Source organism: Mastigoproctus giganteus, chromosome 1 (genome assembly GCF_048544385.1).
Source record: "Mastigoproctus giganteus isolate SK-2022 chromosome 1, ASM4854438v1, whole genome shotgun sequence".
NCBI lineage: Eukaryota > Metazoa > Arthropoda > Arachnida > Uropygi > Thelyphonidae > Mastigoproctus > Mastigoproctus giganteus.
The window spans coordinates 214,782,937-215,936,369 of record NC_143575.1 but is presented as its reverse complement, the minus strand read 5'-3'; the positions used below and the strand labels follow the sequence as shown (position 1 = coordinate 215,936,369).

Sequence of the window (1,153,433 nt, the reverse complement as noted above, 5' to 3'; positions counted from 1 at the left end):
AATGAATATAAAACACCATTATGCCTGGCATTTGTGGATTATGAAAAGGCCTTTCACTCCATACAGCATAAGGCAATGTTTCGGGCACTGGAAAGACAAGGCATAGATACCCCACATATTATGATTTTGAAAAAAATATATGAGAATGCTACCTCCTTTATTAGACTAGACAAAGACAGTAGGAAATTTAAAATCGAGAAAGGAGTTCGACAGTGAGACACAATATCTCCGAAGCTGTTTATTGCTGCCCTTGAGGAAGCTTTCATAAGATTAGACTGGACAGAAAGGAGCCAATGTGAATGGAGAGTACCTAAACCATTTACGATTTGCAGATGACATTGTGGTCATAAGCCACAATCCCAAAGAATTAGAGGAAAATCTTAATCAGTTATGCACAGTTAGTAAGGATTTTGGACTAAAGATGAATATGGCTAAAACAAAAGTAATGATGAATAAGTATACCACAGAAAGGGAAATAATGATTGAAGGAGCAGTAATTGAAAAGGTGGAGTCATATACTTATCTGGGACAAGTTATTAGCTGTAATAATGATAAATGCCTGGAAGTCAAGAGAAGAATAAATTTTGGATGGATAGCATTCAGGAAATATAGTCACATACTGAAGAGCAATATCCGAGTTTGTCTGAAATGTAAAATAATGAACCAATGTATACTCCCCACCATGATTTATGGAAGTGAAACTTGGGCACTCACCAAAAGAATGGAAGATAAGCTGAGAACTACATAGCGAAGAATGGAACGAATTATATTGGGAATCAGACTGTTAGATAAGAAGAGAAACACATGGATTAGGCAGCAAACTCAAGTAAAGGACATTCTTATCAAAACTAAAGAACTAAAATGGTCTTGGGCAGGACACATAGCTCGAAGACATGATGACAGATGGACTAAGAAAATAACAGAATGGTACCCAAGAGGAGCTAGAAGAAAACCTGGAAGACAAAGGCGGAGATGGATAGATGAAATTCATGAGTTTGTGGGTAGTAAATGGGCCAGTGCTCAAAACAGAAGGAACTGGAAAGTTGCTGGAGAGGCCTTCATCCTGCAGTGGATTGAAAATGGCTGATGATGATGATGATTACAATATATACAGTGGATTCCAGTTATTTGGGTCACCTGTTAATCAGGGCAGCCGTTTATTTGTGGCAAATCCTAAAAAACAGAACCCAATCGAGAAAATAGCCAGGGTTTACTTTGCTTAATTGGGACAAAATGCCGTTTAATCAGGGCAGGAGACCGCAGCACTGAAGATTACCCTACGATTGTCTCCGACTGTACCACGTAGTTCGGTCGGATTTCTGGAGGTCACAACCATAAAACAATAAAAACAATTAGCAGTCACCTGTTTATTGGGCTTTTCTGTTAGTGAAATCTATCATAAACTGATAGTAAACTCGATCATATTGAATTTGCGATAATACCGACAGCTGGAATTCTGTGGGTTATTATGGTACAATGTGTTTACACTTCTATGGAATCTTCAATCATATAAAAAAAAATAATTTTCAGAATCTTCTCTTCATTCCTATTTTTAAAGCTTCGTTATTTGTTACTCCGTTCTCACTTGTGCGTATCATGTTACTTGCAATTTGTGTGCGCCGTGGTTTTTGTTATTGATTGCTTATCTTTTTACTGTTTTAAATATTAACCTCCACCCACAAATGGCATTGAACAGAAATGTCAACTAGTTTAGTTAGTATGTACATATTACAGTACGAATTAATTATTCCGATTATCACATATATTCTTCCAATTTTCACGTATCATTTAATTTTGTTAATTGGTAAGTAATAAAGGGTAAATTTGTGCTTAATATATCTTTGCTTTTATAGCCTGTGGATAATATTCCTCCTATTTTCACTAATTAGAATCGCAGTTTAATAGAATTAAAATTCAATTCACAAACGTGATCACAATGACCGGCGCTTACTGCACATCGTATAGTGAACGGTACTTTGCTATGGTGACTCCATCGTAATGTGATTTGATTGTACAGTGAACCAATTGTAAAGGGGGGGGGTACATTGTAATTTTAACTATTTACATGAAACTTCAGATAATTGGGGCAGCCGCTTAATCAGGCCAAAATGCACTAGTCCCGATGTGTCCCAAATAACTGGAATCGACTGTATATATAAAATTAAAAAATATATGTTATATGATAATTATTACAATAATGTAATTATAAAAATTACATTTCATAATACAAATTATATATATACAGTATATAATTTTATTCTTTATATAGAGGTACTAAGTAAAAATCAATTATAGATCACCGCAAAATTAAAAAGAAACTGTACACCTTTTTGTAATGAATAAACATATAAATTAAAAAATAATAATAAGTTTAAGTAACTTAAACCTAAATTTAAGTAACTTAAATTACGTGGCCCCCCTGGAATGTTGTTGCGGCACCCCGGTTGAAAACCACTGTTATAAGAAGAGGCAGGTATTCTTATGATAATTTTTTTATCATATAATATTAAAGTTATTTAATAGTTGGTGGACTCATTGTGTGCTAATGCCGTTTAAAGTTTGCTATAATTAATAAATGGTTTACTGTACCATAAATATTCATATAACTTTGTCATTATAGAGAATGCTGTGAACAAAAGATTAAAAAAAAAAAAAATCAGAAACAGATTAAAAGGTTTGTGATATCTGTGCCAGTCAGTGATATATCATAAACAAGTAGAATGAATCATAGCAAGGAGCTTATTGAGTTTCAAAGAGACTTTATTGATGGAGATCTCATCAGTAATTTGACTGTGTGCAGAATCTGCATATTTGGACATTGCAAAGTCAGTTGTATCTGATGTATGTGTGAAAATGGTCAGTTAAGCTAAAATAACCTACAGAATTGCTGATACCCAAAGAAAGTGGTGAAAGCAAACTTAGTGATATCTTTTTAAGGTTGGAGCTCCAGATGTTCATGGAAATGTCTGTAAATGTAATGTATCTGCATCTATAGAGAAGATTCATGGGTTTCATGGCCGAGCTGTCACATTACACACCAACAAATGCTACACATCAATTGTAGTTATACAATTCTAGGACTTACTGTAGTGTGTTGTGCTCCCAGTGAAGTTCAGAGGAGGTGGTCATGATGTGAAGCTGTTGCTTCTTATGATTCAGACTCAAATTGTTGATTTTAATTCCTAATATAATCAGGTGCAGAGTTATACACACATCTTAAATAGTATGTAGAAAACTGACCTCTGTTTTCTAGTGCAATAATGCTCTATCTTGCACAGTGAGTGGTATAAAGACTTCATTTGGGAAATAAGACCAACACCTCACCTGACTAACCCTGAGTATAGTCTTTAATCCAATTGAGCACTTTAGTGATGAACTGGAATGCCAAATCAGTGAGTGACCAGTATGTTCCTTTTATATAGCTGAAATGATAACTGCACTGAAGGAGGAATGGACACAAATTTCTGCTCTCTTGTAAGGAACTGGTCGAAAGCTTTCCACTATAAATTGATAGTTGCTGGGGCCATAGGTGGGCCCGTGCCTTACTAATTTGTGTAGTAAACTTTTCTGGAGCAAGATTTTGGTTGGCATTGGGCTCCATGAAGTGAGTTACTTCATGAAATTTTGAAATATCATAAAAATGAAATTTGTACATAAAAATATTAAGTACAAAGTTTAATATACAAAGTTTTAAATATTAATTTAGTCTTGACCTTGGATGCCCGATATTAGAATGAAATTATTTCAAAAATCCAAATTAGAATTTTTTATAAAGTAATAATATTTTAAAAAATCCAGAATTAAAGAAACTACAATGTAAAATTCATTGTTACTTCATTTTTGATGTAATTTTATTATTTATGTGTATTAATTTCATCATCTCTAGATCCCAATTCCAGAGAATTTTAGCTTGTGTAAGCCAAACTCAAAAAACATGGACTCACAGGCATGAACTCCTCCAATTTTAAAATCTGTTTCATACTGCCATTTATTACATATTATGTCTGTAAGACATAGTTTATGACAGATGATAACTTACTGGAAGTTTTTTAATGTTCTTTGAAGCATTATTTGAAAAAACCTTGAAAAATGTATGTACACACAATATGGTCTCAGTTCCAATTTCAGCGATGTTCATTTCCACTTGCAGTCTGCCACATCCCATGTACTTTATCTGACAGAATCTCAGTTATCGGTTGATTCAACTACTGCCCATTTCGGTAACCAAAATTATTCATTGTATGATTCCTTTTGCCTCAAAGGTGGTACTTGTGCATATGTCCATTCCAATATTCCCTGTCAGAGACTCAGTAATTTGGAATCTCCTCTTTTTGATCTTCTCTGGCTTAAAATCTCTCTATCTCACTGTAAAATTCATCTGTTGTCTCTACCATTCTCCCAGCTCCACTAATCACTTGGAGCTCTTCGAATTCCTCTCTTTGCAACTTGACTCTTTCTCCAGTCCAACTTTCCTAACAGTGAGATAATTTTCCTTGGTGATTTTAATGTTTGCAACTCCAGCTGATTTCCATTTTCTAGTCACACTGACCCAGCTGGTCAAGATGCTGAGGCTTTTGCAATTACTAATGACCTCACACAGAGTGTTCATTATCCCGCCTCGGGCTTGGATCAAAGTACTGCAAAAACCTTGGGAGGTGCATTATGGCCACAGAAGCCGATGTGCCAACAACTACCCAAAAAAAAAAAAAAAAAAAAAAGATTGTTCATTTACCTACCAGAATACCGGAAAATCCTAACCATACAGCCAACTCACTTGATCTTTTTCTCACAAACAATCCAAGTACACGGTCGAAGTGAGTGATCCTTTAGGCACCTCAGATCACAACTTGTGCTTCTCTTCTCCAATGGAGCCTTTGTTGTTTGGCATTACAAGAATTCAAAATGGGATGACCTGCGAGATTTCTTTTCTTCTTTTCCTTGGTCAGATTACTGTTTCAAAACTTCTGATGTCAGTGTTTGCTCAGATCATGTCAGTGAAATTATTCTTGTAGGAATAGAATCCTTTATTCCACACTCCACTTTAAAATCTCGTCCTTTATCTAAACGTTGGTTTTCCAAATGTGCTAAGGCTGTTCAAGAGAAGAATGTTGCATATCATAATTGGCTTGTTTCCAATTCTTCAGTTTAATTTTCTGCCTACACCAAAGCCCGCAACAATTGTAAAGCAATTATTAATCAGTCCAAACTAGATTTTGAACAGGCTAAGAGTAGAAAACTTGCTTCTTGCCCTGATGGTAGCCGAGCATTCTGGTCTCTTGCCAAAGCTATTGGCTGCAACTTTTGCCCATCTCTGCTCCCACCTCTGTCAAAATGAGATGGTTCTGTTGTCACTTCGGCCAAGGATAAAACTGACCTGCTAGCATTCCATTTTTCTTCCAACTCATGTATTAATGATCTTGGTAAAACACCTGCCACCATTCCCAACATGCTCCATTCAATGCCTCCTGTGGTCTTCCATCAAAAGGATGTTAGAAGGATTTTGACAAACCTTGATGCTCAGAAAGCTCGAGGTCCTGATGGTATTTCTCCACTTGTTCTCAAAACCTGTGCTCCTCAACTTTCTCCTGTTCTTTGCTGCCTTTCTTTACTTTTTTATTACAAAGTGTTTTTCCTTCTGCTTGGAAATTTGCTCTTATCCAGCCAGTACCTAAAAAGGGTGACAAATCCGTCCCATCCAGTTATCGTCCCATTGCAATTACTTCTACTCTTTCTAAAGTAATGGAAAAATCGATTAACTGACAACTCTTAAACTACCTAGAAACCTTCCGTCTGATCAACGATCGCCAGTATGGATTCCGTCAGTGTCAATCCACTGGTAATATTCTGGCTTATGTTACCAGAATGGACTAATTTATGGACTAATTCAATGGAAAAGTTCGGAGAAACACAAGCAGTTGCTCTTGACATCTGAAAGGCTTTCAGTCGTGTTTGGCATAAAGGTCTTCTAAACCAGCTTCCATCTTATGGTTTGCCAACTGTTTTTTGTAATTGGTTATCCAGTTTTCTCTCTAATTGCTCACTGAGGGTGATGGTAGATGGCTCTCTGTCTTCTAACTTCTCCACTAATGCCGGTGTCTCCAAGGTTCAGTTCTTTCCCCCACTCTTTTCCTCTTGTATATTAATGACCTTCTTCCATTGACTGGAAATCCTATCCATAGTTTTGCCAACGATAGCACATTGCATTCCACTTTCCATTTTGAGAAATCTTGTCCTGCTCAATCAGCTTCAACTTCTTGAAAATCTGCTACCAATTCCTTAAATGCCAATCTCCAGGTAAATCTTCAGTAGGGCAAATACAACTTAATTGATTTCAATCCTTCTAAATCTCAGTCTTGTCTTATATCTCGCAAAAAAGGATTCTTCTACTCCAATACTTATCTTTGGTGACACTCCGATTTCTAGGCAGAATGATATATCTCTTTTGGGGATTACCGTGACTTCTAATCTCTCTTGGCACAAGCACATTACAAATATTGCTTCCTCTGCATCTAAAAAACTTGGTTTTCTCTTTCGTTCTCAGCATTACTTTTCTTCCAAACAGCTGTTCACTCTTTACAAATCACAAATCCGCCCTACCATGGAATATTGTTCCCAAATCTGGGGCGGTGCCCCCAATACCTCTCTCAGGCTGCTTGATTCTGTTCAGAATCAATAATATAGTAATACAATTTAGTTTAAAGTTGTATTAAAATGTATTATTATAATTCATTCCTATATGTATTTAACTCTAATCCTAACGAACTATTACAAATTTAATACCCACAATTTGGGAACACGTAGACTTAAATAAATAGATTAATTAATCAATTATAATTAACCCCAAACATGTAAAATAGACCAGATGGCACCCCAGCCAGTATAAATTCTGCACTTGGACTGATTCTCGACTTTACTTATACCGACCACCATCCATAATGATTGCAGGTAAATACTTATGTACTTTATACTGATGCATACCTATTGGGTTTGGGTCCCAATCCCAGTTTGCTGTTAATACCAATCAAAAATTAAATTAATATAATTTTCAGATATATTATAATTAGGATGCCTAAACCTAAATATAATAAAATGACTTTAGTAAAACTGTTATTGGGACTACAAAAATGGGTATACATGAGACATTCATTTAATATGGCTATCTGTCTGCTTAAAGCCCCCGAGGAAGGAGCAGAGAGATGGCCATGTGAATGAATGTAATGTGTTTTCTAATTTTTCATAATTTTATTTTTGCTTTATCCCCTCCTCCTTCTCTAACTTTTTATTCATTAACAATCTTCTATTTCCTCCAACTTTTTATTTTTATTTTATATTTATTTTAAAAATTTTCTTTTTATATTCCTTTTTAACTTTATTTCATTTTAATTTTTTCAACGTAGATCTATAGGCGAACCTACAACTGCTAGTACAGCAAATTGCTAGATAGCACAGTTAGACCTTAATGCCTGAAATGCAAATATAAATTACACCACAAATGCAAATCCAAAAATTAAATAGTTGTTTAGTTTTATTGGGATAAAAAGAAAGAAATAGCCGAAAATGGTGCACAATTATAATTTTAGTCTTCATTCTTACAATAACAGCAGTCATGTTAACTTAAAAAAAAAATCCTGACTACCATATGGCTAGATCATGGGATTGTGAAGGGGGAAAAATTTTGTCTATTTTGTCCCTTCCTGTAGATAGCAACTGTTTTGAGCATTAGTTCAAAATCCAGCTTGAAGATGACCAATTTGTCACAGTGTGAAAAAAAATCTATAAAACTTCCTCCTGTCCTTGATAACAGAATTTGAACCCAGGCCATTTTCCATATGGTGAAAAATGAGTGATTTTATCCACTGTGCTACCTGTTAGGATTTCTCCCTTTATTACACAGTTGTTTATACAATTGTTTACAAGATATTTTGTTGTTGGTATTGTATGTGAATAATTATTAACATACAGTAAGTAGAAATTTTGTTTTACAAAGTCAGATTTGGTAAAGCATTTTTTAAAAAAATTTCTGACTGTATTTACATATTCTTTAACTTTCAGGAGTGGTAGCTTATATTGATGTAGTGGTCGAGGATAAAAATTGCAATAAAGCTGTTGCATCACAAATACAGAAGATGGGAGCAAGTATCTCACGAACAGTTAACCACCGAGTGACACATGTGATTTTTAAAGAAGGCCGAAAAAGTGTTTGGGATAAGGCAGTGTCTTGTGGATTACCTTTAGTTTCTCTTACCTGGATTGAAAAGTAAGCTAATAAGTAACTTTATTTTTATAAATATTATTGATGTAGTACAATACTACAGAATTTACAAAGATATTAGCAGCTTAAGTAGGACCACAGATAACAGTATTTGTTTTTAAGTTTTATTTAAGCTCATCTTAAAGTCAAACTTGACCTTTGGTCTTCAGTGTGAGCAACAATCTTCCTGTGATTGGACACGGAAAAGCTTATAAATTTATTTGATCAATGATTTAAACTTTTTGTTGCAGTTTTGATACTCTTTCATACATTACAGTTCTGTGCTATAACCATGCCTAGCCATGGCACCGTGAGTTGCAGTCAACTGATGATTTTCCTGGAGCTTTTCACATCTGATCTTGGCCAGATGCCGTACATGGTGAAGTTGCATTCACAGCACTTCACTGGGCTATGTACAGTTTGTTTGTTATTTGGTTTTTAGGAGCATTAGCAGCTAAGGCCATATTGCTCCTGGGATAATGCAGTGGTCATTCCCTGACCTTTCCGCATCCTCCATATTTGGTGGTCACGGGCTCGAACCCCGGTCTAATCAAGAAGTGTGTGCTTCGCACTGCTGCTCCTGCCCACCTGGCTACGGAGGCGCCACTATGTACAGTTTTTCCTGTATATGATTATACAGGACTGTGCAGGTCTATAGTTGTCCTCACATGTCAAAATTATTTCTCCTGAATATGTCCGGTCGCTGACTTCAGTTATTATCAGTCAGCTACTAGGTGCACGTTATGTGAGTTGTGAGATAATTAAATTAAGTTGTGTTGAGAAAATACCATTAATATGGAATTATTAATAAGTTTAGAGCAAGACAGCTGTTTTGTGGGACAAAAGTATCGAGGACTACAAATCTAGAAATTTGACAGTAGCTACTACAGATCTAGAAATTTGACAGTAGCTACTTGGAGGGATGTATGCAGTAAATTAAATGAGGGATTTGATTCTCTGGAGGAGGAAGAAAAAGACAATTTTCTAAGTCTAAATTTTATTACTTTGTTTTAACCTTGTTAAGATTACATTTATAAAAAATGCATTATTCTATATTATATTTTCGAAAGTTGCCGTGGAAGAGATCTGTGTTCACTCAAAATATAATCAGTAAATGCATTTCTAATGTCATTAGTTTTATTTCCTGCTTGTACTGATTGTGCACATTTAATATTCTATACACGAGTCATTGTCAAAATATCTTCAAAATTATAGCTATCTCTTTCTCTTACAAAATTATGAGGGACACATAACAAGCCTTTACAATATTCACTGCGAGTTCTTGAGATACATTGAGAGGGTGATGGAATATTCTCCATTTATTACTTAAAATTCCAAAGACACATTTCACATACCTTCTTCCTCTGCTTAACACCTATAGTTGAATACTCTCTTTTTGTATTTAACACTTTTCCATCGAATGGGCACATTAAGTTTTTACGTAGACTAAATGCCCCATCACCCAAAAGGACCTGTGGAACATTTGGACTTGTAGTACTGGGCAGTGACCTTGACAGGTAGAGATAATAAATTTTGCTTGATTAATTTCCATAATCACACACCATTTGAAATATTTTTAAAAACAGTTGAATCACAATCCTTTCTGTGCACTCCAATATTCGAAATCTGCAACTGCCATCAACACAGTTGAAAAGTATTCTTTCTAGTTATAAAACAAAGAACTTTCTTCTGGTTTTATTATCCTTACATGCTTCCTGTCTACTGTGCGGAATTTTTTTTTTTTTTTCAAACCCTTCTGCAGTTGCCACCAATTTTTCTAAAGTTGGATTCGGTATATATTCTTCTTGTAACATTGTCCATATGCTACAGTATGCACAGTTCTCGATCTCAGATATTGTAGATATTCCTAGCTTGTGGGTGTAATGTAAATCTGTAAATGTGGTACAACTTGATAAATACCTGCAACAGAAAACATTAGTCTATTAATTAGTAAGCGTGACCACGTTAAATTTCCACCGAGTTTTGATCTAAGACTTTAATCTGTTTCAGAGAAAGAAGTGATTAAGAAATGGGCAAATATAAAAGATAGCTGGATGAAATTGCTAAAAAAATAGATGAACATGAATGATCTGGGAAGGATGTGAAAACTGTGAAGAAATATGTTTACCATGAACAATTGAGTTTCTTAAAAAAGATAACCACTCCAAAAGAGACCGATTCCAGTTAAGCAATTAATGAAGAGAAATCAAAGGAAATAAGGGATAGCCCACATCAAAGTACTTCTCGCTCAGTGGAAGAAGGGATTTCGGACAATTTTTCAGAAACTGGGAAACAAAATAAGAAGCAAATATTGAGTGAAGTTGAAAGATGAATATTAAACACTTTGGAGACTCCAGTAAACCATATTTTTTTTTGTTCTTTAAAGGCATTTTGCCATCATTATAGAAATTGAATTACACTTCATTTTCAAATGGGGGTTCTCCAAGTATTAAGAGATATAAAGGCTCTACCTGTTGTGCAGGCACCTCCGTAGCCAGGTGGGAAGGAGCAGCAGTGCGTAGCACATGTTTCTTGATTAGACTGGGGTTCGAGCCCATCACCACCAAATAAGGAGGATGCAGAAAGGTCAGGGCATATCCCGGAGCAAATGACCACCGCATATCCCGGAGCAATATGGCCTTAGTTGCTAATGCTCCTAAAAAACCAAATAACAAACATACCTGTTGTGCAATTTCCATAATCATTTCCTCAACCCTTCTCAACTCAGTATTTATCCTCAACCAAGCAACAAATTGTCCATCAGCCAGTGGATATCTTCTAAATGAAAAGTCACCATGTACAGGAGGAGGAGCGAACAGTAACAACCAGCAGAATATAAATCTTGCATCCCCAACATCATGTATGTTGGAAATGTCCAATCAATCCCTAGGAAGTGCAACACAAACATATTGAACTATGTAAAAAATATATTGAATAATGATTTATTATTAGTTTTATTTAAATCCTCCTTTCTTGCTAATTTTTTTTATAAAATTGCTAAAATATATTAATATAACTTGCCCAGTTTTTCTACAGGTGAAATGGACTTCCTCATTGTCGAATTTTGACAAAGTAAACTGTTGTATAAATGGAAGTAGTACATTAAAAAATTTTGATTCATTCTGCTTTAGCTTATCAAATAATGTAACAAATGCTCCCACTGTAATCCTTTCATAATTTAGTGTATGTATCCAGTGAATTTGTTAACTTTTTTTTTTTTCCTTTGATACAACAAATACAGATAAAGGGCAATGCCCTCTTTGATCCATCACACACCATGGTTTGAAATAAACTGACTGGACGACTCATTTACAACTGGAATTGCTGTGTCCAGCTGCCATTGATGTTTCTGGTAGAAAACCATGGTGTTGTGGCTAGGCATGATCACGGTGCAACATGTGAAACTAACTGTACTTGTGTATCTTGGTTATTCTTTTATTGGCATGGTGTGCAGTTAAATTGAAATGGCAAAAAGTGAAAATTTAAGCACTTCAACTTGTGTAGAGTAAAAATGTGCCTTTGAAAAAGGGATTTTTCTTAAAGGAATATAGATAATTCTTGGACATTATGATACTTTGTATCATTTTTCAATGATTGTATTACTGTTCTTTATTACATTGTAAAATTAGTGCACTGTATACATTTCTGTTTTTATCTTTTTTATTACCTTTTAATTATCTTTTCTTTTTTAATGAATATGTATATGAAACTATGAATATTTATTGCCGTGAGAAATCCTTTGCTTATCAGTTAACTTAATTATTTATTAACATTTTGATTAATATAACTAATTGTAAAATTAGTTTTTAGTTTAATCATCAGTTTTGTGGGAAATTTATTTTGTTTATTTTAACAATAACTGTCTGTTATTTTAACAATATCATATCATTATTGTCACCAAGGCTTGAATCTGCATACAAGATTATCATAGCAGCTGAAAAATATAGCCTGGTAACTAATATTTTGCAGATTAATGTAGTAAATGAGTTTCATGATTGCCATGGTCTTCACCTTGCCAAGAATTGCTGTGTGACTTGGCAAAGTAGATTATGATGTGCTCTTAGTGAGGATTCTATAAACTATCAAGAGCATTCTGGTACAGATTGAATCATATTGGTTGACGGAATGGTAAAGAATGGTAGGTCATCATATCCAGCTTTTTGTTAGCATAGCACATAAACTAAAGTTACCTTTAAACATAAAAGTGATTAGTTGTGTTACACTTTTTTTCTTTTAAGTAAAGATATTTTTCAACTGCTTGAAATTTATAAAAAGTAATAAAGAAGTTGAATACTGCAATTTCAGAACTAGAGTATTTGCACTCTGAACCATTCATTAGATGCTGAAACTTTTGCTGATCATTTCAGTTTCCACTACAAGTGCAACCAGTTGTGTCAGATGAGTGTGTGGGAAGGAAGGAGAAATTGTGTATGCTTCAGCACAGGGTTGCCAGGTTGTGCAAAGCATTGCAAATTAAGCTACGAATAGTATATCTCCGTGTGATTAAATCAGTACATTAGGTTATATGTGGCTTTTCCCATTGAAATAAAAAAATTATGCTCCATTATTGTACAGAGATATACAGTGTACTGTTTAGTTTAAACTTTTATGTAATAACTTGTGTAGTGCACGCTAAGAACACTTCTTCTGTACAAAATTTTTTGGGAAGAAGCAAGAAAGCTGGATCTCATGAAGTTAAACCTTTCGGGGTGAGAGAGAGAGAGAGACCTGTAATTACTTCCATAACAGGTCCTTTCCTTTTTTTATTTTTAATTTCTGAAACAAGTTTTCAATTTGCTTACACTATACCATTACTTACTAAATACAATATACAGTCTGTCCTCATATAGCACGATAGTTGCGTTCCTAGAAACCCTCGTGCAATGCGAAATCGTGCAATATAAACAACAGGCCCTATGGGAAAAATGGGGTTAGGTTCTGACCACCCAAGACTGAACGCACATTTGTAACCAAAACATTACCAAACACAATAAATAATCGTAATAAAATACTTACGCATTTTATTACGACTATTACGTAATAAAATACATGTGTTTTTAATTGAAAAATGAAAACCATTGTTTTTCACACTTATTTCATTTAAACAATATAATGATTAATTTTGCTTGAAAAAAATTATAAACATAAATCATAAATGTGCAAAATTTCAGCATTATACATGTCTACTTACAAGGTTTAATTAGAAGTTCAGCGGATGATATTGTAATTCATGAAGACAATAGTAGCTAAATGATTGTGAGTAGAGCTTACAGTGACATCTTTTGAGCCTGTGCACACTTAAGTTTTAAATTATGTGCTAGTCGAAAGGAAAGCTGCTTTGAGTGTACACTTGGTTTTGTTATTTTGTCACATGTACTGAAATGAACAAAATTTGAAAAATGTGCAAATGCTGACTGAGACCAAAGTTCAAAGCCCACTGAAAAACAAGGAACTGTTTCCCTTATGTGCACATGTTCTTTTGCTTAACATGCATCAGCTGTTAATTTGCAGTTTTGATTTTAGGATATTTTATACAGAGACATTTTGTGTGAATTTTCAATTTAACAAGTCAAAATAAAGTTTACAAGTACAATTTTTATAGTTTCTTCTTTTTTTTTTCCAGTATATACTAGTTTGAAATTTCCTTCTGTTTCTTAATAATACACACACACACACACACACACACACACACACACACACACACACACACACACACACACACACACACACACACACACACACACACACACACACACACACAGTATAGGATATTTTTTTCTTACATCTAAAGATCCCTATAAGTAAAAAGGTGTTGGAAACTGTAATGTAAACTTCTTTCAACAGCTTATTTTCTAGGTAAAACACAAGCCATTAAATAAAACCTAATAATGATTGATATAATAAACAAACGCCTTACTCCATTAAGGAGGAGTAAGGTGTTTATTTCTGTAACTTGGAGAAATTAAGGAAACAAGAGAGGAAAGGAAAACACAGTGGACTACCTGAAAACATTCCCATGAGAAGATTTCCAAAAGTGTTTTGATCAGTGTAGGCACAATAAAGAAAGACCCAGAAAAACAGTGTTTAGATTTCTTTCCTAGTTTAGGATTAAAGTAAACTAAGCAGGTCAGTGAAATAAATTTATGTTAACATTTTAATTGCACTTAAAATTTAAAACAAAATAATAAGCATATGGAGTTTAAATACACAATTGATTTAAGGAATTAAATATTCCAAAGAAATTTAAGTTTACTTTTTCTTAAAAACTGAAAACTAAACTTTTTTTTTTTTCTTATTCTGCTCTACATGCATGTTAGGCATGTGTATCAGATGCAATTATTTTAGCATGTGCACATGCACGCACACAAACATTTATTTATAAGAGTTAATTAGAGAAAAATGTGTAATAAGAGAAAGATAAATGTTGCTATACATAAATATGTAGTAGTTATTGGGTAATTTTGATTATTTTTGTACTTATTACTAAAAATTTATATATTTCAGATGTAAACAAGCAAAATGCAAAGTTCCTGAACATTTGTATCCACCTGTATTGGCAGAAAAGTATAAATCTGACTTCACCGACTTGCCAGATGTGAGAAGAGTTTTGTTATATCCATAAGAATGTATTAAAAAAATTGTGAATATTTTGGGAAACTCAAAAAATTGTTTTCATTTTTGCAGTTTTTCTGAGAAAGAACAACAAAAATGAAAAAATTTTTGAGTTTCCCAAAAAATTCATTTTTGTTGTTCTTTCTCAGAAAAACTGCAAAAATGAAAATGGATTTTCCTTAATTCGGATGAACTTCTTTAAATTTTGACGTGTTCTGACACATACAGGATACAAAAATTCTAATTTCTTTAGAAACATCATTAATCACTTATTTGAAATGCTTTGAACCATGCAGTTATTTTACAAATAATAATGCAGTTTGGAATTTGATTATATTCCTTTAATGGACAAATAGTGCAAATGTATCATGTAGATACATAGCCGTAATAGTAAACTAATTTATCCACTAATGAAGGGGCTATAACCTTTGAAATAGTCTATTTGCATAATGTTGCTTGCTACAGATGAATAGCAGTATACAGACAGTTCCCGCTTTACGAGTTCTTTTTTTTAGTATAAAGTATCAACAAAATCGAAAATATGAACATTAATTCTAATAAATAACTGGTAAACATCCTTAAATATGGCATTTCAAACCACTCGCGTAACTACACAATACAGTGTTATTGTGTGTGTGTTTGTTTGTTCAGGCAGATGAGAATGTCTCACATAACATAAAGCAGTTACCATGCTGACGTTACAAAGAATGGATGTGTTGCTCTTCATTTTCGCTGTCTTATTTTAAATTTATCCCACTTATTAATACTGTACGGTATACCAAAATGAAGTCATATTATGGAGAGTGATTTTAATAAAAAGAAATAGCAAATAGGAATAACATTGGAAACAAAATATGAGATCATTAGCAAACATAGGGCTGGAATGACTATTAAAGAACCATCAACAAGTGATGGACCATCAAAGAGTGTGCATTTATCCATGATGATGAAGAATAAACATTCTTTAACATTTGTATGACATAAATAATTTCTTTATTATTATAATTTTCTTGATTTTAAAGGCTATATGTTCTCATTTCTTTTGATAAATAAATCATTGTTTAAGCATAAACTATTGTTTTGTTGATCTTTATTTACCATTACTAGGAGCAAATTTGATTGTTGAGAATCCCTGTTTTTAACATTGTCTATGGAGAAATAAATTCCCACTTTACGAGTTTTCGCTTTACGAGCATGCACTAGGAACAAATTAACTCATAAATTCAGGAACTACCTATACTTCCCCTTGTGAGGAGTATATACCTGCTAGCCCTTCTGATTTAGTCAGAAGCTTTCTAATGGTTTAGTTTTCTTCCAATTTTTAGTCATGTTTGTGTTATTTTTGAAATATGCAAATATCTCCTCCCCAAATTTAAGAACCTAACAAATTTATGATATGATATGAACTTAAATATCGACATTGGACTCTCTTTTTATATTTTTTGCATGAAACTAACAGTTCATTTCAAAACTTGTTCTTTGAATAGTGCTATTAGATGACATATTGGTTCTCCAGATACCATTATATTTAAGTTAAATCTTACTTAGTGTAAATTTAACCCAGTTGCAACCTATTAACTCTGTTTTACAGCTGACAGACTTTAGAATGCCATTAGTAAGCAGTGGTTTTACAATCACTTTATAAAAAAAATCATTTGAAAGAGAAAATTAAATGTAAATTAAAACATTAATACATTGCTATTATTAGATAATGCACATGCACATCTTTCCACTGAAATCTTGTTATGCAATGATAAAAGTAGTTTTTTGGTGATTCTCAGAGTGAACAGGACTCAAGCGAATTTAAAATAGTGCCCAGCATTAAAAATTATAACATAAAAAAGTGCTATTTGCAAGTTGGAATGAAGTGTGCATGTACAACAATGCTAAGAGTGTAGTGAATAAATTTGAGGTGCTGGTCAAAATATCAAAGGCAGATATTGTTGGGATATCAGAGACGTGGTGTCACGCAGATACACCGATGAGCCATAACATTATGACCAGCAAGTCGTTATGCAAATTGAAGCAACTGCAGGTGAACTACGGTGGAGGTCGAGACACTGTATAAAAAACACCTGATTACTGAGCTCCATTAATCAGTGTTACTCTTGTTCTTCAGATGGGGAAGGCAGCGGACTTAAGCGAGTTTGACAAAGGCCAAATTGTAATGGCCAGATGGGATACATATAAATTAACAGGTGACAGAGAAGCCTTTGGAACATATATAAGCTGGTCTGTAATCAAGTCACAAAGGCGGTTAGGCAGGCAAAGGCAGATTATGAGAAATATATGGCAGAGGATGGAAAGAAAAACAGCAAAGAGTTTTTTTTTTTACTTATGTAAACTCTAGAAGGAAGGTAATGAATTAGGTTGGTCCACTTGATATCAATGGTTCAACTGTTGATCCTGCTCAGATAGCTAACAAACTGAATAAGTATTTTGCATCTACATTTACTCATGAGGAGTGTTTCAGGGAGGGGAATACCAGAGGTGTATTAAATTATGGTAGTGAGTTAAGAGATTTTTTAATAACTGAGAACGAAGCGGAGGAGAAATTGTTGAAGATAAACTTAAAAAACACACCTGAGGTGGATGGGACCTATCCCATTATATTAAAGCAGGCGGCAAAGGAAGTAAACAAACCCTTAGCCATATTTATGAGAGCTTCCTTAGACTCAGGGGAGGTACCCATGGACTGGAGATGTGCAAATGTGACCCCAATTCACAAAGGAGGATCAAAGGCTGACACAAGTAATTACAGACCTGTTAGTTTAACTTTGGTTCCGGGGAAATTAATGGAGGCACTGGTTAAAGAACCACTTCAGGATCACCTAGAGAGGACTTCAGTTATAGTTCGAACACAGCATGGGTTTGTTAAGGAGAAGTCTTGTCTGACCAATTTTATTGGATACTATGATGTGGTCACAAAGGAACTGGATGCAAAAAATAATTTTGATATTATATACTTGGATTTAGGAAATCTTTTGATACTGTTGCACGTGGAAGACTACTGTACAAATTGGAGCAGTATGGCATTAGGGGCAAAATTTTGCTATGGATAAAGGGATTGTTGAGTGGGTGAAGACAGAGAGTGGTAATCAATAAACTTTGCTCTTCATGGACTAATGTTATTAGAGCAGTCCACTATGGTTCAGTTTTGGGTCTATTGTTGTTTTCTGTATTTATTAATGATATTGATGAAGTAATGTCTAATTTTGCAGACGATGCGAAGGTTGGCAGGGTTATTAATGACACTAATGACAGTACGCTACTGCAAGAGGACCTAGAAACGTTGAGTAGATGGGCTTGAGAGGTGGCAACTGAAGTTTAACATTGACAAATGTATTGTGCTGCATATGTGTAGCAGTAACCCCAAAGTAACGTATCAACTGTGTGGTACTACACTCAAGGTGGTAGCGAATGAAAAGGACCTAGGGGTAATTGTGCAGTCAGATATTAAGTTTTCTGAGCAGTGTGGACAGTCTGCAAGAGTAGCTCATGGTGTCTTGTCAGTGGTATACAGGAATTTTTCTAGCAGGGATAAGGAGGTGATTATCCCCTTGTATAAGGCAATGGTCAAGCCACACCTTGAGTACTGTATATAGGTCTGGAAGCCTCATTTCAGAAAGGATGTAGAGCTGCTGGAACAAGTACAAAGAAAGGCAACAAGATTAGTGAATGGAACAAAGGGTTGCTCTTATGAAGAAAGGCTTAAGATTTGAAAATTACAGTGTCTGGTGACTAGGTACCTGCGAGATGATCTGATTGAGGTGTATAAAGCCTTGAATGGTTTGAGTATGCTCAATGCTGATGGGATTATTCCTCTATATAATACTCAGAATAATTGCCTGAGAGGGCATAAATTCAAATTGAGGAAAGACAGTTGTAGAATAAATGTGTGGAAGTTTGCTTTTAGCTAGTGTGTGGTTGATTGCTGCAACAAACTTCCATCTGTTGTACAAGTGGCAGAACTAGACAAACATTTGGAGTGAATGGATGGGTGAATTGGGAAGGTTTTTTTTTTTTTTAGCTGATGCTGTATAAGGTTGCTTTCTTGCATCATATGCCTCTACTAATGCTACAGTGTATGGAGAAGGCAATTAAACAATAATGTTGTGCTTATTGATTGATGTATCAAAGATAAAGATATCAAAATTGCTAAGTTCTTCGAAAATTTTCCCAAGATTAAAACAAGTTTGTCAGTCAACTGGTAATGGATGAAACTTGAATTCATTGCTATGATCTAGAGGCCAAATTACAGTCCATAGAGTGGAATTACAAAGGATCTTCACGCCAGGAGAATTTTCAAAAGGTGCCATTAGCTACTATGGTGGTGACATCAGGTTTTTTTTTTTTTTTTTTTTTTTTGAGACAAAGAGGAGTGATATTCATTGATTACCTTCAGTGGGGTAAATCCATTATGGCTTAATATTATTCTTCCTTGCTACAAAAATTTCATAAGCAATTAAAAACCCAAACATCATGGGAAACTCTTCAGAAGGATTGCCTTCGTACATAACAATGCTCTCAGTTACGAGTTGGGTAGTTACAAAGATGATCAATAATTTAAGTTTTGGATTATTATTACACCCTCCTTATTCTCCAGATATGGTCTCTTTGGATTACTACCTGTTTCTTACAGTGAAAAAATATTTGAAATGATGGCACTTTAGGGTGAATAATGATGTTATTCATGTACAGTGGTCTCCGACAGTTTTTAAATTCTGTACAGTGGGATCAACTGACGATGTTACCAACAGTAGATCTAAGTGGGAAGCATTCAAGGAATTAATCGTGGATGGTACTAAAAGTTTCATACTTATTAAGAAATATTGTTCAAGGTTTAGACCTAAATGGTTATCTAGTGAACTAATGAGACTCGTAACAGAGAAGAAAAATGCATGGGATGCATATAAATTTTCAAGCGACTCAGAAGCCTATGGCAGATATAAGCTAGTCTGTAATCAGGTCACAAAGGAGGTTAGGCAGGCGAAGGCACATTACGAGAAATCCTTGGCAAAAGATGCTAAGAAAAACAGCAAGGATTTCTTTACTTATATAAACTCTAAAAGGAAGGGGATGAATCTGATTGGTCCACTTGACATCGATGGTTCGAGTGTTGATGATCCTGCTCAGATAGCAAACAAACTGAATGAGTATTCTGCATCTACATTCACACGTGAGGAGTTATTAAGGTTTGAAAATGGCAGAAGGTTATCAAATTGTAGCAGGATACTTAATGATTTTGTAATAACTGAAAGCAAAGTGGAGGAGAAATTGTTGAAGTTAAACATAAGAAAAGCATCTGGGGTGGATGAGATCTATCCAGTTATATTAAAGGAGGCGGCAAAGCAACTAAGCAAACCCGTAGCCATAATTATGAGAGCATCCTTGGACTCAGGGGAGGTTCCCACGGACTGGAGATGTGCAAATGTATCCCCAATTCACAAAGCGGGATTGAAGGGTGACATGAGTAATTACAGACCAGTTAGTTTAACTTCTGTTCCAGGTAAAATAATGGAGTCACTGGTTAAAGATGCATTGCAGGATCATCTAGACAAGACTGCAGCAATAATTCAGACACAGCATGGGTTTGTTAAGGGAAAGTCTTGTCTGACAAATTTGATAGGATATTATGATGTGGTTACAAAGGAACTGGATGCAAAAAATAATTTTGATATCATATATTTGGATTTCAGGAAAGCTTTTGACACTGTTGCGCATGGAAGACTATTGTACAAATTGGAGCAGAATGGTATTAAGGGTAAGTTGCTACAATGGATAAAAGGATGGTTAAGTGGGAGAAGACAGAGGGTGGTAATCAATGGGTGCTGCTCTTCTTGGACTAATGTTATTAGTGGAGTCCCACAGGGTTCGGTGTTAGGTCCACTGTTGTTTTGTATATTTATCAATGATATTGATGAAGGTATATCAGACTTAATGTCGAAGTTTGCAGATGATACAAAGGTTGGCAGGGTTGTTAATGACAGTAATGGCAGTGTGCTACTGCAACAGGATCTAGATAATTTGGGCAGATGGGCTAAGAAGTGGCAACTGAAGTTTAACCTTGACAAATGCAAAGTACTGCATATGGGTAGAAGTAACCCCAGAGAAACGTACCAACTGTGTGCTAGTACACTTAAGGTGGTAGAAAATGAAAAAGACCTGGGAGTAATTGTGCAGTCAGATATGAAGTTTTCTGAGCAATGCAGACAGGCTGCCAGGGCAGGTCATGGGGTTTTGTCAATGATATATAGGAATTTTGCTAGCAGGGAAGAGGCGATTGTCCCTCTGTATAAGGAAATGGTCAGGCCACACCTTGAGTACTGTGTACATGTCTGGAGGCCTCATTTTAGGAAGGATGTAGATTTGCTTGAGCGTGTACAGAGAAGGGCAACAAGATTGGTGAGGGGAATGAAGGGATTCTCTTACCAAGAGAGGCTTAAGTTCTGCAAATTGCAGTGGCTGGAGACTAGGCACCTGTGCGGTGATCTGATTGAGGTGTATAAGGCCTTGAATGGGTTGAGCACGCTGAATTCTGATGGGATCCTTCCACTTGTTCAGATTACGAACCTAAGGGGGCATAAATTCAAATTAAGAAAAGACAGATGTAGAATAGATGTGCAGAAATTTGCCATTAGCCAGTGGGTGGTTAATTGGTGGAACAAACTTCCATCTGTCATTGTGGAAGTTGATAGGTTGAATAAATTTAAGGAGGAACTGGACAGGCATTTGGAGGGAATGGTGTGATTTTTTTTTTTTTTTTTTTTGGCTGATGCTGCATAAGCTCATACACTTGCTTTCTTGCATCACATGCCACTTCTACTACTAATCAAAGTGTGCTTAGAGTACTAGGATAATGGGTTACACATAAGTGTGCTTAGAGTACTAGGATAATGGGTTACACATAAGTAGTCTAGTGTGAATGTAATAGGAAAGGTAAGGTTTGTGAATTCAACATCCAATTAGCATTCAACCCAGTGTTGAATGTTGATTGGATGGGGATGTATGAGGATCGTTCAGGGTTGACGTTCACTTTATTTTTGCAATTCTAATAAGGCAATGTTGCTTGTAGAACAAAAAAGGAGTAAGCTGACTGCGCAATCAGTTCAACACACTGCTGTTGAATTTCTGCCTTCAAAAGTGCTCTTTGATTGGCCCAAATAAGTGATAATCACTGGGAACTTAATCTAAACAGTGAGAAGGATGGTTCATGATTTCCAGCACAAAGTTGCCAATATCATCATAAGCAGAATAATTCCATTTGATAGTTTTATTCTTGCAAACCACTCATATGCATTTTGAGAATCAAATTGCTGTAATACCAAGTATTAATTGTTGTATATGGTGATAAAACAAATCAACAAGAACTAACCCTTCTGAATTTCAGAATGTGTTTTCCCCTCCAGTTTATAGATGTTCAGTGTAAACAGCAGCTTGTGGCACCTTTAGGACCCACCATTTGTGTACTTTCTTAAACAGGTGTCCATGAGCAGTTGCCTCTACACTTCCAGCATTTATGCAGTTTTGATGCAATATCATGCACTATAATTCATCTGTTTTCTAAAATCAGTCCATTTGCATGTTCACAGTGACATCAGTTAGCTGTACGTGAGGATACAGTAGGTTAACAACATTTTCACAGCCTTCAGAAAATTTGTTGCACCACTCATACACATGTATATGATGGGATTTCTTCCCCATATTGTATACTTAACTTGCTGAAAATTTCAGCCAGTTTCACTTTCTCCTTTAATAGAAATTGGAGGATACTTGTCATTTTACACTTGGAGTGATAGTCTGAAACCATCTTGTACTGATTCTAAGGCACATGGAGGGCATGACTATTGGGGACTGAGAGTTCCCACCATCTGCCATGAAGCGTTTTTTTTTTTGTTCTAGTACATACACCTTTTGTTAAAAATGAAATTCCTAATAAACCTTGAACCACTGTCATGTCCATTGAGATCTGGCAAGCAATAGCTATATTAATCTAATGAAGAATTATAATAATTTTTTTTATAAGCTGTTTCTTATAAACTTGGTGCTTAGTGAGTTATGCAGTTGCTGGTCTTGGAAACCATTAAGTTATTGGAGTTCAGAATTGCTGATGTTAGAAAAGAAGTGGTTCTCATCATGAATCCTGCCTGAGTATGTTTGTTTGCAGTATTAGTCAGTTATTTCTGGGTGTTTCTCCTTATAATTATTAGGCTTTTCTCTACATGTAATTTCTCTCTTTCTGCCACTTCTCATTAATGAACAACATATAACTATGTACAGAAATGCATATCATAATTTTTTTTTAATTTCTTTATCATAGCTTCGTCCAGTTCTTTCAGAATCTGGCAGGAAAAAAAATAAGAGGAAGCTCCAAGAATATCTAGCAAAAAGAGAGAAAATCCAATTAAATAAAAACAATAGGTTCACAAAAGCACACACTTCATCAATATTGGCATCACCTAAATTACAGGTTTGTATAAATATAGTTGATTTTAACCATCATCGTAATCCAGATTATTTACAAATTTTTGTTAAGTTCAAAAATCAGTACTGTGAAAATTGCTAATCATGAATGAAAACAGTTGTTGTTGTTGTTTGGTTTTTAGGAGCATTAGCAACTAAGGCCATATTGCTCCGGGATATGCGGTGGTCAGTCCCTGACCTTTCCGCATCCTCCGTATTTGGTGGTGACGGGCTCGAACCCCGGGCTAATCAAGAAGCGTGTGCTGCGCACTGCTGCTCCTTCCCACCTGGCTACGGAGGCGCCAATGAAAACAGTGAACAGTAGTCTGATAGTACAGAACAGCTATCAGACTACTGTTTGCTGCTTTCACTTTTACAGCCTGACAGTCCAAAAGGACTGTCGGGCTGCTAATCATTATTTTCATTCATGTTATACTATCTTGTTTTCTATTAGATCTTTAACCGTAGCCAGAATAAGCTCTCTTTCATCTAATGTTTGCACAACATCAGTTCACCTCGTCTTGATTTGCCTCTTAACTTATGACCATTCATTTTTGCTTTGAACATCTGTTTAGCTGAACTTCTTTCTCTTATCTTTTCTATATGCCCATGCTATCTTAAGCTTGTCTCCTACTTATGCTTGATTGGTTATTAGTTAGCCCAGCTTTTATCCTATTTCTTCATTTGTAATATGGTCTTGTGATTGCAAACTTGCAATGCAATGGCAGGACCATTTTTTTATATATATATATATATATATATATATATATATACGCACATACACACAGCCGGCCCTCCTTATAACGTGGTTCACTTTACACTGATTTGCTATAGTTCTTATATTATAACCCGTATTACTATAATCCTGTCATAAATCACTATAACGCTCTTACAGAGTCATTTTTGGCATATTTAACGAAATCGTTTCATTTGATGGAGTTGATAGCTTGAAGATGAATAGCAAAACAGCATTAAAATGTTTCCCATGCTGATTCGAGAAATTTTCTCGCACACTAATTTAATTGCAGTACAGTGACTTGTTACATAGTTCCAAGATCATTTAAAACAATGATCAAGTATATTGCTTGTAATATTTGCATTATATGCATTTGTCCGAAGTCTAGTCATCACTCAGTGCAGTATTAGACTTAGTGCATAATGGACAGTTTACTCGAACATTGAATCATAATTAATGCAACCAGTGCAGTTACATTTTCGAAGAGTTAATAATGGCAGATAAGAATGAAAAAGCAACAACGTTAGGATGCAGTACGAAAACTATAAATGTAAGAATAAGACAATTTGAAAATTAAATTAGATGTTTTGAAGTGAATCGATTCTGGTCAGCGACAAGCAGATGTGTGACATAATTTAGGACTGACAAGTTTAACTGTAAGAACAATTATAAAAAATAAAGAATTAATTTTAGCAGTGGGAAAGACAGCTGTTCCACTGCAAGCAACTAGGGCTAGGCCGGCTATTACGATTGAAATTCAGAGACTAACTAATTTTATTGAAGATAATATCCAATGCAGAATTCAGTTAAGTTAAATATTATAAAAAAAAAAAAAGAGAGAGAGAGATTAGCCTATATAATTATCCGAAGAAAACTCACCAAAAAAAAAAAAAAAAATGTGGAACCATTTAAAACTAGTAAGGACTGGTTGAATAGATTTAAAATCCAGGGAGAAGCTGCAAGTGCAGATCAAGGAGCCGAAACTTTCAAAAAAGAACTTGTTAAAATTATTGAAGAGGGGTATTATGTGTTATACTTCTCAACTTGGCGCCTCCGTAGTCAGGTGAGAAGGAGCAGCAGTGCGTAGCACGCGCTTCTTGATTAGACTGGGGTTCGAGCCCGTCACCACCAAATACGGAGGATGCGGAAAGGTCAGGGAATGACCACTGCATATTCCCGGAGCAATGTGGCCTTAGTTGCTAATGCTCCTAAAAACCAAATAACCAATAACTTCTCAACAAGTTTTTAACATAGATGAAGCAGGACTTTTTTTGAAACGAATGCCTAAAAGAGGTTTCGTATTGAAAGAAGTAAAAAACATGCCAGGTGTAAAAGCAATGAAGGATCGGTTGACTTTATTGTTGGGTGGTAATGCTGTGGGGGATTTAAAATTAAAATCCCTTTTAGTTTACCGGGAAGAAGGCCAAAATACAACCCAAAATCGACACATTTTTTCATGATTAAATTCATCAATTAAATTAAATCAATTAAAATCAATTTAGATCAATTAAATTCATGATTTTAAGTTATTGGAATTTTAAGTTAATTTTGATATGTAAGTAGTTAACACATAATTATATACATATGTAATGCAGAATATTTTATATGTACAAATATTTAAATATTAAATATTTTGACTGACATTTGTGCATCTTTTCACCACCGTTTATTATTGATTAGGAAATATCCTATGGCACCGACCGCAACTCACAAATACACATGTTACCTTATGGGAATGTGGCACTCGCTTAGTGCGGATTCATTTAGTGCTCTGTTTTTCCGGAACGAATTATCAGCGTTAAGCGTGGGTCACCTGTATACATACATACTCAGCAATCATTGAATTATGACCACCCCCACCTCATCCATAATGGACTATGTTGCATAGCCTCTTGTAATATAAAAAGCCGAACAGCTTCATACATTAGAGCAGTCATAGTTTGCATCTGGTTGGGAAAGTCAAAGTGATAAAGTAGCAGTTATGGGATGTAGTAAATATATCACTAAGTTTCAAAAGGACATGATTGTGGAAGCTAGGGTATCTGGTCATCCGTATCAGAAGTGGAACATTTTCTCGGTTGCTTGCAGCCCACTGTGGTTAAGGTGTATAAAGAATCACCTTCCGCTGACAGAACTGTAAAGGATTATATAAGATGGATGTTTGTGATGATCAAAGAGTGCAGCATGTTGTACAACAGTTAACGTTGCAGTACAGTAATGGGAATACAAGAATAATATCCCAAATGATGATGTGCCACACATCAGATATATGGAATTCCACAGTAGATGATCCAAGAGACACCTTCTCGTCACCACTGATCATCATTGACAGAATGCTGTGGTGTCAACAACATGCTGGTTGAACACTGGAGGAGTGGAAATGAGTGCACTTGGTGCACTCATTTCCAAAATACCCGGTGCAACATGGCAATGAATGCCTTTGTATATAGCGCCTCCGTAGCCAGGTGGGAAGGAGCAGCAGTGCGTAGCACACACTTCTTGATTAGACCGGGGTTCGAGCCCGCCACCACCAAATACAGAGGATGCGGAAAGGTCAGGAAATGACCACTGCATATCACTGGAGCAGTATGCCTTTAGTTGCTAATGCTCCTAAAAACCAAATAACAAATAGTCTTTGTATATGATACAAGCAATATCAGTCGTGGAATCGTCATGCATGGTGCCCACTATTGAGGCAGGTGGCAGTGATTACTTAATATGGAGCATGTGTTGCTGGCAAGAACTAGGATCTCTGGTGCATGTGGACCAACGTTTCACTGGTGAGGTCTACTGTCAGCTCTTAGGAGACCATGCTCCCTGCCATGTTGCATTTTTTCCCAGGCAGAAATGGGATCTTCCAAGACTATTGTGCCCTGTGATTGGTTCAAGGAACATGGTGAAGATATCATCTATCTTGTTGGCCTCTAAATTTGCCCGACCTCAATCCTATTGAATACCTGTGGATGTAAGGCATATGTACACACAACTGTCATCTGCTCTGGCAATCTGGAAAGCTTAGCAGGCAGCCATGCCTAGCCAGATCCCTATGCGTGTGTCTTCTGACATCTGTTGGAGTGGGTGCCTAGATGAATAGCATTAACATTAGTAGAGGCATATGCTGCAAGAAAGCAAGCTTATGCAGCATCAGCCACTTCACCCCTCCTTTCGTTCCAAATACCTGTCCAGCTGAGCCTTAAATTTATTTAGGCTATCAACTTCCCCAACAAAGGATGGAAGTCTGTTCCACCAATCAACTACCCGCTGGCTAAAGGCAAACTTCCGCACATCTATCCTACATCTGTCTTTCCTCAATTTAAATTTATGCCCTCTCAGGTGATTATTCTGAGCAAGAGGAATGTAAGGCTCAATGCTGATGGGTTTGAGCATGCTCAATCCCATCAGCATTGAGCATGCTCAAACCATTCAAGTCTTTATACACCTCAATCAGATCACCTCGCAGGTGCCTAGTCTCCAGACACGAATTTGCAAAACTTAAGCCTTTCTTTGTAAGAGCAACCCTTTGTTTCATTCACTAATCTTGTTGCCCTTCTCTGTACTCGTTCCAAAAGCTCTACATCCTTCTTAAAATGAGGCCTCCAGACTGTATACAGTGCTCAAGGTGTGGCCTGACCATTGCCTTATACAAGGGGATAATCACCTCCTGATCCTTGCTAGAAAAATTCTGTATATCATTTACAACACACTATGAGCTACTCTTGCAGAACGTCTGCATTGCTCAGAAAACTTCATATCTGCCTGCACAATTACCTCCCAGGTCCTTTTCGCTCTCTACCACTGTCACTGTAGTACCACAGAGTTGATACATTACTCTGGGGTTACTGCTTCCCATATGTAGTACTTTACATTTGTCAATTGGCCCCTCTCAGCCAGTCTGCTAAACTTTTCTAGATCCTCTTGCAGCAGCATACTGTCTTTATTGTCCTTAACAACCCTGCCAACCTTCACATAGTCTGCAAACTTGAACATAAAGCTTGATATACATCAGTATCATTTATAAATACAGAAAACAACAATGGGCCTAACACTCAACCATCCCTTTATCCATTGCAGCAATTTGCCTCCAATGCCACGCTGCTCCAATTTGTTCAGCAGTCTTCCATGCAACAGTATCAAAAGCCTTTCTAAGTTCCAGATATATGATATCAAAGTTATTCCCTGCATCCAGTTCCTTGGTGACCACATCATAGTATCCAATCAAGTTGGTCAGTCAAGACTTTCCCTTAACAAAAGTCTTGTTGATCATCTAGACCAGTGGTCGCCAAAGTGGTCGATAAAAAAAAATATAAGACAACATTGTACGTTAATGAACATTAGATTTTTTAAGTAGGTATGTGAAACTTCATGCGTAAATTGTTTAAAATGGCCAGTTGCACCAGTGTAACTTAAATTGACAATATCGAACTGAAACGAAATGGCAAATGAGTTATTGAGTGTTGCGTCAAAATTTTGATGTGCAGTTTTTTTGTTTAAGTATAGTTTAATTTAAGTCTCATTGGTGCAACTGGGCTTAAAAATAATAACTTACCCTTCAAGCGTGAGGTGTTTCGAAAATAGCTTCAGAAGGGTGAATAATAATAATCGAAATCGTGTAAGATAAGATTCAATAGCGTCACTAAAGTCTATTTGGTTTAAAGTGCAGCGTAGCTTGGTATAGGGTGCAAATTTGATGGCTTGTGATTGGTGCAGATGTGGACTGTCCCAATGTTTATATTTATGTTAACCATTGTTGACACTGATCAGTTCGACATACATCCTTCGCTTACTGCACACGGTTTATGGTTATGATGTATTGGTCTTCTTTCCTGACTACAAGTATAATATATTGCCATTTTTAACCTTAAAATATTCCTGCATAAATCGGTCTTGCCAAGCACCCCCCCCCCCCCCACCACCACTGCACTCTTAAACCAAATGGAGTTTAGCTGTCTTTTGTTCACCCCAGGAATACACCAAAGCCCAAAGGTGATACATAACAAAGTTTCGCTGGGGGATAACATACTTACCCTTTATGGTGCCTCCGTAGTCAGGTGGGCAGGAGCAGCAGAGCGTAGCACACGCTTCGTGATTAGACTGGGGTTTGAGCCCGTGACCACCAATACAGAGGATGCGGAAAGGACAGGGAATGACCACTGCATATCCCCAGAGCAATATGGCCTTAGTTGCTAATGCTAAGCCATTGGTAGTTACGCCACTGTGTGTATATATAGCTGAACTTCCCTATGACAAATTCGATAAATCCAGCGGAAAAATTCGTTATAGAGAAATTTCATTATACAAAGAATATCTTTTTTATTAGAAATTGTTATTTAATTAGAAAATGAAAATAAATCTACATTTATTTTTAATGTATTTTATTTCAAAAAACACTTATTTAAATTACGTTTACACAATTTTCTCTGGTAAGTATCACAAATTAAAAAAATCTGTAATTTTCTTGTGCATAATACAATTAAAAAATGTCTGATTCTCAAAGAAAACTTCACATTTGTTCAGAGCATTAAAAACATTATCAGGAACATTTTCACAAAACTGTAGACCCATAAGAACCGTTTTAAAAGTGTTAATCATTTCTTCACGAGTTGGCTTTTCTACGGGTTGTTCTGATGTGTCTTCAGCGTCATTGTTAATTTCTTCGTGATCATGGTCGCATCTAACACTGTTCAGCAGTATTTCATCTTCATATGGATGTTCTGTTGTAGTCAGATCTTGATCTACATAAACATACCGTATTTCCCCATGTATAAGACGCACCTTTTTTCGAAAAATTTGGGGTCTAAAAACTAGGTGCGTCTTATACAGTGGTTGTAGATTTTTTTACTTGCATTTCCCGCTTTTTCGTGCTTGTTGTCTGTGCACTCATTGTTTCGCACTTGTTACCAGTATATTATGTTACGTTTTGCCACGTTCTGCCCAGAAATGGTTCAGAAAAGATTTTCGTACAGTGCTGAATTCAAGTTAAGAGTGATCCAGTTTGCAAAAGGGAATGGAAATCGTGCTGCTGAACGTAAGTTTGGTCCTCCTCCAACTGAGAAACAATCTGAGACTGGCTACGGTAAGAAGAAACCCCTACTGAAAACGCCACGGCAGGAGAAGGCCATTAGAGGCAAGTCAGTAAAATGGCTTAATTTAGAGAGGGAATTGAAGATATAGATTGAGGAGCAAAGGGCAATTGGATTTCCTGTGTCCACAAAGATGGTTCATCATGAGGAAGAAGAATTGCTGATGAAAAAGAAGTTACTGATTTCAAAGTAGGATACAATTGGTGCTTCAGGTTCATGAAACGGAATGGACTAAGCATGCGTACACGCACCAGACTTGCCCAAAAGATGCCTGAAAGCTGTGAGCACGAGGTCCTTGAATTTCATCGTTTTGTCATTCAATGTCGGAAGACACATCAGTTTGAGTTGGGACAGGTTGCACATATGGACGAAGTCCTCCTTCAATTTTATGTCCCAAGTAACAGAACTGTTGATAAGAAGGGGGTGAAAACTGTACCTGTGAAGACAAGTGGACATGAAAAGAGCCATTATACAGTTGTTCTAGCTTGTTGTGCCGACGGAACCAAGCTGCCTCCTATGCTAATTTTCAAACGCAAAACAATGCCAAAAGAAGACATTCCTCGAGGAGTGATTGTCCACGTTCATGACAAGGGTTGGATGGATCAGGATGGGATGAAGATCTGGTTTGAGAAAGTTTGGAGACCAAGTGGGCTCTTATGCAAACCTGCCCTATTGGCGCTTGATCAGTTCAGGGCACACATAACAAAAAATACAAAGAAGATTGCTGCAGAGCAAAAAACAAAACTTGCCGTCATACCTGGAGGCTTGACATCCCAACTCCAACCACTTGATGTCAGCATTAGCAAACCAATCAAAGCTGACATGAGAGACGAATGGAACCAATGGATGAAGTCTTCTGGGGACAATTTGACACCAGCAGGAAGAGTGAAGAAGCCAACTATAGGAGAAGTTTGTACCTGGGTGAAAAGATCCGCGGATAATATCAAGATTGAGATCATTGTCAAGTCATTTAAGAAGTGTGGCATTTCAAATGCCATAGATGGAACTGAGGATGAGGCAATATATGAAGGCAGTGATTCGTCATCAGACACAGATGAGGACAAGCTAATGGATGGGAGTTTTGACAGTGATGAGTTGTATGAATTTTATGATGAATAAAACTTGAGTTCAATAACTTTATGTAATACATTTTCTTTTTCAAATTTCTGGCCCCAAAATTAAGGTGCATCTTATACATGGGGAAATACGGTAACTATCCAGTGTTATTTCATTTTCGATGTTTCCGGACGATTCTAATAATGTCCAAAAGTTTTTCAGTTGTGAAAATGGCAGTTCATCTTGTTCGTCCAGTTGTTCGACTTCTGTATTCAATGCAAATCCTGCTTTCAAGAAACAATTTTGAATAGTGTATTCAGTGACATCGTCTGTCCAAACTTTTGCCAGTTCAGAGATGCAATCACTAAGGTTAATTGTAACCTCCAAGTGTCTATTTTCTGATAATGCATTGACAATCTTCATTATTATTCTCTTTCAATAATGAAATTTAAAATTTTTAATAATGCCTTGTTCCATTGGCTGGAGTTTTGACGTCACATTTGGTGGTAAAAACAACAACTTCACACTTTTAAGTTTGGCAGAAATACTGGCAGGATGTGCCGGGCAGTTGTCAGTTACCAACACAATTTTCCTTTTTTCTTTTGTTTATACGCTTGTCTAGTTTTAATATCCAGTCTTCAAAGATATCACTTGTCATCCATGCTTTTTTATTAAAGGTGTAGTCAACTTCCAAAGATTTTGTGCCTCTAAAACATCTCGGGTTTTTTGATTTTCCGATGACTAAAAGTCTTAATTTTTCACTTCCTGTCATATTTGCTCCAGCTAGCACAGTGATTCTTTCTTTGCTTTGTTTTCCGCCAAAACATTTATCGTCCTTAAAAGCACGTGTTCTATTCGGTAAACATTTAAGAATAAACTCATTTCATCAGCATTAGAAACATCCTTAGGTTCATATTCTTCTAAAATCTTCTTTAAGGTATTGTTCCTCCAACTGTTGCAATCTTCTTCGCTTACGTTAACACTTTCTCCACAAATATCCTTTTCCACAATTCTGTGGCACTTCTTAAATTTATCTAAATTTACCCAGTGCTCGCATTAAATTCTGTATGTCCCAGGGACTTTGCAAATTTCAGAGCTTGTTGCTTAATTATTGGACTTGATATTGCTATATTCTTTTCACGTATCATTTGCACCCATTTTAGAACAGCTTTATCAACATCTTCATATATACACAACTTAATTTGCTTCTTATCTGCTCCTCCTTCAGTTGCATTTAAAATTGATTCTCGATTTTTTTAAAATCGTAGATAAGCTGCTTGCAGGTATGCCATATTTCTCTGCAATATCCTTTTTCTTAAAACTCTGGTCAATATCATGAAGAATCTTTGCTTTATCATTAATACTTAAACACTTTCTCTTCAACATTGTTTCCGCAACTGTAAAAATTACTGGACTGCAGCTCTTGCTGATACATACACTGCAAACTTCGCTGCGCTGGCCATATAGTGAATTGTTAGTACTTCCTACTCAATGACGTTTGCTTGCCAATTCAACAGTATCACATGACTTTTCCTACAATCACTTTGAAGAAATATACGACTTTCATTCATATATACACGACAGAAAATTTACGGTAATGTATGCTGTATGTTACTTTTCAGAAAAAAATAAAAAATACAAGAGCATATAGCCTATGTGATTGATGACAAATTGTTCTAAAAGAACAAAATTTAAAAAAAAATTTCATGGAAACCATCTACTGGGAGACCAGTTAGATGAGAATGTACATGTAATGATGTAATGATTGACAGGAAGGTCATATGGTACGGTTGAGGTGAGAAGCAAATGTCACTCAGTAGGCGTTACTAAAAACCAACTATGGTAGCATTCTATGTATTGCCACCGCAGCACGCTAAAGGCTTTCCACAGCGAATTTCGTTTTCCCCTGAGCCAACATCAATTTACAAATCTAATTCAATCCTATTTATTGTAAAGATTATGACCACTTTTAAGAAAACCCATTTGGTTTTATAACTGTAACAAAAATGAAACAAAGACCCTCCTACGGGCTTCAACGACCACAAGTATTCACTAAAAGGATGATTAATTCCAGATGCTAATGTGCAATTTCGGAGGGAAGGAGGTCGTATATTTGAGTGGCTGGTTAGCAGTAAATGCTTGAAAATCTTCAAAAATGCTTTTACTAATTTTTTTAAAAATTTGTTATAAAGAGACCAGCACTTCGCTATATGGAGTTAATTTTGCATGTAATTTCATTTCAAGGTGCAATGTTTTGCGAAAAAATTCGTAATATAGAGAAATTCGTTAAATAGAAGTTCGTAATAGAGAAGTTCCACTGTATATATAATCCAATTAATCCAAAAATTAAATAGAGAGATAATAAAAATAGAGATTTTTATTTGGTTCAGTTCATTTTCACTCTACTGGTTTGCCATGCTACTAGAAAATTCCTATTTAATTTAGTTTATATATATATATATATATATATATACACACACACACACACACATACAGTGAATTCCAGTTATTTGGGCCACCAGTTAATCAGGGCAGCCGTTTTTTTTGGGGCAAATCTTAAAAAACAGAACCCAATCGAGAAAATAGCCAGGATTTACTTAGCTTAATTGGGACAACATGTCGTTTAATCGGGGCAGGAGGCCGCAGCACTGGAGATTACCCTACGATTGTCTCTGACCGTACCACGTGGTTCGCTCAGATTTCTGGAGGTCACAACCATAAAACAAAAACAATTCGTAGTCACCTTGTTCATTGGGGTTTTTCTGTTAGTGCAATCTATCATAAACGGATAGTAAACTCAATCTTATTGAATTTGCGATAATACCGACATCTGGAATTCTCTGGGTTGTTATGGTAAAATGTATGTACAGTCAGTCCTCGTATAACCCATGTTTACACTACACAAATTCAATCATACACGATTTATAAATAGGGGAACGTTATCTTATATAACACGAAACGAATTCGCTTATGCACGATTCGCCTTTGTGTTTACAAGAAATGGCAGTCGAATGCGGAATCACCCCAACCGAATGCAACACGATAGGAATGAAGAGAAGATTCTGAAAATGTATTTATGTTTTTTATATCAGTGAAGGGGAAACACATTTCACCATAATAACGTAAAAACCAACACAATTCCAGCTATCGGTATAATCGCAAATGCAATTGGACCGAATTTACTATCAGTTTATAACAGATTCCACTATCAGAAACGCAACTGGAAATTGTTTTTATTGTTTTATAGTAGTAACCCCTAGAAATGTGCTTTAGTAAAATGTGAGGTGTTAATAGTGTATCTCAGCCTTTACGGTGTTGTTTATTCAGTTGCTACACACGCGTAGCTTTGTTTATGTGTATCAAGCGTGCCTCCTCGTTTTGTAATTGTGCTTTGTTCCCTAAAAATGAGTAAAATACTTAAAAGGTGTGAAAAGGAAACGTCCTGGTGAAGATACTGCAGATTCAGAGAAAGAAAGAAAAGCAATATCGATAAACAGAGGTCAAAAATTCTTACCCGGGAAAATTTATAGTGGCCTCATACTAGCGTTTATGGCCAAAATCACACCGGCCCCCGGCCCACCGGTAAGGCTTATGGCCAGTCTGCCTCTGTCGATAGAGAAAAAATATGAAATTGTGAAACGAAAATTGTGAAAAGACCATGTGATATTGCACGTGCTACAGACCTAAATGAGGCAATGCCGAGAATTAGAAAGAATGCAGAGAAAATAAAAACAACTTTCTTGGCAGGAACAACTGAAAAGTGTAATTAAAATCCATTAGATTAAGACACAAAGAATTGGAAGAGATGAAACGCCTGTCATCTGTTTGGATAGAAAATCAAACAAAAAACAAGTTTGCTTACGATAGAAGTAAAAGCATTAGCAATATTTTATTACGTAATAGTCGTAATAAAATGCGTAAGTATTTTATTATGATTATTTATTGTGTTTGGTAATGTTTTGGTTACAAATGTGTGTTCAATCTTGGGTTGTCGGCACCTAACCCCATTTTTCCCATAGGGCTTGTTGTTTATATTGCACGATTTTGCATTGCACGAGGGTTTCTAGGAACGCAACTATTGTGCTATACGAGGACTGACTGTATATGTGTTTACACTTTCATGGAATCTTCAATTATATAAAAAAATTTATTTTCAGAATCTTCTCTTCATTCCTATTTTTAAAGCTTTGTAATTTGTTACTCCGTTCTCACTTGCGCGTATCGTGTTACTTGCAATTTGTGCATGCCATGTTCTTTGTTATTGATTGCTTCTCTTTTTACTGTTTTAAATTTTAACCCCCACCCACAAAAGTCAGTGAACAGAAATGTCAACTAGTTAGTATGTACATATTACAGTACGTATTAATTATACAGATTATCACGTATATTCTTCCAATTTTCACGTATCATTTAATTTTTTAATAAGTTAATAAAGGGTAAAATTGTACCCCCCCTTTATATATATATATATATAGATCTTGCCACTGAAATCCTCGGAAAATAGGTGGTGGGGTCTGCCACAGTAATTAAATAATCTACTGGGTGCCTGGCCTGCCTCCTCATGGCAAAGTGTGGGCAACCGTGGGTTCCAACTGGGGCCCAACTGCTAAATGGACAGGGAAACAATAGAACATATCACTATACAACAAACCACTCTCTTTTTAAATCTCTGACCTCCACAGAGTTCTGTGTCACTTACAAAGAATACAACGTGGAGATGAGAAAAATCCCCGGTGCCATGACAACTAACACACTTTACACTTCAACACTTTCGCCACCTCTTTTTTCTCAGTTATTACAAAATCATTTAGCTCCCTGTTAGAGTTTGATAAATATCTGGCCCTCTCCTCCTTGAATAACTCCTCGTGTGAATGTAGATGCAAAATACTCATTTAGTTTGGCAGCTATCTGAGAATGCTCATCTACAGTCAAACCATTGAAATCAAGTGGACCAATGATTCATCCCCTTCCTTCTAGAGTTTATATAAGTAAAGAAGTCTTTGCTGTTTTTCTTTGCATCCTTTGCCAAAGATTTTTCATAATCTGCTTTCGCTTGATAAGTGAAAGCAGATTTTCCTATTTTCGCTTGCTTTGTGACTTGATTACAGACTAGCTTGTATCTACCATAGACATCTGTGTTGTCTGACAATTTATGTGCCTCCCATGCATATTTCTTCTCTGCCACAAGTCTCATTAGTTCATCTGACATCCATTTGGGCCTAAACCTAGAGCAGTATTTCTTAGTTGAAACAAAAAGCCTAGTAGCTTCTCAAATTACTTCCTTGAATGCTTCCCATTTAGAATTTGCTGTTGGTAACATCATCAGTTGGTCCCACTGTATAGAACCTAAAAAATCCTGAGACCACTGTAGTTGCCTTTACGAAAGCAAAAACTCTTCCCTTTACCCCTGATAGTAGTTATATCTTTAAGTAAATCCAACATCAGTAAGTACACTGTGATCATTGCCACCTAGTGGTTCCTTTATCTGTAAATTCTTAATGCATGAATAATCACTGCTGATGATCAGATCATGAGTGTTACTCCCTCTTGTGGGTGCCTCCGTAGCCAGGTGGGAAGGAGCAGCAGTGCGTAGCACACGCTTCTTGATTAGACCGGGGTTTGAGCCCGTCACCACCAAATACGGAGGATGCGGAAAGGTCAGGGAATGACCACTGCATATCCCGGAGCAATATGGCCTTAGTTGCTAATGCTCCAAAAATCCAAATAACAAACAACAACTCCCTCTTGTTGCCTCTCTAACATGCTGCTGTAGAAAATAAACATCCAATAAATCCAAAAAAGCCTTGCTGATGTGCGACTGACCAACCCACAAGTTCCAGTCTATATCTGGGAAGTTAAAATCCCCCATTATAGGACACTATGATTTACTGGCCCACTCTATTTCTCTGTACAGTTGTTTATTATACTCATCAGAGTAATTAGGTCTATAACAAACTCCTACCCTTATTTTTGCTTTCCCAGTGCTTATGTCACATCCAACTAACTCAACATTGCACTGTCCATCTATGTCAACTGGACGCACTTGGATTTTGTGTTTCTTAACTAACAGTATAATCCCTCCCTCCCTCCTTCCTTCCTATCCTGTCTATCCTTTTTGTATACATTGTACTCCCTAAATTCCAATTCTGCATCCCTTATATCTGAGTGACACTACGTCTCTGATATCCCAACAATATCCACCTTGGATGTCTTAACCAGCACTTCAAATTCATCAAATTTATTTACTATTTTGTTTATTTGATCTTGCACTACCCATTTGTGATTTTCATGTGCAGTTTTTACATTTTGTAAACCAATACTTTTATCTGCAGAGGTGGACTTAAAAATCAATTCATCCAATTTTTGATTAAAATGGTATTCAGAGTAATTGGATTTTACTGTATTTACATTATTTTTAAAATTAGGATTTTACCTTCCTTGATGAGTATTTGAAATTCTGCTGAAGATATTAATTTCATCAGTTTATATAAAATTTCATTACATAAAAAAAAACTGGTTTACATAATCAAATTTTACTTATCAGTTAAACTTAAAAGAAATTGTGCAGTATGATGGGTTTTGATATATATATATATATAGAGAGAGAGAAATTTTAAATTTAATTCAATTACTGAACTTTTTGTATTTATATTGTTTTTAAAATTAGAATTCCACTTTTCATGATGAGAAGGCTTTAAATTCTACTGAAGTTGTCAATTCCAGTAGTACTCTAAAAAAATCTTCTAATAAAGGTAAATTGGTTTTTATTTTTCCTAACTTATAAAACCTTGAATTATAGTCAATTTTTTTCTCATATCTAATCAATAAATTCAATAAATCCAGCTGTATTCATGTCCCCCAATCATAACAAAAAAAAAAAAAAAAAAAAATTGTGCTGTTCCTCAAGCACAGCACAATTTATTTTTTTTTTTTTTGTTTTAATGTCTGGAAAAGTGTACTTGTTTTGAATTCTGCATGGAATATAAGTAACCAATATCTCACCTTTTATTAATGGGTTGTATTTCTTATTAAATATAATTTTTTAATAAAAAAATTTAAAATGACTTTATGCCTGTTATTTTCAGTAAAACAAAACTTTTATTAATTTTTCTGGGGGGCAAAAAAAAGCCATAGAATGTAAACATGAAAATATTAGTTTTAATTTTTAATTTTATGGAATTTGTAAGCATGAAATTTTCAAAATTATGCATGTGCTCCTATTTCTGCTTATACATTAGATACATATCTATTATTACCTATTTCATGTAATAATTCAAACTTAAAACGAACAGTACCTTATATCAAGAAATAATGATGATTGTTTATTGAGAAGCATACTTGCTTATGCAACTATACACTAAAACAGTAACACAAATAGCTATATGGAATTGGACAGATTTTTGTCATGCATACATAATTCATAGCTGCCAACAATCCGAATTTATTGTGGAGAATCCGTCTTTTTGCAGAAACTAATTTTTTTTTTCTTTTTTACAAAAAAAAATTAATAAAACTATATTAAAGTTCGATTTTTATTTTTTAATTTTTCAAATTTCTGCTTCTTTTTTGTTAACAAATTGCTGTTGGGTGTACTGTGATAGTCTATGTTGAAAAATAGAAATACACAATAATAGCATTGTTCTTTGTAATATGTGATTTTTCCTTGGCTTATGGGAGAAGGTTTCTCAAAATGGAAAGTGGAATGCAATGTGCTATTGTTGGCAAAACTATGGATAGGATTTCCAGTCAATGGAAGGTCATTAATATACAAGAGGAAAAGAGTGGAGGAAAGAACTGAACCTTGGAGGAACACCGGCATTAGTGGAGAAGTTAGAAGACAGATAGCCATCTACCATTACCCTCAGTGAGCGATCAGAGAGAAAACTGGATAACCAATTACAAAAAACAGTTGGCAAACCATAAGATGGAAGCTTGTTTAGAAGACCTTTATGCCGATTGAAAGCCTTTGAGATGTCAAGAGCAACTGCTTGTGTTTCACCGAACTTTTCCATTGAATTAGTCCATAAATGGGTAACATAAGCCAGAATATTACCAGTGGATCGACACTGACGGAATCCATACTGGTGATCATTGATCAGACAGAAGGTTTCTAGGTAGTTTAAGAGTTGGCAGTTAATTGATTTCTCCATTATTTTAGAAAGAGTAGAAGTAATTGCAATGGGATGATAATTGGATCGGTGGTATTTGTCACCCTTTTTTAGGAATTAGCTGGATATGAGCAAATTTCCAAGCAGGAGGAAAAACACATTTGGAATAAGAAAGTGAAAAAGGTGACAAAGAACAGGAGTAAGTTCAGGTGCACAGGTTTTGAGTACAAGTGGGGAAAATGCCATCGGGACCTGGAGCTTTCTTAGCATCAAGATTTGTCAAAATCCTTCTGACATCCTTTTGACGGAACTTGCTTGTGTGTGTGTGTGTGTGTGTGTGTGTGTGTGTGTGTGTGTGTGTGTGTGTGTGTGTGTGTGTGTGTGTGTGTGTGTGTGTGTGATATTTCAATTTTAAGGGGTGGGAAACCTGATGCAATCAGACATTTTCAAACAAAGAAGCAAATAAATGTTTACTTGCATCTTTTACATAGAACATAACTTCCCCTGGGTTGTGCTGATCATGGTGAGTTGTTCAGAAATGTTTCCTGATAGCAAAGTAGAAAAAAATATGGTTTTGGAAAAACAAAAACAATAGGCATTGTTAATAAAATTGCATGGATAAGTGAAGAATAGTGATGGGTCTAAAAAATAGGTCAGCTGTAATCAAAATGATTCTAAGCTATAACCCATTCTGATGACCTTTTTTGATAAAAAAGTGATCAAATCCAAAGCAGCTTGCTCTCAGTATAAGCTTTGGGTGATGATTCTACAATATTAGACATCTGAACAATGTGAATGCATGTGGGATTCCTTCCAAAAAAACTGTCTGACACTGTGTTGACAGTGTGTCTGTTGTGGTAGGTCTAAATACTGGAGTTGCAAGGGTGTAAAAAAGGGGAGATTGAGCACTTGGTGGCAATATGCTGTCTTTGTCATCTTGTTAATTTGTGTACTGTAAAGGGAGCTACATGCCTTCCTGTGAAAGTCGATGAATACTTGTTGAAAATTTACTATCTAGAAAGAAATGCTAAAAAGAAAGATAGATTTAAACAATTTAAACTGGTACTTGCCACTGAAGTATAAAAGTAGATTTTGCGGCAGGTGTGTACATGTTTGCTATCTTGGTTAAATGTGTACCTGGCAATCTTTGACAAGTCTTTTTAAAAAAGAGGTTAGAAGTGAACAAAAAAAGCAATATGAGCGATTTTCAGAGTTGCCAAATTCAAAAGAACAAGTAGTTACCCTAGCGAATGGCATTGACTTGTGTTCAAGTCCAGTTCATTAGCAGTAGTAAAGGCACATATGCAAGAAAGCAAGCTTATAGAGCATCAGCCAAAAAAAAAAAAAAACGTCTAGTTCTGCCTTCAATCTATTTAAACTATCAACTTCTATGACAGTTCCAGCAATCAACCAACCACTGACTAAAAGCAAAATTCCGTACATCTATCCTACAACTGTCTTTCCTCAATTTGAATTTATGCCTTCTGAGCAAGAGGAAGAATCTCATCAGCATTGAGCAAGCTCAAACCATTCAAAACTTTATACACCACAATCATTAGCATTAGCATTAGTAGAGGCATTTGATGCAAGAAAGCAAGCTTATGCAGCATCAGCCAAGAAAACAAAAAAAAAAAAAAACCACTTCCACTTCACCCCTCTGTTTGTTCAAAATACCTGTCCAGCTGAGCCTTAAACTTATTTAGGCTATCAACTTCCACGACAAGGGATGGAAGTCTGTTCCACCAACCAACCACCCGCTGGCTAAAGGCAAATTTCCGCACGTCTATCCTACATCTGTCTTTCTTCAATTTGAATTTATGCCCTCTCAGGTGATTATTCTGCGCGAGAAGAAGAATCCCATCAGCATTGTGCATGCTCAAACCATTCAAGGCTTTATACACCTCTATCAGATCACCTTGCCGGTGCCTAGTCTCCAGACACTGTAATTTGCAAAACTTAAGCCTTTCTTCGTAAGAGCACCCCTTTGTTCCATTCACTAATCTTGTTGCCCTTCTCTGTACTCGTTCCAGCAGCTCTACATCCTTCTTGAAATGAGGCCTCCAGACCTGTATACAGTACTCTAGGTGTGGCCTGACCATTGCCTTATACAAGGGAATAATCACCTCCTTATCCCTGCTAGAAAAAGTCCTATATATCATCGACAATACACCATGAGCTACTCATGCAGCCCGTCTGCACTGCTCAGAGAACTTCATATCTGCCTGCACAACCACCCCCAGGTCCCTTTCATTCTCTACCACTGTCAGTGTAGTACCACAGAGTTGATACGTTGCTCTGAGGTTGCTGTTTTCCATGTGTAGTACTTTACATTTGTCAATGTTAAACTTCATTTGCCACCTCTCAGCCCATCTGCTCAACCTTTCCAGATCCTGCTGCAACAGCAGTGTCAGTAGTGTCTTTGACAACCCTGCCTACCTTTGTATCGTCTGCAAACTTCGACATTAAGCTTGATATACCATCATCAATATCATTTATGAATACAGAAAACAATAATGGACCCAACACTGAGCCCTGAGGGACTCCACTAATAACATTAGTCCATGACGAGCAGTGTCCATTGATTACCACTCTCTGTCTTCTCCCCCTTAGCCACCCCTTTATCCGCAGCAACAATTAGCATTAGCATTAGCATTAGTAGAGGCATTTGATGCAAGAAAGCAAGCTTATGCAGCATCAGCCAAAAAAAAAAAAAAAAAAAAAAAAAGTAACATAAATAAATAAAAATAACCACTTCCACTTCACCCCTCTGTTCGTTCGAAATACCTGTCCAGCTGAGCCTTAAACTTATTTAGGCTATCAACTTCCACGACAAGGGATGGAAGTCTGTTCCACCCACCAACCACCCGCTGGCTAAAGGCAAACTTCCGCACATCTATCCTACATCTGTCTTTCCTCAATTTGAATTTATGCCCTCTCAGGTGATTTTTCTGAGCTAGAGGAAGAATCCCATCAGCATTGAGCATGCTCAAACCATTCAAGGCTTTGTACACCTCTATCAGATCACCCCGCTGGTGCCTAGTTTCCAGACACTGTAATTTGCAAAACTTAAGCCTTTCTTCGTAAGAGAACCCCTTTGTCCCATTCACCAATCTAGTTGCCCTTCTCTGTACTCGTTCCAGCAGCTCTACATCCTTCCTGAAATGAGGCCTCCAGGCCTGTATACAGTACTCTAGGTGTGGCCTGACCATTGCCTTATACAAGGGAATAATCACCTCCTTATCCCTGCTAGAAAAATTCCTATATATCATTGACAATACACCATGAGCTACTCTTGCAGCTCGTCTGCACTGCTCAGAGAACTTCATATCTGCCTGCACCACCACCCCCAGGTCCCTTTCATTCTCTACCACTGTCAGTGTAGTACCACAGAGTTGATACGTTGCTCTGGGGTTGCTGTTTCCCATATGTAGTACTTTACATTTGTCAATGTTAAACTTCATTTGCCACCTCGAAGCCCATCTGCTCAACCTTTCCAAATCCTGTTGCAGCAGCATAGTGTCAGTAGTGTCCTTGACAACCCTGCCAACCTTCGTATCGTCTGCAAACTTGGACATTAAGCCTGATATACCATCATCAATATCATTTATAAATACAGAAAACAATAAAGGCCCCAATACTGAACCCTGAGGGACTCCACTAATAACATTAGTCCACGATGAGCAGTGTCCATTGATTACCACTCTCTGTCTCTCCCCCTCAACCACCCCTTTATCCATAGCAGCAACTTGCCTCCAATGCCACACTGCTCCAATTTGTGCAGCAGTCTTCCATGTGCAACAGTATCAAAAGCCTTTCTAAGATCCAAGTATATAATATCAAAGTTATTCCCTGCATCCAGTTCTTTTGTGACTGCATCATAGTATCCAATCAAATTGGTCAGGCAAGACTTCCCCTTAACAAAACCATGCTGTGTCCTAGCTATAACTGAAGTCTTGTCTAGATGATCCTGCAGTGCTTCTTTCACCAGTGCCTCCATTAATTTTCCGGGAACAGAAGTTAAACTCACAGGTCTATAATTACTTGTGTCAGCCTTTGATCCCCCTTTGTGAATTGGGGTCACATTTGCACATCTCCAGTCAATGGGTACCTCCCCTGAGTCCAAGGAAGCTCTCATAATTATGGCTAAGGGTTTGCTTACCTCCTTTGCTGCCTCCTTTAATATAACTGGATAGATCCCATCCACCCCAGGTGCCTTTCTTGTGTTTATCTTCAACAATTTCTCCTCCACTTTGCTCTCAGTTATTACAAGATTCTCTAGCTTACTGCTAGAGTTGAATACACCTCTGGCATTCCCCTCGCTGAATAACTCCTCATGTGTGAATGTCGATGCAAAATATTCATTTAGTTTGTTAGCTACCCGAGCAGGGTCATCAACAGTTGACCCATCGATCTCAAGTGGACCAATCTGATTCATCCCCTTCCTTCTAGAGTTTACATAAGTAAAGAACTCTTTGCTGTTTTTCTTTGCATCCCTTGCCAAGGATTTCTCGTAATCTGCCTTCACCTGCCTAACCTCCTTTGTAACTTGGTTGCATATCAACTTGTATCTATCATAGGCGTCCGTGTCACATGTTAATTTGTATGTATCCCATGCATTTTTCTTCTCTGCCATATGCCTCATTAGTTCATCTGACAACCATTTAGGCCTAAACCTTGAACAAATTTGCCTCCAATGTCACACTGCTCCAATTTGTGCAGCAGTCTTCCATGTGCAACACTATCAAAAGCCTTTTTTAAGATCCAAGTATATAATATCAAAGTTATTCCCTGCATCCAGTTCCTTTGTGACTGCATCATAGTATCCAATCAAATTGTTCAGGCAAGACTTCCCCTTAACAAAACCATGCTGTGTCCGAGCTATAACTGAAGTCTTGTCTAAATGATCCTGCAGTGCTTCTTTAACTAGTGCCTCCATTAATTTTCCTGGAACAGAAGTTCAACTCACAGGTCTATAATTACTTGTGTCAGCCTTTGATCCTCCTTTGTAAATTGGGGTCACATTTGCACATCTCCAGTCTGTGGGTACCTCCCCTGAGTCCAAGGAAGCTCTCATAATTATGGCTAAGGGTTTGCTTACTTCCTCTGCTGCCTCCTTTAATATAACTGGATAGATCCCATCCACCCCGGGTGCCTTTCTTGTGTTTATCTTCAACAATTTCTCCTCCACTTTACTCTCAGTTATTACAAGATTCTCAAGCTTACTGCTAGAGTTGAATAGATCTCTGGCTTTCCCCTCGCTAAATAACTTCTCATGTGTGAATGTTGATGCAAAATATTCATTTAGTTTGTTAGCTACCTGAGCAGGATCATCAACAGTTGACCCATCGATATCAAGTGGACCAATCTGATTCATCCCCTTCCTTCTAGAGTTTACATAAGTAAAGAACTCTTTGCTGTTTTTCTTTGCATCCCTTGCCAAAGATTTCTCGTAATCTGCCTTCGCCTGCCTAACCTCCTTTGTAACTTGGTTACAGATCAACTTGTATCTATCATAGGCTTCTGTGTCATGTGTTAATTTTTTATGTATCCCATGCATGTTTCTTCTCTGCCGTATGCCTCATCAGTTCATCCGACATTCATTTAGGCCTAAACCCTGAACAATATTTCTTAGTTGGTATGTAAAGCCTAGTAGCTTCCAAGATAAGTTCTTTGAATGCTTCCCATTTTGCATTTGCTGTTGGTAACATCGTCAGTTGGTCCCACTGTATAGAATTTAAATACTGTCTCAGTCCATCGTAGTCATCTTTATGAAAGCAATAACCCTTCCCTTTACCCCTAATGGTAGTTACCTCTTTGAGTAAATCCCACTTCAGCACACTGAGATCACTGCCACCTAGTGGTTCATTTATCTGCAGATTCTTAATGCATGAAGAATCACTGCTGATAATCAAATCAAGAGTATTCCTCCCTCTAGTTGCCTCCCGAACATGCTGATGTAGAAAACAATCATCCAATAAATCCACAAAAGCCTTGCTAGTGTGTGAGTGACCAGCCCCCAAATTCCAGTCAATATCTGGGAAATTAAAATCTCCCATTATAAGACTCTCTGATTTACTGGCCCACTCTATTTCCCTGTACAGTTTCTTATTATACTCATCAGAGTCATTGGGCCTATAGCACACTCCTACTCTCAATTTTGATCTCCCAATGCTTATGTCACACCAAACTGACTCGACACTGCACCGTCCACGATGTCCACTGGCTTCACTTCCTTGGATTTTATGTATTTCTTAACTAATAGCATAACCCCTCCTCCCTTCCTATCCAGTCTATCCTTTCTGTAGACGTTGTACTCCCCAAATTCCAGTTCTGCATTCCTTATATCTGTGTGACACCACGCCTCTGATATCCCAACAATATCTGCCTTTGATGTTTTGAGCAATACCTCAAATTCATCAAATTTATTTACTAAACTCTTAGCATTGGTGTACACGCAACTATACATGCACTTATTTCTATTCTTAGCTACCCTAACACAACCCATGTGTTTACTTGTACTGCAATGACTCCCACCAGTCTCTGAAATATCCTGCATCTTGTTTTTCAGGCTTCTGCTCATTCCAATAGAAACAGTGCAAGAATCTCTTTCTCCTCTGCCAGTGGCTACTGTTAATCTATTGGTCTTTGTCTCCCCCCAAGCTAGCAGTTTTCCGACCCACCTAACACTACCTCGATAGCATCAGCAAATATTCTTGCACCCTTTCTATTTAAGTGTATCCTATCCCTGTAGAAGCAATCTCTCCTGTTAACAAGTACAGTCCAGGCTGAAAAAAATTCTACCCCTTGAGCCTTGCACAATCTTTCCAGGGCCGAATTGATCGACAAGACTCTCATCATATACTCCCTCCTATCGTGTCTGGGCAGAATTGCAGACACTTTCAAATTCAACCCTATTTCACGGCTTTTTTTCAACAGTGACCTGTACTTGTTAAGCAATTCTGCCGGTCTCCTACTCTTGATATCATTAGTGCCAACGTGTACAACTATATCACCTTTTACCGTGCAAATCACCTTGCAGGTGCCTAGTCTCCAGACACTGTAATTTGCAAAACTTAAGCCTTTCTTCGTATGAGCAACCCTTTGTTCCATTTATTGATCTTTTGCCCTTTTCTGTACTCGTTCCAACAGCTCTACATCCTTTTTAAAATGAGGCCTCCAGACCTGTATACAGTACTCAAGGTGTGGCCTGACCATTGCCTTATACAAGGGGATAATCACCTCCTTATCCAGCGCCTCCGTACCCAGGTGGGCAGGAGCAGCAGTGTGTAGCACACGCTTCTTGATTAGACCGGGGTTCGAGCCTGCGGATACCAAATACGGAGGATGCGGAAAGTTCAGGGAATGACCACCGCATATCCCCGGAGCAATATGGCCTTAGTTGCTAATGCTACTAAAAACCAAAACAACAACAAACCTCCTTATCCCTGCTAGAAACATTCTTGTATATCATTGATGAGACTCCATGAGCTACTCTTGCAGACCATCTGCACTTCTCAGAAAACTTCATATATGCCTGCACAGTTATCCCAGGTCCTTTTCATTCTCTACCTCTGTCAGTGTAGTACCACACAGTTGATACGTTACTCTGAGATTACTGCTTCCCATATGCAGTACTTTACATTTGTCAATGTTAAACTTCAGTTGCCACCTCTCAGCACCCATCTGCTTAACTTTTCTAGATTCAGTTTCAGCAGCGTACTGTCATTAACAACCCTGCTGACCTATCGTCTGCAAACTTGGACATTAAACCTGATATACCATCATCAATATCATTTATAAATACAGTAAACAAATTTTTTTTTTTTTTTTGGTAGTTGTTGGCACATAGGCTTCTGTGGCCATAATGCACCTCCCAAGGTTTTTTTTTTTGCAGTACTTTGATCCAAGCCTGAGGCGGGAATCGAACCCATGACCTTTGGGTTGCGAGGCAGGCACTTTACCCACCCGGCTAGCCCGGTCAGCAGAAAACAACAATGGACCCAACACTGAACCCCGAGGGACTCCATTAATAACATTATTCCACAAAGAGTAGTGTCCATTGATTACCACTCTGTCTTCTCCCACTCAACCATCCCTTTATCCATTGCAGCAATTTGCCTCCAATGCGACACTGCTCCAATTTGTGCATCAGTCTTCCATTTGTAACATTATCAAAAGCCTTTCTAAGATCCAAATATATGATATCAAAGTTATTCCCTGCATTCAGTTCTTTTGTGACCACATCATAGTATCCAATCAAATTGGTCAGGCAAGACTTCCCCTTAACAAACCCATGTTGTGTTTGACTTGTTACGACTTTTACTTCCTCTAAATGATCAAGTATGAGCATCTTTCCATAAGGCGCCTCCGTAGCCAGGTGGGAAGGAGCAGCAGTGCATAGCACACGCTTCTTGATAAGACCGGGGTTCGAGCCCGTCACCACCAAATACGGAGGATGCGGAAAGGTCAGGGAATGACCACCGCATATCCCGGAGCAATATGGCCTTAGTTGCTAATGCTCCTAAAAAAAACCAAATAACAATAACAATGAGCATCTTTCCGGCATGCCGGCACAACTCAGTGGCTGCTCCATGTGCCAGTCCGAAGATCTCACTAAATCATTCAATCGGTAGTAGCGACGGGCGGTGTGTACAAAGGGCAGGGATGTAATCAACGCAAGCTTATGACTTGTGCTTACTGGGAATTCCTCATTCAAGGGGAACAATTACAAGCCCCTGTCCCCATCACGAAGGAGGTTTGATAGGGTTATGCAGTCCTTCCAGACAGCGATGAGCACGCTGATTCCTTCAATGTAGTGCACTTGCTGACCTGGACATGCAAGGCTCAAGGTGTGGAATCGTTTTCAGCCTGGTCTGTGCTATTTAACAGGAGCGATTGCTTCTACAGGGATGGGATACACTTAAATAGAATTGGTGCAGAAGTGTTTGCCAATGCTGTCGAGGCAGTGTTAGGTGGGTTGGAAAACTGCTATCTTGGGGGGGGGATACAAGGACTAATAGATTAACAGTAGCCTCTGGCAGAGGTGAAAGTGATTCTTGCACTGTTTCTATTGAAATGAGCAGCAGCCTGGAAAACAAGCTGCAGAGGATTCCAGAGACTAATGGGAGTCACTGTGGAACAAGTCAATACATGGGCTGTGTTAGGGTAGCTAAGAATAGAAACAAGTACATGTATACTTGTGTGTACACCAATGCTAAGAGTTTGGTAAATAAATTTGATGAATTTGAGGTGTTGGTCAAAACTTCAAAGGCAGATATTGTTGGGATAACAGAGACGTGGTGTCACACAGATGCTATATGTGGCCCCTTTGAGCAACTATATATAATGCATTTTTTTTATCAGTGCTCAAAGTGATGATATCAGTAAACTAAAAAGTTAAAAAAAAAAAAAAAAAAAATTCCCTGGATCATGCAGTCAGCTTATCTGGATATGGTGAATACATTTAGGTGATGATACTTACCCTGCATCATATGCAACAATAAAGAGGTGGTTATCCGAATTCTATCATTGCAAGGAAAACATTGAAGATGATACAAAGTTCAGAAGTCCTTCAGCTGTCATCAGAACTAAAATTGCCAATCAGGTTCATGAAATAATTGAAATCGAAAGGGCAAAGGTAAAGAAAGCCTGCACGAGAAGCATGCAACGGTTCGATGAAATTTACCGGTAAAAGTACTTTGCCATAATGGCATTTGTATTGTTGCTCGCTCGGTAAATAGACCGTGGGTGTTATCGGTCAGGAGTAGAAATTGAATCCCATGCGAGATTGAAACCCTCCCGAAGTGGAGGGGGTAACCTGACCTTTTTTCTTTAGAATCACTGGTGGACTGGTGGATAAATTGTTTATTAAGAAAAAAAAAAAAAGGGCAAAGGAAGCCCACACGAGAAGCACGGCAAACTTTGAAAAAGTTTACTGGTGAAACTGTGTTACAAACAATTTTTACGATGCCAGAACTTCCAATGTGACTCTGTTCGTGATTCAATTAGTGATTCTAAAGAAAAAAGGTCAGGTTACCCCCCCCCCCATTTCGGGAGGGTTCCAAGCTCCCATGGGATTTAACTTCTACTCCTGACCGATAACACCCACTGTCTGTTTACCGAGTGAGCAATAATACAAATACAAATTATAATGCAGCAAAGTACTTTTACCTGTAAAATTCATTGAACTTTTGCATGCTTCTTGTGCAGGCTTTCTTTACCTTAGCCATCGAAAGTTGTTATTGAAGTGGCATCCTATGTAGGTGAGTTGGAATTATAATGGAAGAAATTGAAATACATCTTCCAGCATAGGTTAAAATTTGTATATCTTTTTCAGAGATTAGTTGAAAAGATTAGCACACTAGCTGTTTCAATGATACATTCTATATCAATTCTTTGGAGACAGCAAACTAGTGAGATAAAAATTACATTCTCTTCCCTTGTAAATAAATAAATCTTTATTGTGAAGTATAGAAAAACATACAATGCAATATCCCATTACGGCTATGAGGTTGAGGAAAACAGATTACAGTCTGTCTGATTGTTTATTAGCTTGTTAATAGTGAATAAAAACCATTATTTGATATTCATTCTTCTCTTGACTGTTAGTATAAACTCCTCTGACCCTACTTGGTTATCCCAGGGTATAAACATTATACTTTTAAAAAATTGTATATAAAATTTTAGCATCATAATTGTATATAGTTATTAATATTATTTGATCCTTTCAATGTTGGACATATCCATTGTAGTTATAAGTCAAAATTGTCAGAAGGCTAGATGCTAATTTGCCATTATAAAAATTTTTAATGATGGCTAATAGTCATTCTTAGTAGAAATAATGGAAATTTTTAACCATCTCTGCCCTCTCAAAAAAAACCTTGAGAAAGGAGAGGAAGTAGTTATTTATTGTCAAACAAAAAAAAAATACTATATATATATATATATATATTTCAGTTATGGCTACTTACCTTTGTTTGCCCTTTTTAGACTAATTAATTGAATTTTAATTTAATAGAATTGGTACAGATTAATCGTGAGAATATTAATATTTCGTTTTATTTTATTTTTTTCTTTCTTTTAGAAATTGAAACAGAAAACATTCCAGACTTTACCAAAAATGGTACAGTGTCATTAATATTAGATAATAATAATGCTGCTGTAGAGAATAAGGCAAGTGATATACAGCCAGACCAGAGCAAAAGCATATCTTCAGAGCCAGATAAATGGACATTTTCTCTCAGCAAAAGCCCATCAACTGAGATCAGAGAAAAGGACATGTGGGCAAAAAAATCTAGACTTTCTACAAGACAAAAAACAAATACTGATACCAGTGTTTCTTCTTCTGATGAAAAGATTGCTGAAAAAGTTAGTTGTAGTAATGTTGAAAATGGTTTTCTTTCCCATGGACACAATTCTGATTTTTCAGTTTTGGCAGAAAGGTCTTTATCACCTATTAAAGTTGCAAAAAGAAAATCAACAGTTAGTGTAAATTTGCCATTGATGGTCACACAGAATAAAGAAAATGATCAAATACTTATTCAAGAAGGAAATATATCACCAAAACAGGTGTCAGCAAAAAGGGAGGCAAATAAAATAAAATCTAGGCGATCTTTATTTCCTCTACAAAACAGAGAACAGAAAATGAAAACAAATGTTCTTTCATCAAGTAGTACAAAAAAAGAAGCATCATTAGCCATATCCAGTTCATCAGTGACATTGCTTCCAAATTTGAAACAAAATATTGATGAAAAAGAATTGCTAACTACTTCACAAATTAAAAGTAGTAATTTAAAGAATAAGCGAAATGGTATCAGCAAACATCCAAAGAATATGGTACTAACCAGCTTAGAAGCAGAGTAAGTAGATTTCAGTAGCATAGTTCTGTCTGTTTCTCTCTCTCTCTCTCTCTCTGAGCAAATTTACTTAAAATTCAATTTAAAAAAATGTATTTTCACTGGAATTCCTTATAGCCATAATGAATGGGTAACATAATATTTTTCTTAACAAAGTATTAATCAAGAAGGATCCTATTAGAGCCATTGTGAAAATTAGTGCTTGTACATTAAATTTTATTTCAAAATTTAACACATTAGCTGTGTGTCATGGGTTTTTAATCCATTTGAGGAAAAGTGTAATTTAAATAGCTTAGTTATATCTACCAGTGAACCATTTTCTTCCAATTTGATGGAAGAAAAACTGGATATATTTTTGTTCAAGCAAACTTTGCCAGTGGCTGAAGTTAATTCAGCCATAGTGAAGAGAAGAAAGCCCAAAAATGTCTTGCCCTCCTCAATCCTGTATTTTTTAATTTTGTTCAGAAAGGTCATTGGTAAAGCACTGAATGGGTTAATTAATAATTGTAATTTCTAATTATGAAAATAGAGAAGAAGAAACTATTCTATGGTCTGCCACACCTCTCTCTTTGTCTAACTTCTCCCCTTCGTTTGTTGTTTTGTTGTTGTTGTTGTTTGTTATTTTGGTTTTTAGGAGCATTAGCAACTAAGGCCATATTGCTTCGGGGATATGTGGTGGCCATTCCCTGACCTTTCCGCATCCTCCGTATTTGGTGGTCACGGGCTCAAACCCTGGTCTAATCAAGAAGCATGTGCTATGCACTACTGCTTCTGCCCACCTGGCTACGGAGGCACCTTCTCCCCTTCATACTATATTGCTTTTTAACTTCAGTCTCTTCCTGCATAGTCTTGCATGTTACTTCCATCTGATACAAGATCTTTTTCTTGGACTCCTCTCTTTTAATTCCCCCCCCCCCCCATTTTTTCAATGATATTCCTTATTTTTGTCTGCTGCTTAATATTTTCAATTCTGTGACCTCTCTCGCCATTTCATCTGTTCTCGTTATCCTTCCTTGACTGGTATTTTCTCTTACCAGATGTCCAAAGTACTTGAACTTCTATTTCTTTTGCCTTCCATTAAAAAAATGAATGAAAAGTAGAGTTGGTGCTAATCTCTGTAGATTTAACTTAAAGTAATAGTGCCCTTCCTATCCTTGTTAATTTCTCTACTTCATAGATGACATCTGAGTACCTCTGCCTTGGGATTTTTCGTGAGTTAAAAAAGATATTACAAAACTCTGTAACACAAACCTGGAGGGAAGACAAAAGAAAGTTGGAGTTATCAAAAATGCTCAAAAAACTGAATATACTGTTACTGTATATTCGCTGGCAGAAAAAGAAGCATCATTACCTGTATCCTTAGTCATCTTGCTAAGAAGCAAAGTGAAACTATAAGGTGATGGGAAGCTACTGTGAGTAAATGTCACAGACTTCTAGACATGAAATATATGTGCTGACAATTACAAGCACATGCTGCACTCAAAAATTATAACCAACTGTCCAAAGGGATATCCCATATTTGGAATAAACTATAATAATATGAAATAATATAGAATCCTTTGCAAAGTATCTATGGCAGCAATATGAGCTCTATACTTGCACAAAAAATATTTAAAATATACTATGCAAAAAATATTGATTGGCAGCCAAACTGAATACTCTGCGTTTTTGGTGCAACAAGACTTAGATACTAGCTGCAGGCAAAACGAAATCAATTAGTTTCTGATAACTTTTTTTTTTCCCCTTCCTTTAAAAAAAAAAAAAAAAAAAATCTTTAAAAAAAAAAGCTCTTTAATTTTTGTATATTAAAAATATCCATTTCCAAGGAAAATTAAAATATAAATTTTATCTTGCTACTGATTATTCCAGTTGGAATAAAAATTTAAAAAAAAGTTGCAAAAAGTATCATAATGTGTATAAAGTGGAATTACTTTTTTTTTTTTTTTCATTGATTTTAGAACACCTGCAGGTATTTCAGTGATTACAGAATGCTTTCCTACTATCTGTGGAGCACATGTACTGTCGATACATATATAAGCACAAGACCAATTTTATTTTATAGTGTGAATCCCATTATACAAAGCTCTTTATAGTGACCCTCTTTTTAACATCCCACACTTTATAACATCCTATGTGGTTGGTCCTGGCTAATTTCTCATTAAAGTAATGCTATTTTATGAGCAATCAGTATAACAACTGTTTTTCTCATTACACTGGGGGGGGTCATTATACTTGATTTTATAAACTGTATAAATATCCCATTTTGATTCTTCACACTTATTAGTAATGTGTAAGTAGAAGAAGGCAACAATTTACTATTCTATCTGTGTAATTCAGATAGTATAGTAAATTGTTATCTTCTAATGAAACAAAAATCATAAATACAAAATCAGGGTTTCACTAGGAAAAGAGAACTGAAAATCTCTTGCATAGAAAATATACAAACTTTCAAATTACAAACACTAAATGAACTTTTGCCGTGATCTTTTGTAGTTCTCAGAATCAATATGGGTATGAAACACTGCTTCTTTGTATTATAAGCATTAACATGACAGATATTTGGGCTTTTCAGTAAAAGACTATCATCATAGTAAAAAAAAAAAAAAAAAAAAGTATTTTTAGTTTTATTTTTAATATTACAGTTTCAGAGGTTAACATATTTATATATAAAAAATAATAATAATAATAATAAAAATATTCATGCATTTGTACAGAGCTTTTGTCTGGTAATTACTGGTTATTATTCCAGTATATAGTTAAATATATTAATATTAGCTATATGGCACAGGGAAGCCCAAGCTTTTGCTGTACCAGCCAAACAGAAGAAAATAATAAATAAACAAACTGCCTATGTCATTCCCTTGGCACGTACCCATCCAGCTGACTTTTGGATTTCCCCAAGCTCTGTTGGCCTTCAATCGCCCATAGAGGCAACTGATTCCAGTAAAAACTTTATGGGCTAAAAGAAAACTTTTTACAATCCATTCTAAACCTCTATCCCTGTAATTTGAATATATGGCTCCTAGTTCTGGAATCCCTCACACATCATATTTAAGTTTAAATATGTCAATTATAGAACTTAATAAGTAGTCTAATAAGTTGTGTGAGTGTTAAGCTCTGTAGCCAACATGCTTCAAGTCTTTCCTTATGTGGGCACCTTTTATTATTGCCTTTATATAACGAAAAAATCGTTTTGCAATTTTTTCGTTAAATTCTTTTAATTAATTTTCTTATTTTTAATTGCGTTAAATTGATTTTTAATTGTGTTAAATTGGTTTTTAATTATTTTTAAAATTATTTGTTACTCTAATGTAAGTTTTTTGATTTTTTTCATTTTAATTTCTGGAGAGTATCATACGGAAGTGTTCTACATACTATATTGAGGTAAACTTCTCTTATTATCTTAATTTACAAATTATTGCCTTTACATGCTTTACCAAAAATGTGCTAGTGGTAAAATAAGTTGCTGAAGCCTCATGATTTTTAACTATGATTGACCGAGTGATTTACATCGTCATACTACCTGGAGGTGCCTCCGTAGCCAGGTGGGAAGGAGCTGCAGTGCATAGCACATGCTTCTTGATTAGACCGGAGTTCGAGCCCTCACCACCGAATGTGGAAAGGTCAGGGAATGACCACCGCATATCCTGGAGCAATATGGCCTTAGTTGCTAATGCTCCTAAAAAAAAAAAAAAAAAAAAACCAAACCAAACCATACTACCTGGATTTTTTTTTTCTTTTTTCGGAGGTCTTATCCGAATAATAAACTAGGAAAGCAATACAATGCATTTTTGATGTCACAGTCACACAACCAGGCATGCTTTATATATATATAATTTTTTTTTCTCTTGTAAATTGCCTATTTTTACATTTAATAGGTTGTATTATGTTCAAGTTTGGAGATTTCTCAAGGTTGTTAATATGTAATTTTTTTTCTTCTCTGAAGTACAGCCAGGCTTTGCATAATGCGAATTCGATTAATGCGTTTTTCAGTTACTGCTATTTTTAAAAATTATACCACTTTTCACTTTACACGATGCAAATTTCCAGTTAATGCAATCTCTCATTTTTTTTATTTATTTATTTATTTTTTGTGATTGTTGAAAAAGAATTGAATCGTGCATTGGACGGGCAATAAACAAACATTTGCCTGCTGCCTGCCTCGTGTATCGACCATCGGAAGATGTGTTACTTGTTTGTCTCCTGTTAATAAAGTCAATGCAGACTTGCATTTAAAAATTCTAATTTTAAAATGGGCCAGGTGAAAATGTTACCGCGAAGGAGATAATGATAAAAGAATTAGATGAAATCTTTCGTATCACAGAGAACCTCAAACAAGGTTTAAGGTTCTCTGCGATATTTATTTCGCCAGGGCCCAGAGAAGATTGTTGTCAGCTATCGAAAATTTATTGATTACAAGATAAAGTCAACACTGTTCAAATATTTCCATAAGAAATTGTTTCTTCATTGTGTATTTTATGTCAGAGGTTCCCAAACTTTCTTGGTTCACGGTGCGCTTAGCGTCTCAGTAATTTTTTCATGGCACACCTAGACCAAAAGAAATACCTAACAGTTCCATTTATTAAGTAATTAAGTCCAAACAACTTAATAAGAAATGTTAAAACTGTGAACTACCTCGAGCTAGTAGTTCACGCAGTGTCTGACAGATGTTGAGTATCTCTGTGTTTCCCTAGAAAATTTTAAATATTGCACGGTGCAGTTTGGGAACCACTGTTTTATGCAATAAACATTTAATTCCATAATTATTTTCATTATCTTTTACATGGTATACAGTTAAAAGTTATTTAAAAGGTATTTTTAAAATTCTTTATGGACATTCCTCAAGGTCAAGTACCTATTATAATTTTTCCTATTGATTATTATATTCGATTAACACGTTTCCGTTTTGCGCGATGCACTCCCGGGACGAATTAATCGTGTTAATTGAGGTCAGCCTGTACATCAAAAAAAGGGTTTGACAATAAGCTGGCTATATAATTTATCTTTACTTCAACATAAATTGAACAAAATATTTTTAAATTTAAAACAAAACTATATTCATGAAACTCCTATAATCGCATAATTAAAAATTTTCTGAGCAGGGTAGATAGCTGCTAGGGTAACACACATTGTTCTGGCAATGATAAACAGGACCTGAGTACTACATAGAGGTCTTGAAGCCTCATATTAAGAAGGATGCAATTATGGGGTGCTCTTCTCGAGATTTGTCAAGGATACAAAAGGGTTACTCCTCTTATAAAAGACTTCAGTTACACAAAGTGCAGCACTTGAAAAATATGCTCTTGTGAGAAGACCTTGTTAAAGCATTTAGGGTTTTAAATGGATTGAGTAAACTAAATGCTGATGGCATCCTTGCTCTTTCTTGGACAATGCACCTAAGGGTACATAAAATTAAATTGATGGTTCTGGATAGATATATAAAAATTTACTTTAACCCAGAGATTAATCGATTGTTGGAACAAACCCATTTGGTGTTGTGGAAGTGGATAGTTCAAATAAATTTAAAAAGTATTAGACAAATAACACTGGTCAACAAGTATTTTTCCTCGGAGGGGAAAAATATATATATGTGTGTGAACTAGATAGTTCTTTGGATGGTAATTCCAAATATCTCTTTGGTTTTCCTTTAACACATATAAGTTTTGCAATAGTACTCATTATACCACTTACACACCTATTCAGCCAGAATATAATAATTTATTTATTATTATTGTTTATAGATTCATATTTATGTAATCATTTGAATATGTCTATATCCTTGTTATGTTGTAATTTAATTATTTGATTATAAATGGTAGTAGTAGTAGTGGCATGTGATGCAAGAAAGCAATTCCCTCCAAATGCCTGTCCAGTTCCTCCTTAAATTTATTTAAATTATCAACTTCCACAACGAAAGATGGAAGTTTGTTCCAGCAATTAACCACCCGCTGGCTAAAGGCAAATTTCCGCACATCTATTCTACCTCTGTCTTTTCTTAATTTGAATTTATGCCCCCTTAGGTTCGTAATCTGAACAACTGGAAGGTTCTCATCAGAATTCAGCTTGCTCAACCCATTCAAGGCCTTATACACCTCAATCAGATCACCGTGCAGGTGCCTAGTCTCCAGCCACTGCAATTTGCTGAACTTAAGCCTCTCTTAGTAAGAGGATCCCTTCATTCCCCTCACCAACCTTGTTGCCCTTCTCTGTACACACTCAAGCAAATCTACATCCTTCCTAAAATGAGGCCTCCAGACCTGTACGCAGTACTCAAGGCATGGCCTGACCATTGCCTTATACAGAGGGACAATCACCTCCTTTTCTCTGCTTGCAAAATTCTATATATCATTGACAAAACCCCATGACCTGCCCTGGCAGCCTGTCTGCATTGCTCAGAAAACTTCATATCTGACTGCACAATTACTTCCAGGTCTTTTTCATTTTCTACCACTTAAGTGTAGTACCACACAGTTGGTACGTTTCTCAGGGGTTTCTTCTACCCATATGCAGTACTTTGCATTTGTCAAGGTTAACTTCAGTTGCCACTTCTTAGCCCATCTGCCCAAATTATCTAGATCCTGTTGCAGTAGAATGCTGCCATTACTGTCATTAACAACCCTGCCAATCTTTGTATCATCTGCAAACTTCAACACTAAGCTTGATATACCTTCACCAATATCATTGATAAATATACAAAACAACAGAGGACCCAACACCGAACCCAGAGGGACTCCACTAATAACATTAGTCTACGAACAGCGGCACCCATTTATTACCACCCCCTGTCTTCTCCCACTCAACCATCCTTTTATTCATTGTAGCAACTTGCCCTTAATACCATTCTGCTCCAATTTGTTCAATAGTATTCCATGCGCAACAGTGTTAAAAGCTTTCCTGAAATCCAAATATATGATATCAAAATTATTTTTTGCATCCAGTTCCTTTGTAACCACATCATAATATCCTATCAAATTTGTCAGACAAGACTTTCCCTTCACAAACCCATGCTGTGTCTGAATTATTGCTGCAGTCTTGTCTAGATGATCCTGCAATGCATCTTTAACCAGTGACTCCATTATTTTACCCGGAACAGAAGTTAAACTAAATGGTCTGTAGTTACTTGTGTCACCCTTCGATCCCCCTTTGTGAATTGGGGATACATTTGCATATCTCCAATCTGTGGGGACCTCCCCTAAGTCCAAGGATGCTCTCATAATTATGGCTAAGGGTTTGCTTACTACCTTTCCCACCTCCTTTAATATAACTGGATAGATCCCATCCATCCTAGGTGCTTTTTCTTATGTTTAACTTCAACAATTTCTCCTCCACTTTGCTCTCAGTTATTACAAAATTATTAAGCACCCTGCTACAATTTGATAACCTTCTGCCATTTTCAAACCTCATGTGTGAATGTAGATGCAAAATACTCATTCAGTTTGCTATCTGAGCAGGATCATCAACAGTCAAACCATTGATCTCAAGTGGAACAATCAGATTCATCCCCTTCCTTTTAGAGTTTATATAAGTAAAGAAATCCTTGCTGTTTTTCTTAGCATCTTTTGCCAAAGATTTCTCGTAATCAGCCTTCGCCTGCCTAACCTCCTTTGTGACCTGATTACAGACCAGCTTATATCTGCCATAGGCTTCTGAGTCGCTTGATAATTTATATGCATCCCATGCATTTTTCTTCTCTGTCAAGAGTCTCATTAGTTCATTTGATAACCATTGAGGCCTAAACCTGGAACGATATTTCTTAATAGATATAAAGCTTTTAGTAGCATCCACGATTAATTCCTTGAATGCTTTCCACTTAGAATTTACTGTTGGTAACATCGTCAGTTGATCCCACTGTACAGAATTTAAAAACTGTCTGAGACCACTGTACTCACCTTTACAGAAGCAAAAACCCTTTCCTTTACCCCTGATGATAATTATATCTTTAAGTAAATCCCACATCAGTACACTGTGACCACTGACACCTAGTGGCTCCTTTATCTGCAAATTCTTAAAAAACGAATGATCACTGCTGATAACCAGATGAAGAGTATTGAATATGTCTATATCCTTGTTATGTTGTTATTTAATTATTTGATTATAAATGGTAGTAGTAGTAGTGGCATGTAATTCAAGAAAGCAAGTATATGAGCTTATGCAGCATCAGCCAAAAAAAAAAAAGTTCAGATTGTTTATGTGAACCTAGATTTAGCATTGACACCAATCCCTCATAATGACAGTATGCCAATTCTGGTATTTTCATAATAGGTGGTGTCACTGGTTATATGTCAGCAGCCTTGTGTTTGGGTTCTTGTGCTTTTTGTAACTTTTATATGCAATATTTTGCCCTATTTGCAACTCAAAAGTGTTACATTTGTTTGGTTGGTTACTTCTTATGTACACTCAGTAGTCACTGAATTATTACTACCCCATTCATAATGTACTATGCTGCATAGCTTATAGTATAAAAAACCTTCGTGATAATTTGCATCTGGTCATGCAAGTCAAGGTGAAAAAGTAGTTGTGGGAGGTAGTAAAGATATCACAGAGTTTCAAAATGGCATAATTTAGGACCTTTTGCATCGGGTGCTTCCATATTGGAAATGGCACATCTTGTCAGTTGAGTGTATATGGTTTGTTTTCTTGGCCTTTTCATGATGTTATCCTATGCTAGATAGTTCCTGCTCAGTTGCTGGCCTTCCATCACTTGCCACATTTGCTGTTTGTAATGTTGTTTGTTATTTGGTTTTTAGGAGCATTAGCAACTAAGGCCATATTGCGCTGGGGATATGCGGTGGTCATTCCCTGACCTTTCCGCATCCTCCGTATTTGGTGGTTACGGGCTCGAACCTCAGTCTAATCAAGAAGCGTATGCTACGCACTGCTGCCCCTGTCCACCTGGCTACGGAGGTGCTGCCCCCACCATTGCTGTCATTCACCTTGTTAACATTACCTGTTAAGAAAAAGGCCATAAATTCCAGAGGTACACAAAAGGACTTTAAAAGGAGGAAGAATTGCCCACTGTCTTTGTCTAAAGGTACTGGACAAACTATGCCCATGTCAATTTATGACTCTGGTCCTTTCTCAATACCCACCATTGCGTCTTATCGATTAAAACAATCTACTATCAACTGTTTACGTTGACCATGTGAATGTTGTAGACTTGCTCCTGTCGTCAACATTATGATTGACTGCAGTGATTTTTCTCAACCTGCTCTTTGGTCAGAATATCCTTATCTTAAATAAACTGCCTGATCTTATAAATCTTCTTTCCTCTGGCTTCTGTATCTGTTACCGTACCAAAACCTGGCTTAGTGAGGATACTTCAGACATTTTTCCCAGTAATGTCAGTTTATAAATTTTATGTGAATAACAGACAAGCCAAAAAAGGGGGAATTTATTCAAATTGCCTACAAGACCAGATGGGAATTTCTTCCAACAATAAACCACCTGCTACCAGAAGCCAAGCACCCACACACTATCCAGCAACCTTCCTTCCTTCCTTCCTCAATTTATGTCCTCTCATGTGTGTAGTTTGAGCAAGAGGTAGAATGTCATCAGCATTGAGCTTGCTCAATCATTCAAAGCCTTAAACACCTCCATCAGATTACTTTGCAGGTTCCCAATCTCCATGTCCTGCAATTTTCAGAATTGAAGCCTTTATTGGTAAGACCACTCTTTCATTCCCTTCACTAATCTTGTTGCCCATCTATGCACACGTTCCAGCAGATCTACAGCTTTCCTAAAATGAGGCCTCCAGACCCTGTATGTAGCATTCAAGTTGCAGCCTACTAATTGCCATATACAATAGGAAAATTACTTTCTTATCCTTGCTAGTAAAGTTCCTCTATATGATAAACAAAACCCCATGTGCGATCCTGGCAGTCTAACTGCATTGCACATAGAACTTTATATCTGACTGCGCAATTACCTCGAGTCTTTTTCATTTTTTTCTACCCTGAGTGTAACACCAAAAAATTGGTACATTATTCTGGTATTGCTGCTGCTACCCACATGCAGTACTTTGCATTTGTAAATGTTAAACTTCGTCTGCCATTTTCCAGCCCACCTGCCTAATTTTTTTAGATCTTATTGCATTAGCTTATTCTTACTGTCAGTAACCACCCTCCCAACCTTTGTATCATCTGCAAACTTAGACATTAAGCGATTTGTTATACCTCCATCAATATCATTAAGAAATATAGAAAAGAGCAATGGACCCAGAACTGCACCCTGGGGTATTCTACTAATAACATTAGTCTGTGAAGAGCACTGTCTACTCCCACTCAACCATTGCGTTTTCCGGAGCAGTAACTTGCCCTTAATGCCATACATATTCCAATATGTACAGAAGTTTTTGATGTGGAACAATATCAAAAGCTTTCCTGAAATTCAAGTATATGATATTAAAATTATTTTTTGCATCTAGTTTCTTTGTTGTTGAATCATAATATCCAATCAGATTAGCATTAGTAGAGGCATGTGATGCAATTAAGCTTATATAGCATCAGCCAAAAAAAAAAAAAAAAAAAGCCAAGTACGCACTTCATCCAGTCCACTCTCAGGAATGCAGAGCATTAGATTTTGCCTACGGCTAGTTAAACTATCATGCCATGGATAAAACCTGGTACGTCTGCGCAATAAATAGTACTACACACATAAATCCTAAAGAAGGCGGGAAAATTGAAGATTCAGACTGACCACCACAGGATATGGAGGTGAGGTACAGTGATATTTTAATCTGATACATACCCGTAGGGCTTTGAATCTCCTATTACAGTTTGCTGTCATATACTTAAACTACCCTGTTTATTTAAAATTAAGTACAGCAGACTCTAGATTAACTGGAACACTTCAAGACTACAAATTAAAAAAAAAAAAAAAAAATCAACCAGAAATCATAAAATTCAAGTAATAACTAGAATAGGTATAAAGAGATGTTTTGCAAGTCGTAAATAAGTGACAAGAAGTGCCGTTATAAGTCATCATTGGGGGATTATTGTACCTATTATCTTTAGTTTAGGAAGTCGCATCGTAATGCAAATGTTTAGTTTGTTTTAGTAAATCGCATCGATTGTTGTGTTTCATTGCACCGCAAAAGGACAAATTTTGTTTCGTTATTTATGTCAGGGATGTCGGTTTTTTTGTTTGTTTAGAAATCATGAAAATCATGGGAAAACGCAAGAGTTGTGCTTTCAATAAAACAAAAACTTGAAATTGTTCAAAAGTTTGAAAACGGTGGATCTGTTAAATCTCTAATGAACCATTATAATGTTGGTGACCAAACCATACGGGACACTAAAAAATACACAAGTAGTGTGTGGTAAATTTTTTTTTGTTTTTTGTCTATCGCCATACTTTTTACGTATGTTGCTGAATGTTTTTCATTACAATAAGTCCAAGACTTACGTAGCTTCGGACTTAACATTACCTTAGACAAAATACGAGAAGCAGTGAAGGGGTCGGTACCAGTGAAGTCACTATAATAACCAAGGCTACGAAAGACATATCAGTTATTACAGTACAGTAACATGGGTTTTTTCTTCCTTTTATGTTTTCTTTTCTTATGTGCCACTCCGGCTACTTCACTGCTGTCCCCAGATAATTTAATTGAACTAATTAAAAATATATAACTATTTTCCTTCATTCTTCTGAGCATATTATGTGGTTTTTATAATTTAGGCATATCAGGGATATAGTGACAATATTTTATCAGTCATTCCTGGGTTACATAAAACTTGACTTATGTGAGAAATCCTGGAACGTATCTCTTACGTATTTAGATGGTCTTGGCGCATTATAGTCAAAGCTGCTAATGCGCCAATAAAATCTAAATCAATCAATCAATCAATCAATCAAACGTATTCAGAGAAACTGTATTTTTGGATTAACCGGGAAATTGATTATCAGAGAAATTTTTTTTTTTTTTTTTAACCATCTATCCCGGAAAATCAAGTCTCCTGTATATATATTCAAAAAAAAAAAAAATTACTCTCATTATTCCAAATTATTCACGAAGTAATTACCTAAAGTTAACCTAGCAAAACTGGTATAGAGCTTACAGAAACGGGTATGTAAAATACATTCCTCTAGTATTGCTATATGTCTGCTCAAAGCCCCTGAGGAAGTAGCAGATGTATGGCCATGAGGGAGAATATTAATTTTCGCTAATTTTCTCCAGTATTCTCTAATTCTCCAATTTCTCCAGTATTCTCCAACTTTCTCTAAAAGTCTCTAATCTTCTTTAAATTTACATTAATTTTGTTGTTTTTATATGTATCTATGTTTTATATTTATATATAAGGCTATCGATACCAGGGCTAGATTTGTATATAACTAGCGGGTTGGTTGGGGTCACTACAAACCTGATGCTGCCATAATTTTAAAAAGTAATAATGTATAAATAAATTAAGTACATATATAACCCATGCACGTATAATGTCTAATTGTCACTGTACAATAGCATTAATTTAGGAGCTATTACCCTCATTTACGCTATTTAAAAATTTAATATTTAAATCTAATTGTCATTAGACATAATTCCAATATATATATGTATATAAACAATAGGGATGAATATAAATGTTATTAGCCAGATCAGATTAATGCCATCAATAGCAGATTGTACATTACATCAGTCTGTAATCTAGTTATTATAGTAAAAGCACAATAAGTACTATACAGATGTTGAACATGTATAAACCCCGGGGGCTCACATCTGGTGAGTATGGGCTTGGCACACCCAGGGTCCTGAGCTGGATATCATCATTCTTCTCCTTCTTGGTGATTCCCTTCTACTTTTGACACACACACACACACACACACACACACTCAGGGTAACTTGAATTTTTTTTTTCCTGGTGCAGCATAAGCCTCAGGCTTCCTTGCACCATATGGCTATTAATAATAATAATAATAATAATGAACACAACAGTATACAGCTTACAGTAAGCCATAAGGACAAAATAAGTTATAAAGACTAAAATAGCCCATGTAGGCCTACAGGGCCAAAATAAACATATAATTAGTAATAAAATGTAAATATATAATACAATGATGATTATATAGTTAACTATTGGTGTAGAGATACATTGAAAGGGACGTTTTCAAGGGCTAACCCTCTCAATTTATCCCACCAATAATTAACATATCTGTTTCTGATTTCCATCTGCCTGTTTAACAGTGTCCAAATCTTAAACTTAATTTTGCTATAATTTAGTAGCAAACAGCAAGATAACATTTAGCCCATATGGGCTAAATACCTGTATAGCAAAATACCTAAATACCCGACCTGTATATATATACAGGCCGACCATCACTAATCCGGCAGTGCTGGGACCTATGGGATGCCGGATCATCGGTGGTTATTTTAGCACATACAATTTACCCAACAGCTAACCACCTCCTAACACGTTGACTAACAGCGGACAACCACCTTTAACACATTGACTGCCAAGCTAGTTTAGAAAAGAATTCCCAACAGTTCCCAGGGGCCAAAAAAATATTTAGCAAATAATTTGATTAGTAATTCTAAAATAAATATTGTAATGTCGGTGTTGTCGTTTTTTCGCTTAAAAAAAATATATATATATATATATATAAAAAAAAAGTAATTTTTTATGTCGCATATATGTGGCCACACATATGTTGGTTACTTTATTTCTTGAGAAGCCGTGTCGGCCATGTATGTGTAACGCTATTATGGCGTACATATGAAGGTCGTTTGTGATTAGTTTATTGCACACATGGCGAGTGCTGCAATAAAATTAATTATGATAAAATAAACTCTCAAACATCGCAATAAGTTTGTCAGTATTGTTAAGAGATTTTGTGAAAACAAGGTCATTAGGGCGCTGTATTATTTATTATTAAACGATAATGAAAATAATTATAGAATTAAATGTTTATTTCATAAAACAACAGTTCCCAAACTGTGCACAGCAGAATACTTTATAAATTTTTGAGGGAAACACAGTGATATTCGACATCTGTCTAACATCACATGAACTACTAGCTTGATGTAGTTCACAGTTTCAACATTACTTATTAAGTTGTTTGGACCTAACTACTTAATAATCCATCATATTGTGCTGTGTTTTTCCGCAAGTTTGTAAAAAAAAAAAAAAAAAAAAAAAAAAAAAAAAATCTGAAAAGGAATGGCTAAAAGAAAATTACTAAAATAAGAGGAACTGAGAGAAATTTGTGGAATTTACAATTAAGCAGAGTTAAACTTCTCACAGACACACCGCTGTCGAGTTTTTTCAGAAGTTTAACTTTATCTGTTATGGACAATGTACGGTGTTTGCGCTTTCCACCACAAGAGGCACTTCGTTTATGCATTGGAACCATGGCTGGGGCTAAATGTGAGCAGGTTATAATAATAAATGCATTTGAAAATGAAATGCACAGGGCATAATCCTTATGGGTTTTGATAATTAACTATATAGTATCAGTGTAAATACACCATAGTTAACCCATAAACTTGAACTACGTATGTAGCATAGAGGGCATCGTTTTAATTGTATCTCATATTGTGGTTACCTTCATGAGATAGCTGCTATTCCATTACTTCAAATAAATTAACGCTTCTCTAGTAGAGAAGACTACTGTTATTTATTTTCAGCAGTACCACCACCCAGACGATCGTTTCGAAGCTATTGTGAAATTAATTGAAAAAAAACCCATTGGACCAGATCTATTAAACCAAACAAATGAATTATAAAATCCAAACCTAAATCATGAAAAATTTTAATTCCGATGATCGTTTCAAAGCTATTTGGGAATTTAATGTGAAAATTAACCCATTGGACCAGATCTATTAAACCAAACAAATGAGTTATAAAGTTCATACCTATATCATGGAACTGTTTTGATGAGAGCCTAAGAGATCTAGATTTTTATCAAGAAAACTAAATTTTGTATAAACGAGAAAAAAAAAACCCAGGTGCTTTTTTTTTTTTTTTTCCAAATAACTAAAACTAGTACTTTAGATGAACCTCATCTCCAACCAAACTGCACAGAAGAAGTGGCTCGCTCCACCTTTTCAGAAACTTATCAGACCCCAAATGCCATTTTTCCAACTGTAAAAACCTTTGCATGGAAACAGACATTGTTTGTTTCAAGTCCCAAAGAGATCCCCTAAAGGTCCCAAACCTTTTCTGTTTTTGAAGTTCCACACGTGATATTTTGCCTCTGTAATTAAAAATATCGTGAACATTTTTTTCTTGCCCAAGAGATGATTGAATTGCAAGTAAATTACCTCCTCCAGTGTGAACGATCTTAGCCTTAAAAATCTACAAATATTTTTCCAAACTTCCTGTGCGAATCGACAATAATAAAATAAATGATACACTGTTTCAATTTCGGTACAAAATTGGCATAATCTGTTGCCCGTCTGACTAAATCTATACGTGATATCGTTCACTGGTATGTTTCTGTAACTAACCCTCCACTAAAAATCAATACGCGATAGGTAGTTTCTGCCAATTTTTAGATTTTTAAAAAACAACTGCACATTATGGTTTCCTAAATTTGGCTTTTCTGGATTTTCCGAGTTAAATAGTGTCCAGTAGAGTTGTTTTAAACCATCCTTAAAAGGATCTATATCTTTCTCCCTTAACTGTGTGCACATATCCCAAATTTTTTTTGTAATATATAGGAATTGTCTCTGCTTTTGGCCCTAGATAATTGCCACCTTTAATTAAGGCTGTATTAAATCCCATAAAATATTTTATCAGTACCGCTACTAAATGGTTAGATTGCACCATATTAGCCATGTCCAGCAGTCTCTTACAGCTACACCTCAAATTAATTTTTGGAATACTTATTCCCCCATCTTCCCATGGTAAAAATAAAAATTTCTGCGCTATCTCTTGCCGTTTGCCTCCCCATATAAACTGAAATGTTGGAACGTAAAATCGTCTCATTGTCCTAGCTGTGATTCCTGTTATAAACACCATGTATAAGATTATAGGAAGAATTACGGTCTTAACAATGATGGATTTGTTCTCAAAAGAAAATTGTCCCACTTCCCACTCTTCTATAAACTTTCCTGTATTTTAGTGGTGAGCCCTCCTACAGGTATGGGACTCTCTCTAAACGGAACTCCCAATATTTGAATTGATTTATCCGACTCCACTTCTCGTTGTGGTAAAGGCTGATATACCCATTCCCCTAACAATTTGATCCTAGTTTTATCTTGGTTTATGTTTAACCCCGACTTTTTACCAAAAGAAGTAACGAGTGACATAAATTCTTTCACCGCATAACTCGTAGTGAGAGTGGCGGTAACATCATCCGCATACACTATACATTTACACTGCTCTGCTGGCTTTGGCAACAGTATCCCCTGAATGGCCTCAGTTCTGTCTATTCTTCCCAGTAGTGGTTCTAGTGCTAACGTAAATAACAAAGGACTAAGCGGACATCCTTGTTTTACTCCCCTATCAATTTTAATGTTTTTCGAAATTTCTCCATTTATCAAAAGTCGTGTGCTACTACGTGTATATAGATTTCTCAGGACTGTAAACAACTGAGATCCTATGTTCATATCTTTAATTATAAAGAAAAGGTAGTCGTGGTCGATTCTATCGAAAGCCTTTTCTAGGTCGATTGCTACTAATGCTAAATTGTAACTCTTTCGTTTCCGATATTCTAATATATCTTTTAATAGCCGAAGGTTATATTCTATCCACCTCCCCGGTATACCGTAGCACTGTGTCCTTCTAACTCCCTGAGTTACGTCACGTTTTAACTTAACTGCAAAATCTTTGCAAATATTTTATAGTCACAATTAGCCAACGTTATAGGTCCCCAGTTACCAATTTTCGTGAAATCCCGTCCATGCATCGGAATGAAAGTAGTATAGGCATTTAAAAAGCCTTCGGGTACAACCCCTTCCTGAAAAAAATTGTTAAAGACGGCCAGAAGAATAGGCGCTAACAAGTTCCAAAATTTCTTATAAAGTTCAACCCCCAAACGATCCAGTCCCGGCACGTGTCGTAATTCACATGATTTTAGAGCCACAGTTAGATCCCCCATAATCATTTCCCTGTCTTGTAATGCTTTTTGCTCTGTTGTGAATTGTCCAATCGTCCAAATGGAGTCGTCTCTCTCTTTTTCTCCAAAGCAAGCTCTTTTTCATAGTAATTTACAAAATGATTCATAATAATGAGCGTTGTTGAATGTGTGTTGTCATCGTCTTTCATTTCCTGAACTGTTTTGGCTAAATTATTTAGCCTTTGTCTACTTTGGTAAAACGCAGCTGAAGGACTATCAGCCTCCCTAAATTTCAGCTGTATTTTTCGTGCCTTTTCTTTCTCTTCCAATATTATACCGTCAATAATCACTTGTACTTCTGCTGTTGCCCTTTCATCCCCGCACCATTTGTAAATTCTTTTTCTTGTAAGAGATCTTTCAGTCTATTTCTGCATTGTTCGTTTCTTTCCTTAATTTTTGAGTAATGAAATGATTTAGCACTTTCTTTAATTTTCGCCCACATTTCCCACTCATTTCCACCTTGCTCTACTATCTTTTTAATAACTGTTGTAAAGTCCCAGTCCTCTCTCTCCAGAACTGCTGGGTTGAGCTTCCAATAGCCTTTTCCCAGACTAACGTTCGTAAATAAATCTCCCTTCCATATTACTGCCATGTGATCTGAAACTTGTCGACCTCCCGCAAATTTCACATGCTGTATCATTGTTATCTTATCCTTCAACTGACTTGTTGCATAAGTGTGATCTATCCTAGTTCCTATATTATTGGCTATTCTGGTGGCCGCTCGTTTCCCTGGATTTTTTTCCCCTCCAGACATCTACCAAGTCCCATTTAGTACAAACCTCGATTAATTCGTGAACCCCCCGTACCGTGATGCGGGGTACCCCTCAGAATTTTGTCCATAATGGGGTCAGGAACACAGTTCCAGTCCCCTGCCATTACAACCCACTGCACTCCTCCTCATGTAATTGCCCAGTCCCTGAAACTGAGTTTTCCTTTCTAAAGTGGAATTTGGACTATAGACACAGATTAGTCTAATTGTATGCCCCCCCCCCCCATAACTCCAATCCACTGCCACAACCCGACCTGTATCCCTACCCACTAGTCGTATAGTCCCTAAAATTGGAGGAATCACTACTATTCCCACCCCTGTGGATCGATTTGTCCCAAAGCTCCAAAATCCTAACAACCGGTATCTGTTTTGAGACTGCTGGATGTCAGCTAAAGTTGCAAAGTGGGTTTCTTGTAGAAACCAAATCTTCACCCCCATGTTCATCATAATTTGCCATATCATCCTTTGTTTGTTAACCACTCTCAGACCCTGTACATTTAACGACATAAATGTTATTCCGGACATTATGAGCAGAACTTTACTAGAACTTCTGCTAAGATATTCCTATGTTCAGCATTTAACTTTAATTTGTTATTGGTGAGCAACACAGTGAGATCTCCAACATTCTTGTTTCTAATATTGGAAATAACAAAATCTCCCCAAGCGAACTGTATATTTACTACTTCACCCTCCTCATTTTCATTCCAAAGAAAAATAGGTTCTCCTTGAGTTTTAACAATTTCCGCCAAGCTTCGCCTATATTCCCTGTATTCTTTTGTGTTTTCTACTACATTTAGCCATTCTATTCCTTCATATTCCCTTGTTTGTATGCCATCTGAATCAGACCCTGAAAGTGTTTTGCAATCTTTCTTACTGCCTGACAAAATTGATACCTCTTCCCCCTCTATTTGTTTTGTTTCGGTCTCTTCTTGAATTTCCTCTGTTCCCCCTTTTGCTCCTTTAGTTTTACCGCTTATTTCTTCCTTCTCTCCCCACTTATGTACATTTTGTACTGTATTTTCCACTTCCATGTCCTCAGTTTGTTCCGATTGTGTTGCCGACATATCGTACGCTATTGTAAGTGTTGGTGTGATTTCTTTAATCTGCGTCTCACCCCTCTGCGTTACTATAGTTTCCGCGCTCTCAGCGTTAGGCATATCTTTTGGCAGCTCGCTTTCTGCTGTCCTCCCCCACCAGCAACTCTTTCGGCAAACGTGCGTTCCAGGCATTGAATGAATTTATGCGTGGAAGCTCCGCATTTTTTACAATTATTAAGGCAGTTGGCCGTAATATGACCTGTGCCATTACAATTAAAACAACATGATTTTTGGCATTCTGCTCCCAAATGGTCTTTACCTCCACACCTCAAACAAACTTTCTGAACTCCTGGATAATTTATTAATAACCTGTGACCCATCAAATCGATTATGTTTGGCACGGGTGTTTTCATGTCAATATGAATTTGCACCATACCTGTTTCTACGCCTGGCCATTCCTCATATTCTTCCCTGTGAATCTTAACAACCTTACCAAACTTGTTAAAAAAAGCTCTCGAGAGGACTATTAGACATTTCTACTGGAAACCTGTCAATAGTAACTTTGCATATGTTACCAATTTGCACAGGTTTGATCATGACATTTCTAATATAAAACCCTTTCAAAACCTTTTCTCTTGCCTCTACTGTTTTCAAGCCCAACCGATATTTCTGCCTCGGTAATGGGGTTAATCCTTTTATCTTGTGAACCGAAACAACCTGAGTCAATACCCGCATTACCTCTCTAATTGGACAAACCTCTGTAGTCTGAAACTCCACTGTTCTTTCTCCGAAAAAGAACTGTGCCATAATTAATCTCCGTTCCTTAAGGTAAATGAATACAGTGAAACTTCTCCTAATGGACACCTCTCATTAACGGACATCTCTCTCTACAACGGACATTTTCAAATTCCCCAACTCACCTCTATTGGTTTTAACGTGTTTGCAGCTTCTGTCTAGCGGACATTCTCTGCAACGGACACGGACAGGCAATCTGCACTGTTTCGTTTAGATTAGCACTTAATTTGATTTCCCCATAGCGGACAGCGGGCGAGCTTACGGCCCTTTTTCTAGGAACTTTTCTTCCACGTATTGCCTCAGTCGTATGTTTATTTTCTATTTCCGATTCTCTGAATTTTATCAAGGTTTACGTCGCGGTTCTAAACCCTTTTTCAAGAATTTTAAGGCACGTGTAAAACTTCTGATGAATTCGGTGTGTGCAGGAGGGGGGGGAATATGGTCGGCCTTTCGTCTTTTGAGTTTCAGTTTTCAGTTTTGTTCAGTGTCGTGTGAAGTGCACAATGTCTTCTCGTAAACATTTAACTTTAAAAGATAAAGTCAAACTCATTAATGCGTATGATCGGCAAAAAAATAATGTTCGCAATCTCGCTGCAAAATTCAAAATCGGGAAGACGCAGGTAAACGACATCCTAAAGAAAAAAAATGAACTGCTCAAACAATTTTGGCAACACGGAAATGATCAGGTTTAAAAATCATTCCCGAAAACTGTTGGACTTCAAATTTGTCGCGCACGTGCTAAAAAAATTCCCATTAATGGGCCTATTATTAGGGAAAAGGCTTTGGAGGTTGCGAAATCTATGGGAGTAAATGAGTTCAAAGCTTCTGTAGGATGGCTAGACAAGTTCAAAACTCGGCATAAAATTTCTTGGAAAACCGAAGTGGTGAAGGTGGATCTGTTGATACTGGGGTTGTAACAGAGTGGACCGTCAAATTGGAAGATTTATGTCGTGATTTTGAAGCTAAGGATATTTACAACTGTGACGAAATAGGGTTGTTTTTTTAAAGCTCTTCCTGAAAAAACAATGAGTCTAAAAAACGAAAAGTGCCAGGGCGGAAAAATTTCTAAGGAAACTTGACTGTACTATTGTGTACAAATATGCTGGGAGACTTTGAACAACCTCTTGTTATAGGAAACCCACAAAATCCTCGTTGTTTCAAGGGCATAAAGTTGAATCTTTTGGATATTGACTGGAAGTCTAATAAAAAAGCGTGGATGACACAAGATATCATGAGCGAATGGATAAGTCACTTTAACCAAAACATGATTCGTCAAAACAGAAAAATTATTCTTTTCATGGATAATGCTGGATCTCACCCGCACATTGAATTGTCCAACATTCAAATCATTTTTCTGCCACCAAACACATCTGCAGAGTGTCAGCCCTTGGATCAAGGGATAATAAAAAAATTTTAAACTTCACTACAGAAAATGTGTTTTAAGACATTTCATTGCAAACATGAACGATGTAACATGTGCGAGTGACCTTGCAAAGAAACTCAGCATCCTAGATGCGATTCAATGGATTTCCTCTTCAGTAAACGCAATTAGAAAACAAACTGCCGTGAACTGTTTTGTAAAGTCTGGCTTCTCAAACGCAAAATTGAAGTTGTGAACAGCAATGTGGAGCACCAAGAAGAACAAGAACTTCAACATCTATTGATAATGTACGATACTTCCGCTACAAGTGACCCTGGCTACAAAGATATAGACTCGAACCTCACTACAGAAGATGGTGCTCTAGATATCAACGACATTATCATCGATATTTTTCAAGAAGTTCCTCATGAGGATGAAGAAATGGAAAGAGGTCATTCTGTCGAAGAACATATTAACGACGAACCACCAATGAAAATAGAAGAAGCGCTCATACAAATCAATCGTTTAAAAATGTTTTTCGCCACAGAAGAAGATACTGGAGGACTTTCGATGGTTTCTTCACTCCAAACAAATGTTGAAAACAAAATTATCAGCCGGAAGAAGGTGCAGAAGAAAATAAGTGATTACTGTTATGTATTTTTCTTAAGATAAAGTCATAATATGCATAGCAGAATTGTATGTATATTATTTACAAAAATATTGTGCAAAATCCGTATATAATTTAATTTAATTTTACATTAAACGTTTAACGATTTTTCTTTCTTTCTTTCTGTTTTTTTTTTTTTTCTCCCTCAGACATCTTGTTAGCGGACACTTCTCTCTAACGGACACATTTTCGTTCCCCATGGCTGTCCATTAAAGTGAAGTTTCACTGTAGTTAAAAATCCCGTGTCCTGCCTGACACCAGCAAAACGAAAAAAAATAAAATACCTAACTTGGCAGAAATAAATTTCAAAGAAATGTAAAACAAAAGAAAATCCAATCACTTACTACCCTCCTAATGGAGATTCCCCACAAGGGGGTTACCTCAGCTGAAAAGACCGCCGCTAACCTCTTGATACGATCGGGCACTTTCCTCAACCTGCAGAACGAGTAGAACACATCTGAACGAAACATTTCACAAACTAGCCTCTAGACAATCGTTTCAAAGCTATTGGGCTTCATCAGTGGATGGGCAGGTACCCAGGTAATACAACAAGCCGTCACAGTTGCGAAGTTATATCCACAGTGTGAGAGATGCCAAAAGGGTGTGGTGGTAATGTATTTTGAAAATGAAATGCACAGGGCTTAATCCTTATGGATTTTGATAATTAACTATATAGTATCGGTGTAAATACACCATAGTTAACCCATAAACTTGAACTATGCATGTAGCGTAGAGGACATCGTTTTAAGGGCATTGTACCACAATATGGGCGCCTCTGTAGCCAGGTGGGATGGAGCAGCAGTGCGTAGCACACGCTTCTTGATTAGACCGGGGTTCGAGCCCATCACCACCAAATATGGAGGATACGGAAAGGTTCGGAGAATGACAACCGCATATCCCGGAGCAATATGGCCTTAGTTGCTAATGCTCCTAAAAACCAAAAAACAAACCACAATATGAGATACAATTAAAACGATGCCCCTCTACGCTACATACATAGTTTAAGTTTATGAGTTAACTATGGTGTATTTACACCGATACTATATAGTTCATTATCAAAAACCATAAGGATTATGCCTTGTGCACTTCATTTTCAAAATACATTACCACCACACCCTTTTGGCATCTCTCATATTGTGGATATAACTTCGCAACTGTGATGGCTTGTTGTATTACCTGGGTACCTGCCTGCCCACTGATGATGATGAAGCCCAATAGCTTCAAAATGATCATCTGGGTGGTGGTTACTGCTGAAAATAAATAACAGTAGTCTTCTCTACTAGAGAAGCATTATTTATATGAAGTAATGCAATAGCGGCTATCTCGTTGTGAAGGCAACCACAATATAAGATACAATTAAAACGATGCCCTCAATGCTACATACGTAGTTCAAGTTTATGAGTTAACTGTGGTGTATTTACACCGATACTATATAATAATAAATGCAGAAAAACAAGTGGGAATGCTTTGCCAGTGTTTTCGTGCCGATGAGTTTACGCCAACAGCTGATGCTGCAACCAATGCCACCAAAGCAATAGCGGCCGGTCGGTGCGCCAACCCGGGAAATTTGAAATTATATCTGAATTAGCGGTGGAACTGGATTAGTGATAGTCGACCTGTATATATACACACAGGGGTCTGCAAATTTTTCTGATTTTTGAACGGGTCCGTAAACTTTTTTTTGATTTTTGAAAGGTTCCGTAGATCTCAGTAGTTTTGAAACTACTGCACTACACTAGTGTTTGTGATACTGTGCCAAATCACCAATATAGATGCTCTGCAAATATTAATGTTCTATATGAAGTACTACATGATAAAGTTAAGTTATTAAAACACCTTTGTATTGCTATAAATTATAGTTTATAGGCCTCTTCTAATAATGATTATACTGCTATAGAACTACACAGAAACCTCCAAATGTCACCTATAACAATGACAACAAAATTCGATTTGAGAGGCATGACAGACAACTGACTTATTCATAATGCTATTACAGGCTGGCCTCGATTAATTCGTCCTGCGAATGCAAAACAGAAATGCATTAATCGAATATAATAATCAATAGGAAAAATTAAAATTGGTCCTTGACCTTCAGGAATGTCCATAAAGAATTTAAATATATCTTTTTAAATAACTTTTTAACTGTATACCATGTAAAAGATAATGAAAATAATTATAGAATTAAATGTTTATTTCATAAAACAGCGATTCCCAAACTGTGCGCAGCGGAATACTTTAAATTTTTGAGGGAAACACAATGATAATCGACACCTGGCTAACACCGCACGAACTACTAGCTTGACGTAGTTCACAGTTTCAACATTACTTATTAAGTTGTTTGGACCTAACTACTTAATAAACGTAACTGCTTCAGGAATCTCCATAAAGAATTTTAAAAATATCTTTTAAATAACTTTTTAACTGTATACCATGTAAAAGATAATGAAAATAATTATAGAATTAAATGTGTATTTCTTAAAACAGCAGTTCCCAAACTGTGAGCTGCGGAATGAAACATGACGATACTCGACATCTGTCTAACACCGCACGAACTGCTAGCTTGAGGTAGTTCACAGTTTTAACATTACTTATTAAGTTGTTTGGACCTAACTACTTAATAAATGGAACTGTTAGGTATTTCTTTTGGCCTAAGGGCACTATAAAAAAATTACTGAGATGCTAAAGGTACCATGATCCAAGAAAATTGGGAACCTGTGGCATAAAATACACAATGAAGAAACTATTTGTTATGGAAATATTTGAACAGAGTCGTCTGAACAGTGTTGGCTTTCTTTTTTTAGTCATTCGTATAACTACTATTGCATCTGCATATTTTAACAAAAAATATGAGTATGTCTAACAGACATTAGTCAGGTCTCCAAATAGTGTGCTGAAAGTCTTCAGTGCACAAAGGGGGGGGGGCAATTGTATGTAATGTAATTTAAATGCTAATAAGAAAGAAAATAAAAGATTAAAACTAGGGTTAGTGTGTACTTAACTGTAACATTTATGGTTTTTTTTTTTTTTTCCCCCTCATACACTCATTCTTTATTATGGCTTTCATTTCATTTGTTTGACTCTTGCTGTCTGCACTGCACTCTCTGGGCACCTCAACTTACTGTTATTCTTCAGTTGTGGTGCAGGCCATGGGGAAATGCAGTGATAGTGTTTATGTTGTTACTATATATAAAGTAGTGTAAGTTATTATTAACTTTGTATTCTTTCAGCCAATTACATTTGCTCTTCCACTCATTCACTTTGTTTCTCTCGTGCTGGGTCACTCTTTCACCAAAACTGACATTTATTCCCTTTTACCATAATTCCTACTTCAGTCTTTCACTCAGTGACCAGCCTATTCATTCTGTCTTTCATTCTTCTTTCATTCTACATTGCATTCCCTTGCTAAAAAACATTAATTGAAATAATAAAAATAATTGAAAAATATCAGCTTACTGATATTTTTCAGCTAATCTGCTTACCTGGCTGCCTGTACATCCCCCCCCACAAGGTTACTTATTTGGTATGGAGCCCCAGGTTCCTACACATGGTAGGGTAGTCCTTGGGGGAGTACCCAGATCAATCCAGTTTTGTCATGTCAGTTTTCTCTAAGGGCACAGAATACTGCTGTCCTGACATTTATTGGGTCATTGTCTGGGCGTCGTGGGAGATGTGAGCAATTTTAACAATTGATTATTGTTTAATTGCTGGGGGCCGAATTGCTATTCTTTGGATAGTTCTGTGCATTTCAAATACTTTCTGTGTGAAGGTTGTAAAGGCTTTATAATATTCCTCTTCTATAATGAATAGACGTTCTTCTTCCCTTGGAAGGGGGCCAATCTGTGCTATTAGCTGTGTTCTGGGGATGTCATAAATTATACATTCATATAGAATGTGTGCCCAGTCCACTCTCACCACAGGTGCAATTTGGGTCATTAGTCATCCCTAAGGAGGTTAGTTTTGCCTTTGGGGAGCCGTGACCAGGTCAGGAGCGAGAGTGCATAGCATGCATTCCTTGAGTGGACCGAGGTTCAACACCGTGACTACTAAATATGATAAATATTTGTATTGACAATTTATTGTAAACTCTACTGACTTGGTTGTTGTGCCGGAGTATAAACAGAATTTTTTTTTTTTAATATGAATGTTGTAAAAAGTCCAAGGGCATTACTACTTAGGCAGCTTTGGGCTGACCATTGCTACCTGTGGCAAAAACCTTTTGGTAACTAAACCTCTATTCCTGTTCCCATTTTGTTTGCCTTTGCTCATGGAGCTTTGTAGTTATTCTTTTTCTTTCAGCATTGAAGGTGTTGTGTTGGCTGTATCAAGGGCTATCCCCAGAAATTCTGTGAGTATACCCCTTTTTAAGTATATAATACAAGCCTCTTTTGGCTACTTCCAGGTAAAGCAGGAAAGAGACAAAACAGTGCAGAAAGAGGAACTATAGGAAATTTTTAAATTGGTGAAAGAAATGAAAGAGGTGAAAGACTTGTGGAATTTGCAGAATCTCAAGGAATGTCAGTAATGAACACTTTTTTCAAGAAAAGGGTGAACAGAAAGTGGACATGGAAGAGCCCAAATGGATTAACAACTAATGAAATCGACTTCATCCTCACTAACAGTAGATATATCGTGAATGATGTTACTATCCTGAACAAGGTAAATGTTGGAAGTGATCACAGAATGGTAAGATGCATTCTTGATATAGATGTAAGAAAAGAAAGGAAAAAACTGACTCGAGTAAATAATACAAAGGTCTTTCAGATAACAGAAGAGGAGAAAAAGCAGTATGTACTGGAACTTAAGAACTAGTTTGAGCTTCTGTAGACTGCTCAGGACCAAGATATCGACAAGGAATAATACAACTTTCTGAAAGTGATAAAGCCTAAGAAACCTTTAGGTAAAAAGAAATCCAAAGAAGAAAAAATCAGTCAAAAAACACTGACAGGGAGAAAATTGAGTATACTGAGTAATGCAAAGCAATTAGAAAGAGACTCAGAGAGGACATAAAAAATTTAACACAAGAAAAGTAGAACAAGCATTAAGGGAAAATAAAGGATTTAAATCAGTAGCCATGAGCAGTAATACAGAAAGTCAAATAATACTGAAATTGAAGAACAGCGATGGTATACTTATGAATAGCAGAGAAGGCATAATTCAAATAGCAGAAGACTACTATAAAGAGTTATACAAGGAGCAAGGGAGTGATGCCAGCAGTGGGGAAGATGGATCGCAAGTTATAACACATACAACATACCTGATATCCTTCCTGATGAAGAAGAACATGCGTTGAAGAAAATGAATAATCAGAAAGCCCTCGGAGAAGTTGAAGTTACTGTAGAGTTGTTAAAATTGGGAGACATGACACAAAAACTGGCAAGACTCTTCATAAAATGCATAGTCTAAGGAGTGGAATAATGCAATCATAGTTTTACTGCATAAGAAAAAAGATAAATCGGAAATTGGAAATTATAGACCAATTAGCTTGTTATCCCACATCTACAAGTTGTTCACAAGGATCATTACTAACAGATTAGAAAGAATACTTGATGAGAATCAACCGAAAGAGCAAGCTGGCTTTAGGACAGGATTCTCAACTATGGATCACCTTCACGTAATGTCACAGCTAATGGAGAAAGCAAATGAATATTTGCTTTCTCCATTATGCCTGGCATTTGTGGATAACAGCATAAGGCAATGTTTCGGGCACTAGAAAGACAAGGCACAGGTACCCCATATATTATGATTTTGAAGAAAATATATGAGAATGCTACCTCCTTTATTAGACTAGACAAAGACACTAGTAAATTTAAAATTGAGAAAGGAGTTCGACAAGGAGACACAATATCTCTGAAGTTGTTTACTGTTGCCCTTGAGGAAGCTTTCAGAAAATTAGACTAGTCGCAGAAAGGAGTCAATGTGAATGGAGAGTACCTAAACCATTTACGATTTGCAGATGACGTTGTGGTCATAAGCCACGATCCCAAAGAATTAGAGGAAAATCTTAATCAGTTATGCACAGTTAGTAAGGATTTTGGACTAAAGATGAATATGGCTAAAACAAAAGTAATGAACAAGTATGCCACAGAAAGGGATATAATGATTGAAGGAGCAGTAATTGAAAAGGTGGAGTCATATACTTATCTGGGACAAATCATTAGTTCTAATAATGATAAATGGCTGGAAGTCAAGAGAAGAATAAATTTTGGATGGATAGCATTCAGGAAATATAGTCACATACTGAAGAGCAATATTTCGATTTGTCTGAAATGTAAAATAATGAACCAATGTATACTCCCCACCATGACTTATGGAAGTGAAACTTGGGTACTCACCAAAACAATGGAAGAGAAGCTGAGAACTACACAGCGAAGTATGGAACAAATTATATTGGGAATCAGACTGTTAGATAAGAAGAGAAACACATGGATTAGGCAGCAAACTCAAGTAAAGGACATTCTTATCAAAACTAAAGAACTAAAATGGTCTTGGGCAGGACACATAGCTCGAAGACATGATGACAGATGGACTAAGAAAATAACAGAATGGTACCCAAGAGGAGCTAAGAGAAAACCTGGAAGATAACTGGATGGGATACACTTAAATAGAAAGGGTGCAAGAATATTTGCTGATGCTATCGAGGCAGTGTTAGGTGGGTCGGAAAACTGCTAGCTTGGGGGGAGACAAAGACCAATAGATTGACAGTAGCCACTGGCAGAGGTGAAAGAGATTCTTGCACTGCTTCTATTAGAATGAGCAGAAGAATGAAAAACAAGATGCATGGTATTTCAGAGACTGCTGGGAGCCATTGCGGTACAAGTAAACACATGGGTTGTGTTAGGGTAGCTAAGAATAGAAACAGCTGCAGGTATACTTGCGTGTACACCAATGCTAGGAGTTTAGTAAATAAATTTGATGAATTTGAGGTATTGCTCAAAACATCGAAGGCAGATATTGTTGGGATATCAGAGACGTGGTGTCACACAGATATAAGGGATGCAGAACTGCAATTTGGGGAGTACAACGTCTACAGAAAGGATAGACAGGATAGGAAGGGGGGAGGGGTTATGCTAATAGTTAAGAAACACATAAAAACCAAGGAAGTGAAGCCAGTCGACATCGCTGGACAGTGCAGTGTGGAGTCAGTTTGGTGTGACATAAACATTGAGAGGTCAAAATTGAGAGTAGGAGTGTGCTATAGGCCTAATGACTCTGATGAGTATAATAAGGAACTGTACAGGGAAATAGAGTGGGCCAGTAAATCAGAGTGTCTTATAATGGGAGATTTTAATTTCCCAGACATTGACTGGAATTTGGGGGCTGGTTACTCACACACTAGCAGGGCTTTTGTGGATTTATTGGATGATTGTTTTCTACATCAGCATATTCGGGAGGCAACTAGAGGGAGTAATATTCTTGATTTGATTATCAGCAGTGATTCTTCATGCATTAAGAATCTGCAGATAAATGAACCACTAGGTGGCAGTGATCACAGTGTGCTGAAGTGGGATTTACTCAAAGAGGTAACTACCATTAGGGGTAAAGGGAAGGGTTATTGCTTCCGTAAAGGCGACTACGATGGACTGAGACAGTATTTAAATTCTATACAGTGGGACCAACTGATGATGTTACCAACAGCAAATTCAAAATGGGAAGCATTCAAAGAACTTATCTTGGAAGCTACTAGGCTTTACATACCAACTAAGAAATATTGTTCAAGGTTTAGGCCAAAATGGATGTCAGATGAACTAATGAGGCATATGGCAGAGAAGAAAAATGCATGGGATACATACAAATTAACACATGACACAGAAGCCTATGATAGATACAAGTTGATATGCAACCAAGTTACAAAGGAGGTTAGGCAGGCGAAGGCAGATTACGAGAAATCCTTGGCAAGGGATGCAAAGAAAAACAGCAAAGAGTTCTTTACTTATGTAAACTCTAGAAGGAAGGGGATGAATCAGATTGGTCCACTTGATATTGATGGGTCAACTGTTGATGATCCTGCTCAGGTAGCTAACAAACTAAATGAATATTTTGCATCGACATTCACACATGAGGAGTTATTCAGCGAGGGGAATGCCAGAGGTGTATTCAACTCTAGCAGTAAGCTACAGAATCTTGAAATAACTGGGAGTAAAGTGGAGGAGAAACTGTTGAAGATAAACACAAGAAAGGCACCCGGGGTGGATGGGATCTATCCAGTTATATTAAAGGAGGCAGCAAAGGAAGTAAGCAAACCCTTAGCCATAATTATGAGAGCTTCCTTGGACTCAGGGGAGGTACCCATAGACTGGAAATGTGCAAATGTGACCCCAATTCACAAAGGAGGATCAAAGGCTGACACAAGTAATTATAGACCTGTGAGCTTAACTTCTGTTCCAGGAAAATTAATGGAGGCACTGGTTAAAGAAGCACTGCAGGATCATTTAGACAAGACTTCAGTTATAGCTCAGACACAGCATGGTTTTGTTAAGGGGAAGTCTTGCCTGACCAACTTGATTGGATACTGTGATGCAGTCACAAAGAACTGGATGTAGGGAATAACTTTGATATTATATACTTGGATCTTAGAAAGGCTTTTGATACTGTTGCACATGGAAGACTGCTACACAAATTGGAGCAGTGTGACATTGGAGGCAAATTGCTGCTATGGATAAAGGGGTGGTTGAGGGGGAGAAGACAGAGAGTGGTAATCAATGGACACTGCTCATCGTGGACTGATGTTATTAGTGGAGTCCCTCAGGGCTCAGTGTTGGGTCCATTATTGTTTTCTGTATTTATAAATGATATTGATGATGGTATATCGGGCTTAATGTCCAAGTTTGCAGACGATACAAAGGTTGGCAGGGTTGTCAAGGACACCACTGACACTATGCTGCTGCAACAGGATCTGGAAAGGTTGAGCAGATGGGCTGAGAGGTGGCAAATGAAGTTTAACATTGACAAATGTAAAGTACTACACATGGGAAACAGCAACCCCAGAGCAACGTATCAACTCTGTGGTACTACACTGACAGTGGTAGAGAATGAAAGGGACTTGGGGGTGGTTGTGCAGGCAGATATGAAGTTCTCTGAGCAGTGCAGATGGGCTGCAAGAGTAGCTCATGGAGTATTATCAATGATATACAGGAATTTTTTCAGCAGCGATAAGGAGGTGATTATTCCATTGTATAAGGCGATGGTCAGGCCACACCTAGAGTACTGTATACAGGTCTGGAGGCCTCATTTCAAGAAGGATGTAGAGATGCTGGAACGAGTACAGAGAAGGGCAACAAGATTAGTGAATGGAACAAAGGGGTGCTCTTACGAAGAAAGGCTTAAGTTTTGCAAATTACAGTGTCTGGAGACTAGGCACCAGCGAGGTGATCTGATAGAGGTGTATAAAGCCTTGAATGGTTTAAGCATGCTCAATGCTGATGGGATTCTTCCTCTAGCTCAGAAAAATCACCTGAGAGGGCATAAATTCAAATTGAGGAAAGACAGATGTAGGATAGACGTGCGGAAATTTGCCTTTAGCCAGCGGGTGGTTGGTTGGTGGAACAGACTTCCATCCCTTGTGGTGGAGGTTGATAGCCTAAATAAGTTTAAGGCTCAGCTGGACAGGTATTTTGAACGAACAGAAGGGTGAAGTGGAAGTGGGTTTTTTTTTTTTTTTTTGGCTGATGCTGCATAAGCTTGCTTTCTTGCATCAAATGCCTCTACTAATGCTAATGCTAATAACAATGGAGATGGACAGATGAAATTCATGAGTTTGTGGGTAGTAAATGGATGGCCATTGCACAAAACAGAAGAAACTGGAAAGTTGCTGGAGAGGCCTTCATCCTGCAGTGGATTGAAAATGGCTGATGATGATGATGATGAAGATGAATCATAAACAAACAAATTGAATTGTAGATAAACAAACAAAGAAACTTTTCCATGCCATTATATACAACCACAGTAGTTGAACAACACTGAAATTTAAGTGACATTTGATGCGTCTCCAAGCGTGTAGTTTGCTTTTGCCATTTATTCAGTTGGATTCTCTATAAATATTATAATAATAATAATGAATGGCAATGGCATGAAATTGTGATACAGAATTCTCTATAATATACATTTTAATCCATGTGATTCCACATGGTACAGTCTGCTGTTAACATCATATATATTGAAACTTGATTGAACATTAACTGTATTTGTAAGACTGTTTCTCATATATTTATAATCTGTGTTTATTATATTCCAGTGAAAAGCAAACCCTTTTCTCTACCGTGAAAGCACTAGGTGGATTTACAATTTCTACTACAGTTGTGGAAACCACTACCCACGTAGTGTGTGGTGAGAAGAAAAGAACCATCAATATCCTTTTAGCTTTGGTTAGAGGTATTTGGATTCTCTCATCAGATTGGGTAAGTCACAGTGATTATTAATTCAGACAGTATTTTTTATAAATATTTTCAATTTCATTGTATCTCAGGGAAGTTTTATAATTACACTCAAAACATTAAAAACCAAGTTGTATATCCTCATTATCTTGTAGCTGTTTCATATAGATAAATTACAGCTTGAATTTCTCATGGCATAGATTCAGCTAGGGACCAAAAGATATTTAGTGTAATTTTTGGCAAAGGTAAAGAAAGCCAACACGAGAACGACGACAAGCGTCGGATAACTTACGTGGATAATTAGTTTCCCAATACGGCACTTTAACCCTGCTCGCTCGGTAAACAGACGGTAGGTGTTATCGGTCTGGAGCAAAGTCGAGAACGATATATTGATTGACAGGTAGGCATAGCAAACGATGTGCTGATTGGTGCACGAACACAACACACGGTAACTTTGGGTTAGTATCATTTTAGTAGCACTCAGAAGCACTAATGGTAACTTGCCCTAATGAATACTTTCCATAATGGTGATAAAAAGGTCAGGTTACCTCCACTTGAATCCCATGGGAGGTTAGGTTACCCCCGCCCGAAATGGAGGGGGTAACCTAACCTTTTTTCTTTAGAATCATGTGGACTAGCACATAAATTGTTTATTAACAAAATATTATTTTTTTTATTAATGTACTTTTATTTTTAAAGACACTCGTGCGGATACACACGTATCATAATGTCATTGAACACCTCAACAGCTATTCACTATATATATATATATATATATATATAGAATCTTTCTTTTCTTATATTATTTCCTAACCTAACGTTTAAGGTTAGGTCACTAAATATAAGGAAACCATTTCTATTTTCCTAACCTACCATTTAAGGTCAGGTTACGAAATATAATGAAAAATAAAGAAACCTTTCCTTTTTTCGTAACCAAAACGAAATCAACAGTATAGTAAAAACACTCATGAACTCAAAAAATCTGCTTTTATTAATGAGAAAAAAACATAATGAACAACATAAAAACGAACAGAATGAAACTTTTATTAATTTAGTTTTCATCAAAAAATCAACCAACATTTTATTTTCCTTACAAATTTCTTCCATCTTTAAAAGATTCATCGCTGCTATTACCTGTTTACTGTTCATTACAAAACTATTTCACTGTTCTTTACTCATAAATACACATTATAATGCCAACCAATGACTACACAGTAGCTTGTCCTCTGTCGTGCCCACTACCAATCATTTCATTGTTTGCCACACATACCTGTCAATCAATATATACTTCTCGATTTCAGCTCCAGACCGATAACACCTACCGTCTGTTTGCTGAGCGAGCAGCACTAGAGTCCTGTGTCGGGATAATTTTCCACTTCAGGTTATCTGACGTTTCTTGTGTTGGCTTTCTTTACCTTAGCCTAATATTTTAATTGTGGCCTAAAAATCAATTCCTCTAGTTTCTGTTTATAACAGTTTTAGTGGATTACAATTTTAGTCAGCTTAGTAATATTTTGTATGATGTACAGTGTAAGTTAGTGAGTTCAGTACTTATATATAATTTGTTGATAGGTGGTATCAACTCCTAGTATTTTTATTTATTTATTTTATTTTTAAGACCAAAAAATCGAATGTAGATATGGATATAAAAGGGAAAGCATATCACTAGAAATACAGTATAGGATTGAAAGTATCAATTTTTAATTAATGCATATAAAATATGTTGTGAAACACATTAGTCTGAGTGCTTTAATCTAATATTATTAGTTAATTATTCAATTTAATTTATTCCAGCTGAATTTTGTTTATCTCATGTAATAATATTGATTAATTAATGTACTTATCTAGTTATTGTATTTTTAGTTTAATTTTAATTTCATTTTCCTCATGTATTTCTTTCAGGGTACTTTGTCAATTGATGAATTCATCCTCATTTTAATAGCACAGCACTTACTCTGATAATAGTTGTTAATAGCTCTTGAAAACTTTTAGTTCTGTAGCTCTTAATCCTATTATATAATCTGTAAAATCCACTATAGTCTAAACATTTTCAGATAGTCAGTGGTATCACAGGGTCACCAAGGAAGGATTGATGGATCTTCCTGTACAGAATGGCATTACCCTTTTCTGCCTTCCATAGCTCATGGATAACTGTGGAATATATTTTTAGTTGCATACACAGATGTGTGGGATCATTGTCTTTATCATTAGTAATTTCATTTAGTTCATTACACATGCAGTTTTCTGTAAATAACAAAAAAGTGTGGGGAACCAACCCTTGTAAGAAAGATGAATACAGGTAGTTCCTGACTTTACGAATTAATTCATTCCTAGCTTGCACTCGTAAAGCAGGAATTTATTACCCATAGACATAATGTAAAAAAATAGGGGTTACGTTCTCAACAATGAAATTAGTTAACTAATTAGTTTGTTTAAACAATGATTGATTTACCCAAATAAATTAAAACATAGCTTGTAAAATCAAACAAATTATAATAATAAAGAAATTACTTGTGACTTACAAATATTAAAGAATGTTTATTCTCATCATCACCATCGACTAAATGCACACTCGTTGATCACCCACTATTGGTTCGGCACTCATTGGTTTGTTGCACAAGGAGTCGTCTTCTTCAGAAATGCTTCAAGAGGCATATGTTTCCAAGATAATCTTCCCTTTTCTTCATAAATTTCATTAGCATGCATCAGCCTTTTTTAATGGAACGCACAAATTGCAACTAACATGATTTGCGTGGAGTAACAAGTTTACGAAGCTTAAAAAAAGGGAATGAAGAGAAGATTCTGAAAATTTATTTATGTTTTTTATACTATCAAAGATTTCAGTAAAGGGGAAAACATATTTCACCATAATAACATAAAAACCACACAATTCCAGCTATCGGTATTTTTGCTAATGCAATTAGATTGAGTTTACTACCTGTTTATAATAGATTGCGCTAACAGAAAAGCCCAATAAACTGGAAAAGTGCAAATTTCTTTTATTGTTTTATGGTTGTGACCTCCAGAAAATGTGTTTTAGAAAAATATCACAAAGCCGTTCAAAATTGGTTCTTATAACAGAAAATTGAGCATTACAGCTCTGGTTCATACAATTATAACAGAACATATGATAACGATGAACGTGTAGTGCATTTTAATAATTTAAATTGGTAACTAATACAATTTACACTATAAAAACAACCTTTTAGAGAGTTATACAGTAAACCCCCGCTATTCGTGGTATCTGTATTCGCGGTCACTGATTTAATATAAAATGAAAACCTAAAAAAATGTGAATTTTAAAGCGCCGTGAACATTTTCCGCCATAAAAAAACATGTGCGTGGCTAAAATTATCTTTCCCAGTCAAAACAGCGCTCAGTGGGTGGGGGGAGAGGGGTGACAAAATTGCGAGCGTGGATGTTTTTCGCTAATCGTTGTTCAGTATGTGTTATGCGCTTGTCATGGAAGGTTTCTTCGTTTGCTTTTAATTTATATGCTTATAAATTGAATAAATTTATCAATTTATAAATTGATATGCTTACAAAAGTGATAAATCTACCATTTTGCAGCGTAAAACAAAATAATCACAGAAATAAGAAACTTTTTCGAGTATGTTAACGGAAGAAAGTAACTTTATTGTGGACAAGTTCTTTCTAACCCTTACAAAAATATGGCTATGAATAACAAGGGAAATGTGAAAAGATCAAAGAAGGTGATGACATTAGCAAATAAAATTGAGTTATTAGACCAAATTTCTAATGGTGAAAGTGTCTCCTCAGTGGCAAAACATTATAAAATCACTGATTCAATGGTACGATCAATCCAAAAATAAGAAGAAGATATCTGCCGTAGTGTCCGCGAAAACGCGCTAATTGCTTCACAAATTTGTTCTGTAACTCGATGTTAAATTAGAAAAAATGGAAAAGGCTTTAAATCTGTGGATAGAGGACAGAACTCAAAATAAAAGCAAAGAGTTCTTTACTTATGTAAACTCTAGAAGGAAGGGGATGAATCAGATTGGTCCACTTGATATTGATGGGTCAACTGTTGATGATCCTGCTCAGGTAGCTAACAAACTAAATGAATATTTGCATCGACATTCTCACATGAGGAGTTATTTAGCGAGGGGAAAGCCAGGGGGGGTATTCAACTCTAGCAGTAAGCTAGAGAATCTTGTAATAACTGAGAGTAAAGTGGAGGGGAAACTGTTGAAGATAAACATAAGAAAGGCACCTGGGGTGGATGGGATCTATCCAGTTATATTAAAGGAGGCAGCAAAGGAAGTAAGCAAACCCTTAGCCATAATTATGAGAGCTTCCTTGGACTCAGGGGAGGTACCCACAGACTGGAGATGTGCAAATGTGACCCCAATTCACAAAGGAGGATCAGAGGCTGACACAAACAATTATAGACCTGTGAGTTTAACTTCTGTTCCAGGAAAATTAATGGAGGCACTAGTTAAAGAAGCACTGCAGGATCATTTAGACAAGACTTCAGTTATAGCTCAGACACAGCATGGTTTTGTTAAGGGGAAGTCTTGCCTGACCAATTTGATTGGATACTGTGATGCAGTCACAAAGGAACTCGATGCAGGGAATAACTTTGATATTATATACTTGGATCTTAGAAAGGCTTTTGATACTGTTGCACATGGAAGACTGCTGCACAAATTGGAGCAGTGTGACATTGGAGGCAAATTGCTGCTGTGGATAAAGGGGTGGCTGAGGGGGAGAAGACAGAGAGTGGTAATCAATGGACACTGCTCGCCGTGGACTAATGTTATTAGTGGAGTCCCTCAGGGCTCAGTGTTGGGTCCATTATTGTTTTCTGTATTTATAAGTGATATTGATGATGGTATATCAAGCTTAATGACGAAGTTTGCAGACGATACAAAGGTAGGCAGGGTTGTCAAGGACACTACTGACACTATGCTGCTGCAACAGGATCTGGAAAGGTTGAGCAGATGGGCTGAGAGGTGGCAAATGAAGTTTAACATTGACAAATGTAAAGTACCATACATGGGAAACAGCAACCCCAGAGCAACGTATCAACTCTGTGGTACTACACTGACAGTGGTAGAGAATGGAAGGGACCTGGAGGTGGTTGTGCAGGCAGATATGAAGTTCTCTGAGCAGTGCAGACGGGCTGCAAGAGTAGCTCATGGTGTATTGTCAGTGATATATAGGAATTTTTCTAGCAGGGATAAGGAGGTGATTATTCCCTTGTATAAGGCAATGGTCAGGCCACACCTAGAGTACTGTATACAGGTCTGGAGGCCTCATTTCAAGAAGGATGTAGAGCTGCTGGAACGAGTACAGAGAAGGGCAACAAGATTAGTGACTGAAACAAAGGGGTGCTCTTATGAAGAAAGGCTTAAGTTTTGCAAGTTACAGTGTCTGGAGACTAGGCACCAACGAGGTGATCTGATAGAGGTGTATAAAGCATTGAATGGTTTGAGCATGCTCAATGCTGATGGGATTCTTCCTCTCGCTCAGAATAATCACCTGAGAGGGCATAAATTCAAATTGAGGAAAGAAAGATAGACGTGCGGAAATTTGCCTTTAGCCAGCGAGTGGTTGGTTGGTGGAACAGACTTCCATTCCTTGTCGTGGAAGTTGGTAGCCTAAATAAGTTTAAGGCTCAGCTGGACAGGTATTTTGAACGAACAGAGGGGTGAAGTGGAAGTGTTTTTTTTTTTTTTTTTGGCTGATGCTGCATAAGCTTGCTTTCTTGCATTAAATGCCTCTACTAATGCTAAACCAGGAAGGGATCCAAAAATACACAACATGGTTTTGTTAAGGGAAAGTCTTGCCTGACCAATTTGATTGGATACTATGATGCAGTCAAAAAAGAACTGGATGCGGGGAATAACTTTGATATTATATATTATATATTAGAAAGGCTTTTGATACTGTTGCACATGGAAAACTGCTGCACAAATTGGAGCAGTGTGGCATTGGAGGCAAATTGCTGCTATGGATAAAGGGGTGGTTAAGGGGGAGAAGACAGAGAGTGGTAATCAATGGACACTGCTCATCGTGGACTAATGTTATTAATGGAGTCCCTCAGGGTTCAGTGTTGGGTCCATTGTTGTTTTTTGTATTTTTACAGAGTGCCTCAAAAATATTGGTACAAACGTTTAGGGGAGAAAGCTAACATCTAAAGGAATGTGAATCATATAGAAACCCATAACCGGAAATGTCACGAGAAAGTAGTAGCAGAGGCACAAGAAGCAGAAATGACACAAGACAGTAATTAGTGGCAAACATTTATTTGACATAATATTAACAATGGAGTATGAGATGGATGCATTTCATGATGTTACAACAGATGCTCGAAGGTTCCACCATGAGACATGATGCATGCGTAACACCGACGCAGCATGGATTGGTGGACACGGTCAAACGCACCTGGAGTTTCTGTGACAGTAGGAGCAGCACAGACGAGTCTTGCCACAAGACAAATATTGCGTCTCACATTTGCTGGAACATCGTCAAGTAACCCTGGTAGAACTTGTTCAAGAAAGATCTGATATTTAGCGGAGTTCGTGCAGGATGGTAACATGTATGGGCCGACTAAGCGGTCACCGACCATACCTGCCCACACATTTATTGCAAAGCAATGTGCCGCATGGGGGTGCACACCATGTGGGCTCTCTGCTAATCCATACACTAGGTGCATGTCTGCCAGCTCAAAGATGGTAACAGGTATGGGCCGACTAAGAAGTCACCGACCATACCTGCCCACACATTTATTGTGAAGCGATGTTGTGCCGCATGAGGGCGCGCACACCGTGTGGGTTATCATGAGCCCACACATGAGCATTGTGCCGATTGAATAAGCCTTCCTGAGTGAAATAAGCCTCATCCGTGACCAAAACATAGGCTGGAAAATTCAGGTCTTGAACACTTTCTTGGAGAAACCACTGCGCAAAAGCCACACTGCAGGATGATCTTGGGGGAGCAGTAACTGAATCCTTTGGAGATGAAAGGGGTGTAAGGAATCGTTGTGCCAGACACACTGTACACTACAACAAGACACTCCTAAGGCAGAGAGAGGCAATGGCACGTGTACTGGTAGTAGGATTATTCTGGACGACATTCAACACACTTTCTTCCATGGCGGGAGTTCGCGGCGAATGTGGTCTTGCCCGCATTGCTCATGTTATTTCTAAATGACCCATAATCGCATAAATTTTGATGCACACGTGCAAACAAATGGTGGTCCGGTTCATTGCCCTCTGCTAATCCATACACTAGGTGCATGTCTGCCAGCTCACAGTTCGTAGTAGTAGTAGTGGCATGTGATGCAAGAAAGCAGATGTATGAGCTTATGCAGCATCAGCCAAAAAAAAAAAATCACACCATTCCCTCCAAATGCCTGTCCAGTTCCTTCTTAAATTTATTCAACCTATCAACTTCCACAACGACAGATGGAAGTTTGTTCCAGCAATTAACCACCCGCTGGCTAAAGGCAAATTTCCGCACATATATTCTACATCTGTCTTTTCTTAATTTGAATTTATGCCCCCTTAGGTTCGTAATCTGAACAAGTGGAAGGATCCCATCAGAATTCAGCGTGCTCAACCCATTCAAGGCCTTATACACATCAATCAGATCACCGCGCAAGTGCCAAGTCTCCAGCCACTGCAATTTGCAGTACTTAAGCCTCTCTTGGTAAGGGGATTCCTTCATTCCCCTCACCAATCTTGTTGCCCTTCTCTGTACACTCTCAAGTAAATCTACATCCTTTCTAAAATGAGGCCTCCAGACCTGTACGCCGTACTCAAGGCGTGGCCTGACCTTATACAGAGGGATAATCACCTCCTTTTCCCTGCTAGCAAAATTCCTATATATGATTGATAAAACCCCACGACCTGCCCTGGCAGCCTCTCTGCATTGCTCAGAAAACTTCATATCTGCCTGCACAATTACTCCCAGGTCTTTTTCATTTTCTACCACCTTAAGTGTAGTACCACACAGTTGGTACGTTTCTCTGGGGTTACATCTACCCATATGTAGTACTTTGCATTCGTCAAGGTTAAACTTCAGTTGCCACTTCTTAGCCCATCTGCCCAAATTATCTAGCTCCTGTTGCAGTAGCACACTGCTAATACTGTCATTAACAACCCTGCCAACCTTTGTATCATCTGCAGACTTCGACATTAAGCCTGATATACCTTCATCAATATCATTGATAAATATACAAAAGAACAGTGGACCTAACACCGAACCCTGTGGGACTCCACTAATAACATTAGTCCAAGAAGAGCAGCACCCATTGATTACCACCCTCTGTCTTCTAGCACTTAACCATCCTTTTATCCATTGTTAGCAACTTACCCTTAATACCATTCTGCTCCAATTTGTACAATAGCCTTCCATGCTCAACAGTGTCAAAAGCTTTCCTGAAATCCAAATATATGATATCAAAAGTATTTTTCGCATCTAGTTCCTTTGTAACCACATCATAATATCCTATCAAATTTGTCAGACAAGACTTTCCCTTAACAAACCCATGCTGTGTCTGAATTATTGCTGCAGTCTTGTCTAGATGATCCTGCAATGCATCTTTAACCAGCGACTCCATTATTTTACCCTGAACAGAAGTTAAACTAACTGGTCTGTAATTACTCGTGTCACCCTTCGATCCCCCTTTGTGAATTGGGGATACATTTGCACATCTCCAGTCCGTGGGAACCTCCCCTGAGTCCAAGGATGCTCTCATAATTATGGCTAAGGGTTTGCTTAGTTGCTTTGCCGCCTCCTTTAATATAACTGGATAGATCCCATCCATCCCAGGTGATTTTCTTACCTTTAACTTCAACAATTTCTCTTCCACTTTGCTCTCAGTTATTACAAAATCATTAAGTAGCTTGCTACAATTTGATAACCTTCTGCCATTTTCAAACCTTAATAATTCCTCACGTGTGAATGTAGATGCAAATACTCATTCAGTTTGTTTGCTATCTGAGCAGGATCATCAACAGTCAAACCATTGATATCAAGTGGACCAATCTGATTCATCCCCTTCCTTCTAGAGTTTACATAAGTAAAGAACTCTTTGCTGTTTTTCTTCGCATCCCTTGCCAAGGATCTCTCGTAATCTGCCTTCGCCTGCCTAACCTCCTTTGTAACTTGGTTACAGATCAACTTGTATCTATCATAGGCGTCCGTGTCACGTGTTAATTTGTATGTATCCCATGCATTTTTCTTCTCTGCCATATGCCTCATTAGTTCATCTGACAACCATTTAGGCCTAAACCTTGAACAATATTTCTTAGTTGGTATGTAAAGCCTAGTAGCTTCCACGATAAGTTCTTTGAATGCTTCCCATTTTGAATTTGCTGTTGGCAATATCATCAGTTGATCCCACTGTATAGAATTTAAATATTGTCTCATTCCATTGTAGTCGCCTTTACGAAAGCAATACCCCTTCCCTTTACCCCTAATGGTAGTTACCTCTTTGAGTAACTCCCACTTCAGCACACTGTGATCACTGCCACCAAGTGGTTCATTTATCTGCAGATTCTTAATGCATGAAGAATCACTACTGATAATCAAATCAAGAGTATTACTCCCTCTAGTTGCCTCCCGAACATGCTGATGTAGAAAACAATCATCCAATAAATCCATAAAAGCCTTGCTACTGTGTGAGTGACCAGCCCCCAAATTCCAGTCAATATCTGTGAAATTAAAATCCCCCATTATAAGACTCTCTGATTTACTGGCCCACTCTATTTCTCCGAACAGTTTCTTATTATACTCATCAGAGTCATTAGGCCTATAGCACACTCCTACTCTCAATTTTGATCTCCCAATGCTTATGTCACACCAAACTGACTCGACACTGCACTGTCCAGCGATGTTTCTCTTTTCTGTTTTTCTTTGCATCCTTTGCCAAGGATTTTTCATAGTCTGCCTTTGCCTGCCTAATCTCCTTTGTGACTTGGTTACAGACCAACTTATATCTATCATAGGCTTCCATGTCACCCATTAATTTGTATGTATCCCATGCATTTTTCTTCTCTGCCACATGTCTCATTAGTTCATCTGACAACCATTTAGGCCTAAACCTTGAACAATATTTCTTAGTTGGTATGTAAAGCCTGGTAGCCTCCAAGATTAGTTCCTTGAATGCTTCCCATTTTGAGTTTGCTGTTGGTAACATCATCAGTTGGTCCCACTGTATAGAATTTAAATACTGTCTCAGACCATCATAGTCGCCTTTACGAAAACAAAAACCCTTCCCTTTACCTCTGATGGTAGTTACCTCCTTGAGTAAATCCCACTTCAACACACTGTGATCACTGCCACCTAGTGGTTCATTTATCTGCAGGTTCTTAATGCATGAAGAATCACTACTGATAATCAGATCAAGAGTATTGCTCCCTCTTGTTGCCTCACGAACATGCTGATGTAGAAAACAATCATCCAATAAATCCACAAAAGCCTTGCTAGTGTGCGAGTGACCAACCCACAAATTCCAGTCAATATCTGGGAAATTAAAGTCCCCCATTATAAGACTCTCTGATTTACTGGCCCACTCTATTAGTCTGTGTGTTCCCCAAGGTAAAGTTCTGGCCCACCTAATACTGCCTTCCTCAGTAGCATCAGCAAATATTCTTGACTTCTATTTAAGCATGCACTACATTCTGGGATGCAGCCAAACATGGCTGTACCCAAGTCCCAACCTGTCTAGGACTCTCTTGAAGGTTTTGCATATTTCTATTCCTGGAATACAAATTATACTTTATCTGTTACAAACCATATGTGCAGGAAAGCTTGGAAGAACCACAGCACAAACAATTCAAAGAAATTATTTTTCAAGGCAAATGTACCTTCCAGCTCTCATCAGTAAGAGATTGCACTGTCTTACTATCAGTATGGGAGAGTCATATAAGGATGTTCCAATCCATGTATAAGAATCATACATAATAATTATTATAAATGATTATAATCAATAATTATTTTTGTATGGTGTTCAGTGTAAAGTAAGCGTGAAAAGTGATACTCATTCTGCACATTGGGAAAACAAATTAGAGGGAACTATGCTCACGAGACTTGTACAAAATCTCCAGGGCCAAATTGATTGACAAAGCTCTAATCATGTTTCCTCCTATCATGGTTCAGCACTTTAAAATGTAAGCCTAACTCTTGTGGCTTTTTTATTGATTATTTCCTATACGTGTTATGTAAATCCTTTGATTACCTGTTCTTAATATCACAAGCAACAGCACGTACAATGGTAATACCTTTTGTGCCCTTAAAAGATCATTAACTATAGTTGAATGAGCTGAACATTTTTCAGCCAAAAGAAAAAAAAAATTTGAATGAATAAAAATTAGTCTACAAGCAGGTTCAACAGAAGAAAAAAGTGATTATGCAGATTCTGTTGTTTGTTTGTTTTTTGTGCTTCAAAAAAAAAAACGCTGTTCTGAAAAAAGGTGATTAGAATCACTTAATTTTGCAGAATGTTCAATAAGGAATAAAAAACCATGATGATATCAAGTAAATTCTGTTATTTTTTATTTGTTTTGTTTTGTTGGTTTTCTTTTCACTTCCCATTTTCACTTTTGAACCACAGGTGTTGAATTAAATGGAAATGGTTAAAAATTCATTTCCATACTGTATTCATACCATCCACAGGAAACTGCAATTAACTTTTTGAATAATCAACACCTCTGGTTGCAATGTCGGGCTTGTACTGCTCGAAATTTTTTTTTTGCCAATGGCCCAAGGTTTTTACCCGACATAGAAGAATAAAAGTTAGGTTTTTTTTTTTTCCCTTATATCATCAGTAAAAATTTGACTATTAATTGTAATCATTGGTTTCTAACAAAGCCTGTAAAAATTTGCAGTTTGCCTTGTTAGAAAGGCAAAAAAATTTGCCTCTTTTGAAACTGACATTGAGAATGAAATCTCTGATTTTCTCATGTGAAATAGCTCTGATCAAAATTAAAAAGTTTTTTATTGCTTGAAAAATTTTAACAAAGTCTGGAGGAAATACTCAAAATAGAAGAGCAAAAGTTAAAAGCCAGGTATTTTTATGCCATTGGTAAAAATTTAACTCATTGGTAATGACATAGTCATTACCAATGAGTGCAGTATGCTGCAAAAATCTGCCCAAGAAACACAGCCATAATGCATGTAGAGGGAAAGCTAGCTATAATCAAAAATAAAAAGTTATGTATTCCTTGGAAATTTTTTAACAAAGGTCCCACATAGAGAAACAAATTAGGTTAGGTTAGATGTCTGTTATGATGTTGGTAAAAATTTGCCATTGCCAGGGTGAGCTGCAAAAAAATGCTGTGAACATAGCCATAACATGTGCAGAAGGAGAATTAGTTCTTTTGGCAGAAATTGCACATTAAGCCCTATACAGCAAGACAATAGGCTTGGGATGCATTCAAATAAAATTCAGTTTCATTCATTTATTGAACGTAGCAATACCCTTCTAGTAAATAAAAAAAAAAAAAAAATGTAATTTCTCAAATAAGCATACCATCCTATAAAATTATAGAAAAAAAAAAATGAAAAATTTTTGTTATAGCCCCATTTAACTTTGTTATAATAATGTTTACCTGTAGTTGGTTTCTTGTCTTTTCAAATTAGACAAGGCTGTTCAGAGTCACAGGAGTTCAGACTTTGAATTTCATTGTTTCAAATAATCCATACTTTGCATATAAAATCCTATATCATTTGTTGGGGAATGGTGGCAACTTTGAAATACATTCCATTTTGAATAATCAATATCAAATTAATGAGGATATACTGTAATAAGCATGACATTATTATTATTATTATTATTATTAACCTCATATTTAAAATAGCAAGGGCATCTTTTTAAGTAACTCACCTCTTGATATTAGATTTTTAAGACATGGTAACTAGAAGTCATCTGGCTGTGATTAACATCAACTTATTACTCATATAAGGGGTGGCCCTGCGTATAAAGGAGTAACATTTTCCTTTTCTTTTTAGAAAAGTATTACTTATTAATAGTGCAGCTTACAATTTGAGAGATCAGTGCCTTTTCATAAGGCTGCACTTTACCTGTGCTATAACACAAGATGCAAATCCTATCATAGCTGTGATGTGTAATTTACAAATAGGTTTTTTTGAGCTTCCTTATTCATATTTATAAATGCCCCTTTTTAGCATACCATCCTATGTAATCAATAAAATAAGAAAATGTGCACGATATCCCCAGTTTTTAAACTGGGGTTTCCAATGTGATGCATTTTAATATATGAGCAGTTGATTAATATTATAATTTCTATGTAATTAGCTCTGCTTTCCTGAACTGGAAAGCTAAGGAAGTTTAGAGTAGATGAATGGTACTTTATAACACCAAAATTAAAAAAAAAACAATATTTTTAAAATTTTCAGGTTTATCGGTCACTAGAAGCTGGTCATTGGGTAGAAGAGGAGCCATTTGAGCTTTCTGATTACTTCCCTGCAGTGCAGGTAAGTGCATAAGTTTTTTTCAATGAGTTTTCAGATTAAATTAGTACTTCCTGTTCTGGTGGTACATTAGGTGTGTATGAAGGGTGTTCAATAAAGAATGATCATAATTTTTCATGAATGATATCAGTGATATTGATGTAGGTATATCAAGCTTAATGTCAAAGTTGCAGATGATACAAAGGTTGACAGGGTTGTTAATAACAGTAATGACAGTATGCTGCTGCAACAGGATCTGGAAAATTTGGGTAGATGGGCTGAGAAGTGGCAACTGAAGTTTAACATTGACAAATGCAAAGTACTGCATATGGGTAGCAGTAACCCCAGAGAAATGTACCAACTGGGTGGTGTTACACTCAGGGTAGTGGAGAATGAAAGAGAGACCTGGGAATAATTGTGCAGTCAGATATGAAGTTTTTTGAACAGTACAGACAGACTGCCAGAGTAGGTCATGGGTCTTGTCAATGATATACAGGAATTTTGCGAGCAGGGATAAGGAGGTGGTTATCCCCTTGTATAAGGCAGTGGTCAGGCCATACCTTGAGTACTGCATACAGGTCTGGAAGCCTCATTTCAGGAAGGATGTAGAGTTGCTAGAACAAGTACAGAGAAGGGCAACAAGACTGGTGAAGGGAACAAAGGGGTGCGCTTATGAAGAAAGGCTTAAGTTCTGCAAATTGCTGCTTCTGGAGACTAGGCACCTGCGAGGCGATCTGATTGAGGTATATAAGCCCTTGAATGGATTGAGGAGGCTTGGTGCTGATGGGATTCTTCCTCTTGCTCAGATTACAAACTTGAGGGGGCATATATTCAAACTGAGGAAAGACTGTTTCTAGATGTGCAGAAGTTTGCCTTTAGCAGCAGGTAGTTGATTACTGGAACAAACTTCCATCTGTTGTTGTGGAAGTTGATAGCTTAAATAAATTCAAGGCAGAACTAGACAAACATTTGGAATGAATTGTTCAGTGAAATGGGAAGAGGGTTTTTTTTTGCCTGATGCTTTTGATACAAAAACATACTTCTACAAAACAGACTCCAGTTCTGTAAATTGTAGTGTCTGGAAGCTAGCATCTCTAATAAGACCTGATTTAAGTGTTTAAAGCTTTAAATGGATTAAGTAAACTGAATGCTGGTGGTACAGAGGGGGAATTAATTAATTACTTTTTCTTGCATGACACGTACAAGGAGACAAATTTAAATTAATTATTGCAGGTCACATATGAAAATTTGAAACATGTTTCCATCTGATGTGGAAGTGAGTAGTTTGAATAAATTTGAAGAAGGATTAGAAAAGTGGGTGGACTAATGGGTTGTTTTTTTTTTGTATAAGCTTGCATCATGTTGCCACTAAGTTTTACATATTTTCAATTCAGTTATGTATTGTCTTGTACATCAGACCAAAATGTCACTTATATATGGGTAAACATAAAGTAACATAAGTAAAATAAAAAGTATATAAATGTTTTTATATTAATTCATATATAAGAAAACAGTGATCACGTTTCATTGCTAGTTTCCAAAAGAAAAGGAAGACATGCAAATAAGGAATACATCAATCAGTATTATTCAAATTAACTTTTACTATATTATTAAAAACACTTCATCAGAGGTAAATCATTATGTGAACATATAATGATGGAACAAAAGAGATCTGTTTCAGGTTTAAGGCTTTGAATGGATAGTAAGCTCAGTGCTGACAGAATCCTTTCTCTTGCTCAGACTACACATGAGGGGGAATTAATTAAAACTGAGGAAGGATGGTTGCAGGGTAAAATTCTGTTTATACTCCGGCATGACAACCAGGTCAGTAGAGTTTACAATAAATCATCAATACAAATATTTATCGTATTTAGTAGTCACAGGCTTGAACCCCGGTCTACTCAAGGAACGCGTACTATGCACTCTCGCTCCTGACCACTTGTGTGGAAATTTGCCTTTGGCCAGCAAGTGAAACAAACTCCCATTCAGTTGTAGAGGTGGATACTTTGAATAAATTCATGGAAGAATTGGACAAACTGTTAGAAGGGATGGACAGGTGAAATGGGAAGTGTGGAATCTAGATGTATGGTCTGAGGACGAGTTCTGGCAAGGTTCCTGAAATGTTACCTTACTGTATAGTGATTTAGTTAATAGCTAAATAAACTATCTTGATATTCATGTGGTATAACTGTGTTCATTGTAGAAATTTAGATTCCATGGAAAACCACCACAATGTCAGTGTTTCTCCAAACTATATTAGGGAGCATTGACTTTTTTTTTTTTTTTTTTTGCTGGTCTGATGAATTCTGATTACTGCTACTTCACACTGATGGAAGGACTAGAATATGGTAGAAATGTCATGCATTCTGTTGGGTGTCAACAGTGCATGCTGGTGGTGGTGGGGAATGTTTACGTGGGGCACATTGGACCTCTTTGGTAATAACTGTACATGGAAAGAGTTGGTAGTCTTTTAAAATGAAATGCAACCTAAATGTATGTTGATTTTAAAAACAAAAAATTTAAAGTATTTTTTCATAAGGATGATAATTTTTAAAGTTGTCCTATTGTTTTAGGTCAGTCGTTTAGAGAGAGCTGCAAAAGGGGACTCTTACAAACAACAGCTGTTCAACGAACTTGGTTACTTTTTCATTTCTCCTTCAAGCATTCCATCTAGAAATGTGATAAACCAGTTGATAACTTTAGCAGGTGGAAAGGTAAGTTTTCAATGTGAGAGGTTTTTTTTTTTTTTTTTTTACAAAAAAAAGCATAGACGCAAAATAGTTTATCTGCAACTAGTTGAACAGATGTCAAAATAAATAAATTTCACTACAGGTAACCTTCTTATAACATGGTAGTTTGGTTCCTACAAAATCTCGTGTAATTCGAAACCGTATTATACAGGACTAAGAACCAGTACAAAAATACACCATTTTTTTATAATTATCGGAAACTTAATTTTTATAGTAGTAATAAAGTTAAATGATACGTGCAAATCAATATTTTCATTAGCAAAATAAAAATACATTTGCACTTATACATATATAGCTTAATTAATTACATACTGTAAGATGTACATACTAATTGATATTTCTGTTCGCTGACTTTTTTTTTATTGTAAAATTTAAAACAGTAAAAATGATAAGAAATTAATGAGAACATGGCACTCACAAGTTGCAACAAACATGATACGCACAAGTGAGATACGGAGTAATGAGTTTCTGAAAATTTATGTTTTTTATATGATTGAATATTTCATGGAAGGAGAAACACATTTCCCCAGAATAACATGAAAACCCACAGAATTCCAGCTATCGGTACTATAGCAAATGTAAGAAGATTGAGTTTACTACCCGTTTATAATTGATTACACTAACAAAAAAGACCAATAAACCGGAAACTGCAAATTGTTTTTATTGTTTTATGGTAGTGACCTCCAGAATTGTGCTTTAGAAAAATATCACAAAGGCAATAATGACTAGTGAGTCAACAGCAGGGTTTCTCCAGCACAAAAGCTCAAAAATACTGTGTTATGCGAGATTTCCCACAATTCTCAAATCGTGTTAGAGAGAAACCGTGTTGTGCAAGGATTGCCGCAATTTTTCAATTGTGTTGGAGCGAAACCGTGTTGTAGAAGTACTGTGTTATATGGATGTTGCCTGTATTACAAAAGCATACAGAGAACCCTAGAAAGCTTGCTTAACACGTTGACTATACAGCCGACGCAGCTCCCACCGAAACAGTGGGTGTCGGACATATACGGCTGATACAGCAGTCAACGTGTTAAATGCTATTAACTAAGGTTAATGGTAAGTGTATTCACCCCCCCCCACATGAACAAGTTATGACCAAACTAAGATGTTAAGTTTTCCCATCTTATAAATCATGCTTTATTTATTTATTTATTTTTTTAAATTAATTAATTTATTTTTTTGGCTTGGCTAAGAACACAGTTGAATTTAAACTGTTGAAAGTGGGACCTTCTTTAATTGACTGTATGCAACATCAGGCTAAAATGTCACTTATTAAAAGATCAAACATAAATATAACATAATAAGGACAGTTCCATGAAAAAACAGAATTCTGAGGCTAATATTCCCTCTAAAATTTGTTTCCTATTGTCAGAATTTAATAGATGTGTAGTTTAACCTTAAATTTTGCACAAGCTTAAATAGTTAACATCAAAATTCGACTTTCTGTTCTCTATTTAGCTTTCATTTAAAATATTGCTTGGCTGTTTTCAAGCAATTCCTTTTAATTCTCTATCTTAACCAAACTGAGCATCTTTCTCTTTTTCTTGTACAGCAGTGTCTATCTACTCTTGAAATTATTCATTTAAACTACTGTTTTCTCACTCATGAATAGCAACTGTAGTGTATTCAGTTATTGAAGGTCTTCTTTGCCAACCCAAATGCCTATGAGACTAAATAGACTATACACAGTTTGGTACTGTGCATAATTATTTGGTACATTAATGAATCTGCTAACTGTTGACAACTAAAGTCTGATATTGGACAACAGCGGACTTCATCCCAGTTGTTTTCGAGCTGTTTAACATAACGTTCCATTATTTCTTATACAGTGAATACCGGTTAATCAGGGCAGCCATTTATTTGGGGCAAATCTTAAAAACCGAACCCAATAGAGAAAATAGTCAGGGTTTACTTCACTTAATTGGAACAACATGCCGTTAATCGGGGCAGAAGACCACAGCACTGGAGATTACCCTAGGATTGTCTCTGACCGTTCAGTCGGATTTCTGGAGGTCACAACCATAAAACAATAAAAACAATTAGCAGTCACCTGTTTATTGGGCTTTTCTGTTAATGCAATCTATCATAAACGGATAGTAAACTCGATCTTATTGAATTTGTGATAATACCAACAGCTGTGGGTTATTATGGTGAAATGTGTTTACACTTCCATGGAATCTTCAGTCATATAAAAAAATTAATTTTCAGAATATTTTCTTCATTCCTATTTTTAATGCTTCGTCACTTGCAAGTATCGTGTTACTTGCAATTTGTGTGTGTGCCGTGTTCTGTTATTGATTTCTTATCTTTTTACTGTTTTAAAATTTAACCCCCACCCACAAATGTCAACTAGTTAGTATGTACGTATTAATTATTCCGATTATCACGCATATTCTTCTGATTTTCACATATCATTTAATTTTTTAATTGGTAAGGTAATAAAGGGTAAATTTGTGCTTAATATGTTTTTACTTTTATAGCCTATGGATAATATTCCTCCTATTTTTGCTAATTAGAATCTCTCTTTAATAAAATTAAAATTCAGTTCACAAACGTGATCACAGTGACCGACGCTTACTACACATCGTATAGTGAACGGTACTATGGTGACCTCATCGTAACGTGATTTGATTGTACAGTGAACCAATTGTAAAGCAGGAGCCCATTGTATTTTTACCTTTTTTTACTTGAAAATTTGGATAATTGGGGCAGCCGTTTAATCGGGCCAAAATGCACTAGTCCCGATGTGTCCCAAATAACAGGAATTGACTGAATAAATAAAGGCTTTGTATATACCAATTTTACACACCTATCTGCATTGCATCAGTCATATTTTGAAGTAAGGCATATTTTTATTGTCAAGATTGAAACTGTTAAGTGCTATACAAACTTCTGAAAAATCTTTTTTACTTATGCTGATATTCATTCTGTTCTCTACATCAAAAGTAAACTGAGAGATATTTTAGCTTATTGGGATTTATGCAGTGTATAATTCCCTTCTTTTGAAACTGTTCTATAAAAGTAAGTTTGAAAAATCAACTAATCAACAGCATTTTCATAGCCGTACAGTTGTAGTATGAATATATTTTGCATAATAAAACTGTATTGGGATCTGAATTAGGGTTCCCTCTAAGCTGCGTGCATGCATTGCCATGCACTAAATTTTTTGAGCATGTATTACATTCTGGAATGCAGCTAAATATGGTTACACCCAGTGGCATAGGAATGCCTTGGCATTGGGGCAGGTGCCAAGGTCACCAACAGGAGAAGGTCACCACTGACAGGCCACATCAGTACAGTGCCAGGCTATTTCGACACCCGAGGTTAGCTGACGAAATGGTGCCCCTCGATGATGTTGAATCAAGATGACAGCACAGGGAGGGTGAAAATTAATTTTCACACGGTGATTCAAGCCTGCATGCATCCTTACATCTGAGTACCTACTGCATAGCATCATAGATCTATTTGCTGTCCAGATTGTAACTTTGAAGGGACCAATCAGGCAATCGCTTCATCAGCGCATGCTCGAATGCATAGTAGTTCGCAATTCACGCATTGTGTACAAACTGAATAAGTTATGTTATAGTGTTTTTGTGATTGCTATATGAACAGGTAATTGTGAATATTGTGATTTATAATTTAAATAAAACAATAAAGGCCAAATTAATTTTAGACATGCCACCAAAAAAAAAAAAGTGGACATCAGTACCGCGTAGAAAGGCTGCATAAAGAGGAAATTAGAAAAAAACATTCCGCTAGTTTACAAAACTGGATTACAATAAGCCACTCTAAACCTGAAAGTGACAAAGAAAACGACCATGATTTGAATGAAGATGAAATAAATGATGATGCCCCTGAAATGGAAGTCCAAGAAAAAGCTCAAACAGTTGAAGTTCTTTTAAAAGAATTAGAAAGTGTGGACAATAACCAACAGCAGTTGGCAGAAGAAAATGATGGCAGCAATAATATTAACATGGAACATGTAAGTCTGAATTTTAATGATCCAACCACATGGAACTTTAATACCCACAAAAACAGATCTCTTATGGTGCAACACAGTTCCAAACATATAGTCTTAAATACGTATCCTGTCACTAATGGCCGATATTTCAATAATTTGTGGAAATACAAAAATGAATGTATTGAAAAAATAAGAGAGGAAATGGTTATTTTATTGCAAAAACAAAGATGCAATATATTGTTTTCCGTGCCTCTTATTTGTATCTATTCCATTTTGCAGCTCAGAAGGATTGGAAACATCTAAACCCAAACGTTCTTTTTCATGAGAATTATTACAACACATAAGCAATTTCACAAAATGGAAATTATTAGAAAAGGGTCTTCAAAAAGGTGGACTAATTGATGATGCTGCACAAGCAGCACTAAGAAGCGAAATTTTGAAATGGCATCATATATTGAAAATAATATTGAAATGTATATTGTTCTGAAAATAATTTAGCATTCCGTGGACATGCTAGTAATATCGATACCGAAGGAAAAGAATTGTGGCATATTTTTAAACTTGATAAAATTTGTCAGCCAATTTGACGTTGGTATGAAAAATGCTCTGGAATTGCATATTAAACACCACACTAATTACTTATCTCCAGAAATTCAGAATGAATTTATTAATTTGTTAGCAACAAAAGTATGAAGTGAAATAATTTAAAATAACTAAATGCAACAAGGCATAATATGTTAAGAGTAAGAGTTTTATATCTATATAATATCGGTGTGGATACACCATAGATAACGCTTAAGAAAAAACTATGATAGTAGTGTGGGAGGACTCATTTCCTCTGTATCTCATATTGTGCTCGATGATAGGCCAATAGCTTTGAAATGGTGCCGTTTCACTTCCACGAAACAACAGATGACCGCTTGTCAGGATAAAGGAAAACCACTCTCTTCTAACATGGTGCTTACAATAGAAGGCTGACCAGAGCCTTGGTCTGCCCACTGGCTATGGATTCAAAGTAGTTGAACTTCTCGGTATGTGGGACAGGTAGTCGGATAGGTTTTACAGGTCCCACTGAGTTGCAGATGGTAATCTCTTTATCTCTTAATTTAGGCGTAACAACAGCACTATTGCTTGCTTGAAGGCCATGGATGTGGACGATGTGTACCCACTTAAGTCTCATAATGCAGTCGTTATATGGAAATTTTCTTCGTTTGTAGAACGAAGAAAATTTTTGTTTCCATAAAACAAAGAAATAAAAAAAAATTCTAAAAAAATTTGGTAAAGAATAAAATTCTATTTAGCAAATTCTAAAAAATTTCAGTAAAAAGAAAACATTTATCTCTAAATAGAAAAATTCACTATAAAGAAGTTTGTTAAACAGAGATCCGACTGTACTTATTATTTATTATGATTTTACCAATTATCAAAAAAAGTCGCGTAGCCACGAATTTTCCAAGGGCACCGAAAACCTAACTACACCTCTGGTTATACACCTGGGTTCCAGCCTACTAGAGACTTGGTTTTCCATATTTCTATTACTGGAATACAAATTATGTTTTATATCTGTTATTAAATTGTTTGTTTTCCAGTTGGAAAACAAATGACTATAATCATTAATTATATTTGTATGATGGCTAGCTGCACAACAATGTAAGGTAAGCATGCAAAGCAATACTTATTCTGCACGGTGAAGAAAAAATTGTAAGGGAACTATGGTCTGAATGCACAGTGCACTGTACTCAGTCATTCCAGCAATTTGTAGTTTGCCAATGAAGTTGATTCTACCTAGCAGTCATAGCATGCTTCCATTAGCAGTGAATTTGTCAAATTACTTGATATGAAACCCACGACTTCCATTAATTATATATATATATATATATATATATATCTATCTAATTTTAATAGGCCGAAGGGTGGACCTTTCTTGTTCCCCTTAAAAATATAATAATTATGTATTATTCCTCTTTCTTGAGTTTCCATTTAGTTTGATAATGTTCATTATCACTGCTCTCCATAGCAAGAATAAAACAAAAATAAAACAAGCTGCCACTTGTAACAGCTAAGTTGTGATTGACCCGAAGTAAACGAAACATAATAGGTCTTCTGCTTGTACTTGTAATTTCCCATGAACCTTCTTATACTTGTCAGACTATAAGTCTTGGTACATTATTATAGTCATATGTATACAAAATAATTTGGAGTTATGCATTCAATCCATCCTTTATTTGGGGGGGGGGGGGAGTCACTGAAGCTGGTTTTTTCTTGAAAAATAATAATTTTAGTTTTTGTTTTAACCCAAATTATAGGTTTCAACATGCTGGCGTCGCTGTTCGGTTGCTGTAGGTCCCATACATCACCAAAGTAAAAAGAATATTAAGTATATTCCTGAAAAATGGATTTTGGGTGAGTGTTAAATCTTCATTAATGTTCATTATGTCTTAATGAATCATTATTTACTAATCTTAAATATCTTAAAATATGAAAAAGAAAAAAAGTTATTATTTAAAGAAAATACACTCTTACACACAATAAGATTTAAATTAAATTTATTAGTAAGTCTGGATAAAATTTTTTATAAATATTTATTTTTACTCAACCAGTCCTAATGCCTAGTTAAAACAACAATATCTTGAAAACAGAACATGTGGTTGTTCATCATGAATTAATTTGAGATAGGAATAATGTTAATGCCAATTAATTAATAATGTTAATTAAACCACATGAATTTTATTGTGTACAAAGTATTATATTACTTTGTACACATAGAATTGGAATTTTACACAAATAATAGAACTACTTAATTGGCAACTTTTTTTTTTCCCCCGAAATGAAGTCCAAACATATCACCAATTATTAAGTAATTCTGTTGTGTGGGAGTTTAACTTAATATAATTATTCTATACACAAAAAAAAATTCATTTGAAAACAACAGTCCAATCAGTTCATTAAAAGGTGACATTTCTGAATTTCTTATTGAATTCTTCTGTTGGGACATGTTTGGGAATTTAAATAAAAATAACTTTATATTAATTTATTAATTAACTTTTGAAACTGTATAAACAATGATTAATCCAAGCAGACATTCGCAAAACCGAAACCCTCTACCAATGACAAATTCAGTAAGGAGTAGTTCTTAAATGTCATCATTTTAATTTAGATGTTTGGACTGGTTAGGTAAAAAAAATTGTAAAAAGTATTTTATTGTACATGTTGCCACTAATGACATTAAGAGTAGGAGATCTGCTGACTTACTTAACAAGTACAGGTCAGTGTTGAAAAAGAATCACAAGTTAGATTTAAATTTGAAAGTGTCTGCACTTCTGCTCAGCCATGATAGGAGAGAGTATATGACGAGAGCCTTGTCAATCAGTCTAGCCTTGGGGACAATGTGCAATGTGTAGGGTAGAATTTTTGACAGCATGGTCTGCACTTGTTAACAGGAGAGACTGCTTCTACAGGGATGGGATACACTTAAATAGAAAGAGTGCACGAATATTTGCTGATGCTATCAAGGCAGTGTTAGGTGGGTCAAAAAACTGCTCGCTTGGGGGGGGGAGATTCACATATTAATAGATTAACAGTAGCCACAGGCATAGGTGAAAGTGATTCTTGAACTACTTCTATTGGAATGAACAGTAGCCCAAAAAGCAAGGAGCTGGGATTTCAAGAGCTGCTGGGAGTCATCATGGAACAAATAAATACATTGGCTGTGTTAGGGTAACAAAGAGCAAGAACAAGCGCATGCATACTTGCATGAACACCACTGCTAGGAGTGTAGTAATTAAATTTAATGAATTTGAAGTGCAAGTCAAGACATCAAAGGTGAATAATGTTGGAGTATCAGAGATGGGGGTGTCACACAGAATGCAGAATTGGAATTTTGGAAGTGCAATGTGTACAGAAAGGATAGACAAGATCGGAAGGGAGGAGGGTTTATGCTGATAGTTAAGAAACACAAAATCTAAGGCAGTGCATTCAGTTGACATGGGTGGACAGAGCAATGTTGAGTCAGTTTGGGGTGACATAGCACAGGGAAAGCAAAAATGAAAGTAAGAGTGTGTTGTAGGTCTAATGACACTGATGAGTACAGCGAACAACTGTACAGATTTGTTAGTTGTTAATAGAATTGACCAGTAAATCAGGATGCCCTATAATGGGGGATTTTAGCTTTCCAGATACTGACTGTAACTTGTAGGTTGGTCACTCGCATACTGGCAAGACTTTTGTGGATGTATTGGATGATTGTTTTCTACAGCAGCATGTTTGAGAGGCAACCAGAGGGAGTAATATTCTTAATGTGATTATTCATGCATTAAGAATTTACAGATAAAGGAATTACTAGGTGGCATTGATCACAGTGTACTGATGTGGGATTTACTCAAAGATGTAACTACCATCAAAAGTAAAGGGAAGGGTTTTTGTTTTTGTAAAGGTGACTACAGTGGTATCAGACAGTTTTTAAATTCTATACATTGGGACCAACTGATGATGTTACCAACAGCAAATTCTAAATGGGAAGCATTCAAGAAAGAATGCTTCCCATTTAGAATTTGATCAAATCAGAAATACTGTTCAAGGTTTAGGCCTAAATAGATATCAGACGAACTAATGAGACATGTGGCAGAGAAGAAAAATGCATGGGATACATATAAATTAACAGGTGACACAGAAGCCTATAGAAGATATAAGCTGGTCTGTAATCAAGTCACAAAAGAGGTTAGGCAGGCAAAGGCAGATTACGAGAAATCTTTGGCAAAGGATGCAAAGAAAAACAGCAAATAGTTCTTAACTTATGTAAATTCTAGAAAGATGGGGATGAATCAGGTTGGTCCATTTGATATCAATGGTTTGACTGTTGATGATTCTATTTTGGTAGCTAACAAAATGAATGAGTATTTTTCATCTACAAAGTTTATCAAACTAACAGGGAGCTAAATGATTTTGTAATAACTAAGAGCAAAGTGGAGGAAAAATTATTGAAGTTATACATAAGAAAGGCACCTGGGTTAGAAGGGATCTATCCATTTATATTAATAGAAGCAAGGAAGTAAGCAAACCCTTAGCCAATAATTATGAAAGCATCCTTGGATTCAGGAGAGGTCCATATGGATTGGAGATGTGCAAATGTATCCCCATTTCACAAAGGAGGACAAAGAGTAACACGAGTAATTACAGACCTGTTAGTTTACCTTCTGTTCTGGGGAAAATAATAAAATCTGTGATAAAAGAAGTAATGCAGGATCATCTAGACAACACCAGTTATATTTCAGACACAGCATGGGTTTATTAAGAAGAAGCCTTGTCTGACCAATTTGATTGGATACTACGATGTGGTCACAAAGGAACTGGATGCAAAAAATAATTTTGATATCATATACTTGGATTTCAGGAAAGCTTTTGGTACTGTTGCTCACTTTCTCCAGTCCAATTTTCCTAACAGCGAGGTAATTTTCCTTGGTGATTTTAATGTTCACAACTCCAGCTGGTTTCTGTTTTCTAGTCACACCAAACCAGCAGGTCTAGATGCTGAAGCTTTTGCAATTACTAATGACCTAGCACAGATTGTTCATTTACCTACAAGAATACCGGACAATCCTAATCATACAGCCAATACGCTTGATCTTTTTCTCACAAACAACCCTTCTAAGTACACAGTCGAAGTGAGAGGTCCTTTAGGCACTTCAGATCACAACTTGGTGATTCTCCAATGGAACCTTTATCTCATGGCTATTCCCAACCTCGTGTTGTTTGGCATTACAAGAATGCAAAATGGGATGACCTGCGAGACTTCTTTTATTCTCTTCCTTGGTCGGATTACTGTTTCAACTTCTGATGTCAACGTTTGCTCAGATCGTGTCAGTGAAATTATTCTTGCAGGAATGGAATCCTTTATCCCACGCTCCACTTTAAAATCTCGTCCTTTATCTAAACCTTGGTTTTCCAATAAATGTGCTAAAGCTGTCCAAGAGAAGAATGTTGCATATCGTAATTGGCTTGTTTCTAATTCTTCAGTTTCATTTTCTGCCTACACCAAAGCTCACAACAATTGTAAAGCAGTTATTAATCAGTCCAAACTAGAGTTTGAACAGGCTAAGAGTAGAAAACTTGCTTCTTGCCCTAATGGTAGCCGAGCATTCTGGTCTCTTGCCAAAGCTATTGGCTGCAACTTTTGCCCATCTCTGCTCCCAGCTCTGTCCAAACTAGATGGTTCTGTTGTCACTTCAGCCAAGGATAAAGCTGACCTGCTAGCATCCCATTTTTCTTCCAGCTCATATATTAATGATCTTGGTAAAACACCTCCCACCATTCCCAACACGCTCCATTCAATGCCTCCTGTGGTCTTCCGTCAAAAGGATATCAGAAGGATTTTGACGAATCTTGATGCTAAGAAAGTTCACAGGTCCTGATGGTATTTCTCCGCTTGTTCTTAAAACCTGTGCTCCTGAACTTACTCCTATTCTTTGCCGCCTTTTTTCACTTTCTTATTCCAAAGGTGTTTTTCCTTTTGCTTGGAAATTTGCTCATATCCAGCCAGTTCCTAAAAAGAGTGACAAATCCCTCCCATCCAATTATCACCCCATTGCAATTACTTCTACTCTTTCTAAAGTAATGGAGAAATCAATTAACCGCCAACTCTTAAACTACCTAGAAACCTTCCGTCTGATCAACGATCACCAGTATGGATTCCGTCAGTGTCGATCCACTTGTGATATTCTGGCTTATGTTACCCATTTATGGCTAATTCAATGGAAAGGTTCGGTGAAACACAAGTAGTTGCTCTTGACATCTCAAAGGCTTTTGATCGTGTTTGGCATAAAGGTCTTCTAAACAAGCTTCCATCTTATGGTTTGCCAACTGTTTTTAGTAATTGGTTATCCAGTTTTCTCTCTGATTGCTCACTGAGGGTGATGGTAGATGGCATTCTGTCTTCTAACTTTTCCACTAATGCCAGTGTCCCACAAGGTTCAGTTCTTTCCCCCACTCTTTTCCTGTTGTATATCCATGACCTTCTTCCATTGACTGGAAATCCTATCCATAGTTTTGCCGATGATAGCACATTGCATTCAACTTTCCATTTTGAGAAACCTTGTCCTGCTCAATCAACTTAAACTTCTCAAAAATCTGCTACTAATTCCTTAAATGCCGATCTTCAGGTAATTCTCCAGTGGGGCAAAGACAACTTAGTTGATTTCAACCCTTCTAAAACTCAATCTTGTCTTATATTAGCATTAGCATTAGTAGAGGCATTTCATGCAAGAAAGCAAGCTTATGCAGCATCAGCCAAAAAAAAAAATAAAGTAAAATAAATAAATAAAAAATAACCACTTCCACTTCACCCCTCTGTTCGTTCGAAATACCTGTCCAGCTGAGCCTTAAACTTATTTAGGCTATCAACTTCCACGACAAGGGATGGAAGTCTGCTCCACCTACCAACCACCCGCTGGCTAAAGGCAAATTTCCGCACATCTATCCTACATCTGTCTTTCCTCAATTTGAATTTATGCCCTCTCAGGTGATTATTCTGAGCAAGAGGAAGAATCCCATCTGCATTGAGCATGCTCAAACCATTCAAGGCTTTGTACACCTCTATCAGATCACCTCGCTGGTGCCTAGTCTCCAGACACTGTAATTTGCAAAACTTAAGCCTTTCTTCGTAAGACCACCCCTTTGTTCCATTCACTAATCTTGTTGCCCTTCTCTGTACTCGTTCCAGCAGCTCTACATCCTTCTTGAAATGAGGCCTCCAGGCCTGTATACAGTACTCTAGGTGTGGCCTGACCATTGTCTTATACAAGGGAATGATCACCTCCTTATCCCTGCTAGAAAAATTCCTATATATCATTGACAATACACCATGAGTGACTCTTGCAGCCCGTCTGCACTGCTCAGAGAACTTTATATCTGCCTGCACAACCACCCCCAGGTCCCTTTCATTCTCTACCACTGTCAGTGTAGTACCACAGATTTGATACGTTGCTCTGGGGTTGCTGTTTCCCATATGTAGAACTTTACATTTGTCAATGTTAAACTTCATTTGCCACCTCTCAGCCCAACTGCTCAACCTTTCCAGATCCTGTTGCAGCAGCAGCATAGTGTCAGTAGTGTCCTTGACAACCCTGCCAACCTTCGTATCATCTGCAAACTTGGACATTAAGCTTGATATACCATCATCAATATCATTTATAAATACAGAAAACAATAAAGGACCCAATACTGAACCCTGAGGGACTCCACTAATAACATTAGTCCATGATGAGCAGTGTCCATTGATTACCACTCTCTGTCTTCTCCCCCTTAACCACCCCTTTATCCATAGCAGCAATTTGCCGCCAATGCCACACTTTTCCAATTTGTGCAGCAGTCCAATTTGCTGCCTCCTTTAATATAACTGGATAGATCCCATCCACCCCAGGTGCCTGGATTTGGCGCATTATAGCCTTAGTTGCTAATGCGCCAATAAACCCCAAACCAACCAACCAACCAACCCCAGGTGCCTTTCTTGTGTTTATCTTCAACAATTTCTCCTCCACTTTACTCTCAGTTATTACAAGATTCTCTAGCTTAGTGCTAGAGTTGAATACACCTCTGGCATTCCCTCGCTGAATAACTCCTCATGTGTGAATGTCGATGCAAAATATTCATTTAGTTTGTTAGCTACCTGAGCAGGGTCATCAACAGTTGACCCATCGATATCAAGTGGACCAATCTGATTCATCCCCTTCCTTCTAGAGTTTACATAAGTAAAGAACTCTTTGCTGTTTTTCTTCGCATCCCTTGCCAAGGATCTCTCGTAATCTGCCTTCGCCTGCCTAACCTTCTTTGTAATTTGGTTACAGATCAACTTGTATCTATCATAGGCTTCTGTGTCACGTGATAATTTGTATGTATCCCATGCATTTTTCTTCTCTGCCATATGCCTCATTAGTTCATCTGACATCCATTTAGGCCTAAACCTTGAACAATATTTCTTAGTTGGTATGTAAAGCCTAGTAGCTTCCAAGATAAGTTCTTTGAATGCATCCCATTTTGAATTTGCTGTTGGTAACATCATCAGTTGATCCCACTGTATAGAATTTAAATACTGTCTCAGACCATCATAGTCGCCTTTACGAAAACAAAAACCCTTCCCTTTACCTCTGATGGTAGTTACCTCCTTGAGTAAATCCCACTTCAACACACTGTGATCACTGCCACCTAGTGGTTCATTTATCTGCAGGTTCTTAATGCATGAAGAATCACTACTGATAATCAGATCAAGAGTATTGCTCCCTCTTGTTGCCTCCCGAACATGCTGATGTAGAAAACAATCATCCAATAAATCCACAAAAGCCTTGCTAGTGTGCGAGTGACCAACCCACAAATTCCAGTCAATATCTGGGAAATTAAAGTCCCCCATTATAAGACTCTCTGATTTACTGGCCCACTCTATTTCTCTGTACAGTTTCTTATTATACTCAATCAGAGTCATTAGGCCTATAGCACACTCCTACTCTCAATTTTGATCTCCCAATGCTTATGTCACACCAAACTGACTCGACACTGCACTGTCCAGCGATGTCCACTGGCTTCACTTCCTTGGATTTTATGTGTTTCTTAACTAATAGCATAACCCCTCCTCCCTTCCTATCCTGTCTATCCTTTCTGTACACATTGTACTCCCCAAATTCCAGTTCTGCATTCCTTATATCTGTGTGACACCACGTCTCTGAAATCCCAACAATATCTGCCTTTGATGTTTTGAGCAATACCTCAAATTCATCAAATTTATTTACTAAACTCCTAGCATTGGTGTACACGCAAATATACATGCACCTGCTCTTCCTCTTAGCCACCCTAACACAACCCATGTGTTCACTTGTACCCCTATGATTCCCAGCAGTCTCTGAAATATCCTGCATCTTATTTTCCAGGCTGCTGCTCATTCCAATAGAAGCAGTGCAAGAATCACTTTCTCCTCTGCCAGTGGCTACTGTTAATCTATTAGTCCTTGTATCCCCCCAATCTAGCAGTTTTCTGACCCACCTAACATTGCCTCGATAGCATCAGCAAACATTCTTGCACCCTTTCTATTTAAGTGTATCCCATCCCTGTAGAAGCAGTCTCTCCTGTTAACAAGTACAGACTAGGCTGAAAAAAATTCTACCCCTTGAACTCTGCACAATCTTTCCAGGGCCGAATTGATCGACAGGGCTCTCATCATATACTCCCTCCTATCGTGTCTGGGCAAAATTGCAGACACTTTCAAATTCAACTCTAATTCACGGCTTTTTTTCATCAGTGACCTGTACTTGTTAAGTAATTCTGCCTGTCTCCTACTCTTAATATCATTAGTGCCAATGTGTACAACTATATCACCTTTTGTGCCCTTAAAAGATGATATCCGCTCTACAACGTCATCAACCTTTGCCCCTGGCAGACATACCCTGGTCCTGTTCCACCTATCCTTTCTACATAGCATATTTCCCGTTTCCCTGACAATAGTCACCAACAACTACTAGTTCCTTTGGGACCAGCGCATTCTGCCTTGGGGGTTGCCGCTGTGTTGCGCGATGACCAAGTGCAAGCTCTGGCATTGGTGTGGGCAGCTGAGAGCTTGATGGGCCCCTCACTTGTAATCCTTCGAGGGCATCCACCCTGTCCTTCAAGCTCTCATATAGGCCCATAACAACGCTGAGTTGTCGCCTGATTTCCTTACACTCCTTGCATCGCGCACATACAAAGACATCCCCACATGGCAGTATCATGTCCCATACCTGACTGCTCCGCAAACATCAAGCGAATAGTGCATCTTAAAAGGCTGTGATTCAGAGGGCAACTGCCCCCCTCAGTTCTCCTCTGAGCCACAGCTTTCCCATTAGCTTGAGCCTTTTGCTTTGCTGCTCTGGTTTGAGTCATGATTTCGATTTACTTTCAATAAAATTTCAATTTCAGTACAAAATTAAATCCTAAACTTGTATCCCAACACAGTTATAATGCTATATTTATGTTTCAGTAACGAGTGTTATCTACGAAATATTTGTTTCAGTAACGAGTGTTATCTACGAAATATTTATGTTTCAGTAACGAGTGTTATCTACGAAATATTTACGTTTCAGTAACGAGTGTTATCTACGAAATATTTATGTTTCGGTAAAGAGTGTTATCTACGAAATAATTTATATAACTTCCGTATCAAGTTATGTATTAATTATTTATTTTTACTAATTATTTATGTTACGTAACCTAAGTGGTTATATGTATAGTTAAAAGTACAATTTAATTGCCAGTGAAGTTCGACAAGATTAATAGATTTTACTGATTAATTTTGCCCGTAACAATGGCGGCTATTTACGAACGGTAAACACGTGGATTTGATACCCTTTCCGATACTAAGTAATACCTACAAAATCTCTATCTAAGTTACTTTAAACTTAAGTACCGTAAATAGGAATATAAAGCTACTCTAGAAAGTAAGTTAATATGTAAATTTAAACTAATAAAACAGAAAATAAATCAGAAAAAACTTCTGTTCCAAGAGCGGCAGAAAGGCACGTCCACACCGGCAACTCGCAAAAAGGATTCTTCTGCTCCTATGCTTATCTTTAGTGACACTCCGATTTCTAGGCAAAAGGATATATCTCTTTTGGGGATTACCCTGACTTCTAATCTCTCTTGGCACAAGCACATTACAAATATTGCTTCCTCTGCATCTAAAAAACTTGGTTTTCTCTTTCGCTCTCAGCATTACTTTTCTTCCAAACAGCTGCTCACTCTGTATAAATCGCAAATCCGCCCTGCCATGGAATATTGTTCCCACATCTGGGGTGGTGCCCCCAAAACCTCTCTCAGGCTTCTTGATTCCATTCAGAAGAGGGCAGTTAGGTTAAATAATGATTCATCTCTAACAGAGTCTCTCCACTCGCTGTCTCATAGACGCACTGTTTCTGCTGCATGCCTCTTCTACAGATACTTCCATGGGCACTGTTCTTCTGAATTGGCTTCTATAATTCCTGCTCTCTCTTTCAAAACAGTCCGAACACGTGCCGCCACCACCAGCCAACATCCATTTACTGTCCAACTTCAAACCCACAGAACCAACTTTTCATCTTCTTCATTTATTCATTCAACTGCCGTTTTCTGGAATAACCTTCCTTCATACGTATTTCCTGAAAATTACAATCTACAGAAGTTCAAGTCCAATGTCAACAAATATCTTCTTTTGTCTTCTCAACCTCCAACCCAAGCACGGTACTAAGTACTATAGGTTCTAATACCTCTCGTGTTTGGGGTTCACATAAAAAAAAAAAAAAAAAAATACTGCTGTACAATTGGAGCAGTATGGCATTAATGGCAAATTGCTGCTATGATTAAAGGGATGGTTGAGAGTGGGAGAAGAGAGAGAGTGGTAATCAATGGACACTGCTCTTCGTGCACCAATGTCATTAGTGAAGTCCCTCAGGGTTCGATGCTGGCTCCATTGTTGTTTTCTGTATTTATCAGTGATATTGGTAAAGGTATATCAGAATTAATGTTCAAGTTTTCAGGCAATACAAAGGTTGGCAATGCTGTTAATGGCAGTAATGATAATACGCTACTGCATCAGGATCTAGAAAAGTTAGGCAGATTGGCAACTGAGGTTTAACATTGACAAATGTAAAGTACTGCATATGGGTATGGGTAGCAGTAACCCCAGGATAACGTACTAACTGTTCAGTACTACACTCATGGTAGTGGGGAATGAAAAAGACGTGGGGGTAATAGTGCAGTCAGATATGAAGTTTTCGTAGCAGGCTGCCAGATTAGCTCATAGAGTTGTGTCAATGATATACAGGAATTTTGCTAGCAGGGATCAGGAGGTGATTATCCCTTTGTATAAGGCAGTGGTCAGGCCACACCTTGAGTACTGCATACAAGTCTGGAGGCCTCATTTTAGCAAGGATGTAGGGCTGCTGGAACAAGTACAGAGAAGAGCGAGATTGATGAGGGGGAACAAAGGGTTGCTCTTACACAAGTTTCTCCTACTCTGAGGATGCTACAATTTGCAGCGTCTGGAGAGTAAGCACCTGCAAGGTGATATGATTGAGGTGTATAAGGCCTGGAGTGGTTTGAGCAAGCTCAATGCTAATGGAATTCTTCTTGTTGCTCAGATTGCAAACCTGAGGTGGCATAAATTCAAATTGAGGAAAGACAGTTGTAGGATAGATGTGCAGAAATTTGCCTTTAGCCAGCAGATGGCTGATTGCTGGGCAAACTTCCATCTGTTGTTGTGGAAGTTGGTAGCTTAAATAAATTTGAGGAAGAAGTGGACAAACTTTTAGAGTGAATGGATGCGTGAAATGGGAAGGGTTTTTTTTTTTTTTTGGCTTATGCTGTATAAGCCAAGAACCTTCCCATTTCACCCATCTTGTCACTCCAAATGTTTGTCTAATTCAGCCTTAAATTTAATCAACTTCCACAACAACAACAGATGGAAGTCTGTTCCAGAAAACAACTACCTGCTGGCTAAAGGCAGATTTCTGCACAGCTGGTCTTTCCTCAATTTGAATCTATGCTCCCTCAGGTTCTTAATCTGAGCAAGCGGAAGTATCCCATCAGCAAACCATTCAAGGCCTTGTGTTCACCTCACATCTAAGAGATTCTCTTTGTTGGCGTGTAACAATGGCACTTAATTACCTACTGATGAAAAGATAGCAATCTTTGAAAAGCCATGTGGATAACACTATAGTTAGGTTCCTATAAAATGTTGTTGTAGTTGATTTTTGGTTTTTAGGAAGATTAGCAACTAAGGCCATATTGCTCTGGGGATATGTGGTGGTCATTCCCTGACCTTTCCGCATCCTCTGTATTTGGTGGTCATGGCCTCGAACTCCGGTCTAATCAATAAGCATGTGCTATGCACTGCTGCTCCTGCCCACCTGGCTACGGAGGCTCCCCTATAAAATGTTGTGCTGTGCGAAACTGTTTTATACGGTACTAAGAAAAGGTACAAAAGAGGAGGATTACATTCCAAAAGCTAACAAAAATACACCATTCTAAATTTCATGTATCTTCACTCTTTAAAAATCATTAATCTGGTTTTGTTTGCTTTTGCTTGATAAATCTTTGTGAATTTCATTATATGGAACTCAGCATTTTTGAAGCTCCCTTTTGAAATAAAGATTCGAATTGCTCGGCTAACTTTATGCCTTCACATATGCTTTTAGTGTAAAATTTGGAAGTTTAGAATTTTCATCTGTGCTATCATCCTCTGAATTTATTTGGTTTTACTTCCAATCCCATTTCCACCAAATTTATTTCATCTGCAGTTTATAGTGCTTTACTGCACATGTCATACACCATGTAAACCTTCTTCAGTTTACATATTTTTTCATAGGTTTTTACATATTTTTTCATAGGTATATAGCTTGCAGTAGGGTTCTAATGAAGTGGCCGAACAGTATATTACGGTATGTCAAGAGGACAAAATCATTAATTGCTGTGTGCAAAAACAAACAGTGAAATTAAACTTGAATGTGTAAAATACCTATCAAACCATATACAAAAAATGAGATGTGCTTGTTTTCCAGCTGTGATGATATGAAATACTTTAATTTGCACAGTGGTATGTGCTTGTTAGCACAGAAACTGTTGATACATGTTTCAGATTGCCAGTGTTAAAGAAGTAGCAGTAGCCTTTATTGCTCTTTTATGGGATTTGTATTTTAAAATTCTTTTCTTCATTCTTGGAAATGATGATTTTTGCTTTTGCCACCATAACACATACAAAAAGAAAAATTGATAAAAACAACTTGTAGGACTTTATGTACAAAAAAAAAATCATTTTGAATGAAAAATGAAATAGAAACAATTTTTATTCCTGAATAGATATCACACAACTGATACAAAAGGGTGCTGGCCTCCAATGATATACATATGTGTAAAGCAGGTAATTCCATTTAAGGTATAATCATTTTAGTTTTCATTTACGTGATGCCACACAGATATAAGTAGTGCAGAATTAGAATTTGGGGAGTACAATGTGTACAGAAAGAATAGACGGGAAGGGAGGAGGGGTTATGCTGTTACGTTGTTGGATACTATGATGTGCTCACAAAGTTCCTTTGTGACCATCATAGTATCATAGTTCCTTTGTGACCACAAAGAATAATTTTGGTATCATATACTTGGATTTTAGGAAAGCTTTTGATACTGGGGAAAACAACAGCACAAATTGGAGCAGTATGGCATTAAGGGCAAGTTGCTACAATGGATAAAAGGTTGGTTGAGTGGGAGAAGACAGAGTGGTTATCAATGGACACTGCTCTTTGTGGACTAATGTTATTAGTAGAGTCACCCACGGTTCAGTGTTGGGCCCATTGTTGTTTTTGGTATTTATCAATGATATCGATGAAGGTATATCAGGGTTGTTAATGTCTAGCACTGAGCAGATAATACGAAGGTTGGCAGGGTTGTTAATGTCTAGCACTGAGCAGATAATACGAAGGTTGGCAGGGTTGTTAATGATCTGGAAATGTTGAGCAAATGGGCTGAGGTGGCAACTGAAGTTTAACATAGACAAATGTAAAGTAATGCATATGGCTAGCAGTAACCCAAGAGTGACATACCAACCGGGTGGTACTACACTCGGTAGTGGAGAATAAAAAGGACCTGGGGTAATTGTGCAGTCAGATATGAAGTTTTCTCAGCAGTGAAAAAAGGCTGCAAGAGTAGCTCATGGTGTCTTGTCAATGATATACAGGAATTTTGCTAGCAGGGATAAGGGAGTGATTGTCCCTTGTAGAAGGCAACGGTTAGGCTACACCTTCTAAACAGGTCTGGAGGCCACATTTTAGGAAAGATGTAGATCATCTGCTGGAATGAGTACAGAGAAGGGCAACAAGATTGGTGAGTAAAACAAAGGGGTTGGTATTCCCAAGAAAGGCTTAAGTTCTGCAAATTGCAGCTTCTGGAGACTAGGCACCTGTGAGGTGTGATCTAATTCAGGTGTATAAGGCCTTGAATGGATTGAGCAAGCTCAGTGCTGATGGGATTCTTCTTCTTGCTCAGATTACTTACCTGAGGAGGAATTAATTCAAATTGAGGAAAGACAATTGAAGATGTGCAGAAATTTGCCTTTAGCAAATTTCTGCACATCTTCAATTGTTCCTAGTCACCAGACACTGTAATTTGCAAAAATCTTGTTGCCCTTCTCTGTACTTGTTCCAGTAGCTCTACATCCTTCCTAAGGTGTGGCCGCACGATTGCCTTATACAAGGGGATAATCACCTCATTATCCCTGCTAGAAAAATTCCTGTATATCATTGACAAGACACCATGAGCTACTCTTGCAGAACATCTGCATTTTCATTCTCTACCACCCTGAGTTTAGTACCACACAGTTGATACATAACTCTGGGGTTACTGCTATCCATACGCAGTACTTTACATTTGTCAATATTAAACTTCAGTTGCCACCTCACAGCCCATCTCCTCAACGTTTCTAGATCCTGTTGCAGAAGCTTACTCTCATTAGTGTCATTAACAACCCTGCTAACCTTTGTATTGTCTACAAACTTAGACATTAAGCTTGATATACCTTCATCAATATCATTAATAAATACAGAAAACAACAATGGACCCAACATGGATCACTGGGGGACTCCACTAATAATGTTAATCCACGAAGAGCAGTGTTCATTGATTACCACTCTGTCTTCTTCTACTCAACCATCCCTTTATCCATAGCAGCATTTTGCCCTTAATGCCATACTGCTCCAATTTGTACAGTAGTCTTCCACGTGCAACAGTATCAAAAGCTTTCCTAAGGTCCATGTATATGAATATCAAATTTATATTTTGAATCCAGTTCCTTTGTGACCACATCATAGTATCCAATCAAATTGGTCAGGCAAGACTTCCCATTAACAAACCCATGTTGTGTCCGAGCTATAACTAAAGTCTTCTCTAGATGATCCTGCAGTGCTTCCATTAATTTCACCAGAACAGAAGTTAAACAGATCTATAATTACTTGTGTCATCCTTTGATCCTCTTTTGTGAATTGGGGTAACATTTGCACATCTCCAGTCCATGGGTATCTCCCCTGAGTCTAAGGAAACTCATAATTATGGCTAAGGGTTTGCTTACTTCCTTTGCTGCCTCCTTTAATATAACTGGATAGATCCCATCCACCCCAGGTGCCTTTTTTATGTTTATCTTCAACAATTTCTCCTCCACTTTGCTCTCAGTTATTAAAAAATCATTTAACTCACTACCAATTTAATATACCTCTGATATTCCCCTCCCTGAATAACTCATATGTAAATGTAGATGCAAAATACACATTCAGTTTGTTAAATACCCGAGCAGGAGCATCAATAATTGAACCATCAATATCAAGTGGACCAATCTGATTTATTCCCTTCCTTCTAGAGTTTACATAAGTAAAGAACTCTTTGCTGTTTTTCTTTGCATCCTTTGCCAAAGATCTCTTGTAATCTGCCTTTGCCTGCCTAACCTCCTTTGTGACTTGATTACAGACCAGCTTATATCTTCCGTAGGCTTCTGTGTCACTTGTTAATTTATATGTATCCCATGCATTTTTCTACTCTCCCATATATCTCAATAGTTCATCTGACATCCATTTAGGCCTAAACCTTGAACAATATTTCTTAGTTGGTATGAAAATCCTTTTAGCTTCCAAGATTAATACTTTGAATGCTTCCCATTTAGAATTTGCTGTTTGTAACATCATCAGTTGGTCCCACATAGATTTTAAGAACTCTCAGACCTCCGTAGTCACCTCTACAAAAGCAAAAACCCTTCCCTTTACCCCTGATGTTAGTTACCTCTTTGAGTAAATCCCACATGAGCACACTGTGATCAATGCTACCTAGTGGTTCCTTTATCTGCAGATTCTTGATGCATTAAAAATCGCTACCGATAATCAGATCAAGAGTATTACTCCCTCTGGTTGCCACCTGAACATGCTGCTGTAGAAAACAAAAATCTAATAAATCTACAAAAGCCTTGCTAGTGTGTGAATGACCAACCCACAAGTTCCAGTCAATATATGGGAAATTAAAATCCCCCATTATATAAGACAATCTTATTTATTGGCTCCCTCTATTTCTCTGTACAGCTGTTAATTATACTTATGAGAGTCATTAGGCCTATAGCACTGTCCACCTATGTCAACTGGCTGCACTTCCTTAGATTTTGTGTTTCTTAACTAATAGCATAACCCCTCCTCCCTTCCTATACACATTCTACTCCCCAAATTCCAATTCTGCATTCCTTATATCTGTGTGACACCACGTCTCTGATATCCCAACAATATCTGCCTTTGATGATTTGACCAGCACCTCTCATCAAATTTATTTACTACACTCCTAGCATTGGTATACATGCACCTGTTCCTATTCTTAGCTACCGTAACACGGCCCATGTAATTACTTGTTCCGCAATGATTACCAGCAGTCTCTGAAATCCCCAGCACCTTGTTTTCCAGGGTGCTGCTCATGCCAGTAGAAGCAGTGCAAGAATCACTTTCAACTCTGCGAGCAGCTACTGTTAATCTATTAGTCCGTGTATCCCCCCCCCCAAGCTAGCAGTTTTCTGACCCACCTAACACTGCCTCAATAGCTTTGGCAAATATTCTTGCACCCTTTCTATTTAAATGTATCCCATCACTGTAGAAGCAGTCTTTCCTGTTAACAAGCATAGACTCTGCAGATGTCCCAACTGTAATCCAATTCCAGAAACTCAGGTTTCTAACATAGGTGGAACATATACCAGGTCTTTCATAAGTACCCAGAATATAAAATATAAAGTAGTCAGATTAGGGATTGTGGGGACCACAAAATTGATCATCCACTTCCTGGGGAACACTGTTCAGGTATGCACAATTTTTTTTTTTTTAGTAACGTGGTGGAGTTCTGTCTTGTTAGAAAATCAAATTGTGATCATTGTCATCTTGCAGTTGAGGCATAAGAAAGTTGTATGGTGTGTTCAGATACACTGTCTGTGACAGCAGTTTTTCCAAAGAAGAAATGTTTGTACAATTTATGACAGTACTTTGCATAAAAGGCAGTTATCTTCAGCCATCCCTCAGCAAGGATGACTGCACAAAGAGGCATCCGTTATGAATTTTCCATGCCATTGTAGAAAACTGTAGTTCTGCTCCATGGCTTCTTTTTAAACTGTGTTCAAAAATTATGCATAATAACACCGACAGACTTCAGCTTGTTAGACCAAGTACATGCACATTCTTGGGTTGATAAGTTCTGTGATGATTACAGTTGTACATTTATGCTACCATCTAATGCAGCAAGCACATTTTCCAGTTAGTGTATAAAACTTGAAGATATCTACCCTATTCACACAGTGTTTTAGTTTTGTAAAAGAAGGTGTGCGTGTGTGTACAACAAAAAAACTCCCTCCTATTATAACACCCCTGCTTATATTGCTCTCCCATTTTTAACACTTTTTTCCCCCTTCTGGCCCCATGGTCAATTCTTTGAAGTGCTGTGACTTTTTTAACATCAATAGCATTCCCCTTTAAAATTTTTTTTTTAAACCCTGCAGCATTGGCACCTCAGTGTGCATCAAAAACAGTGGCAAATCACCTGAGAGGTTCCCAACTTTCTTTTTAATTTCTGGAAAATATATTGTTTTTTTTTTTTAAATTCTCCTTGAACAGTGCCAATGGAAAACACGAAATATTAATTTCGTAATATCACTGGATAAAAAACATTCCTTGTGTTTTTTTTAACACTAAGCACATTTTCTCTACTAATTCATTTTCTGTGATCAGACAGGCATCTGGTTCCTTACACCTGTTATTCTCAGCTGATAGCACTATCAAGCTTAAAAGAACACTATAGTACCATCAAGCCTAAAAGAACACTTACCTGTGAATATTCAGGAGAAAGTCCTTTGAATGTACCAAGCTAAACAAAAGCATTTGTGGATTTAACCACATACACACAATGAACGAAGTGCCTCCGTAGCCAGGTGGGCAGGAGCAGCAGTGCGTAGCACACGCTTCTTGATTAGACCGGGGTTCGAGCCTGTGACCACCAAATGTGGAGGATGCGGAAAAGTCAGGGAATGACCACCACATATCCCCGGAGCAATATGGCCTTAGTTGCTAATGCTCCTAAACAACAAACAATGAATTATTATCAACCATGGTTATCTGTTAATAGTACACTGCAAGATTTCAGGGGCCTCCATACTCATCACTTGCAGTGCCAGTGAGTACTGATGAAATAAGTAATCTAATCAATCATTTGTTGAAACTTAATATGCTCTGCTCGTTACCTTTATGTTCTCAGATTTTGTTTTAAAGTATTATATGGCAGTGATGAAAATTGATGTGGTTTTAAGCAAAAGATACATGACACAAATATCACCTTTTCAGCAGAGCACAACAGCTCATAAAACTTTCTAATCCATTGATATAAGCAGTTAGGTGTAGTTAAAAAGTCATGACTTGTGGCCGCCAATCATCAGAAATAATGTATTTTATTCATTTACTATGTGTTTAACTGTTAAATTTTAATTATTGCTTGATTTAAAAAAGTCAATCCTTTATCTTTTTTTAATCTCTTATGCAGTATAAGAACTGACAATTTGCATCTCAGTTTTCGTTCTATAATTTACAGACTGCATTTCTGAACACAGACTTCTGCCATTAAATTTTGGTTCTCAATGAAGAAGTTAGATGCAGAGGCATGGACAATTCATATGGACTTGCATTTGCTGTCTTTTGCAATATACCTGCTGTTAATTATGGATAATGCAAATTGATAAAATATTTATTCTACATTGAAAAATGTTTACTGTCACTTTTATTAGAGCAATTAATTTCATTACGTTGACTCGCCAAAATATGCTAAACCATTGGCTGCCACTAGGACAATATTGGTTTGGCTTTTTGCAGTGCGAGGTGAAAATTCTTAGCTTATATTCACTTTTTCGAAACAGTAAGGCTCCCAGTTTCCTTTGGTTTATTTATGTTATTCTGGAGTAATAGAGAGAACAAATAATGAAATGTTACTTGGTTTGATGAAAAGTCAAAAAAAAAAAAAAAAAAAAAAACGATGGTAAAGCATTCATGGAAAAAAAATATAAATTTTATTTTTACAAAAACATACAAGCATATATGTAAACATCACATTTCATGTCTAGAGTCTTCCTTGCTAATTTGATTGCATCAGTTTATCATTGTGAAGGTCAAAGAGATGTTACTTATCCTCTGATGGAGGTAGTGGTGACTCAACTTAGACTTTGTCAACAGTTTGTTGCCAGCTCTTCCAGAGATTTGGTACAAAAAAGTCACTTAGTTTAGTTCTTTGCTGGATTCATCAAGTTAATATAACCTGAAGGTTACGTTGAATCTCAAAGGTAGTCGTTGGTGAGGAGGCAAATCAACAACTTTCCAATACCACTTAAAATTTTTTGTGGATTAAAGCAAATTTTATTTTAAATCAACAGAAACCATCCTATTGTTATAATCTTGGACAACCAACTTTCCCCCCCCCCCCTCATCGTTTCACCTCTTCATTACCTTCCCACAGGGGCAGCATCTGTGTTTTGTGAAAGCATCAGGACCATCTGCTTATCCTTTCATTTTAAGTTAATATGTACATGATTAACTTCATCTTTAACTGTGTATTTGCTTATGCACACTGAAATTTTGAATTTACATTGAATATCAAATGGTAATGCACTAAAGTATAGCACAGATTATTAGGATGATTTGGTTGCACGGCAGTCATAAAAGTTCTGTTCATATATTAATCTCCCACCAAAAGAAGAAAGTGAGTGTTGGAGAAATGCTAGATTTCCAGGCCAGAGGACTATCATCCTATAATTAATGTAAAACAATGTGAAACCTCCCTGCCATGTTACAGCCTTCCTCCAGAAGGCCATAACATGGCACATTTTATGTGATTGAATACTGAAAGATTAACAAATACATTAAAGTTCTGTATACAAATACCTAAAAAAGCTTTAAGCTGAACAATACACTTATACCAATCATCTGAAATAAATTCTGAGAAATAAATAAATAATCAGTAAATTCTGTTCCAAATTCATGGGACAGAATTTACCTTGGTTTACTAATTTAAAGTAGCATTCTTATTTCAAGAGTATAACTTTTTTTTTTTTTTTTTTTTTTTTGAAATCTAAACTAGACTTTTTAAGATGTAGCTGGTTAATGGCATTTATTTAGAATAATCTTTCTGTAGTAATCCTGGCAACTCCTTGGTAATATAATTATCATTTCAACACATTTAACAGAATACCATTTATAATAAGCTGATCTTAATAAACATGGTATGTGGTACTACAGCTGAAAGAAAGCTAATGCTAAATTATTGTAGCTTCTTTCTTAATGTAAAATGTGAAAAAATCATGTATAACAAAAATGTAAAATAATATATTCTGATATATTGATTATTCTCATATTTAAATTGTGAACTACATAATGAATTTATATGAATGTTATAAACTGTTAATCTTTGAAAAGCTTCAAGTTTTTTTTTAGTTAAGTATTTCTGTTTTACAGATACTAAACATCACATCATCCATTAATATAGTCTCCACAAAACTTATCAGTGTGTGTAATACATATATTAAATAAGAATATAAAATTACTCTTTACATTTTACTAAAAGGAGTATATTTAATTAAATATTGGTTTTTTTGACACGAGGAATATTTACTATATTATTTGTTAAAATACTTTTAAGTAATTATTGCTAATACTGTATAAACTATTTTTTTTATAAAAACTTAAAATTGTTCATGCTGTCTTATAAAATGATTGAAATAAAGCACTATTTATGAAATTGTTCTGAAGTATATGTTCTCTTCCAGTTCACATTATTCCACATAGAATTTCTGGTTTTTTACTATTACATATATTTTGGGGAGACTCCATTTCATAAACGTAAATCATATACTGGGGTTTGGTCTACTTGCCTTGGATAATTGTGGCTACAGATTTACGTATATAAATCATTATATGCATTATAAACACCCATTTACCCAGGAAGATAAAATCTGTTCGCAACACTATTTATTAATACAGGGTTTTCCATTTGAAACAAAACCATTTATTTAGGATAAAAATAAATAAAAAAAAGTGCAAACCTGAAATTTTATGCAGGTATGAGGAGTATCACTATTCTATTATGGGTGGGGCTAGACCCTATAAACACATCCTGAATTCATTTAACTCTTATTACCATTTTAATTTCAGATGTAGCATCACCATGCATTTTACCCAAGAAGAACATGGGTTCATTGTTGAGCAACCTTGTCAGGTTTCAATCTTACAAATTTAAAAATTTGTAAGATTTAATCTTTCAAGAGACTGGTATGTAACAAAATCATAGCCACTCTAAATCAGTGTTAACAGAAGTTCAGGTTCACTTGTGAATTCTCGAAGAAAGTCAAAAAATAAATTGAAACAGCTGTTGACAGTTGTCATGGAAATATTCATGTCATTTACATTCTTTAAATTTGCATTATTTTAATTCCTTCATAATGAAATTTTGTTTTAAATGGATAATCCTATAATTCTGATTAAAACTATTCATCATTAGTGCTGTAAAACAAGTAGACATTATTACATATTAAAAATAACATTACTAGAAATTAAATGGGAAAATTGTTACTAAAGAGTGCAGCAGACTGTTGATGCCTCCATTCTTCATAAAAACTGTTTCTAACTTTCCTGAAATTATTCCTATCAGAAAAAGACATTGCCAAAAGCCAAGCTTCAAAAGTTTTGCCAGTCCTTTTCCCATATATGGGAGAGCTGATCATGCACCACAGTCTATCCAGATTTAAAATTTGTGAAAGTTTTGACATTGCCAAGCTTCAGAAGTTTTGCCCAGGGAATTAACCTGATAATAGACACCAGCACTATTAACCTGATAGTGCTGGTGTCTGGTTGAACATGGAAAAATATCTGTTGCATGTTATTTGTCAGTTCAATGATAGTGGCTATTTTCCTAATTATATAGACATGGTGTTGCTTGAATTGTTTTTAGAATGACTCATTATCCTTTACTCAGAATTATGTTTAATTTCGTCATGGATGTAATGTAAGTAGACCATAAATTGAATCTTCTGCTTTCAGTTTCCTGCAGACAGTGATTATGATTGCTGTAAACAAGCAACTTTTATTCATTTTGTATAGCAACAGTCCATCCTTTGGAGGAAATTTACTTGGTATTGAGATAATCTTTTTTTAAATAAATATGAATAGGATGATATAAAATAATTCTTGAAAGATAACTGTTGCAGTTAGGAACTTGAAATTTTATATTTGTAATGCTGACTACTGTAGTTTTGATTTAGCAAGTTTTGGATGCCAGACACTACTGTGGGAGGGGATGATGACTTCAATTTTATAGGTCAAGAAAGTGTTGTGTTGATTTACAATTGAAAGCATTTTTCACTCTTCACTAGTTACTGTCCTCAAAATTGTCCATTAAATCATACATTATCAGACTATTTTTGTGAACAGTAACAATAATGATATTTAATAGCAGTCAGTTTATACACAGAATGTGATAGCTTGACTTATTCTTTTCCTGTGGAGAGAAAATATAGGAAATTTTAAAACAGTGCAATTCAAAAAAATTTTTCTTGCAAGTCTCATTTTTCATATGCATCTGTATTAGACTGAAGTAATACACGTGCCTGGCATGGGTGTTTTGATAAGCTATAATAACATTAATAAATTTCCCAGTACAAACACTTGTACTTCCTATTGTTTTAAAATTTTCTACCAATACAACCTGATAACTGGTCTATATTAAAATGTTGACTTCTAAAGTTGGTAAGTCTGTTGTAATACTACTGATCAATTTTTAAAAAAATTTGAATGTGTTTTGGAATTAATAAAAAAAAAAAAAGAGTTTTATAGGTATAGTCCAAAGAACAAACAAATTTAAATTGTTTATTAAGTAAAATTAAAAGCAATCACTGCAGTCTTCTGTGGCAATCCCTGCTCAATTGATACAGGATGATCCCTGAAAGAAGCATATGAAATAATTTTTAGATTACAAAGAATGAACAAAGTTATATTGTTTAATTAGTAACTCATTCTGAATACTGAACCATAAATGCCAATTAGTGTATTATAAATTCTAAAAATACAATTGGAGTCCCTTTAGCTGGGCCACCAGAATATTTGCTATAATCCTGAAATAAGCAGGCCAGGAACATGAAGTGGAGGTTGTGCCACAAGCAGCATGATTAACATTGTTTCATTCTCTGAAGTTATTTTAAATCCACGTTTTATTCTCGTAGACAGAAACAGTTTAAATGGGAAACCAAGAAAGAACATTTTGGAAGGTGGTAAAGAAATCTAGAGTGATGGAAAATTGGAATGATCATTGATCATCAGGCCTAAGGAAAACATGTCTGCAAAGGTGTATCCTCATAAATCCTTAGAAAATTCGAAGCTCAAACTGGTTTTTCATACAACACCTGCTGGTTGTCATTATTAGGTTTTAGTCTCTGTTCAATAGTCTAAATTAGCAATTTAGACTATTGAACAGAGGCAGTTTTTTAATACTCTGTATAGACAGATACAGAGTCTTAAAAAACATGGAGTGAATATTACATTGGGAAGTATACTATATTACTGTATTTCATTGATTGTCAGAAGCACCATTATTTTCAGTACCACTAACAAGGAAAAAATTAAATGCTAAAATAAATTGACAAAAAAAAATTTATTTAAACAGAATACAATTTACTGACATTTTATTGTATATTATACTTCATTTGCTTCTGTAGTATCAGAGTCCACATTTTTCCCACATATATCATCCTCTATGCCAGTGTTTCTCAAAGGGTGTGCCGCGTCACATTAGTGTGCCGCAAAATTTTCCAAGTGTGCCGCAAAATTTAGAAATTTCTTCTTCTATGACTACATAGGTGTGCCGTGAAATTTTTCTTCTTTGGAAAATGTGCCATGAGAGTAAAAAGATTGAGAAACACTGCTCTATGCCATCTAAAGAGTTAGTGATGCAGCATTTCTTAAGAGTGCTCCACTATTGTCTCCAGGATTTTCTTTCAAGCTGCTGACACCTATTCTGCAAGTGTAGGTGCTGGCCAATAACCAGGACTCATATTCCAAAACCAAAACATTGAGTGGTTGCAATTAGCTTGTCATGCCACCAGGAATAGCAACCAAGTCACTACACTTTCAGGCCAGCTTATTCATTAACTGTTCAGATAAATGTCCACCAAACACATCAAGAACTAACATACTAGGTGGGTTATTTAGAACACCAGGACATCTGTTCCAGACTACTTTTAGCCAGTTGTCCATCAGCAAAGCCAATATCCATCCATTTTTTTGTCCATGCACACAGTATAAATATAAGTGTATATTTCCACTTATATTTTTTCCATTTATATTTGTGTGTCTGCACACATCGTTGGGGAAAATCTAATTCTTTGGTATTGTTTTGCAGTTTAAAATTATATATGGCAGCAACCTTCAGCCACTGGCAGTTATGCATAGCATCACAGTGATATGTGGCTTTTCGTAACCTCTACTAACGATCTTGATTTCTTTAGCACTGACAGTATAATTTCAAGGCATATTAAAGATACCATGGTTTCGTCATTTGACTAAAATCGTGGTTTCGTTTTCTCTTCAACTGGAAGTTAGGCAGCTTCTGTTGAAGTCAGCAGGAAGTTTTTGACAAATCAATTTTGGTCACACCAGCTTCTTTTTGCTTTGAAATTTTTTCATCTGTTCTGAAGGATTTGGCAATCCTTTTTTATGTACCTCAGTAACAAAACATAATACAGCTTTATCCACTTGTGAGCATTTTCCTTTCTTAGGTCCCATAAAGCACTTGATTGTTGTTTTGGAAGAAAATATGGAGTTGTGATCATTTCTCCAACAATGAATATATGCTTCACTAATATCAAATTTACATCCCACCTCTGTTTCTGTGCTGTTTTGCATGCACAATAAGTTTTTGTTTCGATGTGGCATCATAGTGAAATCTTTTTTGAATGGCTATTGAGGGGACCAAATTTTAGTTACACGTGGAACTGAACTGACAACAGGATGAACAGATGCACTTTCTCAGGCACACCTGGAAATCTCCCTCTCACCTGATGACTACTACTCCCACAACTTTCTTTTGACAGCAATTGTAAGATGTTAAAATGTGAAAAAAAATGCATCTTACAATTGATGAAATATGGTATTAGAACAGTTGCCAACTCTCAGATTTACAACAGAGAATCCATAATAATCTAGTTGGTGACAGTTTCAAAATCTTTTTTGCAAAAAGATGTTGAAATGAATTCTACTTATTTTCTTTAACAAATTGTGTTAGTGTAGACTGCAAAATAGACTCTGCATTGTTCTCATTACAGAGAATGACACAAGGTAATAGTATTGTTCTGTATAATGTGTGATCATTTCATAGTATTTGTGCAGTTCAAAGCTAAATAACTATCTTTTAGTCAGATACCAAAAAAAAAAAAAATTCCCAATTTCAAACGACAGGAAAAATGTGATCAGACATCTGCAAATAATCATAAGGAGAGTATGCTGTGCATAGAAAGAAATGCAAAAACAGATGTACCATTTCATGGTAACAATGAATCATACTTGTCAAATGTTTATTTACATCTTCCTCTGAGTTGAGCATCATGTAGGTGCATTAGTGAAACGTCAAAAATATGCAGCTATGGAAGAACAGAAACAACAGGCATTGTTAGTGAAATTTTACAGTTAGGGAAAGAAGAGGTAGTGATGGCTCTTAAAAATGGGACATTTCTGACTGCTATTTAAAGTCCCATTGGTGACCTTCTTTAATTAAAAAATCACAATCAAAAGCAGTTTTCTCTCAGTGCCAGCAGTAGAAGGTGACTCGACAGGGAACAACACTGGACATCATCTTCTGACCAACATGAAAGTATGTGGGATTCCTCCAATAAACTGTCTATCACTTAGTGTTGATAATGCATCTGTTATGGTAGGCCCAAAAACTAGAATAGCAAGGGTATTAAAAGAAGAGACTGAACATTGTCATAACAGGCTGTCCTTATTATTTTAATAATTTGTGTGCCAAAATGTGATCTGCATACTTTCCTGTGAAAGTGGATAAATATTTAGTGGACATTTACTAGTATCTAGAATGAAGTGTTAAAAGGAAAGATAGATTTAAACAACTTGACTGATTTCCACTGAAGTAAAAAAGATTCTAAAGCATGTGTTTATTTAATCTGGGCAGTTTGGCTGGTAGAATAGTGGCAACCTTTGTCAAGTCTCTTTAAAGAAGTTAAAAGTGGCAAGAAAAGCCAATAAGCACTTTTCAGTGTTACCAAATTGAAAGTGATCAGACATCTGATCACTAAAATCATTGCCTTTGCTGGTGATTTAATTGATTATTAAAGGTATTCTAGGGAAATGTTGGAATAACAAGCTAATATTGTTTTGAATGATTTATATTAGTGGTCAGTGAACAATAAACTGAAAATTAGTCTAGTTAAGACTAAAATGATTTTTAAAACTCAGACTACAATAGACAACCTGAGATTAAAATGAATGCTTTACAGATTCCTGTGGTTAAGGAAAATAAGTATATCTGTGAGTTACGATAGACCCTAAATTAAGCTTTTATTCTCATTTATTACTCATGACAGATAGTCAAAAGGTATTCAGTTTCAAGAATACCTAGGAACTGACTGTGGTGTATATAAGAAAACCTTGTTATTGTATTATAAAGTTGTATTCCTCCCTTTGGTAACTTATGTAACAGGAACATGGTTGCATAAGGTGGGAATAGTCGGGCACCAAAAGAAGAGTTACTCGCTTCAAAGGCTAATGCAAACTCAATTAACTTACAGGTAACTGAGTTTGCAGAACATTATTGACTATTGCTTTCAAGTGCTGACTGACTGGAACTGTTCCTTTGGATTTATTTGTTATTTATCGGGTCTATATTACACAATTAAAAAGCAGATCCCTACTACATACCTGGGTATTCAAATAAATTTACAGAGTGACTGTCAGGCTGAGAAGAGATGCTGGAATGAGTTGGTCAACATCTAGCAGACCAGGTGGGATACATCAGATACAGGTCATGTTATTAGGTTGTTTATGTCAGATGTTACATATTTATTTAATAAAGTAACCAAAACATGGTTTTCTCTGGATTTGGATACCTAATTCATTGTAACTGGACATGGATCTTTAAATGAGAAACTTTTTCAGTTGGGTCTAACAGCTCAATGACTTGTGTGAAACACAGGAAAATTGGAAACATGTTATATTAATGTCCTCATTTAAATCTACTTCAATACTGGTAGTTGCACATCTTAATTGATTTTCATCATGTGCTCAAGATTTACTTTTAATATATTTCATTTTTGAAAAGAAAGTTTCACAAACATGTGAATCCGAAGGTGCTTGCAATTTTTTGTGCAAAAAATCTTAATTTGGGATACTTTTCCGCTGTGATATACGTATTGTTGAAAGTTGATTTTTGAATGTGTTTCTTTGAAATTTGATTATTGAATGTGTTTTAATTCATTATAGCACTGTAAATCAATTACCGTATTTCCCCATGTATAAGACGCACCTTAATTTTGGGGCCCGAAATTTGAAAAAAAAAATGTATTATATAAAGTTATTGAGCTCAAGTTTTATTCAGAACGTGGCAAAACGTAACCTAATATACTGGTAACAAGTGCGAAACAATGAGCGCAAAGACAACAAGCGTGAAAAAGTGGAAAATGCAAGTAAAAAAATCTACAACCACTGTATAAGACGCACCCAGTTTTTTTGACCCCAAATTTTTCAAAAAAAAGTGTGTCTTATACATGGGGAAATACGGTACTTCCATCTGCAGAGTTTCTGGTTCGAAGAAGTACAGCTGGTCTAGTATTATATTTCTTTTTATTTATCATGTCTAGTGTAGCTAGTGAATGATTTCTCACTGATGTAGTCAGTAGTATAAAAATCATCTGGTGGGCCCCAAAAAAATGTGGCAGGTTGGCCAGGCCTGTTATAAACTAAACTTTGACTCATTATTTCTGAAGGGGTGCAAAGTCTACCACAATCCTTCTCAAAGCAATCAGAATTGTTTGCTATCTAACAGACAATTAAAACCAATTCTAAATTATCTAGGATTTTTCTCTGTGGACAGAAAAATCATAGTTAATGTTTGAAAGCATACTGTATTAGTAAATGGTCTACAGCTGTATTTTAATATGAAATGTATATTTTCTTGTTTATACTCCAGCACAACCATTTGGCCAGAGGAGTTGACATTGTTTTGGCAATTAATACAACCATTAATCATATTTAGCAGTCATGCAGACTTGAACCACATTCCATTTAACACTTGTGCATCAAATGCAGTGTGGAATTTACAAAAACCACTCCAACTTTTTGAAAGTCAAAAGTTTGCTGCTATGTATTAGTTAATTGATCACAATTTAATTAGTTATTCGGTTTTCACTTCTATTAATGAGAGAAAAAGACAAATTCACCAAGTACGTTAACCTATTTGCCAATATATGATTCTTAAAATGTGCCAGCTGGCACATTTTAAAATCATAAAATTTTATTCGGAAACTGGCCTAAACCAGGCTGCTCGAGTTCTGTATGGCATGGCTTGAGGATACTGATGTGACCTGACTGTCATCTCTGTTGGTGTTTTAGCATCTAAATGGGAATCAGCCATCTAATGTTGCCTTTCCAACATTGGTGCATTTGTCTCCCCACCCTTTTTTGGAAAGAGCACCTTCCATCCCTGCTTCCCCCAAGGCCCTTAGAATTACAAAAAAATATATATTTTTTTTTTTTTTTTATTATCATAAAATTTACTGTACGGAACAAATATTAATACCAAAATTTTATAATAAAGATTTACTTTACCAGCTGCCACTGATACATTTAAAGAGTCAATGTTAGAATCATCACGTCTTGCGAACACAGATATCTGCAAATCACATAATGCAGTTATTGACTGAGAAATGCCAACTCCTTCATTACCTGAATAAAATATTTAAAAAAATAATTTGAACTAGTATTATGTGAAGAGAAATAATATTTATGAAATTTAAAAATTACAGTATACAACAATATTTAGTGATATGGTACAGTGAAAACATGTTTACATGTATTTTTAATTTTGAAAACATCTTTTTAAGATTTTTCACAGGGCAAGGAACACTTAAAAAATAAGTTTGTTTTACTTTATTACATTCTTATTGTTAGAATAATAGATTACACGTAAATTGGCCAGACCTAGTACTATCCAATAACTAATAACAAAATTATTTAGTGATGCTTCTGAATGCACTACAGCAAGCGGTCATGGTGCCAGGGTTCTGTAATATATGCATGCATAATACATAAGTGAAAGAGCTACATCTGTTATCAGTGTACAAGATATAACATTAAATTTTAGATGAAAATGAATTTAAATAACTAGAAGGTTAATTGAACAAAGTGGAACCTTAAATCAGTGTCGAAAAAATAGAACACAAAGTACCCATTGTTTAAAGTGCATAATATTTAATTATTTTTCAGTAAACTCCCATTACAGCACTCTCCTGCTTTTAACACTTTTCTTCTGGTCCCAAGGTCAGTGTCATTCTTGTCTATAGTACTACCATTTAAAATGATTGTGCGTAAGTTTTTGACTTGCATTAATATTGAATTAATATTGCTTCATAAATAGTGGAACAACAAAAAAAAAAAAAAAAAAACTGAAATATCAACAGTAAAAAATAGCTCTCAAAAATGGAATTCCACTTATAATGGGAATACAGCAGATTCTCGATTTACCGGGACAATTAAAAAAAAAAAAAGAAATAAAATTCAAGTAATAAATAGAACAGGTATAAACAGATGTTTTGCAAGTTGTAAATAAGCGACAAGCGGCATTATAAGTCGTCACTGGGAGATTAGTGTACCTATTATCTTGCAATCCCTGCTGTCTTCACACCCGCTGCTCAAAAAAAAAGAAATGTTTTGTTTGTTTTAGTGCATTACATCGATTGTTGTGTTCCGTTGCACCACAAAAAAGACAAATTTTGTTTCGTTATTTATGTTAGGGATGTCAAAATTTTGTTTTTTTGTTCGCTTTCAGTTAAACAAAAATTTGCAATTATTCAAAAGTTTGAAAATGGTGCATCCGTTAAATCTTTATTAAAGAACCATTATAATGTTGGTGACCAAACCATACCCAACATCGTAAAAAATATAGGAAAGCTATTAGACTTAAAATCGACATCGCAAAAAATAAAGGGAACCATCATATTGGACACGGGAGTAGTGCGCAGTAATTTTTTACGTTTTTTTATTTCGCCATAATTTTTTATGTAGGTTGCCGAACATTTTTCAGTACAGCAAGTCCCCAACTTACGCAACTACGGATTTACGTAAATTTTTTTCACTCGATTTTTTTTTTTTTTTAGGATTGTAAAATTTAAACAAACAAAAATAATAAATAAATAAAATAAGCAATCAATAATGACGATCATGGCACGTGTGAGATATGGAGTAAAAAGCAAAAAAATAGGTAAGAAGAGAAGATTCTTAGAATTTATTTGGTTTTTTTTTTTTTTTTTTTTATATGACTGAAGATTTCAGTGAAAGAGGGACACATTTCACCATAATAACATAAAAACCCACAGAATTCCAGCTATCCATATTTTTGCAAATGCAATAAGATCGAGTTTACTACCCATTTATAATTAGATGCACGAACAGAAAAGCCCAATAACACGAAAAGTGCAAATTGTTTTTGTTTTATGGCATGGACCTCCAGAAATGTGCTTTAGCAAAATGTGAGCTCGCGCGGGGTGATAATAGTGAGTTTTTGCCTTAACCCTCTGAAGTTCTTTACAGAAAATTTCATTTTGACCGTTATCATGGTGCTGAATAAGAGAATAAGTGACAGCGGTACTAGTAAATCTACCAAGAAATGGAAAGTGATCGATTTGGATCAGAAAATTAAACTAATTAAGGATGTATGAAAATGGTCAAACATTAACAAGTATCACACTGAATTCAGATTTGTTAATAATAATATAGTAGTTATTAGTCATTCCCGAGTTACGTAAAACTCGAAGAAGTAGAGTCCTGGAACATATCTTGGGGACTTCCGTATTTTTGGATTAACTGGGAAATTGATTATCCGGGATTTGTTTTTTACCATCTATCCTGGAAAATTGAGAGTCTACATATGCCATTTTAATACTATACATTAGTATTAAAATGGCATAATGATGCAAGGAAACGAACTTATTCTGCACTTTTGGGGGGGGGGGAGTCAGATTATTATCTTAAAAGCTAGTAGTTTGGCAAAATTTAAAGAGTTTACCAAATTCTTTAAAGAAGCTTTTATATAAGCTAAACAGCCTGTTCCTCTTTGCTCCAATCAACCATCATCTGATTAAAGGTAATGGTATACCAAACACTATCAGCTTTCTTTTTTGTTGCTCTCTATTTTTTTTTTGTTTGGTTTATCAAAATTCATAAACAGACAGAATTTTAGCTTACCAGTCAAATGCTGCTGGTCACATAAAAAGAACTTACAGGCCACGAATCCCTTGTGTAGATGATGTATAGAGCTATGATGTTAAAGAAGCCATGTGTTGCTCTTTCTTTTTACAACACTGGCTAAAACTAGAATCTGAAAACTATACAATTCATGAACACACAAGAACATTCATACGTACATCTGTTTTAACCCTTTCAGGAGTGAGTTTGCCAACTATGTGAGGGCTTTGGGGAGGGGGGGGTCATTCTTCTAGGAGTTGGTCCTGGATAGCTGTACATATGTATTTTTTAGTGGAATTTTAAAGTTCTGTAAAATAAAAATAAAACTTTATACATAATTATTAGTGCAAGTGCAAGATGCCTGGTCAGCATAAAGAGGAAAAGACCAAACCCTCTAGCACATGACAGCACAACAAAACAAATGGCACTCAGTCCACGGCGGCTTTCACTCCCCCTCTTACAGCAGCGAGAGGATCACGGTGGAAGCAGAGGGTGCTAAGAATCTCTGGGTACGATCAGACTGCCATGCACGGAAACTGAACTTGGCCTATTACAATGTAAGATCGCTCATGGGTGATGACAGAATACTAGAGCTGGAAAAGGAATTAGAAAATGTAAATTGGAATATCATCGGTTTGGCTGAAACAAGAAGAAGAAATGAATCACTTATAAGTTTATTAAGTGGAAATCTGCTGTACACCAATGGTTTTTTTTTTTTTTTTTTTTAGGAGCATTAGCAACTAAGGCCATATTGCTCCAGGAATATGCGGTGGTAGTCTTGACACCCTTGGTGATATACATCACGAAGGGTGTCAAGACTACTACTCAGTATTTCTAATAGGTATAAGCTAAAGGTTATAATGATTTATGCATCAACATCGAGCCATGATGATGAAGAGGTTGAATAAATGTACACCGAAATTGAGAGTCCTATATGAGCAGAAAACCCACTACACTATTATTATGGGGGACTTCAATGCTAAGGTTGGAAAAAGGCAAAACAGCGCAGAAAGAGGAACTATAGGAAATTTTGGAATTGGTGAAAGAAATAAAAGAGGTGAAAGACTTGTGGAATTTGCAGAATCTCAAGGACTGTCAGTAATGAACACTTTTTTCAAGAAAAGGGTGAACAGAAAGTGGACATGGAAGAGTCCAAATGGATTAACAACTAATGAACTCGACTTCATCCTCACTAACAGAAGATATATTGTTAATGATGTTACCGTCCTGAATAAGGTAAATGTTGGAAGTGATCACAGAATGGTAAGATGTACACTTGATATAGATGTAGGAAAGGAAAGGAAAAAACTGACTTCAGTAAATAATACAAAGGTCTTTGAGATAACAGAGGAGGAGAAAAAGCAGTATGTACTGGAACTTAAGAACAAGTTTGAGCTTCTGCAGACTGCTCAGGACCAAGATATCGACGAGGAATACTACAACTTTCTGAAAGTGATAAAGCCCAAGAAACCTATAGAGAAAAAGAAATCCAAAGAAGAAAAAATTAGTCAAGAAACGCTTGTCATGATGAACCGAAGACGACAAATGAAGAGCAAGAAAAACACTGACGGGGAGAAAATTGAGTATACAGGCATACCTCGGTTAACGTTACCTCTGATAACGAAGTCCACAATTTCAAGCCCCATTTAACATAAAAAATATTCCAGTTTAATCACCTGAAATCTAAACAAACTGAAGAAATTACCGAAACCTTTGGGGCTTCTCGTGGTTGGTTCGAGAAATTTAAAAAACGGGCCAGGATTCATAGTGTAAAATTAACAGGAGAAGTTTCCAGAAAAACTAAAGGAAATAATTGAACGTGAAAAATTTCCGCCAAATTTGGTGTTCAATGTTAACGAAAGCTGTTTGTTCTAGAAACGGCTACCAACAAAAAGCTTTATTGCTGTTGAAGAAAAATCAGCTGCTGGGTTCAAAGCAGCCAAAGACCGTTTAACGTTACTCTTTGGATCAAATGCCTCTGGCGATTATAAATTAAAATTGTTATTAGTTTACCATTCATAAAATCCGAGGGCGTTAAAAGGTAACATAAAAATGAATTTACCTGTAATATGGAAAGCAAATAGAAAAGCGCGGGTTACCAAGGAGTTATTTACTGATTGGTTTGTTAACCACTTTTGTCCTGAAGTAAAACGGTATTGTCAAAAAAACAACTTTGAAGAAAAAGCTCTTTTGTTGTTAGACAATGCTCCGGGACATCCTACTGATCTTAACACGTTGGACACATGCATTCCTGTCAAAGTTGTGTTTCTTCCAGCAAACACAACTTCCCTGATTCAACCATTGGATCAGGGAGTAATAGCATCATTTAAAGCTTATTATCTGCGTCGAACATTAAGCAGTTTAACTGAACTAGAGGATAAACAGGAAATGACAGTTAAAACTTTTTGGAAAAACTACACCATTAAAAACGCAATTGAAAACATTGATAGTTCTTGGAAAGAAGTCACTAAGAAATGCTTACATGGAGTTTGGCGCAAAATATGGCCAGAAGTTGTACTAGAAGAAGAAAATAACATCCAAGAAATTAGAAATGAAGTTATCCAGATGGCTCAATCAATAGGTTTCAAAAATGTCGATGAAGAGGATGTTAGAAATTTATTGAATGCCGAAGATGATGGTTTTTCAGTGGAAGATTTAGAAAACCTTGTTAGCAACGAAGACAAAGATAATGAAGACGAAGTTAAAGAAGTTCCTTCTGAAAAAGTGTTAACAACCAAAAATTTAAAAAGGTGCTTAAATGACATTGAAAACGTTTTAAATTTTTTTAGTGAAAATGATCCTGATTTAGGAAGAAGTTTTATTGTTAAGCGATCAGTGTTAAATGCAATAACTCTGTATAGGCAATTGTTAAATGAAAGAGAAAAAAAGCATAAGCAATCAACTTTAGACTCATATTTTAAAATGTGATTTCACTTTGTATGTAAGTTGACTGTTTATTTAATAAAACTTTTCTTTTTTTCGAAAAAAAAGCTTTTCATTTTCTTTACGTAGGAACGTATCCCTATTCTGGCCATAGTATTTTTACCTCTGAAAACGAAGTTTCGCTTAACGAAGTAATTTCGTGGAACGCATTCTATTCGTTATTCGAGGTATGCCTGTACTGCGTTATGCAAAGCCATTAGAAAGAGACTCAGAGAGGACATAAGAAGATTTAACACAAGAAAAGTAGAACAAACATTAAGGGAAAACAAGGGATTAAATCAGCAGCCATGAGCAGTAATACAGAAAGACATGATACTGAAACTGAAGAATAGCGATGGTGTACTTATAAATAGCAGCGAAGGCATAATTCAAATAGCAGAAGACTACTATAGAGAATTATACAAGGAGCGAGGGAATGATGCCAGCAGTGGGGAAGATGGATTGCAAAGTAGCAACACATACGACATACCCGATATTCTTCCTGATGAGGTAGAACATGCACTGAAGAAATGAAGAATCAGAAAGCCCCGGGGGAATATGAAGTTACTGTAGAGTTGTTAAAATTGGGAGGAAGAGACATGCACAAAAACTGGCAAGACTCTTCACAAAATGCATTAGAAAAGGTGTGACGCCTAAGCAGTGGAATAATGCAATCATAGTTTTGCTGCATAAGAAAGGAGATAAATCAGAGATTGGAAATTATAGACCAATTAGCTTGTTATCCCACATCTACAAGTTGATAAGGGTCATTACTAACAGATTAGAAAGAATACTTGATGAGAATCAACCGAAAGAGCAAGCTGGCTTTAGGACAGGATTCTCAACTATGGATCACCTTCATGTAATATCACAGCTAATAGAGAAAGCAAATGAACATAAAACACCATTATGCCTGGCATTTGTGGATTATGAAAAGGCATTTGACTCCATACAGCATAAGGCAATGTTTTGGGCACTGGAAAGACAAGGCATAGATACCCCATATATTATGATTTTGATGAAAATATATGAGAGTGCTACCTCCTTTATTAGACTAGACAAAGACAGTAGGAAATTTAAAATCGAGAAAGGAGTTCGACAAGGAGACAATATCTCTGAAGCTGTTTACTGCTGCCCTTGAGGAAGCTTTCAGAAGATTAGACTGGTCGCAGAAAGGAGTCAATGTGAACGGAGAGTACCTAAACCATTTACGATTTGCAGATGACATTGTGGTCATAAGCCACAATCCCAAAGAATCAGAGGAAAATCTTAATCAGTTATGCACAGTTAGTAAGGATTTTGGACTAAAGATGAATATGGCTAAAACAAAAGTAATGAACAAGTATGCCACAGAAAGGGAAATAAGGATTGAGGGAGCAGTAATTGAAAAGGTGGAGTCATATACTTATCTGGGACAAGTTATTAGCTGTAATAATGATAAATGGCTGGAAGTCAAGAGAAGAATAAATTTTGGATGGATAGCATTCAGGAAATATAGTCACATACTGAAGAGCAATATCCCAGTTTGTCTGAAACGTAAAATAATGAACCAATGTATACTCCCCACTATGACTTATGGAAGTGAAACTTGGGCACTCACCAAAAGAATGGAAGAGAAGCTGAGAACTACACAGCAAAGAATGGAACAAATTATATTGGGAATCAGACTGTTAGATAAGAAGAGAAACACATGGATTAGGCAGCAAACTCAAGTAAAGGACATTCTTATCAAAACTAATGAACTAAAATGGTCTTGGGCAGGACACATAGCTCGAAGTCATGATGACAGATGGACTAAGAAAATAACAGAATGGTACCCAAGAGGAGCTTGGAAAAAAACCTGGAAGACAATGGTGGAGATGGATAGATGAAATTTATGAGTTTGTGGGTTGTAAATGGATGGCCATTGCACAAAACTGAAGGAACTGGAAAGTTGGTGGAGAGGCCTTCATCCTGCTGTGGATTGAAAATGGCTGATAATGATTAGTGCAATGTAGAAAATTCTTTGAAGGCTATCACTTTCTATTAGATTGAGACTAAAGCCAGGTATTTACTTTTTCAGTTTTTCAGCTCTCTCTTCATTCCAATCAATCACCAGCTTTTAAATATTAATTTGTTCTTATTTTGACTTGATTGCCCAACATTACAATGGAATTATTATCAAAAAAAAAAAAAAAGAGAGAGAGAGAGAAGAAGAAGGAAAAAAAAAAATATATATATATATATGTGTGTGCTGTTCTTTCAGTGACATACATAGAATAGAATGCATCTTTAATTTCTTAAAGGAATTTAGGTAATTTTCAGATGTTTTGTGGTAGCACTTCCTTTTCTTTAGTGAGAGAGATGAATTTGCTGTCCTTATTAAGCTATTAACTTCACACAGTTACTGGTGTGAAGTAACTGTGTGAACAGGCAAATCAACACAATAATTAATTTTAAAAATGAAATGCACAAGTGTTTAGTCTAATCATACCAGAAACTTACCAAAGACAAGAACTGTAGGCCTGTTAAGCAAAACTTCAGATATATCACTAATCTCTGACTCTGAATAGTGTGTAGCATGCTTAGTATATCCTGTAGTTCCCACTATGCACCATCCTTGTTTCTTTTTGTTCTAAAAGAAAAATTAGGTTTCATTATATTTCAAAATATACCAAACATCTGATCTCATTGAAACCAGCCAAATAATGCATATAGGGTGAGAGAGCCCACCTGCAGATGGTACATCAGGGCAGAAGACAATCACTTGTTTGTTAGTTTCTCTATGTGTAACAGTCTGCTGTTCACTTTAAATGAAGTTTTGTATTATTTCATTAGATATCTAGTTTGATGAGATGTTAGGATGACTGTCTATGCAAACCCTTCTTTAATATCGGGATTTTCTTCGTTGGCAATGTTACAGTAGAAGGGAAAAGCAGAAAAGTAATACAGCTATCTTCTCAATATACTACCTTCCCTTATCTTTTATAGGTTTCCATAATGCCTATATTTCCACTTCAGATTTATTGTCAATGTCTGAAGTCTCAGGAACACGGTACTATATTAATTTACTTTGTAGCTTTAGAATATTTTCAGGTGTTTGCTTTTTCTGATACAAGAATCAAGATTCAGCATTGGCAAAAGAACTTAACTCTTTATTTGTGTATTTCATCCAACAAAATTGCTGGGGTGGGGGGTCCAAAGATCTGACATTCATGTTATAAAATATTGACAGAATCTAACGTCTTTCATTGAATGCTTAACTATTGAAAGTGACAAATTTATTAATGTGGCAGTTTAGTAAAAAAAAAAGAAGGTACTGTCTGAAAACAAAGGTTAGAAAAAATAATTCTATTCTCAGTTTTTTTTTTTTTTTTTTTTTTCTCTCTCTCTCTCTCTTTACTATCTGGACACAGTAAAGAGAGAAAAACAATGTCCTTACAGTGATAGTTACAGAAATTATACTTACACTCATTTTAGAAATGAATACATTATCCACAGTGTCAACTTAAAGAAACTGCTAGATTGGTGGGGAGGGGGGAGAGTGATACACAGACTAATAACTTAACAAGAGGCAGAGGTGTGAGTGATTCTTTCATTGCTTCTACTATAACATACAGCAGTCCTAGAAAGCAAGATGTCAGAGATTTCAAGACTTGCTGGGGGTACTAAGAATAAATCAGGTGCGTGTATACTTGCATGTACACTAATGCTAGAAGCATAGTAAATAAATTTTATGAAGTACTGGTTAAGTCATCAAATGCAGACACTGTGGAGATATTGGACACATGGTATCACTCAGATGTAAAGGAATCAGAATTTGAATATAGAAAGTACAATGTGAACTGAAAGGATCAGCATAGGAGAGGTGGGGAGGGGTTATGCTCTTAAAGAAACATGTTAAATCTAAGGCAGTGCATCCAGTTAACATGGGTAGCTAGTACAATCTTCAGTCAGTTTGGTGTGACATTTAGCACAGGGAAAATGAGAGTAGACATGTGTTACAGGCTTAATGACTGTGATGATTATAAATGAACAACTACAGTAAGCACCAGTTATAGTGATCACTGGTTATTAGAATCAGTCACTTTGTAGAATCAAATTCAAAGAACCAATTCAAATCAATAAAATGTACTACACTTTCATCGTTTGTTCCCATTTTCAGTTATAAGGATCAATTTTGAATGCCTCTGTGATATTTTTCTAACGGTCTGGAGGTCAAATTTATAGAGGTCACAACCATAAAACAATTTGCAGTTTTCGGTTTATTGGGCTTTTCTGTTAATGCAAATCTGTTGGTGCAATCAACAGGTAGTAAACTTGATCTTATTGAATTTGCGATAATACCGATGGCTGGAATTCTGTGCTTTCACTTTATTATGGTGGAATGTGTTTCCCCTTCACTGAAATCTGCTCTTCATTTCTATATCTAAACTTCGTCTCACTTGCATGTGTTGTGTTAGTTCCAATTTGTGTGTGCCGTATGCTTTGTTATTGATTGACTCATTTTTTTTTACTGTTTTAAATTTTACTACCCCCCAAAAAAAAAATGTCAGTGAACAGAAAGAGAGTGAATTTGAGTGTAAAAGATAAGTTACGAATTATAGAAATGTACAATAAATTAAACTTAGGCAATATGTCTCAAAGGGAAGCAGCAGTAAAATTAGGAGTGCTTCAGTCATCTTTATCAAAATTATTAAAATCACGTCACACATTAAACACCAAGGTGATTAGTGAAACCAGAAAAAGGAAGCGTGAAGGGAAATGCCAAACAGTAGATGAAGCTCTGTTTGTTTAATTTAAACAAGCCAGCCCAATCAATCATAGCATTCTTCTTCAAAAAGCTAATGATTTTGCTGAAAAACTACCAAAGAGTTTAAGGTGACGGACGGATGGCTGACAAGATGGAAGGAGAGGCATAATATTGTTTACAAAAAACTTCATGGAGAAAAACAGGATTCCAACGGTTCTGTAGCTGACACCTTGTTGAAAACCTCTTGGCAAACTGCATTAAATACTTATAATCCTGAAGACATTTTTAATACAGATGAAACAGGGTTGTACTACAGGGCTACCTCAGGCCACTGCATGATTTTTAAAAATTCCTCTGCTTCTGCAGGAAAGAAGATAAAGGACAGGATTACAGTTCTTTTAACATGCAACATGACAGGAACAATCAAGATGAAGCCATTAGTTATCGGCAAGAGTAAATCACCTAGATGTTTTAAAGGAGTAAAATAGCTGCCTGTTGAATGTGCCAATAATACCAATGCTTGGATGACAGCTTCTTTATTTGAAGATTATCTTCATAAATTGGATTTGCAATTGGATAAGAAAAACAAAAAAATTGCATTGGTTTTGAACTGCCTAGCTCATCCAAAGTTGACTTTCAAAAACATCGAATTAGTTTTTCTACCTTCGAATACCACATCACTGATTCAGCCTCTTGATCAGGGAATAATAAAAACCTTTAAGACCTTTTATAGATCGGATATGAGGCGAAGAATCATCCAGTTTATAGATAAAGGTTTGGAAACATCATCCGATATCACAAAGCAGATAACTGTTCTAGATGCACTTCATATGACAATGAGTGCCTAGAATGAAATTTCCAAAATCTGCATTAGCAACTGTTTCAAAAAATGTGGATTAATTATTCATGATGGTGAACTAAGTCACAATACTGATCATGTTGAAAAGCCTGAAGACATGGGTGAACAGGAGTTTAATGATTGGGTGAACATAGATGGCGATCTACAAGTTACTACAGCTTTAACAGATAAAGAAATTGCCTAGTCTGTTACTGATAATTTTGCCAAGGAGGAGTAGGAGGTAAATGAAGATGAACCCAAACAAATTCCAGTTACAAAACGGCAAACTCGTGAAGCTATAGCCGTCCTGAGGAGAGCATTGGAAGAAACTGGTGCAAGTGATCATGAATATAGACTGTTATACAATATTGAAAAATCTATAAATAGACTTTGTAGTGATAATTTAAAGCAATCTAAAATAAGTGACTATTTTAAATTATAATCATATTACAAAGTGTTATGTTTAATTAATATTAATATGTATATTAATTAAGCTACGTACGTAAGTATAAATTTATTTTTATTTTGCTAACCTGTAGATAATATTCTTCTGATTTTCACGTATCATTTAATTGGTAATAAAATGTAAATTTGTGCTTTATATCTTTATTTTTATAGCCTCTGGATAATATTTGTTGATTTTCGCCTATTAGAATTAAAATTCAATTTGCAAATGTGATCACTACAACTGGCACTTACTGTATAGAGAGAAATAGAGTAGGCCAGCAAATCAGACAGGATATCTTATCATGGAGCATTTTAACTTTCCAAATATTGACTGGAACTTCTGAGTTGGTCACTCAAACACTAACAAGACTTTTGCAGATTTATTAGATGACTGGTTTCTATAGCAACATGTTAGGGAGGCAACAAGAGAAAACATTATTCTTGATCTGATTATCAGCAGTAATTCTTCATGCATTAAGAATCTGCAGATAAAAGTCAAACTGGGTGGCAGTGATCACAGTGTACTGATGTGGGGTTCACTTAAATTCTATACAATGGGACCAACTGGTGATGTTACCAACAGTAAATTCTAAATGGGAAGCATTCAGAGAAATAATTGTAGCAGCTACTAGGCTTTTCGTATCAACTAAGAAATACTGTTCAAGGTTTTGACCAATATGGATGTCAGATGAACTAATTAGACTTGTTCCAGAGAATAAAAATGTAAGGGATGATATAAATTACTGGGCAATAGAATCACCTACTGTATATATATATACAAAGGGTACTAGGAAAGTTTTGCAATATGACGCAACAATGAATCACAGGAAGCTGCTTGTTGCTGCATGTTGAGACATGTTAATACGTGCATAGTAGCCGCCGCGCCAAGTCGATGGGCTCAGTTATTCATTAGTAGTGAGAGTGTAAAGTGCTTGCGATGGCATCGTGGTCACGAAATGAGATAAGGACAGTTTTGCGGTATAATTTCGTGCGTGGTTTAACCATAGACCAGTGCTTAGAAGAAATGACTCTTGCACTAGATGATGATTGTCCACATCGTACAACGATATTCAGGTGGTATAGAGAATTCCAAAGGGGAAATTTCACTCTGGAGGATTCTGAGACGCCGGGAAGGCCACGAACGTCAGTTACAGAGGAAAACGTTACTGCTGTGAGGAAAATGCTTGACGAAAACAGGCGAGTGACCTACCAACAGATAGAGGATACTTTGGGCCTAAATGCACCAGCAATTCGTTCGATTCTGCAAGATCATTTGCACGTGAAGAAACTTTGTTCTCTCTGGGTGCCGCACAACTGACTGAAGAGCAGATGACACGACGTGTGACTTGGTGCCGGGAGATGTTAAAAAAGTTTGATAAGGGACAATCTCGGTATGTGAACAACATCGTGACAGGTGACGAGACTTGGCTGTACTATTATGATCTGCCGACCAAGGCTCAAAACAAAGTTTGGGTCTTTGATGATGACGACACACCCGTAATTGTCAGAAAATCCCGATCTGTAAAGAAGAAAATGATAGCTGTATTTTTCAAATCGAGTGGAATTGTGGAATGTGTCGTTTTGGACACGCAGAAGACAGTCACAGCTAAGTGGTATACTGAACAATGTCTGCCTAAAGTCATTGGATCTATGAAGAACCTGCGGCCAAAGTCAAGAATGAACACCTGGTACCTCCATCACGAAAATGCTCCAGCTCACCGCGCCAAAGCCTGCACCGAATATTTGACCACGACAGGACTGAAACTTCTCGAGCACCCTCCCTACAGTCCAGACCTTGCTCCCTGCGACTTTGCACTGTTCCCGCATGTGAAAATGAAGCTAAAAGGGAGGCGGTTTTCCAGTGATGAGGACCTTCTACGGGCTTGGGACAACGAGTGTGCTTTACTCCCTAGTGAAACTTGGCAGAACTGGTTTAAAGATTGGTTTCGGAGGATGGAGAGGTGTATTGAATGTAGAGGAAATTACTTTGAAAAAATTAAATAAACAAAGCTGTATTGCAAAACTTTCCTAGTACCCTTTGTATTAGTCTGAAATCAAGTCACTAAAGGAGTTTAGGCAAGCTAAGGCAAGTTATGAAATGTCTTTAGCAAATTATGCAAAGAAAACAGCAGAGATTTTTTTTCTTATACTTTATTTATACAGGGTGTCTCAAAAATACTGGTACAAACGTTTAGGGGAGGTAGATAACATCTAAAGGAATTGAATCGCATAGGAACCCATGACCGGAAACGTCGCGGGAAAGTAGTAGCAGAGGCACAAGAAGCAGAAATGACACAAAACGGTAATTAGTGGCAAACATTTCGTTTGCCACTAATATTAATACTGGAGCACAAGATGGATGCATTTCATGATGTTACAACAGATGCTTGAAGGTTCCACCGTGAGACGCGATGCATGCGTGACACTGACGCAGCGTGGATTGGCTGACACGGTCAAACACACCTGGAGTTTCTTTGACAGTAGCAGCAGCGCAGACGAGTCTCGCCACGAGATCCATTTCCATCTCCACAGGAGATTCATACACAATAGATTTGAGGGTCCCCCCACAGAAAGAAATCAAGGCTCAATAAATCAGGTGAGCGTGGGGGCCAAGCAACAGATCCACCACGGCCAATCCATCGACGCCCAAAATGGCTGTTCAAATGGTCATGAACACACCTTCCATAATGGGCAGGCACCCCATCATGTTGAAACCAAATGTTGTGTCTCACATTTGCTGGAACATCATCAAGTAACCCTGGTAGAACTTGTTCAAGAAAGATCCGATATTTAGCAGAGTTCATGCGGGATGGTAACAGGTATGGGCCGACTAAGCAGTCACCGACCATACCTGCCCACACATTTATTGCAAAGCGATGTTGTTCTGCATGGGGGCGCACACCGTGTGGGTTGTCGTGAGCCCACACATGAGCATTGTGCTGATTGAATAAGCCTTCCCAAGTGAAATAAGCCTCATCCGTGACAAAAACATAAGCTGGAAAATTCAAGTTTTGAACACTTTCTTGGAGAAACCACTGCGCAAAAGCCACACATGCAGGATGATCTTGGGGGAGCAGTAAATGAACCCTTTGGAGATGAAAGGGGTGTAAGGAATTGTCGTGCCAGACACGCTGTACACTGTAATGAGACACTCCTGAGGCAACGGCATGTGTGCTGGTAGTAGGATTATTCTGGACAGCATTCAACACACTTTCTTCCATGGTGGGAGTTCGCATCGAACGTGGTCTGCCCGCACTACTCCTGTTACCTCTAAATGACACATAATCGCACAAATTTTGATGCACACACGCAAACAAACGGTGGTCCGGTACATGTCTGTCTGGGAAGTGTTCTCCATAAATTCATTGAGCGGCTCGTCCATTGCCCTCTGCTAATCCATACACTAGGTGCATGTCTGCCAGCTCACAGTTCATATATCGATGCATGCTCTTCGTGCGGAAACTACTGCTTGAATGAGAAACCAGAAATTTTTCCTCTTGCGAACTGATGAACAGTGCCGTCTACTGACTTTCGGTGACATTTCCGGTTATGGGTTCCTATGCGATTCACATTCCTTTAGATGTTACCTACCTCCTCTAAACGTTTGTACCAATATTTTTGAGACCCCCTGTATAAACACTACAAATAACAGGGTGAATCATACTGGTTGATGATCCTGCTCAGGTTGCTAAGAAACTGAGCAGAGGTATATAAAGATATTTTTCATCTACATTCACACATGAGGAATTCTTTAGGGAAGGGGATGTAAGAAGTTTTTGCAGAAGTGGGTAGTAGTTTGAATAAATTCAAGGAAGAACTAAATAAACTTGCAGGAGATGGTGAGGTAATGTGGAAATTTTTTTTTGTTTTGACCGATGCTGTATAAGCTTGCATTATTTACAGCTTCTTTACAGAAGGAGGATGCCAGAAGTTTATAAAAACTAACAGAGAGCTAAATGATTTTGTGACAACTCAGAGGAAAAAGGAAGGTAAAATATTGAAGCTAAACATAAAAAAGGAACCTGGGGTAGGGGGGGGGATCTATTCAATTATATTAAGGGAAGCATCAAAGGAGGTAAGCAAACCCCTAGCAATAATTCAAGAGCATCACTAGATTTAGGGAAGATGCCCATGGACTGGAGATGTGTGAATGTATTCAATTCACAATGGGGGATTCAAAGGTTGACAAGCAATTGCAGACCTGTTAGCGTAACTTCAATTCCAGTGAATATAATGGAATATGGTTAGAGAAGTAATGTAGGACATCTAGACGTGACTGCAATTATACTGCAGTCAGAGCATGGATTTGTTAAAAAGTGATCTTATCTGGCCAATCTGATTGGATACTATGATGCAGTAACAAAGTAAAAAATTAATGAAATTGGCTTTCCTGAAATCTAAGTATATGATATTTGGATTTCAGAAAGCTTTTGATATTGTTGTACATAAAAGACTGCTGTACAAATTGGAGCAGTGTGGCATTAAGGGCAAAGTTACTGCTCTAGATAAAAGGGTTGGTTGAGTGGGAGAAAACAGAGAGTGGTTATTAATGGACATTGCTCTTCATGGACTAATGTTATTAGTGGATTCCCTCCCCACAGGATTCAGTGATGTGCCCATTGTTGTTTTCTATGTTTATTAATGGTATTGATGAATGTATATCAGGCTTATTGTCCAAGTTTGCAGATGATACAAAGGTTGGATTGGTTGTTAATGAAAGTAATCAGGGTAAGCTACAGAATCAAGATCCAGAAAAATGGATCTTGTCAGATGGGCTGAGAAATGGCAGTTGAAGTTTAATATTGAGAAATTAAAGGTAATGCATATTGAAAGCATTAATTCCAGATTAATGTACCAACTGTATGATACTACACTCAGGTTAGCAGAAAATGAAAAAAGACCTAGGTGTAATTGGGCAGTCAGATATGGAGTTCTCTGAGCAATGCAAACAGGCTGCCAGGCCAGCTCATGGGGTTTTGTTAATGATACAAAGGGTACTAGGAAAGTTTTGCAATATGACGCAACAATGAATCACAGGAAGCTGCTTGTTGCTGCATTTTGAGACATGTTCATACATGCATAGTAGCCGCCGCGCCAAGTCGATGGGCTCAGTTATTCATTAGTAGTGAGAGTGTAAAGTGCTTGCGATGGCATCGTGGTCACGAAATGAGATAAGGACAGTTTTGCGGTATAATTTCGTGCGTGGTTTAACCATAGACCAGTGCTTAGAAGAAATGACTCTTGCACTAGATGATGATTGTCCACATCGTACAACGATATTCAGGTGGTATAGAGAATTCCAAAGGGGAAATTTCACTCGGGAGGATTCTGAGAGGCCGGGAAGGCCACGAATGTCAGTTACGGAAGAAAACGTTACTGCTGTGAGGAAAATGCTTGACGAAAACAGGCGAGTGACCTACCAACAGATAGAGGATACTTTGGGCCTAAATGCACCAGCAATTCGTTCGATTCTGCAAGATCATTTGCACGTGAAGAAACTTTGTTCTCTCTGGGTGCCGCATCAACTGACTGAAGAGCAGATGACACGACGTGTGACTTGGTGCCGGGAGATGTTAAAAAAGTTTGATAAGGGACAATCTCGGTATGTGAACAACATCGTGACAGGTGACGAGACTTGGCTGTACTATTACGATCTGCCGACCAAGGCTCAAAACAAAGTTTGGGTCTTTGATGATGACGACACACCCGTAATTGTCAGAAAATCCCGATCTGTAAAGAAGAAAATGATAGCTGTATTTTTCAAATCAAGTGGAATTGTGGAACGTGTCGTTTTGGACACGCAGAAGACAGTCACAGCTAAGTGGTATACTGAACAATGCCTGCCTAAAGTCATTGGATCTATGAAGAACCTGCGGCCAAAGTCCGCAGGTTCACTCCATCACGATAATGCTGCAGCTCAGCGCGCCAAAGCCTGCACCGAATATTTGACCACGACAGGACTGAAACTTCTCGAGCACCCTCCCTACAGTCCAGACCTTGCTCCCTGCGACTTTGCACTGTTCCCGCATGTGAAAATGAAGCTAAAAGGGAGGCGGTTTTCCAGTGATGAGGACCTTCTACGGGCTTGGGACAACGAGTGTACTTTACTCCCTAGTGAAACTTGGCAGAACTGGTTTAAAGATTGGTTTCGGAGGATGGAGAGGTGTATTGAATGTAGAGGAAATTACTTTGAAATAATTAAATAAACAAAGCTGTATTGCAAAACTTTCCTAGTATATGTAGGAGCTTTGCTTGCAGGGATGAGGAGGTGATTATCCCATTGTACAAGGCAATGGTAGGCCACAATCTTGAGGAATGCACACAGGTCTCATTTTAGGAAGGATGCAAATCTGCTGAAATGGGTGCAGAAACAAACAAGATTGGTGAAGGGAACAAAAGGGTGGACTTACCAAGAATGGTTTCAATTGGTTACCAAGAACGGTTTCAGAGCAACTATGAGGTGATCTGATTGAGCCATTTATGGCTTTGAATGGATTGAGCAAGCTCAATGCTGACGGCATTCTTCCTTTTCCTCAGACCACACACACATGGGGGGGGGGGCAGAAATTCAAACTGAGGAAGGATGGTTACAGGATAAATGTGCAGAGGTTTGCCTTCAGCCAGCAGGTGGTTGATTGTTGAAACAAGCTTCCATCTTTTGTTGTGGAAGTGGGTAGTTTGAATAAATTCAAGGAAGAACTAGACAAATTATTGGAGGGGAGGGACATATGATTACCGAAGTAATTACCTTGCTTTGGTAATCTTATTCAATTAACTTGCACTTTTCTGAAATAACAATTCCACATTAACAGTTAATTAATGATTAAATTTTTTTCTATCTTAAATATAGTTTCACTTTTCCTGCTTGATTTTTTTTTTTTATGGTTTTCATGTAGTAATGGTTTTATGGTTTTCATGTAGTAATTGCATGCTCATCAAGTTTCTTGTCACCAACTTTGAAATTATCTTAATGAACTCTGGCAGCTGACATGAAATACCACCCTCCTACAAAGTTTCAAATTATGTATTTATTTATAGTTCAAACTTGCTTTCCTCTCACTAGTTTTATAAACAAATGCAGTCTTGGAGGAGTTATGTAAGATTTTTTACTGTTTTCTCATAGCAGTAACATTGTCTATAGGTTAATAATGCCTTCTTTGCTAAAGCCCTTTGATTTCTCAGAAAGCAAAGTTTCTATGCAGAAATTTTGATTTCTGAGAAATCCAAGTTTCTCAGAAGCAGTGCCAACAACCCCATGAGTAGAGATTCTTGGCAGTTGTGCCAAGATTTATTACTGGCTATCACTTGCCTGACAATTGCCAGTAATAGATCTGGCATGCTAAAGTTTCTCTTTCAAATGAACACACTAAACAAAGAGACTGTGGCCTGCAATCTCATCTGTTCTAAAACAGTTACCAGAATGGTTCCTTGTGGTTCTGTATGTTCTGTTCCAAGTGCATGGAGAAGTGATTGTCCTTATTTAGCTATGCAATTTTCAAATTTGAGAAGGAGCAAGTAAGAAAAACTATAAATGCCAAAAACCTGAAAATCATAAAAATGAACTGTAATCCTCACATGGAGTATGGGATATTGCACGGATGCTGAACATCCCATCATCCACTCTCAATATCATAGCAGCCAAATGAATAAAATGGAAGCTGCATTCAAGACAGAGTAAGTGGCCAGGAAAAAACCCATGTATGAAAGACAACATCCAGAGCTCTAGGATGTGTTACTAAAGTGAGCAGGAACATGCACTGAACATACCAGTGGAAAGAATGTAGAGTTGTAGAGGAAGGATGTAGAGTTGCTAGAACCAGTACAGAGAAGGGCAACAAGACTGGTGAGAGGAACAAAGGGGTTCTGTTATCAAGGAAAGCTTCAATTCTGCAAATTTCAGCATCTGGAGACTAGGAACCTGTGAGGTGATCTGACTGAGCTGTTTAAGGCTTTGAATGGATTGCACAGGCTTAATGCTAGTAGGATTATTCCTCTTGCTCAGACTACACATCAGGGGGCATAAATTCAAAAAGACAGTTGCAGAATGGATGTGCAGAATTTTGGCTTTAGCCAGCAGGTAGTTGATTGCTGGAACAAACTTCCATCTGTTGTTGTGGAAGTTGAAAGTTTAAATAAAGTCAAGGAAAAACTAGAAAAGCTATTTAAGGGAATGAGTAGGTAAAATGGGAGGTGTCATTTGTTTTGTTTTTTTGTTTTTTGGCTGATGCTGTATAAGCTTGCTTTCTTGCATCATCTGTCACTGCTAATGCTAAATAAGAGATATTATGTCTCCTTCTGTTTTTTCTGGGCGCATTTTCATACCTAGGTGTTTCTCCCTCCACCACAGCCGACAGAGGGGGATAGCCCAAACCTCCTCTAACCAACTGTGTGCCTTCAAATTAAGCCACGGACTTGCAGTGGGCATCATTTTCAGTGACCTATCCTACCATACGCCCGATAATCTGAACTGTACCGGTTATCCGGAATTCGTGAAATGGAAGGATCCCCAGGGATCCTTCCATTTCACAATGATCCCCAGGGCCAGAGTGATGACTATTGTGGAATTCCAGGATGAAGCAGAGGACACCCATTCTGAATCCCAACTCACCAAGCGGAAAAACCACAATCAGCTGATCCCCAAGTTGGGGCAGGAAATGCATTCCCAGACAGAGAACAGCCAGAAATAGCCCCATCACAAAAAGACCCCAAAGAAGACAAACAGCAGGACTCACCCCTCGACCCTGTCATACCAAAAGGTACCATATATGAAAAGATGCTCTTTCTCAAAACCGCACTTGAGAACATTTTCAAGGAAAACTCAAATAGAGTGTCAGCAGCACTCAGATCTGAGATTGTCACAATCTTCCACAAGATGGAGACAATCTTACATGATGAACACCTTGACAAATAGAGAGCTATCACATGGCTACAGGCCTGTATGGAATGCGGAGCAAGTAAAATGCCACAATGTGCCCCGACATATTCTCCCTACACCACATCTTGTGGTTCTTAAACCAACCACTACTGACACTCTTAAAACTTGCAAAGAGGTCAAGAAGAAAGTCACTGACTCCCTGATGCAAGAATTCAAAACAGCCAAGATTAGAGCCAACAGGAAAACGCGTAGCACTGCGGTAATAATCGAGACGGAAACTAAAGACAATGCTAACTTGATCATAAATAATGCCAAGATACCAACGCTCAGACTCTCTGCTGAGCTGCCTAGAGAAAAAAGCACCTCAATTGTTATATTCGGCATAGACTCGGACCTGACCCCCACTTCCATCTGCAAGGAGATATATATACACACAAAACCTCCAACAATACCCACCAGACATAGACCATGCAAGCCTACTGGTGCCTAAACACCAAACCAAGAGTGGGAATGGCAGCTCAATAAACTGGGTGGTCAGACTGGCCCCCGAGGCATAGAGGGTGATAACAAAACAAGAGAGAATATATATAAACTGGAGCTCCCACAGCTTCAGGGAACACATCATGGTCCCAAAGTGCTTCCAGCGTTGCCAATTGGCCACACCACCCACACGTGGTCCATCAGGAGCCAACTTGCGGACACTGTGCTGAGAAGGGGCACAATTATGCAAACTGTCCAAATAAACAAAGTGACCCAGCCTGTGCAAACTGCAAGTGGCAAAAACTCCCCCTCCCCCCCCCCCCCCACACACACACTCAGTCAGAGACAACAAATGTCCGGTATATATAAAAGCAAGAAGCACCCAACAATTAAGAATTCGTTATGGGGACTCGGCCTAAAAGTTACAACAACAGCTGCATTAAATTCCTCCAACTTAATGCACAATGAGCCATCGCTGTAGCAGGACAGATAAGGCAAAGGGCCGAAGAAGAAAATCTAGACATGCTCCTGCTGCAGGACCCTTATACCTGTGCAGGTGCTATCCGAGGATACCCACTCAGCTATGAAATTGTCCAAATGGATGGAGCAACCCCATGGGCTGCAATTGTACGAAACCCCAACATAATTGTCACCAGGATCTCACACCTGTGCCACGAGTGGGCATCCTGCACACACATAATTACTTCTCTAGGGGAACTCTACGTCATTTCCCTGTACTGTCGTCCAGAAGCAGATATCCTCCCATACATTCAATATCTACATAAAGTGCAAACTGAACTAACAGGAGCCAAGATCCTTGTATCTGCCAACTTAAACTGCCACTCACTTCTGTGGCACGGTAAAATCCCAGCATAGAGGCTCCAGAAATGGGCAACACATGGAGGAGTTTCTGGCCAACAGCAGCTTTGTTGACATAAATCGTGCTAACAATCTACCAACATTCAGTTCAACTCTCTGGGAGGCACACACTGGATACCACCATGGCCACTAGATCCCTAGCCAGTCACCTCAATGACTGGAAGGTGCAAGAAGATTGGACCTCCTCCAACCACAGGGCTATATTACCTTTAACGATGCATAGGCCACTCCACCGTACCCAGACAAACTGCTACAAACAGAATAGATATGCTGTCAACAAAGCAGACTGGGGAAAATTCAAAGAGACCATCACTAGAAATGCACAAAACTTGCCATCCAACCAGTTCCACAAACAAACTCCAGACCAACACCAAAGCGGCTGTCGCCAATGCTATTGCTGATGCAGCTAATCAAGCAATCAGGAAAAGAACCCCTCGGGCAGGAGCCGTCCCGTGGTGGTTGCAAGAATTCGACCTGCTTAGAATAGAAATGAACCAGAAGAGGCGTGTCTTTCAAGGAGCCAGACGGACCTGGCTCCACCCCTGGGGTGGAACCACTCAGGCAACAGTACAGGGTGGCCAGGAACACATATGCTGTGATGATCAGGCAGCGGAAGAAGCTGTCCTGGGAGCATCTGGTCTCTACGGTGGGCAACTCTGACCTGTGGAGTATCATCTATCGGATAATCACAAATAAGCTGCCAAGGTAACCCCCCAGTGTGCCATGACCAACAACTGGCATGGCAGTGTAAACAACATACTAGATGCCACTTTTAAATCCATTGAAGGAGACAACACTCCTGAATAGCAACTGCTATGCCAGGCCAATGATGCATACAAATCCCCCAGGATGGAGGAGCCCTTTACCCATGCAGAACTCCAAATTGCCATTAACAAGATAAGAAACAGAAAATCCCAAGGACAAGATATGCTCGAGCCAGAACTAGTAAGGAAAATGGCTGAGTACACCCCGAATCTGCTCCTGGACCTTTACAACCACTATCTCCACTCAGGCTGGTTCCCTACGGACTGGAAGTTGGCAAACATTAAATTGATCCTCAAAAACCCATCAAAACCATAGCACAAGCCGGACTCCTATCGGCCAATAGCCCTCCTGTCTGTGCTCAGCAAAGTATTGGAGCAGCTGCTCAGACATAAGTTGAATCACACTACCTCACAGCTAGCTTAACAGCAAACAAACAATTTGGCTTTAAACCTGGAAACTCAACCCTCAACACACTGGAATGTGTCCTTAACATGGCAGAGAGCTGCCAACAAAAATACTTTCTCGTCTCTATAGACTTTGCGGGGGGCGTTCGACGCCCTCTGGTGGCTGAGCGTCCTTGCAAGACTCAGGGCAGCCCAACTGCTGTCAAATCTATACAGCTGCATAAGAAGCTACCTAACAAACAGATGGATCCTGGTACAAGCTCCTTGCTGCAAGGTAGACCAACAAGTACACTGAGGATGCCCTCAGGGCATCCTTGGCATAGTTCCCGCCTGTTGAACTATGTACTGGACAAGTTCCTGTCCCTTGACTTAGGGAGCGTACAAGCACTAGCCTACACGGATGACCTCTCCCTGGCTTTAACTGCAGATTCAAGAGCCCAACTGGAAATTCACGCGAACGCAGCATTAACTACACTGCGAGAATGGATGGAAAGGCACTGACTCACCATACCAGCCACCAAGACTCAATCCATTTTACTGAAGGGCTACCTAACCCCAACCAGACCACCACAAATAAGGATCCACAATAGAACAATCAAGTTAACCACTGAATTAAAATACCTGTCTTTCACCTCGCACCTAAAATACATACAGGCTAAGATAAAGAACTAAACGGCCATGCTCGCAAGAGTCACATGTCGTGAATGAGGACTAAAAAGGTGCACCCTAGCAATCCTTTACAAAGCAGCCATTATCCCGGCAATCGCATATGTCTCCGGTGCTTGGTTCGGTGGTAAATCGTTGACGTCTGGATATGATACACAGACCCGTCTTATTTACCCTCCCCAGAGCCTGCAACACAGTCTCCACCCATGCACTATAAGTGATTATGGGTGCTCTCCCTCTTGACCTTGAGGTGATTCACATTGGCGTACTTCAACAACTCAAGTGTGGTAAAGCCACAACCTTCCTGGACCACACCACAGACCCAGAAAACAATCATAAAGCCGAGAAGGACAGGCTGCAAACCTACTTAACAACAATCTGGCAACAGCACTGGATGAATTCTGCCAAAGAGGATGTCACCCGAAGGTTCCTCCCAAACTTGCAATGAGTATACCCGAAATATCCGTTATGGCTCTGCCCTGGTCTCCATGTCACCTACCTTATCACTGGACATGGAGCCATCCACTATAAGCTAAACCTCCTTGGATTGACAGATAACCCAGCATGTGCATGTGGCTCCCACGAAACCTGGGACCACCTGCTGCACGAGTGTGAGCTGTATGAAGACCTTCGGGGTCACCTCATCACACGAATCCACTTCAACCCTAAAAACCAAGAGCATTACCTACTAGAAGACAAGGCAATCTACAATGCCCTCACTAACTTTGCACAGTGCTTATTTGCAAGATGACAGACTACCTATGCCACCAATCCCAGAAAAACCAGGATAAAACATCTTCCATACATACTGAAACTGAAGCCCCACGGACTGAGTGGTAGCTTACGAACTGAGCGAACAGAAGCACATTAAACCTTAACAAAACCCAAAAAGAACATATGCCACGAGAATTAACATCGGAGATCACCTCTAATTTCAACCTGATGCACCAAGAGAAAGCTGCACCAAGCAGCTGTGACTAAACCTCACTTCTAAATATTGATCCATGGATGGGACATTGATCCCATGAGAGAACCCCAATGAATGACATGACCCACATGAACTGCAATCAGATCTACGCCCAAATCCTGGCTGATTGTCCAGATTCCCTACTTGCCGATCTATGGACGGAGTCACCACCGATGAGGACAAACCCATTGAACAACGACCAATGATGGGACTTGAGTCCCATGAGTGAATATCTAACCAGGAATTGCATAAATCAGTACCAAACCTAGACCAAAACCTTGGATGGAAACACCCTCACTGGGCCTCATGGGTTCCCAGATGGCACAACCCTGTTGCCTTGGCACCCGGACTGCAGCCTCTTTGCATCCACACCTTGTTGGAAGATCTGTGCCAGCCCCCTTGTCCGGCCTACTATTTTTCTACCTCTCCCAGCGGGGAGGAGGAGACGGTTTTGCTGTCTCCTCCTTCTGCCACCCCCTGTTTTCCCTCTGGTGGGGCATGGGCATGCCCCACTGTAAACTGGAGTTGTCTTCCCTATCAGCTCCATACTTCTATTCCTCCAGTCTTCAGTCTCCCCCTCACTCTATCTGTAACCAAGCATATACACCCCACACAATCAAAAATTTAACAAACTAAAATCAACTTTGCCCACCTATTTGGCCCTCTCCTAGCGCACCCCCACAACGCAATTTTTTTAGCCACTGAAATCCCAGGAAGTTAGGTGGCAGGGCCTACCAGAGTGAATTATATATATTGGGTACCTGGTCTGCCTCCACGGGGCTAAAGTGGGACAACGTTGGGCCTCAGCAGGATTCTGGCAGCTAAAGACCAGAAGAACAATGGTACATAACATTACACATATACAAAGTCCATACACTTTTAAACCTCTGGCATTGACAGTCAACTGGTACACCCAACAATGTAAACTACGCAGAGATGGGGGGGGAACCCCTGGTGCTGTCTGACCCTAAACACACTTTACACTTTATTCAACCATTGCCACCTGGGGTCACCTTCCCTATTGACCCCATGCTTCTGTCTCTTTCCTCCTAGTCTTCAGTCTCTCCCCCCTCTACCTGTATGCAAGCGAATACCCCACACATCCAAATTACACTATTCGCCAACAATTTCAGCCTTTCAAATCCTAGCGCTATCTCCCCCACACGATGATGATTTTTTTTTTTTTTTGTCAGTCCTAGCCACTGAAATCTCAGGAAATTAGGTGGCAGGACCTGCCAGAATAAATCTTAAACTACTGGCTACCTGGTCTGCCTCCATGGAGCGAAGTGTGGGCTACACTGGGCCACAGCAGAGGTCCAGCGGCTAAATGGCCAGAAGAACGATGGTACACAACACTACAAACATATACAATATCCATACACTTTTAAATCTCTGGAATTCCCAGCGAACTGGTACACCTACAATGAAAGAAACACAGAGATGGAAATCCCTGATGCTGCTCGACACTAAATAGTCGATAGCGCTGATGTCATGCAGCCATCGCTTAATTCGACACTGTGAATCCAGATTACCAAGAATATTGTTGTGTGCTTTATGTTGAGCTATCAGATGCCAGTTGGCTGACAGCGTCGATATGTTGGTTGGATTTTGCAATTCACTGAGTCGACTTAGCATATCAATTCACTCACTCTGTAGCCATCTCTATGGCAAGCTGAGTATAATTCTGCAAGCTAGTACACCATGTTAAATTTTGTGAACTGTTAGATGTGTTGTTTGGCTTGGTCTCCATACAGGTGCACAAATATAATAATATATATTGCAATAAAATAAAATAAAATAAGAAACCCATAATGAGTAAGAAGTTAAATCAGAAAACAACGCTCTTAAGTTTCTTTAAGAAAAATTAAATTATGGAAACAACAACAAAGCCGGCAATTTCTGACAAGGACATTGCGGAGGCTGCTCTATCTCGTGAAACAGTGTTTCCAATGAAAAATGTGCTTCTAAACACCACTTATCAGGTGTAAACAGTGACTGGTTTCAAACATTTAATTGGTTAGTGATAAAAGATAATGGAATGATGTGTTCCACATGTATGAAATACGGAAAGAGATGACCCACAAACAAGGAAGTGACTTGTGTGACTATACCATGCAAAAGACTTTGAAAAGAAAGTTTAATTGACCGTGAACAAAGCAAGTTACACACTGATTCCTGTTCAGATATAATTCAAAAATGTGTACTTGAAGAATCTGGGTTAGGACAAATTGAATGATCAATTTCAGTTTTGAATAACTTGCAGAGAGATGTTTTTGTAGGAGCTTTAAGATCTATGTATTGGTTGGCAAAAAATGAACTACCACACTACATTGTACGAAAAATTACTTGAGCATTGTAAGGCTATGGGTTGTACATACTTAAACCATCTTGATATTGGAAAGAATGCACATTCTTTCCAATATCAAGATGGATATCAAAAATATCAATTTCACTTTGGAAAGAATAATGCAAGAATTGCTTGACATTTTAGCTTCAGAAATTAGATGTGAAATACTAAAAAATGTGCATTCAGCAGATTATTTCAGTGTTCTGTGATGAAACAACAGACATCTCAGTTTTGAAGCAGCTTATTATATACGTGAAATATGTTTGTCAACTTAAAAAAGAGATTAGTGTTAGTTTTATATCAACTTGTAATATCATTGATGTCAAAGCTGAAACTATAACTAACAAAATTATTGCAACACTTGGCAATATAGGGTTGAAAACTTCTAACTTGGTGGGTCTAGGATCTGATAGAGCAGCATTCATGATTGGGAAGCACAAAGGAGTAGCAAAACTACTTAAATATGAAACAGATGGGCTCATGATCAACTGCCATTGTATAAACCACTGCCCGTCTCTTGCTAGTGCCCAAGCAGCTGAGGTGCCTTATTTGGTAAGATTTAACGATATCTTAAGATAACTGTTTTTCTTCTTCCAAAATTCATCCGTTAGGATGGCTTGTTTAACTAAATCCAAAATATACTGAACATTCCTATGATTAAACTTAAAATGGCTAGTGACACTAGGTGGCTCTCTTTTGACTTTGCTTTCCAGTCTTTAAAAAAATCCTTGGTGAGTGTCATTGCTGCACTCAAAAGAGAAACCACCGAACGAAATGACATCACAGCTGAAAGTTTAAGCAGATATATGGGAACATACAATTTCGTAGCTTCACTTATAATGCTTTCTGATGTACTACCTCATTTGTCTAAATTGTCCAAAGTTTGGCAAAGGCAAGATGTCAATTTAACAGAAATAGACCAGATCTTAGAAGCTACAAAATTAAGCATTATGGAATTGAAAGACACTCCTGCTAATCATTTTAAAAATCTCCAGCTACATCTTGCAGGTGAATATTCAGACCTTCATATTGATTGTTCAGATGCTAATGCTATCACTTTTAAGACTATAATCTATGATAAATACATAGACACAGTTATTACCAACTAAAAGAAAGATTTTCAGATATGCCAATATTTCCTGTTTTTCAAGAGTTTTCAATCCAGAAAGCCATGATCAAAATGAGGCTTCTCAGATTCTTTTTGAGCATTATTCAAAAAATGGAAGTCCTGTAATGTTAAACTATGAAAATGGTAAACTAGAATGGGCAGTTGCATCAAAATTGTGTAAAGGACAGTCATACACAAATCTAGAGACAAAACAAATAATGCTTAAATTTTCAACAACACCTGAGATCAAAGAATTTTCCCACATTTAGCAAAACTAGCTGCCATTGGACTAGCTATACCTGTAAGCACAGCTGAATGTGAAACAGGATTTTCCACTCTAAAACAAATTAAACCCTGTTTAAAGAATCACATGAAGTAGAGTACACTAAATAATATGATGCTGATTTCACTAGAAGGTCCAGATCCAATAGACTTTGATTGGTCCTTGAGGTTGTCACAGACATTCTCTCAGATATGCCAGACAAGCTGTACTTGCTACCTGGGAGTCTAAAACGCTGATGGAACTGATATTCGAGTGACATTCAAGTCAAGTGGACCCAATTTCGGCGAAGTCCAGACAGTCTGTGACAGCCAAATCCTCTGCTTGCACCTTCACGATGGTGGGACTGTTAGTAATCCTGGGTATAACCTCCATGCACAAGTACATGGTGGGTGACCACCCAGGTGTGAACCAACGTAAGCGGGGGTTGAGGTGTGGTGCCCACACCACATGGAGGAACGCTGCCCCTCTATGTTACCAGGCAGTACTAGGTGGTGGATGACTTTCATCAACTGGTGAAATACCACCACTTTGCTTATTGGAGGCTTGAAGTGGTGGAACCCATGTTTAGTCTCTAAAGCTAAGTTCCGGTCAACCCTTCCCTATCTCTTCCATCATGCAGTATGATTGATGATTTTGAGGTTATGATGAACGTCGGTGGGGAGATCCAATATTCCTTACATTTCGAGGGTACAGTTCTAAAACGGGGTTCGCAGGCCGGCTGCTAGTTAGTACACCGGACCGAACCTATTGGTAACTCTCTAGGAGGCTTCCGGATCAGCTAGTGTATAATCTTGCTACCTCTACTCTGCCAGATAGTGACTGGAGGGAGTCCGAGTAGTGTGTATGCGGGGAGCATTGTCAAGGCCACGTTATGTCAAGGATCTGGGTATATTCTTACCACGTGTACGCCATATCCAAAAATTTCATTACTTCATACAGCATGTCCCACCCACTTTTTCTTACTATTGAATACACCATGAATTGTCAAAGTAATAGAGCAAGCTTATCTGAGAAAAGATCTAAACCTCCCAAGCACTTCCTAATTCATTTCGCAAATATACGTGGTCTCAATTCTAATCTTAACGATGTCCAATTCCACTTACAGTCTGCCAAACCCCATGTACTTTTTCTGACAGAATCTCAGTTATCGGTTGATTCAACTACTGCTCATCTCAGATGCCCAAATTATTCGCTGTATGATTCCTTTAGCCTCAAAGGTGGCACTTGTGCATATGTCCGTTCTGATATTCCCTGTCAGAGACTTGGCAATTTGGAATCTCCTCTCTTTGATCTTCTCCTCTCTTTGAGCTTAAAATCTCTCTACCTCATTGTGTAAAATTCATCTGTTGTCTCTACCGTTCTCCCAACTCCACTAATCACTTGAAGCTCTTTGACTTCCTCTCTTTGCAACTTGACTTTCTCTAGTCCAACTTTCCTAACAGTGAGGTAATTTTCCTTGGTGATTTTAATGTTCACAACTCCAGCTGGCTTCCGTTTTCTAGTCACACCGACCCAGCAGGTCGAGATGCTGAGGCTTTTGTAATTACTAATGACCTAGCACAGATTGTTCATTTACCTACAAGAATACTGGACAATCCTAATCATACAGCCAATACGCTTGATCTTTTTCTCACAAACAACCCTTCTAAGTACACGGTCGAAGTGAGAGGTCCTTTAGGCACTTCAGATCTCAACTTGGTGATTGTCTCTTCTCCAATGGAACCTTTATCTCATGGCTATTCCCAACCTCGTGTTGTTTGGCATTACAAGAATGCAAAATGGGATGACCTGCGAGACTTCTTTGGTCGGATTACTGTTTCCTTGGTCGGATTACTGTTTCAAACGTTCTGATGTCAACGTTTGCTCAGATCGTTTCAGTGAAATTATTCTTGCAGGAATGGAATCCTTTATCCCACACTCCACTTTAAAATCCCATCCTTTATTAATTAACCTTGGTTTTCCAATAAATGTGCTAAAGCTGTTCAAGAGAAGAATGTTGCATATCATAATTGGCTTGTTTCTAATTCTTCAGTTTCATTTTCTGCCTACACCAAAGCTCGCAACAATTGTAAAGCAGTTATTAATCAGTCCAAACTAGAGTTTGAACAGGCTAAGAGTAGAAAACTTGCTTCTTGCCCTAATGGTAGCCGAGCATTCTGGTCTCTTGCCAAAGATATTGGCCGCAACTTTTGCCCATCTCTGCTCCCACCTCTGTCCAAACCAGATGGTTCTGTTGTCACTTCAGCCAAGGATAAAGCTGACCTACTAGCATCCCATTTTTCTTCCAGCTCATGCATTAATGATCTTGGTAAAACACCTCCCGCCATTCCCAACACGCTCCATTCAATGCCTCCTGTGGTCTTCCGTCAAAAGGATATCAGAAGGATTTTGATGAATCTTGATGCTAAGAAAGCTTCAGGTCCTGATGGTATTTCTCCACTTGTTCTCAAAACCTGTGCTTTTGAACTTACTCCTATTCTTTGCCGCCTTTTTTCACTTTCTTATTCCAAAGGTGTTTTTCCTTCTGCTTGGAAATTTGCTCATATCCAGCCAGTTCCTAAAAAAGGTGACAAATCCCTCCCATCCAATTATCGTCCCATTGCAATTACTTCTACTCTTTCTAAAGTAATGGAGAAATCAATTAACCGCCAACTTTTAAACTACCTAGAAACCTTCTGTCTGATCAACGATCGCCAGTATGGATTCCGTCAGTGTCGATCCACTGGTGATATTCTGGCTTATGTTACCCATTTATGGACAAATTCAATGGAAAAGTTTGGTGAAACACAAGCAGTTGCTCTTGACATCTCAAAGTGTTTCGATCGCGTTTGGCATAAAGATCTTCTAAACAAGCTTCCATCTTATGGTTTGCCAACTGTTTTTAGTAATTGGTTATCCAGTTTTCTCTCTGATCGCTCACTGAGGGTGATGGTAGATGGCTCTCTGTCTTCTAACTTCTCCACTAATGCCAGTGTTCGCCAAGGTTCAGTTCTTTCCCCCACTCTTTTCCTCTTGTATATTAATGGCCTTCTTCCATTGACTGGAAATCCTATCCATAGTTTTGCCGATGATAGCACATTGCATTCCACTTTCCATTTTGAGAAACCTTGTCCTGCTCAATCAACTTCAACTTCTCGAATATCTGCTACCAATTCCTTAAATGCTGATCTTCAGGTAATTCTCCAGTGGGGCAAAGACAACTTAGTTGATTTCAACCCTTCTAAAACTCAGTCTTGTCTTATATCTCGCAAAAAGGATTCTTCTGCTCCTATGCTTATCTTTAGTGACACTCCGATTTCTAGGAAAAATGATATATCTCTTTTGGGGATTACCCTGACTTCTAATCTCTCTTGGCACAAGCACATTACAAATATTGCTTCCTCTGCATCTAAAAAACTTGGTTTTCTCTTTCGCTCTCGGCGTTACTTTTCTTCCAAACAGCTGCTCACTCTGTATAAATTGCAAATCCGCCCTGCCATGGAATATTGTTCCCACATCTGGGGTGGTGCCTCCAAAACCTCTCTCAGGCTTCTTGATTCCATTCAGAAGAGGGCAGTTAGGTTAATTAATGATTCATCTCTAACAGAGTCTCTCCACTCGCTTTCTCATAGACTCACTGTTTTTCTACTGCATGCCTCTTCTACAGATACTTCCATAGGCACTGTTCTTCTGAATTGGCTTCTATAATTCCCGCTCTCTCTTTCAAAACAGTCCGAACACGTGCCGCCACCAGCCAACATCCATTTACTGTCCAACTTCAAACCCACAGAACCAACTTTTCATCTTCCTCATTTATTCATTCAACTGCTGTTTTCTGGAACAACCTTCCTTCATACGTATTTCCTGAAAATTACAATCTACAGAAGTTCAAGTCCAATTTCAACAAATATCTTCTTTTGTCTTCTGAACCTCCAACCCAAGCACGGTACTAAGTACTATAGGTTCTAATACCTCTCGTGTTTGGGGTTCACATAAAAAAATATAAATAATAAATAAAAAAGCTGCAAACAACTGGGCCTCTAAGAAGAGAAGAATTAATATATAAAATGTTAATCTTGAGTTAAAATCACTATAAGGATTTAAACATTTTTCATTATTATTTTTTTACATGGAATTCTAATAAAATTGGATTTTTTTTAAAATGTTATTAAAACATTCTACTTTTTAAATAAAAAGTACCTTATTTGTTAAATTTAGTGTGTTTATGTATGTGTTGGAATTTTCATTTTTCAGTCAAAAAATATAACACTAGCCAATATTAAATTTTTTCTATGTTTGTTGCACAAATTATCATTAAATCAATATAATGTTAAATTATGCAATTAATTTTTGCTCTAGATTTCTTAAGTCACATTTATAAATAACAGAAAATTTTATAATATTGCAGAGTAGTAGACTTCCCCACCTAGCTACTTCATAATGCCACCCGGCTAGCAAAATTTTCTGGGGAGAATACCGGGCTATTATATAAATTGGAACAAACTGTGATTACTGGTTGGGCCTTTTTCACTGGATCCATGGTTAAAATGGTCAAAGGTCTGATTAAAAGATGGGGCAAATTATACATGGACATTGTTCAAGATGGACCAGTACAACAAATAGGGTTCTTGGAGGACCCAACACATAGATATATGTGTTGGGTCCTCCCTGTTTCTAATCTTCCTTGAAAAAAGGCCTGGGGATACGGAGATACATCAGATACGGAGTTTTCTGAGCAATGCAGACGCTCTGTAAGAAGTAGCTCATGGTGTCTTGTGAATGATATACAGGAATTTTTCTAGCAGGAATAAGGATGTGATTATCCCCTTGTATAAACCCCTTGAATGGTTTAAGCATGCTCAATGCCGATGGGATTCTTCCTCTAGCTCAGAAAAATCACCTGAGAGGGCATAAATTCAAATTGAGGAAAGACAGATGTAGGATAGACGTGCGGAAATTTGCCTTTAGCCAGCGGGTGGTTGGTTGGTGGAACAGACTTCCATCCCTTGTGGTGGAGGTTGATAGCCTAAATAAGTTTAAGGCTCAGCTGGACAGGTATTTTGAACGAACAGAGGGGTGAAGTGGAAGTGGGTGTTTTTTTTTTTTTTTTTTTTGGCTGATGCTGCATAAGCTTGCTTTCTTGCATCAAATGCCTCTACTAATGCTAATGCTAATGCTAATAAGGGAATGGTCAGGCCACACCTTGAGTACTGTATACAGGTCTGGAGTCCTCATTTTAGGAAGGATGTAGAGCTGTTGGAACGAATACAGAGAAGGGCAACGAGATTACCGAATGGATGGAACATTAGTTGCACTTACGAAGAAAGGCTTAAGTTATGTAAATTACAGTGTCTGGTGACTTGAATAGTTTGAGCAAGCTCAATGCTGATGGGATTCTTCCTCTTGCCCAGATTAATCGCCTAAGGGGACATAAATTCAAAGTGGTTATACTCACAAAAGCAGGTGGTTGGTAGCCGGAAAAAACTTCCATCTGTCTTGTAGAAGTTAACAGCTTAAATAAATTCAAGGTAGAACTAGACAAACATTTGGAGCGATTGGATGGGTGAAATGGGAAGGGTTTTTTTTTTTTTTTTTTTTTTTTTGGTTGATGCTGTATAAGCCTGCGCCTCTACTAATGCCAATGCTAAAAGGCTGAATCTCATGATTACCTATGGGCAGCATGTTAGAACATTGGAATAAAGTTACCTGAAGTAGGGAGTTTCGAAAAGTTCAACACATCATTGGATAATAAGTGGCATTGAAAGAAGTATGAAAGATTTTTTTTTCGGCAGACACACAAATAGTCTACTTCTTTATGTTATTTGGCTATTCTAATACTTTTACTAAACAGAATAAAATTTAGTAAAAGTAATAAAATACTTTTAATAAATAGTTATAATACTATAAATAAAGTGATTTTTTTTAAATACTAAACTGAAACTTTAAAAATTTGATTATATCTTCTTAAGTTCATAAAATTAAATTTAATAGGAATGAAAAATTATCTGCTTAAAAATATATATACAACATCACTAACCTGTAAAAATGAAAAAAGATTATCTACACCCCATATATGAAGAGTTTCTAAAGCTCCAGAACTAGCTTTACTCACAACAGGTGATAACCTACAACTGGTCTCAAAGAAACAGTCAATAAAGATAAGTGTAATTAATTTATAAAAAAACAGGTAATAACAATAATTTCTGTAAATACTAAGAGGACATAATTACTTTTTCCTCAAACTTCTTTTTATCAAAGATACAAGTAGATTACCATTATAAAATATATAGAAATACATTATTAAAATAATGGTGACATTGGTGATGATATTTCCACTCTGCTTTGATGTTTGAAAGTGGCTATAATCATGCTTAGAGCAATGTCAAAACTTTGTCACTTTGGTTAAAGTTACTTTAACCAAAGTGACAAAGTTTGCAGCTCTGTCAGATTGCACATCACTCCAGTATCCCTCACACCTCTTAGATATACTACATGTTTTAAAACATTTCTGAATGTATTTTCAGTTAATGGTATTTTTCTTGGATTAATTTCATTTTTATGCTACAGAATATACAATCCCCAAGGCCAGAGGAGTTTACATCTTCAACAAAACTTCATTGTACTGCTTATAGTAGTTGATAAACCAAGTGCCACAGTAAACAACAACCAGCCAAGCATTTTATGGACTATTGCACAAGAGCATTAGTGGTCACATACAAACCAGGGCCACCAAATGTAAGGTATTTTTACCAAATAAATGACATACACATAACTTTATTCTGTGTACAATTTATACAAAATAATAAGAATTACATTATCAAATCTATGCTAATCCTTGATCTTATGATCAAGGAATTAGCATAGATTAATCTAATTTTACTGACTGCAACTACAAATATCACTGATAGAGGATTAACTCAGCCTTTTGTCCAGAACCGCCTCAAATTTAATGTTTTTGCAACTAGTAGAGTGCTTATACTCGCTGTTTCCATACTATGTGGAAAATGTATGGGTTTGAATCCCATTTCAATAGAAGGAAATTTCATGGACTTTTAGTCAATCTTTGGAGATTGTTTCTCCCCCCCCCCCCACAAACATAGGTTTTTCATCTCACAAACACGATCAAAGCAACTATAGAAAACAATTTAAAAAAACAATATATGTGCACGCCACTTCTTATCTGCCTTAGTATAAATTAAAAAAACAATCCAAACTCCAGTACGCTTAGTTAAAGAATAAAATAAAAAGTAATAATAATATTTCTATTACTGTTTCTATTAATCATATTTTTTATATTCTCTCAAAGTACTTTTTTTTTGTGGGCAGTCTTCCACTAATACAAACCAATCCATATCAATTATCGTGAAAATTCAAGCATTTTGAATTATGTTTGGTAAGGTTTGTGATGCACGTAAAGTTTTGTGACCATCAATCACTTGAATAACTCTGTGTTAGTCAATTTTTATATATATCAAATTACATCAAGTCTAAAATTAAGAGTGTGGTCTTTCTTACATGACTTAGCTCCAGGATATGGAGCTAAGTCATTTAAGAAATTTTCATTCTTTTCAAACTTGCATTAAGTTAATCCTTTCTATTTTGATGATTACCTTCAACAAAAGATAATTCTAAGATAATTCAATAAAATGGTAACTCCAATCCATACGACTTGAATTTTTTATAGTTTTTAAAAACATTTTTTTTTTCCATGGCAGTGCAAAATACAAAAGGAATTGAAACCTATAATAAACTAGAATTGTGTGTACTTTGTTGAGAAGACAGAAGATACATGATGACACTGGACATGAATTTCTACACATTCTAATTTTCAGGAAACACACAAGAAATTGGGATATTCCAGAGAACAGAAGTAGAAGGGATATATGAGAAGAAAAAAAAAGTGGATTGGTGATTTTCATGTAGAATCACAAGTATATGTTCATCAGATAATGCATGAGTTCTGACAAGTCTGGAAGAAAGAAGTGGAATTGTTGATGATAATGCTGGTTGGCATCACTTTAATCCTTGAAATAATTCTGCAGATTTTCATAGGAAATATGTTCAAAAACTCAGATATATGCTTAAAAAGTTCTCATTGCCCTCATTTTTCAAATATTGCAGGTTAATGACCAAAAACCAAGACCTGCAGTTGGTTTAATGATCTTTTCTATCTATTTTATCTTCCCCCCCCCCCCTAGAATATTTGGGACATTTGTTAAATGAATGGCACTTTTTCATGACCAATATTTCTGGTTTTTCTGGGAAATCCAAGCATAAAGTAGAGCTTTATACAACATTTGAGAATGTTCCAGAACATCCTAGAATACTGTTACATGTGGAAGAAAGGTCGCAATGTTTCTGGAAGGTTCTAGAAACTTCGACAGAATTCTGTAGAAACATTGTGAGCATTCAAGAAACTTCGCTACCAATATATATACGAGCGGACTCCACACCAAGCAAGCATTTTCATATTTCAAAAAAAAAGTGTAGGTTTTCAAAGAATGAGTGAACAAAGTGAACAAGTTTTTTAGTGAATTAGTGTTTGTAAACAAGTGTTGTTTACTAATCAAAAATGAAAGAGCAATAAAGCCCAATATGTCCTATTATTATTAATCTTAAATTATAAGAGAAAACCTCATACCTTTATTGTAGGACTGTAATTCTCTCAACACTCAATCACGTATAAATGTGTTCTTATGTGAATTAGTGTACCATGTTAATTAAATCATCATGTATTCAATACTCATATCCAACCTAGCACATTGAGAAGATTTGTGGAAAGTCGACAGCCATCAACCCCCCAAACCAACCAATAACATATGCTTATGAAAAATGAAATAGTCTTGATAATCTTGACACCAAGAAATAAATATACATATAGATAATAAATACAGATAATTTAAACTTTAAAATTGTCTAAAGCTTCCTGAAAATCTGGTTACCACAAGATAACTATACATCAATTTACAAATAATTTAAACTTTAAAATTGTCTAAAACTTCCTTTAAGGGGCTAACTTATTTGGATCGATTCCGTGTTCACAAGAAGTCAAAAGTGGATCGCGAATGACATTCCCCCCTTTTGTTGTATATAAACCTTTTCGTAACATAGCATGAGATTATTTATGCTGACCAATGTATGAACTACTGTTTATACATGCACGTTAGAGTCCATGAATCCGAGATATTGTAAGGTCTATGTACATTAATAGAGTCGGGATTTAATCTCATTTCCAATGTTTCTGCAATTAATAACTTAAAGTATTCCTGCTGGGTATTCAGGACCTTCAGCTCTTCAAAAAGGAACATGTTCCTTTTTGATGAGCTAATTTTAGCATACAGACAGTTAGGATGCAACATATCATTAAAGCTTCATTTCCTATATTCCCATTTAGACTTTTTTCCCGAAAAAAAAACTAGAGAGTGGTCTCCGTTGAACACGGTGAAAGGTTTCACCAAGATATTTCTCAAATGTTAAAGAAAGATACCAGGGAAAACGGAGTCCAAATTTGTTGGCAGACTACTGTTGGGATCTCGTATGGAAGACACCAATGGATAATAAAAAAGTAAGGTGGACATAATAGGGCTTACAGAGACGTGGTGCCACCCGGAAATTGGGGATGATGAGTTTCAGTACGGCTTGTATAATGTATTTAGGAAGGATAGGTTAGATAGAAGGGGTGATGGGGTAATGCTTCTTATCAGAAGCAGCCTGAGTGCGACGATAGCTTACCCGGATTCAGACATTTCACATGCTAGTATAGAGTCTGTATGGTGTGAGATAGTTGGAAACAAAGTTATAATGCGAGTAGGAGTAATCTACAGACCAGGTGATTGTGAAGATTATGACAAAAGCCTCCACATGCAAATGGAATGGGCAAGTAAGCGTCAATGCCTTATTATGGGTGATTTCAATTTGCCTCTAATTGATTGGAGTAAATGGGAAGGAAACTCGACATGGGGAAAAAAAATTTTTAAATCAACTAGATGACTGTTATTTGTATCAACATGTCAGGGAAAGTACTAGAGAAAAGAATATCCTAGACCTCATCATCACACATGAATCAGATGACATAACAGGGCTGACAGTAGAGGAACCAGTAGCAGGAAGTGATCACGGAGTTCTACGGTGGATGATGACGAGAGAGGTAGCAGCAGTAAAAGGCAAAGGAATGGGTTTTAATTTCAGAAAAGGAAATTACGATGCCTTAAGGTACTACATGGCCTCTATCAACTGGGTAGATATTGCACAGAGAATGAATACATTTGAACTGTGGTATGCTTTTAAAACATTAATCACAGATGCCTTGAATGCGTATATACCATTAAAAAAATACTCCATGAGAAGGGTTCCAAGTTGGATGAATAGTGAAGTTGCCACATTACTTGAGCAGAAAAAGGTGGCATGGAAAGGTTACAGAGCAATAAAAAGTACTGAAGCCTATAACAGCTACAAGGTGATGTGTAATAGAGCCACAGAAAAGGCAGTTTATGAGAAATCACTAGCAAACAGAGCAAAGAGGGGGGATAAAGAATTCTTCACATATATAAATGCCAAGAAGAGCAGGACAAACCAGATTGGACCTTTACGTAAGGGAAAGGGGATAGTAATAAATACACCAGCTGCCGTTGCAGATGAACTCAATAGTTATTTTGCATCAATATTTACAAATGAAAAGCCTTTTGTGGCAATGGGAAATTGTGGAAGCGAAGTTAAAAAATATGTAATTAATGATATTGAAATTTCGCAAGATTATTTAATGAAAAAACTTTCGAGCCTACAGACCAGTAAGGCTCCTGGAGTTGATGGAATATACCCTATGATCTTAAGAGAGGCGGCAAGCGAGTGCATTGAACCATTGAGGCTAATTATGCAAGCATCACTAGACTCTGGGGAGATTCCCTTGGATTGGAAAAGTGCAAATGTATCTCCCATACATAAGGGTGGCTCTAAAAGTGAAGTTGGAAATTATCGACCTGTCAGTCTGACTTCAGTAGTAGGGAAAATCATGGAGACAATGATCAAGGGTGGAATTCAGTATCATTTGGATCGAATTGAAATTCTCAAGGATACTCAGCATGGTTTTGTAAAGGGAAAATCATGTTTAACAAATCTGGTTCGCTATTTCAAAAGGGTCACTCACGAGCTGGATTTAGGAAATAATTTCGACATTGTTTATTTAGATTTTAGCAAAGCTTTTGACTCAGTCCCACATGAGCGGTTGCTTTATAAGCTGGAACAGGTTGGAATCACTGGGAAAATCCTTAGATGGATAGAAGGATGGCTTCAGGGCAGGAGGCAGAGGGTTGTGATAAATGGCTATTCCTCAGATTGGGTTGATGTAAGAAGTGGGGTTCCTCAAGGATCAGTATTAGGACCACTGTTGTTTTTAATTTTCATAAACGACATTGATGAAAGGATAGAGGGCGTGATGTCTAAATTTGCAGATGATGTTAAAATTGGTAGAGTAGTTAATGATCACTGTCAAGCTGAGCTTCTTCAGAGAGACCTAGATAGACTTCAGGAATGGTCAGAAAAATGGCAGCTGTGCTTTAATCCAGCAAAGTGTAAGGTATTACACCTGGGAAACAGTAATCCCAAAATAACTTATTCACTTGGTGGAGTTCAACTAAACCCAGTACCGGAGGAAAGGGACTTGGGTGTTATGATACGGTCAGACATGAAATTCTCTAAGCATTGTAAACAGGTTGCAAGGAAGGCCCATGGTGTCCTATCGATGATCTATCGAACTTTTGCAAGTAGAGATAGGGACGTGATAATCCCATTATATAAGGCTTATGTTAGACCACACTTGGTATACTGTGTTCAAGTATGGAGACTAAAGAAAGACATCGAGCTTCTTGAAAGGGTGTAAAGAAGGGTAACTCGCCTGGTGAGATCGGCAAAAGGGCGTCCTTATGAAGAAAGACTTTGAATATGTGGGTTGCAGAGTTTGGAAACTAGACACCTTAGAGGAGATTTGATTGAGGTGTTTAAGGCTCTGAGAGACATCAGTAAAATGAATGAGGACGAAATTTTCAAGATTATAAATGATGCTAGAACTAGGGGACATAAATTCAAGTTACGGGGGGGAAATGTTTAGATTGGACTGCAGGAAGTTTTATTTTAGCCAGCGAGTTATAAATTACTGGAATAAGTTACCCTCATGGGTAGTAGAGGCCGACAGTTTGGGGAAATTCAAAGGTCATCTGGATAGTACTTTCGGGTAAGGGAAGCGCATAGGATGATAGGTTTAATTTCCTTTTTTTTTTTTTTTTTATTAATTATTATTATTTAGTTATTTATTTATTTATATTTTTTTTTTTTTTGGCTGGTGCAGCATAAGCCATAGGCTTTCTTGCACCATGCGGCCGTTACTAATACTAATAGGCAAAAAATGACAAAATTAGTGTTTTGTTATCAAATAAACATTTTTGTAAATAGAATAAGGTTAATAGACCCACTGTTCAATATTTAGTACTGTATGCAACATTTTCTTAAAATATTTGAAATATTTTTTTAGTATAAACTTAGGTTTTGACTTTAATCCCTTCTCCCTTAAAATTAGTACAGTGAAACTTCCCTTTAACGGACAGCCATGGGGAACGAGAATGTGTCCGTTAGAGAGAAGTGTCCACTAACAAGAAATCTGAGGGAGAAAAAAAAAAGAAAGAAAGAAAAATTGTTAAACATTTAATGTAAAATTAAATTAAAATATATACAGATTTTGAACAATATTTTTGTAAATAATATACAATTACATACACAAGAGATAAAGAAAATTCATTAAACATTTAATGTAAAATTAAATTAAATTATATACAGATTTTGCACAATATTTTTGTAAATAATATACATACCATTCTGCTATGCATATTATGACTTTATCTTGAAAAAAATACATAACAGTAATCACTTATTTTCTTCTGCACATTCTTCCGGCTGATAATTTTGTTTTCAACATTTGTTTGGAGTGAAGAAACCATCGAAAGTCCTTCAGTATCTTCTTCAGCGGCGAAAAACATTTTTAAACGATTGATTTGTATGAGCGCTTCTTCTATTTTCATCGGTGGTTCGTTGTTAATATGTTCTTCGACAGAATGAGCTCCTTCCATTTCTTCATCCTCATGAGGAACTTCTTGAAAAATATCGATGATAATGTCGTTGATATCTAGAGCACCATCTTCTGTAGTGAGGTTCGAGTCTATATCTTTGTAGCCAGGGTCACTTGTAGCGGAAGTATCGTACATTATCAATAGATGTTGAAGTTCTTGTTCTTCTTGGTGCTGTTCACAACTTAAATTTTTGCGTTTGAGAAGCCAGACTTTACAAAACAGTTCACGACAGTTTGTTTTCTAATTGCGTTTACTGAAGAGGAAATCCATTGAATCGCATCTAAGATGCTGAGTTTCTTTGCAAGGTCACTCGCACATGTTACATCGTTCATGTTTGCAACAAGATGTTTTAAAACACGTTTTCTGTAGTGAAGTTTAAAATTTTTTATTATCCCTTGATCCAAGGGCTGACACTCTGCAGATGTGTTTGATGGCAGAAAAACGATTTGAATGATACAATTCAATGTGCGGGTGAGATGCAGCATTATCCATGAAAAGAATAATTTTTCTGTTTTGACGAATCATGTTTTTGTTAAAGTGACTTATCCATTCGCTCATGATATCTCGTGTCATCCACGCTTTTTTATTAGACTTCCAGTTAACATTCAAAAGATTCAACTTTATGCCCTTGAAACAATGAGGATTTTGTGGTTTTCCTATAACAAGAGGTTGTTCAAAGTCTCCCAGCATATTTGTACACAATAGTACAGTCAAGCATTCCTTAGAAATTTTTCTGCCCTGCCACTTTTCGTTTTTCAGACTCATTGTTTTTTCAGGAAGAGCTTTAAAAAACAACCCTGTTTCGTCACAGTTGTAAATATCCTTAGCTTCAAAATCATGACATAAATCTTCCAATTTGACGGTCCACTCTGTTACAACCCCAGTATCAACAGATCCACCTTCACCACTTCGGTTTTCCAAGAAATTTTATGCTGAGTTTTGAACTCATCTAGCCATCCCACAGAAGCTTTGAACTCATTTACTTCCATAGATTTCGCAACCTCCAAAGCCTTTTCCCTAATAATAAACCCATTAATGGAAATTTTTTTAGCACGTGCGCGACAAAACCAATCATACGTAACATTGTCAATATGAAGTCCAACAGTTTTCAGGAATGATTTTTGAACCTGATCATTTCTGTGTTGCCAAAATTGTTTGAGCAGTTCATTTTTTTTCTTAAGATGTCGCTTACCTGCGTCTTCCCGATTTTGAATTTTCAGCGAGATTGTGAACACTATTTTTTTTTGCCGATCATACGCATTAATGAGTGACTTTATCTTTTAAAGTTAAATGTTTACGAGAAGACATTATGCACTTCACACAACACTGAACAAAACTGAAAACTGAAACTCAAAAGACGAAAGGCTGACAAAATCCCCCCCCCTGCACACACCAAATTCGTCAGAAGTTTTACACATGCCTTAAAATTCTTGAAAAAGGGTTTAGAACCACGACGTAAACCTTGATAAAATTCAGAGAATCGGAAATAGAAAATAAACACACAATTGAGGCAATACATAGAAGAAACGTTCCTAGAAAAAGGGCCGTGAGCTCGCCCGCTGTCCGTTATGGGGAGATCAAATTAAGTGCTAATCTAAACGAAACAGTGCAGATTGCCTGTCCGCATCCGTTACAGAGAATGTCCGCTAGACAGAAGCTGAAAACATGTTAAAACCAATAGAGGAGAGTTGGGGAATTTGAAAATGTCCATTGTAGAGAGATGTCTGTTAACGAGAGTTGTCCGTTAGAAGAAGTTTCACTGTATTAGTAATGGCCACAGTAATGTGCAAATAAGCCTAAGGCTTATGCTGCACCAGCCAAAAAGAAAGAAAAGAGTAATAGAGGTAACCCTCATATAAGACAGTAGTTAGGTTCCTATAAAACCTTGTTATATGGGACTAAGAACCATACAAAAAGGAGGGTTATGTTCCAAGGGCTAACAAATATACTCCATTTCATTAACAAAACTGACAAAAATACACCATTCTAAATTTTGTGTATCTTCTCTCTTTAAAAAATCATTAATCTGGATTTGTTTGCTTTTGCTTAATAGATCTTTGTAATTTCATCATATGGAACTAAGCATTTTTGAAGCTCCCTTTTGAACTTTGGGCTGCTTTCAGTCGAAGAAGCTGAATTCAAAAAATAAGATTCTAATTGCTCAGCTAACTTTATGCCTTTCCGTATACTTTTCAGTGTAAAATTTGAAAGTTCAGAATTTTCATCTGCACTATCATCCTCCGAATTGTTTTGTCTCTGATGTCATTCCCACCAAATCTGCTTCGCCAGCCTCTTTTTCTACCAGTAATTCTTGAACGTCTTCAGTAATCATATCTTTTTTTTTTTTTCTTTTGGAGCATCAGCGACTAAGGCTCTGTGTGTGTTCAAATTGCATGTCTCAGGTCTGTTTTCTATTTTTCTGAACGAAAAACCCGAGTTTCCAAGCGAAAAAAACCATGCTACCCTCACCTAAGATCGACTAACTCAGCCACGCTGTGAAAAAGACCCATAAAAATTTCTCCCACCATCAACAGGATTCAAACTTAGGTCTTTTCCACCCGGTGTGGGATGACGGCAATTCGACCAACTGTGTCACCCACGAGGACTACAGTAGTCATATCATCAAAACCGACTTAGCAAGTTCTGATATCACACTGATTTCATTTTCTGTCGGTTCCACCATATTTCCTGAAAGAACTCATTCTGGCCATAAATTTTTCCAATGCATTTAATATTGACAGTTTTACCTCTTTGAACAATAAAGATATGATTCCGACACAGTCCACAATTAAAATGTTTCCATGCCTCCATCATTTCAATTCAGAATCAATTTTTTCCAAAATCCATTGTAACGATTTTCTGATGTAACGACTTTCAAAGTTAGATATAATGCCTTGAGCTAATTAAATAAGTTGTACTAGGTTGTAGGAAGATTACTTCAACGTTTGGATGATTTAATTCTTTGGATGGCCTGGCACATTATCCAATAGTAATAAAACTTTGAAATCTAGATTTTTCCACAAGTTCAATAGCACAGAACCTATAACACGGGAATTTCCCAATTTTTTTTTTTTTTTTTCCATGATTAGCGAGCCAAAAGTGGGGATTCACAAAAAAGAATGAAAATGTTAAAAAATTACATCCGACATAATAGCAGAGTTTTTCCCCGCATGAAAGCTCAAAATTACCATGTTATGTGAGGTTGCCACAATTCTCTAACCATGTTATATAAGTATCGTGTTGTGCGAGGATTGCCGCACTTTATCAATTGTGTTAGAGAAAAACCCATGTTGTAGAAGTACCGTATTATAAGTGGGTTGTCTGTATAATAATAATAAAAAAGTAACTGTCAGCCTCTACTACCCATGTAGGTAACTTATTCCACTAATCAGGAGCGGATTAAGGTCGATTGAGGCCCCGGGCGCAGAAGAAAATATTGGGCCCCTTAAAAAAAAGAGAGCGACAGGGAAAATAAAAATACATGTTAACCATTTTTTTAAATAAATAAAATATATTATGTACTATTAATGTTTTATTTCCAATAAAATTTGAATAATATATATATATATATAATATAATTAATAATAGCATAATAATAATCACAAAGTTTTGAACTAATAGTTGAACATATTAGTTTAACTATTACTATATTAGGGTTACCCGTAAATGACTGCATTAACCCGTATTCGTGTCTGTAAATTGCGTGTTCTCTGGTCGATTTGCCTGTTTTGCTGGACGAAAAAACCCCAGTTTCTGAGGGAAAAAACCTTGCTATCTACACCTGAGACCTAGTTTAACTATTAGTTGAACTAATATGTTCAACTAATTTGTTGGGGTTTTTCGTGGGCCCTTCAGAAGTCGGGCCCAGGGTGCGTGCCCACCGTTAAATCCACCTCTGCCACTAATTTATACCTGAATAAAATAAATTGGTGGGTATTACAGCAGTATGGTTGCCATATTTGAATTCAGCAATGTCAAATCTACAAGAATCAAATTTTAACAGGGAGTGAAAAAAAAGGGGGGTTTTTTTTGCCAACCAGTGTAATTCGTAACAGTTGCCAATGGAAATACCTGTAGCAAAGAAATATGGCAAAAACTGAAGGTCTGTGTGACAGGAAGTGGTGCAAGTTCATAACTAAAAGATCATTAACTAACATGACTACTCTCTCTCTCTCTCTCTCTCTCTCTCTCTCTCTCTCTCTCTCTCTCTCTCTCTCTCTCTCTCTTGGATAGAGTCAAAGTTTAAGAGAAATTTTGGGCCCCATAACCCAGGTGTGGGAACAATATTCCATGGGAGGGCAGTTTTATGATTTTGTACAGCAGCAGCTGCTGTTTAGAAGAAAAGTAGTGCTAAGTGTGAAAGAAAAGGTCAAATTTTTTATTTCAGATAAAATGGTATTCTATAAGCTTATGCCAAGAAAGGTTACTTCGATTAAAATATATATGTGATCTTGTCTAGAAATGGAAGTGATGCTGAAGATAAGCATAAGAGCAGCAGACCCTTTTTTATAAGAAAAAAAATGCTTCCTAAATTAACTAAGTTTAACTAAGATTGAAGTTAACTAAATTTTCTTCTTCCAATTGGAGAAATACCTGATAGTAAATCAGACACTCTGATAGTAAATCAGAGTGTCTTATAATGGGAGATTTTAATTTCCCAGATATTGACTGGATTTTGGGGGCTGGTTACTCACACACTAGCAGGGCTTTTGTGGATTTATTGGATGATTGTTTTCTACATCAGCATGTTCGGGAGGCAACTAGAGGGAGTAATACTCTTGATTTGATTATCAGCAGTGATTCTTCATGCATTAAGAATCTGCAGATAAATGAACCACTAGGTGGCAGTGATCACAGTGTGCTGAAGTGGGATTTACTCAAAGAGGTAACTACCATTAGGGGGAAAGGGAAGGGTTATTGCTTCCGTAAAGGTGACTACGATGGACTGAGACAGTATTTAAATTCTATACAGTGGGACCAACTGATGATGTTACCAACAGCAAATTCAAAATGGGAAGCATTCAAAGAACTTATCTTGGAAGCTACTAGGCTTTACATACCAACTAAGAAATATTGTTCAAGGTTTTGGCCAAAATGGATGTCAGATGAACTAATGAGGCATATGGCAGAGAAGAAAAATGCATGGGATACATACAAATTAACACATGACACAGAAGCCTATGATAGATACAAGTTGATAAGCAACCAAGTTACAAAGGAGGTTAGGCAGGCGAAGGCAGATTACGAGAAATCCTTGGCAAGGGATGCAAAGAAAAACAGCAAAGAGTTCTTTACTTATGTAAACTCTAGAAGGAAGGGGATGAATCAGATTGGTCCACTTGATATTGATGGGTCAAGTGTTGATGATCCTGCTCAGGTAGCAAACAAACTAAATGAATATTTTGCATCGACATTCACACATGAGGAGGTATTCAGCGAGGGGAATGCCAGAGGTGTATTCAACTCTAGCAGTAAGCTACAGAATCTTGAAATAACTGGAAGTAAAGTGGAGGAGAAACTGTTGAAGATAAACACAAGAAAGGCACCCGGGATGGATGGGATCTATCCAGTTATATTAAAGGAGGCAGCAAAGGAAGTAAGCAAACCCTTAGCCATAATTATGAGAGCTTCTTTGGACTCAGGGGAGGTACCCATAGACTGGAAATGTGCAAATGTGACCCCAATTCACAAAGGAGGATCAAAGGCTGACACAAGTAATTATAGACCTGTGAGCTTAACTTCTGTTCCAGGAAAATTAATGGAGGCACTGGTTAAAGAAGCACTGCAGGATCATTTAGACAAGACTTCAGTTATAGCTCAGACACAGCATGGTTTTGTTAAGGGGAAGTCTTGCCTGACCAACTTGATTGGATACTATGATGCAGTCACAAAAGAACTGGATGCAGGGAATAACTTTGATATTATATACTTGGATCTTAGAAAGGCTTTTGATACTGTTGGACATGGAAGACTGCTACACAAATTGGAGCAGTGTGACATTGGAGGCAAATTGCTGCTATGGATAAAGGGGTGGTTGAGGGGGAGAAGACAGAGAGTGGTAATCAATGGGCACTGCTCATCGTGGACTGATGTTATTAGTGGAGTCCCTCAGGGCTCAGTGTTGGGTCCATTATTGTTTTCTGTATTTATAAATGATATTGATGATGGTATATCGGGCTTAATGTCCAAGTTTGCAGACGATACAAAGGTTGGCAGGGTTGTCAAGGACACTACTGACACTATGCTGCTGCAACAGGATCTGGAAAGGTTGAGCAGATGGGCTGAGAGGTGGCAAATGAAGTTTAACATTGACAAATGTAAAGTACTACACATGGGAAACAGCAACCCGAGAGCAACGTATCAACTCTGTGGTACAACACTGACAGTGGTAGAGAATGAAAGGGACTTGGGGGTGGTTGTGCAGGCAGATATGAAGTTCTCTGGTCAGTGCAGACGGGCTGCAAGAGTAGCTCATGGAGTATTGTCAATGATATACAGGAATTTTTCCAGCAGGGATAAGGAGGTGATTATTCCATTGTATAAGGCGATGGTCAGGCCACACCTAGAGTACTGTATACAGGTCTGGAGGCCTCATTTCAAGAAGGATGTAGAGCTGCTGGAACGAGTACAGAGAAGGGCAACAAGATTAGTGAATGGAACAAAGGGGTGCTCTTACGAAGAAAGGCTTAAGTTTTGCAAATTACAGTGTCTGGAGACTAGGCACCAGCGAGGTGATCTGATAGAGGTGTATAAAGCCTTGAATGGTTTAAGCATGCTCAATGCTGATGGGATTCTTCCTCTAGCTCAGAAAAATCACCTGAGAGGGCATAAATTCAAATTGAGGAAAGACAGATGTAGGATAGACGTGCGGAAATTTGCCTTTAGCCAGCGGGTGGTTGGTTGGTGGAACAGACTTCCATCCCTTGTGGTGGAGGTTGATAGCCTAAATAAGTTTAAGGCTCAGCTGGACAGGTATTTTGAACGAACAGGGGGGTGAAGTGGAAGTGGTTTTTTTTTTTTTTTTTTTTTTTGGCTGATGCTACATAAGCTTGCTTTCTTGCATCAAATGCCTCTACTAATGCTAATGCTAATACCTAGAGATCAGAATTTATAGAACTGGTAGTGGATATTCAAGAAGTTTAAGCTGTTTATGCAGAGCGTGGTTTATCAAACTGGACTGTAATAGTAATGGTATTTGCTATATAGTGCAAGGAAGCCACAAGCTTTTGCTACACTGAAGGAAAAAAAAAAACCCAAGTAGATAAGAAAATACAAATTATATGCTTCCCTCTTCACAAAGGGTAACTATCCAAATGACCTTTGAATTTATTCAAACTTTCATCCTCAACTACCTGCAAGGGCAACTTGTTCCAACAAGTATAACGCAATGGTCAGGCCACACCTTGAGTACTGTATACAGGTCTGGAGGCCTCATTTCAAGAAGGATGTAGAGCTGCTGGAACGAGTACAGAGAAGGGCAACAAGATTAGTGAATGGAACAAAGGGTTGCTCTTACGAAGAAAGGCTTAAGTTTTGCAAATTACTGTGTCTGGAGACTAGGCACCGGCGAGGTGATCTGATCTAATAGAGGTGTATAAAGCCTTGAATGATTTGAGCATGCTCAATGCTAATGGGATTCTTCCTCTTGCTCAGAATAATCACCTGAGAGGGCATAAATTCAAATTGAGGAAAGACAGATGTAGGATAGATGTGCGGAAATTTGCCTTTAGCCAGCGGGTAGTTGGTTGGTGGAACAGACTTCCATCGCTTGTTGTGGAAGTTGATAGCCTAAATAAATTTAAGGCTCACCTGGACAGGTATTTCGAATGAACGGAGGGGTGAAGTGGAAGTGTTTTTTTTTGGCTAATGCTGCATAAGCTTGCTTTCTTGCATCATATGCCTCTACTAATGCTGATGCTAACAATCAACAACTCTGGCTAAAAGTAAATCTAATCTAAACCTGAACCCCTTTAATTTGAATTTATGGCCCCAAGTTTTGGAATTCTTTATAATGGAGAAAAATTCACCTACATTCGTTTTACTAATCCCTCTCAGAGCCTTATAAACCTCAATCAGGTCACCTCTGAGGTGTCTAGTTGCCCAGCTCTGTAGCCCACATAATCAATCTTTCCTCATACAGTTGTCCTTCTGCCGATCTCACCATTCGAGTTGCCCGTCTTTGGACCCTTTCGCTGAATGTCTTTTTTTTTTTCAGATGAAGTCTCTGTACTTGAACACCGTATTCCAAATGTGGGCTTACAATTGTCATATACAGTGGAATTATGATCTGGCTATCTCTACAGGATAACGTTTGAGAAATCATTGATAGGACACCATGGGCTTTCCTGGCTGCCCTTTTACACTGTTCAGAAAACTTCATATCTGCCCGTATTGTAACTCCCAGATCCCTTTCTTCCAACACTATTCATCATCATCCTGAAGGAGTGCTGCTCGGCACTGATCATTAATGACTCTGCCAATCTTTACGTCATCTGCAAATTTTGACATCGTGACTTCTATCCTTTCGTCAATGTCATTTATGAAAATGAGAAACAGTGGTCCAAGAACCGATCCTTGAGGGACCCCACTCCTGACGTTACATGAATCTGAAGAATATCCATTAATCACAACCCTCTGCCTTCTGCCCTGCAGCCACCCAGCTTAGAATGTTACCAGTAATCCCAACCTGTTCAAGCTTATACAGTAACCTCTCGTGAGGGACTGAGTCAAATGCTTTGCTAAAATTCAAATAAACTATGTCGAAAATGTTCCCTAAATCCAGCTCATGAGTAACTGTATTAAAATAGCCTACTAAGTTAGCTAAACGTGATTTTCCAATAGTTTAGGGATAAAGCCTCACGTTACTTAGGGAGTTAACTAGCGTACAAGTTAGTGCAATTGCATCATTTCTGTACGTAGCCAACTACTTAAGTAGTTGTATGGGTGATGGTATCTGCTGATAATACGTAACAATAGTCTTCTATTGCGAAGCGTTACTTATTTGAGGTAGTGCAATATCATGGCAACTCGTGAAGGTATTCACAATATGAAATATACTTAATGATGCCAATTTATAACTACTTAAGTAGTTGGCTACGTACAGAAATGGTGCAATTGCACTAACTTGTACACATGGTTTTCCCTTAACAAAGGGAAAATCATGTGTACACATTGTGTCCTTCAGAATGCCATATCTTTCTAAATGTGCCTGGATTGCAATCTTAATCATTGCTTCTAAGATTTTTCCTACCACTGAAGTCAGACTAACCAATCTGAACTTACCAACTTCACCCTTAGAACTACTTTTATGTGTTGACAATACACTGGCACTTCTCCAACCAAAGGAAACTCCCCTGACTCCAAAGATACCCTCATAATTAACCTCAATGGTTCAATACACTCCCTTGCACTCTCCCTCAAAACTTCAGGGTATATGCCATCAACTCCGGGAGCCTTGGTTGCCTTTATGCTCAAAGGTTTTTCTAATAAACAGTCTCTATTATTATGACATCACTAATTTCATAAGGCTCAGCCTCACTTGCACAGCCTCTTCTCAGCATGCAGGGTCTTTCGTCAGTAAAGGCCGATGCAAAGTACCTATTCAATTCATCCACAACATCGGCTGGGTTATCTAAGATTTTCCCACATCCAGTGCACAACAGTCCGATTTGATTTGCTTTCTTCTTTGTATTCTTTCACATATCTGCTTTCTTTCATGTATTCACATACATGAAAAATTTCTTCTCCCCCATTCTTTGCTCTCTTAGCCAATGCTTTCTCATATGCAGCCTTGGCCTCCCAACCTTATTTGTAGTACTATTACAGATTAACTTGTACTTGTTGTAGGCTTCAGTACTTTTCATCACTCTGTAACTATCCCATGCTATCTTTTTCTGCTCTCTTTGAGTAACCAGCTCCACAGTCTTCCATTGTAGCATCCTTCTCCTGCAATATGTTCTTAAAGCTATGTATGCGTTTTTGGTGTCTGTGATTTTTCCTTTAAAAGTATTCCATAATTCAAATGTAATCACCATCCCTCGACAATCCACCCAATTCAATCATATGGCACCCATTATGAGGACCTCAGGTGCAGACTGATCACTGCAATACACTACCTCCCCAAGAACTTGGAATCACATCTACTGGACTCACTAGAGGAATATAGAGAGCTAAAGGAATATGCCCAAAAACTATTTGGTAGGTGTAAAACACTGATAGCCATCTACAGAAGAAGAAGATAAAAATAATAAAATAAAATAAAATAAAATAAATAAATAAATAAAAAGAGACACAGAACACGCGTGGAGAGGACTCAAGGAGAACCTCCTTCAGCAACCTGCTCACTACTAATCATCTAAAACCAGCGATCGCAAGAATAACCCCATGGAGATGCAGATCTTCCCATGATGAAGAGAACCACAGCCATTGATAACAGACTAACAACGGACCTGACCAGTGTTCATAGCTGAGACAAATCTGGATACTAAAGGCTACCGATGACAGAGAAGACCGACGAAGATAGAGAAACTCCAAGTTGCTGCCTTGACGGAGCCATATTGGCTCAAGGCTCTACACTCTCTTGTGCAGTGCAATTCTTTTACTCCCACACCCGGCAGGGGAGGGAGGTGACGGCTTGCTGTCTCCTCTCTTCCCTGCCACACCATTGCTTCCCTCTGGTGGGGCATTGGCATGCCTCACTGAATAATTGGGGGTCACCTTCCCTATTGACCCTCTTCTTCCTATTTCACCCCCCAGCCTTCACTCTCCCCTCCCAGCACTTTCTCATAATTATGAGAAATTATGAGAGCATTCTCAGAGTCAGGGGAGGTCCCCGTGGACTGGAGATGTGAAAATGTATCCCCAATTCACAAAGGGGATTCAAATAATTATAGACCTGCTAGTTTAACTTCTGTTCCAGAGAAAATATAGTGGATTCACTTGTTAAAGAGGTGATACAGGATCACCTAGACAAGACAGCAGTAACAGCTTAGACACAGCATGGGTTTGTTAAGAGGAAGCTTGCCTGACCAATTTGATTGGATACTACGATGTGGTCACAAAGGAACTGGATGCAAAATATAATTTTGATATCATATACTTGGATTTCAGGAAAGCTTTTGACAATGTTGCACATGGAAGACTGCTGTACAAATTTGAGCAGTATGGCATTAAGGGCAAGTTACTGCAATGGATAAAGGGAAGGTTGAGCGGGAGATGGCAGATAGTGGCAATAAATGGACACTGCTCTACATGGACTAATGTTATTAGCAAAGTGCCACAGGGTTCGGTGCTGGGCCCATTGTTGTTTTGTGTACATTATACCTTCATCAATATCAATGAAGGTATAATGTTCAAGTTTGCAGATGATACAAAGGTTGGCAGGGTTGTTAATGACAGTAAAGACAGTATGTTACTGCAACAGGATCTAGAAAAGTTAGGCAGATGGGCTGAGAAGTGGTAACTGAAGTTTAGCATTGACAAATGCAAAGTACTCCATATGGGTAGCAGTAACCCAAGAGAAATGTACCAACTGTGTGGTACTACATGCAGATGGGCTACCAGAGCAGGCCATGGAGTTTTGTCAATGATATATAGGAATTTTGCTAGCAGAGACAAGGAGGTGATTATCCCTTTGTATAAGGCAATGGTTAGGCCACACCTTGAGTATTGTATATAGGTCTGGAGGCCTCATTTTAGGAAGGCTGTAGAGTTGCTAGAATGAGTACAGAGAAGGACAACAAGATTGGTGAGAGGAACAAAAGGGTGCACTTACGAAGAAAGGCTTAAGTTCTGCAAGTTGCAGTGTCTGGAGATCAAATCACCTGTGAGGTGATTTGATCAAGGTGTATAAGGCCTTGAATGGTTTGAGCAGGCTCAATGCTGACGGGATACCTCCGCTTGCTCAGATTAAGAACCTGAGGGGGCATAGATTCAAATTGAGGAAAGACAGTTGCAGAATAGATGTGCAGAAGTTTGCCTTTAGCCAGCGAGTATTTAATTGCTGGAACAGACTTCCATCTGTTGTTGTGGAAGTTGATAGCTTAAATAAATTTAAGGCTGAACTAGACAAACATTTGGAATGACCAGATAGTTTGTTTTTTTTTGCTGATACTGTATAAGCTTGCTTTCTTGCTCAAGTAATGCTTTACCTTTAACTACTGCAACATCTTTCTTCAAATTTCTTTTAACATCTTTCTTCCAACTGATGATTGCATGATCACTTCCCGACAATGTTTCCTGAACTTTAAGCCCTGTGATGTCACCTTATTTGTTAGTAATCATGAGGTGAAGAATATTCTCACCCCCCCCCAGTACTTTCTCTAACATGGTGGTACAAATAATAATCATCTAATTTATTTAAAAAAATTTTTAACAATGGTGAGTTTCCCTCCCACTTATTCCAATCAATCTGGGGCAGATTAAAGTCACCAGTAATAAGACATTCACACTTGCTTTTCCATTCCATCTGCATGTAAAGGTGCTTGTCATATTCTTCATATATCTACAGTTTTGGTGATGTAGTATACTATCATCACCAAAACTATAGATAGTATTTCCAGTCAACAGCAGGTCATTAATATACAGAAAGGAAAGAGTGGGTAAAAGAAAAGAACAATTCTTTGGAAGACTAGCATTGAAAAAGACAGATCCATCTATTATCACATACAGGAATACACCAAGGTATTCTTGCAGCTGTATGCCTAGTTTTGGTGCCCTTTTAATGTTTGTGAATTTTGAAACTTACCAATCCAACACATTCAAACTCCGGAGAATTAGATAAATACTTATATAAATGAATACACATTACAATTATTATATAACAATGTACTCTAATATATATACAGTGGCAGGCAAAAAAAACGCATTGCCTTAAAAAAAGTAACATTTATAATGAAACATATAAGATATTGTTTGATTACAGTCATTTTGTTTGTCGCAAAGCAAAGGTATTGCATCAGATAATGCTTCTATTGCATCAGACAGTAATTGCAAGGTATTGCATCAGCCATTTCTATAAATACAGCATTGGAAGGGTATACATGCTCATTAGTATCCTGTTTTGCAGAGGTGTAAGCATGGCTCCATATGTTCAGTTGACACCAATAAAAAAAAAAAAGTGTAGCTGTTGCTCTATCCCCGGAAGGGAAGGGCTTTCTACGTGTGCTATCGCTGATAAAATAGGCTGTCAACAGTATCCCGGGTGCTGAAATTAAAGTGTGAAACTGGTGATGAGAAGAGATGACCTGGATCAGGCCGTAATGACTATGCCTTCCCAAGATCGACATTTGAAATGGCTATGCCTTCGTAATCGCCATACTAGTGCTCCTGATCTAAAACTGGACTTTGGGATGGCCTCTGGTGTTGAAACAAGTGCACGAACTATCCAAAGATGGCTTTTGGAATGTATTGGTTTGCATTCCTATCGGCCCAAGAAGCCTTTGCTGACCCAACAAATGAGAAAGAAATGACTTGCTTGGGTTAAACGCATGTTTCATGGACAAAAGAGCAATGGGACACTCATCTTTTCTGACGAATCGAAATTCAACTTGCATGGCTCAGATGGGAAGGGATGTCAGTGGACGAAAATTGGAGGCATACCATCCTGACTGCATAACACTGACTGTAAAGTTCCCCTCTGGTCAGATGATCTGGGGATGCATAACAAGCAAAGGGGGGGTTTGGCAAATTGTTTATTAATGGAATGGTGAATGCAGAAATCTACACTGCTATCTTAGAGTGCCTGAAACCCGTTATTAGGGATCACCACACAGATGTCCAAAACTGCATTTTAAACAGGACTCAGCACCTTCCACACAGCAAAATTGGTAAGTTTTATGCTATTTAGATTTAATGAGTTTGTCTTCTTGTCTCACAAGGCTTAAAACATACTTACACCAATGCTTTCCCTCGTTTTTCTTCCTTAAGGTTCAGTCATACCTCAGAAATGCTGACATTACAGTGTTCGACTGGACCTGCAACAGTCCACATTTGAACCCTATTGAAAATTGCTGGTACATAATGTCGTCTAAAATTGGTCAGAAGAAGCCAACAAGTAAGATTCAGCTGTAGGAGAGCATTGTAAGGGTGTGGTACCATGAAATTGGGCAACTGTATATCCAGAAGTTGATTAACTCTATTCCAGATTGTTGGAAGGCTGTAATTGCAGCTCAAGGAGGAAAAACAAAATATTGAGGACTTATTTTGCTGATTTACTGTACATAATACTATTACGTTAACTTGTCATTTCAGTCTGTACACGTAAATGCAATAAAATATATATTTGGTTGTCATGATTGACAACCAAATATATATTTGCATCATTTCTGATATTTCCATATATTTTACCCTTTGGGAAGATATTTATGGCAATTAGGTATATCAGGCGGTCTTTTTATTAGATTTCATTCGCAGAGATATATATCCCATCTAACAAATGCATTTCGAACATTTCTGCAAAACACATTATTCACAAGTGATACAGTTTTTTTTTGTCTGCCACTGTATGTATAAATTAATTTGTCACTTTTATATTAATATTTCAATATATTAATTATAAAAATATATTAATTAATGTGTCACTTTTCTTCACTTATTCTCATTTATTTTCAACTTCATTCCTCTCATTTTTAACTTATATTCTCTTTTTTTCTTCTCTCTCTATTTCTTTTCTCATTACTGCCTTAACTTCACTCTCTTCTTTTCTATACTTCTAATTCTTAATCTTAATCTCTACTTTCTTTACAATTATGTTCAAATTTATTTTTTAATATATTACCCTTAGCTTATAGACCTACAACCGTTTAACCTAATATATGGGCAGAGTAGCATAAATTTGATGTCAAGGTCTAGTGCTCTGGACAGTTCTTCATCACATAGTAATAATATTTTACTTACACAGAATACACATACTTCACAGAGAAAATCAGCATTTAATGCTTCCCACCTGGATTTACATGAGATCTATTCATCTAAACCCTACAATAACTATTTTGCTAAGTTCAACAATATAATAAGCTTTACCTTACTTGTCCATATATGCACCCTCAGCACCACACTGATAATTCATCAGCTCCTATTTTTTGCAAATTGCATGATGTTATCTACCTTATTACCACACTGATAATTCATCAGCTCCTATTTTTTGCAAATTGCATGATGTTATCTGCCTTATTACCTTCCATACTTGTATATTAAATATATTGAGCAAACCAGCAAAAGATTACACTTAAGATTTAATTTATATAGATCCAATATTAATATATATGAGAAAAATAAGAATAAAAATACAGGCATAACCGGTTAGTGCTCAGGAAACATTCCTAGAAAATGGAGAGCTACACGAGATCATTCTAACATTAAATAAATGGAGATGCATTTCTTATAACCTTTTTTTCAACCTAAGAAATATAATATACAGTAATTTATGGGTATGTTAAACATAGACTAATACCATAATGTGCCTTTATTGAATAATAAAGGTACATTATAAAGGTACAGTATACATCATGAATAAGTCATTTGAAGAGTAATTTTTCTTGAAATAGGAATTGACTTCTTCTCTTAAATTTCCTCTCATGAAGTAGTTCTCGATAGTAGGAAATAATATCGAGAGCATCTATCAGGACCATTCTCAGTGAACTGGTCCATGATTTGGGAGATCATAGCAATATTACCACTGAGGAATTCTGTGGTGAGGTTTCTCACTGGAGTTTCCTCCTATGTACCAGGATCATCAGGGTCTTTAGTTTCACTCTATATGTACTGCTTTGCCAATTCATGAAGTTCATCATTAGTAACACTCTTACCATGAGACTGTAATTCATCAACACTGTCCATATCGACAACTACCTTCATTAACAATTCACAGGCCAGTTCAACGATGTTTTTGATGACTGGTTCCTCGTCGCATCCTATAAATTCATTGCACACTTCTGGCCATAGCTTCTTCCACACTCTATTCATGCAGCTTTGAGTCACTTCATGCCGGCCTGCTATGATATTGTCTATAGCATTCATGACATTATGTTTCTTCCAAAATTGCCTGATGGACTGTTCATCTTCACCATTTGTTTCCTCTATAAGCTATCTGAATGTGTGGCTACAGGACTATGACTTCTCAGCTACAGGTTATTGATGTGGTTATTAATAAGCCTTTTAAGAACTACCTCAAAAAGTTATATTCTGAAAGTGGCTCCTATCTGGAAATCTACTGGAAAAATCAAGAAGTCAACTGTGAGCATTCTGTATCAGTAGATTCTGACTTCTTGGGAAAGAGTATTTTCAGAATTGATGGTAAGTGGCTTCAAAATATGTGGCACATCTATAAATGCTGCTTGCTATGGATCTTAATGAGGATAATGTTATTTGGCAGGATTGTGGAAAGAGAGAGTAGTGAAAATGAGAGTGGCAACACTGAAATGAGTGAAAGTGAAAATGATTAAATTTTCAGCTTGTTTCAAAAGAGAAAAACAAAATTATTGACTCTGCTTCATATATATATATATATATATATATATATACCTCTGACCAATTAGCTTTTCTAATTTTCATTCCAATATACCAATTTGTTAAAAAAAATGCTAGTGATGAAGAAATGAAGGTGCTGAACTTTTCAGTAGTGGTAAGAGACATGTTCATTGTAATTTGCACCCAACTTCTTGTAATGAGAAAAAATGAGAAATAATATGCAAAAGTCGAAAATTATACAAGTACTCAATGTATGTATTTTTCATTTCAAAACAGTATAATTTTGAGGATGCAGCTTATATTCAGGTAAATACGATATAAACCATATGACAAGCACAATATAGCCTCAAATATCATTAGATCTCGAAATCTGGTACAGCTAATAGTAACGAACATTTTTAGACCTAGTCATTTCCAAGAAAGATGGAATAACCTTCCACCCCCCATTCAGGTCACTCCACCTCATACCACTGGCTTAACTATACATCTATCATTTATGTGTACATCACTGTGGTGTCTCCGTACAATCCCAAAGCTCAAGGATATATTGTAATAAAAGATACTAACATACTGCACAGGATGCACATCGTTTTTGCCATGTTCACTGCCCAACACACAATGAATGGCTACTTTATTAGGTACACCTATTCTTTTCATGGAATAGAGTGCTCCTTCAGCAACAGCATCACATGTAATATAAAGAAGGGGGCAGATATGTAGGAATGCTGTCTGGTACAACTCAGCAAGAAAATGAATGCAGCATGGTAGCTGGCACCAGAATGAGTATCTCAGTACCTGCAACCCTCTGGGGCTTTTCCATATAACTTTATCTTGGATATATCAACATTGGGTCAACAATCAAATAACATCCAGCCTATGGCAATCCTGAGGTTCAAAACAGTTCATTGATGTCAAAGGCCAATAGAGGTCGACGTGTCTTGTGCAGAGTAATACAAGAGTTACAGTCAAATAATAACCCAGTACAAGAGTGGTAAACAAAGAAGCATTTTAGAATGCACAACTTGTCATACTCTGTTGTGGATAGAATATCACAGCTAATTACTAAACTGGATTCCACTTCTCTCAGCAAAAACAAATGGTATGATTACAAAGGGCTCAGGAACACCAACATTAGACAGTGGAGGACTGAAAAAACATTGCCTGGTCTGATGAATCCTGATTCCTACTCTTTCATTCTAATGGGAGGACCAAAATATGGCAAAAACAGCATGAGTCGATAGGCTCATCATACCAGGTGTCAACAATGCAGGCTGGTAGTGGTGTTGTAACAGTATGGTAGTGTTTCAGAACATTGGGCCTCCTGACATCATTGGAGCAACATTTGGATGCCACATGTTATCTGGAAATTGTTTCCAATTAAGCATATCCCTTCATGGATGCAGTGTATCCAAATACGAATAAGTTCTAACAGAATAATACACTATGTTGTCACAAGGCCAGAATCACACAGAACTGGGTCCAAGAACATGACAGTGAATTCAGCCTACTGTGGTGGCCACTCCAGTTGCCAGATCTTAATCTAACTGAGCACCTGTGAGATGAGCTCTTCAGAGTAAAGATTTGATCCAATTTTCAACAACTGCACGTACCAAATGAGTCAATATGAAACAGCATCCCTGTGGCGCACTTTCAATGGCTCATCAAGTCAATGCCATGATGAATCGAGGCTGTTATGGGCTAAAGGGGACTTATTCATTGTTAGGTAAGTGCAGTGTACCGACACCTTTATTAACAGTGACATGTGACATTTGGATGCAGTGCACTTTGAAATTTGTAATATTCCATAAATTTTTTTCGCATGTTTATCTACTATTCAAATAAGCTTAAAATTATTTAACTAAATTTACATTTATCACTGTCTATTGTTAAGATATTTTCTATATAAAACTGTATAACCATTTTTATAATTCTGAATTACTCAGTCGGGCCTCTGTTTAACGACGTCCTTTTATAGTGAATTATTTTGACTTCCCCTTGGAAGTTACATATAAAATAGTTTCCGTTGAGCGAGAAAATTTTCATATAGTAAACGTAGTAAAAACGTAGTAAATTTTCATATTTCTATATAAAACTGTATAACCATTTTTATAATTCTGAATTACTCAGTCGGGCCTCTGTTTAACGACGTCCTTTTATAGTGAATTATTTTGACTTCCCCTTGGAAGTTACATATAAAATAGTTTCCGTTGAGCGAGAAAATTTTCATATAGTAAACGTAGTAAAAACGTAGTAAATTTTCATATTTCTATATAAAACTGTATAACCATTTTTATAATTCTGAATTACTCAGTCGGGCCTCTGTTTAACGACGTCCTTTTATAGTGAATTATTTTGACTTCCCCTTGGAAGTTACATATAAAATAGTTTCCGTTGAGAGAGAAAATTTTCATATAGTAAACGGATTAAGAGAGAATTAACTCGGTATGCCCTGTTCGCTTTCTGGCCTTCAGGCAATTTAGGCAATTAGTGCTGCTGCTGCATGAATTAAGAGAGCTGAAGGGATTACCATTCTACAACTTAGTGGTACCTGGTAAAAACTATCCAACCACCCGTCCCACATATGAAGAAGTCGCGCTTGTCTGCAGAGAGCAGATCAAGGTGTATTCCCAATGGGCTCTGGTCCATCTTCTACTGCAGTGGTGTCCAAACATTTCCCGTACAGTGGCCATATTCAAAAAAATTCAAAGTTAGATTTCTTTAGTGTGTTACATTTTCATATCTTGTTGCTTGTAAAAGTAAAATTGAAAATATTCAAAACTTTTATTAAATACAATACACAATTACATTTACTGAACAAAACATTTAATTAGAAAATGTTTTTGATAATTAACAAGATTTAAAATGCTGTTTTAGTTCACTTTCCGGGTGGACCGTAGGTTGGATGACACCTTCGTGAATTAACTGTAAGCAGCCCCATTCGAGAATTAGAAAAGTGATTTTCTTTTACCCCGACAAATAATCATCTCTTGTTTCGCAGAAGTGCGTTATCCACATTTTCCCTATCTCTGTTTACACGGTCACAGTGCCTGAATATCCAAATGACACTGACATTTTGGACAGTTTCAAAAAAAAAAAAAAAAAAAAAAATTCAAATTTAAGAACTAGTGACAATACCGATGACGAGAGAAGGAAAACGAGGACAACGAAGTTATTAAACCTTCTAAGCATGAATTGTTGGCATTTGGTGAAAATTAAATTAGAAAATTGTCAATTAGTTACAGTTAAATGCAATTTGTATATTTCGGGGGTACCTAATTGAAAAGATGGTTTTGGAAGAATTGAAGAATTTGATGGACGTTCTGAGTATGATACCAATTTCATTGATTGAATATGAATGAGGATTTTCACAAATGAATCCGATTGTCAGCCCAACCAGAGCTTCGTTGATGACAAAAACAGTTTCTTCACAATTGTTTCTTAAAATTGTATGCCCACCACTGACCCGCTTCGATCCAGCAAAATATGTCGATTCGTGGCTGCTTCGGAAACGTCATTCAGCAACCAACACACACAAAGAAGTTGGCATAGGGTGTCGGATGAAAACTTAATAAAAATTTGGAATATTCTACAAAAACTTTATTATAAAATTATTTTTACTTATGTTATTTATTTTTACTTATTATTTTTAGGGGCCGTAGTCTAATGAAGGACCCTTAAAATGTCACTCGGTTGTCTGTCTGTCCATCAGTCTGTCACAGCATTGTATCTCTGGAACCACTCAACCTGTTGACTAGAAATTTTGCATGGATTTGCACATCAAGTGGGCCAACATAACGCCATATTGATCATTGTTGACAAAAATTTGTCTGAGAAATAGAGGGTGTTAAAATGTGGGGGGTAAGAATTGTATATTTTTATCCCCCCACATTTTAACTCCCGACAAACTATAGCTACACCGTTGGAAGGAGCTCAACGAGTATGTTTAAAATATAATTTTAAAATTAAAAATGGCAGCGCCAGACAGGAAAATGTGAGTAATTTTCGTGTCCCCCTGTCTATTTCCGTTTTAGCTCCGTATGCTAACGGAGCTAAAAATTTAAAAATCACATTAGCTATGTGCTATTCGATGCCTATCAAGAGAAAACTATTCCGATTGAAATCTATCATTTATTTTTGTGTTAAAATTAAAAAAACAATTTTTTATTGCTCTTCGATAGCATGCTTCTTTATACTAATAACTCTCATTTTGGTGACAAACAGGTTGCTAAATACAGTAAACCCCCGTTATTCGTGGTATCTGTATTCGTGGTTTCGCGTATTTCCAGTAGCTGATTTAATATAAAATGAAACTGAAAAAAATGTGAATTTTAAAGTGCCATGAACATTTTCCGCCATAAAAAACATGGGCGTGGCTAAAATTATCTTTTTCGGTCAAAACAGCGCTCAGTGGGTGGGGGGGAGATGATTGACAAAATCGCGAGCGTGGATGTTTCTAGTTAATCCTTGTTTAGTATGTGTTATGCGCTTGTCATAGAAGGTTTCGTCATTTGCTTTTAATTTATATGTTTATAAATTGAATATATTTATCAATTTATAAATTGATATGCTTACAAAAGTGATAAATCTACCGTTTTTCAGTGTAAAACAGACTTTTTCGAGTGTGTTAGCGGAAGAAAGTCACTTATTGTGGACAAGTTCTTTCTAACCCGTACAAAAATATATCGACGAATAACAAGGGAAATGTGAAAAGATCAAAGAAGGCGATGACATTAGTGAATAAATTTGAGTTATTAGACAAAATTTCTAATGGTTAAAGTGTCTCCTCAGTGGCAAAACATAAAATCAATGAGTCAACGGTATGATCAATCAAGAAATCGGAAGAAAAAATCCGCTGTAGTGTCCGTGAAAATGCACTAATTGCTTCAAAAATTTGCTCTGTAACTCGTGATGTTAAATTAGAAAAAATGGTAAAGGCTTTAAATCTGTGGATAGAAGACCGAACTCAAAATAAAATTCCGTTAAGTTCACTCATCATTCATGAAAAGGCAAAACTCCTTTATCAACACTTTAGCGAAACTGGTGATAGCATTGTCGGGATAAGTTTTTTAGCTAGCAAAGGCGCTGGTTTGAAAGATTTGTTTGAAATTTCTAATAAATATTACATTTAATATTAAATTGTTTCTTATTTTCATTTCGAAGCCATATGCTTGCATTTCGCTATGTACTGTCTATGTACATAGTCATATTATGAAGGTACATATAATACATACATAGACAATTTTAGACTAGTTTTTCTTATATATTTCATACTTTGGAACGGAACCCCTTTATTACTATGGGAGCCATAACTCAGTACAGTCAGTCCTCGTATAGCACGATAGTTGTGTTCCTAGAAACCCTCATGCAATACAAAATCGTGCAGTATAAACAACAGGCCCTATGGGAAAAATAGGGTTAGGTGCCGGCCACCCACGATTGAACACACAAACCAAAACCAAAACATTACCAAACACAATAAATAATCGTAATAAAATACTTACGTATTTTATTATGACTATTACGTAATAAAATATTGCTAATGCTTTTGCTTCTATCGTAAGCAAACTTGTTTTTTGTTTTCTATCCAAACAGATGACAGCCCTTCCATCTCTTCCAATTCTCTGTGTCTTAATCTAATGGATTTTAATTACACTTCGAGTTGTTCCCGCTATCAAAGTTGTTTTTATTTTCTCTGCATTCTTTGGAATTCTCGGCGTTGCCTCATTTAGATCTGTAGCACATGCAATATCACATGGTCTTTCATTTTGCTCAAAGCGTTTCACAATTTCATATTTTTTCTCTATCGACAGAGGCGGACTGGCCATAAGCCTTACCGGGGAAACCCTGGTGGCCGATGTGATTTTGGCCATAAACGCTAGTATGAGGCCACTACAAATTTTCCCTGGTAAGAATTTTTGATCCAGTCCGCCTCTGTTTATCGATATTGCTTTTCTTTTTCTCTCTGAATCTGCAGTGTCTTCACCAGGACACTTCCTTTTCACACCTTTTAAGTATTTTACTCATTTTTAGGGAATAAAGCACAATTATTACAAAATGAGGAGGCACACACATAAACAAAGCTGGTGCGTGTAGAATTGAATAAACAACACCATAAAGGCAGAGATACACTATTAACACCTCACATTTTTACTAAAGCACATTTCTAGGGGTTACTACCATAAAACAATAAAAACAATTTCCAGTTGCGTTTCTGCTAGTGGAATCTGTTGGTAGTAAACTCAATCTAATTGCAGTTGCGATTATACCGATAGCTGGAATTGTGTTGGTTTTTACGTTATTATGGTGAAATGTGTTTCCCCTTCACTGATATAAAATACATAAATACATTTTCAGAATCTTCTCTTCATTCCTATCATGCTGCATTCGGTTGGGGTGATTCCACGTTCGACTGCCATTTCTTGTAAACACAAAGGCGAATCGTGCATAAGCGAATTTGGTTCGTGTTATATAAAATATCGTTCCCCTATTTATAAATCGTGTACGATCGAATTCGTGTAGTGTAAACATGTGTTATACAAGGACTGACTGTATTCGCGGCATTTCTCAGGAACGTAATCCCCGCGAATAGTGGGGGTTTACTGTAGTTAGTTAATAATTATATAAAGGTCATTTATAAATTTTGCAACCAGAAGTATTTTTAACAATTTTCAAAACTGGAGTTGTCCCGGCAAGGAGATACTCAGAGAGCCAACGTTGAGGCGGTGGTGGTGGAGAGGTGCCTGCGCGGAGTCTTGCACGGCTCTCACCTGCCAGTCGCTTCTCCCCCGAGACTTTAATCGTTTCTCCAGGAAGAAGTCTGAGTCGCTTCTCCCACTCTTGGCATTCACAACAACTGGAAAGACTCAAATAGAGGTTTTCATTATTTCCTAAGTTTTAGGCCAAGCTGGGATACTAAAAACTTTTTTCAGTTACCTTCAAAATCTCTATTTGAGATACTACACTAATGACCATTCGTGTCATCCTGAGTGCCCGTCATTCAGTAGTTGATCGATTTATTTACTTATTTTATTCACATTTTACATATTTTTCTATATATACTTGAATAATTAATTTATACTTAATAAACTGTATTAATATAGTAAATTTGTTGTTCTTATTCCAAAAACATTACTACAAAAATAACAATATCAGGAAAAAAAAAATTTACAGTACTTTTCATATCCTTTTAATTTTCAATTTTTCCTGATAGCAAAGAATGAGTACCGGTACCTATTTTTTTACAAAAAAAGCAGTGGGTAAGTGTATCTAATAAAGTAGCTACTCAGGCATATATGCAATACATAAGCTGTGTGCTGAAGAGATTCATTATGAGCACATGATTGTTTTGCCGCCAAAGAAAAGGCAACTTCACTATGACCATGTAGATTCAGATATTTTAGTTGTGCAGTGGTTCTCAAACTGTGGGGATATGGTATTAAGTGTTCTGTTTATAAAAAAAAAAAAGTAAAGTGTAGCCATTATCAACCTACTGCAGGATGGAAGCCTCCTCAACAATTCATGCTGAGGGAAACGGACCATAATCTGCCACGCTGGTCCAGTGCGGGTTGGCAGATCAACCGTATTCAGCAGTCAGGGGCTTGAACCCCGGTCTACTCAAAGAGCGTGTGCTACTGCACTCCCGCTCCTGACCACTCGGCTATGGAGACCTGCAAACAACAAAGATTTCTTTAATTATGTAAACTCTAGAAGGAAAGGGATGAATCAGATTGGACCACTTAACACAGATGGGTTGATTATTGATGAACATGCTCAGGTAGCTGATAAACTGAATGAATATTTTGCATCTACATTCACACATGAGGAGTCATTCAATGAGGGATTGACAGAAGTTTATCAAACGCTAACCGGGAGCTAAGTGATTTTGTGATAACTGAGAGCAAAGCGGAGGAGAAATTGTTGAATTTAGACATAAGGAAGGCACCTGGGGTAAACCGGATCTATCCAGTTATATTACAGGAGGAAACAAAGGAAGTAAGCAAACCCTTAGCCATAATTATGAGAGCTTCCTGGGACTCAGGGGAGGTGTCCATGGACTGGAGGTGTGGAAATGTATCACCAATTCACAAAGGGGGTTCAAAGGGTGAAAAATAATTATAGACCTGTTAGTTTAACTTATGCCGACCGGGCTAGCCAGGTGGGTAAAGTGCCTGCCTGGCAATCTAAAGATCGCGGGTTTGAATACCGCCTCGGGCTTGGATCAGAGTAAAATGCAAAAACTTTGGGAGGTGCATTATGGCCACAGAATCCGAGTGCCAACAACAACCAAAAAAAAAAAAAAGAAGTTTAACTTCTATTCCCGGGGAAAATAATGGAGCCACTGGTTAAAGAATAATTGCAGGATCATCTAGACAAGACAGCAGAAATAGTTCAGATATAGCATGGGTTTGTTAAGGGTAAGTCTTGTCTGGCCAATTTGATTAGTTACTATGATGTGGTCACAAAGGAACTGAATGCCAAAAATAATTTTGATATCGTATACATTCTGTTTATACTCAGGCCAAATTCAGAAAAGGCATTTAATTAACTGTTAGGTTAACTTGTAGGCTGGCTTTGGCCCTGAGGTAATGTACACAGGCACAGATATTCATATTATGAGACTGAGTCTGTATGATGCCAAAAATAAATGCTAAAAAAAATTGTTAACCATTGTGCTATTATATCTGCTGAAATAAACTAATTTTAATGAAGTTTTAAACTCCCCTTGCTGCGATGGCCATACAGATTATAAGAGGTTGATTTAATTTGCACATGGTGCTATCTACTATATAACAAAGTGAAAAATATGTTATCATTCACAACTACAAGTTTCATAATGAGCTACGATCTAAACACATGTGCACTTTATTCTTCACCTATTTACTAAAAAAACCTGCCCATTTGCTGATACACCCAGCTTTCCAAAGCTCTGTTTCAGAAAGGAAACTGAAAAATCATGCACAGCGAGTCACAAATATATATATATATATACAGGGTGTTTCGGTTAAACGTTTCAGAACTTCTAAGAGGGGTAGGGTACATCCTGACAACTCGAAATCATATAGCAATGTGGGGTCAGAAATGCTTTCCTAAAGCGGTGTTGTACACAGAAGCACCATAAAGAAAAGAGACCGTAAGTGAGAAATTGTTTTAATAATACATGAAAAGAAGCAAAAGGTACATGGATTAAAGTAAATGTTCGAAGTTTCTTCCACGGGCTACAATGCACGCCTCACATCTCCGACGCATGGACATCCGAACATTCTGGAATACTCCAGGCAGCGTGTTCAGACACAGCAACCGAGGATTATGCACCTCGTATTGCTTTCGCACAGTGGTACCTTGGAAAATGTGCTACAAATCCCCTTTTTCCTGCTGAAGTGTTGTTTTCCGATGAGGCATCCTTCACAAGGGAAGGAATTTTCAACATGCATAACGACCATATCTGGGCGGTCGAGAACCCGCATGTAATACGCCGTCGTGCAGCACAGATTCGATTTTCGGTCAATGTATGGGCCGGTATTATGGGAGATAACCTCATCGGACCTTACCTGTTACCGTGTCGTCTAACCGGACCTATCTACTTGATCTTTCTGCAGCAAGTATTGCCACAACTTTTGAGAGATGAACAGATTTCTGCATCGATGCAACAGACAATGTGGTTCCAACACGATGGAGCCCCTGCCCATTATAGCAGAGATGTTCGTAACTACCTGGATGTCACATTTGGTCAACAGTGGATCAGACGTGGTGGTCCCGTGCGTTGGCCTGCTCGGTCACCCGACCTATCATGTCTTGATTTTTATTTCGGGGGTCATATGAAATCGCTAGTTTATGATACCCCTGTTGACAATGCTGAGGAGCTGGTTGCAAGAATCGCAGTAGCTGCCGAAGAAATTCGAAATTCGCCTGGAGTATTCTAGAATGTTCGGATGTCCATGCGTCGGAGATGTGAGGCGTGCATTGTAGCCCGTGGAAGAAACTTCGAACACTTACTTTAATCCATGTACCTTTTGCTTCTTTTCATGTATTATTAAAACGATTTCTCACTTACGGTCTCTTTTCTTTATGGTGCTTCTGTGTACAACACCGCTTCAGGATAGCATTTCCGACCCCACATTGCTATATGATTTCGAGTTGTCAGGATGTACCCTACCCCTCTTAGAAGTTCTGAAACGTTTAACTGAAACACCCTGTATAGCAATAAACAACTGTTTAAGAAAGAAGGCAGTTCTGCAATAAAGTATACTAATATAAATAAGAATAATGATCACATATTAATATATACATGGTTGGATCTAGGATTTTGCAAGAACAGGACCAAGTGAAAAATAACTGTGTGAAACCAGGAGAACAAAATTGTATGGGACTGATATTCAAAGGGTCATTGTTTATAAATTGATAATTATTGCACAACGACAGTTGTAGGTAGGGAAGCAATTCTGCTTCCTTTCATAGACTTCTCTGCATGCTGCAGCAGAAAAACTCAGGATAATCCATGGAACAAAAATCCCTCTACTCTCTAATTCAGACTAGCTAACTACAGCCCTGATTGAAGAGACCTAAAGAATTCCTCCAGTCACATAGGGGACTCAAAATCAGACATCTCTGAGCAAGTGGTAAGAGGCAATGTATCATGCAGACTATACTGCCATGGAAGACTTTATACAAATAAATAAAATAAAAATGACAAATAATAAAATAATATCAAATAAAATAATAATGTAATTCTCAAAATTATAGTATAAAATAATAATATAATTATTTGAGCATATATAAGGCTGTGTATTAATCTAGAAATAAGACAATTAAATGCAAGCATAACCAATGTGAAAATGCTTCCTGTACAATGCTCTTGCATGTTTTTCAGAGATGGAAAACTGAGGCAGTCATGAACACTACATTCATAATAAAAGCACACTGTAATAGTGTATATACTGTATACATTAGTTTCTATACTGATTCTATCAGATTATATTCTATATACACCATCGTGTATAAATTGTGTATATATGGAATGGTGCAATGCTAACCCATTTCTATAAATGAAGGCATTTTCCCCCTCTCATTATTAAAAAGGCTTGCTGCATACCTGTAACCTCATAGTAGTACCACACATTTGCAGTTGCAGAACACTGACCTGGCGACTAATCATTATAGTATATTCAAATCCAAGTTTTTTAATTTCTTTATAATTACTAGATACATATTAACAATGTAAGACCTAATAAATTTATAAGAAAACAATTTCCAGTTTGTCTACATACCTGTTTGCTTTAGTTGCAAAAATTTCATCAACTCCAAAGTAATAAGCTGATCTCAATATTGCTCCAAAATTCATAGGGTCCTAGAAGTATAAAATTTCTTTTCTTAGCTTCTCTTATTTCTCTTTGTTGTAAATTTTTTGTAAAGCAAAAACTTTAAAGGGCACAACCATAATGAGGATAATTTTGCTGTATTGCTTCTATAAGGTGATTTGGCTTGTTAACATTTGAAATATGTTCTGCTACGTTTAATCAACTTAATCAAATTTTGGGGTGATGTGCAAGTTTTAAGTCAATTACCAGCACGAGACTTGGCAAGCTTAAAGAATGTAAGAAAGTAGTCAGTGGTGAAGAATAAAGTGGATATCTAATAACTCACAAAACTAATTAAAATATTCAGAAAGCAAAAGATTTAAAAATTAATTTAGATTGAAAACCAAATTTAATTTAGTTTTCTATCTAAATTTCTGGGGAGTTAAATTTAGCTAAAGAAATACAGACTCAGTTTATATATATTTTTATACAGAAGGTAGTGAATGTTGAGGAGGAGGACAAGAAGGAAGAGCAATATTATTTTAAACAAAAGAGTATTATCTTTCATTTACCCATAATAGAAGGCAGCTAATAAGTCTCTTATGTTGAGAGTGTCAGTAATAAGCTGACCTAAGCAAGCATACAGATGGGTAAGATTTAAGTGATAATGATTTAAAGCCTTGTGATGATTTAAAATTTTTTAATAAATATTTAATAAATTTTTTTGAAAAGTCCACTGAATTAAAAGATATTGAAAAAACATGTTATAAGTGTTAAGAATTAGTATTACTGTATGATTACACATTTAGTATAATTCTGCAATATGTATGCAAAACTAATTACTTACTATAGGTAAAAATGTAACATTTTTACCTATAGTTAAAGTAATGGTACTTTAACTATAGGTAAAATATTGTGATCCAAATAAATTTCAGAATGCAGCAGAGGTTGGTATTTAAAGGTAAAAAATAAGATACTTCCAGTTTTTAATGTTCAATTCAAAGGATAGTTTATTTAATCCATAAATTCCCTTCTTAGTGAGGTGTTTTTTTTTTTTCATTTATATCACTTTGTTCAATTTTTCTGTCAAACATATCAAGGAATAGTTGGGGGCAGGAGGAGAGGGGAATGAATACTTACGTCTGGATTTGATCACCCAAAATAATAAAAACATATATTAAACTCTTTTATCTTTTACACTACTTGTTCAACTGTTATAGTTACACTTACATTGTGATATACGATGTTAGTTTGTCAATTTGTGAAAATACATCAATTACTTAAATTTTTACTTAAAAATTAACACATTGAATTCTGGTTATATTTTATAAACTCAATTCCCAGTCAAGACCTTCAAATGATATGGGATTTATCTTTGTAGATGCAAAACTCAAGGCCAATATCATGAAATCAAACATATTCAAGAATGGTTATGATAATGTATAATGGATTCATGCAATAAAAATGTAGGCAAAATTAACTTTGAATAAAGTTTCCATAATATAAGTTATATTAAGTACTTAGTAGAAGTAATAACACAAGAAATTAATTAATGTTACATTTACTTTGTGAATTCTGTAATTAAAATGCAGCTAGTTTTAGAGTTTCAGATTTACATTCATTTGTAGAAGCTATTAAATTTTTTATTTTGATTAATTGATGGTTATTACATACCATTTATGGATATTGCATAGCTTTAGGCCTAATCACACAAAGCATAAACACTGCACAATACTGTTTATTGCATTCACAAGTCTCAAATATTCATGAATTTGCAATCAATCACACAAATGTATCAAAAAAAAAAGGGGGAAATTACTTATTCATACACCTACAAGAAAGTTCTGTTATATTCAAGTATTACAGAGAAAGCTTTGTTAAACATAACATGCTAAAAAACAAAACAACACTAAAACATGCTTTATGCTAATAAATTCAAGACAGAACGTGACAAACTATTAGAGATGGACATGTGATGTATGGGAAGTTTTTTTTTATTTTATGACTGATGCTGTATAAGCTTGCTTGCATCATTTGCCACTACTAATACCAACATCACTTGAATAGCAGCCAAGTTTAAAAGAATACTCATGAGCTATGATTTTAGAGGCATTGTTAGGAAATAAGTGATACAAATTTCATTGCTAAGTGTGATAAAATGGTAAACCAACTGTTTGTTTATACTATAACACAGTTATAGAAGGAGAGGAATGCAAGAATAGAAGAATATCATAAAGTGCATGAATTTACACTACTTGTAAATTCATGCACTTTATAATGTATAAAGGGAAGCTAGGGAAGCAACAACTTCCCTAGCTTAGTCAGTACTACATTATTTCAGATTATTTTTTGGATTTGGTACTGTGCTCATCACTAATAAAGAATTCAGCATGAATTTCATTAGTTTTGAAGATTATTAAATTGCTGAAAGATGTTCCCAAAGAAATCCAAATAGTGAAAATATAAACATTGTTACACTTGATTATGAGAGGGAGGGAAGAAAATTAACAGAGAGAAAAAAAATCTATAATTTTATAATTTAAGTTTGAATGCTGGGAACACATCAGCCAAACAATCCAAATAACTTCAAAATACTTGCAATAAAGAAAATTACACTACATATCCTCATCAAAATGGCAACAAAAACATAGAAATACTAACTCAAAAATGTTAATCCCATACTTAATAACCAAATATCAAACTTCACTTCACTATGATAAAACATTTTATACTGAACACAGCTGTTCTATTCTACTCCACAATTAACATTCTTCCCTTTTGATATTGTAGCATTTCATTGTATTACCACGTAAACTATGCTGTTGTGTTAGTGATAATCCCATGTGCGTGCTCTCTCTCTCTCTCTCTCTCTCTCTCTCTCTCTCTCTCTCTCTCTCTCTCAAACACCATTGGCACCAGTCAACATCACTTTTAATCTTTTACTATTGGGTAAAAGTTTATCCAATAGGAAAATATTACTAAACATCATGATCGTCAATGCATGATTTGATGATGTAATGTGCATCAATCATCATGATGCTCAAATAGCACCTCCCCATCCAAAGGTTACCCAAAGCTTACTAATGCATTTAAATTATTCTTGTGGAAGAAACCAATGCTAAATTATTATGCATAAAATTAACATTAATAAATCTAGGAAAGCATTTCTTCCCCATTATAAAATATATTAATGTAGCTAAAATATATTTTATAAAAAAAATATTTTGTAAACTGGGAATTTAAAATGTCTTTTTTCCATTGGCGATTAACCTTGCCATTTGATGGGAAAAATGCATATACTGTTCACCCACATTAGTTAAGTCACCTCACTGGCAGGCAATGTGCTAGGAATATTTCATTTGTGTAGCAGGAGTCATGTCATAGCACAATACTTAAACTTAGTCTTATGTATTACTGTACTCACATGGCTACACATGTTATAAAAATGTAAAAATGGTTTGTTTGTTTGTTTGTTTGGGGATTTATTAGGTGCATCGGCAACTATGGCCATAGTGCACCATATAAAAATGGAACTGGTATCTGTATCAAAGAGAAAAAGAGGAAAATCTATACATTGCAAAGGTAAGAAAACTGTATGAAACATTATTTAACATCTTATAAAAAAAAAAAAAAAATGGCAAGGTTAAGAGCCAATGGAAAAAGGACATTTTAAATTCCCGGTTTACAAAATATTTTTTTATAAAATATATTTTAGCTACATTAATATATTTTATAATGGGGAAGAAATGCTTTCCTAGATTTATTGATGTTAATTTTATGCATAATAATTTAGCATTGGTTTCTTCCACAAGAATAAAAATGGTGGAGATTGTTGTCTGATAATTTAAATGCATTAGTAAGCTTTGGGTAACCTTTTACTGTTGGGTGGGGGGTGCTATTTGAGCATCACGATGATTGATGCACATTATGTATTAAATAATAAACTGACTATAAGAATCAAGCAAGCAACAGAGTGTGCCAGAGGGACAAACAGGATTTTCAGACTGATTCATAAAAAGGATTTGAAGTCAAGCCAAAAGTAAACCTTCTCCAAGTTTTCTTATCATCTAAGAAATGTAAAAAAAACTTATACAAGTTATTCTCTGGACCAATATTATTGCAATGTCATAAGATGACTAATCTGATTTTTATATTTATGATAAAAAGGAAGTATCAACTTTATCTAAACAAATCCAAGTATTAAAAAAATAAATAAATTTTATTTGGAAAATAGAAAATTTAAGAACACTATTTCATGAGATGGGAAAATATTTTCTTCAAAAAACTTCAGAACAGAATAAAAGTTTTAATGTAAAGAAATGACATCACACTTTAGACAATAAAATGTTTACAGGAAATGAAATGGAAAAAAAACCGAAAAGAGACATTGTTTACATTGGTGAATCCTGGATCAACAGTTACTTTTATTTTATATGTGGAAGATGTATTTTGAGAATCAATGAATTGGGGAAATGAGACTGGGAGACTTGGTGTGTGTGTGTGTGCACGCGCGTGTGTGTGTGTGTGTGTGTGTGTGCCAGTCACTGTGCGCACACGGAGGGAGGTTTATTCCTAATTCGATCTATAATGCAAATGCTGCTATGAGAGATTATATGGCCATATAAACTCATTTATCTTAAAAAATTAGTAACCAAGAAACTTTCACATAAACTGCTAGAAAAATGCTGTTATAATAACTGTCAATATGCCTTACCATTATGTTCAGCTAAACAACCCTCAAAAATCATCAAGTAGAAAACAGAAAATAATGGACTGGTTGTCTAGGAACAATAAACTCTGCTGCAAATAATTAAGAAAAATTTAACTTTTAAACTTGGTTAGAAGAAATACTGCTTTGATTAAGTTATACACATTTGATACAATGGCTGCAGAGAAAGGTTTTCTAGTTTTAAGATTACCCCATTTATATGAAATTAGTATTAGTAGTTGCAAAGGGTGCAAGGAAGAAAGCTTATATAGCATCAGCAAAAAAAAAAAAAAAAAAAAAAACAACCTAACTCATCTATCCATTGCCTGTAACAATTTGTCTAATTCTTCCTTAAATATATTCAAACTACCCACTTCCAAAACCCCAGATGGCAGTTTGTTCCAACAACCAATTACTCCCTGGCTAAAGGCAAATTTTTATACATCTATCCTGCAGCCATACTGTTTCATTTTAAGTTTATATCCCCTTATATGTGTTCTCTGAGAAAGAGTAAGGATACCATTAACATTCAGCTTACTCAATCTACTATTTAAAGCCTTGAACACCTCAATCAGGTCTTATTACTGGTGCCTACTTTACAAGCACAGAAATTTGCAAAACTACATTCATTCATGGTAAGAGTATCCTACTGGTATTCTTCCCATTCCACCAGATCCACATCCTTCCTAAAATGAGGCTACCAGACCTATATGCAGTACTTAAGATGTAGCCTAACCATTGCAGTATATAATGGCATAATCACTTCCTTCTCCTTGCTGGCAAAATTTCTATATATCATTGACAAAACCCTGTGAGCTATCCTAGCAGGCCATCTGCGCTGCTCAGAGAACTTCATATCTGACTACATAATTATCCCAAGATCTGTTCTATTTTCCACTATGCTGAGTGTAGTGCAGTATAGTTGGTATATTAATCTGGGATTACTGATATCCAAATGCGTTACCTTGCATTTATCAATGTTAAACCTCAATTTCCACTTCACAGCCCACCCCACCTGCTGAATTTCTCTAGGTCTTGTTGCAGCAGTACACCTTGATTCTTGTTATTAACCACCCTGCCAATCATTGTAGCATCTGAAAACATAAGCAATTAAGTTGATATGCCTTCATTAATATTGTTGATAAATATTTAAAACAATATAGGGATCAGCACTGAACACTGGGGGCCACTACTAATAACATTAGTGCATAAAAAGCAGTGCCCATTTATAATCACACTCTCTTCTACCACCCAACCATCCCACTATCCATAACACTAACTTGCCTCTAATACCACACTCCTCTACTTTGTACAGCAGTCTTTCACACAGAATAGTGCCAAAAACTTTACTGAAATCTAAGTATATGATTTAAAAATTATTATTATTATTTTTTTATTATTATTTGCCAAAAGCAGCATGTCCAGCTAAAGGTAGCTTCGCAAACAGGGAACAAATAGAGCACATAACATAATCCTGATTCGTAGAACTACCCTCAGCAGTTCTCCTATGAAGCAATACTCTTGATCTGATTATCAGCAGTGACTCTTCATGCATTAAGAATCTGCACATAAAAGAACCACTAGGTGGCAGTAATCACAGTATATTGCTTAAAAAGGGGATTTATTTAAAGATGTAACTTCCATCAAGAGCAAAGAAAATGGCTTTTGCTTTTATAAAGGTGACTATAGTGGTCTCAGATCATTTTTAAATTCTATACAGTGGGACCAAACTGATGGCATTACCAACAGCAAATTCAAAATGTGAAACATTCAGGAAAGTAATCGTAGAAGCTACTGTGCTTTTTATACCAATTAAGAGATACCATTTAAGGCTTAACACTTAAATGGATGTCAGATGAACTGAAGAGACTAGTGGCAAAGAATAAAAATATATGGGACACACAAAAATTAAAAGGGGATACAAAAATCTACAGTAAGAATAAAACAGTCTGCAATCAAATCATGAAGGGTGTTAAACAAACTAAGGCAGACTATGAGAAGTCTTTATCAAAGAATGCAGAGATAAACAGGAGAGACTTTTTTTATATGGAAACTACTTCATTAGCTTCCTTAGGGCAATGAAACATAGTATAGTTATTTATTAAATTTCATGTTTAAAATGAATGTACTAAAAATTATACATACCTGTATTTGATCCAACAGCAACCACAGAGGAGGCTTAGATAGTAAATCACATTCTTGATATCTGTCCAAATAAATTTTATTTTATTTTTATTTTATATAATATATATTCTAAGATGGTAAATATATATGAAATATATGTGCTTCCTTATGTGTACAAATACATCAAAAGTGTTATGATGTATATTGGGATACAAATTCATGTAGAATAGTGGAACTATGTTCTTATATATTTTTATAACTTAATTTGACTTCTTTTTCTCAGGCTTAAAATAACAGTTCCACTAAACTGTCGTTCAAATTGGGAATGTGGTGTGCCTCAGCCAAGTTTGTGCCTCACTTATGATCATCTTCACTTATGTGCTTCTACAGGGATGGGATACACTTCAATAGAAAGGGTGCAAGAATGTTTGCTGATGCTATTGAGGCAGTGTTAGGTGGGTCGGAAAACTGCTAGATTGGGGGGGTACAAGGACTAATAGATTAACAGTAGCCACTGGCAGAGGTGAAAGTGATTCTTGCACTGCTTCTATTGGAATGAGCCGCAGCCTGGAAAATAAGATGCAGGATATTTCAGAGACTGCTGGGAATCATTGGGGTACAAATAAACACATAGGTTGTGTTAGGGAAGCTAAGAAAAAGAACAGTACTTGCGTGTACACCAATGCTAGGAGTTTAGTAAATAAATTTGATGAAAATAAATTTGCTTTGTAAAAAGGATAGGTGGAACAGGACCAGGGTATGTCTGCCAGGGGCAAAGGTTGATGACGTTGTAGAGCAGATATCATCTTTTAAGGGCACAAAAGGTGATATAGTTGTACACGTTGGCACTAATGAAATCAAGAGTAGGAGACTGGCAGAATTGCTTAACAAGTACAGGTCACTGTTGAAAACAAGCCGTGAAATAGGGTTGAATTTGAAAGTGTCTGCAATTCTGCCCAGACACGATAGGAGGGAGTATATGATGAGAGCCTTGTCGATCAATTCAGCCCTGGAAAGATTGTGCAAGGCTCAAGGGGTAGAATTTTTTTCAGCCTGGACTGTACTTGTTAACAGGAGAGATTGCTTCTACAGGGATAGGATACACTTAAATAGAAAGGGTGCAAGAATATTTGCTGATGCTATCGAGGCAGTGTTAGGTGGGTCGGAAAACTGCTAGCTTGGGGGGAGACAAAGACGAATAGATTAACAGTAGCCACTGGCAGAGGTGAAAGAGATTCTTGCACTGTTTCAATTGGAATGAGCAGAAGCCTGAAAAACAAGATGCAGGATATTTCAGAGACTGATGGGAGTCATTGCGGTACAAGTAAACACATGGGTTGTGTTAGGGTAGCTAAGAATAGAAATAAGTGCATGTATAGTTACGTGTACACCAATGCTAGGAGTTTAGTAAATAAATTTGATGAATTTGAGGTATTGCTCAAAACATCAAAGGCAGATATTGTTGGGATATCAGAGGCGTGGTGTCACACAGATATAAGGAATGCAGAACTGGAATTTGGGGAGTACAACGTCTACAGAAAGATAGACTGGATAGGAAGGGAGGAGGGGTTATGCTATTAGTTAAGAAATACATAAAATCCAAGGAAGTGAAGCCAGTGGACATCGCTGGACAGTGCAGTGTCGAGTCAGTTTGGTGTGACATAAGCATTGGGAGATCAAAATTGAGAGTAGGAGTGTGCTATAGGCCCAATGACTCTGATGAGTATAATAAGAAACTGTACAGGGAAATAGAGTGGGCCAGTAAATCAGAGAGTCTTATAATGGGAGATTTTAATTTCCCAGATATTGACTGGAATTTGGGGGCTGGTCACTCACACACTATCAAGGCTTTTGTGGATTTATTGGATGATTGTTTTCTACTTCAGCATGTTCGGGAGGCAACTAGAGGGAGGAATACTCTTGATTTGATTATCAGCAGTGATTCTTCATGCATTAAGAATCTGCAGATAAATGAACCACTAGGTGGCAGTGATCACAGTGTGCTGAAGTGGGATTTACTCAAAGAGATAACTACCATTAGGGGTAAAGGGAAGGGTTATTGCTTTCGTAAAGGCCACTACGATGGACTGAGACAGTATTTAAATTTTATACAGTGGGACCAACTGATGATGTTACCAACAGCAAATGCAAAATGGGAAGCATTCAAAGAACTTATTTTGGAAGCTACTAGGCTTTACATACCAACTAAGAAATATTGTTCAAGGTTTAGGCCTAAATGGATGTCAGATGAACTAATGAGGCATATGGCAGAGAAGAAACATGCATGGGATACATACAAATTAACACATGACACAGAAGCCTATGATAGATACAAGTTGATCTGTAACCAAGTTACCAAGGAGGTTAGGGAGGCGAAGGCAGATCATGAGAAATCTTTGGCAAGGGATGCAAAGAAAAACAGCAAAGAGTTCTTTACTTATGAAAACTCTAGAAAGAAGGAGATGAATCAGATTGGTCCACTCGATATCGATGGGTCAACTGTTGATGATCCTGCTCAGGTAGCTAACAAACTAAATGAATATTTTGCATCGACATTCACACATGAGGAAAGCCAGAGGTGTATTCAACTCTAGCAGTAAGCTACAGAATCTTGTAATAACTGAGAGTAAAGTGGAGGAGAAATTGTTGAAGATAAACACAAGAAAGGCACCCGGGGTGGATGGGATCTATCCAGTTATATTAAAGGAGGCAGCAAAGGAAGTAAGCAAACCCCTAGCCATAATTATGAGAGCTTCCTTGGACTCAGGGGAGGTACCCATAGACTGGAAATGTGCAAATGTAACCCCAATTCACAAAGGAGGATCAAAGGCTGACACAAGTAATTATAGACCAGTGAGTTTAGCTTCTGTTCCAGGAAAATTAATGGAGGCACTAGTTAAGGAAGCACTGCAGGATCATTTAGACAAGACTTCAGTTATAGCTCGGACACAGCATGGTTTTGTTAAGGGGAAGCCTTGCCTGACCAATTTGATTGGATACTATGATGCAGTCACAAAGGAACTGGATGCAGGGAATAACTTTGATATTATATACTTGGATCTTAGAAAGGCTTTTGATACTGTTGCACATGGAAGACTGCTACACAAATTGGAGCAGTGTGACATTGGAGGCAAATTGCTGCTGTGGATAAAGGGGTGGTTGAGGGGGAGAAGACAGAGAGTGGTAATCAATGACCACTGCTCGTCGTGGACTAATGTTATTAGTGGAGTCCCTCAGGGCTCAGTGTTGGGTCCATTATTGTTTTCTGTATTTATAAATGATACTGATGATGGTATATCAAGCTTAATGTCCAAGTTTGCAGACGATACAAAGGTAGGCAGGGTTGTCAAGGACACTACTGACACTATGCTGCTGCAACAGGATCTGGAAAGGTTGAGCAGATGGGCTGAGAGGTGGCAAATGAAGTTTAACATTGTAATATGTAAAGTACTACACATGGGAAACAGCAACCCCAGAGCAACGTATCACCTCTGTGGTACTACACTGACAGTGGTAGAGAATGAAAGGGACCTGGGGGTGGTTGTGCAGGCAGGTATGAAGTTCTCTGAGCAGTGCAGACGGACTGCAAGAGTAGCTCATGGTGTATTGTCAATGATATATAGGAATTTTTCTAGCAGGGGTAAGGAGGTGATTATTCCCTTGTATAAGGCAATGGTCAGGCCACACCTAGAGTACATTAGCATTAGTAGAGGCATTTGATGCAAGAAAGCAAGCTTATGCAGCATCAGCCAAAAAAAAAAAAAAAAAACCCACTTCCACTTCACCCCTCTGTTCGTTCAAAATACCTGTCCAGCTGAGCCTTAAACTTATTTAGGCTATCAACCTCCACCACAAGGGATGGAAGTCTGTTCCACCAACCAACCACCCGCTGGCTAAAGGCAAATTTCCGCACGTCTATCCTACATCTGTCTTTCCTCAATTTGAATTTATGCCCTCTCAGGTGATTTTTCTGAGCTAGAGGAAGAATCCCATCAGCATTGAGCATGCTTAAACCATTCAAGGCTATATACACCTCTATCAGATCACCTCGCTGGTGCCTAGTCTCCAGACACTGTAATTTGCAAAACTTAAGCCTTTCTTCGTAAGAGCACCCCTTTGTTCCATTCACTAATCTTGTTGGCCTTCTCTGTACTCATTCCAGCAGCTCTACATCCCTCTTGAAATGAGGCCTCCAGACCTGTATACAGTACTCTAGGTGTGGCCTGACCATTGCCTTATACAATGGAATAATCACCTCCTTATCCCTGCTGGAAACATTCCTGTATATCATTGACAATACTCCATGAGCTACTCTTGCAGCCCGTCTGCACTGCTCAGAGAACTTCATATCTGCCTGCACAACCACCCCCAAGTCCCTTTCATTCTCTACCACTGTCAGTGTAGTACCACAGAGTTGATACGTTGCTCTGGGGTTGCTGTTTCCCATGTGTAGTACTTTACATTTGTCAATGTTAAACTTCATTTGCCACCTCTCAGCCCATCTGCTCAACCTTTCTAGATCCTGTTGCAGCAGCATAGTGTCAGTAGTGTCCTTGACAACCCTGCCAACCTTTGTATCTTCTGCAAACTTGGACATTAAGCTTGATATACCATCATCAATATCATTTATAAATACAGAAAACAATAATGGACCCAACACTGAGCCCTGAGGGACTCCACTAATAACATTAGTCCACGATGAGCAGTGTTCATTGATTACCACTCTCTGTCTTCTCCCCCTCAACCACCCCTTTATCCATAGCAGCAATTTGCCTCCAATGTCACACTGCTCCAATTTGTGTAGCAGTCTTCCATGTGCAACAGTATCAAAAGCCTTTCTAAGATCCAAGTATATAATATCAGAGTTATTCCCTGCATCCAGTTCTTTTGTGACTGCATCATAGTATCCAATCAAGTTGGTCAGGCAAGACTTCCCCTTAACAAAACCATGCTGTGTCTGAGCTATAACTGAAGTCTTGTCTAAATGATCCTGCAGTGCTTCTTTAACCAGTGCCTCCATTAATTTTCCTGGAACAGAAGTTAAGCTCACAGGTCTATAATTACTTGTGTCAGCCTTTGATCCTCCTTTGTGAATTGGGGTCACATTTGCACATTTCCAGTCTATGGGTACCTCCCCTGAGTCCAAGGAAGCTCTCATAATTATGGCTAAGGGTTTGCTTACTTCCTTTGCTGCCTCCTTTAATATAACTGGATAGATCCCATCCACCCCGGGTGCCTTTCTTGTGTTTATCTTCAACAGTTTCTCCTCCACTTTACTCCCAGTTATTTCAAGATTCTGTAGCTTACTGCTAGAGTTGAATACACCTCTGGCATCCCCCTTGCTGAATAACTCCTCATGTGTGAATGTCGATGCAAAATATTCATTTAGTTTGTTAGCTACCTGAGCAGGATCATCAACAGTTGACCCATCAATATCAAGTGGACCAATCTGATTCATCCCCTTCCTTCTAGAGTTTACATAAGTAAAGAACTCTTTGCTGTTTTTCTTTGCATCCCTTGCCAAGGATTTCTCGTAATCTGCCTTCGCCTGCCTAACCTCCTTTGTAACTTGGTTGCATATCAACTTGTATCTATCATAGGCTTCTGTGTCATGTGTTAATTTGTAAGTATCCCATGCATTTTTCTTCTCTGCCATATGCCTCATTAGTTCATCTGACATCCATTTTGGCCTAAACCTTGAACAATATTTCTTAGTTGGTATGTAAAGCCTAGTAGCTTCCAAGATAAGTTCTTTGAATGCTTCCCATTTTGAATTTGCTGTTGGTAACATCATCAGTTGATCCCACTGTATAGAATTTAAATACTGTCTCAGTCCATCGTAGTCGCCTTTACGGAAGCAATAACCCTTCCCTTTACCCCTAATGGTAGTTACCTCTTTGAGTAAATCCCACTTCAGCACACTGTGATCACTGCCACCTAGTGGTTCATTTATCTGCAGATTCTTAATGCATGAAGAATCACTGCTGATAATCAAATCAAGAGTATTACTCCCTCTAGTTGCCTCCCGAACATGCTGATGTAGAAAACAATCATCCAATAAATCCACAAAAGCCCTGCTAGTGTGTGAGTAACCAGCCCCCAAATTCCAGTCAATATCTGGGAAATTAAAATCTCCCATTATAAGACTCTCTGATTTACTGGCCCCCCTCTATTTCCCTGTACAGTTCCTTATTATATTCATCAGAGTCATTAGGCCTATAGCACACTCCTACTCTCAATTTTGACCTCCCAATGCTTATGTCACACCAAACCTAGGTAAGAAGGTGATTATTCCCTTGTATAAGGCAATGGTCAGGCCACACCTAGAGTACTGTATACAGGTCTGGAGGCCTCATTTCAAGAAGGATGTAGAGCTGCTGGAATGAGTACAGAGAAGGGCAACAAGATTAGTGAAAGGAACAAAGGGGTGCTCTTACGAAGAAAGGCTTAAGTTTTGCAAATTACAGTGTCTGGAGACTAGGCACCAGCGAGGTGATCTGATAGAGGTGTATAAAGCCTTGAATGGTTTGAGCATGCTCAATGCTGATGGGATTCTTCCTCTCGCTCAGAATAATCACCTGAGAGGGCATAAATTCAAATTGAGGAAAGACAGATGTAGGATAGACGTGCGGAAATTTGCCTTTAGCCAGCGGGTGGTTGGTTGGTGAAACAGACTTCCATCGCTTGTCGTGGAAGTTGATAGCCTAAAGAAGTTTAAGGCTCAGCTGGACAGGTATTTTGAATGAACAGAGGGGTGAAGTGGAAGTGGTTTTTTTTTTTTTTTTTTTTTTTGGCTAATGCTGCATAAGCTTGCTTTCTTGCATCAAATGCCTCTACTAATGCTAATGCTAATGAATTTGAGGCATTGCTCAAAACATCAAAGGCAGATATTGTTGGGATTTCAGAGACGTGGTGTCACACAGATATAAGGAATGCAGAACTGGAATTTGGGGAGTACAATGTCTACAGAAAGGATAGGAAGGGAGGAGGGGTTATGCTATTAGTTAAGAAATACATAAAATCCAAGGAAGTGAAGCCAGTGGACATCTCTGGACAGTGCAGTGTCGAGTCAGTTTGAGAGTAGGAGTGTGCAATAGGCCTAATGACTCTGATGAGTATAATAAGAAACTGTACGGGGAAATAGAGTGGGCCAGTAAATCAGAGAGTCTTATAATGGGGGATTTTAATTTCCCAGATATTGACTGGAATTTGGGGGCTGGTCACTCACACACTAGCAAGGCTTTTGTGGATTTATTGGATGATTGTTTTCTACATCAGCATGTTCAGGAGGCAACTAGAGGGAGTAATACTTTTGATTTGATTATTAGTAGTGATTCTTCATGCATTAAGAATCTGCAGGTAAATGAATCACTAGGTGGCAGTGATCACAGTGTGCTGAAGTGGGATTTACTCAAAGAGGTAGCTACCATTAGGGGTAAAGGGAAGGGTTATTGCTTTCGTAAAGGCGACTACGATGGACTGAGACAGTATTTAAATTCTATACAGTGGGACCACCTGATGATGTTACCAACAGCAAATTCAAAATGGGAAGCATTCAAAGAACTTATCTTGGAAGCTACTAGGCTTTACATACCAACTAAGAAATATTGTTCAAGGTTTAGGCCTAAGTGGATGTCACACGAACTAATGAGACATATGGCAGAGAAGAAAAATACATGGGATACATACAAATTAACACGTGACACAGAAGCCTATGATAGATACAAGTTGATCTGTAACCAAGTTACAAAGGAGATTAGGCAGGCGAAGGCAGATTACGAGAAATCCTTGGCATAAATTCAAATTGAGGAAAGACAGATGTAGGATAGATGTGAGGAAATTTGCCTTTAGCCAGCGGGTGGTTGGTTGCTGGAATAGACTTCCATCCCTTGTCGTGGAAGTTGATAGCCTAAATAAGTTTAAGGCTCAGCTGGACAGGTATTTTGAATGAACAGAGGGGTGAAGTGGAAGTGGTTATTTTTTATTTATTTATTTATTTATTTGGTTTGTGCTGCATAAGCTTGCTTTCTTGCATCAAATGCCTCTACTAATGCTAATGCTAATGTTTGTGATCATCTTCACTTATGAGCACAAACAATGTTGTTGTGGCGGTTTTGATGGAACATAAGCTGCTTTGGCTATAATGCACGTATTCATTTATTGTAATAATAATAAATGAATAAGAATATATAAGAAATACTTGTAATGTCAGAAAAGGCTGAAATGAGAAATGATTAAAGACTCCAATTTGCTTCAGAAATTTAAAAAATTCAGGAATATTTGCATTGTCACCAATGACATTCTCTAGAGTTATTGGTTTCCAAAGGTTAACCAATGAGAGCAGGGTTGTATTTCTGTTTTGTTTATAGTATGGGTGTTCAATGAGAATGTTTAACAGTCAAATTTATAGATCAATGTGGACACTGTGGTAAATGAAGGCGAGTTAAATGAGTATGAACTGAACCTATGAACCTATGTTCATAAGTTCAGTTCATGAGTACGAACCTATTCTTGCCCTTGAAAGGACTATTTCTCCTTGTCTTGATGTACGGACACTGGAACACCAAATTTTAGGATCCTGTTTAAATTGAAAAAGTTTATTATTTGTTTGGGAGTGCCAGATTGCTGTTCATTCTGTTAGGCATGCACCATGAATGATTTGTGGATAGTCTGATGCTGGAACAGGGATAATGGTTAAATCAAAGGTAGTTGGATTTTTTGCAGCTTTATCAGCCAGTTCATTACCAGAAATTCCGGAATGTGCTGGAATCCAGCAGAAGGTGATCAGTTGGTAGCACTCTTCAATCTGCAGTAATAATCTTTTAATTTCATTTAGAACAGGGTGGAATTTATCTGAGGAATTATATAATGCCATAATTGAGCTGAGGGAATCAGTGTAAATAACAAATTTTAATAAGCAGTCAGAACAGAGATTTTCTATGGCTAGTTTAATTGCATATATTGAGAAGATACTGAATTCAGGTGGAAGAGATGCTGAAATAGTGGTATTTAGGAGCATTGCTGCTGCTCCAACGTTTGAGTTAGATTTAGAGCCATCTGTATAAATTGGAGAAAAATCAATATATCTGTGAGTGTGAACTGCATGAAGTTGTTTCACATTTGATGCTTGAAGAATATTTTTTCCCCACTAGCAAAGGTAAGTGTCACAGGTCAGTAGAAGAGGAAGAGTCCATGGTGGGTGAGCGCATGTTACTACCTGTTGTACAGAATGAATGAATGGCTTATTTCTGTAGAGGTTTTCTAATGGTGGACTGAATAGGTATGACTGAATTGGACGCAAGGCACAACTTTGTATTTTGACAGCATACTTCAGTAGCAGTGTTTTCCTATGTATAGTTAACAGGGGCTCATGAGCGTCAATGTAGAGGCTACGTGCTGGTGATGTTCTGAAAGCCCCAAGTGCAATCCTCAAGGCACTGTGCTGAACTGGATCAAGCCAGCGCAAAGCACTTGCTCTTGCAGAATCATAGACAGGAGCACCATAATCGAGACGGGATCTAATTAATGCCCTGTATAACCGAAGCAGGGAGGTGCGATCTGCACCCCATGTTAGGGCGGATAAAGTTCTGAATATGTTTAACTTTTTTAAACAGGAAGTACGTACATTTTTAATATGGTCTAAGAAATTTAATTTGTTGTCAAGGATTAATCCTAGAAATCTGATGTTAGTAGTGACTGGGATGGAGACATTGGAAATTTGAAGTTCAGGATCCAGATGAAGTTTGCATTGTCTACAAAAATGGATAGCAACTGTTTTCTGTTGTGAGAGTCAATAGCTGTTAAGGCTGGCCCACTGTTGTATTTTATTCAGTGATATCTGAAGCTGCCTTTCAATAGATCTCATGTTTTGGGAATGGCAGGAGATGGAAAGGTCATCTGCATAAAGGTACATCTCAACTGTGTTTGGAAGCTGTTTAGTAATGGAATCAATTCTAAGAGCAAAATGATACCAAAATGATAGCAAGATACCAAAATTACCTCTCTATGACTTTCATTCAGGAAGAAGGTCATTTTGGTATCTTACTTGAAAGGATCTAGTGTGTAGAAAGTTTTGAACAAATATGGGAAGGTTGCCCCGTAGACTGAGAGAATAAAGATCAGAAAGTATGCCAAGCCACCAGGTAGTGTCAAAAGCCTTCTCTATATCTATAGAAACCATTACTAGATGTTCGTGTTTAACAAAGGCATTGTGAATGGCAAATTCAGCCTTGATCATAAAATCCAAGCATGACCTGTTTTGTCAAAAGCCATGTTAACTATAACTCATTAGATGTTGTGACTCAATAATCCAGACGAGTCTACTGTGGACAATTTTTCAAGGATTTTGCTGAGGCAGCTTGACAGAGATATTAGTCTATAGCTATGAGGGTTGGATGGATCTTTTCCAGGGTTCAGGAATGCCAAAACAATAGAGTGGTGTCAAGAAGCTGGATAAACATTTTCTAAAAAATTATGGTTGTAAAAGACCAGGAGGAGGCCCAAAGCTTTTTCATCAAGATGTTGTGGCATGACATAATAGATCCCATCTGGTCTGGCAGCACCATTATGAGCTGTTTTAATGGCATGCAAAAGTTCAGAATATTGTAGAAGGGTTGTTATACGGCAGAATGAGGGCAGTTGGAAAGTTAATAGAATACTGTTCTCTAGTGTTTTTAATTTCCTGGAAAGATGTAGTATAAGCTGATATTTCAGCAAAGGTATTTCCCAAAGCATTTGCTATATCCAAGGGACTGGATAGATCTCGCCCATTCCAGGAGAGGACTGGAGAAGGTATGGTGGGAAACTTACCAGAAAGCTGTCTAATTTTTTTCCAAATTATTTTGCTGTCAATGTTTCTGTTAACTGTTGATGCAAAATGGGTCCAGGATTCTTTTTTGGCTTGCCTTTGTTATGAAACATGCTTTTGCCCTTAATTTCTTATAATTGATCAGATTGGCTGTGATTGGATATTGCCAAAACAAATTTCAGGCTTTATTTTTTGCTTTTGTGCATTCCTCATTCCACTAATAATTATAATGCTTTCGGCCCAGGGGATTTGATAATGGTATTGTATCTTTGGCCACATTTAGGAGACATGACGTGATATAATCTCTCACATCATCAATAGGCTGGAGAAGGATTTTTTTCTCAACAAAAGAGATTGATGACTGAAATTTTCCCCAGTTTGCTGAGGCAAATTTCCATTTCCTGCAGAGTTTAGTTAAAGGAGCCTGTGTTATCAATACATTGCATATGATTGGAAAGTGATCACTGCCCATATGGGCAGCATTTGCTGTATTGCAATCTCTTCGATAAAGGCAATAGTTCTTTATTAAAGGAGAAATTTGTAAGGTTAAGTAAGTTTCTTGAAGACAAAGAGCAACTGGAGAATACCAGTTAATTAGATCATGGATATCATCTGTGTTGCAACAAAAGCCTCTGCAGTTCCACTGTACAATGTAGGCCATTATTTGTGTTTAATTGTTTGAGCTGTATCTGATTACTTTTTGAAGGTGACTGGCTTATGACGTTCCAATTTTTGTTTGTCTTTTTTTTTGGAAAACTGGCCAACCAGTGTCCATTTCTTCTTCTTCAGCTTGAATTTCTAAAATTTAACCTTCCTGTATATATGTGCCATCTGTGTCCATGGTTGTGTCCTGAATATTTTTCATTATATTTGAGTTTGTAATACATCGTGTGGTAGCACTCATTGCAGGAGGAGATGCCGCTGGTGTTGTCAGAGGAGTATTATTTGCTTGGTCTGAGAGTTTGGGTTGTTGTTTACGTACATTTGGTTGTTTCTCAGAGAGAACAGTTCTAGCCTAGAAAGCACAGTTCCTACTAATAAATCAGAAATTGATTTATTAGTAGAAACTGTGACATAAGTTTGAGTAGAGACTGTTTGGTATTTTTTTTACTGCATTAGCATAGGAAATATTTTTGTTCATAGTAGGTGCAACTAGTCTTCTCGCTTCTTGGTAACTGCCTTTGTTCTCAACTTTATATTTTACTATTTTTTTCTCAGTTTTCCATTTTTCACAAGTTCTGGAATAGGCAGGATGATCACCTTTGCAATTTGGACAGGTCATTTTTGTAGTCATACAGTCACTTTGTATGTGATCTGAGGAACCACAGTTGGGGCAGACAGGTACTCTTCTGCATACAGTTTGTAAGTGGCCATACTTTTGACATTTATAATATCTTAAAGGATTGGGAATGTATTATTATAATTATTATTATTATTATATAGGCGGATATGGCAAAGTAAATAACCTGCTTTTACAGAGTAGGGTAAGTTGGGCATATTGAACGTGAGAATAATATTTCTGGTAGGCATAAGTTGATTATCTTTTTTAGTCATTATACGTTTTGCTTGAATTACATTTTGTCCCTGCAGCTCTTGGGTTATTTCTTCCTCTGTGACAAAGGTCCCAACTGGATATGACACCCTTAGATGAATTTAGGATTGCATGAGGCGATATTTTTACTGGAATGCCAGCAAAGTTTGTTAGCTGTAAAAGTTTCTCCGAATGCCTGTCGGTTGGTTATTTGGTTTTTAGGAGCATTAGCAACTAAGGCCATATTGCTCCGGGAATATGCGGTGGTCATTCCCTGACCTTTCCGCATCCTCCGTATTTGGTGGTGACAGGCTCAAACCCCAGTCTAATCAAGAAGCATATGCTACGCACTGCTGCTTCTTCCCACCTGGCTACGGAGGTGCCACCGAATGCCTGTGGTTCATAGTTTCCACTAGCAGGTCTCCTGATTGCAATCTCTTGACAGTCTTAGTAGATCCTGCAATACCTTCCAGATGTTTCTGTATTACAAAGGAAGACAGTTTGTTCATTGGCTGACTAGTGAGGGGGTGGAAAATTAAAAATGATGGGCAGGGTTGCTCCATCTGATTAGTCTTCTGTCTCTATGGATGATCATTTCCTAAGTCGTCATTGGTGTCATGGTTAATGTAGGTGTCTGTTCTGGAGCTTGAAGGCTCTAACGGTGGATAATTATTTTTATCCATAATGGCTCCTTTTGGCCCTCCTTACCACCCAGGTTACCGGCTCCGCCACGGGGAGGCAGGAGCAGTGCCGCTTTGTGGCCAAGCGTAGAGTTAGTACAAGTTAGTAAGGCTATCAAAATTAAAGAAAAATGCGCTTTCTTATTCTGGGTTCCCTTCTTATTTCTTTTAAGAAATTAGAGCTACTTAACAGAAAATTTTAATAAGTGCTAGAGAAAACAAAGGAAAACTCAGTCGCTGGGAATAAAAATGCTCGATATACGCACAATAATCACTTGGCCATGGAAACGCTTGCCGCCCAGGGCCTCAGAAACAATGAGTTCTCACATATTAGGGCATTTGTCAACATGCTGCTGCTGACCCACACTTTTTTTCTTTCTTCCATCATTACTGGTGATTACCTAGAAACAAAGGTCCAGTCCGGTCTGCTCCAAGGCCCAAAAAAAAGCAAGACAATGACAATAAAATGTGAAGATCATGCTTATCGTATTTTTAACTCACAGGGCACTGTTCATTATGAATTTCTCCTGCATGGTTAAACAGTGAATACTACAAAACAGTTCTATGGTGATTGTGCAATTCTGTTTGGAGAAAATGGCCAGAAGAGTGGATGGGAATGGTGCTTGCATTATGACAATGCCCCTGCACACCTGGTGCATTCAATTCAAGAATCTCTATTAAAGCACTTTATCACTGGTCTATCTCCCTCTGATTTTTTTTTTTTGTTTCCCAGGCCTTAACCCCCTTTAAAGGTCACATATTTGCAACAACCAAGGAAATTATTCAAAATATGACAAAGAAACTATTAGAAATTCCAAAGGAAGCTCATCAAGAATACTACAAGAAGACGCTGAAGCATTAGAATCAGTGTATACAGTCTCTTTATACAGTTTCTTAAAGATCCAACCAAACAGTTAGCGAGCTTCATCATTTTCCAAATATTGGTCCACGAACTTTTTGATCACACCAGGTATGTCTCAAGTTTTTATTTCTGAGATATTATACATTAATCATAAATTACAAAACATAAGAAACTGAAATAAACCTGTAACAGCCTTTATTACAGGAAAACATCTAAAGGAGCTGTTTAAAGTGACCACCATTTTGTTCAATGCAGCATTCAGTGACAAACCTGCAATTTCCTGGTATTTTTTTCATTTCAAAACTGTTCTTAATAGTTTTAGCAGTTTCCAAAACACAATTCTCAGTTTGATTTGCATGGTGATATGTTTATTTCATAAAATAAACCACTGGTTTGGTGTTGACCCAACAAAAAGCAATCCAAGGATGTGAGATTGGGTGACCATGGTGGCGAGAACCATTCAGACCTTATGGCTAGGTCTAAATGGGTCTGGATGACCAAATGGCCCTGGTCACCATGACATACTGGGCTGTTCCAACCAATCCATCGGTTATTGTATTTCGTATTTAAAAGTCAGTAAAATCACTGAAAAAGCAAAATGATGCTTTACCATGCATAACCCACATCCTCTGCTGAATTTCAATGGGTATATATATCTTCAAACAGTTCCCACAAACCTATATGGCATACCTACATTTTCTATTCAAACAAACAAAATGTAAGTATGCCATAACTGAAGCCCTTGCTTCAGATATGGCATACTTACCGACCGATGCTTCAGCCCAGAGTTGAGAATACTATTTCTTGTAAAACATACTTCATCTGTAACCAGAATATGCCTCAGAAACTAAAGATCACATGTACATATGTTTGTTATTTGGTTTTTAGGAGCATTAGCAACTAAGGTCATATTGCTCCAGGATATGCGGTGGTCATTCCCTGACCTTTCTGCATCCTCCATATTTGTTGGTGATGGGCTCGAACCCCGGTCTAATCAAGAAGCGTGTGCTACGCACTGCTGCTCCTTCCCACCTGGCTATGGAGGCGCTACATGTACATAGCAAAATGAGTCACTGACAAAAAGTCTGCATTTATTCATATCTTGTGGCAACAATTCTTGTACAGATATATTGTGAACTGGATACAACTGCTATTCATGTAATGTCCTTCATATGCTTGCAGATGATATATTTGCATGCCCTTATAATTTTCTGGTACTTTTGATAGGAGATACTTCAACAACAACAGTATTTTGCTCTTCAACATTTGTAGTTCACCTCCCACTACTAATATTTATACATGTCTAGTGGCAACATTCTTGTATAGGCATATTGCGAAATAGATACAACTGCTGTTCATGCAATGTCATCCATATACTTGCAGATGAACTCATAATGGTCTCAGTGTACCTGTTTCTTAAAATAATCTCTTAAGAGCAGCAAATAGTTTATGATTTGGTACTTGTTGGGTTGAAAATTACCTGATGCAACTGCAAGCAGCAGCTATGGAATTCTTATGAACTTCGCCATAAATTAAAATCATATCAGTTAAACTCATCAAAAATAAACAGATTTATAGTATCTCCCATCTTAATTTCACAAATGCGTATTGTGAAATTAACAACCTGAAACTCAAGCACAACCTGTTGCTTGAGTTTCAGGTTGTTGTGCAACCTGAGACTCGAGTAACAGATATGTTGTTGTTGTTGTTGTTATTTGGTTTTTAGGAGCATTAGCAACTAAGGCCATATTGCTCCGGGAATATGCGGTAGTCATTCCCTGACCTTTCTGCATCCTCCGTAGTTGGTCAAAGGCTCGAACCCCGGTCTAATCAAGAAGCATATGCTGCTCCTGCCCACCTGGCTATGAAGGCGCCAACAGATATGTAGTAGTAGTAGCAGTGGCATGTGATGAAAGAAAGCAAGTGTATGAGCTTATGCAGCATCAGCCAAAAAAAAAATTTCACACAACGATACCATTCCCTCTAAATGTTTGTCCAGTTCCTCCTTAAATTTATTTAACCTATCAACTTCCACAACAACAGATGGAAGTTTGTTCCAGCAATTAATCACCCGCTGGCTAAAGACAAGTTTCCGCACATCTATTCTACATCTGTCTTTTCTTAATTTGAATTTATGCCCCTTAGGTTCGTAATCTGAACAAGTGGAAGAATCCCATCAGAATTCAGCATGCTCAACCCATTCAAGGCCTTATACACCTCAATCAGATCACCGCACAGGTGCCTAGTCTCCAGCCACTGCAATTTGCAGAACTTAAGTCTCTCTTGGGAAGAGGATCCCTTCATTCCCCTCACCAATCTTGTTGCCCTTCTCTGTACACGCTCAAGCAAATCTACATCCTTCCTAAAATGAGGCCTCCAGACCTGTAGCGGTACTCAAGGCGTGGCCTGACCATTGCCTTATACAGAGGGATAATCACCTCCTTTTCCCTGCTAGCAAAATTCCTATACAAGTAGGTCCTGTTTTACGATGGTCCATTTTACAACTTTTCACATTAACGACTGTTTCAAAATATTATCTGAAAAAATTGAAAATAACAAAAAAAATCACAACTCAATAACACGCTGTAGCAACACCTGCAAGTCGAAACACGCACTAGGCGTTTCTTTTGTTTTTCGTGGTGCATTGTGGTTAGAATGATAGCTATACCAAGACTTATTATTATTATTAATAGCCATATTGTGCAAGGAAGCACGAGGCTTATGCCGTACCAGGAAAAAAAAAAATTCCCAAGTTACCCTGAGAGAGAGAGAGAGGAATCACCAAGAAAAGTAGAAGGGAATCACCAAGAAAGAGAAGAATGATATCCAGCTGAGTACCCTGGGTGTGCCAAGCCCATACTCACCAGATGTGAGCCCCGGGGTTCTTTGTTTACATTCAGTATGCCACATTCGTTTCATTGTGAATTTTCCCTCAATTGTTAATGGGTTACACAGCGTTATTTCTCATTAATAATAATTTTTGTGTAACCATTAGCTCTAAGTGTAGGGCAGTTTCTGTGCCAGGGGGAGCCAAAAAGAGTGTAAAACTAACAATTAAGGAGAAAATGGATGTGATCATCATATGGAGTCTGGTGAGCATCGGTCGGATGTTAAGGCATTGAGTTTAGTACCTTCTACTGTATCAACGATCATGAACAATGTTGATAAAATAAAGCGTACACACACACACACACACACACACACACACACACACACACACACACACACACACACACACACACACACACAGGGATAACAAGTGTGTCATCCTCCAGAACAACTTATTCATGCAGTGAGACAATGGAAAAAATGGAGAAATTGTTAGTGTTGTGGGTTGATGATATGAATCAAAATAACATTCCTGTTACACAAGTGGTAATTCTGGACAAGGCAAAGTCATTATTCGGTGAAATATGTGAGGAGTCTGGTAGCACTGAGACATTTATGGCCAGCAAAGGGTGGTTTCATCAGTTTAAAAACTGTTGTAAAATTCACAATGTGAAAGTGTCTGGTGAGGCTGCTAATGCTGACATTGCAGTGGTGGAAGAGTATCCTTCCGAATTTAAACGCTTAATAGACGAAGGCAACTACCACCCTGATTTAGTTTTTAATGTGGGCGAAATGGGTAATGGAGTCATCACTTGAGTAAATACATACTCAAGTGATGACTCCACAGGACCAAAATAAAATTTTATTTTATTAATTAGTTTATATATAAGTATAAATAAAATGTTCATTAAATGTTTGAAATGTTTAATTATTTGTAAAGAACAGAAATATTAGTGCATACTTGGAAAAATTTTAGGAATTTTGGAACCTATCTCATTCAATTACATTATAATTTGGTCTTGTTTTATGACTTTTCATTTTACAACCCTGTTTTGCTGGAACCTAACCATGTCATAAAACGGGTCCTTCCTGTATATCATTAACAAAAACCCATGACCTGCCCTGGCAGGCTGTCTGCATTGCTCAGAAAACTTCATATCTGACTGCTGTTGTTATTTGGTTTTTAGGAGCATTAGCAACGAAGACCATATTGCTCCGGGGATATGCGGTGGTCATTCCCTGAACTTTCCGCATCCTCCGTATTTGGTAGTCACAGGCTCGAACCCCGGTCTAATCAAGAAGCGTGTGCTACGCACTGCTGCTCCTGCCCACCTGGTAGCCAATGAGACTTGTGGCAGAGAAGAAAAATGCATGGGATGCATATACAGCAGGCCCTTGTTATAACGTGCTTCGCTTTACGCTGATTTGCTATAACGCTGTTCTTATATTATAACCCATATCTGACTATAACGTTGTCACAAATCACTATAACACTCTTTTACAGATTGCATTTTTGGCATATTTAACGAAATCGTTTCATTTGATGGAGTCGATAGCTTGAAAATTAATAGCAAAACAGCACCGAAACGTTTCCCACGCTAGGTGAAATTTTCTCGCACACTAATTTAATTGCAGTATAGTGACTTGTTACGTAGTTCTGAGATCAACATTTTAAAAAATGATCAAGTATATTGCTTGCGTTATATGCATTTATCCGAAGTCTAGTCATCACTCAGTACAGTATTATACATAGTGCATAACGGACATTTTACCCGAACATTGAATCATAATTAATGCAACCAATGCAGTTACATTTTTGAAGAGTTAATAATGGCGGATAAGAATGAAAATGCAACAATGTCTGGATGCAGTACGAAGACTATAAATGTAAGAAAAAGACTGAATTTGAAAATTAAATTAGACCTTTTGAAGCGAATCGATTCCGGTCGACGACAAGCAGATGCGTGCCATAATTTAGGACTGGCAAGTTTAACTGTAAGAACAATTATAAAAAATAAAGAATTAATTTTAGCAGCAGGAAAGACAGCTGTTCCACTGCAAGCAACTAGGGCTAGGCCAGCTATTAGGATTGAAGTAGAGAGACTTTAACTAATTTTATTGAACATAATATCCAATGCAGAATTCAGTTAAGTTAAATATTATAAAATAAAAAAAAGAAGCAAGAGAGAGATTAGCCTATATGATGATCTGAAGAAAACTTGCCTAAAAAAAATGTGGAACCATTTAAAACTAGTAACAGCTGGTTGAATAGATTTAAAATCCAGGGAGAAGCCGCAAGTGCAGATCAAGGAGCCAAAACTTTCAAAAAAAAACTTGTTAAAATTATTGATGAGGCGTATTATGTGTTATACTTCTCAACAAGTTTTTAACATAGATGAAGCAGGACTATTTTGGAAACTAATGCCTAAAAGAAATTTCATATTGAAAGAATAAAAAAAAAATGCTATTAAATATTTTGACCGACATTTGTGCATCTTTTCACTATCATTTATTATTGATTAGGAAATATCCTATGGCACTGACCGCAACTCACAAATACATATGTTATCTTATGGAAATGCAGCACTCACTTAGCGCTCCGTTTGTCCGGAACGAATTATCAGCATTAAGCAGGGGTAACCTGTAAATTATCAGGAGACACAGATGCCTATGGTAGATATAAGATAGTAGTAGTAGTAGTAGTAGTAGTGACACATGATGCAAGAAAGCAAGTGTAGGAGCTTATGCAGCATCAGCCAAAAAAAAAAAAAAATCACACCATTCCCTCCAAATGCCTGTCCAGTTCCTCCTTAAATTTATTTAACCTATCAACTTCTACAACGACAGATAGAAGTTTGTTCCAGCAATTAACCACCCGCTGGCTAAAGGCAAATTTCCGCACATCTATTCTACATCTGTCCTTTCTTAATTTGAACTTATGTCCCCGTAGGTTGGTAATCTGAACAAGTGGAAGGATCCCATCAGAATTCAGCGTGCTCAACCCATTCAAGGCCTTATAGACCTCAATCAGATCACCGTGCAGGTGCCTAGTCTCCAGCCACTGCAATTTGCAGAACTTAAGCCTCTCTTGGTAAGAGAATCCCTTCATTCCCCTCACCAATCGTGTTGCTCTTCTCTGTACACGCTCAAGCAACTCTACATCCTTCCTAAAATGAGGCCTCCAGACCTGTACGCAGTACTCAAGGCGTGGCCTGACCATTGCCTTATACAGAGGGACAATCACCTCCTTTTCCCTGCTAGCAAAATTCCTATATATCATTGACAAAACCCCATGACCCGCCCTAGCAGACGGTCTGCACTGCTCAGAAAACTTCATATCTGACTGCACAATTACTCCCAGGTCTTTTTCATTTTCTACCACCTTAAGTGTAGTACCACACAGTTGGTACGTTTCTCTGGGGTTACTTCTACCCATATGCAGTACTTTGCATTTGTCAAGGTTGAACTTCAGTTGCCACTTCTTAGCCCATCTGCCCAAATTATCTAGATCCTGTTGCAGTAGCACACTGCCATTACTGTCATTAACAACCCTGCCAACCTTTGTGTCATCTGCAAACTTCGACATTAAGCCTGATATACCTTCATCAATATCATTGATAAATACACAAAACAACAGAGGACCCAACACCGAACCCTGTGGGACTCCACTAATAACATTAGTCCACGAAGAGCAGCACCCATTGATTACCACCCTCTGTCTTCTCCCACTTAACCATCCTTTTATCCATTGTAGCAACTTACCCTTAATACCATTCTGCTCCAATTTGTACAGTAGTCTTCCATGCGCAACAGTGTCAAAAGCTTTCCTGAAATCCAAGTATATGATATCAAAATTATTTTTTGCATCCAGTTCCTTTGTGACCACATCATAATAACCAATCAAATTTGTCAGACAAGGCTTTCCCTTAACAAACCCATGCTGTGTTTGAATTATTGCTGCAGTCTTGTCTAGATGATCCTGCAATGCATCTTTAAGTCACAAAGTCACAAAGGAGGTTAGGCAAAGAAAGGTAGATTACGAGAAATCTTTGGCAAAGGATACAAAGAAAAACAGTAAAGACTTCTTTACTTATGTAAACTCTAGAAGGAAGGGGATAAATCAGATTGGTCCACTGGATATCAATGGTTCAATTGTTGATGATTCTGCTTATGTAGCTAACAAACTGAATGAGTATTTTGCATCTACATGGGATCCTCGTTATCCGAAGATAATTGGTTCCAGAAAATTCCACTTAAAACAGGGACCAATTTTCGTAATGTTTATTATTTAAATAAAACTAAATGCAGCTAGGCATAATATTTTAAGAGGTTATGATTCTATATCTATATAATATCAGTGTAGATACACCATAGACAACTCTTAAAGAAAAACTATGATAGTAGTGTGTAAAGCATCACTGAAATGACGCTTTACACACTACTATTATATTGTGCTCATTCTTCACGAGTTGCCCATGTATTGCACTACCTCGAATAAGTAATGCTTCACTAATAGATAATACTATTGTTACTTATTCCCGGTGGGCGCCACCACGCAGATGACACTGTTTTAAAGCTAGTTGGCTTTTCATCAGTGGGTGGGCAGGTACCCTGGTGAATTGCAAGTGAAGCATTACTTATTTAATGTAGTGCAATATATGGGCAACTCATTGTGAAGGATGAGTAGATATGGTGTATCTACACCGATACTATATAATAATTTTTATTATGTACTTGTACAGAGTAAAAACTGGATGAAGGAACTGAAAAATTAGAAAATTATTTTATTAGATATTTTTTATTATATTATGTTACCCAATGTAAGGTTAAGTAAAGTTTATTGAAGTTACACTATTTTTCAGTTGTATGAATAAAGAATGAATCCAGAGTTTTGTGTTTTTTTTTTTTTTTTTGTCGTATTTTTTCAGATAAAATTGCATCGTAGCATTTAGTTATGTCTTTAACTTCATGCGTGCTTAACATTCATTTTATGATCAGGAAGGAGATCATTCTCACAAAAAATATTCAAGTGGTTGGTCAATTTTCTCAAGGGAAAAAGCTTTAATTTTCTAATCCTCATAACTGCGGGGACTCAGATAATGAATACTCGGATACCGGGAATCCCCCTGTACATTCACACATGACGAATTCTGTAGGGAAGTGGAGGCCAGAAGCTTATGAAACTGTAACATGGAGTTAAATGATTTTTTAATAACTGAGAGCAAAGTGGAGGAGGAATTGCTAAAGTTAAACATAAGGAAGGCACCTGGGGTGGATGGGATCTATCCAGTTTTATTAAAGGACGCAGCAAAGGAAATAAGCAGGCCCTTACTCGTGATTATGAGAGCCTCCTTGGACTTAGGGGAATCCCTGGACTGGGGATGTGCAAATGTATCCCCAATTCACAAAGGAGGATCGAAAGGTGACATGAGTAATTACAGACCTTTTAGTTTAACATCCGTTCTGGGAAAAATAATGGAGTTACTGGTTAAACAAGTACTGCAGGATCATGTAGACAAGACTGCAGTTATAGTTCAGACACAGCATGGATTTATTAAGGGGAAGTCTTGTCTGAACAATTTCATTTTATACTATGATGTGGTCACAAAGGATGCAAAAAATAATTTTGATATCATATACTTGGATTTCAGGAAACTTTTGATACTGTTGCACATATAAGCCTATTGTACAAGTTGGAGCAGTATGGCATTAAGGGCTGAGTGGAAGGAGAGAGTGGTAATCAGTGGACACTGCTCAGTGGACTAATGTTATTAGTGGAGTTCTCTAGGGGCCATGTTGGGCCCACTGTTGTTTTCTGTATTTATCAATGATATTGATGAAGATATATCAGGCTTAATGTCCAAGTTTGCAGATGATACCAAGGTTGGTAGGGTTATTAATAACAGTAAGGATGTTATGCTACTGCAACAGTATCTAGAAAAGTTGAGCAGATGGGCAGCAGGTGGCAATTGAAGTTTAACATTGACAAATGTAAGTACTGCACATGGGTAGCAGGAACCCCAGAGTAACATACCAACTGTGTGATACTACACTCAGGGTAGTGAAAAATGAAAAAGACCTGAGGGTAATTGTGCAGTCAGATATGAAGTTTTCTGAGCAGTACAGACAGGCTGCAAGAGTAGCTCATGGGGTTTTGTAAATGATATATAGGAATTTTTCTGGCAGGGATAAGGAGGTGATTATTCCCTTGTATAAGGCAATGGTAAGGCTACACCTTGAGTACTGTATACAGGTCTGGAGGCCTCATTTTAGGAAAAATGTTGAGCTACTAGAACAAGTACAGGGCAGGGCAACGAGATTGGTGAATGGAACAAAGGGTTGCTGTTACTAAGACAGGCTTAAGTTCTGCAAATTGCAGCGTCTGGAGACTAGGCACCTGAGAGATAATATGATTGAGATGTATAAGGCATTGAGTTGTTTAAGCAAGCTCAATGCTAATGGGGTTCTTCCTCATGCTCAGATGCTGCACCTGAGAGGGCATAAATTCAAATTGAGGAAAGACAGTTGTAGAACAGATGCGTGGAAATTTGCCTTTAGCAAACTTTCATCTGTCATTGTGGAAGTTGGTAGTTTAAATAAATTCAAGGCTGAACTAGACAAACTTTGGAGTGAATGGATGGGTGAAATGGGAAGGGTTTTTTTTTTTTTTTTTCTGATGCTTGCTTTCTTGCATCATATGCCTTTAGTAATGCTAATGCTATAGACAGAGCCCCTAGTGTAAATGCCTCAAAGTATGGGAGAATCACATAATATCTCTGTTCCTGATGTTCATAGTGACAATTAAAAAACAATCTGTTATGGCCATTATGTGTTGAAAATAACCATTGTTTTTGAACAAGTACAGTTTTCCATAGCTCTTCCAATCTAGAATTATCATCACAAATAGTGAAAACTCTCCTGACATAGGAACAATGACACCTGCCTTCAGGTGAAAGGGGCAGTTACACAGAAAATGCAGTGTTGTCTGTGGTTTTTTATATCAGGATCTCTCTCTAGAAATATTGGTTTCCAGGTAATTAAGATTTCCAAGAAGTTAAATTGATAGCTGGAGTTTTTTTTTTTTTTTTTTGGTAGTTGTTGACGCATCGGCTTCTGTGGCCATAGTGCACCTCCCAAGGTTTTTGCAGTACTTTGATCCAAGCCCGAGGCGGGATTCAAACACGCGACCTTTGGGTTGCCAGGCAGGCACTTTACCCACCTGGCTAGCACGGTGATAACTGGAGTCTATCAAGTTTAAACTTGAGAGTGAATCAAATGGATAACAATTGTAAATAAAATCAAAAAATTTATCAAGGAATTGTTCCTTATGTTGCCTGATTGAAAATACATCATCAGAAAATTGTACCCAGACTTCAGGTGGATTACTGAAGTTACTTAGGATGTGTCCTTCAAGATTGCCCATGAACACATCTGCAATTCTGGAGGAGAGGAGATTACTTACACTGAGGCTACTCTTTTGTTGGCACACCCCACCACTAAAAGAGATATGCAGCTGGCCAGCTTCAATGATCATCCACAGCCTATGTGGGTGGCCAGCTTCAATGATCATCCACAGCCTATGTGGGTGGCCAGTCTCAATGATCATTCACAATCTATGTGGACGAGAAGAAAAACTAACAAAAATTGCTAAGGTAAGTTTCATCTTTTGTTTTCAATTGATATTTTTAATTGATATTATTTAAAAAACTGCAATGAATTCCTAATTTAATTATTGTTAATACTGCTATTATTTATTTGTTTGCCCTTTTAACTACCATAATTTTTGTTATTATTTAACACTTCATCTTTTGTAACTTTTTTTTTTTTTTAGCTACTATTTTTGTTAGGGCAGAAAAACATTTCCCAGGCTTTAAATTTTTATTTTTAATTTTTAAGATTCCCTCTTTAATATGAATTCTTATTTAGTTCTGTTTAAATTTCAGTACTTGACATTTTTCCACCCTCTTGCAGTGGAGGGGACAAGGCAACCTGTTTGTTATACTAAATCTTGCGATGTGTCCTTTCATATATATATAGAAGACTTCCACGAAGGCTGGGACAGCGTATATTTCGTTCTTTTAAACGAGATGTCAGGAGCAGTACATTGGATTTTGTTAGACCCAAATCCCTTAACCATTGATAAATATATTAATCAGAAGCCTGTTCAAATAGATTGCCACATTTCTCTAATCGTCAATGCTTGCAGATTAGGGAAATGTAGCAGTCTATCTGAACAGGCTTCTGAGATGTGATCTCAATAATTCTGTTCACCAATTTTGTCAAATGCTGAAGACTGTTCTCTGGAAGGTAGATTGAGAATTGCAGATCTTCACTGTGGGAAACCAGAGCAATAGAGGATGGTAATGGAATAAGCCAAGAGCTTTTTCATCTGCAGACTTTTTAAATTTCATCTATCTACCATATAAAAGTAGCAGTCATCGTGATGGTTTGCGGGCTGTGCTCTATATTTTAGGTATAGCAAAAGGCATACACTTAAGACTACCATGAAACCATTACTCTAATATTGACCACAACTTATCTTGATCCCCTGATTAGGTATTCCAAAGTAAGCTTTATATGCACTGCAAACTTGGTGCTACTGACAATGTTTGGTTCATATGGCTGTTAACAGGAGAGATGGATTATAATTAAACAGAATGGATTCAAGAATATTTGCTGATGCTATCAAGGCAGTGGTAGTTGAATTGGAAACTGCTACCCTGGGTGGGGGGTTTACACAGACTAACCAGATTAATAGCATCAGAGGTGTAAGTGACTCTTGCACTGCCTCCAATGGGACAAAGCAGCAGCAGCCTGGAACATAAGATGTTAGGCCTTATGTTCACAAGGCTTGCTGAGGGCCTCATGGAACAGAAAATACATGGGTTGTGTAAGGGTTATTAATAAGAGTGAAAACAGGTGCACATAGAGGGTGTCTCAAAAATATTGGTACAAACATTTACGGGAGGTAGGTAACATCTAAAGGAATGTGAATCGCACGGGAACCCATAACCAGAAACGTCAAGGGAAAGTAGTAGCAGAGGCACAAGAAGCAGAAATGACACAAGACGGTAATTAGTGGCAAACATTTCGTTTGCCACTAATATTAATACTGGAGCACAAGATGGATGCATTTCATGATGTTACAACAGATGCTTGAAGGTTCCACCGTGAGACGCAATGCATGCGTGACACTGACGCAGCTTGGATTGGCTGACACGGTCAAACACACCTGGAGTTTCTTTGACAGTAGCAGCAGCGCAGACGAGTCTCACCCCGAGATCCATTTCCGTCTCCACAGGCGATTCATACACGATAGATTTGAGGGCCCCCACAGAAAGAAATCAAGGCTCAATAAATCAGGTGAGCGTGGGGGCCCAGGCAACGGGTCCACCATGGCCAATCCATCAATGCCCAAAATGCCTGTTCGAATGGTCACGAACAGACCTTCCATAATGGGCAGGTGCCCCGTCATGTTGAAACCAAATGTTGCGTCTCACATTTGCTGGAACATTGTCAAGTAACCCTGGTAGAACTTGTTCAAGAAAGATCCGATATTTAGTGGAGTTCATGCGGGATGGTAACAGGTATGGGCCGACTAAGCAGTCACCGACCATACCTGCACACACATTTATTGTGAAGCGATGTTGTTCCGCATTGGGGCACACACCATGTGGGTTGTTGTGAGCCCAGACATGAGCATTGTGCTGATTGAATAAGCCTTCCCGAGTGAAGTAAGCCTCATCCGTGAACAAAACATAGGCTGGAAAATTCAAGTCTTGAACACTTTCTTGGAGAAACCAGTGTGCAAAAGCCACACATGCAGGATGATCGTGGGGGAGCAGTAACTGAACCCTTTGGAGATGAAAGGGGTGTAAGGAATCGTGGTGCCAGACATACTGTACACTGCAACGAGACACTCCTAAGGCAGAGGCAACGGCACGTGTGCTGGTAGTAGGATTATTCTAGACGACATTCAACACACTTTCTTCCATGGCGGGAGTTCGCGTCGAACGTGGTTTGCCCACACTACTCCTGTTACCTCTAAATGACCCATAATCGCACAAATTTTTATGCACACACGCAAACAAACGGTGGTCTGGTACGTGTCTGTCTGGGAAGCATTCTCCATAAATTCGTTGAGTGGCTCGTCCATTGCCCTCTGCTAATCCATACACTAGATGCATGTCTGCCAGCTCACAGTTTGTATATCAATGCATGCTCTTCGTGCGGCGACTACTGCTTGAATGAGTAAACCAGAAATTTTCCCTCTCGCGAACTGATGAACAGCACCGTGTATGGACTTACGGTGACATTTCCGGTTATGGATTCCTATGCAATTCACATTCCTTTAGATGTTACCTACCTCCCCTAAAAGTTTGTACCAATATTTTTGAGACACCCGGTATACTTGCATGTATACTAATGCTAGGAGTACAGTAAATAAATCTGATGAATTTGAAGTACAGGTTATTCATCACACATCAATATTGTAGGGATATCAAAAACATTATGCTACTCAGACACAGGAATGCAGAACCGAATATGGTAAGTACAATGTACAGTAAACCCCCGATATTCACGGTATCTGTATTCGCGGTTTCATGTATTTGCGGTCGCTGATTTAATATAAAATGAAACCTAAAAAAATGTGAATTTTAAATCGCCGTGAACATTTTCCGCTATAAAAAAAACATGGCGGAATCATCTTTCCCGGTCAAAACAGCACTCAGTTGTTGCAAAATCGCAGCGTGGATGTTTCTCGCTAATCTTTGTTCAGTATGTGCTATGCGCTTGTCGTGGAAGGTTTCGTCATTTGCTTTTAATTTATATGCTTATAAATTGAATAAATTTATAAATGGTTATGCTTACTGTTTTGCAGTGTGTTAGTGTAAACACACTTTTTCGGGTGTATTAACAGTAGAAAGTGACTTTACTGTGGACAAATTCTTTTCTAACCCCTACAAAAATATGGCTACGAATAACAAGGGAATTGTGAAAAGATCAAAGAAGGTGATGACATTAACGAGTAAAATTGAGTTATTAGACAAAATTTCTAATGGTGAAAGTGTCTCGTCAGTGGCAAAACATTATAAAATCAATAAGTCAACGGTACGATCAATCAAGAAATCGGAAGAAAAAATCCGCCATAGTGTCCGTGAAAACACACTAATTGTTTCAAAAATTTGCTCTGTAACTCGTGATGTTAAATTTAAAAAAATGGAAAAAGCTTTAAATCTGTGGATAGAAGACCAAACTCAAAATAAAATTCCCTTGAGTTCACTCAACATTTGTGAAAAAGCAAAACACCTTTATCAACACTTTAGCAAAACTGGTGATAGCACTGGTGGGATAAGTTTTTTAGCTATAGCAAAGGCACTGGATTGAAAGATTTGTTTGAAATTTCTAATAAATATTACATTTAATATTAAATTGCTTCTTATTTTCATTTCAATGCCTTATGCTTGCATTTCACTATGTACTGTCTATATACATAGTCATATTATGAAGGTACATATAATACATATATAGACAAAGTTTTAGACTAGTTTTTCTTATATATTTCATACTTTGTAACGGAACCCCTTTATTACTATGGGAGCCATAACTCAGTATTCGCAGCATTTCTCAGGAACGTAACCCCCGTGAATAGCGGGGGTTTACTGTATAAAGAAATGACAGACAGGATAGGGATGGGGAGTTATGCTTTTAGTTAAGAAGCACATAGAATGTAAGGAAGTGCACATGTTGAAGTTTGTAGATGATACAAAGGGTGGCAGTAATCAAGGTAAGCTACTGCAAAAAGATCTCAAAAAATTAGGCAGATGACCTGAGAGATGGAAACTAAAGTTTAACAGTAATTCTAGAATACTTACCAACTGTGTGGTACCACACTCAGAGTAATGAACAACAAAAATTACCTAGGCGTAATTGTGCAATCAGACACAAAGTTTTCTGAGCAGTATAGACAATCTATTAAGGCAGCTCATCAGGTTTTGTCAATGATATACAGGAATTTTATACTATATAATTTACATAATTACCTCCTTATGAGGGATAAGGAGATAATTATTCTGCTATATAAGGCGAATGGTGAAGCCACATATTGGATACTATATACAGATCTTGAAGCCTCATTTTAGGAAAAATGTGGATCTGTTGGAACAGGTGGAGAGAAGAGAAATGAGATCAGTGAGGGAAACAAAGGGGTATCCTCACCAAGAAAGACTGCAGTTCTGCACCTGGAAACTAAGCATCTGTGAGGAGATTTCATGGAGGCGTTCAAGGCTTTGAATGAATTCAGTAAACTTCAGTTGATGGTATCCTTACTGTTGCTCAGACAATATACACAAGACAATATGCACAAGTTAATTTTTTTACTGTATACCCAATTATGTCCATTCACAACGAATTATATTAAATAAATTCAAAGAGACCAAATTAATTACTGACACCATTAAGGATTTTTTTTTTACTGTTAATATGAACACTTACTCATCAAAACTTTTCTGGTGATCTTCCAGCATCAGTTCACTACAATGAAGGCAGAATCCCTGAAAAAATAAAGATTTTTCTCTTTATTTAAATTGCAATATTAAATTCAGGGTGAATATAAAATAACTTTCCATGGTGAATTTAAGTATTCACAGCCTCAATCCAAAATTTTGATATCCCTCCCTTCATTTTCAATTATTACAGTATCTGAGAAATAAAATTACTAACAAGAGTTATTAAAGTTTTCTGAATCATTACAGAAAATGTCTTCTAATTAAATATTTAAATTCTAATAAATTCAAAGGCTGGATTTTATAAACATGGTTTCAAGAAGATCTGTAGCCAAAAGATACAAGGATTTAAATTAGGGTTCAGAGGCCATTCAATATCAGAATTCCAGCCAATGAGATTACTGCCAGATGCACTCTTGAGAACAGCAGTTACCCCTCAATAGAAATTAGGTGGCACTCCATCTTGCTGGAATATGGTTCTATCAAGCAATGCCTTGTTTACCTAATTTAGGCAAAACAATGCCTGACAAGGTCCTGGTATCTTTCCTCAGTTACTGTAATAGTTTTGAATACTTCCATTAATAGCATCCATAAAGAAATATGGACAAATCAAAAATCTGTGACATAAACCTGTTAAAAAACATAACAGTGGTACATGTTCTATGAAATACCGCATTTCCCCATGTATAAGACACACCTTAATTTTGGGGCCCGATATTTGAAAAAAAAATGTATTACATAAAGTTATTGAACTCAAGTTTTATTCATCATAAAATTCATACAACTCATCACTGTCAAAACTCCCATCGATTAGCTTGTCCTCATCTGTGTCTGATGACGAATCACTGTCTTCATATATTGCCTCGTCCTCAGTTCCATCTATGGCATTTGAAATGCCACACTTCTTAAATGACTTGACAACGATCTCAATCTTGATATTATCCGAGGATCTTTTCACCCAAGTACAAACTTCTCCTATAGTTGGTTTCTTCACTCTTCCTGCTGGTGTCAAATTGCCCCCAGAAGACTTCATCCATTGGTTCCATTCGTCTCTCATGGCAGCTTTGAAGGGTTTGTTAATGCTGACATCAAGTGGTTGAAGCTGGGATGTCAAGCCTCCAGATATGACGGCAAGTTTTGTTTTTTTGCTCTGTAGCAATCTTCTTTGTATTTTTTGTTGTGTGCCCTGAACAGATCAAGCACCAATAGGTCAGGTTTGCGTAAGAGCCCACCTGGTCTCCTGCTCCAAACTTTCTCAAACCAGATCTTCATCCCATCCTGATCCATCCAACCCTTGTCGTGAACGTGGACAATCACTCCTCGAGGAATGTCTTCTTTTGGCATTGTTTTGCATTTGAAAATCAGCATAGGAGGCAGCTTGGTTCCATCGGCACAACAAGCTAGAACAACTGTATAATGGCTCTTTTCATGTCCACTTGTCTTCACAGTTACAGTTTTCACCCCCTTCTTATCAACAGTTCTGTTACTTGGGACGTCAAATTGAAGGGGGACTTTGTCCATATTTGCAACCTGTCCCAACTCAAACTAAGCTTGATATACCATCATCAATATCATTTATAAATACAGAAAACAATAATGGACCCAACACTGAGCCCTGAGGGACTCCACTAATAACATTAGTCCACGATGAGCAGTGTCCATTGATTACCACTCTCTGTCTTCTCCCCTTCAACCACCCCTTTATCCATAGCAGCAATTTGCCTCCAATGTCACACTGCTCCAATTTGTGTAGCAGTCTTCCATGTGCAACAGTATCAAAAGCCTTTCTAAGATCCAAGTATATAATATCAAAGCTATTCCCTGCATCCAGTTCTTTTGTGACTGCATCATAGTATCCAATCAAATTGGTCAGGCAAGACTTCCCCTTAACCATGCTGTATCCGAGCTATAACTGAAGTCTTGTCTAAATGATCCTGCAGTGCTTCTTTAACCAGTGCCTCCATTAATTTTCCTGGAACAGAAGTTAAGCTCACAGGTCTATAATTACTTGTGTCAGCCTTTGATCCTCCTTTGTGAATTGGGGTCACATTTGCACATTTCCAGTCTATGGGTACCTCCCCTGAGTCCAAGGAAGCTCTCATAATTATGGCTAAGGGTTTTCTTACTTCCTTTGCTGCCTCCTTTAATATAACTGGATAGATCCCATCCACCCCGGGTGCCTTTCTTGTGTTTATCTTCAACAACCTCTCCTCCACCTTACTCTCAGTTATTTCAAGATTCTGTAGCTTACTGCTAGAGTTGAATACACCTCTGGCATTCCCCTCGCTTAATAACTCCTCATGTGTGAATGTCGATGCAAAATATTCATTTAGTTTGTTAACTACCTGAGCAGGATCATCAACAGTTGACCCATCAATATCAAGTGGACCAATCTGATTCATCCCCTTCCTTCTAGAGTTTACATAAGTAAAGAACTCTTTGCTGTTTTTCTTTGCATCCCTTGCCAAGGATTTCTCGTAATCTGCCTTCGCCTGCCTAACCTCCTTTGTAACTTGGTTGCATATCAACTTGTATCTATCATAGGCTTCTGTGTCATGTGTTAATTTGTAAGTATCCCATGCATTTTTATTTCTCTGCCATATGCCTCATTAGTTCATCTGACATCCATTTTGGCCTAAACCTTGAACAATATTTCTTATTTGGTATGTAAAGCCTAGTAGCTTCCAAGATAAGTTCTTTGAATGCTTCCCATTTTGAATTTGCTGTTGGTAACATCATCAGTTGGTCCCACTGTATAGAATTTAAATACTGTCTCAGTCCATCGTAGTCGCCTTTACGGAAGCAATAACCCTTCCCTTTACCCCTAATGGTAGTTACCTCCTTGAGTAAATCCCACTTCAGCACACTGTGATCACTGCCACCTAGTGGTTCATTTATCTGCAGATTCTTAATGCATGAAGAATCACTGCTGATAATCAAATCAAGAGTATTACTCCCTCTAGTTGCCTCCCAAACATGCTGATGTAGAAAACAATCATCCAATAAATAATCCACAAAAGCCTTGCTAGTGTGTGAGTGACCAACCCACAAATTCCAGTCAATATTTGGGAAATTAAAATCCCCCATTATAAGACTCTCTGATTTACTGGCCCACTCTATTTCCCTGTACAGTTTCTTATTATACTCATCAGAGTCATTAGGCCTATAGCACACTCCTACTCTCAATTTTGATCTCCCAATGCTTATATCACACCAAACTGACTCAACACTGCACTGTCCAGCGATGTCCACTGGCTTCACTTCCTTGGATTTTATGTATTTCTTAACTAATAGCATAACCCCTCCCCCCTTCCTATCCTGTCTATCCTTTCTGTAGACTTACTCCCCAAATTGCAGTTCTGCATCCCTTATATCTGTGTGACACCACGTCTCTGATATCCCAACAATATCTGCCTTTGATGTTTTGAGCAATACCTCAAATTCATCAAATTTATTTACTCCTAGCATTGGTGTACCCACAAGTATACCTGCACCTGTTTCTATTCTTAGCTACCCTAACACAACCCATGTGTTTACTTGTACCGCAATGGCTCCCAGCAGTCTCTGAAATATCATGCATCTTGTTTTTCAAGCTTCTGCTCATTCTAATAGAAGCAGTGCAAGAATCTCTTTCACCTCTGCCAGTGGCTACTGTCAATCTATTGGTCTTTGTCTCCCCCCAAGCTAGCAGTTTTCCGACCCACCTAACACTGCCTCGATAGCATCAGCAAATATTCTTGCACCCTTTCTATTTAAGTGGAGGGGAGGAGGGGTTATGCTATTAGTTAAGAAACACAAAGTCCAAGGAAGTGAAACCAGTCGACATCGATGGACAGGGCAGTGTCGAGTCAGTTTGGTGTGACATAAGCATAGGGAAATCAAAATTGAGAGTAGGAGTGTGCTATAGGCCTAATGACTCTGATGAGTATAATAAGAAACTGTACAGGGAAATAGAGTGGACCAGTAAATCAGAGAGTCTTATAATGGGAGATTTTAATTTCCCAGATATTGACTGGAATTTGGGGGCTGGTCACTCACACACTAGCAGGGCTTTTGTGGATTTATTGGATGATTGTTTTCTACATCAGCATGTTCGGGAGGCAACTAGAGGGAGTAATACTCTTGATTTGATTATCAGCAGTGATTCTTCATGCATTAAGAATCTGCAGATAAATGAACCACTAGGTGGCAGTGATCACAGTGTGCTGAAGTGGGATTTATTCAAAGAGGCAACTACCATTAGGGGTAAAGGGAAGGGCTATTGCTTCCGTAAAGGCGACTATGAGGGACTGAGACAGTATTTAAATTCTATACAGTGGGACCAACTGATGATGTTACCAACAGCAAATTCAAAATGGGAAGCATTCAAAGAACTTATCTTGGAAGCTACTAGGCTTTACATACCAACTAAGAAATATTGTTCAAGGTTTAGGCCAAAATGGATGTCAGATGAACTAATGAGGCATATGGCAGAGAAATAAAAGTGCATGGGATACTTACAAATTAACACATGACACAGAAGCCTATGATAGATACAAGTTGATATGCAACCAAGTCACAAAGCAGATTAGGCAGGCAAAGGCAGACTACGAAAAATCCTTGGCAAAGGATGCAAAGAAAAACAGAAAAGAGTTCTTTACATATTTAAACTCAAGAAGGAAAGGGATGAATCAGATTGGTCCACTGGATATTGATGGTTCAACAGTTGAGGATCCTGCTCAGGTGGCTAACAATCTAAACGAGTATTTTGCATCTACATTCACGCATGAGGAGTTATTCAGGATGGAGAATGATGTAGGTAAAGTAAACATTGGCAGTGAGCTGGATGATTTTGTAATAACTGAGAGGAAAGTGGAGGAGAGATTGTTGAGGATAAACATAAAAAAGGCACCTGGGGTGGATGGGATCTATCCAGTTATATTAAAGGAGGCAGCAAAGGAAGTAAGCAAACCCTAGCCATAATTATGAGAGCTTCTGTGGACTCAGGGGAGGTACCCATAGACTGGAGATGTGCAAATGTAACCCCAATTCACAAAGGAGGATCAAAGGCTGACACAAGTAATTATAGACCTGTTAGTTTGACTTCTGTTCCAGGTAAATTAATGGAGGCACTGGTTAAAGAAGCACTACAGGATCATCTAGACAAGAATTCAGTTATAGCTCAGACGCAGCATGGTTTTGTTAAGGGCAGGTCTTGCCTGACCAATTTGATTGGATACTATGATGTAGTCACAAAAGAACTGGATGCAGGGAATAACTTTGATATTATATATTTGGATCTTAGAAAGGCTTTTGATACTGTTGCACATGGAAGACTGCTGCACAAATTGGAGCAGTGTGCCATCGGAGGCAAATTGCTGCTATGGATAAGGGGATGGTTGAGTGGCAGAAGACAGAGAGTGGTAATCAATGGACACTGCTCAACGTGGACTAATGTTATTAGTGGAGTTCCTCAGGGTTCAGTGTTGGGTCCGTTGTTGTTTTCGGTGTTTATGAATGATATTGATGATGGGATATCAAGTTTAATGTCCACGTTTGCAGATTATACAAAGGTTGGCAGGGTTTTTAAGGACACTACTGACGCTATGCTGCTGCAACAGGATCTGGAAAGGTTGAACAGATGGGCTGAGAGGTGGCAAATGAAGTTTAACATTGACAAATGTAAAGTACTACATATGGGAAACAGTAACCCCAGAGCAACGTATCAACTCTGCGGTACTACACTGACAGTGGTGGAGAATGAAAAGGACCTGGGGGTAATTGTGCAGGCAGATATGAAGTTCTCTGAGCAGTGCAGATGAGCTGCAAGAGTAGCTCATGGCGTCTTGTCAATGATATACAGGAATTTTTCTAGCAGGGATAAGGAGGTGATTATTCCCTTGTATAAGGCAATGGTTAGGCCACATCTTGAGTACTGTATACAGGTCTGGAGGCCTCATTTCAAGAAGGATGTTGAGCTGCTGGAACGGGTACAGAGAAGGGCAACAAGATTAGTGAATGGAACAAAGGGTTGCTCTTACGAAGAAAGGCTTAAGTTTTGCAAATTACAGAGTCTGGAGACTAGGCACTGGCGAGGTGATCTGATAGAGGTGTATAAGGCTTTGAATGGTTTGAGCATGCTCAATGCCAATGGGATTCTTCATCTTGCTCAGAATAATCACCTCAGAGGGCATAAATTCAAATTGAGGAAGGATGGATGTCGGATAGATGTGTGGAAATTTGCCTTTGGCCAGCGGGTGGTTGGTTGGTGGAACCGACTTCCATCACTTGTTGTTGAAGTTGATAGCCTAAACAAATTTAAAGCTCAACTGGACAGGTATTTCGAACGAACGGAGGGGTGAAATGGGAGTGGTGTGTGGTTTTTTTTTTTTTTTTTTTTTGGCTGATGCTGAATAAGCTTGCTTTCTTGCATCATATGCCTCTACTAATGCTAATGCTAAGTGTATCCCATCCCTGTAGAAGCAATCTCTCCTGTTAACAAGTACAGTCCAGGCTGAAAAAAATTCTACCCCTTGAGCCTTGCACAATCTTTCCAGGGCCGAATTGATCGACAAGGCTCTCATCATATACTCCCTCCTATTGTGTCTGGGCAGAATTGCAGACACTTTCAAATTCAACCCTAATTCTCGGCGTTTGTTCACCAGTGACCTGTACTTGTTAAGTAATTCTGCCGGTCTCCTACTCTTAATATAATATTATTATTGCCAACGTGTACAACTATATCACCTTTTGTGCCCTTAAAAGATGATATTCGCTCTACAACGTCATCAACCTTTGCCCCTGGCAGACATACCCTGGTCCTGTTCCACCTATCCTTTTTACAAAGCATGTTCCCCGTTTCCCCTGACAATAGAGTCACCAACAACTACTAATTCCTTCGTGACCAGCGCATTCTGCCTTGGGGGTTGTCTCTGTGCCACGCGATGCCCAAGTGCAAGCTCTGGCATTGATGTGGGCAGCTGAGAGCTTGATGGGCCCCTCAATTTAGTTTCTTCGAGGGCATCCACCCTGTCCTTCAAGCTCTCATATAGGCCCACAAGAATGCTGAGTTGTTGCCTGATATCGATACACTCCTTGCATTGCGCACACACAAAGGCATCCCCCATGGCAGTATCATGTCCCGTACCCGATTGCTCTGCAAACATCAAGCAAACAGTGCATTTTATAAGGCTGTGAGTCAGAGGACAACTGCCCCCCTCAGTTCTGCTCTGTGCCACAGCACTTCCATTAGCTTGGGGAAATACGGTATGTATTTCCGGAAATACGAAACATGGGGAAATACGGTATGTTCTTCAGTTTACAATCTGTCTCCAGTCATCTCTACCCTATAGCACAACTTGTCTTGAGAATGGAATCCCAGAGTGGACCTGAAATGTTGAGAAATACAATTTTATTTAGTTGATGGAAATGTGCCTTCTGTATAGGAAATCCTCTTTTCTACCTCTGGATAACAATCAAATCATTTAATTTATAATACATGTGAAGTCAGTGACCTTTCAATTAGCAATTCATCATAGGGAAGAATTTCAATGTAAGCATGCAGGCTCTCCTTTGCCCAAATGAAACAGCCACGGATACTGAGAGTACCTTGAAGGCAAAAATGAGCCCCATCTGTCCACAATACACTAGCAATCTTGATAAATTTTTTAGCAACTTTCATCCTATTCACATTATCATTCAGGGTTATCTGTTCAATCAGGATTGTATTGACCAAACAGATGGTCTTAACATTTGCCTCCTAACTTTTAAAAACACTCTCTGCGAAATATCCAGTCACTAAGCAGACTACCCAGTACAACAAGTGCTCAATCTTGGTTTTTTTATGTGATTGAAGATTTCATGGAAGGGGAAACATATTTCACCATAATAACGCAAAAACCCACAGAATTCCAGCTATCAGTATTATTGCAAATGCAGTAAGATCGAGTTTACTACACATTTATAATTACATTGCACTAACAGAAAAGCCCAATAAACTGGGAACTGCAAATTGTTTTTATTGTTTTATGGTAGTGACCTCCAGAAATGTGCTCTATCACGTCTCACAAAATTTCTGTTCAAACAGAAAAATGTGAGCTCCTGCAAACATGAGTTGGCCTTCTATATCACCTGTTATCTTGTGAATACAGCGAATGACAACAGTGAGTCTCTGGCCAATACAACTACAGTAAATGGGAAATAGCTCTCACACATATGAAGTTTGATATTTTTTTTAAGCTTTGAAACTTGTATGTATTGCTGTGCAAGTTGCTAACTTTAGCTTGGTGCCCCATTTTGCATTCACCTGGTGTTACTCGCAGACAAAATCGCACATGAGCCAACACAAAAATTGCATTACACTCACATTGTTCCCTAATATATCAGTCGCATTGGAGCAAATTCGCGTGGCACAAATGTGCATTATAGCAGAACTGACTGTACTATGATGCAGTGACCAAGAAACTGAATGCAAAAAATAATTTTGAAATCCAAGTACATCCCTCGATTTCCAAGGGGGTTACGTTCCAGGAGAACACCATGCAGTCCAAATCCGCGCAATGTGAAACGTAGTTTATATGATGTTATGAGGCTTCCGTTTGTTATTTGATTTATAGGAACATTAGCAACTAAGGCCATATTGCTCCGGGGATATATGTTGATCATTCCCTGACCTTTCCGCATCCTCCGTATTTGGTGGTCACAGGCTCGAACCCTGGTCTAATCAAAAAGCATGTGCTACGCACTGCTTCTCCTGCCCACCTGGCTACGGAGGCTCCAAGAGAAGCTTCCGTACCTGTACACAAAAAAAAATGTGTAAAGAATTAAAAAGAAAAAAAAAAAAAAAATACAAACATGTCCATAAAATTAATCTTGCTAATACTTACCTCTAGATTTTTAATCTAAATTCATTGCTTCTTCATCACTGTTTTCCTGTGATAAACTTGCAACAGTATCTGGCACTTTTTGAAAAAAATTAGTTAAAATTGTTCGCTTAGAAGCTGGCTGTTTTTTTCTATAAATTTCTTCATAAGGAACTAAAGCTAATGATAAAGTTCTGCAAAAATTTAAACTCCTCTCTAAATTAGGATCCATATCCAGAGATTCTTGGCTAAGCTGATTTGCAAGTCTTAAAAACCCAGCTAGTCTCTTCGTGGTCAAATTTTTGTCTGCATCTTCTTCGTTTTTATAATTTTTGTCATCTTCTTCTTCACCTTGCAAAATAAAATCGTCCACTGATAATTATTCTCTATGAGATTCAAGGGCTTCTGTGATATCTGCTGGTTCCAGTTCTTCAAATCCCTCTCTGCTAACTTCACCCCATGCGAACTCAATATTTTTTACAGCATCAAGAATGTTATAATTCCGCCAATATTCTCGAATTGAAAGACTGCCTATTCCATCAGTAGTTTCTACCAAAAAAGGTCTTCTTAGATAATAAAGTTTAAAGGAAACTATAACACCTTGGTCCATCAGCTGAATTAACAAACTTGTATTCGCTAGAAGAAAGGTAACTTTCACATTTGGGTGCAGATCAAACAAATGTGCAGGATGACTGGGTGCATTATCAAGAATGAGCAAGATTTTGAATGCTATGTTCTTCTTCAGGCAATGTCTTTTTTGTTTCAACGCAAAAGCAATTTAAAAACTAATCGTCGAAGATTTTAGCTGTCATCCAGGCTTTTTTGCTCAATTTCCAATGAACTGGTAAGGAGCTTTTTGTTAATCCATATTTTTAAAATCGAGAGATGACTGTATATGTATATGTCAGAAAATCACAAGGATTTTCTGACATATAAATTAGAAGTGGTTTACTTAAAGTCACCCTCTGCATTGTTACATAACAAAAGTGTAAACCTATCTTTTGCAGCTTTGAAACCTGGGGCAGTTTTCTCTTCTTTTAAAATGAATGTTCGGTTTGGCATATGCTTCCAAAATAAGTCAGTCTCATCAGTATTAAATACTTGACTTGCTAGATAATCCTCAGTCGCAATAATATCCTTTAAAGTATTCGGATACAAAGAAGCAGCTTCTGTATCTGCACTGGTTGATTCGCCTGTTAATTTTAGATTGTGAAGACTTTCACTTTTTTTTTAAATTTTCAAACCAACCCTTAAAGATGTCTGAAAAATGTCTGCACTGGACTGGCTTCTTCTTGTAAGCGATTAAAAATTTGCAGAGCTCTGGCAAGTATAATATCTGAACTAAGAGGCATTCTTTTTTGATTAAGATCTTCTATCCAGAAAGAAAGTAATTTTTCAGTTTTCTCTATTAACAGATTTCTCACTTTTGTAGTTCTTTTTGTAGCCAATGATGTGGAACAGATAACTAAACTTTTAATTTTCTCAGCATTTTCCCTAATTCATCAAATGCTAGATTCATTTATGCTGTATTTTTTGGCCAATGTCACAACCTTTTCGCCATTTTTGAACTCCTTAAAGATTTTTAATTTTTCCTCTAAATTTAAAATAATTTTTTTTTTTTTTGTTGTAGCTTTCTTCATTTCAGGCACTAATTAAACACATTATATAGACAAGGAATATTAAATCAGCAAAAGCAATGCTTACCGATTAAAACACTGCACGAACCAGAAAAAGATTGTCTGAACAGCTAATGTAGGATAACTGATGAAGGGGGTTCCAGAATCAGGAAGTTATTTCAAAAATAACCAGACAAACAACCACCATTTATTGCTATGTTTGGTTATACGAATCAGTTTTGAAAGTCTTTATGATATTTTTCTAAAGCACATTTCGGAAGTCACGACCATAAAACAATAAAAACAATTTGCACTTTCCAGTTTATTGGGCTTTTCTGTTAGTGCAATCTATTTTAACAGGTAATAAACTCAATCTTATTGCACTTCCGCTAATAATGGAATTCTGTGGGATAATATGTTATTATGATGAAATGTGTTTATCCTTCAATGAACTCTTTAATCATGTAAAAAACATAAATAAATTTTCAAAATCTGCTCTTCATTCCTATTTTTGAAGCTTCGTAAACAAAAATTGCAAAGGTAGTAAACCTCGCCAAGCAATCTAAAATTTTGTTAGTAAATACCTGACCGGCAATAAAAATCCATGCAAATCGAGAGATGACTGTATATGTTGGCATCATATACTTGGATTTCAGGAAGGTTTTTGATACTGTTGCACATAAAAGACTGCTGTACAACCTGGAACAATGTAGCATTAAGGGCAATTTACTGCAATGGATAAAGTGCTAGTTCAGTGGAAGAAGACAAAGAGTGGTTATAAATGGGCACTGCTCTTCATGGACTAAAGTTATTAGTGGAGTTTTTCAGGTTTCAGTGCTTGCCCCATTGCTGTTTTTAATATTTTTCAATGATAGTAATGAATAGTAATGACAGTAATCAGGCATAATATCTAAGTTTGCAGATGATACAAAGGTTGGCAGGGGGGGTTAACGACAGTTATCAGGGTGAGCTACAGCAACAAAAGATCCAAGAAAATTGGGTCAATTGGCTGAGAAATGGAAGTCTGAAGTTTAACATTGACAAATGCAAGGTACTGCATATGGGTAGCAGTAATCTCAGAATAACATATCAACTGTGAGGTACTACACTCTGGGTAGTGGAGAATGAAAAAGACCTGAGGGTAATTGTGTAGATAGACATGAAATTCTATGAGCACTGCCAACATGCTGCCAGGGCAGCTCAGAGAGTTTTCTCAATGATATACAGAAACTTTGCTAGCAGAGATAAGGAGGTGATTATATCTTTGTATAAAGAAATGGTTAGGCTGCATCTTGAGTACTGTAAACAGGTCTGGAGGCCTCACTTTAGAAGAATGTAGAGCTGCTGGAACGAGAGCAGGGCAGGGAAACTAGACGAAAGTTGTTTGTTTGTTATTTGGGTTTTAGGAGCATTAGCAACTAAGACCATATTGCTCCGGGATATGTGGTGGTCATTCCCTGACCTTTCCGCATCCTCCGTATTTGGTGGTGACGGGCTCGAACCCCGGTCTAATCAAGAAGCGTGTGCTCCTTCTGCACTGCTGCTCCTTCCCACCTGGCTACGGAGGCACCCTAGACGAAAGTAGTAGTAGTAGTAGGGGCATATGATGCAAGAAAGCAAGCTTATGTAGTATCAGTAAAAAAATCCCCATTTCACACATCCATTCTCTCTAAAAGTTTGTCCAGTTCCTCCTTGAATTTATTTAAGTTTCAACTTCCACAATGAAAGATGGAAGTTTTGTTCCAGCAATCAACTACCCGCTGGCTAAAGGCAAATTTCTGCACATCTGTTCTACAACTGTCTTTCCTCAATTTGAATTTATGGCCCCTCAGGTTCGTAATCTGAGCAAGAGGAAGGATCCCATTAGAACTGAGCCTACTCAACTCATTCAAGGCCTTATACACCTCAATCAGACTACCTTGCAGGTGCCTAGTCTCCAGATGCTGCAATTTACAGAACTTAATTAAACCATTAAGAACTTAAGGATTGGAGATGTGCAGATGTATTCCCAATTCGCAAAGGAGGATCAAAGGTTGACACAGGTAATTACAGACCTGTTAGTTTAACTTGTGTTCAGAGGAAAATAATAGAGTCATTGATTAAAGAACTATTGCAGCATCATCTAGACAAGACTGCAGTAATAATTCAGACACAGCATGGGGTTGTTAAGGAAAAGTCTTGTTTGACAATTTGATTGGATACTATGATGTGGTTACAAAGGAACTGGATGGAAAAAATAATTTTGATATCATATACTTGGATTTCAGTAAAGCTTTTGATACTGTTGTGCATGGAAGACTACTATACAAATTTAATCAGTATGGTATTAAAGACAAGTTGCTACAATAGATAAAAGGGTAGTTGAATGAGAGACGACAAAGAGTGGTAATCAATGGACGCTGCTCTTCATGGACTAATGTTAATAGTGGATCCCTCAGGGTTCAGTGTTGGGCCCACTGTTGTTATATATATTTATCAGTGACATTGCTGAAGGTATATCAGGCTTAATGTCTAAGTATGCAGATGATACAAAGGTTGGCAGGGTTGTAATGGCAGTGTACTACTGAAGAAATCTAGAAAAGTTGGGCAGATGGGCTGAGAAGTGGCAACTAAAGTTTAACATTGACAAATGCAAAGTACTGCATATGGGTAGTACTAACCCCTGAGAAACGTACCAACCGTGTGGTACTACACTTAGGGTAGTGGGGAATGAAGAAGACCTGGAGGTAATTGTGCAGTCAGATATGAAGGTTTCTGAGTAGGGCAGGCAGGCTGCCAGAGCAGCTCATGAGTCTTGTAAATGATATACAAGAATTTTGCTAGTAGGGAAAAGGAGGTGATTATCCCTTTGTAAAGGCAGTGATCTGGCCACACCTATACTGTATAGCATCAGTACTGCCTACAGGTCTGGAGGCCTCATTTTAGGAAGGATGTAGAGTTGCTTGAGTAAGTACAGAGCACATCTCCAGTCCGTGGGGACTTCTCCTGAGTCCAAGGATGTTCTCATAATTATGGCTAAGTATTGGCTTACTTCCATTCCCACCTTCCTTAATATAACTAAATAGATCTCATCCACCCCAGGTGCCTTTCTTATGTTTAACTTCAACAATTTCTCCTTCAATTTGCTCTCAGTTATTACAAAATCATTAAGCTCCCAATTAGAGTTTAATAAGCTTCTGTCCTCCACTTCCCTACAGAATTACTCATGTGTGAATGTAGATGCAAAATATTCAATCAGATTATCAGCAGTTAAACTATCGACATCAAATGGACCAATCTGATTCATCCTTTTCCTTCTAGAGTTTATATAAGTAAAGAAGTCCTTACTGTTTTTCTTAGCATCCTTTGCCAAAGATTTCTAGTAATCTGCCTTTGCTTGCCTAACCTCCTTTGTGACTTGATTACAGACTCACTTATATCTACCAGAGGCCTCTGTGTTGCCTGATAATATATATGCATCCCATGCATTTTTCTTCTCTTCCACGAGTCTCATTAGTTTATTTCACATCCGTTTAGGCCTAAACTTCGAACAGTATTTCTTAATTGGGATGAAAAGTCTAGTAGCTTTAGTTCTGCAAATTGCAAAGTCTTGAGACTAGGCACCTGCTGGGAGATCTGATTGAGGTGTTTTAAGCCTTGAATGGATTGAGGAAGCTGAATGTTAAATATTGTTCCACTTTCTGAGACTATACACGTGAGGGAGCATAAATTCAAGTTGAGGAAGGATGGTAGCAAGATTTAAGTGTTTGCTCAGTTGAAAACAACAAGTATAGCACAGGCAATACCTGTCCCAGACTGAATGACACGTCTAGACAGGAAAGTAGCGTGATGTCCAATATCTGCAGTCACACTCTGCAGCCATTGGGCTGCAGTGTGACTGCAGCACATGATGAAAGTGACATATATACAGGGTGTCTCAAAAATATTGGTACAAACGTTTAGGGGAGGTAGGTAACATCTAAAGCAGGGGTGGGCAACAGCCGGCCCGCGGGCCACATCTGGCCTGCGACGATGTTGAATCCGGCCCCCTCGGTAAATGCATAAATATAGAAAATCCATACCTGACTACACTCGCCGTAAACGTTCGGCTTAATTCATTTCAATTGGGAATCGCAACCAAGTGATTCTACGCAGCGTCAAACAGTTATTTCCTAATTATTATTGTAGCATCGATCGAACGAAGTTCCTTTGGGTTTGACTTCTTATTGAAAAAAATAATATTGGTGCGAGATATTTTATGCCTTTTCTAATTATTACAATTTTTAATTTAATATAATTTATAGCCCATAAAATGAGCCAATTAAAAAAAAAAGAAAAAATGATGCTGAATGCCGCATTTTCAATGATAATTGGACATTCAGATATTTTTTTTAAAAATACATTAATAATTTGGTAATTCAAGTAATATAACATTTTTTAGGTTCTGATTTTTTTTATTAAATCGTTCAATCTATTCCGGCCCGCATCATGATACGAAAATTTCATTCGGCCCGCTGACGAAAAAAGTTGCCCACCCCTGATCTAAAGGCATGTAAATCGCATAGGACCCCATAACCGGAAACATCACCGTAAGTCGGTACACGGCGCTGTTCATCAGTTTGCGAGAGGGAAAATTTCTGGTTTACTCATTCAAGCAGTAGTTGCCACATGAAGAGCATGCATCGATATACGAACTGTGAGCTGGCAGACATACACCTAGTGTATGGATTAGCAGAGGGCCCACACAGTGTGTGTCCCCATGCGGCACAACATCGCTTCACAATAAATGTGTTGGGCAGGTATGGTCGGTGACTGCTTAGTCGGCCCATACCTATTACCATCCCGCATGAACTCCGCTATATATTGGATCTTTCTTGAACAAGTTCTACCAGGGTTACTTGACAATGTTCCAGAAAATGTGAGATGCAACATTTGGTTTCAACATGACAGGGCACCTGCCCATTATGGAAAGTGTGTTCGTGACCATTTGAACAGGCGTTTTGGGCATCGATGGATTGGCCGTGGTGGACCCGTTACCTGCCCCCATGCTCAACTGATTTATTGAGCCTTGGTTTCTTTCTGTGGGGGGGGGGAAGTCCTCAAATCTATCGTGTATGAATTACCTGTGGAAACGGAAATAGATCTCATGGTGACTTGTCTGCACTGCTGCTACTGTCAAAGAAACTCCCGGCGTGTTCGACCGTGTCTGCCAATCCATGCTGCGTCAGTGTCACGCATGCATCGCATCTCATGGTGGAACCTTCGAGCATCTGTTGTAACATCATAAAATGCATCCATCTCGTACTCCATTGTTCATATTATGTCAAATAAATGTTTGCCACTAATTACTGTCTTGTGTCATTTCTGCTTCTTGTGCCTCTGCTACTACTTTCCCGTGACGTTTCCGGTTATGGGTTCCTATGTGATTCACATTCCTTTAGATGTTACCTACCTCTCCTAAACATTTGTACCAATATTTTTGAGACACTTTGTATAGTATCATCAAAACTAGCATTAATAATCCATTTTAATTGTCATATTTGTATTTAGCACATTAATATTGGTTAAAATTGACTAATTTTATTACCAAAACATTTTAGCTGTTGACCAGCATTATTCAAATGTAAATTATAAACAAAAATTACCTGATGTACATGTCCAGCTGCCAGGCTGTTCAATTTCTTTTTATCAACTCTCTGTAATGGAATTCTACTTTCTGCTGCAAGTTTCAGAATTTGCTGTCTTAATTCATCGTCATTTTCTTCATTAGAGAGCGATTTTTTTATGTATAAAGTATACAGTTTTCTTCGTTTCTGCTGTATTGCCAATAAAACTGGATGGATACCAAATAATATTTCTCCTTCAGATCCATTGTATTTACTTTGCTTTTTATCTCTGTAAGATATAAAATAATGGCTTGATTGAGCATTTTGCACTGATTAATTTTTACTAAACTGTTGAGAACATCTGTTATTAATATCAACAATAAATCAGAATAAACCCAAAGTCCTCAAATCAAATGAAGGAAAAGAAGTTATTATCATTTGCCATTTTGGACAGAACTGGATCAACATTGCAAATGGCTCTAAACATACCTTGCCTCTGAACTAGCAAATTTACTTTTTTATTGGAAATTTTAATATAGTTATTTAATAAAGTCATCAAAATATATCTTTCTATTACTTTGATCTTTTTTAGATGGATTTGCAAGTTTGTAAAGCATCTATTATCTTCACCAAGGTCATCTATCTCCATGTAACAATCTATTCTTGGTGAACAGATTTTCATGAAACTTTATATTTAGTTCTTTTAGAAAGCTTTACATAAAGAAAACAAATTTCATTAAAATTGAAAAAAAACAGAAATCTGAGATTTTTTCCCCTCTCCCTCTCTTTTCATACATACTTCAACTTATCTATGCTGTTCTAATAAAAAAAAAGTCATGGGATACCCCACTGATTGGAAATTATATGATTACAAAATATGCAAATATTCTGGCACATATAAAAGTGACCGTTAGGCAGAATTCATTTTAAACAAGTGTGCTTCTCACTTCCTGAATGACAAGCACATAGAAACAACTAACAGGCTTTGAGTGGGGAATGCGAGTTGGAGGTCATGGGGCATAATATCTGCGCATGAATTACAGATTCCAAAGTCAATGACTGACAATGTTCTGTGGAAGAAATGAAAGTCCAAAGATAACACAAGCCCAAGAAATGCCCATGCTTCTGTCATTCACCATATAAAATGGCAAAGGATGGGGGTTAATATGTGCTGAGATGGCTGATTACCTCATCTCACCATCAGACCCGTAAAGAATCTGAGTCTGGAGCTGCAACCAACCCCAAACAAATCTCTACATGTTTCCACAAAATGTAGATGCCATGAACTATTGTGGAAAAGCTATAGTCAACAAGCATTTGATAACAAAATATTCAGACATAACTTGTAGATCCCTGATAAATCTTTACAGACACCCAGGTGTCCTCACAACACAGTTTGAGAAACACTATTTATATCATTTACAGAACCCCAAAAGCTATTACTGCTCAGAAAACTATATCGGACTGTACAATTACCCTTGTCTCTCTCATTCTCCATGACCTTGAGTGTGGCACCAACCAATTGGTATGTTATTCTGGTGTTACTATTACCCATATGAAATTTCTTACATTTATCAATTTCAAACTTTAATTTCCACTACTCAGACAATCTACCCATTTTTTCTAGGTCTTATTGCAGTAGTATACCTTGATTCCTGTCATTAACCAACAACACAACTTTTGGCTCATCTGCAAACTTAGACAATAAACTTGATATGTCTTGATCAACATCATTAAAAAATATCGAAAACAACAATGGCCCCAGCACTGAACCCTGGGGAACCCCTCTAATAATATTATTCCAAGAAGAGCACTGCCCATTTATAATCATTCTCTCTTCTGCCACTCAACCATCCCTTTATCCTTAGCAGTAACTTGACCCAGTGCAACAATGCAAAACATTATTGTTTTCTGTATTTATCAATGATATTGATGAAGGTATATCAGGCTTGATGTCTAAGTTTGCAGACGATACAAAAGATTGGCAGGGCTGTTAATGAGAGTATTGGCAGTACACTACTGCAACAGGATCTAGAAAAGTTTAACATTGACAAATGCAAAGTACTGCATATGGGTAGCAATAACCCCAGAGGTACTACACTCTGAGTAGTGGAGAATGAAAAAGACCTCGGGTTTATTGTGCAGTCAGATAAGATGTTTTCTGAGCAATGCAGGCAGGCTGCCAGAACAGCTAATGGGATCTCGCTAATGATGTACAGTAATTTTGCTATCAGGTATAAGAAGGTGATTATCCCTTTGTGTAAGGCAATGGTCAGGCCACAACTTGAGTACTGCATACAGGTATGGAGGCCTCATTTAGGAAGGCTGTGGAACTGTTGGAACAAGTACAGAGAAGAAATGAGATTGGTGAGAGGAAAGAAAGGGTCCTCTTATAATCCCGTCAGCATTGAGCAAGCTCAATGCTGATGGGATTCTTCCTGTTGCTCAGATTACACACCTGAGGGGGCATAAATTCAAATTGAGAAAAGACAGTTGCAGAACAGATGATGCATAGAAATTTGCCTTTAGACAGCGAGTGGTTGATTGCTGGAAAAAACTTCCATGTGTCGTTGTAAAGTTGACAGCTTAAATAAATTTAAGGAAGAACTAGACAAACATTTGGAGTGAATGGATGGGTGAAATGGGAAGTTTTTTTTTTTTTTTTTTTTTTGGCTGATGCTATATAAGTGTGCTATATGTCTGGCATATATCATATGCCTCTAGTAATGCTCCAATATGTTATTATTGTTATTTTTGGCGCAAGGGCTGCTCAGGCAATATTGCATCACTCCAATATGTACAGCAGTCGTTCATGTGGAAGTGTTAAAAGCTTTACTGAAATCTAATTATATAATGTCAAAATTATTTTTTGCATTCAGTTTCTTAGTTACTGCATCACGGTAGCTAATAAGTTTGTTCAGACAAGATCTTTCCTTAACAAATCGATGCTGTGATTTGTGTATAACTGCATTTTCATCAACATGACCCTGCAATACTTCTTTAACTACAAATGCCATTATTTTCCCTGGAAGAGAAGTCAACCTTACAGGCCTATAATTATTCACTTCACCCTTTGATTTCCTTTGTATATAAGAAAGACAATCACACATCTACATGAAACTCTCCTGAAACCAAGGATACTCTCATAATTATTGCCAAAGGTTTGTTTATCTCTTTTGCTGCTTCTTTTACTATGATTGCATAGATTCAATCAGTCCCAGGTGCCTTATTTATTTTAGCTTCAACAATTTCTTCTCAGTAATCACAAAATCATTCAGCTCCCCCTTAACTTCGTATACTTATTCACTACAGGAGAATTCCCCACATGCAAAAAAATTCTCTACTGAAAGGGTTATGGTTATTATTTGGTTTTTAGGAGCATTAGCAACTAAGGCCATATTGCTCCGGGGATATGCGGTGGTCATTCCCTGACCTTTCCGCATCCTCCGTATTTGGTGGGCATGGGCTCGAACCCCGGTCTAATCAAGAAGTGTGTGCTACGCACTGCTGCTCCTGCCCACCTGGCTACGGAGGCACCACTGAAAGAGTTAAATGCAAGAATATTTGAAAACTGATTTTAGAAGCATACAAAGCACAATAAAAAAAAGTTAATTGACTGGCTTTGTATCTTGAAATTGTGGTATTCCAATATGTTTGGTGACTCATCTAGACATAGTAATGCATGAAAAACCATTTGAAAACCTTTTCCCTTTACCCTTGACAGTAGAATATCATTAAGTAAATCCAACATCAATATATAATGATCACTGCCACCCACTAGTTCTTTTATCTGGAAAGTATTGATATCCACTATTAGCATCAGTAGAGGCATATGATGCAAGAAAGCAAGCTTATGCAGCATCATCCAAAAAAAACTCCCCAATTCGCTCCAAAAGTCTGTCCAGTTCTTCCTTGAATTTATTTATGCTATCAACTTCCATGACAGATGGAAGTTTGTTCAAACAATCAACCTAAAGCTTCCATGACAGATGGAAGTTTGTTCAAACAATCAACACTAGCTAAAGGCAAATTTATGCACATTTTCTCTAAAACTCTACTAAAAGCTACTAGGAAGCTAGTAGCTACTCTGGAAGCTACTAGGCTTTACATACCAACTAAGAAATATTGTTCAAGGTTTAAGCCTAAATGGATGTCAGATGAACTAATGAGACATATGGCAGAGAAGAAAAATGCATGGGATACATACAAATTAACACATGACACAGAAGCCTATGATAGATACAAGTTGATCTGTAACCAAATTACAAAGGAGATTAGGCAGGCGAAGGCAGATTACGAGAAATCTTTGGCAAGGGAAGCAAAGAAAAACAGCAAAGAGTTCTTTACTTATGTAAACTCTAGAAGGAAGGGGATGAATCAGATTGGTCCACTTGATATCGATCGGTCAACTGTTGATGATCCTGCTCAAGTAGCTAACAAACTAAATGAATATTTTGCATTGACATTCACACATGAGGAGTTATTCAGCGAGGGGAATGCCAGAGATGTATTCAACTCTGGCAGTAATCTAGAGAATCTTGTAATAACTGAGAGTAAAGTGAAGGAGAAATTGTTGAAGATAAACACAAGAAAGGCACCTGGGGTGGATGGGATCTATCCAGTTATATTAAAGGAGGCAGCAAAGAAAGTAAGCAAACCCTTAGCCATAATTATGAGAGCTTCCGTGGGTCCATGGGTACCTCCCCTGAGTCCAAGGAGATGTGCAAATGTGACCCCAATTCACAAAGGAGGATCAAAGGCTGACACAAGTAATTATAGACCTGTGAGTTTAACTTCTGTTCCTGGAAAATTAATGGAGGCACTGGTTAAAGAAGCACTGCAGGATCATCTAGACAGGACTTCAGTTATAGCTCGGACACAGCATGGTTTTATTAAGGGGAAGTCTTACCTGACCAATTTGATTGGATTTTGCCTGACCAATTTTGCCTGACCAATGCATCAAATGCCTCTACTTTTTTATTTTTTATTTTTTTTGGCTGATGCTGCATAAGCTTGCTTTCATGCATCAAATGCCTCTACTAATGCTAACTCTCTTTCTTCAATTTGAATTGAGGAAAGACAGTTGTAGAATAGATGTGTGGAAGTTTGATAATATGTTATTGATAATAAGATCATGGTATTGATAATCATGCAATTGATACTGATCATGATCTTGTATTGGAGGATTTTAACTTTCCAGATATTGATTGAAACTTGTGGATTTGTCACTCGCATGCTAGCAAGACTTTTGTGGATTTATTGGAGGATTGTTTTCTACAGCAGCATGTTCGGGAGGCAACTAGAGGGAGTAATACTCTTGATCTGGTTATCGGTAGTGATTCTTCGTGCATTAAGGATTTGCAGATAAAGGAACCACTAGATGGCAGTATCACAGTGTGCTGAAGTGGGATTTACTTAAAGAGTTAACTACCATCAAGGGTAAAGGGAAGGGTTTTTGTTTTCTTAAAGGTGACTACAGTGTTCTCAGACAGTTTTTAAATTCTATACAGTGGGATCAACTGATGATGTTACCAACGGTGAATCTAAATGGGACGCCTTCAGGGATCTTGGAGGCTACTAGGCTTTTCATACCAACTAAGAAATACTGTTCAAGATTCAGGCCTAAATGGATGCCAGATGAATTAATGAGGCTCATGGCAGAGAAAAAAAAATGCGTGGGATGAATATAAATTATCAGGTGACACAGAAGCCTACAGCAGATATAAGCTAGTCTGTAATCAAATCACAAAGGAGGTTAGGCAGGCAAAGGCAGATTACAAGAAATCTTTGGCAAAGGACACAAAGAAAAACAGCAAAGCATTCTTTACTTATGTAAACTCTAGAAGGGAGGGGATGAATCGGATTGGTCCACTTAATGTAGATGGTTCAACTATTGATGATCCTGCACAAGTAGCTGATAAACTGAATAAGTATTTTACATCTAAATTCAAACATGAGGAATTCTGTAAGGAAGGGGGGAACAGAAGTTTATCAAACTCTAACAGGGAGTTAAGTGATTTTGGATTAACTGAGAGCCCAGTGGAGGAGAATCTGTTGAAGCTAAACATAAAAAAGGCACCTGGGGCAGATGGAATCTATCCAGTTATATTGAAGGAGGCAGCAAGGAAAGTAAGCAAACCCTTAGCCATAATTATGAGAGCTTCCTTGGACTGAGTGGAGGTGCCCATAGACTGTAGTTGTGCCAATGTGACCTCAATTCACAAAGGGGGTGAAAAGGGTGACACAAATAATTATAGACCTGTTAGTTTAATTTCTGATTCGGGGAAAATAATGGAGTCACTATTTAAAGAGGTGATACAGGATCACCTAGACAAGGCTGCAATAATAGTTCAGATACAGTATGGGTTTGTTAAGGGGAAGTCTTGTCTGACCAATGTGATTGGATACTACGATGTGGTCACCAAGAAACTGGATGCAAAAAATAATTTTTATATCATATACTTGGATTTCAGGAAAGCTTTTGATACTGTTGCACATGGAAGACTGCTGTACAAATTGGAGCAGTTGGCATTAAGGGCAAGTTGCTGCAATGAATAAATGGATGGTTGAGTGGGACATCGCAGAGAGTGGTAATAAATGGGCACTGATCTACATGGACTAATGTTATTAGTGGAGTCCCCCAGGGTTCGGTGCTGGGTCCATTGTTGTTTTGTGTATTTATCAATGATATCGATGAAGGTATATTAGGCTTAATGTCCAAGTTTGCAGATGATACAAAGATTGGCAGGGTTGTCAATGACAGTAAAGACAGTATGCTACTGCAACAGGATCTAGAAAAGTTGAGCAGATGAACTGAGGGATGGCAACTCAAGTTTAACATTGACATATGCAAAGTGCTGCATATGGGTAGCAGTAACCCTACAGTAACATACCAACTGTGTTTACTACACTCAGGATAGTGGACAATGAAAAAAGAACTGAGAGTAATTGTGCAATCAGATATGAAGTTTTCTGAGCAGTGCAAAAAGGCATCAAGTTTAGCTCATGGGGTCTTGTCAATGATATATAGGAATGTTGCTAGCAGAGTTAAGGAGGTGATTATCCCCTTGTATAAGGCAATGGTCAGGTCACACCTTGAGTACTGCGTACAGGTCTGGAGGTCTCATTTTAGGAAGAATGCAGAGTTGCTAGAATGAGTACAGAGAAGGGCAACAAGATTGGTGAGAGGAACAAAGGGGTGTGCTTATAAAGAAAGGCTTAAGTTCTAAAAGTTGCAGCATATAGAGAGTAGGCACCTGCAAGGTGATCTGATTGGGGTGTATAAGGTCTTGAATGGTTTGAGCAGGCTCAATGCTGACAGGATACTTCTGCCTGCTCAGATTAAGAACCTGAGGGGGCATAGATTCAGATTGAGGAAAAACTGTTGTAGAACAGATGTGCAGGAGTTTGGCTTTAGCTAGTGGGTAGTTGATTGGTGGAACAGACTTTCATCTGTTGTTGTGGAAGTTGATGGCTTAAATAAATTTAAGGTTGAACTAGACAAACATTTGGAGTGACCAGATGGGGAAATGGAAAGGATTTTTTTTTTTTTTCGCTGATGCTGTATAAGCTTCCTTTCTTTCATCAAATGCCTCAACTGATGCTAATGATATTGATCATGCTATTGATAATAAGATCATGGGGATTTCTTTCTGTCACTGCCTCTATAACATACTGGTGCAGAAAACAGTCATCCAGTAACTCCATAAAAAAAGTTTTGCTACTTTGTGAGGGATTTTAACTTTCCAGATATTGACTAGAATTTGTGAGCAAATTCTAGTCAATATCTGGAAAGTTAAAATCCCCCATTATAAGATATTCTGATTTGCTGGTCCATTCTATTTGTCTATACAATTGTTTGTTATACTCATCATAGTCATTTAGCCTAGAACATAGTTCTATTCTTTTTTGTTTTCCCAGTGTTTATCACACCAAACTGTCTCAACAATGCACTGGTTACACAAATCATCTGGGTGCACCACCTTGGATCCTGTACATTTCTTAACTGTAAGCATCCCCCACCACTTCTGTCCTGTCTATGTGTCCACACCGTTTTCACCATATTCAAATTTTGTATCCCTTAGGTCTGAGTGGCACTATGTTTCTGATATTCCAACAATATCTTCATGAATGGTTTATGACTTAAGCAATATTCAAATTTTTGTTTACTATACTCCTGGCATTAAGTGCAAAAGCAAGTATATATGTACCTGCATTTGCTCTTAAGTAATTCTAAAACAGTAATATATAGGAATTTTGCTAGCAGGGACAGGAAGGTGATTATCCCGTTATACAAGGCAATGTTAAGGCCACACCTAGAGTACAGTGTACAGGTCTGGAGGCCTCATTTTATGACGGATGTAGAGTTGCTAGAACGAGTACAAAGAAGGGCAACAAGATTGGTGAGGGGGAACAAAGAGGTGCTCTTACCAAGAAAGGCTTCAGTTCTGCAAATTGCAGTGCCTGGAGAGTAGGCACCTGCAAGGTGATCTGATTGAGGTGTATAAGGCCTTGAATGAGATGAGCAAGCTGAATGTTGATGGGATTCTTCCTCTTGCTCAGAATAAGAACTTGAGGGGGCACAGATTCAAATTGAGGAAATAAAGTTGTAGAATAGATGTGCGGAAATTTGCCTTTAGCCAACGGATAGTTGATTTGTGGAACAGACTTCCATCTTTTGTTGTTGGGGAAATTTGATAGCCAAAATAAATTTAAGGCTGAGCTGGACAGGCATTTGGAAAGAATGGAGGGTTGAAATGGGAGGGGTTTTTTTTTTTTGGCTGTTGTTGCATAAGCTTTCTTTCTTGCATCGTATGCCTCTACTAATGCTAATACAGCTCATCCAATTATTAGAATTGTCTAATAAGTGGGCTATATCAGAATTACAGCCCATGTACTAATCAACTGCTAATACGTGGTACCAGTAGGAGTCCGAGCAGGCCTTTTAAACTCTGGCACTTTACTTTTCAGACTGTTGCATATGCCAACAGAAGCAGGACAAGAATCAGTTTTACCTCTGCTTGAGACTGCTGCTAAACTAGTAGTTAGTGTATCCACCAAACTATATTTTTCAACATACCTGATATTGCTTTGATAGTTAACAAACATATGCCAACAGAAGCAGCACAAGAATCAATTTTACCTCTGCTTGAGACTGCTGCCAAACTAGTAGTTGGTGTATCCCCCGAACTAGATTTTTCAACCTACCTGATATTGCCTTGATAGTTAACAAACAGTCTTGCACCCCCTTCTATTGAAGTATATACCCCATCCTTGTTCAAGCTTGTCTGTCTGCCTCTCACAGTAACGGAAAGACCACTAGCGTGAGTATGTGAGATTTATCTGTGTATCTATTGCATATTGTTAGTTTCTTCTGTGTTTTGCTTAACATAATATTGTTAAAATGTTCAAGCAGAAGCAAAGGAGGTATTTGAATTAACCTGAAAATTTCTTCTACATGTGTGGACAGTTTATAACAAAAACTCAGAGGAATAAAATTTACAGAATTAATAAACATGCATATTCTTTGTACTTTGGTTCAAGATTGTTATCACAAAAAAAACTTGGGCTTTACATATGTGCTATATTATCTATACCACAATTCTGAGGAAGTGGTTAACTAGGAAAATTAAAAGTATGACTTTGCTATTTCTATGATGTAATAAAGAACTACACAGCCACAGTGGCAATTGCTATTTCTGATTGACAAAAATATCAGAGACATCCAAAAAAAAGCAAGCACAGCATCAAATATCCTAACATATCATCTATAATAAGGTGCATTCTTCAGAATGAAGATCTGCCAATACCAGATGCCACCAAATAATGAGATAAACAAAGCAGTGATGATTATAGTGAGGATTCTTGCTGTAAAGACTCTGATGGACTATCCACTTCAACCAATTTGGAATTCCAATACTAATGACTTGAGAGAACCAAAAAATTATAATGCCACTGCACTTGGTTGGTTGTTATAGGGTTTTAGGAGCATTAGGCCTTGAGGTCCTTGAGGTTGTCACAGACATTCTCTCAGATATGCCAGACAAGCTGTACTTGCTACCTGGGAGTCTAAAACGCTGATGGAACTGATATTCGGGTGACACTCAAGTCAAGTGGACCCAATTTCGGCGAAGTCCGGACGGTCTATGACAGCCAAATTCTCTGCTTGCACCTTCACGATGGTGGGACTGTTAGTAATCCTGGGTATAACCTCCATGCACAAGTACATGGTGGGTGACCACCCAGGTGTGAACCAACGTAAGCAGGGGTCAAGGTGTGGCACCCACACCACATGGAGGAATTCCGCCCCTCTATGTTACCAGGCAGTACTAGGTGGTAGACGACTCTCATCAACCGGTGAAATACCACCACTTTGCTTATTGGAGGCTTGAAGTGGTGGAACCATGTTTAGTCTCTAGAGCTAAGGTCCGGCCAACCCTTCCCTATCTCTTCCATCATGCAGTATGATTGATGACTTTTGAGGTTATGATGAATGTCGTGGCAAGATCCAATATTCCTTACATTTCGAGGGTACAGCTCTAAAACGGTGTTCGCAGGCCGACCGCTAGTTAGTACACCGGACCAAACCTATTGGTAACTCTCTAGGAGGCTTCCGGATCAGCTAGTGTATAATCTTGCTACCTATACTCTGCCAGTTAGTGACTGGAGGGAGTCCGAGTGGTGTGTATGCGGGGAGCATTGTCGAGGCCACGTTATGTCAAGGATCTGGATATATTCTTACCACATATCCAAAAATTTCATTACTTCATTCAGCATGTCCCACACACTTTTTCTTACTATTGAATACACCATGAATTGTCAAAATAATAGAGCAAGCTTATCTGCGAAAAGATCTAAACCTCCCAAGGACTTCCTAATTCATTTCACAAATATACGTGGTCTCAATTCTAATCTCAACGTTGTCCATTTCCACTTGCAGTCTTCCAAACCCCATGTACTTTTTCTGACTGAATCTCAGTTATCAGTTGATTCAACTACTGCTTATCTCAGATGTCCAAATTATTTGCTGTATGATTCCTTTCGCCTCAAAGGTGGTACTTGTGCATATGTCTGTTCTGATATTCCCTGTCAGAGACTTGGCGATTTGGAATCTCCTCTCTTTGATCTTCTCTGGCTTAAAATCTCTCTACCTCACTGTGTCAAATTCATCTGTTGTCTCTACCGTTCTCCCAACTCCACTAATCACTTGGAGCTCTTTGACTTCCTCTCTTTGCAACTTGACTTTCTCCAGTCCAACTTTCCTAACAGTGAGGTAATTTTCCTTGGTGATTTTAATGTTCACAACTCCAGCTGGCTTCCGTTTTCTAGTCACACCGACCCAGCAGGTCGAGATGCTGAGGCTTTTGCAATTACTAATGACCTAGCACAGATTGTTCATTTACCTACAATACCGAACAATCCTAATCATACAGCCAATACGCTTGATCTTTTTCTCACAAACAACCCTTCTAAGTACAAGGTCGAAGTGAGAGGTCCTTTAGGCACTTCAGATCACAACTTGGTGATTGTCTCTTCTCCAATGGAACCTTTATCTCATGGCTATTCCCAAACTCGTGTTGTTTGACATTACAAGAATGCAAAATGGGATGACCTGCGAGACTTCTTTTCTTCTTTTCCTTGGTCTGATTACTGTTTCAAAACTATGTCAATGTTTGCTCAGATCGTGTCAGTGAAATTATTCTTGCAGGAATGGAATCCTTTATCCCACACTCCACTTTAAAATCCCGTCCTTTATCTAAACCTTGGTTTTCCAATAAATGTGCTAAGGCTGTCCAAGAGAAGAATGTTGCATATCGTAATTGGCTTGTTTCTAATTCTTCAGTTTCATTTTCTGCCTACACCAAAGCTCGCAACAATTGTAAAGCAGTTATTAATCAGTCCAAACTAGAGTTTGAACAGGCTAAGAGTAGAAAACTTGCTTCTTGTCCTAATGGTAGCTGAGCATTCTGGTCTCTTGCCAAAGCTATTGGCCGCAACTTTTGCCCATCTCTGCTCCCACCTCTGTCCAAACCAGATGGTTCTGTTGTCACTTCAGCCAAGGATAAAGCTGACCTGCTAGCATCCCATTTTTCTTCCAGCTCATGTATTAATGATCTTGGTAAAACACCTCCCACCATTCCTAACACGCTCCATTCAATGCCTCCTGTGGTCTTCCGTCAAAAGGATGTCAGAATGATTTTGATAAATCTCAATGGTAAGAGAGCTCCAGATCCTGATGATATTTCTCCACTTGTTCTCAAAACCTGTGCTCCTGAACTTACTCCTCTTCTTTGCCACCTTTTTTCACTTTCTTATTCCAAAGGTGTTTTTCCTCATGCTTGTAAATTTGCTCATATTCAGTCAGTTTCTAAAAAGGATGACAAGTCCCTCCCATCCAATTATCGTCCCATTGCAATTACTTCTACTCTTTCTAAAGTAATGGAGAAATCAATTAACTGCCAACTCTTAAACTACCTAGAAACCTTCCATCTGATCAACGATCGCCAGTATGGATTCCGTCAGTGTCTATCCACTGGTGATATTGTGGCTTATGTTACCCATTTATGGATTAATTCAATGGAAAGGTTCGGTGAAACCCAAGTAGTTGCTCTTGACATCTCAAAGGCTTTTGATTGTGTTTGGCATAAAGGTCTTCTAAACAAGCTTCCATCTTATGGTTTGCCAACTGTTTTTAGTAATTGGTTATCCAGTTTTCTCTCTGATCGCTCACTGAGGGTGATGGTAGATGGCTCTCTGTCTTCTAACTTCTCCACTAATGCCGGTGTCCCCCAAGGTTCAGTTCTTTCCCCCACTCTTTTCCTCTTGTATATCAATAACCTCTTCCATTGACTGGAAATCCTATCCATAGTTTTGCCGATGATAGCACATTGCATTCCACTTTCCATTTTGAGAAACCTTGTCCTGCTCAATCAGCTTCAAGTTCTCGAAAATCTGCTGCCAATTCCTTAAATGCAGATCTTCAGGTAATTCTCCAGTGGGGCAAAGACAACTTAGTTGATTTCAACCCTTCTAAAACTCAGTCTTGTCTTATATCTCGCAAAAAGGATTCTTCTGCTCCTATGCTTATCTTTAGTGACACTCCAATTTCTAGGCAAAATGATATATCTCTTTTGGGGATTACCCTGACTTCTAATCTCTCTTGGCACAAGCACATTACAAATATTGCTTCCTCTGCATCTAAAAAACTTGGTTTTCTCTTTCGCTCTCGGCGTTACTTTTCTTCCAAACAGCTGCTCACTCTGTATAAATCGCAAATCCGCCCTGCCATGGAATATTGTTCCCACATCTGGGGTGGTGCCCCCAAAACCTCTCTCAGGCTTCTTGATTCCATTCAGAAGAGGGCAGTTAGGTTAATTAATGATTCATCTCTAACAGAGTCTCTCCACTCGCTTTCTCATAGACACACTGTTTCTGCTGCATGCCTCTTCTACAGATACTTCCATGGACACTGTTCTTCTGAATTGGCTTCTATAATTCCTGCTTTCTCTTTCAAAACAGTCCGAACACGTGCCGCCACCAGCCAACATCCATTTACTGTCCAACTTCAAACCCACAGAACCAACTTTTCATCTTCCTCATTTATTCATTCAACTGCCGTTTTCTGGAACAACCTTCCTTCATACGTATTTCCTGAAAATTACAATCTACAGAAGTTCAAGTCCAATGTCAACAAATATCTTCTTTCGTCTTCTCAACCTCCAACCCAAGCACGGTACTAAGTACTATAGGTTCTAATACCTCTCGTGTTTGGGGTTCACATAAAAAAAAAAACTAAAATTAGCCCATATTGTGCCATATATTATGTCTATATGCAGGTGTTCTGTGGTCAATTTGACCATTTACTAGACAAAAACTTTACTTTTTCTCTTGCCAAGTTGCCAGGGAAAAAATCATGCTACACCAACTAGCCCAACCATGCTGTGAAAAAGGCCCATAAAAATTCCTTGCATCATTGACAGGATTCAAACTTGGGTCTTTTTTACCTGGTATGGGGAGAACTGTGCTCATACCAACTGTGCTGCCTATGAGGGGTCCCCGCCATACTTAATTAAGCAAGAAGGGTTGCATGGCAGCTCATGATTTAAACTTATCTAAAGAGCAAGTAGAACTCCTTGGTTCCGCATTACAACAGTAGAAGTTACTTGAAACATGAACTAAAATTACAGTATATTGAAAAGTGTTTTCAAAATATTTCATTATTGAAGACACGTGTTTCTGTACAGATATTAGTTAGCAGTCTTCTAGGCAAACGGGGGATTGAACACAATCATAAAAAATTACATATATTTATTGATACCTCAAAATTAAGTTCAAAAGCAGTTTTGCTGCACGATGGAAATGAATTCCCGCCAGTTTCCTCTACTTAATGCTGTTGACTTAAGAGAAACATATGAAAGTATACCAAAGATCCTTAGTGCACTAAATTATCACAACTTTGCTTGCAATGTCTATGATGGCCTTGAGGTAATTGGATTACCCACTGTTCTAAAAAGAGGTTTCACAAATTACTGTCATGCAACAGAATACTGTGCAGCAGTAGAAAAAGAGGGAAGATTTTAACCAGGGAGAAGTTATATAAAATATGTTCTGCTAGTTGAACCATAAAAGTTTCTTTTACCTTTGAATATAAAGCTGGGATTAATAAAAATTTTGTTAAGGCTCTGGATAAAGAAGGATGTAGATTTTGCTATATCCTTCTTTAGTAAGTGTTTCCCAATTTAACAGATGCAAAATTGAAAGAAGGAATTTTCATTCGGCCTCAAATAAAGAAACTCCTCAGAGGTGATGTACTAGAAACAAAGCTATAGGACACTGAAATAGCAGCTTGGAGATCATTTAAAGCAATTATGCATGGATTTCTTGGAAGGAAAGAAGGTAATTATGAAGCTCTGGTGTCACCACTTTACTGCAGTGTTATAAATAAATGGGCTGCTGAATGTCATTGAAAATTCATTTTCTTCATTCTCATCTCAATTTTTTTTTCTGAAAATTTGAGAGAAGTAACATGCAAAGGGATGCTTTCATTTGGACATATTCATGATGGAAATGGTACCAAGGTTGCTGAGATACTGTTATGATGTGAAATTACTGCTGGTTTCCTAAGAGGGAAATTAAAATAAACATTAAGAAAAACTGGGTGCCACACATTTCTAAGAAACAGAAGTACATTATATGTTTAATTGAAGTATTTTAAAATGAATAAGACTCGCTTTTAAGAGAGCATATGTATTATTGTATATTTGAAATTGTTAATTCATTAAGTTACTAAAATTTCAGTATATCTTTCAATGGGGATGTGACAGAATATAACGGTATTTTTTGGAATCAGCTGATCAATTTATTTTTTATAATCTGCAACTTTTTCGTTGGAAGTAAAAAAAACAATTCGTTTCTCAAAGTTATTTTCTTATTGTTTCTTAAACCATATAATTTAAGAAACGCTAAACTATAGACTTTTTTTTTTTTTTTTTTATTTTAGAAAAGCCCTTACAATTTATCTCATGTTTTGGGCATATTCATCTGCAACGTTAAAACATCAATTACCCCAGGGGCTCACATCTGGTTGATATCTGGCTCACATGATATCTAGCTCGGGGTCCTGAGCTAGATATCATCATTCTTTTTCTTGGTGATTCCCTTCTATTTCTCTCTCTCTCTCAGGGTAACTCAGGAATTTTTTTTTTTTTTTTTTTTCGGCTGGTGTAGCATAAGCCTTAGGCTTCCTTGCACCATGTAACTAATAATAATAGTAATCAATAAATAATATTCAAGAATAATAATTCATTGCAGATTATATGGTTGTATATACAGATAAAAACTCTCATAGATAAAATGTAACTTTGGAAGCTAGACCAATGAAGGTAAGTATTAGTAGTGGAAAATGATGCAAGAAAGCAAGCCTATACAGCATCAGCCAAAAAACAAAATAAAATACTTCCCACATCCCCTCCCCTCCCCTCCAATAGTTAGTCCAGTTCTACCTTGAATTTATTCAAACTACCTACTTCAACAAAAGATGGTTTTTTCCAACAATCAACTACTCATTGGCAGATATTTACATCTTCCAATGGTACACTGCCACTACACTAGGTCATTAGAAAGCTAGTTATCAAACAGGTTCATTGAGGGCCATCACCAAGTCTGCCTTTCTATATGGCAGTTATCTGGAAAAGGGGGCAAAATATCAAGGTCTTGTGGCCATTGCCACAAGATTTGCTGTTTTTTACCACACAAATCCAGGAAGTAAGGTCAGGTGATCGGGACAATTACCTTGCTCCCGCCCCTCCAGGAAACTGGAGCAAATACTGTTTTACGATATTAAATGATTGTACGGTAGCTATTCATCTTGTGTTTGTGTACTATATAATAGCTGGTTAAAAATCAAGCTCAAGTGAGGCTCACATCTGGTATGGGCTTAGCACACCCAGAGTCCTCAGCTGAATATTATCATTCTTCTTTTTCTTTGTGATTCCTTTCTGCTTCTCACTTGATCTCTCTCAGGGTAACTCAGGAATTTTTTTTTTTTTTTTGGCTGGTGCAGCATAAGCCTCAGGCTTCCTTGCACCGTATGGCTAATAATAATAATATATAATCGTTATTATATCCCCAAGAAAAACTGGTTGGATCTGACACCTGCTTTTACCCGGCCACTTACCCACCAAGGATTTCAGTAAAGTAATTTCAATATCCAATTGAAAATAATCACAATTTCAATATGCAATTGAAAATAATCACAATTTCCATTTCTGAGTAAATAATAACTCCGTTTAAATTGGTTTACTTTTTTTTTTTTTTTTACCTTTCATATATTAACTTTGAAGAGTTTTCTAACTTTAATAAATCTTCACTCGCTAAGGGATTTGCGCGACAATTAAGTGAATCACAATAAGAATTTTCAATATGACTAGAAAATTCTGCTTTTCTAAAAGGAGTGCTATTTATTTTATCTGTGTTAGCTCCATCGACTGGATATGAAGACTGGAATTTATTTCCAAACCTATAGTCTTTTTCTTTACTTTCAAAGAAATCTTTATCACGGAAATTATGTGAATCTCGTTTTATGAAAGTTGAGTCATTTATTTTAGTTTTGCCAATGTTTTCATCATGATACGAGGAAAAACGAAAAGTATTATTAAACTTAATTTTCTTAAGCGTGTTTCCTTCATTCTTGGAATTCTTTAATGATTTTTCTTGTACAAATTCAAAATCAGCGCCAGTGTCACTACTGAAATATAAAGCATGCACTTTCATAAATAATTTATGAAACACTGCTTGCATCCTTGCAGAACGTATTGACAAAAGCATGTTCCTTCTGATGTCCTAAATATCACACACCGAAATGCATTTGATCAATATATATATACTTTTCATGGTTTAAACTGGCTTCCACCAACAAAAACGATGACAACGTATTTAACATTATAAAACTTTCAACGCACAACATCGCAACTTGACTAAACGCGTTGTTTCCGGCGACTCTTTTCTGGCAGATTCCCTACATAAAAGTAAAAAAATTCCCTTTTTGAAATGAAAAGCAATTCATACTTGGGGCGAAGGCAATTACGTAGTGGTCAATTCTCATAATCACCCCTAGTGGTAACTACGTCAGACAATACTGTATTTGTGAGGTATCACGTTTAGCTAATTTTGGGGTAGCAACTATTTGTCTTTGCATACCAAAAAAAAAAAAAAAAAAATCCGGACATTCTTGTTTTCTTCTAAGTCCATTAGAACCTCCCGGATAAACAAGTAAACCACATCGGTATATAATGAAGGAACATGTACCCAAGGCCGTGAAAAGGTAATTGGGAGCCTGGATGCAAACTGAGTTAAGAGGCTTCGTTCATTTATACTGAGAATTTGATGGCCCCCTCGGTTGAAGCCCCATAGATCGGAGCACTAATGCGGGGCATCCTGCGCGCCCCATTTGCACGGCCCTGTATAATGTACCACATATTCCTTCATTATATACCGATCCGAGTTGTTCTCGGTGTAGCACTTAGAAAAAATAAATAAATAAAAACCTATCATATTAGGACCATCCGAGAACGATTTCATCAGCCCGTGTATATTATGACATGTAGAGCCCAGTTGTTATTATCGGATGCCAGAATGCTGGCTTATCGATTCGTGCAATGGCTGAGAGCCTACGCCATTCAAAGGTAACAGCTGATGATATTACCATGAAATGAAAGCGTGATGTACCACCATCATCCAACAATGCATAATAAGACTACCGATGTTCATCCCCACGTTACCACAGAGAGTATTCGAAAGGTTACCATCACAATATCGTCATATTTAACCTCAGGGGCTCACATCTAGTGAGTATGGGCTTGGCACACCCAAGGTCCTAAGCTGGATATCATTCTTCTCTTTTTTAGTGATTCCTTCCTACTTCTCTCTCTCTCTCTCTCTCTCTCTCTCTCTCTCTCGCTCTCTCTTGCTCTCAGAGAAACTTGGAATTTTTTTTTTGGGGGGGGAGGGGGCTGGTGCAGCAGAAGCCTCAAGCTTCCTTACCCATACGGCTAATAGTAATAATAATTCCCTTAACTCCTGGTTGACGTTTTTAAAAACACCAACCAAGGGTGAAGATGTCAACATTTTGGGGTGTGTACAAACACATTATGAATGGAGGTCCACAGCCTCGTGTTCGTGGGAGAGGGCACGGCTCATAATCCTAACATCATAAATCACAAATCATGGGTCGCCCCTTGTAAGGTACAAAAACACACGGTGATTAGTCTGCATAGCACTGTAAATCGGTTTATACGTCATTGAACTTCGCTGCACTCTGTTTCTATCAGATGGGCAGATGTCAGTGTGGAGGATGCCTGGAGAACGTCTGCTGCTAAAATACATTGTACCGATAACAAATTTCAGATGAAGTAGGACAGTTCCCCTATGGTATACTCAAAGGACCATTAGTGGTTGTGCGGAGTACGGTGAACGCCAACCTTGATATTACCATTAGCATTATTAAGGGAAATGATGCAAGAAGGAAAGCTTATATAGCATCAGCCAAAAAAAAATATATATATATATATACAGTATATATATATATATATATTATTCTTAGTTTTGACTTGAATCTATTTAAGCTATCGACTTCTACAACGACAGATGGAAGTTTGTTCCAGCTATCAACTACCCGCTGGCTAAAGGCAAACTTCCGCACTACTTTCCTACAACTGTCTTTCCTCAATTTGAATTTACGCCCTCTCAGACGATTCATTTGAGCAAGAGGAAAAATCTCATCGCATTGAGCATGCTCAGACCATTTAAGGATTTATACACCTCAATCAGATCACCTCACAGGTGCCTAGTTCCCAGATACTGCAATTTCAGAAACCTTAGCCTTTCTTCATAAGAGTAAACATTTGTTCCATTCACTAATCTTGTTCTCCTTCTCTATACACGTTCCAGGAGCTCTACATCCTTCTTAAAAAGAGCCTCAAAACCTGTATACAGTACTTAAGGTGTGGACTGACCATTGCCTTATAGAAGATGATATCATCTCCATATCCCGGATAGAAAATTTCCTGTATATCATTGACAAGAAGACACCATGGGCTACCCTTGCAGGCCGTCTGCACTACTCAGAAAACTTCATCTCTTCCTCCACAATTACCCCCAGGTCCTTTTCATTCCCTACCACTGTCAGTGTAGTACCACACAGTTGATACGTTACTCTGGGGTTACTGCTTCCCATACGCAGTACTTTACATTTGTCAACGTTAAACTTCACTTGCCACCCATCAGCTGATCTGTTCAACTTTTCTAGAACTTGTTGCAGCAGCAGCAGCGTACTGTCATTAGCTTCCTTAACAACTCTGGAGACCTTTGTATCATTAGCATTAGCATTAGTAGAGGTATTTGATGCAAGAAAGCAAGCTTATGCAGCATCAGCCAAAAAAAAAAAAAAAAAAAAACCCACTTCCACTTCACCCCTCTGTTCGTTCAAAATACCTGTCCAGCTGAGACTTAAACTTATTTAGGCTATCAACCTCCACAACAAGGGATGGGAGTCTATTCCACCAACCAACCACCCGCTGGCTAAAGGCAAATTTCCGCACGTCTATCCTACATCTGTCTTTCCTCAATTTGAATTTATGCCCTCTCGGGTGATTTTTCTGAGCTAGAGGAAGAATCCCATCAGCATTGAGCATGCTTAAACCATTCAAGGCTTTATACACCTCTATCAGATCACCTCGCTGGTGCCTAGTCTCCAGACACTGTAATTTGCAAAAGTTAAGCCTTTCTTCGTAAGAGCACCCCTTTGTTCCATTCACTAATCTTGTTGCCCTTCTCTGTACTCGTTCCAGCAGCACTACATCCTTCTTGAAATGAGGCCTCCAGACCTGTATACAGTACTCTAGGTGTGGCCTGACCATTGCCTTATACAAGGGAATAATCACCTCCTTATCCCTGCTGGAAAAATTCCTGTATATCATTGACAATACTCCATGAGCTACTCTTGCAGCCCGTCTGCACTGCTCAGAGAACTTCATATCTGCCTGCACAACCACCCCCAAGTCCCTTTCATTCTCTACCACTGTCAGTGTAGTACCACAGAATTGATACGTTGCTCTGGGGTTGCTGTTTCCCATGTGCAGTACTTTACATTTGTCAATGTTAAACTTCATTTGCCACCTCTCAGCCCATCTGCTCAACCTTTCCAGATCCTGTTGCAGCAGCATAGTGTCAGTAGTGTCCTTGACAACCCTGCCAACCTTTGTATCATCTGCAAACTTGGACATTAAGCTTGATATAACATCATCAATATCATTTATAAATACAGAAAACAATAATGGACCCAACACTGAGCCCTGAGGGACTCCACTAATAACATTAGTCCACGATGAGCAGTGTCCATTAATTACCACTCTCTGTTTTCTCCCCCTCAACCACCCCTTTATCCATAGCAGCAACTTGCCTCCAATGCCACACTGCTCCAATTTGTGTAGCAGTCTTCCATGTGCAACAGTATCAAAAGCCTTTCTAAGATCCAAGTATATAACATCAAAGTTATTCCCTGCATCCAGTTCTTTTGTGACTGCATCATAGTATCCAATCAGGTTGGTCAGGCAAGACTTCCCCTTAACAAAACCATGCTGTGTCTGAGCTATAACTGAAGTCTGGTCTAAATGATCCTGCAGTGCTTCTTTAACCAGTGCCTCCATTAATTTTCCTGGAACAGAAGTTAAGCTCACAGGTCTATAGTTACTTGTGTCAGCCTTTGATCCTCCTTTGTGAATTGGGGTCACATTTGCACATTTCCAGTCTATGGGTACCTCCCCTGAGTCCAAGGAAGCTCTCATAATTATGGCTAAGGGTTTGCTTACTTCCTTTGCTGCCTCCTTTAATATAACTGGATAGATCCCATCCACCCCGGGTGCCTTTCTTGTGTTTATCTTCAACAGTTTCTCCTCCACTTTACTCCCAGTTATTTCAAGATTCTGTAGCTTACTGCTAGAGTTGAATACACCTCTGGCATCCCCCTTGCTGAATAACTCCTCATGTGTGAATGTCGATGCAAAATATTCATTTAGTTTGTTAGCTACCTGAGCAGGATCATCAACAGTTGACCCATCAATATCAAGTGGACCAATCTGATTCATCCCCTTCCTTCTAGAGTTTACATAAGTAAAGAACTCTTTGCTGTTTTTCTTTGCATCCCTTGCCAAGGATTTCTCGTAATCTGCCTTCGCCTGCCTAACCTCCTTTGTAACTTGGTTGCATATCAACTTGTATCTATCATAGGCTTCTGTGTCATGTGTTAATTTGTAAGTATCCCATGCATTTTTCTTCTCTGCCATATGCCTCATTAGTTCATCTGACATCCATTTTGGCCTAAACCTTGAACAATATTTCTTAGTTGGTATGTAAAGCCTAGTAGCTTCCAAGATAAGTTCTTTGAATGCTTCCCATTTTGAATTTGCTGTTGGTAACATCATCAGTTGATCCCACTGTATAGAATTTAAATACTGTCTCAGTCCATCGTAGTCGCCTTTACGGAAGCAATAACCCTTCCCTTTACCCCTAATGGTAGTTACCTCTTTGAGTAAATCCCACTTCAGCACACTGTGATCACTGCCACCTAGTGGTTCATTTATCTGCAGATTCTTAATGCATGAAGAATCACTGCTGATAATCAAATCAAGAGTATTACTCCCTCTAGTTGCCTCCCGAACATGCTGATGTAGAAAACAATCATCCAATAAATCCACAAAAGCCCTGCTAGTGTGTGAGTAACCAGCCCCCAAATTCCAGTCAATATCTGGGAAATTAAAATCTCCCATTATAAGACTCTCTGATTTACTGGCCCCCCTCTATTTCCCTGTACAGTTCCTTATTATATTCATCAGAGTCATTAGGCCTATAGCACACTCCTACTCTCAATTTTGACCTCCCAATGCTTATGTCACACCAAACCTAGGTAAGAAGGTGATTATTCCCTTGTATAAGGCAATGGTCAGGCCACACCTAGAGTACTGTATACAGGTCTGGAGGCCTCATTTCAAGAAGGATGTAGAGCTGCTGGAATGAGTACAGAGAAGGGCAACAAGATTAGTGAAAGGAACAAAGGGGTGCTCTTACGAAGAAAGGCTTAAGTTTTGCAAATTACAGTGTCTGGAGACTAGGCACCAGCGAGGTGATCTGATAGAGGTGTATAAAGCCTTGAATGGTTTGAGCATGCTCAATGCTGATGGGATTCTTCCTCTCGCTCAGAATAATCACCTGAGAGGGCATAAATTCAAATTGAGGAAAGACAGATGTAGGATAGACGTGCGGAAATTTGCCTTTAGCCAGCGGGTGGTTGGTTGGTGAAACAGACTTCCATCGCTTGTCGTGGAAGTTGATAGCCTAAAGAAGTTTAAGGCTCAGCTGGACAGGTATTTTGAATGAACAGAGGGGTGAAGTGGAAGTGGTTTTTTTTTTTTTTTTTTTTTTTGGCTAATGCTGCATAAGCTTGCTTTCTTGCATCAAATGCCTCTACTAATGCTAATGCTAATGAATTTGAGGCATTGCTCAAAACATCAAAGGCAGATATTGTTGGGATTTCAGAGACGTGGTGTCACACAGATATAAGGAATGCAGAACTGGAATTTGGGGAGTACAATGTCTACAGAAAGGATAGGAAGGGAGGAGGGGTTATGCTATTAGTTAAGAAATACATAAAATCCAAGGAAGTGAAGCCAGTGGACATCTCTGGACAGTGCAGTGTCGAGTCAGTTTGAGAGTAGGAGTGTGCAATAGGCCTAATGACTCTGATGAGTATAATAAGAAACTGTACGGGGAAATAGAGTGGGCCAGTAAATCAGAGAGTCTTATAATGGGGGATTTTAATTTCCCAGATATTGACTGGAATTTGGGGGCTGGTCACTCACACACTAGCAAGGCTTTTGTGGATTTATTGGATGATTGTTTTCTACATCAGCATGTTCAGGAGGCAACTAGAGGGAGTAATACTTTTGATTTGATTATTAGTAGTGATTCTTCATGCATTAAGAATCTGCAGGTAAATGAATCACTAGGTGGCAGTGATCACAGTGTGCTGAAGTGGGATTTACTCAAAGAGGTAGCTACCATTAGGGGTAAAGGGAAGGGTTATTGCTTTCGTAAAGGCGACTACGATGGACTGAGACAGTATTTAAATTCTATACAGTGGGACCACCTGATGATGTTACCAACAGCAAATTCAAAATGGGAAGCATTCAAAGAACTTATCTTGGAAGCTACTAGGCTTTACATACCAACTAAGAAATATTGTTCAAGGTTTAGGCCTAAGTGGATGTCACACGAACTAATGAGACATATGGCAGAGAAGAAAAATACATGGGATACATACAAATTAACACGTGACACAGAAGCCTATGATAGATACAAGTTGATCTGTAACCAAGTTACAAAGGAGATTAGGCAGGCGAAGGCAGATTACGAGAAATCCTTGGCATAAATTCAAATTGAGGAAAGACAGATGTAGGATAGATGTGAGGAAATTTGCCTTTAGCCAGCGGGTGGTTGGTTGCTGGAATAGACTTCCATCCCTTGTCGTGGAAGTTGATAGCCTAAATAAGTTTAAGGCTCAGCTGGACAGGTATTTTGAATGAACAGAGGGGTGAAGTGGAAGTGGTTATTTTTTATTTATTTATTTATTTATTTGGTTTGTGCTGCATAAGCTTGCTTTCTTGCATCAAATGCCTCTACTAATGCTAATGCTAATGTTTGTGATCATCTTCACTTATGAGCACAAACAATGTTGTTGTGGCGGTTTTGATGGAACATAAGCTGCTTTGGCTATAATGCACGTATTCATTTATTGTAATAATAATAAATGAATAAGAATATATAAGAAATACTTGTAATGTCAGAAAAGGCTGAAATGAGAAATGATTAAAGACTCCAATTTGCTTCAGAAATTTAAAAAATTCAGGAATATTTGCATTGTCACCAATGACATTCTCTAGAGTTATTGGTTTCCAAAGGTTAACCAATGAGAGCAGGGTTGTATTTCTGTTTTGTTTATAGTATGGGTGTTCAATGAGAATGTTTAACAGTCAAATTTATAGATCAATGTGGACACTGTGGTAAATGAAGGCGAGTTAAATGAGTATGAACTGAACCTATGAACCTATGTTCATAAGTTCAGTTCATGAGTACGAACCTATTCTTGCCCTTGAAAGGACTATTTCTCCTTGTCTTGATGTACGGACACTGGAACACCAAATTTTAGGATCCTGTTTAAATTGAAAAAGTTTATTATTTGTTTGGGAGTGCCAGATTGCTGTTCATTCTGTTAGGCATGCACCATGAATGATTTGTGGATAGTCTGATGCTGGAACAGGGATAATGGTTAAATCAAAGGTAGTTGGATTTTTTGCAGCTTTATCAGCCAGTTCATTACCAGAAATTCCGGAATGTGCTGGAATCCAGCAGAAGGTGATCAGTTGGTAGCACTCTTCAATCTGCAGTAATAATCTTTTAATTTCATTTAGAACAGGGTGGAATTTATCTGAGGAATTATATAATGCCATAATTGAGCTGAGGGAATCAGTGTAAATAACAAATTTTAATAAGCAGTCAGAACAGAGATTTTCTATGGCTAGTTTAATTGCATATATTGAGAAGATACTGAATTCAGGTGGAAGAGATGCTGAAATAGTGGTATTTAGGAGCATTGCTGCTGCTCCAACGTTTGAGTTAGATTTAGAGCCATCTGTATAAATTGGAGAAAAATCAATATATCTGTGAGTGTGAACTGCATGAAGTTGTTTCACATTTGATGCTTGAAGAATATTTTTTCCCCACTAGCAAAGGTAAGTGTCACAGGTCAGTAGAAGAGGAAGAGTCCATGGTGGGTGAGCGCATGTTACTACCTGTTGTACAGAATGAATGAATGGCTTATTTCTGTAGAGGTTTTCTAATGGTGGACTGAATAGGTATGACTGAATTGGACGCAAGGCACAACTTTGTATTTTGACAGCATACTTCAGTAGCAGTGTTTTCCTATGTATAGTTAACAGGGGCTCATGAGCGTCAATGTAGAGGCTACGTGCTGGTGATGTTCTGAAAGCCCCAAGTGCAATCCTCAAGGCACTGTGCTGAACTGGATCAAGCCAGCGCAAAGCACTTGCTCTTGCAGAATCATAGACAGGAGCACCATAATCGAGACGGGATCTAATTAATGCCCTGTATAACCGAAGCAGGGAGGTGCGATCTGCACCCCATGTTAGGGCGGATAAAGTTCTGAATATGTTTAACTTTTTTAAACAGGAAGTACGTACATTTTTAATATGGTCTAAGAAATTTAATTTGTTGTCAAGGATTAATCCTAGAAATCTGATGTTAGTAGTGACTGGGATGGAGACATTGGAAATTTGAAGTTCAGGATCCAGATGAAGTTTGCATTGTCTACAAAAATGGATAGCAACTGTTTTCTGTTGTGAGAGTCAATAGCTGTTAAGGCTGGCCCACTGTTGTATTTTATTCAGTGATATCTGAAGCTGCCTTTCAATAGATCTCATGTTTTGGGAATGGCAGGAGATGGAAAGGTCATCTGCATAAAGGTACATCTCAACTGTGTTTGGAAGCTGTTTAGTAATGGAATCAATTCTAAGAGCAAAATGATACCAAAATGATAGCAAGATACCAAAATTACCTCTCTATGACTTTCATTCAGGAAGAAGGTCATTTTGGTATCTTACTTGAAAGGATCTAGTGTGTAGAAAGTTTTGAACAAATATGGGAAGGTTGCCCCGTAGACTGAGAGAATAAAGATCAGAAAGTATGCCAAGCCACCAGGTAGTGTCAAAAGCCTTCTCTATATCTATAGAAACCATTACTAGATGTTCGTGTTTAACAAAGGCATTGTGAATGGCAAATTCAGCCTTGATCATAAAATCCAAGCATGACCTGTTTTGTCAAAAGCCATGTTAACTATAACTCATTAGATGTTGTGACTCAATAATCCAGACGAGTCTACTGTGGACAATTTTTCAAGGATTTTGCTGAGGCAGCTTGACAGAGATATTAGTCTATAGCTATGAGGGTTGGATGGATCTTTTCCAGGGTTCAGGAATGCCAAAACAATAGAGTGGTGTCAAGAAGCTGGATAAACATTTTCTAAAAAATTATGGTTGTAAAAGACCAGGAGGAGGCCCAAAGCTTTTTCATCAAGATGTTGTGGCATGACATAATAGATCCCATCTGGTCTGGCAGCACCATTATGAGCTGTTTTAATGGCATGCAAAAGTTCAGAATATTGTAGAAGGGTTGTTATACGGCAGAATGAGGGCAGTTGGAAAGTTAATAGAATACTGTTCTCTAGTGTTTTTAATTTCCTGGAAAGATGTAGTATAAGCTGATATTTCAGCAAAGGTATTTCCCAAAGCATTTGCTATATCCAAGGGACTGGATAGATCTCGCCCATTCCAGGAGAGGACTGGAGAAGGTATGGTGGGAAACTTACCAGAAAGCTGTCTAATTTTTTTCCAAATTATTTTGCTGTCAATGTTTCTGTTAACTGTTGATGCAAAATGGGTCCAGGATTCTTTTTTGGCTTGCCTTTGTTATGAAACATGCTTTTGCCCTTAATTTCTTATAATTGATCAGATTGGCTGTGATTGGATATTGCCAAAACAAATTTCAGGCTTTATTTTTTGCTTTTGTGCATTCCTCATTCCACTAATAATTATAATGCTTTCGGCCCAGGGGATTTGATAATGGTATTGTATCTTTGGCCACATTTAGGAGACATGACGTGATATAATCTCTCACATCATCAATAGGCTGGAGAAGGATTTTTTTCTCAACAAAAGAGATTGATGACTGAAATTTTCCCCAGTTTGCTGAGGCAAATTTCCATTTCCTGCAGAGTTTAGTTAAAGGAGCCTGTGTTATCAATACATTGCATATGATTGGAAAGTGATCACTGCCCATATGGGCAGCATTTGCTGTATTGCAATCTCTTCGATAAAGGCAATAGTTCTTTATTAAAGGAGAAATTTGTAAGGTTAAGTAAGTTTCTTGAAGACAAAGAGCAACTGGAGAATACCAGTTAATTAGATCATGGATATCATCTGTGTTGCAACAAAAGCCTCTGCAGTTCCACTGTACAATGTAGGCCATTATTTGTGTTTAATTGTTTGAGCTGTATCTGATTACTTTTTGAAGGTGACTGGCTTATGACGTTCCAATTTTTGTTTGTCTTTTTTTTTGGAAAACTGGCCAACCAGTGTCCATTTCTTCTTCTTCAGCTTGAATTTCTAAAATTTAACCTTCCTGTATATATGTGCCATCTGTGTCCATGGTTGTGTCCTGAATATTTTTCATTATATTTGAGTTTGTAATACATCGTGTGGTAGCACTCATTGCAGGAGGAGATGCCGCTGGTGTTGTCAGAGGAGTATTATTTGCTTGGTCTGAGAGTTTGGGTTGTTGTTTACGTACATTTGGTTGTTTCTCAGAGAGAACAGTTCTAGCCTAGAAAGCACAGTTCCTACTAATAAATCAGAAATTGATTTATTAGTAGAAACTGTGACATAAGTTTGAGTAGAGACTGTTTGGTATTTTTTTTACTGCATTAGCATAGGAAATATTTTTGTTCATAGTAGGTGCAACTAGTCTTCTCGCTTCTTGGTAACTGCCTTTGTTCTCAACTTTATATTTTACTATTTTTTTCTCAGTTTTCCATTTTTCACAAGTTCTGGAATAGGCAGGATGATCACCTTTGCAATTTGGACAGGTCATTTTTGTAGTCATACAGTCACTTTGTATGTGATCTGAGGAACCACAGTTGGGGCAGACAGGTACTCTTCTGCATACAGTTTGTAAGTGGCCATACTTTTGACATTTATAATATCTTAAAGGATTGGGAATGTATTATTATAATTATTATTATTATTATATAGGCGGATATGGCAAAGTAAATAACCTGCTTTTACAGAGTAGGGTAAGTTGGGCATATTGAACGTGAGAATAATATTTCTGGTAGGCATAAGTTGATTATCTTTTTTAGTCATTATACGTTTTGCTTGAATTACATTTTGTCCCTGCAGCTCTTGGGTTATTTCTTCCTCTGTGACAAAGGTCCCAACTGGATATGACACCCTTAGATGAATTTAGGATTGCATGAGGCGATATTTTTACTGGAATGCCAGCAAAGTTTGTTAGCTGTAAAAGTTTCTCCGAATGCCTGTCGGTTGGTTATTTGGTTTTTAGGAGCATTAGCAACTAAGGCCATATTGCTCCGGGAATATGCGGTGGTCATTCCCTGACCTTTCCGCATCCTCCGTATTTGGTGGTGACAGGCTCAAACCCCAGTCTAATCAAGAAGCATATGCTACGCACTGCTGCTTCTTCCCACCTGGCTACGGAGGTGCCACCGAATGCCTGTGGTTCATAGTTTCCACTAGCAGGTCTCCTGATTGCAATCTCTTGACAGTCTTAGTAGATCCTGCAATACCTTCCAGATGTTTCTGTATTACAAAGGAAGACAGTTTGTTCATTGGCTGACTAGTGAGGGGGTGGAAAATTAAAAATGATGGGCAGGGTTGCTCCATCTGATTAGTCTTCTGTCTCTATGGATGATCATTTCCTAAGTCGTCATTGGTGTCATGGTTAATGTAGGTGTCTGTTCTGGAGCTTGAAGGCTCTAACGGTGGATAATTATTTTTATCCATAATGGCTCCTTTTGGCCCTCCTTACCACCCAGGTTACCGGCTCCGCCACGGGGAGGCAGGAGCAGTGCCGCTTTGTGGCCAAGCGTAGAGTTAGTACAAGTTAGTAAGGCTATCAAAATTAAAGAAAAATGCGCTTTCTTATTCTGGGTTCCCTTCTTATTTCTTTTAAGAAATTAGAGCTACTTAACAGAAAATTTTAATAAGTGCTAGAGAAAACAAAGGAAAACTCAGTCGCTGGGAATAAAAATGCTCGATATACGCACAATAATCACTTGGCCATGGAAACGCTTGCCGCCCAGGGCCTCAGAAACAATGAGTTCTCACATATTAGGGCATTTGTCAACATGCTGCTGCTGACCCACACTTTTTTTCTTTCTTCCATCATTACTGGTGATTACCTAGAAACAAAGGTCCAGTCCGGTCTGCTCCAAGGCCCAAAAAAAAGCAAGACAATGACAATAAAATGTGAAGATCATGCTTATCGTATTTTTAACTCACAGGGCACTGTTCATTATGAATTTCTCCTGCATGGTTAAACAGTGAATACTACAAAACAGTTCTATGGTGATTGTGCAATTCTGTTTGGAGAAAATGGCCAGAAGAGTGGATGGGAATGGTGCTTGCATTATGACAATGCCCCTGCACACCTGGTGCATTCAATTCAAGAATCTCTATTAAAGCACTTTATCACTGGTCTATCTCCCTCTGATTTTTTTTTTTTGTTTCCCAGGCCTTAACCCCCTTTAAAGGTCACATATTTGCAACAACCAAGGAAATTATTCAAAATATGACAAAGAAACTATTAGAAATTCCAAAGGAAGCTCATCAAGAATACTACAAGAAGACGCTGAAGCATTAGAATCAGTGTATACAGTCTCTTTATACAGTTTCTTAAAGATCCAACCAAACAGTTAGCGAGCTTCATCATTTTCCAAATATTGGTCCACGAACTTTTTGATCACACCAGGTATGTCTCAAGTTTTTATTTCTGAGATATTATACATTAATCATAAATTACAAAACATAAGAAACTGAAATAAACCTGTAACAGCCTTTATTACAGGAAAACATCTAAAGGAGCTGTTTAAAGTGACCACCATTTTGTTCAATGCAGCATTCAGTGACAAACCTGCAATTTCCTGGTATTTTTTTCATTTCAAAACTGTTCTTAATAGTTTTAGCAGTTTCCAAAACACAATTCTCAGTTTGATTTGCATGGTGATATGTTTATTTCATAAAATAAACCACTGGTTTGGTGTTGACCCAACAAAAAGCAATCCAAGGATGTGAGATTGGGTGACCATGGTGGCGAGAACCATTCAGACCTTATGGCTAGGTCTAAATGGGTCTGGATGACCAAATGGCCCTGGTCACCATGACATACTGGGCTGTTCCAACCAATCCATCGGTTATTGTATTTCGTATTTAAAAGTCAGTAAAATCACTGAAAAAGCAAAATGATGCTTTACCATGCATAACCCACATCCTCTGCTGAATTTCAATGGGTATATATATCTTCAAACAGTTCCCACAAACCTATATGGCATACCTACATTTTCTATTCAAACAAACAAAATGTAAGTATGCCATAACTGAAGCCCTTGCTTCAGATATGGCATACTTACCGACCGATGCTTCAGCCCAGAGTTGAGAATACTATTTCTTGTAAAACATACTTCATCTGTAACCAGAATATGCCTCAGAAACTAAAGATCACATGTACATATGTTTGTTATTTGGTTTTTAGGAGCATTAGCAACTAAGGTCATATTGCTCCAGGATATGCGGTGGTCATTCCCTGACCTTTCTGCATCCTCCATATTTGTTGGTGATGGGCTCGAACCCCGGTCTAATCAAGAAGCGTGTGCTACGCACTGCTGCTCCTTCCCACCTGGCTATGGAGGCGCTACATGTACATAGCAAAATGAGTCACTGACAAAAAGTCTGCATTTATTCATATCTTGTGGCAACAATTCTTGTACAGATATATTGTGAACTGGATACAACTGCTATTCATGTAATGTCCTTCATATGCTTGCAGATGATATATTTGCATGCCCTTATAATTTTCTGGTACTTTTGATAGGAGATACTTCAACAACAACAGTATTTTGCTCTTCAACATTTGTAGTTCACCTCCCACTACTAATATTTATACATGTCTAGTGGCAACATTCTTGTATAGGCATATTGCGAAATAGATACAACTGCTGTTCATGCAATGTCATCCATATACTTGCAGATGAACTCATAATGGTCTCAGTGTACCTGTTTCTTAAAATAATCTCTTAAGAGCAGCAAATAGTTTATGATTTGGTACTTGTTGGGTTGAAAATTACCTGATGCAACTGCAAGCAGCAGCTATGGAATTCTTATGAACTTCGCCATAAATTAAAATCATATCAGTTAAACTCATCAAAAATAAACAGATTTATAGTATCTCCCATCTTAATTTCACAAATGCGTATTGTGAAATTAACAACCTGAAACTCAAGCACAACCTGTTGCTTGAGTTTCAGGTTGTTGTGCAACCTGAGACTCGAGTAACAGATATGTTGTTGTTGTTGTTGTTATTTGGTTTTTAGGAGCATTAGCAACTAAGGCCATATTGCTCCGGGAATATGCGGTAGTCATTCCCTGACCTTTCTGCATCCTCCGTAGTTGGTCAAAGGCTCGAACCCCGGTCTAATCAAGAAGCATATGCTGCTCCTGCCCACCTGGCTATGAAGGCGCCAACAGATATGTAGTAGTAGTAGCAGTGGCATGTGATGAAAGAAAGCAAGTGTATGAGCTTATGCAGCATCAGCCAAAAAAAAAATTTCACACAACGATACCATTCCCTCTAAATGTTTGTCCAGTTCCTCCTTAAATTTATTTAACCTATCAACTTCCACAACAACAGATGGAAGTTTGTTCCAGCAATTAATCACCCGCTGGCTAAAGACAAGTTTCCGCACATCTATTCTACATCTGTCTTTTCTTAATTTGAATTTATGCCCCTTAGGTTCGTAATCTGAACAAGTGGAAGAATCCCATCAGAATTCAGCATGCTCAACCCATTCAAGGCCTTATACACCTCAATCAGATCACCGCACAGGTGCCTAGTCTCCAGCCACTGCAATTTGCAGAACTTAAGTCTCTCTTGGGAAGAGGATCCCTTCATTCCCCTCACCAATCTTGTTGCCCTTCTCTGTACACGCTCAAGCAAATCTACATCCTTCCTAAAATGAGGCCTCCAGACCTGTAGCGGTACTCAAGGCGTGGCCTGACCATTGCCTTATACAGAGGGATAATCACCTCCTTTTCCCTGCTAGCAAAATTCCTATACAAGTAGGTCCTGTTTTACGATGGTCCATTTTACAACTTTTCACATTAACGACTGTTTCAAAATATTATCTGAAAAAATTGAAAATAACAAAAAAAATCACAACTCAATAACACGCTGTAGCAACACCTGCAAGTCGAAACACGCACTAGGCGTTTCTTTTGTTTTTCGTGGTGCATTGTGGTTAGAATGATAGCTATACCAAGACTTATTATTATTATTAATAGCCATATTGTGCAAGGAAGCACGAGGCTTATGCCGTACCAGGAAAAAAAAAAATTCCCAAGTTACCCTGAGAGAGAGAGAGAGGAATCACCAAGAAAAGTAGAAGGGAATCACCAAGAAAGAGAAGAATGATATCCAGCTGAGTACCCTGGGTGTGCCAAGCCCATACTCACCAGATGTGAGCCCCGGGGTTCTTTGTTTACATTCAGTATGCCACATTCGTTTCATTGTGAATTTTCCCTCAATTGTTAATGGGTTACACAGCGTTATTTCTCATTAATAATAATTTTTGTGTAACCATTAGCTCTAAGTGTAGGGCAGTTTCTGTGCCAGGGGGAGCCAAAAAGAGTGTAAAACTAACAATTAAGGAGAAAATGGATGTGATCATCATATGGAGTCTGGTGAGCATCGGTCGGATGTTAAGGCATTGAGTTTAGTACCTTCTACTGTATCAACGATCATGAACAATGTTGATAAAATAAAGCGTACACACACACACACACACACACACACACACACACACACACACACACACACACACACACACACACACACACAGGGATAACAAGTGTGTCATCCTCCAGAACAACTTATTCATGCAGTGAGACAATGGAAAAAATGGAGAAATTGTTAGTGTTGTGGGTTGATGATATGAATCAAAATAACATTCCTGTTACACAAGTGGTAATTCTGGACAAGGCAAAGTCATTATTCGGTGAAATATGTGAGGAGTCTGGTAGCACTGAGACATTTATGGCCAGCAAAGGGTGGTTTCATCAGTTTAAAAACTGTTGTAAAATTCACAATGTGAAAGTGTCTGGTGAGGCTGCTAATGCTGACATTGCAGTGGTGGAAGAGTATCCTTCCGAATTTAAACGCTTAATAGACGAAGGCAACTACCACCCTGATTTAGTTTTTAATGTGGGCGAAATGGGTAATGGAGTCATCACTTGAGTAAATACATACTCAAGTGATGACTCCACAGGACCAAAATAAAATTTTATTTTATTAATTAGTTTATATATAAGTATAAATAAAATGTTCATTAAATGTTTGAAATGTTTAATTATTTGTAAAGAACAGAAATATTAGTGCATACTTGGAAAAATTTTAGGAATTTTGGAACCTATCTCATTCAATTACATTATAATTTGGTCTTGTTTTATGACTTTTCATTTTACAACCCTGTTTTGCTGGAACCTAACCATGTCATAAAACGGGTCCTTCCTGTATATCATTAACAAAAACCCATGACCTGCCCTGGCAGGCTGTCTGCATTGCTCAGAAAACTTCATATCTGACTGCTGTTGTTATTTGGTTTTTAGGAGCATTAGCAACGAAGACCATATTGCTCCGGGGATATGCGGTGGTCATTCCCTGAACTTTCCGCATCCTCCGTATTTGGTAGTCACAGGCTCGAACCCCGGTCTAATCAAGAAGCGTGTGCTACGCACTGCTGCTCCTGCCCACCTGGTAGCCAATGAGACTTGTGGCAGAGAAGAAAAATGCATGGGATGCATATACAGCAGGCCCTTGTTATAACGTGCTTCGCTTTACGCTGATTTGCTATAACGCTGTTCTTATATTATAACCCATATCTGACTATAACGTTGTCACAAATCACTATAACACTCTTTTACAGATTGCATTTTTGGCATATTTAACGAAATCGTTTCATTTGATGGAGTCGATAGCTTGAAAATTAATAGCAAAACAGCACCGAAACGTTTCCCACGCTAGGTGAAATTTTCTCGCACACTAATTTAATTGCAGTATAGTGACTTGTTACGTAGTTCTGAGATCAACATTTTAAAAAATGATCAAGTATATTGCTTGCGTTATATGCATTTATCCGAAGTCTAGTCATCACTCAGTACAGTATTATACATAGTGCATAACGGACATTTTACCCGAACATTGAATCATAATTAATGCAACCAATGCAGTTACATTTTTGAAGAGTTAATAATGGCGGATAAGAATGAAAATGCAACAATGTCTGGATGCAGTACGAAGACTATAAATGTAAGAAAAAGACTGAATTTGAAAATTAAATTAGACCTTTTGAAGCGAATCGATTCCGGTCGACGACAAGCAGATGCGTGCCATAATTTAGGACTGGCAAGTTTAACTGTAAGAACAATTATAAAAAATAAAGAATTAATTTTAGCAGCAGGAAAGACAGCTGTTCCACTGCAAGCAACTAGGGCTAGGCCAGCTATTAGGATTGAAGTAGAGAGACTTTAACTAATTTTATTGAACATAATATCCAATGCAGAATTCAGTTAAGTTAAATATTATAAAATAAAAAAAAGAAGCAAGAGAGAGATTAGCCTATATGATGATCTGAAGAAAACTTGCCTAAAAAAAATGTGGAACCATTTAAAACTAGTAACAGCTGGTTGAATAGATTTAAAATCCAGGGAGAAGCCGCAAGTGCAGATCAAGGAGCCAAAACTTTCAAAAAAAAACTTGTTAAAATTATTGATGAGGCGTATTATGTGTTATACTTCTCAACAAGTTTTTAACATAGATGAAGCAGGACTATTTTGGAAACTAATGCCTAAAAGAAATTTCATATTGAAAGAATAAAAAAAAAATGCTATTAAATATTTTGACCGACATTTGTGCATCTTTTCACTATCATTTATTATTGATTAGGAAATATCCTATGGCACTGACCGCAACTCACAAATACATATGTTATCTTATGGAAATGCAGCACTCACTTAGCGCTCCGTTTGTCCGGAACGAATTATCAGCATTAAGCAGGGGTAACCTGTAAATTATCAGGAGACACAGATGCCTATGGTAGATATAAGATAGTAGTAGTAGTAGTAGTAGTAGTGACACATGATGCAAGAAAGCAAGTGTAGGAGCTTATGCAGCATCAGCCAAAAAAAAAAAAAAATCACACCATTCCCTCCAAATGCCTGTCCAGTTCCTCCTTAAATTTATTTAACCTATCAACTTCTACAACGACAGATAGAAGTTTGTTCCAGCAATTAACCACCCGCTGGCTAAAGGCAAATTTCCGCACATCTATTCTACATCTGTCCTTTCTTAATTTGAACTTATGTCCCCGTAGGTTGGTAATCTGAACAAGTGGAAGGATCCCATCAGAATTCAGCGTGCTCAACCCATTCAAGGCCTTATAGACCTCAATCAGATCACCGTGCAGGTGCCTAGTCTCCAGCCACTGCAATTTGCAGAACTTAAGCCTCTCTTGGTAAGAGAATCCCTTCATTCCCCTCACCAATCGTGTTGCTCTTCTCTGTACACGCTCAAGCAACTCTACATCCTTCCTAAAATGAGGCCTCCAGACCTGTACGCAGTACTCAAGGCGTGGCCTGACCATTGCCTTATACAGAGGGACAATCACCTCCTTTTCCCTGCTAGCAAAATTCCTATATATCATTGACAAAACCCCATGACCCGCCCTAGCAGACGGTCTGCACTGCTCAGAAAACTTCATATCTGACTGCACAATTACTCCCAGGTCTTTTTCATTTTCTACCACCTTAAGTGTAGTACCACACAGTTGGTACGTTTCTCTGGGGTTACTTCTACCCATATGCAGTACTTTGCATTTGTCAAGGTTGAACTTCAGTTGCCACTTCTTAGCCCATCTGCCCAAATTATCTAGATCCTGTTGCAGTAGCACACTGCCATTACTGTCATTAACAACCCTGCCAACCTTTGTGTCATCTGCAAACTTCGACATTAAGCCTGATATACCTTCATCAATATCATTGATAAATACACAAAACAACAGAGGACCCAACACCGAACCCTGTGGGACTCCACTAATAACATTAGTCCACGAAGAGCAGCACCCATTGATTACCACCCTCTGTCTTCTCCCACTTAACCATCCTTTTATCCATTGTAGCAACTTACCCTTAATACCATTCTGCTCCAATTTGTACAGTAGTCTTCCATGCGCAACAGTGTCAAAAGCTTTCCTGAAATCCAAGTATATGATATCAAAATTATTTTTTGCATCCAGTTCCTTTGTGACCACATCATAATAACCAATCAAATTTGTCAGACAAGGCTTTCCCTTAACAAACCCATGCTGTGTTTGAATTATTGCTGCAGTCTTGTCTAGATGATCCTGCAATGCATCTTTAAGTCACAAAGTCACAAAGGAGGTTAGGCAAAGAAAGGTAGATTACGAGAAATCTTTGGCAAAGGATACAAAGAAAAACAGTAAAGACTTCTTTACTTATGTAAACTCTAGAAGGAAGGGGATAAATCAGATTGGTCCACTGGATATCAATGGTTCAATTGTTGATGATTCTGCTTATGTAGCTAACAAACTGAATGAGTATTTTGCATCTACATGGGATCCTCGTTATCCGAAGATAATTGGTTCCAGAAAATTCCACTTAAAACAGGGACCAATTTTCGTAATGTTTATTATTTAAATAAAACTAAATGCAGCTAGGCATAATATTTTAAGAGGTTATGATTCTATATCTATATAATATCAGTGTAGATACACCATAGACAACTCTTAAAGAAAAACTATGATAGTAGTGTGTAAAGCATCACTGAAATGACGCTTTACACACTACTATTATATTGTGCTCATTCTTCACGAGTTGCCCATGTATTGCACTACCTCGAATAAGTAATGCTTCACTAATAGATAATACTATTGTTACTTATTCCCGGTGGGCGCCACCACGCAGATGACACTGTTTTAAAGCTAGTTGGCTTTTCATCAGTGGGTGGGCAGGTACCCTGGTGAATTGCAAGTGAAGCATTACTTATTTAATGTAGTGCAATATATGGGCAACTCATTGTGAAGGATGAGTAGATATGGTGTATCTACACCGATACTATATAATAATTTTTATTATGTACTTGTACAGAGTAAAAACTGGATGAAGGAACTGAAAAATTAGAAAATTATTTTATTAGATATTTTTTATTATATTATGTTACCCAATGTAAGGTTAAGTAAAGTTTATTGAAGTTACACTATTTTTCAGTTGTATGAATAAAGAATGAATCCAGAGTTTTGTGTTTTTTTTTTTTTTTTTGTCGTATTTTTTCAGATAAAATTGCATCGTAGCATTTAGTTATGTCTTTAACTTCATGCGTGCTTAACATTCATTTTATGATCAGGAAGGAGATCATTCTCACAAAAAATATTCAAGTGGTTGGTCAATTTTCTCAAGGGAAAAAGCTTTAATTTTCTAATCCTCATAACTGCGGGGACTCAGATAATGAATACTCGGATACCGGGAATCCCCCTGTACATTCACACATGACGAATTCTGTAGGGAAGTGGAGGCCAGAAGCTTATGAAACTGTAACATGGAGTTAAATGATTTTTTAATAACTGAGAGCAAAGTGGAGGAGGAATTGCTAAAGTTAAACATAAGGAAGGCACCTGGGGTGGATGGGATCTATCCAGTTTTATTAAAGGACGCAGCAAAGGAAATAAGCAGGCCCTTACTCGTGATTATGAGAGCCTCCTTGGACTTAGGGGAATCCCTGGACTGGGGATGTGCAAATGTATCCCCAATTCACAAAGGAGGATCGAAAGGTGACATGAGTAATTACAGACCTTTTAGTTTAACATCCGTTCTGGGAAAAATAATGGAGTTACTGGTTAAACAAGTACTGCAGGATCATGTAGACAAGACTGCAGTTATAGTTCAGACACAGCATGGATTTATTAAGGGGAAGTCTTGTCTGAACAATTTCATTTTATACTATGATGTGGTCACAAAGGATGCAAAAAATAATTTTGATATCATATACTTGGATTTCAGGAAACTTTTGATACTGTTGCACATATAAGCCTATTGTACAAGTTGGAGCAGTATGGCATTAAGGGCTGAGTGGAAGGAGAGAGTGGTAATCAGTGGACACTGCTCAGTGGACTAATGTTATTAGTGGAGTTCTCTAGGGGCCATGTTGGGCCCACTGTTGTTTTCTGTATTTATCAATGATATTGATGAAGATATATCAGGCTTAATGTCCAAGTTTGCAGATGATACCAAGGTTGGTAGGGTTATTAATAACAGTAAGGATGTTATGCTACTGCAACAGTATCTAGAAAAGTTGAGCAGATGGGCAGCAGGTGGCAATTGAAGTTTAACATTGACAAATGTAAGTACTGCACATGGGTAGCAGGAACCCCAGAGTAACATACCAACTGTGTGATACTACACTCAGGGTAGTGAAAAATGAAAAAGACCTGAGGGTAATTGTGCAGTCAGATATGAAGTTTTCTGAGCAGTACAGACAGGCTGCAAGAGTAGCTCATGGGGTTTTGTAAATGATATATAGGAATTTTTCTGGCAGGGATAAGGAGGTGATTATTCCCTTGTATAAGGCAATGGTAAGGCTACACCTTGAGTACTGTATACAGGTCTGGAGGCCTCATTTTAGGAAAAATGTTGAGCTACTAGAACAAGTACAGGGCAGGGCAACGAGATTGGTGAATGGAACAAAGGGTTGCTGTTACTAAGACAGGCTTAAGTTCTGCAAATTGCAGCGTCTGGAGACTAGGCACCTGAGAGATAATATGATTGAGATGTATAAGGCATTGAGTTGTTTAAGCAAGCTCAATGCTAATGGGGTTCTTCCTCATGCTCAGATGCTGCACCTGAGAGGGCATAAATTCAAATTGAGGAAAGACAGTTGTAGAACAGATGCGTGGAAATTTGCCTTTAGCAAACTTTCATCTGTCATTGTGGAAGTTGGTAGTTTAAATAAATTCAAGGCTGAACTAGACAAACTTTGGAGTGAATGGATGGGTGAAATGGGAAGGGTTTTTTTTTTTTTTTTTCTGATGCTTGCTTTCTTGCATCATATGCCTTTAGTAATGCTAATGCTATAGACAGAGCCCCTAGTGTAAATGCCTCAAAGTATGGGAGAATCACATAATATCTCTGTTCCTGATGTTCATAGTGACAATTAAAAAACAATCTGTTATGGCCATTATGTGTTGAAAATAACCATTGTTTTTGAACAAGTACAGTTTTCCATAGCTCTTCCAATCTAGAATTATCATCACAAATAGTGAAAACTCTCCTGACATAGGAACAATGACACCTGCCTTCAGGTGAAAGGGGCAGTTACACAGAAAATGCAGTGTTGTCTGTGGTTTTTTATATCAGGATCTCTCTCTAGAAATATTGGTTTCCAGGTAATTAAGATTTCCAAGAAGTTAAATTGATAGCTGGAGTTTTTTTTTTTTTTTTTTGGTAGTTGTTGACGCATCGGCTTCTGTGGCCATAGTGCACCTCCCAAGGTTTTTGCAGTACTTTGATCCAAGCCCGAGGCGGGATTCAAACACGCGACCTTTGGGTTGCCAGGCAGGCACTTTACCCACCTGGCTAGCACGGTGATAACTGGAGTCTATCAAGTTTAAACTTGAGAGTGAATCAAATGGATAACAATTGTAAATAAAATCAAAAAATTTATCAAGGAATTGTTCCTTATGTTGCCTGATTGAAAATACATCATCAGAAAATTGTACCCAGACTTCAGGTGGATTACTGAAGTTACTTAGGATGTGTCCTTCAAGATTGCCCATGAACACATCTGCAATTCTGGAGGAGAGGAGATTACTTACACTGAGGCTACTCTTTTGTTGGCACACCCCACCACTAAAAGAGATATGCAGCTGGCCAGCTTCAATGATCATCCACAGCCTATGTGGGTGGCCAGCTTCAATGATCATCCACAGCCTATGTGGGTGGCCAGTCTCAATGATCATTCACAATCTATGTGGACGAGAAGAAAAACTAACAAAAATTGCTAAGGTAAGTTTCATCTTTTGTTTTCAATTGATATTTTTAATTGATATTATTTAAAAAACTGCAATGAATTCCTAATTTAATTATTGTTAATACTGCTATTATTTATTTGTTTGCCCTTTTAACTACCATAATTTTTGTTATTATTTAACACTTCATCTTTTGTAACTTTTTTTTTTTTTTAGCTACTATTTTTGTTAGGGCAGAAAAACATTTCCCAGGCTTTAAATTTTTATTTTTAATTTTTAAGATTCCCTCTTTAATATGAATTCTTATTTAGTTCTGTTTAAATTTCAGTACTTGACATTTTTCCACCCTCTTGCAGTGGAGGGGACAAGGCAACCTGTTTGTTATACTAAATCTTGCGATGTGTCCTTTCATATATATATAGAAGACTTCCACGAAGGCTGGGACAGCGTATATTTCGTTCTTTTAAACGAGATGTCAGGAGCAGTACATTGGATTTTGTTAGACCCAAATCCCTTAACCATTGATAAATATATTAATCAGAAGCCTGTTCAAATAGATTGCCACATTTCTCTAATCGTCAATGCTTGCAGATTAGGGAAATGTAGCAGTCTATCTGAACAGGCTTCTGAGATGTGATCTCAATAATTCTGTTCACCAATTTTGTCAAATGCTGAAGACTGTTCTCTGGAAGGTAGATTGAGAATTGCAGATCTTCACTGTGGGAAACCAGAGCAATAGAGGATGGTAATGGAATAAGCCAAGAGCTTTTTCATCTGCAGACTTTTTAAATTTCATCTATCTACCATATAAAAGTAGCAGTCATCGTGATGGTTTGCGGGCTGTGCTCTATATTTTAGGTATAGCAAAAGGCATACACTTAAGACTACCATGAAACCATTACTCTAATATTGACCACAACTTATCTTGATCCCCTGATTAGGTATTCCAAAGTAAGCTTTATATGCACTGCAAACTTGGTGCTACTGACAATGTTTGGTTCATATGGCTGTTAACAGGAGAGATGGATTATAATTAAACAGAATGGATTCAAGAATATTTGCTGATGCTATCAAGGCAGTGGTAGTTGAATTGGAAACTGCTACCCTGGGTGGGGGGTTTACACAGACTAACCAGATTAATAGCATCAGAGGTGTAAGTGACTCTTGCACTGCCTCCAATGGGACAAAGCAGCAGCAGCCTGGAACATAAGATGTTAGGCCTTATGTTCACAAGGCTTGCTGAGGGCCTCATGGAACAGAAAATACATGGGTTGTGTAAGGGTTATTAATAAGAGTGAAAACAGGTGCACATAGAGGGTGTCTCAAAAATATTGGTACAAACATTTACGGGAGGTAGGTAACATCTAAAGGAATGTGAATCGCACGGGAACCCATAACCAGAAACGTCAAGGGAAAGTAGTAGCAGAGGCACAAGAAGCAGAAATGACACAAGACGGTAATTAGTGGCAAACATTTCGTTTGCCACTAATATTAATACTGGAGCACAAGATGGATGCATTTCATGATGTTACAACAGATGCTTGAAGGTTCCACCGTGAGACGCAATGCATGCGTGACACTGACGCAGCTTGGATTGGCTGACACGGTCAAACACACCTGGAGTTTCTTTGACAGTAGCAGCAGCGCAGACGAGTCTCACCCCGAGATCCATTTCCGTCTCCACAGGCGATTCATACACGATAGATTTGAGGGCCCCCACAGAAAGAAATCAAGGCTCAATAAATCAGGTGAGCGTGGGGGCCCAGGCAACGGGTCCACCATGGCCAATCCATCAATGCCCAAAATGCCTGTTCGAATGGTCACGAACAGACCTTCCATAATGGGCAGGTGCCCCGTCATGTTGAAACCAAATGTTGCGTCTCACATTTGCTGGAACATTGTCAAGTAACCCTGGTAGAACTTGTTCAAGAAAGATCCGATATTTAGTGGAGTTCATGCGGGATGGTAACAGGTATGGGCCGACTAAGCAGTCACCGACCATACCTGCACACACATTTATTGTGAAGCGATGTTGTTCCGCATTGGGGCACACACCATGTGGGTTGTTGTGAGCCCAGACATGAGCATTGTGCTGATTGAATAAGCCTTCCCGAGTGAAGTAAGCCTCATCCGTGAACAAAACATAGGCTGGAAAATTCAAGTCTTGAACACTTTCTTGGAGAAACCAGTGTGCAAAAGCCACACATGCAGGATGATCGTGGGGGAGCAGTAACTGAACCCTTTGGAGATGAAAGGGGTGTAAGGAATCGTGGTGCCAGACATACTGTACACTGCAACGAGACACTCCTAAGGCAGAGGCAACGGCACGTGTGCTGGTAGTAGGATTATTCTAGACGACATTCAACACACTTTCTTCCATGGCGGGAGTTCGCGTCGAACGTGGTTTGCCCACACTACTCCTGTTACCTCTAAATGACCCATAATCGCACAAATTTTTATGCACACACGCAAACAAACGGTGGTCTGGTACGTGTCTGTCTGGGAAGCATTCTCCATAAATTCGTTGAGTGGCTCGTCCATTGCCCTCTGCTAATCCATACACTAGATGCATGTCTGCCAGCTCACAGTTTGTATATCAATGCATGCTCTTCGTGCGGCGACTACTGCTTGAATGAGTAAACCAGAAATTTTCCCTCTCGCGAACTGATGAACAGCACCGTGTATGGACTTACGGTGACATTTCCGGTTATGGATTCCTATGCAATTCACATTCCTTTAGATGTTACCTACCTCCCCTAAAAGTTTGTACCAATATTTTTGAGACACCCGGTATACTTGCATGTATACTAATGCTAGGAGTACAGTAAATAAATCTGATGAATTTGAAGTACAGGTTATTCATCACACATCAATATTGTAGGGATATCAAAAACATTATGCTACTCAGACACAGGAATGCAGAACCGAATATGGTAAGTACAATGTACAGTAAACCCCCGATATTCACGGTATCTGTATTCGCGGTTTCATGTATTTGCGGTCGCTGATTTAATATAAAATGAAACCTAAAAAAATGTGAATTTTAAATCGCCGTGAACATTTTCCGCTATAAAAAAAACATGGCGGAATCATCTTTCCCGGTCAAAACAGCACTCAGTTGTTGCAAAATCGCAGCGTGGATGTTTCTCGCTAATCTTTGTTCAGTATGTGCTATGCGCTTGTCGTGGAAGGTTTCGTCATTTGCTTTTAATTTATATGCTTATAAATTGAATAAATTTATAAATGGTTATGCTTACTGTTTTGCAGTGTGTTAGTGTAAACACACTTTTTCGGGTGTATTAACAGTAGAAAGTGACTTTACTGTGGACAAATTCTTTTCTAACCCCTACAAAAATATGGCTACGAATAACAAGGGAATTGTGAAAAGATCAAAGAAGGTGATGACATTAACGAGTAAAATTGAGTTATTAGACAAAATTTCTAATGGTGAAAGTGTCTCGTCAGTGGCAAAACATTATAAAATCAATAAGTCAACGGTACGATCAATCAAGAAATCGGAAGAAAAAATCCGCCATAGTGTCCGTGAAAACACACTAATTGTTTCAAAAATTTGCTCTGTAACTCGTGATGTTAAATTTAAAAAAATGGAAAAAGCTTTAAATCTGTGGATAGAAGACCAAACTCAAAATAAAATTCCCTTGAGTTCACTCAACATTTGTGAAAAAGCAAAACACCTTTATCAACACTTTAGCAAAACTGGTGATAGCACTGGTGGGATAAGTTTTTTAGCTATAGCAAAGGCACTGGATTGAAAGATTTGTTTGAAATTTCTAATAAATATTACATTTAATATTAAATTGCTTCTTATTTTCATTTCAATGCCTTATGCTTGCATTTCACTATGTACTGTCTATATACATAGTCATATTATGAAGGTACATATAATACATATATAGACAAAGTTTTAGACTAGTTTTTCTTATATATTTCATACTTTGTAACGGAACCCCTTTATTACTATGGGAGCCATAACTCAGTATTCGCAGCATTTCTCAGGAACGTAACCCCCGTGAATAGCGGGGGTTTACTGTATAAAGAAATGACAGACAGGATAGGGATGGGGAGTTATGCTTTTAGTTAAGAAGCACATAGAATGTAAGGAAGTGCACATGTTGAAGTTTGTAGATGATACAAAGGGTGGCAGTAATCAAGGTAAGCTACTGCAAAAAGATCTCAAAAAATTAGGCAGATGACCTGAGAGATGGAAACTAAAGTTTAACAGTAATTCTAGAATACTTACCAACTGTGTGGTACCACACTCAGAGTAATGAACAACAAAAATTACCTAGGCGTAATTGTGCAATCAGACACAAAGTTTTCTGAGCAGTATAGACAATCTATTAAGGCAGCTCATCAGGTTTTGTCAATGATATACAGGAATTTTATACTATATAATTTACATAATTACCTCCTTATGAGGGATAAGGAGATAATTATTCTGCTATATAAGGCGAATGGTGAAGCCACATATTGGATACTATATACAGATCTTGAAGCCTCATTTTAGGAAAAATGTGGATCTGTTGGAACAGGTGGAGAGAAGAGAAATGAGATCAGTGAGGGAAACAAAGGGGTATCCTCACCAAGAAAGACTGCAGTTCTGCACCTGGAAACTAAGCATCTGTGAGGAGATTTCATGGAGGCGTTCAAGGCTTTGAATGAATTCAGTAAACTTCAGTTGATGGTATCCTTACTGTTGCTCAGACAATATACACAAGACAATATGCACAAGTTAATTTTTTTACTGTATACCCAATTATGTCCATTCACAACGAATTATATTAAATAAATTCAAAGAGACCAAATTAATTACTGACACCATTAAGGATTTTTTTTTTACTGTTAATATGAACACTTACTCATCAAAACTTTTCTGGTGATCTTCCAGCATCAGTTCACTACAATGAAGGCAGAATCCCTGAAAAAATAAAGATTTTTCTCTTTATTTAAATTGCAATATTAAATTCAGGGTGAATATAAAATAACTTTCCATGGTGAATTTAAGTATTCACAGCCTCAATCCAAAATTTTGATATCCCTCCCTTCATTTTCAATTATTACAGTATCTGAGAAATAAAATTACTAACAAGAGTTATTAAAGTTTTCTGAATCATTACAGAAAATGTCTTCTAATTAAATATTTAAATTCTAATAAATTCAAAGGCTGGATTTTATAAACATGGTTTCAAGAAGATCTGTAGCCAAAAGATACAAGGATTTAAATTAGGGTTCAGAGGCCATTCAATATCAGAATTCCAGCCAATGAGATTACTGCCAGATGCACTCTTGAGAACAGCAGTTACCCCTCAATAGAAATTAGGTGGCACTCCATCTTGCTGGAATATGGTTCTATCAAGCAATGCCTTGTTTACCTAATTTAGGCAAAACAATGCCTGACAAGGTCCTGGTATCTTTCCTCAGTTACTGTAATAGTTTTGAATACTTCCATTAATAGCATCCATAAAGAAATATGGACAAATCAAAAATCTGTGACATAAACCTGTTAAAAAACATAACAGTGGTACATGTTCTATGAAATACCGCATTTCCCCATGTATAAGACACACCTTAATTTTGGGGCCCGATATTTGAAAAAAAAATGTATTACATAAAGTTATTGAACTCAAGTTTTATTCATCATAAAATTCATACAACTCATCACTGTCAAAACTCCCATCGATTAGCTTGTCCTCATCTGTGTCTGATGACGAATCACTGTCTTCATATATTGCCTCGTCCTCAGTTCCATCTATGGCATTTGAAATGCCACACTTCTTAAATGACTTGACAACGATCTCAATCTTGATATTATCCGAGGATCTTTTCACCCAAGTACAAACTTCTCCTATAGTTGGTTTCTTCACTCTTCCTGCTGGTGTCAAATTGCCCCCAGAAGACTTCATCCATTGGTTCCATTCGTCTCTCATGGCAGCTTTGAAGGGTTTGTTAATGCTGACATCAAGTGGTTGAAGCTGGGATGTCAAGCCTCCAGATATGACGGCAAGTTTTGTTTTTTTGCTCTGTAGCAATCTTCTTTGTATTTTTTGTTGTGTGCCCTGAACAGATCAAGCACCAATAGGTCAGGTTTGCGTAAGAGCCCACCTGGTCTCCTGCTCCAAACTTTCTCAAACCAGATCTTCATCCCATCCTGATCCATCCAACCCTTGTCGTGAACGTGGACAATCACTCCTCGAGGAATGTCTTCTTTTGGCATTGTTTTGCATTTGAAAATCAGCATAGGAGGCAGCTTGGTTCCATCGGCACAACAAGCTAGAACAACTGTATAATGGCTCTTTTCATGTCCACTTGTCTTCACAGTTACAGTTTTCACCCCCTTCTTATCAACAGTTCTGTTACTTGGGACGTCAAATTGAAGGGGGACTTTGTCCATATTTGCAACCTGTCCCAACTCAAACTAAGCTTGATATACCATCATCAATATCATTTATAAATACAGAAAACAATAATGGACCCAACACTGAGCCCTGAGGGACTCCACTAATAACATTAGTCCACGATGAGCAGTGTCCATTGATTACCACTCTCTGTCTTCTCCCCTTCAACCACCCCTTTATCCATAGCAGCAATTTGCCTCCAATGTCACACTGCTCCAATTTGTGTAGCAGTCTTCCATGTGCAACAGTATCAAAAGCCTTTCTAAGATCCAAGTATATAATATCAAAGCTATTCCCTGCATCCAGTTCTTTTGTGACTGCATCATAGTATCCAATCAAATTGGTCAGGCAAGACTTCCCCTTAACCATGCTGTATCCGAGCTATAACTGAAGTCTTGTCTAAATGATCCTGCAGTGCTTCTTTAACCAGTGCCTCCATTAATTTTCCTGGAACAGAAGTTAAGCTCACAGGTCTATAATTACTTGTGTCAGCCTTTGATCCTCCTTTGTGAATTGGGGTCACATTTGCACATTTCCAGTCTATGGGTACCTCCCCTGAGTCCAAGGAAGCTCTCATAATTATGGCTAAGGGTTTTCTTACTTCCTTTGCTGCCTCCTTTAATATAACTGGATAGATCCCATCCACCCCGGGTGCCTTTCTTGTGTTTATCTTCAACAACCTCTCCTCCACCTTACTCTCAGTTATTTCAAGATTCTGTAGCTTACTGCTAGAGTTGAATACACCTCTGGCATTCCCCTCGCTTAATAACTCCTCATGTGTGAATGTCGATGCAAAATATTCATTTAGTTTGTTAACTACCTGAGCAGGATCATCAACAGTTGACCCATCAATATCAAGTGGACCAATCTGATTCATCCCCTTCCTTCTAGAGTTTACATAAGTAAAGAACTCTTTGCTGTTTTTCTTTGCATCCCTTGCCAAGGATTTCTCGTAATCTGCCTTCGCCTGCCTAACCTCCTTTGTAACTTGGTTGCATATCAACTTGTATCTATCATAGGCTTCTGTGTCATGTGTTAATTTGTAAGTATCCCATGCATTTTTATTTCTCTGCCATATGCCTCATTAGTTCATCTGACATCCATTTTGGCCTAAACCTTGAACAATATTTCTTATTTGGTATGTAAAGCCTAGTAGCTTCCAAGATAAGTTCTTTGAATGCTTCCCATTTTGAATTTGCTGTTGGTAACATCATCAGTTGGTCCCACTGTATAGAATTTAAATACTGTCTCAGTCCATCGTAGTCGCCTTTACGGAAGCAATAACCCTTCCCTTTACCCCTAATGGTAGTTACCTCCTTGAGTAAATCCCACTTCAGCACACTGTGATCACTGCCACCTAGTGGTTCATTTATCTGCAGATTCTTAATGCATGAAGAATCACTGCTGATAATCAAATCAAGAGTATTACTCCCTCTAGTTGCCTCCCAAACATGCTGATGTAGAAAACAATCATCCAATAAATAATCCACAAAAGCCTTGCTAGTGTGTGAGTGACCAACCCACAAATTCCAGTCAATATTTGGGAAATTAAAATCCCCCATTATAAGACTCTCTGATTTACTGGCCCACTCTATTTCCCTGTACAGTTTCTTATTATACTCATCAGAGTCATTAGGCCTATAGCACACTCCTACTCTCAATTTTGATCTCCCAATGCTTATATCACACCAAACTGACTCAACACTGCACTGTCCAGCGATGTCCACTGGCTTCACTTCCTTGGATTTTATGTATTTCTTAACTAATAGCATAACCCCTCCCCCCTTCCTATCCTGTCTATCCTTTCTGTAGACTTACTCCCCAAATTGCAGTTCTGCATCCCTTATATCTGTGTGACACCACGTCTCTGATATCCCAACAATATCTGCCTTTGATGTTTTGAGCAATACCTCAAATTCATCAAATTTATTTACTCCTAGCATTGGTGTACCCACAAGTATACCTGCACCTGTTTCTATTCTTAGCTACCCTAACACAACCCATGTGTTTACTTGTACCGCAATGGCTCCCAGCAGTCTCTGAAATATCATGCATCTTGTTTTTCAAGCTTCTGCTCATTCTAATAGAAGCAGTGCAAGAATCTCTTTCACCTCTGCCAGTGGCTACTGTCAATCTATTGGTCTTTGTCTCCCCCCAAGCTAGCAGTTTTCCGACCCACCTAACACTGCCTCGATAGCATCAGCAAATATTCTTGCACCCTTTCTATTTAAGTGGAGGGGAGGAGGGGTTATGCTATTAGTTAAGAAACACAAAGTCCAAGGAAGTGAAACCAGTCGACATCGATGGACAGGGCAGTGTCGAGTCAGTTTGGTGTGACATAAGCATAGGGAAATCAAAATTGAGAGTAGGAGTGTGCTATAGGCCTAATGACTCTGATGAGTATAATAAGAAACTGTACAGGGAAATAGAGTGGACCAGTAAATCAGAGAGTCTTATAATGGGAGATTTTAATTTCCCAGATATTGACTGGAATTTGGGGGCTGGTCACTCACACACTAGCAGGGCTTTTGTGGATTTATTGGATGATTGTTTTCTACATCAGCATGTTCGGGAGGCAACTAGAGGGAGTAATACTCTTGATTTGATTATCAGCAGTGATTCTTCATGCATTAAGAATCTGCAGATAAATGAACCACTAGGTGGCAGTGATCACAGTGTGCTGAAGTGGGATTTATTCAAAGAGGCAACTACCATTAGGGGTAAAGGGAAGGGCTATTGCTTCCGTAAAGGCGACTATGAGGGACTGAGACAGTATTTAAATTCTATACAGTGGGACCAACTGATGATGTTACCAACAGCAAATTCAAAATGGGAAGCATTCAAAGAACTTATCTTGGAAGCTACTAGGCTTTACATACCAACTAAGAAATATTGTTCAAGGTTTAGGCCAAAATGGATGTCAGATGAACTAATGAGGCATATGGCAGAGAAATAAAAGTGCATGGGATACTTACAAATTAACACATGACACAGAAGCCTATGATAGATACAAGTTGATATGCAACCAAGTCACAAAGCAGATTAGGCAGGCAAAGGCAGACTACGAAAAATCCTTGGCAAAGGATGCAAAGAAAAACAGAAAAGAGTTCTTTACATATTTAAACTCAAGAAGGAAAGGGATGAATCAGATTGGTCCACTGGATATTGATGGTTCAACAGTTGAGGATCCTGCTCAGGTGGCTAACAATCTAAACGAGTATTTTGCATCTACATTCACGCATGAGGAGTTATTCAGGATGGAGAATGATGTAGGTAAAGTAAACATTGGCAGTGAGCTGGATGATTTTGTAATAACTGAGAGGAAAGTGGAGGAGAGATTGTTGAGGATAAACATAAAAAAGGCACCTGGGGTGGATGGGATCTATCCAGTTATATTAAAGGAGGCAGCAAAGGAAGTAAGCAAACCCTAGCCATAATTATGAGAGCTTCTGTGGACTCAGGGGAGGTACCCATAGACTGGAGATGTGCAAATGTAACCCCAATTCACAAAGGAGGATCAAAGGCTGACACAAGTAATTATAGACCTGTTAGTTTGACTTCTGTTCCAGGTAAATTAATGGAGGCACTGGTTAAAGAAGCACTACAGGATCATCTAGACAAGAATTCAGTTATAGCTCAGACGCAGCATGGTTTTGTTAAGGGCAGGTCTTGCCTGACCAATTTGATTGGATACTATGATGTAGTCACAAAAGAACTGGATGCAGGGAATAACTTTGATATTATATATTTGGATCTTAGAAAGGCTTTTGATACTGTTGCACATGGAAGACTGCTGCACAAATTGGAGCAGTGTGCCATCGGAGGCAAATTGCTGCTATGGATAAGGGGATGGTTGAGTGGCAGAAGACAGAGAGTGGTAATCAATGGACACTGCTCAACGTGGACTAATGTTATTAGTGGAGTTCCTCAGGGTTCAGTGTTGGGTCCGTTGTTGTTTTCGGTGTTTATGAATGATATTGATGATGGGATATCAAGTTTAATGTCCACGTTTGCAGATTATACAAAGGTTGGCAGGGTTTTTAAGGACACTACTGACGCTATGCTGCTGCAACAGGATCTGGAAAGGTTGAACAGATGGGCTGAGAGGTGGCAAATGAAGTTTAACATTGACAAATGTAAAGTACTACATATGGGAAACAGTAACCCCAGAGCAACGTATCAACTCTGCGGTACTACACTGACAGTGGTGGAGAATGAAAAGGACCTGGGGGTAATTGTGCAGGCAGATATGAAGTTCTCTGAGCAGTGCAGATGAGCTGCAAGAGTAGCTCATGGCGTCTTGTCAATGATATACAGGAATTTTTCTAGCAGGGATAAGGAGGTGATTATTCCCTTGTATAAGGCAATGGTTAGGCCACATCTTGAGTACTGTATACAGGTCTGGAGGCCTCATTTCAAGAAGGATGTTGAGCTGCTGGAACGGGTACAGAGAAGGGCAACAAGATTAGTGAATGGAACAAAGGGTTGCTCTTACGAAGAAAGGCTTAAGTTTTGCAAATTACAGAGTCTGGAGACTAGGCACTGGCGAGGTGATCTGATAGAGGTGTATAAGGCTTTGAATGGTTTGAGCATGCTCAATGCCAATGGGATTCTTCATCTTGCTCAGAATAATCACCTCAGAGGGCATAAATTCAAATTGAGGAAGGATGGATGTCGGATAGATGTGTGGAAATTTGCCTTTGGCCAGCGGGTGGTTGGTTGGTGGAACCGACTTCCATCACTTGTTGTTGAAGTTGATAGCCTAAACAAATTTAAAGCTCAACTGGACAGGTATTTCGAACGAACGGAGGGGTGAAATGGGAGTGGTGTGTGGTTTTTTTTTTTTTTTTTTTTTGGCTGATGCTGAATAAGCTTGCTTTCTTGCATCATATGCCTCTACTAATGCTAATGCTAAGTGTATCCCATCCCTGTAGAAGCAATCTCTCCTGTTAACAAGTACAGTCCAGGCTGAAAAAAATTCTACCCCTTGAGCCTTGCACAATCTTTCCAGGGCCGAATTGATCGACAAGGCTCTCATCATATACTCCCTCCTATTGTGTCTGGGCAGAATTGCAGACACTTTCAAATTCAACCCTAATTCTCGGCGTTTGTTCACCAGTGACCTGTACTTGTTAAGTAATTCTGCCGGTCTCCTACTCTTAATATAATATTATTATTGCCAACGTGTACAACTATATCACCTTTTGTGCCCTTAAAAGATGATATTCGCTCTACAACGTCATCAACCTTTGCCCCTGGCAGACATACCCTGGTCCTGTTCCACCTATCCTTTTTACAAAGCATGTTCCCCGTTTCCCCTGACAATAGAGTCACCAACAACTACTAATTCCTTCGTGACCAGCGCATTCTGCCTTGGGGGTTGTCTCTGTGCCACGCGATGCCCAAGTGCAAGCTCTGGCATTGATGTGGGCAGCTGAGAGCTTGATGGGCCCCTCAATTTAGTTTCTTCGAGGGCATCCACCCTGTCCTTCAAGCTCTCATATAGGCCCACAAGAATGCTGAGTTGTTGCCTGATATCGATACACTCCTTGCATTGCGCACACACAAAGGCATCCCCCATGGCAGTATCATGTCCCGTACCCGATTGCTCTGCAAACATCAAGCAAACAGTGCATTTTATAAGGCTGTGAGTCAGAGGACAACTGCCCCCCTCAGTTCTGCTCTGTGCCACAGCACTTCCATTAGCTTGGGGAAATACGGTATGTATTTCCGGAAATACGAAACATGGGGAAATACGGTATGTTCTTCAGTTTACAATCTGTCTCCAGTCATCTCTACCCTATAGCACAACTTGTCTTGAGAATGGAATCCCAGAGTGGACCTGAAATGTTGAGAAATACAATTTTATTTAGTTGATGGAAATGTGCCTTCTGTATAGGAAATCCTCTTTTCTACCTCTGGATAACAATCAAATCATTTAATTTATAATACATGTGAAGTCAGTGACCTTTCAATTAGCAATTCATCATAGGGAAGAATTTCAATGTAAGCATGCAGGCTCTCCTTTGCCCAAATGAAACAGCCACGGATACTGAGAGTACCTTGAAGGCAAAAATGAGCCCCATCTGTCCACAATACACTAGCAATCTTGATAAATTTTTTAGCAACTTTCATCCTATTCACATTATCATTCAGGGTTATCTGTTCAATCAGGATTGTATTGACCAAACAGATGGTCTTAACATTTGCCTCCTAACTTTTAAAAACACTCTCTGCGAAATATCCAGTCACTAAGCAGACTACCCAGTACAACAAGTGCTCAATCTTGGTTTTTTTATGTGATTGAAGATTTCATGGAAGGGGAAACATATTTCACCATAATAACGCAAAAACCCACAGAATTCCAGCTATCAGTATTATTGCAAATGCAGTAAGATCGAGTTTACTACACATTTATAATTACATTGCACTAACAGAAAAGCCCAATAAACTGGGAACTGCAAATTGTTTTTATTGTTTTATGGTAGTGACCTCCAGAAATGTGCTCTATCACGTCTCACAAAATTTCTGTTCAAACAGAAAAATGTGAGCTCCTGCAAACATGAGTTGGCCTTCTATATCACCTGTTATCTTGTGAATACAGCGAATGACAACAGTGAGTCTCTGGCCAATACAACTACAGTAAATGGGAAATAGCTCTCACACATATGAAGTTTGATATTTTTTTTAAGCTTTGAAACTTGTATGTATTGCTGTGCAAGTTGCTAACTTTAGCTTGGTGCCCCATTTTGCATTCACCTGGTGTTACTCGCAGACAAAATCGCACATGAGCCAACACAAAAATTGCATTACACTCACATTGTTCCCTAATATATCAGTCGCATTGGAGCAAATTCGCGTGGCACAAATGTGCATTATAGCAGAACTGACTGTACTATGATGCAGTGACCAAGAAACTGAATGCAAAAAATAATTTTGAAATCCAAGTACATCCCTCGATTTCCAAGGGGGTTACGTTCCAGGAGAACACCATGCAGTCCAAATCCGCGCAATGTGAAACGTAGTTTATATGATGTTATGAGGCTTCCGTTTGTTATTTGATTTATAGGAACATTAGCAACTAAGGCCATATTGCTCCGGGGATATATGTTGATCATTCCCTGACCTTTCCGCATCCTCCGTATTTGGTGGTCACAGGCTCGAACCCTGGTCTAATCAAAAAGCATGTGCTACGCACTGCTTCTCCTGCCCACCTGGCTACGGAGGCTCCAAGAGAAGCTTCCGTACCTGTACACAAAAAAAAATGTGTAAAGAATTAAAAAGAAAAAAAAAAAAAAAATACAAACATGTCCATAAAATTAATCTTGCTAATACTTACCTCTAGATTTTTAATCTAAATTCATTGCTTCTTCATCACTGTTTTCCTGTGATAAACTTGCAACAGTATCTGGCACTTTTTGAAAAAAATTAGTTAAAATTGTTCGCTTAGAAGCTGGCTGTTTTTTTCTATAAATTTCTTCATAAGGAACTAAAGCTAATGATAAAGTTCTGCAAAAATTTAAACTCCTCTCTAAATTAGGATCCATATCCAGAGATTCTTGGCTAAGCTGATTTGCAAGTCTTAAAAACCCAGCTAGTCTCTTCGTGGTCAAATTTTTGTCTGCATCTTCTTCGTTTTTATAATTTTTGTCATCTTCTTCTTCACCTTGCAAAATAAAATCGTCCACTGATAATTATTCTCTATGAGATTCAAGGGCTTCTGTGATATCTGCTGGTTCCAGTTCTTCAAATCCCTCTCTGCTAACTTCACCCCATGCGAACTCAATATTTTTTACAGCATCAAGAATGTTATAATTCCGCCAATATTCTCGAATTGAAAGACTGCCTATTCCATCAGTAGTTTCTACCAAAAAAGGTCTTCTTAGATAATAAAGTTTAAAGGAAACTATAACACCTTGGTCCATCAGCTGAATTAACAAACTTGTATTCGCTAGAAGAAAGGTAACTTTCACATTTGGGTGCAGATCAAACAAATGTGCAGGATGACTGGGTGCATTATCAAGAATGAGCAAGATTTTGAATGCTATGTTCTTCTTCAGGCAATGTCTTTTTTGTTTCAACGCAAAAGCAATTTAAAAACTAATCGTCGAAGATTTTAGCTGTCATCCAGGCTTTTTTGCTCAATTTCCAATGAACTGGTAAGGAGCTTTTTGTTAATCCATATTTTTAAAATCGAGAGATGACTGTATATGTATATGTCAGAAAATCACAAGGATTTTCTGACATATAAATTAGAAGTGGTTTACTTAAAGTCACCCTCTGCATTGTTACATAACAAAAGTGTAAACCTATCTTTTGCAGCTTTGAAACCTGGGGCAGTTTTCTCTTCTTTTAAAATGAATGTTCGGTTTGGCATATGCTTCCAAAATAAGTCAGTCTCATCAGTATTAAATACTTGACTTGCTAGATAATCCTCAGTCGCAATAATATCCTTTAAAGTATTCGGATACAAAGAAGCAGCTTCTGTATCTGCACTGGTTGATTCGCCTGTTAATTTTAGATTGTGAAGACTTTCACTTTTTTTTTAAATTTTCAAACCAACCCTTAAAGATGTCTGAAAAATGTCTGCACTGGACTGGCTTCTTCTTGTAAGCGATTAAAAATTTGCAGAGCTCTGGCAAGTATAATATCTGAACTAAGAGGCATTCTTTTTTGATTAAGATCTTCTATCCAGAAAGAAAGTAATTTTTCAGTTTTCTCTATTAACAGATTTCTCACTTTTGTAGTTCTTTTTGTAGCCAATGATGTGGAACAGATAACTAAACTTTTAATTTTCTCAGCATTTTCCCTAATTCATCAAATGCTAGATTCATTTATGCTGTATTTTTTGGCCAATGTCACAACCTTTTCGCCATTTTTGAACTCCTTAAAGATTTTTAATTTTTCCTCTAAATTTAAAATAATTTTTTTTTTTTTTGTTGTAGCTTTCTTCATTTCAGGCACTAATTAAACACATTATATAGACAAGGAATATTAAATCAGCAAAAGCAATGCTTACCGATTAAAACACTGCACGAACCAGAAAAAGATTGTCTGAACAGCTAATGTAGGATAACTGATGAAGGGGGTTCCAGAATCAGGAAGTTATTTCAAAAATAACCAGACAAACAACCACCATTTATTGCTATGTTTGGTTATACGAATCAGTTTTGAAAGTCTTTATGATATTTTTCTAAAGCACATTTCGGAAGTCACGACCATAAAACAATAAAAACAATTTGCACTTTCCAGTTTATTGGGCTTTTCTGTTAGTGCAATCTATTTTAACAGGTAATAAACTCAATCTTATTGCACTTCCGCTAATAATGGAATTCTGTGGGATAATATGTTATTATGATGAAATGTGTTTATCCTTCAATGAACTCTTTAATCATGTAAAAAACATAAATAAATTTTCAAAATCTGCTCTTCATTCCTATTTTTGAAGCTTCGTAAACAAAAATTGCAAAGGTAGTAAACCTCGCCAAGCAATCTAAAATTTTGTTAGTAAATACCTGACCGGCAATAAAAATCCATGCAAATCGAGAGATGACTGTATATGTTGGCATCATATACTTGGATTTCAGGAAGGTTTTTGATACTGTTGCACATAAAAGACTGCTGTACAACCTGGAACAATGTAGCATTAAGGGCAATTTACTGCAATGGATAAAGTGCTAGTTCAGTGGAAGAAGACAAAGAGTGGTTATAAATGGGCACTGCTCTTCATGGACTAAAGTTATTAGTGGAGTTTTTCAGGTTTCAGTGCTTGCCCCATTGCTGTTTTTAATATTTTTCAATGATAGTAATGAATAGTAATGACAGTAATCAGGCATAATATCTAAGTTTGCAGATGATACAAAGGTTGGCAGGGGGGGTTAACGACAGTTATCAGGGTGAGCTACAGCAACAAAAGATCCAAGAAAATTGGGTCAATTGGCTGAGAAATGGAAGTCTGAAGTTTAACATTGACAAATGCAAGGTACTGCATATGGGTAGCAGTAATCTCAGAATAACATATCAACTGTGAGGTACTACACTCTGGGTAGTGGAGAATGAAAAAGACCTGAGGGTAATTGTGTAGATAGACATGAAATTCTATGAGCACTGCCAACATGCTGCCAGGGCAGCTCAGAGAGTTTTCTCAATGATATACAGAAACTTTGCTAGCAGAGATAAGGAGGTGATTATATCTTTGTATAAAGAAATGGTTAGGCTGCATCTTGAGTACTGTAAACAGGTCTGGAGGCCTCACTTTAGAAGAATGTAGAGCTGCTGGAACGAGAGCAGGGCAGGGAAACTAGACGAAAGTTGTTTGTTTGTTATTTGGGTTTTAGGAGCATTAGCAACTAAGACCATATTGCTCCGGGATATGTGGTGGTCATTCCCTGACCTTTCCGCATCCTCCGTATTTGGTGGTGACGGGCTCGAACCCCGGTCTAATCAAGAAGCGTGTGCTCCTTCTGCACTGCTGCTCCTTCCCACCTGGCTACGGAGGCACCCTAGACGAAAGTAGTAGTAGTAGTAGGGGCATATGATGCAAGAAAGCAAGCTTATGTAGTATCAGTAAAAAAATCCCCATTTCACACATCCATTCTCTCTAAAAGTTTGTCCAGTTCCTCCTTGAATTTATTTAAGTTTCAACTTCCACAATGAAAGATGGAAGTTTTGTTCCAGCAATCAACTACCCGCTGGCTAAAGGCAAATTTCTGCACATCTGTTCTACAACTGTCTTTCCTCAATTTGAATTTATGGCCCCTCAGGTTCGTAATCTGAGCAAGAGGAAGGATCCCATTAGAACTGAGCCTACTCAACTCATTCAAGGCCTTATACACCTCAATCAGACTACCTTGCAGGTGCCTAGTCTCCAGATGCTGCAATTTACAGAACTTAATTAAACCATTAAGAACTTAAGGATTGGAGATGTGCAGATGTATTCCCAATTCGCAAAGGAGGATCAAAGGTTGACACAGGTAATTACAGACCTGTTAGTTTAACTTGTGTTCAGAGGAAAATAATAGAGTCATTGATTAAAGAACTATTGCAGCATCATCTAGACAAGACTGCAGTAATAATTCAGACACAGCATGGGGTTGTTAAGGAAAAGTCTTGTTTGACAATTTGATTGGATACTATGATGTGGTTACAAAGGAACTGGATGGAAAAAATAATTTTGATATCATATACTTGGATTTCAGTAAAGCTTTTGATACTGTTGTGCATGGAAGACTACTATACAAATTTAATCAGTATGGTATTAAAGACAAGTTGCTACAATAGATAAAAGGGTAGTTGAATGAGAGACGACAAAGAGTGGTAATCAATGGACGCTGCTCTTCATGGACTAATGTTAATAGTGGATCCCTCAGGGTTCAGTGTTGGGCCCACTGTTGTTATATATATTTATCAGTGACATTGCTGAAGGTATATCAGGCTTAATGTCTAAGTATGCAGATGATACAAAGGTTGGCAGGGTTGTAATGGCAGTGTACTACTGAAGAAATCTAGAAAAGTTGGGCAGATGGGCTGAGAAGTGGCAACTAAAGTTTAACATTGACAAATGCAAAGTACTGCATATGGGTAGTACTAACCCCTGAGAAACGTACCAACCGTGTGGTACTACACTTAGGGTAGTGGGGAATGAAGAAGACCTGGAGGTAATTGTGCAGTCAGATATGAAGGTTTCTGAGTAGGGCAGGCAGGCTGCCAGAGCAGCTCATGAGTCTTGTAAATGATATACAAGAATTTTGCTAGTAGGGAAAAGGAGGTGATTATCCCTTTGTAAAGGCAGTGATCTGGCCACACCTATACTGTATAGCATCAGTACTGCCTACAGGTCTGGAGGCCTCATTTTAGGAAGGATGTAGAGTTGCTTGAGTAAGTACAGAGCACATCTCCAGTCCGTGGGGACTTCTCCTGAGTCCAAGGATGTTCTCATAATTATGGCTAAGTATTGGCTTACTTCCATTCCCACCTTCCTTAATATAACTAAATAGATCTCATCCACCCCAGGTGCCTTTCTTATGTTTAACTTCAACAATTTCTCCTTCAATTTGCTCTCAGTTATTACAAAATCATTAAGCTCCCAATTAGAGTTTAATAAGCTTCTGTCCTCCACTTCCCTACAGAATTACTCATGTGTGAATGTAGATGCAAAATATTCAATCAGATTATCAGCAGTTAAACTATCGACATCAAATGGACCAATCTGATTCATCCTTTTCCTTCTAGAGTTTATATAAGTAAAGAAGTCCTTACTGTTTTTCTTAGCATCCTTTGCCAAAGATTTCTAGTAATCTGCCTTTGCTTGCCTAACCTCCTTTGTGACTTGATTACAGACTCACTTATATCTACCAGAGGCCTCTGTGTTGCCTGATAATATATATGCATCCCATGCATTTTTCTTCTCTTCCACGAGTCTCATTAGTTTATTTCACATCCGTTTAGGCCTAAACTTCGAACAGTATTTCTTAATTGGGATGAAAAGTCTAGTAGCTTTAGTTCTGCAAATTGCAAAGTCTTGAGACTAGGCACCTGCTGGGAGATCTGATTGAGGTGTTTTAAGCCTTGAATGGATTGAGGAAGCTGAATGTTAAATATTGTTCCACTTTCTGAGACTATACACGTGAGGGAGCATAAATTCAAGTTGAGGAAGGATGGTAGCAAGATTTAAGTGTTTGCTCAGTTGAAAACAACAAGTATAGCACAGGCAATACCTGTCCCAGACTGAATGACACGTCTAGACAGGAAAGTAGCGTGATGTCCAATATCTGCAGTCACACTCTGCAGCCATTGGGCTGCAGTGTGACTGCAGCACATGATGAAAGTGACATATATACAGGGTGTCTCAAAAATATTGGTACAAACGTTTAGGGGAGGTAGGTAACATCTAAAGCAGGGGTGGGCAACAGCCGGCCCGCGGGCCACATCTGGCCTGCGACGATGTTGAATCCGGCCCCCTCGGTAAATGCATAAATATAGAAAATCCATACCTGACTACACTCGCCGTAAACGTTCGGCTTAATTCATTTCAATTGGGAATCGCAACCAAGTGATTCTACGCAGCGTCAAACAGTTATTTCCTAATTATTATTGTAGCATCGATCGAACGAAGTTCCTTTGGGTTTGACTTCTTATTGAAAAAAATAATATTGGTGCGAGATATTTTATGCCTTTTCTAATTATTACAATTTTTAATTTAATATAATTTATAGCCCATAAAATGAGCCAATTAAAAAAAAAAGAAAAAATGATGCTGAATGCCGCATTTTCAATGATAATTGGACATTCAGATATTTTTTTTAAAAATACATTAATAATTTGGTAATTCAAGTAATATAACATTTTTTAGGTTCTGATTTTTTTTATTAAATCGTTCAATCTATTCCGGCCCGCATCATGATACGAAAATTTCATTCGGCCCGCTGACGAAAAAAGTTGCCCACCCCTGATCTAAAGGCATGTAAATCGCATAGGACCCCATAACCGGAAACATCACCGTAAGTCGGTACACGGCGCTGTTCATCAGTTTGCGAGAGGGAAAATTTCTGGTTTACTCATTCAAGCAGTAGTTGCCACATGAAGAGCATGCATCGATATACGAACTGTGAGCTGGCAGACATACACCTAGTGTATGGATTAGCAGAGGGCCCACACAGTGTGTGTCCCCATGCGGCACAACATCGCTTCACAATAAATGTGTTGGGCAGGTATGGTCGGTGACTGCTTAGTCGGCCCATACCTATTACCATCCCGCATGAACTCCGCTATATATTGGATCTTTCTTGAACAAGTTCTACCAGGGTTACTTGACAATGTTCCAGAAAATGTGAGATGCAACATTTGGTTTCAACATGACAGGGCACCTGCCCATTATGGAAAGTGTGTTCGTGACCATTTGAACAGGCGTTTTGGGCATCGATGGATTGGCCGTGGTGGACCCGTTACCTGCCCCCATGCTCAACTGATTTATTGAGCCTTGGTTTCTTTCTGTGGGGGGGGGGAAGTCCTCAAATCTATCGTGTATGAATTACCTGTGGAAACGGAAATAGATCTCATGGTGACTTGTCTGCACTGCTGCTACTGTCAAAGAAACTCCCGGCGTGTTCGACCGTGTCTGCCAATCCATGCTGCGTCAGTGTCACGCATGCATCGCATCTCATGGTGGAACCTTCGAGCATCTGTTGTAACATCATAAAATGCATCCATCTCGTACTCCATTGTTCATATTATGTCAAATAAATGTTTGCCACTAATTACTGTCTTGTGTCATTTCTGCTTCTTGTGCCTCTGCTACTACTTTCCCGTGACGTTTCCGGTTATGGGTTCCTATGTGATTCACATTCCTTTAGATGTTACCTACCTCTCCTAAACATTTGTACCAATATTTTTGAGACACTTTGTATAGTATCATCAAAACTAGCATTAATAATCCATTTTAATTGTCATATTTGTATTTAGCACATTAATATTGGTTAAAATTGACTAATTTTATTACCAAAACATTTTAGCTGTTGACCAGCATTATTCAAATGTAAATTATAAACAAAAATTACCTGATGTACATGTCCAGCTGCCAGGCTGTTCAATTTCTTTTTATCAACTCTCTGTAATGGAATTCTACTTTCTGCTGCAAGTTTCAGAATTTGCTGTCTTAATTCATCGTCATTTTCTTCATTAGAGAGCGATTTTTTTATGTATAAAGTATACAGTTTTCTTCGTTTCTGCTGTATTGCCAATAAAACTGGATGGATACCAAATAATATTTCTCCTTCAGATCCATTGTATTTACTTTGCTTTTTATCTCTGTAAGATATAAAATAATGGCTTGATTGAGCATTTTGCACTGATTAATTTTTACTAAACTGTTGAGAACATCTGTTATTAATATCAACAATAAATCAGAATAAACCCAAAGTCCTCAAATCAAATGAAGGAAAAGAAGTTATTATCATTTGCCATTTTGGACAGAACTGGATCAACATTGCAAATGGCTCTAAACATACCTTGCCTCTGAACTAGCAAATTTACTTTTTTATTGGAAATTTTAATATAGTTATTTAATAAAGTCATCAAAATATATCTTTCTATTACTTTGATCTTTTTTAGATGGATTTGCAAGTTTGTAAAGCATCTATTATCTTCACCAAGGTCATCTATCTCCATGTAACAATCTATTCTTGGTGAACAGATTTTCATGAAACTTTATATTTAGTTCTTTTAGAAAGCTTTACATAAAGAAAACAAATTTCATTAAAATTGAAAAAAAACAGAAATCTGAGATTTTTTCCCCTCTCCCTCTCTTTTCATACATACTTCAACTTATCTATGCTGTTCTAATAAAAAAAAAGTCATGGGATACCCCACTGATTGGAAATTATATGATTACAAAATATGCAAATATTCTGGCACATATAAAAGTGACCGTTAGGCAGAATTCATTTTAAACAAGTGTGCTTCTCACTTCCTGAATGACAAGCACATAGAAACAACTAACAGGCTTTGAGTGGGGAATGCGAGTTGGAGGTCATGGGGCATAATATCTGCGCATGAATTACAGATTCCAAAGTCAATGACTGACAATGTTCTGTGGAAGAAATGAAAGTCCAAAGATAACACAAGCCCAAGAAATGCCCATGCTTCTGTCATTCACCATATAAAATGGCAAAGGATGGGGGTTAATATGTGCTGAGATGGCTGATTACCTCATCTCACCATCAGACCCGTAAAGAATCTGAGTCTGGAGCTGCAACCAACCCCAAACAAATCTCTACATGTTTCCACAAAATGTAGATGCCATGAACTATTGTGGAAAAGCTATAGTCAACAAGCATTTGATAACAAAATATTCAGACATAACTTGTAGATCCCTGATAAATCTTTACAGACACCCAGGTGTCCTCACAACACAGTTTGAGAAACACTATTTATATCATTTACAGAACCCCAAAAGCTATTACTGCTCAGAAAACTATATCGGACTGTACAATTACCCTTGTCTCTCTCATTCTCCATGACCTTGAGTGTGGCACCAACCAATTGGTATGTTATTCTGGTGTTACTATTACCCATATGAAATTTCTTACATTTATCAATTTCAAACTTTAATTTCCACTACTCAGACAATCTACCCATTTTTTCTAGGTCTTATTGCAGTAGTATACCTTGATTCCTGTCATTAACCAACAACACAACTTTTGGCTCATCTGCAAACTTAGACAATAAACTTGATATGTCTTGATCAACATCATTAAAAAATATCGAAAACAACAATGGCCCCAGCACTGAACCCTGGGGAACCCCTCTAATAATATTATTCCAAGAAGAGCACTGCCCATTTATAATCATTCTCTCTTCTGCCACTCAACCATCCCTTTATCCTTAGCAGTAACTTGACCCAGTGCAACAATGCAAAACATTATTGTTTTCTGTATTTATCAATGATATTGATGAAGGTATATCAGGCTTGATGTCTAAGTTTGCAGACGATACAAAAGATTGGCAGGGCTGTTAATGAGAGTATTGGCAGTACACTACTGCAACAGGATCTAGAAAAGTTTAACATTGACAAATGCAAAGTACTGCATATGGGTAGCAATAACCCCAGAGGTACTACACTCTGAGTAGTGGAGAATGAAAAAGACCTCGGGTTTATTGTGCAGTCAGATAAGATGTTTTCTGAGCAATGCAGGCAGGCTGCCAGAACAGCTAATGGGATCTCGCTAATGATGTACAGTAATTTTGCTATCAGGTATAAGAAGGTGATTATCCCTTTGTGTAAGGCAATGGTCAGGCCACAACTTGAGTACTGCATACAGGTATGGAGGCCTCATTTAGGAAGGCTGTGGAACTGTTGGAACAAGTACAGAGAAGAAATGAGATTGGTGAGAGGAAAGAAAGGGTCCTCTTATAATCCCGTCAGCATTGAGCAAGCTCAATGCTGATGGGATTCTTCCTGTTGCTCAGATTACACACCTGAGGGGGCATAAATTCAAATTGAGAAAAGACAGTTGCAGAACAGATGATGCATAGAAATTTGCCTTTAGACAGCGAGTGGTTGATTGCTGGAAAAAACTTCCATGTGTCGTTGTAAAGTTGACAGCTTAAATAAATTTAAGGAAGAACTAGACAAACATTTGGAGTGAATGGATGGGTGAAATGGGAAGTTTTTTTTTTTTTTTTTTTTTTGGCTGATGCTATATAAGTGTGCTATATGTCTGGCATATATCATATGCCTCTAGTAATGCTCCAATATGTTATTATTGTTATTTTTGGCGCAAGGGCTGCTCAGGCAATATTGCATCACTCCAATATGTACAGCAGTCGTTCATGTGGAAGTGTTAAAAGCTTTACTGAAATCTAATTATATAATGTCAAAATTATTTTTTGCATTCAGTTTCTTAGTTACTGCATCACGGTAGCTAATAAGTTTGTTCAGACAAGATCTTTCCTTAACAAATCGATGCTGTGATTTGTGTATAACTGCATTTTCATCAACATGACCCTGCAATACTTCTTTAACTACAAATGCCATTATTTTCCCTGGAAGAGAAGTCAACCTTACAGGCCTATAATTATTCACTTCACCCTTTGATTTCCTTTGTATATAAGAAAGACAATCACACATCTACATGAAACTCTCCTGAAACCAAGGATACTCTCATAATTATTGCCAAAGGTTTGTTTATCTCTTTTGCTGCTTCTTTTACTATGATTGCATAGATTCAATCAGTCCCAGGTGCCTTATTTATTTTAGCTTCAACAATTTCTTCTCAGTAATCACAAAATCATTCAGCTCCCCCTTAACTTCGTATACTTATTCACTACAGGAGAATTCCCCACATGCAAAAAAATTCTCTACTGAAAGGGTTATGGTTATTATTTGGTTTTTAGGAGCATTAGCAACTAAGGCCATATTGCTCCGGGGATATGCGGTGGTCATTCCCTGACCTTTCCGCATCCTCCGTATTTGGTGGGCATGGGCTCGAACCCCGGTCTAATCAAGAAGTGTGTGCTACGCACTGCTGCTCCTGCCCACCTGGCTACGGAGGCACCACTGAAAGAGTTAAATGCAAGAATATTTGAAAACTGATTTTAGAAGCATACAAAGCACAATAAAAAAAAGTTAATTGACTGGCTTTGTATCTTGAAATTGTGGTATTCCAATATGTTTGGTGACTCATCTAGACATAGTAATGCATGAAAAACCATTTGAAAACCTTTTCCCTTTACCCTTGACAGTAGAATATCATTAAGTAAATCCAACATCAATATATAATGATCACTGCCACCCACTAGTTCTTTTATCTGGAAAGTATTGATATCCACTATTAGCATCAGTAGAGGCATATGATGCAAGAAAGCAAGCTTATGCAGCATCATCCAAAAAAAACTCCCCAATTCGCTCCAAAAGTCTGTCCAGTTCTTCCTTGAATTTATTTATGCTATCAACTTCCATGACAGATGGAAGTTTGTTCAAACAATCAACCTAAAGCTTCCATGACAGATGGAAGTTTGTTCAAACAATCAACACTAGCTAAAGGCAAATTTATGCACATTTTCTCTAAAACTCTACTAAAAGCTACTAGGAAGCTAGTAGCTACTCTGGAAGCTACTAGGCTTTACATACCAACTAAGAAATATTGTTCAAGGTTTAAGCCTAAATGGATGTCAGATGAACTAATGAGACATATGGCAGAGAAGAAAAATGCATGGGATACATACAAATTAACACATGACACAGAAGCCTATGATAGATACAAGTTGATCTGTAACCAAATTACAAAGGAGATTAGGCAGGCGAAGGCAGATTACGAGAAATCTTTGGCAAGGGAAGCAAAGAAAAACAGCAAAGAGTTCTTTACTTATGTAAACTCTAGAAGGAAGGGGATGAATCAGATTGGTCCACTTGATATCGATCGGTCAACTGTTGATGATCCTGCTCAAGTAGCTAACAAACTAAATGAATATTTTGCATTGACATTCACACATGAGGAGTTATTCAGCGAGGGGAATGCCAGAGATGTATTCAACTCTGGCAGTAATCTAGAGAATCTTGTAATAACTGAGAGTAAAGTGAAGGAGAAATTGTTGAAGATAAACACAAGAAAGGCACCTGGGGTGGATGGGATCTATCCAGTTATATTAAAGGAGGCAGCAAAGAAAGTAAGCAAACCCTTAGCCATAATTATGAGAGCTTCCGTGGGTCCATGGGTACCTCCCCTGAGTCCAAGGAGATGTGCAAATGTGACCCCAATTCACAAAGGAGGATCAAAGGCTGACACAAGTAATTATAGACCTGTGAGTTTAACTTCTGTTCCTGGAAAATTAATGGAGGCACTGGTTAAAGAAGCACTGCAGGATCATCTAGACAGGACTTCAGTTATAGCTCGGACACAGCATGGTTTTATTAAGGGGAAGTCTTACCTGACCAATTTGATTGGATTTTGCCTGACCAATTTTGCCTGACCAATGCATCAAATGCCTCTACTTTTTTATTTTTTATTTTTTTTGGCTGATGCTGCATAAGCTTGCTTTCATGCATCAAATGCCTCTACTAATGCTAACTCTCTTTCTTCAATTTGAATTGAGGAAAGACAGTTGTAGAATAGATGTGTGGAAGTTTGATAATATGTTATTGATAATAAGATCATGGTATTGATAATCATGCAATTGATACTGATCATGATCTTGTATTGGAGGATTTTAACTTTCCAGATATTGATTGAAACTTGTGGATTTGTCACTCGCATGCTAGCAAGACTTTTGTGGATTTATTGGAGGATTGTTTTCTACAGCAGCATGTTCGGGAGGCAACTAGAGGGAGTAATACTCTTGATCTGGTTATCGGTAGTGATTCTTCGTGCATTAAGGATTTGCAGATAAAGGAACCACTAGATGGCAGTATCACAGTGTGCTGAAGTGGGATTTACTTAAAGAGTTAACTACCATCAAGGGTAAAGGGAAGGGTTTTTGTTTTCTTAAAGGTGACTACAGTGTTCTCAGACAGTTTTTAAATTCTATACAGTGGGATCAACTGATGATGTTACCAACGGTGAATCTAAATGGGACGCCTTCAGGGATCTTGGAGGCTACTAGGCTTTTCATACCAACTAAGAAATACTGTTCAAGATTCAGGCCTAAATGGATGCCAGATGAATTAATGAGGCTCATGGCAGAGAAAAAAAAATGCGTGGGATGAATATAAATTATCAGGTGACACAGAAGCCTACAGCAGATATAAGCTAGTCTGTAATCAAATCACAAAGGAGGTTAGGCAGGCAAAGGCAGATTACAAGAAATCTTTGGCAAAGGACACAAAGAAAAACAGCAAAGCATTCTTTACTTATGTAAACTCTAGAAGGGAGGGGATGAATCGGATTGGTCCACTTAATGTAGATGGTTCAACTATTGATGATCCTGCACAAGTAGCTGATAAACTGAATAAGTATTTTACATCTAAATTCAAACATGAGGAATTCTGTAAGGAAGGGGGGAACAGAAGTTTATCAAACTCTAACAGGGAGTTAAGTGATTTTGGATTAACTGAGAGCCCAGTGGAGGAGAATCTGTTGAAGCTAAACATAAAAAAGGCACCTGGGGCAGATGGAATCTATCCAGTTATATTGAAGGAGGCAGCAAGGAAAGTAAGCAAACCCTTAGCCATAATTATGAGAGCTTCCTTGGACTGAGTGGAGGTGCCCATAGACTGTAGTTGTGCCAATGTGACCTCAATTCACAAAGGGGGTGAAAAGGGTGACACAAATAATTATAGACCTGTTAGTTTAATTTCTGATTCGGGGAAAATAATGGAGTCACTATTTAAAGAGGTGATACAGGATCACCTAGACAAGGCTGCAATAATAGTTCAGATACAGTATGGGTTTGTTAAGGGGAAGTCTTGTCTGACCAATGTGATTGGATACTACGATGTGGTCACCAAGAAACTGGATGCAAAAAATAATTTTTATATCATATACTTGGATTTCAGGAAAGCTTTTGATACTGTTGCACATGGAAGACTGCTGTACAAATTGGAGCAGTTGGCATTAAGGGCAAGTTGCTGCAATGAATAAATGGATGGTTGAGTGGGACATCGCAGAGAGTGGTAATAAATGGGCACTGATCTACATGGACTAATGTTATTAGTGGAGTCCCCCAGGGTTCGGTGCTGGGTCCATTGTTGTTTTGTGTATTTATCAATGATATCGATGAAGGTATATTAGGCTTAATGTCCAAGTTTGCAGATGATACAAAGATTGGCAGGGTTGTCAATGACAGTAAAGACAGTATGCTACTGCAACAGGATCTAGAAAAGTTGAGCAGATGAACTGAGGGATGGCAACTCAAGTTTAACATTGACATATGCAAAGTGCTGCATATGGGTAGCAGTAACCCTACAGTAACATACCAACTGTGTTTACTACACTCAGGATAGTGGACAATGAAAAAAGAACTGAGAGTAATTGTGCAATCAGATATGAAGTTTTCTGAGCAGTGCAAAAAGGCATCAAGTTTAGCTCATGGGGTCTTGTCAATGATATATAGGAATGTTGCTAGCAGAGTTAAGGAGGTGATTATCCCCTTGTATAAGGCAATGGTCAGGTCACACCTTGAGTACTGCGTACAGGTCTGGAGGTCTCATTTTAGGAAGAATGCAGAGTTGCTAGAATGAGTACAGAGAAGGGCAACAAGATTGGTGAGAGGAACAAAGGGGTGTGCTTATAAAGAAAGGCTTAAGTTCTAAAAGTTGCAGCATATAGAGAGTAGGCACCTGCAAGGTGATCTGATTGGGGTGTATAAGGTCTTGAATGGTTTGAGCAGGCTCAATGCTGACAGGATACTTCTGCCTGCTCAGATTAAGAACCTGAGGGGGCATAGATTCAGATTGAGGAAAAACTGTTGTAGAACAGATGTGCAGGAGTTTGGCTTTAGCTAGTGGGTAGTTGATTGGTGGAACAGACTTTCATCTGTTGTTGTGGAAGTTGATGGCTTAAATAAATTTAAGGTTGAACTAGACAAACATTTGGAGTGACCAGATGGGGAAATGGAAAGGATTTTTTTTTTTTTTCGCTGATGCTGTATAAGCTTCCTTTCTTTCATCAAATGCCTCAACTGATGCTAATGATATTGATCATGCTATTGATAATAAGATCATGGGGATTTCTTTCTGTCACTGCCTCTATAACATACTGGTGCAGAAAACAGTCATCCAGTAACTCCATAAAAAAAGTTTTGCTACTTTGTGAGGGATTTTAACTTTCCAGATATTGACTAGAATTTGTGAGCAAATTCTAGTCAATATCTGGAAAGTTAAAATCCCCCATTATAAGATATTCTGATTTGCTGGTCCATTCTATTTGTCTATACAATTGTTTGTTATACTCATCATAGTCATTTAGCCTAGAACATAGTTCTATTCTTTTTTGTTTTCCCAGTGTTTATCACACCAAACTGTCTCAACAATGCACTGGTTACACAAATCATCTGGGTGCACCACCTTGGATCCTGTACATTTCTTAACTGTAAGCATCCCCCACCACTTCTGTCCTGTCTATGTGTCCACACCGTTTTCACCATATTCAAATTTTGTATCCCTTAGGTCTGAGTGGCACTATGTTTCTGATATTCCAACAATATCTTCATGAATGGTTTATGACTTAAGCAATATTCAAATTTTTGTTTACTATACTCCTGGCATTAAGTGCAAAAGCAAGTATATATGTACCTGCATTTGCTCTTAAGTAATTCTAAAACAGTAATATATAGGAATTTTGCTAGCAGGGACAGGAAGGTGATTATCCCGTTATACAAGGCAATGTTAAGGCCACACCTAGAGTACAGTGTACAGGTCTGGAGGCCTCATTTTATGACGGATGTAGAGTTGCTAGAACGAGTACAAAGAAGGGCAACAAGATTGGTGAGGGGGAACAAAGAGGTGCTCTTACCAAGAAAGGCTTCAGTTCTGCAAATTGCAGTGCCTGGAGAGTAGGCACCTGCAAGGTGATCTGATTGAGGTGTATAAGGCCTTGAATGAGATGAGCAAGCTGAATGTTGATGGGATTCTTCCTCTTGCTCAGAATAAGAACTTGAGGGGGCACAGATTCAAATTGAGGAAATAAAGTTGTAGAATAGATGTGCGGAAATTTGCCTTTAGCCAACGGATAGTTGATTTGTGGAACAGACTTCCATCTTTTGTTGTTGGGGAAATTTGATAGCCAAAATAAATTTAAGGCTGAGCTGGACAGGCATTTGGAAAGAATGGAGGGTTGAAATGGGAGGGGTTTTTTTTTTTTGGCTGTTGTTGCATAAGCTTTCTTTCTTGCATCGTATGCCTCTACTAATGCTAATACAGCTCATCCAATTATTAGAATTGTCTAATAAGTGGGCTATATCAGAATTACAGCCCATGTACTAATCAACTGCTAATACGTGGTACCAGTAGGAGTCCGAGCAGGCCTTTTAAACTCTGGCACTTTACTTTTCAGACTGTTGCATATGCCAACAGAAGCAGGACAAGAATCAGTTTTACCTCTGCTTGAGACTGCTGCTAAACTAGTAGTTAGTGTATCCACCAAACTATATTTTTCAACATACCTGATATTGCTTTGATAGTTAACAAACATATGCCAACAGAAGCAGCACAAGAATCAATTTTACCTCTGCTTGAGACTGCTGCCAAACTAGTAGTTGGTGTATCCCCCGAACTAGATTTTTCAACCTACCTGATATTGCCTTGATAGTTAACAAACAGTCTTGCACCCCCTTCTATTGAAGTATATACCCCATCCTTGTTCAAGCTTGTCTGTCTGCCTCTCACAGTAACGGAAAGACCACTAGCGTGAGTATGTGAGATTTATCTGTGTATCTATTGCATATTGTTAGTTTCTTCTGTGTTTTGCTTAACATAATATTGTTAAAATGTTCAAGCAGAAGCAAAGGAGGTATTTGAATTAACCTGAAAATTTCTTCTACATGTGTGGACAGTTTATAACAAAAACTCAGAGGAATAAAATTTACAGAATTAATAAACATGCATATTCTTTGTACTTTGGTTCAAGATTGTTATCACAAAAAAAACTTGGGCTTTACATATGTGCTATATTATCTATACCACAATTCTGAGGAAGTGGTTAACTAGGAAAATTAAAAGTATGACTTTGCTATTTCTATGATGTAATAAAGAACTACACAGCCACAGTGGCAATTGCTATTTCTGATTGACAAAAATATCAGAGACATCCAAAAAAAAGCAAGCACAGCATCAAATATCCTAACATATCATCTATAATAAGGTGCATTCTTCAGAATGAAGATCTGCCAATACCAGATGCCACCAAATAATGAGATAAACAAAGCAGTGATGATTATAGTGAGGATTCTTGCTGTAAAGACTCTGATGGACTATCCACTTCAACCAATTTGGAATTCCAATACTAATGACTTGAGAGAACCAAAAAATTATAATGCCACTGCACTTGGTTGGTTGTTATAGGGTTTTAGGAGCATTAGGCCTTGAGGTCCTTGAGGTTGTCACAGACATTCTCTCAGATATGCCAGACAAGCTGTACTTGCTACCTGGGAGTCTAAAACGCTGATGGAACTGATATTCGGGTGACACTCAAGTCAAGTGGACCCAATTTCGGCGAAGTCCGGACGGTCTATGACAGCCAAATTCTCTGCTTGCACCTTCACGATGGTGGGACTGTTAGTAATCCTGGGTATAACCTCCATGCACAAGTACATGGTGGGTGACCACCCAGGTGTGAACCAACGTAAGCAGGGGTCAAGGTGTGGCACCCACACCACATGGAGGAATTCCGCCCCTCTATGTTACCAGGCAGTACTAGGTGGTAGACGACTCTCATCAACCGGTGAAATACCACCACTTTGCTTATTGGAGGCTTGAAGTGGTGGAACCATGTTTAGTCTCTAGAGCTAAGGTCCGGCCAACCCTTCCCTATCTCTTCCATCATGCAGTATGATTGATGACTTTTGAGGTTATGATGAATGTCGTGGCAAGATCCAATATTCCTTACATTTCGAGGGTACAGCTCTAAAACGGTGTTCGCAGGCCGACCGCTAGTTAGTACACCGGACCAAACCTATTGGTAACTCTCTAGGAGGCTTCCGGATCAGCTAGTGTATAATCTTGCTACCTATACTCTGCCAGTTAGTGACTGGAGGGAGTCCGAGTGGTGTGTATGCGGGGAGCATTGTCGAGGCCACGTTATGTCAAGGATCTGGATATATTCTTACCACATATCCAAAAATTTCATTACTTCATTCAGCATGTCCCACACACTTTTTCTTACTATTGAATACACCATGAATTGTCAAAATAATAGAGCAAGCTTATCTGCGAAAAGATCTAAACCTCCCAAGGACTTCCTAATTCATTTCACAAATATACGTGGTCTCAATTCTAATCTCAACGTTGTCCATTTCCACTTGCAGTCTTCCAAACCCCATGTACTTTTTCTGACTGAATCTCAGTTATCAGTTGATTCAACTACTGCTTATCTCAGATGTCCAAATTATTTGCTGTATGATTCCTTTCGCCTCAAAGGTGGTACTTGTGCATATGTCTGTTCTGATATTCCCTGTCAGAGACTTGGCGATTTGGAATCTCCTCTCTTTGATCTTCTCTGGCTTAAAATCTCTCTACCTCACTGTGTCAAATTCATCTGTTGTCTCTACCGTTCTCCCAACTCCACTAATCACTTGGAGCTCTTTGACTTCCTCTCTTTGCAACTTGACTTTCTCCAGTCCAACTTTCCTAACAGTGAGGTAATTTTCCTTGGTGATTTTAATGTTCACAACTCCAGCTGGCTTCCGTTTTCTAGTCACACCGACCCAGCAGGTCGAGATGCTGAGGCTTTTGCAATTACTAATGACCTAGCACAGATTGTTCATTTACCTACAATACCGAACAATCCTAATCATACAGCCAATACGCTTGATCTTTTTCTCACAAACAACCCTTCTAAGTACAAGGTCGAAGTGAGAGGTCCTTTAGGCACTTCAGATCACAACTTGGTGATTGTCTCTTCTCCAATGGAACCTTTATCTCATGGCTATTCCCAAACTCGTGTTGTTTGACATTACAAGAATGCAAAATGGGATGACCTGCGAGACTTCTTTTCTTCTTTTCCTTGGTCTGATTACTGTTTCAAAACTATGTCAATGTTTGCTCAGATCGTGTCAGTGAAATTATTCTTGCAGGAATGGAATCCTTTATCCCACACTCCACTTTAAAATCCCGTCCTTTATCTAAACCTTGGTTTTCCAATAAATGTGCTAAGGCTGTCCAAGAGAAGAATGTTGCATATCGTAATTGGCTTGTTTCTAATTCTTCAGTTTCATTTTCTGCCTACACCAAAGCTCGCAACAATTGTAAAGCAGTTATTAATCAGTCCAAACTAGAGTTTGAACAGGCTAAGAGTAGAAAACTTGCTTCTTGTCCTAATGGTAGCTGAGCATTCTGGTCTCTTGCCAAAGCTATTGGCCGCAACTTTTGCCCATCTCTGCTCCCACCTCTGTCCAAACCAGATGGTTCTGTTGTCACTTCAGCCAAGGATAAAGCTGACCTGCTAGCATCCCATTTTTCTTCCAGCTCATGTATTAATGATCTTGGTAAAACACCTCCCACCATTCCTAACACGCTCCATTCAATGCCTCCTGTGGTCTTCCGTCAAAAGGATGTCAGAATGATTTTGATAAATCTCAATGGTAAGAGAGCTCCAGATCCTGATGATATTTCTCCACTTGTTCTCAAAACCTGTGCTCCTGAACTTACTCCTCTTCTTTGCCACCTTTTTTCACTTTCTTATTCCAAAGGTGTTTTTCCTCATGCTTGTAAATTTGCTCATATTCAGTCAGTTTCTAAAAAGGATGACAAGTCCCTCCCATCCAATTATCGTCCCATTGCAATTACTTCTACTCTTTCTAAAGTAATGGAGAAATCAATTAACTGCCAACTCTTAAACTACCTAGAAACCTTCCATCTGATCAACGATCGCCAGTATGGATTCCGTCAGTGTCTATCCACTGGTGATATTGTGGCTTATGTTACCCATTTATGGATTAATTCAATGGAAAGGTTCGGTGAAACCCAAGTAGTTGCTCTTGACATCTCAAAGGCTTTTGATTGTGTTTGGCATAAAGGTCTTCTAAACAAGCTTCCATCTTATGGTTTGCCAACTGTTTTTAGTAATTGGTTATCCAGTTTTCTCTCTGATCGCTCACTGAGGGTGATGGTAGATGGCTCTCTGTCTTCTAACTTCTCCACTAATGCCGGTGTCCCCCAAGGTTCAGTTCTTTCCCCCACTCTTTTCCTCTTGTATATCAATAACCTCTTCCATTGACTGGAAATCCTATCCATAGTTTTGCCGATGATAGCACATTGCATTCCACTTTCCATTTTGAGAAACCTTGTCCTGCTCAATCAGCTTCAAGTTCTCGAAAATCTGCTGCCAATTCCTTAAATGCAGATCTTCAGGTAATTCTCCAGTGGGGCAAAGACAACTTAGTTGATTTCAACCCTTCTAAAACTCAGTCTTGTCTTATATCTCGCAAAAAGGATTCTTCTGCTCCTATGCTTATCTTTAGTGACACTCCAATTTCTAGGCAAAATGATATATCTCTTTTGGGGATTACCCTGACTTCTAATCTCTCTTGGCACAAGCACATTACAAATATTGCTTCCTCTGCATCTAAAAAACTTGGTTTTCTCTTTCGCTCTCGGCGTTACTTTTCTTCCAAACAGCTGCTCACTCTGTATAAATCGCAAATCCGCCCTGCCATGGAATATTGTTCCCACATCTGGGGTGGTGCCCCCAAAACCTCTCTCAGGCTTCTTGATTCCATTCAGAAGAGGGCAGTTAGGTTAATTAATGATTCATCTCTAACAGAGTCTCTCCACTCGCTTTCTCATAGACACACTGTTTCTGCTGCATGCCTCTTCTACAGATACTTCCATGGACACTGTTCTTCTGAATTGGCTTCTATAATTCCTGCTTTCTCTTTCAAAACAGTCCGAACACGTGCCGCCACCAGCCAACATCCATTTACTGTCCAACTTCAAACCCACAGAACCAACTTTTCATCTTCCTCATTTATTCATTCAACTGCCGTTTTCTGGAACAACCTTCCTTCATACGTATTTCCTGAAAATTACAATCTACAGAAGTTCAAGTCCAATGTCAACAAATATCTTCTTTCGTCTTCTCAACCTCCAACCCAAGCACGGTACTAAGTACTATAGGTTCTAATACCTCTCGTGTTTGGGGTTCACATAAAAAAAAAAACTAAAATTAGCCCATATTGTGCCATATATTATGTCTATATGCAGGTGTTCTGTGGTCAATTTGACCATTTACTAGACAAAAACTTTACTTTTTCTCTTGCCAAGTTGCCAGGGAAAAAATCATGCTACACCAACTAGCCCAACCATGCTGTGAAAAAGGCCCATAAAAATTCCTTGCATCATTGACAGGATTCAAACTTGGGTCTTTTTTACCTGGTATGGGGAGAACTGTGCTCATACCAACTGTGCTGCCTATGAGGGGTCCCCGCCATACTTAATTAAGCAAGAAGGGTTGCATGGCAGCTCATGATTTAAACTTATCTAAAGAGCAAGTAGAACTCCTTGGTTCCGCATTACAACAGTAGAAGTTACTTGAAACATGAACTAAAATTACAGTATATTGAAAAGTGTTTTCAAAATATTTCATTATTGAAGACACGTGTTTCTGTACAGATATTAGTTAGCAGTCTTCTAGGCAAACGGGGGATTGAACACAATCATAAAAAATTACATATATTTATTGATACCTCAAAATTAAGTTCAAAAGCAGTTTTGCTGCACGATGGAAATGAATTCCCGCCAGTTTCCTCTACTTAATGCTGTTGACTTAAGAGAAACATATGAAAGTATACCAAAGATCCTTAGTGCACTAAATTATCACAACTTTGCTTGCAATGTCTATGATGGCCTTGAGGTAATTGGATTACCCACTGTTCTAAAAAGAGGTTTCACAAATTACTGTCATGCAACAGAATACTGTGCAGCAGTAGAAAAAGAGGGAAGATTTTAACCAGGGAGAAGTTATATAAAATATGTTCTGCTAGTTGAACCATAAAAGTTTCTTTTACCTTTGAATATAAAGCTGGGATTAATAAAAATTTTGTTAAGGCTCTGGATAAAGAAGGATGTAGATTTTGCTATATCCTTCTTTAGTAAGTGTTTCCCAATTTAACAGATGCAAAATTGAAAGAAGGAATTTTCATTCGGCCTCAAATAAAGAAACTCCTCAGAGGTGATGTACTAGAAACAAAGCTATAGGACACTGAAATAGCAGCTTGGAGATCATTTAAAGCAATTATGCATGGATTTCTTGGAAGGAAAGAAGGTAATTATGAAGCTCTGGTGTCACCACTTTACTGCAGTGTTATAAATAAATGGGCTGCTGAATGTCATTGAAAATTCATTTTCTTCATTCTCATCTCAATTTTTTTTTCTGAAAATTTGAGAGAAGTAACATGCAAAGGGATGCTTTCATTTGGACATATTCATGATGGAAATGGTACCAAGGTTGCTGAGATACTGTTATGATGTGAAATTACTGCTGGTTTCCTAAGAGGGAAATTAAAATAAACATTAAGAAAAACTGGGTGCCACACATTTCTAAGAAACAGAAGTACATTATATGTTTAATTGAAGTATTTTAAAATGAATAAGACTCGCTTTTAAGAGAGCATATGTATTATTGTATATTTGAAATTGTTAATTCATTAAGTTACTAAAATTTCAGTATATCTTTCAATGGGGATGTGACAGAATATAACGGTATTTTTTGGAATCAGCTGATCAATTTATTTTTTATAATCTGCAACTTTTTCGTTGGAAGTAAAAAAAACAATTCGTTTCTCAAAGTTATTTTCTTATTGTTTCTTAAACCATATAATTTAAGAAACGCTAAACTATAGACTTTTTTTTTTTTTTTTTTATTTTAGAAAAGCCCTTACAATTTATCTCATGTTTTGGGCATATTCATCTGCAACGTTAAAACATCAATTACCCCAGGGGCTCACATCTGGTTGATATCTGGCTCACATGATATCTAGCTCGGGGTCCTGAGCTAGATATCATCATTCTTTTTCTTGGTGATTCCCTTCTATTTCTCTCTCTCTCTCAGGGTAACTCAGGAATTTTTTTTTTTTTTTTTTTTCGGCTGGTGTAGCATAAGCCTTAGGCTTCCTTGCACCATGTAACTAATAATAATAGTAATCAATAAATAATATTCAAGAATAATAATTCATTGCAGATTATATGGTTGTATATACAGATAAAAACTCTCATAGATAAAATGTAACTTTGGAAGCTAGACCAATGAAGGTAAGTATTAGTAGTGGAAAATGATGCAAGAAAGCAAGCCTATACAGCATCAGCCAAAAAACAAAATAAAATACTTCCCACATCCCCTCCCCTCCCCTCCAATAGTTAGTCCAGTTCTACCTTGAATTTATTCAAACTACCTACTTCAACAAAAGATGGTTTTTTCCAACAATCAACTACTCATTGGCAGATATTTACATCTTCCAATGGTACACTGCCACTACACTAGGTCATTAGAAAGCTAGTTATCAAACAGGTTCATTGAGGGCCATCACCAAGTCTGCCTTTCTATATGGCAGTTATCTGGAAAAGGGGGCAAAATATCAAGGTCTTGTGGCCATTGCCACAAGATTTGCTGTTTTTTACCACACAAATCCAGGAAGTAAGGTCAGGTGATCGGGACAATTACCTTGCTCCCGCCCCTCCAGGAAACTGGAGCAAATACTGTTTTACGATATTAAATGATTGTACGGTAGCTATTCATCTTGTGTTTGTGTACTATATAATAGCTGGTTAAAAATCAAGCTCAAGTGAGGCTCACATCTGGTATGGGCTTAGCACACCCAGAGTCCTCAGCTGAATATTATCATTCTTCTTTTTCTTTGTGATTCCTTTCTGCTTCTCACTTGATCTCTCTCAGGGTAACTCAGGAATTTTTTTTTTTTTTTTGGCTGGTGCAGCATAAGCCTCAGGCTTCCTTGCACCGTATGGCTAATAATAATAATATATAATCGTTATTATATCCCCAAGAAAAACTGGTTGGATCTGACACCTGCTTTTACCCGGCCACTTACCCACCAAGGATTTCAGTAAAGTAATTTCAATATCCAATTGAAAATAATCACAATTTCAATATGCAATTGAAAATAATCACAATTTCCATTTCTGAGTAAATAATAACTCCGTTTAAATTGGTTTACTTTTTTTTTTTTTTTTACCTTTCATATATTAACTTTGAAGAGTTTTCTAACTTTAATAAATCTTCACTCGCTAAGGGATTTGCGCGACAATTAAGTGAATCACAATAAGAATTTTCAATATGACTAGAAAATTCTGCTTTTCTAAAAGGAGTGCTATTTATTTTATCTGTGTTAGCTCCATCGACTGGATATGAAGACTGGAATTTATTTCCAAACCTATAGTCTTTTTCTTTACTTTCAAAGAAATCTTTATCACGGAAATTATGTGAATCTCGTTTTATGAAAGTTGAGTCATTTATTTTAGTTTTGCCAATGTTTTCATCATGATACGAGGAAAAACGAAAAGTATTATTAAACTTAATTTTCTTAAGCGTGTTTCCTTCATTCTTGGAATTCTTTAATGATTTTTCTTGTACAAATTCAAAATCAGCGCCAGTGTCACTACTGAAATATAAAGCATGCACTTTCATAAATAATTTATGAAACACTGCTTGCATCCTTGCAGAACGTATTGACAAAAGCATGTTCCTTCTGATGTCCTAAATATCACACACCGAAATGCATTTGATCAATATATATATACTTTTCATGGTTTAAACTGGCTTCCACCAACAAAAACGATGACAACGTATTTAACATTATAAAACTTTCAACGCACAACATCGCAACTTGACTAAACGCGTTGTTTCCGGCGACTCTTTTCTGGCAGATTCCCTACATAAAAGTAAAAAAATTCCCTTTTTGAAATGAAAAGCAATTCATACTTGGGGCGAAGGCAATTACGTAGTGGTCAATTCTCATAATCACCCCTAGTGGTAACTACGTCAGACAATACTGTATTTGTGAGGTATCACGTTTAGCTAATTTTGGGGTAGCAACTATTTGTCTTTGCATACCAAAAAAAAAAAAAAAAAAATCCGGACATTCTTGTTTTCTTCTAAGTCCATTAGAACCTCCCGGATAAACAAGTAAACCACATCGGTATATAATGAAGGAACATGTACCCAAGGCCGTGAAAAGGTAATTGGGAGCCTGGATGCAAACTGAGTTAAGAGGCTTCGTTCATTTATACTGAGAATTTGATGGCCCCCTCGGTTGAAGCCCCATAGATCGGAGCACTAATGCGGGGCATCCTGCGCGCCCCATTTGCACGGCCCTGTATAATGTACCACATATTCCTTCATTATATACCGATCCGAGTTGTTCTCGGTGTAGCACTTAGAAAAAATAAATAAATAAAAACCTATCATATTAGGACCATCCGAGAACGATTTCATCAGCCCGTGTATATTATGACATGTAGAGCCCAGTTGTTATTATCGGATGCCAGAATGCTGGCTTATCGATTCGTGCAATGGCTGAGAGCCTACGCCATTCAAAGGTAACAGCTGATGATATTACCATGAAATGAAAGCGTGATGTACCACCATCATCCAACAATGCATAATAAGACTACCGATGTTCATCCCCACGTTACCACAGAGAGTATTCGAAAGGTTACCATCACAATATCGTCATATTTAACCTCAGGGGCTCACATCTAGTGAGTATGGGCTTGGCACACCCAAGGTCCTAAGCTGGATATCATTCTTCTCTTTTTTAGTGATTCCTTCCTACTTCTCTCTCTCTCTCTCTCTCTCTCTCTCTCTCTCTCGCTCTCTCTTGCTCTCAGAGAAACTTGGAATTTTTTTTTTGGGGGGGGAGGGGGCTGGTGCAGCAGAAGCCTCAAGCTTCCTTACCCATACGGCTAATAGTAATAATAATTCCCTTAACTCCTGGTTGACGTTTTTAAAAACACCAACCAAGGGTGAAGATGTCAACATTTTGGGGTGTGTACAAACACATTATGAATGGAGGTCCACAGCCTCGTGTTCGTGGGAGAGGGCACGGCTCATAATCCTAACATCATAAATCACAAATCATGGGTCGCCCCTTGTAAGGTACAAAAACACACGGTGATTAGTCTGCATAGCACTGTAAATCGGTTTATACGTCATTGAACTTCGCTGCACTCTGTTTCTATCAGATGGGCAGATGTCAGTGTGGAGGATGCCTGGAGAACGTCTGCTGCTAAAATACATTGTACCGATAACAAATTTCAGATGAAGTAGGACAGTTCCCCTATGGTATACTCAAAGGACCATTAGTGGTTGTGCGGAGTACGGTGAACGCCAACCTTGATATTACCATTAGCATTATTAAGGGAAATGATGCAAGAAGGAAAGCTTATATAGCATCAGCCAAAAAAAAATATATATATATATATACAGTATATATATATATATATATTATTCTTAGTTTTGACTTGAATCTATTTAAGCTATCGACTTCTACAACGACAGATGGAAGTTTGTTCCAGCTATCAACTACCCGCTGGCTAAAGGCAAACTTCCGCACTACTTTCCTACAACTGTCTTTCCTCAATTTGAATTTACGCCCTCTCAGACGATTCATTTGAGCAAGAGGAAAAATCTCATCGCATTGAGCATGCTCAGACCATTTAAGGATTTATACACCTCAATCAGATCACCTCACAGGTGCCTAGTTCCCAGATACTGCAATTTCAGAAACCTTAGCCTTTCTTCATAAGAGTAAACATTTGTTCCATTCACTAATCTTGTTCTCCTTCTCTATACACGTTCCAGGAGCTCTACATCCTTCTTAAAAAGAGCCTCAAAACCTGTATACAGTACTTAAGGTGTGGACTGACCATTGCCTTATAGAAGATGATATCATCTCCATATCCCGGATAGAAAATTTCCTGTATATCATTGACAAGAAGACACCATGGGCTACCCTTGCAGGCCGTCTGCACTACTCAGAAAACTTCATCTCTTCCTCCACAATTACCCCCAGGTCCTTTTCATTCCCTACCACTGTCAGTGTAGTACCACACAGTTGATACGTTACTCTGGGGTTACTGCTTCCCATACGCAGTACTTTACATTTGTCAACGTTAAACTTCACTTGCCACCCATCAGCTGATCTGTTCAACTTTTCTAGAACTTGTTGCAGCAGCAGCAGCGTACTGTCATTAGCTTCCTTAACAACTCTGGAGACCTTTGTATCATTAGCATTAGCATTAGTAGAGGTATTTGATGCAAGAAAGCAAGCTTATGCAGCATCAGCCAAAAAAAAAAAAAAAAAAAAACCCACTTCCACTTCACCCCTCTGTTCGTTCAAAATACCTGTCCAGCTGAGACTTAAACTTATTTAGGCTATCAACCTCCACAACAAGGGATGGGAGTCTATTCCACCAACCAACCACCCGCTGGCTAAAGGCAAATTTCCGCACGTCTATCCTACATCTGTCTTTCCTCAATTTGAATTTATGCCCTCTCGGGTGATTTTTCTGAGCTAGAGGAAGAATCCCATCAGCATTGAGCATGCTTAAACCATTCAAGGCTTTATACACCTCTATCAGATCACCTCGCTGGTGCCTAGTCTCCAGACACTGTAATTTGCAAAAGTTAAGCCTTTCTTCGTAAGAGCACCCCTTTGTTCCATTCACTAATCTTGTTGCCCTTCTCTGTACTCGTTCCAGCAGCACTACATCCTTCTTGAAATGAGGCCTCCAGACCTGTATACAGTACTCTAGGTGTGGCCTGACCATTGCCTTATACAAGGGAATAATCACCTCCTTATCCCTGCTGGAAAAATTCCTGTATATCATTGACAATACTCCATGAGCTACTCTTGCAGCCCGTCTGCACTGCTCAGAGAACTTCATATCTGCCTGCACAACCACCCCCAAGTCCCTTTCATTCTCTACCACTGTCAGTGTAGTACCACAGAATTGATACGTTGCTCTGGGGTTGCTGTTTCCCATGTGCAGTACTTTACATTTGTCAATGTTAAACTTCATTTGCCACCTCTCAGCCCATCTGCTCAACCTTTCCAGATCCTGTTGCAGCAGCATAGTGTCAGTAGTGTCCTTGACAACCCTGCCAACCTTTGTATCATCTGCAAACTTGGACATTAAGCTTGATATAACATCATCAATATCATTTATAAATACAGAAAACAATAATGGACCCAACACTGAGCCCTGAGGGACTCCACTAATAACATTAGTCCACGATGAGCAGTGTCCATTAATTACCACTCTCTGTTTTCTCCCCCTCAACCACCCCTTTATCCATAGCAGCAACTTGCCTCCAATGCCACACTGCTCCAATTTGTGTAGCAGTCTTCCATGTGCAACAGTATCAAAAGCCTTTCTAAGATCCAAGTATATAACATCAAAGTTATTCCCTGCATCCAGTTCTTTTGTGACTGCATCATAGTATCCAATCAGGTTGGTCAGGCAAGACTTCCCCTTAACAAAACCATGCTGTGTCTGAGCTATAACTGAAGTCTGGTCTAAATGATCCTGCAGTGCTTCTTTAACCAGTGCCTCCATTAATTTTCCTGGAACAGAAGTTAAGCTCACAGGTCTATAGTTACTTGTGTCAGCCTTTGATCCTCCTTTGTGAATTGGGGTCACATTTGCACATTTCCAGTCTATGGGTACCTCCCCTGAGTCCAAGGAAGCTCTCATAATTATGGCTAAGGGTTTGCTTACTTCCTTTGCTGCCTCCTTTAATATAACTGGATAGATCCCATCCACCCCGGGTGCCTTTCTTGTGTTTATCTTCAACAGTTTCTCCTCCACTTTACTCCCAGTTATTTCAAGATTCTGTAGCTTACTGCTAGAGTTGAATACACCTCTGGCATTCCCCTTGCTCAATAACTCCTCATGTGTGAATGTCGATGCAAAATATTCATTTAGTTTGTTAGCTACCTGAGCAGGATCATCAACAGTTGACCCATCAATATCAAGTGGACCAATCTGATTCATCCCCTTCCTTCTAGAGTTAACATAAGTAAAGAACTCTTTGCTGTTTTTCTTTGCTTCCCTTGCCAAAGATTTCTCGTAATCTGCCTTCGCCTGCCTAACCTCCCTTGTAACTTGGTTGCATACCAACTTGTATCTATCATAGGCTTCTGTGTCATATGTTAATTTGTAAGTATCCCATGCATTTTTCTTCTCTGCCATATGCCTCATTAGTTCATCTGACATCCATTTTGGCCTAAACCTTGAACAATATTTCTTAGTTGGTATGTAAAGCCTAGTAGCTTCCAAGATAAGTTCTTTGAATGCTTTCCATTTTGAATTTGCTGTTGGTAACATCATCAGTTGGTCCCACTGTATAGAATTTAAATACTGTCTCAGTCCATCGTAGTCGCCTTTACGAAAGCAATAACCCTTCCCTTTACCCCTAATGGAAGTTACCTCTTTGAGTAAATCCCACTTCAGCACACTGTGATCACTGCCACCTAGTGGTTCATTTATCTGCAGATTCTTAATGCATGAAGAATCACTGCTGATAATCAAATCAAGAGTATTACTCCCTCTTGTTGCCTCCCGAACATGCTGATGTAGAAAACAATCATCCAATAAATGCACAAAAGCCCTGCTAGTGTGTGAGTAACCAGCCCCGAAATTCCAGTCAATATCTGGGAAGTTAAAATCTCCCATTATAAGACTCTCTGATTTACTGGCCCACTCTATTTCCCTGTACAGTTCCTTATTATACTCCTCAGAGTCATTAGGCCTGTAGCACACTCCTACTCTCAATTTTGATCTCCCAATGCTTATGTCACACCAAACTGACTCAACACTGCACTGTCCAGCGATGTCGACTGGCTTCACTTCCTTGGTTTTTATGTGTTTCTTAACTAATAGCATAACCCCTCCTCCCCTCCTGTCCTGTCTATCCTTTCTGTAAACGTTGTACTCCCCAAATTGCAGTTCTGCATCCCTTATATCTGTGTGACACCACGTCTCTGATATCCCAACAATATCTGCCTTTGATGTTTTGAGCAATACTTCATATTCATCAAATTTATTTACTAAACTCCTAGCATTGGTGTACACGCAAGTATACCTGCACTTGTTTCTATTCTTAGCTACCCTAACACAACCCATGTGTTTACTTGTACCGCAATGGCTCCCAGAAGTCTCTGAAATACCATGCATCATGTTTTTCAGGCTTCTGCTCATTCTAATAGAAGCAGTGCAAGAATCTCTTTGACCTCTGCCAGTGGCTACTGTCAATCTATTGGTCTTTGTCTCCCCCCAAGCTAGCAGTTTTCCGACCCACCTAACACTGCCTCGATAGCATCAGCAAATATTCTTGCACCCTTTCTATTTAAGTGTATCCCATCCCTGTAGAAACAATCTCTCCTGTTAACAAGTACAGTCCAGGCTGAAAAAAATTCTACCCCTTGAGCCTTGCACAATCTTTCCAGGGCCGAATTGATCGACAAGGCTCTCATCATATACTCCCTCCTATCGTGTCTGGGCAGAATTGCAGACACTTTCAAATTCAACCCTAATTCTCGGCTTTTGTTCAACAGTGACCTGTACTTGTTAAGTAATTCTGCCGGTCTCCTACTCTTAATATCATTAGTGCCAACGTGTACAACTATATCACCTTTTGTGCCCTTAAAAGATGATATTCGCTCTACAACGTCATCAACCTTTGCCCCTGGCAGACATACCCTGGTCCTGTTCCACCTATCTTTTTTACAAAGCATGTTCCCCGTTTCCCTGACAATAGAGTCACCAACAACTACTAGTTCCTTCGGGACCAGCGCATTCTGCCTTGGGGGTTGCCTCTCTGTCACGTGATGTCCAAGTGCAAGCTCTGGCGTTGATGTGGGCAGCTGAGAGCTTGATGGGCCCCTCAATTTAGTTCCTTCGTGGGCATCCACCCTGTCCTTCAAGCTCTCATATAGGCCCACAAGAACGCTGAGTTGTTGCCTGATATCGATACACTCTTTGCATCGCGCACACACAAAGACATCCCCCATGGCAGTATCATGTCCCGTACCCGATTGCTCTGCAAACATCAAGGAAACAGTGCATTTTATAAGGCTTTGAGTCAGAGGACAGCTGCCCCCCTCAGTTCTGCTCTGAGCCGCAGCACTTCCATTAGCTTGAGCCTTTTGCTTTGCTGCTCTGGTCTGAGTCATGATTCTATTAATTTATTAATTAATTATGTTATGTTATTAATTATGTTAAATAAATTAATTATATTACGTTTGTAATCTGCAAACTTGGGCATTAAACCTGATATATCACCATCAATATCATTAATAAATACAAAAAACAACGATGGGACCCAAAACTGAACCCTGGGGGAATCCCCTAATAACATTAGCCCGCGAAGAGCAGTGTCCATTGATTGCCAATCTCTGTCTTCTCCAACTCAACCATCCCTTTATCCATAGCAGCAATTTGTCTCCAATATCACACTGTACAAATTTTTGCAGCAGTTGTCCATGAGCAACAATATCAAAAGCCTTCCTAAGATCCCAATCTCCCCTTAACAAGCAAATGCCGTGTCCGAGCTATAACTGAAATCTTGTCAAGATGATCCTGCAATGCTTCTTTAACCAGTGCCTCCATTAATTTCCCTGGAACAGAAGTTAAACTAACAGTTCTGTAATGACTTCTGTCGCTCTTTGTCCTCCTTTGTGAATTGGGGTCACATATGCACATCTCCAGTCCATGCGTACCTCCCCTGAGTCCAAGAAAGCTGTCATAATTATGGCTAAGGGGTCTGTCTTACTTTCGGTGCTGCCTCCTTTAATACAACTGGATAGATCCCACCCACCCCAGGTGCCTTTTTTATGTTTACCTTCCACAATTTCTCCTCTACTTTGCTCACAGTTATTACAAAATCGACTAGCTCACTGCCACAGTTTAATTCACCTCTGGCATTCCCCTTCGCAATAACTCGTCATGTGTGAATGTAGATGCAAAATACTCGGTTAGTTTATCAGCTACCTTAGCAGGATCATCAACAGTTGAATAATCAATATCAAGTGGACCAATCTGATTCATCCTCTTTCTTCTAGAGGTTACATAAGTAAAGAACTCTCAGCTGTTTTTCTTTGCATCCTTTATCAAAGATTTCTCGTAATCTGCCTAACCTTCTTTGCGATTTGGTTACAGAACAGCTTATATCTATCACAGGCTTCTGTGTCACCTGTGAAGTTGTATGTATCCCATGCATTTTTCTTCTCTGCCACATGTCTAATTAGTTCATCTGACATCCATTTAGGCCTAAACCTTGAACAATATTTCTTAGTTGGTGTGAAAAACCTACTAGCTTCCAAGATTAACTCTTTGAATTCTTCCCATTTTGAATTTGCTGTTTGTAAGATCATCAGTTGGTTCCACCGTATAGAATTTAAATACTACCTCGGACAACCGTAGTCACCTTTACGAAAGCAAAAACCCTTCCCTTTTCATCTTTGGGTAAATCACACTTCAGCACACTGTGATCACTGCCCCCTACTGGTTCCTTTATCTGCAGATTATTAATGCATGAAGATTCTCTGCTGATAATCAGATCAAGAACATTACTCCCTCTAGTTGTCTCCCGAACATGCTGCTGCTGCTGTAGAAAACAATCATCCAATAAATCCACAAAAGTCTTGCTAGTGTGTGAGTGACCAATCCACAAATTCCAGTCGATATCTTGAAAATTAAAATCCCCTATTATAGGCATGATATACTGGCCCACTCTATTTCTCTGTACAGTTGTTTATTATACTCAACAGAGTCATTAGGCTATGACATACTCCTACTCCCAGTTTTGCTTTCCCAGTGCTTATGTCACCAAACTGATTTGACACTGCACGGTCCAGCCATGTCGACCTTGGATTTTATGTGTTTCTTAACTAATAAACCCCTGCTCTAGATGTAATCTATCGCAATTTGTTGGGAATAGTAATAGAAGCATGTGATACAAGAAAGCAAGCGTATGAGCTTATGTAGCATTAGCCAAAAAAAAAAAAAAAAATTCACACAACCATTCCCTCTAATGTTTATCCAGTTCCTTCTTAAATTTATTTACGCTATCAACTTCCATAACGACAGGCGGGAGTTTTTTCCAGCAATTAATCACCCGCTGGCTAAAGGCAAATTTTCACACATCCAATTTACAACTGTCTTTCCTCAATTTGAATTGATGGCCCCTTAGGTTCATAATCTGAGCAAGTGGAAGAATCCCATTAGAATTCAGCGTGCTCAACCCATTCAACGCCTTATACACCTTAATCAGATCACCTCGCAGGAGTCTAGTCTCCATCCGCTGCAATTTTTAGAACTTAAGCATCTCTCGGTAAGAGCATCCCTTCATTCCCCTCATCAATCTTGATGCCCTTCTATGTACACGCTCAAGAAAATCTACATCCTTCCTAAAATGAGGCCTCGAAACCTGTACGCAGTACCCAAGGGATGGCCTGACCATTGCCTTATACAAAGGGATAATCATCTACTTTTGATCACCTTCCTCGTAAAAGCACACCAACGTGGAAGGAATGGATAGTAGTAGTGAAAGGAGTCCGACACGATATTTCTCTGACGACAGTATGAAACAGACATGTTTCCGAGGATTTTTTGGAAGTAGCGTATATTCAGAATACAGGCACATTGAGTCAACAAATCAGAATGTCTTACTATGGACGAGTTTAAGTTTCTGTGTATTGACTGAAACTTCTGTGTTGGCAGCTCACTCAGTTTCTTAAATTACTAAATGACTGCATTCTATAACGAACAAGTTAGAGAAGCATGAATAGAAATCAATTTTCTTGATCTGATTACCTGCAGTAAGTCCTCATGAATTAAGAATCTTTAAAAAACGGGACATTACACAGTATTGAACAAAGTATATTAATAGATTTATTCAAAATAATAATTACTATAAGAGTAAACGGTGGGACTTTGTTTCGAAAAAAGTTGGCTTACTATAGTTTTAGTCAAATGCAAAGTCTAAATGTCGTTCAGGAAAGTAATTATAGAAGCTTCTGAAATCTTCAATCATACTAAGCAACATTGTTCACGGTTTTCAGTTAGAACAAAATAAATGTCTATGAACAGATAAGTTTAGTGGAAAAGAATAAAAATGCATGGGATATGGGATGATTATAAGTTGTCAGGAGACAGAGAAACCTTCGATAAATATAAGCCTGCAATCAAGTTAATAAGAGAACAGACCCTCTTAACCAACCTTGTGAATAGGCGATAACTAGTACGCAATAACTAGTACGATAACTAGTACTTTGCTCTTTTCTTTGCAGTTTCAGAAAAAGACTTCTAAAAATATGACTTATTTTGTCTAAACATGATTTTAATTATTTTTCATTTATGCAGAGATCAAACTTACAGGACTGAAGGGTTTAGCTACATTTCAAACAAAACAATTTCAAGCTTAAGGAAACGCGGGTCAGAAGCAAACGTAAATCAAAGGAGGAAAGGGAAGAATAAATATAATGAGCTATTACATTCGTATCAAAAATATCTTTATTATAAAGACTGACTGGCACTATCACTAAAACTTATGAAAAAAGAAAAGACTAAACACAATTTGTAATCATAGAAGTAGTTGATTGTTTGAACAAAATTCCATCTGTTTTTTTGGATGAAACGGAGCATAAATTTTAATTGCGGAAAGATGGTTGCAGAGTCAATGCGTAGAAATTTGCTTTCGCCAAGAGGGCAGTTTATTGTTTCAAGTTTTTATAGTTAATTGTACAGAAAAATGCTTCCATTCAGTGTCGCGGAAGTGGGTAGGCTAAATTCATTACAGGCAGTTCTCGCTTTACGAGTTTTTTCTTTTTTTTTTTCAAAGTATCAAGTATCAACAAAATCTAAAATATGAACATTAATTGCAAAAAATGAATGTTAAACATTCGTAAATACCGCATTTCAGACCACGCGCGCGTAGCTATACAATACAATGTACCCAGCTTTACGAAATTAATCCGTTCCAGAGCCACCATTTGTAATGTGAACCCAATAACACATTGTTTTTTGGTAATTCGTTCCACGACCTCGGAAGTTGAAATTTTTGCTATATAACTTTCTAAAAGGTCGTTTTTATAGTGCAAATTATATCAGTTACCAATTCAAATTACTAAAATGCACTACACTTTCATCGTTATCATATGTTCTTTTATAAGAACCAATTTTGAACGCCTTTGTAATATTTTTCTAAAGCACATTTCTGGAGGTCATAAAACAATAAAAACAATTTGCACTTTCCGGTTTATTGGGCTTGCACTAACAGAAAATGTTAGTGGAAGCAATTACAAACGGGTAGTAAACTCGATGTTATTGCATTTGCGAAAATACCGATAGTTGGAACTGTGTGGTTTTTTGCGTTATTATGGTGAAATCGGTTTCCGCTTCACTGAAATCTTCAAACATATAAAAAACATAAACAAATTTGCAGAATCTTCTCTTCATTCCTTTTTTTTTAAGCTTCATAAACTTGTAACTCCGCGAAAATCATGTTAGTTCCAATTTGTGCTTTCCGTTAAAAAATGCTTATGCATCTATTGAAATTTATAAAGAAAATAGAAGATAATCTTGGAAACATACGCCTCTTGAAGCATTTCTGAAGAAGATGTCTCCTTGTGCAACAAACCAACGTGTGCCGGGCCAATAATAACTGATCAACGAGTGTGCATTTAGTCGATGATGAAGAATAAACATTCTTTAACATTTGTAAGTCATAAATAATTTCTTTATTATTATAATTTGCTTGATTTTACAGGCTACGTTTTAATTTCTTTGGATAAATCAATCATTGTTTAAACATAAACTAATTTCATTGTTGAGAACGTAACCCATATTTTTAACATTATGTCTATGGGATTTAATTTCCGCTTTACGAGTTTTCGCTTTACGAGTGCGCGACTTGTCTCCGCGCAGTGGGTGTGGTCGTAGACGGAGTCTACGGTCGAGTTCTCTGATTGGACGATTATTGTGAAGGCGTTTTCTTTCTGATTGTTTTGGGTCGTCGAGGCGGGGGGGGGTGCTTAGTTTAGATAGGGTGTTTATCTCACATCCCGCTGTTTTAGGAACAGAGGCATGTGGGTTGGGAGGAAATACCCTAGGGGGCTCACATCTGGTGAGTATGGGCTTGGCAAACCCAGGATCCTGAGCTGGATATCATCATTCTTCTCTTTCTTGGTGATGCCTTTCTACTTCTCTCTCTCTCTCTCTCTCTCACACACACACACACACACACACACACACACACACACACAGGGGGTAACTCGGGAATTTTTTTTTTTTTTTTATGGCTGGTGCAGCATAAGCCTCAGGCTTCCTTGTACCATATGGCTAATAATAATAATAATAATAATATCAACCTAGGAGGACAGTATCGGGAAAGCAGTGAGTGACACTTGCCAATCACTGCTTTTTTTCCTGTCCGTTTGTCGAAATATGGAGTAGTACCCAAGATTTGGATTTTACCAATAAATGTAAAGAAGAATTAGACAAGTTATTACAGAGGGAATGGACAGATTATTTATTTATTATTATTTTATTTTATTTATTTATTTATTTTTTTTTTTGCTGATGCTGGATAAACTGGCTTCCTTAGATCGTTTGTCACTTCAAATGCGAATATTAATTATGTTTTATTTTTAATTACGTTTGCCATAATAAATAATAAATAATCTGCCATGATAATAAAGTCTTGAATTCTTCGGATTGCTTCTTGCTTCTCCCAAATAATAAAATGCCTTTTTTTTTTTTATTCGTTGAGACATTAAAAAAAAAAAATCGATGACTATACCTTCTTTTCTTTCTTTTGTCTAATATTGGCAAAGTATAGGGAATCCGATTTCAGTGCGGGGAATTTTATTCTGCAGAAATAATTATCTGCTTCGGTTTTACCTGTTTAACCACAGAGTAGTAAGATATGATACGATTGTCTGGTTAGAGCGAGATTAAATTTAGGGGATGTTTGTTTGTTTGGCTTCCTTTACGTATACTGTAATTCTTTTTTAAATCAGTAACACATAATGTGTATTTTCACTTTATATCATTTTTATAAACGACTATAAAAGAAATATTTTTTGTTAGCAGTTAGGAAGACTTCAGCTAAGTCTGAGATATTCCTTTTAAAAGATTGCAATTAAAAATGTTGAAGTTCGTGTTGTTTTGGTGAGTAATTTTCTGTATACTGGTTTAGAAAAAAAAAAAGTCAGTAAGATAAGATTTGTATGAAAATAATTTGGTTTATTTTTATTAAAGTGCAGATTCGTATTGAAGATATAACAAACACAACCATGGTGGAATGACTGCTAATTCAGAAATGCAACTACAAATTCTGCCTCTAATCTACCTCGTCGGTTTTCTTACCATTTCACCGACGATATGTGCATGGTGGCACATCTGGAGTACGTATTTTGATTACAGTACTTACTAAAAACCAGGATTTTTTTGGGAGGAGGGGGTTAATTTTGTTTGTGCTCAAATAGTCTTTCCATTAAGTGATTTACATTCAATAGATTTTCCTTCAATAATCAATGCATATAAACAAAATACTCTACAAAAGCATGTATAGGGACATCTGGATTTTTGAGAGTGGCTGCTTAAAACAAACTGAAAGTAGCCACTTTGATCTACATCGTATTTTCTTACAGTAGGGTCTACAATGAGAATAATTGGAATATCAACTGCCACTTCCTTATTCATACCAATGACCAACCAGGTGAGGATAAACAGTTTTTCTGGTGGTGGTGGCGGCAGCAGGGGGACAAACTGTGAGGGCAGGCAGAGCCAGATTAAAATTTTTGTTCGCCCACATCACTCAAATAATCACAGCATAGGCCTACAAGATAATCTATAGATAAATAATTGAATTTGTACAATGTGTGAACCTTGTAATATCGTCAATCTATATAATATATGACAATATTTCCAGTTATCCAAAATTTCAACTAACCGAAAATTGTTTCAATTTTACTTTTTTCCCTAATTTTACACAAAGAAATTGACACACTTAATACTTAACTTTAAAAACTATTGTATGAATATAAGGCATTATGAATGAAGGATAGTAAATGTTATCTGTGTCACTTCTTATTCTTATACAATCCACACTGATATTATGCATAAAAACTTTGTCATTAAAAAAAAATAATAATAATAAGATTACAAATTTACCATAACTTAAAAATACAGTATTTTAAGTATGACTAAGGGAATATGGAAGAATCAAAATGCAGATGACCCACATTATCATGTTTTGACAGATGAAACATTTTCATCATTAAATATTATTCCGAATCAGTCAGAAATTGAAAGGTATTATGATGGATATATGCCAGGGGCTCACATCTGGTGAGTATGGGCTTGGCACACTCAGGATCCCGAGCTGGATAACATCATTCTTCTCCTTCTTGGTGATTCCCTTCTACTTCTGACTCTCTCTCTCTCTCTCTCTCTCTCTCTCTCTCTCTCTCTCTCTCTCAGGGTAACTCAAATTTTTTTTAGCTGGTGCACCATATGGCCAGTAATAATAATATGCTACAGAACCCAACATTTAGTTCAGAGTTTAACGCCCTTCAGATCAAGTAAATGGCCCAGTCAAAAAAAGAATTGAATGTGAACCACTTAAATGTTTTTGAAGAAAATATAGAATTTTTAACAGAAAGAAAGACTGGCATCTGTCAAGTAGAAAACATTAGCAATTATTTTAAATATGTTTAAGCATGTTTAATAAATAATGTGAAAATAATAAATGCAAATTACTGTAATTTTCTCTCATTAATTTTTTTTCTGCTTACATTTTATGCTATAGATATATAGCGTTTAAAATTGATTATCCAAAAAATTTGTATTGGAAAGATCCTTGGTCCCATAGGTGTGAATAACCAAATTTCTGCTGTACTTTATGATACTTTGTCTTTAATGCATATTTTGACTTCTGACTATGAAATGTCTGAAGTATATCAAGTTTATAACTGGGAGCTAAATGATTTTGTGATAGCTGAGAAGAGATTGGGAGGGAAGGAGAGAGATTGTTGAAGATAAAAGTAAATAAGGCACCTGGGCTGATGGAATGTATTCAATAATATTAAAAGAAGCAAGAAAAGATGTGTGCATAACTTTGACCATAATTATGAGAGCATCTTTGATTCCATCAAAGGTTCCTATGGACTGGATATGTACAAATGCATTCCCACTTTCCAAAGGGCAGAGTGAGTAATTACATAACTGTGATCTTGACTTCTGTTCTAGGTAAAAAAGTATTGCAGAATCATCTTAATAGGAATGCAGTTATACAGAAATCACAGCTTGCATTTGCTAAGGGGAGATCCTGTCTTACCAATCTGATTAGCTACTATGACACAGTAACAAAGAAACTAGATACAAAAATAATTTATACCTAAAAAAACTGCTATACAAATTAGAGTTGTGTGGTATTAGATGAGTTACTGATATGAAAAAATATGGATGAAGGAATGGTTGAGTGGAAAAAAATAGAGGATGGTTTAAATGGGCACTGCCATTCTTGGATTAATGTTATTAGTGGAATCCCTCGGGGTTCAGTGCTTGGTCCCTTACTGTTTTCAATAGTTGTTAACAATACGAATTGAAGGCATATTAAGTTTATCGTCTATGACAATACAAAAGTTGGTATGGTGATTAATGACAGGAATCAAGGTGTATTATAAAAAGACCTAGAAAAAATTGAACGGTCGAACTGAGGAGCGGCAATCGAGGTTTCATTGATAAATGCAAAGTACTGCATATGGGCAGCAGTAATCTCAGAATAACATACTTGATTGGGTGGTGGAGAATGAGAGACCTAGGTGTAATTGTACATGACATTCAATGATACACAGGAATTTTGCCAGTAGGAACAAGTAGGTGATTATCCTGTTGTATAAGGTAATGGTTGGATCATATATTGAGTATTGCATATAGATCTAGAAGCTTCATTTTAGAGAGGATGTGAATCCGTTGGAATGGGTGCAGAGACAAGCAGCAAGAATAGTCAGGGACACAGGACACTCTTATCAAGGAAGACTTCAGCTCTGCAAATTGCAATGCTCCATTGTAGTTTGCAGAGACTAGGCAGTGTGAGGAGACCTGATTGAAGCATTTAAGACTTTAAATGGATTGAGTAAACTGAAAACTGATGGCATCCTTACTCTCTCTCTCTGACTCTCTCTCTTGAATCCCAGTCACTCAAAGAACGTGTAGTTATGCACCCTCGTGCATGACCACTCGGCTAAATGTCGTCAGTCATCATCATTTATCAGAATAACGAGTACCGAAATCTACAATTGCATACTTGATACACCAGCAAGATAAACTGCGAGAAGAATGGACACATGATGAAAAACAGGGAACATCCTAAAAACGTAAACAGCAAGGTAAGGATCCTGATGTTGAGGACACCATAAATCAATCAATGGTTCTCCATTGTAACTGGACGAGAAGTGTGCATCAGTGGTCCAACTTTGAAAAAGAAGTCAGAGGAGCTAGCTAAGAGGCTGGGTCATGTTAATTTTATAGCAACGGATGGTTGGTTGTCTCGATGGAAATGTAGGCATGAGATTAAATTCAAGAAAGCACATGGTGAAAAAGATAGTGCTGATTCTGTAAGTGCAGAAGAATGGAAATCCAAGAAACTACCCATCTTCTGAAATTTTGTGCAGATGTTATCTACAGTGCTGATGAAACAGGCCTGTTTTATTGGGCCACACCAGACGGTTCTCTGTGCTACAATCGTGTAACACTGTCGGGTTCAAAGAAAGCAGTGGATCATATAACTGTGTTATGTTATTCAAACATGGTCTAATGAACTAATGGGACTCATGACAGAGAATAAAAATGCATGGGATGCATATAAATTATCAAGCAACTCAGAAGCCTATGGCAGATATAAGCTAGTCTGTAATCAGGTCACAAAGGAGGTTAGGCAGGCGAAGGCAGATTACGAGAAATCTTTGGCAAAGGATGCTAAGAAAAACAGCAAGGATTTCTTTACTTATATAAACTCTAAAAGGAAGGGGATGAATCTGATTGGTCCACTTGATATCGATGGTTCGACTGTTGATGATCCTGCTCAGATAGCAAACAAACTGAATGAGTATTCTGCATCTACATTCACACGTGAGGAGTTATTAAGGTTTGAAAATGGCAGAAGGTTATCAAATTGTAGCAGGGTGCTTAATGATTTTGTAATAACTGAGAGCAAAGTGGAGGAGAAATTGTTGAAGTTAAACATAAGAAAAAGCACCTAGGATGGATGGGATCTATCCAGTTATATTAAAGGAGGCAGCAAAGCAACTTAGAAAACCCTTAGCCATAATTATGAGAGCATCCTTGGACTCAGGGGAGGTCCCCACGGACTGGAGATGTGCAAATGTATCCCCAATTCACAAAGAGGGATCAAAGGGTGACAAGAGTAATTATTGACCAGTTAGTTTAACTTCTGTTCGGGGTAAAATAATGGAGTCACTGGTTAAAGATGCATTGCAGGATCATCTAGACAAGACTGCAGCAATAATTCAGACACAGCATGGGTTTGTTAAGGGAACATCTTGTCTGACAAATTTGATAGGATATTATGATGTGGTTACAAAGGAACTGGATGCAAAAAATAATTTTGATATCGTATATTTGGATTTCAGGAAAGCTTTTGACACTGTTGCGCATGGAAAACTATTGTACAAATTGGAGCAGAATGGTATTAAGGGTAAGTTGCCACAATAGATAAAAGGATGGTTGAGTGGGAGAAGATAGAGGGTGGTAATCAATGGGTGCTGCTCTTTGTGGACTAATGTTATTAGTGGAGTCCCACAGGGTTCGGTGTTGGGTCCACTGTTGTTTTGTATATTTATCAATGATATTGATGAAGGTATATCAAGATAAGTGTCGAAGTTTGCAGATAATACAAAGGTTGGCAGGGTTGTTAATGACAGTAATGGCAGTGTGCTACTGCAACAGGATCTAGAAAATTTGGGCAGTTGGGCTAAGAAGTGGCAACTGAAATTTAACCTTGACAAATGCAATGTACTGCATATGGGTAGAAGTAACCCCAGAGAAACGTACCAACTGTGTGGTACTACACTTAAAGTGGTAGAAAATGAAAGGGCCTGGGAGTAATTGTGCAGTCAGATATGAAGTTTTCTGAGCAATGCAGACAGGCTGCCAGGGCAGGTCATGGGGTTTTGTCAATGATATATAGGAATTTTGCTAGCAGGGAAAAGGAGGTGATTGTCCCTCTGTATAAGGCAATGGTCAGGCCACGCCTTGAGTACTGCATACAGGTCTGGAGGCCTAATTTTAGGAAGGATGTAGATTTACTTGAGCATGTACAGAGAAGGGCAACAAGATTGGTGAGGGGAATGAAGGGATCCTCTTACCAAGAGAGGCTTAAGTTCTGCAAATTGCAGTGGCTGGAGACTAGGCACCTGCACAGTGATCTGATTGAGGTGTATAAGGCCTTGAATGGGTTGAGCACGCTGAATTCTGATGGGATCCCTCCACTTGTTCAGATTACAAGCCTAAGGGGGCATAAATTTAAATTAAGAAAAGACAGATGCAGAATAGATGTGCGGCAATTCACCTTTAGCCAGCGGGTGGTTAATTGCTGGAACAAACTTCCATCTGTCGTTGTGGAAGCTGATAGGTTAAATAAATTTAAGGAGGAACTGGACAGGCATTTGGAGGGAATGGTGTGTTTTTTTTTTTTTTTTGGCTGATGCTGCATAAGCTCATACACTTGCTTTCTTGCATCACATGCCACTACTTCTACTATGTCAGGAACTGATAAAAAGAAGCTGTTGGTTATTGGGAAAAGTACCAAGCCTCAATGCTTTAAGGGGCTAAGAATGGACAGTTTACCAGTCGAATACTATGCTAATAAGAAGGCATGGAAGGCTTCCGAAATTTTTAAGGAATGGTTAACAAGGTGGAATGTGGAATCGCAGCAGAAATCAAGAACAAGTTCTGATTCTTGACAATTCAGAATATTTCAAATATTCTGAATACTTATGGCACACCATAAGTATTCAGAATATTTGAAAAACATCCAGCTGGAATTTCTGCCTGCCAACACAACATCTTTGGTGCAGGCAATGGATATGGGAATTGTAAAAAATTGGAAGATGTACTGCGGAAAGTTAGCGAACCACATCCTAGAAGCGATTGAAGAAAATCTACTGACATCCACAGCCAAGGAAGTGAGTGCAAAGATTAACCTTCTCCAGGCAGTACAGTTTGTTGCCAATAGTTGGCAAGAAATAAGCAGTAAGACAATTCAGAACTGTTTTTCTCACTGTGGTTTGAAGCTTTCAGGCTTGGAAATGCCAGAAACAGCCAAAAGTGAAGATGAAGCCATTTCGGAACTGCAAAAAGTTAGGAACTATGAAAAATTTGAAGGTATTGACAATAATATTGAATGTTACAATAAAAATGAAGATTGTGAGGATTATTATTATTATTAATATCCATATGATGCAAGGAAGCCTGAGGCTTATGCTGCACCAGGGGGGAAAAAAAAAGTTCCCGAATAACCCTGAGAGAGAGAGAGAGAGAGAGAGAGAGAGAGAGAGAGAGAGAGAGAGAGAGAGAGAGAGAGAGAGAGAGAGAGAGAGAGAGAGAGAGAGAGAGGAGAGAGAGAGAGAGAGAGAGAGAGAGAGAGAGAGAGAGAGAGAGAGAGTCAAAAGTAGAAGGGAATCACCAAGAAAGAGATGATATCCAGCTCAGGACCCTGGGTGTGCCAAGCCCATACTCACCAGATGTGAACCCCTGGGGTTAGATGCAATGGTTGAAAGCATTCTATCAAAACACCAAGATGAGGAATCAGAAGGCAAGGAAAGTTATGAAGGTGACACATCTGCACTTGCATGAGTGACTACACAGGATGCCAGGAAATTCATTGAAGGGTTATGATGATACTTCATGCAGGAAGGCAACGAATGCAATCCATTATCTGTGCTAGATGTCTGTTCTGATTTTGTTCACTCACAGTCAATCAAAAGAACACTGCAGGGTACACTGATACCCTGCAGAGTATCAGTGTACAGAGGTGCCTCCATAGCCAGGTGGGAAGGAGCAGCAGTGCGTAGCACACGCTTCTTGATTAGACCGGGGTTCGAGCCTGTCACCACCAAATACGGAGGATGCGGAAAGGTCAGGGAATGACCACCGCATATCCCGGAGCAATATGGCCTTTGTTGCTAATGCTCCTAAAAACCAAATAACAAACAAACATCAGTGTACAGTTTACATGATAGGTTAAATAAATTTAAGGAGGAACTGGACAGGCATTTGGAGGGAATGGTGTAATTTTTTTTATTTTTTTTTTGGCTGATGCTGCTTAAGCTCATACACTTGCTTTCTTGCATCACATGCCACTACTACTACTATGTCAGGAACTGATAAAAAGAAACTGTTGGTTATCAGGAAAAGTTCCAAGCCTCGTTGCACTGTAACCCTAAATTCCTCCATGAGTGACAATTAGGAACTAAAAGTTGAAGGGCAAGTATGTGCATGTTTGTTATGTAAATTAAAATTTTAAATATCAAATATCTTTCTCTATCTAATTTGTTGTGTATTTTGCTTTAATAGGATTAGATAGAAGGATTTTAAGGACAACATACGTATCCTCGGACAGGTCATTAATGATGTTGATATTGACGATGAATGAAAATGGAAAGTTCTGCATTAAGAATATTTAAATATTAAATATTTGTCTCTAATTTATTCTGAAATTTATATGAATAAATAATTTGTTGCTCAGTGAAATAGTAGTTTGCCTTTTGTTTTATATCTTTATGACTATTGATGTGAAACTTTGTATAATTGGGGCAGCCCCTTAATTGGGCCAAAGTGCACTAGTCTCGATGTGTCCCAGTTAACCGGAATCCACTGTATTCTTTAATTCTGGTTAATATCACGGACTCAGTTCTTTATCAAGATCTTTTGCACAGTGAATGATGTCTTTTATAAATGCACAATTCAAGGGTAAAGACTGTGAACACAGACATTCGAGAATAGCTTTGATAATGTATAACATTGATTTCCTCATTTTTCTCAGCAGTTCTTAATCTTTAATCAGCTGTAGAGCCCAAATTGCAAACAGGTCTGGAAGACTCATTTTAGCAAGCATGTGGATTTGTTGGAATGGGTGCAGAGAAGAGTAAGGAAGAGTAAGATCCCATCCAGCATTCAAGGAATTAATCGTGGATGCTACTAAAAGTTTCATACCTATTAAGAAATATTGTTCAAGGTTTAGGCCTAAATGGTTATCTAATGAACTGAGACTCGTAACAGAGAAGAAAAATGCATGGGATGCATATAAATTATCAAGCTACTCAGAAGCCTATGGCAGATATAAGCTAGTCTGTAATCAGGTCACAAAGGAGGTTAAGCAGGCGAAGGCAGATTACGAGAAAGTGAGGAAGCAAAAGGGTGCTCTTACCAGGAAACACCTCAGTTTTGCAAATTTGCAGCATCTGGAGATGAGTCACCTGTGAGGAGATCTCATTGAGGTGTTCAAGGCTTGAGTAAGTTCAGTACTGATGGAATCTTTCCTCTTGCTCAGTGCCAAGACTACATGAGGGGCATAAATTCAAACTGAAGAAGGTTGATTGCAGTTTGGATGTGCAGAAATTTGCCTTCAGCCAGAGGATAGTTGATTGTTGAAACAAACACCCATCTGGTGTTATGGAGTTGGGTAGTTTGAATATATTAAAAAAAGAACTGGATAAATTATTAGAGGAGAGAGGCAGGTGAAATTGGAAATGGTTTTTTTTTTGCTGATGTATAAGCTTGCTTTCTGGCATCATTTGCCACTACTACTACTAAAAAGTAATGCGTAATATTCATATTATACAGTTTATGTACCTTCAATTCATAATCATATAATTAAAAAAACAAAATTATTAAAAACTAAATTATTTAAAATATATCATAATAAAATTAAATACATCAGGAAAAAATTAATTTTATATTAGATTAATTTTATAATTATAATAATATCAATTTAAAATATGAAATATAAATTCTTATATTGTCCCTCATTTTTATTGTTAATGTTTTTAATAAAAATCAAAAAATAATTTGCGTTTTTATATGCGGGACTCGGGTGCACATTTACATTTATTTATGCATTATCTTTTTTTTATCCTGGAGAATGAGATTTAATTTTTAATTAACATTATATTCTTCTATAATATCTTGATACTGTTGCACATAATAGACTGCTATACAAAATGGATCAGTGTGGCATTAAGGGCAAGTTAAAGGATTAGTTGAATGGGAGAAGACAGAGAGTTATCAATGGATGCTGCTCTTTGTGGATTAATTTCATCAGTGGAGTCCCCCAACATTCCGTGGTGTGCCTTGTGCCTATTGTTGTTTTCTGTATTTATTAATGAAGGTATATCAGGCTTAATGTCTAAGTTTGCAGATGATATGAAGGTTGGCAGGGTAATTAATAACAATAATGACGGTATGCTACTGTAAAAAGATATAGAAAAATTGGGCAGTTAGGCTAAGAAATGGAAATTGAGGTTTAACATTGATAAATTCAAAGTACTGCATATGGATAGCAGTAACCCCACAGTAATATACCAACTGTGTGGTACTACACTCAGGGTATTGGAAAATGAAAAACATCTGAGGGGAGGGTAATTGTGCAGTCAGATATGAAATTCTCTGAGCAGTGCAGAAAGGCTGCCAGGACAGCACATGGAGTTTTGTCAATGGTATACAGGAATTTTGCTAGCATGGATAAGGAAGACTATTCTGTTTTATAAGGCAATGGTTAGGCCACATCTTGAGTACTGCATACAGGTTTGAAGGCCTCATTCTAGTAAGGAGATAGAGCTGTTGGAACAGAGAAGGGCAACAAGATTGGTGAGGAGAAGACAGGGGATCCCTTACCATGAAAGGTTTCAGTTCTGCAGATTTCAGTGTCTGGAGACTAGGCACCTGTGAGGTGATCTGATTGAGATATTTAAAGCATTGAATGGATTGAGTAAGCTCAATACAGATAGGTTTCTTCCTCTTTGCTCAGACTACACACACACAAGAGGGCATAAATTCAAATTGGGGAAGGATACTTGCAGAAGAGATGTGTGGAAGTTTGCCTATAGCCAACGGGTGGTTGATTGCTGGAATAAACTTCCATCTGATGTGGAAATGGATAGCTTGAATAAATTCGAGGAAGAACTAGACAAACTATTGGAGGGAATGGATAAGTAAAATATTTTTTATTTTGGCTGAAGTTGTATAGGCTTGATTTCTTGCATCATTAACCACACCATAATACAAATATGAAGGTTGTGCACAGGAGGGTGGAATGTAGTATACCATAACCAGCATTACTGTGGATAGAATTTCTAGTCAATGGAAGAGTTTCATTAATATATTATTATTAGTAGTAGTGGCATATGATGCAAGACAGCAAGTTTATAAAACATCGGCCAAAAGAAAAATTCTCACATCACCTGCCCTCTCCTTCAATAATTTTTCTAGTTCTTCCTTGAATTTATTCAACTACAGTATCCACTTCCACAACAGATGGAAGTTTGTTCCAACAATAAACAACCTGCTTGCTGAAGGCAAGCTGCACATCTGTCCTGCAACCATCCTTCCTCAGTTTGAATTTGTCCTTTCATGTGTGTAGTCTGGGAAACAGGAAGAATGCTGTCAGTATTGAGCTTGCTCAATCCATTCAAATCCTTAAACACCTTAATCATATCACTTCATAAATGTGTAGTCTCCAGGCACTAGAATTTGCAGAACTGAAGCATTTCTTGGTAAGACCATCCTTTTGTTCCCCCTCACGAATTCTCATTGTCCTTCCCTGAACCTCTTCCAGAAGATCTATATCCTTCCTAAAATGTGGCCTCAAGACCTGTATGAGTACTCAAGATGCAGCCTAACCATTGCTTTGTACAATGGGATAATCACTTCCTTATCCCTGCTAGCAAAGTTCCTATATATCATTGACAAAACACCACGAGGCTGTCCTGGCAGCCTATCTGCATTGCTTAGAAAATTCATATCTGCATGTACAATTATCACCAAGCTCTTTTCATTTTCCACTACCCTGAGTGTAGTACAATACAGTTGGTACGTTAATCTGAGATTATTACTACTACCCATATGCAGTACCTTGCATTTATCAATGTTAAACTTCATCTGCAATTTCTCAGCTCATCTGCCTATTTTTTTAGATTTTGAAATAGTAGCCAACCTTGATTACTGTCATTTACCACCCTACCAACTTTTCTATCATCTGTAAAAATAAAGGTATATCATCTGGAAAAATAAAGGTATTTATTATTGATAATAATAAAGATATATCAGACATTGTCTGATATACTTTTATTATTATCAATAATATACTTTTATTATTATCAATAATAAATCTAGAAAACAATGAGCCCAGCACTGAACCTTTGGGAACTCCACTGCAATATAATTGCATTTCTGTCTAGATGGTTCTGCATTTCTTCTATAACCAGAGACTCCATTATATTCCCTGTAAGTGAAGTTAAACTAACAGGTCTCTAATTACTCATATCACCTTTTGAATTGGGGATACATTTGCACATCTCCATTCCATACGGACTTCCCCTGAATTCAAAGATGTGCTTATAATTATGGCTAAGGGTTTGCTTACCTCTTTTTTGCTGCCTCCCTTAGTATAAAAAAATGCCATGAGGCATTTTTTATGTCAAGCTTCAGGAATTTCTCTTCCACTTTCCTCTCAGTTATCACAAAATTATGTAAATCCTGTTAGATTTTGATGTACATCTGGCATTCCCTTTCCTAAAGAATTTCTTGTGTGAATGTAGATAGAAAATACCTATTAAATTTGTCAGCAACCTGAGCAGGATCATCAACAGTTAAACTGTTGATATCAAGTGGACCAATGTGATTGAACCCCTTCTTTCTACTGTTAATATAAGTAAAGAAGTCTTTGCTACTTTTCTTGGCATTCTTTACCAGAGACTTCTCATAATCTGCTGTAGCTTGCCTAACCTCCTTTGTGACTTGATTATAGACTATTTTTTATCTATCATAGGCTTCCGTATCACCTGATGAAAGTTAAAATCCCTCATTATAAGATTTCTGTTTTACTGGCCCAATCTCTTTCTCTGTATAGTTGTTTGTTACACTCATCAGTCATTAGGCATATAATACTCTCCTCTCATTTTTATTTTTCCAGTCTGTCCTTTCTGTACACATTGTACTCCCTATATTCAGATTCTGAATCCCTTGTCTGAATGACACCATGTGTCCAATGTTCCAACAATATCTGCTGATGACGTAATTAGTACTTCAAATTCATTTACAATATTAGCATTAGTGTACATGCACCTGTTCTTACTCTTAGTTACCCTGACACAGCCTATAAGAGTAGATGTGTGTTATAGGCGTAATGAATCTGATGACTATAATAATTGTGCACAGAAATAGTGGGCCAGTAAATCAGAATACAGTAAACCCCCGCTATTCGCGGTCGCTGATTGAATATAAAATGAAACCTAAAAAAATGTGAATTTTAAATCGCCGTGAACATTTTCCGCCATAAAAAAACATGGGCAGGGCTAAAATCATCTTTTCCGGTCAAAACAGCGCTCAGTGGGTGGTGGGGGGTGACAAAATCGCGAGCATGGATGTTTCTCGCTAATCCTTGTTCAGTATGTGCTATGCGCTTGTCATGGAAGGTTTCGTCATTTGCTTTTAATTTATATGCTTATAAATTGAATAAATTTATCAATTTATAAATTGATATGCTTACAAAAGCGAAAAATCTACCGTTTTGCAGTGTGTTAGTGTAAACAGACTTTTTCGAGTGTGTTAACGGAAGAAAGTGACTTTATTGTGGACAAATTCTTTTCTAACCCCTACAAAAATATGGCTACGAATAACAAGGGAATTGTGAAAAGATCAAAGAAGGTGATGACATTAGCGAGTAAAATTCAGTTATTAGACAATTTCTAACGTTGAAAGTGTCTCATCAGTGGCAAAACATTATAAAATCAATGACTCAACGGTACGATCAATCAAGAAATCGGAAGAAAAAATCCGCCGTAGTGTCCGTGAAAACGCACTAATTGCTTCAAAAATTTACTCTGTAACTCGTGATGTTAAATTAGAAAAAATGGAAAAGGCTTTAAATCTGTGGATAGAAGACCGAACTCAAAATAAAATTCGGTCAAGTTCACTCATCATTCGTGAAAAGGCAAAACTCCTTTATCAACACTTTAGCGAAACTGGTGATAGCACTGGCGGGATAAGTTTTTTTGCTAGTAAAGGCGCTGGTTTGAAAGATTTGTTTGAAATTTATAATAAATATTACATTTAATATTAAATTGTTTCTTATTTTCATTTCGATGCCATATGCTTGCATTTCACTATGCACTGTCTATGTACATAGTCATATTATGAAGGTACATATAATACATAAATAGACAAAATTTTAGACTAGTTTTTCTTATATATTTCATACTTTGGAACGGAACCCCTTTATTACTATGGGAGCCATAACTCAGTATTCGCGGCATTTCTCAGGAACGTAACCCCCGCGAATAGCGGGGGTTTACTGTATCTTATAATGGGGAATTTTAACTTTCCAGATATTGACTGAAACTTGTGGGTTGGTAACTCGCACACTAGAAAGACTTTTGTGGATTTATCGGATGACTGTTTTCTACAGCAACATGTTCGAGAGGCAACCAGAGGGAGTAATACTCTTGATCTGATTATCAGCAATGATTATTCATGCATTAAGAATTTGTAGATAAAGGAACCACTGGGTTGACAGTGATCACAATGTACTGATGTGGAAATTACTTAAAGTTGTAACTACCATCAAGGCTGAAGGGAAGGGCTTTTGCTTTCATAAAGGTGACTACAGGGGTCTCAGACAGTTTTTAAATTCTGTACAGTGGGATCAACTGATAATGTTACCAACATTGAATTCTAAATGGAAGCCTTCAGGAACTTAATTTTGGAGGCTACTAGGCTTTTCATTCCAACTAAGAAATACTGTTCAGGGTTCAGGCCTAAATGGATAAGATGAATTAATGAGGCTCGTGGCAGAGAAGAAAAATGCATGGGACGAATATAAATTATCAGGCGACACAGAAGCCTATGGCAGATATAAGCTAGTCTGTAATCAAGTCACAAAGGAGGTTAGGCAGGCGAAGGCAGATTACGAGAAATCTTTGGCAAAGGAGGGAAAGAAAAACAGCAAAGAGTTCTTTACTTATGTAAACTCTAGGGAAAGGGATGAATCAGATTGGACCACTTAACATAGATGGGTTGACTATTGATGATCATGCTCAGGTAGCTGATAAACTGAATGAGTATTTTGCATCTACATTCACACATGAAGAGTTATCCAATGAGGGGAGTGTCAGAAGTTTATCAAACTCTAAACAGGGAGCTAATTGATTTTGTCATGATTGAGAGCAAAGTGGAGGAGAAATTGTTGAAGTTAAACATAGGGAAGGCACCTTGGGTGGACAGGATCTATCCATTTATATTATGGGTTTGTTAAAGGGAGGTCTTGCATGACCAATTTGTTTGGATACTATGATGTGGTCACAAAAGAATTGAATGCCAAACTCTTAGCCATAATTATGAGAGCGTCTTTGGACTCAGGGGAGGTCCCCATGGACTTGAGATGGTGTGCAAATGTATCATGAATTCACAAAGGGGGTTCAAAAGGTGACACAAGTAACTATAGACCTGTTAGTTTAACTTGTGTTCCTGGTAAAATAATGAAATCACTGGTTAAAGAAGCATTGCAGGATCATCTAGACAAGACTGCAGTAACAGTTAAGACACAGCATGGGTTTGTTAAAGGGAGGTCTTGCATGACCAATTTGTTTGGATACTATGATGTGGTCACAAAAGAATTGAATGCCAAAAATAATTTTATATCATATACTTGGATTTCAGGAAAGCTTTTGATACTGTTGCACATGGAAGACTGCTGTACAAATTGGAGAGGTATGGCATTAAGGGTAAGTTGCTACAATGGATAAAGGGATGGTTGAGTGAGAGACAACAGAGAGTGGTAATCAATGGACACTGCTCTTCGTGGATAAATGTTATTAGTGGAGTTCCCCAGGGTTCGGTGTTGGGCCCATTGTTGTTTTGTATATTTATCAATGATATTGATTGTTTGTTTGTTTGTTATTTGGTTTTTAGGAGCATTAGCAACTAAGGCCATATTGCTCAGGGGATATGTGGTGGTTATTCCCTGACCTTTCCGCATAATCCATATTTGGTGGTCACTGGCTCGAACCCCAGTCTAATCAAGAAGCGTGTGCTACACACTGCTGCTCCTGCCCACCTGGCTACAGAGGCGCCTATTATATTGATGAAGGTATATCAGGTTTAATGTCAAAGTTTGCAGATGATACAAAGGTTGGCAGGGTTGTTAAAGACAGTATATTACTCCAACTGGATATAGATAAGTTGGGCAAATGGGCAAAAGTGGCAACTGAAGTTTAATATTAACAAATGCAAAGTACTGCATATGGGTAGCAATAACCAAAGAGAAATGTACCAACTGTGTTGTACTACACTCAAGGAAGTGGAAAGTGAAAAAGAACTGGGAATAATTGTGCAGTCAAATATGAAGTTCACTGAGCAGTGCAGACGGGCTGCCAGGGCAGGTCATGGAGTCTTGTCAGTGATATATAGGAATTTTGCTAGCAGGGACAGAGAGGTGATTATCCCGTTATACAAGGCAATGGTAAGGCCACACCTAGAGTACTGTGTACAGGTCTGGAGGCCTCATTTTAGGAAGGATGTAGAGTTGCTAGAAGAGTACAAAGAAGGGCAACAAGGTTGGTGAAGGGAACAAAGGGGTTCTCTTACCAAGAAAGGCTTAAGTTCTGCTAATTGCAGCACCTGGAGAGTAGGCACGTGCGAGATGATCTGATTGAGGTGTATAAGGCCTTGGATGGGTTGAGCAAGCTGAATGCTGATGGGATTCCTCCTCTTGCTCAAATTAATAACCTGAGGGGGGGCATAGTTTCAAATTGAGGAAAGACAGTTGTAGAATAGATGTACAGAAATTTGCCTTTAGCCAGCAGGTAGTTGATTGGTGGAACAGACATCCATCTTTTGTCGAAGTTGATAACTAAATAAATTTAAGGCTGAGCTGGACAGGCATTTGGAATGCATGGAGGGGTGAAATGGTAGGGTTTTTTTTTTTTTGGCTGGTGCTGCATAAGCTTGCTTTCTTGCATCGTATGCCTATGCTAATGCTATTTATTTGTTCTCTGGTGACCCACAGCAGAGTCTGAAGTTCCAGATACCTTGGTTTCCAGACTTCTGCATGTTCCAATAGAAGCAGTGCAATAATCATTTTTACCTCTGTCTGTGGCTGCTATTCATCTGTTAGTCTGTGTATTTTCCCCCCACCCAAGCTAGCAGTTTTTGAACCCACATAACACTGCTTTTATAGCATAAGTGAATAATCTTGCACCCCTTCTCTTTAAGTGTATCCTATAACTGTAAAAACAGCCTCTCCTGTTAACAAGGCTGACCACGCTGAGAAAAATTCTACTTCAGTGAGCCTTGCACAGTCTCTGCAGGGCAGAATTGATTGACAGTTACTCTCAACATGTACTTCCTCTTATCGTGTCTGGGCAGGATTGCAGGCACTTTCAAATTTAACCTTAACTTGTGACTTTTTCACAGCACTGCCATGTGTCCATTAAATAAGTCCACAGAATTCCTACTCTTAATGTCATTAATGCCACAGTGTACAACAGTATCACCTTTCATGCTCTTACTTTTGATGCAGTCTTGCACAGATGGAAAAGAGTGTGTGAAAGAACAGAAACTTTGGGAGCTACACACACACACACACACACACACACAGTGATCACTGAATTATGACCACTCCATCAGAGGTGTATTGCTAAAAAAATAGTATCGGAACGCTCGTCGATTAACTACAAATAGTTACCTACACTTTTTTTCATTTGCAAAAATAAATAAGTCAAAGATTAGAATATTTGTTCAGTATTTATTTGTAACTATTAAATAAAAATTTCAATAGTAAAAAACAAAAAATTTTTAAAAATCAAAAAAGAAAAAAACGAAAACAAAAACTCCAAAATAATATAAAAAATATTGTTCAAAAGAATCATGGAAATTCCCATACAGGATCGATTACATATTCTTGTGTGACTGCCCTTTTTGTTTGTTGGTCAACAGTAGAACGATGAGACTGCAACCTAGTTCGGACATAAAAATTTGGATTCCATAATTCTAATGGTGGACCGTGTAGTTTACAACAAACATGTAGAAAAAGTACCGGAACGTTGTTCCAGTGCATTCCAGCCCGAATACACCACTGCACCCCATCCCTGACTGACTATTCCACATAGTTTGCAGTGTAGAAAGCCTTACCTTCATATGCTAGAGCATTGGTGATTTGTATCTGGTCATGCAAGTCAAAGTGACATAATAGCAGTTATGATGTGTAGTGAAGACATTACAGAGTTTAAAACTGGCATGGTTGTGGGAGCTTGTGCATCATGTGCTTCTGTATCAGAAATGGCACATCTTGTCGGTTGCTCAGGGCCGACTGTGGTTAAGGTATACAAAGAATGGTGTTGAATGGGTCAAACCACAACCTGCCGAGAGAACTGTAAAGCATTATGCAAGGTAGATGTTTGGTGTGAAGGGCGCAGCACGTTGTACAGGCTCAATGACAAGTCGTTGTGTGACAGTTGATATTGCAATACAGTATGGGGAATGCAAGAACAATATCCCAAATGACAATACACTGCAAACTCATGTATGGGGTTCCACAGCAGACAACCCAAAAGACACCCCCCTCTCCTCATCAAATCACTATTGATGGCAAAAGCTGTGGTGCTAACACATTATATTGGGCACTGGAGGACTGGAAACAAGTGTGCTGGTTGGATGAGTCAATACTTGTTGCAACATGCCGATGGACGTCTTTGTGTGTGGCACAAGCAACACAATTCCATGGACTCGTCGTGCCTGGTGCCCACTACCCAGGCAGGTAGCAGTGGTTGCTTAATATGGTGCATGTTTTGCTGGCAAGAACTAGGAACTCTAGTGTATTTACTGGGGAAGTGCACCCTGCCATGTTGCATTTTTTTCCCAGATAGAAATGGAATCTACCGAGATGATAATGCACTATGTCATCAGGGTCGCACTATGCATGAGTGGTTCAAGGAACACAGTGAAGATTCACCCATCTCAATTGGCCCCTCCAAATTTGCCTATCCTCAATCCAATTGAGATGTTTAAAATTGAGTTTTAAAAACTGTATATATATATATATATATATACACATACTTATATATACACTTATATTTGAATAATGTTTGAAATAATTGAAAACTGAATCTTACATAAAAAAGGGGTAAAGCATACATCAGAGGCAGCAAAAAGCATTTTCTTCTACATGACGCTTGAAATATAAACTTAAGTAAGAATAATGATAAAAAATAAATAAAAATGCCAGCAGCATGGCAAGACAGAAGAGTGAAAATTGTGAAATTATTCATAACGATCAAACCAACAGGGAGGGAAGAGAATAAAATTATTGCAGCAGAAACTCTCAAAGATAATTTAAGTCTAAATACAAAGATAATAAAATATAATCAATTAAATTTTGAATAGCCAATTAAATGAAATTTAACGGCACCCCCTCTGACGGGCACCAGGTCCAAATTTATGTGAAATATCACAAGCAGAGATGTGAACAACTACAATAAAATAAAATAAAAGAAAATAAAACAAAAAGACTGACCATTATGCCCCATCTCAACAGAGGACCACAAGGCCAATAATGGTCAGGGAATCGCATTTCGATCGCTAGCCAAATTGCCGCAAAGGCGAATCGATCGAAAGATCCGTCCACCATCCGATCAGTGGTGTGGCTTTGCATTTGAGTGCTTGTATCTGTCCTACTTTTAATTTTCGCTGCATCAGGACCACCGCTATTGAAGTCCTCTGCATTGGCAGTTCGATCTGGGGATCAGATGGTGGACTGATCTTTCGATCGATTCACCTTTGCGGCGATTTGGCTAGCGATCAAAATGCAGTGATTCCCTGACCATTATTGGCCTTGTGGTCCTCTGTTAAGATGGGGCATAATGGTCAGTCTATTTTTGTTTTATTTTGTTTTATTTTATTGTAGTTGTTCACATCTCTGCTCGTGATATTTCACATAAATCACAGAAATTTAACGGTGCCCCCTCTGACGGCGCCCGTCAGAGGGGGCACCATTAAATTTCATTTAATTGGCTATTCAAAATTTAATTGATTATATTTTATTATCTTTGTATTTAGCCTTCTAAATTATCTTCGAGAGTTTCTGCTGCAATAATTTTATTCTCTTCCCTCCCTGTTGGTTTGATCATTATGTATAATTTCACAATTTTCGCTCTTCTGTCTTGCCATGCTGCTGGCATTTTTATTTATTTTTTATCATTATTCTTAAGTTTATATATATATATATATATATATATGGGTGTACAGTGATCACATGGGTATTAATGACTTCGCTGTCAGTGTTACTTTTCTTCCAAACAGCTGTTCACTCTGTACAAATCACAAATCCACCCTACCATGGAATATTGTTCCCACATCTGGGGCGGTGCCCCCAAAATCTCTCTCAGGTTTCTAGATTCCATTCAGAAGAGGGCAGTTAGGTTAATACAGATACTTCCATGGGCACTGTTCTTCTGAATTGACTTCTATAATTCTTGCTCTCTCTTTCAAAACAGTCTGAACACATGCCACCACCAGCCAACATCCATTTACTGTCCAACTTCAAACTCACAGAACCAACTTTTCATCTTCCTCATTTATTCATTCAGCTGCCGTTTTCTGGAACAACCTTCCTTCATACATATTTCCTGAAAATTAGTCTACAGAAGTTCAAATCTAATGTCAACAAATATCTTCTTTCGTCTTCTCAACCTCCAACCCAAGCATGGTACTAAGTACTATAGGTTCTAATACCTCTCATGTTTGGGGTTTTCATAAAAAAAAAAAACTTATAAAGCATAAATGAAATGATGACTTGATCAAATATAAAATATCTCAACAAAAAACAAAAACTTTAATAAAAAAAAAAAAAAAGTGAGCTAAGTTCTTTTTCAAGCCTTGCAAAAACCTCCGCCATGAAAAGGTTCGAAATCAGTGATGCAAAGTTCATCATAACCTCAGCCATGAAAAACATCGAAATGAAAAAGTTATGCCGAGTTTGTTATTGGCTAACCAGATTAAAAGTTTGTCATACACTTGGTGGATTCACCACCTTAAGAACTTGGAATGAACTGCAATTTAAATGTTGAATCTGCTAAGTATGACAAATGTTTAATCTTGTGATTAAGGTCACATTAGTATATATACATATTTTTCTAAATATTTACTCTACTTTTACTAAAATTATGGTTTCAACTGGAAAAACTATGCATAACAATGTCAGAGGATGTCATGATGGATGAGAAAATAGCCACTGACAATTCACCCATGAGTTACAGCCTTTTTCCTTGTTCTCACTGTTGTGTGTGTTGAAAGTTATCTAGTCAGCAGTGATACTTTTTTGTGCTAGATGCAATACATATGATGACCTTAAATTACAACTCTGTGTACTGTTAGTCGAGATTGAGTCTCGAAAAACAAGTTGATGCCCTAGAGAAAATTTGAACCCTGGGCAGAGGGGGGGGGGGATGACAGAGATCCAAATGTCTGATTCTATATCGAGTGATGCCCTCAAGTTGCTCCAGTACTAAATTTTTCAGTGCAGAATGCATTGGTTCTTCAGGAGGTAATCTTGCTGGGGGATTAAACTGTAAAGGAAACCAAAAATATATTTTGTAATAAAGACATATAACAGAACCAGAGTATATCTGCCAGGTGCAAATAGATGATGTGACTAGCCAGTTATCAGTTTTTTTAAGGGTAATAAAGAGCGTATGGTGATCCATGTGGGTACTAATGACTTAAAACATAAATGAACTGATGATTTGGTCAAGAAATATTAAGATCATGCTATAAAAATGCCACAAGAATGGACAATGTCCTTGTGTCTGCAGTTCAGCTCAGATATGATAAGAGAATATATGATGAAAGCCTTGTGGATTAACTCTAGACTTGGTGGACTGTTCAGTGCAAGGGCTATGGTGAAAATTATTCTTAGTGTGACCTGCCCTAGTTTTGTAAAGATGGAATTCATTTGAACAGAGGAGGTGCAAGAGTTTTTGCTAGTGTCATTGAACTTAACAGGTCAAAGAAACTAATAATTTGGGGAGTGTATTAGGGGACCATTGGAATGATTCAGGTTAGTGACATAGGCCAAAATCACACTTGCGCCTTCCCTGTACATACCTCTTTATCAAATAGATGTGTGTAATTACCATATGCACAGAAAGAAAGTCCATAAATGCTGATATAATAAGACTAATGGAGACGTGGTGCCATCTGAAGAAAGGGGATGAAGAATTTAATTATGGTGAGTATAGCATTCAGGAGGAAGTGTTGAATGGAAAGGGAATCATGCTTCTTATCAAAAGTTCTCTGAATGCAATCAGAGAACTTTTGATAAGAAGCATGATTCCATAATTTCTCATTGACATAAAGGGTTTTTCTTCTGTAAATATGAATGCAAAGTAACTGTTGAGTTCATCTGTAACATCAGCTGGGGTATCTAATACTATCTCATGTCCATTACGTAAGGGTTCAATGTGATTTTTCCTTCTCTTCTTTGCATTTATATATGTGAAGAATTCCTTATCCCCACACGTTTCTCTCTTTACCAGCAATTTCTCATAATCTGCCTTTGCCAGCCTAACTTTTTCTGTGGCACTGTTACAGATAAATTTGTAGCTGTTATTGGCTTTAGTACTTTTTATTGTTCTGTAACTTTTCCATGCCATCTTTTTCTGCTCAAGTAATCTATCTGGCAACTTCATTATTCATCCAACTTGGAATCCTCCTCATGGAGTATTTTTTTTAATGGTATATATGTATTCAATCCTTCTGTGATTAATATTTTAAAGGTATACCATTATTCAATTGTATTCACTCTCTGTGAGATATCTACCCAGTTAATACAGGCCATGTAGCACCTTAAGCTGTCATAATTTCCTTTACGTACTCCATAATCACTTCCCATCACTTGTTCCTGTACTGTCAGCCCTATTATGCCATCTGGTTCGTGGGTTACAATCAAGTCTAGAATATTCTTTTCCCTGACATGTTAATACAAATAACAGTCATCTAGTTGATTTTCAAATTTTGCCTCCCCCATGTAGAGTTTCCTTCCCCTTTGCTCCAATCAATTAGAGATAAATTAGAATCATTCATAATAAGACATTCACGCTTACTTGGCCATTCTATTTGCGTGTAGAGGCTTTCATCATAATTCACAATCACCTGACCTGTAGATTACACCCACTCTCATACCTTTGCTTCCAACTATCTTACACCATACAGGTTTTATACTAGCATGCAAAATGTCTGAATCTGGGAAAGCTTTCATTGCACTCAGGCATGCTTTTGATAAGAAGTATGAACCCATCACCCCCTTCTATATTCCTTATCCTTCCTAAATACATTGTATATGCCATACTGAAACTCATCCCATATTTAACAGTGCAGGAACCAATAGCAAGTAGTGATCACAGTGTTATGAAATGGGCAGTGTCCAAAGAGATTTCTGTGGTCAAGGAAAAAAGGGAGGGCTTCAATTTCAAGAGATGGGACTATAATGGATTGAGGTATTTCTTGGTTTCTGTTAACTGGAGAAACAACTAAGCTGTTGTATATGAGTTCACTTTTGGAAGTATTTAAGAGATTTATACTGGAAGTTACTAAACTTCAAGGGTAAATCTCTTGACTTCTGCACTGGGAAAAATGCACATATGCATTTGTTCCAGTGTAGAAGTTTAGCAAAAGAAAGATGCCCAAATGAGTGACCAGCAAGGTTAAGGATTTAATTGAACTAAAGAAAAACATGTGGGACAATTACAGGCTATTGAGACATATTGATTTATATGAGTATTATAAGAATGTGCAATACCACTGCTGATGGTATAAGACATGTGAAAACTGAGCACAACAAATCACTAGCAGAGAGAGCTGAAAATGGAGATAGAGTTCTTTTCATATGTGAGTACAAAAAGAAAGTGAGAGTGAGTCAGATAGGTCCCTAACCTGATCAAATTGTTGAAGTCATAGAAAGCCAACAGAAGTGGTAGACAAGTGCAGTGACAAGGAGTTAGGCTGCTGTAAATTTAGTGATATATCAATCATGGAGAAGAGTATATGGAGAAAAATTACTGAAGCTGAGTGAAGATATTTATCCTGTTATAGTTTCTGAAGTGATTTTTCGTATGGTTTTTGTATATAAATTGGGCTTGAGAACCTGTCAGGTGTCCTGCCACTGTTTTTGCAATTTTTTTGACTTTTTTTAAATAATGGCATGATTAGCATTAGTACTGGCACATGACGCAAGAAAGCAAGCTTATACAGCATCAACCTAAAAAAAACCCCTTCATATTTCACCTATCCATTCACTCCAAAAGTTTGTCAGTTCTTCCTTGAATTTATTTAAGCTGTTAACTTCCACAATGACAGATGAAAGTTTGTTCCAGCAATCAACCACTCACTGGCTAAAGGCAAAAATATATTGGCATGATACTGGACAAGTGTCGATTCTGTGTTTGTTTAAAGTTTAACTTTACTGTTTTTCCCCTCTTCCACTAGATCAATAAACATCTACCGGCTTACCAATTGTATTTGTAAGATTTGTTTTCACCTTAGGATTTTTTTTAAAAAGGTGATAACACAAAACTTGTATTCTCTCAAAAATGGCTGCGACTACAGGAAGTAGTTTCAAATTTTATGCATTGTAAAGGCAGAAATTTTGAAATTAATATTTAAATAAGCCTGAAATTGGAAGTAACTAATGGTATTGAATATACATAATGGGTTTTTTTTTTTAATAATATTTATATAGATCACAGGTCTGGAGGCCACACTTAAAGAAAGATAAAGAACTATGGAGAGTTCAGTGAAGGGCAACTCGATTGGTAAAGGGTGCTATTGATGTCTGTATGAAGAATGGCTTAGAAAGTGCAGACCACAGGCAACTAAATATCTTGGGGGGACATAATAGAAGTGTATAAAGCCCGGAAAGGGACTGGTAAAATGAACAAAGGAGATATTTTCACTGCCAAAAGAGAGAAAAATGAGGAGGAACAAATACAAAATTTTGAGGAGTAATAGATGGCTGCATCTCATTCAGGGAGGCAATTTGTTTTAGATTATTGGAGTGAATTGCCCTGCGACGGTGGTTGAGATTGAGAGTTTTTTTTTTTTTTAATATATATATGAAAACATCTATGGCGGCATCTACTACAATTTCAGACTGAAGTAAAACCAATTGGTAATGAAATTTTCTTACGGAAATGACATCACTTCCTATTAGGTGGCTGTTAGATTTTAAATGATGCAAATGATGTCACTTCCTAAATGGCGCTAACGATGCTAACTCAGTCACTAACATTGATTCAGTATAGTAAGTAGCGGCCATGAGAATAAAATGTTGCAACGTTCATACTAAGAGAGGGAAATGACCTCACTTCCTAAATGACGCTAACTCAGTCACTGATGTAAGAAGCGTGTAGTAATATTATGCAGGATAAAAGTTTCAAATCCACTGAAGAAGCCTCTCCTGTCGACAAAAGAACAAGTTCAAAAACATAGAGAACGAAAAAAAAATGCAGTTTAATAACATCTGCTTCTCAAGATTTTGATCAACATCCACCTAAGTAGTGTAAGTAGTAAGTAGTAGGCGGAAGCATAAAACGTTACATGGTTCACAACTTCGGTGGCTGTTAGATTAAACCGTTGAAAAATTTTAAACAGTTTTGATTCATGAATGCAACAATGAGACAATCACTTCAACAAACAACAATCGCTTCTTGCAGTAGTTTTTGGTTATGGCATCATACTATTTTACAAATGGATTTTGCTAACTATTAAATTGTAAAAATACCAAATCTGATTTCAGTTAACAAACAATGAGTATTTCGAAGGTAGCCAAAACTCCAGCTGAGCAAAATCAAGAGAAGTATGCAAGAATAAAAGTTTCAAAGCCTCTGAAAAAGCCTCCCATGTTGACAAAAGAACGAGTTCAAAAACATAGAGAATGATAAAAAAAAAAAAAAAAATAGAGTTTAATAAAATCTGCTTCTCGAGATTTTGATCAACATCAACCTTCTACATCGACTTCTTATCAAGAAGCTGGACCTCGACATCACAAAATTATATTCAAGAACGTCCTGAAGATTTCGATCCAGAAGATTTTACTTCAATGAATTACCTGAGAATCTTTCAATTGATTCCTGATCTGGCTGGACAGAGTATACTGAAACAACCAGCTTTGATTGCATCATCCAAAAAGAAAAAAAATCATATTTCAGCTCAGTCGCCTGTTGTAGATCCTTCACAGGTTTCAACAGTAGTTGAGCATGAAATCATTCACAAGAACATGACCATAACTCCTGTAAAGGATTTGAACGACAATTTCTGAAAAATACATTTGGAGCTGTTTGTGGTATCTGTGATTGACTCCAGGAAGTTATGGATTAGAATTTCTTTAGAATTTTCTAGCAGATGTAACGATTATGAAGGCTCATAATACTTGTCAAGCATCTCTCAAAACTGATTCCATTTCAACATTTTCGAAGAGCAGCTGTTTTGTTTATCCTGCTATTCCACCTCATCTGCCTCGATTGGATTTAGTGACCGAGCGGCTCATTTCTCCTCATACAATTCATGCAAATTAGAAGACTAATACATGGTTTCAGCCAATGTGGAATTTTGGGCCAAATTATAAATGTTCCTATAAATGTTAATTCGATGGTTGATCATTTTCCTCGGAGTATAGATGACAATTATTGTGTTAACGTTCGTATCAAACATAAGAAAATTCTCAAATCAAGTATTTAATGGTCTTGGTTCGTAAATGAGATGTAAGGGTTTGTTTAAAGTATCTACTTGGAATTCCTTTGTCGTCTGTATAATATAGAGATTTACGAAGCATTCTTCGATGAAGGTATGGAACATGATAATGCTCCTACACGTGATGAAATAAGTGAAGCTATACGTATTGAAGACAGTTTAGTCTCTCAACAACGAACTCTTTTTATGGAGTGATGACAAATATTTACGAATAGCTCCTGGTGAACAAAATGTTCCAGCATCTCCATAGCCAGGTGGGCGGGAGCAGCAGTGCGTAGCACACGCTTCTTGATTAGACCGAGGTTCGAGCCCGTGACCACCAAATACGGAGGATGCGGAAAGGTCAGGGAATGACCACCGCATATCCCCAGAGCAATATGGCCTTAGTTGCTAATGCTCCTAAAAAACCAAATAACAATGAAGTGTTCCGCAAAATTTACTTTTTGACGAACATACCAAAGAATTGTCCTTTCCTAGCATTTACCTTTGCCAGTACAGATATTTTACAGGTAATTTAAAAATTACACAATTTATGATGGCATTGAGTGAACTTTGTTGTTCAAATCAGCGTGGAAATAATGAGACTAAGAACATGAGATTCGTTAACAGTTGCTTTTAACTCTTGATTTTTAAGGAGTCCTTATGTGCTGTAATGTAATAACTAGATCGTATATATAGCTTAGCTTAATTTTCAGAGGTGAGTGCTGAAAATTAAGCTAAGCTATATATACAATCCAGTTGCTTTTAAATATGTCAGAAAAGACACTAAGTTCACCAAAGAACAAATCCAATCTCGAAAATACACTAATAAGTGCACTGAAAACAATTTAGCATTTTTGAAATCGATTCCTAATTCATCTTGTTACTGGATATCATCATTCTTCTCTTTCTGTTTGCGATGATCAGACAATTGGGTAAATAAATTCTCAAAAAATAAATGCTTTAAAGTGTTAAACATGTTCGGATTCTTTTCATACTAAACCCTTTTAACCGTGTACAAGCTAAGGATGTTTTCACATAAAATAAAATATCTTTCATGCGTACAGGGTACACACGCTGCTCTTTTTTAGAAATGGGAATGGAATGCAAGAGATTTTTTTTTTTTTTTTTTTTAGATTCAGGAAAAACCTGCATCGTTGAGATTTTTTAGATTCAGAAAAATCCTACCTTGCATCGTTTAGCTGTTCTGTGCATCCATTGTAACATTAACTCCAGCATTAGTTCAGAAGGTGGGGGAAAGTAGTAGTAGAAATGGCAAATGATGCAAAAAAGCAAGCTTACAGAGCATCAGCCAAAAAAATCCTATACAGTTCACCCATCTGTACACTCCAAGAATTTGTCTAGTTCTTCCTTGAATTTATTCAACCCATCCACTTCCCAACAACAGATTGAAGCCTGTTCCAACAATCAACCACCAATGGCTGAAGTCAAACTTCTGCACATCTATTCTGCAACCCCAGGGGCTCACATCTGGTGAGTATGGGCTTGGCACACCCAGGGTCCTGAGCTGGATATCATCATTCTTCTCTTTTTTGGTGATTCCTCTCTCTCTCTCTCTCTCTCACAGGGTAACTCGGGAATTTTTTTTTTTTTGGCTGGTGCAGCATAAGCCTCGACTCCCTTGCACCATATGGCTAATAATAAAATAATAATAACAACCATCCTTCCTCAACTCGAATTTATGTCCGCTCCTGTGTGTAGTCTCAGCAAGTGGAAGAATACCATTAACATTCAGCTTACTCAATCCTTCAAGGTTTTAAACACTTCAATCAGGTCTTCCCAAACTGAAGCTTTTCTAGGTAAGAGCAACCTTTTGTTTCCGTCACCAGTCTGGTTGCCCTTCTCTGCACCCATTCCAGCAGATCTACATCCTTCCTAAAGTGAGCCCTCCAGACCTGTATACAGTACTCATGCGGCCTAATCATGGCCCTATACAAGGGGATAATCACCTCCTTATCCCTGCTAGCAAATATTCTGTATATCATTGACAAAACCCCATGAGCTGCCCTAGCAACATGTCTACACTGCTCAGAGAATTTCATGTTTGAATACACAGTTAAACTGCACAATTATCCCAGTTCTCTTTCATTCTCCACTACCCCTGGGTGTAGTACCACACAGTTGATAAGTTACTCTTGGGTTACACTTACCGATATGCAGTACCTTGCATTTGTCGATGTTAAACTTCAACTGCCATTTCTCAGCTCACTGACCCAATTTTCATAGATCTTCTTGCAGTAGCTCACTCCGATGACTGTCATTAACCACTCTGCCAAACTTTGTATCATCTGCAAACTTAGACATTAAACCCGATATACCTTCATCAGTATCATTGATAAATATTGAAAACAACAATGGGGACTAATAACATTAGTCCATGAAGAGCAGTGTCCATTGATAACCACTGTCTTCTTCCACTGAACCAGCGTTTCCCAAACTGGGATCTGCTGATCCCTGGGGGTCCGTAGACCAGTTCCAGGGGATCCGCGAAACTTTCAGAAGGTATCAAGTAATATGTGTTTATTTTCTTTAAAAAATATATATTGATAGAATCGCAACGAATTTCGTTATAGAACATTACATATTTTCGATACGATTAGTATATATAATTGTATACATATTTCAAATTATTCGTTCTGTGTATAGCAAATTGATGGTAAGTTGTTATATATTTGTATAAAAATAAGAATAAAGTTGAGTTGTTTCAACACAAAACTGAATTTTCTTTTCAGAAAACCCAGTCACACACACACACGAATCCACAAACACGTTTTGATTTTTGAAGGGGCCCGTAAATCTCAGTAGCTTGGGAACCACTGCATTGAACCATCCCTTTATTCATAGCAGTAACTTGCCATATTGCTTCAGTTTGTATAGCAGTGTTTTATGTGGAATAGTATCAAAAGCCTTCCTGAAATCCAACTGTATGGTGTAAAAATAATTTTTTGCATCCAGTTCCTTGGTCACTGCATCATAGTAACTTATTAGATTGGTTAGAAAAGATCGCCCTTTAACAAATTCATTCTGTGATTATAGCATAATTGCATTCCAGTTATTCCATTAATATCCCTGGAATAGCCATTAGCTAATAGTTCTGTAATTACTCATGTCACCTTTGGATCCCCCTTTTTGAAGGATACATTCGCACATCTTCAGTCCATAGGAACTTTCAGTGAATTCATGGATGCTATCATAATTATGGCTAATGGTTTGCTTACCTCCTTTGCTGCCACCCTTAATATAATTGGATAGATTCTATCCACCCCAGGTGCCTTTATTATGTCCATCTTCAACAATTTCTCCTCCACTTTCCTTTCAGTTATCACAAACTCATTTAGCTCCTTGTTAAAGTTTGATGAACTTCTGCCATCCCCTTCCTTAAAGAATTCCTCATATGTGAATGTAGATGCAAAAGACCTATTCAGTTTTTTCGCTACCTGAGTAGGGTCATCAACAGTTAACAAACCCATCCATATCACCCAATAATTTATATGCATCCCATGCAATTTTCTTCTCTGCCACATGTCTTGATAGTTCATCTGACATCCATTTAGGTCTAAGCCTTGAACAGTATTCCTTCTTTGGTATGAAAAGGCTATGGCTTCTTTGATTACTTCCCATTTAGAATTTGCTGTTGGTAGCACCAACAGTTGGTCTCACTGCCCAATATTTAAAAACTGTCTGAGGTACCTATAGTCACCCTCACGAAAACAAAAGCCTTTCTCTTTACCCTTGAGAGTAGTTATGTCTTTAAATAAATTCCACATTAGTACACTGTGATTGCTGCCACCCAGTGAGTCTTTTACCTGCAGATTCTTAATGTATGAAGAATTGCTGCTGATAACCAGATCAAGAGTACTGCTTCCTCTTGTTGCCTCTCTAACATGCTGCTGTAGGAAACAGTCATCCAAGAAGTCCACAAATGTCATGCTGGTGTGTATGTGACTAATCCACAAGTTGTAGTCACCATGGAAAGTTAAAATCCCCCATTATGAGACATTGATATGCTGGCCCACTCTATTTCTGTGTATACCTGTTTGGTATACTCATCACAGTCATTAGGCCTATAACACACTCTTACTCTTAATTTTGTTTTCCCAGTGCTTATATCACACCAGACTGACTGATCTGATTGAGGTGTATAAGGCCTTGAATGGGTTGAGCACGCTGAATTCTGATGGGATCCTTCCACTTGTTCAGATTACAAACCTAAGGGGGCATAAATTCAAATTAAGAAAGGACAGATGTAGAATAGATATGCGGAAATTTACCTTTAGCCAGTGGGTGGTTAATTGCTTGGACAAACTTCCATCTGTCGTTGTGGAAGTTGATAGGTTGAATAAATTTAAGGAGGAACTGGACAGGCATTTGGAGGGAATGGTGCGATTTTTTTTTTTTTTTGGCTGATGCTGCATAAGCTCATAGACTTGCTTTCTTGCATCTACTACTACATTGCACTCGTCACTCATGTCAACTGGATGCACTACCTTAGATTTAACATGCTCCTTAACTAAGAGCATAACTACTTCACCTGTCCTGTCCTGTCTGTCCTTGTTCCAAATGGATCAGTTGATTCCTCTAGAAAATGATCACAGCAATATCTTGCTTAGCACGGCTTCAAACAGCACGGGTTTCACTATAACACTGTTTTCAATTAAGTTTAAGTCGGTTTCACATAACACGGAACAGTTTTGGTACCAATTATCAGTGCCATGCGGGGTATTGCTGTACTTATTTCTGATATAAGTAATAAAATATTTCTGGCACTGCTAATGGTTATTTCCCATTTGTGTTCTATAAATTCTATAGTTTTTGCTCTCCAAATTTTTAGAAGCTTAGGATCTTCTGGTTGAACTTAACAAGTTTCATAATATTTCCTTTCCACAAAACTGTGAACACTGAAGGTAGCATTTTCTTTCACTGTAATAAACAGAGTCAAGAAAGCAATTTATCCACCCAACATCTTTTTTATGGCTTCAATTATAATTTTTTTTGTGTAATAATGTTAAGGATCCACTGTAAGCTAGATTGGATCAAACATCATCAGTTTGATGTTCTGTTGGGTATGCACAATGCCTTTTAATAACTGATTCCCTGACCTGAAAAATGTTGTCAAGATATATCAGTGTGCTGATTATACACCCTATATTATATTCATCATCCAAGCCTGCTTTAGTTGCATTCACCAATGCTATCAGCTGAGCAATTGAGTCTTGCACACAGCACTGACACATTTGGTCCGATGTCAATAACAAAAAAGTTTTTTTAGTTGAAAAATGCCACAACTTCTCAAATGCCTGTAACTTTGGTCCTGCAATTTTTATCCAGTTTCTTCTTTTTGCTATCACATGGACTTGAAACATTCCATTCACAGTACAGTCGGTCCTCGTATAACACGTGTTTACATTACACGAATTCGATCATACACGATTTATAAATAGGGTAACGTTATCTTATATAACACGAACCGAATTCGCTTATTAGCATTAGCATTAGTAGAGGCATATGATGCAAGAAAGCAAGCTTATTCAGCATCAGCCAAAAAAAAAAACAACCACTACTCCCATTTCACCCCTCCGTTCGTTCGAAATACCTGTCCAGCTGAGCCTTAAATTTATTTAGGCTATCAACTTCAACAACAAGCGATGGGAGTCTATTCCACAAACCAACTGCCCGCTGGCTAAAGGCAAATTTCCGCACATCTATCCGACATCCGTCCTTCCTCAATTTGAATTTATGCCCTCTCAGGTGATTATTCTGAGCAAGAGGAAGAATCCCATCAGCATTGAGCATGCTCAAGCCATTCAAAGCCTTATACACCTCTATCAGATCACCTCGCCGATGCCTAGTCTCCAGGCTCTGTAATTTGCAAAACTTAAGCCTTTCTTCGTAAGAGCAACCCTTTGTTCCATTCACTAATCTTGTCGCCCTTCTCTGTACTCGTTCGAGCAGCTCTACATCCTTCTTGAAATGAGGCCTCCAGACCTGTATACAGTACTCAAGGTGTGGCCTGACCAATGCCTTATACAAGGGAATAATCACATCCTTATCCCTGCTAGAAAAATTCCTGTATATCATTGACAAGACACCATGAGCTACTCTTGCAGCTCGTCTGCACTGCTCAGAGAACTTCATATCTGCCTGCACAATTACCCCCAGGTCCTTTTCATTCTCTACCACTGTCAGCGTAGTACCACAGAGTTGATACATTGATCTGGGGTTACTGTTTCCCATATGTAGTACTTTACATTTGTCAATGTTAAACTTCATTTGCCACCTCTCAGCCCATCTGCTCAACCTTTCCAGATCCTGTTGCAGCAGCGTAGTATCAGTAAGATACTATGATATCAGTTGTTAAGGACACTGATATCATAGTATCAGTGTCCTTAACAACCCTGCCAACCTTGGTATCGTCTGCAAACGTGGACATTAAGCCTGATACACCATCATCAATATCATTTATAAATACAGAAAACAACAATGGACCCAACACTGAACCCTGAGGAACTCCACTAATAACATTAGTCCACATTGAGCAGTGTCCATTGATTACCACTCTCTGTCACTCAACCATCCCTTTATCCATAGCAGCAATTTGCCTCCAATGCCACACTTCTCCAATTTGTGCAACAGTCTTCCATGCGCAACAGTATCAAAAGCCTTTCTAAGATCCAAATATATAATATCAAAGTTATTCCCTGCATCCAGTTCTTTTGTGACTACATCATAGTATCCAATCAGATTGGTCAGACAAGACCTGCCCTTAACAAAACCATGCTGTGTCTGAGCTATAACTGAATTCTTGTCCAGATGATCCTGCAGTGCTTCTTTAACCAGTGCCTCCATTAATTTTCCTGGAACCGAAGTTAAACTAACAGGTCTATAATTACTTGTCAGCCTTTGATCCTCCTTTGTGAATTGGGGTTACATTTGCACATCTCCAGTCCATGGGTACCTCCCCTGAGTCCAAAGAAGCTCTCATAATTATGGCTAGGGGTTTGCTTACTTCCTTTGCTGCCTCCTTTAATATAACTGGATAGATCCCATCCACCCCTGGTGCCTTTTTTATGTTTATCCTCAGCAATTTCTCCTCCACTTTCCTCTCAGTTATTAGAAAATAATCTAGCTCACTGCCAATGTTTACTTCACCTACGACATTCCCCTTCCTGAATAACTCCTCATGTGTGAATGTAGATGCAAAATACTCATTTAGATTGTTAGCCACCTGAGCAGGATCCTCAACTGTTGAACCATCAACATCCAGTGGACCAATCTGATTCATCCCTTTCCTTCTTGAGTTTAAATAGGTAAAGAACTCTTTTCTGTTTTTCTTTGCGTCCTTTGCCAAGGATTTCTCATAATCTGCCTTTGCCTGCCTAATCTCCTTTGTGACTTGGTTACAGACCAACTTATATCTATCATAGGCTTCCATGTCACCCATTAATTTGTATGTATCCCATGCATTTTTCTTCTCTGCCATATGTCTCATTAGTTCATGTGACAACCATTTAGGCCTGAACCTTGAACAATATTTCTTGGTTGGTATGTAAAGCCTGGTAGCTTCCAAGATTAGTTCCTTGAATGCTTCCCATTTTGAATTTGCTGTTGGTAACATCATCAGTTGGTCCCACTGTATAGAATTTAAATACTGTCTCAGACCATCATAGTCGCCTTTACGAAAGCAATAACCCTTCCCTTTACCCCTGATGGTAGTTACCTCCTTGAGTAAATCCCACTTCAGCACACTGTGATCACTGCCACGTAGTGGTTCCTGTATCTGCAGATTCTTAATGCATGAAGAATCACTACTGATAATCAGATCAAGAGTATTACTCCCTCTAGTTGCCTCCCGAACATGCTGGTGTAGAAAACAATCATCCAATAAATCCACAAAAGCCTTGCTAGTGTGTGAGTGACCAACCCACAAATTCCAGTCAATATCTGGGAAATTAAAATCCCCCATTATAAGACTCTCTGATTTACTGGCCCATTCTATTTCCCTGTACAGTATCTTATTATACTCATCAGAGTCATTAGGCCTATAGCACACTCCTACTCTCAATTTTGATTTACCTATGTTTATGTCACACCAAACTGACTCGACACTGCCCTGTCCATCAATGTCGACTGGCTTCACTTCCTTTGTGTTTACAAGAAATGGCAGTCGAACGCGGAATCACCCCAACTGAACGCAACACGGGTGGCACGCAGTGCGTGTTCTACCGTGCCGGCTGCATCCGTCTCTTAAGGAGATCACGTGACGATAGGCGGAGTCAACACCCGTCAATCACGGCTGTATCGCTAGCAGTCTGGAAGGGGCACCCGTTTCTGAATCTCTGCCTGTGCTTTAGTAAAATGTGGGGTGTTAATAGTGTATCTCGGCCTTTACTGTGTTGTTTATTCAGTTGCTATACGCGTGCAGCTTTGTTTATGTGTATTAAGCGTGCCTCCTCGTTTTGTAATTGTGCTTTATTCCCTAAAAATGAGTAAAATACTTAAAAGGTGTGAAAAGGAAGCGTCCTGGCGAAGACACTGCAGATTCAGAGAGAGAAAAAAAAAAAAAGCAATATCGATAAACAGAGGCGGACTGGGTCAAAAATTCTTACCCGGGAAAATTTATAGTGGCCTCATACTACGGTTTATGGCCAAAATCACACCGGTCTCCGGTCCACCGGGATTTCCCGGGTAAGGCTTATGGCCAGTACGCCTCTATCGATAGAGAAAAAATATGAAATTGTGAAACGCTTTGAGCGAAATGAAAGACCATGTGATATTGCACATGCTACAGACTTAAATGAGCAAGGCCGAGAATTACAAAGAATGCGGAGAAAATAAAAACAACTTTCATAGCTTGAACAACTCAAAGTGTAATTAAAATCCATTAGATTAAGACACAAGAATTGGAAGAGATGGAACGGCTGTCATCTGTTTGGATAGAAAATCAAACAAAAAACAAGTTTGCTTACGATAGAAGCAAAAGCATTAGCAATATTTTATTACGTAATAGTCGTAATAAAATACGTAAGCATTATATTACGACTTACGTATTATAATTTATACTTACGTATTATAAAATACGTAATAAAATAAAATAAAATACTTACGTATTATAAAATACGTAAGTATTTTATTACGACTATTTTATTTAATATAATAATTTTTTTACGAATAAAATACGTATTTTATTCTTAAAAAATACGTTTTTAGTATTAAAAAATACTTTATTATATTATAATAAAAAATATATTATATTTTTATTACGTATTTTAATCGTTATAAAATACGTAAGTATTTTATAACGATTAAAATTACCCGATTATTTATTGTGTTTGGTAATGTTTTGGTTCCAAGTGTGTGTTCAATCTTGGGTGGTCGGCACCTAACCCCACTTTTCCCATAGGGCCTGTTGTTTATATTGCACGATTTTGCATTGCATGAGGGTTTCTAGGAACACAACTATCGTGCTATACGAGGACAGACTGTATACCAAATCTTTACTCCTAAATAATTTATTTTTCTGTAAGAATTACCATACCATCCACATCACTGCATACTTTTAATTTCACAGTAACAAGTATTTTGTAAGGATGTGCCTCTTCGTAAAGGTTCTTGAAATTGTTGTTGGATACAGGAATAGCTCCTTGGTACTCATTGTTCCATGTTTAGCACCCATGTTGATAAAAAATTAAGCTGTTTAAAAAAAAAAACCTCTCCATGCACTTTACAGGGCATTTTGGTAGCTGGCTCAAAATAAAGAAAAATGTTTCTACAAACTTATGACTAGAAATGTTTACTTGCTAGTAAATGGCATATAAAGTTTTATTATCTCTTTTCAAGGAAGTACAGAAGTTTTCAGAATGAGGCGGCACTTGATGCACGTGTTGAATTTAAATCTAATTTTATTGAATTATCCTTGCAAGGAACAAACTGTGTTTAGTACTGTCAGTTACCAAAAAGTTTTTTTAAAAGCCTGTTTTGAACTCGCTGTATAACCCTTTTTTAGGTTTCTTTTGACTAAGGAGATCTGTTTAGCAGCAGTGTTGTTGTGGCCAGCATTGGAGAGTATTCACATGAAATGAATAATTACTAAAGAACATTTATTTCGTGAGTATCCAACCAATTGGATAAGACAACACCATTTTATAACTTTGCCGATGTGGTTTGCTGTTAACTTGTTCACCTTACTTTTTGAACTTTTCCTTCCAAATTGACAGAAGAAAAATTGAATGTGTTTGTTAAGCAACTTTCACCAGAGGTTGACTAATTCAGTCATAGTGAGAGGAAAGCACAAAATGTGTCTGCCGTCTCCAATCCAGATTAACTCAATCCTGAGTTGAAAAGGTTGTCGGAAAAGCCAGCAACAAAAGTGTTAAAAGATATTCTTCACCTTACGTTGACCCAGAGAAAGGCTTCGCGGTGAACCTGAAGCACAGTCTTAAAAAAAAAGCATACTAGGCAGATGGCTTTACTTTGCAAATATAATTCAGTAAAGCTAAAATTTAAATTCAACACATGGCTTAGGTGTTTCCTCATTCTGAAAACTTCTGTTGTTAATATTCGTTGAAAAGAACACACAGTAAACATTCAAGGACTGTATCTGTAGGTCACTTGTTTGGCACCCCTACACTGGGTAAAATTTTTATAGTGCAAATTCATTTACAAGTTTCAGTTAGTGCCTACAACTGTTAGTGTGTGTCATGACCTTGCCTTATTATATTGAAAAAAACCTAGTCACTGACAGAATGGAATGTAGATTGTTCATTGCAAATCTGTCAGTTGCTTCTGGATAAAAGAGTAAAACACCCAGGGTCCTGAGCTGGATATCATCAATCATCATTCTTCTATTTCTTGGCGATTCCCTTCTACTTCTCTCTCTCTCTCTCTCTCTCTCTCTCTCTCTCTCTCTCTCTCTCTCTCTCTCTCAGAGTAACTCGGGAATTTTTTTTTTTTTTTTTTTGGCTGGTTCAGCATAAGCCACAGGCTTCCTTGCACTGTATAGCTAATAATAATAATATGTGAACATAGAGTTGTAACATTATCCAAATTATAAGACTTATATAGTATACTTTAAATTTCACAAAGAGAGCCTACTCTGTTTATTTTCCCAAAGATGGAAGTTTTCATCTAGCCTAGATGATCCCACTGAACATGTTTTGACTACATGTGGTGCTTCATCAGTTTTATCAACCATACTGAGATCACCCCATATAATATTTTTTTGAGTAAAGTACATTAGGTTACATAAATAAACAAACATTTTTCCTTATTGTAAAGTAGGGAAACTCCATTTCAAAAAACTTTTTTTAAAAGTGTCAATTAAAGTATTTATGTTGTATATCTATACCATGCTTCTATTAAGAAAAATGCTTTGAGGTTGAAATTAACTTATGAACTATTAATTATAACTGGATGTTATAGAAATTTTGCTTTTATTTATATTAAAGTATTCATGCATATTTTACAATTTTTCTTTTATAGATTCTATATTTCTTCAGTAGCAACATGAAAATAAATGAAAAAAATTTGGCCAGCTTTGCCACCTCCAAAACTCCTGTAGACCGATGTGGATGGCTACTGAAGAAAGGTGAAGTAAACAAAAGTTTTCAGAAACGGTGGTTTGTGTTAAAGGGAAATTTGTTTTTCTACTTTGATAAAAAAGGTGATAAAGAACCATTAGGAGTGGTAATTTTGGAAGGTTGTACCATTGATTTAGCTGAGAATGAGGAACTCTTTGCATTCAAACTTGTTTTTCATGGAGCAGGAAATAGAACATATGTCCTTTGTGCAGACAGTCAGGAAAACATGGAAGGTTGGATGAAAGCACTTGCATGTGCAAGTTATGATTACATGAAGCTCATGGTGGCTGAACTTCAGAGAAAACTAGATGAAGTAACAGAGATGGAGAAACAAGCTAAATCTAATATTCCTACAAGGTTGCGGGCTAGTGGCCTTCCTGTGAACCGTTCTGACAGCTGCCTCTGGACACATACCAATTCACCCAATTTACCAAGGTTCAATCCATTTGACAAATTATTAAATGATGGAAACCTTCAGATTAACGATGAAAAGAAATCATCTCATACTTCAGCAACACCAGGAAATAGTATAACCCAGGTAGCTCAAAATAATATGCCCCACTTCGATGTTCATGATCCTGTTTCTAATACAAAATGTGGAAGGCAAAAGTTCTCATTTTTGGAATTGCATGAATATTATGGGAAGATTTTTCAGCGAGTGTTTGAAGAGCAAAAACAAAAAAGAGAAGAAAAGAATGCAGTGAATGGTTCACTTATAAATGTAGAATAATCTTAGTCTGATGGTATGTTAACAGATAAAATATTCCTTTCTTCATTCCTTTTGAATTTTTGTTTAGTGTAAAAGTTATAATTTATTTTTTAAACAGAGTTATGAGAGTTATGAAAATGGGAATTTTATTTTTGTATATTTAAATAGTGTCGTAATAATGGATATATATGATTATTGTAATACTAAAAAATACCCAAATGAGTGTAGTGCAATATGTTCTATGTATACTTATTTTCATGATATATATACTGTATATTTTAATGGGGTGTCGAAATGTGCATTATGAGTTTCTAATATTTATTTCATTATTGTGCCCTTCCGTCAATGATCACAGATAAAAATAAAAAATGAAACTTAAAAGAAATGTATTATTAGGACTTTTATGGATAATTAAACCAAATGCAGTTCTTTTTTTGAAAAAGAGAAGTAACTTGTATGAATGATAATTAGGGTCAGTGGGAACAAATATGAAACAATTCAAAAAGTGGGACCGGTGTGATACTTATTTTTTATTTTATTTTTTCATGTATATTTGGCTTCTGCTAAATAAAGAAATAAATTTTATGTAGGAAATTTCATTTCCTTTAAGGTCATCATCATCTATCATCGTTCCGCTATTCCACGGGTCGACGTATGAAGCCTCGCCACCATGCCCTGCCCATATACTTCTCTCCGTCGTTGATTTCACTTCAATTTCTTCCTCTCTTAATGACATCGGTCTTTATCATGTCCTGCCATCTTATTCTTGGTCTCCCCCGTGGTCTTTTGCCCCTTGATTGTAAATAAAACATTCTTCTTGGCAGATGCCTCTCGTTCATCCTCTTGACCTTTCAATCCTATTCTGGAGTTTTTAAACCTAAATTCTCTCCCTAATCACATCATTCCTGATTTTGTCATGTCTTGTCTTGTCTTTCCAGCTATGCTCCTCACAAATCTCATTTCTGCCCCCTGAATTCTGCTTTCATCCTTTTTCCTCATAGTCCAAGTTTCAAATGGATATGTCAGAATTGGTATGTAATAGGCCTGATATATAGCCTTCTTACACTTCAGTGGTGTGTTCCTGTTCCAGATCAGATCTCTTGTCTGCCCTATAGAAATTCTCACCCACTTGTATCCTTCTACTTATTTCTTCATCTGTTACTCCAGTCTTTATAATGGTGCTTCCTAGATACTTGAAGTTATTAATCATTTTTAGCTGTTTCCCTTCCATTGTAATGTATCCGTCAAGCTCGCCACTCCTCTTTAGAACCATTACTTCACTCTTCTCCTGACTGAAAACCAGTCCAAATTCATTGGCCATATTAGCCTATATATCAATTTGCCGTTGCACGTGTTCCCTGCGCTCTCCCCGTATGCAGAGGTCATCTGCGAAGAGCATCATTCCCCCCCCCCCCCTTTTTTTTTATTTTTTGAGTAAATTGATGAACCCAACCCAATACAACAATTTAAATTTAAATATTAAAATACCTATTTGAATTATGTTAGGGTTAATTTTATTATACCTCTGGCATTGTCAGAGGTATAATAAAATTCAGGTTTGAACTGCATCATATGTTATACTTTTTTTAATTGGAGAAGGATAACCATACAAAATCCATAAAGAATCTGGTTTGTTTTTTTTTTTGTGTTTTTTTTTTAATAAGAGGACTGAGGATATTATTTATTCTTATTCAATGTACAGAATGTTTCGTGATATGTGAATCATACCTGTAGGACTTGAAAATAATGAAAATAGTTCATATGTGACTGGTTCTTAATGGTTATGAATCTTTCAATGGTAAAAAATAAATAAGAATAAGGAAACATGTACCTAGTATGAGTGAACATAATTTCAAGTTATAATTTTAACATGTGATTAACTAGGCATGTGTCTGCTTTTTCTTATTTATTATTTTTACATTTGAAAACTCATAGCCATCTTTAGAATCAAACCCATGTTTATTTAGGTTGCTAACTTGTTTATCTCTGGAGAAAATTTAAAATTTTTTTGAATTTTTCTTGGCTTAAACCAATGGTTAATCTCTTTTATTGTAATTTCTTAAATTTTTAATGAAAAATTTGAATGCTAAAAATGCTAATGCCTACACATGTTAAACATGTCCAGCTTGTAAAACTTTGAAGCATGAAATGTCAAAATTGCTCATGCACACATTTTTCTGCCTATTATGTATATAAATAATAATAACTAAAATAATATAAAAATAGAACAGCATAATAATCACAAACCAGTAAAATTTTAAAATATAAAAAAGTGTAAAATTGCCAAAATTATTTTAAAACCTGAAAGGATTAATTTAGAATCCACTGTGAAGAGGCTAGCTGTAAAACCAAGAGTGGAATATCACAGTATTCAATGGCAAAACTAGACTGCTAATTAAATTGTGCAGGATCTGTAGCAGTACAAACACTCAGTGAAGGCTACCTTAGGATATGGTGGGGATGAAGTGGGATCAGAAGTAATGGCTATAAAACTCTATTAATATATTATTTAATATATAACATTATATGATTAAATCACACACACTAGATACTATTAGTTGCTCCCATTTTGAAGTTTATTTCAAATTTTGCATGCTGCTAAACATGCAAAATTAAAAATTATGTAGTTTACACATATGCTTATTTCTGCTTTTATATTATGTATATATATAAAAATTTTATATATAATACAGTAAAGTCTCTAAAATGCAGCATGTTTTACAAAAAAAAAATCAGCATTTTACAATTCAGAAATATTGAGACAACAATCTGGCATTCATATCAAAAATTCGTATCCCATTTTCACATAGCATTATTGTTTAAGAAAATAAGAAACAAGAGGTCCATCCACTAATCTTTGTGGGACAACACTTGCTCCTCCAGTTTACTCCTTTATGCCTTCACCTAACCCATAATCCACTGATGAATCGGCCCTTTTATCCTGACCTGCTCTAATTCATACAATAACCTGTTATGAGGAACTGTATCAAAAGCCATACCAAAATCCAGATATAATTTCAAAGTTGTTTCTTGCATCTAACTGTTTTATAGCCTCATCATGGTAATTGCCAGATTTGTCAGGCAAGACCCCCCCCCCCACACAAAACCATGCCAGGAGCCACTTAGGATACCATTCTTGTTGAGATGGTCTGTATTCCATCTTTAACCATAGACCTCATAATCTTAACAACCACAGAAGTCAAACGGGCCAGTCTATAACTGGCTATCACTTCTTTGACTCCTTGTGGATTGGAGAACATTGCCATTTCTCCAATCCAAGGAAATAATCCCCAGATTTAATGACAATCTCATTAACATTACTAATCGTTGTAGGCACTCACTTTCCATCATAAAACTGGATGTAATGCCATTCACTTGTGGAGCTACACACTCTCTCTCTCTCTGACTTGGTAGCTTTTGAGATAGGCACTTTATTGATATCATTATGTCATGTATTTTACAATGATTCAACTCAGCTTCACTTTTTTCCTATTGGAAATAATGTGGTTTCAATGCTAAAGGTAACTTTGCAAACTACTTCAACTTGACTGGAACATCAATTATACCACCACTTTATTTTTTCAAGAGACCTATTGAATTTGCTCTCTGCTTTTTTGCATTCATATATAAGGAGAACTTTTCCTTATTCTTAGCTCTCTCTTCAGAAGTTTTGCAGAACACCCTATCAGTTGTTTCATTACACATTGTACTTTAGTAGCAGTAATCCCAGAATAACGTACCAATTGGTGGAGGAGAACGAAAAAGACCTAGGGGTAATTGTACATTGTGACATGAAGTTCTTTGAGCAGTGCAAACAGACTGCTAGGACAGCTCATGAAGTTCTTTCAGTGATATACAGAAATTTTGGCAGCATGGACAAATGGATGATTAGTCTGTTGTATTAGGCAATGGTTAGATTGCATCTTGATTACTGCATACAGTTCTGGAAGCCTCATTTTATTAAGCATGTGGATCTGTTTTGGAATGGTTGCAAAGAACAAGATTAGTCAGGTGTGCAAAAGAGTACTCTCATGAAGAAAGACTTGTGCAAATTGCAGCACATGGAAACTTAGTGCCTGCAAGGAGACCCAATTGAAGTGTTTAAGGATTTAAATGGATTGAGTAAACTAAATCAATGGCTACCTTATTCCTTCTCAGATGATGCACATGGGGGGATATAAATTGAAATAGAATGATTGATTTTTGAAATGAACTTCCATCTGGTGCCTTATGGTATCTTCCTTTTGAAGTACTTCAGTTATATGAATGTTTGTGGCCTCCCCATAATGCATTAATATCAAATAGCATATAATAACTCCACTTAATAGAGCTAAAGAAATGCCAGACTCTGTCACGTTCCTACTTTCCATTACTAAAACCCTTACCTTTTCCTCTGACCTCTGAAATTTCTTTGGATATTACTTATTTTATTACATTATGGTCTCCCTCCACTATCAATTTCTAACTGGATAACTTATTGGTTACCATATTGTATGGCACCCTATAGCCATAAATGCTGGTGCATCCAAAAAATTCTCAAAAGACCAAATAAACTCAGTTTCTGTTATGTTTTTTGATGCTGCTTGGATCCTTGGCGAGAACTATGAGGGACATTCGAAAAGTTAGTGGCCTGAGTATGAAAGGGCAGTGGTACAGTCTTGAAAATTTCTGTACTTAACATATAACACTTAAAATAGTAACCCATCAAGTTTCAATAATGCATTTTTTTTTTTACAAGTCCTGGAGTCACAAATTTGTGTGAATAAGGAAAGATGGACAAAATCAGTCACCATGCAGTCATCCAATATTTGGAGAAAGGGGAACTAATATCAGAGGCAATCCATGGGGATATTGTTACAGCATTGGTTATGATGTCCTTTTCTCTTCTCTTCTATGGTTAAGAAGCAAACAGCAGTATTTAAACAAGGAGAGTGGAGCCTGGAAGATAATCCATGCTGTGGAAAACCTGCAACATCCATCACAACAGAAGTTGCTGACAGTGTTGTGATCTGGTGATGAGTAATCAACAAGTGATAGTTTGGTACATTACCAGCATCTTGGACATCTCATCTGAACATGTGTACCACATTATAACAGAGGTTCTCACTAGGAAAAAGGTGTGAGTGCAGTGGATCCCAAAATTGTTGATAGCAGATCAAAAATACATAAGAGTTGTCAAGAGAATATTTGTATTGTTTTCAAGCAGATCCAGCAAATTTTCTTGCAGGGTTTGTGATCATGGATGAGATATGGGTTCATGTCACTTTCAGCCAGAGACAGAGGAGAAGTCCAAACAGTGGAAAGACAGTTCTTTCCATGCAAAGAAAGCCAAGTCAATTCCTTCAGCTAGTAAGGTAATACATTGGTTTTTTTGGGATGCTGATAGTGTTGCTAGTGGATTACCTTCAGGAAGAACACTGACAGGAGCATGTTATGCAGACCCTGTGAGGTGTTTGTGTGAAAACATCAAACACAAATGCTGAGGAAAACTTGGCAAAGAAATTTTGTTCTATCAGGACAATGTGCCTGCTCACAAATGTCATCGCCATGGTTGCACTGCATGAGTGTGGCTTTGAAACTTTTGACCATCCAATGACATCATTACTGCAGTGGATGCATTCCTGGAGGCCCAAGAGAAAACTTTATTTGTAGCTGGAATCAATGCATTGCAGCAACTGTGGCAAAAGTGTATTGACTGTAAAGGGGTTGAAAAGCAACATTTTACCAGACTCCTCAAATAAACCCTTCATATGAGGCCAAAAGCCCTTGTATTTCCCTGTCTGCAATTGTGGTTGCTTTGTAAATGATGATGACCTGAATAATCAATAAAATGGTATTACTTGAAGATAACATTGGGCCAAAATGTCTCCCCTCCCCTCAGTATTTTAGTACAACCCTTCAAACATGGATCTAAAATTGTTTTATAGCAGCAAGAAAAAAAAACAGGTGTTTCAAAAGTGATGGTCAATAATTTAAAGACCCATGTGAATTCCCCAGCAAGCCTTTTAATCCCTCACACCTTTACTTTCACACCCAACAGAAGCAGTGCAAGAATCAATTTGCCTCTGTCTGCAGCTGCCATTAAACTGTTAATCTGTATATATTCCGTCAGCTAAGTTCTCTGATTGTTTGGGAATTTTTTTGGCACATTGGCATCTGTGGCCATAGTGCGCCACAAGTTCTCTGATCCACTGTCTGTATAGCATCAACAAATATCAGTCACTTCTGCTAAGAAGTACTGGCCATGCTGGGAAAATTCTATCCCATTTGACATGCATAATCTCTCCAGGGTCCAAGAATTGACAAGGCTCTCATCATAAACTCCCTCCTTTCATATTTTGGTAAATTTATAGATGCTTTCAAATTCAGCCCTAACTCATGACTTTCTCAATATCACCTCATACTTGTTAAGTAAATCCTTAGGTTGCGAATACTTACCATTAATACAAACATGTATAACAATATCATCTCTGGTGCCCTTAAAAGATTATTTTATAACAACTTGCTTCCTATTATATAAAGTGATCCCCATTTCCGTGATATGTCTACAAGAATAACTGCTTCCTTTGGGACCAGTGCATCATCATGATCCCACTGTTCAGGCAGTTGCAAGAGGATAGACTTGGCTCTGACATTAAGGGCAGCTGAGTACTTCAAGCACTCAAATACATGTACTCAGCTGCCACAGACACATTTGTGGCATTGTCTACCTACAGTCAGGTCTGCATTCTTATACAGTGGGGTTCTGATTTGTAGAACTGCCTTTGGTGGTTCTCCTGAGCCAAGGCATCCTCACTAGTCTGGGTTCTGTTTTGTCACTAGCCAGGCATAATTTCACTTCATGCACTCCTTTCCTAATTCAATTACAATGCTTGACAGAATTAACAGAACAAAATGATTTTCATGAACATTTTGTGAACAGTGTCACTGAAGGCTAATATTTGATATAATGGGCATTCTGGCATGCAAATTCAGAGTATCCAATAGAAATCAAAGCCACATTATGCAAATTATTTGTGCCTATAAAAACGGCTTGCAACCTCATCACTTCATTTCTGTTTGCTTGCTGAGTGAGAGCCACATCTCCAGTACTCGGAAGGCAAGTCATCATTGTTTAGATTTCTTTGAGAGGATGAGCCATTAGATGACTTAAAGCCAGGCATAATTTCACAGCAGACAGAGGTGGCACAGCTTAATGTGTCATGCAGTGTCATCTCAGCACTATTGAAGCAATCAGGTGACAAGTACCATTACAAGAGCTGCCCAAGTTCGCCCAAGGCTTACGTTACTCAGAACAGACCACTATCTGGCTCTAATAGCATGGTGGAACCTACGATGTCCTGTCTCTTGAGGTTGCTGCAGCCACAGGTGAAAACATTTCCAACCAGACTGTTAAGAAGAATCTGTTCAAGTGTACTCTATATAAGGAACTAGTGGTTTGTATCCCATTAACCACAAACCACTGCAGAGCTTATCAAAACTGGTGCCGTGAACATGACTTGGATCCCTGACAAATGGGGTATAGTTCTCTGATGATCCCCTTTTTAGCTTCCAGATTCTAGACATTTCATCTGGAGATGAGGAGCAGTACCAATCCTCCAACATCAGAGAAAGGGACATTTACAGTGGAGGTGGTCTCATGTGAGGCAGAATAATGAACAATGGTTACACCCCTCCATGTTTTTGAGAGGGAACTACAGTGGCAGACAAAAAAACTATCACTTGTGAATTTTGCAAATAATGTGTTTTGCACTGCATCGTGGGCTGCAGAAATCTTCAAAATGCATTTGTTAGATGGAATATATAATCTCTGTGAATGAAATCCAATAAAAAGACTCCACCTGATATACCTAATATCTTCTCAAAGGGTAAAATGTGTAATTAATGGAAATATGAGAAATCATGCAAATTGCAGTCATGACAACCATACATTTTATTGCATTTACGTGTACAAACTGAAATGACGAGTTAACGTAATAGTATTATGTACTGTAAATCAGCGAATAAGTTCTCAATATTTTGTTGTTCCTCCTCAAGCTGCAATTATGTGCAACAATGTGACATAGAGTTAATCAACTTCTGGATATACGGTTGCTCGATTTCGTGGTACCACACTCTTACAGTGCTCTCCTGCAGCTGAATCTTACTTGTCGGCTTCTGAGCAATTTTAGATGACATGTACCAGCAATTTTCAATAGGGTTCAAATGTGGACTTGCCAGAGCGGTCCAACACTAATACCAGCATTTCTGAGGTATGACTGAACCTTAAGGAAGAAAAACGAGGGAAAGCATTGGTGTAAGTATGTTTTAAGCCTTGTGAGACAAGAAGACAAACTCATTAAATCTAAATAGCATAAAACTTACCAATTTTGCTGTGTGGAAGGTGCTGAGTCCTGTTTAAAATGAAGTTTTGGACATCTCTGTGGTGATCCCTAATAGTGGGTTTCAGGCAACTCCTCCAAGATAGCGGTTTCTGCGTTCATCATTCCATTAATAAACAATTTGCCAAACACCCTTTGCTTGTTATGCATCCCCAGATCATCTGACCAGAGGGGAACTTTACAGTCTGTGTTATGCAGTCAGGATGGTATGCCTCCAATTTTCATCCTCTGACATCCCTTCCCATCTGGGCCATGCAGGTTGAATTTCGATTTGTCAGAAAATGTGAGTGTCCCATTGCTCTTTTTTCCATGAAACATGCATATTAGCCCAAGCAAGTGACTTCTTCCTCATTTGTTGGATCAGCAAAGGCTTCTTGGGCCAATAAGAATGCAGACCACATTCCAAAAGCCATCTTTGGATAGTTCATGCACTTGTTTCAACACCAGAGGCCATCTCAAAGTCCAGTTTTAGATTAGGAGCACTAGTATGGCGATTATGAAGGCATAGCCATTTCAAATGTCGATCTTGGGAAGGCATAGTCACTCTCTTATGGCCTGATCCAGGTCATCTCTTCACATCACCAGTTTCACACTTTAATTTCAGCACCTGGGATACTGTTGACAGCCTATTTTATCAGCGAAGGCACACGTAGAAAGCCCTTCCGGGGATAGAGCAACAGCTACACTTTTTTTTTTATTGGTGTCAACTGAACATATGGAGCCATGCTTACACCGCTGCAAAACGGGATACTAATGAGCATGTATACCCTTCCAATGCTGTATTTATAGAAATGGCTGATGCAAACCTTTGATTTGTGACAAACAAAATAACTAATCAAACGATATGTTTCACTACAAATGCCACTCTTTTTAAGGTGATGCAGTTTTTTTTTGTCTGCCACTGTATAACTGCCTTGGTTCTTGGAGACTTCCCAGGGGCATAGATCCATGTCACTAAGTGCATCCACGAGTTGCAGATAGTGGAATGGCCCTCAATGAGGGTTTGCTGTGAATAAGCACAGTTGAATAAACAGTTGTGGACAATGCAATGGCATTCATCATCAAGAAGTGGAGTAAGGTATGGCAGTTTCTATGACAATGGAGCAAGCTGACACCCTGTTGGGGCAACAACGTTCTTCCTGACCAGCTGAAGATCACAGAAATGACAGTCGAATGGAAAAGTGGCAGGCGGAGGATCAGAAGTCAGAAATAGCTGGTGCAGCAACCCCTTAGAAATCAATTGCTGGAAATGGGAAACCACCTTGCACATCTATCCCTAGTAGCTTTGTGATGTCAGATTCAAATAGTAGAAATGGGACTCAACAGGCAAAAGCTGTGTGTCGTTGGCAGGAGGAGTAACAAGGCTGCTCATGTTCCAGTCAAATCCTTGTAATAATTATCCATTTATGAAGATTGGCAATGGAATGTAAGAACAAGGGTTGAGGAAAGGCAATCACCAGACTTAAATCCAATCAAATAATGTGGGACACCCTTGGGTGTTGCATTGCATGCAGACAGCCAACTCCTTGGTGACTTGGGAAGAGTGCAGGAATTGAAATCAGAAAATAGAGAATGGCATCAGTGGAGCCCTACCCCTGGGCAGAGAACTTGAAGAGAAGACCATAACTGCGCAGAGGTTCTGAGAACAGCTCAAACCCTATGTATGACTTTTTAAGGGTATGGGTGGAACGGATTTTATTTTCATGCACAATGCCGCCACACATAGAGCTCAAGTGGTGGAAGAATATCTTGAAACTGAAGATATCCAAGACTGCCGTGGCCAGCAGTCACCAGTCCGATCAAACGTGAGGAATGCCCTTGTGTATTGCATTGCACGCAGACAGCGAATTCATCAGGCTAAGGTCCGTGCTGGCGAAAGAATGGAATTTGTTACCACAGAATCTTATGGACACCCTTATATCAAGTATGGTTCACCGCTGTTTAGCCGTTAGAGGGATCACACACTGACTGATTTCACGTGACCATATTTTCAAGTATCTTGTATCAACTGTAATGTGACCTTTTGGTAATTCTTATACAGCCCCTATAAATGTCCCTTTTGACTGAAGTTTCTCACTGTCTTCATTTCATCGTTATGCTATGGTACCCTACCATACCAAGTTTTGTCCCACTTCATCGCAAGCTGCATGAGTTACACCACATTTTCTACATATTCTGTTAATTTTTTCAAGCAGTACAACCTCTTATGCAAATAAACTGATCATGGCCCACTAGAGCTGTCCTCGAGTCCAGTGCAAATGTGGTTGTGCATACATTGTCTGAATGGTCCAACTTGCATAAGATAACATTTTTTGATGACTCAGTCTGAAAAGTTCTTCCCAGATACCCTGCCTGCAGGTTTCCTGCCCCTCGCTAACCTTGGGAATGCCCTACCGTTTTTTTTCTCCTTATATTGTATGTTACTGTCTTCTATCATTTACTCCGTATTGTTGGGGGGGGGGGGGGGAACATGTCCAGGCTAGAGTTAGGCATCCCAGTAAATGTTCCTTTCCATTATCTGGTATGGCTCCCTGAATAACACCCTACTCATACTGATTAGCTTTTGCAAAGATATATAATGTCTGTAAATTGTGTTCTGTGGTCAAATTTCTGTTTACTGGACAAAAAAAAACCAGAGTTTCCAGGAGAAAACACTATGCTACCCTTGCCTGAGACAGACTAATTTAGCTACTTTGCAAAAAAAAAAAAAGCCCATAAAAATTCATCTCGACAGCGCTTGAACTCATGTCTTTTCCACCTGGTGTGGGGAAGATGGTAATTCTACCATTATGCTACTAATGAGGGTTGCAGGAGGACAATTATACCAACTGTACTACTGCAGGGGCCAGGATTTTATGCAGTTTTTGGAAAACCACAGACCGCAGTACAAATAGACGTCCATACTGACATCATGACTTCGTTTGAAACATTGTTGCTCTTGGCACACCTTGCCAATTTTTTTTTTTGTGGAAAGATCTAAGAACTCTAGATATGTACGTTATTTTGTGCCATCAGATGTGTACCCATCTTCCCTTAACTAATAGTTTCCCCGTATCCTTAGTCACTTCAATAACACTGCAGGCACACAGTTTTGAACTAGTGGCTTTTTTGGGGGAGGCTCTGATCCTGAATTTATCTAAGAGCGCTTGGTATTAGTTCCCACATGCATAATAATGCTCTCTTCCCTTTCTCACCGTTCCTTTGAACTGAAAATCTGATCGTAATGTCATTAACTGTTGCTCCTTGCAGACACTGACGCTAGTCCCCTAGCCTTATTACAAAAAAAAAAAAAAAAAACATCTGTTTAACTGACAATGGAGTCTTCCAATAAAATTAAGTCCCTTGAACTAGAGCAGTATGCACTTGACTTATTCTGGACACATTAAAATGTGCAAAGCATTTAAAAATTTAAGGAAAAACAGAAATTTACCACTGTTTTTTTTTTTTTTTTTGGTAAGCATCTTACGAGTCTTTAATACGAATTTCTTACGAGTGTGGTTTTATTTGTCTAGAAAAGCAACCCGTTTCTTCAATAACTGAAATTCATCTAGTAACTACGCCAAGATATCATAAAATTGAAAGCAAAGCATCGTCAGTTGAGCTTGATTTTATTTATTTAGAGACCGACCTTTGGGATACATTCCGCAGACTATGCAAGCAACGAACTCAATTGCACATTCGGATGAAGTATTCAACGTAGATTTTCTGTCCTCCCCACGCCGGTTGGAAAAGATCCTCGCCTGACATCGACGGGAGCATGTTATTTCTCCCAGAAACTCGAGCTTTTCGTCCAACAAAACAGAAAATCGACCACAGAACACATGCAATTTACAGACAATATATACAAGGAACAATATGGCCTTAGTCGCTGATACTATTACTACTCCACTTGAAAAATTTAAGTTTTAAGAAACCAAAATAAAGTAAATTATTATTAACTGTATGGTGCAAGGAAGCCTGTGGCTTATGCTGCACCAGCCAAAAAAAAAAAAAAAAAAAAATCTGAATTACCCCAAAAGAGAGAGAGAATAGAAGGGAATCTCCAAGAAAGAGAAGAATGATGATATCCAGCTCAGGACCCTAGGTATGCCAAGCCCATACTCACCAGATGTGAGCCTCTGGGGGTTAAATAGCTATAGAAAAGATAAGAAAAATTGATTGCTAAAATAAGTTCACAAAATTACAGATATTAAATTCATAAAGTTAGACATTAAAATTTACAAGACATTTAAAAAATTAAGAAAAAACTGAAATTGGTCTACTAGTTTTTTTTTTTTTTTTGTAAGCAGCTTAGTACAATAATTTGCTTTATTATTTCTCTACAGCCCAGCTGTAAATAATGCTTTATTATAATCCCAGGGTGTCAACCTTTTTTGGTTGGGGAGAGGCCAACAGATGAAACGATGGACGTCACTTAGGAAACCGTGGGCAACAAGAACACTTCCACTTATTACTCATTTTTCAAATTAGTTTTTTTTTTTTGTTATGAACGTTTATGTTTAGAGATAAAATTTTTTTCAATTAGTAATTAAATAAAAATCCAACAATTTATTACACAACACTAGTTTACCCTTGCTGGAATAAGCGCGCGTGTGCACCCACATACGTGGGTCTTCGAGGAGTACATAGTTTTTGTATATACACTCGACGATCACTGAATTATAACCACCCTATCCCTAATAGACTGTGCCGTATAGCTCGCAGTATAAAAAGACGAACAGCCTTGTATGCTACAGCAGTGGTAATCATCTGGTTGTGCAAGTCAAAGTGATAAAGTAGTAGTTATGGGATGTAATGAAATTATCACGGAGTTTCAAAGGTCGTGATTGTGGGAGCTCGTGTAGGGTGCTTCCATATCGGAAAAGGCATCTTGTCTGTTTCTCACGGCCCACTGCGGTTAAGGTGTACAAATAATGGTATTGAAGTGGTCACACCACCTATTGCCGGCATACCTAACGGATTATGCACAGTGGATGTTCGTGGTGAGTGAAGGGTGCAACGAGTTATATGGGCTCAACGGCTGGTCACTGCCACACAGGAGCGTTCCTGGGGTATTTGGCCCCAGGGTGCCAATTGAAATTTGGTGCCCCCTTAAAATTTTCTTCATATGTGTATGTAAGTTTCAGGTTTCCCTTGAACGTTTGCGCCCAGGTGCCACAATTGACATCACAATACAATATGGGGAATGAAAGAATAATATCCCAATGTTGATGGGATTCCACAGCAGACAACCCAGGAAACTTCTCACCACTGGTCATTGTTTGTGGCACCTTGCATGGTGCCCACTATCCAGGCAAGTGGTGGTGGTTGCTTAATATGAGGCATGATTTTCTGGCAAGAACTAGAACCCCTGTTGCATGGTGACTGTTTAACTGGTGGGGGTCTACCAGCAGCACTTAGGAGACTGTGCACCCTGCCACGCTGTATTTTTTCCTGGTCAGAATCAGGATCTTCCAAGATGTGTCATTGGGCCCACATGTGCGTGCGTGGTTCAAGGAACACAGTGAAAATATCAGTCATCTTGATTGGCTTCCAAATTAGTGAACTCAAACCAATTGAACACCTGTTGGATTTTTTGTAAAGGAAAGAAAGGCATATGGATACGCAACCGCTCTTCTGACAGACTGGAAAGCATTGCAGGTAGCATGGATGTTATCTGTGCAAAATGTGGCCCAACACGGTATTGGGTAGGTGGTCATAATTCGGTAAACATTGAGTATATACACTGGTATTCAAAGAAAGTGCATCACCCCTTAAAATTGTCGTGTGAATAACGTAGGTATGTGGCAATATTTCTTAGATTGCATCAAACAAGATTGACACGCGTAGGCGATGATTTAACATTGCATCAGCTGTTACTTCTAGCTATATAAGCAAGCTCTGCAAGAGTTGCAGTCATTTCTTGCTTGTTTCAGAATGGCGAGTTATGTGCAGTTGATACCACGAAGAAAGAGTGCTATTGTTGCTTTACATGCAAACGAGTCTCTACGGCAAAACAGGACCGGTTTTTAAGCATTTATGCCTTAAAAGCCTTAAAGCTTCTTCGTCTGAGCTGAGAAGAGAACGGGAAGAACATAGAGGAGTGGTAGCAAGTGCAGTAACAGAAGACGCCTCTTCAAAAATGGACTTATAGCCGTCGTCCTAAGAAGCCCCTCCTCACACAAAAAATGAAAAGGGTCCGATTAATTTGGTGTAATGAGTATGTCAAATGGACCCCCCAAGCATTGAAAGTCAGTTATTTTCTTGGATGAGAAGAAATTTAACCTGCATGGCTCTGACGGGAGACAAACAATTTGCCATAGATGTGGTGAAGAATATCATCCAGACTTTATGGTGTCTAGAGTGAAATTCCCTACAAGCCAAATGATATGGGGGTGTGCATTTTGTATCACAGAGTAGGTCACACCTGCAGTTTATTAAAGGTTCGGTAAATGCCCATGGATACCTGGCTATATTGGAAGGCAAATTGCTGCTAACCATTAGAGACCATTTCAACCTGCCAAGTAACGGCATCTTGCAGGACGACTCTGCTCCATGTCAATGGGCGGAAAGTGTAAGTAGGCACTTCTGTAGTTACTTTAGCTTCATTTCTGCATTAGAGGTTCGACAGTAATGTGTTTACATTTGTTACAGGTGGAAAAATGGTTGGAAGAACGGTCCATTAGAACTGTTAGAATAGGATTCAGGTCCGGGCTGTTGGCCCAGGAGCAGCTCGGACCTGAATCCTATAGAGAACTGTTGGCATCGTGTGGAATCTGCAGTTGCCAGAAAGAAACCAAAGACCTACGTTGAACTTTATAATTTGTGTTTGGAACCACTACTGTCAGTTGACTATCTTCAGAAATTGATCTCGTCAATGCCTCGACGGTGTGCTGCTGTCATCAGGGCCAGAGGCGGTTCAACTAAATATTAGTTTGCACCCGGTGAACTTTTCATTTTGTTTTCCATTTAAAATGATGAACTGAAGCAAACTGAGGGCTTCTGATAACATTTCAGCCATAATTACCAAAACTGTTATATAAAGGTTGCAAATGCTCATTTTGGAATATTTTGAGAGCACCTGTCAATTACTTAGCTTTGCCTTAACTATTAATAAATATCTTATTATTATTATTATTAGCTTTATGGTGCAAAGAAGCCTGAGGCTTATGCTGCACCAGCCAAAAAAAAAAAATTCCAAAGTTATCCTGAGAGAAACAAAAGTAGAAGAAAATCACAAAGACAGAAGAATGATGATATCCAGCTCAGGACCCTGGGTGTGCCAAGCCCATACTCACCAGATGTGAGCCCCTGGGGATGTTTTTTTTTTTTCTTTTGTTTATATTTTTATTTGTGATGCTAGTCATTAATGTAACATACCATCACGAAAAGGGTTAGAAATGTGAAATTGCTAGGTGATGCCCTTTCTTTAAACACCTGTGTGTATGTTTCCAAGGTTGTTTCAAAGTACGCCAATAATTAATGTTATTTGAACCTTTAACGTACGTTTTGAAACACCATATCCTGCAATGCTAATGTATTCCCCACTTTTTGATTGTAAACCATAGATTAATAGAGATAGTCAACTGTTACAGACGATCGTAGTAATACAAAAACGATCTCACTATCGCCACCTGTTACCTAAGTAAATTGTTGTTAAAGATGTTTCGACTAAGTATTGTGGCCATCGTACACGTATACGTGTGCTACACGTATTTGGTCAACTTCGGTTTGTTTTCATTTCATACTTTTGCCAATTTCCGTAACCTGACTGTATACAAGTGTTATTGTATTAAGGTTGGGTTCACGAAATTTGCAGTAGAAGTCCGCAATTCAGAAATTTACAGTTTAGCCACCGCAGCGCACCACACGGACGGTTTGCAGTGGCTACACGTGAATGCATCGGCAGTGAGTACAGGCTACAACGGTGCAGTTTGTTTTTCCTCTTCTTATACTTGGCCGATCTTTCAGTCAGCCACATCAATTGGCCAGCTGTTCCAGAAACATCATTCCCTTCTTTCGAAAAATACTCGATGCAATTTATTCATATTCGCAAAATATACGAGTACAGTGGTATCGTCACTGACCTCCCCACACCGGCTGGAAAAGGCCCAGGTTCGAATCCCGTCGATGGCGCGGGGAATTTAATGGCCGTTTTTCATTCCGTGGCTGAGTTAGTCGGTCTCAGGCGTAGGTAGCAAGGTTTCTTTCTCCCCCCCCCCACAATCTGGATTTTTTTTTTTCGTTCAGCAAAACAGACAAATCGACCAGCGAACATGCACAATTTACAGACAAAAATATGGATTTATGTAATCAATTACAGCTAACCCTAATATAGCACTGTTTGTTTGTTGTCATGAGCTGATTGGTGGATGGAATGGGCAATATGGTGGATTTTAACCTCTGGCATGGTGCCGTGAAGGGTATTGTATGGTCGTGGTACCTGCGTGTACCGGTGAACTGTACAATAAAGATCTTATTATTATAATAAAAATAATAGTACGCACAAAAGAAATGAGTATACAGTACTCTCAAGTGAGGCGCTGCAAACACTCTGTCGAAGCTGACTATCTTTACTTAACAATCGGTGTTGTAATCATATTTATAACGGATTTCAGCAAGAAAAAAGTTAGAAGAGATCGTGCCTGTCATCTAATGTTGCCAAATACTGGCTTACAAAAGGACAGTTCTCTGGTATTCCGAAGTTGAGAAAGTGAATTAAGGGATATACAGGGTGTTTCAGTTAAACGTTTCAGAACTTCTAAGAGAGGTAGGGTACATCCTGACAACTCGAAATCATATAGCAATGTGGGGTCGGAAATGCTTTCCTGAAGCGGTGTTGTACACAGAAGCACCATAAAGAAAAGAGACCGTAAGTGAGAAATCGTTTTAATAATACATGAAAAGAAGCAAAAGGTACATGGATTATCAAGTAGATAGGTCTAACCGGACCTATCTACTTGATCTTTCTGCAGCAAGTATTGCCACAACTTTTGAGGGATGAACAGATTTCTGCATCGACGCAACACACAATGTGGTTCCAACACGATGGAGCCCCTGCCCATTATAGCGGAGATGTTCGTAACTACCTGGATGTCACATTTGGTCAACAGTGGATCGGACGTGGTGGTCCCGTGCGTTGGCCTGCTCGGTCACCCGACCTATCATGTCTTGATTTTTATTTCTGGGGTCATATGAAATCGCTAGTTTATGACACCCCTGTTGACAATGCTGAGGAGCTGGTTGCAAGAATCGCAGTAGCTGCCGAAGAAATTCGCCTGGAGTATTCCAAAATGTTCGGATGTCCATGCGTCGGAGATGTGAGGCGTGCATTGTAGCCCGTGGAAGAAACTTCGAACACTTACTTTAATCCATGTACCTTTTGCTTCTTTTCATGTATTATTAAAACGATTTCTCACTTTCGGTCTCTTTTCTTTATGGTGCTTCTGTGTACAACACCGCTTCAGGAAAGCATTTCCGACCCCACATTGCTATATGATTTCGAGTTGTCAGGATGTGAACTACCCCTCTTAGAAGTTCTGAAACGTTTAACTGAAACACCCTGTATAAATAAGAGCGAGAATCTAGTAGTATTAGTAGTGGCAAATGAGCCAGGGAAGCAGCTTATGCAGCATCAATAAAAATAAATTAAATTAAATTGAAAGTAAAATTAAAGAGAAAAAAAATAAAGCAAGGCAAACATAAGAGACAGCTTTGGGAAGTTCAACAAAATGTTGCCTGGAATTTAATGCAAGGTAAGTTAAAGTAAGAAGAAGAATATTCCGACTTTGACAAATTTGATTGGTTATTATGATGTGGTCACAAAGGAACTGGATGCAAAAAATAATTTTGATATCATATACTTGGATTTCAGGAAAGCTTTTGACACTGCTGCGCATGGAAGACTACTGTACAAATTGGAGCAGAATGGTATTAAGGGTAAGTTGCTACAATGGATAAAAGGATGGTTAAGTGGGAGAAGACAGAGGGTGGTAATCAATGGGTGCTGCTCTTCGTGGACTAATGTTATTAGTGGAGTCCCACAGGGTTCGGTGTTGGGTCCACTGTTGTTTTGTGTATTTATCAATGATATTGATGAAGGTATATCAGGCTTAATGTCGAAGTTTGCAGATGACACAAAGGTTGGCAGGGTTGTTAATGACAGTAATGGCAGTGTGCTACTGCAACAGGATCTAGATAATTTGGGCAGATGGGCTAAGAAGTGGCAACTGAAGTTCAACCTTGACAAATGCAAAGTACTGCATATGGGTAGAAGTAACCCCAGAGAAACATACCAACTGTGTGGTACTACACTTAAGGTGGTAGAAAATGAAAAAGACCTGGGAGTAATTGTGCAGTCAGATATGAAGTTTTCTGAGCAGTGCAGACCGGCTGCTAGGGCGGGTCATGTGGTTTTGTCAATGATATATAGGAATTTTGCTAGCAGGGAAAAGGAGGTGATTGTCTCTCTGTATAAGGCAATGGTCAGGCCACGCCTTGAGTACTGCGTACAGGTCTGGAGGCCTCATTTTAGGAAGGATGTAGATTTGCTTGAGCGTGTACAGAGAAGAGCAACACGATTGGTGAGGGGAATGAAGGGATTCTCTTACCAAGAGAGGCTTAAGTTCTGCAAATTGCAGTGGCTGGAGACTAGGCACCTGCGCGGTGATCTGATTGAGGTCTATAAGGCCTTGAATGGGTTGAGCACGCTGAATTCTGATGGGATCCTTCCACTTGTTCAGATTACCAACCTTCGGGGACATAAGTTCAAATTAAGAAAGGACAGATGTAGAATAGATGTGCGGAAATTTGCCTTTAGCCAGCGGGTGGTTAATTGCTGGAACAAACTTCCATCTGTCGTTGTGGAAGTTGATAGGTTAAATAAATTTAAGGAGGAACTGGACAGGCATTTGGAGGGAATGGTGTGATTTTTTTTTTTTTTTTTTTTTTTTTTGGCTGATGCTGCATAAGCTCCTACACTTGCTTTCTTGCATCATGTGCCACTACTACTACTACTTAGATAGCGATCTGCGCAGAATCACTTGAGCACACGTCTAGTTCATTGCCCAATTTTACGGGTACTGGGTCAATTGTATTAGGTATAATTAGCCGTCTTCCTGGAAGTATTTGTGTTTATATAAAGTGAAAGTTTGAAATTTTAGTACTGTAGAGGGAAACCGCTAAACGGTTAGGCTCGGGAAAGTGTATACAATGTTGCTGAGTATTTACGTTCAAGAAAGACAGATTTTAATATAAAGAATTATATCAAAGCTACAAGTGAAGCAACGGGAGTGAAACCACAGTTAAAAATGTTAAAAGCAGGTAAGTAAACTATGGTATGTCTAAGGAAAATAGTTTTCTACTCCTATTAGTAAAAAAGAATAACCGCGTTACATTAGAAATAGACGATTTTTCGGAATGCACTATTCGTCACAAAAATCGACCATTCGTACGCTAAAAACGTTCCTGTTTCTTTAAATAAAATTTTTCCTGTAGTAAAGGAGAAAGACGTAAATTTGGTATTGGTATTAGTATGGTTATTTCTGGCGCAAGGGCTACTTAGGCCATATTGCGCCTATAAACGAGATGAGGATTTCACGGTGTCTGTAAAAACAGTTAGAGACAATTATACAGATTTATGCGTTTTAAGAAGCGGAAAAATTCCGGGAGATTAGATTTGCATCATTACCTATGAACTGTTGGAGTGTCAAAGGTTGTTGAAGATTACTGTATGAAGCTTTTCGGGCATCAGTGTATAAGGTACATTCAACGAGTATGTGCTTTATTGTGAGAACAGAGTTGCAGTGCATACACTGCGGAGGATCATTTCCTGTAAGAAGAAAAATATGGGTGAGCTGACTGTGCCCGATCCGGGCTCTAGCCAGGATGACTTCTTCCTTTCTGTTTACAGAAGAACTGGAAACCCATAACTGTGGTTCAGGTTTTATTTCACGGAGCTTGTTATTCAGTTGAGATTGCCATAGAAGTATCCATTGTTCTTTACATGTATTTCTTATATGGGATCTGTAGTCCATATATGGAACATAATAACCTGGCGATGCTACGTTGGATGAATGTTTGGCTGCATAGTCTGCTTTTTCATTCCCTGATATCCCAGTGTGACCTGGGATCCAGCAAAAGATGACAACTTGTTGGTGATCATGGATATGCATTAGTTGAGATTTTATAGATTTTATTAAGGGATGCGTTGTTGAAGAGGAATTTTGCAAGGCCAAGATTGAACTCTGTGAGTCACTATATATTACACTTTTTTGGATGGACAGTTGGAGAATGTTTTCTAAGGCAAGTTTGATAGCATATAATTCAGCTGTATAACTGCCGCATTCGGTGGGAAGTGAAACAGAGATAGTGTTAAAGGGAAAGACAGCTGCAGCACCGACTTTACTACCAGACTTTGATCCATCAGTGTATACTTGCGTAAAATTTTGGTAATTTTGTGTGTGAGCGGCATGCAGTTGCTGTATATTGGTATTTGCGAGCGAATGTTTTCCCCAGTTTAAGAAATAGCTGTCACAGGATGCTTTAATAAAGGACCATGGAGGATCTGAACTGTTCAGATCATGGAGGATTTTGTCCAGATGTATATTCCAATTTTGTGATAATTCCTGTAATCTGATGCCAGCAGGTCGAATTGCTCTAGGTTTATTTCTGTAGTACATTGGGAACTGTGGATTGTTAAGTATTGGCCAATTGGGGTGAGAAGGCAGACTTTGAATTTTGGCTGCATAGTTCAGAAGTAACATCTTTCTCCTGAGGCTGAGCGGAGGTTCATGGGCTTCGATATAAAGACTTTGCACTGGCGATGTTCTATAAGCGCCTACAGCAATTCTGAGGGCAGAATGTTGAATAGGGGCAAGACGTGCTAGCACGCTTTCCCTAGCAGAATCATACACCGGGGCGCCATAATCAAGGCGAGATCTGATCAGGGCTCTGTACAAGTGAAGTAAGGTGTACCGATCTGCACCCCATGATGTAGAAGAGATAATTCTTAATAAATTCATTTTTTTCTGGCAAGCAGTCCTTAGATGTGTGATATATTCTAAGAAGTTCAGTTTATTATCAAAAATTAAACCAAGGAGACGAATGCTATTCACCACTGTGATGGGATGATTTGTTAGTTGTATCTCTGAATCTGGATGCATCTTTCGTTTATTACAAAAGTGAATGACTCTAGATTTCTGATAGGATAATCGGTAACCATTGTGTGTCATCCATAACTCAATGTTATTTATAGATGTTTGCAGCTGCCTTTCGATAAAGCTCATGTTTTGCGAGCTGCAAGAGACAGTCAAATCATCAGCATAGAGGTAAGAGTTTACAGCTTTTGGAATATTTTTTGTCATCTGATTTATTCTAATTGCAAATAAGGTTGCACTGAGTACAGAGCCCTGCGGGACTCCTTCTTCTTGTATGTATGTTTGCGAAAGTACTTGCCGATAGCGAACTTGAAAGGTCCTGTGTTGTAGGAAATTCTGTATGAAGTACGGTAAGTGTCCTCTCAGGTCCAGGGAATGAAGATCTTTCAGGATACCAAACCGCCAAGTGGTGTCAAAGGCCTTCTCTATGTCGAGACATACCATTACTAGATGTTTGTTTTGTCATTCCTGATGTCTGTTTCTGCTTTGATCATGAGATCTAGAGATGATCGGTGTTTTCGGAAACCAAATTGATTGTCAGAGATAATATTTTGGGAATCAAGATACCACGTTAGTCGACGGTGTATCATTTTTTCTATGGTTTTACTTAGGCAGCTTGTGAGCGAAATGGGTCTGTAATTGTTCGGAATAGAATGATCTTTCCCTGGTTTGGGTATCGCCAGTACAAAAGCATGACGCCAGAAGCTGGGGAAGGAATGCTCCATAAATATACGATTGTAGAAGGTCAGTAGCGAAGATAATGATTTATTGTCTAGATATTGTAACATTATGTAGTATATTCCATCCGGGCCAGCAGCACTGTTCTTAGCGGTGGATAAAGCTTCTTGAAGTTCTACCAAAGTAAGTGGTGTATTGTATTGGAAAGAGGATGTAGTTCTAAATTTCGGATGGGATTTTTCTGCTACAGCTTTAATCTTTTGAAATGATGGATCATATGCCGTAGAGTCAGACAACTGTGAAAATACCGTCCCTAGAGCATTTGCAATCTCTGCAGGAGTAGATAGCTCCTGTCCATTCACGGTGAAAAGTGGGGACGACAAAGGGGGAAATTTACCATTTAATTGTCTTATTTTCCTCCAAATAATTCTTACATCAGTATTTTTATTAATTGTAGTTGCGAATCGAACCCAAGAGTCTCTTTTTCCTTTCTTTCTAATATGACGGGCTTTAGCTCTAATTTTCTTGTAATTTATAAGATTAGTGGTGGTAGGATGTTTGCGGAATAAATTCCATGCACGGTTTTTTTCTTTTTTTATATTCTTACAGTCCTCGTTCCACCAATAATTTCTGTTTCTACGAATGCTTGACTTTGACTGTGGGATGGCAGTGGATGCAGCTGCTAGAATCTGTTTTGTAATATGGTCGGCAACTGTGTCAATCGGATGAGATTTGATGATCTGATTGTCGAAGGATACGTTAGTGGTATACTTTGCCCAGTCTGCCTTGGAAAATTTCCATTTTGTGTGAGTTTCTGAAGGTATGCAGTGTGACGTTTCAATTTTACATATTATAGGGTAGTGGTCACTATTGAGTGGATCATCCAGAGTTGTCCACTGGATACTAGGGAAAAGGATTGGAGAGCAGATAGAGAGATCTATTGAAGAGACTGTTCCTGTTGGGAGGTGGAGGTAAGTTGGTGAACCAGTATTTAATATGGTTAGATTTCGTCTTTCAATAAGCATTTCAATGATTTTTCCACGTCCATCTGTATTGGAAGAACCCCACAATGGATGGTGTCCATTGAAGTCACCCAATAAGCAGAAAGGGGTTGGCAACTGCTGAATGAGATCTTCAAGTTCATGTATGGTACAAGGGCGACTGGGTGGCAGGTAGATTGAAGCAAGTGTTAGGGTAACGCCAATGGCTATTCGTGTGGCAACAATTTCAACAGTGGTTTGCAACTGAATGCGTTTGCAGGGTACTCTTCCATCTATAAGTATCGCTACACCTCCGTGAGCATTATTAGTAGCAGGTCTGTCTTGCCGAAAGAGAGTGTAATTTTTTATCGAAGTAGACACCTGAGGTGTTAAATATGTCTCTTGTAAACAGATTCCAATTGGTTTATAACGCTTAATTATCTCGTGGATGTCGTCGATATTGCTGCGAAAGCCTCTACAGTTCCATTGGATGATGTTTTTCATTGTTTGGATTTAAATGAGGAAGCTGTGTCTGTCTGCTTTTTGGAAGTCTGTTTCTGTCGGTCAATTTTTATTTTGTCTCTCTTTGAAAATATTGGTCTGGCGTCTATTACATCTTCTGGATGAATTTCCAGAATGGTTTCCGTTTCTTCATGAGAGCAAGTCTCATTCGTGTCCATGAAGAAAGATTCAGCATGCTGCTTGTTAACGGGATCAGAGTTTTCTGTTTGAGTAGATCTTACAGGAGTTGTAAGAGTAACAGGAGGTATCGTGACTGGTGTGTTATTAGATCTATTAGAAGTCTGTTGCTTTGAGGACTGAGGTACAGTAGAGAGTAAAGTTCGAGCCCATTCAGAAATAGAGATGCTTGGCGGGATTGATGTATCTGTTTGAACTGATATTGAGTGAAATTTTTGAGCAGCGTCGGCATATGTACGTTTTGGCATCGGTATTAGTTGCTGTAATTGTTTTCTGGCTTCGGAAAATGAGACTTTCTTTTCTATCTTGTATTTTTGAATTTTCTTCTCATATTTCCACTGATCGCATGTTTTTGAAAAAGCTGGGTGATTGCCTTTACAATTAGGGCAAAGTGAGGCCTGCGATTTACAATCAGCTTGGGCATGTTCCTTCGATCCACAGTTAGGGCATACTGCATCGCCTCTACAGACAGTTTGGGAATGTCCAAATTTTTGACATTTATAGCACCTTAGCGGGTTTGGGATATACGGGCGAATGCGGCAGTTCAAATACCCGGCTTTTACTGATGATGGTAGGTTGGGTGAGCTAAATGTCAGTATGATACTGCGAGTTGGAATAAGTTCGCCATCTTTCTTAATCATGATTCTCTTCGCTTGTATGACCTTCTGATCCTGCAATTCGTTGACAATTTCCTCTTCTGAAACATTCATTAGGTCCCATTCTGAGATAACACCCTTGGAGGTATTGAGTGTTGCGTGTGGTGACACCTTAACAGGGATTCCATTGAATGTTGTGAGCTTGAGAAGGTACTCTGAATGTTTAGAGCTTGTAGTCTCAACCAACAGGTCGCCAGATTTGAGACGGCGCACCATTTTGGGGGAACCTGCTACATTTTCCAGACATTTTTGTATGAGGAATGGCGATAGATTGCCTAGGGCCTGGTTCGCTAAGGAATGCAGGATCAGGAAACTCGGATGTTCTATTAGGGAATCATCCGTCTTCAGTCTCTTTCGGTCGGTTTTGTCATCATTAGGTTGATGCAAATCCTTTGAATTTGGATTTGCTGTCTGGATCGGGGGAAAGTTTTCAAAGTCCATGTTTTGCTCCTTTTGGCCCTGGGGGTTTGCTTTACCACCCAGGTTTCCGGCCCCGCCACGGGGAGGCAGGAGCAGTGCCACAAGGTGACCAAGCGGCTGGGTTAGGAAGTTAGTATTAATATAAAAAGAAACAGAAAGGTGGTTTTCCTTCCTGGGCCTTTGCCTACTTCTTGTAGTGCGAAAGAGCTACTTTGATCGAGAAATCAAGAAAAACGGTTGTTGAAAATCTCTTTAGAAAAAACGCTTTTACAGACGCACTAGAATCGCTTGGCCACGGAACGCTTGGCACCCGGGGCCCGTAAATTTGGATTGCAGCAAAGGACTTCTTCAAAAAAAAACAAGTGAAATAGATGGTTATAAGTGGAAAAAATGCCAGTTTAGACGGAAAATATTAATTGAGAAATCGGAAATATCCTTGCGGTATCAATACTTATGAAAGATAAGAAATGCTAGATCTGATGGAAAACAAATAGTATATCTCGACGAAACATTTTTATTCCACGCACACAATAGGAAGTTTTTGGCAATGGAAGAGTGGAAATCGTGTGCTTAAGTAATCGGAAAGGGCTTACTAATTTTTAAATCGAAGTAGTAGTAGTGGCATGTGATGTAAGAAAGCAAGTGTATGAGCTTATGCAGCATCAGCCAAAAAAAAAAAAAAAAATCACACCATTCCCTCCAAATGCCTGTCCAGTTCCTCTTTAAATTTATTTAACCTATCAACTTCCACAACGACAGATGGAAGTTTGTTCCAGCAATTAACCACCCGCTGGCTAAAGGCAAATTTCCGCACATCTATTCTACGTCTGTCTTTTCTTAATTTGAATTTATGCCCCCTTAGGTTCGTAATTTGAACAAGTGGAAGAATCCCATCAGGATTCAGCGTGCTCAACCCATTCAAGGCCTTATACACCTCAATCAGATCACCTTGCAGGTGCCTAGTCTCCAGCCACTGCAATTTGCAGAACTTAAGCCTCTCCTGGTAAGAGGATCCCTTCATTCCCCTCACCAATCTTGTTGCCCTTCTCTGTACACGCTCAAGTAAATCTACATCCTTTCTAAAATGAGGCCTCCAGACCTGTACGAAGTACACAAGGTGTGGCCTGACCATTGCCTTATATAGAGGGACAATCACCTCCTTCTCCCTGCTAGCAAAATTCCTATATATCATTGACAAAACCCCATGACCTGCCCTGGCAACCTGTCTGCATTGCTCAGAAAACTTCATATCTGACTGCACAATTACTCCCAGGTCTTTTTCATTTTCTACCACCTTAAGTGTAGTACCACACAGTTGGTATGTTTCTCTGGGGTTACTTCTACTCAAATGCAGTACTTTGCATTTGTCAAGGTTGTTATTTCAGTTGCCACTTCTTAGCCCATCTGCCCAAATTATCTAGATCCTGTTGCAGTAGCACACTGTCATTAACAACCTTTGTATCATCTGCAAACTTCGACATTAAGCCTGATATACCTTCATCAATATCATTGATAAATATACAGAACACCAGTGGACCCAACACCGAACCCTGTGGGACTCCACTAATAACATTAGTCCACGAAGAGCAGCACCCATTGATTACCACCCTCTGTCTTCTCCCACTTAACCATCCTTTTATCCATTGTAGCAACTTACCCTTAATACCATTCTGCTCCAATTTGTACAATAGTCTTCCATGCGCAACAGTGAAAAAAAGCTTTCCTGAAATCCAAATATATGATATCAAAATTATTTTTTGCATCCAGTTCTTTTGTAACCACAACATAGTCACTAGTCTTCCACTTGTGGAAGACTAGTGACTGTCGTGATGATATGAACTTTGGAAACTTCAGGAAATGGATCAAAAATAAACTACTGCCAAACCTACCGTCCAACCGTTATAGTAATGGACAATCAATGCCAACTACCATTCTGTATAATATAATAAAAAACCGAATTCGTCCACTTTAAAAAAAGGGATATACAGTGCTGGTTACAGGAAAATGGTATAGTGTTCGGTGATATAAAATCGATGACATTTTTAAAATGCATGGTCATACTATATTTCGACTTCCTCCCTATCGCGCCGAGCTTCTATGGGAGAAATTAAAGAGACTGCCTAAAATAACAGTTCTTTCACTCTGGACGGCGTAAAGCATTGGTCGACAAATTCTTTGGACAGTATTATACTCCCCAAAAATCATGTAATTAGTATTGAAAACCGATATTGGGAAAATGGAAGTCGAATTGATTAGGAAATCGACAGACTTATTATTAATACAGCAGGTGATTCATCTGCAAATACTGTAATCCAGATTCAATTGACGATTTGTTGTTCATCACTTGATGATGTTATAAGTAAGTTGCCTTTAATTTTCAAGAAAATATTTTTGCATGATCCAATAACGCTTATTGAAAAATATTGTAGAATATTTATCCTGTATATCAGGAGTTGCCAACTTAATATGTGATGCGATCTACTTTTTTCCTTCAAAATGCGCCGCGATCTACCATTTCAAAAATTTCATTGCACAAGGTACACAAATCGAGGGATGATTGTATATTTAAAATTCGTCGTGATCGACCGAAATTAAATCCGCGATCCACTCGTTGGTCACCCCTGATGTATATTATATAGTCTATTACAATTAAAATGACTCATGCTCGTAAATCGTCCCTGTCAAAAGGGTTCTGAGCTGGATATCATCATTCTTCTCTTTCTTGATGATTCACTTCTGCTTCTCTCTCACTCAGGGAAACTCAATTATTATTTTTTTTTTTTGGCTGGTGCAGCATGTCTCTGGCTTCCTTGCACCATACGGCTAATAATAATAACAACCTAACACAACCTCACAAGTGAGTTTATTGAAGTGAAACTTATTTAAGCGCTCCCCAGGCAGTTTTCACATGGGAGTAACTTGCGTCCGTGGATTGACAAAAATCGCCACGAAAATAAATGCGACACGAAATAATTTATTGCCTCCATCATTGTACCACGCACGAGCGACGTTCGTAGCAGCGACGCATGTCGCAATCAGTACCCCGAAAGCGCGGCCACGGTGTAACTCGCACGCGTGTCGCGTTTACGTTTTAAATCGCTATATCTCAGCTTCTAGCAGTCCGATTTTAAAAACCAAAACATCTCTTTCGACATTGTCTACCGTTTTTCTTAAAAAAATTTCGACGAAAAAAAAAAAATTATAATTCAACATGCTGTTGTGAGGCGTATTGAGCACGATCATGTGCAATGCGATCACCGAAACCACCTCCATTGAGTACAATGGAGAGAGCTGTAAAAACTTTGTAATAAACTTGTAAAACAATTGTAAAATATTAAACCACTGTAACATTGAAATAATAAATGTTTCAAAAGATTCTAAAGTTTTGGTTAACTTCCGCTATGCATGCACGTTTTTTTTTTAAACAGTTGAGCCAGGGTCACCTTGTAAGTTGCCAACCTATATATAAAAGCAATTAGTAAGAGGATTAAAAATAATAATAAAATAAAAGAAATATACCAAGGAAATGTCCAATATAGAATAAATTTAGATTGCCGCCCTCTTGATAATGCCGAGGCCGAATAATGTGAAATACCACGTTAAAGGTAGCGTATGCACGAAAAAAATGAAACTGCAAAAAAGAAAGAAAATACACAAATGAAACAATTAAAAATGGAGAAAAGACAACCATTGTATTGTCCCTTGTCATCAGACAACAATCGCAAAAATTACTGCATTTTTTATTTATCTTCTCTTCTTGGATTTCTCCCTTGTAACAACAGTTATCCTCGACCTAACTTTTTTTTATATAATTTAATTTTGTTCTTCACTCTTTTCTGTACTCCCAGTCTCCATTCTTCAATTTCCTCTTTTCCATAGTCGCCCTCACTCCCTCCATCCATGTGCTTCTGAGTCTTCCTCTGCTTTTCCTTCTAGGGAGTGTCCATTCCATGGCTTTTTTAGGTAATCTGTATTCCCCCATTCTCATAACATGTTCATACCATTCTAATCTTTTTTGTTCTATTTTGTCGATAATGTTTATTTGAGCATCCATTGGTTTTCTTATGTCTTCATTCCTAACTCTTCCTAGTCTAGATCTTCAGGCTGATCTCCAAAAATCCATCTCGACAGCTAGCAATTTCTTCCTTTGCCTTTCCTTAATAGTCCAAATCTCACTTCCACATAGTAAGATACTCCGAAAAATTGCACTATATAGTAATCCTTTGTTTTTTCGGAGAAAACTATTGCTCCATAATATTGGATTCAGCATTCCCAAGACCTTTCTTCTTTCATTAATTCTCCTTTTAATCTCACATTCAGATGAACCATCCATCTGCACAATAGCTCCAAGATATTTAAACTGCTTCACATTCTTTTATCTCTGCTCCATTTACACTCAAAATGCCCCCTGTTGAATTCATATATTCCTTCTTATTAAAATTCATTGTCAAACCCCTTCTCTATATTTTTTTGTGGATAGTTCACTCTACCCTTATAGTGATATTTGACGTTATTTGGCCTCGGCGTTATCAAGAAGATGACAGTCTAAATTTATTCTATACTGGTCATTATTTCCTTAGTATACTTAACTTAGTACATATTCTTTCCACATTTTTTTTATCCCCTCTTTCTTCTAATTGCTTTAGTATTTGCTTTTACAGCACGTTTTCATTTTCACTTTAACTTAGTTTATATATATACACCCCCAGGGGCTCACATCTGGTGTGGACTTGGTCCAGGGTCCTAAGCTGGATATCATCATTCTTCTCTTTCTTGGTGATTCCCTTCTATTTCTGACTCTCTCAGGGGTTACTCAGAAATTTTTTTGGCTGGTTCAGCAAAAGCCTCAGGCTTCCTTGCACCATATGGTTAAGAATATAGAGGGTGATTCACTAACAGTGCGAAAAAACTTGCAGGTGTAGGGGGCACAAAGACGAATTGGAATCACATAGCATTGCAGGGTCCGAAATTCCTTCGTCATGCGGTAGCGGACGTTGAACGGGAGGTTGTGTGAACAGCGATCCCGCTGGAAGTCAGCGGGATCGCTGACTTCCAGAACCGTTTCTGTTGAAGAAACCAAGTAGCAAAAGTCCTCCGGAGTGGATAATCCGCAGGCTCCAATGATTGGACGCGTTCCAGATGGTATGAACTCATTTGGTTTGTTGACAGTATCCTCCATACGGTGGATTGGGAAATACTCAATCTTTGGCCTATCGCTTGAGTACTCGTACTCTGATTGCCTTCTGCAAGATGTAGGACATTCTCCTCATTGTCTGGCATCCTCGTCGTTCGCTCTTGATTCATGGTACCTCTTGTGAAACAACCAGTCTCACGTAACCTTCTGTGCACACGTGCGAAAATCGTACGATGAGGAGCACGCCTGTGCGGGAAACATCCCTGGTACAAGCGCAGAGCGGCACGCCCATTACAGTCCGCAGCTCCATATGCGAGGTGCACGTCGGCCAGTTCAACGTTTGAATACTTGTCCATCCTACTGCCTCGGGAACCGGTTCACAAATGCTGACTTCCAGCAGGATCGCTGTTCGTGCAACCTCCTATTCACGTCCTCTACCGCATGATGAAGGCATTTCGGACCCTGCAATGCTATGTGATTCCGATTTGTCTTTGTGCCCCCTACACCTGCAAGTTCGCCGTACTGGTAGTGAATCACCCTGTATATATACAGGGTGTCTCATAAATATTGGTGCAAACGTTTAGGAGAGGTAGGTAACATCTAAAGGAATGTGAATCGCATAGGAACCCATAACCAGAAATGTCACAGTAAGTCGGTACACAGCGCTGTTCATCAGTTCGCGAGAGAGAAAATTTCTGGTTTACTCATTCAAGCAGTAGTCGCCGCACGAAGAGCATGCATCGATATACGAACTTTGAGCTGGCAGACATGCACCTAGTGTATGGATTAGCAGAGGGCCCACATGGTGTGCACCCACCATGCGGCACATCGCTTTGCAATAAATGTGTGGGCAGGTATGGTCGGTGACTGCTTAGTCGACCCATACCTGTTACCATCCTGCATGAACTCCGCTAAATATCGGATCTTTCTTGAACAAGTTCTACCAGGGTTACTTGACAATGTTCCCACAAATGTGAGACGCATCATTTGGTTTCAACATGACGGGGCACCTGCCCATTATGGAAGGTGTGTTCGTGACCATTTGAACAGGCATTTTGGGCGTCGATGGATTGGCCGTGGTGGACCCGTTACCTGCCCCCATGCTCAACTGATTTATTGAGCCTTGGTTTCTTTCTGTGGGGGGGGGGAGTCCTCAAATCTATCGTGTATGAATTGCCTGTGGAGATGGAAATAGATCTCATGGTGACTTGTCTGCGCTGCTGCTACTGTCAAAGAAACTCCAGGTGTGTTCGACCGTGTCCGCCAATCCATGCTGCGTTGGTGTAACGCATGCATCGCGTCTCATGGTGGAACCTTCGAGCATATGTTGTAACATCATGAAATGCATCCATCTCGTGCTCCCTTGTTAATATTATGTCAAATAAATGTTTGCCACAAATTACTGTCTTAGTCATTTCTGCTTCTTGTGCCTCTGCTACTACTTTTCCCGTGACGTTTCCGGTTATGGGTTCCTATGCTATTCACATTCCTTTAGATGTTTCCTACCTCCCCTAAACATTTCTACCAATATTTTTGAGACATCCTGTATATATATATATATATATATATATATATATATATATACATATTTTTTTTTACGTATACTGTTATTTCTTTGGTTCCTTTACTGTTTTCACATATACTTCTTTGCACTTTATCTGTTATCTCTTTGTTTTATTACTCGTATTTCTTATATTCTGATTCGATTTTTTAAATAAACTCTAATATTCAGCAACTGGGGTGTTCGTGGGGTGGTGATGTGCATTCTATAACCTCTCCTACCCAAATGCCAACCTTACCTTCTTGTGGCGAACTAACCAGTTTCTACAGATGAAGCTCTGTCGACTGAGTCACAGCAGTATAACTGTCCCATCACACACAGAGAAAATGCTGTACTTGAAGCCTGGAGCAGTGCTACTCAAATCTGCAGAATGGTGCCAGTCTGTGATGGATTGGAAATAAAATAAACTGGTCCATCATCACTGATAGTTTGAGAAGCACTGGTCTAGAGGCTAAAAGGTGGCAGCCCACCACTAGACTCACCCTGAAAAAAGCTGGTAATCTATTGGGGGACGTTCCAAATTATTATTATTATTAATAGCCATATGGTGCAAGGAAGCCTGAGGCTTATGCTGCACCAGGAAAAAAAAAAATTCCCAAGTTACCCTGAGTGAGTGAGTGAGAGAGAGAGAGAGTCAAAAGTTGAATGGAATCACCAAGAAAGAGAAGAATGATGATATCCAGCTCAGGACCCTGGGTGTGCCAAGCCCATACTCACCAGATACGAGCCTCCAGGGTTGAATTTAAATAAGCTCAGAAGTAAAAACTGGACAGATCCCAAAGATAACGGCCTAGGCAATGGATATAGGACTATGATTAAGGGCACTAGAGTAGCAACCTGGAATGTTTTAGGAAAATAAATCATGGAATTAGAAAATGGAGATATTGATATAACAGTCACTTCTGAAAAACAAAATAGAATAAAGGATCTAAAGAAATAGGTAACTTCATTATTATTATTAGCCATATGGTACAAGGAAGCCTGAGGCTTATGCTGCACCAGCCAAAAAAAAAAATTCCTCAGTTACACTGAGAGAGAGAGAGAGAGAGAGAAAAGCAGAAAGGAATCAGAAGAGAAGAATGATGATATCCAGCTTAGGACCCTGGGTGTGCAAAGCCCATACTCACCAGATGTGAGCTCCTGGAATGATGTCTGAGCAACACAGACAGGTTGCCAGGACAGCTTACAGGGGCTCTCTCAATGATACACAGGAACTTTGTCAGCACTGACAAAGAAGTTATTATCATACTGTATAAAGCAATAGTCAGGCTACATCCTGAATACTGCATACAAGTTTGGAAACTTCATTTCAGGAAAGATGTAGACAAGAGCCACAAGATCAGCTGGGGGCACAAAAGGATATTTTTATGAAGAAACTATAGTTCTATACATTTCAAAGTCTAGAAACTAAGCATCTGCAGGGGACCTGTCTGTTGTTATTATTATTAGCCATATGGTGCAAGGAAGCCTGTGGCTTATGCTGCACCAGCCAAAAAAAATTTCTGAGTTACCGAAAGAGAAGTAGAAGGGAATCACGAAGAAAGAGAAGAATGATGATATCCAGTTCAGGACCCTGGGTGTGCCAAGCTCCTGTTTGGGACTTGAACCTGATTAGCATCCTGTTGAATAAACAGGTTGCTAATGAGTTAAATAAACTAAATGCTAGTGGCATTTTTACTCTTTCTCAGATGACATATACATAAGGGGGAATAAATTTAAATTGAAAAAGGACAGTTTGAATAGACGTGCAGAAATCTGCATCTTTCGCTTAGTGAGTAATTTACTGAGTGAGTAAATTAAGAAATCTGCATCTTTCGCTCAGTGAGTAATTCATTGTTGTATAAGTTTGTTTCATTGCATACCTTTGAAAATATTAATACTGAAATTCAAGCAGTTGCTCTTGACATCTATCTTTAATGCTTTCAATCCCGGTTGGCACACATTTTCTTGTAAAGGCTTCCATATTATGGTCTGCTTTGTTTTTTTATTTTTTTTGTTTTGATTTCAATTTGGCAGCCAGGTTTGTTTTTGCCTGCTTCCTGCATGTGATGGTAAATGGCCATTTTCTAATTCTCAAGTAACACTGGAGTTTCCTAGGGTATTGTTCTTTCACTCACTTTTTTTCATCAATATATGACATTCCACTAGGGTTACCCAAACATCCTCAAGTTTTGGGAATAGTCCCCAGAAGGTGACTTAAAAAAAGAACTGCAAATCATCATGTACTTGAGACTACTCTTTCCAGGCCAATATTTAACATGTTACAAAATGATCTGTCTTGAAATGGTCATCTAAGATATATCTCCTCACCTCTATTACGGCTGCATTAATGTGAGCATAAGTGGTTACCAAGTAGAGTATCAAGAATGCAGATTAAAACCTCAAAACACTTTGCCTTAGCCACTGTCTCATCTTTTAAATAAATGGCAGATTAACCTTTCAAAACAAATGACATTACAAAAAAGGATGTTCATTTGTTTAAAAATAGTGCAATACCAGTGAAACTCGTGAATGTAAAGTTTGTTATGTTGTCAATACTGAGACTATTGCATTAACTAAGTAACTTAAATTTTCCTGGCTGCACAAAAAAAAAAAATTCCCAAACAGCCTATACCTCACTAACCATTCCATATAAAATTATGTGTAGATTAGGGGCCAATCATAATTTCTCTTCTGGCTGCACTGTGCCCTGTAAAGAAAATTCCCAGTTACAATACACATGAGATTGACTTTTGCTTATTGTCTTTGTAGTAATCCTAGCAAATAATATATTATTAGAAATATAAGAAACATAATTATGCCTTGTGCATTTCATCTTCTAATCATTCCTTTGTGTACAATAAAGGTTATTTATTTCTGAAAAGTTTTATTAATACATTTATAGGAAAGAGCTTTTATTGCATTGTAAGTTACTTTGACCACAAATATCACTTTTCTCTAATGATGGAGTGCACAGTGGTATCTGGGGCATGGGTGTATTGTTAGTTTTGGGGACCCCCATTCTATTGCTTTGCAAACTACACTGTGCTGCCACTTTATTAGGTACACCTACCTAGTAGTGTGTTGAGCCTCCTTTAGCCTTCAAAACAGCCTGAATTTGTCTAGGCATGGATTGAACAAGATGCTGAAAACGTTGTGCAGGAATGGAGTATCATGCAGACACGAGTGTGTCATGCAGTTCCGAGATTCGACGGAGGTGTAGGCCTGCAGCAAACAGCCCTTTCCAGCTCATCCCAAAGATGTTCAATAGGATTGAGATCCATGGACTGAGTGGGCTACTGCAGCAAAGAAAAGTCATTGTCATGTTCCTGGAACCATTCCATAGTGATTCAGGCTTTGTGCACCAGTGCATCATCCTGCTGGAAGTAACTATCTGATTGAGGATAAACTGTCAACATGAATGGATGCACTTGGTCAGCAACGATGTGGCATTCAGACGTGAATCTGTGGGTATCAATGGACCCAACGTGTGCCAAGAAAACATTCCCCACAACACAACACTGCCCCCACCATCTTGCACAGTAGTCGTCAGACATGACAGGTCCATGGATTCATGTTGTTTTTGCCAAATGCTGAGCCTTCCATCAACATGATGCACCATGAACTTCAACTTGTCACACCAAGCAACTGTTTTCCAATCCTCAATAGTCCAGTGATGGTGTTGCTGTGCCCACAGCAGGTGTGCTCTTGTTCTTCATTGATAACAAAGGTACACGATGTGGCTGTTGTAGCCCATTCGTGACAAAGTGCGACTAGTGGTCAGTTGCAATATTTTGTTCTGCGCACCAAGGTCGTATTCTGATGTAATGTGTGACATTGTGCCCTGTCTGTTTGCTTGCACAATTCTAGCCATCCTCCTCTGATCTCTCTCTCATCAACATGCGATTTTCTTCCACAGGGGTGCCGTTGAGAGGATGTTTTCTGTTCGTTGCACCATTCTCAATACACCCTTGAAACTGTGGTGCATGAAAAGTTCAGGAGAACTGCAGTATCAGAGATGTTTTGTACAGCACATCTTGCACCTACTACCATGCCACATTTGAAGTCCGTTAGATCACTCCTTTTCCCCATTCTTGCTATGGTTTGTATGCTTAACTGATACTATAAAGGTTGTTCTGCTGCATTTATATCCACAACTTTGACTTGTAACGTTGTGGGACAAACCATTTGTGTGCACAGCAGGGGTGTACCTAATAAAGTGGCAGCACAGTATATGTTACACCATTTAAGAAATGCTTTGGGGCCCTCCCTTCTGTGTCACACCCAGTGCACTCCTTTTTTTATTACCATTTGCATGGTAGTGGTTGAGAGAGATATAGCTGAAACCATCTTATTATTATTATTAGCCATACAGTGCAAGGAAGTTTGAGGCTTATGCTGCACCAAGCAAAAAAAAAAAAATTTCTGCTTATACAGCATTAACAAGAAGAAGAAGAAAAAAAAAAATATATATATATGTTCATTCCTGCCAATACTTTGCCCAAATAATCTTTACATTTATTCAAACTAACACCAGGTGTAAATTAATTCAAACAATCAGTTACTTTTTGGCTGAATGCAGATTTCTACACATCTGTTCTGCAATTGTGCTGTTTAAATTTACATTTATATCCTTTGTGTATATCTGAGGAGTAAAGATGACATCAGCATTTCATTTACTTAACCCTTTTAAAACCTTATCCACTTCAGTTAGGTCACAATGCAGATGCCTAGTTTAAAGAACACAATATTACCTATTGTGGTAAGAATATCTTTTTGTGTTACCAACTAACCTTGCAGTTTTTTTCCTGCACACACTTTCCAACAGATCTATTTCTCTCCTAAAATGAGATTTCCAAACTTGTATGCAGTATTCCAGATGTAGCCTAACCACTGCTTTATACAGTACAATGGAATAATCACCTCTTTGTCCCCACTAGAAAATTTGCTGTACATCATTGACAGAACCCAATGGGCTGTTCTAGCAGTCCGTTTATATTGCTCAGAGAATTTCTTGGAAGACTGTCCCTTATCAACCATCTTGAGTTTGGTACAACTTAAATGGTATATCTTGTACTTTTCAGCCCATCTGCTGAGCATATCTAGATGCTCTTGAAGTAGCACACTCAATTAATGCCATTTATCTCTGAGAATGCCTTTTGGCTTCACACCTATCTAGATAACCTTGTGGTACTACTTTAACTATTGATTCCATTGCTTGCCTTAGCACAAAGGTCAAACTTATAGATAAAAATAAATAAATTTTCTGTTTATACTCCGGGACGACCAAACAGTCAGAGGAGTTCACAAGATAGATAGAATACAAGAAACAGCACCGTATTCAGTAGTCACGGGCTTGAACCCCGGTCACTCAAGGCACGTGTACTTATGCACCTGCGCGCCTGACCACTAGGCTACGGCGGCCTGATCCTTTGTATCATCAGAAACTTAGAAATAAAACTTAAAATAACTATGCAAATAAATATTAAAAACATTAAGGAGGCTCAACAATGACCACTGTAGTATCCCACTCACCACATTAGTCCATGAATTATAACCACTTGACCATCTCTGCATTCATAATTTTAACTTGCCCCTGATGACAAACTTTGAATTAATTCATCAAATCATATGTGAAACGGTATCAAAGGCTTCACTGAAATCTAAGTATATTTAAGGGCACAAAAGGTGATATAGTTGTACACGTTGGCACTAATGATATTAAGAGTAGGAGACCGGCGGAATTACTTAACAAGTACAGGTCGCTGTTGAAAAAAAGCCGTGAATTTGGGTTGAATTTGAAAGTGTCTGCAATTCTGCCCAGACACGATAGGAGGGAGTATATGATGAGAGCCCTGTCGATCAATTCGGCCCTGGAAAGATTGTGCAAGGCTCAAGGGGTAGAATTTTTTTCAGCCTGGTCTGTACTTGTTAACAGGAGAGACTGCTTCTACAGGGATGGGATACACTTAAATAGAAAGGGTGCAAGAATGTTTGCTGATGCTATCGAGGCAGTGTTAGGTGGGTCGGATACAAGGACTAATAGATTAACAGAAGCCACTGGCAGAGGTGAAAGTGATTCTTGCACTGCTTCTATTGGAATGAGCAGCAGCCTGGAAAATAAGATGCAGGATATTTCAGAGACTGCTGGGAGTCATTGCAGTACAAGTAAGCACATGGGTTGTGTTAGGGTAGCTAAGAAAAAGAACAGGTGCATGTAGACTTGCATCTACACCAATGCTAGGAGTTTGGTAAATAAATTTGATGAATTTGAGGTATTGCTCAAAGCATCAAAGGCGGATATTGTTGGGATATCAGAGACGTGGTGTCACACAGATATATGTAATGCAGAACTGGAATTTGGGGTGTACAACGTCTACAGAAAGGATAGGAGAGGAGGGAGGAGGGGTTATGCTATTAGTTAAGAAACACACAAAATCCAAGGAAGTGAAACCAGTTGACATCGATGGATAGTGCAGTGCAGTGTCGAGTCAGTTTGGTGTGACATAAGCATTGGGAGATCAAAATTGAGAGTAGGAGTGTGCTATAGGCCTAATGACTCTGATGAGTATAATAAGAAACTGTACAAGGAAATAGAGTGGGCCAGTAAATCAGAGAGTCTTATAATGGGGGATTTTAATTTCCCAGATATTGACTGGAATTTGTGGGTTGGTCACTCACACACTAGCAAGGCTTTTGTGGATTTATTGGATGATTGTTTTCTAAATCAGCATGTTTGGGAGGCAACTAGAGGGAGTAATACTCTTGATTTGATTATCAGTAGTGATTCTTCATGCATTAAGAATCTGCAGATACAGGAACCACTACGTGGCAGTGATCACAGTGTGCTGAAGTGGGATTTACTCAAGGAGGTAACTACCATCAGGGGTAAAGGGAAGGGTTATTGCTTTCGTAAAGGCGACTACAATGGTCTGAGACAGTATTTAAATTCTATACAGTGGGACCAACTGATGATGTTATCAACAGCAAACTCAAAATGGGAAGCATTCAAAGAACTTATCTTGGAAGCTACTAGGCTTTACATACCAACTAAGAAATATTGTTCAAGGTTCAGGCCTAAATGGATGTCAGATGAACTAATGAGACATATGGCAGAGAAGAAAAATGCATGGGATACATATAAATTAACATGTGACACAGAAGCCTATGACAGAAGTTGATCTGTAACCAAGTTACAAAGGTTAGGCAGGCGAAGGCAGATTACGAGAAATCTTTGGCAAGGGATGCAAAGAAAAACAGCAAGGAGTTCTTTATTAATGTAAACTCTAGAAGGAATGGGATGAATCAGATTGGTCCACTTGATATTGATGGTTCAACTGTTCAAGATCCTGCTCAGGTAGCTAACAAACTAAATCAATTTTTTGCATCGACATTCACACATGAGGAGTTATTCAAGAAGGGGACTGCCATAGATGAAGTAAACACTGGCAGTGAGCTAGATGATCTTGTAATAATTGAGAGTAAAGTGGAGGAGAAATTGTTGAAGATAAATACAAGAAAGGCACCTGATGTAGTAGCAGTAGTAGTGGCATGTGATGCAAGAAAGCAAGTGTATGAGCTTATGCAGCATCAGCCAAAAAAAAAAACAAAAAAACGCACCATTCCCTCCAAATGCCAGTCCAGTTCCTGCAGGCAGATATGAAGTTTTCTGAACAGTGCAGACGGTCTGCAAGAGTAGCTCATGGTGTCTTTTCTATGATGTACAGGAATTTTTCTAGCAGGGGTAGGGAGGTGATTATTCCCTTGTATAAGGCAATGGTCAGGCCGCAACTTGAGTACTGTTTACAGGTCTGGAGGCCTCATTTCAAGAAGGATGTAGAGCTGCTGGAACAAGTACAGAGAAGGGCAACAAGGTTATTGAATGGAACGAAGGATTGCTCTTACGAAGAAAGGCTTAAGTTTTAAAAATTACAGTGTCTGGAGACTAGGCACCGGCGAGGTGATCTGATAGAGGTGTACAAAGCCTTGAATGGTTCGAGCATGCTCAATGCTGATGGGATACTGCCTCTTGCTCAGAATAATCACCTGAGAGGGCATAAATTCAAATTGAGGAAAGAGATGTAGGATTGATGTGCGGAAATTTGCCTTTAGCCAGCGGGTAGTTGGTTGGTGGAACAGACTTTCATCCCTTGTTGTGGAAGTTGATAGCCTAAATAAATTTAGGGCTCAGCTGGACAGGTATTTCGAATGAAATACCTGTCCAGCTGGTTTTTTTTTTTTTTTTTTTTTGGCTGATGCTGCATAAGCTTGCTTTCTCATATGCTTCTATTAATGCTAATGCTGATATTATGTCAAAATTATTCTTGGTATCTAGTTCTCTATGGCAACCTCATATTAGTTAATCCAAATTGTTAAACCTAATACACTTTTAACAAATTCATGCTGTGAATGCCTTTCGACTTCACACCTATCTAGATAACCTTGTATTACTACTTTAATTATTGATTCCATTGCTTTCCCTAGCACAAAGGTCAAACTTATAGATCTGTCTTCACCCTTTTAACCATCTTTGTGAAAAAAAGATAGATTAGCACATCTGTAGGAACTCCCAATAAATCTATGGATGCTGTCATTATTATGGCCAAAGGTTTAACCACCACTTCTGCAGCTTCTTTTAATACGGATAGATTACACCAGCCCTAGCTGCTTTGTTCACTTTCAGTAAGCTGTAGTAAGTTCCTCTTCCACCTCCCTTTCCATTATTATAAAAATCGCTTAATTTCCAATCAGCATTAAACAGACTTCTTCTAATCCTCTAATTATTTCTTCATATGTGAATATGTGTCTTTGTTGACTAACTGTATTAGTGGAGTTCCTCAGGGTTTGGTGCTTGGCTTATTGTTATTTTGTGTGTTCATCAATAATATAGATGAAGGTATATCAGGCTTAATGTCCAAGTTTTCAGATGATACAAAGGTTGGCAGGGTTGTTAACGACAGTATGCTACTGCAACAGGATCTAGACAAGTTGGGCAAATGGACTGAGAAGCGGCAACTGAAGTTTAACCTTGACAAATGCAAAGTACTGCATATGGGTAGCAGTAACCCAAGAGAAATGTACAAACTGTGTGGTACTACACTCAGGGAAGTGGACAGTGAAAAAGACCTGGGGGTAATTGCGCAATCAGATATGAAGTTTTCTGAGCAGTGAGGAAAGGGCTGCTAGAGCAAGTCATGGAGTCTTGTCAATGATATATAGGAATTTTGCTAACTGAGACAAGGTAAGTATTCTGTTGTACAAGGCAATGGTCAGGCCACACCCCGAGTACTGTGTACAGGTCTGGAGGCATCATTTTAGGAAGGATATAGGGTTGCTAGAACGAGTACAAAGAAGGGCAACAAGATTGGTGGGGGGAACAAAGGGGTGCTCCTACCATGAAAGGCTTAAGTTTTGCAAATTGCAGCGCCTGGAGACTAGGCACCTGCAAGGTGATTTGATTGAGGTGTATAAGGCCTTGAACGGGTTGAGCAAGCTGAATGCTGATGGGATTCTTCCTCTTGCTAAGATTACGAACCTAGGGGGGGCATAGATACAAATTGAGGAAAGATGGTTGTACCTGCGTAATACCTATCCGACCACCTGTCCCACATATGGAGAAGGCATGCTGGTGAACAGTGAGCAGATCACAGGGTATTCCCGACGCTGCCAATGGGCTTTGTTCAACTTTCTACTGCAATGGTGTCCAACCTTTTCCCCCCATGTCAGGCTTGCAACCTCTCACCCACTCTTATTTCCACACCCCCAGGGATTCATCCTAGACTGGGGCTCCCGGGGAAGTCCCCCTCCTCTTTCATCCTTCTCTTCACCTTACTCTAGTTTTCCTTTCCTCTCTGGGAAATCCATAACCCCAGGAAGGAGGATGAGCAGATAGTTGGGGAGGCCTTGCCTTCCCACAGCTAGGGATGAGTACCTGGACGTGGAAGTTCGGGTGATCACTGCTTCCAGGTAAGCAAAAGGCCAATACACAACACTACTCTACAGAACATGCAAGCTCACAGACAAAATTTTTCTGTCCTATCACTTTCTTCCATGTGGGAGGAAAATCTCCTGTGTGGGATTAAAACTTTTCCTCTATCCTAGTTCAACCGGTTTGAAATTTTTTTTTTTTTTTTATTACATGACACACACTGGCCTTACTTTGACAGAGTGTAAAAACTGAACAGAGCAATGAAGCGGAGATTAACTTCTGTTCTAGGAGCCGTCCATACAAAAACACAAATACAAAATATAAATACAATTTTCCCGTATAGGGGCCATTTTCAAAAAAATTCAAAGTTAGATTTGTTTTGCAGGCCGCACTGAGTGATTTGAGAAAAATTACTGTTCCTTTTTCCACATCTTGTTACATGTAAAAGAAAAATTGAAAATATTTGGAAATTTTATTAAGAACAATACACAATTACATTTACTGAACAAGATATTTAATGAGAACATTTTTTTCATAATTAATAAAATTTAAAATGCTGTTTTTCACTTTCCGCATGGGCCGTTGGTTGGACACCACTGTGAATCAACTGTAAGCGCCTTGTTCGAGAATTAGGAGAGAGTGATTTTCTTTTACATCGACAAATAATCATCTGTTGTTTCGTGGAAATGCATTTTTCCCCTGCAAATTTTCCCTATCTCTGTTTACATGGTCACGTACCCGAATATCTGAATGACATCGACATTTTGGACAGTTTCAAAAAAAAAAAAAAAATTTCAAATTTAACAACTAGTTCAAAGAACTAGTGACAATATCGATGATGAGAGAAGGAAAATGAGGACGATGAAGGTATTAAACCTTCTAAACATGAAATGTTGGCATTTGGTGAAAATGAAATCAGAAAATTGTCAATTAGGTTACAGTTAAATGGAAGAGATACAATTTGCGGATTTTGGGAATACCTAATTGATAAGGCAGTTTTGGAAGAATTGAAGCATTTGATGAAAGCTCTGAGTACAATACCAATTTCATCGAGTGAATATGAATCTGATCGTCAGCCCAACCAGGGCTTCGTTGATGACAAAAACAATTTCTTCACTCCTATTTCTTAAAATTGTAGACCCACTGCTGACATGCTTCGATCCAGCAAATATGTCGATTTGTGGCTGCTTCGGAAACATCATTCAGCAACAGACACAAACAAGAAAAGAAGTCGGTATTGTGTATCGGATGAGAACTTAATAAAAATGTGGAATATTCTACAAAAACTTCATTATGAAATTATTTTTACTTATTACATGCACATTTTACTTATATTTTATATACTTAAATAATAAATTTATGCTTAATAAACTGTGTTAATATACTTAATTTGTTGTTCTTATTCCAAAAACATTACTACTAAAGTAACAATATCAGAAAAAAAAAAATTTAGAGTACTTTACATATCCTTTAAATTTTCAAATTTTCCTGATGGCAAAGAATGAGTACTGACACCTATTTTTTTTTACAAAAAAAAAAGCACTAGCTTAAATAAATTTAAAGCTGAACTAGAGAATCATTTGGAGTGACTGGATGGGCAAAATGGGAAGGCTTTGTTTTTTTTTTTTGTCTGATGCTGCATAAGCTTGGTTTCTTGCATCGTATGCCTCAACTAATGCTAGATGCAAAATATTCATCGATCTGTAGAGGATCATCAATAGTTATGCAATTTATATCCAATAAATCAATGTGGTCAACCCTTTCCACCTAGTTAGTGTTAATATATACAGAGAATTTCTTGCAGCTTTTCATTGCATTCTCATCCAAAGAATTTTCATAATCTGCCCAATCCCATTTCTATACTGATTACAGACTAGTTTATACTAAATGTAGCACAGTGGATAGTGCATTTGTGCCAATGAGTGGGAGCGGATTTTACACTCTGCTTAGTAGACTTTCATATTTCCTAAAATTATTTGTTTTCGTCCTTCGTTTGTTTAAAATCAGTAGTTCAGTTATTATTTGTGTTAACTGGCTTCAGAAATTGCTTAAAAAATGAATGCGTGAAATGGTAAAGAATCTTACTGTACATCAATGCTAAGAGCACAGTAAACACATTTGATGAATTTGAAGTATTGATTAGGTCATCAAATGTGGATATTATAGGGATATCAGAGACCAATAACATATAAGGGATGTGGTATTTGAATATGGTGAGTACTATATGTACAGAAAAGACAGACAGAACTATGCTCTTGGCTAAAAAAGCACATAGAATTTAAGTCAGTGCACCCAGTTGATGTGGGTAGTCAGTGCAATATCGAGTCAGTGTGATAATGACATAAGTACTGGGAAAATAAAAATGTGAATAGAAGAATGTTATAGGCTAAATGAATGTGATGAGCATAGCGAACAACTATACAGACAATAGAGCAGGTCAGAAAATCAGAAAATCTTATAATGGGGAATTTTAACTTTCTAGATATCGACTAGAATTTCTGAGTTAGTCACTGACACAGTAGCAGAACTTTTCTGGATTTATCAAATAACTGTTTTCTACATACGCACGTTAGAAATGCAACAAAAGAAATTAAGTCTTGATCTGATTATCAGCAGTGACTCTTCATGCATTAAGAATCTCCAGATAAATGAGCCACTATATGGCAGTAATCAAATATAACAATGTGGAATTTACTTAAAAATATAACTGTTGTTAAGGGTAAAGGGAAAGGATTTTGCTTTTGTTGAGTAAATTCAATGGTCTTAGACAGTTTTTAAATTCTTTTCAGTGATACTAACTGATGATATTACCAACTGCAAATTGTAATTGGGAAGAAATCATACCAGCTACTAAGCTTTTTTATGCCAACTAAGAAGTATTCTTCGACATTTAGACTTAAATGGATGTCAGATGAACTGATGAGACCAGTGGCAGAGAATAAAAATGATAGGATAATTATAAATGATCAGGGTACTGAGAAACTTACATTAAGTACAGCCAATCTACAATCAATTCATTACTAGGTTTTGACTACTGTCTATATGAGAAGTTTTGGCTATGAATGCAAACAATTCTTTGCTTATGAACCAACCACTAGAATGAACCACACTGGTCCATGAGATATGAATGACATAACTATTGATGATCCTGTTCACAGGTACTGAAAAACAATGAATATTTTGCATCTACATTTACCTGTGAAAATGTTTTTAGGTATCAAAATACCAGAAGAATAGCAAGTTATAACTGGGAGCTTAATGATTTTGTGATAACTGAGAAGAAAGTGGAAGAGAAATTACTGAAACTAAAAGTAAATAAGGAACCTGGAGCTGATGGTATCTATTTAATTATACTAAAGCAGCAGTAAGACAGGTAACCAAACCTTTGGCCATAATTGTGAGAGCATCCCTGCAGTCATGGTTGGTCCTTATAGAGTGGAGATGTGCAAAAGTCTATCCTATTCACGAAGGGGAATCAAAAAGTGAATGAGTAATTACAGATCTGTAAGCCTGACTTTTGTTTGAGGGAAAATAACACTGGTCAACACCAAAAATGTTTCTGGCCTGAAAATAGTCAATTCTTCTTAATTTCAGCATGAGAAAAATGAATGTAACATTTAAAACTCTTAGTTAGCTCTTGGTTCAACGATATAGAATATGATTTAGGGGAATTGGTGAATACTAGGGAATTCTGGAGTCTAGAGAATAGATAGGTTGGTAACACTGAAACAGGAACCAATACATGTTTTGTTTTTTTTTTTGTATTTCCATGTATTTGTATTTCTGTGTCATTTACCTTGTAAGTGATGTTCATTTTCATTTTTTTTAGGTTTATGGACAAAAACTACGTAAAAAGCCAGGATGCCACGTAAATGTGTTAACAATTTTTATTATGTGTGTGATGTGACATTTTCCACTCAGAAATGCCAATAGACTCCACTCGTGAAGACAGCCTACTACCATTATTTTGGCTGTAAGGTAAAGAACGAAGAAAAACCCTGGGCACCTCATATTTGCTTCAACACATGTGCTGTAAATCTCCGTGGATGGTTGAATAGCAAAGGATGTTCAATGCCTTTTGCCATCCCAATGATTTGGAGGGAGCCTTCAAATCACGTAAATGACTTATTTCTGCATGGTGCCTCCTCTTCAGCATGGCATGTCAAAAAAAAAAAAAAAAAAAAAAAAAAAGGAAGTGGACTGTGGAATACTCCAACATCCCGTTAGCTATCCGACCAGTGGCACATGGGGATGGTTTGCCTGTACCTCACCCTCAAGAAGAGTACACTTTGGAGTCTGATGAAGATGGGGAAAGTGTGAGGAATGATGGTCAACCTGGGCCTTCAACATCACAGGATCCTGATTTTGTTCCAGAACCCGAGTCACCAAGTGAGTCACACAGAATCACTCAAGGTGAACTAAGCGATCTAATTCGAGACATAGATCTATCGACAGATAAAGCGGAGCTTCTGGGATCAAGGCTCCAACAGTGGAATCTTCTGCAACCAAATGTCAAGGTGTCCGTGTACAGGAGCAGGCAGAATGCTTTGACTCCATATTTTAAAAGTGAAAACAACCTTGTTGCCTTCTGTGATGTCAATGGTTTGATGACAGTTTTGAATGTGGTGCATAACCCACAGGAATGGAGGCTATTCATAGACTCATCAATGCTAAGTTTAAAAGCTGTTTTGCTCCACAATGGCAATGTTCTTCCTTCAATTCCTCTAAGCCATGCTGTCCACATGAAGAAAAGCTAGAGGGAAAGAAAAAAGAAAAGAAAAGCTACGCTTATGTGGCTCAAGAACCAGTAAAAGAAACCAAGAAACCATCAACGTGTGTATTGATTACACACGTTGATGGCAGACTGCAAGTGGAAATGGACATCATTGAGACCACGTATATTTGTGAAATGAACTAGGAAGTGTTTGGGAGGTTTAGATCTTTTCGCAGATAAGCTTACTCGATTAGTTTGACAATTCCTGGTGTATTAAATAGTAAGAAAAAGTGGGGGGGGGGACATGCTGTATAAAGTAATGAAATTTTTGAATATGGCGTACACATTGTAAGAATATACCCAGATCCTTGACATAAAGTGGCCTCAACAATGCCCCCTGCATACACACTATTTGGACTCCCTCCAGTCACTATCTGGCAGAGTAGAGGTAGCAAGATTATACACTAACTGATCCAGAAGCCTCCTAAAGAGTTACTAATAGGTTCGGTCCAGCATACTAACTAGCGGCTGGTCTGTGAACATTGTTTCAGAGCTGTACCTCGAAATGTAAGGAATATCGGATCTTGCCATGATATTCATCATAACCTCAAAGGTCATCAATCATACTGCATGATGGAAGAGATAAGGAAGGGTTGACCGGAACTTAGCTCTAGAGACTAAACATGGATTCCACCACTTCAAGCCTCCAATAAGCAAAGTGGTGGTACTGCACCGGTTGATGAGAGTCATCTACCACCTAGTACTGCCTAGTAATATAGAGGGACAGCATTCCTCCATGTGGTGTGGGCACCACACCTTGACCCCTGCTTACGTTGGTTCACACCTAGGTGGTCACCCACCACGTACTTATGCATGGAGGTTATACCCAGGATTACTAACAGTCCCACCATTGTGAAGGTGCAAGCAGAGGATTTGGCTGTCACAGACCGTCCAGACTTCGCCGAAATTGGGTCCACTTGACTTGAGTGTCACCCGACTTGCTTATGTTTCGCTGTCATTTCAATGGGTTTATTAAATAAAAATTATTAAAATAGGATACAAGAGGTTAAAGTACAACCATATACAGTGAGTTGTAAACAAAGACTGAGTGACACATTGTGCCAATATCACAATGCATTACAGCATAGTGGGGTGAGTGACGGTTAACAGAGACTGACGGTAAATAGGGTGACGGACAATCGAAGTTCTACTGTAATGAAATTTTTGGATAAGGCATACACATGGCAAGAATATACCCAGCTCCTTGACATGCCGTGGCCTTCAGAATGCCTCTGCACACACGCACACTACTTCGACTCCCTCCGCGCACTATCTGGAAGAGTAGAGGCAGCAGGATTATACAATAGCTGATCCAGAAGCCTCATAGAGAGTTACCAAAGGTTTGGTCCAGCGGACCATTCAGAAGCTGGCCCGTGAACACTTTAAGAGCTGCACCCTGGAAATGTAAGGAAGATCGGGTCTCACCATGATGTCCACCCAGGGGCTCACATCTGGTGAGTATGGGCTTGGCACACCCAGGGTCCTGAGCTGGATATCATCATTCTTTTTTTTTGGCGATTCCCTTCTACTTCTCTCTCTCGGGGTAATTCAGAAAATTGTTTTTTTTTTTTTTTTTTTTGGCTGGTGCAGCATAAGCCTTGGGCTTCCTTACACCATATAGCTAATGATAATATAATAATAATAATAATAATAATAATAATAAAATAACCTCAAAAGACATAATCAATCATACTACATGATGGAAGAGATGAGGGGGACATTGCTAGAGCTTTTCCCTGGTGATTAAACATGGTTCCACCACTTGACGCCGCCAATAAGAAAAGTGGTGGTATTGCACCAGATGATGAGAGTCATCTACCACCTATTATTGCCTGGTAACAGAAGGGTGGCATTCCTGTGCGGTGTGGGCACACAGGAATGGTTAGTTCACACCTAGGTAGTTACCTCCAGCATGCTAGATGCCGTAGTTCAGAACTTGCACAATGAGGGTTACTAAAGTCCCACCACTGTGAAGGTGCAAGCAGAGGATTTGGTTGTCACAGATCAACCGGACTTTGCCGAAATTAGGTCCACTTGACTTGAGCACCTGAATATTAGTTCCATCAGCATTTTAGACTCCAAGGTAGCTAGCACAGCTTGGAATACCCAAGATAATGTCTATGACAACTTCAAGGACCAAATGCTGATGCCCTTCTTACTCTTTGTCAGACAACAAACGAGAGGATAAACTTCAACTGGAAAAGGATAGATACAGGATATGAGTGTGAAAAAATGTTTTTGGTCTTTGAGAGATTATTGGAAACACCTGGTGTTGTAGAAGTGGGTAGTTTAAATAAATTTTTTAAAAAATTAGATAAATTATTAAAGGGGATGAACAGATGAGGCAAGTAGTTTTTCTCCCTCTTTTCGGGTGATGCTGCATAAACTTTATTCCTTGCCTCATTTAGCACTACTAATACTAGCATATTCTATGCAATTAATAATCATTTGATGGAGTTTCTTCTCCATCAATAAGTTCATAATTTTATCGGACATCCATTTTGCTAGAAACCATGAACATCTCTTGGTATAAAATGGTTAGTGGCTTCTATGATTATCCTTCTGCTTAGAAAAAATGTAAATTTCAAATTCCCATTTGTCATTTACACTTCTTGACACCATTACTCTTAAACATCATTATTAAACTCTTTTCCAGTGAAAAGAGTTTAAAACATTCCCTGCCACCTATATTTGGGAGAGCTATTTAATGTGCTGTAGGTGCTTCCGTAGCCAGGTGGGAAGGAGCAGCAGTGTGTAGCACACGCTTCTTGATTAGACCAAGGTTTGAGCCCATCACCACCAAACACGGAGGATGCGGAAAGGTCAGGGAATGACCACCGCATATTCCCGGAGCAATACGGCCTTAGTTGCTAATGCTCCTAAAAACCAAATAACAACAATGTGCTGTAATTTTAAAAATTCATAATTAATGTTTGTATTCTAAATAATTAATTAAGATTTAATTAAATAAACTAACTAATTAATAAAGAATAACTAAATAACAGTCAGTCCTCGTATAGCACGATAGTTGTGTTCCTAGAAACCCTTGTGCAATGCAAAATCGTGCAATATAAACAACAGGCCCTATGGGAAAAATAGGGTTAAGTGCTGACCACCCAAGATTGAACACACATTTTTAACCAAAACATTACCAAACACAATAAATAATCATAATAAAATACTTACATATTTTATTACAACTACTACGTAATAAAATATTGCTAATGCTTTTGCTTCTATCATAAGCAAACTTGTTTTTTGTTTGATTTTCTATCCAAACAGATGACAGCCATTCCATCTCTTCCAATTCTTTGTGTCTTAATCTAATGGATTTTAATTACATTTTGAGTTGTTCCTGCTATGAAAGTTTTTATTTTCTCTGTATTCTTTGTAATTCTCGGTGCTGCCTCATTTTGGTCTGTAGCACGTGCAATATCACGTGGTCTTTCATTTCGCTCAAAGCGTTTCACAATTTCATATTTTTTCTCTATCAACAGAGGCGGACTGGCCATAAGCTTTACTGGGGAAACCCCGGAGGCCGATGTGATTTTGGCCATAAACCATAGTACGAGGCCACTATAAATTTTCCTGGGTAAGAATTTTTGACCCAGTCCACCTCTGTTTATCGATATTGCTTTTCTTTTTCTCTCTGAATCTGCAGTGTCTTCACCAGGATGCTTCCTTTTCACACCTTTTAAGTATTTCACTCATTTTTAGGGAATAAAGCACAACTACAAAACGAGGAGGCACGCTTGATACACATAAACAAAGCTGTGCGCCTGTAGCAACTGAATAAACAACACCGTAAAGGCAGAGATACACTATTAACACCTCACATTTTACTAAAGCACATTTCTAGGGGTTACTACCATAAAACAATAAAAACAATTTCCAGTTGCATTTCTGCTAGTGGAATCTGTTATAAACTGGTATTAAACTCGATCTAATTGCATTTGTGATTATACCGATAGCTGGAATTGTGTTGGTTTTTACGTTATTAGGGTGAAATGTGTTTCCCCTTCACTGATATAAAAAACATAAATACATTTTCAGAATCTTCTCTTCATTCCTATCGTGTTGCATTCGGTTGGGGTGATTCTGCGTTCGACTGCCATTTCTTGTAAACACAAAGGCGAATCGTGCATAAGCGAATTTGGTTCATGTTATATAAGATATCGTTCCCCTATTTATAAATCATGTATGATTGAATTCGTGTAGTGCAAACACGTTATATGAGGACTGACTGTAATGTTTAAATTTATAAATAATTTTCAAAAATTCATAAATAATGTTTGAAAAGTAAAAGTCTGGAATTCATTTCTAAAATTAAACACTTACTTTTTAGGTGAGCTGTAAATCAGAACAAAATTCAAAATTTTAATCCAAGATTATTCTATGTAGAGAAACTATCCCCAACACAAGTAAAAGGTTAGGAAGGTCAGGGCTGAAAACGAGAAAGCACTGGCTAAGAGAGCAAATAATGGAAACAAGGAATTTTTTGTGTATGTCAATACAAAGAAGAATAAAACAAATCAGACTGGATCCACATCCAGTACTGGATGTGGGAAAGTCTTAGATAATCCATCTTATGTTGCTGATGAATTGAACTGGTACTTTGTATTTGGTTACTGACGAAAGACCCTTTATGCTGAGGAGAGGCTGTTCGAGTGAGACTGAGCCATATGGAATTAGTGATTTTGAAATTACAGATGACTCTTTATTAAAAAAATTTTTGGGCCAATCCAACACTGCCTCAACGGCATTTGTACTCCTATTTAATTGTATCCAACTTCTGTAAACGCAATCTATCCTGGCCTACTTCAAAGAGCCTTGCAAAATCTTTGCAGAGCCTAACTAGTTGACAAGTTTCTTTTCATGTACTCCCTCTTATTATGCCTGAGCAAAATTCCATACTTTTAAATTAACCTTAACTCATGAACCATGCCCTATACCTGTTAAATAAATTCTCAGACCTCTTATACATATTAGTACTAATGTATAACAATATCACCTTTTGTGCCTTTAAAAGATGATAACTGTCTACAATATCATTAATTTTTGTTCCTGGCAGATATCCTAGTTCTATTTCACCTATTCTTATTGCATAAAATATTCCCCAAGAATAACTACTGCAGGCTCAGCAAGTCCTTCTCATGGTGATCCTGCCATGCAATTGGATACATCAGGGTAGGCTCTATCATCAAGGTGGCCAGCTGAGTACTTGGTGAGTCTCTGATTTAATTCCCTCAAGGGCAATGGCCCTTTTCTTCAAATTGCTCAACAACATTAAATTTCCATTTAACTTCCTCCCTCTGCACCTAGCATACATATAGGCATTTTATGTGACATCATGTCCAGCTATAGTGAGGTCTACACGTCACATACAGTGCATGTACTTAATGAACCACACAAGAACTGCCTCCAGACCTCCCCTACAGCTAAGGCATCCTTACTGATCTGGGCATATGCTTTGCTGCTCTAGTCTGAGGCATAATTTCACACTTAAAAAAATTTAAATTAGTCCTACGGCATTATATCTAAATAACATGCTAGTATAATAGTAACAGTAATAATACTAAATTATTCCAACTAGTTTGGCAATACGTATATAAATATATTATGTAAAAATTCATAAAAATTACAATATTAATTATACACCCACAGAAACACAAAATAAAATATTTAAGAATTATAACTATCCCAATCCTGTTCAGAAATTTCCACATTTTAATCCTCTGTGATATCCATGTGGCGATGGTGACCTTTATGTAAATGTATCACTTTCTAAATATTTAGATAATTACAAAAAAATAAATCTGCATGAATAAGATGCTTAAAACTATTCCTTTACTATAAATTACATTTTTTAAGCAATAAAAGTTCAAAATTATTGTAGAAAAGTACCGTTATGATCCACACCTTTTGTGTGTAACTTTTTGACGTGCTTGCAAGAGGATTAAATTCAATACATATATATATGATTTCTGAATTTTGACAGCACCTCTGCTGTCAAATTAAAAAGACTGGTGGCCAAATAAGGAAGGTGAAGCCATACAAATGAAAGGCCTCAAATCCAAGTGTTATGTACATATCAGGGATGGATCCGAGTTATAAGTTACATCCGATGGATATAACTTATAACAATATAACCTACGATACCATTACCACTGGACATGAAGGACCACTGACTTGAGATGCACATTTGATGACCCATTCAAGATGTTCCTGATACTATGTGAGATCAGTCACTATTGCCTGTATTTTAACTTAGAAAGATTTACCATCATTCTGTTTCCACAACAGTACTTTCTAGCACCCGTGCATATGTCCCATTTTAATTTAAATTCCATGAAATCAACAGTACTTACCTATGGGTATTACATACACATAGCCAGGTCTGCCACAGATTTCTGCCTGCATTGACCATGCCAATCTTTTATAATGCCAGTATAGTTTTATAATTTAATGACAGATCAGTGCATATATATTGGATCAAAAGCAAAGACCAAAACTCTGTAAAGTGGGGATTAAGAATTCAAAATTATACCTTTACTTAAGAAAAGAATTTTTTCTCTCAGTTTGAGTTTCTTAGTATATTAATATGGAAAATATTCAAAGTAATTCCAAGAACAGAATACCAAATTAATCTATCTGGAAGATGATTCATCCTTTAACCTTATTGTGGATATACTGCAGTATTTAAATTAAAATACTGCTGCAACTAAAGTTATTATTTGTTCTTATCATTCAGTATAATGTTTAATTCAGAATAAATTTTAAAGTACCCCATTTTAAACTAGTTCTTTTTTTTCCAAACACAATGAATGGTGACTGTTCTTGATCACTATTTAGTATTTTTGGGAAAAAAAATGAGCACTTGATGGTGTAACTTTTTGATACTTGCAAGAGGGTTAAATTCAATACATATATATGCGAGAGCTACTCGGCTAAAATAGCCACTCATGCTAAGAATTTAAAAGTTTAAGGCAGGTCTAAGTAACCAAATTTATTTAATGAGTCAACTGAAAATTTTTTTCTTAGGACTGCATATGGAAAATAAAATCTTAATTTTTGTTGTAAAAATAACACATACAGTAAACCCTCGATTTAACAGATTTCAGATTTAATGGACCGGAAATTTAATAATAATACAGTAATGTACAATTAATCTTGACCATATTTTTTTTAGGTTACACAAAACTTCAGTTATTATTAATTAAAAATTAATAATAATTACCTATTTTCATTATTGTTTTTACAATTACCTACTTTTATTTTTATAATCAAATTCAGGAAATTGCCTTTTATTCTTTCTGAAAACGTGTTCAAATAGCTGTTTTCTCAGATTACAGATAAGAGCAGGCTGTGAATGTGACTTGGGACACTAAACTGCAGGTCTACTGACTCGATTTGTTTCGGTTTCAGTCTGCCTCAAGTTATCATGCAGTCAGGTTGAATACAGAGTGTTTCTGTGATTTCTGAATTGTGACTTTATTTTTTAAATAATTTTGCAATCCTTACAATTTAAAATGGCATCAAGTGATGGAGAAGTTAAAAGAAAATGCGTGAAAGAAAATGTGGCACAGAAATTAGAGATAATTGAGAAATTAGAAAAAGACATCTCAGTATTTGCACCTGTTTGTGAAACTTACGGCATAAAAAACTAAACTGTTTCTGATATCTGTAAATCAAAGGCCAAATTGCAAGATAATTTTATATTGTACAGTACTGTATATTGTATTAAAGTTTTTTTTACATTAAGAACAATAAAAAATCCCCCCCCCCCCGGGTTACATTTGATTTAACGGACTTCCGGAATCAACAGACACCCCTTCTCCCCTATTAGTCTGTTAAATCAAGGGTACTTGATTTAACAGACTGTACTTGAGAAATTTTCTTCTTCTTTCTACATTTAATTTATCAATGCCTAACCACAATTCATGCACCAGTGACTCTCAACTGATTTTCCAAATTGACTCATGTGAATTTCAGTTTGGAAAATTTTTTGCAGGAAATTTCTCAAGTTTGGAAATTCACTGACATATCAGTGTATTTTTTCAACATTGCAATTTTATCATGTATTCTTAGTAAAAAAAATTGCAGAGCTAAAAATGAATTTAGCTCTGCAATGTATAACACAATGCTGAATTAAAACATCCTTTGGAAATAGTCAGTCTGTGGGTCTCAAAACATTTCGAAGTAGGGAAGCTGCTCAAGCTTAGTTTAAGAGAGAATGATTTTAAAAATTTTGCACCAGTTTCCATAAAATATATGGTCACTAAATACAATGTCAGTATTCTATATCCACGAGGATTTTTGTAAGTGCTGCTGAAAGCAAATGCTAGAGATGATGTAGTAATGACAGCCAAATTATCTATAATGGGTTTGCTTTGACCAACAATCATCCCCATCACCCATATATATTAGGACATTGATTTTAGTCTATCTTGTTTATACAACAGTTTTTTTTTAGATAAATATCTGAAAAAACAATTTTAGCCTCCCCACACCACTTCTATACTAAAAACTATCTATTAGTACAAATCTCAACTGGTTGAATGCTGCACTTAACTAAAATACGCTGAATACAAGAATGGTGAATTCTTGTTCAGGATTTGTGGTGATTCTTTCCCTTAACTTCAATTTGATAATCATTGTTATCAATTCCCACTTTTTTGCCATTCATTTTTTTTTTCTTGAACAGTGAATTAAATTGCTGAATACATATAAAACAAATTTTCATTTAAAGTTATAGATAATAAAAAATATATTTTGGTATTTTAACTGTATACTGGTCGTGGATAATTTCTCTATATCATATATGATGAATACAGATGGCGAACATGCATATAAACATACTACTGTCAGATCAAATTAAATCCAAGGTCCTTTAGTTAAAATAGTAAAAATGGCACTTGTTCCAACAGCATAATTTCAATGACTGATTACTTTTGATAGCTCAAAATTATTTAGACATTAATAAACACATTAATTAATATTCTGGGGAACCTACAGAATCTACTAGTTTCTTGATCATATGCACATTACATCTGTTTCTTTTTCTGGGTGTTTCAGAACTCTTCGGCAAAACTTTGGGGGTGTTTGGAAATCAATAATAAATAAAAAAGAGGTCTTGTGAGCTGTTGGTTTAAGAAATGTCCTCTTGCTCAGTTAAAGTTTTCTGAATTTTTTGTGGGTCTATCAATACCAAATGCAACCTCAGGAACCCATTTTCACTCCTTTTAGATAAAGTGCCTTATTGTGCAACTAGAGATGTGGTATCAGCACACAGAGAACCTCCATATTATAGTATGTGGACAAAGATTTTGCCCAATAAAAATTTTGCTCAGCAGTGGACTGGCAATGGGGGGAACAGTTATATGGCCATTAGAGTTTTACTTTTGGAATCACCAAAAACATATAGTTTACAGGACTTAGGTATTGAAGTAGGATGAATTATTTTAACGTGTTTGCTTCTGCTTATATGTGAGAGAGTGCATTCAATGTGCCATAATTTTCAAATGTTGTTTCTCAACTTTTTGAAATCCTCAAAATGCAAAAAAATTGTAAATAATGGTTGAAGAGTAAAAGTTTGGAATTCATAACTAAAAGAAAACACTTACTCAAAACAAATCAAAACATTTTATCAAAAGTTTATTCAATGCACATAAACTAACCTCAACATATGCAAAAAACAAATAAAACTGTGTACCAAACTATAAACAAAAACCAAGTGTTGCTGCTAATATCCTAGAGTTCGATCAGTGTGCCAAAAGAATTGAGCAGCTGTTAATTTCACGTGCTTTTACTTTTACAGCACTTAGATGCTTTTCCGAATATTTATTTGTTTATATATATTTGTAAAATAATAAGAGGAGTTTACCTCAATATAGTACGTAGAACACTCCCGTATGATACTCCCCAGAAATTAAAACGAAAAAATCGAAAACTTACAATAGAGTAAAAAATAAATAATTAAAAACCAATTTAACACAATTAAAAATCAATTTAATGCAATTAAAAATTAAAAAGAATCTAACGAAAATATTCAAAATGATTTTCCTTCCTCTTATTATATAATAACTTTCGTTATATAAAGTTATTCGTTATATAAAGGTATTATATAACGAGTCATATAATGAAAATATTCAAAACGATTTTCCTTCCTCTTTAGGAAGGAAAATCGTTGTGAATATTTTCGTTAGATTCTTTTTAATTGCGTTAAATTGATTTTTAATTGTGTTAAATTGATTTGAATTGTGTTAAATTGGTTTTTAATTATTTATTTTTTACTCTAATGTAAGTTTTCGATTTTTTCGTTTTAATTTCTGGAGAGTATCATACGGAAGTGTTCTACGTACTATATTGAGGTAAACTCCTCTTATTATTTTACAAATATTAATATCAACATAGAACGTATTGAGTATTACAGCTCTGATTCATACTATCTAATGAATATTTATATATGTAATGGCACAACACTTGTAGTGCCATTTGACACTTATGTGTCAAATGTAGTGAACATGTTAATATATTCAGTACGTTGCTGAAGAAATAGTGTTCAGAGTTGTACCATCTGTGGGAGTGCTTGTTCATTGATGTGGCATGCAAATTATGATGGCTTGAGCATTTTTAAATTTTTTAAAAGTTAAAAAAAATAAAATAAAAAGTAATAATGGATACACATAAATGACAGTTTTGGCATTTCTTATTTGATAAACAAAATTTCAAGCTTTATTCAGCATAAAGGCATTTTTAGACCCACGCTCACAAGAAATGTGCTTGTTTTTTTTTTTAAATACTATTTCCAACATGCTCCCAAATTAGGCAGGAACGTTACCTAGCTTGTGGTACAGGATTATCTACTGTACATTAGTGAGTGGAAGATGTCTGTGAATTTCAGATGATTAGGAGAAAATTTCAGATTTTTTTTTTAAATCCAGTGCAGAGAAAGATCCTAAAAGGAATTCAGCAATATATCAAACACAGAAACTTGTATTTAATGGAGTGATTAAATTCTATTGAATGCAGACTTCTTGGGATCTTAATAAAAAGGAAGCACTTCTTAATATTCTTACATCTGAAAATCCACAAACTAAGCAGTCATCTTTGCAGAGCAATATTCCATACTGATGAAATTCGTAAAAAAAGTATATCAGTGAAAAAAAAAAGTGGAAAATGATCTTTACATCTGAAACTGATGTCCTTCTCCACTTCAAAAGTTTGTAAAGACAAAAGCTCATGTCAACCTTAAACTGTTTTTGTTAACTGAGGAGGGGAAAAAAAAATAAAAATAATATATTTAAAGATTAAAAATTAATATATCCTATGAAATACATTTAAAGATTAATATATCCTATGAAATTGGATAATATTAAAGTTGATGTAAGTAATATAAGAAAACATAACATGAAGCGAATGCTCATATGGATGAATAAGGAAATGACTAGTTAATAAAACAAAGTGTGTGTGTGCGATATGCACGAAGACCTGACTGTAGCTGGACATAATGCTATAGGAGATAATGCCTTTGTTTGTGCTAGGTTCAGAAAGAAAGAGAGAGGGAGGAAATTAAATGGAAATTTATCGTTTTGAATCCATAACGATAAACCTATACATTATGAAATCAGTGATACAGAAATTACACTTATTTACTATAAAACCCTTAGGGCCTGAAGGCAAGCCACCTGCAGTAGATGGCATATACCCAGTTATTTTGAGGGAAATGGTAGGGAACAATAAAATCACTAAGGTTAATTATGAGGCCTAATCTGGATGCAGACACTGGCAAGGATTTTGTGAATTTACTGGATGACTGTTTTCTACAAGTAGCTTGTCAGAGAGGCAACAAGAGGAAGCAATACTCTTGATCTGGTTATCAGCAGTGATTCTTCATGCATTAAAAATCTGCAGGTAAAAGACACACCTGGATGGCAGCAATCATAGTGAACTGGTGTGGGATTTACTTAAAGACAACAAATGTCGGGGTAAAAGGAAGGACTTTTGCTTTTATAAGGGTGACTACAGTGGCCTCAGATAGTTTTTAAATTCTATGCACTGAGGCCAACTGATGATGTTACCAACAGCAAATTCTAAATGGGAAGCATTCAGGGAAGTAATAATAGAAACTACTAGGCTATTTGTACCAACAAAGAAATACTGTTCAAGCCTCAGACTAAAACAGATATTGAATGAACTGATGAGGCTCGTGGATGAGAAGAAAAATGCATGGGATGCTTATAAATTATCTGGTGATACAGAAACCTATGGTAGATATAATAGTCTATAATCAAGTCACAAAAGAGGATAGGCACGCTAAGGCAGATTACAAGAAGTCTCTGACAAAGAATAACAAGAAATGCAGCAAAGACTTCCTTACTTATATTAATAATAGGAGGAAGGGGTCGAATCACATTGGTCAACTTGATGTTGATGGTTTAACTGTTGATGATCTTGCTCAGGTTGCTGACAAACTAAATAGATATTTTGCATCGACATTCATACACAGGGAATTCTTCAGGGAAGGGGATGGCAGAAGCTGTCCTTTCCTGATAAATTTGTTGTTGTTATTTTGTTTTTTAGGAGCATTAGCAACTAAGGCTATATTGCTCCGGGGATATGCGGTGGTCATTCCCTGACCTTTCTGCATCCTCCGTATTTGGTGGTCACGGGCTCGAATCCCAGTCTAATCAAGAAGCGTGTGCTACGCACTGCTGCTCCTGCTCACTTGGCTACGGAGGGGGCTGATAAATTTGTGATAAATGAAAGGAAAGGTGAAGAGACATTGTTGAAGCTTAGTGCAAGAAAAGGTACCTGTGGTGGATAGATCCAGTTATATCAAGGGAGGCTGCAAAGAATGTAAGCAAACCCTTAGTCATAATTATGCGAGCATCTTTGGATTCAGGAGAGATCCCTATGGATTGGAGATAGTAGTAGTAGTGGTGGCACATGATGCAAGAAAGCAAGTGTAGGAGCTTATGCAGCATCAGCCAAAAAAAAAAAAAAAAAAAAATCACACCATTCCCTCCAGTTCCTCCTTAAATTTATTTAACCTATCAACTTCCACAACGACAGATGGAAGTTTGTTCCACCAATTACCCACCCGCTGGCTAAAGGCAAATTTCCGCACATCTATTCTACATCTGTCCTTTCTTAATTTGAACTTATGTCCCCGTAGGTTGGTAATCTGAACAAGTGGAAGGATCCCATCAGAATTCAGCGTGCTCAACCCATTCAAGGCCTTATAGACCTCAATCAGATCACCGCGCAGGTGCCTAGTCTCCAGCCACTGCAATTTGCAGAACTTAAGCCTCTCTTGGTAAGAGAATCCCTTCATTCCCCTCACCAATCGTGTTGCTCTTCTCTGTACACGCTCAAGCAAATCTACATCCTTCCTAAAATGAGGCCTCCAGACCTGTACGCAGTACTCAAGGCGTGGCCTGACCATTGCCTTATACAGAGAGACAATCACCTCCTTTTCCCTGCTAGCAAAATTCCTATACAGTAATACCCCGACTTACGCTACCCCGACTTACGCGAACTCGGAGTTACGCGGTTCTTGATTTTTTCGTTTGGCAACGCTGCCGCCCACTATCTTCAAGGTCGTTTTTCATTATCGATATACGGTGCGACGGCGGAGAATGAGAGCGAAAGATGAACAAAATTCAACTTTGCTGCTTTTATGTTTTTTATATTGTTATTATGGTGAAATGTGTTTCACATTTCACCATAATAACGTAAAAACCAACACAATTCCAGCTATCGGTATAATCGCCAATGCAATTAGATCGAGTTTACTACCAGTTTATAACAGATTCCACTAGCAGAAACGCAACTGGATTTTTATTGTTTTATGGTAGTAACCCCTAGAAATGTGAAGTGTTAATAGTGTATCTCTGCCTTTATGGTGTTGTTTATTCAGTTGCTACATGCGCGCAGCTTTGTTTATGCGTATCAAGCGTGCCTCCTCGTTTTGTAATTGCGCTTTATTCCCTAAAAATGAGTAAAATACTTAATTAAAAGGTGTGAAAAGGAAGCGTCCTGGTGAAGACACTGCAGATTCAGAGAGAAAAAGAAAAGCAATTATCGATAAACAGAGGCGGACTGGGTCAAAAATTCTTACCCAGGAAAATTTATAGTGGCCTCATACTATGGTTTATGGCCAAAATCACACCGGCCCACCAGGGTTTCCCCGGTAAGGCTTATGGCCAGTCCGCCTCTGTCGATAGAGAAAAAATATGAAATTGTGAAACACTTTGAGCGAAATGAAAGACCATGTGATATTGCACGTGCTACAGGCCTAAATGAAGCAACGGCGAAAAGCACATGACAACTGCAAACGTGACAGGTTGAAAATTGAAAAGGCGTTATAGCTACAAAGCAAGGAATAAAAAATTATTAGCTTGCTACGAAGAAATTCTGCGTGAAAATGTCGTCAGACGAATTTGTTAGATTTTATGAAGCCATCGACATCGAAATAACTTTTTTACGTAAGTCATTTGTTTTTTTAATACATATTTTGTATTAATATGTATAAAGAACTGCAATTTTATTAATATTTTTCTTCTAAACTAGTGTTTTTGTTAGTTCTTGGTCCCAATTAAGCAAAATTTATATGTATTTATATGCAAAGTTGTACCCCGACTTACGCGAATTCGACTTACGCGATTTTCGTCGGACCCACCTATCGCGTAACTTCGGGGTATTACTGTATATCATTGACAAAACCACATGACCCGCCCTAGCAGCCGGTCTGCACTGCACAGAAAACTTCATATCTGACTGCACAATTACTCCCAGGTCTTTTTCATTTTCTACCACCTTAAGTGTAGTACCACACAGTTGGTACGTTTCTCTGGGGTTACTTCTACCCATATGCAGTACTTTGCATTTGTCAAGGTTGAACTTCAGTTGCCACTTCTTAGCCCATCTGCCCAAATTATCTAGATCCTGTTGCAGTAGCACACTGCCATTACTGTCATTAACAACCCTGCCAACCTGTGTCATCTGCAAACTTCGACATTAAGCCTGATATACCTTCATCAATATCATTGATAAATACACAAAACAACAGTGGACCCAACACCGAACCCTGTGGGACTCCACTAATAACATTAGTCCACGAAGAGCAGCACCCATTGATTACCACCCTCTGTCTTCTCCCACTTAACCATCCTTTTATCCATTGTAGCAACTTACCCTTAATACCATTCTGCTCCAATTTGTACAGTAGTCTTCCATGCGCAACAGTGTCAAAAGCTTTCCTGAAATCCAAGTATATGATATCAAAATTATTTTTTGCATCCAGTTCCTTTGTGACCACATCATAATAACCAATCAAATTTGTCAGACAAGACTTTCCCTTAACAAACCCATGCTGTGTTTGAATTATTGCTGCAGTCTTGTCTAGATGATCCTGCAATGCATCTTTAACCAGCGACTCCATTATTTTACCCGGAACAGAAGTTAAACTAACTGGTCTGTAATTACTCGTGTCACCCTTCGATCCACCTTTGTGAATTGGGGACACATTTGCACATCTCCAGTCCGTGGGAACCTCCCCTGAGTCCAAGGATGCTCTCATAATTATGGCTAAGGGTTTGCTCAGTTGCTTTGCCGCCTCCTTTAAAATAACTGGATAGATCCCATCCACCCCAGGTGCCTTTCTTATGTTTAACTTCAACAATTTCTCCTCCACTTTGCTCTCAGTTATTACAAAATCATTAAGCACACTGCTACAATTTGATAACCTTCTTCCATTTTCAAATTGTAATAATTCCTCACGTGTGAATGTAGATGCAAAATACTCATTCAGTTTGTTTGCTATCTGAGCAGGATCATCAACAGTCGAACCATCGATGTCAAGTGGACCAATCATATTCATCCCCTTCCTTTTAGAGTTTATATAAGTAAAGAAATCCTTGCTGTTTTTCTTAGCATCTTTTGCCAAAGATTTCTCGTAATCCGCCTTCGCCTGCCGAACCTCCTTTGTGACCTGATTACAGACTAACTTATATCTGCCACAGGCTTCTGCGTCACCTGATAATTTATATGCATCCCATGCATTTTTCTTCTCTGTCACGAGTCTCATTAGTTCATTTGATAACCATTTAGGCCTAAACCTTGAACGATATTTCTTAATCGGTATATAAAGTCTAGTAGCTTCCACGATTAATTCTTTGAATGCTTCCCACTTAGAATTTACTGTTTGTAACATCGTCAGTTGATCCCACTGTACAGAATTTAAAAACTGTCTGAGACCACTGTACTCCCCTTTACGGAAGCAAAAACCCTTTCCTTTACCCCTGACGGTAGTTACCTCTTTGAGTAAATCCCACTTCAGCACATTGTGATCACTGCCACCTAGTGGTTCTTTTATCTGCAAATTCTTAATACACGAATGATCACTGCTGATAACCAGATCAAGAGTGTTACTTTCTCTGGTTGCCTCTCGAACATGCTGCTGCAGAAAACAATCATCCAATAAATCCACAAAAGTCTGACTAGTGTGTGAGTGACAAACCCACAAGTTCCAGTCAATATCTGGGAAGTTAAAATCCCCCATTATAAGACATTCTGATTTACTGGCCCACTCTATTTCTCTGTACAATTGTTCATTGTACTCATTCAAGTCATTAGGCCTATAACACACTCCTACTCTTATTTTTCCTTTTGCAGTGCTTATCTCACACCAAACTGACTCAACAGAGCACTGTTCATCTATATTAACTGGGTGCACTTCCTTTGATTTTATGTTTTTCTTAATTAACAGCATAACACCCCCTCCCTTTCTGTCCTGTCTATCCTTTCTGTACACATTGTACTCCCCAAATTCCAGTTCTGCATTCCTTATATCTTTGTGACACCACGTCTCTGCTATCCCAACAATATCCGCCTTTGATGTCTTGACCAACACTTCAAATTCATCAAATTTATTTACTATACTTCTAGCATTGGTATACATGCAAGCATACATGCTCCTATGCCTGTTCCTTGTTACCCTAACACATCCCATATACCCAACTAATCCATGATGACTGCCATCCGTCCCTGAAACCCCCAACACCCCTCGCTCCAGGTCGCTTCTTATTCTAATAGAAGTTGTGCAAGAATCACCTTCACCTCTGCCTGCGGTTACTGTTAAACTATTAGTCTTTGTATCCCCCCAAACTAGCAGTTTTCCGACCCACCTAACACTCCCTCGATAGCATCAGCAAATATTCTTGCACCCTTTCTATTTAAGTATATCCCATCCCTGTAGAAGCAATCTCTCCTGTTAACAAGTACAGTCCAGACTGAAAAAAATTCTACCCCTTGAGCCTTGCACAATCTTTCCAGGGCCGAATTGATCGACAAGGCTCTCATCATGTACTCCCTCCTATCGTGTCTGGGCAGAATTGCAGACACTTTCAAATTCAACCCTACTTCACGGCTTTTTTTTAACAGTGACCTGTACTTGTTGAGTAATTCCGCCGGTCTCCTACTCTTAATATCATTAGTGCCAACGTGTACAACTATATCACCTTTTGTGCCCTTGAAAGATGATATCCGCTCTACAACGTCATCAACCTTTGCCCCTGGCAGACATACCCTGGTCCTGTTCCACCTATCCTTTTTACAAAGGATGTTCCCCGTTTCCCTGACAATAGAGTCACCAACAACTACTAGTTCCTGTGGGACCAGCGCATTCTGCCTTAGGGGTTGCCGCTGTGTTGCGCGATGACCAAGTGCAAGCTCTGGCGTTGATGTGGGCAGCTGAGAGCCTGATGGGCCCCTCAATTTAGATCTTTCGAGGGCATCCACCCTGTCCTTCAAACTCTCATATAGGCCCAGATGTGCACAGATATTCCCAATTCACAAAGGGTGGAGGGATCAAAGGTTGACACGAGTAATTACAGACCTGTCAGCTTAACTTTTGTTCCAGGAAAAATAATGGAGTCACTGGTTAAAGAAGTAATGCAGGATTACCTAGATAGGAATGCAATCACAGCATGGATTTGTTAAAGGGAGATCTTGTCTGACCAATCTGACTGGATATTATAATGTAGTAACAAAGAAACTGGATGCAAAAAATTATTTTGATATCATATACTTGGATTTCAGGAAAGCTTTTAATACTGTTGCACATAAGACTGCTGTACAAATTGGAGCAGTGTGGTATTAAGAGTATGTTACTGCTATGGATAAAGGGATGGTTGAGTGAGAAAAGAAGAGAGTGGTTATCAATGAAAAATGCTTTTTATGGACTAATTTTATTAGCAGAGTCCTCCAGGGTTCAGTACTGGCCAATTTTTTTTTTCTATATTTATTAATGATATTGATGGTGGTATATCAGACTTAATGTCTAAGTCTGCAAGGTTGGCAGGGTGGTTAATGACAGTAATCAGGGTAAGCTGCAGCAACAAGATCTAAACAAATTAGGCCGATGGGCTGAGAAATGGCAGTTCGATTTTAGCATTTAAAAATGCAAGGTACTCCGTATGGGTATCAGTAAATTCAGATTGATGTACCAACTGTGTGGTACTACACTCAGGACAGTGAAAAATTAAAATGACCTGGTGGGGGAGGGGATTGTGCAATCATATAAGTTTTCTGAACAATGCAGCCATGGAGTTTTGTCTATAATATACAGGAACTTTGCTAGCAGGGACAAGAAACTGATTATCCCATTGTGCAAGCAATGGTTAGACTGCATCTTGAGAATTGCATACTTGTCTGGAGGCCAGAGTCGGCCGCAAACTTTGCGGGGCTCTGTGCAAGGTGAGACAAACAGTCTAGGAAATTCCAAAAAAATGGGGGGGGGGGGAGGAATTAACCAGTTTCAAATTTTCATACTTATTACATATGTATTTTGTGTAGGAAGAATATAAAAAAATAAGGTGATATTATGATCAATATTTAATATACTGATAAATAATAAACAATTGACAAACTGTTGCTGGATCTACAAAAACAAAAATAAAGAAAGAAAAACAATCAATAATGATCCAAACAAACAATTATCCAAAAATATCAATAAATTAGTTTCTTCTACACCCGAGATAACCTTATATTTCACTCATATGTGTGTTTAAAGTAGTGGTTTTTCTAATAGTTAAAAAAAAGTAAGGAAAAGTGTGATAAAAGACCATTACGTGTCATTATTTTCACTCTTACGCACTGATTACCATGGTTATGAATCATTTTTAACCGATAATCTTCAACTTTGGGAAATAGTAAAGTCGAATGGTAGAATTCAAATTATACAATTTTCGTTAGGTTATGCCATGCCATTACAAACGTCAAATATTTCTTTCAAACTGTTTTAATTACAGGCGTAGAAAAAATACTATATGCAACTCAAGTAAAATGTGTTTTATTAACTCATACAAATTTGTGAAATAATACACCACTTTTTACTATTGTTGCATAAATAACTACAGGGTTATCAAAAATTATTGAAGTGTGCCACTTCATAGAAATACGACATGTGCCGCTAACTTGATATAAATCCATTATTAATCTAGAATTATAGTCATAAAAATGACTGATAATCGTTACAGAAATAAATAAAAGAACCCTTCTAAATATACTCAGTACCCAAAATTGTAAACAATGTAACGTACGGCCAAAGTTGAATGATAAAATTAATTTTTGACATATGCTGTCATATACTTTGATATATGCTGTCATTTTTGAAAAGTAGTTCGGATCAACTTTAGGAAACAGAATATAGTTTTAATAACATTGTGGATAATACGTTGTCACGTGACTATCATTCATTTTCGATCACCTTGTATTTATTTATCATATATTATTGCACAAAAAAAGGAAATAAATAAAATCACATATACATTTTCCTGGCCCTTTTTGCCGCAAAATCACTCACTATATCACTGTAATTTATTTTATCTGCCAATTCGTGCTCAATTGATATTAATGATAATGAAGTAAGCCTTTCTTGACAGACTGACAATCTCAGGTAGTTCTTTATTAATTTCAATTTTGAAAACGATCTTTCACTTGAAGCTACTGTCACGGGACTTGTTAATATTATCCTTAAAGCTGTAATATTAGGGTACAACTCCATTAAATTCTTGGAGTATATGTTTTATTTTGTTTTTTGTTTGTTTGTTTGTTATTTGGTTTTTAGGAGCATTAGCAACTAAGGCCATATTGCTCCGGGATATGCGGTGGTCATTCCCTGACCTTTCCGCATCCTCCGTATTTGGTGGTGACAGGCTCGAACCCCGGTCTAATCAAGAAGCGTGTGCTACGCACTGCTGCTCCTTCCCACCTGGCTACGGAGACGCTGGAGTATATGTACTGCAGTACTTCAAGACATATGAAATTGATGGGTACAATGGTTCTAAACATTTTAATTTCCTCATAAACATCAATTTTGTTGACATCTGTATGAAATATTGAACAAAAATTTTCTAGTTGTTGTTTTAGGTCAGCTTCAGGCATGACTTGCAATTTACTGAGATTGTACAAAAAACCAAAGATGTCTTCTTGTTCTTTATACAATTTAAAATGTTTTTCAAAGATACTATGGCATCATCAACAATTAATGAAAAGAAATTGATTTTGTAAATTTCTTCTAGGTTAAATATGGGATCATCTCTACCTTCATAATTAAAAAATCTTTTTCGACCAACACGCCACTCCTTGGAGAAGATATCAATGTTTAGTTCCTCACATAACCGTTTAGCTGTTGCTAAACAAGAGACATATCCATTTTCCCTATATTTTGAAAGAAATTAATTAACTCTTCCAGATGCTTCGCTGCTATATCTATATGCATTGTTGAACTTTGCAACAATTTACTAATGAAATTAACTTTACAAGACTTAAAATAAATTCAAATTCGTGCGTATGTTTCTCAATGCTCCTGATTTCTACTTTTAGATCATCACCGGAAATTTTTTCTTGAATTTCATTCAATGCTGAAAAAAATTCTACCAGTTGAAGCCGTATAGCTTTAATGCTATTCATACGACACTCCCGGTTAGTGTTTGACTAAAGTTTTCGTGTATACTGCATTAAGTGTATAGATCCCAATGAGATATCGATGATGAAAATAAAGTATATATTCGTTGTATCGTCTTGAAAAATTTTACTCCAAGTTCAGAAGATTTTGCAATATCACCCAAAACAAGGTTTATATTGTGACATGCACAGGGAGTATTACATACCACATATCGCTTTAGGGTTTTCCTTCAGAAACCATGCCTGAACTGCTTTATTGATACCTTTCATGTTTGACCCATTATCGTATCCTTTTCCTCGACAATTTTCAATTGGTATGCATAATTCTTTTAATAATGCCTTCAATCTGTCAAATAAACCCTTTCCAGTTGTATTGTTAACAATTAAAAATGTGGCAAAATTTTCACGAATCTCAACTTTAGCATCTTTGATATACACAAACCTGAATACAACCGATAACTGTTCTTGTTGACTTACATCTGGAGTACAGTCAAGTAAAACAGAATAGTATTTAGATGAGTTTATCATGTCTACAATAGTGTGCTTTATTTTTGAACCAATCAGCTCAATTAATTTATCTTGTATTCTATGGGAAAAATATGTAATATTTTTTTTTGCAACCAGTGCTTTGTCTTTCTAAGTAATTATTTATGTGGTTTTTTAAAACTGGATCAAATTTGGAAATCAGTTCCATAAGGCCAAGGAAATGTCCATTACTGGGGTTGAAAAGTTTTTCACTTGTTCCTCTTAATGCTAAATTGTGCTTTGCCAAGTAGATAATTCCTCCAATAATCCTGGAAAATACTTGACGTAATTCTCCCGTCTTTTCTTTTAGAAGTTCTTCACTTCTTGCATTTAGTGATGTTCCCTTAATTAAATTTAGTTCCCTTTCGATTAAACTATTTATACATTTGTGATGAACTGGTGACCATTCATGTTCTGGAATTCTTAGATTTAGGGGAGACCAATCATTAAATCCTTTGCTACAAAAAGCGATTTCTGAATAGGAAAAGAGCTTACAGGCAAAACACCATATGCTGTCCAAACTTGATGAGTATATTGACCACCGTCATTGTTGAATTTCACCATTTGGTAACTGCTTTGTATAATAGTACTTGGAAACGCATCTTCCATTGCTATATTGTGGAAAATTATCAGATTGTATTTGAACTGGTCCTTTTTTTAATTATGAATGTTCTCATTTGGTCATTATATATTTTGGGCAAGTTGCTGGATCTTCAATAGCAAAATTTTCATCGACACCAACACTGGAATGGGCTTCAGAAGCTTCATTTTTGCCTTGTGCTTCATTGTGTTCTTTTATTCTTGATCTCCTATTTCTTCTTCACTAGTAACTGCTACCATTGGCGTCGTTGGCATAGTCTTGACACTGAGCTTTTCGTCATTGCTCGGTGATTCCAAATTTGATACAGTAACAAATTTCAATATTGCATTTTGCAATTTAGATGCTTCTTGTTTCTTTGCCAATTTTTTTCTTTCTTCAGATCCACTAGGATATTTATGATTCTGGTCTCTATCTTGCTTGCCCATTTTACTGTAAATGCAAAAAACTTTTTTTCAATTTTCATATAACATATGCAATAATATTATTAAATCTTGTGCAAATGCGTTTTCGATCATCACATTCATGGTATAGTCGTTCGCAGATTAAATAATTTATTAAACATAATCATAAAATAACACTTTAACTTACCAAATTATGACAATCTATATATGGAATATAGGTGGAATGAGGGGACTGTCATAAGAGGAGCCACACTGGTACAAGAGAAAATTTAAATAAGCACTATGAATAAATAACGAAAGACAGGTATTAGTAAACCAGGCACAAAAACTTAAGCCACTTTGGAGGAGTCGCTTAAGACAAAATATTCTTCAAAAGACACCATCAGCTGAGCTGACGCATGACAAGTATAGACCAATTAGGGCATTGGTCACGTGTCAGTAAGAACCAATTAGAAATTACCACATAGCTGATACATTGACCAATCAGAGACCACCACATCAAACCAGAACAATTCTTTCATTTCTTGTTGATTTTGTGCAAAACCGTATAATTTATAATAATTACTTCATTAACCATTTTGTATGTGTATTGTGCGAGCGCAGGGCCCTGCGCGATTGCCCCGGCCACCCATGCCTCAGGCTGGCTCTGCCGGAGTCCTCATTTTTGGAAGGATGTAGATCTTCTGGAATGGGTGCAAACAAGGGCAACAAGATTGGTGAATGAAATGAAAGGGGTGGTCTTACTAAGGCAAGCTTCAGTTCTCCAAATTGCAGCATCTTGAGACTAAGCACCTGCAAGGTGATCTGATTGAGTTTTTTAAGGCTTTGAATGGATTGAGCAAGCGTTCTGATGGCATTCTTGCTCTCATTACACACATGAGGGAGCATAAATTCAAATTCAGGAAGGATGGTTACAGGATAAATGTGAGGAGGCTTGCTTTTGGCTAGTGGACAGTGCTGACTTTCGAAACAGACTTCCATCTAGTGTTCTGGAAGTGAGCAGTTTAAATAAATTTAAGGGAGAACTAGACAAATTATTGGAGAGGGGGACAAGTGATGTTGGAGGGGTTTTTTTTGGCTGATACTTCATAAGCTTGCTTCCTTGCATCATATGCCTAATAATAATAATAATAAATAATACAGTCATAGGATTGCTTACCTCCAGTATAGCATGCTTTGCCTAACATGTTAAGTGAACATTTTTCTACAGACAGAAAAATGTTTACCTAAAATTTGTTTGTTTGTAAATTTCTGTGTTCATATATCTATCAGACACATCAACTGATCTGTTGCAAAGTTTGCCTTCTGAAATGTCGAGTCAAAGTTTTTTTCATAACAACGGCCTGCTGCCTAAACCTGGCTGTTAGGAGCATTTCCAAAGTTCACCAGAAACAGAAGATCTGAATTCAGTTTTCCTTTTTTCTAATCTGGCTGAATATTCTCTAACACTCAACTCTACTATGAGAAATTGCTAAAATCCAAGCATGACAGGAGAATTTGTTATATTCAACCTTCCTTGTGCATTTATCAATTTCTCCAGTCAAGGAGCATTGCAAATCAGTTCTTTCAAAATAGCACCTGTTAGGTTCACTCACTGAAAGTGATGGAACCAATGCTGCAAAACATCTATTATTGCTTCATCTATTTCTTAATCATTAATTAAACCAAGAAGTACTGGAAACTTGTTCACAAAAAATTAGAAATTTGAAACTGCACTACCAATTTGTGAAATTTGTGCTACCTCAGCATTTATAGAACACCATGGAACTTGTGCTCCATCTAATCACATGAAGCCATAACATACTTCTTCACCAAGCAAAAGAACAGAATCTTCTCTTGTTTTAGACTTTCCATGACCTTGGCAGTAGAGATGGCAATGATTAAGCCAGAATTATCTATTATCTATCAGACTTAGTCTGCCATGGTAATCAATTTCCAAAATAGAAATGGAAGATAAAATAAATTTTCACATAACATTCTTCAACATATCTAAGCACAATGACCTCAGCACATGGATGTGAGGTACACTGGATTGAAGAGTTACATTTGGTTTTTCAAATGTTAGCATAACATTTAAAAGAAACAAGCAAATTACTTTATTAGTGAGGATAACATGCCGAAAATTATCAGCTTGCTTGACCTGTTTAGGATTGCTTTTACCAGTTTGCAATTTAGTTCTTTTTCTTGAGTTAATCAATTTGTCTTCTTTTAAAACTTTTAGTTCATGAACTGGATTTGAACATGAGTCAGTGCCACTCACTAGGGTAACTCCTTACTGTACTTTTCAATTTGGCAACTCTGAAAAGTCTCCTATTTCTTTCTTACCACTTCATTTCATCAACAATGGCTGTTGTTTTAGTTCTTTTTTTACTTTTTTTTTTTTTTTTTTTTGCTATTTTGCTATTAGGAAACATATTTCAGAACCATGCACCTACATGAACAGCACAATCAATGGACACTGCTGTTCATGGACTAATGTTATCAGTGGAGTCCCTCAGGGTTCAGTGTTGGGTCCACTGTTGTTTTCTGATTTATAAATGATATTGATGATGGTATATCAAGCTTAATGTCCAAGTTTGCAGACGATACAAAGGTTGGCAGGGTTGTTAAGGACGCTACTGACGCTATGCTGCTGCAACAGGATCTGGAAAAGTTGAGCAGATGGGCTGAGAGGTGACAAATGAAGTTTAACATTGACAAATGTAAAGTGCTGCATATGGGAAGCAGTAATTCCAGAGTAACGTATCAACTGTGGTACCACACTGACAGTGGTAGAGAATGAAAAGGACCTGGGGGTAATTGTGCAGGCAGATATGAAGTTTTCTGAACAGTGCAGACGGTCTGCAAGAGTAGCTCATGGTGTCTTGTCAATGATATACAGGAATTTTTCTAGCAGGGATAAGGAGGTGATTATCCTCTTGTATAAGGCAATGGTCAGGCCACACCTTGAGTACTGTATACAGGTCTGGAGGCCTCATTTTAAGAAGGATGTAGAGCTGTTGGAACGAGTACAGAGAAGGGCAACAAGATTAGTGAATGGAACAAAGGGTTGTTCTTACGAAGAAAGGCTTAAGTTTTGCAAATTACAGTGTCTGCAGACAAGGCACCTGCGAGGTGATCTGACTGAGGTGTATAAAGCCTTGAATGGTTTGAGCATGCTCAATGTTGATAGGATGCTTCCTCTTGCTCAGAATAATCGCCTGAGAGGGCATAAATTCAAATTGAGGAAAGACGGTTGTAGGATAGATGTGCGTAAGTTTGCCTTTAGCCAGTGGGTGGTTGATTGCTGGAACAAACTTCCATCTGTCATTGTAGAAGTTGATAGCTTAAATAGATTCAAAGCAGAACTTGACAAACATTTGGAGTGAGGAGATGGGTGAAATAAGGGGTTTTTTTTTGGCTGATGCTATATAAGCTTGCTTTCTTGCATCATGTGCCCTTGCTAATGCTAACTAAGAGGAAGACTATACTCTATGACAAAAGATGCAAATAAACATTTGGCATGTGTGACATGCCAAATCACCACCATGAAATGCAACACCTATGTTTCCATTTCTTTCTATGCACTGCATGCTGTTGTTATGATTATTTGTTTGCAAATATCTAATTACATCATGTTTCCCACTGCTTGAAACTGAAATATCATATCTGCATGTTACCTTTTTTTAGATTTTACAATATATGGAAAACACAGCAGCTGCCAATCTGGGAACTTTGGCTGAGTTTTTGCAAAACTTTTACATTTAGAGGGACTGAATTAAAATACTGTAGAGGAAGAAAGAGATTTGGAAGTGGTGATTCACACAATTGTGAATTTTCATGTGCAGTGCAGGCAGGCTGCAAGGAGGACTCATGATGTCCTGTTGATTTTCTGAACTTGTAGAGAAAAGGAGGTGCCTTGGACATATCTGTTCTACATTTAGGCACCCTTTCAAATTTAGCTGCAGATTAAGGCAAATAATCATAGCCATAATAACAGTAGAAAGGAAAAAGTCCATTCTACATTGTGGGGAAATTTATTTAATTCAATATAAAATTTGTCAGCTAATATTTAAAAAAAGAAAATTAGTAAATTAATAAGAGGAGTTTACCTCAATATAGTATGTGGAACACTTCCGTATGATACCCTCCAGAAATTAAAACGGAAAAAACGAAAAAAATCGACAACTTACCGGTACATTAAAGTAAAATAATTAAAGTAAAATATAAATAATTAAATAATCAATTTAAAACAATTAAAATTCAAATTAACGCAATTAAAAGAATCTAACGAAAATATTCAAAACGATTTTCCTTCCTGTCGTGATCACAGGAATGAAAATTTCATTCCTGTGATCACGACAGTCGGTCGAAAAGCATTGTCAGCTTCAGGAAGGAAAATCGTTTTGAATATTTTTGTTAGATTCTTTTAATTGCGTTAATTTGAATTTTAATTGTTTTAAATTGATTTTGAATTGTGTTAAATTGATTATTTAATTATTTATATTTTACTTTAATGTACCGGTAAGTTGTCGATTTTTTTCGTTTTTTCCGTTTTAATTTCTGGAGGGTATCATACGGAAGTGTTCCACGTACTATATTGAGGTAAACTCCTCTTATTAATTTACTAATATTATTATCAACGTAGAATATATTGAGTATTACAGCTCTGTTTCATACTATTTAAAAAAAGAAAATATAGGGAAAAAAACAACAGATACTCATTTAAAAGCAATTTTCCAACTTCTCCTTGAGATACACCACTGATTCTTAGCTTCTGTTAATGTATTTTTATGCCCTGATCAGAAATATATTGCCAGAAATATTCTGTCAAATATGACATTTTTTTTGGAAAGTATATTTGCGATTTATTTTGGAAAAATAAAAAAAGTAACATTAACATTTAACATGGAGGGTGTCAAGTGAACAAGTACTAGTAATATAACACCAAATATCACTCAACCATTAGTTGGGAAATTGTCATATTGTGCTCTAATTTGTTAAAAATCTACCACATCACACCTACTGGCTATCTTAGACTTTTTGGTTTGTTTTTTTTATGATAACCTCATACACGAAAGGTCTAAGACTTTATAGTACTATAGTAGAAATATGGGTTAAAGGCTGAGAAGATGAGGTATCTGTTGAAAACAGACTCGAATTTGTGAAGATAGTAATTTTTCAAAAAATAAATATGAAGGAAAGTTGTTCCAAAGAAAAGAAATACAAGGGATAAATGAGAAGTGGAGAAGTCAGTTCTGTGAGTTTGAAGTTAAATAGTGAATGGATGTGGATCAGTTTGGGCATGTCTTTGGACTATTCTTCTGAATTATCAATTCAGAAGAATTGATTCAAAGAATTCAGATCATTAACCTGACTGCCCTTGATTTTGGAAAGAGTCTTGAAGTTTGAGAGAGGTTTTGGGGAGCACCATCCCAAATGTAAGAATAATATTCCATGGCAAGTTGAATTTGAGATTTGTACAGTCAATAGCTGTTCAGAGGAAAAGTACTGCCAAGGATGAAAAAGAAAACCCAGTTTTTTAATGCAGAGGAAATACTGTCTGATATGCTTAGCCCAAGGGAGATTTAGTAGTCAAAGTAATGCACAATAAATGTGACCTTGTCTAGAAATCCGAGAGCTATTGAAGATCACACTCAGCAGAATCTTTTTTAGATGAAATAATACAGGACTAATAAGGTTTAGAAAAATTGAGGTTAACTAACTTTTCTTCACTCCCCTGAATTATCTGGAGATTAGCATTTAAGGAACTGGCAGCAGATTTTCTAGAAGTACAAGCTGTTTATGCAGGCAAGGTTTCTAAAACTGGAATGTAGTGTTGTTAGCAGTGGCAAAACTATGGATATGATTTCCAGTCAGTGGAAGGTCATTAATATACAAGAGAAAGAGTGGGAGAAATAGAACTGATTCTTGAGGAACATTAGTTGACAAGAGAGAAGACATAAAGCCATCTACCATCACCTGTAGTGAGCAGCTGGAGAGAACACTGGCTATCCAATTGTTAAAATCAGAAGGTAACAAGGCAACCATAAAATGGAAGCTTATTTAAATTCCCCCAACCCTACAACAGATGAATTTGACAGAATGGAATAAAGAGATTTTAATCCAGAAGTGATTCCCAAATAATGAGATTCCAGATTAGAAGCCCAACAAAGAATATCAAATTAGGCATATGCCCAAGTACCACCTTTGAAATGAAATGAATCATAAAGTGAATAATTAGAGTAACTGATTTGAATGATGCTTCAGACAACTGACACTTGAGATTTTGTCAAAAAAGTAAATAGGGGTTTGGCACATTGCAGGTGGAAATGGACTTCATTGAGATTGAAACTGAGACCATGTATATTTGTGAAATCAGTTAAGAGATTTTTCGAAATTTAGACCTTTTTTGCAGATATGTTTGTTCTATCAGTTTAACTATTCACAATGCATTAGTGTAGATGACGCAAAAAGGTGAAGAGGAGAAGTGTGGTATGAACTGATAAAATTTTTGGATATGCTGTATATGGCATATTAGTTTAGTATATATTTGTTTATATTTTTTTAGTTGCTCTCTAGTATACTACAGAAACCATTACCCCAGTCCTTTACAAACTTGGAAACTTACTTGGAATTGAAACTTGGATGTCTATAAACTATGCATGTGCAAAAAGTAATTCAACACCTCACCTAGAATTTTGTAATTAATCACTACACTGCTCATTTTGTTTCTTATCATTAAGCTGATGGTCACTGCAATGATATGCCACTTCCTTTGTTTTGGCCAATACATGTAAGTGAGAGAGGGAGAAGAAAGATGTGTAGTATTAAGCACAAGCCTAAACAAGGACATTTGACAGTTACATCAATTATAAGCTTTCAAAGAAAACAATGTGTCTGGAGCTTATCATCTGCTGAGATAAAGCATGCAAAGAAAAAATGTTACAACTGTTTAATATATTAATCAATAATTGTATTTTAATCAATCAGTTGCACCAATACATGAAGTGAAAGGCAATGCTGATATTATGCAAAAATTTGGTGACATCCTTCGGGACACAACTCAATACCCACTTTGCAAAACTGTGTTAGCTATTTGACATTGTGCAAATGTTTTTTTTTTTTTAATGAAAATCCCAAGCACGAGAGGTATTAGAACCTGTAGTACTTAGTACAATGCATTGGTTGCAGGCAGAGAAGATGAAAGAAGATATTTGTTGACATTAGACTTGAACTTCTGTAGATTGTAATTTTCAGGAAATATGTAATGCAAATCAGTCTTCTTGTAATAAGTGAAAAAAATGCAGCACAAGTTCCTTAGGCCACAGATTAGAAAAACTTATGCAGGGCAGCACAACTGAAACTATATTAAAATCCAAATGAAAAGCAGCATTGACATTCATATTTTTCCCTATCAAATCTAGGTCTGCTATCAGCGAAGAAAGGGTTTATCAAGAGGTATCACAAATGATAAAGCACTGCCAAGAGAAGGTGGAATCCAAATATGCACAGATATCAGTTATAAAAGGAAAAATTATCAAAAGTATTTTCTATTTATTTTTTTCCATTAATAGCTACAATACAATTTTATTTGCATATAAATTTTTTTATTCTTTCCCTTGAAAATGGTGGCTGACAAAATTTTCATGCTTATATTTAAATTCCAGTATGTAAAATTACTTATATTTTCTGTTTTAAAAGAAAGGGTTTTTTTTTTTTTTTTTTGCATTGTACAATCAATAAAACTCAATATTGCCTAATGCATATTGTTGAGGTTTAGGCACTGAATAACTCACAAGGAACCCTACCTTTTCTCTCTGCTTGAGATTGGCTAACCATAGCCTTGACTGAAGAGGACTTCTGGTCATCACTGGGAATCGAATTCAAACCTCTCTAAATAAGTGACAAGTGAAAAAAACCACAATATTGTCACAGAGGATAATGTCACCTAAATGACCCGTTAATTTTTCAGAAATGTCACATACGATATTAACACATTTGCTGCTGGATTGCAAACTTGTGTCAAAACAAACTGTAATTTTTGTGCCTTAACACAAACATATGTCCATTCAACTGCAGCCAATAAATGAGTGCTGTAAAAGGAAAGGCACATGAAATGAACAACTGAGTGATATCAGTACACAATGAACCAAGGGCTAGTTGTATTATGGCTGGAATTTTGCTTAGTCAAAAACACTGTTTAGAGAGCATTATAAAATGCTGTATCCTTGGTTCACGGTTTCATATGTTCTTTGCTTACACTGAAGTTATTTTATCTAGTTTAGTATTTTCCACCAGAAGAAGAAGAAGAATTTTTTGAAGATTATGCTTGCTGAATTTTAATTCTTTAGTTTATGAAAAATAAAACATCATCGTTAGTGCATGTCTACTTATAAAATTTTGTGTAAGAAGTGGTTTCCTATAAAAGTTTACCCTAAAGGGTTGTTATAATGGATCTGCAACCAGGGATTAGCTGCATTAATGAATTACTTAATGAATTGGATTAATAAATGAATTAGTTTAATTCATTAACAATCCAAAAATTATTATAAGTTACACTAAAGGCACATAGAAAAGACCCTTGCAAAAATAAGCAGCAGCGAACATGTTAAAAATAATTTACATATGAACGTTTTGGATCCATTTTATCAACAAAATACTGGATTTGTTTGTTATTTGGTTTTTAGGAGCATTAGCAACTAAGGCCATATTGTTCCAGGGATATGCGGTGGTCATTCCCTGACCTTTCCGCAATCTCCGTATCTGGTGGTTACAGGCTCAAACTCTGGTCTAATCAAGAAGCGTGTGCTACGCACTGCTGCTCCTGCCCATCTGGCTACGGAGGCGCCCAACAAAATACTGGAGGACTACTAGTTGAATGAAGGTATCTACATATTATTTGCTGCAATACACTTATTGTTTTTATTATTATTTATTTATTTATTTGTTATTATTTTTTTAAAGTTCCAAACTTGAACAGGACGGTTAAAATTCCAGTGTTCTGGAATTGTTATTGGGTATTCCTGAAAATATAAACAAACACTTCATGACTCCAGTACTATGATCAAACTTCAAAATCTTCACATCCAACCACAGTTTCTTAAACTTTCTTCTGCTTGCTTTAACGTAATGAGAGATTACCAGAATTTTAAATTGTCCACAGCTACTACCAGTTTGGTTACTATTTTAGCTAATGAAATTCCAGACGGAAAATCTTTTTTGGTTTCAGTTGAATGACAAAAAAGAAATTTCATTATTCCTGATTCCATATTTTCTAACTTATGACTAGTTTCTGTGTTTAATCATTATTTGAGCAATTAAATACCAGAATTAAAATAAACTTTAGCTATAAATGCAAACACTGGCAGATTTTAAAGGTATACATACACAAATACATAATGAGAAATCTGAGAAGATGTAATGTAAAGGTGGGTCATTTAACCATTTTTTTTTTTATCTATCATGCAGTTAAAGTTATTTAAGGACTACATGTAAAAAATATTACTTATAAGGTAAGTGGAGCCTGAGCCTGGGATTTAGACACTTCTTTAAACACAATGAAAGTTGACAAGGGGAATGGAACCATCAGAGTAATTTTTAATAAATTAGAATTAAAAAAAAAAAAAAAATATATATATATATATATATATATATATATTGAATATGAAAAAAATTGCATTATTACTAATAGATCCCACACCCAAAAGAGAAAGATGCCTTCAGCAAAGAGTCAAAAACATAGAAAGATGGTATCACTTAACCAACATATCAATGAATGTATCAGACCTATAAATAAATAACAAAATTCTTATAGTATCTGAGAATAGATACATCAGAATGCACACTACACTTAGACAAAAGAGACAACATCATCAAGAATTCTAATTTAAAAATTAGAGAATGCAACATGGACTGCATCAATGGAGAAATTAATGAAGCTTACTTTATAAACATATTATGTAATGCATACACTGCATTACAATTCAGGCACATCTGATATTTATTCTTCAATTGTTAATTTTTTTGCAATTACTTTTAATTATTTTTACGTGGCATTCTAAACATATGCTTTATGAAAATCCACTGAGCAAAAACTAAGATGTTTATATAACTAATTCACTTTTCACCAATTAATTACTTTCTAGCAGAAGTGCAGTGTTTAAACTGAGAATTTTTCTGCTTTGTTCATCCACTATATTGTCCATTTAATTCCAATCAATGCACTGCTATAATTTTCAGTGCTTTGGATAATTATATATGGATAATCAAAAATAATTAAAATAAAATTGTTGTATTTCTATTTGTTTAACTTCAATGGCATTTGGAAAAGCATAGCAAACGTTTTTAAAAGAGTCACATAAAATTTCATTAAAATCTGTTCACTGGGAGTCAAGTTGTTACATTTTGAAGCTAACAGGCTCTTTATGCATTTGAAACATGCCTTAAAACACAAAGCATAAACCATAACATAATCAACAAATTGATATAACATGAGACACTTATTATTTAATTAATAGAGATATGTAGCTTTTGATATTATCTAAACTATTACATCTAATTTATTATTAATTTACTGAGATTTACTCAAAATCTGGGGAATAAATTAATTTATTTAGTTAATACCACATGAATAATTGCACAACAGTATGTATATCAATTTGTAGTGAGTTAGGGTTTACGAGTAATTCATCCTCAAATTGATGAACTCACAGTAGACAATTTTCTATCCCAAATTAGGCGGCATCATGCGCTTGATCTCAGTATGTATATAAGAAAATTGGTTGAAAGCAACAGTTTTAAACTTTTTTATTTCTTAGATGTAATGTGCATTTGATAAAGAACTGACAAATGTGTTTAAATGTCAGGCTACCTCTGTAAGTTTCACAGAATAAATTTATATCATATGTTGTAGTGAAAAGTGGTTTATCTCCTCTGATGAGTTTCAGATCCCACAAAGAAACTCCTTTTATAGTCACTATTGGCATAAATTGATATGGCTCTTCTAAATTTTATTTCCTGACTGTTAGAACATGCTTTACTTATACTCATTCATTCTAGTGTATGTGGTTTGTCTATATGTCATCTTTGCATTTCATTTAATAACAAAAGAAAAATAGAAGTCAAAATACCTATGGGACATGCAGGAATTTAATGAGTGGCAGTGGGAAAACAGTGATACAGTTACAGGTGAAGCCTTGCCTGCCCATGAGTTGTAGCTCTTAAGGCAGTGCATTACAAACAGGTCCCAGCATGTCTGGCTCTTTAATCAACAGTTTCTGTAAAATTGTACACAGACAGCACAACGGACAATGGGATTTATTACATGATTTGTAAAAAGGATGCATGGTTAAGCAACATGGTGTTCTGTACATAGCTCTGTACAAATCTATCGGTAATGGCTACAGATGGAAATCTTGAAGATGATGGCGCCGGTGTGGAAATGAGTTATATATGAACGGGTAAGGGGAAGAAAGGTAGGGAGCTAAGTAGTTCTACCTAAACCAGGTTAAGAAGTGTGCTAATACAAAATGTATCAACATTAATCTTCTCTCCTTTGCCTCTTCTGAGTATATATATACAAAATAAATAACCGCGTTCTCAGTAAACAGGTTGCACTTGGCATTACATGTGTACAGAAGGATACGGTATGGTAGAAACCATACACCGTCAACAAACAGGGCCGTTGATTTTCTTGTAGTAATATGATGGTCAACAAATAATTTTCCTGTGTACCAAACCGACACTTTGATACCACACACACATACCTTTAAATGTGTCAGAAGCAAAATCCAAAATTATCAAAGTTTTAACACAAAGTAGCCAATCTTGTACTTCTCTGACTACATTGCAGCCATAGTTGGCATAAGAGAGAAGCCAAGATACATCTTGTCATAATACTGTGGATACGTATGAAAGCCACCTTGATATGTGTTCTTGTTTCACGGCCTCTGTCAATCACAGATGATTCCAGCTGGAAAAAAAAGCTTCTGCTGGTCAGAATAGTCTATTGATCCCATAACTCCATCTTCACACCACTGCAAGATGACATCCTCATATAAGTGCTTCTACTGCATGATAGAGCTGCATAAGAACTTGAATGTGGACTGGCAGGCAGGAGCGTCGGTCATGAGTGGCAGGATCAAGTGCCAGCCAAGAGAGAGAATTAAAGCCTTCTAATACATACCTGTGTACATAATATAAGAAAAAGTTATACATCTGATATACATTAACAAAATTATTAAAAATATCAGAATGTTAACATTCAAATCTGGTACACGATTCAACCAGTTGACTAATCGAGTATAAAAATAAAAAATATGCTTTTAAAAGGGAAAGAGAAAATTTAATTTTGAAACAAATGGTATCAAAAAACACTAATCATAATTTCATTAAGATTTGGAAGATTTTAAATGCTTCTCTGTCCCTAAAATACTCTGAGTTTTTCTGTGTATATGTACCTTGTTAAGTATGCACAAAAACATGTAATGAGGTCCATTACCTTTGTTACTAAGCGGAAGTTAGACATTTCAATAAAACATTGCAGTAATAATTGTTCCACCATCAATAAACAATCATTTTAAAAATTACAATAAAAAATCAGATTATCTGAATTAATGGTAAAGAGAAAAAGCAATTATCGAAAAACAAATAATCCAAAATTGAATTTGACTCACACAACTATTTTTGTTAAATAAAATACATAATAAAGTTAATCTCGATTCCTCTATAATGTATGTCACGTTAAACATATATGAGGTGTGATCATACAGTTCAGACATTGACTTTGTATCTTGAATTCCAGCACCACAGCATGTTGCAACTTGTTGTAAAATGTTTGGTGACTCTACTAGATATAGTAATGAATGAATCACCCATTTATCTGTTTGAATTAGTGTGCAATGACTAGGTGTTTTATGTGTATCACTGCATTTTCCATTGTGATTTTATTTAGCAGCAAATCTGCATCAAATTTTGCTTCAAATTAAGGAATAGTAGTAGTAATGGCAAATTATGCATGAAAGAAAACTTATATAGCATCAACCTAAAATAAAATTATATATATATAAAAAAAAAAAAAACTCTACATAGTTCACCCATCCATATCCTAAAAGAATCTGTCTAGTTTTTCCTGGAATTTATTCAACCCATTCACAACAACAGATGAAAGCCTATTCCAACTATCAACCACCCACTGGCTGAAGGCAAACTTTTGAACATCTATCCTACAGCCATCCTTCCTCAAATTGAATTTATGTTCCCTCACGTGTGTAGTATCAGCAAGTAGAAGAATGCCATTAACATTCAGCTTACTCAATCCATTCAAGGCTTTAAACACTGCTATCAGATCTCCCCATAGGTGCCTAGTCTCGAGATGATGTAATTTGCAGAACTGAAGTCTTTCTAGGTAAAAGCACCTGTTTATTCTATTCACCACTCTGGTTGCCCTTCTCTGCACTCATTCCAGTAGATCTACACCCTTCCTAAAGTGAGGCCTAACCATGGCCTTATAAAAGGGGATAATCACTTCATTATTCCTTCTATCAAAGTTTCTGTATATCATTGACAAAACCCAGTGAACTGTCCTGGCAACATGTCTGCACTGCTCAGAGAATTTCATGTCTGACTGTGCAATTACCCCCAGGTTGTTTTCATTTTCCACTACTCTGAGTGTAGCACCGTACAGTTGATAAGTTACTCTGAGGTTACTGCTACCCATATGCAGTACTTTGCATTTTTAAATGCTAAACTTCAATTGCCATCGTCAGCCCATCGACCCAATTTTTCTAGATCTTGTTGCAGTAGCTCACCCTGATGACTGCATCTATTCTACAACTGTCTTTCTTCAGTTTGAATCTATGCTCCCTCGGGGGCATAGATTCAAACTGAAGAAAGACAGTTGTAGAATAGATGTGCGGAAGTTTGCCTTTAGCCAGCAGGTAGTTGATTGCTGGAACAAACTTCCATCTGTTGTTGTGGAAGTTGATAGCTTAAATAAATTCAAGGCAGAACTAGACAAACATTTGGAATGAATGGATCAATGAAATGGGAAGGGCTTTTTTTTTTTTTTAGCTGATGCTGTATAAGCTTGCTTTCTTGCATCATGTGCCTCTACTAATGCTAACTCCATTAATAACATTAGTCCACGAAGAGCAGTGCCCATTGATAACTACTCTCTATCTTCTTCCACTTAACCCTCCCTTTATTCATAGCAGTAACTTGCCATTAATGCCACACTGCTCCAGTTTATACAGTAGTCTTTTATGTGCAACAGTATCAAAAGCCTTCCTGAAATCCAAGTATATGATGTCAAAATTATTTTTTGACATTCATTTCCTTGGTCACTGCATCATAGTAACCTATCAGATTGGTTAGATAAGAGACAGCCCCATAACATATCCATGCTGTGATTACAGCATAATTGCATGCCTGTCAAGATGGTCCTGCATTACTTCTTTAACCAGTGATTCAATTATTTTCCCTAGAATAGACATCGAGCTAATAGTTCTGTAATTACTAATGTTGCCTTTTGATTCCCCTTTATGAATTGGCGATACATTTGCACATCTCCAGTCTATAGGAACCTCCCCTGAATTCAAGGATGCTCTCATAATTATGGCTAAGGGTTTTATTACCTCATATGCTGCTTCCCTTAATATAAGTGGATAGATTCCATCTACCCCAGATGCCTTTTTGTTATGTCCATCTTCAACAATTACTCCTCCACTTTCCTTTCAGTTATCCCAAAGTCATTTAGCTCCTCATTACAGTTTGATAAACTTCTGGCATGCCCTTCCCTAAAGAATTCTTCATGTGTGAATGTAGATGCAAAATACCTATTCAATTTTTCTGCAACCCAAATCATCATCAGTTAACTCATAGAGATCAAGGGGGGGCCAATGTGGTTTAATCCCATCTTCTATTGTTAATATAAGCATAGAAGTCTTTGCTGTTTTTCTTTGCATTCTTTGCCAGAGAATTCTCAAAATCTGCCTTAACTTGCCTAATCTCCTTTGTGACTTGATTACAGATTAATTTATATCTACCATATGCTTCTGTATCACCTGATAATTTATATGCATCCCATGCACTTTTCTTCTCTGCCACATGTCTCGGTAGTTCATCTGACATTCATTTAGGTCTAAGCCTTGAACAGTATTTCTTTGTTGGTATGAAAAGTCTAGTAGAATCTTTGATTACTTCCCATTTAGACTTTGCTGTTGGTAATGTCATCAGTTGGTCCCACTGCACAGAATTTAAAAACTGTCTGAGACCACTATAGTCACCCTTATGAAAATAAAAGCCTTTCCACTTAGTCTTGACAGCAGTTATGTCTTTAATTAAATTCCACATTAGTACACTGTGATCACTGCCACCCAGTGAGTCTTTTACCTGCATATTCTAAATGTATGAAGAATCACTGCTGATAACCAGATCAAGAGTACTGCTTTCTCTTTTTACCTCTCTAACATGCTGCTGTAGAAAACAGTGATCCAAGAAATCCACAAAAGGCATGCTAATCTGTGAATAACCAACCCACCCACGAAATCCAGTCAACATCTGGAAAGTTAAAATCCCCTATTATGAGAAGAGATTCTCAAAATGGAGGAATAGAGATACAGAATACAGCTATACAGAGAAATAGAGTACCACTGTGAGGTACTGTATTTCTCTGTAAGTGCCAGAGAAACACAAAATGTTAAAAATAGTTTTCAGAAAAGATATATCAAAGACCTTTCAGTAGTTTGCAAAACTTAGAGGACTGAAGCAAGAATCTGCCAAAGATGATCCTTGCTTCAGCCACCCTTCAACTTCAAAAACCAATAATCAATCAAGTAGCCTCAAAGTTGCTAATAAAATTGATGTTTCTTAAGTCAATCAATTTTAACACAAGATTTGGGAATGTGATGCATCCTCAATGATAATCACAGAGAGCAGCAAGTTCTTGCATGCCAAGATGCTCATGAATGTGTTGCTACCGGTCTACACTTTATTTCTTCCATCATTATGGTGATGAATCATGGGTAATGGCTATGACCCAGTCCACTCAATAGAAGACTCCATCTTCTCTAAGCCGAAAAAAGCAAAAAACAATCTCAATAAAATGGGAACATCATGCTTATCTCATTTTTTGACTTATACAGCATTATTCATTATGAATTTGTAATGAATGGTGAAACAGTAAACCAGAAATACTATAAAACAGTTCTACAACATTGAGCAATACTAACCCCAGGGGTTCACATCTGGTGAGTATGGGATTGGCACACCCAGGGTCCTGAGCTGGATATCAGCATTCTTCTTTTTCTTGGTTATTCTCTCTCTCTCTCTCTCTCTCTCTCTCAGGGTAATTCAGAAGTTGTTTTTTTTTTTGGCTGGTGCAGCATAAGCCTCAGGCTTCCTTGCACCATATGGCTAATAATAATAATAATAATAATAGAGAATATACTCGGAGGGTTTCAGGGAATTGGTGCTTGCAACCTGACAATGCACACACAAACAATTTGATTTCCATTCAAGAGCACTCAATTACTCATTTGCTATACTCACTGGATTTAGCTCCCTGTGACTTTTGTTTCTCAAGCTAAAGCCCCCTTGAAAAGTCATAGATTTGCAACAACTGAGGAAATTATTCAGAAAATGGCATAATCCTTGTCTTGCATTCTCTGTTGGCTTTTTAGAAATTCTAAAATAAGCCTATCAGGAATGCTTCCAGAATTTTCAGAAGAATTGGAACTGAAATATACAGTGCCAGGGAGACTACTTTGAAGGAGATCCATCCCTTATATGTTAATCACCTGCCTGTAAATTGTATGGGCAGATGCACTGAGCAAAAACTGATTTGCCCACAATTGTAACTTGTGCACTAAGTGCATAATGTCCCAGTTTTGTTATTGACACAAATATTCCCTTATGCTATCAGATAATCATGTGATTTTCCTATAAAACTTTTATGAAAATCACATAATTCTTATAAAAGAATTATGTGATTTTCCCATTTCTATAATCATAATTTGGTCTACTGCACATTACATTAGATGGCTCTACTATTTGTGTGAATGCATAGGTGAAAATTTCTTTCTGAGCAACATTGGGATGTTTGTTTTTGTTATTCTTTTGAGAGCAACTATCACAGTTATTTTTGTAGTGAAACTGATGGATATTAGTGATACAGAAGTAGAATTTCAATTAGTGAATTGGGTTCTGGGTCAACAGATAGTTTCCATTTACTGGATAATACTACTTCAGAATGTGATGATGAAGATGGTTTTAGTGAACCTAGACAATTTTGTACCGTAAACAAGTAGTGTACATGTTATTTCAATCAAATTAAAAACAGAAGAGTTTCAAACAAATTGCACCAGTACTGAGTGGGGGCCATCTTGTTTCAAGATGACAGATTAAAAGAGAAGTAACCCTATCAAGGTGCTATACCCCTGGGCACACAAAATGAATGGTGAAGTATTGCAAATTTGATTTGGATTAGACTGCAAACAAATAAGTCATAAACAGGTGATATTTTAATGAAATGATGGTCATAAAATTAATTCTCTCTTCAATTAGAGTGTACAAGTATCTTGATTGGGTGGGGGAAAACGCTCACACTCATATGACAATTTCAAGTCTAGGAAAGTTTATCGCCCGCAATTCACCACCAGCAATTAATCGCTAGCAGTTTACCGCCATGTCAGTTTATCGCATAAACAATTTATAGCCTACAAATGATCGCTAGCATATTTTATCACCAGGCAATACATATAATTTATATAAATTTATTGGTCATTTTAAATTTTTAAATTTTCAATTTTAAATTGAAAATAAGGTTTTCTATAGGTGTTATTTAAGAATTAAGGCAGCTAAAAATGGAAGTTATATGCTAGGTATACATTTCCTAGAAATACATACCATTGCAAGGGGCTTTAATTTAATTGTCTGTTATTTTCCAAAATTGGAATTAGGTAGGTACCTACTTAATCCCTTTAACTTAAGTAGCTTGTTTTGTTCGTTTGTTTGGTTTTTTTTTTAGGAGCATTAGCAACTAAGGTCATATTGCTCCAGGATATGCAGTGATCATTCCCTGACCTTTCCACATCCTCCATATTTGGTGGTGACAGGCTCGAACCCCGGTCTAATCAAGAAGCGTGTGCTACGCACTGTTGCTCCTACCCACCTGGCTGCGGAGGCGCCAACTTAAGTAGCATGTTTTAGGGGAGTGGGGGTAGGGTGTGCCGATTAGGGAGGTACTTATATGTTTATAATCTCTTACAATCACAACATTTTCTTATTTTGAGTTTATTTTTCATCCTTTTGAGTTTGTGAACGCATCATATCGGTGGAATTTTTGAAATCAGAAAAAGGAAAACCGAAATGGTGCTTTGGTGGACATTTGTTTTTTAAAGACAGGCAAAATTAAACAAAAATTCATTGGAAGTGTCAAAATTACCGAAAAACCAAATGTGCCGCTTGGGTTACTTACTACGGTAGATAACACCATCGTTAAAACACGGAAGGAGCACAATCATTGTGGAAACGCAGCAGGAGTTGAGGCAGCATAACTTCTTGATACCATTCGAACTTATGCAGAAACAACAAATAATACGTCTCATAGTATTATTTCAAATGTTTCGAGACCCTGTAGCCAAGCAGCAGCAGCCCCAAAGCTTCCAAGTGTAGATACAATGAAACGAACAATCCGAAATATAACAAATCGAAAATTTGATGGCCCAGTTCTTCCAACACATCGTAGAGACATAGTTTTTACAGAAGAATATAAAACATCATGCAATGGAGAATTGTTTCTACAATTTGATTCTGGACCCGAGGACAATCGTATGTTAATTTTCAGTATGAAAAGAAATTTGCAGTTGTTAGCTCGAAGTGAACACTGTTATGCCGATGGGACTTTCAAAACTGTTCCTTTACTTTTTTATCAGCTGTATACGATACATGGATTCAAGGACAAAATATCGCTTCCATTAGTTTATGCATTATTGCCTAACAAGTCTGAGGAAACATATGTATCTCTACTACAGCAGCTGAAAGTATTGGAACTGGCTATGTTCCAGCAATCAATAACTATAGATTTTGAGACAGCGATAATGAATGCTTGCAGAAGAGTTTTTCCTGATGCTTCGCAACGGGGTTGTTTTTTCCCACTTTTAACAATGTATTTTTTGTTCCATTCAGAATAATGGATTGAAACGTTATGAAACTGATGCCAATTTTGCTTTAAATATGCAAATTTTGGCAGCAATTGCATTTGTGCCCACTCCTATTGTGACGGTTGTTTTTGAACATTTGTGTGAAAATGGTGTTTTTCCTCCAGAATCGCGAGAAGTTGTTGATTATTTTGAGGATACATGGATTGGTGTGCCCAACCAGACAACATCTTCGTCGACCACCAAAGTATTCCCATGAAATGTGGAAAGCACACCAGCTTGTTCTTGAAGGATTACCAAGAACGAATAATTCTGTTGAAGGGTGGCATAGAGGATTTGAGGAACAAGTCGCTGCTTATTATCCCAACATTTGGAAATTTATCGATGGCATTAAAAAAGAACAAAATATTAACAAAATGCACACTGAACAATATTTAAGCGGAAGTGATCCAGGCAAGAAAAAAAACAGAAGTATCGCGACTGTGATGAACAAATTAAAAGGCTTGTTAGTGCATATGATGAACGGGGTGATATTGTTGATTATCTAAGAGGTATAGTGCATAATATTTCTTATTAATAATGTGCATACTGTGTTGTAAATATTACAGTTTCTTAGTAATTAATTATCCCAACGTGACTGATTTTGAAGATTGCATAAACATTCATTTTGAATTTTTGCAGTGTACTATGACATACCTAATGTTATAATTAGTTTAGTTTAAAATTAACCAATTGTTATATTGTTTAAATAATGGATTTTTTACTATTTTTGTGATACATGTAACTATTAAAATACATAATCTACCTATTAAATTACATATTTCCATACATGTGTTTTTTTATTTCCATACTATTTCCTCATAGTTCATAGAATTCCAAAAATATGCTAATCATAGCTTAAGGCAGAAATTTAAATAAGTTATTTTTTATGATTTTACCACACACATCTCATTCTAGACGGTAAAATATGCTAGCAATCATTTGTAGGTATAAATTGTTTATGCAATAAACTGATGCGGCGGTAAACTGCTAGCAATTAATTGCCGGCAGTGAATTGCGGGCGATAAATTTTCCGGACTCCGACAATTTCATAACTAAACCAATTTGTAGAAAATAAAAAAATAAATTTTAGTTTTGATATTTTCTTGAAAAAACCAGTATAATGTTAAGTGGTTAAGCTATATATAAGATATTAACATAGTTTCATTTTTTTTTTTTTTTTTTTTTTGTCATGAAGTTTGTGCCTTATGCTGTAATTTTCACCAGTTTCGTTACTGTCTCCATATTGAAGTCAGAAATGAAACTGGAAATCTGTTAATTCCAGTTTTTGTTTAATCATAAACAATTTTTTTTAGTTTTTCAGCCATTTCACATAGATTGCATGTGACCTTGGGTAGAAGACAATGCATTTTCAGGTTTCAGTTTAAAGGTATATGAGATGCTGAATTGAAATAACTCAGATATCATAATGATATTTATTTGTACTATGCATAAAATTATGTCAACAGATGCCAAAACATCACCAAAGGGTAAGCAAATTTTGAATAAATGTGATGTGAAGACAGTTTGCTTGTTCTGCTGTGAGCATTAAGACCACTGAATTAACTAAAGCATATTAATCCGCCTGGATAAAAAAAAAAAAAAAAAAAACCAATTATAAGAAAGGTTAGGATAGCCCTCCTAAACCTTATAATTTAATTTGTATAATTATTATATAAATAAATTTGGCAGCACAATAGCCACTATTGCTGAAAGTTAGGTGCTGTTCACCTTATGTTTAAATTATTTGATAAAACTAGTATGTAACAAGATACATATATAAGGTATTATGATAATTCTCTCTGTACAACTTTACTAGAGCTCAGAGGAAGATTAAGTTCTATGATAAAGAATAAGTGTTCAGCACACATGATGCTATCAGAGCCATTTTTGTTGGGGGGGGGGGGGGGATGACAGAACTTTGTTTAAACAGACATCAGGTGCCAGTATAACAAAATATTGTTTTTCAAAACTGTTATATAATTTATAAGTAAGTAAATTATTACAATTATTGGTTTGAGTATTGTCTTTTATTAGCACCTATACCAGTGGTTTTCAACTGGGGTGCCACGGCCCCCTATGGTGCTGCAACAACACTCCAGGGGTGTCATATAATTTGGGTTTAAGTTACTTAAACTTATATATATATATTTTTTATTTATTTCATTATAAAAAGGTGTACGGTATATTGTACAGTAGAGTACAGTATCTTTTTAATTTTGTGGTGATTTATAATTGATGTTTATCTAGTACCTCTATATAAAGAATATTATCATATAAGTATATATAATCTGTATTATGAATTGTAATTTTCTTTATAATTATATTATTATAATAACTATCATATAACATTTTTTTAATATACACAGAGAGAGAGAATTCGATCTAACAGGCAGCAAATTGAGTAGGGGTGCCACAAAATAAAATAAATTACTTAAGGGTGCCATTATTACAAAAATGGTTAAAAATCACTGACCTACACTACTGAAAGAATAATTTCAAATTTCGGTAAAGTTACAATAAGAATGACTCTATTTAGCCAAATCAGCACAGAGAGTATAATGGGTAGAGATTCAAATTATAAGATAAATGATGATAAATAAAACAGAGAGACTGGTCGGTAAATGTGTTCTGGAACCTATTTAGCATAACACTGTCATCTTCACTTTGAATTGCTACATAAGTTTCCACATTTCTTTCCACACACTTTACATTTTTCTTATGGTTACCTGTTTGCAAATCTGATAACATCACATTTCCCACCATGTGATGATAAATTAAAAAGTAAAATCAATTTGTATGAAAAACTAACACCCTATGTCAGAACATGCTCTAAAGGTTATCATACCTTTGCTGTTAAATAAGTCTACATATGTGTAGTCAGTTGCCTGTACTCAGTATATTTTACACAGTTGAGGTGTAATCATGTTAGCTCCACATTCCAATTACATCGTTAGTGAGCAGTATGCTGTGATAAGATTTTTGCAGTTAGAAGGGTCAAACCTTCTCAGATTCATAGAAGGTTAGCATGATATAGAGAAAAGTGTATTAGTAAAAGAATGGGGTATGAATGGACAGAAAAGCTTAGAAGCAGCAGAACAAGTGTGGTTGGCAAAGACTGTACAGGGCAGTCTAACAACTTTAATAATAATACATAATGCTGATTAAGTTTTAAATGGTGATTAAATGTTTCTCATTCAAGAAAACAGATGGATTACTGATTACTGATTTTTACTGTTGCTGGTAGGTTAGACACCAACTACAGGTCTGTGTATTTGATCATATATTATACCCTCAAATATCGCTAAGTTCATGCAAGGTCTCCACACTTTTTATGGAGCAGAAATGGTATCATTTAGAGATTTTACACAATTTTTGCAGTGATATTGCAATGAAGGAGAGGCATTCTTACAATTAATTGTTATAGGAGATGAAACACAGGTGCACCACTAAGCCAAAAAACAAAGCAGGGAGTAGAAACATATCCTCAACAACCAAAAAATTCAAGTATCTTCTTCTAGCAAAGTCGCGTTGAGGGATCTCAATGGTCCTATTTTGGAAAATTACCGAGAAAGCAGTTGGAGTGTCAATAGTAGAAGATATCTGTGTCATGTTTGGAAGAGAAACTTGATCTCGTTCTTCAACTTCAACTACTGAATTGATTCAAAAACAGCATTTTGAACTTCTTCCTCACCTACCATATAGTCCAGACCAAGTCCCTTCAAAATATCATTTTTATTTGGCCCTCTGAAAAAGTATTATGTTAATCTTGATTTTTCAAATGATAATAAAGTCAGAAAGTCAAAGAAGCAGTGCACAAGTCACTTCAAGAACAACTGGAAACATTTTTCTTAAATTGTATTTAGAAGCTTATGGACTAGCGTCAGAAGCAAGGAGACTATGTGTGAAAGTAATGCTAAATTTTTTTCATATTTTCCTTTTCAAGATTTAATAAAAAACAAAATTGCAATTACTTTTTGATTTACCCTTGTGCACAGAAAATCTTGTGTATATGTCTTCTTAAGTACTATGTCATATTTCTTTGGCATCTTACTGAAGCATTTGACAAGGTTAAATCAAATTTAGCTTCACACTATATATTACAAAAAAATATACAGTTTAATGTTATATCTAACCAGCGAGTTTCTGTTGCAAAGCTTCTTGACCCTCAACAATCATATTCTCATTTCCTTTTGAGCTTCCCCTGAGCTCAGGGCCCTGCTGCAGATGCACCACATGCACCATAGAGACACATGCCTCTACATCTTCCACATATTTTATGCAACACAGACCAGCATACTTGATGACTAATAGAGATGAATGATGAAATTTCAAACACAAACTCGCAGAACTGGTTTAAAATTTTGGAATTTAATGGCAAAGCTGTAATTTCACTGTTGAAAAAGATGGAGAAAACTGTGTTTAGGACAGCAAGCAGAAGAATGGGTCAAAAAAAATGAGGTCTCTGTTGTAAATCAAGAGAGTCGGCAGCTATGAGTATTCACTTATTTATAGACAATTTTTATTTTTTTTTTTATTTTGTTCACAATATCATATTAAAAACAATTCCTGGCAAATTAATGGTCAAACCAAAATAAAACTGACAACTGTTAACATCATGTGACGATAAGATCTAAAAATGTTTTCATACCTACATTGTGTTACCAAAACAATTGGGATGCTAAAGAATAAGCACATCTCATGCATGTTGTTTATTATGCAAGTACTGAAGAGAGCAAGTAGAAGAAATGCCAGTATGTAATTTGTAAATACTCAACAGAGAAAGATTCATTCCGTCTAAAATAAAAACATCTGTTTGGAACACTTTATGCAAGTACAGTGTTCTAGACAAGTAAGGACCTATGACAATAGTTACTCTCACCAAGTTACAACATGGTAAAATTTCATTCTGTTTTTAAACCTTTTCCAATTGATATGTGGAAACCCCAAGAATGTAAAACTCAGTTGACTGAAAATGGATTCTATATAGATGAATTCTATGCCAATAGAATTCATCAATAGAGAATTATTCTTTAGCATCCCAATTGTTTTGGTAACACAATATAGGTATGAAAACATTTTTAGATCTTATCATGATGTTAACAGTTGTCAGTTTTAATATGATATTGTGAACAAAATAAAAAATAAAATAAAAATTGTCTATAAATAAGTGAATACTCATAGCTGCTGACTCTCTGAATTTACAACAGAGATCTCATTTTTTATGCCAATGTAGATATGAAAACATTTTTAGATCTTATCATCACATGATGTTAACAGTTAGTTTTAATATCTGCTTCCCATCTGCTTATAAGGGCAAAGGCCCTTATAAGCAGATGGGATAATCATATATGTTGATAACACAATTCCTAGCAAAAAAAAAACAAAAAAAAACTGAATTATGTATATGTGTGCGCGTGTGTGCACACGCACTCACACACACACACAGAGTAAAAGTTGGAATGTTTAGAATAGTATCTTCCATTTATCCATGCAGGTTTGAATTTTCAATAGCATATTCATCATTAGCTAAAACATGAATTACTACATGTATTAGACAATAATAAAATATTACTATGTATAAATTTTCATATATAAAGCAGTTCTAATTTTGACTTAAAAAAAAAAAAAAAAAAAACCTATGTTCAAGACCTTTAAAGAGATTCAATCAATGGTATCCCCAATTTTAAAGAATCAAACAAAAATCAAAATTTTAAACAATTATACAAAACAAAATCTGATTTGTAGAGCATAACTAGTCAAGACCATGTCAATGAAAAATACTTAATTTCTCCATGTATGAAACTGAATGATTTTTTATTCCATAACTGTGCTGATACCTGATAAAATTTAAGAAAACAATATTCTCAGAAAACAACAATCCTCAGAAAAGCTGACATTCCCAATATTTTTTTATAAGAGCAAATAACCAAATACATTTTTAAAAAAAAACTAGACAAGTATAAAGGGACTCAAATAAATTAAGAAAATATGGAGACAGTACTGCTGTTCTAAGACTGTTGTTGTTGGCACTAAACATGAACAGAATAACAGCAATCTAACAGTGTATTTGAGCTTACATTGATAAATTCAATAGTACTTCAACAACATGGTGGATGGGATCTATCCAGTTATATTAAAGGAGGCAGCAAAGGAAGTAAGCAAACCCTTAGCCATAATTATGAGAGTTTCCTTGGACTCAGGGGAGGTATCCATGGATTGGAGATGTGCAAATGTGATCCCAATTCACAAAGGAGGATCAAAGGGTGACACAAGTAATTACAGACCTGTTAGTTTAAATTCTTTTCCGGAGAAATTAATGGAAGCACTGCAGGATTATCTTAGACAAGCCTTCAGTTATAGTTCAGACACAGCATGCGTTTGTTAAGGGGAAGTCCTGCCTGACCAATCTGATTGGATACCATGATTTGGTCATAAAGGAACTGGATGCAAAGAATAATTCTGATATCATATACTTGGATCTTAGGAAGGATTTTGATACTGTTGCACATGGAAAACTGCTGTACAAATTGGACCAATGTAGCATTATGGGCAAGTGACTGCTAAGATAAAGGGATGGTTGAATGGGAGAAGACAGAGAGTGGTAATCAATGGACACTGCTCTTCTTGGACTAATGTTATTAGTGGGGTCCCTCAGGATTCGGCGTTGGGTCCATTGTTGTTTTCTGTATTTATTAATGGTACTGATGAAAGTATATCAGGCTTAATGTCTAAGTTTGCAGATGGTATGAAGGTTGGTAGGGTTGTTAATGACAGTAAGCTACTACAACAGGATCTAGAAAAGTTGAGCAGATAGGCTGAGAGGCGGCAACTGAAGTTTAACATTGACAAATGAAAAGTACTGTATATGGGTAGCAGTAACCCCAGAGTAACATATCAACTGTGTGGTACTACAATCAGGGTGGTAGAGAATGAAAAAGACCTAGGGGTAATTGTGCAGTCAGATTTGAAGTTTGCTGAGCAGTGCAACAGGCTGCCCGAGTAGGTCATGGGGTCTTGTCAATGATATATAGGAATTTTGTGAACAGGGATAAGGAGGTGATTATTCCCTTATATAAGGCAATGGTCAGGCCACACCTTGAGTATTGCATTCAAGTCTAGAGGCCTCACTTTAGGAAGGATGTAGAGCTGTTGGAATGAGTACAGAGAAGAGCAACAAGACTGGTGAGGGGAACAAAGGGGTGCTCTTAGGAAGAAAGGCTTAAGTTCTGCAAATTACAGTGTCTAGAGACTATGCACCTGTGAGGTGATCTGACTGAGGTGTATAAGGCCTTGAATGGTTTGAGCAAGCTCAATGCTGATGGAATTCTTCCTCTTGCCCAGATTAATTGCCTGAGTGGACATAAATTCAAATTGAGGAATAATAGTTGTAGAAAAGATGGGCAAAAATTTGCCTTTAGCTTTGACAGCTTAAATAAATTCAAGGAGGAACTAGACAAACATTTGGAGTGAATGGATGGGTGAAATGGGAAGGTTTTTTTTTTTTTTTTTTTGTTGATGCTGTATAAGCTTGCTTTCTTGTTTGTAATTCAGTAATTCTTTGCAAAATCTTTGAATAATTTTCAGTAATTCCCCATTACTGAACAGTTATTCAAAATGTGTGAGAACGAATGAAATATGCAGATATAACATTCCTGGGGAAAGTACTAACATAAGCAAGGACATAAGCCATATAAGAGTTAAAAAGAAGATTAAAAAAAAAAGAAAAAAAAAAAGCCACTCACATTTGTATAGGTTAAAGGCATATAGTTAATAATTTGGTGAATTTGAAGTACCACTTAAACCAATAAATCTTGGGATAATAAGAATATAAAGGTTTGATTAAAAAATTTAGTGAATGATCTTATAATTATTGAACACACACACTAATAGCTAAAAGATCATGGACAGGGCTTATGCATTTCTAGTTGAAAGCTGCTTTGAATGAATGCTCATTTTTCTCATTTGTCACAAGTACTAAAAATGATGAAATTTGAACAATGGGTGAACATTATAATTTGCTGGAAACAGAAAGTCAGCCATGGAAAAACAATAAATGTTCTTTACAGTTTACAGAGAATGATGCAATGATGAAAAAAATGATTTTCTAGTGGCTTCAAAGATTTTGCAAATGATTTTTTTTGCTTGAAGATGAAGAAAGAAGTAGTCGTCTGCCAACACCCAGACACGATCAAAACATAAATGAAGTTTACATCAAATCACTGAGGAGAAGTTTCTTTCATTTGCTTCAGTTCAGTCTATTTTGACTGAAGATTTTGGTATGAGGCAAGTGAGCGTCAAGGTTGTTCTATGCATTTTTACTTGAGGCCGCAGATGACATATAGTCCTCATTTTATCCTAGTTATCGGATCCTGCAAGTGATGACTCCTGAGTATATGGATAAGACTAAGAGACCAGGATTCCATGGAAAATAATTTCATCACTATGACCAAAAAGGCATGGCAGTCAAAATTCATGTGAAGGACACGCTGATTGCATTTCTTGATAATGAGGATTGGTGCTATCAGAACTCATTCCACAAGGTGTCATTAATAATACAGCCTATTACCATGATGTTTTCAAATGGTTAAGAGCATAACTTGCATAAATAATAATAAGAAAAATGGTGAAATAACTGGCTCTTTCATTACAACAATGTGCCATGTCATACACATCCAATTTGTTCACCTGATTTGGCACTATGCAACTTTTGATTATTCCCAAAATTAAAACAGGACACGAAAGGAAAACGGTTCAAGCCAGTGCAAGAAACCCGATCCAATCAAACATGCTGGACTTTCAAAAAAAGCATTCACAGAAGAGGACCTCTAAAACTACTTTTATCAGCAACAGGCATGATGGAATAAGTATGTGGTCGCAGAAGGACTACCAAAAAAGCATCCGCAGAAGAGGACATCTAAAACCGTTTTTATCAGCAACAGGCATGAATGAACAAGCATGTGGTCGCAGAATTGAAAATATCAACAATGTAAATTTATTATTGAAAAATAAATTTTTTGTAACAATCATCAAACTTTTTGATTAAAACACCTTGGATGTATATAAAAATATATAATAACTTCAAAATGGTGCCCTAATTGCATTATTTTGCTGATAAAATAGAAATTTTATCAAGAACATAGGGCATGAACAATGAAAAAGTTCTTTCCAAAAGAAAAACCTTCACACATGGATTTTTCTTGCTAACTGTCACACAGCAAAATCATTTTTCTTACAATTTTCAATAGTTTTAGGATTTTTAAAACTGTTTTCTTCTAATGATGATTTTCTGGAAGAAACTTGTCTCTCTGGCATATGAAGAGTAATAAACAGGCAAATTTACTCTTGATAAATTGCATGGCTTCTGGCCATAATGTGCGCTTTTTTGTAATGTAAATATTTAATTAATATCCCATCTTCTCTTGTACCTCAACATTTTTTTTTTTGGTAGTTGTTGGCGCATCGGCTTCTGGCCATAGTGCACTTCCTAAGGTTTTTGCAGTACTTTGATCCAAACCCGAGGCGGGATTCGAACCCACGACCATTGGGTTGCCAGTACCTCAGCATAGTGACAGCAAAGATTAAGACATGCTTATCTTTTGCAACACATTAGTGAAATTATCTATACAAAGTAATTTAATTTCTGCACAAAAACAACAATTTGCTCACAAAATCAAAACATACTTGGCTAGCACAGTGTATACACGACAAATATAATGGCAATGCGATGATTATTCACATTAGGATATTTTGTAACCTGTCTCAAAAGAGCCCAGTTGCCTTTACAGTCTAGCAGCTCGTCTTAGAGTAGAAGCCCAAAGTGAATCCATCAAATGTTGATGGTGACTACAATTTTATAATTATTTTTTTTTTATTTAATCTGTAGGAAATCCCATTTTCACCTTTGGGTGACAATCTATAAACCATTTAATTAGCAAATGCATGTGGAGTCATGCTTTAAACAAATTTTGAAATTCAAACCAAAAGGAATCACATTTATTTCTGTATTTTTAAGTTTTTAGCACATTATGGCAAGAAAAGTTGTGTAAACAAAACACCTGATGGATTTTGTTACAAATGTAGCAAAACGCAACAGGTAGCTTTTTAGCAAAATGTATAGCAAAAAAAGTGAAGGAAAAACATCACAGAATTTGTAAAAAAAAAAAATGTATCATATATATTGGATTGAAATCTGCCATAGTTGCCAAATTTCAATTAATCAATCAATTAATAATTAATTATTTTAACCAGTGGAAACCACACCACACTTGTTTTGAACAGTTGAGGATAATCAAGGTAAGAAAAAATCCCTGCCTTTTGCTATTTGCAAATCAAGAAGCCACACTAGAAGTTGCACCATTGAAACTTAACTGATGACTTATTTCAATAGTAAATTGTTACACAATGCCAGAAGTAATATAAAAATGAACATTGCACAATTCAGAAATGATAAACAAAAAAAAAAAAACAGGCCTAACAACAACTAAGTAACTTTTTGGACACTGTATTATGTTCCTTTCCAGATGTTACACCTGGATTGTGAATTTGACTGGTTCACAAAATTGGCAAATTTTTGTCCATTCCACGAATTTCATGAATTTGCCATTTAACATCAAATAATAATATGAATAAACATGTCTTAAAGTATACAAACAGTTTATTGCTTTAACCACCACAAAAGTTGTTTATAAACTATTATATAAAATAAAACACAAAACTCTTAAAACAGAATGGCCTTAACTATTCTTAGAGAGCTCCATGGACACTAACACTGATGTATTAACAATGTTATAAAATAACAATAAGTATATATCCAGTAAAAATATTTTAATTATAGATAACTACATCAGAGCTTTCAAGACAATCTTATTTCTTTATCTTTGTTGATAAAAAGACACAATTGTCTCGAAAGCTCCAATGTAGTTATCTATAATTAAAATATTTTTACTGGATATATACTTATTGTTATTCTTTAACCATGGACACCAGTACTCCAGGCCCATTTGTCTTAATGTTATAAAATATTAAATAAAATAAAATTTCACACCATGTGTGTATCCAGAGGGATTTACAAACTTCCAGGATAAACTAAGCAAAAAAAAAAAAAAAAAAAAAGGAATAAATGTAGCCAATCACTATCAATGGTATGAGAAGCTATGCTTGCAAATCACCGCTCTTGTCATGGCTCGGCACAACTGAGGTAACTGTATACCGTATTCACAAATACATGCCGTTGAGGTTACTATTAATCCAAACCCAATGCTAAGGAAAGTCCTTTAGCAACCTGCCAGTTCACTATTAATCCTGATATACTATAAGACTAAGGGAAGTCTTTTGGCAACCTGCCAGTTCATGAATTGGGCAGAATATAGACCAGCCAGTTTGTGAACTGGGAGAGTTTTTTCCCCAGTTCATGAAATAGGCATGGACAAAAATTTTCCCATTTCATGAACTGGTCAATTTCACAATCTGGGTGTAACACAGATATTAGATTGCACATAAAGAGAACACAGTTGACAAGTTCTTAAATTTAGTTTTAAATTTAAGAACTTGTTTGATCCTTATGCACTGTATTAGTTTACTAATGAAATCAGATAACTTTAACTTTTAGTTATGGATGATAAAAATTTCATTAATTGCATGCAGTACAATTAACTACAGAAAGAAAGGGATACTTTACAGATCTCCTCTCATGCTCAAAGAGACAAAGGGGTGAAAAAAAAAAAAAATCAAAACAGAAAAAAACCTACCTGAGTACATCCGTTGTAAAATTGGAATCCAGTGGATGGTAATTTCGAATATGAGGATTGGTATGTAGAAGATCATCAGAACTCTGCTGGATTGAGGAAGAATGGATGAGCAATGCAGACTAAAAATAAAGGTAAGAAATATAAAGAAACAGCAGCTGAAAAGAAAATTACATATATATTTAAAAAACAAATTAGAGCAAATTTTTAGCCACCAAAAACATTGGATTGCATTGCTATACTATCCTACCAAAAATATACACACGTTATCATGTTTGGAAACACCAGTTTTAAGGAACCAATCGATAAAATACAGGCTCACCTTTGGCTCCAATGAAACATTAATCCTGTTGTGGAACACTTTCAACAAGTTCCCTTTACACAACAGTAATTTATATTCGTCCCCCCACCCCCAAGTATAGTGTGGCACTCAGTGGTGTGATATGGTGATATGAACCAGCAGCTCTGCCACAAAAACCCATGTTATACAGTTCCCCTACAGATTGTGGATGTATTTACTTTTTTTAGAGTGTTCTTGCAAATACAGTGGACATATGCTGAATATTAGAGTAAAACATAGTTTACCCAAAGTTCGAGGGGCAATGTTTGTTTAATTTTAAAGGTTGAAACTATTTGATTGTTTGTTTGTTTGTTTGGATTTTTTTGGCGCATTAGCAACTACGGCTATAATGCGCCAAGACTAGGTAATATTTAAAAATGTTAAATTCTCGATGACCTAATTAGTAAGGCCACCATGTCCAGATATATAATAACAAAGATATAAAAAATAAATCAATAAAAACGTAACAATAGCATAAACTAAATACAATTAAAAACTTTTATTAATTTAAAATAGCTAAAAACAGCAGACATGTTGTCATTGTTAGATAAAATCTGACTGAGTGTATAAGGCTCAGTCAGATGATTAAAAGCGGTAAGACGGATATTGCTAAAATCTGGACAGTCAATTAAAAGGTGTCTAATCGTTAAAATTGTGCCACAGGACACACACACATAGGAGGGTCATCAGCCCTCAGCAAAAACGAATGAGTTAAATGACTGTGTCCTATGCGGGTCCGGGCAAGAACAACTTCCTCCTTACGATTCCTGCGCAGACTAGACTGCCACGGTTCAATTACAGGCTTTATACGATACAATTTATTCGCAGTCTGTCTATTCCACGAATCCTGCCATTGGGAATGTATCTTTTGATGTACTATTTGCCTGTAGTCTGTATAGGGGACTAACAGGCAGCGGTTATTATTGGGAATTGCTGATTTGGCTGCGGCGTCAGCCAAATCATTTCCCCTAATCCCAATGTGGCTGGGAATCCAGCAGAAGCGGATATCATATTCATGTCCACGGAGGAAGTGAATCTTCTGCTGAATACTAGACAGAACTGGATGAGGATTATATCTCACAGATATTAAAGCCTGTAACATGCTAAGAGAGTCGGAATATAAAATGAACCGTTGGAATTGGCATTCACTAATGTGATCCAAGGCTAACTCTACAGCGTGCAGCTCTGCAGTAAATATGCTGCATTCAGAGGGAATCTGCTCTGATATAGTGCTGTCTGTAAAGACAGCAGCAGATCCCACATATGATTCTGACTTCGAACCGTCTGTGTAGACTGGCGCGGTCGGAATATTCAGTTCGGTGTGCTGAATGAAGCTGTGGGTAGACACATGATGGAGTGTCCGACTTTCCCCAGTTTCTAAGCGACAAGTCGCATGCCGGGACACGAGCATGCCAGGGTGGAAAGGGTTGCTTTGATGTTTGGGCAACCTTGTCTACCTTGATATTAAGTTCTTTGAGTAGCTCTTGGAAACGAATACCAAAAGGACGATTGGCAGTCTTACGAGTATTGTATAAATTTTCCCATCGTGGCTCAAAAACGAATGGCCACGTAGGATGGTCTGGCAGGGATTTCAGTTTTAAGGCGTACTTTAGAGACAACTGCTTACGTCGAAGTGATAACGGTGGTTCGTTTGCTTCGACGTATAAGCTCTGGACGGGAGATGTTCGAAATGCTCCAATAGCGATACGGAGAGCCTGATGATGGACAGGATCCAGCCATCGAAGTACACTGTCTCTGGCCGAATTGTATACCAGGGACCCGTAATCTAGTCTGGATCGTACAAGTGCACAATAGATGCGTAGTAGGGTGCATCGATCCGCACCCCAAGATGTTGAGGAAAGAGAGCGCAGAATATTCAGCCCTCTTGTGCACTTTGTGCGGAGTTGACGGATGTGATCCAGAAAGGTCAGATTTTTATCGAATACGAGTCCCAAGAATTTTGTGTCCGCTGCTACTGGAATTGCATTTTGTCCGAGCTTTAATTCAGGTTCAGGATGAAGATTACGCTTACGACAAAAGTGTACGCAAACGGTCTTCTCTGGTGAGAACCTGAAGCCATTAGCAAGAGCCCAGGAGTTGAGGCGATCAATAGCTTTCTGCAGTTGTCTTTCAATAACCCTCACGTTGCATGACTGACAAAATATGCTAAAGTCATCAACATAGAGGGCACAGTTTACAGTTGGAGGAAGTTGTTCTGTGATGGAATTGACTTTGATGGCAAAAAGCGTGACACTTAATACTGATCCTTGTGGTACTCCCTCCTCTTGGCTGAAGGAACGAGAGAGTGAGGATCCCACACGAACTTGGAAAGATCGATTGGCTAAAAAGTTTTTAATAAAAATGGGGAGTTGCCCCCTAAGGCCAAGGCTATGCAGATCTTTTAAGATGCCAAATCTCCAAGTTGTGTCATACGCTTTCTCCATGTCAAAGAACACCGACACCAAGTGTTCGCGTTTTAGGAAAGCATCCCGGATGGATGCTTTCAATCTAATAAGATGGTCCAAAGTGGACCGGTTTCTTCGGAAGCCGCACTGGATGTTGGAGAGAAGGTCATTTGTTTCGAGATACCAAATTAAACGAGAATTAACCATTCTCTCCAGGATTTTGCACAGACAGCTAGTCAGAGCAATAGGACGATAATTGGTGGTGACTTTTGGATCCTTTCCTGGCTTAGGAAAGGCAAGAACGATTGCCTTTCGCCAGGAGTCCGGAAACTGCCCTTCAGTAAAGATTCTGTTATACAGAAGGAGCAGACAATCCATAGATTTTGGTGAAAGATGTTTAATCATTTCATAATGGATGCCATCTGGTCCAACGGCACTTGCTTTGGAAAGAGCGAGGGCTCTTTTCAGTTCCTGAATAGTGAAATCCCCGTTGTAGGGATAAATGCTCTTAGATTTAAAGTTAAGTGCCTGTTTTTCGATTTTATATTTCAGGACCAGGAACTCTGGGGAATACGAAGATGTTGCAGAGATGTTAGAGAATGTTTCCCCAAGAGCATTGGCTATTGCAGTTGGATCTGCAATAGCGCATCCATTATAATCTAGGATTGAAGAAGGGTGGGATGTATATGTCCCCTTCATTTTCCGGATTTTATCCCAGACTACCTTAGAGTTGGTAGACTGGTTAATAGATGATGTAAAACGGATCCACGATTCCTTTTGACTCTGACGACGGATGTAGCGTGCTTTGGCTCGTGCACGTTTGAAGGCTATAAGGTTGTTCGTGGTAGGATATCGGCGAAATATTCCCCACGCTTTGTTTTGAGCCTTTTTTGCTGCTGTGCATTGTGAATTCCACCAAGGTTTGGGAAATGGTGGAAACCGGGCAGATGTTTTTGGAACAGCATTCGCAGCTGCGTGGACAATATGTTCTGTGATGTACTTAACTGCATCATTGATAGGCTCTTGACTGACCATGCTAAGATCAAAAATTGCCTGATGTTGGAAGGCAGTCCAGTCAGCCTGATCAATCTTCCACCGTGGTAACCTGAAGGGAAGACATGGTCTCCCACTGTGTAACGAGGTTATCACAGGGAAGTGATCACTTCCATATGGATTCTCCTCCACTTCCCAGGTGAGTGAAGGGAGTAGAGAAGGGGAGCAGATAGAGAGATCAATGGCAGGAAAAAGTACGGGTAGGCATGAGGAAGAAGGTGTTTGTTCCAGTATTTAGAAGGGAAAGGTCATTGTCATTGAGCATACGCTCTATGACTCGTCCCCTTCCGTTGATGTTAGCACTACCCCACAGGGTGTTATGTCCGTTAAAATCCCCGAGAAGTAAGAAAGGGGGAGGCAGCTGCGTTAGAAGATCATCAAGGTCTGCCTGGGTGATGTCAGTCCCAGGTGGCAAATAAATGGAGCACACAGTTATTAAAAATCCCACTGAAAGGCGAATTGCAACAGCCTCTATGCTGGTTGTAATTAGCAAGGGCTGCACTGGGGTCTGGTTACCCACAAGGATAGCCACTCCCCCATGTACAGAGCCATCCGCAATTCTATCCTTTCAAAAAAATGTGATGTTGTGCATGGTGGGATCATCATTTGCCTTTAGATATGTCTCCTGCAAGCAAAAGCAGACTGGCTCGTGCTTTTGCAGGAGGGCCTTGATGTCATCAATATTTCGCCGGAATCCACGACAATTCCATTGTAGGAATTTAGCTATTATTTTGGCTTGGTGGGTCCATCAGGCGGCTTCCGAGGTGCTGAGGGCTTACTTTTATCAGTCTTGGATTTATCTTTTTTGGGGAAGAATGAACGCTGTCCCGTGTCCATTTCCTCCTCCGCAAAAAGTTCCAAGACTGAATCTTCGGGTACCTCCTTCTGCTCGACATCCATCTTTTCTTGGGTAATAGGGGGGACTTCCCCTTTCTTATTCTTTTCTTTCATAACTACCTTTGTTACTTGTGGAGCATTAGGAGGTACCGATATAGGAGTGGCAGCTGATTGGTCCTTTTGTCCAGGTTTTTGAGAACTTAAAAGAGATACCGGGCGATGGGAGTGAAAGACTCCTTTGGAGGAATGGTCATGTCCGTCTGAGTTCCGACGGAACATCTCCCTGTTGCCTTCCGGGCGTAGGTAGGTTTGTTGATATTCAGGGGTTTGACCGATTTCCTTGCCTCCTGGTATGATATATTTAGCTCTGCCTTCAGCCGTTGAATTTCTTTTTCTTCTTTCCACCTCTGGCATGCTCGTGAGTAGGCCGGGTGTTCGCCTTCACAGTTAATACAGGTGGGTTTTGCGGCTGAACATGCTGTTGTTTCGTGGTCCTTTGCACCGCATCGAGCGCATGCAAGGACTCCACGGCAGGCCATTTGAGAATGTCCATACTTCTGGCATTTAAAACACCGTAAAGGGTTTGGAACGTATGGATGCACTGAACAGTTGATGTATCCAGCTTTAATCTCGTCAGGAGGTTTAGGAGAGTTAAAAGTCAGGATAACGCTCCTAGTTTTAACAATTTTTCCATCCCTTCGCGCAGTAATTCTCTTGACGGCAGTAACTCCCTGTGGTTTTAATTCGGAGCAGATTTCCTCCTTGGTTACGTCGAGAAGGTCCAACTCCGAAATGACACCTCTCGATGAATTGAGTGTTCTATGTGGTGTCACTGTTATAGGGATTCCTCCGATTGATGTTACTCGGAGTAGATGTTCAGACTGCCTGTCATTTTTTGTTTCAATCAAGAGGTCCCCAGAACGGAGCCTCTTAACTGACTTGGGTGAACCTGCTAACCCATCCAACCCTTTTTGGATAAAAAAGGGTGACATTTTTCCAATCGGTTTTTCATTCGTGGAGTGCGTAATTAAGAACCTTGGGGCTGGCCCTGATGGTAGTTCGGTTCGCTGCCTCTTATTAGCAATAATGCTATCTGGATCTTTCTCTATGCTTTCAGATAGGGACCGGGTTGGGGCCCCTGAAGAAATAAGTTTATCAGGATTCATTGAGGTTTTTATATTGTTCAGTGCCCGGGCTCCCCACCCACCACGGAGCCCAAAGGGATGCCCACTACCCGGCATGCAATAAATGCGTTCGGGAGTGGGACGCCAGGGCTACCCAGACACTATACCCGCACCGCCGCCAGCCTGAATCCTGTCCCTCGGACCATGAGGGTAGGGGCTTGGCATTGACACGGTTGACCCTCGCAGGCGAGCCTACTAGCCGATTGATCCTAGCCGGGCCTTCCAGGACCACCCGTCTTGTCGAAGCAGGGGCCAAAGTGGTGTATTGAAGCTGGGCCCCCTCAACCACCAGGATCCCCCTTTCCAAATTTCCACGGGTCGCAGCGCACGGCAAACACGCCGGATTCCATTGATGTAAGCCTGGAACCTGGGCTGTGGGCGTTGGATCCCAGTGATGCTAGTCTGGAAGTCCAGCAGCGTCACTGGGAGGTCCCCTCACCACGTACAGGTGCCCACGTCGAGGGGAAACTATTTGAACAAGATAAAAATACGTGTCTGTATTAGTCAATGAAATTAAGTCAGATACTTTTATTAATACTATAGAGAATTTTCACAATTTCCATTTAAAATGTTAAGGATCATTTAGTTTCACTGTGGATACATTCATGAATTTTTTTTTTTTTTTTTATAAAACCTCCAAACACGAGAGGTATTAAAACCTATAGTACTTAGTACCGTGCTTGGGTTGGAGGTTGAGAAGATGAAAGAAGATATTTGTTGACATTATACTTGAACTTCTGCAGACTGTAATTTTCAGGAAATACATATGAAGGAAGGTTGTTCCAGAAAAAGGCAGTTGAATGAATAAACAAGGAAGATGAAAAGTTGGTTCTGTGAGTTTGAAGTTGGACAGGAAATGGATGTTGGCTGGTGGCAGTACATGTTTGAACTGTTTTAAAAGAGAGAGACAGAGAGAGCGGGAATTACAGAAGACAATTCAGAAGAACAGTGCCCATGGAAGTACCTGTAGAAAAAGGCATGCAGCAGAAACAGTACGTCTATGAGACAGCGAGTGGAGAGACTCTGTTAGAGAGCAGTCATTAATTAACCTAACTGCCCTCTTCAGAATGGAATCTAGAGGCCTGAGAGAGGTTTTGGGGGCACCGCCCCAGATGTAGGAACAATATTCCATGGAAGAGTGGATTTGTGATTTGTACAGAGTGAACAGCTGTTTGGAAGAAAAGTAACGCTGAGAGCAAAAGAGAAAATCAAGTTTTTTAGATGCAGAGGAAGCAATATTTGTTATGTGCTTGTGCCAAGAGAGATTAGAAGTCAGGGTAATCCCCAAAAGAGATATATCATCATGCCCAAAAATCGGAGTGTCACCAAAGATCAGCATAGGGGCAGAAGGATCCTTTTTGTGAGATATAAGACAAGAATGAGTTTCAGAAAGATTGAAATCAACTATCTCTGCCTCACTGGAGAATTACCTGGAGATCGCCATTTAAGGAATTGGTAGCGGATATTTGAGAAGTTGAAGCTGATTGAGCAGGGCTAGGTTTCTCAAAATGGAAAGTGGAATGCAATGTGCTATCATAGGCAAAACTATGGATAGGATTTCCAGTCAATGGAAGAAGGTCATTACTATACAAGAGGAAAAGAGTGGGGCAAAGAACTGAACCTTGGCAGACACCAGCATTGGTGGAGAAGTTAGAAGACAGAGAGCCATCTACCATCACACTTAGTGAGCGATCAGAGAGAAAACTGGATAACCAATTACAAAAAACAGTTGACAAACCATAAGATGGAAGCTTGTTTAGAAGACCTTTATGCCAAAAAAGATCGAAAGCCCTTGAGATATATAGAGCAACTGCTTGTGTTTCACCGAACTTTTCCATTGAATTTGTCCATAAATGGGTAACATAAGCCAGAATATCACCAGTGGGTCGAAACTGACAGAATCCATACTGGTGATTGTTGATCAGACGGAAGGTTTCTAGGTAGTTTAAGAGTTGGTGGTTAATTGATTTCTCCATTACTTTGGAAAGAGTAGAAGTAATTGCAATGGGACGATAATTGGATGGGAGGGCTTTGTCATCCTTTTTAGGAACTGGCTGGATATGAGCAAATTTCCAAGCAGAAGGAAAAACACCTTTGGAATAAGAAGTGAAAAAAGGTGGCAAAGAACAGGAGTAAGTTCAGGAGCACAGGTTTTGGGAACAAGTGGAGAGATACCATCATGACCTGGAACTTTCTTAGCATCAAGATTCGTCAAAATCCTTGTGACATCCTTTTGACGGAAGACCACAGGAGGCACTGAATGGAGTGTGTTGGGAATGGTGGGAGGTGTTTTACAAAGATCATTAATACATGAGTTGGAAGAAAAATGGAATGCTAGCAGATCAGCTTTATCCTTGGCTGAAGTGACAACAGAACCATCTGGTTTTGACAGAGGTGGGAGCAGAGATGGGCAAAAGTTGTGGCCAATAGCTTTGGCAAGAGACCAGAATGTTCAGCTACCGTTAGAGCAAGAAGCAAGTTTTCTACTCTTAGCCTATTAAAAATCTACTCTAGATTGATTAATAACTGCTTTACAATTGTTGCAAGCTTTAGTGTAGGCAGAAAATGAAACTGAAGAATTGGAAACAAGCAAATTATGATATGTAATGTTCTTCCCTTGAACAGCCTTAGCACATTTATTGGAAAACCAAGGTGTAGATAAAGGATGAGATTTTAAAGTGGAGTGTGGAATAAAGGATTCCATTCCTACAAGAATAATTTCACTGACACAATCTGAGCAAACGTTGACATCAGAAGTTTTGAAGCAATAATCCGACCAAGGAAAGGAAATCTCTTCGGTCATCCCATTTTCATTCTTGTAATGCCAAACAATATGAGATTGGGAATAGCCATGAGATAAAGGCTCCATTAGAGAGGAGACAATCACCAAGTTGTGATCTGAGGTGCTTAAAGGACCATTCACTTCAACCGTGTACCTAGAAGGGTTGTTTATGAGAAAAAGATCAAACGTGTTGGCTTTTGTATGGTTAGGATTGTCCGGTATTCTTATAGGTAAATGAACAATCTGTGCAAGGTCATTAGTAATTGCAAAAGCCTCAGCATCTCAACCAGCTGGGTCAGTGCAACTAGAAAATGGAAGCCAACTGGAGTTGTGAACATTAAAATCACCAAGGAAAATTACCTCACTGTTAGGAAAGTGGGACTGGAGAAAGTCACGCTGCAAAGAGAGGAAGTCATAGAGCTCCAAGTGATTAGTGGAATTGGGAGAACGGTATAGAAAACAGATGAATTTGACACAATGAGGTAGAGAGATTTTAGGCCAAAGAAGATCGAAAAAAGGAGATTCCAAATTACTAAGTCTCTGATTAGACCGGGGTTCGAGCACGTCACCACCAAATACGGAAAGGTCAGGGAATGACCACCGCATATCCCGGAGCAATATGGCCTTAGTTGCTAATGCTCCTTAAAAAAAAACAAAAAAAAAAAAAAAAAAACCGACTGATCCAAGTCTCTGACAGGGAATATCAGAATGGTGGTACAAGTTCCACCTTTGAGGCGAAAGGAATCATACAGCAAATAATTTGGGCAACTGAGATGAGCAGTAGTTGAATCAACCGATAATTGAGATTCTGTCAGAAAAAGTACATGGGGTTTGGCAGACTGCAAGTGGAAATGGACGTCATTGAGATTAGAATTGAGACCACGTATATTTGTGAAATGAACTAGGAAGTGTTTGGGAGGTTTAGATATTTTCGCAGATAAGCTTACTCGATTAGTTTGACAATTCCTGGTGTATTAAATAGTAAGAAAAAGTGGGGGTGGGACATGCTGTATGAAGTAATGAAATTTTTGAATATGGCGTACACATTGTAAGAATATACCCAGATCCTTGACATAAAGTGGCCTCGACAATGCCCCCCGCACATACACACTACTTGGACTCCCTCCAGTCACTATCTGGCAGAGTAGAGGTAGCAAGATTATACACTAACTGATCCGGAAGCCTCCTAAAGAGTTACTAATAGGTTCGGTCCGGCGTACTAACTAGCGGCTGGTCTGCAAACACCATTTTAGAGCTGTACCTTCGAAATGTAAGGAAGACTGGATCTCTCCATGATGTTCATCATAACCTCAAAAGTCATCAGTCATACTGCATGATGGAAGAGATGGGGAAGGGTTGACCAGAACTTAGCTCTGCAGACTAAACATGGGGTCCACCACTTCAAGCCTCCAATAAGCAAAGCGGTGGTATTGCACCAGTTGATGAGAGTCATCTACCACCTAGTATTGCCTGGTAACACAGAGGGGCGGCATTGCTCCATGTGGTGTGGGTGCCACACCTCGACCCGTGCTTACGTTGGTTTACACCTGAGTGGTCACCCACAGTGAGCTTGTGCATGGAGGTTATACCTAGGATTACTAACAGTCCCACCATCGTGAAGGTGCAAGCAGAGAACTTGGCTGTCACAGACCGTCCAAACCTCACCTAAATTAGGTCCACTTGACTTGAATGTCACCTGAATATCAGTTCTATCAGCGTTTTAGACTCCCAGGTAACAAGTACAGCTTATCTGGCATATCTGAAAGAATGTCTGTGACAACCTCAAGGACTGAATAAACTATTAACATGCTAATTTAGATTAAGAGAAAGTAATCTGAGAAATTCAATCGATTTCTTGTATGTAAGAACAAAGAGTTTTTCTTTTGCTGTCATACATTGGGCTGCACATTAAAATAAGGAAATTTTGTTTATCATGTATAACTATACATACTTGCTGTGGGGGGGGGGAATCCATATTTTGGAAGATAATTTGCTTAATACTTGTAATGCATGCAGGGAAAAAAAAAAAAAAAACACGGTGACATTCATTCTCTCTTTTAGCTCTATCACTTATTCAGTAATCTCTGTAAATTAGTACAAATTGTTCTTAGAAGGTATAGCTTCGTAATTACTTGAAATCACTGTACAACAGCTGAATGATAGATGAAAATGTCCAGTGTGAATACTGCTCAGGAAATGTGCATTTGATTACAGTTATGAAATTTTATCATGGTTATGTGGGATTAAATTTGTTTTTTATGTGCATAAATAAATCACTGTATACCAGATCAAATGTGGAAGCTGCTTTTGAGAAAAAGATTACATGCAATTATACAGTAAAATAAATAAAGCATGAGACACACATTCACACTAATTTGCAGGACATTAGAATTATCCAATATGAAAGTGGAGGTATATGATAAAATCTTCAAATCTTTCATCTTTTAACTTGGTTCAGCAAAGTAGTATTCAAAATGCCTGAAAAACTTCGGAAGCAGCTTCCATGGTTAACTTATTCATAAACAGCAATCTAATTCAAATGCACAAAAATATTTAATTCCACACAACCAAGGTAAAATTGAACCACTGTAATTAAACATACATTTTTTTCAGTTGCACACACAGCAGGCATTTTCTCTGTTCTTTCACAGACATTCAAAAAAGTACTGTCAAACTGGTGACTAGTTTGCAGAAGGTGGCTTTAAGACAGCTTATGTAGCTATAATTTGCAAAAAGTGATTCATACTAAGAAACTGCATGTAGGAAAAATTATTTGGTTGTTCATTACTGGAATAGCTTTATCCAGTTTCATATTTGTTTCATAAGAATACAGCCTACAAAATCTGCTTCCTGACAGTGTTCCTTTCCATGCTGATTTAAATGACTGCAACAGTGATAGCGAACATCCTCCATAACAGTACAGTGGTTTTGCCAATTGTCATTCATTTGAGAGGTCTGTGTTTGAATCCTGTTGATGGAAGAATTTCCAAAGGTCAATTTAATAGGGGCTGTAGTTAGCCAATCTCAGACAGATGGAGTAGTCCCCCACATGAGCTATTTCAGGTTTTTAATCGCACACAACGTGCAAATCAGTTCATGAACAAATATTTGTACAACATAAAACATTATGTAACAATATGGTCTAAGTCACCAATTCTCCCAAATGCCAATAACAGCACAGTACAGCGCAGAACAACATGACACATTTGAAAATATAGGACTAAAATCTCAAGCTGCATACCTCCATGAAAAGCTTTTTAGCATGAAAGAATGAAGGGTTGTTTTTATAATTGTCACATTTGTGTCATACAAACAGAAATTCGAAAAAAATGCAGAAAATAAGTAATTTGGATATCACAGTTGCTTGTACAAATGCCAATAAGAATTTCTATGTTTTATGAAAGAAATTATTAAATCATTAATTATATTTATTAAATATAATTAATATTAGCTTATAATTATTAAATAGTAATTATAAGCACTATTTATCTGTGTAATGTAATTTGGATATCACAGTTGCTTGTACAAAAGAAAATTGAAAACTGAGGGAAATTTTCAATTGAAATTGAAAATTTCCCTCAATTTTCATTTTGAAAACACAAATATCTAATTAATTTTTTAAACTCTTATTGACTATTTCATTCACTTCCTGTCTCTCCAGGGGTAACCTATCGCTATCTAATTTATTTTACAAATTTTGAAAACACAGACGAGAAAATGAAGTGGTGAAATTCTGTAGCACCATTAATATTCTTCTAAATGCAGCTGAATAAAATAACATGAATACTTAGCAAGAGATCACAAAAACAATCACTAGAACATTTACAAATCAAATATCACATGACTACATGCTAACAAAATTAGTTATACTCTCACTGCCCTTTAAACGTAATTTATAAAAATCTGCCACTTCTACTTATCTACTAACGTCCCTTACATTAAAAAAAAAAAAATAATAATAAATAATAATAATTAAAAAAATAATAATAAATAAATACAATACAATACAATACAGATTTATTTATCATTTGAATTTGTTTACAATACAAGAACTCGTTAAGAAAAGTAAATTTCTTAACAAGTTGCAATTCATCAGTTAAATCAGTTTTTGCATACAAAATTGTTAGCTAACAGAAAAGACAATGAAGTAATTACACATAGTACATTCCACTCTGTAAACAGAGGTAGTAATTGATCCGCATTGAAAATCTGTTCTACTGTATCACTGAGTATCAAAAATTATCTTACTAGGAATTTTAATTTGGAGATTGAATAACCTCTCCTGAGCCTGAAATCACTTGCCAACAAGTTATTTAATATGTTCATTGTATGCCTATCTCCAAATCTATTTAGTACCCTAGGGTGAGGCAAAACAACTGCTTTTGGATTCCTTAAGTTGTGTGAAACATTCCTTTGAAGATTCAACTCTTCATAAATAGTGTTAAGATTTTTCAAGAATAAATTTAACTTCTGTTTTTGAATTATATATAGTATTTTATATTTTAACAAAAATTGCCTTCTCTTATTCAGATCATTCCAAGAGTTTGTCTCCATTAACAATTTCAGAATCCTGTTTAGTAAATTGTTTATAACCCTTATTTCAGTTATATTTGCTCTTGCCCATACATTTACTAAATAATTGAGTTGGGAGTCCACTAATGCATAATATAAGGTGACTTTTGTTCTTTGATTTAATTTATTTTTAATATAATAAAAGAAGTACACATAAAATCTTATTTTTTTGTACAAATTTGTTATTTGCATTGCCCAACTTATATTATAGTCTATCCATAACCCAAGGAAACAGTGATTTGAAACTTCTTCAGCTGTTAGACAATTGCAATTCTGGAAGTTCTGTTCATGTAGGCATTCATATTTGTGTAATTTAATAGAGGGATGAATGTCCAGGGTTTGGTGAGGGGGTCTAATTACCAAGAATTTGGTTTTTTAAAAACTGAGTGCTAATTTATTGTCATGCAACCAATTTTGTAAATGTATTACATCCTGCTGTAAATCTAATGCCATTTTTGTAAGGTTCTTGCCAATTGTATATAAGATTAAATCATCTGCATAAACTTTTTAAAAGGAGTTCTTAATTACTTCTTACTTCTTACCTCGAATATGTCATTTATATAGATGTTGAACGATTGGCCCTGCATGGGTGCCCTGTGGTACTCCTCTCTTTATATTGTATGATTTTTCCTTTGTATTCTCTACTTCAACTGCGATTTTTCTTTTGGTTAAATAACATATTAAGAGTTGATTGACTGTTCCAATAATAATAATAACAATAGAAAAAAAAAAAACCTGTTTGGAAAAAAAGGATGGTCACTAACCTTCAAAAATACTGGACAGGCATCCTCCAGCTGTGGACAAGAGGACCAAAACCACTTTGGTAAAGGTCCAGTCTTAGCTGTAGAAATGAGGTAACCCAATGCTAAGGGCTGCTGAAGAAGCTGCAGGGGTTCTTCCTGGGAGTCTACTGTTATGCTACCTGAACTCTAAAAAGTGAAAAATACTTTATAAATAAGAAATAGTAAAATATAATAAAAAAAAATTTGAATTATGATATTAATTTGCAAAAATTACTGGAAGTGGCATTCAAACATTAAGTTGATTAAACTTAATTTAATTCTGCGGTCCTTCGGTTGATTAAAAGGCAGAATTTCATTTTAAAATATCGTAAAATTATTTAAAAATATATTTTAAAATTTATAAATTGCAGAATGTACATATATTTTGAACTAAGTAAGTTGGTGATAGGCAAAGTTTATGCATATAAGAGTTTATGCAATCACTATCCTATTTTGAGCCCCCCTCCCAACTGGGTCCGAATTGGTACTGGGGCATATAATTGCTATGGATAAAACAATGATACACTGATACAAGATGGAGTGTGATTATTAATGGCCACTGCTCTTCACGGATTAATGTTATAAGAGGTGCCCAACAGTATTTGGCATTGGGCACTTTCAAAGGTATGTGAGCAAAGGGAACAAATACACAGCACTATGAGAGTGGTAATCAATGGTCACTGCTCATCATGGACTAATGTTATTAGTGGAGTCCCTCAGGGTTCAGTGTTAGGTCTATTGTTGTTTTCTGAATTTATAAATGATATTGATGAGGGTATATCAAGCTTAATGTCGAAGTTTGCAGACGATACAAAGGTAGGCAGGGTTGTCAAGGACACTACTGACACTATGCTGCTGCAACAGGATCTGGAAAGGTTGAGCAGATGGGCTGAGAGGTGGCAAATGAAGTTTAACCTTGACAAATGTAAAGTACATATGGGAAGCAGTAATCCCAGAGCAATGTATCAACTCTGTGGTACTACACTGACAGTGGTAGAGAACGAAAAGGACCTGGGGGTAATTGTGCAGGCAGATATGAAGTTTTCTGAGCAGTCCAGACAGTCTGCAAGAGTAGCTCATGGTGTCTTGTCAATGATATACAGGAATTTTTCTAGCAGGGATAAGGAGGTGATTATCCCCTTGTATAAGGCAATGGTCAGGCCACACCTAGAGTATTGTATACAGGCCTGGAGGCCTCATTTCAAGAAGGATGTAGAGCTGCTGGAATGAGTACAGAGAACGGCAACAAGATTAGTGAATGGAACAAAGGGTTGCTCTTACGAAGAAAGGCTTAAGTTTTGCAAATTACAGTGTCTGGAGACTAGGCCCTGCAAGGTGATCTAATTGAGGTGTATAAAGCCTTGAATGGTTTGAGCATGCTCAAAGCTGACGGGATTCTTCCTCTTGCTCAGAATAATCATCTGAGAGGGAATAAATTCAAATTGAGGAAAGACAGATGTAGGATAGATGTGCGGAAGTTTGCCTTTAGCCAGCGGGTAGTTGGTTGGTGGAACAGACTTCCATCCTTTGTTGTGGAAGTTGATAGCCTAAATAAATTTAAGATTGGGCTGAACAGGTATTTGGAACACAAATAGAGGGGTGAAAGGTGAGTTTTTTTTTTTTGGTTGATGCTGCATAAGCTTGCTTTCCTGCATCATGTGCCTCTACTAATGCTAATGCTATGCTGCACTGAGATATAAATACTTTTTAACAAATTTTTTCTCCCCTTCTGATTCAGGTTTACAGTCACTTATTACAAGTTATGTGATTTCTCATTGGTGTATATTTTATTTTTATCCATTTAACACAATTTAATATTAAATCTTTCTACAAATGATATGGATAAAAGTAATTCTCATACTAGAACTTCAAGGGTTCTAGTATGAGACTTCAGAGGAGAAAGATCCTTCTGCTATTAGAAAGACATACAAATGGCAGTGATATTTTAAAGAACTGGTGCATTAGCAACTAAGGCTATAATGCACCATAACCAGGGCAAAAATAATAGTTAAAAATATCTGTGACCTGGTGAATTAGGTTTTTATGTCAAAAATATATAAGGATAAAAATATCTAAAAAAGAGAGAAAAGTAACATTTTAAATGAGAATGAAAAGGCTTAGTGCTTTTAAATAACTAAACACTGCTAACCCATGGTCATTGTTGGATAAAATCTGACTGTGTACAAGGATCAGTCAAATGACTAAAAGCAGTAAAATATAAAACACATTCATGTCTGCAATGTAGACACTCATATAAAATACATTGAATTGTTGAAAAGGTGTCACAATTCTCACACATAGGGGAGTCATTTACCCTTGGCAGAAATGAATGCATAAGATGACAGTGTCTTATGTGGAGGCAAGCAAGAACAACTTCCTCTATACAGACTAGACTGCCGGTGCTTGATTACAGGCTTTACCTGATACAGCCTGTTCATGACCTCCCCAAGCCAAGATTGTTACCACTGAGGGAGTAATTTGAGGACTACCAGGCTATGACTCCTCTGGGAATGTGGTGATCTGGCTGCAGTGTCTGTTAGTTCATTAGCCCTAATCCCAATGTGGCTTGGGATCCAGCAGAAACAGATGTCAAATGAACATCTCAGAAAGGGAAAGTTAACATACGCTGGACACCCAGTCAGGAATGGATGAGGATTATATATCATCATGTAATCACAAATTTCAATGTGAGCCAAGGCTAACTCTATAGCATACAATTCTGCTGTGTATATGCTGCATTTGTTAAGAATCTATTCAGATATAGTTTTATCTGAGATGACAGCAAACCCGACATAAGGCTCCAACTTTGAGCCATCAGTGAAGACAAGCAAGAAGTAAGAGTATTTGGCTTGGTGGATAGCACAGAGTTGTAAGTAGACAGAAGGTGGAGTGCTGGACTTTCCCTAATTTTTAATAGAGAAGTTGCATGAAGACATGCCAGAGTGGAAGTGGTCATCTTGAAGACCCAGCAACATTGTCTACTGCAATGTTCAATTCTCTTAGAAGCACTTGGACAAGAATACCAAAAGGATTTGGTCAATGGAGTGCTGATATTATCAACAAAGAGGGCTCTGTCTACAGCTGGAGGACGTGTTCAATAACAGAATTAACTTTGATAGCAAAAAGCGTAACACTTAGAACCAATCCTTGAGGAACTATCTCTTCTTAGCAAAATGGCCAAGAGAGGGAGAGGGAGAGAGCAGATGCTAGATCCTATACAAACTTGGAATGCCCAGTTTGAGAGAAAATTTTTATTTTCTTAAAACCATCCCTTAAAACCAAAGTTCTAAGCATCTTTTAAAATCCCAAATCTCCAAGGCATGTCCTACATTTTTTCCATATCAAAGAAAACCAATACCTGGTGCTCACATTTCAAGAGAGCATCATGAATGAATGAATGTTTTCCGTCATATTAAATGACTGAATGTTGACTTGTTCCTTTGGAAGTCACTCTGTGTCCTGAAAAGGAAGCCATTGGCTTCTAAATACAGTGGATTCTGGTTATTTGGGCCACTGGTTAGTCAGGACAGCTGTTTATTTGGGGCAAATCTTAAAAAACAGAAACCAATCGAGAAAATAGCCATGGTTTACTTCGCTTAATTGGGACAGCATGCTGTTTAATCGGGGCAGCAGACCGCAGCACAGGAGATTACCCTATGATTGTCTCCGACGGTACCACGTGGTTCGGTTGAAATTCTGGAGGTCACAACCATAAAAAAATAAAAACAATTAGCAGTCACCTGTTTATTGGGCTTTTCTGTTAGTGAAATCTATCATAAACGGACAGTAAACTCGATCTTACTGAATTTGCGATAATACCGACAGCTGGAATTCTGAGGGTTATTATGGTGAAATGTGTTTACACTTCCATGAAATCTTCAATCTTATATAAAAATTAATTTTCAGATCTTCTCTTCATTTGTATTTTTAAAGCTTTGTAACTCATTACTCGGTTCTCACTTGCGCATATTGTGTTACTTGCAATTTGTGTGTGCCGTGTTCTTTGTTATTGATTGCTTATCTTTTTACTGTTTTAAATTTTAACTCCCACCCACAAATGTCAGTGAACAGAAATGTCAACTAGTTTGTATGTACATATTACAGTACGTATTAATTATTCCGATTATCACGTATTTTTTAATTGGTAAGGTAATAAAGGATAAATTTGTGCTTAATATATCTTTGCTTTTATAGCCTGTGGATAATATTCCTCCTATTTTCATTAACTAGAATCGCTGTTTAATAGAATTAAAATTCAATTCACAAATGTGATCACAATGACCGGCGCTTACTGCACATAGTATAGTGAACGGTACTTTACTATGTTGAGTTCGTCATAACGTGATTTGATTGTACAGTGAACCAATTGTAAAAAAGGGGGTGCATTGTATTTTTAACTATTTACGTGAAACTTTGGATAATTGAGGCAGCCGCTTAATCGGGTCATAATGCACTAGTCCCGATGTGTCCCAAATAACCAGAATGGACTGTACTATATAAAGCAAGCACTGACCATTCTTTTCTTGAACAAGCAACTGTTCAGTGCAATGGGATGGCAACTGTTCAGTATTTTTGGATCCTTTCCTAGTTTGGGGAAAGCAAGACAATTGCCTTATGCCAGAAGTCCAGGAATTGCTCTATGAAAAAGATTATGTTGTAGTGATAGAGAAGGAGATCCATAGATTCTAAGGAAAGGTGTTTCATCATCTCATAATGGATGTCATCTGGCCAAATGGCAAACTTACCCAAGATGGAGAGAGAGAGCCACTTTCAGTTCCCATTGTGCAAAAGGCTGGTTGTAGGCCTGATAGTCATTTGAAGACAGCTTCAATTGCTGGTTTTCAGATTTTTGTTTGAGACCAGAAAGTCGGGGGTGGAAGGAGGGATGTTTCAGTAGACACTTAAACAAACGTCTCCCCAGGAGTGTTTGCAACTGTAGTAGGGTCTGCAATTGAACACCCATCACGTTCCAGAATTAATGAAGATTGTGACGTGTATCTGCCATTAATTTTCAAGATTTTGTCCCAGATGACTTTGGGTTTGGCAGCCTGGGTGATGGAAGAGGTGAAACTGATCCAAAATTCTTTCTGACTCTTGACATCTGATGTAACATGCTTTGGCATGTGCACATTTGAAGGCACATGAGATTATCTGTGGTAGGATATTGATGAAATATCCCACCACATCCTATTTTGTACCTTTCTTGCTGCTGTGCATTCACTGTTCCACTATGGTTTGGGAAATGGAGGAAAACGTGTCTTTGGAACTGTAATTGCTGCTGATTGGACAATAATGTCTGTGATGTGCTTAATTATGTCATTAATTGGCTTCTGGCCAACTAGGTAGTATTAAACATCACATGATGTTTGAAGGCATCATTTGAGCCTTAAAAGGAGAAGCCCACTTGTGAACTACACGATCACAAGTGGGCTCCCCCAACTTCGCTTAGAGCATCATATCCACATTTCCAATAAATCTTGACCCTTTCCCAGGACAAATGGGAGGGAGACATACTGGAATGCAGTTGACCCTGTCAATAAGAACAACCCACCAATTGATCGCAATTGGGCTGGTATGGTACCTTCCACTTTGTCAAAGCAGAGGCCAAAGTGGTGTATTAGGGATTCTCACATCATTATTGGAATTTGGCGCACAACTGTACATGCTGGATTCCAATGATGTAACGCTGCAACAAAGGCATGGACAGTAGATCCCGGTGATGCTAATCTGGAAGGCCAGCAAGCATCACTGGGAGACTTCCTCACCATGTACAGATGCTAACATCAAGGGGTATTTTAAATGAACAGGAAGTTAAAGTATAAAGGAAAATGCCTGGAGAAAGTATAGCTGCTAGCAATTACATGGGATGTGTTAGAGTCACAACAAACATAAAAAGACCCTCCACCTGTTTGCACACTAATACTAGTAATGAAAACGAGTTGCTGGTTAAATCAAGAAGTGTAAAGGTCTTAAGAATATCAGAAATATGGAATCATTCTGATACAATGTATGTCTGAATATAGAAAATACGATGTATATGGGAGGGATATGATATATATGACAAAAGGGAAAGGAGTGATTATGCTTTTAATTACCAAGCATACAGGTTCAAAATAAATATATACAGTAGATAACTATACTGAATTAGTATGGTGTAACATAAGCACTGGGGGAACAGAGGTAAGTGTAGGAGTGTGTCACAGATCACAGAGAATAATGAATCTCTTTACAGACACATAGTGGGCCAGCAATCGGATTTTCTTATTATGTTGCATATACAGGTGACCCCCACTTAACGCTGATAATTCGTTCTGGAAGAACAGAGCACTAAGCGAATGCAACATTCCCATAAGGTAATGTATGTATTTGTGAGTTGTGGTCGGTGCCATAGGATATTTCCTAATCAATAATAAATGGTAGTGAAAAGATGCACAAATGTCGGTCAAAATATTTAATATTCAAATATTTGTATATATAAAATATTCTGCATTGCATACGTATATACTTATGTTGTAACTACTTACGTATCAAAATTAAACTTAAAATTCCAATTAAAATCATGAAAAATGTGTCAATTTTGGGATGTACTTTGGCTTTCTTCCTGGTAAACTAAAAGGGGTTTTAATTTTAAATCCCCCGCAGCATTACCACCCAACAATAAAGTCAACTGATCCTTCGCCACTTTGAAACCTGGCATGTTTTTCTTCTTCTTTCAATATGAAACTTCTTTTAGGCATTTGTTTCCAAAAAAGTCCTGCTTCACCTATGTTAAAAACTTGTCGAGAAGTATAACACATAATACCCCTCTTCAATAATTTTAACAAGTTCTTTTTTGAAAGTTTTGGCTACTTGATCTGCAATTGCGGCTTCTCCCTGGATTTTAAATCTATTCAACCAGCTCTTACTAGTTTTAAATGGATCCACATTTTTTTTTTTTTTTTTTTTAGGTGAGTTTTCTTCAAATCATGATTTGGCTAATCTCTCTCTCTCTCTCTTTTATTTATAATATTTAACTTAACTGAATTCTGCATTGGATATTACCTTCAATAAAATTAGTTAAAATCTCTCCATTTCAATCCTAATGCCGGCCTAGCCCTAGTTGCTTTCAGTGGAACAGCTGTCTTTCCTGCTGCTAAAATTAATTCTTTATAATTGTTCTTACAGTTAAACTTGCCAGTCCTAAATTATGGCACACATCCGCTTATCATTGACTGGAATCGATTTGCTTCAAAACATCTAATTTAATTTTCAAATTCAGTCTTTTTCTTACATTTCTAGTCTTCGTACTGTGTCCAGACATTGCTTTTTCATTCTTATCTGCCATTATTAACTCTTCGAAAATGTAACTGTGTTGGTTGCATTAATTATGATATGATGTTCGAGTAAACTGTCCGTTATGCACGATGTCTAATACTGTACTGAGTGATGACTAGACTTCGGATAAATGCATATTACAAGCAATATACTTGATAATTTTTTAAAATGTTGATCTTGGAACTATGTAACAAGTCACTGTACTGCAATTAAATTAGCGTGCGAGAAAATTTCACTGAGCGTGGGAAAATTTCTCAAGTTGGCGTGGGAAACATTTTAATGCTGTTTTGCTATTCATTTTCAAGCTACTGACTCCATCAAACGAAACGATTTCGTTAAATATGCCAAAAATGCATCTGTAAAAGAGCGTTATAGTGATTCATGACAGCATAATAGTCAGATATGGGTTATAATATAAGAACAGCATTATAATGAACCAGCGTAAAGCGAACCGTATTATAAAGAGGTTTGGTCTGAAGGTGTTAATACACTATAGGTTTAATGGAATGCATGCCTGGTTATACTGTGGTTTTGGATATTATGTGTGTTCATATCCCACTGTGAGAGAGAGAGAGAGAGAGAGAAATTCAGGTTATCACAAAACATGAATTTCACAGCAGACACTAGCAGAAGCAAACTATATACGTCACATAGGTATATAGTTTGCTTCTGCAATGGTTTCCAAAAAAGTGTGAACTATTGGGTTACTTGTATTCTCTTCTACGTTCATTTAATTTATACGATTAAATTTCTATAAACAACAGTGGTTACTCGAGAGTAATTACTGTATATGTTCAGTTTCTCTTGTCTTGCCTCAATCAGAGATGAAATAAAAAATATATTAATTGTACACAGGGCACTCACAAAACTAACATGACATTTTTTCAAGGATAAAATCACATTTAGAATGGGAAAAACTAGTGTAGTGTTCTCTGAAATTATACTTTCAATACTGTAAAATTCACACATGTTGTTTATAAAAATAGAATAGTACATCCTTGGAGGGGTAGGTAGTCCCACTGTTGGGTTACATTCTGGATCAGACTGATACAGAATGTAACCCAACCATTATTATACTATTTTTTTATGGAAAAGTATTTCCAAAATGTTGGCAATAACCTCTATACAGCCACTCCCTAAATTACGTAAGGATTGCTTTCCGTGGAACTCAAATTTGAGTGAAGCAAAAAAGAAATGTTCGATGAACATGTAAATGGAATTATTTATTCAATTTTTTTTATCTCATGCGCAGGAAAAATTACAAAAGGAGAGAGGAGACAGGCAAAACATCAGCAACTTTTACCTTTCGAGCATCATTGCCAGAATTAACTCTCCAGCTAATAAGCACACTGCTGTGAGAGTTGAGGGCTGTGAAGATTTAGAAGAAGTTTTTTCCAACACATCACAAAATTTCTCTGCAGCTGCAGAATCGGCACTGGCAACTTCACCACATACTTTCATGTTTTGGAAACCAGCATGATGCTTGAACCTATAACCATCCATTGTTTGCCACGAACTTGGCTTGGGGTTCATTGTACTTATCCTTAATATCTTCATAAATACTTCTTGCTTTTGCTTGAATGGCCATTGGACTCAGGGGCACTTGCTTCTGAATCTGATTTTCCATCCATATTATTAATAGCTTTTCCATCTTTGATATAGCACCTGAATGATGTTTTGTGATTACTGTTGATCTTAAATGCGTTGATCCTTTAACATGTTCTTTTATACACGCACTGTCCCTTGAAACAGTATTCACTGTTGAAGCAGCGAGACCTAATTCTGTGTAACAGATGACAAACTTTGCTCTGCTTCGTATTCTTAATTAATCATCTTCATTTCTAAATCAATTTTGTTTTGTTTCCTAGCACTGCCAGCACTTACACTTTCCATTGGTCCCTTTCCCTTCACCATTGTAATAAGTAAACAGGAATGAAGAGAAGATTCTGAAAATGTATTTATGCTTTTTTTTATGACTGAAGATTTCAATGAAGGGGAACTCATTTCACCATAATACCGTAACGTAAAAATCCACACAATTCCGGTTATTGGTATTATCCCAAATGCAATAGGATCAAGTTCACTACCCGTTTATAATAGATTGCGCTAAACAGAAAAGCCCAATAAACCGAAAAGGGTAAATTGTTTTTAATGTTTTGTGGTAATGACCTCCTTAAATGTTTTAGAAAAATATCACAAAGGCATTCAAAACTGATTCTTATAACGGAACATATGATAACGATGAAAGTGTAATGCAATTTCCATTTTAAAAATGACCTTTTAGAGAGATAAATAACTTAGTTATATAGCGAAAATTTAAATTTCCAAGGTCTTGGAACTAATTATCAAAAAAACCAATGTGTTATTGAGTTCACATTGCGATATTTTCAGGATAACTCAATTTATTCCTACGGGATGCAAAATACGTTTTCATGATTTTTTTAACTTTGCACCGGCCGGTAAAAACTTACGTAAAGTCGAATTTCTGTAAGTTGAGTATTATGTATGCTGGGGGAGTGGCTGTATAATGATTTCCTGGAATACCTTAATTGCATAGCTGAAGGAGTATCTAGTAAGATAAAAAATCTTTTTCTTTGTATACTTGCATTTAACAATTATGGCAGCTGCTAGATTATGTAGCTGAGGTGGTCTTTATTTCTTGTTCATGTAGTATACTGTAAATTGGATTCTCTGTAAACACGTCTCATTTAGAAGTGCGGGTCCATCATAAGAAATTGACAGTTTTGAAAATTTTATTTTTTTTAAGTACACGAAGCACTGCTGTTTAAATATTTGATTTTATTTAAAGTACAGCATTATTAAAAAAGGAAAAAAATCTACAGTAATGGTGCATCTGCATTTAAAACATTTAAACTATTTTGTCTATTGATGGAAAAATAGTAAAAACACACACACACATGAAATGAAATTTGTTTATACAAAAACACTTGTGTAACAGGTTGTGTTTTGGGAATTGTGTATTCATTTTTAAAAAAAATTGGAAAAAAAAAAAAAACTGGGTAAATTTTATTTTTGGATATAAAACACACTTTGCCTATAATGCAGGGATTAAAAGTTGTCACTGACATCTGAATTATATTACGGTTACATATATGGTCCAAAAAATGGCAACTAAAGTTTAATGCTTCTAAATGCAAAGATTGCATTTGAGGAAAATAAATCCTGGAGCCACGTATAAGCTAGGAGGAAAGAGGTTAAAGTGGTTCAAGGTGAAAAAGTCTTTGTGTTATGATTCACTGTGACATAAAATTTTCCATGCAGTGTAAACAGCAACTAGGAAGTTATGTGTTGTTCCTATTTGCAATTTATATGACCTTTGCTTAGTAGAGAGAAGGGTGTCATTGTCCCTAAATACAAGATGAAGGCTAGTTTGTATCTGGAATTTTGTATTCAGGTCTGGAGACCACACATATAAAAAAAGAACACCCAGAAAGAGGTCACAGAAGAGTGACTTGATGAGTGCAAATTGGTGCACATATGAAATATGATAAACAACTTAGAAAGTATGGGCTGAAAAGTTTGACAACTGGTCATCTAAAGGGAGTTCTGATTAAAGCATATTCACTTTACTCAACTAGTTTCCTTCCTCATTCATTTTATTTCTTAATTGTGATTAAGAAATAAATTGTGGTTAAGAAATAAATTGGATTAAAAATGAATACACCTTAATTCATTATGATTAAGCTGCATTCACTTTACTCAACCAGGTTCACCTTCCTCGTTCATTTTACTTAACCCTTGGTTGAGTAAAATGAATGAGGAAGGTCTGTTGTCCCTTCATAGGTGAGACAAGAACCAGAGAACACAAATATAAAATCTTTTAGACTAACAGAAGAATTGAGAGAAGAATCTCATTAAGTTTACTTATGGGCAGAAGGTCTGGCTAAATTCAAAGAACTGAATGGTTATGTTGCGAGAATTGGAATAGTATCAATATTATGTTTTTATTTATTTATTTTTATGCTAAAGTCCACTTCCTTGCATTCATTTGGCCTTACTAAAATAAAAAAATATATATAAAATAAATAAATAAAACAGGATATGCTACTTTTCCAGAGAGTGACTGGAATTTGTTGGCTGGTCACTCACCTAGTAGTTGAGCATTTTTTGTATTTGCTAGATAGCTGCTTTTTACATAGTAGGGAAAGAAATATTCTTAACTTGGTTTGATATTACTGACAAGAATTACTGGACAGCAGTGATGTCAGTGATCTATTTAAAGAAACAGATCACTACATTCTGTACAATCCACAATGACGTTTTCTGAACAGTGTACACAGAAAGCCAGTTGAACCTGTTGGTGAGAGTTCTAAGAGCAATGAGATTATTGAAGGACACAAGGGGTATTCTTATCAAGAGAGTTTTTGTAAGCTACACTGTTTGGAAATCAGGCATCTGCAGGGTAATCTGATTGAGGCCTTGGATCATTATCATATGTAGGCGATGCCATGCTATCATTTATAGAACTTTGAAGATCTTACAAAAGTCAGTGAAAATTATTTCATTCTCAAGTTATTTCTTGCTAAGCAGTATGATTCTTCATGAAGAAAAGTAGCTAAAACTACACACAAAAGTTTTCTTCAGTTTCTTCTGATTTTTGATAATGGAGATCAATGTGCTCCCAATGAAGAACAATGCTGAGTATTTAATGGTGCTAAGTCTTAGGTTTATGTTCAACTCAGAATCAAATACCGTTAGCCACAATTCTCCCTAAGTTACTAATATATTTGATTTCAACTAGTGTATTGAAATATTCCCCTGCAATTCTACTGTATTGTACTGTATAGGGTAAATGCAACCCAGTTATAAGGTTAAAGGCACAAGTAACGGTTGTATGTTTAAATAGAAGTTTCACCTCCATGTAATGTTTGGCTGCCTCAGTTGACAAAATATAGGGGTGGACAAAATAATGGAAACACCTGATAAGAGTATCAGGTGTTTCCATTATTTTGTACAGTTATGCACTAATATGGTGTTGGGTTGGACTACCCTTTGCTTTTAAAACAGCTTGTATTCTATATGGCAGGGGTGGGCAACTTAATTCGTGATGCGATCTACTTTTTTTTTTTCCCTTCATAATGTGCCACGATCTAGATCTCAAGAATTTCATTGCACGTGGTTAAAAAAGTTAATCAACACAAATTGAAAAATGTTGTTTATAAATTTTAAAATTAAATACAATTCAGAATTCTTATTTTAAATTCATATGTATTTAAATTTTTTATTTATGTGAAGTTTTAGTCGTCATGTCATCTGCAAAGCTTTCAAAATTGGGGATATACTGTGATAAGGCGGACCATAAAGTATCTTCTGTATACAAGGCCGTAAGAGTACACAATTCTTCTTCTTTGTTTGTTTCAAATAAGAAAAGGACGATTCAGATAGGTATGTGGAACCAAAACAGGAATTTAAAAGTTCACTGCATTTTTTTACATTTGGGTGCTTTTCTCAGCAAACATATTTCCAAAAGTCTTTTTCTGATGATCTGGCTTTTAGGATTTATCGTTTCGCAATGTAAAAATTTCATTTTAAAGTAATATTTTCTCCATTTTAAAAATCTCAGGGATTTTTCTGCAAATTTTTTTCGTATCTAAGTCGACATTAAATGGATAAGAAATATATTGAACAATGTCTTAAGTTTTTTCAACATCATCCACAACTTTCTCAATTTCAGAAACATATTTTTCACTATTAAATTCAAAAACAGGATATTTTTGCAAATGATCTTGAATATTTGCAAAATTATTGAATTTTTTTTTCTTTGAGATCCCTTAGCCATTGCCAAAAACTGATATTTATATGCAGAAATACTAATAATCATGTCATTCACATTTTTATTTTTTCCTTGTAATTCCAAATTCAGATCACTTAATTTACTGGTAAAATCTGCCAAAAAAAGCCAGATCACACAACCACTCCGTATCTTGTAGCTGCCAATAATCATCTCCCCTTTGATCAACAAATTTTTTAATTTCATTTGGCAAATTTTGAAATCTCTGCAAAAACTTACTCTGCCTCAGCCACCTCACATCTGTGTGTAATATCACATCTGGTTCATTTTCATCAAGTTGCATTTTAAAAAGTCTCCTTTGAAAAGATTATCCTATGATGGAATTCTTGATTTTGAAAGCTGTGTTCATAACACTTTTGCTGGCTAACACTTGTTGTTGGATGATACCGTAGCAACTCAAAGAAATCTGGGAATTAATCGTCCTTTTGGTACAATGTGATGAATCCATTAGGATTTATGGCACTGTGCCAAAAGATGGTCCGTCACTGCTTTAATTTCGTCGGTTATTATTGATACAAGCTTAAATAGTGGTAATTTAATTTTTTCAATAAATTTTTTAATGCGTTATCAAGACCTCTAGTTCTTTCTTTTAACGAAACCATACCCAGCAGTTCTTCTCTCGTAGCAGAATCATTGAAAACCATACAAATAAAAATGCGCAATTGAGCTGTATCACTGACATCTGTAGATTCATCCAGAAAAGGACACACAATTTGCAATATGAGCATGCAATTGTCCTTCCACATTTTTACTCATTTTTTCGATGCATCACATCACAGTATTTTTAGATAATTGCAAATCTTGAAGAACACTTTTAATTTCATTTTTGTTCTAAAACTTTTCAAAAAGAGAATCTGTGATTTCTAAAAATGCATCTTTGATCAATTGACCATCAGAAAATGGTTGGCATTTTTTTGCAAGAAGATGACTCACTTTAAATGATGCTACAGTTACTGCTTTAGATTGTAAATTAGATGTCATGAAGAAATTTGTTACTCTATTGAAATGAGCAGAACCTTGGAAAACAAGACGCAGGATATTTCAGAGACTGCTGGGAGTCACTGTGATACAAGTAAACACATGGGTTGTGTTAGGGTAGCTAAGAATAGGAACAGGTGCATGTATATTTGCATGTACACCAATGCTGGGAGTTTGGTAAATAAATTTGATGAATTTGAGGTATTGCTCAAAACATCAAAGGCAGATATTGTTGGGATATCAGAGACGTGGTGTCACACAGATAAAAGGAATGCAGAACTGGAATTTGGGGAGTACAGTGTGTACAGAAAGGATAGACAGGATAGGAAGGGAGGAGGGGTTATGCTATTAGTTAAGAAACACATAAAATCCAAGGAAGTGAAGTCAGTCGACATCGCTGGACAGTGCATTGTCGAGCAAGTTTGGTGTGACATAAGCATTGGGAGATCAAAATTGAGAGTAGGAGTGTGCTACAGGCCTAATGATTCTGATGAGTATAATAAGACACTGTACAGGGAAATAGAGTGGGCCAGTAAATCAGTCTTATAATGGGGGATTTTAATTTCCCAGATATTGACTGGAATTTGGGGGTTGGTCACTCACACACTAGCAAGGCTTTTGTGGATTTATTGGATGATTGTTTTCTACATCAGCATGTTCAGGAGGCAACTAGAGGGACTAATACTCTTGATTTGATTATCAGTAGTGATTCTTCATGCATTAAGAATCTGCAGATAAAGGAACCACTAGGTGGCAGTGATCACAGTGTGCTGAAGTGGGATTTACTCAAAGAGGTAACTACCATCAGGGGTAAAGGGAAGGGAAGGGTTTTTGCTTTCGTAAAGGCGAATACGATGGTCTGAGACAGTATTTAAATTCTATACAGTGGGACCAACTGATGATGTTACCAACAGCAAATTCAAAATGGGAAGCACTCAAAGAACTTATCTTGGAAGCTACTAGGCTTTACATATCAACTAAGAAATATTGTTCAAGGTTTAGGCCTAAATGGATGTCAGACGAACTAATGAGACATATGGCAAGAAGAAAAATGCATGGGATACATATAAATTAACATGTGACACAGAAGCCTATGACAGATATAAGTTGATCTGTAACCAAGTTAGGCAGGCGAAGGCAGATTATGAGAAATCTTTTGCAAAGGATGCAAAGAGTTCTTTACTTATGTAAACTATAGAAGGAAGGGGATGAATCAGGTTGGTCAACTTGATATCGATGGTTCAACTGTTGATGATCCTGCTCAGGTAGCTAACAAGCTAAATGAATATTTTGCGTCGACATTCACACAAGAGGAGTTATTCAGAGAGGGGAATGCCAGATGTGTATTCAACTCTGGCAGTAAGCTAGATAATCTTGTAACAACTGAGAGTAAAGTGGAGGAGAAATTGTTGAAGATAAACACAAGAAAGGCACCTGGGGTGGATGGGATTTTTTTTTTTTTTTTTTTTTTTAATGAAACCCCCAAACACGAAAGGTAACAAAACCTATAGTACTTAGTACCGTGCATGGGAAGGAGAAGTATGGGGGAGGGGAATGCCGGAAACTTTGCTCTAGAGACTAAACATGGGTTTCACCACTTCAAGCCTCCAATAAGCAAAGTGGTGGTATTTCACCGGTTGATGAAAGTCATCTACCACCTACTTTCCAGTTATATTAAAGGAGGCAGCAAAGGAAGTAAGCAAACCCTTAGCCATAATTATGAGAGCTTCCTTGGACTCAGGGGAGGTACCCATAGACTGGAGATGTGCAAATGTGACCCCAATTCACAAAGGAGGATCAAAGACTGACACAAGTAATAATAGACCTGTGAGTTTAACTTCTGTTCCAGGAAAATTAATGGAGGCACTAGTTAAGGAAGCACTGCAGGATCATTTAGACAAGACTTCAGTTATAGCTCGGACACAGCATGGTTTTGTTAAGGGGAAGCCTTGCCTGACCAATTTGATTGGATACTATGATGCAGTCACAAAGGAACTGGATGCAGAGAATAACTTTGATATTATATACTTGGATCTTAGAAAGGCTTTTGATACTGTTGCACATGGAAGACTGCTGCACAAATTGGAGCAGTGTGGCATTGGAGGAAAATTGCTGCTATGGATTTTTGAGGTGGTTGAGGGGGAAAAGACAGAGAGTGGTAATCAATGGACACTGCTCATCATGGACTAATGTTATTAGTGAAGTCCCTCAGGGTTCAGTGTTGGGTCCATTGTTGTTTTCTGTATTTATAAATAATATTGATGATGGTACATGAAACTTAATGTCCAATTTTGCAGACGATACAGAGGTTGGCAGGGTTGTTAAGGACACTACTGACACTATGCTGCTGCAACAGGATCTGGAAAGGTTGAGCAGATGGGCAAATTGACAAATGTAAAGTACTACATATTGGAAACATCAACCCCAGGGCAATATATCAACTCTGTGGTACTACACTGACAGTGCTAGAGAATGAAAAGGACCTGGGGGTAATTGAGCAGGCAGATATGAAGTTCTATTGAGCAGTGCAGATGAGCTGCAAGAATAGCTCATTGTGTCTTGTCAATGATATATGGGAATTTTTCTAGCAGGGGTAAGGAGGTGATTATTCCATTGTATAAGGCAATGGTCAGGCCACTCCTTGAGTACTGTATACAGGTCAGGGGGCCTCATTTTAAGAAGGATGTAGAGCTGTTGGAATGAGTACAGAGAAGGGCAACAAGATTAGTGAATGGAACAAAGGGTTGCTCTTATGAAGAACAGCTTAAGTTTTGCAAATTACAGTGTGTTTGGAGACTAGGCACTGGTGAGGCGATCTGATAGAGGTGTATAAAGTCTTGAATGGTTTGAACATCCTCAATGCTGGTGGGATTCTTCCTCTTGCTTTGAATAATCACCTGAGAGGGCATAAATTCAGATTGAGGAAAGACAGATGTAGGATAGATGTGCGGAAATTTGCCTTTAGCCTGCGGGTAATTTGTTGGTGGAACAGACTTCCATCCGTTGTTGTGGAAGTTGATAGCCTAAATAAATTTAAGGCTCAGCTTGACAGGTATTTTGAACGAATGGAGGGGTGAAGTGGAAGTGTTTTTTTTTTTTTTTTTGGCTAATGCTGCATAAGCTTGCTTTCTTGCATCATATGCCTCTACCAATGCTAATAATCTGGATTTAAGTTATTTTAATATATTTTTTCTAAGGTCACTATTAGGCAGAAAATCCGATTGGTATTCAGCATGGAGTGCGTTGAAGTGTCTTTCTAAATTTCCTTTTTTGGGTATGGCCATGGAAGCATTGCAAATCAAACAACGACATTTTTCTTTTATCATTTCAAAAAGGATTCTAGTTCCCACTCTTAATGAAAATGACACGTTTAATCTTTTTCGTAGTATTCATTTTAAATCAAAGGTTATTAAATTAACATATAAGTACTGTCCAGTTATTAATATTAAGTAAGCTAAAGAAGAATTAGACACATACACATGCTCTCCACAACGTAACTGTGAGAATTTTCAATCGACAAGCCTAGCGGCTGCACAGCGACAAGAGTAGTCACGTGGTTCCACGGATTTGTAATAAGCACATGGGGAGCATAATAATAATATTTAATTTTGACTAATCTGTTTTTATATATATTTAAAATTCGTCGTGAGGTGATCGACCGAAATTAAAGCCGCGATCGACTTGTTGGCCACCCCTGCTATATGGAATAGATTCAAATAAATTGCTAATCTTGACCTGTCTGAAGAAGAATATCGGTTCATTCTTCATAGAGGAACATTTCAAGCTTCTTGAGTGATGAAGGTGGAGGAAATCTTCTCATTCTCCTCTCCAAATATGCCCACAGTGGCTCAATAAAGTCTGGTGATTGTGCAGACCATGGGAGATAATTAACCTCATTTTCAAGCCCCTCAAACCAAGATTGTATACATCTGGCTGTGAGTATTTGAGCTGTTGTTGTTGAGTTCAACAACACATAGGATGCTAGGGTCATATTGTGTCTTTCTAATGGTGAATATGGAATATTAACTTCACTGTAATATCTGCTATATTTTATGGTATATTCCTATATGATTTAGGAAAGTAAATAGTTATTTTTTATTAGGATCATCTCCCAGAATCTGCAATAAATTTATTGATGACTGTGTATTAGCAATTGATTTGAAGGTGTTTAAGTGGATATTTTGAAAGTGGGGAGAGTCCACTAACAAATGGTGAATGGTCAGTTGTACTTGACATGATGTACACTGGGGAGCGCTGTCATTAGTTAATAGATACAGGTGAGTGAGGTGAGTATGCCCAATCCTTCGCCTTCCTAAAATTGTTTCTTCTCGTCTGCTTTTCTGGAAGCTGGAGAGCCATAGCTTTCATTCTGGTTTTATCTGGTATAGTTTGTTTTCTGGATAACCTCTCCAGATTAGTGACCATCTATGGTAACATACTTTACGGATAATATGTTTATAATCAGTATATGGAGTTTGAAAAGTCTACAAAAGAGAAGTATGATTGTTTGGCTGCAACATCTGCTCTTTCATTTCCTGTTATTCCACAATGTCCTGGAATCCAGCAGAATGTCAGTTTGGTTTGATTCCTTACAAGAAAGTAACTTAGAATGAATCTGTTTTATTACAGGGTGAGAGGAGGTAATATTACTCTTTATGGCGGAGACAGAACTGAGTGAGTCAGTGTATATCAAAGCAGGCGTAATTAATCTGGTCCAGAGCTAGGTTTATAGCATAAAGCTCAGCAATGAAAATACTGCATTCTAATTTACAGGTGTGTGAGTTAGAAGTAGAGTGAGTTTCATGTAACTGTGCAATGTTGGAGGTGGACAAAGTGTTCTTTCCCGACTGTTGAAAATAATCAGTGTAAATTGCACAGATATTTGTTCACGGTGGATCTGATGTTGTCATGTCCAGAAATATATTGTTAATTTCTATGTTCCATGATAGAGCAAGTTCCTTTAGTCTAAGTGAAGTAGGTCAGTTTTTGTTTGGTTTACTACTGTAAAGTGACTCCCATTCGGTATTGAACAGACATCTCCAACAAGGGTGAGAGGAAAGACTGCAGATGTTTGTGCCATCAGCAGAAGTAATGTTTTCCTGTGAAGATGTAAAGGAGGTTCGTGGGTCTTGATGTAAAGGCTCTGAACTGGGGAGGTTCTGAAAGTTCCTAGAGAAACTTGAAGAGCACTGTGCTAGATCGTAGTAGTAGTAGTGGCATGTGATGCAAGAAAGCAAATGTATGAGCTTATGCAGCATCAGCCAAAAAAAAAAAAAAAAAAAAAATCACACCATTCCCTACAAATGCCTGTCCAGTTCCTCCTTAAATTTATTCAACCTATCAACTTCCACAACGACAGATGGAAGTTTGTTCCAGCAATTAACCACCCGCTGGCTAAAGGCAAATTTTTCCGCACATCTATTCTACATCTGTCTTTTCTTAATTTGAATTTATGCCCCCTTAGGTTCGTAATCTGAACAAGTGGAAGGATCCCATCAGAATTCAGCGTGCTCAACCCATTCAAGGCCTTATATACCTCAATCAGATCACCGCGCAGGTGCCTAGTCTCCAGCCACTGCAATTTGCAGAACTTAAGCCTCTCTTGGTAAGAGGATCCCTTCATTCCCCTCACCAATCTTGTTGCCCTTCTCTGTACACGCTCAAGTAAATCTACATCCTTCCTAAAATGAGGCCTCCAGACCTGCACGCAGTACTCAAGGCATGGCCTGACCATTGCCTTATACAGAGGGATAATCACCTCCTTTTCCCTGCTAGCAAAATTCCTATATATCATTGACAAAACCCCATGACCTGTCCTGGCAGCCTGTCTACATTGCTCAGAGAATTTCATATCTGACTGCACAATTACTCCCAGGTCTTTTTCATTTTCTACCACCTAAAGTGTAGTACCACACAGTTGGTACGTTTCTCTAGGGTTACTTCTACCCATATGCAGTATTTTGTATTTGTCAAGGTTAAACTTCAGTTGCCACTTCTTAGCCCATCTGCCCAAATTATCTAGATCCTGTTGCAGTAGCAGACTGCCATTACTGTCATTAACAACCCTGCCAACCTTTGTATCATCTGCAAACTTCGACATTAAGCCTGATATACCTTCATCAATATCATTGATAAATATACAAAACAACAGTGGACCTAACACCGAACCCTGTGGGACTCCACTAATAACATTAGTCCAAGAAGAGCAGCACCCATTGATTACCACCCTCTGTCTTCTCCCACTTAACCATCCTTTTATCCATTGTAGCAACTTACCCTTAATACCATTCTGCTCCAATTTGTACAATAATCTTCCATGCGCAACAGTGTCAAAAGCTTTCCTGAAATCCAAATATATGATATCAAAATTATTTTTTGCATCCAGTTCCTTTGTAACCACATCATAATATCCTATCAAATTTGTCAGACAAGACTTTCCCTTAACAAACCCATGCTGTGTCTGAATTATTGCTGCAGTCTTGTCTAGATGATCCTGCAATGCATCTTTAACCAGCGACTCCATTATTTTACCCGGAACAGAAGTTAAACTAACTGGTCTGTAATTACTCATGTTTAATCACTCTAAAGTACTCTTCCTCACAGAATCATAAACTGGAGAACTGTAGTCCAAACGGGACCTGATGAGAGCTCTATAAAGATGGATAAGGGTATGTCAATCAGCACCCTGTGACATGGATGACACACACCAGAGGATATTCAATTTCTTCAAGCAGATGGTTCGAAGATAGGCCACATGTGCTTGAAAGTTAAGTTTTCTATCTAGTATCAGACCAAGAAAACGGACAGTGTGAGCAAGAGGAACGGGCACATTTTTTATCTTTAGTTCAGTATCAGGATGAAGTGACTGTAGTTTGCAGAAATGAGTGGTTGTGGATTTCTGTTCAGCAAGATGGTATCCATTGCATAAAATCCAGGATTCTATTCTGTTTAGAGCAATCTGTAACTGTCTTTCGATAGTGTTCATACTTTGAGATTGGCAGGATATGGTGAGGTGATATGTATACTTCAATAGTTTTTGGATGATCTTTCAATATATTGTTGATCCTAATCGCAAACGGTTCGATTCAGTATGGAACACTGTGGGACACCCTCTTCTTGAATGTGAGATGCTGATAGGATATTTTGATATCGGACTTGAAAGGTACGTAACTTGAGAAAGTTCTGAATGATTTGAGGGAGATAACCTCTCCTGATGCATATCTTTGATAATACCATAACACCATATAACGAATTATCAGCGTTAAGCAGGTGACCCCTGCTTAATGCTGATAATTTGTTCCAGAAAACCTGAGTGAGAAGTGAAAGTGAGTGCTGCATTTCCATAAGGTAACATATGTATTTGTGAGTTGCGGTCGGTGCCATTGGATATTTCCTAATCAAAAATAAATGGTAGTGAAAAGATGCACAAATGTCGGTCAAAATATTTAATATTCAAATATTTGTACATATAAAATATTCTGCACTACACACTACATATGTATGAGTATTTGTTGTTCTGTTTATTTAAACAGGTACATTAAATCAAGTTAACTCAACAAGAAGATGGTTACATTTTAAAAAAACTTACTCTTGTTGGTCCACCAGGATGAAAAGGTGAATGCCTGCCACCCATTCCTCCACTTGGACTACAGGGTTGAGAGATAGAATCCCTTCGTGGTGATGCTCCTGGACTCTGAGTTGGACTTTCAGTCCATCGAAAGATATCATTAATATCCTGTCCAACAGTAATATCATCATCATTTAAAGCCTGAAAGATATCATCATCACCCAAGGTTGTGGACAAAGGGTCAATATGCTCTTGCTGAAATGTTGCTTGAGTGGACTGAAAATTAAATAATAGCTCGATTAAATAAAGATGAAATTAAAGCATTAAAAGAAACTGAAGTAGGGAAAGATTATTTCTACATAATCCATAATTTGCAAATGATATCTAAGAGTTATAAAGTGATAATTGTTTGGCTGAACCTACTCAAATAGCATGAAACCTATACTTAAAAGGCAGAAAACATTTTCATGTCAGTTTAGTAGTATGGAATCACTGCATGCAGATTACTGGGTTTTTTTATTTATTTATTTTTTTTAAGCAACTTAGACAGTGGTGTTCCAAAATGTGAATTGCTTGAACGTCCCAGAAAACTGATGCCATGATTCTGCCTACAAAGTCAATGGTACCAAAGAGGCAGAGAGACATGTTTTATCTATGGACAGAATATTTGCAGAAAATCCCAGGACTATTCTGGGATATTCTTAGATTGCAGATGGCACTAAATGGTTGCCGACTGGGCTAGCCAGGTGGGTAAAGTGCCGTCCTGGCAACCCAAAGGTAGCGGGTTCGAATCCCGCCTCGGGCTTGGATCAGAGTAGAAAATGCAAAAACCTTGGGAGGTGCAATATGGTCACAGAAGCCGATGTGCCAACAACTAACAAAAAAAAAAAAAAAAAAAATTTTTTTTTTTTTTTTTGTTTTTGTTTTATTTCCTTGTTAGTACAGCTACAGATGTAAGGTACACTGCCCTACCATTAATATCTGGACACCACTCCATCGATATTTTTGTCAACTTACTTAAGCACCACGTGGCAAACAACTATAAATATGCCTGTAAGCTTTCAAGGAGACAGTAGTATGATTGTGAATGCAAGATGCCACAATCAACGGAGCTAACAGCCTTCCATTGCTGTTGTGGGGGTTTTATGGGGCATAAGCTGCTTTGGCTATAATGCGCCTATTCTTTTATTGTAATAATATATATATATATATAAAATATATAAGAAATTCTTGTCACGTCAGAAAGGGCAGTAATCAGAAATGACTAAAAACTCCAATTTGTTTCAGAAAGTTAAAAAATTCCGGAATGTTTGCATTGTCACCAATGATATTCTCTAGAGTTATTGGTTTTCGAGGGTTAACCAAAGATAGCAGGGTTGTATTTCTGTTTTGTTTATAGTATGGACATTCAATGAGAATGTGTTTCACTGTCAAATTTAGAGAACAATGTGGACACTGTGGCGGATCATCTCCTGTGAGTAAATGAAGATGGGTCAGGTAAGTATGGCCTATTCTTGCTCTTGAAAGTATTACTTCTTCCCGTCTTGATGTCCGGACACTGGAGAGCCAGATTTTCGGAACCTGTTTAATCTGTAAGAGTTTATTATTCGTTTGGGAATGCCATAGTGCTGTCCATTCTGATAGGCATGCAGCATGAATCATTAGTGCACAGTCTGAGGCTGGAACAGGGATGTTGGTTAAATCTAGGCTGGTTGGGTTTTTTGCAGCTTTATCAGCCTGTTCATTGCCTAAAATACCAGAATGTGCTGGTATCCAGCAGAAGGTGACCAGTTGATGATGTTCTTTTATCTTTAGTAATATTTTTCTAATCTCATTTATAACAGGGTGAAATTTATCTGAGGAACTACACAAAGCCTTGATTGAGCTGAGGGAATCAGTGTAAATTACTGATTTTAAAGAGCAGTCAGAAGGGAGATTTTTTAAAGCTAGTTTAATTGCAAATAATTCAGCTGAGAAGATACTGAATTCAGGAGGAAGGGCTGCTGATATAATTGTATTCGGAAACACTGCAGCTGCTCCAACTTTTGAATTGGATTTAGAACCATCTGTGTATATTGGTAAAAAATCAACATACTTTAGAGTGTGAACAGCATGAACTTGTCTGATATTTGATGATTGCAAAACATTCTTCCCCCACTGACAGAGGTAAGTGTCACAGGTTGGTATAGGAGGTTGAACCCATGGTGGTTGAGTACAAGTGGCTACTTGTTGTACGGAATGGATGGATATATTCCAAACCTGCAGTAGTTCAAGAAGGCGATGACCAGCTGGTTTTCCTATGCTAGGTTTATTTCTGTACAGATTTACTAATGGTGGATTGAAAAGATAAGGCTGAATGGGATGCGAAGCACAACTTTGTATCTTGACAGAATACTTTAGCAATAGCAATTTCCTACGTAAAGATAGTGGTGGCTCGTGAGCATCAATGTAAAGGCTATGTGCTGGCGATGTTCTGAATGCGCCAAGTGCAATCCTCAGTGCACTGTGTTGTACTGGATCAAGCCAGCGTAATGCGCTCTTTCTGGCAGAGTCATAAATGGGAGCTCCATAATCAAGACGGGATCTGATTAATGCCCTGTATAATCGAAGAAGGCAGGTACGATCTGCACCCCACGTTTGTGCAGATAAAGCTCTGAGTATGTTTATCTTTTTTAAGCAGGCAGTACGTACTTTTTTAATGTGCTCTAAAAAATTTAGCTTGTTGTCCATGATTAAACCTAGAAATCTAATGTTACTAGTAACTGGGACGGAAATATTAGAAATGTGAAGTTCAGGATCCAGATGAAATTTGCGTTGTCTACAAAAATGGACAGCAACTGTTTTCTGCTGTGATAGCCTATAGCCGTTAAGGCTGGCCCATTGCTGTATTTTATTTAATGATATCTGAAGCTGTCGTTCAATAGATCTCATATTTTGGGAATGACAGGAGATGGCAAGGTCATCCGCATAAAGGTAAGTTTCTACAGTATTTGGAAGTTGTTTAGTGATAGAATCTATTCTTAGGGCAAAAAGAGTGGCACTCAGTACTGATCCCTGCGGAACACCTTCTTCTTGAATGTAAGTTGCAGAGAGGGCATGTTGGTATCGAACTTCAAAAGATCTAGTGTGTAGAAAATGCTTTATAAATATAGGAAGGTTTCCCCGCAGACCAAGAGAGTAGAGGTCTCTTAGTATGCCACGCCGCCAGGTGATATCAAAAGCCTTCTCTATATCTATGGATACCATTAATAGATGTTCATGCTTAATAAAGGCATTACGAATGGCAAATTCAGCCTTAACCATAAGGTCCAGGCATGACCTGTTTTGACGAAAGCCATACTGACTATTGCTCATTAACTGTTCTGACTCAATGATCCAGACGAGTCTACAGTGGACAATTTTTTCTAGAATTTTGCTGAGGCAGCTTGAGAGGGATATTGGTCTATAGCTATGGGGATTGGTTGGATCTTTTCCAGGTTTTAGGAATGCCAAAACAGTAGAATGATGCCAAGAAGTTGGATAGATATTTTCTAGAAAAATACGATTGTAAAAGAGCAGAAGGAGATGCAATGCTCTGTCATCAAGATGTTGTAGCATGGCGTAATAGATTCCGTCTGGTCCGGCAGCACCATTGTGGGCTGTTACAAGTGGCTACTTGTTGTACGGAATGGATGGATATATTCCAAACCTGCAGTAGTTCAAGAAGGCGATGACCAGCTGGTTTTCCTATGCTAGGTTTATTTCTGTACAGATTTACTAATGGTGGATTGAAAAGATAAGGCTGAATGGGATGCGAAGCACAACTTTGTATCTTGACAGAATACTTTAGCAATAGCAATTTCCTACGTAAAGATAGTGGTGGCTCGTGAGCATCAATGTAAAGGCTATGTGCTGGCGATGTTCTGAATGCGCCAAGTGCAATCCTCAGTGCACTGTGTTGTACTGGATCAAGCCAGCGTAATGCGCTCTTTCTGGCAGAGTCATAAATGGGAGCTCCATAATCAAGACGGGATCTGATTAATGCCCTGTATAATCGAAGAAGGCAGGTACGATCTGCACCCCACGTTTGTGCAGATAAAGCTCTGAGTATGTTTATCTTTTTTAAGCAGGCAGTACGTACTTTTTTAATGTGCTCTAAAAAATTTAGCTTGTTGTCCATGATTAAACCTAGAAATCTAATGTTACTAGTAACTGGGACGGAAATATTAGAAATGTGAAGTTCAGGATCCAGATGAAATTTGCGTTGTCTACAAAAATGGACAGCAACTGTTTTCTGCTGTGATAGCCTATAGCCGTTAAGGCTGGCCCATTGCTGTATTTTATTTAATGATATCTGAAGCTGTCGTTCAATAGATCTCATATTTTGGGAATGACAGGAGATGGCAAGGTCATCCGCATAAAGGTAAGTTTCTACAGTATTTGGAAGTTGTTTAGTGATAGAATCTATTCTTAGGGCAAAAAGAGTGGCACTCAGTACTGATCCCTGCGGAACACCTTCTTCTTGAATGTAAGTTGCAGAGAGGGCATGTTGGTATCGAACTTCAAAAGATCTAGTGTGTAGAAAATGCTTTATAAATATAGGAAGGTTTCCCCGCAGACCAAGAGAGTAGAGGTCTCTTAGTATGCCACGCCGCCAGGTGGTATCAAAAGCCTTCTCTATATCTATGGATACCATTAATAGATGTTCATGCTTAATAAAGGCATTACGAATGGCAAATTCAGCCTTAACCATAAGGTCCAGGCATGACCTGTTTTGACGAAAGCCATACTGACTATTGCTCATTAACTGTTCTGACTCAATGATCCAGACGAGTCTACAGTGGACAATTTTTTCTAGAATTTTGCTGAGGCAGCTTGAGAGGGATATTGGTCTATAGCTATGGGGATTGGTTGGATCTTTTCCAGGTTTTAGGAATGCCAAAACAGTAGAATGATGCCAAGAAGTTGGATAGATATTTTCTAGAAAAATACGATTGTAAAAGAGCAGAAGGAGATGCAATGCTCTGTCATCAAGATGTTGTAGCATGGCGTAATAGATTCCGTCTGGTCCGGCAGCACCATTGTGGGCTGTTCCGATAGCATGCAAGAGTTCGGAATATTGTAGGGGTTTGTTATATGGCAGAAGGAGAGCAGTTTGGAAGTTAACAGAGTGCTGTTCTGCAGTGTTTTTAATTCTCTGGAAAAGTGGAGTATAAGCTTCTGTCGCTGAGATTTCAGCAAATGTGTTGCCCAAAGCATTTGATAGATCTTTCCCATTACAGGACAGAATTGGTGAAGGTATGGTAGGGAATTTACCAGAAAGCTGTCTAATTTTTTTCCATATTATTTTGGTGTCAGTGTTTTTGTTAATGCTTGATGCAAAACGGATCCAGGATTCTTTCTTTGCTTGCCTTTGTATGAAGCGTGCTTTTGCCTTTGACTTCTTATAATTTATTAGATTGGGTGTTGTTGGATATTGCCGAAACAAATTCCAGGCTTTGTTTTTTGCTTTTTTGGCTTTTGTGCATTGCTCATTCCACCAATAATTATAGTGCTTACGAACCGAGGGATTTGATAGTGGTATTGTTTCTTTAGCCACATTTAGGAGATGTGACGTGATGTATTTTGTCACATCATCGATAGGCTGGAGACGGATTTTTTCCTCATATTAAGATATTGATGACCGGAATTTTGCCCAGTTTGCTCGGGCAAATTTCCATTTTCTGCAGGGTTGAGCTGGAGGAGTCTGTGTTGTTAATAGGTTGCATACGATTGGGAAGTGATCACTACCCATTATATCATTTAAAACATACCACTCTATGGTCGGGACCAGTAATGGGGAACAAATGGAGAGATCTATGGCTGAGGTATGTCCATTTGGGAGCTGAAAGTGAGTGTGTGTGCCAGTATTGAGTATGGTGAGGTTTACTGCCTCTATTAGGCTCTCAATGAGTCGACCTCGTCTATCTAATTTAGGATCGCCCCATAAGGGGTGGTGCCCGTTGAAGTCCCCTAACATACAGAGAGGTGGAGGTATCTGTATAAGGAGATCTTCAAGATCTTTTAAACAGTAGGTACGGTTTGGCTGTAAGTAGATGATACTAAAGTTATTTCAATATGGAGCTTTATACGCACAGCAACAGCTTCTATTTCAGTTTGAAGTGGAATATGTTTAGTTGGGATCACTGAATTTATCAGGATTGCTACACCACCATGGGCAGCATTTGCTGTATTACGATCCCTTCGATAAAGGCAATAGTTCTTTATCGAAGGAGAAATTTGCAAAGTTAAGTAAGTTTCCTGAAGACAAAGAGCAACTGGAGAAAATCGATTTATTAGATCTTGGATATCGACTGTATTGCAACGAAAGCCTCTGCAGTTCCATTGTAAAATACAAGGCATTATTTGTGTTTAGTTGATGGAGCTGATTCTGACTGCTTTTTGAAAGTGACTGGTTTATGGCGATCCAATTTGTGTTTGTCTTTTTTTTGGAAGATTGGTCGACCAGTGTCCATTTCTTCTTCTTCGGCATGGATCTCTAAAATAGGATCTTCCTCTATAGATGTGCCATCTGTGTCCATGGTTGTGTCTCGAATATTTTTGATTATATTTGAATTTGTAATACATGCTGTGGTAGCACTCATTGGAGGAGGAGATTCTACTGGTATTGTAAGAGGAGTATTATTTGCTTGGTCTGAGAGTTTGGGTTGTTGTTTACGTACATTTGGTTTTTCCTCAGAGAGGACAGTTCTAGCCCAATCTGAAATTGAAATATTAGTAGGAACTGTAACATTAGTTTGAGTAGAGACTGTTTGGTATTTTTTAACTGCATTAGCATAGGAAATATTTTTATTCATAGTAGGTATCACTAGTCTTCTCGCTTCTGGGTAACTCACTTTGTTCTCGACCTTGTATTTTACAATTTGTTTCTCCGTTTTCCATTTTTCACAAGTTCTGGAATAGGCAGGATGATCATCTTTGCAATTTGGACATATCATTTTAGTAGTCGTACAGTCACTTTGTATGTGATCCGAGGAACCACAGTTGGGACAGACAGGAACTCCTCTGCATACAGTTTGTGAGTGGCCATACTTTTGACATTTAAAACATCTTAAAGGATTGGGAATGTATGGGCGGATACGGCAAAGTAAATAACCTGCTTTTACAGAGGATGGCAAGTTGGGCGTATTGAACGTGAGAATAATGTTTCTAGTTGGGATAAGTTGATTATCTTTTTTAGTCATTATACGTTTGGCTTGAATTACATTTTGTCCCTGCAGCTCTTGGGTAATTTCTTCCTCTGTGACATTTAACAGGTCCCAACTGGATATGACACCCTTAGATGAATTTAGGGTTGCGTGAGGAGATATTTTTACCGCAATGCCCGCAAAGTTTGTTAACTGTAAGAGTTTCTCCGAATGCCTGTGGTTCATAGTTTCCACTAGCAGGTCTCCTGATTGTAATCTCTTAACAGTCTTAGGCGATCCTGCAATACCTTCGAGATGTTTTTGTATTACGAAGGGAGACAGTTTGCTCATTGGCTGACTAGTGAGGGAGTGGAAAATTAAAAAGGATGGGCAGGGTTGCTCCATCTGATTAGTCTTCTGTCTCTTTGGATGATCATTTTCTAAGTCGTGATTGGGGTCATAATTAATATAAGTGTCTGTTCTTGAGCTCAAAGGCTCTAACGGTGGATAATTATTTTTATCCATAATGGCTCCTTTTCGCCCTGGGGGTTTCTCCTTACCACCCAGGTTACCGGCCCCGCCACGGGGAGGCAGGAGCAGTGCCGCTTTGTGGCCAAGCGTAGAGTTAGTACGGTTAGTAAATCTAAATTAAAGAAAAAGGTGATTTCCTTCTTCTGGGCTCTCTTCTTATTTCTTATAAGAGACTAGAGCTACTTAACAGAAAATTGAATAACTGCAAGATAAAACAAAGGAAAACTTATTCGCTGGGAAGAAAAACGCTTGATATACGCACAATAATCACTTGACCACGGAAACGCTTGGCACCCGGGGCCCCTTCCATTGCAGAATGATAATAGGGTGTCACATAAGTAAGCCAAGTCCGTATATAACACTTCAAAGAGTAAAGATCCCTAGGTCAATGACTGGTGATGTAATTTGCAAATGGAGCCGACTGTTAGTTAGATGTTAACCAGTGCATGTGTATAGCACATTACTGCACTTGACTGTATATGGTGACTGCGGATTTCGCAACTTCATAGCAGGTTAGTTTTTGGAATAATTTTGAGGTTTTATTTTTTATTTTTATTTAATATACTAATCTGTAGTAACATATGGCACCTCCCTAGCCAGGTGGGCAGGAGCAGCAGTGCATAGCACACACTTCTTGATTAGACCGGGGTTCAAGCTCGTGACCACCAAATACAGAGGATGCAGAAAGGTCAGGGAATGACCACCGCATATCCCTGGAGCAATATGGCCTTAGTTGATAATGCTCCTAAAAACCAAACAATAAAAAACAGTTAATATATAGTTTGAATCCTTAGTCACTTAGGTTAATATATTTTTTTATTTAGTTATGTATTTAAGTATTTATAAAGCTACAACTTAATATTCAGAAGTCCTTTGTTATTGATATTTTGGCAGGAACTTCATAACTTCTGCTCAGAAGCTTAAATTTAACTTCTCTAGTAGTTCAAGTTTTGTCACCAGTTTCATTTCGGTAACATTTTGGTAATTTAAATTCTGTGATATATTGTAAATTGAAATTTTGTAATCTTTCTAAAGTTCAAATTTTACCTTAATAATGGGTGCTACGAGATCTACTTACAATACAAGGTCCAAGGATATTGTGACCCAGACAGAAATGCCTGTGGGCATTTCCAGTTTGAGTCATGAGTTTGCATAGTCTGTAGCACGTATTCTAAGGTTAGTCTAATGGATAAGGTTGGTCTATTTGGTCTAGCCCAACTGATGATTCTTTTCTTTGCACCTGATGTAAGGAGTGCACCGATCTTAAATCTTAAAAATGAATGTGGTGCATTACGAGAAGAATTTGAGTCACTGAAGAAACAAATGTAACTAAGAGTTCATAGAGGACTCCAGTATCTTGTGACCTGTCAAGTGATGCATCTCCAATTCGGGTCCCAAAGAAGAATGTTAAGTGCATACTGCTATGGTTGAATATGATCTAGTTTTATTGGGAGACTACTGTTAGGGGAAACAGGTAACTTTTTTTGTAATAAAGACAGGCAGACCAGAACCAGGATTTCTATATAATTTCTAGTAATGACTGACAAACTGGTTTAACCTTTATTAAAATAAATAAATAAATAGATATATACATAAATAAAATACAAAAACAGAAATAAAATAAAATAAAAGTGTTAAAAGCGTTAAAAAAATACAGTAAACCCCCGCCATTCGCGGGGGGTTACGTTCCTGAGAAATGTCGCGAATACCGAAAACGTGAATACTGAGTTATTGCTTCCGTAGTAATAAAGGGGTTCCGTTCCAAAGTATGAAATATATAAGAAAAACTAGTCTAAAATTTTGTCTATGTATGTATTATATGTACCTTCATAATATGACTATGTACATAGTGAAATGCAAGCATATGGCATCGAAATGAAAAAAGAAACAATTTAATATTAAATGTAATATTTATTAGAAATTTCAAACAAATCTTTCAAACCAATGCCTTTGCTAGCAAAAAAACTTATCCCGCCAGTGCTATCACCAGTTTCGCTAAAGTGTTCATAAAGGAGTTTTGCCTTTTCACGAATGATGAGTGAACTTAACAGAATTTTATTTTAAGTTCAGTCTTCTATCCACAGATTTAAAGCTTTTTCCATTTTTTTCTAATTTAACATCACGAGTTACAGAGCAAATATTTGAAGCAATTAGCGTGTTTTCAGGGACACTACAGCGGATTTTTTCTTCCTATTTTTTGATTGATCGTACCGTTGACTCATTGATTTTATAATGTTTTGCCATTGAAGAGACACTTTCACCATTAGAAATTTTGTCTAATAACTCAATTTTATTCGCTAATGTCATCACCTTCTTTCATATTTTCACATTTCTCTTGTTATTCGTAGCCATATTTTTGTACGGGTAAAAAAGAACTTGTCCACAATAAAGGCACTTCTTCCGTTAACACACTCGAAAAAATCTGTTTTACACTGCAAAACGGTAGATTTATCACTTTATAAATTGATAAATTTATTCAATTTATAAGCATATAAATTAAAAGCAAACGACCAAACCTTCCATGACAAGCGCATAACACATACTGAACAAGGATTAGCGAGAAACATTCACGCTCGCGATTTTGTCGCCCCTCTCCCCCACACCCACTGAACGCTGTTTTGACCGGGAAAGATAATTTTAGCCACGCCCATGTTTTTTTATGGCGGAAAATATTCACGGCGCTTTAAAATTCACATTTTTTTTAGGTTTCATTTTATATTAAATCAGCGATCGCGAATATGTGAAACCGCGAATACAGATACTGCGAATAGCGGGGGTTTACTGTATATATAAATAAAAAGGATTAAAATAGAAGCTTTCAAGGTAAGGTGTCCCTTCATCACCTGCTCGGTGTACTGAGTATACATATGCGTAGGGTAAAACAACAGAAGACGACTGGGCATGATCGCAAATCACAACTCCGATGCTGGTAAGACAGTGCCAGGCACTGTAATATGATGCACTGCAATATGGCATCATATTACAGTGTAATATGATGCACTGTAATATGGCATCACAGGGATTAAAATACAAGAACTACTGGAAGGTAGTGATTATGCAGTTGTCAGTTGGAAGATGAAGAAAGATGATAGCATTAGTAGAGGCATATGATGCAAGAAAGTAAGCTTATACAGCATCAGCCAAAAAAAAAAAAAACCCTTCCCATTTCATCCATTCATTCCAAATGTTTGTCCAGTTCTGTCTTGAATTTATTTAAGCTATCAACTTCCACAATTCCAGATGGAAGTTTGTTCCAGCAATCAACTACCTGCTGGCCAAAGGAAAATTTCCGCACATTTATTCAACTACTGTCTTTCCTCAGTTTGAATCTATTCCCTCTCAGGTTTGTAATCTGAGCAAGAGGAAGAATCCCATCAGCATTGAGCCTACTCAATCCATTCAAGGCCTTGCAGGTACCTAGTCTCCAGACACTGCAATTTGAAGAAGTTAAGTCTTTTTTCGTAAGAACACCCCCTTTGTTTCCCTCAACAGTCTTGCTGCCCTTCTCTGTACTCGTTCTAGCAACTATACATCCTTCCTAAAATGAGGCTTTCAGACTTGTATGCAGTGATCAAGGTGTGGCCCGACCACTGTCTTATACAAGGGGATAATCACCTTGTATTATCATTGTATATCTTCCTGTATATCACTGAAAAGACCCAATGACATACTCTGGCAGCCTGCCTGCACTGCTCAACAAATTTCATATCCGACTGCATAATTACGCCCAGGTCTCTTTCATTCCTCACTACCCTGAGTGTAACACCACTCAGTTGGTACATTTCTCTGGGGTTTGCTACTCATAGGCAGTACACTGCATCTGTCAATTTAAACTTCAGTTGCCACCTCTCAGCCCATCTGCTCAATTTTTCTAGATCCTGTTGCAGCAGCATACTATCATTACTGTTATTAATAATCCTCTCAACCTTTGTATCATTTGCAAACTTTGACATTAAGTTTGCTATACCTTCATCAATATCATTAATAAATATACAGAAAAACAATAATGGGCCCAACACCGAACCCTGGGGGACACCACTAATAACATTAGTCCATGAGGAGCAGTATCCACTGATTACCACTCTGTCTTCTCCCATTCAACCATCCCTTTATCCATAGCAGCAACTTGCCCTTAATGCCATACTGCTCCAATTTGTACAGCGGTCTTCCATGTGTAACAGTATCAACAAAAGCTTTCCTGAAATCCAAGTATATGATATCAAAATTATTTTTTACATCCAGCTCCTTTGTGACCATGTCATAATATCCAATCAAACTGGTCAGACAACACTTCCCCTCAACAAACCCATGCTGTGTCTGAATTATTACTGCTGTCTTGTCTAGATGATCCTGCAATGCTTCTTTAACCAGTGGCTCCATTATTTTCCCTAGAACAGAAGTCAAACTATCAGGTCTATAATTATTCGTGTCACCCTTTGATCTTCCTTTGTGAATTGGAGATACATTTGCACATCTCCAGTCCGTGGGGACTTCCCGTGAGTCCATGAATGTTCTCATAATTATGGCTAAGGGTTTGCTTACTTCCTTTGCCATCTCCTTTAATATAACTGGATAGATCCCATCTACCACAGGTGCCTTTCTTATATTTAACTTCAACAATTTCTCCTCCACTTTGCTCTCACTTTTTACAAAATCATTCAACTCCCCGTTAGAGTTTAATAAACATCTGGCCCTCTCATCCTTGAATGACCCCTCATTGCGCATGTAGATGTAAAACACTTATTTAGTTTGGCAGCTATCTGAGAATGATCATCTACAGTCAAACCACTAATACCAAGTGGACCAATCTGATCCATCCCCTTCCTTTTAGGGTTTATAGATTTGATAATATAGAGCTATTAAGTGCTCAGTAATTCCTATATTCTATTATATTATGAAACAACAGGAATTACCTTTATTTTAGATATAGGAAGCTTCTTTTCCAACCAACTCTCCCGGTCATCTTTCCCACTGTCAGAACCGTAGTGTTCAGACCGTACGGTCTCAACAATGAGCGCTCAAGACTTCTGTCTTCAAACACCATACCTCTGGCAGCAAGGAAACCATTACGTGGATTGACATAAAATTAGATTTTTGAAGGTCTAAACTGCTTAATAAATATGGCCCAATTTTTTTTTTTTTGGTCCTGTAGCTTGACTTTAGAGTTAAATTTAGTGGTCTAAAAAAGTTTAATAGATATGGGGGGCTTATTCTCTACATTCCTTAAGTTGGACTAGAACTTTTCGGGGCGTCATGATCACAGGAATAGAGCAACTCACAATTAATCCGAAACTTTTGTCTTGTGTTGTAGTGTTTGTTCTTCACGCATGCGTATAAGTGACCAATCGTCGGACAATAGGAATGGCCTACGGATATTGATTGAAGTTTCATATAGTTTCATCTCTAAGGTTTCCGCAATAAGTAGTTTGTGGTAGTTGTGTTGAATATTTATAATTTTTGTTTCATTAAAGCCGAATGAATGTCGTTCATTTATTACGTGGAACGAAAGTTCCGATGCATTTGAACAACCGCCCGCACAGAAGCTTCGTGTTGTTTTGCTCGAAGCTGTGCCGCTCCCTCGGTAGATCCTACATAAGCAGCGTCACAATTTTTGCATGGGATGCTGTATACTAGGTCATGCTGTGATTGAAGGTCGATTTCTGAAGAATGTGTATAATTTGTTCATGGGTTTTGCTATGATTTTCATGTCAGTTCCCTTGCATATTGGTTAAGTTTATTGTACCAGTACTCGACATACGGAATGGTGATGAAATGTATTTTGGTCTTGTCGGATTTTTGTGCAATGTTTGTTGCGAGGTTGTTATTTATTTTATCATGGGCTATTGTTTTAACTTTGTTTATATAGGTTAGCGGATAACCCCTATTTGAGAATCTTCTAGTTAATTCATTTATTTTAGTGGTTAGAGAGATTTGGGTGGAAGAATATTTAAAGGCGTTAAGAAATTGATTCAGCATGACCAATTTTTTGTATGGTTGGGGATGATAACTGTGGAAATGCAAAAGCATCCCCTTATTAGTGGATTTTCTATATATGCTGAAATTTAGTTTTTGGTCTAATCTGTGTATGGTAAAATTAAGGAAATTTATGGAGTGGGTTTCTGCTTCAATTTCTAATTCAAATTTTAATCTCTGACGGATGTTATTAAAAACCTGTAGAATACTGTTTATGGTCAAATGATCTGTGATAATTAGGATGTCCTCCAGATATCTTCCGTAATATATGATCTGTGGTATAAATGGATCAAGATGGATCTTTTCTAATTTGTCTAGGTATAGTTCAGCAATGAGTCCACTGATGTTTAGGCCCATTGGGAGGCCGAAAATCTGTCTGTATATTTTTTCTTGAAAGAGAATAATTTGCATTTACTAATAGTTTTGTTAGTTTGAATATTCTGTCTTTGGGGAGTCTGGTATTATTAATTTTTATGTTATCATCGTTTACGTAGGCCCAGATTATGTCTAAGGCGTAAGGTACATTTACGTTAGTGTATAGTGAAGTCACATCCAGTGAATATAACGTCATGGTCTGCTTGATATGGAGATCTTTGAGGTTCACGAATAAAGCATCGTAGTTTTTTATGTTATATGTTAGGAGTTCTCGGAGTGGTTTTAGAATCGGGTAGACGAACATGGCTAAGGAAGCAAAAGCTGAATTCTTATATGACACGATTGGACGTATTGGGTATCCTGTTTTGTGTAATTTTACTTGGCCGAATAAGGTTGGGATATTGTATGTGCGGGCTTTAATTTGTTTAAGTTGGGCCATAGTGATGTGGTCATATTTCCTATAGGTGGTGAGCATTTTGTTATATTTGTTAACTAAGCTGTTGAACTCTGATGGTGCAACCTCTTTGTTTGTCATTGTGTCTGAAATGATGGGGTATAATTTATTTATATAGTCTCCTTTATTGAGAATAACTACTGTATCGCCTTTGTCGGCCTTTTGAATAATGATGTCGCGGTTTTGTCTAAGTGTGTGTAAAGCTTTAGCTTCTTTTCTATGTCGTTTTGATATTGAGGGGATAGTTTGGTTTATGATTCGATTAGTCTGTTGGATTAATACGTTTTTTGAGGCAAATCTCTAAGGGCGAACTCAAGATCAATAATCATTTGTTTCTTGGGGAGGATTCTCGGAGGTAAATTATAATTTAAACCTTTATTTAATAGGGCTATTTGCTGAGAAGTTAGCGTAACAGATGATAAGTTCTTTACATTATCTGATGGATTAGGGTCGTTGCAGGAACCAGTGTTTAAATAGACCCAGGGGTCATTAATATGTGGTAAATTTCTATTGAGAAAGGTGTGGGAATTTTTATCTGTGTTTTTGGTGTTTCGGTATGCACTCTGATTCCCAAAACGATTGTGTGACGAATGATGACCTCTGTTGTGTGGAAAACCCCTAAAGGCTTGTAATTTTAGGTTATGTCTATTCTCTAATGTGGTAGATTGGGCATCGATTTTTAACTGAATGGCTTGCTTTAGAGTATTCCAATCAATACTGTTTAGGTGTTTTCTAAAAATATTGCGATATTGTTGAATCTGTTTAAAATATATCTTTTTTAGATTAAATCGAGATTTTAAAGCTAGTTTTACTATGTTGCTTGACGTGGTATGAACTAATTTTTGTATTCCTTGGATTTTCAAACCTAGCTGAAATTTAGCAAATTCCGGTATTAAATTTTCAGAAAGACGTTGTTTTAAAAACTGGATATGATATTTTTGGGCCGCATATTTCAATGTAATTCTAGTATAGTGTTGTTTTAACCCTGTTAACCATTCAGCCATAGTGTTGTATATTAATGTATAACTTGAGTGGTCAGTTAAGTCAGTATACACGTATGCATGAAGTATAGTTCTAAAAGGGCAATCAAATTTTGAATTTTGAGCGGAGAGGGAGAAGCGAAGTGTAAAGTCGACAATCTGTAGTATTTAATAGATTTGATAATAGAGAGCTATTAAGTGCTCGATAGTTCCTATATTCTATTATATTATGAAACAACAGGGATTACCTTTATTTTACATATAGGAAGCTTCTTTTCCAAAAAACTCTCCTGGTCCAACTCGCTAATAATTCTTGGGGAAGGCGATATTGATTTTGCAAAACATGTGGAACATCTTCCCCACTATCAGAACCGTAGTGTTCAGACTGTACGGTCTCAACAATGAGCACTCAAGACTTCTGTCTTCAAACACCATACCTCTGGCAGCAAGGAAACCATTATGGGGATTGACATAAAATTAGATTTTTGAAGGTCTAAACTGCTTAATAAATATGGCCCAATTATTTCTTTTTTGGTCCTGTAGCTTGAGGTACATTTATTTTAAGGTACATTTACGTTAGTGTATAGTGAAGTCACATCCAGTGAATATAACTTCATATCCTGCTTGATATGGAGATCTTTGAGGTTCATGAATAAAGCATCGTAGTTTTTTATGTTATATGTTAGGAGTTCTCGGAGTGGTTTTAGAATCGGGTAGATGAACATGGCTAAGGAAGCAAAAGCTGAATTCTTATATGACATGATTGGATGTATTGGGTATCCTGTTTTGTGTAATTTTACTTGGCCGAATAAGGTTGGGATATTGTATGTGCGGGCTTTAATTTGTTCAAGTTGGGCCATAGTGATGTGGTCATCTTTCCTATAGGTGGTGAGCATTTTGCTATATTTGTTAACTAAGCTGTTGAACTCTGATGGTGTAACCTCTTTGTTTGTCATTGTGTCTGAAATGATGGGGTATAATTTATTTATATAGTCTCCTTTATTGAGAATAACTACTGAGAATTTATTGAGAATAACTACATTAGAGTTTATATAAGCAAAGAAGTCTTTTTGCATCCATTGTCAAAGATTTCTCATTAGCATTAGTTGAGGCATATGATGCATGCAAGAAAGCAAGCTTATAGAGCATCAGCCAAAAAAAAAAAAAAAAAACCACCTTCCCATTTCACCCATCCGGTAACTCCAAATGTTTGTCTAGTTCAGCCTTAAATTTATTTAAGCTATCAACTTCCACAACAACAGATGAAAGTCTGTTCCAGAAATCAACTACCCGCTGGCTAAAGGCAAACTTCCGCACACTTATTCTACAACTGTCTTTCCTCAATTTAAATCTATGCCCCCTCAGGTTCTTAATCTCAGCAACCATTCAAGGCCTTGTACACCTCAATCAGATCACCTCGCAGGTGCCTCGTTTCCAGATGCTGCAACTTACAGAATTTAAGCCTCTCCTGATAGCCCTTTGTTCCTCTCACCAATCTTGTTGCTCTTCTCTGTACTCATCGTAGCAACTCTACATCCTTCCTAAAATGAGGCCTCCAGACCTGTATGCAGTACTCAAGGTGTGGCCTGACTATTGCTCTATACAAAGGTATAATCACCTTCTTGTCTCTGCTAGCAAAATTCCTATATATCACTGTCAAAACTCCATGACCTGCTCTGGAAACCCATCAGCACAGCTCAGAGAACTTCATATCCGACTGTGCAATTACCCCCCAAGTCATTTTCATCCTCCACTTCCCTGAGTGTAGTACCACACATTTGGTACATTTCACTTGGGTTACTGCTAATCACATGCAGTAATTTGCATTTGTGAATATTAAACTTCAGTTGCCACTTCTCAGCCCATCTACCTAACTTTTCTAGATTCTGTGGCAGTAGCATACTGTCTTTACTATCATTAACAACCCTGCCAATCTTTGTACCATCTGTAAACTTGGACAATAAGCCTGATATACCTTCATCGATAAATACACAAAGCAACAATGGGCCCAGCATCGAACCCTGGGGGACTCCACTAATAACATTAGTCCATTTGGAGCAGTGTCCACTTATTACCACTCTCTGCCATCTCCCACTCAACCATTCCTTTATCCATTGCAGCAACTTTCCCTTAATGCCATACCACTGCAATTTGTACAGCAGTCTTCCATGTGCAACAGTATCAAAAGTTTTCCTGAAATCCAAGTATACGATATCAAAATTATTTTTTGTCTCCAGTTCCTTTGTGACCACATCATAGTATCCAATCAAAGTGGTCAGACAAGACTTCCCCTTAACAAATCCATGCTGTGTCTGAACTATTACTGCAGTCTTGTCTAGGTGATCCTGCATCACTCTTTAACCAGTGACTCCATTAATTTCCCCAGAACAGAAGTTAAACTAGCAGGTCTGTAGTTACTTGTGTCACCCTTTGAACCCCCTTTATGAATTGGGAATACATTTGCACATCTCCAGTCCACAGGAACCTCCCCTGAATCTAAGGATGCTCTCTTAATTATAGCTAAGGGTTTGCTTACTTCCATCGCAGCCTCCTTCAATATAACTGGATAAATTCCATCTGTCCCAGGTGCCTTTTTTATGTTTAACTTCAACAATTTATCCTCCACTTTGCTCTCTGTTATTACAAAATCATTTAGCTCCCTGTTAGAGTTTAGCAAACTTCTGTCCTCCCCTTCCTTACAGAATTCCTCATGTGTGAATGTAGAAGTAAAATATTCATTCAGTTTGTCAGCTTGTCATAATCTGCCTTCGCTTACCTAACCTCCTTTGTGACTTGAATACAGACTAGCTCATATATACTATAGGCTTCTGTGTTGACTGATAATTTATATGCATCCCATGCATTTTTCTTCTCTGCCACAAGTCTCATTAGTTCATGTGATATCCATTTAGGCCTAAACCTAGAACAGTATTTGTTAGTTGGAACAAAAAGTCTAGTAACTTCCAAGATTAATCGTTGAATGCTTCCCATTTAGAATTTGTTGTCGGCAACATCATTAGTTGGTCCCCTGTATAGAACTTAAAAAAATCTCTGAGACCACTGTAGTCACCTTTATGAAAGCAAAAACTCTTCCCTGATGGTAGTTACATCTCTAAGTATAGCCTTAGTTGCTAATTCACCAATAAAACCCAACAACCAACCAACATCCTTAAGTAAATCCCACATCAGTATACTGTGATCACTGCCAGCTAGTGGTTCCTTTACCTGTAAATTCTTAATGCATGAATAATCACTGCTGAAAACATCCATCTGTTCTTTTGTTATGGGTGGCTCTTCTGGTAATTTTGGTTTTTCTTTCCCACTTGGTTTTGGTAGTGGGGGAGCACTAAGAGGTACTGATATTGGAGTGGCAGCTGACTGTGTTTTTTGGGTGGTTTTTGAGCTCAATAAATAGTGTGCAACAGAGTGAGTGACTCACTTGGTGAAAGACTCATCAGTTTGTGTCCCAATTGGTTGCTTTGTTGCTACTTTCTGAGCATACGTTGGCTTATTGCTGTTTACTGGTTTCAGTGCTTTTCTTGCCTCTTGACAATATATGTTCAGCTCTGCTTTGAGTCTCTTATCTCTTTTTCCTCCTTCCACCACTGGCATGCTCTTGAGTACACAGGGTGTTCTCTATACAGGTTTCGTAGCTGAACATCCCATGATTTTGTGTTCCTTTGCACCACATCGAGTGCATGCAAGGGAACAACAGGTCAATTGCGAGAGTCTGCATTTTTGATGCTCGAAGCATCTTAAGGAGTTTGTACGTGTGGCCTTACCGTGCAGTGCAGGCACTCAGTTTTAATCTCATTAGGAGATATTGGCACATTAAAGGTAAGGATCAGGTTTTTATAGGTACTAGATTCCTATCCCTACATTCGAAATTCTCTTTACAGCTGTCACTCCTTGTGGCTTAAGTTCAGAACAGATTTCTTCCTCTGTCACTTCCATAAGATCCCACTCAGAGATCACACGAGATGAATTTAGTGTGTTATGAGGGGTAACCATAGCATGGATGAGCTTGGGCTCTTGCAGCATAGTACTAGTGTGCTTGTAGATAATGAAAAAATGTATTGGCACAAAGTAGATATATCCAGTTGATCTTATTTTAATTATTTATTCTGTTTGAGACCATAATCTTGCCTTAGAATTCTAGACAGCAGTTCTAATGAAGTACATATTAGCATACAAACAAAGTTTTATGGACAAAAATAGTTAAAGTAGTTCACACATATAATACTAAAATATTTAATATTGGCAAAAGCATGGTAACTATGAATTTACATAACAATTTTGTTCTGTGGCTTTAGTCCATACAAAACTTATGGAAATCAGTCTGAAGGGAGTTATATAGAATTGATGACATTGGCAGAGAACATACGTGAATTTGAATCAAGATTATATAATTCATTTCTCTTTTTCACCTGGAGCACTTGAAGATGCTATTGACATCTTGGACATATAGTTGATGGGCCTTGATCTGGCTGGGAGTTGTGATTTTACGCATTAAAATGAGATGTTTCCAGAGAGTGATGTCAAGACCCGAATATAATTCGCTCTCCACTTTGAAGGGAATTTGTGAAGCCCGATTTAGATAGGATATTAAATAGGACACTCATTATACAGCAAGCACTATTCAAGTTCAAAGTGGCGTTCTAGATTTGAGAGTTGAGAGCTGATGACTAAATCCATAACACGTAGATCATATTTGGACGATGCACTGTCGAATGTATTTAGGTACTAGAGGTATTTCTATAGGTACTAGATTCCTATCCCTACATACGAAATTCCCTTTACACCTGTCACTCCTTGTGGCTTAAGTTCAGAACAGATTTCTTCCTCTGTCACTTTCATAAGATCCCACTCGGAGATCATGAGAGATGAATTTGGTGTCTTATAAGGGATAACCATAATCGGAATCCCCCCAATAGAGGTGGCTTAAAGCTGTTCTGAGTGCTTTTCGGTTTCCGTTTCTATTAAGATATCATCAGAGCATAGCCATTTTACTGATTTTGGCAACCCTGCCAAAATCAAATTTCCTTGTCTTTTTGTGGTTAGTGTGCTCATCCTGAACCAAGAGCTAGATACATCATTCATCATAATTTCATCCACTTTCCTTGGTATCTCTTCTTCAATTACTATGTCCCGGTGGAACCTCTCCCCATGCTCTTCACTAAAATTGCCCAGAATTTGTCTGAAAAAACAGATCCCTGACTGACATTCTGCATCCCATTTTTCCACAACCTGAGGTGAACCTGTCAAGTGATTCTTTCTAATTTTGACTCTTAATGTTACTAAGAAAGCAATTCACTACAAGCAAGATGGTTTCTAGGCGATTCAGACTCAGCATCAGTCATTTGTCTTCCAGTTCTTGTGAAGTCAACATCTGCTCGACTTGTGGACTAGTAAATAAACTTTCTTTCACTTTTGCATCAGACAATTTTGGAAAGAGGTTGTGTATGCCTGGCCTCAACTTGAGGATCTAGTGCTTAACAAACTGCCTGACTAGTCCTAGCTTTACATGGAGTGGTGGAAACCAGTTTATTTCTTGGAACCAAGGAATTATTTATTGCACTGTTCGCACTAGACTGGAATTTAATTCTAGCAGACCATTTTGTTTTCCTGTAGATACTTATCTATCCCAGAGACAGAAAAAGCAAAAAAAAAAACAACAGTGAAACCATCTTGCAAACCCAAAAGGAACTTCAGCACCTTAAAGTTACCACGGACATCCTATTTATACTGGTCATACTTTTATCTTCTCTTTGACAAATGCTTCGCATTTCCATAGTCTTCTTTAATGTGAACAGAGTATGCAACAGGAACTGACGGGTGCACTTGTATAATTAAGATTTATCACTAATCGATACTTCCTTAGCTTTTGTCTTGCCCAACCTCTTACTGTTGTTAATCATTGTTTTACAATTTCATTTTTAGCTGATCATTTTAAGATATCTCATAATTCAAATTTAGTTCATCATGACACCCACACAGAGTGAAATTTCAAATAAATGAAAGTATGAACTTGTTCTACTATTTATGGCTTGTGAAATATAAACTTGAATTGGAGTAATTTGTGCAGAACAAGCAGTGAAGCAACTTAATCAACAGTGTCAGTATACCATATCCACAAATTGTAAGTAATATGCAATGAAAAACAAGAGTTACTGGAGGACAGTTCAAGTAACCTTCACCTAAGAATGACTAACTTGGTCAGAGTATAAAAGACTATAAAAGTTCGTTCGTCAAGGCAGGATGTGCTAGCTGAGAGGGTAATATAATCTCAGAATACAAATTATCTATCACATGTCCAGAAATGTAAAATGAGAATATTCTATAACAGGAAGGAAAAGAGATGAGTTGTAAACCGCTTGGAATAAATTTTATTTCTTCGGTATAGTTTGTTTGTTATTAGGAGCATTAGCAACTAAGGCCATATTGCTCCGGGAATGCGGTGGTCATTCCCTGACCTTTCCGCATCCTCCGTATTTGGTGGTGACGGGCTCGAACCCCGGTCTAATCAAGAAGCGTGTGCTACACACTGCTGCTCCTTCCCACCTGGCTATGGAGGCACCTTCGGTATAGTGCTGTGTCTTTTATAAATACTACCTGAAATTGCAGGTTAGATTGTATCCGTTCACCTTGTGAAATGCACTGTCCTTTACTTTCAATAAATAATAAAGACAAACAGTGTCATACGTCAGTCAGTATTCATTAAGTATTAAAATTATAAAACTATGAATAACTGAAATTATATCTAACTTTTTTTTTTTTTTTTTTTTTTTTTTTATTATCTCAAAAGGATTATACCATTTATATTAATGTACACACAAGGGGTATTTATAAATTTCTGGCTAATATAGGAAGGTTGAAGCAATCTAAGAAATGAACCAATTTTTATTAAACATAAGGTGGATACAGCTGAGTGGTCAAACAAAAGAGTGCAGAAGTACACATGCCTTGAGTAATCGTAATTAATAAATATAGTGTGCTGCTTCTTGTATTCTTTCATCTTGTGAACTTCTCTGATCCGATGTTTGTCCTGGAGTATAAACAGAATATTTATTTATTATTTTTATTAAACATAAAAGTCACCTAAAGGGCAATATAACTGATGCACATTCCTTCATCTTTTATAGATGTCCTAGGTAGAACTCACTATCTTGAAATTTTAACCATGCTCAAATGTATGAATAACATCACTATTTGTCCCAAAATTTCATCTTTCCAAATATTTTTCAGTACAGGCAAGTGGTATTACTCCAAAGGGACCATATCTGAGGAAGAAGGTGGGTGTGATAACAATTCATAACCTAAATTGATTGTCTTTATGGTTATCTGAGCTTTGGGGACAGGAAGCAACGTTGGGGAGCTTCCTATTATGTCTGACCTTTAATTGCTCATGAAATTTCAGTAGCATGGAAGAATAATATTCACCATGAATACCACCCCTTCTTTGTTCTACAAAAACTGATGCCATCAATTTGGTAGCTGATGGCATCCATCAAAATTTCTTATGAGTAGATCCTTCATGATGCTATTTGATGGGCTGATGTTTGATCTCTGGATTACAGTAATGAATCTCAGTTTCATCCACAGTCATCAAATAGTAAACAAGCCAGTTTGAATCCTGGACAAATTTATAAGTGATTTTTGCACAAATCACCCTCTGTATTTTCTGGTTTGTTCAAATCTTTTGGTATCTATTTTTCTGAATAATGTAAGAAGAATGAAGCAATTTAGAAATGGATAAATTTTTTTTGCGTTAATTCCCTTGTGGTCAATATGACTTAACTTATTCACAGAACATGTTTAGTGTCTTCTTTGTATTGTAACCCAAGCAAAAAATGTTTCAAAATCAGGTCATGAACTACATTGCCATATTCTGTGGTTGTTCTAGTCAACTTAGTCATCCAGACCCTGGTTCATCTTTGGTGAGTCTTAAGCCACCTTTTGAATTCTTGATTCACCTATTTCTTGATTTTCTGTGTGATGGATAATTATCTGTGTGGTTCTTCCTTAATGGATGACTGAAAACAATTAGGATATTACTTTAAAAATTAGGTTAAATGCATAATAAATGCTTACAAGTTAATATTATCATGTTTATTTTCAAATAAAATATTATTTGAAAATAAAAATAGTAGGCCAGAGACTTTTCAAATATCTCTTGTACAAAGAAAATTAAATAACAAATAATAATAATTTAGTTATTAATGGAATATATGTGCGCATGCACACACACAATCTATATTAAAATTTAGATTTATGTTTAATACAAATAAGAGGCAGAGTAGTAGCACATATTATTTTTAAAATTACTTTCTTTTCCTTACCTGAGAAGTAGCAGAGGTGGGGAAGACTAATATATGGGTACATGAAGCATCTTCTGGTGTACTAAGATCACATGAGTTGCAACTACTAGTGAAATGATCATCAGGAGTATACTGATCTGCCATAATACGGAGGGCAGAATCAGGTTCCAGAGATACCAGGCAGGCAGACAGAATGGCAGGTGTATCTGGGGAACTCAGAACAGAACACTGTCTACAAAGCTCTCTTAACTGTCGACTATAGCGAAGCAATGATTTTCGACCCAATAAAGATGCCCAGTCTCTTAACTCACCATGGCCCAATCTTCCTAATCTACCAACTACAAGACGCCATGCTTGTGTAGATTTAGAAAGAACTTCTAAGATGAAGTCTAGCAACCTATGGAGACCAACTTTTCTCGCAGATGCCTTCTTCCTCCGGGTCCTCAAAATTAAAAAAATAATAAATAAAATTAATTGAAATATGCATTAACAATGACAGGGGGGGGGGAGAATAATCTACAAATCAACATATCTATTTTATTAGGAAAGGGTAACATAAACAATAGCATCTTACTTTGTCTAAACTATGAGCAGTAAAAAAAAAGTGTTAAAGTCCACAAAAATACTAATACACAATTTTGATTGGAATTGACCCAGACAAACATTTCACTAGTCAGACTTACAGCAAGTGATTTAACAGCCTATACTGCAGCATCCTGAAATCATTATAGAGATAAAAGAATAATCTTATTTTCAGTTATCCATATATATTAATGAAAGGGAAATTAAAATTCAAAACCTAAGAAAGGACACTAGTATGACTATGAGCCAAGTGCTGTAGACAGGTAGTGATATATTGTTAATGAACAAATTGTGTATAAATTTGTCCATTCTGTCTAAGTACTTGTCATCACACAATCTTATAAATGAATATGACACACTGATATGTTAATTTTTCCAGAAAAATTACCATATTGATATGTTAATAACATGATATTAAAAACTTGGTAAAAAATAACATGGTATTAAAAGCATGGTATAAAATAACATGTTATTAAACAATACATATGTTATACTATATGTGTTTACAGCAGCAATCTTCCAAGTTACCACTTAGAAGCAATTTTTCCACATATATAACAACATAATAGCATTGCCAATTTTTTCCCCTCTCTTTCTTACAGTATTATTAGAATAAGTAAAGTTAATATTAGAATATCCAATTCAAATGATGCAAGTAAGCTACTGCTTGATGTACTGTTTGTTTGTTACATACATTGAACTTTATTTTCTATATACAGTATGGGGTTGCATTACTGCTAAAGCAAAATGCAGCATACTAATATATTATGTTGGCATATTATTTTTATTATTATTATTATTATTATTATTATTATTAGCCATATAGTGCAAGGAAGCCTGAGGCTTATGCTGTATCAGCCAAAAAAAAAATAAAATAATAAAATAACAATAATAATATTTCTGAATTACCCTGAGAGAAAGAGAGAAAAAGCAACAGCCAGAAGTAAAAGGGAATCACCAAGAAAGAGAAGAATGATGATATCCAGCTCTGAACCCCGGGTGTGCCAAGCCCATACTCACCAGATGCAAGCCTCTGGGGTCAATATGATATAGACAAGCAGTATAACTGTCAATAAGGTTTCATACTGAATTCCAGCAATGGTCTGGGTCCAAGACTGACAGATTTTACAGTTTGTATTGTATTGTATAGTATTGTATTTATTTATTAATTAATTTACTGAAATTTCCTGGCTGTAAGAGTGGTGTACTAAACTGGACAACACAATAAATATCAGAGCAAGCAAATTCTACACTAGACAGAGCCATCAGAATAACATAACAAATGATCCCCCCCCCCCCAGCCTGATGATAAAATAATTGTTGCACACTTTTAAGTAAGTGAATCAATACTTTAAATTTTCAACAAAGAAAAAAGACATTGATGAAACAACCAAACCTGGTGGTACTGAGACCATTAAATGGGGAAGAGAACCAGACTAGTGAACAAATTAAGACACAAGTAATGACCGAATTAAAAGAGGACTTAAAAACTATGCGGATAAAAGCTATTAGAAAACAAGTTTTTTTTTTTTTTTTTTTGGTAGTTGTTGGCGCATAGGCTTCTGTGGCCATAATGCACCTCCCAAGGTTTTTGTAGTACTTTGATCCAAGCCCAAGGCGGGAATCGAACCCACGACCTTTGGGTTGCCAGGCAGGCACTTTACCCACCCGGCTAGCCCGGTCGGCAGAAAACAAGTAACACAGGAATAGTCATAGAAACTGAGACTAAAGAAGAAACCAATGAGATCATGACAAACTCAAAGATAGCATCCACGGGTTTCAAGGAAGAGTTGCCCAAGAAAACAGGGCCTTCAATTATTATTTTCGACTTAAGCAAAGATTTGATCCCACAACATCTCATGGAAGAGCTATATCACAGGAGTCTTCAGTCACACTTTCCTGAACAAGATATGCATAGTCTCATCATGCTTAAATACTCAATGAAACCAAAAGACAGCAGTGGACAAAACTGGATCATGCAGCTCGACACCTCAGTTTGGCAAGTCCTCTCCCACCAAACAAGGATCTACATCATCTGGGGCAGCCACCGCTTTAGCCAGCACATGGTTGTCACCAAGTGTTACAGGTTTAGGCATACCTCGCACACTTGTGCTCAAACCATCTAAACTTGTGGTCACTGTTTAGAGAAGGGCCACAACTTTAACAATTTCCTGAACAAAGCCAATGTCCCTATCTGTGTAAAGTGCAAGAGCTTCAAGATGGATGCAGCCCATTCCATAAGAGACAGCAAGTGCCCAAGCTATGCCAAAGCCAAGAGTCAATACCAGTCACGAATCGACTCTGGGGAAGCCCTTATCTGAACAGACAACCAATCAACAGGATAATGCAATACAGATATGAAATAGACAGGGTCAACTGGGAGGTGTACTCTAATTGAAACCGTAGACCAACAACTGCCACAGCTTATACAGGAGCAGGATCCTAACTGCCTCCAAAAACAAGTCACACAGCTTATCACTCAAGTTTGCAATACTACAATGACAAGGAAAAAGTCATCACTCAGGGCTGTGCCATGGTGGAACATGGAGTTACAAAGAATGAGGAACAATGTCCATATAAAACAAAAGGCATTCCAAAGAGCAAGACCAACTTGGTTGGCAGCTGAGGTTTACTTAGACCGAAGAGGAATACCAGGCCTTCTCTGACTTTGCACAGAAACTCTTTACTAGGAGAAGATCCTTCACTGTTAGAGGTAACAATACTTCGGGTGTTGATCACAGAAAAACACCAACACATGACATGCAAACCCAGTAACTATGACATGCAAACCCAGTAAACCAGAGAAAGAAATGAAAATACCAGGATAACAACAAAACTAACTGATATCTCATACTTCATGGGATATAAACTCATACAGCCACCACTGTAATCTACAAAGAGTTTGCAATGTCAATCCACCTAACAAATAAGAAGACAAATCCTGATATTTCTGTTAAGGACACAAAACAAGGCCATGACTTGCCTGACTGGACAGAATTCTGAAGACAAAATATAGTTGATGGACCTGACATTACTGGATTGACTACTGACTTTGAACTCATATTCTAGGAACAGGAAATATGAGAATGCCAACTAGTGACCTGGACCTTTTTTTTTTTAGATTGATGAAAGAAACTCTAACAGTGAAGGATCTTCTCCTAGTAAAGTAGAGGGGGGGAATGCTTTGGCCTGACAATGCTTTGAAAATGCAGTGCTGACCTGCAGCACCTTAAGGTGATCTGAACTGGGCACCATTGCCCGGCTCTCTATTCACCCCATTCCCCTTGACAAGGGGGATGGGTTCATGTTCCCTCCCTTCCCTTCCCCCTATCTCACCTGGTGGGTCTCATCCCCATTGACTGCCTCGGGGATGCCTACTCTATTGTCCCTGTACTTCTATCTGTCTCCCCCCCACTCTAACTAGACTGACAGTGTATGCCCCTAATTTAACATAGCTAAATTACTAACTTGCATCCAAATTTAACCCCACTCTCATTAAACCAGTTTGGCCTAATCTAACCTCTAGCGTTTACCAAAATTTTTTTTTTTTAAATCACACGGGCTCTTGCCACTGAAATCCTCGGAAACTAGGTGGATTAGCCTGCCAGAGTACTCAAATAATCTACTGGGTTGTCTGACCTGCCTCCTCGGGAAAAAGTGTGGGCAACGGGGGGGGGGGGTCCCCACCAGGGGGTCCGACAGCTAAAAGGTCAGAGAAACAACTTACCTTGACATTACACAACAGAACAATACCCTCTACACTTTTGTAAAATCTCTGACTTCCACAGAGTTCTGTGCTACAAACAGAATGCACAACACAGAGATGGGGAAAACCCTTGATGCCATTAAACCCCAAACACTTCTTCTTATGAAAATCTGGGGTACAACATATCATTGAAGATGCATTTCATGCATCACACCTGGATTTCTTCCTGCCAAACTATGGTGCTGTCAGCGACAAATATGGTGGGAACTTCCATCAAGGCATTGCAGTGATGGAACAAAGATACAAAAGCAAATGGAGTGCTGTCATATTAGTTGACTATTGTTGGATGGTGAAAAGGGATGCTCCTGAAGCTGAATACAAGTGAAAAGGGCCTGTGTTTGAAACAGGTATGTTCGTAGTTACATTTTACTACCATATAAATAAAAATACCTTGTATAAATAGAAAAAACTTCTTTTTTCGAAAACAAGAGCTGATCTGCCATTTTAAGCACTATTTCAGTGTTTAGCACCCCAAAATCTATAAAGTAAACTTATTTTCATGCCCGTAACAAGATATGAGGCAAAATTTGTTGTTCAGTGTAATATAATCAATTACTATCATCCAGATAGTAATTGATTATGAGAACAAATTCCCATATGGTTGTGGAAGTTAGTAGCTTGAATGAATAAATTTAAATGTTAGATAGATTATCAGAGGAGATGGACTAATGATATGGGTAGGTTTTCCAACCTTGTAGTTTGTAAAGCTGGTACAGCAAACCTTTAGAATCCACACTTTTATTCTATAGTACATAAGGCAAGCAACAAAGACATTCATTTATAATTATTGCTTAAATGATCCAAGAATATGTAAAATCGTTTATTTTTTGTGTTCACCTCATCATTTTAAGGCCACACTTTCTAATGGTAATGTAGTTGTGTGGTTCACAAATGTATTTCCTGTCACTTCCCCTCCCCCTCATTCTTGTTCTGGCTTTATCACTAACATAACAAATGCAACAAAGGTGTCCACAACTTTCTCTTATCTCACATGATGCACAGTGATGTTCCCCTATATAGGTACCACCAAAACATGAACAGATACAGATTTATCTAGCATCTGAAGTTTTGAGATCAGCCAATCACAGCTCTTATTGAAGGCGTTTTAAAAATCCCAGCAGAGTTTGAATCCAGATATGAGTGAAAATGGTAAACCCACTGTATTTGTACAGAAAACTTATGACACAACTTGAAAACTCTATATAGTACTAAATAAAATATCCACATTAAACTGTATTTTCAATAATGAGAGAGAGAGAGAGAGAGAGAGAGAGAGAGAGAGAGAGAGGGAGAACTGAATAATAAAAGTTAAAAATAAGAATAAAAAAGGAGGGAAAAGATAATTTAAATTGTTCATAAATTCACCTGTTTGGTATTTCAACATTTATACAGCATGTCTCCAACAAATCTCCTTTATCATTTGTACAGCTGGCCAGCAGCCATCTTTGGTCCTCGGTTAGGCAATATGTACAATAGAGGATGCTGGACTTTTCTCTTCTGTCTCCAAACATTTCACCCAGTTCAGTCTGTTTGTCTTTCAGGGGGGCAAGAGTAAAAGGAGAACATGCCATACGAACAAATCCTGAGTTTCTTTCCTAGTGAAAGTGAAAGAAAAAGTAAATATATATATATAAAGAGGAAAGGGTAATTGTTTTGTCTTTCAGATTTCTCATTAACTTTATTGGTTTAACAGATGTTTGGATTAGGAACACAACTTCAAAAACTAAAATATCAAAGTGCTAAAGCAGTTGAGGCTGCTTATCACTACAAAGCACTGCCAAAATAAAGTTAAACAGAAGTTCATGTTTATCAAAATATGAACTACTGCTTTTCAAATTTTGGTGATAAGTGCTCCCCCCTTCCCTTTAATTTTTCGATCATTTAGTTTTCTAATCTTATAAGCAATCTTGAATTATTCAAGAAACCTTTTTTGATTTAGGAATCAACTCCAATTATAAAAACTAAAATATAAAAGTGCAAAAAACTGTTAAGGCTGTTTATCGTTACAAAATTCTGCCACGTCAAAAACAAAACTAAAAAAGCTAATGTTTATTTATTATTTATTTATTTTTTAATCATGTAATTTTCTAATCTTATAGATGTTTCTTGGAAAAATGTTGTTATTTCTTCTTTTAGGAGTATTAGCAACTAAGGCCATATTGCTCCAGAGATATGCGGTGGTCATTCCCTGACCTTTCCGCATCCTCCGTATTCGGTAGTCACGGGCTCGAACCCTGGTCTAATCAAGAAGTGTGTGCTATGCACTGCTGCTCCTGCCCACCTGGCTACGGAGGTGCCAACTGTTGCAGCAAACAGACATTTCAGCATTTGATAATTTCTAACACAGAAGCCTATGTAACTATTGATTTCAAATAAACATGGCATATACTAGCATGCTTGAACTCCTTTAGTCTAAAACCATGGGGTATGGTCTGTGTCGTGAATGGGGCTTGGAAAACATAGTCACCCCGATGACCAAGAAATCTAACTAGTATTTATTGGTAACTAGTATTTTATAAGTCAGTCTAGTAGCTGTGATGATGAACTGCCAGTTCTTTATTTTACAACTGGTAAAGTCTGCATCGGCATGACTTTCAGCTAAAATACAGTATGATAGATTGTTAGTACGAAAGCTAAACATTACTTTAAGAAATTAATCTTACTGGCTGAAGGAATATTACAAAGAATAATAGCCCACTCAAGCATACTTGTCTTTTGAAACCTTAAATTAGCAGCTTGAAAATTAAAATTATGTAACTATGTAACTATTAAATTAGCAGGTTGAAAATTAAAATTGCCTGGGGATTTGCTATATCAATATTGGATAAGAAAGTACTCACATTTTGCAATTAGTTTCTTATTCAACATCAATACAGCAAATGTTACCCTTCTTTCAGGGAAAAAGTGAAAAAATTATACTGCTTATCTTAGGGAACTTTGGTTTCACACACCTAATGGTTACAAGTCAGGTGTCTGTAACTCAGGGAGTTACCAGTAATTTATCTCTTGTGCTTTTACAATTTATGTTGCTTTATTAGTATGATGGTAATATATCATTTACAATTAATTTAACATATAGATAAAAGCTAATTACATATAGATATTTAGAAGTTTTTAATCTTCACGGAGTTTAATTAACAACATTCCATCCAAAATCACAGGGTTCAATTGATTAATGTCAGGTTCTCTGGGAATTTGACAGTATGAATTTAATATTAACAAGTAAAATAAACACGAGTATTTGAACCTCACCATGAAATTATGGCATAATGAATGTTCCAGAAGACTTTTTTTTAGTATGTCTGCCAACAAGCTGGCAACTACCTTTTACCAGTGGTAAGTAGATCTTGAACAAATCTGTCGAGGCCTGAGGTAAATTACCCTCAACTATAGTTACCTAAAGCTTTACATATTTTTTCTACTTACCTTTACTTTACATTTAAGAAAATAAAGAACTACTATGCTATATTTAAAGTGTTAATTTTTTTATTATATAGGGTGATCTATAAGTAATGAAACATTAACTGTAAATAACAACAATACTGTAAATATATATTTTAATTAATGCTAGCATACAGAAACTTAAAAAACACACAAAAAAAGTTTATATGTCTGTTCAATTTTGCAAAACTGTATAAACTGTAGTCTTTTGGGCACAGAGCAAGACACAGCAAGGCACAATTCCTCAGAAATATTTTCAAATTCACTAACTATTGACTGCTGGAGCTCCAGCAGAGACCTGTGCTTATTAGTAAATACTTTGCTCTTTAAGGATCTCACAAAACATAATCACAGGGTGTTAAATCCAGGGAGTACTGTGGCCATTCAACCCCACTGTCAAATCCTTCAACCAGAGAATCTTTTCATTTAAGAATTCATAGACAATTTTTTTGTAGTGAGCTGGTGCTCTATCCTGCATAAAGGAGTGGTGCTGAAAATTGACTGTGGACTGCATTAAAGGAATGATTTTGACTTTTAGCAGTCTCAGGTAGCTTTCTCATCACAGTTGGATAGGGATTGTCCAAGAACAATTCCTATCCAAATAAGCCCAGAGTTTCGAGCCAAAAGCATTTAAATCCTTGTTAAAGAATAAATGGGTATTGTTAAAGATTAATAAACACAGTTAGGATAATTAACAGTTCCATTTAGTTTAAATGTGGCTTCATCAGTGCACAAAACATTATCAAAGATATATGGGTTTGTAACACTTATGGCCATAAACCATTTGGCAAATTCCAGTCTTCTATGTTGTGTCTTCCTCATTCAAACTTTATGGTAATACAGAATGATAAACTTGTATTTACAGATTTCATTGGATTACAAGATCTAGCATGTTTTGGTAGATTATGTACTGTTTCCAATTCATCAAACTTCTTCACAATTTGCTTTATGGTCTTTATTGTGGGTAGTGTATATCCAAAACACTTCTTAGAGTAAAGTGGAACTCTGCAGCATTTTCATATTTTGCATAATAATTTCAATCCTCTCCTTCACTGTAAGGCTCATAGCATGTTTCCTATATTTTAATTATTGTCAAAAAAAAAAAATAATAAAATAATAATAATAATAATAATAAAAAAGAATTATAAACTATTTTTCAAATAACTGACACACAGTAAATCCTGTTAATGGTAAAATCGCAAGGGACCGAGCTATTTTTCTGGCTTAGGCAAGGTTTTCCTTCTTAGACAGGTTGACACAATGGACATGGATATTTCCTTGGGCTTCAGGAGAAGGAAAAGCAAGGATTTTGTTTTCTATTAAGCAGTTCATAGAAAACCAAATCCTACAGGCAAAGGCAACAGCATGATGGCTCATTACTGATATTTTATGTGTACATGTGATGCTCTGATTATGTGGTTGAGCCATTCTTTGCTGCCATTTTAGAGTACTGTACTGTAAATTGATTTATCTGTAAACAATCCCCCATTTTAAAGCTCGGCAATTTCAAAAGTTTATTTTTTTAGTACCAATAGTACTGATGCATTTGCTATTAAACTTCAACATATTTCATCAATTGGCAACAAAACAGTGAAGCTTTTAAAAATCATACAGAATTAAATTTGCTTAGCTTAATACAGATGAGAATAACATTTGGAGGACTGCAACACCTGCTGCTTACATTAACAGGTCAGGTCTTAATGGAGGGCATTTATAAGATATTTTCATACAGGACAAAAAATAAAATAAAAAATGCTGCTAACACAGGACCACCACTTTATGCAGGATTCACTATTATACAGGGATCAAGAAACAGAGATAAAATTGACTTAAATCTTGCTACTTAGCCAAATCCATTTCTCTATGCAGACGAGGAACTCAGTAAGTTATCTACATTGTTATAAATATGCATTATATATATATAAAAAATTGTAGTTTTATCATACTCAAATGTCTATATCTTATCTGCACAGGTTCAGCTCAATATATATTTAAGTATGAACAAACAGATGAGATTTAAAGTAGCCAACCCAAATGGAAAAAACTGATGTCAGGAAATAGGCATATCAGGCCATCAACAAATTTTGGATAAAGAAAGGGAATGGACCAGAAGTTATTCATGAATGCACAAAAGTTGTATATGGTGATGCTACACCTTCTGAATACCAGATAAAATTTTGGTCTAAGCAATTTAAAATGGGATACAGAATCCAGAGAGATGAACCCCTCTAGGTGCAAACAATGGATGTGGCAATCCAAGGTATGTGCCAAAAAATTGAAGACCTGATTATGCAGGATAGACAAATTAAAGTAACTACGACTGACAGAGAATGTAATATTTCTGATTGGTACTGATCATCTTCCATCAACACTTGGCCATGTCAAAGCTTAGTTCTCAGCGGACGCCAAGAATGCTTCCACCTTGACAAGACTGCAGTAATAATTCAAACAGAGCATGGGTTTGTTAAGGGAAAGTCTTGTCTGACAAATCTGATTGGATACTATGATGTAGTTACAAAGGAACTGGATGAAAAAAAATAATTTTGATATCATATACTGAGATTTCAGGAAAGCTTCTGACACTGTTGTGCATGGAAGACTACTGTACAAATTGGAGCAGTATGGTATTAAGGGTAAGTTGCTACAATGGATAAAAGGGTGGTTGAGTGGGAGAAGCCAGAGAGTGGTAATCAATGGATGCAGTTCTTCATGTACTAATGTTATTAGTGGAGTCCCCCAGGATCAGTGTTGGGCCCACTGTTGTTTTGTATTATCAATGATATTGATGAAGGTATATCAGACTTAATATCCAAGTTTGCAGATGATACAAAGGTTGGCAGGGTTGTTAATGACAGTAATGACAGTGTGCTACTGCAACAGGATCTAGAAAAGTTGGGCAGATGGGCTGAGAAGTGGCAACTGCAAATGCAAAGTGCTGCATATGGGTAGAAATAACCACAGAGAAACATACCAACTGTGTGGTACTACACTTAGGGTGGTAGAAAATGAAAAAGATCTGGGAGTAATTGTGCAGCCAGATATGAAGTTTTCTAAGCAGCGTAGACAGGCTGCTAGAGCAGGTCATGGGCACTGTCAATGATACATAGGAATTTTGCCAGCAGGGATAAGGAGGTGATTATCCCCTTGTATAAAGCAATGGTCAGGCCACACCATGCCTTGAGTACTGCGTACAGGTCTGGAGGCCTCATTTTAGCAAGGATGCAGAGTTGCTTGAGCGAGTACAGAGAACGGCAACAATGCTAAGAATGGCCATTACAGCAGTACTATATAGTTTTGGAAGAGACTAGAATAACAACATGCACTTGGTGGTTCATTGCTTTCAGGTACTCTCAGAGTCTTTATTATATAAGAAAATAATGGACTTGGGTGAGAGTAAGAGCTACTTGAGCCATCCTAACATCAACAAGCAGGATGAAAAGCTTTACCAGGCTTACTAATGAAACTCAGAAAGCAGGATTACAAATCCAGTCACTGAAATCAGTTATCACAAAAAATCACCAAGTGGTTCTATTGATTTGGCTGCATCATCAGCCAACTCATTTCCTTAAATATCGCTGACACCAAATCCAGATTCTAATTTAGATTCTAAGAGAGAAATACAGAATTTTATATATTCTACACAAAAAAAGGATGGGGACATAAATTATTTTATATTGCTTAATTTGTATGAACATCAGAACAAGTTCTATTCTATGAGACTCTGAAGTATAAATACTATATCTGAGAGGAATTTTATGAGATATAATCATGTCTTGAAAATATGCTGCAGATCCCATTAAAAATTCAGATTCTGAGCTATCTGTATAGATGGATAAGAAATATAAAAAGGGAATTCAATGCATAGCATACAACTGCTGAATTGGGGAAAATGTAGTGCATTACTTTTTTCCCCAATTCCAAAATGGACAAGTCACGAACTGGAAAGTGGATATTCCATGGTGGAAGAGGATTCTTAGGGGAAGGTAACTGTCAAATAAAAGTTGCTAATGAGATCTCAGACCTAGGGCCAAATAGTCAGTTGAACCTATGACAAGCATCATAGAAACCCATAAGTTAATTTTCACAGGGTCCATCCAGAGGGTCCCCTCCGCTCCATTTTGTCTTTTATTTTTCTTGGAGAAGTATGAACAGCTTGTGTCCATATCGTTTTCTATTTCCAGGATTGAATCATTGCACCTGTTTTACCTGTATGTCCATTTTTTATTCTAAGAAATGGACACTGAACTTGATGTCTTCCCTTCTCAGTCTAAATTGACTGAAGCAAAGTCTTAGGAGGGTAATGATATAGGAGTGGCAGTGGTTTCGTTTTTTTTACCTAGTTGTTTCAAACTCAAATGAAATTGTTTTTTGGAGGGCAAATGGTATAATGCTCTCATATCCATTTGTGTTCTGACAAAACACATCCCTGCAGCCTTTCGAGAATTTGGAATTATTAACTAGTTGTACAAGCTTCTTAGCCTCGTGATATGGAGTGTTTAACTGAGCTTTGTATTTTTCAATTTTTTTCCCCCACTTAACTGAAAACATACATAAAATATGCAGGATGTTCCCCTCCACAATTCTGACATTTGGCTTTAGAAAGCTATGCAGGCTTAACGTTAAAACCACACTGAGCACTTTACTTTTAAAACCACAAAAAAAGCAGGTGATTTGCTACATGATGTTTGAGAGTAACCATATTTTTAGCACTTGAAACATCTTAATTTGTTTGGAATGTAGGTAGACAATTGGGAATGAGGATATATGGAAACAAAGCTAGTGACTGAGGAGATGACATTAATTGAATGCCACTTAAGTTAGCCCTCAGGTCATGTGCCATACAGAACATCTTCTCTTGCTCAGCAAGCATATCTTGTACCAGTGAGCCAGATATCAATAAACTGATATTTACTATCATTATTAGATGTTTTATCAATTAAAAATTATTATTATTATTATTTTGTTACCTTTTTTGTTTAAAATTAACAGTACAGTTATTATTGTGTTTTTTGAAGCTGTTTCTTACTTGGCCTCCAAAATTTGCTTTAAAATGTGACTCAGAGTAAGAGTGAATTTTACCATGTACTCAGTATGAGGAAATAAAACATTAACTCAACATTCTGATGGGTGTTTATGAGAGCTTGAAGTACAGGGTTGATGCTCTTGGAGGAATTAAAATGGAGGATCCATCAGGCTCTGAGCTGAGCACCTAAATGGCAGAGGGTACACTTGTGCATCAGACAACACAGCAACAATCTCAATAGCAGAAATCAGTGGAAAGGTAGCTACTGTTGGCGATTTTATTGTCAGGGAAACAGGAAATATACTGTGCAAAAACAGATAGATTGAACAGGACAAAGGTATGTCTACCAGGGGCAAAAGTTAATGATGTAAGTTGCAGAACAGTTATCATCTTTTAAGGATACAAAAGGTGATACTGTTATGCATGTTAGCACTAATGACAATGATAACTAATGACTAATGTTTGTCGTACCCATTAGAGTCATTAGGCCTATAACACATTCCTACTCTCATTTTAGGTTTCCCAGTGTTTATGTCACACCAAAATGACTCAACATTATGCTGGCTACCCATATTAACTGGATGCACTCCCTCAGATTTTATGTGCTTCCTAACTAAGCATACACCCCCTTCATGTCCTGTCTGTTTTATGTATGCCCCATATTCAAATTCTGCATCCCTTATTTCTGAGTGCATCACATCTCTGATCTCCCCACAATGTCTGCATTTGATGACTTGACTAGCCTTCAAATTCATTAAATTTATTTACTATGCTCCTAGCATTGTTGCACAAGTACACATGCACCTGTTCTTACTCTTAGTTATCCTAACACAACCCACATATTTCCTTGTTCCAAGATGACTCACAGCAAGCCTTGAAATCCTTAGTACCTTTCTTTCCAGACTGCTTCATGTTCCAATAGAAGCAGTCTGATTATTAGCAGAAACTCTTCATGAATTAAGAAGCTGCAGCTAAAAGAACCACTAGGTGACAGTAATCATAGTGTATTGATGTGGGATTTACTTAAAGATGTGTAACTACTGTAAAGGATAAAGAGAAGGGATTTTGCTTTCACAAAGGTGAATACAAAGGCCTTAGTTTTAATTCTTTTCAGCGGGCCCAATTAATAATGTTACTAACTAAAAATTCTAAATGAGAAGCATTCAGGGAAATAACTGTAGAAGATACAAAACTTTTCATATGAAATAAGAGATACTCTTCAAGGTTTAGATCTAAATGGAGGTCAGATGACCTGATGAGGCCAGTGGCAAAAAGAAAAATGCATGTGATTATTATAAATTATCAGGGCTCACAGAAACGTACAGCAAGTATAAATTACAATCAATAAACTGCAATGAAGCCACAAAGGAGGCAAGGCATATGAGAAGAAGTCTTTGGCAATGAATACAGAGATACGTAGCAAAGATTTCTTTACTTATGTAAACGGCTAAGGTAAAGAAAGCCCATACGAGAAGCATACAAAAGTTTGATGAAATTTACCAGTAAAAGTACTTTGCCATAACGGCATTTGTATTGTTGCTTGATCGGTAAACAGATGGTGGGTGTTATCGATCTGGAGTAGAAGTGGAATCCCATGGGAGCTTGAAACCCTTCCGAAGTGGAGAGGGGGTAACCTGACCTTTTTTCTTTAGAATCACTAATTGAATCATGAACAGAGTCATATTGGAAGTTCTGGCGTCGTAAAAAATGTTCGTAACATAGTTTCATCAGTAAACTTTTTCGAAGTTTGCTGTGCTTCTTGTGTGGGCTTCCTTTACCTTTGCCTTTTTTTTTTTCTTAATAAACAATTTATCCAACTAGTCCACCAGTGATTCTAAAGAAAAAAGGTCAGGTTACCCCCTCCACTTCGGGAGGATTTCAATCTCCCATGGAATTCAATTTCTACTCCTGACCAATAACACCCACTGTTTACTGAGCGAGCAACAATACAAATGCTGTTATGGCAAAGTACTTTTACCGGTAAATTTATCGAACTTTTGCATGCTTCTCGTGTGGGCTTTCTTTACCTTTGCCATGTAAACATCAGAAGGAAGGGAATGAATCGCATTAGTCCACTAGATATGGATGGTATAACTGTTGATGATCTTGCTCATGTTGCTGACAAACTGAATAGGTATTTTGCATATATATTTATGCATGAAGAAGTGTTTAAGTATGGGGCATATCACAAGCATACCAAGTTATAACTGGGAGCTAAATGGCTTTGTGATAACTGAAAGGAAAGTGGAATAAACTGTTGAAGTGCAAAGTAAATGAGGCACCTTGAGCAGTCGAACTTGGTTATAACGAGCACAAAAACAATGAGATCATGGCTGTAACGAGCAAAAAGTCATAATTATTTTAATTTATGTGTATTCCCATACAATCCCTCACTGTTATAACAAGCTTACTATATGGATATACCGTACAAATTTTGGTAACTATACAAACATTCTTAATTGCTTTGGTAGTCGAAAAAGCCCAATTCTTGGAATATACAAAAATGAAAAGGGCAACTTAGCTTTTATGATCACCTGCATCAGATTAGGGGCCGGTTTATGACCTTATATTTTCAGGGACAGGGGTTATACAGTAGTGCGCTGGCATTCCGCTTGTCACATTACCCTATTTACAGATTGTCTTGTATTCACTGAACCATAAATTTATTTTGGGACTTCTAAGGATTTTGGAAACTGGACAAACTTTGTATGCAGATCACTTTACTGTCATTTTAAAGTAAAATCAGATAGAAACAAACCCTTCCTTCAGAAACATGTCTACTAACAAAAGAAAGTCTCTCTCGATTTTGTGAAAAAGTCGAAATTATTCATTAGAATGTGGTGCAAAAAATGTTGAAGCGTGTAAAAAGTTTCCTCTGTCCACTTCAACATTATCAACATTGTGGAAGAATAAACATATTTACATGTTGGCATTGGAAAGGTGCTTCAGTAGCCAGGTGGGCAGGAGCAGTAGTGCATAACACATGCTTCTTGATTAGACCGGGGTTCGAGCCCGTGACCACCAAATACGGAGGATGCAGAAGGTCAGGGAATGACCACCGCATATCCCCAGCCCAGATAAAGGGTGAGGGTTGGCGTCAGGAAGGGCATACGGCCAGAAAAATTTCATGCCAAAACAATAAAAATGCTGACCCCATATATATATATAAAATGGGAAAAAGGTGAGGACAAAAAAAAAAAACATATTGGTATTGGAAAAGAACATAACCGAAAAAAAAAAAATAAATAAATAAAATAATAAATAAATATAATAATAATAAATAAAGTGTGAGGTTACAAACATAGAAGTAGCATTGCTTCATTGGTTCACTACACAAAGAAGTGCTGGATTTTCAATAGATGGTCTGATCTTGAAGGCTCAAGTGGAAAAATTTGCTAAATATTTGGACATGACGATTTTGTATGTAACAGCGGTTGGCTGGGATGATTTAAAAACCAAATACAAGCATATTAATACAAATAATATGTAGGTATATACAGGTCAACCGTCACTAATCCGGCGGCGTTGGGACCTGTGGGATGCCAGATTAGTGAGTTTGCCGGATCATCTGTGGTTATTTTAGCACATACAATTTGCCTTTAACAAGTTGACTGCCACGCTAGAAAAAAATTTCTCAATGGCCAAAAAATATTTAACAAATAATTTGATTAGTAATTCTAAAATAACTATTGCAATGTCAATGTTGTCATTTTTTTGCTTAAAATATAAAAAAAAGAGACTTTTTTTATGTCGCATATATGTGGCCCAGTAGGTTACTTTATTTCTTGAGAAGCTGTGTCGGCCACGTACGTGTGACGCTATTACGGCATACATATCAAGGTTGTTTGTGATTAGTTTATTGCACCCGTAGCGAGCGCTGCAATAAACCTAACTGCGATAAAATTAACTCTGAAACATCGCAATAAGTTTGTCAGTATTGTTAGAGATTTTGTGAACACAAGTTCGTTAGTGCACTGTATTATTCATCATACTGTGTTGTGTTTTTCCATAAGTTTGTACAAGTGTATTGTAAAAAAAAAAAAAAAAAAAAAAAAATCAATCTAAAAAGGAATGACTAAAAGAAAATTACTAAAATAAGAGGAACTGAGAGATATTGCTGGAATTTACAATTAAGCAGAGTTAAACTTCTCACAGAACACGCTGCTGTCGAGTTTTTTTAGAAGTTCAACTCTTTCTGTTATGGACAATGTATGGTGTTTGAGCTTTACACCACGCGAGGCACTTCCTTTATGCATTGGAACCATGGCTGGGGCTAAATGTGAGCAGGTTATAATAATAAATGCAGAAAAACAAGTGGGAATGGCTTGCCAGTGTTTAAGAGTTCACGCCAACAGCTGAGACAACAACCAACACAACCAAAACAGTAGCAGCAGGTCGGTGTGCCAACCCGTGAAATTTGAAATTACATTTGTGGAAATTATGTCTGAATTAGCGGTGGAACCAGATTACCGGTAGCCGGATTAGTGATGGTCGACCTGTACTAATATTATTTTTTCTCTCTCTAACATTTCTTTTGTTTTTTGAATATATCTTTTTATCATGTTATTGAGAATTAAAAAAAATAGGAGGTAGATTAATTCATCACTGATATAGTGAGTAATGGTAACAAAGAAGAAATTGTGTTGGTCTCTTATGCTTGTTATAACCAAGTTTGACTGTATATCCAGTTATGTTAAAAGAAGCAGCAATGGAGGTAAGCTTTTAGCCAAAATTATGGCTTTTAGCCATAATAACACCCTTGGATTAAGAGATGGATTGGAGATGTGCAAATGTTTCCCCTATTCACAAAGGGGGAGGAGGATCAAAGGGAGAAATAATTAACTATAGATTTGTATGCTTGACTTCTGTTCCGGGAAAAATAGTGGAGTCAGTGGTTAAAGAAGGATGCAGGATCATCTTGACAGGAATGCCAGTTAAACATTTCTGGAAAACCCATGTATTTTCCAAAAATTACAATTTGCAGATATTGAAGCCTGATGTCAACAAATACATTTGATTCCGGTTATTTGGGATATATCGGGACTAGTGTATTTTGGCCCAATTAAGCGGCTGCCAAAATTATCCGAAGTTTCACGTAAATAGTTAAATATACAATGGACCTCCACTTTACAATTGGTGCACTGTACAATCTAATGAAATCGACTTCATCCTCACTAACAGAAGATATATTGTGAATGATGTTACCGTCCTGAATAAGGTAAATGTTGGAAGTGATCACAGAATGGCAAGATGTACACTTGATATAGATGTAGGAAAGGAAAAAACTGACTCGAGTAAATAATACAAAGGTCTTTGAGATAACAGAGGAGGAGAAAAAAACAGTATGTTCTGGAACTTAAGATCAAGTTTGAGCTTCTGCAGACTGCTCAGGACCAAGATATCGACGAGGAATATTACAACTTTCTGAAAGTGATAAAGCCCAAGAAACCTATAGGGAAACAGAAATCCAAAGAAGAAAAATTAGTCAAGAAACACTTGTCATGATGAACAGAAGACGACAAATGAAGAGCAAGAAAAACACTGACAGGGAGAAAATTGAGTATACTGAGTTATGCAAAGCCATTAGAAAGAGACTCAGAGTGAACATAAGAAAATTAAACAAGAAAAGTAGAACAAGCATTAAGGGAAAACAAAGGATTTAAATCAGCAGCCATGAGCAGTAATACAGAAAGACAAATGATACTGAAACGAAAGAATAGCGATGGTGTACTTATAAACAGCAGAGAAGGCATAATTCAAAAAGCAGAAGACTACTATAGAGAATTATACAAGGAGCAGGGGAATTATGCCAGCAGTGGGGAAGATGGATTGCAAAGTAGGAACACATACGACATACCCAATATTCTTCCTGATGAGGTAGAACATGCATTGAAGAAAATGAAGAATCAGAAAGCCATGGGGGAAGATGAAGTTACTGTAGAGTTGTTAAAATTGGGAGGAAGAGACATAACACAAAAACTGGCAAGGCTCTTCACAAAGTGCATTAGAAAAGGTGTGACGCCTAAGCAGTGGAATAATGCAATCATAGTTTTGCTGCATAAGAAAGGAGATAAATCAGAAATTGGAAATTATAGACCAATTAGCTTGTTATCTCACATCTACAAGTTGTTCACAAGGGTCATTACTAACAGATTAGAAACAATACTTGATGACAATCAACCGAAAGAGCAAGCTGGCTTTAGGACAGGATTCTCAACTATGGATCACCTTCACGTAATATCACAGCTAATAGAGAAAGCAAATGAATATAAAACACCATTATGCCTGGCATTTGTGGATTATGAAAAGGCATTTGACTCCATACAGCATAAGGCAATGTTTCGGACACTGGAAAGACAAGGCATAGATACCCCATATATTATGATTTTGAAGAAAATATATGAGAGTGTTACCACCTCCTTTATTAGACTAGACAAAGACAGTAGGAAATTTAAAATCGAGAAAGGAATTCGACAAGGAGACACAATATCTCCGAAGCTGTTTACTGCTGCCCTTGAGGAAGCTTTCAGAAGATTAGACTGGTCGCAGAAAGGAGTCAATGTGAACGGAGAGTACCTAAACCATTTACGATTTGCAGATGACATTGTGGTCATAAGCCACGATCCCAAAGAATTAGAGGAAAATCTTAATCAGTTATGCACAGTTAGTAAGGATTTTGGACTAAAGATGAATATGACTAAAACAAAAGTAATGATGAACAAGTATGCCACAGAAAGGTAAATAATGATTGAAGGAGCAGTAATTGAAAAGGTGGAGTCATATACTTATCTGGGACAAGTCATTAGTTGTAAGGTCCAGTTCGGACCTTTATGTAAGGGAAAGGGGATAGTAATAAATACACCAGCTGCCGTTGCAGATGAACTCAACAGTTATTTTGCATCGATATTTACAAATGGAAAGCCTTTTGTGGCAAAGGGAAATTGTGGGAGCGAAGTTAAAAAATATATAATTAATGATATTGAAATTTCGCAAGATTATTTAATGAAAAAACTTTCGAGCCTACAGACCAGTAAGGCTCCTGGAGTTGATGGAATATACCCTATAATCTTAAGAGAGGCGGCAAGCGAGTGCATTGAACCATTGAGGCTAATTATGCGAGCATCATTAGACTCTGGGGAGATTCCCTTGGATTGGAAAAGTGCAAATGTATCTCCCATACATAAGGGTGGCTCTAAAAGTGAAGTTGGAAATTATCGACCTGTCAGTCTGACTTCAGTAGTAGGGAAAATCATGGAGGCAATGATCAAGGGTGGAATTCAGGATCATTTGGATCGAATTGAAATTCTCAAGGATACTCAGCATGGTTTCGTAAAGGGAAAATCATGTTTAACAAATCTGGTTCGCTATTTCGAAAGGGTCACTCACGAGCTGGATTTAGGGAATAATTTCGACATTGTTTATTTAGATTTCAGAAAAGCTTTTGACTCAGTCCCACATGAGCGGTTGCTTTATAAGCTGGAACAGGTTGGAATCACTGGGAAAATCCTTAGATGGATAGAAGGATGGCTTCAGGGCAGGAGGCAGAGGGTTGTGATAAATGGCTATTCCTCAGATTGGTTTGATGTAAGAAGTGGGGTTCCCCAAGGATCAGTATTAGGACCACTGTTGTTTTTAATTTTCATAAACGACATTGATGAAGGGATAGAGGGCGTGATGTCTAAATTTGCAGATGATGTTAAAATTGGGAGAGTAGTTAATGATCACTGTCAAGCTGGGCTTCTTCAGAGAGACCTAGATAGACTTCAGGAATGGTCAGAAAAATGGCAGCTGTGCTTTAATCCAACAAAGTGTAAGGTATTACACCTGGGAAACAGTAATCCCAAAAAAACTTATTCACTTGGTGGAGTTCAACTAAAGCCAGTACTGGAGGAAAGGGACTTGGGTGTTACGATACGGTCAGACATGAAATTCTCTGAGCATTGTAAACAGGTTGCAAGGAAGGCCCATGGTGTCCTATCGATGATCTATCGAACTTTTGCAAGTAGAGATAGGGACGTGATAATCCCATTATATAAGGCTTATGTTAGACCACACTTGGAATACTGTGTTCAAGTATGGAGACCGCACCTGAAGAAAGACATCGAGCTTCTTGAAAGGGTGCAAAGAAGGGTAACTCGCCTGGTGAGATCGGCAAAAGGGCGGCCTTATGAAGAAAGACTTCGAATATGTGGGTTGCAGAGTTTGGAAACTAGACACCTTAGAGGAGATTTGATTGAGGTGTTTAAGGCTCTGAGAGGCATCAGTAAAATGAATGAGGACAAAATTTTCAAGATTATACATGATGCTAGAACTAGGGGACATAAATTCAAGTTACGGGGGGAAATGTTTAGATTGGATTGCAGGAAGTTCTATTTTAGCCAGCGAGTTATAAATTACTGGAATAAGTTGCCTTCATGGGTGGTAGAGGCCGACAGTTTGGGGAAATTCAAAGGGCATCTGGATAGTACTTTCGAGTAAGGGAAGCACATAGGATGATAGGTTTAATTTCCTTTTTATTTTATTTTTTTTTTATTTATTAATTATTATTATTTAGTTATTTATTTATTTATTTTTTTTTTGTTTTTATCATTGTTTTGTTCGGATTTTTTTTTTTTTTTTTTTTTTTTTTGGCTGGTGCAGCATAAGCCATAGGCTTTCTTGCACCAAGCGGCCGTTACTAATACTAATACTAATAATGATAAATGGCTGGAAGTCGAGAGAAGAAGAAATTTTGGATGGATAGCATTCAGGAAATATAGTCACATACTGAAGAGCAATATCCCAGTTTGTCTGAAACGTAAAATAATGAACCAATGTATACTCCCCACCATGACTTATGGAAGTGAAACTTAGGCACTCACCAAAAGAATGGAAGAGAAGCTGAGAACTACACAGCGAAGAATGGAACAAATTATATTGGGAATCAGACTGTTAGATAAGAAGAGAAACACATGGATTAGGCAGCAAACTCAAGTAAAGGACATTCTTATCAAAACTAAAGAACTAAAATGGTCTTGGGCAGGACACATAGCTCGAAGACATGATTACAGATGGACTAAGAAAATAACAGAATGGTATCCAAGAGGAGCTAGAAGAAAACCTGGAAGACAAAGGCGGAGATGGATAGATGAAATTCATGAGTTTGTGGGTAGTAAATGGATGGCCAGTGCTCAAAACAGAAGGAACTGGAAAGTTGTTGGAGAGGCCTTCATCCTGCAGTGGATTGAAAATGGCTGATGATGACAATCTAATCATGTTACAATGGACTCATCATAGTAAAGTACCATTCACTATACGCTGTGTAGTAAGTGCCGGTCGTTGTGATCACGTTTGTGAACTGAATTTTAATTCTATTAAACAGCGATTCTAATGAGCGAAAATAGGAGGAACATTATCCACAGGCTATAAAAGTAAAGATATATTAAGCACAATTTTACTCTTTATTACCTTACTAATTAAAAAATTAAATGATACGTTAAAATCGGAAGAATATACGCGATAATCGGAACAATTAATATGTACTGTAATATGTACATACTAACTAGTTGACATTTCTGTTCACTGACATTTGTGGTGGAGGTTAAAATATAAAACAGTAAAAAGATAAGCAATCGATAACAAAGAACACGGCACACACAAATTGCAAGTAACACGATACGTGCAAGTGAGAACGGAGTAACAAGTTACATAGCTTTAAAAATAGGAATGAAGAGAAGATTATGAAAATTAATTTTTTTATATGATTGAAGATTTCATGGAAGTATAATACATTTCACCATAATAACCCACAGAATTCCAGCTGTCGGTATTATTGCAAATTCAATAAGATCGAGTTTACTATCCGTTTATGACAGATTGCACTAACAGAAAAGCCCAATAAACAGGTGGCTGCTAACTGTTTTTATTGTTTTATGGTTGTGACCTCCAGAAATCCGAATCACCCTGTCAATCATAGAAGGTGATTGGCAGGGTGATTAATGACAACAAAGGGTATGATGCTGCAACAAGAACTAGAAAACACTTAAACAAATGGACCGAGAAGCAGCAATTTAAGCTTAATATTGAAAAATGCCAGGCACACATATGGTAGAATTAATTCCAAAATAAAATACCAATTGGTTAGTACTGCACCCAAGGTGGTGGAAAAAGACCTGTGGGTAATTGTACAGTCCAACGTAAGTTATCTGAAGAGTGTAGTCAGGCAGCTAGGACAGCTCATATGGTTCTGTTGATGATAAACACAAATTTGTCCGCAGGAACAAAGAGATGATTGCCCCATTGTGTAAGGTAATGGTTAGGCCAAACCTTGAGTACTGAAAACAGGTTTGGAAACCTCATTTTAGGATGTGGGTCTGTTGGAATGGGTGTGGAAAAAAAGCAATGAAATTAGTCAGGGTCACAAAAGGGTGTCCTTACCAAGAAGGACTTCAGTTCTGCAAATTACATTGTCTGAAAATAAAGTACCTGCAAGACAGTACCACCTTAACGCATAGGCACACTGGGCACTTGCTCAGGAGCCCACAAATCTAGGGGCCCTTGGGCCCTTAGAATATAGTGCGGTTTACCAATTAATTATCATTTATATGTTGAAAAGTTTGTGTTTTTCAAGGCTTATAATGTTCAAAAGTTTCTGTTGAGTAATCCTCACTTCACATGTTTTTTATGTTTAAACATTGATTTTGTTGAAAGTAGCAATAAATCTAAAGGTTTAATTTTATTGACCGTTTACATTTTTATTTCTTTGAATGAGTGGGTGAGGCCCCAGTGCATTGCTTTGCCCAGGGCCTACAATGCTGTTAAGACGGCTCTACTGCAAGATCTGAATGAGACATTGAAAGCCTTAAATGGATTGAGTAAATTAAATGCACATGACATTCTAACTTTCATTCAGACAACATGCATAAGGGGGCATGAATTTAAATTGAAAAAGGAAGGTTGTAGATATATGTATAAAAATGTTCTTTCAGCTAGCCATAGAGTAAATCGCTGTTCAAATAAATCTGGTATTGTGGAATTGGTTATTTTGAATAAATTTAAGAAAGAATTAGGCAAATTATTAGAGATAATAGACAGATGAGGTGGCAGGTTTTTTTTTTTTTTTTAATTTGGCTAATGCTGTATAGGTTTGCTTCCTTGGATGATTTACTGCTACTAATACTAATTTAAGTAACCTGCTTTAATAGTGGAGGTCATGGCCTGTTAAAAGTAAGAATGAGTCATGGTGGGTATCACATTCCATCATGTCATACTGATATACTATTCACAGCTGTAACTCCATGTTCTTTTAGCCCAGTACATATCTCTTTTCAACATAAATGTGGAAAAGACCCCATTCTGTTATAATCCACATGATGTGTTAAGCATTTTATGTGCTGCTAATGCCAGAGGCATTCTCCATAAATTTGAGGCATTCAACAATTGCCGAAAAATTCTTAGGAGAAGAGTTACCAAAACCATAGACCATTTTATACATAGCCATTAGGCAAGTATAACTTTTTTCCTGACTTTTGGAATCTTGTCAACCTTCTATTTGTTTTTAAATAAAGGTGACATTTTCCCAATATCCAGTTCATCAATAGAGTTAATGATAAGAAGAAGTGGCATTAATTCAAGTGAAGTGTTAAGCATTTTATGAAGGGGCTAATGGTATAGGTGGTCGCCCTAAATTTGAGGCAGTCAAAGTTTTGGAAAGCTTAGGTGAAGAGGTTTCCACAAGTATATATCCCCCAAATGTAGCCCTCTGACTGTCTTGGGGGATTATTCCAAACCTTTCAGGATAATGAATGGTGGCATTTTCACTAGGAGAATGCACGATAAGGAAGAGCAGCAGCACAGATTATTTACAATCTATTCTTGGCTGTTTTGCTGAAGAATTTACTAAGTGATTGGATTGGGACCTGTTGAGGACCTGGAAAGAGGAATATAAGTACACATATTGAGTACACCTACTAGTTGAATGATCCTGATCAGAAAAACTCAAGACCTACTTGGTTCAAGTGGAATATTAAAGCTTGGCCCCACAACCACTATGCTCCCACTCGAGGAATGTCAGTTTCCCAGCCTTAATCTCTCCTCTTCACATTTCTGGCTCTGTCACATACCATTAGTGAAGGTATTCAATTGCTACTGGATCTCAGTAATCCTAATCTGAAGGCCAAGCAACATCACTGAGAAAGATATTCGCCTACCATGTACACATATAAACATTGAGGGAGGGATACATTAAGTAAAGAGCTCTACATAAATTTCTATTAACTAATTTGCCACTGAAAAATGCTTAACAGTCAAGGGCAGCTATTATAATAGCTCCATTCACTGAGCTACTGTACTTTCTACTTAAACTACAATTTGCTTAACCTAGTAGCTATTCAGCAAGTTACTAAACTGAATCTGTTGCTACATATTATACATACATAAATGAAGTTCTTCTACATGCTTTTTAGGAATAAATACATAATTTGCTAAAAAAAAAAAAAAAAAAAAGTAAGTAAATAAAATAAAGAATAAATAAAAAAATAACAGATATTCCAAATCTTACTTTAGCACTTTCATAAAATCACTTACATCTTTGCTATTCAGAAAAAGATCCTGGGCAGCTGCTGGACCAAATCCAGTAAGACTTTTAACAGTAGACTGGTGAGCAAGTAGCCTATGACATTGAGAAAATACTGAAAATGCTAAAGATTTCAACTGATCTTGACGTTTACTATTATCTTCACACTTTCCAAGACTTAGGATCGAGTCCAAAGTAATTATCTGAAAAAATAATTTTTTTTACTATAAATAAAAAAAATAACATAAATAAATTTAATTTTCTTTTGTTTATAATTGTTACCAAATAATAACAACATCACCACCACCGCCAAGCAGCTCAATTAGCCCAGTGGTTGTGACACCGAACCACCAATGTCATGCACCTGGATTCGAATTCTGCTGTGAATTCTGTTGTAAGAAAGCGAAAAAAATTATGAAAGTTGCTTCATCAGATCTACTCCCCTCAAGGTTGAAGTGGTTGCTGAGGCAGAGAGTGGTACCATCTGGTGTTACTCCCAATAACTACCACCCACCACTGGATGCAAAAGCCAAAGTTAAACAGGTCTACCTCTATAGCTGGAGGGAAATAAGAAGTAGAAATACTGAACATACTGCATTGAGTGTGGTGTAAGATAAAATCCCTTGCATTCAGGTCTTAGGTAGAAGGGTTGGTGTAGACGACAGTGGAACAAGTGGCACTGTCTCTATGGATCCCAGGAGACAGTGCCACTCCTGTATGGCTACCACAACTGAATTCCAGGACCATCCAACTAGAAATGCTTCCTGCACTAGTGACCTAGCAAAGTAACTAGAACTGGTAGTGACCTGCTAGTAACTAAAAACTACACACCAAGTGGACGGAAGTAAAGTAAAGTGCAGCCATTATCAACTCACTGCAGGATGGAAGCCTCCACAACAATTCATGCTGAGGGAAATGGACCATAATCTGCCACGCTGGTCCAGTGCGGGTTGGCAGATCGACCGTATTCAGCAGTCAGGGGCTTGAACCCCGGTCTACTCAAAGAGCATGTGCTACTGCACTCCTGCTCCTGACCACTCGGCTACGGACGGAAGAGTTCCCACCTATTCAGGTCACCAAATACCAAACAGACCAAAGACGAACCATCATCAAAAAGAATCTTGGAAAAAAAATCAAGCAGGATGTGATCAACCAGCTACAAAGAACAATAAATATGGACACAACCAAACTAGAACTGGAGGAAGAACACCAAGTACAAGAAATACATCCCAGAACAGCTGAAGTGAAAACAGACAAGGTCACAATATCCAGAATTGAAGAGTGGAAGAAGGCCAGAGCAGAATTCAAGGGAATGGACAAACAGGGTTCTGTTGGGTCTTTGCTTTGGTATGGTGTTTCACCATACAGAGCCCAGTATTATGTTGGGTGCAGCAAATACTACACTCCCTCTTAGAGTTAAAATTTGATATCACTTTTGCTGGATCCCTAGCCATGTTGGTATTAGAGGCAATGACCTGGCTGATGCAGCTGCAAAATCAGCAACGCCTCAAAGTCGCATCCGCTTGTCAGTCCCCTATAAAGACTGCAAGCAACTGATCTACAAAAAATTATGGGCATGTTGGCAAGAATCTTGGAATGGGTGCCCTACCAACAAGCTGAATGAAATTAAGCCTGTCATAATGCTTTGGCATTCTAGTCAGTGCAGGGTTCGACGGGAGGAAGTAATTCTTGCTCGGCTACGCATAGGACATTCTCACCTGACGCATTCGTATTTGCTGAGGGCTGATGACTGTCCTGTGTGTAGACATTGTAAAGCAATTTTAACTATCCGTCATATTTTAGTCGAATGTACATATTTTAGTAATGAATGCCATTTATGTTTTAACCATCTGTCTGAGCTTTATACACTAGGCAGATTTTATCAGACAATGACATGTGTCAGATGTATTCAGGTTTTTACAACTGATTAATCTACATAGTTTTATTCAGATTGCTCTAATGTTTAATATATTGTAAATGTTTTATGCCATATTTTTGTTTATAATATTTTAACTACATATGCTATTTTATATTTTTACATATTTATATTTTATTACCTTACACTTGGTGCACGATAGCCTTAGATGCTGATGTGCCATTAAACTTCCAATAACCAACCAACCAACCAACCAATCACCATACAGAGACCCAACAGAACACTGTGACAAGCCAAGGACCACCTGAATCAGAGAATAATACTCTATTACCTCAACAACAACGAACACTAAGCACCATCCACAAAGCCATTTACTGTGCCACAGTAGCAGCCACCAGGATGGACAGAAGAGAAAACAGAGACCAACTGAAAACAAAACACAAAGACAAGGAACCACCAGCTTCAGAAAGGATACAACAGCAGATAGAAGAGATGGGTGAAGACAGGCCAACTGATCTAGTATCAATGGGGTAACAGAAGTAAGAAGCTGATTAGAAAAGTGAAGATCATTGTCAAGAAAGACAGCATCCACAGCACACGAGACCTATAATCAGAGAATCAAAGAATACCTAGACAACCTCAAGCAAAAACTCATGGCACTCAGCAAGAGTGTGTTACATGGAGTGCCCAGAGTAAAACAAACAGGATATTTGATGAAACTAGAGAGCCTTCTACAGGAAGATCAGACAAGAGGAGAAGGAAGACAATGGACCCCCCCCCCCTAGCTAGAAGGCACTTAAGGAGTTCTGGGCCAACCTGTGGAGCAGCAAAGTTAGATATAATGCTTGTGCCCCCCTGGATATACCTAGAATGGATAAAAACCAAGGAAGTACGATGACAGAATGGAAGAAATAACAGTTGGATCAAGAAGTCCCACAATTGGCAAATCCCAGGAATAGATAACATCCACAAGCCACAACTGGTACAAGAAGTTCAGTTGCACACAGAGGCACATAGCAGAATAGTTCACTGAGATAATAAAGGTGGAACACCATTCCAGAGTGACTCAAGAAATTACCTACCGGAAGGCTAAGGACAAAGACAACTCAAACTCAGTTGAGAACAATAACCTAAGTATAGACAACCAACAATGTACAAGATCCTGACCAGCTGCATAACTAAGAAGATATCAGTCCACTTGAATAACTAAGAAGATATCAGCCAGAACATCATGGCCAAGCAGCAGAAGGGATGTAAGTAGATGAGCAAAGGATGCCAGGAACATTTCACCATTGATGCTGCAGTTATGGAGCAAGCCTACAAGAAACACTGCAATCTGTATGCGGCCTACATCGACTACCGCAAGGCCTTCAACTCCATGCTGCATAGCTGGCTGATAGAGACACTGAAAATCTGCAAAATCAATCTAACACTGACACACTTCCTAAGATCAACCATGGTGAAATGGAGGACCATCATCAAGGTCAAGAACATCTAAAGAGGAATCTTCCAGGGAGATGCCCTAAGCCCACTCCCACTGTTGTTGCCTAGCATTTGACCCAATGTCTACCATGCTCAACAACAGCAAGTACAGGTATATCCTAAAAGAAGAGGGTAAGAACTTGTACACTCCCTCACCTGATATACATGGATGACATGAAACTCTAAGCAGCAACTGAGAATCAACTGCAACAGTTACTCTTTGGTGATGAAGAGTTCAGTAACTGACATTAGGATGTCAAATTGGCCTACAAAAATGCAAGACCCATGGATTGAGATTGCATCAGGAAAATCTAGTCGGTCCAAACTATAAGCTGAAGACCGGTGAAGAGATTGAAGTCATGACAGAGAGAGAGAGAGAGAGATCTGAAAATATCTGGGAATAAAAATATTCAGGCTCAACAGCTAGATCACAAGGAGATCAAGGCACACCTCACTGAGAAATATCATCATAGACAGAAAAGCTTGCTAAAATCAAAACTGAGTGGTGGAAACATGATCAGAGTCATAAACACCTATGCAGTCCCAGTACTAACGTACTCATTCAGAATCACAGAATAGACAAACCCTGAGCTGGAGGACATTACAAGATCAACCAGGATAATGATGAACAAAGACCACCAACACCACCTGAAGTTGACCATCGAGGTATTCAGTCTCCATAGCCCGGAAAGGAGGATGAGATTTGATAGATCTCATTAAACAACAGAAGAATGTGATCAAGAACCTGAGAGATTACTTCCAGGCAAACACAATACCAAGCCACCAACCCATAAGGATGACAGACAAATGGCACACACTTCTCAACATCAACGAGGAGACTGCACTTACACAGACAGAAGAAACAAAGACAAAAAGATGGGCAAAGAATGTACTCCATTGCAGCACTGCAATGATCTCCATTAAGACTACACAGATAATATGGCTTCGAATGCATAGCTCACAAGTGGGTGGGCACTTCCCTGAGACCAAAGGATTCATGCACTCCACCCAAGGCCAGGTAATGGAAACTACAGGAAATATATTGCCAAGGACCCTAGAGTGACAGGTGGCACACATGTCAATGATGCTATCTGGACTCAGAAACAATCCAGCACATCACCATGGGATGCAGGGTTATCACCAGATGGAGTAGATCTATAGATATGACCAGGTCACCACGATAATACATCAGAAGGTAGCACAAAAATAATGGGACTGCACAGGCCACCGTGTATGTGTACTTATGCGGTACTTAGGCACGTGTACTTATTGTTGTTGTTATTATTGAGTTTAACGACACATAGGCTGCTGGGGCCATATTGTGTCTTTCTAATGGTGACTATGAAACAATATCTATATTTTGTGGTATATTCCTATCTGTTTTAAGAAAGTAAATAGTTCCTTTTTATTAGGATCATCTCCCAGGATCTGCATCAAATTTACTGATGACTGTGTATTAGATATAGACTTAAAGATGCCTAAGCGAATGGTTTGAAGGTGGGGACAGTCCACTAGCAAATGGCGAATGGTCAGTTGAATTTGGCATGATGTGCATTGGGGAGCACTGTCATTATTTAATAGATACAAGTGAGTGAGGTGTGTATGCCCAATCCTTAGCCTTCCTAAAATTGTTTCTTCTCGTCTATTTTTCCGGAAACTGGAGAGCCACAGCTTTGGTTCTGGTTTTATTCTGTATAGTTTGTTTCCTGGATAACCTCTCCAGATCAGTGACCATCTATTGTAACATGCTTTACGAATGATATGTTTGAAATCGGAATACGGAACTTGACAATTCTGTAAAATATTGGTATCTGGTTGTTTGGCTGCAAGATCTGCTCTTTCATTACCTGCTATTCCAGAATGCCCTGGTATCCAGCAGAATGTCACTGTTTGGTTTGACTCATTGCACACAAGTAATTTGGAATGGATTTGTTTGATAACAGGGTGAGAGGAGTTGGTATTGCTATTTATGGCAGAGACAGCACTGAGGGAGTCAGTGTATATTAAGGCAGAAGAAATCAGAAGTTGAGTAATATGGTCTAGGGCCAAGTTAATAGCATAAAGCTCTGCAGTGAAGATACTGCATTCTACAGGTAATGAGATAGAAGTTGTGAATGAAGGGAAGCTTGCCGCAGCGCCTACTTGGGTCTCAGTTTTTGATCCATCAGTATAGATCTTACAGGCCTGTGAATTAGAAGCAGAATGAGTTTCATGTAATTGTGCGATATTGAAGGGAGACAATGTTTTCTTTCCCCACTGTTGGAAATAATCATCATAAATTGCACGGATATTAGTCCACGGCGGATAAGGCGGTGTTATGTCCTCATATATATTGCCGATTTCAATATTCCACGTTTGAGTTAGTACTTTAAGTCTAAGTGCAGCAGGTCTGTTTTCATTCGGTTTGCTGTTGAAGAATGACTCCCATTCGGTATTGTACAGACATCTCCAATTCGGGTGAGAGGGAAGACTGCGGATTTTTGCGGCATACATTAAAAGCAATGTTTTCCTCCGAAGATGTAAGGGAGGTTCGTGGGCTTCAATGTAAAGGCTCTGAACTGGGGAGGTTCTGAAAGCCCCTAGAGAAACTCTGAGAGCACTGTGCTGGATCGTGTTCAATCGCTCTAGAATAGTTTTCCTAGCAGAGTCATACACTGGGGAGCCATAGTCTAAACGGGACCTGATGAGAGCTCTATAGAGATGGATCAGGGTATGCCGATCAGCACCCCACGACATAGATGACACACACCGGAGGATGTTCAATTTCTTCAAGCAGATGGTCTGAAGGTAGGTCACATGTGCTTGGAAGTTTAGTTTCCTATCTAGCACCAGGCCAAGAAAACGGACTGTGTGAGTAAGAGGTATTGGCATGTTTTTGATCTTTAGCTCAGGATCAGGATGAAGTGACCATAGTTTGCAGAAGTGAGTAGTGGTGGATTTCTGTTCAGCAAGACAATATCCATTGCATAAGGTCCAGGTTTCTATTTTGTATAGAGCATTTTGCAACTGTCTTTCGATAGTATTCATACTTTGTGATTGGCAGGATATAGTGAGGTCATCTGCATACATATAAATTTGAATGGTTTTTGGAAGATCTTCCAATATTTTGTTGACTCGAATCGCAAATAGGGTAGCACTTAGTATTGAACCTGCGGGACACCCTCTTCTTGAATGTGAGTTGCAGACAGCACGTTTTTATATCGGACTTGAAAAGTGCGTAATTTTAAAAAGTTCTGAATGATTTGAGGAAGATAGCCTCTCAGCCCCAACTGATGCATATCTTTAATAATGCCATAGTGCCAGGTAGTATCGAATGCTTTGTGAATATCTAGGTTGACCATCACTAGGTGCTGTTTCATGACGAAGGCATTTCGTATGTTGCATTCAAGTTTTACAAGTAAATCTAGGGTGGATCTGTTTTTACGGAAGCCATATTGGTGATCAGAGAAAAGATGCTGGGAATCTAGAAACCAGGTGAGCCTCTTATGTACCATCCTTTCAAAGATTTTGCCTAAACAACTTGTTAATGATATCGGTCTGTAGTTCTGGACCAGAGTGGGATCTTTGCCTGGTTTTGGAATAGCACAAATATAGGAATGCCGCCAGGACAGAGGATAAGTATTTTCTGAAAAGATACGGTTAAAGAATATTAATAATATGCCAAGGTCAGATTCACATAGATGCTGCAACATACTGTAGTGAATACCGTCTGGTCCTGCTGCACTATTTGACGATTTGCTTAAGCATTCCTTCAGCTCGACTAAAGTAAAAGGCTGGTTATAAGGGAGTGAGAGTCTAGTTTGAAAATTTAATTTTTGACGTTCTTCACTAGTTTTAATGCGTTGAAAGGATGTCACATAAGAGGATGAGGCGGAAATGTCATAAAAAGACTCTGATAGCGCATTTGCAATATCATTAGGGGAAGTTAATTCCTGCCCATTCCATTGTATTATTGGTGATTGCAACGGTAGAAATTTCCCATTGAGTGCTCGTATTTTATTCCAAATAATTCGAGTGTCAGTATTTTTGGTAATGGATGAGGCGAAGTTAGTCCAGGATTCATGTTTTGCTTTTTTTCTAATCTGTCTCGCTTTAGCTCTGAGTTTTTTGTAAACAATTAGGTTGGCGGTAGTTGGGAATTTACGAAAGTGATTCCAAGCTCGGTTTTTATCACGCTTTGCTTTGGAGCATTCTTCATTCCACCACTGATTTTGGTGTACACTCTTGTGCAGGTTAGATTTTGGAATGGAAATTTCTGCTGCAGATAATACTTGGCTAGTAATGTGGTCAGTTACGTTATCAAGATTCTGTTGCTCTACATATTGCTTTTCAAATATAACACAACTGGAATAGGTTTTCCAGTCTGCTTTTTGGAAGTTCCAAGAAATACGGCGTTTAGGGTATGACATGACCTGTGTTTGTATTGAACTGATGATAGGGAAATGGTCACTGTGGAATGGATCATTTAGCACTAACCATTCCATGCTTGGAAAAAGAGATGCTGAACAGATGGATAGGTCTATGGCGGATGTAGTACCAGCAGGTAGTTGAATATGAGTTGGAGAACCAGAGTTTAAAAGAGTCAGGTTATGGTTATCCAGGAATGTTTCGATTAGTTTGCCTCTACCATCCATGGTGGAGGATCCCCACAATGGATGGTGACCATTGAAATCACCAAGTAAACAGACGGGAGGTGGAAGTTGCGTAATGAGACTGTCCAGTTCAGTCTGGGAGCAAGGATAATTCGGTGATATATAGATGGATGCAAGTGATAACGATATTCCCATTGCTATCCGGACTGCTACAACTTCTAAGGAGGTATTTAGTTGGAGATGTCTTGAGGTAATTGTAGCTTTCACAAGTATAGCTACCCCACCACGAGCAGGAGAGTTAGAAACCCTGTCTCGCCTAAACATAGTATAGTTTTTGATTTTGACCGAAGCGTGTGGTGATAAAAATGTTTCTTGTAAGCACGCACCTACTGCATTAGTTTGAGTGAGTAAATCACTGAGGTCGTCTATATTACTGCGTAATCCTCGACAGTTCCATTGTAGGAATTTATTCATTGGTTGGATTTGTTTGAGGAAGATTGATCTGACTGTTTTTTCTGAGGTTTCTGTCTGCTTGGTTTTGGTTTTTCATTTCTGGGAAAGATTGGGCGTCCTGTATCCATGATATCACTAGCATGTAACTCTAGTACTGTGTCGTCATCCTCTGATTGGACATCTGTTTCCATGTTGATATTTCGTGGCTTCACCTTTTTCTGATTTTCAACGGTAGTTGATTTTGTTGTTTCGGATAAAGTTGAGATAGCATCAGTTGGGATGCTGATCGGCGTATTGCTGGTTTCGTTGACTGTAGGTTTCTTATTGCATGATAAAACAGTTTTAGCCCAGGTGGCAAAGGAAATTCTCGGTTCTATGGACACATCTGTTTGAGTTGCAGCTGAGCGGCTGGTTCTAGTAACAGATGCGTATGATCGGCTAGGAATGGTTAGTAGCACTTGCTTTCTTGCTTCAGGGTAAGTGACTTTATGTTCAACTTTATATTTCTGGATTTTTTTTCCTGTTTTCCAAAGGTCACATGCTTTAGAAAATGCAGGGTGGTTTTCCTTACAGTTTGGACAGATAGGAGTGGAAACTGTACAGTCTTCTTGAGAATGCTCCTTGGAACCACAAAGAGGACACACAGCATCGCCTCGGCATGCTGTTTGAGAATGACCGTACTTTTGACATTTAAAGCAGCGAATGGGGTTTGGGATGTAAGGACATATCTTACAATTTAGGTAACCTGCTTTGACACAAGATGGAAGAGTCGGAGTACTGAAAGTTAAAATGATGGACCTGGTTGGTAGTAGGTTGCCATCTTTTTTAGTCATGATTCTCCGTGCATGAGTCACTTTTTGTTCACTAAGCTCTTGTATTATTTCTTGTTCAGAGACATTTAGTAAGTCCCATTCGCTGATGACGCCTTTAGAGGTGTTCAGGGTGTTATGTGGCGTAACTGACACTGGAATGTTGTTAAAAGTTGTCAATTTTAACAATTTTTCTGAATGGCTTGGCTTTGAAGCTTCAATTAGAAGGTCTCCAGATTGAAGACGCTTCACCATTTTAGGAGATCCAACAACCGATTCTAAACATTTCTGTATTAGAAATGGCGATAACTTGCCTACAAGTTGTGTGGATAATGAGTGCATTATTAGAAATGCTGGCATATCTGCACTCTGTTTTTCAGTCCGCTGTCTCTTCGGACGATTCAAGTCATGCTCTGAATCAGAGTTGACAGGTCTGGAACCCGTGGGTTCTAGCGGTGGATATGCATCACAATCCATCGTTGCTCCTTTCAGCCCTGGAAGAGGGAATTCCTTCTCCCAGGTTACCGACCCCGCCACGTGGAGGCAGGAGCGGTGCCAACCAGTGACCAAGCGATCAGCAGAAGAAGAGAGCAGTACGTTGCTAGCGATAGCAGTGACGTTGCAAGCGGGGTTAGCAGTAACGTTGCTAGCGGTAAAGCAGTGACGTTGCTCAGCGAGGGAAGCAGTAACGTTGTGAGCGGTGGAGGGATTATTCAAGCACTAGTACTCGCCCTAGGAAAATCGCTAGAAAATCGCACTAGAAAGATCGCTTGGGAACTATCGCTTGGCACTCGGGGCCACGTGTACTTATGCAGGAGCATAAGTACACGTGCCTTGAGTGACCGGAGCTCAAGTCCGTGACTGCTAAATACAGTGCTGTTTCTTGTATTCTGTCTATCTTGTGAATTCCTCTGACTGTTTTGTCGTCCCAGAGTATAAACAGAAAATTTATTTAAATTTTATTTTATAATAATGGACAAGACGATCCTGCACAACAGACCAGACATAACCCTCATCAACAAGAAAGAAATGGCTACCTCCCTGATTGGCACAGTGGCGTTCAATACCAGCAACCTTCAGAAAACTTATAAGGAAAAGATTAGGAAGTACACAGACCTAAGACAGGAAATTAAAGAAGTGTGACATATGGAACAAGTAATGACCATCATGATCACAATGTCAACCATCAGCATGGTGCCAAAGAGCCTCAATAAGAACATAGCAGTAATGGGCCTTGCAGAGACATTTACATGCAATTCCAGAAAGCCGCGACCCTGAACACCTGTCCATCAGAGAGATCCTTGAGCTGACACAACAAGCACCCCAGCAACTGGTACCAATACACATCATGGAATTGGAAAAAAACCCATTAGAAAAAAAAAGATAATATTGATATTATTAGTATTAAAATAAATTAATTAAAAATTTTTAAAAAAATTTGTGGATTCCGTATCACCTTTGAGCGGATGGACCCTCAAAGACCCACACCATACCAAAGCTGAGACCCAATAGAATCCTATGAAAAGTCACAGTTGTCAGTTTAATAAACTGAAACATGCCCACTCTTCAGAAAGCTTACTCCTTCTTCTTCTAAGAAACACATTGGAGGGCACGAAGTCACATAACCTGATAAACTTAGATGATCAATACTCAATGAACTCATTAAAAGTGTGGCATCAGCTAAATCAGAACCCCCAGCAAATAAAATTCACAAACAAAAATAGACATTTCTTTTAATGCACGAAAGTAAGTTCCATTTGAATGATAACAAGCATCACAAAGAAAAACATATTCACTCATGTTCCAAAAAACAGCTATTCCTGTCAGAGAAAGAAACTCTTGCGTGTTGGATAACAACCCAGTAACCTAATATGCCTTCATCCTCTGTGCCAACTAGATCAGAAGACGCATGATGCGGCATAGACTGCTTTGGACCAGATAACCAATCCAGTCCTTGGAAAAGTGACTTGCTATTCTGCTGAGGAAGAATGGGCAAGTAACTTTCCCAAGAGACAAAGGATGCTGGAAAGGAAGATTTCCATCTTACCTGGCTTATTCAATCAAGTCCTATGTGTGCTCCATGTTAATTCTTATCTGCTAACCCACAGCTGGTAAGTTTCATTAATCATACACTGAGAAGACTCAGAGATAAGATTCCATTGGTTGCCCTTTGACAAAACTATCCACAATGGGCTATGTACAAATCTATACCATCCCATGATATTCCACCCAAGAGACGGAGAAGACACATGCCTCAGGAAAATAACAATCCCTCCCATTCTGCCACAGAATAACTGCAAAGTGCCAGACCACATATATATACTGGACAAAACGGGAATTAAAGTCCAGAATGAATTTTCCAACCTGCAGTTAACATACAGTGCAGGGTGAAGAAGTTAAAATATTGACAAGAAAAGTCCTCTCTACCAAGAGCAATGATTACACTTTTTTTTACCCCACGATTAACTACTTAGTACACAATACCACTTCTGAACAGAAGATAATGGCATGTACAACTACTACTAGGTGGATGCCTTTATGGACAGGTTAATGAAATGATGCCTTTATGGACAGGTTAATGAAATGATGCCTTTATGGACAGGTTAATGAAATGATGCCTTCTGGTGATTATAATTTAACACATATAGGAGGATTAGCATTAGTATTCACCGTATGTCTCTACCATTAGTAGAGGCATACGATGCAAGTAAGGAAGCTTATGCAGAATCGGCCAAAAAAAAAACCACTCCCATTTCACCCCTGCGTTAATTCCAAATACTTGTCCAGCTCAGCCTTCAATTTATTTACAGTATCACACTTTCACGACAAAAGATGGAAGTCTGTTCCACCTATCAACTACCCGCTGGCTAAAGGCAAACTTCCGCACATCTATCCTACAACTGTCTTTCCTCAATTTGAATTTATGCCCTCTCAGGTGATTATTCTGAGCAAGAGGAAGAATCCCATCAGCACTGAGCATGCTCTAACCATTACAGGCTTTATACACCTCAATCATTTCACCTCACAGGTGCCTAGTCTCCAGACACCGTAATCTGCAAAACTTAAGCCTTTCTTCGTAAGAGCAACCCCTCGTTCCATTCACTAATCTTGTTGCCCCTCTCTGTACTTGTTCCAACAGCTCTACCTCATTCTTCAAATGAGGCCTCCAGATCTGTATACAGTACTCATTGCCTCATACAAGGGGATAATTACCCGCTTATCTCTGCTAGAAAAATTCCTGTATATCATTGACAAAAAGACATCATGAGCTACTCTTGCAGTCCATCTGCACTGCTCAGAAAACTTCATATCTGCCTGCACAATTACCCAAAGGTCCTTTTCATTCTCTACCACTGTCAGTGTAGTACCACAGAGTTGATATGTTACTCTAGGGTTACTGCTTTACGTATGTAGTACTTTACATTTGTCAATGTTAACCTTCATTTGCCACCTCTCAGCCTATCTGCTCAACTTTTCTAGATCCTGTTGTGTCCTTAACAACTCTGCCAATCTTTGTATTGTCTGCAAACTTGCACATTAAGCCTGATATACCATCATCAATATCATTTATAAATACAGAAAACAACAATGAACCCAACACTGAACCCTGAGAGATTCCACTAATAACCTTAGTCCATGAAGAGTAATGTCCATTGTTTACCACTCTGTCTTCTCCCACTCAAATATCCCTTTCGTCACCACCAAATACAGAGGATGCAGAAAGGTCAGGGAATGACCACCGCATATTCCTGGAGCAATATGGCCTTAGTTGCTAACGCTCCTAAAAACAAAAAAAAAAAAAAAAACAACAACAACTATCAATTTATCCATAGCAGCAATTTGCCTCCAATGCCACACTGCTCCAATTTGTGCAGCAGTCTTCCATATGCAACAGTACCAAAAGTCTTTCTAAGATCCAAATATATGATATCATATATTTAGATATCATATATTCCTTTGTTGATCACATCATAGTATCCAATCAAATTGGTCAGGCAAGGCTTTCCCTTAACAAAACCATGCTGTGTCCGAGCTATAACTGAAGTCTTCTCTAGATGATCCTGCAGTGCTTCTTTAACCAGTGCCTCCATTAATTTTACTTGAACAGAAGTTAAACTTGCAGATCTATAATTACTTGTGTCAGTCTTTGATCCTCCTTTGTGAATTGGAGTGACATTTGCACATCTCCAGTCCATGGCTACCTCCCCCAAGTCCAAGGAAGCTCTCATAATTATGGCTAAGGGTTTGCTTACTTCCTTTGGTGCCTGCTTTAATATAACTGGACAGATCCTATCCACCACGGGTGCCTTTTTTATGTTTATATTCAGCAATTTCTCCTCCACTTTCTACTCGGTTATTACGAAATCATCTAGCTCACTGCCAGAGTTTAATTCATCTCTGGCATTTCCCTCCATGAATAACTCCTCATGTGTGAATGTAGATGCAAAATACTCATTTAGTTTGTTAGCCACCTGAGCAGGATCATCAACAGTAGAACCATCAATATCCAGTAGACCAATCTGATTCATCCCTCTCATTCTAGAGTTTACATAGGTAAAGAACTCTTCGCTGTTTTTCTTTACATCATTTGCCAAAGAGTTCTCATAATCTGCTTTTGCCTGCCTAATCTCCTTTGTGACTTCATTACAGACCAGCTTATATCTATCATAGCCTAGCACACGCTTCTTGATTAAACCGGGGTTCGAGCCCGTCACCACCAAATACGGAGGATGCGGAAAGGTCAGGAATGACCACCGCATATCCCGGAGCAATATGGCCTTAGTTGCTAATGCTCCTAAAAACCAAATAACAACAACAACAACAACATCTATCATAGCCTTTCATGTCACCCATTAATTTATATGTATCCCATGCATTTTTTCTTCTCTGCCACATGTCTCATTAGTTAATCTGACATCCATTTAGGATGTCAGATGAACTAATGAACTACTTAATCCTTTGAACAATATTTCTTAGTTTGTATTTAAAGTCTAGTAGCTTCCAAGATTAATTCTTTGAATGCCTCTCATTTTGAATTTGCTGTTGGTAACATTATCAATTGGTCCCACCATATAGAATTTAAACACTGTCTCAGACCACTGTAGTCAACTTTACGAAAGCAAAAACCCTTCCCTTTAACGCTGATGGTAGTTACCTCTTTGAGTAAATCCCACTTCAGCACACTGTGATCACTGTCACCTAGTGGTTTCTTTATCTGCAGATTCTTAATGCATGAAGAATCACTACTGATAATCAGATCAAGAGTCCTCTCTACCAAGAGAAATGATTACACTTTTCTACCTCATGGTTAACTACTTTGTACACAATACCACTGTTGAACAGAAGATAATGGCATGTACTACTAGGTGGATGCCTTTATGGACAGGTTAATGAAATGATGCCTTCTGGTGATTATAATTTAACACGTATAGAAGGATTCTAATGGAATGATTACTTCAAAGGGATGATAAAAATTTTTGTAGCCATTATTGTATCATATGGGTGTGGTTGTTTTATCTATTCCGACAGTGGAATTTAAAATGCCTGCAACAAGATCTAGAAAAATTAGGTATGTGGGCTGAGAAGTACCAATTGAAGCTTAATATCAAGAAATGTGGTTACAAAGGAACTGGATGCAAAAAATAATTTTGATATCATATATTTGGATTTCAGGAAAGCTTTTGACACTTGTGCATGGAAGACTAATGTACAAATTGGAGCAGAATGGTATTAAGGGTAAGTTTCTACAATGGATAAAAGGATGGTAGAGTGGGAGAAGACAGAGGGTGGTAATTAATGGGTTCTGCTCTTCGTGGACTAATGTTATTAGTGGAGTCCCACAGAGTTCGGTGTTGGGTCCTCTGTTGTTTTGTATATTTATCAATGATATTGATGAAGGTATATCAGGTTTAGTGTCGAAGATTGTAGATGATACAAAGGTTGGCAGGGTTGTTAATGACAGTAATGGCAGTGTGCTACTGCAACAGGATCTAGATAATTTGGGCAGATGGGCTAAGAAGTGGCAACTGAAATTATAACCTTGACAAATGCAAAATACTGCATATGGGTAGAAGTAACCCCAGAGAAACGTACCAACTGTGTGGAACTACACTTAAGGTGGTAGAAAATGAAAAAGACCTGGGAGTAATTGTGCAGTCAGATATGAAGTTTTCTGAGAAATTCAGACAGGCTGCCAGGGCAGGTCATGGGGTTTTGTCAATGATATATAGGAATTTTGTTAGCAGGCAAAAGGAGGTGATTGTCCTTCTGTATAAGGCAATGGTCAGGCCACGCCTTGAGTACTGCGTATAGGTCTGGAGGCCTCATTTTAGGAAGGATGTAGATTTGTTTCAGCGTGTACAGAGAGGACAACAAGATTGGTGAGGGGAATGAAGGGATTCTCTTACCAAGAGAGGCTTAAGTTTTGCAAATTGCAGTGGCTGGAGACTAGGCACCTGCACGGTGATCTGATTGAGGTGTATAAGGCCTTGAATGGGTTGAGGATGCTGAATTCTGATGGGATCCTTCCACTTGTTCAGATTACAAACCTAAGGGGGCATAAATTCAAATTAAGAAAAGACAGAGGTAGAATAGATGTACGGAAATTTGCCTTTAGCCAGTGGATGGTTAATTGCTGGAAGTTGATAGGTTAAATAAATTTAAGGAGAAACTGGACAGGCATTTGGAGGGAATGGTGTGATTTTTTTTTAGGTGGTAGATGACTTTCATCAACCGGTGAAATACCACCACTTTGCTTATTGGAGGCTTGAAGTGGTGAAACCCATATTTGGTCTCCAGAGCAAAGTTTCCGGCATCCCCCTCCTGCCATACTTCTCCTTCAACCCATGCACGGTACTAAGTACTATAGGTTTTGATACCTTTTGTGTTTGGGGGTTTCATTAAAAAAAAAAAAAAAAAAAAGCTCATACACTTGCTTTCTTGCATCACATGCCACTACTACTACTACTAAATGCAAGGTACTTCGTATGGAGAACAGTAATACCAGATTAATGTACCAAATATGTGGTGCTACATGCAGGATGATGAAAAATAAAAAGGGTCTGAGGTAATTTTTTAATCAGATATGAAATTCTCTGAACAGTGCAGATACACTACCATGACATTCCTGTATATCAGTGATATACAGGAATTTTGAAAGAAGGTGACTATCTGATTGTACAAAGCAATGGTCAGGTCACACCTTGAGTACTGCATACAGGTTCTGGAGGCCTCATTTTAGGAAGGATGTAGAGCTGCTGGAATGTGTGCAGAGAATGATTGGCGAGAGGAACAAAAGGATACGCTTACCAAGGAAGTCTTCAGTTCTGCAAATTGCAGCTTCTGGAGACTAGGTACCTCCTTAGAGGTAATCTGACTGAGGTGTTTAAGGCTTTGAATGTATTGTGCAAGGTCCATACTGTGGCAATTTTCCACTTGTTCACACTACACGTGAGGGAGCATAAATTCAAAATGAGGGACGATTGTTGCAGGATAAATATGTGGAAGTTTGTTTTCAGCTTTCATTTTGTTTTCAGGTGGTTGATTACATAAACTTCCATCTGTTGTTGCTGTGGAAGTGGATTGTTTGAATAAATTTGTAGGGGATGAATGGGTGATGTGTGAAGGTTTTTTTTTTTTTTTTTTGCTGATGCTATATAAGTTTGCATCATTTGCCACTACCAACACTAATACTATTTCCTAATTTATTATTATTATTTTTTGATAGTGTTATAATTATTTTCTTTCTGCTACTCTAGATGCTGGTTCTATCAATTAACCACTTACAGCTAACATTCTTAAAAAATATTTTTAGAATTGTTTCACAATTTACATTTTAATTTTTAACTAATTTTACTAAGTTACCAGAAGAATTTGCTAATCTGAATATTATGTTAAAATTAGCAACAGTACAAGATGTCACTATAATTTGATATAGCATTACATGTAATATGCTTCTCTCTAGGTTTCATTTTTATAATGCTTTTGTTAAATGTGCTAAAAAAGTGACAAGTTTCATTCTAATTACACTATCACTAGGCTGTTTCAGGGAAGTGACACAATTGTATAAATATGAAAACTAATAAATTGTCTACATTAGTTTTATGGCCGCCCCCTCCAAAAAAGAGACTAAATTATATATAAATTACCTGCAATTGAATAGTATTCTGAACCTGTTCAGGTAGGAACCTTAACATTTGGATGTAGCAGCGCATCAAACCAAGGCTGGCTAATCTGAAGAGCTCACTACCAGCATTACCATATGCAAACGGCTCCACCATATATATGACTAATGCTGGTGGTTGCTGTTCGTCTTCTTGGTCCCAAGGATCTTGGGTATTGCTATTAGCAGAAGGAATTCCACTACTACCACTGTTATTAGTGTTCTCAGTATGATTATCTATAATTATAAAAAAAAAATATATATATATATATATATATATATATTAAAAAATTCAATTTCTAAGAGAAACTTGATAAAATAAACAGCCTTATCATTCATTCATTTTCTTTAACAAAATATGCAGCAATTTTCTGAAACTTAATATTGCTGTTACTGTTATGGAAGTTTAATGATAAAAGTGCCATGGCATCATCATTTCACCTGTTTGCATACTACTGAAAGAAAATGGTATAAGGTTAATGTAAGCAAATCAAATGCAATCATATATGTGGATTCCTTTCAAATAAATGAAGAATTCAACGTCTGATGTTGAAAAATGCACAACCTTAAAAAACTCTTTTTCAAAATAGTTACTATACTTGTTCAGCACTATGAACTCGACACAGTGGTCAATGAAACTGTCAATACCACTGTGGCAGAAAGTAGTATCCTGGTGTCATAGCAACTGCCTCCCCACCCCCAACAAATTCATCCAATGGGAAACAGATGCATTGTCTACTTGATGATGGTTTAACTGTTGATGACCTTGCTCAGTTGTTAACAAACCAAATAGTTAATTTGAAATTCACACATAAGGAATACTTTAGGGAAGGGATGACGGCAGCTTATCAAACTCTAACAGGGAGCTAAATGATTTTGCAATAATCAAGAGGAAAGTGGAAAAGAAATGGTTGAACCTAAACATAAATAAGGCACTTGGGGCAGATGGGATCTAATGAGTAATTACAGACCTGTTAACTTAACTTCTGTTGCAGGAAAAATAATGAAGTCACTGGTTAAAAAAGTAATGCAATTATACTGCTATAGGGGTTATAAGATTTTTTAGGCACATCAATGACTATATTGTGTTATATATAATGTCAGCAAATTGCTGTTCTTCTGTGGTTGATTTTGTTTGCTGGATGAAAAACCCGAGTTTTTGGGAGAAAAAACCTTGCTACCGTTGCCTGAGACCAACTAATTCAGCCACACTGTGAAAAAGGCCTATAAAAATTCTTCATGCCATTGATAGAATTCAAACTCAGGTCTTTTCCACTCAGTGTCGAAAAGACCTGAGTTTGAATTTTGTGGGGAGATAGCAATTCTACCAATTGTGCTACCCACAAGGGTGCAGTTATACTGTGGCCATACCATGGATATTACAATACGGTAACAAAGGATAAAATAATTTGCAAAATTAACACATTTTGCAAAAAATAATTTTGACATCATATAAAGTGTGGCATATAAATTTCATAAATTTAAATTAGTCTGAAAATAAACCGAATCAAACTTCCTCCAACAGATGGTGATATAGAGACTATCTAGTAAGCTGACAGGTTGCTAGTAACAACCAGTTTCATTATTAGTGTTAACATTCCGTGTCACAATCTGGAAATGGAGTAATGACAAATATCAAATTTTGCTTCAAATTGGGAAATATTAATAATGGTTTGTGGTGCTGAAACATCAGGTCGTACCAGCGTGTTTGAATGTTATAAGCAGTTCAAAGGTGGACATGAGGATGTTTGTGATGATCCAAGAAGTGGGCATACATCAATCACACAATATGAGGATAGAGTTGCAAAAGTCTGAGATTTTGTAGCCTTTTGTAGCCTTTGGCATCCTTTGACACTCAGAATGATGGCCAATGAGTTGAATTTGAATAAGGAAATGATTCTTCAATTTCTGAATGAAGATTTAAAGTAGAGGAAGGTCTCTGCAAAATTTGTGCCACACAGCCTCACATATGTGCTGAAGCCACAAAGAGTTTGATCATGTGAAGTCTTCATCCAGACTTGCCAAGACGATCCTAATTTCCTCAACTGTATTGTTACTGGAGATGAGTGTTGGGTGTTTCATTATGGCCAGAGACAAAGCATCAGAGCAAGCAGTGGACTTCAAAATCATTACCAAGCCACAAGAAGATTTGTTTACAGATGTCCAGGATCAAGTTGATGCTGATCATCATTTTTGACAAACAGGGTGTGATTCAATGCTGTGCTCTACTTATAGGTGCTTCAAAGACTACTGAAGCACATTTCCTGGGTGGGGCCACAAATTTGAGAAAAAGACAGCTGGTTTCTTGTTGCACAACAATGCCCTGCCCATTCTGCACTTGTTGTAAGGACATTTCTGAAGAAACATCACATTGTACAGATCAACCATTCACCCTACTCCCCTAATCTAGCACCAACAGACTTCTTCCTTTTTCCCAAGGTGAAAACTGCACTCAAAGGATGTTGGGAGATAAAGAAAAATGTAACCACAGAAAATATTACTGGAAAAAAAAATTAAACTGAGACCAGCATTGCTGAGTGGTGCTACTCCATGGTGTGCTGCTAAATTGTTGTAGCCCTGTTACATATACAGTAAAAGTCAGAAAATCCGGATGCCAAAAATCCGAACCACCCAAGAATCTGGAATTTTTGAAAATTTAAACTTTTTAAATTTAGCAGACTTTTGTTTGTGTGTGTGTGTGTGTGTGTGTGTGTGTGTGTGTGTGTGTGTGCGCGCGCGCATGCGTGAGTGCCACAGTTGCCCAGCGACAATAAGCGAGCTCACAGTCGCCATTTTGAAATGAGCAATCAAACCGTGGCAGTGCTATAATTTTTGTCCTACTATTTCCATTTACCATAGACAGCATACGTATTTACAAGCCCATAATAATGGCTCCTAAAATAGATAAACTTCATGGTGTGAAGAGAAAGAACACATTGAAACTGAGTAACAAACTTGAAATAATTAAGAAACTTGAAAGTGACGTGAGCAATACTGTTTTAATGGACACATACAATGTGGGAAAGTCTACAATTTATGATATAAAAAAAGGCAAAGAATAAAATTCTAGAATTCACAGCCTTACAATAAAACTGCTGAGAGAAAAAGTTTACATCGGCCAAAATTAGAGAATCTAGATAAAATGTTGTATGAATGGTCGGAAGATATGGCAATTTCTGGGCTGATGCTTTTTTTTTTTTTTTTTTGGGGTAGTTATTGGCGCATCGGCTTCTGTGGCCATAGTGCACCTCCCAAGGTTTTTTGCAGTACTTTGATCCAAGCCCGAGGCGGGATTCGAACCCGCGACCTTTGGGTTGCCAGGCAGGCGCTTTACCCACCCAGCTAGCCCGGTCGGCCTGGGCTGATGCTTATTGCCAAAACAAGGTTTTTTTAAGGAGCAAATGAACATTGAATCAGAGTGCACATTTAGTGATGCATGGCTTAGGAATTTCAAGATTTGTCATGGTATTAGATAGTAAAATATTGCTGGAGAAAGACAGTCGGCTGATATGCAAGCAGCAACAGAATACAGTGCAACATTTGAAAAAATTGTATCTAACCACGACCTTACAGCCAATCAAATTTATGATGCTGATGAAACAATGGTTTACTGGAAGTGTTTGCCCACAAAAACTTTGGCTGGAAACCAAGAACGAAATGCAACAGGGTTTAAGCTTAATAAGGAAACAGTAACCGTTCTTATGTGTACTAATGCTTCAGGTCAGCATAAAATTAAGCTTTTGGTGATTGGTAAACTTCAGCGCCCACGGGCCTTTAAAGGAATTGTGCACTTACTTGCGACCTATAAAGCCCAAAAGAATGCTTGGATGGACAAAGATATATTTCAGAATTAGTTTGTTCATGATTTTGTTCCATCAGTTCGCCAGAACTTGAGAAAATTGGGGAAACCTGCAAATACAAAATGCCTGCTACTTCTCGACAACTGTAGGGCCCAACTGCATGAATCAAAATTAGTGTCTGATTGCAGAAATATTTTTGAATGTTACTTGCCACCAAACGTAACACCAGTAATTCAACCCATGGATCAAGGAGACATTAGGAACTTTAAATGTCACTATAAAAATGATTTTATGAGAAAAAAATGAAGCATAAGGAAGTCGGCCCTTCAGAATTTCCATGCAGTTTTACAATCAAAGATGCAACATTTTCACTCGCGACTGCATGGAACACACTCAAGCCTGTAACTCTTTTAAGAGCGTGGGGAAAATTATGGCCAAACGTGATGTTTGCAGATCTACAATCTGATCGAAACAAAGATTTTGAAGGATTTCACATAAAGCTGAAGCCATCTGAAGTGAAAGAACCGATGGAAACTGTTAAATTATGTACAGAAGCCAACTCTCTACTCAAACTTAATGCTGATGGCACAGAAGAGTGGATATGCTTTGAAGATGATGTTGAAGTTGCAGTGACTTTCACTGATCAAGAAGGCGCATTATAGCCAATAGTAGCTTATGCACCTTTAAACTCCCATAACAACACCAACAACAACTGATCAAGAAATTATTCAAAGAATAACTGCTGATAAGATAGAAGAGAATTATTCAGAAAAATCTGGTGAAAAAAACGACAAAGTTGAAGAAGAAAAGATATCTTGGGCTACTGCAGAAAAGTCCACTGAAACAATTATTAAATTTTTTATATTGTCTTCAGGACGTCATGCATGTAGTGCATAATAATTTTATCACAAAAGATATTACAAAGTCATAAACAAGATGATATACGAAAGTATTTAAAGAAAGCAACAGATGCAACAGAAATCGCAGAAAAGAATGAATAAATATTTGTTTGTTTTTCAAACTTTGTATTTTATATGAAAATGTTTCGTTAATAAACTAAAATAAATAATTAATTTATATAAAATATGTATCTTCTGCTTTCATTTATATACTGTTTTTTCTTTTACACTGTTCATTTTTAAACATGATTTTAAGCATTACACACTATTTATTTTATTTTTTTTTTTTTTGTGTTGAAAATTTTTATGCTTACATCTTTGTCAGGTAGTAGTAGTGGCATGTGATGTAAGAAAGCAAGTGTATGAGCTTATGCAGCATCAACCAAAAAAAAAAAAAAAAAACACACCATTCGATCCAAATGCCTGTCCAGTTCCTCCTTAAATTTATTTAACCTATCAACTTCCACAACGACAGATGGAAGTTTGTTCCAGCAATTAACCACCTGCTGGCTAAAGGCAAATTTCCGCACATCTATTCTACCTCTGTCTTTTCTTAATTTGAATTTATGCCCCCTTAGGTTCGTAATTTGAACAAGTGGAAGGATCCCATCAGAATTCAGCGTGCTCAACCCATTCAAGGCCTTATACACCTCAATCAGATCACCGCGCAGGTGCCTAGTCTCCAGCCACTGCAATTTGCAGAACTTAAGCCTCTCTTGGTAAGAGGATCCCTTCATTCCTCTCACCAATCTTGTTGTCCTTCTCTGTACACGCTCAAGCATATCTACATCCTTCCTAAAATGAGGCATCCAGACCTGTACGCAGTACTCAAGGCGTGACCTGACCATTGCCTTATACAGAGGTACAATCACCTCCTTTTGCCTGCTAACAAAATTCCTATATATCATTGACAAAACCCCATGACCTGCCCTGGCAGCCTGTCTGCATTGCTCAGAAAACTTCGCATCTGACTGCACAATTACTCCCAGGTCTTTTTCATTTTCTACCACCTTAAGTGTAGTACCACACGGTACGTTTCTCTGGGGTTACTTCTACCCATATGCAGTACTTTGCATTTGTCAAGGTTAAACTTCAGTTGCCACTTCTTAGCCCATCTGCCCAAATTATCTAGATCCTGTTGCAGTAGCACACTGCCATTACTGTCATTAACAACCCTGCCAACCTTTGTATCATCTACAAACTTCAACACTAAGCCTGATATACCTTCATCAATATCATTGATAAATATACAAAACAACAAAGGACCAAACACTGAACCCTGTTGGACTCCACTAATAATGTTAATCCACGAAGAGCAGCACCAATTAATTACCACCCTCTGTCTTCTCCCACTCTACCACCCTTTTATCCATTGTAGAACATTCTGCTCCAATTTGTACAATAGTCTTCCATGCGCAACAGTGTCAAAAGCTTTCCTGAAATCCAAATATATGATATCAAAATTACTTTTTGCATCCAGTTCCTTTATAACCGCATCAGGTGGTTACAAAGGAATAAGGTGTTAACTTTATTTTTCTTTAAAACTACTTGTTTCAATAAATGAAGCATGCTGTATATGCAGATGAATAAACTGTCAAATTTTACCTGGTCATCTCTTCTTTATACCAATGTAAATTTAAATTTTAAAAGGACTGCCTGAAATTCTGGAAAATCCAGATCGACCCAATCCCCGAGCAGTCCGGATTTTCGGACTTTTACTGTATAACAGTTTTTAAAAGTTTATAAACAACTTTTCAATAAATTTCAGTTAATTAGAACCACCAAAAATGTGTTCCCTTTCTTATGACACAGAGGAGATTAGCATCTCCTACAAAAAAATAATAAAGGTCTGTAGTGAACAAGTGCTGAATGAACTGCACTATAGCAGGAGATAATTGTACAATTTTTTTTGGTAACACGTTTCTCTAATTTGCCATTTATAAATGTGATATTTCAATGTCAAGAAGCAAGAAACATGATGTTATCAGACAATTGCAAGCAAATAAGCATAATGATAGCATGCAGTGCATAGAAATAGATGCAATTCATGAATAATGAATAATTACATTTGGCGGTGATGACAATGATGTCACACATTAGCATTAGTTGAGGCATACAATGCAAAAAGGCAAGCTTGAGCAGCATCTCTGCTATTTATAAGTACACCATCAGTATTCTTCAGTTTCAGTATCATTTGTCTTTCTGTATTACTGTTGATTTAAATCCTTTGTTTATCCTTAATGCTTGTTCTACTTTCTTGTGTTTAATTTTCTTATGTTCACTCTGAGTCTCTTTCTAATGGCTTTGCATAACTCAGTATACTCAATTTTCTCCCTGTCAGTGTTTTTCTTGCTCTTCATTTGTCATCTTTGGTTCACCATGACAAGTGTTTCTTTACTAATTTTTTCTTCTTTGGGATTTCTTTTTACCTATAGGTTTCTTGGGCTTTATCACTTTCAGAAAGTTAAAGTTGTAATAATCCTCATTGATACCTTGGCCCTGAGCAGTCTGCAGAAGCTCAAACTTGCTCTTAAGTTCCAGTACATACTGCTTTTTCTCCTCTTCTGTTATCTCAAAAACCTTGGTATTATTTACTCGAGTCAGTTTTTTCCTTTCTTTTCTTACATCTATATCAAGTGTGCATCTTACCATTCTGTGATCACTTCCAACATTTGCCTTGTTCAGGACAGTAACATCATTCATGATATATCTTCTGTTAGTGAGAATGAAGTCAATTTCATTAGTTGTTAATCCATGGACTCTTCCATGTCCACTTTTTGTTCACCCTTTTCTTGAAAAGAGTGTTCATTACTGACATTCCTCGAGATTCTGCAAATTCCACAAGTCTTTCACCAATTTCAAACTTTCCTATAGTTCCCCTTTCTGCACTGTTTTGTCTCTTTCCAACCTTAGCATTGAAATCTCCCATAATGATAATGTAGTGAGTTTTCTGTTCATCTAGAAGACTATTTTTTGGTGTACATTTCTTCAACCTCTTCATCATTTTGGCTCGATGTTAGTGCATAAATCATTATAACCTTTAGCTTATACCTCTTAGAAATCCTGATTAGTAGTCTTGAAACCCTTGGTGATGTACTTTTGAATTCCAAAATGTCGTTTTTTTTATATTTATGCACCAGAAAGCCAACTCCACCTTCACTCCTTTCACTGTTTCCATTGATGTACAGCAGATTTCCACTTGATAAACTTATGATTCATTTCTTCTTCTTGTTTCAGCCAAACCGATGATATTCCAATTCACATTTTCTAATTCCTTTTCCAGCTCTAATATCCTGTCTTCACCAATGAGCGATCTTAAGTTGTAACAGGCCAAGTTCAGTTTCCGTGCGTGGCAGCCTGGTCATACCCAGAGATTCTTAGCGCCCTCTGCTTCCACTCTGATCCTCTCGCTGCCGTAAGATTTTAAAAATAAATAGCCTCAAAGCAATCAAATCAGTCAGGAAGTGCTAATAATGAAAAAAAGTGAAGTCATCAGAAAAGCTTGTCATTAAAAACTAAATTTGACATTCTGGATTCAGGTGAGCACCAGGCAGACATGTGCAAAAGATTTGATATATAAAAGTTCACTAAGAGAACAATAACAAAGAATAAGGGAAAAAAATTAAAATAGCTTGGAATGTGGAACAGTGGCAATTCACTTAAGTACAAAGAAATTAAATTGATCTAAACCTTCTGTCATGATTGAGATGGTTGTTGTTATCAGAGGTTTTACAGTACAAAATTGAAGGTCATTATGCACCAAACAAATGGCAGAGGTGTCACTGAAAGTAAGATTTGTGCGTTACATAGAATTTATCATCAAATTAGCATTAGTAGAGCACAAATGATGCAAGAAAGCACGCTTATGTATCTTAAGCCAGAAAAAAAAAACATTTCATCCATCCATTCACTACAAATATTTGTCTAGTTCTGCTTTAAACTAAACTCATTTAAGCTGTATAACAGATGGAAGTTTGTTCCAGCAAACAACCACCCACTGGCTAAAGACAAATTTACACTAACCTATTCTACAGTTGTCTTTCCTCGATTTGAATTTATTCCCTTTAAGGTTCATAATCTGAAAAAGAGTAAGAATCCCATCAGCACTGAGCTTGATCAAAGCTCAATGCTGATGGGATTGAAGGACTTATACACCTCAATCAGATCACCTCGAAGATGCCTAGTCTCCAAATGCTGCAACTTACAGAACATAAGCCTTTCTTAATAACAGCAACCCTTTGTTTCGTTCAACAACCTTGTTGTCCTTTTCTGTACTCGTTCCAGAAACTCTACGCTCAATGCTGATGGGATTGAAGGACTTATACACCTCAATCAGATCACCTTGAAGATGCCTAGTCTCCAAATGCTGCAACTTACAGAACATAAGCCTTTCTTAATAACAGCAACCCTTTGTTTCGTTCAACAACCTTGTTGTCCTTTTCTGTACTCGTTCCAGAAACTCTACATCCTAGATGAGGCCTCCAGACCTGTATGCAGCACCCAAGGTGTGGCCTGACCATTGCCTTATACAAGGGGATTTTTTTTTTTTTTTTTTGGTAGTTGTTGGCACATTGGCTTCTGTGGCCATAATGCGCCTCCCAAGGTTTTTGCAGTACTTTGATCCAAGCCCGAGGCGCGATTCGAACCCGCGACCTTTGGGTTGCCAGGCAGGCACTTTACCCACCCGGCTAGCCCGGTCGGCTACAAGGGGATAATCACCTCTTTATCCCTGCAAGAAATATTCCCATAAATCACTGACAAGACAATGAGTTACTCTTGCAGCCTGTCTGCACTGCTCAAAAAAAAAATTCATATTTGACTGCACAAATACCCGAGTGTAGTACCGCACAGTTAGTATGTTACTATGGGGTTACTACTACCCATATGCAGCACTTTGCATTTGTCAATGTTAAACTTCAGTTGCCACCTCCGCCAATCTGCCCAACTTTTCTAGATCCTGCTGCAGTAGCATACTGTCTTTATTGTCATTAACAACCCTGCCAACTTTTGTATTGTATGCAAACTTGGACATTAACCCCGGTACACCTTTGTCAATACAACTGATAAATATAGAAAATAGCAATGGGCCCAACACCGAATCCATGGGGACTACACTAATAACATGTCTCCACAAAGAGAGGAGTCCACTGATTACCACTCTCTAACTTCTCCCACTCAACAATCCCTTTATCTCTATCAGCAATTTCCCCTGAATGCCATACTGCTCCAATTTGAAAAGTAGTTTTCCTGTGCAACAGGATCAAAAGCCTTCCTAAGATCCAAGTATGTGATATCAAAATTATTCTTTGCATCCAGTTCCTTTGTGACCACATCATAGTATCCAGTCAAATTGATCAGACAAGACTTGCCCTTAACAAACCCATGCTATATCCAAACTATAACTGAAGTCTTGTCTAGATGATCCTGCAGTGCTTTTTTAACCAGTGACTGCATTATTTTCCTTGGAACAGAAGTTAAACTCACAGGTCTGTAATTACTCATGTTATGCTTTGATCCCTCTTTGTGGATCGGGGAAACATTTGCACATCTTCAGTACATGGGGACCTCCCCTGAGTCCAAGGAAGCCTTCATAATTATGGCTAAGGGTTTGCTTACTTCTTTTGCTGCCTCCTTTAATATAACTGGGTAGATACCATCACACCTCAGGTGCTTTTCTTATGTTCAACTTCAAGAATTTCTCCTTCACTTTGCTCTCAGTAATTATAAAATCATTTAGCTCCCTGATAGAGTTTAATAAGCTTCTGGCCTCCACTTCCATCCAGAATTGCTCATGTGTGAATGTAGATGAAAAATACTCATTCAGTTTGTCAGCTAACTCAGCAGGATCATCAATAATCAAACCATCAATATCAAGGGGACCAATCTAATTTGTCCACTTTCTTCTAGACTTTACCATAAGTAAAGCAATCTTTGATATTCTTCTTGGCATCCTCTGCCAAAGATTTCTCATAATCTGCCTTTCATTGCCTACCCTCTTTATGACGTGATTACAGACTAGCTGATATCTACCATAGTCTTCTGTATCATACGATAATTTATACATATCCCATGCATTTTTCTTCTCTGCCACAAGTTTCATTAGTTCATCTGACATCCATTTAGGCCTAAACCTTGAAAAATATTTCTTAGTTGGGACAAAAAGTCTAGTAGCTTCGAAGATTAGTTCCTTGAATGTTTCCTATTTAGAATTTGCTGTTGGTAACATCATCAGGTAGTCCATTGTACAGAATTTATAAACTGTCTGAGACCAATGTAGTCACCTTTTTAAGAAATCAAAAACCCTTCCCTTTACCCTTAATGGTAGTTACTTCTTTGAGTAAATCCCACATCGGTACACCGTGATCATTGCCAGTGGTTTCTTTATTCGTAATGCATGAATAATTATTGCTGATAACCAGATCAAGAGTATCACTCCCTCTGGTTGCCTCTTGAATATGCTGCTGTAGAAAACAATTATCCAATGAATCAACAAACTTGCTAGTGTGCGAGTGACAAACCCACATTATAAGACATTCTGATTTACTAGCCCAATCTATTTCTCTGTACAATTTTTCATTGTACTCATCAGAGTCATTAGGCCTATAACACACTCCTACTCTTAATTTTTCTTTCCCGGTGCTTATGTCACATCAAACAGTCTCAACATTTAAGTGAACATCCATGTCAACTGGATGCATTTCCTTAGATTTTATGTGTTCTTAACTAAGAGTATAATCCCTCCTCCTTTCCTATCTGTACACACTGTACTCCCCAAATTCAAATTCTGCATTCCTTATATTTGTGTGACACCACGTCTCTGATATCCCAACAATAATTGCCTTTGATGTCTTGACTAGCAACTCAAATTCATCAAATTTATTTACTAAACTCCTAACATTGGTGTACATGCAAGTATATGTGCACCTGTTCTTACTCTTAGTTACCCTAACAAGCCCATTTACTTACTTTTTCCATGATGACTCCTAACAGTCCTTGAAATCCCTAGCACCTTGCTTTCCAAGCCTGCTGCTCATTCCAATAGAAGCAGTGCAAGAATCACTTTCACGTCAGCCTGCAGGTACTGTTAATCGTTTAGTCTGTGAATCCCCCCAAGCTAGCAGTTTTCCGACATGCCTAACACTGCCTCGATAGCACCGGTAAATATTATTGTACCCTTTCTATTTAAGTGTATCTCATACCTGTAGAAGCAGTCACTCCTGTTAACAAGCACAGACAACACTGAGAAAAATTCTACCCCATGAGCCTTTCACAATTAATCCAGGGCTGTACGTTGACCTATACTTGTTATGTAAGTCTGCAGATCTCCTACTCTTAATGTCATTAGTGCCAACATGTACAACAATATTGCCCTTTGCATCTTTAAAAAGATATATGCTCTACAACATCATCATCAACTTCTGCCCCTGGCAGATATACCTGGTCCTATTCCACATACCGTTTTTGCACAATATATTTCCTATCCCTGAAATTAGAGTCATTGACAATAACCGGCTTGCCATTTTAATTCCTTTGAGGGCATCTACCCTACTCTTCAAACTCTCATAGATGCCCATCAGAACACTGAGTTGGCACCTAATTTTTTGACACACTGCACCTAGCACACACACAAAGACATCCTCCTTGGCTAGATCATGTGCTGTTCCAGAAAGATCCGCATACATTCCACAAGTTGCACATTTTTTTTAGCTGTGCTGCATTGGAGTATCGCCCTCGTCAGATCCTCCCCAAGCCACAGCTCTCCCACTACTTTGTGCTTGTTGTTTTTCTGCTCTAGTCTGGAGCATGTTTTCTGTTTAATACTATTTAATTGAACTATTTAATCTTATTAACAATGAAAATTAATAAGGTTAATAAATTTAACTGACAATACTACACTGAGCTAATGCAGTGATACATATTACACGATCTAGTTCTTACATTACATCTTACGCTATTGTAACCGTAACAGCAAGTTACCATAACATAATTTAACAATGTTAAATTAGTTATATCCTTAGCTAAATACAAAATATATATGGTCAACAAGTGATTAAAACCTTCAAACTACTTACTTATCACAATCAAAACCCGACTATTCTTCTGAACCACTGGTTATGTTCTATGATATTCGCACCAAAACACCGATACAGTAGCACTAGGAGCAGTGAGTCGTAACTTACAAAAATCACTCGTTCAATTTAAAAAATAAGCTAACGAATGCTACTAAGCCTATTTAATATCTTTGTAAAACACAATTTAATATGTTAATCAAAAAGAATATGGTAAAAATTTCCAAAATACTTATCCCCATTTGCAAAAGCTTGAAAACCTACGACTTGGTTCTTCTAATCTCATTCCCAATCCCAAATTCAGTCATAGATTATTCAGTCAAATTCAGTCACAGCATTGAATCTTTTTCAGGAAAGTTAAAACAGCATTGATATCAGATCTGTTGTCTAAAATTTGCTCAAAATAGGAGGGTTTTGAAAGTTCCCTGTTCAAACTCTTGGTTCAACAGTGATTTTATATAGTGAAATCCATATGACAAGCACTGAGTAAGGTGCACTTTGTTCTTTGCAATTTAATTTTGACTAGTTTTTAATATCTACACCTCATTTTAATTAATCTCATTCATTAACATATAACCAGATAGGAGGTAAGTTGCAGTATTTTAGGTTTCCAATCTTTTTATTGTCATTTCAACCTTGGAACTAAAGGTTATCCATAACATTAATACAATTCATGTGGTTTGATTAGTGACATTCTTACTTCGCATTAATTCTTTATTAACAACCACATAACAGCTTTCTTTCAACAAATTTAGTAAAGTTTATTATTATAATGAATTATTAAGAGATCATTTCTGGAGAATATAAATATATATGCTATTTGTTATATTATGATATTTGACCTTTAAAATTATGATTCCTATCAGAAAAAATTAAACATATACCTGATTCTACTTGCTTAGAAGTAGAGGTATGTTCTTTATCTATATTTTCAGGTGTAGAGGGAGGCCTTGGGGAAGCTGCTGGTGGTGGTGGCGGTGGTGGCTTGTCAGGAGGTTTCAATGGAGTTGGAGTTTCCAATAACGACCTGTCTAGGGGTTGAGTAGCTAAATGTGGAGCTAAAATAAAATTTCCTTATAGTGAGTTGGAGTTTTCACTTTCAAATTATGTTTTTATTATTTTTAATTTTGATGTAATTTTAATTTTAATTTAATTTTATTTTTAATTTTTAATTACTGATGTAACATACCAACTAATATTTCAAATACATATACAATAAGTGTTATGAAAAAGCATATCTCAGGTGATCAAAATTTTGAAAATTAGAGGAAGAGAAAAACCCTCACTGAGTATGGATAAACTCTATTTGGAAAAAGTGTTCATTATTTTTATTCATACATTACTTTGTGTGCAATTAAATTATTTATTCAGTAAATAGAAAGAATATTAAAATCCATGATTGAGATGAGAAAATTATTCACTTAGGTGGATAATTTTCAGTGCCTGGAAAACTTCTTCTTGTTACTTTGTAGCCACATCTCATATATGACTAATTAACCATACCTTAAAAGAGAAATCTTAGATTATTCTATTTTAAATTATTCTGATGAGAAACTAAAATTTCTCATCACTCAGAAATTAACATAACAATTTTGAGAACATGTATAATTACCACTGTTTCTTTCTGTACTACTACTGAAATTTCTATCAGAACAGCTTCAGTTAAATTACATTAAACATGTGTCTTGAGGTATAGTTGTGCCCCCGTATCGGCTGATTCAAAAAAAAAAAAAAAAAAAAAAAGAGACCAAATGTTTAGTTTGATTTAGTGTGTCGTGTTGATTGTTGTGTTCCGTTGCACTGCAAAAGGACAGATTTTGTCTCGTTATGTCAGGAATGTCGGATTTTTTTTTTCGACGTTGGATTTATATATATATATATATATATATATATATTAACTATTATTATTTTTTTTTTTTGTTTATAAATCGCGAAAATGATGGGCAAACGCAGGAGTTGTGCTTTGAAATTAAACAAAAACTTGAAATTATTCAAAAGTTCGAAAATGGTGCATCCGTTAAATCTCTAACGAACCATTATAATGTTGGGGTCCAGACCATATGCGACATTGTCCAATACATTTTTGAACTTTTGAATAATTTCAAGTTTTTTGTTTAATTTCAAAGCACAACTCCTGCGTTTGCCCATCATTTTTGCGATTTATAAACAAAAAAAATAATAATAAATAAATAAGTTAATATATATATAAAAAACCCGACATTCCTGACATAACGAGACAAAATCTGTCCTTTTGCAGTGCAACAGAACACAACAATCAACACGACACAATAAATCAAACTAAACATTTGGTCTCTTTTTTTTTTTTGAGCGGTAGATGTGAAGCCAGCGGGTGTTGCAAAATAATAGGTACACTAATCTCACAATGATGACTTATAACACCGGTTCTTGTCGCTTATTTACAACTTGCAAAATATCTGTTTATACCTATTCTAGTTATTACTTGAATTTTATGATTTCCGTTTGATTTTTTTTTTTTTTAATTTGGAGTCATGAAGTGTCCCGGTAAATCGAGTCTGCTGTACTTTATTATTACCATATTTAATGTTGGTAATGTCTTAACGTGTGTTTAATTTATCAATTAAACTTTATTATACTTACGAGACAGACAACCGACTAACATTATTATGTACGAGTTATTGAACCACCTTCGTATGTACAAGAAAATCATGTTATATATGGTGTCAGTAGGTGTTCGCTTATATCTGTGGTTTCAGCCATCCACGGTACATCTTGGAAAGTATCCCCCGCAGATATGGGGGTCTTACTGCATTTATTTCTATATTTTTCTATGTTAAATTAGTAACTCAGCACCATATATATATATATATAGCTTTATACTCAACCCTAAAATAGCATCATCCAGTACTCAAGGTCACATGCCAATCAATTGTAAATGGATTACAAAAAAATTATGAAATATATAGATGGATGTGGAAGTTTTTGTGGAATAGTACACAACTGATTTTACACAAAATGTTTAAAATATAGCACACAAAAATTTTCAGAATCTGTTTTCACATCTTAATGTTACCACTTAATGTTTTACATCTTAATCTTTCCTTCAACCAAGGTGTAACAAAGACACATTCAAACATTTTATAGAAAGGAACTTTTGTGGCATTTTACATGCTGAGGGAGATAAACAGGAGTTTCATTTCCTTCTACACATGTCTGATTTTTGCTGGTTCTTTCTACTGTGTGTGGATGCATGGTCAGCTGTAACAAGAGGTACATATAGCAAGGCCTGGCCAAACAGTGGCCTCAAGTTACAACAAACAAAATATTTGAAGACCAACACAGTATCCAAGCTACATCAACAGAAATTCTTGTAATGGGACAATTAGAATTTCTTGTTACTTGATGGAAAGATTGTGACAGGGACAATGTCAATGACTGGCTTCTTTCCAATACCAAACATTCAGGTTATAAAGTTCTGACTGAAGATGAAACTGTACTACACATTACTGAATAAGATCAGAAACAAGATGAGTCAGATGAGGGAAAAATGCTCCTACAACACAGTGAAGTCTGTGGGGGACTTGCCCTGAGTCCAAGGATGCTCTCATAATTATGGCTAAGGGTTTGCTTACTTATTTTGCTGCCTCCTTTAATATAACTGGATAGATCCCATCCACCCCAGGTGCCTTTCTTATGTTTAACCTCAACAATTTCTCCACTTTTCTCTCAGTTATTAGAAAATTATTAAGCACCCTGTTATAATTTGATAATCTTCTGGCATTTTCCTCCTTAATAACTCCTCATGTATGAATGTAGATGCAAAATACTCATTCAGATTGTCAGCTGTCTGAGCAGGATCATCAACAGTCAAACCATCGATATCAAGTGAAACAATCTGATTCATCCCCTTCCTTCTAGAGTTTATATAACTAAAGAAGTCCTGGCTGATTTTCTTCACATTCTTTGTCAAAGATTTCTCGTAATCTTCCTTTGTGACTTGATTACAGACTAGCGTATATCTATCATAGGCTTCTATGTTACCTGATAATTTATATTCTTGGTTATTCCGTTCTACTTCTGACTCTTGTTCTTTCTCTCTCTCTCTACGTCTTATGGTAAATCACAAATTTTTTTGGCTGGTGCAGCATAAGTCTCAGGCTTCCTTACACCATATGGCTAATAATATTAATAATAATAATAATATGCATCCCATGTATTTTTCTTCTCTGACACGAGCCTCATTAGTTCATCTGACATCCATTTAGGCCTAAACCTTGAACAGTATTTCTTAATCAGTATGAAAAGCCTAGTAACTTCCATGATTACTTCCTTGAATGCTTCCCATTTAGAATTTGCTGCTAGTAACATCATCAGTTGGTCCCACTGTAGTCACCTTTACGAAAGCAAAAACCCTTCCCTTTCCCCTGATGATAGTTATATCTTTAAGTAAATCCCACATCAGTACACTATGATCACTACTACCTAGTGGTTGCTTTATCTGCAAATTCTTAATGCACGAATAATCACTGCTGATAACCAGATCAAGAGTATTACTCTCTCTGGTTACCTCTCTAACGTGTTGCTGTAGAAAACAATCATCCAATAAATCCACAAAAGTCTTGCTAGAGTGTGAGTGACCAACCCACAAGTTACAGTCAATATCTGGGAAGTTAAACTCCTCCATTATTAGACAATCTGCTTTACTGGCCCACTCTATTTCTCTGTACAGTTGTTCGTCGTACTCATCAGTCATTAGGCCTATAACACATTCCTATTCTCATTTTTTCTTTCCCAGTGCTTACATCACATCAAACTGACTCAACATTGCACTGATCATCTATGTCAACTGGATGCACTTCTTTAGATTTTATGTGTTTCATAACTAACAGCATAACCCCTAATCCCTTCCTATCGTGTCTATCCTTCCTGTACACATTGTACTCCCCAAAATTCCAATTCTACACTGCTTAAATCAGTGTGACACCATGCCTCTGATATCCCAACAATATCTGCCTTTGATGTCTTAACCAGCACTTCAAATTCATCAAATTTATTTACTATACTCCTAGCACTGGTGTACATGCAAGTAAACATGCACCTGTTCTTATTCTTAGTTACCCTAACACAGCCCACGTATTTATTTGTTCTGTGATGACTCCCATCAGTCCCTGAAAACCACAGCACCCCACCCTCCAATCTAATAGAAGTAATAGCAGTGCAAGAATTACTTTCCCCTCTGCCTGTGGCTACTGTCAATCTTTTAGTCTGTGAATCTCTGCAAGCTAGCAGTTTTCGAACCCACCTAACTTTGCCTCAATAGCATTAGCAAATATTCTTGCATCCCTTCTATTTAAGTGCATCCCACCCCTGTAGAAGCAATCTCTCCCATTAGCAAGCACAGACCACGCTGAGAAAATTTCTACCCCATGAGCCTTGCACGATCTCTCCAGGGCCGAATTGATTGCCAAGGCTCTCATCATATACTCCCTCCTATTGTGTCAGGGCAGAATTGCAGACACTTTCAAATTTATTCCTATTCAAGACTTTTTTAAAACATTGACCTATATTTGTTAAATAAGTCTGCAGATCACCTACTCATAATGTCATTAGTGCCAATGACAACAATATCACCCTTTGTGCCCTTAGCACAAAGTGAACTCTCTGTACCTAGCACACACAAAGATATTCTCCTTGGCTAGAACATGTCCTGTTCCAGAATGATCCGCAAACATTTCAGAAACCACACATTTTTTTAAGCTGTGATGCATTGGAGAACCACCCCTCTTGGTTCTCTCCCAAGCCACAGCACTCGTGCTACTTTATGCTCGTTCCTTTGCTGCTCTAGTCTGGAGCATGATATTTGATTGAATAGAATGAAAATTAATAAGATTAATCAATTATCAATACTACACTATCTAACAGATTCCTAAATGCAGTGATACGTGTTATGCTATTTAGTTTTATGTTAGAGCTGCCTATTTACCGCAATTAAAAATTTTAATTCCCTACCACTCACTCTATACTATAACAATGGCGGCAAGATTCAAGCAAAACAATGGTTTTACATATATTAAGTAGTAACCTACAAAAACTCTTATCTAAGTTAAAAATAAAAATAACAAGAATAACCAGGTCTATAAAGCTACTTATAAAATACGATATAATATGACAATCAAGTAAATAAAAATGGCAAAAAAAAAAACCATATTTCTTGGAGCTTGAATTTCACTGCATCCACTTGCTATTACACTCAGTGCCCTCTCCAGCTAAAACCTTCTGGCTTTAGCTGCTAAGAAGAGGATAGGTAACTTCAAACAGAACAAAATAAAAATGACTGCTTTATAAGAATGTCACTTAAATACAAGGGATGTAAGAATATTTCCTGATATTCTTGGAGCAGTGTTAGGTGGATAATAGATTAATAGTAGATGCAGGCAGAGGTGTAAGTGATTCTTGCACTTTAGCATTAGCATTAAAAGAGGCATATGATGCAAGAAAGCAAGCTTATACAGCATCAGCCAAAAAAAAAAAAAAAACGCTCTCATTTCACCCCTCCGTTCGTTCCAAGTACCTCTCCAGCTCAGCCTTAAATTTATTTAAGCTATCAACTTCCACAACAAAGGATGAAAGACTGTTCCACCAACCTACCACCCGCTGGCTAAAGGCAAACTTCCCACATCTATCCTACATCTGTCTTTCCTCAATTTGAATTTATGCCCTCTCAAATGATTATTCTGAGCAAGAGGAAGAATTTCGTCAGCATTGAGCATGCTCAAACCATTCAAGGCTTTATACACCTCAATCATAGTATCCATTCAAATTTGTCAGACAAGATTTTCCCTTAACAAACCCATGCTATGTCTGAATTATTGCTGCAGTCTTGTCTAGGTGATCCTGCAAGGCATCTTTAACCAGTGACTCCATTATTTTACCCGGAACAGAAGTTAAACTAACTGATCTGTAATTACTCATGTCACCCTTAGATCTCCTTTTGTGAATTGGGGAAACATTTGCACATCTCCAGTCGGTGGGGACTTCCGCTGAGTTCAAGGATGCTCTCATAATTATGGCTAAGGGTTTTCTTAGTTCTTTCGCCACCTCCTTTAATATAAATGGATAGATTCCACTCACCCTATGTGCCATGCTTAAGTTTAAGTAGATTTCAATGCCAGCAGGCATTGAAATCCCAGATTGGGGGGGGGGGGATCCTCATTGAACAGGCAAATATATGGATTGTGTTAGAGCTACTAAGAATAAAAACAGGTGAATGTATACTGGCATGTACACTAATGTTAGAAGCACAGCAAATATATTTTATTAATTTTATTAAATAGTGATCAAGTAATCAAATGTCATTAACTCCCATATATTTCCGTGGGGATATCTCCAATATCCCCACGGAAATATATGGGATGCAGAAACTGAATATAGGGGATGCAATGTGCACAGAAAGAACATGGGGGGGGGAGAGTTATGCTGATAGTTAAGAAGCATATAACATGTGTTAAGACAATGCACCTAGTTGACATTTGTGGCATGAAGAAAGTTTAGTCAGTTTGGTGTGATATAAGCAAACAGGGGAAAAAAAAAAAAAAAAAAAGCGAGTAGGAGTGTGTTATAGGCCAAATTACTGTGATGACTATAACTAACAACTGTAAAGATATATAAAGTTGCCCAGTAAATCGGAATACCTTATAATCAGGGACTTTAACTTTTCACATACTGACTGGACTGGTTCATTCACTCTCACAGTAGCAAGACTTTTATGGATTTAGTGGATGAATGTTTTTCGTGCCAGCATGATAGAGAGGCAATGAGAGAAAGCAATACCCTTGATCTGATTATCAGTGGTGACCATTTAGTGTAGGATCGACTAAAAAAAAGTAAGTACTGTCAGGGGCAAAGTGAAGGGCTTTTGTTTTGTAAAAGTGACTAGAGCGATCCCACAGTTTTTAAATTATATGCATTGGGATCAACTAATGAAGTTACCAACAGCAAATTCTAAGTGGGAAGGATTCACAGACATAATTGTAGAAGTTACTTAGCTTTTTATACCAAATAAGAGATAACATTCAAAGCTTAAACCAAAATGGATGTCAGATTTACTGATGATGCTCGTGGCAGAGAAGAAGAATGTGTGGATGAGTATATATTACCAAGTCATACAGAAGCCTATGTCAGATATGAACCAGTCTGCAATCAATTCACAAAGGATGTTAGGTAAGCTAAAGCAGATTACAAGAAGTCTCCATCAAAGGATTTAAAGATAAGCAGCACTCATTTACTTATGTGAACACTAGAAGGAGAGGATGAAATACATTCATCCACTAGGAATGAATGGTTTACCTCTTTATGATATGCTCAAGATGCTGATAAATTGAATAGGTAATCTGCATTCACATTTGCACAGGAAGAATTTTTTATGGATGGGTATGCTACAGTGTATCAAATTGTAACAGGGAGTTGAATAATTTTGTGATAACTGAGAGGACAGTGGAAGAGAAATTATTGAAACTTAACATAAAAATGGAACATGGGATGGATGGTATCTATCCCATTATATTAAGGGCAGCAGCAGAAGAGGTAAACAAACCTTTATCCATGATTTTGACAGCATCCTTGAATTTAGGGGAGGTTCCTAAATCCAAGGCTGGAGGTGTGTGAATGTATCCCCAGTTCACAAAGGAGATCAAAGGTTGACTTCTTTTCCAGGGAAAAATGGAGTCACAGCATGAATCTGTTAAGAAGTAGTCTTGTCTGACCAATCCACTGGATACTGTGATGCAGTAAAAAAGACATTTATTTTTGATGTCAAAAAATAATTTTGACATCATATACTGTTCTACATAAAAGACAGCTACAGAAATTGGAGCAATGAAGCATTAAGGGCAAGTTACTGCCATGGATAAAAGAATGATTCAGCGGGAGAAGACAGAGTTGTTATCAAAGGGCAGTGCTCTTCTTGAACTAAGTATTAGTGGCATTTTTCAGTGTTCAATACTGGGCAGTTGTTTTCAATATTTATTAATGATACTGATAAAGGCATATCAGTCTTAATGTCTAAGTTTTGAAGATGATACAAAGGCTGGCAAGGTGGTTAATGGAAGCAATTAGGATATGCTGCTGCAACATGATCTAGAAAAATCAGGCAGATGTGCTAAGATGTGGCAATTAGAGTTTAATACTGACATTAACTTTAAAAATGCAAGGTACTTCATATGGGCAACAGTAATCCCATTCCAACATACCAATTGTGTGATAAAACATGCAGGGTGGTGAAGAATGATAAAGAACTGGGGATAATTATGGAGTTAAATATGAAGTTCTCTGAGCAGTCCAGATAGATGGCCAGGACAGACTCATGTCAATGATATACAGGAATTTTGGCAGCAGGGATGAGGAGGTGATTATCCCATTGTATTATAAGGCAATGGTTGGGCCACAACTCGAGTACTGAATACGAGTCTGGAAGCCTCAATTGAGGAAGCATATGGATCTGTTGGAATGGGTACAGAGAAGGACAACAAAATTAGTGAGGGGAACAAAAGAGGGCTCTTATCAGGAAAGGCTTCAGTTCTACAAAGTGAAGAATCTAGAGACTAGGCACCTGTAGGGAGATATAATTGTGGTGTTTAAGGCTTTGAAATGGATTGAGTAAGCTCAATGCCAAATGGAATCCATTCTCTTGTTCAGACTATACAAGAAGGGAACATAAAGAGGGGAAGGATGTTTGCATGATAGATGTGTGGAAATCTGTCTTGAATCAGTGGGTAGTTGATTGTTGGAACAAATTTCCATGGTGTTGTAGAGGTGGGTAGTTTGAATAAATTGAAGGAACAAGTAGACAAAGTGTTAGAGGAGATGGGCAGGTGATATGGTTGATATCATATAAGCTTGCTTTCTTGAATCATTTGTCACTACTAATCCTAAAATTAATATGCCTACTGTTATTTGTTAAATATGTTTCCTCGTTAACAGTCACATTGATTTGAGCCCACTTGACTGATGAATATGATAATGTTCTTGTAATCTGTATCTTGTAAACTCTTTGAACCCATGTGGCTGTCTAGAACCAGAAATAGAAAATGTATTTATTTATAAAACAAATACCATGCATGACTATATTTAATGAATTAATAGTAGGTGAATGTAGTATTAGCATCAGCCATATGGTGCAAGAAAGTGCAAACTTTTTCTGCATCAACCAAAATAATAAATAAAATAAACTATGTTTATCTTTTCTTGTGTGGATACCTATCCAGCTGACCTTTGAATTTCCCCAAGCTATCAACCTCAACTATCCATGGAGGCAACTTATTCTAGTAATTAACAATTCACTGACTAAGAGAAAACTGCCTACAACTCACTTAAAACCTCTTCTCCCATGATTTGAATTTATGGCTCCTAGTTCTTATCACTCATGACCAAGAAACTTTTTCCTTCTTCTTTTTTACTATCCCATCTCAGATCCTTATAGATCTCAATCAGGTCCCTCTAAGATGCCTAGTTACAAAGCTCCGCAGCTGACATATTCCAAGTCTTTCCTCATTTGAACATGCATTTTTCCAATCTCACCAGGCATGAAGCTCAATATCTTTTTTTTTTGTGTGGTCTCAATTTCCTTGTACAGCGTAATTATGATGTCCCTATCTCTAGAAGCAAATGTTCAATAAATCATTGATCTTAAGAGGCCTCTGCCTCCTTGCTTGCAATCCATCTAAGAACCTTAACTGTAATCCCAATAAGTTCCAGGCTTAACAGTAATGTATCATGCAGGACTGAATCAAATGCCTTGCTAAAAACCAAACAAACAACACAGAAATTATTTCCTGCATCCAGCTCAGGAGTAACTTTGCCAAAAGAGATAACTAAATTGGTTAAACATGATTTTCCTTTTTTAAAAAACCATGATATGTTTCCTTCAGAATTACATTTCGCTCTAAATCACCCAGATTACTGCACTCTTGATCACTGCCTCTGTGATCTTCCTTACCACTAAAGTCAGACTGACCAGTCTGTAGTAATCTACATTACTCTTAGAATGGCCTTTATATATTGGCAATATGCTAGTGCTTCTCCAGTACAAAGGAATGTCTCTCAAGTCTAAATGCTCTCATAATCAATCTTAATAGGCAGGATGTTCTTGTCTGCAGTTCAGATGCTTGGGTCTTGTGGCTGTACAGTCAGTTTGGTCATGCACAATAGATCCACATGTGGTGCAGGTAGCGGTCCTTCTGCAGACTACTTGCGAATGCCAAATGTCAAGCACTTGTAGCAAATTGTAAACTTTAACATAAGTTAAGGTAGCCTGCCTTGATAGTAGCAGGAGTTTGTTTTGCAGAAATTCTAGGTAAATGGGTGCCGTAAGACAATTTTCTAACACAACAGGCCCAATCAACTGATTGTCAATGATACTGCACCACGCGTTTACGGAGAAGCAAGTGGTCTGTGATTGTCAAAGGTAAAAGTTATGTTTTGCATGGGAACTAACATACCCTCTTGCTTTGTCATGATTCGTCTGACATTAATCACTCCCTGATCTTGCAATTCTTGCTTTAGTCCATCTCATTGACTGATAAGGTCCCACTTGGTAATTACACCTTTCAATGTATTCAAGGAAGCATATGGAGGAAACAGTAACAGAAGTTCCACCAAATGTTTTGAGCTTTTATAATTTCCTCTTGCCTTCTTAATTATCATAGTAAGCAGTGGTTCCCAAACTACTGAGATCTATGGACCCTTTACGGATCCCTTCAAAAATAAAAAATTTATGGACCCCCTATATATATATATATATATATATATATATACTATCATTGATTTTGTATTAAATATTAACATAAATTAAATTATAATAAAGGGAATAAATAATTAGGCATTCATTAGAGGCAGCGACATGCAATTCCTCCATATGAAGCTGAAATACATCCAATATTTCAAATTAAATAAAACATAAGCCAGTAGTATGGCAAAAACTACAGAGCGATAATTTTCGCTCTATAGTTTTTGCCATACTACTGGCTTATGTTTTATTTAATTTAAAATATTGGATATATATATATATATATATATATATATATATATATGAAAACTGGGTTTTCTGAAAATAAATAAATAAATAAATCTGAAAGTATATTAATAACTTTATCATCAATTTGCTATACATAGAACGAATAATTGGACCAGTTCCAGACAGTCGTTTTGAGGACACCAGTTCGGGAAATGCTGATAATAAGTAACCTCTTTTGTAATTACCCTCTTGCTTTGTCATGATCTGTCTCACATTAATCACTCCCTGACCTTGCAATTCTTGCTTTAGTTCCTTGTCTGATAGACTGATCAGGTCCCTAGGTAATCATGCCTTTTGATGTATTTGAGGAGGCATGTAGGGAAACAGTAATAGATGTGCCACCAAATGTGAGCTTTTGCAACTTTTCAGACTGTCAAGCAGTGGCAACTTCAAATAGTAAATACTCCCCTGATGTTAGGTGACAAACTTGCTTAGATATCTTATTTCACTTTTTAGGCATTATTACACTAGAAAAGGAAAGTTTTCCAACAGATTGGTTTTGTGTTGAATCGATAACAAGGAAGGTTGGATCACAGATTTCATCTATGCCAGTATTTTGACATTTTGCTGAGACAGAACTAAGCTCCTCATGTTTACAATCTCTTACATTCTGGTTTGTGAAGCCAGTAGATTTCTGGGAATTAAGTTCTGTATAGTCCATTTTGACTTGAAATAGAAAACCTTTCCCATCCAAGTTACCAGCTCCACCATGTGGAGGCAGGAGCAGTGCTACCTTGATATCAAGCAGTAATGTGTGTTAGTATTAAGAATAGGGAAAAAAAAAGAAAAAGGAAAAAAAAGCTTACTTTCCTTCCTGATCCAGTAAAGTAATTTCTTTACTATGGACTCTATAACTGAACTTAGCACGTTTCAAATAAGAAAACAATTTAGTTTTTCAAGGAGCACAAAATTACTAACAAAATCACTTCATCACAAAATTGCTGTGCACCTGGGGCTGCAATGAAGGTGAATAAATAAACCATCACATTTCTCAAACCACTGATAAGCAGATAAAACATGAAGGACAGTTACATTGCCACCCCCAAGGCAGAATGCGGTGGTACCAAAGGAACTAGTTGTTGTAGGTGACTCTATTGTCAGGGAAACAGGAAACATACTGTGCAAAAAGGATAAATGGAACAGGACCAAGGTATGTCTGCCAGGGGCAAAGGTTGATGACATTGTAAAGTAGATATCATCCTTTAAGGGCACAAAGGGTGATATTGTTGTATACGTTGGCACTAATAATATTAAGAGTAGGAGACCGACAGAATTACTTAACAAGTACAGGACAATGCTGAAAAAAAGCCGTGAGTTAGGGTTGAATTTGAAAGTGTCTGCAATTCTGCCAAGACACGATAGGAAGGAGTATATGAGAGCCTTGTCAATCAATTCGGCTGTGGAGAGACTGCGCAAAGCTCAAGGGGTAGAATTTTTTTCAGCCTGGTCTGTGCTTGTTAAAAGGAGAGACTGCTTCTACAGGGATAGGATACACTTAAATAGAAAGGGTGCAAGAATATTTGCTGATGCTATCGGGGCAGAATTAGGTGGGTCAGAAAACAGCTAGCTTGGGGAGATACACAGACTAATAGATTAACAGTAGCTGCTGGCAGAGGTAAAAGTAATTATTGCACTACTTCTATTGAAATGCAATTGAGCAGCAGCCTGAAAAGCAAGGCAATGGGAATTTCAAGGACTGCTGGGAGTCATACTGGAACAAGTAAATACATGGGCTGTGTTACAGTAACTAAGAGTAGAAACAAGTGCATGTGTGCTTGCATGTACACCAATGCTAGCAGTATAGTTAATAGATTCGATGAATTTGAAGTGTTGGTCAAGACATCAAAGGCGGATATTGTTGGGATAGCAGAGACATGGTCTCACACAGGTATAAGGAATGCAGAACTGGAATTTGGGGAATACAATGCGTACAAAAAGGACAGATAGGACAGGAAGGGAGGAGGGGTTATGCTGTTAGCTAAGAAACACAAAGTCAAAGGAAGTGCATCCAGTTGATGTGGGTGGACAATGCAATGTTGAGTCTGTTTGGCGTGACATAAGCACTGGGAAAGGAAAAATGAAAATAGGTGTGTGTTATAGGCCTAATGAATCTGATGGGTATAATGATCAATTGTGCAGAGAAATAGAGTGGGCCAGTAAATTAGAGTATCTTATAATGGGGATTTTAATTTCGCAGATATTGACTGGAATTTGTGGGTTGGTCACTCGCACACTAGCAAGGCTTTTGTGGATTTATTGGATGATTGTTTTCTACATCAGCATGTTCGTGAGGCAACAAGAGGGAGCAATACTCTTGATCTGATTATCAGTAGTGATTCTTCATGCATTAAGAATCTGCAGATAAATGAACCACTAGGTGGCAGTGATCACAGTGTGTTGAAGTGGGATTTACTCAAGGAGGTAACTACCATCAGAGGTAAAGGGAAGGGTTTTTGTTTTCGTAAAGGTGACTATGATGGTCTGAGACAGTATTTAAATTCTATACAGTGGGACCAACTGATGATGTTACCAACAGCAAACTCAAAATGGGAAGCATTCAAGGAACTAACCTTGGAGGCTACCAGGCTTTACATACCAACTAAGAAATATTGTTCAAGGTTTAGGTCTAAATGGATGTCAGATGAACTAATAAGACATGTGACAGAGAAGAAAAATACATGGGATACATATAAATTAACATGTGACACAGAAGCCTGTGACAGATATAAGCTGGTCTGTAACCAAGTTACAAAGGAGGTTAAGCAGATTATGCAAACTCTTTGGCAAAGGATGCAAATAAAAACAGTAGAGTTCTTTATTTATGTAAACTCTAGAAGGAAGGGGATGAATCAGATTGGTCCACTTGATATCGATGGTTCAACTGTTGATGATCCTGCTCAGGTAGCTAACAAACTAAATGAATATTTTGCATCAACATTCACACGTAAGGAGTTATTCAGGGAAGGGAATGCCAGAGGTGTATTCAATTCTGGCAGTAAGCTAGATAATCTTCTAATGTTCTTGTGGGCCTATATGAGAGCTTGAAGGACAGGGTGGATGCCCTCGAAGAAACTAAATTGAGGGGCCCCATCAAGGTCTCAGCTGCCCACATCAACGCCAGAGCTTGCACTTGGGCATCACGTGACACAGAGGCAACCCCCAAGGCAGAATGCGCTGGTCCAGAAGGAACTAGTAGTTGTTGGTGACTCTATTGTCAGGGAAACGGGGAACATGCTTTGTAAAAAGGATAGGTGGAACAGGACCAGGGTATGTCTGCCAGGGGCAAAGGTTGATGACGTTGTAGAGCGAATATCATCTTTTAAGGGCACAAAAGGTGATATAGTTGTACACGTTGGCACTAATGATATTAAGAGAATTACTTAACAAGTACAGGTCACTGTTGAACAAAAGCCGAGAATTAGGGTTGAATTTGAAAGTGTCTGCAATTCTGCCCAGACACGATAGGAGGAAGTATATGATGAGAGCCTTGTCGATCAATTCGGCCCTGGAAAGATTGTGCAAGGCTCAAGGGGTAGAATTTTTTTCAGCCTGGACTGTACTTGTTAACAGGAGAGATTGCTTCTACAGGGATGGGATACACTTAAATAGAAAGGGTGCAAGAATATTTGCTGATGCTATCGAGGCAGTGTTAGGTGGGTCGGAAAACTGCTAGCTTGGGGGGGGGGAACAAAGACCAACAGATTGACAGTAGCCACTGGCAGAAGTGTTGGGCTTTGTTTCCCCCCCCCCCAAGCTAGCAGTTTTCCGACCCACCTGCATCTTCTATTAGAATGAGCAGAAGCCTGAAAAACAAGATGCATGATATTTCAGAGACTGCTGGGAGCCATTGCGGTACAAGTAAACACATGGGTTGTGTTAGGGTAGCTAAGAATAGAAACAGGTGCAGGTATACTTGCGTGTACACCAATGCTACGAGTTTAGTAAATAAATTTGATGAATTTGAGGTATTGCTCAAAACATCAAAGGCAGATATTGTTGGGATATCAGAGACGTGGTGTCACACAGATATAAGGGATGCAGAACTGGAATTTGGGGAGTACAACGTCTACAGAAAGGATAGACAGGATAGGAAGGGGGGGGGTTACGCTATTAGTTAAGAAACACATAAAAACCAAGGAAGTGAAGCCAGTCGACATCGCTGGACAGTGCAGTGTTGAGTCAGTTTGGTGTGACATAAGCATTGGGAGATCAAAATTGAGAGTAGGAGTGTGCTATAGGCCTGATGACTCTGATGAGTATAATAAGAAACTGTACAGGGAAATAGAGTGGGCCAGTAAATCAGAGAGTCTTATAAGGGGAGATTTTAATTTCCCAGATATTGACTGGAATTTGGGGGCTGGTCACTCACACACTAGCAGGGCTTTTGTGGATTTATTGGATGATTGTTTTCTACATCAGCATGTTCGGGAGGCAACTAGAGGGAGTAATACTCTTGATTTGATTATCAGCAGTGATTCTTCATGCATTAAGAATCTACAGATAAATGAACCACTAGGTGGCAGTGATCACAGTGTGCTGAAGTGGGATTTATTCAAAGAGGCAACTACCATTAGGGGTAAAGGGAAGGGTTATTGCTTCCGTAAAGGCGACTATGAGGGACTGAGACAGTATTTAAATTCTATACAGTGGGACCAACTGATGATGTTACCAACAGCAAATTCAAAATGGGAAGCATTCAAAGAACTTATCTTGGAAGCTACTAGGCTTTACATACCAACTAAGCAATATTGTTCAAGGTTTAGGCCAAAATGGATGTCAGACGAACTAATGAGGCATATGGCAGAGAAGAAAAATGCATGGGATACTTACAAATTAACACATGACACAGAAGCCTATGATAGATACAAGTTGATATGCAACCAAGTTACAAAGGAGGTTAGGCAGGCGAAGGCAGATTACGAGAAATCCTTGGCAAGGGATGCAAAGAAAAACAGCAAAGAATTCTTTACTTATGTAAACTCTAGAAGGAAGGGGATGAATCAGATTGGTCCACTTGATATTGATGGGTCAACTGTTGATGATCCTGCTCAGGTAGCTAACAAACTAAATGAATATTTTGCATCGACATTCACACGTGAGGAGTTATTCAGCGAGGGGAATGCTAGAGGTGTATTCAACTCTAGCAGTAAGCTACAGAATCTTGAAATAACTGGGAGTAAAGTGGAGGAGAAACTGTTGAAGATAAACACAAGAAAGGCACCCAGGGTGGATGGGATCTATCCAGTTATATTAAAGGAGGCAGCAAAGGAAGTAAGCAAACCCTTAGCCATAATTATGAGAGCTTCCTTGGACTCAGGGGAGGTACCCATAGACTGGAAATGTGCAAATGTGACCCCAATTCACAAAGGAGGATCAAAGGCTGACACAAGTAATTATAGACCTGTGAGCTTAACTTCTGTTCCAGGAAAATTAATGGAGGCACTGGTTAAAGAAGCACTGCAGGATCATCTAGAGAAGACTTCAGTTATAGCTCGGACACAGCATGGCTTTGTTAAGGGGAAGTCTTGCCTGACCAATTTGATTGGATACTATGATGCAGTCACAAAAGAACTGGATGCAGGGAATAGCTTTGATATTATATACTTGGATCTTAGAAAGGCTTTTGATACTGTTGCACATGGAAGACTGCTACACAAATTGGAGCAGTGTGACATTGGAGGCAAATTGCTGCAATGGATAAAGGGGTGGTTGAGGGGGAGAAGACAGAGAGTGGTAATCAATGGACACTGCTCATCGCGGACTAATGTTATTAGTGAAGTCCCTCAGGGCTCAGTGTTGGGTCCATTATTGTTTTCTGTATTTATAAATGATATTGATGATGGTAAATCAAGCTTAATGTCCAAGTTTGCAGACGATACAAAGGTTGGCAGGGTTGTCAAGGACACTACTGACACTATGCTGCTCTCTGCAACAGGATCTGGAAAGGTTGAGCAGATGGGCTGAGAGGTGGCAAATGAAGTTTAACATTGACAAATGTAAAGTACTACACATGGGAAACAGCAACCCCAGAGCAACGTATTAACTCTGTGGTACTACACTGACAGTGGTAGAGAATGAAAGGGACCTGGGGGTGGTTGTGCAGGCAGATATGAAGTTCTCTGAGCAGTGCAGACGGTCTGCAAGAGTAGCTCACGGTGTCTTGTCAATGATATACAGGAATTTTTCTAGCAGGGATAAGGAGGTGATTATCCCCTTGTATAAGGCAATGGTTTGGCCACACCATGAGTACTTTTTTTTTTTTTTTTTTGGTAGTTGTTGGCGCATAGGCTTCTGTGGCCATAATGCACCTCCCAAGGTTTTTGCAGTACTTTGATCCAAGCCCAAGGCGGGAATCGAACCCGCGACCTTTGGGTTGCCAGGCAGGCACTTTATCCACCCGGCTAGCCCAGTCGGCACAATGAGTACTGTATGCAGGTCTGGAAGCCTCATTTTAACAAGGATGTAGAGCTGTTGGAACGAGTACAGAGAAGGGCAACAAGATTAGTGAATGGAACAAAGGGTTGCTCTTACAAAGAAAGGCTAAAGTTTTGCAAATTACAGTGTCTGGAGACTAGCCACCTGCGAGGTGATCTGATTGAGGTGTATGAAGCCTTGAATGGTTTGAGCATGCTCACTGCTGATGGGATTCTTCCTCTTGCTCAGAAAAATCACCTGAGAGGATATAAATTCAAATTGAGGAAAGACAGTTGCAGGACAGATGTGCGGAAGTTTGCCTGTAGCCAGTGGGTGGTTGATTGCTGGAAGAACCTTCCATCTGCCGCTGTAGAAGTTGATAGTTTGAAGAGATTCAAGACAGAACTTGACAAACATTTGGAGCGAGTGGATGGGTGAAATAAGGGGTTTTTTTTTGGTTTTTTTTTCTAATAAGTTCTAATAAGCTTGCTTTCTTGCATCATGTGCCTTTGCTAATGCTAATGTTGAAAGTGACCATCTCCTTTGAGATAACACTGAATAACTGCAAATAATCTGATAAATTCTTAAGTATGTAAATTCTTTTGTCATCTCTTCAGACATATCAGCAGACCCAATCCATGTGTGATTAAAACATTCTCCACATAATTGTTCCACTTACTGCCACTGCATGAGGCATTCAACATCTCATATCTCATGTCTGTTTCCAATTTTTGACTGAAATAAATGGTTTACAATAGAATGAAGGCTGTTTGAAATTTCACAATTTTTCTGTATATTGACTGAGAGTATCCTACAATTGATCAAGAGCAGTTATTTGACTTCAGTCCTACATAAAGTTCTGCAGGCCCTCTCCCAATGTATCCTCTTTCAGCCATAGTTACCCCTTCCAACAACCACTTCTTATAAATTTTGGATATCATAGTTTTGGACAATCCTGTAATTTTCACACAGCCCCAGTTCTAATGCACCAACAATCAGCCTATCAATAATCCGATCGTGCCAACAGTACTTAATGTATCAAAGTTGGCATGTGACTATATTGTTTCATTCCCTCATTTGAATATATTTCTTTTGCATTAGAAACCCTATCCCATTTGCACTGCAAATGGGATAGGGTTTCTAATATTTTAGTCAGGTAGATTATTTCTAAAGGTTTAGAAATAATCTACCTGACTTTTTTCTACTGTTTAGAAATAATCTACTGTTCTACTGTTCCATTTCTACTGTTTAGAAATAATCTACCTAAAATATTTTTTTTTGCACTTGAAGCATCTAAAAATAGTTTTGAAAAAGCATTTACATACAACCATTTACCATCAACCTTTTGGCAAGCACATGCTTATGAGCTAACAAAAACATAATTTTTGCTGATTCACAGATATAAAAATCCTCCATGTTCATATTCACAGTTATTAGCAAATGTTAATGTTAGATTTTAATTGCAAAAAAATCACTGTTTTTCAAATTCACACCTAAACTTTATTTCTTCAAAATTCTCTAATAATGATATGCATCCTTAAGTTATTAAGTTGGCATATTTAATGTTGAAGGAAGCAATAAAACTGGTTCAGATAACAATAAAAAACCATAACACACATATATAATTTAGAGAATACAATTGGAAATAAGAATACCTAAATGGTGTCTGCATGCCTGGGCATACAATTTTAATTTACTGGCAAGCTGACCATCACCAATCAGATTAAACCAATCATCCACTGGCTCATCAGCCAGCTTTTTAGCTGCTGTTTTCCCTACTCTCATAATACCATCTCGAAGAACCTTTGTGATTGGACAGTGGCGGCCCAATTTGCAAACTTCATAGATACTACTCAGTTCTTTGAAGAAATTCCGAACATGTGATAGGATAAAATCATTTTCAGGTGCCACTACAACATAAGCAACATCACGGGCATTGGAATAAGGCTCCAGTAATAATTTGTCCTGTAAAATAAAAGAATTGAGGGTCAAATCATTTTTTTGCACAACATAACAGTTCACAACTAAATTAAGGATAAGAAATAGATAAGATATATATTATTATATATGTTATCTATTCTTTATTACACACATACACCGATGAGCCAAAACATTATGACCAGAAAGTTGTTACACAAATCAAGGCAACTGCAAGTGAACTACAGAGCATGCACAGGTCGGGACACAGTATAAAAAACACCTGATAATGAGCTCTGTTAATCAGTGTTACTCTTGTTCTTCAGATGGGAAAGGCAGTCAACTTAAGTGAGTTTGACAAAGGCCAAATTGCAATAGCCCAGATGACTGGGTCAGATCATATCCAAAACGGCATGGCTGGGAAGCCCTGTTAAGCACTAAAAGGGACGCTGACCGTTGGGGGTTCTGTACAAAGTGATGACTAATAAGCTCCCCAGAGGCGAGGTCATATCAACCAAAAAATTACCGAACGGACTTTACACCAGATCGTGGCAAGACACTGTCAATAATATTCTAGATGCTACATTCCAGCAGCCTGTTGACCCACACAAACAGAACAGCTACAGCTCTGCAGGAAGAATGAAACATATTGCACAACTGCAATTGAAGAACCCTTCACCCCAACCGAGCTCAACTTAGCTGCATCTAGAATCAGAAACAAGAAGGCTCCAGGCAGACACATGCTCGATCCAGAAATCATCCAGAAAGCCATTGAACTTATTCCCATTACCATACTCAACCTGTTAAACCACTGTCTCCACCAAGGATTCTTCCCTGCACAGTGGAGGACTGCAACCGTTAGACTTATATTGAAGAATGCAACCAAGCCACATGATCTGCCACAATTTTACCGATCCATTGCACTGCAGCCAGTCTTCAGAAAACTTCTCGAAAGGATGATCTCCCATAGAATAGAAGCCCACTACAATGACGCTGGTCTCTCCTCGCCTAACCAGTACGGTTTCTGTAAAGGACGCTACATGATAGATGCAATGGAAACAATCATTGAAGCTGCTACCAACTGCAACACGAAATACTTTCTACTAATCTCCTTCGACTTTGCTGGTGCCTTCGATTCTCTCTGGTGGCCCAGCGTCCTGGGCAGGCTCCGGAGGGAGCAAGTCCCAGAAAACTTATATAGATGCATCAAGACCTATCTTGAGGACCGGCACGTTGTCGTGTCCACCCTCAGCGGTCTGTCCTGGGGCCTCTCCCCTGGAATCTGGTGCTGTGGGTTTCTTGAACACCAAACTCAACAATGTATAGACCCAGGCCTATGTGGATGACCTGGTCATGCTCTTTTCTGCCAATAACAGAGCCCAAATGGAAGCGACTGCCAACCAGGTCATCTCTACCCTTCAAGCTTGATCAGAGCATAACCTAAAGATCTCCCCAGAGAAAACCAATTCGATCCTACTAAAAGGTATCCTTTATCTGAGAAGATCACCCCAAATCAAGGTCAATAGTGTTACAGTCAAACTAAAAACAGAGCTTAAATATCTAGGTTTGATCTTAAACAAAAACCTTTCCTTCACCTCTCATCTAGACAAACTCAGGATTAAGATCAGGAAGTATGCTGCCCAAGTCTCAGGAGTTGCCTGGAAGGACTGGGGCTTGGAGAAGAGAACACTCTCCCTCTTCTATAAGACAGCTTTCATCACGGTTATTGCCTATGCCTCTGGTACAAAGAGCCAATACAGTTGTAAACAGACCACGCCTAGGAACTATGCAGCGCTCTCTTCTCCTTCTGTCCTCGCGTGCCTGTCGCACTGTCAGCGCCCATGTGCTCCAAGTCCTCATCGGAGGATCTCTTCCACTGGACCTATAGACTGTTCGTCGTGGGCTGCTCTACCAATTAGCCAAAGGAAGAGCAGTTACCTGTGCCAGTTTCACCACTGACCCAGAAAATACTAGAAACACTGAAAAGAAGAGACTTAATGGACATCTAACAGACACCTGGCAAGAAAGATGGCACACCTCAACTAAAGGCATTGTCACCAAAAGATTCCTCACGGATGTCAGGACCTCTTACCCCCTCACACCTGGCTGGTTTTCACCGGGATTCTATGCTACCTACCTCCTCACTGGACATGGCTCCTTCCAGAAAAAACTACACGACATTGAAATTTCAGACTCACCCCGCTGCCACTGTGGAGAGGATCAGATGTAGGAGCACCTTGTGCACAGCTGTGAAATCTGTGAGGACTTCAGGATCCTAATAACAAACCTATGCTTCAACTACCAAAACCAAGACCACCTCACCCTACATAATGAAGAAGCTTACCGAGCCCTGACTCAATTTGCAATGGACCTATTTACCAGGCAAAAAGCGCTACAACCACCATAGTATCTGATTCAATAGGTCAAAACAACCATGGCTGCCAATTGTTGCTGCACATTGCTGAGTCATGGATGTAACACCTTGGATGAACTTACACAAGACTCGACCAACAAACCATCCGGAGTACAGAACCCAACTTGATCCCTCACATCTCGAGTAGTCAACTGGTCTCCCTACTTGGTTGTGACAACTAGCGGTGCAATCAAAGACAGGATCCTCGCATACCTTGACAAATTCCTCATCATTTGACTCCTGGACCAACTTCTCCCCAGTGGACGTGCCACATCTCATCAAAAAGAGACCTAACATCGGTCCCTGGACTTGACCATCCTATCTTGGACTCCCGGTTTTGACCTCCCCACTATTCGTTATCATGGACTACTGGACCAGGCTTCAGTCTGAATGCGACACAGACTCACCAAATGGAGTCCCAATGACGACACCAGGACTAGACCTTCCCAAACATGACCCATCCACCATAGCAGCACTCACGCTGCCGGATTTCCACTGAGTTGTCAGCTCCTACTGGTTGACCATGCTAGCCGTACCCTGCACTTGCAGGGTACGGCTAGCACAGTCAGGTATCTCTCTCTCTCTCTTTTTGGTGCCCCCCGATTAATTTTAAATTAAATAAATTAATTAAATTAGTTGGGCTAGTTACCCCATTTGTTGCAAGTTGGAGATGTATTTAAATAAATTAAATTAGCGAAGTGGTAAATTAAATTAGTAAATTAAAATTAAACCAATTTTGTTATGAATAAAAAGGGGTTAGTGGTAGGGTTACCCTTTTAAGGTTAAACGAGTGAAGGAATGCAACCCAGGATGAAATGAATAATAGGCTAGCAAAGTAGCGTAAAAAGTCGCTGAACTTTGTATAGGCAAGGAAAGTGTTTTAAAGCAGAAAAGGAGCATCTTGGGTATTGCGTTCGGTAAACTAATGTCTCGCGAGAAATAAAAATATAGGAGGTAGGAAAGCATAAAGAGTACTGAAGAAGACAAAAGATGGTGCCAGGGCAGTTCGGGGTTGCTATACCTGTTCCTATAGTAGGACCCTGAACATAGATCTGTGAGCATCCTTCAGGTGTTTATGTATGGTATAGGAAGATAAAAAATAAAAAGTAAATAAATAAATAGATAGATAAATAATAATATATAAATGGTAAATGAGTACTCCTATAGATAGCCAATGGGGGATACAAGTTTTCTATGCTTGTAAGACCCCAAAGAGGCTGGGAGTATGGACTATACACATAGGTACAAGCCTAGTTGTTATGGAATATCAGTTAGCCATGATATTATTGATATCAATAGCACAGTTAATCAATTTTTTATATTTGATAATACCGAGAGCTTTTTTGATGTGGTAATATAAGTAGGCTGCCGGAAACTGGTTGCTTAGAAGCTTGCTATACAGGTTTCTGATGTTGCTAACTATCAGTTGTTTGCTATTGCATACCATGGCTATTCTGATGATTTGAGATAAGATGATGTTGGCATGTACTTTTTTGGAAATATTCGAATGCCAGTGCGTGAAGCTGAATATATTAACGTTAAAGGCGTCGCACTTATTATATATGTTGACCGTGGGGTAGGGGTTGTTGAGGTCTATATCTAAATCCAAGTAGTTAGCAGTCTTGTTATTATCATTTGTTTTTTCTAGTGTGAGTCGGTAGGGTATATATTGGCAAGGTTTTGTATGAAGTTGGGGCAACTTGCTACAAGTAAATCATCAATATATCTGAATATGCAGATATCAGGAGGTAGTGATGTTTCATACCAGTATAGGTATAGATTGGCACCTTATTGCTCACTGGGCTGCCCATAGGGGTACCTATGGTTTGTTGGTAAATTGTTTTACTGTCAAAAATGCAGTTGTTGGAAATGCACAAATTAAGCATTATTCCAATATATAGGTTTGAAGTCTATTATATGTTTGTATCTATTATACAGGTTGTTTAGGACAAGCTTCAAATTGGCTTGATCTATGCTTGTAAATAGGCTATTGAAGTCAAAAGGTTTGTATGAGGAATATATTGTTACTATGTAAGGCATTTATAATAGGGATATTGTTGTTGATTATCTTGCTGTTAATGACAGGTTTCAGTGGTTAGTCAAAGATTTTGCCAGGTTTGTATGCATAACTGTTCTTGCATTAAGTAATGAATCTGAAGCCTATTGGATTCTTATGGAACTTTGGAATGCAGTATATATATGGAAAACTATAATTATTAATACTAAAGTTTTAGTTTTTTGTTGATGGCTATTAGCTTTTTTCTTATGATATTGCTATTGTTTGTCACAAGCTTGTATGTATCACTAGATTTGAGTTCAGTATTTAATGTGTAAAAGTAAAAAGCTTTACATATGAAAGCATAGTTACTAGCGGCTTTGTTAATGGGGTAATAATAAATTGGTCATGTAGCTCTGATAATTGTTTTTTAATCATGGATATATTGAAATTGATAGTGGTTAGTGGAGATCCATAAGGTATTAAGGCCTTTTAATTATACATTAAATTTGATGATAGTAATTATCCACATGCGGAAAGCTTCAAAAGGTGTGTTGTATTTATAGGCAAGCATCAAGCAGTAGTTAAAGAGGTCATGATGTAGCTGCCTTTTGAATGTGGTTAGGCTGGTTTTTTTTTTAATCAACGTGAATTTGTATCCATAAGAAAAAATGTTTCTCAGTTCCTGGTGAGGTATAATCTCCAGGTTACCGGTTATATTATGTCCGTGGTGGGGATTAACATACGGCTGTAGATTTGCCTTGTGGCAAATGCAGGCTGAAAGGTTTATCATATCTGTATCTAGCTTTGATTCTGATGTTTTGGCAGTTGGCTGGAAGGAGACATTTACCATAGGAAAAATCATGAATTTCCCATTGTCTGCATACAGTGCATAGTTGTTGAGGAAAGGGATAAAAATATAAATATTTCTCTTTATAATGCTGTATACTGTACACTGAATATCTGTCATAGCATCTTCGATTTTATTGTGTGCTTGAATGTAGTTGGTATTGGTGTGCGAGTTAATACAATGGTTTATATTGATGCAATCCATAGTAGTGTTCTGAAATTTTAATATAATTATAGAATACTCCTTATTAATATTATTATTTATAGGGTTTAGTTTAAATTTACAAATGTCGAATAGAAGGTGGAATAGGTGTCTAGTTTTGAATTCATAACTGTTGACGATTTTAAATAGTGCTTTTAGAATGCTGTGTTTCATACTGAAGAGTAGGTTATGTATCTTCTGCACATCTATGTCCCTGTTGTCCCAATTGTTGTCCCTGTTGTCACAATCTGGGCAAAGCTACCTAGTTTGTGATTGTTTGAATTATTATTTCTTGGTTTGCATTTTTTGTGGCATCTTGGTTTGCTTACACATTTAACCATTTGAAATTTCTCATAAATACGGAGGTTATCTATAGAGCTGGTAATGATACTATGGCTAAATTTGTTGTTTAGGCCATAAGGATACAGCGTTTTAAGTTTCAGCATAAACATTTCTTCCTGTCTGTTTCTTAAAGCAGGATCAGGTATATGGGCTAAGATGGAGATGTAGATATTAGAGAAGCAATGCTTCTGGAAATGTTTGTATTCTATTTCATGTTCCTGTTTGCCATAGTTTTTTCCGTTATTGTAGTTGTTGATGTCTGATCTATGAAGGTTAAGTCTTAGATGCAGTTTGTTGCTGGTTTGGCCAACATATTTTACATTGCAAGTACGACAAGTGATGAGGAATACCATGTTGCTATACTTGCAGAAAATCGGTTCACTGCTATTGTTGGTAATATGATAGGGGTGCATATATGGGCAGGTGAGGCAGTCTATTATTACATTCGTTGAATTTGAGGTTTTTTATGGAAGAGATGGAATGGGAGTCTTATCCCGATGCTAGCTGGGCTGGGAGCATTTGATGCTAGTTTGCTCTGTTTAACTTTAAAAGGGTAACCCTACCCTTTTTACATTCATAACAAAATTGGTTTAATTTTAATTTACTAATTTAATTTATTTAAATACATCTCCAACTTGCGACAAATGAGGTAACTAGCCCAACTAATTTAATTAATTTAAAATTTTCCTGATTTTTCACACCAGGGGTCGCCAGTTTATACCATATACTGTAGCACACATTCAGTTTAAACCTTTTATTTTCCACAGCAGTACAGATCACCACAACCTACCCGACCCCAGTAAGTTATCCCATTTCTTGTTTTTTATCCTTGTTATTCTTTTAATTTTTACTTCTAGCCTCTGTCGGGTCAGCCATGAAATATATGACGAACATGATTTAAAAAAAAAATTTTTTTTTAACTAACCTTAACTTTACCTACTTTTCACGTACTCCACGGGCGCCATGTATTTCATGTCAGAAACAGAGGCTTTACCCACTTATTGCCATTTCCTCCTTTGATTTCAGCGGCTGACCCTCAAAAAAAGGCACTGAGGTCACAGGACAAACGGCACTAAGTTATTCTTATTAATTCTTATTACTTCTCCTTTAACTTAGTACTCTTCTCTGTTCACCATGATAGTGATTTCGGTTCCGTTAGGCCTTTGTTCTCCATACTTAGCGTTACTAGTATCATAACGTTAGCACATTGCATTTCACGACTACTAACTTTTATATATATATATATATATATATATATATATTCCCCACAGGTATAAATCTAAATACATCAAAATTATTACCTGATCTATTTGGCCCTAGAACAAGTTATAAGCGAACAACCCTACACTCTGTTAAAATTACAACCATTGCTCAAGAAACAGCAATCATCTCATTTCCAAATCTGGTCATAGCTACTGAAATCCCAGGAAAGTAGGTGGCAGGATCCGTCAGAGTACTCTAGCATCAGTGGTACACCCAGTCAGCCTCCCGATGGCATGGTGTGATAACGTTATGTCCCACTGGGGGCTTGGCAGCTAATAGACCGGAGGAACAAAGGGCACAACACAATATACAGCACACTACTCCCACACACCTTCAAATCTCTGGCTCAATACAATGTACACCTGTGGAGATGGGACAAATCCCAGGAGCCATTAGACACTAACATACCTTACCTAAACTTCATTGCTGACCAGGTACACCCTTTCATGGAAACGGTCTTCCCCTCTGGCGGTGCCGTCTTTCAGCACTGGTGGTGTGTCATGAATGTTCCATGACACACCACCTGCATAGTTCGAGACTGGTTCGCGGTACATGAGGAAGACTTCCGGGTATTGCCCTGGCCTACAAATTCCCCAGGCATCAATCCCATCAAGCATCTATGGTTTGTTTTGGAACAGCAACTCTGATCTGCGGCGTCTCAACCACAGACCTTACAGGAGTTAAAGGATCTGCTGGTTACGTGTTGGTACCAGATACCACAAGACACATTTAGAAATCTTGTAGCATCCATGCCTCACTGGGTACAAGCTGTTTTGGCTGCACCTGGAGGACCAACATCATATTAGGTAGGTGGTCATAATGTTTTGGCTCATCAGTGTAGATATTATTTATTAATTTAAAGTCTATGCAATATTTGTTTCTGATTCTTATATAGGATGCCTTTAAACCATTCACACTTTTTAGAAAGATAACTTTGGAAGACAACTCTGAGTCAAAAATGGCAAATTAACTGGAGTTATTTATTTATTAATTAATTTTTTTTTTTTTTTTTTTTTTTTGTGTTAAGCTGGTGCATGTAGCTGGATTAAGCTGTCCCAGCTATTCATCCTTTGCTACCTCACAATAACAAATATCCTTTTGGAGCCATGAATGGCAGCAAAAAGGGAAAGCTAGTCATTAAAATGATTAGATCTTGAAGAGTTTATGTCATATTGTAAATATTCAAAAGAGCATAATACTCTCAAAATGCATTCATACATGTGATCTTAAAAAAAATGTATGTTCTTTCTTGCAATTAATAATGTGTAGCTTAGGTGATGGCACTAGTCCTGGTATGTTTTGTTGGTACAGACTGGGTTCACTCATACCATTAGAAGGTTGTGTTACCTCAAATTAATATCCCTCTATTAACATTAGACCAACTTCCCTTGCAATACTTCATTTTTACCCAGATTGCAATGGATAATTTCAAGATGACAATGCAAGTATCCACTATACAAAAATTGTATCTGAATGGTTTGAGGAAAACTCCCAAGATTTCTAATATCTACCCTAGCTTCCCAATTCTCCTGATCTGAATCCAGCTGAGAAGCACAGGGATATGCTGAAAATGGCAATTCAGCTTGGCAGTTCTCTACCAACCACAATACCATACCTGACAAATATCCCAATGGAAAAATGGTTAAATCTGAAGTTAGACTCCCTCAGAAACCTAGTGGAATTCATGTCATGATATGTATGGATGTAATACGGGCAAAAGGTGGCCCCACTAGATACTGAATAAAGGCTTTTAATTTTTTGATAAGTGAGTGTAGTTCTTAATGAAAAATGTTTTTAGCATTAACATTAGTGAATTAACATAACTAAAAGCATAATACATCAAAGCAAAAACTAATCAACAACTACAAACTGTCTATGTTTCCAGCTGTTGCAAAAGTTACAACTAGAATAAAGTTTTTAAAATTATGATTAGAATTTGATGACTCTAAGAGTCTGTGTATAGTGCCAGTTAAAGGAACTATCCTGTACTGTAAGTTTTTTCAAGTAATGATAAAAGGAAACTTAATTCTGGCTATTAAAAATATGAAAAAACATCACTAATTTTGAGAATAAATAGAATTAGAGAAGACTTAAAAGTTACCGCTGCAACTACTGTTTGGTTGCTATCACTGTGAAATCTGAATGATACACTTTTTACACACAGTTTGAAATGGATAAAGTGGAAATTTCAAAGGAGGAGGTAGCCAATTTTATTTATACTTGAAACATGTTGGAGTTTAATGAGAACTGCTCCCAATGAGAAACTATTGAGATTTCTTAACTGCTACAAAAAAAAAAAAAAAAAAGGATGACATTCTGAGACTGGCTTTCTCTTTCTCTCTCTCTCTCTCTCTCTTTTTCAAACAATGCTTGCTAGCAATTTTTGGCCTTGTGCAGAAAAATACATGTATTTCAGTATTGTAAAAAAAGATAATTGTTCTTTATTAATACTCTTAAGATATTTGAAAGACTGTGATAGGCTATGGCTCATTTCATAAGTTAGCAATTTGTAGAATGTTATTTTGACTCATGTTACATAGGTCGGGTCCTTAGTTGTACATATGCTTGAAAATTAAATGCCAGGAAGGTACAGTGGATCACAAAAACAGGCATATCCAGATACTTTCTTGGAAGGTAGTGTATGTTATCTGTATAATTTCTATAATTTGAAGCCTTTTACCTCTAAATTTATATAAAAGATTTACAGTGATAACTCTATGATAAGATGTTCTACACGAACATTTTGAAATCAAGGTTAAGTAAACACAGGAATACACTTACTTAGAAAGAAAGTTGCTATACCTTGAATGATATGTTTAATGCATTATGGTCAGAAAATTATTTTGGTCACTTAACTATTATACTGCACATGCCAAATTCATCACCAAGTGACAGTTTATTTAGTTAATTGTACTTGATGTGTATTGTCTTATGTATTAACACATCTATGCTTACTTAAACAGTTACTGAAGTGGCTACTGCAGTCACCATTTCTTTACTGTACCAAAAGCCAATATATCTTGAATTGAGTTAAGCACAAAGGACTATTAATTAAATTAACAGTTCATAAGCCTGAAAAATGTAAATGTTGAAAGTCATCACAGAATGGTAAATGCACACTTGATATAGATGTAAGAAAAGAAAGGAAAAAACTGATTTGAATAAATAATACAAAGGTTTTTGAGATAACAGAAGATGAGAAAAAGTAGTATGTTCTGGAACTTAAGAACAAGTCTGAGCTTCTGAAGACTAATCAGGACCAAGATATTGACGGAATACAAAACAACAATTTTCTGAAAGTGATAAAGCCCGAGAAACCTATAAGTAAAAAGAAATCCAAAGAAGAAAAAATTAGTAAAGAAACACTTGTCATGATGAACTGAAGATGACAAATGAAGAGCAAGATAAACACTGACGAGGACAAAATTTAGTTTACTGAGTTATGCAAACCTATTAGAAAGAGACACAGAGAGGACATACGAAGATTTAACTCAATAAAAGTAGAACAAGTATTATGAGAAAACAAAGGACTTAAAAAATCAGCAGTCATGAGCAGCAATACAGAAAGACAAATGATACCAACTCTGGCAAGATGTCACAAAACACATTAGGAAAGGCGTGATGCCTAAGGAGTGGAATAATGAAATCATAATTTTGGTGCATAAGAAAGGAGACAAATCAAAAATTGGAAATTATAGACCAATTAGCTTGTTGTCCCACATATAAAAGTTGTTCCCAAGGGTCATTACTAACACATTAGAAAGAATACTTGACAAAAATCAACTGAAAGAGCAAGCTGGCTTTAGGACAGGATTCTCAACTATGGATCACCTTCATGTAATATCGCAGCTAATGGAAAAAGCAAATAAATATAAAATACCATTATGTGTGGCATTTGAAAATTATGAAAGGGCATTTGACTCCATACAGCAATGTTTCTGGCACTGGAAAGACAAGGCATAGACACCCCATATATTATGATTTTGATAGTATGAATCAGAGCTGTAATACTCAATATGTTCTACGTTGATAATAATATTAGTAAATTAATAAGAGGAGTTTACCTCAATATAGTACGTGGAACACTTCCGTATGATACCCTCCAGAAATTAAAACGGAAAAAACGAAAAAATCGACAACTGTCGATTTTTTCGTTTGTCGATTTTTTCGTTTTTTCCATTTTAATTTCTGGAGGGTATCATACGGAAGTGTTCCACGTACTATATTGAGGTAAACTCCTCTTATTAATTTACTAATATTATGATTTTGAAGAAAATATATGAGAACGCTACCTCCTTTATTAGACTAGACAAAGACAGTAGTAAATATAAAATTGAGAAAGGAGTTCAACAAGGAGACACAATCTCCGAAGTTGTTTATTGCTGCTCTTGAGGAAGCTTTCAGAAGATTAGACTGGTCACAGAAATGAGTCAACATGAATGGAGAGTACCTAAACCATTTATGATTTGCAGATGAAATTGTGGTCATAAGCCACGATCCCAAAGAATTAGAGGAAAATCTTTATCAGTTATGCAGAGTTAATAAGGATTTTGGACTAAAGATGAATATGGCTAAAACAAAAGTAATGATGAACAAGTATGCCACAGAAAGGGATATAATCGTTGAAGGAGATGAAATTGAAAAGGTTGATTCATATACTTATCTTGGATAAGTCATTAGGTGTAACAATGATAAATGGCTGGAAGGCAAGAGAAGAATAAATTTCAGATGGATGGCATTCAGGAAATATAGTCACATACTGAGGAGAAATATCCCAATTTGTCTGAAACATAAAATAATGAACCAATGTATACTCCCCACTATGACTTATGGAAGTCAAACTTGGGCACTCACCAAAAGAATGGAAGAGAAGCTGAAACCTACACAGCAAAGAATGGCATGAATTATATTAGGAATCAGATTGTTAGATAAGAAGAGAAACACATGGATTAGGTAGCAAACAGAAATAAAGGACATTCTTATCAAAACAAAAGAACTGAAATGGTCTTAGGCAGGACACATAGCTCAAAGACATGATGACAGATGAACTAAGAAAATAACATATCAAAATGGTACCCAAGAGGAGCTAAAAGAAAACCCTAGAAGGCAACAACAGAGATGGACAAATGAAATTCACAAGTTCATGGGTAGTAAATGGATAACCGTTGCACAAAACAGGAGGAACTGGAAAGTTGCTGGAGAAGCCTTCATCCTGCATTGGATTGAAAATGGCTGATGATGATGAAGAAGCCAGGGAGATTATTTATTATAACTGGGGTCCCTAACTCAATAATTCGTATATATAAATACAAAGCTGACAACAGTGCATCAACTGTTACAACACAGCTATATCCTTAATAAATTTACAAATAAATATCACTGGCACAATAAGATAATATTGTTGTTGTTATTTGGTTTTTAGGAGCATTAGCAACTAAGGCCATATTGCTCCGGTGCGGTGGTCATTCCCTGACCTTTCCGCATCTTCCGTATTTGGTGGTGACGGGCTCGAACCCCGGTCTAATCAAGAAGCGTGTGCTACGCACTGCTGCTCCTTCCCACCTGGCTACGGAGGCGCAGATAATATTGTTCTCCTCTCCGATGCGTGATCATCCCATTAACCATCTGATAATACCTAAAACTAGCCCTGCATTTCTTTTATTGGTAGAATTAAAAATATTTATTAATCATTACTCAATTAGTCATGTAATTTCTTACTGTAATAATTTACAGTAAGAAATCAATAAAAGATTGTTGCAATTCCCTATGATTTCCTGCAATGTATGTAGGGAAAAAATTCACTAAAGGTAACAACAGGTCAAATTTCACATTATAAACAAACTGAATCAGTAAACCAGTATCTTATAAATATGTATTTTGTATGTAATTTTAAAAATCAAATTAATATCAATTAGTCAAAATTTAACTGCTATCATTTTAAGAATTAAGCAACTTGACCCAGTATTTCAAACACTTACCCAGTATTTCAAAGCATAAGGTGACAGAGCTAACCAGTCTTTATCATATCCAACCAGCAAAGAAGGAATAGGCTGTGGTTCACATTGATCTTCAGTGCCTAAATATAAAACATTCAAACCATGTTCATCAAAACTTTTTACAAATTTCATAACTGCAGTTCAATAATTTTGCATCTAAATGGTTATATTTAATAATACATGAACAGATTAAAAGAAACAAATTATTAAAATTAATTAGTGTAATTAAATACAGTAAACCCTTAATTTTATGAAGCTTGATTTAACAGACAAAAAAATTTTTGCTGGTACCAGTGTGTATCTTTATTGTAATCATGAGATAGAGGAAAACCAGGAATTCAATATCATATCATTAAGTGCTTATCTGTACCTTGTTTATCATAACCTCACTTATAGGAATGTTACCATGGCCCCACTGAAAACTAGTGAAAAGAGAAAGTGTGTGCATCTCAAAAAATGTAAAGAGAAAGAAAAGGTGTGTGCATCTCAGAAATTAAAGCTATTGGACATTCTGGTGAGTTTGTTTTCCTGCATCTGTGAGGAATGTGGTATAAAAAGAAAGACAATGTAAAAAGCAAGGCTAAGCTTAAGGGGTCTGAAGTTTCACCAGTATCGCAACTTCAGCTTTTTGGTTTCTCCAAGCACCACAATATGATCGTGGCAAATTATTTTCTGCTACATATTATGTATCAATCAATAAAGTCAAGGTCAGTGAAAGCTTGTCTTTTCAATGCTTAACTTTATTTTAGCATTTCTAATACATACATATACAGAGTGACTGATTAAATTTTCAATTATGTGGAGTATAAATGGTCTTGGAAAAACCATTAGATTTAATGGACATTTGGCAATAAAAGGCATCCCTTCCCCATTAGTCCAAAAATCATAGGTTTACTGTAATAAATCTCAATAAATACAATATGTTATCATCAATAGCCATTATGGGTAGGCACAAACCTATCCAAGAAGATGCAATTTAGGAAATCAAGTAAATTAAAATTGTCCTGTAAACAGGTGGTAAGAGGCTTAAAAAGAGCACAAATTAAAAGAAATATCATATAATCTGATTTGCCTGGAAAATAATTAAACTACTTTTTGCCTCGAAAAATCATGCTTAATCACATATTCACTATAAAAGTCATCCCCCTTTCGGTCATCTTTTGAATCTCAGCACTGTGATTCTATAAAGTAGAATCACTGTCAACTTTATAATACAATAATTTCTGCTCTTTCTTTTAAAAGTTTTATATTTATAAATATCAGAGCAACTAAGAGGAATTACCTCACTGTTGACTGTAGAATGCTTTGATGCAAACAATCTCCAAAATTCAAATGAATATTAACTTAAATGAATTATCCACATCCAAAGAAAAATTAATGATCCAATACACCTGGAATAAAAAGTCAAGGAGCTCCAACCTGAACCCTCCCCCCCAAAAAAGTTTTAAAATTTTTATTACACTGCTAGTAAATTGTAAAGAAAGCATGACTCTCTCTTTGGTATACAGTTCCTCATATGCAGAAAGTCATGAAACCAAAATCTATAGGCATATTCCACACCCGAAGAAAAATTAATGATCCAATGCACCTGGAATCAAAGGTAATCATCGTCATCATCATCAGCCATTTTCAATCCACTGCAGGATGAAGGCCTCTCCACCAACTTTCCAGTTCCTTCTGTTTTGTGCAATGGCCATCCATTTACTACCCACAAAATCATGAATTTCATCTATCCATCTCTACCGTTGTCTTCCAGGTTTTCTTCTAGCTCCTCTTGGGTACCATTCTGTTATTTTTGTAGTCCATCTGTCATCATGTCTTCGAGCTATGTGTCCTGCCCAAGACCATTTTAGTTCTTTAGTTTTGATAAGAATGTCCTTTATTTGAGTTTGCTGCCTAATCCATGTGTTTCTCTTCTAATCTAACAGTCTGATTCCCAATATAATTCATTCCATTCTTCGCTGTGTAGTTCTCAGCTTCTCTTCCATTCTTCGCTGTGTAGTTCTCAGCTTCTCTTCCATTCTTTTGGTGAATGCCTAAGTTTCACTTCCATAAGTCATGGTGGGGAGTATACATTGGTTCATTATTTTACGTTTCAGACAAACTGGGATATTGCTCTTCAGTATGTGACTATATTTCCTGAATGCTATCCATCCAAAATTTATTCTTCTCTTTACTTCCAGCCATTTATCATTATTACAGCTAATAACTTGTCCCAGATAAGTATATGACTCCACCTTTTCAATTACTGCTCCTTCAATCATTATGTCCCTTTCTGTGGCATACTTGTTCATCATTACTTCTGTTTTAGCCATATTCATCTTTAGTCCAAAATCCTTACTAACTGTACATAACTGATTAAAATTTTCCTCTAATTCTTTGGGATTGTGGCTTATGACCACAATGTCATCTGCAGATCGTAAATGGTTTAGGTACTCTACATACATACTGGCAATCGTTAGATGCTTTGTGAACTGACACATGAATTTTTGGCAAAGGTAAAGAAAGCCAACACAAGAACCACGGAAACTTCAGGAAACCTTTAGGGGTCAAACATGTTTCCCAGTACAGTAGCTTCTCCCTGCATTCTCTGTAAACAGATGGTGCGTGTTATTGGTAGTGGCAGTAGAAGTCGATAACGATGTACTGGAATTCATGAGTGCAATGCCTTCGCGGCTGAAATTTACTTAAGGGTACACCCTCCAGACTGCCTCAGTCATAGGATGCTTGTTCCCCTTCCCACTGTTTTAACCCAATACGTAAACACCTTCTACTGCAACTATGGACAACATGCAGTCTATAGAAGTCGTTTTCATATCAGGTTAAAACAGCGGGAAGGGGGACAAGCACCCTAAGACTGAGGTAGTCTGGAGGGTGTACCCATAAGTAAATTTCAGCCCACTCATGAATTCCAATAATCTGCTTTTAATAATAAGAAAAAACTAATCAATATATCGTTATCGGCTTCTATTGACACTACCAATAACACGCACCATCTGCTTACCGAGAATGTAGGGAGATGCTGCGGTACTGGGAAACCCTTTTGACCGCTAAACGTTTCCTGTGGTTCTCGTGTTGGCCTTCTTTACCTTAGCCAAATTTTTTTATTAATTTTTTCAAATCTATATAGGTGGTGCACCTTGTATATGTATGCTTAAATACTGGTATTTGGACTTCAATTGAGGAGCTAATTTGCTTCAGAGGTGGAGTGTTTTTTGGTGGGGTTAATCCTTTGACTTCAGTTGAATTGGATATTGTGAGTTTGTTATTTGTTTGTTATTTGATTTTTAGGAGCATTAGCAACTAAGGCCATATTGCTCCGGGATATGCGGTGGTCATTTCCTGACCTTTCCGCATCCTTCGTATTTGGTGGTGACGGGCTCGAACCCGGATATTGTGAGTGATGTGTGTTGTCATATGATTAAGAGTTGCTGGAGTTCAGGTCAGTAATGAAGTTGATCATTGGCGGCATTTTAGATTATATGTCACCACTGAAGGATGATGAATTCCAGGTTTTGGAAGGCACACTCCGAATACTATGAATACCTTTGTTGGCTTCTGATTTTCTTATATGAAAGGTATGCAAGTACACAATATTTGCCTGTTCTCTTGTTTTTTTTTAACTTGATGGAAATGTTGAATGATCCTGTGAATGATGGGTACTGAGGTTATTGCTTTTTTATTTTTTTATTTTTTTTATTTCAAGTCTACCATATGCTTTTTCTTGTAAAGTATATACTATTAAAGCAAACTGGTTTAATAATGAAGTGCTGTCTTTTGTGTGATGTCACAGTAATTTCTTCAATAGGCAGCTTAACTGAGGATTATTTACATTCATCAAAATAGCCCACATTTTTGATTGTACTGCTTAGAATTGCATGCTATTTTAGCAACATCTTAACAACTGATTAGCTGATTGCTTTGTTTTTTTTTTTTTTTTTTTTGAGCATCATCCTGGTTTACTCTCTATCACATAAAAAACCTGCTATTTATGCTGTATTGTGCCATACACTAGTTTAGTTGCCAAAGGGGAATCCCACTTTAAAAGATTCTCATTTATATTTTGATTTTAACTTATTTTATCTGCCCTTATTTTATTCTATGTATTTTTATCTCAATATTTTTGTCATTCTTGACTTATTTTTAATTGATTTTTACTTACTTTTGAATACTCATTTTAATAAAGTTTAGTCAGTTGTGTCAAGTAATTTTATTATAGATGCAATTCCCTGACACACAAGTCTGTTTTAGGTGCATTAATACACACGCACATGCTCATGCACCAATTGTCTATACCATCTGCCTATCCACCTGCTGAACAACTCAACTCCCATTGGAAAGATTTTCATGAAATTTTATATTTGAGTCTTTTAAAAATACAGTTAACTCCCACTATTCGCGGGGGTTACGTTCCTGAGAAATGCAATACCGAATACCGAAAACGTGAATACTGAGTTATGGCTCCCATAGTAATAAAGGGGTTCTGTTCCAAATTATGGAATATATAAGAAAAACTAGTCTAAAATTTTGTCTATGTATGTATTATATGTACCTTCATAATATGACTATGTACATAGACAGTACATAGTGAAATGCAAGCATATGGCATCGAAATGAAAATAAGAAACAATTTAATATTAAATGTAATATTTATTAGAAATTTCAAACAAATCTTTCAAACTAGCGCCTTTGCTAGCTAAAAAACTTATCCCGCCAGTGCTATCACCAGTTTCGCTTCAAGGTTGTTTTTCATATGCTATCGATATTAGCATTAGTAGAGGCATTTGATGCAGAAAGCAAGCTTATGCAGCATCAGCCAAAAAAAAAAAAAAAAAACCACTTCCACTTCACCCCTCTGTTCGTTCAAAATACCTGTCCAACTGAGCCTTAAACTTATTTAGGCTATCAACTTCTATGACAAGGGATGGAAGTCTGTTCCACCAACCAACCACTCGCTGACTAAAGGCAAATTTCCGCATGTCTATCCTACAGTCTTTCCTCAATTTGAATTTATGCCTTCTCAGGTGATTATTCTGAGCGAGAGGAAGAATCCCATCAGCATTGAGCATGCTCAAACCATTCAATGCTTTATACACCTCTATCAGATCACCTCGCTGGTGCCTAGTCTCCAGACACTGTAATTTGCAAAACTTAAGCCTTTCTTCGTAAGAGCACCCCTTTGTTCCATTCACTAATCTTGTTGCTCTTCTCTGTACTCGTTCCAGCAGCTCTACATCCTTATTGAAATGAGGCCTCCAGACCTGTATACAGTACTCTAGGTGTGGCCTGACCATTGCCTTATACAAGAGAATAATCACCTCCTTATCCCTGCTAAAAAAAATTCCTATATATCATTGACAATACACAATGAGCTACTCTTGCAGCCCGTCTGCACTGCTCAGAGAACTTCATATCTGCCTGCACAACCACCCCCAGGTCCCTTTCATTCTCTACCACTGTCAGTGTAGTGCCACAGAGTTGATACATTGCTCTGGGGTTGCTGTTTCCCATGTGTAGTACTTTACATTTGTCAATGTTAAACTTCATTTGCCACCTCTCAGCCCATCTGCTCAACCTTTCCAGATCCTGTTGCAGCAGCATAGTGTCAGTAGTGTCCTTGACAACCCTGCCTACCTTTGTATCGCCTGCAAACTTCGACATTAAGCTTGATATACCATCATCAATATCATTTATGAATACAGAAAACAATAATGGACCCAGCCCTGAGGGACTCCACTAATAACATTAGTCCACGATGAGCAGTGTCCATTGATTACCACTCTCTGTCTTCTCCCCCTCAGCCACCCCTTTATCCACAGCAGCAATTTGCTTCCAATGTCACACTGCTCCAATTTGTGCAGCAGTCTTCCATGTGCAACAGTATCAAAAGCCTTTCTAAGATCCAAGTATATAACATCAAAGTTATTCTCTGCATCCAGTTCCTTTGTGACTGCATCATAGTATCCAATCAAATTGGTCAGGCAAGACTTCCCCTTAACAAAACCATTCTGTGTCCAAGCTATAACTGAAGTCTTGTCTAAATGATCCTGCAGTGCTTCTTTAACTAGTGCCTCCATTAATTTTCCTGGAACAGAAGTTAAACTCACAGGTCTATAATTGCTTGTGTCAGCCTTTGATCCTCCTTTGTGAATTGGGGTCACATTTGCACATCTCCAATCTGCAGGTACCTCCCCTGAGTCCAAGGAAGCTCTCATAATTATGGCTAAGGGTTCGCTTACTTCCTCTGCTGCCTCCTTTAATATAACTGGATAGATCCCATCCACCCCGGGTGCCTTCTTGTGTTTATCTTCAACAGTTTCTCCTCCACTTTACTCTCAGTTATTACAAGATTCTCTAGCTTACTGCTAGAGTTGAATACAGCCCTGGCTTTCCCTTCGCTAAAAAACTCCTCATGTGTGAATGTCGATGCAAAATATTCATTTAGTTTGTTAGCTACCTGAGCAGGATCATCAACAGTTGACCCATCAATATTAAGTGGACCAATCTGATTCATCCCCTTCCTTCTAGAGTTTACATAAGTAAAGAACTCTTTGCTGTTTTTCTTTGCATCCCTTGCCAAAGATTTCTCGTACTCTGCCTTCGGCTGCCTAACCTCCTTTGTAACTTGGTTACAGATAAACTTATATCTATCATAGGCTTCTGTGTCATGTGTTAATTTGTATGTATCCCATGCATAGCCTAGTGGTCAGGCACGCAGGTGCATAAGTACACGTGCCTTGAGTGACCGGGGTTCAAGCCCGTGACTACTGAATACGGTGCTGTTTCTTGTATCCTGTCTATCTTGTGAACTCTTCTGACCGTTTGGTTGTCCCGGAATATAAACAGAAAAATTTATTTATTTTATGTTTCTTCTCTGCCATATGCCTCATCAGTTCATCTGACATCCATTTAGGCCTAAACCTTGAACAATATTTCTTAGTTGGTATGTAAAGCCTAGTAGCTTCCAAGATAAGTTCTTTGAATGCTTCCCATTTTGAATTTGCTGTTGGTAACATCATCAGTTGGTCCCACTATATAGAATTTAAATACTGTCTCAGTCCATCACAGTCGCCTTTACGAAAGCAATAACCCTTCCCTTTACCCCTAATGGTAGTTACCTCTTTGAGTAAATCCCACTTCAGCACAATGTGATCACTGCCACCTAGTGGTTCATTTATCTGCAGATTCTTAATGCATGAAGAATCACTGCTGATAATCAAATCAAGAATATTCCTCCCTCTAGTTGCCTCCCGAACATGCTGATGTAGAAAACAATCATCCAATAAATCCACAAAAGCCCTGCTAGTGTGTGAGTGACCAACCCACAAATTCCAGTCAGTATCTGGGAAATTAAAATCCCCCATTATAAGACTCTCTGATTTACTGGCCCACTCTATTTCCCTGTACAGTTTCTTATTATACTCATCAGAGTCATTAGGCCTATAGCACACTCCTACTCTCAATTTTGATCTCCCAATGCTTATGTCACACCAAACTGACTCGACACTGCACTGTCCAGCGATGTCCACTGGCTTCACATCCTTGGATTTTATGTATTTCTTAACTAATAGCATAACCCCTCCTCCCTTCCTATCCAGTCTATCCTTTCTGTAGACGTTGTACTCCCCAAATTCCAGTTCTGCATTCCTTATATCTGTGTGACACCAAGTCTCTGATATCCCAACAATATCTGCCTTTGATGTTTTGAGCAATACCTCAAATTCATCAAATTTATTTACTAAACTCCTAGCATTGGTGTACACGCAAGTATACATGCACCTATTTCTATTCTTTTGCTACCCTAACACAACCCATGTGTTTACTAGTACTGCAGTGACTCCCAGCAGTCTCTGAAATATCATGCATCTTGTTTTTCAGGCTTCTGCTCATTCTAATAGAAGCAGTGCAAGAATCTCTTTCACCTCTGCCAGTGGCTACTGTTAATCTATTCGTCTTTGTATCCCCCAAGCTAGCAGTTTTCCGACTCACCTAACACTGCCTCGATAGCATCAGCAAATATTCTTGCACCCTTTCTACTTAAGTGTATCCCATCCCTGTAGAAGCAATCTCTCCTGTTAACAAGTACAGTCCAGGCTGAAAAAAATTCTACCCCTTGAGCCTTGCACAATCTTTCCAGGGCCGAATTGATCGACAAGGCTCTCATCATATACTCCCTCCTATCGTGTCTGGGCAGAATTGCAGACACTTTCAAATTCAACCCTATTTCACGGCTTTTTTTCAACAGTGACCTGTACTTGTTAAGCAATTCTGCCGGTCTTCTACTCTTGATATCATTAGTGCCAACGTGTACAACTATATCACCTTTTGTGCCCTTTAAAATGATATCTGCTCTACGTCATCAACCTTTGCCCCTGGCAGACATACTGTGGTCCTGTTCCACCTATCCTTTTTACAAAGCATGTTCCCCGTTTCCCTGACAATAGAGTCACCAACAACTACTAGTTCCTTCTGGACCAGCGCATTCTGCCTTGGGGGTTGCTGCTGTGTTTCACGGGCGCCTCCGTAGCCAGGTGGGAAGGAGCAGCAGTGCGTAGCACACACTTCTTGATTAGACCGGGGTTCGAGCCCGTCACTACCAAATACGGAAGATGCGGAAAGGTCAGGGAATGACCACCACATATCCCCGAGCAATATGGCTTTAGTTGCTAATGCTCCTAAAAAAAAATCAAAAAAAATCAGCTGTGTTTCACAATGACCAAGTGCAAGCTCTGGCGTTGATGTGGGCAGCTGAGAGCTTGATGGGCCCCTCAATTTAGTTCCTTCGAGGGCATCCACCCTGTCCTTCAAGCTCTCATATAGGCCAATAAGAACGCTGAGTTGTTGCCTGATTTCGATACACTCCTTGCATCGCGCGCACACACAAAGACATCCCCCATGGCAATATCATGTCCCGTACCTGAATGCTCCACAAACATCATGCAAGCTGTGCATTTTAGAAGGCTGTGATTCAGAAGGCAACTGGCCCCCTCAGTTCTCCTCTGAGCCACAGCACTTCCATTAGCTTGAGCCTTTTGTTTTGCTGCTCTGGTCTGAGTCATGATTACTTTTAATTTAAATAAAATTTCAATTTCAGTTTATAACCCTAACTTATCTCCCAACACAGTTATAATGGTATATATATTTTTTAGTGTCAAGTATTAACTATCTCCGAGTTCCCTTTATATAACTTCCGTATCAGTTATGTATTAATTAATTATGTTACGTTTGTAATCTAAGTCGGTATATGTATTTAGTTAAAGTGCAATTTAAATGCCAACGAAGTTCAACAAGTTTAATAGATTTTACCGATCGCTGAAACTATTATAACCTATACGATGCGACGGCGGAGAGTGAGAGCGAAAGATGAACAAAATTCAACTTTGCTGCTGCATGAGCTGCACACATATACAAGAATTTGCATTCCAACACTGTCATAATTTATATGTGTGCGTTCGAATTCGCGCTCAACGTTTGTCGGAAATTACATCGTTTTCACAAATGAAAAAATTTTCCAGGCTTTAAGGTTTTCAAAGACCGACTGACAATGATGGTCGGCGGGAATGCAGCTGGTGACTGCAAGTTAAAACCTCTCTTAATTTATTGCTCAGAAAACCCAAGAGTTTTAAAAAATATATCTAAAATTAACTTACCAGTGATGTGGAAGTCAAATCATAAAGCTTGGGTGACAGCTTCCGTTTTTCAGGACTGGTTTGGTCACCACTTCATACCCGAAGTTGAACGTTATTGCAAGTCTAAACAGATTCCATTTAAATTGATCCTTCTTATTAATGCACCCGGTCACCCTCCTGCCACCCTAATTAATTTCGACCGACATGTGAAAGTTGTGTTTTTGTTCGATGGACCAGGGAGTCATCAAAACATTCAATGCCTACTACATGAGGCGTTCGTTTGCACGTCTGAATGAAGCTATGAGACAATATAGTGAGATATCTGTTAAAGACTTTTGGAAACAATTCAATGTTTTAGATGCCGTAAGAATCATTGAAGAATCTTGGGATGAAATTCACAAAAAAACACTGAATGGTGTCTGGAAGAAACTTTGTCCATTTTTTTTCAAAAATGAGACGAAAACAATGCCAGAAACTGATAATGTCGCTCATATGATAGAAGAATTTGTTAATCTTGCCAGGCAATTAGATTTGGAAGTCAATGGTGATGATGTCAACGAGCTGTTGGATTCACATAGTGAGGAGCTGACAGTGATTGTTGTTGTTGTATTTGAGGTTTTTGGCACAAGGGCCTCTTGGGCCATATTGCGCCTGTTCACGGTTTGGGTATCACTGATATCACGTTATGATTAGATGCTGTTATATAAGTTTATGCGTTTTAAATACTTAAACAGATCCTCGAAATTTGCTTCCTTACCAAGAATATCTGATAAGGTTAAGGGTTCCTGCAAGTTGGAGAGGGAGCTGAAGCTGGAATTTCGGACAGATGAAAGGTGGGGACATTCAATGAGAATATGTTTTATTGTTAGGTGCGACTGGCAAAAAAAAGCACTGAGGAGGAGTCTCTCCCAAAAGCAAATGCAGATGAGTTGGATGTGAATGACCGATGCGAAGCCTTGCCAGGATTACTTCTTGTCGCCTGTTTCTTCTAAAACTACATGTGCACAGTTGAGGCTCTTTTTTTTATCTGGAACAGTTTATTATTGGTTTGAGATTGCCAGAGGTGAGACCATTGTTTCTAACATGTTTTTTTAATAATGGATTTGTAGTCTGTGTATGGAACTTTCAGTTGACTGTAAGATCCAGAGTCGGGATGTTTTGCAGCCTCATCCGCACGATCATTACCTTGGATGCTGACATGACCAGGAATCCAGCAGAAGATAACCTTGTAGTTGGCTGTTTGATGGTAAAATAATTTAGACTGGATCTCTTTAAGAACGGGATGAGAGGGAGGAAAGGTAGATTGAAAGGCACTGATTGCACTTAAAGAGTCTGTATATATCAGAGATTGTTTAATATGATATTTGTTAATGTTATCTAGAGCCAGTTTTATTGCAAATAATTCTGCAGTATAGATACTGCATTCAGTGGGAAGAGAGGCAGCTGTTAAGAAAGTGGCGGAAACTGCTGCTGCACCGACAGCCATATCTGTTTTGGAGCCGTCCGTATAGATATGAACTTTCTCTGAGTTTTCCAAAGAATGCAGTTTATGTAGCTGTTGAAAGTTGGTATTTGCCAGGGAGGATTTTCCCCATCTTGAAAATAAATTGTCACAGAGAGGTATGAATTCAGTCCAGGGAGGTTCAGGAGTAGCAAGGTCTTGGAATATATTCTTAAAGTTAATTTTCCAACTGATCATGAGTTCTTGCAGTCGAATCCCTGCAGGGCGGTTTTCGTTAGGTTTATTGTGATATAGCAGGGTGTGTTGAGGATCAAACAGATACTGCCAGCTGGGGTGGGCTGGAGTACTTCCAATCTTTGCTGCATAATTTAACAATAACATTTTTCTCCTGAGATGCAGAGGGGATTCGTTTGCCTCAATATACAGGCTGTGAACCAGAGATGTTCTGAAGGCTCCAACAGCTATTCTAAGGGCACTATGCTGGATGGTGTTCAGACGTAATAGAGAACTTTTCCTAGCAGAGTCGTAGACAGGTGCTCCATAATCCAAGCACGATCTTATTAAAACTCTATAAAGATGTAGGAGAGAGCTTCTGTCAGCACCCCAGGACATAGCGGAGACAGCTCTTAGGATATTCAGTTTTTTAAGACAAGTATTCCGGAGGTACACCATATGGGAAGCAAAATTAAGTTTATTATCTAGATTTAACCCCAACAGACGGAAATTGTTAGTGACTGGAATCAGGCTGTTGTTTAAAAATATTTCTGGATCTGGATGTAATTTCCGTTTTTTACAGAAATGAATAGCAGTAGACTTCTTTTCTGCTAGGGAATAACCATTCCGCAGTGCCCATGATTCTATTCTAGCTATAGCAATTTGAAGTTGCCTTTCGATGGTGTTCATAGTCCGGGATTGAGTAGAGATAATGAGGTCATCGGCAAACATGTACGATTGTACTGTATTTGGTACATCCCTTGTCATGTTGGTGATTCTTATTGCAAATAATGTTGGACTCAGAATGGAACCCTGTGGTACACCTTCCTCTTGTTCAAATGTTTTAGATAAATTATTCATGTATCTGACCTGAAAAGTTCTATGGCATAGGAAGCTTTGTATAAATTGGGGTAGATGACCTCTCAAGCCGAAAGAGTGTAGATCTTTAAGAACACTATACCGCCAGGTGGTATCAAAGGCTTTCTGAATATCTAGATTAATCATCACCAGATGCTGTCCCCTTATGAAGGCATTACGTATATTTGATTCTGCTTTTATCATTACGTCTAACGTGGAACGGTTTTTCTGAAACCCGTACTGATTACTATTTAGCAAGTTGTTAGTTTCCAGGAACCAGATTAACCGTCTGTGAACCATTTTTTCCAGGACTTTGCCTAAACAATTGGTCAGTGAAATTGGCCTATAGTTATGTGGAAAGGTATGATCCTTTCCGGGCTTTGGGAAGGCTAGAACTATTGAGTGACACCAGGAAACTGGGTAAGCATTTTCTAAGAATATTCGGTTGTAATAGTTTAACAATGATCTTTTTGCTCTGTTGTTCAGTTGTTTTAACATTATATAGTAGATCCCATCTGGACCAGCAGCGCTATTTGATGTTTTATTGAGCGCTCCAAAAAGTTCTGTTAATGTGAATGGCTGGTTATATGGATGTGAAATTCTCGTGGAAAAATTAATCTTATGCTGCTCTGCAGTTTTTTTAATTCGCTGAAAGGTTGGTTTGTAGGAGGCTATTGCTGATATACTGGCGAATGATTCCGCTAAGGCATTTGCTATTTTTCCCGGGGATGACCATTCTTTCCCTTCCCAGTTTAGTATCGTAGCTGGGGACTGAATGTATTTGCCATTTAGTGTTTGTATTTTTCTCCAGATAATTCTGCCGTCTGTATCCTTGTTTATGCTCGAGGAAAAGCTAATCCAGGCATCTTTCTTTGCTTTTTGTCTTATTTGGCGGAACTGAGCTTTCAGTCTTTTGAAGTTAGATTGGTAGTTGTGGGAAATTTACGAAATAAATTCCAAGCTCTATTTTTGTACTGTTTGGCGTGTGTGCAATCTTGATTGCACCAGTAATTACTATGTTTCCATTTCCCCGGGAAAGATTTTGGTATTGCGGAGGTAGCAGCTTGTAATATTTGTTTAGTTACATGTTCTGTGACATTGTCTATGGGTTGAGATTGAATTATTTTATTGTCTAACTGCACGTTGGTTGCATATTCATACCAGCGTGCCCTACGAAATTTCCAAGTGGAGCAACGTAGTGAAGGAGAGTTTGCCCATGTTTGCAGCTTGCAGAGAATCGGAAGGTGATCACTGTTTAGTGGATTTTCAAGAACTGACCACCCCATAATAGTATATACGGAAGGAGAACAGATTGACAGGTCTATTGCACTCATGGATCCTGTCGAAAAATGAATATAGGTAGGTTCACCAGTGTTCAGAAGGGTAAGTTGATAAGAGTCCAGAAGGGATTCTATTAACTTGCCTCTCTTGTCAATTGTTGGAGATCCCCACATCGGATGATGAGCATTAAAGTCTCCAAGTAAGCAGAAAGGAGACGGTAGCTGTTCTATTAGTTTTTCTAGGTCATCTGAAGAAAATGAGAAATTAGGAGGAATATATATAGATGCTATTGTAAGAGTGATGCCAATTTCAATGCGTACTGCCACTACTTCAAAAGGAGTCTGAAGAGCAATATGTTTGGAGGGTACGTTGTTTCTTATAAGAACCGCCACTCCTCCACGGGCTGGAGAGTCGATATTTCTATCTCTTCTAAAGATAGAGTAATTTTTTATAGTAGGACGCACTTGTGAATTTAAATAAGTTTCCTGTAGGGATACGCCTGCTGGATCATAACGGTGGATGAGATCACATATATCATCTTTTGTACTGCGAAACCCTCTACAATTCCATTGAAGAATTCTTTCCATTAGGCGGTTTTGTTGGTTGTTTTTGTTTCTGACTGCTTTTTAGTTGTGACTTGTTTGCATCGATCCGATTTTCCTTTATCTTTCTTTGGGAAGTAGGGACGTGTTACGTCCATCTCATCAGTCGCATGAAGTTCTAATATGGCATCTTCTGGGTCATTGTGCTGGTCAATATCCATTCTGGTTGAATTTGGTGGTTTCAGTACCATGGTTTCTGTCACTTTTTGTTTTGCTGTTGGGTTTACATTAGCTGGAATGGTAATTGGGGTATTACTGGCTTGTTCAATTTTTTGTTGCGAAGGACACTGTTTGGGGGCAGAGAGCATGGAGCGTGCCCAATTAGCGATAGACATATTTGGGGGAACGGGAACATCTGTTTGTGTACCTGTTGACTGAAATTGTTTAGCAGCCGTTGCATATGTACGTTTTGGATCTGTTTTTAGTATTTGCCTTCTCGCCTCTGGATATGTCACTTTATTCTCAATTTTATATTTCTGGATTTTTTTTCCTTGATTCCAAAGTTCGCAACTTTTGGAAAAAGCTGGGTGATCACCCTTACAGTTTGGGCAAACAGAAGTCGTAGCAGTGCATTCAGTTTGATTCTGCTCCTTCGATCCATAAATTGGACATACTGACTCACCTCGACATGCTGTTTGGGAGTGTCCATATGTTTGGCACTTGTAACACCTGAGTGGGTTTGGGATGTAAGGACGGACACGGCAATGGAGATAGCCTGCTTTAACAGATGATGGTAGGATGGGAGAGCATGGAGCGTGCCCAATTAGCGATAGACATATTTGGGGGAACGGGAACATCTGTTTGTGTACCTGTTGACTGAAATTGTTTAGCAGCCGTTGCATATGTACGTTTTGGATCTGTTTTTAGTATTTGCCTTCTCGCCTCTGGATATGTCACTTTATTCTCAATTTTATATTTCTGGATTTTTTTTCCTTGATTCCAAAGTTCGCAACTTTTGGAAAAAGCTGGGTGATCACCCTTACAGTTTGGGCAAACAGAAGTCGTAGCAGTGCATTCAGTTTGATTCTGCTCCTTCGATCCATAAATTGGACATACTGACTCACCTCGACATGCTGTTTGGGAGTGTCCATATGTTTGGCACTTGTAACACCTGAGTGGGTTTGGGATGTAAGGACGGACACGGCAATGGAGATAGCCTGCTTTAACAGATGATGGTAGGATGGGAGAGCTGAAAGTAAGAATTATGCTCCTAGTTGGAACAAGAACACCATCTTTTCGAGTCATAATTCTCCTTGCTTGTATGACTTTTTGTTTACTTAGCTCTTGAACTATCTCCTCCTCTGATACAGCTAACAAGTCCCATTCTGCGATTACTCCCTTCGAGGAGTTTAAGGTGGCATGGGGAGTAACTTTTATTGGTTGTCCGCCAAAAGTAGTCATGTTTAATAATTTTTCGGAATGCTGGGATTTCATGGTCTCTACAAGAAGATCCCCTGACTGGAGCCGCTTTACTGTTTACTCGATGCATTTTTGGACAAGGAATGGGGACAGTTTACTCAGAGGCAACTCTGATAGAGAGTGTAGTATGAGGAATGCTGGTATTTCCTCTTGTGGGGTTGTTTTCAACCTCTTTGGCTGAGAGTAGTCATTTTCGGTATCATTTTCTAGTCTTGAGCTCGATGGCTCTAAAGGCGGAAAAGAACTGTTTTCCATCTTTGCTCCTTTCAGCCCCGGGAGAGTGGATTTCTTCTCCCAGGTTACCGGCCCCGCCACGGGGAGGCAGGAGCAGTGCCGCTAGAGTGACCAAGCGGTATAAGGGTTAATGTGTTAGTTTAAAGAGAAAAAAAGAAAGGTGGATTTCCTTCCTGTAACTTAGTTACAATTCGTAATACTAAGTTAACAAATAATTAATGGGAACGTAAGAAAATTTTTACAAATGAATATAACTGTAGCTTTGACAAAAACACTCTAGAAATCACTCAGGGAATCGCTTGATCACTATAACGCTTGGCACCCGGGGCCGGCTGACAGTGAATGAGCTCATAGAGATGTGTGAGCAAAATGTCACTGAATTATCCGACACTTCAGACTCAGTTCGACCAGAAAAGCACTTGACAGAAGGTTCCAGCTCGATTGAAAAGTGCTTAAAAATTTTAGAAAACATAGACTCCAACGAAGAACACGTTATAGCTACAAAGCAAGGAATAAAAAATTATTAGCTTGCTACGAAGAAATTCTGCGTGAAAAAAAGAAGGCGCTGTGTCGTCAGACTAATTTGTTAGATTTTATGAAGCCATCGACATCGAAATAACTTTTTTACGTAACTCATTTATTTTTTTAATACATAATTTGTATTAATATGTATAAATAACTGCAATTTTATTAAATATTTTTCTTTTAAACTAGTGTTTTTGTTAGTCCTTGGTCCCAATTAAACAAAATTTATATGTATTTATATGCAAAGTTGTACCCCGACTTACGCGAATTCGACTTAAGCGATTTTTTTCATCGGACCCACCTATCTCGTAACTTCGGGGTATTACTGTATATATATATATATATCTTTTCTCTCTGTGTATATATATATATATACACACACACACACAAAGAGAAAAGACTTAAAAAAAGTATACAGGGGAAGAGTAATAAATATTATTCAGTTGTAATTAAACTGAATGGCTATGTTTAGAGAAAGTCAAGCTACAGATTTTCATCCAGTGTTCTATAGAGTTATAATCTTGGTAATTAATTGACAAGGAGATAACTATACTTACTTTTCACTCTATTAATCATAGAAAAGGGGGAAAAAACACTTAATTTAAGAAAACAAAACTGAGGGTGCCTGAAATGTAATGCACTGCATACATTAACTAACTTGTTTCTAACATATTAACTTGCTGCATGGTGGATTTACATATGAACAGTTACCTAATTACAGCAGAAACTGTTAGGTCACTTTTTTTTTTCTAAATCTTTGTTCATTATATGTGTTTTAGTTGGAGTCGTATAATTAAACCTGAGGGGATGTGGGCATCAATAAAATGTATCACTTTTACATGCTGACAGTGCATGTGCTTTAATTCTGTATTCCCACTCTTTGTAAATGAAATGTTGCGATGGATTTCATTCCTACCATATACAGTTGGACCTCTCTTTAACAAACTTCCATATAGCAAATTTTTTTGATTTCCCCCTGGTCATTACATTGAAAATAGTTTCCATATAGCAAACTGATTTCGAGAGACCTGGGTAAGCATAGTTCACACCTCTGCCCTTAAGGCAATAGAGCTGATGTTTTAGAAAGCAAGAAAGCTCTACTGTACCGAGAAGTTGAGCTGGTCAACTGCTATCTAGTGTCCCCAGCCACTGGCAAAAATTAAGGCATATTCCTGACGTGGATCAGTTCTGCTCAACCTGGTTTCTACTGTAAACACCCTATTAGAGAATTAAGAGAGTGATTTTCCTTTATCCCAGAAATTCATCTCATGTTTCACAGAAATGAGGAATCCACAATTCACTAAATTTCACTGGTCTGTGTTTACATGGTAGGTGCAAGTGGTCCCTAAATTAGTTGTGTTTTAGCTGCTGTGAAAGAAACACAATGTCTAAGAAGAAATCCCCAAGCATAGTGGAAAAAGTGGGAGTGCTTAATAGTGTAGATTGGGGTTGGGGCATAAAAAAAAATTAAAAAAAAAAAAAAAAAAAAAATTAAATCGCTTTAAAATGTGGTATCCCTGCCAGTAGTGTGTTAACCAATCTGAAAAACCTTGTTTTGATTCTCAAACTGTTTGAGGAAACGGGACCCAGTCAGAAGCATTCAAAATTATGCCTGTATGAAGATGTAGATGAAGTTGTTTTTAAGTGGATGAAGTTGATTCAAGACCAAAACATGCCAATATCAATCAGGGCCATTAATAAAAAAAAAAGGCTATGGAGTATGCCTCTTTTCTGGGGATAAAACATTCCAAGTCAGTTCTGGTTGGTTGGAGAAATTTAAAAAGCACCATGCCATACTCAAAAAAGTTATTTCTGGTGAAAGTGAAGTTGTAATCAGACACTGTACCCATTGGAAAGAAACAGTTTTGAAAAAAATCATGGAGGACTATGAGCACAAAGACATATTCAACGTTGATGAAACAATTCTATTTTTAAAATGTTTTCCGAACAAGACTCTGACATTTAAAGGTGATAAATAGTAAAAATAGTAATCAGAGGATTTAATGAGAGGTTGGTGCAAATATAGGTGATAATGAAAAACTGAAGGTAATAGGCAAGTTTTAGGCAGATAAACAATCCCAATGTTTCAAAGGAGTAAAGTTGTTAGAGTTGGACTACAACAAAAAATCTTCAATGACATGAAATTTCTGAACATTGGATTTTAAATTTTGATAGAAAGATGACGAAAGTAAACAGAAAAATCGTGTTGATTGTCAACAACAGGCTTGCCCACCTTCACTCGGTAATTTCGAAACTTACAAGTTGTGAAGCTTGTTTTCTTCCCCCGAATACCTCATCTAAACCAATGGACCAAGGCATTATCAAGAATTTGAAAATGCACTACTAGCGAAGGTGCATACTGAAAAAAATTATACTATGAATAGAAACCAACCAACCTATAGATTCTGTTATAGATTTGGGGATGCGCATATCAGAGTTGGTGAAGGTGTGGAGTTAAGATGCGACAAACAACGATTAAGAATGTCTTACAAAAAGCAGGTTTTGATAAAACATCAATTAATAGCAATGAGAGATAGGAAGTACTACAAGATACTGAGCAATCTTGGGAACAACTCCAAGACAGAGGTATGATCAGTGGAGAAATTGTTCTTGACAAATTTTTAGGAGTTGATAATGATGTCATAGTAGCTAAATATCTGAGTTAGTTTTGGAGAGTAATGAAATCACAACGTTTTGGAGAGTAATCAAAGAAAATATCAATGATGAGTTGGATGAAAATGAGGGCAACAAAGGCAATATCAAACCTTTCCAAACATGAAAGTTGGCATAATTTGAAATTTTGCTTTGAGGCCTTCAGTGTGAAGAAAATGTGCCAGAAAATATATTTGAGTGTTTAAACAAATGCAAACATTTTTATGAATATTGTACAGTAAAGTACAGCGTACAACAAAAAATAACCAAATATTTTACTAAATAATTCTTAAAAGAATACTAATATATTGTTATATATATATATATATATATATATATATATATAGAAATAAAGAGGAATTTACCTTAATGCTTTTTTTGTAGAATACTTTTATAGAAGTGGAGGAGAAATTGTTGAAGGTAAACATAAGAAAAGCACCTGGGGTGAATGGGATCTATCCAGTTATATTGTGGAGGCAGCAAAGGAAGTAAACAAACCCTTAGCCATAATTATGACTTCCTTGGACTCAGGGGAGGTACCCATAGACTGGAGATGTGTAAATGTGATCCCAATTCACAAAGGAGGATCAAAAGGCGACACAAGTAATTACAGACCTGTTAGTTTAACTTCTGTTCCAGGGAAACTAATGGAGGCACTATTTAAAGAAGCACTGCAGGATCATCTAGACAAGACTTCAGTTATAGCTAGGCCACATGGGTCTGTTGAAGGGAAGTGTTGTCTGACCAATTTGATTAGATACTATGATGTGATCACAAAGGCACAGGACGCAAAGAATAATTTTGATATCGTCTATTTGGATCATAAAAAAAGGCTTTTGACACTGTTAGGCAAATTGCTTCTATGGATAAAGGGATGGTTGAGTGGGAGAAGAAAGGGAGTGGTAATCAACGGACACAGCTCTTCGTGGACTAATGTTATTAGTGGAGTTCCCCAAGGGTTCCGCGTTGGGTCCATTGTTGTTTTCTGTATTTATTAATGATATTGATAATGGCTTAATGTACAAGTTTGCAGACGATACGAAGGTCGGCAGGGTTCTTAATGACACTAATGACAGTATGCTGCTGCAACAGGATCTAGAAAAGATGAGCAGATGGGCTGAGAGGTGGCAACTGAAATTTAACATTGACAAATATAAAGTACTGCATGTGGGAAGCAGTAATCCCAGAGTAACGTATCAACTGTGTGGTACTACAATGACAGTGGTAGAGAATAAAAAGGATATAGGGGTAATTGTGCAGGCAGACATGAAGTTTTCTAAACAGTGCAGGCAGTCTGCAAGAGTAGCTCATGGTGTCTTGTCAATGATATACAAGAATTTCTCTAGCAGCGATAAGGCGGTGATTATCCCCTTATATAAGGCAATGGTCAGGCCACACCTTGAGTACAGTATAGAGGTGTGGAGGCCTCATTTTAAGAAGGATGTAGAGCTGCTCAAATGAGTACAGAGAAGGGCAACAAGATTAGTAAATGGAACAAAGGGTTGCTCTTACGAAGAAAGGCTAAAGTTTTGCAAATTACAGTGTCTGGAGACTAGGCACCTGCGAGGCAATCTGATTGAGGTGTATGAAGCCTTGAATGGTTTGAGCATTCTCACTGCTGATGGGATTCTTCCTCTTGCTCAGAATAATCACCTGAGAGGGCATAAATTCAAATTGAGGAAAGACAGTTGTAGGTTAGATGTGCGGAAGTTTTCCTTTAACTAGCGGGTGGTTGATTGCTGGAACAAACTTCCACCTGTTGTTGCAGAAGTTGACAGCTTAAATAGATTCAAGGCAGAACTAGATTTTTGGAGTGAGTGGATGGGTGAAATGAGAAGGGGGTTTTTTTTTTTTTTTTTGGCTGATGCTATATAAGCTTGCTTTCTTGCATCATGTGCCTTTACTAATGTTAATACTTCAACACAACACTCTCCTGAATTCAATTGGACGTAAAATTATTTCTTAATGGCTTCCTTCCCTCGTAGCCATATGAATGGTCCAACCTTTGAGGGAAGGAAGCCATTAAGAATTTAGGAGTGTGTTGTGTTGAAGTATTCTACAAAAAAGCATTTAGGTAAATTCCTCTTTATTTCTATATATTTACGTAGAAATGTACAATTCATTGAGCATCATAGCTGTGTTTTTAATTACTAATATATTGTGCACATCATGTAACTTGTCATTTATAATATGTAAGTATTAATAAATTAATTGTTTTAAAATGTTAGAAAATTTATTCATTCCGACTTATTTATGAATGTTGAATTATAGTATTTTTCATTGTTGAAAAGGTCGCATTTCTTTATAATCAAAGTTCTGTTTAACGTCTGGAGTTCACTTGAATTTTTATCAATAATTCACTAATCAATAGTTCACTTAGAGTTTTTTTCAAGTGAACTATTGATTTCGTTATATAGAGGTCTGACTGTTTGTGTGTGAATGCTGTCAATGTAAGTACTGCCTCCTGCATAAATACCAAGAAACTTTGTTCTGTCAATCCTGTTAACTGGTTATGTAAACTAATTGAGTGTGTCAGTTGTGTTCTATAATAAGTGCACTATTATTTCACATTACTTCATGCACATGAATGTAGGCCACTGGACTTCTGAAGACCAGTGCAGTTCATTTGTGTAATGTATTGGGCACCAGTTACATGCATTGACACTGTTCAAAGACAGATGCATATATGAGCCATATGAACTTTACAGGGGCATTGAGTGCATATTGTAATTTTAGTTTGTTTTGTATGATATTTCTGTTGCAAGGCTGAGTATAACACCGAAATGCTTGTATACTTAAAAGTTAACTATTCATTATATGCAAGTCAAAGGCTCAAATTCTGAGTCTTTTGTGGTAGAAGTTGTGAGTTAGTTGAAATTATAATGACTATAACATATTATGTTAAGAAAGTTGTAAATGAAGTATACTGGGTCTGAATTAAATGTGTACACTATATTCAGATATGCTTTCATTCATTAAAAATACATTATTTGCCTGTCGTGCTACGCCATCAGAATTTATTTTATTTAGCATCTACTAAACCCTTATACATCTGCTGACATTACAAAATGTATTGATTGTCAATGGGTTAAAGTTTAAACATTTCTGCTATATTTAATACAGTCCATTCCAGTTATTTGTGACACATTGGGACTAGGGCATTTTGGCCCGATTAAGCGGCTGCCCCAATTATCTGAAGTTTCACATAAATAGTTAAAAATACAATGTACCCCCCCCTTTACAATTGGTTCACTGTACAATCAAATCACGTTACGACGAACTCACCATAGTAAAGTACCGTTCACTATACGATACGTAGTAAGCACCGACCGGTCATTGTGATCACATTTGTGAATTGAATTTTAATTCTATTAAACAGCAATTCTAATTAGCAAAAATAAGAGGAATATTATCCACAGCTATAAAAGCAAAGATATATTAAGCACAAATTTCCCCTTTATTACCTTACCAATTAAAAAATTAAATGATATGTGAAAATCAGAAGAATATATGTGATAATCAGAATAATTAATACGTACTGTAATGTGTACATATGAACTAGTTGACATTTCTGTTCACTGACATTTGTGGGTGGGGGTTAAAATTAAAAACAGTAAAAAGATAAGCAATCAATAACAAAGAACACGGCACACACAAATTACAAGTAACACGATACGTGCAAGTGAGAACGGAGTAACGAGTTACAAAGCTTTAAAAATACAAATAAAGAGAAGATCTGAAAATTAATTTTTTTATATGATTGAAGATTTCATGGAAGTGTAAACACATTTCACCATAATAACCCACAGAATTCCAGCTGTCGGTATTATCGCAAATTCAGTAAGATCGAGTTTACTGTCCATTTATGACAGATTTCACTAACAGAAAAGCCCAATAAATAGGTGAATGCTAATTGTTTTTATTGTTTTATGGTTGTGACCTCCAGAATTTCGACCGAACCACGCGGTACCGTCGGAAACAATCGTAGAGTAATCTCCAGTCCTGCGGTCTCCTGCCCCAATTAAGCGAAGTAAACCTTAGCTATTTTCTCCATTGGTTTCTGTTTTTTTAAGATTTTCCCCAAATAAACGGCTGTCCCGATTAACCAGTGGCCCAAATAACCGGAATCCACTGTATTACTATCAGATGTTAAAAGCAGAGAGAAGTACTAGTTAGGAAATCAATTCTAGTTATAATATATATATATATATATAAGTATGTATGAATAGATATATTAGATAAGTTAGTTAGTTATTTGATTTTTAGGAGCATTAACAACTAAGGCCATATTGCTCCGGGATATGCAGTGGTCATTTCTGACCTTTCCGCATCCTTCGTATTTAGTGGTGACGGGCTCGAACCCCGGTCTAATCAAGAAGTGTGTGCTACGCACTGCTGCTCCTTCCCACCTGGCTACGGAGGCGCATTATATATTAGATAAGGTATGCATATTAGATAAAAATGTTGCTTTGCACTTTTAAGTACATTTGTCATACCTGACTTATTAAGTTTACATCAACGGAAACCTTTTTTCATCCACTGAAACTTTTATTTTTAAATTACATTTAATTTATATATATTTATTATTTATTTTTTTGGAAAAATCTCCTCTGCTTAGTAACAATTCACTCAGCACTATTTTTCAAAGAACCAATTAGAGGCACTAAGTGGGGGAAGTTTACTTTTTGACAGATGCTTAAACATTTGCATTTTACATTAATCTTTAATATTTTCTTACAATTCATTCCATTAATCAAAATCAGAAAGAAGAAATTGGATTTCGTATCTATACATGAACCAGGAAAGGTTTACTGTCTGATATCTACATAAGGGTTTTTTAATGATTCAATAAAAGGTGCCGAGAAATAGTTTTTTAATTCTTTTACATGGCCATTACTTTTAACAGTAGGCACCTCCATAGCCAGGTGGGAAGGAGCAGCAGTGTGTAGCACATGCTTCTTGATTAGACCGGGGTTCGAGCCCGTCACCACCAAATATCCTGGAGCAATATGGCCTTAGTTGCTAATGCTCCTTTAAAAAAAAAAAAAAAAAAAAACACCAAACCAAACTTTTAACAGTTGCAAATTTCAGAATGGCAAGTAGTTCTGAAATGATGCTTCTACAATACAAATATCTTATTCACCCAGTTGTGTTTCATACTTTTAAAGAAGTCTGTCTAATCTTTTCTTTCTCTATTAAAAATTCAACAAAAAGTGACAAAAATGCATCATGCCTGCAGATGTAACTGTTACAAAATATTTTTTGTTATAGTTCCTGAAGTTTTCCATTTTATCAGAGTATATATTTTGTTAGACAATGATTTCAATACCTTATTCATTCAGCTGTAATTCATACCTTAAAATAAGTCTGATCTTCACTTTCTCTTTTAAAAATTTTGACAAATATGCACCTTGCCTACAAATGTTACTAAAAATTTTTTGTTTTGATAAAATTTTTGTTGCTTTCTGAAATTTTCCTTTGTAGCACACATTCAGTGATCTCAAAAATTATACTTCATTTAAGTATTGTAATTATGACATCAAAGACTGTTTATTTAAAATAAAAATAAATAAATAAAAAAACATCAATTCAGTATAGAAATAAGAATAATTATGGAAATTCATACCTCTTCCAGCTAACTTGTGAAATTGCCGCCAAGTAAGCGGACCTGAAACTGTGTAAGTTGCTTCCCATAGCATTTGAGTTTTCTTCTGAACAGCTTTTTGAAGCAATGGCTGTAGAGATCGCAACAGCTGAACAATGTCATAGTTACTTGGTGGCAGTTTAACTGAAAATGATAAAATGATTCTAAATTTCAATATTGCAATGTAAAATACAAAAAATGAAAAATAGAAAAAAAAAAAAAAATAAATAAAACATTTTTTGAACTATAAGACAAGTTTTCAATCAGAAGGTAGTAGTAGTAGTAGTAGTAGCATTACTGGTAAATGATGCAAGAAAGGAAGCTTATATATTATCAGCAAAAAAAAAAAAAAAACCCTATACAGTTCACCCTTCCATATCTTCCAAGGTATACTAGATATGTGCAGTTATATTTTTATTAGTAGCTCTATGTCAGGAAAAATGTTTGGTCAAATGCTCAAGTGGGAAGGGAGCATGCACATCTAATTAAATTAATAGTTATTAGCATTTAACTCATAGTTTTTTGTTTAAAAAATCTTACTTACTACTGTACTACTTGATTTGAATTAGCATTAGTAGAGGCATATGATGCAAGAAAGCAAGCTTATATAGTATCAGCCAAAAAAAAAAAAAAAAAAAAAAAAAAAAACCTTCCCATTTCACCCATCCATTCACTCCAAATGTTTGTCTAGTTCTACCTTGGACTTATTTAAGTTGTTGGCAGAATTAGACAAACATTTGGAGTGAATGGATGGGTGAAATGGGAGGGTTTTTTTTTTTTTTTTTTTGGCTGATGCTATATAAGCTTGCTTTTTTGCATCATATAACTCTACTAATGCTAATTCAAATTAAGTAATACGATGTTTTTTTCAAAACTACACTTTGAGTTAAATGCTAATAACTATTAATTTAATTAGATGTACATGCTTTCTACCCACATGGGCATTTTGTCCAAACTTTTTTCCTGCCATAAGAGCTACAGATAAAAACATAACTGCATATATCTAGTATACCTTGGAAGAATTCTTTTTATTCTGCTATATTTTTAAATATAAATATTTTCATACAATTTTATTTTTATTTTTTGCTGTATTTGTGAATAGATCTGCTTTATTTCAAGAACTATAACTTGAAAACATTTACATATAATTATATTCTCTAATTCAGACCCCCTTCCTCTACAATCTGAATTATTAACACTCTACTGTATTGTAAAACATCTAGCATCACCTAAAACACAAAATCAAAACATATCTAACAATCTAGCATTAATAGCAACGTAAAATATAAAAGGCAACGCCACCACCATGATTAACATAACAAATGTATATGATATAAATCCAAAACAATAAAAAAATAAAAATTAAAAAATTAAAAGCAATCTTTGTTCTATTAAGGAAATTCTTCAATTCAATAAAAGAATCCAGATGAAACTCATTAATAACCACATTGTCAATAACTGACTGTACAGTTGATAATCACTTTTATATTTCATTGTAAATAAGTTTCAGTCTAGTTGATTGGCCAGGAGCATTACAAATTAATGAATGACAGTATATGATGAGAAATTATTTTGTTAATGCTTTGCAAAAAAAAAAAAAAAAAACCTAAATGATGCTAAGGCACATCTCAATTTAAGGTGTTTTAGGGTGGACGTTGCAAATAATCTGTTAATAACATTTTGTCTTCTTTTAACAGAATGAAAACAAAGAAAAGAGAAACGAATTTTGTAATTTTTGGAAGAAAATTTACAATTAATGAAAATTCAGCACTTTTATGGGCAAATTAGCGAGTTAGCAGAAAATGGTTGATGCCTTTGAAGAAATTAAAACAGGAGGCACATTAAGCACCTACAAAAGTATTTCAAAAATGAATCCTTCCAGTGATACAGAGTGAACAATTTGTTTTCATAGCAAGATAACTTTCAAAACATATATAAATGATTATCTATAAATTATTAGATGATATTAAAAATTTCTGTTAATTTTTAGAATCTTTAAGTGCTTTGTAAAGTGCCATAAAAACTACAGGTACGAACACAGAACCAGATCTGACATGAGTACTAATATTAATACAGGTTAAATGAGCTAAGGGCGCCTCTGTAGCCAGGTGGGGAAGGAGCAACAGTGCATAGCACACGCTTCTTGATTAGACCGGGGTTCGAGCCCGTCACCACCAAATACGGAGGATGCAGAAAGGTCAGGGAATGACCACCGCATATTCCAGGAGCAATATGGCCTTAGTTGCTAATGCTCCTAAAAACCAAAAAAAAAAACAAAAACCAAAAACAAAAAAATTATCTAAGAAAGCCAGAAAAGTTTACTCAACATCTGCCCAACCCTTCATTAAATTTATACTGTATATTCCCAGATTTACAAGATTAGGTAAAAATTTATTCTGAAAGTGAATAATCCTTCGGTTAAAAGAGTTTTCTTATATCTTGTCTTCAACTATTCTGCTTTACTTTAACTGCAGGTACTGTTTTATATGCAAACAAAACCCCATAGTTATGAAAACAACCTACAACTAATGTGTAGTTCTTGTTTCATCTCTAGTTTTGTGCACTGCTGTTAAAATGTCCAAATAATTTACTACTAATAATTTATTGCCCACTTTATATAAACTTAATTCAAGTATTATAGATACAAAACCCCTAAAACTTATAGACTGAATAACTAGATCATCAGATTGTCAACTGGAAAAGCTGATAATCAATGTATTTTAAATAATACAGAAATAAAATGGATAATATTAATTCTTTATTCAAAATGCTTTGTATAAGTGGAATCATGATTTCAATATATCTATTAGATAGCTTTGTTTCTTCCTGTCAAATATTACACGTGTCAGTTTCATTGAGTACAAATAAAGGATTTTTTTTTTTTTTTTTTTTTTATGAAAACTCCAAACACGAGAGGTATTAGAACCGATAGTACTTAGTACTGTGCCCAGGTTGGAAGTTGAGAAGATGAATGAAGATATTTGTTGACATTAGAGTTGAACTTCGGTAGACTAATTTTCAGGAAATACCTATGAAGGAGGGTTGTTCCAGAAAATGGCAGTTGAATGAATAAACGAGGAAGATGAAAAGTTGGTTCTGTGAGTTTGAAGTTGGACAGTAAATGGATGTTGGTGGCGGCGGCACGTGTTCGGACTGTTTTGAAAGAGAGAGCGGGAATTATAGAAGTCAATTCAGAAGAACAGTGCCTATGGAAGTATCTGTAGAAAAGGTATGCAGCAGAAACAGTACGTCTATGAAACAGCGAGTGGAGAGACTCTGTTAGAGAGGAGTCATTAATTAACATAACTGCCCTCTTCTGAATGTAATCTAGAAGCCTGAGAGAGGTTTTATGGGCACCACCCCAGATGTGGGAACAATATTCCATGGTAGGGCGGATTTTCGATTTGTACAGAGTGAACAGCTGTTTGGAAGAAAAGTAACGGCAAGAGCGAAAGAGAAAACCATGTCTTTTAGATGCAGAGGAAGCAATATTTGTAATGTTCTTGTGCCAAGGCAGAGATTAAAAGTCAGGGTAATCACCAAAAGAGATATAATTTTACCTAGAAATCGGAGTGTCACCAAAGATAAACATAGGAGCAGAAGAATCCTTTTTGTGAAATATAAAACAAGACCAAGTTTTAGAAGGATTGAAATCAACTAAGTTGTCTTTGCCCCACTGGAGAATTACCTGGAGATCGGCATTTAAGGAATGGTAGCAGATATTTGAGAAGTTGAAGCTGATTGAGCAGGGCAAGGTTTCTCAAAATGGAAAGTGGAATGCAATGTGCTATCATTGCCACAACTATGGATAGGATTTCCAGTCAATGGAAAAAGGTCATTAATATACAAGAGGAATAGAGTGGGGGAAAGAACTGAACCTTGGGGGACACCAGCATTAGTGGAGAAGTTAGAAGACAAAGAGCCATCTACCATCACCTTCAGTCAACGATCAGAGAGAAAACTGGATAACCAATTACAAAAAACAGTTGGCAAACCATAAGATGGAAGCTTGTTTAGAAGATCTTTATGCCAAACGCGATCGAAACACTTTGAGATGTCAAGAGCAACTGCTTGTGTTTCACCAAACTTTTCCATTGAATTTGTCCATAAATGAGTAACATAAGCCAGAATATAACCAGTGGATCGATACTGACGGAATCCATACTTGCGATCGTTGATCAGACTGAAGGTTTCTAGATAGTTTAAGAGTTAGCAGTTAATTGATTTCTCCATTACTTTAGAAAGAGTAGAAGTAATCACAATTGGACAATAATTGGATGGGAGTAATTTGTCACAGTTTTTTTTAGGAACTGGCTGGATATGAGCAAATTTCCAAGCAGAAGGAAAAACACCTTTGGAATAAGAAAGTAAAAAAAAAAAAAAAAAACAGCAAAGAACAGGAGTAAGTTCAGAAGCACGGGTTTTGAGAAAAGGTGGAGAAATACCATCAGGACCTGCAGTTTTATTAGCATCTAGAGTCTTCAAAATCCTTCTGACAATCTTTTGATGGAAGAATACAGAAGGCATTGAATGGAGAGTGCTGGGAATGGTGGGAGGTGTTTTACCAAGGTCATTCAATACATGAGTTTGAAGAAAAATGGGATGCTAGCAGGTCAGCTTTATTCTTGACTGAAGTGGCAATAGAACCATCTGGTTTTGACAGAGGTGGGAACAGAGATGGGCAAAATTTGCGTCCAATAGCTTTGGCAAGAGACCAGAATGCTCGGCTACCATTAGGGCAAGAAGCAATTTTTCTATTTTAGCCTTTCAAAATCTAGTTTGGACTGATCAATAACTGCTTTACAATTGTTGCGAGCTCTGGTGTAGGCAGAAAATGAAACTGAAGAATTGGAAAAAAGCTAATTACGATATACAACATTCTTCTCTCAAACAGCCATGGTACATTTATTGGAAAACCAAGGTTTAGATAAAGGATAAGATTTTAAGGTGGAGTGTGAAATAAAGAATTCCATTCCTACAAGAATAATTTCACTGGCAAGACCTGAGCAAAGATTGTCATTGGATGTTTTGAAACTGTAATACGACCAAGGAAAGGAAGAAAAGAAATCTCTTAGGTCATCCCATTTTGCATTCTTGTAATGCCAAACAATACGAGGTTGGGAATAGCCATGAGATAAAGGTTCCATCGGAGAAGAGACAATCAAAGTTGTGATCTGAGGTGCCTAAAGGACCATTCACTTCGACCGTGTACTCAGAAGGGTTGTCTGTAAGAAAATGATCAAGCGTGTTGGCTGTATGGTTAGGATTGCCCAGTATCCTTGTAGGTAAATGAACAATCTGCAAGATCATTAGTAATTGCAAAAGCCTCAGCATCTCGACCAGCTGGGTCAGTGTGACTAGAAAACGGAAGCCAGTTGTGAACAATAAAATCACCAAGGAAAATTACTTCACTGTTAGGAAAGTTCGATCTGATTTGATTTTTAATGGCGCATTGGCAGCTAAGGCCATAATGCGCCAAGTCAAGTTAGGAAAGTTGGACTGGAGAAAGTCAAGCTGCAAAGAGAGGAAGTCAAAGAGCTCCAAATGATTAGTGGAGTTAGGAGAACGGTAGAGACAACGGATGAATTTGACACAATGAGGTAGGGAGATTTTAAGCCAGAGAAAATCGAAAAGAGGAGATTCCAAATTACCAAGTCTCTGACAGGGAATATCAGAATGGACATATGCACAAGTACCACCTTTGAGGCGAAAGGAATCATACAGCGAATAATTTGGGCAACTGAGATGAGCAGTAGTTGAATCAACCAATAACTGAGATTCTGTCAGAAAAAGTACATGAGGTGTGGCAGACTGTTGTTGTTGTTGTTTGGTTTTTAGGAGCATTAGCAACTAAGGCCATATTGCTCCGGAATATGTGGTGGTCATTCCCTGACCTTTCCGCATCCTCCATATTTGGTGGTGACGGGCTCGAACCCCGGTCTAATCAAGAAGCGTGTGGTACGCACTGCTGCTCCTTCCCATCTGGCTACGGAGGCTTGGCAGACTGCAAGTGGAAATGGATGTCGTTGAGATTAGACTTGAGACAATGTATATTTGTTAAATGAACTAGGAAGTGTTTAGGAGGTTTAGATCTTTTTGCAGATAAGCTTACTCTATTAGTTTTACAATTCATGGTGTATTCAATAGTAAGAAAAAGTGGGGGTGGGACATGCTGTATGAAGTAATGAAATTTTTGGATATGGTGTACACATGGTAAGAATATACCCACATCCTTGAAATAATGTGGCCTCGACAATGTCCCCCGCATACACACTACTCGGACTCCCTCCAGTCACTACCTGGCAGAGTAGAGGTAGCAAGATTATACACTAGCTGATCTGGAAGCCTCCTAAAGAGTTACCAATAGGTTCAGTCAGTAACCTCAAGTCATCTGTCATACTTCATGAGGGAAGAGATGAGGAAGGGTTGACCAGAACTTAGCTCTGGAGACTAAACATGGGATCCACCACTTCAAGCCTCCAATAAGCAAAGTGGTGGTATTGCACCGGTTGATGAGAGTCATCTACCACCTAGTATTGCCTGGTAACACAGAGGGGCGGCATTCCTCCATGTGGTGTGGGCACCACACCTCGACCCCTGCTTACATTGGTTCACACCTGGGTGGTTACCCACCGTGTGCTTGTGCATGGAGGTTATGCCCAGGATTATTAACAGTCCCACCATCGTGAAGGTGCAAGCAGGGGATTTGGCTGTCACATACCATCCGGACTTCACCGAAATTGGGTCCACTTGACTTGAATGTCACCCGAATATCAGTTCCATTATGATTTTAGACTCCCAGGTAGCAAGTACAGCTTGTCTGGCATATCTGAGAGAATGTCTGTGACAACCTCAAGGACCAGAATAGAATAAAAGAAAAAAAAATTTCGAAAAACGAAATGGATAATTGAAATTTCAGATAACCAGGTATTTATTTAGATAACAAGAATTCTATTTCTACAAATTACTGATGCACTGAATAATTTGATACAATAAAGTCTTAATTTTTGCTATTTCTAAATAAAAAGAGACCTTTTTCATCAATAAAAAAGAACAATTGGTTAATACAGTCAAATCAAATAAAAATAAGAAATGTAAAACTTCTATTTTTATAAGTTATATAAACTAAAAATCAGAAACACTTACACGGTAAATAAGGCCACTTGTGTAGGCAGGAAGACTTCAGAGATTCATCCATCTTGTTGTTATTAATGTTGTCAATTACTTGCTTTCCAGTATCAAGGGCTTGAAAGGAGATTTCACAGCCATCTGAGATCTCCAAGGCATTGTAATGAGAGTGTACTTTCCCTAAAACTTGTAGTTGTTCTGCTTTATAGAAAATGGAACACGATGAATAAATAGTTGAACACTGAAGTTTTATAAGATCCACAATGCTGTGGGGTACCTGGTCCACTTGTACTGCAACGTCTTTGTCCACTGGATTGAGAGAAGTGATGCCCGCACCACTACTCTCAACACCTATTGTCCTCTTTGAGCTGTTTTCTACTGTGAACAGGCTACGTCTAAATCCTATTGTTGCTTCATATTGAATTCCTGAGATCTCAACTTCATCTTCATAAAACAATCCAGATTTGTGACTATGATGCCGATTAACAACAGCACTGAAACCACAAGTGCACTTATACTGTGGCTCATCTGTTGCAGAAGGTATAAGTGAACTTGGGAGATAAATCCCAGCATCAGCTCCTTTAATATTCATATTACATACACACAGAGTACAACTGGCAAAATTATGGTCCTTAAATAAGTTGAGCATTGAGTCTGATAATACCAAATTGACAAGTAAACTATGAGCTTCAGGAATTGGAGAGGCAGTGCTGCTATTATCAATGGAATTGAGGTGTTTATTAAGATAAGAAGAAGCACTAGAAGCAGGAGACTGCAATTCATAGTTCAAAGGAAGAGATCGCTGATCCCCAGTTGATTCTACTGGAAATGTAGGACCCAATATTCTTTCACCATCACCCGATGGAATCATCGAGAGCTGTGACCTAGGGAATCAAACAAAACATTACACAAAACTCAATTTAAAACCAGATAGGTCACTGACAAAGTCATTTTTCTTAAATTAATTTGCTTATCATTTTTGTCATTTAGTATATAATGCCATAATATACAAATTCAATTTAATATGAAAGTAAACAAATTCAACATTTACCAACAATAGAAGAGACAATGAAATTTTAGGAAACCTATTCCTGAACCAAAAACATTTCCACCCAGCAAACTGCACAGGTTTTTACACAAATGTATAGGGGAACAGTGTAAAAACAAATTAATGTTTGATTTACATTGTAATACTTTTCATTAGCTCTATTCATATTTCTTGGCTCTGGATTAATCTGGATGTTAATTCAACACCATTAGCCTATCTATGTTAAGTCTGTAGCTACTCACAGAAAATCATTTGCAGCCAAGAAAATGAAATCATGTGTCTGTGGACATGTTACATATAAATCCGATTCTCTGTGTCCTCAGTATGGGCACCTTCATTTCAAAAAAGAATCCTTCCAGTGATACAGAGTGGAAAATTGTTTTCATAAGGGGATAACTTTCAAAACATATCTACATGATTATCTATAAATTACTAGATGATATTAAATATTACTGTTAATCTTTAGAACCTTCCAAAACAGAAACAGACTCTGTTTCAACTCTGCAAAATTAATAGTAACTAAAAAAAGGAAAACACATATTTTTCCAAACATGTATTCAACTTAATTTATTCTGAAAGGAATGCATCATACAGTAAACTTTTCATTTTTCTTGCTTTAATGGGATCTTAAAGGAGGCAGAAACAAAAAATCTCGATATACGGAAGTTATACCTATAAGATTGCACTCACCTATAAGTTACCTTAAGTCACAATGAATCAAAATTAATTAGCCATTTTCCAAACAATAAAAAACCATATTAACACAAGCTCAAATCATTCATACAGAATCCTGTCCAAGTTTTCCAGCCATGGTTTGTGTAGTATATGCCTTTTTTGTATCAGGAGCAGCAATTTTTCATGTTCTCTCTTGTCTTGTTTCTGGGCCCTAATACCACAGATCATTGATAAACTGGCATATTCTTTCATAAGAGTTTCCTTGCTATATCCCTTTTCTAGCTTATTAATTCTCATATTTCTAGATTTTGGGTTATCATTAGCAGGGGCACATTTATAAATTTGCAGACCCTACAGAAAACCTCTGTAAATAGGTCCATGTGGAGATGTCAAGGGTTAAAAATTCCAAAAATGACATCAGAAAAATCTTTATTAAAGATTTTTTTTTTTTTTTTTCTTCTTTCAATTTTAAAAACAATGTAATTACTACAACTGATCCTAGGTTGGGAGTGTTCATAGACCCTAGACTTGTCTAACTTGTTAAGACATGATTTGGCACTGGTCATCAGCCCTACACTTATGTTTCACATTTAGAACAGATGGGACCAAATCTGTCATGAATAAACAAATATTTCAATGATAAAAATACTATTTGGCAAATGAGACTATTGAATGGCAGAGCATGAGGAACATCGTTGAGACTGCATGAGGCAGTCACTCACAGAACAAAAATAACATAAAACTAATGAAATGCACGTTGAATAAAATAATATTTTATACACATTCCAGATATATGATTTCATACCCAGATAAAAATGGAATTTAATCTGGGTATGAACATTTAATCTGGTTTTATGCAATACTCAAATTAAAATTTTGAATATTGCGTAAAACCATTTCATGATGCAAGGAAGCAAGTTTATATATCAAGATCCCAAAAAAAAAAAAAAAAAACACTACCTGTCCATCCTTCTAATCATCCTTAAATTTATCTGAATTACCCACTTCCACAACACCAGACAGTAATTTGTTTCAACCATCAATTACTCTCAGGCTGAAAGCAAGTTTTTTCACATCTGTCCTGCAGCCATCCTTTTTCAATTTAATTTATATCCCCTTATGCACAATTGTGCAAGAAACAGTAAGAGTGCCATCAGCATTTAGTTTATTCAATCCATTTAAAGCCTTAAACACTTCAATCAGGTCTCCTTGCAGGTGCCTAGTTTCCAAGTGCAGAAATTTGCTGAACTGAAGCATTCATGGTAAGAGCACTTTTTGTACCCTTGACTAATCTGGTTGCTCTCCTCTGTATCCAAAGAGATTGAAATCCTTCTTAAAATGAAGCTTCCAGAGCTGTACGCAGTACTCAAAATGTGGCCTGACCATGGCCTTATATAATGGTATAATCACCTCCTTATTCCTGCATATCATTGCAAAACCACATGAGCTGTCCTGGCAGCCAGTCTACACAGCTCAGAGAACTTCATATCTGATTGCACAATTATCCCCCCAAGTGTTTTTCATAAAAAGCCTAGTAGCTTCTACCATAATTACTTGAATTTTTTCCATTTACAATTGACTGATGGTAACATCATCAGTTGGTTTCACTGTATAGAATTTAAAAACTGTCTGTGACCACTGTAATCACCTTTATTTACAAAAGCAAAAACCCTTCCCTTTACCCTTGATGGTAGTTACATCTTTAAGTAAATCCCACATCAATACACTGTGATCAGTGTCACCTAGTAGTTTTTCTATCTGCACATTCTTAATGCATGAATAATCACTGCTGATAATCAGATCAAACGTATTACTCCCTCTGGTTGTCTCTTTAACAGTCTGCTGTAGAAAACAGTCATCCAATAAAGCCACAAAAGTCTTGCTAGTCTGTGAGTGACTACCCACAAGTTCCAGTCAATATCTGGAAGATTAAAATCTCCCATTATAAGACATTCAATCGGATATCATGCCCCAGACTAGAGCAAAAAAGCAATGGGCACAAAGTAGCAGGAGTGCTGTGGCTCGGAGGAAAACCAAGGTGGGCAATTCTCCAACACATCACAGCCGAAAAAAAATTTGCAATTTGTGAAATTTTTGTGGACCTTTCTGGAACAGGACATGATCTAGCCAAGGAGGATGTCATTGTGTGTGCTAAGTGCAGAGTGTCAAGAAATTCAGCACCAACTCAGCATTCTGATGGATGCCTATGAGAATTTGAAGAGTTGGGTAGATGCCATCAAAGGTATTAAAGTGGAGGACCGATCAAGCTGTCAGCTGCCCAAATCAATGCCAGATCTCACTCTTGTGCATCAGGCAACACAGCAGCAATCTCCAAGGTAGAATGCGCTGGTCCCACAGGAGTTGTTATTGTCAATGAGTCTATTGTCAGGAAGATGAGTAATATATTGTACAAAAAGGATAGGTGGAATAGGACCAGGATATGTCTGCCAGGGGCAAAAGCTGATGATGTTGTAGAGCAGATATCATCTTTTAAGGTCAAAAAGGGTGATACTGTTGTACACGTTGACACTAATGACATTAAGAGTAGGAGATCTGCAGGTTTACTTAACAAGCAGATGTCAATGTCAAAAAAAAGTTGTGAGATAAAGTTAAATTTGAAAGCATCTGCAATTCTACCCCAGACGTGATACGACGGAGTATATGATGAGAGCCTTGTCAACCAATTCAGCTCTGGAGAGAGTGTGCAAGGCTCATGGGGTAGAATTTTTCACAGTGTCGTCTGTGCTTGTTAACAAGAGATGGGGATGGGATACACTTAAATAGAAAAGGGGGATGTTTGCTGATGCTATTGAGGCAGCGTGAGATGGGTCGGAAACCTGCCAGCTTGGGGGGAATTCACTGACTAAATATTATATTATTATCAATTAATCAAAAATAATATTAATCTTATTAAAATTCATTGTTAATTAAATTGTATTTAAATGGACATCATGACCCAGAGTAGAGCTGCAAAGTAAAAGATCAGAGACTAGTGAGTACTGTGACTCGGGGTAGAAATGAAGGGGACGATTCTCCAATGCATCACAGTCTCAAAAAAATGTGCGAAGTGTGAAATGTTTGCCGACCTTTCTAAAACAGAACATGATCTAGCCAAGGAGAATGCCTTTGTGTGTGCTAGGTGTCTAGAGTGTCAAGAAATTAGGCACCAACTCATCGTTCTGATGGGCATCTATGAGTGCTTGAGGTATAGGGTAAATGCCCTCAAAAAAATTAATATTAGGGCCCATCAAGCTCTCAGCTGCCCAGCTCCATGACAGAGCTCACTCCTGTGCATCAAGCAAAACAGAAGCAATCCCCAAGGCAGAATGCGCTGGTCCCAAAAGAACTAGTTATTGTTGGTGACCCTATTGTCAGGTATATGTGGAATATACTATGCAAGAAGGATAGGTGGAACGGGACTAGGGTATGTCTGCCAGGGACAAAAGTTGATGACGTTGTAGAGCAGATATCATCTTTTAAGGGCACAAAACGTGATGTTGTTATACAAACTAATGACATTAAGAGTAAGAGATTTGCAGATTTACTCAACAAGTACAGATCAATGTTGAAAAAAAGTCGTGAGTTAAGGTTGAATGTGAAAGTGTCTGCAATTCTGTCCAGACACGATAGGAGGGAGTATATGATGAGAGCCTTGTCGATCAATTCAGTCCTGGAGAGATTGTGCAAATCTCAAGGGGCAGAATTTTTTTTCAGCCTGGTCTGTGCTTGTTGACAGGATAGTGCTTCTACAGGGATGGAGTATACTTAAATAGACAGGGTGCAAGAATATTTGCTGATGCTATCGAAACAGTGTTAGGTGGGTCGGAAAACTGCTAGCTTGGGGGGGGGGGTACACAGACTAAAAGGTTAACAGTGGCCACAGGCAGAGGCAAAAGTGATTCTTGCACTGCCTCTATTAGAATGATCAGCAGCCTGGAAAGCAATGTAATGGAGATTTCCAGGACTGCTGGGAGTCCTGGGAGTCGTAGTGGAACAAGTAAATACATGGGCTGTGTTAGGATAACTAAGAGTTGGTTGGTTGGTTCTTGGGTTTTATTGGTGCATTAGCAACTAAGGCTATAATGCGCCAAACCAGGTGATATATAAAAAAAGTTTAATTTCACTGACCTAATTACTTAGGTCACCGTGTCAAGATATAAAATAACAAAGGTATAAAATGTAAAAAAGATAAATCAATAAAGAAATAACAATAACATGTGAATTTTAAATACAAGTAAAAACCTTTATTGATTTAAAATAGCTAAAAACAGCAGACACATTGTCATTGTAGGATAAAATCTGACTGAGTGTATACGGCTCAGTCAGATGATTAAAAGCGGTAAAACGGATATTGCTAAAATCTGGACAATCAATTAAAATGTGTCTGATTGATAAAATTGTGCCACAGGATTCACACATAGGAGGGTCATCAGCCCTCAGCAAAAACGAATGAGTCAAATGACTATGTCCTATGCGGGTCCGGGCAAGAACAACTTCCTCCTTACGATTCCTGTGCAGACTAGACTGCCACGGTTCAATTACAGTCTTTATGTGATATAATTTATTCGCAGTCTGTCTATTCCACGAATCTTGCCATTGGGAGTGTATCTTTTGGTGTATTATTTGCCTGTAGTCTGTATAGGGGACTAACACACAGCGATTATTATTGGGAATTGCTGATTCGGCTGCGGTGTCAACCAAATCATTTCCACTAATCCCTACATGGCTAGGAATGCAGCAGAAGCGGATATCATATTCACGTTCACGGAGGAAGTGAATCTTCTGCTGAATGCTAGACAGAACTGGATGAGAATTATATCTCACGGTTATTAAAGCCTGTAACACACTGAGAGAGTCGGAATGTAAAATGAACCGTTGGTATTGGCATTTACTAATGTGATCCAAGGCTAACTCTATAGCGTGCAGCTCTGCAGTAAATATGATGCATTCAGAGGGAATATGCTCCAATGTAGTGGTGTCTGTAAAGACAGCAGCAGATCGCACATATGATTCCGACTTTGAACCGTCTGTGTAAACTGGCACGAAGTCAGAATGTTCAGTTCAGTGTGCTGAATAAAGACAGATGGAGTGTCCGACTTTCCCCAATTTCTAAGGGAGAACTCACATGTGGGAACATGAGCATGTCAGGGTGGAAAGCGTTGCTTTGGTGTTTGGGCAACCTTGTCTACCTTGATATTAAGTTCTTTGAGTAGCTCTTGGAGACGAATACCAAAAGGACGATTGGCAAGTCTTACGGGTGTTGTACAAATTTTCCCATCATGGCTCAAAAACGAATGGCCACGTAGGATGGTCTGGCAGGGATTTCAGTTTTAAAGAGTACTTTAGAGACAACTGCTTACATCGAAGTTATAACGGTGGTTCGTTTGCTTCGACATATAAGCTCTGGACAGGAGATGTTCGAAATGCTCCAGTAGCGACACGGAGAGTCTGATGATGGACAGGATCCAGCCATCGAAGTACACTGTCTCTGGCCGAATTGTATACCAGGGACGCGTAATCTAGTCTGGATCGTACAAGTGCACGGTAGATGCGTAGTAGGGTGCAACCTTGCTCGATCTGCACCCCAAGATGTAGAGGAAAGAGAGCACAATATTCAGCCCTCTTGTGCACTTTGTGCGGAGTTGACGGATGTGATCCAGAAAGGTTAGCTTTTTATCAAACACGAGTCCCAAGAATTTTGTGTCTGCCGCTACTGGAATAGCATTTTGTCCGAGCCTTAATTCAGGTTCAGGATGAAGATTACGCTTATGACAAAAATGTACGCAAACGGTCTTCTCCGGCGAGAACAGGATAACTAAGAGTGGAACAGGTACACGTATACTTGCATGAACACCAATGCTAGATGTATAGTTAATAAATTTGATGATCTTGAAGTGCTAGTCAAGACATCAAAGGAAGATATTGTTGGGATGTCAGAGACGTGGTGTCACACAGATATAAGCAGTGCAGAATTGGAATTTGGGGAGTAAATTGTGCACAGGAAGGATAGACAGGACTGGAAGGGAAGAATGGTTATGCAGTTAGTTAAGAAACACATAAAATCTAAGGAAGTGCATCCAATTGATGTTGGTGGAGAATGCGGTGTTGAGTCTCTTTGGTGGGAAATAAGCACTAGGAAAGGAAAAATGAGAGTAGGTGTGTGTTATAGGCCTAATGAATCTGATGAGTATAATTGAGCAATTGTGGAGAGAAATAGAGTGGGCCAGTAAATCAGAATGTCTTATAATGGGGGATTTTAACTTTCCAGATACTGACTGGAACTTGTGGTTTTGTCACTCGCACGAATTTTGGGGATTTATTCGATGACTAATTTCTATAGCAACATGTTCAAGAGGCAACCAGAGGGAGTAATACTCTTGATCTGATTATCAGCAGTGATTATTCATGCATTAAGAATTTGCAGATAAAGAAACCACTGGGTGACAGTGATCACAATGTACTGATGTGGAATTACTTAAAGATGTAACTACCATCAAGGCTAAAGGGAAGGGCTATTGCTTTCGTAAAGGTGACTACCGTGGTCTCAGACAGTTTTTAAATTCTGTACAGTGGGATCAACTGATGATGTTACCAACATTGAATTCTAAATGGGAAGCCTTCAGGGACTTTGGAGGCTACTAGGCTTTTCATTCCAACTAAGAAATACTGTTCAAGGTTTAGGCCTAAAATGATGTCAGATGAATTAATGAGGCTCGTGGCAGAGAAGAAGGATGTATGGGATGCATATAAAGTATCAGGTGACACAGAAGGTATAAACTAGTCTGTAATCAAGTCACAAAGGAGGTTAGTAGGCAAAGGTAGATTATGAGAAATCTTTGGCAAAGGATGCAAAGAAAAACAGCAAAGAGTTCTTTACTTATGTAAACTCTATTATTAGCCATAGGGTACAAGCAAGCCTGAGGCTTATACTGCACCAGCCAAAAAAAGATTTTCTGAGTTACCCTGAGAGAGAGAGAAAAACAGAAGGGAATCACCAAGAAAGAGAAGAATGATGATATCCAGCTCAGGACCCCGGGTTTGCCAAGCCCATACTCACCAGCTGTGAGCCCCTGGAGTTTTTAAAACAGATGGGTTGACTATTGACGATCATGCTCAGGTAGTTGATAAACTGAATGAGTATTTTGCATTTACATTCACACATGAGGAGTCATTCAATGAGGGGAGTGCCAGAAGTTTATCAAATGCTAACAGGAAGCTAAGTGATTTTGTAATAACTGAGAGCGAAGTGGAGGAGAAATTGTTGAAGTTAAACATGAGGAAGGCACTTGGGGTGGATGGCATCTATCCAGTTATATTAAAGGAGGCAGCAAAGGAAGTAAGTAAAACCTTAGCTATAATTATGAGAGATTCCTTGGACTCAAGGGAGGTCCCCATGGACTGGAGGTGTGCAAATGTATCACCAATTTACAAAGGAGGATTCAAAAGGTGACACAAGTAACTACAGACCTGTTAGTTTAACTTGTGTTCTGGGGAAAATAATGGAATCACTGGTTAAAGAAGAATTGCAGAATCATCTAGACAAGACTGCAGTAATAGCTAAGCCACAGCATGGGTTTGTTAAAGGGAGGTCTTGTCTGACCAATTTGATTGGATACTATGATATGGTCACAAAGGAACTGAATGACAAAAATAATTTTGATATCATATACTTGGTTTTCAGAAAAGCTTTTGATACTGTTACACATGGAAGACTGCTGTTCAAATTGGAGAGGTATGGCATCAAGGAAAAGTTGCTACAATGGATAAAGGGATGATTGAGTGGGAGACAACAGAGAGTGGTAATCAATGGACACTGCTCTCCGTGGATAAATGTTATTAGTGGAGTTCCCCAGGGTTCGGTGTTCAGCCCATTGTTGTTTTGTATATTTATCAATGATATTAATGAAGGTATATCACGTTTAATGTCCAAGTTTGCAGATGATACAAAGATTGGGCAGGGATGTTAACGACAGTAAAGACAGTATGCTTCTCTAAGTGGATCTAGATAAGTTGGGAAAATGGGCTGAGAAGTGGCAACTGAAGTTGAACATTGACAAATGCAAAGTACTGCATATGGGTACCGATAACCAAAGAGAAACATACCAACTCTGTGGTACTACACTCAGGGAAGTGGAAAGTGAAAATGACCTGGGGGTAATTTTGCAGTCAAATATGAAATTCGCTGAGCAGTGTAGACAGGCTGTCAGGGTAGGTCATGGAGTCTTGTCAATGAGATATAGGAATTTTGCTAGCAGGGACAAGGAGGTGCTTATCCCGTTACACCAGGCAATGGTCAGGACACACCTAGAGTACTGTGTACAGGTCTGAAGGCCACATTTTAGGAAGGATGTAGGGTTGCTGGAACGAGTACAAAGAAGGGCAACAAGATTGGTGAGGGGAACAAAGGGGTGTTCTTACCAAGAAAGGTTTAAGTTCTGCAATTGCAGTGCCTGGAGAGTAGACACCTGTGGGGGTAATCTGATTGAGGTGTATAAGACCTTGAATGGGTAGAGCCAGCTGAATGCTGATAGGATTCTTCCTCTTGCTCAGACTAAGAACCTGAGGGGACACAGTTTCAAATTGAGAAAAGGTAGTTGCAGAATAGGTGCAGAAATATGCCTTTAGCCAGTGGGTAGTTGATTGGTGGAACAGGCTTCCATCTTTTGTTGTGGAAGCTAATAGCCTAAATAAATTTAAGTCTGAGCTGGACAGGCATTTGATATGAATGAAGGGGTGAAATGGGAGGGGTTTTTTTTGGCTGATGCTGTATAAGCTTGCTTTCTTGCATTGTATGCCTCTACTAATGCTAATGCTAAAAGATTAATAGTAGCTGCAGTCAGAGGTAAAAGTGATTCTTGCAATGCTTCTATTAGAATGAGCAGCAGCCTAGGGGGCGGGGTGCTGGGGTTTTCTGGGACCATTGGGTTTGTTTGTTTGTTTGTTATTTGGTTTTTAGGAGCATTAGCAACTAAGGCCATATTGCTCTGGGATATGCGGTGGTCATTCCCTGACCTTTCTTCAGCCTCCATATTTGGTGGTGATGGGCTCGAACCCCGGTATAATCAAGAAGCGTGTGCTACGCACTGCTGCTCCTTCCCACCTGGCTACGGAGGTGCCTGGGACTAGTGGGAGTCGTCAGGGAAAATGACTTGACCTATCGGAACAAATAAATAAATGGGCTGGGTTAGGGTAACTAAGAGTAAGAACAGGTGAATGCACATCAATGCTAGGAATATAGTAAATAAATTTGATGAATTTGAAGTGTTGTTCAAGACATCAAAGATGGATATTGTTCGAATAATAGAGACTTGGTGTCACACAGATATAAGCAGTGCAGAATTGGAATTTGGGGAGTACAATGTGTACAGAAAGGCTAGACAAGATAGGAAGAGAGGAGAGTTTATGCTGTTAGTTAAGAAACATAATATCCAAGTGCATCCAGTTGACATGTGTGGACAGTGCAATATTTAGCCAGTTTTTTATGATGTAAGTGCTGGGAAAGCAAAAAGAGAACAGGAGTGTGTTATAGGCCTAATGACTCTAATAACTACATTGAACAATTGTACAGAAAAACAGAGTGGGCCAGTAAATCAGAATGTCTTATAATGTTGGATTTTCACTTCTAAGGTATAGACTGGAACTTGTCACTCGCACACTACTAGCAAGACTTGTGGATTTATGGGATGGTTGTTTTCTGCAGCAGTATGTTTGAGAGACAACCAGAAAGAGTAATACAGTCAGTCCTCTTTTAACACGTGTTTAAACTACACAAATTCAATCATACATGATTTATAAATAGGGGAACGATATCATATATAACACGAACCGAATTCGCTTATGCACGATTCGCCTTTGTGTTTACAAGAAATGGCAGTCGAATGCAGAATCACCCCAACTGAACGCAACATGATAGCAATGAAGAGAAGATTCTGAAAATGTATTTATGTTTTTTATATCAGTGAAGGGGAAATGCTTTTCGTCATAATAACATAAAAAACCCACACAATTCTAGCTATCGGTATCATTGCAAATGCAATTAGATCGAGTTTACTACCTGTTTATAACAGATTCCATTAGCAGAAACGCAGCTGGAAATTGTTTTTATTGTTTTATGGTAGTAATCCCCAGAAATGTGCTTTAGTAAAATGTGAGCTGAAAAACTGAATGAGTATTTTGCATCTACATTCACACATGTGGAAATTCTGTAGGGAAGTGAAGGACAGAAGCTTATTAAATTCTAACAGGTAGCTTAATGATTTTGTAATAACTAAGAGCAAAGTGGAGGAAAAATTGTTGAAGTTAAACATAAAGGATAGGATCTAAACATAACTGGATAGGATCTATCCAGTTATATTAAAGGAGGCAGCAAAGGAAGTAAGCAAATCCTTATCCATAATTATGACAGCATCCTTGGATTCAGGGTAAGTTCCAACAGATTAGAGATGTGCAAATGTATCTCAAATTCACAAAGGGGGATCAAAGGGTAACACAAGTAATTACAGACCTGTTAGTTTAACTTCTGTTGTGGGGAAAATAATGGAGTCACTTCTTAATGAAGCACTGCAGGAACATCTAGACAAAACAGCAGTAATAATTCGGACACAGCATGGGTTTGTTAAGGAGAAGTCTTGACTGACAAATTTCATTGGATACTATGATGTCGTCACAAAGGAACTGGATGCAAAAAATAAATTTGATATCATATACTTGGATTTCAGGTAAACTTTTGATACTGTTGCGCATGGAAGACTACTGTACAAACTGGAACAGTATGGTATTAAGGGCAAGTTGCTACAAGGATAAAATGGTTGAGTGGGAGAAGACAGAGAGTGGTAATCAGTGGACACTGTTCTTTGTGTACTAATGTCATTAGTGTAGTCTACCAGGGTTCGGTGTTAGGCCCGCTGTTGTTTTGTATATTTATCAAAGATATTGATTAAGGTATATCAGGCTTAATATCCAAGTTAACAGATGATACAAAGGTTGGCAAGGTTGTTAATGAAGCAATAGCAGTATGCTACTGCAACAGGATCTAGAAATTTTGGGCAGATGGCCTGAGAAGTGGCAACTGAAGTTTAACATTGAAAAATGCAAAAGTACTGCATATGGGTAGAAGTAACCCCAGAGAAACGTACCAACTGAGGTACTACACTAAGGTACTTCACTTAGGGTGGCAGACAAAGAAAAAGACCTGTGAGTAACTGTGCAGACAGTCTGCCAAAGCCAGTAATAGTTGTTGTCAATGTTATACAGGAATTTTGCTAGTAGGGAAAAGGAGGTGATTATCGCTTTGTATAAGGCAATGGTCAGGCGATGCCTTGAGTACCGCATACAGGTCTGCAGGCCTCATTTTAGGAAAGATGTAGAGTTGCTTGAGCATGTACAGAGAAGCACAACAAGATTGGTGAGGGGATGATGTTGTTGTTATTTGGCCATATTGCTCCAGGGATATGCTGTGGTCATTCCCTGACCTTTCCGCATCCTCCGTATTTGGTGGTCACAGGCTCGAACCCGGGTCTAATCAGGAAGCGTGTGCTACGCACTGCTGCTCCTACCCACCTGGCTACGGAGGTGCCTTGGTGAGGGGAACGAAAGGGTGGTCTTACCAAGAAAGGCTTAAGTTCTGCAAATTGCAGTGTCTGGAGACTAGGCATCTGCAAGGTGAAATGATTGAGGTGTATGAGGCTTTGAATGAGTTGAGCAGGCTCAATTCTGATGGGATTCTTCTGCTTGCTCAAATTATGAATCTGAGTGGGCATAAATTCAAACTGAAGAAAGACAGTTATAGAATAGATGTGCAGAATGTTTGCTTTTAGCCAGCGTGTAGTTGATTGCTGGAACAAACTTTCATCTGTAGTTGTGGAAGTTGATAGCTTAAATAAATTGAAAGAGGAACTGGACAAACTTTTAGAGGGAATGGATGCGTGAAATGTTTTTTTTTTTTTTGGTTGATGCCTACATAAGCTTGCTTTCTTGCATCATATGCCTCTACTACTAGTCTACTACATTCCAATATACTGGCCGACTATTTCGCTGTACAATTGTTCATTGTGCTCATCAGTCATTAGGCCTATAACACTCCTATTCTCATTTTTGCTTTCCTATTGCTTATGTCACACCAAACGGTGTGACATAAGCAATAGGAAAGCAAAACATTGCACTCCGCATTGCACCAGCCACCCAAGTCAATTGGATGCACTGCCTTAGACTTTATGTGCTTCGTAACTAAGAGCAAAAGCTACCATCCTGTCTATCCTTTCTGTACACATTGTACTCCCCGTATTCAAATTCTACATCCCTTATATCTGAGTGATATCATGTCTCTGATATTCCAACACTGTCTGCATTTGATGTCTTGAACAGCACTTCAAATTCATCACATTTATTGCATACAAAGACAGATTCAATTAGATGTGTTTAAATAGATTCAGATAAGTCACTTTCTAATTTTAATGGAAAATTGACCTATCTGAATGTAACAATTGTGATTTCTATGAAGAACTCAGCAATACAACAAATTATTGGAGAAAGAAATGTTGGATTTCCCCATTCAATGCTTGTATTTTCTTCAAGATAATTTGTGGATCAGTTTTTTAATAATTGTTGAAGCAAAAGAAATCTAAGAATCACATCTCGCTTTCTGTCTGTTCTTTCGAAGTAATCAGGTTAGTGACAGTCAGGAACTTTTGGAAAGGCTTTCGCGCATGGTTTTTCTTTAGTTTGGCATTGACATATTCTACATTCACTTGCTATATTTTGACAAACATGATTAGATAAGTGAGACTTTGGAATAAAGCCATCTGCTGCAGTCACTATATGGCTGGTAATGTCTCCAGTTACATCATCAACAGGTTGACTGGACATGGAAGTGTGCACATGACATAGTACCCATGAAAGATGATGAGTAGAATAGTTATGCCAGTCTGCCCTGTTGAAATTCCAGGTAGTATGTTGTTCAGGGATTAGTGTTACCTACATCTCAATCAAATAGATGATAAGGAAGTGATAACTATGGAATGGGCTATTCAATACTGACCATTCTTTGTTTAGAAAAAGGGATGGTGAATATATGGCCAAGTCTATTGTGGTGGTGAAACCTGTAGGAAAACAAACATAGGTTGGAGAGCCCTGATTAACAGGATTAGGTAGTGATGATTGAGGAAAGTCTCAACCAGTTATCCCTTCATATCCATGGCAGATGATCCCCACAATGGATCATGCCCATTGAAATTGCAAATAAACACACTGGAGGTGGAAGTTCTGCAATAAGATCATTGAGTTCTGTTTGGGAGCACAAAGAAATAATAGCAGAATATTAATTGATGGAGTCAGTGACATTCCTATCATGATGTAAACTGCAACAACTTCTAAAGAGATTTGTAAAGTTATGTGTCTGGACATATTGTAGATTTAATGATTATTATTACCACTCCTCTACGAGCAGGTGGATCAGTTATTCTATCTCGTCTATACAAAGTATGAGGAGAAAACTTGGAACTTCCTTGAGATGATAAAAAGGTTTCCTGTAGGTAAATAGCCACTGGATCCATGTGAACAAATAGATCTTTTAGTTTATTAGAGTTTTTAAGCAGGCCTCTACAGTTCTGTTGTACAATTTTGTGAAGTACTTAGGTTTTGTTGCAGTAGCTTGAGTTGTTGTTTTTTTTTTTTTTTTTTTGTGGTCAGGGAATTTCTGCTGGTCTTGATTCACTTTGTCCTTTCTAGGACAAAGTGAATTTTCCTTTACTAACTGTGCATACAACATGTATGTTAACATTTAAACCACACGTTCTTAGTTGACCAGCAAAGCTTTTGTTCAAACATTAGTAAAAACTGATTAAAAAAGAATAATTTTAAACAAAATTAAAATATAAACTTACCCACTTCCAGATATATGCCTGTCAGATGTTAATGACCTTCCACTTACTGCAGAGTCTGCAATGGAAGACTGTCCTATTACCTGATGTTGCCATGTCGGTTTGTATACACATTCAGAAGGTGTGACCACTGGAAGAAAATTACTATTTGGCAAATAATTTACCGGGGAATACCTCAGAGATCCAACAAACTTGTGCTGTACTGGAGGCTTATAGACATAAGACCAGTCCTAAAAGAAATGAAAAGTGAAACCAGGGTGCTTTATTAAAAACTCAAAGTAGAAATCACATCTTATACAGATTCTGTAAGGTATCAATGCATGAAATACTATCAGCACTTTCACCCTCAGAAAATCTGTTTATAAAGGTTCTTAATTTATATACACACTGGAGATTCAAAAAGTTTATATTCTAACACATACAGGAAAGCCATATCATTATGATTTCCTTTTTAATTTTTCAACATGGTCCCTGGACACTGGAATGCACTTCTTCCACTGAAGCTCTAGTGCAGTGTTTCTCAAGCTTTTTTTAATTATCGTCCCCTAAAGGACTTTTTTAGACAATTTTTTTTCCTAATCACTCCTACATGAAATTTTAAACAAGAAAATACTTTATACGCACTCTTTTTATTCAATGGGATCCCTGAGCCCGCTGCTTCTTAGCTAAAATGTATGATGTTAGTAAGTTTAATTCTAATGTCTCCTCTTGAACATATATCAATTATGTTTCTTTCCTTTGTTAATATTTTATTTACTGAATTAAAACCACTTTCAACCATGTAAGATGTGGAAAACAAAGTACTTTGGCCATTTTAGACCACATTGTTGGACAAAGAAGTTTAGTTGTTTTTGATCCCTACAACTCAGCCATTCTACCCTTTTCGAATTTATATTTGCATTCTTCGTTACATTTTAATTCAATGAGTTCTTGAATTTCTTCACTAGCAAACCCGACATCACATCCAATTGGATCTAATGTCTATGGCTTCACTTCAAAAGAAAATAAATCTAAAAATCTATTTTTCATTTCACCTTTTAAAGAACATAAATGATCTGAATAATTCTTAAGTTCATTCTCGGTGAGAGATTAATTGATTTCAGCTAACTCTTGCATATATGAAATTGATTCCTCATTAAATTGCTTTCAAATATTTCCAGTTTTTCAGTGAAGGCTTTTGATATGCGTTTGCAGTCTATCACTGTAATTAATTTCCCTTGAAGTTGAAGTGATACTTCATTAAGTTTTCGAAAAATCCAAGCCATATAGTATATGTTGTTTTTGTGTTTGCTGATCTCCTTTGCTAAATCTGTCTCCTTCGCTTTCTAAAAAATTAATTATTATATCAAAAAAGCTTACAAATCTTGTTAGACACTTTCCTTTAGAAAGCCATCTGACTTCTGTATGTAAAAGAAGCCTCACGTACTGTTCTTCATTATCAACACAATTTTCTGAAAAGGCAATCATATTTGCTATGTGACTTTTATTTTATTGATGGTTTTAATAACTATACTGAGAGATTGATAAAGAACTGGAATAATATTTTTTGCAACCAGATGACGTCTGTGCCCAATGCAGTGTATTGCAAGAACTTCAGGACATACTAACTTTAGGCAGGCTATAAAACCTTTGTCTTCCAACCAAGGAAGCAGCACCATTAGTTGCACAGGATACCAAATTTTCCAATGGTACTTGTTCTTCATCAAACCATGTTTTTACAGCAGCAAAAATGGATGCTCCAGTACAGTCAGTTTCTTTAGATTTTAGAAACAACATCACTTCTTGCAATTTAGAATCATCATTGAAATAACAAACGTATGCTATTAGAAGGGCCTTATTGTCAGTAACTGTGGATTCATCAATCTGAATAAATTGAAAATTTTATCATTTTTAGCTTGTCAATTAGCTGCTCTACAATGTTAACTGACATCTTATTGATTCGTCTTCAAATTGAATCATTGCTCAGAGGCAATGCTTTTAAAATATTGGAAGGATTTTGATGCATCACTGTTGAAATTACAGTCTCTAATGCAGGTTGTATAACAGTCTCAGCTGCATGAGTACTACCAGTTTTTTTCGATGATTTCTACAATTTTATAAGATGTAATCATTCCATCGTAATTTGTTTGTGCATTCTTCTTAAATAAGGAAGTAACAGTGTTACGTTGCTCAAAATTCTGTTTTAAATTTTTAATATATTCGATATGTTCACCAACTTTATCGGAATGTTTCCATTTTGGGTGATCTAAAAGTTTTGATGGTTGTATAGCCTCATTTGAAAAATGAACTATTACACATAAGACACATGGGCTGTCTTGAGACACATGGGCTTTCAATAAAACCATAAGCTAGATATTCATCCAGATACTGTTGACACTTTTTCTTTTCAGCACTTCATATGACTGATGATGGGTTCAATAACTACAAAGAATAAATAATAAAATATAAACTATTTTTATTTAACTCTCATAGCCCATGTCACTCACAAGAGCACTCTGGATCAAAAATAAACTACTTCCACAAGGAAACAATAAACCAATACTAATTTTCACTTAGAAAGTAGAAACAATAGACAAACATTTCCTCATCCCATCCATGCCTCATATATTGACCAATGAAACATAAGAATAAATAAATAAACCACGCCCACCACGCCAAGGTCGCAGCTGTCTGTAAGGCACAAATGCCAAGGATTGCAGAGACATTACTTCTCAAAGCACTTAGGCATTTAATGCCTATGAAAAGCAAAAGTGGTTGAATGAATCACGCCCACTATCTTCCTTTTATCAAAATTTCTCAATCGCTCTTAATATAATATACCGATACATTAAAAATCAGTTGTTTCAGGGGAAAAGAAAACCCACTGAGAGAAATTAAATATTAAGGAAAACACGTCGTCGGGTAGGTTGAACTTTGGAGGGCCACAAACCATTGCAAATACCCATGACTTTTTTGTCCCCCGAAAACCAATTCTGCCCCCTTGGGGGGAGATATCGCCCCCGTTAAGAAACCCTGCTCTGGTGCACTGATTCCATTGGAGGGAAAAATCTCTCTTGGTCTTCCAACTATGCACCCACAAAGTCAGAGGCATATCTCATCCCATGGATGTTATCCTTCAGCTTGGGAAAAAAATAAAGTCACTAGAGGCAAGAACTAGAGAATAGGGTAGATGCTGAAGCAACTGAAATCCTGTAGTCTATATAGTGCAAATCACAATCTGAGAGGTGTGACTAGGTGCATTGTTGTGAAAGAGGAAGACATTTTTTTTACAGTTTTCCATGCTACTTTTCCTTGGTGGTTTCACAAATTTGTCTTATGAGGTTGCCATAGTATGCACCAACCATAAGTGGTGATTTTTCCAGGTATTTAAAATGATGATGCCTTCTGCAGCCCAAAAAAATGTCATCACCTTGCCAGCTGACGGAGAAACACAGAGGTTTTTGGGTGGCAGAGAACAGATACTTCCACATTAGACTTTGTTTTTAGTCTCTGGGTCAAAGTGATGAATCCCATGTTTCAACCACTGTACAATCAGAGACCAGAAATTTTGTGGATCCTCATGAAGCATGTTCAAGTTGGTGATACACATTTGTGAGACGATCAAGCACTGACCTTTTTCACCTTCAAAGATTTCATTAGGATTGAATCAACACTGCCAAATGAAATGCCTACAGACTCAGTATACACCTAACAGTCATTCATCTGTCTCGCATCACTAGGTCATGCATACGGTCGATGTTTTCCTTAGTGGTGGATGGTGAGGATCATCTAGAACAATCTGCATCATCCCACAATACCCTGCCACAAAAAAAATTCTCTGTGCCATTTCGTAACTATGCAGGAGCTTTTAAAATTTTAATAGAAATTAAACTGTCTGAGAATTGCAGACACTTTCAAATTTAACCCCAACTTGCAACTTTTTCTCAACACTGCCCAGTACTTTTAGCGTTAGCATTAGTTGAAGCCATATGATGCAAGAAAGCAAGCTTATACAGCATCAGCCAAAATAAAAAAAAAAAAAACATTTACCATTTCACCCATCCAGTCACTCCAAATGTTTGTCTAGTTCAGCCTTAAATTTATTTAAGCTTTCAATTTCCACAACAACCGATGGAAGTCTGTTCCAGCAATCAACTACCCGCTGGCTAAATGCAAACTTCTGCACATCTTTTCTACAATTGTCTTTCCTCAACTTAAATCTATGTCCCCTCAGGTACTTAGTCTGAGCAAGTAGAAGTATCCTGTCAGCATTGAGCCTGCTCAAACCATTCAAGACCTTATACACCTCAATCAGATCACCTCGCAGGTGCCTAGTCTCCAGATGCTGCAACTTGCAGCACTTAAGCCTTTCTTTATAAGTGCAACCCTCTGTTCCTCTCACCAATCTTGTTGTCCTTCTCTGTACTCATTCTAGCAACTCTACATCCTTCCTAAAATGAGGCCTCCAGATCTGTACACAGTACTCAAGGCATGACCTGACCATTGCCTTATAGAAAGGGATAATCACCTCCTTGTCTCTGCTAGCAAAATTCCTATATGTCGTTGAACTGCATATCTGACTGAACAATTACCCCAGGTCTTCTTCACTTTCCACTTCCCTGAGTGTAATACCATAGAGTTGGTACTTTTCTCTTTGGTTATCGCTACCCATATGCAGTACTTTGCATTTGTCAATGTTAAACTTCAGTTGCCACTTCTCAGCCCATTTTCCCAACTTATCTAGATCCACTTGGAGTAGCATACTGTCTTTACTGTCGTTAACAACCCTGCAACTTTTGTATCATTTGCAAACTGGACAACCTGATATACCTTCATCAATATCACTGATAAATATACAAAACAACAATGGGCCCAACACCAAACCCTGGGGAACTCCACTTATAACATTTGTCCACGAAGAGCAGTGTCCATTGATTACCATTCTCTGTCGTCTCCCATTCAACCATCCCTTTATCCATTGCAGCAACTTTCCCTTAATGCCATAGCACTCCAATTTGTACAGCAGTCTTCTATGTGCAACAGTATCAAAAGCTTTTCTGAAATCCAAGTATACGATATCAAAATTTTTTTCACATCCAGTTCCTTTGTGACCACATCATAGTAGCCAATTCTGGGTTCTGTGTCGCCTGATAATTTATATGCCTGCCATGCATTTTCTTCTCTGCCAGAAGCCTCATTAATTCATCTGACATCCATTTAGGCCTGAAACTTGAACAGTATTTCTTATTGATATGAAAAGCCTAGTAGCCTCCAAGATTAAAAACCAGAAGGCTTATCATTTAGAAGTCAACATTTGTAACATCCTCCTTTACAAAAGAAAAAATCCTTCCCTTTACTTTTGATGGTAGTTACTCTTTAAGTAAATCCCACATCAGTACATTGTGATCACTATCAACTAGCGGTTCCTTTATCGGCAAATTCTTAATGCATGAATAATCCCTGCTGATAATCAGATCAAGGGTATTACTCCCTCTGGTTGCCTTTCGAACAAGCTGCTGTAGAAAACAATCCTCCAACAAATCCACAAAACTCTTGCTAGCGTGCGAGTGACCAATCCACAAGTTCCAGTCAATATCTGGAAAGTTAAAATCCCCTATTACAAGACATTCTGATTTACTGGCCACTATTTCTCTGCACATCTGTTCGCTGTACTCATGAGAATCATTAGGCCTATAACTCACTCCTACTCTCATTTTCCCTTTCCCAGTGTTTATGTCACATCAAACAGACTCAACATTGCACTGTCCACCCATTTCAACTGAATTCACTTCCTTAGATTTTACATGTTTCTTAACTAACAGCATAATCCATCCTCCCTTCCTACCCTGTCTATTCTTTCTGCACACATTATGCTCACCAAATTCCAATTCTGCATTCCTTATATCTGTGTAACACCATTTCTCTGATATCCCACTGTCTGTATCAGAGACACCATATCTCTAATACTTTTTAAGAAAGTCTGCAGATCTCCTACTATTAATGTCATTAGTGCCAATGTGTACAACAATATCACCTTTAGTGCCCTTAAAAGTTACCTGCTCTCTGATGTTATCAACTTTTTTCCCTGGCAGACATACACTGGTCCTTTTTGCACAATATATTTCCCGTTTCCTTGACAATAAAGTCACCGACAACAACTAGTTCCTGCAGGACCAGTGCATTCTGCCTTGGGGATTGCTGCTGTGTTTTTTTTTTTTTTTTTGATTTGGTAGTTGTTGGCGCATCGGCATCTGTGGCCATATTGCACCTCCCAAGGTTTTTGTAGTACTTTGATCCAAGCCCGAGGCGGGAATCGAACCCGCGACCTTTGGGTTGCCGGGCAGGTACTTTACCCACTCGGCTAGCCCGGTCGGCTGCTGCTGTGTTGCCTGATGTTTTAATTGACTTCAGAAAGCCTGCCAACCCTTCCAAACAGTTCAACAGTCCTGAATGAAGAAACATGACATCTTTCCTGTTGGGCTTTTTGCTCATGGAACGAACTACCAGGAAGTGTGGTGTAGATGCTGATATTTCTTCACTTTTGGGTCTTTTTACTGCAGTGATACTGCTACTGTCAACTTCGTAATTATCTGGTAGGGGTTGTGTTGAAGATTCGGAAGAAGAGTTTACTTTATCAAAATTCATGAGAATTTTGCTTTGTTTCCACACCCAGCTACCCAACCACAGAGCCCAAAGGGATGCCCACTAGCTGTGAAGAAATAAATGTGCTCAGGAGTGGGAATTTAGGGGTACCAACCCCATATCACCATCCATCCCTCGGCCACAAGGGGAGGAGCATGCATCAACACAGCTGATCCTTGTAGGCAGTGCTTTTTTTTTTTTTTTTTTTTTTTGTAAAAAAATAGGTGCCAGTACTCGTTCTTTGCTATCAGAAAAAATTGAAAATTAAAAGGATATGAAAAGTACCCTAAATTTTTCCCCCCTGATATTGTTACTTTAGTAGTAATGTTTTTAGAATAAGAACAACAAATTAAGTGTATTAGAACAGTTTATTAAGCATAAATTTATTATTGAAGTATATAAAAAAATAAGCAAACTGTGAGTAAAATAATTAAAAATAAATTTCATAAAGTTTTTGTAGAATATTCCAAATTTTTATTAAGTTTTCATCCGACACGCTATGCCGACTTCTTTTCCTCCTCTTTGTGTTGGTTGCTGAATGACGTTTCCGAAGTAGCCATGAATCAACATATCGTGCTGGATCGAAGCGGGTCAGCGGTGGGCCTGCAAGAAACATTAGTGAAGAAACCGTTTTTTTCATCAACAAAGCGCTGGTTGGGCTGGCGATCAGATTCATTTGTGAAAATCCTCGCTCACATTCACTCAGTAAAATTGGTATCATACTCAGAGCATTCATCAAATGCTTCAATTCTTCCGAAACCTTCTTACCAATTAGGTATCCACGAATTGCATTTAAATTGACAATTTTCTAACTTCATTTTCACCAAATGCCAACAATTCATATTTAGAGCCACGCTCTTGCTTGGAACTAATGCAGCGGGAGATTACAGATTAAAACCACTGCTTGTGTACCATTCTGGAAATTCTCGTGCATTTAAGGGCATCAATAAAGCAACCTACCCATGCATTTCTGATCGAACCAGAGAGAATGGATAACAATATATCTCTTTGAGGATTGGTTTAAATGCTGCTTCATTCCTGAAGTTGAAAAATATTGTAAAGACAACGACGTTCCTTTCAAGATTTTACTTCTATTAGATAATGCTCCTGGATATCCCACGCATAAATTTGAATATGAGAGTCATTTCTACCGACAAACACGACTTCAAACATCCAACCTATGGAACAGGGAGTTATTTTGAATTTAAAAGCATACTATTTACACACAACATTTGCTCAGGCACTGTCTGCAGTAGATGGTGAAAAAAATTTTACATTAAGCAACCTTTGGAAATCTTACAATATTCACCACTCCATCTTAAACATTAATAAGGCCTGGGCGGAAATTACTAAAAGATGTTTAAATGACGGGGAAGAAAATATGCCCATGGCATGTAAGAGGCTTCGAAGGATTTGAAAAAGATGAATCACATGAAGAGGTTACAGATAAGATTGTAAAGGTTGCAGAGCTACTTCATTTGGATGTTGGTGCCAAAGACAGAGAGGAGTTAACAGAGGAAGAACAGAAGGAATTATCTAACGAAGAACTTATTGACTTGCAGGCAACGATAGTGAAAGAAGAAAATGCTGACAAAGCTCAAGATGAACCAAATGAGGAGCCGAGATGCTTCATCACCAGAGAGATGGCAATGGCATTTCGTGAAATTGCATCGACAATGGCGAGGTTTGAGAAGATGGATCCTGACAACGAATGATTCTTAAAAGTTAACAGAGGAGTGAATAATATGTTTGCTTGCTACAAAGAAATCTACGATGAAAATAAAAAAGCCACCATCCATTAATATGTTCTTTATTAAGGTTGAGAGGCTGATCCCTTCTAAATCTCCACAGCCCTCAACCTCCACAGCAGCGTACTTATCAGCTGAAGATGTCGATTCTGGCAACAATGCGCGAGAAGTAAAAATAACTGACTAACGTTAAGCCTGTCTCCTCTCTTTTTTTGTAATTTTATAATTTTGAAATTTATTAAATTGAATGCTTTTGTAATTTTTCCAGCGCATGAGATAAAAAATTGAATAAATACAATAAATAATTCTATTTACATGTTCATTGAACATTTCTTTTTTGATTCAATCAATTCAGTGAGCACAGTCGTGAGTGCTGCATAAGCATGGGGGAAATTCTAACTTACGTAGAGTTCCATGGAACGGAACCCTTAAGTTGGGGAGGGACTGTACTAGCAAAGAAAGTGGGCCAAAAATTAATAAAACACCTGAGGTGACATATAACATTAAACATGTTAAATGGCTAGCCAGTTGTAAACAGATGTCTTTCTACCTTCAAACTTTGAAGTTCAATATGAAATAAACAAACATCAACTGCAGCAGAAATAACTTACATGAAGTACACAAACTGCACCAACCATTCTTAGAATTTAGTCTCTTTCACCCCTTTCCCAAAACCAAAAATCAAGGAAGTAGAGCTGTATCTGGGTTTATTCCTTTTTTGGGACCTTAAAAAAGTGATATAAGTGGGAAATCATTTCAGACATTAAAAATTACATAGCACTTCATAGGGCTGACCATGGGATCAAAAGAAAAGAGCATAACAAACAGAAGAATACCATAAGCAGGGGTTGTTATAATAGGTGTGTGTGTGTGTGTGTGTGTGTGTGTGTGTGTGTGTGTGTGTGTGTGTGTGTGTGTGTGTGTGTGTGTGTGTGTGTGTGTGTGTGTGTGTGTGTGTGTATTGTGACTAATACTTTCCTGTTTATATTTTATGTTTGTAATGTGTTTTTTTTTTTTTTTTTCAGTGAAATTAACAAAAGATGTAAAGGACGACAGTTTTTGGATTTAAAATTTTTATTAAAAAATATAATAATGCAATTCAATACTAAAAGTTCAAACATTTCCAAATTCCAGATTGAATTAAAATGCTGTACTATACCTGACAGGTGTCAGGTATAGCACAGCCATTTTTCTTACAAATCAGGGTGAGACTACTGTCATTGCCACCATTAGTTCATAATAAATTCATATCTGCTTGTCCACTTCATATGGCTGTATAAATTGGCATTATATTTATCACATCTATTTGATCTGCAGCACACTCCTCATCCCTTTTTGCTTTCCAATGACTTACATCACACCACAACTCAAAAACATCTTGAAAGTAATAGAAGGGGCATGTGATGCAAGAAAGCAAGCTTATATAACATCAGCCAAAAAAAAAAAAAAAAACCATTTCACACATCCATTCCCTCTAAATGTTTGTCCAGTTGTACAAGCATTTAGAGGTTGAAAAAGTTCAACAAACATTTATAAACCTTGAACAGCAATTCTTAATCAGTATAAAAAGCCTAGTAGCTTCCATGATTACTTCCTTGAATGTTTCCAATTTAGAATTTGCTGCTGGTAACATCATCACTTGATCCCACTGTATAAAATTTAAAAACTGTCTAAGACCACAATAGTCACCTTTACGAAAGCAAAAACCCTTTCCTTTACCCCTGATGGTAGTTACACCTTTAAGTAAATCCCACAACAATACACTGTGTTCACTACCACCTAGTGGTTCCTTTATCTGAAAATTCTTAATGTACGAATTCTTGATCACTGTTGATAACCAGATCAAGAGTATTACTCTCTGGTTGCCTCTTTAATGTGTTGCTGTAGAAAACAATTAATTCACAAAAGTCTTGCTAGTGTGTGAGTGACCAACCCACAAGTTCCAGTCAATATCTGGAAAGTTAAAATTCTCCATTATTAGACAATCCGCTTTACTGGTCCACTCTATTTCTCTGTACAGCTGTTCGTTTTACTCATCAGAGTCATTAGGCCTATAACACACTCTTACTCTCATTTTTGCTTTCCCAGTGCTTACATCACACCAAACTGACTCAACACTGCACTGATCATCTATGTCAACTGCACTTCCTTAGATTTTATGTGTTTCATAAATAAAAGTATAACCCCTCCTCCCTTCCTATCCTGTCTATCCTTTCTGTTCACATTGTACTCCCCAAATTCCAATTCTGCACTGCTCATATCAGTGTGACATCATGTCTCTGATAATATACATGCACCTGTTCTTACTCTTAGTTACCCTAACATAGCCCATGTATCTATTTGTTCCGTGATGACTACCACCAGTCCGTGAAAAGCCCAGAACCCTGCCCTCCAATCTAATAGAAGCAGTGCAAGAATCACTTGCATCTCTGCCTGCAGCTACGGTTAATCTTTTAGTCTGTGAATCCCCCAAGCTAGCAGTTTTCCAACACACCTAACACTGCCTCAAAAGCATCAGCAAATATTCTTGCACCCTTTTTTATTTAAGTGTATCCCATCCCTGCAGAAGCAAGTCTCTCCTGTTAACAAGCAAAAAAATTCTACCCCATGAGCCTTGCACAATCTCTTCAGGGCCAAATTTAATCGACAAGGCTCTCATCATGTACTCCCTCTTATTATGCCTGGGCAGAATTGCAGGCACTTTCAAATTTAACCCTAAATCGCAACTTTTTTTCAACATTGACCTATACTTGTTAAGTAAGTTTGCAGAACTACTCTTAATGTCATTAGAGTCAACGTGTATAACAATATTATTCATTATGCCCTTAAAAGATGATATCTGCTCCACAACATCATGAAATTTTGTCCCAGGTAAGCATACACTGGTCCTATTCCAGCTGTCATTTTTACACAATATATTACCCATCTCCCTGACAATGGAGTTACTGACAATAACTATCTTCTGAGTGACCACTGCATTCTGCTTTAGAGATTGTCACTGTGTTGCCTGATGCACAAGAGGTAACCCCAGTGTTGAGTTGGGCAGCTGAGAGTTTGATGGGTCCTCCACTTTAATGCCATCTAGGGCATCTACCAGACTCTTCAAACTCTCATAGGCACCAAATTTCTTGACACTCTCTGTACCTCATGCACACACAAAGACAACCTCCTTATCTAGATCATGTTCTGTTCCGGAATGATCCGCAAACATTTCACAAGCCGCACATTTTTTGAGGCTGTGATGTGTTGGAGAACCGCATCACCCCCTCGGTTCTACCCCGAGCCACAGCACTCCTGCTACTTTGCGCTCGTTGTATTGCTGCTCTAGTCTGGGGCACAATATCTGATTGAGTTCAATAAAAATTAAAAAGATTAATCAATTATCAATACTACACTATCTAATAGATTTCTAAATGTAGTGATACATACTATGCTATCTAGCTACCTATTTACCACAATTAAAAATTTGAATTCCCTACCACTCACTTTATACTATAACAATCGCAGCAAGATTTGAACAAAACAAAACAATAGTTTTACATATATTAAGTTTTAACCTACAAAATCTCTATCTACATTAAAAATAAAAATAACAAGTGTAACTAGGTCTATAAAGCTATTTTAAAAATAGCAGTGAAATATCACCACATATTTATCCATAATAGAAAAAACTACAGAAGTAGTATAAATAGCATCGATTTAGTTGTATCTTATATTGTGACTACTCCTTCACAATAAGTTACCGTGTATTGCACTTCCTCAAATAAGTAACGCTTCACCAATAGAGAAGACTACTGTTATTTATTCTCGGGAGATACCACCATCCAGGTGGCACTGTACCCCAGGCATGATCGCAACACCGGGGTACCTACCCGTCCACCGATGATACGCGAACTAACCTTCAGACAGTGCCATCTAGGTGGTGGTGGTATCCCCCGAGAATAAGTAACAATAGTCTTCTCTATTGGTGAAGCGTTACTTATTCGAGGTAGTGAAATATGTAGTAACTCACTGTGAAGGAGTGGTCACAATATGAGATACAATTAAATCAATGCCATTTATACTACTTTTTGTAGTTTTTACCATTATGGATAAATATAGGTGACTGCTATTTTTATAGTAAATTACCAATCTGTAACTTATTATGCCTTGCTGCATTTAGTTAGTACAGTGGTTTTCAACCAGGGTGCTGCAACAATGTTCTTAGGGTGCCGTGTAATTTCGATTTAAGTTACTTAAAGTTATTATTATTATTATTTATTTTTTGAAATTTATACATTTATTTCATTATAAAAAGGTGTACGGTATCCATTGTACCCTATCTTTTTAATTTTGTGGTGATCTATAACTGATCTTTATTTAGTACCTTTATATAAAGAATAAAATTATTATATAGGTATATATTAAAAGGTCAAAAACCACTGTGTTAGGTATTTCTTTTGGCCTAGGAGTGCCATGAAAAAATTACTGGGACACTAAGGGCACCGTGAACCGAGAAAGTTTGGGAACCTCTGAGTTAGTATAAAGCTACTTATAAAGTACAATATAATATGACAATCAAGTAAATAAAATGGCAAAAAAAAACTTATATTTCTTGGAGTTCGCATCTACAGGATATACTCTTCTTGAAATCAATATTTTTGAACTTAAAAGAATAACATCTCCTATTCCTATTGATTCTGTCTTTCCTGCACACATATTTGTCACAGTCAAATTCTGAATTGTGTGCATGAATGCAATTGAAAAGGCTTTTAAGCTTGGGTACCATTTCTACTACTATTCAGGGAGTATGCATACATCATTTTTATTATTTCTCATATTGTGAATACATTCACAATGAGTTGCCTAGGTATTGCACTACTTTGAATAGGTAATGCTTCTCTGGTAGAGAAGACTACTGTTACTTATTCTTAGATGGGCACCACCACCACCCAGACAGCACCGTTTCGAAGCTGGTTGGCTTCATCATCAGTGGGTGGGCAGGTACCCTGTTGCAATAGTCACAGCCCAGTTATGAAGTATAACTCCACAATATGACAGATACTTGATGGTGTGCATAGTTTAATCTAAATATATTTCTTGACTAAATATCAAAGAGTATGAAAAGGCTGTTTAAGCATGGGTAATGCATCTCCATCAATTCTACTACCCAGGTAGTATGCATGCATCGTTTTATTATATCTAATATCTCAAATTGTGAATATTCAGATGTAATAAAACGATGCATGCTGCATGCTACCTGGTAGAAGAAATGATGGAGATGTATTACCCATGCTTAAACAGCCTTTTCATACTCTTTGACATTTAGTCAAGAAATATATTTAGATGAATGCCATTGTTTCTAGTCTTCTCTAATCAACTAATGGTTGTTACTATTAGTTGATTTAACCAATACTTCAAATCTATTTTTAAACATTTTTAAAATAAGTTTACAAATATGTTCTGAAATGAGTTTGCAAAACTAAAAAAGTAGTTATTTTCTTCATGTGACACATATGTTCGTGTAAAAGACGTGTATATGTAAAAAAGGCATTCTAAAATGACACATATCATACTTGCATGTTTTTGTTGCTTTTTTTTTTTTTTGTTTTTTCTTTCATATGCAAGTATAGTCGGATCTCTCTTTAACGAACTTCCATATAGTGAACTTTTTTGATTTCCCCCTGGTCATTACATTAAAAATAGTTTCCCTACAACAAAAAAAAATTCAGTCCATATAATGAACTGATTTCGAGAGACCTGGGTATGCATTGTTCGTACCTCTGGCCTTTAGGCAATAAAACTGATGCTGTAGAAAGCACGAATTAAGAACTAAGAGAATTAAGCATTAATCCTTTAGCTTTTAATAACTAAAGGCTTTAATTCCACGAATTAAGAGCTAAAAACATTTTACAATTTAATGGTGCCTGTAAAACCCTGCAGGAGGAAACTGGCCAACCACGGCATGGGATAGAAAAAGATGGAAGTCTGGGAGAGGCCTTTGCCCAGCAGTGGGTCAGCAATGGCTAAAAAGAAGTAAAACCTATACAACGTATAACTACTATGCCGAGAAGTCCCACTGATCAGCTGTACACAGCCACTGGCAAAGATTAAGGCATATTCCTGATCCAGGCATTGGCTCTGATCAACCTCCTTTGTACCTTAAGCATCCTATTAGAGAATTAGGAGAGAGTGATTTTCCTTTATCTCAGAAATTCATCTGTTGTTGTGAAGAAATGAGTCATTCATACTTTCACTAAATTTCGCCTGTCTCTGTTTACGTGGTAGCTACAAGTGGTCCCTAATTTCAGCTGTGTTTTAACTGCTGTGCAAGTAACCTTACAGTGTCTAAGAGGAAATCCTTGAGTGTTGTGTGAAAAAATGGAAGTACTTAATAGTGTAGATCATGGCATTTAAAAAAAAAAAAGAAATTGCTTTAAAATTTGATGTCCCTGCCAGTAGTGTGTCAACCATTCTGAAAAACCCTGTTCCGATTCTCAAACTGTTTGAAGAAACGGGACCCATAAGGAAGCGTGCGAAATTAAGCCTTTGGGAAGATGTAGATGAAGCAGTTTTTAAGTGGATGAAGTTGATTTGAGACCAAAACATGCCGATATCAGAGCTATTAATAAAAGAAAAGGCTATGGAGTATGCATCATTTCTGGGGCACAAAACATTCCAAGCCAGTTTTGGTTGGCTGGATAAATTTAAAGAGCATCATGGCTTATTCGAAAAAGTTATTTCTGATGAAAGTAGAGTTGCAATCGAAGAAAACTATACCCACTGGAAAGAAATAGTTTTGAAAAAAATTATGGAGGACTACGAGCCCAAAGACATATTCAACATTGATGAAAAAGGTCCATTTTTTAAATGTTTACTGAACAATACACTGACTTTTTAAAGGTGATAAATGTGTAGGTAGTAAAAATAGTAAGGAGAGAATTACGATCTCGGTTGCAAATATGGTTGGTAATGAAAAACTTAAGCTTTTGGTAATAGGCAAAAGTAAATAACCCTGATGTTTCAAATAAAAAGTCTTTAGAGTTGGACTACAACTACAACAAAAAACCATTAATGACAAGCGAAATTTCTGAGCAGTGGATTTTAAATTTCGATAGAAAGATGACGAAAGAAAACAGAACAATCGTGTTGATTGTTGACAACTGCCCTGCCCAGCTTCACTTGGTAATTTTGAAACTTACAAGTGTGAAGCTTGTTTTCTTCCATCTGAATAATTCTTCTTAACTGCATCCAATGGACTGAAGCATTAATGCACTACCAAAGATGCATACTGAAAAAATTATACTGAGAATAGAAACCAACCAATCTATAGATTCTATTATAGATTTGTCGATGTGCATATCAGAGTTGGTGAAAGTGTGGAGTCAAGATGTGATGGAAACAACAATTAAGAATTGTTTCGGAAAAGCAGGTTTTGCTAATATGTCATATAACAGAGATGAGACGGAAGAACTACTAGAAGACATTGAGCAATCTTGGGAAGAGTTCCAAGCAAGGTTTGATCAGTGGAGAAATTGTTCTTAACAAATTTTTAGGAGTTGATAATGATGTCATAGTAGCTGAATATCCGAATGATTCAAACATTTTGGAGGTTATTTAAAGAACTAGTGGCAATATCAACGATGAGTTAGATGAAAATGAGGGCAATATTAAACCTTCCAAACAAATGTTGGCAGCATTTGAAACTTTGCATTGAGGACTTCAGTGGAAAGAAAATGTAACAGAAAATATACCTGAGTGCTTAAAGTTTACATAAATGTGAACATTTTTATGAACAGTATACAGTAGATTCCAGTATACAACAAAAAATTTTACACCAAATATTTTACAACATAATTCTTAAAAGTGTACTAATAAATGTGGGCATCATGTAAGTAGTCATTTCTTAATATGTATGCATTAATAAATTGTTTTAAAATGTTAGAAAATTTATTCATTCCCATCTTTTTCTAAATTTACAGTATTTTTCAATGTTGAAAAGGTCATATTTCTTTATAATGAAATTTCTGCATAACAAATTTTTTCAAGGGAACGATCGATTCCATTATATAGAGGTCCGATTGTATTTTACATGTATAATGCTTCATTAGTTACTATATTTTTGGATATTATACTAGAAAATATGCATTGCCCACATTTCTGCTTGCAGTTCTTCCTTATTTCAATATCCTTCTAAAAACTATTCAAATATCTTGATATCCCCCTATAAGATTTTTTTTTTTTTATGTGAACCCCAAACACGAGAGGTATTAGAACCTATAGTACTTAGTACCGTGCTTGGGTTGAAGGTTGACAAGACGAAAGAAGATATTTGTTGACATTGGACTTGAACTTCTGTAGATTGTAATTTTCAGGAAATACGTATGAAGGAAGGTTGTTCCAGAAAACGGCAGTTGAATAAATAAATGAGGAAGATGAAAAGTTGGTTCTGTGGGTTTGAAATTGGACAGTTAACGGATGTTGGTGGTGGCGGCACGTGTTCGGACTGTTTTGAAAGAGAGAGTGGGAATTATAGAAGCCAATTCAGAAGAACAGTGCCCATGGAAGCATATGTGGAAGAGGCATGCAGCAGAAACAGTACGTCTATGAGAAAGCGAGGGGAGAGACTCTGTTAGATATGAATCATTAATTAACCTAACTGCCCTCTTCTGAATGGAATCAAGAAGCCTGAGTGAGGTTTTGGGGGCACCATCCCAGATGTAGCAACAATATTCCATGGCAGGGTGGATTTGCGATTTATACAGAGTGAGCTTGGAAGAAATAAAGAGTTTGGAAGAAAAGTAATGCCGAGAGCGAAAGAGAAAACCAAGTTTTTTAGATGCAGAGGAAGCAATATTTGTAATGTGCTTGTGCCAAGAGAGATTAGAAGTCAGGGTAATCCCCAAAAGAGATATATCATTTTGCCTAGAAATCGGAGTGTCACTAAAGATAAGCTAGGAGCAGAAGAATTCTTTTTGCGAGATATAAGACAAGACTGAGTTTTAGAAGGATTGAAATCAACTAAGTTGTCTTTGTCCCACTGGAGAATTACCTAAAGATCGGCATTTAAGGAATTGGTAGTAGATTTTCGAGAAGTTGAACTTGAATGAGCAGGACAAGGTTTCTCAAAATGGAAAGTAGTAGTAGTAGTGGCATGTGATGCAAGAAAGCAAATGTATGAGCTTATGCAGCATCAGCCAAAAAAAAAAAAAATATCACACCATTCCCTCCAAATGCCTGTCCAGTTCCTCCTTAAATTTATTCAACCTATCAACTTCCACAACGACAGATGGAAGTTTGTTCCAGCAATTAACCACCTCAATCAGATCACCGCGCAGGTGCCTAGTCTCCAGCCCCTGCAATTTGCAGAACTTAAGCCTCTCTTGGTAAGAGGATCCCTTCATTCCCCTCACCAATCTTGTTGCCCTTCTCTGTACACGCTCAAGTAAATCTACATCCTTCCTAAAATGAGGCCTCCAGACCTGTACGCAGTACTCAAGCCGTGGCCTGACCATTGCCTTATACAGAGGGATAATCACCTCCTTTTCCCTGCTAGCAAAATTCCTATATATCATTGACAAAACCCCATGACCTGCCATGGCAGCCTGTCTGCATTGCTCAGAAAACTTCATATCTGACTGCACAATTACTCCCAGGTCTTTTTCATTTTCTACCACCTTAAGTGTAGTACCACACAGTTGGTACGTTTCTCTGGAGTTACTTCTACCCATATGTAGTACTTTGCATTTGTCAAGATTAAACTTCAGTTGCCACTTCTTAGCCCATCTGCCCAAATTATCTAGATCCTGTTGCAGTAGCACACTGCCATTACTGTCATTAACAACCCTGCCAACCTTTGTATCATCTGCAAACTTCGACATTAAGCCTGATATACCTTCATCAATATCATTGATAAATATACAAAACAACAGTGGACCTAACACCGAACCCTGGGGACTCCACTAATAACATTAGTCCAAGAAGAGCAGCACCCATTGATTACCCTCTGTCTTCTCGCACTTAACCATCCTTTTATACATTGTAGCAACTTACCCTTAATACCATTCTGCTCCAATTTGTACAATAGTTTTCCATGCGCAACAGCGTCAAAAGCTTCCCTGAAATCCAAATATATGATATCAAAATTATTTTTCGCATCCAGTTCCTTTGTAACCACATCATAATATCCTATCAAATTTGTCAGACAAGACTTTCCCTTAACAAACCCATGCTGTGTCTGAATTATTGCTACAGTCTTGTCTAGATGATCCTGCAATGCATCTTTAACCAGCGACTCCATTATTTTACCCGGAACAGAAGTTAAACTAACTGGTCTGTAATTACTCGTGTCACCTTTCGATCCCCCTTTGTGAATTGGGGATACATTTGCACATCTCCAGTCCGTGGGAACCTCCCCTGAGTCCAAGGATGCTCTCATAATTATGGATAAGGGTTTGCTTAGTTGCTTTGCTGTCTCCTTTAATATAACTGGATAGATCCCATCCACCCCAGGTGCTTTTCTTACGTTTAACTTCAACAATTTCTCTTCAACTTTGCTCTCGGTTGTTACAAAATCATTAAGTATCTTGCTAAAATTTGATAACCTTCTGCCATTTTCAAACCTTAATAATTCCTCACGTGTGAATGTAGATGCAAAATACTCATTCAGTTTGTTTGCTATCTGAGCAGGATCATCAACAGTTGAACCATCGATGTCAAGTGGACCGATCAGATTCATCCCCTTCCTTTTAGAGTTTATATAAGTAAAGAAATCCTTGCTGTTTTTCTTAGCATCTTTTGCCAAGGATTTCTCGTAATCTGCCTTTGCCTGCCGAACCTCCTTTGTGACCTGATTACAGATTAACTTATATCTGCCATATGCTTCTGAGTCACTTGATAATTTATAAGCATCCCATGCATTTTTATTCTCTGTTACGAGTCTCATTAGTTCATTTGACAACCATTTAGGCCTAAACCTTGAACAATATTTCTTAATAGGTATGAACCTTTTAGTAGCTTCCACGATTAATTCCTTGAATGCTTCCCACTTAGAATTTACTGTTGGTAACATCGTCAGTTGATCCCACTGTACAGAATTTAAAAACTGTCGGAGACCACTGTACTCGCCTTTACGGAAGCAAAAGCCCTTTCCTTTACCCCTGATAGTAGTTAAATCCTTAAGCAAATCCCACGTCAGTACACTGGAAAGTGGAATGCAATGTGCTATCATCGGCAAAACTATGGATAGGATTTCCAGTCAATAGAAGAAGGTCATTAATATACAAGAGGAAAAGAGTGGGGAAAGAACTGAACCTTGGGAGACACCGGCATTAGTGGAGAAGTTAGAAGACAGAGAGCCATCTACCATCACCCTCAGTGAGCGATCAGAGAGAAAACTGGATAACCAATTACTAAAAACAGTTGGCAAACCATAAGATGGAAGATTGTTTAGAAGACCTTTATGCCAAACACGATCAAAAGCCTTTGCGATGTCAAGAGCAACTACTTGTGGTTCACCGAACCTTTCCATTGAATTAGTCCATAAAGGGTAACATAAGCCAGAATATCACCAGTGGATCGACACTGATGGAATCCATACTGGCGAACGTTGATCAGACAGAAGGTTTCAAGGTAGTTTAAGAGTTGGCAGTTAATTGATTTCTCCATTATTTTAGAAAGAGTAGAAGTAATTGCAATGGGACGATAATTGGATGGAAGGGATTTGTCACCCTTTTTAGGAACTGGCTGGATATGAGCAAATTTCCAAGCAGAACGAAAAACACCTTTGGAATAAGAAAGTGAAAAAAGGCGGCAAAGAATAGGAGTAAGTTCAGGAGCACAGGTTTTGAGAACAAGTGGAGAAATACCACCAGGGCCTGGAGCTTTCTTAGCATCAAGATTCATCAAAATCCTTCTGATATCCTTTTGACAGAAGACCACAGGAGGCATTGAATGGAGTGTGTTGGGAATGGTGGGAGGTGTTTTACCAAGATCATCAATACATGAGCTGGAAGAAAAATGGGATGCTAGCAGGTCAGCTTTATCCTTGGCTGAAGTGACAATAGAACCATCTGGTTTGGACAGAGGTGGGAGCAAAGATGGGCAAAAGTTGCGGCCAATAGCTTTGGCAAGAGACCAGAATGCTCAGCTACCATCAGGGCAAGAAGCAAGTTTTCTACTCTTAGCCTGTTCAAACTCTAGTTTGGACCGATTAATAACTGCTTTACAATTGTAGCGAGCTTTGGTGTAGGCAGAAAATGAAACTAAAGAATTAGAAACAAGCCAATTACGATATGCAACATTCTTCTGTTGAACAGCCTTAGCACATTTATTGGAAAAACAAGGTTTAGATAAAGGACGAGATTTTGAAGTGGAGTGTGGGATAAAGGATTCCATTCCTGCAAGAATAATTTCACTGACACGATCTGAGCAAACGTTGACATCAGAAGTTTTGAAACAGTAATCCGACCAAGAAAAAGAAGAAAAGAAGTCTAGAAGGTCATCCCATTTTGCATTCTTGTACTGCCAAACAACACAAGGTTTGGAATAGCCATGAGATAAAGGTTCCATTGGAGAAGAGACAATCACCAAGTTGTGATCTGAAGTGCCTAAAGGACCTCTCACTTCGACCGTGTACTTAGAAGGGTTGTTTGTGAGAAAAAGATCAAGCGTATTGGCTGTATGATTAGGATTGTAGGGTATTCTTGTAGGTAAATGAACAATCTGTGCTAGGTCATTAGTAATTGCAAAAGCCTCAGCATCTCGACCTGCTGGGTCGGTGTGACTAGAAAACAGAAGCCAGCTGGAGTTGTGAACATTAAAATCACCAAGGAAAATTACCCCACTGTTAGGAAAGTTGGACTGGAGAAAGTCAAGTTGCAAAGAGAGGAAGTCAAAGAGCTCCAAGTGATTAATGGAGTTGGGAGAACGGTAGAGACAACAGATGAATTTGACACAATGAGGTAGAGAGATTTTAAGCCAGAGAAGATCAAAGAGAGGAGATTCCAAATTGCCAAGTCTCTGACAGGGAATATCAGAACGGACATTTGCACAAGTACCACCTTTGAGGCAAAAGGAATCATACAGCGAATAATTTGGGCATCTGAGATGAGCAGTAGTTGAATCAACCGATAACTGAGATTCTGTCAGAAAAAGTACATGGGGTTTGGCAGACTACAAGTGGAAATGGACATCGTTGAGATTAGAATTGAGACCACGTATATTTGTGAAATGAATCTTATCCCATTTTATCTTTAATTAAGATTAATATTAATATAATAACTAACTTTAATGTTAATATAAGATTAACATTAATCTTATCCCAATTTATCTTTAAAGATCAGTTAACTTAACAAATAAAATACAAATGAATGCAAAGAAATGTCTCTTAATTGCAACAGTTTTCACCATCCATTATATACCACTCTTCAGCCTGCATATCAGTAATTACCCAAGAAGATTTTTAAATAAAAAGGTCTTTTCTAAATCACAATTCTCTGTAATTATTTTAATACAATTCAAAATATTAATCCAATGTTCTTTCAAAAAAAATCACATCAGGCTTTCTTAATGTTAAAAGTGACTAAAAAAATGAACACAGTAAAAGGAAGTTTGTTTTGCTCATCAGTGTTTTACGTAAAATCAAAATAATTCACCTTTACAGGTTCACAACAAGGGCTACTACTTCCATCTGGGAATGATTCTGTACGATCCCTCAAGATTGTTTCTCCGGATTCTAATACAGTAACATCAGCTCCTCCAAGGCAAGAGGGAGAAGGGGCAGTGTTGTGTTCCAAGGAAGGAGGAGTTGGAAACATTCTAGTTAATTCTGCAGCACCTACCAAAGTGAAAAAAAATCTGTCAGATTATATAAGATTTTTGTACAAAAAATATTAGCTTTCTTTCTTTACTGTGTGGAAAAGACCTATATCTTAACTTTGTACTACATACCTACAGGGAAAGTTCAAAATTTATCATAAAATATAAGAAAAAATGTTTAGTTACAGTAGTTTCACACAAAATACTTCAAAAACTTTAGAAATATATCATAAAATTAATATCTAATAACAGAACTTTTAATGTATTTATTTTACAATTGCATACAGTCACTAGACTTGTATGCCATTTGTCAAATAATGTAAAGATTGGCAGAGTCGTTAATGATCAGTGCCAAACAGTGCTCCATCAAGATGACTTCAACAGACTTTAAAGATGGTCAGAGAAGTAGTAGCAGCAGCAGCAGCAGAGGCATGTAATGCAAGAAAGCAATCGTGTGATCTTATGTAGCATCAGCCAAAAAAAAAAAAAAAAAAAAAAAATTTCACACATCATACATTAACTCTAAAAGTTTGTCCAGTTCTTCCTTGAATTTATTTCAGCTATCAACTTCCACAACAACAGATGGCAGTTTGTTCCAGGCAAATTTCTGCACATCTGTCTTTCCTCAATTTGAATATGCCTCCCTCAGGTTCGTAATCTGAGCAAAGGGGAAGAATCCCATTAGAATTAGCATTAGTTGAGACATATGATGCAATAAAGCAAGTTTATACAGCATCAGCCAAAAAAAAAAAAAAAAAAAAAAACCTTTCCCTTACTTACACCCATCTGGTCACTCCAAATGTTTGTCTAGTTCAGCCTAACATTTATTTAAGCTATCAACTTCAACAACAGCAGATGGAAGTCTGTTCCAGAAATCAACTACCCGCTGGCTAACGGCAAACTTCCACACAGCTATTCTACACCTGTCTTTCCTCTATTTGAATTTATGCCCCATCAGGTGCGTAATCTGAGAAAGCAGAAGAATCCCATCACAATTAGCATTAGTTGAGGCATATGATGCAATAAAGCAAGCTTATACAGCATCGGCTAAAAAAAAAACCGTCCCCTTTCACACATCCGGTCAGTCCGAATGTTTGTCTCTAGTTCAGGGTTAAATTTATTTAAGCTATTAACTTCAACAATAGTAGATGGAAGCCTCTTCCAGCAATGAACTACCCACTGCTATAGGCAAACACTTTTGTACATCTATTCTACAACTGCCTTTCCTCGATTTTTTGTCTTTCCTCAGCATTGAGCCTGTTCAAGCCATTCAAGGCCTTATACACCTCAATCAGATCACCTTGCAGGTGCCTAGTCTCCAAATGTTGCAATTTGCAGAACTTAAGCCTTTGTTCGTAAGAGCACCTCTTTGTTCCCCTCACCACTCATGTTGCCTTTCCCTGTACTCGTTCTAGCAACTCTCCATTCTTCCTAAAATGAGGCCTCCAGATCTGCATGCAGTACTCAAGGTGTGGCCTGACAATTGCCTTATACAAGCAAATAATTACCTCCTTATCCCTACTAGCAAAATTCCTATATATCATTGACAAGACTCCATGGCCTTCTCTGGCAGCCTGTCTGCACTGCTCAGAGAACTTCATATTTGACTGCACAATTACCCCCCAGGTCTTTTTCATTTATCACTTCCCTGAGAGTAGTACCACACAGTTGATACGTTTCTCTTTGGTTACTGCTACCCATATGTGGTACTGTGCATTTGTCAATGTTCAACTTCAGTTGCCACTTCTCAGCCCATCTGCCCAACTTTTCTAGATCCTGTTGCAGTACCATACTGTCTTTACTGTCATTATAAACCCTGCCAGCCTTTGTATCATCTGAAATCTTCGACATTAAGCCTGACATACCTGAATTTAGTTTGCTCAACCCATTCAAGGCTTTATACACCTCAATCAGATCTCCTCGCAGGTGCCTAGTCTCCAGATGCTGCAATTTGCAGAACTTAAGCCTTTCTTTGTAAGACCACCCTTTCATTCCCCTCACCAATGTTGTTTCCCTTCCCTGTACTCACTCAAGCAACTCTACATCCTTCCAAAAATGAGGTCTCCATACCTGTATATAGTACTCAAGGCGTGACCTGATTGTTGCCTTATGCAAAGGGATAATCACCTCCTTTTCCCTACTAGCAAAATTCCTGTATATCGTTGACAACACTCCATGACCTGCTATGGCAGACTGCCTGCACTGCTCAGAAAATTTCATATCTGACTGCACAATTACTCCCAGGTCTTTTTCATTTTCTGCCACCCTAAGTGTAACACTGCACAATTGGTACTTTTCTCTGGGGTTACTTCTACCCATATGCAGTAATTTACATTTGTCAATGTTAAAATTCACTTGTCACTTCTCAGCCCATCTGCCTAACTTTTCTAGATCCTGTTGCAGTTGCACACTGCCACTGACAACCCTGCCAACCTTAGTATCATCTGCAAACTTGGAGATTAAGCCTGATATATACCTTCATCAATATCATTGATAAATAAACAAAACAACAGTGGGCCCAACACCAAACCACGGAGGACTCCACTAAAAACATTAGTCCACGAAGAGAAGAATCCATTAAATACCATTCTTTAAAGTCTTTTCCCACTCAATCATCCTTTTATCCATTGTAGCAACTTGCCCTTAATACCATACTGCTCCAATTTGTACAGTAGTCTTCCATGCACAACAGAATCAAAAGTTTTCCTGAAATCCTAGTACATGGTATCAAAAATATTTTTTGCATCCAGTTCCTTTGTAACCACATCAGAGTCCAATCAAATTGGTCAGACAAGACTTCCTCTTAACAAACCCATGCTGTGTCTGAATTATTACTGCTGTCTTGTCTACATGATTGTGCAATTCTTCTTTAACCAGTGATTCCATTACCCTGGAACACAAGTTAAATCAACAGGTCTGTAATTACTTGTGTCACCCTTTGATCCCCTTTGTGAATTGGGGATACATATTTGCACATCTCCAATCCGTGGGAACTTCCCCTGAGTCCAAGGATGCTGTCATAATTACGGCTATGGATATGCTTACTTCCTTCGCCGCCTCCTTTAATATAACTGGATAGATCTTATCCACCCCAGATTCCTTTCTTATGTTTAACTTCAACAATTTCTCCTCCACTTTGCTCTCAGTTATTACAAATCATTAAGCTCCCTGTTAGAGTTTAATAAGCTTTTGTCCTCCACTTTCCTACAGAATTCCTGATGTGTGAATGTAGATGCAAAATACTCATTCAGTTTGTAAGCTATCTGAGCAGGATCATCAATGGTTGAACCACTGATACAAAGCAGACCAACATGATTCATCCCCTTCCTTCTAGAGTTTACAGAAATAAAGAAGTCATTACTGTTTTCTTTAGTATCCTTTGTCAAAGATTTCTTGCAATATGCCTTCACTTGTCTAACCTCTTTTGTGACTTGATTATAGCCTGGCTTATATCTATCAGAGGCTTCTGTGTCACCTGATAATTTATATGCATACCATGTATTTTTCTTCTCTGCCACAAGTCTCATTATTTCATCTGACATTCATTTGGGCCTAAACCTTGAACTGTATTTCTTGATCGGTATGAATTGTCCAGTAGCTGCTTCCACGTTTAATTTCTTTAATGCTTCCCATTTAGAATTTGCTGTTGGTAACATCCAGAACCAGCCCCAGGTCTATCAGCACCCTGTGCAAGATTGTTTGGTGCATCCTCTCCAACTTGAAATTTGCAGGAATCGGTGAATTTTAGGGGAATTTTGCACCCCCTAAATTTTGGTGCCCTGTTTGGGGGAACCGCTGAATCGTGCCTTAAGCCAGCCCTGGTAACATCATCAGTTGGTCCCACTGTATACAATTTAAAAACTGTCTGAGACCACTGTAGTCACCTTTATGAAAGCAAACACCCTTCCCTTTATCGCTGATGGTAGTAATATCTTGAAGTAAATCCCACATCAGTATACCGTGTTAACTGTCACCCAGTGGTTCCTTTATCTGCAAATTCTTAATGCACGAATAATCACTCCTAATAACCAGATCAAGAGTATTGCTCTCTCGGGTTACCTCTTAAACATGCTGCTGCAGAATAAATCCACAAAAGTCTTGCTAGTGTGTGAGTGATCAACCCACTAGTTCCAGTCAATATCTAGGGATTTTTAACTTCCCAGAGATAGGCAGCAGGACAACCGTACGAGGAAAACTCCGATTATGTGGGTTATAGTGCTTTACATCCAGGCATCTTAGAAGGATTAGTAAAATAAATGAAGGTGGAATTCTCACTGTTATAAATAATTCCAGAACCACGGATCATAAATTCAAATTACAGGTGTGAAATTTAGATTACATTTTAGGAAGTTTTCTTTTAGACACCAAGTCATTGATTGTAGGAACAAATTTTCCTCGCAGGTAGTTGAGGCTGACACTTTGAATAAATTCAAAGGTGCTGGTGGTGGTAATAGTAGTAGTGGCATGTGATACAAGAAAGCAAGTGTATGAGCTTATGCAGCATCAGCCAAAAAAAAAAAAAAAAAAAAAATCACACCATTCCCTCCAAATGTCTGTCCAGTTCCTCCTTAAATTTATTCAACCTATCAACTACAACGACAAATAGAAGTTTGTTCCAGCATTTTACCACCCACTGGCTAAAGGCAAATTTCCGCACATCTATTCTACATCTGTCTTTCCTTAATTTGAATTTATGCCCCTTAGGTTCGTAATCTGAACAAGTGGAAGAATCCCATCAAAATTCAGCATGCTCAATCCATTCAAGGCCCTATACACCTCAATCAGATCCCGTGCAGGTGCCTAGTCTCCAGCCACTGCAATTTGCAGAACTTAAGCCTTCTTGGTAAGAGGATCCCTTCATTCCCCTCACCAACCTTGTTGCCCTTCTCTGTACACATTCAAGCAAATCTACATCCTTCCTAAAATGAGGCCTCCAGACCTGTACGCAGTACTCAAGGCATGTCCTCACCATTGCCTTATACAGAGGGACAATCACCTCCTTTTCCCTGCTAGCAAAATTTCTATATATCATTGACAAAGTCGCATGACCTGACCTGGCAACCTGTCTGCATTGCTCAGAAAACTTCATATCTGACTGCACAATTACTTCCAGGTCTTTTTCATTTTCTACCACCTTCAGTGTAGTACCACACAGTTGGTAAGTTTCTCTCGAATTACTTCTACCCATATGCAGTACTTTGCATTTGTCAAGGTTAAACTTCAGTTGCCACTTCTTAACCTATCTGCCCAAAATTATCTAGATCCATTTGCAGTAGCACACTGCCATTACTGTCATTAACAACCCTGCCAACCTTTGTATCATCTGCAAACTTCGACACTAAGCCTGATATACCTTCACCAATATCATTGATAAATATACAAAACAGTGGACCCAACACCGAACCCTGTGGGACTCCACTAATAACATTAGTCCAAGAAGAGCAGCACCCATTGATTACCACCCTCTGTCTTCTCCCCCTTAACAATCCTTTTATCCATTGTAGCAACTTACCCTTAATACCATTCTGTTCCAATTTGTACAATAGTCTTCCAGGTGCAACAGTGTCAAAAGCTTTCCTGAAATCCAAATATATGATATCAAAATTATTTTTTGCATCCAGTTCCTTTGTAACCACATCATAATAACCAATCATATTTGTCAGACAAGACTTTCCCTTAACAAACCCATGCTGTGTCTGAATTATTGCTGCAGTCTTGTCTAGATGATTCTGCAATGCATCTTTAATCAGTGACTCCATTATTTTACCCGGAACTGAAGTTAAACTAACTGGTCTGTAATTACTCGTGTCACCCTTCGATCTCCTTTTGTGAATTGGGGATACATTTGCACATCTCCAGTCCGTGGGAACCTCCCCTGAGTCCAAGGATGCTATCATAATTTTAGCTAAGGGTTTGCTTAGTTGCTTTGCCGCCTCCTTTAATATAACTGGATAGATCCCATCCACCCCAGGTGCTTTTCTTATGTTTAACTTCAACAATTTCTCCTTGACTTTGCTCTCAGTTATTACAAAATCATTAAGCACCCTGCTACAATTTGATAACCTTCTGCCATTTTCAAACCTTAATAATTCCTCATGTGTGAATGTAGATTCAAAATACACATTCAGTTTGTTTGCTATCTGAGCAGGATCATCAACAGTCGAACCATCGATGTCAAGTGGACCAATCAGGTTCATCCCCTTCCTTTTAGAGTTTATATAAGTAAAGAAATCCTTGCTGTTTCTTAGCATCTCTTGCCAAGGATTTCTCGTAATCTACCTTTGCCTGCCTAACCTCCTTTGTGACCTAATTACAGACTAGCTTATATCTGCCATAGGCTTCTGAGTTGCCTGATAATTTATATGCATCCCATGCATATAAATTATCATTTTTCTTCTCTGTCACGAGTCTCATTAGTTCATTTGATAACCATTTAGGCCTTGAACAATATTTCTTAATAGGTATGAAACTTTTAGTGGCATCCACGATTAATTCCTTGAATGCTTTCCACTTAGAATGTACTGTTGGTAACATCGTCAGTTAATCCCACTGTGCAGAATTTAAAAACTGTCTGAGACCACTGTGCTCACCTCTACGGAAGCAATAACCCTTTCCTTTACCCCTGATGGTAATTAAATCTTTAAGTAAATCCGACATCAATACACTGCGATTAATGCCACCTAGTGGTTCCATTATCTGCAAATTCTTAATACACGAATGATCACTGTTGATAACCAGATCAAGAGTATTACTCTCTCTGGTTGCCTCTCGAACATGCTGCTGCAGAAAACAATCATCCAATAAATCCACAAAAGTCTGACTAGTGTGTGAGTGACGAACCCACAAGTTCCAGTCAATATCTGGGAAGTTAAAATCCCCCATTATACAAGCCCACTCTATTTCTCTGTACAATTGTTCATTGTACTCATTCAAGTCATTAAGCCTATAACACACTCCTACTCTAATTTTTGCTTTCACAGTGCTTATGTCACACCAAACTGACTCAACTGTGCACTGTTCATCTATATCAACTGGGCAAACTTCTTTTGACTTCATGTTTTTCTTAATTAACAGCATAACACCTCCTCCCTTCCTATCCTGTCTATCCTTTCTGTACACATTGTACTCCCCAAATTCCAGTTCTGCATTCCTTATATCTGTATGATACCACGTCTCTGCTATCCCAACAATATCCACCTTTGATGTCTTGACCAACACTTCAAATTCATTAAATTTATTTACTATACTTCTAGCATTAGTATACATGCACCTATTCCTAGTTACCCTAACACATCCCATATACTCACCTATTTCACAATGACTGCCATTCGTCCTTGAAACCCCCAACACCCCTCGCTCCAGGTCGCTATTTATTCTAATAGAAGTTGTGCAAGAATCACCTTCACCTCTGCCTGCAGCTATTGTTAAACTATTAGTCCTTGTATCCCCCCAAGCTAGCAGTTTTCCGACCCCTAAATGCTGCTTCGATAGCATCAGCAAATATTCTTGCACCCTTTCTATTTAAGTGTATCTCATCCCTGTAGAAGCAGTCTCTCCTGTTCACAAGTACAGACCAGGCTGAAAAAAATTCTACTCCTTGAGCTTTACACAATCTTTCCAGGGCCAAATTGATTGACAAGGCTCTCATCATATACTCCCTCCTATCGTGTCTGGGCAGAATTGAAGACACTTTCAAATTCAACCCTAATTCACGGCTGTTGTTGTTATTTGAAAGCTATTGGCACAAGAGCAACTTAGGCTATAATGCACCTAGTCTAGGTAGGAGAGTTTCGTATATCAGCATTTTTTCACTTTCCTTGTGGTTTTTGGCAGAACCAAGACTCTGCTATATATATATTTGTGTAGATTCTCTATAAAAGGTGTACTATTAATTTTATATGTTTTGAAAGTATCCAGTTAACTTTAGGAAGGAGAAAACTTCAGTAATATTTGGCCGGTCACCTAAAATTGTTTTAAGCATTAGGTTGTTTTGTTTATTCATTATTGATTGAAAGCTCCTTGACGTTCTCTATGAAATTTTGGACAGTTCACCATGAAGTGATGTATAGTCAGCGGAACTTAACAGTTTTGGCATTATTGTCTTCACCTCTGAGTAGGTAAGATTGACTCATAAGTGTATGCCAGATTCGCAATCGAGCGAGGATCACTTCTTCCTGTCTATTCGATCGGAAGCTAGTAGGCCACGGTCGAAGTGTTTCTTTTATTAGACGAAGTTTGTTGTTAGTCTGATCTAGCCAGTGTTGTTCTCATTGTTTTATACTGCTTTGGTGGATTAAGGACTTGTAATCTGTATATGGCATTGTGTGAAAGGCATAATCAGATGTGGAAGCTTCTTTTGCTGCTTTGTCTGCTCTTTCGTTTCCAGTTATTCCTGTGTGGCCTGGGATCCAGCAGAATCTGATATTGTGATTTCTTTGTAATAGCTTTGATACTGAAAATTGTATATGTTGTAGGATTGGGTGTCCTTTGGTATTTGCGTTCTGCAAGGCAGTAACAGAGCTAAGCGAGTCCGTGAAAATAATGCTGTTTGCTATCTGTTTATGTTTGATTTGGTTTATAGCCATTGAAATGGCTTGTAATTCGGCAGTAAAAATACTGCATTTTTTTGGGAGTTGTTGGATGAAGGTACGATCCTCAAAATGAATTGCAGCTCCTACACAAGTCTCTGATTTAGACCCATCTGTATATATGAAAGTATGATGTGGATATTGTTCTTTGTATGCTGCATATAACTGCTGGTAGTTTTTCCTGGATAGAGTGTTTTTCCCCCAGGTTTGAAAATACATATCATATATGGGTTGAACTATGCACCATGGTGGAATGGTTTGTACAATTGCAGTAGCTACATTGTCATAATCAAGCTCTCGGCTTAGTAATAAATCTTTAAGACGGATGTTGGCAGGTCAATTCATCCGTGGATGGGCTTGGTATATGTTTTCCCAGTTATATGAAAACAGAAAATCTCTATGTGGATGATCACTGATAGATTTTATCTTGACAGCATAGTGCAATAACAAGTTCTGTCGTCTAAGCTCTAATGAAGGTTCATGGGCTTCTGCATAAAGGCTTTGTATAGGTGAAGTTCGAAAAGCTCCGAGTGCTATACAGAGTGCACTGTGGAGTATGGGGTCTAACCATCTCAAAGCACTTGGTTTCGCCGAGTCGTAAACAGCTGCTCCATATTCTAGTTTGGAACGAACTATAGATCGATAAAGTCTGAGAAGTTTATATCGATCTGCTCCCCCAAGTTGTTGCAGAAAGAACTTTGAGAATGTTTAATTTCTTTAAGCAAGAAAGCCTGAGTTGTTTAATGTGATCAAGGAATGTTAGTTTCTTATCCAAAAGAAGTCCTAAGAACCTTATGCTCGGTACTACTGGGATAATATGTTCGTCAAGTTTCAATTTAGGATCAGGGTGTAGGTTTCGTTTTCTACAGAAGTGTATACATGCAGTTTTTTGTGTGGAAATCCGGAAGCCATTTGTTTGAGCCCATTTGCTTATTTTGTTTATTGTTCCTTGTAGCTGCCGTTCTATACTTCGCATATTCTGAGAGCGGTAGGAAATGCTGAAATCGTCAACGTATAAAGCTGCATCAACGATTCTTGGAATGTGCTCAGTTATTGTATTTATTTTAATAGCAAAAGGGTAGTACTAAGCACAGACCCCTGAGGCACACCTTCTTCTTGGATGAAAACCTTTGAAAGGATTGTCTGCAGCCTAACTTGGAATGTCCTGTGTTGCAAGAAATTTTGGATATATTTAGGAAGATGTCCACGTAAACCAAGGAGGTATAGGTTTTGAAGGATTCCATAACGCCATACCGTATCGTAAGCCTTTTCTATATCAAAGCAGATCATGCCGTGATGTTCCTTTCGGATGAAGGCATTCCGTATACTGTTTTGTAATTTAATAAGTAGGTCTAGTGTTGAGCGATTTTTCCTGAAACCATGCTGTGCCGGGTCGAGAAGATTATTACTGTTCAAATACCACATTAAACGAGCATTGATGATTTTTTCCATAACTTTGCCTAGGCAACTTGTTAAAGCAATTGGACGGTGGTTGCATGGATTAGAAAGATCCTTTCCCGGTTTTGGGAAAGCCAGAATTATTGCATAATGCCAACTATCTGGAAACTGGTTTTCTAGAAAGATTTTGTTGAACAGTTCAAGTAATGCCACTTGGGATTGGTGGTCAAGTTCCTTTATCATCATGTAGTGAATTTGGTCTAGTCCTACAGCGCTTTGCTTTGTCTGCGACAGAGCTGTTTTTAATTCATGGAAAGTTAACGGAAGGTTGTACTGTTCGTCATTTCTTGAGGAAAAATTCAGTTTGCGTTTTTCTATTCTTGCCTTGTATATTTGAAAACTAGGAGTATATGATGTGGTTGCTGATGTTTTGGCAAAAGTTTCACCCAGTGCATTGGCTATTTCTGAAGGCTGTGCAGTGATTTGTCCATTCCAGTTTAGGATTGGAGGTGGATTAATCCGGTATCTGCCATTCATTTTGCATTTTATTCCAGACAGTTTGAGATGGTGTGGAACTTGTTAAAGTGGATGCAAATTTTATCCATTATGATTTGCTACTGGCTCTTCTAACATACCTGGCTCACGCTCGTGCCTTTTTGAATAATACTAGGTTCTCTGTAGTTTCCAGACATCTTCGGAAATTATTCCAGGTTTTATTTGTCTCTCTTTTAGCGTGTAAACATTCTTCATTCCACCATGATTTTGGATGTGTTGGAAAGTGTGGTGATGTTTTTGGAATAGTCTGCTCGGCAGCTTGGATCTGTTACATATTGTACTGCTGCATCTAACAGTTTTTGCTTCATAATATCTGCATCTTGATGATCCTGCTCAGGTAGCTAACAAACTAAATTAATATTTTGCATCGACATTCACACATGAGGAATTATTCAACGAGGGGAATGCCAGAGGTGTATTCAACTCTGGCAGTAAGCTAGAGAATCTTGTAATAACTGAGAGTAAAGTGGAGGAGAAATTGTTGAAGATAAATACAAGAAAGGCACCTGGGGTGGATGGGATCTATCCAGTTATATTAAAGGAGGCAGCAAAGGAAGTAAGCAAACCCTTAGCCATAATTATGAGAGCTTCCTTGGACTCAGGGGAAGTACCCATGGACTGGAGATGTGCAAATGTGACCCCAATTCACAAAGGAGGATCAAAGGGCAACACAAGTAATTATAGACCTGTTAGTTTAACTTCTGTTCCTGGAAAATTAATGGAGGCACTGGTTAAAGAAGCACTGCAGCATCATCTAGACAAGACTTCAGTTATAGCTAGGACACAGCATGGTTTTGTTAAGGGGAAGTCTTGTCTGACCAATTTGATTGGATACTATGATGCAGTCACAAAAGAACTGGATGCAGGGAATAACTTTGATATTATATACTTGGATCTTAGAAAGGCTTTTGATACTGCTGCACACGGAAGACTGCTGCACAAATTGGAGCAGTGTGGCATTGGAGGCAAATTGCTGCTGTGGATAAAGGGGTGGCTGAGGGGGAGAAGACAGAGAGTGGTAATCAATGGACACTGCTCATCGTGGACTAATATTATTAGTGGAGTCCCTCAGGGCTCAGTGTTGGGTCCATTATTGTTTTCTGTATTCATAAATGATATTGATGATGGTATATCAAGTTTAATGTCCAAGTTTCCAGACAATACGAAGGTTGGCAGGGTTGTCAAGGACACTACTGACACCATGCTACTGCAACAGGATCCGGAAAGGTTGAGCAGATGGGCTGAGAGGTGGCAAATGAAGTTTAACATTGACAAATGTAAAGTACTACATATGGGAAACAGCAACCCCAGAGCAACGTATCAACTCTGTGGTACTACACTGACAGTGGTAGAGAATGAAAGGGACCTGGGGGTGGTTGTGCAGGCAGATATGAAGTTTTCTGAGCAGTGCAGACGGGCAGCAAGAGTAGCTCATGGTGTATTGTCGATGATATATAGGAATTTTTCTAGCAAGGATAAGGAGGTGATTATTCCATTGTATAAGGCAATGGTCAGACCACACCTAGAGTACTGTATACAGGTCTGGAGGCCTCATTTCAAGAAGGATGTAGAGATGCTGGAACGAGTACAGAGAAGGGCAACAAGATTAGTGAATGGAACAAAGGGGTGCTCTTATGAAGAAAGGTTTAAGTTTTGCAAATTAGTGTCTGGAGACTAGGCACCAGCAAGGTGATCTGATAGAGGTGTATAAAGCCTTGAATGGTCTGAGCATGCTCAATGCTATGGGATTCTTCCTCTTACTGAGAATAATCACCTGAGAGGGCATAAATTCAAATTGAGAAAAGACGGATGTAAGATAAACGTGAGAAAATTTGCCTTTAGCCAGCGAGTGGTTGGTTGATGGAATAGACTTCCATCCCTCGTTGTCGAAGTTGATAGCCTAAATAAGTTTAAGGCTCAGCTGGACAGGTATTTCGAACGAACAGAGAGGTGAAGTTGAAGTGGTTATTTTTTTTTTATTTATTTATTTATTTTTTTTTTTTTTTGGCTGATGCTGCATAAGCTTGCTTTCTTGCATCAAATGCCTCTACTAATGCTAATGCTAATGCTAATCTAATTTTGCAATGGATTTATACTTTTCCCAATCCACTTCATTTACTTTCCATTTCGGATTTCTACGTGACTGACATGTGGTTCCTGAAGTGGTTCATGGAATGTGTTCTTCTTGGGAAATTCCTTCCCAAGAAGAACTTGGGAAGGAATGTGTGAATTTACCAAAATTGCCACACCACCATGGGTCGTGCCGCCTGTTACTCTGTCTTTACAGTATGTGATATAGTTCTTTACTGTGGGAGAGTCTTGAGGTCTGAGATATGTTTCTTGCAGGAAAGACACAGTGGGGTATGCTGTGCAATCAGATCAAATATATCATGTATATTAGTGCGGAAACCTCTGCAGTTCCATTGGATTATAATCCCCATTATTTGGTTTTGGAGAAAGTGTCAGACTGTTTCTTAGCTGTTGCTTTAAGCTTTTCAAGTTTATGTTTTTCCTTTGGAAAATATGGTTTGCCGGTATCCATCTCTTCTTCTGCAAAAATCTCTAGTACTGATTCCTCTGCTTGATTGGTCAATTCTGTATCCATTTGTTCAGTTGGCTTCTGGCTTATGATATTACGTTTTTCTGTGGCTTTTGTTTCTGGGTGTTTTGCATTGGGAGGTACAGACAGTGGTGTGTTTGTGACTTTCTCTTTTTGTTTTGGCTGGGATGTGATAAGTAGACCTCGTGCCCAGTCAGAAATAGACTTCTTTGGGGGAATCGTGAAATCCGTTTGCGTCTCTATTGTATGCCGATTCTTTATGACCTGTGCATAGGAAGGTCTGTTTAAAATAGTTGGGAGTACAGTTCTCTTAGCTTCCTGGTATGTGACGGAGTGTTCGACTTTATATCGTTGAATCTGCTTTTCTCTTTTCCAGAATTCGCAGTTCTTAGAATAGGTGGAATGATCCCCCTTACAGTTTGGACACTTTGGTTGCTCGGCTGGACAGTTCTGATTGGTATGATCTTGAGTTCCACAGTTGGAACAGATAGGAACTCCACGGCATGCCATTTGTGAATGACCATACTTTTGGCATTTAAAGCAGCAGAGAAGATTCGGAATGTATGGTCTGATATTACAATTTAGATATCCGGCCTTTACCGATGTAGGTGGTTTGGGGGTGTTAAAGGTCAGCATCAAATTTCTAGTTGGAGTAAGTATACCATCTCTAGTAGCATTAATCCTTCTCACAGCAATGACACCTTGATCTTCTAGCTCATTTTTAATTTCTTCTTCTGAGACACTAATAAGGTCCCATTCAGAAATTACTCCTTTTGATGTATTTAGGCTGTTATGGGGAGAGACTGCTACTGGGATCTCTCCAAAAGTTCTCATCTGAAGCAGTCTTTCTGCATGTTTTGCATTGGCTGTCTCGACTAAAATGTCGCCTGATTTCAGTCTCGTGACATCTTTTGGTGTTCCAGCTACACTTTCTAGACATTTTTGGATTACAAATGGCGACAGTTTTCCCAATGGCTGTTCTGATGTTGAATGAAGGACTAGAAAGGTAGGTGCATGAAGCGATGTTATGTCCTTTTTTTGTCTTTTGGTAACATTTGTCTCATTATCCTCATTTTTCCGACTCAAAGGAGTCGGATCTTTAGGATCTGTGGTTGTGATATTTGGATCATTCATGTTTGCTCCTTTTAGAGAGCTTTTCCTCCCAGGTTTCCGGCCCCGCCACGGGGAGGCAGGAGCAGTGCCACCTAATGACCAAGCGGAAGTTGATTAGTAGTTAGTAGAACTAGAAAATAAATAAAAGAAAGGTGTCTTTCCTTTCTTAGGATCCTTTGTGCTGATACTTTTCAGCAACTATATATATATATATATATATATATATATATATATATATATAATAGAGAATTTTCTTTAAACTCTATAAATGTGTATCACTATCACTTTAGAAATCGCTTTATAATCACAGAGATATCGCCTGATCACTAGAAACGCTTGGCACTCGGGGCCTAATTCGCGGCTTTTGTTCAACAGTGACCTGTACTTGTTAAGTAATTCTGCCAGTCTCCTACTCTTAATATCATTAGTGCCAACGTGTACAACTATATCACCTTTTTTGGTGCCCTTAAAAGATGACATCCGCTCCACAATATCCTGTTCCACCTATCCTTTTTACAAAGCATGTTCCTCGTCTCCCTGACAATAGTCAACTGGATAGTTATACGGAGTGAGGAGGGAAGCATATAATTTGTATTTTCTTATCTTTTTTTTTTTTTTTTTTTTTGCCAGTACAGCAAAAGCCTACAGCTTTTTTGCACTATATGGCGAATACTATTTCTAGAACTATTTATAAGCCATTATAGAAATTTAAATACGGCAACCTCTTGATTTTGCATGCATTTGATCCTATGAACAACAATTTTTGACACCTGAAATTTGACTTATGAATGCAAAAGCTTGATCTTAAAAGCTTTATCTGAACTGCAGCAATTGCACAGTATGCTGTCTTTTGAAAATAAAATGAAAGAAAATGGCATACTTTCAACATTTATGAATATACAAACACATAAAATACAGTATATGTATAGAAGAGTTTTGTTTTGTAAAACTAATCCTGTTATTATAATTTCTTCACCTTCTTATTGATCTAGCAGCAATAAGAAAACTAAAGGCCAGCATGAACTTTAGTGAAGTAAAGGTATGAAATTCAAAATGTTATAAATAATTATAATAATAACAATTTATGTATGCATTTAATTGTTAAATCTATTATTTAATAATCTGTAGAAGAATAAGAGAAATTTACCTCAATATTATATGTAGAACACTTCCGTATGATACTTTCCAGAAATTAAAACAAATAAAAGATTAAATGCAAAATGAATGTTAAACTTTAATTAATTTTTTTTAAATAGTTTTTTGAATTTTTAACTAATTTTCGAATTGAAAAATATTTCTTAACTGAATGTCTAAGAGTATGAAAGAGGTTGTTTAGAAAAGAGGTTGTTCAGAAAAGCAAATTTGCCATAGAACATCATAATATATCAATACCCATGCATAAACAACCTCTTTCATAATTTTTGAATTGTTTTCAATTGACTTTTTAACTGTAATCATTTTGCGTTAATCATTTATTCGTTTTAATTTCTGGAGAGAATCATACAGAAGTGTTCTACATATCATACTGAGGCAAATTTCTCTTATTCCTCTACAAATATTTATATCAACGTACCCTATCAAATTATTTAACAATGTACATACACTCTTTATGTTTGTACACTGAAAACTGAAGTTGGGGGGGGTCGAATTGTCACTTCATTTTAGCTCTATCTAACATACAAAAAAAGTTTTCCTGATATTTATCATGAGGTACAGTGAATCATTATTACAACAGAGTATTTTCAGAAAAACAAATACATTAAAAACCTGGATACTCCTTTATCTGTCATAGAACATCATAATATATCAATACACTGCACTATGATACTGTACTGTACAAAGAAAATAAAAAGTATAATCATAATGTAGGGTTGTCCAACACTGCCCCTTAGAAGAGCAGGTGGCACCATAAAACTGCCAACTGCCTTTTCTATGTGTTTGATTAGAAATTTAATCTGTCTGAAGTAAAATTACATGTTTTAAGCTTTAAAAGCTTAAGACATTTAATTTTTGTTTTAAATTATCCCTTCTCTTTCCTATGCATGTACTATTAAAATAATGCTCTATTACTGAAAATAAAACTGAAATTAGTTTAGAAACCTACCTAAATATTTGCAAAATGAATAATTAACTTCATTTAATCATATAGGATATCATTATAAGTATCAAATGAAGTTCATTTACTGAATTTCAATTCTCCAATGTTTAACATATTTGTTTGGGAAAATAATAATATTTTATATAACACATTACAGATGATTACACAAAACAATGTAAGAAGCAGTGAAGAAATTGTACAGGTATAGTGCAGTAAGTACACAGGGTGTTTCAATTAAAAGTGACTGGAAGCTGTCTGACTTATTTTGAGACTTACGGTATTTGCTATATGGACTTTTTTGCAGTATTTAGGCTAAATTCGATCAATTCGGCCCTGGAAAGATTGTGCAAGGCTCAAGGGGTAGAATTTTTTTCAGCCTGGACTGTACTTGTTAACAGGAGAGATTGCTTCTACAGGGATGGGATACACTTAAATAGAAAGGGTGCAAGAATATTTGCTGATGCTATCGAGGCAGTTTTAGGTGGGTCGGAAAACTGCTAGCTTGGGGGGGATACAAAGACGAATAGATTAACAGTAGCCACTGGCAGAGGTGAAAGAGATTCTTGCACTGCTTCTATTGGAATGAACAGAAGCCTGAAAAACAAGATTCAGGATATTTCAGAGACTGCTGGGAGTCATTGCGGTACAAGTAAACACATGGGTTGTGTTAGGGTAGCTAAGAATAGAAATAGGTGCATGTATACTTGCGTGTACACCAATGCTAGGAGTTTAGTAAATAAATTTGGTGAATTTGAGGTATTGCTCAAAACATCAAAGGCAGATATTGTTGGGATATCAGAGACTTGGTGTCACACAGATATAAGGAATGCAGAACTGGAATTTGGGGAGTACAACGTCTACAGAAAGGATAGACTGGATAGGAAGGGAGGAGGGGTTATGCTATTAGTTAAGAAATACATAAAATCCAAGGAAGTGAAGCCAGTGGACATCGCTGGACAGTGCAGTGTCGAGTCAGTTTGGTGTGACATAGGCATTGGGAGATCAAAATTGAGAGTAGGAGTGTGCTATAGGCCTAATGACTCTGATGAGTATAATAAGAAACTGGACAGGGAAATAGAGTGGGCCAGTAAATCAGAGAGTCTTATAATGGGAGATTTTAATTTCCCAGATATTGACTGGAGTTTGGGGGCTGGTCACTCACACACTAGCAAGGCTTTTGTGGATTTATTGGATGATTGTTTTCTACATCAGCATGTTCGGGAGGCAACAAGAGGGAGTAATACTCTTGATTTGATTATCAGCAGTGATTCTTCATGCATTAAGAATCTGCAGATAAATGAACCACTAGGTGCAGTGATCACAGTGTGCTGAAGTGGGATTTACTCAAAGAGGTAACTTCCATTAGGGGTAAAGGGAAGGGTTATTGCTTTCGTAAAGGCGACTATGATGGACTGAGACAGTATTTAAATTCTATACAGTGGGACCACCTGATGATGTTACCAACAGCAAATGCAAAATGGTAAGCATTCAAAGAACTTATCTTGGAAGCTACTAGGCTTTACATACCAACTAAGAAATATTGTTCAAGGTTTAGGCCTAAATGGATGTCAGATGAACTGATGAGGCATATGGCAGAGAAGAAACATGCATGGGATACATACAAATTAACACATGACACAGAAGCCTATGATAGATACAAGTTGATCTGTAACCAAGTTACAAAGGAGGTTAGGCAGGCGAAGGCAGAGTCCAAGAAATCTTTGGCAAGGGATGCAAAGAAAAACAGCAAAGAGTTCTTTACTTATGTAAACTCTAGAAGGAAGGGGATGAATCAGATTGGTCCACTTGATATCGATGGGTCAACTGTTGATGATCCTGCTCAGGTAGCTAACAAACTAAATTAATATTTTGCATCGACATTCACACATGAGGAGTTATTTAGCGAGGGGAAAGCCAGAGGTGTATTCAACTCTAGCAGTAAGCTAGAGAATTTTGTAATAACTAAGAGTAAAGTGGAGGAGAAACTGTTGAAGATAAACACAAGAAAGGCACCCGGGATGGATGGGATCTATCCAGTTATATTAAAGGAGGCAGCAGAGGAAGTAAGCAAACCCTTAGCCATAATTATGAGAGCTTCCTTGGACTCAGGGGAGGTACCCGCAGACTGGAGATGTGCAAATGTGACCCCAATTCCAAAGGAGGATCAAAGGCTGACACAAGCAATTATAGACCTGTGAGTTTAACTTCTGTTCCAGGAAAATTAATGGAGGCACTAGTTAAAGAAGCACTACAGGATCATTTAGACAAGACTTCAGTTATAGCTCGGACACAGCATGGTTTTGTTAAGGGGAAGTTTTGCCTGACCAATTTGATTGGATACTATGATGCAGTCACAAAGGAACTGGATGCAGGAAATAACTTTGATATTATATACTTGGATCTTAGAAAGGCTTTTGATACTGTTGCACATGGAAGACTGCTGCACAAATTGGAGCAGTGTGACACTGGAGGCAAATTGCTGCTGTGGATAAAGGGGTGGCTGAGGGGGAGAAGACAGAAAGTGGTAATCAATGGACACTGCTCATCGTGGACTAATGTTATTAGTGGAGTCCCTCAGGGCTCAGTGTTGGGTCCATTATTGTTTTCTGTATTCATAAATGATATTGATGATGGTATATCAAGCTTAATGTCGAAGTTTGCAGACGATACAAAGGTAGGCAGGGTTGTCAAGGACACTATTGACACTATGCTGCTGCAGCAGGATCTGGAAAGGTTGAGCAGATGGGCTGAGAGGTGGCAAATGAAGTTTAACATTGACAAATGTAAAGTACTACACATAGGAAACAGCAACCCCAGAGCAACGTATCAACTCTGTGGTACTACACTGACAGTGGTAGAGAATGAAAGGGACCTGGGGGTGGTTGTGCAGGCAGATATGAAGTTCTCTGAGCAGTGCAGACGGGCTGCAAGAGTAGCTCATGGTGTATTGTCAATGATATATAGGAATTTTTCTAGCAGGGATAAGGAGGTGATTATTCCCTTGTATAAGGCAATGGTCAGGCCACACCTAGAGTACTGTATACAGGTCTGGAGGCCTCATTTCAAGAAGGGTGTAGAGCTGCTGGAACGAGTACAGAGAAGGGCAACAAGATTAGTGAATGGAACAAAGGGGTGCTCTTACGAAGAAAGGATTAGGTTTTGCAAATTACAGTGTCGGGAGACTAGGCACCAGCGAGGTGATCTGATAGAGGTGTATAAAGCATTGAATGGTTTGAGCATTCTCAATGCTGATGAGATTCTTCCTCTCGCTCAGAATAATCACCTGAGAGGGCATAAATTCAAATTGAGGAAAGACAGATGTAGTATAGACGTGCGGAAATTTGCCTTTAGCCAGCGAGTGGTTGGTTGGTGGAATAGACTTCCATCCCTTGTCGTGGAAATTGATAGCCTAAATAAGTTTAAGGCCCAGCTGGACAGGTATTTTGAACAAACAGAGGGGTGAAGTGGAAGTTGTGTTGTTTTTTTTTTTTTTTTTTTTTTTTGGCTGATGCTGCATAAGCTTGCTTTCTTGCATCAAATGCCTCTACTAATGCTAATGCTAAAATTTTTGAATTTGATGTTAAAACTGAACCTAGTATTCAGGTGCAAGGGTGGGTGCAGAAGCACAAGCACTTTGAGTGGACCGTGAGGATGAATTCTGTATGACTTCTATTCTAAATATGGTTAATGACTGTATTCGTTGTCAAAATAATTAATGTAAATTCCTCTGACTTAGTAGTTGTGCTAGAGTATAAAAAAGAACATTTAGATTTTATAATTTCTAAATTCAAATTTTGCCAAATCAAGTGCTTTTCCCCCAATGGGAAAAGGCTGAATCCACTCTCAGTTTAGTATAAAAGTGTTTTCAGTGCACTTCTGAATCAAACAAAAAATTGTTCTATGTCAGTGGTCCGGAAAATTTATTGCCAGCAATTTACCACCACGTCACTTTATCGCATTTTACCATCTAGAAGCAATGAGTAGTGTTTGGTCAAATCATAAAAAGTTATTTTTTATTTAAGTTTCTGCCTTAAGCTATGATTAGCATATTTTTGGAATTCTATGAACTATGAGGAAATAGTACGGAAATAAAAAAAACACATGTATGGAAATATGTAATTTAATAGGTAGATTATGTAATTTAATAGTTACATGTATCACAAAAACAGTAAAAAATCCATTATTTGAACAATATAACAATTGGTTAATTTTAAACTAAACTAATTATAACATTAGGTATGTTATAGTACACTGCAAAAATTCAAAATGAATGTTTATGCAATCTTCAGAATCAGTCACGTTGGGATAATTAATTACTAAGAAACAATAATATTTACAACACAGTATGTAAATTATTAATAAGAAATATTATGTGCTATACCTCTTAGATAATCAACAACATCACCCCCGTTCATCGTATGCACTAACAAGCCTTTTAAATAGTTCATCACAATCGTGATACTTCTTTTTTTTTGTTGCCCGGATCACTTCCACTTAAATATTGTTCAATGCGCATTTCGTTAATACTTTGTTCTTTTTTTAATGCAATCGATAAATTTCCAAATGTTTGGATGATAAGCAGCAGACTTATTCTTCAAATCCTCTATGCCACCCTTCAACAGAATTATTCATTCTTGGTAATCCTTTGGTGGTCAACAAAGATGCCGTCTGGTTGGGCATCCAATCCATGTATCCTCAAAATAATCAACAACAAATGTTCAAAAACGACTGTCACAATTGGAATGGGCAAAAATGCAATTGCTGCCAAAATTCGCATATTTAAAGCATCAGTTTCGTAACGTTGTTTCAATCCATTATTCTGAATGGAACGAAAAATACATTGTGAAAAGTGGGAAAAACAACCCCGTTGCGAAGCATCAGGAAAAACTCTTCTGCAAGCATTCATCATTGCCATCTCAAAATCTATAGTTATTGATTGCGGGGACATAGACGGTTCCAATAATTTCGGCTGCTGTAGTAGAGATACATATGTTTCCTCAGATTTGTTAGGCAATAATGCATAAACGAATGGAAGCAATATTTTGTCCTTGAATCCATGTATCGTATACAGCTGGTAAAAAAGAAAGGTTACAGTTTTGAAAGTCCCATCGGCATACCAGTGTTCACTTCGCGCTAACTGCAAATTTCTTTTCGTACTGAAAATTTACATACGATTGTCCTCGGGTCCAGAATCAAATTGTAGAAACAATTCTCCATTGCATGATGTTTTATATTCTTCTGTAAAAACTATGTCTCTACGATGCGTTGGAAGAACTGGGCCATCAAATTTTCGATTTCTTATATTTCGGATTGTTCGTTTCATTGTATCTACACTTGGAAGCTTTCGGGCTGCTACTGCTTGGCTACAGGGTCTCGGAAACATTTGAAATAATACTATGAGGCGTATTATTTGTTGTTTCTGCATAAGTTCGAATGGTATCAAGAAATGGTGCTGCCTCAACTACTGCTGCGTCTTCACAATGATTGTGCTCCTTCCATGTTTTAATAATGGTGTTATCTACCGTAGTAACTCAAGTGGCACGTTTGGTTTTTCGGTAATTTTGACACTTCCAATGAATTTTTGTTTCATTTTGCCTGTCTTTATAAAACAAATGTCCACTAAAGCACAATTTCGGTTTCCCTTTTTCTGATTTCCAAAATTCCACCGACATGATGCGTTCACAAACTCAAAGGATGAAAAATAAACTCAAAATAAGAAAATGTTGTGATTGTAAGAGATTATAAATATATAAGTACCTCCCTAATCAGCATGCCCTTATCCCCACTCCCCTAAAACATGCTACTTGAGTTAAAAATAAATTTATATAAATTATATGTATTGCCTGGCGATATTTGTAGGCTATAAATTATTTATGCAATAAATGTGATGGCCCAGTTCTTCCAACGCATTGTAGAGACATAGTTTTTACAGAAGAATATAAAACATCATGCAATGGAGAATTGTTTCTACAGTTTGATTCTGGACCCGAGGACAATCGAATGTTAATTTTCAGTACGAAAAGAAATTTGCAGTTGTTAGTGGGAAGTGAACACTGGTATGCCGATGGGACTTTCAAAACTGTGCCCTCACTTTTTTATCAGCTGTATACGATACATGGATTCAAGGACAAAATATCGCTTCCATTATTTTATGCATTATTACCTAACAAGTCTGAGGAAACGTATGTATCTCTACTACAGCAGCTGAAACCTACTACAGTATTGGAACCGGCTATGTCCCAGCAATCAATAACTACAGATTTTGAGACAGCGATGATGAATAATTGCAGAAGAGTTTTTCCTGACGCTTCGCAACGGGGTTGTTTTTTCCACTTTTCACAATGTATTTTTCGATCCATTCAGAATAATGGATTGAAACAACATTATGAAAATGATGCCAATTTTGCTTTAAATATGCGGATTTTAGGAGCAATTGCATTTGTGCCCACTGCAATTGTGACAGTCGTTTTTGAACATTTGTGTGAAAATGGTGTTTTCCTCCAGAATCGCAAGAAGTTGTTGATTATTTTGAGGAGAGATGGATTGGATGCCCAACCAGATGACATCTTCATTGACCACCAAAGTATTCCCATGAAATGTGGAACATACGCCAGCTTGTTCTTGAAGGATTAACAAGAATGAATAATTCTGTTGAAGGGTGGCAAGTCGCTGCTTATCATCCCAACATTTGGAAATTTATCGATTGCATTAAAAAAGAACAAAGTATTAACAAAATGCGCATTGAACAATATTTAAGTGGAAGTGATCCGGGCAACAAAAAAAAAAAAAAAGAAGTATTGCGATTGTGATGAACGAATTAAAAGGCTTGTTAGTGCATACGATGAACGGGGTGTTGATTATCTAAGAGGTATAGCACATAATATTTCTTATTAATAATTTACATACTGTGTTGTAAATATTACAGTTTCTTAGTAATTAATTATCCCAACGTGACTGATTCTGAAGATTGAATAAACATTCATTTTGAATTTTTGCAGTGTATTATGACATACCTAATGTTATAATTAGTTTAGTTTAAAATTAACAAATTGTTATATTGTTCAAATAATGGATTTTTTACTAATTTTGTGATACATGTAACTATTAAAATACATAATCTACCTATTAAATTACATATTTCCATTCATGTGTTTTTTTTTATTTCCGTACTATTCCCTCATAATTCACAGAATTCCAAAAATATGCTAATCATAGCTTACGGCAGAAACTTAAATAAAAAATAACTTTTTATGATTTAACCAAACACATCTCATTGCTTCTAGACTGTAAAATGCAATAAACTGACACGGCGTTAAATTGCTGGCAATAAACTTTCCTAGACTCTCTATGTCATGCTCACTCTTCAATAGATGTTTAGCTAAGTAAAATGCAGCTGGCTGCATGGAGAGAGTTTGTGTTGCATCTCTCATTTATATAACAAACTGATATAAAGGAGAGATATAAATAAATAAATAAATATAAATAAATATAAATAAAAAAACATAAAAATATAAATTAGTTTTTTAATTTTTCTGGCAAAAAAAAAATCAAATAATAGGGTGGGGGGGGACTACATCTGGATTTCATTCACTTGATTCCTTATTAGGAATTTTTGAATGATATATGGCTTATCTTTGCATCTGTAAAGATAAATCATATATCATTCAAAGATTCGCAATAAGGAATCAAAGTTTTGAAGAGGTGGGTGTTTTCAGATGCAAAATTTTATAGATATAAAATTCAAGGCCAATATCATGAATTTTGATAATGTGTGATAAATTATATAATTATAAGTTTACTCATAATTTAAATTTTAATCATATAAACACTTATAAAATAAGAATTAAAAGACAATGCTTAATTTTTATTACTACTTTTTGATCAGTTAATTTATTCAGTTATTATTAAATGCAACAAGTAAGAAACTTTATAGGGTACACAAATTAATTTTTCCATTCAAAAATTTGGAAAAGAAGCCTTTCTAATTAATTATAATAGACAGTATACCTAATATTCCACTTGTACAACTTGTGCTACTCTTAGCAGATTTTCCTGAAAATGACTCTTCATTTGTATTTCCAAGTTTTGAAGAGGTTGGTGTTGAAGGGGTCTGAAACTAACATACATATTGGTTTTAGTGTGTTTACTTAGATACGAATACAGTACAGAAAACAAAATCAAATTATATAACCATCATTACTATTTTCTCAACAAATAATGTATTTGACCTTACTGGAAGTAAGTTAACCAGCTAGTTCCACTCTTCACCTGAATCTATCAACGTAATAATTTTGTCTAACCGTTCTTATTAAAAATTTCAGTTAATACACTGTAACAGGGAATACGTACTTAGTCAAAGCTTAATAAAAACGGCACTCACTCAATAATCTGTTATGGTTACATGAATTATGAAACAGTGGTGTGGGAAATCTCTGATTGAAACTAAAATCAGAAGTTAAGAATTGTAATTAAGAAAGCGTAATTAAAAAAAACTTAGCCCAGAGGAGGAGGAGGTGCATCACATCATCCTCTAGTTGTCAATTACAATAATGTATAAATAAAATATCTTAAAATTAAAAAAGGAATAAGGCCAATAGTCATGAACGGCAGACTTTCAATAGATTCATCTTCATCATCATCATCAGCCATTTTCAATCCACTGCAGGATGAAGGTCTCTCCAGCAATTTCCAATTCCTTCTGTTTTGAGCACTGGCCATCCATTTACTACCCAAACACTCATGAATTTCATCTATCCATCTCCGCCTTTGTCTTCCAGGTTTTCTTCTAGCTCCTCTTGGATACCATTCTGTTATTTTCTTAGTCCATCTGTCATCATGTCTTCGAGCTATGTGTCCTGCCCAAGACCATTTTAGTTCTTTATTTTTGATAAGAATGTCCTTTACTTGAGTTTGCTGCCTAATCCATGTTTCTCTTCTTATCTAACAGTCTGATTCCCAATATAATTCGTTCCATTCTTCGCTGTTTAGTTCTCAGCTTCTCTTCTATTCTTTTGGTGAGTGCCCAAGTTTCACTTCCATAAGTCGTGGTAGGGAGTATACATTGGCTCATTATTTTACGATTCAGACAAACTGGGATATTGCTCTTCAGTATGTGACTATATTTCCTGAATGCTATTCATCCAAAATTTATTCTTCTCTTGACTTCCAGTCATTTATCATTATTACAGCTAATAACTTGTCCCAAATAAGTATATGACTCCTTTTCAATTACTGCTCCTTCAATCATTATTTTACTTTCTGTGGCATACTTGTTCATCATAAGGTCCTTGAGGTTGTCACAGACATTCTCTCAGATATGCCAGACAAGCTGTACTTGTTACCTGGGAGTCTAAAACGCTGATGGAACTGATATTCAGGTGACACTCAAGTCAAGTGGACCCAATTTCGGCGAAGTCCGGATGGTCTGTGACAGCCAAATCCTCTGCTTGCACCTTCACGATGGTGGGACTGTTAGTAATCCTGGGTATAACCTCCATACACAAGTACATGGTGGGTGACCACACAGGGTATACTCTAACAGGGTATCTAACTTGTTTTTTTAGCTTTGAACTGGTGTAATTATTGTCGATTTTATAGGTTTGGGTGTCAGAGAATATTTGTTGAATTTTATTTATATAGTCCCATTTATCTAGAATAACGATGGTGTTGGCTTTTTGGATAATAATATTGGGATTATTTTTTAACTTACATATATTAATTTGTTGTTGTTTAGTTAAATTAGACTGGGTATTTATGATAGCATTAGTTTCATGGAAAATGCAGTTTTTATCTGGGTGATTCCTGAGTTTAGTTTGTAGTTATATAATGCAATTTTCTATAGGGTGGTGTCTACTTTTAACTGCGAAATTGAAACTACTCAAGGCTAGAGAGTTCAGAGGGAGAGAACGCCTGGGATGAAACATTAACTACGGAAGGTGTGCAAGGGTTAGGGTGTACTTGAGTAAGTCTATTTCATTTCTTGGAATGCTTTTGGCTGACTTGATAGGTTGCCTCATTAATACACATGTTGTTTAAATCAACAAATTCAGTCCATTCTGCTGGGGTCATGCTTCTTTTTAAATTATATTTTAGATAATCTATGTGGGGTAAAAGCTTATTTTTGTTTCGTAACTCTTCTTTAATGATAGCTAAAGAAAATTGATGAGTGAGGTATGGATATTTACTTTAGCTATCATTAAAGAAGAGTTATGAAACAGATTTCGAAACTTTTACACTGCATAAATTATCTAAAATACAATTTACTAACACTGATATTTCTAACACTGAGCTTTACTAACATTGATATTTCTATAATTTTTTCTACTTATAATAAATTAGGAACCCCTTTTAACAAATATAAAGAAACCAGCATATATATGACACTAAGGACATTAATAACATAGTTTATTTAATCAAATGTCAACCCTATTGTAACGCATGTTATGTCGGCAGTACTACCAATAAATTTGGATTATCCACCATCGCAAACTACCACGTTAATAGTTTCTGAACACAACAAGGAAATACTGAACTGCCCCAGCATGTACACACTCATAACCACAACCCCTCAGTTGATACTGCAATAACCATTATCAAATTAAATTCAAACCATACTCTCGTTCTATACAAAACCCCTCATAATAGAATGGTACCATCTCAACACCAAACTTGGCGTCTTAAACACAAATCTTCCGGTTTCCTTGTCTTCCATTTGGAATTTCACGCGAGTGAATTTACCACATCTAGCAAAACATTTTGAGTACTTAACATCGAACACAATCTACTGCCCTTCATTTTAACGCCAACTGAAGATGAATCTATTGAAAGTCCGTCGTTCACAACTATTGGCCTTAATCCTTTTTTAATTTTAAGATATTTTATTTATACAGTATTGTAATTGACAACTAGAGGATGATGTGGTGCACCTTCCCCTCCTCTGGGTTAAGTACTTTTTTAAATTACGCTTTCTTAATCACGATTCTTAACTTCTGATTTTAGTTTCAATCAGAGATTTCCCACACCACTGTTTCATAATTCATGTAACCATAATGGATTATTGAGGTCAGTGCCATTTTTATTAAGCTTTGACTAAGTACATATTCCCTGTCATGAACTTTGGCAATTTAAGCTTTTGCTAACTCAAATACACTAACATTATTTTCCTGTAGTGGCCCATGCCAGAACAGTTGCAATTTAATATAATCCAAATAAACAGATTCCATAAATATAATTACTAAAAATGTAGTAATAACCAAATTCAAGAGTACTACAATAAAATTAATTTAATCCACAGTACAGGCAGTCCTTGACTTTTGGACATTATATATTGACACATTTAAACTGACTCTCAGATACAGTCCTTAGTATTATGGACATCTGTAAACTGACACACCAACTTTTAAAATGACCAAACATCACAAAATCTGCCAACCAACAGTTACCACAGCCTATTTATCATGGTCAGCGCAGAAGACTTCGTTCAATTATTTAATAATTTAGTTGTTGCATGTTGCACAGCCTGCTTACCAACAGTTTAGGCATTGTCAACATCATGGCCTTTATAATTTTTTTATTTGTGCAATTATTTAACAATTTTAGTTAACAATTATCAGATAATTATAAAATTATTTAATAATTTTATAATTATTTTATTTTTATAAAATAATATTTTATAAAAATATGGTGCATTAAAAAAATAAAAAATGAAGTTGTCAAAAATAGTTATAAGAAGCATAAATCTCATAAACACAAGTTTATGGGACCTGTGCATAGGTGCCATATTCAAAGCTTGAAATAATCAGGTGTGTTAAAAGAAGCAAATCGTTAGCCTCAACTGGATGCTTAGTGGATTTAAGCCAGTTGACTGCATATTGAATTGTGAAAGGAAAAAAAGAATAATATTAAATAAACATATGAAATTCTGGAAACATGCAATCAATGATTACGTCAAAAAAGGTGAAGCACAGTAATTCAAGAAACAGAAATTTTTTTAATATTATGAATTGAGGACTAATATAAAAAATATATATTTTGGTGAGTTTCTCAATCATTCAAGGTAAGGCTATGAATTTGTATGAAAACTGGACTAAATGGTTGGGCAAAAGTGCAGCTATGTGTACTTATGACTATTACGAATTACATAAGGATTATAAGCATATGCAGGAACTCCCCGACTTAAGTAAGGGTGATTTAATTAAACCACCTGGTGGCAAGCAACAGGTGGTTTAATAGATTCAAGCATTGTGCTGGTTTCCACAATGTTCAAGTATGGGTGAAGTAGCTAGTGACGATTCTGCAGCTGCAGAGAAATTTTGTGATGTGTTGGAAAAAATTATTTATGAAGGCGGCTGGCTATTCAATGCAGCAAATTTTTAACGTTGACAAGGCTGCTCTGTATTAGAAAAAAATGCTGGATAGAACATACATTGCCAAAGAGGAAAAGACAATGCCAGGTTTCAAGGCGTCAAAAGATAGGGCCACGATCTTGCTTGGAGGTAATGCAGTGGGAGATTACAGATTAAAACCACTGCTTGTGTACCATTCTGGAAATCCTTGTGCATTTAACGGCATCAATAAACCCACCCTACCCAAGCATTTCCGATCGAAACAGAGAGCATGGATAACAATATCTCTCTTTGAGGATTGGTTTAAATGCTGCTTCATTCCTGAGGTTGAAAAATATTGTAAAGACAACAATGTTCCTTTCAAGATTTTGCTTCTATTAGATAATGCTCCTGGACATCCTACACATCTAGATTATTTCAATTCAAATGTGAGAGTCATATTTCTACAGCCAAACACGACTTCACTCATCCAACCTATGGATCAGGGTGTTATTTCAAATTGAAAAGCATACTATTTATGTACATTTGATCAGGCATTGTCTGCAGTAGATGATGAGAAAAATGTTACGTTAAGAGACTTTTGGAAATCTTACGATATTTACCACACCATCTTACACATTAATAAGGCCTGGGCGAAAATTACTAAAAGTTGTTTAAATGGAGCAGGGAAGAAAACGTGCCCACAGCATGTAAAAGGCTTCGAAGGATTTTAAAAAGATGAATCATATGAAGAGGTTACAGATAAGATTGTAAAGGTTGCAGAGCTACTTCATTTGGATGTTGGTGCCAACGACGTGGAGGAGTTAATAGAGAAAGAATAGAAGGAATTATCTAACGAAGAACTTATTGACTTGCAGCCAGCAATAGTAAAAGAAGAAAATGCTGACGAAGCTCAAGATGAACCAAATGAGGAGCCGAGATGCTTCATCAGAGAGATGGCAATGGCATTTCGTGAAATTGCATCAGCAATGGCAAGGTTTGAGAAGATGGATCCTGACAGCGAACGATTCTTAACAGTTAACAGAGGGGTGAATGATATGCTTGATTGCTAAAAAGAAACGTACAATGAAAAGAAAAAAGCCTCCATCCAGTCATCCATTAATATGTTCTTTCATAAAGTTGAGTTGCCGACACTTCTAAATCTCCACAGCCCTCAACCTTAACAGTGGCGTACTTATCAGCTGAAGATGTTGATTCTGCCAATGATGCTCAAGAGGTAAAACTTACTGACATTATGCCTGTCTCCTCTCTTTTTTTTTTTTTTGTAATTTTATAATTTTGAATTTTTTTTAAATTGCACGCTTTTGTAATTTTTCCTGCGCATTATATAAAAAATTGAATAAACGCAATAAATAATTCTATTTACATGTTTGTCGAACGTTTCTTTTTTGATTCAAACAATTCAGCAAGCACAGTTGCAAGTGCTGCACAAGCATGGGGGAAATTCTGACTTACGTAGAGTTCCACGGAACGCAACCCTTTTGTAAGTCGGGAAGTTCCTGTACTGTATTTATATCATTTTCAATAGCATCTTGCAAAACTGCTGACTTTCAAAATCACTCAAAACCAATAAATGTAGTGTAAATCTAGAACTAGCCAGAATCCAGTCTTTTTAAATGTCTAATTTAGTTTTAAATAATTTTCCAATAGCTTTTTGTCTTCTTTGCATTATTAGCAATAGCTAATTCAATTGATTTAATTGAGGTCATTAAAAAAGGAGAAGATGAAACTAACTACATGATAAGCTAAAATCAATCACTTGGACACAATCTGAATATAAACAATAAGAAACCAAAACTAAACCAAAAACAGCATTGCTGAGCAGTGCTATTGAAAACTATGCAGCTCAAAGCAACTCCCCATCAGGAAAGACAGTTTATAAAGAGAAGTTTTATAAACAATATTTCTATAAATTTCAGCTAATTAGAACCTAAGCATGCACACCCTTCTCAATAAAACTGCTGGGAGGGATGATGTATAAAGTGTATATTTTCCAAATTTACAAGAAATGGTGCGGCAACCATTTCATTATATTTCCCACCCATAGCAATGAATGACCATAGCATTTTACAGCCATGAACACAGGAAACTTGTGGCAGTATAAACAGCTATTTTTGAAGTTATTTTTGTGCCATTTCCAGTTTGGGCTTCAATTCAGGTATTATTTCATTAATTATAGCACTGATTAAAAGTCAATTTAAATCAAAAACACTGCTTTGAGGGCAAGTACTGTGAATCTTGCCCTGAAAACAGTGGAAAATTTAACTGAAGAGCACTGCAGTAACAAAATGTTTACTGTGTAATGGGTAATTGCTCCCAAGACATTTGCACGAATACACAACTCTGGGGGATAGTATCAAAATGTCCATTTTTTTATGTTCATTATTTTCTATTTTTGAATTTCTTTCTCTTCCTTTGACTGCTGGCACGCTCAAGATTATACAGTGTGCTCGACTTGGGAATGTGTATAAAGTGGATCTGAAGTTGAACATTCCTTCCTCTTGTGATTTTTGGCAATTGAGCACAGGCAAGGAAGCCATTATAAGCTTTTTTTTTTTTTTTTTTTTTATGAAAACCCCAAACACGAGAGGTATTAGAACCTATAGTACTTAGAAGGTGAAAGGAGATATTTGTTGACATCAAGCTTGAACTTCTGTAGACTGTAATTTTTAGGAAATACGTATGAAGGAAGGCTGTTCCAGAAAACAGCAGTTGAATGAATAAATGAGGAAGATGAAAAGTTGGTTCTGTGAGTTTCAAGTCAGAAGAACAGTGCCCGTGGAAGTATCTGTAGAAAAGGCATGCAGCAGAAACAGTACAGCTATGAGACAGTGAGTGGAGAGACTATGTTATACAGGAGTCATTAATTAACCTAACTGGCCTCTTCTGAATGGAATCTAGAAGCTTGAGAGAGGTTTTGGGAGCACTGCCACAGATGTGGGAACAATATTCCATGGTAGGGCAGATTTGAATTTGTACAGAGTGAACAGCTATTTGGAAGAAAAGTAACAAAGCTATTTGGAAGAAAAGTATTTGGAAAAAAGAAAAGGAAGAAAAGAAATCGGAGTGTCACCATAGAAGCAGAAGAATCCTTTTGTAAGATATAAGACAAGACTGGGTTTTAGAAGGATCGAAATCACCTAAGTTTTCTTTGCCCCACTGGAGAATTAACTGGAGACTGGCATTCAAGGAATTGGTAGCAGATATTCAAGAAGTAGTTGAAGCTGATTGAGCAGGGCAAGGTTTCTCAAAATGGAAAGTGGAATGCAATGTGCTATCATCGGCAAAACTATAGAAAGGATTTCCTGTCAATGGAAGAAGGTCATTAATATACAAGAGGAATAGAGCAGGGGAAAGAACTGAATCTTGGGGGACACCAGCATTAGTGGAGAAGTTAGAAGACAGAGAGCCATCTACCATCACCCTCAGTGAGCGATCAGAGTGAAAACTAGATAACCAATTACAAAAAAACAGTTGGAAGACCATAAGTTGGAAGCTTGTTTAGACCTTTATGCCAAACACAATTGAAAGCCTTTCAGATGTGAAGAGCAACTGCTTATGTTTCACCAAACTTTTCCATTGAATTTGTCCATAAATGGGTAACATAAGCCAGAATATCACCAGTGGATCGACATTGACAGATTCCATACTGGCGATCGCTGATCAGACGGAAGGTTTCTAGGTAATTTAAGAGTTGGCAGTTAATTGATTTCTCCATTACTTTAGAAAGAGTAGAAGTAATTGCAATGGGACGATAATTGGATGGGAGGGATTTGTCACCCTTTTTAGGAACTGGCTGGATATGGGAAAATTTCCAAGCAGAACGAAAAACACCTTTGGAATAAGAAAGTGAAAAAAGGCATCAAAGAACAGAAGTAAGTTCAGAAGTACAGGTTTTGAGAAGAACTGGAGAAATACCATCAGGACCTAGAGTTTTCTTGACATCCAGAATAGTCAAAATCCGTCTGACATCCTTTTGATGGAAGACCACAGAAGGCATTGAATGGAGCGTGCTGGGAATGGTGGGAGGTGTTGTATCAAGATCATTAATACATGAGTTGGAAGGAAAATGGGATGCTAGCAGGTCAGCTTTATCGTTGACTGAAGTGGCAATAGAACCATCTGGTTTTGACAGAGGTGGGAACAGAGATGGGCAAAAGTTGCGGCCAATAGCTTTGGAAAGAGACCAGAATGCTTGGCTACCATTAGGGCAAGAAGCAAGTTTTCTACTCTTAGCCTGTTCAAAATCTAGTTTGGACTGATTAATAACTGATTTACAATTGTTGTGAGGTTTAGTTGTAGCAGAAAATTAAACTGAAGAATTGGAAACAAGCCAATTATGATATGCAATGTTCTTCTCTTGAACAGCCTTAGCACATTAATTGGAAACCCAAGGTTTAGATAAAGGATGAGATTTTAAAGTGGAGTGTGGAATAAAGGATTCCATTCCTACAAGAATAATTTCACTGGCACAATCTGAGCAAACGTTGACATCAAAGTTTTCAAACAGTAATCCAACCAGGGAAAAGAAGAAAAGAAATCTCACAGGTCATCCCATTTTGCATTCTTGTAATGCCAAACAACACAAGGCTGGGAATAGCCATGAGATAAAGGCTCCATTTAAGAAGAGCCAATCACCAAGTTGTGATCTGAGGTGCCTAAAGGACCACTCACTTCAACCGTGTAATTAGAAGGGTTGTTAGTGAGAAAAAGATCAAGAGTGTTGGCTGTATGGTTAGGATTGTCTGGTATTCTTGTAGGTAAATGAACAATCTATGCAAGATCATTAGTAATTGCAAAATCTCGACCAGCTGGGTCGGTGTGACTAGAAAACGGAAACCAGCTGGAGTTGTGAACATTAAAAGGAAAATTACCTCACTGTTAGGAGAGTTGGACTGGAGAAAGTCAAGTTGCAAAGAGAGGAAGTCAAAGAGCTCCAAGTGATTAGTGGAGTTGGGAGAACGGTAGAGACAATGGATGAATTTGACACAACGAGGTAGAGAGATTTTAAGCCAGAGAAGATCGAAGAGAGGAGATTCCAAATTACCAAGTTTCTGATAGGGAATATCGGAATGGACATATGCACAAGAACCACCTTTGAGATGAAAGGAATCATACAGCGAATAATTTGGGCAACTGAGATGAGCAGTAGCTGAATCAACCGATAACTGAGATTCTGTCAGAAAAAGTACATGAGGTTTGGCAGACTGCAAGTAGAAATGGACATTGTTGAGATTTGAATTGAGACCACGTATATTTGTGATATGAACTAGCAAGTGTTTAGGAGGTTTAGATCTTTTAGCAGATAAGCTTACTCTATTAGTCTGACAATTCATGGTGTTTTCAACAGTAAAAAAAAGTAGGGGGGGGGACATGTTGTATGAAGTAATGAAATTTTTGTGTATGGCATACACACAGTACGAATATATCCAGATCCTTGACATAACGTGGCCTCGACAATACCCTCCGCATACACAGTACTCGGACTCCCTCCAGTCACTATCTGGCAGAGTAGAGGTAGCAAGATTATACACTAGCTGATCTGGAAGCCTCCTAAAGAGTTACCAATAGGTTCAGTCCAGTGTACTAACTAGCAGCCAGCCTGCAAACACTGTTTTAGAGCTGTACTCTCAATATGTAAGGAAGTTTGGATCTTGCCATGATGTTCATCATAACCTCAAAAGTCATCAGTCATACTGCATGATTGAAGAGATGGGGAAGGGTTGACCATAACTTAGCTCTGGAGACTAAACATGGGTTTCACCACTTCAAGCCTCCAACATGCAAAGTGGTGGTATTGCACCGGTTGATGAGAGTCATCTACCACCTAGTATTGACTGGTAACACAGAGGGGGCGGCATTCTTCCATGTGGTGTGGGTGCCACACCTCAACCCTTGCTTGCGTTGGTTCACACCTGAGTGATCACCCACAGTGTGCTTGTGCATTGAGGTTATACCCAGGATTACTAACAGTCCCACCATCGTGAAGGTGCAAGAGAATTTGGCTGTCACAGACCATCCGGATTTCGCCGAAATTGGGTCCATTTGACTTGAATGTCACCCGAATATCAGATCCATCGGCGTTTTAGACTCCCAGGTAGCAAGTACAGCTTGTCTGGCATATCTGAGAGAATGTTTTGTGGCAACCTCAAGGACCAAAAGCTGTTTGCAAGTAGCTGCCCTTTTGCCACTTAAAACACCACAGTGGATTTGGAATATAAATCCTTACTGGACAATTTAGATAGCATGTCTTGATAGAACCTGGAGGCTGTGGGGTGTTAAATATAAGGATGAGAACTCAGACAGGAATGGGATTTCCATCCTTACACATCAATATTTACTTCATAGGTGTTGCACCTTAATTCCTTCAGTTTGGCACAGATCTTTTTCTCAGATACATGAAGATCCCACCCTTCTGTTACACCAAATGATTAATTAAGTGTTTTATAGGAGTAACGGTTATGAGTATTCCCCCTATCAAGCAACTTTGAGGATTTTCTTTGCATGCTTGGAACATGGTGCTTCCACTAAAATCTCCAGAATTAATTATTTTTACTGATTTTGGGGAGCCTGCCAACCCTTCTAATCCTTGCTGAATGAAAAAAGGGTGGTTTTCCCAATTACCTGTTCTCCAGTAGAATGGATGATAAGGAATAGTGGTGTTATTGACGATACGTCCTCAGTTCTGGGACTGTTTGCTACAGTGTTGCTGACATCACCTTGTCAGTTAGGTAGGAACTACTTGAAGCCCCCAGAAAGAAGGAGGATTTATTATTATTAACCATATGTTGCGAGGAAGCCTGAGGTTTATGCTGGGGCTGCACCAGCCCAAAAAAAAAAAAAAAAAAAAAATTCCCAATTACCCTGAGAGAGAGCGAGATCCAGCTCAGGATTCTGGGTGTGCCAAGCCCATACTCACCAGATGTGAGCCCCCTGGGGTAAATTTAAGTGACTCTTAAGAGTAAAAAATAAGTTCAGATGCCCCAAGTATCTCACCCATCACAAAGCCCTATGAAGATATGCCCACACACAAATCATCATGTTGTTTGTTTGTTATTTGGTTTTTAGGAGCATTAGCAACTAAGTCCATATTGCTCCGGGGATATGCGGTGGTCATTCCCTGACCTTTCCACATCCTCCGTATTTGGTGGTCATGGGCTCGAACCCCAGTCTAATCAAGAAGTGTGTGCTACGCACTGCTGCTCCTGCCCACCTGGCTACGGAGGCGCTTGATTTGATTTGATTTGGTAGTTGTTGGCGCATCGGCTTCTGTGGCCATATTGCACCTCCCAAGGTTTTTTGCAGTACTTTGATCCAAGCCCGAGGCGGGAATCGAACCCGCGACCTTTGGGTCGCCGAGCAGGTACTTTACCCACTCGGCTAGCCCGGTCGGCCAGCTACGGAGGCGCCCTAAATCATCGTGTACTGCATGTGCAAATGGAACACCAAGTAGAGCATCATACCCACATTTCCAATAAGTCCTGAGAAGGAGACCTATTGAATGCAGTAAGAACCACCTGCTGATTGATCCCAAGACACTCCATATAGTTGAAGCAGGGACCAAAGTGGTATACTAGGGCTAGGCTCCTCACCCACCAGGATCCCCCTTTCTGAGTTTCCATGGGTCGTAGCACATGGCTGCACGCAATGGATTCCCGTAATGTAATTATGGAACCAAAATATGGGCAATGGATCCTAGTGATGCTAATCTGAAAGGCCAGCAGCATTAGAGGGAGGTTTGCTCATCACATATACAAGTGCCCATATGTCCAACAGGTATATGTGATGTTAAGATTCTAAAGGGTGTTATTGTGAAAACCAGCATTTCTGACCATTTAGATAATGAAATTGTACACACTGGGCAAAAATAATACAAACCTTTATTCAGTATCAAAATAGGCTGCCTTTGTTTCGAATAACAGCAAGTATGCAGCATGGCATGGATTTTATAAGGTGCTTTAGTGCATTTTGGTCTAACTGTAATCATTCTTCTAGAAAAATATGACATAGCTGCAACAGAGAGATGTGTGTGCCGGAGAGAGCTATTTGTTTGCCAAATAGCTCTCTCTCTCTCTCTCTCTCTCTCTGGCATATCCCATACATCTCAATAGGATTGAGATCAGATGAATATGGGGGCCGGGAAGATGGTAGAAATCAGTGTCATGTTCTCCAAACCATTCTTGCACAATTCTGGTATGTTGCATTTTCATCCATAAAGAGGCCATAACCTTCTGGATAAAAGTGTAATATTGCAGGGTGTAGTAGATTGATACAAAATTCAGGCACTCCCTGGATGTAATTTTACCTTCAACTAGTATGAACAGACGCAGTCCATGCCAACAAAACATTCTCCATACCATGATATCACCTCGAAATGCTTGGGCTGTCTTAGGGTAAGCAGGTCCATCACTTCATGAAGTTCTCACCATACTCTCTGCCTACCATCAGTGCCAAACAAAGTGTATTAACCACATGACTGTCTTCCACTGTCCAATCAACATTCTTTTCACTGCCGCAAGTGGATTTTTCTAGCTTACTCTGAAACAAGTAGCTTCCAAATAGTCAGGTGACTGACATATCCAATTTCTTCAATTCCTTGCACATGGTGTGGGCTGAAATAGGGTAGTTCTGGGCTTGGTTGAATTCAGATATTATATTTTTCCATACAGTCCTCCTTAGAGTATTATTTACGTCTTTGAGATCTGGAAGAATCGCTTGCTTTCCAGTCAATAAAAACCTTTAAGATGGAGGTTTTCAAGAACCCAGTTATGTCTTTCATTTCTTGAATCGTGGCTCTTACTAAACATGCACACACAGTAAGGCCCTTTTCAAAATCTGATAGATCATGTGTTTTCTCCATTCTGGCTTCAGATTACTGCAGTCAAACAGACTGTGCAGTCTTTATACTCAAAAGGCAGCACAACACCACTCCACTTCAGTTTTCATTGCATCTATTTGCATTTATTCTGTCTATGACTGGCTTAATACAAAGGTTCATATGTTTTTGGCCAGTGTGTGTACAAAATAATAATAAATTTTACAAATATAAAGCTGCTATAATGAATATAACAGTTTAATGTACTGCACAAACCATTAAAAAAAGGTTCATTGATAAATTAACTGCCAGAACTATGGGCATTTTAAGATTTAAAAATTTTTTTTCCATCTCTGTAAAACACTCACATTTCAGAATTTCACACAACATAGACAAGTAAAGTGCCACTGCTTTCATGCAGATATAGAAGCACAGCATTTAAAAGTTGATAAACCCCTGTTCTGTACAAGAAATGTTTAAAGAGGCAAGTTTTTAACATCTCTAGTCTATCATAAAAACTTTTACAGTGCATTATACACATTTACAGAACATTTAGCTAGCCATGCAAAAAAAAAATAAATAAATAAATGATAATTACTTGGTCATCTCCACTTTCATCAGATGAAGATGTCTCAAAGATATTTTCCAAGTCCCGGTAAGTAACCTGCAAATCTTCTTCCCTTGTAAAGCTAGACCCTTGGTTCCTAGGAGTTGGAGGAGATGCCACACAGGTTTGGTCATTTAATGGAGTATTTTGTTTTTGAGGTTCCTGTTGAGTAGGTGTTGGAGGTGCCTGACTCTGAGGTGTTGAGATTGCCTGAGAATCTGGGGTTGCTGGAAGCGGAGGGCTAGGCTTTTCTTCTTCCTGACACAAAAGTACAACATAAACCACAAATTAAGTTATCTATGCACATAAAGTAACTCTGAGAAGAAGTTGAAAATGCTCATTTTCAATATCATATATACAAATCTGCATGTATATTATATCATATTATGGAAGAATAAACTCTGAAGGATATTGCCTGAAAGATACCGTTATCTATTAGAGAAAATTTCTGCAAACGAATATGAAACATTCTTCATCTTTAGAGACTCAACTGTGCCCATCAATTAGTCACTAAAGTGGGACAACATTTGCATATTGGTTCACTAAATTTTTCTCTAATAGATTAAAATATCTTTTAACAATGAATATTTCTTGAAATGCTCTCTTATACGTTAGCATGCATTTCACAATAAAGTAAACTGTTTGTTGAATTTCTAACTACAAGAGTAGTTAGAAATTCAACTGACATCTGCAACTTATAATTTCTCCCTTTCTCTCATTAAGAATTATAATTGATCAATAGTGGCATGAGGAGCTTTGAGACTGCACTCATTTTTAGTGCAATGTTTCCCAATGTTCTTCTTCAGAAACCTGTTTATTATGAGTAAATCAATCTAACTTTCTTACTGTTTATAAGATAGTTATTGTTTGGTTGGTTGAATGACAGGAGTTTTTTACAGTTTATCAATTATTTTATCATATGTGAGAGCTTATATGGGTCACTGTGTACTACATCTCTACAAGTGTGCATTCATGAGCATATTTGCATGTTACGCAGGCTGAAATGCCAGAATAACTCAATGGAAATAATCTGCTGTTGCCAAGTTTTGGAAATTAGCATATGTAATAATAATTTTCAAGATATATAAGAAAGACCATTCCAAAAGTTTGAGGCAGAAGAGATATAAGTTTGAGGCAGAAGAGATATATGAAGAAGAAAGATTAATTTGATGAGTGTGGAGCTGGACTGTGTTGAATAACCAATGCATTCAGACTGATTTAGAGGAAAGATGTGGAATTAAAGATGCAAATTCAGGACAATAATGAAAAAAACTTGTAAAAAAGTATTCATAAGGCAGTCCTTATGAATCCTTAGATAATGTCAAGAAGTAGGAACCTAGCAGGTCAGCTTTATCTTTAGCTGAGGTGGCAAAAGAACCATCAGGTTTTAACAGAGGTGGATGGGCAAAAGTTGCAGCCAACAGCTTTGGCAAGAGACCAGAATGCTCAACTAACATTTGGACAAGAAGCAAATATTTTACTCTTAGCCTGTTCAAATTCTAGTTTGAGCTAATTAATAACTGCTTAACAACTGTTGCAAGCTTTGGCACATTCACTTGCATCCAAATATTCCTGGAGATTTGGATGAAAACCAATTGTGATATGCAATATTCTTATCTTGAACAGCCTTAGCACATTTACAGGAAAACCAAGGTATAGATTTTAAGGTGGAGTGCGGAATAAAGGATTTAAACCCAGAAGAATTACTTCACTGGCACAATTTGAGCAAATATTAACATCAGAAGATTTAAATCAGTAATCCAACCAAGGGAAAAAATAATACAAATCTCGCAGATCATCTAATTTTGCATTCTTGTAATGCCAAACAGTATGAGATTGAGAATGGTCACAAAAGAAAGGCTCAGTGGAAAAGAGACCATCAGCAAGTTATGATCTGGGTGCATAGAGAACTACTCACCTTGGCTGTGTATTTGGAAGGGTTTTTGTAAGAAAAAGATCACAAGTGTTGTCTGCATGGTCAGAATTGTCTAGTATTCTAGTAAGTAAATGAACAATCTGTGCATGGTCATTAGTAATTGAAAAAAGGATCAGTATCTCAACCAGCTGGGTCTGTGTGACTAGAAATTGGAAGCCAGCTGCAGTTGTGAACATTTAAATCACCAATGAAAATTACCTTGCTGTTAGGAAAGTTGAAGAAAGTTAACTTTAAAGAAAGGAAGTCAAAGAGTTCCAAGTGATTAGTGGGGTTGGGAGAATGATATAAGCAACAGACGAATTTGACAGAATGGGATAGAGAAATTTTAAGCCAGAGAAGACCAAAAAGAGGGGATTCCAAATTACTAAATCTTTGACAAGGAATATCAGGGCATATGCACAAGTACCATCTTTGAAGAGAAAGGAATTATACAGCAAATAATTAAGACAACTGAGATGAGCAGTGGCTGAATCAGCTGATAATTGCGATTTTGCTGGATAAAGTAAGCTGGGATTGCAGATAGGGACATCACTGAGATTGAAACTGAAACCAGGTATATATGTGAAATGAAAGCGGTAGATCTTTTTGCAGATAAATTTTTTTACTAGTTTGACTATTCATGATGAATTCAATGATAAGAAAAGGTGGAGGGAGGAGACGTATAAAATAATGAAATTTTTGGATAGGGTGTACACATGCCAAGAACATACCCAGCTCTCTGACATAACGGGGACTCAACAATTACCTCCCTCCCCCTCTGTATACACACTACTCAAACTCCCTCCAGTCACTATCTGGGAGCGTAGGGGCAGCGAGATTATACACTAACTGACCCGGAAGCCTCCCAGAGAGTTACCAATAGGTTCAGTAAGATGGACTATCTAGTGCCCAGACTGTGGAAGCCATTTCAGGGCTGAAGTGAGAAAAAAAAATCCCAAAGCAGCTTCATGATTAACCTAATCTGTAAATAGTTACTTTATTTATGCACTCAAAAAAAAAAAAAAAAAAAAACACAGACTTAATTCCAAATAACAAAAGTAAAATTTTGCACTGCAATCAAATGTACATTTTTCTAGCAATAGAAACAAAATAGGCATTCTCTCTCTTTTTTGCTCTCAGCTGCTCTAAAGTAATATCAAAATAGCTGCTGACTTACAAAGGGTTTACGGCCAGCTCACATAGCTGTAATTAGCTACAGTGGTTAGCTTAATGTTATGGGTTTAAAGAATGAAGGACAATGCAGAAGAGAGAAATGTCACTCTTTTTTTTACATGGATTTCAAATAACGAGTGACACTAAACAGCAAATAATGTCTCAAAATATACATTCTTTCTTTAAGGTATATACAATTATGCACAATACACAAAACTGCACTTATTTTAATGCACAGCTCTTATACGCTGAGCTGCACGACTATTATGGTGGCAAAAACAAAACTCAGCAAATTTTTTATCATATGTGATAAACTGAAAAAGATTTCAGATACCTCACTGTGAATTCCTTAAGAAGAATAGATAATTTTTTTAAAATCCTCCAAGGCAAAAGTATTTTTTTTCTCTGAAGCACATTCATTGTCATTCACTTCCAAATTGGACATGTGAATGGAATGACTTAAAGATGCACAGCACCTGCATTGAGAAAATGCTTTGTATCATTAGCAAGCACTGTATTTTTACTTTTTTTCAGCAGTGAAAACAAATGTATTATACATGCAATCATAATGTGAGTACAGTTACATGAATTTTCTGTGATTTTGCATGGAATTCTTTGGGAAGTGAACAGAAATATAAAATTTAAAGGTGCCATACACAGTATAACGGTATTATATGCAGGACAACAGCAAATTTTTGTTACAGCTGCATTCAATTTCATCATAATAATGTTTGCTGGTAGTTGGTTTCAATAGTCTTTTTGATTCAGATAAGTTATTCATGGGATCCAATTTAGACTCTGAATTTAATTGTAGATGTATTTCAAATAATCCATACTAAAATGCATATAAAATATTGAATAAATTTTGAATTATAAAATTTTGAATATAGGCAACTCTCGGTTTACAAACAATTGAATTATGAACATTTGCTATAACAAACATCACAATCATTCAAAATCCCTTAAAGTCACCAATAGATAGAGTTCCTTATAAAATGAAATGCCAAATGTATAGTGAATGTAATTGTAAGATTCAAATAAATAAACTTTTAAAAAATGTATTTATTACAATAATTATCAGGAAATTGTTGAACTGGGCAATAAAATGGACTTCGACCTTGATGTGATTGATGTGAGAGAGCTTTTGGACTCGCATTTTAAGGAATTAACAACTAATGAAATAACTGAAATAGAGACATCTAAATTCTGAAGTAACAGAAGAACCTGATATTCCACAGCCTCCCAGAACATTTAGAAGGCAGAAAATGGCTGCAAATTTTAAATCAATTTCTGAGGAGTTGACAATCATTGAAGAAGAAGACACAAATATGGAAAGAATTGCAAAAGTGAAAAGAGGTATTTATGACTGCCTAGCATGCTACAGTGAGATTTTTGAAGGGAAAAAAAAAAAAAAAAAAAAAAAGCATCTAATTACAATACTGAACTCTGATGAAGATACTGAAGAATAAAAGTTGAATACATATGTATGTAGAGTACATATATTATGTTAGTATTCATTTTCTTTATTTCTATTTTGTAACTCTTTCATGTTTTTAATTAAAATTAACAAGTACGATATCTTGTTTTTTTATTCTTTTTTATTTCATTTTACATTACGTATCGTATACAATAAACCATAACGAATACATACATTATAATAAAAACATATTGTATAGATCATTCGATGTTTAGTACATAGTTTTAATGCTTTAAAATGGCTGCTAATTTATACGATACGAATCATCAAAGCTCAGGAAAGCAAGATACACATACCGAACAAAATGTATAACGAATGTCTTGGAACGGAACTCATTCGTAAACTGAGAGTTGCCTGTAATCTGATATCAAATTAATGAAGACATACAGTCAGTTCTGCTATAACGCATTACGTGCATTCCTAAAAATCTCCGCATTATGGTATATCACACATTACAAACAACAGGACTTATGGGGAAAAATAGGGATGGGGCAGAACACTAAAAAAAATAAAAATGTTCAGTCTAATAAGTAAAACACTTAAAAAAAGGTAGAAACCCAATAAAATTGCTAACACAGGTTTAAACATCTTAAACACGATATGAAGTTTTCTGAATTGATATTTCTGTTAACTGACATTTTATTTATTTTTTTTGCATTATAAAATTTAAAACGTAAAATGTAAAAAGATAAGTAATCAATAACAATGAACATGGGAAGCACAAACTGCACATGTGAGACAAGTTTACGAAGATATATAGAAGAGCAGATTCTGAAAATTTATGTTTTTTATATGATTGAAGATTTCATGGAGGGAAAAACACATTTCACCATAATAACATAAAAACCCACAGATTTCCAGCTATCAATATTATTATTGTTGCTCTTATATATTATTTCTCCCTGATTGGGGGATTCCATGCTGTTACTGTCAGTCGCGGAAATCTCTGACTATCCTACAGGTGTTCAGGATTGCGACTTTCTGGAGTTCTTTGTAGGTGTTCTCTGGGAGACCTATTGCTGCTAGGCTGCTATGTAGAGTCTTTGGTACCATACCAGTGGTTGACACAGTGATTGGGATGGTTGATACTTCTTGCATATGCCACATCTCCTTGATCTCATGTCTCAGGTTCGTGTACTTCCTAATTTTTTCCTCTTGGGTTTTCTGGACATTGCTAGTGTTTGGCACCATAATGTCAATCAGGTAGGTAGCCTTTTCCATCTTGTCCACAAGGGTTATGTCCGGTCTGTCGTGCGGGATGGTCTTATCCATTATTACGCATGGTCCCAGTACAGCTTGTAGGTTCGGGTCTCTAGTACTGCCTGGGGTTCGTACTTGTAGTACAGTACACTTTCTTTGGTCAACTGGTATTTCCTTGCTAGCTTCTGATGTATTATCCTGGCTACCTGGTCGTGTTTATGAGTGTACTAAGTCTGGGTGATCATCCTGCACCCTGCAGTGATGTGTTAGATTGTTTCTGAGGCCAGGTGGCATCGTCGACATGTGTCATCTGACATTTTGGGTTCCTTTGCGATGTATTTTCTATAGTTTCTGGTGTTGATTACCTGGTCTTGGATGGCCAGCATGAATCCTTCAGTCTCGGGGAAGAGCATCCCACTTGTGAGCCATGCATTGGAAGCAATGTTATCGATGGGATCTTGATGGAGGTCACTGTAGTGTCTGCCATGGAGTGTCTTCTTTGCCCATCTTTCTAACTTCGTTTCTTTTACCATCTGGGCGGGAAGGGTTTCCTCGCTTAGGTTGAGTGGGATATACCACTTATCTATCTTCCTTATGGCCTGGTGAAGTGGTGCTGTGTTGTTCTCGAAGTAATCCTTCGGGTTAATTATTACTGTTTTCTGTTGTTCTATCAGGTCTATCAAGCCCCTTCCTCCCTCTTGCCGAAGTATTGTTATTCTCTCCACTGCTGACTTCGGATGGTGTTGGCGACTCTTAGTCATCATTGTCCTTGTCTTTCGCATGATATCTTCTAGCTCGGTGTTAGTCCAATCTGTGACCCCGAATGTGTATGTTAGTACTGGAGCTGCATAGGTGTTTATGGCTTTAACTGTAATTCCCTCCATTCAATTTTGCTTTCAGCAGGCTTCTTAGTCTCTGATGATATTTTTCGGTCAGGCACTTCTTGATTTCCTTGTGTTCTAACTGCTCAGCCTGCATCATCCCTAGGTATTTGTAGGTCTCTCTTTCTGTCATAGCTTCAATCTCTTTACCAGTCAGCAGCTGGTAGTTTCGGCCAACTAATTTTCCCTGGTGCAGTGTGTGGGTCTTGCATTTTTCTAGACCAAATTCCATCCTGATGTTCTTGCTGAATTCTTCGGTAATCCGGAGTAGTTGCTGGAGTTGCTTCTCGGTTGCCACATAGAGCTTGATGCCATCCATGTACATCACGTGGGTGAGGGCGTACAGGTTCTTTCTTCCCTCTTTGAGGTTATATCCATACTTGCTGCCATTGAGCATGGTGGATAATGGGTTGAGTGCTAGACAGAACCATAGTGGGCTCAGAGCATCTCCCTGAACGATTCCTCTTTTAATGAGGATTGGCCTGGTTGTGATGTTCTCGACCTTAATGGTAGTACTCCATTTTGCCATTGCTGCCCCTAGGAAGTTTGTCACTATCGGATTGACCTTGTAGATCTTCATGGTCTCTATTAGCCAGCTATGAGGTACGGAGACGAAGGCCTTGTGGTAATCTATGTAGGCCGTGTATAGGTTGCGGTGCTTCTTGAAGGCTTGCTCCATAACTGCGGCATCCATGGTTAATTGCTCCTTGCATCCTTTGCTCCTCCGCTTTCATCCTTTCTGCTCTTCGGCCATTATGTTCTGACTCTCTAAGTGGTCTGACATCTTAGTTATGCAGCTGGTCAAGATCTTGTACATCGTTGGGAGGCATGTGATTGGCCTGTATTTCGATAGGTTTCTTGTATCTTCATCTTTAGGCTTCAGATATGTGACTCCTTCAGTGAGAAACTTCGGGATTGTCTCCGGGTGCCTTATCATTAGAGTGAACTGCTCTGCTAGGTGCTTGTGTGTGCAGGTGAGCTTCTTGTACGAGTAGTTGTGGATGTTATCAATTCCCGGGGTTCGCCAGTTGTGGATGTTCCTGATCGACTGTTTTACTAATACTTCTCAAATCACTCTCTCTCATCTCTTATATGTCCTTCGTTTTCTTCTGTTCTACTTTTATCCAGGGTGCTCAGCTGTTATGTCTTACTTCACTGCTCCAGATATTTCCCCAGAACTCTTCGATCGTCTTCTTCTCGGGTGGTCCGTTTCCTGCTTTCTCATGTTCACCCAGTTTCCTGTAGAAGGCTCTTTGGTCCTCATCGAAGATTCGGTTGTTTATTTTCCTCTGGCTCTCTTTGTATCGGTGTAGTCTCTTGCTGAGTGCGAGGAGGTTCTGCTTCAGTGTGTCCAAGTATTCTCCTATTCTCTGATTTCTGGTCTTATGTTTGCTGCGGACGCTGTCTCTCTTGAGGATGCTCTTCACCTTTCCAATCAATTTCTTACTTCTTTTACCCTGTTGGTACTGGGTCAACTGACCTATCTTGACTTAATTCTTCTATCTTCTACTGAAGTCTTCTTTCCCAAGCTGGTGGTTCCTTCTGTTTTCGGTTCTTCTGCTGCTGGTCTCTCGTTTCTTTTCCATTAATCCTAGTGGCTGCTATGGCAGCACAGTATACGGATGTGTGGATAGCCTCCAGCGTTGCACCATTGTTGTCAAGGTAATGTGGCATTATTTGCCAACTGAGGTGGTCTGTTACTCTCCACAGTATTTTATTTGGCCTCTGCTTAGGTATCACGTAGGTTCTTGTGGGGTCCATTCCTTCGAATTCTGTTAGGACCTTCTTCCACTCATCTTCTATTGACCATATTCTTTGTGCTTTGTAGCGGAACACTGACATCCTGCTGATTTTTTCCAAGATGGCAGGAGCTATTACGTTCTTCATGACGACGGTTCTTCTTTGGTCTGCTAATCGCTGTTCGGTGACCTGAATATCATGGTATCGTTCCAACCACTTGGTATGCAGTCGCAATCTGTACATTGTCATATCGGTCTCTAGCCTGGTTATTTCATAGTATGCTCGCATGATGTACGTATTCATTACAATGCTCCACTTCATGCGTTGGCATTTTCTTCTTTCCTGGGTGGTCACTAGCGCAGTTGTGCAGGAAACACTTCCAGTTGGTGGGGCTGGATGGTCTTGCCCTTCTCTTGTGGAAGCCTTACAGGGGACAGCGCCACTTGCTCCACTGTCTAGCTCTTATTATTAGCCATATGATGCAAGGAAGCCTGAGGCTTATGCTGCGCCAGGCAAAAAAAAAAAAAAAAAAAAATTCTGAATTACCCAGAGAGAGAAAAGTAGAAAGGAATCACCAAGAGAGAGAAGAATGATGACCCAGCTCAAGACCCTGGGTGTGCCAAGCCCATACTCACCAGATGTGAGACCCTGGGAGTAAATTTTATTGCAAATGCAGTAAGATCAAGTTTACTAATCGTTAATAATTAGACTGCACTAACTGAAAAGCTCAATAAACCGGGAACTGCAAATTGTTTTTGTTTTATGGTAGTGATCTCCAAAAATGTGCTCTTCTGCTCACGTTATCGCGCCTACAAAATTTCTGTTCGAACAGAAAAAAGTGAGCTCCTGAAAACATGAGTCAGCCTACAATATCACGTGTTATCTTGTGAATACAGCGAATGACGACAGTGTGTCTCCAACCATATTTATCAATGATATTGATGAAGGTATATCAGGCTTAGTGTCGAAGTTTGCAGATCATACAAAGGTTGGCAGGGTTGTTAATGACAGTAATGGCAGTGTGCTACTGCAACAGGATCTAGATAATTTGGGCAGATGGGCTAAGAAGTGGCAACTGAAATTATAACCTTGACAAATGCAAAATACTGCATAGGTAGAAGTAACCCCAGAGAAACGTACCAACTGTGTGGAACTACACTTAAGGTGGTAGAAAATGAAAAAGACCTGGAAGTAATTGTGCAGTCAGATATGAAGTTTTCCGAGCAATGCAGACAGGCTGCCAGAGTAGGTCATGGGGTTTTGTCAGTGATATATAGGAATTTTGCTAGCAGGGAAAAGGAAGTGATTGTCCTTCTGTATAAGGCAATGGTCAGGCCACGCCTTGAGTACTGCGTACAGGTCTGGAGGCCTCATTTTAGGAAGGATGTAGATTTGCTTGAGCATGTACAGGAGAAGGGCAACAAGATTGGTGAGGGGAATGAAGGGATCCTCTTACCAAGAGAGGCTTAAGTTCTGCAAATTGCAGTGGCTGGAGACTAGGCCCCTGCGTGGTGATCTGATTGAGGTGTATAAGGCCTTGACTGGATTGAGCACACTGAATTCTGATGGGAACCTTCCACTTGTTCAGATTACGAACCTAAGGGGGCATAAATTCAAATTAAGAAAAGACAGAGGTAGAATAGATGTGCGGAAATTTGCCTTTAGTCAGCAGGTGATTAATTGCTGGAACAAACTTCCATCTGTTGTGGAAGTTGATAGGTTAAATAAATTTAAGGAGGAACTCGACAGGCATTTGGAGGGAATGGTGTGATTTTTTTTTTTTTTGGCTGATGCTGCATAAGCTCATACACTTGCTTTCTTCCATCACATGCCACTACTACTACTACTACCAATACAACTACAGTAAATGGGAAGTATAGCTGTCACACATTTGATGTTTGACATTTTTTAAGCTTCGTAAACTTGTATGTATTGCTGAGCAGGTTGCTACGTTCAGCTTGATGCACTGTTTTGCATTCACCTGATGTAACTTGCAGATGAAATCGTGCATGAGCCAACACAAAAATCACATTATACTTGCATTGTTCCTTAATATATCAGTCACATTAGAGCAAATTTGTGTTGCGAAAATGCACGTTATAGCAGAACTGGCTGTACTGTGTTATTTTAACAGCTCCATAGCTGTTGCTAGTATATGTATACTATGGGAGGGTTGAAAAGTTTGTGGCTTGAATATGAAATGGTAGTGGTACAGTGTTAAAAATTTCTGTACTTATGTATAACACTACCAAAGTAACCTACCGACTTAAGTTTCATGCAGTTTAGGTAATGCATTTTTTTAATTACAAGCCCTGAAGTCAACAAAGCTGTGTAAATGAAGGAAGATGGACACAATCAGTCACTGTACAGTCATCCAATATTTAGGAAAGAAGGTACTAGTGCCAAAGATAATTTATGGGGACATGGTTACAACATTGTAGGAGGATGCCAAGTACTACTCCATGGTTAAGAAGTGGGCACAAAATTTAAACAAGGGCAGGAGAGCCTGGAAGATAACTCACACTGTGGAACACCTGTGACATCCATCAGAAGCTGTTGACAGTGTGCTTGTTCTGGTAATGAGCAATCAATGAATGACAGTTCAGTACATTGTCTGCTGGCATCTGAACATGATACACACATTCAGATGAGTTAACAGAGGTTTGTACAATGAAAAGAGGTGTCAGGATGATGGGTTACAAAGTTAGTGACAGCCGATCAAAAACACACAAGAGTCACCAAGTAAAGTGAAAATTTGCATAATTTTCAAGCAGATACAACAAATTTCCTTGTAAGGTTTGTGACTATGTATGAGATGTGGGTCCATCATTTTCGGGCAGCGACAAAGGAGCAGTCCAAACAGTAGAGAAACAGCTCTTCTCCCCTCCAAAGAAAACCAAGTCCATTCCTTCTGCTGGTAAGGTGATGACATCAGTTTTTTGGGATGCTGATGGAATGTTGCTAATGGAGTACCTTCATAAAGACTACACAATCACAGGTGCATATTATGCAGAATTTGAGAGGCATTTGAATGACAACATCAAAGACAAATGCTGAGGAAAACTATGCAAAGGAGTCTTGGTCCACCAGGACAAAGTGCCTGCTCACAAATCTGTTATTGCCACAGTTGTACTGCACGAGTGCAGCTATGAAATCTTGGACCATCCCCCATATTCACTGGATCTGACATCAGACTTGGCCTATTTCCTAATTTAAAAAATACCTGGCTGACATCCATTTTCCCATGAATAGTGATGTCATTGCTGCAGTGGATGCATTTCTGGAGACCCAAGAGAAAATTTTCTTTAGTTGGAATCAATAACATTGCAGAAACTGTAGCAAAAGTGTATTGACTTCAAAGGAGACCATGTTGAAAAGACTCCTTAAATAAACCCCTTATACTGAGGACATGAGCTTTTCTAATGCCTCTCATATGCTTGTAGAAATGCATAGTCACAGGGTGATTTGAATGCCATATGGAAAATACAAGAATAACTCATGGGGATTGACCTTATCCCTCCACCAAGGATCAACTAACTACAGACTTTAATGAAGAGGACTTCAGAAATTCCTCCAGTTATCAACAGAAATTGAATCCAGACCTCTCCAAATGTTGAGAAAAATTGATTGAGTTTCTCTAAACTTTTCCATGGAATATGTCCACAGGTGAGGAACATCAGCCAAGATATCACCAGTGGATAAGCATTGACAGAATTCATATTAGTAACTGTTAATCAAATTTCAAGATGGTGCAAGAGTTGGAATATTTTGGATTTCAACATTAGTGTGGAAAGAGATAAATGCAATTAGGAATAATTATAAGTAAGAATAACTGTAAGTGATTTGTCACCCTCCTTAGGAATTGGCTGAATATGATCTCATTTCCGTTCATAAGGAAAAATACCAGAATATAAAACTAAGAAAGTGATATAAACCAGAGCTAATCCAAGAGCACAAGGTTTAAGAACAAATGAAGAAATGCCATTCCATGCAGCATTTCTCCACTTGTCTTGTTCTTGGAATCAAGATTAATCCAGATTCTGATAATCTTTCTCTTTTCTGGACAACAAGGGAGATAATGAGTGGAACGTGTTCAGTGTAATAGAGGGTGATATGTCAAAATCATCAATATGAGAATTAGAGGAAACATATATGCTAATAAATGAGTTTTACCTTTAGCTCAAGATACAACATAATCATCAGGATGAAATAGAGGCAGAAGTTTGATGTTTCGATTTAAAAATAATAAGATTTAATAAAATGTTTCAAAATTCTTTTAATACCTTTACAAAAACATCAATTCTGGCCCTGAAACCAGCACCAGAAGAAGGACTTTCTTCATCAAACTCATCATTAAATTCATATGGATCTTTAGGCTTTACAGGAAGCGGTTCAGATTCTTGAGATTGATTATGACCTTCTCTGCAATATGGATACTGTCCAAACAATTCATTGTTCTCTCTCATCCTTCCCACTGATCGTAATCTTTGTCGTTTTCGGCTTAAACCATCCCTGAAAGAGTAATCTCGTCTATCAGAACGTTGAAATTTTAATTCGCGACATACCTTCATAAATAATTATATTTTATGAAAATTATCAGCTATTACTTTTGGAGAAAAAGCACACCCTGTTTTTAATATTATTTTTTTTGATATAATATTATGACACATTAAAATTACACTACATGTAGGTTGAATAGAAAGTTCTGACTGATTTAAGCTTTAATATGGAAAACATTAAATAACAATAACATTTACAGCATGATAAAGCAAATCTACAAAAGACTTAATTAATCATAATGAACATACTGTTGATTAAGCATGGGGTCCGGAAAATTGATCGCCAGCAATTTACCGCCGCGTCAGTTTATCGCATAAACAATTTACCACCAGTAATTTACCGCCGCGTCAGTTTATCACATTTTACTGTCTAGAAGCAATGAGATGTGTTTGGACAAATCATAAAAAAGTTATTTTTTATTTATTTTTCTGCCTATGATTAGCATATTTTTGGAATTCTATGAACTGTTAGGGAATAGTACAGAAATAAAAAAAAAAACACATGTATGGAAATATGTAATTTAATAGGTAGATTATGTGTTTTAATAGTTACATGTATCACAAAAATAGTCAAAAAATCCATTATTTGAACAATATAACAATTGGTTAATTTTAAACTAAACTAAACTAATAATAACATTATGTCATAGTACACTGCAAAAATTCAAAATGAATGTTTATGCAATCTTCAGAATCAGTCACGTTGGGATAATTAATTACTAAGAAACTGTAATATTTACAACACAGTATGTAAATTATTAATAAGAAATATTATGCGCTATACCTCTTAGATAATTAACAATGTCACCCAGTTCATCATATGCACTAAAAGCCTTTTAATTCGTTCATCACAATCGTGATACTTCTTTTTTTTGTTGCCCATATCACTTCCACTTAAATATTGTTCAATGTGCATTTCTTTAATACTTTGTTCTTTATTAATGCCATTGATAAATTTCCAAATGTTGGGATGATAAGCAGCGACTTTTTCCTCAAATCCTCTATGCCACCCTTCAACAGAATTATTCGTTCTTGGTAATCCTTCAAGAACAAGCTGGTGTACGTTCCACATTTCATGGGAATACTTTGGTGGTCGACGAAGATGTCGTCTAGTTAGGCACACCAATCCATGTACCCTCAAAATAATCAACAACTTCTTGCGATTCTGGAGGAAAAACACCATTTTCACACAAATGTTCAAAAACGACCGTCACCACTGGAGTGGGCACAAATGCAATTGCTGCCAAAATTCGCATATTTAAAGCAAAATTGGCATCAGTTTCATAACGTTGTCTCAATCCATTATTCTGAATGGAACGAAAAATACATTGTGAAAAGTGGGAAAAACAACCCCGTTGCGAAGCGTCAGAAAAAAACTCTTCTGCAAGCATTCATCATCGCCTTCTCAAAATCTATAGTTATTGATTGTGGGGATATAGCCAGTTCCAATACTTTCGGCTGCTGTAGTAGAGATACATACGTTTCCTCAGACTTGTTAGGCAATAATGCATAAACGAATGGAAGCGATATTTTATCCTTGAATCCATGTATCATATACAGCTGATAAAAAAGTAAGGGAACAGTTTTGAAAGTCCCATCGGCATACCAGTGTTCACTTCACGCTAACAACTGCAAATTTCTTTTCTACTGAAAATTAACATACGATTGTCCTCGGGTCCAGAATCAAATTGTAGAAACAATTCTCCATTGCATGATGTTTTATATTCTTCTGTAAAAACTATGTCTCTACGATGCGTTGGAAGAACTGGGCCATCAAAATTTCGATTTCTTATATTTCGGATCGTTCGTTTCATTGTATCTACACTTGGAAGCTTAGGGGCTGTGCTTGGCTACAGATTCTCAAAACATTTGAAATAATACTATGAGGCGTATTATTTGTTGTTTCTGCATAAGTTCAAATGGTATCAAGAAGTTGTGCTGCCTCAACTCCTGCTGCGTCTCTACAATGATTGTGCTCCTTCCATGTTTTAATGATGGTGTTATTTACCGTAGTAACTTGAGTGGCACATTTGGTTTTTTGGTAATTTTGACACTTCCAATGAATTTTTGTTTCATTTTGCCTGTCTTTATGAAACAAATGCCCACTAAAGCACAATTTCGGTTTTCCTTTTTCTGATTTCAAAAATTCCACCGACATGATGCGTTCACAAACTCAAAAGGATGAAAAATAAACTGAAAATAAGAAAATGTTGCGATTGTAAGAGATTATAAATATATAAGTATCCCTAATTGGCACGCCCAACCCCCATTTCCCTAAAACATGCTACTTAAGTTAAAAATAAATTTATATAAATTATATGTATTGCCTGGGGATATTTGTAGGCTATAAATTGCTTATGCGATAAACTGACGCGGTGGTAAACTGCTAGCGATTAATTGCTGGTGGTGAATTGGGGGGCGATAAACTTTCCTAGACTTAGTCGAGGAAAGTTTATCGCCAAAAGTTTAAGAAAATTTAAGTTTATAAACAAATAAAAGCCTACAAATGATTGCTAGTATATTTTATCGCCAGGCAATACATATAATTTATATAAATTTATTGGTCATTTTAAATTGAAAATATGGCTTTTCTATAGGTGTTATTTAAGAATTAAGTGCAGTTAAAAATGGAAGTTATATGCTAAGTATACATTTCCTAGAAATACATACCACTGCAGGTGTTTTAATTTAATTGCCTATTATTTTCCAAAATTGGAATTAGGTAGGTACCTACTTAATTCCTTTAACTTAAGTGGAAGTGATCTGGGCGACAAAAAAAAGAAGTATCGCGATTGTGATTTACGAATTAAAAGGCTTGTTAGTGCATACGATGAATGGGGTGATATTGTTGATTATCTAAGAGGTATAGCGCATAATATTTCTTATTAATAATTTACATACTGTGTTATAAATATTACAGCTTCTTAGTAATTAATTATCCCAACGTGACTGATTCTGAAGATTGCATAAACATTCATTTTGAATTTTTGCAGTGTACTATAACATACCTAATGTTATAATTAGTTTAGTTTAAAATTAACCAATTGTTATATTGTTCAAATAATGGATTTTTTGACTATTTTTGTGATACATGTAACTATTAAAATACAAAACTACCTATTAAATTACATATTTCCATACATGTGTTTTTTTTTTTTTTTTGTTATTTCCGTACTATTTCCTAACAGTTCATAGAATTCCAAAAATATGCTAATCATAGGCAGAAACTTAAATAAAAAATAACTTTTTATGATTTGACCAAACACATCTCATTGCTTCTAGACGTTAAAACGCGATAAACTGGCGCACCGGTAAATTGCTGGCAGTCAATTTTCCTAGACTCATTAAGCATAATGCTCAAACTGCATCCCCTCATGCTGAATGCACTTTTGAAGTCTGCTATACACTTTGACATACCTTTTAATGCCTTTCGTTATCAATCATAGTAAACCACCAATTAATTTCTTTCAATCCTTACAGTGTTCCAAGTTTCCAGCCATAAACTAAATTCTTTAATATATATATACTCTACAAGAAAAAAATCTAGGGAGTACGGAGCCTTTCAACTGGACCACAGCACTCAATTCACTGATTTCTTAGATGACTGTTTAGCCAACATTCCCATCACAGAAATATAAATATGATTGGCCATATTAAATAACGTGATAGCATTATCTAAATATAACTTGAAATGTGGAAATCACACATCTTTTTTTATTTACCCTGTGTGTATACACATGTGATATATCAAGGCTGCACTTCACTATATAAGTGTTTCAGATATTACATGGATGTCATCATCTCTAACAAGACACACATAAAAAAAAAAAAAAAAAAAATGCAATTTATGTCAAAATGCTAATTCTAATTTCACAATATATGCTAGCAAAAAAAAAAAAAACATCTATAGCTGAGAGAGAGAGAGAAGCCAGCTACTGCAGTTGTTTTCAAAGTACGGGGCACATCACAGGTAGAGAATGTGCAAACAAATGTTCATGCTCACAAATTCAATCATTCAAAGTGAAGGTGGGGGGATGCAATAAACTTTATCCATGTTACATGTCATTTAAGGTTATGTGGGAGTCATTTATAGTTTTGACTCTGGTACAATTAGATAAAATTTGGAAATGCCTGAGCTACTATATTCTGTTTTGCTGTATATTCAGTTAGAGAGTAAGTGAACTAATAAACAGGACTTATTTGAGCCAAATTACTGTGGCTTTTCAATTTCTCTCTTAACTCATCTCAAGTAGAGGTGCAACAAAAATATCTCAATGAAATATCAATTGCACAAAGAATCTCACAAAGTAAGCATCTTTTCTTTGCAGTTTTTCAAGTTTTAAATTTTTCAAACTCATTAGTCTTTACAGAAGGGTTTGGAAATTTGGTAAGCAACAACCAAATCTCCACCCTTTCAACCTGGGGTTCCTGGATGAAATTTTTGATAACAGAGTTGTTTCTAATCAGTACCCTCAGGTGAATGGCAAAGAACTGGTGCAGCCTCCAATGTCACCTGAATTAAACCCATGTGATTTTTATCTCAAAGATACAGTGTTTCAGAAGAATCCACAAACCATTCAGAAGTTGGAAAGCTCACATAAATTTAAAAAGAATGGATCAAACCGACAAAAAAAACAAATGAACATAGATGAGTTACATTTTTTTTTTTTTTTTTTTTTTTTTTTTTTTTTTTATGGACAAATATATTGTACTATGAAGTTCACCTGTTTATAATCAGGAAGAAAAAATATTCTTGAAAGAACAAAAAAAAGTCCAACAACCTAATCCAAAATGTAACCCAGACTCAATTATATTATTTTCTATAAAAAATAATTTTTTTGTTTACGCAACAACTTCTAATACAGGTAGACTGTCACTAATACAGCAGCGTTGGGACCTGTGGGTTGCCAGATTAGTGAGTTTGCCAGATCACCAGTGGTTATTTTAGCACATACAGTTTACCCAATAGCAAACCACCTTCTCCTACCTTTAGGGGGCACCTCCGTAGCCAGGTGGGAAGGAGCAGCAGTTCATAGCACACGCTTCTTGATTAGACCGGGGTTCGAGCCCGTCACCACCAAATACGGAGGATGCGGAAAGGTCAAAGAATGACCACCGCATATCCCGGAGCAATATGGCCTTAGTTGCTAATGCTCCTAAAAACCAACAACAACAACAGCAAAAAACCAAATCCTACCTTTAACACGTTGAGTGCCAAGCCAGTTTAAGAAAAAAATTCCCCTGGGGCCAAAAAACAATCAAATAAATTTGATTAGTAATTCTAAAATAAATATTGTAATGTCAGTGTTGTAATTTTTTTGCTTAAAATATAAAAAAAAGAGACTTTTTTTATGCCACATATGTGGCCGATGTGGCCCAGTAGGTTACTTTATTTCTTGAGAAGCCGTGTCGACCACATATGTGTGATGCTATTACGGCATACATATAAAGATCGTTTGTGATTAGTTTATTGCGAGCACAGCAATAAAACTAATTGCGATAAAATAAACTCTCAAACATCGCAATAAGTTTGTCAGTATTGTTAGAGATTCTGTGAAAACAAGTACGTTAGCACGCTGTATTATCCATCATAGTGTGTTGTGTTTTTACGCAAGTTTGTACAAGTGTGTTGTAAAATAAAAATAAAAAAAATCTAACAAGGAATGGCTAAAAGAAAATTAGTAAAATAAGAGGAACTGAGAGAAATTGCTGGAATTTACAATTAACCAGAGTTAAATTTCTCACAGGACACACTGCTGTCGAGTTTTTTCAGAAGTTCAACTTTATCTGTTATGGACAATGTATGGTGTTTGCGCTTAACACCACAAGAGGCACTTCCTTTATGCACTGGAACCATGGCTGGAGCTAAATGTGAGCAGGTTATTTATAATAATAATAAATGCAGAAAAACAAGTGGGAATGGCTTGCCAGTGTACAAGTTCGCGCCAACAGCCGATGCTGCAACCAACACCACCAAAACAGTAGCGGCAGGTCGGTGTGCCGATCCGGGAAATTTGAAATTACATTCGCAGAAATTATGTCCAAATTAGCGGTGGAACCGGATTACTAGTGGCCGGATTAGTGACAGTCAACCTGTAATGCATTAAGTTTTGTAACATTATAATTCCTGTTAGAGGGGGGAAAAAATTCTATAAAGGCGTAGGGAAGTGTAATTCTACTCTCTCATCGAAAGTTAAAACTTTATATTGCCATGGCCAGTTATTCTTCAATTTTGAGAGGGATTTCTGAAAATACCACTGTTTTGATTCTGCTTAGCATTAATATATCATACAATTTGTTTGCATGTAAGAACAATATAACAATTATTCTTTCTGAAAAGAACTGCAATATTTAGTTTGTTGATATATTTTATTCTTATTAAGCTTTGTTAGTTTTTGGCATCGGGCTGAGATCACAAAGGGGAGATAAACATCATTTGTATTCATCATTAAATGCAAACAACTTAACCATAGCATATATTATAACAGCCATTCTCAAGCTGTGGTTGGCAGGTCCCTTATGGGTCCATCAAAGTAGTAGTGGGGACCATGATATGTTTTCATTTAATTGATTGGAATTAAAGGGGGGAAAAATCAGAAATTGGCATTTTTGATTATTTTTTTTTCTTTTAATTTTTGTCACTTGACAAAATTCTAAGCTTTGTTAATGAAAATTGGGGGGGGGGGTAAATTGTTAAGGTGGTTGTGTAGACAGAATTCTTAAAACACGAGGCAAGGCATGTGAAGAAAAAAAAAATAATAATAAAAGGAATCCATGGGGATGAAAACATTGAAGATTATACATGTGAAAGATCTCTTACCCTCTCTCAAAAAAGCACATCTTACAACTAATAATGATATAAATTATATATTTGTGCAAACTTTGTTTGCCTTTAATTATACAGCCACATACAAAATGATTATACCACATTACCAGTGTGATAAACAGAGTAGAGGTAAATTTATCATTTAAAATGTTACCTTAATTAGTCACAGGAGTCAAAATAGTAATTTTTTTCAAAAAAAAAAAAAAATCACATGCAAATGAAATTTTGTTACAAAAAAAAAAAAAAAAAAAAGGATTCTGCCCTAAATTTTTTTATGACTGCTTAATAGTTCATGCCTTTTAGTCATTATGGATTCATATAAAAATACTGTGTAAATTTTATTTTCAGTTAAAATGTAGTTAGTTTATAATGCTGGTGTTAAAATTGTTTCCTGATGCCTGCTTTATATTGAGGTAACGAGGTTGCAACCTCATTACCTCAATCATATACATAATGTAAAAAGTATGATATAAGCTGAAAACTGTATCGACATTGGTCAAGATAAAGGGTAAAAGAAGTAATGCAACAGACACTATATTAATTTTAGCAAAGATTTATAGTACTGTTCTTTTTGTCATTAAATTTTTAACTAGAGCTTATGTTTTTACGGCACTCATCTCAATACGTATGGTTGAAGATATCAAATTCAAGTGAAGCAAAATGAATTAAAAATTGAAGATACGGTTAAAAAATGCCCAAAGGAAAAAAGAAGTGCATCACTCTTTTCTCAGGATGTCAATATAATTAAACTATGTATGGCCAAATACCAAGAGTCTTAACATAAGACTTCCGAGAACGTCATCAGTTGGTTATGCTGTGGAGAAGTTGTGAACTTTTATAAGTGAACTTAACTCCCAGGATGCACTGTTAAAGCATGTGTGGGGAGTTTTATATGCTCTAGATATCATATTGGCAAAAGGTTTGCTGGTAATTTCATATTAAGAATCCCATTTGGTGAATTCTGCTAGAACCATTCAATAGCAAAGGCTTCATATAGTGCTAATTTGTGATTAGAATTTAGTCTCATTAAGGTTATTACTGAATCTATTTGAGGGATGTGGATAGGGGATTGTGTATGTTGGCTGAGCTCCTGTGGAATAATTAGACTGATTACAGTCTAATTAGCCCACCAACAGGCATAACCAACTGATGACATTCTCTAAAGTCTCACATTAAGACTCTTGGTATTTGGCCATATCACAGTTTAATTATATATGACAATCTGATAAAAGAGTAGTGCACTTCTTTTTCCTTAGATCATTTTTTAACTTTAACTTTTAATTCATTTTGCTTCACTTGAATTCAACATCTTCAACTGAATTAAGAGATGAGTACTGCCTACACGGATTAAGAGGGGAGTCCATAAAAACATAAGCTCTAGCTAAAAATTTAATAACAAAGTAATGCAATAGTTAAATTTCATACCACTGACTGAGTGAGTGCTTACCAGAGAATTAGAAAGCCTAAATGCCCTTATCAGTCAATGTAAGACACAGAAGGCAAGATGAGTAAGGTTATATATAAGATCAGTTTCAAAAATAAATGATTTGTAGTAGCAATCAGCCTTATGTGATTTTCTGAAAGGCATTAGATAGTGAAATCAAATGACGGATGAAAAAAGATGTCACAATATTATTATTATTATTATTAGCCATATGATGCAAGGAAGCCTGAGGCTTATGCTGCACCAACCAAAAAAAATTTCCCGAGTTACCCTGAGAGTGAGAGAGAGAGAGAGAGAGAGAGAGAGAGAGAGAGAGAGAGAGAGAGAGAGAGAGAGAGAGAGAGAGAGATCCTGCTCAGGACCCTGGGTCTGCCAAGCCCATACTCACCAGATGTGAGCCCCTGCGGTTAATTCGATTCAAGTTCACTACCAATTAGTTACGCAATAACTTAGGCATGTCTGATGGAGACTATGCAGAAACACACAAAAGTGGACAGGAATGACTCTGCATTAAAATTAACATTATATTACTAAATCAAACATCTTGTAAACTCTAATACTGGGAGTTATGATATGGGCAGATATGAAGTTCTCTGTGTGGTGGAGACAGGGGGTAAGGAAGGACTATGGTTTGCTATATTATTAAGAACATTTGCCCAATGCACAAGGCTCTTATATGTGCTGAGGCATAATAATCCTGGCACATATACTGCCAACAACAAGCTTGACCTCACCACCACAATCAATACTGAAAAAAACAGGCTTCATTTTGAGATACTTCGGCTATGGCAGACATGCTCAGATGCTTCACCACTGAGTGTAGTCACTAAAAGTTTCGTACCCCAGGTCAACAATGTATTTATGGCTGTCAAACCTTGGCTTATCCAAGGAATATACCTGACATTCCTACTTATAACAATGAAAGCATGAAAAGGAAGATAGTGGAGCTTGGAATTAATCATACCATTTCCACATCCGTGCACTAGAAGAGGAATGGACTCGCTACTCTTGACATGCCACACTTATGCTAACCACAGAAATGCCCTGGAACTCAAAAAATTATTAGTATTAGTAGTATTAGTAATGGCAAATTATATAAGAAAGCAAACTTATACAGCATCAGCCAAAAAAAAAATCCAAATACTTCCCATTTCACCTGTCCATCCCATCCCCCCCCTAACAGTCTATCTGGTTCTTATTTGAATTTAAGAAAACTACCCACCTCTACAACACCAGATGGGAGTTTGTTCCAACGATCAACCACCCTCTAGATAAAGACAAATTTCTGCATATCACATATGCAATTATCCTGCTGCAATTTGAATTTAAGCCCCCTCATTTGTATAGACTGAGCATTAGTGGAGTCCCACAGGGTTCAGTGTTGGGCCCACTGTTGTTTTGTATATTCATCAATGATATTGATGAAGGTATATCAGGCTTAGTGTCGAAATTTGCAGATGATACAAAGGTTGACAGGGTTGTTAATGACAATAATGGCAGTGTGCTACTGCAACAGGATCTAGAAAATTTGGGAAGATGGGATGAGAAGTGGCAAGTGAAGTTTCACTTTGACAAATGCAAAGTACTGCATATGGCTAGAAGTAACCCCAGAGGAACATACCAACCGTGTGGTACTACACTTAGGGTAGTATAAAATGAAAAAGACCTGGGGGTAATTGTGCAGTCAGATACGAAGTTTTCCGAGCAGGCTGCCAGAGCAGGTCATGGGGTTTTTCAACGATATACAGGAATTTTGCTAGCAGGGAGAAGGAGGTGATTATCCCTTTGTATAAGGCAATGGTCAGGCCACACCTTGGAGTACTGTGTACAGGTCTGGAGGCCTCATTTTAGGAAGGATGTAGAGTTGCTTGAGCATGCACAGAGAAGAGCAACAAGATTGGTGAGGGGGAACAAAGATGTCCTCTCACCAAGAGAGGCTTAAGTTCTGCAAATTGCAGCGGCTGGAGACTAGGCACCTGTGAGGTGATCTGATTGAGGTGAATAAGGCCTTGAATGGGTTGAGCATGCTGAATTCTGATGGGATTCTTCCGTTTGCTCAGATTGCAAACCTGAGGGGGCATAAATTCAAATTGAGGAAAGACAGTTGAAAAATAGATGTATGGAAATTTTCCAGTGGGTGGGTAATTTCTGGAACAAACTTCCATCTGTTATTGTGGAAGTTGATAGCTTAAATAAATTCAAGGAGGAACTGGACAAACTTTTAGATGGAATGGTTGTGTGAATTTTTTTTTTTTTTTTTTTTTTGGCTGATGCTACATAAGCTCATATGCTCGCTTTCTTGCATCACATGCCTCTATTACTAGAAGGAAGGATTCCATCAGAATTAAACTTACTCAATCCATTCAAAGCCTTAAACACCTGAATAAGATCTCTTTGCAGGTACCTTGTTGATAAATGCTGCAATTTGTAACACTGAAGTCTTTCCTGGTAAGAGTTTTCTAATGTTATTAGCAGAGTTCTTCAGGGTTTGGTTTACTTTTTCTCCATTCACCAAAGTTGCTCTTCTCTACATCCATTCCAACAGAATCATATCCTTCCCAAAATGAGGTTTCCAAATTTCTATACAATATTCAAGATGTGTCCTAACCATTGCCTTATACAAATGGATAACACCTCTTCATCCTTGTGGACAAAATTCCTGTATATCATTTGCAAAAATCCCATGATTTGTCCTGGCAACTTCTCTGCACTGTTCAGAGAACTTCGTATCTGACTACACAATTACCTCCAGGTCTTTTTCATTCTCAAATGCCCTGAGTGTGATACCATACAGCTGGTACAGTAATCTGAATTTACTGCACCCATATGAATTACTTTGCATTTTTCAACAATAAACTTCAAATGCCACTTCTCAACACATCTGCCTAATTTGTCTATATCTTGTTGCAACAGCATATTCTGATTACTATGATTAACTAATCTGTGAACCTTCATATAATTTGCAAATTTACACATTAACCTGATGCCTTCATCAATATCAATAATAAATACAGAAAACATCAACAGGCTCAGCACTGAACCCTGGAGAACTCTGCTAATAACATTAATATAAGAATAGCAGTGCCAACTGATAACCATTCTGTCTTCTCCTGCTTAACTATCCCTTTATTCACAGCAGTAATAGCAATCTTAATGCCAAAGTGCTCCAATTTGTATAGCAGTCATTTATAAGCTTTCAAAAGCTTTCTGAATTCTAAGTACGGCAAGTCCCCGACTTGCGTAACTTTGGACTTATGAAAATTTTTTTTTTTTAAGGATCATAAAATTTAAAACAATAAAAAATAAATAAAATAAGCAATGAATAACAACAAACACAGCACGCACAAATTGCACAAGCGAGATATGGAGTAACAAGCTTAAAAAATAGGAATGAAGATTTCGAAAATTTACTTATGTTTTTTTTATGACTGAAGATTTCAATGAAGGGGACACACATTTCACCATAATAATGTAAAAACCCACAGAATTCCAGGTATTATTGCAAATGCAATAAGATCGAGTTTACTACCCATTTATAATGAATTGCAAAAGTCCAATACAGTAGACTTTCAGAATAACAGCACCTTTGGAAATTCAAGGTGCTGTTATTTCAATTTTTTAATTATCTAGAAAATTTATTTTTAATATATTCAATGCAGAAATAATGAGGCTAAATAAGAAATAGAGAGATTAAGAATGCAATTTTATTAACTGCACATGAAAAACAAACATATTGACTATCCAATGTCATATTCTGCCATTAATACACTTCTGCTTATGCTCCATTCAATTTTTTTCATTGTATCATATGCCATAAGTTTAGTCTATGCGGGTAGCACGGCGGTATCGTCACAAACCGGGTGGAAAAGGCCCAGGTTCAAATCCTGTCGATGGTGCGAGGAATTTTTATGGGCTTTTTTCACCCTTTGGCTGAGTTAGTTGGTCTCGGGCGTAGATAGCAAAGTCCCCCCCCCCAGAAACTGTGGCTTTTCATCCAGCAAAAACAGACAAATCGACCAAAGAATGCATGCAATTTACAGACACAATACACATGGGTATATAAATTAACTTTCCGGGTGATCCTAATATAATAGGTTGGATTATATCGAGTTTGTCATTAAGCTTTAATTTTTTGTTCTTTTCTTCTCTGTATGAGGTTTATTAACTTTAGGAGCCATGGTGAGGGGTTTTTAATTTAAAATAAATGTAAAACAGTGGTATGATCCATGATATCAGTACAGAATTCACTTTCAAAATGGTGAACGTAAAAAAAATACAGTTATCACGTGACTTGACATTTTCTTTTTTCGGCACTGCAAGACATCTGCGTATATGTAAACATCCGATCTCAATGTGCCATTAGCTCGAATTTTCCATTATTTGGGGTACCATTATTTCGATAGTCTACTGTAAACTGGAAACTGCAAATTGTCTAATGGTAGTGACCTCCAGAAATGTGTTTTAATAAAATGTGAGCTTGTGTAAAGTAATAAAAGTGTGTTTCTGCCTTAACCCTGTGAAGTTCTTTACAGAAAATTTCATTTTGACCATTATCATGGTGCCGACTAAGAAATATAAGTAATAGCAGTATTAGTAAATCTACCAAGAAAAGGAAAGCGATCAATTTGGATCAGAAAATTAAAATAATAAGGATGTATGAAAATGGTCAAACATTAACAGCTATCGCAAGGAATTTAGATTTGTCAGTGTCAACAGTGAACACGATAATAAAGGACAGATAGAATACGAGAAGCGGTGAAGGGATCGGAATCAATCAAATCAACTATAATAACCAAGGCTAAGAAAAACATACAGTATCAGTTTTTACAGTACAGTAACATGCGTTTTTTACTTCCTTTTATGTTTTTCTTTCTTAAATGCCACTCTGGCTACTTCACCGCTGTCCCCCAGATAAAGTTTTTAATTGAATTAATTAAAAATATAAAACTATTTCTATATATATATATAAGTTTGTATTAATATATTGAATAAAGTATGCACAAACATTTAAACATTGCTTTTAAGAGGTTACATTTAATATTCATTTATATATATATATATATATATATATATATGTATGTATAACTAATTAATTGAAAGATATATAACTATTTTTCTTCATTCTTCTGAGGATATTATGTGGTTTTTGTAATTTTGGCATATCAGGGATATAGCAGCAATATTTTATTAGTCATTCTCGAGTTACATAAAAACTTGACTTACGCAAGAAGTCCAGGAACGTATCTCTTATGTAAGTCAGGGACTTACTGTATATGAAGTCAAAATTATTTTTTGCATCCAGTTCCTTTACTACTGTGTCATAATATCCAATCTGATTGGTCAGATAGTATCATCCCTTAACAAATCCATGCAGTAACTAAAGTAAGTACAATTGTATTCCTGTCCAGATAATCATGCATTACTTCTTTAACCAGTGACTCCTTTATTTTCCTTGAAACAGAAGTCAAGCTAGCAGGTGTGTAATTATTCATGTCCCACTTTGACCCCTTAGCCTTTGACCCCTTAGTAAATTGGGGATAAATTTGCACAACACCAGTCCATAGGGACCTCCCCTAAATGCAGAGATGCTCTCATGACCATAACTAAAGGTTTACTTATCTCTTTTGCTGCCTCCTTTAATGTAACTGGACTGATCCCATCCATCCCAGATGCCTTTTTTTTACACTTATCTTCTACAATTTTCCCTCTCAGTTATCATAATTCATTCAGTTCCCCGCCAGAATTGGACTCACTTCTGACATACCTATCCCTAAACAATTCCTCATGAGTGAATATAGATGAACAATACTCATCCAGTTTGTCTGCAATATAAGCAGGATCATCAACAGTTAACAGATTTATAACTAATGAACCAATGTGATTCAATCCCTTGCTTCTACTGTTTCTTTACTACTGTTTACTTATGTAAACATAAAAATCCATACATTTGTCTTTGCTATCATGAGTCTCATCAATCCATCTGACATCTATTTAGGTCTATGCCTTTAACTGTATCTCTCAGTCAGTATAAAATTTCTAGTAGCTTTCACGATAACATCCCTGAACGTTTCCCATTTAGAATTTAAAACCTGTCTGATGCTACTGTAGTCACTTTTATTAAAGTAAATGCCTTTTCCCTTGACAGTAGTTGTTTGTTAGTTTATTAGTGCAACAGCTACTAAGGCCCTAATGCACCTATTACAGTCTTAGTTAGTACAGGTTTGACAGTAGTTACAACTTTCAAATATATCCCACATCAATACATTGTGATCAGTGCCACCTAGATGGTCCTTTATCTGCAGATCCTTAATGTATGAAGAGTCACTACTGATAAACTGGGATATCATTTGAGGAAAAATGAAGCTATCATTTTCCAGTCCAAATCCAACATTGCACATTCATAATCTTGTCCAAATGTATCCCAAATCGACTTCTACCTACAGATAGTCTTTGCCTCACTGGACCAATATGCAGGCCTTGCTGACTCGAGAATCTTCTGGAGTGAGATCACATATTAACAATCCTGGGCACCTGCCCAGGGTAAGATGAAACACAAGCCCATGACTCTAGGTGTAGGATTATTTGGGAGCTGAACTGTTTTCTCTTCTTTAGACTTTCACACATAAGCTGATCTTGGAATCCTTCCAGGTGGGTGGGAGGATTAACCAGTGATACTCCAATCAAGGAGATCTTCTTGCCTTTAGGACCTATATCAGCGTCTGTTGACTCTTGGTTTTTCCAAGAGTGGATTCTCCCTTCCAAGGGTCTCAGCAAAGCTGAGAATGTGGTGCCACTTAGACATATGGGAAGCAGAATATGAATATGGTGAGTAGAATGTAATCTACTTTTTATTTTTTTTTAATTTTTTTTGGCTGGTGTCACTAATTTACTCGCATTATATGGGTAATATTAATGTGTATGGACAGCCATGACAGGGATGGGGACTTTGCCGGCAGTGATAAAGAGGTGATTATCCCATCATATAAAGTAATGGTCAGGAGATATTTAGAGATGTACTGCACGAATACTGCAAAAAGGTTTGGTAACCCCATTTTAGGGATCTCTTTCCAACAAATCTGTTGGAAAGAGTGCAGAGAGGAGAAATAAGGTTAGTTGGGGCAAAAAAAGGATATTGTTATCAGGAAAGACTACGGCTGTGTAATTTGTAGTTGCTAGAAACTAGGCATTAGCCTCACAGCCTTCAATTGGGTAACTTAAGTGAAAGGTTTGGTTTTTTGATTTTTTGATTTTTTTATGGCACAAAAACAACTATAGCCATGATGTGCCACATCACTAAGTGAAAGGCATAAGGCTTTAAAAGGGTTAAGTAAACTAAAAGCTGATAGCATCTTTATTCTTTCTCAGATTAAGCATGCAGAAGTACATCAATTCAACTTGTAATAGGAATGCTACAGAAAAGATTGGGATCAGAAGATTTAAACCAGTAATCCAGTCAAGAAAAAGAAGAATAAATTCATGATAGAAATAGATCATCCCATTTTACTTTCTTGTAATGCAAACAGCACAAGGCTGAGAATGGCTATTAGAGGATAACATCACCAATCTGTGGTCTGAGGTGCCTAGAGCACCACTAGCATTGACCATTTACTTTGAAGGGTTGTAGAAAGGAGTTCAAGTATTTGGTGTGTGGTTAGGACTGTCTGATATTCTAGTGGATAAAGAACAAGCTGTGCGAGGTATTCATATTAGTATTGGCAACTTGATGCAAAGGAAGCAAAGCTTATATAATATCAGCCAAAAAAAAAAAAAAAAAAAAAATCCAATTATTCCTTCCAATAATTTATTCAAACATTTTAAATTATTTCAAACTACCCACCTCCACAACATTTGACTGAAATGTATTTATTTATTTCAACAATCAGTTACTCTCTATCTGAAATAAAATTTTCCCATAACTATTCTGCAACAACCATCCTTTTTTCAATTCAAATTTATGTCCCCTTGTAAACATGCATTGTCCCAGAAGGAGCTAAGCTATTGTCAGCATTCAGTTTACTTGACCCTTTCAAAGCCTTGTAATTTCATGGTAAGAATATTCTTTTATGCTCCTAACTAATCTTGTTGTTCTTCTCTCCACCTTTTCCAACAGATATACATTCTTCCTAAAATGAGGTCTCTGAACCTGTATGCAATAGATTGCACTGATTGGCATAACCAATACTTTATACAATGGGATAATCACCTCTTTTTACCTGCTGGTAAAGTTCTGTATATTAATGACAAAACTCCATGAGCAGTTCTAACAGCTTGTCTGCACTGCTTAGAGAGTTTATGCTGGATTGTACAATTACTCCTAAGTCTCTCTTCTCCCTCCTAAAATGAGATTTTCAAATCTGTATGCAGTATTCCAGACATGGCCTAACCATTGTCTTATACAATGGAATAATTCAACTCTTATTTGATGAACAGCCCAAATAATACTTCTATTGCAGAAGAAATAGCCAGCATTTTTTTGACATGCAAAGACTCCCACACTTTGCATTGTCATCGTAAATGGTATCACACCCATCCTCGAAGCACCAGTACCACTGAAATATCCTACCTCTTGAGAGAGCTTTTTCACTATATGTTTCAACAAACATTTCCAGACTCACTGAAGCTGATTTCTTCATCAAAAAGCAAAATTTTTTTTTTTTTTTTAAAACAAATTCAGTCCTAGAACTTTTTTGAGCTTACTTGATATAAATTTTCTTTGTACTGGTGATAAAAAATAAACCTTTGTAAACAGGGACTGTCCCAGGTTTTTTATATTTTTTTTGGGGGTGACAGACAGTTCTGATGGATTATTAAGCTTTAATCATCATGTAATCATATAAAAAAAATAAAAAATAAAACCTGAAATGCTTCCATTTGTGCATGTGCAACCAATCAGTATGCAACTCACCATAAAAAATCATAGACATGAGCCTTTTTCTTTTTTTTTTTTTTTTTTAATTAAATTCAGTCTCAGAAATTTTTAATCCTGCTTTGTATAACCATCTTTCCACTGGTGAAGATTCATGAAATTTGAAAATAATATAAATAAATGGCATTTTTGTTGTCCAATTTTAAATTAGTTTCATGATATAGAACAGACAGGCTTAAAATGATAGCCTTACTAATATGTGGATCTATAGTACATACTGATATTTAGATGGTTATTTCAAAAAGGTTGTTACAATGTTCTATTTACATACTAATCGTCTTGAAATCATCCAGTAGGTGCTGCCAATGCATCTGTGTTTTCAGGTAATTGCAGATACAATTTAAATAGATAGCAGCATCCAAATGGTTTTGAAAATCAGAGGAGAAGATTGCATTAGTAGCTGTTGTCTGATAGGGGCTTATAAGAGCCAAAGTTCTGTCAATTGCCGTTGTCCAATTTGGGCTTATAAAGGCCAAAAATTCTCTGTAATTTGCACCTTGATAAATAAATAGATGTAGATAATATCACTTTTTTCTGTTGATTCTTATTTCATTTTTCACAATAATTTCATTCTAATTGGAAAACAAGCCAGAAGAACAAATTAATATTTAAATGCATCTGGATATAAAGTTTTCATTATTACTGTTTCAAAATTCCATTGAGAAACTCACTCCACAAAGGCCATCCCTATCTACTAAACTCCACCTATCTTCTCAAAACTCAGTCCTTCAAGGGTTAATGGTGCATAGATGAAGTTTACAGTTTAGTCTGAACCTTTCAATAACATTTAAGTTACTGGTAATAATTTGTGGTGTTGGTCTACAAATTCAAAACATTCAGGGTTGTCATACTGATAAAGTAAGTGATCTGAGTTTGAAAAATTAATTGTGGTAGAATACTTTTTATAGTTGGAGACTTGAAGTCCTAAAGGTGTATTATATATGACAATAGAGAAACTACTACAAAAACTGGAAAACGATTGTAATGAAACATTTTCACATCTACTGAAAATTTTGGCGAGATTAAACATCAAAAGGTTTATGTTATAAATTCTGAACACAAATTGCAAAATGTCTACTATAGTGATACATATATGAATGCATACATGGACACTTAGACTAATGTGATTTTAAATAAAAAACATGGTACCAGCTGTTTGTGATTGTTTCTGTTTTCTGTGTTGGCATTGTATCTCATACAAATTTGATGTTCTTTTTTGCATTAATTATCAAAGATTCATTACTAACCATAAAAAAAAAATACTACATACCAAGAATGATTCCCAACAGAGCTGTAATCATAGAGCAATCCACCCATCAGCAGCTCCTCTTCTGGATCTTCATGGCAGTTTGTTGGCAGAGATGGCCTTTTTAAGGCCTGGGATGAAGGAGCAATCTGTACAGTACAGTTTGTTGTAGCTGGGGTAGAAGGTCGATTGCTTGTGGCAGCAGGGCGACTTTCTTCGGTTTGTCCAGGTTGCCAATGAGTAGGCGCTAAACTAGGAGAGTTATCTGCACCTTTGGTATTTTCCAACATGGAGGAAAGGGATGACTGATATGGAGATAACAGCTACAAGACAGGAGATTTCATTATTCAAAAAATAATGAAATCTTCACATGGGTGAAATCCCATGTGAAGATGTAAATTAAGTCTTAAAAAAATAATAAAAATTGTGTGTGTGTGTCGAGCATGCATAGAGGAAGTTAAGTGAAACCTCTTTAGAATCTTTTGAAATGTTTATTATTTCAATGTTACAATGGTTTAATATTTTACAATTGTTTTACAAGTTTATTACAAAGTTTGTGGAGGTGGTTTCTGTGGTTGCATTGCAAGTATATGTGCTCTATATGCCTTACAATGCTCACTATTAGTCTTCAGCATGTTGAATAATAAATTTTTTCCAAATTTTTTTATGAAATATGGTATAGAATGATGAAAGAATATTTTAGTTTTTAAATTTTTAAAATTGGACTGCTAGAAGCTAAGGTAAAAAGTAATAAAACGTTTTATCTAAACATAATAAAACCAAGATAAAACATAAATGTGGCATGCATGCGAGTAACACTGTGGCCGCAGTGTAGGGGTAGCGATTGTGTCATGCATTGCTGCTACATACGGCACGTCATTTCGTGTTGAGTTTTGTCATCCAAGGGCGGAAGTTACTCCCATGTGAAAACTGCCCAAGAGCATGCCTAAAGAAGTTTCACTTCAAAATTTCTTTAAAGTTTATTGAATATTAAGCCAACTATCATACAGCCACTCCCCGGCTTACGTAATACTCGACTTACAGAAATTTGACTTTACGTAACTTTTTGCAGGCTGATGCAAACTTAAAAAAAAAATCATGGAAACGTATTTTGCATCCCACAGGAAGAAATGGAGGTATCATGAAAATATCGTAATGTGAACAATAACACATTATTGCTCTTTTTTTTTCCCTTTTTTTTTTTTTGATAATTTGTTCCAAGACCTAGGAATTTGAAATTTTTGCTATATAACTAAGCTATTTATCTCTCTAAAAGGTCATTTTTATATTAGAAATTGCACTAAACTTCCATCGTTATCATATGTTCCGTTATAAGAACCAATTTTCTAAAACACATTCTTGGAGGTCACTAACATAAAACAACAAAAACAATTTTGCACTTTCCGGTTTATTGGGCTTTTCTGTTAGCACAATCTATTATAAACGGGTAGTAAACTCGATCTTATTGTATTTGCAATAATGCCAATAACTGGAATTGTGTGGGTTTTTACATTATGGTATCATGGTAAAATGTGTTCCCCTTTACTAAAATCTGCAATCATAAAAAACATAAATAAATTTTCAGTCTTCTCTTCATTCCTATTTACTTATTGCAATGGTGAATGGAAAGGGACCAATGGAAAGTGCAAGTGCCGGCAGTGCTAGGAAATTAAACAAAATTGATTTAGAAATGAAGATGATTAATTAAGAATTACAAAGCAGGCAGAGTTTGTCATCTATTACACGGAATTAGGTCTTGCTGCTTCAACAGTGAATACTATTTTAAAGGACAGTGTGCATATAAAAGAACATGTTAAAGGATCAACGCATTTAAGTTCAACAGTGATCAAAAAACAGTGTTCGGGTGCTATATTGAAGGTGGAAAGGCTATTAATAACACGGGTGGAAAATCAGATTCAGAAGCAAGTACCCCTGAGTCCAAAGGCCATTCAAGCAAAAGCAAGAAGTATTTATAAAAAGATATTAAGGATAAGTACGACAAACCCCAAGCCAAGTTCGTGGCAAGCAACAGGTCGTTTAATAGGTTCAAGCATCACACTGGTTTCCAAAACATTAAAGTATGCAGTGAAGTCGCCAGTGCTGATTCTGCAGCTGCAGAGAAATTTTGTGATATGTTGGAAAAAACCCCTTCTAAATCTCCACAGCCCTCAACTTCCACAGCAGCGTGCTTATCAGCTGGAGAGTTAATTCTGGCAACAATGCTCAAAAGGTAAAACTTGCTGACATTATGCCTGTCCCCTCTCTCTTTTTGTAATTTTATAATTTTGAAATTTTTGTAAATTTGTACACTTTTGTAATTTTTCCTGCGCATGAGATAAAAAAATTTAATAAATAATTCTATTTATGTGTTCGACAAAAATTTCTTTTTTGCTTCAATCAAATTTCCGAGTGCTGCACAAGCACTTATGGAAATTCCGACTTGTGTAGAGTTCCGCGGAAAGCCTCCCTTATGTAAGTCGGGGAGTGGCTGTATTACAAAATGAGAATTTCTAAAGAAGAGAATTTTAAAATAACACAAACTATTTCAGTACATAAAGAATTTCATTTGCCTTTCTTTACTAACCCCTCGAAAGGAAATAAAATGACACTAAAATTCATTTTAAAACATTATCATACAGTTTAGAGTTTAGTAGATAATTTCATTTAGTGTTACAATAATCTAAATTTTATTTCTGGGAGAAAAAAAAAGTATGTACAAAATTTAATTCAATTTATGTAGTGAAATAGTGAACTAATGCTGAGATGCCTCAGCATTAGTTTACTCAAGCCTTAAACAGGTAACTCCAAATATGGTTTCCAAACACAGTAAGAATTCAACTCTCTTTTGATGAGAATATCCCTTTGTGCACTTATCCAATCCTGTTACTCTTCTCTGTACTCAATCCAACAGGTTAGTAATATTAAACCCAAAAAATAAAAAGGCAGATACAATATTACCAACTATATAGTAATTATAAGCACTATTTATCTGTGTAATGTAATTTGGATATCACAGTTGCTTGTACAAATGCCAATAAGAATTTATGTTTTGTGAAAGAAATTATTAAATCATTAATTATGATTCAATAGTTGATTGAAAAATTTCCAAATCAGTTGCCTGCATATTATGATTAATATGATTAATATAGTAATCATAATGATTAACCAGGTATGTGTAATGGTTACACATATGGACTATTACATGATAATTAATTAAAATAGTGAAATTATGTGGTACCCTGGAAACATGTTTTTTTCCCACATATATATCAACCTGTTACCTCCAATATTTACAAATTATATATGTACATATAGATAAGTTTCTTTAGACATTTTCCAAGATGTTTTCTGATCTGGATGATCTAGGTATGGCATTTAAAAAAGAGCCACATGTTGTAAACTGCTGCTTTCTAATGCTTTTTACTTGCTAGAACTTTTTATTTCAACATTTCTAATGATTAGAGAAACAAAAACAGTAGAAATTATTTCTACTTCAATCAAAAACATTACTAATTTTTGTGATGCTTAGCTTCAGTTGGCATTACCCTCTACTTCTTGCTTAACAATTAGCTTTAGTGACCTACAAACTATTGAGATTATACCATTTTTAACCATCTACAATCGAGTTCCACATCAATATAACTATAATTTCCAGGGCTGTCACTAATGTGGATGGTTAGTATGCTCCCGGAAAAACTAAGCACAAGTTTTATATTTCATTTGTATACTTAACTTTCTGCTGATGATAATGGGTAATGTGCATCATCAGCCATTCCAAGAGTATCTTGTCAAGGTCCAGACTTTGCCTTTCACACTTTAATCCTACCAGTGTAGCAGGTTTCTCCAAGCTTGCAATCTTTTTTGATCTTTCAGAATGGTGATCAGCGAACTCATAGGAATGCCAAACTGTTTAACTATTTCAGTCTTAGAATGCACACCATTACCTATAACTTATGAAATCTTAACTTTGTCTGCAATTGGTTTATTAATATTAATATAGCCAATTAATAAACATGCAATCTATACATACTATATAATGAAATGAATTTCTAGTTGCAGTTAATTTCGTTATGCCAACGAGTGTGAGAAATTGCCAATGAGCATGGGAAATCACCAACAGCTGACTTCTCGTGGTCAGATGCAAGCTTGTCATTAGCTTCAATAAATTAGCATTCTTTCATTTTGAAATGTGAATGTTTTTAATAAAAAAAATAATAATAAAAAGTAAAAAACAAGATAAGAGCAGTGGTCATTTTTGGATCATTATAGACATCATTCAACATCATAATAATGAATGTAAAATAGCATTGGGTTTATGAGAAATTGGCTAGTCATAGTGTGTTACTATAATGTGTTTTTTTTTTTTTTTTGTTAGTTGTTGGCGCATCGGCTTCTGTGGCCAGAATGCACCTCCCAAAGTTTTGCATTTTACTCTGATCCAAGCCCGAGGCGGGATTCAAACCCGTGACCTTTGGGTTGCTAGACAGGCACTTTACCCACCTGGCTAGCCCGGTCAGCCACTATAATGTATGAATGTTACAAAGTCATTATAATGTCATATAGTCATTATAATATGTGGATGTTACTAAGAAGGTCACTATAAACAGCTTCAACTTTATATAGAAGCAGGAAATGGTGTTTCATCTATGATATAGAGGAATTTTGCTAGTAGGGAAAAAAAGCAATTATTCCATTAAATAAATCCATGTTTAGGCACATCTTGAGTACTGCATACAAGTTTGGAGACCCCATTTCATGGCGCCTCCGTAGCCAGGTGGGCAGGAGCAGCAGCACATAGCACACGCTTCTTGATTAGACTGGGTTCGAGCCCGTGACCACCAAATATGGAGGATGCGGAAAGGTCAGGGAATGACCACCACATATCCCCGGAGCAATATGGCCTTAGTTGCTAATGCTCCTAAAAACCAAATAACAAACAAATCCCATTTCATGAAGGATGTGGATTTGATGGGGAGGGTGGAGAGAAAGAGAGACTGCTTAGCCCCAGTGATTTTAAATTAGATTTGTCAAATAAAAATCTGTGAGGAGATGATTTTTAAATTACAAAAAAGGGAGGCATGCAGTATTCCATTATGAGTGTAAAAATTCATAATTTTGCAAGATTTTAAAATCATAAGCAGCACCTTGAGGAAAAAAGATCATGCCACATCAGATGGTGCCACAAATTTTTTAAAATAATTCTCAACCCAAGTGCACTGGATTTTGATTAGTCCTTCTATCAACCACTGAATCTTTCTGCAGGAAACCTAGCTTGAACTGGCTTGAATCCAACTCAATGACAGAATTCAGTTTGTTGTCATCAATGGTGGTCAGTTATCTCGTGCCAGCAGTTCCCAAACTACTGAGATTTATGGACCCCTTTAAAAATCAAAACAAGTTTGCGGACCCCTTCAAAAAATTAAAAGTTTGCGGACCCCTATATATACTGTATATGCATATATTTGTGTGTGTGTGTGTGTGTGTGTGTGTGTGTGTGTGTGTGTGTGTGTGTGTGTGTGTGTGTGTGTGTGTGTGTGTGTGTGTGTGTGAACTCTGGGTTTTCTGAAAAGAAAATTCAGTTTTATGTGTGAAACAAGTCAACTTTATTCTTATTTTTATACAGATATATAATAATAACTTTATTTATCATCAATCTGCTATACACAGAATGAATAATTTTAAATACGTATAAAATTGTACATACTAATCGTATATATAACTGAATTATATCGTAAAGTAAAATAAATTATAAGTAATGTTCTATAATGAAATTCGTTATGATTCTATCAGTATATTTTTTAAGAAAATAAACACATATTACTTAATACCTTCTGAACATTTTGCAGACCCCAGTTTGGGAAACACTGCCTCATGAGGATGAATCATCAAGTGACTCAATAACTTGATTAAATTTTTTTAACTATTTTTGTGCCATGTGTTCATTCACTATTTTCTCTGAATATGCAATATCATACAGGCTGCTTGTGCCCAGTTTATATTCATAAAATAAAATGTTTGAATAACTGCAACTGAAGTAGCCATTTTTTCATCGCTTTTCACTATTTTACTGAACCACACATCATGTTTGCTAGACATCAACTGACTCTGTCACTTATACTTTTGAAATGCATTGACTGATAATGATCATCTACAATGGCGTCCACATAATTTTCTTATCAAAATATAAAATCTCAAAAGAACTGCAGAAACTTTTCTGGTCATCTGATATTTCACTGCTATGACTCACTTTCTTTGTACTGATCATATTCATTTCACATGAATTTTATCAAAATCTGTTCTTCCCAGTGGGCATACAGATTATCATGACAGTACAAATCTGTCCTTCAGAACATAATTACAACCAACTATCACACTGCATGAATTTGCTATTTTACATGCTTGAACACTAGCTAGTGGCTTTTAGATGTTAAGATGAGGTAACTATACCTGCAATAATTATAAAAAAAATTAAATGATTTCATCCGCACATTCTATGCTGATACAACTTAAAGTAAACATGTTTGCAACAGTTTGTTCATCATCTGTAAAATACTGTGTTGATGAGGATGGTATAAGAAAGTGAACCCTGATGTAAATATAAAGTGTTTTAATCAGAATATCAATTATAGTGATTAGAAAAACTGTACAATCTGTATACAGGCATTAATTAAAGAATTAACTTTCAAAAATGCAAAATTTAACAAACCATATAACTTACCTGATCATTCTGAACTTTATCTTTCATGCTGCTATTACTGCTCGGTTCTGGAATAGTAACAGGACTTTGTGTAGCAACACTGGGTTGAGATTCTAGTCTCGATCCTTCTTCCTCCCTTGACAGTGGAGGATGAGGAGACAAAGTTGGCATAGCTGGATCAGCAGATGAGAGTTGAGAATTTGCACTATCCATAAGTGGTGTGCCCGGATGAGGTGAGCCAAGCGATGATGGTTGATTAAGTGTGGTGTGTAACTGAGGCAATCCACTTGGTGTTGCTGACCTTAGATTCTGATTGAGATTTTTGTACTGGAAAGTGGAAGAAGTAACACCCAGTACTGGAGTGCTTGGTGCTGAGCTAATACGAAATTGTTGAGCTTGGGTTGCAACACAGTTTTCATATTCTAGGGTAACATCGGTCACTGGGCTGCGCCTATGGAATGGAGTTACTCCACGTAGTCGTTGCTGTGGTTTTTCTCTCTCTAGTTTTTCAACCTTACGTGCAGCAGATGCAGCAGTAGTGGTGGTGGTAGTAGGAGTAGAAGTAGCGGTAGTAGCAACAGTAAGAGTAGTTGTGCTGCTGCTGTTGCTGCTGCTACTACTATTGTTATTTGGTGTTCCACCTGATGGTTGAGAATTTCCACTAGAAGAACTGCATACAGTAGTAGTAGTAGTAGTACTACTACTACTACTACTACTACCACCACCACTACCACCGGATCCGTTAGTCAGTGGAGTATTGTTTCCTGAGGGTTCACTTCCAGCAGTGGTTGAATTGGACTTTGTTGCAGCAGTTGTGCTTTCTGTATTACCTTTGCTTTGACATCTGAAAAAGAAAGTAGATTAATTAAATACATTAATAAAAGGCATTAAAAGCTTTAATAAGCACTGAAAAGTATATTAATTGATGGTAATTATTAATGTGTTATGAGACAACCACTAATTCTCGAAAATGTAACATAAATAATAACAATAAAGTTCCTTTTACTGAACATAAATGGATTACAACTAATATCCTAGAATATTAAGCTGAACCAGGGAGATTATAAAGATAACAAATAGTTATATTAATAAATAAATATAAAAGATAAAACAATAGCAGCTACAAATTATGTACAATAAAAAAGGTAACACAGTAAACATTGCAACATAGGTATTCTACAATTTTCTAGAGAGGTATTGTACATCTTTCTGAATTGTTCTGTTACACATACAAGTTATCGTTGATGTTTGTACATTACAAAATACGTTACGTACATTTTCATATTTTACGTGTGACATAGAATATCTAAAACAACTGCATGAAATTTTTAACCCTATCTGCAGAATAGAGAAACCAATGCACATTATACATTTTAATGGTATAAATAATGTCCAGTTATGGGATATGTGGTCATGCAAACAAATTGTATGATAAGATAAGAAAAAGTATCATGTTTTGAAATCATTATAACCTGGGAGTGCTGGCTTTTTGTCAAATGTCATATCTGCTGTTCAATAACAGCTCTCAACATCACAGACGCCCACAACACATCTGCAAATTCATGTCCCACCCTACATTCACAGCCAACAGTTTATATAGTTACAATAAATTTGCTTGCTAGACACAGCTGTGCAAAGATCTGCTCATAATGCTATCTCCAAAACACATAAAAGAAGTGTGAACCCCCCCACTCCCAAAATTTAGTGGGTCAACAGTTGACATCCAAACAGTCTAATCCAACAACAAACTCCTGCAACGTAGGTATTCTGCATTCAAAAAGAAAAACTTTTTAAGACTAGTACCATTTCAGGTAAACACTGCAAAAATGATTGCTAGTGGATTGTTTCAGATGGTGTCACAGATAGAAACAATTCTGCATTGCAACTGAAAGCATAATTACATTACAATTACACTTCAATCCAAAATATAACTAGTCAACTTCCACAATTCAGGCTACAAAGAATGATAATAGGTCAGCAGATCCACAATTAGCTATCAACTAATGAGAAAATGTGCCAGCATAACTAATAATAAAAGTGATAATCACGTGCGCGCGTGTGTGTGTGTGTGTGTGTGTGTGCGTGCGTGCGTGCGTGCGTGCGCGCGCGCGCTGGCACACATAATACTGCAGGAAGAGGCATGTGCAGACTTGCATACATACTGGACTTGGGCATGATAATTCAGGAACACAGAAAATGCAGAGGATATGATGATTAATTCTTCTGTCACATCTTTAAAACATACTGTTTTAAAGATGTGGCAAAATAATGAATTAAGTGAATGCTGTTGACAACCCTTTCCTTCCTTCCTTGGCCATATTTACAATATGACATCCATTTCACACAGTATACAGAGAATGAGTGTCAGATACATAAATAATAACAATAAAGTTACTTTTACTGAACATAAATGGATTACAACTAATATCCTAGAATACTGAATTGAACCAGTGGAGATTATAAAGATAAAAATAGTTATATTAATAAAAAAATACAAAAGATAAAACAATAGCAGCTACAAATTATGTACAATAAAAAAGGTAACATAGTAAACATTGCAACATAGGTATTCTATGTTGTGCAAAGATCTGCTCAGAAATAAACTATTCCTGACTTTCATACACCATTTTCTTTCTTTGTAAACCAACACATTTTATGCATAACTGAAATGAAAATAATTTAATGTACTGAATTTTTTGTCAAAAAATTATTTCATTCAAATGATATTATTAAACATTAATAAGGAAATCATTTAAGAAATGGAAATATTTTCATCAAAGGATTATTCTTTGCTATAGGATTTTACTGTGTATTAAAGCCCCACCCCTTTCACAAAATATTTTATACCCAACAGTGGTCACCAACCTTTTATCTAAAGCAGACTGATTAAAAATATAAATCTCAAGCAAGTTAATGTTACAAAGGACTGACATTTTAAACATATTGACATTTCAAATAAAAAAAAAAAAAAAAACTTTCAAAAATACATTTAAAATAGCATTATTTACTGTTTATTCATTTCTGCGGTATTCTTTCCATATAATTTTTAGTCACTAGATGAGTGAAGTGGAAATTTTGCAAAATGAGGTGCCAAGTACTACTGTTAAGATTGAAAGTACAGGCAGAAACAAAATAAATGCCTACAGAAATAAAATTCTGTTGTAAACCAAAACCAGTCCACGTACTACATTGTTTGTTATTGGAGGTTTTACAATGCACTAGGAAGGTGGGGGGCAGCATCTCAACAACTGCAGTCACTGTTGGCTGTTTTTGAGCTGCTACAGTAGAGGTGTGGCAAAAATGGTCTGAAGAGGGACACATAACCACAGAACATACCAGAAGAGGGAGACCACCACTGGTTTATACTCAAGGTGAATGGCTGTTGGCACATACTGCCCATGAAAACAGTCACAATCTCTCAATTAATGGCAGACTATAACTAGAGTGCACAGAGACGCATTTCTGAGCACACCATTCAACAGATGCTCTTGTGGATAGGCCTATAGAGTAGGTGAACTGTTCCTGTACCCATGATGACCGATCATTACTGACACCTCAGCCTGCAGTGGGCACAGGAGCACTGTTCCTGGACATTGGATTACTGGAAAAGACTTGCCTGATCTAATGAATCAAGCTCCATCATGCCAATGGATAGCACTAGCATTAGTTGAGGCATACAATGCAAGAAAGCAAGCTTACACAGTGTCAGCCAAAAAAAAAAATATTCCCATTTCACCCATCCAGTTACTCCAAATGTTTGTCTAGTTCAGCCTTAAACATATTTAAACCATCAACTTCCACAACAACATATGGAAGTCTGTTCCAGCAATCAACTACCTGCTGGCTAAAGGCAAAATTCCACACATCCATTCTACAACTGGCTTTCCTCAATTTGAATCTATGCCCCATCAGGTTCTTAATCTCAGCAAGTATCCCATCAGCAGTGAACTTGCTCCACCCGTTCAAGGCCTTATACACCTCAATCAGATCACCTTACCGGTGCCTAGTCTCCAGCCACTGCAAATTGCAGAACTTAAGCCTCTCTTGGTAAGAGGATGGCTTCATTCCCCTCAGCAATCTTGTTGCCCTTCTCTGTACACACTCAAGCAACTCTATATCCTTCCTAAAATGAGGCCTCCAGACCTGTACACAGTACTCAAATTGTACTAATGTACAATTTGTACAGCAGTCTTCCATGTACAACAGTATCAAAAGCTTCCCAGTAATCCACGTACATGATATCAAAATTATTTTTTGCATCCAGTTCCTTTGTGACCACGTCAAGAGTATCTAATCAAATAGGTAAGACAAGTCTTCCCCTTAACAAACCCATGATGTCTGAATTATCACTGCTGTCTTGTCTAGATGATACTGCAATGCTTCTTTAAACAGTGACACCATTATTTTCCTTGGAACCTTCAGAACCCCCTTTGTGAATTGGGGATACATTTGCACACATCCAGCCCATGAGGTCTTCCCCTGAGTCCAGGGAAGCTCTCATAATTATGGCTAAGAGTTTGCTTACTTCCTTTGCTGCCTCCTTTAATATAACTGGATTGGTCCCATCCACCCCAGGTGCCTTCCTTATGTTTAACTTCAACAATTTATCCTCCATTTTGCTCTCGGTCATTACAAAATCATTAATCTCCCTGTTGAAATTTAATAAGCTTCTGTCCTCCACTTCCCAACAGAATTTCTCCATGTAGATGCAAATGCAGATGAATGTAGATGCAAAATACTCATTCAGTTAATCAGTTACCTGAGCATGATCATCAATAGTCAAACCATTCATCCCTTTCCTTTTAGAGTATACATAAGTAAAGAACTCTTTGCTGTTTTTCTTTGCATCCTTTTCCAAAGATTTCTCGTAATCTGCCTTCGCTTGCCTAACTTCCTTTGTGACTTGATTACAGACTAGCTTATATTTGCCATAGGCTTCTGTGTCACCTGATAATTTATATGCATCCCATGCATTTTTCTTCTCTGCCACGAGTCTCGTTAGTTCATCTGACATCCATTTAGGCCTAAACCTAGAACAGCATTTCTTAGTTGGAACAAAAAACCTAGTAGCTTCCAAGATTAATTTGTTGAATGCTTCTCGTTTTGAATTTTCTGTCGGTAACGTCATCAGTTGGTCCCACTGTCATCAGTAGGTCATAATGTTTTGGTTCACGATGTACTAAAAAGTCAATTAAGTTAGCAGTTCTGCTAAAAAAATTCTGCAAAACACCAACTGGTTGAGCTTTATTAGATTTAAGAATTATTTCCTTTAAACACTTAGATGGGTTATTAAAATTATTTTTCTTAAAGTATGGGACAATCAATTTTACTATTCATTTCTGAAAGGTTTTCAAATCTGTTACGTTCTTCCAGAGAACACAATAAACAGGAAAATAAATGTCACACACCTTATATTATAAGATTTGGCAACTGCAAATGAACATTTGTCAATTGGCAGAATTTTAAGCTCGTGGGAACAATAAGTTTTTTGGAAATTTTCACCGTTTGTTAGATTAATTAACATATTAAATTGTGTTTCACAAATAGTTTAAATAGTCTGTCACGTTCATTAGTTTATTTTTTAATTTAGTTTGATTTTTTAAGTCATGATTTACTATTTGTACCACTTGTATGGGTGGTTTGGTGAGAATATCGTAGCACGTAACGAGTAATGCAGTGGAATAGTAGAGTTTTGACTGCGATAAATAAATAGCTTGAAAGTTCTAATCACTTGCTGGGCATATATCTTTTCATGTTTAGCTCAGGAATTTTACTTTTTAGTAAGGATATAACTAATTTAACACTGTGATCATACCAGTATAGCACAATGTATATCTTGAATTTGATAGCATTAGTTTTAATGTAAAATCACTGCATTTAGAAATCTATTAGTTTAGTGTAGTATTCTCAATTAATCAATTAAATTTATTAATTTTCATTGAAAATAAATTAAACTGCATTTAAACAAAAATTCTGCCCCACACTAGAACAGCAAAGCAACAGGCACAAAGCAGTGGAAATGCTGTGGCTCAGGGAACAACCAAAGGAGACAATTCTCTACCTTATCATAGCCTAACAAAATGCACAACTTGTGAAATATTTCCAGACTATTCTGGAACAAGACCTGATCCAGCCAAGAAGGATGTCTTTGTGTGTACAGCAAGATGCTGAGAGAGAGAGAGAGAGAGAGAGAGAGAGAGAGAGAGAGAGAGAGAGAGAGAGAGAGAGAGAGAGAGAGAGAGAGAGAGAGGAAGAAATCAGGCATAAACTCAGCATTCTGATGGACATTCATGAACAGTGGAGTAGATGCAATTGAAGGAATTAAGATGGGGGGGGGGGGGGAAAATCAAGCTCTCAGCTGTCCAACTCAATGCCAGAGCCCACATTTGTGCATCAGACAATGCAGTGGGAATCTTCAAGGCAAAATGTGCTGGTCCCACAGAAGGTAGTTATTGTCTGTGGCTATATTGTCAGGGAAATGGGAAATATGTTGTGCAAGAAGAATAGGTGGAATAGGACCAGGGTATGTTTACTAGGGGCAGTTTGGTGTAATATAAGTACTGGGAAAACAAAATTGAGAGTATAAGTGTGTTATACACCTAATGACAGTGATAAGTATACCAAACAGCTATACAGAGAAATAGAATGGCCAGTAAATCAGAATGTCTCAAAATGGGGAATTTTAAATTTTCAGGTGTTCACTGGAATTTGTGGGTTGGTCATTCACATACTAGCAAGACCTGTGGATTTCTTCGATAACTGTTTTCTACAGTAGCATGTTAGAAGGGCAACAAGAGGAAGCAATACGCTTGATCTGATTATCAGCAGTGATGCTTCATGCATTAAGAATATGCAGATAAAAGATCCACTAAGTGGCAGCAATCACACTGCACCAATGAGTAATTAAAGATATAATTACTGTCAAGGGAAAATGGGAAGGCTTTTCTTTTTATAAGAGTGACTACAGTAGGTCTCAGGCAGTTTATAAATTCTGTGCAATGGGATCAACTGATGATGCTATCAACAGAAAAAGTCTAAATGGGAAGTATTCAGCGAAGTAATCAAAGACACTACTAAGCTTTTCACACCATCAAAGAAATACTGTTCCAGGTTTAGACCGAAATGGATGTCATATGAAATACTGATACACGTAGAAGAGAAGAAAAGTGCATGGGATGCATATAAATTATCAGGTAATCAGACGCCTATGGTAGATATAAATTAATCTGTAATCAAGTCGCAAAGGAGGCCAAGAATGCCTGGTGGGGGGGGGAAGACTTCTATGCTTGTATTAACAGTGGAAGGATGGCTTTAAATCACACTGGGGCAACTTGATGTCTATGGGTTAACTGTTGATGACTCTGCTCAGGTGCACACAAATTGCATAGGTATTTTGCATCTGTATTCACACACGAGGAATTCTTTAGAGTTTGACAACGAGGGGATGCCAGCATCCCCTCATTGTCAAACTCTAACGAGGAGCTAAATGACTATGATAACTGAAAGAAAAGTGAAGGAGAAATTTTTGAAGTTGGACATTAGAAAGGCACGTGGGTAGATGGAATCTATCCAATTATATTAAGGGAGGCAGCAAATGAGGTAAGCAAACCATTAGCCATAATTATGAGAGCATCCTCAAATTCAGAAAGGTCCCTATGGCCTGGAGATGTGTAAATATATCCCCAATTCAAAAAGGGGATCAAAAGGCAATGTGAGTAACTAAAGGCCTATTAGCTTAATGTCTATTCCAGGAAAAATAATGGAATCATTGGTTAAAGAAGTAAAATAGGACTATCTAGGCAGGCATTCAATTATACTATTATTATTGCTTTTATATTATTTCTCCCTGATTGGGGATTCCACCTCGTGACGGGTATTGCTACGAAGTACACAGGGTGGCTGTTCTTATGTCTGGTGTTACTGTTGGGCGAGGAACTCTCTGACTATCCTACAGGTGTTTAGGATTAAAACTTTCTGGAGTTCCTTGTAGGTGTTCGCTGGGAGACCTATTGCTGCTAGGTTGTTATGTAGGGTCTTTGGCACCATACCTGTGGTTGACATGATGATTGGGATGGTCGTTACTTGTTGCATATGCCACATCTCTTTGATCTCCTATCTTAGGTTCGTGTACTTCCTGATTATTTCCCCATGGGTTTTCTGCAGATTGCCAGTGTTGGGGACAGGCATTTGGAGAGAATGGTGTTTTTTTTTTTTTTTGTTGGCTGATGCTGCATAAGCTCATACATTTGCTTTCTTGATCACATGCCACTACTACTATTACTACCCCCGTTATGTCAATCAGATAGGTAGCTTTTCCTTCTTATCCACAAGCGTTATGTCTGGTCTGTTGTGCGGGATTGTCCTATCCATTATTATGGCGCGGTCCCGGTACAGCTTGTGGATTCGGGTCTCTAGTACTGCCTGGGGTTCGTACTTGTAGTACGGTACACTTTCTTCAACCAACTGGTATTTCCTTGCTAGCTTCTGATGTATTATCCTGGCTACCTGGTCGTGTCTATGAGTGTACTCAGTCTGGGCGATCATCTTGCATCCTGCGGTGATGTGTTGGATCATTTTTGAGGCCAGGTGGCATCGTCGACGTGTCATCGAACACTCCGGGCTCCTTGGCGATGTATTTTCTATAGTTCTATACGTCAACAAGGAACTATACAGTATTGGTCTGGGGCGTGTTCAACTGGCAACATTGGGACCTCTCTGGTATGTCTAGACGCATCTCTGAAAGGTCCATGTTATGTGTCCATCCTTGCAGACCATCTGCATCCCTTTTTTACAATGTGCCTCCCCACAGAGCCGTGGTGGCTAAACCATGTTTTAGCCACCACGGCTCTGTGGGGAGGCACATTGTCCTGCTGGAAGAGTCCATTCTTCGAAAAGCATTCTGCAGATTTTACCACCATGGAATTGCCTCCCTGTTCACCTGACATGAACTATGTGGAGTATCTTTGGGATGCTGTGGAAAGATCCGTTAGAGCTTTGGATCTTCCACCCAAGAATGCGATGGAATTATGAACAGCAGTACAGCAAGCATGAATGGAAATACCTGTGGAATGCCTACGTGAAATAGTGGATTCAATGCCTCGCTGTGTGACTGCCCTTATCTGGGTGAAAGGTGGGTCTATCCATTAAGTAGGTGGGTATCCCACGATTTCTGTCCACTCAGTGTATACAGGTTTGGCGGCCTCATTTAGAAAAGATGTAGATCAACCAGAGTGGTTGATCTACATCTTTCCAAAAGAAGGGGTGCTCTTTCCTAGAAAGGGCTTTAGTTTTGCAAATTGCAGCATCTTGAGCCTAGGCACCTGAGAGGAGATCTGATTGAGGTGTTTAAAGCCTTGAATGGATTGAGTAAGCTGTATGTTAATGGTATTCTTCCACTTGCTGAGATACATACATGCCCCCTACATACATGAGGGGGCATAAAGTCAAGTTGAGGAAGGATGGTTGCAGGATAGATGTGGAGTTTTCCTTCAGCCAGTGGGTGGTTGATTGCTGGAACAGACTTCCATTTGTTATTGTGGAATTGGATGGGTTGAATAAATTCAAAGTTGAATGAGACAAATTCTTGGAGGGTACAGATGGGTGAACTGTGTAGGGGTGTGTGTGGTTTTTTTTTCTTTTTTTTTTGGTTTGGTTTTTTTTTTTGGCTGATGCTATATAAGCTTGCTTTCTTGCATCATTTGCCATTACTACTGTACCTTGATCAGGTCATCACTGATGATCTATTTTTTATATTTTATTATTTTTGGGGGGAATTGTATGATATATTACCCTATATCATACAAGATAATTTTTCTTGAACACTAAAGTCATCATACTGTAAATAGGTATTAGAAAAATATATTAAAACATTTTTAAAATGGCATAGAAATGTTAAAAGTGAGGAAAAATACTATTTCACATTGCAGTTAACTTTACAATATAAAAAATTACACAAAATCACATAAAAAAAGCTTGTGGTAATCAAATTTATATATTAAAAGACAATAAAAAAATTTTGCAGAGACACAAGGTGATACCATGCATCATTTTTGCTTGCTTGTTTGTTCTGCTTGCCACAGAACCCATTAAACACACAAGAAAGTAAAATATTTAATTAAATCAAAATAAAAAGAATATCAAATAACACATTGATATAGATATATATTCACATAAATCAGTATAGAATCAAACTAATTTACTCTCTTGATACCTTGGAAATCTTTTGTGATACTTCTGAAGGATCAAATACCCCTGGTTGCACACAGTTTGTCTGAAAATTTTAGCACATTCATTTACTGAAAAATTTGAGATTATAGATTTTAATAAACATTGCCCTACCATTAATATTCAGACACCCCTCCACTGATAGTTGCTCACATCCCACCCAAGCACCACGTTTCAAACACAACTATAAATATTTTCACAAGCCTTCAAAGAGACAGTAGTATGATTGTGAATGCAAGGTACCATGACTGACAGAGTAAACATCCAGCATATAATGATAATAGGGAGCCACATAGGCAATTAGTCTGTTTGTGACATTTCAATGGCACTGAAGATCTCTAGGTTGATGACTGGTGATGTGATTTGCAAATGAAGGTGGAATGGTGTTTCAACCACAACAAAATAACCCAGAAAACCTCTGAAGCTGGTGGAATGTGACAGGGGAGCCCTGCAAAGAATTGTCCACTTGGGACACAGGCCAACATTGGTGCAGCACACCCAGACCTGCAGTGAGACAACTGGGACATGTGACAGCACCAGCATACTGTGCAGAATGCTGCATGATACGAGTTATCGTGGTTGTGCACAAGCCACTAATCGCTCAGACTAATGCCAGACATCATCTATCTTGGTATGAGGCCTGCTGTCTTTAGTCCACAGACCAACTGAAAACAGTGCTTCAAAGTGATGAGTCAAGGTACATGATCTACCAGTGTGACAACATCTAATGTGACAATATCTAATAAAAGTAGGGTAATGTATAACCGAAAATATAACCATTGGTCAAGTATTACCTAACAGATCAAAATATATTTCAAGTACTAAGTGAAATTAAAAAAAAAATACATACAATAAAACTTATAACATAAAAATCAACTTTCAGAATGACAGAGTTAGCTGAAAATGCTTAATGCATTCATCATATTTAAAAAGTATTACTCAAAAGCATTATTATTATTATTTTGAACAATAAAATGCTACCTCAGACAATTACATGCTGTCCTATTTGTTGGATCACAGAAATCCCAGTGCCCACTTGCTTCTTCTAGACCTCCTTCCAACTGGGAGATCTGAGTTCGAGGGTAAGGAATGGTATTCTCTTGCCACACACTATTTTTAATACTTGATAAAATTTGGCATTGCTGTTGATAATATGAACACGTTTGTAAACATTGCTGATAAGTATCAGGGGTCACATGTAATGACTGACTGCAAAACTTATTATTCAACTGTAATCCCAAAAGTCCTGATGAATCACATGGTGAAGTAGGAGGTGTAAGCACGCCAGTAAGTATGGTTGGCTTTAGAGAAACTTGTGTGGAAGAAATGGCAGGTGGGACAACACCAAAAGTAGGGTATGAAGGGTTTCCAACAGCACCAGTAAGAGTCCTGAGAGCCGCTTCATCTGTTTCTGTTACAAACACATAGCATGAAGGATATTTCATTTTGACACCACCTAATAAAAAAAAAAAAAGAAAAACATTAAGACAGTAACTAGTTTTTAACTCAAAAAATTTTCTCAAATAGCAATAACACAAATATTGTGAAAATGGCTCTTTAGACCTATATCATACAGTTTAAAATACCACTGCAATAAACTGAGCTAATTTACAATGAATAATGGACTTAATAGAAGGTGTATGTAAAATACAATATTTAAATCCGTGTAAAATACAATATTTAAAAGTGGGTGATTCAATTTTGAAAGCAGTCCTGCACATTAACAAAGGTGTGTCAGAGAAACAACCTCAAAAAAATAAATAAATAAATAAATACTGGTGTTAATAACAAACTCATCAGAAATGTCAAGCGCAGAACTTGCATGAAACAGCACACAGACTTGTACAAGTCTTACATTGGTTGTAAAACACATTGTTTTATATGTTATAGCATCAAACATCAAATAAAACATATTTGATTGCATAAATAAATATTTTCCATTAGAGGTTCTGGATTACACAGTGAAAAGCATAAGTTATTACAGTCGATGCTCTTTATAGTGACCCTCTTTTATAACGTCCCACACGTTATAATGTCCTATGTGGTTGGTCCTGGTCAATTTCTCAATAACCTAATACTATTTTATGAACAATCAATATAATGTCCTTTTGATATAATGATCGTTTTCTCATTCCCCTGGGGGAGTTATTATATAGAGCAACTGTATATTCATAAATATTAGTACACAAGGAAGCTGAAGGAAGAGTAAATGTCAGTCATCATCCACCAACCTAGTCCAGTCTCCTGATTACTAAATTAGAATGCATGAGTGAGTGAGCATTAAACGGCAAAGCAACTAAGATATGCTATACTGATGTGTAAGTATAATATCTATAAATCGCAAGTATTCTGTGGGCAATATGCCTTTTTCTGGATCAAAACATGAGATCAGGAGGGAAAATGTATGCAACTTTGGCTTCATACTGACTTTAGCCATGTTATGAAAGAGCCAATAAAATACCTTGTATCATTAATGGAATTTGAACCCAGGCATTTTCCAGCTAGTGTAGGGAGGACGGTGACTATGTCCACTGTGCTACCCGTTAGGGCAAATTAGAATGCCTTATTGCAACTATCACATGGAGGATATTTCAAAATTTGATATCAAACCATTAAGCTGATAAATATTAAGTTGTACATGTCAGAAGGGAGAAATACTGAAGAAAAAAAAATTATGAAATTTTTACTCTGAACTCTTTATTAGAAATAGATTTGAAAACCATCTCCATGTTGGCACTAAATTAAGTTAAGGTAATATTACTAGTGGCAAATGATGCAAGAAAGAAAAATCAAGCTTATACAGCATTAGCCAAAAACAAATTTCCCATTTCTCACCTATCCATTTTATCCAATAATTTGTTTAGTTCTTCCTTAAATTTATTCAAACTATCCACTTCCACAACAGATGGAAGTTCATTCCAGCAATCAACCACCCACACCCAATGGCTAAAGGCAAACTTCTGCACATCATTCTGCAACCATCTTTTCCCAATTTGAATTTATGCCTCCCTCATATGTTTAGTCTGAGAAAGAGGAAGAATCCCATCAGCAATGAGCTTGCTCAATCCATTTAAAGCCTTAAACACCTCAATCAGATCACCTAGCAGGTGAATAATCTCCAGGTGCTGCAATTTACAGAATTGAAGCCGTTCATGATAAGAACATCCCTTTGTTCTCCTTACCATTCTCATACCCCTTCGAAGAGCTTTACATCCTCCCTAAAATAAGGCATCCAAACCGGTAGGCAGTACTCAGATGTAGCCTGGCCAATGCCTTATACAAGGGGATAATGATCTCCGTATCTCTGCTAGCAAAATTCCTGTATATCACTGACAAAACTCTATGAGCTATCTTGGCAGCCTGTTTGCACTGCTCAGAAAACTTTATATCTGACTGCACAATTACACCAGGTATTTTTCATTTTCCACTAAACTGAGTGAAGTACCATACAGGTGGTATATTACTCTGGGCAATCCAAGAGTAACTTACCTACGATTACTGCAATGATTACCATTGGTTACTTATGCATCCACAATTTTTATCTCGAATTTGATGGATTAATGAGTCCAAATTTACATGACACGGAATTTTCGACGTATATAATACGCATTGGTGGGCACTTGAAAATCTTCACATTATTGTTGAAACACATTTTCAAGAAAGGTGGTGCGTGAACATCTGGGCTGGTATAATCAGTAACGAAATCGTGGGATCTTATTTCCTTCCAGATAATTTAAGGGGTGAATTGTACTTACACTTCTTATGCAACGAGTTACATGGACTATTAGAAAATGTATCTCTGGATACTAGAAGAACTATGATTTTCCAGAATGATTGTGTCCTGGCTCATTTTACTCAAGAAGTGAGGAACTTTTTAAATGAGCGATACTAGTGTTGGATCGGTCATGACGGAACAATCACTTGGCCCCTAGAGTCTCCGGATTTGACACCTTTAGACTTTTACTTATGGGGTCATATCAAAGCAGTCATGTATCATCGGTCTTGTACAACTGAAGGAACGGATTGTACTAGCGTTCAAAACATTAAAAACTGGAAACACACTGGAAAGGCTTCAAGATAATCTAGTGAGAAGAGCTCAGCTTTGTATGCAATAGAATGGACAACATTTCAAACAATTCTGAAACTAATAAAAGTAAATTATCAAAAGGAAATATTGTGTCTCATTTTAATTTACATATCCTATGTTAAATTTTAATCCCATTTTAATTTACATATCCTATGCACTGGACACTGTAAACAGAAGAGTAAATAGTGGTCAGTATTGAGATCTGCTGAATGGTGTCTTAGTCAAGTGCACACGTACTCAACTAATATTTAAAGTCTGTTTTCTCAAAAACGAAGCCTCATATGAAAAATTTTTATTCTGCAATTTCGACTTATTTTTTCATGAAGAATCAGCCTCTTGCCGGTGGTACCACGAATTACAGACCACCTGTATATGCAACTTTATATGTCACTTCAGTGATGTCGGTCCCTTGTCCTGATGTAGTTTGAATACTTGCTGCTGCTGCTTTCCACCTTCCATTTTCTTAAGTGCGGACTTTCAAGGTTCTCCTTCTAGTTTAGCATATGTTGTCTTTCTGAGTTGCACAATGCTCAAACACATTGTATTTCTTCACTACTGCCAATATGGCGTCACAGAGCAGCAAACACATTTTATCGTTCACTGCAACAATGTAATACTGCAATTCCCATTCTTCATTGAATACTCTTTTCTTCCTTTAATGTTCTTTTCTTATTTCTTGACATAATCAGGTTACCAGTAAAAATTAAAAATGAAATACACAGACTGATTGAAGATTCAATTTTAAAGGTAACAAGCATTGGAAACCGATGGCACTGGGGAGAATGACCGGAATGTCAAGTGATACTGATAGCAGTCAGTGAGATGAGTCATCGCTGATAAGAAAGGCAACGTTGCCAAATGAAGTTCAGTTTCAAGTGGAAGTGATACCATACCATCTATATGAGAAACCACAATGTTCTGTAAAGATTAGTGAATTAAAATAAATGCTTTATTTTATTTTGTATTTACTTTAATATATAATTCATTATTATTTTCCTTAACTGGAAAAGGCAATGCATACATTTTATTTAACAACATGTTACAGTTCTTTCTTAAGAAGCTCTCAGGCCTGTGACACAAATCACTGCATGGTTGCCAGTTCGCCAATTACCGAGTTGCCAATGACAGGCCTTTCACTAACTTCACAGTTATCAATATAAATAATTTTACCTCTTCACTCTGTTTTGTCTGGTATCGATCTATTCAATATTTTTATGCCTTTTATGTTTCTTCTGGTAAAGTACAGTGTAAATGTAAACTAATTTATATAAGGAGAATAACAATATATAAAAAAGAGAATAGATAAAAATATTTTCAGTTTGGTGTTTGAGTTATGTCATGAAATAAAATGCAGATTTTGCATTTGAGAGAAATAGACAAAAGGCCACAACTGGTACTCCAAAGGGCTGCAGGTTCCCCACCCCTGTATTAGACAATGCAGAACTTAAGCTTTAGTTTTGTAAACATTTGATTCCTTTCACTGGATTTTTTTATTTTTTTATTTTTTTTTATTTCAAATCAACTATTTTAATAAACAAAGTAACTGATTATGGCAATCATTTGATTATTGAAATAAATTGTAGATTAATTGATTATGCCCACCACTATGAAAGACTAAATGGCTATCTCAGCACTTATTAATACTTTAATGACTACCTAAGTGGTTAGTACTTCTATAACTAGAATGTGTTAGCACCATAATATCACAATCTATTTAACTGAACAAAAATTAAAGAAATTGTGATACTGGCAGAAGCACAAACTTTATAATACAAGTATTAAAAAAAGTGAATGTCACTTATACAGATAACCTGAAGCCACTACTAACCAACTAGAACTTCCACTGCAGCAGGTATGTCTTCATCATCATGAATAAGTTCTTTTGAATGGTCCCTATTAGGCAGAGGATAGAACTGATGCCACTCGGTGAGTAGCCTTTGTGTTGTTAGGTCAGTTTCTTTGTAGCTTTGACCTGTTACTGTTCCTGACATTCCATATGGACTCAGAATCACTAAAAATTAATTTAAAAAATAATTAAGTACTCATTTTAAAGATATCAAAAAATTAAACAACTTTCAGAAAAAAATATCTTAAGGTATCATAAAACTATATACAGGTAACCCTTGTATAACACAGTTATTAGGTTCCTATAAAATGTCGTGTTGTGCGAAACTGTATTATATGGAACTAAGAAAATGTACGGGGGGGTATGAAAACCCCAAACACGAAAGGTATTGAAACCTATAGTACTTAGTACCGTGCATGGGTTGAAGGAGAAGTATGGGAGAGGGGGATGCCGGAAACTTTGCTACATTCCAAAAGCTAACAAAAATACACTATTTCGTTAACAAAATGTTAACAAAAATACACCATTCTAGATTTCATGTATCTTCTGCTCTTTTTAAAAAATCAACAATCTGATTTTGTTTACTTTTGCTTGATAAATCTTTGTGAATTTCATCATATGGAACTAAGCATTTTTGAAGCTCCCTTTTGAACTTTGGGCTCCTTTCATTCAAGAATCTGCATTCAAAAAATTAGATTCCAACTGCACAGTTAATTTTATGCCTTCCCCTATGCTTTTTAGCGTAAAATTTGGAAGTTGAAAATTTTTATCTGCGCTATCATCCTCTGAATTGATTTGGTTTTACCTCTGATGCCATTTCCACCGAATCCGCTTTGCCAGCCTCTTTTTCTACTAGTAATTCTTGAATGTTTTCAGTAATCATATCTTTTTTTATTTTTTTAGGAGTATCGGTGACTAAGGTCATGTTAGTCTGTGTATAATGTCTATAAATTGTGTGTGTTCTGTAGTCAATTTTCTGTTTTGCTGGACAAAAAAACCCAAGTTTCTGGGAGAAAAAACAATGCTACCCTCACCCAAGCCCAACTAACTCAGCCACGTTGTGAAAAAGACCCAAAAAAATTCCTCCCATCATCGACGTGATTCAAACTCAGGTCTTTTCAACCCAACCCAGTATGGGGGAGGAGGGCGATTCTATCAACTGTGCTACCCACGAAGGCTTCAGTAGTCATATCATTCAAAACCTTCCCCTCCTACTGATTCCATTTTCTGCTAATTCGACCATATTTCCTGAATAAACTGACTCTAGCCACATATTTTTCCACACATACTTAACGTTGAAGGTTTTACTTCTTTCAGCGATAAAGCTACGATTCTGATACAGTCTGCAATTGAAAAATGTTTCCATGCCTCCATTACTTCAATAGATTCGGAATTAATTTTTTCCAAAATCAATTGTAATGATTTTCTGATGTAATGAGTTTTAAAGGTAGATATAATGCCTTTATCTAATGACTGAATGAAAAAAGTTGTATTAACCCAGTACAACTGTAGCGGTAGGAACATAACTTCAACATCTGGATGACTTAAATCTTTTGGATGGCCTGGTGTGCTATCCAATAATAATAAAACTTTGAAATTTCCACAAGTTCAACAGCACAGAATGTAACACGGGGATTTCCCAACAAAATAAAATACAGGGATTTCTCAAATAAGTTTTTTTTTGATTAGCAAGTCAACAGTGGGGATTCAAAAAGAGTGGAATTGTTGAAAATTACATCCAACATAATAGTAGGGTTTCCCCCCCCCACACACAAAAGCTCAAATACCATTATGCGAGGTTTACAGAAATACTCTAACCATGTTACAGCGAAACCGTATTATATAAGTACCATGTTATGTGAGGATTGCCACAATTTATCAATCATGTTAGAGTGAAACCATGTTATAGAAGTACCGTGTTATACGGGTGTGGCCTGTACAAGATTTTCTTTTTTCCATCAAGCCACTTTAGTTATATATTTTTATTATTGTTGTTTTTTTTTTTTTTTTTTTTTTAGGAGCATTAGCAACTAAGGCCATATTACTCCGGGATATGCGGTGGTCATTCCCTTGACCTTTCTGCATCCTCCATATTTGGTGGTGACGGGGTCAAACCCCGGTCTAATCAAAAAGCGTGTGCTACGCACTGCTGCTCCTTCCCACCTGGCTACGGAGGCGCCGTATATTTTTATAATGTTTAAAATCTCAACACTGAAACCGCTAACCAACTGCTGCTCTTACACAGTAAGCAGCTAGAAAAATGGAAATTATATAACACCAATAAAAAATACTGTTAGGCATTTAATTAAATATTTTTGAAGAAACAAGTAACCTGGATCAGTGGAAAGGAAATGCTGAGTGCCCATCCATATGCATGATTCACAGAGTGAATGAAGCCAGATAAACATTATTGAGACATGAAAACAGCTTGTGACATCTCGCACAAAACAAGAATATGAGAGTTATAGCACAGCTCAATGTTTTTACAGCTTCCAGTTAACAGTTCAATTATGTAGTAATGCAATAATCATTTTACAGGTACAATATTTATGCCAGTGTTAACACAGAAAAGCTTTGGTTTGGCTGTGCACATGACCTTAACAGTCATCTGTTATTCTTTGCCAATGTTCAATTTCAACTGGTTATATATATATTTAAGTTGTTTACAAATGGGGTTTACATGTAAAAACAAGGATATATTTTCAAAATATAGCTACAAGGAATAATAATAATAATAATAAAAAAAACACTATATATCCATGGTGCCAGACAAACATATCACTCCAGATAAGAAACAATTATATCTAACAATGGCAAACAGTTTAATCAGCAGCTGTATTCCCAATCAATAAAATACAAAGCAAGTACTAAGCACCTCAATTTAGGGCAATCAGTTTTTCATTAATTAAAAGGCATGAAAATCTCCATATTAATTTTTCCATGCACTAGGCTCATATATATGCATTAAAAGTGAAAGAAATGTCATTATGGCACTCTGAAATAAAGTTTCACATTGTTCGTGGAATTAGTACCAAACTGTTCAAATCTGACACTAATATCTTCATATTATTATCACATTTAAAACAGTCTCCTACAGAATGTCCATAAGAGGACCAAACAAATAAAAGTCACAAGCGTAAAGCCTGGACTATACATAAGACTGAGAAAGGACAGCTCATACCATTTTTCTAATAGCTTTTGATGATTTGCATATGGCCTAACATAGACATATTGCACGTTCACATTTACATATCCATATATGGTCATTCTTGACATACATAGGAATCAATCTCTTTTGCAGTTTTTTAACTTCCCATCTTCTTGTTTTCTTCAATATTAAAGTAATTATTATGGCTGAATACGTCCCACCAAATCAGACTGTCAATCAAACACCCTACATTGAAGTTTCAACAAGACTGTAAAAAAATTTAAAGGAAGAGAAGGAAGGATGGTTGGATGCTCCACCAGCACACAACATGCTCTGTGTGCAAATTTCTGGCCAAAAAAGAAATCCCTGTGTGTGAACATGCACCCTACTCACTAGACCTAGCCTTTTTTCTCTTCCCTAAACTGAAAAGCGTACTTAAGGGAACCCATCTTCAGTCCAATGAAGACACGTAGAAAAAAAAAAACAACCAAAGTGTTGTTTTTTTTTATCCTATTATTATTTTATCAGGAAGATAATCATTGTAAGAGACATACTGTCAATCAATTTTATTCTGATTACATCTAAATCTATGGAGAACACAAGTGAAGCATGTTGCATATATGCAAAGGATAATACTGGTAGTTCCCGACTTTACAAGTTAATTGGTTCCTGGTGCGTGTTTGTAAAGCAGGAATTTATTTCCCATAGGCGCAATGTTAAAAAACACGAGTTACGTTCTCAACAATGAAATTTGACCATAGTAATGTTAAGTAAAGGTCAACAAAACAATAGTTTATGCTTAAAAAATGATTTATTTATCCACAGAAAGGAAAACATAGCCTTTAAAATCAAGCAAATTATAATAATAAAGAAATTATTTGTGTCATACAAATGTTAAATAAATGTTTAGTCTTCATCATCATCATCACTAAATGCACACTCATTGATGGTTCATCGCTCATTGTTGGCTTGCTGGAAGCACAAGAAGTCATCTTCTTCAGAAATGCTTCAAGAGTCATTTGTTTCTAAGACAATCTTTTCTTTAAAAATTTCACAATAGCATGCATAAGCATTTTTTTTTAAATCTGTAGCAACTTTTCTAGTGCACTTAAAATTTGAATCTTGTGACTCAAAAATCTCAATTGCTTTTTCTGTGTTGAAAAGCTTCATCAAGCCCCTTGAGAGTGAAGGGACAAGCAGGAGTTTCAACTGTTAAACCTCCTTCTTCCTCAGCTTCTTCACATTTTGCCATTTCAATGAGGTCTTCATTTGTGAGCTGTCCATTGTGTACTTGAAGCAAATAAATGATGTCAGCTGTAAAAACTTCAAGCTGCAATTGGTTGGCAACATTTACGACCACTTCTGTTTTATTTTGTATGATCTCTGTTGGTTCTTGAAATCCTTCACAGTTATCAATAATCTGATGAGAGAGTTTATTCCAAACACACTTCACGTTTCTCTCTGTAATTTTGTCCCATGCTCATTTTATTTTGATTGCGTCTAAAATATAGCATTCTTTCCAAAATTCTTTAAGAGTTGGACCTCCCTCCTTATCTCTGCCTGAACAAATGCACGCACAGTAGCACTGTATTATATAGCTAAGCACATGGTTTAAAATGCCGTATATGTGAATGTTTATCATTTATTTATTGTAATTAATGTTCATATTTTCGATTTCATTGATATTTCAAAAAAAAAAAAAAAAACTCATAAAGCAAAAACTTGTAAAGCAGGAACTGCTTGTATACAAAAACTTATCATTGTACACCTACAATCTGGGTTACTTCTTCAGGAGGACAACCACCCAAATTGAAAGGAAAAAACAATGATTTTGGGTTTTCTGTTTCTGTAATGATCAATATGCACTAAGGCAAAATCAAGTTTAAGGTTATATAACAAAAAATAGAATTTAGGATAATATAAAAAATAACAGAAATTTTGAGGTTATATAATTTTGAATTAGATAAAATATAATAGAAATTAAGAAATTTCAAATTTATATAATGGATACTGATTGTAATGTACACTGATTGTCGTTGACCTGACAGAGAACAAAGTATATAAAGTTAAAAACTAAAACAAGAATAAAGCAAACTTACCATGTCCAAGCAAAAGAACCACGTAGACTTTACAGTAGTCAAAAAGGAAATGGAATTGTGTATAATGTATGTCCCTCTAGTGAGAATTGGAAAGTGGTAACCCCTGTGTGTTGGATGTGGTAAAAAGCATTGAATGTAGTAAAAAGTGTTGAAATGCAGGTAATTAGCCAATTAGTTATATATTAAGTTCACGTATAATGAAACTTGGCAACAGTGAGGTGAGATAAATGGCTAATGGAGTAGGAGTAACAGTACCTGAACACCACAAAGGCAAAGGTATAGTAGAATGCTTATAAGTAGTTTCTCCTCTATCCTCTGACTGTCCTAATAATTTTGGAAAAATAAGAATGAAGAGTATAGATACTCTTCATTAAAGTCTGATGCAAGATATAAGGTACAGCTCGGGTAAGCCCAGGATCGCAAGTGCATTCCTAGAATAGGACCCTGAGCTGAATTTGCAAGTTATTAAGTGTGAACTTAAGTGGGAAAATGTATATATATAGCATAAAAATAATTAAGATGAGATGGAATGTAGAGCAATGTGGAATACTAAAAAATAAATAAAAAGGTTATAAGAAATAAGATATACACTATAGGTGTATAGGTAAGATATACACTATAATATAAACAGCTCTAGGACCTGTTATGAATCTAAAACTGTAATTTTAGTTTACAGTTACTAAATTAGTGCAATAGGTTCTGGTAGGAGTTTTTTGAAAATTTATAATATTTATGGACCTTCTGAAGTGATATTTCAGATATGGGATAGGGAAATTATTATAAATCAGTTTACTATACAAGGCTTTGATGTTAGTTATAAAGGTTGAACTTTTAACGCAGAGGGAAACAATCCTGAGGCATTGGGATAGAATGATATTGGCGCGTAGAGATTTAGAAATATTGGATTCTCAGTGTGTAAGGCTGACTACATTGAAATTAAATGCATCTCTTTTGTTAGAGACATTTAAATCTTTTGCACTATTTTTTTTTAAAAAATAGATTTCTATTTTTAAATCCAAATAATTGGCCATGCTACCTGAGGTTTTTCCAGGGTAAGCTCTTCTGGATACAGGCTACCATAATCCTGAATGAAATGTGGACAGTTAAAGACACATAAATCTTCCTCATATATGAATTGTAATAGGTCATGTGGAAATATTTTTTCAGCTAAATATAGGTTTGCAATTATACAAGATGCCGGCCTTCCCATAAGGGTGCCTTTCACTTGTAGGTATAATGAAGTTCCATCATATATGTAGTGTTAAAAATACACAAGTTTATTAGCATATCCCAGTAAGTTAGTTCAAGGTTTATAGTTTTTTTGTGTTCTGTGTTGTTCTTAACAGACTGTATACAGTCTGTTAAGAACAACTTTTAAATTGTTAAGATTAATACTGGTGAATAAACTTTTAATGGCAAATGTTTGTATCTGTTATATTATTATTTTTTATAGCATTAATCATAGGTGAGTGGTTGTATATGATGATACTTTTATTTATGTTATATACTATTGATTTTAGTGATTTTTCTAATGTGGCACCTGGAGCGTCAGCATAACTGTTTTTACACGAGGTTATGAATCTGAATGCAATACGTGATTTATGAAATTTAGGAATACAGTAGATGAATGGAAATTAAGTTATTTTAGTTTAATTTGAATTTTTTATATAATGCTATTAGTGTTTTGGTTATTACATTAGTAGAGGTTGTTATGCATTTTTATGTGTTGCTACAGTGCAGTTCATTCTTAAAGTTTCTATATAATGGGCTTTAAAAATAACTGTGTAATTACATGCTGCTTTGTCAACCAGTATAATAACAAAGTTATGTTTGTTTGTTATTTGGTTTTTAGGAACATTGGCAACTAAAGGTCATTCCTTGACCTTTCTGTATCCTCCGTATTTGGTGGTCATTTCGCGACATTTCTCAGGAATGTAACCCCCGCTATTTGCGGGGGTTACGTTCCTGAGAAATGTCGCAAATACCAAACACGCGAATACCGAGTTATGGCTCCCATAGTAATAAAGGGTTCTGTTCCAAAGTATGAAATTTATAAGAAAAACTAGTCTAAAATGTTGTCTATGTATGTATTATGTGTACCTTTATAATATGACTATGTACATAGACAGTACATAGTTAAATGCAAGCATATGGCATCGAAATGAAAATAAGAAACAATTTAATATTAAATGTAATATTTATTAGAAATTTCAAACAAATCTTTCAAACCAGCGCCTTTGCTAGCAAAAAAACTTATCCCGCCAGTGCTATCACCAGTTTCGCTAAAGTGTTGATAAAGGAGTTTTGCCTTTTCATGAATGATGAGTGAACTTAACGGAATTTTATTTTGAGTTCGGTCTTCTATCCAAAGATTTAAAAGCCTTTTCCATTTTTTCTAATCTAACATCACGAGTTACAGAGCAAATTTTTGAAGCAATTAGCGCGTTTTCACGGACACTACAGCGGATTTTTTCTTCTGATTTTTTGATTGATCATACCATTGACTCATTGATTTTATAATGTTTTGCAACTGAGACACTTTCACCATTAGAAATTTTATCTAATAACTCAATTTTATTCGCTAATGTCATCACCTTCTTTGATATTTTCACATTTATTTTGTTATTCGTAGCCATATTTTGTAGGGGTTAGAAAGAACTTGTCCGCAATAAAGTCACTTTCTTCTGTTAACACACTCGAAAAAGTCTTTTTTACACTGTAGATTTATCATTTTTGTAAGCATATCAATTTATAACCTGATAAATTTATTCAATTTATAAGCATATAAATTAAAAGCAAAAGACGAAACCTTCCATGACAAGCGCATAACATACTGAACAAGGATTAGCGAGACACATCCATGCTCGCGATTTTGTCACCCCTCTCCCCCCACCCACTGAGCACTGTTTTGACCGGGAAAGATAATTTTAGCCACACCCATGTTTTTTTATGGCGGAAAATATTCACGGCGCTTTAAAATTCACATTTTTTTAGGTTTCATTTTATATTAAATCGGCAATCGCGAATACGCGAAACCACGAATATAGATACCACAAATAGTGGGGGTTTACTGTATTACTTTAAGCTGCTTATTTATTAATTTAATGTTATGTTGTTTGTCATGTCTAATTTGCAAATGGCTATATTTGTTACCAATTATGTTTAATATGGTGGACAACCACCTATGGTATGCCTCTACAGGAATATTGTATTTATATGAGGAATTTAGAGTAGCTTAATAAATCGTAGTATAACTGTTTTTTGAAATGCCAATTAATTTATTGGTAAGTTAGGTCGAAATTTGAAACCAAGTGATAAAATAGCTCTAAGCTCGGGGTATGGTATTATATTTAAATCATCAGTTATAATATGATTATGACCGAGGTCTACATATCTGCAAAAAAAAGCCTGTGGCAAATGCATAGAGCTTTTCCACTGCTGATATTGCGAAGGTTGGTAGCTGTTATTTTATAATTATGTGCTTTTAAGCTGAATGGTCTAGCATATTTAAATCTCTAATGCAGTGATCTCTAACATTAATATTTATTTTATTAATAGGTGGCAGATCATTATGTAGGTTAATTGTCTTATGCGTATTTAAATTATACATCATTTTGTTTTGAAAATTTAAGATTAGTATAGAATTTTCCAGTTGTTTGTTGGTATGTAAAATTCTGATTCTAAATTTGCTAATGTCTTGTATGATGTGCATTAGGTGACTAGACCTGGTCATAATTATTAACTTTTCTGTTTAGGACTTTGAGTACACTAAGTTTAATGATGAAAAGTATATTATGTAAGTAGCTAATTATTATAGGATGGTGTCCCATATCTTAAATAAATCTAAAAAGTCACCTAACTTTTTTTTGTTTATTCTTGACTATTTTTGATTTTGTATATTTTCTTTTGTTTTTTAGTTTGTCTAGTTTCTTGGCTATTTGGAACATGTTATATAAACACAGATATCATTCATATTATCAGTCATGTATATTTGATTGAATTTGTTATTCAATCCATTAAAGAAAGATGAAATACTGGTACTGTTTAAACAGATTTCAAAAAAAAAAAAAAAAAAAAAAACCCTAAAACAATTTCAAAAATTAAAGGAAGTCTGGCACCTGTCAGGTGATCTGCCACTGTTTTTGCTTCATTTTGGACACCACCACTGCTGAACTTTTTAATGCATACCCATAAAGGAGATTATGGACATGCATAAAAAAGTTAGTCATAACATGCCAAATGATGTCATGACCGATGGCTGAATTACCAGAGTTGATTGTCCTGTGAGTGGTCCGGTACATGTCTGTACCGGACCACTTTTTGCTCCAATTGTTGTGACATACAGGGTGTCTCAAAAATATTGGTACAAACGTTTAGGGGAGGTAGGTAACATCTAAAGGAATGTGAATCGCATAGGAACCCATAACTGAAAACGTCACTGTAAGTCAGTAAGACGGCGCTGTTCATCACTTCGCGAGAGGGAAAATTTCTGGTTTACTCAATCAAGCAGTAGTCACCGCACGTAGAGCATGCATCGATATACGAACTGTGAGCTGCGCCTAGTGTATGGATTAGCAGAGGGCAATGGACGAGCCGCTCAACGAATTTATGGAGAACATTTCCCAGACAGACATGTACCGTACCACCGTTTGTTTGCGCGCGTGCATCAAAATTTGTGCAATTATGGATCATTTAGAGGTAACAGGAGTAGTGCAGGCAGACCACATTGAACGCGAATTCCCACCATGGAAGAAAGTGTATTGAATGCCGTCCAGAATAATCCTACTACCAGCACACGTGCCATTGCCTCTGCCTTAGGAGTGTCTCGTTGCAGTGTACAGCGTGTCTGGAACGACGATTCCTTACACCCCTTTCATCTCCAAAGGGTTCATTTACTGCTCCCCCAAGATCATCCTGCACATGTGGCTTTTGCACAGTGGTTTCTCCAAGAAAGTGTTCAAGACTTGAATTTTCCAGCCCATGTTTTGTTCACGGATGAGGCTTATTTCACTCGGGAAGGCTTATTCAATCAGCACAATGCTCATGTGTGGGTTCACGACGACCCATGGTGCCTCTGTAGCCAGGTGGGCAGGAGCAGCAGTGCGTAGCACACGCTTCTTGATTAGACCAGGGTTTGAGCCCGTGAGCCACCAAATACGGAGAATGCGGAAAGGTCGGGGAATGACCACCGCATATCCGCGGAGCAATATGGCCTTGGTTGCTAATGCTCCTAAAAACCAAATAACAACAACAATAACGACAACCCACACAGTGTGCACCCCCATGCAGCACAACATCGCTTCGCAATAAATGTGTGGGCAGGTATGGTCGGTGACGGCTTAGTTGGTCCATACCTGTTACCATCCCGAATGAACTCCACTAAATATCGGATCTTTCTTGAACAAGTTTTACCAGGGTTACTTTACGATGTTCCAGCAAATGTGAGATGCAACATTTGGTTTCAACATGACGGGGTGCCTGCCCATTATGGAAGGTGTGTTCGTGACCATTTGAACAGGCGTTTTGGGCTTTGATGGATTGGCCGTGGTGGACCTGTTGCCTGGCCCCCACGCTCACCTGATTTATCGAGCCTTGATTTCTTTCTGTGGAGGGCCCTCAAATCTATTGTGTATGAATCGCCTGTGGAGACGGAAATGGATCTCGTGGTGAGATGCGTCTGCGCTGCTGCTACTGTCAAAGAAACTCCAGGTGTGTTCGACCATGTCTGCCAATCCATGCTGCATCGGTGTCACGCATGCATCACATCTCGTGGTGGAACCTTCGAGCATCTGTTGTAACATCATGAAATGCATCCATCTCGTACTCCATTGTTAATATTATGTCAAATAAATGTTTGCCACTAATTACTGTCTTGTATCATTTCTGCTTCTTGCGCCTCTGCTACTACTTTCCCATGACGTTTCCGGTTATGGGTTCCTATTCAATTTACATTCCTTTAGATGTTACCTACCTCCCCTAAACATTTGTAACAATATTTTTGAGACACCCTGTATATGCTGAGCTTTCACTAGTCAATGAAGAGTTGTTCTTTTGTGCAAGGTCTTGGGGAGTGGGGGGGGAAACAATTCAAAACTCAACATACTGGTAAGCATGATGGAGTCTCTGAGGTAGTGAGTTGATGACATGGAACAAATTCATTCTCAAGGCTATCAGAGACTCAAGTGTCTGATGCTATGTCGGCTAAAGAACTCTCAAATCCAGCTCAAGAAATGAATTAACCAGTATAGAATGCATTGGTTCAGCAGAGATAGTATTAACTGGGTACTTAATTTTAAGTGAAACAAAGATCATATTATGTAAGAAAGACAGCTGGCACAGAACTAGGGTATTGATGATGTTACAAACAATTTATCAGCTCGTAATGGTTCTAATGGGTGCATGGAATACATGTGGGGACTAGTGATTTAAAGCTTAAATAAACTGATCAATTGGTTACAAAATATAAGGTCATGTTGAAAAAGTGCAATGAGATAGGACAAAATGTTTTGTGTCTGCAATTTTGTTTGGGCATGACAGAAGGAATTTCATGATGAAAGCTCTGTGGATTAACTCCAGGCTTGAGGGACACTGTAAGGCATATAGTCAATAAATGAAAGTTATCCTAATGATAACTCATAGACAAATCAAAAACAGCAATAATTGGAGGTGATGATGAGAAAAAAAAACAGATTGCAGTGTAAGCGTAACTCAACTCTGTCAGGAGTATGGTGTTAGGAAATCTACAATATATGATATAAAGACACAAAAAGATCAAATTTTTCAGTTTGTTGCTGAATCAGTTTCAGTGGCCAGAATTTCTAAGAGGAAAACTTTAAATTTCCACAACAACAACAGTGATCTCAACAAAGTGGTATACAAGTAGTTATGCCAGCAACAAAAGTGAAGGGCTTTCTAGCTTAGGTCCTATGATATAATGAAGGCAAAATCGTACCACAAAGAATTAAAAATAGAAGGTGAATAGGATTATTCTATGGGATGGTTAGAGAAAAATCAAAAATCACCAAGGAATTCACTATTTAAAAGTTTCTGGTGAAACAATGTCAGCAAATCACAAAGCTGTAAAAGAATATGTTGGTATTGGTATTGTTTCCCACAGCACACTTGTTTCCAGCAATGAAAACACAGCAATGACTCTAAAAGAGTCTAAGGAGAGACTGTAGTGACATGTGCCAATGCTGCTGGTGCTGCACACAAATGCATTTATGATGATTGGGAAAAGTGCAAAATCTTGAGCCTTGTAGGGCATTAAGATTTTTCCATTTACTGTGCAAATAAATGTGCTTAGATCACTAGAAACATTTTTGATAAATGGTTTAATACTCATTTCGTACCTGAGGTAAGGGATCATTTTAAAAAGTTGGTTGCCTGAAAATACGAACATTATTGGACAACTGCCCTACTCACTATCCAGTCACATTGAGAATACTTTTGCATCACATTTATCTCCAAATTGCACATCTTTGATTCAACTAATGGATCAAGACAAGTAAGAATTTTAAATGCCATTACCAAAGTGAATAAGTAATCAGTATTAGTAAGGCCAAATAATGCAAGGAAGCACACTTTTTATGCATCAGCCAAATATGAATAAATATAATAATAAAAATTCAAATTAAACAGAATATTCACATTATTCCATTCCCGTAGTCATTATCCAATTCTGCTTTAAACATAGTCAGACTCAATGCCTCTACCACATTGGGAGGTAATTTATTACAACATTTGACAACCTGCTGCCAATAGGTGAACTTCATTATATCCAATCTTCCGTTATTCCCTGAGATTTTATATTGGAGTCCCCCGATTCTTGCCTCACCCACTAAGGAGAACAGACCTTCCTCAATCATTTTACTAAATCCATTCAATGCCTTATACACTTCAATTAGATCTTCCCTCAGATGACTGGTTGTCAAATTTGTAATCTGCATCTTCTAATGCTGTTCTTCATATGTGAATCGCTTTGCACTCATCAGCAATCAATCTGGTCACCCTTCTCTAAGCTCTGCCAGAAGTTCTGTAGGTGTAGTCTGCAGACCTAAATACAATATTCCAAATGTGGTCTAACCATTGCCTTAATAAAGAGGGACAGTGAACATCCTTCTTCCTACCAGCAAAGGTCCTATAAACTACAGACAGGACACTATGTGCCTTCCCAGTTGCCTGTTTACATTGCATGGAAGCTGACCGGGCTAGACGGGTAGGTAAAGTGCCTGCCTGGCAACCCAAAGGTCGCGGGTTCAATTCCCGCCTCGGGCTGGATATCAACGATGGTGCCAAACCAACCGGTTGGTTGGATATCCCGGCCACGATACACGAAGGAAGCAAGAAAAAACTGGTTCCTTCGTGTATTGATCACATCATATGAAATAAATAAAATAAATTCCATGGAAAATTTCATCTCAGGTTGAATTGCACATCTAAGTCTATTTTATCTTTAACTGATTTTAGCTCATACATGACTCTGGGATTTCTGTTCCCCAAATGCATAACCTTATATTTAGAAGCATTAAACTTCACTATAAATTTTTCAACTATGTACACAACAAAACCATATACCTTTTTGAAGGAAAATGAAGGTTTAGATTAATTTTTGAAGGCTAAGATTATTACCCACCCTTCCTACCAAATTAACAAACCTTGACATCTTACTTTGGATACCCTTGCAATGTCATTTATGAAAATTAGAAATACATGTGGAACTTACATCAATCCCTGAGGAACCACATTTGTCGTACAGGTTCATCCTGGACTGATGATGAGAAAAATTTTAAATTTTGATGGTCCATTCAGCTATGAATAGTTCAAAAAAGAAATCACGTTGAAGGATGCCACATGTTGCATTTCAAGTGGATGGAATAAGGAAACACCCACAGTTTTAAAACAGTATTGATTCTGGCATAATCTTTTTAATGAAAAATGCCCCATTTATCAAATTTTAATAGACTATGAAATTATCAATGCTCTTATAAAAGCCCACATTAAATGAGAGTGAAGACAGTGATGACAATGATACATTAGGTGATGAGATAAAGAAAATGAAGATATTTCACGTTGTGAAAAATCTCATAAATTTACCGGAACACAGATCATTTACTATTAAGCAGGAGATACTGCAGATGTACCAGCAGAAAAGGAAATCAGAAGGAAAAACATAGCAAGAGCAAGCAAAAGACACCAACAGATCTTTCCAAAAGAGCTGTTGCATCATCCTCTCCTTTGGTTTTGAAAATGCTGTTACAAAAAATCCTAATGATAAATGATTCCACATCCCATCTGCAGCTCAACAAGGATTTCCTGACAAATAAAAATTTCATATACACATTTTTTATTATTGCAAGATGCTTTTTGCCATTTTTAAGGAAATAAGTATGCATTGCAAATTCTGATTTTCAGTGCAAGAACCAATAAACACTATGAAACATATTCGTTGTGTTTATGTCAATAAATATTTAGGGTTTTGTGCAACGCATTATTCTTCCAATTTTCAGGTAAACCCATGTTTTTGATCAATGCAAAAGGATGACAGATATTTAATACATTCTTCAATTGATTGACATCATATATTTATATTAAATAAAAGGTTTTCTAAGATATATATGCTGTTTTTAAACTCATTTATTTCTTACCATACCACACATCTCATATTAAATGCCACAGCTTCTGTGCTAAAACTTCATCTTTTTATGATGACTGTGCTTTCTTGGAGTTAAGATAACTAAACTCTGGAACATCATTAATACAGAACATGTCAGTTCCCGAACAATCCAGGTAAACCAACTTCTGCTATACTGACAATGCGAAATTCTGTTCTCCTGTCATAACATAGGTCCTCACAACTTGAATGGCAAACAGCATGAAGCTTCAAGGATTTTTCTGTCATCTATACACCTCCATATAGCAATCTACATTATTAGAATAAATTTTTCACCAATTCTCTAAGACAATGTAAAAAAATTGGAGAAAATGTTCATCAAAAACTCATACTGACATAGAAAACTAATCAGACACCTAATGTTCTTCTGCAAAAGAAAAAAAATTTAGTACCTAAAAACACATTGCTACCCGCTTCCCAGAAGTCATCCTCAGTGGTATGTTACCTAACTAAATAAAGCTGGTCACCAAATCAAACTGAAAAAATATTAATATACCCATTACCAAACCCAGATAGCAGAAATGAACAACTATGCTTACTCCAACACAGTCATGGCTCTAACTAGGAACTAAGCCAAGACAAAAAAAAAATATATAGACAGCACAGAAATACACTTACAGAACAGCCAACAAAAAAATGAAAACTATCTAACTTCACAGTCCAGCAGTAATGTTATAATTAGCCATGACAGGGTATGTTACTGATCAAATTATTGGTAGTAGTGTTGTTACATATTGCCAATCAAGATGATTTTCTTAGCACAGTGCCTAGTGCTCTGAAAGATAGGGCTGGTATTATCTGAATACATACCAAAACATTAACAGCAATACATGATATGGAGTCAAATAAACAGGAGGGTTTATTTAATGGTAATGCCAAATTATAGTCCTCTAGTACCGTGTTTGCACTGAAGGTTGATAAAGACAGAAGATACAAAAGACATGAATTTCAGTAGATTGTAATTTTTAGGAAATACATGTGAATGAAGGTTCATATGTATTTCCTAAAAACACAAAGAAGAGATGCAAATGGAATAAATGAAGAATAAGAAAAGCTAGTTCAATGAGTTTGGAGTTGAACTGTTAATGGATACTGAATATCTGATGCACATGTTTAAGAGGTGGAATTTTAGATGCAGACTCAAATGAACAATGTCAATATCTACAGAAATATCTCAAACAATATCAGTGTGATAGTGGAGTGAGTTTGTAAAAGAGGGATCATTGGTTAACCTGACTGCTCACTTTTACATAGAATCTACGTTATGATTTAAATACATTTAGTGATAAGTTGTGGGGTAAAATCTTTATGGGTTGCATGAATTTTGGATCACCCTCTATTACTGCAAAGGAGAAAGTAATTCTGAACACTTTCTGTTCTCATTCTGGATATAAAAATTCTTTTAATTTCCAACTGTTTCATGTTCTCCATCTCTGATGATATTAATAATTTATAGTGCTAAATATAAGGTTGCTATACACAGCTATTTTTTAGTGTTAAATAGAAGGAAATAGCCAACTTTTTCAGGTTATGTGAATTTCTGAATATCCTTCATTACTATCTCCTGCATAATCAAGATTTCTTTTCTCACAAGACTTCACTGTAGCTCAGAGGGGGGGGGGGGCATTTAAATGGGTAAAAGTTTTCATATTAACTCTTCTCTGCCTAAACAAATCAGACTCTGGCAGGGTACTACCATGACCCTGGTATGACCCAAGGTAGCTAACAAACTAAATGAGTATTTTGCATCATCTACATTCACACATGAGGAGTTATTCAAGGAAAGGAATGCCAGAGGTGAATTAAACTCTGGCAGTGAGCTAGATTATTTTGTAATAACTTAGAGCAAAATGGAGAAAAACTGTTGAAGATAAACATAAGAAAGGCACCTGGAGTGGATGTAAGGAAGTAAGCAAACCCGCAGCCATGATTATCAGAGCTTCCTTGGACTCAGGGGAGGTACCCATGTAGTGGAGATGTGCAAATGTGAGCCCAATTCACAAAGGAGGATCAAAGGGTGACACAAGTAATTATAGACTGTTAGTTTAACTTCTTTTCCAGAGAAATTAATGGAGGCACTGGTTGAAGCACTGCAGGATCATCTAGACAAAGCTTCAGTTATAGCTTGGATACAGCATGGGTTTGTTAAGGAGAAGTCTTGTCTGACCAATCTGTTTGGTACTACGATGTCGTCGCAAAAGAACTAGATGCAAAGAATAATTTTGATATCATATCAAATGGATGTCAGATGAATTAATGAGGCATATGGCAGAGAAGAAAAATGCATGGGATACTTACAAATTAACACATGACACAGAAGCCTTTGATAGATACAAGTTGATATGCAACCAAGTTACAAAGGAGGTTAGGCATACTCTTGATTTGATTATCAGCAGTGATTCTTCATGCATTAAGAATCTGCAGATAAATGAACCACTAGGTGACAGTGATCACAGTGTGCTGAAGTGGGATTTACTCAAAGAGGTAACTACCATTAGGGGTAAAGGGAAGGGTTATTGCTTCCGTAAAGGCGACTACGATGGACTGAGACAGTATTTAAATTCTATACAGTGGGACCAACTGATGATGTTACCAACAGCAAATTCAAAATGGGAAGCATTCAAAGAACTTATCTTGGAAGCTACTAGGCTTTACATACCAACTAAGAAATATTGTTCAAGGTTTAGGCCAAAATGGATGTCAGATGAATTAATGAGGCATATGGCAGAGAAGAAAAATGCATGGGATACTTACAAATTAACACATGACACAGAAGCCTATGCTAGATACAAGTTGATATGCAACCAAGTTACAAAGGAGGTTAGGCAGGCGAAGGCAGATTACAAGAAATCCTTGGCAAGGGATGCAAAGAAAAACAGCAAAGAGTTCTTTACTTATGTAAACTCTAGAAGGAAGGGATGAATCAGATTGGTCCACTTGATATTGATGGGTCAACTGTTGATGATCCTGCTCAGGTAGCTAACAAACTAAATGAATATTTTGCATCGACATTCACACATGAGGAGTTATTCAGCGAGGGGAATGCCAGAGGTGTATTCAACTCTAGCAGTAAGCTACAGAATCTTGAAATAACTGGGAGTAAAGTGGAGGAGAAATTGTTGAAGATAAACACAAGAAAGGCACCCGGGGTGGATGGGATCTATCCAGTTATATTAAAGGAGGCAGCAAAGGAAGTAAGCAAACCCTTAGCCATAATTATGAGAGCTTCCTTGGACTCAGGGGAGGTACCCATAGACTGGAAATGTGCAAATGTGACCCCAATTCACAAAGGAGGATCAAAGGTTGACACAAGTAATTATAGACCTGTGAGCTTAACTTCTGTTCCAGGAAAATTAATGGAGGCACTGGTTAAAGAAGCACTGCAGGATCATTTAGACAAGACGTCAGTTATAGCTCAGACACAGCATGGTTTTGTTAAGGGGAAGTCTTGCCTGACCAATTTGATTGGATACTATGATGCAGTCACAAAAGAACTGGATGCAGGGAACAGCTTTGATATTATATACTTGGATCTTAGAAAGGCTTTTGATACTGTTGCACATGGAAGACTGCTACACAAATTGGAGCAGTGTGACATTGGAGGCAAATTGCTGCTATGGATAAAGGGATGGTTGAGGGGGAGAAGACAGAGAGTGGTAATCAATGGACACTGCTCATCGTGGACTAATGTTATTAGTGGAGTCCCTCAGGGCTCAATGTTGGGTCCATTATTGTTTTCTGTATTTATAAATGATATTGATGATGGTATATCAAGCTTAATGTCCAAGTTTGCAGACGATACAAAGGTTAGCAGGGTTGTCAAGGACACTACTGACACTATGCTGCTGCAACAGGATCTGGAAAGGTCGAGCAGATGGGCTGAGAGGTGGCAAATGAAGTTTAACATTGACAAATGTAAAGTACTACACATGGGAAACAGCAACCCCAGAGCAACGTATCAACTCTGTGGTACTACACTGACAGTGGTAGAGAATGAAAGGGACTTGGGGGTGGTTGTGCAGGCAGATATGAAGTTCTCTGAGCAGTGCAGACGGGCTGCAAGAGTAGCTCATGGAGTATTGTCAATGATATACAGGAATTTTTCCAGCAGGGATAAGGAGGTGATTATTCCCTTGTATAAGGCAATGGTCAGGCCACACCTGGAGTACTGTATACAGGTCTGGAGGCCTCATTTCAAGAAGGATGTAGAGCTGCTGGAACGAGTACAGAGAAGGGCAACAAGATTAGTGAATGGAACAAAGGGGTGCTCTTACGAAGAAAGGCTTAAGTTGTGCAAATTACAGTGTCTGGAGACTAGGCACCAGCGAGGTGATCTGATAGAGGTGTACAAAGCCTTGAATGGTTTGAGCTTGCTCAATGCTGATGGGATTCTTCCTCTAGCTCAGAATAATCACCTTAAAGGGCATAAATTCAAATTGAGGAAAGACAGATGTAGGATAGACGTGCAGAAATTTGCCTTTAGCCAGCGGGTGGTTGGTTGGTGGAACAGACTTCCATTCCTTGTCGTGGAGATTGATAGCCTAAATAAGTTTAAGGCTCAGCTGGACAGGTATTTTGAACGAACAGAGGGGTGAAGTGGAAGTGGGGTTTTTTTTTTTTTTTTTTTGGCTGATGCTGCATAAGCTTGCTTTCTTGCATCAAATGCCTCTACTAATGCTAATGCTAATAATATATTTGGATCTTAGAAAGGCTTTTGATACTGTTGCACATGGAAGATTGCTGCACACATTGGAACAGTGTGGCAATGGAGGCAAATTGCTGCTATGGATAAAGAGATGGTTGAGTGGGAGATGTTTGTTTGTTTGTTTGGTTTTTAGGAGCATTAGCAACTGAGGCCATATTGCTCCGTGAATATGCGGTGGTCATTCCTGACCTTTCCGCATTCTCCGTATTTGGTGGTGATGGGCTCGAACCCCGGTCTAATCAAGAAGCGTGTGCTATGCACTGCTGCTCTTTCCCACCTGGCTACGGAGGCGCCCGTTGAGTGGGAGAAAACAGAGAGTGGTAATCAATGGACACTGCTCTTCTTGGACTAATGTTATTAGTGGAGTCCCCCAGGGTTCAGTGTTGAGTCCATTGTTGTTTTCTGTATTCATTAATGATGGCTTAATGTTCAAGTTTGCAGAAGATAAGAAGGTCAGCAGGGTATTTAATGACACTAATGACAGTATGCTGATGCAACAGGATATAGAAAAGTTGAGCAAATAGGCTGAGAGGTGGCAATTGAAGTTTAACATTGACAAATGTAAAGTACTGCATATGGGAAGCAGTAACTCCAGAGTAACTTATTAACTGTTTAGTACTACACTGACAGTGGTAGAGAATGAAAAGGATCTGGGGGTAATTGTGTAGGCAGATATGAAGTTTTCTGAGTGGTCTACAAGAGTAGCTCATGGTGTCTTGTCAATGATATACAGCAAGTTTTCTAGCAGGGATAAGGAGGTTGTTGTTGTTATTTGATTTTTAGGAGCATTAGCAACTAAGGCCATATTGCTCCGGGATATGCTGTGGTCATTCCATGAACTTTCCACATCCTCCGTATTTGGTGTTGACGGGCTCGAACCCCGGTCTAATCTATGCACTGCTGCTCCTTCCCACCTGGCTACGGAGGCGCCTGGATAAGGAGGTGATTATCCCCTTGTATAAGGCAATGGTCAGGCCACACCTTGAGTACTGTATACAGGTCTGGAGGCCTCATTTTAAGAAGGATGTAGAGCTGCTTGAACGAGTGCAGAGAAGGGCAACAAGATTAGTGAATGGAACAAAGGGTTGCTCTTATGAAGAAAGGCTTAAGTTTTGCAAACTACAGTGTCCGGAGACTAGGCACCTGCGAGGTGATCTGATTGAGGTGTATAAAGCCTTGAATGGTTTAAGCATGCTCAATGCTGGTGGGATTCTTTCTCTTGCTCAGAATAATTGCCTGAGAGGACATAAATTCAAATTGAGGTAAGAGAGTTATAGGATAGATGTGCAGAAGTTTGCCTTTAGCCAGCAGGCGCTTGATTGCTGGAATAAACTACCATCTGTCATTGTAGAAGTTGTAGCTTAAATAGATTCAAGACAGATCTAGACAAACATTTGGAAAGAGTGTATCAGTGAAATGAGACGAGGTTTCTTTTTTTTTTTTTTTTTTTTTGCCGATGCTATATAATCTTGCTTTCTTGCATGATGTGCCTTTGCTAATGCTAATGAAGATAATCTAAATTTGAGAAATATTTCTTTATAACCACAAAGTGTATAAACAATATTTTGTTGTTAATAAAAGAATGACATACTGGTATGGCTTTATTTGTTGGTCCAGCTTATTCACTTCCACCATATTTTTATATAACCACTATTAGTATCATCTTTCAACACATAATTTATATTACACATATAACTCTACAATAAACTGTAGAGAAATTTTATTAAAAATTTGTTCACTTCGTTGTGTGGGGTTCACCCAATCACATAAAAGTTAATGAAGCCTATAGCATTATAGCACCACATAGGGTTGAAAATACAGAAGAAACGTTGATAGTGGACTCAAATTTCTGCACACTGTAATTTTTAGAAAATAGACAAAGTGGAAGGCTTTTATATTTCTTTTCTTCACTTTTATTAAAGTAAATACTTATGGAAATATCAAATACTACATTGAAATCACTACGTAAATTTGTGAGGCATCCAAATTAATCTCCTGCTTTACACAGTTCATGCTGGGTTATTTTTCTGTGTGGAACTTGGTTGTTTAATGCACACACAAAATGGTTACTTCCTAAAATCTTTTTTAGCAGTCAAAATTCACATTGTGCAGACCACAATATCAAATACAGTTAATAAGACAAAATGATCAGCATAATTAAAACTGTTAACTTTTTATAAAGCCCACTTTCTAGCAAAACTAATTTAATAATTGCATATAGAAATTTACCTTTTAGTCCAGAATGGGATGCTTGTGCTGCAATCAGATGGGACTTCGTAAGCCGACAAACTGCTTGGTGCTGTCGAACATCAACGCTTGCGCACACTGTACTTTCTCCATGAACAAAGAAGTTGAATGCAAATGTCAGCTGAGGACTAAATCAACAGTAATAAACAATATAAGATATATCTCTGTATAAAAATTTATACAAAAAGTTTTAAAAATCATTATCAAAATGTTTTCATAAATGACAATAAACCAAAGTTTCTTACATGATTCCTTCATCAGTTAGAATTAATTTAACTGTAAAATGACACGGGTTAATTGGATAGCCCATACCTTAAAACTTGGTAGTAGAGAAGGCCTCAAGTTTGATTGATTGATTGTTTTGATTTTTTATTGGCGCATTAGCTTCCAAGGCTATAATGCGCCAAGACCAGGTCATATATAAAAAAATTTTAAACATTCAGTGACCTAATTAGTTAGGTCACTATGTCAAAATGTATAAAAGGTATAAAAAATAAATCAATAAAAATCACATTAAAATATAAATTTTATACACGAGCAAAAACGTTTATTGATTTTAAAAAGCTAAAAACAGCAGACACATTGTCATTGTCGGATAAAATCTGACTGAGTGTATAAGGCTCAGTCAGATGGTTAAAAGCGATAAGACGAGCATTACTAAAACTGGAACAGTTACATAAAATATGTTTAACGGATAAAATGGTGTCGCATTGCTCGCACATAGGAGGATCATCCGCCCTCAGCAGAAACGAATGTGTCAGATGACTATGTCCTATGCGGAGTCGGGCAAGAACAACTTCCTCGCTCCGATTCCTGCGCAGACTGGACTGCCATGTTTGTATTAGAGGCTTTATTTGGTATAATTTATTTGTTCTCTCTCTGTGCCATAGTTCTTGCCATTGGGAATATATCTTTTGGTGTATTATTTGCCTGTAGTCTGTATAGGGGACTGACAGGCAACAATCGTTAGTGGGAGCTGCTGATTTGGCTGCAGTGTCAGCCAAATCATTTCCCTTTATCCCAATGTGGCTAGGAATCCAGCAGAAGCGGATATCAAATTTGTATTTATGAAGAGAATATATCTTCTGCTGAACCGGAGAGAGAACTGGATGACAGTTGTGTCTCAAAGATAATAAAGCCTGTAATACACTCAAAGAATCAGAATATATTATTGACCTTTGGCATTGAGAAGTTCGAATGTGATCCAAGGCTAACTCTATAGCATGCAGCTCTGCAGTGTATATGCTGGATTCAGGAAGAATCTGCTGAGATATTATAGTGTCCCGAAAGACAACAGCAGATCCTACGCACGATTCAGACTTCGAGCCATCTGTGTAGACGGGCAGGAAGTCGGAATACTCAGCTCGGTGTGCGGAAAAGAGCTGATGGTAGACAGATGACGAGGTTTCAGATTTTACCCATTTCTTAAAGGAGAAGTCGCACGATGGAGTATGAGCATGCCAGGGTGGAAGGGTCTCTTTTGGTGTTTGTGCAACCTTGTCTACCATGATGTTAAACTCTCTTAGTAGCTCTTGGACACGAATGCCAAAAGGTCGATTGGCAGTCTGACGGGTATTGTACAAGTTTTCCCAATGTGGCTTAAAGACAGATGTCCACGTAGGATGGTCTGGCAGGGATTTCAGCTTTAAAGCATAGCTTAAAGACAACTGCTTACGTCGAAGGGATAACGGTGGTTCGTTTGCTTCGACGTATAAGCTCTGGACAGGAGATGTTCGGAATGCTCCAGTAGCGATACGGATAGCCTGATGGTGGACGGGATCCAACCATCGAAGGACACTGTCTCTAGCTGAGGAGTATACCTGGGCCCCGTAGTCCAATTTGGATCGTACAAGTGCACGATAAATACGTAGTAGGGTACACCTATCTGCTCCCCAACGAGTAGAGGAGAGAGAGCGAAGAATATTTAGTCCCTTTGTGCACTTTGTACGAAGTTGACGAATATGTTCAAGAAAGGTCAACTTTTTGTCGAACACAAGTCCCAAGAATTTTGTGCTTGACACTACTGGAATAGCATTTTGTCCGAGCCTTAATTCAGGTTCAGGATGAAGATTACACTTGCGACAAAAGTGTACGCAAACGGTCTTCTCCGGCGAGAACCTGAAGCCATTAGCAAGTGCCCAGACATTCAGATTATCAATGGCTTTCTGCAGTTGTCTTTCAATAACCCTCATGTTGCACGACTGGCAAAAAATGCTAAAGTCATCAACATAGAGGGCACTGTTTACAGTTGGAGGAAGTTGTTCTGTGATGGAATTTATTTTGATGGCGAAAAGCGTGACACTTAAAACTGATCCTTGTGGTACTCCCTCCTCCTGGCTAAAGGAACGAGAGAGTGAGGATCCCACACGAACTTGGAAAGATCGATTGGCTAAAAAGTTTTGAATAAACACAGGAAGATGCCCTCTAAGGCCTAGGCTGTGCAAATCTTTTAATATGCCAAATCTCCAAGCTGTGTCATACGCTTTCTCCATGTCAAAGAACACCGACACCAAGTGTTCACGTTTTAGGAAAGCATCCTGGATGGATGTTTCCAGTCTAATAAGATGGTCCAAAGTGGACCGGTTCCTTCGGAAGCCGCACTGGATGTTGGAGAGAAGGTCATTTGATTCTAAATACCAGATTAAACGAGAATTAACCATTCTCTCCAGTATTTTGCACAAACAGCTAGTCAGAGCAATGGGACGATAATTTCTAGTGACTTTTGGATCCTTTCCTGGCTTAGCAAAAGCAAGAACGGTTGCCTTGCGCCAGGAATCCGGAAACTGCCCTTCGATAAAGATTCTGTTATACAGAGTGAGCAGATAATCCATAGATTTTGGTGAAAGATGTTTAATCATTTCATAATGGATGCCATCTGGTCCAACAGCACTTGCTTTTGAAAGAGTAAGGGCTCTTTTCAGTTCGTGTATAGAGAATTCCCCGTTATAGGGACAGTCACTCTTACACTTAAAATTAAGTGCCTGTTTTTCTATTTTATGTTTCAGGACCAGGAACTCTGGGGAATACGAAGATGTTGCACAGATGTTAGAGAATGTTTCCCCAAGAGAGTTGGCTATTGCAGTTGGATCTGCAATAGCGCATCCATTATAATCTAGGATTGAAGTAGGGTGGGATGTATGTTTTCCCTTCATTTTCCGGATTTTATCCCAGACTACCTTAGAGTTGGTAGACTGGGTAATAGATGATGTAAAGCGGATCCACGATTCCCTTTGACACTGACGGCGGATGTAGCGTGCTTTGGCTCGTGCACGTTTAAACGCTATAAGGTTGTTCGTGGTAGGTAATCTTCGGAATATCCCCCACGCTTTGTTTTGAGCCTATTTTGCTGCTGTGCATTGGGAATTCCACCAAGGTTTGGGAAATGGTGGAAACCGGGCAGATGTTTTTGGAACAGCATTAGCAGCTGCTTGGACGATGATTTCTGTGATGTACGTTACTGCATCATTGATAGGCTCCTGACTGACTGTATTCAGGTGGAAATTTGCCTGATGTTGGAAGGCAGTCCAGTCAGCCTGATCAATTTTCCACCGTGGTAACCTGAAGGGAAGACATGGTCTCCCACTGTGTAGCGAGGTTATCACAGGGAAGTGATCACTTCTGAATGGGTTCTCCTCCACTTCCCAGGTGAGTGAGGGGAAGTAGAGAAGGGGAGCAGATAGAGAGATCAATGGCAGAAAAGGTACGGGTAGGCATGTGGAAGAAGGTGTTTGTTCCAGTATTTAGAAGGGAAAGGTCATTGTCATTGAGCATGCGCTCTATGACTCGTCCCCTTGCATTAAGGTTAGCACTACCCCACAGGATGTTATTTCCATTAAAATCCCCGAGAAGTAAGAAAGGGGAGGCAACTGCGTTACAAGATCATCAAGGTCTTCCTGGGAGATGTCAGTCCCAGGTGGCAAATAAATAGAACAGACGGTTAATAAAAATCCCACTGAAAGGCGAATTGCAACAGCCTCTATGCTGGTTGTAATTTGCAATGGCTGAACTGGGGTCTGGTTGCCCACAAGGATAGCCACTCCTCCATGAGCAAGACCATCAGCAATTCTATCCTTTCGAAAAATTGCGATGTTGTGCATGGTGGGATCATCATTTGCCTTCAGATAAGTCTCCTGCAAGCAAAAGCAAACTGGCTCGTGCTTTTGCAGGAGGGCCTTGATGTCATCAATATTTCGCTGGAATCCACGACAATTCCATTGTAGCAATTTAGCCATTATTTTGGCTTGGTGGGTCCATCAGGCGGCTTCCGAGGTGCTGAGGGCTTACTTTTATCAGTCTTGGATTTATCTTTTTTGGGGAAGAAAGGGCGCTGTCCCGTGTCCATTTCCTCCTCCGCAAAGAGTTCCAAGACTGACTCTTCGGGTACCTCCTTCTGCTCGACATCCATCTTTTCTTGGGTTATAGGGGGGACTTCCCCTTTCTTATTCTTATCTTTCATAACTACCTTTGTAATTTGTGGAGCATTAGGGGGTACCGATATAGGAGTGGCAGCTGATTGGTCCTTCTGTGCAGGTTTTTGCGAACTTAAGAGATACCGCGCGATGGGAGTGAAAGACTCCTTTGGAGGAATGGTCATGTCCGTCTGAGTTCCGACGGAACATCTCCCTGCTACCTTCTGGGCGTAGGTAGGTCTGTTGATATTCAGGGGTTTGACCGATTTCCTTGCCTCCTGGTATGATATATTTAGCTCTGCCTTCAGCCGTTGAATTTCTTTTTCTTCTTTCCACCTCTGGCATGCTCGTGAGTAGGTCGGATGTTCGCCCTCACAGTTAATACAGGTGGGTTTTGCGGCTGAACATGCTGTTGTTTCGTGGTCCTTTGCACCGCATCGAGCGAATGCAAGGACTCCACGGCAGGCCATTTGAGAATGTCCATACTTCTGGCATTTAAAACACCGTAAAGGGTTCGGAACGTATGGACGCACTCTGTTATGGGTATTCCTCCGATTGATGTTGTACGGAGTAGCTGCTCAGACTGCCTGTCAGTTTTGGTTTCAATTAAGAGGTCTCCAGAACGGAGCCTCTTAACCGATTTGGGTGACCCTGCTAACCCATCTAACCCTTTCTGTATGAAGAAGGGTGACATTTTACCAATTGGTTTTTCTCCGGTGGAGTGTATAATTAGGAACCTTGGAACAGGCCCTGATGGTAATTCCGTTCGCTGCCTCTTTTTAGCAATAATGCTATCTGTATCTGTGTCTAAATTTTCAGATAGGGACCGGGTTGGGGCCCCTGAAGGAGTAAGTTTCTCAGGATTCATATAGTTTTTTAAATTGTTCAGTGCCCGGGCTCCCCACCCACCACGGAGCCCAAAGGGACGCCCACTACCCGGCATGCAATAAATGCGCTCGGGAGTGGGACGCCAGGGCTACCCAGACACTATACCCGCACCGCCGCCAGCCTGAATCCTGTCCCTCGGACCATGAGGGTAGGGGCGTGGCATTGACACAGTTGACCCTCGCAGGCGAGCCTACTAGCCGATTGATCCTAGCCGGGCCTTCCAGGACCACCCGTCTTGTCGAAGCAGGGGCCAAAGTGGTGTATTGAAGCTGGGCCCCTCAACCACCAGGATCCCCCTTTCCGAATTTCCACGGGTCGCAGCGCACGGCAAACACGCCGGATTCCATTGATATAAGCCTGGAACCTGGGCTGTGGGCATTGGATCCCAGTGATGCCAGTCTGGAAGTCCAGCAGCGTCACTGGGAGGTCCCCTCACCACGTACAGGTGCCCACGTCGAGGGGAGAAGGCCTCAAGATTAATTTGTTAATTTCAAAAGAAATTAAAATAGAATTTCTTTGTAAAGAAGTCTAGTTAATTCTGAAGTATCTCACTATAGGAAATTATTGCACTAGCTCCATATGACATAGTCTACATTATCTAAAACACAAGGATTCCTATTTTCCTTGAATGGACTACCTTTTTAAAATATTTTGCTCCTAATATTTGCCCAAATCATATATGTTAAATTATTCTATCGCTGATGAAATCTCTTAATCCTCATTCCAACATAAACTCCAGACCTTTATATTGCATATGTTGCACTAAAGCTTGTTACAGTTGTAAATGAGTTATTAATAAATTCAAACTAAATTCTGAAAAGGCTGAGTAAGAAACTTATTCCATATTCAAATGACAGTCAACCATTCAATTCTCTTTCCAAAGCTACTGACTGCAACTTCTGACCATCCACACTTCTAAGTTGCATCTTGATGGTTTTATTGCATCTTCACTTAAAGATAACGCTGACTTATTTGTATGTCTTCTTTTAACTCTTACAGCAACAATTCTGGAACTCTCCTCCTAATATACCAAACACACATTCAAGATCTCTCTTGATGTTCTGACAGAACATTAGAAGAATCCTGAACAACTTTGATGCCAGGAGGTTGCCAGACACTCATGATTTTTTGTTTGCAACTTGTTCTTAAAACATGTGTTCAAGAGTTAATTCCTGTTTTGTGTCACCTTTTTATACTCTCTTATTCCACTGATGTTTTTCTTATGCAAGAAATTTGCTCATACTTCCTAAAAAGGAAGTATGAGCAAATGAGGGTAACAAGGGTAACAAAAGGGTATACATTTGGGCTTTGTCAATGATATACAGGAATTTTGCTAGCAAGGATAAGGAGATGAATATCCCATTGTATAAGACAAAATTGTCAAATTCAAACTAAGGAAAGACAGTTGTAGAATAAATGTGTGGAAGTTTGTTTTTAGCCAGCAGGTAGTTGATTGCTGGAACAAACTTCTGTCTTTTGTTGTGGAAGTTGATAGCTTAAATAAATTCAAGGCAGAACTAGACATACTTTTTTTTTTTTTTGGCTGATGCTGTATAAGCTTGCTTTCTTGCATCATGCACCTCTACTAATGCTAATTCCTAAAAAGGGTAACAAAAGGGTATACATTTGGGTTTTGTCAAAGATATACAGGAATTTTGCTAGCAAGGATAAGGAGGTGAATATCCCATTGTATAAGGCAACTGTTGCACCACATCTTGAGTACTACATACAAGCCTGGAGACCTCATTTTAGGAGGGACGTAGAGCTACTGGAATGAGTACAGAGAAGGGCAACGAGATTGGTCAGGGGAACAAAGGGATTCTCTTACCAAGAAAGGCTTCAGTTCTGCAAATTGCAGTGTCTGGAGACTAGCCACCTGTGAGGTAATCTGATTGAAGTATTTAAGGCTTTGAATGGATTGAGCAAGCTCAATGCTGATGGGATTCTTCCTCTTGTTCAAGACCATGAGGCGGCACAAATTCAAATTGAGAAAGGGCAGTTGCAGAATAGATGTCTGCCTTTAGTCAACAGGTGGTTGATTGTTAAAACAAACTTCCATCTGTTGCAGTTGTGGAAGTTTATATTTTAAATAAATTCAAGGAAGAACTAGACAATCTACCGGAGGGAATGAATGGGTAAAACGGAAGGTGTCCTTTTTTTTTTTTTTTTTTTTTTTTTTGGTTGATTCTATATAAACTTGCTTTCTTGCATCATTTGCCACTGCTAATGCTAAATCCTTCCCCTTCCAATTGCCATACAATTGCACTTACTTCAACTCTCTCCAAAGTAATTGAGAAATCAATCAAAATACTTTCCAGCTATTTCAATTTAGTTGGGATTTTTTCAATAATTGTGTCTTCCAGTTTTCTGATAAGTTTAATTTACTTCCAGTTTTTACTAAAATTTGAATTTTTTCCAAATATGCAGAGATTATTATTTGATCTAAAACAGACCTATCAAATTTAGCAATACACAATTAAAAGCCAATATTAGGTGCTCTACTCATGCTTGCCATTAGGCATTTGTTTACATTATGTGAAAGAAATGAATCTAGACCACAGATTTTGATTTTTGTAATAGAGATTTAACTTTTAATATCTTAATTTCGAGTTCATCTTTTGTAAGTAACATTAACAACTCAGGTAAAGTTGAATGCATCGATAACTTAATTTCACTGGTTGTTTTTTTTTTTTTTTTTTTTTTGTAAGAAGCATTATCGACTTAGGTGGAGTTAAGGCCACCATCATTGTTACTGGTTATCAGGTATTTTGGTCTCTGTTGCATACTGAAGTTGTGCTTGTTCATACTATTAGTATTACAAGCAGCAAGTGATGAAAGGCAGCAAAGGAGGATCAAAGGCTGACACAAGTAATTATAGACCTGTTAGTTTAACTTCTGTTCCAGGAAAATTAACGGAGGCACTGGTTAAAGAAGCACTGCAGGATCATCTAGACAAGAGTTCAGTTATAGCTCAGACGCAGCATGGTTTTGTTAAGGGCAGGTCTTGCCTGACCAATTTGATTGGATACTATGATGTAGTCACAAAAGAACTGGATGCAGGGAACAACTTTGATATTATATATTTGGATCTTAGAAAGGCTTTTGATACTGTTGCACAAGGAAGACTGCTGCACAAATTGGAGCAGTGTGGCATTGGAGGCAAATTGCTGCTATGGATAAGGGGATGGTTGAGTGGCAGAAGACAGAGAGTGGTAATCAATGGACACTGCTCAACATGGACTAATGTTATTAGTGGAGTTCCTCAGGGTTCAGTGTTGGGTCCGTTGTTTTCGGTGTTTATGAATGATATTGATGATGGTATATCAAGTTTAATGTCCAAGTTTGCAGATGATACAAAGGTTGGCAGGGTTGTTAAGGACACTACTGACGCTATGCTGCTGCAACAGGATCTGGAAAGGTTGAACAGATGGGCTGAGAGGTGGCAAATGAAGTTTACATTGACAAATGTAAAGTACTACATATGGGAAACAGTAACCCCAGAGCAACGTATCAACTCTGCGGTACTACACTGACAGTGGTGGAGAATGAAAAGGACCTGGGGGTAACTGTACAGGCAGATATGAAGTTCTCTGAGCAGTGCAGACGAGCTGCAAGAGTAGCTCATGGTGTCTTGTCAATGATATACAGGAATATTTCTAGCAGGGATAAGGAGGTGATTATTCCCTTGTATAAGGCAATGGTTAGGCCACATCTTGAGTACTGTATACAGGTCTGGAAGCCTCATTTCAAGAAGGATGTAGAGCTGCTGGAACGGGTACAGAGAAGGGCAACAAGATTAGTGAATGGAACAAAGGGTTGCTCTTACGAAGAAAGGCTTAAGTTTTGCAAATTACAGAGTCTGGAGACTAGGCACCGGCGAGGTGATCTGATAGAGGTGTATAAGGCTTTGAATGGTTTGAGCATGCTCAATGCCAATGGGATTCTTCCTCTTGCTCAGAATAATCACCTCAGAGGGCATAAATTCAAATTGAAGAAGGACGGATGTTGGATAGATGTGCGGAAATTTGCCTTTGGCCAGCGGGTGGTTGGTTGGTGGAACAGACTTCCATCATTTGTTGTTGAAGTTGATAGCCTAAACAAATTTAAGACTCAACTGGACAGGTATTTCGAACAAACGGAGGGTGAAATGGGAGTGGTGTGTTTTTTTTTTTTTTTTTTTTTTTTTGGCTGATGCCGAATAAGCTTGCTTTCTTGCATCATATGCCTCTACTAATGCTAATGCTAATGCAAGCTTATACAGCATCAGCCCCCCCCCAAAAAACATACCCTGACTCATCTGCACATCCCCTTAAACAATTTGTCTAATCCTTCCATCAGAATCACAAGCTCTGGTTTATACTATTATGTTAGCATAGTACACTGTTCTCAACTTCAATCAGGTCATGGAATGTAAAGATTTTTCATTATCAATACTGTGGAACAGGATAAAGTAATAATAATAATAACAAAATAAACAAGACAAAGTAGTTTAAAATTCAGTTCATTATATTTCCCTCGGCCAACAATTCCACCTTTCTCTTCTAATCTAAAATAATCGTAGAAACTAAGCTTTGATAGCTTTTTATACTAACTATGAGATAATGCTCAATATTTAGAACTGAAACAATATCTTATGAATGGATGAACCTAATCACAAAGAAGAAAATGTATTGCATAATTATTGGTTATTAGGGGACAAAAGAATTCTACAGTAAGTATAAGTCAGTATATATATTAATAACAGGATTAGGCAGTAAGATTACGCTGGTCGGGAAAAAAAACATTTGTTCACTCCCTGTTAAAATTCGATGTGATTCTTGTAGTTTGATGTTGCTGAATTCAAATATGGCAACCATATTGTAACACCCACCAATTTTAAGGGGGAAGAGATTAAAGTCAAAAACTAAGTTTCTAATAAAAAATATTTCATATATTTTAAGAAAATGTTATTACATACAGTACTAAATATTGAACAATGGGTCTATTAAACTTATTCTAGTTACAAAAATGTTTATATGATAACAAAACACTTATTTTGTCCTTTTTTGCTTTTTATAATACACCGGTGTCTCCCGTACAAGATTCCAACAGTAGTCTGCCAACATGTTTGGACTCCATTTTCCCTGGTATTTTTTTTTTTTATTTGAAAAATATCTTGATGAAACTGTTCATTGTGTTCATCAGACAATTCCCAAGTTTTCGTGTATAAAACATCTATATGGGAATGTAAGAAATGAAGTTTTAAAGACATGTTGCATCCCAACTCTCTGTATGCTAAAATCATCCATAATTTCACTGTAATTTTGTAATTTCTTATGCCTAAAAAGGAAGGCATTCTGGAAGACATTTTGGAATGTATTCTGGAAGACATTTTGGAATGTATTCCAGGCTCTTATTTCTGTAGCATTTAATTTTTTAGTGAATTCCTCATTTTGGAATAGCAGTTTGATTTGAGGACCCACAAAAATTCCCTTTTTTTATCTTGGCCTCACTGATTTGAGGAAACTTTTGCCTCAAACAGAAAAATCCTTCTCTTTTTTGTTCATCACTTTTCACAAATATTTTTATCAGAACTAGCTTGATGTGCAATGGAGGTTTATCAGAACTAGCTTGATGTGCAATGGAGGTAAATAGATTTTTTGACTTATTCACCAAAGAAGGATGTGCTATATTTTTCTAGCCTATTATAGTTTCTGAACAATCTGGCCATTATCCTGTTTTTTCCCCTGTAGTGGCAATCCTTCACTCAGTTATCCCACTTACATAAAAAGCAGCAGTATTCAGTGTATCCACTTTGCAAACCCAGTCAGCAAAGCGACTATTTTTAGATTGGTACAGATATTCCATTTGTTTTCTTGATAGCATATTTTTTGCAAAAGAACCTGTAGGTTCTCATATGTTTCCTTCGTGTGAACTGCATGGGCCAATGCTATAGATAGATATTTATTTCCATTATGGAGTAAAAATGTTTTAAAACTGACCTTTGATCAATCAATGAAAAGCCTCCACTGCTCAGGGATGTGCTTCAGATGTAACTCTTTCATTAATTCCTATACATTGTTACCATAAACCAAAGCAACATCCACGGAATAATAGGTCACTACATTAGGTTGCCTCTTCTTATAAAAAGATACCTTGACACCCTTTGCAGGAAAATTCCATTGCTGAAGCCATGATCCTAGTAATTGAGCACTGGTTTTGGATAGGTCCAAATCTCTGACCAAATCGTTCAATTCTGCCTGAATGATTAGATGAGGCTTTGCAGTATCAAGAGTTGCAAAGTCTGGATCTGTACTTGTTCTGGGTTCTGCATCTTCTGTGATTCCTTTTCTGATCCTGCATCAGAGTCAAGTACTTTGTACATAAGTTTCTGATGGCTTTGGGACTGGCACTGTATCATCAATAGGAACTGGCATTAGAGGAGAAGGTATGTTTGGATACTCTACTTTATGCCTGGATTTCCCAGGCATAGAGTAGACCCAGAAAAACCAAAAATATTGGTCATGCAAATGTAATAATCGTTTATGTGATCTGAAGGTTCCTGCCATATCACCGGAACAGCAAAATGCATCGATTTATGACTAGCTCTAAGCCAGCCTGTTAATGTCCTTGAACATGAGCTACAGGAAATCTTTGAGCCCATACTTTATCTTGACCTCCGACCTTACATCCAAAATAGAGTTCATAGGCTTTTCTCACAAGTTGTGACAGTGGCTTCTGCTGTGATTTTAATACCACTTCTCTGCAAATGTAGCAAAAGCTATCAGGCTTATTTTGGCAAGAACATGACATATTTCATGTACGGTTGAGGTAAGCACACACAAGAACACAATTAAGAAATGTACATAACACTTGTTTACAAACATTAATTCACTAAAACACTTGTTCACATTGTTCACCACTCACTCTCTGAAACACATACACTTTTTGAAATATGAAAATGCTTGCTTGGTGCAGAATCCACTTGTATGTATACTGGTAGTGAAGTTGCTGGAAGGCCGACAATGTTTCTATAGAACACTGTCAAAAGTTCTAGAACCTTCCAGAAACACCCTCACCTTTCTTCCACATGCGACAATATTCTAGAAGGTTCCAGAACACTCTCAAATGTTGTAGAAAGCTCCTGAATACTCTAAGAAATCTCCCAGATGTTCTAGAAAATTTTTTTTAAAAATAAATAGAAATAATAGATGGAAAAGATGATTAAATCAACTACAGGTCTTGGTTTTCAGTCATTAACCTATGATATCTGAAAACTAAAGGTAATGATAATGTTTTAAGCACATATCTCAGTTTTTGAACATATTTCTTACAAGAATCTGTCAAAATTACTTCAGGGAGGAGATTGATGCCAACCAGGGCTTTAAGTCACTCGTTAAGAAAGCAAAAAATTCTTGACTTATTTTAACAGCAGAAGGAAAGGGATAAACCATATTAGTCCAATGAATATGAATGACTCAACCACTGATTATCCAATACAGGTTGCTAATAAACTGAATATATATTCTACATTCACATATTAACGGGTTTTTAAAGATGACAATACTAGAAGTCTATCTGATATGATTATCTTGTTTATAAACATAAAAAAAATAAACGATTTTATGATAACTGCAAGGAAGCTGGAAGAGAAATTGTTGAAGCTAAAAGTAAATAAAGCACCTGGAGCTGATATAACCTATCCAATTAAAGTAAAATAAGCAGTAAGCAAACTTTTAGCTATAATATTGAGAATTCTTGGATTTAAGGTATGTCAACACAGACTGCAGATGTGCAAATGTCTTTTCTATTCATAGAAGAATATTCAAAGAATTTTGAATTCTGCACTAACGAGCAAAAATAATGAAATCAATAGTTAGGGAAGTAATTCATGTTCATCTTGACAGGAATGCAGTTATACAATAACCACAGCATGGAATTTGTTAAGAGGAGATCTTATCTGACCAATCTGATTAATTACTCTGAAGTAGTAATAAAGGAACAAGATACAAAAAAAATTGTTCACATTATATATTTAGCTATTCCACATAAACGACTGTTGTATAAACTGGAACAGTGTGGCAATGAGGGCAAATTATTGCTATGGATAAAAAGGATGGTTGGGCAGTAGGAGACAGAGAGCGATCATTAATAGCCACTACTCTTCATGGACTAATGTCAGTATTCATAGTGGCAACTAAAACTAGAAGCTTATAAAGCATTCATCACCCTCCAAAAATCTGTCCAGTTTTTCTTTGAATTTATTCAAATTACTCACTTCCATAAACACAATATTTGTTCAAACAATCAACCACCTGCAGGATGAAAGAAAACTTCCATATATTTTTCTTGGAACCAGTGGCATAGCTAAACTTTTTGGGCCCCTTATTTTTATTAAAATAGATTTTAATTAGGTATAATACAAAAAAAAATGTTGAATCATTTTAATAACATAAATATGAATTTTATTTACAATTTCTTTATTATTTTAAAAGCATCAAAAACAAATTAATATTACAATATGATACTACTTATTAAATACAATTTGACAAACATAAAAAAATTATACTATAACTAATAAATTTTCGAAAAAAGCTAAAATGTTACTTTTAGCACTTTTACATTTGCAAAATCATTAATAAAATCCATTTTACTGGCATATTTATGCTCAATTTACACTGCAAGATTGCACAGTCTACTTTGACCAATAGCATTTCTTTTTATAATTCGTAATTTACTAAATGATCTTTCAGCAGAGGCAACTGGCAGGGTAAAAAACAACATAAATAAAGTAAAAATTTCTGCTTACACTGGAAAGTATTTGTGAAGTTTGAGGCTGGTCAGTCTCAAAGGAATGTTGTCAGGGATTGGTATAGAAGATCTGGTGGAAAGCAATGATGACCCAAAGATCCAGGTTGACAACATCGCCATGGGCCTCATGGCAAATACAGGAACATCTAAGTCTGCTTTTACCAGAGCAACAGATAAATCCCATCCACCCCAGGTGGATGGGATCTATCCAGTTATATTAAAGGAGGCGGCACTGGAAGTAAGCAAACCCTTAGCCATAATTATGAGTGCATACATGGACTTAGGGAAAGTCCTCACGGACTGGACATGTACAAATGTATCCCCAATTCACAAAGGGGGATCAAAAGGTGACACAAGTAATTAAAGACCTGTGAGTTTAACTTCTGTTCCGGGGAAAACAATGGAGTCACTGGTTAAAGAAACATTGCAAGATCATCTAGACAAGAATGCAATAATAATTCAGAGACAGCATGGGTTTGTTAAGGGAAAGTCTTGTCGGACATATTTTATTGGATACTATGATGTGGTTACAAAGGAACTGGATGCAAAAAATAATTCTGATATAATATACTTGGATTTCAGGAAAACTTTTGATTCTGCTGCGCATGAAAGACTACTGTACAACTTGGAGTATGGCATTAAGGGCAAGTTGCTAGAATGGATAAAAGGGTGGTTGAGTGGGAGAAGACAGAGAATGGTAATCAATGGATGCTGCTCTTCTTGGACTAATGTTATTAGTGGAATCCCACAGGGTTCAGTGTTGGGCCCACTGTTGTTTTGTATATTTATCAATGATATTGATGAAGGTATATCAGGCTTAATATCCACGTTTGCACATGATACCAAGGTTGGCAGATTGATACCAAGGTTAGCAGGGTTGTTAATGACAGTAATGGCAGTGTGCTACTGCAACAGGATCTAGAAAAGTTGGGCAGATGGGCTGAGAAGTGGGAACTGAAGTTTATCATTGACAAATGCAAAAAACTGCATATGAGCAGAAATAACCCCAGAGAAATGTACCGTGTTGTACTACACTTAGAGTGGTAGAAAATGAAAAAGACCTGAGAGTAATTATGCATTCAGATATGAAGTTTTCTTAGCAGTGTAGATGTTTGTTTTGTTGTTTGTTATTTGGTTTTTAAGAGCATTAGCAACTAAGGCCATATTGCTCTGGGATATGTGGTGGTCATTCCCTGACCTTTCCGCATCCTCCGTATTTGGTGGTCACGGGCTTGAACCCCGGTCTAATCAAGAAGCGTGTGCTACGCACTACTGCTCCTGCCCACTTGGCTAGGGAGGTGACGCAGTGTGGACAGGCTGCCAGAGCATGTCATGGGGTGTTGTCAATGATATATAGGAATTTTGCTAGTAGGGAAGAGGAGGTGTTTATCCCTTTGTATAAGGGATAGTCAGGCCATGCCTTGAGTACTGCATACGGGGGTCTGGATGCTTCATTTTAGGAAGGATGTAGAGTTGCTTGAGCGAGTACAGAGAAGGGCTACAAGATTAGTGAGGAGAACAAAGAGGTCCTCTTACCAAGAAAGGCTTAAGTTCTGCAAACTGCAGCATCTGGAGACTAGGCACCTGCAAGGTGATCTGACTGAGGTGTATAAGACCTTGAATGGGTTGAGCAGGCTAATTCTGATGGAATTCTTCCTCTTGCTCAGATTACGAACCTGAGGGAGCATAAATTCAAATTAAAGATGTGAGGAAATTTGCCTTTAGCCAGCAGGTAGCTGATTGCTGGAACAAACTTTCATCTGTCATTGTGGAAGTTGATAGCTTAAATAAATTCAAGGAGGAACTGGACAAACTTTTAGAGGGAATGGATGTGTGAAATGGCTTTTTTTTTTTTTTTTTTTGGGTGATGCTACATAAGCTTACTTTTTTTGCATCACATTCTTCTACTACTAATTTAATACCATTGTATGTTCCTCTCACCAAAATGAATGCAGGAGAGTAGGTGTGGATAGCATGTTACATGGACCAAAGACTAATAGCAGTGTATATTGCTTACCAATAAGTCCAAATATCTGTACAGAATGACTGGATATATACACACATCTGAAGAAAGCCAGGATTTCTATTATAACATCACTGAAAATAACATATACAGAGGTGGAATGCTTGTTTGGTTGGGTATTTCTTTGATGTAATACTCTTAATTTCTTTCAGGGAAGTACAATGACAGGCAAAGGCACACAAATGATCTTAGATCATACTGGTGCAATATGACCTATAATGCTATGTGCTCATGGGGCATTTGCATATTTAGTGAGACTGGTCTGTGTGACCAGTCTCACTAAATATCATTGGACAAAGCATAAAAATTGAAATCTTCTAACAGATATGAAAGCAGTAACATCAAAACTAGACTATGAATTGAATTGCTGACCTGAAACGTGAAAACCTACTACCACTCTTCATAAGGTTTGAAAGAGTTTATTAGGTCCTGGAGAGATATATGCAAAACAGAAAAACCAAGCAGACATCCTAACATCCTCTTTATAAATACTCTGGGCCCAACCATTTCTAACTCCAAGCGAACTGTAAATCACAACATATATGATAAAGAAGGTTGGTCATTGAAGAATTCAATTTTGGCATCAATCTGTTCTGCTAATTTAGCAAAAAAGACTTTTAGGAAGGATGATCTGAAACAAATCTGCTAACAAAACATAATAGGACTTAAAAATGTCTTATTTTATACTTTTAAGTTTCATTGGTTGGTAGCTGTATAGTGAAAGATTTGTTTCAGTATTCTGCTAATGTGACACTAGTACAGTACTGTCGTTTGATTCATTAATACTAAAATTAATACAGTACTAACATTTGGTTTGTTATATATGTTTTTCCTTTTTTTAAAAAATAACATTTGTTTATTATCTATGGTTTCCCTCTTTAATTAACCAACTCAATTATCATTTTATTATCTTGTTTTAGGTGCAGATATTTTTATTTTTTATTTATTTTTTTATTTTTTTCATTTCTTTCATTACTTATGTTCATTTCATTTCATTCGCCCCTCTCCATATCTATCTGTATAGTGATTTACAGTTCAACCACAGTTGGAAACAGTAATACCCAGAGTATTTATAAAGACATGATAGAATGTCTGTTCATTTGGTTTTTTTCTTTTGCTTACCCCTTCATTGAAGAGGGCCTCATAATATCTGAGATGGCTGTATGAGGAGTGGCAGCAGATTTCCTTGGCTGAATAGTCCAGCAATTCATCCTGGTTTTGGTGCTCCCAGTTTCATATCTGTTGGCATGTCTCAATTTCAGACCTGCTGCGAGTAGTGTGTGTGTGTGTGTGTGTGTGTGTGTGTGTGTGTGTGTTGTTCTATGTAGCTGACAAGGCCCTGTATTGAGTAGCAACTAACAATCCATCCCAAACATCACATCACTCATTACCAGTATGTTATCCTCCTAAATTTGTAAATGCATTGTTATTTTGCCATTAATTGGAATTAACAAAATTGACACCATCTGTTTACCAATTATTCAGTAAAGTTCATATACTTCTGAAGTTGCAGTTAAACATTTCCACCAGTTTTTGCAATATGCATCATTTGTGACTGTTACTCAAATTTTAAAAACTAGTGTATATTAAGATTCATCTCTACACAGAATCCTTGCTCAGCCTACAGTAGTCAGTTCTTCTCTCATACCTATTTTTGTGTAATGGAATTCAAGGTGAAAAGTGGGTGTAAAAATCCTTGAAACCCTGATTTCAACTCTGACATGATAAATTATTTTCAGACTGCATATAATGTTCCAGACCAAGATCTGTGAAATCCATTTTGCACTAGGTCCTGCCCTCACTACCTATCCCTGTTCAAATTCGCTGAGTTTGTTTCCATGTGGTATGTTGTTTATAACACCACCTCAACCTTCTGCAGCTATGATCATTTATACCTTTCTACAATCACATTTCTTCTACATAATATATATGCAATCAACAATTTGTTAGTATTCCAGTAATTTTTTATAACATAGTTATCAAAATTTATACTTGCCTTCTTCCATCATGATCTAAAGAATCACAAGGCTGTACAAACCACTTTCCTAATCTAGTAAATCCCCTGGAGAGCAAGCACCTAAATATATAAAGACAATATAACCAAGATCTAAATTTTTTTGGTGAGATATTTAAAAAAGTTTAAAATCAAAATTAAACATCCAACCTATCTCAACACAGTGCCCAACATTTATAAAATTCTGAGTTATTTCAAAACAACCTTCACTGATGAAAGGGAGAGTCCTCATTGGAAAGTCACAACACTTTACCCCCCACCCCATACTGCTTTACACAGAAGCCACTTCCATGAAGTTGGAAATCCTGAACCTCAAGATTTTACAATTAAATTCACAAGCAGTCCAACATCCTGTATACTGAGAACTATGGTCAGAGGAGAGAATTTAGATGTTTGGTCTATACTACATAGCCCCAACTCCAACAACAATGAAAGGGGAGATTCCACCCCTCACATAGCTCTCTGTTTTTGTAATATCTGATGCCCAACCTTAAGGATTATCACTTCTAGTAGTAAACATCAGTTTTCTCAAATTTCACAGTAAACAAGTACAGAATGGGGAAATCCTTAAGGTTCAACAATAACACTAGTAAAATTTGATTAAAAAAAATAACATAAAGAAAAAGTAGGGGAGAAAAAAAACAGAAATGGTAGTAAAATTTGAAACAATTTATAAAGACTTTATATTTCAAAATATCTGTGGCTGTTCAACTGTGTCAGAGGGACATATAAGAGACAAAAATAGACTATACATGGTAAATATGCTTCCCACTACTGCTAAAACCTAAATTTTAGGTTTTAGACCTAAAATTAGAACAAAAAATTGAAGACCTGGAACTTTGGGTTCTAGACCAAGGTGACCCAAATGAGTCCTGTTATCATTGGATAGGAGATCAGCTCTGTAACAGGTGACCTGGATAAGTGATCTTTCACACAAAAGACCTCACAGCCAACCATACTACACCATCCTACATGGGGGCTCCTTGGTTCGGAAGCAATTGGCAAAGAGACATGGTTTTTGCAGCAGAAGGAAGCATATTTCCCACATAAAATATTTTTTCCTTATAGTTTCCTTTACCACAGTTGAAGAACTACAGAATAGCTTAAAATATGGCCTTCCTAAATTCTATTCCATTTTTTTTTTTTTTTTACTATTATTATTATTATTGCTATTGTTTATAAATCAAGATTTTAATTTGTGCAACTGTTATATTTTATAACTACAGTTTAGAAAGCTAAGAAAAGCCAATGACTGTACTAAAGTAAAATATATTGTAATCAACAAAAAGTATATGTATTAAACTTCAGGAGATAAAATGGAAATAATTAAGTGTTCAAATCTCAAAAAAAAAAAAAAAAAAAAACTGGAACGACTAAATCAAAATGGCAAAATTTTTGTACAGTAGGTGCCACTAAGCAGCAAGTAATTATTTTAGCTTCGCATTTTTCCCCCTTAATTTTACGTGTGACATTTAAAAAAAATTTATCATGTTATACTGAATGTCCTTTCTTTGTGTTCTGTAATAAAAGGAAATAAAAGGTTAGAATTTATTAGAGAATTTTGTCAGAATTTATAAAAAAAAAAGGAACAAGAGTCACACACATTTGATATAAATGATGAATGTTTTGAAACCTCAAAAATTTACATTTTTTAAGGGTTTATACAATTGCTAAACTGGAACGGTGAAACCAATAAAAAAAAATTGTTTTCACTGCAAGATAAGGAATCATTGTGACATGCAGCCAACAAAAATATTGGGAATATCCAGTTTTCTAAAAAAAAATGGAATGTGGTATGTAATTTATAGCAACGTTAAAGGGAAATTATTTACTATCTACCATAAATAAACTTTGACACAAATACATTAATGATTTTTAATGTATCAGTTTACATATTTAAAAATTATTTGAGAAAATATTAATAGAATTTGAGGTTGTCTCCAAATTCATATACAACACACAAATAGTGCTTTAATGGGAAAAAAATTTCATTTCTAATGGCTACAACTAACAACTAAATAAGATGTAAAGATCTTTCTGAAAGTTAGACATATTTACTAGAACATCCTGCCTTCATTATTCCTATATTATTTTTTACTAGTTTGTAAAAGTCATCACATGGCATCGCGTAGTTATATAAAATAAAAAATCATGGAATTAAAAAATGAAATTTCCAGCCTGTTTCATTCATCGGTACAACACTGACTGACTAATGAAAAAACATGTTCTGTATTTTCATTATGACACAGTAATGAAAATAAATAACTGCAAACTTTAAAAAGTTCACTCTTCTGTTTGTCACACTTGATCAAAGGAAAAAACTCTTGCCATTTCTCACTGCATGATTTAGAGGCCCATTTTGTTTAATAATTTTCTGTTTTTTGGAATACAAATTTTTTAAGACAGAGAATTGTTGGAAAAGTTCATTTTCACCGATATCTATTCTCAAGTTCACCAAAAAAAGTAATACACTTTGTACTTTCTCCCACATTGCCACCTAGCAGCATCCACTCAAATATTTTGTATTTATTCGATGGCTCAGACCAGTCCAGATCAGACCAGTGAGGTTCAGAATGTGACAATTTTTTTTAATTCAATATCTACAAATGAAAAAAATTCTTTCAAATGTTCTATCAAATGTCCGATCTAATTTTAAATGTAATTAGAAAAATAGGAAAATACCTTTATAACAAGAAGTTCAATATCACATGATAATCTCCCTAGTCCACATAATGCCATTCCCTGAATGGCATTATGTAAAATATGAGCAGAACAACCACTTCTTGAATATCAAACATTAACTTGACTTCTGAGTTTTTGAAAAACATTGTTTTTTCATTTATGTCTCAATCGACCAAAATTTGTGTTTGTATTGTCTGCTCAAAACTAATGCATCTCTAAGTTAATACCATGTGCCGATAAAATATCAACTACAAACTATGGTAATGTTTCTGAAATTTCATTAGGCAAACTCAATTTTCAGTAATTTAATTTTCATTTCAGCCTCTTGAGAAAAAATAATACACTACCAGGGAAACAATTTTTTCTGCTTTGTGCTTGCCGATATCAGTAGATATACTGTTAAAAAAAACAAAAAGTGCCTTTTAAATCCTTTGAAACTTCATTAAGGCAAAATGGAACAATAGTGCCTCTAATTAATGCCACAGTTTTAGTACTTCTACAGAAAAACTTTTTTGGTATGTTAGAATCAGAAAATCTTTTACAAAATATTTGGTTATTACAATAGGCTGAAGAAAAGGATGATCGACGCTTTAGAATATAATAAGGTGGGGTAATTTCACTAATCATTACACTATCTTCCTCGGCAGAATCTTTCTTATCAGGGTAAATGGCAATATCTTTTGACGTTCCCAAACAATTTGAAATTGAATGTTGATATTTTTGTGATAATATATGCTGTCTAATGTTCAATTTCCATCCAAGTCTCTGGCAAAGAATGCAAAGAACAGCAGCAAAGACTTCTATGCTTATATTAACAGTAGAATGAACAAGTTGAATCACATTGGGCACCTTGAAGTTAATAGGTTAACTGTTGATGACCCTGCTCAGGTTGATGAGAAACTGGAATAGGCGTTCTGCATCTAATATTGACACGAGGAATTCTTTAGGGGAGGGGATGTCAGAAGTTTATCAAACTCTAACAGGGGACAAAATGATTTTGTAATAACTGAAAGGAAAGTGGAAGAGAAACTGTTGAAGCTAAACATAAAAAAGTCAACTGGGATGGATGAAATCTATCTATTAATACTAAGAGAGGCAGCAAAGGAGGTAAGCAAACCCTTAGCCATAATTATGAGAGCATCTTTGGATTCAGAGGAGGTCCCTATGGACTGGAGATGTGTGACCGTATCTCCAATTCATAAAGGAGAATCAAAAGGTGACATGAATAATTACAGACCTGTTAGCTTATTTGTCTGTTTCAGGAAAAAATAAATAAAGTTACTGGTTAAAGGTCATTGACTACAGTAGTCAGTTCTTCTCTCATACCCATTTTTGTGTATTGGTTAAAGGTCATTAACCAATACACAAAAATGTTTAATATAATTCTTTCAAATGTTCTATCAAATGTCCAATCTAATTTTAAATGTAATTAGAAAAATAGGAAAAAACCTTTATAACAAGAAACTTGAGGTGAAACTTTATAACTTGAGGTGAAAAGTGTGTGTAAAAATCCTTCGAACCCTGATTTTAACTCTGACATGATAAATTATTTTCAGGATCATCTAGACAGGAATACAATTATACAGCAGTCACAGCATGGATTTTTTAAGGGGTGGTCTTGTCTAACCAATCTGATTGGATATTATGATACAGTGACCAAGAAACTGGATGCAAAAAATAATTCTGACATCATATACTTGGATTTCAGGAAGGCTTTTGACACCATTGCACATAAAAGACTGCTGTATAAACTGAGCAATGTGGCATTAAGGGCAAGTTACTGCTATGGATGAAGGGATGGCTGAGTGGAATAAGAAAGAGAGTGGTTATAAGTGGGCATTGCTCCTTATGGACTAATATTATTAGTGGATTCCCCCAGCATTCATTGCTGAGTCCACTGTTGTTTTCAATGTTTATTATTGATACTGATGAAGGTATATCAAGCTTAATATCTAAGGGTGAGCTACTGCAACAAGATCTAGGAAAATTAGGTTGTTCAACTGAGAAATGGCAGTTTGAAGTTTAACACTGACAAGTGCAAGGTGCTGCATTTCGGTAGCAGTAATTCCCGAGTAACTTATCAACTGTGTGATACTCAGGGTAGTGGAATATGAAATGGATTGGGGGGGGGGGGTAATTGTACAGTCAGATATGAAATCCTCTGAGCAGTGCAGACAGGCTGCCAGGACAGCTTGCGTGGTTTTGTCAATGATATACATAATCTTTGCTAGCAGGGATAAAGAGGTAATTATCCCTTTGTACAAGGCCATGGTTAGGCCACATCTTGAGTACTGTATACAGGTCTGGAGGCCTCAGTTCAGGAAGAATGTTGATCTGCTGGAATGGGTGCAGAGAAGGGCAACCAGATTGGTGAAGAGAACAAAAGAGTGCCCTTACCAAGAAAGGCTTCAGGTCTGCAAACTGCAGTATCTGGAGACTAGACACCTGTAGGGAGATCTGACAGATGTTTAAGGCCTTGAATGGATTGAGTAAGCTAAATTTGATGGCATTCTTCCTCTTGCTGAGACTACATGGGGGATACACAAATTCAAAATGAAGACGGATGCTTTCAGAACAGATGTGCAGAAGTTTGTCTTCGGCCAACAAGTGGTTTTTGCTAGTACAGACTTCCATCTGTTGTTGTGAATGTGGATGGTTTGAATAAATTCAAGGAAGAACTAAACAAATTCTTAGCAGGTATGGATGGGTGAAGTGTGTAGTTAGCTTTTTTTTTTTTTGGTTGATGCTATAAGTTTGCTTTCATGCATCATTTGCCACTACTACTACTATTAGCATGCTACTGTATCATGCTGAATGCTTGTCATCTGCAGAATGCATGTTTCTGCAACATCTTGTGTATAAGGGCATCCACCTGCTAGCAAACCCCGGGGGCTCACATCTAGTGAGTATGGGCTTGGCAAACCCAGGGTCCTGAGCTGGATATCATCATTCTTCTCTTTCTTGGTGATTCCTTTCTACTTCTCTCTCTCTCTCTCTCTCTCTCTCTCTCTCTCTCTGTCTGTCTGTCTGTCTGTCTGTCTGTCTGTCTGTCGGGGGTAACTTGGGAATTTTTTTTTTTTTTTTTTTTTTGGCTGGTGCAGCATAAGCCTCAGGCTTCCTTGTACCATATGGCCATTAATAATAATAATAATAATAATAATAATAACATGCCATCAGTTTCCATTCAGCAGTAACATGGCATTCAAGCAGTTAACCTAAGAAGAATAAATTTAAACCCCAAAAAACTAGTGATAGGCATAATCAAAAGGGCATAATCGATTATACTCATATCATTCAATTATGTCCATCACTACCAGGGCCATTTTTACCACTAGGCAAACCTAGGCAGCTGCCTTGGGCTCCATCTTTTTAGGGGCCCGGCACTCCCCCAAATGAAATAATTTTTACGAAAAAAAAACATTTTTGTTTTATATATCTGTTTGATAGTAAAAACAAATTGTATCTGTTAAATATATTTTTATATTATTTTCTAACAATAATTTAGATTTTTTAAATAAAATGTAATATTTTATTTATGCATCGTTCAGTGAAAGCTCATCACTAGATTTCAGCAGGTCAGCTGACTCTCAAGGTCTCAAGCGCTGGCCCTCAGCGCTTGGGTCAACTGTACGTGGCCACTGTTTACTTTCTCCACCCATGTACGGCTAATGGCTGATCAGCTATCTGGCTCCTGTCCGCACAGCACAACCAAAGCGTCAGTCGTTAGGGCTAACACATTTGAACATGCATTTTTAATCAAACTTTATCTCACATGTTTACTCTATTTTAATAGCACGGCATTAAAAATAAAGGTAAGTAAATTGAAATCAAATAAATTTAAATAAATAAATGACAGCATTTAAATAGGTAAATAAACAATTAAATAAGCAATTATCTGTTTTTAACAGATCTTAAAAACCATCATGAATCCATACATATATCTTAGTGGCTTCGAAAAGCATGAAAAGAAGAAACGAAGCAAAAAGGAAAATAGAAAACAGGAAAATGCTATGCTGAAGTTTGTCTCGTGGGTTCCGGCACTGATGTCTACATCGCTTTCGTCTTCAAATTGTGAAACATATGAAATAAGTATAAATTTAATAGAAAATAATTTCAATAATAACGACGCAGAGCATCAAGATGCTAATTTAGGAGAAATAAAATTACAATTGTATCCTTCGGATCTTTCCGATTGGCCCCCATATATTTCCACCAATTTTCAAAATTATTTCATAGAGAACAGACCACATCAAAATGTTGAGAGTATTGATTCCACAAAAAAACAAATGCAAGTTGCGGGCAAAGTCAAGTCTAGATCATTAACATCTGTAGCTTTTAAGAAAAAAAAAGCTAACGGAGAAAAAATTAACTGCAAGTGGCTTGTGTGTATAGTCCCAAAAGTGTTTCAGTATATTGCTATGTTTGCAAATTATTTTCTTACCAAGTAACAACTTTAATAACTGGGTTTAACAATTGGAAAAATATACACGTTCAGTTAAACAAACATGAAAATTCAAGGCAGCATATTTCAAATATTTCTATATTGTTATATAGGTCAACAAATTGCAATATAATTGATACTGAAAGAGAAAAGCAATACAGTAAAGAAAAACAGTACTGGAGGAATGTTTTAAAATGAGTAGTAGACACAATAAAAATGTTTATCTAAAAATTGTTTAGCATTTTGTGGATCAAGTAGCAGCTTATATTATTCTGGAAATGGTAATTACATGGGAGCTTTACAATATCTAAGCAAATTTGATCCGTTTTTAGTTGCTCCTGTGACTGAAATTGTGACTGAAAACATTTACAGCAGGCCCTCGTTATAACGCGGTTTGCTTTACGCTGATTCGCTATAACGCTGTTCTTATAATATAACCCGTATCTGACTATAACGCTGTCACAGATCACTATAAAACTCTTTTACAGTTGCATTTTTCCATATTTAACGAAATCGTTTCATTTGATGGAGTCGATAACTTGAAAATGAATAGCAAAACAGCATTAAAACGTTTCCCACGCCGACTTGAGAAATTTTCCCACGCTCAGTTAAATTTTCTCGCACGCTAATTTAATTGCAGTAGAGTGAGTTGTTATGTAGTTCCAAGATCAACATTTTAAAAAATGATCGAGTATATTGCTTGTAATATTTGCGTTATATGCATTTAACCGAAGTCTAGTCATCACTCAGTACAGTATTAGACAACGTGCGTAACGGGCAGTTTACTTGAACATTGTATCATAATTAATGCAACCAACGCAGTTACATTTTCGAAGAGTTAATAATGGCCGATAAGAATGAAAACGCAACAAGTCTGAGCGCAGTACGAAGACTATAAATGTAAGACAAAGACTGAATTTGAAAATTAAATTAGACGTTTTGAAGCGAATCGATTCCGGTCAATGACAAGCGGATGTGTGCCATAATTTAGGACTTGTGAGTTTAACTGTAAGAACAATTATAAAAAAATAAAGAATTAATTTTAGCAGCGGGAAAGATAGCTGTTCCACTGCAAGCAACTAGTGCTAGGCCGACTATTGGGATTGAAATGGAAAGACGTTAACTAATTTTATTGAAGATAATATCCAATGAAGAATTCAGTTAAGTTAAATATTACAAAAAAAAAAAAAAAGAGAGAGAGAGAGAGAGAGAGAGAGATTAGCCAATATGATGATATGAAGAAAACTCACCTAAAAAAAAAAAATGTGGAACCATTTAAAACTGGTAAGGGCTGGTTGAATAGATTTAAAATCTGGGGAGAAGCCGCAAGTGCAGATCAAGGAACCACAACTTTCAAAAAAGAACTTGTTAAAATTATTGAAGAGAGGTATTGTGAGTTATACTTCTCAACAAGTTTATAACATAGATGAAGCAGGACTTTTGTGGAAACGAATATCTAAAAGAAGTTTTATATTGAAAGAAGAAAAAAAAAAACATGCCAGGTTTCAAAGCGGCGAAGGATCGGGTGACTTTACTGTTGGGTGGTAACGCTGCAGGGGATTTAAAATTAATACCCCTTTTAGTTTATTTCGAAGAGGGCCAACCCAAAATCGACACATTTTTTGATTAAATTCGTCATTTAAATTAAATCGATTTAGATCAATTAAATTCATGATTTTAATTGGAATTTTAAGTTTAATTTTGATACGTAAGTAGTTACCACATAATTATATACGTATGTAATGCAGAATATTTGAAATGTATAAATATTTGAATATTAAATATTTTGACCAACATTTGTGCATCTTTTCACTACCGTTTATTACTGATTAGGAAATATCCTATGGCACCGACCGCAACTTACAAATGCATATGTTACCTTATGGTAAGGCGACGCTCGCTTAGCGCGGATTCACTTAGCGCTCTGTTTTTCCGGAACGAATTATCAGCGTTAAGTGGGGATCACCTGTATTTATTTAGAATTTTTTTTTTAATTTATTATATAACATTATTAACTAATGTACAAGTTAGTGCATTTGCATCAATTCTGTATATAGCCAACTACATAAGTAGTTATAAATTGGCATCATTAAGTATATCTCATATTGTGATATACTTAATGATGCCAATTTTATAACTACTTATGTAGTTAGCTATGTACAGAGATGATGCAAATGCACTAACTTGTACATTAGTTAAACTATTTACGTAACCTGAGGTTTTAGCCCTAAACTATATCGTAATAACATTATTACTAATACTACTTAACATTTGTTATTGAAAACATTTCTTTTAATTACAATTTTTTGTTTTGTTCATACGCTAGATTATTAAAACTGTAATTTTAATTTGAGATTGATGTTTATTTGTTGAATAAATTTATTTTGTATTGAAATGTGTTTCCTTTACCTTGCTCGTTCTTCTAATAAAAAATAATCAATTCTAGTATTCCATTCCAGATTATCCGTGTAACCTTTAATTAAATATCAATATAAAACTTTTAAGAATAGGGCCAGAGTTCACCAATTTTCCTAGGGCCCATACATGTATAAAATCAGCACTGATCACTACAGAAAGCTGCTGCAAAAGAATTCAAAGCAAGAAATCATTGTTTGAACCTGGTGTAATGAACTAGGAAATGGCAGCCTTATGTCATAACCAGGTATTTACTAGCTTTTTTATTTATTTATTTAGTTTTGTTAATGTTAACTTGGAATATCTGTCACAATGGAAATGTGCTCACATAACCTGCAGCATGTTTATACAACTTTTTCTAAATAAATATGCCTAAATGGTTGGCTTTGTAATTTCTGTTAATGATATAACAAAATGCATCATTGCTAGAACATATAGAGTTGGAAATATATAACCATTTCTAGACAGTTGATAAAAAATTCAGCCGACCGGGCTAGCCAGGTGAGTAAAGTGCCTGCCTGGCAAACCAATGGTCGCGGGTTCGAATCCCGCCTCGGGCTTGGATCAATGTACTGCAAAATACTTGGGAGGTGCACTATGGCCACAGAAGCCGATGCGCCAACAACTACCAAAAAAAAAAAATAAATAAATAAATAAAAAATTCAGTCTATAAAAGGCAATGATTCTACAGACTGAATGTTTAAACAAGTTCTAATGCTTGTTTTGCAAAAATTTTATAGTAATGCAATTTATGTGGCCACTACTGTATATATTACTTAAGCCATATAATCAGGCAAAATAGCCTGAATAAAAAACCTCTACTGATACTTATGTTATAAGCTACTTAAATTAGAGCATACAGAGTTGGAAATGGTATGAAAATTTTATTTATTTATTTTTAACTGATCTGTTCCAATTATGAACTCTTACCCCACATTGCTTAATGTTCACAACCAGTTCCAACAGCATGGCAATAACTCCAGTTTTTAGTGCTTGGTGTTTCCATACACCAAGATTTAAAAGCATGGCCATGTATCACTATTTTAAGATTTCCTAAGAAATTAATTGAAAACCTCAAAAGTTCACTATTCAGTTCTTAGAGGTTCATAAACAACTCGGCATTCTGGCCATTAAGCAAAATTCTGGTTTACAAAATCAGATTAAAAATTACAAAAAAAATAATAATAATAATAAAATAAAATAACTGCTCCCATTAAAAATTATATTTTAATTTTATATTGAATATAGAATTGGTGATCAAACAAAAAATTGACAAGGTAGTCAACATACATATCAACAATAAAAAAAAGTGACAAATGCTGAAAATATAAAAAAATAATTATGCTATTGTTCATAATGGAAACTGTGAATGTAAGTTTTTTTTTTACAACTTCAATTATTGGGACTATGAATACAATAAATTAAGTTCAAGATGGGCAGAGAATTGAAGACTATAGGGGGGGGAATTCAATAAGAATTACTAGCATGCAATGGCATTTCAAATTTTTAAATTATAGGGTGTAAGAACAATATTATGTGATTACCTATGTTACAAAATGTTTTTTTTTTTTTTAAGTCCCTCAACATTTAATATTTAGTGGGGGGTGGAGGAGGGTGAAACTCGATTAGGTAAGAAGTACATATAAAAACATTCTTACAAAGGTTAAAAATTTATCAGCATATTTATTGGCAGGCCGTATGACAATATATGACATAACTTGCACAGTTTAAACCTTAAAGCCAATTTCTTGTTCATATTATTTCATTAACATTACTATTATTTTTACATGATGTTATTTATGACGTTTATATATAAATATATATAATCTTTATTGTATACAAAAGTAATATATACAATATACTCTTCACAGCAACAATGCCAGGGATTAAATGAACTGCTCAAACTGTTTTTGATAATGTACTTTTTTTTATTGAACTACATCCCTTCTCAGTAAACTGATATATGGCCTACCCTGCATACTTAAATAAAGAGAATGAAAACTAGTCTAGCAGTGCATAAATTATGGCCAATATCAAAAAGTTGCATATGTTGTACAATAACAGAGAGAGCAGTAGTAGTGTAACTAGAGCATTTTAAGATCTATTCTGTTTAACCTGAATGCTGACAGAAACAATGGTGAAAAAGTAATCTTCTTATATTTCTTAGGACAGCTTACCTTTCTATTAAATTATGCAGTGCTTTAAACAAAAGAGTTCTGGATTCATATGACAATCCACTCTCCCAGGATCCCTGCTCAGCATCTGCTAAAAAATTCAGAGCAAACACCATATCAAAATTTAATACTGTGTCAACACTAACTAATGCAAAAAAATAAAAATAATTTGACTATCTAAAAAATTAAAATATATCACTAAAAATAATTGGGGGATATCAAGGTTAGCAAAAGTTAAACAAGCAGTGCATCAAAGCTGCTGTTCCTCACACATCACATAAAGCTAATTTTTAGAAAGGAACACAGGCAGCAAAAAAATAATAAAATAAACAATAAAAAAAATAAAGAGCTTGAACAATAAATAACTGAAAGCAAAAAAAAAAACTGGTATTATCAAGTTGTAAACTACATGAATGCCATTATGACAGATCCCTAGTATGAATCCTAATTTTTCTAGACATTTGTTTATCATCTATCCAGGGCATCTATCTGGCTATGATTTTAAATATTGTTAGGGTTTTAATTATTTGTGCTCAAGCATCTAACAGTCAATAAACTTTTTCTAATCTCAATATAATTACACCAGTGTTCATTATTTTATTCCATTCAGTACAAGTCAGTCTGATGTGCATTAATTAAAAAGTTCATTTGCTACCACTAATTTCATTCAGTGCATTTTAGTATGATCTTCATTAGCTTAACTTATTGATTCATTAATTATGAATTCATAAATACTGATCGAAATAACAAAAAAGGTATTATAGTATACTGTCTAGACTTTTTGACTTTATCTGTTTATCATCTATAATAAATTGACTTTACTGGTTTCAGAATTAAGATTTTAAATACAGTAACCCTAATCCTGCCACTGCTAGATGACATTCCTCACAACTAGTTCATATCAATCAAATTATCCAAAAGAACCTGGAGAATTCTTACTGAGGGAATCTCCAGCTGCTGGAGCATTACAGGAAGTGTCAATTGAAAAGCATTGTATATTTCTAATGCACTGCTCCATACATAATTTATTGATGTAAAATGAGAAAAGTAAGTTGGTCAGGTTTTTCAAGAGAGTTTTTTGAGTTGGTCAAGACATTTTGGGATTTGAACAGGCCTACTTTGGAACATTATCAGGAATATGAAGAGAATGTCAATAACACAAGATACTGTGCCATGCTGAAAGAGAAACTTAAACCTACTAATCACAGAAAATGCAGAAGTTTGCTATCAAAAGGTATTCTGCTGCAGCATGACAATGTTGAATTTCATTCGGCTGTTGCAGCCATTGAAATGATTCAACAACTTAATTTTGAACTTCTCTGTCACCAGTCACACAGTCCGGCCCTCAATCCCTCATTACCTTTCTAGCCTATATTACCTTTCTGGCCTTCTCAAAAAAGCATTATGTGGATGATAATTTCCAAATAATGAAATTAAAAAAGCAATGCACAAGTTGCTTCATAACCAATTGAAAAACTTTCCTCATATGGCATTAAGACACTTGTGAATCTATTTATTTATTTATTTTTTTTTGATTTGGTAGTTGTTGGCGCATCGGCTTCTGTGGCCATATTGCACCTCCCAAGGTTTTTGCAGTACTTTGATCCAAGCCTGAGGCAGGAATTGAACCCGCGACCTTTGGGTTGCCGGGCAGGTACTTGACCCACTCGGCTAGCCCGGTCGGCATTGTGAATCTATGTGAGAACTATTTGGAGAAGCAAGAAAAAAGGAATACTAAGATTTTTCATATTTTCCTTTTCTTAATTTAATAAAATAATAAATTGCTTTTACTTTTGCTTAACTTCATAGCAATCACAGCTATAAATTTCATTCATGCAAGTTCCTGAAACTTGACTAAGGCCCGACACTGCAACATCTAGGATACAGGCATAACAATGCCCCTGCAATTGCAGGGGGACCTGAGTCTGACCTCCAAACACCCTTAAAACTTTCATCTTAATCCAAAAGAAAACAATCAGGTGACTTAATGATCTCTCTCTCTCTTTCTCTCTATACACAAACTTTCGGTTTCACAAAATGGAATATGTGTTTTTGCCATGAAACTGACTCAATATTGTACATCTTTCTTCCAAACCAATCCATACATGTATCTTAGAATCAATTTGCCATTCAACTCCAAATTAAAAACTAACTTTTCTTCATTTATTTTCTCAAATTCTTTTTTGCTGGAACAACCCTCTTCCATATGTATTTTATATAAATTACAACAGACAGATTTTTTTTTTTTTTTTTTCAATTCTTTTTATATTTCAACACAGCAAATGCTGGCCAAAGAACAGTACTCCACTATAGCTATTTTTTGGGTGAACATACAATCGCTACAGATAATAATGAGCTGCACATTTTTTGCAAATAAGTATGGGGCTTAATAATTTGCAACATGTGCATACTGGCAAGAATACATTTTAGCCAGGAACTGCAGTCACCTTTGCCTCCATTTATCACAGCCACAACTTTTTACTTTTGAAAAGCTGTAGAGTGTTTAATTTTTATGAGAAAAAATATTAAAAAAAAAAAAAAAAAAAAGCATAGGAAAGCAAGAGAACTTTTAAAATCCAGACTGTGGAGTAGAAATTAAACTTCACTGACAACATATGCATTTTATACTAAGATACAACTGTAAATTGTTTACCAGTACAGTATGCTTTCAACTTTTCCCTCTGTGGATTTTTGTTTTATTTGTCTGTTAGACACGAACTGACTATGACTGCTTCGTGGAAAACCTCCTTATTTTGCCTTCTTCAGAAAAGTTGAATCAAAGTTTGTTAACAACAAAGGCTCTGCTGTCAAGATATGGCTGTCAAAAGCACTTACCAAGTTGAACTAGAAAAGAAACTCTTTTTTTTCTTTTTTTTTTTCCTCCCACCTGGCTAAATATCCTCTCATATTTGTAAACTGTCAAAAGGAATATCTGTCATCTGTTATATCTGTCAGAAAGGAATTAAAATGGGGGCACATCAAGCCCTCAGCTGCCGAACTCAATGCCACAGTTGGGCAACTGAGAGCTTGTGCATCAGACAACAGCTGCAATTTCCAAGGCAAAATGCCGTTCCCACAGGAGGTGGTTATTGTCATTCACTCTACTGCAAATGTGGCATTGCCTTATACAGTGGGATTATGACCTCCTAATATCTCAGAAAACTGCCCATAATGTAACTCCCAGATCCCTTTTCTCCTCCACTGTTTTTAATTCTACCCCATCAAGTGTATAATTTATTTGGGGATTGCTATTCCCAAGTGTAAAACCTTGCATTTTGCTGCATTAAACATAGCTGCCACTTTTCTGGCCATCTTTGAAGTCTGTTCAAGTCATCCTGAAAAAGCTTGGCAATGATCGTTATCGACTCTATCAATCTTTACATCACCTGCAAATTTTGACATCATGCCTTCTATCCCTTTGTCGATGTCATTTATGAAAATGATAAACAACACTGGTGCAAGAACCGATCCTTGAGGGACCCCACTCCTGAGTTACACCAATCTGAAAAATATCCATTAATCACACCCCTCTGCCCTGCAGCCACCCAGCAATCCATCTTAGACTTACCAGTAATCCCAACCTGCTGAAGCTTATATAGTAACCTCTCATGAGGGACCAAGTCAAATGCTTTGCTAAAATTCAAATAAACCAAGTTGAAATTATTCCTTACATCCAGCTCATGAGTAACTGTATCATAATAGCCTACTAAGTTAGTTCTGCATGATTTTCCCTTAACAAAGCCACGTTGTGTATCCTTCGGAATACCATATCTATCTAGATGGCATTCCGAATTGTAAATCAATTGCCTCTAAGATTTTTTCTACCACTGAAGTCAGACTAACTGGTCTCTAGTTGCCAACTTCACTGTTAAAAAAGGTTTTATGTATTGGCGATACATTGGCACTTCTCCAATCCAAAGACTCCTCATAATTAACCTCATGGTTCAATACACTCCCTGGCAGTCTCCTGCAAAACTACCAGGTATATGCCATCAATTCCAGGAGCCTTATTTGCCTTTATGCTCAAAAGTTTTTCTAATAAACAATCATCTGTAATTTTTACTACATTTTGGCCAAGGTAACATACTGGTGTACAATCTATTTTGTTTTAACTAGATATGAGAAGTAATGAGTTGTAGAGTTGACAGTTATATTACAAGTTATTACTATTTTTGGTAACTCTGACTTAATCCTTGGAGACTGGTTAATGATCACTGCCAAGTAACACTCCATCAGAATGACTTGAACAGGCTTCAAGGATGGTCAGAAAAGTGACAGCAATGTTTTAATGCAGCAAAATGCACTTGAGAAATAGCATCTCCAAAATAACTTGATGGGGTTGATTAAAAAAAGTAGAGGAAGAAAGGGATCTGGGAGTTATGATATGGCCAGATATGAAGTTCTCTGAGCAGGGTACACAAGCAGCCAGAAAAGCCATAGTGATTTTTCAAAGAATAGCTTGTAGAAGTAGGGAGGTCATAATCCAAATCTATAAAGAAAATGTAAGACTGCACTTTGACCCTTTTGTCTTTTTTTAGGTGAAGTCTCCAATTATAGAGACCTCACTTTAAAAAAAAGCTACTAGCTTCTTAAAAGAGTCCATCAAATGGAGTGATCTGCAAAACAGCAACCAGGCACCTCAGAGGGGCCTGAATGAGGTCTGTAAAGGCTCTGCGAGGGGATAGTGAAATGAAAGAAGGCAAAATTTTCACTATTATAAACAATTACAGAACTATGGGCCATAAATTTTCAATTATGGGGAAAGGTTTAGACTGGATTGCACGTTTTCTTTTATCCAGCAAGTTGTTAATTACTGGACCAAGTTACCTCCATAAGTGGTTGGGACTGATAGCTTGGAGAAATTCAAAAGTCAAACGGATAGTTACCTATATGAGGAGGGAAGCACATAGTTATCTATTTTTTCAATTTCCTTTTATTTTTTATATTTTTCTATATATTTTTACTGTTATATTTTATTTTTTTTTTATTCTTTTAGTGTTTATTATTATTTACTTATTTATTTTTTTTTATTATTATTTTTCTAGTTGTAAAGCCTTCTAGTTGAATTTTTCTAGTTGAAATTCCTTCATTTCTTCCAAATGAAGAAATTCAAGTAACAATAAGTTTGAAAAATATAGCAAAAGAGAGTGTTTTTTTAAGCAAGTTAAGAATATTGTATTATTATATTGTTGTTGTTTTTTATATTGTTTTTTTTAAATAATTTTTACCCTTAAAAAAACACTGATTTAAAAAGTCATTATCAGATAATAATCTTGAATTTCCTGGATAGTAAATGTTTTAGGTGTGGCAAAGTTGCAATAGTAATCCCGCTAAATTTTTTCTGTAGCAGTAATCAGAGATTTGGTTGATTTTCGGTAGAGCAAAGACAGTGGTTAGACAGAATGTCTCTTTTGATCATTGATTTCTATATTTTTCAAGCAACTACTGCTATTATTTACCACTTTTTAGCATTAGTTAGCTCCTTGTGACATTGATTCTGTAGGGCAAACACCTATTCGTTAACCTATATTAAATTTATTTTATAAAGATAAAATTGTCATGGCATTCTCCATTTTAAATAAATTATGTAATGTCATGAGGCTTTTACTGTAAATTTCCTGGGTGGTACAAGATGAAAAAAAATAAAAAATAAATTGAAAGTAACGGTTACTTTTTTGAGAAATAACTCAGAATTTCCTTTTGGAAAAAAGTAATTTAACTAAAATTAATTACTGTAAAATTTCCCTACATCTTATATGGTCGAACATATACTAGGTGCATTTAGCTTCTTTTTTTTTAAAGGTGGCCAACCCTGTGGCAAGCATGTGCTATTGTTAGTGGTATATTTATCAATGTAAAAAAAGAAAAAATAAATAACATAAAAATCAGAAATGAACATACAATTTAAATTCCACTTTTATTGGCAAATATTATAACCCAGTTCCCAAAGTTCATATTTACCACTTTTTATCATTAATTTAATGCACATAAGGCATTAGTCAACTCTTCATGACATTGATTCTGTAAGGACAAACACCTACTGGTTAACCTATATTAAATTTATTTTATAAACAATTTTTTTTTTTACTTTTATTATTACAAGTTCTTAGCATATACAGTAATTCCTTTATGTAGTTAGCAAAAACATTTGTGGTACATGACACAATGCAAGAGAAAGTTGGTCATCAACAGTTATTGCCTAGCCAAGTAATATCCAGGTGAGATCTTCACCTTTCACTAGAACTTGTCCTTTATTTCATGATAAAGGGGGGGGGGGGGGGAGAGTAAATAATAATAAAGCTACTTATTTCTAGGAAACCCTCCTTGTCAGTTTTCTACTGAGATTTACATCTGCAACAATATTATTATTATTATTAGCTATATGGTGCAAGGAAGCCTGAGACTTATGCTATACCAGCCAAAAAAAAAAAAAAAATTTCTGAATTACCCTAAGAGAGAGAGAGAGAGAGAGAGAGAGAGAGAGAGAGAGAGAGAGAGAGAAGTAGAAGGGGAATCACCAAGAAAGAGAAGAATGATAATATCCAGCTCAGGACCCTGGGTGTGTCAAGCCCATCTCACCAGGTATGAGCCCCTGGGGTTATGAGCACAATGCACATCTAAATGACCAGTATTAGTAATTATTTAATTAAACTTATTTGTGACCTTTGGGAATCAGCAAACCCACCACCATATGAGAAAAATAAACATCTCTTAAATGATATCTTTACTTGTGAATTTGTATTAGATATAAGCAACAAAATATTTTTTCCAAAATACTCCTAAAATCTACATGCCCCTTATTGTCGGAAAAATAAGTCCGTTTTTTTACACAGTAATATTGCAGAGAAAACATCTCTCGAAACGTACGGTTTTTAATTATACGTTTCGTATAATTAAAAATCATACATACGGTACAAACGAATTCTAAACGATACATGAGCGAAGCCAACGTGACGTCACACGATTTTGTTATTGGCGCAGAACTGAACTCGAGGCAGAATTGAGTTTGGCGGCGGAAATAAAGCCCAACATTTAAAAATATGTTCGTGTTTATACTTTAGCAAGACCAATAAGTCAGGGGAGTCTAAAACGTAAATTGCAGCCGGACTTCAATCCACTGCAGGATGGAAGCCTCCTCAACGATTCATGTTGAGGGAAATGGACCATAATCTGCCACGCTGGTCCAGTGCTGGTCGGCAAATCGACCGTATTTAGCAGTCAGGGGTTTGAACCCCGGGCTACTCAAAGAACGTGTGCTACTGCACTCCTGCTCATAACCACTCGGCTACGGAGATTATTATTACTATTATATTATTTCTCCCTGATTGGGGGTTCCACCCCGTGACGGGTATTGCTACCAAGAACACATGCTGGTTGTTCTTATGTCTGGTGTTACTGTTGGTCGAGGAATTCTGACTATCATACAGGTGTTCAGGATTGCAACTTTCTGGAGTTCCTTGTAGGTGTTCGCTGGGAGACCTATTGCTGCTAGGCTGTTATGTAGGGCACCATACCTGTGGTTGACACGATGATCATTACTTGTTGCATATGCCACATATCTTTAATCTCCTGTCTTATGTTCGTGCACTTCCTGATTTTTTCCCCATAGGTTTTCTGCAGGTTGCCAGTGTTCGGTACCGCTATATCAATCATATAGGTAGCTTTTTCCTTCTTGTCCATAAGCGTTATGTCCGGTCTGTTGTGCGGAATTGTCCTATCCGTAATTATTATTATTAGCCATATGGTGCAAGGAAGCCTGCGACTTATGCTGCACCAGCCAAAAAAAAAAAAAAAAAAAATTCTGAATTACCCCAAGAGAGGAAGAGATTACAGTTAATTATTTTAGCAATGAATACAATTATTAACCGGATTTAGCCGTCACGCGAGCTCGAACCACGGTTCGTTCAAATGCATATGCATTGCAGCAAGGTCGACGGAACACGATAAGCCTGATAAGAGGGCATAAGGTCGCCAACATCTGGGAGCACCAAAATTCAAAATTTTTCTTATAATGATATTTAATAAAAGTGTCTCAACTGCACCAAATACATTTCTGCATAGGGACTTGTCTGCATTGCAGAAATCTTTATAGCATGACTTGGCTGAGTCGGACCTAAAAATTAATAAACTTTCTGTTTAACTCCTGGACGACCATAGGCGGATTCAGGGACCCTGTCCCCCCCCCCCTGTTGTTTTTCGAAGAATATACACCAATCGTTAAAATTCCCTTTAGCTACGAAAAAAAAAATTCGTTGTTAACATTGAATTTTATCTATTTTTTCATTGTGGCTCAGCTATTTTAAACTGACTGCAGCTGGCAACACTGATGCTGATGTGATCGCCATTCTAGTTCGAGGCGTCACGCAGTTTGGTCGTGCGTAATGTTTACTTCAAAGTAATTCAGAGTTTAGCTGTGTGCCTGTGTCCGCATCACATTTGAGGGTCGTATTTGTTTTGTTCTGTGCATTATTTTGTGGATGGTGCCCCCCTCCTGTCATTTTTTTCTGGATCCGCAAATGAGGACGACAACATAGCAACAGGGATATCGTGCGCTTTTGTACCCTGTGGCTTGACCACTCCGCTAAGGAATAAAGAGTTACAAATCTGCGTGTATCACAAAATATGGTAATATATCTTGTGAATTCCTCTGTGACTGTTCCGGAATATAAACAGAAAATGCATTTATGTTGTTTGTTTGTTTTTGTTAGGAGCATTAGCAACTAAGGCCATATTGCTCCGGGATATGCAGTGGTCATTCCCTGACCTTTCCACATCCTCCGTATTTGGTGGTGACGGGCTCGAACCCCGGTCTAATCAAGAAGCGTGTGCTACGCACTGCTGCTCCTTCCCACCTGGCTACGGAGGCGCCCTCATTTATGTTGTGATGGTGGTTCGCGACACAAAGACAACTATGACCAAGATGTGTCATTCACATATTATTTAAGTGAAAAGAAAATGCATTTATTATTGTTATGTCTAGTGTTACTGTTGGCGGAGGAACTCTATGTGTTCAGGACTGTGACTTTCTGGAGTTCCTTGTAGGTTGTTCTCTGGGAGACCTGCTGCTATTAGGCTGTTATGTAGGATCTTTGGCACTATACCAGTGTCTGACACGATGATCGGTATGGTCGTTACTTGTTGCATATGCAACACCTCTTTGATCTCCTGCCATAGGTCCGTGTACTTCCTGATGTTTTCCTCGTGGGGTTTCTGGAGGTTGCCAGTGTCGGGCACCGCTATGTCAATCAGACAGAAATCAGACAAAATCCCAGTACAGCTTGTGGGTTGGAGGTTCTAGTACAGCCTGGGGTTCGTACTTGTAATACACTTTATTTGATCAAGTATTTCCTCGCTATCTTCTGATGTATTATCTTAGCTACCTGGTCATGTCTAGGAATGTACTCCGTCTGGGTGACCACCTTACATCCAGCGGTGATGTGTTGGATGTTTCTGAGGCCAGCTGGCATCATCGACATGTGTCATCTGGCCCTCCAGGCTCCTTCGCGATGTACTTTCTATAGTTCCTAGTGTTGATTACCTGGTCTTGGATGGCACGCATGAATCCTTCAGTCTCAGGGAAGAGTCACGCTCATGGGTCATGCACTAGAAGCCATTTTATCTGTGTGTTCTTGTTGGAGGTCAATGTAGTCTCTACCATGGAGTGTCTTCTTTGTCCATCTTTCTAGCTTCGTTTGTGCCATCTGGGCAGGAGGGGACTCCTCACTTAGGTTCAGTATTATATGCTGCTTGTCTATCTTCCTTATGGCCTAGTAGAGTGCTGCTGTGTTTTTCTGTAAGTAACCCTTCAGGTTAGGTATCGCTGTCTTCTGTTGCTCAATGAGGTCTATCAGGCCTCTTCCTCCCTCTTTCCGAGCTATTGTCAGTCTCTCCACGGCTGAAATCGGGTGGTGCTGGCGGCTCTTGGTCATCATTGTCCTTCTCATGATATCCTTCAGCTCGGTTAGTCCAATCTATGATCGCGAAGGAGTATGTTAGCACTGGGACTGCATGGGTGTTTATGGCTTTAACTGTGTTCCCTCCGCTCAGCTTTATCTTTCTATACATTAAAATAATTTTCCTCCTAGTGATATTTATTCAGCCAATGAGAGAAGAGGGTTGGTAATACATAACAAATACTAAAATACGTAACAGAAAGTTGTTTTACTGTGGTAAAACAAGCTTGTTTCAGCATGGCCATGCTAGATAAATCTCGTGCACGCGCTTTTGTTTATCTAGCATGTTCACGTGGTATCATTCTTGATTTCCATATGTAACATATTTATGTATTGTATTCATAGCTGAGGAAGAGAGACACGCAGTGTCGAAAGCTTCTGTGAGTATTTTATTTTATCAAAAGAAGCGAGCGCACCGAGCATGAGGCGAAGCCCCCTAGTTATTATTATTATTATATTTGCAGATTGTAGACATTGGGAAAGTAGTCCCCGCGATATGAGTATTACGTGTGTTATTAAAGTACTATCAGTTAATGACGTTACAAGCATACATAACATCATTAAATTAATGATGGTACAGTAAAAATGCTTGCTATAGCGGGCTTCTCGTTACAGACAACTCACTATATATATGATAAAACATAACACAAGTATAAATCATGTGGTAAAATGAATATTCAGTACCAATATTCTTCATTAAACATTTAGTAAAACTCATATAATGCGAACCCATTTACGCACTGAATTTCCTATATTCTTTGCGAAAGATTCCGATGAAAGACGGTTACGTGACGCGTCACAAGTCGCCCGTCTTCTTGCTTTTGGACTCAGCTAATTATTATATCCGCGGTTTCAAGTTGTATGCGTTTTACCCATAGTCATCGACATGCTGCGTCGGCCAGGCTACAGTCGTTGGTGTGACGAAACGTTCGCTTAAACTCCAGCTAACCAGGGCACAGTTTAAATGCCGTTTGTTACCCTCCTAAAGCAATCAATACAATGTTTTCTCCAGAGAATGACTTGGTACCGCTGTTTGTAGCTTTATCATCTTTATGGCGGTTAATCACGCCGCTTATGGTGCTGAGCGCCCTCCGCAATCGAAAGAGCATTAAATAAGTAAAATTGAAACTGGTAAGGTTTCCATCACAACACAGTCACACACATACGGAAGATAATGCATAGCTAAAGAAATGCAGTATTGTCTTAATCGTTAGTAAATGCCCAAAGAGGCTGAATACCAGTGTATCTGGCTGTAAACTTAAATGCGAATTTGAAGAGAATGGATTGGTATCATACAGAATTGTCGCGTTACTCATGTTATTCCAACAACAGGGAAAGCAAGAGGAAACGCGCTTAACGCTATTTAAGCGTTTTAAGTTAAATTCAACCGTTCGTTTTAATTCATACATAACGAGTAACAGACGTCCCTTTACAATGTTTGTAAAGGAACCCTCACATCCTCATCGATTGCTTCTTTACTACATAACGCATCGTTCTAATCACACTGGCTAAATAAAAAAAAAAACCACGAACCTTTATTCAGTATCGAATTCGGCGAATTCTTTGTTTCGAATAAAGCAAGTGTGCAGCGCAGCATGGATTCTATTAATTGTAACCATTCTTCCAACAAAATATCGCGTAGCTGCAACAAAGCCGAAAGAAGAGAATTTCGATGTCGGATAGCTGTCCAATGTGCAACCCAGACATTCTCAATAGGATTCTGATCAGATGAATGCGGGGGCCACGGAAGATGATGGAAACCATTCTGGCACGATGCACTGTTGCATTGTCATCCAAAAAGTGGCCATCACCTGCGGGATAATATGCAACATTGCAAGGTGTAGTAGATCTGATACAAAATTCAGGTACTCCTTGGATGACATTCCGCCTTCCACCGGTTTATCAAAGGCCCCAGTCCATGACAACAAAATATTCCCTATACCATGATACCACCTCCAGATGCTTGGATTATCTTAACAAGGCAGCAGGGTCTATCGTTCAGTGAGGTTCTCGTCACACTCTCTGCCCAACAAATGTATCGTGATTCGTCTGTTAACATGACTTGCTTCCATTATTACACTGTCCAATAACGACATTCTCGGCACCACTGCACTGCAAGCGGATTTTTCGGTTTTCTCTGAAACAAGTGGCTTCCGAATAAGCAGGTGACTGCCAATACCCAATTTGTTCAATTCTCTGCGCATGGTACGGTTAAAATATAATTCTGATGTCCTACAGATTTTTCTGTAGAGTACGAAGGCTCAGCTTTTGAAGTGTTGTTTTTCTGCCACATTTATTCCTTTGAGATGTGGAAGAACCGCTTGCTTTCTAGTCATTAAAAACTTTTTGAGATAGATGCTTTTGGGAAACCAGTTATGTCTTTCGCAGGGGCGGGCCGTCCCGAGGGCGACAGGGGTGCACTGCAACCCGAGCACCAACGTTCAAGGGGCACATGAAAACATGAAATTTACATACACATATGAATAAAATTTTGCAGTGGGGGGGGGGAGATTTAAATTGGCACCAGGGGGCCACGTACCCTAGGAACGCCCCTAGTCTTTCGTTTCTTGAATCGTGGCTCCTGCTAAACGCGTACCCCATGATAGGACCTTTTTCAAAGTCTGAAAAATCACGTATTTTTCCCCATTCTGGCTTCAGATCAATGCAGTCGAACAGCCTGTGCACTCTTTATACCCAAAGATCACGTCAAATTTTCTTTGAATCTACTTTCATTTATTAGTACTGTTATTATTAATAGCTATATGGTGCAAGGAAGCCTGAGGCTTATGCTGCACCAGCCAAAAAAAAAAAAAAAAATTCCGAGTTACCCTGTGAGAGAGAGGAAGTCCAAAGGACTCTCTCTCTCTCTCTCTCTCTCTCTCTCTCTCTCTCTCTCTCTCTCTCTCAGGGTAACTCAATTTTTTTTCTGGAAGAGAAGACTGACGATATTCAGCTCATTCGCATTTCTTCTATCTGTGACTGTTTTAATATAAAAGTTCGTATTATTTTATTTTTGGCCAGTAGGTGTCACTGGTATGGCGTAGTGTCCAACTAATAGCATGGTACAGTATTTGCTAATTTGGAGACTGACATCACGCCATACAATGTTACATTCAATAATACTTCAACGTATTATTCTATAACTATTTAAATGAATGAATTTATATACAGTATATGAGGGCGGAGAACCGAATTCGAAACTTAACAATCATTGTATTTATTTAACTCATTAGTCAAATTGTAAAATAAGTTAACCATATTATTTTGTGCATATTTTTATTTATTTATTTTATTATTATTTTTTATATTAAAATAGGTGAGCCCACGGATTTCCAACACGCGCTCTTCATATTAAATAATGTGAGAAGCGCATGTTGTAAGCATCAAAATTATTATCTCTTTATATTCGACAAAAGGTACCAACCCAGAGCGACTATTATCAAAAGGGTAATACTGTATTTACAACCATAAATGCGACGTACCACATGTACGAGTGGTTACATATACAAGAACAAAATGAGTTTAAAGAAAAATGAAACCAATTAAAGCAATAGCATTTTGTTACAAACATGAATATAATTAAGAGTACGTGGCATAAGCTTGAATTTTCATAAGGTACCCATATAGCTTATGATACATACGTTACTGAATACAAACACATAAGCTAGCTAGAGCCAAAAAAACATACACTATATCGTCAAAAGTATCAGGGAAACCTGGAATGAATTCCATAAAAAATTAGCCGTGCCACCACCACGTGTCAAGGTTACCAATGAAAGGAACAACGTTCACACTAAAAGCAAGCAGGTCAACGAAATACAGATGAGTTGAGACGTTAAGCTCAGCAACTTCCAAAAGGGCCCATCGATCTGTTCGTGCTGTAAGAGTTTTAGTCTTACAGCACGTATTTTCTGCTATCAGTCCTACCGATTGATAGCAGAAACACGGTAATACAATACTTGTACGACTAAAAGTCCTGGTGCTGATTACCTAGTCTTGGATGGCGACCCAGGATTCTCCAGTTTCAGGAAAGAGCGCCCCGCTCGTAAACCATTCGTTGGAAGTCATTTTATCTATGTGATCTTGTGGAGGTCATAGCAGTGTCTCCATGGAGTTCCTTCTTTGGTCATTTTTCTATCTTCGTTTCTTTTCTCTGGACGAAAAATATCTCTGCCGCTTAGGTTGAATGGAATATACCGCACATCTATCTTCCTTATGGCCGGTAGAATGGCGCTGTGCTTTTCTGGAAGTAATCCTTCAGGTTCTCAATCATTTTCCTGTTGTCCGATCAGGTCCGTCAAGCCCCTTCCTCCTCCTTTCTGGGCTATGGTCAGTCTCTCGACGGCCCAAAACGGATGGTGTTCTTGTCTTGCTCATATTCTGCTCGAGCTCAGTGTTAATCCCGCCTATGATCTCGAAAGGGTATGTTAGCACTGGGACTTCATAGGTTTATGGTTTTAACTGTGTCCCTAAGTTCAACTTTGCTTTGAGCAGACGTCTAAGAAGCTGATAGTATTTTTCGGTCACTTAGGCCTTGATCTCCTTGTGCTCTAACTGCATCATCCACAGGTATTTATAGGTCTCTCCCCCCCTGCCATAGCTTCGATCTCTTTACCAGTGGGCAATTGGTAGTTTCGGCAGACTGGTTTCCCTGATGCAATCCACGAGTCTTGCATTTGACTAGTTCAAAATCCATCCTGATGTCATTACTGAATTCTCAGTGATCCAGTGTAGCTGTTGGAGTTGCCGTGCAGGGCTTGATATTTGACAATGTACATCGGGATCGTTCTCTGGGGATATATCTGTACTTGCTGTTGTTGAGCATAGTGGATAGCGGGTAGAGTGCTACACAGAACACAGTGGACTGAGGACATCTCCCTCAAAGATTTTCTCCTAATGGGATTGTAATAATGTTTTCGACCTTGATGGTGGCACTCCATTTCGCCATGGCTACTTCTAGGAAGTTTGTCACTGTCAAGTTGAATTTGTCGGTATTCGGCGTCTCTGTCAGCCAGCTATGAGACACTTAATTGAAGGACTTGCAGTGGTTGGTGTAGGCCGTGAATAGGTTGCAATGCTTCTTTAGGATTGCTCCATAACTTTTTTTTTTTTTTTTTATGTGAATCCCAAACACGAGAGGTATTAGAACCTATGGTACTTAGTACCGTGCTTGGGTTGAAGGTTGAGAAGACGAAAGAAGATATTTGTTGACATTGGACTTGAGCTTCTGTAGATTGCAATTTTCAGGAAATACGTATGAAGGAAGGTTGTTCCAGAAAACAGCAGTTGAATGAATAAATGAGGAAGATGAAAAGTTTGTTCTGTGGGTTTGAAGTTGGACAGTAAATGGATGTTGGCTGGTGGCAGCACGTGTTCGGACTGTTTTGAAAGAGAGAGCGGGAATTATAGAAGCCAATTCAGAAGAACAGTGCCCATGGAAGTATCTGTAGAAGAGGCATGCAGCAGAAACAGTACGTCTATGAGAAAGCGAGTGGAGAGACTCTGTTAGAGATGAATCATTAATTAACCTAACTGCCCTCTTCTGAACGTAATCAAGAAGCCTGAGAGAGGTTTTGGGGGCACTACCCCAGATGTGGGAACAATATTCCATGGCTGGGTGGATTTGCGATTTATACAGCGAGCAGCTGTTCGAAAGAAAAGTAACGCCGAGAGCGAAAGAGAAAACCAAGTTTTTTAGATGCAGAGGAAGCAATATTTGTAATGTGCTTGTGCCAAGAGAGATTAGAAGTCAGGGTAATCCCCAAAAGAGATATATCATTTTGCCTAGAAATCGGAGTGTCACTAAAGAAAAGCATAGGAGCAGAAGAATCCTTTTTCGCGAGATATAAGACAAGACTGAGTTTTAGCAGGATTAAATTCTTCAGTGGGGCAAAGACACTTAAAGTTGTCTTTGCCCCACTGAAGAATTACATGAAGATCGGCATTTAAGGAATTGGTAGCAGATTTTCCTGAAGTTGAAGCTGATTGAGCAGGACAAGGTTTCTCAAAATGGAAAGTGGAACGCAATGTGCTATCATTGGCAAAACTATGGAGAGGATTTCCAGTCAATGGAAGAAGGTCATTAATATACAAGAGGGAAAGAAATGAACCTTGGGGAACACCGGCATTAGTGGAGAAATTAGAAGACAGAGAGCCATCTACCATCACCATCAGTGAGCAATCAGAGAGAAAACTGGATAACCAATTACTAAAAACAGTTGGCAAACCATAAGATGGAAGCTTGTTTAGAAGACATTTATGCCAAACGCGATCAAAAGCCTTTCAGGTGTCAAGAGCAACTACTTGTGTTTCACCGAACCATTCCATTGAATTAGTCCATAAATGGGTAACATAAGCCAGAATATCACCAGTGGATCGACACTGACGGAATCCATACTGGCAATCGTTGATCAGGAGGAAGGTTTCTAGGTAATTTTAAGAGTTGGCGGTTAATTGATTTCTCCATTACTTTAGAAAGAGTAGAAGTAATTGCAATGGGACGATAAATGGATGGGAAGGATTTGTCACCCATTTTAGGAACTGGCTGGATATGATCAAATTTCCCAGCAGAAGGAAAAACACCTTTGGAATAAGAAAGAGAAAAAAGGCGGCAAAGAATAGGAGTGAGTTCAGGAGCACAGGTTTTGAGAACAAGTGGAGAAATACCATCAGGACCTGGAGCTTTCTTAGCATCAAGATTCATCGAAATCCTTATGATATGCTTTTGACAGAAGACCACAGGAGGCATTGAATGGAGCGTGTTGGGAATGGTGGGAGGTGTTTTACCAAGATCATTAATACACGAGTTGGAAGAAAAATGGGTTGCTAGCAGGTCAGCTTTATCCTTGGCTGAAGTGACAATAGAACCATCTGGTTTGGACAGAGGTGGGAGCAGAGATGGGCAAGAGTTGCGGCCAATAGCTTTGGCAAGAGACAAGAATGCTCGGCTACCATCAGGGCAAGAAGCAAATTTTCTACTCTTAGCCTGTTCAAACTCTAGTTTCAACTGATTAAAAACTGCTTTAGAATTGTTGTGAGGCGCCTCCATAGCCAGGTGGGAAGGAGCAGCAGTGCATAGCACACGCTTCTTGATTAGACTGGGGTTCGAGCCCGTCACCACCAAATACGGAGGATGAGGAAAGGTCAGGGAATGACCACTGCATATCTCGGAGCAATATGGCCTTAGTTGCTAATGCTCCTAAAAACCAAATAACAAACAATTGTTGCGAGCTTTGGTGTAGGCAGAAAATGAAACTGAAGAATTAGAAACAAGCCAATTACGATATGCAACATTCTTCTCTTGAACAGCCTTAGCACATTTATTGGAAAACCAAGGTTTAGATAAAGGACGAGATTTTAAAGTGGAGTGTGGGATAAAGGATTCCATTCCTGCAAGAATAATTTCACTGACACGATCTGAGCAAATGTTGACATCAGAAGTTTTGAAACAGTAATCCAACCAAGGAAAGGAAGAAAAGAAGTCTCGCAGGTCATCCCATTTTGCATTCTTGTAATGCCAAACAACACGAGGTTGAGAATAGCCGTACGATAAAGGTTCCATTGGAGAAGAGACAATTACAAAGTTGTGATCTGAAGTGCCTAAAGGACCTCTCACTTCGACCGTGTACTTACAAGGGTTGTTTGTGAAAAAAAGATCAAGCCTATTGGCTGTATGATTAGGATTGTCCGGTATTCTTGTAGGTAAATGAACAATCTGTGCTAGGTCATTAGTAATTGCAAAAGCCTCAGCATCTCGACCAGCTGGGTCGGTGTGACTAGAAAACGGAAGCCAGCTGGAGTTGTGAACATTAAAATCACCAAGGAAAATTACCTCACTATTAGGAAAGTTGGATTGGAGAAAGTCAAGTTGCAAAGAGAGGAAGTCAAAGGGCTCAAAGTGATTAGTGGAGTTGGGAGAACGGTAGAGACAACAGATGAATCTGACACAATGAGGTTCAGAGATTTTAAGCCAGAGAAGATCAAAGAGAGGAGATTCCAAATTGCCAAGTCTCTCACAGGGAATATCAGAACGGACATATGCACAAGTACCACCTTTGAGGCGAAAGGAATCATACAGCGAATAATTTGGGCATCTGAGATGAGCAGTAGTTGAATCAACCAATAACTGAGAATCTGTCAGAAAAAGTACATGGGGTTTGGCAGACTGCAAGTGGAAATGGACATAGTTGAGATTAGAATTGAGACCATGTATATTTGTGAAATGAATTAGGAAGTGCTTGGGAGGTTTAGATCTTTTTGCAGATAAGCTTGCTCTATTAGTTTGACAATTCATGGTGTATTCAATAGTAAGAAAAAGTGGGTGGAACATGCTGTATGAAGTAATGAAATTTTTGGATATGGTGTACACGTGGTAAGAATATACCCAGATCCTTGACATAACGTGGCCTCGACAATGCTCCCCGCATAAACACTACTCGGACTCCCTCCAGTCACTATCTGGCAGAGTAGAGGTAGCAAGATTATATATACACTAGCTGATCCAGAAACCTCCTAGAGAGTTACCAATAGGTTCGGTCCTGTGTACTAACTAGCAGCCGGCCTGCAAACACCGTTTTAGAGCTGTACCCTCAAAATGTAAGGAATATTGGTTCGTGCCACGACGTTCATCATAACCTCAAAAAGTCATCAATCATACTGCATGATGGAATTGATAGGGAATGGTAACCGGAACTTAGCTCTAGAGACTAAACATGGGTTCCACCACTTCAAGCCTCCAATAAGCAAAGTGGTGGTATTGCACCGGTTGATGAGTCATCTACCACCTAGTACTGCCTATTAACATAGAGGGACGGGTTCCTCCATGTGGTGTGGGCACCACACCTCGACCCCTGCTTACATTGGTTCACATCTGGGTGGTCATCCACCATGTACTTGTGCATGGAGGTTATACCTGGGATTACTAAAAGTCCCGCCATTGTGAAGGTGCAAGCAGGGGATTTGGCTGTCACAGACCGTCCAGACTTCGCCGAAATTGGGTCCACTTGACTTGAGTGTCACTCGAATATCAATTCCATCAGCGTTTTAGACTCCCAGGTAGCAAGTACAGCTTGTCTGGCATATCTGAGAGAATGTCTGTGACAACCTCAAGGACCAATAACTGCCGCATCGATGGTCAATTGCTCTTTGCATCCGTTGTTCATCTACTTGCATTCCTTCTGTTGTTTAGCTGATGTTCTGGCTCTCTCAGAGATCCAATCTTCTTGGCTATGAATGTGGGATCTTGTTCTTTGTTGGAAGACAGGTGATTAGTCTGTACTTTGCCGGATTTTTTTGGTATCTTTGTGCTTAGCTTTCAGGTAGGTGATTCCTTTAGTCAGATACTTTGAGTTCATCTACTGGTGCCTTATCATCTGGGTGAACTGCTCTGCTAAGTGCCTATTGCACATCCTCCTCATGAATCTCCCATTCTGCTATCTCTTGTGTGCCCTTGGTTTACTTCCGTTCAATGTCTATACAGGTGACCCAGGCATTATGTCTTAACTTCACTGCTCCTAGGCTGCCCCAGAACTATTTGATCGCCTTCTGGTGGGGTGGGCCGTTATCCTCCTTCTCTTCTTGTTCGATGCACCTGTAGAAGGCTCATGGCCTTAGTTGCCCTTGCGCCATAAAAACGGAAACCTGTAAGAGGCGTTTTGGTTTTCAATGAAGATCCGGTTGTTTCATTTCCTCTGAGTGCTCTCTGTATTGGCATAATCTTGTGCTGAGTGTGAAAAGGTTCTGCTTCAGGGTGTCTATTATTATATCTACATTGAATTATACAGTAAGCATTTGAGATTTCAGTAAAAAAAGGCAGAAGTATGGAAGTGGCAAGTTTAATCGTTAAAACAGGAACATACAGGATAAGCAGAGAACAAAATGCAACTTTCTACAAACACCTTAAATAACAGCAAGTTATGTCACTTAGGTATAGCGAGGAGATCAAGCAGGCTGTTTGACAGTGTACATCAAAGAGCAAGGAAAGACTAGCCGAAAGGGTGGATATTAGATGAGACATTCGTCTTGAAAAGGCACTATAAACAAAGAAAGTTCAGGGTTACAGGTTTTGAGAACAAGTGGAGAAATACCATCAGGATCTGCAGCTTTCTTAGCATCAGATTCATCAAAATCCTTCTGACATCCTTTTGACAGGAGACCACATGAGACATTGAATGGAGTGTACTGGGAATGGTTTGAGGTGATTTACCAAGTTCATCAATACATGAGTTGGAAGAAAAATAGGATGTTATCAGGTCAGCTTTGTCTTTGGCTGATGTGGCAACAGAACCATCTGGTTTTGTCAGAGGTGGGGACAGAGACGGGGGAAAAATTGCAGCCAATAGCTTTGGCAAGATACCAGCATGCTCAGCTACCATTTGGACAAGAAGCAAGTTTTCTACTCTTAGCCTGTTCGAAATCTAGTTTGGATTTATTAATAACTGCTTTACAAAGTATAAATAATACTTAATTTTTATTATTACGCAATGTCACTTATAAAAACATAGTACTGGAAATATGTTATAATAAAAATTCAGAAATATTATACGATTTCAGAGAATATAGGCTTAGTGGTTCGCATTAAAAAAATATTATGTTGAAAGGGATTCGTGAGTCAAAAAAGTTGGAAACCGCTGTACTAGTGTGAAGCATCATGAAGTCGGGTACAAAAATTATGGAAATGGCCGTGGTTATCGAAGCATGGTTTAATTTATAAGCAAGAAAGTATTGGACGCTCTTTTATTATGATGGTAAAATGTTATTACATACGCTTTTTCAATATTATTTTTAATCATTTCCTCTATAAAAATCATTAGCTGATATTTTTAAAATGTAACAATTCTGAATAGTTTCCACCTTCTATTTTTGTCACCTATAAAAAGCAACGTCTTGCATGAATAGTTTAGAATACTATAAAACAAACTGAAAACAATAACAGCTCCTATTTGGAGCTTTGAGGGGTCCCCAGTGTTGAATAGCAATAACAGAGTTTCTCCCATTTTTACAAACTGTCAACTATTTAAAAATGTTTTCACCCACTATAAGTAATAAAATAAATAAATGAAAAATTATTTATGGTATGATATTAGACGTGCTGAGAAAGAAGTAGAGGAATTAATAAGATGTATATCAACTATTAATTTGCATCAAGTCAACTATAATATTTTTTAGAATGTTTAAAAGTTTGGAACATAATTTTAAATATTCTGTATGAATTTTTTTAAAAAGACCCTCACATTTACATTTTCACAAAAATAAATGAGTAAAATGACCTTTTTATAGTGTGAGTAGTAAAAGATGTTCAAAAAACCATAACCATATATTTTAATAATAAAACAGGTTAAATTATTGTAAATGCCATATTGGAAATCATTTTCATAGCTTTCTACGTCAGTATAATTATCATTTGTTCATTTTAATCATTCTGTACATCAACATCCATTCTTCAATTTGCTAATGTGTTGTTGGTACAGCAGCAACAGTTGCATTCCTCCATTTTCAGAATTATCCTAGGCATCCTCATTATTTTTCTTCTTGTCTGCTCATTCGTGGTTCTTTACCTCCACTGCAAGTAGGTTTGGCACCTCGTGGGAGATGACACTCCGCGTAAAAAATTTAAAAATTCATTTTTAAAAAAAAAAAATCCTAATTACTCCTGTGAATTGTAGAAATTAAGGAATAGGAAGAATTTGCTGAACTCTTGCTAAAGTTTTAGAAACAATCTTGCATTAAAGAGAGTCAACAATTTATTAAGTTCAACATCAATGTTACACAACATGGTTTTTGTAAAAATAGTATTAGTAAGGCCAAATGAAGAAAGAATTGGACTTTTTTTTTTCTGCATCATCCAGAATAATAATATTCATACTATTCCGATTCCCACATGGCAACTAATCGAATTCCGCTATGAACTCAGCCAATTTTTCAAAAGTGAAACAGCACATTAAGATCAGGTAAAAATCTTTGATATTTAAATACAATATTTCTTATTATAATATTTATTTGTTGATATATTTTAATTAATAAATAAATAATAATTTAAAATATATCAACAACTAACCATGTATTGGTTATTTGATTAGAGGTGGACGAAAAAGGGTTTCTTGAAGTTTAAGTAGGTCGTTTTATGAAAACATTGAAAAACGCTGGTCTGGTGTTGTTTCATTCTTTTTAATAACACTGCCCACCAACTTGAATTTGAATATATTTCAAGCAACTCGCCTATAAATTATATAGTCTTGTGTGTGTGGGGAGTATTTTAATTATGTATATTTAATTAAGTATATTTTAATTAAAATCACTAAAATATATATGAAAAATTAACACACTAAAATGTTTTAAGTAATCCTCAAAGTGGGACCACGGGATGGGAACCACTAGTCTAATTGACTATATAAAACGGGTATAACTACGTTGTAATGATAAATAATATTATAGTATAAGATTTAATCTTTTGTTTACCCTCCGGGACGGGCATATATATTTGGTAGCGTTACGTAAATTCCCACATGCGGAACTCTACGTCTGAATGTTGACCACAAAGGCACCGACCAAATACCACAGGAACTGCAACCAATAATGAACTGTCTGCAAATATCCGACCATACGCAAGTATTTTTTTCTAATAAACACACAAAGTAGGCTATCTGTAATGATATTAAAATAATTATGATTCTGCAAAAATATACACAATCGAAAATTCCGAACTTAATGCAGATAACGTCTACAAAAAGTACATAAACATTATCGAAACTAAAAAAAAAAAAAAATACGTTTGATAAAAGGCCTTGGGTTTCGAATTGCATAATTATTATGAAATGAATTGTTACTACCAAAAACACTGAAAAACTGATGTTTAGTATAAAGTAAACTAAGATACAAACACAAACAGGAGCTTTCGGGGAGAGCTGCCCTCACATACGAATTAGTGACAACAAATCAATGCGTCTGTCACATGAATCAATCACATGGATTTCCACAAATTAATAGGCACTGGCACTAGCAATATTCCATTTGCTAATAATTTATTAACAAATACAAATTTTATATTCAACAGAAGGCAGTAACTATTAAAGAGAATAACAATGTAAAAAAGATATATATGGTAAAACACTTTCTAAAAATGTACAGCGGAAACGATTAACAAAGCGAGTAATATTTTCGTTTAAAACTCCAATAGGACTACAGTAAAATCTAAATTGAAAACAAATATTTCATGGAAAATTATATTTCCCATTCTTTTTCACGGTTCTGAAGTTTCACAGCCCTCGAATCTGCTACTTATTCGATGCACAAAAAGTGCTGTCCGTTATCTTACGCAAAATACACACCAAAGGATTCCATTCTACTGGTGGCCATGTTAAAAGGCTGACACTCTAGAGACAATCAATAAAGAGCAGCAGTCATCCTCTGTAGCCATTCACTGTCCTCCATACACCCCTCTCCTTGCCACCATGACCAAGCATGTAGCTGTCCTCGAATTCCTCTCACAAGGCGGCGGCGATTTAGTTGAGCAGTGCGGCACTGCGACCTGCCTACCTCCCCGCCCATAAATGACGGGACAAATTGAAGACTGTAAGTGGAATAGCCAGCCGCAACGTGTTCCGGCAGCGGTTCAATGCCCAGGGCAAGGACCCAGGGTATATGCCTGAGCTACTGCTCCCTAGCTTACCTGTTGATATGTTAGGTCGTTCAACGGAATTGTCGCTCCAAAATTTCCTGGACCGGTAAGCATCACGTCACTGAAACTTCCTCAAACAGAATGATACCTATGATGTTTAAATGCAAGAAAGAAAAGAAAAAGTGGCGTACAGCAGATAGTAACAGCTCACTGCTCAAACCAAGTGAATGAATGTAATTCATTCACATACTGCTAAATTCCTGAACGTATCAACATAAAATTAGCACAAAGAAGTTATTCTTTAATAGCTACCGACACTCAGTGATACATTATATTAGCAGTTTCCAAACTTTAAATTAGCGATCCTATAACAAACAAAAATTATTCTGCGTCCCATTTTTAAACAGAAAATGCCCACAAAAAGTTTAAAAATATACACAATATATATATATATATATATATATATATATAAACAGTAGGAGATACGCTGTGATATTTTAGCTACAAGAAAACATTTCTTTTAATTTATAAAAGAGCGCACAGAAGTAATTCCTCATTTCGAAATCTGATCTTTGTTGGCAAATTATTCTTTTAAGAGCACCGCACCGATTTATTCCAACGGCAATCACCATCTTCTCGAAAATGTAATCTATTAATAATTCTGAACTAATGAAGATAACATTTACAGAGTAGACATGCCTTTTCAAAACTGACAATTCGGTGTCGCTGCTGGGGTGATTTTTCAAATAGCACTCGTAAGACTTCAGAAAATCAAAATATCCATAACCACACGTCGCAAACATATTTTATGGATTTTAAACAATTTATTAAGAAAAAAGCGTGAAGAACGAAGGTACTATTGTGCAAATAACAATGTAGAAGCTAATATGTGCGGAACACAATGGTTCTAGAAATCGGCAAATAATTTAAAATACCCACTACAAATAAAAAAGCTTTAAAATTCAAGCGAGATGGCCTTTTCATAAATGAAAGTAAAAATAAACAGTAATCGTATCTCTGCTAAGCATTTAAATCACAGCTGCGGTTTCTAAATGTACCGGAACTACAAGACGCTTTCGGAAAATATCCAATGCCAAGTTATCACAATAAAAAATTCATTTAATTAACACTACTCTTATTTACATGACAATAACAAGAATTCAGTACTACTTAAGGAAGGCTGGTGTAGCAGCACGCCATCTGAAAAAAGAAAAAACGCATAGATTGCAGTTAACTGAGTGGTTATAAAAGCCGAATCAACACAATAATGAAGTGCAAACTCTAACTGACAAAGGTAGTAGAGCAAAATTACCCCCCCCCCCCGGGTTTTTTTTTTTTTTTTTGCTAGTGCAGCAAAAGTCTAACTTCTTTGCACTACATGGTTAATATTATTTGTAAAAAATAATTGCCTGTTTTAACGCTTTATAAAGCATTAAAACATAGTTAGTTAGTTGTTAGTTATTTTGGTTTTTAGGAGCATTAGCAACTAAGGCCATATTGCTCCGTCAATATGCGGTGGTCATTCCCTGACCTTTCCGCATCCTCCGTATTTGGTGGTGACGGGCTCGAACCCCGGTCTAATCAAGAAGCGTGTGATATGCACTGCTGCTCCTTCCCACCTGGCTACGGAGGCGCCTCATTAAAACAAGCAACTTCTGTCGGATGGCTGTAAATCATTACTGTAGAGTTAATGTAAATCAGAGATGGTATACATACATACTCAAGATTCACTTATTTTTCATTACGATAATTGGAGACCAAACCTTGATATTAAGTCTGGTCTCTACAGCGATATCGCATAAAAATTAAATATTCAGCGTATGCAATCTGCTAAAATCAGATTATGCCAATATATAACAGCTATACAGGGTGATTCACTACCAGTGCGACAAACTTGCAGGAGGTGTAGGGGACACAAAGACGAATCGGAATCACATAGCATTGCAGGGTGCGAAATGCCTTCGTCATGCGGTAGAGGACGTTGAACGGGAGGTCGCGTGAACAGCGATACCGCTGGAAGTCAGCATTTGCGAACCGTTTCTGTTGAAGAAACCAAGTAGCAAAAGTCCTCCGGAGTGGTTAATCCGCAGGCTCCAATGATTGGACGCGTTCCAGATGGTATGAACTCATTTGGTTTGTTGACAGTATCCTCCATACAGTGGATTGGGAAATACCCAATCGTTGGCCTATCGCTCGAGTACTCGTACTGCCTTCTGCAAGACGTAGGACATTCTCCTCATTGTCTGGCATCCTCCTCGTTCGTTCTCGATTCATGGTACCTCTCGTGAAACAACCAGTCTCACGTAACCTTCTGTGCACACGTGCGAAAATCGTATGATGAGGAGCACGCCTGTGCGGAAAATGTTCCTGGTACAAGCGCAGAGCGGCGCGCCCGTTACAGTCCGTAGCTCCATACGCGAGGTGCATGTCGGCCAGTTCAACGTTTGAATACTCGTCCATCCTACTGCTTCGAGAACCGGTTCGCAAATGCTGACTTCCAGCGGGATCGCTGTTCACGCGACCTCCCGTTCAACGTCCTCTACCACATGACGAAGGCATTTCGGACCCTGCAATGCTATGTGATTCCGATTCGTCTTTGTGGCCTCTACACCTCCTGCAAGTTTGTCCCACTGGTAGTTTTTTTTTTTTTTTTTTTGGTAGTTGTTGGTGCATCGGCTTCTGTGGCCATAATGCACCTCCCAAGGTTTTTGCAGTACTTTGATCCAGGCCCGAGGCGGGATTCGAACCCACGACCTTTGGGTTGCTAGGCAGGTACTTTACCCACCCGGCTAGCCCGGTCGGCACACTGATAGTGAATCATCCTGTATATATATTAGCAGGTATTAAATAAAATTAAGTATAAGCTATAAACATATTTTCATTTCTGCAGTAAACAAAAAATAAATATTACATTTAATTTTAATATTAAATAAACATAATACAGTAAATACAAAAAGGTTTTATGAAAATGTTCGTATTCAAGACAAAAGTGAATATAAAGAGTTGAAAACAAGAAAAATATGATCTTTAAACAATGAATTTTAATTGTTAAACGTTAATAATTATAAATTTAATCAGAGGTAGGCGGCCCCTCTAAAATCGTAAATTTTATGTTGAATAAAATATCCTATTGTAATATCCTTTCAAAATCGTTATTTAGATTCTCTTTCAGCGCAAAAACTTTTCGGATTCGTGGTCAAAATTAATAGATTTAATAGGAATATCCAGACAAGTTTTGGCTTTGCGTATTTTGACTATCTTTGCTTTCTTTTCACTTCACTGCTGTGAATAAACTTTTTACGAAGTAAAATGGTTAGTCACACAAGGTACATATCTGCTTATTTTGATTTTTTTTTTATTACTTTAATATATTTATCAGTCATTTTTTAATTCAAATAGCCATAGCTTCGTAACTGTTCAGACTCATGCTTTACTACATACGACCTTTTTATTTTGCACCCAGAATTGTTTGCACGTATTTGTGAAATACCATGTATATATATGAGGAATGTACTGTGACAAGCCTCTGGTCCCTTGAGGCTTATTGCAGACATTCTTCCAAGTATGATAGCTGGGCTTGCTACGTGGGAGTCTAAAATGCTTATTGAAATAATATTTAGATCCCACTTGAGTCAAGTGAATAAAATTTCGGTGAAGACCAGTCACAGAACGATTGGTCTTTACCGAACTTCAACCAAATCCTCTGCTTGCACGATGGTGGGACTATCAATAACCATGGTTATTTCTTCCCCACCCCCAATGCAAAGTCTAAAAACGCTGCACCTAGTATATTAGAGGTGACCACCCAGGTGTGTGGGGTCCACATTACACAGAGGAATGTCATACCTGTGTCACCAGCCAATGCTAGGTGGCAGATTATTAACATTATAAACAGAGCAATACAACTACTTTGCTTATCGGAAGCTTGAAATTGCATAACCCACGTTTAGTCTTCCGAGCAAAGCTCGGGAAACACGACCTCTTCTATCATGCAGAGTGAGTGGTGCCTTTTGAGTTTATGGTCATCGTGGCGAAATACAATATTCCTTCCACTGGATTTCTAGACAAGATTGTCTCTCTGTCCAAATACAAACTCAGAGAATCGACTTTTCTTCTTCATTTATCCTTACTACTTCTGTTCTCTAGAAAACATTCCTTCATATGTATTTCCCGAAAATTACAATCTACAGAAATTGAAGTTTAATGCCAAGTATTTTCTGTCTTCTCAGCCTTCAACCCAGGCACAGTAGTATGTACTATTACTTCTAACACCTTTCGTGATTGGTGGTTTCATAAAAAAAAAAATTTTTTGACTTATGGTAGTTCAGAAGCAGAACTGGCGGAAAAAGGCTTAACCCAACAGCATGCTTTTTCACAACATAGCCTGCTTTGTTTTTTTTCGCTCTTTGTTTACAGTTGTGTGCAAAATTTTTGTGTGGAATTTCGAATACATATGTCCAAAATGAATCTGCGTGCAGTTGTAGTAGGCTTTTAGGCGCATCATCAACTTAAGCCATATTGCACCATGTGTATGTCTGTAAATCGTGTGTTCTGTGGTCAATTTGCTGTTTGTGTTGTCGATTTAATCCTCGGTTTTCAAGAGGGGAAAACCATGCTACTTTCAACTGAGACCAACAAACTCAGCCATGTTGTAAAAAATACCTGTACAGTACAGCAGCTATCCGATGTGGTATTGATTCAACAAGATGTCGGAAGCATTCAGGAGGTAGGCAACCAAGCTGTGTGCAATGCATCTAGCAATGTAGGTATGGAGGTGATTGGTGTAGCCAGACGCCTGATATGCCTTTCCATAGTGTCCCACAATTGCTCTATGGGATTGATACCGGGAAAGTTCAGAGGCCAATCGATATGCTGGAAGTCAGAACTGTGTTCCTCAAACTATTCCTACACGTCAAGTGTCCAATGGCTCGGCGCATTGTCATCTTGGAAGTACAGAAATGAAGGAAACAACACCAACACAACGGAAACAAAATGGTACAGAGGGACTTTATTCAAAAATGGCAACATAGCACTGGCTGCCATGATACAGATGCATCACTGCCAAAAATGATACGAAGGGAAGAGGTGGTCCTCGGTAATAGATATGGCCACCCCTAATGTCGATGCAGGCTTTGCACCACCTGTCCATAGTTAGAACAATGTTAAGTTCTTGCAGTTACATCATCCATTCCTCTGTTAGCGCCATCCTCAGCTGGTGAACATTTCTGGTGGGTGTGGACGTGACACTAGGCATCTCCCCAGAGCATCCCACGTGTGTTCAATGAGATTTATATCGATGGAATGGACAGGCCAATCCATACGAACAATGTCGTCACTTTCCAAAAGCATATCAACAGCTGCAGTGCGATGGGGTGTGGTATTATCATCCATAAACACGAGAACTCAGGGCGAATGGCACCTCAGAACAGATGAACATGGGGAAGGATTACCTCAGTACAGTAGCGTGCAATAGTTACAGTACTGCCTTCCAATATCTGGAGTTGTGTACATCCATCCAAAATAACGCCTCCCCAGACAAGAACACCTTGACCGCCATATCGATCCCTTTCAGTGATGTTTGCGGTATGATACCGTGTGCCAAACTCTCGCCAGATTAGCTGATGTCCAGAATTGCTGCTGAGACTGAATCTACTCTCATCAGTAAAGAGTACCTTAAGTAAAGATTTTGTTTTTGTAACCTTTGGAAATAGTGTTGGTCCTTACGTTTTACACACCAGTGTGTATATATATATAGGTCAGCAAACTTTTCTTTATTTTTTTAAGGTATCCATATATCTCAGTAGTTTTACGAACCACTTCTTTAGGTAAGCACCTGAATAAATCGTGGGCACCTTATGTTTGAATGGGTTAAGTGTCTGGAAAAAGTTAATGCCATTTGCCATAACCATGATATGGAGGAAGACCACTATGGTGACCGTTACTTAACAATCACCATCGTGATCTTTCTCTCCCCCCCCCTGGTAATGTCAATGTAACTGAATTCATGGCGAAGAATAAGCCCAAGATTAATTATCAGAACCCTTACGATGACAGTATGACAATTCAGGTGATTCCAAGGCATAGACTACATTCTTCAGAAGAAGGAATGCGATTGGAGGAGACCTGAGGACTTCAGCTGATCCTGAGTAACACTTGGAGAAGAGACTTCGAAGCCGAAGCTGTTCATCCACGACGAGCGATGAGTTGAATAACCCCATTACAAATTTAAACCTCTCCAAAGATAAAGGCGAACTTTCCATCTCGAAACTAAAGCAGAAACACTTGGTTAAGAAGAACGTCAAGCCATCTTATTATTGAAAAAGAAATCAGATTTTGGAGACATTCTTTACAGTAAACTGTCTGCTCTGCTACTGCCATGAATTAAGTTTTTAGGGAATTGTCACAATTGCACATTACATCTAAATGGTGTATCTTCATCGATTCCTCACAGCCAGGTTTGAAAGCTGTTCTCTTGCCTAACAGGAACTTAAAACCATCCACCTCCATTGACCACTGTGTTCGTTTTTTTTTTTTTTTTTTTTTTTTGATTTGGTAGTTGTTGGCGCATCGGCTTCTGTGGCCATATTGCACCTCCCAAGGTTTTTGCAGTACTTTGATCCAAGCCCGAGGCGGGAATCGAACCCGCGACCTTTGGGTTGCCGGGCAGGTACTTTACCCACTCGGCTAGCCCGGTCGGCACTGTGTTCGTCTAAAGGATGGCATAGCATTAGCAGCATATTATGCAAGAAAGCAAGCTTATACAGCACTACCCAATTAAAAATAAAAAAAAAACCTTCCCATTTCACCCATCCATTCGCTCAAAATGTTTGTCTACTTCGACCTTGAATTTATTTAAGCTGCCAACTATAACATGAAAACACTACTCTAAGTAATTCAATTCAGCACTCATCAATGAAGTACAAGTGAAAGACTTTGTCCAGAAAGCATAAATAGAAGGAATATGTGAGGAAAAGTTACTTCTATGAGTTGAATTGGACAGTGAATGGATGTTGATTATTTGCAGCAAGTGTTTGAAGTGGTGGAATTACAAGTGCCAATTCAGAAGACCAGTGACTGTACTTTACCTTACTTCTCTTTTTAAATACAGAATTCTTGTATTACCAAGTAACGAATTTCATTATTGTAATTTCGATCCTGAAAGTTCTTCCTGTCGCTTTAATAAATTTAAACTCACTTTATTCAATTATGGGAGCAAAAGAATTTGTAATCTGTGGAATATACATATATATATATTTTTTTATTCTGTTGTCTTGTCTTCTTCGTCAGGAACTGAGAGTTCTTTCCAATTTTGGTAATAAAAGAGCAAGATGGCCTTCTCCACAAGGCTTCACAGAAATAAGTCTTCATTATGGCCAGCTGGTTCAAGCCATGCCATGAAAATAGCAAACTGTATCCTCTTTTCTTTCATCCACTCTGTGAAGGTTACATAATACAATATGCAGCACACACAAGGTGCAAAAACTTGTCTTGATCTCCAAGTGGCATTTATTTCCAAGAAACCGAAATTTTTTGGATTGTGATGTTGACGGTGAATAATGCCGTTGCAATCAATCCATGCTTAAAAACAATGTATTCTGTTCCACATCAAAGAGAAAGCATTGATCACGGAGTGACGCCACTTTTACACAGAAGCACATATAAAATAAAATTAACAGGAAAAATTGTCTAATTGTTATGTGCATTTCTTCCATAAAAATGTATACATCCAATTTTATAAAACTTTTAAATGCTATTAATACCATTTAAGTGATTTTCTCCGGTATCACTTTAGAATGAAACACTGTAGTTAATTTAGGACGTACGCATTCATTGCTAAGTTTTCAGCTATGTTATACATTTAACACTTGCTTCCCAGGCAGTGCTGATAGGTGAGACGAGGCGACTGCCTCAGGGCCACTTCCGAAAGACGCCAAGCGTTTTAATGTTTAATTACATACATAGGGGAAGCGATATCGTTATTACTGTAAGACTGGTGATAGCGTCCAACTAAGTATTTTCCATATTTCAGTTGTGAAAAGCAGCTATTTTTAAGTTCGACTGAATAAGGGGCACTGCGCCTTTATATTCAGTCACATTTCTCGAACACTTCTGGAACAGTGGAACACGTCAAAGCGGTCTGTCTGGACGGCCTCTAGGAAGAAAGAAAGAAATCTGCTGGAGGCTCTACTTCGCAGTTACTTGGGTGTTTGACCTTGGTTCGCATCACTGTTTAAGTACAAGGACAACTTGTAATACTACTAGTACTTATATAGCTTGGAGTAAATACCAAGTTCTTCGAGGGCGTTGCGCTTATGTTTTCTTAATTTCTACAAATTGTTTCCAACAACAACAAAAAAAAAAAAGCAAATAAAACTCCTCAAATGTAGTTTTACTTGGGCACTTAAGTTATTATCAGATAATAATGATTTATAGAGCGAATATAATTCTTATGTCCTACGCCGAAATATAATAATCCACGAACATATAAGTAAACTCCCGTTATAGTCCTTTCGAAGGTTATGACCTCAAAGAAGCTATAAGTGGTACCCCACACTTTTTTATTTCTCTTCAATATTTTGATAGATACATTGATTTTCACTTTATGTGCCATGTTCATGAAGCAGTGGTTTATACTTAAGTTGAAAACCTGCGCATTACTTAATGTACAACGCTTTTTTTTTTTTTTTACCTTCAACCTTTCAGTAATGCAATTTAAAAAAGATTTAATTAAATTGAATTAAACGTATCCTAAATATTATAATAAACATGACATATGTACTGCATCCCTAATCCAGCCTATGAATCAAGGAATTCCAGAATGTTTAAAGAGACAATATAGGCGAGAGAGTTCAGTTTCGAAATGAACAGCAGACATGACTATAGGGTCTTAAAATAGAATCGTTGAAAGTTTTCAACATTACAGACGTTGTTTACAATCTAGCACTAGCATGAACGAAATTCGAAGTTCATTTACTAAATCTTGATCTCCAAGATTTGGAGAAAACTTTGGTCCGAAGTTGACAACACTAATGAAAGTCCTGCACTACAAGATAATGAACAACATATTTTATATCGGACAAACTGAATGTTCTCAAGATTTATAGCAAGAAGACATACACCAATGGATTCACGATGACGACTCTCTCGAAAATGAAGTTATGGATGATGCAGAAATCATGCAGGCCATGACAGAAACAGGGATCTAAATACAGTATGAAGCAGAAGCAAGCACATCAAATCGAGAGCCAAAAATTTCTCAAGAATCGCCAAAATCGCCCTATATGCAGCTTTACGTTATATTAAACAAACAGCTTGATTCAACAGTTAACGATGTGATGTTTATAAGGGAGGGACTTAAGAAAATACTGATTTTATGTATATGACATGTACATGTCATATACATTACATGTATATGCACATGTTTTAAGTGAAAATATAATTCAAATAAAATATAATAAATGAATAATAATAAAAAAAATTTAACATTTCCCCTCTTTAATCGACTTTTTCGATTAATCCACTAACCTCCGATCGCATCGGATAAGAGGGCTTCTATTGATACTAATACCGTCATTAATGCAATTTATTGATGCCACGTTGAACACACAAAATATACTGATTACCATACCAGCAAGGAAAATGGGATAACACTAGATAATAATTTTAAAAAGTTGAGAATAGCGGAAGAATGAGGCGATAAATGGATACACACCGAGTGCTAAAAGAGCGACCATGCTAACTTAAAAGCTTCGAATTAATTATGAAATAAACAAACATCGCCTGCACCTAGAACGATTTCTACGAAGAATTCTAAACGAACTGCATAATACACGATTTCTAGAATTCAGTCTCTAACATCCCTTTTCAAAAATAAGGAGAAAGTGAGTGTATTCAGGTTTATTCCTTCTTGTGACCTTTAAAAAAATAATGAAAAGAAAAATCGAAATGGGTGGGGTAAATTTTTTTAAAGGGAAACGCTATAATTGTTAAAAAATGCATGGCATTTCATACGATTATACATGCAGACCAAAAGGAGAAGGCAGTTTAAAGCAACAAAGGTGCTATAAGGGAAATACTGTATTACAACAGGAGTTTACTGTATCAACTTCTCAGAAAGCTGTTTAGTATTAGAATTATAATAGCTAAATAATGCAAGGAAGCGGACTTTTTTTTTTTGCATCTGCCAAAATTTTGTTTCTAAAAAAGAAGAAAAAATTCTTATATAATTCATACTTCCTCTGCTTTGAATTTTATTAGATTATTCGCCTCGATCACTATGGCGGGCGATTCATTCTAATGATCTACCACACACTGCCTAAAAGTAAATTTCATGAGATCCAGTCATCTGATACTCCTTAAAATTCTGTATTTGCGTCCCCTGGTCCTTCTCTCTTCTGTGAAAATATACTTCACTCGTTCGTTTTACTGACTCCTTCAGAGCCTTAAATACCACTATCAGACCCGGATCCCCCGATAAGATGCCTAGTTGCCAGGGATGAACTGGCTATAGTTGTCCAAGGCAGCTCCCTACAATTCTTCGCTCCCCCCCCCCCCCCCTTTTTTTTGAAAAGAAAACGCTAATGTCCTCAGCAACGATCGCCGCTTACCGATCAGGGCTACTCCGCTCCCGCTTGTTGCCAAGCTTTGGAGTTCGCACCTTCTAGGACAGTAGTTCCAACCTTTTCCCGTACATGGGCCATATTCAAAGTTAGATTTATTTCGCGGGGCGCAACTGAGTGATTCGAGAAAAACTAATGTTTCATTTTCCATATCTTGTTAGATGTAAAAGGAAGTTTCTATTTTCATGTTACTGTTTTATTTTCAGGCTATAAAAAAATGCAAATTTCTAACACTTATCTTCAACAAAAATGTCGGTGATTTATTTTTTAGATTTTATTAAAATTATAAAAATATAACTTACTTTTGTTTTTTTTTAATACTTTACATATGTTTTTTTTAAATACCTTACTTTTGTTTTTAAATGCTCACTTCAGAAATTAGAACCTGAAAAGGATCACTGCTTTTCAATATTAAGGCAAATAAATAAATATAATGATATACCTAAAATTGAAAATATTCGAAAATTTTATTAAGTACAATACACAATAACATTTAATGAGATGATTGAGGCTGGATATTTTTTGATAATTGTTCAAAATTTGATTGAAAATTTTGACACCAATTAACAATACGGAATGAAGATGCTCATCTGTTACTGTTTCTTTTTAAACTTTTTTTTTTTTTTTTTACGCATGAAAATCAAGTGTGCTAGCAAACATACGTTGATCCGAACAAAGTAGCCATTTTCATGGCATTTTCCTTTATTAGTGGAAAATCCTTAGATGGGAGAGCTTTGTGGAATTTTGGCAGTCCATATACTTATTTTTGAACCATGTTTTGGCTTGAAGATCAATAATTTCAAGTTGCAAGCTGGGACTGTAGTTTTCAGCCATAGAAGTGAATGGATTCTCGAACAAGCTTGTCTTTCTCATGGGATCTTATATCAGCAAATCGACTATCAAATTCGCGAAAAAAGTAATTGTAATAACGAGAGGCAATGATTCTTTGAAAATATGCATTTCTCTTTTGGCTCGGTACAACATTTAAAGTGAACTAAATTGTCTTGCCCAATTTGAGATTTAAATAATAACTTAATCTCAAATTATTTTATGTGACCATACAAATTAGAGAACAGTTTTCCTTTTCCCTTGTACGTTTAAATTAAGAGCATTTAAATTACTAGAAATGTCTATAAGAATTGCAAGGCCAAACAACCACTCCATATTTGATAGTTCTTTTATTGGTTTCCCTTTTTTCTGTCATAAAATTATCAATTTCATGATGCAGTTTAAAGAAACGATATAATACTTTGCCATGACTAAAGCCATCTCATTGCACTATGTAAAATTACATCTTCGTTTTCAGTTTCAATTTCTGAAAGGAACTGTTGAAACATACAGTGATTAAGGCCATGTGATCTTATAAAATTTACAGTTGAAATAACCACACTCATAACGTGTTAGAGATACAATACTTTCTCACAGAGAGCTTCTTGATGCAAAATGCAGCGAATTCCAATCGGAAGTTCAGCTCCAATATTTATCATTTTCTTGGTTATTCTACCCAGAAGTCCAATGTTTTTAACAATCATATTTTTTGCACCATCAGTTGTGACTCCTACCAGGTTTTTAATATTTAATCCTAACTTTAAAAATTGGCTGGGAACAACCACATAGGATGTTATTACGCATGGGACGTTAAAAAGAGGATCGCTATAAAGAGCTACACTTAGGTTGGTAGAAAATGAAAAAGACCCGGGAGTAATTGTGCAGTCAGATATGAAGTTTTCTGAGCAATGCAGGCAGGCTACTGTCAATGATATACAAGAATTTTGATAATAGGAAAAAGGAGGTGATCATCCCTTTGTATAAGGCAATAGTCAGGTCACACCTTGAGTACTGCATACAGGTTTGGAGGCCTCATTTTAGGAAGGATGTAGAGTTGCTTGAGCGTGTACAGAGAAGAACAACAAGGTTGGTGAGGGGAATGAAGGGGTCCTCTCACCAAGAAAGGCTTAAGTTCTGTAAATTGCAGTGGCTGGAGACTAGGCACCTGCAAAGTGATCTGATTGAGGTGTATAAGGCCTTTGAATGGATTGAGCTCGCTGAATTTTGGATGCAATTCTTCCGCTTGTTCAGATTACAAACCTGAGGGCGCATAATTCAAATTGAGGAAAGACAGTTGTAGAATAGATAATTTGCCTTTAGCCGGGTGATTAATTGCTAGAACAAACTTCCATCTGTCATTGTGGAAGTTGATAGCTTAAATAAATTCAAGGAGGAACTGGACAAACTTTTAGAGGGAATGGATGTGTGATTTTTTTTTTTTTTTTTTTTGGCTAATGCTACATAAGCTCGCTTTCTTGCATCACATGCCTCCATTACTGCTACTCCTACTGTACTATTCAGTGAAATGTGCTTCTAACAAAACTGTTCAACCAGTAGATCTACCTCTCTTAAAATTCAACACCTTTCGGTCTCTGAGGGCTGTCATATTAATATTTTCGTTGTAATGATCGCATTGGTCTTTAAGAACCCAAGCACGGGGGGAAAAAAAGCAGATGCCATTCCTTTTTTTTAATGTATTCACTTATTCAGTTGGTTGGTTGGGTTTTATTGGCGCATTAACTTATTCAGTAAACTTCGTAACTTGGTGAGAATTGCTCTTGCAAATTCTAGTTATTACTTTCTCCCTGAAGCACATTCATTAATATCCTGTCTTATACCGTACAACCATAACATTAAATGATATTTTCTGTGACTTCGTTAACTGTTATTTAGATTTTTAGCCTCAAGTACTACCTTAAAAAAAAAAAAAAAGTTCGTTTATACGTCAGAAGTATTTACATTGATTATTTTGGCAATGAATACAATCACTGCATTTAGCAGTCACACGAACTTGAACTACGGCACACTCAACGCGAGTATGCTTCTGCACCCTTTCGCAAGACTACTCGACTATGTCGAGTAGTCTTGCAAAAGGGTGCAGTCAGGCTGTAGTGTTAGTCATCATGTTTTAAATAGGGATATAAATTCAGTTGTTAATGCTAAATATTCAGTGAAACGTGCAGCTGCAAAATGAGCAGAAAACTTCACACCGCATTGGTTGAGCAGTCTCACTTCTCCAAAACTGCTCAGTCAATAAGTATACCTCTCTTAAAATCCAGCATCTCTTCTCTCAAAACCCCCCAGGGGTTCCGTATTACTATTCCAATTCATGGTGTGTGTTGCTTACATATTTATTAAATATTTACAAATCATTAAAAAAAAATATATATATATATAATTATTCTTTTGTATTATGATGGTTCAGTTCGCATTTTATTTTTAATATTATATTATAGTAGTTTTATTTAATTTCTTTCTAGCTTTTTCTATTGTCCCAGTAGCTGTTTTAGCAATGCATGGGTACAAACAGAGTACCTATTATTATTCTTTTGTATTGTCATTCTATTGTGGTTTAATTCGTCTTTGTTCATCATTAATGTCATTGTTTTTCGCCATGATGGCTAATTAAACATTGTCCGTGCCGGTGTTTTTTACCTATAGATATTATAGTTAATACATTACTGGTCTTTAAGCTAGCCTATTCCCGGTTATCTTAATTACCCGTGGCCTATACATTTAGGATTTTGCAACTTGTTGTGCATTACTAAAGAAATTTTCATAACACTTATTGATGCCTATTGCTATAGTTTTTCATCAATAAGTGTTATGAAAATTTCTTTAGTAATGCGCAACAAGTTGCAAAATCCTAAATGTATAGGCCACGGGTAATTAAGATAACCGAGAATAGGCTAGCTTAAAGACCAGTAATGTATTAACTATAATATCTATAGGTAAAAAACACCGGCACGGACAATGTTTAATTAGCCATCATGGCGAAAAACAATGACATTAATGATGAACAAAGACTAATTAAACCACAATAGAATGACAATACAAAAGAATAATATATATTTTATATATATATATATATATATATATATATATCACTGTTATGAAATTTTTAAAACTGAAAATTTTATTACCAAGGTCGTATCAATATTTTTAAAAATTGAACATTCAGTGAGTTCACATGTACTGTACATGCATAAAGTGCCTATTGTCTTCAAAGTGTCCGTTCGTCTGCAAGTAATAACAACTCGACTCCTAATCGGTGTATTTTAAAGAAATTTTATATTTAACTCTTTTAGAAAGATTTGTCGAGCCACACAAAATTTCATTAAAATCAGACAAATATAAATCTGGTAATTACTATTTCTTTTTATCGTACATATCACAGACTATCCTTATGGAGTATATCCCTTTGTGATGACTGTATCCAGAAACTCCAAAGTCTATCAACAATACAATATGGCATACCAGAAGGCCGATATGTTACTAAGTGGTTTCTGGAACATGACAATGAACTTAATCACATCACATTTAATTGCCATACTGCAGTTTACGCACATGCGTAAACTGCAGTATGGCAATTAAATGTGATGTGATTAAGTTCAATAAGGCAAAAAACATCACTTGTCTCAAAACTGCCAGCTACAATCTGTTTCCCAACCTGCTAAAAGTTTTGCTTCACAACCTACCAGGGAATTTATCACCCTTAGCTCAAGCTTCAAAATTAAGAGAACTTAAGAAATTTCTTTGCAACGAGACTAATAAGTGGGTGATGGATGGTTAGGGTATTCTTGAAACAATCCTCGCTACACATATTACTGAGAATGAGCACCATCAGCCTAAACTCACGGTGCCACTATCCATGAATCACTCTGCTCCTACCTTTGGCACTCTTCAATCCACTGTCATATGCTGATATGCTTCGAAAAGTTCCATCTACCAAACCTACCCCAGTTTGCAACAAGATTGGAAACTTCTCACGAATTTTCACTGGATTTGAGCGAAGCTGTTAGATCTGAAATCTTGAACTCTTAACACCAGAATGGACACAAGTAAAAATTAAAAATATGACAAGGGGATGATCATTGATACTGCATCTCCCACAGATTTAGATAAAATAAAATACAACCCTAATATCACAGAACTTGCTTTAAAACTTGGAAGCTCCTAAGAAATTCGGACTGTCCTTGATGATCTAAGAGGCAGACAAAGGAGTCTCAATTGATGATCTCTTAGAAGATATTTACAACAATTTTTTGTGAATCAAATTTTCATTGAGGTCTTACATTTACCATTAGGTATAGTCAAAAAGATAATTCTCTTTTGGAAACTCAGAGAGTTAGCAACTATTCTAGTGATAACTATGACAAACTAAAATCTGACACCCCCTTGTGGAATGAGAGATGCTGGATTTTAAAATTTTAAAATAAAAAAAAAATTTGTAATTATAAATGAAACATTTATAATTACTAAAAGGTAATTGGTTAAAATTGTAAATAACAGTTTTCAATTTGCTAAATATACAAAGGACAATGAAGTCATAGCAAACATCATGCAATGTTCATTTTTTAAATGCATGCTTCATACAGTATCAGAGAGAGAAAAAGAGTATGGATGAATGTACTTCAGAAAAAAAATACTTTTACAATGGAAGATATAAAAAAAAATAATAATTACCATAATTACTCTCTTAAGGAATAATTATAACAAGTTACTTGTGTTAGTCATATGGTCAAGGAAACGCCAGAACAGAACTTCTGCTGCATGAACCAACAAAAGAACACTCCCCCAACCCTCAATACACATTAAAACTATCTGGATGTTTCCCTCTTCATGTATGTACCTATCCAACTAACTTCTCAATTTCCCCGAATTGTCAGCCTCAGCTGCCCGCGAATGTACAATAGGGAGATCATAACTTATTCCAGCAATCAACAACACAGTGGCTAAAAGAAAACCTCCTCCTCCCCTGTAATTTGAATTTATGGCTTTAGTTCTGAACTCATGGACTGATTCTTCTCATCAGTGAAAATTTTACCTTCATTCATCATACAATCCCTTCTTAGAGCCTTATAGACCTCAATCAAGTTCTCCTTACTACGGCACCTGGTTGCCAAACTCTGTATCTTACATATTCAAACTCTTTTCTCGTATGGGTATCCTTTTGCTGTTCTCATCAGGTAATGTTGCCCATCTTTAGACCCATTCAAGAAGTTCAATGTTCTTTTTTGAGGTGTGGCCCTTATATTTCAACACATATTACATGTGTGGTCTTCAATTTCCTTATATAGTGAGATTATGATCTCCCTATCTGTACAAGCAAATGTTCAAAAAAAAAAAAAAAAAAATCAGTGATGGGACACCATGAGTCTTGCTGCCCGTTACAGTGCAGAAGGAAAATTTCATATCTGCTGTATCATAACTCCCAAATCCTCCTCTCCCTCTACTGCAGGGTTCTTAACCTGTGGTCTATGGCCTTCCCCTAGGAGTCCATAGAATGGGAAAAGGTTACTTCTGCTCAGATAACCTTAAAAAGGAAACATGGAATCATAATTCTTTCCTGGTTTACACAGATAATAACAATTATTATTATTAACATAATGAATGTTAATAATAACAATTCCCAAGCATAAATTATATCTCTATAAGTATATTATGTCTGTAGAAGTGTGTTCATGACCAAGTTGCAAGTTGTGTGGGCTGACAAACTAGGAATAACCCTACTCCTAATATCAGATAAAAACAGCCTTGACTGAGGACTTTAGAAATTCATTCAGCTGTTGAAAGGACTCAAACTCAGATCTCTCTGAATGAGCAACAAGTGGCATAATCACTATCCTGTCACTGAGGACCACTGACACAGATTGCATCAATGATGCAGACTTTGCCAAAGATAACCTCACTGACTTGTAAACAAAGATAGATATAAGTTGGTCCGTAACCAAGTCACAAAGGAGATTAGGCAGGCAAAGGCAGACTACGAAAAATCCTTGGCAAAGGATGCAAAGAAAAACAGAAAAGAGTTCTTTACCTATTTAAACTCAAGAAGGAAAGGGATGAATCAGATTGGTCCACTGGATATTGATGGTTCAACAGTTGAGGATCCTGCTCAGGTGGCTAACATCTAAACGTGTATTTTGCATCTACATTCATGCATGAGGAGTTATTCAGGAAGGAGAATGATGTAGGTAAAGTAAACACTGGAAGTGAGCTGGATGATTTTGTAATAACTGAGAGGAAAGTGGAGGAGAGATTGTTGAGGATAAACATAAAAAGGCACCTGGGGTGGATGGGATCTATCCAGTTATATTAAAGGAGGCAGCAAAGGAAGTAAGCAAACCCCTAGCCATAATTATGAGAGCTTCTTTGGACTCAGGGGAGGTACCCATAGACTGGAGATGTGCAAATGTAACCCCAATTCACAAAGGAGGATCAAAGGCTGACACAAGTAATTATAGACCTGTTAGTTTAACTTCTGTTCCAGGTAAATTAATGGAGGCACTGGTTAAAGAAGCACTGCAGGATCATCTAGACAAGAATTCAGTTATAGCTCAGACGCAGCATGGTTTTGTTAAGGGCAGGTCTTGCCTGACCAATTTGATTGGATACTATGATGTAGTCACAAAAGAACTGGATGCAGGGAATAACTTTGATATTATATATTTGGATCTTAGAAAGGCTTTTGATACTGTTGCACATGGAAGACTGCTGCACAAATTGGAGCAGTGTGGCATTGGAGGCAAATTGCTGCTATGGATAAGGGGATGGTTGAGTGGCAGAAGACAGAGTGGTAATCAATGGACACTGCTCAACGTGGACTAATGTTATTAGTGGAGTTCCTCAGGGTTCAGTGTTGGGTCCGTTGTTGTTTTCGGTGTTTATGAATGATATTGATGATGGGATATCAAGTTTAATGTCCAAGTTTGCAGATGATACAAAGGTTGGCAGGGTTGTTAAGGACACCATGACGCTATGCTGCTGCTGCAACAGGATCTGGAAAGGTTGAACAGATTGGCTGAGAGGTGGCAAATGAAGTTTAACATTGACAAATGTAAAGTACTACATATGGGAAACAGTAACCCCAGAGCAACATATCAACTCTGCGGTACTACACTGACAGTGGTGGAGAATGAAAAGGACCTGGGGGTAACTGTGCAGGCAGATATGAAATTCTCTGAGCAGTGCAGACGAGCTGCAAGAGTAGCTCATGGTGTCTTGTCAATGATATACAAGAATTTTTCTAGCAGGGATAAGGAGGTGATTATTCTCTTGTATAAGGCAATGGTTAGGCCACATCTTGAGTACTGTATACAGGTCTGGAGGCCTCATTTCAAGAAGGATGTAGAGCTGCTGGAACGGGTACAGAGAAGGGCAACAAGATTAGTGAATGGAACAAAGGGTTGTTCTTACGAAGAAAGGCTTAAGTTTTGCAAATTACAGAGTCTGGAGACTAGGCACCGGCGAGGTGATCTGATAGAAGTGTATAAGGCTTTGAATGGTTTGAGCATGCTCAATGCCAATGGGATTCTTCATCTTGCTCAGAATAATCAGCTCAGAGGGCATAAATTCAAATTGAGGAAGGACGGATGTCGGATAGACGTGCGGAAATTTGCCTTTGGCCAGCGGGTGGTTGGTTGGTGGAACCGACTTCCATCACTTGTTGTTGAAGTTGATAGCCTAAACAAATTTAAGGCTCAACTGGACAGGTATTTCGAGCGAACGGAGGGGTGAAATGGGAGTGGTGTGTTTTTTTTGGCTGATGGTGAATAAGCTTGCTTTCTTGCATCATATGCCTCTACTAATGCTAAAGGAAATGATGCACCATGAATTCAACTCAAATAACTATTGGAACTGCAGTCCTGTCTGCTACTATATACCTTTGTGAGTGAGAGTTTTCACCGTTTGTTGCCATAAAAGCAAAAAAGTCAAAATTATTTGTATGTCAAAGATGAATGTACCTTGCCATTTCAAACAATTTCGTAACTTAAAACTTCTTAATAAAAGAGAGGCCTAATCACTGAAAGGAAGCTAATTAATGTTTCAAGAAAAACAAGAGTGAGAGACAATATTTTGTAGACTGTTTTTGTCTACATGAAGGAAATCAATTTCCAATTCAATAAAATATACTGAATGCAAAATTGTGGGTATACGTGTTTATGTGCATTTTTGTAGGAATGGGGAGACAGTCCATAGGGTGCCTCCGTAGCCAGGTGGGCAGGAGCAGCAGTGCGTAGCACACACTTCTTGATTAGACCGGGGTTCGAGCCCATGCCCACCAAATATGGAGGATGCAGAAAGGTCGGGGAATGACCACAGCATATCCCCGGAGCAATATGGCCTTAGTTGCTAATGCTCCTAAAAACCAAATAACAAACAACAAACAGTCCATAGCTGTCATCAGATTTTTGACGGGTCTGTCACCTCCCACCCCAAAAAAAGGTTAAGAACTACTGCTATACTGTTTTTTTTTATTCAACCCCAGCAAGTATATCACTCCAAACAAAAATTAATTTTCAGTAAGAATACACACAATAATGATGAGACACATATGACTTAAAACTTTTTCATGTATATCATAAAAAGTTGTCACTCACTAACATTTTTCATCTGCAGTTCAGCCCCTAAAGTATTATTTTGCGATAACTGTATATGTATAAAGCATTGGAGAAACTGGAAAATTTCTCCAATGTTTTATGATTTTAAATGATTCTCTCTCTCTCTCTCTCTCTCTCTCTCTCTCTCTCTCTCTCTCTCTTTTTTTCAGTTTAAAATATAAAAAATAAAATTAAACTAAAAAAAAAAAAGGAGAAAAAATCATTGTGTGTGTGTTGGAGGGACTCATCATGTTCAATGGATGGACATTTTACACCTGCATCCATCCAGACCATTACACCTATGTATTCTACTGGTGGCACGTTTGTGTTTGGTGCCAACAATGAACTTTTTCTAAAAAAATGACAAATGGACTTTAAAAAATACTACTAGCCTTCTGCTTCTCCCTATAACATTCAATTGATTGATCCAAGTCCCTCTGGACATATCAACTCCAATTTACTATGGCATCTTTCTCTTCAATAATTTTCTTCTTTTTTGTAAGTTGAGTGATCGATCCTTCAGACTCTTTTTCTTTCTCAAATTCCAATGTTGTTTTCATCCTCCTCAATTTTTCATTTGACAGAGTTTCACTATGCAAATTTAACAACTCTGTCGCATCTTACTTAAACTCATATCTTGTGAATGTTTTGCAATGCCCATTATTACAGCTGTTTTGTTCATAAAAGTCATGGGCAACAATACGACAATCTTTGAGTATGATATTATTTTTGCAATATTTCTCTACAGCAGGACAGAAGTAAACAAACCATTCTTCAAAAATGGTCCTAGTTACTCACCTCTTCTGATTTGATTGCTATACAATAGGAAAATTTTTTTTTTTTTTAATATTGTTTAAGAGCCCTTCATCTTTCTATGAACCATGAGCTTCAACTGAAAATCCCCTTCAGCATTTGCTTTTTAAAAGCATGCTTAACTATCTTTTGTTGCCCCATTCCCAGAACATACAGGGGAAGCAGTATTTTCCTTCAAATGCCATTGTATAAAAGACGAGAACTGAGATTCATTTACATACATGATACTGTTATACAAGTAAATCACAGTTCCAGACTTTTATAAAGGGCACAGAAGGAAAATACTACTCCCCCATATCTTGCCGCTAAAATGAATATATCATAAGTACGTAAATATGTATATACTAAATACCTAAGTACTAAACATAACATGGGGGGTAAAAAAGTTTATTTCATACTTTGACAGACATTCTATACAATGCCTGGATCTACACTTTTCCATTAATATATATAATAAATAATAATAAAACAAAAACTATTTTAATATAAGATTTCAAACAAAAAACTGAAAATATATAATATACCACAGAGATAAAATGTAAGTGATCTGTAACATGAAGAAGCAGACACATACAATATTACATGACCTCTCAGACCCTCAGTTTATACAAAGTGAATAACTATAAATTAGTAAAAATGGCAGCACCTAATATGAAGGCAAAAAAAAGTAACTACTTATAAAACCCAAACCAGTGAGCCAAAAACAAATATTTTCCTGCAGAGTCAAGTCATGCCACACAATACTATAGTGAGTTAAAGGAACATGTTAAAATCTCAAATGTCTTCATAAGTTAAATATGAAGGACATAATCAGCTACTTTGTGTAGACTTAATGTTTGTACTCATGTTGTTGAGTCAGCAATTAGATTACACTAAAATGCTATATTCCATATATAAATGGAATAGCAAAAATCCAATACTGACCAAGGAAGAGCCATCCAAGAACAGCCTTGTACCAGATTCAAAAAGCATTGAGAGCAAAAGTCCTATTATCCACAAACTTTATAACAAATTGAAGTTCGTGGAGAGTCTGTGAAGCAAATTGTAAAAGCTTTAGACAAAGCCACAAACTGACTCAAAATTTTTCCTTTTATTCTCCACACAGCCCTAGGAAGTTGTCAAATTCATCATAACCACTTTACTATAACTGATATACAAGCACAATAGTTAATGTGTTGTACATATTTTATGTCAATATAGACTTGATCTCACAAAGTGTGTACCTGTGTATACACACACACACACACACACTTCACACCAAGAACCACAGTCAGCCAAATAATCTTTGCAATCAGTTTGCAAAGATTATGCATCACTTTATCTGATGCAAACTAAAAAAAATAAAAAAAAAAAAATAAAAAAAAAAAAAAGAAAGAAAAAAAAAAGAAAAGAAGGATTTTTGTCGAACCACAGATCAGTTAACTTCAATTTAAATGAATGGTCACCACAAAATGTTGCTCGTTTCTTAGGGAACATGATAAATATCATGTTATATCAAATGTTAAAAATATGCCCAATAAATTTTAAAAAATAGGATGCAAGATGAGCTTCAAGGTTCATTTCCTGCGTTCCCACAAACTTTTCTTCCAAAAAACTAAGTTGATTACAGGTAGGTCCGTTTTACAACTTTTCACATTAATGACTGTTTCAAAATATTACCCTAAAAAAATTGAAAATAACAAAAAACACCTGCAAGTCCAAACACGCAGTAGATGTTTCTTTTGTTTTTTGTGGTGCATTGTGGGTGGAATGATAGCTACGCCAAGAGTTATTATTATTATTATTAATAGCCATATTGTGTAAGGAAGCCCGAGGCTTATGCTGCACCAGGAAAAAAAAAAATTCCCAAGTTACCCTGAGAGAGAGAGAGAGAGAGAGAGAGAGAGAGAGAGAGAGAGAGAGAGAGAGAGAGAGAGAGAGAGGAGAGAGAGAGAGAGAGAGAGAGAGAGAGAGAGAGAGAGTCAAAAGTAGAAGGGAATCACCAAGAAAGAGAAGAATGATATCCAGCTCGGGACCCTGGATGTGCCAAGCCCATACTCACCAGATGTGAGGCCCCCGGGGGTTCTTGTTTACATTCAGTGTGCCATGTTCGTTTCATTGTGAATTTTCCCTCAATTGTTAATGGGTTACACAGTGTTATTTCTCATTAATAATAATTTTTGTGTAACCATGAGCTCTAAGCGTAGGGCAGTTTCTGTGCCAGGGGGAGCCAAAAAGAGTGTAAAACACTAACAAAGAGAAAATGGATGTGATCATCATATGGAGTCTGGTGAGCATCGGTCGGATGTGTGTAAGGCGTTGAGTTTAGCTTCTACTGTATCAACGATTATGAGCAATGTTGATAAAATAAAGTGCGCGCACACACACAGGGATAAAAAGTGTTTCATCCTCCAGAAAAACTTATTCATGCAGTGAGACAATATAAAAAAAAAAAAAAAAAAGGAGAAATTGTTAGTGTTGTGGGTTGATGATATGAACCAAAATAACATCCCTGTTACACAGGTGGTAATTCTGGACAGGGCAAAGTCGTTATTTGACGAATTATGTGAGGAGTCTGGTAGCACTGAAACATTTACGGCCAGCAAAGGGTGGTTTCATCAGTTTAAAAACTGTTGTAAAATTCACAATGTGAAAGTGTTTGGTGAGGCTGCTAGTGCTGACATTGCAGTGGTGGAATAGTATTCTTCTGAATTTAAACGCTTTATAGACGAAGGAAACTACCACCGTGATTTAGTTTTTAATGTAGACGAAACGGGTAGTGGAGTCATCACTTGAGTAAATACATACTCAAGTGATGACTCCACAGAATCAAAGTAAAATTTTATTTTATTAATTATTTTATATATAAGTATAAATAAAATGTGCATTAAATGTTTAAAATGTTTATTTATTTATAAAGAACAGAAATATTAGTGCATACTTCGAAAAATTTTGGAACCTATCTCATTCAATTACATTATAATTTGGTCTTGTTTTATGACTTTTCATTTTACGATCCTGTTTTGCTGGAATATGACCAGGTCATAAAACGGGTCCTACCTGTACTTGAAACATTCAAGGAACTGGGTTAGTGACTCTACAAAGATATAATGGATGCAGAAAAAAAGACACAGGGGAAGGTGAAATATAAACAAGATGGGATTAATAACTTTGAATTGAAAAGGCATGTCTGATATAATTCTCACACACAATCTAGAATATATTCAAAGAATAGCTGGTGAATTTCATTTTGCATAAGTATGCACTTTCTCCTTAATATTTTTCTAGTTTTCTCACTCTGAGTTTCATCAATTTTATTATAAAAATGTACGCTGATTGTTACTTGAAAAAATTAAATAAAATTTACAAAATAAGGAAAAATGCATTTTCATTTTACAATTTATGGAAAATCCTTACATGATACAAAAAAAAAAAAAAAAAAAAAAAAAAAAAAATGGATATAAACTTTTAAATCAGCACAATAAACTTAGGACAAGTAGTGCAGTAAAATTAGAAAACTCATTCGTTTACAACTTTCAATTTGCTGACATGTTATTTTTTGCTGGTGCAACTCCAGAAGTGGTAGAACTACAGATAATAAGCAATAATGGTGAGATCAGGCCCACTGACAAAGAAAAGAATATTATTACCATTCCTCCCCTATGCAGGATTAAAGCAAGGTAATTAACAGTTTATTCACCAAGTTAGCTAGTGGAGCAATACTTCTTGCATCAAGGTATAGAAGAAGAGAAAAAAAAAAAAAACTCCAGTCATACTTTATCAGTATGAAACAAAAATTTACATGAATTTTATTTCATATCATTCATTTATCTTTAAAAATAAGAGTTTATACTGTGAACACACATGAAAAACATTACATTATCACTGCAAATTATAATAGTTACAATAATTGAAACAGGTTCATAAGGGAAAAATCCAATTCATTTTGTTTGTAAATTATGGGCTTGATTGTGGTCACAACATGGTTACCATTCAACTTTCTTTTATACTGGTAAAGGTAGAACTAGGAATAGTAGTAGTGGTGGCATGTGATGCAAGAAAGCATGTGTATGAGCTTATGCAGCATCAGCCAAAAAAAAAAAAAAAAAAAACACACCATTCCCTCCAAATGCCTGTCCAGTTCCTCCTTAAATTTATTCAACCTATCAACTTCCACAACGACAGATGGAAGTTTGTTCCAGCAATTAACCACCAACTGGCTAAAGGCAAATTTCCGCACATCTATTCTACATCTGTCTTTTCTTAATTTGAATTTAAGCCCCCTTAGGTTCGTAACCTGAACAAGTGGAAGGATCCCATCGGAATTCAGCGTGCTCAACCCATTCAAGACCTTATGTGCCTCAATCAGATCACCGCGCAGGTGCCTAGTCTCCAGCTGCTGCAATTTGCAGAACTTAAGCCTCTCTTGGTAAGAGGATCCCTTCATTCCCCCTCACCAATTTGTTGGCCTTCTCTGTACACGTTCAAGCAAATCTACATCCTTCCTAAAATGAGGCCTCCAAACCTGTACGCAGTAATCAAAGCGTGGCCTGACCACTGCCTTATACAGAGGGACAATCACCTCCTTTTCCCTGCTAGCAAAATTCCTATATATCATTGACAAAACCCATGACCTGCCCTGGCAGCCTGTCTGCATTGCTCAGAAAACTTCATATCTGACTGCACAATTACTCCCAGGTCTTTTTCATTTTCTACCACCTTAAGTGTAGTACCACACAGTTGGTACATTTCTCTGGGGTTACTTCTACCCATATGCAGTACTTTGCATTTGTCAAGGTTAAACTTCAGTTGCCACTTCTTAGCCCATCTACCCAAATTAACTAGATCCTGTTGCAGTAGCACACTGCCATTACTATCATTAACAACCCTGCCAACCTTTGTATCATCTGCAAACTTCGACACTAAGCCTGATATACCTTCATCAATATCATTGATAAAAATACAAAACAATAGTGGACCCAACACCGAACCCTGTGAAACTCCACCAATAACATTAGTCCATGAAGAGCAGCACCCATTGATTACCACCCTCTGTCTTCTCCCACTTAACCATCCTTTTATCCATTGTAGCAACTTACCCTTAATACCACTCTGCTCCAATTTGTACAATAGTCTTCCATGTGCAGCAGTGTCAAAAGCTTTCCTGAAATCCAAATATATATCAAAATTATTTTTTGCATCCAGTTCCTTTGCAACCACATCATAATAACCAATCAGATTTGTCACACAAGACTTTCCCTTAACAAACCCATGCTGTGTCTGAATTATTGCTGCAGTCTTGTCTAGATGATCCCGCAATGCATCTTTAACTAGTGACTCCATCATATTACCTGGAACAGAAGTTAAACTAACTGGTCTGTAATTACTCGTGTCACCCTTCGATCCCCCTTTGTGAATTGGGGATACATATGCACATCTCCAGTCTGTGGGGACCTCCCCTGAGTCCAAGGATGCTCTCATAATTATGGCTAAGGGTTTGCTTAGTTGTTTTGCTGCCTCCTTTAATATAACTGGATAGATCCCATCCACCCCAGGTGCTTTTCTTATGTTTATCTTCAACAATTTCTCCTCCACTTTACTCTCAGTTATTACAAAATCATTAAGTACCCTGCTACAATTTGATAACCTTCTGGCATTTTCAAACCTTAATAATTCCTCATGTGTGAATGTAGAGGCAAAATACTCATTCAGTTTGTTTCCTATCTGAGCAGGATCATCAACAGTCGAACAATCGATGTCAAGTGGACCAATCAGATTCATCTCCTTCCTTTTATAGTTTAAATAAGTTTGTTTGTTATTTGGTTTTTAGGAGCATTAGCAACTAAGGCCATATTGCTCCGGGATATGCGGTGGTCATTCCCTTGACCTTTCCGCATCCTCCGTATTTCGTGGTGACGGGCTCGAACCCCGGTCTAATCAAGAAGCGTGTTCTACACACTGCTGCTCCTTCCCACCTGGCTACGGAGGTGCCAGTTTATATAAGTAAAGAAATCCTTGCTGTTTTTCTTAGCATCTTTTGCCAAGGATTTCTCATAATCTGTCTTCGCCTGCCTAACCTCCTTTGTGACCTGATTACATCTGCCATAGGCTTCTGAGTCGCTTGATAATTTATATGCATCCCGTGCATTTTTCTTCTCTGTCAAGAGTCTCATTAGTTCATTTGATAACCATTTAGGCCTTGAACAATATTTCTTAATAGGTATGAAACTTTTAGCGGCATCCACGATTAATTCCTTGAATGCTTCCCACTTAGAATTTACTGTTGGTAACATCGTCAGTTGATCCCACTGTACAGAATTTAAAAACTGTCTGAGACCACTGTACTCACCTTCACGGAAGCAAAAATCCTTTCCTTTACCCCTGATGATAATTAAATCTTTAAGTAAATCCGACATCAATACACTGTGATCAATGCCACCTAGTGGTTCCATTATCTGCAAATTCTTAATACACGAATGATCACTACTGATAACCAGATCAAGAGTATTACTCTCTGGTTGCCTGTCGAACATGCTGCTGCAGAAAACAATCATCCAATAAATCCACAAAGGTCTGACTAGTGTGTGAGTGACGAACCCACAAGTTCCAGTCAATATCTGGGAAGTTAAAATCCCCCATTATAAGACATTCTGATTTACTAGCCCACTATTTCTCTGTACAACTGTTCATTGTACTCATTCGAGTCATTAGGCCTCTAACACACTCCTACTCTTATTTTTGCTTTTGCAGTGCTTATGTCACACCAAACTGACTCAACAGTGCACTGTTCATCTATATCAACTGGATGCACTTCTTTTGATTTTATGTTTTTCTTAATTAACAGCATAACACATCCTCCCTTCCTATCCTGTCTATCCTTTCTGTACACAGTGTACTCCCCAAATTCCAGTTCTGCATTCCTTATATCTGTATGATACCACGTCTCTGCTATCCCAACAATATCCGCCTTTGATGTCTTGGCTAACACTTCAAATTCATCAAATTTATTTACTATACTTCTAGCATTGGTATACATGCAAGCATCCATGCACCTATTCCATTACCCTAACACATACCATATACCCACCTATTTCACGATGACTGCCATCCAGCGCTGAAACCCCCAACACCCCTTGCTCTAGGTCGCTACTTATTTTAATAGAAGTTGTGCAAGAATCACCTTCACCTCTGCCTGTGGCTACTGTTAAACTATTAGTCCTTGTATCCCCCCAAGCTAGCAGTTTTCCGGACCACCTAACACTGCCTCGATAGTATCAGCAAATATTCTTGCACCCTTTCTATTTAAGTGTTTCCCATCCCTGTAGAAGCAGTCTCTCCTGTTAACAAGTACAGACCAGACTAAAAAAAATTCTGCCCCTTGAGCCTTGCACAATCTTTCCAGGGCCGAATTGATCGACAAGACTCTCATCATATACTCCCTCCTATCATGTCTGGGCAGAATTGCAGACACTTTCAAATTCAACCCTAATTCACGGCTTTTGTTCAACAGTGACCTGTACTTGTTAAGTAATTCTGCCAGTCTCCTACTCTTAATATCATTAGTACCAACTTGTACAACTATATCACCTTTTGTGCCCTTAAAAGATGATATCCGCTCCACAACATCATTAACCTTTGCCCCTGGCAGACATACCCTGGTCCTGTTCCACCTATCCTTTTTACAAAGCATGTTCCCCGTTTACCCGACAATAGCGTCACCAACAACTACTAGTTCCTGTGGGACCAGCGCATTCTGCCTTGGGGGTTGCCGCTGTGTCGCGTGATGACCAAGTGCAAGCTCTGGTGTTGATGTGGGCAGCTGAGAGCCTGATGGGCCCCTTAATTTAGATCCTTCGAGGGCATCCACCCTGTCCTTCAAGCTCTCATATAGGCCCATAACAATGCTGAGTTGTCACCTGATTTCCTTACATTGCGCACACACAAAGACATCCCCCATGGCAATATCATGTTCTGTTCCAGAGAGTTTGGCAAACATTTCACAAGTTGCACATTTTTTTAGGCTGTGATGCATTGGAGAATCGCCCCCTCCTCAGTTCTCCCCCGAGTCACAGCACTCCTACCACTTTGTGCCTGTTGCTTTGCTGCTCTAGTCTGGGGCATGATATTTTAAATTAATAAGATCAATAAATTTAATTAATTAAGTGCCAATACTACGCTATCTAATAGAAACAGTGATGCGTATTACGCTATATAATTATATGTTCGAGCTACCTAGTTACCGCAATTAAAAATTTGAATTCCCTACCACTCTATACAAAAACAATGGCTGCAAGATTTGAACGAAATAACGGTTTTACGTATATTAAGTAGTAATCTACAAAAACTAGATTAAAAATAAAAATAACCAGCGTAACTATAACTATAAGACTAAGTATAAAGTACAATATAAAATAACAATTAAGTAAATAAAAAGGCAAACACATCGCTTTTTCGGAGCCTGTAATTCACAGCTGTAATTTTTAAAGAGTCAGCATCCTCTTTAGAATCTGAGGACTTGGTATTACAAATATAAGTTAACACAAATTTATCAAAAATATGCATTTCACTTCAATGTTTTCAAAGACCATAATAAGAAAATTCTATTCATCTACATTTCTTGCTGTTTCTTTATGAATTTGGTAATTTTGATTCCAAATACGACCTTATTTTTTGGATAACATCAATGGTTTTTCCAGATGTGAAGGAAAATTAAATATGCAAATAATACTATATCAGATTTATTAATAATGTTTGCAATGGAACTTAATAAACCTTGCAAATCGAGAAAGACAACCAGATCTTGATGTCAATCCATTTATATATAATAATCCATAGACAATCCATTTATATATAATAATCACACTATCTTTTGTAACACATTTCACATTTCTTTAGTTTTCATTAATACGAGCAGAGGACACAACATGAAGGGAAAGGTAAAACACAAAGTGAATCAGTGATTGTATATTCCCATTGTGAAGGAAAATACCTTTCAAACTTTCACTTGAATTCTGGATTTGAATATTTTTGTCAAATTCTTCATAAAGGCCAGCTAAATCAAAACAGCATAGAGATTGGGCAACTGGGCAAAAATGTACATAAGTGACAAGTCTTTTGTTGCATGTACAAGTTGGATCCCAACTTGCAGTTGGAATCCAACAAATTTCACTCTTAAATAAGATATCAAGTTCTATGCATTGGATTGGATTAGACAGACCCAAGCCCTTTACTAAATCATCCAAGTCTTACTGATCAGGAAAATGTGGTGCTTTACTTGAACAGGCTTCTTCAGGTGTAATCCTACTCATATTATCCACGATGATTCATCGTGTAATTCTGAAGCCTCTTCTCTTGACGATGGACTGGGAATTGGTAGGTCATTATTGTGTGGCACCAGGGCAATACAGGATTGTATGCTGGGATACACTACAGCTTTCTGATCTGCATACTTCTTAAACGTTGATAAAATTAATTAAAATATAATCACAATAAATAAATAATAAAATAACAAATAACTATTTAACTTCCTCCTCCTCACAAAGAAACTATCCAGCTGACCTTTGAATATTCCTAAGTTGGCAGTATCAACCATCTATGTAACTTATTCCAATAGCTAAAAACTTGATGACAAAACAAACACTTCCTACATTTCTGTTGAAATGTATTGCCCCCTAATGTGAATTTATAACTCCTAATTCTAGAATCATTTATAACAATGAAAATTTCACCTTCAATTTTACTTTCTCCTCTCAAAGGCTTGCTTATATGCCTCGATCAAGTCTCCTCTAGGGTGCCCCTAGTTACCAAGCTCTGTAGCCCACATACTCAAACTCCTCATATGTACACCCTTTTGCTGATCTCACTAAGCATTTGCCCATTTTTGGACCCTTTCAAGAAGCTCAATTCTTGAAAGGGTCTTTTTTTTTTTTTTTTTAGGTGCAGTCTCCATACCTAAACACAATATTCCAATTGTGGCCTTACAATTGCCTTATACAGTGGAATATGACCTCCCTCTCTCTACAAGGAAATGTTCAAATGAATCACTGACAGTACATCATGGGCCTTCCTTGCTGCTGCCTTCACTGCTCAGAGTACTTCACATCTGTATGCATTGTAACTCCCAAATCCATTTCTTCTTTTACTGTTTTAGTTCAATCCTACCAAAGTGTATAAGTTATTTTGGAGTTGTTGTTCACCAAGTGTGAGACCTTGAATTTTGCAACCATAAAAATAGCTGTCACTTTTCTAACCATCCATAAGTCTACCTAAGTTGTCCTCAAGAAGTTCTGCTTGGCACTGTTCATTAACTACTCTACCAACCTTGACATCATCTGCAAATTCTAATATCATGCCTGCTATCCCTTTGTTGATGTCATTTTAAAAAAATCAAAAACAAAAGTGACCCCAGTACTAATCCTTGAGAAACTCCACTTCTTAGGTTAGCCCAATCTGAAAATTAACCAGTAATCACAAACCTCTGCTGCAATTCTACAGCCATCTTGCAATCCATTAAGGCTTTTATCCTGTATTCCACCATGTTTTTTCATCTTATAGAGTAGCTCTCATACAGGACTGAGCCAAATGCTTTATGAAACCCAAGTAAACAATGCCAAAATTATTACCTACATCCAGTTTAAGAGTGACTCCATCAAAAAAAGCTAACCAGGTTGGTTAAACATGATTTTCTCTTTATAAAACTAGGCTGCACTTCCTTCAGAATTCCATTTCTATCTAAATGATCCTGTATTGCAATCTTGATCACTGCCTCCATGATTTTCCCTACCACTGAAGTCAGAATGACCAGTTAGTAGTTATGCACTTCACTCTTAGAAAAGTCTCTATGAACTGATGTTACACTGGCCCTTCTCTGAATATATAATTACAGTTAAACAAACAGAAACGGACAAATTTCCCCAAGTCAAGTGATACCGTCATAATTAATCTTAATGGTTCAATATACTCTCTTACCAGTTCCCTCAAATTCACTGGGAATATTCTATCAACTCTAGAAACCTTACTCACCTTTAGGTTCAAAAGTTTTTTTTTAATAAATTATCCAAAATTTCAATACTGCTAGATTTAATGTTTTACAGCTTCATTCACACAATTCTCCTCATCATAAAAGATCTTTCATCTGTAAATACCAATGCAAGGTACCTGTTCAATTCAACTATAACATCAGCTAGGTTATCAGACTTTCACATCCAATACACAATTGTCTGATCTGATTCATTCTTGTTTTTCTTTGTATTCATATATGTAAAAATTTCTTTGTCATCATTCTTTGCTCTGTTAGTCAGCAATTTTTGGCAATTAACTTAGCCAGCCTAACCTTTTCTATGACACTATTACAAATCAATCTTGAGGTCTGTAATATTAATTGCTCTGTAACTGTTCTATGCCACCTCTTTCTTTTCTATTAAACTGACTAGCTCATCCATCGTGGAATGATTCTTATGTTGTATTTCCTTAATGGCAGATACACATTCAAGGCTTCTGTTAACTACAGCTTTAAATATATATCATAATTCTAATTTAGTCACTTTCTGTAGGCTATCTCTCCTCAGTTGATAGAGGCCATGTAGCACCTTAAGCTGTCATAATCTTATTTTCTGAAATCAAAACCCATTCCTTTGCCTTAAAAAACTGTTACCTCTCTTCTCATCATCCAACTTAGAACTTCATGATCACTCCCTGCTAAAGCTTCCCATACTCTTGGCCCTATGATGTCATCTGGTTCATAGACTATGATCGCAGGTGTAGAATATTCTTGCCCCTAGTACTTATCCTAATACGCTGATACAAATAACAATCACCTAGTTGATTTAAAAATTACGTTCACCATGGTGAATTTCCCTCCCACTCGCTCCATTCAATTAGGAGTAAACTGAAATCACTCACAATAACACATTCATACTTGCTTGCCTGTGCCATTGCATGCAAAGGCCCTTGTCATAATCTTCTGGTCTACAGATTACTCCTACTCTCACTAAACCTTTGCTTCCAACTAACTCACATCACACAAGTAACTTCTGAATCTGGCAAGGCTTTTGTTGGGCTTAGGCCACTTTTTATAAGAAGCATGACCTCTCCACTCTTTTACCTTCCTTAAATCATTCCTAAATACACTGTATATAACCATTTAGTAAAATTCATAATTTCCTATTTTCGGTTGGTACCATGGTTTCCATTTGCCCTATTATGTCAGTGTTAGTTCTAATAATAATCATCTAGTTGATTTAAAATTTCACACATGCAGTGGTTCTAACCAGGAGTTCAAATTCACTTATTTTATTGATGATGCACCTGGCATTACTGTGAACACAGTTAAGACTAAGCATTCTTCTGCAGATTAATAGCCTAACACCCTCCTGAAGTTATTTAAGCTTATTTTCTAGCATGAGTTTCCTATTTGCTTAAAACGTTGCTATCCTTGAGACCTCTTGCCAATATTAACTGTTGCAGCAACAAACAAGAACTCTTGAGATATGTGCAAGAGTTACTTTGATCCATATCAACATATCTATATTACTCCTGTGTATCCCTAACCAACAGTATCCCTGCACCCTTAAAGATTCAGGGAAACAGATACTGGCAAAAACTCTTGCACCACATTTGTTCAAATGTATCCTGTCTCTACAAAATAGATTCCTTCTACCTAGAAGGATGAACCGTGCTCATAAAATTTTCCCCCTAAAGCCTTGCAGAGTCCTTAAAGTCTTGAGTTAATTTCCATTTATGCCTGGGCAGAATTGCAGACACAATTCAGACCTAATTCAGAGCACTTTTTCGGCATGGTCCTATATTTATCCAACAAACTGTCAGTTCAGGTGTGTTTAATATCACTGGTCCCCACATGAATAGTAATAATCTCTTTATCACCCTTAAAATATGACAACCTGTTGTGAATCATTATTTGTTGTACCCAGCAGATACATGCTGGTTCTAGTCCACCTATCCTTATTACAAAAAAATGTTACTTGTTTCCCTGACAATTGAATTGCCCACTTGATTATTCCACTAATTCATCCCTTTAATAACATGCAACTCCATGAGATGAGAGGTGCCCATAGCCTGTCTTGATCACCCACAAATATTACAAAATAGGTTTCATAAGCACTGCAAAACCTGGTGCCACCAATGATGTTATGCTTCATCTGATATGGACATATATAACATCTACTAACATAGCAGAATGAGTCTGGGAAAAAACTTACACTTTTATTACATAGCCTAGCAAACTGTAAGTGAAAAATACAAATAAAATATACAAATATTACAAGGCTCTTATATATCAAAGTATTAGCAAATACTTACGTAATACATATAATTACATATGTATTACATAAATATAATGTAAAAATATAATCTTCAATTGCAGCCAAAATATTGACGAGAAAAACCAATGACACCATTTAATTCAGTGCACAAAATACATACAAGAAATAGTTAAATAAACAAACAGATAAATCACTGATAGGGCACCAAGGGCCTTCCTTGCCACCTGCCTACACTGCTCAGGGAACTCCCAAAGAACTTTCTTCCTCTGTTTTCAGCTCAACCCCACCAAATGTATAAGTTATTTTGGGATTGCTGTTCCCCATGTGTTACAATTAAAATTAATCATATCACTATGTAACAATTTTTATTATTATCATAATTAGAAATAATAATACCTTATTGTAAATTCTGCATAGACGTTAACACAGTAAAGAGCTCTTTACAAATAAAATTACAAAAAATAAAGTTGATTTACATGGAGACTGCTTTTTTACCACTGCAAAAACTATGTGTATCTTCCCCCTTTATTGTAATTTAATTCTCTGAATTTGTACCTTTGGTATCTTACATAACTGCAAATGCCTATGAGAAGTTATAAAATATAATTCAAATGTAGTGCAGTGTTTTTCATTCCTATAACATTTTCAGTATGACAAAACACCCTTCAACATCTATGTCATGAGTTATTGCAGGCACAACATAGCAGTCACAGAAGAATTTCAAACAGGCCAACTCACCCCTTTGAAACTCAGATAAACTCTGAGGATGAATCAGTCTCATCCTCAGAGGATTTGGGATCGGGGGGGGGGGGGGGTTCCTAATGAACAGTGTGGTGTTATTTATTATTTATTTGGTTTTTTTTTTTAGGAGCATTAGCAACTAAGGCCATATTGCTCCGGGATATGCGGTGGTCATTCCCTGACCTTTCCGCATCTTCCGTATTTGGTGGTGACGGGCTCGAACCCCGGTCTAATCAAGAAGCGTGTGCTATGCACTGCTGCTGCTCCTTCCCACCTGGCTACGGAGGCGCCTAACAGTGTGGTGTCCATCCAATGTGCTACAAGTGGCACTAGTCAAAAAGAAAGCTTTTCACACAGGCAGTAACTCCAGCACACCCTGAAAGAGAGACTTCAACATCCTTCACCACATATATGCATTAAAAAGGCAGGGCTTTCTTGCAGGGAAAGTGGGAATGCCACTAAAGTGTAGGACCTCCTAAAATTTGCAATCCCCACACAATGGAATTGAAATCTTCAACAAGGACCTCGACTAGACTGAGGCCCTGCAGATAGGCCTGCAGTTTGCACCTATGCCTCAGGACAATATTTCCCAAACATTTTCAGATATGGACCACTGGTATATTTGAGGTAGAAGCCATGGTCCATAAAATATATTATACTAACATGCAAATATATTAATAATCATTTTTTAAAGACAAGATTTACTTATACTAAACACATTTAGTATACATTAGCTTGTTATAAGTATACCTTTATTTCCTTATCAACTTTACATACTGTTACATACTACAAATAAAACTCTGCTTTACTGTCAAGTCCTGAAGACTGCTTAAGTTACACGGGGCACAGGTTGGGAAACACAGCATGTAAGGCTCTGTTTTCCAGCACAACCTATCCTAGACATGTTGGCTCAGAATGTTGTGATCAGGATTCTTGACACCTGGGAGTAAGGGAGACCACTGCTCCAGATATTCTACAAAACACAAACTATCTCTGCACCAATGTGGCACTTAGAAGAAGCTCAGGGTTGACTGCCACATCCACATCAGCAAGATTGACAAGGATAGGGATGTAATGCAAGCCAAGAACACTTACCTAGAGAGAACAGCAACAATGAAACTCAGAAAACATGCCTTTCTATTCACCCAAATATCAATGGTCAACAGTACAAAGGAAGGACCTGAAAGATGGTTGACCTCTTTCTTATCTAGTGTCCTCCCCCAACCTCCATTCACTTAAAATTTCTAAAGGTATGCTCTACAGACTCAAACACATTTCCTTACAACAGGAGGATATATTTGCAAGCATTGATGTCAAGTCTATGCATCCTGAATATTCTAATCATAAATGGAAAGGCCTCAACCAATGTCTTAATACAAAATTTGCAGAGGCTCCAGTTCTGCAAACTGCAGCATCTAGAGACTAGACACTTGTGAAGAGATCTAATTGAGGTATTTAAGGCTCTGAATGGACTGAGTAAGCTCAATGTCAATAGTATTCTTCCACTACCTGCTCAAATTACCCACGTGAGGGTGCATAAATTCAAATTGAAGAATGATGATTGTAGGATAAATGTGCGAAAAGTTGTCTTCAACCAGCGGGTAGTTGATTGTAGGTTGAGGCATATGATGCAAGAAAGCAAGCTTATGCAGCATCAGCAAAAAAAAAAACCCCTTCCCATTTCACTCATTCGGTCACTCCAAATGTTTGTCTAGTTGTTCAGCCCTAAATTTATTTAAGCTATCTGGAAGTCTGTTCCAGCAATCAACTACCCGCTGGCTAAAGGCAAAATTCAACATATCCATTCAACAACTGTCTTTCCTCAATTTGAATTTATGCACCCTAAGGTTCTTAATCTGAGCAAGCAGAAGTATCCCATCAGCATTGAGCCTGCTCAAACCATTCAAGACCTTGTACACCTCATTAAATCACCTCTCAGTTAAAAATATTTCTTGACTAAATGTCTAAGAGTATGAAAAAGGTTGTTTATGCACGGGTAATGCACTTCCATCATTTCTACTACCCACGTAGTATGCATGCATCGTTTAATTATATCTCATATTGTGAATAACCTTCATAACGAGTTGCCGAGGTATTGCACTGCTTTGAATAAGTAACGCTTCACCAGCGGAGAAGACTAATGTTACTTATTCTCAGTAGATACCACCACCCAGACAGCACCATTTCGAAGCTCAATTCCTAATTTGGCATATTCCTAATTTGTTCTACATAATCTGTTAATGCCCGTGTTCATTTACTATAATGGAGAGATATCTCTATCAGTATGCATTTCTACTGAATAAAGGAATATGTCCATAAGCTCAGAATATCAGAAATTTCTCATGCTTAATTTCAACTTAAGAATAGGATTACAATTCTTGTATATTTGGGTACACGTAGAGGGTACAAGAATGCAAGTAGAGGTAGATCAACAAAGGGTGATCAACCTCTGCTTTGTATGTGCATTCTTTATCATTATTGGGAACAAGTAGAATTACAAGGAAACAAAGAGTTATTAAGTGCAGCACAAAAGTTGTAATTTAAGTTATCATTCTATAGAAATAAATAGCCGCCTTTTGTCAATGGAGAAGGTATGAATGATTTGCTTTATTTTTTGGCAGATGTAGAAGTCTAATTCCTTGCACCAAGTGACAGGAAGAATGTTTAAAATTACCAAGATGTAGTCCGATTCTTTGCCAAGAAAAAGTCTGATTCCTTGCATCATTTATCCATTGTAATACTAATACTGTTAAATTAAATGTATGACCATTTCCATTACGACAATGAAGTCAATTTGAGATGAACCACATACCAAAAAAATAGCAGAACATGCAAAATTTAAATTTCAATATGATATCTTACCTTACTGTCAGGAAATAATATATTGTTATGTAATATAAAAGTAACTTACCAGTTAATTCAGGACTAACTAAGCCGGACAGGTCTGGCTGTTCACCATACCAAAATATCCATAACTCTTTATTGTAGTTAATCTGATTGTTTTCGTGGAAGTTTGAACGATGATGATCAGTACTTCCACGAGAAGCCACACGACGCCATACACAAAGTATATCTGCTGCCAGGCACTTACTGAATGATGACAATACAGGATCATCTGATGGATCAACACATAATACACTGTCTGCATATAAACGTCGCCATTTAATGCCACTCAGATCCGCCTGAAATGAAAGTTATAATGATCAGTACATAACTTGAAAATGCAAAAAAAAAAAGGGGGGGGGGGAGAAAGAAAAGAAAAGAAAAAAAAAAAAAAAGAAATTCATTAAATTTTGGTTACTTAATATGACACAAACTACATTACTATATTGATTTTATTAACTCCTGACATTACAAGTGCAAGTGACAGTTGCAACTCCATATGTGTTTATGGTAATTTACCACCCAAATTACCAATTTCACAATGTTGGCAAAATTCCTTGAAAGATGCCGGATTCATAAGTGATCAGGAGAATATGAAACAAAATAATTTTCTTTTTTTATATATTCATTGTCAAGATTGTATTTAAAACAATCTATGACAAAAATTAATAAGTTAACTTTTATAAAATAACCTTATAAAAAAATTAGTTTTTTATATTTTATTTTATAAAAGTTCTTAACTTATTAATTTCTGTCTTAGACTGTCAAGAAGGTGAATAAATACAGGCAAGCTGTATATAAAATAATTATAAATTAATTTATTCTGAAAAGTAAGATATTGTGAAAAAATTCTAGGTGTAGCAGTAGTTTTTAGAACTAGTCTGGAAGAAAGTTAATTTAATTGGTTGGAATGCATTATTCAGTAGTTATATGAGAATTTAAGTTAGATGATGAAATTTAACTGTGTATGTAGCCCAGTTGAAGGCTGAAATTAACCCCAGGGGCTAACATCTGGTGAGTATGGGCTTGGCACACCCAGGGTCCTGAGCTGGATATCATCATGCTTCTTTTTCTTGGCGATTCTCTCTCTCTCTCTCTCTCTCTCTCTCTCTCTCTCTCTCTCTCTCTCTCTCTCTCTCTCTCTCTCTCTCTCTCTCTCTCTCTCTCGGTAAATTCAGAAAATTTTTTTTTTTTGGCTGGTGCAGCATAAGCCTCAGGCTTTCTTGCACCATATGGCTAATAATAATAAGTTCTGTAATATCTGAGAAACTAAAATTTTAGAAAGAGCAGTAGAAATTCATGAAAAAGAAAGATTATAAGGTTGGGAATTAAATAACAGGGTAGGAAATGACAATTACATTTACAGAGATATTTAAAAATATATATCTGAGGATAAAGGTAAATGTAATATTAACAGAAAGGTTAATGTAATATGAGTAAGTTTCTGGACAGTAGAGACACATCTTGGAGTGAATTTTTTCAAGAATTTTGTTTTTGTAAGCTCACAAAAAACTGCATATAGCGTACATGAATGCTTTTAAATATTAATTAAAATTTTTTCCTATTTTCATTTCATTGACACACTAGAGTGGGATTATTGTAAAAAATAAAATCAAAATTTGTATATTTTTTTAATTAAAAAATTACAAAAAAACAAGCACCAATCATTACTTCCAAATTCCAGGGAATTCCTTCACTGCTCATGCAAGTCCACATTGTCTTTTAATCTTGTTAACAAAGTATGCCCACTTGCACCAATTTTTGAAAGTATCATAAATGTAAAATGGCAAAGTTGATAGATGGAAAGCACATCTCTGTAGAATTTAAAAAGAATCTGTAGATATATTGATACTGCATTGAAAGCTCCTTCGGTGCGTGTACATGCGCGCACACGCACACCACCACCTTTGGTTCCTCACATGAAAAAATGTAAATATGCATGCATACTCACAAAAGTGTTAATGGTAAAAAGGCTAAGAGAGAATTTGCACAAGCCATGGCCACTTAATTACAAACAGTGTTTCTGCATAAAGACAGAATAATAAAAACAAGAAATACTAAAAGATCTTGAAGCAGCCAGCTGAAGATACACATGTATACAGTGTTTCATAACATCTAAGCTGTATGTTCAGGATCAATTCAAGGCCTGAAAACAATATACATATATATATATATATATATTGAAAACTTCAATGATAGCAAGCAAAATAAACCACGGCCCCGAGTCTCGGCGTCCCTTGAATGGGGCAGGGGTGCTAAGAATCTCCGAGCTTGCGTCGAAGAATTTTCTGAAACTAGCTACATGGAACGTTAGAAGCCTACTACAACCAGGAAAACTAGCCAATGCTTTACAAGAAATGGAACGCATTAACATCAACATACTTGGGTTAAGTGAAACCAAATGGCCTGGAACAAAGAAGTTTATATCAAACGACCACCACGTCTTCTGTTCCGGAGGAGAAGAGAACACCAAGCAGACGTACGGCGTCGCTTTCGTTGTCCACAAACAACTGGCCAACAAAGTCACCAGTTTCACCCCAATATCGGAACGAATCGCACTACTACAGCTAGCAGGCAACAAGATCAACCTGAATGTGCTCCAGGTCTACGCACCAACAGCGGACAAAGACGATCAAGAAATTGAATTGTTCTACGACAAGCTAAGCAACACTTTAAAGTCGCTGAAGAAGCACGACATGACGGTCATCCTCGGTGACTTTAATGCCAAAATCGGTCAAGGAAAGCTACAAAACATAGTCGGAGAACATGGCTTGGGGACACGGAATGAACGAGGCGACAGACTCGTCCAGTTCTGCCAAGAAGAAAAATTTAGCATTGCCAACACTTGGTTCAAACTACCACCTCGACGACTATACACCTGGACCTCACCACAAGACTCTGACAACAATATCGTCAGGAATCAAATTGACTACATCTTAATCAACATCAGATATAAGTCAAGTGTCCTCAATGCAAAAACTTACCCCGGAGCTGACATATCATCAGACCATAACCCAGTAACAGCAACACTACGTCTCAAATTACGAGCAGTCAAACGCACAAGCACAACAAAAAGAATCGACCTGGAGAAACTGAAGAACACCGCCAACAGACGACAAGTACAGCTTCATCTCAACACTACAATCCGATCGATCGAAGCAGTAACAACAGACGTGCAAGCATTCGGGCGTTCACTCAAACAGTGCATCAATGAAACAGCAGAAACCCTGCTAGGACATCAGGCGTCGAAAAAGAAACAACGGTGGATGACCCAGCACATACTAGACCTAATGGATGAACGGAGAATATTCAAAAACAACAACAACCGGGAAAAATACAAAGAAATACAACAAAAGATCAAACAGGAAATCCGGAAGGCGAAGGAAAAATGGATGGAAGATCAGTGTGCAGAAATCGAAGACCTAATCAAGAAAAATGACAACTATAACCTGCACAAGAAGCTTAAAGAAGCTGGAAACATCTACAAACCGGCTCCTATCCCAAGTTTATATACGGACAACAATCAACCTATACTAAGCAAACAAGCCAAACTCGACACCTGGAAGAGCTATATATACAATCTGTTCGGCACCAACAGAAAACCGGCAGAAACGCAACAACAAACACAGGAAGACAATCTCCACATATTAACATCTGAAGTGGAACATGCCATCCGAATAACAAAGCCAGGCAAGGCCTGTGGACCTGATCAGATTCATGTGGAACTGCTGAAACAACTAGACTACAGCAACATCCAACAACTAACGAAATGGTTCAATCAAATCTACAACAACAACGACATTCCATCCGAATGGCTCCAATCCATCTTTGTGGCCCTACCAAAAAAGGCTACCAGCCGGAAATGCGAAGACTTCAGGCTGATCAGTCTAATGAGCCAGGTGCTAAAAGTCTTCCTCAAGGTGATTCAGCAAAGGATAAGATGTAAGTGCGAAAGTGCACTAGGAAACACACAGTTCGGATTCTGCAGGGGACTAGGCACCAGAGAAGCAATTTTCTGTTTACAAATATTGCTACAAAGGTGCTATGAACATCAAAAAGACGTGTATATATGTTTTATTGACTACGAGAAAGCCTTCGATTCAGTAGACCACGACCGCCTAATTGACCGACTGAGAAAACTTGGGCTTGAAAACAATGATATCAACTTTATTACAACTCTCTACTGGAATCAAACAGCCCGGCTTCGCTATGACAACGATCTGACAGACCCAATTCCAATAAAAAAAGGCGTCCGGCAAGGCTGTCCATTATCTCCCATTCTTTTTAACATCTATTCGGAAATGATCTTCGACCAAACACTGGCTGACAAGAACATCGGCATAAAAGTTAACGGACACTACATCAATAACTTAAGATATGCCGATGACACAGCACTAATAGCGGATTCAGAACAAGATTTACAGACCATCTTGAACGAAGTGGACATAGAAAGCCAAGCATGGGGGCTACGAATCAACAAAAAGAAAACAAAGGTGATGAAGGTCAGCAGGACTGCAAGCAAAATCACGATCAAACTAAACAACGAAAAATTAGAGCAAATACACCGCTTCAAGTATCTCGGAGTGCTCATTGATGACCAGCTGAACCATGAGGCCGAAATCAAAAGCAGAATTGAACAAGCCAGGCAGGCATTCACCAAATGGAGAACCCTCCTCACCGACAGAAGCTTGAACATCGTGCTCAAATTACGCACATTGAAATGCTACATCTGGCCAATACTGCTCTACGGTGTAGAAACCTGGACTCTAACATCAGCCACTACAAAAAAGCTCCAGGCCTTCAAAATGTGGCTCTACCGAAGAATGCTGAAAATTCCGTGGACAGCCAAGATAACCAACGCACAGGTCCTGCAGGACATGCACACGGAACGGGACCTGCTCAAAACCATCATCAGCAGGAAATGCAAATACCTAGGTCACATCGCTAGGAACCAACAAAAATATCACCTACTACCACTCATCCTGGAGGGAAAGATCGAAGGCAAGAAACGCCCAGGCAGACCGAAAATGGCATGGCTAGATAACATCAACACCTGGCTTCACATGACAACAGCACAAATTCTACACGCAGCGCTAGACAGAGAACAATATCAAAACGAAGTCGCAAACGCCATTCGGCAGCATTAAAGAAGAAGAAGATATAAAAAATATATATCATATATATAAGCATACACCGATGAGCCAAAACATTATGACTAGCAAGTTGTTATGCAAATCGAAGCAACTGCAGGTGAACTACGGGGCATGCGCAGGTTGGGACATGGTATAAAAAACACCTGTTCTGAGCTCCATTAATCAGTGTTACTCTTGTTCTTCAGATGAGAAAGGCAGCGGACTTAAGCAAGTTTGACAAAGGCCAAATTGTAATGGCCAGACGACTGAGTCAGAGCATATCCGAAACAGCACGGCTGGTGGGGTACTCACAGTCAGCCGTGGTTAGTACCTACCAAAAGTGGTGCAAGGAATGGAAACCCATGAACCACCGGCGAGGTGTTGGACAACCACGGCTCATCAATGCTCGAGGTGAGCGAGGGCTCTCAGGGATGGTACGTGGCAACAGAAGGGCAACTGTGGCGCAACTCATCGGTAATTGAGATGCTGGTGATGGGAGTAATGTTTCAACACACACAGTACATCAAACCCTGCTGAAAATGGGGCTGCGTAGCTGTAGGCTGCTCCGAGTGCCCATGCTAACCACAGTCTACCAGCAACAGCGCCTACAATGGGCATGCGAGCATCAAAACTGGACCTTGAGTGATTGGAAGAAGGTCGTATCCAATGAATCACATTTCCTGTTGCACCATGTGGATGGCAGAGTACATGTGCGTCGTTTACCTGGGGAAGTGATGGCATCTGGATGCACTGTGGGACGAAAACAAGCCAGTGCTGGCAGTGTTATGCTTTGAGCGATGTTCTGCTGGGATACCCCGGGTCCAGTCATTCATGTACCAGGCACTCTGACGTCTACCACCTACCTAAACATCATTGCTGACCAGGTAGGTACACCCTTTCATGGCAGCGGTCTTCTCTCTGGCAGTCCTGTCTTTCAGCAGGATAATGCGCCATGCCACACTGCCCGGAATGTTCGAGAATGGTTCACGGAACATGAGGAAGACTTCCAGGTATTGCCCTGGCCTCCAAATTCCGCAGATATCAATCCGAGCATCTGTGGATTGTGTTGGAACAGCAACTCCGACCTGTGGCGTCTCAACCACGGACCTTACAGGAGATAAAGGATCTGCTGGTTACATGCTGGTACCAGATACCACAAGACATTTAGAAATCTTGTAGCATCCATGCCTTGCCAGGTATGAGCTGTTTTGGCTGCACGTGGAGGACCAACATCATATTAGGTAGGTGGTCATAATGTTTTGGCTCATCGGTGTATGCCTAAAATGCTTTGTTTTCCAAGTTATAGCCCTTTATATTTACCAGACGTTATCCAGTAAAAAAAACACCTATTCCTCTCTGAGTAGGCAAACATTATGACAGCATAGGTGGGCAGGTGAAAAAGTTGATTACTATTCCAATATGCAAGGCCTAAATATATTTTGAACAGTATTTTACAGTTCATAATCCTAACTTCTTACGATGAAATCAGTTGTGTGCAGTTCAAGTGCAGTTAAGAAAGGGGAAAAAAAAAAAATCTTAAAAGTTTTTGTGCTATTAGGTGATAGTGTGCATTTGAAGCAGAACTTATTCAAACCGAGAAATAACACTCATCTCAGTTATGGACTTGCAAAATGTCTGTATGAAGAAATGTTTGTGAATCATCATCATCTACCAGGTAACAAGACCTTTCAGAGAATAAATGATCTTGTAGATACAGGATCATTCAACAAATAATCCTGTTCAACAAAGCTTCAAATGGTGGTACAACAATTAGTCAAGAACTGTTAGGTTGAAGAAGCAGGTCCTGAATTACATAGAAGAAAAAAACACACAAAGGATGGCAGCAAGGCACAACACAGTCAAATTCTATGGAAACAATAGCTTTATCCACGATACAGGCAAAATTTATACACCCTAACTGAAGCCACTTTATCACTTCAAGAATTTTTGTAATTAGTTCCCACAAAGAGCTCATGATCCTCTTTTTCCTCACATGTTGTTTTCTGATGAGGATGGCATGATCAACTTTCACAACACTCATGATTGAGCAGAAAATTTGCATGCCATCATCCAGTCAAAAGCATCAGCAGAAATGTAGTATTAAGAATGGGTAGGAATATTGCTAACTGTTTAATCAGTCCTCTTGTTTTACCTGGAAGATTAACCAGAGAACCCCATTACAAACTTCAGTGGGTTTCTAGTGAGAAAAAAGATCAAGAACTATATTTAAGATTGTCTGCTATTCTGATAGGCAAATGAACAAGCTGTATGAGGTCATTAGTAATTGCAAAAACCTCAGCATCTTAACCAGTGGGTCTGTGTGAATAGAAAACTGAAGCCAGCTGAAGTTGTGAATCACCAAGGAAAATTACCTCACTGTTATGAAAGTTCAACTGCAAAAAGTACAGTTTCAAAGAAAGAAAAAAAAAAAAAAATCAGAGTTCTGAGTAATTAGTGGAGTTGGGAGAACAACAGATGAATTTAACAGAATGGAACAAAGATTTTAAGCCTGAAAAGGTTCCAAATTAAGAGGCCTCTGACAGAGAATATCAAAGCAAATATATGCACAAGCAGCACCTTTGAAGCAAAAGGAACTGTAGAGCAAATAATCAGTGGTAGAGATCAGTAGTGATCAAGGCAAGTGATAACAGAGTTCTGTCAGAAAATGTTGGACTTGGCTTATTTTAGGTGTAAATGGATATTACTGAAATTAAGTGTTTTGCTTTTATTACTTATTATTTATTATTTATTAATTATTTATTAATTAATAATTATAATTATTTAATAATTATTTATTAAAATTATAATTTTAATTTTAATAAATAATTTTTTAAATTATTTATGTGAAATGAATGGGGAAGTATTTGGCAGGTTTGGATCTTTTCACAAAAAGTTTGTCCCATTATTTTGACCATGATGCTTGTTTGTTTGTTATTTGGTTTTTAGGAGCATAAGCAACTAAAGCCATATTGCTCCGGGATATGCGGTGGTCATTCCCTGACCTTTCCGCATCCTCCGTATTTGGTGGTGATGGGCTCGAACCCCAGTCTAATCAAGAAGCGTGTGCTGCGCACTGCTGCTCCTTCCCACCTGGCTAGAGAGGCACCTGACCATGATGCATACAATAAATAAAGTAAAGGTGGGTGGGGGAACAAGTAAGAATTAATGAGATTTTTGGATACAGCATACATTATGATGTGGTTACCTTTGTAACCACATCATAATAACCAATCAGATTTGTCACACAAGACTTTCCCTTAACAAACCCATGCTGCAGTCTTGTCTAGATGATCCTGCAATGCATCTTTAACCAGTGACTCCATCATTTTACCCAGAACAGAATTTAAACTAACTGGTCTGTAATTACTCGTGTCACCCTTCGATCCCCCCTTTGTGAACTGGGGATACATTTGCACATCTCCAGTCCGTGGGAAGCTCCCCTGAGTCCAAGGATGCTCTCATAATTATGGCTAAGGGTTTGCTTAGTTGCTTTGCTGCCTCCTTTAATATAACTGGATAGATCCCATCCACCCCAGGTGCTTTTCTTATGTTTATCTTCAACAATTTCTCCTCCACTTTGCTCTCAGTTATTACAAAATCATTAAGTACCCTGCTACAATTTGATACCTTCTGGCATTTTCAAACCTTAATAATTCCCCATGTGTGAATGTAGATGCAAAATACTCATTCAGTTTGTTTGCTATCTGAGCAGGATCATCAACAGTCGAACAATCGATGTCAAGTGGACCAATCAGATTCATCTCCTTCCTTTTAGAGTTTATATAAGTTTGTTTGTTTGTTATTTGGTTTTTAGGAGCATTAGCAACTAAGGCCATATTGCTCCCGGATATGCGGTGGTCATTCCCTTGATCTTTCCGCATCCTCCGTATTTGGTGGTGATGGGCTCGAACCCCGGGTCTAATCAAGAAGTGTGTGCTGCACACTGCTGCTCCTTCCCACCTGGCTAGAGAGGTGCCTGACCATGATGCATTCAATAAATAAAGTAAAGGTGGGTGGGGGAACAAGTAAGAATTTATGAGATTTTTGGATACAGAATACACACAGCAAGAGCATACTCAGCTCCTTGAAATAATATGTCCTTGACAACACCTCATGCATACACACTACTCAAGACTTCCTCGAATCACTAGCTGGCAGAACAAAGGCAGCACGATTACACAACAACTAATCTTGACACCTCCTGGAGAGTCATCAACAGATTCGGTCCAGTGGCCATATGTTCCCCAGTCAGCCTTTGAAAACCATCGTACAGCTAAACCCTGAACATGCAAAGAATACTGGCTCTCACCACAATTTCAAAAGACATTGCTCATACTACATGATGAAAGAGAAGTGGAGGTTGCCAGAGCTTCTCTAAGGAAGCTAAATATGGATTCCACCACTTCATGCTTCCAACACACAATGTGGTGATATTGTACCAGATTATGGGAGTCACTAAATATAGAAATCATCTTGATCAAAAGTTAAATGGTATTCCTTTATAAAGTCAGGATAGTCCAAATGCCTTGGTAGATCTAAGAATACAGAACCAGTTAGAGAAATAAAAAAATTAAGAAATTTTTTATGAATAAAATTAATAAATCCTTATTGCAATATAAAAAGAAAAGTGCAAGAAGGTTAATATATGCAGGAAAGAGACTAAAAAAAAAAAATTTGGGAAAATTTCTGGAACAACATGGAAAACAAGCAAACTTGGAAAAATACTCTGGAATTTTGCTAAAAACCTCAGAACTGGAGGAAAAACTAAAATAGCCAAAAATAAGAGCAAAGTTAAAACAAAATAGAAGAGTTTTTAAAAGTATACAGTAAATAATTTGATAATTTACTAAATAAACTAGTTAACTGAAGAAGAGGTAAAGACTGAAATGGAGTAAATTCTGAATACTAGCTCATAATTATGATTGACTTAGAAAAGGTCATGCAAAATACCAAGTATGGAAAGGCTCTTCAAGAAAGATGTGGAGATCCGAGTATAAACAGAAAATTTATTTATTACTTATCTATATTGAAGTGTCCACAGCACTCACTCACCTACATCTTCCAGAATGCAGAAAGTTACTGCAGCGATGACAAAGGATTCGTTGGTTCTGAATGACGTGCAAGCAAGAGGAAGAATGCCATCAGCATTAGGTTTGCTCTATCCATACAAAGCCTTAAACTTTAATCAGATAACCTTGCAGGTACAGCAACTATAGTGAATTAGACCTGAGATTTTGAATGGTGGAGGGAAATTATGATTATGGTTGTAACGTCACGTTTTCCAGAAAATTAGAACCAGGTATTAATTGTACCAATATATTAAAAAGGGAAATAAAGTTAGATGAGGAAATTACAGAGAAATTTCACTCTGAGAAAGGAAACATTCTTTGAAATACTGTGCACTAAAGATAATATGCAAAAAATTAGCCAGTATGAATTATAAGACAAAAAAATTCAAAACTTTAATCAAATAACTAACATGCTTAGTCTTCTCATTCACTACTGGCTATTACAAACAAAGTGTACATGAGCATGCATCAAAACTGAGAGCAATAACAAGCAAGTGGTAAGCTAACTTTTTGTTTATTATCTTTTCAGTAAAATTTTGGAAAATATTTTTGTCTTACATTTTGTATCAGCAGCTAATTTGCTGGATACTAAAAGTAGCTAATTTGTTAGTAAATAGGTTGTTGTAAATATCAACCTATTTACTAAATTTTGGAGGGTGGGCAGGATGACATGATGTTGTTGTTAGTGTCCTTGTTAGTGTAGTTGTAGAAGAATAAGAGAAATTTACCTCATTATGATACGTAGAACACTTCCATATGCTACTCTCCAGAAATTAAAACGAATATAACATTAACACAAAATGATTACAGTAAAAAATAATAAATTGAAAATAATTAAAAAAACAATTAAAACAATTGAACACAATTAAAAAAAGTTTAACGCAAATTTTGAAAAACGATTTTCCTTTCTCTCTTAATTTTTTAAGGATGGAAAATCGTTTTTCAAAATTTGCGTTAAACTTATTTTAATTTTTTATTAATTATTTTCAATTTATTTTTTACTGTAATCATTTTGCATTAATGTTACATTCGTTTTAATTTCTGGAGAGCAGCATACAGAATGTTCTAGGTATCATATTGAGGTAAATTCCTCTCATTCTTCTACAAATATTGAAATCAACATAGAATGTATTGAGCATCATTGCTCTGGTTTATACTATCAAATTTTAGTGTAGTAAAATCTATGCAAGTGTCTTAAGAGAAGAGGGCTGGATGTAGGGTAGGAAATGGATTGGGGGAAGCAAGTAGATGCAATACCTAGTTGCAGACCATCTATACTGATGTTGCTAGCAGTCAGGTCTACTAGCCTAGAACCACGTAAATAAAGCATCCACCTAGTTCTGAAAATCCATTTCAACCACTTGTTAGAAGTACTGCTAAATGTGACTTTAGGGAAAAACAATATCAGATTTTAGACCAAACAGGTTAAAATATTTATATCAAGAACCTGTAATCACGACTTGTCGATCTTGAAAATGTATATTATGAAATACTTAAAAACTGGCCATTTCAAATTTCAAAAGCACATTTTAAAGAAAAGAATCTTTTCTGGGGAATAAAGTTTGTATGAAAGTGGAAAGTTTGCAGCGAAAGAAGCACTAGAAAATGGTCTGAGATTAAAACTTAGAATGAAGTAGGGCTGTTCCTTATCACTTCTTATAAAACATTTAATAAAATAATGTAACTTACTAACAAAGTTTAGTGCAAGTGATGTAAAATAGTACCATTATTATATGTGAATGATACAGTACTGTTAAACAATAGCTTGCAAGATGTTCTAGAACCTCGGAATAAATTATATATAGGTTGTAGATATAGATATAAGTTGTAGTAATTTGCTATGAAAATTAGATGCACAGAATAAGTTAATAAAAGCTGGGAGAGACAAGGAAAATTTAGAATTCAGACAAAATAACAAAAAACTGGAACAACTTTTTCATTTTTTATCTAGGAGTAATCTCGTATGTAAATGAAAAATTAAACAAGGGCATAAGTAAAACAGGAATCTAATTAATAAAAATAAAAGAAATGGAGTTACATTTCCATACAAACATTCAAATATTTTGATTAAAAACTGTTGTATTTTTGTCTTTGAAAGCTATATTTTCTCCAGTGTAAGCAACAGGCTTGATGTTTGTTTGTTTGTTATTGGGTTTTTAGGAGCATTAGCAACTAAGGCCATATTGCTCCGGGGATATGCGGTGGTCATTCCCTGACCTTTCCACATCCTCTGTATTCGGTGGTGATGGCTCGAACCCCGGTCTAATCAAGAAGCATGTGCTACGCACTGCTGCTCCTTCCCACCTGGCTACGGAGGCGCCGCAACAGGCTTGAGCTTTTGCTCGCATTAGAAACAAGGTTGTTATCTGCAAACTGATCTACAATTACTAATATCATTTTTAAATGAATAACATCAACCAAGAGGGCAACTTATTCAAGACACCACCATTACAGCTGTACTGGTCTTACTGGATGAATAATGGATAACATTATAATTTCTAAAGTGAGCAAAAGCCCAAACCACTCACTATCACTGGAAGGAATGTAGATTCCCCAAGAAATAAACAATGAAAAAAAAAAAAAGTAAAACACTTCTTTTTATCAAACTATTTTCAACACCTATACAATCCAGTTTCATTATTAATTGCTATGATCAGCCACTGTGGCCTAGTACAAGATGTTTAACATTCACATAACTTTTATTACGTTTCCATTAGAAGTTTTTTTTCTATACACCACTTCTTAATTTTGTTCATAGATTCAATACAGATTCAATTAATATTCAATGAGACTTGAATCAAAGTTACCAATGGGGTCACTCTCCATGTGATGTTGATACAGTAAAACCTGCAACAGTTTAATAGTGTTGCCTTGAATTTAATGAATAATTGATTCACCTTCTTAGTAATGTTATTCAATTAAAAATGATATCAGCAATTTTAAGTCAACTCAGAAATAGTGTTAGTTGTCTGATGGCACCTGGGATTTCCCCCATCTCCACTCAAACTCAGAGATAATGATATTGCTTCTAAAATCAGCAAAAGCTCAAGCTGGTCACTGGCAAGTAGCTAGCTTTCCCAAGACAGTATGACAAAAATATAACCAAGTAAAGCAATTTTTTTTTATTATTAAAATAATTAAACAAATTCACTGGAGCAAAAAAGAAGTCTGCCAAAATACAAAATTTATCTACTCTGAATTTACATATTTTCTTGCATTTGCCTACTCTTCTTCTGCAAGCTTCATCCAATTTTACTATTTTTTTTTTTAACTGCATTCCAAATGCTTTTGTGAAACCAAAATTTTCAGCAAGTAATCTCAAAATCTTAATTTTGGTAGCTTTCCTAGGAGTAATATCAATATTTTTCACAATGATCACTACTTTGAAATTTATAAATTTCAATTGCTCACCATGGTGTACAACGTATGCTGAGGATTAAGTTGAAAAAGGCGACTAATTCCCGTTTCCACTCTCATCTGGCCTGAGGGCTTGTGACAAATTCCAAGTACAGTAGTTATCGGCAAGTTACTATTACTTTGTCCATTATTAATAGATATCAGATTTTTTTGACAAAAATCTGTTTTCTTACATATATTTACTTATTAGCATTAGTAAAGGCATACGATAAAAGAAAGCAAGCTTATACAGCATCAGCCAAAAAAAAAAAAAAAAAAAAATTCTCATTTCACCCATCCACTTGCTCCAAATGTTTGTCTAGTTCTGCCTTGAATCTATTTAAGTTATCAACTTCTACAACGACAAATGGAAGTTTGTTCCAGCAATCAACCACCCGCTAGCTAAAGGCAAACTTCCACACATCTATCCAAAAACTGTCTTTCCTCGATTTGAATTTGCCCTCAGATGATTATTCTGAGCAAAAGGAAGAATCCCATCAGCATTGAGCATGCTCAAACCATTCAAGGCCTTATACATCTCAATCAGATCACGGCACAGATGCCTGGTCTCCAGACAGTGTAATATGCAAAACTTAAGCCTTTCTTCGTAAGAGCAATCCTTTGTTCAATTCACTAATCTTGTTGCCCTTCTCTGTACTCATTCCAGCAGCTCTACATCATTCTTAAAATGAGGCCTCCAAACCTGTATACAGTACTGAAAGGTGTGGCCTGACCATTGTTCCCAGGAGGTGATTATCCCCTTATACAAGGGGATAATCACCTCCTTATCCCTGCTAGAAAAATTCCTGTATATCATTGGCAAGACACCATGAGCTACTCTTGAAGAACATTTGCACTGCTCAGAAAACTTCATATCTGACTGCACAATTACTCCCAGGTCTTTTTCATTCTCTACCACTGTCAGTGCAGTACTGCACAGTTAATACGATCCTCTGGGGTTACTGCTACCCATATGCAATACTTTACATTTGTAAATGTTAAACTTCAGTTGCCTCCTCTCAGCCCATCTGCTCAACTTTTCTAGATCCTGTTGCAGCAGCGTACTGTCATTACTGTCATTAACAATCCTGCCAACCTTCATATTGTCTGCAAACTTAGACATTAAGTCTGATATACCAACATCGATATCAATAATAAATACAAAAAACAACGGACCCAACATTGAACTCTGGGAGACTCCACTAATAACATTAGTCCATTGATTACCTGTCTTCTCTCACTCAACCATCCCTTTATACATAGCAGCAATTTGCCTCCAATGCCACACTGCTCCACCCATTTGTGTAGAAGTCTTCCATGTGCAACAGTATCAAAAGCCTTTCTTTTTGATATCATATATTTGATCCAAATATATGATATCAAAATTATTCTTTGCATCCAGTTCCTTTGTGACCACATCACAGTATCCAATCAAATTGGTCAGACAAGACTTCCCTTTAGCAAACCCATGCTGTGTCCAAGCTATAACTGAAGTCTTGTCTAGATGATCCTGCAGTGCTTCTTTAACCAGTGCTTCCATTAATTTCCCTGGAACAGAAGTTAAACTAACAGGTCTGTTGTAATTACTTGTGTCACCCTTTGATCCTCCTTTGTGAATTGGGGTCACATATGTACATCTCCAGTCCATGGGTACCTCCCTGTGTCTAAGGAAGCTCTCATAATTATGGCCAAGGGTTTGCTTACTTCCTTTGCAGCCTCCTTTAATATAACTGGATAGATCCCATCCACCCCAGGCACCTTTCTTATGTTTATCTTCAATTTCTCCTCCACTTTGCTCTCAGTTATTACAAAATCATCTAGCTCACTGTCAGAGTTTAATACATCTCTGGCATTCCCCTCCCTGAATAACTCCTCATGCGTGAATGTAGATGCAAAATATCCATTTAGTTTGTTAGCTACCTCAGCAGGGTCATCAACAGTTGAACCATCAATATCAAGTGGACCAATCTAATTCATCCCCTTCCTTCTAGAGTTTACATAAGTAAAGAAAAATTACTATTTTTCTTTGCATCCTTTGCCAAAGATTTCTCGTAATCTGCCTTTGCCTGCCTAACCTCCTTTGTGACTTGGTTACAGACCAGCTTATATCTATCATAGGCTTCCGTGTAACCTGTTAAAATTTATGTATCCCATGTATTTTTCTTCTCTGCCACATGTCTCATTAGTTCATCTGACATCCATTTAGCCCTAAATCTTGAACAATATTTCTTAGTTGGTATGAAAAGCCTAGTAGCTTTCAAGATTTATTCTTTGAATGCTTCCTATTTTGAATTTGCTGTTGATAACATCATCAGTTGGTCCCACCGTATGGAATTTAAATTTATAATGCTAGAATGATTCAGAATGGGAATTTTGTAGTGCAAAGTGCTCTTTGTTAATAAAAAAAAAATAAAAATGAATGTGTATTTTTGGGTCAAAGATACAAAAAATATGTCAAAAGGTGCAGCAATAAAAAGAACACAAAGTAGAGGAGCTCAAAAATAGTTCTATTTTTATTCAAAGAAATCACCATCTAATGCACTTAGTACACCATTCTAAAAGTATCTGAAAAGAGTCAGTTAAGGCATCCAAAGAGATAATGTTCAAATCAATGGTTATGTTTTTCTTTGTCCTCAACATCCTGAAATCTTTCTTTTGAGGGCACTTTTCACCTTGGGAAAGAAAGTCTACTGGTGCTAGATCAGAAGAGTAGGGTGGATGATTGATCTGTACAATGGCATGTTTCATCAGAAACTTCAGAAATGCAAAATGGTTGGGAGCATTGTCATGCAACAAGAATGAGCTGACTTTCTCTCTAAATTGCAATCTGACCCACGAAATGTGCTTCAATAGTCCTTGAAGCACCAGTCCATAGAATGCAGCATTGACTCTCTCCCCTTTGGGTACAAATTCCTCCTTACAAATCACACTCTGGGGCAAAAATGCAAAAAACATTATCAGCATCATCTTAATCTTGGACTTCTGTAAACAAAACGTTTTGGGCATTAGTGACGATTTTGATGTCCACTGCATGCTCTGATACTTTGTCTCTGGGTACTGAAACACCCAACACTCCAGTGACAACACAGTCGAGGAAATCAGAACTTTCTTGACAAGTCCAGATGAAGTCTTTGCATTGTGATACACTTTATTGCTTCTGCCCATCCACGAGGCTGGTGCAGCACAAATTTTGCACAGACCTCCCTTATTCCTGAATCTTCATGCAGAAGTTGATGAACCATCTCCTTATTCACATCCAACTCATTAATCATTATTTGGAGAGTCAATGATCTCTTGCCACAATTTCTCGAACTTTTGCAACTCTTGACGAATGTCCACTTCTTGGGTCATCATGAACATCCTCGCATCCATCTTTGAACAGCTTATACCAATCAAACACTTTAGTATGAATTAATGTTTCATCACTATAAACAGTTTTTAACATTTCATACATTTCTGTTACAGATTTTCTCAGTTTAGAGATAAATTTTATATTCATTCGATGCTTCACTACAAAATCGTTATGTGGAATGTTAACATTACTGACAAAAAAGTGGTTGTTAATTGCAACCTGTCAGACTACTAGACAATGTCCATCAGTTGGAGGTTTGAGCTACCACGTACCACCTCCATTTAATTTCAAACTCATCGAACATGACTGCGATGTCCGGAAACTTCACTGCCATACCTCGCATACACATGATCATGAGAATTTGAAAGTAGCTTCTTGAAACAATGTATTTCTCGATGCCATAAAAATCATGCTGTGATACAACTGGACAGTTTCTTGATAATCAAACTCCATGTAGAATGTGATGCCAGAAATTGCTTCAGCAACTTGTTTTTTTTGCATTTCTCAATTGTTAGCTTTGCAACTTATAAGATAGCAAATAATAAAACCTGAGATGAAATTCTTTAATATCTTCATAGTTGTAGTAATACTGTACTTTAAAAGCATCACTTTGTAACCTAACTGGTCAATACAGGCTGATTTCACACCAAACTTTTAGAAATTTATAACGTAGCTGATTATGAATATTTATCAATGAATTTTTTTTTTCTCATCAATATATACATACAGTAAACAAAAATTTTAAATAAAACTTAATGACAAATAATATCCATCTCTTCATATTATTACTGAGCAATTTTTAGAAATTTCTCATTGATGTTTATTTTTTACAATGCATATAGTTATATATATATATATATATATATATATATGTGCATGTGTATGTGTGTATACACACACACACACACACACGTTTAATTGTAGATTTTTACCGATTATTGGTGTTTTTCATATAAGTATTAGTGTTCATACAAATTTGTAATCAAGTTAACCTAGTTTGGTTATCTTCATTCCATATGGCCTATACATTTTGAGTTAAGATTCCATATGTATAGGCCATATGGAAGTAAGATAACCAAACTAGGTTAACTTGATTACAAATTTGTATGAACACTAATACTTATATGAAAAACAGCAATAATCGGTAACAATCTACAATTAAACGAATATATACTGGCACGTATAATGTACAATTGGCCTATGGCAAAAATACAATGGCATTAACACAGCACAGAAGAACTCGCAAATCTAAAAGAATACATACATATAAACGTAATAACCACATAATATATATATATATATATATATATATATATATATATATATATATTAACTGATATTAAATATTAAATCAAATTTATTTATTTATTTTCTTAATTTTTGTATTATATTTTTTACTATTTTCCTTAACTACTTCTTATTCTAATATATATTTTCTTAACTTATTTATACATTATTTTTTAAAATTACGGTACTACTTGAGAGCATCATGTTTGTAATGGCTGGTGCAGCACAAGCCATAGGCTTCCTCGCACCATGTGGCCATTGCTAATACTAAAGCTGGGGTCCCCCCCAATAAAGTTTGTCATTCATGTGTGGAGGGTTTGCAATTGTGGAAATTGTGGTATAAACAAAGCCATGAGATATGCCATTTACATAGTGTGCGGGAAATGTCCAGATCACATTGACTGCCACTTGTTAAATAAATGTGGCAGGTTATAACCTGAAATCAAGCAGAGCATTATGTACCCCAACATTACTTCAGCTGTAAAGCTGAAGTAATGTTGGGGTACATAATGGGGTACAGTATCCCATGAACATGAACTACCAACACTGCCTCCACCAGCTCTTGAACATCAGAACCTGAATCTAATGTTTCTGATCTAGAGGATGATATAACCTATAGTAATTAAGAAATTCATGACTCTGGACCACAGCTGTTCACACAAAGTGAACTCAATGAGCTCACGAGAGACTTAAATCTACCCAAGAGTCTGCAGTGCTTTCAGGGTCAAGGAAAAAAAATACAATAAACTATAGCACCAGGAAAAGCTTTTTCACGGTATAAACATCATGAAAAAGAATTGGTTCCCCATTTTCCTGAAAAAGAAGGCTTGATGATATATTGCAACATTCCTGCAGTAATGAATTTTTGACCAACCAACAGAGTGGTGATTATTTACTGACTCATCAAAGCAAAGCCTCAAAGGAGCTCAGTCATAATGGAAACAAGTATGCATCCATTCACCCTATGAAGAAAACTACAAAATGTTAAAGCTTCTTTTTATGGTGTAAAAAAAAAAAAAAAAAAAAAAAATCAATAAAAAGATCATGGCTGGCTAATGTGGAGATCTTAGCTATTGGTCTGCTACTTGACCAAAAAACCGATTACAAAAAAATTGCCTTGATTTCTGTGTCACTGGGATAGCTGAGCAAGAAGCAAACATTGAGAAAGGAAAGTGTAGCCCCCAAGACACCAGGTTCAAAGAACATTAAAGAATGAGCCACTACTAGATCTAAACAAAGTACTGTTCTGTTATCTCCTCTACATACAAAGTTAGATTTACAGTTCGTCCAAGACCTGAATAAAGAAGGAAATTGTTTCAAGTATGTTTGCACTAAATTCCCATTGTTTGTGCACCAAAAAATTAAAGCGGAATTTTTGTTGGATCTCAAATCCACAAGCTGCTGCTATATGCTGTATTTGAAAAATTAATGATCCAACCTGAAAGAGATGCTTGGACTAGCTTAAAAAATATAGTATGCAATTTTTTGGGATACAATAAATATGCAGATTATGAAACGATCATGTGTGATATGCTGGAGAAGTTAAAAAAAAAAATTAAGCTGAAATATGAATTTTAAGGTAAACTTCTTACACTTTCATCTCAACTATTTCACAGAAAATTTAGGTAGTTTAAGGCGCCTCTGTAGCCAGGTGGGCAGGAGCAGCAGTGTGTAGCACACACGCTTCTTGATTAGACCAGGGTTCGAGCCCATGACCACCAAATACGGAGGATGCGGAAAGGTCAGGGAATGACCATTGCATATCCCCAGAGCAATATGGCCTTAGTTGCTAATGCTCCTAAAAACAAAACAACAAACAGGTAGTTTAAGATCAGAGGGTAAGATTCCATCAGGATATAAAAGAAATATGAAAAAAGGTATCAAGGGATATCAATATGCAGTGCCGTACCTAGACTTCTGTCAGCTCGGGGCAAAATATTCACCTGGGGCCACCCTCACAAAAATTAAAGGTGGAATTTGTAAAATTCAAAAATAAAAGGAAGCACCCAGAAATTATTCAAATCATAATTATTTATTTAATACTTTAATGATTAGTACATTATTTATATAAACTTAAGTTTTCCCATCATTACCTCAAGATATTTACTTGATATAAATTTGTCTATAACATCTAATGTTTATCTTTTAGTACATCTTGTTCTATTGACATAATGGCCTATCCATTAATTCTTTCTTGGCCAACTGTTGTTCATGAATATGATTTAATCATTTTGAGTCTTGAAAAACTCCTCTCTCCAGATGCAACTGTAACTGGCAATGTAAAATTTTCAAAAAAGATGGTTCATACAAGGGTAACTTGGTTCCTCAAGTCACAGAATCTCCTGCCAGATCATCATCATGGCTTTCGGAAAAACAGATCAAGTCTACACATGCTCATCAAAGCCGAATCTCTTAAATGCAATGCCTTTTTCATGAAAAAACATCTAGTCATGATCACTGGGCTGGATTTAGGGAAAAATTTCAACACAGTTTATTTTGATTTTAGCAAAGCATTTGACTCGGTCCCTCATGAGATTGTTTGTTTATTTGGTTTTTTTTTTTTTTTTTAGGAGCATTAGCAAATAAGGCCATATTGCTCCTGGATATGCGGTGGTTATTCCCTGACCTTTCTGCATCCTCCGTATTTGGTGGTGACGGGCTCGAACCCCGGTCTAATCAAGAAGCATGTGCTACGCACTGCTGCTGTTCCTTCCCACCTGGCTACGGAGGTGCCCCCCTCGTGAGAGGTTACTGTATAAGCCTGAACAGGTTGGGATTATTGGTAAGGTTCTAAGATGGATCTGGGTAGCTGCAGGGCAGAAGGGAAAGGGTTGTGATTAATGGATATTGTTCAAATTGGTGTAACATTAGGAGTGGGGTCCCTCAAGAATTGGTTCTTGGACCACTGTTGTTTCTCATTTTCATAAATGATATCAACAAAGGGATAGAAGGCATGATGTCAAAATTTGTAGGTGACAAAGATTGGTAGAGTCATTAACGATCATTGCCAAGCAGCGCTCCTTCAGGGTGACTTGAACAGATTTCAAAGATGGTCAGAGAAGTGGCAGCTATGTTTTAATGCTGCTAAATGCAAGGTCTTACACTTGGGATTAGCAACCCCCAAATAAATTAGACACTTGGGTAGTGTTGAATTAAAAACAGTGGAGGAGGAAAGGGATCTGGAAACTGTGATATGGGCAGATATGACGTTTTCCAAACAGTGTAAACAGGCAGCCAGGCAAGTCCATGGTGTCCTATCGATGATTTATCGAATGCTATCCTGTAGAGATAGGGAGGTCATAATCCCACAGTATAAGACAATTGCAAGACCACATTTGGAATACTGTGTTCAAATGTGGAGACCTCATCTGAAAAAAGATAAAGCTTCTTGAAAGCATCCAAAGATAGGCAACTTGAATGGTATAGGAAGAAGGAAGACAGTATGAGGAAAGGCACCGATTATGCGGGCTACAGATACCTCAGAAGTAACCTGATTGAGGTTTATAAAGCTCTGAGAGGGATTAGTAAAATGAATGAAGATGGAATTCTCAATGTTCTAAACAATTCCAGAACTAAGGGTCAAATTCAAATTACAATGGTTGAAGTTGTAGATTAGACTGTAGGAAGTTTTCATTTAGGCAGCAAATAGTTGATAGCTGGAACAAGTTGCCCTCACAGGTAGTTGAGGCTGGCCAGTTTGATAAATTCAAAGGTCTACTGAATACTTACTTGTGTGAGAAAGGAAGCATATAATTTGTATTTTCTTATCTACTTGGTTGGCTTTTTTTTTTTTTTTTTTGTCAGTGCAGCAAAAGCCTGTGGCTTCCTTGCACTATATGGCGAATACTATGTTAATAATATCCGAAGAGAAATGGTGACATTGGGACATAATTCAACTAAGTTTTTTTTCTTGAATAAATTAATTCTAAGAAATCAAAATTTTTTTTTCCTTTTAAACATGCTGCAAAGATTGGATTTCTTGATGTAACTCTTTGGCACTGATGTCGCTTACTCCTGTCTTCACCAGTGAGAATTCCTTCAAGGTATTGACATTTTGTTTCTATTGCACTTTTAATAAATTCATGAAATTTTCTGATTTTAGAATATTCTGCATGGGTAGTACTCTGGTATCGTCACCGTGTTCCCCACACCAGATGGAAAAGGTCTGGGCTTGAATCCCATCGATGGCACTAGGAACTTTAATGGGTCTTTTTTCACCATGTGACAGAGTTAATCAGTCTCACGCATAAATAAAAAGGTTTCCCCCCAAGAAAGTGGGGTTTTTTTGTCCAGCAAAACAGGCAAATCAACTAGCGAACACATGCAATTTACAGACACAATTACGAGTATATGTAAGAAATTATCAGGTGACCCTAATATTAGAACAAGATGAAAAGCCAAGGATATTTCATTCACCTGATCAAATCTTTCTTGTAGGCTAATGATAGCTACATCGATCATTATATTAAAAGATTCCATTTGAAACCTTTTGTTTGGTTTAAATAATAAAAAAGACAAAAATTAATTCTTTTAACATCTGAATTTAAATAAATAAATTTCTGTAATAAGCCAGTATTGAATTTTTTTGTATAATTAAAGTATTATATTAAGAAGCGACCATTTTTTATATTTAAAAAAAATTAGAATATCATCGGAATTTGGGCCCCCTACATTCTCAGGCCCCAGCCCAGTTCGCTCATACCTAGGTATGGTACTGTCAATATGGTAGTCGACTAGTGACAGATGCTATAAAGAGGAACAGTGACCAAAATTAGCTGCGTGAGGAAGTTAAAAAAGGCATAAGTTTAACCCAGTCTAGTGTATAAGAAATCCAGTTTGTGGCCATCTATACTTGGCAGGAGGATGTAGCCTTGGAAGTTTCTGTTTTTGCATATTTTTATTGGCATTTTTATATAAAAATAACATATTTGTAAAATCTATAAAAATACAAAATCAATCAGAAGCACCTCCACCATTATTTTCCTTTGGTACCTTTTGTTTTTATATATATTTGTAAAAAAATCCTGAAATGATGGCGCAAATTTCATGTAACTTTCAAAATTTCCATCAAAAATGTACTTCAGATTTCTTCTCAACAGTAAAACATCAAAGAACCTTTCTTAAAATGCTGACTGCATTATTTACAGAGTATAAGAATGTCCCATCATATAATTAAACTAAGTAACATTATCTATAAAGTGTACCCATATAATTAAGAAAAAGTGAATATTTAGTTTTGAATCAGGGTTGACAATGGAGGATACAGGGGGACTGCCATCCTCATAGAAAGCTGCTGTGAACAGTAATTGTAGTTTCATCTGATTAAGCAATTATTATATATACTTTCATCAGGGTCGTGAAGGAAGGTGACATTAGGGTATACAGTTTCATCTGGCCTTTGCTAACTACATGCCTCTCCTTTGGGGAAACAGGAGGGATTCAGTTCTTAATATTCCTGCCAACAATGCAGCCAGCAAAAGAGTTTTCAGCAGCTGGATTTTTAATCTAAGAAAGAAAATGTAGCTGAACCCAGAAACTGCTGATGTACTGTTTCTGCACAGCAACATACTGACTAAAAAAAAATTTGTAAAATTAATTATAATATGAATGTATTTCATTCTTTTTTTTTACTTAATTATTTTAAAATTTTTGTTATTATATACAATAAAAATTAATATTACTGATTGATTTTACTTTAAAATTAGCTACACTGGTAATGATCATTGCTTAGAAAATTTAAGAAAAATTTTCTTAATACATTATTTCCCCCCTCACCCCTACAAGTTGGGTTCAGTTCAATGAAACTATAGGACTCTATTTTGATGACTTTTATTGTTTAAATTATTTTGCTACTATATAACTACCATTCACAATTACTTTAAGAGGCACTTTCACCATTCAATGTTTTTGGTGGGGAATAATTCAAAATCACTGTAATGTTTCAAACACCCTGCACATCCAATCCAGCATAAAAAAGAAGTTCCAATCTTTTCAAAAATTAGTAAAGATCAGGACAAGTGTAAGATGAATATATATACTCTACTCTCCTAAACATATTGAGAGACTTCATTCCAGGAAAGTATGATTAATTCCAGAGATCACATGATAGATACTGGCAGTAACAGAAAAAGTAGAATATAAAAGGCAACGAAGCTAAATGGCAAAAGGTAGGATAGAATGAAGAAAAAGGCAAGAGCCTAGATCACTTAAAAAGGTGTGATAAATTATCATGTAGCAGGCATGTGCATTCACAAGACAGCAGAAAGAGCAACACAATCAAAATCAACTTTTGGAAATATTGCATGCCAATAAAAGAAATAGTAATGTGACTATTCATCCCAAGCCAAGAAGACAACCAATGATGACTTACAGAGCAAGTCGACATTTAGAACAGATGATGAGCATAGGGTCAACAATCAAAAAAACGCTTCCCATGATGGGTTGTCCATGGTCACACTGCTGCTCGTAAACCAAAGCTACCTCCCTGAAATGTACATCACTGCTTATCCTGTTGCATAAAACTGAAATATTACACAGAGCAGTCACAGAACATTACATAGAATGATTTTTTTTTTTTTTTAGGAGCATTAGCAACTAAGGCCATATTGCTCCGGGGATATGCGGTGGTCATTCTCTAACCTTTCTGCATCCTCTGTATTTGGTGGGCACGGGCTCAAACCCTGGTCTAATCAAGAAGCGTGTGCGACGCACTGCTGCTCCTGCCCACGAAGGCACCACATAGAATGATGAATCAAGTTTAGGGTTACCAACTTCTCAATAGCTCTAATTTGGAGACGTGAGGAGGGAGCAGTAAAGACAACCCTGAAATATTTTCATGTAAAATACACATTTTACATGAAAGGACTAAGATAATTATTTACTGGTAAAGATTTTTTAATTCCCAATTTAGAACCAAATCAATGTCATTTTTAAAACATTGTGGAATATGACATAAATATTAAATAGTTTTGTAAATTATATACTTTCGAAAAAAAAAAAAAAGCATATAATAATATCATTCACTTCAAAATTGAATGGAAATTTTATTTTTTCTCTATCACTATGGGACCCAGAGAAATGACAACAATCCAGAGAGGGGCAGCCATGATCATGATACACTGTCCATGCACCATATGGATAGACCTGAATGTGGCATAACCAAATAGTAGTTTCATGTGGATTGTATTACACCAACAATAAATTCTAGTCTAATAGTAGTAGAGTCATGGTACAGAACTGCAATTCTGAAGCAAGTCGAAATCACAAAATAACTATAGTGTTTCAAACACTCTACACATACACTCAAGCATAAAAAAAGGGTGTTTTTTTTTTTTAAACATCATTGATGAAACCATGAAAGCAGCTGTCTATTGTGACATTCTGAACTATTCTTCCTTACCTATATTGTTGGCAATTCTGTGAAGAGGGATTGTTGTATCAGCAATGACAATGTTCTGCACGGAGGTCTTTCGTGCTGTTTAAGTGTGGCAAAAAAACCATATCGAGTCTGGAGATGAATCCAACTGAACACCTCTGGGATGTTTTGAAGCAACAATTTGAAGCCCAAACAAGCTGTCCTAATTTAGCAGAGAATTAGCCATAGAATTTTAGGAGTGAAGCAAGATTTCAGTTTCCACATTACAAAAACTTGTAGTAAAAAGTGTCCCCCAAGAAAAATAATTGGTGTCAATTAAAGCCATGTGTGGTGTTGGAAAAGCACTCAATATTAAAAATTTCTCTTTTCTAAATAGATGGATTTCTTTTTTGTTAGTTTTTTTTTTTTTTTTTTTAGTGTCTCTATACATGTTGGAGAATAGTGTAAATTTCTTTAAACCTCACAAATTTTTTTTGTGCAATTTTACAGCAAGTTGAATAGTTTTGAAGAATATCAGATATATCCAGTTTCAGACCATAAATTTATAGACAATTAGCAAGACTGGCCAAAAGAACATTTCCAAACATCACATTCCACACTTTTTGTTAACTTTAAGCCTCTAGTGCAGTTTCCCAACCTTTATAAGTCCGTGTACCGGTCAACCACATTGGTGTCTTATGACGTACCGATGTATTAATTAACGCATACTTAAGTCTGTTTTGAAAAGTCACATGAATAATTATTTAAGCAAAACCGAGCTATTCTACTAAAAACATTTATTAATTAAGAAAATACAATTTGAGGTTTTCATATTTTTGCATAACATGTGGTTTAAACATTTTCCTCTTTACTTGAATTTTTCTCATTATTTCTTAAAACTATCAAATTTACTACATATTAAATTAAACACTAATGGTAATAATAGTAATGCAGTTAAAAAAGGAATTAAAGTTATTAACAAGATTGTTTGGTAATTAAAATTATTTAAACTCTAATTTAGGACAGTTATAATTTTTATTAACAAACTATAATTTTAATAAAAAAACAAAATTGTCCTAACAAATTTTTTTTTTCTTTTTCTCTTTCGAAATGTAGATTTACATACAATCCACAATTACAGAGGGAAATACATATACTTTAAATAATAAATTTTCCGAATGAAGGCAAATATTTCCGAACGAAATTCAAAAGCAAGCAATTATTATACATCCAAATAAGAAAAGACGACAAGAAAATAGAGATAAGAAAACACACCAGATTCCAAAGCAAATATTTCTACTTTCCATCATTTATATACCAAAAAAAAAAATAAAACAAAATAATTGTTTGCTACTAGATCTAATGTGATGGCTGAATCTGTTTCGCTTTTACTAGCGACCAGATATCTGGATTGAAGATCAACGTTCATCGAAGTTTTATATTTATTTTAAAATACTTTTAATCAAACATATAACTCAGAATTACTTGCAGCCTATTTTATTCTCCCTCTTAGTCGAAGATCAACATTCATCGAAGTTTTATATTTATTTTTCATTGCAGTCATTTCTGAAAATCCAGCCTCACACAAGTAAATTGAATTAAATGGCATTAAAACTTTCAATACCTGCTCAGAAAGTAGGGGATATACTTGGTGGATAAATAGCCAAAATTTTGTTAAGTTTGAACTCAAACTTAAACATTAAGCCCCCGTCAAACACTAAATCTATGAATAACTCCTTGTACATCACATCTTCTGGGATCTTATTTTGGAATGCAAAAGGGTTCCTAATTCAATTATGTGCTTTTGTCTTCTTGGAAATATTTTTCAAAACTTGTGTGCAAAGATTTTATATGTTCGTGGATGTCGTCAGTCACATTTTTGGTAATAGATATGTTATTTTATTGGATAAAATCATGAAATGAAAATAACAAGCTCATATTGTTTTTTAATACCTGCTCTTCCATCAGAGTTTTAATTTTCTTTTAAAAGCATTAATTTTATCACTGGAATCAAACATTGTACTAGTTGTTCCTTGCAAACTAAGATTCAAGTCATTCAATCGGGAAAAATATCCGCTAAATAAGCTAGTCCGCATAACCACTCTTCATTCAAGAAATTATCTTTTTTGGGATCTTCTGATTGAAGAAAATTATATACTTCGGAGCACAACTCAAAACGATGATGAAGGGCCTTTCTTCAAGAAAGCCACCTCACTTCTGTGGGGAGTAACAGTTCTTTTTTTTTTATGAGCACTCCCCATTTTGTTACAAAGAATGTTAAATAATCGGGAATTAAGAGCTCGAGATTTTATAAAATTCACTGTCTTTACTGCTTCATCTTGAAGCTTTTTTTAGATTAAATGGCATATTTCTTGCAGCTAAAGCTTCATGATGAATTACACAGTGCACAGACTTACATGCCAGTGCCACTGTCTTAATTTTGGTAACTACACCAAATAGCTGTCCAACCATTGCATGTGCTCCATCCATGCAAATTCCAACACATTTTATCCACTTTGTCATTTCTCTTACAATAATCATTAATTATATTAAATACTTTATCGGACATTGCTTTTCCACATACTGGTTTGCAAAATAGTATATCTTCCTGCATTTCGTTTTTGTGTTCAAATCGAACATAAACCAACAATTGGGCCAAATTTGAGATACCAGTGCTTTTGTCAATCTGCAGGGAATAAAATGAGCTCTTCCTTAATCTTTCAAGTAGAATGGCTTCTACTTAAGATGCCATGTAATCTATTTGGCATTTTACCGTATTATTCCATAATGAAACATTATCAATTTGTTTAGCTGCTTTTTCTCCCAAGATACATTTTACAATATCTTTGGTTGCAGGTAATACCAATGTTTCTCCAATAGTATGAGCTTTTCCACACTTAGCAATACATAAACTCACTAAATATGATGCTTTCACTACATTGGAATTAACATCAGTGAAGAAAGAACTGTTTTCTGAGCACACAGTTCAGTCATCTTTCTATGAAAGAATTCACGAGCTTTGTCTTTTAAATTTGGGTGTTTTGTTGTTAAATGTCTTTGAAATGAAGGTTTCAAACTTGAAATGGATAGACATTCATAACAAACAACACACTGCGGAATTGGTTCTGCTTCTGTGCCTAATTTAATACAGAAGCCATAAATCATATAATCATGATCATACCTCCTAATCCAATGTTAGCCTACGTTAATCACTACAACTTCAAATAACCAACCTCTAAAGAGTGGAATAATGCAAACATAGTTTTGCTGCATAAGAAAGGAGATAAATCAGAAATTACAGACCAATTAGCTTGTTATCCCACATCTACAAGTTGTTCACAAGGGTCATTACTAACAGATTAGAAAGAATACTTGATAATCCAATGTTAGCCTACGTTAATCACTACAACTTCAAATAACCAACCTCTAAAGAGTGGAATAATGCAAACATAGTTTTGCTGCATAAGAAAGGAGATAAATCAGAAATTGGAAATTACAGACCAATTAGCTTGTTATCCCACATCTACAAGTTGTTCACAAGGGTCATTACTAACAGATTAGAAAGAATACTTGATGAGAATCAACCGAAAGAGCAAGCTGGCTTTAGGACAGGATTCTCAACTATGGTTCACTTTCACGTAATATCACAGCTAATGGAGAAAGCAAATGAATATAAAACACCATTATGCCTGGCATTTGTGGATTATGAAAAGGCATTTGACTCTACAGCATAAGGCAATGTTTCAAGCACTGGAAAGACAAGGCATAGATATCCCATATATTATAACTTTGTGAAGAAAATATATGAGAATGCTACCTCCTCTATTATTATTATTAGCTATATGGTGCAAGGAAGCCTGAGGCTTATGCTGCACCAGTCAAAATTCAGTCCGAAGTTGTTTACTGCTGCCCTTGAGGAAGCTTTCAGAAGATTAGACTGGTTGCACAAAGGAGTCAACGTGAATGGAGAGTACCTAAACCATTTACAATTTGCAGATGACACTGTGGTCATAAGCCACGATCCCAAAAAATTAGAGGAAAATCTTAATCAGTTATGCAGACTTAGTAAGGATTTTGGACTAAGGATTAATGAATATGGTTAAAACAAAAGTAATGATGAACAAGTATGCCACAGAAAGGGATATAATGATTGAAGGAGCAGTAATTGAAAAGGTGGAGTCATACTTATCTGGGACAAGTCGTTAGCTGTAATAATGATAAATGGCTGGAAGTCAAGATAAGAATAAATTTTGGATGGATAGCATTCAGGAAATATAGTCACATACTAAGGAGCAATATCTCAATTTGTCTGAAACGTAAAATAATGAACCAATGTATATTGGTTAATTATGACTCTCCACCATGACTTATGGAAGTGAAACTTGGGCACTCACCAAAAAAATGGAAGAGAAGCTGAGACCTACACAGCAAAGAATGGAATGAATTATATTGGGAATCAGACCGTTAGATAAGAAGAGAAACACATGGATTAGGCAGCAAACTCAAATAAAGGAAATTCTTATCAAAACTAAAGAACTAAAATGGTCTTGGGTAAGACACATAGCTCGAAGACATGATGACAGATGGACTAAGAAAATAACAGAATGGTACCCAAGAGGAGCTAAAAGAAAACCTGGAAGACAACAATGGTGATAGACAGATGAAATTCATGAGTTTGTGAGTAGTAAATGGATGGCCATTGCACAAAACAGAAGGAACTGGAAAGTTGCTGGAGAAGCCTTCATCCTGCAGTGGATTGAAAATGGTTGATGATGAACCAACCTCTGAAGGAAGACTGACTGTATAAAATAAGAAGAAAAAAGAGGGGAAGTAAAGAGATAAAGTTCTATGATTTAAGAAGTACAAGCAAGAAAAAGAAGTATATTCTCCAAGAAGAAAGACTGAAATAGTCACATAGATATGAACTGTGAAAAATAAAAAGAAGTTTTGGCTTTAGTAAGATATTAATATTTAAAAAGTTTACTCTCCTATGAGGGAAATTGCATGTGGTTTCATTCATAGCCAGTGTAACAATACTAGGTCACGTACCAGAGACTGGAAACCTCTGCTCTAGTGCAATAATGGGCAAAGTTTATGTATATAAGGGTGTGTATTACGATTTTTCAAAATACATACAAAACAATTACAACTTACTCAACATTTTTTCCATTTTTTAATTAAAATGTTTAAAAAATTCAGAGTAAACAAAATTCAAAGAATTACAGTTTAAATCCTTGATCTACACAAATGAAATTTCTTCATCTCGTCTATTAGTTTATCAGAATTGGAAATGTATGGTAACACAATTGTCTGATGATCTAAATGAGCATCACACAATTGTCCTGTACTCATTTTTTAATTCTTTTCATTGAGGAAAATATTTTGCATACATTTGACAATCCAAAATGGCATTTTATTTTCAAAACAAATGTTCTCATTGGGCAGCCTTCAAAAACTGTTCTTGTTTCTTTCAGCCCCCAAGAACCGAATTGTTCTGCAGATTTACACATTTATGGGCAGCACCCAAGCTGAAAGTAAACAAACATTCTCAACCTGACATATCTAATCAGACAATTCCTTTTTATGTAAGACACACCCCAGAGTTCTTAAATGGTCAAACTATGCATCTTAAACCGAGACAGCACAAATTTATACAAAGGGCCATTTCAATTATATGTATGGTGCTGAAAGGGTTTAAGAAAAAATAATTACTCTTCATTCAATAATTACAAATTGCTGAAACCTCTTGTGAATTTCAGAATTTCGATTTCATCGAAAAAAACTATTTCACATCAAACAGGTCCTTTTCCTGTAGCCTTTTGCATTTGAAAATACCAATAAGATTTCTTTTTGAACCTGCTCCTTCAATAAAATTTTGATTTAGGAGAATTTATAACAGATAAATTGTGTGTATTTCTTTACCTTGCAAATCCAAATTTATGTTATTTAACTTTGGTGCAATGTCTGTTGGCAAGAAACTAAGTCAATTAGCCAATATTATGCTTTAACCTTTAATTTCTACATTTCTTGAAAATGTCTTATTTCATCCAGAAGGCTTACAAATCTTAAAATCATTCAGCGTTACTAAGCTACCCAACTTTGGTGTGAAGTACTAAATCTATCTCGTCCAAATCTATTTCAGTAAATTCTATTCAATTGTTGAAACGATCAAATGGAATTTACTGTTTCGGTAATAACATTCATCACATGCTCAAAGTTTAGTATCTTACAACAAAGAGCCTCCTGAGGAATGATAACAACAGAAAGCCAGAAAATCTGAAAAATAATTATCCTTCTAACAAAGAGAAACAAATTCATCATATCTGCCAGTTACTGTGGGAGACCCCATTGGTAGTAATTGAGCATAACTTTTGAAAAGGCTAATTTATTTTCACCAATAATAAAGAAAAAAGATAATAATGTTCTATTCTCCTCTTCTTATTTTGTAACTTGTCACTATGAACAAACTAGGTGATTCAAATTGACCAACTCAAAACAAAAGAGCTGATTTCTTTCATTTTGGTCATTCACAATTTTTACTACAAATTCACATTGGCGACAATATTGTATGCCTCCACACAGAGAAGAGTGGTTGTAAAGTTACATTTATACAAACTCATCCACACTAGTTTGGATGTGATTTGGTCCCATCATGAAATATTCCTTTCCTGAACATGTTTATAGTAAAACAAAACTTTTGTTGAAAATCACATGTAAACATCAAAATGAGAAAAATATCCCAATACACCAGGGATCAAATAAATTAACAGTATCATGATTAGTAACAAGTTTTGGGGAAACAGGTAGCATTTATGACAAAAAAAAAAAAAAAAAAAAAAAAAAAGAATTGGAAACCTTCATTGCAAAGCAAAACTTTATGTTAATCAATGTTTATATGTTTACTGCTGTTGCTCAACAAAATCACTGAGAAGACCCGGGGGCTCACATCTGGTGAGTATGGGCTTGGCACACCCAGGGTCCCGAGCTGGATATCATCATTCTTCTCTTTCTTGGTGATTCCCTTCTACTTTTGTCTCTCTCTCTCTCTCTCTCTCTCTCTCTCTCTCTCTCTCTCTCTCTCTCTCTCTCTCTCTCTCTCTCTCTCTCTCTCTCTCTCTCTCTCTCTCAGGGTAACTTGGAACTTTTTTTTTTTCCTGGTGCAGCATAAGCCTCAGGCTTCCTTGCACCATATGGCTATTAATAATAATATTAATAATAAGACTTGCATCATAAATAGGTATGTTTTATTCAAGTACACAAAGATCTGTTAAAAAAATAAAGCTTCCATCGCTATCGTATGGTTTCTTATCAAACTGTCATTTTGGACCAAGCTTTATTTCTTCAGTGATGAAGCTTGGTTCTACCTGAATGGTTATGTCAATAGTCAAAACAGCAGAGTATAAAGTAATGAAAATACTCATATTTTTCACGAAATACCCTTACGTCCTCAAAAAGTTTAGGCTGGCAAACACAGATTATGAGAAATCGCTGGCAAGGAGAGCAAAAATAAGGAATTCTTCGCATATATAATGCAAAGAAGAGAAGGACAAACCAGATCAGACCCTTATATAATGGATGTGGGATAATATTAAATACTCCAGCTGATGTTGCAAATGAACTCAATCACCTGAGTGGAAAAACACACTGTGGATGAATGAGTCCAAATTTGAAATTTTTGGATCCAAACATAGTTTACGTGAGACATCAACTAAATAGAAAATGGTGCCACATTCTTTAGTGCCATCATGATTTGGGGTTGGATCTGTTTCTCAGGATGGGTGTAATTGTCAGAATTGAAGAAATTTTAAGAAAAGAAGGCTATAAAACCATTCTTGGACATAATGGAATACCCTCTGGACTTTGACTTTGTGGAAGATATTTTATATTACAACAAAGCAATGACCCAAAGCATAGCTCTAAGCTGTGCAGGGACTTTCTAAAAACAGGAGGGGGCACTGCAAATTATGGTGTGGCCACCCCAATCACCTGACTTAAATCTAATGGAGCTTCTGTGGGATTATCTAGACCAGTGGTTCCCAACCTGTGCTCCGCGGAGCCCTTAGGGCTCCGCATACACTTCCCAGGGGCTCCGTGGTCGCTCCAGGAAAATAAAATAGCTAAAAATTGAATGAAATTATAGAATTAGAAACAAATTAGAAAACTAGAAATCACATTCTGAATAAAAATTTGCCAAGTTAAATTTTGAGCAGACGACGTTCAGTCATTTTGCAAAATGAATCTCTCATTGCAAGGAAAAACAGCCACATTTTTTGATGCAAATGCCAAAGTGTCTTCTTTTTCAAAAGGAAACTTATGTATTGGTTGGAGTGAGTGGAAAAGGAAGATATTGTTTTTTGGACGAAAATAATATCAAGATTAAGAAAAAATACAGAAAAATATTCAGGCACATCTCGAAGCACTGAAAGACTCGTTTGAACATGATTTTCCGACAGCTCAAGAGAAGGTGCTTGATGACTTTAATTGAGTATTGAATGTGTTCAGCGTGAACAAAAAACCACCTAGCTTAAACCCAGCAGAATATGAGCTCCTCACAGATAACTAAAAATCGCGTTTCAGAATCAAAGTCTACCAGAGTTTTGGTTGCATTTGCAAGATGAATTCAAAATCTTGTCTGAGAAAGCAAAATTAGTATTGCTGCCTTTCTCAACCACATATCTATGTGAAGCAGGATTTTCTGCCTATATGCGTACCAAAACAAAATACAGAAGTCGCTTAAATGCAGAACCAGACATTCGCCTGCAATTATCATCAACTGAACCTGAAATAAGAAAACTGTGCAAAAAAATACAACCACAGGTGTCTCATTAAATATACGTTATGTCTTAATTTAAGCTTACTGTAAAATATAATTTTATTGCATGGACATTGTACAATTGTTTAAATATCTCTTTACTTTACACTCCCTTATTATCTATCCCCCCCCCATAACACTATTCTTAAATACCATTGGCTTGAAAACATAGGGTAAGCCTAAGGGCTCTGCAAGTCAAAAAGGTTGGGAATCGCTGATGTAGACTGTCAAGTCCATAAAGTCTGCCCATCTTCAAAAAATTTTAAAGGCTTTAAAATAATCTGTCGGAAAACATTGTTTCAGTGAGAGAGCATGTTTTAAAAGAGAATTATGAAGGTGCATGATAGTGATTAATTCACTTTCGCAGTTGGCTACACTTGGGGGGGGGGAACATACAAGTTCTAATCTTGATGAGCATCCTTCATTGAAACTTCTTGCTCAACCATGGTAGATTCTTCTTCACTACAAATTTCAGGTTTGCAATGAGTTCCATGCAATGTCCAACATCCACTTCGGCACAGTCATCAAAACACATTTTCCTCTAAATTTAGGAGATAATGCATCTCTCAAAAAATTTCACTATTATTGGACTGCTCTTTGTAATTAATTAAAAAAGGAAGAAGCATGCAAAGCTTCATTCACTGCATTATTCAAAGTCCATAATGTCTGAAGCAGATGAATCTTTTTTTTTTATCAATTCCATGCTGAAACAAATTAAGTACATTGTCTGCAGCTTGTAAATTTGACATTGTTTTACTTTCACGACAAAGCAAAATTTTGTTTAATAACATTCTTCAGAGCACTGAATTGCACTTTAATCAAGTTGCTGAAGAACTGATATCACATTAGATGGCAGGTATTCAACAGTACTGTAATTGCATATAGATCACTCACTTGCCAATGAGGGGTGCAGTTATCTAAGTGCAGCAAAATTTTTCTATTTGCTCAACTCATTTTGCAATGTAAGCCTATAGTGCAGTTTTCTTAGATTTCCAATTATATCCAAGCCTTTTGGTTTGCTCAATACACAGTCAGCACTGTCTTCGAACCCTTAAAGCACTGGGGTTTCATAATGATTAGAGAGGAAGGAAGCTTCTCTATGCCAGACATGTTTACTACTAGGAGAATGGCAATCTGTTATTTTTCCTTCCCACCACTACATTTTTCACCTTAAATATGAGTCTGGGTGCGAGGTTAGCCTGTGCGGACATTGCTCCTTAAAGCTCTTGAAAACAGAGAAGTTTTTCCTGATTTATTTTCTGCTTTATTAGTTTAAATTGTCATATTAACTTATTTTCTAGAGTAGCTTTATATTCCTAGTTACGATACTTAGTTTAAAGTTTAACTTAGACAGAGATTTTGTAGATATTACTTAGTATCGGTAACGGTATCAAATCCACGTGTCACAAATTTAACGAGAGGTCTTTTTTTTTTTTAACCAAATTTAGTCGATTTATTAACCAATTGTTATATCAAATTATCTTCTATAAGTAGATTATAGACTAGTCAGGATCCTTAGTTTATTCTAAATTGAGATAGCGAGATTTGGAAGCTAATCAATACTTACGAGTCCGTAGAAATACCGTTCGTGAATTCCCGCCATTTTTTACGATAGCATAAGCTTAGTATAGTGCATAATATAATATTGTCAATTAATCAGTAAATCTATTAATCTTGATAAACTTTATTGTCAATTAAATTGTACTTTTAACTCTATATATATATAAATAACGACTTAATCGTAACAAATAATTAATACATAACTATAGTGGTACACGTGATACGGAAGTTGTATAAAGGGAACTCGTAGAAAACACTAGATACCGAAAAAAAATATATATAACATAACTGTTTTGGGATATAACTTAAGGATTTAATTTTTGTTTTGAATTTTATAGAATTAAATCGGAATCATGACTCTGACCAGAGCAGCAAAGCAAAAGGCTCAAGCTAATGGGAGTGCTGTGGTTCAGGGGAGAACTGCGGGGGGCAGTTGCCCTCTGAATCACAGTCTATTAAAATGCACTGTTTGCTTGATGTTTGCGGAGCAGTCGGGTACGGGACATGATACTGCCAAGGGGGATGACTTTGTGTGTGCACGATGTAAGGAGTGCAAGGAAATCAGGCGACAACTCAGCGTTGTTATGGGCCTTTATGAGAGCTTGAAGGACAGGGTGGATGCCCTCGAAGGAAATAAATTGAGGGGCCCATCAAGCTCTCAGCTGCCCACATCAACGCCAGAGCTTGCACTTGGTCATCAGGCAACACAGAGGCAGCCCCCTAGGCAGAATGCGCTGGTCCCACAGGAACTAGTAGTTGTTGGTGACTCTATTGTCAGGGAAACGGGGAATTTGCTTTGTAAAAAGGATAGGTGGAATAGGACCAGGGTATGTCTGCCAGGGGCAAAGGTTGATGACGTTGTAGAGCGGATATCATCTTTTAAGGGCACAAAAGGTGATATAGTTGTACACGTTGGCACTAATGATATTAAGAGTAGGAGACCGGCGGAACTACTTAGCAAGTACAGGTCACTGTTGAAAAAAAGCCGTGAATTAGGGTTGAACTTGAGAGTGTCTGCAATTCTGCCCAGACACGATAGGAGGGAGTATATGATGAGAGCCTTGTCGATCAATTCGGCCCTGGAGGGATTGTGCAAGGCTCAAGGGGTAAAATTTTTTTCAGCCTGGACTGTACTTGTTAACAGGAGAGATTGCTTCTACAGGGATGGGATACACTTAAATAGAAAGGGTGCAAGAATTTTTGCTGATGCTGTCGAGGCAGTGTTAGGTGGGTCGGAAAACTGCTAGTTGGGGGGGATACAAGGACTAATAGATTAACAGTAGCCACTGGCAGAGGTGGAAGTGATTCTTGCACTGCTTCTATTGAAATGAGCAGAAGCCTGAAAAACAAGATGCCGGATATTTCAGAGACTGCTGGTAGTCATTGCGGTACAAGTAAACACATGGGTTGTGTTAGGGTAGCTAAGAATAGAAACAGGTGCATGTATACCTGTGTGTACACCAATGCTAGGAGTTTGGTAAATAAATTTGATGAATTTGAGGTATTGCTCAAAACATCAAAGGCAGATATTGTTGGGATATCAGAGACGTGGTGTCACACAGATATAAGTAATGCGGAACTGGAATTTGGGGAATACAATGTGTATAGAAAAGATAGACAGGACAGGAGGGGAGGAGGGGTTATGCTATTAATTAAGAAACGCATAAAGTCCAAGGAAGTGAAGCCAGTCGACATCGATGGACAGGGCAGTGTCGAGTCAGTTTGGTGTGACATAAGCATAGGGAAATCAAAATTGAGAGTAGGAGTGTGCTATAGGCCTAATGATTCTGATGAGTATAATAAGATATTGTACAGGGAAATAGAGTGGGCCAGTAAATCAGAGAGTCTTATAATGGGGGATTTTAATTTCCCAGATATTGACTGGAATTTGTGGGTTGGTCACTCGCACACTAGCAAGGCTTTTGTGGATTTATTGGATGATTGTTTTCTACATCAGCATGTTCGTGAGGCAACAAGAGGGAGCAATACTCTTGATCTGATTATCAGTAGTGATTCTTCATGCATTAAGAATCTGCAGATAAATGAACCACTAGGTGGCAGTGATCACAGTGTGTTGAAGTGGGATTTACTCAAGGAGGTAACTACCATCAGAGGTAAAGGGAAGGGTTTTTGTTTTCGTAAAGGCGATTATGATGGTCTGAGACAGTATTTAAATTCTATACAGTGGGACCAACTGATGATGTTACCAACAGCAAACTCAAAATGGGAAGCATTCAAGGAACTAATCTTGGAGGCTACCAGGCTTTACATACCAACTAAGAAATATTGTTCAAGGTTTAGGCCTAAATGGTTGTCAGATGAACTAATGAGACATGTGGCAGAGAAGAAAAATGCATGGGATACATACAAATTAATGGGTGACATGGAAGCCTATGATAGATATAAGTTGGTCTGTAACCAAGTCACAAAGGAGATTAGGCAGGCAAAGGCAGACTACGAAAAATCCTTGGCAAAGGATGCAAAGAAAAACAGAAAAGAGTTCTTTACATATTTGAACTCGAGAAGGAAAGGAATGAATCAGATTGGTCCACTGGATATTGATGGTTCAACAGTTGAGGATCCTGCCCAGATGGCTAACAATCTAAACGAGTATTTTGCATCTACATTCACGCATGAGGAGTTATTCAGGAAGGAGAATGATGTAGGTAAAGTAAACATGGGCAGTGAGCTGGATGATTTTGTAATAACTGAGAGGAAAGTGGAGGAGAGATTGTTGAGGATAAACATAAAAAAGGCACCTGGGGTGGATGGGATCTATCCAGTTATATTAAAGGAGGCAGCAAAGGAAGTATGCAAACCCCTAGCCATAATTATGAGAGCTTCTTTGGACTCAGGGGAGGTACCCATAGACTGGAGATGTGCAAATTTAACCCCAATTCACAAAGGAGGATCAAAGGCTGACACAAGTAATTATAGACCTGTTAGTTTAACTTCTGTTCCAGGTAAATTAATGGAGGCACTGGTTAAAGAAGCACTGCAGGATCATCTAGACAAGAATTCAGTTATAGCTCAGACGCAGCATGGTTTTGTTAAGGGTAGGTCTTGCCTGACCAATTTGATTGGATACTATGATGTAGTCACAAAAGAACTGGATGCAAGGAATAACTTTGATATTATATATTTGGATCTTAGAAAGGCTTTTGATACTGTTGCACATGGAAGACTGCTGCACAAATTGGAGCAGAGTGGTATTGGAGGCAAATTGCTGCTATGGATAAGGGGATGGTTGAGTGGCAGAAGACAGAGAGTGGTAATCAATGGACACTGCTCAACGTGGACTAATGTTATTAGTGGAGTTCCTCAAGGTTCAGTGTTGGGTCCGTTGTTGTTTTCGGTGTTTATGAATGATATTGATGATGGTATATCAAGTTTAATGTCCAAGTTTGCAGATGATACAAAGGTTGGCAGGGTCGTTAAGGACACTACTGATGCTATGCTGCTGCAACAGGATCTGGAAAGGTTGAACAGATGGGCTGAGAGGTGGCAAATGAAGTTTAACATTGACAAATGTAAAGTACTACATATGGGAACCAGTAACCCCCGAGCAACGTATCAACTCTGTGGTACTACACTGACAGTGGTGGAGAATGAAAAGGACCTGGGGGTAATTGTGCAGGCAGATATGAAGTTCTCTGAGCAGTGCAGACGGGCTGCAAGAGTAGCTCATGGTGTCTTGTCAATGATATACAGGAATTTTTCTAGCAGGGATAAGGATGTGATTATTCCCTTGTATAAGGCAATGGTCAGGCCACACCTTGAGTACTGTATACAGGTCTGGAGGCCTCATTTCAGGAAGGATGTAGAGCTGCTGGAACGGGTACAGAGAAGGGCAACAAGATTAGTGAATGGAACAAAGGGTTGCTCTTACGAAGAAAGGCTTAAGTTTTGCAAATTACAGAGTCTGGAGACTAGGCACCGGCGAGGTGATCTGATAGAGGTGTATAAGGCTTTGAATGGTTTGAGCATGCTCAATGCCAATGGGATTCTTCATCTTGCTCAGAATAATCACCTCAGAGGGCATAAATTCAAATTGCGGAAGGACGGATGTCGGATAGATGTGCGGAAATTTGCCTTTGGCCAGCGGGTGGTTGGTTGGTGGAACCGACTTCCATCACTTGTTGTTGAAGTTGATAGCCTAAACAAATTTAAAGCTCAACTGGACAGGTATTTCGAACGAACGGAGGGGTGAAATGGGAGTGGGTTTTTTTTTTTTTTTTTTTTGGCTGATGCTGAATAAGCTTGCTTTCTTGCATCATATGCCTCTACTAATGCTAATGCTAATGCTAATGCTAATCTTATCTGGTAGAAACTTAAAAAAAAGTCAAGTTTCATCAGCACTGAAGATTTCATTCTCTGTGTGTATCAAGACATTTTAAATGGATTCTCCTTTCATGCCTTCAGTGTCGGCAGCTGCACTTTCTCTGCACAGATTTTTGAAGACCACCCATGATGAGTCTTCAATTTCTGGTACAATCCATTGGAAGACTCGAAATCTTCAATATTCATTTAGTGTGCAAACAACTCAGCCTTAATTTTTAAAGGATTTTCCCCCACAGGAACATGTATTGCATGCATTGTCATTAGCCATTCCTAGAATCCCTTTTCAAAGTCTAGGTACTTCACCTTTTGTGCTCTGTTCTTACCTGGTACAGTAGATAGGCTGAACTGTTTTAGCGATATCGGTCTTAGAATGCAGACTATTATATACCGCTAGTAAAATCTTAATTTTGTCCATAATTGGCAAATTGATAAATATACAGTCTATAACTACTGTATAATGAAACGAACTTCTAGTCAAAGTTAATTTCATTACACCAACAAACATGAGAAATTGCCAATGAATAATTTATGTGGTCAGTCTGCAAGCCCATAATTAGCTTCACTAAACTGGCATTCTTTCATTTTGAAATGCAAATACTGTAATAAACTAAAGGAAAGAACAAGACAGGCGGTGTAAATTTTTCGGCCATGATAGAGAATTCATTTGTCTTCCAAGGTTGTTAAAACAAATGTAAAATAGCAGTATTCATATGGGAGATTGGCTGGGACCTAGTGCATGGTGGTAGGTCCAGGCCAACATGAAACTATGCAACAGGCTTTTAGTTCCTAGTTTTCTCCAAAGAAGAAAGTACAGAGCATACTTTAAGATTTAAAAATTATTCTAAGTGACAAATTCAGATACCTGGAATCAGTTTTGCAGTATAATTTGTAGGATGGCAAAATTTATGATATTGTAACAAGCAGAACAGATCGGAGCAAGCCAGTTGAATGTTTTAGCCAATGAGACTAAATTCTTGTTGACCCAAGTTTGGTTGACAGACAAATCACTGGATCAAACTACTAGCTTGTAATAACTGGATCAGGGTAAGCCTATACTTTAGTAGTTGCATAGCAAGTGGAATACTTGTTCCCAGAAGCAAGTTGAGTCAAGTGAATAGGAAGTTGTTCTGTTCACTCAGCTAACAGCTTCTCCCACCACACAATGTTCTCTCAACTGTTTACTAAACATGTGAATGTTTATTCTATAGGTCTTGCCAAGTTTGTAGGCGCAGATCTACACAAGAAAAACAAATGACTTGGATTATTCCCATTATTACTTTAGGGGAGATGTATTTACTGGGACTTGCATAATTTGTGAATACAGCAGTATTTACATTTTAACTCTAACAGTGGTTTCATCTTACTATAAGAAAGTAAATTTTAATAAAGTTATTAAATTTAGAGAAATTTTATGCTATTTAAATAATTCAATGAACTTAAGTAAATAAGTTAAAAACCAAAGTAAAAATTCTGGGCAAAAGCTTCATACTACAAGAGTTTAATTAAATGTTTGTACAGCAGAACAAAATAGTTTACTTAGTTTTTTGCTCAGAACTGTCAATTTTCCATACAGTATCCATTCAATGTGTACATTTTAATAATGTTGACCATATAATTTGTTAAAAACAAAATACTGAATAAAGCTTGAAATTTTAGAAATAAAAATTTTGTACAATAGGTATATTTTTCAAATTATCACAAAATGCTATTACATGAAAAACAATTCCCCTTTCTTGAATATGTAAACTTTAATTTTAACAATCCCTTTTTCGCCAACTACAGAAACACAAGTTATACTTTTAACGGACATTCACATAATAATGGACATTCTATATTATGCATCACCCATTTCAGAATTAATGGATTGGTTTATAGAATAAATTCTGCCTGGATGAACTGCACACATTTTGTTCTATGCCTACAAACTTCATAAGGGCCATAATAGTATTTCCAACCCAGTGCTTGTAACTTGTGTAATTTAAGGGGTTTTCCTGATGTTGGAAAAACAATGGGAATAGTGCAATAGTGTGAAGTTTGTGGAAGTGTACAGTTTCAGAAAAGTTTTATTTAATTTAAAATTAAATATAACATTATCATAACGTTTACCACACATTTAATTTATACCTTCATTCACGGCAGATGACAACATGATTTCTCTTGACCAACAATTTCTTTCCAAATGATATTTACGAAGTCAGTGCTGTATATGATGGTATTACTAACTGTCCTGTTGTGAAAATAGGAAAGTAGTTCATACAAAGTAGAGAACTCACGAACAGCACTATTGGGTAGAAAGAAACACAATCTATGCAACAGGCATCCAATGTACAAACTGCCATCAGATATTTTGTCCTGATAAGGTTGTTAAACCTTATTTCGGTACTCAAGAGAATGTAGCTATTGACCATAATACTTGTGTTATAATCACTAAACGTGTTTATAACATTTTTGATGCTAATGTAATCAAAATTTAGATCCATAGTCTTTGCCTGCTGATAGTACTACAAAAAGAGTTCTCTTTAATTCTTTGCTGCTCCCATGGCATCTGCTGGGCAATTTTTATTATAAAAAATAAATTTAGCTTTTTTTGAAAATGGTGTTTTGCTAATTATGACTTATAATTTATATCACTTTTCATTTTTGAAATTTCTAGTGCCTATGCATTTTTTTTAAGCGGTGTTTGCATGCTGCAGCTAATATATACATAAATTCTGTTGCATGCTGTCAGTCAAGGGCCAAACAATTTAGTTCTAGCAAACCTAAAGGCACTGTACCATCATTCAGAGAGAAAATTGATGAGAAAAGGTGTATGGGAGGATTACAATTTTATTCCCAAATTTAAAAAAAAAAAAAAAAAAAAAAAATTTAAAAGTGCAGTGTCTCAGATGCCAAGCAGCAGTTAAAGAAATGCAGCATACAAACTACTCCCAGTCTATTCATCAAGAGCTGAGTTGTTACATCTTGAGAGACAGAGAGAGAGAGAGAAGGAGAAAGAGGCAAACAAGTCAAAGCTAATAGGTAACCTTATGCATTTACAAACCATCCTAAACACGTCTAATCCCATGAAAACTTCGTCCACCTTTCAGGTGGTGTGCAGAGTTCTAGTTTACAGCAATTGTTTTTTAAATAATAAAGAAATAAATGTCTGTTTATACTCTAGACGGCTGAGGCCAGAAGAGTTCACAACTTCACTGTAATTATTACAGCTAACATAACATCACATCAGCTGAAAAGGAGTTGTGCGCTTTTTGTGGCAGCATACAGGCTTGCTTGATTTCACAACATAAATTTGTTGTCTGCATTACCCCAGGACCGCAGCCAGCCCTAAATTATGTGGAGTAATTATACAAGTACTTGCAGTAGAGTACTTAAGTACACGTTCAGTTTTGCTCCCTCTTGGAATGTTTATATTTCAATAATATAGGCACCCACCACCCATTTAAAACATGTTTAGTCTCGATACAAAATAAATTTGTGGTACTTAAAGGGTGCCCAGGGGTATCCACATGAGAATGCTTTTATTTCAGGTTGACAATGCTTTTTATTTACAATTAGGCAATAATTCAAATTAAATGCATCACCACCCTTTAAGAAATCTCTCTTCTCTGAAAAGCCCTCTAAGGCAGCATAAAAAAGATACAGAAAATGAACTAAATATCTCACTCATATATTTACCCTAACATTACTTGCAAAAAACAATGAGTACTCATGGAGCACCAGTTAAGAAATACTGTTCTAAGGTCAGGTACTAAATAAATCAATCAAAATTCTATCACTCACCAAGCACATCCTATAAACAGTAAAATAAAAACTATTTGCTTTCGCAGTTTGGTCCATTTACAGTATTTATGCTCAGAGTCCAATCCAAACTAAATTTATGATGGGGTGTTTTTATTTCAACCCCACATTAAAACTAAATGACCATTACTCAAATCATAAAAACCAAAAATATCCAATAAAGTCAAGTCACTTTGCATCGTGAAAGTTTTTTTAACCCAATGATAGCTGCAACAAGCACCAAATAAAAAAAAAAATAAAAAAACTTGTAAATTAAAATTACTACTGGAGTGATATATGAACATTAATATTCCTTCAGTATATTTTTTGCTTTTGATCTACACTTCTGGTTTTGTTAGAATTTGAGTAGTATGTCTGTTAAATAAAAAAAAATCAGATCTAAGTACAGAGGTCCTCATTATTCAAGGATTTAGTTCCAGAAAATTCCACTTAAAACAGGGTCCAAATTTTCATAATGTGAAATTATTAATTATGTACTTTTACATAGTAAAAAACTGAAGGAACTGAAAAATGAGACAATTATTTTATTAGACATTTTTTTTATTATAACATGTTGAACAATCTAAGGTTAAGTAAAGTTTATTGAACTTGCACTATTTTCCAGAATAAAGAAGGAATCCAGAGTTTGTTTTTTTTTGCCGTATTTTTTCAGATAAAATTGTGTTGCAGCATTTAGTTATGTCTAGCTTCACATTTAACTTTTGCTGCACGATCATGAAGAAGGTGGTTCTCACAAAAATATTTAAGTGCTTGGTCAATTTTTTCAAGGGCTTCCTTTAATTTTCAAATCCTCGAAACCGCAGGGACTCAAAATAAGAACACTCGGATACTGGGGGACCCTCTGTATCAGGTGTTCTGTGCATGTCTGTGTGCCAGTTCATATAACAAATAAGTTCATAAGCATTTCTTAAGAACATCATGAGTTTGTAATAAAAATTAAAATCATGGGTAAAAAAAAAATTACTTTCAGAGGAATGTAGATGTCTAACATTTTTGGTTTTGATTTCATATCGTTCATGTCACTGTTTCAGTCTGAAGTGTGTTAGTTGGATTACAATTTTCTGAAGAATAATTGTAATTCAGATTACAAGTTTTTGGTCGATGTTTAGGCAACTGTTATTTTCCGGTTAGTAGTGGACTTTACATTCTGTACAGTTCATTGTGTAAGTAGAATTCTTATTTAAATAAGTTTTCTTGCCATTTGCCTTTTTTTCTTTTGTGTTCAACTTGGCATACAGCAGTCAATAATAGGGAACTGATTATGACAAAATCTTGGAATGCATATGGCTTCAATTCCACATCCAACCATTGTTATTGTCCACAATACTAAAAAATAAAATAGTAAACCCTTATAATTACATCAGCATACAATATCAATTTCATTTGTAGATTTATTATTGATTTTTATTTGCAATCTGATTCACATATATTATGTCCTTGATTGTGTAAATTCAATCATGCACAGGAAATGGAGAAAGCAAATCCACCTCTCAAATGTTAAATTTTTTAAAACAAAGCATAATGAAAAACTTAAGACTTTTATTCTTAAATTTTTATTTTAAAACTTTAAAATATATTTTTGGTATACATGTTTAAAAAATATTCAACTGGATATCTGTGTGTGCATTTATATGAAAAGATTTATTGGCTCTGTTGTAATGATTTTTAATCCTGGTTTAATGTTAATTTATAAAAAATAAATTAAAAATATTTCTTATTATATACACTAAACTATCAAGATAATGAATACATTAAGAAACACCCAATTTTAAATTATTTATACCTTTGTTCCAAACATGGAAATGTTTGGAGGATATCATGGAGGACTTGTGCCATTTAGTGTCAATTTTAGGGAAGTGCCAGCTAGTAGAGGGTTAATATAATTACTATATTTACAAATAGTGTTTTAATAATTTTTTCCTTGTCTACTTATGCGTAGAATTACTGAGCAAAATACCAAACTTCAAAAAGAAACCCTTATATAGTCATGGTCCAAGTGCCTAAAAGTCCATAAAAAATAATAATAAAACAGTCACTGCACTACTCTGGTTACAATAGTTTTGGGAGAGAAAAAATAATAAATCAATAAAAACTATCACCATTAGTGATGGAATATGTTATACAGAAAATATGCTATATTGTCATTTACTAAAAAAAAAAACCCTTTACTTACAAAAATAAATGCAGAATATTATATCCAACCATTTGTGAATGAAAGTTATCTTTTTAATAATTATGCAATTATGAATACTTTATTTTTGCAGTCTGCATAGTATTATTACTGTCTAAAATATGGGATGCAAAAATGAATCAGCAATGGCATTAAGTTCAGATTTTTTTTTAATGACTCACAATTTTGAATATGAAATTTTCTACAGCATTCAAGAGTAAGAACAGAATCAGTAACAAAGAAAAATATGTAACAAAAAATATTCATAAATGAAAAAAAAAATCTCAAAATTTAAACAAAAGGTTCAAAATTTTGAGATATTGTTTCTGACACTTGCAACCATTGTCATTACTATTAGTATTAACAGCATGGTGCAAGAAAGCCTATGACTTATGCTGCACCAGCCAAAAAAAAACCCCGAATAAAATCCCGAATGATAAAAAAAAAAACTAATTAATAAAAGAAAAGGAAATTAAACCTATCATCCTATGCGTTTCCCCTCACCCGAAGGTACTATCCAGATGACCTTTGAATTTCCCCAAACTGTCAGCCTCTACCACCCATGTAGGCAACTTATTCAAGTAATTTATAACTCGCTGGCTAAAATAAAACTTCCTGCAGTCCAATCTAAACATCTCCCCCCGGAACTTGAATTTATGTCCCCTAGTTCTAGCATCATTTATAATCTTGAAAATTTCGTCCTCATTCATTTTACTGATACCTCTCAGAGCCTTAAACACTTCATTCAAATCTCCTCTAAGGTGTCTAGTTTCCAAACTTACAAAACACTACAACTAATAAAACATGTTCCTGCTGAGGCAGAAAATTATCCTTAATCCAAATGCCCTGCAGGCCCTTACTGGTGTTATTTTTTTATGCTAACAGCAATTTTCAGACTGGTTTTGTGGAAGTACCAGCAAAATGATGCAAAGTAGCAAAGATATGTAGTATCAGAAAAAAAAAAAACTTCAGTGTAACCAATGTCAACCTCTCACTTATTTCTTTCATTTATCCAATCCTCTTTCAGTTTAGATAAACTTCCAAAATCTACCACTGTAGATAAGAATTTATTCCAAGATCCAATCAGCCCTTCAGTTAAAGAAAAATATTTACAAATCTATTCTACAGTTTCTCAAATTAAATTTATGTCCCCTTGTATAAGTCACATAAGTAAGAATAAAGATACCCTCAATGTTTAGTTTACTCAAACCTTTTAAATGTCTTAAACATCACGATCAAGTAATCCACAGGTGCCTGTCTTGCAAACACTCAACTTCAGAAAAGTCTCTTAAGAAGAATACTCCTTAAACGATATTGCCCTTCTCTATATCCTTTCCACTAGATCATCTTCCTGAAATGGGGTTTCTGGACATATGGTTTTATTCACACTAATCACCACCTGATTGAATGCACTTATTACACCATTCTAAACATTTCTGAAAAGAGACAGCATATGTTTTTCTGTTATGTCCTCAACATTCTTTCTTTGAGGGCAGTTTTCACCTTGGAAAAGAGGAAGAAGTTTGCTGGTGCTGGATCAGAAGAGTAGGGTGGATAGTTGATCTATACAATGCCATGTTTCATCAGAAATGTCTTTGCAAAGTGTGGAATGAGTGGGGCATTGTCATGCAAAAATAACTAGCTGCCTTTCTCTCGAAATTGCAACCTCGCTCAGGAAATTCACTTCAACAGTCTTTGAAGTACCTGTATGTAGAACGTGACACTGACTCTCTCTCTCCCCTTCAGTTATAAATTCCTTGTGAATTGCACCGTTTGTTAAAAAACATGATCCGCATAATCATGATCCTAGATTTCTGTAAACGAAACTGTTTGAGCCTTGGTGATGATTTTGAAATCTACTGAATGCTCGGATACGTTGTCTCTGGGTTGTACTAAAACACCCAACTCTCATCTCCAGTGACAATACAGTTGAGGAAATTAGGACTGTCTTAAAAGAAGTCTGGGTGAAGTCTTCACATGATGTCACTCTTTGCTGCTTCTGTTCATCCATGAGGCTGTCCCCATTAGTCACATTCAACTCATCAGCCATCATTCTGAGAGTCAAACAACAATCTCTTGCCACAATTTCCCAAACAATTGCAACTTTGTTCTCATTTTGAAAAGTGAGCAATCATCCAAGATTCTGTCATTGCAAACATCCTCATGTCCATCTTTGAACCACTTATACCATTCAAACTCACTGGTACGACTTAACATTTCATCACCATAAACAGTTCTTAATATTTCATACTTATCTTATAGATTTTCCCAGTTAAATTTGATATTTGTTTGCTGCTCCATTGCAAAATCGCAATGCAGAATGTTAACGTTATTAATGAAACCTGTTGTTACTTGCAACCTGTCAGCCAAATGGATAATTCCTGTACTACCATCTTCTATTGGAGGAAGTTTGCACTACAACATACCACTTCCATTTATTTTCAAACTCGAACATGACCACAACAGCACCAGTCTGGGACCTTTATTGCTACACATATATGCACTATTCAAGATGCAGCTCAACCACTGATTTATATAATGGAATAATTATATCAACCTTTGTGTCTACCATAACAGTTCCTGTATATCACTGACAAGCCCAATGAGCTGTTACAGCAGCCTATCTACACTGTCCAGAGAGCTTAACACATTGCATAACTCAAACTTTTTTTCATTATACATTATCTTAAGTTTGATGCTATTTAACCTGATGAAAGAACTTGCAGTTTCCCATATTATTAACTCAGTATCCCTTTTTCAGCCAATCTAAAATATTTATCTAGATCTTGTTGAAGTAGCATAACCTTATTACTCTCATAAACTACTCTGCCCACCTTTGTATCACCAGCAAACTTAGACATTAAACTTGAAATACCACATTAATATTAGAAAAGTAAGGGGTACAGCACCAAACCTTATGAGAGCCACTCATCACATTAATCCATGAAGAGCAGTGACCATTTTACAAACTATACTGTCTCTTGACCATTTAACCATTCCTTTATCCCTGACACTGCATTGCTCTAATTTATGAAACATTCATTCATGTGGAATGTATACAGCTATTAATTTTTGATTTTCAAAAATCTGGAGATTGGGAAATTGTAAGCCAGAAATGTTTGAAACAAAACAAGAGCTTTTTTCTGGAAAACAAGTTTTTTTTAAAGTTCAGATTTTGGACTTGAAATTAACTTTCACTGTAAACATATGCATTTTATAGTAAAATACAGCCATAAAACTGTTTACCAATACAGAATGCTTTCAAACATTAGCTTAACCTATACTCTCTTTCATCCTAAGTTGATGCCAATAAAAAGCCTATCTTAACCAATTTACCCCTATATTATGTAATATCCCAACATACAGAAAAAAAAAAAAAGTTTAATAGCATTTAATGTTATATAAAATTGGATCTTTATTTTTATGGAAGAACTAGCATAATGAACATTAGGCACTTTTTTCTCATAAATTATTTTATATCCATCCTTTACTTAGGCAAAAGTGGTGTCACTGCTATGAACCATGTCTTTCTCTTTAACCTTGGGACAGAATGCAGAACTACATTAAAAACATCTGTGAATCCACTTTTTTTTTTTTCAATTAGTACTGATCAAAATTACAAGGGATAACTTGGCATTAGTATATTTTTCTAAATATTTACTGATACATATTTTTAAATTTATATTTTTGTTATATTGGCAAAAAAAAGACTGACACACTATGTGACTATGGGTGCTTATAGGTAGAACGTACATTGTCCAGAGCTTACTGTCTGCTTCAGGAACATGAAGCGTGCTCCCTATGGACACGTAGGAAACAGTTTACCAGCATCTGTTGTCAGTTCAGAGAAATCGCATTACTTAAAGCCATCACACATGCTAGTCTGTATGTATGCACTGTGTGGCATGTACACAGTAGGATTGCAACTTTGAAAAAGAAAACTTTTATTTATATTAAAATAATTATATTTAATATATAAAAGTCTGATTATGATTAACAAAAAAAAAAAAAATGGACTGACAAAGCATAAACTACTGGAGAAATGACTTGCATGAACCAAAAACATTTCACTTCTGTGCATCTGCCATACTGTAAATTCATTCCTCCAATCAGCACATAACAGCAACACGATAATCACTGATTTCAACCGCTGACAACTAGCAAAATTAAACTGAAATTCATTACAGTAAGCAAGCACTGTTCAATAACCAGTTGGGCACCACACTGTTACTCTGTACACTCCATTAACTTACATGATTCATTTAAGCTGCTGGTTCCCAGAAAGTGGACCACGTGCAAACACCCTATGGATAGGACCAGGACATTAATACATTATGCTATTTGTTGTGGGGAGACCCTGTACCCTTCTCAAAGTTGTCAACTCAAGTTTAAACAGAGTATAGGATCTGTAGCCGAGTGATCAAGAGCAGGAGTGCAGTAGCACACGCTCTTTGAGTAGACCGGGGTTCAAGCCCCTGACTGCTGAATACGGTCGATCTGCCAACCTGCACTGGACCAGCGTGGCAGATTATGGTCCATTTCCCTCAGCATGAATTGTTGAGGAGGCTTCCATCCTGCGGTGGGTTGATAATGGCTGCACTTTACTTTTATAGGATTTTCTGTCTGTGGATTTCTTTTTAAGCTGTCTGTGAGACAACTAATTATGATTGTCTTAAGAAGGGTAGTATTGCACACTTTGTCCTCTTCTGAAATGTTGAGTCCAAGTTTTGTTTAAAAAAAATGGCCCTGCTGCCGACACTTTGCTGTCAAGAACATTTCCAAGGCTTCAGAAGAAAGAGATCTAAAATCGGCATTTTTTTTTTACCCCCAGCTGAACATTTTTTCACACTCAGCATTGCTGTAGTAAATTGTTAAAATATCAACAACTTGAAAAAATGTGATATTTCAAGCTTCCCTGTATATTCATCAGTTCCTCAACCAAGTACCAGTGTACATAAATCCTTTCTTCCTTCTAATAGCTTCAAGTAGATTCCCACACTGAAATGACAAGAGTGATGCTACACACTTTATTGCTTCATCTCTTTCTTTATCTTCAATGAGTCAAGAAGTACTGGAAATCATCCACAAAAAACTGTCAAATTTGAAAAATATGTACTGCCAATTGATGACATTTGTGTTACCTCAGCATTTATATGGACTCACTTGCTCAATGGGAACTTGTGCATCATCTAGTCATATGCAGCAAGGAAGTACCTCCTCACTGAATAAAAGAACAGAAGCTTCTTCTCTTCTTTTAGAGGATATTAGCATCAGAAATGTCTATGACTAATTCAAAATCATCCTCCTGATTTTGACTAATATATACATTTTTTTTTTTAAACCCTAAACACAAAAGATATTTGAATGCATAATAAAGCAAAAAAATATACATTGATATCAGACTTGAATTTTTGTCAATTAAAGTTTCTGAGAAATGTGTAAATCTTTACTTCCAAAATGAAAGTGAAAGATTTCAAAACTGCTGCTATAAGAAATTTACACCTCAGTACAGGAATACAAGGTATGTCAGGATTTCCAAATGTGGCAAAACATTTAAAAGAAACAAACAAATTGCTTCATTCACACCAGAAAAGAGGAACACAAACAGGCTTTCTGCAGAAGTGAGGATAACATGCCTAGGATGGATTTCACCAGAAGTTTTTTTTCTTGGAGAGTTCATTAATTTGTCTTCTTTCAAAACTTTGTTTGGATCATGAACTGCATTTGGACACAAGTCAAAATTCAGGGATGTCTAGCTATATTGAAAAATTAAATAATGGAATGGAAAAAGAGATAAACTTTCTACATCAAGGGAAACTGCAACCATTATTAAAATGTGCATTTTTAATAGTACACGAATGAAATGGTCAACGTTTATTTTAAATATTGTTATATGACACTTATAAGTTAGTGCTGGCTTTGTTATGTGCACAAGTTTCTCATAAAAGAATGTTTTCAAAGACAAGTCTTTAAAATCATTTAACCTGGTGCAAGGCAAGCAATGTCTTTGAGAGCCTGCATGATTTCAGCAATTTCACACTCTTCTACTACTCTGTCCACACGGCTAAAACTCCCAATACCATTCAACAAGTATTTTCTTTTATTCTGACCATTTGAAATTTCGGAAATCTTTGTCAGTTATCACAAAACAGCAAAACTGCTTGACCAAATAAAGCCTATTCTCAATAATTATATGCACATGCTGAAAAACATGAATTTAAAATTAACACACATCTCTCAGATCCAATTAGTAAAGCATACACTCATTACACTTTGTGGCAGGACATCAGTAGTTATACTCTACTAAGTGGCTGGCACCCAATTGTGGGTTTGCCAAGTTCACTATCAGTCAAGATAATGAGGGAAATATTCAAAAAACTTTCCACATAAGAGAAGTGATGAAAAACGTCTAAATTGCATGTCAAATCAGGACTGCAGAAGCTGTTTTAATTTCAAAAAATAATTTGAAATATTTTTAATATAAAAAAAATGGATTTTTCATGGCTATGTTCATTAGATTGAAAATAAAGTTCACATCAGAAAGTGAACCATTTTGAATTATTTCTTGCTGATAATTAAGGTTATAAAAGGAGTAACATTTTACCCCATCAAAGAGAGAGATAATCTTTAATGCCCTTCATGGCCAAAAAGCCAGGGGTTTACATTTTTACAGCCTCCCGAAACTTCCAGGAAAATCTAACAATTATTTACAAAAAAAGGTAATTTTATAAATTAAAACATTTTGATACAAAGGAGAGAACTTACGAGAGTTAGGTCTGATTGAGCTGGCTTAACATCAAGATAAGAGCACCAGCTCAATCAGACAGGAACAGATGCAAGGTACACATGTCATTGCTGATTAGTCCTACTAGTCATAATTTTTTTTCCTGTAAGTCCGGTCAACAGCAACGTAACCAATAATTCTGACACCTATGGTCAAGTATCACATACATCTTTTTCATATATATATATTAATTATATATCTTTGCAAATTATATTAAATCAACTAAGTGTTCATGAGAACAGAAAACCACTAGCCTAGAAACCAGTTAAGGCCTTCCCTAAATGAACAAAAATTTGTTGGAGCTGTTGGAAGATTTTGTCCTTATGTAGACATTTTTTGATTATAACAATGTCACTGAATTATCAAGAAACTTGAAATGTCAGCATTTTACTCTTTAAATAATTAAGACTGTAAGATTACATTTTAAATTTTTATATAACAAGGTGTTATACCACTTTTTTCATATTTTTGTTTTCCCATTTCTATACCACACTGCTATTATATGCACCCTATTATCTGCATTACTCTGCTATGCAGATAATAGGGTGGTGAAATTTCAGATTAACATGAACTGCTGCAAAAATGGCCAATTTCCTTGCCTTTGGCAGGTTTAAGATTAGAACCACCAGCTTTACTTATCAAAAGATTTGTGTACCCAAATTCTAGTCTCTCTTACTTCCTCTGTGGCAGCTCCGCAGAAACATAACCAATAATTCTGACACCTATGGTCAAGTATCACATACATCTTTTTCATATATATATTAATTATATATCTTTGCAAATTATATTAAATTATCTGTAAGATGGTACTTTTATAAAAAAAAAAAAAAGAGAGAAAATTTTATGATATTGATTTGGATAATAACAATTATCTTATTTTTTAAATAAATTATAATTCAATTATTCTAAGTCACTATCTCCAATCCGCACTTGTGGCCAGGGCCACAGTCAGCATACCCGTTACACCTCTGCAGCTTCAACAACACCATAGAGTTCCACTTTATTGTGGAACTCTTCTAAGTTAGTTTTCCAACCCATCTAACACTGCCTCGATAGCATCAGCAAATATTTTTGCACCAATTCTACTTAAGTGTATCCTATCCCTGTTAAAAAAGTCTCTCCTATTTTAAGCACAAACCATGCTGTGAAAAATTCTACCCCATGAGAATATGCATACTCCTCTTCATGGACAAATTGATTACAGCTCTCTCATCATATACTCCTTTCCATTGTATCTGGGAAGAATTGCAGGCACTTTCAGATTTAATCCTAACTTTCAACTTTTTCCTGTCATTGTTTTGTACTTTAAGTAAATTCTCTGATCTCTTACTCTTAATATCAATAATATACCAACCTTTTTTGCCCTTAAAAAATGATACTGCTCTACAGTATCATCAGCATTTGCCTTGGGTAGACATATACCTTGTCCTATTCTTCTTATCCTTTTTTACAAAATATTTCTTGTTTCCCTGACAATAAAGTTACTAGCAATGCACCACCAAGTTAGCATTCTGATAGGCATCATCTACCACAATGCTGGAGATATGCAATGCAAGACACAAAACGATTCTCCACAGCAGAGTGCAATGGTTGGTGGTGCATTGCTAGTAACTTTATTGTCAGGGAAACAAGAAATAGTTTGTAAAAAAGGATAAGAAGAATAGGACAAGGTATATGTCTACCCAGGGCAAATGCTGATGATACTGTAGAGCAGTATCATTTTTTAAGGGCAAAAAAGGTTGGTATATTATTGGTATTAAGAGTAAGAGATCAGAGAATTTACTTAACAAAGTACAAAACAATGACAGGAAAAAGTTGAAAGTTAGGATTAAATCTGAAAGTGCCTGCAATTCTTCCCAGATACAATGGAAAGGAGTATATGATGAGAGAGCTGTAATCAATTTGTCCATGAAGAGGAGTATGCATATTGTCATGGGGTAGAATTTTTCACAGCATGGTTTGTGCTTAAAACAGGAGAGACTTTTTTAACAGGGATAGGATACACTTAAGTAGAATTGGTGCAAAAATATTTGCTGATGGCTATCGAGGCAGTGTTAGATGGGTTGGAAAACTAACTTAGAAGAGGGGAATACACAGACTAATAGATTAACAGTAGACACAGGGAGAGGTGCAAGTGATTCTTGCACTGCTCTTAGAATAGCATAGCAAGATGGAATGCAAGGAGTTGAGGATTAAACGGCCTGTTCAGGGAGGGAGTGCTCAAGAAATAAGCAAATATGTGGGCAATGTTAGGGTTATTAGGAGTAAAAATAGGTGCATATATATTTGCATGTACAGAAATGCTATGTAAAGTAAAAGTAAAGTGCAGCCATTATCAACCCACTGCAGAATGGAAGCCTCCTCAACAATTCATGCTGAGGGAAATGGACCATAATCTACCATGCTGGTCCAGTGCAGGTTGGCAGATCGACCGTATTCAGCAGTCAGGGGCTTGAACCCCGGTCTACTCAAAGAGCGTGTGCTACTGCACTCCCGCTCCTGCCCACTCGGCTACGGATGCTATGAGAATAGTAAAAAAAATTTAATTAAGTACTGGCCAAGTGTTTGCATCAAATGCAGACATTGTGGAGGTATCGGAAACTTGGTGTCATTCGAACATAATGGATGCAGAATCTGAAAATAGAGGAACAACACATAGAGAAAGGACAAATGGGTGTGGGGGGGTGCTTAGTTACATAAAATCTAAGGCAAGGCATACAGTCATAATAGGTGGCCAAGTGCAATGCTCAGTCAGTTGTGTGATACAAGTACTGGGAAAACAAAAAATGGGTAGGAGTGTGTTGTAGGCCTAATGGCAGTGATGAGTATTGTGAACAACTATACAGACAAATAGAGCGGGCCAATAAATCAGAATATTTAATAATACGGATTTAAACTTTCCAGATATTGACAAGAATTTGAGGATTGGTCACTCACACAGTAGCAACACTTCTGCGGATTTATCAGGTGACTGTTTTCTACACACGCAAAGAAACAATGCTCCTGATCAGCAGTAACTCTTCATGCATTAACAATCTGCATATACAACAACCACTAGGTGGCAGTGATCACAGTGTACTGATGTTGGATTTACTTAAAGATGTAACTACTGTCAAAGGCAAAGGGAAGGGCTTCTGCTTTCATAAAGGTGACTACAGTGGTCTCAAACAGTTTTTAAATGCCACTCAGCAGGAACAGCCAACAATATTACTGACAGCAAATTCTAAATGGAAAGAATTCTGGGTAGTTGAAGCTACTAGGCCTTTTATACCAACAAAGAGAGAGTGTTCGAGGCTTAGACCAAAATTGATGTCAGATGAACTGATGAGACTCATGGCAGAGAAGAAAAATACATGGGATAAATGTAAATTATCAAGTGTTAGAGAAGCCTATAGTAGACATACTGGTCTGCAATCAAGTCACAAAGGTTGGACAAATTAAGGCAGATTACAAGAAGTCTCTGGCAAAATGTGCAAAGAAAAGTAGCAAAGACTTCTTTAATTATAAAAACACTAGAAGGAAGAGGATGAATAACATTGGTTCATTAGATATGAATAGTTTAACTGTTGATGATCCTGCTCAGGTTGCTGATGAACTGAATAGACATTATCCATCAATATTCACATGAGGAATTTTCTAGGGATAGGAATGCCAGAATCAATTTCCAACAGAGAGCTAATTTATTTTGTGATAATTAAGAGGAAATAGAAAATGTTGAAGCTAAAAGTAAAGAAGGCATCTGGTGTGGATGGAATCTACCCAATTATATTAAGCCAGCACAAGAGGTAAGCAAACCTTTAGCCACAATTATAGGAGCATCGCTTGATTCAGGCAAGGTCTGTATGAACTGGAGATGTGCAAATGTTTCCCCTAATTCATAATGGGTTTAGGTGAATAATTAGAGAACTGTTAGCTCAACTTCTGTTCTAGGGTAATGCAGTGTTCTGAAGTAATACAGGACACTATGGCCAGGAATGCACTTATATTGCAGTTACTTCAAGGATCTGTTAAATGGGAGATCTTGTCTGACCAATCTGATTGGATAACTATGATGCAGTAACAAAGACATTGGATACAAAAAATAATTTTGACATCATAAACTTAATTTCAGAAAAGCTTTTGACATTGTTTCACATAAAATTTTGCTGTTACAAATTGGATCAGTGCAGCATTAATTTCAAGCTACAGCTATGGGTAAAGGAGTGGTTGAGTGGGAAAAGACAGCATTGTTATCGGTAGAAACTGCTCTTCTTGGAAAGTTATTAATGGGGTTCACTGGGTTCAGTGCTGGGCCCACTGTTGTTTTCAACATTTATTAATGATATCAACAAACACATACCATGCTTAATGTTTAAGTTTGCAGATGACAAAGATTGAGCACATGGTTTATGACAATAATCAGGGCATGTAACTACGACAAGATCTAGAAAAATTAGGAAGATGGGCTGAGAACTGGCAACTGAAGTTTAATGCTGACAAGTGCAAGGTAAGGTACTGCACATAGGCAGCAGTAATTGCAGAATAATATACCAATTGTGTGGTAACACACCCAGAGCAGTGGAGAATAAAAAAAATACCTGGGGGAATTCTGCAGTCAGCCATGAAGTTCTCTGAGCAGTACAGATGGACTGCTAGGACAGCTCATGGGGTTTTGTTAATGACATACAAGAATTTTGCAGCAGTAATAAGGAGGTAATTGTCCCTTTGTATAAGGCAATGGTTAGGATACATCTTAAGTACTTTACACAGGTATGGAAACCTCATTTTAGGAAAGATGTGGATCTGTTGGAATTAGTGCAAGGAAGGGCAATGACATTAGTGAAGGGAACAAAAGGATGTCCTTACCAAGAAAGGCTTCAGTTCTGCAAATTGCAACATTTGGAGACTATACACTTGCAAGATCTCATTGAAGTGTTTAAGGATTTAAATGGATTGAGTAAGCTAAATGCTGATGGCATCATCATTTTGCTCAAACAACACAAGAGGACATAAATTTAAGCTGAGAAAAAATGGTTACATATAGATGTGTGGAAATTTGTCTTCAACCAGGGCACAGTTGCCTGTTATGGAATGTTAGTTTGAATAAATTCCAGAAAGAACTACACAAATTACACTGGTTTGCATCAAATTTCCTCCCTGAAATAACTGGTCATAGGAAATATATTCAAAAACTCATGCTTAAAAAGCTCTCATCACTCTCAGTTTTCAAATATCATAGGTTAATGACAGAAAACCAAAACTTGTCATTAGTTTCATTTTCCACATTCCCATTTAGACTTTTTTTTCCTGAAAACTTGGAAGCAGTCTCCAATGAACACAGTGAAAGGTTTTACCAAGCTATTTCTCAAATGGAAAAAAGACACCAAGGAAAATGGAATCCAAATATATGTTGGTAGACTACTGTTGAATCTCATGTGGGAGACACGAATAGATGATTATAAAAGGCAAAAAATGACAAAAGTGTTTATTTTAAACAGAATAAAGTTAATAGACCTACTGTTTAATATTTAGTACTGTACATAACATTTTCTTAAAATATATGAAATCTTTTTTGCTAGAAACATTTTGATTTTAATACCTTCTCCCTTAAAATTGGTGGGCATTGCAGCAATATGATTGCCACATTTGAATTCAGCAATGTCAAATCTATAAGAATCACCCTGAATTTTAACAGGGAGCAAAAAAAAAAAAATTTTTTTTTTCCCAATCAATGCTATTTGATTGGGGGTGTGGAAAATGTTTTTTTTTTTTTTTTTGGCTGATGCTATAAAAGCTTGCTTTCTTGCATCATTTACTACTTGTAGTTAGCCAATCTCAGGCTGAGGCAGGGGAACAGAGTTTGCCCTGTGAGTTAATCTGGTTTTTTCAGCCTATGAAATGTGCAATTCCACAGACAGAAAAAAAAAAAAGATACAAGTAATATGAATTTTCTTTCTGCTTTTTTTTTTTTTTTTTTTTCAATTCTCTCTTTCAAAGGGGAGATTGTAGCCACCAGGGCCAAAATCTAACAGTCCAGTATTAACATATATTTATCCTACACCACTGGCAGGGCCAAACCCACTAAGCTTACTGCATTACTGGGATTGTACAAACAGTTGGTGTTGTTTGTACAATCCCAGTAATGTGGTGGGGGGGGGGGGGGTTGTCTCAAATTTCAAAAAAAAAAAAAAAAAAAAAACTTTTTCTAAGAATACAAAATCGCATACCCTTTGTAATTTGAGAGGCAGCTTAATTGTCACATAAAACTACCATTAAATAAAGTTATTCATCAGCAGTTGACTACTTCCTACAATAATGAAATAACAGGGTTTTTAACTTGTTCACAGTCCATTTGTTACAAAACCACAACCATGAAGTAACCAATAAACAATCATATCTGTATGAAATCTTTATTCACTCCACATAAGTTTTTGGCTAGTACAACCTGAAGTTTAGCATTCTAACAGATACCATGCCATTGCATTCCAATGTTATTACTAAAGGATTAAAAATCAATTTATGCTCAAAGGGTGGAGGTCAGTTTACCTTATATGATACTCTGCTGCAATACAGCATTAATTTTTACATTTAGCACATTTCTAAGCTGCGTTCTTTTAGTGTTTTACTGCACAAAATGAGATACATCTCTGACTAATCCACAGCGGTGAAAATCTAAAAGTCTGCATTACCAAGTGGAGGTAGTTATTGGAATTTAAATCATTTGCATGTGCTCTTATTTCAATAAACTAAATTTGTAATGTAATCGTTTATTTACACAAAATAACCTCTCAAAAATATCTATTATATTATTTTAAATGACTTTTCAAATAATCCAAAACTTCACACATGGAAAAGGTAGACATATTTCCATGAAAAATAATTCTTAAAACAGGCGCCAGTGGAAAATCTATTTTGATACCATGCATAACGGCCAAGAGGACAATCTACTACAATGAACTGTCAATGTAACTGTAACAATTTAGGGGGGGGCACAATGATATATTGGGAAAACGCAGAAAACCAAGTTTTATTTATTTCCAACGTTATAATTAAATTCAACAATACATTTTTATCTTAAATATTTTTATGTGGTAACATTTTCGATCTTCGCCCAGTATTTCAAAAATATTCTCTTTAGATACAAACAGAACAATTGCTTTGAAAGCTAGGTCAACGGACTTTTGAAATTAATTAAATGGAAAAGGAAAATAAATATTTAAGAAACTTATTATAACTGTTTATCGAAAAGGTACTCTGAATAACAAATGTAATATGTATTTAATACAAGCTAGAATAAATGTATTGTCATATGTAGTACTTCCCGAGTCATTTAATCTCAGATTACATACTAATGACCTAACAATTAACTTGGCAATGACACACCGGGAGCTTTTAAGCCAATCCTTTGAATGCAATAATTCTAAATCTAATAATCTGATTACGCACGTTTTGTTGCATGCGAGATAATGCATACAAAACATCAACGTACTTGGGTACACAAAACGAAACAAAAAAAAAAAAAAAAAAAAGTGTTAACTAAGTACGATTGAGCTCTTCTATTTAAAAATATTTTATCCTCAACAACTGCTATAAAAAATATATAAAACAAATAGCTGCCTATGAATTATAGAGAAGAATCATTTTTAGTTCATGATAGAGTAAAAATACACCACTATTGTACCACAACAACATATCCATAATGGAAGAACGGAAAGGGAATAAAAAGAAAGGAGAAAAAAAACAAAACAGGCTACGGAAATAAGTCGAGGAATATACCTTTTTTGTTGTGGTAGGAAATAATATTACTCATATGCACTTGCTTAAAAATCGGAAAAGTGAATGAATCGTTAATGTGAAACGTTTTAAATCCTCAGGGGTGTGTTTTTTTTTTTTTTTTTTTTTTTTTTCCCGGATTCCACACAACGACATGACGCGAGGGGTTTTAATTGGAGATTGTATCCACAAAAATATTTACATAATTTAAACGTACATACTCAAGTTACTGAGATAAACATGAATGCTCTCTCGAATGAGCAATTATAGCAAAATAATACAGCGGTGATGAAGTGACTCTAATGACCTAAATACAGCATTCACATAGTGCGATAACCTTTGAAGCAAGAATTATAAAATGGGTCCACTGGAAACACAACCATAAAAATTAACTGCATTTCTTCAAAAACCAATACTATCCATAAATCGGAGGTAATAACGAACCCAAAGAAAACAAAAACAAGCGCAATATCAATCTGATAAAAGCGAAGATAATTTTACTGCGGCGCGATGCCTAAAAATCCGAAACATTTAACTGAAGTCAACTGACATTATTTAGGCATCCAAAGGCTAAGTGCATCATTATTAAAGCGCTCACGTTGTAAGTGTTCACATTTCTAAAAATAGCATAAGCAAGCTGAACTACTGCTCACAGTAACTATACAACCAGCCGGCTAAGTTTTAAAATAACGTAAACATGCATTTCGACATCGAATAATACAGAATATATATAAAACGTACCAAACGTAAATGCCTGCCGATGACTGCTTGTTTCACTGCTACAGGGCAAAAACAAAACAAATTGCCAAAAAAAGTAAATAAATAAAAAGAAACGGAAGTTTGACAAGTCGGAGCATAATAAAGTTATGAAAACATCAGCTACTAACCGAATTTTCTATTAACCGAATCATAATATTAAATGGTAGCTACCAGTGTAAGTTATACAATCGATTACTAAACGTTATAAAAACTAAAACAATCAAAATGCAACTAAGGATCTTTTGTTATATATTTTTAAATACAATAACCAATTATTGCTAAACCTTTCATACAGAACTAAAGCACTGCAATGATATAATTATGATTATTTTAATCTCTCATTATGCCGGCAATAACAAGCTTTAAAATTCAGGTGGTTCAATACCACACTCTATGCTAACACTGTAACAAGCCTATGCGTCATAAGCAGTCGTCTGTGGCAGACACGAAGGGAACTTCAAAGGTACACTATACCGTTGTAAATGCTGAATACAGACAGTGCTTGGCCTTAGGGCTATGGTAAGCGCTTGCAGATACAGAGAGGGCAACTTACCAGCGCAAAGAAATTCGTGTGGCAGTCTTCAAGGCTAGCGCCGTTTGTTACAAAGTTAGGGTGCGTCATGGTGTCTCCATGATCTTTCGTGTCCTTAGGACCAAACAAATGGACTTTAAGTCACCTCTAAAGCCATTAATTCTTAAAATTTTAAGAACGGAACAAAAATTCACCAGAATATGGCGACGGCTATGGCGGATGGAAAACAAGGAGCTAAGTGACAAGAATTGTGATTGGATAACAGGTATCACGTGTCGTAGGTCACCCACATAAAGATGGCAGCCCCCATAATGAAAATGTTCGACACTTTCTTATATTCCTTAGGTTTGCACTAAGTCTGTCTTGCATACACGAAGAATGGTTAACGATGCACACAAACACGACTTCAAACAACGGCGTATTCCTCTGCTACATTTGCTGATGCTAAAGCAAAGAAAAAAGATAGTAAATAAATACTACGCTCCAACAGTACATTGCTCGCGCTGAAGTCGTGACGTTGCCTCACCTGACCTCGTTGCGGTCGACGGCAGCCTTGAGTGACGACATCTACATTGTTGCAACTACAACTATCTTTACCGTGACACTTACCGAAATACGTGAACTGTTGATTGTTGTCTAAATTGTTTTGCTAAGTATTTTTTTGCATTTCGCAGGATGAGTCTTTTTGCTGTGATCATATGCACAAATTCCATATTTCACATTCGAAGTTCGAATTTCGTAAACAGCAACACAACTTATTAATAAATACGCAAATGTTATGAAGCATAGATATTAATATTTAAAACAGAAAAAAAAAAATAAAATAATGCACTGAAAATATGATGCGATTTTTATTCTATTTTTTTATATATTCCGTAAACATCTTAATTTATGTCAGATAAGAAATTTATTTTGTCTAATTGAAGACATTAATTGCACACAGTCTGATTATGACTGTAAATATATAATTATGACTGAAAATTATACATATTAATAGTTCTTTTTCTTTTATTTTCATGGTTGTCTAGTCTGTCGGTTAGATCAGCATTTTTTAAACTTTTTATATATGACCAACCTAAACAAAAAAAAAAAGTTTTTAAATCGCCTTACCAATAATTGTAGAAGTTGTATATACATATTTGTTATTTGGTTTTTAGAAGCATTAGCAACTAAGGCATAGAATTCATTGTTTTGGCCTCTGTCTATTTTTCATAAGTATGGATTAAATAAAATATAACGCATGAATTTTTTATATCCAGTAGCAATTCCAGATAAATACTAAAATCCCACATGATAAAAATTATAAGCATATATATATATATATATTTTTTTTTTTTTTTTTTTTTGTTACATGATTTCCAGAACACTTCCGCACTTCCCTTCACAAAATGCACTGTACATTATCCATAAGTTATATTTTATCTAATTACTCAATTTTCTATATACAAATAATAAATATAATTTACAAAAATCTATTATTACGTATAACATTTTAAATTTAGTTTATTTCTAATGCAATCTTGCTTTTCCAAAATTTAACGATTCACAAAGATGTTTTCGCGGTTCATGAATAAGTTGAGTAAAGCTGGGGTAGATAACCCAATTTGAAAATAATGCAGACACTGCCTTGAAGGCTTTTATTTATTTATTATTTTTTTATAGTCTACATAAAGCGTAGTTCTAAAAATCCATGGTTAGTAGGGATACTGTTAAAAATTTATATTTCTAAGAGCATTAGTGGTCAAGTGCGAGGATGCAAAAGTACTGTACAGTATACGTGCTTTCAGTGACCGTAGTTTAAGTCCGCATGACAACTAAAAACGGTATGACGTTCTTATATTCTCTCTATCTTGTGAACTCCTTTGACCTTATGTAGTAGACCGTGTATAAACAGAAAATTAATTATTTTTATTTTAGGAATTATGAAATTAAACAGTCATATCAAAACGAGAATAGCATTTGAATATAAGAATTACATAACACTTCCTCTGTGTGAATAATTGCCGCCTAATGCGTTTCAACCCTTACATTGCTAATATTGTATTAAAACAAATAGGAAATTGGCCGGGTGCGCCGTTTAGATGATCACGTTCAGTCTCGATAAAATCGCGACTGAATGGGATAATCTAAGCTCTGCACCCGGCTTAACATTTTCTGCATATAGCATAAATCAAATTAAATTTTAAATTATGATATTAGGGTTACCCGTAATTTAATACATTAACCCGCATTTGTGTCTGTAAATTGGGTGTGTTCTCTGGTCGATTTGCCTGCTTCGCTGGACGAAAAAAACCCCAGTTTCTGCGGTAAAAACCTTGCTATCTACGCCTGAGACCGACTAACTCAGCCAAGGAGTGAAAAAAGCCTATTAAAGTTCCTCGCGTCATCGACGGGATTCGAACCCGGGCCTTTTCCACCCGGTGACGATACTGCTGTGTTACCCTCGCAGACTTTTTGAACAGAGCAACACAACGGACCATCTGACGTCTCTATTTAACATATAAATTCTTTATTCCCTTTCGCCAATCACTCAAATTGAGGAAGGACGGTTGCAAAATGGATTATTGATGGTGTTATTGGATTTTAGGAGCATTTGAATCCGGCACTTTGCCACCCAGTTTAGAGATGACGGTGGCTATGACCACTGTGCTACACGCATAGACAATCTTCGTGGACCAGCAACAGAAAAATTGTTACTTTTACAAATAATGCCGAAGCATCTCATTCAAGAATATGCCTTTGGCATAATCTTAAGTAGAGGGCCGTGCAAAGAACAGCAGGGAACTGAAAGCAATTGTCCCGGAGCACGACACAAAAAGGGACCCTAGTGAATGTTTTTCTTATTGATTATAATAGAATTTAGGTGCCCAAATAATCGCATATCATCACAAGCATGGGTCATTTCTTTATTGTCCACTAAGCATAATTTATTTTTTCCTTTTAGGCCTTTACAAGTCTATACCCTGGTGTAGCTGCGCCACCTGCGCGATAGGATGTTATGCCACTGTCCCCAAACTGAACCATACACCAAGACACAACTGTACGATCCAGTAAAATTTTATGAAATGGAGTGGTTAACAGGATGTCCTCTAACAGCATAATTGTTTTGCCACTTGTCGATTGGTTTGGGAGGTTGTTGTTGTAGCGCTGTTTTTACGAGCATCAGCGACGAAGGCCATATTGCTCAGTGTTTCCTGTCTGTAAATTGCTGTGTTCTGTGGTCGATTTTCAGTTTGCTATACAAAAAACCCGAGTTTCTTTCCAGGAGAAAAAAAACATTCTACCCTCGCCTGAGAACGACTAACTCAGCCACGTTGTGAAAAAGCCCCGTAAAAATACTTCGCGTTAACGACGGGACTCGAACTCAGGTCTTTTCCAACCGGTATGGGAAGGACAGCGATTCTATCAACTATGCTGCCCACAAGGGCAGGTTGGATAGTTATGGGTTCAATTCATGTCTATGACTGGAGCGATTTCTAAAGTCCTCTTCAGTCGAAGCTGTACCTATTCGATCTGAGGCGGAAGCAGTAGGATTTTCTTACATGAGTTGTTCATCCCCCACGAGATGTCGTGCGAGTTTTTCAGCCCGCAGGACATGCAAGTCGGCCCATGAATACACACAATGTTCCAATATGGCCTAAGTCGCGATATATATGCCAAACCAGAATGGCATTCCAGGGTTTGTCTAACATTAGTTTGACCGAATTATAGGGTGACTGAAATTTAGTGCAACCAAAAATAAAACAGCTGATTTCTCTCATTTCGGAAACCACACACAATTCTTAAAAAAACACGTCGATGGCACCACTACCACCGCATGCAGAACAGCGAGCTCTTGTGGTAGTACAGTAAATATAATCCGAGAGTTTTTATTTATTTCTCCCGAAAACTTGAATTTTTCATCCAGAACCAGCAAACCGAACACAGTTAGAGACATAATATACTGATGCTTCATAGCTTGTTGCTTTGGTGCTGAACATGCATGTAACCTGTTCAGCAGAACAGCAGTTGTTCAGTCTCACTTATTATTATTATTATTATTATTATTATTATTATTATCAGCCATATGGTGCAAGTAAGTCTGAGGCTTATGCTGCACCAGCCAAAAAAAAAATATATTACCCTGAGAGAGAGAGAGAGTCAGAAGTAGAAGAGATTCACCAAGAAAGAGAAGAATGATGATATCCAGTTCAGGACCCTGGGTATGCCAAGCCCATACTTACCAGATGTGAGCCCCTGGGGTACACAGACTCTTGTCCATTCCAGTTTGTTTGTGACGAAACAACATTGATATCTTTTTGCGTCTAAAGTGTTGTTATCGAACAATACTTTTTTTCGGATTCACAGCGCCGTACCAAGGCATGGGCGAACGAAGTGCTCGCCCCAGGGGCTTTTCTGCCAGTAGCGCAAAAACGAAATAAATTTTAAGTGGTACGGTGCATAGGGAAATAAATTAACTAGGCACGGCAGCGATATCGTAAGTAACTTTAAAGTCGACTTTCTAGAAAAATATATTGGTTCGCTAGCACCAAAATAAATCAACAATTTTGTGATTAGTAACTGGTTTTCCGGAGACAGCATTTTTGCAAAAAACTGAAAGCTGTCAGGCAAAAATGTAGAGAAAAAAGGTAAAGAAATCTTTGAAGATGTTAATCAACATTTACTAGTGTTGCCCAAAAAATCGCTTCACAGACCACGACTAAAATGCCTAAGGTACTATTGGCTCGAATATTTTAAATCCAACTAATTATACATTGCACAAAGTGTAAAGTCAAGACCCACTAACAGATTTGAAAACAGGAAACCAATGACTAGGCTATGAATTTCTGGCTATTGATTCCAAGCATGAAAACTTATTGCCACTTCCATATGGCCATTTCAGATTCGAAAAAACTTGCCTTCCAATAATCTGTCAAATTCTTTTAAAATATTCAAATTAACTCATTTCCACAACATCTGCTGGATGCTTTCTCTTTAGGTATTCCTCCTTGGACACTGTTCTTTTGAATTACTAACTCAAATTCCATCTCTTTCTATGAAACTGGTCTGAATACATGCATCAACTAGTCAACGTCACACCTGTTCACAATTCAAGTCCAAACTCACAGCACTAACTTTTCTTCCGAAAATTAATCTACAAAAATTAAGTCAAATTCACTAACGCCTTCTGTGTTTTCAACCATTATTTCATACACACACTGGTTCCAATAACCTTTCAGAAAAATGAAAATAAGATAAAATAATAAATTAAAAAAAAAAAAAAAAAACGAATTGAGACTCAGCATTTTGCTAATAGTCAAAAGACAACCTGATTCCAATTCGCTTTTACTCATTTCACCTTTTCTATTTTCTATTACCCATTGAGTGTTCACAAACATAGATGTACATTTAACAATAAAAAAAAAAGGTTTTAAATAGTTTATTGGAAAATAATCACTTAAACAAACCAAAATGTCGTCGTCATTGTTACATCACTTTTTCTAATTATCGTTTTCCTACAATGTTATACATGTCCAGAATCGCGCATACAAACTTGCAATGGTACGATCCCAGCGCTTGTTATTGAAGGGTTTTTGGTGCTTTAGCGATTTAGACCATATTGGCCGTATATGTGAGTAAGTGTATATTGTGCCTGTAAAGTGTGCGTGTGTGTTTGTGTGTTCCGTAGTCGACTTGTCTGTTTGCTAGACGAAAAACCCAAGTTTCCGGCGGGAAAAAAAAGCCATGCTACCCTCGCCTGAGACCAACTAACTCAGCCACATTTTTGAAAACGGCATAAAATTCCTCACGTCCTCGAGAGTATTTGAACTCCGGTCTTTTCCACCTGATGAGAGAGAGAGAGAGAGAGAAAACAGTGATAATATCAACTGTGCTACCCGCGAGACCAAACCACGCGCACAGACTTTTAAAAGCTATAAAACGTTACTGATTACAGTAATTGCGTTCGTCCACTCCACCTTCCCGCGACCTAGGAGTCCTGGTAAACTTTATCACTACGCTTCAGTAAATACGGCTTTGCAAAACTATAATATTCAGCTGATGTCATATGCCTCATATAATGTATCTGTGCGTAGCACAGTTAGTATAATCACCGGGTTTAACAGACCACCGTTAAAATTCCTTCAATGCAGGGAGCAATTTTTATGGACTTTTTTTCACTCGGCGGCTGAGTTAGCCACGAAACTTTTGTTTTTCGTCTAAGGAAACAAGCAAATCGACCCTAGAACACAGGCAATTTACAGACATAATACACATGGGTAGATGGGGATAATTCTCTAGTGCCCCTAATATGAAAGTTTTTTTTTTTTGTTTTTTTTGTCAATGCAATATTATTATGGAAAAATAATTAATGCAATAATATTATGGAAAAATCATTAATGCAATAATATTATGGAAAAATCATTAATGCAATAATATTATGGAAAAATCATTAATGCCACATTTCTGAAGTGGAGCTTATCGAGCTGGATAATTAGAAATAAAATTAAAATTTTGGGAGTATTTCCTCGTAGGTCCAGATATTTGGATCACTCAGCACTTAAGATAAATTTAAGCCGAATCATAAACTCTTTATTTACTGTTTTAAAAGTAAAAACTGGCTTTAAATTGTTCAATGAAAACTTCTTAATTTACACTGCCCTAAATCGCTTACAAAATTAAATATTATTATGCCATTTTAAAGGAATTGTTGCAAACTGCAAGAAGTAACACTGAAGAACTTCCAACAGCTGCCTTCTGAACGTTGGATATATTTTAAATTCAAAAAAATTATTATTATTATTTTAGGATTTCCCGTAATTAAATACATTAACCCGTATTTGTGTCTGTAAATTACGTATGTTCTATGGTTGATTTGCCTGTTTTGCTGGACGAAAAAACCCCAGTTACTGGGGAGAAAAACCTTGCTATCTACGCCTGAGACAAACTAACTCAGCCACGGAGTGAAAAAAGCCCATTAAAGTTCCTCGCGTCACCGATTGGATTCGAACCCAGGCCTTTTCCACCTTGTGTGGGGAGGACGGTGACGATATTTTAAGGTCAGTTGGACAGTTACCTACGTGAAACTGGAAACATGTATGTTGTTAATTATTTTTTTTTAAAAAAACTTCTCCTTTTATGGGATTTTTTTCGCCCTCTGACGGGAACTGGTACCAAGTGCATTGGGTGGTTGGTTGTGTCCGGTTACTATTATTACTGTTAGCATTAGCATTAGCATTAGTAGAGGCATATGATGCAAGAAAGCAAGCTTATTCAGCATCAGCCAAAAAAAAAAAAAAAACCCCACTCCCATTTCACCCATCTGTTCGTTCGAAATACCTGTCCAGTTGAGCTTTAAATTTGTTTAGGCTATCAACTTCTACAACAAGTGATGGAAGTCGGTTCCACCAACCAACCACCCGCTGGCCAAAGGCAAATTTCCGCACGTCTATCCGACATCCGTCCTTCCTCAATTTGAATTTATGCCCTCTGAGGTGATTATTCTGAGCAAGATGAAGAATCCCATTGGCATTGAGCATGCTCAAACCATTCAAAGCTTTATACACCTCTATCAGATCACCTCGCCGGTGCCTAGTCTCCAGACTCTGTAATTTGCAAAACTTAAGCCTTTCTTCGTAAGAGCAACCCTTTGTTCCATTCACTAATCTTGTTGCCCTTCTCTGTACTCGTTCCAGCAGCTCTACATCCTTCTTGAAATGAGGCCTCCAGACCTGTATACAGTACTCTAGGTGTGGCCTGACCATTGCCTTATACAAGGGAATAATCACCTCCTTATCCCTGCTAGAAAAATTCCTGTATATCATTGACAAGACACCATGAGCTACTCTTGCAGCTCGTCTGCACTGCTCAGAGAACTTCATATCTGCCTGCACAATTACCCCAGGTCCTTTTCATTCTCCACCACTGTCAGTGTAGTACCGCAGAGTTGATACGTTGCTCTGGGGTTACTGTTTCCCATATGTAGTACTTTACATTTGTCAATGTTAAACTTCATTTGCCACCTCTCAGCCCATCTGTTCAACCTTTCCAGATCCTGTTGCAGCAGCAGCATAGCGTCAGTAGTGTCCTTAACGACCCTGCCAACCTTTGTATCATCTGCAAACTTGGACATTAACTTGATATCCAATCATCAATATCATTCATAAACACCGAAAACAACAACGGACCCAACACTGAACCTTGAGGAACTCCACTAATAACATTAGTCCACGTTGAGCAGTGTCCATTGATTACCACTCTCTGTCTTCTGCCACTCAACCAACCCCTTATCCATAGCAGCAATTTGCCTCCAATGCCACACTGCTCCAATTTGTGCAGCAGTCTTCCATGTGCAACAGTATCAAAAGCCTTTCTAAGATCCAAATATATAATATCAAAGTTATTCCCTGCATCCAGTTCTTTTGTGACTACATCATAGTATCCAATCAAATTGGTCAGGCAAGACCTGCCCTTAACAAAACCATGCTGCGTCTGAGCTATAACTGAATTCTTGTCTAGATGATCCTGCAGTGCTTCTTTAACCAGTGCCTCCATTAATTTACCTGGAACAGAAGTTAAACTAACAGGTCTATAATTACTTGTGTCAGCCTTTGATCCTCCTTTGTGAATTGGGGTTACATTTGCACATCTCCAGTCTATGGGTACCTCCCCTGAGTCCAAAGAAGCTCTCATAATTATGGCTAGGGGTTTGCATACTTCCTTTGCTGCCTCCTTTAATATAACTGGATAGATCCCATCCACCCCAGGTGCCTTTTTTATGTTTATCCTCAACAATCTCTCCTCCACTTTCCTCTCAGTTATTACAAAATCATCCAGCTCACTGCCAATGTTTACTTTACCTACATCATTCTCCTTCCTGAATAACTCCTCATGCGTGAATGTAGATGCAAAATACTTGTTTAGATTGTTAGCCACCTGAGCAGGATCCTCAACTGTTGAACCATCAATATCCAGTGGACCAATCTGATTCATCCCTTTTCTTCTCGAGTTCAAATATGTAAAGAACTCTTTTCTGTTTTTCTTTGCATCCTTTGCCAAGGATTTTTCGTAGTCTGCCTTTGCCTGCCTAATCTCCTTTGTGACTTGGTTACAGACCAACTTATATCTATCATAGGCTTCCATGTCACCCATTAATTTGTATGTATCCCATGCATTTTTCTTCTCTGCCACATGTCTCATTAATTCATCTGACAACCATTTAGGCCTAAACCTTGAACAATATTTCTTAGTTGGTATGTAAAGCCTGGTAGCCTCCAAGATTAGTTCCTTGAATGCTTCCCATTTTGAGTTTGCTGTTGGTAACATCATCAGTTGGTCCCACTGTATAGAATTTAAATACTGTCTCAGACCATCATAGTCGCCTTTACGAAAACAAAAACCCTTCCCTTTACCTCTGATGGTAGTTACCTCCTTGAGTAAATCCCACTTCAACACACTGTGATCACTGCCACCTAGTGGTTCATTTATCTGCAGATTCTTAATGCATGAAGAATCACTACTGATAATCAGATCAAGAGTATTGCTCCCTCTTGTTGCCTCACGAACATGCTGATGTAGAAAACAATCATCCAATAAATCCACAAAAGCCTTCCTATTGTGCGAGTGACCAATCCACAAATTCCAGTCAATATCTGGGAAATTAAAATCCCCCATTATAAGACTCTCTGATTTACTGGCCCACTCTATTTCCCTGTACAATATCTTATTATACTCATCAGAGTCATTAGGCCTATAGCACACTCCTACTCTCAATTTTGATTTCCCTATGCTTATGTCACACCAGACTGACTCGACACTGCCCTGTCCATCGATGTCGACTGGCTTCACTTCCTTGGACTTTATGTGTTTCTTAATTAATAGCATAACCCCTCCTCCCCTCCTGTCCTGTCTATCCTTTCTATACACATTGTATTCCCCAAATTCCAGTTCCGCATTACTTATATCTGTGTGACACCACGTCTCTGATATCCCAATAATATCTGCCTTTGATGTTTTGAGCAATACCTCAAATTCATCAAATTTATTTACCAAACTCCTAGCATTGGTGTACACGCAGGTATACATGCACCTGTTTCTATTCTTAGTTACCCTAACACAACCCATGTGTTTACTTGTACCGCAATGACTACCAGCAGTCTCTGAAATATCCTGCATCTTGTTTTCCAGGCTTCTGCTCATTTGAATAGAAGCAGTGCAAGAATCACTTCCACCTCTGCCAGTGGCTACTGTTAATCTATTAGTCCTTGTATCCCCCCCAACTAGCAGTTTTCCGACCCACCTAACACTGCCTCGACAGCATCAGCAAAAATTCTTGCACCCTTTCTATTTAAGTGTATCCCATCCCTGTAGAAGCAATCTCTCCTGTTAACAAGTACAGTCCAGACTGAAAAAAATTCTACCCCTTGAGCCTTGCACAATCCCTCCAGGGCCGAATTGATCGACAAGGCTCTCATCATATACTCCCTCCTATCGTGTCTGGGCAGAATTGCAGACACTTTCAAGTTCAATCCTAATTCACGGCTTTTTTTCAACAGTGACCTATACTTGCTAAGTAATTCCGCCGGTCTCCTACTCTTAATATCATTAGTGCCAACGTGTACAACTATAGCACCTTTTGTGCCCTTAAAAGATGATATCCGCTCTACAACGTCATCAACCTTTGCCCCTGGCAGACATACCCTGGTCCTATTCCACCTATCCTTTTTACAAAGCATGTTCCCCGTTTCCCTGACAATAGAGTCACCAACAACTACTATTTCCTGTGGGACCAGCGCATTCTGCCTAGGGGGCTGCCTCTGTGTTGCCTGATGACCAAGTGCAAGCTCTGGTGTTGATGTGGGCAGCTGAGAGCTTGATGGGCCCCTCAATTTATTTCCTTCGAGGGCATCCACCCTGTCCTTCAAGCTCTCCTAAAGGCCCATAACAACGCTGAGTTGTCGCCTGATTTCCTTGCACTCCTTACATCGTGCACACACAAAGACTTCCCCCTTGGCAGTATCATGTCCCGTACCCGACTGCTCCGCAAACATCAAGCAAACAGTGCATTTTAAAAGACTGTGATTCATAGGGCAACTGCCCCCCCCCCCCCTCAGTTCTCCCCTGAACCACAGCACTCCCATTAGCTTGAGCCTTTTGCTTTGCTGCTCTGGTCAGAGTCATGATTCCGATTTAATTCAATAAAATTCAAAACAAAAATTAAATCCTTAAGTTATATCCCAAAACAGTTATGTTATATACTGTATATATTTTTTTCGGTATCTAGTGTTTTCTACGAGTTCCCTTTATACAACTTCCGTATCACGTGTACCACTATAGTTATGTATTAATTATTTGTTACGATTAAGTCGTTATATATATATAGAGTTAAAAATACAATTTAATTGACAATAAAGTTTATCAAGATTAATAGATTTACTGATTAATTGACAATATTATATTATGCACTATACTACACTAAGCTTTTGCTATCGTGTAAAAATGGCGGGAATTCACGAACGGTATTTCTACGGACTCGTAAGTATTGATTAGCTTCCAAATCTCGCTATCTCAATTTAGAATAAACTAAGGATCCTAACTAGGTCTATAATCTACTTATAGAAGATAATTTGATATAACAATTGGTTAATAAATCGACTAAATTTGGTTAAAAAAAAAAAAAAAAAAAGACCTCTCTTTCAATTTGTGACACGTGGATTTGATACCGTTACCGATACTAAGTAATATCTACAAAATCTCTGTCTAAGTTAAACTTTAAACTAAGTATCGTAACTAGGAATATAAAGCTACTCTAGAAAATAAGTTAATATGACAATTTAAACTAATAAAGCAGAAAATAAATCAGGAAAAACATCTCTGTTTCAAGAGCTTTAAGGAGCAACGTCCGCACAGACTAACCTCGCTCCCAGTTTCCCCTGTTATTACTGTTGGTCGAGGAACTCTGTTACTGTGATACAAGTGTTCAGGACCACGGGTTTCTGAAGTTCCATGTTAAGTGTTCTCTGGAAAGCGTATTGCTGTTGGGTTCTTATGTAGGGTCTTTGGCATCATGCTGTGGTTCACATAGCGATTGGGATGGTCATTACTCGTTCCATATGCGACATTTCTTTGACTTCCTGTCTTAGATCTCTGTACTCCCTGATCTTTTCCTCGACGGTTTTCTAGAGGTTGCTGGTGTTGGGAACCGCTATACTGATAAGATAGATAGCCATTTCCGTCTCGTGTATGAAGTTTATGTCCGGTCTGCTGTGCGGTGATCGTCTTGCACATTATTATGGTACAGTTTCCCTTGTAGTTTGTGAATAGGGATCTCTAGTACTGCCTGGGAGTTCGAGCTCGTAATAAGATACATTTTCTTTCATCAACTGGTATTTTTGCGCTAGATTCTGATGTATTATCCTGGCGACCATGTCGTGTCTGTGTGCGTGTGTTCTGTCTGGGTGATCACTCTGCGATTCGCGATGATATTGTGATGTTTGTTATTTGGTTTTTAGGAGCATTAGCAACTAAGGCCATATTGCTCCGGGGATATGCGGTAGTCATTCCCTGACCTTTCCACATCCTCCGTATTTGGTAGTCACGGGCTCGAACTCCAGTCTAATCAAGAAGCGTGTGCTACGCACTGCTGCTCCTGCCCACCTGGCTATGGAGGTGCCCCTCTTGTTGTGATAGAGTTTTTTAGGAGCATTAGCAACTAAGGCCATATATCCAATATACAGTCTCTAAATTGCATAGTCTATTTCCGTTGTCTATTTTCTGTTTGCTGAACGAAAAACCAGACTTTCCGGGAGAAAAACCACGCTACCCTCGCCTGAGACTGACTAACATAGCCACCTTGTAAAAAAGCCCATAAAAATTCAATTCATAACGTCATCGACGGGACTCGAACTCAGGTGTTTTCTACAGGGTGGGGGGGGTGGATGGCGATTCTATCAACTGCGCTACCCACCAGAGCCAAGATGATGTGCTGGATTGTTTCTGGGGCCAGGTGGAATCATCAACATTTGTAACCCTGGGACCCTTGGCGATCATCTGGTTTCGGGCAAGAACCTTCTGTCCGTGAGCCATGATTTGGAAGCAATCTTATCTGTATAATCTTGATAGAGCTCATTGTCTGTCTTTATTTGCTCCTCATCTCAATTGACTTCGCTGGAGCCTTTGACTCCCGCTGGTAGCCCAGTGTTCTGTCCAGGCTCTGGCGGGCTCAAATCTATTTTGCTGCATGAAATCTTACCTGGAAAACCGAAGAATCACAGTAAGCACTCCCTCTGTATCCAGACCTGTTTACGGGGGCTGCCCCCAGGGATCCGTCCTGGTGTCGCTCCTGTGGAATCTGGTGCTTGATGAGTTTTTAAATCTGGATATTCCAAATGTCACTACACAGGCAAACGCTGATGATCTGATTATGATGCTTCAAGCAGACAGCAGGGCTCAACTGGAGGCCAATAGCAATCATGCCACACATATGCTACAGGATTGGGCCAAGAGGAATCTTCTTACGATCTCAACCGAAAAAACAAACTGAATACTCTTCGGGGGTGCTCTTGACCCTGGTAGGCCTCCACTAATCAAAACAAATGGAGCGACCATCAAACTCAAACAGGAACTAAAATATTTAGGAATAATAGCTGACCGAAACTTGAACTTCACATCTCATCTCTGTTACCTTAGAACCAAAACAAGGAAGCTCTCGGCCGTGATAACCAAAATCACCAGGAGGGACTGGGGACTAAAGAAGAGGGCCCTCTCCCTTCTATACAAAGCTCTCTTCATCCCTATCCTTGCCTATGGTGCAGGCGCCTGGTATCAGAAAGCAAACACAGCAGTCAACAAGAAAAAGCTGGAGTCGATCCACCGATCCATATTATTGACAACTAGAGCCTGCTGCACGGTGAGCACCCATGCACTCCAGGTCCTGGCGGGCCTCCTTCCCCTGGACCTGGAGATTGTGCGCTGTGGGCTGCTACACCAACATTCAAAAGGAAGAACCACAACTTATCTAGACTACACAACAGATCCATAGAAAAGAAAATCCTCAGAAAATAAGAGGTTAACAGAACATCTGAAATCTATCTGGCAAAATAGATGGAATCTTACTACAAAAGGGCAAGTCACCAAAAAATTAATACCCGATGTCAGCAGGGTATATCCTATCTTCCCGTCCTGGTTTTCCCCTGGCTTGCACACCAATCTTCCTTCTAACGGGACACGGCTCCTTTAGAGGGAAACTCCACGAGCTGGGAATCTCTGACAATCCAAGCTGTAACTGCGGGCAGGAGGAAACCTGGAGCACCTTATCCACAACTGTGACAACTATGAGGACCTCAGATGTCAGCTATACACACGCATCAACTCCTTGCTAAGGAACCGATAAGAAATAATATTGCAAGAAGAAGATAATTACCGGGCTTTCACTGTCTTTGCCTGCGAACTCTTTGAAAGACAAAGCTCTCTGTCACATCATCACTAACCTATGAAAACACAGACGTGACTACCTGAAATGACTGCTAAATTCTGAACTAGTGACTACCTAAAGTAGATGCAACACATGAACGTGACGAACTGGACCTGACTTCTGGACTTGGACCTGACTAATGTAAAGATGAAGATTGCAACTTGGACTCGGACCTCCACTGGACTAACACAAAGGTGAATATTGCATCTTATGATGCCATACAGCCATATGGCGCCCCGGCTAGACACTCTGCCTAGCCTGCTTTTTACACCTCTTACCCTGGTAGGGGGGAAGGGACAGCCTGCTGTCTCCTCCCCCTCATGCCACCCCTCTTGCTCCTGTGGTGGGGCATGGGCATGCTCCACTATTTCAACAGGGGGTCATCTTCCCTATCGACCCCTTACTTCCAATTTCCAATCCCCCAGTCTTCCACCTCCCCTCCCATCTCTTTTCCCTTACACAGCGCCTGCCCCACACGTCCAAATTTAAAACATCAAAATTCATGCCCGGCCTATTAGGAAATCTTATCACGTCCAGCGCATATCCCTTATAGCCCTCTAAACAGCGTATAATATACCATTTGCGCCCAAAAGAAAAGAAGAAATTTTTTTTTTTTTTTTAGGTCCTAGCCACTGAAATCTCAGGAAAGTAGGTGGCAGGACCTGTCAGAGCAAACTTTAAGGGAACACCTGGCTGGCCTCCACGTGGCGGAGTACGTAAACGTCATGTCCCATCAGGGGCCTGGTGGCTAACAAGCCGGATGAACAAGGGGCACAACATATTACACAACACATGACCCACGCACTTTTAAACCTCTGGCCTTGACAGCGTACTGTCTTCGATACAAAGAACATACGCGGAGATGGGGGTCAATCCCTGGTGCCGTTAGACCGGAAAATACTCTGTACTCTGTAAATACTCTGTCTGTCTTATTGTCTGCGCACGTAGCACAGTGGTATCATCAACGTCCTCTCCACAACGGGTGGTAAAAGGCCCAGGTTCGAATCCCGTCGATAACGCGAGGAACTTTAATGGGTTTTTTCACTCCATGGCTAAGTTAGTCGGTCTCAGACGTAGATAGCAAGGTTCCCCTCCCCAGACAGAGAGAGAGAGAGAGAGAAGAACGATGATATCCAGTTCAGGACCCTGGGTGTGCCAAGCCCATACTCACCCCTAGGATATATCCATACTTGCTGTTGTTGAGCATGTTTGACAGTGGAATGAGTGCTAAACAGAACCACAGTGGGCTCAGGGCATTTCACTTGAAGATTCCACTTCTAATGAGGATTGGTCTGGTCGTTATGTTCTCGACTTTGATGGTAGTTCTCCATTTCGCCATAGTTGCTTCTAGGAAGTGTGTCCGTGTTGGGTTGGCTTTGTAGATCCTGAGTGTCTCTATTAGCCAGCTATTTGACGCAGAGTCGAAGATCTTGAGGTAGTTGATGTAGGCGTGCAGTGCTTCTTGTTGGCCTACTTCATCTCTGCCTCGTCAATGATGAATTGCTCCTTCATCCTTTGCTCAACTGCTTACATCCCGTCTGTTGCTCAGCCATAATGTTCTGGCTCGCCAAGTGGTCTGACATCTTCTTATGCAGCTGGTCAGGATCTTGTACATTGTTGCTAGACAAGTGGTCAGTTCATAATTTGTTGTGTTTGTAGTGTCATTGTCCTTAGTCTTCAGGTAGGAGATTCCTTGAATCAAGGATTCTGTTATTGTATCGGGTGCCTTATAATCTGGGTAAACTGCTCCACTGTGTGCCTGTGTGTGCAGCTGAGCTTCTTGTACCAGTAGTCGTGGATGTTATCTGTTCATGGGGGTTCGCCAGTTGGGATTTTTTGATCGACTGTTGTACTTGTTCCTCCTGAAATTTCCATTCCATCATGTTTTGTACGCCCTTGGTTTTCTTCCGTTCTAGGTCTATCCAGGAGGCATGTCCGTGATGGCTAACCTTGCTTGTCCACAGGTTACCCGAAAACTCCGCTAATGCCTTCTGGTAATGGCGTCTGTTGCCCTCCTTCTCCCGTTGTACAAGGTTCCTGTAGAAGGCTCTCTGGTTTTCATCAAACATCCGGCTTTCTGTTTTCCTCTGTGCACTTTCCCTGTATCAGAAAAATCTCTTTCGGTGCGTCATGAGCTTCTGCTTGAGGATCAATGTATTTTTTGATCCTCTGATTATAGGTCTCGTGTTTGGTGTGGATGTTGTGTTTCTTGAGATTGGTCTTCACTTTTCTTATTTCTGTTACCTCGTTGGTACTGGGTCAGTTGTCCTATCTCACTTCCATCTGCTGTAGCCTTCTTTCCTAAACTGGTGGTTCCTTGTCTTTACATTTTTTTCCGTTGGTTTCTGGTTTCTCTTTTATTCAACTTGGTGGCTGCGACATGGATGTAGTATATGGCTATGCAGAAGGTATCTTCTGTTACTCGTTGTTGTTGAGAAAGGGAACAGTGGACAGGAATTGAGAAAGAGTGAGTTATCTATCTGATGTAAAAGCATATGTGAAGTAATGAATTAGATGTTATTGTCAATAATAAAGAAATTAAGTGCTCCGAGTGGAGCAATCAATTTGTTTATAAACCATTGAGAGATCTGTGGGCCAAAGAAGGCTATATGCCCTATTTTGGGATTTCATATGTACTGAGAGAGAGTGAAAATGGATATATGTACACTGGTGTTCAAAGAAAGTGCATCACCTATTAAAATTGTAATTGTCGTCCGAATAACGTAAGTATATGGCAATATTTCTTACAGATTACGTCAGATAAGATTGACACGCATAGGTGAGGACGTAATATTGCATCAGCTGTTACTTTCAGCTATATAACCACGCTCTGCAAGCTTGTGTCAGGATGGCGAGTTACGTGCAGTTGACGCCACAAAGGAAGAGTGCTATTGTTGCTTTACGTGAGGAAGGATATTCTTCTCGTCATATTGCTTATAGAGTGTTTTGTAATCAGTCGTCATCAAGCAACACAGCGGCAACCCCCAAGGCGAAATGCACTGGTCCCGTAGGAGCTAGTTGTTGTCAGTGATTGTATTGTCAGGGAAACAGGAAATATATTGTGCAAAAATGATAGGTGGAATAGGACAGTGTTATGTTTGCCAGAATAAAAAGTAGATGACGTTGTAGAGCAGATATCATATTTTAAGGGCACAAAAGGTGATATTGTTGTACACGTTGGAGCTAATGACATTGAGAGTAGATCTGCGGACTTACTTAACAAGTACAGGTCATGTTGAAAAAAAAGTCACGAGTGAAGGTTAAACTCGAAACTGTCTACACTTCTGCCCAAACAAAAGGGAGTATATGATGAGAGCCTTGTCAATGTATTCAGTCCTGGAGAAATTGTGCACGGCTCATGGGGTAGAATTTTTCTCGGTGTGGTCTGTGCTTGTTAACAGAAGAGAATTGTTCTACAGAGATAGGATACACTTAAATAGAAAGGGTGCAAGAATAATTGCTGATGCTATCGAGGTAGTGTTGGGTGGCTCGGAAAAACTGCTAGCTTCCGGGAATTCGCAGACTTATAGATTAACAGTAGCCGCAGACAGAGGTAAAAGTGATTCTTGCACTGCTTCTATTGGAATGAGCAGCAGCCTGGAAAGCAAGGTGCTGGGGATTTCATGAACTGCTGGTGGTTATCATGGAACAAGTAAATACATAGACCTGTGTTCGGGTAACTAAGAGTAAGAACAGGTGCATGTATACTTGCATGTACACCATTGCTAGGAGTATGGTAAATAAATTTGATGGTTTTGAAGTGTTGGTCAAGACATCAAAGGCGGATATTGTTGGGACATCAGAGACGTGATGTCATACAGCTATAAGGAATGCAGAATTTGAATTTGGGGAGTGCAATGGTTACAAAAAGGACAAAAAAAAACAACTATTATATTATATTAGAGTTACCTGGAAAGTTACTTTCAACTACCCATCTGTACTGTATCTGTAAATTGCATTTGTTCTCTGGTGATTTGTCTGCTTTGCTGGACGAAAAATGCCAGTTTTTTCGCGGAATAACCTTGCTGTCCACGCCAGAGACCGAATAACGCAGTCAAGGAATAAAAAAATAAAAAAATAAATGTTTATATGAAAATCGAGAAATTTCGTTTGTGCGCATCCGCAGCATTGCCCATTCAATCTTCAAACCAGCGATTAGCAACAAACATAATATCCAGTTCAGTAATATACGGTATATGGATACCCTGTGTGATATGTATGAAAAAACTAATTATCGAATTTTTATTGGTCCAAATTTAATGAAATTTGGGAAGGAAAACCCATCCAATGAGAGTCGAGTAATAACATGCGGACGAAGGGAAAAAGAAATAATATTAATAATAATCGGATTTATATTAGTCCGATTTTAATAAAATTTGGGATGGCTCGACAAGTCTTTCTAAGAGAGACACAAATATAAAATTTCATGAAAATCCATCTAATGGGAGTCGAATTATTATGTGCGGACGGACGGACAAAGAAATAATAATTGAGTGATTTCTATTGTTCTGATTTAATTAAATTTGGAATGACTCGACACATCTTTCTAGCAGTGTCAAATATAAAATTTCATAAAAATGTGTCCACTGGGAGTCGAGTTGTTACATGCTGATAGACAGACAGGCAGGCAAATAGATGGAAGGGGCGAATACAATAAGCGCGTTATGAGTATACGCTAATGAGCCTAAAAATGGATGCAAAACATTTGAATTAGAATTACTAAATGCGAAAAGATAAAAGGAAGTAAGGCTTTCGCTCTATCACTCCATCAAAAAAAAAAAAAAAAAAACATAATCCACGCTTGTCATACGTTGGTGTGCAAAACTTAAGGACCAGTCAGATTTTCACCTGTAGCTTCTCATAGGAGTGGCCTGGATATGGAAAAAGCATACCAAAGGAACCTCGTGAGGTACAGAAATGATGAAGGAAACAACACCGACACAACAACGGAAACAAAATGGTTCAGAGGGACTTTATTCAAAAATGGCAACATAGCACTGGCTGCCATGATACAGATGCAGCACTGCCAAAGACAGAACAAAGGGAAGAGGTAGTCCTCAGTAGGAGATATGGCCACCTCTAATATTAATATTAATGCAGGCTTTGCACTGTTTGTCTTTACTTAGAACAATGTTGTTGATAAGTTCTTGTGGTAACATCGTCCATTCCTCTGTCAGCGCCATCTTCAGCTGGTGAGGGGGGGGGCATGGCACCTTAGAACAGACGCACATGGGGAAGGATTACCTCAGTACAGTAGCGTGCACCGGTTACAGTACCGCCTGCCAGTATCTGGAGTTGTGTACGTCCATCCAAGATAACGCCTCCCCAGACGAGAACACCTAGACCGCCATATCGATCCCTTTGAGTGATGTTTGTGGGGGTGATACCGTGTGCCAACCTCTTGCCAGATTAGCTGACGCCCAGAATCGCTGCTGAGACTGAATCCACTCTCATCAGTAAAGAGTTCCTTACGCCATTGCGCTGCTGTCCAGTCTTTGTGTTCAATGCACCACTGTAAACGGTGTCTCCGATGGGCAGATGTTAAAGGGACACAGCGTACTGGCCGTCGGGCAAACAGTCCACTTTGTGGAGTCGCCTGGCCACAGTAAACTGCGATATCCTACATCCTGTGCCCCTGTGCAGCTGGCTTGCAATGGATCCCGCTGTCTGGTGTCGTTTCCTCCTGGTCTGTACGAGAATATAGCAGTCATCATTGGGCGTTGTTTTTAGTGGACGACCACCACTGGTCCTTAGAACAGCTGCACCTGTCGTTCTGAAGGCCGACTACGAATGTGACTTTACCGAACCAGGGTAAAGTCATCCACATATTGTCTTCTGGCCATTTCGTTGTCTGTAGCACTGTATGAAACCAATCGAACGTCTGTAACAATCGTGCTCACCATTCGGTAATTTGCACGTAACTGCTGAACTGCTGCTTTTATCTGTTTATGTGAGCCTCTCACCACGATTCAAACTTTTGCATGTGCACCAGCTTTCTACTGAACGGCCACAGTTATACAAATCGCCACAGGCTGGTTCATTTTATTTTGTGGTTGTAACATTTAGAAATAGTGTTGGTCCTTAAGTTTTGCACACCAGTGTACCTTTCCCACTTCTAGAAGGAAGGGTATGACCATTAAGTTTCACTATACTATGAACCTCGGCATTATGCAACTAAATCGAGGTTATTTATAATCATCTTGCTGAAAGCAACCATTGCAGTTAGCACAACGGATACAATTGCTATTCCCCCCAATAGAACCACTTAATTATAGGCTTTTTTATAATTTCCCAATTTGGACGATTTTTTTGGCATCGAGTCCTATAGTTTTTCATTCCTCAAACCAGAATGCTGACCGTAGAATGCCCGCAAGTTACCGACACATTATACTGACTTCTCATCGCCTTATTTGTCTTGGTGTTTATCTTCAAAAAATTCAAAATAACTCAACCTCATTTAGCAGAACAACCCAAGAAGGTTTCGCAACAATTTTATTCCAGCAAGGCCAGGAGAAACGCGATCAAAAGGCAATTTGTACAGCTGTATTCGGACATGGGCGAACTGAGCGGCAGTCCCTAATATGAGAACCACAGGGAGTTAGGGGGGGGGGGAAGAATACCTTATGTGAACTTGTGTGACAAAATCGTATGTTTTTTGTGACTTTTATGCGATTTCGTATTTGACCAAAACATAACCATTATTTACCAGTCCTCTTAAAGCATTCATCTGCAGAAAAGTGTACCAGCATAGATAAAACAATAATGAGTACGTGATACAGATATGGCACAAGATTCATATCAGGGATTTTTGAAAGACATTCCCCCTTTCCACCCCTCCATTCACGTCAATAGAGAATTTTGCAGCAGACTGACACTGGGAGAGCGCATCTGTTACCGAAAATTCTGGGACACGATATCAAACAAAGATACTGTTACAGTTACATGGCTTTTTTTTTTTTTTTTTTGTAAACTCTATCCAAGGAGTTAGATCAGCTTACTGCTACTTTTTTTTTTTCCCCTAGAAAAGAACTGATAATAGGATAACTGTAAGAGAGAGATGCTGCCCTTATTTAGGAAAAATGGATAAACGAATTTAAGGTGTGTGTGTGTGTGTGTGTGTGTGTGTTTTTTTTTTATTTATTTTTTTAATAGTGACTGTTGAGATTCTCACATGTTCAATGAAGATTCATGGCACATTTGTTTTTTTTTTTAATATGAATATTTTAGTAAAAAAATATGAACACTTTAAGACATGTACTTTGACCAGCTCTCCTCAAAACATTGATGACCTATTTATATTGTGAGAAGAGATGTCCCATTCACAAGACAGCCTTATAAAACTAGTAGCAAATTTCTATTTTATTCACGTTCGACACTTATTCTTTCTGTTCATTTGCGATTCTTTTATTATTATTTCTATTCACTTTTTTCTTCTTTTAATTTTTTTTTATTTACATTCTACCCATTATATGTGGATTCAATTTCTTTCTCTTTTCCTTTCTTCCGCAAAAATTGCATTTAGTACTGGTCTCTGAACTGATGCTGGAATGCCATTCCGGCCTGTTATACACATCGGTAAGATCATATACATACGCACGTATATACGCGGTAACTGCTTTCTACACGTATTATCCAGACCAGTGGCGAATATAGATGGAGATTTGGGATTGAAATCCTTCCCCCTTCTTCCAAGTCCCTTCGTCTCTTTGAAGCCAAATGGATCTTTGTTTTAAAAATAGTTTAGAAAATGAGAGAAGCATATAAAAATTTTTTTAGATAATACACGTATTAATATATATTTAAATACTTAATGTCGTTATAAAAAGTACTGTTATTTGAGGACACAAAATTTCCACCTCCCCATATTGAGATTCTAGTTACGTCTATGATTCTTCTAGCTCTCCGTTTCATAAAACTTTCCATTTCGAGCCTTGATTTAATATTGAACACCATGCAATTTTCGAGGTTTCAGACACCGAATCCAACAGAATTTTATTTCAATAGCATAATAAATTTTACAATTAGTATCAAACCATTACTAACAAAATGAATGAGCTATCAAATTACTAACGAATTACTAACAAAATGAATGAGCAAGATAACTTCTGTACCTTGATCATTCATTTTAGGTGCGTTAACATATATGCGTAAAGCACCCATTGTCTTGAACGCCAATGGGTGCTCTACGCATAATCATGTCTGTTTGGATGTCTGTCCGTCCGTCCGCATGTAAACTACTCCTAGTGGATATTTTGTTAAATATCCACTAGGAGTAGTTACTATATGCGAAAGATTTTCGTAAAATGTTATATTTCGTTCTTTTAGAACTACTCGTGGAGCCATTCAAAATTTAATTAAAACCAGACCAATAGATATCCGACAATTATTATTATTTTTTTTTTCTCAAACATATCACATAGACTATTCATATATGTCGTATATTGTAGCAGAAGCACTGCATATTATGTTTGTTGCCGTGCGTTGATTAGAGAATGAATGGACAATATGGCAGATGCGCTGATTAGAGAATGAATGGCCAATATGGCAGATGCGCTGATTAGAGAATGAATGGACAATATGGCAGATGCGCAGAAATGAAATATGCTCGGTTCAAGCATAAAAGCATTTCTGTTATAAATCATGATTATTTATATTAACAACGGCTGAAATATAACGCACGCACATTAACTGACGTTCAAGATCATCAGCAGAGGAATTCTAGGCAATGCGCTCAGTTCAGTTAGTTGCTTGGTTCAGCATCCAACTAGAACTCCAGGAAACGGAAATACGTTTTTATGGAATTACATTAAAATTGAATGGATATCAATAGTACTAAATCTAGAGGCCCAATTTGCACAGGCTTGTCAAGCACCCTTGGCGTTCTTCTATTAATAGACTTTCATGAAATCTAGTAATTTCTCTATTTATTCTGATGTAGCATCCACAAATGAGCCGTCTCCTGAAAAACATTTTAAAAGGATTAAAATGACCCTATCGTAAACAATAAAATGTAACTATCGGCTGCCAATTCTATAATTTCCATTACCTGCAGTGTAATGCATGGCCATCTAGAAGTAGAATCAAAGAAATCCTTCCTGGATCCTGAGGGAAAAAAAGCGATCCTTTTACTATATGAATAGTTCTAAACTGATGAATGATGATTTTCCGTTCATGGAGATACAATATCCGAGCCTGAAAGTTGGCCATCCCCAAGAGCATTTTTCCCTTGCACTTTTTAACGTTCTTTCTGCATGTTAAGATCGGCATCTCTCCCAAAAAATAACAAGCATCTCTCCTCTTATGGTGGGGAAGATGCTCACTCACCCAAACTAGCTAATTAGCTTAGAACAAGCCAGAAATTCACTAATAATGAAGAAGAAAAAGCACATTTGGACGTTGCAATTAGAAATGATCTGCTAATTCCTCGATATGTTAAAACAACTCTTATTAGAATATATGTTAGAATGTGTTTATATATAATCTTCAACGAGACGTTTCTTAAAAATAGAGTAGTTTTGTAACACATTAATTATCGTGCCTTTTGGCGATCTTGAGAATTTTGAAAACGTTATGATAATTAGATTGTATCTGTGGTCATAAATCATAATGTAAAATTCCATAATTCGGAATTTCTCCTCACTAGGCATCCCATCCACAATTACCCTAGTGGTAGTAATGCAGGTGTATAAGTAAGATGTAATGTACAGTACAATAAAGCAACATATGTTACTGAAAACTAATAAGCAAAGCGGTTCCCCCCCACCATTTTTCTTCCTTTTGAGCGCTTTTCATTTCTTTCGTGTATAACCATTTCAACTCTCTCTCCTTCGTTATGTCGTTTGATTTTTTTTATCTACTTTGACTTATCATAATTATCATAATGTAATGTTTTGTGAAGCGAATCAAAACTGGATATTTTTCATTTTCTTCTACCTGCAGTGAATCTAATCTTAATTTAAGGTTTCTTTTTGAAAGAACAACAGCAAAAACAAAAAAGTGTCATTTTTGGAGGGGCATGATTTCTTATTTTAAGTGAATGAAGAGTGTTGATTATCTTTTAGTTTAAATTTCCTATACGGTGACTGAAGGAATGATCATTGAATAATCTGGGGGGCGACATAATCTGGCTGAGGCGTATAAGGCCGTCAGGGCAGGATTTAGATATGATGACGTCTTAAGCCAAATCCTGTGGAGAAACCCCAAAATACGTAATGACAGATTTTTATCCTTACAAAAGGAAACCCGAGGCCCCCCCTCAGATAAAACTAGAAAGAAGCCCATGCCACGATTTACCCTTAAATCCACACTGCCCCTTTATCTTCTTGAACCCTCTCTCTTTCTTATGTGTCAGTTTATCCATTTTCCTATGTTGAATAGCTTATTTGACTTTCCTCTATCCGATCAAATCCCAGGGGCTCACATCTGGTGAATATGGGCTTGGCACACCCAGGGTTCTGAGCTGGATATCATCATTCTTCTCTTTCTTGGTGATTCCCGTCTCTCTTTCTCTTTCTCTCTCTCTCTCTCTCTCTCTCGGGGTGACTCAGAAATTTTTTTGGCTGGTGAAGCATAAGCCTCAGGCTTCCTTGCACCATATGGCTAATAATAATAATAATCGTGTCAACCACCGGTATGGTGCCAAAGACCCTACATAACAGCCTATCAGCAATAGGTCTCCCAGCGAACACCTACAAGGAACTCCAGAAAGTAGCAATACTGAACACCTGTAAGATAGTCAGAGAGTTCCTCGGCCAACAGTAACACCAGACATAACAACCATCCTGTGTACTTGGTAGCAATACCAGTCGCGAGGTGGAACCCCCAATCAGGGAGAAAGAATATAAGAGCAATAATAACAATAATAAATCGAGTAGCTGCACACATATCGTAACTTAATCGTAAGTACCATTTCAATCCACTGTGTGTGAGCTGTTCGTGCCATCTATGAGTAACGACAGGAAATACGATGATTATGCTTTCTGTTATCAGCAGAACTTGTTCTAGATTTTGCGAAAATAAGTGCAAATAAGGAACCATTCTTAAATTACGTAATGAGGTTTTTTAACATTTCTGCACTATCCCCAAACTTCATCACAAAGGTTTTTCAATTCCCCTTCCCCCATATTTTTACGTAAGGAAATACCAATTCGAGTCACAGTATTTTTATTATAAAAAACTTGCTACGTAACGTTCGCGTGTAAAAATATGTTATGCAACGTTCCTGTGTAAAAACCTGTTACGTAACATTTTGGAATGACCCTTTAATTGTGAAAGACTAAGTATCGAATAACTGTACAGGGCTGATGCTTAGTATTTTAAACAGATTTTTTTGCATTAAAATATAAAAATAAATAAACACATCGCATGGTAGTTTGGAATAAACTTCCATCTGGTGTAAAAGTGGACAGTTTGAACAAATTTAAGGAAAACTAGCAGAAATTATTAGCGGGGACAGTGTTGTTGTAGGATTTTAGGTGAATCAGCAACTTAGGTCATATTGCGCCATATATAAATTTCTGTAAATTGCGTGTGTTCTTTGATGAATTTGCTGTTTTCTGGACGAAAGACCCGAGTTTCTGAGAGAAAAACCATGCTACTCTCGCTGAGACCGACTAACTCAGCCACGTTGTGAAAAAGAGTCATAAAAATTTCTCATGTTATTGGCGGGATTCTAACTCAGGTCTTTTTCGCCGTTTGGTGAAGACAGTGATAATACTAACTGTGCTACCCACGAGGCCATGGACGTGGGTATTTTTTTTTTTTTTTTTTTTTTTACCCCGTCTGATGTTCTATAAACTTGGTTCCTTGTATCATTTGCCGCTAGTAATAACAGTACTATACAAAATTTGGTTTAATTACAGAAACAAAAACCGATATAAACATAAACATTAGATTTTCATTTAAAAAATACAGTGTGTCATACGTCATAATTTAACCATTGCAATGGTCCAATTGTGACGTATCTCTCGTGCCTGCTCTACAGCTATCATTGAAAACCTGAAAACGGGGTTGAGCCAGCGCCACATTGATAACACCCTGTTCTTAAGTGGTGCTGGTTGAGCTGAAGTTACTGCTGTTACTCTCCCGGTACATCGGAGTACCATTGCTATTTGCTGTGATATTCTCTTTATGTGTGTATGTTATCATATTATAAAATTTTTATTCCCATGAATTATTCGAGTATTCGAAGAGGTTGTTGTACTATTTCTTCCCTCACTTCGTCTATTTTTTAGTCTCGGCTTATTTCTTGCCCACTGTTAACTCCTCGCTCTCATTTTATGTATATAATTTGTGTATATTTTTTATAATATATTCAGCAATAATTTTTTTATAATTTGTTCACTCTGCTGTATTTTGGATTAACTGTTATTCTGCCAGTAGGCTTCTAAATTTCGATAAATTATTGCTTTTTTATTACATCTTTCTAACTCGGGCCTTTTGGAATATTATTAGGCCTGATTATGAGGAATATTATATTGGATGTACTGAAGAGTGCTAACCCTTGATAACGTGCCATTCAATATATTCTTATATGATAATTAGCTATAATAATTTTAGTAATATTTGATAATTTTTTGAGGCTTCTCTTTTTGTTTATAGCTTAGGCACACATACCTTCTCCTCCAGTATTAACTAGCCTGTTTTCCATTTTTCTATCTACATTCTCCATATTTTATATTCTCTAATATCACCGTCTGATGCAACGTTTAATCGTTTATTCGATGACCTGCCTTTGCTCTATTTTCATCATTATTATTAGCTACATGGCGCAATGAAGCCTGAGGTTTATGCTGCACTAGCCAAAAAAAATTTCTGAATTACCCTGAGAGAGAGAGAGAGAGAGAGAGAGAGAGAGAGAGAGAGAGAGAGAGAGAGAGAGAGAAGTAGAAGGAAATCATCAAGAAAGAGAAGAATGGTGATATCCAGCTCAGGTCCCTGGGTGTGCCAAGCCCATACTCACCACATGTGAGCCCCTGGGGTTATTTCTTGAACTGTTTGTTCAATATTTGTTTTAATTATATATATAATTATTTATTGAATTTATATAGTAATATCGCAGAATAACAAAGACTACAGGAATCCTACATTCTTCAAACGCTTTAGTTGAAGTGTAGGCATTTTTAGATAAGTACTCTTAGATTTCTGTATAGCAAGGTTTCTCTATCAGTATCCCATTTGTTCATGTGATTTAATAACAGGATGTTATTAAGTCTGTAAAGGACATATGGAATGTTAGCTGTAAATATATGATTAAATCTTAAACTTTTCCACCTGATAAAATTATCGTTTATTGGAACAGCAAAGTAAAAAAAGTTGTACCCAAATTAAAAAATAGTACCGAAGTAGTGAAACTACCATACTTCCTGGTCCATCATAGTGGGGAGACCCGAAGAATGAGGAGGCTCGGACGGTTGGTTTGGCATGGTTGTTGAAGAGTACGGAGGGAACCCATTCGTGAATCTCGTGGGGGAGCTCCGGAATTCGTAGTTTTGTTACAGTAGTAATGTGATGTTTCTGAATTCCACTTCGGTCTTTTAATAATTTGTTTATCATAACCTGAAGCGCACCGTCTTTGCTATCGCAATGCACAAGTACATAATTGCAAAATTTTTGTGTTTCTGTATTTGTGCTTTCGGATGTGCAACACGAAAAAGATACTTTGCCACGAGAAGACTCGTTATCGAAGACGACCGCAACAAGCAAATACGTAAAAATTTATGCATTTGTAGAGGAAAAGTTTCTCCGACTATCGCATTTATTTACAAGCCTTAAGTTTCTTTTTCACTCTTTTTTTTTTGTGATATGGTTTAATTTTTTTTTATTTTCAAATCAACAACCACGATCTCCTTACCATCAGAGCAAGAATCTATTTCTATAAAAAACGCACCGATTGATTAATGTATGAGGGGTTGAGCTAAAAAAAGAAAAATGAAAGAAAGAAAAAGCCGGAAAAGTTAACATAAAATTTATTTATCTTGCAATATAAATTTTTAATGGAAGGAATACCAGTGGTTCAGGTTACACTTTTCATATGGTGGTTTAGTGTAAACCACCAGATGAAAAGGTTCCATTCACACTAGCCATTTTGTCACTTCCATCTTGGTACGCCCTGATTATATCACAGAGATTCTCAAAAAGTACTGCCAGTGATTAAAACATGGTGCAAAAGTGGTATACAATTTGCAAGGAAAGTGATCTTATAATGATAATAAAATCAAAACGCAATACAATGCTTTATTGTTGCCATCTGAAATTTTATTGCATGATACTTATGAGGAAGACGAAGTTATTTCATTATCCAGAACAATTTCGAATTAGTAGCATTCAAAAGTTTCCCATTCATTAAAAGCTCAAAAAAAATGTGAGAAGGAACAATGAGCTAAAAATAATTATTTCCATAAATACAAATCCAAACTGATTAATCTAACTTTGGTACACAGTATTTGATTAGTAGCAGAAAATGCCCTTTCGGATTCTATGCTGGATGATGCTTTTGTACTGAGATAGTCGTAAACGAGTTGCAGGTTAATCCCTCTTATTCTCTCATCTTCAAAAAAAACATTATTTTCTTTTTAACAATATTTTCTAGGCTTTGAACTTTTTAGTAGGAACAGTTAAAAGTATTTCATTAATTGTCGACTCAAGTTTATCACTTAAAAAGCATTAGAATCGGGCAATTTATTTTGGAAAGAATTTGTGGAACACTGATGTTCTGTTCCATGTTGGTCTTCTAAGGTTGAATTCTGTTCATCATTTTCTGAAGGAGAAAGATGTTTTATTAAGCGGAGTATAATTTTCACTATACTGTAGTATCTTTACTGAGTCTGGGATATAATTTGCTATCATATTGTGTCCCGCTTTGGAAATACTGAAGAACCTGTGATAAATTTGTACGCCTCTGTGAAATACGGAGTTTCAGTGCCGTTTGCAATTCTCCAGCTATTTCAGAATTTTTATTGCCAAGAGTTTTCATCATAAATTTCATTGCAGCATCTGCAGTTAAAAGATTTGCTTCTTTGCAGCATAGCGCATCTACTGCTAACTGTACAGGCATTAGTGTAGATGTAACTGCAGATAATAAATTCAATTCATCTTCATAGAAATGAATGCTTAGATCTAAATCAATTAAAGCTTACTGCACACAATATCTCAACTCAAAAAAGTTTTCAAGCATGGACCGTAAACTGTTCCAACGAGTCTTGGTATCTAATTGCATGGCAATTTCTTTGCCAAATTCTGCTGCACTATACTTTTGTAAATATTTATCATTTTTGGTTGGTGGTTATAAAATCACATAAAGGTAATTTTATAACCTTTATGTGACTAAATCATAAACAATTATTATTTAAATTAGTACCGAAAAACCGGTATTTTTGTATCAATACCGGTATTTGAATACAGGAAAAAAAATGACCAGGATCCCGGTATTGTAGGCCTTAAATAACAGCATCGATTTGCAGTGGAATACTTTTCGACCAGTTGCTTGTGGCATACAGGAGGGATTTGTATCCATTTCTTTTCAATATATTTGCGAGCCGTAGAAGAGGGGCGTTTTGGCTATGCCTTCAACCATCGTTCCAACTCCTCCCAGTGGTATTCAATCGGATTAAGTCTCAACTCTGTTATTGAACTTCGTTTTCTTCAAGCCTACTTTACTCGTACGGCTTGCTATACAAATGGCATTATTGCGCTTGGGAAGGAATTACAAAGAATTAACAGGTATAGGCACTACAGAATTGTACAAGATGCCAGTGAACGATTTGACACCCCATTGATGTTTTTTTTTTTTTTTTGGTATTGCAACCAATGGTCTAGTTAGAATCGCGATAAGCAGCCCCACACCACGACTCTGCCTACTTCAAGCGTTGCTATAGGCAGGGCCGTGCCAAGGCAAGAATGGAAAATTGCGCCCTACTGTTAATTATGGCAACGTTGGCAATTATTTAATCTTTCTTTTGGCGCCCCTTTCAGCTTTTAACCTGAGGCAAGAGCCTCGTTTGCCTCACCCTCGGCACGGTTCTGATTGTAGGCACAATACGCTGAGGTAGATGACGTTCCCTACGATTCTCTACATACCCACACACCCACACTCGACCATTTGATCCCAATGCTGTGTAACGCTGTCTGTCGTTTCATAAGAATTGTTTCTTTTCATTGTTCTATGGCTTAAAGAACAATTGAATGTGCACCACTGAAAATGAAACGACGCTGTAGTTCGTTGGTACAACGTGGGAATTATGAGATGCAATTGTGCTATGAGTTTTAGCGGCTAGCGCGGTAGTTACGATTGCCGTGCTCCCAAACGATGTATAAAAAGTCTCCATTCGAGAGAGGAACTTCTTTTTTTTTTTTTTTTTTTTTTTTTCTTTTTTTTTTTGGCCGAGTCAGTCTGGGACAAGGGGTGCATAGTCTTTATCTCCAAGAAACTTGGGTTTTTGAATAAGTGTACTGACAGTGTCAAAGTGGCAGATCCCAAAAGAGATTGAAACTTCCGCCCCCGTGGGTAGCACAGTTGGTATCATCACTCTCCTCCCCCACACCGGAATGAAGAGACCTGAGTTCAAATCCCATCAATGACGTGAGAAATTTTTAAGGGCATTTTTACAACGTGGCTGAGTTAATCGGTCTCCAGCGAAGGTAGCATGGTTTTCTAACCTGGAACTCAGGTTTTTCGACCAGCAAACCGCAAATCAACTAGGGAATACATGGAATTTACAGATATATTATATAGGACGTAATACGTCCTAAGTTTCTGATGCGCCTAAAACTCTGCAACACTTGAAACCTCCGAGAATAATACAAAAATACGACCATGCTCATTACTAAAACAGACGAATAACACTACTGCAGAGAAGCCTGGAGATAGTGAAAAGGCAATGGAGGATAACTATGCGCATCGCACTGAAATGTCATGTCACAGTCACGATTAAACCAGTGAAACCGCTTAAAAGAAAAGGAAAATGAAGCAGACTTTGAAACTGTCTTAATGGATTGTCCTGATGCTGCATTGCAAACAAACAAACAGCAGTTGAATATAACTATTATTGTTTACTTCTGTAAGGAGGCTCCATCGCTCAAACCCATTGATGAAAATGCATCTCAAATAGCCATCTCTTAATTTTATTATTGCGTTTCATATATTTTTTAAAATTTTTGTCCAGTTAAAGAAAGGTTGTAGCCCTTCAACGGTAAGTTCGTCTCTTGTGAGACGATCGAACAAACTATCAGACGTTTATTGGAATTAAATTCAGAGGAATTGGTGGCTGAAGTCTTTGTAATGTTCAGTAAATTATTTTCTCGGCTGTGCATCATTAAACACTGTCCCACCGGAATATGTCATCACCATCAAGGAATGTAAGTAACATCGACATGTGTGTGTGTGTGTGCGTGATCAGCAATGATGGTGCGACAAATCTCTGCTGTCAAACATCCTTGCACATGTATCAGAGCGCCTTGGCCCTAAGACATCCCCGAAAATCATTCTGCACACCAGAACATCGCAGCCACCAGATTGCACTGTCCACTCCACGCATGTAAGGACATTTTGCTTCTTCTCGTTGCTACATATACCCTTTAGTCGGCTCGAAACAAAAAGGAAACGCGATTCATCCTACCATCGTACCTTCCAGTCATTCGCTTTCCAACATGGCAGCAGTGAGACGCAGACGTGTACTGCCAAGAGGGGATGTCGAGTCCGATAGTACATCGAAAAGTCCTGCTGAAAATGTCTCTGGACTGTCTCACATTGCAGCCTATGGTGAGTCGTGCCCCACCGTTACGCCCTGTTGGTCCACATGAGCTATCGCATTCATCTCTCACTCCGTGCATCCACCATCGTTTTCACTGCAGATTTTGGGCAAGCTGGTTGTTTTACCCCTTGTTCGGCACTTCTGGTGCACTCGCACAATGGTAGGCCAAGAACAGTACACAAGATTGGATCATGCCTCATCGAAGGTTTGTCATATCGTGTCCCTTCACATACTCGTCAGATGTAATACTGTGTGCCAGCTGTGCTCATATCCACGCATCGACTGTTGACTGTGATCACTCGACCCTACTTTTTTTACTGTGATGTAGTCCATTTGCTACCGTCAGGGTTAGTGGTATTTCAGTGTCGTTTGGGTGTATAAGATAAATAATATTTATTAGCCCTCAAAAGATTTCTTAATATTTTTTATGGACACAAATTTACAATATTAGTTTCTCTTTTTTTTTTGTCATCGAGTGTATTCTATGGTTAATTTGCTTGTTGGTGAACGAAAAACTCGAGTTTCCAAAGGAAGAGTGGACGCTATGCTGCACCTGGCTTGAAAGCCCTACCCATTCTTCCACACGAAATAGAAAAGGCCTGGGCTTTAATGAAGTAGAGTTTTTTTTTACAACGTGGCCGATTTAGCCGGTGTAGGAGACGATTCCATTTGGATTCTTGAAACTCGGTTTTTCGTTTAGCAAAGCAACCTATAAAAGAACACAAATATAATATAACGACGCCTCATAGCCTTAGTTGCCTCACACGAACACAGAGGTTAAATCAACTAATTCGTCCACAGAGTAAAAACACGTGATTTTACCGTCTAAAAACTTCCTGTCGAACCGTGTAAAAGCACTGTTTTTACTCGAAAATTTTGCCACGAAAGTTTTGCCAATGATACCGTAAAATTGTTTGAGTACGTTAATTGTGAGATTTTCGGTGAGAATTTGAAATGGTTTCGCAACTGCCGTATTTGTCACCTTATAAGAAGCACTTTTTTTGTAAATACAGTACCTTAAAAAATCGCCCTGCGTTTTAAAGCAGAAAGTGGCGCAAAACCGAAAGTGGCGCAAAACCGAAAAATCGGCAAGCGACAACTTGCAACTACGAACCTGGATGAAATTCTGTTGACTTAGATGTTAGCATCAATAAGCCATTCAAGAATAACATGCGGGAGCAATGGAATAAATGAATGATGGAGGGGAACCATGACACGATGCCTGCGCGAAGAATGAAACGTCCATCAACAGCACATCATGCCCCCCTGAGTGTGTGAATGGGTGCTGAAGTCAGGGCATGATGTTAAGACTGAAATTGTGGTCAAGTCTTTTAAAAAATGTGGTATAATAATGCAATGGACGGCACTGAAGCATTTATTGTAAGAGAGTGACAGTGAAGAGGATGCTAATAATGATGATTAGTATAAATTGATGACGCAGATGACTTACCGTTCACCATCTATAAGCAGAATTTTTAAATCTATATTGGAAGTGATCGCTATGCTTTACGATTGGTCTGCGATGTCTAAAACTGTCGTAAAAGTGGATCATAAAACTCTCTTTCTCTATCGTTCCAACTTCGTCTTGGTGTTCATTATCAAACATTCTTTTCCGGCAGCGAATTCGGTTAAACTTTAGTTTATGAGGCGCAACCCCGTGGATCTTTGGGATTACATATGATGGACAGGTCTAACTCAGCTGTGATTGGTCCTGTGAGTAATTTTTAGTTTTTTTTCATTGAATGCATTTAATTCTCTATAATTTAACTTTTTTCAGTTAGAATGTATTTTGTAGGTTATTAATTACCGTTCATTTGGTTTGGAATGTATTTTATTCGTTCCTGATATGTTATTTAAGAAATGTAAACTAAACGGACATTTGTATTTTGGTACAGTGAAGTAAAAGAAGCACGCCAAGAACTCTCGGAGAGAGATTCCATTTTCGTTTAGTCAAAAAAGGTTAGATTACGTTACGCCACTAATTCGGGACGGATTGAAGCAAAAAATTGTGACCGTACACTGAATATTACGGACACCGTTGTTAGCTTGAATCCGTCCCGAATTAGCGGCGTAACTAAGCTGACCTTTTTTCACTAGCCGAAAATGAAAGTCTATTTAAAAAAAAAAAAAAAAACCAACACTTTTTTCGCTTGAACAATCCAGCTCCAAGGGAGAGAAAGGTATTGAAATGGTTATTCTACTAAAAACGTAGGTCAGGTTTGCCGGCACTACCAAGGTATTTCCGCGCCCCGGCAGAAAGATTTTTCGGCTCCCTCTTACTGAGGATATATATATTCCTTGCCTCATTGTTCTTCTGTTTTTGGCTTCCATTAAAGAATGGTACCCCGGGCAAGATCATACTAGCACGTGCCTTAATCCGGCACTGTCTGCCAGCCTGTATATACCAGGAAAGCCCATGGTGTCCAATTGATAATTTATCGAACGTTAACCTGTAGAAACAGGGATGTCATAATCCCACTGTATAAGGCAATAGCGGAGGGCGGAGATGGGGGAACCCCCCCCCCCAGTGCCGTCAGACAACTAACACACTTGTATAAGGCAATAGTAAGACCACATTTGAAATACTGTGTTCAAGTATGGAGACCTCATCTGAAAAAAGACATTGAGCTTCTTGAAAGGGTTCAGAGACGGGCAACTCGAATGGTGAGATCGGTAAAAGGACGATCGTACTAGGAGGATGACTCCGATTATGTGGACTGCAGAGCGTGGCAACCAGACGCCTCAGAGTTACCTAACTGAAGTTTATAAGGCTTTGAGAGGCATTAGTAAAATCAATGAAGGTGGAAATCTAACTGTTCTAAAGAGTTCCAGAACTAGGGGACATAAATTCAAATTACAGGGATTGAGATTTAGATTAGATTGTAGGAAGTTTTCTTTTAGCCAGTAAGTCGTTGATTACTGGAACAAGTTGCCCTGACAGGTAGTTGAGGCTGACAGTTTGAATAAATTTAAAGGTCAACTACTAACTCTCAGGCGTGGATAGCAAGGTTTCCCCCTTACACCCTGGAAACACAGGTTTTTCGTCCCGCAAAACAAGCAAATCCACCCATGGACACGCGCAATTTATTAACAAAAGGAGTTAAGGGGTCCCATTTATTCATGTTGAGACTTTGATGGCTCCCTCGATTGGTGTTCCCTAGATCGGGACCTTGGTGCGGCACATCCAATGTACCCTTCCATTTGCACTGCCCTGATAATACACTTAAGTAGATGAGATTATTCTCGCGCAGCTCCTCTAATATGATACACTCTACACGAAAAAGGACAAATGTCCTGCACTAGATCTACTGGAATGTATTTTTCTTAAACGCTTCTATGAGCTACGACCAAATAACATGCTTTGCCTCTTTAACAAATGCTTAGAATTTAGTACCTTTCCTGTTATTTGGAAGTCAGCTATATTTAAAATTTTACCAAAACCAGGAAAACCTCAGCACGACCCAAAATCTTACAGGCCAATTGCCTTGCTGTCCCACTTAGGAAAACTACATGAACGTTTAATCAATCTTAAAATTAATTCAGTGCTTGCGGAGGCCAACTTAAATTCAACCCTTCAATATGGCTTTACACCAGGCCGGGACTGTGAAGATGCATTGTTTCAAATGAAAAAAATTCATAGATGAATCCACATTTAAATATGTTCTAATTTTATTTATAGACTTCGAAGGTGCTTTCGATACACTATGGTGGGGGAGTGTCCTTCTTTGTCTTAGAGTTGCAAATTGCCCTCAGTTATTAAACCTTCTCATAAAGGACTATTTTAATAATCGCTTTGTTTTAATACAAACTAAACACCACTCTATATTCAGACATATTACTCGTGGCTACCCCCAAGGGTCTATTCTTGGACCCCTAGTGTGGAACTTAGTCCTAAATGATTGGCTTCTCCTCAATGATGACCTGGTAGCTACGCCACTGCCTATTACCCTCCTTAATATTACTGTCGATCCAACTGCTGACCCAAAGAAAGAAAAAGAGAATTGCAATGGCTGGAGACTAGGCACCTGCGCGGTGATCTGATTGAGGTGTATAAGGCCTTGAATGGGTTGAGCACGCTGAATTCTGATGGGACCCTTCCACTTGTTCAGATTACGAACCTAAGGGAGCATAAATTCAAATTAAGAAAAGACAGATGTAGAATAGATGTGCGGAAATTTGCCTTTAGCCAGCCGGTGGTTAATTGCTGGAACAAACTTCCATCTGTCGTTGTGGAAGTTGATAGGTTAAATAAATTTAAGGAGGAACTGGACAGGCATTTGGAGGGAATGGTGTGATTTTTTTTTTTGGCTGATGCTGCTTAAGCTCATTCACTTGCTTTCTTGCATCACATGCCATTACTACTACTACTACTACTACTACTACAAATTCTGTCCTCCCGAATGTGCCCAATGTGCTGTGTTGGTTGTTAAACAACCAAAAACAACCAATACAGCAATTGGGCACATTCACATTGTTGGTTGTTAAACAACCAACCAACATACGGCCTGTCGTCTGGACATTGAGTTTTATTGGTTAAACGTCTCTTGGCCCTTCAAGGAGCACCGGGGCAAACCTGGAACCTGGTAGTTTCGAATGAAAACAAACGCAGATTAAAAAAATACAATTAAAATTTTATCCAATAGCATGCAGCCGGTTTCCTGAAATTCTAGAGCAAAAAAAAAAAAAAAAAAAAGAAAAGACACAAAATTTACTTCTTAGAATTAGCGAAACAGGTAACTTCCAAAAGTTTGAGGGCTACAGTTTGCGTTCTGTTGTTACACACCACAGAACGACGGATTTTAGAGAAGTTCCGTATATTTATTACCTTAGAGTCAAAATGTAACGGAACTTCTTCGGGTATTTGTAATTATATAAAAAAATAATAATAAATAAATTATGAAAATTCATAGTAGAGAAAACGTCTGTGTAAGTTACACAGTACAATGAAGAAAAATTACAAATACAGTACAATGAAGAAAAATTACAAATACAGTACAATGAAGAAAAATTACAAATACAGTACAATGAAGAAAAATTACAAATACAGTACAATGAAGAAAACGATCGTTATGTGGAACTTATACGCTTAATATGAACGTTGGCTAACAGATGGCAGCACTACCAATTGATTCCTCTTGGAGAAATTCTTATATGTACTACAAAGTGAGTTCAAAAGAAGGTTCTTACGCTTTATGTCATGTAATGTCAATACAGTAGTCATGTGGTTGCTGTGAATAAAAAGCACGTTCGTAACAGTTTCCTTAGACTTTGTACATTTGCTGATGTTCATTACTGGTGCCCTAATCGCATCTGATTAAACGATTTTAGTAAGTTTACGACTATTTAGAAGTATTTATTTTTAATGCGGGCTTCTGATTTATTTATGGCTCAGTATTTTTTAAATTTCCGATTTGTGTAAAATTTAAAATGCCCAGATGATCTTTTTTATCAGTATATTTGAGGGAGCAAGTTTTTTTTTTTTTTTTTAATATTTTAAGTAAAAGTTCATTATTATTTAAATATCTCTTGTTTATGAGATCAGGAATGTTCTTCTCCAAATATTTTGGCATTATATTAAAACATAATAATAAATTCTTTTAAAAGTAGAATTACTGTTTTCCGGGTGAACATTTGTGTAAGAAATAATTAGATGGGCTTTTCACTTGCTAATACAGTATACAGTACTCAGTTTGGGGTTCACTTGTTTGCTACTTCTCTAATTAGTGATGGATGGGCATAATCGAGAGTCCTATAGAAATACTCGATTATGGCAATTTTCATAATCGACTCTATGTAAATTAGATGATTATTATTGTGTTATTATTATTAGCTATATGGTGCAAGGAAGCCTGAAGCTTATGCTGTACCAGCCAAAAAAAAAAAAAATTCTGAATTACCCTGAGAGAGAGAGAGAGAGAGAGAGAGAGGTAGAAGGGAATCACCAAGAAAGAGAAGTAGAAGGGAATCGCCAAGAAACAGAAGAATGATGATATCCAGCTCAGGACCCTGGGTATTCCAAGCCCATGCTCACCAGATGTGAGCCCCTGGGGTTATGGACAGTAAGAAAACTGAAGAAGAAAACAGCGGGTTGAATCCCTCCACAGTTATTTATTTATTTTTTTTCCTTCTTCAGTTTTCTTGTCGATTTCATAATTGACTAATATGCATATAATCGATTATTTACATTATTAATCATTCCATTATGCCCATTACTGTCTGTGATACTGAGGCGATGTTTCTCAATGTATCTTTCTCAAAGGAGATAGTTTGTATACTGTTGATTTCTTTTCTTCACCTTGGGTGAGACAATTAAAGCACTGTTTGACCTTCAATTTTTATACAGTTAAGAAAGACACAGTTATTAAATCACTATATTAGTTTCTGATCATCAAAAAAATATTAATAACTTATGAATCAAAACATGGAAAGTTTTTTTTCTATGTTTGGACCAGGGTTTTGGACCTTCATCACAATTTCATTGGCACAGCCGCTTGATTCCAAAAGGGACCTGAAGCTAACATGGATATATTATTTTTTAAAACTCTCATATAGCCTAAAACCTATCCAGATTTAGTCTACCTGGATGGGGGCAGCAGTATTATGCCAGTGATAAATCAATTTATGTATTATACTATAACCTATCTGTAACTTTATTTCATTTTGGATTAAGCAGAAAAAAAAATAAATGTTTTCATTGCCTTGGGCACTCATGTGTGTATGTACATGCATTAAACTCCCATTAGAGTGCTTTCAAAGAGACTAGCCATAAAGAAATTAGGTATTTTATGATACTTGAAGTAATAAGTGGGAAAGCATTATAAATGGGACCCATCATCTTGGGGGCCATTTTGCATAGTTCGTTAATATTTTAATAGATAACATTGGTTTTTTTTTTTGTTTTTTTTTTGTTACTATACTTTTTTATAGGGACTGATGTAGTAATATTACTAAGACATGAAAAAAGGTAGGTGTGGGTGTGTGTCTCCTTGAGTTGGTGACCATGTGTTTGATACAATCCCCAGTTCACACCCACCTTATTTTAATTCACTTCTCACCCTTTTTTATTCCCTTTCCTTATTTTATTTTATTTTTATATTGACTTGGCACAGAGGGGCAGAATCACACCTTACTAAGTTTAGTCTTAAAAAAGAGGTAGGAATTTGCTGTATTTGTAACATGGTTTAGTCTTTCTTTTAAACTAAACACATCTTGAGTATTATAAGCATGATAAATGTAGTATTAACATAATAGTAATAATAATGCTGTCATTAATGAAATTTATTGATGCCATGTTGAACACAAACGAGTGTCAACAAGGAAAGTGGATGAACAGTGTGTTAAATTTTTTAAAAAAGTGTGATTGCAATGATAAATGGATAGACAGTTGTAAAGTGCAGCCTTTCTGCCTTCAAGTTTTCAAGTTAAATATGAAATGAACAAAGTTATGCATTGGAAACTATATCTATGATGTAAACAAACTGCACAATAAGTTTTTTAGAATTTAGTCTTTATCATTCCTATCCCGAAACTGAAAATCAAGAGGAAGGAGAATGAAATTTGATTTTAACCCTTCTTGGATCTTAAAAAAAAGTGACATAAGCAGGAAAGCATTTCAAAAAAGGAGCATTACAGAAGTTAAAAAATGCATGGCATTTCATAGAATTGACATTGTGGCCAGAAGAAAGAGCTTTAAACATGGGCAAGCTCTATAAATAACAACATTAAAATGGGATAGTACTGTATATATATGTGTGTGTGCTGGTTTAAATAAATTGTGGCAAGTGGCAATCACCTAATGGTTTGCATTTGAATGAATCTGATTCTTAAATTTGACCCATTATAGTACAAAATCTAGAAAGGATAAAATTAATGTAATATTTAAGATGAATGAAAGGTAAATTAGATTTGTGTTGTCTTGAATTAATTTCAATCATGAAATGTTTAAAATTAATTAATCCCGGGCTGGCCCAAGATTAATGCAGAGAAATAGCATTTTATAGTTGGCACATAAAACATGCATGGGAGCTATATACATACCTAAAAGTAAAATAGTTATGAATATTAGTATTAGTAGTAGTACTTGATGCAAGAAAGCAAGCATCAACCAAAAACAAAAAAAAGGAGGGGGAAAAATCTACCCACCTCATCTATCCATCCCCTCTAATGGTGTATCAAATTCTTCCTACAATTTATTCAGACTTTCCATTTCCAAAACACTAAATAGAAGTTTGTACCAACAACCAATTACTCTCTGGCTGAAAGCAAGTTTTTGCTCATCTAACCTGAAACCATCCTTTTTCAATTTAAGCTTGTGTGTGTGTTGTCTAGGAAAGAGTAAGGATGCTAAGTTTACTGAATACATTGAAAGTCTTATAGCAATGATGATTAAAAAATTTTTTTATAAAGGATTTTTTCTTCCTACACTTGGGGAAAACAGTTAGCTGGTCTTGAGTAAACATGCAGAGTTTTTTTCGCTAAGACTTGTTTTGCTTTCCATATTTATACATGCAGATCATCCTAAGGCACATATAGTTTATAGACATGTTTTGCTGGTGCCTCTATGGCTTAGTTACCTTGCTGCTTACTTTAAACAACTCATCCCTGTAAAGCAGTATGTTTTTTAGAGCATTGAATTTTATTCATATTAGTGGTATTGATTTAGTACCTTTGGATGAACCAAGTTTGTAAAACTGTTATTAAAGCTGAGGGCATTCAACATTTATAAAATGAATTTTGCAAATTGATTTATCTTTTAGAATGTAAAAAAGGAGCATCACAGAAGTTAAAAAAAAATGCATAGCACTTCATAGAATTGACATTGTGGCCAGAAGAAAGAGCTTTAAACATGGGCAAGCTCTATAAATTGAGGGCTGATGACCCTCCTATGTGTGAGTCCTGTGGCACAATTTTAACAATAAGACACATTTTAGTTGACTGTCCAGATTTTAGCAATATCCGTTTTACCGCTTTTAATCATCTGACTGAGCCTTATACACTCAGTCAGATTTTATCCGACAATGACAATGTGTCTGCTGTTTTTAGCTTTTTTAAATTAATAAAGGTTTTTACTCGCATTTAAAATTTATACCTTATCGTTACTTCTTTTATTGATAAGCTTTATATTATATATCTGGACATGGTGGCCTAACTACGTAGGTCACTGAAAGGAGAAATTTTTATATATTACCTGGTCTTGGCGCATTATAGCCTTAGATGCTAATGCGCCAATAAAATTCAAATCAAATCAAATCAAGCTCTATAAATAACAACATTAAAATGGGAGAGTACTGTATATACATATGTGTATGCTGGTTTAAATAAACTGTGGAAAGTGGCAAACAAAGAGAAATTTAAATATTTGAACATATATCAATTGACTATAATAAAGCATCCAGTCTAACCATCACCAGAAAAGAAAATAAATAAATAAATAAATAACACTCATTTAAATGTTTTTTGTCTCCACCAAATGTATATTTATTATTTCACTGTGAAACTGACCAATACATGCTCCGTTACATGACTAAATACAAGTTTATTGTACTTTCTGGACTGGTTTTCATGTATATATGAAAAACTTATCTCCTCCTGAAGCTGGCTAACTATAGCAGCAAATGAAAAATGCCATTATAAAATTCTTCTTGTCTATGATAGGAATCAAATAAAAACTTTTCCAATTGACTGTGGCATAACCACAATATTGTGACAGAAGCATTAATTTAGTCACTTTCTGGGAACTAAAAAAAGTTGATTCATGATCCTTGTGATGTACTTGATCCTCCTGTCAGTTATAAATATGTATTTTATAATTTTACCTTCAACTGCTTCCTGTAATAATTTCAAAAAATATCCTACCTGATATATACTGAACCTTGAGATGGGCAAACTGAAACAAGTGACCTGCCTTTTGAGATCCAAAACCACCTCAAACAACAAAACTACATTTCATTACCAAACAAAACCTTTTATCTTGAAAATTATAATTATCTCTAATTGCCTGTATCTGATCTGTAGTGCTAGTAAGATCAAACCCAAAAATACCTCACATTTCAATTTAACTAAATTATATAAGTTATTATTATTATTATTATTATCATTATTATTATTAGCCATATGGTACAAGGAAGCCTGAGGCTTATGCTGCACCAGCCCAAAAAAAAAAAAAAAAAAATCCCGAGTTACCCCCTGAGAAAGAAAGAAGAGAGAGAGAGAGAGAGAGAGAGAGAGAGAGAGAGAGAGACACAGAAGTACAAAGGAATCACCAAGAAAGAGAAGAATGATGATATCCAGCTCAGGACCCTGGGTTTGCCAAGCCCATACTCACCAGATGTGAGCCCCCTTTTGTTTGCTTTTTTTTAATGAATAAATTGTAAAAATGACTAATATCAGTCATTTTAACAATAATAGGAAATTATATATACTTATTTGTACAAATTCTCAAAAGAGAGAGTTCAAAATATATAGTAAAATATAAAATATGGTGTATTTCACTTTTTGCTATATATTTTTGAGCTCTCTTAATAAAGCAGAATTAAAATTGATAAAAATTGTTTCTGTTAAACTATATGGATTATTTAATAGTCAGATTTGTTTTCTTAATTATTAATTATTATTTTTTTGCAAAAAAGGATTCAAGGAAAACAAGATACAAAATAATGTCAAAGACCTTGATTTGGTTTTCTCTGGTATTTTCATTGCCTGTTGTCTTCTCATCATTGCCCAATAATGCATCAGTTACATATGACTCTTCTTCAGGGAAATTTTATATCCACAATAAGAAGGTTGAGAATTGTGTAGCTCGGGCTACTTTTTCAGATGAAATATTCACAACAGGGTAAGCATGATATTATTTTTTTTTTTCGTTTTTTTTTCTTTTAACATATAGGGTACAAATTGGTTTAAACATATTATGTTCAATGATATGCACATACACAATATTTTTGCAGATAAAATGAAAATTTTACAATTTATCATTTTAATTTATGATACTTTGTTCATTGCATATCACTACATGTTGACTCATTTTCAGGTGACATTTCCTGCACACTGATATGTGTTGCAGCATCATATCTTTAATACTGATATAATGTTACAAACATATATCAGTATGTCTTTTATTTTAACTTTTGGACCAGAAATTTCTGAGGATGAACCAAATTGATTAGATTGACATCTGGATAACTCAAACCACTACTTTACCCTTGTATAACTTTTAGCATAATACAGCCTGAGACAATACCAGTTTTAAATATTCTCATTGGTATTGATCTTGCACATGGAGTTTTAATTATACCAATATAGAATGAAGAAATTCAAATTTAATAACCAGTTTTTGCACACACACATGGCTGTGAACTTTTTTGTGTATGCATCATTTAACCTTTACACCAATTAATGATTTGAAGTTCATTAATTTTTGTATAAAATTTATTGTAATATTGAAGAGATGAAGTTTTTGAAATAAATTTCTGATAAAACATCTTAAACCATGAAGTTCTCTTATTTACCAGGACTTATTTGGAAAAAAAAAAAATTCTTTAGATAGGTCACTTTTTTTTTTAATCATTTTAGTAAATTCATTGTATTATTTACAATCTATTCTTCCATTTTCTTCTCAGTTATTACAAAATAGCACCCTGTTAAATTTTGATGAACTTCTGGAATTTTCTTCCCTAAAGAACTCCTCATGTGCGATGTAGATGCAGAATACTTTTTCAGTTTGTCAGCAACCTGAGCAGGATCATCGATAGTTGAACCATCGATATCAAGTGGACCAATGTGATTCATCCCCTTCCTTATAGTGTTTTCATAAGTAAAGAAATCTTTGATATAGTTGGTGACAGAAAGCTTCTCTGTCTTTTTGGAAAAATTCAGTTTTTCTCTGTAATTTTATTTTTGCAAAATAGTAAAACTAAGTTAAAACTGGAATTTTTTAAAAAAATTTTGACAATTTCTTATTTTCATTAATGAATTGGCTGTTGGGTATGGTGGTCTACATTGAAAAATAGAAATGCAGTATAATAGCATTGTTCTCTGTGATCTGCAATCATTTCATGGTAACTGTTTGGTATAAAGCTAATTAACAGTATCTTTCAGTAAAACGGCAAAGAAATATAAAGTAAAATTTCAGATGTTTTTGCCAGATTTTCCATGTATTTTAAAATCTGAAAAAGGTAACATTTTTGCATTGTGTACTGTGTTTAGTTGTGAGTTTTCAATTTCAAGTGGCAGGATATGTGATGTATTCAGACATTTGCAAACAATTAAGCATAATGACAGTGTGTATTGCACAGAAAGAAATGTGAAAATAGATGTAGCATTTCATAGTGATAATATTTGTAAAATAATAAGAGGAGTTTACCTCAATATATAGTGATAATAATATTGTCAGTGCCAAATGTTTATTTGTATCTTTTGTCACAGAACAAAATCTTTCCCTGAGTTGTGCTGATCGTGGAGATGCATTGTTCAGAAATGTTTCAAAAAGTGAAATAACAAAAAAACATGGTTGTGGAAAAACAAAAACAACAGACATTGTTGTTTTTGTTTGAATGCATGGATAGGGAAAGAAGAGATAGTTATGGCTCTGAAAACTAGGCTATTTTCAATTGCTCCAGAAGGCAGTAATCAAAGCAATTCCAAGCTATATTCCATTGTGGTAATCTTTTGTAATAAAAAATCATATCATCAAATTGAAAATAGCTTGCTCTTGGTGCCAGCTTTTGAAGGCGATCGTACATGGTACAATACTGAGCATGTTCTGAACAACCTGAAAGCATTTAGGATTCCTTCAAAAACTATCAGGTTGATAATGTGTAGGCCTAAAAACTGGAGTAGCAAAAGATATTAAAAGAGGAGATTGAGTGTTTTGGTGGTAATAGGCTGGCCTTTTGTCTTGTTAATTTGTGTGCTGAAGAGGGAGCTGCATGCCATCTTCTAAAAGTGAATGAATATTTGGTGGGCGTTTACTGCTATATAAAAAAGTGCAAAAAGGAAGTGCAAATTTTTTTAATTACGAGGATAATTCAAAAAATAAGTTGCACTTGACCATTGTAGCCCATGAGACATTTATTGAGGTTTGTAACATTATGCAGTAGAAAACACATACCTTGCACTACTTTTCTACATAGTCACCAAGTTGGTGTAAACACTTCTCAGAACATGTGACTAAACGTTCGATTCCCTGATGATAGAAATCCACTCCTTGGTCATTCAACCACCGTCGAACTATTGTTTGCACCTGCTCATCGTTTGCAAATCATTGTCTCCCTAGATGTTCTTTCAGTTTGCCAAAGATGTGATAGTCACAAGGCGAAAGATCAGGACTGTATGGCGGATGTTGCATACCTCCCATCCAAAACTTTGGAGTAAGTGTTGTGTTGTGCATGCATTGTGTGGCATGCTATTGTCTTGAATGATGAGAACAACACCTTTTTCTTAACTTTCCAGGCCTCTTGTTTTTCATTACTGTTCGCAAAGACCATAATGTTTGGCAGTATGAGGCAGAATTAATTGTTGTGCCTTTTGCCATAAATTTCGTGTAAACAACTCCTTCACAGTTGAAAAACACAGTGACCATGACCTTTCCTGCTGATGGTGCAACTTTGAATTTCTTCGGCACAGGCAATGTTGTGTGTCTCCATTCCGTAGACACTCTCTTAATTTCTGGGGTGAAATGGTGCACTCATGTTTCATCGCCAGTGATGATGCGGCATAAGAAATAATGGCCTTCCACAGAATAGCATTCATCTGTCAGTGAATGAGGAACCCATCGTGCACACAATTTGCGATAGTAAAGATGTTCACGAACGATGGAATAAACACTGCCTATCAAAATATCCAACTCCTTTGCCATTTCTGTGACTGTCAGTCTTCGATTATTGCGAATCATTTCATCAACCTGCATCACGTTGTCTGGAGTGGTCAGCGTTGATGACCCTCCTTTTCGATCAGTATCCATCAATTCTGTGCGATCACTTTCAAACTGCTGGCACCACTTCACTATGGCTGGACACAGCATTGCATTTTCCCCATACACCACTGTTATTTCACGATGGATCTCAAAACAATTCAGACGTTTCGCCCACAAAAATTGTACTGTTCCGCGTACCTCGAACTTGGAGTAACATTCTAACTGATGTGCCATTATGAACGCTTGCTCCTACACAACTGTTACTGCTACGTCAATGAAACTCACCTACCAGGGGGTGCACGATATGAACTCCATTCTGTGCAGGCGCCACATCTGTTGCACAAATATACCAAGGATGGTGGCAGGTGTAACTTGTTTTTTGAATTCCCCTTGTAACAATATCAACTGGTGCTTGCCATTGAAGTGAATAAGATTTTAAAGCATTTGTATACAGTTGTCTCTGGTTAAATATTATTATTATTATTATCAGCCATATGGTGCAAGGAAGCCTGAGGCTTACGCTGCACCAGCCAAAAAAATTTTTTTTGAGTTACCCTGAGAGAGAGAGAGAGAGAGAGAGAGAGAGAGAGACCATGTGAGCACTTTTTAGAATGATGAAATTGAAAAGTACAAGCGAACACCAGTGATCTTAAAATTGGTTTTGAAAGAAGTCAAATTAACAAACTCCCCAAGAAAAAGAACTTCTAGCAAGCTTATGCGAAAACAATTAATTTTAGGCATGTTATCCTCAGTTGTGCAGAAAGTGTCCATTTTTCTCTCTTCTGGCTTGAATATAGTAATCTGTGTGTTTTAAATATTATATGCCAATGTTAAAAAATCAAAACATTGCCATTCAGTCCAGTGTGCCTCACATCCGTGTACTCCTAGATATGTTGAAAAGTGTTGTGTGCAAATTTATTTTACAGCTGTTTTTAAATCTTCAACTTCCATTTTTGGGAGTTGATTACCATAGTAGACTAAACCAGAAGGATAATTTTGACTTAGTCATAGGCATTTATTCTGCCAAGGTCATGAAGAGTCTAAAAAAAAGAGAAAGATTCTGTTCTTTTGTTTAGTGAGGAAGTACTTCATTGCAGCAGTATGTGACTACATGGTGCACAGATTTCATCAATTGGCAGTGCATCATTTTCGAATTTGAAATTTTTTGTGGAAAAGTTTTCAGTACTTCTCAGTTCCATTAGAAATAAAGAAATGCTTAAAGCAACCTACCAGATGTGATCATAAAAGAAGAAAGAATTGATGTATGGTGGCCATAACAAATTATTCCAAATCATTCTTGACATTTTAATAATTCATCACAGCAATGCTGTGTCAAAGAATATTTAACCAAGTGGGGGGGGACAAAAACCTTTTGCTTTTTCTGAAAAAAATCTTCTCTTTCTAGTGAAGTTTTGAAATGCTCCCGGCAGCCGAGTCTCAATAGTAGTGCCATTGTTATAAAGAAAACTTTGACTTAAGCATTTCTGCAGAGATGCAAAGTCTGCAAAAGTATCTTTCTCAAATAAGTCATGATTAGTTGATGTCTAACAGACAATTCAAACAGAAATCTACAGACAGAAAAATCTAAGGTAAGTTTATGTTTGAAAGTACAGCCGACTCTTGATTTACCAGGATCAGTTTAACCAGAAAGCGGATTAACAGGGACACTTCAAAACTCCAAAGAAAAAAAGAAATAAAAAAAAAAATCAACCAGAAATCACAAAATTCAAGTAATAACTAGAATAGGTATAAACAGATGTTTTGCAAGTAGTAAATAAGTGAAAAGAAGCAGTGTTATAAAGTCGTCATTGGGAGATTATTATCTTGCAACCCCCACTGTCTTCACAACCGAAACTAAAAAAAAAAAAAAAAGAGAGAGAGAGAGAGAGAGAGAGAGAGAGAGAGAACAAATGTTTAGTTTGCTTTAGTGCATTGCTTTGATTGTTGTGTTCCATCGCACTGCAAAGGGAAAAATTTTATTTCATTATTTATGTCAGGGATAACGAAAAATTTTTTTTGTTTAGAAATCACAAAAATGATGGTTAAACGCAAATGAGTTGCGATTTCAGTTAAACAGAAACTTGAAATCATTCAAAAGTTTGAAAATGGTGCATCCGTTAAATCTTTAATGAATCATTATAATGTTGGTGACCAAACCATCATAAAAAAATAAAGGGAAGCTATTAGATTTAAAATCGACATCAAAAAAACAAAAGGAAGAATCGTATTGGACATGCGAGTAGTTCGTGGTAAGTTTTTTTTTATCTATCACCATATTTTTTACTTAAGTTGCTAAACATTTTTGGATACAGTAAGCCCCCGACTTATGTAACTTCGAACTTGCATTAATTTTTTTCACTTAAATTTTTTTTTTTTTTTTTTTTTTTTTTAGGATTATAAAATCGAAAACAGTAAAATAATAATTATAATATGCAATGAATAACGATGATCATGGCATGCACAAATTTCACAAGAGATATGAAGTAACAAGCTTAAAAATAGGAATGAAGAGAAGATTCTTAAAATTTATTTAGGTTTTTTTATATATGACTGAAGATTTCAGTGAAAGGGATACACATTTCAGCATAATGTAAAATCCCACAAAATTCCAGCTTTTGGTATTATCTCAAATGCAATACGATAGCGTTTACTACCCGTTTATAATGAATTGTACTAACAGAAAAGCCCAATAACCCGGAAAGGGCAAATTGTTTTTATTGTTTTATGGTAGTGACCTTCAGAAATGTGCTTTAGTAAAGTATGAGCTCGCATGGGGTGATAATATTGAGTTTTTGCTTTAACCCTGTGAAGTTCTTTACAGAAAATTTAATTTTGATTGTTATCATGGTGTTGACTAAGAGAATATGACAGTGGTACTTGTAAATCTACCAAGAAAAGGAAAGCGATAGATTTGGATCAGAAAATTAAAATAATAAGGATGTATGAAAATGGCCAAACATTAACAAGTATCGCGTGGGATTCAGATTTGTCAGTGTCAACAGTGAACACAATAATAAAGACACAAAGACAGAATGTGAGAAGTGGTGAAGGGATCGGCACCAATGAAGTCAATGATAATAACCAAGGCTACTACAAAATACATATCAGTTTTTACTGTACAATTTCATCCTTCTATGTTTTCTTTTCTTATGTGCCACTCCAACTGCTTCACCACTGTCTCCCCAGATAAAGTTTTTAATTGAACTGATTAAAAATATATAACTTTTTCTATATATAAAACTAATATTTAAAAAATATATAACTAACTAATTGAAAAATATATAACTATTTTTATTCATGTGTTTTTTGTAATTTCAGCATATTACGGATATAGTAGCAATATTTTATTAGTCATTCCCGAGTTACATAAAATTCGACTTACGTAATAAGCCCTGGAACTTATCTCTTACGTATGTCGGGAACTTGCTATATTTTTGGATTAACTGGGAAATTGATTATCCATATTTTTTTTTTTTACCCTCTATCCCAGAAAATTGAGAGTCTACACTGTATATTGTACTAGTAAACAGTCCTTAAGACAGTATTTTAATGTCAATGTATATTTTTTAAGTGAAATTTAATTTCTAGTGCAGTGTAGACTATGCAGAAACTTCCAGCTTTTTCTGAAAAATCTCCTGTTTTCCTCCTGCTTTTTGTAGAAAATACTCATGTTTTTTTGCCTGTTTTGGACAAAAAAATTTCTTGTTTTCCTTCTGCTTATAATTGCCTAGTCTCTAGATTTTTGAAAGTCAAGATTTGTTAGCTGCATTAATCAGATGGAAGGTTTCAAGGCAACGTAAGAGTCGATGGTTAACTGGTTTTGGTTAACATGAGGTAAGTGCAAAAGGGTGATAATTGGAAAGGGAGGGGGGATTGTTTTGTCACCATTTATAGAAATTGGTTAGATTTGAACAATTTTTGAACAGGAAGAAAAATATCAGAAGAATAACAGATTGTAAAAGAGTGACACAAAACAGGGATTAAATCATAGATTTTAAGAACAAGTAGAGAAATGCCATCAGGCAATGGAGATTTCTTGGCAGTGAAATTGTTCAGGCTTGTTCTGATCTCTTTTTGCCAGAAAACCAAGATATATTTTTTTTTTTCATAGTTTCTCTGTTGAATAGAGAAAATTAAGAAGTATGTGGATCTGTTGGAATGGGTGCAGAGAAGAGCAACAAGATTAGCCAAGGACACAAAAGGGTGCTCTTAACATGAAAGACTTCATGTTCTGCAAATTGCAGTGTGGAAGTACAGTACTGCAATTTGCAGTACTTCCCTTGAAAACTAGGTATTTGTGCTTGAAAACTAGGTACCTGTGAGAAGACCTGATTTAAGTTTTAGGGCTTTAAATGGAGTAATCTAAATTCTGTTGACACCCTTACTCTTTCTCGGACAACAGACATAAAGAGTCATAAATTGAAAAAAGGATGGTTGTAGGATAGATGTGTGAAAATTTGCTTTTAGCCAGAGAGTGAATTGATTATTGGAACAAACTTTCATCTGGTGTCATGGAAATGAGTAGTTTGAATAAATTTAAGGAAGAATTAGACGAATTATTAGAGGGGGGATGTACAGATGAGGTTTGTAGTTTTTTTTGGCTGATGTTATATAAGCTTGTTTCCTTCCATAATTTGCCACTAATAATACTAATACTAAAATGTACTGCAAAGTTGGCACCATCTTTTGTATGATTTCATGCAAGTGGTAATGGGATATTTGTGAAATGAAATAGGTAGTTTATCTGAGATATAGAATTTTTCTGTAGATAAGTTTTGTTCTATTAGTTTGACTCTTCATAATGCATTCATGTAAAAGGAGGTAAAGTTAATGGGAGAAAGTGTATGAAATTTTTAGCTGCATATCTCACAAGACAAGATGTACCCAACTTCTTAACATAGCACTGCTTTAACTCCTTCCCCCAACATGCACACTGTGTGAGTATTGGGGGTGGCCAAGTTTATACCATGTGATATGACATACTGCATGACAGACATTATGAGGAGTAGTTGGAGCTTTGTTCTGGAGGTTGAACATGTTTTGATCACTTCAAGTTTCTATTAATCAAAGTGGTGGTACTGTACTGGAGATGAGAACCATCTACCACCTCAGTCATTTCTGTGAGGTGTTCATGTAACACTTCAGACCACAGTCACTTCTCATCTACTAAGCATATATAATATTTTATATTCTGCACATAGATACCAGGATTACTCACAGCCAACTGTGTGTGTAGGTGCAAGCAGAGGTTTTGGCTTGCCATAGAATTATTGACTTAGCTGAAATTTGACACATTTGATTCACGAGTGATCTAAATATCTTTTTTGTCAGTGTTTTAGACTTATGGTGGTGGCCTTAGCTTTCATAACTGGAAGAATGTTCATGATAATCCTTAGGGATCAAAAATATAAATTTTATATAAAAATGCATTAAGTCATAAAACCAATACATTAATTTTGTATTAATTTTAACATTATCTTTTTTTATATTTATAGTATGTTTTTCCCTCTTAGGAAATAAACACTAAGTTTTGATGGTGGTACATAGTAAAGTAATCAGAATTATCATATGAGAGGGAAAAGAGATATTTTCCAAAATTTCAAGATGTTACTATCAGAAATTTGTGCACTTAATAAAAAAGGTAAAGTGCAGCCATTATCAACCCACTGCGGGATGGAAGCCTCCTCAACAATTCATGCTGAGGGAAATGGACCATAATCTGCCACACTGGTCCAGTGCAGGTTGGCAGATCGACCGTATTCAGCAGTCAGGGGCTTGAACCCCGGTCTACTCAAAGAGCGTGTGCTACTGCACTCCCGCTCCTGACTACTCGGCTACGGAGGCCTTGTGCACTTAATACCCTCTATCAAAACTAACAGATGAACAGTTTACCTTCCATCAGTTGGCAGCACACTTTCATCAGAAGGATATGCTGAGTTAAAACTAACCGAAGTCTGCAGTCAACTTCCAGAAAGAAAACCACTTGGTGGAAAGGTCCAGTATCACTACATACTGAGGAGGCAAGACTGAATATGGTAACCATATCGATAGCATAGTCACCTCATTGTGATGGGAATATCAAGTTGGCAACATGTTCTTCATATAACACACTTTTGGATGTATTACTGGGAGTACCTTAGAACTGCTAGAGCTGTTTACAGAAGAATACAGACATAAATGTGTTTAGCATAGGCTTCAGAAGCTTTATGATTGGATTTCCAAGTACAAAAGAAAGAATCATTTAAAAGAAAGAATCCTGAGAACTTTAAATACCAAGAACAAAAATGAAAAGAAATATAAAACATTCTACTATCACTGATAAGGATGGTAGCAGAATGTTTGAGGTAGTAGATATTGATGTAAGTGATTTTACATTTCAGACAACAGGCATTATGTTAAGGTCATTCGATACCATAATGAAGCATGATAAAGTTATATTTTAGTGGAAAATGCATCATTTATTGGATTTTTAACTTAAGCAGTGTTTATTTCTAAAATAAAACCAAACTATTATGAACCTGAACACAATACTCAATATGAACCTGAATATTCAACATACCTTGATTTTGCCTTGAATTATAAGTAAGCCTTATTGGATCTCTTTCTTTGATTACAGTATTATAATCATTTGTTAATATCAAGTCTCTGATTTGTACTCAAACACGTGACTCTTGGTATAAATGAGGATTATTGGTTCTGGCATGGTGGAACTATTTCTTATCATGCATTATTTGTTAGAGAATATCTGAACAAAGTTTTCTCTGAATTATAGAAGTTGGAAGCCCTATTACATTAGCCCCTATGAAGACCATATTTATCCTGACAGTTCACTCTGGAAGATTATTAAGGAAAATGGGGCTTGGTAGTGCCATTAAAAACTACCATTGGTTTGAATTTAAAATATTACTGAAAGTTTTGTAATGGTAATGTCATAGATGCTGAAGATATCATATTAAACAATAAGAAGAATCATCCTATGCCATGAAAATGAAGATCATAAAACAGATAATTAATAATTTGTAAAATTTTGACAAATATCAGATGGTCACAATAAATTTTATATAATATTAAATTTATGCAAATTTTGATAGAATAAGTACATTATACATCCAGACCATTATTCCACATTAGCATGTTTAATCAAGGAAAGCAATTTTAAAAACATTAAAATTAGGATGAAAATATATTGCGGATGAACACTTTTAGGTTGGAAAATGCTATGGGAGAAACAGATTTTAATAATAAAATTTAATTTTTATATGATTAGTTTATTTTATTACCCTCTGAAAGAAGCATTTAGCTTCTTTCAGTTTATTTTAATAAAATCTCATTGCTTAATTATATAATATTCTTATACTGAAAAAAATTAGTTATTGCTCATTGATAAAAATAGAGCATAAAAACAGTAATATATCATTATATTATATATAGAACAGGCTTTTTTTTTGTGTGTTTCAATATCTTTATTATTGCCAATGGTACCTTTTACACTAAAAATCTATTTTATGGATTTTTTATTAGGTTAATAAGATAACGGTTGAGATTCACTAACCAACAAATGACTTTTTTTTTTTTTTTTGTTAAGGTGGTCTTTTTTAGAAGTGTGGACAAATGAAAGTTATCAAGATTCAGTTCAAGTGTATGCTGCAGGTTTAGTAGAAGGGTACTTAACTGCTGATCTTATTCAAAAGAGTTGGAATAATCAAGCCAGAGGTTACTGTAAAGGAGAGAAAGCATACTGTCAACGTCTGAAGAAGTTTCTCACCATTAATTTGGATTTTATGATTTCCCAAATTGCCAAGCTTAGAAAGGTTTCTTCTTATTGGCATCATGTAAGTTTAAGGATTTGAATTAAATATTCTTCTTTGAGATTAAATATCTTACATTAAGCTATAATACAGTTAATTAAATTGATATTATTTTTATAACAAAAACATAATTAAAAGAAAACTAGAAGATAAAATCTGAAAGCATAACCAGATTTTATCTACTAGGATAGGAGGCTGGCTTTAATAAATCCCAATATGCATTAACATTTAAATAAAAAAAATAAATATTTGTGGTAGGTGGCTCTTACTTTGGAACAATTAAGTGGATTGGAAGATGGATTTAAGAATATTTCAAAAAGACCAAATACAAGGCTAAATGTATTTGGATTGTTGTAAGTACATTTCTGTAATGATTTTTATTAAAAATTAAAGTAATTGCTTTACTATTTAGGAAGAAGTTTAAAATATCTCATCATAAACAATAAAAACAAAGTTGATGGATGTTTAGTTAATTTCTTTCTAACCATTTTTAAAATGGATTACTAAAAATGATATTTTGAGCTAAAGATTAATAATGCTTACTAGGGGGCTTTGCCCCTGCTCACTTTGCTCGCCCTCCGCACACTTTTCTACATAAAATGTAGAGGTATACGTAGTAAGTCAAATCTTTTCTATGTAAAATACACACCTGCTGATACGCACTGATCGATATCTAATTAGGAAATGATCTTTGTCAGTGGTCTCAAACTGCCGGGCCGCATCCAGCCCCCGAAGCAATTTTACACAACCCGCGAATACATTTCAATTATGTATTCGTTGTAAATATGGTGCTTATATTCACTCTCATTTTGTTAAAAAAAAATTCCGGCCCGTCAACTGCTTTCAGATTGTGCATTCGGCCCGCATGCAATTTGAGTTTGAGACCACTTATCTTCTGTTTCAAGAAAATGTGAAACAGAAATGATACAAATTACGTCTCTTCCTAAATGTCGCTAATGCAGTCACTAACGTTGATTCGCTGGAGTAAATAGTGGGTGCGAGCATAAAATGTTACATCATTATTTCAGACTGAAGTAAAACCGATTTGTAGCGAAAATGCAAGAAGGAAGTGATGTCATTTGGGCCATTTCCAAAATGATGCCAATGACACTAACTCAATCACTAATGTTGATTCAGTAGAGTAAGTAGTGGGTGTGAGCATAAAACATTGCATCATTCATGCGAAATATTTCGGACTGAAGTAAAACTGATTGGTAATGAAAATGCAAGACGACATTTAGGAAGTATGCGAGACGTCATTTAGGAAGTAGCTGGCACGAGCTACTTCCTGAAATTGAACAGCTAGAACTTCAGTTGTTTCCAGCTGTTCAGTTTTAAAACGGTTCTGATTTTCGTCAAATATGTTTTCACATAAAACATCTTTTGTGTGTACAGGGGGTACACACATGCTTTTTTTCAAAATTTCTGCATTCCTTCTTTCTAAGTTGCCAAAATTTCTCATGTTTCCTAAACCTTTTGTTTCATTGACTTTGTTAATTTATGAACTCTGTATGTGATACACTGAATTGTCATACACCAAATTGTCATAGCCACCAATTGTCTTTCACCAAATTTTCACATACAATGAATTGTCCTGCATCGAACTATCATGCAATAATATTTTCAGCATAATATCCATCCTAGGTCTTTACAAAATTAATCTATAGCTATTCTCCCATTATGTATTTTTATTTTTTAAAGTTATTAATTTCACAAATTTTGTAATATTTTATTTAGCAGCAGTCGGTTGATTATAAACTCTGTATTACTACTATGACACCTGTCATTGGAGTGCAAACAGCAGTCATGGGCAAGTTGTTGTTGTTTGTTTCTGTTATTGGATTTGTTGGTGCTTCAACAACTGAGACTAAAATGCATTCTTGAATAAGAACCATAATTTTATGTACTTTGAAAGGGGTACCACTGTGCGTGTGTGTGTGTCAGTGTTGCCAGCACATCATAGATGTGGGAAAACATTTTGTAGGCATCTGAGCAGATGCCTACAAAAAAAATAGTCCTCTCTGATTTGTTATCACAGGAAACAATGATCTACATTGTCAGGAATGTTATGTTAGGTGGACCATCCACAACTGGAAAAAGGTTTGGTAATCTGGAAAATCATGCTATCTTTGGTATATTTTGCTGGAAATCCCAACAACCAGTGACATGGATACAACAATATATCTAATGACTGGGATACAACAATATATCTAATGACTGGGATACAACAATATATCTAATGACTGTGAACCGCCTGAATTGTTGCTCTTGAACTGGAGCAGCTCTTTCTTCTAAGATTATGGCATTTTCCAGCAGAAAACAGCAAATTGTTACATCAGGAACATTGCAATTAAGCCATTGATAACAGGAAAATGTACAATATTGAATATGTAGACTGCTTTCAGGAACATTTAAAAGGCTTTGTTCTCCTTTGTAATTATTTTTATAGAGGAGGCTGCCACTTGCAAAAAGTGCAGAGCCACTGATGTTTTTTTTTTATAAAGTTTTCTGTAGTGAAAGATTTCAGTTTTCTGTAGTGAACATCATTGAATTAGAATATATATCAATTTGAGAAAAAATTGTTATGCTAATTATGTTTTAATAATACAAGGAAGCTTTGTTTAAATATTAATTACTTTTTGAAATAGGTTCTTGAATATATTTGGAGACCTTGAAGATTTAGAAGCTGCTTTAAACAAAACAGAATCAAAACGTCGAAAAGTATTAGGTGCAGGTTCCTGTTCAGCTTTAATAAAAGTATTGCCTAATAACGAAGATCTGTACTCAGCTCATGATACCTGGAATTCTTATAATTCAATGTTGAGAATTTTAAAGAAATATAGCATACATGTCCATGCTACTTCTCATCCAGGTATGAAGATAATGCTGAAAATGAGCATAAGTTTTTAAATCATATCATTATTGCTAATTTTGCTCTCTTGAAAAACTTATATTAGGCTGATAGTGAAAAAATATAATTAATATTAAAAAATATATTAATATTTAAATACAATAGACTATTAGTAGACATGTCATTCTATATGGAATGAAATAAAAATATGTTTAATGGCTGAAAATATATTTGCAGAGTAGAAGAATATAAGTGGATTGAATGGTAAAGAAATATACACTAGTTACTATATGATATCTCTCTCTGGAGAATTTTGTCAGTGGTTGTGGTTGGAAAATTCACACTTCGGGAGTGTGAAGATTATAGGTCAGAGGAGAGCTGGCTAGTTATTGGGTGAATGTTACTATAGAGGCCAGTGATTCCTGCTTTTCTTTCTTTTTTTTTTTTTTTTTTGATGAACACCCCAAACACAAAATATTTTAGAACCTATAGTACTTAGTACCATGCAGGTTGAAGGTTGAGAAGGCAGAAAATACTTGTTTACATTAGACTTGAATTTCTGTAGGTTTTCTGTAAGCTGCTGCATATGCTGATGCTGCTAGGAGACCATAGTACTGGTAAAGTTTCTGGAGAATGTATTGTTTGGAACTAAGGTCAGCCTTTGGAAGGGTGAATCTCTCCCTGTTTCTGTTATTAGGAATGGCCTATATGTGGTATGATTAAAAACAAATTCTTGCCTCTATTTTTGTGAATTGTGGCCTGGATTCTTGGTTGGACCAGGTTGAAGGAGTGCCTAAAGTAGTGGAAAGCCTCATCACTTGCAGCTGTGTTTGGCTGACCTAGTGCAGGAACACAGACAGCAAGATGGTTGCAAAGGTTGAGCAGATGGTGCTGAGTGACAGATGTGTAACAATTCATTTCATTGCAAATGCAGTGGGAATTAGTTATGGGTCTGCCCACAGCATTTTACATAACCATCTGCACATATCTAAGGTCTCCACACGATGGGTTCCAAGATTGCTGATGCCTTTGCTGAAGCAACGTCGAATGCAGTGTTATCACCAACTGTTGGATTTGTGTAATGTGGATGTTGAGAACTTTTTTTTGATCGGTTGGTGACAAATAACGAATGCTGGGTGTGCCAGTATGATCCAGAGACTAAAGACATGTCAAAGCAGTGGAAGTACACCTCCTCCCCAACTTCCCAAAAAGGCAAAAACCACTCCATCTGTGAAGAAGGTGATGTTGTCTGTGTTTTGTCCTAAGTTCCACACTTACTGGAGAATACTACAGAAATCTTTTGAAAAAGTTACGCAATGCTTTGAAGGCAAAAAGGCATGGAATGTTAACCAAAGGTGTCCATCTTCTGTCAGACAGTGCACTGGCTGACGTGACTGTTGCCAAAACCAACTTTGTTGCCCAGTGCAGCTTTATACTACTGCAGCACCCACCCTATTCTCCTGACCTAGCACCATCAGACTTCTTCTTGTTTCAAGGAATGAAGAAACCATTGTGTGGATGCTACTTTGATTCTTCTCAGGAAGTAGTAGTAGTAGTAGTAGTGGCACGTGATGCAAGAAAGCAAGTGTATGAGCTTATGCAGCATCAGCCAAAAAAAAAAAATCACACCATTCCCTCCAAATGCCTGTCCAGTTCCTCCTTAAATTTATTTAACCTATCAACTTCCACAACGGCAGATGGAAGTTTGTTCCAACAATTAACCACCCGCTGGCTAAAGGCAAATTTCCGCACATCTATTCTACATCTGTCCTTTCTTAATTTGAACTTATGTCCCCGTAGGTTCGTAATCTGAACAAGTGGAAGGATCCCATCAGAATTCAGCATGCTCAACCCATTCAAGGCCTTATAGACCTCAATCAGATCACCGCGCAGGTGCCTAGGCTCCAGCCACTGCAATTTGCAGAACTTAAGCCTCTCTTGGTAAGAGGATCCCTTCATTCCCCTCACCAATCGTGTTGCTCTTCTCTGTACACGCTCAAGCAAATCTACATCCTTCCTAAAATGAGGCCTCCAGACCTGTACGCAGTACTCAAGGCGTGGCCTGACCATTGCCTTATACAGAGGGACAATCACCTCCTTTTCCCTGCTAGCAAAATTCCTATATATCATTGACAAAACCCCATGACCTGCCCTAGCAGCCTGTCTGCATTGCTCAGAAAACTTCATATCTGACTGCACAATTACTCCCAGGTATTTTTCATTTTCTACCACCTTAAGTGTAGTACCACATAGTTGGTACGTTTCTCTTGGGTTACTTCTACCCATATGCAGTACTTTGCATTTGTCAAGGTTAAACTTCAGTTGCCATTTCTTAGCCCATCTGCTCAAATTATCTAGATCCTGTTGCAGTAGCACACTGCCATTACTGTCATTAACAACCCTGCCAACCTTTGTGTCATCTGCAAACTTCGACATCAAGCCTGATATACCTTCATCAATATCATTGATAAATACACAAAACAACAGTGGACCCAACACCGAACCCTGTGGGACTCCACTAATAACATTAGTCCACGAAGAGCAGCACCCATTGATTACCACCCTCTGTCTTCTCCCACTTAACCATCCTTTTATCCATTGTAGCAACTTACCCTTAATACCATTCTGCTCCAATTTGTACAGTAGTCTTCCATGCGCAACAGTGTCAAAAGCTTTCCTGAAATCCAAGTATATGATATCAAAATTATTTTTTGCATCCAGTTCCTTTGTGACCACATCATAATAACCAATCAAATTTGTCAGACGAGACTTTCCCTTAACAAACCCATGCTGTGTCTGAATTATTGCTGCAGTCTTGTCTAGATGATCCTGCAATGCATCTTTAACCAGTGACTCCATTATTTTACCCGGAACAGAAGTTAAACTAACTGGTCTGTAATTACTCGTGTCACCCTTCGATCCACCTTTGTGAATTGGGGATACATTTGCACATCTCCAGTCCGTGGGAACCTCCCCTGAGTCCAAGGATGCTCTCATAATTATGGCTAAGGGTTTGCTTAGTTGCTTTGCCGCCTCCTTTAAAATAACTGGATAGATCCCATCCACCCCAGGTGCCTTTCTTATGTTTAACTTCAGCAATTTCTCCTCCACTTTGCTCTCAGTTATTACAAAATCATTAAGCACACTGCTACAATTTGATAACCTTCTTCCATTTTCAAACTGTAATAATTCCTCACGTGTGAATGTAGATGCAAAATACTCATTCAGTTTGTTTGCTATCTGAGCAGGATCATCAACAGTCGAACCATCGATGTCAAGTGGACCAATCAGATTCATCCCCTTCCTTTTAGAGTTTATATAAGTAAAGAAATCCTTGCTGTTTTTCTTAGCATCTTTTGCCAAAGATTTCTCGTAATCCGCCTTCGCCTGCCGAACCTCCTTTGTGACCTGATTACAGACTAGCTTATATCTGCCACAGGCTTCTGCATCACCTGATAATTTATATGCATCCCATGCATTTTTCTTCTCTGTCACGAGTCTCATTAGTTCATTTGATAACCATTTAGGCCTAAACCTTGAACAATATTTCTTAATCGGTATGAAACTTTTAGTAGCTTCCACGATTAATTCCTTAAGTCATCATCAATGAAGTGGAATTGTGGTTTCAGGCAAAATGTGCGGACTTCTATGATCAATACATTAAACAACTGATCCATAGACGGGAGAAATGTGTTACTGTACATGGACAGTACATAGAAAAGGATTAAAGTTCCTGTGAAGTTTCACCTTTCTAGGGCTGTTATTTCTAGGTAAGGGTACAAACTTTTTTGCTACCCCCTCATATATTTAGATTTAAAAAGCTGGGGTGCTACAGTTCCGCAGTACCTACCAACGAGTTGCCCCTGGCTGTACTGCTGTACATAGTTGCAAGGGGCGCTAGACATATGTTATGCTCTGACGAGATGAATCCGAGGTGGGCTTGATTACGTCTTCATGACCCATTTTGTTTCTTAGAAGTGTCTTCATAACTTACTCGTAAAGCTGGGATTAAAATTTATTTACCATGCCACTTTTATTTTATGTTTAGATAGAGAATTTTCTAAATAATGTTACTTTGACATTTCAAGGCTCTTGACAGGGTCGATAATTTTTATTAAAAAAGTTGGAATAAAGCGAATTAGCTTCAAATTTGTTTTATATAATTGCCTTTTGTGCCTATTCTTGAGAATGTTTATATGAATTTCTGTAGTCCATTGTATCTAAAATATTTTTTTCTCTTTATGTAGTATGGCATATTTTTAAATTCATAATGGAATTATTGATGATATTTCATTTGCTGCTTAAATTTTTCTACATAAGAAAATTGGAATCCTATTCAAGCATACTAGTAAACTTCAAAATTATACATAAATGCTAAAAAATGCCTTGTAAAATTTTATGTGCAGGGAGTTAAAATCTTGTTTGAAGTTTTGTGACAAAAAGATAATACCAGTAATATTTAAGGGCTGATACAATTGGCCTTCATCATGGTCTTCATCTATCGAGACCTGATCTTTCCAAATCTTGAAGTTTTCTAGGTTTCGGGTAGTCATATTATAATCGTTTATGAATGTAGGAAAAAATAAAAATATTGCATTTCTGTACTACAGCTTATTTACATAGTATTCTACAAGTGTATTGTATGTCGAGAGAAAAGTAATATAGTCATGAAGAAGCATTTTATTGTACAGTACAGTAACAATAAATTATTTCCTTTTCCAAAATATGACGTATACAGTCGATGACCCAACTTAAAAACAAGTTTGTCACTATTTGTCTCCTTTACTGAAATCCAGTTGTCGAGTGTATTTAACAATTTATCATTTTTCAACATAGATAATGACCTGTGTATTTGATTTCAACCACCACCATCCTCTGGGCACTTATTTTTCTTTTAAGTAGTATATTTAACGGCAAATTCAGGCTAAATGAGCAGACACTTCTGACTATGGAGATTTTCCATGGTGTACGAATAGAGACCTTTTAACATTATTTTTTACAGGCTATCCTCGAAATAAACAAATAACTTTAGATTAACTTCAACATTTATTTCTACATGAACGTATTTGCAAAAACTATAGCAAGTATTTTTTTTGTTTTCCAGAAAACCACTGTTGCCTGAGTTCAAATAATAAATCTGAAAAATAAAGGAATTAATTAACAACTGAAATTAATGGAGTAAAATTTGAAAGAATAGAAGAATAAAAATATCTACCCATACCATGGGAAGTACTCTGTAGAACTCCACTCTAATGGCACAAATGTTGCCTGTAATCTAAGCAGAAGACCACAGAAGGACGTCCAATTGGCGAATGCACTAAAATCTGGCTTACTGGTGTGCTAGCTCACCAGTAAGCCAGATATCTCACTAGGTAGGCTTCAGCCTGGTAGAATACCATAGTCACCTAATATATTATAGTTGTTTTTTCAATCCCAGACTTGCTCAGTTTATTTATTTCTTATTGCTGTGGTTAGTTTGTTTATCAGTGATACATGTCATTAGGATTTTAAAAATAGATACTGTTTTACACCGAGTGGACAGAAATCATGGGATAACTACCTAGTAATGGGTAGACCCACCTTTCGCCCGGATAAGGGCAGTCACGTGACAAAGCATCAAGTCCACTAGTTCACAAAAGCTACACTTTTTTTCTGTTGGATGGCTGTTTTTTTACACCAAGATGTTAAAGAGGCTACAAGAGAAAGCAGTATTCCTGATCTTATTATCAGAAGTGATTCAGTCTATGTTAACAATCCTTTAGGTGGCAGTTATCAGTGTATTGGTGTGGGATTTATTTAAAGGGAAGGGATTGTGTTGCCACAAAGGTGATTATAATGCATTCAGGCATTTTTTAAACTCTTTTCAGTAGGACCAAGTAACGTCGCTAAAAAGTGTAAATGCCAAATGGGAAGTGTTCAGAGGGGTCATCATGGTGGCCACTAAGCATTTTTTTACCAACAGATGTTGTTCATGGTTTAGACCAAAATAGGTGTCAGATAAACTGTTGAGTTAGTAGCATAGAAGGAAAAGGCATGGAATAATTATAAATTGTCAGGGGATAACAGTCTTTATAGTAAGTAAAATGCAAGACAGCAAAATGCTAGGTCTTAAATTTGGGGAATAGCAACCCCAAAATAACCTATGGTGGGGTTGAATTAAAAGACAATAAAGGAAGAAAGGGATTTGGAGTTATGACATGGTCAGACAATGCAAGTAGGTGGCTAAGAGGGCCCACGGTGTCCTATCCATGATATGCTGGACATTTGCTTTTAGAGAAAGAAAGATTATAATCCCACTTCTAAGGAAATCATAAGACTACATTTGGAATCCTGTGTTCAAGTGAACTTCATGAAAGGGTCCAAAGATGGCAACATGCCTAGTTAGATTTGCAAAAGGGCACCCATATCGAGAAAAACTTCAAATATGTGGACTACAGAGCTTGGTAACTTGGCACTTTAGAGGAGACCTAATAAATGATTCCAGAACTAGGGGCCATAAATGCAAATTACAGAGGAAGAAGTTTAGACTAGACTGCAGGAAGTTTTCTTTTAGCTAGCGAGTTGTTGATTAATGGAATAAGCTGCCACCATGGTAGGTTGAGGCTGACAGCTTCGGGAGATTACAAAGGTCAGCTGTATAGATACCTACACAAGGAGGGAGTGAAATTGGTTGATCTGGCTGATACTAATACCAAATATAAACTAGTCTGTAGTCAAGTTGCACAGGAGGTTAGGCAAGCTAAGGCAGATTGTAAGAAGTTTTTGGCTCAGAATATAAAGAAAAGTGGCCAGTAAGTCTTTAGGTATGTTAAACACTAGAAAGAAAGAGCCAAATCATATTGATTTACTGGATATAAATGGCATAACTATTGATGATCTTTTAAAGATTGTTAAAGATCTTTTAAAACTGCCACACCTAAAAGTGAAACTGCCACACGTGGGACTGATGGAATCTATCCAATTATATTAAAAGAACCTGTAAAATAGGTAGTTAAACTTTTATCCATAATAATGAGACCATCATCCTTAGATTCAGGAGAAGTCCTTACAGATTGGGGATGTGCAGGGTATCTCCTATTCACAAGAGTTGTTCAAAGGATTAAGTGGGTAACTACAGATGTGTAAGTTTGGCCTCTGAAGAAAATAATGGCTTAAATAGTTAAGAAGAAATGCAAGATCATCTTGATGGTATTAGTATTAGCTATGGCTTATGCTGCACCAGAAAAAAAAGAAAAAAAAAGACAATTTAAAAAAATAAATAATTACAGAGACAGTCAAAATAACTGCACCCCAAATAACAAATTCTGTACTGATATCATGGATTATATGCTGTTTTACGTTTATTTTAAACTAAAAACCCCTCACTATGACTCCTAATGTTAATAAATCTCATTCAGAAAAGAAAAGAAGAATAACATTTAAGCTTAGTGATAAACTTGATATAATAATAGAAAATAGAACAAAGTAAGTAGAAGTATATTAATAGCAGAATATAACATTGGATTGCTAACATGTTTGTTTTTTATGTGTAGTTAATAAAATTGCATTTTTAATCTCTCTATTTCTTAATTAGCCTGATTATTTCTGTATTAAATATATTTCAAACAAAACTTTCTAGATAATGGAAAAATTGAAATAACAGCATCTTGAATCCTCAAAGGTGCCATTATTCTGAAAGTCTACTGTAATAAAGGAAAAGGAAGCAAACAACCTATGCATTTCCCTCCTCCCATAGGTAACTATCCAGCTGACCTTTGAATTTCCCCAAACTGTCAGCCTCTACCGCCCATGTAGGTAACTTATTCCAGTAATTTATAACTCACTGGCTAAAATAAAACTTGCTGGAATAAGTTTTATTTTAGCCAGATTTTATTTTATTTCCCCCCCACCACCCATAACTTGAAATTATGGCCCCTAGATCTAGAATCATTTATAACTGTGAAAATTTTGTTCTCATTCAATTTACTTATGCCTCTTAGAGCCTTAAAAACCTCAATCAAGTCTCCTCTAAGGTACCTAGTTTCCAAGCTCTATAACCCACATATTCAAAGACTTTCCTTATATGGACGCCCTTTTGCCAATCTCACCAGGCGAGTTACCCGTCTCTGGACCCTTTCAAGAAGCTCGGTGTCTTTTTTTGGTGCGGTCTCCACTCTTGAACACAGTATACCAAGTGCGGTCTAACAATAGCCTTATATAATGCAATTATGATGTCCTTATCTCTACTAGCAAATGTTCGGTAAATCATCGCTAGGACACCATGGGCCTTCCTTGCAACCTGTCTACAATGCTTGGAGAACTTCATGTGTGGCCATATCATAACATCCACGTCCCTTTCCTTCACTACCAGCTTCAGTTCAACTCCACTAAGTGTATAAGTTATTTTTGGGTTACTGTTCTCCAGGTGTAATAACTTACACTTTGCTGGATTAAAACATAGCTGCCATTTTTCTGACTATCCCTGAAGTTTATCTAGGTCACTCTGAAGAAGCTCTGCTTGGTGGTGATCATCAACTACTCTACTAATCTTTACGTCATCTGCAAATTTAGACATCATGCCCTCTTTCCCTTCATTGATGTCATTTATGAAAATCAAAAACAACAGTGGTCCTGATACTGATCCTTCGGGAACTCCATTTCTTACATCAACCCAATCTGAGGAATAACCATTTATCACAACCCTCTGCTTCCTGCCCTGAAGCCATCCTGCTATCCAGCTAAGGATTTTATCTGTGATTCCAACCTGTTCCAGCTTATAAAGTAACCGCTCATGTGGGACTGAGTCAAATGCTTTGCTGAAATCCAAATAAACAATGTTGAAATTATTCCCTAAATCTAGCTCATGAGTGACTGTCAAAATAGCCAACCAGATATGTTAAACTTGATTTTCCCTTTACAAAACCATGTGAGTATCCTTCAGAATACCAGTTCTATCTAAATGATCCTGAATTCCACCCTTGATCATTGCCTCCATTATTTTCCCTACTACTGAAGTTAGACTGACCAGTTGCTAATTTCCCACTTCACTCTTAGAACCACCCTTATGTATTGGAGATACATTGGCACTTTTCCAATTCAACAGAATCACTCCTGAGTGCAGCGATGCTCTCATAATTAGCCTTAATGGTTAAATGCACTCACTTGCTGCCTCCCTTAAGATTATAGGATATATGCCATCAACCCCAGGAACCTTACTGTCCTGTAGGATAAAAAGTTTTTTCATTTAAATAATAATGTGAAATTTCAGTATCATTAATCACATATTTTTAAACTTCACTGCCACAATTTCTCATTGACATAAAGGGTTTTTCTTCTGTAAATATCGATGCAAAGTAACTGTTGAGTTCATCTGCAATATCAGCTTGGGTACCTAATGTCCCATGTCCATTACATAAGGGTCCAATCTGGTTTGTCCTTCTCTTCTTTGAATTTATATATATGAAGAATTCCTTTCCCCCACTTTTTTGCTCTCTTTGCCATCAATTTCTCATAATCTGCTTTTGCCAGCATAACCTTTTCTGTGGCACTATTTCAGATCACTTTGTAGCTGCTATATGCTTCAGTACTTTTTATCGCTGTGTAACTTTTCCATGCTGTCTTTTTCTGCTCAGGTAATCTAGCAACTTCATTATTCATCCAACTTATTAGCATTGGCAATATTTGCTGATGCTATCGAGGCAGTGTTAGGTGGGTTGGAAAACTGCTAGCTTGGGGGGGGGGATTCACAGACTAATAGATTAATAGTAGCTTTAGGCAGAAGTGAAAGTGATTCTTGCACTGCTTCTATTGGAATGAACAGCAGCCTGGAAAGCGAGGTGTTAGGGATTTCAAGGACTGCTGAGAGTAATCGTGGAACAAGTAAATACATGGGCTGTGTTCAGGTAACTAAGAGTAAGAACAGGTGCATTTATACTTGCATGTACACCAGTGCTAGGAGTATAGTAAATAAATTTGAGGTGCTGGTCAAGACATCAAAGGCAGATATTGTTGGGATATCAGAGCCGTGGTGTCACACAAATATAAGAAATGCAGAATTGGAATTTGGGAAGTACAATGTGTACAGGAAGGATAGAAGGGAAGGAGGGGACATGCTGTTATTGTAGAAACACATAAAATCTAAGGAAGTGCATTCAGTTGGCATGGATGGACAGTGCAGTGTTGAGTCAGTTTGGTGTGACATAAGCACTGGGAAAGCAAAATTGAGAGTAGGAGTGTGTTATAGGACTAATGACTCTGATGAGTACAATGAACAACTGTACAGAGAAATAGTGGGGCAGTAAGTCAGATTGTCTTATAATGGGGGATTTTAACTTCCCAGATATAGACTGGAACTTTTGTGTTGGTCACTCGCACACCGGTAAGACTTTTGTGAATTTATTGGATGATTGTTTTCTGCAGCAGCATGTTCAAGAGGCAACTAGAGGGAGTAATACTCTTGATCTGATTATCAGCAGTGATTATTCATGCATTAAGGATCTGCAGATAAAGGAACCACTAGGCAGCAGTGATTACAGTGTACTGATGTGGGATTTACTCAAAGATGTATTGACCATCAGAGGTAAAGGGAAGGGCTTTTGCTTGCATAAAGGTCACTACAGTGGTCTCAGACAGTTTTTAAATTCTATACAGTGGGACCAACTGATGATGTTGCCAACAGCAAATTCTAAATGGGATGCATTCAAGGAATTAACCTTGGAAGCTACTAGGCTTTTCATACCAACTAAGAAATACTGTTCAGGGTTTAGGCCTAAATGGATGTCAGATGAACTGATGAGACTCGTGGCAGAGAAGAAAAATGCATGGGATGCATATAAATTATCAGGAGACACAGATGACTATGGTAGATATAAGATAGTCTGACAAGTCACAAAGGAGGTTAGGCAAGCAAAGGTAGATTATGAGAAATCTCTTGCAAAGGATACAAAAAAAAAAACAACAGTAAAGACTTCTTTACTTATGTGAGCCCTAGAAGGAAGGGGATGAATCAGATTGGTCCACTTGATATCCATTGTTTGATTGTTGATGATCCTACTGAGATAGCTGACAAACTGAATGCGTATTTTGCATCTACTTCACACATGAGCAGTTATTAAGGGAGAAGAATGCCAGAAGTTTATCAAACTGTAATAGGGAGCTAAAGAATTTTGTATTAACTGAGAGCAAAGTAGAGGAGAAATTGTTGAAGTTAAACTTAAACATAAGGAAGGCACCTAGAGTGGATGGGATCTATCCAGTTATATTAAGGAGGCAGCAAAGGAAGTAAGCAGGCACTTAGCCATGGTTATGAGGGTAACCTTGGACTAAGGGAAGTCCTCATAGACAAGAGATATGCAAATGTATCTCCACTTCAGAAAGGGGGATCGAAAGGTGACATGAGTAATTACAGGAATATTAATTTAACTTCTGCTCTGGGGAAAATAATGGAGTCACTGGTTAAAAAAGCATTGCAGGATCATCTAGTCAAGACTGCAGTTACAGTTCAGACACAACATGGGTTTGTTAAGGGGAAGTCTTGTTTGACCAGTTTGATTGGAAACTATGATTTGATCACAAAGGAACTGGATGCAAAAAATAATTTTGATATCATATACTTGGATTTTAGGAAAGATTTTGATACTGTTGCACATGGAAGACTACTGTACAAGTTGGAGCAGTATGGAATTAAGGGCAAGTTGCTGCTTTGGATAAAGGGATGGTTGAGTGGGAGAAGACAGAAGACTTTAATCAAGTCACAACGGTGGTTATGCAGGCAAAGGCAGATTACGAGAAATCTTTGGCAAAGGATGCAAAGAAAAACAGCAAAGAATTCTTTACTTATGTAAACTCTAGAAGGAAGGGATGAATCAAATTGGTCCACTGGTACACAAGAGTATTTTGCATCTACATTCACACACGAGGAGTTATTCAGGGAGGGGAATGCCAGAGGTGAATTAAACTCTGGCAGTGAACTAGATGATTTTGTAATAACTGAGAGCAAAGTGGAGGAGAAATTGTTGAAAATAAACATAAGAAAGGCACCTGGGATTGATGGGACTGATCCAGTTATATTAAAGGAGGCAGCAAAGGAAGTAAGCAAACCCTTAGCCATAATTATGAGAGCTTCCTTGGACTCAGAGGAGGTACCCATGGACTGGAGATGTATAAATGTGACCCCAATTCACAAAGGAGGATCAAAGGGTGACACAATTAATTGTAGACCTGTTAGTTTAACTTCTGTTCCAGGAAAATTAATGGAGGCACTGGTTAAAGGGAATAACTTTGATATCATATATTTGGATCTTAGAAAGGCTTTTGATACTGTTGCACATGGAATACTGCTGCACAAATTGGAGCAGTGTGGCATTGGAGGCAAATTGCTGCAATGGATAAAGGGATGGTTGAGTAGGAGAAGACAGAGTGGTAATCAATGGACACTGCTCTTTGTGGACAATTGTTATTAGTGGAGTCCCTCAGGGTTCAGTGTTGGGTACATTGTTGTTTTTTGTATTTATTAATGATATTGATGATGGTATATCAGGCTTAATGTCCAAGTTTGCAGATGTATGAAGGTTGGCAGGGTTGTTAATGACACTAATGACAGTACACTGCTGCAACATGGTCTAGGAAAGTTGAGCAGATGGGCTGAGAGGTGGCAACTGAAGTTTAACATTGACAAATGTAAAGTACTGCATATGGGAAGCAGTAACCCCAGAGTAACGTATCACCTGTGTGGTACTACACTGACAGTGGCGGAGAATGAAAAGGACCTGGGGGTAATTGTGCAGGCAGATTTTTTCCGAGCAGTGCAGACGGTCTGCAAGTGTAGCTCATGGTGTCTTGTCAATGATATACAGGAATTTTTCTAGCAGGGATAAGGAAGTGATTATCCCCTTGTATAAGGCAATGGTTAGACCACACCTTGAATATTGTATACAGGTCTGGAGCCCTCATTTTAGGAAGGAGGTAGAGGTACTGGAACGAGTACAGAGAAGGGCAACAAGATTAGTGAAAGGAACAAAGGGTTGCTCTTAAGTTTTGCAAATTACAGTGTCTGGAGACTAGGTACCTGCAAGGTGATCTGATTGAGGTGTATAAAGCCTTGAATGGTTTGAACGTGCTCAATGCTGATGCAATTCTTCTCCTTGCTCAGAATAATAGCCTTGGAGGGCATAAATTCAAATTGAGGTAAGGCAGTTGTAGGATAAATGTGCAGAAGTTTGCGTTTAGCCAACGTGTGGTTGATTGCTGGAACAAACTTCCATCTGTTGCTGTAGAAGTTGATAGCTTAAATAGATTCAAGGCAGAACTAAACAAACATTTGGCGTGGATGGGTGAAATTAGGTTTTTTTTTGGCTGATGCTATATAAGCTTGCATCATGTGCCTTTATTAATTCTAAAGATAGAGAGTGATAATCAATGGACACTGCTCTTCGTGGACTAATGTTATTAGTGTTGTTCCCCAGGGGTCCCATTGCTATTTCATCAATGATATTGATAAAGGTATATCAGGCTTAATGTCCAAGTTTGCAGACAATATGAAGGTTTGTAGGGTTGTTAATGACTGTAAGGACAGAATGCTACTGCAAGAGGATCTGTAAAAGGTGAGCAGATGGGCTGAGAGGTGGCAACTGAAGTTTAACATTGACATATGCAAAGAACTGTGTGGTACTACACTCAGGCTAGTGGAGAATGAAAAAGACTTGGGAGTAATTGTGCAGTTAGATATGAAGTTTTCCGAGCAGTGCAAAAAGGCTGCATGATTAGCTCATGGGGTCTTGTCAATGATATATAGTAATTTTGCTAGCAGGAATAAGGAGTGATTATCCCCTTGTATAAGGTAATGGTCAGGCCACACCCTGAGTACTGCATACATGTCTGGAGGCCTCATTTTAGGAAAGATGTATTGCTGCTGGAACGAGTACAGAGAAGGGCAATGAGATTAGTGTGTGGAACAAAGGGTTGCTGTTATCAAGAAAGTCTTAAGTTCTGCAAATTGCAGAGTCTGGTGATGAGGCACCTGCATAGTGATGTGATTGAGGTGTATAAGGCCTTGAATGGTTTGAGCAAGCTGATGGGATTCTCCCTCTTGCTCAGGTTCTGCAACTGCTGAAATTTGCTTTTAGCCAGCAAGTGGTTGATTGCTAGAACAAGCTTCCATCTGTCATTGTGGAAGTTGACAGCTTAAATAAATTTAAGGCTGAACTAGACAGACTTTTGGAGTGAACGGATGGGTGAAATGGGAAGTTTTTTTTTTTTTTTTTTTTGCCAATGAACTTGCTTTCTTGCCTCATATGCCTGTATTAATGTTAGTGCTAACTTGGAATCCTCCTCATTGACTATTTTTTTAATGGTATATACTCATTCAAGCCTTCTGTGATTAATGTTTTAAAAGTATACCATAATTCAATTGTATTCACTCTCTGTGCGATTTCTACCCAGTTAATAGAGGCCATGTAGCACCTTAAGGCATCGTAATTTTCTTTTCTGATATTATAACCCATTTCTTTGCCTTTAACTACTGCTACCTCTCTCTTCAACATCTACCGTAGAACTTTGTGATCACTTCCTGCTACTGGTTCCTTTACTGTCAACCCTATGTTATCTGGTTGAATATTCTAGAGACGTCATCATCACCAGAAGATGAGATCTGGAATATTCTTTTCCCTAGTACTTTCCCTAACATGTTGGTACAAATGAAAATCATCTAGTTGATTTAAAAATTTTGTCCCTGATGTAGAGTTTCCTTCGCATTTGCTCCAATCAATTAAAGGCAACTCATAATAAAACATTCACTCTACTTGCCCATTTCATTTGCACGTAGAGGCTCTCATCATAATCTTCACAATCACCTGGCCTGTAGATTTATCCCACTCTCATACCTTTTGCTTCCAACTATCCCACACCATTCAGATTCTATACTAGCATGCGAAATGTCTGAATCTGGGAAAGTTTTCATTGCATTCAGGCTGCTTTTGACAAGAAGCATGACTCCACCACCCATTCTATCTGCTCTATCTTTCCTAAGTACATTATACATACTGTACTGAAACTCATCATTCCCTACCTCCAAGTGGAACCACATTTCCGTAAGCCCTATTATGTCAGCATTACTTGTCCTAACCAGCAGTTTGAACTAATTTTATTGATGACGTGTCTGACTACCCTGACTTGCCCCAGTTAACTACCCTGACATGCCCCTTAAAGTTATTTAAACTCGCTTCCCTGGCATTATCTATCCTCATTTTAAACGTTTCTGCCCTCAGAAAATCTTGCTAATATGTTCTGTTGCGGTAATAAACAAGAACTCTTGAGGTTTTGGCAAGCGTTACTTTGACCAATATTATCAGATAAGCACGTAACTATATTTACCCTGTGCCCCAAACTAGCAGTGTCCCTGAACCTTTAAGGTATCCTCAATAATACTGGCATAAACCCTTCCACCATCTTTGTTCAAATGTATCCTGTCTCTACAAAACAGATTCCTTCTACCCACAGGTGCGGGCCAAGCTGATAAAAAAAAATTTGCCCTCAAAAGCTTTGCGGGGTTCAAGTCTTGAGTTAATCCACAAGGCTTTTAGCCTATAATCCCTCCTATCGTGTCTGGCAGAACTGTAGACACATAGACATTGTGCCCTAACTCGCAGAATTTCTTTGGCATGGTCCTATATTTGTCTTAACAAGTCATGTGTGCTTAATATTATTAGTCCCCACGTGAATAATAATATTCTCTTTACCCCCCTTAAAATCTGAGTCTGTTGGTGATATCATTAATTGTTGCTCCTTGGCAGACATAACCTGGTTCTAGTCCATCTATCCTTATTACAAAAAATATTTCCCATTTTGCTGAGAATGGAGTCTCCTAATAGAACTAAGTCCTTTTGAACCAGAGTAGTTTGCACTTTGTTATTCTGTTCTGGGGCCTGAATCAGGAGTCACTTGGTAGATTACTAGAGTCTTGAGTACTACATCACTTGGTAGATTACTAGAGTCTTGAGTACTTAAGTACTACATCACTTGGTGGATTACTAGAGTCTTGAGTACTTGATGAGCTCCCAGTTACATTATTCTCAAGAGCAAGCACCCATTTTTTCAGTGGCTCATTGTTCCAACAATGTACCAAATTTTATCTTAAGATCAGTATATTCTGTACAACAGTGACAAAGAAAATGATTGCCAGGTGAGCTATGATTGTCCACTTGGTCAGCCTTGGAATATGCCACAGGTTCTGCAAAGGATGAAATCACGACTCACCCAGCAATTGCCATCGGCTATTTCTATATGAGGCATGATACCCTCTGATGAAGTGTTCAAGGCAGATCTTGTAATAACCATTGTAAAATATACTAAAAATCAATGAAAGTAACATTCAAAACAATATATTTATAATATTATAAAAATCAAGCTATTACAGGAAAAACAAACTTATATCAGAATAAACTACAATATACTAAATAAATTATTTCAAAGTAATATTCAAAACTGTGTAATTCTACTCTACTCCACTAATCGCCTCTAATCTATAATTCTTTGTAATTACTATGAAGAGCACCACCAAGATATGTCTGTTCACCACGAATGCCAACCAGAATTGATAGGAGTGATGCCATAAGGCAATCACAGCATGTATTTGTTAATGGTGGATTATGCCTGACCATTGATTAACTACTATGATATTGTCACATGTATGATTTTTGTATAAATTGGAGCATTTTGGCATTACGAGCAAGTTGGATAAAAGGATGGTTAAGTGGTAGGAGACAAAAGTGGTTATAAATTGCCACTGCTTTTCATGCACCAGTTTGATGAGTGAAGTACCACAGGGGTCAGTGTTGAGCTGTTACTGTTTTTAATATTTATTAATAATATCAATGTAAATACTTCAAGTTTGATGTCTAAGTAGGTAAGAATTTTTTGATGATACAAAGATGGGCAGTGGTTAATGACAGTAATCAGGGTATGCCACTTCAAGGAAACCTAGATAAACTAAGTAGATGGGCTGAAAAGTAGCAACTGAGGTTTAACACTGATAAATGCATGGTACTGCATGTGGGTAGCAGTAATCCTAGAATAACATACCGTTTAGGTGGTACCAAACTTGGGATGATAAGGAAAAAGACCTGGGGGTAATTGTACAGTTCAACATGAAGTTCTCTGAACAATATAAGCAGACTGCTGGAACAGCTCACAGGGTTTTGTATGAATTTTAACACAATTATTATTTGGATAGTTCATTAGTATTTAAAATGATATACTTTATTAGAACAGATTATCCTATTATATAAAGGTAATGGCTAAGCCACATCTGGAATACTGCATACTGGTTTGGAAATCTCATTTTAGGGAGGACATGGATCTTTTGATACAGAAGAAGATGCAGAGAAGAGCAACAAAATTAGTTGAGGAGCACAAAAGGATATTTTTACCAAGCAAGACTGGGGTTCTGTAAATTGCAATCTCCATGGTGACCCAACTGAAATGTATAAGGCTTTGAAAAGATTACGTAAACTAAATGTTAATGGTTGATGGTATCTTTATTATTTTTCAGATGACATAAACATACAAGGGAACATAAATATAAATTGAAAAAGGATTATTGTCAAATAGATGTATAGAAATTTGCATTCATAAGTGTCAGAACAAACTTTTTTGTCTAGTGTTGTGGAGGTGGGTAATTGATATAAATAAATTTTAGGAAGGTTTTGACAAATTATTGGCAGGAATCAGCAAAGGAAGTGAATAAATTTTTTTGGCTGGTGTTGTATGACATCATGCTGCCAATACTAGCACTAATCTTTTTTGTTGTAGACTATCAAAATTGGTATTTGTGTATTAACTGATGTGCAAGTAATAAAATTTTCTAAGCTCAATTTTTTGATGTCTTCAGAGCAATTTTGGAGTGGATTTCAGCTGATGCTTTCCAATTTTTAAATTTCAGTTGGTTTTATATGAATTTTAACACAATTATTATTTGGATAGTTCATTAGTATTTAAAATGATATACTTTATTAGAGCAGACATTAGTTTTATGTAGCCATGATTTGAATCATCAGTAAGTACAGTCACAAATGAACCTCTCTGAATACTTTTAATAACTTCATCAGCTCTATTGAGAATATTATATTTATTATAATTTCTTCAAATTTAGTTCTTGAGCAGCTAAACTGAGAATCATAGAATTTTTTTTTTTTTTTTTTTTTTTTTTGTTAAACCACAAGGTTATTCCATTGATTTGAAGTTTCAGACAAAAATAGCATTGTTATGTTTTTTTTTTGTTTTTTTTTAAAGTAGTTTGTTCAGTTACTGATGTGTTGCCACCACCTGAGATGGTAAATGGTAATTTATACGAGGAACAGAAAGCTACGTTTTCATTTGCTTCCTGCCTTAGAAACAGAGTTTTTTAAAAATGAACACAGTTCCAGGAAATACCAATATTCAAGATTGGATTCACTATTCTTCAGAATGCAGCAAAAAGTGGAAGGTGTATTTGTCTGTAGCATACCAATAAATATGTATATCTTTCAATGTCATAGAAGTTAAATGCAGCTACATTTTCTGTCTTCTGACTTCATTATAGATATTTTTCATAATATCAAAAGAGTTGGGTGTAATGGTCTCTACGAAAGTAGATTACCAGTAGCTTGAAATCATGGACTGTCTCTGTGAAATGGAAATGCAAATCCCATCCCCCATTTTTTTGCTATTGTAACTACACATAGGCCTTATTCATTTTTGCTTTTTTCCTACACATGTACAGAATTATTACATTTCTTATCTGTACAGCACTTGTATATCAAATTTATTATAATTTTTATGGTAAACCATATATAATAATATTATTATATAAAGAATAAGGTCTAAAGCCTGTATGCTTCATTATCTCCTTTAGGAAGAAAATAAACAACAAGATTACTTAAAAGAGTTAGTGACAATAAAAACAAACAAAAGATGCAGCTTAGCTGAAATATATATATTTTTGTATGGTAGATGAAGTGCATAATAGCTTAGTATTACTAGTAGTTTTTTACAATGAAATAATAATATTATAAGTTAAAGGTTTTTCTTTTTAATTTTAGGTAGTTCTGTTATTCCAGGACATACAGCAACTTTCTCTTCACAGCCTGGATTTATTTTCTCTGGTGATGATTTCTATCTGCTGTCTTCTGGATTGGTATGTTTACCAGATTTCACTATTAATGATGGGTATTAATGTAGATGTAAATTAATTGTGATAAAATAAACAGTTTGATTGTACTGGAGTGTATGTGGTGAAATAAGCTAATTAATTAGGGATACTTGTATATATTTGCTAAATAAATAGTCTGCAAGTAAAAGTCTACGCTGAAAAAATGTCTTCATTAGTTAGTTAGTGCATGGGTGTGTCATTTAAAAAAGAAAAAACTTGTTGCTACTCATCAGCCAGATTGCCTCATCATCATTATCAGCCATTTTCAATCCACTTCAGGATGAAGGCCTCTCCAGCAGCTTTCCAGTTCCTTCTGTTTTGTGCGATGGCCATCCATTTACTACCCACAAACTCATGAATTTCATCTATCCATCTCCGCCATTGTCTTCCAGGTTTTCTTCTAGCTCCTCTTGAGTACCATTCTGTTATTTTCTTAGTCCATCTGTCATCATGTCTTCGAGCTATGTGTCCTGCCCAAGACCATTTTAGTTCTTTAGTTTTGATAAGAATGTCCTTTACTTGAGTTTGCTGCCTAATCCATGTGTTTCTCTTATCTAACGGTCTGATTCCCAATATAATTCGTTCCATTCTTTGCTGTGTAGTTCTCAGCTTCTCTTCCATTCTTTTGGTGAGTGCCCAAGTTTCACTTCCATAAGTCATGGTGGAGAGTATACATTGGTTCATTATTTTACGTTTCAGACAAACTGGGATATTGCTCCTTAGTATGCGACTATATTTCCTGAATGCTATCCATCCAAAATTTATTCTTCTCTTGACTTCCAGCCATTTATCATTATTACAGCTAATGACTTGTCCCAGATAAGTATAACTCTACTTTTTCAATTACTGCTCCTTCAATCATTATGTCCATTTCTGTGGCATACTTGTTCGTCATTACTTTTGTTTTAGCCATATTCACCTTTAGTCCAAAATCCTTACTAACTGTGCATAACTGATTAAGATTTTCCTCTAATTCTTTGGGATCGTGACTTATGACCACAATGTCATCTGCAAATCTTAAATGGTTTAAGTATTCTCCATTCACATTGACTCCTTTCTGCGACCAGTCTAATCTTCTGAAAGCTTCCTCAAGGGTAGCAGTAAACAGCTTCAGAGATATTGTGTCTCCTTGTCGAACTCCTTTCTCGATTTTAAATTTCCTACTGTCTTTGTCTAGTCTAATAAAGGAGGTAGCGTTCTCATATATTTTCTTCAAAATCATAATATATGGGGTATCTATGCCTTGTCTTTGCAGTGCCCGGAACATTGCCTTATGCTGTATGGAGTCAAGTGCCTTTTCATAATCCACAAATGCCAGGCATAATGGTGTTTTATATTCATTTGCTTTCTCCAATAGCTGTGATATTATGTGAAGGTGATCCATAGTTGAGAATCCTGTCCTAAAGCCAGCTTGCTCCTTCGGTTGATTCTCATCAAGTATTCTTTCTAATCTGTTATTAATGTGAACAATTTGTAGATATGGGATAACAAGCTAATTAGTCTATAATTTCCAATTTCTGATTTATCTCCTTTCTTATGCAGCGAAACTATGATTGCATTGTTCCACTCCTTAGTCGTCACACCTTTTCTAATGCATTTTATGTAAATGCAAATGCATTTACATTTAATGTAAATTATTATAAATTTATTATTATAATAAATGTAAATTACATTTATAATTGTTATTATAAATGTAAATGCATTTCTAATGCATTTACATTTATATAATTGTGAAGAGTCTTGCCAGTTTTTGTGTCATGTCTCTTCCTCCCAATTTTAACAACTCTACAGTAACTTCATCTTCCCCCGGGGCTTTCTGATTCTTCATTTTCTTCAACGCATGTTCTTCCTCATCAGGAAGAATATCGGGTATGTTGTATGTGTTACTAATTTGCGATCCATCTTCCCCACTGCTGGCATCATTCCTTTGCTCCTTGTATAATTCTCTATAGTAGTCTTCTGTTATTTGAATTATGCCTTCTCTGCTATTTATAAGTACACCATTGCTATTCTTCAGTTTCAGTATCATTTGTTTTTCTGTATTACTGCTGATTTAAGTTCTTTGTTTTCCTTTAATGCTTGTTCTACTTTTCTTGTGTTAAATCTTCTTATATCCTCTCTGAGTCTCTTTCTAATGGCTTTGCATAACTCAGTATACTGAATTTTCTCTTTGCCAGTGTTTATCTTGCTCTTCATTTGTCACCTTTGGTTCATCACGACAAGTTTTTCTTGACTAATTTTTTCTTCTTTGAATTTCTTTCTACCTATAGGTTTCTTGGGCTTTATCACTTTCAGAAAGTTGTAATATTCCTCATCGATATCTTGGTCCTGAGCAGTCTGCAGAAGCTCAAACTTGTTAAGTTCCAGTACATACTGTTTTTTCTCCTCTTTTATCTCAAAGACCATATTATTTACTCGAGTCAGTTTTTTCCTTTCTTTTCTTACATTTATATCAGGTGTGCATCTTACCATTCTGTGATCACTTCCAACATTTACATTATTCAGGACAGTAACATCATTCACAATATATCTTCTGTTAGTGAGGATGAAGTCGATTTCATTAGTTGTTAATCCATTTGGACTCTTCCATGTCCACTTTCTGTTCACCCTTTTCTTGAAAAAAGTGTTCATTACTGAGAATCCTCAAGATTCTGCAAATTCCACAAGTCTTTCATTTCTTTCACCAATTCCAAAATTTCCTATAGTTCCCCTTTCTGTGCTGTTTTGTCTCTTTCCAACCTTAGCATTGAAGTCCCTCGTAATGATAGTGTAGTGGGTTTTCTGCTCATCTAGAAGACCCAGTTTCGGTGTACATTTCTTCAACTTCTTCATCATCATGACCCGATGTTGGTAGTAGCCTTGACACCCTTGGTGATGTGCTTTTGAATTCCAAAATGTTGTTTTTTATATGTTTATGGACTAGAAAGCCAACTCCATCTTTGCTCCTTTCACTGTTTCCATTGTGTACAGCAGATTTCCATTTGATAAACTTATAAGTGATTCATTTCTTCTTGTTTCAGCCAAACCGATTATATTCCAATTCACCTTTTCTAATTCCTTTTCCAGCTCTAATATCCTGTTTTCACCGATGAGCGATCTTACGTTATAACAGGCCAAGTTCAGTTTCCATGCATGGCAGCCCGGTCGTACCCAGAGATTCTTAGCACCCTCTGCTTCCACTCTGTTCCTCTAGCTGCTGTAAGAGGGGGAGTGAAAGCCGCTGGGGACTGAGGGCCATTTGTTTCATCATGCTGCCATGTGCTGGAGGGTTTGGTCTTTTCCTCTTCACGCTGACCAGGCGTCTTGAAGAGAACCACCTACACGCTTGTTGCTACCTAACTGATGTAACAGGGCTTACCATTGAGAAGGCGTGCATGAGTGGATTTTAGGGAGGCAGGCCAACCGGACTTCTCCTAAATCTTCTGTAATAGAAAGATATTGGATTCATTAGTGTTTTAGACTGAGTGTCTGATAACACACATAATACCTGTTCCTCCTCTAAGCCAGATTGCCTACTCAACTGTAACCCACAGTAACTTTCAAGATAAGTGATTGCTTTGATTTCATTATTAGAATTTAATGATTAACCAATAATTAGTGAGAAAACAGTTGCATTTTGTGCTAAGCTAGGAATCCTGCTAAACCTAACTCTTTAGAAATAGTTAATTTACCTTCTACTGGGTGTGTTGGTAGTAAACTTCCACCAAAAAATAATTAAACTTAAAAAAATGTTGTGTCTATTAAAATTAATTAATTCGGTGTCCTTTTTTCTGTTCCTCCAATATTGTTGGTACTTTTGATGCAATGATTGCATTAGAATTGGAGAAATCTGGCTGTAAAAAAACTGAGATATGTCACTATTGAGTGGAAAAAGTTCACCACATACATGCCCACTGCTCTTAACAAATTCATGAAACAGTAATAAATGTCCATTAGAGACAACAGTCACTCTGCAGTATTCACATCACTTTGTGTTTTGATTACATATTTTTATCATTTCATGTGAGAGTTGACAATTTAAAGTTGTCATGTGACCACACAAAATGTAAAAACATTTTAAGTGCAATAATTAGCATGCAGTAATTTAATTTTTTACTGTTAGTGGATTTTATCATCTGTATGATTGATTGAGCAAGTTGAATTTTTATTCCAATTACTATGTTTTATATTTACATAATAATTTCTAATTATTTGTTTCTCAGTTTTATTTTCTCTTTTTTCTTGTATCATCTGGGTTTATCAATTTTGATCATGTTGCAATTTGTTTAGGAACATATCTAAGTTTTGTAAATGAATTTAACATGTTTACACTTGTTCCAGTGTTCTTTCACATCTAGTCACATGGTCAGAGAATCTCCATTTTAAAAACTTATAATAACAGTATTTATGAAAATAAATTTCTTATTGTTTTTGTTGTTTTTTTTCATGGTCAGTGATATGATGTAGTCTGTGCCAATAAAATATCTTATCCAGAATCACAGCAGTTATTTTTTTTTTAAAAAATGCATTTATTCCATTTTGTTTCAGTTTTGCACCAGTTTTTGAAAGCTTGTGTATAATATGGCTGCCAATAGACATTTTTTTTTTTTTTCTATTAAATTTTTCTATCATATCAAGTACACATCAAAGAAAGATGCTATAACCAATATGATTTTCAAAATAAATTGGTCAACTACTGAGTGCCGGGCACTCAGGATGAAGGGTCCATAGTCACGAATGGTTGTTAGTGTAGTATCTCAAATAGAGAGCTTTATGCTAACTGAAAAAAGTTTCTAGTACCCTGGCTTGGCCTAAAACTGAGGGACTAACAAAAACGTTGTCTATTTGTCTTTCCAGTTGTTGTGAATGTCAAGGGTGGGAGAAGCGACTCCGACTTCTTCCTGGAGAAGCGATTGGCAGGTGAGAGCCGTGCAAGACTCTGTGCAGGCACCTCCCCACCACCGCCGCCTCAACACTGACTCTCTGAGTACCTCCTTGCCGGGACAACTCCAGCTTAGAAAATTGTTAAAAAATACTTCTTGTTGCAAATTTATAAATGACCTTTATAAAATTATTAACTAACTATTTAGCAACCTTTTTGTCATCAAAAAGAGAGTTACTTAGTACAAAGAAGTGCACTCATCGAAGTCCAATAAAAAATTGTTTTTTTAATTTGAACACAAAAAGTAAATGATGGATTTCAGTCGGAATAGTTTTCCCTTGATAAGCATTGAATAAAGCATAGCTAATGTGATTTTTAAATTTTTAGCTCTATTAGTGATGGAAATAGAGGGGGAGGGACACGAAAATTACTTACATTTTCCTGTCTGGCACCACTAATTTTAATTTTAAAAATATTTTAAAATTATATTTTAGACCTACTTGTTGAGCTCTTTCCAACGGTCTATAATAAGCTATAGGTTGTTGACAACATTTTTTGTCCCCCCCACATTTACCCCCCATTTCTCAGACAGATTTTTGTCAATGACGATCAATATGGCATTATGTTGGCCCACATGATGTACAAACCCATGCAAAATTTCAAGTCAATAGGTTGAATGGTTCCAGAGATACAATGCTAGGACAGACAGACGGACAGACAGACAACCGAGTGACATTATAATGATGAGGCGCCTCCGTAGCCAGGTGGGAAGGAGCAGCAGTGCGTAGCACACGCTTCTTGATTAGACCGGGGTTCGAGCCCGTCACCACCAAATACGGAAGATGTGGGAAGGTCAGGGAATGACCACCGCATATCCTGGAGCAATATGGCCTTAGCTGCTAATGCTCCTGAATAACAAACAACAAACATTATAATTGTCCTTCGTTAGACTACGGACCCCAAAAAGTAAGTTTTTTGAGTAGTGCCCACTTTTTATTTTTCACTTAATTGTAAAGTGCCACAAAGTTTTCTGTGTGGCTCCAGTTTGTCAGTTTAAAATACATTTGCCAATACATATTCTTATTAAAAAATCACATTTATTCCATTTTGTTTCAGTTCGACACCAGTTTTCAAAAGCTTATAATATGACTGCCAATAGACATTTTTGCTATTAGATTTGTCTACTGTATAAAGTACACAACAAAGAAAGATGCTATAACAACATGATTTGCAAAAAAAAAAAAAAAAAAAAAAGAAGAAGTTTTTTGATTAGTGCATGGTTTTTTCTTTTGCACATAATGTAAAGTAGAGCTGTGGAGTTTTCTGTTTGGTAAACGTTTGTCAGTTTAAAATTTTCCTAGAAGTTTTGCAACAAGTTCAGATTAAATCCGAAGAAAGGCTGTATAATAATGTTTTTCGAAAAACAATTTGTTTTAAGTAATATGCAGTATTTTTATATTCCAAAATGAAAGAGGTTGAAAGACTCATAAATTCAACTTAGCTCTGATTTTTATAAGATTATAATGCAGCTTCCAACAGATAATTTTCCTAGAAATTCTGTTAGGTCAAATATCAAAGAAAGATGTTGTAACAATGTGGGTTTCAAAAAGAAAAACGTTTTTTTAGTATTTTGAGTAGCAGATACTTTTTTTTTTTTTTTTGACCAAAACTATTTTTCTGTTTGACACCAGTTTTCGGAAATTTTCAGCTTTTTTTTTGATTTTGTGCCTAATGTAAGATGAATACAGTTTTTTGTTCTGAATCGATTGTGATACAGCAGTTAATAGAAATCACATTTGTTACCTTTGGGTACATTAGTTCTCCAATGAAATGTAAATCTGTCTTTGTACACACCTAAAAAAAGTGACTATGGTAAACAAAAAAAAAAAAAAAAAGTAACAGTGCAAACTAGCTATGTTGGAAACATGGAAATATCTCAAAACCCAGTTTTTTGCATTGCTCAGTAAACCAAAAAAGTTTCAGGACTTTTTTTTTTTTTTTTTTTTTTTTTTTTAGTAAAACACTGCATATGTGTTGCAATTTCAAAAAAAAGTTACACCATACCTATTTTGCAAGAGGTTATTTCTTTTTTTGCCATTTTTTCAGCTTGATCATAAAACACCACCTTACTATATGTTTCAGATTTGATTCTGAAGTTTTCCTGCTCACTTGACAATTAATTGAGATTTTTAAAATTTTCACTGGAGAATTTGAAAGATTTTTTTCTGGAGAAGAAAACACTTTTGAAGAGTAGGTTGAGTTTCAGCTGCATTAAAAAGATGATTAAAGAGTGTGAATGGCACAGAAGGAGCTTGCATACCCATCTCAGGGTGTGTTGAGATTAAAACCTACTCTATTTAAAATTAGTAAAGGTAATGCAGATTTTTCTTTTGTTCAATGCATGTAATTTATAAATATGTACTGCTTGTAAAAAAAATCAGTGTGATGCACTAATATTGATCTGATTATCAGTAGTGATTCTTCATGCATTAAGAATCTGCAGATAAAGGAACCACTAAGTGGCAGTGATCACAGTGTGCTCAAGTGGGATTTACTCAGAGTTAACTACCATCAGGGGTAAAGGGAAGGGTTTTTGCTTTCGTAAAGGTGACTACGGAGGTCTGAGACAGTATTTAAATTCTATATGGTGGGACCAACTGATGATGTTACCAACAGCAAATTCAAAATGGGAAGCATTCAAAGAATTGATCTTGGAAGCTACTAGGCTTTACATACAATTAAGAAATATTGTTCAAGGTTTAGGCCTAAATGGATGTCATATGAACTAATGAGACATGTGGCAGAGAAGAAAAATACATGGGATACATATAAATTAATGGGTGACTTGGAATCCTACGATAGATATAAGCTGGTCTGTAACCAAGTCACAAAGGAGGTTAGGCAGGCAAAGGCAGATTATGAGAAATCTTTGGCAGAGGATGCAAAGAAAAACAGCAAAGAGTTCTTTACCTATGTAAACTCTAGAAGGAAAGGTATGAATCAGATTGGTCCACTGGATATCGATGGTTCAACTGTTGATAATCCTGCTCAGGTGGCTAACAAACTAAATGAGTATTTTGCATTTACATTCACACAAGGAGTTATTCAGGGAGGGGAATGCCAGAGGTGAATTAAACTCTGGCAGTGAGCTAGATGATTTTGTAATAACTGAGAGGAAAGTGGAGGAGAAATTGTTGAAGATAAACATAAGAAAGGCAGCTGGGATTAGTATTAGTATTAGTAACGACCGCATGGTGCAAGAAAGCCTATGGCTTATGCTGCACCAGCCAAAAAAAATATATAAAAAAAAAATCCGAACAAAACAATAATAAAAACAAAAAATAAATAAATAAATAAAATAAATAACTAAATAATAATAATTAATAAATATAAAAAAAAAAAAAAAGAAATTAAACCTATCATCCTATGCGCTTCCCTTACCCGAAAGTACTATCCAGATGACCAGATGCTGGAACAGACTTCCATCTTTTATTGTGGAAGTTGATAGCGTAAATAAATTTAAGGCTGGACAGGTTTTTGAAACGAATGGAGGGGTGAAATGGGAGCGTTTTTTTTTTTTTTTTTTCTGGCTAATGCTGCATAAGCTTGCTTTCTTTCATCGTATGCTAATGCTAATATATATATTTTTTTATTTGTGTCTTTTTTGTAATCTTTTTTAATTAATTAAAAAATATATATAGAGTATATATATTACCCACTCCTCTATATATTATAATGTGAAAATTGGGTACAAAATTGTAAATGCATAATTTTAAAGTATGTCTTTCCTTTATTCCAAGAATAACCGAATGATGTGGAAAGTCCACCAGAAATAAAAATAACCTGTTTATGTTATATGTTTAGTGCCCAGTGTATGGTTAATTTGAGGTATTTAAAACAAAGTTGTCTGTTTTGTCTCTGTAATAATTTTTTTTTCTAAGTGGCAATTTATGTTGTTGTGTTGGACAGAAACTCATACAGTTTCTGCCATCCATTTTGTCTAATGGCTACTGTATATCAAATTACTTGTCTTTCATCTCTATGACTTTAAAAGGCTATATGAGAATTCACTGTAACAAACAGTGCTTTTTTGTAAAAGAATAGGTGCCGGTACTCATTCTTTGCTATCAGGAAAAATTGAAAATTAAAAGATTATGAAAAGTACTCTAAATATATATATATTTTTTTTTTCCTGATATTGTTACTTTAATGGTAATTTGGATTAAGAACAACAAATTTAGTATATTAACACAGTTTATTAAGCATAAATTTATTATTCAAGTATATAAAAAATAAGCAAAATGTGAGTAAAATAAGTAAATAAATCGGTCAACTACTGAGTTCCGGGCACTCAGGATGAAGGGTCATTAGTGTAATGGTCATTTACATTAGTGTAATAGTCTAATGGTCATTAGTGTAATATCTCAAATAGAGAGCTTTATGGTAACCGAAAAAAGTTTCTAGTACTCCGGCTTGAACTAAAACTGAGGAACTAACAAAAACGTTGTCTATTTGAGTCTTTCCAGTTGTTGTGAACGACAAGGGTGGGAGAAGTGACCAAACTCTTGGGGGAGAAGCAACTGGCAGGTGAGGGCCGTGCAAGGCTCCACACAGGTGCCTACCTACCTACCACCGCCACCTCAACACTGGCTCTCTGAGTACCTCCTTGCCGGGACAACTCCAGCTTCGAAACTTTTTAAAAAATACTTCTCGTCGCAAAATTTATAAATGACCTATAAAGGTAATTTATTAACTAAAAAAAAAAAAACTGCAGCCATTGTCAACCCGCTGCAGGATGGAAGCCTCCTCAACAATTCATGTTGAGGGAAATGGACCATAATCTGCCACGCTGGTTGGCAGATCGATGGAGGCCATTTATTAACTAACTATTTAGCAACCTTTTTGTCACAAAAAGGAGAGTTACTTAGTACAAAGAAGCGTGCTATCGAAGTGCAATAATTTTTTTTTAACACAAAAAGTAAATGATAGATTTCAATGGGAATAGTTTTCCCTTGATAAGCATTGAATAACGCATAGCTAATCTAATTTTTCAATTCCTACTATTAGTTTACACTCTCCCTATATATATTTATATATCTTGTTCAAATTTTCAATCGTTAATAAAATACTTTTTATTCATCCACTCAAGTTCAAATAAATTTTTTTAAACTTGTAGTGGATGACACTTGATGTTAATACAGTTTTTTCAAATATTAATTCATTAATTAAATTTAATTAATTAATTTTAGTTTTATATGGGAGAAAAAAATTTCTCTTATATAAATTTAGGAATAAAATTGAAATCAACAGGCAGTAGCTCAATCGGTAAAATGCAAGGATTTCAGTATTTTTCACGTGAAGGTGAAGAATGCGAGTTCAATTCTTGCGAAAATCAATAATTTTTTGATAAATTTTTGTTATTCATCCACTCAAGTTCAAATACATTTTTTTAAACTTGTAGTGGATGACACTTGATGTTAATACAGGTTTTTTTCAAATATTAATTCATTAATTAAATTAAATTAATTAATTTTAGTTTTATATGGGAGAAAAAAATTTCTCTTATATAAGATGTTTAGCAGGATATAAATTTAGGAATAAATACCGTCAGTGGCGAAGCGTGTAGATCGCTGGAAAAAAATTTCTTTTTCAGATTCTTTTTTCATTCTGGGTTCTAGTCTGAGTCAAGGAGGGAACAAAATGGAAAATGAAACATGTGAATAAAAATAATAGTCCAACACCATATATAGAAAGGAAAATGGAAAATTGCAAGGAAATTCGCTTTCTATTTTGCCACTTAATATTGTGAGTCTGTCATATGTATATACATATTTATATTAATTGTAATTATTTAATAAAAAGTAACTAAAATAAAATTTTTCTTTGTTGACCTAAGTAGGAATTGACTTTAAAAATTTTTTTTTTATATTACTTGTTAAATTTTTAGCTCCATTAGTGATGGAAATAGGGGGGGGGGAGACATGAAAATTTGTCACATTTGCCTGTCTGGCGCCGACATTTTTAATTTTAAAATTCTTTTAAAATTATGTTTTAAACCTACTTGTTGAGCTCTTTCCAATGGTGTATAATAAGCTGTAGGTTGTCGACATTTTTGTCCCCCCACATTTTACCCTCCATTTCTCAGACAAATGTTGGTGTTATGTTGGCCCACATGATGTACAACCCCATGCAAAATTTCGAGTCAATAGGTTGAGTGGTTCCAGAGATACAATGCTGTGACAGACGGATGGACAGACAGACAACCGAGTGACATTATAAGAGTCCTTCGTTAGACTACGGACTCTAAAAATATTTAATTCCATAAATTCCATAATAAACTTAATAAACTTAATTCCATAATAAAGTTTTTTTGTAGAATATTCAAATTTTTATTAAATTCTCATCCGACACTCTATGCTGACTTCTTTTCTTCCTCTTTGTGTGTCGGTTGTTGTCAAAAGCAGCCACGAATCGACATATTTGCTGGATCAAAGCGGGTTAGTGGCGGCCTACAATTTTAAGAAACAGTAGTGAAGAAACTGTTTTTGTCATCAACGAAGCTCTTGTTGGGCTGGCGATCAGATTCATTTGTGAAAATTCTTGTTCACATTGACTCAATGAAATTGGTATCATGCTCAGAGCGTCCATCAAATGCTTCAATTCTTCCGAAACCATCTTTTCAATTAGGTATTCCCGAAATCCACGAATTGTATCTCTTTCATTTAACTGTAATTGACAATTTTCTAACTTCATTTTCACCAAATGGCAACAATTGTCATTAGTTCTTAAATTTGAATTTTTTCTTTTCTTTCTTTTTTTTTTTTTTTTTTTTGAAACTTTCCAAAATGTCAGTGTCATTCAGATATTCAGACACTGTGACCATGTAAACAGAAATAGGAAAAATATCGATAATGCACTTCTGCGAAAGAACAGATGATTATTTTTTGGGGTAAAAGAAAATCACGCTCTCCTAATTCTCAAACGGGGCACTTACAGTTGATTCACAGCGGTGTCCAACCTACGGCCCGCTCGGAAAGTCAACTAAAACAGCATAAAGAAATCTAACTTTGAATTTTTTTTAATATGGTCCCTGTACGGGAAAAGTTTGGACACCACTGCAGTAGAAGGTGTTATTTTGGTTTTTAGGAGCATTAGCAACTAAGGACATATTGCTCCGAGGATATGCGGTGGTCATTCCTTGACCTTTCCGCATTCTCCGTATTTGGTGGTCACGGGCTCGAACCCTGGTCTAATCAAGAAGCATGTGCCACGCACTGTTGCTCCTGTCCACCATGCTACGGAAGCGCCAGTAGAAGATGGACTAGAGCCCATTGAGAATACCCCTTGATCTGCTGACTGTTGACCAACGCGACTTCTCCATATGTGGGACAGGTGGTCGGATAGGTTTTCCCAGGTACCACTAAGTTGTAGAATGGTAATCCCTTTAGCTCTCTTAATTTGCACAGCAGCACTAATTGTCTAAATTGCCTGAAGGCCAGAAATGCGAACAGTGCATACCGAGTTAATTTTCCGTTCACTATATGAACATTTTCTTTGCTCAACGGAAAGTATTTTAAATGTAACTTCCAAGGGGAATTCAAAATAATTCGCTATAAAAGAACATCATTAAACAGAGGTCATACTGAATAATTTAGAATTATAAAAATGGTTATACAGATTTATGTAGAAAATATCTTAACAACAGACAGTGAAAAATGCAAATTTAGTTAAATAATTTTAAGTTTATTTGAATAGTAGGTAAACATTTGAAAAAAATTTACGGAATATTACAAATTTCGAAGTGCATTGCATCCAAATGTCACACGTCGCTGTTAATAAAGGTGCCAGTACACCGTACCGTTGCATACCATTCCAAAAAAAAGCACTGGTAACAAGCATAAATTATACGAATATATGCCACGTTAGATTTCCCTTTATTTTTACCTAAACAAGGTTCACTGTAACAAGAATTTATAAATATTTATAAATGTACCTTCGCTTTCGGTTCTGGTGGTTTACAAACTCTAGTGTGACCATTTACATTATGAAGTTGTTACTACTACTAATGTAGAAGCTTGTTTTTAGAAAACAGTACCATTACAGCATCTTTTGTCAGTGTGTGTTTTAAATAAATTTAAAATAAGCTCTATTGGTAATTTTGTTTTAATTAGTATTTGTATTAGTCACATGATGCATGGAAGCCTGAGGCTTTTTGCTGCATTAACCAAGAAAAAAATTCATTTATTTAAAATAATAATAATAAATAATAAAATAAAATATCTATTTGACTCCCTCCTGACTTAGATACCTATTCAGCTGACCTTTGATCCCTAAGTTCATTCATGGAGGAGACTTATTCCAGTAATTATTTATATGAGGGTGAAAACCAGTCCACAGAGTATGCAAGACTGACCAGTTTAGTAAAGATGATTAAAAAAAGTAACTGCTGCTATTACAAGTATGATATTTTGAATTTATAATATTTGTATAAACTAAAATACATTTAAGGGCAAGAGCCTCAAGCTACGTGGTAGTATGACTAACATTTAGGTTAGTACAAATGCATCAGTTTTATAGAGTGAACTTGGAGTGAACAGCACTACTTTGGGAGAAGATATCAAAAAATAGAGCTGCTATATTGAATCAGCACTGATTGCATTGCCTTGCAGGAGAGAAAGGCTGCATATATTTGACTCCAACTTTAGATCCTTGTATATTGGGAAAGGTAATCTGTTTTAGACAGTTAATTTAGACACTGTTGTCTCCAATCTCATTAACATCTCTAAAATTTTACTCTTACATTTTCCAAAATTTAGACTTTCACTCACGTAAATTAAATGGGTTTCTTCTGTGCATGCCACCTTTATTTTCAGATAAAGTATAAATTTTTGTTTTTCTCTGTGCAACTTAGTTTAATGTTGTTCATGTTACATTTAAGTAAAATGCTTTAAATGAATTAAATAATACAAACCAAAAGTAATAATTTTTGTTTTGTGTTATTTAAAAAGTTTGGATAAATACTGCTTTAATCTGTAAAACAGAAATAAAAAAAAAAGCAATTTCTGTTCTAATATATGTATTAATGGGCATAGAATGTGTTGAATCAAGATCAGTTAGCATGCTGCATCCATTTTATCATGAAATTTTGTTATGATAGCATTGTTGTAGTTATAGAATTTTTTAAATTGTACACTTTGGTTTCATTTTTATTTTGATATTTCTATGAAATATGGTGAAGGTAAAATGATTGACAAAATTTCTAAAGTTTAGTTAAGTGAGCTTTGTTGTGTTTGTGTCTAAAAATGCTGACTGAATACCTTTTTAAAACTTTTCTTAGACTACAATTGAAACAACAATTGGTAACAGCAATTCTTCTCTTTGGAAGTATATAAAACCAAATTACACAGTTCTAGAATGGCTTCGTACCATAGTAGCAAATAGACTTGCAACTGATGGTAGGTCATGGACATCTTTATTTAGCAAGTTCAACAGTGGCACGTAAGCTTTGATTTAATTTTTTTTAAAAATATTAATCACTTTTTCTAAATAAGTTTGTACAGGATGCTCCTTTGAAACATAGCCATTTAAATGTGTTAATCACCACATTTAAATGGTTATATCTCCCTGATTGGGTAGATGCATATATGTCAATTAATGTGGTAATGGAATTTGTTATTATGGAAAACATCTTGAGTTTCCAAAAGTGCAAGCCAGGGAGTGTAAGAGAATGATGTAATGATAAGAATTCTTAGGTCTTAAAGCCACATTGTTACCCTTTTGAAGTGTAAATTTGACAATTCATAAATCTCTTCCAAGATTTGTGAACCTTTGTACAAATTCACAGATTGGAAATTTTTGCAATAAATGGTAATCACGTGGTACACAGTCTGCTCTGGTGTAATGCTACTAACCTGTCATTCTTTATAATCCTAGTTATTTTGGCACTTACCCTGAACATCCTAGCTACTATGATGCCTGATACCCTTTCAGGCTAAGGAATCAGTGTACTGAACATTCACAGTATATGGATGCTTACATAACTATGTCAGGTGTGACCTATTTGAAAAATTTTCAACTTGAATCTTGTTAGCAATATGACAATTGTTGAGGCCTTTACAGGAATAGCTAAGTTAATCAGTCTCACGCTGCAGTTCTTGATTTATTCCCAGAGTTTTAACTGCATGGACAAATCAGCCTTGGAGTTCACAGTTTACAAACATATCAATGTCCTTTGGTGTGAGTTACCTTGGTTTTAATTAATTCAAAACAACCCCAAGATCATACCTGCAATTTCATCTAATTTTGTAGTTGGCGCAGTGGGAGGGCTGACATCTAGAATTGCATTGGGCAGTACCTTCCAATTGATATTAAAGTCATATAATAATGCATGTCTCCAAACATATGACAAATGATAGCTTACACTCACCTTCTGTATATGGAGAGACATATACAGTCTGGTGTGCCACACAGCTCCTGTAATGTGGCTAATGATGGTATTTTTATGAATATCACTTGTGGTACTATTTGTTATTAGTACTAATAGTAGCAAATAATGCAAGGAAGCAAGCATCAAAAAAACATTTTTGGCTGATGCTGTATAAGCTTTCTAATATATAACAATATTAATATTATTAATACATTATTAATTATTCCAAAAATCAATTACACTCTGGCACATTTTCTCTCCTCTATTTTGCAGCCATATTTTTCAATTTAAGTTTATGTCCCCGCATGTGTATTGTTTAAGAAACAGTAAGGATGCCATCAGCATTTAGTTTACTCAATCAAGCATTCTGGCAGGTGCCTGGTTTCCAAGTGCTGCAATTTGCAGAGATGAAATCCTTCTTAAAATGAGGCTTCCAGACCATATGCTGTACTCAAGATGCAGCCTAACTGTTGCTTTGTACATGTTCATGTCAAACGGCCCTGGGATTTCTCCCATCTCTGCTAATCACATTCTTGTCCCTGCTAGCAGAATTCCTGTATACAATTGAGAGAACCCTATGAGCTGTCCTAGTAGCCTATCTGCACTGCTCAGAACACTCCACGTCAGACTGTACAATTACCCCTAAGTATCTTTCTTTTGCTATCCCCCTTGGTTGTGATGTTATCTAGTTGGTATGTTATAACTGCTGGCTATTTCTGCTGTCTGGAGATCTTCTAACAATGAAAATCCATTTCATTTTGTTAAAAATCAAACAAAATCTGTTAAAGAATTAAAATTCTTTTATGTATAGATGATTGTTTAAGTTGTTTGGACATGCATCTAAAACAGATGGCAGCATTTTCCATGTTGTGGCTCTTATCCATGTGGATCGATACCTAGAAATTCATCAGACTCATCAGAAGCTGTCTTCTGAAGACAATTTGTTCATGAAATAATTAAAAGCTTTAAATACTGAAAATTTCATCAAATGCACAAAGCATCCATCTGATGCATCTTCTTCAGGAGGAACAGTCACTGCCACCTCAAACTGGATAGAGTGAAAGATGTTTTTCACTGAAAGAAACCAGTATTGCTGTAAAAAAAAAAAAAAATTTGACCTTGTTCTGTGACAACACACAACACTGCTGTACAATCATGCAGACAGTACCTAAGGTAGTACAATATACTTTCATTGATGGGGCAAGTGCTCAAACAGTGGTGGTACTTATGTAGAAAAATACAAGAGATATGGTCAAGAATTTCCTGGACTGGTCATACAGTGCTGTTGTCAATAAATACAGCACAATTTTCTGTTGTCCAATTGCAAGTTTAAACCTGAATCTACACATACATAGAAGGTTGTTATGTTTCATTGCTGTGTGTGTTTGAAGTGCATTTATTTTAATGTGATTTCTGACTATGAAAAATGTCAAATTTGGAACATCATGTAAACATCTAATTTTGCCAACACTTAGGGAAATCTACTTTTGAAACATTGGAAACGATGCATCAGGTTTATGGAAAGAATTCTGTCTTGTTCCACCATGTTTAAATGCCATCATTCTCTTTCCTCTTTGAATCATTGAATGATTCAAAGAGGAAAGAGAAAGTGTAGCAGGTGACTGTTTTGGAGGACCTTTAACTGCTTATATGTGCGAAGAAATTGAAACAGCTGTGAAACTTGTGCAACAGAATTGCTATGTAAACGTTGATAAACTTGCAGAAGCTGTAACATTTTGAACAGAAGCCGTCATAGAATTTTAAGTGATGATTTGAGTACATATTGGGTTGCTCAGCATGTGGTGCCTTGGATAATTATCAATGATCAGTGCAATGAGTGAATGAGAATTATTGGTGATCTCACAACAGCATCTGATAATAATCTGTTCCTTTGAGAATCCTTAATATCTGGTAATGAGACTTAAGGTTTTCTCCATGACCTACAAACAAAGCATGAATCATTTGTGTGGAAATTGCCTCATACAGTCACTTGCCATGACAAAAAAATTTCAGTAAGACAGGTTGAAAGGGAAATGATGCTATTTTTTTTTTTTATTTTTTTTTTTATACCATTGTGGCATTGATTATGTACCAACAATTCATTCTTCAAGGTGCAACTGTGAATAAGGAAAGATACATAAAGGTGTTGCACTTACCGTGACAATTTAGCAAAAGCATCCAAAACAGTGGACAGTGAAAGACTGGAAGTTGTTATACAACAATGTGCTGGCGCTCTGTTAATTTTTCATATGACATGAGTTGGCTAAACACTGCTCTCAGCATGCAGGTTTTCTTTTCCCAGAAATGAAACATGTACAGTGCACTTTCTTCTATAGTGAACAAGAGATTATTGATGCAACTATAGACACTCTCCATAACATCCAGCAAGAATAGGTATTATTGATGGTAAAAGTTCATTACTGCTCAAAGAGAGTACCTTGAGAATGGCCATGTCTATACTTAGTTATATTTAATATGTGAATCTGTAACTTTTGGACCCCTATTATAAGACCGCTATACCTTGTGGTAAGCATGATATAGGTGTCTTATTTTCAGGATCTGCCCTCCTCCCACATAATATAGTATATACACTGAGTGATCAGGCTAAGGTAAAGAAAGCCAACACGAGAAACATCAGATAACTTACGCGGAAAATTAGTTTCCTGACATCGGACTCTAGCACTGCTCGCTCGGTAAACAGATGGTAGGTGTTATCAGTCTGGAGCCGAAATCAAGAAGGATATATTGATTGACAGGTAGGCGTGGCAAACTATGAAATGATTGGTGGTGGGCGCGACAGAGGACAAGCTACTGTGTAGTCATTGGTTGGCATTATAATGTGTATTTATGAGTAAAGAACGGTGCATAATAGTTTTGTAATGAACGATAAACAGGTAATAGTAATGATGAATCTTTTTAAATATGGAAGAAATTTGTAAGGAAAATAAAACGTTGGTTGATTTTTTGATGAGAACTAAATTAATAAAAGTTTCGTTCTGTTCATTTTTATGTTCTTCATTATGTTTTTTTTCTCATTATTAAAAACAAATTTTTGAAGTTTATAAGCGTTTTTACTATACTGTTGATTTAGGTTTGGTTACGAAAAAAGGAGCTGTCCGGGCTAGCCGGGTGGGTAAAGTGCCTGCCTGGCAACCCAAAGGTCGCGGGTTCGAATCCTGCCTTGGGCTTGGATCAAAGTACTGCAAAAACCTTGGGAGGTGCATTATGGCCACAGAAGCCGATGCGCCAACAACTACAAAAAAAAAGGAAAAGGTTTCTTTATTTTTCGTTATATTTCGTAACCTGACCTTAAATGGTAGGTTAGGAAATAATAGAAACAGTTTCCTTATATTTAGTGACCTAACCTTAAACGTTAGGTTAGGAAATAATATAAGGAAAGAAAGATTATATATATATATATAGGGGCTCACATCTGGTGAGTATGGGCTTGGCACACCCAGGGTCCTCAGCTGGATATCATCATTCTTCTCTTTCTTGGTGATTTCCTTCTACTTCTCTCTCTCTCTCTCTCTCTCTCTCTCTCTCTCTCTCTCTCTCTCTCTCTCACACGTGCGCGCACACACACACACACACACACACACACACACACACACACACACACACACACACACACACACACACACACACACACACACACACACACACACACACACACACACAGGGTAACTCAAATTTTCTTTGGCTGGTGCAGCATAAGCCTCAGGCTTCCTTGCACCATATGGCTAATAATAATAATAATAATAATATAGTGAATAGGTGTTGATTGACGTTATGATGTGTGTATCTGCACAAGTGTCTTTAAAAATAAAAGTACAGTAATAAAAAAATAATATTTTGTTAATAAACAATTCATGCACTAGTCCACATGATTCTAAAGTAAAAAGGTTAGGTTACCCCCTTCATTTTGGGAGGGGTTCAAGCTCCAATGGAGGCCGACCGGGCTAGCCGGGTGGGTAAAGTTCCTGCCTGGCAACCCAAAGGTCGCGGGTTTGAATCCCGCCTCGGGCTTGCATCAAAGTACTGTAAAAACCTTGGGAGGTGCATTATGGCCACAGATGCCAATGCGCCAACAACTACCAAAAAAAAAAAAAAAAGCTCCAATGGGATTCAAGTGGAGGCAACCTGAGCCTCATGTTGTTGACGCCAAATCTGTACATGACCATCCACAGTGTGGAGTAAATAATGTGACTCAACGACCAGCACATCTTCCAGTCTTCTAACATTCAACTTACATGCTCTTTGCACCAGGCAAGTCTTTTTATGCTGATGAACCTTGGTTAGGAGAGGATGCCGTAGGGGTCGTCTGCTGGTATAGCCCATATGTGCAAGCGTGCGATGCATGGTCATGCCAGATATTATTCCGGGTTGGCCCATGTTGTATTGGGTAGTGAACTCTTCAACAGTGTTGCGCCTGTTCGACTGTATGAGTCATTGGACCTGGTGCTCACCTCAACATCAACCTTTCGCTGACTTTTGCAGTTTAGTTGTCGGATCGATGTTACACCATTTTGACGCCAGTCCTGGGACACTTTAACAGTGGCGGCTCTCAAACACCCACCAGTTCGGCCGTTTGGGAAATCGATGCACCACCTCTTCGAGCACCCACAATCTGTCCATTATCAAAGTCCGATAAATCCTTCCTTTTACCCATCACGCTCAGAATTTCACTACCTACTGAACCACTGACACCTTATCTATGCTACGCAGGTCAACTAACTGCACACTCTTGTACCTCACATGGTCAACGGGTCACATTCAGTTTTCATAGGGGTGGTCATAATTCAGTGATCACTTAGTGTATACAGTAATACCCTGAAGTTACGCAATAGGTGGGTCCGACGAAAATCGCTTAAGGCGAATTTGCGTAAGTCGGGGTACAACTTTGCATATAAATACATATAAATTTTGTTTAATTGGGACCAAGGACTAACAAAAACCTAGTTTAGAAGAAAAATATTTAATAAAATTGCTGTTCTTTATACATATTAATACAAAATATGTATTAAAAAAATAAATGACTTACGTGAAAAAGTTATTTCGATGTCGATGGCTTCATAAAATCTAACAAATTCATCTGACGACACAGCGCCTTCTTTTTTTCACGCAGAATTTCTTCGTAGCAAGCTAATAATTTTTTTTATTCCTTGATTTGTAGCTATAACGCGTTCTTCGTTGGAGTCTGTTTTCTAAAATTTAAGCCCTTTTCAATTGAGCTGAGACCTTCTGTCAAACTTGCAATTGTCATGAGCTTTTCTGGTGGAACTGGGTCTGAAGTGTCAGATACTTCAGTGACGTTTTGCTCACGCATCTCTATGAGCTCATTCATTGTCAGCTCCTGACTATGTGAATCCAACAGCTCGTTGACATCATAACCACTGACTTCCAAATCGAATTGCCTGGCAAGATTAACAACTTCTTCTATCACATGAGCGACATGATCAGTTTCTGGCGTTGTTTTTGTCTCGTTTTTTAAAAAAATGGACAAAGTTTCTTCCAGACACCATTCAATGTTTTTTTGTGAATTTCATCCCAAGATTCTTCAATGATTCTTACGACATCTAAAACATTGAATTGTTTCCAAAAGTCTTTAACAGATATCTCTCACTATTTTGTCTCATAGCTTCATTCAGATGTGCAAACGAACGCCTCGTGTAGTAAGCCTTGAATGTTTTAATGACTCCCTGGTCCATTGGTTGAAGCAAGCTGGTTGTGTTTGGAGGCAAAAACACAACTTTCACATGTGGGTCGAAATTAATTAGGGTGGCAGGAGGATGACCGGGTGCATTGTCAATAAGAAGCATCACTTTAAGTGGAATCTGTTTAGACTCGCAATAACGTTCGACTTCGGGTATGAAGTGGTGACCAAACCAGTCCTCAAAAATGGAAGCTGTCACCCAAGCTTTATGATTTGACTTCCAACCCACTGGTAAGCTAATTTTAGATATATTTTTTAAAACACTTGGGTTTTCGGAGCGATAAATTAAGAGAGGTTTTAACTTGCAGTCACCAGCTGCATTCCAGCCAACCATCACTGTCAATCGGTCTTTGGAAACCTTAAAGCCTGGAAAGTTTTTTTTTCTTCGTGAAAACGATGTAATTTCCGACAAAAGTTGAGCACGAATTCAAATGCACACATATAAATTATGACAGTTGGAATGCAAATTCTTGTATATATGTGTAGCTCATGCGGCAGAAAAGTTGAATTTTGTTCATCTTTCGCTCTCACTCTCCGCCGTCGCACCGTATATCGATAGCATTTGAAAAATGACCTTGAACATAGTGGGCAGCAGTGTTGCCAAACGAAAAAATCAAGAACCGTGTAACTCCGAGTTCGCGTAAGTCGGGGTATTACTGTACACATATTACTTGTTTAGAATGTTGTAGTAGTTTTAAGATTGTGATTTGTTGTATTGTAGAATTGAATTCTTTCATGCATTTATATATTCTTATCTCTTGTTAAGCTATAACAATCAGTGGATGGTGGTTGATTACAACAAATTCAGACGTGGTTTTCCTCTGAAAAATGATCTCCTTTGGGTTTTAGAACAGATACCGTAAGTCGCAGCTTCTAATAATTTTCTTTTATCATATTTTATTATTGTTATTATTATAAGCATTAGTGATCTATTTTAAGTTTTAAAAAAAATCCTGTTAGTGTACATAATGTTCAGCTGAAAACTTCTGGGATATCAATATATGTTTGGCTATGTGATATATGACATTTTAGGTTTTGGCTCACCCTCTTAATTTTGAGCTATTAGCTAATAAGGATCAGATTTCTGCTCATATTCTTTGTTCTACCTACCAAGTGTGACAATAAAGTTCCCAGGCTGGTGCAATAAAAATAACACAAAGTGAAGGAGCTCAAAAATAGTTTTATTTTTATTCAAAGTAATCACCACCTGATTGAATGCACTCATTATGCTGTTCTAAAAGTTTCTGAAAAAAGTCAGCAAAGGTATCCAAAGAGATGATGTTCAGTTCAGTGGTTTACATTTTTCTTTATGTCCTGAACATCCAGAAATCTCTTTTCTTTGAGGGCAGTTTTTACCTTGGAAAAGAGGAAGAAATCCACTGGTGCTAGATCAGAAGAGTAGGGTGGATAGTTGATCTGTACAATGCCATGTTTCATCAGAAATGCCTTCACAACAAGTGAAGAATGGACAGTGCATTGTTCTGCAGCAAGAACCAGCTGCCATTCTCTCAAAATTGCAGCCCTACCTGGGAAATGCACATCAATAGTCTTTAATGCACCTATATGTAGAATGCAGCATTGACTCTCTCCCCTTCAGGTACGGCGGCTCTGTAGCCAGGTGGGCCGGAGCAGCAGTGAGTAGCACATGCTTCTTGATTAGACTGGGGTTAGAGCCCGTCACCACCAAATACGGAGGATGCGGAAAGGTCAGGGAATGACCACCGCATATCCCCGGAGCAATATGGCCTTAGTTGCTAATGCTCCTAAAAACCAAATAACAACAACCTTCAGGTACAAATTTTTTCTTGTGAATCACAACCTGTTTGTTGAAAAATATGATCAGCATTGTCTTGATCCTGGACTTCTGTAAACAAAACTGTTTGGGCCTTGATGATTTTGAAGTCCACTGCATGCTCTGATGCTTCCTCTGGGTCGTACTGAAATACTGAACACTCACCTCCAATGACAAGACAGTCAAGGAAAGTAGGATCATCTAGACAAGTCTGGATGAATTGTTCATATGATGATACTTTTCATTATCCCTGCTTATCCATGAGGCCATTCAAAAATGGTTTTAAAAAGATCTATGAAATTTTGCACAGATCTTCTTTTTACCTAAATCTTTATGCAGAATTTGATGAATCATCTCCTTATTCATATTCAACTCATCAGCTATCATTATGAGGGTCAAATGACAATCTCTTGCTGACAGTTTCCTGAACTTTTGCAACTCTGTCCTTATTTTGAGAGGCTGACAGACACCTACTTCTTGGGTCATTGCAAACATACTTAATTCAGATGTTAATTTAAACAAGATTTTTAATTTGATGTTTCCAGACTGTTCTGTTGATGTAGATTTTAATTAGGTAAAATAAAAGCTTTTTATGTTAAACACTGTGGGCTGCTGTATTTTAATAAACTATTAATTTAAAATTTACAGAAATGTGAAAGAATATAATAAAGTGGTCTGAGAAGAGCAGATAGATCTAATAATTTGATACTGAGATATCAATAAACATTAGGTGCATACACATTATTTCAAAAATATGTTTTTAGGTCATATATCAGCAGATGTATTGTGGAAATTTATTGATGACATTCAACTTCCCTTGAGAAATGGACCAAATATTAATTTAAAATTTCTTCAAAAACTAAAGACAAAAAATTGTGATGATTCACATGAAAGAAAATTTATTGTTGTTTGTATAGTTGGTGTGTATACTTTTCATGTACTTAAAGATCATAATATGAAATCTGATTTAAAAGTAGCAAAGTGAGATTTATATCAACTTCTCTGAGCATGTACATCTCATGAAAGATAAAAGTTAACACATTGTGCTAATTACATAGCTCTTGCAGGCAGCATACAATATATTCATAGAAATTCTGCTCTCTGAAATGGCTTCAAAATACTGATTATTTGATTAAGGCTGTATTAATTTCCAGCCACATCAAGAAATATAAAAAATCAAAACTTGTTGATAGCAAACTGGGAAACGTTAATGTAAAGTCAACTGAATAAATGTAAATCAATAGCATTTACGATCACTTTAGAATGCATCAGTTTAGATTTCAATGCCTTTGATTCTTTTTCCTTATTGATATCTGCAAACCCTGTTAAAAATTTAATTACATAAAGTATAAAGCGAGACCTGATCAAAGTGCTAGCACCATAACAAAATTTCTCGATTTCTGAATTTATTTAGAAATTTATGAATTTCTTGTTGTACAAATCATAACTGGTTTATTTTAAAAATTTTAATTAAATGAGCATGACATCAAAATTTATGAATGTTGTGAATATTATGAGATTGGTTACTGAACCTTGCTTGTCACTGTTCAGTAACCATCTCTACTGGTGTAGTTTTCTCTTTTACTAGTTGAGGGGCCCCGAGTGCCAAGCGAGTGATCATAGCGATATTTCCAAAGTGATTTGAAAGCGTATTTTCTCTAAGCGACAGATTGTAGAGATTGTTAAAACCCTCTTTATTTATAAAATTATTTAATTTTGGCTTTTTCTAAATAAAGAACTAAGCTTCATATCAAGGAAGGAAAGACCCTTTCTTTTATATTTATATATATATAACCAATTTCTCTAACACACTAACCACTAATCTCTTATCGCTTGGTCACTGGTGGCACCGCTCCTGCCTCCACGTGGCGGGGCTGGTAGTCTGAGTATTAATCTAATACTCAGGGCGAAAAGGAGCAAATATGGATCCATTAATATCACCAACTGTAGAGCCTACGTGCTCGCATGAACTTGAGTCATCTCAAGCAAAAAGAATCAAAAAAGATGATTCTTCACATGACATACCTGCTTTTCTAATTATACACTCTTTATCAACGAAACCTCTTAGTAGCTTATCGCCATTTCTTGTGCAGAAAAGCATAGAGGCCGTAGCAGGTACTCCCAAAATTGTCAAACGCCTTCGCTCAGGAGATCTTCTTATAGAGACTTCCCATCCCAGTCATTCTAGACAACTCCTGAAGCAAACGACCTTCGGAGGCCTTCCCATTTCGGTAACCCCGCACAGAAGTTTAAACACCTCAAAGGGAGTCATCTCGGAATGGGACCTCCTTAATGTTTCTGAGGAAGAAATCGCCGAAGAACTGAAAGCACAACGTGTTGTCGGTGCTAAGAGAATTATGACCAAACAAGATGGTGTCCTTACACCCACAAGAAATGTTATCCTTACCTTCAGCAGTCCGAATCTCCCAGAATCAGTAAAAGCTGGCTACCTTTCCTGTAAGATCCGACCCTATATACCAAATCCACTTAGATGCTTTAAATGCCAGAAGTATGGTCATTCTCAAACAGCATGCCAAGGTAAGACCATCTGTCCCCTGTGTGGCTCATCAGACCATTCCCAAACTGAATGTACAGCAGCAACGCCAAAGTGTCCCAATTGCCAGGGTACTCACCCCGCATATTCTAGAACTTGCGAATTATGGAAAACGGGAAAGAAAATAATGAAGTACAAGGTAGAGAAAAATGTATCTTACCAAGAGGCACGTAAACAGATATTAAATGTGATGCCTGCCAAAACATATTCCAATGCAGTCAAAAACACTAAAGAATTTGCTACACAGACTTATATTACTATTCCTCCTAAATTATCTCTTATTCAATGGGCTAGATCCATCCTTGCGGATGGTGAGACACTAACAGCAACAAAGACAAAGAGTCCATCAAATTCTACTAATACAAAGCCATCCAAGCCACAACAAGACGTTCCAAACACAGGCACATTATTAAAGGAGAAAGATGTTCAACGTACACAAAATAAACCAACTGAACGAACCATGGAAATCGATGAGAAATTAGACAATGATGATGCTGTTCTCATGCTTCATGCTGATGATGAGATGGATATTACTCGTCCAGTCTTTTCAAAACGAGAGAAATATAAACAGGATCGAGGGAAAAACAAACGATCAGACCAATCCATCTAACCTAAACCCAAGTAATGCAGAAAATTATCCAATGGAATTGTAGAGGACTAAGAAGCAATCTTGATGAACTAAAATACCTAATGCACCAGCATGATCCTGCATGTATTTGTCTACAGGAAACTTATTTATCATCAAATTATAGCCCACACTTCTCACGGTATACACTATATAGACGTGACAGATGTTCTGATTCTCCAGCAAGAGGAGGAGTAGCAATATTAGTTCGTGCTAATGTACCATCGAAACACGTTCAGCTTTCCACTAATATAGAAGCAGTAGCCGTTCGTATTGTCCTTGGGATTAATCTCACTCTTGCCTCCATTTATATTCCACCAAACGTACCATGTTCCACTGCAGAACTTGATAATTTACTTAATCAACTACCCCAACCTATATGCTTTCTAGGTGATCTAAATGCTCATCATCCTTTGTGGGGTTCCCCGAACATGGATCGTAGAGGGAGGATGATCGAAACTCTACTTGATAACCATCACTTAACACTACTGAATACCGGTGTGCATACTTATATCCACTTGCCTACAGGTTCTAGCTCTGCTCTAGATCTGTCTATATGTTCCTCGTCCTTGTATCCTAGTGTTGATTGGAAAGTATTAACTGACCTTCACAATAGTGATCACTTTCCTATAATTTGCAAAATACAGACGGATACAAACTATACATCTAACCAAAGAATTACGTGGAATTTTCACCGAGCTAACTGGGAGAAGTTTTCGAAAACAGTGCAGTTTGATAACCAATTGATTCTTACTGCATCAATTAATAACGCCAATAGACACATAGTAGAAGAATTACTTGGAGCTGCTGGCAGTGCAATACCTAAAGTTAACATTACAAAACAAAGGTATAATAGTTGGTGGACAAGGGACTGCTTTCTTGCCAAAAGGAAACAAAACAAAGCTTGGAACATTTTTCGCCGAAATGCTACAATGGAGAATCTTATAAATTATAAACGGCTGAAAGCTGAAGCACGCCGAATTCGTAGGAAAGCTAAACAGGATGCGTGGATTCGATTCAGTTCTACCATCTCCAGAAACACTGACCCCAGAATAATTTGGAGAAAGATCCGTATCCTCAGTGGAAAGTATCAACAGACCAAAGCCCCAATCCTGTCCTGGAAAGGAACAGATATTTCCTCTCCAACTGATATTGCAGAGGCTTTAGCAGAAACATTTGCAGTCACTTCATCATCTCAATCTTATGAAGACTCATTTAGACGCAAAAAAATGTCCATGGAAAAATATAAAATTAACTTTGTTACAAAACAATCTCATTCTTATAACCTTCCGTTCACAATGAATGAACTTAATGAAGCTCTCCAGAATTCTAGAAATAGTTCTGCTGGACCAGATGGCATTTTCTACATAATGATTCGACACCTCAACTCAAACTCGAAATCTTCACTACTGAAATTTTACAACAGAATCTTTGAGGAGAATGTTTATCCTGATACATGGCATCAGTCAGTTGTAATAGCCATAACGAAACCTGGGAAAGATGCTTCCTCCCCCAATAGTTATCGTCCTATATCTTTGACAAGCTGTTTAGGAAAGATAATAGAAAAGATGGTTCATAAGAGACTTGTCTGGATTGTTGAAGATCAAAATGCTATATCATGCCATCAATTTGGTTTCCGCCGTAACAGGTGTACAACTGATGTCCACATCAAGGTTGAAGCTCATATTCGAAATGCTTTTCTTAAGAAACAGCACATGGTAATGATAACGTTCGATATTACCAAAGCATTCGATACAACCTGGAGATATGGAATCCTCCAAGACTTATACAAACTTGGACTGAGAGGTAACCTGCCTAGATTCATTCAGAATTTTCTTCACCTCAGGACCTTTCAAGTAAGATTCCAGAATGAGCTGTCCAAAATTCACACACAGGAAGAAGGAGTCCCTCAGGGATCGATTTTAAGTGCCACACTCTTTGCATTACGTACCAGTAGCATTATAAGAGACATCCCAGCCACGGTAGAAGTTTATATGTATGCAGATGATCTTGCTATTTCCTGTCAATCATCGAATATGGCTACCATTGAAAGACAACTACAGATAGCAATAAACAAAATTGAAACTTGGACAGAAAGCAACGGCTATCAATTAACCGAGGGGAAAACAGCAGCAATACACTTCTGTAAACTGCGATCGCTTCATCCGGAACCTGTATTAAAACTGAAAGGCAGAGAAATACCGATGACAGACTGCATAAGATTATTGGGTCTGAATTTAGACACCAAATTAAATTTCCGTAAACATGTGACCTATCTACGAACTACGTGCCTCCAGAAACTAAACATCCTTCGTGCAGTATCCTCAACATCTTGGGGTGCTGACAGACAGTCATTGCTGAATTTATATCGTTCTCTAATCCGGTCACGATTAGACTATGGAGCCATAGTATATGCATCAGCAAAAAACAGCATCTTACGGTCCGTGAACACCATTCAACACAGTGCCCTTCGATCAGCACTAGGCGCCTTCAGAACCTCGCCAGTTCAAAGCTTGTATATAGAAGCACACGACCCTCCGCTTTATCTTAGAAGACAACGCCTACTTTGCCAATACGCTGCCAAAATAAGAAGCTTTCCAACTCACCCCTGTTGGGTATATCTCAACCAACCTTTATGGTCAACACTATATGAATCCAAACCTAATGAACCCAGACCTGCTGGAATTCGTCTTCAAGAACTAATAAAAAAGTGGAAACTCGATCTCAATAAAATTGCGGAAAGTGCAAATATGCCTTTACCTCCATGGAATAGACATCATATAAACATTGATCTTTACTTCGCTCAGTGGCCAAAAAATACCATTCCACTATGTAATATCCGACAGTTGCATGCCAACCATACTTCGCAACACACTGGAAAACTAATAATCTATACAGATGGATCTAAAACCCAATCACATGTAGGTGCAGCAACCGTGTTCCCTTCGCATGTAATTTCAAAATCCCTTCCAGTTGAGTGCAGCATACTATCTGCAGAACTGTATGCTATACAGCTTGCATTAAGTGAAATATGTCAACAGTCATCCCTCTCTGTTTTAATATACTCGGACTCACTAAGTGCTATTTCAGCCATACAGGGTAAACGACATTCTCGTCACCCTCTTCTACAAGAAATTGAGTTTTTAATCAACCTTTGTCAAAAGAAACACTGTGAAATAACTCTTTGCTGGATCCCAGGACACTGCGGAATAGAAGGCAATGAAAAAGCAGACATTGCAGCTAAGTCAGCATCAGAACTGCCAAACAGAACAAAGCTAGTCCCACACACTGATTTTAGTCAAATCGTTATTAGAGAAAGTGAAAATGAATGGGCCCAAATATGGAAAAATGAAGTCAACAATAAACTACATGAAATAAAACCTAATCCAGAAATATGGAACTCAAGCATCAGAGAGAGTCGCAGAGAAGAAGTAATACTTGCCAGATTGAGAATTGGCCATACTCATCTTACTCATTTTCATCTATTGGCAAACAAAAATCCCCCACTCTGTTTTCAATGCCAAGTTCAACTTACAGTAAAACACATTCTTTTGGTATGCCCTCGATTCAGAAATTCCAGATTGCTTTGTTTTCAGAGTTTATGCAATAACCAGAATCAAGTTACTCTTCAACAGATCTTAGACAACTCTGCTAATATAGGTGAATTATTTAATTTTATTCGGCAAATCAGATTTGATAAACAAATCTAAAAAAAAAAAAAAAAAAAAAAAAAAAATGTTTGATTTACATTAAAAACTTGGAAAGACACATCTTGGCCATTGATGCCCTTGTGTCTTAAAACCCTTAAACAACAACAACAACTAGTTGAGGCTGAAAGCTTGAGAAAGTTTTAAGGGTCAGCTGGATAATTACCGTAAGTGAGGAGAGAAACAAATTGATAGTTTTTCTTTTTTTTTTATTTTGTTGTATGTTTTACTTTTTTATTTTGTTGTATGTTTTACTTTTTTATTTTTATTTAATTTTTACTTATTTTTTAAATTGTTTATTTATTTATTTATTATTATTATTTTTTTTTTTTTTTTTTGGCTGGCCCAGCAAAGCCTATGGCTTCCTTGCACTTTATGGCTAATAATAATACTAAAACTTTTATCAGTTGGTGCACAAAGAAAAAATTCAAGGAAATTAGTACCTAGGAATGGGAAAAGTTCGAATTTAAATTGGAATATCAGAAAATTACAAATAGTAATGATTAAGAAACTACAAAATAAAAGTCCTTTGAAACCTATAAACTCATTAAAGGATTTAGCTTGTTAAGTTAAAAATTAAAATATTTAACTTACCATGTTGTTGGCATTCGAGCTAGCCTTACATGAACTAAAAAGATTTTATTTTTGTTTGCCCAATGATTGTAAATATAAAATAAATTTGTTTGTCCTACTGAATGAAAATATAAAAATGAATTTTATTTTTCTGGCTATCAGGATGGATACAAATAGAAGCTTTTTACTTTATATAGTTTTTCTCTGTTTATATTCCTTTGTTCCAGCAGGAGTTAGACCCTAGCTATAATTATCAAAATGTTATTTTGAATAATTAATTTCCGGAAACAAGAGGTAAAGATGCATTCTAAGACTATAAAATAAGGTGGAAAAGTTCCAATATGGAAGTTAGTCAGAACAGTAGAGATGGAAAATCTGCTGCATAAGCAGGGTTTTTTTTTTATCCCTGCTTTAATTTCAATTACCATGCCCATTTGGGGACAGTTGTTCCTGAACTGGAATTGACTCCAGTTACTATATTGTGGTATGGCAATTACATGCTACCATGAAACATAGCACTTCACTTAAAATTATTTTTATTCCTTTGCAGTTTTCCTTTAACAGTTCCCTCATACAACTTATAATAAAATGAAAAATTTGCATTTAATAAAAAAATAAATAAATGCTGTGATGGAAATTGCCATCTTTAGTTTAGATTTTCCATGTAGTGGTAAAAATACTATATTGTGGTATGGTAAGTACATGCTGCCATAAAACATAGCACTTCACTTAAAATTCTTTGTATTCCTTTGCAGTTTTCCTTTAACAGTTCACTCTTACAACTTATAATAAAGTGAAAATTTTACATTTAAGCAAAAAAAAAAATAATAATAATAAATAAATGCTGCAATTGAAATTGCCATCATTAGTTTAAATTTTTAAATGTAGAGGTAAAAATTTCTATACATTTGCAAAACAGTAATGAGATGTATTTTAACACTGTTATATAAGACATGCAATCCATGGGAAGCCTCTTAGGAATTGGAACAATCCCTCTCACTTCAGTGGCAACAATACAAGCATTGGCATGAGCAGATAAGTTATTAAATCATTAATGTCAAAGGAATATGTTTAGTGGAATTTTTTTATATTTATTGTGGCCTCCAAATTTAAAAAAGATATCTTTGACATTAATAATTTAAATTTATTATATGAATCCATTTTATTTATGGGTTCATATAATAAATCATATATGGGTTCATTTATATGAACCCATATATGATTATAGCTATAAATATTTCATTATTTTACATTATATACTCTGTGAAAGGGACGAATTACATTTTATGTGAAGTTTTATGCTTTATAAATAAATTGTTTTTCTCCATAGTGGTTATATTCACAGTTCTGATGTAACTGACGTTCTAAGAAAACAGAAATATTGGCCATCTTATAACGTTGCGTGAGTATTTTGCTACAGTAATAAAATATAAATAATTATGATAAGCTAAACTGATAATTATATCTGCATGATAGTTATTTTATGAATCTTCAAAGCTTATAGTATGTATGTTTGAATCCTCAAAGCTTATAGTATGTATCTTTGAATCTTCAAAACTTGTAGTGTATATAGCTCTTAATATAACAAAAGCACTCTGGCTTATTAAATGCCTTTAATTATGATTCTTAACAAAAAGGATAAAAATATCAAATCTGAGTGTATAATGCTTTCAACGTTTTAGGTATTTTCCGGATATATTCAACAGAAGTGGAGGCCAGGAAATGGTGAAGGCTCATGGAGATTGGTTTACATATGATAAGACTCCTAGAGCACTAATTTTTAAGAGAGATGAAAAAAAAGTGCATGATATTTCCAGCATGATACATTTGATGAGGTATGACATAATGATCTTTAATCTTGAGTAATAATAAATTTTTAATTTAGGCTACATTAAACTAGCACTATCCCAGTATTTTGACTAGCAGCATCTTGCCTCACATTACAATCAGGGTTGAAACTGCAGCAGATATTGTGGCTGCATTTTCAGTACTTTTAAACTACTTTCCATTTTGTTCAATTATTATGTAATTGAGCAAAGACGAAATAAAATAACTAAAATATAATAAAGTAATTTAGGATATATACAAATAAAGCAAATTAAAAATTAAGTATAGCTTATTGCATCTTATAATGATATCCATAATTTACCTGTAGCATTGTATATGATCTACATTAATTATTATTAATAATAATAACAACAATTATTATTCTTAATTTGGAAGAAAAGTTCCAGAATGAAGGGTTCCAGAAATTCAGTTTTATTTTAATAGGAAATTGGATTTTATTTTCATAGTCAAAAATTTTTATGAATTCAGATTTTCTTCATCTTGGCAAGTATGCCTTTGCAATTCCACTAGATGGACACAACTATTTATCTTCTCATACAATGATCTATTGTATTCAAGTTATCAAATATTTGAGGTTTAGATATAATCTTGTCTGTTTCTTGATTAAAAAAAAATTAATTAAAGTAGTGTTCTTTCAGTAATTTTTAGCTTTCATACATCCTTACTGTGCGCATACCAATGAATATCATTCTGCTTTTTATGATGTTTTCTATACTCTGTTTTCTCTTGGGAATGAGGAAAAACTTGTAGAAACCAAGGAAATATTTCAATTTCTGGAGGATTTTGCTACCAAAGCCTTCTCTAGAAGAAAGACCCTTCATCTTAGTATCCTTATAGTAACCACAACCAATTTACAAATCTTGTGAATCAGCTTGCGCTTGCTATCTCCCAAATTTCTTTTACCTCATTCCTGTGGAGTGACTAACCTTCTAAACTCTGTTCTGAGTGGCAGAACAAAGTTTAGAATGGGATGAGGGGTAACTTCCTATTGCTTTGCTGATAACTTTGCTTGCTTCTCCAGGTTTTACTCTAATGGTAAGGGATTTTTTTTTTTTTTTTGACATATGCTGGCACTTTAGGTGGGACTTTGCTGTTCCTCATGGCTAGGATTATGCTAGCACTACTAGGTTGGGCCCTATTGGTGTGAAATATATATATATATATTTTTTTTTTTTTTCATTTATATTACTATTTTTATTATTATTAATTATAATTTTTTTATTTTTCTATCTTTATTTATCTTTTTATATATTTTTTTCCATTTTGTTTATTATTATTATTATTATTTTTTTTTTTTTTTGCCCATCTGTTTTTGGATGGACAGTATGCACTTGTACTTCATGGTAGCTAAGTGGCCAGGTACAACAAACCAACGGAACCCACACAAATGTCCACAAACATGCATCTTACACACACACCTGGCCTTTAACAGCATTCTGTTAATCTCACAGAGGAACACAGAAAAATGGAACTATTGTTTTAGTTGCCACTCTACATAAGATAAATTTCATACTTCTCATACCCTGTATTTTCTCTTTGAGCTAATTAATCTATATGGTAGAAAAATTTTGTAGCAAATAAATACATAAAGAAAAGAAATTGGGAATCAAAATTTTTGAGCTGCAAATATAGAGCAAATTAATATAAATGGGCATTTGTATTTATTTTGTTACATTGCTAAACTATTCACTCTGTATGTAGTTAAATTTTTTATCTTTAATTTCAGTTCTTTAAACATTTGGGTGTGGTGGAGGATCTGAACATTGTAGTGGGTGTTCAAACACTTCTCATCTGAATTTAAAAGTCTGTTGTCATTAGCACCACATATAGTCTGAAATTATTGTGAAGAAGAATTGGGCTCCCATCAGAAACTTCCATGCTTGTTTTTTGATGGCTTTATACAAATAGGTTAGCATCTGATAGTAATGCTTTGCTTTGACTCTTTTTTTTACATTTCACAAATTCAACAAGGTGTAGTCCCCTTGTTGGTAATAGGACAATAGTAGCAAGCCTTTTTAAACTCTATTTTTAGTCTATTGCCAAAGAAGATCAACCCAAGAAGCCTTGATTTTCTTGATGATGGAGACTCAAATTGCTTTCATTGATGATTCTAGTTGATCATAAATCATGCTGTGACACCATGATACATAGACAGTGATCATATGATGCAAAAAATGTCACCTTTAGTGCTGTAGTGAAATAAATGTGTTAATGACGAACACCAACATTTCAATTTTTGTCTTTCAGACAGGCATTTTGGAATCCACTTGAAACAGAGTAAAGTAACTGATAATGCAAATATATATGAAGAATACTGTATGGTGATCCACAGTTAATTTGCAGAGTATCAGCTAACTTATCAGTATGCAAGCATCAATTATCTTCTACCAACAAATGCACTTGAAAAATTGTTTTAGGTCAGGGACTTTTCAAGAACTCTTGGAAAAGTGGCCCATGCATCTTTGTCTTCACATACCTGAATAACATATACAAGATGTCACTACTCTGAATATTTGATGCTATGACAAAGTCAGTCAAGATGAAAATTTTACAAAGACGAGTAGAATTTATGGAATTTTTTAACATGAGAGAATGGTAGAAAATATATATTTTTTAAAAATTAAAGGTTTATATTAATACAGAGCAACCTCGATATAATGCACCTCTTCATACTGCGGTTTTGGATATACTCCAGGTCTGATCATATACTCTAAAACGAATTATGAAAAAAAGTAGTGTGCTCAAAGAACTAGCAATTTTATATTGAAAACTTGAAAAAAAAGTGAATACTGTATATACTTATATTTACTCTACATCCTACTAATGTATAAGATAGTGCAATTGCACCATTTCAGTACATAGCAAACTACTTAAGTAGTTATAAATTGGCATCATTAAGTATATCTCATATTGTGAATACCTTCACAACTAGTTCCCATGATATTGCACTACCTCAAATAAGTAACACTTCACCATAAGAGAAGACTATTATTGCTTATTCTCAGTGGATACCCTCACCCATACGGCACCGTTTCGGAGTTTATTGGCTTCTCATCAGTGGGTGGGCAGGTACCATGGTGTTGCAATGATGAAAATCCAGTTGCGAAGTATAAATCCACAATATAAGAGATGCCTGATGGTGTGCAGTAATTTAGGCATCTCTCATATTGTGGATTTATACTTCGCAACTGGGTTTTCATCATTGCAACACCAGGGTACCTGCCCATCCATTGATGAGGAGCCAATAAGCTCCGAAACGGTGCCATATGGGTGATGGCATCCGCTGAGAATAAGTAACAATAGTCTTCTCCTATGGCAGTGGTTTTCAACCTTTTTTTTAATAATGGCTTCCCTAAGTAATTTATTTTATTTTGCGGCACCCCTACTCAATTTTCTGCCTGTTAGATCCGATTCTCTCTCTGCTTATATATATATATATATATATATATATATATATATATATATACAGGGTGTCTCAAAACTATTGGTACAAACATTTAGGGGAGGTAAGTAACATCTAAAGGAATGTGAATCGCATAGGAACCCATAACCAGAAATGTCACCTTAAGTCAGTACACGGCGCTGTTCATCAGTTCACGAGAGGGAAAATTTCTGGTTTACTCATTCAAGCAGTAGTCGCTGCACGAAGAGCATGCATCGATATATGAACTGTGAGCTGGCAGACATGCACCTAGTGTATGGATTAGCAGAGGGCAATGGACGAACCACTCAACGAATTTATGGAGAACGCTTCCCAGACAGACATGTACCGGACCACCGTTTATTTGTGCGTGTGCATCAAAATTTGTGCGATTATGGGTCATTTAGAGGTAACAGGAGTAGTACGGGCAGACCACGTTCGACGCGAACTCCCACCATGGAAGAAAGTGTGTTGAATGCCGTCCAGAATAATCCTACTACCAGCACACGTGCCATTGCCTCTGCCTAAGGAGTGTCTCGTTGCAGTGTACAGCATGTCTGGCACGACGATTCCTTACACCCCTTTCATCTCCAAAGGGTTCAGTTACTGCTCCCCCATGATCATCCTGCACGTGTGGCTTTTGCGCAGTGGTTTCTCCAAGAAAGTGTTCAAGACTTGAATTTTCCAGCCTATGTTTTGTTCGTGGATGAGGCTTATTTCACTCGGGAAGGCTTATTCAATCAGCACAATGCTCATGTGTGTGCTCACGACAACCCACATGGTGTGTGCCCCCATGCAGCACAACATTGCTTTGCAATAAATGTATGGGCAGGTATGGTCGGTGACTGCTTAGTCGGCCCGTACCTGTTACCATCCCGCATGAACTCCGCTAAATATCGGATCTTTCTTGAATAAGTTCTACCAGGGTTACTTGACGATGTTCCAGCAAATGTGAGACGCAACATTTGGTTTCAACATGTCGGGGCGCCTGCCCATTATGGAAGGTTTGTTCGTGACCATTTGAACAGGCGTTTTGGCCATCGATGGATTGACCGGGATGGACCCATTGCCTGGCCCCCACGCTCACCTGATTTATCGAGCCTTGATTTCCTTCTGTGGGGGCCCTCAAATCTATCGTGTATGAATTGCCTGTGGAGACGGAAATGGATCTCGTGGTGAGACTCATCTGCGCTGCTGCTACTGTCAAAGAAACTCCAGGTGTGTTCGACTGTGTCCGCCAATCCATGCTGCGTCGGTGTCACACATGCATCGCGTCTCGTGGTGGAACCTTCGAGCATCTGTTGTAACATCATGAAATGCATCCATCTCGTACTCCATTGTTAATATTATGTCAAATAAATGTTTGCCACTAATTACTGTCTTGTGTCATTTCTGCTCCTTGTGCCTCCGCTACTACTTTCCCGTGACGTTTCCGGTTATGGGTTCCTATGCGATTCACATTCCTTTAGATGTTACCTACCTCCCCTAAACGTTTGTACCAATATTTTTGAGACACTCTGTATATGATAGTTATTATAATAATATAATTATAAAAATTACATTTCATAATACAAATTATATGTATACAGTATATAATAATTTTATTCTTTATATAGAGGTACTAAGTAAACATCAATTATAGATCACAACAAAATTAAAAAGATGCTGTACACCTTTTTATAATTAAAAAGGTGTATAATTTTAAAAAAATAAGAATAAGTTTAGTAACTTAAACCCAAATTACATGGCACCCCTGAAATGTTGCGGCACCCCGGTTGAAAACCACTTTCCTATGGTGAAGTGTTACTTATTCGAGGTAGTGAAATATCATGGCAACTAGTTGTGAAGGTATTCACAATATGAGATATACTTAATCTTGCCAATTTATAACTACCTAAGTAGTTTATGTACTGAAATGTTGCAATTGCACTAACTTGTACATTAGTTAAACTCTTTACATAACCCAAGGATTTAGCCCTAAATTATATTGTAATCTACATCCTACTACCATATTTCCAAGAGGGAAAATTAACTAAAAATCGATTGTATATTCAGTATTTGGTTACAGAGTATTTTTGTAAACAACAGGACTTGTCAGAGACTAATTACTGTAGATACCCAGTTTCTCCCTTCAGCCAGATGCAATAAAAGAGTATATCAGTGGAATGCTAATTACGAACAGCTACTTCTGGAGGGGAATATGACTACTGTATATCAAGTGCATTACATTAGTTACAAAGTATATTTTTGTAAACAGCAGCACATGATATCCTTTCTTTGACTAGAATTTAACTTAGGATAGCAAAAACTGCTAAGAGCTAAACTAGATAAATATATACATGAACTGAGAAATCATGTGACTTCACTTTGGCACTGTGATAGACTGAGCTTGGTTTTGATTTAGATTTCTCAAAACACTGTAAATTCTAAGGTATCAGAAATAAATACATGGCAAAATTAGTAAATCAGTAGGACTGAAGTAATGGCCACCAAATGAAAAGTTAAAGATTATTGAAAGAGTTAAGAGCAACAAAACAAAATGCAGTATATTTTGCGAGTGTGAAATTCCAGAAGGAACGATATACGGTTGGATGAAAGAGGAAGAAAAATTGTGTTCATTTGTAGACTTTGTAGAAGATGAAGTAGGCCTCCAAAGAAAGGAAACTAAACTTTGTGAAAACAGTGATGTGGACCAATGCTTATATAAGTGGTTTCTACAGAAGCATAATGAAGGAGTACCAATAAGTGGGGCAATTTTGAAAGTACAGGCACTTAAATTTCATAAGCTATTTGGTGGAGATGATGACACATTTAAAACTTCTGAAGGGTGATTCGGAGAAGGCCCATCATGTGATATCACAGGTTAGTCTTGTTGGCAGATCTACATTTCGTGAAATTACAGAAGCATTTCCCGAATTTCTGTATAATGTGATTCATGATAATGAATTCACAGATGAACAGTTGTACAACTGTGATGAAACAGCACTGTACTATAAACTTCTCCCCAAAAAGTCACTGTATGTTAAAAAGGCACCCAACAAAGCATGCATGGAAACTAACAAAGAGAAAATTACTATGTTACAGTGCACAAACAAGACTAGAAATCACAAGCTAAGGCCATTGTACATCAGTAAAAGTCAAAGTCCCCAGTGTTTTAAGCATGTCTTCATGAAATCACCACCTGTGATTTATAAAAATAGCTCCAATGCTTGGATGACAAGTGATACTTTTTCTTCATGGTTTGAAAGTGAGTTTGTACCATCTTTGAGATGCCAGTGCTTTTAAAAAAACTTGAAAAAAGGCTCTGTTACTGTTGGATCGCTGCCCAACTCATCCTTTGGCTGATGTCCTGAAATCAAAAGATGTCATGATCAGAGTTGCATTTCTGCCAAGGAGCACAACTGCACTAATTCAGCCCATGGATCAAGGCATTATTCGAGCCTTCAAAGCCTACTATCATGGTGAGCTACTTGCTGGTGTTGTGAATGCAAAAATTCATGTTCTAGAATTTTTGAAAACATTAACACTGAAAGACGTTGCATACAATATTGGATTAATAGTGTCTCAACAGCAATTAAAAAGTGCTGGAAAAAATTTATTGGAAAAGATGAAATCACTAATAATAATCTTGAATTAGTAGCATTTTTAGAACAAGAAGCAAAGGCTGTTTGTAACATACTTGGTAGTAGTTTTGGAACAAATGACTGGCCGCTTAGATTAAGATGGATGCAGAAGTTCCAATTGTACATTACCTGATTGAGAAAGAAATCTCAGCCTCTGTGAACAGTGGGAAGATAATCAAAAACAGAAGGCTAGTGACATAGGGAGTGACTCAGAAGATAATATAAATTTTAGTAGTTTACACCAACCTCGCGTTGAAAAAATAAAACAAAAAACAAAAAAATTAATAATTTAATAAAATTAAACTGGTATTACTAATTTACAATAAATTACTATTTACAATAAGTATATAAAAAGAAAGAGTACCATAAAATACAATAAAATATACAGAAATTAAAAGTGCTAAAATCTGAAGCTTTTGAAGGCTCTGCCTTCTTTCTCAACAGTACGCTTTATTTTTGCAGTGCAATCTTAAATACCTACAGGTTCACGGCACATGTCACGTGATTCAATAACACGCACATTGTTCTCATACATAACGGAACTGGAAATGGCCCGGGAGCACGTCAAATGAAATCGTTCATCCCCTCCAAGAATCACTGTCTCAAAGAGGGGATGAATCTGCATACCCCTATCTCTATTAATGTTGCTCCCAATGGAACTAATCCGCAAGCTCTCGAGCCACTTGCGGTCTCAAAACCTATGCGCCCGGTCGATGATAGTAGCTTCGTCCAGGGAGATTTGATGTTGCTTCTCCCAATAATGCTCCATCACGGCTGATTTTGCATAATCTGCATTCCTTATCGCCTTCGTGTGCTCCCCCCAGACGATCCTTTAGACGCCGTTTTGTTTCCCCCACAAAACATAACATTCCCCACAATACTGACCTTTAGACATAGGTTCTACAGGAAACCTATGTGTAAAGGTCAGTATTATTATTATTATTATTATTATTAATATGATGCAAGGAAGCCTAAGGCTTATGCTGCACCAGGAAAAAAAAAAAGTTCCCGAGTTACCTTGAGAGAGAGAGAGAGAGAGAGAGAGAGAGAGAGAGTGTCAAAAGTAGAAGGGAATCACCAAGAAAGAGAAGAATGATGATATCCAGCTCAGGACCCTGGGTGTGCCAAGCCCATACTCACCAGATGTGAGCCCCCGGGGTTAGACTATAATTCAGCTCAGGCCAACCATCACAAGAACAGTGTGATTAGAACACTAATAGATAGGGCTAAATCATATTGTAGCACCTCCGAGGATAGAAAGAAAGAGTTTGAGCATGTCACGGCGGATCTCCTGAGGTGTGGCTACCCCCAGAGGATCATAAATAAGTACATCAAAGGAGAACAGAGAAGTGAGACATTTACGCCAATAGCCACCGCATACATTCCCTATTATCCGGGTCTAACTGAGCGAATAGCCCGTGTATTATGGGATCATCAGACACGCTGTGTGCAATTGTCAGGACGTAAGTTGCACACAGTGTTGTCACAAGTGAAAGATCCCATTCCAAAATAAAGTGTAAGTGGGGTCGTTTATAGCATTAAGTGCCTGGATTGTGGGGAATGTTACGTGGGGGAAACAAAACGGCATCTAAAGGATCGGCTGGGGGAGCACACGAAGACAATAAGGAATGCAGATTATGCAAAATCAGCCGTGGCGGAGCATTATTGGGAGAAGTAACATCAAATCTCCCCGGACGAAGCTACTATCATTGACCGGGCGCATAGGTTTTGGGACAGCAAGTGGCTCGAGAGCTTGCGGATTAGTTCCATTGAGAGCAACATTAATAGAGATATGGGTATGCGGATTCATCCCCTCTTTGAGACAGTGATCCTTGGAGGGGATGAACGATTTCACTTGGCGCGCTCCCGAGCCACTTCCGGTTCCTTTACGCACGAGAACAATGCATGTGTTATTGAATCACGTGACATGTGCCATGAATCTGCAGGTATTTAAGATTGCACTGCAAAAATAAAGTGTACTGTTGAGAAAGAAGGCAGAGCCTTCGAAAGCTTCAGATTTTAACGCTTTTAATTTCTGTATATTTTATTGTATTTTATGGTACTCTTTCTTTTTATATACTTTTTATATACTTATTGTAAATAGTAATTTATTGTAAATTAGTAATACCAGTTTAATTTTATTAAATTATTAATTTTTTTGTTTTTTGTTTTATTTTTTCAATGCAAGGTTGGTGTAAACTACTAAAATTTATATTATGAATATGCCCAACCCCAGAGGCCTATTTGAAGGACTCAGAAGATAATGTGGATGACTTCTGTTAAGAAAAAACCACCAGAAATTAAAGTGCTTGAAAATATTATTAATGAGGTGGTGGCATGGTTAGAATGTCAGCATAACAGTGCAGTGAACATCTTCATTTATTGCATCTGACCACTATCAAAAATTATGTACTGATGAAACACTGTCATCAGTTCCAGCAAACTAAATTACATGACTATTTCAAAATGGATGCATAAAATGTAAGTCTATAACAGCATTGTGTATTGGTAGAATGTAAAGAGAATGATATAACCTTTAATTCTTTGTCTTTTAGTCTGTGTACTCATAAAACATTAGCAAATAAAGTATTTATTTACTATGTAAAGTGTATTTATGTTAAAAAAGTGGTAAAATTTTTTTGGCTATAACGTTTCAACATTATTATTAAAGTTGTTATTAAATTATGTTATTAAAGTTGTTGCCTGACACCCACATTATATTGAAATTGCACTATATTTATTTTGTATGAGATGATGGTGAGTCTCCCTGATGGCTGCTTTGTGCCATTTCATTAAGATGTTTCTCATTCAGTATAATAACATTATGCTGTTGGCCTGGCTACTTAGTTACAATTTAGTTAAATCTGTTTTACAGTAAAGCTAAATCTTCCATGGTGGAATACTCTTCATTGAATCATTTGATTCATCACCGTAGTCATGGACAAATAGTACTCTGCATATATTGCTTGCATTCTTCAGTAAAACTCATGTTATTTGGCTCCTTCTGCTGTTAGTATAGGAATCAAATTGTATCACGCTACTCTTTTGCTGGTATATACTTGATTAATAATGGATAAATTTATCTGTGATATACACTAAACTGTCACTATGGAATTAAGTTTTAATATTTGAGGATATAATGTGCCATGTATTTCTAGATTTCGAACAGACTAAGAGTAGAAAACTCTCTTCTTGTCCAAATGGTAGCCAAGCATTCTGGTCTCTGGCCAAAGCTATTGGTTGCAACTTTTGCCATCTCTGTTCCCACCTCTGCCAAAACCAGATGATTCTATTGCCACTTCAGCCAAGGATAAAGCTGACCTGCTAGCATTCTATTTTTCTTCCAACTTGTGTATTAATGATCTTGTTAAACTACCTCCCACCATTTCCAGTATGCTCCATTCATTCAATGCCTCCTGTAATCTTCCGACAAAAGGATGTCAGAAGCAATTTGACAAATCTTGATGCTAAGAAAGCTCTAGGTCCTGATGGTATTTCTCCACTTGTTTCCAAAACCTGTGCCCCTGAACTTACTACTGTTCTGCATTGCCTTTTTTCTCTTTCTTATTCAAAAGGTGTTTTTTCTTTCTGCTTGAATATCCAGTCAGTTCCTAAAAAGGGTGAAAAATCCCTTCCATACAGTTATCCCATTTGCAATTACTTCTACTCTTTCTAAAGTAATGGAGAAATTAAATTAACTGCGAACTCTTAAAACTATCTAGAAACCTTCCGTCTGATCAACAATCGCTAGAATAGATTCCATCGGTGTCACTTCACTGGTGATATTCTGGCTTATGTTACCCATCTGTGGACTAATTCAATGGAAAAGTTTAGTGAAACTCAAGCAGTTGTTCTTGACATTTCAAAGGCTTTTGATTGTGTTAGGCATAAAGATCTTCTAAATAAGCTTCCATCTCATGGTTTGCCAACTATTTTTTGTAATCGGGTATCCAGTTTTCTCTCTGACTGCTCATTGTGGGTGATGGTAGATGGTGCTCTGTCTTCTAACTTTTCCACTAATGCTAGTGTTCCCCAAGGTTGAGTTCTTTCTCCCACTCTTTTCCTCTTGTATATTAATGACCTTCTTCCCTTGCCCTGCTCAAACAGCTTCAATTTCTTGAATATCCACTACCAGTTCCTTAAATGCTGAACTCCAGGTAATTCTCCACTGAGGCAAAGATAACTTAGTTGATTTCAATCCTTCTAAAACTCAGTCCTGTTTTATATCTCGCAAAAAGGATTCTTCTGCTCCTATGCTTATCTTTGATGACACTCTGATTTCTAGGCAAGATCATATATCTCTATTTTGCAGATTACCGTAACTTCTAATCTCTCTTGGCATAAGCATGTTACCAATATTGCTTCCTCTGCATTTAAAAAACTGGATTTTCTCTTTCACTGTCGGTGCTGCTTTTCTTCCAAACAGCTGCTCACTCTCTACAAATCGCAAATCCACCCTACCATGGAATATTTTTCCCACAACTGGGACGGTGCCCCCAAAACCTTTCTCAGGCTTCTAGGTTCCATCGAAAGGAGAGCAGTTAGGTTAATTAATGACTCATCTCTAACAGAGATTCTCCACTCTGTCTCATAGACATTCTGTTTCTGCTACAAGCCTTTTCTATAGATATATCCATGGGCACTGTTCTTCTATAATTCTGCTCCACTCTTCCAAAGCAGTGAGATTATGTGCCACAACCAGTCAACATCCTTTTACTGTCCAATTTCAAACTCACAGAACCAACTTTTCTTCTTCTTCGTTTATTCATTCAACTTTCGTTTTCTGGAATAATCTTTCTTCATATGTATTTCCTGAAAATTACAATCTACAGAGGGTCAAGTCTAATGTCAACAAATATCTTCTTTCATCTTCTCAGCCTTCAACCCATGCACCGTACTAAGTATTATAGAATCTATACCTCTCGTGTTTGGGGGTTTCATAAAAAAAAAAAAATAAATAAAATAAAATAAAATTGTATGTTCAGAATTCTGCACAATAACATTTATTCTTACAAGATGTTGATTTACTTTCATTTGATTATCTCTTGTTCTCATCATCATTATTAAAAATGATTGGATATATGATTGGCTTATTAGATATGATAAGACATTTTAAATATCATATTAATGTCATACATGTAAGGTATTCACGTTTAAATATTTTTGTGCATCAAAATTTTACTTTTTTCAAAATGCACAAAAGAAATTATGAAATATGTGTCATCAAACATTATACAAATATACATTACAGGTATAATGACTATCAAAATGACCCTCTTTCTCGCTGTAACTGCACTCCTCCATATAGTGCTGAAAATGCTATTTCTGCTCGATGTGATCTGAATCCTGCTAATGGAACATATCCAATTCCTTCTCTTGGTCATCGTCCACATGGAGGCACTGATATGAAGGTAAATTTCTTTTCTTCCAGATTTATATATTTCATCTAGTGATCCATCATTTGTTAAATTTTTTTGTCACTTATGCTTCAATTCATCTCAGTATAATATCTGTGGAGACCCTTAAAGTATGAAATACTGTCCTTTTTCACTTTTCAGTGTAATTTAGTTTAAAAAAAATTTGTTTTTTGATATAAACTAAATTTTATAATCAGTTCACTTTATCAGAAAGAGAGAATTTAATCTTAATTGGCCGCACTTATTTTTCAGCTCTGGATGAGTACTTGAAAATTGTGGGTTTTTTTTTTTTTTTTTTCATTTTATTTGTATTCAAAATTTTATTTCATCTTATAGTTTTCATAATGGTGATTATAGAGTTGGATTTAGTTTTTAATCCCAGCAAATATTTCAGAAGTTACACTTGGTTTTATAAATAGCTTAGAAATTTAGTCATAATTATGGTGAAGACTAGATCTGGTGAGAACACTATGACTCAAGATGGCCTAACTAACTGGGGAGTTGCTGCAGATGATTCTAGTGTGAATCATAGTTGTGGTTTTTTGTACCATCTCTCACATGCATTTGAAGTTGCCTCTTAGAGGTCACAGTAGTAGCACAGATGATTTCTTTTTGAGTCCTAGGTGCAGGGAAAATGAGAAAATTAAGCATAAACTCAACATTTTGTGGAAGAGGTTGATTGTCTGAAGGAAAAAGTTAATGCTATGGAAGGAATTGAATCAGAGGACCCATTAGGCACTCGTGTCAAACTGAATGCTGGAGGCTTTCTTGTGCTTTTGGCTGCAGGAAGAAAGGAAGGAAAGAAACACCAACACCTTCTGCCTTTACTGTTTCCTTCCTTAATACCCAGAATGTGTCTTATTCTTAGTGACTCAATTGCCAGAGAAACAGGGAACATGTTGTGTAATAAGAATAGATAAAATAGAACCAACGTATAACCTTGTAGGATATAGAACAGTTATCATCTTTAAAGAGAATAAAATGCAATATTGTTATACACATAAGTGCTAATGACTTAAAAATAGACAATCTGAGGTTTTTGTTTGAAGTTGTAAGATGATGTTGAAAAAAAAAAAAACACAAGTTAGGGCTGTTTAATGTAAATGTATGGAATTTTAAGCAGGCATGACAGGAGGGAGTTTGTAGTTAAGCTCTATTAGTTATTTCCACCTTGGGGAGATTGTGCAGGATTCAAGGGGTAAATTTTTCTCAGCATTGTCTATACTTATTAACAGAAGGGACTGCTTTTTTTGATTTGGGATACACATGAATTGAAGATCTGAAAGAATATTTGCTGATGACATTCGGGCAATGTTTTTCAGTTAACTCTTAACTTTGGAGAATACATTAATGGCAGTTAATGTATTCCCCAATTCAGTTAAAAGCAGAGTAGATTAGATTCTTGACCTGCTTCAACTTGTCCAATTGGGCATATACCTGGAAATCGGTACTGGAAAGTATAAGACGTACTTGGGATTCTTATAATGCTAATACAGTGAGAACTAGAACTGGCCATACTTCTGTAATAAAGTAATAAGGAATTACTGAACAGTTGTATGGAGAGCACTAAAACTAACCCAGTGTCAAACTGGAAAATTTATTGAGAAATCATTCTTATGAGCAGCTACTTGGACTATGTTAGAATGCCAATAAACATAAAAGGACGGACCAGGGCCATGCCGAGCCATTTTAGTATCTGAGGCAAGAATGAAAAATTGCACCTACCCCTAAAATATTATAAAAAAATAAAATAAAAAAAATATGATTTATTTAAAATACATTTCTGGTACATGTTTAAATAAAAAATTAAAATTGAGGTTATAAAAATGACAACCAGTGGGGCGACAACCATGGTGGCGCCCCAGATAGTGTTGGCGTGCAGATCTCGATATCTATACAGTTGTGTGACAGAGATTTTCATCTTGCAAAAGCAAGATGATAAATGAATTGGAATAATCAAAATATAAAATTGAAAACATTGGCAATTATTTAATCTTTCCTTTGGCACCCCTTTCAGCTTTTAACCTGAGGCAAGAGCCTCGTTCGCCTCTCCCTCACCCTCAGCATGGCTCTGGGACAGAACAGACCCTTATGTATACTAATGCTATAAGTATAGTTAATAAATTAAATGAAGTAGATGTATTAGATAAGTCAACAAATGAGGATATAATACTTGTGAAAATATGGTACCATTCTGATATACTGGATAAAAAATTATATTATGGTAAATATAATGTGCACAGAAGGATATAAATGACAAGGGGAACAGGGATAATGCCTTTAATTGCCAAGCACATAGATTCAAGATAAACATATCCAGTCGATAACTACAAGTATATTGAGTCAGTCTAATGATATAAACATTGCAGAAACAAAAGTGAGAGTGGGAGTGTTTCAGGCCAGATGGCTGTGATGAATACAGTGAATATCACAGACAGAGTAGGCTAGAAAATCAGAATATCTCATTATGGGGACTTTAATTTTCCAGATTGTGGGTTGATCATTCCTAGTAGCAGGACATTTCTGGGTTTGCTGGGCGAATACTTTCTATATCAGCTTGTTAGACAAGCCACAAGGGAAAGAAATATTATCATTCTGATTATCAATAAGGGTCCATCAGATATTAAGAATATTCAAATAAAAGAATCTTGTCAAGCAGTGATCACAGTGTATTAATGTGGAATTTATTAAAATTTGATTGTTTGATTTTGAGGATTATGCAAAGAGACAGCTACAAGCTAGCAGCATATTGATTGTTAGCATTTTTCGTCATGCAGTTACAGCAGTAGCTCTGACTAAAGAAATACACTAAGTGATGCCTACTTTAAACAAAGTAGGCATCACTTAGTGTACTTCTTCAGTCAGTTTACTTTAAGCAAAAGTAGTGCCCATTACTTTCATTATTTATTATTATTTACTAATTCAGGCATCTATTATTTATTAATATTTTATTATAATTATTTATTAATATAATTTATGCCTCCTTACCTTCATTAAAGTTTACTTCTGTTAATACACAGCAGTTTCACTTTGGTTTACTGTCCAATATTATGCCTTTGGTTCTCAGTTTAGTTATTAATTTATGAATCATATTCTTTTATGGAATGCAGATACCAGGAAATGTCTTTCTGAAGTCCTGCATATGCTTATTAACAGAATTATATGGCACATAACAGTTGTATATAGATACTAGCTGCTCTATTGCAATTATCCATGCTTGATACTTCAAAGTGATTGCAACAAGATTAGCAAGATGGAATTGCATGATCTCACAGTACCTTTCTGCTGCCTCTTATCACTGGAGATGGCTGAATGAAAATACCAATAAGTGATATACCACAGTGTATAGTTATCTCTTTGGACAGGCCTCAAAAAACCTCCCTGTATTTAGTCTTATTTGCTTCATAAAATAATATTATTAATTTCATTATTAATTATTAATAATTTTAATAATTAATAAATTAAATTATTGAAATTATTAATGAAATTGTATGAAAATTGCAGCTTTTAGTTTCTAAAGGGAAAGTACAGGGTGTTCCACTTAAAACTGGCCCACCTCATACTGGTGTTATATTCATCTTTGAACAACTTCCGCGCAAAGTTGTTCAAAGAATGAATTTTAGCCAAATCATTTCAGTTTGTGTGTACATTTGGAGAGAATAAATAAAGTTACTTGTGACCGAGTTTTTGTGTTTATCTCATTTTATTCCTGTCTAGATTTCTCTAATTATTTTGCCAGTGACTGGGGCCGGTTTTACTTGAAACACCCTGTATTATACACTTATTTATGAAACTGAGAAGCAAGAAGAAACTAGTAATGGTGATTTAGTTCTTTATAGCTACTTTATAGCTCACAGTGTTTTTAGTACCACAATGAAAATTCTTATTCAAAAATAAACTGATCTTGTATTTATCTGAATATAAAAATTTGAACTTATGTTTTAAAGCATATATAAGTATTACTGTGCATGTTGTTTCTTTTAATAATAACAGTAGCATGACAAAGCTTTCATTCAAGAATTGAACTTCATTCCTAACAGGGGAATGAAGATTTGTGTTAAACAAAAGGATGCATTAAATGGGATGTATTGTTAAATATGGCATGAGGAGATTTGCCAAGGTCATCATTGAAAGAGCCAGAGTAAGTTAGTAGGTTAGCTTTATCCTTAGATAAAACAACAGTATCTAGTTATCAAAAAAGGATAGCAGTAAGGATGAATAGAAGTTGAGACCAATGGCTATAACAAGGGACTAGAAAGCTTAATTGCCATTTGCATGTAATACAAGTTTTCAGTTTTTTAAAACTTGTATTACATGCAAGTAATACAAGTAATACAATTACATGCTTGTATTACAGGCCAGTTTTAAATTTCAGATGTTTTTGCTTGAGCATGCACTGTGCATAAACAGTATTACCCATAATGGCTACTTGGTCTGAGCTAATATAGGCCAAAAAGTAAATCAGAACTTAAGGGTTAAATGAAGTATAAAAATTCAAAGTGGAATGAGAGAAAACAAAGTGACATCTCTATGACAAAGATTGTGGTGATGTGATCAAAGCAGGTTTAGATCAGGAGACTTAAACTATATTTCTGACCAAGGAAAATAGGAATAGAAATTGTAGAGAGCATATCATTTAATGTCAAACAATGTGAAGTTGAGAATGACCACGAGAAAAGAACTCCATTGGAGAAGAAAGAATCATTCAGAGGAGAAGCAACATTTATTGTATAATTGGAGATTTTTTTTTTTTGGTTTATTTTTTTTTTTAGGAGCATTAGCAGCTTAGGCCATATTGCTCCGGGATATGCGGTGGTCATTCCCTGACCTTTCCGCATCATCCGTATTTGGTGGTGACGGGCTCGAACCCCGGTCTAATCAAGAAGCGTGTGCTACGCACTGCTGCTCCTTCCCACCTGGCTACGGAGGCTATAATTGGAGAAGGGTGGTAAGGAAGATATTAAAGAATGATAGGGAAATGGTTAGAACATGTTATCATCAGATGCCTTGACATCTGATGATAACATGCCAGTGGGTAGTTGATTGCTGGAACAAACTTCCATTTGTCATGGAAGTTGATAGCTTAAATAAATTCAAGGAGGAACTGGACAAATTTTTAGAGGGAATGGATGTGTGAAATGTTTTTTTTTTTTTTTTTTTTTTGGCTGATGCTACATAAGCTTGCTTTCTTCCATCACATGCCTCAATTACTACTGCTACTATCTCAGCAAGATAGATCAGTTAGAAAAAGGAATTAGCTGAAGTTAGGAATATTAAAATTATTAAGGGAAATCACTTTGCTGTTTGTGAAGGTATGCTGGAACAAGTAAATAAAGTGAGCTGTAGAATATGTAGGTGGAAGGGATAGCGAATTACAGAATTGGAGTACAGATATTTTGAGTTCACTAAGTTTAAAGAGCAATTAGTTGGGCATCTGATATGATATACCAGGTGGTTATAAAATAAGTTTCCCTATTTAGGAGAACCTAGTGTCAAAACAGTTAGAGATAGCTCTGTGAAAATTGGTGGGTATGTCATTTATGGTATGGGGAAGCAATTTGTAGAAGAAAAAAAAAATTAGTTCAAATTTCCACCACCGGGGGAGAAATTGGCACTGTAAACATGAGATGGAATACTTAACTTAGGATTAGATTTCAATATCAGAACTTCGAAGAAATTTTTTTTTCTTCTACAAATTGCTTCCCCATATCCTAAATGACATACCCACCGATTTTCACAGCGCTAACTTTAACCGTTTTGACACTAGGGTCTCCTGAATAGGGAAACTTATTTTATAATGCCTGGTATATCCGAGCAAATATATTGCCGTAATAGCACTTTTAAAATGGAAGGAGTCATACAATGAATAATTAAGGCAATCTACTTGAGATTTAGTTAGAAAGAATAAATGATACATTAAAAAATTTAGAAATGGACTACAATTGAAATGTAATTGCAATAAAGTGGAATTTAATTTTATTATCTTCCATTATTATTATAAGAGTGATAAGTTATTAGTGTTAGCAATATAGTTGATGCAAGGAAGTCCCAAGCTTCTGCTGCACCAGCAAAAAAATAAAATAAATAGTAATATGCTTATCTCTTAAGATTTCTTTTCTCTTTTGATTTTTAGCTAACTACTTATAGCCTCTTTCAAAAGTTGCAGTTTGTTGCTATTGGAGGACCAACTTATGATCCACTTCCACCATTTCAATGGAGTAAGACTGACTTTGGTAAAGATATTCCCCATGAGGGGCATCCAGACTTGTGGATGTTCAAACCTGTAATCCACAGATGGCTTTAAATTTTTTTTTTTTATCGTGTTTGGGTGATTCATTTTTCTGTGATTGTCTTTAAATTGCTTACTTTTAAAGTAATTGGTTTGTAAACTTTTTGGTTAACAGTTAATTTTAGGTAGGTATTTAATTATAAATACCAGCGATATTTGTTACTATTATGTGCAGAGAAAACATCTTTGTGTTGACTAACATAAATTTATATATTTATAAGGAAAATTTTTCTTAAATATTTTATATGAATAATGGAACTGTTTCATTACTTTTTAATATTCTGTGCCTGTAGAAAATAATGAAGCCCTTATAAAAGTAAAGTAAAGTGCAGCCATTATCAACCCACTGCAGGATGGAAGCCTCCTCAACAATTCATGCTGAGGGAAATGGACCATAATCTGCCATGCTGGTCCAGTGTGGGTTGGCAGATTGACCGTATTCAGCAGTCAGGGGCTTGAACCCCGGTCTACTCAAAGAGCGTGTGCTACTGCACTCCCGCTCATGACCACTCGGCTACACATGGTTTTAATTCTTTCATAAGCAGCCAACATTTTATTATCAGCGAGGTGCTCTATGTTTAGTTTGTTTCATGTAAGCTAGATAAATTCATTTCAATCACTTTGGCTAGCTCATCTTACATTTGTATTTTATAAGAGGGAATTTAAAGCACCACTTAGTATTTCTCATTATGGTGCTTCTTTTATCAACTGTTTTTCCAGGGTTACACTAATAATGCCTACCTTCTCCCAGCTGAGGTGGCAGTATCGATTCTTTTAAATAACTTATTTTACTTATCATAAGTTGGCTACTTATGAGATAACGAGGGCTAAAATCCCATGTAAAGACTTTATTTTTTAATATTAAAGACATACCTTAAAAACATATTTACACTATCATTTATTAAGTGTGCAATAGTGATAGGCCTAAAAATGATGCAAAAGTAAAAATAATAAATAAAGAAAAATACTACAGTACTGTATTGCTAACCTTAAAATATTTTCGTCTTTTGCTTATGGTGACTGACGAATTAACATTTTTTTTTTTTTTCATAGTACATGCATACCTTGCTAATATGGCGGATTAGGTTTTCCAGATCACCGCCGTAAAGCGAATATCGCCTTAAAGCAAATTGCAGCCTTTTTTTTTTTTTTCACTTGCCAGTGCACATAAAAGCTTAAAAACATATTTACACTATCATTTATTAAGTGCGCAATAGTGATAGGCCTAAAAGTGAGGCAAAAGTAAAAATAATAAATAAAGAAAAATACTACAGTACTGTATTGCTAACCTTAAAATATTTTCGTCTTTTGCTTATGGTGACTGATGAATTAACATTTTAGAAGTAATTATGGTAGAAGGGCTGAAGGAGATAGTGGAGCTTTATCACCTTCAACGATTCTTATTCTCTTTTCTGGTAAAGAGTCTTGCCTTGCTGTTGAAGACTGTTGAATGGTAGGGCTACTTGCTGTTTTGAAGGTTGGGGTGGCTGTGGCACTTTCTTAAAATAAGACAACAATGAAGTTTGCCTCATTGACTGATGCTTCCTTTTGCAAAGGATTTCTCTGTAGCATGCTATACTATTTGATAGCATTTCACCCACTGTAGAACTCCTTTCAAAATTGGCGTCAGTCCTCTCAAAACCTTCTGCTACTGTATCAAGTAAGCCAACGTAGTGTTCTAAATCCTTCATTGTCATTTCAGCAATGCTCACTGGATCTTCATCAGAAGTAGATTCCATCTGAAGAAGTAACCTTCATTGCTCATCTACCAAAAGCAAGTCCTCATCCATTAAAGGCTGATCATGAGGTGCCAGCAATTCAGCCAAATCTTCAGGCTCCACTTCTAGTTCCAGTTCTCTTGCCATTTCCACCACATTTGCAGTCACTTCCTCCACTGAAGTCTCAAACCCTTCAAAGTCATCCATGTGGGTGGGAATTAACTTCTTCCAAACTCCTTTTAATGTTGATATTTTGACATCTTTCCATGAATCACGAATGTTCTTAATGATATCTAGAATGGTAAATCCTTTCCAGAAGGCTTTCAATTTATTTTGCCTAGGCCCATCAGAAGTATCACTATCTAAGGCAGCTATAGTCTTAACAAATGTCCGTCTTAAATAATAGGACTTGAAAGCAGCAATTTCTCCTTGATCCACGGGCTGCAGAATAGATGTTGTGTTAGCAGGCAGGAAAACAACATTAATCTCCTCGTACATCTCCATTGGAGCTCTTGGGTGACCAGGTGCATTGTCACTAAACAGTAATATCTTGAAAGGAATTTTTTTTTTCTAAGCAGTAGGCCTCGACAGTGGGCTTAAAATATTCAGTAAACCACGTAGCAAACAGATCTAGTAGTAGTAGTGGCATGTGATGCAAGAAAGCAAGTGTATGAACTTATGCAGCATTAGCCAAAAAAAAAAAAAAAAAAAAAAATCACACCATTCCCTCCAAATGCCTGTCCAGTTCCTCCTTAAATTTGTTTAACCTATCAACTTCCACAACGACAGATGGAAGTTTGTTCCAGCAATTAACCACCCGCTGGCTAAAGGTAAATTTCCGCACATCTATTCTACATCTGTCTTTTCTTAATTTGAATTTATGCCCCCTTAGGTTCGTAATCTGAACAAATGGAAGGATCCCATCAGAATTCAGCGTGCTCAATCCATTCAAGGCCTTATACACCTCAATCAGATCACTGCACAGGTGCCTAGTCTCCAGCTGCTGCAATTTGCAGAACTTAAGCCTCTCTTGGTAAGAGGATCCCTTCATCCCTCTCACCAATCTTATTGCCCATCTCTGTACACATTCAAGCAAATCTACATCATTCCTAAAATGAGGCCTCCAGACCTGTACGCAGTACTCAAGGCGTGGCCTGACCATTGCCTTATACAGAGGGACAATCACCTCCTTTTCCCTGCTAGCAAAATTCCTATATATCATTGACAAAACCCCATGACCTGCCCTGGCAGCCTGTCTGCATTGCTCAGAAAACTTCATATCTGACTGCACAATTACTCCCAGGTCTTTTTCATTTTCTACCACCTTAAGTGTAGTACCACACAGTTGGTACGTTTCTCTAGGGTTACTTCTACCCATATGCAGTACTTTGCATTTGTCAAGGTTAAACTTCAGTTGCCACTTCTTAGCCCATCTGCCCAAATTATCTAGATCCTGTTGCAGTAGCACACTGCCATTACTGTCATTAACAACCCTGCCAACCTTTGTATCATCTGCAAACTTCGACACTAAGCCTGATATACCTTCATCAATATCATTGATAAATATAGAAAACAACAGAGGACCCAACACCGAACCCTGTGGGACTCCACTAATAACATTAGTCCACAAAGAGCAGCACCCATTAATTACCACCCTCTGTCTTCTCCCACTCAACCATCCTTTTATCCATTGTAGTAACTTACCCTTAATACCATTCTGCTCCAATTTGTGCAATAGTCTTCCATGTGCAACAGTGTCAAAAGCTTTCCTGAAATCCAAATATATGATATCAAAATTATTTTTTGCATCCAGTTCCTTTGTACCCACATCGTAATAACCCACATCATAATATAGTCGTAATAACCTACATCATAATAGTCGAACCCACATCATAATATCCTATCAAATTTGTCAGACAAGACTTTCCCTTAACAAACCCATGCTGTGTCTGAATTATTGCTTCAGTCTTGTCTAGATGATCCTGCAATGCATCTTTAACCAGTGACTCCATTATTTTACCCGGAACAGAAGTTAAACTAACTGGTCTGTAATTACTCGTGTCACCCTTCAATCCCCCTTTGGAATTGGGGATACATTTGCACATCTCCAGTCTGTGGGGACCTCCCCTGAGTCCAAGGATGCTCTCATAATTATGGCTAAGGGTTTGCTTAGTTGCTTTGCTGCCTCCTTTAATATAACTGGATAGATCCTATCCACCCCAGGTGCCTTTCCTATGTTTAACTTCAACAATTTCTCCTCCACTTTGCTCTCGGTTATTACAAAATCATTAAGCACTCTGCTACAATTTGATAACCTTCTGCCATTTTCAAACCTTAATAACTCCTCAAAATACTCATTCAGTTTGTTTGCTATCTGAGCAGGATCATCAACAGTCGAACCATTGATATCAAGTGGACCAATCAGATTAATCCCCTTCCTTTTAGAGTTTATATAAGTAAAGAAATCCTTGCTGTTTTTCTTAGCATCTTTTGCCAATGATTTCTCGTAATCTGCCTTCGCCTGCCTAACCTCCTTTGTGACCTGATTACAGACTAGCTTATATCTGCCATAGGCTTCTGAGTCACTTGATAATTTATATGCATCCCATGCATTTTTCTTCTCTGTCACGAGTCTCATTAGTTCATTTGATAACCATTTAGGCCTAAACCTTGAACAATATTTCTTAATAGATATGAAACTTTTAGTAGCATCCACTATTAATTCCTTGAATGCTTCCCACTTAGAATTTACTGTTGGTAACATTGTCAGTTGATCTCACTGTACAGAATTTAAAAACTGTCTGAGACCACTGTACTCACCTTTACGGAAGCAAAAACCCTTTTCTTTACCCCTGATGGTAATTATATCTTTAAGTAAATACCACATCAGTACGCTGTGATCACTGCCACCTAGTGGTTCCTTTATCTGCAAATTCTTAATACATGAATGATCACTGCTGATAACCAGATCAAGAGTATTACCCTCTCTGGTTGCCTCTTGAACATGCTGCTGCAGAAAACAATCATCCAATAAATCTGCTGTCATCCAGGCTTCGTTGTTCAATTTATGATACATAGGTGGGCTAGCTTTAGCATAATTCTTGAGGGCCCTAGGATTATCAGAATGATAGATGAGCTTTGGTTTCAACTTGCAGTCACCAGCTGCATTGGTTCCTAACAAGAGAGTAGTCAGCCTATTCTTTTCAGCTTTGAAGCCAGGCATTGACTTCTCCTCTCTAGCTATGAAAGTCCTAGATGGCATCTTCTTCCAGGAATATAGAGCCATTTCTTCCATGTTGAAAATCTGCTGCTTAGTGTAGCCACCTTCATCAATTACCTTAGCTAGCTCATCTGGATAGCTTTCTGCAGCTTCTACATCAACAGTAGCTGCTTCACCTTGAATTTTTATGTTCTGGAGATGGCTTCTTTCCTTAAACCTCATGAACCTTCCTCTGCTATCTTCAAACCTCTTTTCTGCAGCTGCCTCATCACTCTCAGCCTTCATAGAATTGAAGAGAGTTAGGGCCTTTCTCTGGATTAGGCTTTAGCTTAAAGGAATGTTGTGGCTAGTTTGATCTTCTATCCAGACCACTAAAACTTTCTCCATATCGGTAATAAGGCTGTCTCACTTTCTTATCGCTTTCGTGCTCACTGGAGTAGCCCTTTTAATTTGAACTTCTCCTTTGAGTTCACTACTGTGTGCTAACTGTTTGGCGTGGCAAACCTAACTTATGGCCTATCTTGGCGTTCAACATGCCTTTCACTAAACTTAATCATTTCTAGCTTTTGATTTAAAGTAAGAGGCTTGCAACTCTTCTTTTCATTAACACTACACTTAGTGGCCATTGTACTGTAATTAATAATTACAATAATAACAATAACACAAGTAAAAAGTTTGAAAAATTTTGAAAATTGCCAGAATATGACACTGAGACACGAAGTGCACAAATGCCGTAAACAGACTGAGCGCAGGTAACAAAATGGTGGCAGTTGACTTGCTCAGTTCAGCTTGGAGTCAGCTGATGTGCGTGTTACTGCTGAAAACCCCCTTAAGAGTAAGGCAAATGCCGAAAATAATAAACATGAATATAATTGAAAATCTCCATATTAGCGAAGTGCCTTAAAGTGAGGTATGCCTGTAAAAAGGAATGGAACAGTTCCATCATTTTGCTTAAATTATATCTTGTGCTTTGGCCCACAGCTCGCCCTTCTTCATAATTCCTCTGAATAAATTTTGTAATTATCTGAAAATCATATAGATTGTGCCTAGTTTTTTGGCATTATTCAGATTTTATGGTCCTGATATTGATATAAGATATAAAAATTTGTTTATATCTATGACCCACTTGTCATTTGACAAACACCACTACTTTCCTTTATTCTAAATTTGGGAGTGGGATGTATCATCCCATGTACCTTTCCCCATCAGTTTTCTTTAAATAATGGTGCAATATTTTGTTTATTTTTGATTTACATCAGCTTATGAGAGGTTAACATGTGAACTATGTGTTGACACACATATGCATCATGGAGATTTTAATACACTTGGATGAAAAAACCACCTGACTTTATGTACCATTTTATACTGATTTGGATATATTTTTAAAGTAATCTTCACCAGCAGCTGACTGATGTCTCTGCTGTCCTCAATTCCGTAATTTTTGAATTTAGTTTGTAAAGGTCAAGGTAATAGGTTAAGCTAGTAGCAAAGGTGTTAATTATTTATTTGGCACCTAATGGATGTTATGTGAATGAAGGAATTTATTATTTTGTATTTGGTCAAAGTAGAAAACATCCTTCATTCATCCCCACTATCATGATGAATAAAGGTAGTACTGGTATACTGACAGTACTCTGTAATTTAGTCCATTGTACCTATAATACACTGGTGTGCAAAACTTAAGGACCAGTCAAGTTTTCACCTGTAGCTTCTCATAGGATATGGATATGGCTTGGATATGGAAAAAGCATACCAAAGGAACCTCGTGAGGTACAGAAATGATGAAGAAAACAACAACGGAAACAAAGCTGTTTAGAGGGACTTTATTCAAAAATGGCAACATATCACTGGCTACCATGATACGGATGCATCACTGCCAAAGATAGAACAAAGGGAAGAGGTAGTCCTCAGTAGGAGATATGGCCACCTCTAATATTAATATTATTGCAGGCTTTGCACCGTTTGTCTAAACTTAGAACAATGTTATTGATAAGTTCTTGTGGTAACATTGTCCATTTCTCTGTCAGTGCCATCTTCAGCTGGTGAGCATTTTCTGGTGGGTGTGGACATGCTGCTAGGCATCCCCCCCCCAGAACATCGCATATGTGTTCAATGGGATTTAGATCGGCAGAACAGGCAGGCCAATCCATACGAACAATGTCCTCACTTTCCAAAAGCATATCAACAGCTGCAGTGCAATGGGGTGTGGCATTATCATCCATAAACACGAACTCGGGGCCAGTGGCACCTCGGAACAGACGCACAATGGGAAGGATTACCCCCCGTACAGTAGCATCCACTGGTTACAGTACCGCCTTCCAGTATCTGGAGTTGTGTACGTCCATCCTAGATAATGCCTCCCCAGACGAGAACACCTCGACCGCCACATTGATCCCTTTCAGTGATGTTTGCGGGATGATACCATGTGTCAACTTCTCGCCAAATCAGCTGATGTCCAGAATTGCTGCTGAGACTGAATCTACTCTCATCAGTAAAGAGTACCTTAGCGCATTGTGCTAAGGTACTCTTTACTGATGAGAGTAGATTCGATTCGAGTAGAGTCGATGCACCACTGTAAACGGTGTCTCTAATGGGCAGGTGTTAAAGGGGCACAGCATACTGGCCATCAGGCAAACAGTCCACCTTTGTGGAGTCGCCTGGCCACGGTAAACCACGATATCCTGCATCCTCTGCAGCTAGTTTGCAATGGATCCCACTGTCTGGTGTCGGTCCTTCTTGGCCTGTAGGAGTATATAGCGATCATCACTGGGCATTGTTTTTTGTGTACGACCACCACTGGTCCTTTGAACAGCTGTACCTGTTGTTCTGAAGGCCGACAATGCATGTGAGATGATGCTATGGGCAATACCGAACTCTGCAGCCACACTCCTCGCACTTCGAGCTTCCCAATTATTCGACCCCGGGTAAAGTCATCCAGATGTTGTCTACTGGCCATTTCGTTGTCTGTAGCACTATATGAAACCAATCGAACATCTGTAACAGTCGTGCTCACCATTCGGTAATTTGCACATGAACTGCTGCTTTTATCTGTTTATGTGAGCCCTCTCATCGCGATTCAAATTTTTGCATGTGCACCAGCTTTCTACTGAACGGCCACAGTTATGCAAATTGCCACTGGCTGTTTCGTTTGATTTTGTGGTTGTAATCTTTAGAAATAGTGTTGGTCCTTAAGTTTTGCACACCAGTGTATGTAGTCATTGTACCTTTAATAAAATATTTTCCTGAAAATTGAATTTTGGTATATATATTTATGGAATGGAAAACCAGATTAATGATGTAAGTTAGGTAGAAAAGGAGAAAAACAGATACAACATAAATTACGTAAAAAGGCCTACTTTAAATTTAACAGACAAACTAAACACTAAATTTTATCTCCTGCTTTGTCTGCTTCTTTTCCTAATAAGCATTCTGCTTTTGGTGTGGCTAAATTGGGGGGGCGATGGTGGCTTGTTGGCTGGTTAAATTTCATAACAAGATCAAAAATGGCATCTTCTTGTAATGGATATCGTACATATAGTGGCAATATACTCTAAATACTTAAAAAGAAATGTAACATATTAGAAAGACTTAATGTATGATTTTAAATTATTACTCATGCATTTTTATAAATAAAAACAGTGCAACTGTAGCTAATTTTTAAAATTTATGGTATTTTATGTTTAATACTATGAAATTGAATGTGTGATTTAAAATTATTTCTCATGCATTTTGAAAAATAAAAATAGTGAAACTTAGCTAATTTTATAATATATCTTATTTTAGGAACTGTTTAATACTATGAAATTGTAGAGTCATGATTATATTAACTTTGTATGTTATTTTATTATGGAATTATTATGTTTACTGTAAATATCTTGTAATAAATGTCCATTAACATACTGTTATTGTATTTTAAAACATGAATTCCTAATAAAATCTTAAAATTGTATGAAAAATTAATTTTTTTCTGTTGATAGGAGATTTATATTAGTTATTGGAGATATAAATGTGTTGTTTGTTCGTTTACTTTCTTAATATTTTGTTTTTTAGTGGTGTGCACAAAGCAGGGTATGCAGTTCTCTTTTTTTTTGCATGGGGGTAGTTTTATGACATATCAGTCTTTGCTTTGTTTTGTTATTTTAGTTCTGCTGAGAGATGATATAGTCCAGCTGTCTTAAACTATTTTAGGTTTTTCATTAAATGTTGTTAATGATTTAGTTAGACTGAAATGATCTGCTAAATAAAGTTAAGAGAATCATTATTTTCACATTCTGCCATACTTCAAATGCTGAATTAGATGTATGCACTAATATAAAAGCATTTCATTTATATCAGTGCACACTAGTGTGACACATTTAAGTCCATATAAATAATAAATTGCTGTAGTTTTATTTTTTCGTGTGTTTTGCTTTTTTTTATACTTTCTGCTAACATGCATGGTTCTCCTGTCATGTGTCCCTGAGACATTGCTTTTGTATATCACTGCCTCCACCCTTAAATTTTTTGGTTGATTAAAGAGTATGGCCAGTACTCTAAAGGTTTCCATGGCTGATTTTCTTTATTTTATGCGATTTTTATCCCTGTACCATATTTTATTTCAATAAAGATTTTATGCACAGTGAATTAACTCTGCAGCTCTATATTATATATTAAAGCTAACTAAACTAAATTACTGGTAATTAAACTTCCACAGCATGCATAATTTCTTTCCTATTTATCCTTAATTATTCATGTTCTGCAGGTGACTGTAAATCTATAATCATTGGGTGACCTGCCAATTAAATTCCAAAATAAATTAACTTAAATGTTTTTTGTATATACTTGGATGCTGAAGAATGTAATAACAGTAGAGAAATAATACATTGGAGACTATTTTTAAAACATTCACAGTGTGAATCATTAAAAAAAAAAAAAAAAAAAAAAAAAGATGCAATTACTTTAAACTTTCCTTTAAACTTTACCCTAGAACAGGCATATCAAATATTGGTATATTTTGTTCACTATTCATTTTTTTCAGGTTAAAGGCTAAAAATAGATTAAAGCTGCACACTTTGGGGGTGACATCTGCTTAAAGGGATACAATTATAATTAACATTTTTTACTGTAGTTAAAAAGTTAGCTATAGTAAAAAAATTACACAACTGTATGCTTGGTGCTTTATACGCCATTCAACATACCTTTTTAAAAAAAAAGTGCAAATGCAGTTGTTTGTTCATTATTTTAACATTTTTATTTTTAATTAAAAATTTTTAATAGTTAGTTGGTCCCAAAACAATAAGACAGACCTTGGTAAAGATGTTCTCCATGTCCTTTGTGGGGAATATCTTTACTAAAGTGTGTCATATGTCTTTAAATCTACAGTTCTCAGATGGGATGTCTGTTGATAGCCATCTAGATGTAGAGGCACTTTTAGTGGTACAGTAGTAGAATTATGATGAAAGTTGTGTTGCTACTGTGGTAACTGTGTTATGTGGAATATTTAATGTGTATTCCAATTAGAACACAATTACAACACATACATCAACACACATTCAGTTAATTATCAACTGTTCATTTGGAGTTTGTAATTAGTTTTATATTATTTTATTTTAGTGCTTTTATGTAGTGTTATGGCCTTTAAATTATACAGTTATATAAAAGTACCAGCTTAATTTTATATACTGTTTGTGAACTCTTAATTATTTACTCACAGTGGTATCAGAACATGAAAGAAAGTGATACAATGTTCATACTTTGAAATTCTAACACTATTGATGTTGCTGATCAAAAGTCAAAACTATATTAAAGAAATGCTAAAATTCACATGGTTTTTACTCGAATGTAACATTTTTTTGTTTGTTTATTTATTTATTTATTATTATTTTTTTGATTAACGGAGACAATCAATGCACTTCTACATTTGTGAACATGAAAAGAGGTATTGTAGCTTGTTGCAGGTTAGCATTAGCAAAGGCACATGATGCAAGAAAGCAAGCTTATATAGCATCAGCCAAAAAAAAAAAACCCTTATTTCACCCATCCACTAGCTCCAAATGTTTGTCTAATTCTGCCTTAAATCTATTTAAGCTATCAACTTCTACAATGACAGATGGAAGTTTGTTCCAGCAATCAACCACACACTGGCTAAAAGCAAACTTCTGCACATCTATCCTACAACAGTCTTTCCTCAATTTGAATTTATGCCCTCTCAGGCGATTATTCTGAGCAAGAGAAAGAATCTCATCAGCATTGAGCATGCTCAAACCATTCAAGGCTTTTTACACCTCATTCAGATCACCTCACAGGTGCCTAGTCTCCAGATACTGTAATTTGCAAAACTTAAGCCTTTCTTCGTAAGAGCAACCCTTTGTTCTATTCACTAATCTCGTTGCCCTTCTCTGTACTCGTTCCAACAGCTCTACATCCTTCTTAAAATGAGGCCTCCAGACCTGTATACAGTACTCAAGGTGTAACCTGACTATTGTCTTATACAAGGGGATAATCACCTCCTTATCCCTACTAGAAAAATTCCTGTATATCGTTGACAAGACACAATGAGTTACTCTTGCAGACTGTCTGCACTGCTCAGAAAACTTCATATCTGCCTGCACAATTACCCCCAGGTCCTTTTCACTCTCTACCACTGTCAGTGTAGTACCACACTTCTTTTAAAAAAAGAAGTGAGAAAAACTCAGTCCCATGTTATTTTCTTTTATAATTAAACCAGAAGTTGCAAGATGTTTTTGAACTTGAATATTTTCAGTTTCTCTGAATCGAAATTTTGGAAATGAAACTGTAGTTCAAAAATTCAAGTTTGCAGATAGCAAAATTTAAGACATCAATTCTTGCCAATCAAAATTTACAAAATATTTCGAATGTTTAGAGTTTGCTTCAAAAATAAAAGAATAATGTGCACTTTATTTTTTAAACTTTATAAGTTTATAAGGACTGTTTATGAATTTCAACCAGTGGTGTCATTCCTGTTAATTATCAACCAGTCCTTATCTGTTATAATTTTAAAAAAATAGAGCTGCAGTAAAATTAAGAGAAATGCTTTACTGTGTGTGGTACATTGTAGATTTTTTTTATAGATGTTATTTTATATTATATTATTATGTTTGACTCCTCTTCTTAGTCTTCGCCTTTTCCCACGTTATATGGGGTCAGCATTCAATGTTCCCAATTCACACTTTACATCCTCTTCTTCTCCTCTAGTTGGATTAACTTCTTAACCGGAACACATCTATTGGTTTTGGCATAGTTTTTACGACCGGATGCCCTTCCTGACGTCAACCCTCACCATTTATCCGGGCTTGGGATTTAAGCTGCCGATCTACTAAACGTGCCACAGCCATATAAATGGAGTAGCTCTTATTCAGTGATGAAGCTTCCTCGTGATGTCACAATTTAATAATTTTACGCAATTTATGCCGAATTTCTAGTCACCACTGAACAAGCAGGTGGCACTGCTGTAGTTCTTTTATCTCCTGGAAACATCCAAATGGCTGACTCGGTAGAATTACTGTGACCTTGAAAATACCAATAATGTATAACTCAGCAACACGAGTATTTTTAAATACAATTTGGTATCCTGAAAACTTCTACATCAAAGCTATCAGGTAGCACAACTATTCTACTAAGAATTCCCAGTGACTGATTATAGTTCCTTAAAAATTTAATGACCTTGAAATTTCCTATGTTTTCCTATGTCCAAACATAATAATGATAGCCATTATAAAAAAATTCACAGTCCGAAAAATAAAACAACCTTTAGATCCCAAATCTTAACCTATCGCTCACCAACACTTATTTTATCTAAAATATAACTTCTTTTTTAGCAACACTCCCGAAAACCTTTATTAATTAATTTTAATAGTGCACTAATTTAGCTAGCATACAGCTGGTGCCACCAGCGCCAGCTATATTATTATTATATTATTATGTTTGACTATGTTATATTATTTTATTATTCATGTATGACTATATCATCCTTTAAAAAAAATTACAAATATTGCACAGACAAAATTACAATTATTCTAGTGTATCTGTGGTGAATATTTCCCCCAAGACTATAACAAAACCATTGCTCAACAGTTTCATAATGGAACTGTTAAAAAATTAAGGAAATTTTGAAAATTGGTCAGAAAAATTTTTGGAAAATTTTTCTGCAAATTTTTTTTTCTTTTATTATTATTATTAATTTTACTAAATAAAACCCATTGCAAAAGGAATCGGGTCAAAAGCTTGTTTAGTCTTTGAGTTATTCAAGTTCTAACTGCATTCCAGAGAGAGCGAGTGACATGAGCAAATTATTATATAGGATAATAAAGACAAATGTGATTAATATCCAGGACTATTTAGAAAAAGATACACTATTTATGATGTAAAAAATTAATAATACAATGAGGGTCATGCTTTCCAAGGTGTGATTGCCCTACCTGAGATTGTCCTACCTCTTCAACCTGTAGCGGGCAGCGGCCATTGTATACTTTACAATTTTGAGTTTAGTGTTTTATTATTAATTTTTTTGTGTTTGGATCATATAGGGACATTCATTGACATTTAGCTAGATAGTGGTCAATAACTAAAATATTATCCTTTTCAGAGAGGAATAGGCACATTTTGGCCTAAGTTGCCCTTGTGCCAATAAAAATCTACACCAACCAACCTTTTCAGAGTTCACAGACACTGATGTCCCCTTGAAGAAGTAGTGCTCTTGAATTCCTTGTCTTTATTTAATTCCAATTATATTATGAAAATGGCATAATATTTTGGTGGATGTGAGGGCATGTCTCCTTTGGACAGCAAGTCTTGCATTTACATTGTTAAGGATGAGAAACTTTCTTATTTTGTTTTTATTTTATTTGCAATATTTGGTTATTTTGGTACTTAGGTAGCAGAATTATGCCTTACCAAGTATAACCGTAATTGTAGTATTAATTTACTACATTTGTTTCATGGTAATTAGTATTTATTTTTCTAAATAGTCCAGAATATGATAATTATTTAGTCAATGTACAATTTTTTTTTTATTGGTTGAAGTTTATCGAATGTATTGAGTTATAATGCTCTGTATAATGAAAGTATGCCTGCCTAACAATCCAAAAAGTTTATTTATTTATATATTTTTTTGTGAATGTTATCTGTTGTATAACTTTGTAATCTCTTATAAGATCATGAGGTATTAAAAAGTGATCAACACCATTTTGTAATCCTTTGTGAATGTTAATTGCTTTGTAAATGTTCACAAGGGATTTAAAATGGTGTTAAATTCAAGAGGTGTTTCGAGAATACCTTTGGAATATATAACACGTTCATATGTGAAAAAGTAAGTTTTATTCTCCTCTACTAACTTGGCAATTTTATAAACCTCTCTCAGTGAGACAACTCTGGATTTAAGACAAATATTAAAAGTATTACTGTACTAACAGACAGCTCTGCTATTGTGCAAAGATTATGCTATGCATTCAGAGAAATTTATATGTACTTATATAATATGCTTTCATTCCATCTATGTTCAAGAAATTACTCTCTATACTTTCATTAAAACAATCAAATTTTGTTATAAAATTTCAATGTAACTATTAAACATTCTTACTTGAATTTTAGGGCCTTTACATAAGGAATTGCTATGAAAATAAATGAAACAAATCAAATACATCATGTGCAGATGTGAGTGTGTGAGACTTTCATTGTCTTGAAATTTAAAATTTTTACAATGCATGTATATTAATATAAACCTTAGCACGATTCTATTATCTAAATTATTCTGGTTGAATAGTACAATTATCTATTTCTGAAAATAGCTTATTTTTCATACTCAGTTTCTGGCCAGGGGTGTTTACAACTTCATTGTTACAGCAGCTAAACTGAACAGCACTCAGTTAATAACAGTGAGCTGAGTGTTTTTTGTGGCAGTATGCACATACATTTAATCTCCAAATCTTTGTAACAGTGACCTTGTGTTTTACCCCAGGACCATAGCCCCTTCATATCTTTGCAATAGATATAATACATTGATATATTGGACCAATTTTCATGCTATTTAAATTGTAGATGCATTATTAATTAGAAAGGTAATTACATTATCAGAATGAGTGTTGAAAAGAACTTCAACCAGATAACTTCACCCTTAAGTACAGGTCAGAGCTCCATGTATTTTTTTTTGGGATAGTCATCATACAGTGAGCTCCCACTATATTTATTTGTAATTAGGTGTTCATGTATGTTCCAAAGCATTGTATAGTATTTTGCAATTTTGTTAGATAATATATATCATGGTCTTTAAAGAAAATACCAAGGTTAATGATATTTATTTTTTTTTTTATGAATTATAAAATAGTAATTTGATTTTGAAAATTTTTGCCAGTTTGTATCTTAGTTGCAATGTACAAAATAAGTGTGAATTACTTAAATCATGCATAATGAATTCTGCTGGAAGCTAAACAAAACACTAGATAAAATTTAATGCTTTGGGCAGTACTTAGGACAGATTTCGCTTCCTATCATTAATACCATCCTGTTTACATCTTCAATGGACATTACCTATATAAAAAAAAAAATTCAGAAAATAAGTGTAAATTCAAATTATTTAGAAAAAGGAACAAACTCATTACTGTTATTAAAAAAATCATACATATTAAAATAGATATCAAAGTTGCTAAGGGAATTTTGATATCTGTTTGAACAGTTTACAAATGTTCTGATATCTATTGATAAACATAAGGCTCATGAAGTAAATCTAGAAATGGCTATGTTCAAGTTATTATAAAAATTGTACAGGTTAATTAGAAACAAATTTATGACTTACTGGAGTTCCCTTTTGACCTTTTTGGCCTGGAATTCCGTTAAGTCCAAGTGACCCTATATAAAAAGGGAATGGAAAGCCAAGATATAAGTAACTTAATAATAAACATTAAATTCAAATCAGAGTGACATCATATTTTACAGAATTTTATAATCTGTCCCAAACTTTAAATGATATGTTGCAGTTTTGTGAAAACATAAGGAATTTTTTAAAGTTTTATTTAACAATAAGAGTATTTAAATTAAGAAGTTCAATTTTATATCAGTGTATGGTGCCACATTACAATTAATTTCAAAATAATGGTTGTAAGGATGTAATTTTGTTTAATGTGATTCTGACAATATTTATATTGCAAAAATTATTTCCCTTGTGTAATAAAATATTTAAAGCAATTTTGGCAAAGCAGTGATGATTTAATTCAAATTCAGTTTCATCTATTAAAACTTTGACCCAGTAGGCTAAATTTTGTTATTTTGCATTTCGAGAATTTGATTGATTCCTATCACAATAGACTCTGTAGATTGCGCATAGTATCAGTCGAACAGCAAATGCACGATTCTCATTGGTAGCATTGGATATTGACAAGTTAGATTAACAGATACCCCACATATTATGTTTTCAGAGAAACAAATGGCAGTGTGGCTAATTACATTAATACGCATTAACTTTTTTATCCCTGTATATAGATGTAGATTGGCTGAGAGGTGGAAACTGAAGTTTAACATTGACAAATGCAAAGTACTGCATATGGGAAGCAATAACCCCAGAGTAACATACCAACTATGCAGTACTACACTCAGGATAGTGGAGAATGAAAAAAAAAGACCTGGGGATAATTGTGCAGACAGATATGAAGTTTTCTGAGCTGTGCAAATAGGCTGCAAGAGTAGCTCATGGGGTCTTGTGAATGATATATAGGAATTTTGTTAGCAGGGATAAGGGGTGATTATCACCTTGTATAAGGCAGTGGTCAGGCTACACCTTGAATACTGCATACAGGTCTGGAGGCCTCATTTTAAGGAAAGATATTGAGCTATTATATATATATTACACCGAAGGGCAATGATATTAGCAAGTGGAACAAAGGGTTGCTGTTACCAAGATAGGCTTAAGTTCTGCAAATTGCAGCATCTGAAGACTAGGCACTTGCAAGGTGATCTGATTGAGGTGTATAAGGCCTTGAATGGTTTGAGCAAGCTCAGTGCTGATGGGATTCTTTCTCTTGCTCAGATTCTGCACAGTTATAGAATAGATATATGGAAATTTGCCTTTAGCTAGTGGGTGGTTGATTGCTGGAACAAGCTTCCACCTGTCGTTGTGGAAGTTGACAGCTTAAATAAATTCAAGGCTGAACTAGACAACTTTTGGAGTGAATGGATGGGTGAAATGGGAAAGGTTTTTTTTTGGCTGATGCTATATATAAGCTTGCTTTCTTGCATCATATGCCTCTGCTAATACTATATGAGCGAGAAATGAAAAGTAGGGCAATATATATGATATAGTAAGACAAATTTTGTTTAAATGAAATTCATTATGTTCATTATATTTGTCTGCCATGTGAATCAACCTCGTCCCAAATCTATGGGAGGCAACAGGTGCCATCAACATATCAATTCCTGTTAATAGCTGCAAGAGACTGCCCTGCTGCACATACATTTCCTCCAGACTGAAACCACTTGCCTCAGAAAGATTTGGATGTTCTATAGTTCCCCATTGTCACCATGCCAAATGCTCTTGAACTGGTCTTGCCTAGTAACAGCATGCATTGTTATGCATCACAAGTGGTGCAGCATTAGTGAAAGTGGATGTTTTAGCTGTACCACTGGACATAGATGATGAATTCCAGAAATGCCCCTCACTGAAAGTTTATCCTTCTGGGACACTGCATGGTGTAGGATGATACTATCAATATTGAAAGTGATGATCAGCATAGCTGTGACTATATGGTTCACCACCATAAAAAAAAAAAAGAAACTTTTGATGTGGAAAACCTGGATGGCACCATCCATTTGACTGCTATATCGGTTTGGACTTGTAAATCTGTGCCCAGGTTTCATCATGGACCATGATATGCTGCAGTATTGCATTTACTTCATTGTGATTCCATTCAAGATGATGCTTAGCAATGGTGTACCTGCGATGTCTTTAATGATGTGACAAACTGTGAATTGGCTGATCCCAACCTACACAACCAAGTGGCACACTGTCCATTGCATCGCCACTTCCAGCAGTGACTTAAGGAGTTGAACATGCTCATCCAGGATGATGTTTACCTTGCATGTTGATTACTCTGCATAATGCCCTGGTCCTGGCAAAATGTTTTTTTGCCAGGACCAGGACATTATTCAGACCAGGCTATCCCAAACCATTGGGATAGCAATGGTTTTGGTTTGGGATAGCAACGCATCATCATCACTGCATGCTTCCTGCAGACGACTATGCCAACTAGGCTTTTTTTCCTAAAAAAAAAAAGGAAGATTTTTGTTCGATAAAATTAGTTTTAAAAAATACAAGAAAATTCAAATTGTCTGATATTTTAATTGTACTTATTTTGAAATTTTGCCCTTTTTAACAATTGTTTATCTTGTTTTACATACTGAAGGAACTCTTTACATGTAAAAGAGAAATTCATTGCAATCTGAAACTCTGCCTTGATTAATTCTCGGTGACTTCTGTTTCTGACATCTGTCCACTTCAATTTCATTAACAAAAACACCCTTTCTACTACAGCATTTGAGCCAGGAATACTTAATAAATATCCTGCTATTCTACTTATATTGGCTACATTTTCTTTAGGAACTTTGGAAAAAAAATCAAGCCACTTGTGCACATCACTTCCTGTACACTTAACACTTTCCAGCAACTTAAACCTATTGTCACAAAACTCTTCATACAACTCATCCAGATTTACACATTCTTGGAATTGAAAAATATCAATTGCTGTTTCAAAATCTCGATACTTAATTTCTTGTGTCCAGAGAAAAGTTTAACTTAGAACACTTATTTTTCTCACTGAAGTTATAGTTTTTTCTAGATATTTCAATAGATTTGAATGAAAATCACAATATTCATCAACAATCTTTTTCTGTTTGCATTGGGCATTGCAATTTTGAACTTTTTCAAAATTTGCTTTGTGGAATTTCCGAAGTATCAATTCTGGATTCTTTGGTCTATTTATTTCTGATCATTGTCATTGATTTGTATGAATCCATAATACTCAAGTCACTTTTTTCAAGAATTTTAGTAGTAACATCTAGCAATTCTCCAACATTGACAAAAAAGTTAAAAACCACTTGCAATTTTATTTCTGAATCTGTATCCTCACTTTGAAATAATTTGGATAAAAATTTGGGGCAATCATCAATACTTTGGAAATAGCTCTTAATAGCAAGCGAGTTTTGAAGTAATCTTTTGACAGTTGGTGTTAAGGACAACCATCTCGTTGGTACATGGCATACCAATTCAGACCAGTCCAGCTCCACAAAGTCAAAAAAATGATTCTAAGTTTTTCCTTATTTTAGCTGATACAGAAAAAAAATTGTAAGTTTTCAGTACAATGTTTTCTGTATCTACTTCAAAACTGTCACAAGCATATTTCATGGCATTATGCAATATATGGTTAGCACAATTAGCTTTAACAATGTTGGCATTACTTGCCCTTAACAACCAAAAAACAGAGTGATATTTTCCAAAATTTACATTTGCATCATCAGCACTGTGCGCAGAAATATATTTTGGGTTAAGCTTAAATGCCTCAAGCTTTTCTAACAACATTTCAGATATAGAAATAGCTGTTTCATCAGCCCTTTCAACAACACCTAACAATTTATTTTCTATACTTTTAGTAGGATGGATCAAAATGTCTAATGCATATGGGAAAAAGCCTGCTGCTGCCCTTGTTTGAAGCATCTATAGCAACACAAAAGAACTGACTGCATTTAGTTGGATCATTAAGAATGTCCACAAAGTCTTCTACACTTTTAGGAGCTAGAACATTTTTAACTAACAGTTCTGATTTTGTTCTTCCACAACACAATTTTGTTGCAATATCAGAATCGTGGAATAATGATGATACCAGTTTGTTACCACAGTCTAAACTATTATAACTATGATTATGTTTCACATTGTGGTGTATTAACCCTAGTTCACATGCTGTCACACTGTCATATTTTGGTTTTTTAAAACTAACAAAATAGTTTTATAACTTGTTTACACCCACATTTCCCTTTTCTTTTTGCTGATGCCCTTTGTATTGTGCATTCTGCTTAACATCAAATTGACCACCATGACTGATAGAAAAATTGCAGTAGGTATGATCCTCTGAAGAAGCTGGAGCCACCCATGCAAAAGTTTCTTCCCACTTCTTTAAGTAGACTTGCTTATACTGCAATTTCTTCTTTTTCTTGGGAGGAGTGTTGGGAGGACTAGTGGACTGTGATTCTTTACTCATTCTATCAAAAATTATTCAATGGCAATCTGAAAATAATAATAAAAATAAAAAAAAATTAATAGTAAAAGTTGCACAAATATCAAATATTGTTTGTCAGCTTAACAATGTCAGCTTCAAATGTGGAGAGAATTAAATTAACAGTATATAATAATTTGTTAATCTTACCTCATCAACAAATAATCCAAAGCCCACGTCTCTCCTAGGATCTTGCTCTCAATTTGAGAAGGAAAGAACTATTAAGAAGAAATAATGTGCACAAGTGTTTTTATATTTAAAAATACCAATAATAGCGCACAATGTACATTAAATTTCTATAAAGTTCAATATTCCTTACTATAAGTTATTAACAACTTCACGTTTCAACATGTGATAAACTACATTGCATCCTTCTCCCACACAATGGACAATGAAAGTGAAAGAACAATATGTTCTGCGACTTCTTCCTTCTTTCGCCTTCCTTATGGTAGGCAACTGTTGAAAAAACATTGTTACCAACAGTTTTTGAATAGTTGCAGCATCATCTGTCATCTGATGATGGTTGTGTTAGCCACCAACTTTTAACTATATTTACCAGGATATTTAAAACATGATTTTCATCATAAAAAGAAAAAAAAAAAAAAAAAAGAAAAAGGAAGAAACCTACTTACGGGCAAATTAAAAATGTAAACAGTAAAATCAACCAAAAAAACGTAAAGCTTACAGGAAAAATGTAGGACCTGGCAACCCTAAATTGCCAATAGTACTGTACTTCACATTATGATCGTGTGCAACCTGTACTTTGTATTTTGACATTAATTAACCTTAAAAAGCATTCATTGGGAACATTATTGAAATTTCAGAAACATGTTTTAGGGTGATTTTGAGATATAGACTTCCCTGGCTTGTCCACACGTGCCTTAAAGGGATAAAAATGAAAATCCAGTACATGGCCACCAAGCAGCATTATGCATGATTCATTGGTTTACAACCATTCTACACTAACAGCAGTGTTGCTACTAGTTTTCATTAATTCTTGTATATAACTATAATGATATGAACTATGAAATTACCAAAATTTTAGAACTGGGAAAGATAAGATTAGCAGTAACTGTTGGGCTACTTTCCTGTCAGGGAAAGTAGCCTAGCAGTTATTGTTAACCCAGTAAAGTTAAATTGATGTATATTCAGTGACTTTTTCCTCCCCACTCTTATTATGATAGTTGTGGACTAGACCATAATATACAAATCTTGAAATGAACAAAGGAAACTGAAAGATGTAACACGAAACATTTTGTGTAGGCATGACAAAATTGCTGATGGGGAATGGACGTCAATTTAACTTGACTGGGTTAACAATAACTGCTAGGCTACTTTCCCTGACAGGAAAGTAGCCCATTGGTGGCCTGTGCAATTAAAGGATGTTTCTGTCTGCTTGATTAGATTAAGTACATCTTATGATCTTTTCTTTTAAAGGTTATTTCAAGAACATAGTTTTAAGATTTAACAGAAAGATGTCATAGGTAAGCCAATAAGAATATCAGGCAAAATATGCTGCGTATGATATTACTGACTCAAAAGTTAGTTAATATCATATGAATGAGGTCAAGAATAATGCTTCCCCATGTAGTACCTCTAATGTGTTGATATAAAACATAGTCATCTGATTGATCCAGAAATATCAATTAGAAATATCAAATCTCATATCCTAGTATATCTCTTGAAAATTAAAGTTCCCCGTGACAATACATTCATAGCTGCTTTGCCCATTCCATTTGTCTGCATAAATATTCATACTCATTTGGTTTGTAGCACATGCTCAATCTCATATTTGCTTTCCCATCACATATGTCACACCCACAGACAAAATAACAAATTCTGCCCGCTTCTTCATGAGATGCTTGAATGGGCTCTTTTTATTCTAGGTATTAGATAAAATAATATCAAGAGAGTATGTCTTCTAAATTAGTCATTCTGAAACTTTGTCTCACAATCCTCCTTCTGAAGGACCATCTTTGTTTGCCTCTCTTCATACCACAAAAAACTCAGTTTTTAGTACTGTATTTCTTATGCTTACTCTTGCTGAATGTATCATGATTGGGAAGCAGCTTATAAGCACCTTAAAATTACTGAACACCACCAATGCTAGATTATCAGTCTGTCAGCACTTTTCAGAGAACTTAGTTTCAAATTCTGGAGTTATTCCTTAGTCATTTTTTTACTGTCAATTACTTTAAGTTTTTTACTTTCCAAGTGTATCTTATTACTTCCCAAATAATAAGATAACATGGGATTACCATTAATCAAATGCACAAAACATTTTGTGATATTATATATTAATTGCCATTTATCAGACCAATTAAATAATTAATGTACATAAAATAAATAAATAAATTTTCTGTTTATACTCTAGGACAACCACATGATCATAGGAGTTCACAAGATAGAGAGAATACAAGAAACAGCACCATATTTAGCAGTCATGGGTTTGAATCGTAGTCATTCAAAGCACGTGTACTTATATGCACCCTTCTACATGACCACTTGGCTATGGCTGGAGCCAAAATAAATTTTCTGTTTATACTCCAAAGTGCCATATGGTCAAAGGAATACCAGAAACAGCACTGTATTTAGCAGCCACTGGCTTGAACCCCAGTTTCTCAAAGAACGTCTACTTATGTACCCTCATGCCTAACCACTTGGCTAAGGCAGCTTCTTGTTGAAGTAGCATATCTTGGTTACTACTATTTACCAATATCAACAAAACTTCAGATTACCTGTTGTACCTTCATCAAAGTCAGAAATGAGGGACCCAACACTGAATCCTGTGGAACTCCACTTGTGACCTCAGTTCACTCAGAGCAACAACAACAGTGCATTTTGGTTAATTGGGGCACTGGTTAATCGGGGAAGCTGCTTATTTGGGGCAAATTATGAAGAACAGAAACAAAACAAATATTTAGCTTGAATTTGTTCCGCTTATTTGGGCCAACTCGCTGCTTAATTGGGGCAATGAAGGTCTTGATTGAACAATAAACTAATTTAGATGGTTCCGTAACAAAGAGATCATGCGGGCAGCAGCCGAATCAGTTATTGCGAAGTCGTGCTGTACAGTGGTTGTTTTACGTTTGTTCTGTGTCATGGTAATCGGATTCTGAAGAAATTTTGCTTGCAGTTGTTTGCGATCACACTAGGTACATATGTATACATCTTGTGGGTTAGAATAGATTAAAAACTGTACCAAACAGTGCACTGATTTTGGTTTCCCCCTCCCCTTTTTTTCAATACATTGAAGACCCCTGTCAAGATGCCACGTAAAGATTTGTCGCTTTCAGAAAAAATCGCTATTCTTGACAAGATAAAGTCAACCTCCTAACATCAGTTATTTATTAGTTATTTGGTTTTTAGGAGCATTAGCAACTAAGGCCATATTGCTCCGGGATATGCGGTGGTCATTCTCCGACCTTTCCGCATCCTCCGTATTTGGTGGTGACGGGCTCGAACCCCGGTCTAATCAAGAAGCGTGTGCTACGTGCTGCTGCTCCTTCCCACCTGGCTACGGAGGCGCCCCCTAACATCAGTCATCGTCAGGTAGTGGAGATAATAAAGGTGCCAAAATCTACAATTTCACGACTGCTACAGCAGAGGAGTGGACATTGCGCTTGGATTTAAAGAAAACATCTCATAAGTGAAAGAGGGAAGGCAAAGATCCAGACGTTGAAGTTGCTTTGAATCAATGGTTTTCCACTGTATCTAAATGAGGAGTGCGTGTAAGCGGCCCTATTCTAAAAACCAAGTCAGAAGAGTTGGCCAAAAAGCTAGGTCACGTAAATTTCAAAGCGATGGATGGTTGGTTGTCTTGATGGAAGTGTAGACATGACATTAGATACAAAAAAGCACATGGCGAGAAGGACAGTGCTGAGCAATGGAAATCTGAAAAACTGCCAGAGTTGCTTAAAAAATTTAGTGGGATGACATTTACAATGCTGATGAAACAGGTCTGTATTATCGTGCTACGCCGGATGGTTCCCTCAGCTATCAACACATAACACTGTCCGGTTCAAAGAAAGAAATGGATCGTGTAACAGTGTTGTGCTGCTCAAACATGTCAGGAAATGATAAACTCAAACTTTTGGTTATTGGTAAAAGTGCCAAACCTCGTTGTTTCAAGGGGCTTACAATAGGCAGTTTGCCAGTTTCGTATTATGCCAATAAGAAGGCATGGATGACCACATATATTTTTACACAATGGCTAATGAACTGGGACACGGAACTGCAATGGAAGTCCAGAAAAATTCTGTTGATATTGGACAACTGCACTGCACACTCTAATGTAGCTGGTTTTAAAAATATTGAACTGGAATTTTTAACCCCTAACACCACATCCCTGATACAGCCTATGGACGTGGGAATTATAAAAAATTTGAAGACCTATTATCACGGAAAGGTGGTTAATCACATCCTTGAAGCAATTGAGGAAAATCTGCTGACATCTTCGAAATCAATAGAGATTAGTGCAAAAGTTTCAATGTTAAAAGCTGTACAATTTATCGCCGATAGCTGGCGAGGAATAAGCAGCAAAACAATTCGGAATTGTTTTGCTAAATGTGGTTTCACGACTAATTGTGATTCAGACGTGATAAGCTGTACAGAAAATGAAATGGCTTTGGAACTGCAACAGGTCAAAAATTGTGAAGAATTTTTAACGATTGATGATAACCTTCAATGCCACGATGAAAATGAAGATTATGAGGAAACGATTATTGAACAAATTGCGGAAAAACACTCAGAGACACCAAAAGACCAAGAAAATGATGACGATGATATACCTAAAGCGAGTGACTAACCAGGATGCCAGGAAATGTATCGCTGAATTGAGATGTTATTTCATGCAGGAAGGCAATGAAGGCAGTCCTTTATCAGCATTAGATACCTGCGCCGACTTTGTTCAATTGCAGTCCATAAAGAGAACATGTCAGGGTACACTTCATAATTTTTTTTCAAAGTAAGAACCCTTAAGTAATGTGTAACCTTTGCTTGACACGGACATTATTCTGTACTATATCTTCATTTTACATATGTACATTATATGTACATACATACATTTCGTTTGCTTTTAGCTTTAGTTATTTTTAAATAAATGTGTGCGCCAATATAACTTAAATACAGTGTGCTTTCTTTAAATACCACATTCCCTTTATTTTATTCATACCTTTTTGCCTCCATTAGAATGTGCTTTTCAGCTCATTAAAATTTCGCTTAATTGGGGCAGCTGCTTAATTGGGCCAAAGTGATCTGTCCCAGTTAACCGGAATCGACTGTATTTATAATCACTTTGTCTTTCACCATTTAAACACTTCAATCCAGACAAAGTTTTCCAATGGATTGAAGGTTTTTTTTCTTTTGTTATACAAAAGGCATTCATGTGAGAGTTTGTCAATGCCTTACTAAAGTCCAAATATATTCTGTCCAAATCATTCTTTGCATCCATTTATTTTGCAATAACTTCATTATAACCTATCAGATTAGTTAGACACGTTTTTCCTTTACCAAACATAATTATATGCTGTGTTTTTATATAATTTTATTCATATCCAGATGCTCCTGTAATACAGCTTTAATCATGAATGCATTAATTTTTCCTACTAGAGAAATTAAACTTGCCTTTGTAATTGCCCATTTTCCCTTGGAACAATTCACAAATTGAAAAGGCACTTATGCATTAACATACTGGTTAAATATAACAGATAAGAATTAGCAATCAATCTCTCTCTCTCTCTCTCTGTGCTTCCATTAATATCACTGAATAAATTTCATCATCTCCTCATGCCTCTTTCACATTTAAAGCACGATAATTTCTTTTACACTTCATTTTCTGTGATAACATAGTTTTCTTGTACCTAATATCTGTTATCTGGGCCAATAGTACTGTGAAGGATGCTCACATATAAATTTTCATTCAAAAAGAATTATTTATCTCATCAGCTGTCAGTTTAGACTCATCAGCCACGTTATTAAAGTTATTCTTCTAGTAGTCTACTACAGTTCAGGCTCTTTCTTCTAGCTTTTATGTATGCAAAAACTATTGTTATTGACCCTCTTTCTAAGGTGTTCTCATCCATCTTAATTAATATTAATTAATATTTGTCATAAGGTTTAGTGTCTCTTGATAATTTGTATTCATCTCATACAACTTTCTTGTTATTAAGTTCATCAGTTAAGTGGTCATTAGTTTAGTCTAGACCCGGAACAATAACCCTTTAAGATATTAATGAGCAGTGTCTAAAATTATTCCTTTGAACATTTAACATTTATACTTGGTAGATTTATCAAACAAGTAAAATTCTGCCCTTTTAGTCTTGACTACAGTTTAGATATTTTCTCACATTAATACATCATGATCACTACTCACCAATGATTCTTTAATGCAAAAATTCTCAATATCAGCTGAATTTGTGATGCACCCATTCAAAGTGAAATGATACTCTTCTTTCCTGATAATATTGTGGGCAGATGAGCATCATCCCCCCCAAAAATGGTTGCTCTCACCAAATAAAGGTCTGTACAGAATTATGATCTCACATCTGGCTAGTATGAGCTTGGCACACACAGGGTTCTGAGCTGGATATCATCATTCTTCTCTTTCTTGGTGATTCCCTTCTACTTCTCTCTCTCTCTCAGGGTAATTAAGAACATTTTTTTTTGGCTGGTGCAGCATAAGCCTCAGGCTTCCTTGTTCCATATGGCTAATAATAATAATAAAAGTAACAATAATGAAATTATAGTAATCTTATAATACCGTGATAAATCTGACTAAAAATAAATAGCAAGTGCTTAAAAAATGGTACTCACCTTGTAGAAATCTGCAATAAATTTATTGGTAGATGGTGGCTAAATTTAGGTTGGAAGGTGCATTAAAAAGAACTACGGCGGAGAATGTGGTGAAAATATTTTAAACAGATTTTAAAATGAGCGCAAGGAAGTAGAAGTGCAGATCTCCAATCCTTGGTTGTCGTAAAGAGGTTAAAGGACACAAGTAAAAAAAAGAAGACCGGTGATGCCAATAGTCATTACGAGGGACTTTCGTTGAATGAAACATCATCAGTTGGCAAATGGGAGAGAAGTGAGCACATGTTGTATTTAAAGTTTATCTATACTCTTGTGATGCTCTTTTTGACCCTTGGGAACTTTAGCCGGTGAGAGGTTGAAGGGAAGTTTAGCGTTAATAATATTGAGATCGGAATAGTGTCGGTACCATTCAATGGTGAGGGCTTCATACTGAAGAATTCTGTAGCTCAATTTAAGTTTAATAATGGTGATGGCAGAGTCAACAAGGGGGGTGTGGTTGTGGGTTTTAGCGTGGATTGTTAACTCAGTGCAGGATTTATCTCAATAATATAATATATCATAAAATGCCAACCAAACTGTGACACCTGTTACATCGGCAGCACTACCACCAAATTCGGTTCCTCCACAACTTCCAATACTCGCGCATACTACCACTTCAACAGTTTCAAGACAGGTCAATCCTGCACTGAGTTAACAATCCACGCTCAAACCCACAACCACACCCCCCTTGTTGACTCTGCCATCACCATTATTAAACTTAGATCGAGCTACAGAATTCTTCAGTATGAAGCCCTCACCATTGAATGGTACCGACACTATTCCGATCTCAATATTATTAACGCTAAACTTCCCTTCAACCTCTCACGGCTAAAGTTCCCACGTGTCAAAAAGAGCATCACGAGAGTATAGATAAACTTTAAATACAACACGTGCTCACTTCTCTCCCATTTGCCAACTGATGACATTTTATTCAACGAAAGTCCCTCGTAACGACTATTGGCATCCCCGGTCTTCTTTTTTTCACTTGTCCTTTAACCTCTTTATGACAACCAAGGATTGTAGATCTGCACTTCTACTTCTTTGCTCTCATTTTAAATATTTCTGCTATTTCCTAAATTGTTTTATAATTTTTATTACTGTGATAAGAGCACTAATTTAACAGTAATAAAAATATAGTGGTTAAATAAAACTACGTTACAAACTCAATATACTTGTTATGAAACAATTTCCTCTGTAGTGCAAGAAAATAGCAAAGACAACATATGCTGCTGCACTGCTTTGTGTTTTACTTGTGCTGCTTAGGAATTGTAATATACTTTTGTTGACCATTACAACATAGAAAATAGTATCAGTAATGAATTACATTGAATTAATAAATGAACGACCACACTGAAACAACTGTTTTTTTTTTTTTTCCTTGTTACTCTTTCTGTAGAGTTTATGAATGTATGAAAGCATTTTTACTGTGTACATATTGCATGGTACACACACACAATGCAATATGTACATAGTAAAAATTGCATGGTACACACACACAATGGGATACCTAAACAAATGTGTTCATTTGCATTTTTAGGTATAGAATTACGAATTGCATAAGATAATCACAATATTAAACATTCTTTTTAAACAAATCAAATACTAATTACCTTAAAAACGATCCTACCTTTGGTTCTCTTTACAGGTAAGTATTATCTGATTAGGTCTGATTATGAGCATAAATTAGTTTAAATAATCATTTATATTTCTTATTAAATGACATTATCAAGTAAAAAAAAATCAGTACAGCTTTTTACCTTTTGCTCCTCTACAGAAACATACTGGTGGAGTCCTCCTTTTATTTCTAACCTGCATGGTACTGTCACTTTCTTTATTCCTCAAATAATCAGAGTGTGCAATAGCAGGTGGAGCTCCATGACATCCATCTATTGGATAAAGATTGATTAGCATTAGATAATATTAGTGAACAGGTTGAAATATAAAATAAAGGATAGATAACATCACTTTCAGAACGAGAAAGAGTGAACCCTAATGCTTTAAAGCGTAATTATTGTGATGAAATCAAAAATTTCTAAGATAATTTCAACGGGAGTATGTGACAAATAGCCGACCGGGCTAGCCGGGTGGGTAAAGTGCCTGCCTGGTAACCCAAAGGTCGCGGGTTCGAATCCCGCCTCGGGCTTGGATCAAAGTACTGCAAAAACCTTGGGAGGTGCATTATGGCCACAGAAGCCGATGCGCCAACAACTACCAAAAAAAAAAAAAAAAATGTGACAAATAGTTTAAACATGGGCTTTTTTAGTGTTTTTACTTTATATTATAAAATACACTGGTCCGATTGAGGTGTATCTTGAATGGTTGGTTTGAGCAAGCTCAGTGCTGATGGGATTCTTCCTCTTGCCCAGATTAATCACCTGAGGGGTCATAAATTCAAATTGAGGAAAGACTGTTGTAGAATAGATGTGTGGAAATTTGCCTTTAGCCAGTGGGTGGTTGATTGCTGGAACAGACTTCCATCTGGTGTTGTGGAAGTTGATAGCTTAAATAAATTGAAGACTGAAATAGACAAACATTTGGAGTGACCAGATGGGTGAAATGGGAAGGTTTTTTTTTTTTTTGGCTGATGCTGTATAAGCTTGCTTTCTTGCATCATATGCCTTTACTAATGCTAATGCTAAAAAGGGAACCATGTTAAATAATAGTTTAAAGGAACTATGTGAGTGATTTAAACAGTGCTTTAGTTTGAACTCTCAGAGGAGGCAAAACAAACACATGCCTTTTCATGTTTGTGGGGGAGGACAAAAAAAACCTGAACATATATATTTGCAGTGGAGGGCAACATTTTCATGTTTACATCCAGGCACTTGACACAGTACTGACTTACCATTCTTTTGGACAGACCTTGGAACGTTTTTGTTATAAAAATAAGTAAATAAAACTAGCGTACTGTTTTTTTTCTCCTAGGTTTGTTAGTGCATATGCATAATGTACCTTTTGATTCACCATTTCCATCTTCATGTAATAATTCAACTCCCAGTAGATAGATTTTATGAAATTTTATATTTGGATCTTTTAGAATTATTTGTCAAGCTATCCCAAACTTAATTAAAATATAAGAGGGATATTTCTTTCATTTTGATTATTATTATTTTCATACATATCTATATACCATATAAACATAGGCTATCTATATACAGTACCATGTATTGTAGCTGAAGCACTATATATTATGATTGTTGCAGTGCCCTGATTAGAAGAATGAGTGGACAGTATGGAGAATGCACAGAAATGAAATGTTCAAAGTTTGCACATAAAAGTTGTTGATTTGTTAAAAATCATGAATTATTACTGTTTGATAACACACCTGAAATGTAATGTGCTGCATACATTAACTAACTTGTCCTTTTAAATAGAATAATTTTACTGATGTATAGTCAATGTACAAACCACCTTTGAACAGACACCAGTTGTTTAAAAGGATTGGAAGCAAAATTGGGAGATCAGGAGTGTCAAGAGCTAATGAGGACTCTGGTGGAAATACACAGTGCCCCTTCCCTTGTGTGTGTGTGTATATGTGTTTATGTGTGTCCACATGTAGATGTGAGGGTTGAAAAACAACAAGTCAATTCTAACTTATAATTAATGAATAAGATAAAAAAATTAATAAAATAAAAAAATGCATTAATGTTATTTTAAGTTTGTAGAATTTTTTTGGTGATTATTAAAAATGAATTTAACTATTTAAAAAAATGTAATATTAAGGTCTCAACAGGGGCCCCTTGAACAGTTGTGAGTTAGATACTGTAGATCTTCCACCCACATTAGTCCCAGGGAAGATGAACATAAGAGAACAAATTTATCAAGTAAAAATTATAAAAATAAATAAAATTGATACAAAGTTTGCTTCATAGGTTTTTTACCTTGAATAATGTTTTCAATTACATTTAATAAGATGCAATCATCTTATTCTTCATATGATAAAAGGCAGCCATAACAAAGTAGTCAAACATGACGGTACATTTGTAATAGGTTTGAGTTGACACTGTTAAAATACTGTGTATTTTAACAGTCCCAGTATCCTCTCTATATTGAATTCCTCCAATCTTATGTTGTTGTCCTGGAGTATAAATAAAAAATTTATTTATATTTTTCTGATGAAGTTTTTTTCAAGAAATTTTGATTCTGTAATATAAAATTTCTTGGAGCAACCGATGAATAGAGAGGAATAAATAAAAAAAAGTTATTAATGTACAGAAAAATACAATAATGTTGAAGTGATAAAGGAGCACATTGCTTCAAAACTTCCTTTATATGTATGTATGTTTTATAATTTTATTTACATACATAAATAAATATTCTTATTATACTCCAGATAGCCACATAAAATCCAAGGAATTTACAAGCTATAGAATAAAAGAACAGCCATATTCTGTAGCCACATGGGCTTGAGTCATGGTCAATTCTAACCCATATATGTTTTCACTTATATTTTTCCAAATATTATTTTAATAAAAGTTTTTATTTATTCTACTGTATTTGCCTGTTGTTGCAAGACCTTTTATATTATACTCATTCCCAATGCACAAAGCTTTTTCTCTGAGAAAACTTTCTTTCTTAAGAAGGTGAATAAAATGTGGCACAACATTTCTTTCATGTCAGCACTCTTGGGACTGGGAGCTGAAAACAATTTTGTATCCCTAGATTGTTTGAATATATAAGTAAATTCTGAGGCTCTCTATCACAGCTGGGGCCTGAGAATCACCCCCTCCATAAATGGGCTTTGCATATTGTACTAAGTTAGGATGAGGGATGCATTAGACATGCTGCTGCCTGAGATGATTTGATATAAAGGAGTTCTGTAGTCTGCAAAATATGACATTGCTTATATACTTATATATTACAGTAGAACTTTGCCATTCACAGGAATTATGTTCCAAAATATGTCCACAAACAGTGAATCTCCAAACAGCAAGATTAGGAACCTGTGGAAAAGAGTTTAGTTCCCAAGATATTTTTGTATAATGTAGGCCTATATTTGATTATTGCATTAACACATTTTATATAGCAAGACTGGTCATTGGTTCTGCCAGGTGTACACCAAATAGAAATCTAGTGTTGTCTGAATGTTTATGGTACAAATTAACTTGAACAACCAAAATCTGTTAGGAAAAAAAAAAAAGTTAAACATGCTTGATAATAAGAAAGTTGGTCACCATGTTCTAAATTTTAACCAAAGTAATATCTGGCATATAGAAATAAGTTTTTTATTATTTGCATCCTTGCATTTCTGATAGGCATAATGAAAAAGGAATGCATTTTTATGTTGTTCAGTTACAGTGCTCCCCAAGCTTTCTTGATGTCCTAGGTGAAAATTTTCAATTGTGCCCTTCAATATTGATTATTGATGTAAAAATCTATCTTTGCTACAAAAATTATATCTATTTTTTGATCAGAATAAGGAACTTCCTTTAATAGGTTTCATTGAACTCAGGTTTAAGGATTGTCAACTTTTGACTTTGAAATACTGTACTTTGAATTTGCCTTTATTAAAGCAAATTCAAAGCCAAATAAAATACAGAGCCAAATCTAATTTTTTTAGCTTTCTATACTCCAAATCTTTTTTTCTATGCTCCAGCAGCAAAACCTTCATTCACAAGAGAAAAGACATATTTCGTGTTTACTTCAATCAAAACTTTGTAACCAGGGGCTCACATGTGGTGAGTATGGGCTTGGCACACCCAGGGTCCTGAGCTGGATATCATCATACTTCTCTTTCTTAGTGATTCCCGTTTACTTCTGACTCTCTCTCTCTCTGGTGCGGTACTTCAGAATTTTTTTTTGGCTGATGCAGCATAAGCCTCAGGTTTTCTTGCACCCTGTGGCTAATAATAATAATAATAACTGTTATGATATACAAGAAAAAGAAAATGTAATATATTGTTTCTGAGTATTCAGGTTTGAGTATTATTTAGAGAACTATTCTTATAATATTGTCCTTCCAGGTGCCCTCATTGCACCCTAGGCAGCTGCCTGGCTTGTGTGTACCTTGGTTTGTCCCTGTTCAGGTCTCAATATAAGCAGAAATGGCGCTACCGTTTGTGGCACCTGAGGCAAAACCTTGTCATGGCACCTAATTCATATCATATATTAATATATATATTAACATGCACATACACTGGGTGGTTATAAAAGAAGTTTCCCTATTCAGGAGCCCCTAGTGTCAAAACGGTTAGAGCTGTGAAAATTGGTGGGTATGTCATTTAGGATATGGGGAAGAGAATTGTAAACAAAAAAAAAAAAAAAGTTCAGATTTCCGCCACCATGGGAAAACGGCGCCGCACATGTAAAAGTTGTCATTTACTTCAAGACATTCTATTTATGCAAATGACATCCTGTTAGATAAAAGCAGAAAGGCCAATGGCACCATCAATAACCATTATGGCTCTTACAAAAAAAAAGGAACACACTCTTTTAGTAAAACTGTTCTACCAGAAATCTTGCCAGTGTTCCTCAGGCCATTCAGATACATTTTTTTCACAGTGTGTACTTGCATTATCATATTGAAAGAATTATTGCAATCCTGGTAAAAATGAAGCATTACAGAGTGCAGGTAGTCCAATCGGACAGAAAGATATTCATTTGAACTAACATGATCTAACGGTATGAGAGGGCCCAGTCCATACCAACAGAACCTACTCCACATCATGATACTATCTCCAGCTGCTTGAGTGGTGGACTCAAGATAGTCTGGATATATAGCCTCATGAGATTTATGTTACCCTTTCACTCTGCTATTGGTTCAAAAAATTGTAAATGGAGACTCGTCAGACCACATGATCTTTGTCCACGAATCCATAGTCCATGATTCCTTTCTACAAAAAGTTGAATCTTTCAACTTTTTGCAGAAAGAAATGGCTTTCATATGGCACATGATTACCAAATCTCAGATTCTTCAGCTCCTTCTGCATAGTTCAATTGGAAATAGGTCTTTCTTTTTCTAAATTTAAAATTTCAGTCATTTTCTGCACACAGGACATTCTATTCTGGCACACAATTTTCTTTAAATTCCTGTCATTTTGTTTTTGGAGTGCCAGTTTTGTGCTGCATTTCTTCCTTTAAGAACTGCATTCTGCTTTCGTCCTCCACTTATTATATACCTTTGAGATTAGCATTAGCATTAGTAGAGGCATATGATCCAAGAAAGCAAACTTATTCAGCATCAGCCAAAAAAGAAAAAAAAACACACACACCACTCCCATGTCACCCCTCCGTTCGTTCGAAATACCTGTCCAGTTGAGCCTTAAATTTGTTTAGGCTATCAACTTCAACAACAAGTGACGGAAGTCGGTTCCACCAACCAACCACCCGCTGGCCAAAGGCAAATTTCCGCACATCTATCCGACATCCGTCCTTCCTCAATTTGAATTTATGCCCTCTGAGGTGATTATTTTGAGCAAGATGAAGAATCCCATTGGCATTGAGCATGCTCAAACCATTCAAAGCCTTATACACCTCTATCAGATCACCTCGCCGGTGCCTAGTCTCCAGACTCTGTAATTTGCAAAACTTAAGCCTTTCTTCGTAAGAGCAACCCTTTGTTCCATTCACTAATCTTGTTGCCCTTCTCTGTACCGTTCCAGCAGCTCTATATCCTTCTTGAAATGAGGCCTCCAGACCTGTATACAGTACTCAAGATGTGGCCTAACCATTGCCTTATACAAGGGAATAATCACCTCCTTATCCCTGCTAGAAAAATTCCTGTATATCATTGACAAGACACCATGAGCTACTCTTGCAGCTCGTCTGCACTGCTCAGAGAACTTCATATCTGCCTGCACAATTACCCCCAGGTCCTTTTCATTCTCCACCACTGTCAGTGTAGTACCGCAGAGTTGATATGTTGCTCTGGGGTTACTGTTCCCCATATGTAGTACTTTACATTTGTCAATGTTAAACTTCATTTGCCACTCTCAGCCCATCTGTTCAACCTTTCCAAAATCCTGTTGCAGCAGCATAGCGTCAGTAGTGTCCTTAACAACCCTGCCAACCTTTGTATCATCTGCAAACTTGGACATTAAACTTGATATCCCATCATCAATATCATTCATAAACACAGAAAACAACAACGGACCCAACACTGAACCCTGAGGAACTCCACTAATAACATTAGTCCACGTTGAGCAGTGTCCATTGATTACCACTCACTGTCTTCTGCCACTCAACCATCCCCTTATCCATAGCAGCAATTTGCCTCCAATGCTACACTGCTCCAATTTGTGCAGCAGTCTTCCATGTGCAACAGTATCAAAAGCCTTTCTAAGATCCAAATATATAATATCAAAGTTATTCCCTGCATCCAGTTCTTCTGTGACTACATCATAGTATCCAATCAAATTGGTCAGGCAAGACCTGCCCTTAACAAAACCATGCTGCGTCTGAGCTATAACTGAATTCTAGTTTAGATGATCCTGCAGTGCTTCTTTAACCAGTGCCTCCATTAATTTACCTGGAACAGAAGTTAAACTAACAGGTCTATAATTACTTGTGTCAGCCTTTGATCCTCCTTTGTGAATTGGGGTTACATTTGCACATCTCCAGTCTATGGGTACCTCCCTTGAGTCCAAAGAAGCTCATAATTATGGCTAGGGGTTTGCTTACTTCCTTTGCTTTAGATGGTTGCTTTAGACACACCAATGATGATTTCCTTTGTTTTCTCAATTGTGGTACCTGTTAAACGTGCTCCAATAATACTACCTTTCTGAAATCAGAAAGATTATCAGTCTACCCCATGACCGGATCAATTAAGAAGCCCCAGGAAAGCAAAGTATCTATCTGATTCCAAGGAAATTGTGATCAATTGTGAACATATTCGGGATGAGCTGGAAAGGGCTGTTCGCCGCAGGCCTACACCTCCGTCTAATCTCAAGGAACTGCGTGACACACTCATGTCTGCATGGTACTCCATTCCTGCACAACGTTTTCAGCATCTTGTTCAATCCGTGACTAGACGAATTCAGGCTGTTTTAAAGGCTAAAGGAAGCTCAACACGCTACTATGTAGGTGTATCTAATAAAGTGGCAGCACAGTGTATATAACGTATTATATATATTAACGTATTAAATCAGTAGCGTAGCTACCCTTTTTCGGGCCCGGAGGTAAAGAACATGTTCGGGCCCCTACTTAATGAAAATTGCAAAAACAGGAGACAGCCAAAGATGCCGGGATCATAAAGGACACGGGGCTGGAGGCAATTGCCTTGCCTGCCTACATGCTAGCTACGCCACTGTATTAAATATAACATATTTATTCCTTACGCAAAAATTACAGGATTTCATGGATGCCAACATATATCAATGTTCTTATAATTTATTAATTTTATTAAAATTTTATATTAATGAATCTCCTTTAAGAATTATCATTTAGCATTACAGAGCTTTCATACAGTTTTAAAACTGTTACGAAGTTGGCAGCTCTTGGAGGCTACAGATGGCCAGGAGTTTGATACGCTATACAGTACCATTTAACGATTATGCGAATCATTAATTACCCGATATTTCATTTTATTGTTAAATTATGTTAACCAGTAGAGGGCCACAACTATGAAGATATATATTTTTTAAGTTAAGTTTCATTCGACTGATAAGTTTTGTAGAGTGAAAAAAAGTAAGTTGCGCATTTAATTTTACCTGGCATATAATATACTGTAACAGAAATGTTTTAGAATTTCACCTGTTATGTTATGTAATATATTTATGTATCGGTATATATATTATGTAATAATTTGTATTTCATATCATTTAGTATCACAGTGTTTTTAGCTATTAGGCTTACCACCAGTGTTTATAAAAAAAAATCAAACTTCATTATAGAAGTTTATAGACATTACTAATTTTGATACAGGCATTAATTTGTAGACATTACTCATTTTAACACTGGCATTTAAGTAGAAGTTTTTCATTTTATGAAGGGGTAAAATGAAAACAAGCATTTTTCTAAACTTAATCCGGAGTTTTTCAAACAGATAATGCGCCATAAAACTCCTAATAACCAACCAATCAAATTGAGAGTAGCTCGAATGGGGGTTGCAAAACTTTTTAAAATTTCCATGGTTTTACATTGATTTTTTTTTTTTTTTTTTAAAAACGAAACGAAAATAATTGAATGAAACGTTTTTATTTTATAAAATTTTGTAATGTTTTACCATCGTTACATTTAATATATATTTTAACATATCTATTAAAATTTAATTATTAAAAGTAAGTGGCGTATTTATTTTTTGCTAACCTCTCTCTTTGTTTATTTATTAAGTTTGAGAACTCCTGGCTTAACTAATAACCAATAATTCTACTTTATATTTCAAAACAATAGCAACAAAAACAGTGATGTTATTACACTGGTGTGCAAAACTTAAGGACCAGTCAGGTTTTCACCTGTAGCTTCTCATAGCGGTGGCCTGGATATGGGAAAAGTATATCAAAGGAACCTCGTGAGGTACAGAAATGATGAAGGAAACAATAACGGGAACAAAACGGTACAGAGGGACTTTATTCAAAAATGGCAAAATAGTACTGGTTGCCACGATACAGATGCATCACTACCAAAGATGGAACAAAGGGAAGAGGTGGTCCTCAGTAGGAGATATGCCACCTCTAATATTAATATTAATCTACGCTTTGCACCGTTTGTCTAAACTTAGAACAATGTTGTTGATAAGTTCTTATGGTAACATCGTCCACTCCTCTGTCAGTGCCATCTTCAGCTGGTGAGCATTTTCTGGTGGGTGTGGACATGCCGCTAGGCGTTCCCCCAGAGCGTCACATATGTGTTCGATGGGATTTAGATCGTTGGAACGGGCAGGCCAAACCATACGAACAATGTCCTCACTTTCCAAAAGCATATCAACAGCTGCAGTGCGATGGGGTGCGGCATTATTATCCATAAACACGAACTCGGGGCCAATGGCACCTCGGAACAGATGCACATGGAGAAGCATTACCTCAGTACAGTAGCGTGCACCGGTTACAGTACCGCATTCCAGTATCTGGAGTTGTGTACGTCCATCCAAGATAACGCCTCCCCAGACGAGAACGCCACGACCGTCATATCGACCCCTTTCAGTGATGTTTGCTGGGTGATACCGTGTGCCAATCTCTCGCCAGATCAGCTAACGTCCTGAATCGCTGATGAGACTGAATCTACTTTCATCAGTAAAGAGACTCATCAAGGACTGCTATCCAGTCCTTGTGTTCGATGCACCACTGTAAACGGTGACTCTGATGGGCAGGTGTTAAATGGACATAGCGTATTAGCCGTCGGGCAAACAGTCCACCTTTGTGGAGTCGCCTGGCCACAGTAAACTGCGATATCCTGCGTCGTGTGCAGCTAGTTTGCAATGGATCCCGCTGTCTGGTGTCGGTCCCTCTTGTCTTGTAGGAGTATAAAGCGGTCATCATTGGGCGTTGTTTTTCGTGGACGATCACCACTGGTCCTTCGAACAGCTGTACCTGAACGTCCGACTACGCACGTGAGATGATGCTATGGGCGATACCGAACTCTGCAGCCACACTCCTCGCACATTGAGCTTCCCAGTTATTCGACCCCGAGTAAAGTTATCCAGATATAGTAGTAGTAGTAGTAGTAGTAGCAGTGGCATTTGATGCAAGAAAGCAAGTGTATGAGCTTATGCAGCATCAGTTAAAAAAAAAAAAAAAAAAATCACACCATTCCCTCCAAATGCCTGTCCAGTTCCTCCTTAAATTTATTCAACCTATCAACTTCCACAACGACAGATGGAAGTTTGTTCCAGCAATTAACCACCCGCTGGCTAAAGGCAAATTTCCCCACATCTAATCTACATCTTTCTCTTCTTAATTTGAATTTATGCCCCCTTAGGTTCGTAATCTGAACAAGTGGAAGGATCCCATCAGAATTCAGCGTGCTCAACCCATTCAAGGCATAAATTCAAGATTTTGTCTACTGGCCATTTCGTTGTCTGTAGCACTGTATGAAACCAATCGAACATCTGTAACAATCGTGCTCACCATTCGGTAATTTGCACATAACTGCTGAACTGCTGCATTTATCTGTTTATGTGAGCCCTCTCATCACGATTCAAATTTTTGAATGTGCACCAGCTTTCTACTGAACGGCCACAGCTATGGAAATTGCCACAGGCTGTTTCGTTTGATTTTGTGGTTGTAACCTTTAGAAATAATATTGGACCTTAAGTTTTGCACACCATTGTAATATGCATCCGTAAGCTTGAATGTTCCCAATATAAATTATTTGTGTATTATAATTTATAATTTAATAGGACCAAGAGGGTAAAAGAAATTGCAAATAATAAATAGGATAATATAGACGTCCGTTTGCTTATAAATTTTGATTGTAACAATTTTCTTAAATAAATACTTTGTGAATTATAATTTACATTACAACTACGGCAACTATATATGCACACAAAGCACATAATTGCCGAAGTGACATTTCGAATTCGGCTGCCGAAGCGGCTCGCAATCGATTAATTTGTAGGACTACGGCCGTCGAATAAAAAGTAGATGTGAGCATGTCAAAATCCATAAACAGTTTTGTTTTAGCTCGGTGAGTGATCCCTATATTTTGTCCCGAACAGTGTTAAAAGCATTTTATTTATTGTATATTTTTGTTGGATACATGTACCCTGCCCTACCATTAATATTCAGACACACCTCGTTGATAGCTGGTCTGACACGTACTACCCAAGCAGTACGTGTCAGACACCACTATAAATGTAATGGTAGGCCTTCCAGGAGACAGTAGTTCGATTGTGAATGCAAGAATCTGCGATCAATGAAGTTAACAGACTTCCATCACAGAATGAAATAGGGCGCCACATAAGCAATCTTTCTGTACATGACATTGAGCTAAATATCCCCAAGTCAACGATTGGCGATGTGATCTGCAAACAGAAGCGGCCTGGTGCTGAAACCTTTACGAAACTACTCTGAAAACTTTTGAAGCTGAAAGAGCGAGACCCTGCAAAGAATGGCCTACTCGTATCGTAGGTTGATACCAGGCCCAGAGGGAGACGATTGAGACACATAAGCACCTCTTCAGTGCCCTGGACGCTGCATCATGTGGGTTACCACGTTCGTGCAGCAATCTGCAAGTCACCAATTACCTCAACCCCATCTATGCCAGACGCCATCTAGATTGGTGTATGGGCGGCCGTTTTTTGACCATAGATAACAGAAAGCTGTGCTTTGGCGACGAGTCACGGTACATCGTCCACCAGCCTGGGTGTGGCGGAGGTTGGTTGGGATTCAATTCCGCTGCCGAGAGCAATTCAGCCGTCAATAAACAAACTTGTATAACGTAATTCTGACGTCGCTAAAATTAGCTGTTTTTTCAGAGCAAGTTTTAAGTATTTCGCATAGCTAACTTACTTTCAATTATTATATATATATATATATTTTTTTTTTTCTTAATAAATTAGGGCATAATATTCACCAATTCTGTGATAACAAGATTTTACATCAAATTTTAATTTAGATTTAGTTTTGTTAAGGATATCTAGGTCAGTTCTGAATTCACAAACGTGAATCCTTTATTTTTACTCTTTTACTTCGTGGATAATGTGACTTTAGTTGTTAATTAAGCGCTTTTACTTATCATTAAACCTATCACAAAAGTAACGTTTCAAGTTTTTTGGCGGGTTCCTTTTTTTTTTTTTTTTTTTTTTTTTGTAAATTATAGCATCTTTAACTTAACTGCCAGCTTCGTATCTCGTTACTTCGGATGTCTGGTTAAAAAAAAACGCAGTACATTTTATTCATACCAGTACCGTCCTTACTATTGCTAAAAACGTTTGTTGACTGACTTTCAAAGTCATAAATACATGTGCGTCATTCGGACGCTTTTCTTCTGTTCGCAGGTTTTTTCTAGCTTCTCTGTCCAGTTTTCACCTTTCCAAAAGGACGACCAGAACAACAGTAAGTGTGACTAAAATCTGGATTTGTCAATATTACATGTAATTACACGCTATAACCAGAAAACAGCTAACTTCAAGCGACGTCAAAATGACGTCATGCAAGTTTGTCTATTTGCAGCGGAATTGATGTCGGCGGCTGAATTGTTTTTGGCTGCAGGATTAATCCGTCAGTGGAGTTGTTCGCGGCGTCGAAATTGAGCCAGACCCGTGGCGGATACCCGGAGAAAGCCACCTGTTAGACTGCATCGTCCCTACAATGAAATTTGCCAGAGGCAGCATGATGGCCTGGGTTGTGTTTTTTTGGTTTTGGCCTGGGCCCATTGTTTGTTTTGGACAAAACCATGAATGCCGAAGTCTATCTAGGTGTTCTGGACAATGTGTTACCGACATTGTGGCTGCACGTCGGAGAAGGCCTATACAGTACCTGTATCAGCAGGACAACGCCCCATGTTATGCTGCTCGCGTTGTGACGGACTGTTTGAGGGTCGAAAAGTTGGACTCACCAGCCCATTGCCTAAATGTTATGAAAACTTCTGGGATGACTTGGACCATATAGTACCTGTAAGGAGAGACTGCCCAAAAAACTGCTGAACTGGTCGCCGTTTGAAGGCCGAATGGCGGAAAATATCGGAGGACATTTACAAAAACAAACTGGTGGAGAGTGTTCCATGGAGACTAGAGGCTGTCATAAAGGCTAAAGGTTTCAGCAAACGTTATTACTTTTCTTCTAAATGAAGTTTATTTGTAGATATTCAGGTGTCCTTATATTAATGGTAGGCAGTGTATGTGTTATTGTAAAAGCCCGAAATCTGATAACTGTCCGAAATTCGAACTTATAAGTTAAATCCTAGGATTTACCAGTTTATGTTGATAAAAGTCTAAAATTTCAAAAAAATGTTTCACATCAATGATTCATTCACTTTTTCGATTTTTAAACAATGGCAACAAGGGCATAATGAGGATATATATCTGCGCTCCTCGCCAAAGGTATTCTGGGTAGACGTAATGAACTATCAACGGAGAGGAATCTGGATATTAATGGTTGGGCAGTGTATATATGAATAAATTCGTTTTTCTGTTTACTTAAAAATTACAATCTATTGAAAAAAAAAATTTATACATTTTACTTACGGTAATTATAGTAGGGCAGTGCTTCTGTGATATCCTTTCCAAGTAGCTCAATATCGTGCCATATATTATACATGGTATTATCATACACTAAAAGAAAATAACGAACATTTTAATATTAGAAACTATATGAAAATATTTAAGTAGTGACTAATTTGATAAATACAATTCTTTTATTTCTTAATTTTAAATACCATTACCAAATACTTCAATAAACACTGTTGCACAAGTGAATACGTGCCTAATATGTGACAACAAACAAGCTGTGATATAGTTATGACATGGTGTATAAACCCCGAATGCGTTGCCCAGTGACAGCTGTTTGAGCTTGGTGTACTGAACATGGAGTGGGACAACAGTGCCCAAAGAGGCTCTGCTTAGTCTATATGATAGCTAGAGATATTTTTATATTTTCAGGTATCATATTGACCAGTCATTAGGCATCAGTTACCATATCAGGCAATTAACTACACTGGTGTATTTAGACTATAAAGCGTTTAGGGCGTAAGCCTTAAGCTATGGAAAAGTCTAGACTATGTATAAGTATAGTGCGAAAGCATCAATAATACATAGCCAAATCTGAATGAACAGAATATTAGTAAAGCGGCATCGTTTTAAGTTATATCTCATATTGTGAATACCTTCGCAACGAGTTGCCATGACATTGCACTACTTCGAATAAGTAACGCTTCACCTGAGGAGAAGACTAAAGTCATCCATGAAGTGCAAGGAAGGCTTCATACTGTTTCTTTTATGGTTTCGTGGGTGAAGATATCTCACCGCACTATCTTATGCTGCCAGAAATACTGGTCTGTAGTTTTGTGAAAAAATAAAATAAAATAAATATAAGAAACCAACGTTCCAGAGAAGCTAGTGAAGTTCATGAATGAAACAAATTCTTCGGCTGAACGCAGCGGATATTCCAACAGGAAACTGATCCTACTCATATAGCAAAATCCACTCAGCAATGGATTAGGGGTCTCAGATGGTTATGGAATCTGAGATTTTCCCCCCTGGAAGCACCCATTTGATCAGATTACAAATTGTGATATCGTCTCATTAAATTGCATGGGAAGGGTTGGACTGCATGGCCTGCAGCAGATGACACTGATCAAGAGTGATTCTCAAGTGCTCTCTGAGGAGAGCAATAGCCCGTTTTCCCACGAATATCATACATGCTTGACTGACATCGTGATTTGAGGGTTTCTGTAAAATCATAAGGATGAATTTTGAGTGACTATTTGCATATTGTATTACTCATATGAGCAACAAAATATGGTATGTCAGTAAATTTTTTTATTTATCATTCTCATGTGTTACTCAAGTACTTCTCAGTCGCGGTATTTGTGGCAGACTAGGTACATACATAATGTTACCAAAAGTTTTAGACCACTAACTAATAAGTATACTGCATTTTATGAAAATTGTTGGTTATGCAAATATTATAGAGGGCAGTGTGGTAACATAGTGGTATAAATTAAGCTGCTGAAGAGGAAGATTATCTGCTGTTGACATATCACAGAAAAAGAATGGGGAGATGCCATAGTAAGTGTCAGGGTAATGGGGGAATGCCGTAGGGCATGATTCAGCGTATGTGGAATTCTCAACATTTTGGAGACCTCCATCTGGGACGTCATATGTAAGTGCAAGGCAGCTGATCGTATAAAAGTTGAATATCAAATGCAGACAACGCATTTTGATAACACGAGAACTCAAAAGAATTAATCTTGTTCGTAAAAATGGGAGTTAGAGCTTTTAGAGAATCATCCAAGATGTCAGGAAACGTACATAAAAGATATTAATTTTATACTGTAAGCAAAGCGTTGCATAAACCAAACTTCTGTGGTCGAACTGCTGCATCAAAATTTTCATCATGAAAGTCATCGCAACCAGGAGGTGGTGTTATCTCGAAGGAACTGGCCTTTAGAAAAGTGGAAAAATATTCTCTGGAGCGATGAATCTCGTATACGCTGATTTTATCATATAAAAGTATTTTAGTTTAGCACCAGATTGACTCGAGACCACACGAAATGAACTGCATTGCCTAGGTTTGAAGCCATCGTTGTTTGTTATTGTTGTTTTTTTTTTTTTTTTTTTTTTTTTTAGGAGCATTAGCAACTAAGGCCATATTGCTCCGGGTATATGCAGTGGTAATTTCCTGACCTTTCCGCATCCTCCGTATTTGGTGGTCACGGGCTCGAACGCCGGTCTAATCAAGAAGCGTGTGCTGTGCACTGCTGCTCCTGCCCACCTGGCTACGGAGGCGCCAAGCCATCGTTGAATCGATATTTTGCGGATGGTAACCTTGTAGAAGGAGCAGTATTTCGAGAGCCTAGACAAATCCGCCCTTTCAACACTGATGTATTTATACACATCTCTCTTTATTTTATTTTATTTTTTTATTTAAAACAAGATAATGATCCAGTGAACACAGAGCGCATAGCGCGATGGTTTAGTTTGAAGGAAATAATGTGAGAATGGTGAGGTGGGCAACTACGAGCTGCAATATGAGGTTCACTGAACCTCAGCGGGATGAATTGGAAAGACGTGTGATGGCTCTGAAACCATTGGCTCTATCATTGAAACCAACGTTAATCCCCATTTATAAACTGGTCTCGCGTTTCTCTTCTATTAAACCTAGTGGCTCTATGGCAGCATAGTATATGTCTGTGTGGATGGCCTCCAGTATTTGCACCGTTGTTGTCGATATAATGTATTTTGTGACGATTGAAGTGGTCTGTGCACACCAGAGCTCACACAGCAGTAACTTACCCTTAATGCCGCACTGCACCAATTTGTGCAGCAGCTTTTTATGTGCAACAGTATCAAAAGCTTTCCTGAAATTCAAATACTCTATATGATATCAAATTGATTTTTTGCTTCCTGTTCCTTTGTTACTGCACAGTGTATCCAATATGATTGGTCAGACAAGACTGTCCCTTAAAAAATCTATGCTCTGACTGCAGTATAATTGCACTCCTGTCTAAATGGTCCTGCATTCCTTCTTTAACCAGTGACACCATAATTTTCTCTGAAACAGAGGTTAAACTAACAGGTTTGCAATTACTCGTGTCACCTTTGTGAATTGAAAATACATTCGCACATCTCCAGTAGATACGGACCTCCAGTAAAACCAAAGATATTCTCATAATTATGGCTAAGGATTTGCTTACCTCCTTTGTTGCTTCCCTTAATATAATTGGATAGATCTTATCCACCCCAAGTACCCTTTTTATGTTTAACTTCAATAATTTCTCTTCCAGTTTCCTCTCACTCATTGTAAAATAATTTACTTCCCTGTCAGAGTTTGATAAACTTCTGGTATCCACTTCCCTTAAGAATTCTTTGTGTGAATGTAGATGCAAAATACGTATTCAGTTTATCAGCAACTGAGCAGGAACGCCAACTGTTAAACCATCGACATCAAGTGGACCAATGTGATTTAACCCCTTCCTTCTACTGTTAATAGAAGTAAAGAAGTCTTTGCTGCTATTCTTTGCCAGAGACTTCTCATAGTCTGCCTTAGCTTGCCTAAACCTCCATTGTGACGTGATTACAGATTACTTTATATTTACCATAGGCTTCTGTATCATCTTATAATTTACATGTAACTCATGCATTTTTTTTCTCTGCCACAAATTTCATCAGTTCATCTGACATATGAGTGGAGCCCATGGGGTTTGGTGTTTTGTCCCTTACTGTTTTTAATACTTATTAGCAATACTGACATAGGTATTTCAAGCTTGATGTATAGATTTGCTGATGATACAAAGGTATGCAGGATGGTTAATGAGGATATGGTACTTAGGATCAGGATACCAAGGATTTGTTATTTCAGCAAGATTTGGAAAAATTATGAAAAATGGACTGAAAAAATTAGCAACTGAGATTTAATATGGTGCAAAAATGAGCAAAATATTTCATTTCTCGAGACCCATTATGCTCATAACCTACAACAAATGCAACCTAAATTCGGATATTTGTATTCTAATAACTTTCATGAATTAACGGTGAGATTCTATTATTAGTACCATCTTGCCCTAACAATCAAATTAAAGTAAGATCATAAAAAATTGTACATTCTAATGTAGCTTACATTTGTCCTAGTTTAAGTACTTAGTGGGCCTTGAAAAAAAAAAGCATTTTTCTCGATTTGACCTGGTGGTCGTGCCGGCCTATAAACAAAAACTTTAACTAACTTGTTCATTTTAATTTTAAACAGTGTGGCATTTTTCAACTTTTGTAAGTTACTTTTTTTTTTTTTTTTTTTTTTTTTTACAGAAGACTGTAATTGCTGTCTGTATTAGCTACTCTAAGTGTATGAAGAGCGTTATTTATACTGTTGATATTCTGTGAGGTATGTTCAGCATATTTTTTATGAACAGCGTACTTTTTTTTCGTTTCTTGTTCTTTTTTTCATGTTAAAAGTTTATTGTAATATTACTTTGTTTTGTATTTAATGATGAATTCACGTTTCGAACGGCAAAAGTTATGCAACAAAATCTACTTACGCGAAGGAGACGGAGGGGAGATTCTGGCTTCAAGTTCAGCTCGTCTAGTTACTCCAATTACGAGGAAAATATATCCTGTTAAAATCAAATTACCAAATGAAGCCATAATTTTAATTATTGTTTACCACGACGTACAAAACAGCGTAATGTTTTATTTGAATAACAGATATTTTAACGTCACATTACTTCACTTAAACTGCTCGCAGTACACGCAGCTCTTGGCTGAGATGCTGACGTAATTTTTATATAAACACTTTTCTTAGTTTTTAGAATATGCCATCGAAAAAGGTTACGAGTCCGATTACATTACGATATTGGTACTGATTGATGCATATTCTCTTTCATTAGATAACTTGCAGAAAGCTGGGGTGATTAGTGTCTTGGAACCGCCAAATATGTACACTTAACTAAATATTTATTCCTAACTTTAGATTAACTGGGATTTGAAATCGCTTCTTCGAAAATTGGAGATTGTGGAGCATAGTTAGGCCCATTATGGCCATTTTGCCCCTGAGCCGTAAAGCCTACATAACAAACAAACTTCGAAAATTGCTCTGTTTTACTCTGAATATTATTAAATTATTTGTTCTTGAAAGTGCACATGAGTGGAAGAGTGAATTCAGGGCTATGTTAATGGAAGCGAAGAAGTGACCGCGTCTGTGCGCCATTTCTCAGGGGCAGAAAAAAAAAGTTAACAGTGAGCCTTTCAAGTAACGAAGCGGAATTTTTCTGTTTGCGTCCAGGCACTTGAAAATCTTTTACACTCTTCTAGCTACAGAAAAAAAAAAAAAAAAATGAATAGATTATTGGAACCTTTTCATACAGGGAAGATGGGCGGCGCTTAATAGTCTCGATAAGACCCTAAGAGGGTGATACATAATAGAATGAACCATTTTGTTCTTAGTTTCGTCACTGATTTATATACTTATTATGCCAGCATGCAGACGATAATCAGCAACGGCAAAGCTATAAGGTATATAGTTATAATAACCATATTATACGGAATATAAAAGTACTTAAAGTGACTTTTATACTACTGAAGTTTTTAAGTTGATGTTGTTGTTGTTGCTCTGGAGGTTTAATGGCACATCAGCTGCTAAGGCTATAATGTGCCTATTCACTTATTATATAAGACATGAGTTTTCCCTAAATCAAAAGAAAATCAGAAATAATTGAAAAGCCCAGTTTGCCTGAGAAAGTCAAAAAATTCAGAAATATTTGCCTTATCACCAATCAGGTTTTCAAGAGTAATTGGTTTATGTAGATTAACCAGTGAGATCAAGGATGAAGTTCTGGCTTGTTTATAATAGGAGCAGACAATAAGAATATGTTTTACAGTCAAATTGTTAGAACAATGTGTACATTGTGGTGGATCATCTCCTCTCAGTAAATGAAGGTGGGTCAGATGTGTATGTCCTATTCTTGCCCTTGAGAGGACTACTTCTTCTCGTCTCGATGTACGGACACTGGAGTGCCAAATTTTCGGGTCTTGTTTAAACTGAAAGAGTTTATTATTAGTCTGAGAGTGCCACAGTGCTGTCCATTGTGATAGGCAAGCAGCATTAATGGTTAGTGCATAATCTGATGCTGGAACAGGGATGTTGGTTAGATCTAAGGTAGTTGGATTTTTTGCAGCTTTATCGGCCAGTTCATTTCCTAAAATACCAGAATGTGCTGGAATCCAGCAAAAAGTGACCTGTTGATTGGGTTCTTTAATTTGCAGTAATAAGCTTCTGATTTCATCCAGAACAGGGTGAACTTTATCTGAGGAATTACATAGCGACATGATTGAGCTGAGGGAATCAGTGTAAATAACAGATTTTAAGGAAGAGTTAAAATGAAGATTTTCTAAAGCTAGTTTTATTGCGTATAATTCAGCAGAAAATATACTAAATTCTGATGGAAGGGAAGCTGATACAATTGTATTTGGAAACACTGCAGCTGCTCCAACATTTGAATTAGATTTAGAGCCATCTGTATAAATTGGAGAGAAATCAGAATATCTTTGAATGTGAACTGCGTGAATTTGGTTGATATTTGTTGCTTGCAAGGAATTCTTTCTCCATTGACAGAGATAAGTGTCACAGATTGGAAGAGGAGGAGGAGTCCATGGAGGTTGAGTATAAGTTGCTACCTGCTTTACGGAATGGATGGAAATATTCCAAACTTGCACCAGTTCAAGAAGGCGAAGACCAGCTGGTTTTACTATGCTAGGTTTGTTACTGTATAGGGTTTGTAACGGTGGGTTAAAAAGGTACGACCGAATGGGATGAGAAGCACAACTTTGTATCTTGACAGCATATTTCAGTAACAGTGTTTTCCTGCGTAAATTTAGTGGGGGCTCATGAGCATCAATGTAGAGACTCTGTACTGGCGACGTTCTGAATGCGCCAATTGCAATTCTCAAAGCACTGTGCTGAATGGGATCAAGCCAGCGTAATGCACTCTTTCTGGCAGAATCATAGATTGGAGCACCGTAATCGAGACGAGATCTGATTAATGCCCTGTATAACCGAAGAAGTGAGGTACGGTCTGCACCCCATGTTTGGGCAGATAAAGCTCTGAGTATGTTTAACTTTTTTAGACATGATGTCCGTACATTTTTAATATGATCTAGGAAATTTAACTTATTGTCAATGGTTAATCCTAGAAATCGGATGTTGCTGGTGACCGGGACAAAGACGTTAGAAATTTGAAGTTCAGGATCTGGATGAAGTTTGCGTTGTCTACAGAAATGGATGGCAACTGTTTTCTGTTGTGAGAGCCGATAGCCGTTGAGGCTCGCCCATTGTTGAATTTTATTAAGTGATATCTGAAGCTGTCTTTCTATAGACCTCATGTTTTGAGAATGACAAGAGATGGAAAGGTCATCTGCATAAAGGTAAGTCTCAATTGTATTTGGAAGCTGCTTAGTAATAGTATCTATTCTCAGAGCAAAAAGTGTGGCACTCAGTACTGATCCCTGTGGAACACCTTCTTCCTGGATGAAAGTTGGGGAAAGGGCATGTTGATATCGAACTTGAAATGTTCTTGTATGTAGAAAGTTCTGAATGAATATAGGAAGATTGCCTCGTAGTCCGAGAAGGTAAAGATCACTATAAGTATACCATACCGCCAGGCGGTATCAAAAGCCTTCTCTGTGTCTATTGAAACCATTACTAGATGTTCATGTTTGACAAAAGCATTACGGATGGCAAATTCCGCCTTGACCATAAGATCTAAGCATGATCTGTTTTGGCGAAAGCCATATTGACAATGGCTCATTAGATGTTCCGACTCAATGATCCAGACGAGTCTTCTGTGGATAATTTTCTCAAGGATTTTACTGAGGCAGCTTGAGAGAGATATGGGTCTATAGCTATTTGGGTTGGATGGATCTTTTCCAGGCTTCAGGAATGCCAAAATTGTACAGTGATGCCAAGATGCTGGAAAAACATTTTCTAAAAATATGCGATTGTAAAAGACCAGGAGGCAGCGCAGAGCTTTGTCATCAAGATGTTGTAGCATGACATAATAAATTCCATCTGGCCCAGCAGCACCATTGCGAGCTGTTCTAATGACATGTAAAAGTTCAGAATATTGCAGAGGTTTGTTATATGGGAGAAGACGGGTAGTTTGAAAATGAATAGCATGCTTTTCTTTAGTGTTTTTAATTCTTTGGAATGAGGTAGTATAGGCTGACGTTGCTGAGATTTCTGCAAAAGTATTGGCTAAAGCATTAGCTATATCTACAGGATTAGAGAGATCTTTTCCATTCCAGGAGAGGATTGGAGAAGGTATGGTAGGAAACTTACCAGACAGCTGTCTAATTTTTTTCCATATTATTTTGGGATCGGTATTTCTGTGAAAAGTGGATGCAAAACGGGTCCAGGATTCTTTCTTTGCCTGTTTTTGTATGAAGGGTGCTTTTGCCCTTAATTTCTTATAATTAATGAGATTGACTGTGCTCGGACATTTCCGAAACAAATTCCAGGCTTTATTTTTTGCTCTCTTTGCTGTGGTGCATTTGTCATTCCACCAGTAATTATAATGCTTTCGGCCCGGCGGATTTGATATTGGTATTGTGTCTTTAGCCACATTTAGAAGATGCGACGTGATGTAATCTGTCACATCATCAATGTGCTGGAGGCGGATTTTTTCCTCATCGAGGTCAATTGATGATTGAAATTTTGCCCAGTCTGCTCGGACAAATTTCCACTTTCTGCAGGGTTGAATTGAAGGAGTCTTTGCTTTTAGAAAGTTGCATACTATTGGGAAGTGGTCACTGCCCATGGGATCGTTTATTACATACCACTCTATGGCTGGGACTAGTACTGGTGAACAAATTGAGAGATCTATTGCTGAGGTGTGTCCTGTTGGAAGCTGTACGTGTGTCGGTGCACCTGTATTGAGTACAGTGAGATTTAGTGCATCCAAAAAACTTTCAATTAGTCGGCCTCGTCTATCCAATTTAGGAGAGCCCCATAATGGGTGGTGCCCGTTAAAATCCCCTAATATACAGAGAGGTGGAGGTATCTGTATAAAGAGGTCTTCAAGATCTTTTAAAGAGTTAGTACAGTTTGGCGGTAGGTATATTGAGACTAGTGTTATTGCACTATGGAGAATTATACGAACAGCAACAGCTTCTATATTAGTTTGGAGTGGGATATGTTTAGTTGGGATCTTTGAATTTACTAAGATTGCCACACCACCATGGGCAGCGCTAGCGGTATTTCGATCTCTTCGATAAATGCAATAGTTCTTTATCGAAGGAGAAATTTGTGTGGTTAGGTAAGTTTCCTGTAAACAAAAGGCAACCGGAGAATATTGATTAATTAGGTATTGAATATCGTCTGTGTTTGAACGAAAGCCTCTGCAATTCCATTGTAAGATGCTGTGGTTCATTTTGGTTTAGATGAGGACGATTCATCTGACTGTTTTTTGTTTGAGGAGGATTTTTTTCGGTCTCTTTTCGGGAATGTAGGGCGACCGGTATCCATAGTATCTTTTGCGTGAAGTTCTAGTATTGGTTCTTCATGATCTGGGTTTACATCTACTTCCATACTACCAGTGGATGATTCAGGTTTATTGTTGTGTTTAGTAGTTTTCAGTTTTTCTTTGTCATGCGGGACTGTCCGAGTCTCAACTGGGATACTGATTGGAGTGTTGGTCGATTCGGTGGTTTTAATTTGATGTGTGTCTTTGACAGGGTTTGATAATGTGTTTTTAACCCAGTTAGATAGAGATGTGCAGGGAGGTATGGATACATCTGTTTGAGCTGCTGTTGAATTAAAGCTTCGAGTGTGAGCTGCATATGAACGACTGGGCATGGTCGACATAACCTGTCTGCGTGCCTCGGGGTACGTGACTTTGTGCTCTATTTTATATTTTTGGATTTTCTTCCCCGTTTTCCACATTTCACAAGATTTGGAAAAGGCTGGGTGACTTTCTTTGCAGTTGGGACAAATGGGACTTGAGGCTGAACAGTCTGTTTGTGTATGCTCCTTGGAACCACAAATTGGACAGATGGCATCACCTCTACATGCTTGTTGCGAATGTCCATATTTTTGGCATTTAAAGCAACGTAGAGGATTAGGTATGTAAGGCCGTATTCGGCAGTTTAAATAGCCAGCTTTTACTGAGGATGGCAAATCTGGGGTGCTGAATGTTAAAATTATGGATCGGGTTGGAACAAGATTTCCATCTTTTTTGGTTTTTATACGTTTTGCACTAATTACTTTTTGATTGCCCAGTTCCTGTACTAGTTCCTCTTCAGATACTGTAATCAGGTCCCACTCTGTGATGACACCTTTTGACGAGTTTAACGTATTGTGGGGAGTTACAGATACGGGTAGCCCAGCAAAGGTTGTTGTTTTAAGCAGCCATTCTGAATGTTTTGAGGAAGCTGTTTCGATTAGTAGGTCTCCGGACTGCAGACGTTTAACCATTTTCGGCGTACCAGCAATGGATTCCAAAAATCTTTGGATGACAAATGGTGACAATTTGCCGACAGGCTGGTTGGAGAGCGAATGTATTACAAGGAAGTTTGGCATCTCATTGCTCTGCACTTCTCTTCGGAGCCTTTTTGGTTGGTTTAGGTCATCATCATTTGGGATGTCTGGCCTTGAATTTGAAGGCTCTAGTGGTGGATAGTCATTTATATCCATCGTTACTCCTTTTCGCCCTGGAGGATAACTTTTCCCCCAGGTTACCGGCCCCGCCACGGGGAGGCAGGAGCAGTGCCGCTCGGAGGCCAAGCGGTTGAAGTGTTAGTTAATTAGTAAAAATATAAATTGAGGAAAATGTAAAGAAAGGTGTATTTCCTTCCTGTGTTCTACTTGTTACTTTTCAAGTATAGAACTGTTTTTAAAGTAAAACTGTTTATAGAAATGTGAACGTAAAATATAATTTCAATCACTTATCAAGAGCACTTTATAAATCGCAAGAATATAGCTTGGCCTCGAAATACGCTTGGCACCCGGGGCCTTTTAAGTTGAAAATAGCTCGAAATCACTAGACGTTTTCATTTGAATTTTGTGCTTCTGAATTTTCTTGGTCTTAGAACTTGTTTTTAATGTTTCTAAAATGGCTTAAGCCACAGATTGCCAAACCGTATACCTTTCGTTCCCTTAAATATTTCATAAATTTCGTACCCTCCACCATCCAGAACAAGTGCAAATAAACAGATTTGACGTATAGTCGGGTGGCCAAGCATGGGGGCACAAAGTTCACTTGCTTTGAGTGACTGTGGTTTTCAAGCTTTTGTGACCACGGTAATTTTCTTGTATTCTCCGTATATTTTTTGAACTCCTCTGACCTTATGTGGTCGTTCCGGAGTGTAAACAGAATATTTATTTATTTTTTTGTAAAATTCCTAAATCTGCAGAGGCTCTAGTTTGAATTCGATGGTATCGTGTTATAATTAAACTACGTCACCCAAGAAAAGGATTAAAAAATAAATGTTTGTCCATGTTTAAGATCATATATATATATTTTTTTTGTATGATTCATTTTTTTTATTAAAAAGTGATTCGTACAAACAGCACGCACCCCTCCATCAAAACGAGTTGCATCCCACACTTTGGGAACCTTCTTGCTTAAGCTTTAACCAAACGTCTTCTTACAACTAGGAGTAGATATTTTCAAAGTTTCTTCAGTATCATGGTAAGCCTTTTTTTTTGTATGCCGCAATTCATGCTTCTACAGCCTTTAGGAAGACACCATTATCCATTGGTTTCTTCATAGCACCCACAGCTGTCTCGACCCTCTAGCTGGAGATCCCCTTTTGGAATTCCAACTTGCTTACAACTGTTTACGTTAGCTTTGTTTATGCTTGCAGTTTTGTAGTGATCCACTTCGTAAATACCAGATAAAGGAGACAACTCACGCTGTGTTGCTGTCGTGTGATACGTTTCCTCGAGATTAGCTTTGCTTTAGAGGAAATGAAATAAAATTTAGAGGAGACGAATGCAACTCTTTGTGTGTTGCAGAATCCTAACCCTATGTACATGCTGTTCTCACCTGAAACGTAAGCTAAAGAAAGCCGAAACTAAAACCCAAATTTTATTACAAAACAGCTTTTCACACTCTTGTTACACGCTACGTCTCAGTTGCTGAGGAGGTTCCCGCTACACACCTGAACAATTATGAGAATGATAGAAATTTCTATGATGAGAACTGGAGAAACTAAATAATATTGAGGCATCATAGAAATTAATTGAGCATGCATTATCAGTCGTTGTAGAATTTCGGTCCAATGCAGTTTGGACAATCCACACGAAGTTTTTTATATGAAAAACGTATACGATATGACCAAAAGTATTCTGAAATCCCTCCACGAACAAACAGCAAACGAACAAGGCGTGCGCGCAGTTACCGACACAAATATATTGAAGCTCCCTAGACTTAGTTGCATTGGTGCTTAATACCGATAATCTACCCTAATACCATATAAAAATTGGGTGCCTGCAAATAAGTTCACTATTACGGTCTCTTATGCAAAATAGAATTTGGAGTTGTGGTGGCATTGTTCTCGATGTTCACGCACTCTAAACAGTACATGAATGTCGGTGCATTCAGACTCGTTTGTTTTTCTCTGATGCGGAATGATGAATCTCGCTATACAATGTTTCTTCCAGATGTGCATGTTTGGGTGTGAAGATTGCCTTGAGAGCACTTCCTGTTGGAATGTACCTTTTCGACCATGAAGTTTGGTATACGCGTCTGATGGTATCAGCTATTTCAGTTGATTTGGACCTTGATCCTTTGGTGTTAATGCCCGAAACCATGAGATCCCTGACCTGCTTGCATGTTTTAGACAATTATAATAATAATAAAATTCTTTATTCATAGAAATGTAGGACACGATTCCCGCTACAGGCAACCAAAGGAATCTCACAATTAAGTGGACACATTACATTCAGTACATACAAAACTACGTGGGTACACAGCAAATACATAAATTACATAGAAAGTGCTAACAGATTATACAGGGCTTATATTGCATCATATAGATTTTATAGTTATTATAATAGATTATACAGAGCTTATATTGCATTATATAGAATTTATAGTTGTTATATACATGATGCAACGTATTGAGACAGTATGGAAACTTTCACTGGGAGTTATGACTAGTTCCGCTGACAATTGCAGGAATGCTGACTGCACTTGACTATGGATTTCCGCTTTTCTTCTCTGTAGACAGAATGTCTGGACCACACATCCAAATCAATGTTTGCGGAGTTCAGCGCGCCGATGATGCTGTTCGAAAAGTGCCGCGCTTAAAGGTCGAGAGTTTCTGCAGGTTAGAACAGAGCACTGGACGGTTTCTGAGGGCTCTACAGGAATTTTCCAGCCTACGATTTCCCAGATATTAACGAAGTCGAGAGCAGCGGAGCACAAATTAAGCGTCATTGTGAGCTTCCTCGCATATGCCAGGTGCTGGGCCGGAGTGTATCTCAGATTTATGCAGAGCTGTGATTTTGATGTTGTATAGGGTAGGTGAGCCCAATTGTTGGCCCACTTTAGGACCCAGAATTCCAGACCCAGAGCGTCTTCAGACTGGACATAAGAGCAGCCGACCAAACTTCAATACCATGACTGATTCAACGCCCACATAGACATGCTCCTCACACGTGCTTCAAGACTCCGGTGGATATCAAAACAGCATCTCCTTCATATCAGAGATAAAAAGACAACTGTGAGGTACATAAGAACAATCATCTTTCCACCTTTACTCTATGCTGCTGAAATTTGGGCGTCAGCAGCACCGTCAATAAAGAAACCACTCTTTGCCACAGAATTCTGGCTCCTAAAGTGGGCCAACAGGAAGCACAACCTTCCAGCTCTGATTCGTACCACGCAGCTTGCCAACTCTCTCGGGATTCCACGGCTTCCTACCTTAGTCGACGACCAACGCCTCCTAGCAACAGTCAAGATGATAACAGGCATAATTGCTACACCTTCATTCTGGGATACCTGTGGCTGGAGTATCCCCCCCCCTGCTGCCCTTAGGGCCAATCCCGAGCTCTACTCGCATTCAGCACGACTCCATCTCTCGGAAGGTTCCTCCCTCAGCAGATGTTGAAGCAAACCCAGGCACTTGACGCCGATCTGAACAAATTCGCTGTTGACCGGACTTACCGGAAAAAAATTATGACTAATAGGACTAATCAGCAATGACTGTGTGTACCTTGCATCTGTTCCTGTCTGATTGAGCTGGTGCTCTTATCTCGATGTTAAGTCAGTTCAATAAAACTTAACTCTCGTAAGGAGTTCTCTCCTTTGTATCATAATATGTTTTCATTTGTAAAATTACCTTTTTTTGTAAATAATTGTTAGATTTTCCCGGAAGTCTCGGGAGACTGTAAAAATGTGAACCCCTGGCTTTTTGGCCGTGAAGGGCATTAACGATTCTCTCTCTCTCTCTCTTTCTCTCTCTCTCTCTCTGATGATAGAACTACAATAGTAGAGGAGAAATTTTCTGACTGTTTCCTTGTTGTGCGCTCTACAGAGATCAAGTTTCATACCCCAGAAAGCCCATAATGCCCTTGAACGCAGTTGCTGGATTTGTTCCTTATACGTTAGGTTTTCATCCATTACCACTCCTAAGA

The 1,153,433-nt window shown here is 37.1% G+C and overlaps 7 protein-coding genes across 7 annotated transcripts in view; 4 read left to right on the top strand and 3 right to left on the bottom strand.

The window, feature by feature from the left end:
- Positions 1 to 50,797, top strand: part of LOC150091519 (uncharacterized) — a 54,057-nt gene extending 3,260 nt beyond the window's left edge. Inside the window, exons 2-7 of the mRNA XM_090368756.1 lie at positions 8,053 to 8,257; positions 14,756 to 14,846; positions 23,184 to 23,333; positions 37,866 to 37,950; positions 50,390 to 50,673; positions 50,735 to 50,797. Coding sequence (XP_090224882.1) covers positions 8,053 to 8,257; positions 14,756 to 14,846; positions 23,184 to 23,333; positions 37,866 to 37,950; positions 50,390 to 50,673; positions 50,735 to 50,797 — 878 coding nt within the window. The remainder of the gene's footprint in view (positions 1 to 8,052; positions 8,258 to 14,755; positions 14,847 to 23,183; positions 23,334 to 37,865; positions 37,951 to 50,389; positions 50,674 to 50,734) is intronic.
- A 272-nt stretch (positions 50,798 to 51,069) lies between these two features.
- Positions 51,070 to 124,058, top strand: LOC150091518 (microcephalin-like). The gene is made up of 6 exons (XM_090384321.1): positions 51,070 to 51,164; positions 83,073 to 83,235; positions 96,604 to 96,681; positions 99,231 to 99,371; positions 105,675 to 105,771; positions 123,994 to 124,058. The coding sequence occupies exons 1-6, from the start codon at positions 51,139 to 51,141 to the stop codon at positions 124,041 to 124,043; spliced, it is 555 nt and encodes a 184-aa protein (XP_090240447.1). The 5' UTR covers positions 51,070 to 51,138; the 3' UTR covers positions 124,044 to 124,058.
- A 4,274-nt stretch (positions 124,059 to 128,332) lies between these two features.
- LOC150091517 (uncharacterized) lies at positions 128,333 to 334,300 on the bottom strand. Its single transcript, XM_090368744.1, has 12 exons — positions 333,822 to 334,300; positions 317,042 to 317,291; positions 300,951 to 301,009; positions 272,383 to 272,808; positions 255,603 to 255,852; positions 239,512 to 239,570; positions 210,329 to 210,389; positions 203,446 to 203,525; positions 168,637 to 168,730; positions 142,314 to 142,443; positions 134,274 to 134,390; positions 128,333 to 128,382 (listed from the first exon to the last, which is right to left on the bottom strand). Exons 1-12 carry the CDS (start codon positions 334,298 to 334,300, stop codon positions 128,333 to 128,335), a joined length of 2,055 nt encoding a protein of 684 aa, XP_090224870.1.
- Positions 334,301 to 346,726: 12,426 nt separating this feature from the next.
- LOC150091516 (pleckstrin homology domain-containing family J member 1-like) lies at positions 346,727 to 384,999 on the top strand. Its single transcript, XM_090368720.1, has 2 exons — positions 346,727 to 346,821; positions 384,172 to 384,999. Exon 2 carries the CDS (start codon positions 384,196 to 384,198, stop codon positions 384,997 to 384,999), a length of 804 nt encoding a protein of 267 aa, XP_090224846.1. The 5' UTR covers positions 346,727 to 346,821; positions 384,172 to 384,195.
- A 79,778-nt stretch (positions 385,000 to 464,777) lies between these two features.
- skd (mediator complex subunit skuld) lies at positions 464,778 to 970,414 on the bottom strand. Its single transcript, XM_090376037.1, has 27 exons — positions 969,970 to 970,414; positions 907,879 to 908,149; positions 846,540 to 846,627; positions 834,807 to 834,887; positions 816,683 to 816,828; positions 794,811 to 794,993; positions 789,877 to 790,351; positions 778,693 to 779,515; positions 771,999 to 772,297; positions 753,257 to 753,485; positions 740,579 to 740,845; positions 726,829 to 726,937; positions 702,347 to 702,528; positions 680,347 to 680,573; positions 664,762 to 665,627; positions 657,598 to 657,759; positions 633,079 to 633,176; positions 619,774 to 620,083; positions 600,540 to 600,713; positions 586,874 to 587,124; positions 569,526 to 569,717; positions 549,863 to 550,092; positions 544,171 to 544,591; positions 520,374 to 520,628; positions 498,664 to 498,828; positions 484,730 to 484,848; positions 464,778 to 465,967 (listed from the first exon to the last, which is right to left on the bottom strand). Exons 1-27 carry the CDS (start codon positions 970,036 to 970,038, stop codon positions 465,835 to 465,837), a joined length of 6,825 nt encoding a protein of 2,274 aa, XP_090232163.1. The 5' UTR covers positions 970,039 to 970,414; the 3' UTR covers positions 464,778 to 465,834.
- A 42,388-nt stretch (positions 970,415 to 1,012,802) lies between these two features.
- lama (phospholipase B domain containing lamina ancestor) lies at positions 1,012,803 to 1,096,747 on the top strand. The gene is made up of 11 exons (XM_090368708.1): positions 1,012,803 to 1,012,981; positions 1,023,645 to 1,023,891; positions 1,024,126 to 1,024,220; positions 1,026,516 to 1,026,739; positions 1,045,771 to 1,045,865; positions 1,060,079 to 1,060,239; positions 1,067,650 to 1,067,742; positions 1,077,465 to 1,077,536; positions 1,077,817 to 1,077,969; positions 1,090,278 to 1,090,437; positions 1,096,577 to 1,096,747. Exons 1-11 carry the CDS (start codon positions 1,012,803 to 1,012,805, stop codon positions 1,096,745 to 1,096,747), a joined length of 1,650 nt encoding a protein of 549 aa, XP_090224834.1.
- A 15,276-nt stretch (positions 1,096,748 to 1,112,023) lies between these two features.
- LOC150091513 (uncharacterized) lies at positions 1,112,024 to 1,143,534 on the bottom strand. Its single transcript, XM_090384297.1, has 5 exons — positions 1,143,340 to 1,143,534; positions 1,138,832 to 1,138,918; positions 1,125,528 to 1,125,656; positions 1,112,460 to 1,112,512; positions 1,112,024 to 1,112,194 (listed from the first exon to the last, which is right to left on the bottom strand). Exons 1-5 carry the CDS (start codon positions 1,143,443 to 1,143,445, stop codon positions 1,112,114 to 1,112,116), a joined length of 456 nt encoding a protein of 151 aa, XP_090240423.1. The 5' UTR covers positions 1,143,446 to 1,143,534; the 3' UTR covers positions 1,112,024 to 1,112,113.
- Between the last annotated feature and the right edge of the window lie 9,899 nt (positions 1,143,535 to 1,153,433).

Coding starts and splice junctions, on each gene's coding strand:
- LOC150091518 (XM_090384321.1), top strand. CDS start 51,139: ATGGTACTAACCAGCTTAGAAGCAGA. Junction 96,682..99,230: donor ATTACTTCCCTGCAGTGCAG/GTAAGTGCATAA, acceptor CTATTGTTTTAG/GTCAGTCGTTTAGAGAGAGC. Junction 105,772..123,993: donor TCCTGAAAAATGGATTTTGG/GTGAGTGTTAAA, acceptor TATAATTTACAG/ACTGCATTTCTGAACACAGA.
- LOC150091517 (XM_090368744.1), bottom strand. CDS start 334,300: ATGCAAGCAGTGTTTCATAAATTATTTATGAAAGTGCATGCTTTATAT. Junction 272,809..300,950: donor CACCAGAAAAGTTTTGATGA/GTAAGTGTTCAT, acceptor TTTATATTTCAG/TAGTGACACTGGCGCTGATT. Junction 134,391..142,313: donor GCCTACAGTTCTTGTCTTTG/GTAAGTTTCTGG, acceptor TATTTTATTCAG/GTAATGAAGGAGTTGGCATT.
- LOC150091516 (XM_090368720.1), top strand. CDS start 384,196: ATGAAAATAAATGAAAAAAATTTGGCCAGCTTTGCCACCTCCAAAACT.
- skd (XM_090376037.1), bottom strand. CDS start 970,038: ATGACGCACCCTAACTTTGTAACAAACGGCGCTAGCCTTGAAGACTGC. Junction 846,628..907,878: donor AGTTAGTCCTGAATTAACTG/GTAAGTTACTTT, acceptor TGAATTTTTTAG/CAGATGCTGAGCAGGGATCC. Junction 600,714..619,773: donor GGCATGCAGACACCATTTAG/GTATTCTTATTT, acceptor ATTTTATTTTAG/CTCCACATTTAGCTACTCAA.
- lama (XM_090368708.1), top strand. CDS start 1,012,803: ATGTCAAAGACCTTGATTTGGTTTTCTCTGGTATTTTCATTGCCTGTT. Junction 1,023,892..1,024,125: donor TTTCTTCTTATTGGCATCAT/GTAAGTTTAAGG, acceptor TATTTGTGGTAG/GTGGCTCTTACTTTGGAACA. Junction 1,077,970..1,090,277: donor AGCATGATACATTTGATGAG/GTATGACATAAT, acceptor TATACATTACAG/GTATAATGACTATCAAAATG.
- LOC150091513 (XM_090384297.1), bottom strand. CDS start 1,143,445: ATGGCTTCATTTGGTAATTTGATTTTAACAGGATATATTTTCCTCGTA. Junction 1,138,919..1,143,339: donor CTCCCCTCCGTCTCCTTCGC/GTAAGTAGATTT, acceptor ATTTTCTTTTAG/TGTATGATAATACCATGTAT. Junction 1,125,657..1,138,831: donor ACTGCCCTACTATAATTACC/GTAAGTAAAATG, acceptor TTTATCCAATAG/ATGGATGTCATGGAGCTCCA.